The sequence below is a fragment of the Tribolium castaneum genome, chromosome 1, assembly GCF_031307605.1.
Source record: "Tribolium castaneum strain GA2 chromosome 1, icTriCast1.1, whole genome shotgun sequence".
Lineage (NCBI taxonomy): Eukaryota > Metazoa > Arthropoda > Insecta > Coleoptera > Tenebrionidae > Tribolium > Tribolium castaneum.
Genome location: NC_087394.1, coordinates 35,991,424 through 37,111,330, shown reverse-complemented (window position 1 = coordinate 37,111,330; position 1,119,907 = coordinate 35,991,424). Strand labels below are relative to the sequence as shown.

Sequence of the window (1,119,907 nt, the reverse complement as noted above, 5' to 3'; positions counted from 1 at the left end):
AAAAACAAGCCGAAAGTCACCAAATTGAATTCAGAGCGAAAAATGAATGAATTGTGACCACGAAAATTATATTAAAAGTTGTTGAATAAATTGGATACGAGACACAGGAATATTTTTAATTTATTTGCTCTAGTTAGTTAAGAGAATTTCACAAAAGTGTTTTATCCACTTTTCTCATAAAACTCTAAAATAACTAACCCCTTCTTTGTAACTTTTGTCTGAAGTTATCTCTCCCTTATTTCCCGTTGCATTTTACCCCCAGATGCACGTTTTGCATACAAAAGAATATATCTCATAATCAAGCTCCAACTTTACAACCCGAGTACATCAACAAATCGCGACGTTCTAAACCCCAGAATCGTGACTATGTTCACAAACGATTTAAAAATGATGGATACTAATAAACTGCTAAGCAAATAATAGCCATTTTCAAGTAAAATGTCGTACATAGCTTAGTATTAAAATAAAATTTGTTAGACAAAATAATAGAAATGTTAGGTAATTAAATTACGTTTTGATAGGTAAAATAATCTAACTGTTAAATGGTAATGAATTCTTTAATAGGGTTTGCTAAGAAAAAAATAATAATGCGCTAAAAATCAATTGTCAAATTGTTTCTACGTTGGCTTCGTTCCTATGGCAATGTCGCAGGGTTCCAACATAATTTCAAAATTTTTGACATTGACAATTGATTTAAAAAAACAGTGAGGTATAAAATAACCTATAGCATTTAAATTTTTCCAATCAGGCAAATGGTCAGCCCCTGTTCCAACATGCGAGCTCGTAAAATGCGAATCATTAGACACCCCCGGCGGCCTCTACGAGCCCCATTTGCACCTCGAAGAGCACAACAACAGTTACGGAGGCCGTGCTATCTTCAGCTGTGCCTGGGGCTACCGCCTCATGGGGCCCCCAGGCATCGAATGCGAACTGAACGGTAACTGGTCGGGGCCTTTGCCCAAATGCGTCCGTAAGTAACCGCCAAAATTTCGAAAACCAAAATTGATTTATTAAATTTAACCCAGCTATTCAATGCCCGCCCCCGGTGATTCCCGTCAACGGCCACCTCATCCAGTCGGAGGCGGCGGGCATGGACGGGGGCCGCTATGCCGTGGGCAGTTTAGTACAGTTTGCCTGCAGGGGGGCCCACCAGCTGGAGGGCGAAGCCAGCATTATTTGTACCGAGACTGGGTTTTGGTCGCACCCGCCCCCTTTCTGCAAACCGCGGTGCCCCTATTTGGGGGAGCCCGACAATGGGCTGGTGGCCCCCACGAAGTTTGCCTACGAGCCTGGAGATGAGCTCCAGATCACCTGCAGTCCGGGGTTTGAGGCCAGGTTGGAGGCAAGGCCTAAGTGTCTCCCAGATGGGAGGTGGTCGGCCCCCTTACCCAACTGCACCAATTATTCGGAGATTTAATAAGATATTAAGCGTTGAATGTTTGTGATAATGATGATGGGAGAAACATCGTTGATTTTATGACTCGTAATTAAGTATTTTTCGGTTATTTTTTACCAAAAAAGTTGTTACACATGATGATCTCATGCCGAATACAAATTTTTATCAAATTGTAGATATTTCTAGCGATAGTGAATGTATTTACAACGAAATTTATGTACCATGTAATTGATTGGTTTTTTATGTAAATAAATTCAAAAACTGCCTTAAGGTAGTCAATTTATATTCATCTGTAAAAGTTTATGTAATAAATTTATATTGTCAATAAAACGTACAACTGATTGCGAACACTTTTCAATGACGAACGCTTATGGTCAAAAAAAAGTCATCAAGTTGATTTAACTCGAGTCGTAAGAGAAGACCAAACAAAAAATTACAATTTTCCGCTGAAGTAATTTTGTAAATGACTAACTGTTAATAAAGAGGTCGTCAAATGGTGCGTATACACTTTGCCCTCGGTATTTTTTGTTCTCACATGTGGAAAAACTGGGGAAATTAATTAAACCGGACGTTTTCAGTCCGTATTCACTAACACAAAAATAAGTAACCAATTAATTAAGCCAGGATTAATGAACAGTATTTTGTGTTGTTGTTTAAAAGAAGTCTTTATCTTGGTTGATGCACTCAAATAATTAATTCATTCTGTTTCAAACCTTGAGCAAAAACTGCTAATGTCATAATTATTTGTCTCTTTGTATTGGTGGCTTTTCTTTCTTACTTTTGTCAGTGGGATCCACAAAAATAACGGAAAATTCTATTAGATTTTTTTTAAATTTAAAATAAATCGTAGAATTCGCTGAAACAAATTGCTTCGCCCTACGACTTTTAGTTCTAGAGTTATGATTTTTTTTTAGTGAAAAACTAAAAATACCTCTGAAAAAACTTAGTGAGTGAGAAGAAAATAAGCCCAAAAAATCACATTTATGGAATTTTCTGACAAAATTTCTACCATTGTTTTGTTTTTCGTTAGGGACATTTAATAGGTTGGTATCGCGTTGCCCGGCCTACTTTTCCATTTTCGAGTCTTGTTTCATCAAACTCTCGGAGAAAAGCATCGGAACAAGGCAAAAATAAAAGTTCAGACATAATTTGGCCCTTTATCAGCTCTGTTTTCTCGATAAAAATGCAATAATACCAAAAATTGCTAACCTTATAGGTAGCGTCTCCCTCGCTTTTGAACCGGTCCTCCAGCGTTTCTTGGAATTCGTTTCCAGCCGGCAACCGATGATGTCATCTCGTCAGATTTCCAATAGAAAACTTTGATTTCAGTCAATTTGGCACTAATTACGCGAAAAACACTTTTTTAACAACACATAAAAGCAAAAACTTAACGACGCGCTTGTGAAAAAAGTGCGTCCCCACTAGACCACCGCGTGACATCAAGTCAGGACATCTCATTGGTTGGTTCGTCGAGACGTCAAATCGAGAGGCGCGCGATTTCAAATTTGCGTGCTCTCTACATTTGAGGTTCATTTTCGACTTTTTGCTCCAATAACCGAATTTCACAAACGAGCAATTTCGTTTAAATTATTTTTTTTCACCATTCGATAAATAATTTGAAGCACATTCGGATGCCCCTTTTAATTTTTGCCTTATTAGGCTTCAAGATAAAATGTTCGTTAATGGTTTTGGGGAATTGGAAAAAGAAAAAATAATAGTTGTTTCAAAAATTTTATTCAAAATAAACTCTACACTTGAATATTAAAACACGTAGTCCATGCTTTGGCATTCACTTGTTTAAGGATAGCCCTTAGGGACGTGCCTGGGCCACACTCAAACGTCCTTGGGAAATAATCCCCTTGACTCCTCTCATAAACAACATGAAGAAGTTGTTCCCACTTTACAGGTTTAACAATCTGGAGAAAGAAAAACTCAAAACACGAAAAAAAAAACACTTCTAAATTACCTGTTTCGGCAATTGTTTTTTGATCTGCGCTGCGTCTTTGTACTTTTTCCCGTCAACATTTGAATAAACACTAATTACAGGATTGCTCACTTCTGATTTATTTAATGCCTTTCGAAACGGTTCAACCGCTGGTAACATTAAATTGGAATGGAAAGCTCCACTAACCGCAAGTCTTTTAACTTTACGTAAATTTAATTCTTTGGCATTTTTTTCCAAATAATCAAGCGCCTACAATTAACTGCATAACAACTACAAAAATGAAGAAAAAAAATTACAGATTCGCTCCCCGAGATGACTTTACAATGGGGGTACAAATAATTGGCAATTTGACATTCGGGCATTAAGTCGCCTTTATCAGTTGCCCATTCCTTGGCTTTGACTAGTGCCTGGTTTAACTTCGTGTCAGGACCGTACATTACTGTGACCATCCCCCCCTTGTACGCCTCACTAGCCAATTGCATTGCTTCCCCCCGAATTTGCACCAATCGTAACCCTTAAAAAATTCCAAATAAAATTCAATTTTTTGCCAACTGGTTGTAAAATAAACCTCGCTCAAAACCAATCGCCCCCGCAAACACTAACGCTGTAATTTCCCCCAAACTGAACCCTGCTGTCCCCACACAACTCTCAATAGCCCTAGGTCTCTCCTCTTTCAGTCGTTCAATTGCCGCTAAAGAACTGACCATTATTGCCGGTTGACTATATTTTGTTTGGTCCAATTTGTCTTTGGGACCCTCAAGACACAATTTTAACAAATCGTACTTTAAAATATAATTCGCTAACTCAAACAAATCCCTAGCCATGGGGTACTTGAGCAAGTCATTGCACATACCGACAAATTGGCTCCCCTGACCGGGAAATAAAATTATCGAGGACTCGCGTGGATCATATTTAGGTTTTTCGATAAATGAGACACCCTGTTTGCGAATTTTGGTGCCTTGAGGGTATGGCAAAGTAGCCCATTGTTGTTCTTGTGTCTGGGGGTGCAAGTCTTCAAAGGTTGCTGATTCGTCGAGGAGTTTCTTTAGGGGAGATTCTTGCGTTTTTTTCTCATCACAGTTACGATTTGAGGACAGGGAGAAGGGGCGAAGCCCTACCAAAACACGATCGCAGTCTTTCAGAAAATTTCGTGTAATAATTTTAGTAAACATCATGGTATAATTAAACTGTTAATCAAGCAAAACACACAAAACTAATTCAAATAAAAACACATTTTAATGATTCAACTTAACCTCGAATGTCAAGTTGCGACCATATGACCGATTGTTCGCCCAATCTAAACTTTAATCCAAGACGCCAAATTTATCACCACTGATGCAAACTACTCTACTTGAGCTAGCTTTAAGGAAAATTAACGAAAATGAAGATCGGACGGAACCACTTTCGTAAATTTGGTCTTGTTTAAGGTTGTCAAAAGTAAGGTTACAGGTCAGCTGTCAATTTCACGTGTGTAGTGTTTATTTCTTGTATTTTTTTGTAAATTAAGTTATACGAGAGTGAATTGTGTAATATCTAGTCAATTTTTTACAAACAAAATGACAAATACGCAAGAATCGGACATAAATCCTGAAGAAGATTTGTACTATTTCGAAACGGATCACTTGGCTTTGAGAGGAAATAAGGACTATAGTGAGGTTCTTAAAAACTTGCTCATTCTGTGTGCTCAGAGAAAACAAGCAATAAAGGTAAAGTTGTGTGAATTTAGTTACGTTTCGATTAAAAAAGTCTTCAGGACTATAACAAAGCAGTAGAATTGAAGAAAGAAGCACTGGCAGACCCGGCCAAAGTCTTGGAGAAAATTATAAAAGGGGAGTCTTTGGGAATGCCAGATATGCACCGCATGCCTGAAGTAATTACAATTTTTTTGAGATTTTTTTCACCTAATTACATTAGAGAACAAAATATAATTTTTAATAAAGCAAGGAATATTTTGTTCATTTGGTGCATTTTAGTTGCCGGTTATTGACTGGTCAAAGTACGATATTAAAATCCCGGAGGAAAGTTTCAAATTGATTTATTCAGACGGTTCTGAGACTGTTAAGAAAAAACCCGAAACGCCGAAAAAAGAAACGAAAATTTCACATGGGGTAACACATTTTGTAAAATCGGTTCAAATAAAATTGCTTGATTCTATAGAAATGGACAACAGAAGAGCAGAAACGTTTAGAAGAATTGCTCCAAATTTATCCGCCTGAACCGGTTGAAATGAGACGGTTTAAAAAAATCGCTGATGCTTTAGGTAATTAATTAGGCGAAAAATATTAAAACTTGGTTAAATTTTCTTAGGTAATCGAACAATTCAGCAAGTCACGAGCCGAATTCAGAAATATTTTGTGAAATTGTACAAAGCTGGATTGCCAATTCCTGGCCGAATTCCAAAATCTGCCGAAAAACACAAAGTGAATTTACATTATTTTAAGGCACCAAAAAATTATTTTTTTGTAGAGAACGTCATTACATAAGCACCAGCGTCACAATCATTATTTATGGAAACCTACAACTTTTTTCCCCGATTTATGTGTTCCTGTAGTAATGAATGACTTGGATAATGTTCCTGGACCTAGTTCGAAAATTACAGATGAGATACAGCCTTCTACAAGTTCCAATTATCTCATACCTTCGGTTTATCACCAGGAGAGTGAGATTTTGCCCCAAAAAAGTGACAGTGAGTTACAGCTGGAACTTTTAAAACGGATACGAAAAGTTAAAATTAGGGAGAATGAGAGTGGGTCTAATTTCCAACACGTGGGATTTAAAGTAAAAAATAATAATAATTTAGCCAATTTTTTGGTGATTTATTTTCTTATAGTGTGATTATTGCAACGATGAACCAATAATTGGCACCAGATGGCATTGTAACACTTGCAAAAATGACTCAATTGATTTTTGTACAGACTGTGTTTTAACACAAATTTATTCCGATAATAGCCACCCTTTAAACCACAATTTAATCGCATGTGGTGATAGAGAAATTGAAAGTGATTCAGAGTCAAATAGTGGCAGTTTGGATCAAAATAACGAATCAAGTGATGAAGAAATGAGCGATATTTCGGATAATGTCAAGGACCAAGTGATGGCAAACGGAATGGACGAAAGCGAGAAAATTGATAATAAAAATCAAAGTGAAGAAATGCCAAAGTTGGAGTTTGGTAATTATGGTAATGACGAGTTTGTGGACGGACTTGGGTCCGATTTGTTCAGCGAAATTGAAAATCTTTCATACGATTATTTGCACTCGAATTTGTTGCTTGATAAGGATTGAACGTTTTGTTGTTGAAGATTTTATTTATTTATTGCCTTTGTTTGTATGTAAATTTGTGATTGCAATGAAAAGTTTTTTTATATGTTAGCTTTTCGTTTAACCCTTCAGAGCTCTCCTGAAAATCGACGTGATAACGTAACAAAAATCAATGAATAAAACTTTGTTTACAGCTTTGCAAAAATTAGTTACCTTTTTGTTGATCATTTATCTTAATTCTTACATAACTTTTTTAATATTATTCAGTGCGTGTTGTGAATTTTTGCGTGCTTTTAATACGCATTTATTGAAAGTGTTTTTTTTGGTCAAATATTTCGAATTTTCAGAGTTTACTCATAATTTTTTGTAAATAATGCATTCTAGACCTGATTAAGTGATTTCCTCCGTTGTTTTTACAAATTTCCTAAAATTTATTGATTTTTTTAGACTTAATTCTACAATTTTTTACCTATAGTTTAAGCAAAATCTTTCCAGTTTTTTTTTAAATTCCATTGAAAAACAGTTTTAAACAAAATTCTACAAGTTGAATTTAATTTATTCACTGCAACTAATTTATTTAACGTATCACTGACAACTTGACTACACTTATTATTTCATTGAGCGGTCTTTATTCAGTAAAATAAAATATGTATTTAACGTTCTTATCTGTCAAAAGAATAATAAATCATTTATGATGTTTTTATCGTTTCTTATCGTAAAAATACATTTCCGTTTATATTTCATTTTATTACAACTGCAATTATAAATTACATAACATCTCAATAAATAATTTCTTATGTAGCATTTGGATTATCGGGTGGCACAGCCGCGAATAAAATCTGAATAAAACGTGTAAACTTTCCTAAAAATTGCAACAATTAGTAAATTACCCCACAAAAAATTGTAAACCTCATACTCATCAACAATTCCGGTGTTCGCTTCTTGTAAACAAACCAATAATAAACCAAAACCCCCACCAAAATAAACGCCAAAGCGAGCAAATATTTCGGAGTTGGATCCGTAATAATGGGCGTAACACTCAAATAAATAGCTACCAATAAAACGAAAACACAAATCCATGTAGGCACCTGAAAAAAATCATTAAACCAAACCGAAAAAAAGATTTTATATGTACTTTGTAGGGTCGAGGAGCATCTTTCATAGTCCTCCTTAAGACAAGTAACGAGACAAAAGCCAGCCCGTAGAATATCCAAATGAGGAAACTAACAAATTCGATCAGTTCAACAATATCCCCAGCTACGATAAAAAGGAGCGATAAAATCCCCTGAGAAACGACAGCGAATGACGGAGTTAGACGTTCATGATGAACGAAGGAAAGACTTTTGATCATTAGGCCGTCCTGTCCTGCCACATAACACACCCTTAAATTATTTAATTCGTTAAAAGACACACAAAATTAATTTTTTGGTACCTAGTGACCCCAAATTGTATACTTAGGGCACATCCAAACGTAGCTAACGCCACTCCTAGTGGTATCAAAAACGCCAAAGGGCCTAAAACCCTTTCACCGAAAGTTACAGCAACAGCAGGCGAATTTATCATCTCAGGTATCGATAATGCGGTCATGTATGCCATGTTCATAAAGACATACAAACCGGTGACTATGGGAACACTTATCATTATGCTCCTCGGGATGTTTCTGCAATTATTCAGTCACGTTTTTGTTCAGGAATTAAAAATTACTCACACTTCAGGTCGTTTGATCTCTTCAGTGATTACAGTGACCGCAGACCTGTAAAAAATGGTGAGTGTGTGCCATTTCCAGGCCTGGTTTTTACAATTACAATTACCATCCGTCATAAGCCCAAAGTCCGCTATAAAAGGCCAAAGCGATGCTTTTCGGTGTGTACTTTGTGCCTTCGAAGCCCCGGTTTAAATTGTCAGTGTTGCCTTTGATGATTTCGTAAAGGCCGCCAAAAATCACCACCAAACAGGCGAATACTTTAAATCCGCCGAAAATGTTCTGCACTTTGACGTAGAGTTTCACGCTTGAAACGTTGATGTATGTTATTATACCTACAACGAGTACGATTTCAAACTGAATAGCTATTATCTAGCGTAGTTTCTCAAGTAATATTGGCTTGGTTACAGAGTTACTTTTTTACATATTACTTAGAATTTTCTCTTTACGTTTATTTTATTTTTAGTTATTCTGGGTTTATAAGTTTTTTCCTACCTAGGGCGAGTAAGGCCACCGTTTTGACCGCCTTCTTCACCTCTTCAGAGTCGTCCTGTATGCACATCAGATCTAGCAACGGTTGGCACAAATATTCGGAAAAAGTCAGTATAATAACAGCGACTTCTGCCGGTTTGATTATCACAATCATGACCCAGGAGTAGATGAATGAGGGCAAATGGCCCCAGAATTTGTGCAAGGGGCCAAACGAGTCCATATAGTAGGCGTATTCGGCCCCTGAACGTGGGATAACAGTGCCTAGTTCGGCAAAAGCCAGAGCTCCTAAAATGTTTGTTGGAAAAACATTTTTTTACGAAAAAAAAATACCTAGAAGGGAGATTATTCCGCATACTGTCCATACAACTAGACACATTCCAACTGAACCGGAATGTTCGAGTGCTGAAGCTGGAGAGACGAAAATTCCGGATCCTATCATGACGGCAAGAATTAGATTTATGGCGGAAAAAAGGCCCAATTCGCGCTTGAGTTGGACGCCTTGTTTGGCGTCGCCATTTGTGGCCGCTATGGTCCCTAAAAATTTATCATTAGACACTATTTTCTATTGAAATTTCGTAAAACAGGCTCAAACATTTCCTAATTAAATAATGTTCAAAATTATGTTATTTTCTCGCCTATTTTGATCTGAAAACTTACGTATTCGAAATTATTGTCCGTATCTGAGTGACTTAGCTTTTTTTTAAAGGCGAAAAAAATTAATAAAACATTTTTCTTTGGGTATTATTTATTTAGTTCTATTTTATTTTCAAGCTTTGTAAAATTTACAAACTCTTCGTGGATGCGCACGCACAGCCCCAGTTACAAGGTGGTAACAAGGAAGAAGAAAAAGCTCCCCTATAAAGAACGCTGTCTCTTCTCTGCTAACTGTCCTAAGGTTCAGACATGTTATGTGTTATGTTCATAACTATTAACGCCTTATTATTATAACATTATTAAAATCGGATTAAAAAAACTGACCTTTGGACATGCAATTATATTGTTAGGATTCTGCCCTGTTTTTAAGGTATATTAAAAACGTTAAAATTTTGAGGCACGAAGTAGAAACAGCATTTCTATTGACTACTGGGAAAATAAATAACTATAAACTTCACTATAATATAATATTGGTGTTATGGACTAATTTAAAAGTTCTGGTTTAGGATATTACTGTGAAGTTTTTGCTTGGAAGTTCATCAGGAACTCCATTTTCTCAATTGTTACCATTTTTCTTTTCATTAACAAAAACTGGAACTGACAAAGTTTTTGTATTTCTTCAGTTCAAAAAATAAAAGCAGAAAATAATCTAAACTCAAGTTTTTTTATACTGTTTCAGTCAGTTTAATAAATACTCTCTTAAATCAAAATCACTTGCAATCGTGGATTTCTAGATTAAACCACTCTTATGTTTGTTTACCAATTTACACAGGACAGTACACTGACTTCTTGACATTAAATTATTTAATGTCGAGTTTAATGTTATTGTTAAAAATTTTTAAATAAAAATATAATAGTAAATATTTTATTAAGCCGTACAATAATTTTTTGCACTTCTTAATATTAGTTAATTTATTAATCATTTAATAAATTTTAATTCGAAGGAATTGTAGAAAAATTCTGAAAAAATTCACAAACATAGAGAAAAATATAATAGCAAACTCTGAATTATGTGCGTCATTAGTTTTTCATATATATCTACTAAAAATATAATTTTTGTAGATTCACTCCGCATAAAAATTTTAAAAAATTTGTTTTTCTCCGTTATATTAGAGGTTTCCATAATAAACTTTGAAACCATCACCGGCATAGTATGCTTATATCTATTAATCTGTTAGTTATTTATTATCTATTACTCTATCTTTTAAATACGTACCGACTAGTAATTTTTATTGGTCTGTAAAGGCGAAAAATGTCTGTTTTTCTCTGTTAATTTTACATAATAATGTCCATTATTCTTATCTATTAAATATACGGGATGAGTCTACTAAGTACATAATGACGTCATCGACTCTTTTTCGTTTTTTTTTACAGATCCAATAAAATAATACAAAAGGTGATAAAAAAAATCATGTCTGACATTTCTCTAGCGACAAGCTTGAGGCATTAGATCACAGAACAACGTCAAAAATGCCATTATTTTTGCAAGTTCTGAGGATTTAAACAAGTTTTTAGACCAAAAATCAAGTTTTTCTTCCTGTTTTTATTAAACTCGAACAAAAAAATGACTTTATTGTCACTCGTATCGTATTTTTATTTGTTACATTTTGCTCTAAACATTTTGTAAATAAGCAATAATAAGGTATAATCAAATAGGATCATGAGCATATGATTACAACGTAAATTACGGGTAAATGCTGTTTACTCGATTTGGTAATCAACAATTTTAAGAACATTTAAATTGTTTGGCAGCCTAATTGTTAATTTGAGTGCTATGTACAAAATTATGAGTGCATCTCAATACAAAAACCAATTCTCACCGTAAAATTTAAAGAATTTTTGTTTTAGAGGCTGCATTTTTTGCGGAAGGTGTAAATTATGACATAATCATAGCCTATTGTCCTGGAAAATGTAACACCCCCTTGTTTCCACGGCAACCTGACGCATGCGGAAAATGGGGAAAGTCAATTTTCATGCTCATTAAAATACAAGGTGTTCCAAATTAGAATTACGTTCAGGTTTTTTTTTCATTTATAATTATTGTTAATTAAGCCACCCTTTGCCACAAGTGTTATTTTTCGTTACACAATAAGTTTAGATAAATCTTACGTATTACAGTACATAATCAATCATCTAAGAGTGTAATAAACACTTATCGATAAAATGCATGCAATAAAACACTAAACTTTCCACAAAATAACAAAAAATTTCAACTTACCGGTCATTTTTAATGAAATTACACTTGAAAAACGAAAAATTGAAATTACTGCATTGCTTTAATACTGAAGAAGTGTGTGGTGTGCGTTCACCAGATTCGAATAAACTATTGTGAGCACTGACAACCGTTCATTCACATTAATTTTAAATTACAGATATCGAAATCGTATCAGTAATCTCTTGTTTAGTTTAAAGAGGATAAGAGATAGCAACAATTTCAAGTTGAGCGCTACTACACACTACAACGTCTGAACAAATAAGAAAATTGCTTGTACAATAATGCGTGAAAATTATGACCAATACGCGCACAAATTACTCCAAAAATCTCCGATTTGTAATACATATAGTAATAAAAGCGATAATGTTAATTATGTTGTCTGTTCAATATCGTGTGCAATATCGAAATTTAAACAATGTGGTGATTAGTAAACAAATACTGATGACTCCTATAAACATCTGATGTTAAGCAATGGACGAGTTGAAATTTTCCCAAAATATTATGTGTGGTGATTGTGAAGGGTAATTGGCGTAATTATTATATAAAGAGAGTGGTAATTCGAGGCTTCCTTTTGCATTGACTTGCACTCTAGTAACTAATAAATTAAGTAATTATTAAGGTCAAGTGTTGTGTGAGATGAATTGTAATATCGATTTTTTCGCAATGATAAGGAATCATCATTCATCGGCTTATCTGTAACTGGGGTCTTAAAATGTGTAAAAAATAAATCAAGTGGAAGTTTTATCGATAGAGTCGATTTTAAAATAATAATGGGGCAAACAAATTTGTTTCCAACACTGTCACACAAAATATAATAAATAGTGCTTTCGAATTTTTGTCTATTTTTTTTTTAATTTATAATGTTTTTTTCCCGAAAATTATTTCATAACCTGTGAAATGAACGATTTTATGGCTCGTTTTTGAGAAATTCGGTTAATTGGAAAGGTTGTGACTAAGAAACAGTCGAAAATCGACGTCAAATATTGATAAATCCAGAGAACACAAATTTCAAATCGCGCGCCTGTCGGTCATACGTCAACGGCGTCAACCAATGAGACGTCGTGCCATGATGTCACGCATTAGAGTGGTGGGGACGCATTTTCACGTCAGAGCGTCCTCAAGTTTTTTGATTTTGTGGTGTGTACAAAAGTGTTGTGTGTGTGTTTTGTGCCAAAATGACTGAAATCCAAGGTTTTTATTGGAAATCTGACGAGGTGACGTCATCGGTTGCAGTCTGGAACCGAATTCTGAGAAATGCTCGAGAACGCGCCAAAAGCAAGAGGGACGCTACCTCAGGTCAGTGTTTTTCGTCATGTATTTTATCGAAAAACGAAATAATCTTGAAATGTTTTGCTAATACCGAGCACACAAAACACCAAATAGTGTCTAAAGTGTTTTATTTTTGTTTTTCATCGAGGTTTTAAAAAGGGGTAGAAAAGTACAAAGTAGGACCTGGAAACGCGTTATTTTGCTTTGTGTCACTGGAAAACTTTTTAAATCGGATTTTTTTCGTAAAATAAGGCGGAAAATTCCAGGTTGGAGCATTTTTTCGGTTGTTTGAGAAGGTTTTTCACAGAGAAACTCACAAGTTCTCGCTCACACAAAAGTTTGGTGAGGCTACTTTCCTTTGTTTTTATGAATTGAGAATATTTTTTAACAAAAAAACTCACTAAGCTTTGAAATAAAAATACACAAAAACATTACGTTATATATTTATTTATAAAAGCTGCACATTAGTTAACTTAATTGATTTAATAATACACTGTGATGGTGCGTTAATATAATACGATAAATAAATAAAACCCTTCGTCATTTAATGAGTTTGGTAAAATTTTCGCACTCCTTTTGACACTTCTGGCAGTTCATCACCGAATTCCTGCAATAAAAAATTGTGCCAAAAATTCACAAAAAAACTCACTCCTTACTTAATAATTTTTAGTAAATTATCGGCCTCTAACGTCTTTGAATGCAACGAATCTTGCAACGAGTCAATAATTGCGTCTTTTTCCCTCAATTGCACCTTCAAATCATTGATTGTCTCCTCTAGAGCTTCAAACATTGCCTAAAAAAAATTATTACAAGAAGAGACAACACACAAAAAATGACCTACTCTTGACTCCTCATTCGTTTCGGAATAAATCGGCGGTTCATTCAGACAGAAAAAATCCTGTATTTCCTGTGATGTAATAAGTGACGGTTCAGCAAGTATTGCGTTAACCAGAGTTTGCAAACCGCTGACTCTTTCTTCAAGAAATAAGGGATCGAAATTGTTCTTCAACCACCTTTTTCGGGGGAGGAGCTGGACAATGTGGGTGTGGGAATTGCGTATTCTATTGCACAGCCTTACAAAGTCGGTGTAACGCCGGAAAACGTACCAGCAATCGCCACTCACTTTATTTTCAATGCGCAATTTGTAAACCTACATTTTTTTGATAAATTCGTTGTTTTATTCCACGTTAAAACGATAAAATGGTATTTTATTTTATTACCGTAAAACGCGCTCTTTCTTCCATAATCTCATACCCAACTATCGGAATTTGTATATTGTTGAGATTGTCTCCGTTGTATGAGAAAAAATTGGCGTTTTCTTCAGGAATCGAATTTTCTTCAACTAGTGTTGAATTGGAATCATTGGAAGTCGTGGTGGAATATTGGAAGTTGCGATATCTGTCCACTAATTAATTTCCAACTCTTTGAAGTAAAATAACTCACCTTAAAGGTTCTGATAGGTAGTCTTCAGAATCAGTCGTGATAGCCTCCTCAGCGGTCTCACAATCTTCATTATTGTTCCCTTGAAGTGGGTGCCCCATTTCTTGCACTTTAAGTTGGCTTAACTTATCGCTAATCTCTGATTTTTGCTGATCCATTGTTTAAAAATAGTCATAACCTCAAAACTGCCACGATTAATTAACACCAACTAACTGTACAAATCACTCATTGTGAAATAATTCATTTAATTAAGTATTTAGAGCACAAACGTAAATAATGGAGACAACAAACTGAATGACTTAACCTTAAAAAACAGCTGTTTTTTGCGAATCGAGGTTAAGTAAGGGGGGCGGGACTTAAGTCAAGTTATCAAACGGACAATTTATTTAAAAATAATAGAAAAACAGTCGTACAACACGAAAATTTTGTACAATTTGGTGTCCCGTCACTTGGTTTTTTGGTGGTTTTGGAATTGTTCCGTTATGCTCACTTGGAGTGCTTGTAAGGTGTTTGATTTCACGCACTTGCGGATTTTTTCGAAAAATCGCAAATAGTGGTACACATTGTGTCTGGAAAATTATTATTATTATTAATCATAATTATATTTTTTCTTCTAATTAAAATATTCACATCATCACGAGGATTGGCCCCAGGAGCTCATGTACTGATAGCAAGTGGTGTATGTATGCCCTTGAATATTTTGTGCAAGACGTGCAATTGCAACCAGTTAGAATTGGCTGAAAATCGTCCAAATATCTGAAAAAAATTGACACTTTTTGTGAGAAAATACACCAAGCATTCAATTAAATTTCGATAAAGTGGGCTGTGATTTTGGAATTAAGTTGGCAACAATAATGTCAATTCTGGTGATATGCTGCATTTGGTTCATTTTCTTGAACAAAACTTCATAAAAAAGTAATACAAAAAAACCCAAAATGTTGTCAAAAATAACGTTATTTTGCGCGAAAATCACTTAAATTGTAACGAAATTGTTTTTTTCCAGCTGTATATTAGCTGTTTCGACTTAGCACAAGAATTCGTTAAAAATAAAGGGAACCACAAATTTTATCGAAAAAAACTCGTTTTTTCAACCCTTTAACTAAATTTTGAACAAAATTCTCTCTTTTCCTTTGTGAGTTATTGTTACTAAAGCCTGAAAAATCATCATTGCCAACATAATGTTAGAACCAATTTAATCAGAAATTTAACTGAACAAAAAGTACCTACTTTGCGTCTCTTAGATTTATTTCATACGTGTCTGTCTGATCTGTTGGTTCTATCGCAAAAGTCATTGCTGCTGATCTTTCAGTGAGAATATGACAATATGAGGAGTCAAACAAATCAATCCCCATTTCGACCAAATTAATAACATTTACGGGATTCCAACAGCCTTGAATGACCCGTAGTTTATCAGTGGGTAATTTATTCTAAAAAAAAATTACCATAAAATTCGAAATAATGAAGCGGTTGTTAAATACCAAAATATTTTTCACCACGGGCTCAATTTCAGCAAATTCCAAAAACTCGGTCTCGGGACCATTATTATGAAGTCCATCTATTAAAAACCCACCTACATCTTTGACATCTGCTAGAATCGATTTGAGAAACTTTTCCCGAGCTAATTGTTTATAACCCCCCACTACAGGAGCAATCACAAACGAATTGGCTAAAGTTTGCGATTTTCGGTGTCTCTCCAAACACTCCTTGTAGAAACTGACTGTGTTACTGAGTGATTTTGAAATGCGTTTTTCCGAACTGCTGATATTGGTGTCTCCATCAGAGAGCAAGAAATAAATGTCAGGCTTGAAAGACTCCACCACGTCCATGTAGCTTTTAGCGTCGTAATAAACCTTGCCGTTTTTCGTCCAAATGGGCACTTTTAACGTGGAATTGTGCCCCTGTTTTGTGATATTGCAAGGGTCTTGAAGAGTGAGACAAGTCAGACTGTCTTTACTACCAATGAAATTGGAAATGGTCCCTTCGTAATACTGCATCGCCTCTTTAAACGTGTGCATCCCAGCTAAAGGGATTTGCAAGATCTGGGGGTCCCTACTGACCAGTTTAAACACCTCATGTGTAATGTGAGGGATTTGACCGCCCTAAATTAAATTTTAAGGACAGTTAACCAAATAGGGGACTCACCTGTGTGTGGAGCATTACTGCAGGAGTCTTGATCGAGACAGAAGGCTTGGCATCGATCTCTGAAAGAGTCCCCAAACGTTGGGCACACTTTGAGACAGATTCCACGTAAAATTTCATCGTTAATTTACACTAAATGCACTCGGAAAAGTGTGAAAAAGCAGTCTATACAACTAAAATCACTTCCAGAATTAGGTTTTGACAAATAAAGCAAACATGACATTCAAAAATCCGAAAAAAGTGGACACATGCCGGCCTAACCTTACTTTTGCATGCCTCACAAATGGGAAAAAATAGATGACAGGGCGCAAAAACACACTCATTTACGTTTTAAAAACGAACTTCACATGATTTCATTCATTAATATACCAAAACTTTGCCAGTTTTTTCATTATTTAATTGTGGTTGTTTTGTAGTTTTTTTGGCATTTTTTGTGTGGCAACGTGTGACATATCGAAATTTACAGTGGCCCAGTACAGTATTGCGTGAATTAAAAAAATAACTAGCGTATTAAATTTTGGACATTGAGTTAGCTGACTGGAATTGGTTATAAAGTGAATAGTTTATCTAAATTAAACAATTAAAATTAATTGAATTATGAACTAGTACTGTGATTTTCGACCTTTTGCACATTAAACCGCTGTTAGTGTTGATGTTTATTCATCGAACTGTCATTCAGTTTGCAAATTGGACAAGTTTTTTTTTGATTAAACGATGGTTTACATTCATTTTCCGGCAAATTTCACTGAAGAGGAGCTCATGCTCCAAGCCAAATACCAGAAACTTAAGAAAAAGGTAAGTGGAACGGTGTAAACAACCTTTTCTAACTTCCTCTCAGAAAAAGGCTTTGCAAGCCCTGAAAGCCCCCAAACCCGAGCCCGAAAAGCCCATTACGCCTAAACGGCCAGCGGAGGCTCGAGATGCTCGTGAGGTTGCGAAAAAACTTATCAAATCCGGTGCCATTCCGGCCATTTCCAAACAACAAAAACAGCCAGAACAGGGCTTTAAACGGCCTAGAGGCTTGGAAAGAAAACTGATTTCGGATAAAATTGTGAGTGGTTATCAGCCTTTTTCGGCTGTGCAGATGGACGATGGGCCTGATAACCCCGAAAATAAGCCGCCAAGGATTAAGAATTTGTATGATACTTTTGCTAATGCGCGTGATAGGGAAGAGAGGGGTTTGACTGAGAAACAGAGGGAAAAGCCGGATAAACCCAGGCAAGGGAATACGATTTATGTGTCAGGGTATAAGATAACGGAGGAGTTTTTGAAGAAGCATTTTTCAACGATTGGAAATATTGTGAATATTTCAATGGAGATTGAGAAAAAGTATGAGGGGGTACAATTTTTATGTGGGGTTTTACATGTTTGGGTTTTAGTCGCGGGTTTGTCACGTTTGATAAGGTGGAAGCCGCCGAACGGGCCATAGCTGAGGTAGGTTTTTATTTGTGATTTTTTGGTCATTGTTTACAATAGTTTTTTATTGAGTTACAAAAGAGAAAACACGAAAAAATTAAAAAAGAATTTTGTGTTTGTCTCAAAAATGTGCTTAAAGACGTGAAGAAGGTGAAGAACAGTATTTTCGGCTTAATTTGCTTGTTTTTCTTACATTTTGTAAATAATTGTGTTTCTGGATAACAAACGAGCTAGTCTTAGAAAAAAAAGGCAAGAATAATGTAATCATCGCAAAAACTGTAAGATTTTTGCTTTAAAAGTGTCTTTAAATTATTGAAAACGGTAAAAATAACAGCAACTTTGACAAAATTTTGTGTTTTTACTGATTGAATTTTCGGCACAATTTCACAAACTTTCGGGAGGAAAACTGTGATTTTGGTTTAGAAATTGTTACATTTATTAATTGGCGGAAAACTATAAAAGTAACACCATATTCGAACTAAATCGGCGATTTTTTGACGTATTATTTACTCGGTCATTAATTAAGAAATATAAAATTCTGCGTCTTAATTTTCTTGTTTATTTGAAAGCAACAGGTGATTGTGACATTAATATTCAATTTTTTTGGTGTATTATTGGTTATTTTATTTTATTTCTTATTTGCAAATTTATTAACTGAAAAATTAAAAGATGGATGGGAGTATGGTTTCGGGGATTCAGCTCAAAGTCACTCTAGCGAGACGACAGCCCCAAATAGAGCCAATAAATGACGCATCATCGAGCGCAGCGTGGGCCACTCTAGGTAAAAAAAGCAACAAAATAAAAACTATAAACTTGATACAACATTTTTATAGCGTCAAGTCATTCTCAAAAAGGCAATCACAGGGATAAGAGAAATTTAGTGTCGTATGATGATATGTTTGACTAAACTTACGTAAGGTGATTTATTAAGAAAAAACCCGCTTAATTATAATAGTATTAACAATAAAAAATTGAATAATAGTTTGACTAAAAATTTATTTACATAACAAATCCATTGAAAAATCCCTTACATGTCCCTCGGCGGATTAAAGTACTCCCAGTGATGATGATGCACCGTTTTCCCATCACCCGCTAATAAAATCAATCCCGCAATTAAAACCAACAAAATCACCATCATTACATGCAAATCCTGTTGCCCATCCGCATTCCGTATCAAATTATCCCGAATATGCGCAATCAGTCTTTTAATCGTGCAATTAGCTGCCGTTCCGCACGCCCTCACCAATTGCCCCGTCAGCTGGGGAATGGAAGGGGGCTCAGGCGAGCGCACACGTCGTCGTGCCGGGGGCGGCGTCTCCTCCGAACTCGACCTAGAAACGGGGGTTTTACGATGACGCCGCCTTCGATAAGGCGCCATAGGAATGTCCTCATCCACGAATTGTTGCGCTCGCAAAGCGTAGAAACTCGCAGGGGGCTGTGAAGAAGGGGGCATGTAGATGGGGTCAGGGGGACGCGGAGGCGGCGTTTCCTCAATCGAGACGCTTCTCACCGGGGGCTCTGGGGGGCGCTCTGAAACGGTAAGGGGGTGATCAGTCGGGGAATCAACGACTGAAAGGGTAGGGGGGTCGTCTAGAACTAGTGATGATTTGCGAGGGGGTCGCTGGGGGGGAACGTCAGTTACTTGTTCAATCGGAGTTTTTTTTTGCTCGGGTGGTTCACTTGGTGATGCTGATTCTTCATGTGGTGGTGCTGGTGGTTGGAGCTTGTCGAGGAGTTGCTGGATGAGACCTGGAGCAGAGAATGTTACATTACAATTACATGGTTAATTGTAACACTGACCTGGAGGTAGCTCGATTTCGCCCACTTTAAGGGCCCCACTTTTGGAGCTCAGATCATTGGTTTGGATGCTTCCACTGTCGATCTCTGATACTACAATTCTGCTGGCTAATAGTTCGTTCACGTTTAGTCGATCGATATCCAAATCGCTCACTTGTAATTTCTGAGCTTTCAAAACTTCAACTTCGGTGTTTGAATCAGGTTGGACTATAACAGTGCGTTCTGTAACTGTCGGTGGAGGATCCTTCAGTTTGGAAAATTCTTCCGGGATTTCGGAAGTTTCTTCATCTTCTTCCTCAACCGGAATCGTCCGTTCTTTGGGTTTATCAATCCGGGTAAACTCATGGTCTGGTAGGATTTTAGCCCCGTTTAAAGGCTCCACAACCAGACTACCATGAGTGATGGTTTCTTCTTCATATGTGTAGTTTGTTGGAGTTATCAACCGTATCTCAGTAGTTTGAGTCGAAGCTTCCGTTTCCTCTACAACTTCTTTTTGTTCTTCACTTTCCTCAACCGCGATATTTTCCTGACTTGTGATGTCGTGCAAAGGCTTGTTGGTTTTATTCCGAGGGGGCCTTGGAGGTGCTGGCAAAGGCCGGTCTTTCATTTTCTGGATCACAACCCCTGATTGTAAATCCCTGTTTGGTTCCTCATCAATTTCAATATACTGTGTTATATCGATATTTTCCTTCTCCTCATCGGTCATATTCGGTACAGGGTGTTTCCGTCTCGGTGGTCTACTGGGCCCCAAAGTACTATAATTCCTCAAGGGTCGTACTGGTGGTTCCTCCGAGACTGGTCTAGGCACAGTGAAAAATTTCTGTTCGGATTGAATCGAACGTTTCCGACGTGGGGGAGTTTTTGGTGGTGGTAATGGTGGTTCCCTTCTTATGTTCTTATCAACGATTGCGTAACCCATATGGTCTCGGAAATCCTGGACACATGTTTCTTCAACACACGGTTGTTCTTCAGTCAAGGATTCGGCTCGTGATCGGGTTCTGGAGCGAGATCTTGCAGGTCGGGAAGGGGGTTCGTCTTGAATTGACTTGGAGCTGGAACGGGAGAGGGTTCGTGAGGGGCGAATGGGGGGTTCCTCCGGGACTGGGATTATGTACTCGTGTTCGGTTTTGTAAACTTCAGTCTGGAAGAAATTGTTAAAATTTTAATTATTTTAAATGAGACTTACATCCTGGTCCTGGTCCTGGTCAAAATCCCCAAGGATTGATTCGTGTTCCGAGTAATTTAGACTTTTTAAACTGCGGTGTTTTCGTGGCGGAGCCATTGGTTGTTTTTCTTCTTCTTTAAATTCTTCGTCTTCACTTTCATATCCGGTGTAAGGGTCGCTGATTTTGATTTCCGGTTGTTCTTTTCCTTCCATTTGCTCATTCTCGTACATCATGACTCGATTTTCGTCTTCAACAGCTATGGTTTCTTGATACGGTACAATTTCTTCCTTTTTCTTGTTCCTTTTGCTTCTTCGTTTTGGTCTTGAAGGGGGTGCTTCAAGTTCAAGTTCCGAGTCCTGGTCGAAGGATAATTGTTCCTGTGACACGTGAGGTGTTTTCTTCCGTTTAGGTTTCTTCACAACTTTTCGTTTCGTAGTCTCGGGGAGTGAAGTATTCGAAGCGCGAGTTTCATACGAGTAAGGTTCAGTTTGCAAGTCATTTAGAGCATTATTAGGGGATTTGAAAGCTTCCCGGATTTCGGAGCTTAAATACATCCCGACTTCGATATTATCCTGTGAGATTCCCTTCTGTCGGAGGAAAAACTCATCTGAATCAATTTCTTCCAAAACACCTCGTCGATGTATCCCTAGGGAACTTTCCGACGAGTGAATGTCTTTACTCGTGTTGGTGTCAAAACTCTCATGTGGTTGTGGCTTATCAATGGGTGAGTCTAAATCAGTGACTTGTTGGTTGGGTTCGGGATGGAAGCTCCCATGGTCCCATCGGCTGTTGTAATTGTGACTAAAGGGCGAAGCGGAGTGTATTTCCTGGTTTTCCTTCTCGTAGGCATCGTCAATATCGATATCTTGGTCGTATCTGATATGAGACGCCGTGTCTTCCCTTTCTTCTTCCATCGAATCTTCCGAATGGAGAGGAATTCGGATGGAGTCTCTGCCACCCCAACGATCATCACTTTCTTGCTTTCGTTTCGTCCGTGGAACTGTTGCAAATTCACAAACTTCCCGTTCATTTTTCGCAAACGAATCGAAATTATCGTCTTTAGGTTTTTTCTTAAATAGTCTTGGATACGTCCGAAAATCGAAATAATTTGTCTTGGAATCGCCCGCATTTGATTCCGTCGAGTATTGTCGTTGTTTCAGAGACCGTTTTCTGCGTGGCAAACTAAACGAAGGTAGATTGACTTTCGCCGAATCGGGAATTTTCGGTAAATTGAACTTAGGTTTCTCGAATTTGAAATTTGGTTTTTTCAAGTGTGGTTTTGGAGGCAGCTTGATCTCGTGTAGTTTTGTCTTGAATTTATCTGTTTGTGTTTTGAGGGCTTGTTGTAGTTTACTGGGACCTTCAGATTTTGGTTTTTGGGTGACTGTGACTGTGTGTACTGTGGTGGTGGTTTCTTGTTTCGGTGGTGTTTTGGTAAAGTATTTGGTTTCAATTTCGGTTTGGATTTCTTCAACTGTGTAATCGGGTGCTGTTTGCAAGGGTTCGGAACCTAACATTCGGCGGTCTAGTGATGTTGTGCTACTGGCCAGACTTATTGGTTTTGGCTGAAGGTTCTGCTCTGAGTCGATTACGTGAACGGTGGGAGGTGCTGCCGATGGGATGTCGGGGGGTGGATTCACTGGTTCGTACTCGTGATCACTAAAAGTGAAAAAAAATCGTGATAGAAATGCTCTAACTGTCGAGAGTCCTACGCTCAAATAAATTTATTTCTTTCATGGGCGAGTGTTTTAAAATTTTTGGTGACTTGTCTTTCTGAGAGAGAAACCTATTCATTCACGTGGCTTAACAACTTAAAGACAGACATTACCGCACAATAGAATTCGTTCCACTAATGGCCATTGTCGCTCTCAGCCCGCTAAAAATAGCTACATACCCAAATTTCGTGACCATCATATTGCTGACCCGACTGTTGGGCCTCGTGCCCACAGGATTGATCCGATCAGGGAGCAGCGAGTCGCATTGGAAATACTGGCAACCGCACCTCACATCCAGCGACATGACCGACGATCCTGTCGAGGAGTCCCTTGAGACATCTCTCCGTTTTGCCGTTCTGTGGCGGCCTTCGGAGGCCGATCGCAGTTGGCCTTCCTGTAGAGATCTCCTACGACGTCGTTTCTTGCTCCCGACGTAGGTCGGCATCGCCGGTTTGGCCGCTTCCATGCCTCTTTTGTTTCCAGTCTTTTATCACGATATCTATCACATTTTTGGGTGAGAGCGACCCGCTCGGGGATCTGCCGGCCACTGGTTTATTTTTGTGCTAGAGACGACGACGACGACGACAAGCAAGAGGGGCTATTTTTACGCAAGGCTTGAGCGGTTTTTGCGGTCGTGGGGCGAGTGCCAAGTCGAAGACGGCGGTGATTATTTTCGATGCTCAAATTGTGGAACTTTCGAAATTTTTTGATTTTTTAATTGTTTTTTTCATTTTTCTTGCGTAAATACAAGACTTAACAATATAGGTATAAGTGAACATATTATAATTTATTCAAAGTGAAAAATTAAAATCGGAGTATAGATTTCAGAAATTGTTTTCTTTCCTCAATCCAATCACGCACAAGCTTTTGTTATCCACATTTTGATTTCATATTATTTTTGAATAAGTTTTTATGAATTTAGACTTGAAAGAAAGAAAGAGTGTTTATGTAAATTTATGTATCAGAAACTTGATAATTTATTTTTTAACAAATACGTTGAAATCATTGGGAACGGTCACGTCTGTAAAAAGGGCGCTTCAACTTTTGATGTCTTTTTATTGTATTTTTATTTTTAATTTGTTTGTTGGCGTCCCTAGGTTATAGCTTAGTAAGCCTAATAGGTAATCCGGTCCTGGATCTATTACATATAAAACCTAATAAACTTAGAGAACCAAGGATTATTTTCAAAGTGAAAATTAATTTGATTTTTAGTAACAATATTTCGAAATTTTTTGAGATAATATTTGATAAAGAACAAAAGATGAGTATTATCAATTATAGTTTCAAATAGTGGTAATGAGATAAATTAAAAATAGACACATTAATTTATATCATTTATGCTATTTCTGACATCGTTTGTTGAAAAAGGTTTAACTTCAAAAGAATTTGTAAAGTTGCGTTTGATTTTTCCAATTCATTAGAAATATTTTTAGCAATGTTCGAAATACAATTGTGTTTCCCCGACCTAATATTCTCAAAATTACTCTCTTAAATATTTTAATAGCCCATCAAACCCAATATGACTCGCGCGAAAACAAACACATTCCTTACCTTAATTTTGACCATCTGTTGTAATCCTCCTCGAGCGAAGTACTTTTAATAATTTTCTGTTCATCGAGATAACTCTTCTCCTCATCAACCGACATTGACTGACTGTTCCCCAACACATCCAATTTCTTCTTATCATCTTGGTCCTTTTCTTCAGGCGCTTGAACTTCCTCATAATCCGTATCTTTAGAGTCATCTCTTGAGCGTCTCTTAAACGAAACTTTCTTTTTCAAAACTGGAGACTCTGGGGTTTTCAGACTCGATTTCAGTTCGGCAACTTCTTTGGCCTTGATGTTTTGTTCTTGTAATGCCATTGCTGATTCGGTTAGTTTTAAACCGTCCTCTTCATCCACCACCATTTTTTCCTCTTCGAGTGATTTAGCATCGGTTTCTTCCTCAACCGGTTGCAGGATTTTTTTCTGTGATTCGGGTGAAACTTTTTCAACTGCATCTTTGGCGAGTTTTTTCAGTTCGGTGAGTTTTGACTCATCGCTGGTTTCAGACGAGGGTGTTTCAGGGACTTCGGGTTCTTTCAAGACTTCGTCATCTGAAGGTGGTGTCAGGAAAATAAATTGGACACCTTCATTTTTCGGACTTGTTGGACTTATTTCGACTGAACTTTCCTCAACTTTTGAGGGATCCTCCTTTTGAGTTTCTTTCTTTTCTTCATTTTCAAGATAGGAAAATTCGTCGGTTTGTCCTGGGGGTGGTTTTAACGGTATGTGAATGTACTTAGGTTCAGTACCTTTCGGTTCGATTTTTTTCACTTCTGGTTTCGTTTCTTTAACTTCAGGTTTTTTCTCTTGTTCTTTTTTGGAGCCAGACCGTGATAGTGATAATTTTGGAAGTTTGAATTCTTTTAATTTTTGCATGAGACTCAGTTTTGATAAACTGCTACTACTATCAACAGATGGTCGTCTCTTGCGTTCAGGTTCTGCCGACTTGGCTCGAATTTTTCTGCTCCCTTGTCTGGAAGGTGTTTTGAGACTTTTAGTTTCGTCTTCAGTGCCAGGCATTATGATGATCATATTTTCACTCTTGGCATCATCGTCTTGTTGAATAATTAGATAATCGCTTCCTCCTGAAAGTCCATTTTTGCTTGCATGGTCCAAGTCTATAGTTTCAGTTTTCAGGATTTCAAAAGCCACAATATCGTCCGGATCTCCACTAAACCGTCTCTCCTCATTAAAACTAGCCTCGATTTCGATTTTTGGTATTTCTTCTTCTGGTGGTTTCTCCTCGATTTTTGGTTCTGGTTCTGGTTTCTTTTCACCAAATTCCAGGTAGGAGAACTCGTCCGTTTCTCCCTCTGGTGGTTTCAGGGGAATATGGATGTAAACAGGTTTCAGGTTTGGGTCAGGTTTTAACGCCTCTTTAGGTTTAGCTTCAGGCTTATTTGTACTTTTTTCAGGCGGGTGTTTCAGTGATTTTGGCAAATTTAGTTTAGGAACTTTAATTTTGTCTTTGGCTTCTTTAAGCTTTTTCATGATTGCTAGTTTGGATAAACTTTTTCGACTGTAGCTGCTGTCTATTGATAGTTTTCGCTTTCGTTTTGGTTCTTCAGATTTGGCTCTCTCCTGGCGTCCGTTTTCTTCGATTTTGGTTGAAGTTGGCACGGGTTCAACGACTTCTTCCTTATCTAAATACTGACTAATATTATCTGAACTTTCAGCGGATTCTAAATTTGTGGTTTCAGGTTCTCCGACGTCTTCAATGGTGACGGAACCTTCGTTTACGTTTTTGGAATGACTTTCTGAATCACTTGGTACTTCTGTTATGACAATATAACCCGAAGGTTCCGGTATTAAATTATTCGTGTCTTCTGTTATTTCTTTAATGTCTAAAGTTTCAGTCGATTTTGGTAAAGGCGACGAACTTTTACTTTTCGACATTGCTTCCATTGTGAAAATTCTTGGATCGATATTTTCGTTAAAAGGTTCTTTGTATAAATAGGTCCAAGGGTAACCACCTCTCAAGCGCGCTCTTCTGATGTCTTCCCACTTATAAGTCTTGATTGGTACCCGTGGAACTTTCTTCCCTAGGTAAAAAAAATCAAATTTTACAGCCGCTTCTAAATGTGGGCCACCGTATTCTTAAACAGGAAGTGTGAAATGGATCAGTTTTCCGGGCGTTGTTTTTTATTTTTAACCCTTTTATTGTCGGTGTTGCAATCAAACTCGCGATTCTATTTTCGCAAGCTTCGAAGGTCGCGCTTTCTTACATAATTTACCTCGTACAAATACAAATGCGAATTAATTCAATTAAAAGATCGATAAGTGTGTAAAAATAGTAAAGTGGCGGTGGTGCCAAGACGTCGCGCCAAAATAGAAATTCGTTTGTAATCGAACACTTTTCAATTAAATTTTCGACTTACTTTGCCTTTTGTCCTTCTTATGTCGTTCCATCACTCGATGCAACACCGCTTGGACGATTCGAATTTCCCATCATCTTTTGAAATCACCAAGGTGTTTTGATGAAAAAAGCTGCTATTTTTTTCGATAATTTTGTGCACACGCGTGAAACGGTTCTGAAATGTGCTCTTCAGTCTTGGTCTGGCCTGCAACTGAGAGATACGTTCCGACTATTTCTGGAGACGCTATTTTTGAAAAGTGACGTCCTTTTGCAAATCACGCTCGCTGAATTTTCACTCTGATTGTTAGCGACATTCAGAGGCGGCTAACAATTGTAAATAAATAAGACACTGACGTTGGTTTATGCGTCTTTGATTTTTCGATCTGGAGGCGCTAATTTATTTCGAAATGGACGACTTTAAAGGAGGCTAAATAATTGAGTGCGGGTTTAAATACACAAACATGCAAAGTGTTAACAGATACTTTTGCTCAATTATTGATTTTTTTACAAGTGGAACGGCTAAAAGAATCTTGTTGGTGTTTGAACCGTTTCGTTTTCTTTTTCATTTGACACATTTTTCCCATGTTTTGTAAAAATAACTATGATTAAAAGGTCTGTGTTTTATTTACTCACATGAGTGAAAATAGAGTTTATTTGAAAAAGTGCCATGAATCTATGTAGGTCACTCTACCTGGCATGTTTAATTATTTATTAGTCATTCGGTTTAATATCAAGTTTGAAAATAATTTCCAAAACCCGTCATTTCTTCTATTGTGTGAATATTTTTTTCATTGACCAAAATTAAATTTTGGGTCAAACATTCGAAAATATTTGGTTCACGTTTCACGATTTAATTTTTATTATTGGAAAAAATTGCTTTTTTCGAAACTAACAATTTTTTTTTTTGGAATTCAATATTACGAGCTTAGTTCGGAAAGAAATATACGTAGATATAAAATAAAAGACGTTTTGCGGAAATATATAAGCCAAGGACCTCACATCTGAAGCTCATCGATTTTCGTAATTCTGTCACTTCAAACAATTTTTTTTAGAAAATAGTGGAGCTTTTATAATTTAAATTTATTGCTAGCAAATAATAAAAATTTAACTAAATATTTTAAAGACCAATAACTTTTTAAAACGGAAAACTCTACTTTTGAAACGAACAAAGATTTCTTTCTCAGAATTTATAATAAATCTAATTTTGGTAAGACGCAGATTTTAGAAACTTTGGATTTGACTTTCAAATTATGAATTGTTAATAAATTATCTAGAGAAATAATTTTTGTTTAAAGTTATTAAAGTTACATAAAAAACGTTAATTAAAACAGAAAAATAAAGATTTTAAGATTTGTTGCATGATTATCTATTAATAAATAATTTTTTGTGGGGTTTTGTAAAAAAATCGTCAATCAAATCAAAATTTTGAAATTTGAATTTAGTTTTTTTCTTTTCGTTACGTTGGATCTTTCCGACATTTGAATCAGCTGATTGTCATTCTCGCCGCAATGAAATTTCGTGTTTATTATTAGTCACTTAAAAATAGATAAGAAGATCCACACTCTCTTATTTACTTTTTTTAGTAATAAGCAGCATGTCTGAGGTAAAATTGCACTAAATCAACAAAATCATCACACGTAACAATATTTTTATAGTCTAGTAAACGGCAAGTGCCCCCAGCTATGAAAAAACTCCTAAGTCTTGATGCCGAAATAACCAAACGCTTTGTCTTGTGGGCTAATCAATTTTTGCCCTTGAGGTCACTTCGTATCCATTACAAGGCTTTGGAAGTACGTAAAAGTCACTCAAAAAGGTGCTTAAGTATCGTTTAATTCCAGATAACGTGTCATGGAATCCCTTGGTTTGCATTCTGGATTGCATTTACTTGGTTATTTAATAATCCGTCTCTAGTCCAGTTACAAGTCAACATGTTGATGGGTCTTTTAATTGATATAATCCTCATAGCTGTGGCTAAAGCCTATTTCCGGAGACGGCGGCCTATGGCTAATACTGACGACGCCTTGGGTCAGATAGGCCCTGATGTGTTTAGTTTCCCGTCCGGTCATGCGAGTCGTGCCGTTTTTGTTGCCTATTTTTTCATCAATTTGTGGCCTTTGCCCATTTTTTGCATACCACCTTTACTAGCTTGGGTCACAGCTATCTGTCTGAGCAGAATTTTGATGAATCGACACTATATTTTAGATGTCATTGGTGGGATAGTTTTCGGATTGGTTGTCTCATGGACTGTTTGTTTAATCTGGCTTGATAAAGACGCCGCTAGTTATTTAATGTCCTTTTTATCAGACGATAAAATAGACGGGGGTGACTATCATGTGTGATAATAATTAAAAACGAATTTGCTATTTATCATTTTATTAAGACTTTTTTACACGGAATTACATTGTAGAAATAAGGCCCGAATTTCAGGGAATCAAAAAGTTTTCAATAAATATATTTCGGTAAGCGAGGCTGTAAATAAACGATACGAGTTGTAAAATCTTTGGTTGTACATAAAAAACTTAAGTCTAGTGTTTTTGTTTTACTTTTCCTGCACCTTTCTGCTCCAGGTACCACTTAGCTGCCTTTCGAGTGCGTAATTTAGCTACATTTTAAAGCTATTAGCTTGAGACATGTTACCCAACAAGTGCAAAAACTATTCTTTTCTTCATACAAAAAAATGGAATGTGTTGGGGTAACTAACAATCTAAAAATAAATTAAAAACATGCCCATAACAACACCTAATCGTGTGCTACGAATTGAAATAAATAAATAAAATATATACAATAATGTTTTAAGTACAGATTATATAAAAAGCAAGGTACACGACGTTAATTAAAAAAGCAAAATTACCACAATTTATTATGATAAAATTTCAAATCGAAAAATCCCTGCTCCGTTAAATGACTCGGTGTTCTCTTCCCAGGCGTTTTGGCTTCCGGTGTTGCAATTTTTTCGTTTTTCGTATCAACAACATCGGCGCCGTTTTCGATCGTTAAATTTTCGATAATTTCCACTTCTTCAAGTACCTCACTTTCTACATCATTTTCGTTTTGATTATTATCTTCGGTCGGTTCGTCACTTGGCTGTATCGAAAGAGATCGGGGACGTTCTAATTTTGGCGAAGAATTGACTTTTTCGTCCATTACTTGGGTTTCACTGGAATATTGCATACATTTTTCTAGAAACTTATTTTACTGTGAGGCTATTTGTGCCCTGCGGGAGAGAAAGAAAACAAACAAAATCAATAAAAAATTGCAAAAAGAATAAAACACAAACAAACAATAAATTATAAGTAAAAAGCGAAACTATAAAAAATTTAAAATGAGGGAGTGAGTGACAATTAATTTTCTTACCTTTGTCAAACGTGAGACTTTAAATTTTGGCGCTGGGAATTCAAGGACAGGGAATTTGGGATTAATTAACGACCCTTAACACTAATCATCTTCATTGAGGCTTGTCTCATTCTAACAAAAAATTAATAATTTTTTTGGTTTTTCTGTTTTTTCCTTACGGTTCGTTCACTTGTGGTGGATATCCATAGCGTAAACCACTTTCGTCACTAACAGGATTTGCCATATCGCTAACACCAAACATCAGAATAAAAATAACAAATTGTGTCAGTGTTTACCCTTTTCCACCATTAACCATCGCCGATTGATCAGTCGTTTCATTTCCGTTTAAATTATCGACTTGTTGATTTTGTGCTTCATTTTCGATTGGTTTCATTTGTGTTTTACTAACATTTTGTTGTGGTGGTTGTGATGTATCATTATTTTGTTGACCTGTGTATTGCATTTGATATTCTGACGAAGGCAAAGTGTAAATATTCGCTTGTGGTCGAATTTGGTGAACATTTTGTACATTTGGTTGGGTTTGTTCCATATTTTGGTTTTGAGCAAGTTGGCTTTGCGAGTATTGAGGTGGCAACAAAGTAGGTTGTGACATGTGTGGTACAGAGCTAACTTTTGTTGTTTCTTGTGGGACAGATTGAATTACAGGTTGTGATGTGGCCTGGATTATTGGTTGTGATGCTTGATGTAAAACAGGTTGTGACATTGGCTGTTGAATTATTTGTGACATAGGTTGTGGCATAGGCTGCAATAATTGTGGTTGTGTCACATTTTGTTGAGCATGAACAACATATTGGCTGTCTTGTACATTTTGTGATGGAATTTGATAATCTTGTACATTTTGTGATGGCATGTAATAAGTTTGTTGTACACTTTGTGATGTGGCTTGTACAGATTGTGACGGGGCTTGTACATTATATGATGGCATATTATAACTTTGTTGTACATTTTGTGAAGTGGCTTGTACATTTTGTGATGGGATTTGATAATTTTGTGACGGGGCTTGTACATAATGTGATGGCATTTGATAACCTTGTTGTACATTTTGTGATGTTTCTTGTACATTTTGTGATGGAATTTGATAATTTTCTTGTATATTTTGTGGTGGAGTTTGATAGATTTGTTGTACACTTTGTGCTGTGTCTTGTACATTCTGTAACGTCATTTGATAACCTTGTTGTACATTTTGTGATGTCTCTTGTACATTTTGAGGTGGAATTTGATAATTTTGTTGTACATTTTGTGATGGAATTTGTTGGTTTTGTGGTACATTTTGTACACAATTTTGCTGCCAAACATTATTACTTTGTTGCTGCTGCTGGTAGTATTGCATTTGTTCGGCATTTGGAGCCAAGCCGTCATACTTTTGATAATACATATTGGGGGTACTTTGTGATATATTCGGACTGGGGAAGGGGATAATAAGGAAAAAAATTCGTCTTGTCTATTGTTCTACTTACCTGTTTGTTGTTACACTTTGGTAATTAGTTTCGGGAGCTGATCTAACCCTAACATTTTGCATGCAATAGACACAAAAAAAACTCGACTTAAACTTACCCTGTCGGTTCTGGTGTTTTTGCTATGGTTGAAGTCTGGTTGTGTATTATCTAAATTAATAATTAATTAAATGAGTGAGGAAAATTACGGAGTTAATTTTGTTATGTACCTGCCCCATACTGCAGGGTGGCCTAGGGGCCCCATACCGCCCCAAAGGTGATGCATAAGTTGATGTTTGTAAGCCGTTAGCTGATTGTTTTTTCCCAACGGGAGTGTTACTAAAATTGTTAGTTCGTTACAATTTAATTACAAACTAAATGAAAATTCACCTGTGACTACTGTGTGACTCCACGGTACCGTTTTTGTCTTGAGCGCCTGGAAAAAATCCATCAAAAACCACATAATTATTCATCTGTTTGACGGGATTATTCAACGAGTAGTGTTTGTTGAGAAAACCAAGAAATTTTTCACTTGGTCGGTCGATGGCCATTTTCACCGGTTCGATACTTTCCGTCTGTAATAATAAAACACAAATTTCACCTTTGTTGTTATATCTTCTCATATGTTAGTGTGGGAAGAACGTTTGTGGGTCACGAGAGACAAGATATTATGCAGTTTGAATATTCCTGAAATGTGTGCACGCAATCTTCCCTTATCATCACGGTCGAAATTTTACCGAAAACAAAAGTAACCTTGACATGGTGTCTTTTGTAATCATATTTCATGTTCGATGCCCGAAAAAAGCTTGGTAGTGATGTCGATCCGGTTACGGTTGCATGATAGTTGAAGTATTTCCGATTTTGCGGTTCTTTATTAGGTCGTTTGCATGAGATTCGTATCACACTATCGACTTTTAGATATTTGTTATTGATATTAGCAACATTGTCGTTCGTTCTGTTAATTCTATTTAAAGTTAGGATAGATTTTTTTATAGAATCGTGTGTTTCATTATTGATTGCGTAGTGATTATATTTTAAATAAATTATTTTGTTTCTAAACTTAGACAATGATTCTGAATGTCACTGATGTAACATAATAAACATGAAATTAGTGCTAATTAGAAGTAATCTAATTAATAATAAACGTGAGAACGAATACAAATAACTCAATGTAATAACAGAGCGATTTTTATGCACACTCACGTCTCGTTATAACAATAATTCATTTTCGATTTAATTGAATTACAAATTCGCGTTTTGTACTTGTAGTTTCGCCTAAAATTTAATTTCCGGTTCACAAATAAATAGAAAACACGCCACTTTATAAAATTCTCTTTTTCTACTCTAAAAACTTGTAACTGATTTTCACCTTTTAGATCAAATAACATTTGATTCTTTTCTCAAAAAAAATAACGCCATAAAATGGAAACATATTAAATAAAAATGAGTGCTTCAGTGTTCTCATCGATTTTGCATTTCGATCTAAATAATGCACCTATCTGATGAATCATTTTATTTCGAGAAATGTTCACTTAGAGTTAAGGTAAACTACTCGATTTGGAAAAAACCTCAACCCACAATCCATTTTCGCCGCCTTCGCATCTTCGTAGACCAATGTCAATGGAATGATTAGTTCGCTTAGGGTCAATAATACACCGATACAATTATATTTCGCGCCTCGTCCTCTAGATCACTATGTAGTATACCCATTTCCGTTAGATGGTAGCACACACTTCAAAGCAAATAAATTTGCGCGCCCTGTCACCTGATACTCCCTCTCGCGGCGCTTTGTCAGCACCGTATGTCTTCACCAAATTAATGAAACCCCTAGTAGCGTATTTAAGATCTCACAATCTTCTGTCGGTCTTATACCTCGACGATTTCTTGCTAATGGATAACTCATATTTGCAAAGCTTACACAACATATCAATGACCTGCAAAATGTTGGAAGGACTGGGTTTTCTTATTAACTATGAAAAGAGTCAATTGACTCCCAATCAGACAGTTCGTTATCTCGGTTTCATCTACGACAGTTCCAATATGACGGTGAGACTTCCGCTAGACAAACAACAATGTATCACTAAGCTTGCAAAGAAGGTTAAAAGACAGTCGCAATGCTCAGTTAGGGAGTTCGCAAAAATGATTGGTACGTTAGTAGCTGCATGTCCGGCTATTAGCTATGGTCAGTTGTATACAAAGTCATTAGAACGAGCTAAATATTTAGCGTTGAAGAACACTCACGGCAATTACAGTCAAATTATGTTCATTCCGCAATATGTTAGGGAGGATCTTAACTGGTGGGAGGTCCATATTTCTTCCCGCAAGTCTCTTTTGCCCCCAAAATTTGTACTAGAAATTTTTAGTGACGCCTCGCTCTCAGGCTGGGGGATCTTTTGTGGAGGGGAGTCCACACATGGTCATTGGAATGAAAAAGAAAGATCAAAACATATTAATTTTCTGGAGCTGTTGGCAGCAAGCTTTGGTCTCAAATGTTTTGCTAAAAACCTATCGGGGTGTTGCGTTCTTCTGCGGATTGACAATACTACAGCAGTCGCCTATATTAACAGAATGGGGGGTGTTAAACACCCACATCTTCATGCGTTGGCCAAAGAAATTTGGCAGTGGTGTGAAGAACGAAAATTGTGGATATTTGCATCCTATATCAAATCCTCTCATAACACCGAAGCCGATTGGGAGTCTCGGCGGTTATCTCCGGAAACAGAATTTGAATTGGCACCATACGCCTTCAGAAAGATTTGCACATTTTTCCAAATTCCCGAAGTCGATTTATTCGCGTCTCGCAATAATACTAAGTGTAGAAGATTCTTTTCCTGGTTCCGAGACCCAGAGGCAGAAGTAGTGGATGCCTTTACGGTCCCCTGGACAGACTTAAAACTTTATGCTTTTCCCCCCTTCTCCTTGGTAGCTCATTGTCTACAAAAAATTGTTTCTGACCGAGCACGAGGCATTCTAGTGGTGCCATACTGGCCAACACAGCCTTGGTTTCCAATTTTTACATCACTTCTCAGAAAAGAGCCAATTTTCTTTGAACCCGATACTAACTTACTCCTTACTTCACACAGAGTACCTCACCCTCTGCATCAGAAGCTTTCCCTGGTGGCAGGACTCTTGTCGAAAAAGGTTTAAGGAAACAAGGCGTCCCTCGCGAAGCTACGAAGATAACCCTGTCTTCCCTCGCCAAAGGCTCTCTGAAACAATACACCTGCGAGCTAAAGTTATGGTGGGAGTTCTGCCAAAGGAATGGTCACAACTGCTTGGACTTCACGGTTCAAAACATTTTAACGTTCCTATCCTGTCGTTTTCATCAAGGAGCTTCGTACAATACGCTAAACACGTGCCGCTCTGCACTGGCCTTGCTGTTATCACCCGAAGTGGGGAAGGATCATCGTATAAAGCGTTTTCTGAGAGGGGTCTACAGAATAAAACCCTCGAAACCCAAATATGACGTAACGTGGGACCCCGCAGTGGTCTTAGATTATTTCGAACGCTTGGGGGCCAACCAAGAGTTGAGTTTGGAGCTCATAACACGGAAATTGGCTACTCTTATGGCGCTTGTCACTGCCCACCGAGTACAAACATTGGCTGCTATCAGAATTAATAATATCCTTTTCTCTGCGGAGGGAGTAGAAATTAGAATTCCTGATGTCATTAAAACATCTGGTCCCCACAAATTTCAACCACTGCTAAGACTCCCGAAATTTAAGAAAAAACCGCTGCTCTGTGTCGTTAGTACTCTTTCATGTTATCTCGAAAGAACCGAGCTGCTCCGGTCGTCTGGTGAGACTCGACTGTTTTTGACCCACCGGAAGCCATTTCATCCAGCATCAACGCAGTCTCTGAGTCGATGGATTAAAATGGTGCTAGCAGAAAGTGGAGTGGATACCTCAATATACACGGCGCACAGCACCAGACACGCAGCCACTTCAGCTGCTGCGCGAAAAGGGATAAGCCTCGATTTAATTAGGAAAACAGCCGGGTGGTCAGCAACCTCGAGAGTTTTTGCGACATTTTATAATAAGCCTCTCATTCATAAAGAGATTTTCGCCAATGCAGTTCTCACGTGAACCCTATGAATATTCCTTTACATTTTATACTTAAGGATTGTTCTTTTTGTTGTAATGCTACCTTTACCAATCTTGTAATTTCTTGTAACAATATAGAAAATTATTGAGAAAACGAGATGTGCTTGTTGCAACAGCTTTAAACATCTACATAGTGATCTAGAGGACGAGGCGCGAAATATAATTATAAAATTAAACGAACTTACCCAAGTGAAGTTCAATTTTAATTATATGAAGCGCCTCGTCCGAATAGATCACTCCCTCCCGATCTATACAGACCCAATTTTTCCCGTGATCTATTCAGTGTTGCAACATCACCGACAGCTTTGAAATAATGACAAAGCGCCGCGAGAGGGAGTATCAGGTGACAGGGCGCGCAAATTTATTTGCTTTGAAGTGTGTGCTACCATCTAACGGAAATGGGTATACTACATAGTGATCTATTCGGACGAGGCGCTTCATATAATTAAAATTGAACTTCACTTGGGTAAGTTCGTTTAATTTTATAAATTTAAACAGCATATACATACACCTACCATTCGCATACTTATCTTACCTGAAGCATGTGTTCGAATAATCGTTTTCCCAGACCGGTGCGTTGGCGAGATTCGTGGACGTAAAAGTCCAACACGCACGGTGGAGATACTTGATAATGTTGGCCGTTTCTATCAAACACGTAAAGACCTTTCATGCCTGTTTTCAACATGCCGGTTACTGCACCACGGCCACTAGAAAAAATACATTTTTTTTAAATAAAGCAATTTGTAGAAAAATGTGAGTTGATCTGCATTTATGTATGAGTCACGTTTATTATACTGCAAAGTGTAGGGAATTTCAAATGAATAGTCGTTTTCTATTTGAGATTTTGATTAGATTAGACAACATTAGATGAGTAAGACTTAATGGGCTTCTGTTTGAGGTATTAAACAAATTTGGACACACTCACGAAATTCTCGCATAGTTTATTTGCAATTTTATTATTTCGTCGACGACAATGTGTATAGGAGTGGTGCGTACAGAGAGACTGTGGAATGAAAATCAATATTCTGTCTATTTAGTCAGACAAGAATTTTCTTAAGGGCAATAACCCAAATTTAGCCAAACAAGGGGAATAAATATTTTTGTAATAAAACTTTTTGATGTTATATTAAACTATTCCTTAGTGTTTTAGTTAAAAAAATACCCAATTTGTCGACCTTTGTGAAACAAATATTAACGCTTTTATTAATAATGTATCAAGTTCGGCTTCAAACCTGTTGATATTAGAATTGTTTTTCTTATCGATCTCATAAATGCTGCAATCCTAATTATTGTAGGTACTCGTTAATTAAAAAAAATGTGCGTATGAAGTGAGACCTTGAACCAGTTTCGTGATAATGGGTTTTATTGAGAGGACATAATTTATCGATTGACTGACATTCAATTTAAATAATCTTTTCGAAAATATACGGGGTGACACTAAAAACGTAACATAAATAACGTAACTCAGTATATTTTGTGGAATTATGTGTTTTGATGTGATTAGAATGACGAGTGTGAATTGTTTTCTTTCAAAGAAATAAATAATTCAAAAAACCGTTTTTTAATGAAATAAAAACGTGAAAATACGTTACACTTACTCTCATTGCGTGTTGGTCGAGATTTTATTTATTGCAATGAGCTGAAAATTAAACTTTACAAAAGTTGAAATGAAACTAATCTCGAATTCAAACAAAAAGTGAAACAATTTTCTCCCCTGATCGTATCTCGAAAAGTTTTATTTGCTCCAACTTTTTGAATTACCTACTGTACTTCCATTTTGAATAAATCGATGAAGATTAAAAATAGCTTTTGTCATAGGTATATAAACCTATAGCTGCATTGATTGGAAAATAGTGCTTTGAAGTCAAACGAAAAACAATAAATTTTATTACGTTCCACATAACATGCACAGTTATTTTTTTCATTACAGTGATTTCGTACTAGAAAACGTAATGCATTGTTGCATGTTCCGTTCGTTGCTTGCAAGTAACACAAAAAACCCATCGTATAACCATATGGACGGCTTGTTCTTCGAACGCTTAACGGTAACGACTTAGAGACTCTTCAAAAAATACAAATTAGAAACGAAACATTTAATTATACACATGTCAAACAAACACAAACACTCAATTCAGTCGGGGCATTTACTTAAATAGAACCTTTTGATCTTCCACAACACGAAGATCTTCAAACAAAAAATTCTAAATACGCAATAAACGAGAATTTGCATTAATTAAGACCACCAGGGGTGGTTTCGCGTGTTACCAACTTATCAACGTTCATCGACTTCGCAAACGACTTTTTTTCCTATCCTTAATGTGCTTTGTGCACTTGAATATTCAAACCCCCAACTCAGATTTATTCAATGAAATTTGCAGCTTTTTTCAACGTCGCGTCTGGTCAACGATACCAACACGACAAGGTGTGATTTTTTAGTTACGAAATCAACAACTATTTTGATTATAGACATTACGTATTCGAAAGTGTGTTCAAAGTCCACACCGTTGAGAGCCCGAGGCACTTTCAAGAGAATCCTCTAATTTATTTATTTTTTTCCGCGATCAAATTACTCACTTTCCGGCATTCTGATCGATGAGCAGATAGACCGAATGTTCAGAATTTCGCAGTCTTTCAGCTGTCGTTATCGGTTTTGTGAGTCCTTGAGCTGCAGCTGAAGCTTCTCCCATAGCATTCACCACTTCTGAAACTTTCCCAACAACGTCCCTGAAAAATCATCAATTTTCTTTCATTCATTTTAGAGCGATCGATTGCTATTAATAAAGTAAATAAGCAAAAACTGTTTTGGGTCAAACCCTTCAACATTTTTAATCTAATAAATGGGTCAATATATCGAGGTTGTGGGAAGATGAGCTGTTTAACCCAAATTACACTTAATCTAGAACGAACCAACATACAAAAAGACTAGCATATTTCCTTCATACACGTCTGATTAAATTCTAATGTACAATTATGATTTATTATACCAGCAATTAAATATCACTGATTGTGGTTAAGTGAACTTTCTAAATTTATTGTTCCAGTTATTATTGAATTATTTGTTCAAGTCTGACGATTTTAAATTTAAAGTTTCATGATTTTTTTGCATGTTGCCACTGATTAGTCGCAGTAAATGTAATAAAAATTATTCTTTGACCTTCTCATAAAATAATCGCAGCAATCTCAAGCGGAACTTTATTTATTTTTTCCTGAAATCAAACCTACAGTCAGGGGCGGATCAAGTAATCAAGTCTTGGGGGGGGGCTTCCAAAAATTTTTAGAATGGTGAAGTTATTGAATAAAACTTTTACTGTTGGTATTTTAAAAATATTTAAATAAATTTGCACAAAATTTAAGCCCAAAAAAATGTTACAATACTAATTTATATATATTTTTTAAGAAAACACTCTATACATTCTGTGCATTTTTTAGATAAACATAGTTGTTTATCATTTTGTCTTCACTAGTATTTTTGGAATAATTAGTTTTCATTGACAAAAACAACATTTTTTTAATAATTGAAAAAAAAGTACAACATGAAACATACAACAAGCAATATTAATTTACAAACAGTTGTTTAAGTAATAAAAAATTCTGGACGTAAAGAGAACTTCTAAGCAACTTGTTTTACTTTTCAATAATAATCATCTTCCTATAATATTTTACCAACCGATTTTTTAAAACTTTGATCTAGTTATCCATGACAGTTACGCGAGCAGTGAAACGTATTGGGTAAATAACTTCAGCACCACTTTATCTGTCAATATGTCCAAATGTTTGCCGAAGAACATAGAAAATTTACGTTGGAACCTTATTTCCGTGTTAACTAAAGTTACTGTTATGGATAACTAGATGAAAATTTTAGAAAATCGCTCGGTATTAAGTGGTAATACGTAATGTATTTTCAGTATAAGGAAAGGTATTTGATATTTTTTAGACTATCACTCAAAAAATACCATGTTTAGGGGGATCCGTCCTGGTCTACTAGATTTTTTCTTGTCTAAAAGTTGTTTGGTTAGGAACTCCAAACTAAATGATAAAAATAAAATCAGGTATCACCAGGTACAACGTAATATAAATAGTTCATCGACTATACCAGCTTTTGCGTGGATCCACCATTATTAAGACGACATTATTTTAAATTAAAATGCCATTTATTTTAAATTTCAGCAACATTCTTGAAATGTATTAAAAAAACTTTGAAAAGTAGATGATAACATCCCGATGATTCAAAAATTTACAAAACTGGTTTTATTATTTGTTTGCTCAAGGTTGAATAATTTGTAGACAACCGAAAAAAAATGATTTATTCCGTGAAAAAGGTTATCAAAAGATAATGACACCACTTTGGTGTTTTGACACTTTAACAGCAATTTTTAACACACAGTTCGTGACTGAAATTACTAAACCTCAACAAATTTCAGAGGCGATTCTATTAAAATAAAAATGAGCCATGAATAATAAGTAATCTTAAATCAATTAACACTTGTTTAGTGTCATGAATTAAAAAAAAAATAATACAAAAATAATTGTTTAGAACAATTAATAATGCGTCAAAAGGCGAGCGCTGACTCATACGATGATAGTAATATTCCGTGATCCTTAAAATAATAGATTAGGTAAGCTTCAAATAATTCGTACACGGTAATTAATTTCATAACGGTTATCGTCAGTCAGCACACAAGAAAATTGTAACAATATTTCACGTTTATTGCACGTTGAAAGAGCTAATTTGACGGGTTGGTACACTTGGGCGAAATTAAAATTGCAAATATTTGCCGATCACGGAAAACTCTAATCAAATTTTTTGTGTTTAAAACTCGTTTCAAATTATTAACTTGAGTGCCCACATAATTGAAACGATTTTTCTTGGAAAAAATAAATAAGCGAAACAAGGATACAATTTTAACTTCCTAACCGGAATATCATTATTCATGCAGAGTTACGATAAGAGGTGCAATTTGCATTACTGTTGGAATTATCAGATTATTCCTAGATTTATTGTCAGTGCGTTTAGTTAAATTAAATTACAATTTTTTGTGATTTTAAAGCTGAAAAATTTATTCAAATTGAGGCAAAGCAATTAAAATGCAACACGACACTAACCTACCCTACCATACAAACAACGTCTTGTTAACCCTGACACCATACTTGAGAAATTCTCCTCCCATCATACCATGGTATCGATACATTTCCATAATAATTTCAATTAATTAAAAATTGTGATGTCATGCACTTACCAGAAGGCTCTGCGGTCTCCGGTGAATCCCGGAGGCAGTAAATTATTGCCGATTTTGACAATTGGTTGTTTGAAAACGTCGTTTACCGCAAATTTGAATTCCATTTTTTCGTCGTCTTTTCTAATCACTGATCTGTGGTGGCACTTCGCGTGAGAGAACTTTCAAGGTCGTTAGAAGCGCTATTAATTGTTTAAATGTTTAATTGTTTGCACATAACAAAAGGTTGATTTGTTCTCTTTTCGGAGAAAATTTCGGAAAGAAATAATCGCGCACTGTTTGACAGAAAAATGATTTTTTTGACTTGGCCGCCTACGAACTGTATGGTGTGTCGACGACGGAGCGCTTTCTGCTCGCTGATCTGCTCGGCTTGGAAAGGAAGTGAAGTGGGCTGTGAACACATGGGCGGGCTGTGTGGGGACGGAAATGGGGAAATTCCCAAAAACTTGACGATTTTTGAACAATACACCACGTGAAAGTGTAATAAAACACTGATAAGTAGTGGTTTATCTAAAATCAGAAAAATATAGCAAGTAGTTTCGATAGGTGATAAGCAAATTTGTTATTTAATATTACTTTTAACAATTTTTTATTTGTGTATTTTTTAAGTTTTTCCAATTTAAGTTGTTTTTTAAGTGCAAGATATATTATTTTTTCTTTAAAAGAGTCAATATGGTGATACTTTCTGGAAGTAGTTTGAACTTAAAATTGGCTGTAAAGTGGTACTTTTTGGTACACATACGTTAAAATCGTGGCTAAAGTCTACAAAGTGAGCACTGTTTTCATAATTGTAATAAAAGCACCAACTTTATTGTCTTGGCAAATAAGTAACAATATTATTGTAGAAAGGAGGATTCAATAAAAAATAACTTAATTTTTGTCAATTTAAATATTAGATAATGGTTTTTTATTTTTTTATGATTTTTTTGGCTAGAGGTTGCTTGTTACGCCACTGCTTTTAATCATATCGATCGTTGTCATTGGTTGGGTTTGAACGCATGTGCGCAAAAGATTCTAGGCACCTGATGGGCAATCCAATTCCTGGGAAAATAATCACAAATTAAAAGAATTGGAAGTGACTTTGATTAAACAAGAGATGGGTTTTGCTTATCTTGTCACGCCTTTTGGTTTAACTGTACTTATGTTTATACAGTTATGCTTTTTTACAGTGAAGGAGTAAAAGTTGTGGCATTTATACGATTATAATTCATTCTTGGTGTTTTTTTTAGATTTTTTGAATTTAAATTTTATGAATAAACTTGGTGAAACTGATAAGTTATCTGTTATTTATAAATGTTGACGATTGTGCTATTGTGTCATCTTTGAGTGTATTATGTAATACAAAAGTGGGTAAAGGAGAAAGTTAAAATGAGCTAGAGAGTGTCTGCTTCACTTTGCTTGCGCTACTTGGAACTAGATGTCGCGACGGATGTATTTTAAGTAAATGCGTAGAAATACTATAAATCTTCCTTCATCTTGTTATTATATTTTCCGTTTTATAATGTTTACTAGTTTTTTTGCGACTCTTGTTTGTCTTTATTTATTTTTACTGAAGTTGCAAAATATTTGAACCAAAACGTGTATGTTTTTGGACATTGGATTTTAGGGCAGGTTGTCATTCTTTTGGTATTTTAATTTTTGAAGATAACGTAAGATAACATTTTACAAATAATTTTTTTATTTACATTACGCACATTAAAAATACGTAGATTATGTATTACATTACAAAAAATTAATAAAATAATAATTTATGTATACAAAATGTTTTATACAAATAAATGGCAATATAGAAAAAATGCAATGACAATAATATACTTTAAGCTAACAATGAAATATACATTTTATTTAATATTTTAAACTTTGTTTAGCCCGGCGCATTCACCAAAAATGTTATTTCTTCACGGCATAGAATAAATAAAAAAAAATCAAGTGAAACAATAAACTGTTTTGATTAAATTTGGCAGTTTTTTAGTCAGTTAGACTTCTACTACAATGTGTTCAATAAAGTTTATTCATCAAGTCGACTATGGAATTCAAATTCAATGTTCCGCTTCATCCAAATGACTATTGTAGTTTCTGTCAAATCATTGAATTAGCTTTTTACTCATTATTTTGCATCTTTCGGCAAAGTTTTGACTTTATTTTATTTGGTGTTATTTTAAATTTATCGTCGGATCAATGAGCTAATTCGTGGTCTTTCTCATGCCTGGAGTCTGCATCATGTTGTGTATGTAAAGAAATTTTCCGTGTTTATATTTTATCTTGTTTTCTTTCCACCACATGTCCTCATAAATGTTTAATATATCGGCATGAAATTGCACGCGTTCCGGGCAATTTCGGGCCGGACGAAGTGGTCAGTCAGCCAGCCGTTCTCTGCAATATTTCCGGGCCTCGCCATAAACAAGGGAGCCTTTATACCCGCCGTTAATTTAACGATACCACTTCAAATTATTGTTATTATATTTTACGACTCCACTCTACAATATTACATAAATATAGTCGGACACATCCTATGAAATATTTTTGCAAGGACGCACTGGGAGACGATATTAAACGAAGAATTAATCGAAATTCTGTCGAAATATTTAGAGTTGGCTGTTATGGGAAGAGTTCCCTCGTCTATGATCAATATTCCGGAGGCGGCGGAACGGCTTACTCTGGAAAAAGAGTGTACAAAGAGTTTTACATTCTGTACAATTTGCAGCGGAAGCGGAAACGTTGGTAGCTAGAGAAGAATAAGACGATGTCTGTGTAGCAGAGAGCAGAGCAGTTTCCGGAGCAGTTTGTTGTTTATCTCCGGCACGTCCTAGCGAGACATAAAGCCGGTCCGGAATTAAAGAAAGGAATGGCCACACTTGTCCCACGAGTCTATAAACATGGCCACATAAATTTGATGCTCTGTACCGGCCGTCCTCCTGAATATTGATGTTACTAGCGCGCTATATCACTCGACAACCGCTTTCTATACCGGCGAAAAAACCCAAAGAAAACCTTTGTGCTGATAGATTCACACGTAACGACGACCGAACACGATTTATAGACCGAATACTGCAACCACAAGAATTGTTCACACGACATACACTGAATTACTTAGCGCCACAAGTGCAGTTTTCTCAAATAAAATCCACATTTTTTTCTTAAAGCCGCTCTAAATTCTCTGAACTTTGGAATTTATTTTTAATTTTTTGAATGAGCTTTGTATTTGTCTTATTCGAACAGGTATTACTATAAATATTGACCATCAAAAAAACTTGGTAAAGTTATAGCCACAATAAAATTGAATTTGAAATTTATTTATTTAGAATTATAGAAATCCACTGAGAGTCTAAAAACTAACATTTTATCAAAGCAATATAATTCGTAGAAAACAAAAACTATGTTAATGTGAGAAATACATAGTTGTTTTTTTCGTCTTTTTTAAGTTTTCCCTTGTTAAGTTTCTAATTTTTATTTTTATTTTTGTTACTTTTTATTTTTTATTTATTCTATAGCCTAATAAATTTATTCAATGACTGACATAACTTTTTTGCATACCGTAAATACAATGTGTTCAAAAATGGTTGTTCATCAAGTCACATATGAAATTTGAACGTAATGTGCCGCTTAATTTAAATTGTGAATGCTGTCAAAGTAATGGAAAAACGCTTGAAGTCCAAAGACGAAAACATACACAACAAAAATTGCGGAAATATAAAACATAAATGAAGACAAATTTTACACTTGACACAACTTTGCCGAAAGATGCAAAATAATGAGTAAAAAGCTAATTCAAAGATTTGACAGAAATGACAATATTCAGAAACTATAATAGTCATTTAGATGAAGCGGAAGATTGAATTTGATTTCCATAGGCGACTTGATGAACAATCATTTTTGAACACATTGTACTTACTTTCTTAAAGTTATAGTTCCTTAAAGTACATTTTTTCTTCAAGTACTTATAATTTTAAAATTCTTTAATTTATATTAACGAATTAATAATTATTAAAAATTCCTAATAGATTTAAAAAAAAACATAAGGGCCGTTACCGTTAACTTGACGTTTGGCGATATTAGTTTAATTCTGAATTAAATTATAATTTCACTTTTTGTAAACCGACTCTTCGAATTAATTTACTGCGAATTGTACAAGTTGGAATTAAGTTGTTTATTTATTTGGGAAAAATGAAACTGTGTGTTAGAAATACTTAATTTGGGGGATTTTTAAAACAGCTACACTTTGGTGGCAAAATGTGAACCCTAAAATAATAAGAGGGTTCATATTCTGTAAGCAAAGTGGGTCTGTTTAAAAAATCCCCCAAATGAAGTATGTCACTTGTACCATTTCCTCGGTGATGTTCTAAACTAAGTTATTAATATGTCGTCGCTTACCGCACATGGAAATGCGCTCACCCCGTGATGGACAAGCTCATAACCATGACATAGGAGAGTAATTTACAATGGTAATCAGTTGACTGGACGATGATTAAGTGTATGAATACCAGATTTGCTGCGAAATTGCTTATTTGCATTCCGCGTTTTCGCACGATGAGAGGGTTAGTTGATCACCGACATCATTCCCTCACCAATGCATTTCTCTTTACACATATCACAGTTTTAATGCATTCAAACTTTACGTAAAGTAAAAGCACGACGAATTCGACAGCCACTGCATTATGATGGCGCATCCCATTGTCGAAGCAGAGCACAAAGCAAAGCTCACCGAGCTTTCGATGCATTATCCGGATCAGATCATTGTGTTGGCATTAAACACTCATGATGCCGGTTATTGATAAAATGAGGGGCACGGCCCCACACTCCTTAATTATTCACAACCAAATAATTTTTTAAGAAACTATGCAATAATTCGCTTAAAGCATGTGTTTGTTGTTGCTTTTTGCTGGTAGTGTCTGATCCAAGATGTGTTACATCGCCCCTTGTAAGTGCTCCACATCCCTTGAGGTGAGGGTTGCGCCCTCGCGGGGCTCCATTGATGCTCATTTTTGGCAGCTGTAATCGTTTTTGGATCACTGTTATTCCTATTCATAGCCCTGTAGCTTTGCAATATTAGATTACGGTCTTATTCCGTGAGATTGAGCCCAAGTGCTGGTATTATGTGGTGATTTTTTGATTTTTCCTTGTGTGTGCGCTCGCTACATAAAACATAATTAATTTAGACGCTAGTAACTCCCTGCCGGCTCGTTAATTTAGCTAGATATAATTCATGAGTTGCATGTTAATCGTGGGTGAAAATGTACTAGTGTTGCACGAGTCCAGCAGTTTGAGGAATAAGGCGAACCTTAGGGAGAAGGCTGGCTGTCCGTTAGTGGTCGTACAAATCATGCAGGCAGGACCATCTGTACACATCTTACGGGAGTTGCTGACCATACATCTGCATTTCAAATCATACCATTAGGAGAGCTAGCTCCTGCCGGACAACGCCGCCACAAAAATTGATGAGCGCTGCTTTTTCCGCCAACGTGTTATATTTTGATAAATTCACCAAGCCGCAACAAAAATCATACACTTAGTTTTTTAATATTTAAACAGAGAGCTGTTAAAATATGTTTCAATATTTTAAAAGCAGTTTTTACATATTGGAGTGGTAGTGTCCATTTATTCGACAGGTAAACCGAGAAAAGTACAGTCATTAGCAATTTTTTTGGCAAAGCACCGCCACAGACGTAATCGATAAACAGAATTAGGGAAAACAAGAAAAAATCAGAGGAAATTGCAAGTTTCACTTAGGTGTTGACAAAAATCATGGAATTTTCTGTTGGTCTGTACTACAGATACCTAAAACAAAGTATAGGAAATGACGTATAAATAAAAGGTCCCCGTCTTTGATAGTTCCGTTAATGTTAATTTTTCAAACAATGGTTGTATTTATATAACGGTTAACACAAGGCGAATAAAAAAAAACAAGCAGATAGAGGATCAAATTCTCAATAATAGGAAATAAAAATAGTGCAAAAATTTTATCTTAAACTATATTTAAAAAAAATTCAAAGTTTTATCAATTTGCTATATGTAGATATAGATATAGTCTCGCTGACTTTTTTAAAGGAAATTTATTTCTCTACAACTTTCTTCTGAACATTTTTCTTGTATCTTTAACCATATTCGCAGCGTTTTGAAAAATACGGAAAAAAGCGCAAATTTTTAATTATAAATATTTTTTTCTTATGTTTCTTATGAAAATTTCAGTCGCCAGTTTTTTCCAGTTTGTTGAGAATGCAAAGCTCAACATTTCTGCATTTTTTTCCAAGTAATTAGTAAACTGCTTGAATTTCAGTTAATTTAAAACGATTTGACACTGAGACGGTATAACGCTGAAAGCGAGAGTTTTTACACTGCCGTACTATATCTTTGAGTGCGATTTTTTATCTCGTTTCGTCTCCTAAGTTATAGTCTTTCGTAGTCTGTACTTTAGTAGTTTAATTCCTATTAGTTTGTACAAAGGAATATGAACAATTTGATTTCAAGCAACTTTTGTTGATGGTTTTATTTTTGTGTTTGAGGCAAGGGTTTGTGCAGTGGTCTTGGTTTTATTAAATGTTTGGTAGATTGGAGTGGTGGCGTTATCTCCGTTGATTAGGAAAGATTGTTCCCGCGATCGATTTTCGCCAATAAAGAAAGGTAAAAGCGGCGACTTTGGGCGGTGATTCGGCAGTAAGAAGCATCCGGTGGCACACGGAGAGGAGTCCTGTTGATTTCCCAGGAGTTCCAGCCACAATACCGTTCTTCCTCCAGAACTATTTGCAGTTTGGCGGCGAGAATGACGCGCCCCGTCAATTCCAACTTTATCGACGACGTTGTAATATCCACCTCCAAATGAGATTTTTCAATAGCTTCCAATTTACAATTTAAGTGTTACGGCGCTCCCACTTTTTTCTTCATCTACTCGGCTTTCCCTTCCTTTATTTCCCTCAAAATAAAACTCAGGAATTACGAAACGACTTGCCCTTTCATAGTCACTAACACCGACCATTTGCACGCAAATCCTCCAGGAACCGTAAAAGTGCTCGCCGGATAATTTGTAAATTTTTTTCCGAAACGACGTCATAATTTTATTTCGAATAAAACAATTCGTGTTATTTGGTTTTTGTGCCCGTTTATGATGTGCATAGAGTTGTAAAAAATTTGAGACGGGATCTAATAACAATGCTCTTTTTCAAGTTGAGCGCCCGTAATTGCAGGAAAGCTCCACCAAAGTCGTATTTATTGAATATTTCAGCATGCGACTGTAGCCATTGATTAAATCAATAATACTCGTATTTAGGAGAAAAATTAAAATGTTTCATGCTTTTCCATTGCAAAGTACGTGAATTATGAACAAGGGTAGCATGTCACAATGACAGTAAATACACAAATTAACTTCATGTACTTTTCAATTCTTAATAAATCTGAATGTTTTGAAAAGGCAGCTTGGATGGGAAGAAAAGACTTGATACAACCGCACGAATTTACCTTTCCTTTGATATCATGCAAACAATCGGCTGTCCGTACAAAGGCAATTGATTGAAGTCACTTGTCATAAAAATTACCCTCTAGCAGGAAAAACAACACGATTACTTTGACTCACATGTTGGCAAAGTTATGTCAAGCACAAAGCTTTACGCCTAACCAGTGGCGTGCGCTCAAATTTGAAAAAAGCTCATAGAAAAATTAACTCTCAATCGTGCACTACTTTTTACTACAATCTTATGAAGGAAAGGATAAATTAGGATAAAGTGCAACCCTGTAAATTTTTTGAAACAAGGATAATTTAGTTTTATTTGTTGTTATTTTTTAGTTTTGCAGCCATGTCATTTAAACGGACGGGACACTTTGCACAAATTTTTAGATTTTATTTTCGATTTTTACAAACAGTGTCAATAGAAGTAAATTTTTCTTTATAGGAACTTTAATTTACTTTTTATCTACACATGACGGACGGGACATGACTCTGTGTGAGCTTTGCTCAGGGTGGAGTTTTTTCCAATTAGGTTTTTATCAGTGTGGTTTTTTTGTGAGCTTTTTTCTGGTCACCTTCGTTAACCACCGAATTCTTTGTCTGAATCACTCGGTATATTTTTAGTAGAGTCAGATATTTTCGTTGTTGTTCGGTTTATAGCGGTTTTACTGTATTTTTCTCTTGCGTCTGCCTCTGTCTTGTCCAAAACGGATCTGTAATTAGTCGGAGAAAGAACAGAAGGAACAGTAGAAGCGGGCGCTTGCGTAAGGGGGCTGAAGGATCAGCAGCAGCAGAAAGTGGTGAGCAAGGGCTGCCAGCCTGCTGCAAATTCGCGCCAATCTGTGCAGAGAGTGGCGCGATTGTAGTTACGTCATTGTTAGAACCCGCCCCATCTATTATTCATGGCGTTGGGCTAGGGGGAACGGTGGCGGCGGTGGCGGCGGCGGGGGCGGCTCGCTTTTGCTGCCTGCCACCAACACAGCCTAAGGCTGATGGCCGATTTCTACTCTCTACTACGACTCGCAAGCTGATGTGTGTGTGTGTGGACCGATTCGCAAATATCGACCTCTCGACGATATAATTAATACGAACAATCGGGAGAGGAGCAAACAAAGGCACATTTCAACCATAATCTAACGATATTTCGGCAAAATTTCGTTTCATTGGCTTGCTATAGCTGTATCAACAGTGGCAGCGCTAGAGCCACCATGGGGTGGATGCCCTTGCTTAATTTCATAAAAATATAACAATAATTTTTCTTCCTTTGAATTCTTTTATTACGTATTCTTATTTTATCTTCGCACTGTTTAAAGAGGACAGTAGTTTCGGTTGATTATTTAACTATTTTATTCGAGAATTAAGTGGGGATTTTATTGTTTTATTTATTTTTTTTTTATATGATGTATATTTAACATCACATTTGACGCTTTAATCCAAATTCCTACATAATTAAATAGTAGTTATTTATTATACAAGACGATGAAGAGGCTGTTTATCTACTAGTAAAAATGTTATTGGACTTATTTTACGAGTAGATAAACAATCTTTATAGTCGTGTATAATACAAAATTTTTTTCTATAGCAGGACTGTAAATTTAAGAGAAAAATTGCCACAGAAGTGAAATTTTATCTACTTAAAATAATTGATAAAGAAATAGTTAACATTTTCTATAGAAAAAAATATGTGAAAAAACAATTCTTTTGTAAAAATTTAAGTAAACTATCAAGGGAAGACATTTATTTTTAATTTTGTAAGGAAGAGAAAAAGTTTTTCTTCAGACGGCTTTATCAGAAATTATTACTTTCTATCGCCTAATGATTATGCGGAAGCATGTTATTTTCTTCTGAGGGAAGAATGTACTAAATTTTTTTTTGGTATAACTTTGGTGTTAACGTAATTTTGATCAAAAAAATCAAGTGATTGTTTGCAGCAGGTGCATTTTGTGGCTGTTCCACATTTATCAGAATGTTTTGATTGGATAGCAATAGTTGCGTGCTTGTGTCGATAGTTCTTTTTCTAAGAATGAGAACTTTGAGTTCGTAGAAAAGCTATTACAAATATTGATAACACCAAATGTTATGATATTTGGCGTGGGTTTGAGATCAATCAAAGAAAGTAATAAGAACATTGAACGCGCTTTAGTTGTAGCACGCGTATAAAGTCGTTTGATGGAAGAGCATAGAGCACTAATTACAGTATGATTATGATTAGCTTTCGGCCAGCTAAGCCGACCGGCTTATGAGCTTTGCTCTCGAGTGTTTGGATGGGGCTTACACAAAGCTTAAAGCTCGCGTTGATGTATTTACATGCGTGTTGCCACTGCCGTTTCAGACCGACTCGGACGTTCACTCCAATATTGGATAAAGCTGCGGTGAAAACACAACAAACACACGTTCAGTTATAGTTAGTTAGTTCAGTGTGCGCAAATTATGCATGAACGGGCTGTTAGTTTGAATTAAAATGCACACTTGAAATTTTTTCTAGACAAAGTTTTTATCATGTTTTCGATAAGTTTTAATTATGTCCGACGGCCGGGGCGCTATTAGCGCTGATGGCGGTGGAAACTTGGCCACGGTTATGTCATCAGCATTATCTTGCGTTATAAGCCCGAATTAGGGCCTTCAGACCCCCTTCGGTAAAAGCAACGAGCAATTTCCTTCTTAATCGACCGCCTAACGATTCACAAAGAATCGTAAATTTTTACATTACGCGATTTTCAACGGCACACATGTGCGTGCTAAAATTAATACATTTTTAAGCAGCCCAATAAATAACACTTCCAGAAAACTAACGTCAATTTATTCAATAAAACAACGCGGTTCTGACACAATTTATTTGAGAGAAATCAATTGTATCTGACAAATAGAAGACATATTGTTACTATAAACACCTCACAATCAAGAGATGGTAATAGTACATCCGGTGTTCCACAAGGTTCAATTTTGGGACCGCTTCTATTTTTAATATATAGGCTTTTGACGCAAAATGTTTGTCAATTTGTACTTCTACAAAAAACACAAAAATAGACTCGAAAATTAATCTTAAAATCTTGGGATTATAGTGGATTTGGAATTACGATTTAAACAATATGTCAATTTGATTGCTTTAAAAATGATATATTCAAACTACGATATTTTGAATTTAAAACTTCGAAAAGAACTCTGTGAATCATTGGTGCTTTTCAACTTTTACTATGGTTTTATTATTTATTATACAATGTGTTTTTAAATGATTCTCATCTAGTTATTATTTTTTTTCTTGTTTTATTTTATGATTTTTTAAGTAGTTTTTTATTTTTAGTTTTACTACAGTTGAAATAGTTGAAATAGTTGATAGATATGTTTGTGGTCTTAATATTTGTGATGGTAAAATATGTGTAGGTTTATTTAAAGTGTCAGTTTCGGTAACATATTGTAGAGGGTGGTCGTTGTTCGCGTTTAGAGTGTTTATACAAATTGTGATTTTAATTAAGTCGAGCGATTCGTTTGAAGCAATTTCGCGAAAGGATATTAAATGAAATCATTATGTATGAATACAAGTTCGAATGAATGGTTGGTAAAGGGTGTACGAAGTTAACACAGGGCGGGATTTCTCAACGGCATGGCACAGAGCCGGCGCTCATATTTCACAATTATTAGAGGAACTCGAATCATACACATAATAGGTAATTTCTTGCATTAATTACTCGATTAAATATTAACAGTGGCAATCATAACGCAGAGCTGCACAACCCTTCCGACAGGCTCTATAGATTATGCGGAGCTGGTAATAACGGCCCGGGTATTCCCCTAACGCACCGCAGAATGGAACTTGTTACCGAATGTTTCGCTTCAACGACAACCTACACACACTACAACAATTTCCAACATTTATTTCTAAAGCAAAATCTGTCTTGAAACTTTTTTTTAAATAATTATTTCTTCTTCATTATACAGGGTGTCTCACCCTAGACTTTCGGGCCCGATATCTCAGCTACTTGTCAACAGATTTTTATGAAATTTGATATTCAGATATTTTAGAACAACTCAAGTCTTCAAAACGTAATTTTAATTATTTAGGACTTTTATTAAAAAATACATCGTCAATAATAAATGCCGTAAGAAAAACGCATTCCTGAAAGACATTTCTTTTGCATGAAAAAATAAAAAACTGTTAATCGTGGGTACAGAAGCAAAAGCGTAGATTCCTATGAAACAAATGCGCACTACCACTGAATTTTGTTCACCCTTACTTCCACAAACGCAAGTGTCACATAAGCGACATTTGACATTTTTGACTTTAACTCTTTCAAAAAAGACTTAAAAACTGAACAAGAATCGAAAATCTTTTGACATTTGAACGTTCAGGAGATTAGAAATATTTCGTACGCTACTGGTTGGATTCTCTTCGAAAGCTTAAATTACACTTTTAACTATTTCTTCGTTTTTAGTTTACGTACGCTTCTTCCTTTTTCAATAACACAGAAATTTCTTTCACTATTGTTTGTTTTTAAAGTAATTTTACCAAATTAATACAATTTTTCTTTTCTAACAGCCCGCACACTTTTGACAGTTTTTTCAGTGGTGCACAAAATGCTGCTTAGCAATGCTTCAATTGTTTCAAAAGGTGACTGCTCAAATACTTTCAAAATTTGGAAAAAAATCTAATTTTTTTCTTGGATCAGACGAGCGAAATTTTTTTGTTGCTAATTGAAAAAGCACCACTTAAAATAAGTGCATTCTAAATGTTATAACAATTTGTTGACAAGTAACTGAGATATTAGGCTCGGAAGTTTTACGTGAGACACCCTGTGTACATGTCTTTTGATATCACAGTATTGCCAATTTAATTTCAAGTGATCAGAATTAACTGGATGGCCGGTGACAAACATTATAATTGATTTTTTTTCCAAAAATGTTGAAATATTTAATTTAGTACTGTAGTATGTGCTGTGACTGTGCTCTTTCCATCACCATATAATGCAGTTGTTCCTTGGGGAACCCTGGGGATAAAACCAGAGGCTTTGGTCTCAACTCCGGCTATCCGATTAACCGTAAATGGACGTACGATTGTTTAGTGTCATCGCCTTTTTATCAAAGTTTTTGTCTGTAGAAATTGTAGCGTATATTGCGTATGAGTTGCAAACCGGGTTAGTCTTGTGTGATCGTTGCTTAATTATTAAGACCATCGCTTTACATGTGTTTCAGACGCAAACAGAACTTATCCATTAGGAAACTCCTACCCTATTATTAATAATCAGACTTGACATTTCGTTTGATATACACAATAGTTAAGTTATTTATTAAGATAATTGCGTATCTAATCCCGAATTGGATGCGTACACACACACACACACAAACTATCCCATTAGACTAAATAACAATATATAAATTTTTGAATCGCAGTGGAACATTTTCGCGCAGTGTCGACATTTTGAGTCGATACGGAATGAATAATGAAAACACTTTAAATATAATTTCACATTTCTTCAATTCGTTTAAGTGAGCACTCACTTCTCGTTAAAACAATAAGAGAAAGTTGGAAGTTTTATTGGAGAGTAAGGTTGATCGTGACAGTTGGCAGGACATCAGCGCATTCCGTCGGGAATACGCTAAAACATCGGCCGCCAATCACTTCCGTAATTATTTGAAAGTAGTTTAGTTCCGGGAGGAGGCCCAATTTATTTTCCTCGGAACAACGATGCATAATGGAACGGCCGCCCCATAATATTGGGCCCATTAGACACACTTTTCTATTCGCTCTTGCAACTAATTTACACAAAAGTTTAATTTTTTTACTTATCTAGTTTCTAACGGAATCTATTTTCGGAATATTTTTTGTACAATACACGAAATTATCATACCAAGTCAACTTGTATTGCAATTGATGGAGATCTAAATGATTGGTGACAATGTTTTTTACGGATTTTGAGAATTTTTAACAATTTTTTGTAAACAGCATTGTTTAAAACAGGCAGTATTTAGAGGGCGTTTGCTTGCGAAAGTGGGGTTGCAACCCTTTGACGGTATCGCGAATTTTTGTCAAATTGCTGGCACTTGTTCGTATTTGGTGATTAATTTTTAATGGAGTTAGATCAGATGTTATGTTTAAAATTAGTGTAAATCAAAGGGCAGAGAGGCGTCCCGCGGGACAGGTCCGGCCTCGGCGGAGCCCCGGTGCATTATCAAATTACCACCACCCGCCCCTTCGTTTCTGTTAATCTGTTTTCAATGAACCCCGCACTCCATACACATGATACTGTACACACAGAACAGAAGGGGGCTTTGTATCCACTCTTCGATTCCGCGTCACATGTGCCAAGGATTTGCCGGCGCTGTTAATGCGATAGGGTTGGAGAGGAGAAAAAAGGGGCGAAAAATTGAAACGAAACTCAAAAAGAATCGAGCGAAAAAGACGCCAGGACATGACATTTCACGAACCGACGACTGTAATATAGAATGCATGATTCCCGACAGGACTGCGTCTTGAATAAATAAAGCCACAATAAACCATGCAAGTGGGAATACGTTAATTTCTTAATTTACTAGTTAAGTTGTTCGCCTCCATGAATTTTAAATGAGAAAAGAAATATGACTTTATGAATTGTCGGTTGAGCGCGCGCTCAAATTTGATTAAGTTTTTTTAAGAGGATTTTCGTGCAATTTAATTGAAATACGTGGTTATTTTTCGAGAGCTCTTCTACAAGGAAAACAAGACCGATTCTAAGCTGGTTTAGGGAACTACGGTAATGGCCGGTCCATTAGTTTTAAATAAATCAAATAACATACATTCAAAAAGACCAACTACATATGGAATATTCTAATGCGGGGATTTCGTTCGCCAATGACTAGCCAAAGCTTTCTTTACAATGTGTTGCAGAAAGTGCACGGCTGCCTCTACCACAAGCTTCTTATATTAAGTTGAGCAAACTCTCAGATTTTACATTTAACTAGCAAATTCGCAGTTTAAATGTACTAGATAGAGGCGCTTTTTGAAAAATTAACAAAATCTCTCATTTGATTATTATTTAGTTTTTTTTTGTTGGTAACATTTTAAGTCTTTTTTTAGCATCTGAATCCAAGATTATAAACACTATTTTATAACACGCTTTCCATAGCAATGTGTTTTAAATCAAAATGTTCCACCAAAAAAAATTGCAAGTTCTTGGGTATCTAGGTATGCAGCTAGAGCAGCAGCTCTCGAACTTTGAAATTTGAATTTGAAATTTGAAAATGGTTTTGAAAATGTTGAGAATGTTAACTTGTTTTTTGTTTTTTTTTGGAAACTATAAGATCTAGTAAAGCAAAAATAAAAAATCATGAGAACGCGCATTGATTTTTCTATCTTCTTGTGAAAATTCGTAGGTATAATTCCGACAGTTCATTCAGTTTTAACTAAAAAATATAATAATTCAGAAACTAAAAGTTCTAGAGCAAAACGGCAAATTTTACGATTCATTTTTTGTATTATACTAGTTTTTGCGACATTTGTTCTTTCTTAATTTTTTTATGGTTAAGTCTGTAGACTTTAAACCACTCATTCTTAAAAACGAATTATCTTAGGCACCTAGAGCATTTTGAAATATACCATCATGTTCAACAGCATGTGATTTTTTAAAACTTTTTGGGTCTTTAACATAATTCAAGAGCGTTTTTGTGTCTTTATTCAAGAGGTAGATATCTGCCGTTTGGTTCGCTTCGAGGCTGCGTGGGTGTCTCCACGTGTGTCTATCTATCATCACGATGGCCTGTTTTATTAACAAGTCCGTTTGTAATAAATTCTGTTGAAATGTTATATTTTTCTATGGATAATTATAAAGGTCGTCAGTTGGCGTCAGTCAGTCAGTGTCACTGCATTGGTAAAAGGTGGTTGACGTTCGGTGACGGCGGGTATGAAGGTCCCGTCGTCCGTTTGTTCCGGGGGCGGCCTCTGTAAGTGATCGGTCCAGAGGTGAACTCCGGAGTTAACCGGCGCGTTTAGGTGCTCATGCACTATGCAAGCGTCTGTATAATTCAGGTGTTCGACCCCGCGTCAGCACACTTGACTGGCACACAAATCTTCCTTCAAACTGACTCGATCTCTACCGTTCTGATAACAAATACACTACTTGAATTCTGGACACGACGGCTACCGAAGAAGGTTTCACCTCAATTACGCGACCTAGGAGATATTCTATCAACACTTTTCTCATTTTTTTTAATTTTTCTTCTAACTGTATGGTCGCCAAAAATACTTTTTTCTATTTCGAAAATTAAATAATTAAGAAAAATTTTTCATCCAACGAAAAATCATCATAACATTATTATGTAAAATCATTCGAGAATTTAATTGTGAAAAACTTGGAGCATTTTTGAGTTTTTTTTTATTGAATAGCTAAAGATTTTTTTCACTGTCTTTGAACAGTTGCCGAAAAGATTTAGCAATTTTTACTTGTTTCGAGCTTTTTTTACTTTTCTCAATAGAACCTAAAGAAAAGTTCAGAAATCGCAAAATGTCAACACTTTAATAAGAGTGGTTTAATTAACATTTCAAGCTTACTTCGAATATATGTTTCCTAGATTATAAACAAAACACGCTTTTCATATCAACGTGTTTTATATTAAAATATTAAAAAAAATTGAATAACATTTATAGGAAAACGCTTAAAGTTCTCGCAAACGCTCGTGGCATAACGACAAACCTCGAACTTTAAGTTTGTGTTTTTGCACTCGTTTTTGGCATATTTAAGTGTCTTAGTAACTTAGAAAAGTGCATTATTATGAAGGGTGCTTAGACTTAGTTTCGGAATAGACAGAATTTGTCCGAGAACGTGTTTAAAATTTAATGTATCTCGTGTTAATTGCGCCCTTTTCTTACAATAAAAATTTTTATGCACGTCAAAGTTTGAGCATAAAACACTAAAGTAGCGTACTTTTTCTCGAACTGTTGATCTTAAATATAAAGTTAGAACGTGTTAAGAGGGCCGACTTGCTGTATTGCGTCCCCGAGGGCATTTTGTCGCCTCTCCCATACATAATGCACACTCTAACTTGTTAATTATTACGCAGCCAAGCCTTCTGGCACAAAACTAAATCTTAACTAAGAAAAGACGTTTTTATAGACAATTGTCAAATGCACCACCCTTGATTAAAAGAAGAGGCAAAAACTCGCATCCAAATTAAAACGATAAAAACGGCATTTAACGGCACTTGCGATTAAATTCGTCGGAGGGTTGAAACGGCGTAATTATTCCGTTGTGTTCTTTTGATTTGTTTTGGGATAATTGCAGCCGACATGTCGGAAAAGTATTAACTCTGCCGATTATCTAGTAATCTCTGGAGGAAGTGTAGACATGAACGCGGGCGGTTTAAAACACAAGGAAGTAGTTTACGGTTAATCCTAAGTTGTAATCCGTACTAAACTGCCGCTGTGATCTAAGATTAAACAACGCTGATTAATTTCAGCCTTATTTAGGTGCTACGACTTTGTTCGAGTCGGTTTATGCGTTAAATAATTCAACAACAACCCACATTGTTTCGTTTTACGCGCTGTCGCAAATTTTATTTTTTCCTATAAATCATGAATAAATTAAGCTATTTGTCGACACACTGCACCACCAAGATAAAGCGAGTTTTAATTCATTTTCTCGTAGATTGATCGCAAATTAATTAATTAAGGCGCTTTCATTAGCTTCGAGTTTGTAAAGAAGTGAGCTTCTTGGTAATTTGTTGTAAATAGCTTTTTAATTATGTCTTAATGGTTGATGTGGTTTTTTCTACATACATGAGACGTATTGATTGTTTATTAAACGTTTAAACGTTGTTTTAAAATTCAGAGAGTTTGTGCGCTAGCTTTCCGAGCTTGAAAACATCAAGCAAGCGAGAAATAAAAAAGTTGCAGTCCGGTGGAATGACAGCCGAGCTGTCACTGTCATGGCGGCCAAACAAATCACATAGGAGCATCGAAAAACCATTTCAGGTCCGTGTCTACTCATTTAGCCCATCATTCGTCCCTAGCAGCCTGTTAGAATGTGCTTCGCTGATGAAATATTTAACACTTTCGAAATATCTACCTTATCGCAAAACTGTCTTTCGCTAACTTGAAATCATTCAAATTGACTCGAATCAAAATTTTAGTGAGATTATTATTTATTCGGAGACGAAAACAATTGGAAAATCACAAGTGGCATTATTTGATATTTCTCGAACAAGGAGGTGTATTTTACATAAGCGTACAGGGTGTTTCACACAACTTTACGAGGCCTGTGCACGCACTCAAAGTCACAGAATACTAGATACATAGTCAAAGTTACAGAACACTAGATACAATTAAATATTTGATTTTTGGAAACCTATGACATTATTAATCATGAACTGTTATTTTTCCGAGAGTACGATTTTAATTGACTCCAGCTTTTGTTATTTGAGAGAATTTTTTCTTCTATGGTTAAAGTATTGAAGTAATTCAAAAAAAAAATTTTCGTACTCAGTTTTGAACTATTTTTATATTTTGTTTCAGGAATCGCTCTGCCGGAGATTTACGCCGACGATATGCTAAGGTAAGTGGAATCAAATCTTTGAAAATGTATTTATGATTAGTAGTTTCGAAGTTATCTGTTCATATTTCGTCAATTTTTACACTTTTCCGGGTGAAATTTGGATGGTTTTTGTTTTTTTAGAGGTTTTCAGAGCTAAAAGCGCTAGTTTTTAAACACTTAATTAAAATTTGTAAAATTTTTGCACCTTATTTTGAGTGTTTTCGTAAAATTTATTTAATGAAATTCGTAAAATTGTTTCAGAAATTTATTTGCGTAAACTGTTTGCTAAAGTGTTAATTTCCCGACTTATTTTCTCAGATCTTAAGAATTCTGAAGTAAAATTTTCAGGGATTTTCAAATTATTAAGAAATTTTTTAAATATTTAAGAAATCAAATTATTTTTGTTGAGATGCTGTTGATAAATTTAATTTAAAAAAAAATCAAAATAGAAAATTATTGCAGACGATTTATCTATTAAAAAAAATGTTTTTGTTTTGTCTTTTTCTGAAATTTAAACTCAATTATTTTAGAAATAAATTTGATGAACGACAAAATATTGAATTAGATGTCTTAATTGCAATTTTTTTAAACCAGCCTGTAATCTTTTTAGCACTCTTACCACAATAAGGAATTTTCTCTACTTTTAATAAAATATATTTTAAGAAATACAAACGCATTAATAGCATCAACTATTAATTATCTTAGTTACAAAGTTTTCAGATATCGAAAAAACCCATTTATTTTCCGACAATATTTCGAGTTTTCGACACTTTTTTCTCTTCTCGACACTTTTTTCTCTTTTCGAGAAATAAGGTCAGATTTTCCGGAAATTTTCGCTTTAAACAGTCTCGGTCAGAAACTCTACTTTTGTGGGGTGAACGATATTTAGCTCAATTTTTATCTTGGATCAATTTTTCGATTTTTTTAACTTTTGGGAAACTGAATTATTGGCTTCTTTGGAAAACACATGTCGGTGTGACTTTAAAAAGCGATAGAGGTTTCAAGTTTCTCAATATATTTTTTTTACTTTTAAACGGTGATTTCAGCGAAATAATAGATTATTATCAACTTTAGAATGCGGATGAAAGATTCTAAGACAATCTCACAAGTTTTTCGTTTCGTGAGAATTTTGGAAACACGTTAAAGTCGGTTAATATCATGACGTTGATTTTTTTAATGATTTTGTCATTCATAAAGCTTTGTACAAGTGTTCCTTTTGAGCGTAAAATCCGTTCGCGAACAAAGAAGTGGTCGGTCGGTCGTCATTCATAGCCTAGTAGAACCCCAGGAATGTAAAGCAAAGTGCCCCTTTTAAAAGTATTCATGCGTACGATATACATATGGTTGTATAAACATTGTCGGTAGCAATTCGTCCGTCGGCCGCCTCCGAGAAGCATCTATTGTACAAGTCTCTCCGGGCCGTCTGTCACATTGAAAGCGATACATGGGGGATTCCCTTTTATATAGACAAATTATATACAAATATGAACTGCTGATTATCTTTCTAAGGGGTCATAGAATCGGTGATGCTCATGTCTAAAATGAGCGATTTGCATAATGGAGAGAAAATAATATCAAAAGTGATGTGCAAAAAATTGGACGCTTGTTGATAGAACGAACGAACGAACGAGCGGCTCCCGGAGACCACTTGTGACAGCTTGACGGGCAACAGCAGAACGGAGCGGAACATTGCATGGCAGGCCATAGTCGAAGCTGCATTTATTATGCATTTGCGGGTCCGGGACTCAATCACGGTTAAGTCCGTTGACGGATGCCCCCGATAGACTGTGAGCCAGTAGCCGCAAGCCAAAAATAGACGATCACCTTTGTGACACATTTCGACAAACTCCATACAAAAATTAACACTTTGCTCTCGGCGTTCACAAACTGATATTATTTTGAGCTTAAATTTTTTACATTTTTCTAATTTTGTTTTTGTAGTTTTAGGTTTAAAGTTTTTTGGTCATTTTTGAGAGTCAGATAAAATTTGGAAAAATTTTAATTTGACGATCAAACAATTTATATTGTCTCTATTTACAGTAAATTAGATCAATTTGTGGAGGAATGGGTTAAATTTCTTAATTTTTGGAGCATTTGAAAATACGCTAGTATGAATTAAAAGTAGCATTCCAATTTCGTTGTTTACTCATACATTGAGCACAATGTTAGATTCGAACTTTTTTTACGTAAGAAACGGTCATTTTTCGATTATCCGAGTTACTAAAAATGTATTCTATTTGAAGTTTATTTCGTGATCTCCTCAGGTTTATGAAACGGTGTATATCGAGTTCCTTCACGTGCCCGGACTATCAAAAATTATGTTAAGTTTATTCCTGGATTTTGCTCGGAAAAAGTAAAATTTCTTTGTAATTTAAATAAAAAAAGTTTAAGTCAAGTTTGAAAATAGTTTTAAAGTTTGCGTCCAAGTAGTGCTTAGATTAGTATGCTCGTAGTTTATTTTCGTCTCAATTGACGTAAAATATTGATTGAGTAATTAATAAGTAACAAAGTAAAATTTGCTCGAATATAGTGGTGGCGATTGCAAATGACTAGTAAGTAATAGTATCGAGAAAGTTAAATAGGCAGTTGTGTGTATAAAGTAGTTAGTTGGCCATAAAGATATCTATAATAAATTCATAATCATTTGTTTCTCGAAAGCTCGGTGCAGCAGTCGCGTACTAATAATTACATATCATGTTTGTCTTTTCATTAGAATTTATTCGTGCGTTGCGTTATGCAAATGGAGTCGTAATAACACATATTAGGCCACGCTAATTACCTATCGGGATCTTTATAAAAGTTTTTTTCGAAGGAATGAAACCGAATTTTGTAATTATTAACTAACACAGCTGTCAAATGTAGTACAAGTGTTTATTTCACATATTGTAAGCCACTTGACGAAATAATTACTGTGGATTTTCCGCCGGTTTAATGTGGTTAGTTAGCATTTTCGTGCCCAAGTTCTATGCCTGTCATATCGGGGGTTTGATATATGGCATGTTGTTTGCTTAAAGGGGGGGACACCTGCGCTTCCGGACAGGAAGTAGTGCCCGGAAACTCGAGCACTCCAGTTTACCGGAGGAAGCAGCCTAATATCACGAGAGACTTATGGCAAATATATCGATCTGATTCTTTAACATACGGATTAGTGCCGCGATGAATATTTTAATACAAAACTAAACAGACAATCGATCCATGACTGAAAAAATTATTTCTCAGTGAGGGCTCGTTAATTATTCAATGGGACGACTTTTGTAAGAAATGATGAACTTTTCTACAAGGAAAATTAGAGAGATGGAAGGGGAGAGTGGACGCACGCACATGTCAAGTGCATTTCGGCTTTAATTGACTCAAAAATTGTGCTTTTTAGTGAAATCATACAAAATCTTTAATTCAGAATTAAGAAAAATGAAAGTAGTAATCTATTTTATGCATCTAGATATCTAATGTAGATAATCACATTTTGTTCACTAAAACACATATAAAACTGTTGGCAATATTATTGGATTTATTTTAATTTTTTGGGAAAATTGTATAACAGTTGGTTTTCATTTGACAAAAAATTGTATTGTACCTCGCAATATGAAAAAAAAAACGGGATGTGTTTTTTTAATTTAAACATTTTGAGCGGATTTGTGACAACAAATAATATTCTTTTGTAAATTAAATTATAAAGTTAAAAGTGCATTTAGCCCGGCGCATCCACCATTTTTGATTATATTAATTTTTTACTTTTTTCTTTCACTTTTTTTATACCACATGTTTCTCAATATTTTGCCGAAAGTTTAAATAGCAAATTTTATGCACATTTTAAAAAACAGAGATTTTATAAAAGTTTAAACCACTGTTTAATTCCCTTGTGGATGAAATTTGATTTTTTTTTATCGAAACTTCAAACACTAATTTTCATAACATAATTTAAATAATGACTGATATTTAACAAAAAAAGTAATTACAGTTACAAAGTAATCAGATTTCTTTATGATTCAATTACATGGTTTATTGTAATTATTAATAATTATAATTTTGTGATTTTTTTTAAGATTTAAAATTTATAAGCATCTCTACTGATCTTTTATTGTTGATTATAATTTTTTTTTAATTTAGTTTGAGATGTTTCTTCCACTGTGAGCGAATTCAAATTCGATAAAAATGATGTAAATTGTTACGTAGCAATTTGCGTAGTTTACTGGTCACGCCAAAGATTAAAAAAGTATGAACGTTGTGTTATTTATGTGACACGTTTTGCGCTTGATTTTTTAATTAGTGTGGGTTGTGGCGATAAATAATGATTTTGCTCAACCCTTTTCTAAAACTGAATGTCCTGGATTTGTCCGAGATTTATTTATTAAAAAATTGGTTTCTGATGTTCATGCTTTATTAATACCTACCGTTTGGTTCAGTAATAAAATCTCCATAAAGACGTAATAGTATTTTTATTATATATATTTACATGAATAATGAAATAATAAAAGTACCGTCGTTAAAAATGTGTTCTTTGCTCACACAAGTCTTGTGGGAGGAAATGAAAATTATTAAAAATGAAACGAATGTTAGTGTAACACCAAGATTTATTGACTGTACTGTTATTACATGACTCAACTATAGAAAGTTTTTACAATAGGACCAATAAAAAAGTACAACTTTGACCATTTTTCAGACCTATATTTATACAATCGAATAAAATAAATGATATAGGAAGCGGTTATTCACAGTATCATTTAAAAATCGTTCAGTTGTTTCGAAACCTTTGAATTTTATTAGTTAGTTTTACTCTATTATATATATTTAAAAAGTTTCTAACACTCTTTGGAATGGACTATATTTACAAAAATGTCTTTATTTATTTACAAAAATCTAAGCTGCCGTATTAATGTGTATAAACTATTCGTTGTAAATGATAATAATTTCGGTTATTGCTCGTGTGTATCGAAAGCAAGTCTTGATGAATAATTTATACACAAATGCGACTAAAAGTAAATGAGTTTTCATTGATATGTAGGTAATTTGTTGTAAATCGTGATATGTTTTTTACCCTGTAATAAGGATCTGAAGGGTGAGCCGATGTCTATATATTATTGCTTATATTGGAACAAAGTCTCGTAACGTAACAAAAATATTTACAATAATATTGCCTAAAATATATATTGCACTTTCAATAACTACACCAAGTCCGGCTGCCAAAAGCGCAACATTTGCATTTTTGTCTGGATGTTGCGTTCGCAGTTGGCCTTGATGTAATCCGAACAAATAATAAATATCACTCGAGACCAAAATACTGATAAAATTTCATTTTTAATACTGTTTGTGCTATAATGGTCCATTGAACTATACAGCGAGCTGACTAGACTTATTTACAGTTACAGTAAGTCTCTACGACCTAGGGATAGTGACGTGAATTAACTTTGTATAAAAATTGTACTATGAAGTATGTTACAAGGGTGGTAAACCAGCAGCGATTTTCTCCGCCCAAATAGTTAGGTACCAAGTGTCGTCTACTATATACAGTGCTTTGAGCCACTAATTCACCGGAAACCCGAAATTAACATCCGGTCAGTGTTGCGCCGCGAATTTCATCCGTTTCTGCTTCTGCCTCTGATTACAAAACCAAACTCGCACCACATTCTTCTTCAAATCCAACTTTTCGGCAATTGCTGCAATCTTTTCACCTGAAGGTCGCGGTTGCACTGCGAAGTAGGCCTCCAGACTGCGCTTCTCCGGCGCTGCAATTGACGTCCTCTTGCGCTTTTTCTCACCTGCTGGTAGTACACTGGGGGCGTCCGGGTCCCGTCTCTTGTTCTTGGCCTGGGCTTCGGCCTCCTCCAGCCAGGCCTGGAGGATCGGCTTCAGAGCGATCATGTTGTTGTGGGAGAGGGTGAGCGATTCGAACCGGCAGATGGTGGATTGGGAGAGCGCTCCCACACCTGGGAGTTTCAAATTGGCGAGGGCTTTGCCCACGTCTGCCTGGGTGACCCCCAGCTTGATCCGGCGTTGTTTGAAGCGCTCGGCGAAGGCCTCCAGCTCGCGCGGGTCGGTGTCGGCGTCGGGGTGCAGGCCGGCGACGGCGGCGGCAGCGGCGGCGGCGGCCATGGCCGGGTGGTGGGCGCCTGGGTGGCCGCCATGGTGGCCGGGGTGTGGGGCGACGGGGCCGCCGTGGTGGTGGTGGTTCATGACGTGGTTCATGCCGTACGAGTGCATGTGGGAGGAGGTTTCCGACATGGGGGTGAGGGTGGTCATGGAGGAGGTGGAGATGGGGTCGAGCATCTCCAAGCCGTCCATGTGGCCCATCTGTAAGGAAATTTTTTTTATCGAATTTTGTGATTTCGGTAATTGAACGGGGAAATAATGAGAGATGTGTATGCGGTTTGATATGCGTGTGTCCAATAGCAATCAGCACGCACCGGATTAAATATTTAGTGATCGTCATTCGTGATCACTTCCATGATGTGATTGATTATCAGTGGACAGAAGCGCTCTCGACTAATATGTGAGACACCTAAATTAATCGATAATGTGGACGTGTGTTGCAAACTTTGGTACACAAAAAAATTGTAAAATATGTTTTTTTATAGTGCAATACGACTGATTAAAATGATTTACTATGGAGGTATTTTTGAGTTGGTACCTCCAAAAGCCGTAATCGACGGTTGAAAACTGAAAATGTTAACAATTTTGGCTTATTATATAAGATCAATAGCGGAAACTAAAAAAGCATCAGAATGGGCATAAAATTATTTGTCCTTTTTTTAGAAATTAGACAAAATAGTTCCGGTTACAAAGGCATTTTTAGTTTTTCACTAAAAAATTCAAAACTCGAAAACTAAAAGTCGTAGAGCATTGCGGTTTGTTCGATTGAATTCTACGGCTCATTTTACATATTGTATCAATTTTTCACAAGAATTAAAAATTTTAAATTTTTTGCCTAAATTTAGGGTAGCCATTTGTCATAGTGAAAAATTTTATTCATTAAAAAAATTCATAACTCAAAAACTAAAAGTCGTAGAGCAATGCGGTTTGTTCGATTGAATTCTACGGCTCATTTTACATATTATATCAATTTTTCACAAGAATTAAAAATTTTAAATTTTTTGCCTAAATTTAGGGTAGTCATTTGTCATAAGTGAAAAATTTTATTCATTAAAAAAATTTATAACTCGAGAACTAAAAGTCGTAGAGTAGTGCGGTTTGTTCCATTGGATTCAGCAGCTTTTTTTCTCTATTATAGTAATTTTTCACGCAATTTAAAATTTTCAATTTTTTTGCTCAAATTTCCTGAGTACCTTCAAGAGGTGAAAAAAAAATTTTTTTTTTAACTAACTCCAGCAAATTTTTATGGACATCTACATGTCTTAACAACCCACTAAAGTTGTTAAAAGTCCACAAAAAGTCCAAATGTTCGATTTTATGATGTTTGATTTTTTCAATTTTCGTCGCAGTTTTTGTCGATTTTGGGTACCCGGAACATTTGTCGAGCAATAGCTCCGGAACTATTAGAGATAACCCTATGAAGTGTATTATCTTTGGAAAGCTCTTTAAATTATATATTTTTTTCAAAAAAGATTATTGTTCTCCGACTAATAGTTTTCGAGCAAATTGCTGCTAAATGCAAAAATTGGTAAAATTTTAAAAAATTCATAACTAAAAAACTATTGGGAATTTGGCAATTTTCTCGATGCCAGTCGATTCCCCGGATCATTTTGCATAGGCATGGATCAAAACAGTTTCACTTTTTAGAATAGTTTAGTCGTAAATGAGAAAATAAAAAAAATTAAAAAAAAGTTAACACCCTCCCCTACAAAATGGTCAGTTTTAAAAGTGTTTCAGAATCGAATAAAACCGATTTTATCTTATAGATTTTGATGTGCTCTTTCCGATCTAAAAAAGCGTTTTCTACTAGCTCTTTTAGTTTGGCTGTAATCGGCGTTTGAAAATTGAAAAATTTTTTGCGAGATATCGCCTTGAGTTCTATTCCATTTTGTAGAGTTTCTTATTTCGGTTATCTTCCATTTTTCCGTTTTTCGATATCTTTAATAGTTTCGCCGTAATTGGCGATTGAAAATTGAAAAAAAGTGAAAATGGAAACCTTTTTTTGCGTTTTTCTCGGAAACTGTAAGACTTAGAGCAACGAACAAAATACCATCTGATAGCGCTTCATTTTATCTATTTTTCCGACGAAACCCGGAGCCGCTTCGGGCAACGGTTCCGGCTACAGAGGCGATCAAAGTTTTTCACTAAAAAAATACATAAAAAAAAAACTAAAAGTCGTAGAGCATTGCGGTTTGTTCGGTTGAATTCTACGGCTTATTTTACATATTATATCGATTTTTCACAAGAATTAAAAATTTAAAATTTTTTGCCTAAATTTAGGGTAGCCATTTGTTATAGTGAAAAATTTTATTTATTAAAAAAATTCATAACTCTAAAACTAAAAGTCGTAGAGCAATGCGGTTTGTTCCATTGAATTCAGCGGCTTATTTTCTGTATTATACCGACTTTTCACGATATTTAAAATTTTCAATTTTTTTGCTTAAATTTCCTAAGTACACTTCAAAGTGATGAAAAAATTTTTTTTTAAACTCACTTCAGCATATTTTCATGGACTTCTTTATGTCTTAACAACCCACAAAAGTTGTTAAAAGTCCACAAAAAGTCCATATGTTCGAAAACGAAACGAAAAGAAGAAATTGGTTTAGTTTTCAAAGTAGATCATGTTCCGGTGTTGTTTATGTTGTGTATAAACCCCAAACTGCATTCCCGTGTAAAAATCGAGCCATTTATCTTAAAAATATCGTAAAGGTCTGGCATAAAAGTCACTTGATTCCATTTAGTCGAGGCCATAACAATAGATAAGCGCGTTTGGCGACCATCTATCCTCTTCCTTTGCGAATTCCAATGATTCAACGTGTCCCAACAGTGCCATATTTCATCATTAGGCCTCACATTGGTGTAAAGTGGTCATTTGACGTGTAGAACACGGTCGGGGCTTTGCTCTGCTCTGCCCCCATTCGGGGCTCGCCTACACAACACCCCCGGGAAATGTTTTGTGCGGCCTGGGGCTGCACTTGTCCCATGTTTGCCAGTCGTTTGTCAAAATGTTATACACTAGCTAGCGTTTGTTGTTTTTCAAGTATTTGTTTAGCCATTCGCATTGTGTTTCTTTGTTTTGCAGACTTTTAGGGAAGATAATAGCTTTAGATTAGAAAGTTTTGTTTTTTTGTCGAGGGTATGTACACACGACGAATCAATCATTGAAAAAAATCGACCAAGATAGAACAAAAAAATGTAAATTTTCTCTTTGTGGTTGTTGGCAAAATTTTTAAATACACTTATCACGTTTTGGAGCGATTTAACGACGTCCTGAGCCGTTTTACGACTCGCCGAGGGTAAAAATGATCCGTATAATCCACAACTAATGTCTCGTAAATATGGAAACGCCCGCCCCGAATGTTAATACAACTTTTTGCTATAATCCCGAAATTTCATGATCTAATTTAGCACACCTCCGAGAATTGGCCTGATAGAGCCAGCCCCACATATGTCGGTTGATACTTTCGCCCTTTAATGGGTCAGATGCAGTATAAATAAAAAAAATGGATACACAGGAACTTGACGCATAAAAGGGGAATTTAAAAATGTAATCATCATTTTTGGACAAGAGGGGAAAAATTCGCTGTGTTGTTATTATTGTGATGGCAAGCAAATAACACAAAACCGCACATTTCAATCAAACAATGACATTGTTGTAGTATTATTTTTGTAAAAGACAAACACGCCAAATGATAAATATAATACAAAAACTAAAGCAAACAAGATATATAAAATTCTGAACATTGTGTCGTTTTTATTGCATGCACACATGAAATTATGGGCAATCATGACGCAGAGGAATACGACTATAAAATATTGTAGTAAACACGACAATTTCGTTCGGTTTCGAGCTATTTATTCAACTGGGGCACTACACACACGCGGAACGATTTTTTTTTCCAACGCAAAGCTTTTTTATACAATTTTTCAGTGAATTACAACCGAATCGATGCATTGGCAAAGCGTGAAACACCAAATTAAACTCGTTGTTTTAGTGTTAGAATTTTTTGGTGTTTGTTTCTGTCCATATATCTTCGGTTTACAGAAGGCGCGAAATTTAATCCAGAATTTAACTAATTGGACTTTAAGTTGCTATTAAAATGCAGTGACAAATGTCAAGTTAATCTCGATTTAAAATTTAATTGCAATTACAATATTGTGAAACACCAAAGAGATTTTTGTGGATTAGTTTGTTACGTCTATGGTCAGTCTTAAAAAGCAATAATCATTAAGAAAAGAGCGTTTGGTGTTAAATACACTATTTTTTCTCTATTTTTGTAAGTTTTTTCAGAAGTTTTCTACAGTTTCTTACATTTTCGATTAATGAAGGAATTGCTGCAAAAATCTTTTTACTAAAGAAATGTGTTTAATTTTTTATAAAAAATACGTTAGTTTTTTAACTATATCTAAAAAAATGTTGTATAGTTTACATTTAATTGTAATCAAATTGTAATTTGCAATTAATTTGACGTTTGTTACATAAAGAACTAATTTTAATTAACATTTAAATAACAATTAAATAATATGTTTATTATTTTATTTTTTGGGATCTAGTGACAATTTGTGTAAAGTATTTTTTTAGGTTTAATATCATTTAAGAATCGTTTTTACAAACGTATTTAGAAATAATAGAAGATTTTTTTCCAAAATTTTGAAAAAATCACTTATATTGGGTGATTTGAATCTACATTAAAGAAACTTGAGGGAAACTACCAGCATTTATCAAAATTATTTTTTATTTATTACAGTTGTTGTAGTTTAATTAATTTAAATACAATTACTTACAGTCGACTGAAATTATTACATTCTTTCTTAATGTTGGTAAATCTATTATTTATTTACTTTTAAAAATGGTGGATGCGCCGGGACATAAATGATTTTTTTTTTCTTAATCATTTTTTGTTTTACTCTTGTTGTTTTTAAACTGAAGAGCTATAAATTGCGAAAATAATATATAAATAATATAATAATATAATACATATTTTGAGAAATGAAATTGGCAAATTTTTATCATCCTTAACTGAAATAAACGCGGTCAATTCGTATTAATTATTTCCTTTGTAATGCATAAATTGGCTCTTTTTTTAAATTGTGTACACAATTGAGCATCCTAATAATTAGTTCATGCAACAAGTAGTTTGTAATTATTATTTTATATTCGTCGTACAAGCTTCCTGCTCATATTAGAAATTCATTAAGTAGTGAATTTTTATAAAACACAAACCTAACCAACACTTAATTATAGCTATCGTTTGAACGCTTCGACACAAAAAATAATAACTGATTTGAACCCTCCAATCCCGATTTTCTCTTCATTGAATTAATGTATATAATTTAGCCAACCGAAAAGTGGAATAGTTCTCAATCGTGTTAATGAATTTTTAACGCGTTGTGTGTTTTTTCCAAGTACGGGACATTTCGTCATCGCAAGACATTTCAAAGGGGTGTGTTTGTTTCCTACTAAAAGGACAGCATAAATAATTAAGTAAAAGCACGTTCAAAGAAATAATTTAGTGTTGTTGAGTTCCATTTCGTGAAGATGAAACGGACAATTAACGTGAAAAAAAAACAGAAATTTGCGTCACAATCGATCAAAAAATATTTAGTAATTATAAATATAGTTACCTGATGGGGCCTGCTGACGGGCGGCGGCGCCCCCATGCTGTGGTGATACATCATGTCATGTTTGAGCTGGGGAAGTCCCCCAGGTCCCCCCGAGCTCTGATGTTTGATGTCGACGGCGGCGAGCGCTTCGGCTCGACTTATGAGGCCGTCATTCAGTCCGGAAAAGAGATCGCCCTGTGTTAATGAGAAAGTAAACACGAGTTAAAAATCTGCCTGCCTCACGCATAAGACACAACAAGCAATCGTGTTGTAAATATTGAATTAGGCCGGCGCTCAGCTCAACGTAAACCCGACTCAAGCCAGACTACTTGAAAATTTATGCGTCGGAATTATGATAAAATGATATGGTAAATTATTTATGATTTTTTCACTAACTTTTGCACCGGTTGAGGAATTACGCGCGCTTTATAAATAAAGGACTTAAGTGATACGTCTGCTCTTTAACGCATTAAACATTTATGCACAACGTTTTCAAAAGCTATGCTCTATGTTTGATTTATTTAACGTAATTCTCACCTGTTGATGCGACGACACTCTTATTGACTCTTATGAGATTTCACCAAGGCTTTAGCACATTGTTTTGATCACAGTTTTTAGAAAAAAAAATCAAATTCTTTGCTTTGCTTTTCAGGTAAAGATCAATTAACGACAGTTTAATGATTGTTTAAACTACAACTTAAACATTTTCTAGTTTTTATTGACGTCTATGTATATGTTAATATATTAAAAGGAAGAAGAAAATTTGCAAAAGCATTAAAAATAATACCATTTGTGTTTATTGTTTAGAGGTCTATCGCTTTTATTTTCTCCAGTAGAAATTATCATCTTTAGAATCCCTAACTTTTTTCCATCTGTTTATTTATTGAATTTTGACTACTTTTATTTAAAAATGGAATTTCTGTTGCAACTGCACTTTACTGAAAAATTTAAAACAAAAATCTTTACTGTTATATACAAAAAAAAAATAATTTATAAATTTTTTAGTTTTTCGTAGTTTTACTATTTTATCTTATTAATGTTCTTACTTTGCAGTTTCATAATTTTTTAATTATTACTCTGTTAGTCATTTCATCAACAGAATTTTAGTCATACTGTTTTTTTTTAGTTTTTTTATATTTCTATTTTTAAGTGTTTTAGCTTTTCAGTCTTTCATTGTATTGATTTTCTATTCAGAAGATAATGTTTTAATTTATTAGTGTTTCTCTCTTCTAATTGTGGAGTTTTTTTAGTTTTTTAGTTTTTAGACGCTTAGTTCTTCAGAATTTCAGTCACAATATTTTTTAGTTTTTTTGAAGTATTATTTTCTCAGCGTTGAAGTTTTTTTGTCAGTCTCATAGTTTCTTGGTGTTCCAATCACACAGTTTGCAAATTTATTCGCAGTATTTCAGCTTTTTAGTTTCTTTGTTTTTCATATTTCAAATTTATTTCTTAAATTTTTCAGTTTCTTATAATTTTAATTTTTCAATTTCCTAAAGTTTTTATTTTGCTGATCTATACTTTTTCAATTTATCACTCTTTCAGTCATTATTACATCTACATAATTTTAGTCTTACTGTTTTTATTTTTTTTTTTTTGAATGAAAATAACTTATTACTTCAAAGTAGAATTTGGGTGGCTACTGACAAATTTAGGGTTTAGAGTATCAGAAAAAAATAAAGTGAAATAACGGTATAATTTGGTACTTGATTGTGGAAATATTTTGAAAGTGGTGTAATATTTGTCCGTGTAATCAATTAGTGTGCACTTAATAAAGCTTGGCCGGATGTGGCAGTATTGTACCGGAAACGAGAAGTAAAGCTTTTCGAGGGGAAGTCGCGAGCCGTTCTCTAACAAGTGGGGCCGCTTTGAATAATAAATGAGTTGTAAGAACTAACTTACGCAGCCCTCTGCTGTTTTTATACTTCCGCGACTCCCTTCCACCCCAAGCAAGCGAATTTCGAAATTTTAAGCTTTATATTTGACGGTAATGCGAACAGTACAGACAACTTACTTTCCTCTACACACAGGAATCCCTTCTTGGATTATACTTATTGCCTTAATAACCAACCTCGTCTCGGCTTAATGGTTCTTGATGGAACGAACGGGTTCATAATAATAACAATGCCCATAATCAAAATTGGAATTCATTAGATTGATTTAGCGTTTCTTAATACACAACTATAAGAAAATACGTTTAAACTAACAACAACGATTAGCTCGAATTTGAAAAGTTATATATCGGCAAGCAGCGATCGATCGATAATGTTGAGTTGAAATGCGTATTTTTTTGATGGAATGAAATACAAAGTCGTTTCGTATGGATTGACTGAAATAAAAGTCGCTGCTTGATAGTCAGTTTCAGATCCAACGCTTTTATATGGATATTCCGTCAGAAAGCGTGTCACTTTTGCTGGAAATAAAACGTAAAATTTCACTTATGTTGTCAGGTCATAAGTCACATGTTGCCGAACTGTTACTGCACTGTCAAAATATCGGCGAGGTTTGCCAACAAAAAGCCAAACGGAAGTGTACTCGACTAATTAAAATTTTCACAATTAACATTTTTGAAGCTGTTTGTTCTGTCTTACTTTATACAATATGTTCAAAAATGGTTGTTCGTCAAGTCACCTATGACATTTGAACGTATTGTGACACTTAATTTAAATTGTGAATGCCGTCAAAGTGACAGATCTGTCAGAATACTAAACAAAAAACTAAAAAATACACAACAACTTTGCCGGAAAATGCTAAAAAAAATGAGTAAAAAGGTAATTCAAAGATTTGACAGAAGAACGACAATAGTCATTTGGAGGAATTTGAATTCCATAGTAAATTTGATGAACAAGCATTTATGAACACATTGTAGAATAATTTTAATTTCTAAGAAAGTTAAAATAAATTCAATTAAAAAAAATGTGTACATAACAGTTGATGTAAAAAATACTTTTAGGAGACTCCACTCTGCATAATATTTTTATTAAGAGAAAAATCAAAAAATTATTTTTTTAGTGTGCCAAAATAATTCTTCACTTGCTTTCAGTTACTTTCGTTTAATTATTAATTATTAATTTTTAACGCAAAATTATTTAGTAATTTTTTGAGTTGGCCGAGTGAGAGCGAAGGGCTTAACAGGCGGCTATAATTCCGCTCGGTGAGATAAATGGGGTGTGTACACTGCAACCTCTAAATGGGTCTCAACCCATGATAAATCTCCTGCATCAACCCCAGTGAGCAGCAATGGAATTACAATGATTATCGCTTGTCTTTCTTGTTCTAACTCTTCATCTATTTTCAGCTGCGCTCTAATTCGCTCCAAAATTTATTATCTCTAACAAACACAAAAAAACTTACGTTATGTCTTGGCGACCATGAGTTGCACATAATGGAGGCATCTTCCAATATCCGACTCTGAAACACACACATGATATAATGCATGTTTAATCTCTCGTGAATATCGCATGTAAAAGTTTTCACCCGCACCCTAACCCCAACAACGCACCAGAAATTACATGCACGTGTCGAAAACACTCCTTTAATCACTTGATTCGAATTATTGAATTACACGACAAGTGCACTTATATTTATTTGGTATAGATTGCTGGACGAGAAAACAACGTGAGAAACATATTACTGATTCATGTGCTCAATTAAAATCTAAGGGGTTGCGATAAAATGTAACTAGCAAAGGCTACTACCCCACTTAAGAATTCTCTTTAAAGTCGGCTTTAACACAGTGCTAATTGTTATGAAATTGCGAAAATTATGCAGAAAGGCATTGAAAATCTTCACTTAATGCGAATTTTCTTCAAACGGAACGCCGGAATTAATTGCAGACGAGGATAGGTTTTTTTTAACTTACTTCTTGAAGAAAACAAAATAAAGCGCATCTGTTTCACACACTGTCTCATTTTTCTGTTGATTATAAGCATTATTAGCAAATTTGATTACCTTTTCTAAGTGTATATTAAGCAAAAACTTTATTAGTGCGCAAAATTTCTTAAGAAGTAAGCCAATAAATTATAGATATATATCAAAAATGACATTTTTTGTGCAAGTTCTGAGAATTTAAACACGTTTTTAGACAAAAAATCAAGTTTTTTTTTGTTTTTATTAAACTATAACAAAAACAAAAAATTAGGTTGTTTTGTTTTAGTTTGTTTTTACTGCAATTTACGTAATTTTACAAAGAATTTGTAAAATAAGAAAATATTAGCTTGTTCCTCTAGCTATGTGATTCTTCTTTATAATAATTATTAAATTATAGGGAATTGTAGAAAAATTCTTGAATACACCACATGCATAGAGAAAAATACAAAGTATTTAATAGCAAGTACTGAATTCTGTTTAATTATATTAATTAACGTATACAATTATCATATTCTTGTACAGTAATGCTTACAAAAGAATATAAAGATTGCTTTAAATTGTTATAAATCTACTGAAAAATTATAAGAACCTAAAAAGATAACAAATGTGGAAACTATATAAAAGAAAAAAATGGTCTGCTGTTTAAAATTTCAAATTTGGTTAACAAGTATGGAAATTAAAATAAAAGAGAGCAGACTGTTGTTTCTTAAGAATTTTTCGCAAAAAGACGTAAAATTTATAGTTTTTATCTGTTTACATTAACATATTATGGATTTTTTCTGCATTATTTGCTATAAAATGATATAATAATGCTTCAAAGAGAGTATAAACTATAAAAGTGGCTTCAAATTGTTATTGACATTCAAGGTCAAGTCTGTTGAAATTATTGTTTAAAATTTTACAGTTAGCTAACTTGGAAATTAAATAACTATAACCATAACTATGTTTTAACCGCTTTGTCATAACTTTCAGTAAAAAATACTTTTCGCCTTTATACCTGTTTAACGTATAATAATTACAATTATTATCAATCTTTAATCAATTATTTATTTATTTTTATTAATTCTAAAGGAGGGTTAAATTAACCAGAAATAATATAGCTTATGTTTGTATTTTTGACATAGATTAAATTTAATTGTAGATGAGTATACAGTTTGTTTTGAAAATTGTGTGATTAATTAAGTGATTAATAGTTACTATTTTGGCAACTTTTAACCGAATGTAGTAGTAACCAAAAACTGCATCTATCTTTTATAGCTTGAAATCTGTTGATAACACTTATGTTGAAGCCGTTCTTTTATGATCAATCGTCAATCGATGTAATGCAAACATCATCAAATCAGCTCTCTCCACCGATGTAAAATTTTATTCGTTTGACAAAAACAGGCAATATCTAGCAGTCGTAGAGCAGCGTCGATATTCACCTGTTCCCGTAGAGGACAAAAAAGCTTCAATCTGTATAAACATCTACATTGTAGAGCACACGCTGGTGGTGGGGGTTACGAGTAGTAGGGGTAAAATGGCGGCCAGAGTGGGTGAGGAAGTGACGTAGCGATCGATAAAGCTTGCTAGATGATTGGCTTGAGGCACGAAAGGGGCGGGACAAGCTTTTATGGCACAGTTTTACTATCTGTGATTTCAGTTGAATATCTTGATCTAAATTTTTATGAAATACATTTGTTATTGTTGCACGCCTTTTGATGTATGATACCAATTGAGAGACGACGTTTTACTACAAAGACGCGGTGCATCGCTATATCCATGACAAATATTCGGTAATTGCACACTTGGATATGACGAATTTATTATGCAGACAGCGGATACGATTTATTATTATACACACGACATGAAATATTTATGATGTTGGCCTTGACCAAAGCCGGACAGAATTTTAGAACATGCTGTATGTAAAAAAATTTCGAACACTCTGTACACCGGAAAAAATCTGATTTAGAATTAAGGTGGCAACTATTTATTTTATGTTGCCAACTTAATTTCACATTCATAGGTTACTTCGATTAGGGATTAAAAAAATAAAAAAGTTTCACTCACTTTAGAATGGAAGTCTGAAGAAAATACCTTCAGGTCTGGCACAAAGTTGTTTTGCTGTAATGTAAAAGAAAGAAAAATTAAGTTTTTAAATAAAAATTTCAAACATAACGTTAAAGCAACAACAAGTTTGCCCCAAACATTGAATTTATACCAATTTGCAAATTGTGTAAAGTGATTGTTTTTGCAAATAGGTACAAATTGTGTACAAAAAATAGTTTATAAAATTGCATATTGGCTTCAAAAATAATTCATGCAGAAACGACGTTTGCTTAGCCTACTTTTAACAAACAGTTCTCTACGCAATGTCAACAAGTCGATATCTTGCTATTTCAACAAAGCTCGTTTAATGTTATTTTTATTCCAAGTGCTTGAAGAAACAATTTTCAATTTTTCGAACGGATTGAAACATCAGTATTTCCCCTTAATCAATTTTTAATACAAGGGGGAACTACCTGCTCACACTATAACAGTATACAGGTGGCTCTATAAACATATGGGGTGACTATATGGGGATGATATAAATCTGGATAGTGGTGATGCAGCCATATGTCAGGTTATGTTATGCTCGAACGATCTCATTATTCACCCTCTTGTTTTCATTCATTAGCGTTCTTTGTACGCTTTAAACGTATTTCCGGATACACTCATGTAATAAAAGATTCATTAACTCGAGACCACCTGTATATATTTTTCTGCAACTTTCAATTAAATCTAAATATTTTCGTTGTATATAAAAATCTCTGATTAATGAAGAGTCGAATAAAAAGTGTATCATGTCATCAGCGTGGCGGTACAACCACCGGATTATTAACATATGGCCATTATTGTATTAGAGCTAATTACCTGATATTTCATTAGTGTGCGTGTCGCCATCTACGGAACGGTTACATCACGCGAATTATTACGTAACCTTATTTTTATTGAGCGGATACGCGGAGGGTATAAATAGTGGAATTACAGTGATTCCACGTTGACACGACGTTTTGTAAGCGTCCATTATTAATGACAAGTAATGTGAATACAGAGGCGAGTACGAATTTTAAACCATTATCGAAAACTGGGCGTTTAACAATCGACATGCATTATTCAAAAGAAAGCACTGTTTTAACGCAATTATTTTACAAGTCATGCATTTCAAATTTAACACGAATTTATCCATTTTCTTGCTTTGACAATTTGGACAATCAGCAAAAACAGTATTGCTAATAATAATTCTCCCAAAAAAAATATGTTTTTATATTCTTTTATTCATTTCTGACTGGTGTTTTTAGTAGAATATTTTGTACTTTATTTGGTCTTGTTTTTTGAAACACATTCTAACGGTATTTTACCATAATAATACCATAACTTTTTTGATTGCCCGGCGCATCCACCATTTTCTCTATTTTTATTTTTTTTACAATTTTTTTAATTACTTGAGCTGTTGTTGTAAATACGAAGCGAGTCAGAATCGTTTAAGACGACAGTAGGTTGCTCGATATTTAGTTTAATTTACTTGCAAATTGTAGCTTTAGCCAAGAAATGCACAGGTCGGAAACGTCGTGAATCTCAATTCATAGGTGACAGATGGTTTACACTTCCGCTCCATTTAGTTAGCAAATATACCTACATGCATTTTACAATATCACATTTAGCTGTTGCTACTAAACCATCTTTTATGTCATTTAAATTACGCTGTCATTTCTATGCACTCACTAATTTTTTTTGTTAGTTACTAATTTGTATGCATTGAAGTAAAGCTCAGAAATGGGAAAAGTTTAGCATTTACATATTTTTATCATCGTATTAGGTGCAATGTTTGTTTTACTTTTGGTATCAACTGAATCGAATACGTGCTAGAAATTTGGAGTAAAACTAGACAAAAATATTGCATTAAAGTTAAATTACAATTTTGTTTGCGGTTTGCGATTAAAAAAGGCAATCAAAACATGAATACATTTTTACAGTTATGAAAATTTAATTTTGCATTAATCCGATTAGTGTACAGTTTGTAGCAATCATATGAATTTTTAAACCATTGCAAAACTTGTATGTTTAAGTTTAAAACGTCACCTCAACTGTAAAAACACTAGTTTATCGACATATCCAACTTTCGGAAATTTTATTACATGTGTGGCTAAAATAACAACAGGGGAACAAAACTGAAAACTCGAGGGCCGAAGAACTGTTATTAGAGGACTTGTACGGGAGGGTAATAATGTTTGAACGGTTGGTATAATGACACCTCCTCGAACAACTCGTCCTATATCGATTATCAATTACTCATATTTCAGTCGTGGTCTTCACTTTACCCTATCGTTTCTCTCTCTGTTTCACTCGAATTTCCCACGAATTTACTTGATTGATATTTGCGTTATTTGTCATCAGAAAAATACGAGCTGAGAGGTTTGCTTGCACTGCGACGTCATTTATTTTAATTAATCGTACGGACGCACCCACGTGGATGGAACCACAAGGGCAACCAACTGGAACCAATCCGAATAATACAAGTGTAGCAAAATAATTACTTCATATTTTTATTAAATCAAGTCCAACAAAATCAGGCGACAATGCTTTTTGCTTTTATATTTATTTAGGTTTATTAGGAATCGTTACATTATTACAACTTGAAAAATAGATACCCGGCGCATCCACCATTTTTAAATTGCGTTATTTTAATCGTTTTGTGTAATTATTGGACTAATAAAATTTATAAAAATGCTAAATAAAACAATAAGAACTGGGAAAAAAATGTTTCTTAAAAACCACTTTCTAGTGTAAATGTTTTATATTCGGTCTGTGTAAGTCGGTCTTTAAACAAGCGCCATTGTTTTTAGTAATTTCTAGTGAGAAATTTGTTAGAATTGACAGTTTTTACAGAATAAGATTAGAAGCTTGTGCCAAGTATCAAATTATGAAACTGAATTAGTACTGCCAACCGGTACACTAAAAAACTATAGGCCTACCAATCTGATAAATTTATAGCTGGACTTTATAGTAGTTTTTTAATTTTTTTACACAAATACTGACTGTGCCAGAGATAAGAAAATAATAATAATTTTTTTCTTTATTGTAAAGCTATGGTTTTATTCTAGTGCAAAAGTGTCAACAAAACCAAAAAGATTCGTTTAATCGTTTTCAAGTTTTAATTAATAATAAAAGTAAAATTAAGCAATTTAAAAACTCAATTACAGTAGTTGTGAAATAATTAATCTGATAATTTTGGAGTGAGGCTATAATTCACAACGATTAGATATTAGACACGCCACTGAATAATTACAAAAGCTTTTGATTAAGTGAATGTACAGGGTGATCAGCAACGAATGTTTAAGTTGGTAACGGAAACAAGTTTGTAGATTCTGTTGATATTTAAATGTCAAGTCTATTGTACGACATAATTAATCCTGTTTTATATTTTAAACGCACTTAGTCCCAACAACAGTAATTTGTTTTATATGCAATAATATGTTAGAAAAAAAGATGAGCGCCATTGCTTCCACCCATAAAATTGCACACATGTGCATTACCACCCCCGAAAATAATTTTATCGCACATACACTAAAATTAGCCCGCTGAAATAACTACATTGGAGAAAATAATTATCATCCGTTAACAATATATTAATAATAGGTTGGTAATACGGGAGCAGCGTGGGAAAAGCCACAAGTGCTGCCACCTGATTATACGTCACTTAAACCCTCATGGCCTACTGCTATTAGAACTCACGCTACGGTTTTATTTTACTATCGGGCATGAAATGTGGATATTTTGCACAAGCAAGCTTGGAGGAAAAAAATATCTTTGACTTTAAAATAGAATCGATCGCGGCGTCTTAATATTTAATCGCTTTCTTATTGTAAAATAATAACATCGGACGAAAATTATTTCAACTTGCAAGTTGGTTGTGAATAGTTAATGGTAACATTTAGTTAATTATCGTGTACGGCATGCTGTCAGCACGTATGTAACTTGAGTAAAAAGAAATGTAATGAAATGCAAATGACTGGATTCAATTGCAATTTGTAATTATAGCATAGCATTAACCGTTCATTATTCCGTTCGTTGGATGTATCTTTAATTTCATAATTCCAGCTTAAAAAACCGTTTATTAGTAAAGTAGTGCAGTAATTAACAAATCGATGCCGAGTTTCTCCGTTCGTAAAATAGGCGTACGCCCTAAATAATTAATTCAATTACGGACGAAAAAAAATCAACAGTCGTCAAAGACATTTTCAAAGGAACGAACGGTTGAATTAATCTATATAAAAATAAATTTCGGTCTATAAATTCAGTAATGACCACTGTCTGACATCGAGTAGCCATAAATTCATTTAACAACTTTAGTGGCCTCTTGCTAGCCACAATTTATTGATCCTCGGGGATTCTCTCGTGAATTTACTAGTCCTGGTGAATTCCGGCCGAGTAGTTGCTCCAACTATCGCTCCCCGAACATGACCAATAACTATAAGTTGAAATGTTTCGACGGTAATTTTTACGTGTCTTGCTCAACATCCTCGTAAATTTATCTCGTAAGTCGAGAGACGTTTTGTTATTGAAATGTTGAGCTTTTGGCGCGAAAGCTCCACCGGAAGCTCAGCTAACTAGATCTGGTAAGTAATGCATGAGTGTACGATCGCGACGCTCAGATGGGCCATCAATGATGCATCGTCTACCGCGGTTGTTGACAAACATGTCTCACTTGGCATTGTCACAAAACTTCTTATACATAAACGGATTAGATAAAGCGCCGAAATCACCAAAAACTTATGCTCAAAACCACGTAAAGCTTGCTATAAATTGGAACTTCAAATTTTTGTGTTGGCAGTTTAGGTAAAACTGTACCTTAGTTTCGAATATTTTGATAATAATAATAACAGAACATAAATCCAAAAATAACTAAAACTAGAATAAATGCAAAGAGAAAATACGTAACAAAAATAAACATGATTAAATAACAACATGAGACCAAAAGTGTACTGACTTAGAGCAAACTGTGTCTTTAGCACATTTTAGCCGTTTATTTATACGGCCGCACTTTGTAGGTTATGCTGTCTTGTGCTGATTTTACACAGCATAAGTTGTGCTTAAAGTTGCACTCCTTTTTTAAGGTTTGCTCTAATTTAATACATTTTCGATCTCATATTATATTCTTAATAATAGTGAAGAAAAGTAAAAGATAATAATAGTAATAATAATAATACATAATCAAAAACAAAAACAACAAAAGTTTTTTAAATACATAAGTTTGAATAAATATGTTTATAACAATTTAAAACAGAAGTTACAATTTTTTTCATTAAAATCTAGCTTTAAACCTAATTTTATATTTTTGTATGATTATGGCCAATAGCAGATCAGATCAAAATCATTTTTTGTTTTGCAATTAAGTTTTTATTTTGCCACTTTTTTTCTTTGCTTTTTTACCTAATAATTTTTATCTAAATGAAACTGTTTATAGTTTTTTTTCTATGTAGTAGGTATATTGACTGATCGATTGGAAACTCGTTTGTGTTGGTGGTAAGAGCTATGACGAAATCAAATGTCTATTTTTATTACTTTATATTATGTAAAATTGACCATGTTCAAAAATTGAAAATTAAAGGAGAGAGTAATTTGGTATCTAGGTGTTTAGATTACAAGTGTTTCAATTAAAAAATAATTTTGGGCTCCAAAATTTTTTACATCATTAATTAACTAAACCCGACAGTTTAATGTTTGACATAAAGCTTGCAATTATTAGCTATTTTTCTTATGAAACAGTTTTCTTTACAAAATTGATTTTCTTAACATTTTTGCTAATGATGATGGCATAATATCATGCCGAAACGTCTATAAACTAAATAATTCTTTTAGGTAAAAAAACTGGTAACCCGTATTACATTAAATAACAACATACATATCAAAAATTAAGCTTACTTTAAACCAGTATACAAGTTAACTCGTGTAAGATAAAAGAATCACACTGTACATTTTTTCTCTACATTAGTAACAACCATTGACAAAAAATATTAGTTACACCATGACGTAATTAAAATTAGCAAAAATTAAAGTACTTGTACGATATATATTTTTTAATTACAAAGAATTTGACTGAATGTAACATGAGATCAAAAATATACTGAATTAGAGCAAGCTGTGTCTGCGAAACTTTAGCCACATTTTTGCCATTTATTTACAGCTGCACTTTTGAAGTTATGTTGTCTTATGCTGATGTCGCTAAAGTTACTTTCAAGGCTTGCTCTATTTCAGTATATTTTCGATCCTATGTTATAATGCCAACTATTAGGGTGTCGTGTCAGATAATTCACCTTCTCCGAGGAAGACGTTTTTACTTTTTTTTTAACATTAATCGTAGTTTCTATAGCTTTTCTTGGTATTTTAAAAAAAATTTGAGGTTTTAAATAGAAAAAATATCTATTTTAGGAATTTTGACTGTACTTTGAAGATTGTCGTTTCAGAACTGGACAAATTGTTCCATATTTTAATTATAAAAATGGGCGAAAAAGCTGTGAAACCTATGTAGTAATCAAATAATTAAAAATTAACCAACTTGTTCATTTCGGGTTAAACACAGTGTTGTAGCTTTGTGTGCTGGAAATATTCCTAGGTTTCCAACCGTAATATTAGCTGTCGATATGTTTTGCGTGCGTCGTATTGACAATTTATCATTGTTGTTATCTCAAATTATAAGTAACGTAAAAATAAAAGAAACGCTCTGAACGTTCCCTTTGTAATTTGAGGCCAATTTAGCATCGGGCCGATGATGCAAAAACTTGTTAATTTATCGGCGTCTGAAGAACAATAAAATACTCCCAAGCACTTAAAAACTTGAAATTTACAATTTAATTCCATTTGAAATAATGCCCCTCTCGATCCGAGAGCGTGGGGTGAGCACGCACTTAGTGGGGCATAATAAGTTAAAGAAGAAGAGATCGTAAACATGGGGAATTATTCCGATGAGCCTGTTATCTTCACTGTTTATTGGGATTAGGGCGTTAATTTATTACGGGGAATTACCCCGCTGTAAAAAAGCTCCACCTATTAGTGAGCTTTCGAATTGATTATTAAGCTCGAATTTTAACGGTATTGTGTGTCGTTAACGTGTCCTTTTTTGCTCCTCGCACTCGTGCTACGAGCCAATTTTGCTGCACAAGTGGTGAGCTTTCAAACCGCAGATCGACTCAATAAAACTGGGAATCGGGGATTGAACGCACTTCACTTTAGTTTTATTATTGAACTCTACGGCTTCTTGAAAGAACAACTAACGTGCTGCCGCAAAGCTTTAACCTAAAGTTATTCACACAGAAATTATTTGAAAAAGTGTTGCCAAGAAATCACATTCTTTTACTTATCATTTAATTTTGCATAATTCCGTTCCGTTGTTTCTTTGTAAAAGTTGGCTCAAGCATTTTTCACCTTCTGTAAAGTTTTACGTTGTCAAAAAAGGTTTGACTTCATAAGCTATAGAATTTTTTATTAGATAAGATACTCCCGAGCTTTTATATTCACTCACGGACACAATATTGAATATTTATGACAATAACACGTAACATTTTATTTACATCAGTGTTCTTAATTAGTGTCTGAAATGAATTTTTAAATGAAATTATAGATAACTCAACTATTCTCGACAAATGTAAAGTTATTTTACGCTCGTGAATAATTGAAACGAATTGTTTCATGAAAACTAACGTTTGGAAGAAAAAAATGAATTGTGTTACACTGTATTTTGAATAAATTATTTAATGTCAACAACTTAATAGTTAAAAAATGAACGCCCCTATAATTATTTATGGACGATATCTAACCTGAAACATCTGTTTGGTGTACGCGTGGGATGGTCATCCCTTTAATAAAGTTTAGGAGGAATTATTTCCAAGCTAAAATTAAACGGCAAATAAATACTTGGCCACTCAACAAAAAACGAAATTTCTACAATTTAAAATGCAAAATATAACATGAGATCGAAAATATGCTGTTTTAGAGCAGCTATGTCTACTTTAGCCACATTTTAACAATTTTTTATGATGATTTTACACAACAGAAGATGTGGCTAAGGTTACACTTCACTTCCAAGGCTTGCTCTAATGGAGTACATTTTTGATCTTATGTTATAATTATAATAAAGAAAAAAATATATTAAGTTACACAATATTCAGAACCAATAGATTTTAAAAATTTTTGATAATACAAAGTTTGAAAATATTTTTAAGAACTTATTATTTTCTTTTAAGCTCTATTTTTGCGTCACCTTATATTATATGTGATATTTTATGTGGCGAAGCTGAACATTTATTTTTCTGAACGTAGTAAGTCAAATAATTTAGCTGAGCCACACATAAACTGACTTTTACTTCGAATAACATATACTATTTTATCTACAAACGTACTTTTTCAGATAAACTGATAAAAATTGAGAAAGGTTTTTTAAATACTTTTTTTGTTACATTTTTAAGATTATGACCATTATTTTGGCGCTTATGCTATTTCACCAAAAAACCCTCAGTTTTTCAAAATTCTCTCTATTCTCTGTATTTTTTGTTACATGATTTTAATATTTTTTTTATAAATAGTAAACGACTCCTTATTTGTTTTACTATCAGGTAGATTGGTAAAAATGTGTAGTGTATTAGTAAAAATTGAAATGCTTAGGTGCAAAAGTAGAACCATGACGGAAAAATACAACTTTTACCTATAGCATTTAGTTATAGAAGTTGTCATAATTGTGAAATCTACGGATAAATATACATATTTACTTAAAATGACAATTAAACGTTAAAAATATGTTAGAGAAGTTTTATTTTGGTTAATCTAATTCATTTATCTAAGTTTAATTATCTAGGTTAAAATTTAATGAAGGCATATCTAGAAGAATCTATTTGTATGTAGACTTAAAGAATCTTTTAAACTTTAGAAGTGTCAGAATATTAAAAATGTTTCTTATTTTTTATTCTACAAATGTTTTTTCAACAATTATTTAAATGTTTTTTTCAATTTCTTTTTTGGTTGAATTTTTTACCTATTTAATTAGATTCTATTAGAGCTTTTTTCTACAGTGTGTTCAAAAATGCTTGGTCATCAAGTCGACTATGAAATTGAAATTTAATGTGCCGCTTCGTTCAAATGACTATTGTAGTGTCTCTCAAGTATAGGGTTTGTTTTGGTTTGTGTTATATAGTTTTGTCATTTTTGTTATTGCGTATTTTTTGTTTTTGGATTTAAAGCTTTTTGCATCATTTTGGGGAATTTGTTATTTACGATTTAGATTAAGCGGGGACATTACGTTCAAATTTCATAGGTGACTTGATGAACAATCATTTTTAAACGTTTTTAATTTGTACATATTTGGAAAAGTTATATAATGTTAAATATTTTAATGAAGATCTAGCACCAATGAAGGCATATTGGCATATTTACAATTTGAAATAAAAGAATTGAAATTTACCATCAATGAGGGTTCGATTTTTTAATGTTGTAGTGAAGACGTAAAAACTTTTTAAACTTTAGAATTGTGAGAATAATAGAAACGATTTTTTAATTTTTTATTCTAAGAATATTTCTTCAACAATTATTTAAATGTTTTTTTTTATTTAGCTTTTGGTTGAATTTTTTTATTCAGTTGGAGCGCACTTTGTACATCATATTTTCGAATATAATGGTTAATGATATTCTTGGTAATAAAAACTATTAACAAATTGTTCACATTTTTGATTGTTTGATACAAAAAGGGACCAAAATGTTTTAGCTACTTTATTTATTTTTAAGTAGTGATTAGTGAGTTGTTTTCGAGAAATTCTCTAGATCTGTGAGTGATTTCTTGGTGTTTGCACGCTTTCTGTGCTACTTAACACACACTTTGCTTCAATATTCATATAAACAGTCGTGTCAATAGAGTTAATAATAAATGATGTAAACTTACCGACGGATTGGGCATACACCTCCTCGCCATGGGCTCCGGACTCCGGTAGGTTGGCGAGTATCTGCCCGCAAAGCAGGCTCCGGTAGAGGTGATGGGTCCGTGCAGTCCGGTGGGTCCTTTGGACCCCATCATTTTATCAGGCGAATACATCACAGTCAAATCGTAAAAACCGTAAACAATAAACTAGCAGTCCTTGAGCATGCTTTCGCGCCCGGAATCGTCCATCACCCGGATTATCGTTTCGCGGCTCCGGGCGAGTGCGCCATCATTGTGCCAACTTTGCAAATTTTCAAAACACACTCGGAATTTATTCACCCCACATTCAAGGGCTGACTGAAAGCGAACTGCCGTCGTCTGCCATTGGAGTCCTCCGGTGCTTAGGGGCGCCGAAAGTGCGCCGACGCGGCGGCGTCCCGACGCCCGCCCCTACTTCTCGATCTGAGGCCGCATTCGCCTCGAACAAATTAGTGGCATTTTGATGGGATATGGATTTTTCGAATTGTAATCAAAAGGGGTCATAAACGCTTTTTGATGAGGAGGAACACAGGAACGAATTGCTTTGTTTCTCTCGGATTTTTTTTGTGAAAGAGTGAAAAAATACACTTGCGAAATACACATTAATCAAAACAAAAACCAACGAGGGTGACAAGTGGATAAAAAGCCGTAAATATTTAACACGCACATTAATAGGACGGAAGGTCACCCCAATCATCGAACGGGCAGAGGATGAAGGGGCCGTCAGGGATTTGCTGGAGGTGATTTTAACAGGGAAAATGGAAAAGTTGGCTTTTTGGGCTCCAAAGCGGGATTCTGCGGTGGGAAAATCAGCACAAATAACGAAAAACAAAAATATTCATCAACTTTTTATTTAAAAAATGACCAATAACTACATTCAACTTAAAAAATGACATCGAGAAAAATTGAATTAATTAAAACAAATCTTGTCAAAGAAAGCAAGGAAAAATAATAGAATTGTAGATTTAAAGATGTTTGGCATATGTTGGCAGTTTTGAAATCAGCATCCAGCAATCATTTAACTAAAAGTTGAATCTAGATCAAGATCTACTGTGAACTTATGATAATTTATTGCCTAGATTAACACTTTATGTAATAATAATCAATGTTTTGCTCTGACCATCTCTGCTAAATAAAATTAAAATAATGCCCTTTATTTTTAAATGCTAATTTATAAGCCGTTCAAGAGGCACTTTTTAATACGATAGCACAAAAATTGGGTTAATTTGTGAAGAAATTTGTTGAAATAATTGCATTTTTGACTGAAAATTACACCAAAACACTCGAAATTGGCACAGGGATCCAATTTTTCCAATTTTTTTTTGGCACAATTTTGTAAAAACTGGGAATTTAGCTTAAAATCATCGACAGTTAACTTCGGAAACTTTTGAATCCATTTGAAAATTTGGTGAAAAAACACGTGAAATACTCGGAAAAGCAAAGCTTATTGCCTTGAAAAAGTGTTTGAACATTTGAAAAAGACAAAAATAGCACCACTTTTGTTATAATTTAATATGTTTTTACTTTTTTTTGAGTCATTTTGCCTAACAGTTTAGTTTCTGGCTTATCACAAAGTGATATTTATTTGCTAATTATAGGCAACATAATGATTCTAATTTTAAGACAATACGATAATAAAGGACATTTTGTTAGAACTGTCGTTTGTCCATCTTGAGAAAGACATTCCGACTTTTTTTAGATGTTATAAGAACTAATTATACATTGAGTATTTGGTGACAAAACTAGGGTTGAATATTATGAAAATAATTTCTACAATCTTGTCATATTTAATTTAATTAATTTTGTTACAATGTGTGAAGATATTTGAAATAATTAAATATTTTATTCGAGGTTTTAGTGTTTTGTTACTGCTTCCACACAAAATAACTAAAAGAAATGAGCGTATTTACAGAAAAATGAAAAATCAGACTAATGATGGATGGCAGTGAACTTTGCTGGTAATTTTATTCTGAATTAAATACCGTGCGATCAATAAATTGTATTATTAAAATAGTCTGCGGTATCTGCTTGACAGTTGGTAAGACTGGATAAATTTGACATAAATCAGAAACGTCAAATATCAATCTGAAAATAGTTCAATTTTAAACTTTGTTGTAATAAAGATTGAAAAATAGTATTTGGTGGATGCGCCGGGCAAAATTAAAATAACACACATTTTAATAAATTCGCTAAAAATCTTCAAAAGCAAACTCGATGATATGCGGCCACCTCGTTTAAATTGCACAAGGTACACTCTCATTAATGAAATTTTGATTGCGTTTCCGGTTCGAAAATCATCATTGTGTTGTTACAAAATTATGCGTCAATACGAAATCGCTCCAATAATTAGTGCAAAAATTGCCATTGTCGGCTCAGTATTGGAAACTTTATTCAAAAGCTCGTCACAAATATGTTTTAATACCACTTTACACTGTCGTTGTCATAATGGTGGTAGTACTTGTTATCGATGATTGTGATAAGATCGTCGACTTGTTTCGGGATAATTTCTTGCGTCAAAGTCATTCGAAGTGATGGCAAGGCTAGTAAAAGTGCAGTGAGGAGAAACAAGGGCCAAATCCACAAAATGGACCGGAGCAACTACCAAATTAATTTAATATAAATTACGAGAAATTAATCAAAGTACCTGAATCATCCAAGATAGGGCAACCCAAGCTCCTAGAAAACACAGACTTAGGAAAAATATTGCCTGCATCTCGTCTTTTGACTGGATCATGTTCATTAATTCTTCCAAAGCCGCTCCATCGAAATACTGCATGATTGAGGGTTTTTATCACTGACAATTTAGTAGAACGTGCAAATGATTAATGTGTGACGTTTGTGACAAACCACGATTTTTAATAAAAATTTTTTCATAAAAACGCGATTTATAAAATTTAGATAAAAACACAGCCATTAGTCTAATTAATTAATTGGCTATAAAATCATCGCACCGATTATGGGATAACCAAGCTATAAATAAATATTTAAGTCTTTTATAATGCTTAAATGGCATTTGCACACATCACCCGCTTCTGACTAATGAATTTATTCAATTCTTCATCGGCGCTAAATGGTATTTACGAGTCCAGTCTCAGTTTTTGCCTCTGTCCACTTTAATTGTGGCAGGTAACATAACACCACAATATACTGGATGGCACTAACTAGGGCCCGGTAACCAAATTTTTATGAGAAAAAAAGTAGAGTTCTTGCTTTTTTTTTATTCTCATTAAAACTTTTTTAGCAACTTATATTATAAGTTTTTACTTCCCAAAAATTTTTATTTGATTGTTATAGAAAAAAGCAACGTGTGATCAGAAAAAAATGTTGTAGTTGGCAGTGGTGAAGTAGACGTGTTGATAGCGAAGGTTATGTTGGTTTAGCGTCAAATTGTTTCCGGAAGGAAATGTCAATTTGGGCACTGATAACTTGATCGCGCCCTCATTTGGCGCGTGTGTGTACTTTCCGAATCAATTATCCTATACAAATTATGTAACAAAAAGCACAAAAGCCGCAGGCAAGGGGCGCCATCTAGTTGCGTGAGAGGGCGCGTGTCGGCCACGTGCACCCCACATGTGTATCTAATTGCATTGGATCTAATCACGTGATGAAATTACATACTTGAATATCACTTGTGTTTTTTCTCGAATTTTTTTTGTTCTTTTTGAAATTTGCGTATATATTTGTGATGGGTGTAAAAGTGAGGAGGATGATGAGTGTCGAGGTCCCCCGTGGTTTTATAATCAATCCGGCGGCCAGGTGTCAAGTCCTCGTTTACAGAAGCTAAGGTCCTGAATAAAAGAAGAGGCGCTTGCCGTGTTAAAAGCCACGCGGCTCAATTATTAACCTGCTGCTTGACCCGACCTGCAACATCTACTCAAATATTTAATTGTTCCGCCACTCACCAACCTGTGATTTGTTATGTCAAACGGTTATTTACTTTCCAACTAACTTTTATAGAGGATTAACCATTTACTGGCAACCTTTTGATGCCAGACGACCACAGTTCAAAAAACTAACGACTGGCACGAAATTATTTTTTTTTTTTAATAAAATGTGCAAAATACAACAAATTTATAAAAATACAAAGTTATTTTTTCTTGAAAAATATTTTTTCATACAATATATCACGTAATTTTTAAATTAAGTTGGCATCACTGACTAATATAGTGACAGAAGATGTAAAAAAATGTCAAGTTTTCAGCTTCTGATCAAAGTAGGTAAAATTAAAAATGGTGGATGCGCCGGGTTATTTATTTAAACATTTATATCGTAAAAACTAAAAGCAAAACGGTTTTTTTCAGTGATTTTTGCGGCTCATTTTACGTACTAGACCGGTTTTTTGCAAGATGTAAAATTAGGGTAGCTACTTCATAGAGGAATACTTAATTATTATTCAAGAAAACAATTATAACTCAAAAACTAAAGTTTTTATGAAGTTATATGTTAAGCCCTTAATTTTGCTTAAATGTACGTATTTACATTATGTAAAGTTTAGTAAAGATTATTATTATTTGTTATTTCGCCCGGCGCATCCACCATTTTTGTCGCGTTGTAATAAATTTGATATTCAGGAAAAACTCGTGATTGGTTCCGAAATTCGTCGGTTGGAGCCTTTACCTATTTGTAAAACAAACAGCGCAAGCAAACATTACCCTCGGTCTCGTTTCAATATGAAACATCCCTTGCATCAGTCGATTCTCAGATAGCTTTCCTTTCGATTTCGATTCATGAAAGTACCCAGTATGTGATGTTACGTGCGGTAAAAAGTGTTTGAAATAGAGGTCCACATCACATGCTTAAATCAAACACGTATCAGTAAGGTTTAAATCAGCTACATCTGCGATTAGCAAACAGAAACAGCGAGTTAACTGAGCTAATGACAAATAGAGCCTCGGGGGGCGCAGTCTTAATCAGAGCCAATTCTCTCTCGCGTGGCCTCCTCCGGCTACATCGATACACAGGGCCCCTTATTAAAAAAACCATTAAAAAAAGTTTACTATGCCTGTTAATTTTAATTCTGTTTGTTTTCCTGTTTTTTTGCGCGTTTTAAATTTTCCTGAATTTTAAATTCGGTTTGATTAGTTTAATTTGCCGGCCGTATGGTCTACGAGACTCAACTTTAACTAAACTGTAAAATTGACTTTTTTTACTCGGGAAATGTGCTATTAATCATACTAAGTGACCGACATCGTTTATTCATTTAAAACAAATTCATTGTGGCAAATTCATGCTAACCACCTATTCTATTAGTTGGCTAACTAACTGAGTTAAAACCCTAGTTGAAGGTCTATAATAAATCTTCATCGAATTTTGATTAAGTACGTTAGTACGTATTCTGTATTCTAACTGGACAATGCGGTTACGGTATTTACCCATTAATTACCCACGGCCTTATTACCATTTGATGGAACAATCAGACAACCATTTAACGCCAGAAATCAACCAAAAAACTCTATGTCTAAATTTAGATTTAAAATAAATTATGAAAAAAATTGCCATTTATTCAAACGCCGATTTTGACAAGTTGCCAACTATATTATTAACATTTCTAGTCACATTTTTATAAAATATAAACAGTCACATGTTGGAGAACTATACAGGACGATTCTTTTGGGGCTTACGTTAGAAAAAAAACTGTTTAACTCAATTCAAACACGTCAGAAATAACTCACTATTGACTCACATACAGTGAGCAGCAAAATTAACTAGAAATATTTTGTTTTGCTACAACAGGTCAATATTTTTCTGCACTATTTCGAAATAATTTTTTTTACTCACGTATTGGTTTTTGAATACATAAGAGACATTTTTACATATTTTTAATGGAAGCTTTTAATTTTTTTGGGCATTTATACAGGGTGCTCAAAAACTGGCGCACCAACTCAGTGGTACGTTATTGAGAAGCAAGTGCAGATTACGGGAAAAATGTTGAAAAAATTCCTAATGTCATATTTTAAAAAATCTGAAGCTACAAACTTATTGTGTTAACTTTTTTAGTTTTCATTATTTTTTAATGTTTTTATGTTTCGCACTAAGTAATTGTTCCCTAACAAAACGATGAATAATTATTTTTAAATTTACTATCAGATCTTAGCAGTTTTTTTAGTTTAAAAAAAATTAAATTCATCAAAAAATCACAGTTTGTAGATGTGGCAACGCTGGGAACTATTTCCTAGGAAACCGTTTGAAAAATAATTTATTTTTATTGTTGATCAAATTCTATTACGATCACGACTGTTAGGCAACGTTGCCACATATCACTTATTTAAAATTCGTTATTTATCAATAACTTTAATACAAAGAATTTTTTTACTATTTTTACCTTTATGTATAAGCATTTCTCTAACACACTCCGTTGAGTTGGTGCGCCGATTTTTGAGCACCCGGTACATTAAACTGGTTTTGTTTTTTTTTTATTTATATTTCTATATTTCTTCGATTTCATTTGTAGGGAATTATTATCGGGAAAATGGGATTTAAGAATGTAAAATAACTTAATAAATGTGTGATTTTATTTCGTTGCGAATCCAATACTTTCTTACACGTTTTCGGCATTTTCTCCTCCGGCATTTCTCCCGGAAAAAATCCTAATTGAAGATCCTGTTTATTTATTGGCTCGCTGTAGCAACTCGGGGTATGTGTAATCTAATACAGGCGGAATAAATCCACATTTAGGTTGACAGAAGCCGGGCAATCTCGCTCGTAGCGCCATCGCATCGTTCGGGCCAAGACGCCTCCGATTGCCTGCTTCTTGCAACACTCGTAAAATGCGTCCGAACGAACCTACGTTCTACGTTCGGTTTTAATTTCATCGTTTTGGGTATGAATGAACATCATTCCCTTGGTAGGAAGGAGCGCCAGCCACTAAGTTATTATTTTTATAGTGAGTGAGTCGAACTCACTGCGCTCCCCCATATGCCTGTTTTACACGGAAACAGTGTTCGGCAATCTTAACACAAGTGTATGTGTACATGACAATAAAATAAATATACGGGGAACAACTCCCTTTGATCCTGTGGCACTTTGGGGAGTCGCGAGACTTTGCTACAAGCTCCCTGCAGACGTACGATACACATAACGCGACCTAACTGAGACGCGATTCGACGATTTTTACACGGAATATCGAGGGACCCTCACATTCAAATTCACGCACACATCATCATAATCACTGGTAAAACTATAAAAATGCACACAATTATGGTGCTTATTCCCTTGAAGACAGCGGATATTATTTTAAGCAAAAAAATTCCAAACTGAATTTTCTTATAGATTTTTCTGCGTTCTCCATAATTTGACATTTGTTTTAACAAAATAACAGACTTTACTGCGAGAAATTTAACACAAAATCTGAAAGAAACATTAGTAAAAAAATTAATATTTTCTCAAAGATTACACGATGGTCGGATAAATTGGAATACTATTTTTGAGAAATTTTCTCAAACGTGATGCTATTAACATTTTGATTGCGAATTCTTATCTTATCAGAAATTGTGAATACATGTGTTCTGTTCGGTAGTACTTTATTATTTGGCCTTAAGTTCTTAATTTTAAAATAACTTTAATTTTGATAGTGGTTTCTTTAACTTTTTTTTATAAAGAGACATACTGAAGAAAGTGATTGTTATTTAGTCTGATATTGATATATTTGTAGTGTTTCAAAGTGCCGTAGATACGTTGATATTGTTGATGGTAAATCTGTAGTAAGCGTATCCGTAAATATGGCAAATATAAGTTGAAAGAATCGGAAGTAATCCAGAATCGAGTGGAGTTAAATTATTCATCTAGTCGCATCGGTGTGCCATCCCCCCCTCGGGGCGGTATTCTATACATATTGCATGCATCTTTTGACTAGGTATAAACCGCCCCTTGACTCTTAACAACTCTAATCGTCGTCTACTTCTTTCTTTAACTTTGTTTAATTGCATGTCATTGCCGCTTGAATTAAAAATGTCGCTTCGATTGATTAAAGCACCCCTTATGAATTTTACAAGGGGTCGAAGAAGCAAATTAGACGACCATCATTGAAGTCAGGCGATTTTCAACTCCCACAAAACGCCTCTCACTCAAGCAGAAGACTGAAAAAAATCGCGCCTAATACAAGGGAATCCCCTTAGCCATGCGGAGATTCTCACGTCTTTCAATTTATTAAATTTCGTTACTTAAAGCCCAATAAATCGTGTGCCAACATAAGAAAATGAAATTGCTGAAGCAAACAATTACATATCAATTCGGCTCTCTCCTCGGGCCAATAAAAGAATGGAGCGATTCTTCGCCGCAAGGAGCAATAAAAAACCGTGAATATATTTTGTGTAATTGCGCGCCATAAGTCGACTTTATTATTCTTAGTTCGAGAAGTTGGCGCGATGGCGCTGGCGTGTTAGTGCCCCCTTGGGGGCGCCGGCACGTGAGCGAGCACAACTGCATGTTTCATCCCGCTTTTTCGCCCTGGCCCACAATACGAAATGATTTCCTGCAGACGTGGACTCGTCGCCCGTTGTTCTAAAATACATGAACAACTTTAGTTTACTTCAACAACGGCAGACTGGCAACACAGACCTGCTGCTGTGAATCTTTAACTATAAGACAACGGATCGAATGCAAATTTACTCATTTTTTGGGAAAAATAATCGATCCGTGCTAGCGCTTATTAGCCACTAGCCGCATCCGGAACATCTTTTCCTGCGATCATATCATAAAACACCCTTCTTTACGGTCAGTGCTCAAGCCGGCATACAATAGCGTTCGCCTACGCCTATAGCAAGCAAATTGCGAACTTGGATGGATGAGGAGTTTCAATGGCCTTACATAAATCCACACAAATTATCTTATTACTAATTTCGAAATGGAGGCTACACTCATTCTTTCAGCCAACATTTATCTACGATTTTATGTGTTGTTACGTTTATTTTAGCGCTTTTGTAGCATCTTTTCGCTCTTTTCCCTACATTTGTTTCATTATTTCTGGACAGTGTTTAATTGCTCGCTTCTCTGTTTGTCTTTCTTTTTTTATTATGTATTTTCTTTATTCTCAGAAAATGTTGCTTATGGTCTTTCTTACTGCTCTTAATTTTGCTTATGAGTTCAGTAATAAGTTTTTATTTTTCACAATTAGGTCGTACTCAATACATGCTTTTTTCTCTCTAATGTATCGTCTATGTACAGAAAATCTATGTAAGTATTTCTACTTTAAATTACCTTGATTTTTTTTCATGATTGCTGAAATTTTGCTTTTTATTACATTTTCTCTCTATTTTGGACGATATTTTCTTCTTCAATATTTGGATTACACTTTTACATTCTTTTTTTAAGCTTATATGTTTATTTCATATTTTTGATGAATATTTCAAAGGGTTCCTGTTATTCGAAAGAACAGTAATTTTGCATACTTACGTAATCTCCATGACAATGGAATTCTATTTAGTTAAATACTCTCTAAGGGGTTTAAATGGAGTGTCGAAGTTTTATTTTAATCGGTTTTTTCTTAGTTCTCAAATAGTAGGTAAGTTGGTTCTCTCTCTCGTAGGTTTGTGATTTTTTTTTATTTTTTATCTTTCTTTTTTTCGTTGGTAGATTTGGTCTTACTTTTTTCTTCATCAAACTTCATTTTTGTTTTGGTATTTTTTACACTTATTTTTTTATTTTGCCAAACATTGTAGTATTCAAAAATAAACCAAATTGTTCTCTCAGCTTAGTTAGAGTGAATCTTGTCAGTATTCATTTAAAGACGTTTATACTTTTATTCTTTATTGTCTTGGGAATCTTCTTCTTCTTCTTTATATTTTGTTTTTTGCTTGACTTTTTTGTTATTTTTTTACTTTATCTCAAAAACTAGACATAATTAAGACTTGATTTATGTTTAGTCTGTGCTAACTAAAGCCAAATGAGTTTTTGGTTAAAAAAAACCGTAGTAAAACGCTCGAAAAAGGCAAAATAACGTAACTTCAGAATTTCATCAGTAATGTTTTTTTATTTGAGTGTAATTTGTGAAGTAAAGCTTATTCTAAACATCTTAAAAAAACAATAATTTTTATATTTGGAATATTCAAAATAAACAAGTTTTTACTAAAAATGAAGATCTAAGAATGATGAATCTAACAAATGGACAAAAATAATGCCATTTCCATCCCTTATTTTGTGATTCCTTTACCTTTTTCGAGTAAATTTATTTGAAATAATTGACTGAAAAATGAAGTAAGATACTTAATAAAGATAATAGTGATGTTTTCAACTTATCTGGCAAAAGATTTTCGGTATATTTGAGCAAATTTTCACATTTTTTTTACAAAAAACATTATTTTTGACTTTAATAAAACGTTTTTTTTTTCATATTAGGGATAGAAGGAAATTTAACGTAAAATCCTAATATAATTTTCTACGTAATTTAGTGATTTTTTTACTCAAATCAAACTAAAAATAACCATCAGTTTCGATTTAATCTATTTATATTTACAAAGTTTAAGTTCTTTAAGTTATGAAGTTCCTAAAAACAAGATAAATCTCAGGAAAAAGGCAAAAATAATTATTACTTTTTGTTATGCTTTAGGAATTTTATGCAAAATAACTAAATTTTTAGCTAAAACGTTGAAAAAAGACAAAAGTTATGTAAATTTCGACTTTCACACAAAAGTGAGACTTTAGTAAAATTAAAAAATACAAAAATATTTTATACTAATTTTCTTTTCGCCTTGTTTTGAATTTTTGCCAAAAGTTTAAAGTCATAAAACGAGTTAAGTTAATTGATCAAAAAAAATATGGAAATTTCGAAAAGTGAGTAAAGTTTTAGATCAAAATGTGTTAACTTTGAACGTAGTTAGTTGATTTTTTAGTGTGCTTTAACAAAATTTTGTTTTCGGTTTGTGTTTGTGCATAAATGAACAATAAAACTAGTTATGTGAAGAGATAATATTTCACTTAGTTTTGAACTTAGTTTTTTTTAGAAAACTTTGGCTGATTTTTTTCTTACTGTTCATCTCGTTTGTCTGAACAGTAAAATGTTTTTTTCTAGTTCTTCACATTTTCTTTTATTCTTTTATATTTGTTCTTTTTTAGATATCCTTCTAATTTTTTAGACTTTTTTTTTGGTAGGTAAACAGATTTTCGGCCTGTTTGTGGCAAAACTCGCCTGTTTGTTTTTTATCAGTGCTTGATAGATGGTAATTGGCAGCTAATTAAGAGTGGCACAACAAACTCTGGCAAATTAGGGGCAAAATGACCGAAATCAATCTTGTTAATAAGACGTGCTCTTAAAGTAATAAGATCTGGCGTCGGGAAGTGTAAGTAAGCGGTTCGGTACAGTGTTCATAGCGGACAATTTGTTAACTGTCGCCCTTAGTAGAGATAGATTGCTTAGTTAGCTCGTACTACGTCTTAATAGACTTATTTTCAACGTGCAATTTGTACAAACAACAATACTTTTCAACGTGTTATTGTAACGCCAGGAAATAACGATGATGATGGTGATGATGATGTGATTAAGGCGCCCGGATGCGAAACCACAAACTCGAAAGGAAAACCGGATAATTAACAAAACATTTACTCGAGAGCTGTATGTACTGTACACCCTTATGTTGGCGAGAATGCAACAATCAAACTCTCGAGAGAAATCTAATTCGGGACTTTTATGAGCAAACAAAGGGACCTTCTATACAAAGTAGTTGGGGCAGTTTTCTAATTGACTTGATTTCTTATTTCAGTTATTGAGAATTTTTTGTGTTTTGCGTTTGTTGGTCGATTTAATTTAACTAAATAATGAATTTAATTTTGCGTTTGAACGCAATAGCGTGTTGGGGTAATTTATGGTTAATGTTGAATCTGAAAAACAAGCAAATTTAAATACGATACCGTGAAATAAAAGATCGGTAGTGAGTGGTTTGCATGTTCAAGTCTAATCAGACAGATCGATCCTTCGATTGTAATAAGGATGACGTGCTATATTCCGCTTGTTAAACCATTTCTAAAACATGACAACTCTTATAGATTTGTTGGCAAGATTTCGGATTGAAAATAACTCAAAAATTGGATTAAATTTTTCAAGTGCAACCTTTAATGCATTCGCATGTATCAGATCAGACGTCAATTTGTTAATTTTAAATTTGCAGTAATAATTAATGGTTAGCAAAACGATGCTTGGTCTATTTTGTCGATGAGTAATTCATAGGAAAATTATCAACAATTTAACCAATAATACGTCAATTAAATTTAGAGTAACCGGAATAATTAATTGCTTTTAAGCCTCATTCATAGTCATTTTGCTAATACACTCGTCTACTATCTAAAGTTAATCCGGACGAAAATTTCATTAGGTAAAACAACACGAAGGCGCCGCTTTTTTCCCACGTAATGATTGAATCGTGTGAAGAAATTAATTCGCCGATCGATAATAATTTAATGCATCTAATTGTAACTCGAAATTGTTTTGCTGTAACACGATACATTATTAAATGTTTTATTTATTAAAACTGTCACAAATCCATACGGCCATAAAACGAATTAATTCCGCCTTGATTAAATTGATCAAATCGGCGAAAAATCGCTCATTAATTCAACAACAAATTTTCAAGAATAACCCGATTATGATGAGAAGCAAGTACTACTGTGCATAAATTTGTATATAGCGGCGCACTTATAATTATATTATGCGGATATCCTTTTGGGAAATAGAACTAAGTGACAGGATAATGCAGCGTTCGCCGGAGGGCACTGCGAGCCACGTGACAACAAGCCGCCGTCTAATTGCCTAAATCTGTGACGTCACTAATTGTTTCACAATTTCAATTAGTGATAGTTGGATGGAAATTCCAGTGAGACGTCGCTCACGTCTAGTCTTTCTGTTGCTGAATCGATTAACAAACACTAGTTAACAAAGCGAATTGGCGAATAAACGCGCGAACTAAAGCGAACAAAATAGAAAATCCAAGTTAAAATTTTCATTATTGATACAAAAATGAATGGAAGAAACTGTCAAACATGAAAGTACAAAATATTGATAAAACAAGAATTATGGGATAGATAGTACAGTGTGTTAGAATGATTTTCATCTAGTCGTCTGTGAATTTTTCATATAAAATTTAAAATGCCGCTTTATTGAGCTTACGACAGGCATTCAGACATCGAGTATTGTTATTCTTCATTTATTAAGTCTCCTTAAAAATATCTCTCTCGGAAATAAAAGTATCTTCTTGTACAGTGTACCATTTTAGTTATTAAAAGGCAATTTTTAAAAGTAATTAATTGACAATTTGTGAATCATAATTTGAATTAAGCGGCACATTACGTTCAAATTTCATAAGTGACTTGATGAACAACTATTTCTGAATAGTGTGTATAATTATTTTTTGAATAAAGACATTTACAACTTTGTATTTTGTACAAATTTACAATACAAACGAACGAGTTGGCGAATAGACGCGCGAATGAAAGCGAATAAACGAGTGTAGTTTTTTGAATCAGTGCTGGTTGATGTTAGAATAAGGGCGGAAGAAATGTGCAATTTTAATGTTGGTGTCGCATATGTGTGCCCCTGTAGGCCCAGCAGTTATTTAAGGCACGTTTTGACATTCGTGTAGCGATCGTTTCGTTCCACCGCAGTCCTGCGGGGTGGACGGACAGAGCTCCACTCCATACATATACATAGTGGTGCATATTTGATGTCGATCTTTGGCAAGTCGTCGCCGCGGCCGCGAGAGGCCCATAACTCATATCGGAAACTCGTATATCAGCCGTTACTTCGCCCTTACAACATTTATCACCCGTTCAAAGTCGATTTACATAAGAAGCGCGACAACGAAGCTGCAATGAAATTTCCTCTTCCCTTCAAATACTAGAGAGAAAAGAAACCAAATCTTTTATTTAAATAAACGGCCTTTGCTGGTCCAATCATGGAAATTGTGTCACTTCTTCACCGGTCACGAAAAATTCATAATATCGAGGGCCTACGCCGCCGCCGCTGCTTTCTAGTGGAGGTGCTGCAGGGCATAACAACTCGTAAGTGAAATAAAGAAAATAAGGGAATTGCGCAATTTTAAACGCGACTTTGAATTCTTCCCAAGAGAGACATACGGACGCTACCTACCAACAGACGAGAGCATAATTTTTACTTTAATGATTGCTACAATTGCCAACTGCAAGTCGACGAATTAAATATAAATGACACAACGACTTAACTTCAATCATTTCGAATCAGAATATTAAAAAAAACGCAAATAATTTCTCCATTTAGCATTACTTGCTATACAAACTCGATATATTAAAATTAAAATAAATAAAACTTTGATAAAACTGCATTAATAAAATATAAGCAAGAAATTTTGTTCTGATTAAGATAATAACATAATTAATTTTTTATTTTATTTCAGGTGTGACTTCGAGATTCACGCCAAATTAATAAATGGTAAGTGATAGTTTTGTAGTTTTGAGTCAATATTTCGGCAAATTTTATTACACATATTCGAATAAGGATGAAGTGCGCAGAAATTTTGCTAGAAGTTCGAATATTTTTTTTTATTTTTTTTTTTATTAATAAAAGCATTCGTTTGAAATATGCAATTGAGATTTGTAAATTCTTCGCTTTCTAAGGTGATTTATTTATTATTTAATGTGAAATCCCTCAACAATTGCTGTAAAATTACACTAATTTTGAACACATAAACTTTTATAAAACCGTTTTATAAAATTATTAATCGAAAAAGTTTTGATGGTTTTTGAGACTGGATAGGTAATTAAAAGCAGATTCTAACCGGTTTATTATTTTCTTGGTGGCATTTGTAGTTTTACCGAAAAAACAAATTTAAACTTTAAAAAAAGCGCATTTTTCTAGTTTTCAACAATAAACCAAAAGAAATTATCAGCAAACACAATCTTAATCAATTTTTAAAAATTTTGTCTCATATTCAAAGTCATCTGGCACTTGGTAGGGATCTACTGACGGATTTTCTAATTAATTTTGTAACGAATATTGAAAAAAAAATATTTTTTTTGCTAATTTATTTTCGAAAATAAGACGTTACAAGAAATGGTTAAAAACCTTTTGAAAAATTAAATTATTTGATTTTTTGAAATGCATCAATTGTAAACTGCAAAAATTATTAAAATGTGTTTTTTTAATCGTAGAATTAGATGCTGAACCAAACACGACCAGTTAAAATGCTCTACGACGTGTAGTTTTTAAGACATTCACTCATTTTTGACTGTTTTTTCGATTTTTTTTTTTTTAATTAAGTGAAATGTTTCGGAATCGACAATATCTTATGTAAAATCGTTCAGAGAAGTTGCTTTCGGACCAAAACAAACAGTAAAAAGTATAAATATGTTAGGGAAAACAATAAATCTTAAAAAAAAACAATTGGGTTGGTAAAGTGGTCTTAGCGACACCTTTGAAGCAATGTTCAAACTGACTCAAAATGACGATTGGGAACATAGATTGGGATGTTTTCAAAAAAATTATTGTTTAAACACTGTCACCATTAATAATCATTTTGAATGTGTTGTGCAAAATGATAATAAAATCATTATCAATTATAGGATCGCCTTTGTAGATTCCTGTAATTGGTAGTTTCGTCTAGCAACTTGACATAAAGATGTCAGCACTTGTGCCAAAGTTTTGTTGATAGTTTAGATTTCTTTAACAAGAATTATTATCTCATAATAATCGCAAATAATTAAAATATGATGAACACAATCGCTTGATAAAACAAGATAAAACACAAAAAACAACAACCCGTAAGGTAAGTCCTCCATTTGATTAACATCTCATCCATTGTCAAACCTAACCTAAAAAAGAGGGGATGACAGCTCGCTCATTATTTTTTCGTTTGACAGTCGAAATAATCATTTGCTGAAATTTTAAAGTAATGTGTGCGGTATCACGTTTCGTGTCCAAACACCACATAATCAGTGACTAAAAAAAGCCACCGGCGAAAATGTCCTTGACTCAGTGCCTGGAGGACGCAAACAACCAGTCCCTACTATGGAAGCAAATCTTCTCGGCCCTTTTCTACGGCATCGCCTCGTTTATGATCACCGTGGTCAACAAAACCGTCCTCACAACATACCAATTCCCCTCGTTTCAAGTGCTAGGAATTGGGCAAATGATTGCCACGATTTTAGTGCTCCTCATAGCGAAAAAATCCCGAGTTGTGACGTTCCCCAGTTTTGAGTTGAACACGTTCGGGAAGATTTTCCCGCTCCCGTTGATTTACATTGGGAATATGATTTTTGGACTGGGGGGCACCAAGCAGTTGAGTCTCCCGATGTTTACAGCGCTTCGCCGGTTCTCGATTTTATTGACAATGATCCTCGAGTTGTATATTCTGGGGATTAGGCCGAGTTTTAGTGTGCAATTTAGTGTCTACACCATGATTGTGGGGGCTGTGGTGGCGGCGAGTAACGACATTGCGTTCAACCTCCAGGGTTATATTTACGTTCTTTTGAACGATTTTTTCACCGCAACCAATGGGGTCTACATGAAGAAAAAACTCGATTCGAAAGAGTTGGGAAAATATGGACTCATGTTTTATAATTCGCTCTTTATGATAATCCCGGCGGTGTTTTTCGCGTTTTACACCGGCGATTTGGACTCGGCCTACAATTACAAGTATTGGAACGATGCTCTTTTCCTAACTCAGTTTTTTATGTCGTGTATTATGGGGTTTGTGCTTTCGTACAGTGTGGTGTTGTGTACTTATTACAATTCGGCATTGACAACTACGATTATCGGCTGTTTGAAAAACATCTGTGTTACTTATTTAGGAATGGTGATTGGGGGCGATTATATTTTCTCTTGGGTTAATTTCGTCGGAATTAATATCAGTGTTGTGGGAAGTTTGATCTACACTTATGTTACGTTTAAGAGGAAAGACGCCGCACCGACTTATGTGCCACTAGTTAATGAAAAAGCGACGAAACTCGACAATGTTGTATAGTATAAGATTTGTTAGGTTTTATTTTTATTACAGGGTTTAGAATGATAACAACTTGATATCACGCTATGACGATTTATTTTGTAGATTTGTGGTGTAAATTGTCTCTTGCCGAGAGTTGTCAAAATGTAAAGTTAGTGCCACACGTATTCAAGTGATACGTGGTCAATAAATATATTATTATGTCAAAACACGTGGCTCAAAAAGCTTTTAATTGGTTGGTTTTGACATCACTAATTGTCATTTTTGACAATTTTTTCTTTTACTTAGCTTTTTGTAGAAATAACAGTTTGTTATTTCATTTTTATAAAATGTTTCATCGTGCTAACTGATTAATTGTGGTTTCGTTGAAATCGTTAAATGTTCATTTCACTAAAAATATTTTTTTACAATCTATTAAAATGCTCATTTTATACTTTTATAAAGTAGATTTCGTAAGGAAGTGTAAACATTTTAACCATAATCATTTCACATAAAATGAGCTGTATTTTTAATTTTTTGAACGTTTTTTTTTTTGTCATTTCTTAAAATACCGGGTATATAGTTATACCCTGGGAGTATATACCCCCTGTATACTTACTCATTTTTTAGAAAATTTGCCATGCATTTTTTTTAATAATTATTATTTATACAGTAAAAACTATTGTTGTAGTTGTAGAAGTTTGGCCTTCGTATTAGTAGTTTGAAGGCCCTTTCGATTTAGATTTTTTTGGCTTTTGTAAATCTTATATAAAATGTAGCATTTTTGGGTAAAATAATAATATGTGGAAAAAATGTTTTTTGAAAAAAAATCATTAATTAATTTTTTATACTTAATTTATGAATAAAATGTTCGCACTTACTTGCGTGACATCCTGTAGATTAAATTTTATTTTTAGAATAATAGTTTAATCAAAGGAATGAATAAAATTTTATTGCAACATTTTATTCATTTATTCTTTAGATTGAACTATTAATAATAATATTGTTTTAATAACAATATTTTATGTAAAATGAACATTTTCACTATTAGGAATTGGAAAAAAAAGTGTGGTAGACGTGATTAAAAAAATTTTATTTACTCGGCTTCGCCTCGTTCGCCTAAATTATTTTTTGTGGCTAAAGTTTGCCTTTATTTACTTATACCATAAATATTATTGCATTAAAAGATTGGAACTTTGAAGTATTTTTCACGGTTAAAAAACTTTACTTTTGGAGTGTTTTGAATTGTAATAAGGAAAAGATTATTTTATTAAATAATGTTGCAACACTTGGTCACTTTGACATAATACAGTGGTTTTAAATTACGGATATATCCAGGTACAATATAAACAACTATATTATTGTGCATGTGGATAAAGTTACGTCTGACAGAACCATGCCTTCAAAGTATACATATTTCGTGTTTTTGAATTTATGTTAACAATGTTTACAAGAAAATAGAACATGTCAATATAATATAATTCTAATTTTCTAATTTTTTTTCTAAATTCAAGACATTTTTCAAAAACGCAATAGTGTTTATAAACATAGTTTTTAAATTAAATTATACAAAATTAGTGAATTTATTTAAATTCTAGTAATTTAGGTTCGTTGAGTCGGTGTTTTTCTATAGTTAAAGATTAAAATATTTAATAAATCAAAGTTTAGAAAAATTCTAAGAAAAAGTCTCACAATAGTACGAATTATTAAACAAAGTAACAAAAAAATAAACTTAAATTTTGCGTCACATGTGAAATTGAATTCATCGTAGTTTTCGAAATCTGTTGTAATGAGGTTTCACTGCAATAAAAAAATTGCATGTTCAGACTGAAAAAATAGAATAACGAATTTTATTTTCTAAATTCTAACAGATTAGAAATTTAATTGAAGGCATGGTATTTCGTATGGTTATTTTTTTTAAATAAACATTTGGTGATTCTGTTTACATTTACTAGACTGTACAATTTACATTTGCCAGTTGTTTCCATAACTTTTAGTTTTAATTTCAAAATATCACCTTGGATTAGTTAAAGCACATTTTATCTAAAAACTATTTTACGGTCTTGCGTCAGTAATTATTTATTTATTGCGCCTATAAATACCGATAGTGTGTTTAAAAGGACTCAAATTTAAGCTTCCGTTGACTGGAGACCCTATTATTTAGTGCCATCAATCGTGTACTGATTATTTAGTTACGACTAGTTTAAATTTATTATAAAATATTACCAAAGTTTTATCTCATTAATAACACAATGTACCAAATTCCGTTGCAATGTCGATAATCCTGTGATTTTAATGTCGATAATATTATAATAAATAGACACAATTTATTTTAATTGTCTCGTTTCATTGTGGGCCCTTGATCAATTCCAGATGCTCCGATTGCGTAACAATTTGAAATTAAGTCGCCAAATAAGCACGAATTTTGATAAATTCGAAAGCGATTTTCACAAAAATCACATTCCGATCAATGACTTTCAACGGGGACTTCTCGCTATGGGATCGGCTTTGATGTCATTAGTCGATCCATTTCGGCATGACATGATCGCCTGTTTGGGAGAGACTGCAGGTAATTTTAATTACCTCGTATTTAACACACTTAAGTAATTGTTAGGAATGTCCGCCATCACTTACATGAAGCAAAAAATGGAGAGTTCACCAGAAGGCGCCGAAATTCTCAAATCACGTCCGAGGATCAACTCAAAAACTGTCGATTTAAACAAATTAAGGACATTTCCTGAGGGAACCCTCGGTCGTGTTTATGTTAAATGGCTCGATGATAATGTATTAATTATTTTAGGGTGTTTTTATTTTTTCGGTGAGATTTGTTTGTAGAATGTTACGCCCGATTCACGTATGGCTGTTCAATTTGTCGATGACATTGATTGTGCGTACGTTTTGCAACGCTATAGAGAAGCGCATGATTTATTTCATGCCGTTTTGGAAATGCCCACAAATATGTTAGGTGAGAGAAGTGAATTAATGCTTAGGTCATCAAAATTCGATGATTACATCGCAATCAGACACGAAGGTTGTTTATGCGAATAACTGAGATAAATAATAATTACATAGTTGGTTTTGTTGCTTCTGACACGTGTCTTTTTTCCATTAATTTGGCATTTTTCTATTCTCAGTGGTAGAATTAAACTTGCTTAAGATAAGATAAGACAATTATTACAAATGTGAGTCCACAAAAATAATTCTGTTTAAGTAGATTCTGACTAAATTAGTTTTATGCCAGATTCTTAATTAAAAAAAAACTGAAAACTTTAACTAAAACAAATAGAAAATCGTTAAAGTAGATAATGTGTCATCTGCTGCAGAATTGGGAAAGTCAATGAATTATTAACGAATTCCAAAATTAAATTTACTGCTAATTTCGAAAAAAACTGGAAAAACTAAATAGAATGTTGTAAAATTATTAACAGAAATGTATTACTTTCCATGAATTGATGGTTTTAATATTTAACAGAGAATTATAGAAACTTTTTATCAAAAAAAATTTGAGAATTTGTCAAAACATTGTAGAAATACAGGTAAATTAGGTCTGAATTTTTTTATTAATTTAGGAAACTTTTTAGTGACTTACTAAATTAATTAGAAGTATTTTGCCAAAACAGGGCAGAAAATCGAATGCACTATTTTTGTTTATTTAGGAACATTTTTCAGTGAAAGTGACTTTTTCCAAAACAAAAATATTTTTACAAAAAATCATAAAATTAACTATAAAATGTGTTTTTTGAGCTGGTTTTAATTGATTTAGAAAGTTTTTTGACGAGAATTTCCTTTGAATCCGAAAGACTTTGTCGAACAAAAGTAAAAAATTGCAAGATTAACACATTACTCTCTAAAAATTTAAGACAATTTCTGACGCAAAATTTGTAAATAAAATGCGTTGCTTTTTTTGGCGAGAAATTCACTAATTTCTAAAGGTTTTGTTGAAACAATGCAGAAGATATTTGCATAATTATCGCTAAATTAAGTTAATTAAAATTAACGATAAATTTACAAAATCTGAAGGTCTAAAGTGTTGCTCGGAATTTGGGAGCATTTTTGGGTGACTTGACGTTGTGGAATTTTATATATATATTTTTTTGAACTCAGTGCCCCAAAAATAGCAGAAATTAAACTTTCATTATTGTGTAAAGTAGAGTTATTATCTATGGCAGAATTATCCTTTTTCAGATAAGATATTTTAAGATAAAATAAAGAACATTTATTATGAATATGACCATTCAAAAACACTTCTGTTTAAGTAGATTAGAACAGATTAAATTATGAGTTGAATTAACTCTAATCTAGGAATTTTTTAAATTACGAGATTTTTGGCATTTTCCAGCTTTAGATTTTTCAATTTAAATTATTAAAAAAAATACAAAAAAAAATAGTTAGGGTTCAAATAAAATTAATTATAGGTGAAGTAACTGTTAAATGGTACGAAGCGATTCAAACAAGGCTTCCAATGTGCATTGGAGCGGCTATTTTTGGCCCAATTCGACTAAAACCAAAGTGAGTAATTTTTTAAAATAATTTTTGTCAACACATTATTTTAGGCATCGCAACTTGTATAAAAAGTATTATCTTCCATGGGCAATTGAAACAGCAAATAGTAGTAATTTTTTGCTAAATACATTTTTTGAAAAACGGTGGGAACAACCATTGGCTGAATTACACCAAGAATTAAACATCAAACCGTTTATTTTACCACAAACTAGGAGTTAATTATTTATTTGCGTTGAATAATAGTTGTGTAGTTTATTAATAAATGATTATCCTTGCTTATGACGTTATTATATTTACCTCGAATTCTTTGATGCTTAATAATTTACGGAAATCGTGAGTGGGTTTGCGCATGTGCGACTTAAATCATAGCTTAAGCACAAGTTTAATGCACTCTCCCTTCCATTTAATTTTGACAGTTTGCTGTGTTGTCAAATAACCTAAATGTGTCATTTTGAAAAGGAAAAAAGTCATTATTATGTCATTTTCGGGCTTTAGCGAAGATGATATTCGCAAATTAACTAAAGCTCCAGATGTTAATAAGCCACAGAAAGGTATAAACTAATCACAATTACTGTAATTTGGTTAATTAATTTTAATTGAAGGTTCTCACAAAACTGCCTTAAAGAAAGTAACTTTTAAACCAAATAACACAAACACAACTCGAACTAAAACAATCCTCAGTAATATAACCAATAACTTGCCTCAAGAAACCCCCGAAAATGCTAAACTAAGTGTACAAAATAGTGTAGTGCCAGATCCAGAGCCAAAAATTCCAGAAGTGAAAAGTGAGCGAAAATTTAAGGATTTGGACGAATTTGAAGCACGTCAGAAACTCATCGAGGAACAAAACCGCAAACGCAAAGAACTTTTGGCTAAAGCTCTAGCTGATAGGACTCGCCAAACGCAGGAAGAAGCACAAAGATTGAACGAGATTCAGGAGGAGTTTAAAAAATTGGACGATTTGTTATCATGTGACGTGAAAATACTGCGTAAACAGATTGAAGCCGCCAGTGTTGAGTACATGGAGTGCCAGTAGGTCGTTAAAGTGTTTTTTAGGTGATTTGTTATTTTACTTTTCGATAGGAAAAAATATAACAGGATTGAAAAGGAATTCCTGGAGGCTAAGCTTCTCCTTCATCAGAAACAGGAGAAGAAGGAAATGTTGACTGAACATTTGTGCACAATTATCGAGAAAAATGAGGAGAGGAAAGCCGAGAAGTTGAACGAATTGTTGAGTAAATTGGAGTTGAGGGCGACAGAAGGGAGTGTTACGCAAAATGGCAATTGATGTAGGATTAAGTGACTAATATTTATGTAATAAATTACGCCAATTAAATACACGTTAAAACTGTTTTTCACTCCGTGTTTTATTTCCTCAAATGCAATTTATCCCTTTGTTTGCACTGCACTAGAAATATTGTTAATAATTTCATTATACAGGGTGTCTCACCTAAAACTTTGGAGCCCGATATCTCAGATATTTGTTAACGGATTTTTATCAAATTTAAAATGCAGATGTTTTAAGAGGTAATTAAATTAATCGTCAATAAAAATGCTCTAAGAAAAAACACTTATGTGAAAGACGTCTGTTTTGCAAGAAAAATGAAAAACAAACTCTTAAACGCGGATACAGATGGCAGATGTTTCATTTCCTTATCATATTTTTTGAGTGGATAAAATAACACTTTAACCGCAACGGAAGATAAAATGTTTTAAATTTATTTCATTCAATTAAATTTACAAACTCCAAAGAATTTGGAAAATTAGGGTTAACAATAAATTTTTATCTTAAACTTGAAGTACTGCCACAGAAAAAAAAATTCATAATTAAATGAAACTGTATTAAAAATTATGTATTTTTGAGTTTTGTTGTCTAATTTTAAATACGAAAATTTGATTTCAACCCAAGTTAAATTTTAATTTTGAGTACAATATGATCTTAGGATTATTAATTTTTCAGTTGAGTTTTGCATAATCAGTAGATTCTAAATTTAAAAACTACCCAATTTCCATCACAATGGTTTTTATGGAAATGAACCGAATGTAGGAGGCTATTATTATTATTATTATTATAATTTATTAAAAAGTTTCTTTACTTTTGATGTGTCTAACTTTTTTCATTTTTAAAAATTTGTGCAATTTTACGACAGAATAACGATTATAGAAAGAATTGAATTTACTGGGTAACTGCAGATTTATTCTATTCCACAGGGTGATTCAAAAATATCGGACAATTTCTCAGGTGCTGATAAAGAACATCAAACTGAATAAAAAATTCTTATGGTAAAAAACTATTTGAGCCTTTTTTACGAGATATAACTTTTCAAACTTCAATTTTTATGTTAAGTTTTTGGCGTTTCAGATCATATTTTTTTCTTTAGTTGGCGGAAACGACAGTTTTTGCATCATTAAACAAATACCTGTTTAAAAAATAAACAACTAATGTTTTAAAAAGTTGCAAATTTGACATCAGAGGAAACAAAAGAGCAAAAACCAATACCGTTGCTAAGGAAAACAAACGAAAAAATATATCAAAATTAAATTGCTTGAAAAAATCCGACTTCATTTTTGTGCTTAACTGACCGAGAGTTTGTCTGCCACCCTGTATAATGAATTAGTGACTATTAATTACTTAAAACTGTACTGCTTGAACACACTGTATATTTGAAAAGAATGCTATTTATTCAAATTACTTTGTAGATTATTTTACGGTTTTTGTTATTTCCGATATTTATGTATTTTTTTTTCTTAAATTTTGAATGGTAATAAAACGCTTGTAAGTTTTCCTTAATAATTTTATTAAAAAACTAATCATTGGTACAAAGGTATCGACCTAAGTATATTTACATAAACCATCAAAGTGGAAAATTATCCCTATCTTTGTCAAACATTATAAATTACAATAAATACTAGTATATACAATGTTAGAAACCTATATGGCAGTAAAAAAGCATACGAATAAATAATAAAAATATATATACACGACATATTATCTGAAAAAGTGTGCGCTTAACCTAACAATTCGAATGAACTAGTCTTTTCTTTGGTAAATACTGGCAAAAAAACTCGAACAAAAATTTCAGTCTTCCCAATCCACTAAAAATACAATTATAGCATGGCATACACTGGTTAACATTGATAAACATTTGGAAAAAATTCAACAGTTCTCTCTTTGCTTCACCTTCATCTCGCTCTTCGACACCGCTATCCACTCGTTCCTCGAACTATCAAACCAGGTCAGACCCAGGTTGTATCTCCCGTTTAAATTGGCATGCTGGCAGTGGGAGAACCACCAACCCCCCTCATAATTACTCGCACAGTGGGTATTGGAAATATCACGATCGTTATCAATCGTCGAAAATTCCATATGGTTTTGGTAATCAAGTGCATCACTCGCATTCCCACTGTAGCCACCCACCACAAGCTTGAACCCCATGCTGTAGTCCCCCACGTTGAACTCCTCGTACTCGGCTTGCCAGTACTTCCCGTAGATGTCCTTCATGTTGATTTGCAACCTGGTGCAGTTTTTCTGGGTGAGGTAGTGCAAGTTCCTGTTACCCAGCCAGTGCTCGCCTGTGGCAGAGCCGAACCCGTTGGAGTAGTCGTTCCAGTTGCGGTTGAAATCCACCGAACCGTCGTAGCGTTTCTGGATGGTGGTCCAGCCGTTGGTGCAATAAGCCAGGATCGGTTCACCATCTCCTGGTGAAATCAAATAGACTCCACTAGGTCCAGAAACCGCGCCACAATCGTGTGGTAACTTATTGACGATGCTCTTGTACTCGTTTTCGAACGATTTCAGTTCCTGCACCAGGTGGATGGTGGACTTGGTCTGGTTGGTGTCGAGTGTCGACGACTCGGTCTGGAATGAATGTTTAATTAATATTTTTGCGAGAGATAGATAAAGCACAATAACTCGTGTCTCATCATATTCACATGGGAAGTGCAAACGTACACAAAGGAGAGAGTTTAATTGAAAATTTAATGAAATGTCAACTAAAATGCTAGGATAAAGCTTTACGAATCAAATCTTTGGTTGGCAAAGTTGAATACATTGAATAGATGATAGTGTTGTTATTACACGTAAACAGGGAAAATACGCTTTGTTACGTCGGAAGTTGGGAAAGAATTAAAAGTAAAAAATGTTGCGTCAGTGTTGGCTTTTAGTCAAAAATTTTATTCCACTGTGTGTGTGTGCCATCATAATGAAAACAAATTATTTCGGTGTTATTGATTTGAATTTTATTTACACATAAACAAAACAAATTATTCATTTCGTTTTGTGATTTTTACTTGTTTTCGAACCAATTTGGATAATTGATTTAGTGGAGTTTTCCTAAATCTAATTTTATCAAACAGTTAATTTTCATAGAAATCCGCACAGGAATTTAAACTATGATTTTTTTTTAACTTACTTAACATTAATTAGAAAACCAAATTAGAATTGTTACTCAACTCTCTACCTTCAATTTTATGCTTAATGTAAATTAAGAAATTCTTTGTTAAACAGTTTCGTATCTCATCTAAATGTATTCACAGAGCCAAACAAAATTCATTCTTTGGAAAACATTGGATCGAAAGAAAATACTGTTTTATAATTCAATTTAAAATTAATTGTAATTTTTGCTCAATTTTTAATTTAATTCTTGAATTTGTTTACAATTTCTCAATTAATAATGTTCAAGTTTAAACGTTTCGTTACTACAGGGTGAGTCTGTTAAAAGTATGTTTTTACTGTTTATCATCATTTGTCATTTTTTTTCTGTACACGTGAATTTTGTCATGTTTTTTTTGTAGTTTATTTTTTATGTCACTAGCTCTGAAAAATAATTAAGTAAAAATTTAAATAACCGTAGGTAAATTTGGTGCTAGCAACAATTTTATTAACATTTTGACTCTATGTTTAATTTCATTGATGTTTTAATTAATAAGGAGTCCTAGAAAAATTCTAAAAAAATTCACTTGCACAGAGAAAAATATTAAGTATTTAATAGCAAACGCTGAATTTAAAAATTATTCGTTTTTGAAATATCAATAAAAAATACTTTTAGATGACTAACCCTGTAGAACTAAGTAAAACTTATTTTCGGAAGTTATTATTGGATTTACATTAATTTTTAATTTTTCGCTTAGGAGTTGAGCTACATATTTGTTGTTATTTAATTGAAATTAATTGTGGGTTTTACTGTTTTAATTAACATTTAGAAATTAGTTATGTTCCAATTATTGTTAATTATTTTAAGCTGCGTTAATTGGGCTATAATACTGAAATTAATATGTTTTTCTAATTCTGAAATATAAATTCAGTAATTATTACCTAATCATATTTTATGATCTTTGAATTAATTAAATTTCAAGTTTTAATTCAAATTACAAACGGTTTTTTTACTTCATTTCTTTATCTACTTGCTAATAACAATAAAAGTTTTAAAATGAAATTAAAAATAAAATAAATCATAAAATAAATAAATTATAGGCAATTACGCTACCTTTTGTTCTTGCTTTATGTTCTAATAAGGGCAATTTTGTTTTATATTTATATTTTTTATAAATAACTAACACGTAATTAAGCTTTTAGTCAGCAAAAACTCAATCATTGAGCAAAATTTCATAAAAAGTGACTCAAAAATAAATGACATTATTTTTGCAAGTCTTGAGGATTTAGACCAAAAAATCAAGATTTTTTTTCTGTTTTTAGTGAACTATAACGAAAAAGTCACCAAATTTGATCGAAGTTCTGAGAATGAAAACTTGTTTTTAGACCAAAAATCAAGTTTTTTTTAAGAAAAAATCACCCTTTATCCGATAGGCGAGCACAGAAAGATAAAGCCTTTTGTCTAAAATTATCACATTATCAACAAGTTTTTTTTCGACCTTTTTGCTAAAAATCACGTTATTACTCAAAAATGATAAGATCGCTTGTTTGGGAGAATTTATTTGATAGCGGCTCATAATAAAGATATGTATTTTGTGCCGTTCCTGTTGGTTTAGTTATTTCATGGAAATCAGTGGAATTTGGACTAATTAATTATTTTGTCATTGCAGACATTAAATCAATCGCAAATTAAAATTTATTTGCACTTGATTATCCAGTAAACTAGCTCAAAATTAATTTGTTAGTTAAATTTAGAAGCAATAAATGACAATAACCCGAAGAATTATAATCATAAAAAATTGCAAGAAAACTTTGTTTTGCAAATGCCGCTTTAGCCCAGTTCATTCCGACTCGTCTAATGCGATTTGTGTAAAGATAATCTCTCCCAGCTTAATTCATGCTAATTCGTACTATTTAATTAGAACTTTGTCTTTGCTGCAAGTTTAAAACCAATTTAATTGTTATTCAAATTCTCTCGTGTTATTTTTCGCTTACTTTTGCACTATTCATTGATTTGAAAAGCCACGTCATTATTTTTCCCCGCGTAAAAAACCTAATTAAAAATTAAACCCAACCCCGCTATCTAAATAAACCCGCGCTCTCACCTTCAAAATATGATCGTGCAACTTGGCCGTCTGCATGGAAGCCGCTTTGGTCAAACTCTCAAGCTGCTCCTCGACTTTCCGCACTCGTTTTCGCTCCGTGTCGGCTTTATCTTGCAAATTGGACACACTCACCCCGATGGCTTTAACCGACTGTCTCGTATTTGTTTGATCTTCCCTTAACAAAGAAATCTGCGAAACGGCATCGCCGATTTGAATTTCCAATTTCGAGATCTCTTTGCGGAAGTCAGGCAGACCCACATCGACCTTATTCTCGATACTTTCGACGTTTTCCAACAACTCCAACATGGACAAGTGTAATTTATCGAAATTCGACATTTGTTTAGTCAAATTGGCGATGCTTTCGCTGTTTTTCAACAAGCGACGGCCGAACTCATCCCGGCCGACTTCCTGGACGCGCTCCCGGTTGATGTAGTCCTGGATTTCGTTGCCGTTGATCCTTTCGTCCTTATTCTCGACGTATTTCTGCAATAGGTCTAATTCCTCCTCCACTTTCAAGAAGCGCGTTTTCAGACGTTCATTCTCGCGATGGAGGAGTTTTGACGTCTTCTCCAGGTCGAGGACGTGTTTTTTGAGGAGTCTTTGATGGCGTGATGGGTGGGTTTGGTCCGGAGATTCAAAGTCCATTGTTGGTTTTTTCTCGTTCAAAATTTGCCAATTGTGATTCCATTCCAATTGGGCGGCTTTCAACTGCAACAATAGAGACATATTATACGCTGACGCATTCCTGACCTGACATAAGGGCCCAGTTTAGGGCGCTATTGAGTTATCGAGGAATGCGAAACACAAAACGCCTCTTAGGACGATGAATTATTCACCACCGGAAAGTGGAACACAATCGGAGTGGAATTTTTTTCCTAATTATACTTTTTGGCAATAACTTCGATAAAAACCAGTCTTAGTAACATACAGTTGTATTGTTTTAAATATGAATCATAGCTGGCTATGACATTTTCGAAAAGCTTATATTTTTTTACTGAAAACAATATAAATACAGTTTGATATTTTTATATACTTTTGATAAAATATATTTAAAATATTTGAAAGTAGTTGGCCATGGGAAAATTATTTCACAAAAAATGAGTGAATAATCTAGAAATTTTGTGAACGGTTATTAAAATAAAAAATAAGCTATGTTAAAGATATATTTAATTGAACAAATATACGATCGCCGCAGATTTTAATTACATAAAAAAATATGCAAAAAATTGAAAACCATGTGTCACTACGATTTGATGACACTTTTTTATGACAGTGAAATGCAATGCTTACTATAAATGGCTTACTATAAAGAAAAATCGGAATGTTATGTTTTTTTTTAATATTTAAAATGAATGTATTACGCAAATAGACAGAAAAAAATATGCTTTTCAAAAATATCACAGCCGTCTATGATTCCTATTTAAAAAAGTACAACTTTATGTTATTACAGCTAAACGAAAGGTTCAAAAAAATTCTGATAACATTATTAAATTCTCTGTAAAAATTGCTTAAAAATGTCTTTGTTTCAAATATGTATTTTCTATAATAAGGAAGATATGGATTTTTTAAAATTTCGCTAAAATGTCAACTTTTGTTTATAAGTCGAAAACAAATGACGATAGCGGGATGCGGTTTTGACCAAAATTATTTTCTCAAAAAGCGGACCCGAGAATGTATCACACGTTTTTTTCTCTAAACCTCTTATTAGTTTCTTAGTACAATTTTAAAAAATCATCATAAATACTTGATTGTTATGGAAAATTTTCTGTTGAATGTGATAATTTTCTGTAAATTGAAGATTGGAAATTGTGCGATTAGGAGTAAAGGGATACTTTCTGTGTATAAATAATTCAGCTGAGCCACCAGATTTACTTGTGATAATTGAAAAGCGTTATAAATGAATTTGAAATTGACAATGTTTTGATTCTTGGTGTTTTGCGGTGGAAATTGTTTAGAAATTTATACGATCCCAGCGAGTCTCATTTTGAGTTGGACCAATTCTACCGTCCCTTAATTGACATTAATTTAAAATTTATTGTTGCCAACCAAACGTTGAAAAAAGCAATTTGTAGTGTGTTCTTTGGGGCTTACAAAATAAATTAAATTCCGATACCACTTAAATTCTTTCTCCCTCCTTTCCTCATTACAAAGTTAATTTAGCAAAATTATAATCACGTAGTTGCCTTAATGTCCCTCTTCAGAACCGTCTTTAAAACTTAATTCCCTTTAGTACCTTGTTTCCCACACTGTGCTGTGATGTAATCAAAACGGGCAAAGTGTACGAAAAAGCCCTCTAATAAAAGTGTCGCCTTTTATTGGTCCGGTGGTGCTTTTTCCACGTGAAAATGATTAAAGTGGGTCGTTTCTGGATGAAGTGACGATTATGTCTATTGTCGGAGACTGCGGTAACCATCTGGATCGTTATTTCGAAATTCCAACAGGTGCTGCTGGCGGAAAGAAAACGCAATTTCTTGACTAATCTTATTAAAATTTAACGCAGTTAATGAACTTTTGAACCGTTTTTTGCGACGTTAATTATTCACCGATACTTTTAAATTCACGTGTAAGCAAGGAGAAAAAAGTTGGGTGTTTAAATATGCATTGTGGTTGTTTCGTAATAAGAACGACGAATTTACGATTAAAATTTTAACTTGGGGGCTAAAACTTGGATTCTTGTAATTAGACGATACTGTAAAAACGGCTCGTTTTGTTCTATTTTCTCCACCCGTTAATGGTATTTCGAGTAGATAATGCTCTGCTATTTTCATACGAAACGTGCAATCGATATTTGGTGTAAAACACGACAATCACATCGACCCGACAATTCCAAACATGACAAAAATCATGAAAAGCCGCAGCGTTTTAATTTAAATGATCCAACAATGTAAAAGTTGAATTTTGAGCCGAAAGATCGTATCGTCTGACCTCCTTTCATCTAAAACGCTACGAGGGAGTTATTAAAGAGCCACCCCATTCTTTACGATGAATGCGATATCATTTCGTATTAATTCGCAACCACATTCCTGCTTTGAATAGCGAGCGGCTCGTCCAGTGAGGGCAATAGCCCGAAAAAAATCGTGGTCACTTTATTGAATTCGAACGATTTTCCCATGAGTTTGGGACGGGAGAGTGATTGTTCCGGTGAGAAAAAGAAACAAATTACCCCTCAGTCGATGGAATGTGGGGTTATTATCTGGAAAGGTCACAAAGGTCACCACTAAATAAAATTGAATGAATTCGCGGTTGCACGCCAGTAAATATTTTATGGTAATTGCGAACGCTGCGTAAAAAAGACGGTAAAATACAGGCGATGGGCCGTTTTGGCTGTTTATAGCACTTTTGATTGCGGGAATAAACAACGCAGTGATTTAATTTTTATTAAGAGGAGGCAGCTTTTCTACCTGCGGTTTGAATCCAATCAAAGTGGGTCAAGGGTAGATGACATACGTTGTCAAAAGCCGTCATTTTAAAATTTTGGCATTTCAAAAATTTAAACATTAAACGACTCGGCCGCGCCTCGGCTTGCTATACTTATTATTGTTCTTATAATTATTATAAGAAATAATAAATTGTATTAAAGAAAAAGACAAATATCAGAAATATTTCTCGAAATATTAGTTTTAACCGTAAAATTTAACCAATTTTTGCAGAAGCGAAGCTAATTACAAGGGTTTTCAACTGTAAAAAGTTAGTAAACCAGGAATCATTCTTTAAGGCCTTAATGAATTTTTTGTTTTTTTTTAATATTATCACTAAACAAACTTAATTTTTTTATTTTCCTGATTTTTGTAGGAAACAAAAATTGTTATAAAGGCTCTCTTCTGTAAAAAATAGTAAACCAGCAATCACTTTAGGCCCTAATTATTTTTTTTTCAAAATGTCTTGACTGAAAAAACATATTTTTTTAAATTCATCACGTGAATCGTTTTTTTTTTCGGCTGTTAAAAAATAGTGGACCGACAATCACTGATCTTATAAGAGATTTTTTATTCAAAAATAGTTTTCACAATTCTCAGAATTGTGTCGTCTGTCTTCCTTTATTGCATTCCAAATTTGGATGGAAATATTCCGGGAAAAGCCTCAATACCCAATCCGTATCGTCCTCAAACTTCCAACCAAGTAAAATACTCGTGTCAAGGTGATGTATCATTTCCTGCGATTTATTCAAAAGCATGGCATCATTTTTCTTGCCACCTTTGACAGGTACACTATCCACAAAAGTACAATCATTCGTGAAAAAAATTCCGCTTTCGCGTGTACTTAATAATAATTCTCTCGCTGGAAATTAATTAGAAGCCATCTCGTATTCGACCTAAATAAGATATATCCCGGGCTTTAAAGCCAAACTCGGGGCGTTAATTGGTCGATGTTAAGCTAATACTTAGTGGTAGTCTCTTATGAATATTCGATGGAGGAGAGAAAGGCGACGGATTATCCATCCCGTGGCAGGTGTTTTTTGGATGCGCTCCAGCGTGTGGCCGATATTCAACATGCTTCACCTGCCATTTTCGACCAATGAACAGCCGCCAGACGAAAATACCAACCTAACCGGGTCATTTTATTGTTATCAAATGAACGTGAATTCCGACAGACAACGGTTACGCAAGCGCCGAATTTCCGAAATTTTCATTTTTCTAAAACGCATTCTCGGCTGTTCGTTCACCGCACATTTACATAAAGACTAGTTAAAATCGATGTAATAACCATTATACAGGAATTTGACGCCCAAATCGAATTAGAAGCAACTGGTTTTCAGCCAAATCTTGTGCTCTCCATTTAATTTATTTAAATTATTTGACAAAAATCCAGCTTGTTTTTAAAAAGATTGTTCAAATCGAATAAATGTTCTCTTGACTTTTCGTAAAATATCAACAACTGTTGTCGGAAACAAAAGAGGATAGCGGGATGCTGTTTTGATTAAAATTATTTTCTCAAAAAACGGACCCTAGAATTTTTTTTAAACCTCTTAGTTTCGGACATATAAAATGCACCACCCTGTACATACAATAACAGAACTAAGAGCACTTTGTACTCCAAAGTTTGCAACTTTGTTCTTACAAATATTATTCCACCATCATCAATAAAATTCAGTATTACCAACTTGAACAACCATCCGGTAGAAGTCTGCAACAGCCTACTTTTAAATTTTTGAGAAAAATGTAATTTTCTATAAAGTAAAAGTTGGAAGAAGTTTGAGTTAGGTATAAATAATGACTTTCCTGTGAATAATTTTAACGAAATTAAAAGTACAAAAAAGGAACGTGAGATAAATAAAGTGTAATTAGTTGCAAGTTTTGCGAATTTGGATCAGATATAAGTTTGCCGGTTTTCATTTCATCGACTTTCGACATTCCCTAATTGAAGATGAGCGAAATCCGTGCCCTTTTAGTTAATTAAAGCATTGCAAAGGCTCCCAGTAGCGGAATAAATTTTGCACCTTTCGCTCTATATTAACCCGGTCCCGTAATAAATCTTCGTCGTAATCCGAATAAATCTCGATTATGCCAAAAGCTGTAACGTGTTAATATTCGTGTTGATTACAAAGCAATCGTCACATCGCACTCCAATAAATCACACGGTATATTCCCGATCCGTAAATATTTATTTATCTTAATACCGGTCCGTTTGCGAGCGTAATTCTCCAATAACCAACCGTCTCCCGGAGCTTGCTTTCATTACATTCGCTTCGATTTAAATCAAGGTGTTCCACGTACCTTTTGTACCATAAATAATTGCGTAAAGACGACAGATGTTGAGTGTGTTTGCGAGTTTTTAGCCGGACCAACATGCGGGTAATAATTCTCGCAATTTTTAATTAACGACTGCGGGTAGGTGCACCTGCAAAATCGCGCTTTTTTGCGATCTTATCGCACACATTACCATAAAAATTCACACGATTCTAATTGAGTTTTCCGAGAGGAAAACGTCACGTCTCGAGAAATCGCGCCTCGAAATCAAGCGAGCGGATGTGAACATTTCGCAAAAATGTGCGATTCTTTGTGTCTCGTCCGAAATATTTGTGCAAAAAATTAATTGAAAGCAAAGTTTTGCTGTTGAAGCAAAAACAGCCCTCGACTAGTTTTCGGGGTTACAAAGGCTTGGAAAGTTCGCCCAAGAACTAGCACGAATCGAATTGCTCGAAACTTCAAACGAAAGATGGAATTTAGGAACAACTTCCAATTAATATCGACGACCAACTTGGGCTAGACGCTCAGAACGCGACTCAACTTTTATTTTGCAAATGATTTATTATTCTCCAAATATACTTAAATTTTTGCCAATTATACAACTTTTTTCTTTGGGAATTTGCACAAAGGTTTATCGGCATCACAGTTTTCGAAGAAAAGCTGAAATAAAATCATTATTAAAGTGGCAATAACGTTATTAATTCATTGCATGGATTTATTCAACTTTAATGTTAAATATAGCAATTATTCTCATTACTTCTTTTTTTAATAAACATTTTTTTTTCAACCACTGAACAACTGAAAATAAAAATATCAATTGATTAAATCAGATGCCATACAGTGAGTTCATTTCTTAGGTAACTCAGCCTAGAAATGAACTGAAAAAGTTTTACAGAAAAAAAACAAGTTTTTTACAAAACATATTTTGTTTTATTTGCTTAATTAGACAATTTAAGAATTAACTCAAAAATTACTTAAAAGTGGTTACGTGATTTTGCGTGGTATAAGTAGAAATTAAAAATTTAATTGAATTTTTTCCGTGCTGCTTAATTAGGGTAATAACAAGCATCCGCCAATTACCTTTTGACGAAAATTTTGCGGAACAAATAATTTTTTTCTTCCGGTTTGCTCAACCTGCAATTTTCCCAATCAAACTATTCAATTTTCATCATTATCTCGAGTTTTAACGATGCTATTTTCACGGATTATGCCAGAAGTGACCTAATAAGCTGCAAAAGTTTGCAATCGATCAGAAATTCTGAGGGAAAATTAAACGTTTCCAAGTTTTAATCCCCGGACTTGAAATAAACGAAGCAATTTGTTTTTTAATTGTGCTGCCCTGAGAAAAATTAATTGTACTTTTCAATTTGCTAGAAATTCACTTGAAAAATCCTGAAATAGAGAGAAGCGATCAATTATTGTTTTTATTATAAAATGCATCGAGTCTCGTATTTCACTAATCCCATTATAAAATTGTTAGGCGAGTCACGGCACAGTTTCGATTTTTGCAAATGTTGGCGTTTCGACGACGCTTTGAAGTTTTATTTCGAAACGTAAGCAAGATATATTCAAATATGTTTCAACAAAGAAGCTCCACTCTCCATATATGATAATTTTCGACGGTCTATTTGATTTTATTTGCTCTTTTCACGTGGAAAATTAATGTTTGAAATGTACAAAATTTCCCCGGGCGATGCAATGAAATTAGTTAAGTTGATGTAATTTTATCTAGCGGTGTTATTAGAACGGCAATATTTTATTTCGGTTTTTGCAGACAAACACAATTTGCCTTTGTGCGAATTTGCACACAAATAAAATTAATTGCACACACTGCAACATATTTAGCAAAAATTTAATTTCCTCAAATTTCTCTCTAGTTTAAAAAATTACGATTTATTCCCCCTTTGTAGATTTTACAAAAAAACACATTAGGGCCAGCCTATAGACAACTTTGTTAAAATTTAATTCGTTGTTAAAGCCAACAACGCGAATGGACCAATCAAATTGCTTCATTTGGTCAGGTGATCATTAATCGCGCAGTTAATTGGGTATTAACTGATCACATGACCAAATTGGACCAATTTGATTGGTCATTCGCGTTGTTAACTTTTAACAACCAATTAAAATTTAATGAAGCCTTTAGGATACAACAAGTTATTTCTTATGCTACGAGTCTGGATTTATATATAAAAATGATATTGACATGGAAAAGTTATAATAAAAGTAGTAAAAGAAAAAAGATGGCGGTGTCAAAAACTGAATAAAAAATTGTCAAAATGTCAACACAACCCTCTCGTGTAAAAGTGTGGTGCGACGGCTGCTACGACCTGGTGCACTTCGGCCACGCCAATTCGCTGCGCCAGGCCAAACTCCTGGGGGACCACCTCGTGGTAGGCGTCCACAGCGATGCGGACATCACCCGCCACAAGGGTCCCCCAGTTTACACCTTCGACGAGCGTTGTAAACTCATTTCGGCCATTCGTTGGGTGGACCAGGTGGTGGAGGGCTCGCCCTACGTCACCTCTCTGAAGACGCTCGATCAGTACGAGTGTGATTTTTGCTGTCACGGTGACGATATCACGCTCACGGCCGATGGAAGCGACACGTACAAGGAAATTAAATTGGAGGGCCGGTACAGAGAGGTTCAACGCACTCCGGGGATTTCCACCACGGGGCTAGTGGCCCGTATTTTGGGGAAGGCGTCCAGGTCTCCATGGACCGGGTCGAGCTTCCAGCTCAGCACGCGAAAAATCGTGGAATTCTCTGGAGGTGAAGCGAGGAAAGTTGGCGATAAAGTGGTTTATGTGTGCGGTGGGTTTGATTTGTTCCACGTGGGGCATGTGCAGTTTTTGGAGAAGGTGGCCGAGTTGGGGGATTATGTCATCGTGGGGTTGTATTCTGATGAGGTTGTGAGGGGGTACAAGGGGGCGGATTACCCCGTTATGAGGATGCATGAGAGGTTATTGGGCGTATTGGCGTGTAAATACGTCTCGGAAGTGGTGATAGATGCGCCGTTTCACGTTACGGAAGATTTGGTAAATAATTTTCTAATTGATGTGGTGGTGAGTGGAAGTCTCGGCACTGGGGAGGAGGGGGTGGAGGACCCCTTCAAGTACCCCAAGCAAGTCGGTATTTTCCTGCAAGTTAATTCCGAGAGCGATGTCACCACCGAAACTATAATCGAGAGGATCCGAAGAAATAAATTCCAATACGAGGAGCGGAACGAGAGGAAGGAGCAGAAAGAAATCGATTTGATTAACGACAAACACTCGTGAATTTTACATTTTTACGAATTTTATTTATAGCTAACTAGTTTATACATTTTACATTTGTGTTTTAACTCTTCAATATAAATTTTAACGAAGCAAGTTTTTACGGGGAGAAAAGTTCACTCGAGTGGAATATATGAGGGTTGAGGATATGTTAGTAAACTGTTACGATCGGTTAAGATCAAAGAAATGGCGCGGAGGCTTTGATAAAGCTTGTCCACAGTGAATTCACAAACAGGGACAAAAACGAACAAATCTGGGTTAGGTGCTGAGAGTAACAGAAGAATTCTCGGAATATTTTAATAACTTGATGATTCAACGTGGCTGGAATAACTAATTATTGTGTTTAGAAAATGATATTTCCTCCTACACGAATCCGAAATGAAATTAATTAAATAAGTCCCTTTCAGAGGCGCCGAAATAAAAATGTGCAATTCGTAATTAATTTTTTTCCATTAGTGAGTTGATTAAAGAAGGCAAAATTAAAACTTCTCGACAATTGACTCGCGCGCGCTATTCACTAGAGTCGACTTGAATATTTCATTAAATTTAAAAACAATAGTTGCATTTAGAGAAGAATAATTAATTAATTTCTCGTGCCGTAATTGTATTATTAATTTATTGATTGTTAAAGTTGAACGCTGGAGGGCTTTCGCCCCTATTTCGTATCTCGCTAATTATGATAATAATTCATCAGGGATGTAAAGTGTTTTTGCATTAAGGTATAAAGGCAACTCGGCATAAATGAAAATATTTGCAATTTTATGTTGTTTCTCTGTCCTTACATTTCCAATTATTGATTTAGATTTATTTTAAACAAGATATTTATGAAAAATATTCTTAGTTCTGATTACAGAGAAATTTTTTGTTTTCTATTAAAAAACTTAACTCAAATTAAATAACTCATAAGCTAAAAATCGTAGAGCAAAACGGTTTGTTTCAGCGTATTCTACGTTTAATTGGACGTATTATAGGTACAGAGTTTTGCAAAATTAAATTTTTTAAAAATTTTTGTCTAAAATTATACAGCCTGTTAGGTTTAGATGGCCACCCTGTATGGTCTTGGTCATTTCACAAAAACATTTTTTTAACTGACTGTAGCAAAGTTTTATGGCGTTTTCTATGCTTTTAGAACCCTCTAGAATTCTTAAAAAAAGTATGCTACAGGTTCGGATTCTAAAATTTTTCCTTTTTTTAAAAAACATTTTTTTTAATGCAAAGCCGCACAAATGTGGCAGCTCTGGCAATATTTGCGCGTTTGTTGTTTTCCCCGTTTCAAACATGAAATATCACAGTGGTAAACACTTGTCCGCAGAATAAACAGCATCCAATTAGTAATTTTTTTCGCAATTCACTCACCTGATTTTTATTTTTTGCGCACATGACGGCCGTCGCCTTTGCATGTTCTTTGAGCGATGTCAATTCCTCCCTCATTGCCATTAAATCCGCCTCATACTTGGCATTCTTCTTCTTTGCCATCTCGAGTTCCTGGTTGAGATTGGAGACGTCGCTTTTTAATAAACTAAGCTCGGTGTCGACTTGTTCGTGATTTTGGAGGATTACGGTCGAATTGAGAGTGTTTTGAACTTCGGAGAGTTCGGTTTTTAATTCCGCCATCGCATTGGACAACCATTTCACCGTCAAGTGGTCGTTTTTTTCCTGCCGGGAATGAGGAGGCCCTTGAAAGCTTCCAGACTGGATTTGATCCATTTCGCTCCTGGAAACAAACAAAGCGAACATTTTTTCAAAAAGCAATTATCGAGTAGCTTGCGCGATCAATGTCAAATAAATTACGGTTGAGTTCAAAGCGCTTTGCGAAATTATAATTAGTTTCATTTCGGTTAAAATGCTGGTGATTAGGAACGTAAACCAGGCCAAAATCAAACTTTTAGGAATTTTGGGAATTTTTAACGGAATTTATCTCATTTGGAAGCCGTACATCAGCCAGTTGCGAAGACGGAAAACCTAAAAATCCAATAAAGTGATGGTCCAAGTTATCCCGAGTTTTTCTCCTCGTGCATTGCGTAACTATTATAATAAACTCGATCTCAGAAGTGAAATTAAGTTAAATTAAGTGTGTAAAGTTCGGGTGTGTATAAGCGCCAAAGTTTCGCAGGCGACGCTTAATCCCGGTTAAAATCTGGTTAGAATTTACTTAATCTTGACAATAATTGAATGGAACTGAATTTTTGTCAATCTCGACAGTTATTATAAAGCCATTTTCCAGATGAAATACTCCAGCTCTTGTTATGTTTTTCCGAGTTACAGCCTCGCCGGTTTCATAAACTAAATTTATTATAAAGCTCGGAGAGCTTCCCATTGATCTTTCTAGTTCAAGCTTTAATGTACACCACAATAAACTAAAATTTCAAACGCCACACAAAACAAGCTAAGCGCTTCATAGAAAAATTTCCAAAACGACAAGAAAAAATGTTTTAGTTAAAATACTACAGATTATTTGTTCTGATTTTATAAAAACATCTCCAAGCAGCTTTCAATATTTACTCTTCAGTATATCGAAAAACTATGATTTTTATTTGTTTCAAATGCTCATTTCTTTTAGATTAAAGGTAAAGGTTTCTTCAAGAGTTTTCTCTTGAATTTTTGAAGAAAATTTTTAATTCTCCACTGTATTGAAGGATTGAAGCATTCCGATGTCCAAATCGTCATTTCAGTAATAACATTTTTATTATTTTATTATCTTTTAATATAAGAGAAGAAGGTTTTACATCATTTTAAAGAAAATTTATGTTAAAAACTAAAAAAAAAACAGAGAAACCTATTTCTATACAAATAATGAAGAAAATGTTAATTCAGCTACAGAAAATTATTGTCGAAAGCAATAAGTAGGTTCAATACCTTTTTTTATTATCATTCAATATGTCAAAAATGTTTGTAAAGGATTTATACTCTTTGTTTTCTTAAAATTAATTTTTTTGAAGAAACTTTTCAAAAACGGAAAAATAATAAATTGAGACCTTAAAAAAATTAAAAAACTTTTTACTATTTTACTCTTCATTGTATTTAAAAAAACAAAATATTCTAAAATCTGTTGAATAAATTAAAAAATATTGCAGTTATGGTAAAATTGTTATGATCGGTTTATAGAAAGCTCTATTAAAATTTAATACGTTGTTGAAAGTTAACAACGCGAATGGACCAACAAAATTGCTTCAATTTGGTCAGATGATCAGTCCCGCGTTTAATTGGGGACTAACTGATCACGTGACTAAAATGAACCAATTTGATTGGTCCATTCGCGTTGCTGATTTTTAACAACGTATTATATTTGAATGAAGCTTTCTATAAACCGGCCCAAAATGTTTTGATTCAATTTTTGTATTTTATTGATTCTTCTTAACATTTGAAAAAAAATAGGTTCACCTACAGACTTTATCTTGTTTAATTTGTTGAAATGTGAAGATTCTGCTTTACTTTTTTACTTTTAGAGAAAAAAATAAGATTATTATTTTGTTATTTTCTTCTTCAAGATTAAAAAAAATCTTTAAATCAGGGGAATTTCCGAAATTTTTATTTTCCAGTGCCTACTTAAAACGAGCTATTTTGGTTAGTAGCCTGTATAAAAAAATATAATAAAACGAAGCACTTCAACGTCATTTAATGATGAAATGAGACTTATTGATAGTTGCTGGAAAATGGCAAAAACACTAGAAAACAGCAGTGAGACATTTTCTACTTCTAAAATTGTTTTTCTTTTTGAATTGTTACTTTATAATAAATAATACGGAGATAATCTACAATCGCTGTGTTAAAAAAATCGTTTTTTTTTAACACAATTTTACCTTTTGGCAATGCTTTTTTATTAATAAAATCTTTAGACTTGTAGGTACTTTTGATGGATGTTTTGTTGGCAAGCTCTTTCGTTTTTCTTTGAGAGTAAACTTGCAGTTATTATAGTCTTTGGGGAGTGTCCTCTGGCCGCGTTAGCGCGTCTCCAAATCAAAACTTTTCTCAAAATTGTCATCTGGCCTCGCGCCTCCACCAATTTCGCTTGAGGACGAGAGTTGTCGGAATTGAATTTGCCAAAGTTTTTCTACCGTTATGAAGTCGCTCGTACGTGCTTGTGATTTTGGCCTTTTATTACGTTGCGTGTTGCCTACCTATTACTCGCTTTTAATAAAACAAAATTAATCTCGTAATTCGGATCTAAATGACGGCGATTGACGCTATGCGTGTCGAGTATCTTATTTTACCCTAAACACAAATACACTTTTCCATTAAAGAATATTAGGTAGCCGACAGATAACAAAAGCGACTCGAACAAATAAAACTTTCACGAGCTCCAACGAAATTACAATTTTTCTTTGAAATGAAACAGTCAACTGATTGATGATGCCATTCGTTCTCTTTTTGTGTTAACCAACCGAAGCCGCCTTATATTTGAATTTTTGCACACACGATTTATCGCATTTTTAAAGTTTTAAACAAGTTTGGAAAAAATCTCAAGGCTCGCTCTGTGTTTAAATTTTTCCGGACAGATTCCGGAGAGAAACAATTTAACACGAGTTCCTGCTATTTTTCACTGACGAGGGGCGAAAGAAAATTGTGTTTACTTTTCATTAGATGTTTTCGTAAGGATAATAAATAAGTTTGTGTTTAGCAAAAGTACAAAAACAGCCAGAGGCCGTTCGAAAAATTCCCAAGCTCAAAAGCACCGCTCGAAACCCATTTATTTTTCAAGTTTTAAATTTTCATTTAACTTGGAGATTTTAAGCTCCATACTAGGAAAAAAATTGAATTTTCAAATGTCGATACTCAAAAAATTGGAGTTCGATCCCTGACCTGGCCATGTTTTTTTTGTTATTATCTAAAGTATATAAAAATAAGCTGTTGGAAAATGTCATAGCCAACTATAATTCCCATTTAATAAAATACAACTCTGTAAAAATATGTCTTTTTTTAAATTTTGCTAAAATGTGGACATGCGTTTGACGATTTTAACCAAAATTATTTTGTCAAAATAGTAAAATAGTTTTTAAAATAGTATATGTGATGCGACACTCGTCTCTGGCTCGTACCGTGTACCCACCTCAGCCTCCTAAGCTCCTCTCTAACATCCCCAATTTCCGGACTTTGTAGCATCCTCTTCCGCATGTTATCCTCGATGCTTGCTAGATCCTCTCTTCGTCTATCCAGAAGCGTCGTCACTTGTTTGGTGAGCACGCGCATTTGTTCCTCCAGGTCACTAGATCCACCACATGCTGCCGTCGATAGCACTAATAACACCCACAACCGACGCATCTTTGCTTCCTTCAGCTGGACTGAAATGCGAACTGAAGCTCCAAAGGATACCAAAAACGGTTTTATACACGTCTGGGGGCGCAAGCGCTGCGACCGCCAGGTGTTCCACGATTGTTGCTCGTTTTCAGTGTATATGTGCTTCTGATACATGGAATGAGGGCTTTTTTTTCTCTTCTTGGCTCGTTTTACCTACCTGTGGCGTTCGGAGGGTGGCCGCAAGGAGCTCGATATTGAGAGCCACTTTTCACCTGCTTAGCAGATGGTGCATTGCAGGCGACCATTAGAAACCAACGAACAAAAGGGGTTTTGGCGGAAAAAATATTATTGTCTAGAGGGGGCAACGACAGGTTGTTGTGAAAAGAAAAAATCGTAATTTGAACAATTTAAGTCCTTGAGAAAGCTTTTTTTTGTCTCATCTATTATGGTTATAATGACTCGGAAAAGAATTTATTTAAATAATCTAACTTGGAAAAGAAACGAGTTTTTGTCGCACGCGTTCAGGTTTAAGAGGCAAGTGGCCAAACGCGTGTTTTCTGAAAAAAACTCATTTGGTGAATTTATGATGGTAGATACTTGTTAGTTTTTGGGTGACTCTGCTAAAATATCTATCTCAAAAATTAATAATAATTTTTAGCTTAATACATGTGATTTTTTTCAGAATTTTTTTACGGTTTTTAATACAGGTGCTCAAAAACCAACTCAGTGATATGTTGTTGAAAAAAATGTGTAGATTACGGAGAAAATTTTAATAAGCTGGAACTTATTTGTTAACTTCTTCAGTTTTCATTATTTTTTAATTTAATTTTGTAATTGTTTTCTAACACTATGGTGAATAATTATTTTTTAATTTACGATCAGACTGTGGCAGTTTTTTGAATTTTAGAAAAATCACAATTTGTAGTAACAACTACAACAAAAATAAATTTGGCAGTAGTGAATATTTTGTCGCTGCGATTCATTTTAAGGCAAAATATTTTAATTACTGTAACTTTTTTTTCGTTTTCAAAAATATTACTCAAAAATCTGAGGTTCGATTCCCGACCTGGACTACTTTTTTTTCACAAAATTGTAGTAAAATAAAATTAAATAAATTTTTTATGTCGTGTTATTAAGTAGTAAAGTAGATTAAAGAAATATATTTTAGCTGTCAATTTTGGACTTAATAAATGGCAACACTGTCACTTTGATATTGTTTTCTTTTAAATGTATCGATTCTACGACGAGGAATATTTTTCTTAAAAACCAAGCTGAAACAAAACATTTGTAACAAAGAATCTAAAACAATGAGTTTTCCCTGTTGTGAAAAAAGGTCACTTATAAGTCTGCGGGCGCCATGCCATCCCGGATCTTATTCCAAGGTATAAAAATAGGATAATTGCGAGGGAAGGAAAAACAATAAAGGGAGATTATGACTTGATCAAAGAAAAATACCCAACATTTTGCGTATTTGTCTTGCAAACTCGACTTTGGCTCTCGTTACAAGAAGGCAAAACGTCAAACATGATTCCATACTTTCTCTCCAGTGATTAATTTACGAAAATCATGTTTTACCCGTTTGGTCAATGAAACAATTTTCGTATTGTAACAGATGACGTAACAAAACCTCATTCTGGTGATTGAGGCGATTCGTAATTTTTACATAAAAATATTTGCATTTAATTTCTGGTTCGTTCTCGAACTTCCATCGATGATTTATTCGCCAAACTGCGCAAATATTTACATGTAAATGTTATTGCACGGATGCCTTCCGGAAAGAAAAAGTTTCGAACGCTTTATAGACACACAGCTCTTATCTATTCATTAATGATAACGCGAAGTTTAATTTGTAAGCCGCGCTCGCAAATACAAAACTCGAATCAACACTTAATTAAAAGATTTACTACAGGGAACACCACTGGAAAGTCTTTCTCTATGCAAATTTGAATTTTATCGAGAGGGCAATTTTTCAACCTGTCTGATTATGGAGATTGAGGATGTACGGGGTAACGCATAAGAGGGTCTCAAGGTGGCCATTGGACAAATATTTGGACAATTTTTTTTAATTTCACATTGCACTCAATTTTTCTAACACGCTCGAAATAAATTTGTTGTGTTAAAAATGGAATTTATTTTTTCTAAGTACTTAAACTGATCTTACAGTTGTGTTTAACCGTCCTAATTTTAATTTTTGAATTTTTTATATTAGTATTTAATTTAAAATCATTACATAAAATTTTCCAATTTTATCGTTATTTACGTTACATTTAAAGATTTTTTGTTTCTCAGGCTTTCTATATTTTAGTTTTTCACTTTTTTCTTTGTATTTTATTTTATTCATTGATTCAATTTTTCAGTTTTTTGTGGTTTTACAATATTATCTTATTAATTAATACTTTGCGGTTTCATAATTTTTTAATTATCACTCCTTCAGTCACTTAGATTTTCTGAATTTTAATCGTACTGATTTTTAGTTTTTTTTGTATTCCAGTTTTTACATTTTTTAGTTTTTCAGTCTTTACTAGGATTTTTAGTTTTTGTGTAACAAATTAAAAAAAAGTGTGTTTTGTCAACGAAAAACTAATTATTTTAAAAACTAAGCAGAATCGACCATTTTATTTGCATCTAAGGCGAAACACTAGCGTTAAAACCTGTTTATTGGTGTCTCATTTATCCTAGGTATGTGTAATTGGCCAATAAAAATATAAAAATTGCCTCCTACTTGTTTATCTGGTGCGCAAAAAATTGCAAGACGATTGAAGTGTTTGTCATTGGATATTGGGGTGGGAGATTGCACTCCCAACTGTAAAACCGACCAATCATAAGGCGATTAAAACTGAGCAAAAAACTGTTGTTTGATTATTTTGTAAATGTCGGCCAAGCCATCTAAAATGTCGCTGTTTTCTAAGAAAATTTCAAGTTTTTCTATTACACTTGAGTGGATAAATTGTTGATCGATTTTTTTTTATAAATATTAATTCTCGCAATTAGTTTGTGTTTAAACTTACACATTTCGCAAATTTTTCGGCAAAAACTCAATTGTTTTGCTCACACAACTCAAAAATGTACCAAATTAGGTCTAAAATCTTTATATCATTTTAGTTATTAACTTGGACATTTGAAATTTTTGTTATTCAATTTTTAACAAATTTCTGGTTTTTTTATGCTTTCTGGCTTCCAGTCTTTTAATCTCATAGTTTCTTAGTGTTAAGTTTATTCTCAGTATTTCAGCGTTTTAGTTTTCTAATTTTCTATATTTTATATTCATTTCCTAATTTTTTTAGTTTTTCGTTATTTGACTATCTTATAATTTCAGTTTTACTGTTTTATTCTTTAATGTACTTACTTTGCAGTTTAGTGGTTTTTTAATTTATCATTTTTTCAGTCACTGTTTTTTTTTTAATTTGTTTGAATACCAGTTTTTACTATTTTTCTTTAGTTTTTCAGTCTTTCATTGTATTGATTTTTCATTCATAATATTATGATCCAATTTATTACTGTCTCTGAAAAATTACTTTTTTATGAAATGAATTTTTACAGAAAAAGGAACTAATTTTACAACAGCAATGTTTTTGACAAAAGTTGGTTCACGTTGTTTTTGTAATAGATTTTATTGCAATAAAAATTATGTTGTTATTTTTCCTGTAGTAGGAGTTAATAAAAATGTATTCTAAATAACCAAATTTTAATACCTAAAGAAGGTTTTTAACTTCCTAAAAATCCGGTTTCTGCTCTTAACTAAATTAAAAAAAAATAAATATGTAAAATCGAGCTTCGTTTTGCTAAGAACGAAGCTCAAAATTCAATTGAAAATATTGTTTTATTCAAGAGAAATAAATAATCGAGACATTGACTTATTTACTTATTTGTCCGAATTTAAGACATGAGCACTGAAACGTTGGTAATGATTTTTTGATGTCGAGCGTCAGAGCACTTTTTGCCCACTTTTCCCGCTTTAAAAATGACTTTCGAGCACTTGTGGGCATTTAACATAAAAATGTGACCGTTCGATGGATTTTTTTCGGAATAAATGACCTCGCAATTATTTTCCTATCAGAGAGGAAGGGTTGTTGTAAAGTTGCGTGACAGAAATTTTATTGCTTTGTTAAGCACCTCCAGCCGCAAAATAACAATTTTATCAATAAAACACTGTGTCATTTCCGTTTTGTTTAACAATACCAGGCTATTTTTACGAATAATCCACTAGCTGACGAAATGTGATCAAAGTTAATTAACCAAAAGGCAGCGAGTTTTCCACGAAATTCGGTTAAATAATCAATAAACTATGCCTCGCTTTTATTTTTCCAGCGTGTAAAACAACCCCAAATTACAAAAAGTAGAACTTTAGCGCGCGCTGAGAGACCTTATTTGTTGTAATTAAACACTTTGGCGAGATATTTTAATGTGGGTTTGTAAGTTGAAAGAGTCGTTCATTTTCATGTTCTGAAGTACGTTTCAGGCCTGCTGAATACTTGCGAGAACTCTCTAATGAGTTATCTGCAATTATCACGTAGAAGCTGAAAATTAGCAAATTATTAAAAAGTAGACTGTGTTCGTTCGTCGATTTCCCAGTCAAGGTTTTATGCATTTTGCAAACTTTGTGATTTATATAAAACTATGAAAAAGCGTCGTAAAATCTCAAGATATGAAATCTTTTCATAAATTATTAAATTTGATTCTGTGGAAGTGAGTTTTGTAAAATTTATCCGCGTCGCAACACTACTTTTTAGTTCCAAACATAAAATTTCATTTTGTTCGATTTGAGCAGGTGGTTGCATCCCATATCGGAGAAAATGAAGGTTTACGTTATACCCACTACCGGAAATGCGTCCGCCCTAATTCCGGACGTTTGCACGTTTCCGGTGTGTTTCTACTCGTCTATAACTATACATGGCATTGCAATATCTTATTTAAATTTTACACATGTTGGTCGACAATAATTTGCCAACGTTTAGTGTGTTTGAATTATTCAAGATAAAGTGTAAATGTTTAAATGCGCTGACTGAAAATAGGTCGCGAAAGGCGGCAGCTTGAAACATTGTTAATTTTTAATCTTTTGAGGTGGGATTTTTAAAGAGTTATTTGTTGGAGACGTGTAATGAAAAAAGCGTTTTGTTCCTTCTTTTAAAAGAGGCGCTTTTATTCATTGCCTGGCCACAGTGTCACACTTTTACATAATGAGACTGTAATTATTACTTGCATTTTATTTACAGATAATAATTCATTTATTTTGTAAATAATAAATAAACAAATCTTTTATTTATGAAATGAAGTAGGTGCCAAAATTAGTTAAATGCCCGATTAAAATTTACCGTATAACAAATTAATACTGCAAAACATTTTGTTTAATAATTAAATATGTACGTCATCGATTTTTTAAGAATCATGTAATATTTGACTTAATTAGAGGATTTTTTGGATTATTTTTGCGACATTTCTTTTTGATTTTTGACTAAATGTTGTAGTTTTTTGGCTTATTTTGGTTTATTTGGTGTAGTTGAGCTCAAAAATGAGATTAATTGACAAAGACGAATATAAGTTTTTATTAATAACTTTGTGTCTTTCGACAAATTTTTGTAAAATAATTCAGTCACGATCTTAAAAAGATAACATAACACTAATTTTGATCAATTTCTGTGTTTTTTACCCAATTCTAAGTAAATTTTTCGAAAAAAAGTAATTTTTTTTATAATTTTATAACATTTTAGTATAATTTAATAACTTTTTTCTGTCTGTTTTTAGCGACATCTTGCGAAATAATTACGTTTCTGACTGAAAAAAAGCTCAAAAAAGGTCAAATAACATAATTCTGGCTTTAAATTGTCAGTTTTTTTAGCGAAATTTTGAGAAAAAACTGAGATTTTGTCTGTAAATTTTCAAGAAAAGCTGAAATAACGTTACTTTAGACTAAAATTTATTATTGTAAAAAGTGCTTGTACAATGCATTTCTGATTGAAATAATTTAATTTTTACCTTTACTTTACAATTTTTTTAATTCGGATTTTATTAAAAAAAAATATTTAAAAATTGGAAAAACGTGAAATTTACGACATTTTTCGACAAAACCTTATTACTGTTTGCTTAATTTTTGGAGAAATTTCGCTCAAGAACGGGCTAAATAGAAAAAAACGAACATTATAATGTCAAAGTATTTATTTTGTGATTTTTGTGTTTTAACAAATTTTTGTAAAATAAATTTACGATCTAAAAAATAGATGAGAAAATAACAACAAAAGATAACATCAATTACTACCAATTTCTGTGTTTTTTAATCTAAATATAGATAAATTCTTTAAAAAATTTATACATTTTACTTCAACAAATTTCTAAGAAGCCCAAAGGAACATCCACTATACTTTAATTTGGTGACTTTTTCGTCTGTTTGTAAGGACATTTTGCGAAATAATTGCGTTTTTGTGTGAAAGTGCTCAAAAACGGCAAAAATAAGATAAGATTTTGGTGATTTTTCTGTTTCTTTTAGCGAAATCTCGGTTGAAAACTAAGATTTTACCTCCAAAAAGTGTTTAAATGGCCAAGAAAGGCACAAACATCATTACTTTTGACCAAAATTTATTGTTAGAAAAAGTTGTATCTGGTTTTAGCGAACTTTTTCTTAAAAAACTAGATTTTATCTCAAAAACTCGAAAAAATTGTCAAACTTGGTGAAATTTTGGTTTGTTTTTTGTTTCTTAATGGACACCTCCGAATAACGGACACCTCTTCACAACGGACATTTTTGTGGGAATAGAACAAAACCTATATGAAAATTTCTTATTAGTGGACACATCTTCACAACGGACAATTAAAGATTTCCTATCGGTGTCCGTTGTTGAGAGCTTTTACTGTATTAGCGAAATTAATCGAAAAAGTTTTATTTTGACTTTAAAAAAATGTGCTTAAACTTTTGTAAAGCACAAAAATAATACGATTTCTCGCTTTTTTCTCAAATTTTACGGTTAAATTTTGCCAAAAATTCTCGAAATAACTAAGAAAATGTACTAAGACACTCGAATGACAACGAGAATTAAGTGTAAAATTTAAAGTATCACAAAATTTTTTGCAATTGAATTAGGTCTTTGTCGGCTTCTGTTGACAAATAACGATTTCTTTCACGACAGATGTTTCTACCTGACATTGTTCGCTCGCAACCAAACAACATTTTGTTATAGTACATAAGTATTTAAATTCGTTGGTTTTATATCGTCCTTGGCAATGAACAAGTTGTGCATCGCTGCACATGTAGATTTCCATCGCTATATAAATGCTCACTTACGCATTTTCCAACGCATTTTATTTTATCGAAACGTACGATCGTTAAATGTAAATTAGAGCCGATTTTTGTGTAATTGCGTCGTAATTTCGGAAAAATACTCAAGTTTTTGAATTTTATATAATTCAACAGCAATTAATTTGACAGTTGCAAAACGTAACGTGCAGGTGTATGGCAGGTGCGTGCCTTCATTATAAATTATTTTTTGTGGTGGCTATGCGGTCCACGAACTTCCGGAATGTTGCTGCTTATATATATGTTAAATTTGATTCAGCTGCACTTGAAAAAACACCACATCTCGAATATTTTAATTGACTGATTTGCATTTGCTGACACTAAAAAACCTAACAGTAATTTAACGGAAGCTATTATTTTCTAACTTGTTGGCGAAAATTTGAATTGAATTGATAATATTGTGTACCAAGTCTATCATTAGCAAATTGGTGTGAACCGAGATAATCGAATTTTTGGCAGACTTTTCACGGTCTGTTTGAGGGTTTTCTTATTGTTTTCTCAAAATTTTGCCGAAATTAATCACATGCAGTACATGTTCTACTAGTCCCTGCAGTCAAGATAGATCTGTGAAAATATTTACAGTTAGAATTAATTTGAATTGGAAATTATTGCATGTTTGTTTTACTTCAATATTTTAGCGGTTTGGCGGTGGTACACGGATCAATTTAATTTTTGCAAATGAATTGTTTATAAAACGCCAGTATTAAATATGCAAAATTGGACGGATTATTCATAAACGTTTGATTTACTCGTGTTCGGTGTCATGCTAACCATCATAAATAAAACACCATTTAAATGGCCATGATACCGACAAAAAAACACCATTTTGCAACTCATTAGTTTGAGTGTTGAAATGAAACTTTTTGGTAAACTTAAGACACTTTAATTTTAGAGTAATCACTGTTTACTCTAAATTTTTTAACATTTCCAAGCTATTTTATCTTCAAACTTCGTAAAATAAATTTTCTATTTAAAAAACAAAACAGAACTGGAACTTTGACGTACTATAACAATAGTTATGAGTGTAAATACTTAAAATTTTTTGGACTACATTTTTTGTTTTGCCAAAAATATACAAGGTGTATCACAATGATTTTCATCTAGTCGTCTGTGAATTTCTTATGTTATATCAGAAATGCCGCTTTATAGAACTAATGACAGGCATTTAGACATCAAATATTTTCATTCCCCATTTATTAATTCTCCAATTCGATAATAAAAGTGTTTTCTTACACAGTGTAATATTTTACTTACATTTTAACGATTTTTTTTTAATTAATTAACTGACAATATGTGAATTTCACAACTGACAGTTTTGACATTTATTGACGGAAGATTTAATTGAGCAGAGCGGCACAATTTTTTTTACATGGAAACGAATTTCAAAGTTAACTAGATGAGAAACATTTAAAAACACATTGTATAATAATCTGACCTTCTGTATTGTCAAATTATTTGTTTTTTTATTGTTTTATTCGACTTTGACTTGAATTGCTTTACTTTCTTGAAAAATTTGAGTTTATTTTTTACTAAATTTTGCGAAATAAATTCTTTTGTCGCCGTAAAACATACTAAGTGTCTAAAAAAATTCCAAAATGATGTAATTTTTGACTGAATGTGAATCTGAATTTTAGTTTGTGGACTATTGATTTTTTGAAAATTTATGCGAAAATTAGCTAAAGTAAAAAAATGTTCTAATTTGGAAATTTTACAGCCAAAATTTTAACAAAAAAAAACGAAAAAATAACACAATGTTTGGCTTTATTCGGTGAGTTTTAAGATTTTTTTCGAAAAAAGAATTTAAATAACGTAATTTCTTTGTATTGTTTTAGTCAGGTTGAGTAAAATTTCAGAAACAATTGAAGGGAAAACAACTTTTGCCTAACTTGAAAACTTTTCAGTCAGTTTCTGAAAAAGCTCCATTTTAAAGCAAATAATATGATTAATTAAACAATGAAAAAGGGCAAAAATAAAACACTTTTTGGTTTTATTTAGTGATTTTTGGATTATTTTATGTGCAAAATGCTCGAAAAGTGCAAAAAATTACGTCGGTTTGTTAATTTAATCTTCAATTAAATACGTGATTAACTGGTCACGTGATGAAATGAACTAATCTGATTGGTCCATTTGCGTTGATAACTTTTAACAATAAATAGTCTCTGAAAAAGCTTTATTTTAAGCTGAAAAATATGATTAATTAAACACTGGAAAAAGGCGAAAATTAAACAATTTTTGGCTTTATTTGGTGATTTTTAAGATTATTTCACGTGCAAAATGCTTACCTTTTAATAAAAACAATCACCAGATTACTAACAAAATCATAAGAGTTTGATTTATAAAGCTCCAGTGGCGCGTAAATCAATCATTTAAAAATCGTTAATATAAAAAAGTTCGTTATTTCGCGTCCAAAGCGTATTTATTTCCATAAAGAAGTATCAAAGCGTCGCCTGCTAAATTAAAAACTCGAATCAGATAACTCGTAACGTCTTCACGCGATGTAAAATATAAAACTACTCGAGAAATTCCGTGTAAAACTACAATCTTGCCGAATTAATGAGCCACTATTTCACCAGCATTGTGATTTATCTCTGGTTAAAACAGACACCCGTCGCGTGAAAAAATAAAATCCTCCACTCATCAATCATTTCATGTAAAGTTTCCAACTTTGCGATCTTAAAACTTTGCCCTCGAATTGATCAAAATTAACGCAGCTTTAAATTAGCATTTCGGTCAACAGATGCTCGAAAATGATGTTTGTTTGGCGTTTTTCTAATAAAAGAGATCGCCAGCAGGCGGCTGTTTTACCTGGAGAAAAGGTGTTCGACGAGCAGCTGCCGCACGTGTGCGCCATGGTAATGACGGAGGAGAGGAGAGCCCACAGGGATGGTGGTTTAAGCACCGATCAATTAAATGATATTGGGTTTATTAGCCGGGAGATAAGAGAGATGCGGGTCGGAGAAGAGAATCGAAACAAAAACTGCTTCAATCATGTTTACTCAAAGTAATTACGTTTTATGCATTTGTACGATTAAATTTGGACGAGTTTCAGTTCATTTAAGAGCTGCATGTGAGTTGAGTTATTTTTTTCAGTAGCTGAAAATTCGTTTCGTTTCGCTTTATGAAAATTTGAATTTCATTATTACTTTTCTAACGGAACTCGAACAACTGAAGATTGGTATCTGTGAACTGTTTTTAAATAACTTGTAGGCACTGGAAATGTCTAAATTCAAAGCGTCTTGCTTTTACTTTATTTCAATTAGGTGTTGAGATCTTTAGACCGGTTTTGATTTAATTTTTATTTAAATTTGATTAAATGAAAAACCTTTAATATGTTATTTGGACTGCTTTTTGTTAAAGTTATGTTTTTCAAATTACGCTGTTATTTTTCCAAGATTTTAATAAACCGTAAAACCGAACCGAAAAATCACAAATAAATAAATCCATGTTTTTAGAAAATTTTGTGGTAGAAACCAAATCACTAAATAAAACAAATGCTCTTTTATAGCGTTCTAGAGTTCTAGAGATTATTTGGTAAAACTGGCAGAAAATTTTCCAAATTTAGCCGAAATTGTTTTTTTTTGCGAAAATTTTACTAAGCAAAAGTGAAAACAACACAAAAAAATTAGGCTAGAATTTTATAAAAAAAGTTAAAAATTACCTGTTTTGAAATTTCTTACTTAAAGTTATAATTGGTCATGACTAAACATTTTTCATTATTTTCCAACTATTCGGGATTATTCCCTTTGAACTAAATTACGCTGCTATCTGAAAAATGTGCTTAAAAAGATAAACATAAACGCAGGCGCGAAAATTTGAATTTGAACTTAATTCTTTAAATATCTCGGAAACTAAGCGTTGGGCGCAATTTTGTCCTATGAGAGAAAAGATGCATCTTGATGTAATCTAAACGACAGTCTGGCTGAAATTGTAATTTTCAATAGTCATTTTGCTATCTCTTTAAGGAGCCATAAAAGACTTACACATTTTTGTGTTTTTGTAATGTCCAGTTTAGGCGGTGAAGTTTGAGGGGTCACTCGATGGGGTTTGCATTTGTTTGAAAATCTCACCCTTAATTTTTTTTTTACATTTGTAATTATTTTTTTCAGTTTAAGGAACTGTTTGCAGTAGAGAACAAGTTGGTATTAATTAAAAAATTTTTGGTTAAGTAAGAACAGAGATATGAGGTTTATTTATTGAAGGGTTGTTTTTAATGAAAGTGGCTAACTGTGATTTTAATTATCTTATTTTGTTTTATTTTTTCTGTTGTTGCCGTAAATTTACGACCATGTTGAAAGTCGTCAAAAACGTAAAAAAAACGGAATTTCCGCCCCACCAAAAACTAAGGGTAAGTTTATTTTTGTGTTTGTATGATGGCTGTAAGGGTCTTATTGCACAATCGTAAAAAGTGGGACTTAAAAAAAAAAAAAAAAAAAAAAGAGAGAAAGGGGGTGAATTACATACAGTATTTATGGATTTCCTTATGTCTTAACAACCCACAAAAGTTGTTTTTAGTCCACAAAAAGTCCATATGTTCGATTTTTTGATGTTTGATTTTTCAATTTTCGTCGCAGTTTTTGTCAATTTTGCGTACCCGGAACATTTCTCGAGCAATAGCTCCGGAACTATCAGAGATAACCCCATGAAGTGTACTATCGTTGGAAAGCTCTTTAAATTATCTATCTTTTTCAAAAAAAATTATTGTTCTCCGACTAGTAGTTTTCGAGCAAATTGGAGACAAATGCAAAAATTGGTAAAATTTTAAAAAATTCATAACTAAAAAACTATTGGGAATTTGGCAATTTTCTCGATGCCAATCGATTCCCCGGATCATTTTGCATAGGAATGGATCAAAATAGTTCCACTTTTTCGAATAGTTTAGCCAAAAATGAGAAAATAAAAAAAATTAAAAAAAATTTAACACCCCCCCCTTAAAATCGGTCAATTTTTAAAGTGTCTTAAAATCAAATGAAACCGATTCTATCTTATAGATTTTGATGTGCTCTTTCCGATCTAAAAAAGCGTTTTCTCCTAGCTCTTTTAGTTTGGCCGTAATCGGCGTTTGAAAATTGAAAAATTTTTTGCGAGATATCGCCTTGAGTCCTATGCTATTTTGTAGAGTTTTTTATTCCGGTTGTCCTCGATTTTTCCGTTTTTCGATAACTCTAATAGTTTGGCCGTAATTGGCGGTTGAAAATTGAAAAAAAGCGAAAATGGAAACCTTTTTTTGCGTTTTTCTCGGAAACTGTAAGACCTAGAGCAACGAACAAAAAATCATCTGATAGCGCTTAATTTTCTCTATTTTTTCGATTAAACCCGGAGCCGCTCCGGGCAACGGTTCCGGCTACAGAGGCGATCAAAGTTTTTCACTAAAAAAATTCATAAAAAAAAAACTAAAAGTCGTAGAGCACTGCGGTTTGTTCCATTGAATTCAGCGGCTCATTTTACATATTATATCAATTTTTCAAAAGAATAAAAAATTTAAAATTTTTTTTCCTAAATTTTGCATAGCTATTTATGGTGAACAGTTTTATTCAACATAAAAAATTCATAACTCGAAAACTAAAAGTCGTAGGGCAATGCGGTTTGTTCCATTGAATTCAGCGGCTCATTTTCTGTATTATACCAACTTTTTACGAGATTTAAAATTTTCAATTTTTTTTGCTAAAATTTCCTGAGTAATAACACTTACCTTCAAAGAGGTGAAAAAAAATTTTTTTTTTTAAACTCACTCCAGTAAATTTTTATGGACTTCTACATGTCTTAACAACCCACAAAAGTTGTTTTTAGTCCACAAAAAGTCCATATGTTCGATTTTTTGATGTTTGATTTTTCAATTTTCGTCGCAGTTTTTGTCAATTTTGCGTACCCGGAACATTTCTCGAGCAATAGCTCCGGAACTATCAGAGATAACCCCATGAAGTGTACTATCGTTGGAAAGCTCTTTAAATTATCTATCTTTTTCAAAAAAAATTATTGTTCTCCGACTAGTAGTTTTCGAGCAAATTGGAGACAAATGCAAAAATTGGTAAAATTTTAAAAAATTCATAACTAAAAAACTATTGGGAATTTGGCAATTTTCTCGATGCCAATCGATTCCCCGGATCATTTTGCATAGGAATGGATCAAAATAGTTCCACTTTTTCGAATAGTTTAGCCAAAAATGAGAAAATAAAAAAAATTAAAAAAAATTTAACACCCCCCCCTTAAAATCGGTCAATTTTTAAAGTGTCTTAAAATCAAATGAAACCGATTCTATCTTATAGATTTTGATGTGCTCTTTCCGATCTAAAAAAGCGTTTTCTCCTAGCTCTTTTAGTTTGGCCGTAATCGGCGTTTGAAAATTGAAAAATTTTTTGCGAGATATCGCCTTGAGTCCTATGCTATTTTGTAGAGTTTTTTATTCCGGTTGTCCTCGATTTTTCCGTTTTTCGATAACTCTAATAGTTTGGCCGTAATTGGCGGTTGAAAATTGAAAAAAAGCGAAAATGGAAACCTTTTTTTGCGTTTTTCTCGGAAACTGTAAGACCTAGAGCAACGAACAAAAAATCATCTGATAGCGCTTAATTTTCTCTATTTTTTCGATTAAACCCGGAGCCGCTCCGGGCAACGGTTCCGGCTACAGAGGCGATCAAAGTTTTTCACTAAAAAAATTCATAAAAAAAAAACTAAAAGTCGTAGAGCACTGCGGTTTGTTCCATTGAATTCAGCGGCTCATTTTACATATTATATCAATTTTTCAAAAGAATAAAAAATTTAAAATTTTTTTTCCTAAATTTTGCATAGCTATTTATGGTGAACAGTTTTATTCAACATAAAAAATTCATAACTCGAAAACTAAAAGTCGTAGGGCAATGCGGTTTGTTCCATTGAATTCAGCGGCTCATTTTCTGTATTATACCAACTTTTTACGAGATTTAAAATTTTCAATTTTTTTTGCTAAAATTTCCTGAGTAATAACACTTACCTTCAAAGAGGTGAAAAAAAATTTTTTTTTTAAACTCACTCCAGTAAATTTTTATGGACTTCTACATGTCTTAACAACCCACAAAAGTTGTTTTTAGTCCACAAAAAGTCCATATGTTCGATTTTTTGATGTTTGATTTTTCAATTTTCGTCGCAGTTTTTGTCAATTTTGCGTACCCGGAACATTTCTCGAGCAATAGCTCCGGAACTATCAGAGATAACCCCATGAAGTGTACTATCGTTGGCAAGCTCTTTAAATTATCTATCTTTTTCAAAAAAAATTATTGTTCTCCGACTAGTAGTTTTCGAGCAAATTGGAGACAAATGCAAAAATTGGTAAAATTTTAAAAAATTCATAACTAAAAAACTATTGGGAATTTGGCAATTTTCTCGATGCCAATCGATTCCCCGGATCATTTTGCATAGGAATGGATCAAAATAGTTCCACTTTTTCGAATAGTTTAGCCAAAAATGAGAAAATAAAAAAAATTAAAAAAAATTTAACACCCCCCCTTTAAAATCGGTCAATTTTTAAAGTGTCTTAAAATCAAATGAAACCGATTCTATCTTATAGATTTTGATGTGCTCTTTCCGATCTAAAAAAGCGTTTTCTCCTAGCTCTTTTAGTTTGGCCGTAATCGGCGTTTGAAAATTGAAAAATTTTTTGCGAGATATCGCCTTGAGTCCTATGCTATTTTGTAGAGTTTTTTATTCCGGTTGTCCTCGATTTTTCCGTTTTTCGATAACTCTAATAGTTTGGCCGTAATTGGCGGTTGAAAATTGAAAAAAAGCGAAAATGGAAACCTTTTTTTGCGTTTTTCTCGGAAACTGTAAGACCTAGAGCAACGAACAAAAAATCATCTGATAGCGCTTAATTTTCTCTATTTTTTCGATTAAACCCGGAGCCGCTCCGGGCAACGGTTCCGGCTACAGAGGCGATCAAAGTTTTTCACTAAAAAAATTCATAAAAAAAAAACTAAAAGTCGTAGAGCACTGCGGTTTGTTCCATTGAATTCAGCGGCTCATTTTACATATTATATCAATTTTTCAAAAGAATAAAAAATTTAAAATTTTTTTTCCTAAATTTTGCATAGCTATTTATGGTGAACAGTTTTATTCAACATAAAAAATTCATAACTCGAAAACTAAAAGTCGTAGGGCAATGCGGTTTGTTCCATTGAATTCAGCGGCTCATTTTCTGTATTATACCAACTTTTTACGAGATTTAAAATTTTCAATTTTTTTTGCTAAAATTTCCTGAGTAATAACACTTACCTTCAAAGAGGTGAAAAAAAATTTTTTTTTTTAAACTCACTCCAGTAAATTTTTATGGACTTCTACATGTCTTAACAACCCACAAAAGTTGTTTTTAGTCCACAAAAAGTCCATATGTTCGATTTTTTGATGTTTGATTTTTCAATTTTCGTCGCAGTTTTTGTCAATTTTGCGTACCCGGAACATTTCTCGAGCAATAGCTCCGGAACTATCAGAGATAACCCCATGAAGTGTACTATCGTTGGAAAGCTCTTTAAATTATCTATCTTTTTCAAAAAAAATTATTGTTCTCCGACTAGTAGTTTTCGAGCAAATTGGAGACAAATGCAAAAATTGGTAAAATTTTAAAAAATTCATAACTAAAAAACTATTGGGAATTTGGCAATTTTCTCGATGCCAATCGATTCCCCGGATCATTTTGCATAGGAATGGATCAAAATAGTTCCACTTTTTCGAATAGTTTAGCCAAAAATGAGAAAATAAAAAAAATTAAAAAAAATTTAACACCCCCCCCTTAAAATCGGTCAATTTTTAAAGTGTCTTAAAATCAAATGAAACCGATTCTATCTTATAGATTTTGATGTGCTCTTTCCGATCTAAAAAAGCGTTTTCTCCTAGCTCTTTTAGTTTGGCCGTAATCGGCGTTTGAAAATTGAAAAATTTTTTGCGAGATATCGCCTTGAGTCCTATGCTATTTTGTAGAGTTTTTTATTCCGGTTGTCCTCGATTTTTCCGTTTTTCGATAACTCTAATAGTTTGGCCGTAATTGGCGGTTGAAAATTGAAAAAAAGCGAAAATGGAAACCTTTTTTTGCGTTTTTCTCGGAAACTGTAAGACCTAGAGCAACGAACAAAAAATCATCTGATAGCGCTTAATTTTCTCTATTTTTTCGATTAAACCCGGAGCCGCTCCGGGCAACGGTTCCGGCTACAGAGGCGATCAAAGTTTTTCACTAAAAAAATTCATAAAAAAAAAACTAAAAGTCGTAGAGCACTGCGGTTTGTTCCATTGAATTCAGCGGCTCATTTTACATATTATATCAATTTTTCAAAAGAATAAAAAATTTAAAATTTTTTTTCCTAAATTTTGCATAGCTATTTATGGTGAACAGTTTTATTCAACATAAAAAATTCATAACTCGAAAACTAAAAGTCGTAGGGCAATGCGGTTTGTTCCATTGAATTCAGCGGCTCATTTTCTGTATTATACCAACTTTTTACGAGATTTAAAATTTTCAATTTTTTTTGCTAAAATTTCCTGAGTAATAACACTTACCTTCAAAGAGGTGAAAAAAAATTTTTTTTTTTAAACTCACTCCAGTAAATTTTTATGGACTTCTACATGTCTTAACAACCCACAAAAGTTGTTTTTAGTCCACAAAAAGTCCATATGTTCGATTTTTTGATGTTTGATTTTTCAATTTTCGTCGCAGTTTTTGTCAATTTTGCGTACCCGGAACATTTCTCGAGCAATAGCTCCGGAACTATCAGAGATAACCCCATGAAGTGTACTATCGTTGGAAAGCTCTTTAAATTATCTATCTTTTTCAAAAAAAATTATTGTTCTCCGACTAGTAGTTTTCGAGCAAATTGGAGACAAATGCAAAAATTGGTAAAATTTTAAAAAATTCATAACTAAAAAACTATTGGGAATTTGGCAATTTTCTCGATGCCAATCGATTCCCCGGATCATTTTGCATAGGAATGGATCAAAATAGTTCCACTTTTTCGAATAGTTTAGCCAAAAATGAGAAAATAAAAAAAATTAAAAAAAATTTAACACCCCCCCCTTAAAATCGGTCAATTTTTAAAGTGTCTTAAAATCAAATGAAACCGATTCTATCTTATAGATTTTGATGTGCTCTTTCCGATCTAAAAAAGCGTTTTCTCCTAGCTCTTTTAGTTTGGCCGTAATCGGCGTTTGAAAATTGAAAAATTTTTTGCGAGATATCGCCTTGAGTCCTATGCTATTTTGTAGAGTTTTTTATTCCGGTTGTCCTCGATTTTTCCGTTTTTCGATAACTCTAATAGTTTGGCCGTAATTGGCGGTTGAAAATTGAAAAAAAGCGAAAATGGAAACCTTTTTTTGCGTTTTTCTCGGAAACTGTAAGACCTAGAGCAACGAACAAAAAATCATCTGATAGCGCTTAATTTTCTCTATTTTTTCGATTAAACCCGGAGCCGCTCCGGGCAACGGTTCCGGCTACAGAGGCGATCAAAGTTTTTCACTAAAAAAATTCATAAAAAAAAAACTAAAAGTCGTAGAGCACTGCGGTTTGTTCCATTGAATTCAGCGGCTCATTTTACATATTATATCAATTTTTCAAAAGAATAAAAAATTTAAAATTTTTTTTCCTAAATTTTGCATAGCTATTTATGGTGAACAGTTTTATTCAACATAAAAAATTCATAACTCGAAAACTAAAAGTCGTAGGGCAATGCGGTTTGTTCCATTGAATTCAGCGGCTCATTTTCTGTATTATACCAACTTTTTACGAGATTTAAAATTTTCAATTTTTTTTGCTAAAATTTCCTGAGTAATAACACTTACCTTCAAAGAGGTGAAAAAAAATTTTTTTTTTTAAACTCACTCCAGTAAATTTTTATGGACTTCTACATGTCTTAACAACCCACAAAAGTTGTTTTTAGTCCACAAAAAGTCCATATGTTCGATTTTTTGATGTTTGATTTTTCAATTTTCGTCGCAGTTTTTGTCAATTTTGCGTACCCGGAACATTTCTCGAGCAATAGCTCCGGAACTATCAGAGATAACCCCATGAAGTGTACTATCGTTGGAAAGCTCTTTAAATTATCTATCTTTTTCAAAAAAAATTATTGTTCTCCGACTAGTAGTTTTCGAGCAAATTGGAGACAAATGCAAAAATTGGTAAAATTTTAAAAAATTCATAACTAAAAAACTATTGGGAATTTGGCAATTTTCTCGATGCCAATCGATTCCCCGGATCATTTTGCATAGGAATGGATCAAAATAGTTCCACTTTTTCGAATAGTTTAGCCAAAAATGAGAAAATAAAAAAAATTAAAAAAAATTTAACACCCCCCCTTTAAAATCGGTCAATTTTTAAAGTGTCTTAAAATCAAATGAAACCGATTCTATCTTATAGATTTTGATGTGCTCTTTCCGATCTAAAAAAGCGTTTTCTCCTAGCTCTTTTAGTTTGGCCGTAATCGGCGTTTGAAAATTGAAAAATTTTTTGCGAGATATCGCCTTGAGTCCTATGCTATTTTGTAGAGTTTTTTATTCCGGTTGTCCTCGATTTTTCCGTTTTTCGATAACTCTAATAGTTTGGCCGTAATTGGCGGTTGAAAATTGAAAAAAAGCGAAAATGGAAACCTTTTTTTGCGTTTTTCTCGGAAACTGTAAGACCTAGAGCAACGAACAAAAAATCATCTGATAGCGCTTAATTTTCTCTATTTTTTCGATTAAACCCGGAGCCGCTCCGGGCAACGGTTCCGGCTACAGAGGCGATCAAAGTTTTTCACTAAAAAAATTCATAAAAAAAAAACTAAAAGTCGTAGAGCACTGCGGTTTGTTCCATTGAATTCAGCGGCTCATTTTACATATTATATCAATTTTTCAAAAGAATAAAAAATTTAAAATTTTTTTTCCTAAATTTTGCATAGCTATTTATGGTGAACAGTTTTATTCAACATAAAAAATTCATAACTCGAAAACTAAAAGTCGTAGGGCAATGCGGTTTGTTCCATTGAATTCAGCGGCTCATTTTCTGTATTATACCAACTTTTTACGAGATTTAAAATTTTCAATTTTTTTTGCTAAAATTTCCTGAGTAATAACACTTACCTTCAAAGAGGTGAAAAAAAATTTTTTTTTTTAAACTCACTCCAGTAAATTTTTATGGACTTCTACATGTCTTAACAACCCACAAAAGTTGTTTTTAGTCCACAAAAAGTCCATATGTTCGATTTTTTGATGTTTGATTTTTCAATTTTCGTCGCAGTTTTTGTCAATTTTGCGTACCCGGAACATTTCTCGAGCAATAGCTCCGGAACTATCAGAGATAACCCCATGAAGTGTACTATCGTTGGAAAGCTCTTTAAATTATCTATCTTTTTCAAAAAAAATTATTGTTCTCCGACTAGTAGTTTTCGAGCAAATTGGAGACAAATGCAAAAATTGGTAAAATTTTAAAAAATTCATAACTAAAAAACTATTGGGAATTTGGCAATTTTCTCGATGCCAATCGATTCCCCGGATCATTTTGCATAGGAATGGATCAAAATAGTTCCACTTTTTCGAATAGTTTAGCCAAAAATGAGAAAATAAAAAAAATTAAAAAAAATTTAACACCCCCCCCTTAAAATCGGTCAATTTTTAAAGTGTCTTAAAATCAAATGAAACCGATTCTATCTTATAGATTTTGATGTGCTCTTTCCGATCTAAAAAAGCGTTTTCTCCTAGCTCTTTTAGTTTGGCCGTAATCGGCGTTTGAAAATTGAAAAATTTTTTGCGAGATATCGCCTTGAGTCCTATGCTATTTTGTAGAGTTTTTTATTCCGGTTGTCCTCGATTTTTCCGTTTTTCGATAACTCTAATAGTTTGGCCGTAATTGGCGGTTGAAAATTGAAAAAAAGCGAAAATGGAAACCTTTTTTTGCGTTTTTCTCGGAAACTGTAAGACCTAGAGCAACGAACAAAAAATCATCTGATAGCGCTTAATTTTCTCTATTTTTTCGATTAAACCCGGAGCCGCTCCGGGCAACGGTTCCGGCTACAGAGGCGATCAAAGTTTTTCACTAAAAAAATTCATAAAAAAAAAACTAAAAGTCGTAGAGCACTGCGGTTTGTTCCATTGAATTCAGCGGCTCATTTTACATATTATATCAATTTTTCAAAAGAATAAAAAATTTAAAATTTTTTTTCCTAAATTTTGCATAGCTATTTATGGTGAACAGTTTTATTCAACATAAAAAATTCATAACTCGAAAACTAAAAGTCGTAGGGCAATGCGGTTTGTTCCATTGAATTCAGCGGCTCATTTTCTGTATTATACCAACTTTTTACGAGATTTAAAATTTTCAATTTTTTTTGCTAAAATTTCCTGAGTAATAACACTTACCTTCAAAGAGGTGAAAAAAAATTTTTTTTTTTAAACTCACTCCAGTAAATTTTTATGGACTTCTACATGTCTTAACAACCCACAAAAGTTGTTTTTAGTCCACAAAAAGTCCATATGTTCGATTTTTTGATGTTTGATTTTTCAATTTTCGTCGCAGTTTTTGTCAATTTTGCGTACCCGGAACATTTCTCGAGCAATAGCTCCGGAACTATCAGAGATAACCCCATGAAGTGTACTATCGTTGGAAAGCTCTTTAAATTATCTATCTTTTTCAAAAAAAATTATTGTTCTCCGACTAGTAGTTTTCGAGCAAATTGGAGACAAATGCAAAAATTGGTAAAATTTTAAAAAATTCATAACTAAAAAACTATTGGGAATTTGGCAATTTTCTCGATGCCAATCGATTCCCCGGATCATTTTGCATAGGAATGGATCAAAATAGTTCCACTTTTTCGAATAGTTTAGCCAAAAATGAGAAAATAAAAAAAATTAAAAAAAATTTAACACCCCCCCTTTAAAATCGGTCAATTTTTAAAGTGTCTTAAAATCAAATGAAACCGATTCTATCTTATAGATTTTGATGTGCTCTTTCCGATCTAAAAAAGCGTTTTCTCCTAGCTCTTTTAGTTTGGCCGTAATCGGCGTTTGAAAATTGAAAAATTTTTTGCGAGATATCGCCTTGAGTCCTATGCTATTTTGTAGAGTTTTTTATTCCGGTTGTCCTCGATTTTTCCGTTTTTCGATAACTCTAATAGTTTGGCCGTAATTGGCGGTTGAAAATTGAAAAAAAGCGAAAATGGAAACCTTTTTTTGCGTTTTTCTCGGAAACTGTAAGACCTAGAGCAACGAACAAAAAATCATCTGATAGCGCTTAATTTTCTCTATTTTTTCGATTAAACCCGGAGCCGCTCCGGGCAACGGTTCCGGCTACAGAGGCGATCAAAGTTTTTCACTAAAAAAATTCATAAAAAAAAAACTAAAAGTCGTAGAGCACTGCGGTTTGTTCCATTGAATTCAGCGGCTCATTTTACATATTATATCAATTTTTCAAAAGAATAAAAAATTTAAAATTTTTTTTCCTAAATTTTGCATAGCTATTTATGGTGAACAGTTTTATTCAACATAAAAAATTCATAACTCGAAAACTAAAAGTCGTAGGGCAATGCGGTTTGTTCCATTGAATTCAGCGGCTCATTTTCTGTATTATACCAACTTTTTACGAGATTTAAAATTTTCAATTTTTTTTGCTAAAATTTCCTGAGTAATAACACTTACCTTCAAAGAGGTGAAAAAAAATTTTTTTTTTTAAACTCACTCCAGTAAATTTTTATGGACTTCTACATGTCTTAACAACCCACAAAAGTTGTTTTTAGTCCACAAAAAGTCCATATGTTCGATTTTTTGATGTTTGATTTTTCAATTTTCGTCGCAGTTTTTGTCAATTTTGCGTACCCGGAACATTTCTCGAGCAATAGCTCCGGAACTATCAGAGATAACCCCATGAAGTGTACTATCGTTGGAAAGCTCTTTAAATTATCTATCTTTTTCAAAAAAAATTATTGTTCTCCGACTAGTAGTTTTCGAGCAAATTGGAGACAAATGCAAAAATTGGTAAAATTTTAAAAAATTCATAACTAAAAAACTATTGGGAATTTGGCAATTTTCTCGATGCCAATCGATTCCCCGGATCATTTTGCATAGGAATGGATCAAAATAGTTCCACTTTTTCGAATAGTTTAGCCAAAAATGAGAAAATAAAAAAAATTAAAAAAAATTTAACACCCCCCCCTTAAAATCGGTCAATTTTTAAAGTGTCTTAAAATCAAATGAAACCGATTCTATCTTATAGATTTTGATGTGCTCTTTCCGATCTAAAAAAGCGTTTTCTCCTAGCTCTTTTAGTTTGGCCGTAATCGGCGTTTGAAAATTGAAAAATTTTTTGCGAGATATCGCCTTGAGTCCTATGCTATTTTGTAGAGTTTTTTATTCCGGTTGTCCTCGATTTTTCCGTTTTTCGATAACTCTAATAGTTTGGCCGTAATTGGCGGTTGAAAATTGAAAAAAAGCGAAAATGGAAACCTTTTTTTGCGTTTTTCTCGGAAACTGTAAGACCTAGAGCAACGAACAAAAAATCATCTGATAGCGCTTAATTTTCTCTATTTTTTCGATTAAACCCGGAGCCGCTCCGGGCAACGGTTCCGGCTACAGAGGCGATCAAAGTTTTTCACTAAAAAAATTCATAAAAAAAAAACTAAAAGTCGTAGAGCACTGCGGTTTGTTCCATTGAATTCAGCGGCTCATTTTACATATTATATCAATTTTTCAAAAGAATAAAAAATTTAAAATTTTTTTTCCTAAATTTTGCATAGCTATTTATGGTGAACAGTTTTATTCAACATAAAAAATTCATAACTCGAAAACTAAAAGTCGTAGGGCAATGCGGTTTGTTCCATTGAATTCAGCGGCTCATTTTCTGTATTATACCAACTTTTTACGAGATTTAAAATTTTCAATTTTTTTTGCTAAAATTTCCTGAGTAATAACACTTACCTTCAAAGAGGTGAAAAAAAATTTTTTTTTTTAAACTCACTCCAGTAAATTTTTATGGACTTCTACATGTCTTAACAACCCACAAAAGTTGTTTTTAGTCCACAAAAAGTCCATATGTTCGATTTTTTGATGTTTGATTTTTCAATTTTCGTCGCAGTTTTTGTCAATTTTGCGTACCCGGAACATTTCTCGAGCAATAGCTCCGGAACTATCAGAGATAACCCCATGAAGTGTACTATCGTTGGAAAGCTCTTTAAATTATCTATCTTTTTCAAAAAAAATTATTGTTCTCCGACTAGTAGTTTTCGAGCAAATTGGAGACAAATGCAAAAATTGGTAAAATTTTAAAAAATTCATAACTAAAAAACTATTGGGAATTTGGCAATTTTCTCGATGCCAATCGATTCCCCGGATCATTTTGCATAGGAATGGATCAAAATAGTTCCACTTTTTCGAATAGTTTAGCCAAAAATGAGAAAATAAAAAAAATTAAAAAAAATTTAACACCCCCCCCTTAAAATCGGTCAATTTTTAAAGTGTCTTAAAATCAAATGAAACCGATTCTATCTTATAGATTTTGATGTGCTCTTTCCGATCTAAAAAAGCGTTTTCTCCTAGCTCTTTTAGTTTGGCCGTAATCGGCGTTTGAAAATTGAAAAATTTTTTGCGAGATATCGCCTTGAGTCCTATGCTATTTTGTAGAGTTTTTTATTCCGGTTGTCCTCGATTTTTCCGTTTTTCGATAACTCTAATAGTTTGGCCGTAATTGGCGGTTGAAAATTGAAAAAAAGCGAAAATGGAAACCTTTTTTTGCGTTTTTCTCGGAAACTGTAAGACCTAGAGCAACGAACAAAAAATCATCTGATAGCGCTTAATTTTCTCTATTTTTTCGATTAAACCCGGAGCCGCTCCGGGCAACGGTTCCGGCTACAGAGGCGATCAAAGTTTTTCACTAAAAAAATTCATAAAAAAAAAACTAAAAGTCGTAGAGCACTGCGGTTTGTTCCATTGAATTCAGCGGCTCATTTTACATATTATATCAATTTTTCAAAAGAATAAAAAATTTAAAATTTTTTTTCCTAAATTTTGCATAGCTATTTATGGTGAACAGTTTTATTCAACATAAAAAATTCATAACTCGAAAACTAAAAGTCGTAGGGCAATGCGGTTTGTTCCATTGAATTCAGCGGCTCATTTTCTGTATTATACCAACTTTTTACGAGATTTAAAATTTTCAATTTTTTTTGCTAAAATTTCCTGAGTAATAACACTTACCTTCAAAGAGGTGAAAAAAAATTTTTTTTTTAAACTCACTCCAGTAAATTTTTATGGACTTCTACATGTCTTAACAACCCACAAAAGTTGTTTTTAGTCCACAAAAAGTCCATATGTTCGATTTTTTGATGTTTGATTTTTCAATTTTCGTCGCAGTTTTTGTCAATTTTGCGTACCCGGAACATTTCTCGAGCAATAGCTCCGGAACTATCAGAGATAACCCCATGAAGTGTACTATCGTTGGAAAGCTCTTTAAATTATCTATCTTTTTCAAAAAAAATTATTGTTCTCCGACTAGTAGTTTTCGAGCAAATTGGAGACAAATGCAAAAATTGGTAAAATTTTAAAAAATTCATAACTAAAAAACTATTGGGAATTTGGCAATTTTCTCGATGCCAATCGATTCCCCGGATCATTTTGCATAGGAATGGATCAAAATAGTTCCACTTTTTCGAATAGTTTAGCCAAAAATGAGAAAATAAAAAAAATTAAAAAAAATTTAACACCCCCCCCTTAAAATCGGTCAATTTTTAAAGTGTCTTAAAATCAAATGAAACCGATTCTATCTTATAGATTTTGATGTGCTCTTTCCGATCTAAAAAAGCGTTTTCTCCTAGCTCTTTTAGTTTGGCCGTAATCGGCGTTTGAAAATTGAAAAATTTTTTGCGAGATATCGCCTTGAGTCCTATGCTATTTTGTAGAGTTTTTTATTTCGGTTGTCCTCGATTTTTCCGTTTTTCGATAACTCTAATAGTTTGGCCGTAATTGGCGGTTGAAAATTGAAAAAAAGCGAAAATGGAAACTTTTTTTGCGTTTTTCTCGGAAACTGTAAGACCTAGAGCAACGAACAAAAAATCATCTGATAGCGCTTAATTTTCTCTATTTTTTCGATTAAACCCGGAGCCGCTCCGGGCAATGGTTCCGGCTACAGAGGCGATCAAAGTTTTTCACTAAAAAAATTCATAAAAAAAAAACTAAAAGTCGTAGAGCACTGCGGTTTGTTCCATTGAATTCAGCGGCTCATTTTACATATTATATCAATTTTTCAAAAGAATAAAAAATTTAAAATTTTTTTTCCTAAATTTTGCATAGCTATTTATGGTGAACAGTTTTATTCAACATAAAAAATTCATAACTCGAAAACTAAAAGTCGTAGGGCAATGCGGTTTGTTCCATTGAATTCAGCGGCTCATTTTCTGTATTATACCAACTTTTTACGAGATTTAAAATTTTCAATTTTTTTTGCTAAAATTTCCTGAGTAATAACACTTACCTTCAAAGAGGTGAAAAAAAATTTTTTTTTTTAAACTCACTCCAGTAAATTTTTATGGACTTCTACATGTCTTAACAACCCACAAAAGTTGTTTTTAGTCCACAAAAAGTCCATATGTTCGATTTTTTGATGTTTGATTTTTCAATTTTCGTCGCAGTTTTTGTCAATTTTGCGTACCCGGAACATTTCTCGAGCAATAGCTCCGGAACTATCAGAGATAACCCCATGAAGTGTACTATCGTTGGAAAGCTCTTTAAATTATCTATCTTTTTCAAAAAAAATTATTGTTCTCCGACTAGTAGTTTTCGAGCAAATTGGAGACAAATGCAAAAATTGGTAAAATTTTAAAAAATTCATAACTAAAAAACTATTGGGAATTTGGCAATTTTCTCGATGCCAATCGATTCCCCGGATCATTTTGCATAGGAATGGATCAAAATAGTTCCACTTTTTCGAATAGTTTAGCCAAAAATGAGAAAATAAAAAAAATTAAAAAAAATTTAACACCCCCCCCTTAAAATCGGTCAATTTTTAAAGTGTCTTAAAATCAAATGAAACCGATTCTATCTTATAGATTTTGATGTGCTCTTTCCGATCTAAAAAAGCGTTTTCTCCTAGCTCTTTTAGTTTGGCCGTAATCGGCGTTTGAAAATTGAAAAATTTTTTGCGAGATATCGCCTTGAGTCCTATGCTATTTTGTAGAGTTTTTTATTCCGGTTGTCCTCGATTTTTCCGTTTTTCGATAACTCTAATAGTTTGGCCGTAATTGGCGGTTGAAAATTGAAAAAAAGCGAAAATGGAAACCTTTTTTTGCGTTTTTCTCGGAAACTGTAAGACCTAGAGCAACGAACAAAAAATCATCTGATAGCGCTTAATTTTCTCTATTTTTTCGATTAAACCCGGAGCCGCTCCGGGCAACGGTTCCGGCTACAGAGGCGATCAAAGTTTTTCACTAAAAAAATTCATAAAAAAAAAACTAAAAGTCGTAGAGCACTGCGGTTTGTTCCATTGAATTCAGCGGCTCATTTTACATATTATATCAATTTTTCAAAAGAATAAAAAATTTAAAATTTTTTTTCCTAAATTTTGCATAGCTATTTATGGTGAACAGTTTTATTCAACATAAAAAATTCATAACTCGAAAACTAAAAGTCGTAGGGCAATGCGGTTTGTTCCATTGAATTCAGCGGCTCATTTTCTGTATTATACCAACTTTTTACGAGATTTAAAATTTTCAATTTTTTTTGCTAAAATTTCCTGAGTAATAACACTTACCTTCAAAGAGGTGAAAAAAAATTTTTTTTTTTAAACTCACTCCAGTAAATTTTTATGGACTTCTACATGTCTTAACAACCCACAAAAGTTGTTTTTAGTCCACAAAAAGTCCATATGTTCGATTTTTTGATGTTTGATTTTTCAATTTTCGTCGCAGTTTTTGTCAATTTTGCGTACCCGGAACATTTCTCGAGCAATAGCTCCGGAACTATCAGAGATAACCCCATGAAGTGTACTATCGTTGGAAAGCTCTTTAAATTATCTATCTTTTTCAAAAAAAATTATTGTTCTCCGACTAGTAGTTTTCGAGCAAATTGGAGACAAATGCAAAAATTGGTAAAATTTTAAAAAATTCATAACTAAAAAACTATTGGGAATTTGGCAATTTTCTCGATGCCAATCGATTCCCCGGATCATTTTGCATAGGAATGGATCAAAATAGTTCCACTTTTTCGAATAGTTTAGCCAAAAATGAGAAAATAAAAAAAATTAAAAAAAATTTAACACCCCCCCCTTAAAATCGGTCAATTTTTAAAGTGTCTTAAAATCAAATGAAACCGATTCTATCTTATAGATTTTGATGTGCTCTTTCCGATCTAAAAAAGCGTTTTCTCCTAGCTCTTTTAGTTTGGCCGTAATCGGCGTTTGAAAATTGAAAAATTTTTTGCGAGATATCGCCTTGAGTCCTATGCTATTTTGTAGAGTTTTTTATTTCGGTTGTCCTCGATTTTTCCGTTTTTCGATAACTCTAATAGTTTGGCCGTAATTGGCGGTTGAAAATTGAAAAAAAGCGAAAATGGAAACTTTTTTTGCGTTTTTCTCGGAAACTGTAAGACCTAGAGCAACGAACAAAAAATCATCTGATAGCGCTTAATTTTCTCTATTTTTTCGATTAAACCCGGAGCCGCTCCGGGCAATGGTTCCGGCTACAGAGGCGATCAAAGTTTTTCACTAAAAAAATTCATAAAAAAAAAACTAAAAGTCGTAGAGCACTGCGGTTTGTTCCATTGAATTCAGCGGCTCATTTTACATATTATATCAATTTTTCAAAAGAATAAAAAATTTAAAATTTTTTTTCCTAAATTTTGCATAGCTATTTATGGTGAACAGTTTTATTCAACATAAAAAATTCATAACTCGAAAACTAAAAGTCGTAGGGCAATGCGGTTTGTTCCATTGAATTCAGCGGCTCATTTTCTGTATTATACCAACTTTTTACGAGATTTAAAATTTTCAATTTTTTTTGCTAAAATTTCCTGAGTAATAACACTTACCTTCAAAGAGGTGAAAAAAAATTTTTTTTTTTAAACTCACTCCAGTAAATTTTTATGGACTTCTACATGTCTTAACAACCCACAAAAGTTGTTTTTAGTCCACAAAAAGTCCATATGTTCGATTTTTTGATGATTGATTTTTCAATTTTCGTCGCAGTTTTTGTCAATTTTGCGTACCCGGAACATTTCTCGAGCAATAGCTCCGGAACTATCAGAGATAACCCCATGAAGTGTACTATCGTTGGAAAGCTCTTTAAATTATCTATCTTTTTCAAAAAAAATTATTGTTCTCCGACTAGTAGTTTTCGAGCAAATTGGAGACAAATGCAAAAATTGGTAAAATTTTAAAAAATTCATAACTAAAAAACTATTGGGAATTTGGCAATTTTCTCGATGCCAATCGATTCCCCGGATCATTTTGCATAGGAATGGATCAAAATAGTTCCACTTTTTCGAATAGTTTAGCCAAAAATGAGAAAATAAAAAAAATTAAAAAAAATTTAACACCCCCCCCTTAAAATCGGTCAATTTTTAAAGTGTCTTAAAATCAAATGAAACCGATTCTATCTTATAGATTTTGATGTGCTCTTTCCGATCTAAAAAAGCGTTTTCTCCTAGCTCTTTTAGTTTGGCCGTAATCGGCGTTTGAAAATTGAAAAATTTTTTGCGAGATATCGCCTTGAGTCCTATGCTATTTTGTAGAGTTTTTTATTCCGGTTGTCCTCGATTTTTCCGTTTTTCGATAACTCTAATAGTTTGGCCGTAATTGGCGGTTGAAAATTGAAAAAAAGCGAAAATGGAAACCTTTTTTTGCGTTTTTCTCGGAAACTGTAAGACCTAGAGCAACGAACAAAAAATCATCTGATAGCGCTTAATTTTCTCTATTTTTTCGATTAAACCCGGAGCCGCTCCGGGCAACGGTTCCGGCTACAGAGGCGATCAAAGTTTTTCACTAAAAAAATTCATAAAAAAAAAACTAAAAGTCGTAGAGCACTGCGGTTTGTTCCATTGAATTCAGCGGCTCATTTTACATATTATATCAATTTTTCAAAAGAATAAAAAATTTAAAATTTTTTTTCCTAAATTTTGCATAGCTATTTATGGTGAACAGTTTTATTCAACATAAAAAATTCATAACTCGAAAACTAAAAGTCGTAGGGCAATGCGGTTTGTTCCATTGAATTCAGCGGCTCATTTTCTGTATTATACCAACTTTTTACGAGATTTAAAATTTTCAATTTTTTTTGCTAAAATTTCCTGAGTAATAACACTTACCTTCAAAGAGGTGAAAAAAAATTTTTTTTTAAACTCACTCCAGTAAATTTTTATGGACTTCTACATGTCTTAACAACCCACAAAAGTTGTTTTTAGTCCACAAAAAGTCCATATGTTCGATTTTTTGATGTTTGATTTTTCAATTTTCGTCGCAGTTTTTGTCAATTTTGCGTACCCGGAACATTTCTCGAGCAATAGCTCCGGAACTATCAGAGATAACCCCATGAAGTGTACTATCGTTGGCAAGCTCTTTAAATTATCTATCTTTTTCAAAAAAAATTATTGTTCTCCGACTAGTAGTTTTCGAGCAAATTGGAGACAAATGCAAAAATTGGTAAAATTTTAAAAAATTCATAACTAAAAAACTATTGGGAATTTGGCAATTTTCTCGATGCCAATCGATTCCCCGGATCATTTTGCATAGGAATGGATCAAAATAGTTCCACTTTTTCGAATAGTTTAGCCAAAAATGAGAAAATAAAAAAAATTAAAAAAAATTTAACACCCCCCCCTTAAAATCGGTCAATTTTTAAAGTGTCTTAAAATCAAATGAAACCGATTCTATCTTATAGATTTTGATGTGCTCTTTCCGATCTAAAAAAGCGTTTTCTCCTAGCTCTTTTAGTTTGGCCGTAATCGGCGTTTGAAAATTGAAAAATTTTTTGCGAGATATCGCCTTGAGTCCTATGCTATTTTGTAGAGTTTTTTATTCCGGTTGTCCTCGATTTTTCCGTTTTTCGATAACTCTAATAGTTTGGCCGTAATTGGCGGTTGAAAATTGAAAAAAAGCGAAAATGGAAACCTTTTTTTGCGTTTTTCTCGGAAACTGTAAGACCTAGAGCAACGAACAAAAAATCATCTGATAGCGCTTAATTTTCTCTATTTTTTCGATTAAACCCGGAGCCGCTCCGGGCAACGGTTCCGGCTACAGAGGCGATCAAAGTTTTTCACTAAAAAAATTCATAAAAAAAAAACTAAAAGTCGTAGAGCACTGCGGTTTGTTCCATTGAATTCAGCGGCTCATTTTACATATTATATCAATTTTTCAAAAGAATAAAAAATTTAAAATTTTTTTTCCTAAATTTTGCATAGCTATTTATGGTGAACAGTTTTATTCAACATAAAAAATTCATAACTCGAAAACTAAAAGTCGTAGGGCAATGCGGTTTGTTCCATTGAATTCAGCGGCTCATTTTCTGTATTATACCAACTTTTTACGAGATTTAAAATTTTCAATTTTTTTTGCTAAAATTTCCTGAGTAATAACACTTACCTTCAAAGAGGTGAAAAAAAATTTTTTTTTTTAAACTCACTCCAGTAAATTTTTATGGACTTCTACATGTCTTAACAACCCACAAAAGTTGTTTTTAGTCCACAAAAAGTCCATATGTTCGATTTTTTGATGTTTGATTTTTCAATTTTCGTCGCAGTTTTTGTCAATTTTGCGTACCCGGAACATTTCTCGAGCAATAGCTCCGGAACTATCAGAGATAACCCCATGAAGTGTACTATCGTTGGAAAGCTCTTTAAATTATCTATCTTTTTCAAAAAAAATTATTGTTCTCCGACTAGTAGTTTTCGAGCAAATTGGAGACAAATGCAAAAATTGGTAAAATTTTAAAAAATTCATAACTAAAAAACTATTGGGAATTTGGCAATTTTCTCGATGCCAATCGATTCCCCGGATCATTTTGCATAGGAATGGATCAAAATAGTTCCACTTTTTCGAATAGTTTAGCCAAAAATGAGAAAATAAAAAAAATTAAAAAAAATTTAACACCCCCCCCTTAAAATCGGTCAATTTTTAAAGTGTCTTAAAATCAAATGAAACCGATTCTATCTTATAGATTTTGATGTGCTCTTTCCGATCTAAAAAAGCGTTTTCTCCTAGCTCTTTTAGTTTGGCCGTAATCGGCGTTTGAAAATTGAAAAATTTTTTGCGAGATATCGCCTTGAGTCCTATGCTATTTTGTAGAGTTTTTTATTCCGGTTGTCCTCGATTTTTCCGTTTTTCGATAACTCTAATAGTTTGGCCGTAATTGGCGGTTGAAAATTGAAAAAAAGCGAAAATGGAAACCTTTTTTTGCGTTTTTCTCGGAAACTGTAAGACCTAGAGCAACGAACAAAAAATCATCTGATAGCGCTTAATTTTCTCTATTTTTTCGATTAAACCCGGAGCCGCTCCGGGCAACGGTTCCGGCTACAGAGGCGATCAAAGTTTTTCACTAAAAAAATTCATAAAAAAAAAACTAAAAGTCGTAGAGCACTGCGGTTTGTTCCATTGAATTCAGCGGCTCATTTTACATATTATATCAATTTTTCAAAAGAATAAAAAATTTAAAATTTTTTTTCCTAAATTTTGCATAGCTATTTATGGTGAACAGTTTTATTCAACATAAAAAATTCATAACTCGAAAACTAAAAGTCGTAGGGCAATGCGGTTTGTTCCATTGAATTCAGCGGCTCATTTTCTGTATTATACCAACTTTTTACGAGATTTAAAATTTTCAATTTTTTTTGCTAAAATTTCCTGAGTAATAACACTTACCTTCAAAGAGGTGAAAAAAAATTTTTTTTTTAAACTCACTCCAGTAAATTTTTATGGACTTCTACATGTCTTAACAACCCACAAAAGTTGTTTTTAGTCCACAAAAAGTCCATATGTTCGATTTTTTGATGTTTGATTTTTCAATTTTCGTCGCAGTTTTTGTCAATTTTGCGTACCCGGAACATTTCTCGAGCAATAGCTCCGGAACTATCAGAGATAACCCCATGAAGTGTACTATCGTTGGCAAGCTCTTTAAATTATCTATCTTTTTCAAAAAAAATTATTGTTCTCCGACTAGTAGTTTTCGAGCAAATTGGAGACAAATGCAAAAATTGGTAAAATTTTAAAAAATTCATAACTAAAAAACTATTGGGAATTTGGCAATTTTCTCGATGCCAATCGATTCCCCGGATCATTTTGCATAGGAATGGATCAAAATAGTTCCACTTTTTCGAATAGTTTAGCCAAAAATGAGAAAATAAAAAAAATTAAAAAAAATTTAACACCCCCCCCTTAAAATCGGTCAATTTTTAAAGTGTCTTAAAATCAAATGAAACCGATTCTATCTTATAGATTTTGATGTGCTCTTTCCGATCTAAAAAAGCGTTTTCTCCTAGCTCTTTTAGTTTGGCCGTAATCGGCGTTTGAAAATTGAAAAATTTTTTGCGAGATATCGCCTTGAGTCCTATGCTATTTTGTAGAGTTTTTTATTCCGGTTGTCCTCGATTTTTCCGTTTTTCGATAACTCTAATAGTTTGGCCGTAATTGGCGGTTGAAAATTGAAAAAAAGCGAAAATGGAAACCTTTTTTTGCGTTTTTCTCGGAAACTGTAAGACCTAGAGCAACGAACAAAAAATCATCTGATAGCGCTTAATTTTCTCTATTTTTTCGATTAAACCCGGAGCCGCTCCGGGCAACGGTTCCGGCTACAGAGGCGATCAAAGTTTTTCACTAAAAAAATTCATAAAAAAAAAACTAAAAGTCGTAGAGCACTGCGGTTTGTTCCATTGAATTCAGCGGCTCATTTTACATATTATATCAATTTTTCAAAAGAATAAAAAATTTAAAATTTTTTTTCCTAAATTTTGCATAGCTATTTATGGTGAACAGTTTTATTCAACATAAAAAATTCATAACTCGAAAACTAAAAGTCGTAGGGCAATGCGGTTTGTTCCATTGAATTCAGCGGCTCATTTTCTGTATTATACCAACTTTTTACGAGATTTAAAATTTTCAATTTTTTTTGCTAAAATTTCCTGAGTAATAACACTTACCTTCAAAGAGGTGAAAAAAAATTTTTTTTTTAAACTCACTCCAGTAAATTTTTATGGACTTCTACATGTCTTAACAACCCACAAAAGTTGTTTTTAGTCCACAAAAAGTCCATATGTTCGATTTTTTGATGTTTGATTTTTCAATTTTCGTCGCAGTTTTTGTCAATTTTGCGTACCCGGAACATTTCTCGAGCAATAGCTCCGGAACTATCAGAGATAACCCCATGAAGTGTACTATCGTTGGCAAGCTCTTTAAATTATCTATCTTTTTCAAAAAAAATTATTGTTCTCCGACTAGTAGTTTTCGAGCAAATTGGAGACAAATGCAAAAATTGGTAAAATTTTAAAAAATTCATAACTAAAAAACTATTGGGAATTTGGCAATTTTCTCGATGCCAATCGATTCCCCGGATCATTTTGCATAGGAATGGATCAAAATAGTTCCACTTTTTCGAATAGTTTAGCCAAAAATGAGAAAATAAAAAAAATTAAAAAAAATTTAACACCCCCCCCTTAAAATCGGTCAATTTTTAAAGTGTCTTAAAATCAAATGAAACCGATTCTATCTTATAGATTTTGATGTGCTCTTTCCGATCTAAAAAAGCGTTTTCTCCTAGCTCTTTTAGTTTGGCCGTAATCGGCGTTTGAAAATTGAAAAATTTTTTGCGAGATATCGCCTTGAGTCCTATGCTATTTTGTAGAGTTTTTTATTCCGGTTGTCCTCGATTTTTCCGTTTTTCGATAACTCTAATAGTTTGGCCGTAATTGGCGGTTGAAAATTGAAAAAAAGCGAAAATGGAAACCTTTTTTTGCGTTTTTCTCGGAAACTGTAAGACCTAGAGCAACGAACAAAAAATCATCTGATAGCGCTTAATTTTCTCTATTTTTTCGATTAAACCCGGAGCCGCTCCGGGCAACGGTTCCGGCTACAGAGGCGATCAAAGTTTTTCACTAAAAAAATTCATAAAAAAAAAACTAAAAGTCGTAGAGCACTGCGGTTTGTTCCATTGAATTCAGCGGCTCATTTTACATATTATATCAATTTTTCAAAAGAATAAAAAATTTAAAATTTTTTTTCCTAAATTTTGCATAGCTATTTATGGTGAACAGTTTTATTCAACATAAAAAATTCATAACTCGAAAACTAAAAGTCGTAGGGCAATGCGGTTTGTTCCATTGAATTCAGCGGCTCATTTTCTGTATTATACCAACTTTTTACGAGATTTAAAATTTTCAATTTTTTTTGCTAAAATTTCCTGAGTAATAACACTTACCTTCAAAGAGGTGAAAAAAAATTTTTTTTTTTAAACTCACTCCAGTAAATTTTTATGGACTTCTACATGTCTTAACAACCCACAAAAGTTGTTTTTAGTCCACAAAAAGTCCATATGTTCGATTTTTTGATGTTTGATTTTTCAATTTTCGTCGCAGTTTTTGTCAATTTTGCGTACCCGGAACATTTCTCGAGCAATAGCTCCGGAACTATCAGAGATAACCCCATGAAGTGTACTATCGTTGGAAAGCTCTTTAAATTATCTATCTTTTTCAAAAAAAATTATTGTTCTCCGACTAGTAGTTTTCGAGCAAATTGGAGACAAATGCAAAAATTGGTAAAATTTTAAAAAATTCATAACTAAAAAACTATTGGGAATTTGGCAATTTTCTCGATGCCAATCGATTCCCCGGATCATTTTGCATAGGAATGGATCAAAATAGTTCCACTTTTTCGAATAGTTTAGCCAAAAATGAGAAAATAAAAAAAATTAAAAAAAATTTAACACCCCCCCCTTAAAATCGGTCAATTTTTAAAGTGTCTTAAAATCAAATGAAACCGATTCTATCTTATAGATTTTGATGTGCTCTTTCCGATCTAAAAAAGCGTTTTCTCCTAGCTCTTTTAGTTTGGCCGTAATCGGCGTTTGAAAATTGAAAAATTTTTTGCGAGATATCGCCTTGAGTCCTATGCTATTTTGTAGAGTTTTTTATTCCGGTTGTCCTCGATTTTTCCGTTTTTCGATAACTCTAATAGTTTGGCCGTAATTGGCGGTTGAAAATTGAAAAAAAGCGAAAATGGAAACCTTTTTTTGCGTTTTTCTCGGAAACTGTAAGACCTAGAGCAACGAACAAAAAATCATCTGATAGCGCTTAATTTTCTCTATTTTTTCGATTAAACCCGGAGCCGCTCCGGGCAACGGTTCCGGCTACAGAGGCGATCAAAGTTTTTCACTAAAAAAATTCATAAAAAAAAAACTAAAAGTCGTAGAGCACTGCGGTTTGTTCCATTGAATTCAGCGGCTCATTTTACATATTATATCAATTTTTCAAAAGAATAAAAAATTTAAAATTTTTTTTCCTAAATTTTGCATAGCTATTTATGGTGAACAGTTTTATTCAACATAAAAAATTCATAACTCGAAAACTAAAAGTCGTAGGGCAATGCGGTTTGTTCCATTGAATTCAGCGGCTCATTTTCTGTATTATACCAACTTTTTACGAGATTTAAAATTTTCAATTTTTTTTGCTAAAATTTCCTGAGTAATAACACTTACCTTCAAAGAGGTGAAAAAAAATTTTTTTTTTAAACTCACTCCAGTAAATTTTTATGGACTTCTACATGTCTTAACAACCCACAAAAGTTGTTTTTAGTCCACAAAAAGTCCATATGTTCGATTTTTTGATGTTTGATTTTTCAATTTTCGTCGCAGTTTTTGTCAATTTTGCGTACCCGGAACATTTCTCGAGCAATAGCTCCGGAACTATCAGAGATAACCCCATGAAGTGTACTATCGTTGGCAAGCTCTTTAAATTATCTATCTTTTTCAAAAAAAATTATTGTTCTCCGACTAGTAGTTTTCGAGCAAATTGGAGACAAATGCAAAAATTGGTAAAATTTTAAAAAATTCATAACTAAAAAACTATTGGGAATTTGGCAATTTTCTCGATGCCAATCGATTCCCCGGATCATTTTGCATAGGAATGGATCAAAATAGTTCCACTTTTTCGAATAGTTTAGCCAAAAATGAGAAAATAAAAAAAATTAAAAAAAATTTAACACCCCCCCCTTAAAATCGGTCAATTTTTAAAGTGTCTTAAAATCAAATGAAACCGATTCTATCTTATAGATTTTGATGTGCTCTTTCCGATCTAAAAAAGCGTTTTCTCCTAGCTCTTTTAGTTTGGCCGTAATCGGCGTTTGAAAATTGAAAAATTTTTTGCGAGATATCGCCTTGAGTCCTATGCTATTTTGTAGAGTTTTTTATTTCGGTTGTCCTCGATTTTTCCGTTTTTCGATAACTCTAATAGTTTGGCCGTAATTGGCGGTTGAAAATTGAAAAAAAGCGAAAATGGAAACTTTTTTTGCGTTTTTCTCGGAAACTGTAAGACCTAGAGCAACGAACAAAAAATCATCTGATAGCGCTTAATTTTCTCTATTTTTTCGATTAAACCCGGAGCCGCTCCGGGCAATGGTTCCGGCTACAGAGGCGATCAAAGTTTTTCACTAAAAAAATTCATAAAAAAAAAACTAAAAGTCGTAGAGCACTGCGGTTTGTTCCATTGAATTCAGCGGCTCATTTTACATATTATATCAATTTTTCAAAAGAATAAAAAATTTAAAATTTTTTTTCCTAAATTTTGCATAGCTATTTATGGTGAACAGTTTTATTCAACATAAAAAATTCATAACTCGAAAACTAAAAGTCGTAGGGCAATGCGGTTTGTTCCATTGAATTCAGCGGCTCATTTTCTGTATTATACCAACTTTTTACGAGATTTAAAATTTTCAATTTTTTTTGCTAAAATTTCCTGAGTAATAACACTTACCTTCAAAGAGGTGAAAAAAAATTTTTTTTTTTAAACTCACTCCAGTAAATTTTTATGGACTTCTACATGTCTTAACAACCCACAAAAGTTGTTTTTAGTCCACAAAAAGTCCATATGTTCGATTTTTTGATGTTTGATTTTTCAATTTTCGTCGCAGTTTTTGTCAATTTTGCGTACCCGGAACATTTCTCGAGCAATAGCTCCGGAACTATCAGAGATAACCCCATGAAGTGTACTATCGTTGGAAAGCTCTTTAAATTATCTATCTTTTTCAAAAAAAATTATTGTTCTCCGACTAGTAGTTTTCGAGCAAATTGGAGACAAATGCAAAAATTGGTAAAATTTTAAAAAATTCATAACTAAAAAACTATTGGGAATTTGGCAATTTTCTCGATGCCAATCGATTCCCCGGATCATTTTGCATAGGAATGGATCAAAATAGTTCCACTTTTTCGAATAGTTTAGCCAAAAATGAGAAAATAAAAAAAATTAAAAAAAATTTAACACCCCCCCCTTAAAATCGGTCAATTTTTAAAGTGTCTTAAAATCAAATGAAACCGATTCTATCTTATAGATTTTGATGTGCTCTTTCCGATCTAAAAAAGCGTTTTCTCCTAGCTCTTTTAGTTTGGCCGTAATCGGCGTTTGAAAATTGAAAAATTTTTTGCGAGATATCGCCTTGAGTCCTATGCTATTTTGTAGAGTTTTTTATTCCGGTTGTCCTCGATTTTTCCGTTTTTCGATAACTCTAATAGTTTGGCCGTAATTGGCGGTTGAAAATTGAAAAAAAGCGAAAATGGAAACCTTTTTTTGCGTTTTTCTCGGAAACTGTAAGACCTAGAGCAACGAACAAAAAATCATCTGATAGCGCTTAATTTTCTCTATTTTTTCGATTAAACCCGGAGCCGCTCCGGGCAACGGTTCCGGCTACAGAGGCGATCAAAGTTTTTCACTAAAAAAATTCATAAAAAAAAAACTAAAAGTCGTAGAGCACTGCGGTTTGTTCCATTGAATTCAGCGGCTCATTTTACATATTATATCAATTTTTCAAAAGAATAAAAAATTTAAAATTTTTTTTCCTAAATTTTGCATAGCTATTTATGGTGAACAGTTTTATTCAACATTAAAAATTCATAACTCGAAAACTAAAAGTCGTAGGGCAATGCGGTTTGTTCCATTGAATTCAGCGGCTCATTTTCTGTATTATACCAACTTTTTACGAGATTTAAAATTTTCAATTTTTTTTGCTAAAATTTCCTGAGTAATAACACTTACCTTCAAAGAGGTGAAAAAAAATTTTTTTTTTTTAAACTCACTCCAGTAAATTTTTATGGACTTCTACATGTCTTAACAACCCACAAAAGTTGTTTTTAGTCCACAAAAAGTCCATATGTTCGATTTTTTGATGTTTGATTTTTCAATTTTCGTCGCAGTTTTTGTCAATTTTGCGTACCCGGAACATTTCTCGAGCAATAGCTCCGGAACTATCAGAGATAACCCCATGAAGTGTACTATCGTTGGAAAGCTCTTTAAATTATCTATCTTTTTCAAAAAAAATTATTGTTCTCCGACTAGTAGTTTTCGAGCAAATTGGAGACAAATGCAAAAATTGGTAAAATTTTAAAAAATTCATAACTAAAAAACTATTGGGAATTTGGCAATTTTCTCGATGCCAATCGATTCCCCGGATCATTTTGCATAGGAATGGATCAAAATAGTTCCACTTTTTCGAATAGTTTAGCCAAAAATGAGAAAATAAAAAAAATTAAAAAAAATTTAACACCCCCCCCTTAAAATCGGTCAATTTTTAAAGTGTCTTAAAATCAAATGAAACCGATTCTATCTTATAGATTTTGATGTGCTCTTTCCGATCTAAAAAAGCGTTTTCTCCTAGCTCTTTTAGTTTGGCCGTAATCGGCGTTTGAAAATTGAAAAATTTTTTGCGAGATATCGCCTTGAGTCCTATGCTATTTTGTAGAGTTTTTTATTTCGGTTGTCCTCGATTTTTCCGTTTTTCGATAACTCTAATAGTTTGGCCGTAATTGGCGGTTGAAAATTGAAAAAAAGCGAAAATGGAAACTTTTTTTGCGTTTTTCTCGGAAACTGTAAGACCTAGAGCAACGAACAAAAAATCATCTGATAGCGCTTAATTTTCTCTATTTTTTCGATTAAACCCGGAGCCGCTCCGGGCAATGGTTCCGGCTACAGAGGCGATCAAAGTTTTTCACTAAAAAAATTCATAAAAAAAAAACTAAAAGTCGTAGAGCACTGCGGTTTGTTCCATTGAATTCAGCGGCTCATTTTACATATTATATCAATTTTTCAAAAGAATAAAAAATTTAAAATTTTTTTTCCTAAATTTTGCATAGCTATTTATGGTGAACAGTTTTATTCAACATAAAAAATTCATAACTCGAAAACTAAAAGTCGTAGGGCAATGCGGTTTGTTCCATTGAATTCAGCGGCTCATTTTCTGTATTATACCAACTTTTTACGAGATTTAAAATTTTCAATTTTTTTTGCTAAAATTTCCTGAGTAATAACACTTACCTTCAAAGAGGTGAAAAAAAATTTTTTTTTTTAAACTCACTCCAGTAAATTTTTATGGACTTCTACATGTCTTAACAACCCACAAAAGTTGTTTTTAGTCCACAAAAAGTCCATATGTTCGATTTTTTGATGTTTGATTTTTCAATTTTCGTCGCAGTTTTTGTCAATTTTGCGTACCCGGAACATTTCTCGAGCAATAGCTCCGGAACTATCAGAGATAACCCCATGAAGTGTACTATCGTTGGAAAGCTCTTTAAATTATCTATCTTTTTCAAAAAAAATTATTGTTCTCCGACTAGTAGTTTTCGAGCAAATTGGAGACAAATGCAAAAATTGGTAAAATTTTAAAAAATTCATAACTAAAAAACTATTGGGAATTTGGCAATTTTCTCGATGCCAATCGATTCCCCGGATCATTTTGCATAGGAATGGATCAAAATAGTTCCACTTTTTCGAATAGTTTAGCCAAAAATGAGAAAATAAAAAAAATTAAAAAAAATTTAACACCCCCCCCTTAAAATCGGTCAATTTTTAAAGTGTCTTAAAATCAAATGAAACCGATTCTATCTTATAGATTTTGATGTGCTCTTTCCGATCTAAAAAAGCGTTTTCTCCTAGCTCTTTTAGTTTGGCCGTAATCGGCGTTTGAAAATTGAAAAATTTTTTGCGAGATATCGCCTTGAGTCCTATGCTATTTTGTAGAGTTTTTTATTCCGGTTGTCCTCGATTTTTCCGTTTTTCGATAACTCTAATAGTTTGGCCGTAATTGGCGGTTGAAAATTGAAAAAAAGCGAAAATGGAAACCTTTTTTTGCGTTTTTCTCGGAAACTGTAAGACCTAGAGCAACGAACAAAAAATCATCTGATAGCGCTTAATTTTCTCTATTTTTTCGATTAAACCCGGAGCCGCTCCGGGCAACGGTTCCGGCTACAGAGGCGATCAAAGTTTTTCACTAAAAAAATTCATAAAAAAAAAACTAAAAGTCGTAGAGCACTGCGGTTTGTTCCATTGAATTCAGCGGCTCATTTTACATATTATATCAATTTTTCAAAAGAATAAAAAATTTAAAATTTTTTTTCCTAAATTTTGCATAGCTATTTATGGTGAACAGTTTTATTCAACATTAAAAATTCATAACTCGAAAACTAAAAGTCGTAGGGCAATGCGGTTTGTTCCATTGAATTCAGCGGCTCATTTTCTGTATTATACCAACTTTTTACGAGATTTAAAATTTTCAATTTTTTTTGCTAAAATTTCCTGAGTAATAACACTTACCTTCAAAGAGGTGAAAAAAAATTTTTTTTTTTTAAACTCACTCCAGTAAATTTTTATGGACTTCTACATGTCTTAACAACCCACAAAAGTTGTTTTTAGTCCACAAAAAGTCCATATGTTCGATTTTTTGATGTTTGATTTTTCAATTTTCGTCGCAGTTTTTGTCAATTTTGCGTACCCGGAACATTTCTCGAGCAATAGCTCCGGAACTATCAGAGATAACCCCATGAAGTGTACTATCGTTGGAAAGCTCTTTAAATTATCTATCTTTTTCAAAAAAAATTATTGTTCTCCGACTAGTAGTTTTCGAGCAAATTGGAGACAAATGCAAAAATTGGTAAAATTTTAAAAAATTCATAACTAAAAAACTATTGGGAATTTGGCAATTTTCTCGATGCCAATCGATTCCCCGGATCATTTTGCATAGGAATGGATCAAAATAGTTCCACTTTTTCGAATAGTTTAGCCAAAAATGAGAAAATAAAAAAAATTAAAAAAAATTTAACACCCCCCCCTTAAAATCGGTCAATTTTTAAAGTGTCTTAAAATCAAATGAAACCGATTCTATCTTATAGATTTTGATGTGCTCTTTCCGATCTAAAAAAGCGTTTTCTCCTAGCTCTTTTAGTTTGGCCGTAATCGGCGTTTGAAAATTGAAAAATTTTTTGCGAGATATCGCCTTGAGTCCTATGCTATTTTGTAGAGTTTTTTATTTCGGTTGTCCTCGATTTTTCCGTTTTTCGATAACTCTAATAGTTTGGCCGTAATTGGCGGTTGAAAATTGAAAAAAAGCGAAAATGGAAACTTTTTTTGCGTTTTTCTCGGAAACTGTAAGACCTAGAGCAACGAACAAAAAATCATCTGATAGCGCTTAATTTTCTCTATTTTTTCGATTAAACCCGGAGCCGCTCCGGGCAATGGTTCCGGCTACAGAGGCGATCAAAGTTTTTCACTAAAAAAATTCATAAAAAAAAAACTAAAAGTCGTAGAGCACTGCGGTTTGTTCCATTGAATTCAGCGGCTCATTTTACATATTATATCAATTTTTCAAAAGAATAAAAAATTTAAAATTTTTTTTCCTAAATTTTGCATAGCTATTTATGGTGAACAGTTTTATTCAACATAAAAAATTCATAACTCGAAAACTAAAAGTCGTAGGGCAATGCGGTTTGTTCCATTGAATTCAGCGGCTCATTTTCTGTATTATACCAACTTTTTACGAGATTTAAAATTTTCAATTTTTTTTGCTAAAATTTCCTGAGTAATAACACTTACCTTCAAAGAGGTGAAAAAAAATTTTTTTTTTTAAACTCACTCCAGTAAATTTTTATGGACTTCTACATGTCTTAACAACCCACAAAAGTTGTTTTTAGTCCACAAAAAGTCCATATGTTCGATTTTTTGATGTTTGATTTTTCAATTTTCGTCGCAGTTTTTGTCAATTTTGCGTACCCGGAACATTTCTCGAGCAATAGCTCCGGAACTATCAGAGATAACCCCATGAAGTGTACTATCGTTGGAAAGCTCTTTAAATTATCTATCTTTTTCAAAAAAAATTATTGTTCTCCGACTAGTAGTTTTCGAGCAAATTGGAGACAAATGCAAAAATTGGTAAAATTTTAAAAAATTCATAACTAAAAAACTATTGGGAATTTGGCAATTTTCTCGATGCCAATCGATTCCCCGGATCATTTTGCATAGGAATGGATCAAAATAGTTCCACTTTTTCGAATAGTTTAGCCAAAAATGAGAAAATAAAAAAAATTAAAAAAAATTTAACACCCCCCCCTTAAAATCGGTCAATTTTTAAAGTGTCTTAAAATCAAATGAAACCGATTCTATCTTATAGATTTTGATGTGCTCTTTCCGATCTAAAAAAGCGTTTTCTCCTAGCTCTTTTAGTTTGGCCGTAATCGGCGTTTGAAAATTGAAAAATTTTTTGCGAGATATCGCCTTGAGTCCTATGCTATTTTGTAGAGTTTTTTATTCCGGTTGTCCTCGATTTTTCCGTTTTTCGATAACTCTAATAGTTTGGCCGTAATTGGCGGTTGAAAATTGAAAAAAAGCGAAAATGGAAACCTTTTTTTGCGTTTTTCTCGGAAACTGTAAGACCTAGAGCAACGAACAAAAAATCATCTGATAGCGCTTAATTTTCTCTATTTTTTCGATTAAACCCGGAGCCGCTCCGGGCAACGGTTCCGGCTACAGAGGCGATCAAAGTTTTTCACTAAAAAAATTCATAAAAAAAAAACTAAAAGTCGTAGAGCACTGCGGTTTGTTCCATTGAATTCAGCGGCTCATTTTACATATTATATCAATTTTTCAAAAGAATAAAAAATTTAAAATTTTTTTTCCTAAATTTTGCATAGCTATTTATGGTGAACAGTTTTATTCAACATAAAAAATTCATAACTCGAAAACTAAAAGTCGTAGGGCAATGCGGTTTGTTCCATTGAATTCAGCGGCTCATTTTCTGTATTATACCAACTTTTTACGAGATTTAAAATTTTCAATTTTTTTTGCTAAAATTTCCTGAGTAATAACACTTACCTTCAAAGAGGTGAAAAAAAATTTTTTTTTTTAAACTCACTCCAGTAAATTTTTATGGACTTCTACATGTCTTAACAACCCACAAAAGTTGTTTTTAGTCCACAAAAAGTCCATATGTTCGATTTTTTGATGTTTGATTTTTCAATTTTCGTCGCAGTTTTTGTCAATTTTGCGTACCCGGAACATTTCTCGAGCAATAGCTCCGGAACTATCAGAGATAACCCCATGAAGTGTACTATCGTTGGAAAGCTCTTTAAATTATCTATCTTTTTCAAAAAAAATTATTGTTCTCCGACTAGTAGTTTTCGAGCAAATTGGAGACAAATGCAAAAATTGGTAAAATTTTAAAAAATTCATAACTAAAAAACTATTGGGAATTTGGCAATTTTCTCGATGCCAATCGATTCCCCGGATCATTTTGCATAGGAATGGATCAAAATAGTTCCACTTTTTCGAATAGTTTAGCCAAAAATGAGAAAATAAAAAAAATTAAAAAAAATTTAACACCCCCCCTTTAAAATCGGTCAATTTTTAAAGTGTCTTAAAATCAAATGAAACCGATTCTATCTTATAGATTTTGATGTGCTCTTTCCGATCTAAAAAAGCGTTTTCTCCTAGCTCTTTTAGTTTGGCCGTAATCGGCGTTTGAAAATTGAAAAATTTTTTGCGAGATATCGCCTTGAGTCCTATGCTATTTTGTAGAGTTTTTTATTCCGGTTGTCCTCGATTTTTCCGTTTTTCGATAACTCTAATAGTTTGGCCGTAATTGGCGGTTGAAAATTGAAAAAAAGCGAAAATGGAAACCTTTTTTTGCGTTTTTCTCGGAAACTGTAAGACCTAGAGCAACGAACAAAAAATCATCTGATAGCGCTTAATTTTCTCTATTTTTTCGATTAAACCCGGAGCCGCTCCGGGCAACGGTTCCGGCTACAGAGGCGATCAAAGTTTTTCACTAAAAAAATTCATAAAAAAAAAACTAAAAGTCGTAGAGCACTGCGGTTTGTTCCATTGAATTCAGCGGCTCATTTTACATATTATATCAATTTTTCAAAAGAATAAAAAATTTAAAATTTTTTTTCCTAAATTTTGCATAGCTATTTATGGTGAACAGTTTTATTCAACATAAAAAATTCATAACTCGAAAACTAAAAGTCGTAGGGCAATGCGGTTTGTTCCATTGAATTCAGCGGCTCATTTTCTGTATTATACCAACTTTTTACGAGATTTAAAATTTTCAATTTTTTTTGCTAAAATTTCCTGAGTAATAACACTTACCTTCAAAGAGGTGAAAAAAAATTTTTTTTTTTAAACTCACTCCAGTAAATTTTTATGGACTTCTACATGTCTTAACAACCCACAAAAGTTGTTTTTAGTCCACAAAAAGTCCATATGTTCGATTTTTTGATGTTTGATTTTTCAATTTTCGTCGCAGTTTTTGTCAATTTTGCGTACCCGGAACATTTCTCGAGCAATAGCTCCGGAACTATCAGAGATAACCCCATGAAGTGTACTATCGTTGGAAAGCTCTTTAAATTATCTATCTTTTTCAAAAAAAATTATTGTTCTCCGACTAGTAGTTTTCGAGCAAATTGGAGACAAATGCAAAAATTGGTAAAATTTTAAAAAATTCATAACTAAAAAACTATTGGGAATTTGGCAATTTTCTCGATGCCAATCGATTCCCCGGATCATTTTGCATAGGAATGGATCAAAATAGTTCCACTTTTTCGAATAGTTTAGCCAAAAATGAGAAAATAAAAAAAATTAAAAAAAATTTAACACCCCCCCCTTAAAATCGGTCAATTTTTAAAGTGTCTTAAAATCAAATGAAACCGATTCTATCTTATAGATTTTGATGTGCTCTTTCCGATCTAAAAAAGCGTTTTCTCCTAGCTCTTTTAGTTTGGCCGTAATCGGCGTTTGAAAATTGAAAAATTTTTTGCGAGATATCGCCTTGAGTCCTATGCTATTTTGTAGAGTTTTTTATTCCGGTTGTCCTCGATTTTTCCGTTTTTCGATAACTCTAATAGTTTGGCCGTAATTGGCGGTTGAAAATTGAAAAAAAGCGAAAATGGAAACCTTTTTTTGCGTTTTTCTCGGAAACTGTAAGACCTAGAGCAACGAACAAAAAATCATCTGATAGCGCTTAATTTTCTCTATTTTTTCGATTAAACCCGGAGCCGCTCCGGGCAACGGTTCCGGCTACAGAGGCGATCAAAGTTTTTCACTAAAAAAATTCATAAAAAAAAAACTAAAAGTCGTAGAGCACTGCGGTTTGTTCCATTGAATTCAGCGGCTCATTTTACATATTATATCAATTTTTCAAAAGAATAAAAAATTTAAAATTTTTTTTCCTAAATTTTGCATAGCTATTTATGGTGAACAGTTTTATTCAACATAAAAAATTCATAACTCGAAAACTAAAAGTCGTAGGGCAATGCGGTTTGTTCCATTGAATTCAGCGGCTCATTTTCTGTATTATACCAACTTTTTACGAGATTTAAAATTTTCAATTTTTTTTGCTAAAATTTCCTGAGTAATAACACTTACCTTCAAAGAGGTGAAAAAAAATTTTTTTTTTTAAACTCACTCCAGTAAATTTTTATGGACTTCTACATGTCTTAACAACCCACAAAAGTTGTTTTTAGTCCACAAAAAGTCCATATGTTCGATTTTTTGATGTTTGATTTTTCAATTTTCGTCGCAGTTTTTGTCAATTTTGCGTACCCGGAACATTTCTCGAGCAATAGCTCCGGAACTATCAGAGATAACCCCATGAAGTGTACTATCGTTGGAAAGCTCTTTAAATTATCTATCTTTTTCAAAAAAAATTATTGTTCTCCGACTAGTAGTTTTCGAGCAAATTGGAGACAAATGCAAAAATTGGTAAAATTTTAAAAAATTCATAACTAAAAAACTATTGGGAATTTGGCAATTTTCTCGATGCCAATCGATTCCCCGGATCATTTTGCATAGGAATGGATCAAAATAGTTCCACTTTTTCGAATAGTTTAGCCAAAAATGAGAAAATAAAAAAAATTAAAAAAAATTTAACACCCCCCCTTTAAAATCGGTCAATTTTTAAAGTGTCTTAAAATCAAATGAAACCGATTCTATCTTATAGATTTTGATGTGCTCTTTCCGATCTAAAAAAGCGTTTTCTCCTAGCTCTTTTAGTTTGGCCGTAATCGGCGTTTGAAAATTGAAAAATTTTTTGCGAGATATCGCCTTGAGTCCTATGCTATTTTGTAGAGTTTTTTATTCCGGTTGTCCTCGATTTTTCCGTTTTTCGATAACTCTAATAGTTTGGCCGTAATTGGCGGTTGAAAATTGAAAAAAAGCGAAAATGGAAACCTTTTTTTGCGTTTTTCTCGGAAACTGTAAGACCTAGAGCAACGAACAAAAAATCATCTGATAGCGCTTAATTTTCTCTATTTTTTCGATTAAACCCGGAGCCGCTCCGGGCAACGGTTCCGGCTACAGAGGCGATCAAAGTTTTTCACTAAAAAAATTCATAAAAAAAAAACTAAAAGTCGTAGAGCACTGCGGTTTGTTCCATTGAATTCAGCGGCTCATTTTACATATTATATCAATTTTTCAAAAGAATAAAAAATTTAAAATTTTTTTTCCTAAATTTTGCATAGCTATTTATGGTGAACAGTTTTATTCAACATAAAAAATTCATAACTCGAAAACTAAAAGTCGTAGGGCAATGCGGTTTGTTCCATTGAATTCAGCGGCTCATTTTCTGTATTATACCAACTTTTTACGAGATTTAAAATTTTCAATTTTTTTTGCTAAAATTTCCTGAGTAATAACACTTACCTTCAAAGAGGTGAAAAAAAATTTTTTTTTTTAAACTCACTCCAGTAAATTTTTATGGACTTCTACATGTCTTAACAACCCACAAAAGTTGTTTTTAGTCCACAAAAAGTCCATATGTTCGATTTTTTGATGTTTGATTTTTCAATTTTCGTCGCAGTTTTTGTCAATTTTGCGTACCCGGAACATTTCTCGAGCAATAGCTCCGGAACTATCAGAGATAACCCCATGAAGTGTACTATCGTTGGAAAGCTCTTTAAATTATCTATCTTTTTCAAAAAAAATTATTGTTCTCCGACTAGTAGTTTTCGAGCAAATTGGAGACAAATGCAAAAATTGGTAAAATTTTAAAAAATTCATAACTAAAAAACTATTGGGAATTTGGCAATTTTCTCGATGCCAATCGATTCCCCGGATCATTTTGCATAGGAATGGATCAAAATAGTTCCACTTTTTCGAATAGTTTAGCCAAAAATGAGAAAATAAAAAAAATTAAAAAAAATTTAACACCCCCCCCTTAAAATCGGTCAATTTTTAAAGTGTCTTAAAATCAAATGAAACCGATTCTATCTTATAGATTTTGATGTGCTCTTTCCGATCTAAAAAAGCGTTTTCTCCTAGCTCTTTTAGTTTGGCCGTAATCGGCGTTTGAAAATTGAAAAATTTTTTGCGAGATATCGCCTTGAGTCCTATGCTATTTTGTAGAGTTTTTTATTCCGGTTGTCCTCGATTTTTCCGTTTTTTGATAACTCTAATAGTTTGGCCGTAATTGGCGGTTGAAAATTGAAAAAAAGCGAAAATGGAAACCTTTTTTTGCGTTTTTCTCGGAAACTGTAAGACCTAGAGCAACGAACAAAAAATCATCTGATAGCGCTTAATTTTCTCTATTTTTTCGATTAAACCCGGAGCCGCTCCGGGCAACGGTTCCGGCTACAGAGGCGATCAAAGTTTTTCACTAAAAAAATTCATAAAAAAAAAACTAAAAGTCGTAGAGCACTGCGGTTTGTTCCATTGAATTCAGCGGCTCATTTTACATATTATATCAATTTTTCAAAAGAATAAAAAATTTAAAATTTTTTTTCCTAAATTTTGCATAGCTATTTATTGTGAACAGTTTTATTCAACATAAAAAATTCATAACTCGAAAACTAAAAGTCGTAGGGCAATGCGGTTTGTTCCATTGAATTCAGCGGCTCATTTTCTGTATTATACCAACTTTTTACGAGATTTAAAATTTTCAATTTTTTTTGCTAAAATTTCCTGAGTAATAACACTTACCTTCAAAGAGGTGAAAAAAAATTTTTTTTTTTAAACTCACTCCAGTAAATTTTTATGGACTTCTACATGTCTTAACAACCCACAAAAGTTGTTTTTAGTCCACAAAAAGTCCATATGTTCGATTTTTTGATGTTTGATTTTTCAATTTTCGTCGCAGTTTTTGTCAATTTTGCGTACCCGGAACATTTCTCGAGCAATAGCTCCGGAACTATCAGAGATAACCCCATGAAGTGTACTATCGTTGGAAAGCTCTTTAAATTATCTATCTTTTTCAAAAAAAATTATTGTTCTCCGACTAGTAGTTTTCGAGCAAATTGGAGACAAATGCAAAAATTGGTAAAATTTTAAAAAATTCATAACTAAAAAACTATTGGGAATTTGGCAATTTTCTCGATGCCAATCGATTCCCCGGATCATTTTGCATAGGGATGGATCAAAATAGTTCCACTTTTTCGAATAGTTTAGCCAAAAATGAGAAAATAAAAAAAATTAAAAAAAATTTAACACCCCTACCTTAAAATCGGTCAATTTTTAAAGTGTCTTAAAATCAAATGAAACCGATTCTATCTTATAGATTTTGATGTGCTCTTTCCGATCTAAAAAAGCGTTTTCTCCTAGCTCTTTTAGTTTGGCCGTAATCGGCGTTTGAAAATTGAAAAATTTTTTGCGAGATATCGCCTTGAGTCCTATGCTATTTTGTAGAGTTTTTTATTCCGGTTGTCCTCGATTTTTCCGTTTTTCGATAACTCTAATAGTTTGGCCGTAATTGGCGGTTGAAAATTGAAAAAAAGCGAAAATGGAAACCTTTTTTTGCGTTTTTCTCGGAAACTGTAAGACCTAGAGCAACGAACAAAAAATCATCTGATAGCGCTTAATTTTCTCTATTTTTTCGATTAAACCCGGAGCCGCTCCGGGCAACGGTTCCGGCTACAGAGGCGATCAAAGTTTTTCACTAAAAAAATTCATAAAAAAAAAACTAAAAGTCGTAGAGCACTGCGGTTTGTTCCATTGAATTCAGCGGCTCATTTTACATATTATATCAATTTTTCAAAAGAATAAAAAATTTAAAATTTTTTTTCCTAAATTTTGCATAGCTATTTATGGTGAACAGTTTTATTCAACATAAAAAATTCATAACTCGAAAACTAAAAGTCGTAGGGCAATGCGGTTTGTTCCATTGAATTCAGCGGCTCATTTTCTGTATTATACCAACTTTTTACGAGATTTAAAATTTTCAATTTTTTTTGCTAAAATTTCCTGAGTAATAACACTTACCTTCAAAGAGGTGAAAAAAAATTTTTTTTTTAAACTCACTCCAGTAAATTTTTATGGACTTCTACATGTCTTAACAACCCACAAAAGTTGTTTTTAGTCCACAAAAAGTCCATATGTTCGATTTTTTGATGTTTGATTTTTCAATTTTCGTCGCAGTTTTTGTCAATTTTGCGTACCCGGAACATTTCTCGAGCAATAGCTCCGGAACTATCAGAGATAACCCCATGAAGTGTACTATCGTTGGAAAGCTCTTTAAATTATCTATCTTTTTCAAAAAAAAATATTGTTGTCCGACTTATAGTTTTCGAGAAAATGCAAATAAAAGCAAAAATTAGATCATATACGCAAAAATTCATAACTAAAAAACTATTGGGAATTTGGTAATTTTCTCGATGCCAATCGATTCCCCGGATCATTTTGCATAGGTATAGATCAAAATAGTTCCACTTTTTCCTATAGTTTAGTTAAAAAATTCTTAATACTTTTCCCTGTTACTCTGTTTTGCTCTAAGTCTTATGGTTTCGGCGTAATCGTCGTTTAAACATTGCAAAATATGAAAATTGCATTTTTTCTTAAGTTTTTAAGAGTTTTCCTTGGAAACGATAAGAGCTTGAGCAAAACAGTTTATTTCATGGAATTCAGCGGCTCATTCTATGTATTAAACCAACTTTTCACAAAATTTAAAAATTTATAACAAAATTTTTTGCTTAAAATTATAATGGTCAAGACACTTATCTATTTTTAATTACCTAATTAATTATTATTGCACATAAAGAGAAAAATATGTATTTCGTTTCTGAGTTAGAGTTTAATGTAAAAATATACTTTTACCCGACTCTTTGTGCAATTTTATGTTACATATTTTCAATTATTGAAACGGCTTCAGGTGGAAAATCATGTTCGATTTGTGTGTTTTTGTGCAACTGCCGAACATGTCTTTCCTCGTTCACGTCCTTTTGCGCTTGATCTATATTTCATAAAAATCTCACATCTGTCGTTCCGAAAATATAAACCAGAGTTAACATTTTAAAAGCATATAAGAGGCGGTGGCACGCGTCAGTCAGTCCCTTAACTTCCCGTCTTTCTAGTTTATCGTCAGATATTCTGCTCTCCAGCTGTCGTGGTTCCACTCCAACAATGTGGAAACAAAATTAGCAAACCCTCAGGTAAAATTATTCCCCTCTTCCAAATTCACCACACATTCTATTAAATCCTCATCAAGAACCATCCTCGGGGAATTTACACAATTTTTGACCACTTTTATATTATAAATTTATCTTCAAGTTATTGATCGTGCAGAGCGGATTTATGGTGGTGGTTATTACAAAGCCCTAGATATCATGAGGGTTGGAACTAATTATGTCAGGCGTTTTGCGGAAGAATGGACTCCGATGATAATTATTAACTCATCTGTTGCGCTTTTTTCCGTCTCCTTGGGGCGAAATTTTTCGGTTCGGAAACTAAATTTATTATAGGAAAGCCATATCATGCCTGACTTCAGACCCCGCAAGATTCAATTTCGCACAAGTTAGACGGTTATTAAATTTTGAGCCGGAATTAACAGTTGATGGAAAAATTATCCTTCAGAATTAAATAGGCCATCTGTTGTCGGACAAATGGTCTTTTGTGCGCTGACTTGGAAAACGATAATGTCTTGAAATTCGAGCTTTAAAATTCGAAATGTCCAAGGGTTATAAATTCTTGACGACATAATAACACGACAGCCTGTACTGTCTAGTCAATTTATCGATTATTTGAATTTTTAAACACTGCTTGAATTAACAGCTCTTTGAACTAAACTTTCATTAATTCATGCCTAGTTGGAATTTATTCAATTACGCATCAGCTCCTTTGAAAAAATAATGTAAACTGTTTAAACAAAGCTTGTCTTGTAAATTATCTCAAACTGCCATCTAAGACAAAATTTCCGACCATTATACAGGAATGTTTATTTTATTCAAATTGTCGACTAGAGTGCTCCAATTAATTGTTTCTTTCAAAATTCCTCACCGATTCAATTTCAAATAGTCATGAATTCGATTTAAATAAAAGCCATAAATCGTGAGTTCAGTTCGTATTTTTCAAATTACTCGCTTATAATAGAAGTGTAACAAGGTTTATGTGTTGGTTTTCGAGTCGTAAATGCAAATTTTGCGGCTGCTCAACGATGTCAATGCGTCCTTTGAGGAAGGAAAAGCCTTGTTGCGAAACACATTCCGGGCTCTAATTTTCCGGAATACTATTATTATAAGCGAAGTCTTATTACGTTTTTACCCATTTCTCTGATTCAAAAATAACGAAACGAGATTTCAACGCAAACGAGGTGTTTTCACAACGACAAGAACAAGGAAAAACTAATTAACGATTTAATTAATTTACAAAAATTATGATTTTTTAATCATAGCACGGATAAAAAATGATAAAAAATATTATCTGTGCTTTGCTTTTAGTCTCAGCGATACGAACTAGTATTTGGATACTAGTCATAAGTGGTATTAATACACAAAACTCAATTTTAACAATTTTTTTTACACCACTTTCTTTTCCTCAAAATTGCGCCTGGTTGTTAGACTATTGCATAGACATATTGCATTGCTGGTTGCCCGATTTGACGGTTGGCAACAGGTGTTACCACGGTAACCCGGCTTGTTATTGTACACAAACGTCAAATACCAATTTTAATTTTCCAATATTTGCAAAAAAGTCTGAAAAAAAATGCGTTCGGTGCCAAAATGGGCCGACAAAATCCAAGACAACGAAAAAAAGGGCCAGACGTGAGTACGTTCATTTTATCAAACTTTTTGCTTGATAGCCCTTTTAGGATTTACGACTTGTGTTTTAATCCTGATGGGAGTCAGTTGATTGTGGCGACCGGTAATCATGTCCTAGTTTACGATACTAGTGACGGTAGCCTAATTCAGACCCTCAAAGGTCACAAAGATAAGGTTCATGCGGTTTCTTATGCAAAAAACGGGCTTAAATTTGCAAGTGGTAGTGCAGACAAGACTGTGATTATTTGGTCGAGTAAACTTGAAGGGTTACTGAAGTATAGTCACAGTGACTCGGTTCAGTGTATTTTATTTAACCCATTGTCCCACCAATTGGCTTCTTGTGCCCTCACTGACTTTGCGTTCTGGAGCTCGGAACAGAAAGCCGTACAAAAGCACAAAACCAATGTTAAGATAAACGCCTGTTCGTGGACTAACGACGGGCAGTATTTGGCTTTGGGGCTCAATAATGGGGTTATTTCAATCAGGAATAAACTAGGGGAGGAGAAAGGGAGGATTGAGCGGCCTAATAGCCCCGCAATTTGGGCCCTGTCTTGGAGTACGTGTAAGGAGGACCAGACCGATGTTTTGTGTGTGGCTGATTGGAATAAAACTTTGGCTTTTTACACACTTGGTGGGAAATTGGTCGGAAAGGAACGAAATATCGGTTATGAGGCCTTGAGGATTAATTATTTCCCCAAAGGGGAGTACATTTTGATCAGTGGACTTAACAAAGCTTGTGTGATGTACACTAAAGATGGGATAAGACTTGACGTCATTGGGGACCAACAAAACGCATGGGTTTGGTGTTGTGCGGCTCATCCTTCTGGTAATTTCGTTGTGATGGGGTGCCAAGATGGTACAATAGCCTACTATCAATTAATCTTCAACACTGTTCATGGTCTGTACAAGGAACGATACGCATTTCGTGAAAACATGACCGATGTTATTATACAACACTTGATAACCGAGCAAAAAGTTCGCATCAAGTGCCGAGATTTGATTAAGAAAATTGCGATTTATAAACATCGACTTGCTGTAAGTTTAAAAAAAAAACTGCGAACATTTTTCGAATTATTTTTTTAGGTCCAATTGCCCGAAAGAGTTGTAATCTATGAGTTGTATTCGAATGATGCAAATGATATGCATTATCGGGCGAAAGAGAAAATAACACAAAAATTGGACTGTAGTCTTTTGGTTGTGTGTACGGAACATTTGGTTGTTTGTCAGGAGAAGAAATTACAAAGTATGTTTTTTTCGGGACAAAATGAGAAAGAGTGGAATTTTGAGAGTCCAATTAGGTATATTAAAATCATTGGGGGGCCACCGGGCAAGGAGGGAATGATTTTGGGGCTTAAAAATGGACAGGTATGTGTAATAAAAACTGTATCTTTAACATTTTTCTAGTTTGTCTGAGATATTTTTTAAGCATAGGTATGTAAAATGTTCCGGGAAATCGATGGGTTTCAAGAAAACCGCAAAATTTGTGATAGTTTTCAAGTCATTAATAAAAATTAGTTTTATCATTTATTTGATTTGATTTAATTAGTTTTTAACAGTTTTTAGTTCAAAAAACGTGCATAATTGCTCGATAAGGGCACATTTCGTGGATTTATTGGCTTATTCTTGATGAAATTTTACGAAACGATCGTGTTTCGAACTAAAAAATTTACCGAGATGAGCAAAAATACTTTGATCTTGAACTTCTCTCTTTGAATTAATTGTTCAATAAACGAAACATTTTTTTGTACTTGTAAAAAACCAAAATTAAAATCCAAATAATTAAAAATTTGTTTTGGTATGAAAGTGTACCCCAACCAATGGGTTTTTTAGGTTTGGGAGGTACATTTAGACAACATCCACCCCCTACTCAAGGTGACAGTTAACGGTGGTATCCGTTGCCTTGACTTGAGCCAGAAAAAATCCAAATTGGCTGTAGTTGACGAAACGGGGCTTTTGCAAGTTTTTCACTCAAAAACCGGTGAATTATACTACCAAGAACCAGGAACAAACAGTGTGGCTTTCAATAATTTATACGAAGATATGGTCGCATTCAGTGGCAATAATTCACTTGCAATAAAAGTATTGGATTTTCCAGCCCATCGCCAAAAAATGATGGGTTTTGTTGTGGGTTTATCAGGAGCGAAAGTATTTTGTTTGAATGGTGCAGCAATGGTCACACTTGAATTACCATTAAGTGCTCCCATGTATCAATATATTGATAAGAAAATGTTTGATGAAGCTTACAAAGTTGCTTGTTTAGGTGATTGTTTTTTTTGGGCTTGTGATTTTATCAGAGTTAATGATTTTTATTTAGGTGTGACGGATGGTGATTGGGACGAATTGGGTCATTCGGCCTTGGAAGCACTCGAATTTGAAGTTGCAAGACTAGCATTTATTAAATTACAGGATTTTCATTATTTGGAGTTGATTCAAGACTTGCAAGTAATTTTGTGTTTTCTTGTATCGTTAAGTTTTGGTTTAAATTTGTTTCAAGGAGCAACAAAAAAAAGGTGAAACGAATCGTGATGCCATGATTGGTGATATTTATGCACATAGAGGCAGATTAAAAGAGGCAGCAAGGTTGTACCAAAAAGCTGGCCAGGAACATAAAGCTTTAACCATGTATACAGACTTGAGAATGTTTGATTTAGCACAAGTAAGCCGACATTTAAAGTGGTGTATTTATTTTTCCCAAATTTTTGAAGGAATATCTCGGGTCGAGTGACAACACTGATTTGATTCGCCAAAAAGCCGATTGGGCTAAAAACATAAATGAGCACAAAGCAGCCGCTGAAATGTACTTATCAGTCGGTGATACGCAATCTGCGATTGATATTTACGGCGAAAAAGGATGGATCGATCAGTAATTTTTAATTTTTTTCACTTTTCTTTAATAAAAAAAAATCGTAGACTTACCGAATTGGGTCGTCGTCTCGACAAAGCCGAACGTTCGGCTTTATTATCAATTGCCGAACATTTGAAACGTTTAAATCAACCTTCATTCGCGGCTGAAATTTATCGCCGATTGGGCGATTCAGCTTCGGTTTTATCCCTTCATGTCGAGGCAAAAGAATGGTCTCAAGCCTTTTCTTTAGTTCAGACACAGCCTCAATATAAGGCTTTGGTTTACGTACCGTATGCTCACTGGTTGGCCGAAAACGACAAATTTGTACAAGCACAAAAAGGTAAGTGATTATTGTGTGTTTTTTTGTCTTAATTTTCAAATTTTAGCGTTTTATAAGGCCGGAAGGCCGGATGAGGCTTTTAAAGTTTTACAACAATTGGTTGATAATGCAATTAGTGAGTGTAGGTTTCAGGATGCTGGGTATTACTATTGGATTGTTGCGAGACAGTTTCTGGATTTGGCCAAAGATGGGTCTGTTAATATTTTTTTCTGGGTGATAAATAATATTAGGAGGCGAAACGAGATACAAATTTTTTTAAATTACTTCCAATTGCTTTGAAAATATGCAGATTGAAACAATAGAAATTATTTAAAAATTTCCTTTTTAAAAAACACGTTTAGAATTCAAATTTTAGATTTAATAAAAATACACAATTTATAATTGAAATGGTAAATACTAGAATTTTAAAAAACTTAAATAAATCTACAATGCAAGTGTATTGTATTGTATGAAGTTCCTATTGAAAGTTCGTTTTTATTGTCTGTCTAATTAGAATTAGTCTTTATATATGATTTTAATTTATTTGGTGTAGATGAAACATTAAATTTTTCGTATAAGATGACGGTATTTTCTGAATTCCATAAAATTTTTGGCTTTTAATTTTGCAGTTTTTTAGTGTAAATAATACATTTTAATTATTTGTACGTCGTTTCGCATCCTAGTCTCAATGAACTAGTAGAAACTGATTTTTTTTGCATGGAAATCGATAACTTGTTTATTTTTATTTTTTGGGAATTTTTATTGTCGCAATTGCAGCACAAACAATCAGAGCGAAATGTTGGAAAATTACGAAATAAACGATCGCCTCGCTGGCATTTATTACGCTTTTCATGCCGTCCATCGATATTTAGAGGAGCCTTTTACGTCCTACATGCCGGAAGCTTTATTTAATATTTCCCGATTTTTAATGACTGAGACCAATCACAACAACAGACCGAAAGGAATTTCTCTATTGTAAAAAAATTATTTCAGTTTAAATTAATCGAGTTAATTGTGGTGTATTTTTAGTGCAATTTTATACTGTCTCTCGAAACAAGCGCGCAAATTGGGTGCAAATAAACTCGCAAAACAGATTTTAGACCGAATGCAAACTCTTCGAATTCCGCAAAAATTTCAAGAACAAGTCGAAATTGCAACAATTGCGGCCCGAGCACGGCCTTATAGCGATCCCGAAGAATTATTACCGATGTGTTATCGTTGCTCGACTTATAATCCCTTAGCAAGTGCGAGTAATAAATGTGTGAATTGTGGGCAAAAGTTTGTTCACTCGTACGTCAGTTTTGGTAATTCGGGGAATCTTTTAGTTCGTGTTAGAGAAGTTTTACTGTAATTGTAGAAATTTTGCCTTTGGTCGAGTTTGTCCTACAGGACGGAATCAGCGATATCGAAGCGGTTCGTTTAATTGAAACGCCGCCTAATGATCTCGGAAAAGAGGAAAATTGGAAACAGGAAATATCGGAATGTCGGGAAACTCTCCAATTGGATATTGACGAAGAGGATGAAAAAGATCCGTTTACTGCAAGGCTTGAGGTACAATAATTACGAATTGTTCAAGTTTAAGTTGTTTTTTTGTAGAGTGGATCAGGCGATACCAATAATTTCTCGCCGGTTACAGTCAATAAAAAAATTCTTTTAGCAATGGATAGTAGTTCGGTTTTGATTTGTAAATGGGGGCCTCCTTTACGCTACCAATTTTTCAAAAATTTGCTCCCCGAGTTGCAAATCACAATGTGCAATTCGTGTTTTAAGGTTTTTTTTTCGCTTCGTTTGTGGTAAAATACTAAAGTTTTGTTTTAGGCGTTTCATGTTGATGATTTTGAGTTACAATTACTACAAAAGGGTTATTGTCCCTTTTGTCGGGCTCCGCCCGAAAATTCGTTAAATAGTGACTCAGTTGATGATTTATTAGTGTGAGAAAATATAATTGTTGTGGTTTAATTAGTTCTTTCTCACTTGAACCCTTATTAAATTGCGTTTTTTTTTTTCAACATTTGTGTCCGTTGCCAATTCGGTTATTAGCGCCTAATAATTTTCAAATTGTGATTCAGTTGGTGATTTGTTGTGTGAAAAATTGTGAATTGTTACTTTAGATGTGATAAAATGAGTGATTTACTCAGATTTAAATTTAGCGCGTGGTGACGCTAGTGTCGTTTTTTACTAACATCCGCTGTCAAGTCGGCCATTTTTTCCTCTTGTCCAGTTTGTTGTGTTACAGGTAGGTGTTTCAACAATTTTCCATCAAATTTTCACAAAGAAAATGTGGAAATTTATTAGAAAACAATTTTCCAATGTTCAAACTTCATATTGGTCGTTTTATTATTGCGTAAATCGATATTTACACGTAATAATTTAACGTCAAAGTTTGCAAGAACCACGTGGTGGAGTTGAGCCCCAGTTCCAATAAAATTCTATTTATTTCAGGTACACAATGTCTGCCCATTTAGTGTGGAGCATTATCCGCAATAACAACGCTTTTTTGCGTAAAAAGCGCAACATTGGCAAACCTTTCAGTACTGTAAGTACGTACTTAAATTACTAACTTTTTTTTGTAAAATTACTTGATGATTTTTACCACCAAGATCTCCGAAAGTTGTGACGATCACTTAACTTAGTCTGAAGTTATAAAAAAAATACATCAAATTTATAGTTACATGCTCAGATGTTGCACAATTTTTTTTTTTTTTTTTTTTTTAGGAACCCAACAATTTGACAAACTTGAGTTCGTACAGATATAACGGCCTGATCCACAAAAAAACCGTTGGTATTGTGGACGCGCCTGATAAGAAAGGCTTTACTGTCGTGTACAAAAAAGCCAGTAAACAGGTAATTCAAATCCATGATTTTTTGGCCCATGTTTGATTTTTTTAATTTAGAATAAACCAAGGCAATGTATCGTGAAACGCACGATGAAATCGGGCCCCAGACGCTCTTTGGCCAAGCTTGAGAGGCTTTTGAAGGCCAACAAATACCGCACTGACTTGTCCAAGGCGGCCCTTCGCAGAGCCAGTGCCGTCCTCAGGTCACAAAAGCCCCTCCCCGCCAAAAAACCCAAGGCGAAGAAACCAGAATAAGAAATTAATAAAAATTTCGTATTAAAATTTGTTTGATTTTTCGAACATAACCTTACAAAATGGCCACGTCGGAACATTTACAATCAGCGAATTTTGTTAAATCGGTGCACCAAAAATTGCGAAGTGATGCGAAAATCATGGGGGCTGGTAACGCATGGCGTAGGCATTGTGAAAATGGGGAGAATCTTGCGAAATATGCCTCTGCCATGCAAAATTTGGCTACGAATCATTGGGAGAAAACTACAAACTCTAGGGCTGTGTCAAGAGTCGAGTGGGTGCATAGTTTTTGCCTCAAATATTTTCACGAAGAAATATTCAAACAGAGACAACGTGAGGTTGAAATTGCAACGAAACTTAACCTAAAAGTGCCTGATCTTGTGTTAGGTGTTAAAAACCAATACGAGTTATTGGATGTGGGGAGTTGTTTCAACCCCTTTGCGAAATATCAGTGTTTCAGTGTCACCCCCATAGACATAGCCCCTGCCACTAGTGATGTGTTAAAGTGCGATTTTTTAAATGTGGACCTAACTTCAAATCAGTATAACCTTCAAAAAAATTCGTTTGATGTGGTTGTCTTTAGTCTTTTGCTTGAATATTTGCCTTCACCGGATCAGCGACACACTTGTTGCGAAAAAGCCTACAATTTATTAAGACCAGAAGGCATTTTACTTATTATAACCCCCGATTCTAAACATGTGGGAGCCAATGCAAAAATAATGAAATCTTGGCGTTTTATTTTAGCCAAAATGGGTTTTTCACGCATCAAATACGAAAAACTAGCCTATTTGCATTGCATGGCGTTCAGGAAAAGTATCAAGAGTGAAATCGCGCAACGTTGGGCCCTTTTACAAATTGAGAAACCTTTTTACGAGGAAATTGTTATCCCGCAAGATTTTAACAAAATTGAAACACCCACGGGTGTGGTTTGTGACAGTGGTGATAATTGTGAAGTGTCTTTGTTCGAGGAATTGCCCCAAAGTTTTGAATAAATTTTGTTTTTTTCTTTGATGGTGTTTGATTTAATATGCCCGCCTAATCCCAAACACAAATTCCCCCAGATTTGTTGAAAATCGTGACAGTTGCAGGAAGAGGAGTGTTGTGTGTTTTGACAATTGTGCGTTTTTATTGTTGTTTATTTGCGTAACAATGAAAGAATGAGCGGGTGATTCATACCTCAAGTGCTTTTAATTGCTTTAATTAATCGAATTAACGTTAAAAATGTCCCTGAGTGCTAGTGCCGAGAACCTGACTGTGGAAACACAGGTGTGTCCCTTTTCCTTATAAAAGCGCCCCAAATCGGGCAACTGATTACAATAATTTTAAGGACTATGACGGTTCGAGCAATATGTGCTTAGAGTTGGCCTTGGAGGGCGAGCGTCTGTGCAAGGCGGGCGACTGCAGGGCAGGAGTGGCTTTTTTTCAGGCCGCAATCCAGGCCGGAACTGACGACTTGCGGACGCTCAGTGCTATTTACAGTCAGCTCGGAAATGCGTATTTTTATCTAGGAGATTATGGCAAAGCCATGCAATATCACAAACATGATCTCACTTTGGCCAGGTATTGACTAATCAAACGGTTGCAATTATTGATGGTGGCTTGTTTAGGACAATGGGTGATAAACTGGGCGAGGCGAAGTCTTCGGGAAATCTGGGCAATACTCTGAAGGTGATGGGGCGGTTTGATGAAGCTGTGGTGTGTTGTAAACGACATTTGGAGCTTTCGAGAGAATTGGGCGATAGGTTGAGCGAAGGCAGGGCGTTGTATAATTTAGGAAATGTTTTTCATGCCAAGGGGAAACATATCGGGAGGGTGGGGCACAAGGATCCGGGGGATTTTTCAGATGACGTCAAAGGGTGTCTCCAAGAAGCTGTCTCTTATTATGAGTAAGTTGGTTCACTGATAAGAATTTTATCACCGTGATAAGAAGAGGCTGTGCTTCTTTACTTTACTGAGAAGAATTTAAATTTGATCAAAGCTTGTGTTAAAGTAGAAATAAAATATTAATAATTTTTCCAAACTTCAAATGAGTTGTCGTGGACAGTGTGAAAATATAATTTTCTTGTCGGAAATATATTTTGACGTTATCTTTTTAATTTCGTATTTATGAACGCATAAAATCCCGCTATAAGCACACCTCTCGTATCAATAAATAATTCCCAGAAATACGATATTTATCAGTGGTCGCTTATTATTTCAAGGGAAAACTTAACACTGATGCGTGAACTGGGCGATATAGCGGCACAAGGAAGAGCTTGTGGTAATTTGGGCAATACGTTTTATTTATTGGGTGATTTCGCGCAAGCGATACATTACCATGAAGAAAGATTATCAATAGCGAGACAATTTGGTGATAAAGCGGCCGAAAGAAGAGCACATAGTAATCTCGGAAATTCGCATATTTTTATGGGACAGTTTGAAGAAGCCGCCCATCATTACAAGTAAGCCATTAGAGAAAAATAGCTAGAAGTGAAATTGTTTTTTTTTAGACGAACTCTAGCCCTGGCCCAGGAATTAGGCGACCATGCAGTCGAAGCTCAGGCTTGTTATAGTTTAGGCAACACTTATACGCTATTGAGAGATTACGAAACTGCCATTGAATATCATTTGAGACATCTTTTGATAGCGCAAAATTTGGCCGATCGCATTGGGGAAGGTAGGGCGTGTTGGTCATTGGGTAATGCAAACGCATCGTTGGGTAATCACGAAAAGGCGCTACAATTTGCCAAAAAACACCTCGAAATTAGTAAAGAGGTAAAACGATTTGTTATTGTTTTTTTGTGTAAAATAAAGTTGGGTTTAGTTGGGCGATCCAATGGGTGAAGCTACAGCGAAAATGAACATTGCTGACTTACGAAAAATCCTCAATTTGCCTGATAGTCCCGAATCGTGTGACAGTGATTCCCCGAAAGAGAATGACGTCACTCACCAGAGGATACAAAGGGTGAGACGTGAAAGCATGGAACAGCTTAGCCTGATTAAGGTAGTGGTTTATTTTTTTTTATTTTTGCGCTGGTTCTTTTGACGTAAGTAACTTTTTGTTGTGTGGCGTAATGTTTAATCGATTAACGTACGAGCAGTTATTTTTATCCGTTGTTTGGTTTTTGTGTCGCTAATTGCATTATGTTTGCAAAGAAAATTAAACAATAACAACGGAAATTTGCATTAAAATTATTACGTTGCTTATTCTAAACTACAAACGGATTTAAATAAAATATACTGAATTATTTCTTATAACTAAAATTTAAAATTAAAAATATAATTACAAACAAAAAATTAATCGAATTCTTGTTCCAAAACCACTTGAGATCCTACACTAATTTATAAACAGTCCGTATAATAACATTAGTATTTTTACTTTTGTTTTGAGTAAGTTTCGAATATGACTTATTTCAGTATTTAATTAATACTTTTAGAAAAAAACAGCTCAAATAAATCAGTTTGTGATCATAATATTTCAGTTTATTTCCACTCATAGCTTATGCAACAAGTGCTAAACACACGTTTAATTGCATTCTGTGTCACTACGGAAATTTTTGTTTGCTGCATGAAATTTGCTTGCTTCATAATCTCTAAATATTGTCATTGAAAAATCTGGCAATTTTCCAAGCTTCTTTCGTACTAAATAACAGACAAAATAAACAGCGATCTATTGCGCTTCACGATGATGCAAAATAGATCAATTAGTTGTGAACGCGTCGGTGTTTTGCATCGTCCAACAGAAATTTATAAATTAAACAACACTTGACGTCAAAACACCGACTTCCAGTTGACACCCGACGGCAAACAACGTCCCGGCTTCACACTTCCACCAATGAAATCAGCCCCGTCACCAACTAAAAACGAAGATGACGATTCCTTCTTCGATTTGTTATCCCGCTTCCAATCGAAACGTATGGACGACCAACGTTGTTCCCTCACTGTTGACAACAACAAGGAAAACACCAACGTGGTGAATCTGCCTCGAAATGAAGGTCCCGATGATCTGATTGACATGATTGCCGGAATGCAAAGCAAAAGAATGGATGAGCAAAGAGTTGCACTACCACATCTTCCAGGATTGCAATCATCGTCGTTACAAAAGTTGGCCGAATCGAGGAATAATAGTGTTCCCGATGATAATTTCCTGGATCAGTTGGTGCGTTGTCAAGGTTCAAGACTTGAGGATCAGAGATCGCCGCTCCCGATGCCGGCGGTTGATGTGGAGGCCGATCCGCCACCGGCAAGGAAAAGTGGGGCGACTGTGCCAGATGAGGATTTTATCTCGTTGATTATGAGGTTTCAGTCGGGGAGAATGGATGATCAAAGGGCGGCTGTGCCCCGAGTGGAACACAGGCAAGTTGATACTTTTGTGCCTAAATATTTCTACTTTTACCAATTTATTTGACACAAAAATATGAAGAAAATGTAATTAAATACAGACATTTATTTTTAAGACAAACATCGATGTTTTTTTTGAAACATAAACTACTATTTTGCCAACTGTGTAACAAAAAAAATTATGTTGGATTATTTGTTGCAGAATGGCCAATGGTAACGTCCCGCATGCAACAAATGGTATTAGTAATAATTTTAAAAGCAATTCTTCGGGCAAGAAGAAGAAGTAATACGAATAAGTTAGAGTAAGTAAATTTGAAAACCCCATATCTGAATTTTTTATTTCGATTGACTGCCATTGGAGCATGTACGATAAAAAGAGAAAATCTAACGTAAAGTATATGTTATTTTATAATTTTATATATTTTTATATATGTTTAGTAAATAATATTGATGTATCTATTTCTTATTTTAACATATTCGAATTTATTATGTAATGGATTATCGAAATCAATTTTTGGTAAAGTTTATTGCTCTCTGTTTTTTTTTAACTATTTTCTCGTTCACTTAGGACCAAACATGCTCTATTAAAACACACTGTTACGATTACCTGAAATTTGTTGCCACATTGTATTATTGCGCCTAAAGTATTAAATGTGCAAAGTGCCAAATAAACGTTGTGACTGTGGCGACAGATTCTCTGCATGTCCCATCTCGAAATTTCTCTCTGTCCAATTGAATGCTTTACACATTGTTGACTAGACAAATGTTTGCCAAAGATGTTTCAAATATCCACACGTTTAATTAATAGACTGTTGAATTTCTTCCTCTTTTTATGAAAGATTTATATGAGAAAATTCATGTGTTACAAGCTGTTATTTACATGGTACAAAGTAGGAAAATAAATTTTATCAGCGAATTTTTCACATTTATTTAACCCGACTTAAGAATTGTTTGTACCACAGGTAAGACGTCGCTGCGCTTAAACTATACCACGTGAGAATATATGACAAGTGTTCGTTGCGTAAAGTGACCCGAGTTTGCCCCCCAATGGGGCCCTCAGAAGTATCAAAATCAGTAGTGGCTTCCAGAAGCACAGGAAGCGCTCCTGTAACCTTGGCCATTTGATTCAAATCGCGATAAAACCATTGGTTGCTGCCTTCCTGGTTTTTTGGTATGAAAGTGGGGCGATTTTCCTGAAGACGTACTATACCAACAACATCAACAACCCCCTTCACCTGTCCCTTGTCCCTTGTCGCTGGATTTTTGCACTTGGAAGGTACCCAACCCCGATTTATTAAAATCGTTTCATTCCGATCAGCTAATTTAAACGGTGTAATGACTAAAAAACCCTGGTTTTGCTTTGTTGTGGTCGACATGAGTTGACTTTTAGTTGCCGAATCGCCTTTTAAAATTAAAGTTCTGGGGCCTAAATATAACTCTTTGTCGTGGAGAAACTCGCCCCGGACGTGAACCGGCCGATATTCCAACTTTTCCAACTCATTTAAACTACAAGACATTTTGTTATTTGTGTAATTGACTTAGAAATGTACGGACTCGGTTGGTAATTGCACGGGATCAGCCTCAGTCAAGTTATGTAATTTTGCGATTAAATCCTCTTTCCATTTTTTACGTTGCACTTGCCATGTCCCAAGTGCGAAAGTTGAGGCTGGGATGACCTAAAATTGCCTGGTTAAGGTAAAATTGGGTGAAACCCAGTGACCTGACCAGGAGGAACCAACCCAAAGGGCCGATTTGTTTGGCTTGGCTCTTTGGGGTGACAAACTTTGAATGTGCATTAGAATACGAAACTTTGGTGAAATACACGCAACAACGTTTATTAAACGTTGAAAACTGTTTTAAATTTCGGACTAAGAACATTTTTTGTTGGGTTATGTTGACACAGTCAGAGGTGCCAACATCTCACGTCGCAATCATTTATTTCAATTATTGGCCCCAATGAAATACTGTTTTAGTAAAAGGGGCCTCATTGTAATACAATTGTTCGTTATTTTTCTTTGGAATTTATTTTTTTTATTTAAAAAAATTAATTTTTGTCATAAACAGCTTAGCTAACCTTTGACCAAAAGTTCCTAGTGTTTGCAACTGTTGGTGTGTAATGGCGGCGTTTGCTGTTTTTAAAAAAGCAAAAAAGTGAGTTTTTTCCACAATTTGTGCTTAAACCACATTTGGTTGTTTAAATAATCGTTATTTGTTGAATGCGTTGATCAATTTTTGGTAAATTTGTGGAAATTTAATGTTCCAATCTCAAAATGAACGATCGGCGTTTCTTAAGCAAATTGCGTTGCAATTGTTTTATTTCAACGTTTTTGCCCCATTGGTAAATGGGGTCTCACTTTAGCGAAATTGTTTATTTTTATTTGGAATTGAAATGTTTATTTTCATTTGGAATTGCGTTTTTATCTGAAAATTTAATTTTTGCTAAAACAGCTTAGTCAACTTTGATCAAAAGTTTCTAGTGTTTGAAATGAACTGGCGACGTTTACTGCTTGTAAGAAGAAAAAAGTGAGTGTTTTTTTACAATTTTTACTTAAATCACCTTTGGTTGCTTTAATAATTGGTTTTCCAATTATATAGTACTTTCGTTTGGAATTTCTTTTTTATTTGAAAAATCTTTTTTCAAAAACGGTTGTGCCAACGTTTGGCTGAAAGTCCCTAACGTTTGAAATTGTTGATGTGTAATGGCGGTGTTTACTGTTTGTAAAAAATAAAAATGTGAGTGTTTTTTTCTACGATTTGTGCTTGAATAAGTTTTGGTTGCTTTAATAGTTGGTGTTTGTTGAAAACGTTAGTGAATTTTGGGCAAGTTTGTGAAAATTCGGTTTTCCAACCTCAAAATGGAAGACCGGCCTTTATCACCTATTCTAAGCACTCAAATATCACGCAAATGGATTAGAAGCAAGAGATCACAGAAAAAAAGTCGGGTTAATTTGACGAACCGGTTTCTGGACGCGTCTTCCAGCAATGTTTTAACCCCAAGCCAAACCGAAAACTTTTTGGAAAGTATAGAAAAAGACTGGAGTTTGGATAAAAATTCTGATGATGTGTTGAAAAGAGCCGAAATTTTGACTCCTCCCCAAGGTTTTAATTGTAAAAATGAACCCAACAAAGTTGATAATCAAGGTTTCAAAGCGTCTGATGAAGCCTTGAAAAAGGCCAGAACGTTGTTTGACGACATGCTAAATCCTGAAGGTTGTAACAAGGAATTAAGTACTGGTTTTGCAGGTTTTAAAACAGCTTCAGGAAAAAATTCCTTAAGATCCGAAAATGCAGTCAAAGAAGCTAGGAATAGGAACAGTAATGAGGGAACTACCACAAGTTTTGTCGGTTTTAAAACAGCTTCAGGGAAAAGTTCCCTAATGTCTAAGAGTGCAATCAAACAAGCTAGGAATAAATTAAGCGAAGATTTTAATACGAAAATTTCGGAATATAACGCAAGTTTTTCGGGTTTTAAGACAGCTTCAGGGAAATGTACAGTAATGTCCGAAAGAGCAATCAACCAGGCCAGGAATAAATTAAACGAGAATTTTAATTTTGAAGACGTTAAAAATGCGAAAAAATCAGATTTGAGTGACGAGTTCAGAGGTTTTAGTCAAGATATGATTGAGAAAAATCGGAAAAAACTTGACGAATTTCGCTCGATTGTAACACAATTTAACAAAGGTGTAAAAAAAGAAAAAAACTTAGAAACCGTTCGGGAATTTCCTAAAAATAGGGGCTTCCAATCAGTGAATTTATCAAAAGACAGGCTGGAAAAAGCGCGTCAATTGTTCCAAGGTCTGGACGATTCGTTTGGTCGCAAAAGGCGTTTTTTTGAGCAAGAAAAATTTGGTTTCTCTCCTGTTAGAAAAAATCCGAGTGTTTACAACTCAACGCCTTTGAAAAACACCTCTTTTACGTGTCTAGAATCGGACGTAACACCGATCAAAAAAATCAAAAACGAGACAATTATTACACAAAATGATAGATTTGTAATTCAGAGCTGCACTAAAGGAAATCTCGATACGTGGCTTCAAAATTTGCAAAACGAACGAAAAATTCTTGAAGTAAAACTTAAAGTTATCATCGAGAAGGAGAAAGTTTTAAATTTGCAAAAAGAAATTCTGGAAAATAGGGTTCAGAGACAGTCTGGAATTTTATTTACTAGAAAAGAAAATAGCGAACGTGTTTTGTTAAAACATGGCATAAACATCGATTCGTGTCGTGTTTCAAGTGAAATTAATTCGGAAAATTCGCCCAATGTTCATTTGAAGTACGTATGGGTGTGGTAATAATTATTTTTTCTCAGTTATTTTTTTAGGGAAAAACTGCCAATGATTAAAACGTTAGATGGTGCTTGTGTTGTTCCAAATGTCGATAATTTCGTTGGTTTAAGTGAGATTGAAGTAGCGTTTAATACAATACCAGGAGTCGAAACCAAATTAATACCAAATGGTTGGGTGCAAAATCATTTCAGATGGATTGTTTGGAAGTTGGCGTGTTACGAAAATTTTAATTTCGATTGTTTAACAGTCGAAAATATTATGCAACAATTGAAATATCGGTGAGATCATTTGTTTTGTGTGTGTTTGTTTAATTATTTGTATTAGATATGATCGTGAAATTGATCGGGCGCAACGTCCAGCACTTCGAAAAATTTATGAAACGGACGATACGCCCCAAAAACGAATGGTTTTATGTGTGGCTAATATTTTTAACGTATTTTTGAGTAATTTTATTTAAATTTTTTTTAAACCATTAATTTTAGTTGGGTTTAAATAAATTCGAACTGGAATTGACTGACGGTTGGTATAGCATTCGAACGTTAATTGATACACCTTTATGCCAGCAAATTGCTAATGGGAAAATTCAAATTGGTACCAAATTGGTGATTTTTGGTGCGGAATTGTTGAACTGTGATGGATGCCATCCATTAGAGGTAACTTATTTATACGAATAAGAACCTATGATGTGGGCTTAAATATTTTATGACTGATTTAAATTGGAAATAGCCGTCCCGGAGACCTTTACGTTAACAAAAAATAGTTATAAATAAATACAATTTAAAAATTGTGTAAAGTAATCTTTAGTAATAAATACCTACAGAAAGTTTCTGATAGTCAACAAAAGTGCACATGTGTAATATTGGTTGCATACACTTGTAATTTCTTAAGATTTTAGAGCTAAGTTTAAAAGTTATTCTCGATGTTTTTTTAATTGCGAATAGGATTATTTTTTAATATTAGACACTATTTAATTGCTTTACAGGCGCCTGATTCAGTCCGTTTAAAAATCCACTGCAATTCAACGAGAAGAGCCCTCTGGCATGCCAAACTCGGTTATCAAAAGTGTCCAGATCCGTGCTTGCTAAAATTGGCCTCGTTTTATCCAAATGGGGGCCTCATCGGTTGTATCAAAGTGTACATAGCTCGAGTATATCCTCTGAAATATCTCGAAAAACAAAATACACATTCTGGTGCATTTTAATTCGCATTATCGATGTTTGTTTTAATAAAATTTTTAAGTTTGGCGAAATCAAGCAGCTGAAGATTTACGTGTAATAGAATGGGAGAGTCACATTCGAGATAATTTGCAAAAAATGGAAGAAACAATAAGGAAAGATTACGAAATGAACCGAACAAAATCGAAAAAATCAAATGTCAGTGTGAATTATTCCGAAATTAGAAATATCCATTGTCCTGAAACGTTATTCAATATTTGTAGTAATTGTAATGATCCTGAGGGTCTACAGGTTGGTTTAATTGTCTCATTAATTTTTATAATTTGTTTTCTTTAAGGAATTGTTATCAGATTCGCAAAAAAAGTCAATTGTGAGTTACCAGGAGCAAATTTCATTGACCGAACAAGTGGAAATATCCCGTAAAATTGAAGACAGTATAAATAAACATGAAACGACCAAAAGAGACGTAACTGCACTGTTAACACTTTTGGTATTAGATGCTCACGATCCTTCACAAGACAAAAGTTACGTCTTAAAAATTTGGAAACCAACAAGCGCTCATTTACAAATGTTTAAGGAATCAACAACTTGTCACATTTACAACGTTTCGTTGAAGTAATCAGGTTGTAGAAAAAATTTTATGCACCTAATTTGTGTTTATTTTGAAGAAAAATTGGTGTTTTGTCCGCAACGAATTGGACCAAATTCAAACCAACTGATTATTCGGAAGAACATTTTACGAAATACAACCGATTCCTTTCTCCAATCTCTACAATCAAGCCACAATTTAACGAATTTGATACAGTGGGTGTTGTTGTACAAATAACTGTGAATAGTTTTGATCAAAACTTGTGGTTGGCAGATAATTGCACCAATTTGTTGTTTGTTAAAACTTTCAATGGTCCGAAAAGTTGTCTACTTTTTGATAAACTCAAAGTTGGACAAGTTGTTGCAATTACGAATTTAATTTTATTCGATAAGACAACAGATTTTGCACAAGCTGAAGCTAATCATTTGACGGTCGTTTCATCGGCACCCAGACACAAGTATTTGCAAGAGGGGCTTGATTTATTGCGTCAACAATTACCCAAAGTAAGTTAATTGTTGAAATAGCTTTGATTTAAAATAATGTTTTGCAGGAATTGGACACTTTTTTGCAAGAGTGCAACCAGAAAGTGGCTTTTTGTACCGTTAAAAGTGATATAACGAAAAATTACAAAAATTCGTCAAAATCTCTGCTACAGACGTCCGATATTTTTGATGATAATTTGGATAGTTTCTACTCCACGATTGACTTCGATAAATTGAAGTGAAAGTTGTTAACTCGTCTTAGTCCAGTTTGTTCACGTCTTTGTCTACTTGTGTTAAGTTAAGAATAAAGAAATCCTTCGGTTTTTTTTGGGAAGGTTGGTATGGTGTTTCCAGAGTTAATTAGTAAATAATAATTTCAGATATCCGGAAAGCATAAAAAGTTAATAAAATTTAACCAAAGATGTATAATTGGTTGCCTATCTCACCTAGTAACTTTCAACAGCAAATGTTGGCAATTGGTGTGAGTGACAGTTGACAAATTGAAATAAGTGTTAATTTACAAAAATTTTTATTAGTGGGTTTGTAACGTAGAATAAGAGAGAGGTTTGTAACTTACTATTTATGCAGTGTATTGTTGTGTTATGTTCAGTCTTGAAAGCTGCTTTTAGGAAACAGATGCGTCGAAAACAAAAAAAATCAATCTCTAACTTAGTGTATAATTGGTTGCCTACTTGTGGACTTTTAATACTTAACGTTGGCAACTTGTATAAATGACAGTTGACATAATTGCGCAATTAAAATGGTGTTAATTTATTATATGATTGTTTTCAAATGATTTCGGGTCCAAAGTTCGCATTTTCCGCGAGAAACATTCAGTGCGTGCAACGAAATCGTCAAGAATGTCCGAAAGTCCGCGCGTCCTCTCAATCCAAAGTCACGTCGTTTCAGGTTATGTTGGGAACAAAAGTGCAACTTTTCCCCTTCAACTTTTGGGCTTTGAAGTGGATTTTATCAATTCAGTCCAGTTTTGCAACCACACTGGTTACAAAAAGGTAGCCGGTCAAGTCTTGACTGAGAAGGATTTGGACGATTTGGCTTTGGGACTTGAGGCGAACAATTTGGACTTGTACAGCCACCTTTTGACGGGCTATATTGGAGCTGCAAGTTTTCTGACGAGGATATGTGCCTTGGTCAAACACTTGAAGGATGTCAACCCATCCCTGACGTATGTTTGCGACCCTGTGATGGGCGACAATGGGCGGATGTACGTCCCAGCCGACTTGCTCCCAATTTACAAGAGCAGTATTTTACCATTGGCTGACATAATCACACCGAATCAGTACGAAGTGGAGCTGCTCACTGATATGAAGATCAACAATGTGGAAGAGGCTTGGAAGGCTGTGGATTTTTTGCACAGCAAGGGCCCCAAAATCGTCGTTGTCTCGTCCACAGAATTGGGAAATAACGAACACTTATTGGCTTTAGCGAGCAAGAGACAGGGAAATAGTTGTGAAAAGGTTACTATAAGGGTTCCGAAATTATCTGGCTCGTTTACCGGGACTGGGGATTTATTTGCCGCGTTATTTTTAGCCTGGATGCACAAAACTGGAAATAACTTGAAGGAATCGCTGGAGAAGACCGTGTCGACACTTCAGGCCGTTCTGAAACGTACGATTGAGAGTGCAAGGGGCGAAGTCACCCCAAGGGCTAAAGAATTGAAGTTGATTCAAAGTAAGAAAGATATTGAGAATCCGACGATTGTTGCGTCAGCTAGTGTTGTTTGAGTTTGCACCAAAGATTAGTGTGATAACAAAAGTTACCAATTGTCTTCCATACAAAGCGTAAATTACACATAATTTGTTATTGTATACTTTTGTTTGTTGGAGTATTAAATATAAGTACTTAATCCAGCCTTTTTTGTCGTATTTAAGTCTCTCACCTTGATTTTAAATGTTTTGTTATTATTGTGTGACGAGGTGGTGTGGCGTAAATGGATTGGACGGAGGTGTGGCATCAAGGGCCCTGTGGCGCAACGGATAACGCGTCTGACTACGGATCAGAAGATTCCAGGTTCGAATCCTGGCAGGGTCGTGACATTTTTTTTTTTTTCTTATTTTAACCGGTCTGCGGTTGTCCCATGAGTGTCCTGGCTTCTACAAATATTCCTTTTCGAAAACTATTAGAGGCCATGACATTCGCAGGACTGCGCTGCACTGATGAGCCCCAACAAGGGCGAAACCGGTCAAAGAAATTGCAAAAATACGAATCTGTCTTTTTAATGCTGGAATAATAAAAGTGTTAAAATTAAGAATCTTGTTTTATTAACCTTTCCAATTCCCCTAAAATTTTATAAATAACATTAGGATCAGGAGCACAGGAACGCAAAGAGGTCTTGAGAAGTTTTGATCTCTTTACGTTCCTGTGATCCTGATACGAAATCCATTTTTAAAATTTTGCAGAATTTCACATAAATTTTCTCGCACTCACAAAAATTTTTACGAAAATTGAAGAAAATCTGCAGTTCACAAAATGCGAAATATCTCCGTTCCTGTAGGAGATAGAGGGGTGGTTCTGCCCTTTTGAAAACCCTAGGGCCCCGTAGTATTTTTCCTGGGCTATCGAATGGGATAGGTCCCGTTCCCGTATCTCCATCAGGAACCGAGATAGCATTGCACATTTTTAAATCGGGAATCGAAGTACATGACGTAATAGTGCTTCAAAAGTTACGTATGCATTCAAAATTTCAAGTCGCTACGATAACGAGAAGTGCCCCAAATTTGAGTTCAAAAAATTCACACAAGCAACAAGTATTGCCGTTGTCCATCTTTGTTATTACAGATTTCTGTAATTATTTAACAATTTACAGGTTTCTGTAACTTAATGTCTTACAATGTCATGTATAGATGGCGACAATCAAAATTCTTTGTTGTCATTCTAAAATTATAAATATTTTGAACTTAAATTTGGGGCACTTTCCGTTATCGTAGCGACTTGAAATTTTGCATGCATACATAACTTTTGAAGCACTATTACGTCATGTGCTTCGATTCTCGATTTACAAATGTGCAATACTATTTCCTTTCCTAATTGAGATAGGGCAACGGGACCTATCCCATTCGATAGCCCAGGAAAAATACTACGGGGCCCTAGGGTTTTCAAAAGGGCAGAACCACCCTTCTATCTCTTACAGGAACGGAGATATTTCACATTTTCTAGATCACAAATTTTCGTAAATTTTTATAAAAATTCTTAAAACCACCTACATTTTTTCAACTTTTAAAAATTTTTATAAAAATTTACGAAAATCTGTAAATCACAAAATGTAAAATATCTCCGTTCCTGTAAGAGATAGAAGGGTGGTTCTGCCCTTTTGAAAACCCCAGGGCCCCGTAGTATTTTTCCTGGGCTATCGAATGGGATAGGTCCCGTTGCCCTATCTCAATTAGGAAAGGAAATAGTATTGCACATTTTTAAATCAAGAATCGAAGCACACCACGTTATAGTGCTTCAAAAGTTATGTGTGCATGCAAAATTTCATGCCGCTGCGATAACGGGAAGTGCCCCAAATTTAAGTTTAAAATATTTATAATTTCAGAATGATAACAAAGCATTTTGATTGTCGCTATCTATACATGGTATTGTGAGACATTAGGTTACAGAAACCTGTAAATTGTTAAATAATTACAAAAATCTATAAATTTTTAATACTTACAGAAACCTGTAATTTTAAAATAATTACAGGAACCTGTAATTTTTTAATTTATTACAATAACCTATAAATTTAGCAAGGATAGACAACTAGCAATACTTGTTACTTGTTTAAATTTTTTGAACTTAAATTTGGGGCTCTTCCCGTTATCGTAGCAACTTGAAATTTTGCATGCACACGTAACTTTTGAAGCACTATAACGTGATGTGCTTCGATTCTCGATATAAAAATGTGCAGTGCTATCTCGGTTCCTGATGGAGATACGGGTACGGGACCTAGCCTATTCGATAGCCCAGGAAAAATACTACGGGGCGGTAGGGTTTTCAAAAGGGCAGAACCACCCCTCTATCTCCTACAGGAACGGAGATATTTCGCATTTTCTAAATCACAAGTTTTCATCAATTTTTATAAAATATTTTAACGATGACAAATGATTTAAGAAAATTTGTGCTTCACAAAATGCGTATTTTCAAATTTTATAGTCCTGTGTCATTCTAAAGGAAAGAAGGAAAGGAAAGAAACAAAATCTTTCTGCTCGTATTTTGGTAGTGTAAGGTGTAAGATCAGGAAAAGGCGATCAATCAGAAACTAAAGTAAACTTCAATATTTCCAATCAGTCAATATTTTGTGTCAACAATGGTCCCTCATTTGATAATGGCAAGTCCAGCGTGAATTTTCACTTGACTGAAAGCCGGCACGGACTTTGAACATTTTGTGAACATAAAAAATTGTTTAAATAAAGCAATCATAAAACTAATCTAAATAGAAATCACCACAATTAATTTTGTAATCGTTTATTTACACTTTAAAAACTTCCACATCAAGCCACCGTGCCCTCCACCTGTCATTATTGGCTCATCTAAGGTGTCTCGATTGCATTTCCGGCCATTCGTGGCGCATCCACCATTTCGATTGGGTAAGCCTTCGATCGATCGCTCTTCAAGAACCAATGAGGACTGCACTTCAGGTATCCAAGCAACACTCATAATTATAAGTACACTACCTACTGTGATGTGTATGCAATAAAATGTGAAGAAAATCTTGGCGATTGGTTTCGGTCGAAGCGTTTCCAATCCATTTGGCGCCCCTTTGCTGAATATAAAGGTTCAGAAAGTCGTAGTAGCCATGTAGACGTGAAATCGTGCGTGAAACGTATGCCACGCGCCATATAATGACGTAATGATGTAGTGATACATGAACGTCACCCTCACTTAAACTTTTCAAACTTAAATAACTGGCTTTTGAAGGGAACAAATAAGAATAAGAGAGAGAGAAGAGAAAGAAGGGTTTTTTCCACTATATTTTGTATAATAAATACATAACATTTATACACTTTTTTTAAGATTGTGGCAGCCATTTGGTGGTGGCTCCTTAACAAAATGGTTGACATTTAGGTATGACTAGTACATCTATGATATTTCTCGTCCTCTTCTAATGACTAATTTCTTCCTCTATCAAGCCTTAGACAACAGTTACTTATCGACTAGTTGAATATACAGAACTATGTACAGTTATGCGAAATAAAATTGGGCGTGAAAATAACTTAAATGATTAAATGAGAGAGGAACGTAGGAAATTCACCATAAGGCCAAGGCCAAGATGATTTTGGAATGATTTAAAACACGTAAAATCTTATCACAGTCGCCGCGATTGCGGTTTGTGTTTTTTTACACATTTCAAATTTTCTACTTATATACATTTAAAACATTGCACTGGCGTTAACCTAACACTTTTTACCTATACAACACTTAGACAGTGTGTTATTTGTTTGGATGCGACTAGAATCGGACAAAATTGCACCAACAAAAAAAATATTTTTTTGACCAGTCTTCTACATTTTTCTCTATTGGCAATTGCAAATGTGTTTCACTTTCATCGTGTTGTTGTTGTTGTTTTAAAATACTGTTTTGCGCGGCTCATCTCCAGGGACACTTACATGGGTATTTTTCTGGTCCAGTCTGGCCCAGGCGATGAGGTCGTAGCAGGTCATGCGTAATGGGGGTATGAACCCAGAGGAGGTGCCCCCAAATGGGGGCCCGCATGGTGGCTGATTGAGTGCGTACTGGCGGCGATGTTTGAGTAGAGGTTGGCGCTGGGGTTGCTCCAGTACGAGCCAGGTGATGGAAAAATTGAACCTGGAATTGTTTCATTTTTAAGAAGAAATAATTTGAATTAGAATTTTAGGTTTCAGGCAGAAATAGTATTAAATATTGAAAATATAAATAAAAAAAATAAATATAGATGCGTGAGAGATGTTACGAATGATATTTTTGAAAAAGCATGATAAAACAGGTTTACAAAAAATCAAAACTCTTCAATTCAGTCGAAAATTACAAAATCTCACTGCAGATGGCTTTCGTTTTTTTTTTAAATTCGCTGTAGAAAAGTTCTATGGACATTTTTATGCCTTTACAACCCTCTCGAGGTGGTAAAAGTACAAAAAAAGTCAATAGGTTCGATTTTTTGATGTTTGATTTTTCAAATTGTTGCGAGATTTTTGTTGATTTTCGGTACCCGGAACATTTATCGAGCAATAGCTCCGGAACTATTAGAGATAACCCTATGAAGTGTATTATCGTTGGAAAGCCCTTTGAATTATCTATTTTTTTTAAAAAAGATTATTGTTCTACGACTAATAGTTTTCGAGAAAATTGCTGCTAAATGCAAAAATTGGTGAAATTTTAAAAAATTCATAACTAAAAAACTATTCGGAATTTGGAAATTTTCTCGATGCCAACCGATTCCCCGGATCATTTTGCATAGGTGCGGATCAAAACAGTTCCACTTTTTAGAATAGTTTAGCCGTAAATGAGAAAATAAAAAAAATTTTTTAAAAGTTAACACCCCCCCGTTAGAAATCGGTCAATTTTTAAAGTGTCTCAAAATCAAATAAAACCGATTCTATCTTATAGATTTTGATGTGCTCTTTCCGATCTAAAAAAGCGTTTTCTCCTAGCTCTTTTAGTTTGGCCGTAATCAGCGTTTGAAAATTGAATTTTTTTTGCGAGATATCGCCTTGAGTCCTACTATGCTATTTTGTAGAGCTTTTTATTCCGGTTGTCCTCGATTTTTCCGTTTTTCGATAACTCTAATAGTTTGGCCGTAATTGGCGGTTGAAAATTGAAAAAAAGCGAAAATGGAAACCTTTTTTTGCGTTTTTCTCGGAAACTGTAAGACTTAGAGCAACGAACAAAAAACCATCTGATAGCGCTTAATTTTCTCTATTTTTTCGATTAAACCCGGAGCCGCTCCGGGCAACGGTTCCGGCTACAGAGGCGATCAAGGTTTTTCACTAAAAAAATTCATAAAAAAAAAAACTAAAAGTCGTAGAGCACTGCAGTTTGTTCCATTGAATTCAGCGGCTCATTTTACATATTATATCAATTTTTCACAAGAATAAAAAATTTAATTTTTTTTTTCCTAAATTTTGCGTAGCTATTTATGGTGAACAGTTTTATTCAACAAAAAAATTCATAACTCGAAAACTAAAAGTCGTAGAGCAATGCGGTTTGTTCCATTAAATTCAGCGGCTCATTTTCTGTATTATACCAACTTTTTACGAGATTTAAAATTTCCAATTTTTTTGCTAAAATTTCCTTACTTACCTTCAAAGAGGTGAAAAAAATTTTCTTTTTTTAAACTCACTCCAGTAAATTTTTATGGACTTCTACATGTCTTAACAACCCACTAAAGTTGTTAAAAGTTCACAAAAAGTACAAATGTTCCATTTATTGATGTTTGATTTTTTCAATTTTCGTCGCAGATTTTGTCGGTTTTGGGTACCCGGAACATTTCTCGAGCAATAGCTCCGGAACTATTAGAAATAACCCCATGAAGTGTATTATCGTTGGAAAGCTCTTTAAATTATCTATTTTTTTCAAAAAAGATTATTGTTCTCCGACTAATAGTTTTCGAGCAAATTGCAGATAAAAGCAAAAATTGGTAAAATTTTAAAAAATTCATAACTAAAAATATATTGGGAATTTGGTAATTTTCTTGATGCCAATCGATTCCCCGGATCATTTTGCATAGGTATGGATCGAAATAATTTAACTTTTTCAAATAATTTAGCCGGAATTGAGAAAATAAAAAAAATAAAAAATTCAAAATTTTTCGAAACCAAATTTTCTTCATTATTTTCCTTCTATTCAAGCTTATGTCTTTAGAATTGAGTGTTTCTAACGTAGAATGACCGGCGGAATCCATGTTTGCAAGAGTCAAGTCGCTAGGACTAACCGTTCGGGAAATATCAGCAAAAATTTTGCTCTTTAAAAATTTATCGAAAACAAATTTTCTTCATTATTTTCTTTCTATTCGGGCTTATGTCCTTAGAATTGAGTGTTTCTAACGTAGAATCAGTTGACCCAATCATTTGATAATTATTATTCAGTTTTAAAGTAGATAAAACAATTTTTTCAATTTATTGTTGAGTGATTTGAAGTGTTAATCTGATTTTCTTAAAAACTGTGTCATAATTTATTCTAAATACTTATTTAAAAATGAATGCACAAGAAATTCTAGCAATTTGTCGCAGCCTTCGGCGCTCGTTTGAGTTTGTTAACAATATCCTTATTTGGGGAGGGTCGGTTAAATGACGGGTAATGTGCTCTCTTATGGGGGCGAAACAATGCACAATCAAGGCATTACGTCATTAAAAGGGGATGCAAGTGTTATTTCCAGTGGATGAGTGCGCGTTAACCAAAGGATTTCTTCATTGACACATTATACCTACAACTCGCAACGATATTTCCAAATTGAATTGTAATATTATTTGAAAAGTGGCAAAGCAACACGAGTCGATGAGAGTTTGGTAAATACACAAAGTCAGATGCGTTTGTCACTTGCCATCAACAACTTTGCATACGAGGACGATGAGGAGAGCAAATAGAAAGGGAGAAAGCCAAATATTCTAATTTGGGTCTGAATGCGGACAATATTAAGGCAAGAATAAGTTGAGGCGAATTAAATACGACAGACACCCCATAAATTAGGGCAAATTGCCTCGACGCGATGACAACACAAATGAATTGTATTAACGCAATCGTAAATTCATTGGTGCGTGACATGTGGGAGTTGATCATTGCGAACTCTCTATCCATGAATGACCATAAACAAAACTCGGATGCATTAAGGAGAGAGACGAGACGGCTTTATTGCCAATAAGGCATTGTCTGTACTCATCCACACACAAAGTTATACATTCGATGGATTAATAGCAATTTTCGAGACGAAAATCAAATCTTTTCAAACTCCTCGACATTGCAGAAGCTCAAAAAAATTAAATTATTCAAAAAACTCTATGTTTTTCACACTACAGTAAAATCATTTGCTTGATTCTTTAATATTATCTCTCAAACAGCCATTCCATTTGAACGAACGAGAAAAATTTTTAGTTTTTTTTTCAGTTACATATTTGTTTGAAACCTATTTGAACTACGAGCAGGATAAAGAAATAAAAACTGATAACGGACGGGACACAAAGATTTTTATCATTGCAAATACTTTTGTAAAAAATTAATAATTTCCCTACCTGCTGAACTTGGCACAACAGCATGCGGACTCATAAAACTTCCAAGCTTTGCGCTGTGATGATAGGAACTCATGAAAAGCTCGCTTTGGTATTTGTAGCTGCTGGGGTCACTCGTTGCCGGTTGTGTAGCAGCTGCTAATCCTTGAAAATCGAATTTATAGGCATACCTTTTACCGTGCACTTTTGTCATGATGTTTTTATCGTAGTAATATCTATAAAAAAAACAAAAAAAAATTCATTCAATTGATTCATCAAATATCGTAGATATAAGAAGAGAGTGGGCGAAGATGTAATTGCGAAATCAATAAGAACGGCGTCGGCGGAATCCGGAGGATGTGGCAGTCTCCGGTGTTCTCCGGGCCCGGAACTGCCCGGACTACACCGGACACGCTAATATGCTAGCCCGCAAGCTGGACAATTTACACATTAGTCCAGTCAAATAGGCCTTAAATTTTACATAGAAATGTTTATTGACTTTTTTGATTTTATGTATTAAAGGGATGATAACTGATAAGCATGTACAGGGTGCTTACAAAAAATGTGAATCCAAACACCAAAATCAAATCCCATCAGCGGTAAAAAAATACATAACATCAAATCGTAGTGATACATTGTTTTAAATTTTTTACATATTTTTATGTAATTAAAATCTCCGACGATCGTATATTTGTTCAATTGAAAATAACTTTATTATAGCTTATTTTTATAATTTCACATTTTTCACTTTAATAACCGTTCACAAAATGTCACATTATGTTTTATGTAAAATATTTCATCCATAGCCAACTACTTTGAAGTGTTTTAAATATATTTGTATCAAAAGTATATAAAAAAAATATTCATATTGTTTTCAGTTCAGAAAAAAATAAGCTTCGAAAATGTCATAGCCAACTAAGAAATGTATTAACTTTAATTGTTCACAATAACAAAGTTATGGACAAGCATGCCGATTGTAAAAGTCAAAAAATACACTTTATTTTCGTCCTTTCAACTCTTTCTTTGAGATTGAAATAGAAAATTTGTTGATCTCAATTTTTTTCTGGGTGATTTGTCTGAAAGCCAAATCAGTTTTGTTTCACTTTTTCTCCCCGACAAACCATCCCTTACGAGCTAATTATCTCACTTCCGTTCGGTGGTGTGATCAAAAGAAACCCTCTCGTTTTGTGTTTTGTTTTTCCCGTCGCGTTCGCGTTCGCTTCATAATTTTCTATTATGGGAACAATTCCGTGCGAGAAATTGCAAAAAAATTGTTCGATAAATGCATTAGCCAATATCGGTCGCTAATTGCTCCAAATGAACATAGCAATGGGATTAGTGCACAACCCCCGGGTCGAGATTTCTAGCCCGCCAAACTAACGACCTGCTAGCCGACCAATTCGATTCACTATCGCCCTGCTGAAACTTTAAGCGAATTGTACAGTAGGACGATTGTGATATAACAAATGCCATTTGCTACCGAATTGATCTGAAATAGAAGTTTTTATTCGGTCAAATGTCGAAGATTGCGACCGGAGCGCGACCTGGCCTCTATATATTTTTTACTATAGAGGGGTGGTTTTTTATTCGAAAAATAATACGAATACGCACCTTAACGCCCTAGATAATTTATCGTAATTCATGTTAGGTTTTGATTTCCTTTCGCCCCATCTACGTGCCACTTCATCGGGATCGGTTAGTTTGAATTCACCGTTCGTTCCTTCCCATGTTATACAGGCGGCGTTTGAGGAATCGCTTAGTAATTCAAGGAGGAATTGCCACAGTTGGATTTGACCTGAACCTGAAACGAACAAAAATATCAAACATTATAGCTTTTGTGCAGTATGGAATAATGTAGAGAACAGGATAATATTGCCAACTTAGAATTCGTCGCAACGAGAAAACAACAAATTTAAAAAAATAACTTATGTTAATTATTACACTTATGTATTGGTTTATAAGAAAGCTAGTAAAAAATGAGTTTTATTTCTAAATTTTTTTAATTCTCGTTCTTCTGGTAAAAATTAATGGTCTTTCAGGCCGAATTGTCTCGATAGAACAAGAATTTTATTAGTTTGTTTTAACTAAAATATGTAATTTTACCCAAAGTATGAGCAAAAGTATAATAAAAGTAAAATAAAAGTCTTCACATTTTTAACAGTCTTGAAAACTAGGTAAGTTTCTGTAAACTAAATAGTTTTGCCCAAGACCAAAAACCCATAGAACTTATTCTTTTTCAAACAATAAACGTTTTTTGGCTCAACTGTGTGATAAAAAAACTGTCGTTAGATCATTTTCTCTCTAATATACCGAATTCTCATTCTGATTTAAGAAAAAAAAGACAGATTTTCATCAAATACATCTAAACTTACATAATTTTCAATCCATTTCAACAAGTTTTATATATATTTTTTTAAGAAATTTCATAAAATAATAGATTTTCTGCCAAAAAATATGCATGATCGCTCGTAAAAAGCAAAACTAACTACATTTTCGAACAATTTCGGCGAATTTTCGAATTATTTTCATCGAAATTTTGCAAAATAAGTGCTCTCCTGTAATTTATAATTTTATAAACGTCATTTAAAACTGAGTTTTTCGTTTTAGCTCAAGAAAGACAAAAATAATACCATTTTCGACTCAAATCTGCAATTCTTGGAAGGATTTTTGTTAAAATTTTTACTTTAAAATGTGCTTAAAGGCTCAGAAAATTGCGCAAAAATTAGTTAATTTTTTAATTAAAGTTTAAAAATCACTTAGGTTTCTATCCAATTTTTCGGCAGATTTTTAAGAAATTTTGCTAAATAATTGCGCTTCTGAGAAAAAGATAATACACCTGAATAAAGCAAAATTTAATATCATTTTGACTATTATTTGGCTTATTTTGGACGAAATTTCTCAAAATTACCGCATTTCTAGATAAACATTTTTTTTTATTTTTACTCAAATTATTACACTAACAAAATCATAATTAATTACTCCCAAAAAATTTAAAATATATATAATTTGCTGCGTTTTTATTATTAAATTTAGCTAAATAATTGCATTTCTCATTTCTAACAGAACAACATATTAAAACACTTGAAAAAAAAACATATTTTTTTACCAAATCAAGTAACTGTCATAATTTAGTAGCCTTGATGTTTGTAAAAGGCAAAAATTACATTATTTTAGACCTGATTCGACGGTTTTTTTTAGCAATTTTAACACAATAAAGTTCGTGAAATTGCAAAAAACAACCCTAGTTTTTTTCTACATGTACAGACTGTTCACGAAATAATGGAACAATGCAAACTTAGCTAAAGATATAGCAACTCTGGCTCAGAAGATAGTAAAAAAAGCAATTTAAGATAAAAAAATGCAAAAACAACCATAAGAAATGGGGTACATTTAATACAGAAAATAAAAATCAATCACATTATTGGTGCTTTTTTTTTTCGAAAAATTGTACATGAACTCGTATGAAACTGCAATATTTTCGCAACCGCCGAGATTAAAGATAAGACAATTAATCGCAGCCAATCTGAGAAATTTAGCAATTTAAATGCGCATACGTATGTTAATGTTAAGTCGGCATGTGGCTGGATTTCCTTCCAAGTCCAGGTGGCTAAATCACCGATGCCGGCACAACATGCGTTTATTTCCTTCCGCCGTCACCGAATTTACAAGTTAAATTACATTTAAATTGCTAATATGCCACAACCTGACAATGACACGATCGTTAAATTATACAACCGACGGAGACGGAACAAAAAATTTGATTGAATTTGCTTTAATTATTTCAATGTGAGTAGTTTACTAGCGTGCCATTTTTATCAGCCAGTCGTGATCTTTTCGCCTAATCCTCGTATCAGCGAACGGATCTAAATTGTCATTAGTGATTTAAAAAAAATCGTTGTTAGGAAAGTCAAACAGAAATTAAAGCAGCGACACCCCCGGCTCGAAAGTGGGTGTGTTTGCCAGATTTACAGTTGGAAAAAAGTTGGCTAAATGTTGCTTAATGCACGTTTAATGATACCCTTGTCGAGCCATTTACCTTTTGTTTCACATGGGGTGTGCCACCCTTTCTACCACGCGTACCTACACGTGGCCGACTTGGTGTACAGTAATTACCCTCCCGACATTTGTTTGATTTGATTTTGGTGAGACATGCGATTATTACGTGCACTGCTTTTGTTTAAATCGCCCAGAGGTTAATGAGATTTTTGAGGTCGCGACTGGGGTTTTATTAAATTCTTTTCCGTTGAGTGAAATCAAACACAAAATGAGCAACTCGTAAAAACAAGCAACTTTTTAATATCGACTCTAAAATACACTTTCTACAGAATTTTACCATCCCGATAATAAAAAACTATTTCAGTTTAAGTAAAAAATTAAAGAAACTGTTTGAAAAAATTAAGCATTAAAAAAATTGTTTTGGGCTTACCTGAACTCGCTAAACGACTGCTAGTGGGGCCAAACATCTGATACGGATCTGAAAAAAATAATACATGAAATAGACTTTTCGAGCAAAGAGCTCGCTAATTTAAAAAAAAATGTAAAAGTTTCAGTTAGAGAAATATTGCATTGCGTGTGTATAAACGAGAAAATTGCTTTCAGAGAAACCAAATCAAGCGTTTTAAATGAATGCAATATAAGTTTGGTTACGACAGAGAATTCGTGTTCAGGAAGAGGATAATGTTTTTTATTTTTGTTTCATTTATTATATGACATTGTTGGAAAAATTGCCACCATAAATAATTTCACGCAACTTTCGCTTGATGACTTCGAAATTATGATTATCCTTACAATCACTTGAATTTAAGGACACACTTATTGCATGATGTATAAAATTTGCTCACATGACAGGTAAACCTTGCCTTGAACTCGCGATAAATTAAATTTTTATTTGTTGTATTTTTTAAGTTCCACAATTAGCTTTCGCCATCTCATAAACTAATGACTTTTCTCTGGGGAAAATTTAACTTTTCCCGCGATAAAATCGCCGGCGTTAGATTACACACGGAGATATTGTTGATGAAGTGGGAATGATCCGCACGAGTGGTGCGGAGGCGCCACGCCATGACAGCTAGCTATCGAGGGGGCGAAGCTTGATGATGGGGTGCTTGCAGCACAAAAGCCAAGACGTCAAACATATTGCATTACATTGGGAGCAAGAAGCAAGGAGCGTAGCGCATTTTTACACTTTTTTTCGAACGAACGAAAATAACGATTCGTTTGTTCCCGTGATGTTTTATGGTCAGATTTCGGGGGGTTGATAAGGGGTAAGGAGTCGCCTCTGCGTCAGACAGTCCAAGGCATGCACACCACCACTGTGGACATGCAAGATTTGACCTCGATAGACATCACGAGAATTAAATCAATTTCTTGCTTGTTTTAGTGAGGGGGCGGCAGGTGGACGCTTTCAATTAAGGGAGGTCAGGTGAGGAGGGTGAAAGCGATTTATTGGGCTTTATTACACACGCCCTGTGAGAAACAAATCAGTTCAAAAGGGAAGGTGTGAAAACAAAACTATAATAAATTGACAATTTTTTAATCTTAGCAGCAACATTTTTTATATGCAGAGTGTAATTTTGTTAAATCATCGACGAAATTATAATAAAAATTAAACAAAATCTACCAATAACAACAATTAAATTCCAAAAAAATACAGGCTGTTAGGTCTAAACCTAACATTAAGACTTTCTTATTTTAAATGAAAATATATGTTTTTTACTGCGTTTTTGATAACTCGAGTTATTCCAAGAGGATTATGATCAAATTTTTCTATACTTAAATTGAGTCGTTTTCGAAATATTTAGGATTTTTTCTAATTTTCGGATTTGCACCTTTCACTTCCAAAATTGGCAATTCTGTCATTGTTAGAGTTTTAAAAATTATAAATCAAAAAAGAAAGCCAATTTTCTTCTTTCCTACAAAAGTTTTTCCAAAATTGGAAAAAAGTTTACAAACTTCAAACTCCTAATGTTACTTTCGGACAACTTTTACAAGCTATAGTTATATACAAGTTACAGAAAAAAGAAAATAGACTGTGATATTGATAAGATTAAATCTAACAGAAATAAAACCAAATAAAACAAAATGATGAAATTTAAAAAATGTAAAAAAAATATCATAATAGAAAACTTACTTATAGAAAAAAAAATTGGTTATATCTTTAAAAGTAATACAAGGTGAGTCTGCTAAAATTATATTTTACTTTAGCATCACAACACTAACAATAATATTAATTAATTCAGCGTTTGCCATTGGAAACTTTATATATTTTTTTATTTTATATGCATTTTTTTTCAGTCTTTTATACAATTTGTAAATAAATACTCCTATTAATTAATTAAAAATATTAATGCCATGTGATTATTTGAAGTTGTAATTTTAAAAATAGTTTATTGGATATTTTATTAGCTGATTCGGGAAAGAGAAAATAGGCCTTCCCTTTTTAAATACCAATTAAAATAATTAAAATTAGACGAAGCTAAAATATAATTTTTGACCACTCAGCTGAAAATACTAGAGCAGAACTATGAGCATCGTAAATCGATGTCAAAATGCAATAATGGGGCACCTTGATCATCAAATGAAAACTTGATTGCAGCGCTGTGTTCTGCAATAATGCCCCATAACAAACACAAGGGAGCAATGTTTGGGGTAATGTGACAATCATTGAATCAGCAGCACAGCACAGGGACATAATCAGGTAATTATTGAATCTGGCTTTGATCGGCAACTTATTGGACACAAGGGAGCCAAACTCCCCGGATTCTAGCTCGAGGCTGTATAACATTAGTGTCTCGGGGACTGACGACCAGACCGACAATAATTGCTCGCTTTGAAACACCATCACACCACCAAAATAAATGCGAAACGACGGACACGACACAAAAAATCAAATTTAAGGTCAGTCAGTGCTGGAGTAAAAGACGAGGGAGTAGTTTCGCAAATCAATGTTAAATTCTTGATGTTGACACAGCAAAGTCGTGCATTACGACAAGTAGTCCTATACAAACATTGCACGATGTGCGAGCAAATAAAGAACTGAACTGTGTGCTCATATGTGACGATGTCAGTGGGTTTATCACGGCAAACAGGTCGAGCCCTTAAAGTGGGGCACGAACCAACACTAAATTGCCCTTTTTCCTATTTTTGCAACTTAATTAAAGAGAGAGTCCTCACAAGACACTCGACTTCATGTCCTTCTTAATTAAATCTGTAAGCGCTGCAGCATCCAGAAAAGTGATGGTTTTTGCCATTTACAAAAATACGAATTCCCAATTGTTTTTCAAATTATTGCAAAGAGCGCAAAATTTTTTTTATACATAAAGTCTAAATTTGTACTATATTCCACTTCAAAAAAATTGTAAATGTGCTGTTTTTTGGTGTGTCAAAAAATATATTGAGTTTGTGACAACTTGACGCCAAAAAGTCACCAAAAAAAAAAAAGAAAAACAATTGCAATCAGCCTCCTTACCTGGCTGCCTAAGATGTCCATGTGGATCTAGACTCGCCTTTGTCATTCCAGTCAACGTATTCGATCCATAGCCTGAAACAAATCCGTTGATAGTCATCTTTTACATGATGCGTGCTATTCTGAAACACAACACTGAAATCCTCTGATACGCTCGACTAGCTTTTGTTTCCACGGCTCACTTCAACCGTGTTTGGCGGCCATTCGCGTGGAAACCGACAAGAGAATCCTTTCCGCAGGGTGGCAGTCAGCCACTCTCTTCACCCTCGACTTATTCTAACCTACTCCGAATACAAATATTTTGCGCGCAAAATTCACGAAAAAAAAAGAGGCGACAATGATGACATCAAAGCAAAATCAAACACGCTTTGATCCTGGAAAACAATTGGATAAAGTAGTTTTTGCCCAAAAGTTTAATACAAAAGGAAATGCGTCACGTGCTTGCTTGATAAAAAGCAGCAGGGGAGTTAAAATTATCTTAATGTTTTGATTGACATTTTCATTCAAATCGAAGCTTGGATTTAATGGAATTTGGGTGTTATCTCGGCTTTGTTTGTGCGAAATGAAAAAATCAAACAAGAGAGAGGTATATGCAGTTGTTATCAATTATTCTTCTGAAGTCTGATTGGGTTCCCGGAACAGGAAAGAGTCCTTCCTTCCCGGACTCCCGGAGCGAATGTCCTTTTCCGATTCCCTGTCCTATCTTCAGCACGCCTCGATGCATTCGCTTATTTTCCTTTTAAATCTATTGCTATTAGCTTTCATCGAACGCGCCTTCACACTCGCACGAAAATAAAGAGCCAATTTTTACATTTTCATACTGTACGATCAGAGTAGCCATGATTCTGAAATTAAGTTCACAGGCAACTTTGATTCAAAGTACAGTAGTGGAATTTTGCGATTTTCTGTGTGAAATATCTTTCGTTTGGCGTCAAACGCAAACTTTAATCTCCAGACGAGCTATCATATGCAATATGAGAGAGAAATTCGTTCCTCGGGCGTTTAGTTTGCTATCCAAACTTAATAATGGCAGTCAAAGCCCGAATTGCTGCAAGCCACCGCTAGCGTTACGCCCCAGTGCTTGAGATCAGAAGTTTGGTGTGAATTTTGACAACCCGAGGCTAGTGTCACTGACGATTGCCGCCACCTCAAAGTGTATTTGCTTGAAAATAATGTGTTGTGGTGGTGGTGGTGCAGTTGTCGTATTACAAACCGAGTTACTTCCGTTTGAACGCTGAGAAATACCAGGCAAAATTTTCATTTTAGAGTAAATTGGATCAACTGACCCGGCGCATCCACCAAATTTAATTGCTAAGTAAACTGACGAAAAACTTGATTATTTGAGTTGTTGGCAATTTTGAGTCAGTTATGTGGACGAAGTGGACAAAATTTTTAACAAAAATTATAAATTTTGCTCGTAATCCTTACCTTATCCCACCTCAAAACACGTTTCTTCATGGAAAAACTCTGATTCAATTTAAACATGATTCAAAATTTGATAACTTTGACACGTTTCTTTTAATTAATTATGACAGTTAGTGTTGCCAAACCATATCAAAGCCTACTGCTGTATAATTATAGTATAATTATAATACAGTATAATTATAAATTCAAATCGACAAACACTCTGAAACAGATATCCTATTTTTTTTGTTCCAGAAGACAGATTTTTAATTAAGCAAAGCTGGGTTTTAGTTTTTGGATTTTTTTTTAAATAAAACATTTAAATTTCGCTCTGTTCTTGTTCTACGTGATGAAAAAGCTTTTGGTAAGCTGGCCCATTAGCTCAGTTGGTTAGAGCGTCGTGCTAATAACGCGAAGGTCGCGGGTTCGATCCCCTCATGGGCCAAAGTTTTTTTTCATAAAAATGTATTTAAAACATTTATAAAATTTCTAAAAATACACACGAGATAATAAAATTATTCTTGGGTTTTTCATTTGATATAAAATTATTTTTGTGATATAGAATCGCGGGAAATTATCAGTTTTTTATCAAAAGCCTTTGCTGATAGAAGGCCCATTAGCTCAGTTGGTTAGAGCGTCGTGCTAATAACGCGAAGGTCGCGGGTTCGATCCCCCCATGGGCCATAATTTTTTTTCTAATAATATTTCATAAAAATAACAATTTATCAATAATAAGTAGAAACGCGTCATTCCAATTTGTTTAGTAAAAATCGTAGCTGTCGGTTGTTTCCTCTCCGACGGAAGCCACTCGGTGGAGGCTTCTATTAACTGAACGGCAGGAAACCACCCGCGCCTCTCGCTTTCCCGACTCCGGTGGCGAATTTCCTGCCGTGAGTTTCACGCTCTCTCTCAACGAGGAAGAACGAAGGGCTCCATACCACCACCAACGAAATCAACAACGAATTTATGAGATTTTATTTTAGCCGGCGAGGAAATTTCTATTAGCCGATTTGTCGTTTTCGGTTATCTGGTTTATGTCGAGGATTTTCCGTCATTTATTTTTACATTTTTCCGTCGCGGGAATTTTCTATTTCCCGTTCGACGCTTTTCATTATTACCGGTGGATAATGGAATTTCTTTTTGCAACCATTTTTCGATTCAACCCCAAATATAAGCGTAATTCAATGACCAGAATTCGAAACAACATGTGACAAAAATATTAGATAAAATTAATCAAAATAAAAAAATACGTGACCCTCAACAGCTCACAATGAAAAAAACCCAAAATTTTTTTCAAATATTTGCAAAATTTTAGAAAGTGCTCAAAATAGGTTAAATTTTTGTTTTTTTCACTTTGTCCTAATCATTGCCCTTCAAATAATCCATTGCTCTAAACTTAAATATAGTGTCTGTTTGTCCAAAATAACAATTATTGCATCTTCAGATTTTTTTTTAAGTTTTTTTCAAAAACTGGATAAGGTGAATCTTAAAAACTAATAATAATCACACAAAATTCGTTCATAATTCAAAAAGATTTGGACTAGAAAATCTTTTCAAGTAAATAAATCACCTACAGAAAAAAAACTTGTTTCAGGATAAAAATTGTGATAAGAAATTGGGCAGTAATACAGAAAGATAACTTTTCAACATTAAATGTTGTGTACTTAAAGCTAATCAAAAATTAAATTAAATAAAAGTTAAAAAAAAACATGTTGAAGAAGGAAACATACTGCTAGTATTTAATAATAACAAACGCTTTGAGATATAGTAAAAAATTTTTTAACAAACTCATCCTGTATATCACAATATATAAGTCAATCTCTTTAAAAAAAATATAATAACAAAAAACTTTCAATTAACCTTTATTCTGTTTAATTTTTGCAAAAAAAAATTTAAATTAAGAAAGCTAGCAACAGTGAAAAAGGAAAATATTTAAAAATTGAAAATTCTCATAACTTTTGCCTATTCATAACTTATATTGTCACTTAATCAAAGTGACTAAGGTGAAAACTTTTCAATTTGAGAAATTTTATAAAAAATAATAAAAAAAGCGTTAAAGAAATATTCTGAAAAAATTCACATGCATAAAAAAATATGAAGTATTTAACATAATATACGAAATACTTTTGACAGACTCACCCTGTTTCTTAAAAAATCTCGAAAAAAAGTTTAAGAAAATTAATAAATAAAAAATATTTTTGTGTATCGTAATGAATACCCTGTATGTGTGTATATTTTTAGGTTATTATTTAAAAAAATACTGTTTAAAGTCGCAGAACCGAAGTTTAGCCTAATCCAATTTCTACGATTTTTATTTAGGTTTTAGTTAAAATAATCTTGTAAAATTTAAATAAATTGTTTGTTTGGTATTTTGGAGGCAGTTGGCCAAAATTTGTGTACCAAAATTAGGAAAAAATTGTCTCAACTAATCAAAAAACCTACCTTGTGACTGTGAGGTGGCATGTGAGCTCCATGATCCCTTGTATGACGTATCTGCAAAAACAAATTTCTCTAAATTCTCCCTAATTACCAAACACCCCAATTGTTCGCTTTCAAAAATGAAATTACCAGCAAAAAACATGGAGAAGTTACTGAACGTAGAGCTTCTACTCAGGTAATCGGCCGTGGGTTTAATATCCAACATCGCAATAATGATTTTAAAACGAGATCACAAAAATTCAAAAAACCTTAATCATCATCTTTCCTTATTTGCATAATAACGCGATAAATCACCACAAACACCATTTCTTATCACACTGTGCGAGATGATAATATAATTGCACCCCTTTTAAATTTTTTCGTTTATTATTATTATTATACTGCCACCGTATAATTTACACGCGGACGTTTAGAGTAATCTGTCAAGTTGCCCGAATATGAAGCACATTTATGATCGACTGTGAACTTTTTCACTGTATTTTCACGCCGAGCTTTTGAATAGGTGGAGCTAGGGGTTGAATGGCGGCCAATCAGAAGAACCAGATACGAATGGCTTGTTGCGTCATAAATAAATCCCTCCTTCCCTTGTGAACTGATTTAGAGGGGATGAATCTCTTCCTGACAATACGTTTGCTTTTATTGTCTCCAACCTATCTACGAGGCTTTACCTAGATTTCCTTTTTTAGATTACAGCGCTTTCCACATTTATTATTGTGCAAAAATATTGCCAAATTTATTAACGGCGACTGCACAACATTTACTCAAATAAAATCACAAGAATATTTATCTAAATGCTATTATTTTGCTTAAAAAGACTAAAATAATAAGAATTTGAAGTTGAAAAAACATAAAGCTCTTTGTTACTTCTTTGATTAAGCAAAATATTCTAACAATTTGAACCACTATTTCATGTAAAAATTGATAAAAGTGATGAAAGTAGTAAATAATTTTAATATTTTCGGTTTCATTCAAACGTTTTCCAAAAAATAATATAAATTGAAGCAAACGTATAATTAAAATATATATACTTTGATGTAAAAGATAAAGTTCGGTTCGAGTTATAGTTATACAGGGTTATTTATATAAAACTTTCTTGACTCACTGACGACTTGATAAATTTAACTTGTCCTTAGAAAAGAAATATCTAGAAGTAAACTTCGAAAAATTTAATTGACAAATTATTATCAGATTCCAAAGTATTATCCTTAAAGAGCAATTTTTCAATCTAGTTTTTATAGATATTTCATTTTGGGGAGCATGAAAGTTAGTCAGTCTTGTAATTTTTTATGAATCACGTTGCACAGTTAATAAATAATAGATTTTAAAACACATACTTTAAGTTATAAAGTTATAATTTAAAAATAAATCCGAATAAGTGTTTCGTATTCTCATTTCAAAAAATGATTTTATTGTTATTCATTATTTATAATTCCTACATTTTATACTAATTCTGCAAGAATTTTATTTGCTATTAACACTACAAGGATAGTCTGCTAAAAGTATTTTTTACTATATCTCAAAAACTAATACTCGCACAGAAATCATCAGCGTTTGCTATTGAAAACTTTTTTTCAAAATTCCTTATAAAACAAATCTCAAGCATATCTTAAATATTCATATTAATTAATTAATTATTTAATTTTAATACACACTATTCAGAAATGGTTGTTTATCAAGTCATCTATGAAATTTAAACGTCATGTGTTAATTTAAATTGTGGATGGCGTAAAAGTGAGAGATCTGTCAAAATAATGCAAAAAAGTATCGAATCTAAAAACGAAAAAAGACAACAAAAATCGCAAAACTATAAAACCTTAAACTAGAAATAACTACTGAATAATGCAAAAAATTCGTCAGTTCAGAAACTAAAACAGTCAACTACAACGAAGTGGTACGATAAATTTTAAATCCATAGTCGACTTAATGAACAACCATTTTTAAGCACATTGTATAAAAAATTGCAGAAAAATTAACATACTTCGAGAAAAAAAAATAAGTACTTAATAGCAAATGTTAAATTCTGTGTAATCATTAGTTTTGTTATATTAAAAATAGAGGCATTTTTAACAGACTAGCCTTGCAGAGGGTTTTTTTTTTTGGAAATTAAAACTGTAATATCTTCAGAGTCTCACAGAAATAGAAATGAAGATAAAAGACAACCTTATATAAATTAAAATATAACAAACTTCGAACAGAAGAATAGAATAAAAAAAGCGTGAACTAGAATTTAGATATTTTTGAAAGACAGATTCACTATAAAGATAACAAAAAAAATGGATTTAGTTAGTTTAAAATTTGTCTATCAACAGTGGTTGAAAAAAAAATGCATGTAATTAGACCAGGCAAATAATGAAGCATTTAAAATTCGCCTTGTAACCTCGATCGCAATAATCTTATCAAAACAGCGATTCTTTTCCTGAAATTATAGGCGAGAGTGAAAGCTTTGTTTCCATTTATCAAACACAATCCATTATAAAACCAACTGCTTCTCTCCCGTTTGCGAGTGCTTCTGATGGTGAAACAAAGCCGATGAGAGAGAAACTTCAATATAATAATTTCGTGTGATGATGATGACGGAGAGGTGGAGCGGTGTAAAGGTAATTTGGCGAAAGCTTGTCTTGGGCGATAAGTCACGCCGTTAGTACCAAAAGCTTTGCTATGGTGGCGCTACATACCGGAAGTGTAGCCATAGCAACCCGGCAGCCACATCGATTGCCGCCGCCGGCTGCCGTTTCGTGCTAACTGAAATTATGTGTTGAGAATCACTCCAAGGCGATGCTATCAGAAACAGAGGACATGACTCAAAACTTATACATAATATTTTCGGACCATTGTTGACTCGCCAAATTAACACATTACATTTTTTTGCATAATTCTTTTTCGGTGGTGGGCGGAAAAAATTAAGCCGGCTAAATTCATCATAGTTCTGTTTCGTGATTGGTCACAATGATTTATTTCATTTCATGTAACGTTTAACAGTTATTTAATAAACTAATTTGTTAATGATGGCGATTAAGCGATTAATAATTGACACTGTTTAAAGCACGAACAAGAGAAAGCGAGTGAGTGTCTTCAGTAGTAAGATTATCATTCGTCTATCTTTAATTAAACTAGTGTAATATAAATACAAGCATAAAGCTTAGAAAACGAAAAGTCAAATTATTATTTGTATAATGTTCAGTTTAACAATTTTCTACAAAGCAGAGCCAAGTTCCAATAATTCTAATACTGATATAGTAAATACAAATTAATTTAAATAATTCCAAATTAATTTTTGCAATTCGAGTTTAATTCTCGTAATTCCAACTTAATTTTCATAATTCCAAAAAAAATTCCAAAAAAAACGGACAATTTAAGATTTCCCATCAATGTCCGTTGTAGAGAGGTTTTACTTAACACCAAATTAAATCCGATAGTGCTCAGAAATTCAAGTAATCTCAGATATAATGTCCAAAAAGAATTTCGGTAATTCACATTCTAATAGATAATCCTACAAATTCCATCGATAATTTTAATAATTTTAATAAATAATTCTACATCGATTTAGTGACCGTCAAAAAATATGCGAAAACTAACGAATAAAGAAAAAAATTGTTCACCTATGTAATTGAGTTTAAGAAATATTCAGTATTTAGTTAAAACAGTGTTTAAACACTCAAAAAAGACAAATAGAAACAATTTTCGGCTTAACTCAGCAACTTTTTGATAACAACTACTTGAAACAATTAAAATTATGGATCAAAAATGTGCATAAACGCTCGCAAAACGTAGAAATGTCACCAGTTCGGCATTTATTCGAGATAATTGCATTTCCAGGTCAAAATACTTTCAATAATATTCACGAGAGCAAAAAAATAATAATCTTTTAACCCAATTTTTGGCTCAGTTTGACAAGAAATGCGAAAGTGCTATGTTTTTATTATAAGTTTTGGTTAAAAATGTGGCTAATTAATCGCATTTTTGACTAAAAAGGCACTAAGTCACTGAATGTAGTTGTTTTTTGGTCTAGTTTAGGAGAAATCATTTATTTCATTAAAACAACAGTTCTGAGTGATTTTTTTTAGAATAACATTTAGACTTCTTTCCTATTAACTTCCTCTCGGTATCCATCCCTGCATAGATATAATAAAAAATTAAATTCTAATAACAAAAAGTTTTACAAAAAAGCATAGTACCAGTAGACTTAGTATCAAAAAAGTAGTAAAATCATAGTTTATACAAGACTTTGTTAGCTCCCTAATTAAATAAAACTTCTGGGCATATGTTCAGAACTATTTTTTAAAAAAATCTCATCCTCCATAAAATTTTTAAATGTTTTTTTGAAAGCTTACAAAGATTATGTTAAAGGTTCCGGTTCTTAAAGATTACAAATCAACTAGTATTACGATTAGGTTTAGTCTTATCGTTTTGTGCAATATCAAACGTTGGTGCAATTATTAATTTGTTCGTTGGATTAATAAGTTAGTCCCTGCAAAGTTGCGAAGAGAAGCAGCTTCGTCGTCGTCGCAGTTCCACCACCCACACCACCTCCTAAAGCTCATTTCCGGCAGTCGCCGCCTGTGCTATATTAATTTTAAATTAAACCCGGATAACACTCTCTGCGCCCGTCAGCTCCCAACACCGCTCGGATTATCTAATGTACTATCTCTCAAAAACTCTTCGTTATACCGTGGAACTTCACTAGTTCAGGAAATAACTGGGTCCCGAGGTAGATTGCCATTAATATTACCATTACGACGACGTGGGAAATACATTTTTTTTCAAACATTTCGAATTAGTTTAACAGGTTAACTAGTAGTTAGTGCATTATCAATTTATCGCAATATGCTAAAGCCAATTACTAGCGATATCGCATCCCTTATTGTCAGGCGAGAGAGAGCACCCCCTTGTGATATCCACACACGTCGGCCGCCTGTCCGATGTTCACTTCCATTGTGGAAGACAATAGGGTTTGTTTAGAGGATGACGATTGACATACGCTGACAATTTACCAACAATGACAATCGCGAGCGGTGTGAAGTGAACTGGTGAAGTATGCCATTTCGACCACCTTTGTCAAGGCCTGTGGGAACGCTCAGCATGATGCAACTAAACGATTATTTTGATTTTGGAGGTGGTGTAATTGAGCGATGTTCACTCGTTGCCACATAAAGCTTTTTATCGCGACCCTCAACCACTTGTAAACAAACAAAACCTTACACAGACGTTATAGATAAAACACAAAACAATTAACAATTTTTTTACACTTTTATGTAGTTCTTAAATCAGTAAAATTAAATTAAACAATTCGATGATTTTTTTAAATAATTAAGTTTCTGAGTTTCTGGGTTTTGGGCCAATTAGGTAATTTTTAAGCTAAGTTTACTTAAATAAGAGATTCAAAAAAATGTTTAAAAGCTTTTAAAAAGTAAGAACAACTCATTTTTTGTCCACATTTAGTCAGTTTTTAACTTATTCTTGACAAAATTTCGCTCTAAAAGTCAAATTTTCGTGATTTTAAAGCGTGTTTTGACAAGATTTCAAGTTCAAAAGTATCTCAATTTGACTGAAATATGATTACATTAATATGAATTTAGATCGAATTTAGTGATTTTTCAGTAAATCTTGGCGAAATTTTTTGCCAAAAAAAACTTTGTGTCAACCACTCGAAAAAAGCAAAATTTACAATTTCGCCAAAATTTTATTTATTCTTTGGTTTAGTTTGAATGAATTTGTGCGAATAATTCTGTTTCTGGCTGAAAAACGTGCTAAACACTCAAAAATGCAATAATTAGGTATGTAATTCCACGTAATTTGGTAATTTTTCGTCTGTTTTAGTGACATCTTAAAATTTTCGATCAAGAATGTTGTGGTTTTTCGACTTAATTTAAAAAAAAAAAACTAAATCGAAAGAAACTAATATCAATTTCTATTCATGTTGTGATTTTTAGTTGTGCTTTAAAATTTTCAAACAAAATAAATCAGTTTCAATCTAAAACAAAATAAGATAACATTAACTTCAATCTGATTCGGTGGATTTTTATCCAACTTTAAGTGACTTTTTCGGAGAAAAACTAAGTTTTTACTTAAAGACTTAAATAAGGCTAAAACAACACCCAGTTTAGTAGAAATGTGAGGCTTTTCAGTCTGTTTTTATTACAATTTTGTAATTGTCATTCTGGTTGAAAAACAAGCACCAAAAAAGCAAAAGAAAATAATAATTTTGGCATAAACTTGTTAATTATTCGGTTTTTTCTAGCAAAATCTCGAGAAAAAGACTAATATTTTACTTAAAATGCACAAGAAAAGAAGGAACAACTTTACTTTTGAACAAAAATTTAGTGATGTGAAAATTTTGGTATATTATGTAAACTTCCAATTGAAATCTGGTCAAAATAATCAAATTTTCACATACTTTTAGCGAAATTAGCAAAATTTTTCTAAAAAAATATACTTTTATGTGTTTTTTAAGATTATCTCGGATAGAAGTTTGAAAATAAGGAATTGTTTTGGACATTAGTGAGTTTATGTAAGAAATACCAAACAGAACCAAAACTGTGGGTACTTTTTCAAAGAGCGACACCTTGAATAAATCTGAATATTCCTTGCACTTTCTTATTGTGAAAAAAAGTGTGTTTGGAAGACGAATTTCAGATTTTTTGTTATTTCTTTAAATTCAAATTACTGTAAGAAGAAAATAATAATTTGATTTATTTTCAGCTACAGAAAAGTGCAGCGTCAACCAAAACTTGGTAATTTCGCACGGTTAGTTGTAGCCAGCCCCTCTATCTTTAAAAATTTATCATTTTTATCGCTCGTGTAATAATAAAATCTGCCATGTTTATGCATAAATACTATGGCCTTATTCATGGTTGTCGAGGCGAAATAAGCGTGATATATTAATGGATACGGTATATACAGTCGTGCTTCGATTGACTGGCTCTGGTCGCGTGGCCACTTGCACCCTGTTGTGTGTGCATTCACCCTAGTCAAAGTTCACAATTTTTAATCAAAATCGCAATAATCGAAATGTTTGGAAATGCACATCGTGTGCTGCTGAGTTGGGTAATTGTCAGTCGCTTCACACTCCAACCATCACTTAATGCAAGTGACTAATGAATAGACGCTGATTGGAGCTATTTACACCTCACTCCCGCGCTCATTACATTCGAAACGGCTTCTTTTCAGAAACCTTTTAAACGCGACACGAGAGGGATTGCCTGCTTTTTCCCCACACAATTGAGACTATCTCCTCCAGTGGGAAAGAAAAAAAAATTCGTTCAGTTCGAAGATGTATTTTATTTAATTTAGTTGGTGGTGGCGCATTTGGACGCGCGAGCTGTCGACTCCGGAGTGAATCCGGAGTGTGCGGAAAGCGCTCGCTCCGGGTGAAATTGGCCGCCCCGGGGAGGAAGTGTCCCGGAGACAGCGGTATCCGCCGGCAGCCCGCTTCCGACTACACCGGCTCCGACCACTTCACATTGAATTTATTTTATTTGTTACGTATTATCCTGCCATTCTATCAAACGACGCAAACTGGACATCGGCCTTAATTCAACGCAACAAAATATAACAAGTTTTTTTCGACAAATTTAATATGTTTTTAAATTACCACACATTCCTGAAGTTTTGAATTTAAGTTGCCAACACTATCATAATACAGAGAGTTGTAATTAGTTAATTTTCTTTCTTAAGAGATTAAAAGATAGTTTAGAGAACATTTAGTTGTAACGATGTTGTAATTTGACGAATTAATCTATTTTTTTGTAATTTACCTACATTTTGATGATTTTTAAATATATTTATCAAATAATTTACAACTTTTCAGTTTTTTCAAAATAAAAAAATGCTCAAAAATGAACATAAATAACGAAAAAAAATTATACATTAATTAATTAAATGAAATTGAATAACTGAAAAATTAAGTATTTCTTAAGATATTTTAGGACAACCGATGCTTAAAAATTGTGTTGCACAAAAAACGTAAAAAAATTTCACTAGCTGTAAAAATAATTAATCATTTGAAAATTCAAATAAACGTAATGTTGAAGAAATAATCACATTAATTGACATACGTTTTATACATTTTTCGTACTAGAATAACGACTGCTCTACTAGAATTCTTTTGTTTGTAAAAGCTAAAGCTAAAAGTTAGAAAGAGTAAAATAACCCACAATTTGCTCTTTTTCTGATTTTTTTTCAATTTTTCAATAAGAAAATAAAGAATAGAAGTCCGTTTTTTGTGCAATTAAACTAAATTTCCTATTTCCAATTTTTCCGTTTCTTTTCTTTCAAAAAAAAAAAACTTCGAAATTGATAAAAAACGTTAAAAAATTTCATAGCTATTCGTCATAATAAAAATTTTAATTGTTACCTTTACAGTTACCGTTAATTTCGTATTTCTGACTAGTTTTTTCAAATTTGAAAAAAATATCATCGTCGGTCATCGTGATTCATTATTTCCAAGTGAAGTCATAAGCCACTTTGATGGGATATTTAATTAAATACACTGTATGTATATACATAATAACTTGATTCATACAAACTGATAACTGGAGATTTAGTACCGTTACTACAGAGTATAATAATTATTATTATTATCATTATTATTATATTATTTGTTAAGATAAAAAAGACATATTACCTAACTTTGAAAAAAATCGTGATTAAATAAAATGTAATTTTGAATTTAGGTAGTATTTTGTAGAATGTATATTTTAAATTTGTAGTATTGTAAGTAGAATTTAATCGCTTAATCCCCATCCACCACCCTCTACCGGCCCTCCCTCAAACTACCCCACTGCGCTCCGGAGCGCTTCCTCGCGGCGAGCTTTCAAACCATCACACAAAAGCAATTTTCTACCCCACGCTTTACGAAAATGCACCCCGACATCTATGAGCTTTCCCCGTTATCGATTTTCGCGTTTTACGAGTCGTCGAAATATCGCTTATACTACATGCCTTCGTAAAACTTTTTACGAGTGTCTCATCGTTTGCGATCGGGCAGCAACCAAACAAGGAAAGGCATTACCAAGTTGGAAATCCGGCGCTCCGGAAACGGCGGGGACGTGTGCCTCCACCATTCTGTTCCGGAAACGCTGAATATTATTCATAGTTAACCGAATCTATTGCGATGTAAGATTACGACACACCCGTTCTTAATTACGCTCGCTTGAAACAACAAAATAAACTTACCACATTTCGTTCGGAGCGTCTCCGAAATGCTGTTGTAGGTCTTGGGGGAGGAGAGGTGACCATGGGAAGATTTTTCCGAGCGTTCGAGACCTGGAATTAAATGATTTTTCGTTTGGTTTTTTGGAAAATAATAAGTGGTGGAACGGTTAGGGCACAATAAAACATAATTTACATTTTAGCGTATCTGGAATCGCTATCGGGCCGTATTTATGGGAGTTGAAATGTAGATATTCAGTCGGCAACCCTCGCTTCGCTTGATTAATAGACTACAATCCACCCATTTAGTAGTTCGTAAGTTTTGTAGTAGGGTTGAATAATCTGATAACGACTTTATATTACTCTTACTAACGACAATACGAGCCCTTGATGTTTATACAGAGTTGTTACTACACATTCCGACGCATCAATTGTGACATCCTATGCTATAAAAATTATTTTGTTTTCGGAATAATTATAACAATAAATAATAATAAAATTAAAATAGAGACAGAAAATAAATTTATTGAAACATCTCTTTGTCTTCCGTATTGCTAACTTAATTTCATAAAAACATCGCATAGAAATGCACCAAATTTAGGAATGTCTATAATTTTTTCAGTAGACACATTTCAAAATTTTGAAATAAAGTCTAACTCTAATTATTTTGTAATTAAAATTCTCTCAGATTAGATGAGGAAAAGAAACACTTGAGGGCATGTTTTTGTTTTATTTTTCAAAATTAAACATATTAAGTGCTTCAAATGTCAGGATTAAGTTCATACTCAAAATATGGTCCTTCGAGCCGGATGCAATTCGTAATAAAACAGAGCCTTGATTGTAGGTAATCAAATTTCATGCAAATTAATTAAACAGATTGCTTTTCAAATCATGAAAAATTCACCACTTTTCTTTCGCTTTCATGAAAATTGATTAATAATCGATGTATGCAATCAGCGATCGTCACGAAAAGATTATATGATTACGTTCGTAGTACAAATTTATGTTGACAGGCGCCCCCTGAGTCAAAAGCATATGTTTCGAGCCATTTAACGAATTAGGGCATGATCATTATAAAGTATATCCATCTATCTATACATATAAGGGGTGGTCGTCTTTCCCACGGGTGACTTGACTGCGATGCGTGCCAACAACCACTAACCAAACAAACGGCCTCCAACAATACAATTAACGATCATTGTCGAATTAAAATGAACAACGACGCTACGACAGAGGACGGGGGAATCACTTGAAAATGCAATTTTTCCAACAATTTGAAAAAGTCAAGCAAATCAATATAGGTTATGTGATCCATCCCGAACGGGCGTTGTTCAAATTGATAGTGACGTGCTTCCGGAGGCTAATTGACGTGTGCGAAGTGATTGATGTGCCGCTTCCTACCGCCATGTTGAATCGGAGAGCTTAATTGTACTCTACGTTATCGCGGCCAACTCTGATTGTTTTCACATCAACCTCTCGAACAGAGGAACATCGTGATCCATGGCGGCTTTGTACGAATTTTTCAGTTTTGAGCCTCACACTCTATCGCTAGGCAACGACAACTCAACAACAATTTGAAACGAGCTTTACGTATTATACAGGGTGCCCCAGCGATTTAATAAAGTCCATTATTGAACCTTAAATGTGAAAAAATTAATCACTTACCTCCAAAAAAGTGAAAAAAATAAATTCATTTAAAACTCGTTCTAGCATTGTTTTATGAACTTGTCTATGCATTTACATCCCTCTAGAGTCGTTAAAAGTCCAAAAAAAAGTCCATATGTTCAATTTTTCAATGTTTGATTTTTTCAATTTTCGCCGCGATTTTGGTCAATTTTCGTGTACCCGAAACATTAATCGAGCAATAACTCCGAAACTATTAGGCATAACCCTATGAAGCTTATTACCGTTAGAAAGCTCTTTAAATTATCTATTATTTTTTTTAAAGATTATTGTTCTCCGACCAATAGTTTTTGAGAAAATTGCACATAAATGTAAAAATTTCTGAAATTAAAAAAAAATCATATCTACAAAACTATTGGGAATTTGGCAATTTTCTCGATGTCAATCGATTCCCCGGATCATTTTGCATAGGTATGGATCAAAATAGTTCCACTTTTTGGAATAGTTTAGCCGTGAATGAGAAAATAAAAAAAATTAAAAAAAGTAACACCCCACCCCCCTTAAAATCGGTCAATTTTTAAAGTGTCTCAAAATCAAATGAAACCTATTCTATCTTATAGATTTTGAGGTGCTCTTTCCGATCTAAAAAAGCGTTTTCTCCTAGCTCTTTTAGTTTGGCCGTAATCGGCGTTTGAAAATTGAAAATTTTTTCGCGAGATATCGCCTTGAGTCCTATGCCATTTTGTCCTCGATATTTCCGTTTCTCCATAACTCTAATAGTTTCGCCGTAATTGGCGATTGAAAATTGAAAAAAAGTGAAAATGGAAACCTTTTTTTGCGTTTTTCTCGGAAACTGTAAGACCCAGAGCAACAAACAAAAATACATCTGATAGCGCTTAATTTTATATATTTTTTCGTTCAAACCCGGAGCCGCTTCATGCAACGGTTCCGGCTACAGAGATAATTAAAGTGTTACACTAAAAAAATTTATAAAAATTTTTAAATTTTTTGCTTAAAATTGAAGTACCCATTTCATAGTAGAAAATTTTATTCAACAAAACAAAATTTATAATTCAAAAACTAAAAATGATAGAGCAAAATAGTTTGTTCCAGTGAATTCTACGCTTTATATTACGTATTCTACCAACTTTTCAAGGGACTTAAAAACACAGTGTTAAATAAATGCAAAAAATAAGGTGTTTCGTTTAGAAAAACATAAATTTCTATTGTAGGCAATATAGGAAATACCTTGTATACTTGAAAATAATTTTAGGAGAGTTTTTTTAAAAAAAAAGCTTAAGATTAATAGTGGACTTTTCGTGTATTTGCGATTTTTTAAATGTATCTAAGTTTTATCGATTTGTTAAAAATGTTTGATTATGTGACCCAATTTTCTCCCCGTCAACATGATAAATAATATACGATAGGGCACATCACTTAGCCTCCTGGGGGTGTCTTTCGAGTCTTTTATCGCCACCCCGACCGCCGCTTATCACACCACCTACCGTCAAGCGAATGACTCGTCGCTTTTCTCCGTTCCCCTTTTTATTTATTTTTGGTCAAAAGTTAAAACGTTATAATGAGCACACAAACCGTTAAAAATTAACCGTTTGTCACACTGTGACTTATCATTATCGCGGCGCAATTCACCCGGAAACGGAAATATCTGACAAAAATTTTTCTTGAGTCTGAAAATATTTATTTATTTGTTAGTGCATATAGATTTCGCGTCAGAGATAATTGATTTGAAGTTAGAAATGATAGTGCGGATATAAATATCAAGTATCGTTCGGTCTGCAGGGGGTTAGATGATGCTTTGCTTTAGGGGGGTTGCGATATTGTGTTCGCCACGCCCTGGTGGTTAGCGGGTGCTACTAATTGATATATTGGCCTCGCTTACGCGTGCATTATTCAGACGCTATACTGCCCCATGCGTGAGAAATATGCTTCAAAAACGATACAAAACAATGAAATAAATCACGTTTTTCTCTATATTACTAAAACAATGATCCGATTTGCAAATTATTATAGAAAATATGGATAAACGCAGCCAGTTATTGCAGCTTTGGAAAGAATAAATTGGATTGCATGCCGTTAGCGAATTGCCAATATAACGGAATGCGATCGATAAATACCAGACGTTGATATTCGCCAACAAATGCAAAAACAATTACCACAGGTTGCACTCACGGCTTTTTCTTGAGATTTTTTTTACGACCTTTAATTTTCATTTTCCAAGACAGCTAAAACTCGACCACTAAAACTGTTTCTTTATAAGGCGCAACGTCATTAAAAAAATTCATAACTCAAAAAAAAGCTTGTTCCAGTAAATTCGATTTTCAAAAAATCAAAAATTATTTTTAAATAAAACTCGCTTTAGCAAAGTTTTATCCACTTTTTTATTTGTCTAGAATCCTCTACAGCCCTGAACAGTGCAAAAAGTCGACTGATTCGTTTTAAAATGTTTGATTTTTTCTTGTATTTTTATTTTTGTTGTAATTAAAAATATCTAAAATTTTCTAAACATACAAATTGCTCATTTCTAAAATTGTCTTTCCTACTGGACTTAATTATACGAAACTTGAGTAAATGTAATTAGAGCCATTTAATTTATTAACTAAATTTAAAAAATCAGAGGCAAGTTATGTCAGATTTGATGAAATATTTATGTGAGACCGGTCCTGCGATTGTTACATCCTGAAAATCCTGAAACGTAAGATGGTATGAAGCTGCGTATCCATAGCAACCCCTGCTTGAACCGTATTGGACGCGTACGTTCTTCCTTCTTTGCACTTGCCACTAACCATCACTCCAACAATTTCTCTTTTTCCGTACAACACACGAAATATAGTATTAACGATTTGTCACAAAAATCGAGTCAAGTTTTTATTAGAAAAAAAAGGCAATTAATTCACGTGAAATATTGAAGGTTGAATGAATGAGAGAAAAAAAAAACTCGAAAACTTATCTACTTTGAAAACAATAGATGAAAGAAAATAAAGGGACCCTCCGAATTATAAATTCAAAGGAAACAAAAAAAGCACGACGTAAAAGAAGCGGAGACATTGTAAAGTTCTTCGGGAGGAATATAAAAGTGTGCACACTTTTTAAATTAATGATTTATTTGGCCGAAGACCAAGATGGCGGGGAACGGAAACTTGGAAAGATATTTAGGATTTAGCGGAAACGGTGGCTTTCGAAATAATGGAGACGGTGTAAATAAGGCCACATAAATTACGCACAAGTTGACGCGAAAAATAGCAACACGGCATTAATTAAATAATTAAAAACGAATATTTTTTACAAAATATTAAGCGTTTTTTAAATTCTGAAAACATTTTTTTAATAAACTAATTTGTGAATAAAGACGACAGAAAAAGCATCAAGTTTCTTTCGTTCTTAAGCGAAATTTCTTCAAAAACAAGCCAAAAAACTATAAGGTTTAGTCGGAAAATGTGTTATTTTTATATTTTTCAAGCAAGTAAACGCGTGTTTGAAAAGTCAATTGAAACATTAATTTCCTTTTTCCAAATGTTTATTATACTGTTTACAACCAATAAAGAAATTATTTCTAGAAATTTAGTAAAAAACAAACCGAAATTTCACCATGTTATACCGAAAATTTTGGATATTCGACATTTGTTTAATTTTTAAACATGTTTTTGAGAAAAACTAAGAATTGTAAAAAACAATTTCCTTAAAAGTAAGAAAAAATTAAGTTATTTCAACTACGTATTCATTCATAGTACAAAAACCGTTTACAACAGTAAATCTTGGTTAAAAGTAATATTAGTTCTGCCTTTTTGAGCATTTAAGCACTTTTTAGACCAAAAAACCATCAATTCGAAGCCAAAGTTTTCTCATTTTTAGCTTTTTTGAGACTTGTTGAAGAAAAAACTAAGTTTTTTGCGGACATTTTCCTACAATTAACAAAAAAATACCAAATTAGATGAAAATTGAATTCTATGTCTTATTTTTTAGGTCGGGACTGATTTATTTTGCTAGAACTTGTCAAAACACACCCAAAATAAATAAAATTTTATAAAATTTATTTTATGTTATTTTGTTTCGATTTAGCTCATTTTTGGACAAAATTTCGTCAAAATAAGCCAAAAAACCACATTTGGTCGAAGATCATGTTCTGATATTGAATTAAAATTTTAAGTTTAGAAATGTCGCTAAAACAAACCAAAAAAACACCAAGTTAAGTCGAAAATTACATAGTTATTGATAAAACTGCCTGAAAAATCACCAGAAGTCGAAGTTGATATTTATTTTATTTCAGTCAATTACTTAGTTCGATTTTATACCTGGCTCATTTATTTCACAAGATATTGTTAAGACACATTTCAAAATCACGAAAATAAAATAAAACATTTGGCGCAAAATTTCGTCAATTTTTTTTTGAAGTTATTGCTACTTTTTTCGACCTGAAATATAATTTCATTGGTTCAAAACTCAAAAATAATAAGAAGAATAACTTGTATAGTTGTATAGTTTCAAGCTTTATTAGTAATAAACATTTGCTCCAAAAACTAAAATTTTGTGTTGTCTTTTCGTCCCACCGTTCGTTGGTGTGTTTATTGAGGAAGTCATTTTGCCATTATCAAATAAATACTCCGCCGATTACTTTATTACAAAACAGTCTTACCTTGAGTTATCCTCTTGGTGTCGTTATCGCTCCCTTCTCTTATTCTGCCATTATCCTGCAAATTTTCCTGCGATCTTCCCGTTGAGACTCCACTGTACAAATCACTGAAAGCACTCCCCGTCCCTAGAAAGCCACTTCTGTCCTAAAAAAATTACAATCGAATCGCTAAACCACCAAAAACTTTCACACCCATACCTGTAAGGCAGCTTTCGCTTTTTCGACACTTTGCTTAAGCTGTTCAAAAGTGCTCGGATTGCAAAATCTATAAGCCGGCCAATCGGCCGTTCCAAATTCTTCAGTCTTGATTCCCAGCGGGCACGTGCTTCCTGAGCTTCGTTTCAATTCCAAAGCTCCCTGGTACGAGCACGAGCTTTCGTACATTTTGCGTCGAAGGGGGCACTTTTTCCTTCAACAATTAAATTCTTATTAGTCTATTTCGTGACGGACTTTATCATCGCGTAATTACGTTTTACGCTCGTTTTTATCATGCAACGCGAAAATTTCATTTTTCATCAAGCGGGCAGTGTCTTACCTCATTTTTTTTGAGTGTTGGGAAAACAAAACTGGTGGCACACTACGATTTATGTTTAATAATATAGAAATGGTAATCGGTTGGCTTCTTGATCTGTTATCAGAGGTTTTATCAGTAAATTTAAGTCGAGCCACGCGAGTTTGTCGCGGCCAACACGATTGTTCGTTTCCGTTTCAATTAGGCAACAGGAAGAGCTCCCTCATCTCATTATGCAGTGTTTTACAAAATTTATTTTTAGACAACTAAAACATTGTTGCTCGAGTAATGCGGCCTAACATATTTTAATTACGCCAAATTGGCGGGCAAGTTTCCCATTTCTGATGTTTCCAACAAATTAGAAAAAATTGATAAACTTGTTTGGTGTTATTTAAGCAGAAGTAAATCGTTTCAATACTGGTAAAAATAATTTTTGTCACCTTCATCAAAAAAAAAAAATATTGATGCAAATTTTTGAATAATAATATCGGTCTCAAAAGTATAAAACTAACTGCCACTTTTCCCAATTGATTTTCATTTGTGACCTAATTGATCTCAAAAATGTAAAGTAGTTTATCTAATGTTATTTTTTAGATACAGAGTGTCCCAGAAAAACAAGTGTCTAAGCATTTTTACTTATATCATTTTATTAATATTTACCAATCTATAAAACGAATAAAAAGCGCTCGCTTTCTTCTAGAGGAAAAAAACATTAAAACATTTTGTTGAAGTATAAACATCATGTATTAGCTGTTTCAAAACTATAAAAACGCCAACATCGCATTATACCAAATTATTTTCTTAAATAAGATTGATAAAATTGTAAAATAGTTATTAATAATTAGATCTCTCATTGAAACTATAAATTACATTGGATATCATTTCCTTGAAGTGCGTAAATAATTTATTAGAGTTAATTTTGAGAGAAAATGCAACGTTGGCGTTTTTATAGTTTTAAAACAGCTAATACGTGTTTTATACCAGAGAGTTTTAATAATGGACAATTTTTTTCCAAAATAGAAAGTGCGTTAAAAATTTATACTTTTGGAAATTTGGCAATAAAGACAGTAGCAATATGTATGCCAAAAATCTCTTTGATGTTTTAGCAACTTATCTGAGTAATTACATTCACTATGTTCGGTAAAATAATCATTCAGCTTCGGCCCAAAATATCACTTTTAATCCTAATAATATAATCTACTATTAGAAACAATAAAAAATGCAAATAAAGTGCCAAAAGATGTTATAATAAAATAAGAAACAATAGTAAAGAATATTTTTTTCGACATAATATTAAATAATTAATTAATTTTAAATATAAAAAAATATGAAAAAAATACAATGTATTTAACAGCAAATAATGAATTCTGTGCTAATTTTTATTTGACTCACCCTGCAAAATTTTCTAGAAGATTTCTTAGTAAATATGTATACTAAAAATATTTTTTCTTCAAAAGAATAAACAGTTTTTTAATTAAGAACATTATTCAGAACATTACAAGTTCAGAGAAAAATCAGAAAAGGTTATAATCGCTGCATAAAGCGATCAGTATTCTTGATCACACGTGGTGTGTGAATAGACCTTGAACTGCTTAATAAACACTTAATAGTCACAAATATTTTGCTTATATTATCATAAAAAAGCGACTTTTTCCCTGTCATTTTTTTACAAAACACAACAACAAAATTATTATTTATTATTTATTAATTATTTTGCATAAAAGAGTGACACGTTGAAATTACTTAATTTAAAAAAATGTTACCTTATATCTCAAAACTAGTAGAACTTTGTTTAGTTGGTCATGGTACCTATTTTTTTAAATAAAATACAAATAAATAACTCTTACTTTTCTATCTTTTCCGTCGTGTGAATTAATCGCACTCGCACTAATTTTAATTTTTAAAATCATATAGTTTCAAGAAAATCAATTTTAGTTTGGTGTTAGTTGTGGATCAAGTAAAAACACCTTCCAGTTCCCTTTTTTTGATAAAATCGCCCTGAGATTTTTAATACATCCTTGCAAAAATATTTTATGGCTTATAAATATCAGTGTAGTAAGATAGAGATGCGGAGCTTGTGGTTTATCCATAATGTCCGGCCCCATAGACTATATTTCAAGTTTTTATCAGTTCCGGATGGCGACAAAGCCGTTGTCATCATAAAATACCGTCGGCACCTTTACGTACTGCTGGAATATCCTTATCTCAACCTTACAAAATCGACGGGAGCAGTAACTTTAAGCAACCAAAAGAAAAAAAAAAGAGCACAATTTTATCCATTTGTTACAAAGAGTTATCCAGTGCCGTTTTCCAACCCTCAAACTGTTATGACAATTACAAGTCCATTCTTTTGCCTTTGGCCTATCGCCAAAAGATGGCAGGCAGGCAGTACATAAATATGTAAGCAGTAGAACATGTCGACATGCAAAAGGCAGCATTTCCACTTACCTTGTAACCAGAATCGGCTTAACACTAAAGTTAAATAATCAACTATCATGTAACACGCAACTGCCATAAACCGCAAAAAAATCGCCCTCCAAAAACACTAATTAACACATCGTTACAATTGCTACCAGTTGCAATGGCAGCGATCAGTCAATGATAGATCAGGAAGACAGTGTTGACAGGAAGTGTAGTGCAGCTCCTGCGGAACACGAAGCGCCGGCAGGAATGGCAGGAAGCAATATCGCAAGTGGCGGTTCCTCTAAGGGGCGGGGCGGTTCCTACCCCCTCCAAAGGCACCACCTCTACAAGGGATGCTCATCATTTCACCACCATGGACAATTATTCGACAGACGAAAACGCGACAAGTCTTTCGACAGCGAGCTTTCACTCCTCAAAGCTTTTCTACAAATTGTATATTTCGTATAGTTCGCGAATTTCCAACACTAGTTCCGCAAGTTTCTTGTCATGACTTTGAGACAGTTAATTAGTAATTTGATAATGAGCCTTGTCTAACGTGATTGGCTGATACCGCGAGCGCATGCGATAGGCGGAGTTAATGTCATCCTGCTGAAAGCTTCAAGCACTGGATCGGAACTGAAACCACGAGATAGCTTTCCGTAAGCTTCAAATAACGCTAATTAAAGATTTTAGAGGAATTTGAAGACTCAAATTAGAATAAAACAACATTTGTTGCTCCAAGTTTCAGAACATAACAATTCGTCACATTTTTTGTAGTAAATAAATAATGCTTTTAACGAAATTTCATACGCAAATAATTGCGTGATAATAACAGAACAAAATAATTTTTTCTACATTTGTCTACCAAACTAAATTTCAGTGCAGAAAGCACACTTTTTTCGCATTGAGAGATTAAGAGTAAAAGTGATAGTTAATGGGCCGAAGCTGAATGTTTAATAATTCAGTTGAATCACATAAACTCACAATATTTCCGAATACTTGTAAGATACCAGGTGTTTCAGTTTGTTATTTGTCCTCTACTAACTTTTTTTATTAAAACTACAATGTGTTCAAAAATGATTGATCATCAAGTGCCGCTTCGTACAAATGACTATTGTAGTTTCTCTATCAAATCTTTGAATTAGCTTTTACTCACTTTTTTGCATTTTTCGGCAAAATTGTTTTAAATGTGAGGTTTGTCTTAATTTCGTAATTTTTGTTGTGTATTCTTTTGTTTCTAGATTCGAAACTTTTTGTATTATTTTAATAGATCTGTCACTTTGACGGAATTCACAATTTAAGCGGCACATTACGTTCGAATTTCATAGGTGACTTGATGAACAATTATTTTTGAACACATTGTACATAATAAACCATATATACCCGAATGAATTGACAAAATCTATTGGTTAAAATCATTAATTTCAAAAATGAGTTGAATAAATTAAGTGAATTAAAAAAAGTGATTTTTGTGAGTTTGTTTAAAACCATGTAGATCCTCCTCCACCCGTAGCCGTTATCTCGACTTCAGGAAGTCTTTGCTGCTGTGATCCACCATAATGACATCATCAACTTTGATCGAGAAGCGTGCATATCGCTATTCATTCCTTGATAATTACAGCCCCATTCGTTGTGAAATAAGCGTTGAAAATTCGATAGTTAAACGCTCAAATTTTACGGTTTTTTAATCTTTTGTTTAATATCATGTTCAAAGTTCTTATCTTTCTCCATCTCGCCAGATTGCTAAGTATTTTGCTATAGTGTCCGTCCGGTGAAGGGCACAGGGTACGTCACGCTCCGGAAATGACGTAAGAGTCGAGGGCCAGATTCAGGAGCAGTTTTGCACGCGATGCATTAAAATTAAGTGTCTGATGCCACGTTCACTTAACGCTACAAAGATTATTTTGCGCTGGATTATAAATGACTCTGGGATATTTTATCGAAGGGATATAATTAGGGAATTTTGTGTACTGATATTCCTGAGAAATCAGGAAATCGGAACAAAAAGTTTAAAACAAGCACTTACATACATTTTTTTGATACTTTTTGTTTTTTTACTAGTGCTTATTCATAGAACAACATGTACTATAGGGAAGTTAGTTTTTAAGTTTTCCTAAAATATTTTTAATTTTGATGGTACCTTATATGAGGTGATTCTACTACAAAGTGTCCGTTTTCTGAGCTCCACCACGGGGATCTCAGTTATTATAAGAAATAAGTACATACTTCAAACTTCAACAAAAAAAAAATCATAACTCAAAAACTAAAAGTCGTAGAGCAAAACGGTTTGCTCCAGTGAATTCAGCGGCTCATTTTCTGTATTATACCAACATTTAACGAGAGTTAAAATTTTAAAGTTTTTTGCTAAAAATTAAGGTAGGTATTTCCTATAGTGGAAAATTTTATTCAACAAAAAAATTCATAACTCAAAAACTAAAAGTTATAGAGCAATGCGGTTTGTTCCATTGAATTAAGCGGTTCATTTTCTGTATTATACCAACTTTTCACGAGATTTAAAATTTTCAATTTTTTTTGCTCAAATTTCCTGAGTAAAATACACTACTTACCTTCAAAGAGGTGAAAAAAAAATTTTTTTTAACTAACTCTAGGAAATTTTTATGGACTTCTACATGTCTTAACAACCCACAAAAGTTGTTAAAAGTCCACAAAAAGTCCAAATGTTCGATTTTTTGATGTTTTATTTTTTCAATTTTCGTCGCAGTTTTTGTCGATTTTGGGTACCCGGAACATTTCTCGAGCAATAGCTCCGGAACTATTAGAGATAACCCTATAAAGTGTATGATCGTTGGAAAGCTCTTTAAATTATCTATTTTGTTCAAAAAAGATTATTGTTCTCCGACTAATAGTTTTCGAGCAAATTGCTGCTAAATGCAAAAATAGGTACAATTTTAAAAAATTCATAACTAAAAAACTATTGGAAATTTGGCAATTTTCTCAATGCCAATCGATCCCCCGGATCATTTTGCATAGGTATGGATTAAAATAGTTCCACTTTTTTGAATAGTCTATCCGTAATTGAGAAAATAAAAAAATAAAAAAGATTACAGCTTTAACAGCAATTAAAGCTCTTTTAATTATCTATCTTTTTCAAAAAAACTATTGTTTTACGACTAATAGTTTTCGAGAAAATTGCACATTAAAGCAAAATTGGTATCTTGTGTCACGAAAGATCAGTTAAGAGCATAAGGAATCCTAAAGTGGCAGAATCGATATCGGATTTGATTGTTAAAATAATGGCATCATACATCCCTTATTACAGTTTAGTGCTAAATATGTGCATACGTAATGTCCATACATAACGATACCCATAAAGATTTATCGTGTAGATAACGTATGAATTATTAATGATCACATTCGAATATTGCCGTTTTAATTGATCTGATAACACATTAAACCCTTCTTTTCGAAATAGGCTGTACCCAACTTGCATTTCGAAAAATTCGTTGTTTGATCGGTTTGAATATAAAGAAATATAAGAAATACATCAAAGTCATTGCGGAGATAATAGGTCCACATTATGATATATTCAAAAAGTGCGTGCCAGTGTTCAATCAAGCAAATTCACCTCAGTTTATGAATGAATAACGTAACGTGGAGGCGTTCAACAAAGCATGTAAATCGTGTTTTGAAACGGTCTCCGCTTTTAAAACCCCGCCGCCGTGGGTGCGAAAAACATCTGTACGAATGTTTTATGTCCGAATAGTTAACACCTGCGCCACCACCTAATTAGTTACCATTTATCATTTTAATCGAAGTGATTATAAATCTTGGGAATATATATCTCTGGAAATGTATCTAATAACAATAAAATAAAAAAAGTGGTAGCGACCCCGCAGCACACGCGTTTCGATTCGTTTCGAAGCCATCAAAATACAGCATTCCTAATCGTGGCACACCCCTGCCATCAGTATTCATTGTCGAAGAATAAGCACCACCGCACCGATTTAATGGTGCTGACATAGACGTTACATAAAGAGTGTGTTACGCCTTAATTGGATGCGAAGAGATTACCAGTTACATTACTGGAGTGGGATGACTAATCGGATTCTTTGATTCGAGAGTGCAACGAATCACAGATTTGATACGATCGAGAAAAAATGTGGGAAAATTTTGAAAATGCAAAAATAGTGCAACACAAATGTGAAATGTTATACTCTAATATTTCGTGTTTGGTGGATGTCAGTTTTTATCAGAGTACTCATTATTACACCTGTGTCCCATTACAAATTAATTTATTAGCAATTTTACTATTTTTTAACGAAAAGTTTGATGACTTTTCGGTTTAGTTTACGAATGCAAATTGCTGACAAATGAATAAAAATATACTGCAAAAAATGGCAATTTTTATCCCTTTTTGCAATTCTTACATGTTTTGTTTCATAAAATTTGTCCAAATAATTTTCTGTTTTTTGATATATTTCTTAAAAATCAAGCAGAACGGGCGAAATGCAAGCATCAATTTCAATGTTTTATTTTAATTTTTACTAGACCAATTTTGACAAGTCCTGTAAACTAAATAAGACTCTGGTGCAAAAAACCCAATAAATCGAGCAAATCAGACTAAAATATCTTACATTTTAACTTAATTTGGTAATTTTTTAGCAACTTATGCAAAATTTTTCCAAAAATATCTAGTTAATACTTTAAAACCTACCTCAATAGCTCTCGAAATAAACAAGTTTAACACCATTTTTTATCTAACTTAAAGAGCACAGAGGAAAACAGAGAATATTACATATTATTTTACATACACTCTGAGAAATACAAGTATTTATCTTAAGTACAAAAAGAAAACAACAAAACAATAACGTGAAATGTAACAATAATACCTGATTGTCTTTGGTTCATTCTATTTCTCAATTTTTCCGTTCAAATGACGTTATTATTAGTTCAAATTTTTTAAAGAATGAATTAAATTTCTTGTTTTTTTTTTCTGTAGTCTTTATTAAATTAAATTTATTAAATTTTCAGCTCGCGAACTAATTGCGCTTCAAGCTGACAAAAGTGCAAATACACAAGAAAATACTAATAAAACATCATTTCTGCTTTACTTATGAAATTTTTTAGCCCAGTTTACAAAATTTTCGCAAAAAATTAACTAAGGTTTTTTAATTTTTTTATTATTTTCTAATTTTTCGGATTATTTTTTAGGCATTTTTCCGACATTTTTCCAAAATAATAACGTTTTTAACAGAAAAGTGTGCAGTTGATAAAAAAAATGTACAGATAGTGTTACTTTAAAATTTCCTATTTTTAATTTTTCAGTACAGTTACCGGTTAAACAAACTGAATAAAACTGTTTAGACTAAAAGCGCTTCTAAATTTACTATGGAAATCATAATTAATCGAAATGAATTTCTTAACGTTCACAGAATGAAAAAAAGTTAGGTTCTCATTGCACTCGCAAATGTATAGCGCAGTCTTTTTATTGTTAAAAAATTTCTATGTAAGAACTTTATCAATTCACTGATTTATCATAAAAATCATCAAATCTGGTTAAATTTTATTAGAATGTTTAATCAAAAACAACAAAAATTTTAATTGTCTAAGATCAGAATTATGGTCGTTCTGCAAGAATGAGAATTATTTTTTATCTAATATGATATGCAAAGAAATAGATCGCTAGTGGGTTGCCTAAAAAATATATTCAAGACTACAATTACAGAAGACTAAAAAGCGTCGAATTACAGTCATTTTCTTCAGCGTTCGTTGTTGATGGAAAATCAACAAGACAGAATGTACACAAAATTAGCTCTCTGCTACGTCATAAAAAACGTTTCTTGCGTTAATTAATTTTGCCAACCTAGCTTAAACGTTTTTAAAAAAGAAAATAGCATTTATAAAATTATTTCAATTTTGGTGGATGCGCCGGGTCAATAGTTTTATTAATTGAACATGTAATTTTAATTTATAAATAATTAATCTAGGATTCTTAACTCGACGTATGCACATTGTTTGTTTTAATAGAAAATATCTATAATAGTGATAAAAAATAAAAGCAATAAAATTATATTAACCAAAGAGTCAAAACTCCAAAGGTTGCGATTCGTAAAAAATAGCATAGAAATAACATTCATTTTGCAGAAATTAAAAAATGAAGTGAAAAAAATGTTCATTGGTGAAATAATAGGCCCCAACTAATCTCATTATTTGCTTTTTCCATTGCATATCAGTGCAAATTTTCGTAAATTTTCATGATAATTGAAAGGTGGCCCTCTCCCGTCGCCATTTTCCTGCAAACCGTCGTGTCAGGAGCTGCTGTACGCATTCTCCCTATCATAGGTCGCCTCGGAGCTGGTATTTGAATCCTGGCTGCATGGCGCTCGTTTCCGGCAGAGAATGCACAATGCAACTTCCGGCCCGATGACAATTGACTGACGCTCCACGCACTGCTAGCTGGGATACATAAACTGCTCCTGCGACTAGCTTCGGCCCGTATACATCATACTACATGTATACAATCGCAGGAGAGAAGGACTATCAAAACCAACCGCCCCCTACATGATCATTGTGGGGGCTCAACTCTCGCCGCTGCTATACTGATCTGATTTAGATTATATTCGAAGCCGACAATGAGTTTTACTTTCGAATACGTTGCGGCATGTCGCATATCTCTTTGACGTTTCACCAGATAACGTACCACACTCACAACCAGAGATGAATTAATAAAAAACTCGCAACGATTTTTCACAAATTTTCAAACGTTTGAATTTGCAAGTGCGAAAAAATAATTAATCGATGATAAAAAATGTTAATTAGTCGTCGCTCGGTTCTCTTGCATGCCCTCAAACACAGTAAAAATCCAAATCTGTTATCTTCAAACATTAAAAACTCATTTATAGTATAATCCCTCATTCCCAGCTTTCCGGCACGCGTTTCCAGCTCGAATTCTTTAGAAATTCTCATTAGGATGAAGTGTCCGCACCGTTCCAATTGAACCACAATGCAACTATTAAAAACAGGCGAGATTATAAAAAGAACAAAAAGCGTGTCCTAATTAGCCGCGTGGCCGCCGAGAGGGTGTTTTTAATTAAGAGGCACAAAAATATTATTTTCAGATTCTGTTGATTTAAATTTCATACCTCGGTAATACATCACACAGTTTGCTATTTCCATTTTTAGGAGCCGGGAGTATTGGGGGCTTTGGAATAAATTACGTTGGCAGAATGATTTGTGTCCATATCGTAGTCATGTCTTAAGTAAAAGAACATGTTGATACATTGTTTCCCGTACAGGGCGGCTTGTAACTGACCGGACATGTAAAAGCACTGTTTACTGTTGCCCTGTCGCATATATTTGTTATAGGAAATTACTTTAGTAAATATCTAAGGGGTCTTAGCTTTGCACTATAAATATACACAAGGAAAATTATATAGCGAAACTGTCAAACCCTTGTGTCTTTGAATTTCCTCCTCGACAGATATTTCGACTTGAAAGCCAATCAGAAATAAACATTTTGTAAAAAAGTTGTTTCAATTTTTTATATAAAACCACTACTTTAAAAACTAATGCCTTGATGTTAATCCAAACAGCTAAATTTGAAATTTTTCAATTTAAATTTTTCCGTCCAAAGTTATAAATAATTACGCTCATAGTCTAAGCTATTTGGGTTTGGCAAAATTGGAAAAAAATGGAAATTGGAAAAAAAGATGATTTTTTTTAATTCTTGAAGTTAAAGAAGAAGAAAATCTTTGATTATTCATTTTAATCTTTTGGCTAGCTATTAGATAACTATTATTTAATGAAAAAAATAAAAAGCCATTTTTAAACACCAATTGCTTGTTATTAATTGAAATGTTTTAACTCTTACAAAATATGCACAAAAATTATAACCAATTATATCTTCAAAAAAAATATCTTAAAAGCAATAAATTACACAATTTAGACATTCCCACTAATATTTTCAAAAAAATCTTAAGTGAAATATTGTTGCAAACATAAAAAACATTTTTTGCATTTTTTTATTTGAGTCAATCCTTTATTTCCTCATGATTTCTGATGGCTAGAAAAATCGACACAAATAATAATATTCACAAATTCGCAACACAAAAAATCAGATTTTTAACATCATGAAAAAATAAAAATAAAATCAAACACTGACACATACATTTCAACCTCTAAATCATTGCTTATGTAACCAGCAATACAAACTTACCCTCACCTTTGCGTAGAAATAAAAATTGGAAACAAATACATAAAAATTTTAATAACAAAGCTCAAATAAAAATAAAATAAAGGAAAAGCGTTGTTTTTTTATCTGTGTCCCATCTGTAAAAATCATTAATACATCATGTTGCAGTAAATGATGAAGAAAACGATTAACACCTCTTTAATACTTTTTGATTCCTAATTTTTTTTCATTTTTAAGACCAAATTTTGTTGCAAAATTACTCAAAATAGAAATCTGCCCCGTTCTCGTTTTATTACAGTGTTGGTTCATCCACAATCTAACATTTCCTAGAATACAGCCCTTTGAATAAATTGTAGCCAGTTTATTGATTTTCCCTCAAGCTTCTCTCACAACACACAAGCTTCAACAGATGGCTCTCTAGCAAGAATTATTTTGCCAAAATTTTTTGTGTTCCTGAGTTTAAAAAAATTGCAAAAAAATGCAAAACTTTTTGGTTTAGTAGTAATAGAATGGTTGGCTATGTATAAAGGAAGGAAAGAAAAAATGTATCAATTTCGAATTTTTTTAAATAAAACTATGTTATTTCAGATAAGCAGAAATAAAAAAGAGTTGAAATTTAAAAAGTGTAATTTTTCAAAACAAGACACCAAAAAGATATGGGAAATCAAACTGCGAGGTACATTTCAAAAAAATTGTAATTTTGTATTTGAATGAATTTATTTGAGTCATTTAAGTTTCCTTTTGATACAAAACTGTACATGAGAGAAATCTACCCTGTCCTGGTTTCATGACAGGGTTGGTTCAGCCCCAATCTACCATTTCCTAGAATACACCCCCTCGCATAAATTGCGGCGCGTTTATTGATTTTCCATCAAACTTCGCTCACGAAACTAAGGCCTCGCCAGATGGCAGCCCCCCAAACAGCCCCAAAATAATAACGCCAACAATAAACTCCACCAAAATAATTTTTTTCTTAATGCATTTAAAAAAAATAAAAAATGTATCGATGAGTTGTACTTTGACGCGACGGACGTCCGCCGTCCCGGCGCTGGCGTCGTGCATGATGTCTGCTGTTCGATTTTTCGACGACGACCGTCGTTCTTTTCCACCAGTGCGTAATCCGGTCAAAACTAAAAGCATGCCCCTCTGAAACGAAGAAATCATGGTCGGTATGGCAAATATGGACGAGCACGAGCGAAAAGTAGTGATGGAGTTTTGTCATCTATTGGAAAAGTCCAAACAACTGTTCAACGGGTTACGGTGAGTCTAAAGACGTGTTTCCACGTTAAATCACCGGTTTTTCCTTCAGGGATTTGCCACAATACGGCCACAAACAATGGCAAGCTTATTTCGGACGAACTTTCGACATCTACACAAAATTATGGAAATTTCAACAGCAGCACCGTCAAATTTTAGATACAAAGTATGGGCTTAAACGATGGCAAATCGGAGAGATTGCATCTAAAATTGGACAACTTTATTACCACTATTAGTAAGTGTGCGAAAAAAATTGTAGTTTTTTGAGAAAAACACAATTTTTTAGTTTGAGGACCAGCGAGACTAATTATTTGAACGAAGCTTACTCATTCTATGCTGCTATCAGAGGACGTGCTTACTACTCAAGAGCCGCAAAAGAAGACAGGTCCGTATCTAAAAAAAAATAGCCCCAAAACGTGCAATTTTTCCATTGTAGGTCAGAATTAATGGTGAAGAAATTGAGATATTACGCACGTTTTATCGTAGTTTGCCTTTTATTACGTCGAATGAAACTAGTGAGAGAACTTATAGTAGAATTAGATCGACACATTGCAGATTACACGAGTACCTACGAACCTGACGATCAGATTGAATGGAGTTTGGTTTTAGATGAAATAAAAAATTTCATCACCGCTGATTCGATAGTCACTGTCTTGCATGCAGACACAAATCCCATCGTTTTATCCCATCGGTGAGTGCAAAAATTATTACCTTTGAAAACGATTTATTCCACAATTTTCTTGCTCTAGATTAAGCCCTCTGACAACCCCTCCGGTGGAAAAATCCCAATACATGAACCTAACCCTTCAAGAAATCCTCATCGTAGGCAGCGCCTCTGAACAAGTCAAGTTTTCCGAATTAACCATGGACATGTTCCGTATGATTCAAACCCTTGAACGCGAACCTCAGGAAGATTACAATCACATCTACGACGCGTCTCCAGCTCCAGGTCGTGTCCCTTATGGCGTTCCCGGCCAAAAGGGCTACATTGAGAACGGCGAAAGACCTCTACGACGCGAAAATCCACACAAGTACCTTCTGTACAAACCGACACTTAGCCAAGTTCTTGTGTTTTTGGCTAGCGGCTTCAAGGAGTTGCCAGCAAATGGAGCACTGTTGTTGTATTTGTCGTCCGATGGGTGTTTTTCCACCACCAAGCATCCGGAGGATAGTGAGTATTGTATTATAAAGGAGTTGGGGAAGAGTTAAGGGTTGTTTGCAGTGGGTTATGATCTTGGGGGCGTTTTGACGAGCAGTCGGAGAGATGGAGAGCACAAGAAACAGAAGGAAGCTCACTGCCTTTATCCTGGTGATTTGTATCCGTTCACCAGGCGACCGCTGTTTGTTGTCGTTGATTCGGACAATAGTTTTGTTTTTCAACACATTCCGAGGTATTTTGGACAGCCGCTGGTTACGCTAATGTCGCCGCAAGACACACCACCGGCCTTCCAAGGTAAAAAATAAAACAACATCCAATTATTGTAAAAAAAATTGTATAATAATTGTAAAATCTTTCAGATCAACAACACAACGGTTCTTTATTCACTCTGTTCCTGCACTCGCCTCTGACCGCATTCTGTTACTGTTGCAACTTGACAAGCATTCCGATCCACCACTGGGAGCGTTGTCAGAGTTTCGTCGATCGCTTCGTCACCGAAGCCTCCCGCCTTTTCACACGTTCAAGAGTCGGTGAGTATGACGAAGGTATGTTGGTTTTAGCTCGTGTGCTGTGTTCCCTAGCTTAACCTCTCCGAATTAGTGCAATTTTCCAAAAAAATTGTAAAAGAATTCCTTGTAGATTCGTCATATCTTCAATTCTTCGGTGACGATTTCCTGCGCCTCCTCCTCCTCCGTTACGTATTCTGTGACGTGGTGCTGCACCTCCACCGTGCGTTTCGCAGCCGACAGTATCGCCCCCGTTGCCAGCCACCGCTCCCAGAAGCCGAACTCCTAGAGCACCCCTCCCTCCAGCACCTGGTGCTCGATCTGGCTGCACATCTCGAAGTGCGCACCCATTTTATGGACAACCACGAAATCGACTGATCCAGGGCTTCCTCCTCATGGCCGTGCGTGGGGTTTAGTGCCACTTCGAGGAGGCACACCCATGAGGATGGGCCCCGTGGCCCCCTTCTTCTGCTGATCGCCTTCGCAGCCGTGTTTTTGGTCACAAACGCGCACTTCTCCTCGTGGATGATGGAAGCTTTACCATTTTTTTGGACTCTTTTCGAATTCGCGACATGTAATTTTCGGCCAGTTTTGGCGACGGCTCTGTGGCTGAAATTGTCGTATTTTTGGACACCTTCTTCAACGTTCAAGTTTAGTTCATCGGTGATAATATAGCTCAAAGTCGAGCACAGCGTCTTTCAATATATCCGTTCACTAGGCGGGCCCTTCGGTACGAGGCTCGACGGTTGGACCTTCAACTGCGTTTTAACATTGCCACTTTTACCCAACTTATAATATTGTATAAAATTAGTCCTCTATTGAAGCCGTGACCAACAGTGATTAATACGCCTTTCGTGCCGTGTACGATACGCATTACTTATTATAACTAAATTTTAATTACTATTGAATGCATGACTAGATCCTTAGAACAGGTACCGATCATCACATAGTCAATTCTTTCACACACAAAAATTGTACCACCAGTACGGACCTGAACAACTCACTTTTTCTCATCCAAAACAAGACAAAACCACCAATATAAAAAATTTACGTTACAAAATACCAAAATTTCGTTAACACAGTTTAGAGAAATATAAAATTTAGAAAAAAAATCCTAAAGAGACAAAAAGCGACGTCGATAATATAATTTTACTTGAATTAAATCACCAATTTTGACTTTTTGCACATTTATAAGTTAAAAAACCTAATTTTCTTGTATAGTTTTACTCCAACAGACTGAAAAATAACCAGAAAAATACGACATTAAAAATTATATAAGGTGAGTCTAATTGTGGCCCTCCTTCGTCGTACTCCAAAACCATTTGTGCCACAATAGAATGTCTTATAAAACTCGTATAATGGTATACTATTTGCTGTATTTTAAAAACTAATAATTACACAAAAATCGGCGTTTGCTATTTAATGCATCTAATTTCTTTCAGAATTTTTCTACAATTTCTTATGAGTTAATTGTAGGATTTTCTATATTAATTGATTAATAAATTAATTTTAATTATAAGGAATGGTAAAAAAATTCTAAACATATTAGCATTCTAAACGGCATTAGTTTTGCATTTTTTTTTAATTTTTCAGCTCAATTTTTCTTGAGTAAGAATTTTGCTTTTGTATAATATTTCTGGAAAAAGTAGCAAATTAGATCGGAATTAACCCACCTATTTCATTAAATTTAGCCCATTTTTAAGTAAAAAACATATTTTGTGCTAAATTGTTCTAAAATGGTCGTTTATAATAGGTTCAAAATTATAATAAACCACCTTTTTTGACAATATTTTGCCATTTTGTGGGATTTAACTTGTTTTTAAACAAATTTCTAAAATTCAGTCACTTTTGAACGAAAAATTGCATTAAAATAAGCCGCACAACCTATACCTAATTAAAAATCTGATCATTTTGAGCGAAAAATTTACTAATTTATGTAAAAAGACTAAAAAATGTAATGGGGGTAGTTGAAACAAAAAATATTATTTCTGGAAAATTACCAGTGTATTAGAAACTGGTCCAAACATTGTCGTACTGGTGGAACTTGTATTTTTTACTTTAAGGAACCTTAATCTCCCATATGTGATTTTTTCAGTTACTAGTGTCAAAATAAAATTTTAAAATTGTCTAGAGGCTGTCTCAGCAAAGATTTTCTCTGGCCGGAAAAGTATTTGCCGAGACAGCTTGTACGTAAATAGTTCGAATGAATGACTTATATAAAAGATAAAAAAAGTTGTTTTGTTCCCATTTCGGATGGTTCGTACCAACTAAATAATTCTAAATTTCCTTAATTTGATAATTATAAGGCAAAAAGAACGTATTGCCGTCCTAAATACGAATCAAACTATAAACCACACTAATTGGTAGCGCCGGTACAAGCCATTCGTTTTTGTTTCGTGTTTAAATAATTGTAAATAACTTACTGGTTACCTATTATACTAAAAAAATACCTATATCATATTATGCAATTTGCTTGAAATGTAAAAATTTTATTAGAATGGTTAGTAATCCACTTGCATGGTTTTTAGGAACAAAATTCTTCTCAACAACATATTCTAGAAATCATGCAAGTCGTTTGATTTAAAAAGCACAAAACGTGTTGTGCAAACGTTCACAATTCAAAAAAGTGAATTTGTATTTAAAAAACTACTATTAGATAGTTTTGCTAATCCATATCATAATTACTACATTGTTTTATTATAAATATAAATGAGATTTCACACAAATATAGAAGCTGAAAGCTTGACGTAGATAAGACTTCGATTCGATTTTCATTCGATTTTTGTGCCGCCATGGGCACAAGTCTTGGTTAAACCAACGAGCTCACAAAAATTATGTTACTCGAGTAAAGTTTTCTCGATTTTGTTACAGTCGGAACAGGAAAGCTAAAATTTGTGGCCTCGTTGCCCATTTGATGTTTTTGACCTTAATTTAGTCGATTCAACTTGAATAAATGTCTTGTGTTCTATGTTGCATTGTTTTATGTACCAAGTTAACTTGTAATACATTATAAATACACATTATCGATTCAATTACAATATTACAAGTTTCACAAATCCGTGTTTTATTATTCCAATTTGGCGCCCTGCTGTTTACCAGTTTTTTATTTATTATTTTGACCATCCCTCAAACCCGATTCACGCACTTGGAAACAACATCTTGTTGCGAGATGAAACAGACACACCTGTCCTAAATTTCCTCCCTGTGATCTCGGCTTTTCCAATAATGTTGTATATAATATATTATTCGAAATGTACAAAAACGCACAAATAGGAAACCAACAAATGTGATGGATTTTTCGGGAATTTGGAACCAACTTTTAATAAATCCAACCACGGTGTGCGTCCAACCGAATCCATTAATTGAAGGAATTCAAGTAATTACACCCTACGTCACTTCAAGCGACACAAATTCGTCGATTAATTCAGAGAGCAGTGTGCCGATTCAAGAGAACGAAACCGAAAAAAATGAAGAAATTAACAGTCCAGAAGACGAAGAAACTAACGAAAAAAATGACCAAAAGAAAACAATTCAAAGAGTTAGGTTAGTCGAATTTATTAATTTTTCTCGATTTACTTTTACCATTTCTTAAAGATATTCGAAAGAGGAATATCGGTGCATGCAATGCCCTTACACTTGCACCACCGAAAAGGCGTTTTTGCACCACTTGAGATGGTGCGAAGATAAATCCCCTAAAAGACTCCTCTCGTGTCCAGTGTGTGGCAAAGATCGAAAAAGCGAGGAAATCCTTTCGATTCATATGATGAAGCACAGACAGGACAAGTATTTTTGTTGTGATTTTTGTAAATTTAAAACCATTCAATTGAAAAAGGTTCGACTTGTTTGAGCTAAATCCTCAAGTTTACTTAATTCCATTTCTAGCTCATTCAACATCGGAGGATGCATACAGGGGAAAAACCCCATTTGTGTCCCTTTTGCAGTTACCGATCGTCACGCAGAGACAATTTAAGGTCTCATGTGAGAAGAGTCCATAAAAAAGACGATTTGCCGTGTGATACCTTTACGCCAAGAAGTTTTGTTCTGTCTCCCAGGAAAACAGTTAATGAATGTAATTAAATTAAGTGTTGTTGTTTTACGATATGTAAATTTTTATAATAATTTTACTTGTAATGTTACAATTATTCAAGTTTTACGTAACTTTTGATTAAATAAAATAAATGTTTTCGTATTTATTTTTGGTACCATCCCGGCGCATCCACCATTTTTTAGTAAAAAATAAATAGGTAAATAAATAAAACAAAATTTACAAAAGTTGAACTGTACTAAAAATAAAAATAGTAAAACTATTTGAAGTTATGTTTCACCTTTACGTTCATCTCTTTTTCTCTCGAAACAAAAGGTATTTTCCCTTTATTAAGATGTGCTCTTACGTTTACAATTTGGCGCCTTTACGTACTTACTTTACGTATTTCTCTCAGTTTTATGCTCCGCTTTACGTTTATACGTCTATGTGTTCTCTCAATCTCTTATTTTTATTTACGTGTTGTCACTTACCTTTTCTACACTTTTTTTCATAGAAAAATTGTTACCCTGATCCGGGTTCGAACACCCGACTTCCCCCGTCGAAAGTGGCGCTTATACCACTGAGCCACCAGGGCCCCAAGTACTGACCGTCTTTTGCAGATATTTTAATACCAACTTTTTAAATAAATTTTAAATAAAATACTTTCAGTTCAAAACTCGGCGAATTAGCTCAAGAAAACATTTTCTTCCACTTTTTTTCAATTTAATTCTCTCATTTTACACCAGATTGTATAAAAAGATATCGGGCGTATAAGTTGATTTTACAATTTTAAAATTGTTTTTATTTTCTTTTGTGACTTTCAGCACGTTTTTAACCGAAAATAGACATAATTTCTCTAAAAATCACCAAATCTGTGTATTTTCTAGTCAAAAATGATAGACGTGCGCAAATCCTACCGGATTCGAAGTGACCATGATTTTTATTAACAATGTTTTTCGGGACATTACTAAACGAACTCAGTTAATTCAAAATTTTTAAACATAAATTAAATGTTTTCGTTTAACTCTTTTTTAATTTAAGAAGTAAGTCATCTAAAGATTCAACGCTAAAGTTTGAAGTTATGTTTCACCTTTACGTTCATCTCTTTTTCTCTCGAAACAAAAGGTATTTTCCCTTTATTAGGATGTGCTTTTACGTTTACAATTTGGCGCCTTTACGTACTTTTACCTTTTGTCGCATTATTTTCTTATTTCTGTCAGTTTTATGCTCCGCTTTACGTTTATACGTCTATGTGTTCTCTTAATCTCTTATTTTTATTTACGTGTTGTTTCACTTACCTTTTCTACACTTTTTTCATAGAAAAATTGTTATCCTGATCCGGGTTCGAACACCCGACCTCCCCCGTCAAAAGTGGCGCTTATACCACTGAGCCACCAGGGCCCCAAGTACTGACCATCTTTAGCAGATATTTTAACACAAACTTTTTAAATAAATCAACATTACAAACTATATGATTGCAATAATTCGCCTAAAACGCAAATACATTCATTTCAAAAGTCGGCGAATTAGCTCGAGAAAACATTTTCTTACTCTTTTTTCAATTTAATTCTCTAATTATTCACCAGATTTCATCAAAAAATACAGGGTGTATAAGTTGTTTATACAATTTTAAAGCTGTTTTTACGTTTTCAGTGACTGTCAGCACGTTTTTTGATATAATACCTCCAAAAATCACAAAATTTGTATATTTTCTAGTCAAAAATAGTAGAAGCACGGGCGTCAATTTTGAGGCACCCTGTATAAATACCCCTGTAGAAAAGCCTCTCCACTCATTTCAGTACATGTCTTTAAGTCTTTGGTTTACAAATACTTTGGCTAATTTATTCAAATGCATTTTAGTTACATTTGATCTTAGAATAAAGAGGGACCTTTTTTTTTAACCAAAAATTATTTTTTGGTAATCTGTTTGGTGTAATAAAAGATACTAGAAACTGCACGCTGATAAGTAGTACCGCAACAATTTTCAGTCTTAATTTTAAAATATTAATTTTATAGGGTCGGTTTATAAAAGCGTCATTAATTGATCACGTGAGCAAATTGAATCAATTTGATTGGTCTATTCACTTTGTTAACTTTTACCAGAGCAATTAACTTTCTGAGCTTTCTATAACCCGACCCTTAAGATTAATTGTCAGTAATGACCAGGAAACAAGAATGTGCTTACTTACATGGGAATAACTGTGGGAATCCCTCAAAATGGCCATCGTCTTCATGTCTTCCCAAATAACCAAACTCAAGCCTCTTGCTTTAAAATCATGTAACACTAACAGTTAATATGTACAAATTCACAAACTAGGAAGCACTAATAACACTTTGGAAACTTTTAAACACAAAAATATTCCGAGATTTGCAAAATAATTCGAATTTAAGAGAGCAAAAAGTAACATGCGCAAAAGCAGCGTCGGTAGGTTTTGTCAAGTGAGGACGAAATACGACACTGGCGACATAGAAAAATCTCAAAATCCGGACAAAACGAATCTATTTTAATTTAATTTTTATTTATTTGATTTCTAGAAACGCTATTTTAAACTAACAAGACTAAAAAGACGTAATTTTACCCATAAAAAAACTTGTTTTATGAAAGAAGAAACTAGATTTTCGGTCGAAAAAACAGTCGACCGCCCCGCTTGCCCCACCTTTGACATTCATCGTGTGACAGTTGTTCAGACTATCCTAACCAAAAACGTGTTTTATCTCAAACTCCTTTTCCTCTTCGAAAAATCAGTGCAAATCGGCGTGCTTACGTAATCCATGCAGTTAATTAATGGGCTTATCCAAACCCGCCTAATGCAGAAATTCATATCGGTATCGAATCACGCCAGTGCTAATTTTAATATGTTGATGTCAATGATTACACCAACATAAAAACTTGCATAAACATTGAGACACAACTAGCATGTAGTAAACCACCATCAAGTCTTTGTAAATACACTTTCCACCACCGCAACGTAATGGGTGTCTGCTGGTGTAAGCAAAAACACGAAGAACATGACACTTATGTTCCTCAAACCCATAGCAATGCTACAATCCAACCCGTTTCACCAGTAGCCCCCCAGTATTACATTCGAGTCGCCAAAGCCCCGGACCCACAACTCGTCGATAAACTCGTCCTGGAAACGCTGGGCGTTATTGCAACTCTTGTGGACAAGTAAGTGCAATTTTTGATTTTTCTGGTGTTTCCACTTGTTTGAATCAGTGAGCAAGACCCGCCCCCGTCAATGCTCCTCCTACACAACATCGCCGATAACGAGGAAGGCTTCATCCAAGTCGTCAAATCAATGATTAAAGTCGTGCCGTTATCAGACCCTCTAGGCCCGTCAATTATCACACTTTTGCTGGACGATTGTCCCCTGCCTTCGAAAGAATCAGTATTCAAGGTCGTCGATATGTTGAACGTGTCCCGGGAGGCGGCAATAGCCGGGAGACTGAATCCCTCCAAAGAGAGAAACACTTGTGTAGTTCTAGGGTGTATAGCGGAGACGTTAGCCGGTCCAAGGAATTTAAGAATATTAAACGAACACATGTTAGACTATTTATTAACCAATTTGGTAATTTATTCGGTAGTTAAAGTAACGCAAGTCTCAAGAATGCATTTTCAGGAGCCTGAAACTGATCCAAATGTTGTCCTATTTTCCCTAATAGCTTTAGAAAAGTTTGCCCAGTCTAGTCAAAACAAATCAACAATTATGAAGCGGTTGCAAGTCTTGAATCCTTGTCCGATAAATGCGCTAGAAAAGTGGCGGAATGAGAGTCACTACATCAAAAGACAAGTCGGGTTTTGCGCCCAGTGGGTCTTGGACAATTTATGTAAGTACCAAGGTCTTGGGTTTTGTCATAGGGCTTAAATTTATCTTATTCTGAAGGAAAATTGCTTGGGGATTCCGAAAGAGTTCTAATCTTTTATTTACAGCTCATATTTTTAAGATATCGGTCATTACGTTATTTAGTTTGTCATAAATCAAACACTTTTGAAAATATATTTTTGAAAAAAGTTGAGGCGTAAACCGATTCAAATGTTAGTTTTTCTCACGTAAAATTGTTTGAGGATTCTGAAACTGTTTTTATTTTTCACCTACAGTTACTAGTTTTTGAGATATTGGACAAAGTTTGATTCTTCAAGCCAAAGATTACTTGGAATAAAAGATGAGGAAATTATTTTTTTTTTATTAAAGACAGATAGATCAGATACTTAACTTCTGATATCCAAATTTTTCTAAGGATTTTGAATCTGTTTTTAATTTTTGTCTCCCACCGATAGTTCTTACGATATCAGTCAAAATTTCAAGAACTGCTTAAATTTTAGTTTGTCGAAACCTTCTGAACATATAATTTTTTTGGCAAAGAGGAGAATAAAATCAACTCAAATGTAGGTTTTTCTTACGGAAAATTGTCTGAGGATTCCGAAACTGTTTCTATTTTTTCTCTACAGCTAATAATTTTTGAGATACAAGTCAAAATTTGGTTCTTAAAAAATGATTAGTTGTAATAAAGGATGACTGTAGCTATTTTTATTATTTAGTTTTTTTTTTGATTGACACTTTAACTTCTTATGTGCAAAATTATTCAAGAATTCTGAATCTGTTTTAATTTGGAGTAAGAAATGCGTGCTTTTGATTGTTTTTATTGAAGTAATAAATAACACAGGTTAAACAATTGTTAGGTATTTCAGCTTTTTATATGCAAACGTATTCAAGGAATCTCAAGTTATTTTCATTTTTTTACGTTTATGACGAATTCACAATTTTTATAGATTATCTTTTGTCACTATTTATCAATAGTTCCAAAATCTAAGCATCTGATTGGCTCATTTTGGTCATGTGATAAAATTGGGCCAATCGGATGCTCACATTCACAAATTAATCGCGAATTAATTTTTAACAGCAGCGAGTTAAATTATTTTTTGGGCCTTTATCTATGATAGAATCCATTAAAAAAAACACTAAATTTGTACCATCTGTTCCGATTCTAGTCGTGATGAACAATCGTCAATATTCCTACTTAACCGTGAATATGGAGAACATAAACGCCATGTTAAACACCAGCGACGTCAGCGAGTACCTTAAAATCTCACCAGATGGCTTAGAGGCCCGTTGCGACGCCTACTCTTTCGAAAGTGTTCGTTGTACGGCTCAGGCCGATTCAGGAATATGGTACTATGAAGTTTGTATTATAACACCAGGAGTTATGCAAATTGGATGGGCAACAAAAAACAGCAATTTTCTTAACCACGTTAGAATTTTCTCTCTTCACCCAAATATTTAAACTGATTTGAATGTCATTGTAGGAGGGTTATGGCATTGGCGATGACAAGTACTCGCTGGCTTATGACGGTTGTCGCAAATTAATTTGGTACAATGCCAAATCCGAACCCCAAAATTTGCCCGCATGGCAATCTGGCGATATTTTGGGCTGTTTCCTCGACTTGAATACGCCACAAGTCATTTTTTCTATAAACGGTATGAGGTTACCACCATGTACTCATGTGTTCACTATGGCTCAGTAAGTATTCACTTCTTTCAAGCAAGGTGGCTGTGGAATTGACAAACGAAACGGCCACAGCCGCCCCATATCTAGAACCGTTACGATAGTTTTGTCAACGTGCGGTTTGTTTCAGATCGGGTTTTTTTGCCGCTGCTAGTTTTATGTCATTCCAACAATGTCGGTTTAATTTCGGAGCGGAACCGTTTCGTTATCCGCCTTCCGGGGAATTTTCCACTTTCAATGATCAGGGTGTTTTAAAGCCCGAGGATAAAATTGTAATGCCAAGGCATATTTTTTTGGATCAGTTGAGACAACAAAATATTAGAGAGGATAGTTGCACGCTTTGTTACGATAAGAAGGCTTCAGTGCGGCTGATTCCCTGCGAACACTCGTAAGTTCCTCAATTGTTTTTTTATAATTATCGTCAAAAGATGTCTAGTGGTCTATTTTGAAATCGTTCTTTGACAGATGTTGCGTCAAAGAGCGGTTCAGATTCGTCCACTACAAGGTGGATAGTTGTTTTGACTGTAATTTTTAGGGGTTTTTGTCCGTCGTGTGCAAGTCAGTTGGTAGAATGTCCCATGTGTAGAGCACCCTTCGAATTGGTGGTAGAAGAAAATCCCTGACGACTAAACCGCAACTAGGAGACATAATCAATTGTTTTAATAGCGTATTTTTGTACAAATTTGTTGAATTTTTTCATAGACACGGGTTTATTGTTTTAGGTTACACATAGAAGGTTGTATTTATTTAGCTAGGCTTTACTACAGATTTTAGTCCCAGTTGTTGATATTTTTATAAAAAAAAATTCACGAATTTTATTTTAGCAATCAGGGGTAATCGATTTTAATTTGACAATAACGATACATAGTGTCAAATTTAAATGATTTTATTTAAAAAACTATATAACCATGTTATGAATAATTATTTTAAAGTTTAAACATAAAAAATACCACACTCTTAAATAAATCTTTGATCAAAGTGGCCTTCCAATCACAGTCTACTTTGATCGGAAATTTAATTAAAAGCGTGGAAATACATGACTATATTTTAATGTTGAAATAAAAGTATTGCTTCAAGCATAACTCGAGTTTTTTTCCTTCCTGACACAATCATCGCATGAGTCATGATTTTCGTAGGTGATTCCCAGACACATTTGAATCATCGTGATTTTACAACCATTCATCATAAAAATTATTCACCCAAATTATGCTTTTTTTTCTAACCAATTTTTGTGAAATGTTGGGGATGGAATATTTAAAAACGTAATTAGTTCAGTTATGCCACCAGCGTTTCAGGTAAGAAATATTTTAATATAAGAAGTTACAGCTTTTTCCTGATAATTTGTTACGGAATTTTCCACTAAAAAAATTATATATTTTATTGCTACTTGGATAACAAAGAAGTAATAAAAATTTATTTGAAACTGAAAAAAATAGGTATTTGTCTACAAATAATCTAATATACATAATCTAATCATACATAAAAAAAATTAAACTTTTTTCAATTTTTAGTTTTTACGTTATTATTTTGTTTCAACATTTGGTTTAAAGATTAATTTTGGGTCGCTTAATCAGTTGGACGCAAAAACTGGCGCTTGTTTTGATAATACCGCTGATTATTTGCGTTAAAATGCGCGATTTTGAACTTCCCGCGCGACAGCGCCTAACGGGAATTAAATATTTTTACGTTGGTATGAGAATTAAAATAAGTATTTTTCGTACACAGCCACACTCGAGCCATGACGAAGTTTTAGCTTCGAAATAAGAATTAAAAGTGAAAAGCAAGATAAATAATCGTTTTATCAAAGTAAATGAGTCAAGTAGCGTATTTAAATGTGATTAATTGTTGCAAGTGTTGACGTATGTTGTTGTATTAATGAAAATTTTAAATCACGTGCCTTTACATTGCTATGTTTTGATGCTAGTACAAAATGGCGGGTGAGTCAAGTTTTAATGAAAATTATTTCAATTCGTGCTCATTTCGTTGCTTCTTCTCCAGACATTTCCTTAATCCAAGATCACACCATGGATGATTGCGATGAAGGTATGTAGGAATTTTTCATTAATCGGCTTAACCTAAAACGCTAGGCTATGCACCACCTCATAGGTTAAAATGCGTATTTCCCAAGCCGCGGCTGAATTCCGGGCCTTCCCGGCGCTTTTCCCCCATATTTGGGCCGGGACGAGTGTTTTGTTTGAATTTTTTCGCAAAAATAACCCCAGAGACGTATGCCAAAAAAGTGTGCGATTTATGGTCGCAAGACTCGATAAAATGGGCTTGTTTCCACCATTTCTTTCGGTTAATGTGCCGAGCAGATAAACAGGGTGTCGACCGTCATTTCCGGTGATACTCATTGTGCACGTGTTGGGCGAAAAAGTGCGCTTTTCTGCACCGGAAACGCCACAAAACTATTACGTCTCTTGGGCTGGAAACGTCATCACGTTTTCAATTTCACGATCTTTTGTCAGTTTTTTCGTAGGTGAAAGTTTGGAAAAAAATATTTTTGCGTGGGAAAAAACATGCAAAGTGCTGTGAATTAGGCCGACTTCACACATGCACTTCTGCAGGAGACTGATACGTAAGATTCGCTAAAAATTAATTGTCGAATGAATTTTCTGACAGTTTTTGACGTGGTGGTGCTCTGGCCCAGTTTTCACCAATTTTAGTAATTTTTTAATTAAGGAATTATTTGTGTTAACCGTTTCAGTTTCCATATAATTTTTTGTTGTCTCATTTTACTGAAAACTAATGTTTACTATCAATAAAAACTGGAATTTAAAGTGCAGCAATTGACTAACAAATTGCATGGAAAAGGTGCGAATTGGTTTAAAACGCACTGAGTAAATTTTAGTTTTTTCCCACCAAAATGCAAACATTTCCATTTCATTCTTTAACGTAAATTTGCGATAAGCCAAGTTCTCGGATTTCCTATTTTTGCAATACAATTTTGTAATAAATATTCATCAAAGATCATCGAGATAGCATTTCATGCAATCATGTAAACAAGTGTTGATGAGTCTTTACGAGTATCTTGTTAAAAGGCGGCTCAACGCAATGAAAACGTTGGAATTTCAGTGAAATTAAATAATGTGATAGTTACACGATTCATAAAACGGAAAATGTGCGTCTTTCGGTTGTGTAATTGTTCCAAGTTTTTACAAGACGGTTTAATTTGGTTCTATTTTTAACGTTATTGATTGATGAAATTTGAGGAAATACAATGACTCAATAAAATATCTTTATCGCTCAAATAGGTTCAAGTAACTACTGACTAACCACTGATTATATAGAATTTTCGAACAGCAAAGTATTATTTCGAGAATGTTTATTACACAGGTTTTATCTTGAAATTTGCAATTATCAGTTTTTAATTTTAATAAGAAATGTACAAGACGATTCACGACACCGATGACAGTCGGTTGTTGCGATAATTGAAAAAAAATTAAGCACGTGTTGGTTGCTACACTTGCACCTTGTTATTGCGTTTTATTTTTTCCCCGAAAATCAGGGGGAAATATCGAATAATGTGAATATCAGCATAAATAAACAAATTGTATTGTGAATGCTAATATTGATCGATTTCCTGTTGGATCAGTTTTATATTTGTAAATAGGTGATCGAAATCGAATTTTCTATTCCATTCTATCGCATTTGATTTTATCTTTTCAAAAATATTTGTTTAGTGCTTAACTTTCCAGGAAATTGTGTTTCTGTTAATGGGCATTTTATTTACGTTTCGAAATTTGGGTCAAAAAATTCTTTTTCAAGTAAGAAGGAACGACGTTTCGCCAGAAAGTGCAAATATTTTAACCATAGATTAAGAATTAAAAATAAATGATCTTAATTTTTGCTAAAAACGTTCATTAGCTTCCATATTTAGTTCAAAAATTCTTTAAAAAAAGTTACAAAATTTGGCATGCCCTCGCTTTTTTTAATATCTAATCATTTGAACAGTGCAGTGTAATTTAAAAGCCCAGTTGATTTAGAATTTTTTGTCTTGTAAACTGCATTTGTTATGATATAAGCATAGGTCTGAAAATTGAAGATGAAATTGTCAAATTTGTGTCTGTTTAATTTTTTTAATGTTTTCTTTCTTCCGAAATCATTAACAATATTGTTTCACACAGATCGATTAAATTATATTTAAATATTTTATTAGTCGTCTAAAAGAAAACGCTTTCTTTTCAATATTTTGTAGTCAAATTATCAAATTTTTAATTACCTTAGAATATAAAAGAAAAGTTATACATTTTTTTCACTTGTAGTTCAGAATTTCCAAATGTATTTCAGAGAAGATGAATTGTATTTACAAATAACTTTTTCTGAGATACAATTTTTTATCACAAATTATACCAAACGATTTTTAAAAGTTTTGATCTAGTTATCTAAGACAGTTACCTCAGCAGTAAAATGTATTGCGTAAATAACTTCAGCATCGCTTTATTTGTCAATATGTCCAAAATGTTCACCGAAGAACAAAAATTTTATGTTGGAACCTTATTTCCGTAATGGACATCGGGTTAAAGTAACTCTCATGGGTAACTAGATCAAAATTTTATGAAATCACACGGTATAACAGTTGACTAGTGCCTCATTTTTGTGATAGGCATTGACAGAATGTTCAAACTAAGACTTTCACAGTTCGAAATAAGAAAATAAGAACATGTAGGTATTCATAGTCCAGGAGAAAAGTTGTTCATAGTTAACTTTATTTCATTATAAAGTATCAATTAAGCTAAGTACTATTTATTTTTTTCTATTATTAGAATTTCTAATAATTACTAAGCGATTTTTTTCATAAATCTTGTTTTTTCAGCGTGTAGTAAAAAAAATTTCAAAACCTGGAAGGATAATATGAATAACTGTACTCTTTAATGAATATTTTAATGTTAAAATATACTTATTTTTAACAACTTTTTCTGGGTAATACTGAACATGTTTCGTATGTAACCCAAGCTTTATTCTTGATTTTGTAATTTTTTTAGTAGATATTTATTGAAAAATTATTGTGTTTTATTTATTAATATAATTCTAATCTAAACTGAAACTTGTGTAGAGACGTCCATCTCTCAGTGTGATTTTTGGTGAAAAATCTTAATTTTTGCATTTTTCCTGCTTTGGATTTATTTTTTTTACATTTGGTCTTGTTTACCGGCCGCCATTTTCGTTTACGACCCGTTCGTCGAGAATTTCGTTGATACGCTTTATGCAAATCGGTGTAAAGGCAAACACGCAATGAGGCGGGGGCAAAAATGTAAAATCATAGGTGAAAACCGAATGCTCCCCCAACGTACGATCCTCAACTTTTCCCTTATCCTAGTGTGGACTTTTTCCATGTTGGTGGATTTTAAAGTGTTCACCACGCCCGTACGCACGCTCATATTGATCGGATCGCGTTTAGGAAACCGATCGGTGGCGCCCTCACGACGACGTCCGGCGACGCACCGAAATAACGTCTCCACCCGACCGACGATCGTCGTAAGACTCCTTGCTTGGCGGGTGATGTTCGCACGCCCCGAAACCGGTCATTTTAGCAAAAAATCGAGTGCGTTTCAGCGAAAAAATAAGAAATTCGGACGGTTTTTACAAATTCGGTTGTGGTTTCGGTGCTTTTAATTGTCCTGAAGGATTTATAACGTCATGAGGTTCACGTGGAAGAGAACCTGTCAGGTCCGCACCCTCTTTTTTTCTCTCTTAATAATTTGATTTACGTGATGATGATCGATGTGTTCTTTGCAGTAAAATGCTTGTCAGGGTGGATGGATTAGCGTTTGTTTTATACGTTTTTAAATGTTTCGAAAGGGGAGGTTTTTCGGGTTTTTTCTTTTCGGAACGATTTAGATTTTATCGATTTACGAGAAAAGCCATGCTTTTTGAAGCGAATGCATGGGTTCTGTTTTTATTGTTGGTATGTTAATGATGCTTGCTAGAGTTTCGAGGGGCTCGTAATGATGGATCGAGATAAGCTCGAGTTAAATTACTATACGGTTTTTTACTATTTGCAGCGAGGGATTAAATTTAAATTTTCTTGGAAAACTTAATTTAGTAAAATGATGGAAATTTCAAGAGTCACGACGCACAAAAACGTTAAATATTTACCTTGTTTTGACTAAAACTTTAAATGCCGTTTGTTAAGGTTAGTATGTCATTATCGTTCTGGCACATATCTACTGACCTATGCTACTGACAAACACAAAAATGGTTTTACAAAATACCGACTTTCCTAATTCATTAATAAAAATTCTTTTTCTTTTAAGGAAATTAAATGCTGCTGTCAATTTCAGTTGAAAGCATTTTTTAAACGTCCTGCATTAAAAAAATTGCTTTAAAAACTTTACATTTGGAAAAAAACTTTATACCTACCTAAAGGAATATTTTTTGTATTTTAAGTCAAAGCAACTGTTGAGGTTCTGGTGTTAAAATACAGTCAATATTTCTTCATGTGGTTGCAAGGGCGGATATTAAGAGGGTCTCTGCTTTACAATTTAAAATTTTGTTATTAATACGACCGAGAAATTACTAAATTGCGCCGAGATTTGTATTTTTTTTGAATGTTTTTATAGTTTTTTTTTTGTCCAAAAATGAGAATGTTTAGCGAAATTTTGTCAAAAACAAAGTAAAAAATTACAAAATTAAACCAGTTTTTTTATTTTTTGTAAATATAGTTGAAATTTCACTAGATAGGGTTTTACTGATAGATTTTTTCATGCAAAATGGGTCTGAATAGTGTTATTTTTGTGTCTTTTCGAGCGGTTATGTATGTTTTGCATTTAAAAACTTAATCTTTTCGCATAATATTGTTAAAAATTACTATAATTACCAAGTTATTAGTGAAAAGTGAGTAGAATTTCTTTTCTATTTAGAACATCGGATGCTTCTATTAATTTTGTTTGATAAGCACATTCAGATTTCCACTCAAAAACGTAGCTTTGGAAAGTTTATACCATATAATAGTAGATTTTGAAAAAAATACATAATTTATAAAGAAACGTTTTTTTATATTTTATCTAATCTAACCCACTGTTGAGATTCTGAAAAAAGTGTTAGCTGCTGCTCAAAACAGGCACTATTTCTTCATGTGTTCCAGAAACGGATATTACGGGAGTCCCTGTTTAAAATTTAAAACTTGGCTAAACCGCACCGAAAAGTTACAAAATTGTTATGTTTTTGAGATTGAAATTTGTCTTTTTGCAGAATTTTACGAAAGTCAGCCAAAATTTCATAAAAGTGTGTTGGAAATTTGCTTTTTATTAATATATTTTGTATGAAATAGTGCAATTATTAGCCGAAAAATGCAGAATTGGGTCGAATTTTTGCGCATTTTCGTATGTTTTGCACCTAAAAACTTACTTATTCCGCATAAATTCGTTAAAAATTACTCAAAAAAATTGCCGAATTATGTCGAAAATAATGTTACTCGTATTTTTGTCTTGCTTAACAAATTTCTTGTATTATTATTATCATTTCGGTGCATTAGTTTGTGTTGTATTTCTTCGTTTTGGTGACATATTATTTTTTCGCTTAGGTGTATTCGAACAAGGAGATTGTTCAACGGACAGTTCTGGCGATGACGAGCTTTTACCACCGTTATCCCGCGTCCAGAAATACGCTCAAGCTGGGAACATCTACGATCGGTAAGTGTTTAAATTTTTCTTTTTTCGATTTTTTTTTCCTGGCGGGAATATTTGGCACGACGGTCGTTTTAATAAATGTACGGCGGAGTTGGCGTTAGATTAGAATTGCCGGCGCCAGGAATAACCAGGACACGTATATGAATTTAGAACGTGGTGGACATACGACGTATACTCATGCAGACGATGATGACGAAACGTCTGTAGTATTTTATCAGTGTTTTCGCGACAGTCGATTTTTTTTCTTCGTTTTGTTTCTAGTATTTTAATTACTTACTGCACCGTAGATTTGTTAACGTCAAGTCGTTATTAGTGTAACTGTCATTAGTGTGCAATTTTTTTTTTGCTTTATAATTTGATTATTACGAGGCATTAATCGTACCTTGCATTCATGACAGTCTCGTTATTAATTGCTCGGGAAGATAATGAATCTGGTGTCTCGGGTGCCTTATTACTCATACAGGGTGTTCTGTGTGAAATGATCCTTAACGAAACATTTGTAAAAAAAATTGGTATATTCATTTTCATTATTTTGTTGAATTTTTTGTGGTAATGCGTAAAATATCGTATAATAAAACCTGTCGTGTGGTATGTGTGCGTCGTATGGGATTTAGGGGTTGTGATGGCAGCAGGACAACGACCTTTACCCCTTGACCTGAGCGTTGTGCACCCCATCGTCCGACTAGGTCACAACCCCTTCTCCTCGAAAGTGCGATGACCGCGCGTCGACGTCGTCGTCGTCGATTCCTGCTGCTTGTGTCCGAGATTTTCACTCTAAATATACCTTTTGAACATCCTGAAATAGTGCGTTCGTCGTCGCATTTCGCACCATCGTCTAGGTTATTATGCAATCAATGTCTGGATAAAATAATCGAGGACGCGCGTTTTCGGGGTGTAAAATATAGAATAGATACGAGAAACGCGAGCGTTTTCTGCGCAAAATGTTGGCGATTCTTGGGTGGGAGTTACCTGTCCTCGAGCTATGAATCGGACGGCCAATAGTGGATCGGATTGACGATTGGAGTTGGTTAAGGACGACCGGAGGTGCAAGAATTTCTTAATAAGATCATAGTCGGAGAGTGAAGGAGAGAATGGGGGAGCAGCAGCAGCAGCTACTACCGTTGTTGTGTGTTGTGTTGAAGTATATGACACACCCTATATAGGTGAAAATAACGATATATAGAGCGGGGTTTGAATGCACATCAGACGACGACGACGACGACGACGGGACCTTAGGATGTATGTGTGTGTAGACGTGCACATCTGCTACAAGCAGGTGTGGTTGGTGGAACCTCAACCCCGTCCGTACCAACAGCTTGCACGCGATGCAGTTTTACCACAGCAGTTCTTTTTTACCCTTACTATCTATCTTCTTCGGTCTGCACCCTTCCGGTTTTGTTCGATTCGCTTTTAAAGGGTGGTTTTTAGTGTTGACGCTTTTTACTTGCCAAAAAAACTCCAGGTATTTTCGCCTCAAGTATCAAAAAGATGCTGAAATTTTGGAAATTACACCTGGCAGTTGTTTTTAGAATACAATGTGTTTTTAAATGATTGAAATTGGTTTACATATAAAAAAAAGTTGTGCCGCTCTACTCAATTGTCAATTAATTTTTTTTTTAATTTCGTTAAAATGCAACTAATTGTTACACTGTACAATTGTATATGAAAGAATAATGCGTAAAACTGCAAAAGCTCTAACTTATTATTTTGAACTATACAAAATCTTTCGATTTTGCAGGGAGATCTGAACTTTTTGGAACATTTTGTTTGGGCATTCGTCGTTTAAACCACTGCTTTATTTGAATTTTAACTGTTTGAAAGGTTTAAAATCAGTTTGAAAATTATCCGACTGTTATGAATGCATTTTTTTGGTTATTCTCAGATTTTTGCGTATATTTATTTGTAAAGAAAAAGATAAATTAGGTGTTGCAATTTCTCCAAATCTCAAGGAAGGAGCCAACAAGATGTTTTTCTTCCAAAAGATGGTCATTTTCGATGTGGTTTTGGTGGTTTTACTTTTGTTTTGTTCTTGTGAAAGGAAGGTGTTAAGGTGGTCATCATTTCACTGGCACATAACACGGGCAAAAGATTAGATATATGGGAGAGGGTCTCATCGGCAGCTGCTGGCTCGTGCCTTCCATCCAGCAGCTGGCGTGCATCTGGCGCCCCCGCGCGGCCTTCCTGCATTCATCCAAGGTTGATGCATTCTTCTTACTTTTAAATGTTACCACCATTCTGATAGATTGGGCGTTAATTGCCTATTCATTATATTATTCATTGCATAAAATATCTCCTTTATGTGGAATGGTTGAAGATTTTTGTTTCGTTGAGAAAGACAATCATGGACAAAAACAACACATATATTTTGGAAGCACTGCTCCGCCAGGTGGTCCGTGTAATCATGTCTGTGTTTCCGGTCACGTGCCTTGTTCCTTCATTGTTTCCATTATGTCTAAGTTATCGATAATTGCCGTGTGGCACATGTCGGCCTCAATAATAAATCGATATTTTAATTATTATCGGTTTAGTTTTTGCTCTTCGATGAAAATATATTTCCGAAAAGTATGGAAAAAAATTGGACGTTGTCTTGTGGCGGCACGAACGACAGCTGTCTTTGATTTCACGTAGGCAGGTGGTACCTTTTTCTGATGGTTATATACAGTTCTTTTATTTAATTCAAATCATTGCTTAGTTGGGCAGGTGTTGCATAGGTATAAAAGCTTGTCGAAGGAATTTTCTTCTTTCGATCTCTCTTGCTTGGTACGTGCCCCTTTCTTCCTTTGCAGTTTGAATAATGCCCATATCCTTAGCACGCGCAGATGTTGCACATTTTAACACCAAAAATAAACCGAAGCCATCTATCCCTCTATACTATGAGCAATTTATTTCGTCAAGACGTGCAAGCTGCAAAAATGTTAACATTTTGTTTTTGCTACTTTAGATTTGAATAGGGTGAGAAGAAATTTTTTCCGGTGTGATGGGGGGCGTTGCACTTTTGATTACGGCGTCTATTTTTGGTCGGTTGAATTGAAAAATGTATGTTTTACCTCAACTGTTTTTCTAGTCGAGTAGGTAGGTAGAGGTGCCGGTTTATGTGGGGTCAGTGCTTGATGCTTGTAGGTAATTGGTTGTAAACGTGATGGTGCCTTTAAGGCATGTTGAAAAAAATCGTTTTTGACATAAGGGGGAGGGCGGTTTTAATTACGAGCGGTGAAAAACGTAGACAGTAGTTTGGAGAGAAAAAAATGTTGGTTTTGGAGTAGGTGACAGTATTACACGTTTTAAATTTAACTTAAATGTTCGCAGGGGGGCTCAGTCATAACAAAATTATAAATAGAAAGGCGCTCCCTCCTACGCAATGTACGCATCTGTATCTGTCTGCAGACTTCATTGTCGTGAATTTTCTAGTGGGTGTTTTATATTGGGGAATTTTTAAGTTTCGGGTATTTCCAGAATTTTTTTTTACAATCTTTTAAAATAAATCTGAGGAATTCCTTAAAATTGTCATATTTTTTTTTTCGATTTTACTTTTAGGAGATAGATTTTTGATTTGCACTTGTGTGTAAATGGTGTGGTTGTAAAAATTATTGTCTGTTGATTAGATAATTTGCAATTAGCTGATGTTATGATGTGGTAATTAAATTACCTGTCAGAGAGCATCTACTATCGAATTTTAATGAACTCGGAATACATTCAAAAGTTACTGCAATGCAGTATGCATAATATGTACAAGTGTTTACAATAAACGAACATTCAAATTATGAAAATAATTTTTAAAATGTTTTGTTTTTTCAAAGTTTCTTGCAATGAACAATAAGTGAAATAACCGTTTCGAAAGAAAGAAATCGTGACGTCATAACCGCTTCTCATAAAATCTTATCACTGGAATCCTCTAAATTAACAAATACCTGACGGATAATTGGTTTTCAGACATTTTCCACCAAATCAAAAATTAAATACTTACTTTTTTCGACTCCTTTCTGTTGTTTTTGTCTTGAACTCAGTAATTTTTTCAAATTTTGATAAACTCTGCCAGTATCACTTATCAAATGAAAAACTATTTGTTCTTAAACTAGACCAAATATTCGTCAGGCGGTTACGACGTCATAACTACCTTGAGTTATAGTGCAGAAACGGTTTTCACTACTAAGTAGGTACGCGTTTTCAGTACTAGGTATTATTTAAGACAAAGTTGTTTTTTAAGTTGCCAGTGCCTTTAATCTTTGGAATAAATAATAACGCTTTTACTGTCTATCCGAAAAAATATTATACCAATTTTTTGGCTTCTATTTATTGATTATGAATCCAAGGTACTCGTCGATAGTCGGTACCTATCTATTTACAATAAGCGCAATTACATATGCTTATGGTACGGTTTTATTTGAAACACCCACACCCATGTTACCATTATTGCCATAGCATAAGATGCCATTTACAGTCAAAACAAGAATCTTAATCACAAGGGCTTAGATTTAGAACATATGTACTTTTATTATAAAAATGTGTTGGCAAGTCAAAGATTTCAACGACTTTTGTTGACTCAATTAGTTAATGTTGCGAAACGCAGTTTTTTCTGTTGTTTTTTTTTTTTAAGTAAATTCCATCGTATAATTATGATTATTGTTCGAAGAGTGATTTGCATTTTTCATTATATTTTTTTTTCTGATACCGGAAAGTTTTGTTTATGTACTATAGTGTATCAAACGTAGTACGGCAATGTAGTAGTAATTCGCCGTTAAAACTCATGTTGTGATGCATTCGCATCCGGTGACGGTCATTGGCTGGGTGTATTCATCGTTCGTCTACACTCCGAAAGAGAGAGAGAGACTAGTAAAAGCCCTCCGTATCCATTTCATGGCGCCCCATTTTAAACGAGGCGTTTTGAATCGGCTAATTTCCAAGAAATCGCCAAAAAAAAGTTGGCAACAAAAAAGAGCCGCAGACGTGCCCATCGTTAGCATCACCATCGTGGTGTTTTTATTTCCTTCTTGCGATGAAAGAAACAGAGTTAGACTGAAACGAAATGAGGTGATAGATTATTCTCAGTGGGTGCACCAATGTAATCGGCGCCTATGGTAAGAAGAAACGTATAAGGCAAAACACCCAACAATGGCATGGCGGCGGGAAAAGCAAGGCAGCAGCATCGTCGTCGTCGTCGGCGATAGTATTTCGTAGTAACTGCGCAGTAGTCTGTAGATAGATGATGGTGTGTTGCGGGTGTCGTGCGGCGTGGTGCGGGGTTCAAGAATGCGGCCGCTGAGGCCATGCCATGCCATGCTATGCCGATGCCGATACCGCGGCAATGACCAAGGAGTGTCTGTCCGCCGCTGCTGCAGCGGGATATGCATACATGTATGCACCAGTCCGGTCCTTCCAGGAATTCTCTCTCTTCTTATATACCTACCTTTATACTTTTACCTACCTCCTTCGGCAGGCGGCTGAACGCGGCTGTGTTGTTGTGGTTGTGGAACACCACCACCTCGAGGGCTTTCCTCGCCAGAAGGCTGCTTTGGTGATACGTGACGATTGAGACGTACCACCTAGAGGAATTACCACGAAAGCCAAAATATGAAAAAAAAAATATTAGAATTATTAAACTAGCTAAGGTACCAACGTTTGCGGTCTTCTTTGACACATCTGCAACCACTTGAGATGCTTGAGTTTTTCCATCGACACAAGTACTTGTCTACCTAATAAATGAGCACGAAAACAAAAACATACATCGTGTATTGCTACCATTTTAATAACAAATCATTGAAAAACGAGTTGAGGCAAAAAAAAGAACCAATCCGGTCGTGATCTCCCCGACCAAAACAAACCAACGAACCCACCCAGCTCGTAAGCGTTTTCTACGACGTAGTAAGAAGGCGAGTTGGTTGTGTTTTTTTTTTTTACAAGAAGAAGAAGAAGCGCAAGCCATCAGCAAAGAGCTGCAGAGACCATTGTCGATGTTAGCGCCTCCGGTTGTTGTCGTTTTCGCTCAAGAAGTTGGGGATAAACGGGTCGCGGGGTACGACACGGCGTGGGGCGAAGGCGAACACCGTGGGAAAGCATCACACCACACAACCTGATGATTTGTGTGTCGGCCTGCAGCTTACAAATTCCATTTGTTCGACGCACTACTCGGTCGCTATCCTTTTCCATATAGACCATAAGAGGGACGGTTTTTTTTCGTATCCGATCGCCCCCACAACTCTACTATTTACCAAATTTGTTTTGACGGCGGACGTACGATCAAATCATGTGTTACGTGTCGGAAGATGAAGAATTTGCGCTCATAAGGCACGGTAAAAACAACATGAAAAGGAATTGCACTGAATATAATAGCCTTATTATATAAATAATTCATCTTTTGATTCGTAAAAATTTATATTGGGTTTTTTCTTGTGCAAATTGCAGACCACCTACGGTACTAAATTATACGGAAAACCTCTTTTACCACCTACTTTGCCAAATGAAAGCGTTTACTCTACGAAACGTCATAAATTGGGTTAAAAATTCGGAACAATTAGTTGTTCCTTTTTAACTTTTGTAATTCATTTTATTTAAAAAGGATGCGAGTTATGTTTGGAACATATGCAGCGAAATGTTTTTCACAATTACAAATTGAATCGTAAAATCTTAATTTAGTTGCTTAACTTTTACCCCATTTATTATTAATGTGTAATAAATTACGGTTCTAATTAATCGTTGATTAATTTTAATTAAAGAAAAATAACTGTTTTAGAAATTATTATAATTGCCAAGTGCACACATTTATGGACGAGTAACTAATTTGAAATTAATCAAATCACCAACATTATTTTATTTAGGTCATTAACTCCAAACATGTAGAAGAAATTTCGTTATTATTTATTGGCATTTGAATTAGTTTTGTAAAATAAACAAAATATTGAATTTTTTTTATCTTGGATGATAATTTCATATCCGGTCTATGGATGGCGATTTGTTGACATCGGTGAATTAGAGAATGGGTCCATCAGTTCATTAACCACGCACACACTAAGTGTAACATTCCATCGGTGTTGGTATCTCCTTGAACCAGCGTCCTTGTGGTCGGTGCATTCGCGGGGTCGCCGGACATTCCTTCCATTGAGGAATGCCCCTCAGGCTTCTTGATGGACACAAACATTCTGCCCGCACTCCTCACCCTCTTCTCTTGAACTGTTTTCAAGCTTGCGTTCAGCTACTCGTACTCTCTCTCTGAACAGGATTTTGCACACACATGTATTGAATCCAAGAGATTTTTTACATTTTTGACCAAATACCAACGGACGTATTTGAAAAATCCGACAGTTGTTGTTGTTGTTTTAAGTGTCCACGATGACACGTAGATCCGAATAAAACGACAGGATTTATGAATGAACATTGTATTCAAAATGTTATCAAGGTTAAGTGATAGGAAGTTACAAGTAAACGTTAACACTGACGAAACAAGATTGTGTTTTCATAACATTCCTTTTTTATTGGGGGCGTACTATCCTCTGATATTGACTAGTTGTTTACTTAAAAATGCCATCACGAGTTGTTTTTTCAATAATTATTAAAGATGAGGAGAAGAATAATAAGAGTTGCGTTATTTGTTTAATTATGGTGGTAAACTCGTTTCACGTCCAGCATTCTTCGATTCCTAATCGTAGGGCGGTAACCACCATAATGGTGATGTCTTATATACAAGGTGAGGTACTTTTCGTGGTTGTGGTGGGCGCATCAACAATATAATAAATCGGTAAAGTCCGTCATGTCATGAATGAGGTAGTAGAGGAATAGCGCGATTTTTATTGAATGAAAGCGTTGAGCAACAACATCATTTTATCTGACCCAACGCATATGGGTCATTCCACGTCAAAGTGACGCATTACTAATTATCTACGCTAGATTCATTGAACGAAAATTTCGTATAATAAAAAGTTGCGAGTTGATTGAAATGGATCGAACGAACGGCTCGTGTTCGAAACTTATTTGAAAGGATATTCTCAGTATAATATCAATTAGATTAATTAACGGGTCCCCTGTCACCAACACCGACGAATGAACGCCAAGAGCGGTAATGGCGAGTGCATCGCGGTGGCATTGACCCAGGGGCCGCCCAAGTTGAATGCGTTCGAAGTTGTCTGTTATATAACGGGGTTCTTATTGTACACAAGCGACGACGCCGTACGCCAGAAGGCGGCGCTACAGACCTTGAACCCCCTTGACTCCTTATCGATTTTCAAACCTTAAATCTTTATCATGTGAAGGACCCTATAGTGAGTGTTAGTCTCATCATCATCAGCGGGTCTCGCAACAACGAGAGCCATCGACGTGAAGGGATGTGCACTCTTAGAGAGAAGAAAGACATGCGATGATGAAAAGGGAGAAAAATCCAAAGAGCGAGTCGTGAAACTAAATTCCGAACATCCTGTATTAACTCGCCGACTGAAGGAATGTGCCAGCATTTCAACCTGCCGATGAGAGCGGTTCGGTGTTTGGACCTCTTTTCCGAGAATCGGGTCCACGACTTATACAGGGCGAGGCCACCAATTTCAAGAAATTATTGTGGATATTTCACAAAGCAAAAAGATTTCATTGATTTCAAAGTCACTCTGATGTAGACGTGTAAAAAAACGATTTTTTATTTATCTGGTGAAATGTTTTTTTTTGCAAAGCTACAATTTTAACACGAGTTTTTGTTTCTTTTTTAATCTCTTATTCTTTTAGTTTTTTGTTTTCGAGTTGTAATGATCTAAAAACACTTTTTCTCGTACGTTATTTTTGAGAATAAAACACTATCATCTAGTGGTTCTGCCAATTCGCAAATTGTGCACAAATTCATGTGAGTTTTAAAAATATTGTTTGTCTTTATTACACTAAAACGCATAAGAAGTGATCAATTAATATTATAGGAGAAGAATATAAAAAATATGTAACGAAATATAGGTCTTAGACCTGGGAGTTTTGAAGCTTGACGATTTCTTGTGAAATAATAAAACGGAAAATGCGTTAAAACGGTCATGGATATCTAAATATTTTAGGGATTGTGGCAAAAACAGTAGCATTAATGTAATGTTTAAAAAATCTCTTTTTTTCAATTTAAGTATAGGAATAATATTTAAGTTTGTGGAAAAAATAATCTATGTTATTTGAAGTAAAAGTTCGTGGTTCAGCTTCGCAACACTTTTACTCCCAATAATACAGTAAAATCTCTCAATAAGGGACACCTTTAATTGTCCGTTGTGGAGAGGTGTCCACTAATGGGAGGTGGAAATTTTAATATTGGTTTTGTTACATCCCTACAAAAATCTCCGTTGTAAAGAGGTGCCCCTTATTCTTTTCTATTTGGGATTTGCCATCAAGTTTTTCTGACACTCGCTACAGTGTGGCTCCTGTTATAAACTGTTTGTATTACAGTTTGTCGGACTTTTTCTTTCTATTATTTGTCGCCAGTGACCAAATTTAATTACTATTATTATAGAAAAGGAATTTTGTTTCAAACTTTTCAGAAACACTTGATTTAATTGGTAAGAAACGTTCTTCTCAACACACTTTTTCCATTTTTGCAAGATCGTTGGCACATTCTTGTGATTTTGCCGAAAAAATCGTTAACTTCTTCAAACAAGTTTGTTGACTCGCCCTGTATACCTGCCCACACAGACCAATAATTTTCCGAGTATCTCCAGTGACGTAATTTGTGTGTGGCGCCTTTTGACGTCACGTAACAAACGCCGCGCACTCATTGATCGCAACGAAAACGAACGTTGTATTATTTTTAATAATCTAAAAAAAAATTTGGAGCGTCTCTCATTCCGTAATCGATATATTATTCCACCAACAAAACAAAATCCAGACTTTGCGTACGATCATCCGGATTTTTCCGGGATACGCGTAGGTATATTGTTTTAGTAGCATCGCAAGATTTAAAATCGTAGCCGACTAGATTCCTCGTATCTATCCAACTTCCGGAGCGGGCGAGTCCAAAATAAATGCCGGGGTGGCACCGGCCCCTACTCTCTACCACGCCAAAGAAGACGACGAACACAGCAGCGCCATCTGAGCAAGTCCCGCCGTTTCTTTCAGTCGTTTTCGAACGTGTTCGTGTGGGGAACGCGTCCTTTATTTATCGTCGATTAAATTCCGGATTCAAAATCGCGAAAAAAATGTTACTGATCGATTCAGTGTTGGTAAAAAATATGTGCGTGTTGTTGTTGCTTTTGAAACAGGATGTAGTGTCTCGAAACACGTGTATACTACGACAACGACACATGATTCTGACAGGATGCTCTATCACAGGAAACTATTCGTTAGCCTCGTTCGAGGTAAGATATTCTACGTTCTATACGGACGCGTACAGTTGGAATGTGTTATTCCGTTATAAACGGCGGCGCAAAATAAAACCATCAGCTTTCCGTTTTCTTTTTATTATTTCTCTCTTCAGAGAGTTTTAATTGCGCATAACTGAGATGTTTGTAATGTTTTGGTTTCGGACGCACATTGTCATGATGTTGCAATAATTAGGCGGCTATGACGGCGCGCACAACCTACTATGATGACGCACCACACACTCACACCGACTTCTTCATTCATGAAAGTTGCGCCGCCTGAGTCGGTGGACTCCCGCGCAGACTATACACACCACGATGATGCATTTTTATTTACCATTTGGGACATTCACGAAAAAGAAATGAGCTTTTGTTTTGTTTTGGTTGGTCGGCATGGTTCCGAACGGAAACTGTTAATTCACGAGGGCGCAGCACAAGTGAAACTTTATCGTCATGTGTCAGATTTTATGAAGCTACAAAGTATCACTTTATCAAACCCCTCATCTATTGTTTTGTGTAGAACAAAGCGCTCTTTAACATCTGCTATAGAAAAACTATTTTTTTTTTTTGACTCTCTCGGGACAGGAAGGCCGTCCATGTTTGATTTCTGCGTACCGTGACGACCTCGTTTCCGTGGTCGGCCTTGATGGTACCGTACGTCTTCCGTCTTGTTTCTCATTCATAGACAAGTGCGATTATAATTACGTATCGACTGTTGTGGTTTTGTTTGGCGATTTTGTTGTTGGTTCCGTGGAATGAGCGAGAGATTTAGTAACGTGTTGTTCTGGGGTGGTACCGGATGTTGTAATAATCGTGGACTTTTTTTTTTCTTTTTAAATTTCAATATTATGCATAAAAACGAACGTAAAATCAACTAACTAGTTCGCACGACTTGTAAGTAAGTCATGGGTCAACGAACCAAGAAATTCCAAGAATTTCTATGGGATTCTCATGGATTCAATGGCGTGGATGGGTTTTTTAAATTTGAGGATTTTTTTTGCCGGAGCGAGAAAATCGCATTAGATAATTTTAATTTTTTGAGGCTTCTGTAGGTTTTCTTTAAAATTTAATAATTCTTACTTTTTTTCGAACTGTTATTAACAATCACTTGAGTTTCTTACTCATCTAATAATATCACTTCATGACCGTTAATAAGGTTATTATTAATCACCAGATTCATTAATTGTTGTGACAGCAATGAAATTGCAACAGTTATAAAATTTTAGTTTTTTGGTGTAACGAACACATTTCATATAAATCATCTCAAGTCTCTGTGAGTCTTTTTTTTCTGTTCGGAGGACATAAAATTGCTGACAGTAATTCGTTAATTTGTTTTAAATAATTGAAGAGTTTTAAGCAGAGTTAATTTTAAAAAGGTTCTAGTCAACAATTCAATTTATTTGTACATTATTAATACCTTAAAAAAATAAATTTTCTACTGTTAGCCATTTTTTTTTGGAGGCGGCTTCCACAAAAAGTAAGTAAATTTTTACCAATAAACTCTTAAAAATCTGCAAAGTAAATAGACTTATGCCGGAGTAAAAATTGTAATAGTGAGTGTAAAAAATTTGGAGTTGCTTGTTTGAAACTTTTACAAGGGTAAACCGCGACTCCGGCATGTTGTTTGTGTATTACTGAACGAACGAGAGGTTGTTGACTGGTCGTGTTGTGATTCTGTCTGAGGCCTGCATTCTTTCAGCAGGTCATACAATCATGTCTCATACTTTAGTGGTAAACCGTTCGGCGAGGCTTTTACAATGCTTACATTTTTTCTCAAGTGGTAAACTTGTCATCGTGTACTATTATACAATTCTCAACTACTGTATCATGTTATTATGTAAAACTATACACCGCAATGATATGAATATTTTTCATAGACTAAACAATATTGTTTTATCCTTCTTTTCTATTTAAATTATTTAAAAGGGTTGATTTTGGCCGAATTTGGGCGCAGATGGTAAAGAAATTACGCATCATAATGTAGGAATGTTTGTAATGCGTAAGTACAGTTTTGGGTGGGTATTTAATGTTTTCAAGAACAATTCCAGTGTTAATTCTTTGGCCATATTTAAGATAAAACGTTGAATAAATAAATTTCTTCATCGTGTTATGAAAGATATGATTTATTTCTATTTGCAATATTATGTTTCAACACTTTGTTATGGACATTGTTTATGATGTAAAAAAATATGTTAAGTGCATCAGATTTTAGTTACTATTTATTGAACATGACAGTGTGAATAATAAGTAACAACTAAACTTATTATAGTGTAGGAGAGTTACAAGTAGTGTTCTAATCTTTTATTACCGTTATTAAACAAGACACCACTTAGCCTTCCAACAGATACATTGTAGAGTAAATTGCAAATTGGAGTAGGTATTGAATTAAGTTTTAGTGAGTTTTTATATTCGCACAAGTTCATAGTTGTATGATTTTCTAGGCACGGTTCAATTTCGCGCCTAGTGATATCATTCTTGATTCATTTCGCATCGGTATGTAGCATTGTCATACCTTAATAAGTTATTCTATCTAATTTTAAAATTTGCATTCCTAACGTATGTAGGTATCCGATGACGCTTCCAAGACAATGTTTAACTGTTTTTTTCTTGATAGTGTACAGTTAGTTTGCAAATCGTTTCTGCATTGAATCATCATCGTCACCATTTCAAAAGATTTTCCAAAATCAACATATATAGGTACCTACGGTTTGCACCTGGCCACATTTACCGTTTCCTATTGGTCAGAACTCACCTAACAACTCGTCTGATACGTTGACGCAAGCAAATGAAATTCTCTTTTCACCCTCTAGTTTGAGTATTGTAATTGAATGATGACGCGACGACGAATTCACATATCCTACAAGACCTGGGGCAATGTGATAATTGCACTCGAGTTTTCGCCTCTTGGTAGTTTGTAGTGTCTATTAATGGGAATTTTATCGAATTAGCTGCTACAAAAATTGGCAAAAAGTCCAAAGTTTTTTGACAGATTCAGTATTTGAGAAACCATTTGTGAATAGTTATCAAATCGTAATTTTGCAGAAAAAATTATTTTTTACGAGCGCAGACTTTTTCAGGCATTCAATTACAAGGTAATTAAAATGAAGTCTTTTCTGATCATGTGATAGTAAACAGTGTGAAATATTAACTTCACTATGAATCTTTTTGACTCTGTTCTGAAAATGTTACTGAAACTGTTGATTTTGTTTTAAAACTGCACGGTTTTCTTATGATTATGAACAAAACCTATCGACCAATAAGTTGGAAGTCGTCAAAGAATTATACCAGTCTCGAATCTAATTTATTCTCGGGCTTGGTTGAAATCATAACATTTGTTGGTCTGAAAAAATTCAGAGGGCAAAATATGATCATATTTTTGTCTGCCCTTCAAGAAAAATAATACTTTAATTGAAGTCATTGGGAAAGTATCTCTATAGTACAGTAAAAAGTTCAAAATATTGAAAATTTCGATTGCAAAGACCTAAAAACATATATTTCGTTTGTGACTATAAAACTTTGAAACTGATAGCAAAAAATGTGTAAATGCTCGATCTTTCAAAACATCTTAAGAAAAATGGTTTGCTTTTGGTTTAGATTTGTAAAAAAATATGCGATCTATTAATCAGTTTTTGAGCTAAATATGGGTTAAAATTACCGAGTTTTTCCTAAAACAAACTGACACTGCATGGGCAACGTTCTAAAGAGCAACATTAGAATTTTTTTCCTTTTGTACATAAAGCTGAAATATTTAATTTAACATCACAAAATAGCTATATTTTTGCCCAAAAAAGTTTATTTTTAGTAGTTTTTTTTTTTGATAGTGAATGTCAGAATTATTTATTGGCTTCCTTCCCGTTGCCAGTTTTAATTTTGATTGAACAATTAGCCAAGTTTAATCCGTTTGTATTATTTTAATAATAAAAAGAACTAGTTACTATTCAGTTCACTTTTGTGCGACTTTTGAAGACATAACAAACAATTCTAAAAAAAATGTTGCGATTTCAAGGAATTCTCAGAAATTCGATTGAAACGATGTTTTCTTCTGTTTTGTATATTGCACGTGTAAGAGATTCGCTTTTTGTATTTTTTCTAGTCTCTGACAACACAAAGGCGGCTGAATTTCCAAGAATTTAGAACTTCTTGCGAAAATAATGACTTCATTTTAATTGCGAACCTGAGCTTTTTCATTTTATTAATTTTTGGAATAACGAAAAAAATATTTTACAAACATCAGCGAAAGGTAAACTAGTAGTGTCATTTGTGTTTTTTTCTTTTTGTTTTATTTTACATCTTTGTTGGTGAAAAAGATACAGCCAGTTTTACTAATTTTATTTTGTGTCTAAATTTGTTAAAACGTGGTCATGAACGCTACAAACATTTTATTAAAATTATCTTTTGCATAATTACGGCAATAACCGTCAGTTATCTGCCAAATTCACCCATTTTTAAACGTGTCTTGTATTAAATCATTATTAAAAATTATATTATTTTACAAGTTACATTTAAGTTACAAGTCAGCAACTCTCTGGGCAGCAACATTACCCTCTTAAATTATCATTTGATTATTGAACATTACAATTTTGTGTCAAACTTTAGTCAACCTTTTATTAAAATTTATATACCTACATAAATTTCAAATGTCTTTGTAAACAAAAAAGACAATTGACAAAAACAAGTAAAAATTAAAAAGTTTTGTGATTTGTCGCAACAAATGAGCTTGAAAACTAAAAATTAGCATTAAGTTTGTTGCTCAAATGTAAAAACCTGCCTTTTTAACACGTAATAATTTTTGCAAGTTTAAAATGTGATTTTTTTGGAGTGAATAAAGGACATTTTGCTATTTTGTGTATTTTTCAAAAGTTATATACCATACGTTTAAACTGAAAAAGAAAAAAATAACCTCGTCGTTTATTGTATTGTTGGTTAAAGAAAAAGTTTCTTTGAAAAAAGTTGACAATAAAGTATTTTTTCGCGAAATTTCCAAATATAAAATTTGCGACGTAGATTACATTATCCTCAGGTCCACGGTCGGCCATCTTAGGCTTGTTTCCGCGGGGCGGAGACTTCGCGACCAATAGAGACGGACACCGCCAACTCCGCTTTCGCTGATCACCGGTTTGTAGTCGGATATCGCAATTACGTATCAGCATTAAAACGTGTGTATGTGTGAATGACTCGACCTTATTGGATATTTCTCGCATTACATATATTATGTTTTGTTTTATTACAATTGAAAAAATGGATTTTTTGAAATACAATTTTTGAAAAATTATAATTCGCGCTTTGGTAAGCATCCAGTGCGCGCGCATCACCACGCTGACTAGGATGTTTAGTTGTTTGGGATGATTTCCCGCCAATTCTTTGTGATGCGTCTTAGTGTACGCCACGTGGTTGTGGTTTTTTTTCTTAACGAAAATGTGTTTGTTTGCAGTAAAATGGTTGCCCGAATTGTTCAAGATTTGTTTCGTACATCACCTCCGGAAATTTTAGCCGAAGAACTTCCGAGTATTATGACCATCGTTCGATCGCTGGGTGAGAAAGATGGTAAGTTTTGTTACAAGTTTTAATGACGTGTTTGAATGGTAGAGAATGTCGTTCTTCGGTTGTTGCCGGCAGCAGGTAGTCATAATTCCGTATAAAATGCGTCACATTTTTTACTAGCCTTGGAAGTGCCTATAATATGTATAAGAATATAATTTACTTTCGTGTGTGGGGGTTATTATCTGATATCAATGGGTAAATTTTCCATGTGATGGTTTAGTTGGATGAATCATTCGGGCGGCAAAAAATTATTATTAGTGGTTGTTTTGAAATTGAAGTAGAAGAAAACTTGCCTAGATTAAAATTATATCTTGGTATTTCCTGCCGATGCATATCTAATTTTTTTTCGTTTCTGGGAAGTGCTCTCACAGCGATACAGTATTTATGGAGAGTACTTGTATTTTAAATTTTAAAACCACGTGTTTGCGTTATAGTAGTTCAAAAACCTAATTATTAGATACTCTAGAAGCGTGCATATAATTTTGATAATGTTTTTATCTGTAATATGGTTTATTAAGATTTATGGGAACTTGCACTTGAATATTTTATTCGAAATTAAAATTCATTAGGCGTCCTAAGCATTATTGACCATTTGTGTGCTTTTATTTTGTATAAAACGGCATATTTTCATTGTCAATGTCGCAAGGTTTCTTGTGGGCAACAGAGTGTATAATCACTTTTTTCCGAATGTTTCAACAAGAAAAAAGGAATACTCTCAATATTTTGTCTAAAATAAACAATAATTTCACTCGTATGAGACCTAAAATTGTGTAAATTCTACGTTTTTTCAATTTTTGAACACTTTACAATAAATTTTGGTCAAAAGTAATGTTAGCATTTCAGCTTTTTTTGTGCCTTTTTTAAGCGCGTTTGTGAGTTTTAAGTCTAATATTTTCCTAGAAGAAACAGAAAAATTACGAATTTTTATACAAGCTTATTTTACTTTTTGTTTGTAAGCACGGAAATGCAATTATTACTCGAAATTTCGAATTTAAACAGCGAAAAGTCACTCAACTATTCACTAACATGGTTGTTATTTTAGACAATTAAAAAAAATTACGTACCTACAATTACATAAAAACACATCGAATTTGATCGAAATTTTATTTTACTGTTTGATAGCTATAAAGAAAAGTAAAATGTTAACAAACTATTCGCTTTTGTAGAATTTTGTTCTAGTTGCGAAGAAAAAATTAAAAAAAATGGATATAAGTTCAAGGAATTCTTAGAAATTCGGATGAAACGAATTCGTCAGTTTTGAATTACAAAACCATACCACGATTGCACGTGTGAGAGATTTGGTTTTTCATTTATTTTTCTATTTTTTCGGACAACAGAAAGACGGTTGAATTACCTAGAATTTGGAATTTGTAAAGATATAATGAATTTCTTTAATTGAAAAGCTGCCTTTGTTTTAATTATTTTACCAACGTTAAGGAGTTGTTGGTATTGTTGTTTTCTTTTTTTATTCAATTTTATAACATTAATCGGGTTTGGGCGAAATTTCGTCAAAATATGCCGAAAAATCGTAATATTTGCTAATAATGTTCTTTTTAAGTTTAGAGATGTCGCTAAAACTAATTGAAAACTCATTTTTTGGTCGCAAAATTCTATTCATACTAAAACGAGGAATCAACAAAATTAGTCCGAAATTAACTGTTTTTCCAGTGGTTAAAACACTAATTTTCTTGAAAAAAATTGTTAAAACTGAAATTTTATCGAAATTTATATTTATTTTATTTTATTTCAGTTTCAGTTTTCAGACTTGAATACTTGGTTATTTTGTAAACGCGCTTCAAAATCATAAAAACAAAATGAAACTGATGTTATTTTGTTTGTTTCACTAGATTTCGTTGTTTTTTGAGCTAAATTTCGTCAAAAATCAGGTGAAAAGTGACAAGATTTATTCGAAAACGCATTTATGCTTTTTTAAGGTTTTATTAAATGCGTTGTTAAGTTTCTTACGCTAATAAACCGAGTCGAAAAGTCAGATAATTGGTCCAAAACTCAAAAAAATGTAATTTTTTCGTATTTAAGACGCTTTTAATGCAGAAACCTAATTATTTCGCAAAAATTGTCAAGAATAAGCCGAGAAATCGTCGAAGAATTTGCAGATTTTTTTTTATATTCTCTTGACGAAACGGTGACGAATTCCGAAATTGTTTTGTTTGTTTCTTTTTCATCTAAACATTAATCCAACAATTTCCAAAAAAAATTCTCTCAATCAAAACTATGTAGTTTACGACCTCTGATGATTTACGCCAGCGTAATTTTCATTTTGGATGAATGTACATTAGATCCTCTATCTCTCTTAAAGCCTTAACGAATGTAGATTGAATTTTGCGACAAATTACAATGTAATATCTACTATAATGATTAAGCTATATTTTGAAATTTAAATAATAGAGATCGACTAATCAAAGTAAATGTTAGGTAAATTGTTTCAATCAGTTTCTTCAAGATTTGCCCATTTATGCATCTGGACGCCTGGCGTCGCTTTATCCCGTTGTCGTTGTCACCATCTATTTCTGTGACAAAACCGAGCAAACTATTTTTTTTTCTTTTCGGGTGTGTGTGATGTGTGCAGCTTCCGGTGGTGGTAACAGGAAGTGGCGCACGTGGATGACCCCCCGCGATTAGACGACTCTCACATTATTTATACCACGTTGGGTAAAAATAGCACAAACACCCCATCAGAAAGGTATGCGGTCGCGTCTGATACTAATTCGGTTCGACGTCCCGTTTACCCCCAGCGAATACAAAACATCACATAAATGAATAAGATTTTACACTTTCACCACAACAACAAAATTCGTTTGAGTTGGATGTACCTAGTATTTTATTAATGGGGTGGGTGCTAGTGGTAAATTTCAATTGAAATTTAATCTTCAAACCTCTCAATGGCTGGAATTGAGTGAAATTGCAGTCTTTGAGCGGGTGTATTGATTCGTTGAATTATCGTAATTTACACAGGTTGTACATGTTTACAAAAAGTATTGTTTTGTCGATAAAATAATGAGTTCGGTGGTACTTAATATTGCATTCATTGACAAATGGAAGGGACGCGCGTTAATGAATGAATTTCGTGTGCGACTTTACAAAACCTTATCTGATAACGGGTTCGTTTACATGGTCGGTAGTTTTATTTTTTCAACAATATTTAACTATCTCGTTTCGGAATTTTTCGATTAGTTGGTGAAGATTGTTCGTGTTAAATCTTCGGCTCGACCGGAAGCGTGTGAGGCGTAGGTGTGGTATGGTGGAAGGCAGGCAGTAAGAACGGGAGTCGCTTCCCTATTGATCGTCTATTTTGCTCTGCGGGGGTTGTATATCACCCTGAACTTGACACCATATCAGAGCGAATGGCCAAAAGCATCTCTTTTCTCAATCAACGAAATCTTTGATTGGAGTTTTAGTGTCTCGTCGTGATTGTGGCCAAAAAACGGATAAAAATTGTCCCCAAATAGCGATTAAATTTTTAATTGCCATAATTCGCCAAAATGTTACATTAAGTTAATTAGGTTGTACTTTTCTTGTGTTTTTGCAGGGTTTATTTGTGTGTGTGAGTATTGTTTGGCTGGCTAATATGATCTTTGACCTTTTTCCAAAATTGATTTTTTATGTTTTTCCACGAAACGGCGACCTTTCACAATGAAATGATACAAATAATAACGCTTATTATTTATTGTAACATTTCTTGCGAAAACTATTTGCTAGAAATTACACTATTCAGAATTTTTTAGCGATTCTACATGTTTATATTCGTAATAATTTTCAGAGAATTAAATTCTTTTCAGAGAAAAATTAAATAAAATTTCAAACTGACTACCAACATGTTCCATTCTATTTCTCTTGTGAATTCTACACTAATTCTTTAAATTTTAATGATTGATAAACTACTGATTCTAAATTCTGCCATTTTTTTTATTTATTAACTCAATGTCCAATTTGATATTTTTAAAATTTTGTTGCAATGATGAATTAAAAATGTTAGTTTGCAATGGTATGTACATGTGATTTTTTTCAGTCCTTGTAATAAATGTCAAATAATCTCACTATGAATTTAATGTTCTTCGATTCTTAGATGGCGCAAGAAGTAGATACATAACAAAATTGTTGATAGCGTCAAAATTACGTTATTTGAATTTTTAATTTTTATTTAAGCCTTGCTTGTGTTAAAACGAATTTAATATTAATTAATAATTAAGGAATTGTTGAAAAATTGGGGAAAAATGCGGAAGTTTTTGAGGTTACAGTATTTTCTTCATAATCTTCTTAAAAAATTTATTTTTGCATTTAAAATTTTTGGGAAGATGCTAAAAACACATCTACGTAAAAAATACGAATAAAATTTGTGGTTCCATTCTTTGATTATATTTCCATTCCGTTAAAACTAGATTTGAATCTAAGAAATTATAAAACTGTCCAATTATAAGTCGCTATTCACCTTTATAACTTAAAGGTAAAATAGTAAAAAATTTAAAAAACACAGAACACAGAAAGTAAAAAAATCTTTCGCTACATTTCAAATTAACTGGAAAAAATTGACAAACTCAAACTTAAGCTGATACAATAGTAAAATACCTTTCCTGACAGGTGGATGTTTTGAGATCTTTAATTGCCATCTTTTTCTAAGCATTTCGAGCAATCAAAAGATTATTCTTTCTGGAATTTTTTTATAGTTTTCATTTAAACGTTGGCCTTTCTCATTTATTGTTTTCCATTTTCTTTGAAATATTATTGATGTTTTTTCTCTCAACTTGTTGATCTCTTCTAATCCAACGGACATAGTTTTATTTGAAAAAACATAATGAATTTCTTTCTTTTATTGTGCATTTATCATGAGCATTTTGTGATTAATTTATTGGTAATTTTTTTGCGGTTGTGTTTCAATACGGGAAATACTAAAAAAATAAAAGTAAAAAATGCCAAATGCTCTACAATTAATATTTTTGTGATCTGTCACCTTTAATATGTAGAAAGGGTTGCCAACATAAATTATTCAACATTAAAGTTACAATTCAAATAAAAAAGTCTGGATAAAAATTTAAAAAGATGCGTGTGTAAAAGACGCTCATTGTGTTGTTTGTGCATTGTAATAACATTTCATTTTTAAAATAGGAAGCATAGAAACAGCAAAAAGTTTAATGAGATTTTTTTTAAATTGTTAATTTTTATCTATAAGTACCAGCAGTATTTTTGAATGCGATACAAAGGTTGGCTTTGGTTATACAATAAATACCAACGCGTGTAATGGAGAAGCATTCCATTTTTGATTGTAATACTGTTACTTTCTTCGAATATTGGATCAGTTGTATACAAATAGTACAATTTCCAGAGAGACGTTAAGAAGTGACGCTGGGTTATTAGTGGACGACGTCATTAAATAATTATTACATTGATTTTGCAATTTGTAATTAACAAATTCCAAACAAATACAAAATGACAGTTATTTGACAGTTGACATTTTTAATGAATCAAGTTGGCTGTGAATGCCACATTTTTTTGGCATTTTTTTTGAAAAAGTCAAATTTGAACGGCACGCCACTGCGTATAACGCCCCAGACATAGGGCGGTGCTGCGCAAAGTTGAATGAAACATCACGTCGTCGCTCGTACTACGATATAGCGCTCGTTCGTCGTTTGCGTTCAACGATCTCTCCTCTCTCCGCTTGGTGTTCGTAATTCTAACGATCGAAGCGCCATCTCGTCCCACAACCTAACAACAAGGAGGAAAAACGAGTCGGTCGGCATGGCACTGATGCGAACGCTTCGTTTTTATCCTTGTTGTTTTATCGTTGAAAATGTGGAAAAAAGGGCGCGATTTCATCCAAATTGTGTATCGATACATCAATCATCACATCAGGTAAGCAATTAACGTAAATTCCGCCGATAAAACACGTTTTCTGTACGATTTTTCGGTACGCGTTTCCGGTTAACCTGCAAGAAATATTTAGGCGCAAATCAAAATGGTGGTGACCGCGTGCTTGGAACTTTTGCCGCTTTTTTTGCGTCGAACGTCGTCCAGTGATTGTAACGTAAAGGGAAATTCATTATAAATAGGGAAAAATGTGGAAAATCATCCCTTGGAGGGAAAACGAACCAAAAAAAAAAACGTGTAGGAAAATCACGAAAGTGGTGGCTTTATAGTTATTTCAGACTTGAAAACCCCTAAAAAATTAAACCCCCAGTGATTGTTAATCCACCAATTTGTAAAATCTGGTAAATTTGTCGTCGGGGGTTGGCAGTATTAGGGCACTTCCTGTTTGATTGTAAAAGACAATTTTTACTAATGCGTTTCTAACCTCGATTTTTTGTGATTTTGGTGGTGTTTTTTTGCAGAGACGATGGTTAGAGCCGATCTTTTGGATCAGGTACCACACATAGCTTCACAGGCGTTGAAGTATTCAAATCGCGTGGAAGCGTTGAAAAATGTTACCGGGGATTATCTGATACCGTTGGTTGTACGCAATTTAGGAAGTTCAGAAAATGCTGTTGATAAGGCGGCACATACAACACTCATACACCTGCTGGAACAAGGATTAATAACAAAACAACAGGCGGAAATACAAGTTTGTCCTGCGATTTTGGCGTTGTCGCATGAAGAACAAATCGCTGAAATAAACACAGGGGCCATAACAGTAAGTTTTCATATTTATTTATTTTATTTCAATTTTTTTACGTACTATAAGTGAGAACAAGGCCAATACAATAATATTTCAAGACAAATGTTACAGTTTTGGCGGAAAATGTGTTGTTTACAATAAACAATTGACAATCGTTACATTGCTCAAATATAAATTTTGCGTTGTTGTGAATGTCCGAAAATTTGAAACATTTCATCTAAGTTGAAAATTCTAAAAATTACATAGAATTACATCTAGAAATGACACCAAACGAAATTGAAAATTGTAATTTCATCGGGGAAATTTTTTATGTTCCTTTCTTGCATTACTTGTGGCCAAAATAAGGCATAGTTGAGATAAGCAGTTCTTGCGAGCACACTGCAATAACTGGTGTGTGAATTGGCGGGAAATCTGTCGAATGATTTTTCAATTGTTCAAATATTTGTTGAAACATTTCATTCGTCTTTGAAATTGTCTGGCCTTGTGATAATTGTTGATTTTTCTGCAGTAACAGTCTCTTCTTGAAAGACATGGGTAGTGAGATGTTTAATTAATAAATTTTGTCTCACTACCTTGTCTTTCATGTAGCGATTGTCAAAATTCATCATCAATGCCTGGATTGTCTCGAGTCTTGTCTGTCCTTATCAGAGTTGGCGGTTTTAGATTAACTGATTCTATCACAGCCAGCTTTGATGAGCACAGTTGAGATTCATAACATCACACCCTGGAGGAGGAAGAGAAGAAGTTGTGGAGATGCCCAAGTCGTCAATTTGGTTGTGAACTCTTAATTTAAACGATATCACAGCCACTTTGATGAGCTTGGTTGTCTTTAAAGTCATCAGTTCGACGTGGATTTAATTGGTCGGTGCCCTATCAGTCAATTTGGTTGTGAAACCTAGTATTTATTCGGGTATCACAGCCATTTTGACGAGTTTGGTTGACGACCTATTCATCGAAGAATCATCATCGTGTCCTTGAATTTTTGTTCGATTTTTATGTGCTGTGTCGCTCATCAACTGGATGTGAAATGGATTTGTAGCTCATATCACAGCCAGCTTTGATGAGCGCTACAACATCTAATAGACACCATTTTCACATGTTTGTGTGTTTTATGTTTCAGGTGTTGTTTTTGTACGATTTTTCATGGTGTAGGCTTTCGCTCATCATCTGGTTGTGAAATGTGAATTTATATCATATCACAGCCAGCTTTGATGAGCGCAAGAGTGCACTGATGACGTCAGGTACGAAACTTGTAAGTAATTACAGTTTGTTTTAATTGTGACCTCTCGACGTGTTTATAAAATTTAGATTTTTTCTTTTTTTTTGCAGTTGATGTCAAGAATGGCACCACTGCTCGGAAGAGATGTCACAGAGAGGGTGTTTTTGAAGAGGTTTTCGGAAATGTGTGAAAGTAGTATGTTTTACACGAGGAAAATGTGTGCGGCACATATCGGCGATTTTGCTGTTGTTGTGGGAAAACAACCGTTCCACAGAACTTTGGTAAGTGAAAAAAAAAATTATAAAACGTGATCACTTGCACAAGAAAGTAATGATGAGTTTACTTTTCACGATGGTCTTCTGATAAAATTTGAACGATAGCTTACACCATTCTGAAATTTTTTCTATTCAAATTTTTGTCTGTTTTTCGTAATACGTAGGTTGTTAAAGTAGTCGTCGGTTTTTGTTTCTAGTTGCCGTGTTATATAGCATTGTGTGAAGACTCAATATGGGGCGTTCGAAAGTCATGTGCTGAAGTAATAATGTTTATATCAACTGTAAGTGCACCCGAAGTACGTCGAAGGGTACTAGCACCGGTTTTTGCAAGATTATTGCAAGATGATTGTCGTTGGGTCCAAATGTCAGCATTCCAAGCATTGGGGCCTTTTATTATAACTTACGCCAATCCTCCTTTAACCAGCACGGCCTATAATAGTCAAGGCGAATTAATTTTTGTGAATAAAGATGGTCAAGAGTTTTTGTAAGTCGTAGTTAAATTTTCGGAGAAGTGGGTAAAACTGAATCAAAATTTTTTCCTTAGAATGAATGTTGCCAAAGAGACTAACGATGTCCGATTCAAATACTTGCCACGTCAGCCGTCTCCTCTCAGTTCAGATTTAAGCCAATCGTGCAGCGAAGTAGGAATTGGCGATTGGCAAGGTGTTGAAGATGTATTGCAAGAGAAAGACGACGAATGTGCGAGTAGCGAATTGGAAAGCGAGCGATTACCTGAGGAGAATTTCGATTTGGATTCGGGTAGTTTGATAGCGCAAAGCGACGAAGATATAAAAGAGATTGTGGAAACGGTGAAAAATGCTGTACTCAGCTATAGAAACGTGGAACAAGAACACGGTGTGATAGGCGATAACTTAAAAACTAACTTAAGCAATGCAAATGTGATAAGTAATTTAAAAAATGCGAGTTGTGATAAATTAGGTAGCGAATTAGATGCCGAATTTGCAAATTTGAGTCTGAGTATAGACGAACCAAGTACGTCAAAAATGTGTGATGATGTCGCTGATGATGGTGCGGAAACAACCGTCGAACAAAATCAGGTAATTTTGAATAGTGAGAGTGAAAAAGAAGACGATAACTTACACTTGTACAATTCATACAATTATTGGTATATAAGACCTGAAATGCCATTAGATCTCAGTTTAATCGAGGAGATTCAAATCGATCGAGGTAAAGTGGACGATACAACGGTGAGTAATTCATGCTTCTACTAATAACGTCACGAGTGTGTCATCATAAATTGCATGGCTTTTTTAATAATTAAGTGTAATTTTTAACGCTCGTTAATACCTCATTTTCGTGACGTAACTGTAAGTATTTTCTTGGTAATTTATGATGATACATTTTAGATTTTTTTGTGATGAAATTTAACGACGGTCTTCTGAGACGTACGTGAAGTCACCCAAAACGTTATTCTGAAACTATTTCAATGATGAAAAATACGTTGCGTCAGAGTTTTATTTACTGAAACGTTTTGTTTTTTATTGTAGGCAGGAGATACATTTGCTGAGATTAATTTAAATGAAAATTTGGCCGAAAGTAACAAAAATGATGCCCCAACTGATACAGGTAAGGTTTAGTAAATGTTTACTTACTAGTTACTTAGTATAACTAACTGTTAACTGACCAAAAATGATTAGAACATACAAAACGACAACCGTGAAGATAATTTTGTATAAGGCAGACTATGATTTTTTTGTTTTTTCTTAAATGCACTCGCGAAATGAGGGTCAAATATTGCACGATTTTTTTTTTCAGCTTCGGAGTCGAAGGAGGTTGCGAAAACCGAGCCGGTGCAAGACATTGTTCCTCAAGTGTTGATATCTCATTACTTTTTAATGACGGATTCTTCGTTTTCCTCAAATATAGACAACGAGATGTCGTACCATTGCGCCTATTCACTGCCGGCAATCGCACTAACGTTAGAAAATAAAAATTGGCCACTTTTAAAACGTACCATCGAATTATTGGCTAGTGATATGCATTACAAAGTACGAAGAACTGTAGCGAGTAGTTTACACGAATTAGCGTTTATTTTGGGTCAAGACATCGCATCGGAACATTTAACACCAATTTTCGAAGGCTTTATCAAGGATTTGGACGAAGTCCGAATAGGAATTTTGCGAAATTTGGCCTACTTTTTAAAGATTATTAAACCGGCCAAAAGATTGGCGTGCTTGCCTCGGCTACAGGAGTTTTTAAAAACGGAAACTGAATGGAATTGGCGATTCCGTCACGAGTTGGCTAAGCAGCTCCTGTCTATTGTTACACTCTTCAAACCAGTGGATTCGGCCAAACATATTGGGGTTATTGGGGAAGTTTTGCTATTTGATGTTTCCGCCGTGCGCCAAATTGCGATTTCTTTGGTAGTTATTTTTTAGTTTTAATAGTGGCAGTGTTTAATTTTAAATTACAGATCACCGAATTGTTGAGGCACATTTCATCAAAGCCCGATCTCAGCTCACTTTACCTAGTCAGATTAGTGGAGAAATTTGCTCATTCGAAAAAATGGAAGAGGAGACAAACGTTTGCCCTCCTGTGTTACAAACTTTTATCGGCCAAAGCCTTGCCTGCGGAAAAATTTGCAACCGAAATTATGCCTCATTTGTTGGACTTGAGTTGGGATCCAGTGGCTAATGTGAGATTAGTTGTGGCAAAAACAATCGCACAACATGTTATTCCCAACGGTGAGTGCTTCGAGTGTTGCGTTTTTGTGTGATTTATTTTTTTGGTTTCAGAGTATTTTGCGGATCCCAGTAATCAACATTTCGATAGTTTAGGAACTGTAATAAGGAGGCTCCAAGCCGATAAGGATCGTGATGTGCGTCAGTATGCGGAAATCAGTGATAAATTTGAATCGGTCTCACCTACACTTAGTTTGGATTACATTGACTAAATAAATTACAGTAAAGTTGTTTTGTTTTTATTCTTGGGTTTATGAACTTTGTTGTAATTTTAATTAAATCTTGTGAGCTATATACATTGTAATATTTATCTATAAGTTGTAATATAAGTAAAAACAATAAATTTAAACAATTGTCCTACGTAAAGGTTTTTTCCTACTTACACTTTACCTGACGTAGTTATAGATAATGCGCAAGTGCAGAAAGTTTGAGGTTATGTAATTCCTAACAATTTGATTTATTAGTTGATTCGGTTTAAAATGATGAAAGGTTCAATAATTACGTTAATTCTCACCTCCCTTTGTGCCGTAAGTGCCCTCCCAAGTGTTAATCAAGCCCTAAAAATAACTTTCAGACAAAATGCCTTTCCGAATTCACTACAGAAGACTGTTGGGCCCTCGGCTTCAACAAGGCAAATTTGTTGTGTTCGTCATGTGAGCAGCTCTCTAAATTCAATCTGGACGTGATAAAGTACGCATTTCGTCCCAAATTATCGTTTTTTTTTAATTAGTTTCTTAGGGACCATTGCAAGGAGTGTTGCCACCAGGACGAGTCAGCCACCGTGGAAAAGAAATACGCAAAGGCGGTTCTAGAGGTTTGTACTTGCAAATTTGGGGCGTATCCGCAGATTCAGGCGTTTATTAAAAGTTCCCGGCCTTTGCAATTTCCTAACCTACAAATTAAATACGTAAGGGGGCTTGACCCCATCATTAAATTGTACGACAAGGATGGGACGTTGCAAGAGACCGTTGCTATTGAAAAGTGGAACACTGATTCAGTTGAGGAGTTCTTGAAAACTCACTTACAACAAGACGATGATGATTATTTAAGAACAAATATGATTTAGCTATAATAAAAAACGAGTGATTTGGAATTGTTTATTGCTCATTCGTCACCAGTGAGACAACATCGTCATTTATCACAACATTCGGTAATTTCTTCAATTTTTTGTTGTACTTCTTGACTGTCTTTTCGGTGTGTTCGCACCCTGTTTCCTTCACATATGCGTTGAGAACCTTCTTTTGCAACTTCTTACACGAAATACTGCCTTTTACACTCAGAATTCTTAAAATTGTTCCCTTGAAACTAAATACATCATCCTCACTAGTTTTATTATCTTCGACTTCTTCCCCTGTCTTTATCTTCTTGTTAACGGGCGCTTCGCCACAATCGCCGTTCAATTTATGTTTAGTTCCATTCTCTTGTTGGTTATTTTTACTTTGTTCGTTTTTGTGTTTCTCAATCAAGCCCCAGGCAGCTTCAATGTCGTCAAAATTGACTCTACCTCCGGTGGAGCTTTTCAAAAAATTCTGAAACACTTCTTGTAATTTTTTTATACAATTTTGCCCCCAAAAACCCACAATAAACTTGACTTTTTTCCTTGGAACATTCGTGTAGTTTGAAATTGTCTTAAATAAATTTCTCAGAGACGGTTTCATACTAGTTTCCGTGTCCACAATGGACTTGATCATGTCGGTCCACGATTCCTGTTTCACTTCCCCTTTTTTAACAATCCCACCAGGAATTGAGCCCTTAGCTGCGTACCTTTCCTCCTCTGTGATACATTTAGTGTGAACTGCATATTCTTCATTCCTAATAATTTAAACGTAAATTTGATGCTACAAGGGCGCGAATACGTACTTAAAATCCTTAAAACAATCAACACAAGTCAGTGACTTCGGCCTCCGGCACTGAAAACTGTAGTGTTTCTCAACACGTGGTTTTTGGAGACTCTCGCCACAGTGATTGCACGTGAAAACCACCATTATTATCAAATTAAACAACAATTTGCAACAATTTCGTGACTACGACTTCACCCCCAATTGAATAATTAACTCGAAACGAAAAAAAATTCGTTTTGAAAGTGGGGCTGCCTGACACTAGTAACATTTATTTAGGGAGTTCGGTGTGGGCACTGTTGGTTGCATTGCGTTTTGACAAGTCCAAGTGCGTGGATGTATATTTTGCTATGATTAGTTTTAATTTGAATTAAAATGACTTATCTAAAATCTTGGGAAGAATTCGAAAAAGCTGCCGAGAAATTGTACCTTCAGGCACCGTCAAAAGCGCGCTACACGATGAAATACGTGCATTCAAAAAATGTGTTAATTTTAAAAATGACAGATGATGTGGTGGTAAGGCATTAAAAGGCTGTTTGTGGACTGTTCCCAGCGTTTATTTTCAGTGTTTACAATTCAAAACGGAGATTGCCCAAGATGTGCGAAAAATAGACAAATTTATCAACAATTTAATGCGACATATGGCATCAAAAGAACACTAACATAACCTCAAACGTCAATGCAATCGCATTTGTGAGTGGGTCTTATTTGAATAAAAAGCATTCAGTTTGTATAAGTTTCATTTACAGTGTAAGCACGATACATTTAAATAAAAATTTTCCTAAATACACGTCTCAAATTTACAAATCATAATAAATAGTTTTTACATGTAACAGATATAAAACAACGATAAAATATTATGTATCAATAACATATTCACAAGCTAAAATATCGTCCAAGTTGTTTTTTTTATAAACGTTACTAATCTAAAACCGCTAATGTTTAGTATTTCAATTAATGTTAAATATCATTTTGCTTAATTAACTTGTGGACACTTGCCACACAATCAAGTGACTTTTTTCCCCTTTGGATTCGCCCTGAGCTGCTTCAAGATCACCGGTTTCAGTATCAATAACGCTATCCTCCATCTCATCACCTAAAAACCGCAACAACTCAAAAAATCCCCCCCGAAAAAAACAAAAAATAAACAAAACGTACCCCACAGGATTCCCAGGAATATCAGGCAAAACCTGCCAAACGAGCAGATGCGAGTCTCCATCTCTCGGTTCATTTTCGTCCTCTGCAAATGTCTCTCTGTTAGTAACCTCCTCCAACACTTAATATTCCTAGGAATCCGTTTTAGCCCCCTTTTTATACTCACCGACGCGGAAATCGATGTAACCTTCGCCCCCCGACATCACCAGCATTGCCGACGGCTGCTTGGGGGGCAACCCGATCGAAGTCGCAGAAGTCGACAGTGCCTCTGAAGGCGTCGAAGCCGCGCTCATTCCTTTACATTTATTTTAGTTTTTTCAATTTCAATAAAAAAAATTTACCTCCGTTTCCGGGGACGGCGACAAAAAATTTCACGTTATCTCTATGGCCGTGGAAGCTGAGTTGAGCGTGGGCCATGGTACAAAAAGGGATAAAGCTTCCGGGAACGGGAGCAACACGTACTCCCGCTCCGGGAAGACTGGTTGATCCCCGGGGAACTATGCTTCCGGTGTTTGCCCCGTTCTCGCTCAATGGAACGGAAATTATGACACCGTTGCTTGTGCCAATCCAGAGGCGGTTTGACGATATCAAAAGACACGTTATGCGCACGAAGGAAAAGCCCAGCTTTCCAGTACCTAACACGTTATTTGTTTATTTCGAAAAATTTATCAATTTTATTCAGGGTGTCTCAGCTAAGACTTTTAAGCCTGATATCTCATACATTTGTCAACGGATTTTTATGAAATTTAAAATAACAATCCGTTGACAAATAATTGAGATATTAAACTCGAAAGTCTTGTATAAATTGTCTAAATTTTCTCATTTTTTTTCTGAAATATTTAAAAAACTCACCCAACATCTTGCTGACGTACGGCTCAATATCCACATCCTGCAAATGCTGGTAGGTATGAGCATGGTACAGTCTTAAAGTCGAATCTAAACGAATCGAAACCCAAACACCTTCACCCAACCACGCAATTTGTCGCACCTATTGTATAAAAAAATTATCATTTAATTAAATATAAATGTGATTAAAAATTACGGGACTTTCACGTCGAGGATGCGCTTCCAGCGAATGAATTATTCCCAATTCTTGTGGTTCAAGCACGTGAATTTTATTCCTATATCCGCACCAGACTTTATCTCCAACAACAGCCAAACAACGAACGGACTGATGTGGTAAACCCACTTGTACCAAATGGTAACGGGACAAGTCCCATTCTCCATCATCGTTTCGTGCGAAAATTGCCAAAGTACCACAAGCCAAAGCACAAACGACACGGCCATTTATATGTCTGCAAAAAATTGCCATTCTCTTCATTCCGCTCAAACTTTGATAATTATCATTTATCGGAATACAAAGAAAAAAACGGTGTTTTTTGGCCGAGATAAAGAAGGTTAGTTAGTTACGTGATCACTTCAGTCTTTTGTGTGTTTTCGGACGGTAAACGTCGTTTAATTTATCAATAATTTATCGTGGTGCCTCAACAAGACTTCACACAAACGGTAGGAATTTTTGCGTGTTTTAAATAGAGTTAAGTCCGGTTGTAACGAACTAAATGTGACGCAATTTTCCGTTTATAACAAACTTTTCACCGAGTTTTGAGGAATATGTTGGTTGATAATAATGATAAAGCAGCAAGAGAAGTGTTAACTAACCCTTCACTTCAGCGTTTAAAAATTCGTCAAAGATCGCAATATCATTAGGTTTACGTCATTTAAATACTTTTTTTCAAAGTTAACATGATTAATAGAGTGACATTTGAGAAAATACAATTTTAAAATTTTTGTTAGTCCCAAAGTTATTATCACTACCCAAATTAAAAAATTACAATTTATAAAAAAAATTGATTACTAGAAAATTATTAGAAAAAGATTTGTGAGGATCTGTTTAGGTCGATGATTTTCAAAAGAAAAAAATTCCTATTATTTATTTGAATTTTTCAAGTTAAATTACTTACACAATACTTATCACTGCATCTTTAAGTTTGACGGAATGCAGACACTGATTCCAATTGGCCACCGATGAGTGAACATAAACCATTCCATTTTCCGCTCCTAGCCACATTGTTGCCAAAACACTCGACATTATTTCCTGATTGCTCGTTTTATTCTTATCACTTTCACCCACATTTTCATCAGTTTCATCCTCAACAGGTTGTTCCTCAATTTTCTCTTCATCCACCGTTGATTTTGCATTATTATATTTGTCTTTTTTATTAACCACAGAAGTATCGTTTTCAACAAACGTAACTTTCCCAATCTGTAACCAAAAAAACAAATAGAAAAGTTCACACTTTTGCAACACTGTGACTCACCAAAGCCGCCTCTTCCAACTCTTCGTGATTTTTATCATTCGTTTTGTTTGTATTATTTTCCCCTTCGTCTTCTTTATTTTCTACGACGTTATCACTGCTGTCTTTTGCATTCTCACTAACGTTAATTTTGGTATACGTTTTATTATAATCGTTTGGACTAGCACCAGGTACACTAGCAATGCATAAAACATGGTTTGCACAAACCCCAAAACTATTCAAAATCTCCGCTGGATTATTCGCATCGATTACGGTTACTAAACTAGCAGCATGTGTGTATGTACAAATCCACACAAGTGACGATAATTTTGTCTCGAGAAGTGCCCCTTCACGACCTGCATTCAGCTCCTGATCCAGAGTCTCTAGCTCGGTGTGGGGCTGCTCCAGGCGGGGCTCTTCCGAGTAGAAGACACTGCCCCCCACCTTAAAAAACATTATTTAATCATTTAAATTCTTTCGCTGGATTTTAGCTCATATTTTTTTTTTAATTATTTACCATAAGCCCCCCATCTTTGGTGTAACCCCCCATGAGATTAACACCCGCTGCACACCAAATCTTCATCCCGGGCGTAGTTTCAGCCAATGGCCTACAATAAACCGGGACCGGGACCGGAACCCCGGAACTACTTTGTGTTCCTTTCGTTCCCGGACCAACTTTTCCGGGCAAACTCCAACCATACGCTTGCAATCTTCCATCCTCTTTTCGCACATGCGCTCTCACTTGTCGGTACTGTTCTCGTCTCTCAACAGCCCTCCTCAAAGCCAACTTTTCCGAACCTACAATTTTTTTCAAATAATTTTTTTTTCCTCGACCTTGATTGTGAGGTACTTACTATTTGTATCTACTGTCACTTGCACTACAACAGGCTGTATTTACATAAAGAAAAAGAGAGAGAGAGAAAATAAAAATAAAACACGAAAGGAAATTATTAAAATGTATTTGTAACAAACGTAACAATTATTGTGGTAACAAATTGAGTAAGACTAGATTAGTTACCGTAACTTTGGATTAATAAATGGATAAAAAATAATTGAACATTCCGTGTTTCATTACAGTCGGGGGTTAAAAAAAAATCATGCACTCCAACGCACCACCAAAAGCAGACAGGTCTACCAACCCAAATTTCGATTTTTGCTCAGATCTACTCTAGTAGTAACATATCACAGATTGACAGCAGGTACAAATAGTAAGAAAATAATCACACTTCCGTACCCAATTCAGTTTCGACAAAGTCATGACCGGGTCGAGGCAGGGCTCTAACACCTGGCGCTATTTGATTGGTCGCCGTCTGGTAACGTAGATGTGGACCAACCAATGGTCTTTGCGGCCGCTCCGAACCACTAAACAAATTACTAAAGAACCTCCAAATGCTCTGTTTGCTCTTTTTGTCAAAGGCGGTGTCGTTACGGGACGCTCGAATCATCTCCGTCCAACGGACGGCTTCTTGCAACTCCATGAAGCGCTCCTAATTTATTTTTTAGTGAAAAAAATTACCAAAATCAAGACAAGTTTTTATAATCAACTGCCAAGTTATTATCAAGTTGGCATTGCCATAAAGTATTTTTTTCGAATTGAACTTCAATTTAACATTTTGTTAAAATTTTGAAAAAACAGTGAAATTTAAAAGAGAATTTGAAAAATGTAGAATAAGTGCTAAGGAAAGAATTTTGAATATAGTCTACAAAATAATTCTAAAGAACAATTTAGGACGACTCTGAAGACGCAATTATAAAAAATAATATAAAGAATCCAGATTTCAGGTTTAGAAACAGCTTAAGAAAAGGCTCAAAGTAGAACCTTAAGAAAAATCTAAAGAATTCATCAGAAACAATGTTACATGTTAAAATTTTGAAAAAAATTAAACACTTGGTAACAATGAAATGACTGCAATGGTATAAAAAATGTCAAAACCAGACAGTTGATTATAAAAAAAAAAACTAAAACTCACTTTGTATTGGTTGCGCTCCATGAGAACACGTGCCATTTCCACTCTCGTGAAACGCTTCCTTTGAGCCATTGGCACATCAGATTCATCATCGGCACCGTCTTGTTTCGCTTCATTTGCTTCCTTAACTTTTCGCAATTCTTCTTCGAGATCACTGATTCTTTCACGGAGTTTCGTTCGTGAGACATTTAACGAGAGGATTTCTTCGCGAAGCATTTCAATTTCGCCGGTTAATTCGTCAACTTTTACGATAAGGTCGTCTTTTACCACATTAAGGGCGTTTCTAATATGTCACACACATGGCAAGTTTGTTTTTTTTTGGAAAAATTGAAATACTTACTTGGTGGCTAGTAGCTCGTTGTTTTCCATTATCAAATTTTCGACTTCTTTGCCCATTCCTTTCGAGAAAATTTCATTACGTTAATTTACATCAAACAACGTATTTGGGAAATCAATGTAATTAAATGAAATTAGCTTACCGTAAAAATTATCGTTGACTGGCCATAGGAAAGTTAATGAAACAAAAAAGTGTTAGTATATGGTAAAGCAATACAAAAATGATAAAAATCATGCAAATAAGCCGAGTAAAATGAAACTATTAATCAGTGCTGAAAGTGTGATTCAAAAAGTCAACTTTTGGTCCCTAATTATTTTTTCAAAGCATTTCTGAAACTGAAAATTACGAAATTTAGATCAACATTGGTGTAAATCAAGAGGTGAATTCGGAATTTCCAGCAAAAATTAAGAGAAATAGTTAATTTTCGTTACATTTTATGTAGAAATTTCAAAATTTCTGTGGAATTTTTTGACACTTTGACCAGAATAGAGTTTTGAAATTGACGAAAATGTAGATAAGCATTTTCAGAGCTTGATTTATATGCGATATTGAAATGAACCTTGACCGAAACCTCGAAAATTCAAGATAAAAATGAGTCCTGATTATTTGGTGCTTCGATAAAAAAATATGCTTATTACCCGAAATTATTAGACTTGTTTCTATTAATTATACTAGCGTGAAGCTTTCAAATTTTAAATATAAATATTAATTTTTTTGAAAGATTTTCATTGTCCTGAAAAATGTGGAACACAATTTGGGCAAATTTTGTTTTTGTTTTTTGTAAATTTTTTGGTAATACACCGAATTCAGTTTTACAAGAAGTTTTTTTTTATATTATTGCTCTAGAAAAAAACAAAAACTCTAAAAAAGCAAAAAACGTATGTCTCGGTTAACATTACAAAACAATGACAAATGACAGCTGTCAGTGTCAGGCCAAAAATTCACACGTTCAATTGAGCTTGCAGAGAAAATTCTTAAACGCCTACATACAATTATGATGATTTTCAATATGATTTTTATCAAAAACTCCTAAATGCAAAAATAAGACAACATTTAAACAGTTGACAGAAAACCAAATCAACTTATCACGCAACCTACGTTCATGCTAGAAAGAGAAAACCACAGCAAACCACGACCAGAAATATTCGTATCCGAAATTGAATATATTAGTTTATGAATACATTAAAAGATTTTGTTCTACAATCGAGTAAATTGAGGAAACAGACAAAATAAACGTTTCATAATACATCCGCTGATAGTGACTTAACTATTTTTTTCGGTTTTTTACACTTTGTTCAACAGGAAAATTTTACGTAATCGCAAATTGAAAGGCGACAAACTAATTCATAAGAAGACAGACGATTCTCTCCTACAAAATTTAAATAGCTTGAAATTAATCTTTTATCAATAAAGTGTCCGAAAACTGTTAACTCACATTTTGTTTTTACTTTTTAACGTAATAATTGTGTTTCTGTAGCAGTTATTTATTTGGCATAAATTATTATGATTTTCTTGTCAAAAAATGAGGTGCGAGCCAAAAGTAGTGAAAAAATTTCATGCTTTTTCCCAGTCACTCTGTATATGCTTACCTGATGAAGCGTATTCACCTGGATGGACCCAACCTCCGGTTATGTCACCATCATCATCGCCATCCACATCCTATCATAAAATAATAAAAAAAACAGATATTACAACACACAACAAGATAATAATAATAAAAAAACATAGTTAATCTTTTGTTATTTCTTGTAAATATTTGCATAAAAGCTTTGATATTTTACCCAAGGTGAGATAAATCAACAAACATTAAAATCTCTCAAACGCCCGATAATTCACGCTCTTTGACCCCATCATGTGCACTGACCCTTAGCAAAAGACAATCAACCAACCTGAAAACTCAACTCTTGATACAACGTGTTCCCACTCCTTTGTTCCTTCTTCAACCTCCCCGTATTATTGTTAGTTGTCGGTTGACCTGGGGGACTCACCGGCGATGTTATCACACTTTTATTTTCCAAATTGAGCGAATCAGTCTCTTGCCCCCTTTCCACCATCTTCTTGTCCAAATTATCCAACTCGCTGTGCAAACTCGGCGACGAATGCGTACTACTAATCGGCGACGACGGAACACTGTCCACCACCTCGGCATTCTCCAAGGAGGTGAACCCGAAGGAGATGGGCCCCGAACTGCGCCCTATATTAATCCGATTCGAGTTCAAACGGCCGGCTTCGGCCCGCTCATTGGCCAGCTGTTGTCCAGAAAGCAGCAACTTCGTCCGCTCCATGTAGTCCATGTGTGTTTTGAACAACTCGGTGTAGCGTTCGTGCAACTTGGCGTATTCCTTCTTCAACTCCCCTTCACGCTCCTCCAAACGTCCCGCATGCTCCATCGAGTTCTTGTGCTTCAGCTCCAGCATCCTGACGATGCTTTCCAGCGCTTCGAGCCGTGCGGCCAACTCCTTGCGCTCCCCTTCGGCGGCGTCTTCAAACTCTAGGAGTTTCTGCTCGGCGGCTTTGCGCGCCCCCTTCTCGCGCTCGTACTGCGTGACCAACTGCTCGTTGTCTTCGCGGAGCAGCTCCAGCTCCACGTCGTGCTCCTAACCAAACTCTCGGTTTAAATTCACTAAAATTGAGTCAAGTACCTGGTTCTGTTGATACGCCGCGTCCAAACACTCCAGCACGTTCACCAGCAGGGGCATGAGGGTCTTGACGACGTCTTCGTCGTAGCGTGCGATCATTCGTTCGAACTCCTGGTAGATGCTACCAGCCAACGATTGCACCTTCTCCGACATCACCACATGGGAGTCCTCGTGCGTCCCGTAGATGGTCTCGGGTCCAAGACCACCGCCGGAGTCAGCCAAATCCATTATTTAACCAACTATTCAACCTACTTTTGCCCAATCAAGAATAGCACATTGTCACTTGAGGGAACATTGTGTTGTGATGATTTTACAACGTGGGGCACATTCTGGGGGCACTGGTGATGGAAAAGTGTGCGATTTTTTGTTACACCCACTGTTTATGATGACAAAAATCGGGCTGGAGGAACAACTGTCATTTTTGCCACTGCTTTGTTGCCAAATCATATTTTGCGCAGTAACTAGGGTTTGGTGACAAAATGAAAATCCCCACAACAAATTCAATCATATTTATTAAAAATAATTGCACTTATTTACACAAATCACAAATAAAATGCATCAGTTCGCGACGGCTGTGGCTCGCTTCAAGTGTTTCTTCAATCCTTTGCTTCCTTTTTCCGCCTTGGATGAGCAATCTTTATCTCGCTTGAAATGGCCTTTGATTTTTTTCAACAAAGTGGTTTTCTTCTCTTTTTTCTGTTCCGAACACGATTCTAAATTGTCGGCACTTGTACTGGGATTGAGCGGTGGTTCGCTTATAGCCTCTGTGCTTTTCAAATCACCTACACTACTGCTAAATTTTACGCCGTGATTTAACGGTCTGAGACCGATAGGGTCCCTCTGATGTAAAGCGGACCTCAACACTTGACCATTGTCGGATTGGGACCTGCAATTACACTCGCATTGAATTAATTGAACTCTAATCGAAGTGGTCTATGACTGAAATTAAGTTGCCAACACTGAACTTAAGTCGTTTGAGTATTTCCCCGAACATTCTGTTCAATAATTATGTAGTAAATGGTAAATTGAATCCAGAAATCGCCGAAATGATTAGAAAATGGGTTTATTTTTTACTTTTTCGAACATTCAACACAAAAATATGCAAAAAATTGCAGGAAATCAACCCAAAAATCAAATATTTAGTGTGTTAGTGAAAAAACAGCCTTACCTTAAAAACAGACGATAGCAAATGTTACCAACTTAATTTCAGTCAAAGTCTACTTGATCAAAAATTTTATTCAAAGTAACAAAAATCAAGTAGGCAATACCTGTTAACTTTGAATTTTTCCGCACTGACCACTCTGATCGAATCACGTAACTTATCCCACACATTGAAAGCAGCCATTCGTTGAAAATCCAAAGTGAAGAGACACTTCATATGTGGCGGATTCGTTGTTAGATTTTTATAAATGCAAGGAATAATTTTCCTTTGACTTTCTGTGTAAAAACAACAATTAAACATAAAAAATGCATGTTTTTAACTGTTGTTACCAATTCCATAAGCGTGTGCAAAACTTAAATAATACTCATTGGCTGAGCTTTTAAAAAACGAATCTGAAAGAATAACAACCAAACGGTTACACCGATGTGTTATTAATTTAATCATTTTGTCCATTTCTAAGCCACCTCCGACCAAATCGCGGTCTTTAACGCAGAACTTCATTCCATATTCCTTCTCCATTCTGTCCAACAATTCTATGGCAAATTCAATATCATCATGGTCGTACAATAAAAACGCATCGTAAATTTCCAAATCCCGGCCTTCATTAATCCTTATCACGTCATCTGTTGTAATAATGTATTTATCAGCTTCGGAATAGAGAGGCTTGAGTTCATAGCCTTGTGGATTGGCTTTGTACAATTTAATGTCCTCATCTACAAAACAACAAAATTCGCACAAATTAATCGAAATCATAGTGAAATTAATTTACCGATCAAATCCAAGACATCGTCCGCAACATCAAACCGGTCCATCTCTTCTAAAAATAACAACAATTGTTGTACAGTACAACGTTGGGGGTCTTTTTCATACCACAACTGTAACACTTTATCTGTGGGGTTTGAATCGTTGACAAGACTCGCCTCATAATTGGGGCTAATCTGGCACAGGCCAGCCAAACCTCTCCAATACCTAAGCCCCCCAATCAACAAACTGTAACTATACTAAAACTGTACTCACCGGAGCACCCCATTAGGGCCTGGCATGAACATCTGGGGGTTCAACAGGTCGCATAACAGTGCCTTGGTTTTGGGCCTCAAGACTGTTATGGGGACTTCCCGCGATTCGCCCGCAGCCTCCATTCTACACTAACTACTAAAATATCCAATTTTGAGTTTTTGTCAAGGACTTACTAACACTTTTTGCTTACAAAATCATCTTTTAGGGCGATGAAAATAAATGGGCATCTTAATTGATTGACAGTTGACGTAATTGACATAACGAACGTTGCCAATTTTATGACGTGACCTTGGATTGGGGCAAAAATAACTCAATCTTACCGAAATTGATGGTTTTGAGGCTGTTTTCACACCAGCTGGTTTAATTAAAGGGAATACCATTGCTAAGAGTTGAGATTTTGGTGTTTGCACTATTACGTGATAGTGATATGCAGGCAACCAATTATACGTCAATACGAGACAGATTTTTTTTATGATTTTATTTGAACTTTTTTCTATTCAACATGTTTTGTTGAAGCATTCTAGTAATATAATTAAGGGAGAGGTCAATTTCAACCGCACCACCAATCAAATTAGCAACTATCAGAGCAATTAAATTGACTTGGTAACGTTGGGTAGGTAAATGATCAGAAACAGAGGGGAGTGTTACAGGCCCTGTGGCGCAACGGATAACGCGTCTGACTACGGATCAGAAGATTCCAGGTTCGAATCCTGGCAGGGTCGTCACATTTTTTATATTTAAGCGTAAGCTTTAAGTTGTTAGTTTCCTAGAGTTGTGTTAGTTTTTACGGTAGTAGTCATTTAGCCAAATCTTCAAATTTAAATTTTATTAACAAACTCAACAAAAAATATATATTGTTTTGTTCTTTGTAGTGAATCTAGTGAGCCAAGGCCTCAAGTTCGAGAAGAAAAAACTAATATTTATTTTGTTAAAATTTTTAATTTTTGAATACCGAGATGATCAAACACATTTATGTCTACCGATACAATTAATAATTACTATAGCCTCTGAAACCACGACCTCTTGGAAATCCGCCCCTGCCTCTGAAACCCCCTCTTCCCCCAAATCCATGGCCCCCATCAAAACCCCCTCGAAAACCACCCCGATTATCTCCAAAGCCCCCTCGAGACCCCCCTCTGAAAAACTTTGGTGGTGGTCCTTGAAAACCCAAAGAGTGCCCCCTTGGTGGACGCCTCGATTGTTGCATTTGGGGTCTAGCCCTCTCGATTTGGTAACTCCCAGCGTGCAACTTGCACAGCTCTTTAATTGTTGCAACAAACTGCAAAAAGCCAAATATAGCGCTCGAAAAATTTAAGTCTAGATATTTTTATGAATTACTTTGAGATCTCCTGGTGACATTTCGAGTATTTGTTCCGGTTCTTGCGACGCCCGAACAACTAAACTTTCCAGGGCCGGCCTTAGGGCCACAATAAGGGCCGCCACTTCTGGGTCCATATTCAAATTAATCCAATTATCAAGTCGCACAACACCATCAACCTAAACAAAATCAAATCAACTCACACTTGCAATTCAATTGTTTAGTTTGAATTACCCAATCAATTTTTCTCGAACCAAACAATAACAAATGAATCGGCGTCACCATACTCATTTGTTTACACGAAACGGCCCTTGTCCGTATTTTCTCCCCAAAAACAAAAAATGGATACGGGAACGTTTGTTCAAAGTTACTGCAATTGACTGATGTTTTATGTATCAAGGCGGCCTTGCTCTCGGTTGTCAAAACTTTTCGTTTCTCTTTGTGATAACAAACATTTGGATAAAGACCATAACACATTAATGCCATCACAACGTCCAATTTCGGATCAGGGCCAACTGTATCCATAGGAATCGGTGATAAAGTCTCTTCGGGGAAACCCACCGAATTGAGAATTTGTTGCAATTGGTGTTTGGCCTCCCACGTGACACGCATTGTCGGCATACTTATGCCTTTGTATTCGCAGAAACGTTGCTCGGCTTCTTCGCCACCAGCACGTGCTTGATCCCACAACTACAAATAATATTTCATTAAAACATTAAAAAATACTGTATGTACCTCAAAAGCTGTCAACATGGCGACGTGATCAGAGCACCTATCCCCAGCCAGAGCCTTCTGGTGGTGGCTTAAACGTCTCTGGCCCATATCAAGTGTGAAAATTTCGGGAAATGTGGACGAATTAGCAGCCATTGTGGCCAAGGGACCACCACACATAAAAATGCAACCCAGAACCATCATTTTCCCCAATCGTGGTTCAATCGGAAGTTTGGCAATGATGCGACCAAGTGGTGTCAGCTCATCGTTACTGTCCAAACATTTCATCTCACGTAACAAAACCTTAAAAAACAATAATTAAAAAATTAAAACTACAGAAATAATTTACCTCTGCTTCAATGACGGCATCTAGTGGCGGTGGCTCGATCGCCTTGCTCAAAAAATGCCCAATCGAGCCCAACTTTAACAACTTAATACTCAGTGCCAATTCATGCAGCGGTGTTCGGAACATTTCCGGTGTCATATGTTCGTCCAGTTTATCAAAGCGTGCCTTCGAACACAAATGGAAACAAAACCCCGGTCTGACTCTCCCTGCACGTCCTTTCCTCTGCTCGAGATTAGTCCTTGAGGCCCAAACAGTCGCATAACTCGTCATATTATTATGCGAAGTGAACAATTTAATCTTGGCCTTGCAACTATCAATCACAAACACTACATCATTAATTGTGATGGAAGTTTCGGCAATATTTGTTGCCAGAATAACTTTGGTGACATGAGGGGGCACCGGCTCAAAGACACGTCTTTGATCCTCTCGTGGAATCTGCGAATGCAACGGCAGCACCCTATAGGCAGCCCCTCCAAACACTGGATGCTGTTGCAAGTGGCGCATCATTGCAAAAATCAGGTTCCAACCGGGGAGAAAAACTAGAACAGCTCCCGGAATTTCTTGCGATTTGATGTATTTGAGCAAGGCTTCCATCAATTCGAAGCTCACTTCGCGTTCGCTCATTCGAGCCATTGCATTTCTGGTTTGAGTACTGAATTTTGGGTCGATTATTTTGTTCATGTTTTCATCGCCGTCGTCTCCAATGGTTGTTTCGTCATCGTCGCCTCCACCACCACCGCCTCCTCCAGCCTTACGTTTGCGTGTTTCTGTAGGTGGCACAAAACCGGTGAGTTCGACACAGTCCTCCAGGAAGTACTGCTGGACGGGATAAGTTCGGCCGGCGATTTCAACAACTGGACAATTGTTGAAATATTTCGAAAATAAACTCGTGTCAATTGTTGCCGACATTAGAATTACGCGCAAGTCTGGGTAGGTGTGGATCATGTCGCGTAAAACCACCTGAAATTATCCCAATTTTTTCTAAACTCACAAAAAAACATAAATTTTTGTGCAAAGATAGTTTAAATAATAATAATAACAATAACTTATTCCTATCAATTCATACAGATATAGTAATAAAACTGATACCAAAGACGTCAGTATTATACACAGAAATAAAAATAACATAAGAATAATTTAAAGTCCAGTTATAATAATTTTTCGGCTACTTTATTAAAAAATTTTGCGAAATAATTACGTTTCAACCATAACTTAATCTAATTTTCGATTTAATTTTGTAATTTTTCCGCAATTTTAGCTGAAGCTTTCAAAAAACCCCAAGCATTGAGTTTAATTTCCCAGACAGTTGTCACAAAAAAACTCGTGATAACGCATCAAACGAACAAATAATTATCATGGTTATTACCATAATAAAGTCACTATTGACGTCCCTTTCGTGTATTTCGTCGACAATCACATGACTGACGCCTCTGAGCCCATTTTCCAACTTCTTCAAAAGCACGCCAACCGTACAAAACATAATGGAACCATAAGGTCGGGGAAGAACCGATTCAAACCGAACCGAATACCCAACCGATTGTCCCAATGCTTCGCAACGTTCATTGGCCACTCGTTCCGAAACGGAAACAGCCGAAATTCTCCGAGGCTGTGTTATACAAATATTGCACCAGGCACCTTGACCCGACATAATATAATCCTCGAGAATGTACTGACACACTTGTGTAGTCTTACCTACAACACCATATATACAAAGATACAGGGCGTTCCATGTTATTAGTTACATACCGCATCCGGTATTTCCCTTAATTATGATAACGGGATTATCGTTAATTGCGGCCATAATTTGCCCCTTCATTGAATACACTGGCAAACCTTGTCTCTCACTAATGATAGCTTTCAAATCAACGTCATGATTCAATTTTTGTTTGGTTTCTTCGGCCAAATGTTCGCTCAACTCGTCCAAGTTGGCGTTGGCAAGGGGGCCCTCATCAATGTTGCACCCAGTCCAAGGATTCCAATTTTGTTGAGGAGGCGACCATGGGACAACTCCTGCAGCTATCGGTTTGGAGGCTTGAAAGTCGTCCAAAATGTGATTGCTCAAAAGTGAAACCGGTTGGCTTTCGCTTTCCGGTTTAACCTCAACCGGAGTGATATTCAAAGTGTCGAGGCAATCTTTGATTTGTTTTTGTAAATCTGGGGAGATTTTTACATCGAAAGGTTTCATTTCACTGCCGGTTTTCTCTTTTTTAAGTGTTCCGGAAAATGCTTCAATTACACCGAGATGGAACAGTTGGCGAATGATGGAAAGAGCGCAACTTTTACTAGCGGTTTGCTTATTTGAACCGGAATCACGACCGGTTATTGTACGTCCGAGTTGCTTGACGTAGAAGCTCATTTCGGCCACAAAAGTCCTAAGAAATGGGAGCATTACAGTTGAGAAATAGGGGATTAAAAGTATACTTACAAGTGTATAATGCAGAGTTTTTATATTGTACCTTGGAGGAAAAACAGAACCAAGAACAGTAAAATATTTGAGTTGTTCCCACGGTAGCTGCAGTGGAAAATTATTATTTAAGAAACTACTGCAAGAAGTAAAACAGAAGTTTCATAAATAAAAAAATGACCTCAAAGTTACTAATTTTTTAATCAAACCAGTAACTCTATTATCAAAATGCCATTCAATTGGTTAAATAAAACATAAACGCATTCACAACTTCCTTCTTTCCAGAAAGAAAATCGTGAATTTTTTGGTAAATAAACGAAATAAATTATTCTATCCACTGTACTTAGTTCTGCTTTTCCACCTCTACTATTTTTTCTCTGCAGAAAAAAATAAAAAAGATAGAAAAATTTTAATTTCTTCAATCTTTCATTTTTTTCTAAAAATTTTCAAACCATAAATAGTCAAACAATAACAATAATCCTTCTGGCAGAAATGTTGGTTTTTTCAAAGCCAGAAAAAAAAATCGTGAATGGATAAAATAATAATGAAAATAAATTATTCTATCCACTGTTCTTGGCTTTGCTTATCTGTCTTTACTCCTTACATTTTTTTATTATTTCTTCTATTGGTGCCTCATTCTCTATTGCAGATTTAATTAAAAAAAAAAAAAAACAACATTTTTTCCTTCTTTTCGTTTTTTTTTCTATTTTTGGTATTTTTTATTATGTATATTTATTTTATTATTACGGTTCTTTCTTTATTTTTTATTCTCGTTCTCTTATACAAAAAATATTTAAAATAAACAGTGCAGGGGAAATGTTAAATTTCCAAGGCCAGAAGAAAAACGTGAGTAAACAATAAACAAAATAAATTATTCTGTCACTGTTCTTGGTTATGCTCTATTATTTTATTATTTTTCAGTTTTTCTACTGTGCCTATTTTTCTCTCTCTCCTCCCCCCACACAAACTTCCATCTACTCACTCTCTCAATACCAACCTGGAATGGTCTGGCCCCACTTGCGTATACTTATAATCCGCGTGTATTTTATTGCTTTGCATAAACTGATGCAGCTTTGACTTTGCATTCTCCACAGTCCAATTGCCATGAATCTGAGCATTCACATCCAAATCCTCTGCATCCTCCACACTCTTCTGTTCCTGCGCCCTGTTCATGTAATGCCAATCGTCGTGATCGCGCCCCAGAGGCCTGTAGGCCTCCCCAAACGACGAGGGCCCCATTCCCTGTCGAAACACCGAAGGGGCGGGCCCCCGATTCATCGGAACGGTGTTTGGACCTGGAGGCGCATCCTGGAAGTCGGGCACGTCGGCGGGGTTAACAATGCCTTCCCGGACGAGGTAACTGACGAAATCGCGGGCGGCGTTGCTTTGGGCGTCCTTTTTGTTGGTGGAATTGCCAGCCCCCACGTAACTGTAGCCATCGATGCGGACTTCGCAGAGGAATCTCTGGCGGTGTTTGGGGCCTTTGGGGAAATTAGTAAAGGGTGAAAAGGGGCTGCGGCTTACCGGTTGGCCGGACTTCAAACTGGGGCTGCTCTTTCTTGGTCTTCTGGCAGAACTGGTGCAAGAATGATTTTATATCGGACATCCTATTGAAATTTCGTATTTTTTAATCGAAGAAAATGCCGGTAAAAAATACGACCTTGGAAAAGTTTTGACATTTAACCACAGAATAGAGTCCGCGAAATGACAGATCGTCCACGGTGGTAGGAGTGCGCAGAGACGAAAACTCGTCTCGGACGAGTCCAATCTTTAAATTAGGGGTGTTGGCAGAAAACAGTGGCGTGGCGTGTACTTACATGTGTAGGGAATTCGTCTTAAAGTTTAACATTTCAATATTACCAGTTATAGTAAAGATACCAGTAGAAACATTTTTTGCAATAAACGCGTTTTTACTCTTTACTCATTGTGTATTTTTATTTATTCGACCTCTCTGCTTTGTATTTCTAGGAAATCAACGTGTATTAGCATTAGATATGATTTTTACTATTTCATCTTGCAATTATTGAATAGAGGAAATTTTAACTACTACAAATTATGAATCTCAAACCCTTCTTGATCATAGAATAGTTTTTTGCTACGCCACTGCTCAATCTCCTCACTCGATGAAGTACGCATTGGCTCCGCCTATCGTGGTCGTTTACAGAGTTTCCGAGCTCTACCACTAATTTTCGCACTAAAATTTCACATTGCCAGTTTCTGTTTAAATATAAACATGCATTTTTATTTTTCCATTAACTGCATGCGAAACTTTTATAATTTTAGACGTTTATAGACAAATACATTTGTCATAATTAACTTTTCTAGATCAATACTGTTCTATTTTGAATAATTCTGTGTATGAATGTTTCTAAATTTGACGGATTTGGACAGTGAATGTTTCTGGTTATGACTTGTTTTAGACGTGTGATGACGTCACATCCGAGGTTAGGTGTGCGGCGCAGGCGGCGAGGGCGGTTCAGTCGACAGCGAGCAGTGGCACGGGTCAGATCGGGAGCGGAAGCGGGAGGCGAAGCGAGGTGAGTCGGTTTATTTAAATTATTGTGTATTGTGCGGTTTCGTTCAATTTATTCAGTTTGTTACTTGCCGTTGTCGCGAACGGACGTGTGTTCAAGCAAATCTAAATTTTCCGGTTTAAATTTTCAATTCGGTGGCTAGTGATCGCGTTTGAGTGACACATTTTAAATACAGTAAATAAAATTATTATCAAACACTCAAATAATTTATTGCCACGTAATAATTTTGTCTTTAATTTCAATGAATGAAAGTGGCTTGCTCAAAATTTAATGCAAATAAACATTTTTTTGGTTTCATTTTTATTATTATTTTTTTTAATGCTACAAACGGTAGCCAACGAGGAAGCGATATGAAGGTAGGTGTATTTTATTGCTGTGTCGTATTTATTTATTTCACAAACCAATAATTTCATAAAACTTAATTGCAATTAAAATCTTTAAATGCGGTGTTGAAAGTGACATTTTGAGTGACGCATTTTAGATACAGAAACTATAAATAAAATAAAACACTCAAATAATTTATTGCCACGTAATTTTGTCTTTAATTTCAATGAATGAAAGTGGCTGCTCAAAATTTAATGCAAATAAACATTTTTTTGGTTTCATTTTTATTATTATTTTTTTTAATGCTACAAACGGTAGCCAACGAGGAAGCGATATGAAGGTAGGTGTATTTTATTGCTGTGTCGTATTTATTTATTTCACAAACCAATAATTTCATAAAACTTAATTGCAATTAAAATCTTTAAATGCGGTGTTGAAAGTGACATTTTGAGTGACGCATTTTAGATACAGAAACTATAAATAAAATAAAACACTCAAATAATTTATTGCCACGTAATTTTGTCTTTAATTTCAATGAATGAAAGTGGCTGCTCAAAATTTAATGCAAATAAACATTTTTTTGGTTTCATTTTTATTATTATTTTTTTTAATGCTACAAACGGTAGCCAACGAGGAAGCGATATGAAGGTAGGTGTATTTTATTGCTGTGTCGTATTTATTTATTTCACAAACCAATAATTTCATAAAACTTAATTGCAATTAAAATCTTTAAATGCGGTGTTGAAAGTGACATTTTGAGTGACACATTTTAAATACAGTAACTATAAATAAAATAAAACACTCAAATAATTAATTGCCACGTAATAATTTTGTCTTTAATTTCAATGAATGAAAGTGGCTTGCTCAAAATTTAATGCAAATAAACATTTTTTTGGTTTCATTTTTATTATTATTTTTTTTAATGCTACAAACGGTAGCCAACGAGGAAGCGATATGAAGGTAGGTGTATTTTATTGCTGTGTCGTATTTATTTATTTCACAAACCAATAATTTCATAAAACTTAATTGCAATTAAAATCTTTAAATGCGGTGTTGAAAGTGACATTTTGAGTGACGCATTTTAGATACAGAAACTATAAATAAAATAAAACACTCAAATAATTTATTGCCACGTAATTTTGTCTTTAATTTCAATGAATGAAAGTGGCTGCTCAAAATTTAATGCAAATAAACATTTTTTTGGTTTCATTTTTATTATTATTTTTTTTAATGCTACAAACGGTAGCCAACGAGGAAGCGATATGAAGGTAGGTGTATTTTATTGCTGTGTCGTATTTATTTATTTCACAAACCAATAATTTCATAAAACTTAAATGCAATTAAAATCTTTAAATGCGGTGTTGAAAGTGACATTTTGAGTGACGCATTTTAGATACAGAAACTATAAATAAAATAAAACACTCAAATAATTTATTGCCACGTAATTTTGTCTTTAATTTCAATGAATGAAAGTGGCTTGCTCAAAATTTAATGCAAATAAACATTTTTTTGGTTTCATTTTTATTATTATTTTTTTTAATGCTACAAACGGTAGCCAACGAGGAAGCGATATGAAGGTAGGTGTATTTTATTGCTGTGTCGTATTTATTTATTTCACAAACCAATAATTTCATAAAACTTAATTGCAATTAAAATCTTTAAATGCGGTGTTGAAAGTGATATTTTGAGTGACACATTTTAAATACAGTAACTATAAATAAAATAAAACACTCAAATAATTAATTGCCACGTAATAATTTTGTCTTTAATTTCAATGAATGAAAGTGGCTGCTCAAAATTTAATGCAAATAAACATTTTTTTGGTTTCATTTTTATTATTATTTTTTTTAATGCTACAAACGGTAGCCAACGAGGAAGCGATATGAAGGTAGGTGTATTTTATTGCTGTGTCGTATTTATTTATTTCACAAACCAATAATTTCATAAAACTTAAATGCAATTAAAATCTTTAAATGCGGTGTTGAAAGTGACATTTTGAGTGACGCATTTTAGATACAGAAACTATAAATAAAATAAAACACTCAAATAATTTATTGCCACGTAATTTTGTCTTTAATTTCAATGAATGAAAGTGGCTTGCTCAAAATTTAATGCAAATAAACATTTTTTTGGTTTCATTTTTATTATTATTTTTTTTAATGCTACAAACGGTAGCCAACGAGGAAGCGATATGAAGGTAGGTGTATTTTATTGCTGTGTCGTATTTATTTATTTCACAAACCAATAATTTCATAAAACTTAATTGCAATTAAAATCTTTAAATGCGGTGTTGAAAGTGACATTTTGAGTGACACATTTTAAATACAGTAACTATAAATAAAATAAAACACTCAAATAATTTATTGCCACGTAATAATTTTGTCTTTAATTTCAATGAATGAAAGTGGCTGCTCAAAATTTAATGCAAATAAACATTTTTTTGGTTTCATTTTTATTATTATTTTTTTTAATGCTACAAACGGTAGCCAACGTGGAAGCGATATGAAGGTAGGTGTATTTTATTGCTGTGTCGTATTTATTTATTTCACAAACCAATAATTTCAAACGTATTGTGTATTTTTTATTTTGTTTAATATTGACAAACGTTGCTTGTTGTAACTTTCATGCAAATAAAGATTTTTATTGGTGTTGTTTTAATTTTTTAAATGTCTTGCTACAAACAGTAGCCAACGCAGAAGCCATATGAAGGTAGGTGCATTTTTTTGCGTTTTATCTTGTGATGTGTTGATTTAATAGCTTGTGTGCCATATATTATACCGTATTGTGTATCCTTTATTCTGTATAATATTTATTAAAGTCGCTTGTTGTAACTTTCCTACAAATTAATTTTTTTGTTGGTTGTGTTTTTAATTTATTTTTTAGGTTTTGCTACAAATGGTAGCAGATGCAGTACAAAAGGTAAGAGCATTTATTTAACGCCAAGTGAAAAAGCTTTGATTTTTGTGTACTATTTTTTCATTTCACAAACCAATAATTCCTTTATTCCCTTCATTTGAAATAATCATTGTTTACCTCATCCTTATATCCTTTTTTCCTGGCAAGAATGCTCTAAACCTCCACGTGGTTCTTGCTGGACAAATTAGTTATTAGCTAATTTGACCCTTTAGAGCAATCCTTCAATATAATATGTATTCTTGATTGTTTTTTACACCTTTTAAGTTATGTCGCTTTTTGTAATTTTCATGCAAATAAAGATTTTTTAATGGTGTTGTTTTTAATTTCTTTTTATTGTTTTGCTACAAACAGTAGCCAACGTGGAAGCCATAAAGGTAGGTGCATTTTTTCCCTTCAATTTATCTGTGGTATTGAATTTCTTATAGTTTGAGTGCCACATATTATGTTGTATTGTGTGTTTTTTATTTTGTATAATATTGATAACATGTAACTTTTATGCAAATAAAGATTTTTTTAATGGTGTTGTTTTTAATTTCTTTTTATTGTTTTGCTACAAATAGTAGCCAACGCAGAAGCCATAAATGTAGGTGCATTTTATTTTTGTCACGTATTTTTTTTTATTTCCAATAATTACCAATAATTCTTTTATTTCCCTCATTTTCTAATAATCATTGTTTACCTCATCCTTATATCCTTTTTTCCTGGCAAGAATGCTCTAAACCTCCACGTGGTTCTTGCTGGACAAGTTAGTTATTAATTTGACTAATTAGAGCAATCCTTAAATACGAATTTTTTTTATATTCGTTAAGATCCTAAGGGTCGTTTGTCCGAACATGATTTTTGTACAGTCAAAGGCCCTATTAGAGGGCTTGATTTCCTACAAAAATTAAGAAAATTGCAGGATATAAAAGGGATGAAAAGAAAATAAAGTTTTCGAAATAGGGAAATTTTATAGAATCTTTAAAAATTCATTAAGGTTTCAAGAGGTGTTTGTCCGAACATGAATTTTTTACAGTCCAAGTCGCAATCGGAGGGCTTAATCTCTTGCAAAAATTAAGAAAATTGCGGGATATAAAAGGGGTGAAAAAAAATAACGCTTGCAAAATAGGGAAATCTTAAAGAATCTTAAAAAAATCATAAGGTCCCAAAGGGTGTTTGTTCAAACATGATTTTTTCACAGTCGAAGGCTCTATCGAAGGGCTTAATCTCCTGCAAAAATAAAGAAAATTGCAGGATTTAAAGGGTGTGAAAAAAATCGGTTTGCAGTGCTTCAATATAAGAATAAAAAATTCAGAAATTAAATGCAGTCAAGTTTTAATTTTTAATAGAAACACATTACAATGGTCAAAAGATGATTTAGAGTCCGCAAAATGACAAATCGTCCACGGTGGTAGGAGTGCGCAGAGACGAAAACTCGTCACGGACGAGTCCAATCTTTAAATTAGGGGTGTTGGTAGAAAACAGTGGCGTGGCGTGGCGTGGCCCTACATCTGTAGGGAATTCGTCTTAAAGTTTAACATTTCAATATTACCAGTTATAGTAAAGATACCAGTAGAAACATTTTTTGCAATAAACGCGTTTTTACTCTTTACTCATTGTGTATTTTCATTTATTCGACCTCTCTGCTTTGTATTTCTAGGAAATCAACGTGTATTAGCATTAGATATAATATTTACTATTTCATCTTGCTATTATTGAATAGAGGAAATAGTAACTACTACAAATTATAAATCTCAAACCCTTCTTGATCATGGAATAGTTTTTTGCTACGCCACTGCTCAATCTCCCCACTCGATGAAGTACGCATTGGCTCCGCCTATCGTGGTCGTTTACGGAGTTTCCGAGCTCTAACAGGTTTAACAGCGTCTTATACCAACAATGGAAAACAAAATTACCAAAATTATTTAAACAAATTTGAGTATTTGCATCGTTTATCTTTAACTTATTTGCATTAAATCGCATTTTTTTTTTATCTCGGCCAATGTTTGATCCACGATTAGATCACAGAGATATTCCAATATTTTTAAGATGGATATACTTAAGTTTACAGACATGTGGATGTATGGTTGCATAATAGAACACAGACCAAAAATTAAAATCGTTTTAGCACAATCTTATAGACTTTCCTAAGCCTTCTCAGCCTTTACGAGTTGTTAAAAGTGCAAAAACGGCACTAGGTTTGACTTTTTAATGATTGATTTTTTTTCATGATTTTTGTCGGTTTTCGGTACCTGGAACATTTATCATGCAATAACTCCGAAACTTTTAAAGATAACCCTATGAAGTATATTATCGTTGGAAAGCTTTTTCGGTTATCTATTTTTTTCAAAAAAGATTATTGTTTTCCGACTAATAATTTTCGAGCAAATTGCAAATAAAATCAAAAATTGGTATAATTTTAAAAAATTTATAACTAAAAAACTATTGGGAATTTGGCAATTTCCTCGATGCCAATCGATTCCCCGGATCATTTTGCATGGGTATGGATCAAAACAGTTCCATTTTTTAGAATAGTTTAGCCGTAAATGAGAAAAAAAAAATTAAAAAAAGTTAACACCCCCCCCATTAGAAATCGGTCAATTTTTAAAGTGTTTTAAAATCAAATGAAACCGATTCTATCTTATAGATTTTGATGTGCCCTTTTCGATCTAAAAAAGCGTTTTCTTCTAGCTCTTTTAGTTTGGCCGTAATCGGCGTTTGAAAATTGAAAAATTTTTTGCGAGATATCGCCTTGAGTCCTATGCCATTTTGTAGAGTTTTTTATTCCGGTTATCCTCCATTTTTCCGTTTCTCGATATCTCTAATAGTTTCGCCGTAATTGGCGATTGAAAATTGAAAAAAAGTGAAAATGGAAGCCTTTTTTTGCGTTTTTCTCGGAAACTGTAAGACTTAGAGCAACAAACAAAAAACTATCTGATAGCGCTTAATTTTATCTATTTTTTCGACCGAACCCGGAGTCGCTTTGGGCAACGGTTCCGGCTACAGAGGCGATCAAAGTTTTGCACTAAAAAAATTCATAAAAAAAGAACTAAAAGTAGTAGAGAATTGCGGTTTATTCCATTGAACTCTACGGCTCATTTTACATATTATATCAATTTTTCACAAGATTTAAAAATTTTTTAATTTTTTTGACTAATAATTTTTCAACAAAAAAATTCATAACTCAAAAACTAAAAGTCGTAGAGCAATGCGGTTTGTTCCAGTGAATTCAGCGGCTCATTTTCTGTATTATACCAATTTTTCACGAGATTTAAAATTTTGAATTTTTTTGCTAAAACTTCCTGAGTAATAATACACTTACCTTCAAAAAGGTGAAAAAATTAATTTTTTTTAAAACTCGTTCTATCGTAGGTTTTCGGACTTGTATAAGCCCTTACATTCCTCTACAGTTGTTAAAAGTAAAAAAAAAGTCCAAATGTTCGATTTTTTGATGTTTGATTTTTTCAATTTTCGTCGCAGTTTTTGTCGATTTTGGGTACCTGGAACATTTCTCGAGCAATAGCTCCGGAACTATTAGAGATAACCCTATGATGTGTACTATCTTTGGAAAGCTCTTTTAATGATCTATCAGTTGCAAAAAAGATTATTGTTGTCCGACTTATAGTTTTCGAGAAAATGCAAATAAAATCAAAAATTAGATCATATATTCAAAAATTCATAACTAAAAAACTATTGGGAATTTGGCAATTTTCTCGATGCCAATCGATTCCCCGGATCATTTTACATGAGATGGAATCAAAATAGTTCCACTTTTCCAAATAGTTTTGCCATAACTCGGAAAATAAAAAAAAACACAGCTATAAAACATGAGTTTATTGAATAGAAAATATTACATTGGATATAGAAATACTAGTAAATCATCTTATCATTATCAGACTGCGTGTAGAAATAACACCAATAACACCAAACTAAACCAATAAGTACAAGTGAAGCAATTACAATCCTATAATAACCAAATTTAAAATTCCCAAAGGCCCATCTTCACCCTTTACCTCAAATAGCTCTGCGAAGCGCCATAGCAGCCGCACTCGCCCGAAGGCCGCAGAAAAGAATCGCTCCTCCTGGAGCCCCCAGGACTCAAACTCGTGGAACTCATCCCGTAGGAGGTGTTGTAGCAGCTATCCATCAGCGAGCTCGTGGACCGGGACCTCCCGCCTCCGCCACAGCAGCCCCCTCCAGAAGGCACCGACAAAAACGACGAACTCTTCGGCGTGTTATACGGCGTGTTGTACGGAGTCTTCATCGAGACGTTGATCGACGAGTCCCCGATCCTGGTGGAGCTCATCAAGGGCGCGGAGCTCGGCGACTTGAGCGAAATGAGCGAACTCTGGGGCACGTTCTGCAGTGCAAGACTGAGATCGGAGCGCGATTTGCGCACCGGGGGGTAGTCTTCGGGGCTGCTATTGTACGTGACTTTCCTGCGGACGAGGTACTCATCCACCGTCACGGTGGCCCCAGGGGATGGACAACCGCAGCGTCTAAAACCAGAACCGCTAGACATTTTTGCTGGGACTGAGGGAAGAGCAGCGGTTTCGGCGATTAGATAATTTTTTGAGTTGAGTTTTTTTGGGCCTTTGGTGGGTAGGCAACCAGCAATACTAAAGGTATAGTAAAAGAAGTAAATTAAAGAAAAATAAAGCAATAATACACAATTTTTGTACAGGTAACTTGTTGTTAGGCTTATTTTCGTCAAGATTTTTGCGATTTTGGCCGTGAAAATGTTGATAATGATAACGAAACTGAAAAAAGTGAATGTTTCAGAATGGGTATGAAATTAGAAAAAACACAAGAAATTTTATGTAGGTGTTTTATTAGTCTGCGTTGAATTAAAATTAGTTTTATCCTCAGCTAATCAGTTAAAATGCAAATAAGTTAGATTTTTTTAGTCAAGTTTTGCGTGTGTTTTTCAGAATAATCGATATTTCGTAATGTTTCCAGAATAATTAGTTTAGTGTAGACGTAACGCCACTTGAGCGTGATAACACTGATAAGAAATAATGAAAAAAACGAGTATTTATTTCCCAATTTGGATCAGTTTTTAGTGTGAGACACCGCCTTAAGCGCTCCACTGTCAATTACCCCAGTGCTTGCTGTCATTTTTACGTCAAAACTGTCATACTCTAGTGCACAACAAATCCCGCGATTTTTCCCGTTTTCTCAATAATAATGTGACCCAGTGCCATGCCGACAGCCCCCATTCTCCAAAAATGCCCCCCATGCCACCATGTCGCACGCAATCGACAATCCTAACCTCAAAAGAATGTTAGTGCCCCCTTGACCATGATGGAATATGAATACACGTCGTTTCGCAAAGAAATTGACTTTCATAATCGATGTTGTGGCGGAATGCTTTGGTGCATCCGCGATATCTGTGGTATCATTTGTGCAATCTTAACGTGGTTACTTATTTTGTATGCGGAATTTGTCGTCATGTCTGTCATACTCATTCCAAGCCCGTATCCGTTCTACAGTGTTGTCAATGTTGTTATTTTTCAATTTTGCGCCTTTTTGGCGTTTTCATCGCATCTCAAGACCATGTTCACGGACCCGGTGAGTGCCCACTTGATCCAAACACACAAAATTTTAACCATTTCACCAATCAAGGGTGCTGTGCCAAAAGGAAACGCTACGAAGGAAATGATCAAGCAGATGGGGTACAGGGAGGGACAGGTGATATTCAAGTGCCCAAAATGTTGCAGTATTAAGCCAGACAGGGCCCACCATTGCTCAGTCTGTCAACGGTAAAACAACTGAACTTACTTGTTACCATGGCTACGTATGTTAAGTCGTCATGGTAACTGCTAGAATTTTCCTTAAGGCGGTGTGTTTGCTATAATTTACTAAGTATATGATTTCAGTTGTATAAGAAAAATGGACCACCATTGTCCATGGGTCAATAATTGCGTTGGTGAGAACAATCAAAAATATTTTGTATTATTTACTGTAAGTTTAGTACAGTTTTGTTAGATTTTTTCCTATTTTGAATTTTATAGTTTTATATCGCCGTACTTTCGCTACATTCTCTCTTCTTGGCAATCAACCAATTCCTGATGTGCATCCGCCACGAGTGGAAGGAATGTACAACCTATTCGCCTCCTGCGACCGTTGTGTTGTTGCTCTTTTTGATTTTCGAGGCGCTTCTTTTTGCTATTTTTACAGCCGTTATGCTTGGTACGCAAGTCCAAGCAATATGGAACGATGAGACTGGAATTGAACAGTTGAAAAAGGAGCAAGCTAGATGGGTGAAAAAATCACGATGGAAAAGTATCCAAGCTGTTTTTGGCAGGTTTTCCATATTGTGGCTGTCGCCGTTTGCCAAACCTGCACCAAAGTATAAAAACGAGCTCGATCTTTATTCCGTTTAATTATTTATTGACTGGTTTTTATGAAACTTAAGACGGTACTTTAAAGTCACCCGTGATTATTTATATTGATGTTTTCCATGCACGCCCCTATATTTAATAAAAACCTAAACAGAATTGTCTTATTTCACGTCATTTCAAAGTATTAAAATAAAAAGGTGGTGGTGTATGGTTGGTTGCATACCCATTGATAGTTAAATCAAGGTTATTTTGGTAGTTTGACGTGTAATTTTAGGAAATACGAAGACAAATCTTTATTAAACAATCTAACTGTACTTTTAGTGATCAAAACAATGTTCGAGTCGTATTAAAAATTTAATATTATGCAACACACCACTTTGGTGTATTGGTAGTTGCATATCTTTGTAATTTAACAAGTTATTGAAAAACCAAATAAAAACAGAAACCAATCACCACCAAGCTCAATTTGTTCAAAACTAACAAATTTATTGTAAAGTATTGGGTTTACAAATAAAATAATAGCGGTGTTGAATGATTTATTTATGGTAAGACTAACATTCCATTAGGGGCCCCACACGGAATCTGGCGGTAGGTAAGGGAGAAGCCCCGATTGGCCACATCACTTACATCATTCTCGTCCGTTACCACAGTTAAAACAAAGGGCTTAGACGAACCTGAAAAATTATGTTAGGCAACACGTAATACACTACAGTTATTTATTTTATTATTCGTATTTTTTACCAAATAGTTGAACAAGAGACATGTACACGCTTGCTCCAGTTGCATTAGGTATTTTTTAACCAATATCAAACAAAAATTATATTGTTGGTTATGCAACACATTATACACCAAATCACAAAATTGAAATTTACTCACTTATAACGGTGGGTAGTTGGTTCCCGCAAAACCTGTCGGCCCCTACTGTAGTCCCATTGGCATAAATGGGGTTGGGAATGACCACAAAGTCAGTATTACACATGGTGCCAATGACCGGAAACCCGGGTAATCCCACACTGGAGGCGTCCGCGAAAGCGGTGTCATTGCTCACTGTGAAAGAGGTATCACCTGGTCCTTGACTCCATTCAATTGCACAATACCCTGGTTGCATTTGCACACAAACCCCATAATTTTCATTGGCTAATTGTCTGGTTCCAGGTCTGGTCATGTTCATGGGGTTGATAACAAGGCCCCCACTTAACGTGGTACCGTAATTGAAGCTGTTAACGGTGCCTGAGAGGGCAGTGTAGTACATGAGACAGCCAGTGGGGGCTAAAAATTGTGTTGAAACTGTTGGTTTTTAAGTTGAGTTGTTTGTACCAAGACTTGGACAATCGCAAGCCAATTGTGTGATTTTAATGTTCCAGGACCGTGCAAAAGTCAGCGCTCCGGTTGCTATCATTAGAATAATGTCGCTGTCGCCGTTGAAATTAATATAAACGTGTTCGCCACTGTTTTGGCCGCAAATAATGGGCAAATTTGAGGCCCCACCTGAGATGATCAAAGAGTCGGTAATGCAGTTTCCATTACCGTCAGGTTGGGCCAGGTTTAGGTTGAGGAAGTCCAAGCGCACCTAAGCCACGTTACAATCAATCAATTTTTGATGTAAGGGGAATACCAACTTGGCAAATGTCCGAGTTGCATTTTTTGATGGTGAACGTGCACGAGCTGGAGTTTGACACCGTGTTGGGGAATCCCCGGTTTGTGAAATACGTGTTGTTGTAGCTCGAATTGCCGCCGCATGTCCCTTGAACTTTTTTTGAATTAAATTAGTGAATGTTATTGGTTGAAGGGTTACAAATGCAACAGGTGCCGATCCCATTGGCGCAGCTACCGGAGGCTACACCCCCCAAGTTGTGGCATTCCCATTTTGTGTAACACGTGCCAGTGTAGCCCTCCAAGGAGTTACAGACGGTGTTTGGGAATCGTACAACTCCCACAGGCCAAACTGGAATCATACACGTTTAGTTTAATGTTTTCTTTTTGGGTTGTTTCGTACATTTGGAGTGTCTGAAGTTGATGGAGACTGGTTGATCGGTTTTAGATAAAATTGGCTGGAAATAAGTTAGTAAGAGAACGATTAAAACACGCTTCATGACTGCAATCATGTTGCAAATGCTATTTTTTCGTTGTGTTAATAATGGTACCACGTTTACAAGTGTTAATTAGTTTGTAAATAAGTTTTTAGGATGTAATAACTGTGCTGATTAATAAATTGGGCTTTTAAACAGTTATTTTATTTTTAGTTAAGTTCCTATGTGTAATAGTAACCGAACAAGTTTCGCACCACCTTCATAATCACTTTAACTGTTAAATCACCGAATTTTTATTTGTTTATTAATTATTAACGTAAAGTTTTGGACTAGATTTTGCAAAAATGTCTCAGTCAAATACAAGTAACCGCGAAAATGTATATGAATCAATGTTTTGTCAAACTCGTTTTAATTTGTGTCTTCTTAATACTAGAAAATGAATCCAAAAATGCTGGTGCGAGCAACAGAAATGGCAAATGTAAGTTTAATTCAACAATGATTGTTTACTAAGCGACATCAAACCAAATAATTTAAAATCAAAAGGAGTATTAGGAAATTTAGGTGAAATTTTGCAAAATTTTAAAAATGGATTTCGTATCAGGATCACAGGAACGCAAAAGGATAATGAAAAAAGATATATAACTCAAAATCCACGCATGTGTATAATTGGTTGCATACAAACGCGGCTAAAAATTTCGTGACCTCTTTGCGTTCCTATGATCCTGATACGAAATCCATTTTTAAAATTTTGCAGAATTTCACCTAAATTTTCATTCACTTATCAAAATTTTTATAAAAATTTACGAAAATCTGTAAATCACAAAATGCGAAATATCTCCGTTCCTGTAGGAGATAGAGGGGTGGTTCTGCCCTTTTGAAAACCCTAGGGCCCCGTAGTATTTTTCCTGGGCTATCGAATAGGCTAGGTCCCGTTCCCGTATCTCCATCAGGAACCGAGATAGCATTGCACGTTTTTATATCAACAATCGAAGCACATGACGTAATAGTGCTTCAAAAGTTACGTATGCACGCAAAATTTCAAGTCGCTACGACAACAGGAAGTGCCCCAAAATTAACTCGCAAAATATGTTTCCAAATAAATCGCATTAAATAAAGTCTTTTAACAAAAAAGCTGAAGTTTTTTTATTACAGTTTTTATTCAACTTGCTTTGTTTCTTGTCATTCTGAAATTACAAATATTTTGAACCCAAATTTGAGGCACTTCCCGTTATCGTAGCGACTTGAAATTTTGTATGCATACGTAACTTTTGAAGCACTATTACGTCATGTACTTCGATTCCCGATTTAAAAATGTGCAATGCTATTTCCGTTCCTAATTGAGATAGGGCAACGGGACCTATCCCATTCGATAGCCCAGGAAAAATACTACCGGGCAGTAGGGTTTTCAAAAGGGCAGAACCACCCCTCTATCTCCTACAGGAACGGAGATATTTCGCATTTTGTGATTTACAGATTTTCGTAAATTTTTATAAAAATTTTTAAAAGTTGAAAAAAATTTAGGTAGTTTCAAGAATTTATATGAAAATTCAAGAAAATTTGTGATTTAGAAAATGCGAAATATCTCCGTTCCTGTAAGAGATAGAAGGGTGGTTCAGCCCTTTTGAAAACCCCAGGGCCCCGTAGTATTTTTCCTGGGCTATCGAATAGGCTAGGTCCCGTTCCCGTATCTCAATTAGGAAAGGAAATAGTATTGCACATTTTTAAATCAAGAATCGAAGCACACCACGTTATAGTGCTTCAAAAGTTATGTGTGCATGCAAAATTTCATGCCGCTGCGATAACGGGAAGTGCTCCAAATTAACGTTAATAAAATTCAGACAAGCAATAAATATTGCCAGTTGTCCATCCTTGTTAAATTTATAGGTTATTGTAATAATTTAGAAACGTACAGGTTCCTGTAATTATTTTTTTTTTCGAAATTACAGATTTCTGTAATTATTTAAAAATTTACAGGTTTCTGTAACTGAGTGTTTTACAATATCATGTTTAGATGGCGACAATGAAAATTCTTTGTTGTCATTCTGAAATTACAAATATTTTGAACTCAAATTTGAGGCACTTCCCGTTATCGTAGCAACTTGAAATTTTGCATGCACACGTAACTTTTGAAGCACTATAACGTGATGTGCTTCGATTCTCGATTTAAAAATGTGCAATGCTATCTCGGTTCCTGATGGAAATACGGAAAGAGGACCTAGCCTATTCGATAGCCCAGGAAAAATACTACGGGGTGGTAGGGTTTTCAAAAGGGCAGAACCACCCCTCTATCTCCTACAGGAACGGAGATATTTCGCATTTTGTGATTTACAGATTTTCGTAAATTTTTATAAAAATTTTTAAAAGTTGAAAAAACTTTTGGTAGTTTCAAGAATTTTTATGAAAATTTACGAAAATTTGTGATTTAGAAAATGCGAAATATCTCCGTTCCTGTAAGAGATAGAAGGGTGCTTCTGCCCTTTTGAAAACCCTACCGCCCCGTAGTATTTTTCCTGGGCTATTGAATGGAATAGGTTCCGTTGCCGTATCTCCATCAGGAACCGAGATAGCACTGCACATTTTTATATCGAGAATCGAAGCACATCACGTTATAGTGCTTCAAAAGTTACGTGTGCATGCAAAATTTCAAGTTGCTACGATAACGGGAAGAGCCCCAAATTTAAGTTCAAAAAATTTAAACAAGGAACAAGTATTGCCAGTTGTCCATCCTTGTTAAATTTATAGGTTATTGTAATAATTTAAAAAATTTCAGGTTTCTGTAATAATTTTTTTTTCAAAATTACAGGTTTCTGTAACTATTTAAAAATTTACAGGTTTCTGTAACTGAGTGTTTTACAATTTCATGTTTAGATGGCGACAATGAAAATTTATTGTTGTCATCACCATGTATAGATAGTCCTGGTGAACCAACTTCCCTTATTTTCCATTGTCGGGCGCAAACCAAAATGTGGAGCAAGTTGGAGCTTTTATTTTATCTGACAGATGGCACCAGCGTAGACTGGGACTGTCACAATGTTTACAAGAAAAAAGATACACGCATCACGTTGTTAAAAATACGACATTTATGAAGAACAATTAATACCTGAAGGATGCCCGCACCGAATGGTAGTGGAGTTTTTTTTCTGGAAAGCATTTATTCTGACTTCAATGTTTCGATGTCTTTCGCGGCCGAAAATGCATCGAACCGAAGTTTAGAACTATTCAGAAAATATTATTATTTCAGCGCGAAAAAAGCAGAAGTTGTTACAAGATGATTAACTTGGGTGCTGAGATAACATTTTTTAATTTCGCATCATTTTTTTATAAAAAACAAAGAAAATTTGTGAAATTGTGACAGTCCCAGTCTACCGTGCTGCCATCTATCAACTTGCTCCAGCGTTAGAATCAATTATAATAGCGAGTTGGTTTACCTGTCTGTCTCTATATCGTGGTTGTCATTCTGAAATTATAAATATTTTGAACTCAAATTTGAGGCACTTCCCGTTATCGTAGCGACTTGAAATTTTGAATGCATACGTAACTTTTGAAGCACTATAACGTCATGTGCTTCGATTCCCGATTTAAAAATGTGCAGTGCTATCTCGGTTCCTGATGGAGATACGGGAACGGGACCTATTCCATTCGATAGCCCAGGAAAAATACTACGGGGCAGTAGGGTTTTCAAAAGGGCAAAACTACCCCTCTATCTCCTACAGGAACGGAGATATTTCGCATTTTGTGAATTGCAGGTTTTCTTCAATTTTTATAAAAAATTTTCAAAGTTGAAAAAAATTTAGGTTGTTTTAAGAATTTTTATAAAAACTTAAGAAAATTTGTGATTTAGTAAGTGCGAAATATCTCCGTTTCTGTAGGAAATAGAGGGGTGGTTCTGCCCTTTTGAAAACCCTTAATAAGTTGATTATATTCATTGTTTTAAAACAGAGTATTACAGTAATCTGTAAACTTTGTAATTAAAAAAAAACAAGTTACTGTTTAAATAATTTTATTAAAATCGTGTTCCTGTGATTGTTATACACATTTTAGTTTTAAAGTTTTGCAAAACTATTTAATTTAATTATATTATAGATGAAATGAAAGAGATAAAATGTAAAGATTTCCTAAAAAATTACAAATTAAAAGATAGGCAACCGCAACCTACAAAATTCATCCTTGTATAGTTGGTTGCCTACATTTTTTTAAATTGCGAGAATTTACATCGTTAATTAAATAAATTTAAAAATTTCTAAATAAATAAATTATATCATCGTCGTTTGTAGCAAAAAAGCATTAATTTTGTAATTTTTGTCAAGTTTTTCCACTTGGCTGGGGAATTGGCCTGGTCCGATTTGAAAATTCGGTCTGTGGAGGTGCTGACGGTTTTGAAGGCACTTGCTACACCCGAAGACAATGCAACGAAATAGGCGGAGTTGGGGCAGGCCCATGTGCCAAAGGAATCGGCGTTTGCTGCATAAGTATGAGAACTTAATAAAAAAAAAATCGTTTTTATTATTTACTCACAGTTCAAATAACCTGCGGGGGCTCCTCTTCCTACAACAACACCTACTTCACCAGCCCCAACTTCCCTACACCTTATCCTGGGGGCTCCACCTGCACGGTCACCATCCCCAAGTGCAACCCCGACATCTGCCAAATCCGCATCGACTTCCTCGCCTTCTCCTTGGCCCAACCCGACGCCAACGGCACCTGCACCACTGATGCCTTCTACGTCATTGGCGGCGCCTCCAACGTGCCGGTGTTATGCGGCGAGAACAGCGGACAACACATCTACGTCGACTTTAACGGCGACAGCGACATCCAACTCGTGCTCAACACCAACGCCGCCGCCACCGCCGCCTCCAGGGCTTGGAACTTCAAAATCACGCAAATTGGCTGCGACTGCCCCACGAAAGCGCCCACCGGGTGTTTACAGTACTACACTGCCTTAAGTGGCACTGTTAGAAGTTTTAATTATGGTACCACTGGGCCACAGACGGGGACAAGGCAACTGGCGAATGAGAATTATGGGGTTTGTGTGGAAATGCAACCTGGGTATTGCTCCATCACCTGGGGGACCTCTCCGGGGGACATGTATGCGTTTACGGTGACGGGGAATACGAACCAAGCGGTGGGGAATGGTACCATTGGGCCTCCTTCAGCTCTTTCAAATGGGAATTGTACCACAGATTTTGTGGTTATTCCTAACCCGAGTTATGTGAATTCGAGTTTAGTGGGACCTAACACTGACCGGTTTTGCGGGAATGGGTTCAATTCAGTTACAAGTAAGTCACTTAGAAAATAAACAGATTGCACCAGCGCATTTGAATTTTTCGGAGTGAAAAATTAAGTACAAATTTCTGTAAAAGAAAAGAATTCTGTGTTAAACTAAATCCCAGCGACGACACTTTTTGAGCTAAGAAAACCCACCAGAAACCCCCAATTCGTGCTCCATTTTCACTCTAAAAATTCAAGTGCGCTGTTGTAAAATTCTACTATGAACTGACATGAGATATACGAATTTTGGACCGAAAAGGTAACGAATGAATAATAGAGACCTTCTTGCGTTTCTGTGATCCTAATACACATTTAGGCTTTAAATAATTATAAAATTGCTAAAATTTCCAACTAAAGGATAAGCAATCCAGAAAACGCTCTTGTATAATTGGTTGCATATGAAAAACCATACATAATAAATTTAAAAGGATAGGCAAATCCGCAATACACTTGTGTATAGTTGGTTGCATATATAAAAGCTGTCGGAGAGTAACAAGGCTCGCAAAAAACAATAAAAATTTACAAAATTTTGAAATAGAAGACTTAATTTTTCTGTAACAGTGTTTCTATGTAGATTATTTTATAAATTCTTCTCTGAAAGCTTCTTTGCAATTAATATTTAACATTGCCAAAAATTTCTTTGTAAACAGTTTTCTAATCTCCATTTTTCCAAAATTCTTCTATAGATTCGTCTAGAATTGTTCTAGACTATTTTGTAGCACTGTTTCTGTACAAAACTTCTAAAGCGCAGTTGATAATTATCCTAAAAATAGACTTTCTCACTGTGTCTTACAATTTATAAACAAAATGTTTGAGATAATATCCTTTAAAAATTATTTTGTGATCTTAGAATAACCTTGAAGGCCTAAAACTTTTCCAAATACTCACAGAACTCACTAAAATTGCGAAAAAAGCAACACTATTTCTTCCTGTTCGTGTATAAGTAATAAAAAATGCTTACAAGTTAAAGCATTTCATTACTCATACAAAAACTACAAAACGAATTCTCTCATTTTAACTCTTAAAAAAACAGACGCTACGAAATAAAATTGAAAAAGTTCCAATTTTTTGCAATGAATTAACATGAAACAGTTTATTAAAATTTGCTTACAGCTTCATCCAAACCATTTGTCCTGACTGTGGTGACTGACGGCACCGACATCCCGCCCACTGACGAAGCCAACCGTGGATTCTCCCTAATGTACACCCAAAACCAATGCTCAGGCACTGGCAATTTATTCGGCAAATAAACAATTATGTAGTAATAGTGGAACACCTCCTTTGCATAAAATTAAGCGAAAATCCCCGATTCTGTGTATCATTAACTTCATTCCCGTTTGTTACAACCGTTAGAACGAACGGTTTAGAACTCGCTAAAAAATTACAACGTGTAAACGGTCTCCACAATTAACACCCAAACGTACTAACAACTGACGGGAAAGCCGTACCACAGAAGCGATCCGAATTAACTGCCGTTCCGTTAACGTACGACGGGTTCGGAATGACCACAAAGTCGGAATTGCAGTCAGTTCCAGTCAAGCTGACCATTCCTAAAGCCCCCACATCGCCAGACACTACAAAAGAATTACCAGACGCAGCGCTCCATTCGATTGAACAGTAACCGGGAACCATGGCAATACAAACACCGTAATTTTCGTTAACCAATTCCCGGGTGCCGGGAAGTCCAGTCATTGGGTCAATTTCATTGGTCGAAGTGCCGTAGTTGAAGCTATTAACAGTGCCAGACAAGGACGTGTAGTACATGAGACAGCCAATGGGGGCTCGAGTCGGACAATCGCAGGCGATTTGAGTGATTAAAAAATTCCAGTTTCTCCCAATGCTATCACCACTTGATGTCATTACAGTTAATTGGATGGTGTTGTTTCCGTTAAAATCGACGTAAACGTGTTGGCCGGTGTTTTCGCCACAAATTATAGGGACAGGGGCTGCGCCTCCTGTGATTGTGAGGGCGTCAGTGTCGCAAATGCCTTGCGGGTTCGGTTGGGCTAGATTTAAGTTGAGAAAGTCAATTCGTACCTAAAACCGTAATTTTGGTTTTGTTGGCAAAATTTTGGTAGTTTACTTGACAAATATCATCGTTGCATTTTTGGATTGTTAAAGTACAAGTGGTTCCGTCTGTTGAAGGGTTGGGGAATTCGTCGTTGCTGAAGTAGGTGTTGTTGTATCTTGTGGTTTCGCCACATTGGCGAGTTACTGAAAAAATTACCGTTGCGATAAACCAAGTGCCGGTTTTATAATTACACATTTATAAATAATTGGATATTTAATTTAATGGAAACTTTAAAACATTCGTTAACTTACTACATTTCATTTAATTAATGTATTGTAAATGCTTCAAGTGCTTTTATTGCTTGAAGAAGTATTTGTATTTATTGATTTAAGAAATATGGGGACTGAAAGTTGCACTTACTGACGCAGCAGACGCCGATGTTTTGGGCACAAGAGCCAGATCCAACGCCGTCTACGTTTTGGCACTGCCAGCGGGTGTAGCACGTGCCAAGATTGTTGCTAGCTGAGGTGCATACGCTATTTTCGAAACGAACCAAACCGACACCAAAAACTATTGGATTTACTTATTAATTTTTTGAAAAAACTGTGATTGTTGTTTACTTACATTTGGATGTTCGGTTTGGTAGAGCTGGGTAGAATAAAACAATAAAGTTGAAAATGAAGGAAAGTTTAAGCATATTGTTTCAAATGAACCAAGTTGGTTCGAGTTGTAGAGTTTTAAAGGCATTGGGAAAAAAGTTGAAACGGTGGTTCAGACTTCTAATCATTTGGTGTTGACCCAAGGTGCACGGACCGTTTAGTCATTAGAAACTTATTTTTTTCTTCAAAGGTACATAATGTAGAGTACTGTTTGTTCCTGTTCCCTCTGTACCTGAAAGTTTTTCCTGGTTGGTAATTAGCTTACTTAAAATTTGTAATTAGCTTACTTTTTTGGATTTTGCTTTTGGTCGAACATTTTTACCACTTCTCCGTTTGTGAGTTTCTGTTGTTGGAAACTAGCCCCTTATTTCTTGAGCTGAATTTATGTTTATCAACTTCGAATTATCATTAATTTAACTTTGCTTACCAATTTTATTCCTTGTTAAACAGCGGTTACATAACCTCACTTAAAAAAAAAACAGTTTGTGACCTAACTGGGAAACAGGTAGTTGTAGAATTTTGACAAGAATTAAGACTAAAATCTATAACTGTTTTCCGAAACGTAGATGTAGTTTAAAAAATAAGGCAATTTTTAAAATCATAAACTACAAAAATTTAAGTTTGTACCTCCGATAGGCAACCACCAATACATTTGGTCTCTGCCTATAAAGTACATATTAAATATTGTCGAAAAAACGCATGTTTATTTATTAAAAAATAAATACAGTTGAACCAAACAAAAACATTTTTTAAAATAATTTGAGTACGTTAAGTTTAGAGACGTAAAATGGCAAAATAATGTATTGTGTTGCATAACTTCGGGAAAAATAAAAAACAAACCACTTACTAAAACGATGTTTTAAAACCAAAACTACAATACAATTAAACAAACTGTGCCCCCTCGTGGCCATTAACCGCCTCCTTCATCGGATAGTACCATTCGGCAATTTTCGTATGTTTTACAATGTCCTTAAACGCCTGACACCCTTCAATACTGCACAAAACGCCATAAACGGCCAAATCGGCTAAATTCGGTCTTTCCCCGCCCATAAATTTCGTCCCTTTTGCTTTAATCGACTTCATCCAGAAATTGCATTCGTCGTAGAAACTTTCCCGGACGTCCCTCTTCAAACTATATTTTTTCTGCAGTTTTTTTCCAATTAAATACATAGCTGAGGCCCCCACGAAAATGATAAGGTTGCGTTCCCATGATGGAAAATTTTTCTCCCATTCGCCCACCTCTGAAAACCAATTGAAAGCCTCGAAAGCCTCCTCTCGCGTTCTGTAAACGTTGGGGGAGAGGACATGGACGAAGACTTCGTCTACCCACTTGCGCCACTGTCGCTCCTCACTATAAAAAAAATAATTTTGAATCAAATTGGCTGGGTGTTTGAAGTTACTTGATTTCTCTTGAAATTTTGTTTTCTCCTAATACTAGAAAATATTTGTTCATAATTTCGCTTTTCTTCGACCCGTCTTCATCAACGTAGGTGATGTGGGGGTAACACTTGACTGTCTCGCGTAAATCCTTCCTGTCTTTGATGTACGTTGATAAGGCGGAAATAATCATAGAACTATCGTTCAGGGGTTGGTAACCTTGTGGCAAATCGGCCACTAAAATGGGGACTTTCTTATACGGTGACCACTTGATTGATTGGCGCAAAACCGGGTCAACTTCCACCACATCGTACGAAATACCGTAATAATCCAAAAACGCCCGGACTTTGCAACAAAACGGACAAGTTTGGTATTGAAAAAGCGTTAATTTAAGGCCGGACCGGTCTTCAGGAAACCGCACCTGTAACAACGCCCAGTCACACAATTTTAGTACAATTATTTCATAAAAAACCTCGCGACTTGGTGCAATTTTTGGCAACTCCTCCAGGATCGGTATTGCAGTTTCCTCATTAATGATGTGCCCCCGGGGCTGATTCAGCCGATGAATGGAGTACCCCGTCCCCACCAAAGCCCCCACAGTGACACCGGCAAGCCCCAACTTGAACACCCCCTTCAAACTCCTGTGTGTGGTGTAATTACGGAATGACACGCCACCGCCCCACACGCCCACCAAATTAACACCACTCGGACCCAATCTGAGCAAATCGCGGCCGTGTCGTCTCAACCCATGCGAAAATAAAGACATTTTTCCCAAAACTTAGCCTCAAACGTCAAAAAGTATTGTCAAAAAGCGCCCTCTTGCGACGGAGCACGTGTGGCGGTTTTGGGCCCATTTGGGTGCGAATTGAGTGAAAATGGGTGTTAATTTTGTGTGGTTTCGACACAAAAAACGGTTTTTTGCATGTGGGCATTTTTTGCCGTTTCCCGGTCGATTTTACAGCGCATCTAGGAAGGCCGGTATGTTGACTGTTTGTTGCAAATGGTGTTCGTTAGGTGGCGGCGTTTAGGGCGCTAAATTTAAATGGGAATTTTTTACAGACCTGGGGGATGCCTACAAGCCGGGTGTTGTGGAATCTGAAGAGAGGGAATGTTGTGACTACTTCAGGCCTAAGGCTAGGTCAAGTCAGACGTTTAGTATGATTTTGCCTCCGCCAAATATCACCGGGAGTCTTCATTTGGGGCACGCGTTGACTGCGACCGTCCAGGATGTGATAGTGCGCTGGTATCTTGGCTTCCAGTTTTTCTAAAGGGTAGAATAATTGTCTAATAATGTTCAGGAAACGTATGGAGGGTGTGGATTGTGTCTGGGTGCCGGGGATTGACCATGCAGGGATTGCCACCCAAGTGGTGGTAGAGAAGCTCCTCTGGGGCGAAAAGGGCCAAAGTAGGCACGATTTAGGGCGCGAGCGGTTCCAGGCTCGTGTCTGGAACTGGAAGGAGGAGAAAGAAGCCGTGATAGGTTTAAGGATTTTAATTTTTTTAATATTTATTATTATTAATTATAATTATAGAAAGTCAGTTGCGTCGTTTGGGGGCTTGTCTGGACTGGTCTCGCAAAGTCTTCACCATGGACCCAAAGCAGTCGCAAGCCGTTGCACAAGCTTTTATTAAATTGTTCGAGTCTGGGTTAATATACCGGGCGGACCATTTGGTGAATTGGTCATGTAGTCTCCAATCGGCCATCTCCGATATAGAAGTGGACCACTTGGAGGTGATCAAAGCCACCAAGATCGCAGTGCCCAACTGTGACAAAGCTGTCGAGTTTGGAACTTTGACTCGTTTTGCTTATAAAGTTTGCGATTCGGACGAGGACGAAGTTGTGGTGGCTACAACTCGGCCTGAGACTATGTTGGGGGACGTGGCTGTGGCGGTGAATCCCCGAGATGGACGATATAGTCGATTTGTTGGGCGGTTTTTATGGCATCCGTTCCGAAAGGTGAAAATTCCGGTGATTTGTGACGATTTTGTCGATCCGGAGTTCGGAACTGGTAGGTTTTCGAAAATTGGACAGACGGGATATAGCAATTGTAGAGCTTCATAAGCCGGTTCTAATGGTTTTTGTTGACACTAATAGTTTCGCCGTAATCGGCGCTTGAAAAATTAAAAAACAGTACAAATTGCAACCCATTTTTTGCGTTTTTCTCGAAATTTATAAGATTTAAAGCAACAACCAAAAAACAGGCGACGGTTCCCGGTACAGAGCCATTAACGTTTTATCTATGAAAAAACCATCTTTCACGTTATAATTATTATTAAATATTGACTCATTTCCGCTTTTAATCCGCCTAGTTTGAGGCTTGATCCCATTTCGACAATGGTATTGCATTAGGAGACAATGCCCTTGATTATAATTTTATTCGTGTGGTGTGTAGATTTATGTTTCCTGTCTGGGGTAATTACCCGTCAAAAGCTTGTCTACAATCCGATGATTCTATGCATTTCTGTTTAGAATTTCAAATGGCACAGCTTTTATTACAGAAGCTGGAAAATAGCGCATCAGTATTCCATGGAAACAATGAGATAACTTAAGTTGGGGATTTTATTAACTTTGCAAAATGTATGAACTTGATAAACTCCATTTAGAGGCTTGTTTCTTTAATCAATCTTCAAACATGAAACTTGCCGATAACTGGATCAAGATTATTATGTACGTGGTCACACCTCCGATTATCTTAAACACAGACTTCACCCACTGTGTCACACAACAGCTTCAATTACCGAAAACAGCAAAGTGTGATCGATTGGGAAAAACTGAGCGGCGCTGAACTCAATGTCCCCATTAGCAACTTGCAAGGAAAACATCTCGATTTCATCGGTCAAATCACGATCATCCGTCACAATCTTATGAATTAATTCGCCACTTAATTTCGCCTGAAGGATCAACAATTACGTCCCAATTCACCAAAAAACCCACTCACCGTTTCAACAGTCTTGTAACAAACATTACAAACGTAGAAAACATCGATCATTAAGGGCGCTGCTAGGGAAAATGACAAAAGCAAGTATCTCCAATCACCGCCTTGCAGACTCGCAGAAATGTAGAAGAAACAGACCACAACCGTTACAAAACTAACACCAAACATTAGCAACAACACCAAGCCAAAAGCCTCATTAAACTGTTTAATTATCTTGCACAAATGGGCGTGCTGTTCACAAATCCGGCACAGAATTTTAAACTTATTTGCCAAATTCCCGTGAATTAATCTCCCGATTTGTTTGTTCAAAATTTCGAACCGTTGCTTGATGATTGTGGCCAAAGTGATAACAGTGTGGCAAAGTGCCGATTTCAAAACAAGTGTAGTAAAGCGAGTTATTTCGGAAGATAATTCGAAACGTGATGAAGTAAATTAGAAGGGATGTTATAATTGTGTAACGCACTACGAGTTGGATCAAATTGTTGCGTCTTGATTTTGTGTAGTTGAGTGAGTTTTTGTGTAGTTTCTGGTCGAATTCTATCATGTTGGTTAAAAGGTGTGAGAACGGTTCAAAATTGAACACAGCGTTGCACCAAACTGTGATAACGAACGTTGAGTTTGAAAGCAGGAGGATTATTTCGGTGCATTTGTAAATGAGAATGTTGGTTTCGAATATGTAGCTCTTAAACATTAGAACAGCACCAATTAGAAATAGAATTGTGGTTGCGGTAATGATGTAGGTGCTTGTTTTTGATTTTTGGAATTTTTTGTTTGTTCTTTGTAACGTTGTTATGCCTAAAATTTGGTTTTGGAGTAAGATTATTTTAATGGAGTCGATGAAATTGTCGAATGTTTGCATTTTGGACGACTGAAGTATTGTTCTGTATTGATTGTGAGTAGTTAAGGTAATTAATTGAGTTTTTCCGCTTCTAAAAATAGTTGTTTGGGAATAGAAATGTACCTAAAATATTGTTTTTTTTTTGTAAATGATTAACTAATTTGGTAATTAAGTTGGATGTGCATTTGAAAAATTAAAAATTTTGTTAAAAATTAAAAAACAAATTTGTTTGAAAATGGTGTTTTGAAACGATAAATTTTTCAGTTTTTGTGTAAGCTTTTGCTAAAACAAGCTGAAAATAGACTAAATTACAATAATTATATATTTTTCTTGTTTTGACGAGCGTTTTCCAGTAAAAAACGCAGTTATTTTGCCAATAAGGTGAAATAAGTCTAACATAAGCTTTTTTTATTATTTAAGCAATTTTTTTTCGAATAAGTTTTTACGAAAAACCACGAGAATAGATAGAATTAGAATTTATTTTGTTTGTTTATTTCGATTTTATCTGATTTTTGAATGAGGTTTTGTCAAAAAATAAACCAAAAAAAAATCAAAATTTAGTGAAATTTGTCGCAATTTTACTCGATTTCCGGTACCCGGAACATTTATCGAGCAATAACTCTGGAACTATTAGAGATAACCCCATGAAGTGTATTATCGTTGGAAAGCTCTTTTAATTATCTATTTTTTTCAAAAAAGATTATTGTTCTCCGACTAATAGTTTTCGAGCAAATTGCTGCTAAATGCAAAAATTGATAAAATTTTAAAAAATTCATAACTAAAAAACTATTGGGAATTTGGCAATTTTCTTGATGCCAATCGATTCCCCGGATCATTTTGCATAGGTATGGATCAAAACAGTTCCACTTTTTAGAATAATTTAGCCGTAAATGAGAAAATAAAAAAAATTAAAAAAAAGTTAACACCCCCCCCTTAAAATCGGTCAATTTTTAAAGTGTCTCAAAATCAAATGAAACCTATTCTATCTTATAGATTTTGTTGTGCTTTTTACGATGGAACAAACCGTTTTCTTCTAGCTCTTTTAGTTTGGCCGTAATCGGCGTTTGAAAATTGAAATTTTTTTGCGAGATATCGCCTTGAGTCCTATGCCATTTTGTAGAGTTTTTTATTCCGGTTATCCTCCATTTTTCCGTTTCTCGATATCTCTAATAGTTTCGCCGTAATTGGCGATTGAAAATTGAAAAAAAGCGAAAATGGAAACCTTTTTTTGCGTTTTTCTCGGAAACTGTAAGACTTAGAGAAACGAACAAAAAACCATCTGATAGCGCCTAATTTTATCTATTTTTTCGACCAAACCCGGAGCCGGTACGGGCAACGGTTCCGGCTACAGAGGCGATCAAAGTTTTTCACTAAAAAAATTCATTAAAAAAAACCTAAAAGTCGTAGAGCAATGCGGTTTGTTCGATTGAATTCTACGGCTCATTTTACATATTATGTCGATTTTTCACAAAAATTAAAAATTTAAAATTTTTTGCCTAAATTTAGGGTAGCCATTTGTCATAGTGAAAAATTTTATTCATTAAAAAAATTCATAACTCGAAAACTAAAAGTCGTAGAGCAGTGCGGTTTGTTCCATTGGATTCAGCGGCTTTTTTCTCTATTATACTAATTTTTCACGCAACTTAAAATTTTCAATTTTTTTGCTCAAATTTCCTGAGTACCTTCAAGAGGTGAAAAAAAATTTTTTTTTTTAACTAACTCCAGAAAATTTTTATGGAGTTCTACATGTCTTAGCATCCCACAAAAGTTGTTAAAAGTCCACAAAAAGTCCAAATGTTCGATTTTTTGATGTTTGATTTTTCAATTTTCGTCGCAGTTTTTGTCGATTTTGGGTACCCGGAACATTTGTCGAGCAATAGCTCCGGAACTATTAGAGATAACCCCATGAAGTGTATTATCGTTGGAAAGCTCTTTGAATTATCTATTTTTTTCAAAAAAGATTATTTTTCTCCGACTAATAGTTTTCGAGAAAATTGGAAGAAAATGCAAAAGTAAACAAAAAATCATACCAAAAAAAGTATTGGCAATTTAACGATTTTCTGAACTAAACGATAAGACTTAGAGCAAAACGGTTTGTTCCATTGAATTCTACGGCTTATTCTACGTAATATATAAGCATTTCACAGAAAATAAAATTAATTTTTTTTTATGGAGTCAACGAAATTGAAAAAAAAATTATTTTGTTAAAATTTGTTCCAGTAAAGTGCCTTTACAACCCTTTAGATTTTTTCTGTTTGTTGAAATTTTAGCCCAACTTTTGCTATCCATCTCGTTCGGTAGGGGTGTCATTCTTTTTGTGTTATTTTATTAATTTTTTAATTATTAATTAAATTGAAGTAAATATTAATTTTTGCAATTTTTGTGCAAGGTGCCGTGAAGGTGACCCCAGCCCACGACCCCGTGGACTTCGAGGTGGGCAAACGGCACTCGCTGGCCCTCCTTCAAGTGATCGATGAAAAGGGCAATCTCACTCGAATCTGTGGCGAATTCGCCGGAATCGGAAGATTCGCAGCGAGAGAAGTAATATTATCGCGCTTGGAAAAGTTGCAACTGCTGAGAGGCAGAGAGGACCACAAGATGCTTGTTCCAATTTGCAGCCGCTCCAAGGACATTGTCGAGCACCTGGTGAAGCCTCAGTGGTTCATCAAGTGCGCGGAAATGGCTAAAGAGGCCGTCGAGGACGTGGAAAGCGGCCGATTGACGATTGAACCGAAACATTTCGAGAAGGTCTGGTTCGATTGGCTTGGAAATATCAGGTAGTGACAAGGCCCGGGATTTTTCGCAGCAATTACTTCCATTCAGAGGCCAAATAATGGGGAATGGAATAAAACAAGTCGTTACTTGTGTTCATTGTGCTTGCGAATTTATTCGAATGACTATTGTTGGCCTAATAATTGAACTTTAACAATGTCTGCTGACTTATTCCATTTACGAGTTAGATGGTTCCAGGGGATTATTTTAACATTATCGGGACTCCTCTGCTTCCAACTAATTATCGAGGGGCTCGTAAAACGATTACGCCAGACACTTGGGGACACAAAAATTGAATTTTTTGCACGAGGTCATTAGGAGAATAAGTGGCGATTTATGTTTTAAAAGAGGATGTCCCTTTTAAATTTTCTTTATTATTTTGTGCAAAAAATCGTCAAATCGTGTTACATTTTTTCACGGAAATCAAACGATTATTTCGGAGTTTAATTAAAAAACGCCGAATTGTGGTAAAAATTTATTAAAAAATGGAGCAATTTTTGCATTTTCCCAGCGTTTTTAAGCACAATATTGAGATAAACACCCATTTTTTTTGTAAATAGTAAAGCAAAAACATAAACAGAGTTAGGAAATCTGGACAATATTTTGATGTTATATTATCATTATTCGCAAAATTTCGTTAAAAATTATGTGAAAAAATTGCCGAATTTTACCAAAATTGTTACAGTCTAAGAGACATTCAGTTATTTACACAAACAAAAAACACTTTTTTTCTTCAAAACTTTTGGCACTTTGTTCAACCAGAAATCAAAAACGTAATTATTTTGCCAAAATACTTCATAAATCACCGAATTGTGTCGAAGGTAAGTTATTTTGCTTTTTTGAGCGCTTAAGTGAGGCTTTCTTAAAATAAAACAAAAAGTTGCTACCCTATAAGCAAAAATTTTCTATATTTTGTCATTAAATTTTGGACAAATTACCGAAAAAATCACTGAATTTGGTCGAAACTGATGTTATTTTTGCTTTTTCCGAGCACCTGAGCTAAAGTTTAAAATAATGGAAAGTGAGACTATTTCGGCATTATATGTGTTTTTTCGACGAAAAATACATTTATTTTGCAAAATTTTGTTAAAAATGAACTGAAAAACAGCTAAATTGGACCGAAAATGTTGTTACATTAGTTTTTTTCAGTCAGTTACCTAAGTATTTGGGACATTTCCACAACAAACAGTCACATATAAGTTTATTTAAAATTACACCAAAAACAAAAAATTGTATCGAAAAAGCGAAGTTATTTTTGCTTTTTTTGAGCAATTAAACAAGATTTTAATAATAATAACAATATAATAATAATAATAATAATGTTTTTTTTTAATATTATACAGAAAACAACCACTGTTTATATGAGTATAATTATAAATAGAACTTGAAATTGAACAAACAGTCACTAAACTGAGTTAAACTTTTCAATATTTTGTTCTTTTTTTGTTTCGTTCCAAATAAAATGAAAAATTAAAATGATATGTTTAGTTTTTTCTTTTTCAAGCTTTTTACCTCGTTTTTCAGAAATAAAATTATTTCGCATACTAACATTATTTTGACATTTCGGGTGGATAGAGCATTATTTTCACACAGAAATGCAGTTCTTTAGTCAAATTTCTGCGAAAAATATTCGAAAATTACTGAATTGTGTTACAAATGATATTTTTGTCTTTGAAAAATCACAAAACTTCTATTATGTCGGATTTATATTTGGAGGGTTTTTCGTCCAAAAATGCAATTATTTTGCGAAATTTTCATAAACCTGATCCGAAAAATCGCCGATTTGAGTGGAAAATGTACCATATGCAAGAGATATAATTTTTCAGTCAGATAATTATTTTGTGAAATTTCCTAAAGAAATAACAAAACAACCGTTAAATTGGACGGTAAAAGTTGGATTATTTTTGTCTTTTTTCAAACGTTTTTGTATTTAAATCTCAGTTTTTTGCGAGATTTTGTTAAACCATAAAAGAGAAACCAATAAAGAGGTCCAAGATGACATTTTTTGACAGGTAGGTAATTATTTTCTAAATAAATTGTTTTTTCCATTAAATTTTCTTCTTTTTATTAATCATTTTTCCAAGTTTTTTTTATTTTGTGGAACAATTTTGCCTCTCTGTTGTTTTTTTTACCAAGAAATCCGAAAAATGTTTGTCTAAAAAGAGACAACGCCAAAATATTTGGAGAAAACGTGTTAGTGTACCTTTTGTGAATAATCGACAAATTTTTGATAAGCATTGTTTTTTGAAAAAAAAAATAAAAAAACTTTACGGCGTAATTGTTGGTTTACTATTTCTTACAGTTAAAGGCTCTTTTAATAAACTTGTTTTGTTTTCTGAAAACGGATGATTTTTGTAAAAACGAGTCAAAATATTTTGAAAAAAATTGTTAAGGGTCTCAGAAATCGTAGTCAGTTTGTAATTTTTTTTCCTGTAGTAGAAGTCTTATATGCTTTATATTCCGTAAAGATCAAGATTTAAGTATTTAGGAAAATTGCTCACTTTTTCAAGACAATAATATTTTATTCATTATTTTAATTTCTTGCGTTTTTATGTAATTATTTTCGGTTTGGCCAAATTAATGTGTTTAATATTTTACTAAAATTCTTTGGATACTTCTCATATTTTCGAAAAATCTGGTCATGTCAAAAAAATTTCTAGAAAATGGATAACAAACGAGTTTTCTCCTTATTTAACAAACAAATTATTATCAGAAGATGCTATTAATGCCCTTGTATTTTTAAAAGCATATTTTATTAAAAACAGCGGTTGAAGGAGTTTTCCTTTTAGATGTGGCTTTATTTATCTTATCCTGTGTTATGTTAATACATATTATTAAGGCTAATAAGCTAGCCTAAAAGTAAACTAAGAGCATTCATGATTTTTTGTACTTAGTGGAAAAACTTTGATTAAAATATCTTGTTAACTATTTACAAAAAAAATTCTTTAATTGAGAGATTGTGTGTTAATCTCTTTACCTGACTGAGAAAGAAAGCTAATATTAAATTCAGAATAATCAGTTTTCAACAAAAAGGCAAATTGAAACTTTTATCATAAGATACGCAAAGTTTAATTCAGTTAGTTTTGATAGAAAAATGTGTAAGTAATTAATAGCTTTTTAATTTAAACGAGACTGAATAAATTAAACGACGATGTTTACTAACAATTTTACGCTTTTCCCGAAGTTTTAGAAAAAAATTGTTTTTTTTTGATGAATTAGAGACTGGTGTATCTCGCGCCAGCTCTGGTGGGGCCACCGCATCCCTGCCTTCTCCTGCAGACCTCAGGACGGCTCAGCCCCTGCGATATGGGTCCCAGCAATGGACCAAAACTCAGCCCTTCGCAAAGCCTCAGCCCACTTCTCCTGCCCTCAGCTCGAAATCCAGCAGGACGAAGATGTCCTTGACACCTGGTTCTCATCAGCCCTTCTCCCCTTCTCAGTATGGCGCTCGCAACAGGTTCGTTAAAATTCCACTCCTGCAGCTTGCGTTCGTTCACATTCCCGCATTCAGGAGTCCCCGAATTATCCCCTGGATTTGATGGAAACCGGTCACGACATCCTGTTTTTCTGGGTGGCTCGTATGGTCATGTTGGGCAAACAGCTCACGGGGCGGCTGCCCTTTGAGCGGGTGCTCCTGCATGGGATCATCCGGGACGCCCACGGCAGGAAGATGTCGAAGAGTTTGGGGAACGTGATCTTGCCCGAGGAGGTGATTTGCGGGACGACGTCAGAGGTAATTTAGTTTTGGTTTTCATCTCTTGTCGAAAAATTCAATTGCAATCACAGCACGAATGTGTTGTTTTTGTGCCAAAGGCACAACTTTCAAATAACATTCTTTCGACGGGGTTTTTATTCAGAAATTGGAAGAGGGGTCGAGGTTGAGTCATGAGGCTGGGATTTTATCGAAGGAGGAGTTGACTAAAGCGCTCGAAGGTCAGAAGAAGATGTTTCCTTCCGGGATTCCGGAGTGCGGAGCGGATGCGCTTAGATTTACGCTTTGTTCGCACAATATTAAGAGTGAGTATTGAAAAAACGAAAAATTACCCTTATTGTGACACTGGGTGTCTTTTATTAAAAATTTTCAAGGTGTTTTGTTTAATTTCACTTTTGAACGCTTAATATTACTCGTAATAATGATTTTGAACTAGATTTTTATTAGTTTATAAAATATTTTAATTTTTTTTTTATTAATTACACCAAAACTAAGGATACTAGAAACTACGATTTTCACCATTTTAAAATTTAATAAAATTTAAACTTGATTCAATTTGTAACAAGTGAATTAAAACTAATAATTGTAAACAGTTTTTGAAATAGTTATAGCCTGCAAAATAACAAATATTTAATTTTTAAATTATTAACCCGGCGCATCCACCATTTTTGCAATTTTATTTTATTTTTAAAAATATATATTAATTTCACTCTTTTGTAAAATTGAATTATTATGTTACCTTTATGAAGATTTAAACCTGCTAAATCTATATCTGCTTCAGGTTTTTGGTATCAAGTACACAATTTTTTTTTGATTTATTTTAAAATAGAAAACTTTTTATTTGATTATTGCATTTATGCTTCTTTAAGATAAAGATAAAAAGCTGAGAACTTCCAAGAAATCATTCCAGAACTTTTTTTCTTCTTTTAAAGGTCTGAAATGTGCGACATGTCCTGTCAAAAAGTTATTTTTTTAATTTTTACTTAGATTTCTTTACTGAAAGTCTTAGCACAATATTGAAAGTTTTTATCAAGATCTATTACACGTAGATGAGTGACAGTACAATGAAAAATAGTCAGAAGATCGTGAAAAGCAATGATACCTACGACGTTTTTATTTGTTAAAACTTTAAAGAAAAATATGACAAGCAAAAAGCAGTAAAAAATGCTATTAATTAGCTGTTTTTTTTTCGTGTGCTTAGTAGAAATTGACAACATTGTTTAACCCAAAATAATTAAGAAAAGTGGGACTTTTCTTGTTAGCAACACTTTTTTTTAATCATTCCATTCTTTTCATGTCTCCATTTACAAATCTGTTGGTAAATGTTTTCGTATTTTACCTTAGACTTTGATTCCTTTTACATGAAAACTTTTTCGGTCGTGATGTTTTATCACTAAGTAAACAAATGCTTGACACGGATAACATTGCTAATAGGAAGACAGTTTCTATTTTTGAAATCATAATTTTCGTGAAGTGAAGTATACAAAAAAGTAAAAAACTAGAAAGCTATATCTTCTTAACTTGTTAAGCAATCTACTATTAATGAATTTACGTTTTGCCACGAATTATAACATTTTTGTCCTAAATTTTTGTCACAATCATTATATTTACAGTAAAATTATTGATTTGTATAAAAAATCTTTTAGAAAAAGTTTATATCATATAATTTTTCTTATTCTATTTTGATTTAGAAGTTTTAAATTTATAATACTGATGCATAATGATAAGAAGCAGGAAAAAAATTATATTTTATTATCTAATGTAACTATTTTTGTATTCATTTAACTTTTCAGACATTTCTTAATTTTATATTTTGTATATTTATTTCTATTATATAATCCTTAAACCAAATCTCTGTATGGTTTTCGGAAATAAATACAATTATTATTATTATTATTATTATTATTATTATTATTATTATTATTATTATTATTATGTATATTTTATGTATTACCACCTGAGGCAGTATTTTTCCGAGTTCCTTTCTGTTTTATAGATCAGTTTTTTCATCAATAATTAAGGAAACTTTACGAATAATTTGGAGAAAAAATATAATTAAAAAAAAATAGGGCCCCAAGGAGTGATTATCAGTTTACCATTTTTTTTCTCATCGTCTTTTTTATAAGCTTTGTTTTCTGAAAAAACAGGAGAGTTTTACGCATGATACGTTTAAAAACGAACCAGTGCTAGAATGTTTTAAGAAAATAAAAAGTTGTTGCGTTCCTAAGAAGTGTTTTTCGGTTTACTATTTTGTACAGTTGGAGACTTTTATTTTAATCTTTGTTTTCAGTAAAAATCCAACAAATTATTTCAACATATATGCACAATCGCTTATTTAAGTAGAAAATATAAAGTGTTTTATTATTTTAACTCATTTTTGCTACATCGAGTACAGAACTAAAAATAAACTTTTGACCAAAAAGCCAAATTCTGAATTTTATACTAAGCTGCACAAGTTCACACAAATTAAATGTACTTTAACAATAAAAAAATCGTGACATGGACCACTTACCTTGTAAATTATCCTCGTCAAAAGTGTGCTGAGTGATTTCGGTTGCTAATGGCCGTCGACAAGTTTTTGGTCTTTTAATTGATTTGTGGAGCGTTTCGGAGTGATAAGGGTCGAATTTAGCAGTTTGTCTGTAGGCGGTCTCCACAGGCTCGAAATTATTTATCGCCTCGTCTAATTTGGGACGTCGACGCTGATTATGTAGCCCAACTTGCGATATTTTCCTCGAGTTGTTTCGCTCCTCTTTGCCTCCATGCTAAATGTTTTCATTTGGAAATTACGCCCGTTAACGAATTAATCGCCAAAGTTTTATTTTTTTTGATTAACCCACATTTAGGCCATTTCATCGATTTCGACGTGCAAGAGTGTCACACGAACAGATTGTTCTGCAACAAGATCTGGCAAGCGACCAAATTTACCAATAATGCAGTGGAGACGGCGAGGGAATGGCTGGGGCCCATAGACACCCATCAACTGGGGCTAATGGATCGCTGGATTCTGAGCAAATTGAGCGGAATGGTGGATGTGTGCCGGCAAGGGATGCATAATCACGACTTCCATCAAGTCACGGCGGCGATCAAGGAGTTTCTCTACTTCCAGTTTTGCGACGTCTATCTGGTAAAAAATAAAAAAAATATTTAAAAAAATAAAACAACAAAGAAAAATTTACATATATCCGTTCACGATTGTTTTAAATTCTCAGCAGGCGTAGATATATTTTTGTTAGGTTGGCCTCAGGTGCTGTCTTTATGACGTTGTCTTGTCAAAAATTCGTTGTGTTGTCAGTTCTACTGCTTATTAATTTAAAATGTTGAAAATAATTTCTGTTGATAAGAAAGTGTGTATCAAAAGATGCTTTGAAGGATGCAAGAAAGACAGACCCGACTTTTTTACCTAATGATAATGAGTCGAATAACAATAAAAACGTAATTAATAAAAAAAATTCATCCAAAAAAATCACAATGTGTAGATGTGGCAACACTGGGAATTATTTCCTAGGAAACCGTTTCAAAAATAATTTATTTTTATTGTTGATCAAATTCTATTGCGATCATGACTGTTAGACAACGTTGCCACATATCATTTATCTAAAATCCGTTATTTATCAATAACTTTAATACAAAGAATTTTTTTACTATTTTTACCTTTATATGTAACCAGTTCTCTACCACACACCATTGAGTTGGTGCGCCAGTTTTTGAGCACGCTGTATATATATATATATATATATATATATATATATATATATACATATATATGTTGTTTAGCGAAAGGAATAAAAAAATAATTAATTTTTGAATTGGAAAGTCTCATAGAATGCACGTTAAAAACATTAAATACAGAAGTTGGCTTGATTCTGGGTTTTTGTCCAAAATCAACAGTTTACAAAATACAATGTTTATTAATTTATTTATTAACTGATGTAGAAGTTAAGAGCTGATAATTTTTTTTTCCAAAAAATGAGTTAAGGCGTGTCCGCATGCCATCCGTATTTAAGTTAATCCAGGATTAAATTAATCGTGAATTGAAAATTAATTGCAATTAAACCCGATTTTGAGTGTGAGTCATTGCTTTAATGCCAAGCAAATAAAAGAAGATAAGTATAAAATGGAAAGGCTCTTGCGCATTGGGTATTTCGAGTAAAAAACTAGTTGAGAGTTTATTTGATATAAAAGAATCATTTATTACAAAAAAATTGTAATAAGAAATAACAAAATTAATTGTAGAAGTTTACAAAACAATGAAATTATTATTCTTTTCAATATTAACGGTCGGTTTACCGAAAGTGAAATTAAAGTTTAATTCAGAAAAAAACTAATTCCACATTAAGTTACCATTTAAAATGCATGATCAATTTTTTGAAAGAAACTTTTATTTCTGAATGGAAACAAGTGGCCTGGAGACATGGTTGAACCTATCAACGTTTTCTGAGAAAAATGTTACCAAATTCTATTAAATCCTTTATCTAAGGGCTGTTTACTAGTAAATAAAGCTCTGGAATAATAAGTAAATATTATCCGTTAACGATTGTTTTAAATTCTCAGCAGGCGTAGATATATTTTTGTTAGGTTGGCCTCAGGTGCTGTCTTTATGACGTTGTCTTGTCAAAAATTCGTTGTGTTGTCAGTTCTACTGCTTATTAATTTAAAATGTCGAAAATAATTTCTGTTGATAAGAAAGTGTGTATCAAAAGATGCTTTGAAGGATGCAAAAAAGACAGACCCGACTTTTTTACCTAATGATAATGAGTCGAATAACAATAAAAACGTATTCAATTATTTATTTAAAAAACGAAGCAAACTGACAACAGTCCTTGGTTGTCATCAATTATAACCCAAAATAAATTTCTTATGACAACTCACAGTACTGCCAAATAAAATGTCAGATTTTCATAGATAGTCCGAATTTAAACCAATCGTGAACGGTGATATGTGTGTAAATTTGTATTTCGTAAATAATTTTTAAGACGTTTTAACAGTGGAAAAGTTTTTCACTTAATGCGCAAACTGGTCTTAGCCGTCATAATAGTATCGTCCCATTTCCCCGGAAATGAAGCTCGATATTGCATCGAATCTCCCTCAGAGCACGCTATCGCATTTCTCTAATTGAATTGAAAGCTCCTCACTCATTTATGTATATATTCCATTCGGCATTTTAATCCCACGTTTCAATAATTACTTGGAGGAGAAAACACCAAGCGGGAAACTAATCCATTTCACCTTGTGCCACTAAGGACTTAATGGACGTTCCGTGTTCTCGTTGTAATTTTTTTTCCGGCTATTGACCGGTATCTCTTTCGTTTAGGAGACGACCAAGAGGGCTTTCAAACTGTCAGAGAGAGGAAATGCCGCCGGACATTGCTGGACCTTGACGCATTGCCTCGATACGGCCCTAAGGGCCCTTGCACCCTTTATGCCACGACTGGCCCAACATTTGCACCAAAGACTTGAAACCTATCCTGGCACTGAACGCAATTTTTACTACCCTAAAGTAATGTTCCATAAATTCGGTAAAACGAAACGTTTCGAGTTAAATTTGCAGGATTTAAATTTGCGAGACGTGAAGTTAGAAGAGGACGTTTCGAAAGTGATGGAAGTGGTTGTGGGGATCAGACGGTTGAAGAAACTCTTCGGAGTTGCCGCCAAACACAAACCTGAAGGTAGGTCGAGGCTAAAGGCCGGATTAATTTCCACAACAGAAAAAAAATCCATTAAAAATAAAACGTTATAATAATAATAACCTGTCTTTATTTACAACGTTTTGTAAAAAATAATTTCTTGCACAAAAGAAGTTAGTTAATTGTTAAACTTAAATATTGTTCTAAATTTGCTGCTCTAAAGCTATGTACTTTGTTTTTCTGTAAGAATTCATTTCAAACCTAAAAAATGTACTGAAGTTAGGCATTACCAATATTTTTTTATTTTTCAGTATCAGATTTTTTTTATACATTTTGTCTTAGTTTGTCAATAATTAATTTTTCCACAACTTTGGAGGACTTTTTATAAAAAATTACACTTCCTTTATGAGTTTACCGAGTGACAAAAATACTAATTTTAATTTTCTTAAACTATTTATTAAAATTTCAAAGTGAGAAAGTAAGTCATTTAACTAAAATAATGCTCAGCTTTTGCGAGATTTTGTAAATTTTCAGAATTAAAAGAAAGAAAAACTTAAAAAAATAATTTTATATCTACTAGTCGTATTTCCAACTGAAAAATAGAAAAATTAAAAATTCATAAATTGACATTCTAAGAAAGTAACTTACTAAAAAGCTGAATCACCAAAAACCAAAAAAAAAATGTGACACTGAAACGAATAAACAGTAGATCTGACAAAGAGAAACACTAATATATTGAAACTTTAAATAAAAAACCAATACACCAAGAGACTTTTCAGTTTTTAAAAAAACTTAGAAAATAAAAATCTGAAATACAAAAAAACTAAAAGACAGTGAGATTGAAGTTCTGTAGAACTAAGTGACTGAAAGAGTGAGAAATTAAAAAACTATAAACTGCAAAGTAAGAACATTAAAAAATTGAAAAATTGAAATTATAACATAACGAAACTACAAGAATTGAAAAAATTCGAAAATAATTTGAAATATGGGGAAACTAAAAATCTAAAAAGCTGAAATATTGAGAAACGTAAACATTGTGTGATTGAAACGTTAATAAATTTTGAGATTTGCAGACTAGAAGCCTGTGAAAGACAAAAAATTTCTAGTGAAACTGACTTTCCACCATTATATAAAGTATTTACATTAATTCTGCATTTATTTTGTCAGTAAGCATAGCAGTTTTTTTGTAGACCTAAATCTAACAGAACGATGTAAATTTACAGTGACTTGAAATTGCAATAACTTAATGACTGTTACATTCTTGCAGCAAAAACTTACTTGAACAATTAGCTTCATTATTTAGGGCTCATTTTTTAAAATAGAAATAAATCCCATAACTCGAAAATTTTACGACAAGCAAACATGACACGTTACAAGAAAACTACAATTTTCTTAGTTTATTTTTCTTAAGGCTAAAACTTGTATACATTCGTTGGAATCTACATTCATTGAGCAATATTTTGTAAAAAAATGAAGTTTCTAACTTTACCCATACGGAAGATATGAGGATATAAACATAAGATTTTTTTTTAAATTGGTCAAAATTATTAATTTTTCTTAAACACTGCTCGGAGGTTGAAAAATTAATTTCTTAATGTTTATTATAAACTTTTTCTTTAGTTTATTTGTTGGGGGATGGGTCATTTTTCGCCCCCTTCCTCCCCGTGATGGAAGCCCTCTCCATCTGCCCTTTGGTAACGCTTGCACCACCTCCCAAAGACACAGTTTGTGACCGCGTTGGAGACACTCACATTCACCTAGTCGTTCCTCCAGAATTACGCAAAGCTTTCGAATTAGATTTGCCAAAATTAGAGGACAAGAAGACGAAATTAGTCAAGGAATTGGCCAAAATGAACAAAATGCTCTCGGGGGAGAATTACAAGCTTAAAGCAACCCCTGAAGCTCAGAAATCTCATGCTAAGAAGGTGCAAAATGTGTTGTTGTAATAATTTTTTCGCTAATTGTATTTTCTAGATTGCCGTTTTGGAGGAGAAATTGGCTCGGATCAATCACATTCAGAGTCTTTCGAAATCGTAGTAATTTAAGTTAATTTTGTACGAAATAAATTGTTTCCATTTGGGGGTTGTTTTTTTGGGTGTCAGAAGCAACGTTGGGGTGATTTTTTAAAATTATTGTGGTAGGTATTTAGCTATCAATTTGTGAGAGGCAGCTGTCAAGGAAGGTTTCAAACTATTGGAGGGTGTATTACAATCCCCTTAGGTATCGGGTCGTATTCAGAGCAGTTTTCTTATTGGAGAACACTTCTTTGTCGTCTGAGATAAGTTTAATAAGGATTTAAAGTCCTTAAAGAAACTATTTTAAAACTTGTAATATTTAATAAAAAGTCGCTGCTTAAGCCCTTAATCAGATAATCAAAGTCGCGTAAATTGCGTCCTTTGTCGCTTTTTTCGGCGCCCGTAATAAAATTGAAAGCTCCCCTTTCGGATCGATTGGATTGGAGTATGCAGCCTGAAACAATAGTTTATCTCTCGAGTGAAAAATCACATGAGATGGTGAAAAGTGTGCAGCGATGTCTTATTCAAAGCAGATGTTTGTCTTATCGCTCGATAAGCGTATACAATGTGTCAGTTTTCAATGGCAAGCCATCAATCTTGTTTTGCATCAATGCATTTAGATAACACGGGAAAAAGTTAAGCTTGACTGGTTTAAGGGGCTCCAGACGCGTGTGAGATGAATCAATGTTTTGATTAAAAAGAGAAAACGTAAATAAAAATTTAATGTTCAATGGAGTTATCGCATCTTTTATTGCTTTAAAACAAATCAATGGTTTATCTGGCAGCGAGATCTTACTGCCATTATTACAAGTCAAATAGGAGGCACCTACTTTGGGTTTTTTTTTGATCTAATCTAATCGACCTGATTTGAATCTCTGACTAATTATGTAAGAAAACTGTTACTGGGGAAATTATGACTAGAGTTGGACAACAATTCGGTTAATTTTTGCAGAATATAATTTTTAAAATTCGATTTAGTTTGCGAGTAATTTATTTTTGAAATAGCCCACTAGTACGATGTTTGTTTTTCAAAAAAAGACAATAGAAGTCATTTTTCAAGCATAATTTTTAGACACAATAATTCTGCATAACTCTAAAACTAGAAGAAATTTTTAATTTTCAAAAATGATTACATTTTTAACGGACTTGGTAACGTATTTTCAATTATTTGCCCAACTTGAACATTTACATCACTTTAGAAGTTTCTGCAAAAATTAAAAATACAGTAACTTTTTAAAAAGGTTATTGATAAATTAGCAAAGCAAACTTTTTAGTAGTCATGATTTCAAATTAACTATTTACTCCCTGAAGCTTATTCAAAATATGTTCATCGTAAAATTTTGAAAAAAATTGTGGAATATTAAAATGGATGATAACGTGGCTGAAAAGTAAATATTTCACTTTTCACTTGATACTTTTACAGTAAAACCTCTCAACAACGGAGACCGTTCTTTAATTGTCCGTTGTGGAGAGGTGTCCATTAATGAGAGATGGACAATTTTCATATAAAAAATTGTTTTTTTAATGAACAATCGGTGTAAGAAAGTGTTACAAAGTGACCACAGAAGATATACTGTATTTGCTAATCAGTAATTACTCAAAATAACACCACAAATTTTGAAATAAAGCACTATTTATTGTACTAGGAAGGCATCATTCAATAAACTGCCTACAAAAAATATTTAAATTTAAAACATCAGCAAAAATATTTTTTCGAAAAAAAGCTTCAAAATATTCAGACAGCATGAATGAGTTTACTGTAGTGCTAAGGCAAGTTTTCTCTTTATCACTATCTTTTTCATCAATCTTTTCATCTAGTTTTTCAAAAAAAAATTGCAGTTTTTTATCCATTTCTGCATAATCCACCAAATGTTTGTTCTTTGCATCTTTGCTTTTTCAGTCTGTCTGTAGTAAGAGGTAAATTTAAATGATGGTAATTGGGGAATTTTTTGTCCGTTATACGAAGAGTCCGTTGTAGAGAGGTTATTTCACAATGCATTTGTTCCTTTCCTACAAAAATGTCCGCTGTGAGGAGTTGTCCATTAAGGGAGGTTTCACTGTCAGGCAAAGATTTATTTTTCTTTATTTTTCTAGCATTTCTTTTATTGCAAACACTTTCGAAATCCTTCAGCATAAGAAAATTGTTACAAAATTGTTATACAGGCTGTGTCTAAAAAAATGTTACGTTCCTCAAAAACACGAATCACACAGAGTTCAGCGTTTGCTAAAAAATACTTTATTGTTTTCTCTGTGTACGTGATTTATTTAATTCATAACTAAATAACAATTAAAAATTTCGTTATTTTTTCGACGCCAGTCGATTCCCCCGGTCATTTTACATAAGATAGAATCAAGATAGTTCTATTTTCTCGAATAGTTTTGCCGGAATTGAGAAAATAAAAAACTGAAAAATTTGTCTAAAAATTAAAGTTTAATTGTTCATTAATGGAAACAATGATTAAGTGATGTATTGTTGCTAACCCCAAAATTACGGTTAAATAAATTTTTAACTATTTTTTTGGGCTGGCGACATTTTTTTATGTATTTGTTGCACAAAACAAATTTTAAATTTGTTTTAGAATAACATATGAAATAGTATTATTATTGTGCTATAACTTAGTAATAACTAATTAATTAATTGATTGTAAAAAATATGGAAAAAATTACACCCCCAGCAAAAAATATGAAGTATTCGTTTGTTAATTTCGAGGTGCCTTCAGTGATTTTTTGTTTAGCAGAATTACCTTGTACATTAGTATAATTGTATCTCTCCTCATATTATATGTGAGAAGATTTGAAAAAAAATCTACTATAAATAGTAATATAATCAATCAATCATGGAGTCTAAAGTCAAAAATCCTTGAGATAATTTAATAAAAATCGAAAAAAATAAAAAAACGTCTATCAGTAGGTACAAACTATATAAAGCCAAGATTGCAAGTTTCACACAAACTGTGAAAAATGAACGGTGAGTAACTCCTTCCTGTTTCACGTTTAAGACTTCGTTGTAGCTTTCACACTTTTGGTACTTTTTGCCGTTTCGGCATTTGCCGAAAAACTTGAATCTGGTAAGTCCCCACTTTTATGTTTCGCCTTTTCAACCGTGTGATTAGATCCACTTTGTGCCGGTGTTCCCCCTGGCTCAACTTACCTTTTCCCCTATCCTGGAGATTGCACAAAGTTCTACGTTTGCGAAAACGGCACCAAACGAGTTGAAGATTGTCCAAGTGGGTTATGGTTTAATGAGGCATTACAAGCCTGCGATCATCCTGATAATTCCGGATGCCATCGTAAGTCGCCAAAAGAAAACCCCAAGCAAAAAATTAATTTTTTCGTAGCTATCGTGTGCCCTCCTAGCATTGTTGACTTCTACCCTTATCCAGAGGACTGTACCAAGTATATTGAGTGCTACCACGGAAATCCAGAAACACACACTTGTCCAGATAATCTCTGGTTCAACAGTGTGGAAAAACGGTGCACTGACCCTTCCAGCTCGGGCTGTGGGGAGCATTCCTCCTCGGTGGAGCCCACCTGGAGCACACCCAACCCCATTTGTTGGGGGGTACTCCCAGGACAAACAGTTCTAAGACCATATCCAGGGGATTGTAACAAGTTTTACGAATGCTACGGTTCCAGACAAACTGAAATGAACTGTCCGCCTCATCTGTATTTCAATGAAGCGAGACAGATGTGTGATTGGCCGGATGTTTCCGGATGCGATGGTAATTTTTTTATATTTGATATACAGAGTGTTCCAAGTTCCAAGTTTTACGGCCGGAGAAAAATTAATATTTCTAGTCGAAATTTTTTAAGTTACTGGTGTATTTTTCAATTTTTTAGATACCACTGAAACCCCGAATCCCAATCCCACTTCCACCATCACACCCCCAACGACCCCAAGCGGGAACGACGACCCGCGCTGTGCTAATGGTAACAATGACTATTGGCCAGACCCAGATTGTACCAAATTCGTGGAGTGTTACCATGGGCATGGGTACATCATGGATTGCCCATCTGGGCTCTATTTCGATTCAGTTGATAAGAAATGTGAAGATCCAAGTGAAGCTGATTGCGGTCCGTTTGACTATTTTTTTCTTGCAACTGGTGTTTTATCATGGGTTTACAGGTCGTACAACACCAACGCCTGACCCATGGACGACCACGAAATCGTCCGATTGGACCAATGATCCCGATTGTCCATTTCCAAGTGCCGATAGGTACTTGTTCCCATATCCGGGAGATTGTACCAAATTTCTGGAATGTTGGAATGGGGAAAAAGTGGCACAGGAGTGTCCCGCTGGACTTTGGTTTAACCCAAATTTGTTGGTTTGTGATTATCCCTACCATTCTGGGTGCAAATATGGGGAAGAGGAACAAGAAGTTTGAATAAATTGTGAATTTTTTAAGTGAATAAAGTTATAAATTTATTAAGTGTTTTTTTAATTTCCTTACATTATTCCGCGTTTGATAACAAAACGTATACAAGGAGCGGCAAAAACTGAAAAAAATCGCTCAAAAAATTTAATTTTTTTCATTTTTGGTCTTTGAGTAATAACGTCTTAATATCTGAATTTTTTAGACGTTTTGATAAATCCTTTAATTGTAAATAAAATTTTTAAATTGAATTTTTCAAAGATAATGTTAGAAGAAAACAGAGTAAATGACAATACCAAATTATTATTATGTTCATTTTAAAAGAGAATGTCGTAAGTTTTTGTAAAGAATTTATCATTTATTCTTTTGGTTGATTCAAGTCATTTAGATAAACTGAAAGTTCCAAAAAAAATGCTAAAATTAAATTTATTCATTGAAATAAAATTTTAAATTTGCTATTAATTTGAGTTTTACTAACTAATTTTAATTGTAAACACACAATTATTAATCTAATCACTATTACGTTATAATTTTGTTGGGAAAGATCAAAATATGCGCAAATTAGAGCTACAATTACAGACCAAATTTTTTTTGGTGAGGTTTTTTGAAACTAGCGACAATTTTATAAATTGTTCTATGTAATTATTGGTTTTTGACATATTGTAAAAATATATGTATTTTATTATTCACTTGATAAGAAATGAGAAGATCACAGTGAAGCCACTAACTAAATTCCTACCATTTGGGGCTTCATGAGTTTTTAATACTTATTTTTAAGTAAATAAAATTTCAAATCAATTTTAGTGTTTTTTTAATCTCTTTTTAAATCATTATAAATCTCTTAGTTAATAAAGTTTGAAATGAAAATAAATATATAAAAGAAAACAAATTAAATAAAAAAATTAAAAATAAATAACCAAATTTTTTAAATAATTTGTCGTTGTTTCCTAAAGATTACCTCTGATTTTTCCAATTTTTTACACCTTCAAGATTATTTATTTTATATAATTTTGACTTGAAAGCTGCTGACTCTTTGTGTGAGATCTCCAGTTCTATTGTGACGAATGTTTGAAGAGTTACGAAAATAAAGTTAATAATTATTTATGTGTTAACGAAGTCTTTATTATCGTAGTATGATCTACTCTTGTGATTTTGCAAAAAAAATTGGATGTAAAATAGATAATAATCCTCAAAAATTAAAAAAAAGCCAACAGTACTACATACTATTAAAATTTTGGTGCTGTCATGAAACAACTGACTCTTAAGTGTTCCATTCGTATTTTTTTGACGTAGAAAAACAATAGTGTGATAATCCTTATCAGTCAAATTGCGAACAAGAAAATACGAAAAATGTTGAGCTTATCATGAAATAACATTAACCGCAAGCATTGTTTAATCACTGAAAGAAATCGACAAGTGCCGTCATTTTTGTTTTGATTAGATTAAGATTCAAATCTTTTAATCCCAGTTAATCTGCCACTTGAAGCAAAAGTCCAAGAATTTCCCATTAAGTTGATTGAATGATGCAAAGCTTTGCTATAAAAGTAAGGTCCTTAATGTTGTCGCCCAGTCTAGATTAAACCAAAATGAAAGGTGTTGTAGTGTTTACAATTCTTGCTTTGGCGCTTGGTGTTAGGGCTGGAGGTGAAGATACTCCACTTCTGGTGTGAAATATGGTGGAAAATTTTTTTTGTAGACCCACTTTGTTCAGGCCTTCCGTTAGACCAGGAAGTACTTTTCCCCTCACCCATTGATTGTAGTCTGTATTATAAATGCTACCAAGGAATTTTCTCGGAAGAAAAGTGCCCAAAAGGCTTGTATTTCAGCGAATATAATAAAGGGTGTGTGGAGGCACAATACTCGGAATGTATGGGTGGTACTGGAACCCCACCGTCCCCTACAACGTCCACTACCACCACAGAACCACCAACTGAAACTCCAGGTACTAGATAACAATTTTACAAGTTTTTTGCATTTTTGCCGAATTTTAGACCCAGTTGACCCACGATGTATCGACAATGAGACGTCCTATTGGCCTCATGTTTCCGTCTGTCATTTGTATATAGAATGCTATGGTGGAAAGTCATACGAAATGACTTGTCCTCCTGGTACTTATTTCTCAGACCAACACAAGAAATGTGTAGAAGCGAGCCAATCAGAATGTTGTATCAGTGACCCTTCACAGTGCAAATAAATAAAATTTTACTCATACTTCTGCTTTTTTCTTTCAAGTTTTAACTCTAACCAATAGCAAAGGGAAATAATTCCTACATCAAGAAAAATATTGTAATAAATTCCGTTACAAAAATAAATAAAACCAAAAAAGTATAAAGAATCAAATGAAAAAAATTTAAATTTATTTCCAGTTTTGGAAAAATTGCGGGTTAGGGAAGTTTTCATGCTCTGTCAGCTGGTGAAAATATTTGTTAATTTTCGAGTTATTTCTAAATTCCAGTCAGTTTTCCTTTATCGAAATCTTACTATAAATTGTTTCGGGTCGGAGTAATAAATTTATGTTGTTGTGGATTTTGCTGAGGAATTCGCCTCCAATAAGTCTTAATTCCGAGGTAGACTACGCTGGGATCCGTTCCGAGTTGATTACGAACAAATAAGGAAGGATTTAGGAGCGACGCTTGGAATTAGAAGTCGGTGCTTGTTATTTTTCTTGTAGTATTTGATGAATTAAAAAATAAATCCAAATATTAACAAACATTTAATTTTACCACATTTATTAGCCAACTCGAGTCGAGTAATTTTTCCAACACTAATAAAACTTTAATAGTAAAACTAGATATTTGCTCGGTGGTTCGGAAATTTAATTAAGTTTTAGTGGCACAATAGAAACTTGTGTTATGACCGACATAAAATTAAACACATTTCATATTGCCGTTGATTTTATTAAATTCGCTAACATTGAGAGCTGGTTTTACAACATTCGGATTCGTCAGCGGTGACACAAGTCTTAGAACTTGATGAAAAGTAGAGACCTGGGGGGCAAGTCATTTCGTAGGAATTACCATGGAAGCATTCAATGTATTTGGCACAATCTGCAGGATGTGGCCACAGTTCGGTGCTGTCGTCAATGCACCGGGGGTCAGGTTTGGGGTCAGGACTCGCTAAAAAGTTGTTAGGAAAATTTGCCAACAACTGGGGCGTACATACGTGCAGGGGTCGTTGTTGTTGATGGTGTTGTGGTTGTTGTAGGTGTTGTTGTTGTTGTTGTAGGTGTTGTGGTTGTTGTAGGTGTTGTTGTTGTTGATGGTGTTGTTGTTGTTGTAGGTGTTGTTGTTGTTGATGGTGTTGTTGTTGTTGTAGGTGCTGTGGTTGTTGTAGGTGTTGTTGTTGTCGATGGTGTTGTTGTTGTTGTTGTTGTGTTTGGCTGACAGTAACTGCCCGGATAGTCACACTCGTCTATGGCTGGGTGCCACCAAAGTCCGTCCGGGCATTGAAACAGCGTCCCAACTTCATTGTAACACTCTATATATTTGCTACAATCACCCGGTACAGGCACAAATGTGATTTGAGTGGGATCCTGGTCTTTGCACGCTTGAGCTATTTTTATATTTTAGAAAAATTGTTAAATTGTTGTTAAAAAACTTACTTATGTCATCACCAATTGTTGCTCTTGGTGTCACAACTAGAAAAAATTTGTTCCTAAATGTTTGATTCGGTTTAACTTACCGGTGATGTGGAACAAGAGTGCTAAAGTAATAACGGCTTTCATGATGGACAAAATGACAAAGTTTTGATCAATTGTGCTTTATATAGTCTTCTCGAACGTTTGTTTATTTAAAAGGATTAAAGTGATAGCAAAATTAAGTGGGTAATGACGGATAAGGTTTGATGGATGGTTTAGAGCGTTCAAAGGTGGCGTTTTTCCATAAATGTAAATTTCGCATTTTTTCTACATCCGGATACACTCCAGGAGAGTTCCAATCTGAATATCTAATCTTTTCTTTTGATTGATTGATTGACACAACTACAAATTCAATTAACCACACTATTTTTTATTTAGGACGTCTCAAAGTCAAATTCCTTGCATTTATCGAGAAATGTGATTCAGTATGAGCTTAAACATTGTCCTTATTGCGCTTGTTCCATTTTTGAGCGTTGCGATATTGTCTGTTCTGACCCTTCCGACCAAGTCATTAGATACCCTTATTATGGAAATTGTTCTCTCTACTGGGAGTGTTACAAAGGGACGAAATTTCTCGTGACGTGTCCACAGAGGCTTGAATTCGACGCCGGAAATGGCGACCTGCTATTTTTGTAAGAATTTTTTTTCTTTACTTAGACCAGAGCAAGTTTAGCAATTTCTCCCACAAGTACGAAGATAACAACTTTTATTAAAATCACGAATAATTTGCTAGGACAAATAATTGATGCAAAATATTTTTGAACTTTGGTAAATAATCATCAAGCATACTTTTTTTTCATTAACTTGATTAAGAATTAATTGCAAGAAATTGTAAAAAAATCTGAATAAAATTCATAAGCATAGAGAAAGAAATAAAGATCATTTCTGTGTGATTTTTACATTTGTGGATACAGTCTGTAATTTATTATAGTTTTTCATTTTTCCCCTTCATTTCCACACACTATACTAGAAAATTGTATTTTTTTCAGGAGTTGAAAATTATCCTCATGACACAAAAAATTGCATATAAACACCCGAAATAGCTTTAAACCCTTTAATTCAAAAATTAAGTTAATCTAATCTTTCGCAAATTGCTGACGAACGAACAAAATCGCAAATGATTTAAGTGTTATTGTTTCGTAAAAACTGCTTCAAACCTGAGCTCAAACCTTTACTGAAGAAATAAATATTTCAATATTTCTATATTCCCACAACCATTTTCTGCAAAAACGGTTGAAAAATTAAGTTTAATAAATTAATCAGAAAAAGTTTGAAATATTACCAAGTTCTGAAAAAAATTTGAAGAGGCAGAACGTTTATTTTGAAAAGGCTCTCGGAGATGTTTTTAAAGGAATGGATAACAAAAATTTGAATGTGTGATCGACCTTCAAGCTAAATAAATTTATTAAAAAAATACATTTTTTTGACGCAGCAACAAAAATATATTACAAGTGGCTTATCTTATCAATTTCGTATTTTTTAATGTTGTGTTATATCATCCAATCTTTTGTGATTTATTGCAAAAATCTGATATTTTGATAATCCTTGAATAATTGTGTTAAGTGGTTGCACTGCATTTTCCATTAATTTAAATATGACACCATACAAAATAATTACACAAAATTTGCAATTAAAAAAAAACAAACTGTAATGAGATAATTCTAATGACACATTCGTGTTCCTACTTGACTCTTGCGCCGTCTGCTATTCTAATGAGATGGAAAAACCTTGATAAGATCTTATCGTTTCAAAGAATCTAAAAATACAATATTCCAAAGACAAAATTCGTGTCCCAATATCACAAACAAATCATATCTGTATCTACGTATAAAAGTCGGCACTTTTGAAACACCGTCAGTGCATTATGAAGAATCAAATCTGCAGCTTGGTTTTGGTCATTTTCGCCCTGTCTTGTGCCCGTAAGTATTTTAATTTTTTTAATTGACGAATTTTTCTATTTTTTTAAATTAGGGGCACGACAGGTTGCCACCCCCGACCCCGGCCCCACCTGCCCCTACCCCTCCACTGAGATAATTTATTTCCCTTACGAGGGAGACTGTACTAAATATTGGGAGTGTTATTCAGGCCACAGTTATCTCTACACTTGTCCTGCAGGACTTTGGTGGCACCAGGAAATCAGCGAATGTGATTATCCTGGAGATTTCTGCACTGATGGCACTAGTAAGTCACCAAATTGCCAATTTTTCGTCTATTTATATTATTTTCTAGCCCAAACGGATTGGACTGAGACAACCGATTCCACACCAACTATTGGTCCAACCACCACAAATGGTGATCTACCAGATTGTACAGGAACTGGGGATGATCCTGTTTATTATCCGTATCCTGGAGATTGTACAAAGTACTACGAGTGTGCTAATGGCAGGTTGTACACGTACAATTGTCCACCGGATCTGTGGTGGCACCAGGAGATAAGCGAGTGTGATTATCCTGGAGATTTTTGTGTTCCTGATACACGTGGGCGCAATTAAAAAATGTATTGAATGTAACTTGCTAGTAGTGTGAATAAAAAGTTTGTTTATTTGAGTGTTTTTGTTGCAATAACAAGTGCGTACACAGATCGATAAAATGAGATAAGAAATTTTTCGAAGAAAAAAAAAATAAGACAAACAGTACTGTAGTACGTATCTAAAGACGAAATAAATCTTAAATACAACAGCATTTTTTCCAGTTTTGTGGTTTTCTTATTAATTAATAACAACCAATAACTAATTGTGCAAAAAATATTGTGAATGGAATTATCTGTGCATCTTTTCCACATTCAAATAAATATTGAAAAGTTTAAGAATTCCCCGAATTTCACAAAAAGAAATATTCGTATTGTGTATTATTTACATTAAAAGTGACTTTTTGATCTTGTCCCTTCACTCTACATGATAATACGACTTTTAAAAGTGATAAGATTCTAATAAATGAGTCAGTGATAAAAATTTTAAAACAAACCATTTTCTAATGACCTAAATCTTTGAGGCGAAATACTTGTTGACTGATTTTGCTGTGGCAAATGTGAAATTAGAAATAATATTGAAAAATATAAAAACGATATGGTATTTGTACAAACTACAATAAAAAAATTAAAAATAGAGTAAAAAGAAAGAATCATTTCAACAATATGTAAAAGGAACTACTAAAGTTAATTTTCAAAGATACAATACTTCAAGGATTCAAAGACAAGAATGGGACAATGATTATTTAAAAAAAATAGTTATATTACTTCTTACTGAAAGTTCAGCTTAATAATAACCACATTGAATTTTTTTGTATTTGCGTATTTATTGCTGAATTATTTTTTGACATAAAATTTTCAATTTTGAATAACTTTAGCTCTGAATATATTTTATCTCTGTTTAAATTCCTACTTAAATAGGTATTAAGCGATTACAATCACAGTAAAATCCCAAAAACTTGAATCTGTCGACATAATTATTAAACATATGAATGATTGATTTACAAGTATTACAATAATGATACAAAAAATCATATCGATTGCTCAGATTGAGAGATAAGTTAGCCTTATTACAAGTATTTCTAGAACAAATATACAATTATTACTTCTAGAATCACTATTTTAACACATTTAATTTTCTTTTTCTTTCATTTGTATTGAATTTTTTTGGCTAAAATCGTAACAGTTTCGACTACAATAAGTTCTAGAATAAAAGGTTTTTGGATCATTTGCATTAATTGTAACACATTTTTACTTCTTTGCATTTTTTTATTTCTCAATCGTTACAATACTATTTAGAACAATTTTCTTTCAATTTAATTTTGAGCGCAGTAATCTCCAGGATAGTCACACACACTGATTGTTTGATGCCACCAAAGTCCTCCAGGACATTGGAAGAGATAACTGTTGCCCTTGTAACACTCCCAATATCTGGAGCAATCTCCATCAAAAGGAAGGAAAGTTATGACGTCTGATGGATAAGGACATCTTGGAGGTTTTGGGGTATAATGATTTGCTAAAAAATAAAAAAAAATAAAATCTCAGATTGTTGATATTATTAATAAAACCACTTACATGGATGCGAACTAGGCGTGGTCACAGCCTCTAAAAATTAAGAGTTAATAATGATTGTAATTAAATTTAATTAAAATTATCATTACCAGTAAAAGAAAGGGTTATGAGGGCCAAAGCCAAGCTACAAATGATTAGGTTTCTCATCGTGTACTGAAGTTATACTGAATCTACGAGAAAAAGGCTGGCCTATTTTATAGGTGTGAGTCCGGATGTGATTTACTGATTAATTTTCAATCGAATAGTTGTAAAATCACTTTTCCGGCCCTTGAGTTGAACGGAAGATGATAAGTCGGTTACAGTAATTTGGACTACAAGAGCTCATTTTTATCTTTAACAATAAAAGAAATGTTATACATGGCTTCACCAAACGTTAGAATGATACAAAATAATGGAAGACAATTGTTTTCTTTAAAAACTTCTGTGTTGGAGTTGTTTTAGTGTTAGGAAGAAATTTAAAAATTGTCAAATTGTTGGTTCTGTAATTTTCTGTAATTGCAATTTAATCAGAAGAAGTAGTTAGATATCAGTCAGTTGTTAAAACTTTAATTTAACTTTTTCGATAATATGACAATTAATTTGTAACTTCTATTTTACTGATTTTCTTTATTATAATTCTTGTAAATAATAATAGAAGAGTTAACAGTTTTGGAAAAAAACTAAATCAAGCTTCTTCTCATATTAATTTATCAAACAATGACAATTTTTGCTGTGTTAACTGTAACAATTTATTATCAACGCGATAATCTCTAACATAATCGTAATCACGAATGCTCGTTAAGACCGAAAAGAAAAAAAATGTTAAATTTTAAATCTCAAAAAAGGGTTTACCATTGAGTAAAGTAAAAAATATGTTTTAAAATAATTTGTAAAATTTGACAAATGCTTGCTTATCTAATAACGAAATAGTCAGTTCATTTTAATTAAGAAAGAATGTTTAATGTCAATGATAAAATTAAAAAGATTAAATTCTTTTATATAAGATGGTTTTATTTTCTTTTATCGTTTTTTTTTAATTCTTTAAGAGAAATGATGGTTAAAAACCAATTAAAAAAGTAGAAATCATCAACACACACGTATCAAAAATGTGCAAAGAAAAATTCATAGATATTATGTTAGTTAAGGTTTTAAAAATTAACAGCTTGCTGAGTAGCTACTTCTTAAATCTGATTTCAGTTAAAAAATATTCTTATCATTTTATCAAATAATGCTTCTTGCGCAACAGATACTTATTTCTTTAATAAAAAAGGAAACCCTCTTCATGGTTTAAAAAATAAACAGTCTATGTAATTACTAAACCCATAAGACAGATTTCCGAAGAAAGAAAAAAAAATTAAGCGTTTGATTAATTTCTTAAAAATAAATTGGACATTTATTCTGAAGATAACTTTATGTTTTGGTAGTTAAAAAATAGATTTTGCAACGTAACATGATCAATTATTTCCTTCTCTTTATGTGCCACCTCTGGTTAACACTTTTTGAAAGTCTGTAATTCATACTAACCGACGTATCAATTTCATTAGTAATTCAAGGGCCGGAAAAGTGACAATTATATTGGAAACTAATCAGTAAATCGCATCCGGACTCACGCCTATAAAATAAGTGAGACTTTTCTCATGGATTCAGTATAACTTTAGTACACGATGAGAAACCTAATCATTTGTAGCTTGGCTTTAGCCTTTGTCGCCTTTTCTTTAACCGGTAAATATTGTACCACCAATTAAATTACAATAATTTTGTATTTTCATTTTCCAGAGGCTGCGACCACGACCAGTTCGCCTCCACGTAAGTGGTTTTATTAATATCAACAATCTCAGATTCTATTTTTTGAATTTTTTTAGCAACTCACTATACCCCAAAACCTCCAAGGTGTCCTTATCCATCAGACGTCATAACTTTCCTTCCTTTTGATGGAGATTGCACCAAATATTGGGAGTGTTACAAGGGCAACAGTTACCTCTACCAGTGTCCTGGAGGACTTTGGTGGCATCAAACAATCAGCGTGTGTGACCATCCCGGAGATTACTGCGCTCAAAATTAAATTGAAAGAAAAATGTTGTCAGTAGTATTGTCACGATCATGGAATTAGCTTTGTTTTTGAAAAATAAATAAAATATATTTAAAGCAATAATAACGACTTTTAATTAATAATAATGAATATAAAACATTCTTTGCTTTAAATGACCTTCCTGAGGAAGACGCTAAAAGTAGTTATTGTGAAGTTTTCTCAATTGCGTGGAAAATCAGGACTGAGTTTCCCTACACACAAGAAAAAAATCAAGGAAGAAATCGAGGCATCCAATGTTTTGATTTTTCATTGTATTCTGGGAATATAAAGTTGACTCAATGATGGAAGTTAATAAATATAGATTGTCATAAATTTCTTTAGGTTTGTTTTAGAAAATTAGAAAAAAAACAGCGTAAAGTAATAAAAATTACGTTTAATTAAAAATGCCTAATGAATCTCACTGTCCATATTTATCTAATTCTACCTTTAGGAGGAAGAACAGAAAACTTGTTAAATTTTGAAGCCCAAAAAAGACTCACCTATGATGAAGGAAAACACTAAAAAATTGTTTGTTCTTCTCGACAGTTAAATATCGAATGAGAGACACTTTTTACTAGTTGCATTTAATTGCTCCTTTTGTCTAAAAGACAGGAAACATGATAACTTTTGAAGTGTGTGATGAAACGATGAGTCAACATTTACTTATTTACTATTTAAACAAAGAAGCGAATGCAAATAAAAGATTTGTTTAAATTAATGACGAATTATTTCTTCTTGTTAATTAAAATACGAAATTATGTGACAAAATTAGAATTAATAGAATTACATAGGTAGGTATAGTACAGTTAATTCCAGTGATATGAAGTCACTACTTGTGTAATAATTATCTCTACAAGTAATACATCCTGTCACTAGTAACCAATTAAAATTGATAACACCAAATTGCTATATAAATTCGTTCCTAGATTTCAAAAATCATAGTAAAATCCAACATAGACAGAAACATGGCTATTATAATTCGAACAGTTTTGCTATTTGTGGCAATTTGTAAATTTGGTAAAAACATGGTGATTGAAATTAAAAATAATTATTTTAGTGTCTTCTACACTTGGAGCCGGAATTCCACCCAACATAATCGAACAAGAAACATTTGGTCTTAATATTAACGTATTTATATTTAACGAAAATGTTGAAGCAAACTCAGGTAATAATACAACTGTTACAACTCCTTTTAGTAACTTTACAGACAGTGGTAAGTAACTGTAAAAATAAATAACTAGTTTTAATATATTTTTTAAGATAATTCAACAATCTGGCCAACGACAAGCACAGAATCAAACAATGTTACTGTTACAACACCGTTTAGTAACTTTACCGACACTGGTGAGTAACTCAAAAAAGTTTAAACGTTTTTATAAATTTTTATAGATAATACAACAATTTGGCCAACAACAAGCACAGAATCAGATAATGTTACTGTTACAACACCATTTAGTAACTTTACAGACAATGGTAAATACGTAACTGCTAAAATAAAAAAACAGAGTTAATATTTTTTGCAGGTAACACAACAATCTGGCCAACAACAAGCACACAATCAGATAATGTAACTGTTACAACTCCGTTTAGTAACTTTACGGACACTGGTGAGTAACTAAAAAAATATAAAAAAGTTTTACTTATTCTTTACAGACTATACTACATTTTGGTCGACCACAAGTACACAGTCAGACAATGTTACTGTTACAACCCCATTTAGTAACTTTACAGATAGTGGTAGGTAACTACAAAATTAATAAAGTGAGTTGTAATATTTTTTACAGGTAACACAACAATTTGGCCAACAACAAGCACACAATCAGATAATGTAACTGTTACAACTCCGTTTAGTAACTTTACGGACACTGGTGAGTAACTAAAAAAATATAAAAAAGTTTTACTTATGCTTTACAGACTATACTACAATTTGGTCGACCTCAAGTACACAGTCAGACAATATTACTGTTACAACACCATTTAGTAACTTTACGGAGAGTGGTAAGTAACAATAAAAGTTGAAAATAAATTGTAATTTTTTTTTAGATAATACAACAATTTGGCCAACAACAAGCACACAAACCTCTGATAATGTAACTCTTACAACTCCAGTCAGTAACTTTACTGACAAAAAATGAGACAAACAGATATCAAATGAATTAAATGACGACTGTTTATGTACAAAAAATATGCAAATAAAATAAAAATTAATTACAAAAAACAGGATTTCAGTTTCCTTTCTCCTCCAAATCCATTTACCTTGACTGCAAATTTTTTGTAACAAAAAAATATAAGATTCAGAACTTTTTAATTAAAGAATTTTAATACATTTTAATATTTCGTTTCAGTTTCTTTGATATACTTAACGATGCCGTTCTCAGTTTCAAATATTAATAAATGCTGAAGCTAGAGATACACAATAATTGCTCAAAAGAATCATTCAAAAGCACAACCAAAGTTATTTTTCATATCCATATTTTAATGCAGGTTTGCAATCATGACCTAAATCCGCACAGTTTATTTATTTTTCCTGAACCATGTTCTCATGTTAAAACAGTTCACCCAATCAGAATGTTTATGTGGTGACCTAATTTTACCTCAAAAAACTTGTCCAATAACGCAAAGGAATAGCAGGCAAATTCCGTCCCCGTTTTTAAAAGCAAACCGAAGACAAAGTAATAAAAATGAAAGAGTCAAAGTTGAATCAACAGAAGTTGTATAAAAGCGTCTTTTATCTGAGATGAAATCCAGCTTTCGCTCGACTCCTTTACTATAAATACCGAACCTGAATATCAAACATTCTAAATTATTAACGTGAAATAGAGGAATCCTTTTGCAGAAAATCCCAATGCTCGAATCCAGACTCGTGTCAATTAGAGTCGACTGCTCGAAAAATAAAAAAACGCATTTTTATCCCAGGAACGGTATTTGAAAATTAAATTAAATCAAATTAAATTTGAAAATTAAAAATCGTTGTACTTTGGCCATAAATCATTGCTATTTATACCAAGTGACTGGTCCATTTAATGAGATATTAAAAGTTGTCCACCACTCGAATTCGGCGATTAATCACATCTCCCGCTTGCACTTTTCTAATTGGAGTAGATCGAGGTTTTAAACAAACTAAGCTCCCGCTAAGTAGTTTCCAGTTAGTAGTTGTGGCGTTCCCAGAGCGGAAGAATGCACGGGAGAGTGCTTTCGGTTTTGTTTTTAGTTTCCGCTGAAATTGCGGCCTTTCATCAGCCTGAAAACGCCAGGTTTCGTCGAGCTCGAAGGGTCAGACACGAGCAGCGCAATGTCTCCATGGTAAGATGTTAGCCAGCTTAAAAAAATCGGAGATTTTTAGCTATTCTTTAGTCCACAAGTCACTTTTCCTTTTGTTGGTGCGATTGTGAAGGTCGAGGAATCCGATCTAACAATGTGCTATTTTTGGATTGCGCGCTGATGTAAGATATTAGCAAACACATTTTTAAATAACCGGGAGATAAGAGGACCTCCTGACGTGTTCTGGATGATTTATGCGTCTAGTGCTGGAAAAGCCCGCGATAAAGTCGGGAAACCGCAACGATATGTTATTAAACAAAGTCGAGGGATAAAACATAGAAGAAATCCTTTAAAAATCACGAGAAAATTGAGAAAAATCGGAGAAAATCTGACTATTGCAAATACAAAGATGAACAAAATATAAATAAAGATATAAAAAAATGTAATAATAAAAATAAAATAATAATAATAATAATAAATAATAATAATATAATGGAAGTATTCAAATAAAATACAAATAAAAGTAAGTTAACTATCTTGAGACCTTAAACATTCAAAGAAAAGACTAAAGAACATTGCCAACTGTGCTAATTTTTTGGGATCAATTTTACTTCTTCAAAATTCATTTATAGTTTCGTTTAAAATTCCTCCAAATTATTAACTAGCATTTTTTCTTAATGTATTCTCCTCCTCCAGATTATTTCATACATTCCTCTCTAGATATTTCTTTGCAATTATTTTCTAGATCTCGATTATTTTATAAACGTTTTCTTATTTTGTTCTTTATTTTCCAAGTTCTCTTTCAGATTCTGTTCTACGTCTTCCCAAAGTTATAGTTGTTTTTTGAAATTTTTTCAAAGTATTCTTTACCACTGGTTTTTCTTAAGATTATTCTATATAGAATATATATAAAATATATAAAAAAATATAAAAAGATATAAAAAGATATATATAAAAAATATATAGAATAAAAAATATATATAAATATAAAGCTGAAATCTAGACTTATTTTTAGACTATTTTAAACACACTTCTTTCTACTCTTTCCAGATTCTTTTATAAAATCCTCTCTAGGTGCCTTTCCAATTTTTTTCTTACCCAAGATTATTTTCCATCTTCCTCTAATTATTTTCTAAAGCCGTCTGTAGATCTAAAATCTGGACTTTTCTTTGCATTATGTTAAAAACATTTCTACATTCTCCAAATTTAGTTTTGGGTTCCAGTGTCTTTTATTATTTATTCTTCTATAATTTTGTTGTATATTCTTTCAGAATATTTTTTGTATTGTTTCTGTATATTTCTTTATTTTATTTTATATTTTTTTACATGCTACCCTAGTTTATTCTATAAAAATTTGTATATTTTTTCTATGTTCTCTAAATTCTTTTTTAGGTGGTATTTAGGTATCTTCAAAATTGTTCTATAATTTCGTTTAGAATTTTTCCAAATTATTTTTTAAACATTATGTCAGCACAAAAGTTCTAAAATAAAGTTGATAATTCCAAAAATAAACTTTGTACCACTGAATCTTTATAATTTATAAAAAAATATTTGGAATAACTCTCTAAAAATTCTTTGCATGATCTTAGAATTCGCTCTGATTTCAAATAATCTCAAAAAAAGTGTAAAAATATTCTATGAATTCATCAAATTAACAACACTGATTTAGAAACTTGGATAGTCAAAAGTAAATGTTCCAAACTTCGTTTAAAATTTGTAGAATTAAGATTTTTTAAAGAATGAAGTAAGCTACAATTTACTAATTCGGTGTGAGAAAGATTTCCTTACAATTTTTTGATATGTAATCGAGACAGACTTTCTCTGGTTTTCTTACAAAAAAGAAGCTTTTATTGCCGCGTTCCTTTATTTAAAAACTGTTGTTTTAGCATAGTTTTAAAAATCGAATTGTTTAGAATAAGATCTTTTGATACTATTATTTTTCAGTTTGTCCAAGTCGTAGAAGATAATTAGGAATTAAAATTTAATTAAAATTAGGAAAACTTTAACCAAATTTTGTCAAATTACCAAAGAATTAGGCGTTTTGTTATTGAACATCAATTTTTATTTCATTTTTGAAAAACATGTTATCCTAAGTTCTAAAGTAACTTATCCGATCGAAAAGTTATAAAAATTATAATAGATCAAAGATGAGACAAACATTGGGTGTGAACATGTGCACGCATTTTAATCAGCCTTGACTAAATTAAAAAAAAATGTTATTGGATCTTTATTACCCCATGTGTTGATTTAGAAAAACACATTTTTTCTATGTGAAAAATGCTAACAATAAACAGTAATTTTGCAATAAAAAATTAAAAAAATCCGAGGTTTAAACCAAAGAAGAAATAGGTGTATAAAAATACGTAAGTCAGAGAAAAACAGAGAAATCTTAAAAGAAAATGCGCCCATTGGAAGAATGAAAAAAAAAGGGAAACAGTTATTGTGAGCTTAGTAAAAAACACACTTTATCATAGATTTTTACGTTACGACTTGACTAAAATTTTAAAATAAAAAATAAAATAAAATAATTTTGGTTTTGTTCACCCAGTCTTGCATTCCGGAGCAACTCGAATACAGACTCACAAGACTAGAAGTCCAAACAGCGGAACAATCTGAACACATTCGTTCCGAACTGAAAGAAAGCAATCACCGACTGCAAACCCTTGAATGGCAAAGTGATCAAGTCGAAACAGCCCTTGAATCCCTCCAGACTGAATTAGAACACCAACACCAACAAACCAACAATTTACAACTCGATAATTTGGAAAAAGGCCTTCAGGTCGTCGTTGCCGCACTCAGAAACATCAACTCAGGCATTGACAATCTTCGGAAAAACATCAAACACTCTACTTTCACCCCAAACTTTCCGGCAAATTGCAGAGAAGTTGAAAAAATGGGCCACAACGTGTCTGGAGTTTACCGCATCCAACCTGAACTGGCCTCCAGCCCCTTTCTGGTTTTATGCGACTTGGAGTCAAAAGGTGGGGGTTGGACGTACGTCCAAAACCGTTACATAGGCCTCCAAGATTTCTACCAAAACTGGGATAATTACAAAATCGGGTTTGGAAACCTTGGGGGTGAATTTTGGCTAGGTCTTGACCACTTGTACCAACTCACAGGTAAATTCCTAAACTTTTATTGTCACAAAAAATAAAAAAATAGGTTCGGAGGTTAACGAATTGCTCGTCGAGCTTGAAGATTTGGACAAAACCAGGGTTTTTGCCCATTATGCTGCCTTCAGTCTTGGTAGCGAAGCTGAAGGTTACAGTTTGAAGGTCCTGGGAGGTTACAGTGGAGACGCAGGTGATTCACTATCGTACCATGCTGGGAGTAAGTTTAGTACCAAGGATTTGGATCAGGACGAATGGTTGGAAGGGAGTTGTGCACAGGCACATAGTGAGTGATGGGTTGTTTGGTACTGTTAATGGTACCGTTGGTTTTAGGAGGGGCTTGGTGGTACCGCAGTTGCGACAAAAGTAATCTCAATGGGAAGTACTTAAAGGGCGAGGTTCCCGATGGGTTTTTGTACCAAGGGATGTACTGGGAAGGGTTCCATGGAGCGAACTATAGTTTAGGGAAGGCCAGGATGATGGTACGACCACGAGCGAGGAATTGAAAAGTGTGCAAAATACGAAAACTGCCAATAAAGTGTTCGAATTAAATTAAATGCTATTGAATGTTTACAGTTTTTGTGTAACTTGTCCCATGGTGTTTATCACCTTTTTTAGTTTTTGATATATTTATTATTATCTTATTTTTCGTCTTCAAAAGTTCTCAAAAAACTGGTACAACTCAAAAATATAATTTTGTCTGCAATTTTTATTGTATTGTATTGTAGTTTATACACTACACTAGTTTACAACGGTTTTTACCAATAGATAAAATAAAGAATTAAATGAATTAAAAAATTATTAAATCTTATACTGAAGTCAAAAAAATAGGATGTTAAGTTTTTTTTTGTTCCTTATAAAGTATCACTTATAAGGTTGGTTGGGCATAATCAATATTCACTAAGATAATAACTCTTTGCCTTACCTAAAATTATTTTCTAATATGCAGGGTGTTTTAAAATGAGCTAAAATATAAACTTGTTTTTTATATCACACTATATTTTTTGTATTTTTTGATGTAGCTTTTAAAACTAATGATTTTGCTTGGTTGCTTGGTGAAAAATTTGAAATTATGTTGTGGAATGGTTTTCAAGGGCCAAAGTATAGCCTTTAAAAAAGCGAAAATGATGGTGAAACCAAAACATTATACGTAGTAACAAGATTAAACAATAACTAAAGGTAAAAAATATAAAGTGAATATTTTTTTAATTTTTTTCTTCAAAACATTTTATCACTTAGACTTAGAACTACGATGGTATAATATGAAACCAAATTTTAATTTTGTTATCTAATAAACACAAATTGTAATTAATTAATATTTTATTTTCAAATAAAAAAAAATAAAATTCTTTACCAGAATTTTTATATCACCACTCTGCTGTTTTTCCCTCTACTTTTTTCCCCATCACCATTTGATATCAAGTAACAAACGTAAAAGTGGGAAGTTTAAAATGAGAACTTAGTTAAGCAAAATTAAAGATTACAAAATTTGTTGGAAAATATGTTGTTAATATAAATTGTTAGTTATGAGACTTTAATAAACACTTGACTTTTTCTTAAATACACAGTTTACTAAGCTGATTTTGTTTTGTTTGTTTTATTTTATTTATTAAAAAAAAACAATAAACTAAGTATGTATACTCATAATCACATTTAATTTAAAAATCTTTGACCTAGTGAGCAAAATAATTTTCGCAATCGCGTTGTAAGTATAAATAAATAACTTTATCACAACCTTTAGTAAAACATAAGTTGTGGCAGGCATTAGATCTGTTGATTAAATGCTTTTTTGTTGATATCTGATTGCTTAAAACAATGGACCTAAAAGTACAATTTGTTTTAATTTTTCTTTTGGCTCATAAAGTGTCTTTAGAAAAATATGAGGTATCTATGATAAATTTAAAACTTGTTAAAATTATAACTTGTGTATTCCCAGTTTTTAAAATTTTCGGTTCGAAACAACAAAAATCGCATAAATGAATTAGAAGAGCAAGTTCAAGAAATATGGGATTATATAAATAGTACACAGGTTGTGAAAGCGTCCAAAAACAACGTTCCAAAAAGCTGCAAAGAAGTGCTGGATAGTGGTAGAAATATTTCAGGAGTTTATAATATCCAGCCAAAAAATACCTCCCAGTCCTTTATGGTTTTTTGTAATATGGAGCTAAAAGATGGAGGTTGGACGTATTTTCTCAACCGGTTCGATGGATCAGTGGACTTTTATTTAGATTGGGAGGATTATAAAAAAGGATTTGGTAACGTAAATGGAGAATTCTGGTTAGGTTTACAACATTTACATGAGTTAACAAGTGGTAAATCAGTAAAAAAATTGATTAATTTACAAATTGATAACAAATAGATGATGGTAAAAACGAATTGCTTGTCGAATTAGTTGATTGGAACAATACAAAAGCTTATGCCCATTACAGTTCGTTTGCTATTGGAAGTGAAGACGAAGGATTTTCGTTGAAAGTTTTAGAAGGATTCAGTGGTGATGCTGGTGATTCTTTGTCGGTCACCAAAGGTATGAAATTCTCAACAAGAGACAAAGATCAGGATGAAGGTGACGCTAATTGTGCTCAATTGTTTGGTGAGTTTGCAAAAGTAAAAAAGAATGAAATAAATTAAAAGTTTTAACAATTCTAGGAGGTGCATGGTGGCATAAAAATTGTATGGCCGCTCTGCTCACCGGTAAATATATGAGGGAAACAGTAGAATTAGATCAAAAAAATAAAGTAATGTACTGGTATACATTTCGCGGAACACAGTATAGTCTTAAAGAAGCAAGAATGATGGTGAAACCAAAAACTTCAAGTTAAAGTATATAAAGTGAATGATTTTTTATATTTTTTCTTCCAAACATTCGATTACTTAGAAACTAGATTTTGTCATCTAATAAATTCAATTTATTTGTTAAAACTTTATTTGTGTATATAAATTATTAAAACTATTAACCTTTCGCAAAAATAAAATGGCCAGGTTACGCAAAAATATGGGACCAAGCGTTTTGTGCCTAAACTATGTAGTTTTCGAAAAAACCGCTGATTTAAAAACAATATTATTGAATTAAAAATAATTTCTAGAGCCTAGAATCGCTATGGTAGGGTGCCATTAAAAAAAAATTAATAACTCGAAAACTAAAAACAATTTCGAAAAATTTTATTCGCTGTATGATGATGGAGTCAACTAGGAAGAACTATAACTTAGGAGACGAAACAAGATACAAAATCGCAGGATTTTCTGTACCCAAAAAAATAGTACCGCAGAGTAAAATGAGGGCGCTTCGAGCGTTATACCGTCTCGGTGTCTAATCGTTTTAGATTAATTAAAATTCAACCAGTTCACTAATTACTTGGAAAAAAATGCAAAAATGTTGAGCTTTGCATTCTCAACAGAATGAGAAAAACTGAGAACTAAAATTTTCATGCGAAACATGAGAAAAAAGTTATTTATAATTTCAAATTTGCGCTCTTTTCCGTATTTTTCAAAACGCTGCGAATACGGTTAAAGATACAAGAAAACTGTTTGGAAGAAACTTGTAGAGAATTAAATTTCCTTTAAAAAAGTCAGCGAAACCGTATCTTTATCTTCAACGGTTTAGGCTTTGAAGACGTTCAAAGATGCTCAAGCAACGGATTTTCTTCCTTTTGCCGGTGGTTAAGTAAATTTATACCTAAACCGTTAAAGATAGAAATATGGTGTCGCTGACTTTTTTGTAGCAACTTTAATTCTCTACAACGTCGTTCCTTTCACTTTTTTGTATCTTTAACCGTATTCGCAGTGTTTTAATAAATAGACAACAGTGCACAAAAAATCGCTAAGAATTATCAATTTGCGTTCTACCTTATATTTTTGCAAACGCGGCGAATACGGTTAAAGATACAAAAAAGTAAAAGAAACAAGGTTGTAGAGAATTAAATTTTCTATAAAAAAGTCCGCAACACCATATGTCCATCTTCAACTGTTTAGGTATAAAATCATTTTCCAATATTTAGCCACCGGCAAAATGAAGGAAATCCATCGCTTGAGCGTCTTTGAATAAATTTGTGGCCTAAATGGTTGAAAATAGGGATATGGTCTCGCAGTCTTTTTTAAAGGAAATTTAATTCTTTACAACTTTCGTCAAAACATTTTTCTTGTATCTGTGACTGTATTCGCAACGTTTTGAAAAATATGGGGCAAATTCCAAATTGATAAAACATTGAAAATGTTTTAAATATAGTTTAAGATATAATGTTTGCAGTATTTTTACCTCCTTGTATTGAGAATTTGATGCTCTATCTGTGTGTACCTTTTCTATTTGCTTTGTGCTAGCCGTTATTTAGTTACAACAATTTTTATAAATTTATTGCTCTGAAAACTTGACGGTAATGGAGCAACTGCGCCTCTGGCGACATTAACGGAACTATCGAGGACGGGGACGTTTTATTTCTACGTCGTTTCATATCCTAACTTTTAGAAGTCCATAGAGCCAACAAACAAAATGTTTGGAACCACTTATTTGGTCACAGGTCAAGTATAATGTCGCATTACTCGCTTATCATTTGAGGAAGTGTATTAATCTGAGACGCTATGTATTTAAAATTAATCATAATTCTAAATTTCGTTTCATTCCAAAAAGTTGTTACGGAACCATCATGCACCGTAGGGCCAAACCTTAATGTGTAATTTTTTCCCAAATAGATATTTTCAGCCCCAGCTACCAAAACACTGCAAGGATGTGCAAACCAGTGGCAAAACCATTTCAGGCTTCTACCGCATCCAACCCCAACACTCGACTGAAAGTTTTATGGTTTTGTGTGATTTTGAGACACGTGGAGGCGGCTGGACGTACATTCTTAACAGGTTTGACGGTTCCCAGAATTTTTATTTAAACTGGAGCGATTATAAAGCTGGGTTTGGAAACCTAGCTGGGGAGTTTTGGCTCGGTTTGGAGCTTTTATACGCCCTGACAGGTGCGCAATCATTTGTGAGACATAATAAAACGTGCGAATTGAAGGTTACGAAGCTAACGAACTGTTGGTCGAACTTGTGGATTGGGATGATAAAAAAGCTTTCGCTCATTACAACGCCTTCAGTGTTGGCAGCGAGAGGGAAGGATACATTCTTAGGATTCTTGGGGAGTACAGTGGTGATGCTGGCGATGATTTAAGTATCAGTTTGGGGCGTAAATTTAGTACACGAGACAAGGATCAAGACTCGAGTCCTGAAAACTGTGCCGTACTTTATAGTAATTTAATAAAAAAAATTGGGTAAAAATAATTCGGTGTTTATTTAAGGCGGGGCTTGGTGGTACAACAACTGCATGGCCTGTCAGCTGACTGGAAAATATTTGAAAACCAAGGATTCAACCCTTGATGAGTTAGCAGGCCGTGTCATGTACTGGAATTCCTTCCGGGGCGTTTCCTACAGTTTGAAGCAAGCCAGAATGATGGTGCGTCCAAGAAGAGAAAACTTAACACTACCACACCGAAACTAATTTTGTCGAAATAAAGCTAGTTGATTTAAAACAGTCTTTAATTGTGCAAACACCAAATTACGCGCTTTTAATTGTCTCAACGATTGGAACGATGCAGACATCATACAAACAAGATTTAGCTCTAAACCAGTCATGCGGAACAGCAATGGCTTTCGGTTAGATGCTCACAAAACATCCGGTTTTTAATCAGAAAAAAGCCAAATGAAAAATGAAACAATACGTCTGTTGGAGCGTTTGCCAACTTTTTTTAATTAAACCGAACACAATGTAAACATTTTTCTCGTTAGCCAAACATATTTTTTAATGATGGATTAAAATAAATTACAAGAACGACTACATGAAATAAACACCGACTGCTTTACTGTCCCAAGCCCTGAATGCAAAAAATCAAAATCCCTGACCTGTCTTGCAATTGTGCGCTTTATGGTTTTTTAACACCCGTTATAACCGTCGTAATTGCTGTTTCATTTTTCCAAATTTTTTTCACATTTAGCTATTTTTCGTTCAACTTTTGTCCTTGCATCTGATACATTATTATAGATAAAAATGATTTTTTATTTGATCAACCAGTCTTCGCTAAATGTAAGAACATCATTTTTTTAAATAGTTTTCAGTAGAGTAAGATTTTAGACAAACGGCTATTTTATTTCTTACCTAATTAATTAAAAAATTAATTATTTTAGGGAGCCCATTTTTTATTTTTTGCTCAAACAACATTTAAGCATCGTTTTTTTTATAACAAGCAATTAATAATTACTTACCTTAGCAATTAATTTTGATTATTAAACATCGGAAAAAAATCGGAAAAACTTCCTTTTATTTTTGTGTGAGCTAATTTTTGCAAATTTGTTGGGGTTTATTTAAAATAAGACAGCCCTTGGACTCTTTAAAATAAGTGAATAATTCTTTTTGCATTTGATAGCCAAAGGTTTGAAGGTCGTCCCAAATTTTCAAGATTCTCAATTGTCAAATTGCAAAGCTACTATGATTTTTTTAAAATGATAATTAAAAAATGATTATAAAACAGTTTTTTCAATGGCAGTGAAAGGAACATTAATTTTTGTGCAAACTTTTATCCACATATCATCTCGTATCTCTTACAGTTCTTAAAATAATCCCAAAAAACAAAATTTTAACTCATTATTTTCATTTTTAATCAAGTAATCGTCCAAAAAATACGATAAAATTGTGTTAGTAATTAAAAAAAAATTCAATTTTTTCAGCAGTTTCATTCAAAAAGTTCCAAATTCGATGGCTGACTGAGTTACTTTACATAATTCACTAAGATACAGAGTGTTTATAAAAAAGTGTAGGATCTCAGGTGGATCTGGAATTTGAATTTACAGCATTTAATCATTTTATTTCTATAAAATTTCTGAAAAGTATCAATATTTATCTGCCCAGGTAACCAGTAAAACTATTTTTTTTATATACTAATATTGATCGGTTTTTCTTGAAAGAAACGACAAACTTTTAATGCCTACTACGATCTCACATTCATTTATGGACACATTGTATGATAAACTATAATTAAATATTAATGTTTTACTACTTATTCGATAATAAACCAACTAAAAAAATATTAAAGTTTAACAATTGTTGACCATTTTGCAAGGTCTACTTGATTGACTGTGAAAATTACGAAGTAAAATCCGTTTTTTGTGATTTTTTCCAAAAACTGTAAGAGATGGGTATAGGACGTAGTGAAAAAAGTCACCATAAATATCGATTTTCTTTCAATTGCTTTGAAGAAAATAGGAGTTATAGCAGTTTTTTGATAACCATCTTGAAAAAATCATATTAGCCATGAATTTTGACAGTTGACAATTTTGAGAAAACTCTTCAAACCATCGGTTATTGAACACAAAAAAAATATTCACTTATCAAAAAGGATTCAATGGCTGTGATATCTTAGATAAGTGAAAATTTTAACAAAAAAAATTGACACATGTCAAAAACTATGACAGATAGGTAGCAACGATTTGGGTAAATTTTACTCAGCTAAAGAAGGTGAATTCAAATATGTAATAAAAATGTGTGGTTTCTATTTGATATTTAAAACTTGGAGCCAATTTTATTGAACTTCCGAAAATTCAGCCATTTTGAAAATAAGTTAGAATGGTCGACTTGGATCGTATACAAAATTTTAAAGCTCTAGCTATATTATAAGTTAAAAAGTGTCTAATGTAGGTGCTAAAAGAATCACCCTGTATGCATATAGGTCATTTGGGATTAAATCCCTGGCCACCAGTTGCTGCCCACGTGCCAGAACGCCTCATAATCCCTTGGCACGTGTTATGCAGCGCAATGATTTTCAATGATTACGGGATCGATTCGATGCCTGAGTGTCATTAACTCAGAGTTAACAAGCGTTCCGTTATTACCGGAGCGTAATGACAGTTCATAAACCGTGCAAAATATTATTTCCTTTGGAAATTCCAGGTGGGTTGTGTTAAAGCAATCCATCGAGCTCTATTAAGGCGTTAATGGTCCGCTATTGATTGATTGTGCCAAAAGAGGCGGAACATCGAGCGGCCCACAAACTATGATTATTCATGATTTATGTTACGATGATCACGACCGTATGGAAATGCAATTATCCGCCGACAAATTGTCACTTTAGTTTCGATAAATATTTTCGCTCCAGGCATAAAAACTAGGGATCGAAGTTTTCTCGCTCATTCTTCTTCAATAAATATTTAAGAGCTCGAAACTCGATTCATTGAAAGTGGATTAAGCTCGACAGTGGTGATCTAATTCCGGTATTTCCGGTTTTAAAATATCACGATGTGTGAACGGAAGTGTCGTGTTAAAACACCATCCATCTTCCACTTTATACACAGTGAGACAAGCAGTAAGCCCGGACTCCCGGAGTGCTTTATCCGGGCTTCAAGACGGTCCAATAAGCATCGAGGGATCTCGACTTAATATTTCCGTCAAACATAATAAATTAGGTGGCCGCAGCTCCGGAACTGTAACGACAGAAACGTATTGGAATTTCTCACTTTCCGGAGTTTTAATCGTGTTTACAAGCCGGAAGTAAGCCCGGATTAGGCGGTTTCGAGGAGATTGGCAGCCGAATGAACAACCTTGCAGTTTTTAAAAGGCTTCATCATAGTTTAAAAGTGCCAAAAGCTAGAAGAAAAATTAACTTAATCGCGTTTTTGTGTTTTATTTGTTTTTGTAAAAAAATTAATACAATATAAATTATATTTCTAGAAATTACAACAAATTTTTTTAGGTTCTCGCTGAAAAATAAAATTTCAAGTTCTGTTAATTAAATCAAGCTTTTTATTTCAACGCAGAGTTGATCGAGAGCTATCACGGATTAACTTGTTTATAGCCTTCAGGCCCAAGGTTAGAAAAATGCATTCTGAGTGGTAAATAATCCAGCCAAGTGTAAGATATTTATCTTGCCGGTGTAAAGGGAGCGCAAAGACGTGATAATGATGTAATCAAATTGATAGCTGAGCTAACGACGACATTTGAAATATTTTCTAGTTGGTATTCATCTTTAAGCTCGCTAACACCTGAGCTGAAACCATAAAGCTCCTTCACTCGACTTAATAATTAACTTCTAACGTTCCTTGAAACAAATGGCCAACATTTCTCAAGCTTGGTTTACATAATAATGTCTTTCCCAACTAAAAAAATTCAAACACAGATCGATTGAAACTAGCTTCAGGCGCTTTAATTTTCCTCATAATTAAAGCCGCGAGCAATCGTCGAGTGCACTTGACCCAACTACACCTCTCAAATAAACCCTTTGATTAAATTGCTGCAACAATCGCAAGCGCCTTTCAAGTTTCTTTCTGTAACTTGCTACAACTTCATTGTTGTAAATTTTGCAATAATTCCAGGCCTCGGTTCGGTAAATTCGGTCATTTATCACGTCGTGTTAGCAAATGAAATAAAACGCTCCCGTGGGACGAAAATTAACAAATAATTGATAATTTCGTTTGGTTTAGTGGACTTTTTAAAGCATTTGTCACGTTCACAGGCCGTTAAATATTATTTGTAAATTTACAAGCGTTTAATTCGAATTATCGATCTGTAAACAGGATCGGTATTATCCGTGCGGTGTGGATTAGAGATGGGTTTAAAATAAATTGCGAAATTTGATGCGAGATGCGTGTTGAGGGAAATTGGTCGAATCGTGTTGCGGTTGGGCATTTACATGCAACTGTCATGTTGGAATTGCATTATTTCGGGGTAAAATTATCGAGCGGCAAAATCCGAAAAAATCACTTTTCAAACAATCAAAGTTCAAAATTCTAAACTCAAAAAAATTTACTTTGTAAAACCGTTACAAAAAAAATTAATGCAGTCTTCTGTGTCTTGTAAACTGTCCACAAAAATTTTCACTAAAAATAATTTAATAAAGTTAAATAACCTAAATGAAAGTGAAAATATCAAGTAGTTTTAGCGATTTTTCCGGAAACTATAAGATTTATAAGTTTTAAATTAGTTCGTTTATTGTAAAATCCGAAACCGCTCCGGTTAACGGTTTTATTTTATGTCACTAAAAAGTTCAAAATGGTGGATGCGCCAAATTATTAATTTAAAAAATTCATAACACAAAAACTAAAAGTCGTAGAGCAATGCGGTTTGTTCCATTGAATTCAGTGGTTCATTTTCTGTATTATACCAGCTTTTCACGAGATTTAAAATTTTCAATTTTTTTGCTCAAATTTCCTGAGTAATACTTACTTACCTTCAAAGAGGTGAAAAAAATTATTTTTTAAAAGTAACTCCAGCAAATTTTTATGGACTTCTACATGTCTCAACAACCCACTAAAGTTGTTAAAAGTCCACAAAAAGTCCAAATGTTCGATTTTTTTATGTTTGATTTTTTCAATTTTTGTCGAAGTTTTTGTCGATTTTGTGTATCCGGAACATTTGTCGAGCAATACCTCCGGAACTATTAGAGATAACCCCATAAAGTGTATTATCGCTGGAAAGCTCTTTAAATTATCTATTTTTTCCAAAAAAGATTATTGTTCTCCGACTAATAGTTTTCGAGTAAATTGCTGCTAAATGCAAAAATTGGTAAAATTAAAAAAAATTCATAACTAAAAAACTATTGGGAATTTGGCAATTTCCTCGGTGCCAATCGATTCCCCGGATCATTTTGCATAGGTATGGATCAAAATAGTTCCACTTTTTACAATAGTTTAGCCGTAAATAAGAAAATAAGAAAAATTAAAAAAAAGTTAACACCCCCCCCTTACAATCGGTCAATTTTTAAAGTGTCTCAAAATCAAATGAAACCTATTCTATCTTATAGATTTTGATGTGCTCTTTACGATGGAACAAACCGTTTTCTTCTAGCTCTTTTAGTTTGGCCGTAATCGGCGTTTGAAAATTGGAAATTTTTTTGCGAGATATCGCTTTGAGTCCTATGCCATTTTGTAGAGTTTTTTATTCCGGTTATCCTCCATTGTTCCGTTTCTCGATATCTTTAATAGTTTCGCCGTAATTAGCGGTTGAAAATTGAAAAAAAGCGAAAATGGAAACCTTTTTTTGCGTTTTTCTCGGAAACTGTAAGACTTAGAGCAACGAACAAAAAATGATCTGATAGCGCTTAATTTTCTCTATTTTTTCGATTAAACCCGGAGCCACTCCGGGCAACGGTTCCGGCTACAGAGGCGATCAAAGTTTTTTACTAAAAAAATTCATAAAAAAAAAAACTAAAAGTCGTAGAGCATTGCGGTTTGTTCGATTGAATTCTACGGCTCATTTTACATATTATATCGATTTTTCACAAGAATTAAAAATTTAAAATTTTTTGCCTAAATTTAGGGTAGCCATTTGTCATAGTGAAAAATTTTATTCATTAAAAAAATTCATAACTCGAAAACTAAAAGTCGTAGAGCAGTGCGGTTTGTTCCATTAGATTCAGCGGCTTTTTTTCTCTATTATACTAATTTTTTACGCAATTTAAAATTTTCAATTTTTTTGCTCAAATTTCCTGAGTACCTTCAAGAGGTGAAAAAAAAATTTTTTTTAACTAACTCTAGGAAATTTTTATGGACTTCTACATGTCTTAACAACCCACTAAAGTTGTTAAAAGTCCACAAAAAGTCCAAATGTTCGATTTTTTAATGTTTGATTTTTTCAATTTTCGTCTCAGTTTTTGTCGATTTTGGGTACTCGGAACATTTGTCGAGCAATAGCTCCGGAACTATTAGAGATAACCCCATGAAGTTTATTATCGTTGGAAAGCTCTTTAAATTATCTATTTTTTTCAAAAAAGATTATTGTTCTCCGACTAATAGTTTTCGAGTAAATTGCTGCTAAATGCAAAAATTGGTAAAATTTTAAAATATTCATAACTAAAAAAACTATTGGGAATTTGACAATTTTCTCGATGCCAATCAATTCCCCGGATCATTTTGCATAGGTGTGAATCAAAACAGTTTCACTTTTTGGAATAGTTTAGCCGTAAATGAAAAAATAAAAAAATTTAAAAAAAATTAACACCCTCCCCTTAAAATCGGTCAATTTTTAAAGTGTCTCAAAATTAAATGAAACCTATTCTATCTTATAGATTTTGATGTGCTCGATGGAGCAAACCGTTTTCTTCTAGCTCTTTTAGTTTGGCCGTAATCGGCGTTTGAAAATTGAAAAATTTTTTGCGAGATATCGCCTTGAGTCCTATGCCATTTTGTAGAGTTTTTTATTCCGGTTATCCTCCATTTTTCCGTTTCTCGATATCTCTAATAGTTTCGCCGTAATTGGCGATTGAAAATTGAAAAAAAGTGAAAATGAAAACATTTTTTTTGCGTTTTTCTCGGAAACTGTAAGACTTAGAGAAACGAACAAAAAACCATCTGATAGCGCTTAATTTTATCTATTTTTTCGACTAAACCCGGAGCCGCTCCGGGCAACGGTTCCGGCTACAGAGGCGATCAAAGTTTTTTACTAAAAAAATTTATAAAAAAAAAAAACTAAAAGTCGTAGAGCATTGCGGTTTGTTCGATTGAATTCTACGGCTCATTTTACATATTATATCTATTTTTCACAAGAATTAAAAATTTAAAATTTTTTGCCTAAATTTAGGGTAGCCATTTGTCATGGTGAAACAGTTTATTCATTAAAAAAATTCATAACTCGAAAACTAAAAGTCGTAGAGCAGTGCGGTTTGTTCCATTGAATTCAGCGGCTCAATTTCCGTTTGATGCAAAATTTTTCCAACACTAGCTTACTTACGAATATATTTTAAAAATTATTTTATATTAAAAAATGGTGGATGCGCCGTGTTAGTTATTAAAAATTCATAACTCAGAAACTAAATGTTGTAGAACAAAACGGTTTATTCCAGTAAATTCTGTGTATCGTACTTACAGGTGTTTAATGACAATTACATTTCTAAAACTTTTAATTACAATCTCAAAAGCCTTAGATTCTGAACGAATTGAATCGACTTTTTTTAACAACTATTCATCCTAGATCATCATAACGAAATGCAGTGTCGAAGAACGTCAAATAGAGCACGATTTTTGTATGTTTTTTTAAAGAGAATTATTTTTTATTACAAATAAAAGACTTGAGACTAAATACTCGTAGTATGTATTTCGCTAAAGTACAGTTTTGTAAACAAAATTGTAAAATAGGTATTTAAAACTGTATAAAACGTTGCAAAAGCATAACGATAATCCTCTCCATCAATCTACTTTTCCATTTCCTCCCACTTTTGCCAACTGCTAAACCCTGCAATTTATTTGGTGCCTTCCCCGTGTTAAATTCATTCCATTCATGTCTGCCGCTTGTTGGCAACACCTCACCGTATCATAAAACAGCGAAGCCTTTGGCCGATTCATGAGTGAAAGAATGTAAACAGAGAGTTTATAAATTCCTCGCACGGCAACACGCCAGTGGTAGGGTTGCGGCAAAGAGCATGCGTTTGAGAAGAGACGACTTGCTTGACGTCGTCGCTCAGTGCAGTGCACTCGAGTCCGGAAAATAAAGAGCGTCGCGACGCCGCCGAGTTGAAACGTGACGAATGATCCAGACATTACGCATTGCACCACAGGAAATGACCAGTGTCTAACTAAACCAACAACATGGTAAGAAACTTCTTTTTAAACGCTTTGAAAGTGTAATTGTGACCCGGCGCCTCCACCATTTTTACAATTGTAGGTCGAGCGAAATAATCGCTGGTAAACTGGAAATGGGTTCGTCAAGGTTAATGGAATCAATGTTGTTGCATGTTGTACGCTACTAAAATTAATATTCCGCTCGGGTTATTACCCAATTTTTCAATGTGAACAAACACCTGTTGACACAAATGTTATTTAAAAAATTATAAACTTTATCCACTGCTTACAATACTTGTGCACAATATTACAATATATTACTGGAAAATACTTGACAATAATTGTACATCATATCAAAACTTTCGAACAAAGACAAGAATTTAAATAAACCAAAACAAAATAGTCAAAACTCCAACAAAAAACAAAAACCAAAAAGTTGGATAATTCAGCACAAAATGATTAAGATAAAGGTTCAGTAAATTTGGAACAGTAAATTGAAGCCTCGCCAACATGATTATATTTTTGAAATACAACATTTTGACGTCTCAGTGACAGTTATGTCATTTGTTTTTGAGGTGTAACCTCAATTTTCATTTTTTAAATGACAACCGACATTTTTGTTCCTTGTTTTAGATAATTTAAATTTTTCTGGTAATACAAAAATTAAAAAATAAAATTAAAAATTAAAAAAAATATTTAATAAAATAAAAAAATATTGACAACTAAACATAATGGGCTTTATTTTTTTGTTTTTACAATATATTTTATAAGTGGTGATTGTTTATTATATTCTTTTGTATGTACAATTAGCATGAAAATATTTAATATGACACATGAACACAAAAAATAAACAAAAAGCAATTACCTCTTATACAATAAAGCACGAACGAAAAAATTAGGCTCTTTGTGTAATACCATCAATAACTTCCGTAATTTGAATTTTCATTTCTTGTTTTTTAGTTTTTTGCTTTATTTCAGGCATTTTTGTCATTACATTGTCAAAAAAGATAGAAAATTTCACACGTCTATGTCAGTGAGATGTCAAAAGTGCCCGAAATTTTTGCTCGCCACTATACTTACCAGAAAAATGAAAATGTGTACTGTCGAAAACATAAAATATGTCAGTTGTCATTTAAAAAAATTAAAAAATGACGTCATTTCTCTAAAACTAATGACGTCATAGATGTCATTATGGTGTCAAAATGTAGTATTTAAAAAAAATAAAATCGACCTGCTCTAGAATTTTTTTGAAAAATGACTCGTAACAAATATATGAGTTTTGTGCTACTTTTGGTTTACCTGTATATTTAAAAATCTCATCAGTGTTATGAAAAATTTGAGAATTTCACAGAAAAGTCAAAAGAAACATTTAAATAAGAAATTTTTAGAAATATTAAAACAAAGCTAAAAGTACCAAGTAAGAAAAATAATAAATAAACAAAAAATAAAGTAAAAGTAAAAGCAAAGCAGTAACTGAAAGTTTTTCATTTTTTGACAAAAGCAGTGAAAAACAAAAATGTTTCAAAAAAAGTGCTATAGAAATTGTAAATTAAACGTTAATTAGAATTGCTCTCGCGATTGTTTGAAAATATACAGGGTGTGTTTGCTGAAAGTACATTCTTACTGTATCTCAAAAACTAATAAGCATACAATAATTATCACTTGTTATTAAATTTGCTCATGTTTTTTTCTACAATTACATCCGTTGCATCAAAAAATTGTTACTAGTCCTAAAAAAATTATTATTAAAAATTTAGTTTTTTCACAATGTAACACATTTAATTGTAATAAAATTATTTGAAATTGTTATTCACGATTAATTTGAGTGATAACTAAATGGCAAGTAAATTTAACTCAATAATAAGACTTTATTAATTAATTCAAGATACATTATAAAATAAAACAAAAAAGATAAAAAGTTAATAAATTTATAAGTATTATTTAAAACTTCATCTCTTTTATCTTGCTTTATTTTATGCGAAAAAATTGCTTTTCGTTTATTTTTTTGTGGTAAAAATTTAGAAAACAAAGACGTTGTATAAAAAAATAAAAAATAAAAAGTTTTAATATCAAGTTAATTTTCTTGACCACGGAGGAGTAAAGTCGATTGATGTTCTTATAATTTTCTTTCTTATAATCAGTACAATATATTGAACGATTTCACTTTTACGATGTTGTACAATGTATAACTTCTTTGATTTTTTGCGATAAGCAATGTAAAATAATATTGATAATAACAAGTAATATTTAGCAATATAAGGCATTACACCACACAATACTTCTACAAGACCCTTTGCGTTTATCCGTCCATAAAGCTTGGACCCCTTTTAAAAGACAACGCCATTAACCATCTAATTCCGCAAATATTTCCATTTGCCGTAACAACATTTTATGAATCCGCTCAAAACGTGGACAATGTACATGACAGTCCTATTATTTCCGTCCCAATTCGATCACACCTGAATCTGATATTAATTCCATTTCAAGCGTTTTAATTTAGGTCCATGTAAATGAAAGCAAGGCGAATTTTTCATCGGCTAAAGCCGGCTCAAAGAAATGGTAATGCAAAGCACGGATTTAGAAGCTCGTAACTCCGCATTGTCATACAATATTTATACAATACTCGCTTAAAATGGCCTCGTTTCCGGTCCGAAACCACCGCGTCGGATTCCTTGTACCTTTGCCTATTGTATGACGAAATTGCTTCGTATCAACTGTTTGCCGAGACGGTTTTAATATTGATACAACTCTCTCCCTCCATCTGGATTATTACTGCGAACGGAACGGAAAACTATTTCCAGGATTGAGATTAATTTTTTCGTGGTTTATTGTATCTGCAGTACGCAAAAAAGGAGACGGAGGTGCCAAGGCGGTGGTTGGGCACTTGGCCAAATTTATAAATCTTTCAGTTGTGATGAAAGTTTCACCTCAGTGTTGCACTCAATAAGAATTCAATAAATTTCTAATTGCGACTCATTATTTTAGCATCTTTTAATAACTGAGATAACAAAATTTCAAACCAAAATATACAGGATGTCCCAACGATCTTACTAATAGAAATAATAAGTTTTTTTGTTTTCTGAATTAAAGCTGCAGATTTAAAAAGCCTGGGTTATTGCAATTTGCTTCGTCCAAAATTGGTAAAAATTTGTGCACAAGCGTCGCCAGCGTTGCGGTCGTTTAATTAAACCGGTTGTTTATTTAAGCATAATAACATTTGGTTTGACTTGATAAGGGACAAAGGTAACCGCAAGCAGCCCATCGTGGTTGTTGGAAATGACCACTCGGATTCGGTTTGTGTTGGTTTAGGTCATCTCTTGCAAATAAAATTTCCTTGAATTCTCTGAAAATAAAAATTTCCAAGTCAACAAAGCGAATCGAGTGCGCTTATTAAGCTCCTGTCGACAGGACTAGATCCTTGCTAGGACGTTCATTTCACAGCTCATTTGCGCCAAACAGTGTATCATTGTCGTGGCCGTGGTTGGATGTAATACCGGAGGCTTTGTTAGCATGCATGACCGACCGCTTGTGCGGCATTAACCTAATCTTCCTCCAAACCGCTCTCTTTTCGCTACTGCGAGAGGATCGAGGGTTTTTATTAAAATTGCTAAATGAAATATGGGAGAGACGGGGCTGAACTACGAGTTGATATCGGGGCTTTGCCGCCTTAACACAAAGACAGGTTTTTACACAGCTTAAGAAGCTGAGAGAATTGCCGGAGGGATGGCATTGATCACGATGCGCTCCATTGACCACATAATGTGTCTTAAATCTAAGAGAAAGCAAGCTTTGCTGAGATACACCAAAAGCTAAAAGTCAACCCATTTCACAACCCGAACAGAAAAATTTTAAAAATACCGATTTAATTTAATAATGCAATGATTTTTTTTGCTATAAAATTTGTAAGAACGCATCCTTTCATAGGTTGTTTCTTAAGTAATCAGATTAAAAATACACTAAACTACTGAATTAATTTTTTTCTTTTAGAAAAAAAGATTGCAATGTCTGTGCTGATATTGACTGCATTTTTACACATTTTATTGTTTTACTTCAGTAAAAACTTTCAGTGGATTTATAGTAATACTAAAACTAAACTACTTTGTGTTACAAAGTTATGAAACAATTGAGAGGGCCCTTTTAACAATGCTCTGTAACCTTACAATTTGCACTGTTAAATAATTATTTAAAAAATTCATAACTCAAAAACTAAATCTTTTAAGGCAAAACGGTTTGTTTCAGTGAATTCTACGGCTTTTTTTGCGTGTTATACTACTATTATTACAACCCTAGTCTTTTTGAGAAATTATTTTAAAAAATATTTTTAAGTGGGAAAATGGTGGATGCGCCGGGTCATTTATTAAAAAATTCATAATTCAAAAACTAAAAGTCGTACAATAAAACGGTTTGTTTCGTTACATTTTGCGGCTAATTTTACGTATCACAAATAATAAAATTTTGAATTTTTTTCTTAAAATTAAGATAGCCGTCACTATGAAAATTAGTTAACGAAAAAAATTTATAATTCAAAAAATAAAAGTCGTCGAGCAAAATGGCTTGTTGTAATGAATTCTAAAAAACAGCCGAGTTATTTATTAAAGAAACAACTGCATGCCAAATTTTACATAAATTCAATAACTATTTTTAAAGAAAATATGTAGAATACAAACAAATTGGGGTAACTTTTTGAAGCAAATGACAGATTTTTTTTAATAATTACTCTATGTTTTTTTGAACTTTTTCGTGTGATACCTTATATATTTACATCTCAAAATGTGACCCAAACAAAACTTTAAAGAATGAGAAAAAAATTACGTCAGCAAATGAATAAAGCAGTTAAAGCAATAGCAATATTTGCAATTCCAAGTTAAATGAAAATATTTCAGACGGTTTTTTTAGAACAAATCAGTATAGGTTTTTAAAACTTTTTTTAGTAAATTATATTTAATTTTCAACTGAAAAAAAAGATCAACTTTTTGTTCAGAGTGAGGAATCATTTTTTTGCATCAGCTGACTTTGTAAACACTGTTTTCATTTAATTTTAAGTAAACTTTAAACTAAAAACGATTTTAAACGGTTTTGTTTTTAAAATGACGGAATTATTTTTTAATTTTTTGGTTTTGGTTTCACACTGAACAAAATATTTTGAGAGATTCTTGTAGAATAATAAATGAGCATAACTCTTTTTTCTTTAAAATACAACGAAACAGCAAAGCTCCCCGAATTTGTTTAACTTTGTACTGAAAACATTTCAGACCAATATTTGTTTAGAACACGATTAATCACCAAAATTGTTCAGAATTATTTGCCTATTTTTTACGTTTTGTTTTTACTGAAGTTAAATAAACTGAAAAACAACAATGTTTGGCTTCACAAAGTGTGAGCCAAACAAAAGTTTGAGAAAAATCTCAAATAAAAAATTACTATAGCAATTGAGCAAATAATCAACGAGGTCTTTCTTTATTTGTTATAAAATAAATAAGAGTGTATCTTTCCCTGGTTGTTGCCCGGGTTTGCCCAAATATTTGCTCTTGAAGTTTGAGGCAAACAAAAATTATTTATGGATGCCTCTCAACTAAGAAAATTAGATAATATTCCGGTTTGTTTTTCAAGAACCTATGCCTCGAGACATGTTTCAATATTTTCCCGGCAAAAAATTGCCATGTCTGCTGAACGAAATTTATGACAGTGTTTGCCAGTCAGACCTACAGTCAATTAATCTTATCGAAGGATATAACTTTGGAAATATCGAACTGAACTAAACAAATTTTCCTTCCTCTTCACAAAGCCATTAAAAATTAATTTGAATGGTTTCCAGCGACTCGTCTCTTGACCTCTCCTTAAAAATCAATTTACCGAATTTAAAATGCAAATAACTCTGAGCTTTATTGACCGCAAGAACAAGTGCGTCATACAGGTAGTCGAGTCTCGTAATCAGATAGCAATGTCAAAGCTTCATTATTGTTAGTAAAGCTGTCATTTAACACGGGGAACGTCGCAAAACAAACAAGTCTTGTCTATTGTGCAGAAAGGTTAATAAGTGCAGAGCTGCAACTGCTGGATTAGTTTAATTAATGCGGTTGGCACGCCTGCACTTTGCGCCTGACACGACCGGTGATTAACCGATTTTTATCGCAAAAATGTGGCGCAATAAAACAATAAATTTGTGTGAATACATAATTAATTAGCGTTGGAAAAACACGCTCAATTTTATATTAACTGTACAGAATTACCAATTTTGAGCGAGCGGGTCGAGAAATATCCCCTTATGAGAAAAAATAACACTTTTCTACTATATCATATCCCTTCTGACTATATAAAGTGTGTAATGGAGTCGCCGTCGTATTTTGCGAAAAGTGCTTGAGAACTTAATGGAAGACGGCCAAAAGAGTGTTTTATGGACCTGCTTCCGTTTAATAACTCAATAAGCAAATAAAATATTTGATTATTTTAATACACATTTCAGGAGATTTCAGAGCGATTATTTCAGCATTTTTTTATTTTGATTTTTTTCAGATCGACGATACAACATGTCGTTTCCTCTTCGTTCTGGCCATCTTTGCCTTAATCCCTCAAAGCATTTTGGCCGAGCGACATCGCAAGCGAGATTTGCGATCTCGTGGAACAGTTATTTACGCTGAAACGGTGAGTTTAAACCATCTCTCGCATTACCGGTGAAGGAAGTACGCTTTCGATGCTTAGACGAAGCTCACCGGAACATTACCTTCCGACTTCCGCTGGACGTTAAATTCAGGCCGGAAATACAAATCGGAAATATCGATTAAAATAATGTTCGAAAAAGAGCAAAAAAAGTTAATTTCATCTTACTTTTTCAATTAAAACTCGTATAATTGCAAATAATTATTTTGCCCGGCGCATCCACCAAAATTAAAATTAACATCTGATTTGAAATAGTTACTGAAATTATGTTAGTAAAAACAAAAAACATTTAACTTTAATATGCTTGATTACTGTTTTAAACAACGTTCGTAGAATGTGTGTAAACATATTTTTACTAAATCGTTTTTAAACGATATAAAACAAAGCTTAATCGAATTAGTTACAAATGAGAGAGTTAAAAGTATCAAACGTAAAAATATTAAAATATTAAACTTTACAACCGATTATGCTTGCGCTGTTAAATAATTATTTAAAAAATTTATACCTCAAAAACTAAATGTTTTAAGGCAAAATGGTTTGTTTCAGTAAATTCAACGCCTTTTTTTAGTGTTATGCTACTTTTATTACAACCCTAGTCTTTTTGTGAACTTATTTTATTTTAATATTTTTTAAATTAAAAAATGGTGGATGCGCCGGGTCATTTATTAAAAAATTCATAACTCAAAAACTAAATGATTTAAGGCAAAACGGTTTGTTTTAGTAAATTCTACGGCTTTTTTGGGTGTTGTGCTACTTTTATTACAACCCTAGTCTTTTTGAAAACTTATTTAAAAAAAATTTAAATTGAAAAATGGTGGATGCGCCGGGTCATTTATTAAAAAATCCATAACTCAAAAACTAAATGACTTGAGGCAAAACATTTTGTTTCAATAAATTCTACGGCTTTTTTGGGTGTTAAACTACTTTTATTACAACCCTAGTCTTTTTGAGAACTTATTTTTTAAATATTTTTTAATTAAAAAATGGTGGATGCGCCGGGTCATTTATTAAAAAATTCATAACTCAAAAACTAAATGATTTAAGGCAAAACGGTTTGTTTCAGTAAATTCTACGGCTTTTTTGGGTGTTATACTACTTTTATTACAACCCTAGTCTTTTTGAGAACTTATTTTTTAAATATTTTTAAATTAAAAAAATGGTGGATGCGCCGGGTCATTTATTAAAAATTCATAACTCAAAAACTAAATGATTTAAGGCAAAACGGTTTGTTTCAGTAAATTCTACGGCTTTTTTGGGTGTTATACTACTTTTATTACAACCCTAGTCTTTTTGAGAACTTATTTTTTAAATATTTTTAAATTAAAAAAATGGTGGATGCGCCGGGTCATTTATTAAAAATTCATAACTCAAAAACTAAATGATTTAAGGCAAAACGGTTTGTTTCAGTAAATTCTACGGCTTTTTTGGGTGTTATACTACTTTTATTACAGCCCTAGTCTTTTTGAGAACTTATTTTTTAATATTTTTAAATTGAAAAATGATGGATGCGCCGGGTCATTTATTAAAAAATTCATAACTCAAAAACTAAAAGTAGTACAACAAAACGGTTTGTTTCAATAAACTTTAGGGCTAATTTTACGTATCATACAAGCCTTGCACAAAATTTAAAGTTTTGATTTTTTTTAAAAATCAAGATAACCGTTACTACGAAAATTTGTCAATTTATCAAATAAAAATATTAAAATATTAAACTTTACAACCGATTATGCTTTAATACAATCTTTTTTCTTCGTTAATTGTTAATTGTTTATATTTTAACTCGTTAAAAGATAATCAATGTAAAATGTCACAAAATTAGTGAATGTCCTACACAAGTGAGCTTTTTCACCCAAAAACCGAATTTTGGTTAAGAAACGGAACAGCGCTTTACAAGTGACTGAATAAGCATAAATCTGGTGGTACAACATCCCCTGTCACATCGACACCCTCATTAGGATAAACCGGTCTTAAGATAAGCATCCTCCGGAAAATCCGGCCATAAATGAAATAACCTCACACAGTCCGAATCCTCTCATATCATCCAGCTCCAGATTAAGAAAGCGTTCCTTCTTTGTCCCCTCCGCAATTAATTTTCATGTAGCGTTCAAGTCTTCGTCACGTACCCGGAATTATCCCTCTTGCAAGAGGGAAATTCGTGGAAATTATGTCATTCGAGCCAAGATGGATGGCCACAAACGCTTTGCTTTATTAGTTATTGGGTGCCGACACGATATATTCATTATTTGGCGGCTATTAAAATTACAATTGTATTTTACAAATTAGCAATATTTAAATGAAAAATTCAATAATTCAACACGCGGAGACAAATCCATTTGTGCAAATGTATTTTCAAAGCTAAAAATTAAAACCGGTTGTGAAAAATCCCGTCAGCTGAAAGCGGCACTACGTGTCAAAGCACCTTTTTATTTTTTCGATTTAATGATGTCTGCTAAAACGTACGCTCGGCACACTTGTTACACTTCAGACATTTTTTTCCCAAGCCGTGGTTTTTATTAATTATTATTATTTTATTAACTATTTTATTACTTTTTTCAATTTCGTACTTTTTTTAATTTTAATCTAGAAATTTTTTATTGCTCTCAGGCCTCTTGTAGTTTCTTAGTGTTCAAGTCACAAAAATTTTTAAAATAATTTACACGATTGTGACATAAATTCATGTTTCAATATTTTACCCAGCGTAGATCTAACGTTTTTTTAACGTTACAACGGTTGATGTAACGTTATATGTTAAAATTTACAACGTTAAAATTTCATTGTATAATTACGTTTTCTTCTAACGTTTATGTTACGTAGTTTAATAACCATTTTTACCCTTCTTACCAATGTTTAACGTTTAAAGTAAAAAACGTTAAAGAACTTTAACGTTAGTAATAACCGTATTTAGCAACATTTGTTTTAAACGTAAAATAAACGTTTCAACAAAACTAAATTTGATTTTTATAATTAATGTCGTGAAACAATATATAAATAAACGTAACTTATTGTATCAAAAAAGCAGTTAAAAGCAGCGTTTTTAAAACGTTGCTTGTTTACGTTGATTATTGATTTTACGTTTTCTATAATTTTACGTTATATTTAAGTTTGAATAGTTACTTAAAAAAAAGTTAATATTTTATGTTACAAATAACGTTATTTTTATGGATATATTTGAGTTTATTTAACGATAAAAGTAACGTTATTTAAACCTACTTAGTTTCTTTCTTTACGTTATTTTTACGTTAGTGTGCTCACTCTAATGTTAATACCCAGTATTGAGTCACTTAAAATTTATAAACAAAATAATAACAAAATTAAAATAAAAATCATCAGAATTACTTTAACAAAAAGGTTCAACTAAATCACCTAATACTTAAGTACAGAAACATCTTGTAGACCTGAAGATAGCCACAGGAAGTGGTCGAGACATGTAATAAAACTTGAGAGAAAGAACCGATGCATTTGTTTACATAACACCCCAATATTTTATAATAAAAATTATGTTTTTAATTTTCCTGTAGTAGAAGTTAATAAAAAATGTTTCTACAGTTTTAATCAATCGTTTTAAAACCAAAATTTTTTTTCTAGTCTCTGTTAATTAAGATCGGAGGCCGAAATGTGATCCGGCGCCATTTGAGTAAAAGTTTTAATGAATGCGTCGTATTGACGGCTATATCGGAATATTATTAGGGCTGTTTCACAAGTTGGCGCGATCACGGAACCAACTCGATTAAGCTTCAATTAAAAGTTTAGTTTTTCCAAGGAGCCACCCTCTTTTTATTCAATTAAAATTGTAATTAGAAGTGCTGAAAGCAATTCGGAGAAAAGGAAATATAATTGTTTACAACAAAGTTTCGACAGTGTATTATCACGACGACGCCCCGACTAAAACTAATTATGGCTTCGATTTTACTTAATATGTTAATTTATTCGAGATAGAGTTACGAGGTGTTACTTTCGTCTATGAATTATTTATTGTGCTATTTGCATAATGGCGATTCGGAAATCGACGATTCCACACATTTCCACGAAATGTTTTGTCTTTGAGTTATTCATAAGTTTTCACAAAAACTTAAATCTTTGAACTTTCACTTAAAATAACAAATTATTTAAGTTGTGATGACTTTGTCGTTTTCTTGTCCACATTAGAGCCGCTGATCCGATAAGAGAACATGTTGAGCGCATTCCGGGCGATCGATGGAATTCGGTTGACTCTAGTCATTTGTATCTCATTAGAATTCCGTTCAACCCCCTTTTTGTGTCCGGAGTCCGGACTGTCGATATTTCCGGGTTGTAACCGTCTTTCATTTTCGTGCGTGCGCTCGTCAAAGCAATAAAAACCCGGAGCGAGAAGATTTTAATTGAAGTGTTGGTTTTTGATGTATTGGATTATTAAACACCTGACACACCCACATGCTCGTGTAACGTTCCCAATAAATGTAATTTCGCAAAACAGAGTCGAGTCGAGCCGGATTTCCCAATTTATAGATTAAATTTGCGAATTATGTTGATGAGACGCTCCTTGATAAAATTCGTTATTCCCTTGGAAAAATGTCATCGCTGTGATCAAACTTGTTAATTCTAGACGAGGGGCTTTGAAGCTCTCTTCCTCTGAAAGAACTTGATAAACTTTCATGAAATGGAGTCTCCGTTTCGTAAACAAGTCTTTTATTTTTACAAACTCTCGCCGTATATATATATATGTTTTCTACCGGCCAATCCGCATTAATTTATCAACAATGGAAAAGCCGCGTTTATCTGGATTTTATTAACTGTAAAAAGCTCTTTTTAATAAATTATGAAACGCCACAACGCATATAACAAACGGCAACGATAAATTTGCAGAATAAAGCGGGATATTAAAGCCCGGATTAGGACATTGCTGAATTATAAATTTCGACGGCATTCATTACGCTCCTCATTGATTTTGTTATAGAGTGATTACAATTCATCAAAACGGCTGCCAATTATCATCCACACGACAAATTTAATTAAAACCATAATCACATTTTTATACAAACGGTTTTTTAATCGATTTAACAATTGATTTGTAAAATACATCAACTTTTCAGTGAACTAATTAAAATAAAAATTTGGTGATAATCAGTGGCAAGTGATTCAAATGTACTAAAGTGGGCCGCCAGGAGCCACAATATTTTACCTCATCGGAGCGTTTTACGTACAATTGCTGGCTTGTAAAAAATCTATCAAGTATATTAATAAAAACAAGTAAATAAATAAATAAATAAATAATGTAAGCAAGTTATGCATACACTGAGGTGGTAACAAACCTCTGGATTTGTTTTTTGCAAATTAAAATAATATAATTACGCACTAATTCTCAATAAATATCTCGCAAAACTATTCATATTTAATTTATAAAATTATTGACCCGGCGCATCCACCAAAATGTAATTATTTTATTGTGCTAATTTTATAATAAAATATAAATAATTTATTTAAATGCTCCCGTCAAAGTAAATAAAACTTGAATAGAACAAATAATAATACATTTTTAGAGTTATAATTTTTAAACCACAAATACTTGATGCTAAATAATAAACCCGGCGCATCCACCAAAATTAAATTACTAGTTATTTTTATTCAAGTTTTTAGTAATGTTTTTGGGTTTTTTACGTAGAAAAATGAAATAAAAAAATCACATTTAAGTAATTTGCCAACACACACGACAAATAATCTATTTAACAGTTGAGACTAGTAATCCTTCAAGCAGCTTATAAAGATTGTCTTATCTTTTATTTAAGTAAACTATGTGTTATAAAAATGGTAAAAGTTCGGTAATAATCTGTTGTAGTTGGCCGCCAGGAGCCACAAAAATTTTACCTCGCTAAGTAAATCAGTAAAGTTAGTTGGTTAAACTAGTTATTAGTAAATTTTTGTAAATAAAAATTACATAATTACAAATTAATTTTCAAATACATCTCGCAAAATCACTAATATTTGATTTATATTTGTTTAAGTTATTAAAACACACAATTTTTTAACTAAACAAATGCAATAAAAATGATGTAAATGTGGTAATAATCAATTGAAGAAACTTTAAAATGAGACGCCGGGAGCCACAAAAATTTTACCTCAATGGGATTAAGTACAGTTGCTGATTTCTAAGAGATAGATAATGAATAATAATAAATTATAAAAAAATAGATACATACTTTTTAGACAAAAAAACTCACTGATATTAACAAAACGGCAACGAAAAAATGAGTAATGTAATTTATTTAAGCAAATTATATGTACACACTGAGATATTAACAAACCCTAAATAAACCAAATCAAATAAATTTTCAATTAAATTTTGCAAAATCAGTCATTATTTAATTTATAAAATTATATTGGTCCGGCGCATCCACCAAAATGTAACTATTTTATTGTGCTAATTTTATAATAAAATATAAATAGTTTATTTAAATGCTGCCGTCAAAGTGAATAAAACTTCAATAAAACAAATAATAATAAACATTTTTAGAGTTGTAACTTTTAAACCACAAATATTTAATGCTAAATAATTACCCCGGCGCAAGCTTTCAAGTTTTTAGTAATGTTTTTGAGTTTTTTCTTAGAAAAACAAAATAAAAAGTCACATTTCATTAATTTGCTAACCAACACAATTAATAATTTATTTAACAGTTGAGACTAGTAATCCTTCAACCAGGTTATAAAGATTGTCTTATATTTTATTTAAGTAAACTATGTGTTATAAAAATGGTAAAAAATCGGTAATAATCTGTAGTTGGCCGCCAGGAGCCACAAAATTTTTACCTTGCTAAGTAAATTAGTAAAGTTAGTTGGTTAAACTAGTTATTAGTAAATTTTTATAAATAAAAATTACATAATTACAAATTAATTTTCAAATATATCTCGTAAAATCACTAACATTTAATTTAAATTTGTTTAAGTTATTACAACACACAATTTTTTAACTAAACAAATGCCATAAAAATGATAAAAATGCGGTAATATTCAATTGCGGAAACTTTAAAATGGGCCGCCGGAAGCCACAAAAATTTTACCTCAATGGGATTAAGTACAGTTGCTGATTTCTAAGAGATAGGTAAGAATAAACCTTAACAAAATACATACATAATTTTTTAGACAAAAACACTCACTGGTATTAACATAACTGCAACGAAAAAATGAGTAATGTAATTTATTTAAGCAAATTATATGTACACACTGAGGTAATAACAAACCTCAAATAAACCAAATCAAATAAATTTCCAATTAAATTTTGCAAAATCAGTCATTATTTAATTTATAAAATTATATTGATCCGGCGCATCCACCAACATGTATTTACTTTATTGTGTTAATTTTGATACAATATAAATAGTTTATTTAAAGCTCACGTTAAAGTGAATAAAATAAATAAGCATAAACATTTTTCACAACTATAGCTTCCATATCGACAAATATTTAATTATTTATAAAATTATTAACCCGGCGCATCCACCAAAATTGTAATTATAGTTTTAATTTCAGAACACAGAAATTTTCAACAATAAGCCATTTTGATTATTAATTTGAAATGTTATTTCATGTGCAAAATGCAACGAAAACGTATCAAAGTTTCAACTAACAATACACCCAGACTGAACTATGACTAAGTTGAATGGAAATCAATTGTCATATTGCAATAATCGCAGAAATAATTCACTTTGCAACTCTCGAGTGAAACAAAATGTTGTGTTTTGTTTTCATTTTGTCTTTATCAAACAATCGCAACCACGTCCTCTCTGATTAAATAGCTAATTAACGTTAGATGGCGCTCGTCGAAAATCCCTCTACATCGCATAAAATTCGACTCCGGTTAATTAGGAAGCGGGAATGCAATTAGGTTCCGGATTGAGAATAGGGACTCTGTCTTTTCCCCATACATCGCTATCAGTTGATGAAGCATAATTAGGGCAACACAAACAGAAAAAAAGGGCGATAATTGGCATGAAAAAGCTTTATCGATCAACCGTCAAAGGGCCACCTGTGCTCAACCAATCTCGAGCCGAGATTACAAGGCAACAACTTAAATCGAGATTTATACAGACCACCGCCACGACATTCCGTAAACGAGTGAACGATTTATGGCAACTTCTGGACTAGGGAAATCTTGGGGCGCAATTTGCGAAAGTAGTATCGATAAATATTGGCGACGGATCATGCCAGAATTGCAGAAATGGTATCGACAGGTGTGACCTATATGGATATTTGAGGACGGTTGTTGGCCTGCGACAGGCAGGCAACTGTATTTATTTTTCAGAAATAGAGGATACTTTTTTATTTTATGCTTGAAACTGAAATCTGTTTATTGGAAATTTGTTTACGGTGCATTAAAAACGTTTTAAAAGTTTATTTCAGCTTTCTGAACGTCAGGGCGGTTTTAATTTTTAATGCATTTCGCACAAAGAAAAGAATGTGCTGCGAGTAATGTTTATTGATCATAAAATTTAAAAAAAAGTTTTATCTGAGTGAGTAAAAAATTTAAAAAAAATTGTGTAATCTAGACTTGACCTATTTCAAATGTCGTATTTTTAATTGACTTGATTTCACACGTTTACGAACTTCCGCTTGCAATAAAATGATGACTTCACATTTGCTCACTTCCGCCGTCACTCACACAGCGTCCAAATTAGTCAAATTTTCTTTTTGCGCGTCTCTGCCGTCTACAAAATATTGTTTTGCTGATACAAGAATATTTCCATATAATGTCGTGATTCTAGGTTTAGTGCACGCAAATAAAAGTTTTATACTGGGCTAAAAACAGTCTTAGATGATTGATTTATCAATAATTCTCATTTGCAGGACTGCCCTTATCCTTGCACGTGTCCTGTGATGGGCCAGGAAGTGTGTAGGGAGTGTGAGGAGTGCCCAAGACAGCTGGGCGAGCCCTGCAGTGAGGATAGGCCCTGTGATAGGCAACGAGGGCTTGTGTGTCGATACAAACATGGCGATTCTGAAGGTGTCTGCAGAGGTAAGATTTTTTTGATCAAAGTTAATGACAAAAAAATTTAAATTTGAATTTCTTCAAGCAAAATACGCAAACTCTGAGAACATAAAACTTGTTATTTATAAAATAAAACATAATTATAAATAATGTTTTAACCAATTATCGTAAAGCCAATAATTGTTCAAAAAATTGACCCGGCGCATCCACCAAAATTAATATAGTGGTTTTTTTTGTGAATAATTTTAAAATCTAAGTAACATGATTTAATTTGTGATTTGTAAATTAAAATAAATAATTGCAAACAGTTTTTAAAATCTGGTTATTTAAAATTCATTTTTTATTAATTCCCAAATAAAACGAAATAAATTTTATAAAAAAATTCTCTATTGTACAATAAAAGCTACAAGAAGTTTAAAAATATTGATCTAAATTTGTTGTAAAATTAAGCCTCTTTTCTGTAAGAATTTACGTCAACCTAGAAAATAAATTTAATTGCACGGAAATACTCGTACATTGTGCTAAAATTAGGCATCTTTGTTATACCAACAATTTTTTATTCATTAACATTTTTATTTTCGGTAGATTTTTATTTCTAGTTTTTTTTACTGTTTGTCATAGTTTGCCACAACTCCTGGAGTGTTTTTTTATAAAACTTTACACTTCAATCACAGGTTCAATTACCCACGAAAAGACAGGCATCCTTTTTCTAATTTTGTTATGCTTTTTATTAATATTTGAAAGTAAGAAAGTAAGTCAATTTTCTAAGTGGCTTTACTAAAATATTGTTGTGCTTTTGCAAGGATTCGTAAATCTTCTGAATTAAAAAACATTGTTTCATTAAAAAATAATTTAATGTCAACTAGTATTTCCAATCGAAAAGTAAAAAAACTTAAAAGCAGAAATACAAAAAAAAATATTGAGATTGGAATTTTGTAGAATTAGATGACTGAATAAATGAGAATTTAGGAATCTATAGAAACTAACGCAAAATTTTAAAAACTTGAAAAAAAAAAATAAAATTATAAAATAGTAAAACTACGAAAAACTAAAAAAATGAGAAATGAATATAAAACATGTGAAAATTAAAAAAAAACTTAGATACTAAGAAACTTAAGCACTGTGTGACCGAAGCATTAAAAAACTATCAGATCAAAAGATGTCTGTAGGAAACAAAAAATTTTTAAATGTAAAATTTTAAAAACTATTCAGAAATTCAAAAATTTACATTTTTATCAATCAATGAATCAGTTTCAGAATAGCTCTTAAAACTTGCAGATTAGGGAAGTTTTCTACAATCTAGTGTCCAATTTGACGAAAGGGTAAAAAAATGTGGAATAATATAGTATTTAATAATAATAATAATTTAATTTCATCTAAAAACACATAATAGTGTGATAATTTTATTTTGCTGAACATTGGCTTTTTTATAGAATTGTTTGCAATCCTTTAATATAATTTTTTTTTAAATAAACATAGGATTAATAGTTAATGTAATGTTCAGTAAAAACTCATTGTATGTTACATGTATAAGACGAGGTCAAAAATTTAGCCCAATAAAATTAACGTACACAATCACAATTCACAACGAAATAAAATTACAACAGCGAACAAAAAATTCATACACGGGATAAAAACAGTTGTCATGGAGCAAATTTAAAATTACTCTTTTGAACATTTTGCGTTCTCTAATTTGTTTTATATTTCCCGGCAAGTTTTTGTAAATGATTGTACCACCGTACACAAGTCAGTTTTTAAAAATATTTGGCTATTGTTGTGGTCGTGTCCCGAATTGTTTTGTACGCTATTTTCTAACCAATTTTCCTATTAATTAAAAAATGATCGGGGCTTGGATCCGCGTTCGCTCCTCGTTTATATCCCCAACAAATTTAATCGAATCGAAGCGATTAATTATAATGACAGCGAAGACGCTATGAAACGATTCCACTTAAATTTATTGCGATTTTAATTAGAGTGGAGCGTCTCGCGCCTTCATTCCGCACTGTTTCTCCTGTTTGCGTTCTTCCGTAAAAAGGATTCAAACGAGCGAAAAAATAAAGCCGGCGATCGATGATTGCGCCTAAATCCCTTCACCTGATGGTGTTGCCATCAACAAGTAAGCCCTTGACGGATTCGTCCCTTTTCGCGCCATTTGAGTGCGGACGTAACAATTAAGCCACAATCCTTGGAAAAGTTAGCTGACAGGGCGAGTTTATCACCCGGATTTGCATCAACTAAGCCGTCTTGATGGAATTCCAATTTTATTTGTAACGGGAGGTTTTTTTGGTTTTAATTTCATCGAGGAGGAGCTTTGTCTCGTCTGTATTTAATTATGGCTTGTATTCTTTGCGTCCCGGGGCGCAGGCGTGTCTTCGGCACACTTCATTAGACCAGAAACTAGCTGAAGAGCAAAAACGAGAAACGCTCCAGGCTTTCACAGCTACGTCGTTATTTTGTAATACAAACGATGCGACCGGAACACTGAGTGTATTAATAGTTGGACAGAAATTATGATCAAAGCTGTTTTTTTTTGAAATGAGAGCCAAAAACGCAAATCAATAAAGTATGAGAAAAAAACACTGATACGATCAATGAGCCTTTTATTTGACTTGCTGGTGTGAAGCTTATGATAAAAAATATTATCTGTGCAGTTAAAATCATTGAAACATTGAGAATAGAAACAAATAAAAGCCCCACATTTAAAAAAAATTAATAAAATTTAAAAAATATATTGTTAATTTTTGGTGGATGCGCCGGGCTAATAATTTTATATTTTATGAAAATTAAAAAACTTTCACACTTGCACTGTTGTCAACATATTCCAAGGTCACAGGCCTCTAGATAATAATAACAAAATAATATATGTATACATTTTTGGTGGATGCGCCGGAATAATACTTCAAAAATATTTTATAAACTTGAAAAACAGAAATTAAAACAATAATTTAATTAATTTTAAAGGAACAGGCTTGATAATTAATATTGCATGCCGCAAATGTTTTGATAATTGTTTATAATTATTTTTTTCTAATTTTTCTTCTTTTTGAGTTATTTTTAAATGTAAAGTTTAATTTTATACAAGTGTCTCACCTCAGTGTTAGGTATCTTGTCAGAAAACATCATTTATTAAAAAAAACGTTTAAATCCCAGTTATACAGTTATTACAAATTTGATTAAATTTGTTTTGTTAAAACCATAAAAAAATACTCAAAAATTAGAATCAAAAAGCTTTACATGTGTGTCAACATGATTCAAAGTCACAAACCTCTTGATAATTAACATAATACGGTGCGTTCAAAAAGTCTTTAGATCAACTCTTGCTGTGAAATTTAGACTGACAGATTATCTTTTTATTCTGTTGAAGTGTCAAACGCACTACTTGCAATTTTCTTCAACACCAATATTGTCGTATGCACTAATCATAAGAAATCAACATACAAATTTCACAGCAAGAGTTGATCTAAAGGCTTTTTGAACGGACTGTATAAATAATCGTAAATATGGTGAAAGCGCCGAGCTAATAAGAGTATTTGTAGTTTTGCAAGCTGCAAGTGCTTCAATAGCGAATCACAGTTATTTGTTTTAATTCGCAAACAACATCCTGAAACAAGTTATTTAATTTTTTAAAGTTTAAATTATTTAAAAATATGATAATAATTTGGTGGATTACTTTCTTATAATTCTCAGTGATTTTGAAGAGCATAATTATAAAAAATTTAATGTGTTATTTTTATAAAAGACAAGTTTTGCCACCTCAATCAATTATTTACAATTTTTTTAAGGTTATTATGTTTTAAATTAAATTTGTTGAGTAAAAACCTTGAAAAACACTGAAACCATCGACGAGTAACTTGATAACACTTCGACACTCATAAATTAAAAAATTGTAAATTTTTTAAGTTAAAATAAAATAACAATACGTCCACATAAAAGCAAGTAAAATATAATTTTTATTGCAAGTTAGCATGAAGTCTTTGTTAACAAGTTGGAAGCACTGAAAAACCTCACATTTGTGCATGTTTTCAAGTTGCCAACTTAATATTAAACTTTCAAAATTTTTGATTTTAATTATGGTGGATGCGCCAGGATAATAATTTATTAAATAAAATATTTGTTGATTTGCAAACTATAACTGTTTTAAAAACTGCTCAGAATTAGTTGTTTTAATTGGAAAAACACAGATTGCAATTACTTAGATTATGTAACTTTGTCATATTTAAAAAAATAAAATAAAATAAAAATGGTGCATGCGCCGGGCAATTTTTTTTTAAACTTTTATTATTACTAGTGTTATTCTGATAAAAACAGCGATGCTTAAAATGTGTTTTAGACAAATATTTAAAAAAAAAATAATTGCTTATGAACTTTTTCCCCAGCTAGAAAATACTTTTGTTGCAGAATCAACTGGGGTGCCATGTATCGTGCACAACAAGACCTACGAGCACGGTGAGACATTTTCTCTGGACTGTCGCACTCAATGCGCTTGTCAGGTGAGTCCCAGATATAATTATATTTAATATTTAATCGAGCAAAGGGAGCACAACAACGTCAACAAGAAATAAAGTCGCGCCGCCAGTGAAGATATCTCTCAAAATGAATATTTCACCGTCCGGAAAAGCAGCTGAAATGTTGATACACACAAACTCCAATCATCTCCACAATAAAACCAACATAACCAAATGTGACTCGCTTGCATCCGAAATAATGAAATTTGCAAGCAAATCTTTCGATATTGGACAGTGTCGTACTTTTCTTTGATGTTGGCTTACTAAAGGCCGTAAAATAATTACAATTTCCATTCGGTGGCTTTAATAAAAGCTCCTCAAAGAACGCTTTATGAATGTTTCATGTTGCCAGAAATTCCCAAATAATTCCGCAAAATTTTTTATTTATACTCGATAAATACAGCAGACGGCTACTTTACATTTCTCCATTAAAAGCGTATTAGCAGCCAAAAAATATTATTTTTGAGTTTTGACTCAATTAGGTCATTTCTTGCCGAAATTTGGTTGCATATTAACAAAAATTCGGAAATAACCCACTATGGACTAACCCTGTACAACCGATAAATTTAAATTGTGACAGTTTCCAAAGAGCGACCTTATCAAAATCGTGATTTCGTTCAAAACTTGTTAACTTTCATATTTCCGGGATCGCTGGAAAAGACAATAGTTGGTCCAATTACCAATTAAAATAAGACGAAGATTCGTAAAGTTTTTAACTTCCTTTTCGGAGACGACGTCTCAAATATAATGCCCCCTTGTTGGTTGAATGATAAACTTACCTACTTAAAACTTTATTTGGTGTTTCCATAAAGAGCCTATTTAAAACTTTTTCAACTCGGGAGGCTCACAACTTAATGTATGCCACGTCAAGGATTTGAAAATTTACATGACCAACAAATGTTGCTGTAAACACCGAAATATTTCGTGACATGTTAGAGCGCGTCATTTCATCTTTGTATGTTAATTAGCAGAGCTCATTAGGCACATATATGTGTTTCCAATCGCATGGAAATTGAGTTTGGGTATGATGGAGAATGTTTATGTTATTTGTTGTTGGATTTATGAATCGAATGCGATATTTCCACATGCTAATTCATGACGGTAATTGTTTGTTGGGCGAAATTAAACAGCCATCGATAACCACAACATACAGCTTATTACAGTCTTCAGGGCGGAAAAACAACAAAACGCATGAGAGATTTTGAATTGGAATAACATTTTATGCAAATATTACTAAATGATTTCTTTGTTGTTGTAGAATGGGACGTATGGGTGCTCCTCTTTGTGCCCCCAAGAGCACATTTCACCCCGTGGTAACTGCCAGCATCCCCGTTTGGTGGATGTTCCTGAGCAGTGCTGTCGCGAGTGGATGTGCGATAGCCAAACTGGTACGTATAAAGACTTTGGATTTGTTAGTGATTAAAAAAAATTTTTAAAATTATTTTGAATATTTAAATCTACAAAAAAAATTAAAAAGAAACTGAAAAAAGCTGTAAGAAAGTGTAACTGAACATTCCAAGAAAAATTTAGATAAAAATTTAGAAAAGAAAGTGAAGAAGAATCAATAAAAGATGAATGGTTTTAAAAGAACCTAAAGAAAAGTCATCAAAAAACAGTGTAGAAAAAGTTTATAAAAATTGAAAAGACTGTTAAATCGAAGATAGAGAAAAAAATAGAGCTGGACGTAAAAAAGAATCTAAAAAAATCTGGAGTAAAATATAAAAATTATATTTAAAAAAAAGTTAAAATAGAATCAAAAGAATTAAGAAACAGATCTAAAAAAAGTTTACAAAAAATTCAAAAATGAGTTTGAAACACACGTTGTAATAGAACCTTAGAAAAAAATTTACAAAAGAAGTAGAAAAATCATAGAAACAATCTAAGAACAAAATGGAGAATTGAAGATGGGAAAATAGAACATAGAGAAGAAACTACAGCTGAACGTAAAAATAAAATGTAAAGAAACTTTTCAAAAAGGATTTAGGTACAAATTTTAAACAGAAAAGTTTACAGAAAAACTTAAAGATAAAAGTTGGCTAAGAACGGTGTAAAATTATGTAAAAAATATATGTAAAAATCTAAAAATAATTTTACAAAAAACTTAGTAAAGAAACTAATAAATATACAGAAACAAATTGAAAACACTTTATAATAAAATATATAGAATAAATTACACCTAAGCGTAAAGAAAGGATCTAAAGAAAAATCTAGAGACAGATTTAGACAAAAACTAAAGAAAAATTTCCACAAAGATTCAGATAAAAAATTAGATAAGAAGGTAAAGTAGAAGCAATAGAAAAATGTAGAAAAATTAGAAGACGAATTTAAAAATTAGTTTATAAAAATCCAAAGATGAGGTTATAAAAGAACTTATAACATAAATTAAGACTATAAAATAAATTAGAACTGAACATAAAATAGGATTTAAAGAAAAACCAAGAAACTTTGAAAAAAGCCTAAAAAATAAAAAAATTGAGAAGACAGTAAAATAAAAAAATAAAAGAAATTAATTTAAATAAGATATGAATAAAATGTGAAGAAAGATTTAAAAAATTGAAACACAAATTTAATTTAAAAAATTTATAAAAATCCAAAAATAATTAAAAAAAACTAGATAAGAATGTAAAAAGAATTAAAAAATATTTAAGAAAGCTGAAAAAAAATACAGGTGAACTTCAAAAACAATCTAAAAACTGTCTGGGAAAAGTTTTAGCTAAATATTTAGAAAAAACGCTAAAGCAAAATCAAAACAAGATTAAAAAAATAAAAGACAAATTTAAAGAAAATTTTATAAAAATGCAAAAGTGATTTCACAAAGAAAATTAGAAGGAAATCTAAAAAAAATTAAAAAAGATATTGGGACTGTGAATTAGAAAAGAAAGAGAAGAAGAAATTAGAAAGCTAAATGTAAAAAAATTCAAAAAAAAATCTGGGAAAAAGTTTAGCTAAATATTTAGAAAAGAAGATAAAATTTATAAAAATGCATAGATAATAAGTTTACAAAAAAACTAGAAAAGAATTCAATGACATTAAAAAATAAGAATATTGTAAAATAGAAGACAGAGAAGAAATTAGAGCTAAACGTAAAAAAGCAAATCTGAAGTACGGTTAGGATAAAAATTTAGAAAAAAAACTAAAGCAGAATCCAAGGAAGAAGAAAAATTTTAAAATATTAAAATTCAAACTTAAAGAAGAATTTATAAAAAACAAACCCTATTGAAATACATAAAAATAAACTACTAAATAAACTAAAAATAAAAAGAAACTACAAGAAAGACAAATTCATTACAGAAAACTAAAAAAACTTAAGGAGTCTGTAAAATTTAAGATAGAGAAGAAACTAAAGCTGAACGTAAAAAATATAAAAATTTTCAAAAAGAAACTTCAAACAGGCACTGACCTGACTAAATAAATGTCGAAAACAATTTTTTTCTGAAACTTATTAATATTTTTTTGCAGAAATCTATATCCGTAAAGAAATAAATGTTTACAAAATTCAGTTGACTTTCGTGTTAAACATTGTATTTAAATGTAATGGACTTTCGTAATTGATAATATTTATTTGTACCTGATTATATTTGTTGGTATTTGACCGTATTGGCTTGTAATTAAAATAATTCCCAAACCCCGAAATATCGTTTTATGGACCAACCTCCCATCCCATTCGTTCCAAACCGAACGAAATAATCCACACAAATTACAACGTCGGTAATAAAACTAGCACAAAACCATCGTCGGAACTTTGAGCGCGCATTGTAGTGCGCCCTCGTCCTCCTCGTAAACGGGCTTAAATAAAACGCCGAAATTGCTCCTAATTTTCATGAAAATCTCGACAGAAATTCAGGAAATTGCGCTTTAAGCTCGCGACCTTTGTCTCTCACTCCGGCACGTATTCAAATTAAGCGAGACGAAATCTGGGTAATTGTTAAAAAAGAAAACATAATGGAGGTGAATTATTCTTTCAGCAGAGCAACCCCCGGCCTGCCAGCCGGCCTTCTCCAGGTGGTCCAGCTGCAGCAGCGACTGCGGAGCCGGCCTGTCCTCCAGGAGGTCCAACTTGAACGCGCGCTGTCTTCCAGACACGGAAATTAGGATATGCCAGACGAGGCGGTGCCAGGAGGCCGCTCCAACCGTTCATCACAAGAACCAACACCATCTCAGGGTAAAGAAAGCAGGAATATTTTAGCAAAAGTATTCGAGTCAAAGCGAGATTGCTTGCGGTATGCAACTTTTGTAAATATTATTCAGGCACAAAGCTTTGAAAGTTGGAAATGATTCTTCCGGAGACGCGCTAGATGTGATATTAATTCGCCGTCTGAGCTTTCGCATCGATTTCTCCCGATGAATTATTAATACGAAGTGGGACAAGGACACTGCGTTCATTTAAACGCAACAAAAGTCGTTAAGTTTGAATTTTTGTAATTAAGATTTTTCGTGGAAAAGCAATCAGGGCCGAATTATCGTCTTTTTGTGGTCCTTTGCGTACAATTTGTATCTGGAGGCGCCATTAATTACGAAAATTGTGGCACACACTGTACACATTAGTCAACACGGAGGAGTGCCGCGTTTACCTCAAGGGAAAGCCGCTAAAAACTGAGGAAGCTATGAATAATTAAGCGATAAATCATCCAAGAACGCAGTAAAACTCGGTCAGGACCACATGAAGTGCTTATTTAGGACCCTCTGTGTTGTAACTCTAACACGTTCCGCGAAAGCGGAGAAAAAGCTCAAAGCTGAGCTTCAAATCAAACAGTGGAATAAACTCAAACTTGAACTGAATTTTTTAAGAACGACTGCGGTTGAGGTTTTTAATAACCAATATTTGTTAATTGATAACAAAACTAAACGTTTAAGAAAAAATAAAATTTATACAGAAAAGTAAAAAAAACTAGAAAAAACTAGTTTTATTTGCAAAAATACTGTCTATACGAGGTATTTTCTATTCATGTATTTTTTTTAGAATTTATCAATAATACTTTATAATAAATACTATTTATTATGATTAATATTATTTTGCAGAAACTTAATAATATTACACGTTAATAATAAATAACTAATCTTAGTGACAAAGAACTGTAGAAAAATTAAAAAAAAAAAGAATTATTTTCTAAATTTAGAAGTCTTCAAAGAATTTGCTAAATTCCTTATCACTATTCGTTTTCGAAATAAAACAAACTAAAATACAGTACAGTCGAACAAAGTAAAAATGATGCCTCAATAAATAAGTCCCTGCTAATTTCAAAATAATTTTTTTTGAGCCAGTTTACAGAAAGCGATGTTAAAATTTAATTCAGAATTAAATTAATTCGAATTAAATTGTCATTTATTTAAGCATTGACAAACGTCTTTATCCATCAATGTTTAAAAATTATAATTTTCACATAATAGTTTGACAAATCTAACAAAAATTGATTCAAAAAATTTGTTTCGACGTCAAACCTAAAAAAACGTTTGAGTTGTTACAACATAAGCGTAAATAAGTCGGAACTATTTTATAACAATTAGTTTTGTATAATTAAAAAAGTAAGTATAAGTTGTTAATTTTTATAAATCTTTTTTCTCTTTAAATTAAATAAATAATTTTGGTTCGTTTTTAATGACAATTTGAAATTTTAGGGTCGACTTACAGAACGCAACCAAGTTTTAATTCGCTATTAACTTGACGTTTGTCAGTGCAAAATAAATGGCAACTTAACTGAAATTTGTTTAATTCTAAAATAAATTATTACTTCGCTTCCTAATCGGTATTTTAAGAAATGTATTTTGTTGAAACTACGTCAAGTTTGCTTGCGGCATCCACAGCAGAGACTGGTTTATTGAGGGGTCATTTTCACATTGTTTGACTGTACCTCCTCAAAGTTTAATTTAGTTTGTTTTATTAGAAAAATTGTGTAATAATTAACCTTAATAAGCGTGACTTCATTTGGCATTTAGATACATAGTTAACTATTTTATGATATTTTCATAGTTTTAGAGTATTCGTAGTCAAAAATTCAACAACCAAAAAAATCAAACATTTTCGACACAAATTTTTCGGTTCATCTTTATCAAAATTTCGAAAATTAAATGTGTTTTGGAACAGAACACTTTCCAAATATAGATATATAACGCCGAAATACCTAATTTTATTTTTGTTTAAACGTCCAAAAAAGACGAAAATAACACCATTTTCAAACTAAATTAATTCAGTGATTTTTAAAGAAAATTTGCTGAATAATGATAATTGCATGTATGGGTGAAAAACGTGGTAATATAACGCAAAAATAATTAATTTGTTTAATTTTTCACACCGACTTGTAAAATAATAGTTTTTTTAGTTTTTTGAACTAGGTTATTTTTTAATAAAATGTCACTAAACAACTACAAAAAGTGTACTTTCGAATCAATTTAGTTGTTTTTGGATGATTTTTTAGCAATTTTGCGTTTTCTAAAAGAAAGATAAAACGTCTGAATTTTTTTTTGGTTAAACACCGTGCTAGAACGAATGAAAAAGAAAGATATTTTAAAATTTCGACATAGTTTAGTATTTTTTTGTTCTATTAAAAAAATTGCTGGTATGATTTGCGGTACCAGAAGTATTTTTTTATGAGCAGCAAAATATGAAAATATGGAAATACTAGTATTCACACAGTGTGAGTCAGTTAAAAGGTATTTTTGACATTTTTTAGATGTAACCATTCATATAATGATAACACTCATTCCAGCTGTCCAAATCAATAATAATCGTTAAATAATTATGAAATTAATCCACGACTGCATTGTTCCAAATATTGATTAAAAATACATAAAATCTCTCAACAACGGGCACCGATGAGAAATTTTAAATTGTCCGTTGTGAAGAGTGTCCGTTATTCGGAAGTGTCCATTAAGGGATGTTTCACTGTAATATTTTCAATATTTTTTTATCAAGCGCATTATCTTTCGCTCTTTCTATTATGTAAATACAGCATCGGATTGAATTTTTTTCTAGCGGGGCCACGAATGCAAGGCCACCCACCGCCTCAGCAGCGGCGTATTCCTCCGTTTCGGGCCTTGCCGCAGCCGGAAACGCTTCCGGCCGAAATACTGCGGCTTGTGCCCCATCCCTGGGATGCAGTGCGCCCCCTCATTGAGCACCACCGTCAAGGTGGAGTTTGTCTGCGATGGACCACAACCCGACGAAACCACTTCCGATCTCCTGCCTGAGTATCTCGAACCTGGGGAAGATTTCTGGGAGGATGCGAGTCCATGGAAGGGTGATAATAAAATTTCCCGGTTGATAACAGTGTCAGTCCAGTGGGTGTTGAAGTGCCGCTGTGAACCAGAGGACCACGAACCGACCTCGAGTACGGGCGAGGTGATTCTGCACCGAGTCCATCGGACTGCCGCGCCGTGAGCACATATCCAAGTCTTTCAGGAGGACCAATTTTTGTTAGAGTTGTTTGTGTGTTGATTGGTGTGGTAGGCTTGCGGTCTGGACTACTTTTTTGTGATATTTCAATTTTTATTTTGGTGGAGCTTTCGGATAACCGAGGCTCTATTGGATACACGGGCGCCGACTATATAGAAATTTGGTTGCTGCTTTCATTGAAGTCAGAATTTTCCAAGTATATTATTTAAAATAACCTAAATTTACAACGAGTCAACTTTTTTTACAAACCTTTTTTTTTTCTTTTTAAGTCAAAAATATCTTTTCTTCATTTTGGGATGTTTGAAAAATTTTATTGTCTAAATCAGCTTACTGATGTTTTACCTGATTTGACTTGACTTGACTTGACTTGACCTGACTTGATTTTTTCGATACTATATTTTTTGTCATTGTTTCAAATGCTAATTATAATTTTTGGTTAGATTTAAAAAATTCTATCTACAAATAAAATTTTCACAAAACAATATGTCCAATTTTCCAGTTTCTGACATTTAAGAAAATAAAAAAATAACTTCCCTAAAAAATTCAGACTATATAAAAGTTAAAATATTATTGTGTTAAGCAATGTTTCATTTTATCAGCAATCCTCGTTAAAAATCTTTGAAATAGGTTTTTTTTCGATATCTTTTTCTAACTCCAAGTATTTTTTTAATAAAAATAATTCTCTACAGAAAAATAAGTTAAAGATGGAAAAAGAAAAACGTAAAAAGAAATTAAAATTTAATTCAGCATTAAATTAATTCGACATTAAAGGCTGGTTTATAGAAAGCGTTGTTAAAAATTAATTCGTTGTTAAAAGTGGACCAATCAAATTTGTTCAATTTGGTCACGTGATCACGCATTTAATTGCACATTAACTTAATGACGCTTCTATAAACCGACCCTAAATTGTTATTTAAATTGCATTGCCAATCGTCAAGTTAATCTCAAATTAAAATTAAACTGTGTCTAAAACTATCTATAAACCTGCTCTAAATTAATCTAGATAAGCTAAAAAATTAAATTTAAAACATATTATATAATAACTCATTAAATTGCATGAACTACTCGTAAATTTTTTTTCAGTCAAAAGAATTTTAATTCCAATATACTTTTATTCAAATAAAATTATCAATAAGAAAATGCAGATCTTCTTAAATGGAACACGTTTTTATTTTACTTTAATAAATAGACCAATATCTAGAAATAATTCATTAGAGAAAAAAATGCTTCCTGTAATTTTTTGCATAAATTAACGATTTCTTTACAAGAAATTAATTCTTCTTAAACAAAAATGTAAATTTTGAAACCTGATTACACAGGTTAAGAAAAGTTAATCTAAACTACAGTGTGTCCAAAAAGTCATTAGATCAACTCTTGCTGTGGAACTTAGATTGATAGATTTTTATTCTCTTTGATAGACTATCGTTTTATTCTGTTGTGTCAAACGCGCTAGTTATTGCAAGAAATCAACAAACGTTCAAAAATTTCACAGCAAGAGTTGATCTAAACATTTTTTGAACTCACTGTATAACTTATTGTCTGTTTCAATAATATCTATTACAAGTACAGATAAAATGAACCGATAGTGATAGAATAAACGTTTCAAAAACAACAAGAACAAAAATTTGATAAGTGATAAGATAATCCCTTGGTTCCAGCTTCTTTGAAAATGGAAAAAGTCGGCGCCCATGACTGTATAACCAAACTTCCTCCTCGTAGCTATAAATCTAACATTGTGGTGATTTATCGCTACGTAAGGCAAACATTGTGACACGAGCTTGATAGATCTTTAGATATTATTTCGATGAGGCAGAGCGTTCACGAAAAATTGTCGGGTTTCACACATCTAGATAAAGTACTACATTTTAAGAAAAAAAAAAAAAAACACCCCAAGTGCACCTTCAAAGTACGGACTGATGGTTGAAATGTCTCCAAAAATTCAAGTGAACACAATCCGGCTGTGCGGCCGTGATAATAATACAATATCTTTGATGTAGAGTTCCAATAGATTCATGTAGTGTTTATTTTACTAATTACGATTTTTAGATATACGAACAATAATGTACATTTTGAGTATTGTATATAGACCACTTATATGCCAATAAAGGTTATACCAAATTTTACTCAAGCGTATCACTTATAAACAGAGCAACAACTGGAGTCACGTGCCACTTCGTGATTGGTCGTCCGGTGAGGAGTGACCTTGACGTTCAGTGCAGAGGCAGACATCTTGCCTAGTGTTCAGCAAACAGTATACTATGCTGTTATTTCAAATTAATTGAATATCAGCAAAAACCGTATTGTAATTAACACCGGGAAGTAACAGTGTCGTAGTGCTACCAACAGATCAAGTGATTTTAATCATCTGTCTCTTCAATAAGTGACAGATAAGATAATTTTCTTGTATTCCTCAGTAATCTCAGTACATTAGCAGTGTCTGAAATAACAAGTCATGTTTCCGTTCGTTATTTTCACACTTGTGACACTAGCAAGTGCCGATTATTGGTCAGAAAGAGCCAAACTGGTCACTTCCGACTCAAGCCAGGCCATTGGTTCGTCAATAATCCTATCACCCAAAGAACAAGAAGTTAACAAAATTTTAATGAACCACAAACTCAAAGAATACGATGACGGTTTCAAAAACCCACGTACTTTTCTCCCATCCATACATTTCTTCAAGTCAAAGAGTGGAATTGAACAATCACCAGTGTTTGACTTTATACGAAAACTACCAAAAGGGGCATCGCTTCATTCACACGACACTGCCCTAGTCTCGCTTGACTATCTTTACAATCTGACCTATCGTGAGAATTTGTACGGGAGTGTGGTCAAAAACAGACTCCAGTTGCATTTTTTTGACAAACCACCAACAAGTGACTGGGAATTGGTGGCAGACCTACGGTCACGCAACACCTCCTTCGATAAGTTCCTCAAGTCACAATTGTCCATAATTGTGGACGACCCTTCCAGCGAGTATCCTTCGATTAACGATGTTTGGAATAGATTTGCGGAGACGTTTTACACCGTTTTTGGTCTAGTGGCTTATAGACCAGTCTTCCAGGACTACTTCTACCAAACACTTAAAGAACTGTACGAAGACAATGTCATGTACTTGGAGTTTCGTGGACTCCTCCCCCAGGTATACAGACGATAAATATAGATTTTATTTACTATTAACAACCAAAATACTAGAAATTTTTTAGAACTAACAATAAAAAAACAAATAGGCAAAGCGATAATATAAATACACACGTAAAAATGGTCAAAAAAAAATAAGTTTATTACTCACTATCACGCAACATAGTACAGTCACGATCAAAAAGAATGACACTCCTACCAATCGGGCTGTATAGCACAAGTCCGACCAAAATTTGTTAGGTCATAAATTTCCACACACAAGCTGTCCAGCTAGTTTACAAAATATCTAGCTGGTTTATGCGGTTTTAAGGGTGTTATTGTTTTTGATGGTGACTATACATATCTACGGAAAAAGATGCTTCACATCCTTGGGATTGGAACAATTTGTAAATGAAATTTATATAATTGTCTCAATAACATCTTGCATTATTTCCTGGATAAATAATTTCCACTAAAAACCTCCAAACATCAAAAGTATTGGATAACGTTAGGCATAAAGATTTCAGGTCATAACAAAAAAAAACTATCGAAATTATAAATTAGGTTTCCTCTCTAAACAAAGATCTGATGACTATGTAAAAAAAGAAACTTGAATTTCTCACTTTTTCTCGCTCGTTTCCATCGCAACCTATGAGAAAAGGCCTATGGCTAATGAATTTCTCAATCCCAACAAAAAGTTATTATAACTTGAAAACTATTAAACATAAATATGCTAATACAGATCGATGCAGAAAAAAATTCTCTACGATTTAATTAAATAAAATTTGTGGCACTTCATTTGAAAAAAATGAGTTATCGGTCCTTAAGGTTTTGAAAATTAAACTTTAGACATTTGGGGTTAGTTATTCTTTTTAACAAATTTGAAGACACGAAAGAAAAAATCTAAACTTCCTCTCAAATGAGCTAAAAAATTTCTCAAAATTTTGAAAAATGGCAGAGTTATCGATTTTTGAACTGGAAGGTGCAAATTGAGAACAAATTTAAAAACCATAAATATTTCGTAAACGTCTAAATTTAGGTAGTAAGCTTAAAATAACTGTAATAATCCAAAAACGCATTAAAAAATATAGCTTTCCATTTAAAATATTTTCATTGGGCAGGACCTAAGAGATTATGGTTGTATAAAAATTTTCAGATGACCATTATTGTTAGAACTACCAATACTTCTAATGTGGAGTTTAAACGGAACACCCTGTATACGAAATCAGACATAAACATCGATTAAATTCTGAGCAAACTCACTTGACCAAGATCCAGAAAAGCGTCAAAAATATAATATATATAACCATCTACCTCAAGAACTCTGTTTAACGAGAATTTTAAAACAGTAAAGTTGAAATTTAAAAAAATATTTGTGTGAAAAATTGTTATAAAAGTGGTATTTTATTTTCGTAGATAACGTTTTTATTGTGAAAAATTGTTATAAAAGTGCTATTTTATTTTCGTAGATAGCGTTTTTATTCTTTGTCTTTTATTATGTAAATGTTTAAAGTGTGTTTTTAAAATTCAATATTACCATGTTTTAAACTTAATCTTAAGTAAATCTACTTGTAGATGCAATATTCTTTGTACTCTTGTATTTTTTGTGACATGTTCTTAGCCTAATTGTTTTTTTTTGGAAATAATATTATTATTAGGTCTACGAACTCAACGGTACAGTGTACAACCACGTGGGAGTCGTCCAACTGTACTTGGAGACACTCCAACGCTTCAAATGCGATTATCCCGACTTCCACGGTGCGCGATTTATTTTCGCCCCAAGTCGTAACGTGGACAACAAAACCGTCGAAGACTACGTCACAATAACCAAAGAACTGAGACAGTTATTCCCCGATTTCGTGGCCGGTTTCGACCTGGTGGGGCAGGAGGACTTGGGCAAACCCCTCGTTGACTTCATCCCCCAGCTCCTCGAACTCGCCGAAACCGACACGAGATTCTTCTTCCACGCTGGTGAGACCGACTGGGGCGGCACCTCCACCGACTTGAACGTCTTCGATGCCGTTTTGCTCAACACCACCAGGATTGGGCACGGGTTTGCGCTCGTGAAACACCCCAAAATTTTGGAAGAGGTGAAAAAACGCCAAATTGCTATAGAGATCAGTCCGATTTCGAATCAAGTCTTGAAGCTTGTTGATGATTTGAGGAATCATCCAGGGGCGTTTTTGGTCAAGTCTGGGTTTCCGGTTGTGATAACGTGTGATGATCCGACTTTTTGGGGGGCGAAGGCTTTGAGTTATGATTGGTATTTGGCGTTTATGGGGTTTGGGGGAAGGGAGGGGGATTTGAGGTTGTTGAAGCAGTTGGCGTTGAATTCGTTGGAGTTTAGTGCGATGGCGGAGGACGAGAAGTGTGATGCTTTGGCCAAGTGGGAGGAGCAATGGGAGGTGTTTTTGGATGGGGTTGTGGGAGGGGGGAAGTGGGGGTTAAGTGATTGGATTAGTGTAAACAAGGTTTGATTTTGTGTGAATAAAATTATTGATTGAATGCTGGTTTTTTATTGCAACCATTAATTTAAAATAAGAGACCCATGAAAAGTTAAAAAAAATGTGTAGAAGAGTTTGGAAGAGCTAGAAAGGAAAAACCACCAGTTACTTTCTCAAAATACTTGGATCAATTCGAATCGCCATTGATGGAACAAAACAGATTTTAATTTTTTTTTATATTCTCTGTTCTTAATAATTTCCCCTTCTCTCTTCTTTCTTCTTTGTTCAGTCTATTTACTATTCTTTCTCTATTCTTTTTTTTATTTATTATCCCCTTTCCGCTTTCTGCGCTCTCCAATCGCTTTATCAGTATTATATTCCTTTTTCTGATTGTTTCCTATTCAAAGAAAATCAGATAGCATTTCCGGACTAGAAAGCCTATGCAAGTCAAGGAATCACTGCCCGAAATCTTTCAACGTTTTTTCTATATATTCTGAATTGATCATGCTTAAAATTACACTTCTTTGAAAAATGAATTGCTTCTCAGATACTTCATAAAAAAATATTTTTACTTTTTTTTACTAGTCGTTTTTTGGTTATTTTTTATTAGAACAGGATTTACTGTACTGGATAAAACAACTTAAAATCAACCTGAACTTAAATCTCGATTTCTGCTAAAATCGAGGCCAAAATATAAAAACTACTGGAACAGATTAACAAAAATATTTCTTTTATGAAAATAGTATTTGTGAAAAACACAAAAAATTAAATTATGTCTTTTACCAAACTAATACTCTATGTAAAAGATAAAAAACTTGGTTGACGTTTTCTGTCCTTTACAGCTTAAGCATTTGTTTTCAAAGATTTATTGAAAAATAGTTTGTAGTCGACAATCCACTGCCTTTTGCTCGTTTTGTACTAAAATCATCACCTTTTTAAAGAATAATTCACTCATATATGTAATTAATAGCAGAATTTTTACAAAAACTCTTAAAATATTCGAGAATTTACAAAACAATAGGAATTAATTTCTGATGCTATTGCTTATAACGAATAAACAAATTAGGAAGAATTTACAGCTATGGTTGGTTATTAATGAAAAGCTTGTAATATTTAGCGGAAGTACAAATTCTTTTAATCTACAATTTTTTAGTATTCTATGTTACAAAGCCGTAAAACCATGTCGGCTTACAAGAGAAAAATCGAATTCTGTTATAGACAAAAAAGTACGAGCTGGAGTTATTACTTATTAGTTTTATTACAGTTCGAGTAAAATTATATGTGATTATGGCATTTTTTGGACCGAAGAATAAATACAAAGTTGCTAAAATATAATAATTATTGGTGTTTAAAATGTCGCTCTTGTTTCAAAACTTTGGCAATTTCTTCAATTCGGTAACTTTTTTCAAATTAGAAATTAATTAAATTCATACGTAAATGAACGTTCCACCCTTCGATTAATAACAAAATTAATAAAAATCACAAAATCGAAAAAAAATTGGGGGTATAATAATTGAAAATTATTTGTGTAGAATTAGATATAGATTTTTGTTTTCTATCATAAAATTACAATGCGATTAGATAAAATGCTTAACAACAGATAATTTCCAAATAATGACCACCTTTTTTAAAACGTTTTCAAAGTGTTTCCGGGCGATGTTTTTGAAAAAATTATTCGGATCGGAATTATTAAAATCCTACTTGAATTGTGTGAGAAATGCGAGTATGTAAAGACCGATAGTTTTCCCAATTATTAATTTTTTCCGCAAAATAAATAGAAAAATGTTCGTATCAGCAGGCAAAACAATAACTCTTGTCTTCGGGTTTTTGCTGGCTGGTAAATAATTATTAATTAAAAGCGCATCACGTTGTAAACGTAATAGCTTAATTAATTACAAATTTCAAGTGTTGTTGGTTATCAGTTAATCCCAAATATTGTTTGATTTAGATTACAAACCTTTGTAAAAATTGTTTTCTATGCATAACTTTTACGCAGAATGTGATGCAATAAGTAGTTTTCAAGTTAAGCAAGTACTTAAAAAATTGTAAGAACAAGTGAAATTATCTAAGAAACACGTTTTGATCAATTTCAATCTTATTTAAATAGGGAAATTTAGGAATAAAATGTTACAACATATTGTATAAGGTTGCAGTTATGTACTTAAATCGTTAGAATTACAGAGACTCAAGAATCAGAATTAATAACAACACCAGAAATACAATAAACGTTACATAAGTTTATCCTAGTAGTTTTTTTAATTAGTTTTTAAAATCTCGTCTAGAAACTTATCCCACTGTCCCTCCCACACCTCCAAGCTCCTCCTTTTCTCCTCCACCCCCATACTACTATAAACAATGGAATTAATCGCCAACTGTTTCAAAACCTCAAGCCCACTGTCCCTGGGCGTCATTGCCATAAAAACCATAAACCAGTCATAACTCAAACCAGTCGCATCCCAAATTGAAGGATCATCATTCCCTATCACAACCGGGAAACCCAAAGCCATTAAAACAGCAGCTGGATGATTCCTGTGATCCTGATTCAGCATCAGGACTTGATTAGATATTGGGCATATTTCAAGCGCTATGTTCCTGCTTTTGGCCAATTGTAACATCTTTGGGTGTTTGACTAGGGCAAACCCGTGACCAATCCTACAATTGAATCAAATAAAAACTACAAAAAAAAGAAAACAAAAAAACCTGGACGTATTAAGAAGAATGGCATCAAGTAGGTTGAGGTCAGTGTGACCAAACCAGTTGGTCTCACCAGCGTGGAAAAAAAAATTGAGGTGTTTCCCGGCCTCCAAAAGTAGCAAGTGGTAGTCGAATAAGGTGCAACCCTCCTCCTCAAAACCAACAAAATCAAAACCGGCGATTAAATCCGGGTGGTGTTTCCTCAATTCGATTATTTCCTCCAAAGCGGTTTTGAGGACATCGTTTTCAACACCACGATAAATCGAGTGAATGTATTTTGCGCCTGTAAAGGCCGGAAAATCTGATTTAAATCTCTCAACTGTGTTTGCAAAAATTTGGAAAAACTCCTCTTTTGAGTGTGTCGTTCCGTCAAGTTCGTACAAAGGCATGATTGTGCCTTTGAGTTCCGTATAAATGACGTTATCGTCATGTAGTTCCCTCAAAACCTGGTAAAGGTAGTCCTCAAAGACCGGACGATACGCCAACATGTCATAAGTTGTGGTGAAAATTTTCTTAAACTTGTCCCAAACCGTTTCAACGTTGGGATAAGTCTCAGTGAGAGTTAGCAGTGAGCGGAGCCATTGGTCAAAAACCGGCGCTGTTTCCTTGTCTCGTAACTCCTTAACCAGCGTCCAGTTACACCTAGTGTCACTCTCCGGACTTTGCAAAAACTTCAACTTGAACACATTGTTAACAAAACCGCCGTAAAGATTCTCCCGGTAAGTAATGTTCCCGATTAGGTAATCAACCGAAGCTGCGGCAAGTAAATGAGTGTGAAGGGAGGCTCCTTTGGGGAGTTTCCGTATTATGGAGAACACTGGCGATTTGTTGATGCGATTTTTCGATCGAGGAAAATGCAACGCTGGGAGGAAATCACGCGAATTGTTGTACGCCATCGAAAGTTCGGTATTTTTAGCTTCAAGGATGATTTTGTTGACGGTTTTTTCCTTCACTGTTAGTGTGTTGTTACCACCGAGAAAATTAGTCGATTCTTGGGCCAAAATCGCCGCACGTTCTTGCAAATAATCATCGGCTGTTGCCATCACTAAGACTAAGCTCACTGTTACTGGCACTAGCGACTTCATAGCGTTGGGTTCAATAACTGAGCGTCAACAACTTGTACAGAAAAAGGGGAAGTCCCGACAGATGTCCACGTTAAAACAATGAGATTATTTTTATCCGATTAATTTTTTAAATAATTCTCTCCACCATCCGTTTCACAACGTGACTGACGGACTGATTAATCTCTGCTTTTACGCCAACTCTCAGCGACTTGAATAATAGATCTGAGACATTTTGAGGCCACCTCTTGCACTTGAAACAGTCACTGGCGATTTATTATCACGACACGTGGCGTTTCACAGAATTTTAGGATGATTATTGATTCCTATTATCAGTAAAAAAGTGGGCTCAACCGGGATTTGAACCCGGGACCTCTCGCACCCAAAGCGAGAATCATACCCCTAGACCATTGAGCCGTATTGTCATTAACAAAACACCAATTTAGTCAAGGACAAAATTAAAAATTGGACAAAAACGGCACTAAATTAGTGTGTTTGGGCGTTTCAAATTGTTACAATCGCTACGAAAACTAATAATAGTAATAATCAATAATTGCAAATAAAAGCTTAGGCAATTAAAATTGATCGGTTGTACGGTTGGTTGCCTACAACTAGGTGCAAAATACGTTTAACACTTATTTTATTACTATTTGTAAGCGCGATTAATACCAATAACGTCATGAGACAAAAAACTGGTCCATTTTTGCATCAAACTACGTCAAAAAAAAAGGACTTCGAGTGAAAGTTCGACGATTGTATTGGTTTGGCAAATATTAAGGCTCAATGGTCTAGGGGTATGATTCTCGCTTTGGGTGCGAGAGGTCCCGGGTTCAAATCCCGGTTGAGCCCGTCTTTTTATTACGTTTTTCGTGTTTTAATGGCTTAGAAAAATATGTCAAGGAATGCGCATTGACTCCATTCGTTTACATTAGATGCGCAAGCGAGTGTAAACCGCTGATTCGGCGTTTTTGCGAGATAAGTCCCACATTCAAATACGGGCGTGATGTATGAGTGTAATGCTCCGTTATGGGATTATGGCCTTCTTCTACATTCATTGTTTAAGGACGAGCTGTGCATGCAAGAGTTCAGTGGAGACATTCAAGCGAATGCACAATGCACACATCCTGTTTGTAACTAGGGGTAATAATTCAGGAGCGAGGGGATGTTTGTGTTGGCAACAGTGCCGAGTTTCGAATTAATAATAAAACACACTTGGTAAAATTACGGAATATTAATTAAAATTTAATATTGTTGTAAAAGTCACTCGTAGTGCGTACTCATTCTAGTTTTTCCAAAATGTGGGTAGAATAGAAATAGAAGGATTTATATTTTGCTAGATTTTTTTGATAAAATAATAACGTGTATGATCCACCACCTCTTGTTGTTATACATGCAATGATTTTTCAGACTTACTCTCATCTAGGGAGCTCTTGTCGTTCTGGGGACAAAATTTCTTGCAATCTGAAACAAACACATGTCATAATAAGAAAAAAATTATATGGCAAACTTTTGTACAATTTATCAATAAATAATATATTTGTGTAAAAAAAAACAGTAATTTAACTAAATCCATTGAAGAAACAACATATTATGTAAACATGTTCCTTAAAAAAATATAAATGAAGAAGTGAATAAACTATAGAAAAATCAAAGCTAAACTGTTCATATAAGAAGAAGAGAAGAGAAGAGAGAAAAGAAAAGAGAAAAAAGAGAAGAGGGAAGAAAGGAGAGAGAAGAGCGAAGAGAGAAGAAAGAAGAGAGAAGAGAGAAGAAAGAAGAAAGAAGAGAGGAGAGAGAAGAGAGAAGAGAGAAGAGAGAAGAGAGAAGAGAGAAAAAAAAGAGAAGAGAAAAGAGAGAAGAGACGAGAGAAGAGAGAAGTGAGAAGAAAGAGAGAAGAGAGAAAAAAAAAAGAGAAGAGAAAAGAGAGAAGAGACGAGAGAAGAGAGAAGTGAGAAGAAAGAGAGAAGAAAGAAAAAAAAGAGAGGAGAAAAGAGAGCAGAGACGAGAGATGAGAGAAGAAAGAGAGAAGAAAGAGAGAAGAGATAAGAAAGAGAGAAGTGAAAAGAGAGAAGAGACGAGAGAACAGTGAAAAAAGAAGACAGAAAAGAGAAGAGAGAAGAGAGAAGAGAGAAGAGAGAATAAGAAATTTTAGTTTCTTTTTTAGTTTTGGTGTTTTCAGATTTCGCATTTAAAGACGTTACACAAGGCAAAAGAAAAAAAACACAATTTTTTAAAAAAGTTTATTTTTACATTGTTAAATATTTTATAACTAAATCTTGCGTTATTCACTATCGGTTTTGTCTTTAACACCTGATTCATACGCAGTATTATCGGCCTGCACCTCATACAAGAACTTGGCAATATTCGGATCCTTATTAAAAAGATAGGCTTTATTCTGAGCGATTTTATCGCACCCACCATCCCCCACACCCAGAAAAACGCCCTCCATTGCAATATCACACATTAGGGGAATCCCCAGATTGATTTTAGACGCACATGGATTTAACTGTTCTTTCCGATCAGACATGACTTCAATGCAAAATTCATACTCTTCGTCGGCCTTACACTTATCTGAGTTTTTTTGCGGATAGAGAAATACTCGTGATTTGACCCATTTGTCAGTGGTCAAGTACCAAGAAACCAATTCACAATGCAAGTAACGATTCAATACCCGCTTGAAACCGTAAACAACCGGCCAGAAATAATTATGGAAATACATGAAGTATGTAGTTTGCAGCAAGATCAGTTCGAATCCAGGTTTCGGAGGGTCTGGAAATTAATAAATTAATCATAAAATTAAATGAGACGTTGCCTATAATTACCAGTTTGTATGGTGTAATTTTGTACAGTATAATTCATTTGATCATAATTGATGTCGGTAAACACTTGTGATCCTCCAAATATTGCCAAATCTGATGCGTTTTTGTCTTTGAAGGGCTCAGCTACTGAGAGGACCCATTGTGCATTTAATATTGTTCCTGATGCTAGAAATCGTTCAATAGGGTCTTCTGAAGTCACATCAACGATTAGAACAACGTAAGGGTGAATTCCTTTTGCAAGTTTGAAACCCTTACTTGAGGGGTCTGTTGAGGACAGTTGGACACAAGACGATGATAATAACAGGACAAAGTACCACAAGTTCATTTTTACGACAGTGGAAATTGTCAAGTTTTGTTTACAGTTTTGTTGTTATTCAGCGTTGTTGGGACAACCATTGACAATAATAAATAATTTTTGTCAAGACTTGGAATATTATTTTTCTAGTTTCTGATAGTTTAGAAAATGGAAATCAGTAAGTAAATTGACTAGTAATATAACTTTTTCGTCTTCTAACTCTTGCTGTCCCGTCCGTTATCGCAAACATAAAATATTGTTCTCATTTCTTACGTTGTTAAACAAAATCCAGAATTTTCAATTCTCACTGTCTAATTGTTAAAGACTTTTTTAATTAAAGCCTAGTGAATAAATTTTTTAGTTATTTTCAAACACAAGATTTTTTTGTCCCATCCGTCATGTCCATTAGAAAATAACAGAATTTTATAACGATTGCTCAAGAATAAAAATGTGAGCTGTTTTTTATGTCCCGTCCGTCATCAACTTGTATTTTTTTCTCCTCGTGTTTCAAATTTTTCTAATTGTAGGTTCAATCATCAATTTGACTAATAGTAAGTTTCTATACAAAAAAACCAGAAAGTGTCCTGTCCGTTATAATGAAATGGCTGAAGTATAATTAATTAACAAATTAAAATTTTTCTTCTTGCAATTAATTTTATCACCAAAATCGAGATAAGAAAATTAAAATCTGATCCGATTAAATTGGAATGTTTAATTAACACCTTGGCAGTACAAGTGCTGTCAATCAGTTATTAAGTGTTTCCAAAACAGCCAACATGAACCTAAAAATACACTTGACTGTTTATTGTAGTAGCTCAAGCATTAATTTGAGGTAAATAAGTTTCCTGCAATTTTTAATTAGGAGACATGGTCCAAATAATAAACTTTTTCAATGAAACTCTGTGTTAGTCATTACGAGCCCAATAAAATGGCTTAGAAATCGAGATTAGACTGCCATAAATCTGCCAATTTTGAAAAACAACACTCCACACGTTATAAATTCGACTCTACTGTGGATTATTCCACACCAAAATGAGTCCCCGACTGTTCATTTTTTGCCTGTGCCTTTTAGCCCTAACCAGTGCCTTCACTTTGCCCCGAAATGGTTCGTTATTTCACATTTAGCCAACGTTCTGACATTGCAATTTCAGGTGAGTCAGACTTGACTAAATCAGGGTGCCCCAAAATCATCTGCTTTGCAAACGGAAAGTGTCTAGATATGTGTGATCCAGGAGTGTTCCCGTATTTAGCCAAACACATAAATATACCGACAATGTAATTTCGCAAATAAACCCTAAATTTTTAAAACAATTTTTTACTTGACGAGATCACGTATTTTTTCCCTTCACTTTTCCTTTATCACGCCATAAATTGCCAGGATTAGGCGCAAACAAACGTCTTGTTTTGATTCGACTTTTATCATAGTGCCATAAATCGAGCCAAATGAAGAAAAGTGGCTATTTTTCTTTCTCCTTTATTAAATTTTTCAGATTTTCGTGGTTTAGTTATCTTATAATTGCAGTTCCATAGTTTTTTCATTTCTCACTCTTTCAGTCACTTATTTCTATAAACACTATTCTAATTTTCAGTATTTCAGCTTTTCAGTTTCTAATTTTTGAGCTTTTCAGTCTTTCAATAGTTTCAATGTATTGTTTTTTTATTTGAAATGTTTGTGTTTCAGTTTGGTTGGTAAAATTATCACAAAGTTGTACATTTTTATGCTGAACAATTTTCTAGAAAAAAAAATGATGTGTCATTTTTAGTTCTTGAGCTATTGAAAAAAAAAATTGTACTTTTCGTTTTCATTTTTTGAAGCAAAAACAAAAGGGACTAGACGTTTTTAAGTAGGCAGGCGCTTTTTTACAAGGAATCTAAATCAGTCATCATATTTTCCAAGGCGTTCTTGATGTCAGAGTTACAACACTTAACTTTGTTTTTTCTGATCGAAGCCATACTCGCTTTTTGTATTTTTGAAAAATGTTTTTATTCCTGATTACAATGATGTATCACATGACATGATAAAATTTTACATGCTGATCAAAATGGAGAAAAAATCATTTTTGCGAAGAGTGCTTTGGAAAAAACTATTTTTTTTTTATTTAGAATGTTTGTGTTTCAGTTTATTAATGTTATTTTTAGTTTTTGAGTTATTGAAAAAAATTTAAAAAAATTGTACTTTTCGATTTAATTTTTTTAAGCAAACAAAAAGGACTAGACGTTTTTAAGTAGGCCATTCTTCAGGCACTTTTTTACAAGGAATCTAAATCTGTCACAAAATTTTCCAAGGCGTTCTTGATGTCAGAGTTACAACACTTAACTTTGTTTTTTCTGATCGAAGCCATACTCGCTTTTTGTATTTTTGAAAAATGTTTTTATTCCTGATTCCAATGACGTATCACATGACATGATCAAATTTTACATGCTGATCAAAATGGAGAAAAAATCATTTTTGCGAAGAGTGCTTTGGAAAAAACTAATTTTTTTATTTAGAATATTTGTGTTTCAGTTTAATAATGTCATTTTTAGTTTTTGAGTTATTGAAAAAAATTTAAAAAAATTGTACTTTTCGATTTAATTTTTTAAGCAAACAAAAAGGACTAGACGTTTTTAAGTAGGCCATTCATTCTTCAGGCACTTTTTTACAAAGAATCTAAATCAGTCATCATATTTTCCAAGGCGTTCTTGATGTCAGAGTTATAACACTTAACTTTGTTTTTTCTGATCAAAGCCATACTCGCTTTTTGTATTTTTAAAAAATGTTTTTATTCCTGATTACAATGACGTATCACACGACATGATCAAATTTTACATGCTGATCAAAATGAAGAAAAAATCATTTTTGCGAAGAGTGCTTTGGAAAAAACTAATTTTTTTATTTAGAATGTTTGTGTTTCAGTTTATTAATGTCATTTTTAGTTTTTGAGTTATTGAAAAAAAATTAAAAAAATTGTACTTTTCGATTTATTTTTTTTAAGCAAACAAAAAGGACTAGACATTTTTAAGTAGGCCATTCTTCAGGCACATTTTTACAAGGAATCTAAATCCGTCATCAAATTTTCCAAGGAGTTCTTGATGTCAGAGTTACAACACTTAACTTTGTTTTTTCTGATCGAAGCCATACTCGCTTTTTGTATTTTTGAATAGTGTTTTTATTCCTGATTACAGTGATGTATCACACGACATGATCAAATTTTACATGCTGATCAAAATGGAGAAAAAAGCATTTTTGCGAAGAGTGCTTTGGAACAAACTTCAACAATTTTGTTTTTAAACAAACTAGGTTTTCAAGTTATTTACAAATGTATATCGTTTTATTTGTTTTTTTTTTTAATAAATTTATTGCAAAAAATTGTGTTTTTCTTCATTCCATTGTAGGAACTAATAAAAATGTATCCCAAATTGTCCTAGTTTGTGTTTCTTTTTACTTTAACTTCCCAAAAATACTCTCTATCATCAAAATAAAAAACACAAGTTATTTTTATTCCTCTGTTAATTAAACTGTGTCCATAAATAGCTTTCTGCAATAAAAGCACTCGTTTAATTATTATTTGGCTCTGATCCTTAAACACACACCCAAATCCCTTTGATAAGTGTATAAAATCTGACTGCGTTATGGTAAAGCACTAGTAAAAATGAGCAACCTAATAAAAGTATGTATCTTTTTTGCGTCGATTTCCAGCGTGATTTGCGATCAGGACCAGGATTTTTTCGCAAGTTGTGAGTGTTTATTGCTGTGTTAAATTTCGATAAGAATTATCTCTTTTAGTACCTTCGATTGCTTTGAAACGAGAAATGGAATCAAATGATAGAAAGCCAGTCGAAATGATGTTGGTAAGTTGAAAGCAATTAAAATTGGTAATTGACAGATTCGAGTGGTTGGTTCGTTTTGAAATTGCATGATAATATCGCGAGCTGCCAATCATTTTGTTTATGGAAGTTTCAAGCGAACAAAGTGGTAATAAAAGTGCATTGAAGGCAATAGATCATTTTTGACGCTGGATTAGAAGCGATAAGAAAATGATGATTTTTTGCAGAGCCGTTTAAACCACTATGCCATAGAGATGCGCCGTTTCTTGAATCGAATCAAGTCGGAGAGAACTGGGAGAGGCTTCAAATCCGAGTCAAATTTTGCGAACAAAGTGATCTGTTTCCCGCGAGGCTGTATCGACATTTCCGACGTGGGAATTCATCCCTAATTCCCCCAAAAAAATCAATAAAAATCGTTCATTAATAACCCGTCCCATATTTCATTTAAGACGATTCTAGTTAACTTTTTAGCTGGTCTGAGAGAGTTATTACTCCCTTTTTCATGCAAAATATTCCACGGTTGCAGTCTCAAGAGACCACTTGCTCTCGCAGCGATAAAATTTTTACAACACTGCAAATATGAGCAGTTTTTGTGCGTGCAAGTTCAGTTTTCTGGCAATTAAGATTATTTCCCAGCTAATGTGTGTTTAATTGATCCTTTAATGGTCGAGATATCATCGTTTGTGATTAGTGTGACAGGAATTGTAATGCTGATCGATCACCTGTGTCTGGTTTCGGCCTAAATCGAATTAATGGAAAGAAAGCTGCGTGTGATTTCGTTATAAATACGGACGTTTCGCTTTAAACGAATTATTCTGATGAAAAATAGACCCTAGGGGAATCACAACAAATCTACGAAGGGAAAATTGGTTTCGGTCGCTTAACAGGCCAGAGTCTGTCGTTATCCGGAGGTGAGACCTGGAATTGATACAAAACAATTGTATTTCATGTCGTTTCCGAAAAATTACTTGGAGGAAAGATGAGATTCAGATTTATTTGAGCAAGAGGTTGAGGTCGGAACTCGACATCGATCCAAAGGTCGGGTTTCGAATTTTGGGTTAATTGGAGAAGTTTGGATTGATGGGCCAAGTGTGCACAAAACGACAAACAAATTAAAAAAAAAATCTCCGCATTAACTAAGATTTTGTCATTTTTAACAATTTTCATTTTATCGAATAACTTTCAATGAATTTTAATTAATACCAAGTAAAATTAATTGAGCATAAAATTAGTAAAATTATATATATTATATATTATTATTATATTATATTATATATATATAATAATAATTTATAGTTATTATCCGTTCACGATTGTTTTAAATTCTCAGTAGGCGTAGATATATTTTTGTTAGGTTGGCTTCAGGTCCTGTCAGCTACTGTCTTTATGACGTTGTCTTGTCAAAAATTCGCTGTGTTGTCAGTTCTGCTACTTATTAATTTAATATGCCGAAAGTAATTTCTGTTGATAAGAAAGCGTGTATAGAAAGATGCTTTGAAGAATGCAAGAAAGACAGACCGGACTTTTTTAACTAATGATAATGAGTCGAATAACAATAAAAACGTATTCAATTATTTATTTCAAAAACGAAGCAAAATGACAACAGTTCTTGGTTGTCATCAATTATAACCCAAAATAAATTTCTTATGACAACTCACAGTACTGCCAAATAAAATGTCAGATTTTCATAGATAGTCCGAATTTAAAACAATCGTGAACGGTGTATATAATAATCCTAATAAGTCTATTACAAAAGGCAATTAAGCGCAAAAACTTTAACCATAAACTAAGCATTTAAAAATAATCTCTTCCAGTCTTTGATTTTTTTTTCTGTCTGTGCTAATATCGACTGTACATTTTTTAAACAATTTGCAAAATACCAAAAAAATCTACATTGAAAAAGTATTCTAATTCTAGTAATACCACATCTGCAATAATTTGTGCTACAAAGTTAACCAATTTATTTAAATAATATTCTATAACTTTACAAATTGCACTGTTAAATGATTTTTATTTTAAGTTGAAATGATGATGATTTGAATTTTTGTGCTACCTTTCGGAAGCTCATAATTCGACAAAAAACGTTTGTGGAAAAAAATAATCTAATCTTAATCACAACACCATAATATAATTAATTACACAGGATGTCTGGTTAGGAAGCATTAAAAGATTTTCACATCCTGGTGAGACACCCTGTATAATTAATTAATAATTAATAAAAATGTACGTAATATTTTTTGCAACGATTAAAATTAATGAATTGATTAATTAATTTTAATTTTAGGGAATTGTAAAAGAAATTCTGAAAAAATTCACATAGTAACATTATTCAGTATTGTGTGATTATTAGAAAATTTCACTCGTCGTAGAGCATTCTAACCATAGAAAACCAAATTTAGTTTTGCCACAAATTTTTTATCTCTTCAAGGTCACAGTATTTTTCTTCTTTAAATAGTTTGTGATAAAAATCTGAACATTTGATAAATAACTCAAGCAATTGACCTCAAAACCTTGAAAGCTTCCACTGTAAATAAAAAAATTTAGAGGAGCTTTAATATGTCCTTCAATTATCGAAAGTAATTAATCAACAACAAGTGGGGGATAATAAATAAACACTCATTTCATTAAAAATTTATTGCGAAATCACGGCCATTCGTTTTCGTTGCACAAATCGATAGAAAAGTGGTGAAAGTTTAATTTTTGTGGACAGGTGTCCAAGTCAATTAATTTATTTTCTTTGATGTAACGGAGCAGCTCATAATACTTTTCCTTCGTGTAACGAAACTACAAAACTGATTAATATTTTCCCACAAACGAAACGTATTCAGACTTACTGTTGAAATATCCACATTCTTGGAGTTTGTTCCGTGCAAATTATTTGCCAAAACAAATAGAAATAAAGCAACTAGAATTAAACTTTTTCTCATTTTTGCTTCAAGATTTTAGAACACACTGGCAATAAAATTGTCAAAGATACTTTTATATATCATCACGGATAATCCATTTTTGGAATTTTACAAACTTTCTGCCCCAGATTTTAATTGGCAAAATCAGTACCAAATTTTGATCCAGTTCCAGAGATTGCGTTCTATTTTCGTAAGTTATTGACACACATCGAAAAATCTTAATCCCCTAATCAGTTCATAGATAAAACTAATCCCCAAGTATTAAATTCCAGGATTTGGACTCTTTTAAACTTAGGTTTGCGAAAGTTTATTTAATTTTTTTGGTTTAACAATAACATTAAATAGTACAATTAAGGCCATATTCCGCCATCGCACAAGTCCACACACGTGCCATCATTGAAGCATTTACACATTGGACAGTCACGAACTTGCAACAAATTATTTTCCTTGATGTACAACAACAGCTGGTAGTAGACTTCAAGCGAATACCTTATCTGTTAATTAAAAAAATCGTAATTAAGTTGGTAATGAATTGAATTATTTTTTCTTACATCTTCGGTTTTATATGGCTTTATATCCTTTGTAGCTCCTAAAAAACTACAATTAATTCTATTTCTAGAAACTAATTTTGTTCATACCTGTACAATCAGCTGCAATTGTTGCCACTAAAGCGGTCAGAAAAAGCACAAAAACTGTAAACCGAGCCATTATTACTCACTTGAAACTTGTGAATTGAGTAAATCCGTTCCGACCTATTATTTATAGCAAGGCAAAGAACATCAATCAAAAATAATCTCTCCTTTGAGAGATTAACAAACTACTCAGAAGTGCATCACGAAATTATTGAAAATTTTCAAATTCCTGTTACTTTCCATGCATTATTATTATCGAAATCCAAAACAAACGTAAACATGTTTTGTTTCAAGTCTTTTTGGCTCGATAACTACAGGTGTCTCTTTGAGCTGGATTAAATGATAAGCTAAGCTTAGACGCAAAACAAAGTATAAAGGTTCAAAATTGTACGATAAGTCATTTTTTTTCTTTCGTCTGAATCACGGATATCTAAAGGTTACGATACGAAACGGCCAAGTAAAACGTCCAGTTGTCGATAGTTCCGTTAATGACGCCAGAGAGCGCAGTTGTTCCATTACCGTCTAAGTTCTCAGAAAAATGGTTGTATTTTTATAACGGTTAACATACATCAAACAAAAAAATAACAGGCAGGTAGAGCATTAAATTCTCAATAATCGGATGTAAAAATGATGCAAAGATTTTATCGTAAACTGTATTTAAAAATTTTGGAAACTTTTACCAATTTGTACTCTGCCCCATATTTTTCAAAACGCTGCTAATACGGTTACAGATACAAGAAAAATGTTGGGGAAAAAGTTGTAGAGAATTAAATTTGCTACAAAAAAGTCAGTAAGGCCATATTGCTATCTTCAACCATTTAGGCCCTAAAGACGTTCAAAAACGCTCAAGCGACTAATTTGCTTCATTTTGCCGGTTGTCAAGTTAATTTTTACCTAAACCGTTGAAGATAGAAATACGGTGTCGAAAACTTTTTTGTAGAAAATTTAATTCTCTACAATTTTGTTCCTTACACTTTTTTTGTATCTTGAACCGTACTCGCAGTGGTCGCAAAAATCTAAAGTGGAACCCAAATTGATATAATTCTAAGCGCACCGTCGCCTATTTTTCAAAACGCTGGGAATACGGTTAAAGATACAAAAAAAGTGTAAGAAACAAAGTTGTAGAGAATTAAATTTCCTATAAAAAAATTAGCAGCGCCATATTTCTGTCTTCTACAGTTGAGGTATAAATTAACTTACCGTTACTTGACACCTGTAAAATGTCGCTTTAGTGTCTTTAAACATTTTTGGGGCCTAAACGGTTAAAGATAGAAATATGGTCTTGTTAACTTTTTTAAAGACAATTTAATTCTCTACAAATTTCTCCTTAACGTTTTTCTTGTATCTTGAAGCGTGTTCGCAGCATCTTGGAAAATACGTAACCAGGCGCAAATTTTAAGTTTTGAATATTTTTTTGTTTTTTATAAAAACCTGTATTTTTTTGAGCAATTAGTGAATTAGTTGGCCTTAAATGCCGTACTTTTTTTGGGTACAGAAAATCCTGCGCTTTTGCCTCCTAACTTATAGTCCTCCGTAGTCTGAATCAATCATTCACGCTGGTCGTATTTTATTGTGAGACTTATCTAGTCTGACATGTCGAAGATTGGATGATGCCTCGTTTGTGAACGATTTATGGACGTAAAACGACAAAAATGTCGGCCCATGTTGAATATTAAGCGATTAATCAGCCAGTGATTGACACGAGCAATTAAAATTGTTGATAAATCACCGATTTTTGGTCAAGGAAAGACACACAACAATTTGATTGAATGTTTTATTAGGGGTGAACCCCCGGATCAGAGAAATCGATACATTTATTACCCCAGCAAATTATGTTACTGACTTTTTTCACCACCTCTTCGTCGGTCACCAAATTATTTGTAGCAAAGTATTTGTAGAGTAAAATTGAATCGTCCTCATCTAAGTCATAGTCAAACTAAAATAATTATATTTTTAAGAATTTATTTTTTTGGCGAATAACTTACATCAGGGTAGTTGTCTGACAGTTGTGCCAACATTAATTCACGCCCTTTGTTTAGGTGGTACCGCAAAAAATCATTCTTTTCTAAAGGAACAATTAATCAAAAATTACTAAATTTTCGAACCTTACCAGATTCCGGTATGTGGTTTAAAATAGTAGTGATTTTTTTCAAAATTGCTGTTTTGCCTAAATCAGCAGCTTGGATGAAACACAGCACACTGAGTATAACAAAGACAGTTTTTAAGGCCATTGTACAATTTGCGAAATTTTCGACTGAATTTTCTTATAAATAATGGACGAAATAATCCAGCAATAAAAACGACTAGATAATTGTTTTTTAGGTCAGTGTTTGTGATTTATGACGGTTTAGAAAATATGATTTACAACACTGTGAGTAATCATAAGGTTCGGGAAAAAGTCACTTGGGGAAAGAAGAGTTCTTTGAACTGTAAATAATTGGAAAATAACAGTTGTGAGAAAATTAAGTATTTTTAAGTGATGAAAATATCGTCTTGATTATCTATTTCCGGCTGAAAATTAATAATGTATTAGTTTATTTTTCTGAGTTGTATTTAGTGTTATCTAATCTGCTAATACTGTGTGATTGATATTCAGTCCATTGAATAACGTTCTGAATATTGCGTAGATTACTTTATCGAAAAATGGCAACTTGGGGATTAAAATGAGCGTCTGTTACGAATCGTAACTTTGTTAATTTCTGCTTTCAAAAAATTAAAAAAATTATAAAGTAAATTAAAAATCCACAACAAAATCCGACTGAATGCGCCAAATATAAATTTTGTCATGAAACAGAACTCTTTTTTTGGTAATAATTATGGTTATAATTATACTAGTTAAAAAAATATATATATATATGTTGAAAAATGGTGGATGCGCCGGGTTATTTATTAAAAATTCATAACTCAAAAACTAAAATTTGTAGAGAAAAACTGTTTATTCCAATAAATTCTGCAGCTCATTTTACATACTATACGTGCTATTTTTTTTAGTATTACAATTTTTAAACATTTTTATCCAAATTAACGTGGTCAATCTCAAAGCTCTAAATTTTCAACGATTTTTAACGAGTTTTTCACAAAAACTATTTATCTTAGAGCACTTTAACCGACACCATTGTGCTCAGCATGTAATTTTGCGTCTAGAAAACTACTTTTAAAACATTTGGTCAATAATTTGATTTTTCCGATTTACTTGAAACGGTCCGTAATAATTGCCAATAAGTCCGGAATTATTAACCATAACCCTAGTAAATTTAGTATCGTTGGAAAGCTGTTTAAATTGTCTATTTTTGAAAAAAAGAATCACTATCTTGCGACTGACAGTTTACGTAAAATCTTACTCGTAAGAATTACAAATAGCAAACGTCGTATGCAACCAATAATACAGCGTTCAGTGGTATCAGAAACAATTTATAGTACAAAAATGTTTCAAGCTAAAATAAACACAATGTATTCCTGCACCACATTCCGAGCATCTTACTTTTACAACCTTCAAACTTTCCCAAATTCAAATGCTTTATGACGCCATAATCCCCAAGTGCTTACCTGCTTTTACTTCCTTTATTACAGTCATCAACTTTTGATACCCTTTTATCTTATTGAAACGACAAGCTACCCCTTTTTAATAATAAAACACAACAAAAACCTCTCATATTTTTTTATTTCCGACTTTCACTTAATACATTTCTCGAAATTACAATTTTCTGAATTTGTGTCGTTCCTTCGTAAATTTGGAAAATCTTTGCATCTCTCATCAGCTTCTCCACAGGATATTCACTGTTAAAACCTGCACCACCAAACACCTGGACCGCATCAGAGGCATTTTTGTTGGCAACTTCACTGGCGTGTGCTTTGGCAATGGCCGCCGAAAGACTACAACCGATGATTTTATTATTTATCTCGTTGTTTAATAAAATTAAAAACTGTGCATTTATTTGTACCTATTCCTTATCCCTTGATCGGCCTCCCATGCAGCTTTCATCCAAGCCAACCTGGCCGTCTCAACCCCAATGGCCATATCAGCCAACATAAAAGCCACAGCTTGGTGGTAGACAATCGGAACACCGAAAGTTTTACGTTCGAGCGAATATTTCGTAGCTTCGTCAAGACACCTCTGAGCCAAACCAGTAGCCCCACAAGCCACCGAAGGCCTAGTTTTATCAAAAGTACTCATCGCAATCTTAAAACCGGCGCCTTCACCAAGGAGGACATTTTCCTGGGGGATGACAACATCCTCGAAGGTGATCCCGCGCGTGTCGGACGCTCTTTGCCCCATGTTTAGTTCCTTGCGACCTGGAGTGACTCCAGGGAAGTCCCGCTCGACGATAAAACCGGTGAAGGCTTTCCCAGCGGGACATTTAGGGTCAGGGTTAGTGCGAGCAAGGACAAAATACCAGTTGGCAACGCCCCCATTTGTTATCCACATTTTTTGGCCATTGAGGACCCACTCAGAGCCTTTTTTCACGGCTTTGGTTTTAATCCCACTAACGTCAGAACCTGCCCCAGGTTCAGTAACTGCATAAGCCTAAAAAAGCGTTTATTTTTTCTACTTGGATTAAAAGAAAAAAAAGGGTGAAGTTACGGCAACTAAAGGTTCGTCCAAAAAACGGCCCAAATATTTTTTTTGTTGGTCTTTAGTCCCAGCTATTACCACTGGGATTTGCTACAAAGTTAAAGGGATTAAGTGGTAGAGTTAGGGATTTTTAGTTACTCCAAGGTTGGAGGAATCAACTGCAGTGAAAATTCCAGTGCACCCGTAAGCCAATTCCTCACCAGTTAGGCAAATATCGAAAACGCCCTGCTGAAGGCCCCCTTAATAGATAAATCAATGAGTGATTTAATTTTTAGTTGTGATAATGTTATCATTAGATACCCAAATATTCAGGAATGTGGCCGTTCATGAGCCCCAAAGACCAGGCTTTTTTGATAAGTTCTTTCGGATATTCATTATTCCGGTCATGATAAGGTGCAGCCGGAATTATTTCTTCCCTTGTAAATTTTCGAGCAACGGCTTGAAACTCTTTCTGAGTTTCGCTCAGTTCTGCAAGAAATCTAGTTTTCTTGGCGATTTTTAAATGAGAACTTACCAAAATTGTAACCGTTTGAATGTCTCGCTGAACTACTGAATGTTTTTCTACAGGGTTTGCTCACAATAACTCTCGAAATTTTTGGCAAAACTGAAGCCATTTTTATTTTATTAGGCAATGAAAATGTGCAAGAATCAGAGTGGAATGAAATTAAATGACATAATGTTGTTGTGTATAAACAACTTTTTGTACTCCAAGTTTACACTGATAAGATAAGATTCAATTACAATGCTCTTTTTTCGGAATTTGAACTGTGACAGAAATTATACTATGCAAAACTTTGACCTGGAAAACCAAACAATGATGTTAGCATTTATTGTATTATTTGTTACGAGTAAAATAATTTTTGACCACCAAAAAAATTGACGGTTTTTGAGTAAAAAATATAAAGTGACAAATATTTCCGTTCCTTGAATTCTCACAGTTACAGAAAATTAAAATTAATCGATTTAAAAAAATTTTTGACCGATCAAAAACGACATTTAAATCAGTAAAGTGCTTGATTTAGGTTAACATCATTTTTTTATCATTTAATTTTTTATAAAACCAAAAAGTAACAGTTGTGTCAATACGTTTTAAAAAATTTTTGATTTAAAAAAATGTCTTTTCTGGTTTCTGATTAAAAAAATACTTTTATCCATGGTGGTAGACATTGACTTTTAAATTAAGTTGGCAACACCGAATTATTGATGTTAAACTGGCTCAAAAATGAATGAAATTTTTTGTATTTTCCAACTTTTTTATTATAAAGAAAATTTGACTTCGAATGGTGACGTCAGAGTTAATAAAAATGTTGCCAACTTAATTTCGAATTCGTAGGCTACTTTGATCAGAAATTTAATTGAAACATGGTACAAACACAACTAAAGAAAGTGGCACGATTTCTCCCACTTTCCGTTGTATACCCATCAAGGTCACAAATTTTACCGATTCATCATTTTTGTTTACGTTGTAATAATCAAAAGATTACATTGAGAGCTTCTAATTGGTGCAAAAATCTATTTTTATTGACCCATCGTTACAGAACCGTTTAATTGCATTAAGGTAAGTAATAAATTGTTTCCAAGGTTCAAAGTGCAATAATTTTTATCTTATCACCATTTCTGTTGTATTATTTACAATCCACTATAAATAAATTAAAGAGTCGTTCTCGCTTCGCTTGACAAAACACACCCAAAATGGCCTTAACCGTGCAAAAGGTAAAAAACAACAAAAATAATACGAATTTATACACTTTCGCTTTTATAGATTTTCACACCAAGCACGCTCACGCGTGCATTTTCGGTAACAGCCGCCCGAAAATCTGGCTTCAATTTTGGTAATTTTCGCATTTTGAGTGTGCCACACTGTGTCATTTTCCCCGATTTTAGAACTGAATGAAACTCAACGAGAAATGCAAGCCATGGCACGCAAATTCGCTCGGGAGGAGATTGCACCTCAAGCGGCTCATTTCGACAGAACCGGGGAATACCCGATTGAAATTTTGAAAAAAGCATGGGCTGTGGGTTTGATGAATTCGCACATTCCCGAACACTGCGGTGGCTTGAATCAGGGCGTTTTTGATGCCTGTTTGATGGGGGAAGAACTGTCTTGGGGGTGTTCAGGGATTGGGACTGTGATTGGTTCGTCACATCTAGGGGTATTTATGCAATAAAGTGGCGTGGCTTTTGAATAAGTTGGCAACCAATTTCAAATTTTTATTTGTTTATTTGTGACAAATGATGACAAAAACATACGAAAAAAATCAAAAATAATATAATTTCATTTTCCAACCGATTACTTAATCTCTCAGAACAAAACAAATGAAAGCTGTCCTTTTATTTATTCAATTTATTTTTTATCATAATACAATTTAAAAAAAATACAAAAACAGACGAACTATGGCTTCCAAAGACCCGGAAAAATATAAAAAATAAAATACGTATAGCCAGTGTCACCAACTTAATTTCACAAGTCACAGCCTACTAATTGTTGAAAATTTCAGCAAGTCCCTGTGATTCTAAACGGGACAAAAGAACAACAAAAGAAGTATTTGGGGCGGTTGATTGAGGAACCTTTAGTTGCTGTAATTAAACACTTAATTATAAATAATTTTTTTAATTGATTTTTAAGGCTTATGCCGTCACAGAGCCGGGCTGTGGCTCCGACGTGAACGGTGTCAAAACCCGAGCTGAGAAAAAAGGTGATGAGTACGTAATCAACGGCCAAAAAATGTGGATAACAAACGGAGGCGTCGCTAACTGGTACTTTGTCCTTGCTCGGACTAACCCTGACCCCAAAGCCCCCGCTAGTAAAGCCTTCACTGGGTTTATCGTCGATAGAGACACCCCTGGGGTAACCCCCGGCCGTAAAGAAATGAACATGGGGCAACGAGCCTCCGACACCCGCGGAGTAACCTTTGAAGAAGTGCGCGTTCCGAAGGAAAACGTCCTTTTGGGCGAAGGCGCCGGGTTTAAAATCGCCATGGGGGCGTTTGACACCACGCGCCCCCCGGTGGCTTGTGGGGCCACTGGTGTAGCACAGAGGTGTCTTGACGAAGCTACGAAATATTCGCTCGAACGTAAAACGTTCGGTGTTCCCATTGCCTACCACCAAGCTGTGGCTTTTATGTTGGCTGATATGGCCATTGGGGTTGAGACGGCCAGGTTGGCGTGGATGAGGGCCGCCTGGGAGGCTGATCATGGGATTAGGAACAGTTATTCGGCTTCGATTGCGAAGGCTTATGCTGGAGATGTGGCCAATAAGTGTGCTTCAGACGCGGTGCAGATTTTTGGAGGTGCTGGGTTTAATAGTGAGTATCCGGTGGAGAAGCTGATGAGGGATGCGAAGATTTACCAGATTTATGAGGGGACGACGCAGATTCAGAAGTTGGTGATTTCGAGGACTGTGCTCGAGGCGAGCAAAAGAATGGCTTAGGTTTTAGAATGAAAAAATCAAATTTTTATACATATTGTTACAACCTGAGTGTAATAAAGTTTTATTAAAAACTGCGCTGTTTTATTTTAATTGGCACTTGAAACATGAAATGATTAATAAATCGTTGTTTGTTATTTTGGCGAAGGTCACAGTTTTTTTCCTTTAGAAATAGAACAATGGTAAATGTTTCGTTCCAAGGAGGTACGAAATTAACGTCACACTGCCAAAATATTGTAGTTCAACCGGAATAAAAAACTCTACAAAATGGCATAGGACTCAAGGCGATATCTCGCAAAAAAAATTTCAATTTTCAAATGCCGATTACGGTCAAACTAAAAGAGCAAGAAGAAAACGGTTTGTTCCATCGTAAAGAGCACATAAAAATCTATAAGACAGAATAAGTTTCATTTGATTTTGAGACACTTTAAAAATTGACCGATTTTAAGGGGTTAACTTTTTTTATTTTTTTTTAGTTTCTCATTTACGGCTAAATTATTCTAAAAAGTGGAACTGTTTTGGTCCATATCCCTGCAAAATGATCCGGGGAATCGATTGGCATCGAGAAAATTGCCAAATTCCCAATAGTTTTTTAGTTATGAATTTTTTAAAATATTACCAATTTTTGCATTTAGCAGCAATTTGCTCGAAAACTATTAGTCGGAGAACAATAATCTTTTTTGAAAAAAATAGATAATTTAAAGAGCTTTCCAACGATAATACACTTCATGGGGTTATCTCTAATAGTTCCGGAGCTATTGCTCGACAAATGTTCCGGGTACCCAAAATCGACAAAAACTGCGACGAAAATTGAAAAAATCAAACATCAAAAAATCGAACATTTGGACTTTTTGTGGACTTTTAACAACTTTTGTGGGTTGTTAAGACATGTAGGAGTCCATAAAAAGTTCCTAGAGTTAGTTAAAAAAAAATTTTTGTTTCACCTCTTGAAGGTACTCAGGAAATTTGAGCAAAAAAAATTGAAAATTTTAAATTGCGTGAAAAATTAGTATAATAGAGAAAAAAAGCCGCTGAATCCAATGGAACAAACCGCATTGCTCTACGACTTTTAGTTTTTGAGTTATGAATTTCAAAACAACACAGTGATTATTTGCTCGGATTTTTAAAAGAAATAAAAACAAATCAAAATAAATAATTTATTCAAAAATAAAAAACACTACAAAAGGCTAATATCTCCTAAATTGTTTTTTGAACTTTTCGTAGTGATAATCATCGGTGGCCCTCTCATCCTTTTTCTTCGGCTTTTCCGTAGCCTCCTCCACTTTATCATCCAACTTGGCCTTCTTTTTAGCAACCTCTGCGTCTATATTAACTGTAAAAAAAGTAAAAAACTCCAAATATGAGCAGTTCTGCCAACTCACATCGATTGTGCTGCACAAAATTCACCGCCATATTCGTCGGCACAAAAGGCGAAGGCCCGTCCTTCTTATTCTGCTTCTCCCACAGCAGCCTCAACTTCGCCTCTTCCGTAGCTTCAATATTCTTAATCTTGGCCTCAATCCCCAGGTCCACTTCCGGAATCCCATTCAACATCTGATTGGACAACATCTCCTCCGACCTCTTCGTCGACGACTCCCTCAAATGGTCCGGGACTGCCCTCAAAGCCGCCTCCTCGGGGCTGGTGTACGCCGACTTGTTCTCAGCCTCGGCCTGCTCCTGGGGCTCGACCTTGCGCTTCTTCTTCGACAACTCTTCTTCAATAAACTTCATCATTTCCTCGTCTTCGTCACGTTTATTCGTCTCGACCGAAAACTGGGTCCCTATGCCAGTGTCGTACGCATCATCGACTTGCTTGACTTTGCCGCTTTTAAGGGCTTGCATGTTGACCATGCCGCCGGACTTCACCTTGAAAGGGTCCTTTGAAATGCACTCGTCCTCGATGGTGATTTTGGTACCTAGGGCTAGCCCCAAGGCGTTGACTCCATGGGGGCGCTTACGCAAGTTTTGTAACTCCTTCATTTCTTCTAGTTTGGTGCTAAAAGCAACGTTAGGGGAGGCACCACAGTGAAGGGGGTCTTGTTACCTGACCTCCTCCAGGTCCTCCTCTCGGTCACTACCATCCGAGGGGCGCCTTTGGCGCAGCTGTTTACGGTTTTTACGTTTAAAAACGGGTTTCGAGTCATTTGAATCGTTAGATTCGGTTTTAATCCCACTTGTTGACATGACGAATTTGAGGTTATGACGCCCCAATAACTACACCAAAAACGACCAAAACCACCACAAGACACTCGAGACTGGCTCACAAAACACAAAATAATTCATAATTCGTGTGGCACCATTAAATTAAAGCCACAATTGTGTTTTTCGCTTAATCGGGTTAGGGATTTTCGTTTTGTCGTTTAGTGACAAGTAAGCACCCCGTTTAAATTTCAAATGTCAAAAAAAGATTTCAAAAAATTTGTGCCAAAAATGGATTTGGACGACACACCGTAAGTGTTTTAGGCCTAAAATTACCAAAATAACACAAATTAGTCGTAGCGTTGTTGTTACAACATCACGGGTATACTCGGACGTGTTCTCAAACAAGCCCTCTTCCTACTTTGAGTACGACAACTACAACCCCCCGACTGACGATATCAACAATTACAGTTTGATTCGGAAAATCGGTCAAGGGAAGTACAGTCTAGTGTTCGAGGGGGTGCACGATGGTACTAACGATTCGGTCGTGGTCAAGTTGCTAAAACCGATCAAAAAACCGAAAATCAAACGTGAAATTAAAATTTTGGAGCACTTGAGGAACGGCCCCAACATTGTGAGTTTATATGCCGTGGTGTCGGTGCCTTCCACAGCTTTGCACGCCCTGATTTTCGAATCCCCGTCAAATAATGAGGACTTTAAGGAGGTTTATTTGAAATTGAGTGATTCCGATATCCGGTTTTACATTTACGAAATTTTGAAAGCCCTTGATTTCTGTCACAGCAAGGGCATAATGCATCGTGACGTCAAGCCGCACAATATCATAATTGACCGGAAAAATCGCAAAATCCGGTTGATTGATTTCGGTTTGGCTGAGTTTTACCGTCCCGGAGAACGTTACAACGTCCGGGTGGCGTCTCGGCATTACAAAGGCCCGGAATTGTTGGTAGAGTACGGTTATTACGACTATTCCCTCGACTTGTGGTCGCTTGGGTGCGTTTTTGCCGCAATGATCTTCCGTAAAGAACCTTTCTTCCAAGGATTTGATAACCGCAACCAACTGTATTGCATTGTTAAAGTGTTGGGCACGAGCAAGTTTTACTCTTATTTGAATAAATACAACATTGTGCTGGAAGGTAGCATGCAGGAGATGTTGGGGATTCACTCGAAAAAACCCTGGCAGAGATTTGTCAATACGGAGAATGAGCATTTAGTGAATCAGAATGCCTTTGATTTTTTGGAATCGTTGCTTTGTTATGATCACATGGAAAGATGTACGGCTCAGGAGGCCTTGGGGCATAAGTATTTCGGGCCGGTGAGAAGCTCGGGGGCTTTGCCAGGGTTGGATAAGCTCAAGGTTTCAGGGTCGGGGCAAGCGGTTCATTGATTGTAAATGTATAGAATAAAATATTTTTGTGTTTTTGGTTTATTTTTTTCAATAATGTAAGAAAAAAAAGGAGTACCCCTGGTGGGACTCGAACCCACAGTCCCCGGCTTAGGAGGCCGATGCCTTATCCATTAGGCCACAGGGGCTTGGTATAATTTAGTCTGACGCATCGTAGTTACGTTGCGTTGATTTTTTTCCATACATTAATAAAAATTTTGAAAAAATTAATGAATCATTTGTACTAAGTTTTGTTTCTCCTGCTTATTCTTTTATAAATCACAGTAATTCCACTTAAATTTCAAAAAATCAGCAAGTTTTTTGAATACAAAATTATTTTTTCATAAAAAACATTGCATATATTTCGGGATCTATGAAAAAAGGTACATACACAGTATGTAAATACAGTATTTTGAGAATTAAAACGTTTAAAATTGGTTGAAATACCATATAACTATTTATCCGAAAAAATTGCTTAAAATATGCCAGTTTTTGACTCAATATAAAGCCACATCGCAGAGAATAGAAAATAAATCTTTTAAATAAATAAAAGCCAAGAGGTAAACCCCAGAAAATCACAGAAAACCATTTTAAAAAATTATGAGAAATTTTGAAGAAAATCAAGAAAAATCTAAGAAAAGTGAGAAATCATTAATTTAAGAGCATATTCCAACTCTAGAATAAACTTATAAAAACAAAAATTAGAAATTATTAGCAAATTAAATCTGCTGTGCATTTAGAAAGCTTTTTAATGACTTTCTAAAATTAGAAATATTTTGTCAATCTCTTCCAATTTAAAAAAACAAACACCCTATCCGATAATTTATAAATAATTATAAAAATACACATTATATGAATGAAGCATAAAAAGTCCAAAAAAGTTGAGATTAACAAACTGTAGCACGTATTATTGAATCAAAATAAATCAGTAGTGATTTTTTAATTTGCAGAAACTCATTTAGAAAAATTAGGAGAAGACTTGAGACAATCTCCGTAAATTAAAATGAAAAAGGAAATCTGGTGTAATAAATTTAAACTGCGGTTTTATTTCATTATTTTTTCTATGTCTAGTCTACACTTTCGTTTTTTTCTTTAGTTATTATGGCTTATTTCGAACAAATTTCACGAACTAAGTAAACTTTTGGTTGGAAAACAACCAGTATCGCTTGAAATTATGTAAAATACGACTATTTTTATTCAGAATTTTTTCACCTATAAGTGATAATTATTATTAAATAATCAATGAAAGTATTAGGTATTTAAGTCACTCCAAAATACACACGCGTTAAAAAATTAGTTGGAAATTCTAGACTTCGTAAAAGACAAGATTCTGAGGCCTTGAAATTTAAATTTCAACATTGATTGCTTTTATCTGATCCATTGTTAATGTTTCTTAAGAAACGCAATTTAACGAAACCAAGCGCTAAATATTTACGATAATTATTCCCGTCTCCAATTTTCCATCGCGAAGAATTTGAGGAACTCGAATTTATTCCTTCGGCTGAATTCTTGTACGTATTGAATGATAAGAACATCGCGTGACGTCGCCTAAATTGCATTCCTCCAACGCCACCACCATTTTTACAATTCCCTCATCCCTAATCAGTAATCACTTAACGATTAAATTAAATTAAAAACGCCACAAGTTCAAACACAATCTCAAGCGCCCTAAAAAAAATAAAAACGTGATGAGTTTTGAAAATTTCCCAAAAGGCGCTTGCGCGCGCCTCCTCTTAAAAGCGAAAACCCCAAGAATTTCCTCTTAGTGAAAGATGCGCTTTCTTATCGCAATCATAATCCTGACGTGTCTGAAAAGTTCACACTCCGGTGAAATTTTCCACGTCCCGTTGAACGGTGATGGGTCCATTTCCCTCAACTGGGTCCTGGATTATCCCACTCAAACCGTCACTTTCGAGGTCCACCTCCCGGAAAATTTCGGCTGGTTTGCGATTGGTTTTTCCGACCAAGGGGCGCATTTCCCGGCCGATTATTGCATACTATGGAAGACAATCAAACGGAAAATTCAATTTGAGGACACGTGGGCCGACACCACTGGGATTATACGGCTGGACCGCCAACAAGATTGCCAAAATTTCAAAATAAAACGCGCGGGAAATGTAACCAAGTTTACGTTTCGGCGCAAATTCGATACTTGCGACTTTGAGGATTATGTTATCGAAGATGGGACAACACATATCGTGTGGGCACGTGGGGCCCACCCTTTGTATAAAGTGGTGGGGTTGAATATTAGCTCCCCTGAGAAGGAGCAAGGCATGGTGAGGGTGCAATTGTTGAAAAATACCAATGTGAAGGCGATTTTGCCCAATTATGTGCAAACTTTGGATGTTTTTGCCCATGAAGTGAGGGTTCCGGACAAGGAAACGACGTATTGGTGTCACGTCCATAAACTGGGGGAAGAATTTAAGGAGAAACACCATGTTTACAGGGTACAATAATACGGGTTAAAAAACGAAAAAAATAATTAAATTGTAGTACGAGGCCCATATTCCGAGTAGTAGTGAAGGTTTGGTCCATCATATGGAAGTGTTTCATTGTGTGGCACCTCCGAATCAACAAATTCCCCTATATGTTGGCAACTGTTTTGCTAAAGACAGACCCAAAGAGACGCAAGTTTGTAAAAGAGTGCTAGCTGCGTGGGCCATGGGGGCACCACCTTTCACATATCCAGAGGTAAAATTAATAAAAAAATTGGACTTAGTTTTTTTTTGGGCAATTTTTTTGGAGCACGAGAGCAAGGAGTGCTGCAAAAATTGCGTTTCATGCTATTCTACAAAGTTAAAAAATTGATAATTGTTTTTTTTTTGGATTCTGATTATACAGAGTTATAGTCTGCTAAAAGTATTTTTGAAACTTTTCCGAAAAAATATTGAACAAATTTACTAAAGATGACACAAGCTTGAAAATTACTAAAAATTCTGTGTTACCACCACGATGTTGGCAACTAATTGCACGATGACATAATAACCGATAATTATTGGGTTGCTAATTTGATTAGAAAAATTAAATTGAACAGGAGGCCGGGCTTCCCCTCGGCGGTCCCGACTTCAACCCCTACGTCATGCTCGAGGTGCATTACAACAATCCGGAGCATAAAACCGGATTTGTGGATAGTTCCGGAATCCGGTTTCACGTCTCATCAAAATTGAAAAAAATGGACGCTGGAGTTATCGAATTAGGGTTGGAGTATACCGACAAAATGGCGATTCCTCCAGGTCAGGAGGCGTTTCCTTTGACCGGATATTGCGTCAGCGAGTGTACCGCTGTGGTACATACACATATTTTTTATTTTTTTGTCACTTAGTTTTTTTTAGAGTTTGCCACCTGAAGGGATTACAATTTTTGGGTCACAGTTACACACTCACCTCACAGGGGTTAAGGTGTACACTAGGCATATAAGGGATGGGATTGAGTTAAGGGAACTGAATAGGGATGATCATTACAGTACGCATTTTCAGGAAATACGCAGGTTGAAACAACCGGTTAAAGTCTTACCGGTTGGTAGAAAAAATATCGTATGTCAGTCGGGTCGTAACATTTTTTATAGGGCGATGCCTTGGTTACGCGATGTTATTATAACACACAAGAGCGGGAAAATATCACACTTGGAGGGTTTAGTATCACAGATGAGATGTGTGTTAATTATGTTCATTACTTCCCAGCCACTCAATTGGAGGTTTGCAAGAGCGCAATTAGTGACCAGGCTTTAAGTACTTACTTCAACTACATGAAAGAGTAAGTTAAAACTGTAACACTTATATTATCCTTATCTTGTTATGTAACCTGATAAGCGTCAAGGGTTTAAATCAAGTTGGCAACATAACTTTAAAATCCAAGCCACTGTGATCATATATTTAATTAATAAAACATGATATATTTTAGATGGGAGGGCCAAAAAATTTCGCTCCACCACGTAATTTCAGATAATTACAAATCAATCAAATGGAATAAAATGCGCGTCCAATTACTGAGCGATGTGTACCATGAGGCCCCCTTGAGCATGCAGTGCAATATGTCAAGTGGTGACAGATTTCCCGGTTATTGGGAAAACACCCCCATCACCCCCATTTTAACGCCCCTACCCCCACCCCCACGAACATGTTAAAAAAAACAAAAATATAATATAAATAATTTATTAAATAAACTATTACAGAGTTACAGTTTTTTCTTTGCGTTCCCACCTCGTAAAAACACTAACAACGCCTTCGTAATCAGGCTCAAACAAATAAGTCGTACGTTCAACTTCTTTCTCTTCTAAAATCTCCTTTACTTCTTTCTGACTAAGAGCTATCTTAATAGCTTCTTCTTCCCCTAACTGTTCAATATCACACTTGGGTATTTTGACGTTGCAAACTTCAACACCGTTGACTTTACAAACCAAATCAAGACAGTAGCTGTCATCAAGACTCGGCCATTTTTGTTCAAGAACGGTTTTTTCCCAATCAATCTCACCCGAATGGTTTAACCGATTGGGGGCGGAAACAAACCCACTCCATAGTTCCGACGCAAAATGTGGCGCCATTGGTGCTAACAAAATTATTTGAGCGGCCAAAGCCCTCTCGAATTGGAGACTTTTGGCAAAAATTGACGCAGGCACTCTCTACAACCATCCTGTAGAAACAAAAACACTAAACTCGCATTTTAAATACCCGAAGACTGTTTGTGAGACCCTGTTGTTTGGAAATGGCAACACTGTGTTGCTGCGAGCGACAATAGTTGAAAGTCGTTCCTTTGATGTAATAATTGCGAGAATCAAACATGTAATCATCGTGAGCCTTGAATTGATCGTCGGGGATTGAGGGTGGGGGGGTTTTCCGGTGTTTGAGGAAGTCCTGGATGGTCATCCAGAGACGCTTTTGCCAATTGAGTATTCCGGGAAATGCTAGTAGGCGTTGAAAAATACGTTACAGGTTCCTGTATTTCTCTAATCAAGGAATTTGAAATAAGTTGGCAACATTGGCAAATCACCAATAGAAACCTCCTATAAAGGAGGCTGTGTCATTGTTCAGTGTTGCCAACTTAATTTCAAAGACATTGTACTGACTGTTGCTGTTCCAATTCCGGTGGGAAGTTGGCGCCACATCGCCCAAAATCAAAAGTCGGGTGGTATCACTGCCATATTCACAGAACATGTCGCCAGGATCCACTCCATTGTGTTTCGATTTGCTCATTTTTTCCCACCCCATGACCACAGCCTCCCCTGTTGCTTCAATAACAGCTCGATTTTTTTTCTTATCTTCAAGTGAACAAATTTTTCTTCTTGTTTCATTCCATTTTTATCAACTTACCTACCTATCACTTTGACCTGACTTTCGGGAACATATCGGCCCGTCCCTTTGACCCTATAACTGCGCCCCATGACCATACCTTGGACCAATAAACGCTTGAATGGTTCACGTTCGGGGAGTAACCCTTGCGAGTACAAAAAATGACTTATAAACCTCGCGTAATATAAGTGAAGAACTGCATGTTCCTTGCCACCGATATACAAATCGACTGGCATCATTTTTTTAGCCTTATTTTCATCAAACATTTTTTGACAATTTGATGAATCAAGGTACCTGAGATAATACCAGGAACTGTCAACAAACGTGTCCATAGTGTCAGTTTCACGCCTTGCTTTTTGCTGACATTTTGGACAAGTACAATCCACCCAATCGGCGACTTGTTTCAAATAAGCTCCGCCTTTTTGTGACATTGACACTTTGGGTAACTCCACGGGTAGTTGTCTGATTGGTTGAGCGCCACAATTATCACAGTGGGCGACTGGGATTGGCGTTCCCCAAAATCTCTGACGCGAAATCAGCCAATCACGCAGCTTGGCACTTGACCAGTAACCGCCCACACCCAACTCACTCGCTTGGCGGCAAATTTGATTTTGCAAACGCAGTTTTTCGTTTTCGTCCAAGTCCTTGTGTTTTTCATACGTGATGTTAAATTTATCCGCGAATTGAGTCGCTTGAGGGCAAACACCCGGAATTCCCAGAAAAGTATCAGTGAAAGGTAGAAACTCGATTTGATTGGTCACAAAAACCGGAATAAGGTGCCCTGTTAAGGGATGGACTAGTTGTAAATTTAATTTTTTCGTGCCTTCTTGTAACACAAAACCGGGGGTTCCCCCTAAATAATGTTTCGAATCGATCGCTACGAACTTAACCGAAGTGATAGCTTCGGGTTTAGACGTCCACAAAGTGAGAAAATCGTCGCCCCCTTGTACTTTAAAATCAAAATTGACTCCATCACACTCCCCAATCCAATGTTTTTGTAATTTAATTACGTCCCTCCAGTCTTGCAAAAGGGGGTCATCGAGCCCCTCTAGCAAATCTTTAGCGAATCGAGTCGTTCGCACAAACCATTGTCTCAAAAGTTTTTTCTCAACTTTGGCCCCCGAACGCCAGGAGCACCCATTTTCGTCAACTTGTTCATCAGCAAGGACAGTTTGGTCAACGGGGTCCCAGTTTACAAGAGCCTTTTTCTGGTAAACTAGTCCCGAATCGTACAGTTTAAGAAACAAGTCTTGTGTCCATTTGTAGTAAGAGGGGTCGCAAGTTGCCAGCTCGCGCCCCCATTCAAAACTGCACCCCAAACGTTGGAGTTGACTTTTCATATGTGAAATGTTACTCTGTGTCCAGTCTTGGGGTGCAATTTGGCGCTCAATTGCCGCATTTTCGGCAGGAAGTCCAAACGCGTCCCAGCCAATTGGATGAATAACCTTACCCAAAAATAATTAAGTTTTTATTAGTTGAGTATGGTTTATTTTTGGTTACTTTTTTATTAATTTTTAATAATGAAAACCCGTTTTGAGACTTACATTTTTCCCATTCATGCGTTGAAACCGCGCTATTACATCACTAATAGTGTAAACACGGACGTGCCCCATATGAAGCGACCCCGAGGGATAGGGAAACATCGACAGCACGTAATACTTGTCCCTGACTGTCTCATTCTCGTCGAAATCATCAACTTTGAGCTTATCTCGCCAGTAATCCTCAATTTTGTGCTTAATATCGCTGCTGATTTCCTCATGCTGGACCAAACGTAAAAATAACCTCAAAGCGTAAAATCATACTCACCCATAAATTAAGCCCCGAAATGTGGCGGTAACCAAACCCCAGACGTTTCGGGGCTAGTTTTTGCAACGATTTAGTCAAAAAACGCATTTTTTGCGTGGAAAACCTGGCGCAAAAAGTGAGGTTACCTAATACACACAGGCATTGTGACCAACCAAATATAACTCAAGGGGGAAATTTTAAGAAATTGATTCAAAATGGGGCCAATGCCAATTATTGGGATTAGCGTTATTGTTGTTTTAGTCCGCGAGACGTTGTGTTATTATTATTACTTACTTTACAATACATTTAAAAATTGTTTTTTTAATTGAATTTTTTAAAGTTGGTACCGGCACTTATCGCCTTATCAACGGTTGAGTGTGTGGTTTACCGATAAGGGTTTTGTATTTATTTGTGCATAAAACAGTCTAAACGAGTCCGATTAACAAATAATACCCAATCTATTTAATAATAATTAATTTGGCGTGATTGACGTTATGTCAGGTTAGCAGGATTGCCAATCAGATAAGGGGGACCCCCTTTCACGACACCCAATTTAGGTTAATACCACTTAATTCAAACAATCAAACTTCCTGTTTCAATAATAAAAACTAATTGATTGTTAACTGATTAGGGAAATTGGTATTGTCACGTTGGCGACACTTAATGAATTTTTCAAATAAATAACCCGCAAACAATATTGTCTCTATTCGTTTAAATAATGGCAACGAGTTCAAATAGGTACGTTCCGAACCCATTTCCGCCTCTCTCTAATTAATTTGCAGCCAAATGGAGGCCTCCCTCAACTTGTGCACCAACTCCACGGCTCAGGAGCTCCTGAAGTGTTTTTTTTGCGACAAATTCCTCTCAGTACCCCCCATTTACAACCACGAGTTTGAGTCGATTTGTGGACGTTGCAAATTCGTCAACAAATCGGAGGACTCCAAGTGGACGCGCCAAACCCTCTACGAAGACGTCGCCAGGTTTATGATTTTTCCTTGCTCCAATTCCACATACGGCTGTAAAGCCCAGCTGAAATGGGGCGACGTGGAGGAGCACGAAAACACCTGTCTCTACAAGAAGTTGAACTGTCCCTTCGCCTGTAACGACATCTTCCACGTGGAGAAGTGCCGCTGGATGGGCTCCGGCCCCGGTCTGAACGAACACCTGGAGTTCTGCCACGGCGACGTCATTAAAAAACTCCCCGAAATCAATTTCAGCGAAAGCCGCGCCAATGGAATTTTCCTAACTAGGATCCTCAAACAACTAATGATCGTGGTGGTGAAATACGACCCTCCGGACACCTTCTCCTGCATGGTGATGGTCAACGGCACCAGCACCGACTGCGAGGCCTACCGTTACCAACTGGAGCTCTTCGATGAAAACAAACGCAACTCTTTGATTTTGCGCCGAAGTCGCTTGGAAGACGCCGTCGGTTTCGAGGAGAATCTAACCAACCCGGAGAAAATGCTCGTGGTGGAGCTCCAGGTGGTGAAATCCCTCCTGAAGAAGCCGGCAACCATCATGGGCCGGTTCGGTATAATTAAAAAATCGAAACGCGAGCTCAACTTCGGGGACAAGCCCCAGGAGTGCCCCTTCGATGAGAACTTCCTAAGAGAGTTGGAGTGTCCCGTGTGTAAGAACTACATGGTGCCCCCGATCCAGATTTGCAGCACGGGGCATAGTTTCTGCTCCAGGTGTCGCGACCAGATGGAGGAGTGCCCCACGTGTCGGCACCCCTTCCAAGAGGGGCGGAACTACACGTTGGAGAAGCTCACCACGTGTATTAATTATCCTTGTATGTTTCGGGATGCCGGGTGCACGGTTGCGTGTCCTAGTGAAAAGTTGAGGGAGCATGAGTTGGATTGTAGTTTTTCGGGGATTCAGTGCTTCCTGGAGTGCAATACGGGTCCAGTGATGAACTTGTTCAAGCATTTGAATGAGAAACACCGAGATCGGTTGATTGTTGCCGGAGAGGTGCATATTTTGGACCTGGGGGAGGGGGAGGTCATGAAGACGTTTGCCATTTGCTTCGGGAATGATATGTTCCGATTGGCGGTGTTTTACGATGGGGATATTAAATTCTCGTTGCAACAGTTTGGGGTTAAACAAAGTTGTTACACTTATGAGTTGGAGATTATTTGTACGACGGATTGTTCCGAGAAGATTATCTTGACGAAGGAGTGTCCACCCATGAGTACGACCTTCTGGTCCAAGAGCATTACGGTCCCGGATGATTTGATACAAAGGTTCATCTCGGAGGAGGATTTGGTCTTTTTTAAAATCAATTTGAGGAAAATGGTTTAGTTATTCTTCAGTGCCAATTATTTATCTGTGTTACTATTGTATGGAACGGCTCATTTTTGTTTAATAAATTTGTATTCTTTTGCAATTTTTTTATTTTTTTCCTGAATAAATTACTCTCCTTTTAAAAGGTTTGCAAAAACAGAGATACGTATGATGGTACAAGTATAAGGCACACGAGGCGAAGCCGAGTGTTTTAATATTTTTGGGCGTATATTTTTTTCATTCGCAAATTAGTGAAATGAGGTCAGACGAATGACATTATTTTGCGCCGTTTTGGATTGTAGGTACGCAGTTATGTAAAATAAAAATTAGAGATTCAAATGGTCGTCGACCTGTTTTGTTGTGTCGGTGTTTGCAGAATTTATGAATAGTAATTTTTTGCTGCGTGCGCTATTTTTGACATTGAAAAAACTTTTCACGGTTAAGAAAATACGCATTTTGGATTTTATTTTTGCAAAAATGCAAATAATAGTTTTTGTTTTGAACGGATCGATTAAACAATAGTGTGGTCGGTGACCTATTGTTTTGTTATGACTGTGTTATTATGAATTTTAATTGCGATGATGTTTTGGTGTTTTTGTGTTGGAATAATGACCGGTAATAATAATTGCGCACTGTTAATTAAAGTTGTTTTGTCCAACTTTTTTTAATAACTTTAGAGACTCTCTTAAGAACTTCGTTTATGCAAAGATAATTACTTGTTTCGGAGATGTTTCATTACCTAATTCTATTAATTAAAGATGAGTCTGTGGAGAAATGCATTAGAAAATTTTCTTGGTGTATTGTTGGTCACCGATCTCTAGGCGCAAAATTCATTAAATCTTGAATTTTTATTCATAATATTTATCCAAATGCCTTACACTTACGACACAGTTTTGGTGTTAAATAATTATCCTGCGTATCTAATAAGCAATTTTGAATAAAAAGGACAATTTAAACCAAAAACGACGTAATAATTGAATTAATGTATCTTATCCAAAAGTACAGGAAAACAATTTAACGCTGGTCTTGCCTCAAAAAATACAATGTGATCATTAAGAATCCTTCTAAACCTTTTTAATTAATTGACCGATTAAGTAAAATTCACACAAAAATAAATTAAGTAATATTTTTTTCTTTTCTTATAGTCCGGAAATTCTTCAAAATTTAAGGCTTGTTTCCCCGAATTTTTTTGCGAAATAACAAAATTGTATGTTTAAAAAAAATGACGATAGCTTTTATTACTAAAAAATCAAATAAACCATTCCATAATTTTGACATTCACTGTGTGCAAAGGAGATATCAAACACTTTAAAAAAAGTTGATCAGATTATAGTGATTTGGCACATGATTAAAATTACTATTATATTTAAATTCCATTTGCTTTGTAATGATATATATTTAGATGTTTTTAAATTTCTTTTAAACAGCAGAAAGGCAAAATTTAAAATTCTGCCAAAAGCAATAGATGTTTTAATTTGTTTCTAATTCGAAATTTGTCCCGAAGTTTTCACAATTTTATGGTAGACAAAAATAAATAACTAATAAAATAGTCGAAACTCGTCTATTTTAATCAGAAATAAAATTTTGAAAAAAAATGGAAAGTCTCAAATTGATTTTAATCCAGTTTTCCTGAAACTCCATTGAAACACTTTGTACAAAAACCACTTACCTTTATTTTTTGCATTTTTCATTGAAGCCTTGTCTTCCGAAAGTCCCCGTTTTTCTGAATTCTTGTAGTTATTGAAACTTGAGTATAATTTGCTTCCAGTCACATTAATATTCATGGAGGTATCAAGCGACAAAAACACGAAGTTTGTTAATAAATCGCCGTCATATACTCATCACAATCACCTCCGATAATACAGCAATAAACCCATAAATTTTCGTCATTAACTTCCTATATTCCTATTCAAATTACAGCTTTACAAGAACCCAATTAATATAATGAAGTCGTTAAAATCACCTCATCAGCAACAAATTGATCGCCGTTGGCAAAACCAATACTCAGACGCGCCAAATTCCCCTTGAATATAAGACACACAAATTTAAATTTCAATCAAATTTAGATCGGGGAGATAGAGCAAATTTAATAATACACATCAGTTGTTAAATTAATGGGACAGGTGCGAGATTCGTTCCATTTATTGTCGATAAAAATTCTACAAAAATACAAAGATTGTCTCGAGATCACTTCACAAGGCACTCGACTAGATTTGACACTAAAACTCTTTGGCTCATCTTTGGGCGTCCCGTTCGAGGAGCTCCCTCAAGGCAGCGATGTACGTCTGTGCCATCTGCAGAGTCTCAAACTTGCTCAATTTGTGGTCAGCGTCCAAGCTTGGTATAACTTGTCTTAGCCGATCGAAAGCTTCATTCAGGCCGTTCATCCGCCGCCGCTCGCGCGCATTCGCCGCCAGCCGGCGGCGCTTCATCACCGTCGGGGACGGCAGCCGCTCCCGTACGCTCCGCTTCCGTCCCCTGGTGTTTTTCTGCTCCTGATGCTGCTTGAAGTTGTCCTCTGATAACGAGCTGGTTGTCGAGACGAAGCTGTCGAAGGTGTTGATGTCGTACGTCTCCGGCGGGTCGTAACCGCTCTGAGGATGGTGGTACAGGAAGTTGTAGTAGTTGGGATATTGGTGCTCGGAGTTCATCACGTCCATGACGGGCGGAGGCGCCGCTTCTTGCGCATAGTAGGCACCGGAGGAGCACTGAAGGGTTAGAGCGATGACCTATGCGGAAGTCCGGATGAGACTGACCTGCACTAGGTGTACTAGGCGCGTGCTGCCGATACGAAGGGAGATAACAGGGCCGGATTAGGGCGCTGCTGGGGGCGGGACCACGGCGGGTGGGCACGCCAGGGGCGAAGCAAAAACGCTATTTTTGCGTATGTTGGTTAACAACTGTCATTGTTAAAAGTCTTTTCAACACTAAAACCTCTAGTTTTGGGTACAGCTTGTACGAGAAGTAATGTCACAAACTTGAGAGCCGAGCGCTCTCAATAATATAATATAAAATAATATAATATATATACAGGGTGCTCAAAAACTGGCGCACCAACTTAGTGGTACGTTATTGAGAAGCAAGTGCAGAATACGGGAAAAATGTAGAAAAAATTCTAAAGTCATCTTTTCAAAAATCTAGAGCTACAAACTTATTGTGTTAACTTTTTAGTTTTCATTATTTTTTTATGTTTTCATGTTTCGTACCAGGTAATCGTTCCGTAACAAAACGATGAATACTTATTTTTAAATTTACTATCAGATTTTAGCAGTTTTTTAATTTAAAAAAATTAAAATTCTTTACCTTTATATGTAACCATTACTCTACCACACACCATTGAGTTGGTGCGCCAGTTTTTGAGCACGCTGTATATATAATTTTTGCGTATCTTTGTTTTTCCAAACAACTGTCATTGTTAAAATTCTTTTCAACACTAAATGGTACCACCCAAAAACCTCTAGTTTTGTGTACAGCTTGCACGAGAAGTAATGTCACAAACTTATATGTCACAACATATATATGAGATATATAAAATTATAAAATTAATAACTATGTTAGCATAACATTGACAAACACCTGATGAATACGCAAGAGTTTCTCCGTCTTGTACTTTTTTTTCCATTTTACCTACTATTTTTCTCTCATTTGCTTCATATTAAAAACCATCAGATCAAAATGTACAAATGTTTGTTAATTGTTTAAAATATTACAAACTACTGTATGATTTTTTAAATTAAAGTTATCATAAAAATTGAGGTAGTATTGTCGTTACTATACAATTGTTTTAAATTCGGACTATCTATGAAAATCTGACATTTTATTTGACAGGACTGTGAGTTGTCATAAGAAATTTATTTTGGGTTATTCGGAAATAAAATTAACTAGACGCCCTCTGGTGATGACTTTTGAACTATGTCGAAAACAGTAAAGAAATTTTCGTAATTCCACATTTAACTGACATTTAATGAATTGTTCAACAATTTTGCGTGTATAGTGTTAATTACTTACAATAGAAAGAATCACTTTAAAAGTACGTGGTGGTAAATACTAGCGTTGACTTTGGTTTTGTAGTTTTTCGTGGTATAAAGTGTTTATTGTTGGAACTTTAAAGTGGATAAAAAGTGAAAAATATTTAAATTTTGATTACAAAGTGTTATCAAACAGTTGTGTAATTAAAGATTATAAGTAATGGATCACAGCGAACACAAAGTTTGGCTCAAGAAACCAATAAATTAGTGAAGTGTGTGAATTTTAGGTTAGAATTTTCCACTGAAAAAATCATGAAATGCTGCGGTAAATCTACAAAACTACAATAAAGATTAACTGCTGATACATTTAAACGTAAATTATGCCAAAAGGTAGGCTTTTCAATGTCTTTGTAATAATTTTCCAATAAAGAAAGTGAACCAAACAGTCATTCGTTATTCGTGTTTTCCTCGTCATCTCTCATTTATCAACATAAGTTTCTTGCATCAAAGATGCAATAATCATTCCGCATAGGCAATGTAATAATTGTGAAGCCCCAAAATTCGTACAACGCTCAAAATATCCGAACAAACATTTTCCCGCCATTTATGGTTACTGTTTTCGACCTAGCCCAGTGGCGCCCCCAACGGTAATTTTACTTCCGAATAATTGATGACAACCAAGGACTGTTGTCAGTGTGCTTCGTTTTTTAAATAAATAATTGAATACGTTTTTATTGTTATTCTACTCATTATCATTAGGTAAAAAAGTCGGGTTTGTCTTTTTTGCATCCTTCAAAGCATCTTTTGATACACACTTTCTTATCAACAGAAATTATTTTCGACATTTTAAATTAATAAGGAGTAGAACTGACAACACAGCGAATTTTTGACAAGACAACGTCATAAAGACAGTACCTGACAGGACCTGAGGCTAACCTAACAAAAATATATCCACGCCTGCTGAGAATTTAAAACAATTGTGAACGGATAATATTTACTTATTGTTCGAGAGCTTTATTTACTAGTAAACAGCCCTTAGATAAAGGATTTAATAGAATTTGGTAACATTTTTCTCAGAAAACGTTGATAGGTTCAACCATGTCTCCAGGCTACTTGTTTCCATTTAAAAAAAAGTTTTCATTCAATAGTCAGGAGTATGAATTGATCATGCATTTTAAATGGCAACTTAATGTGGAATTAGTTTAATTCTGAATTAAACTTTAATTTCACTTTCGGCAAATCGACCGTTAATGTTGAAAAGAATAGTAATTTCATTGTTTTGTAAACTTCTAGGATTAATTTTTTTATTTATTATTACATTTTTTGTAATAAACGATTCTTTTATATCAAATACACTCTCGACTTGCTAGTTTTTTACTCGAAATACCCAATGCGCAAGAGCCTTTCCATTTTATACTTATCTCCTTTTATTTGCTTGAAATTAAAGCAATGACTCACACTCAAAATCGGGTTTAATTGCAATTAATTTTTAATTCACGAATAATTTAACTGAACTCATTTTTGGAAAAAAAATTTCATCAGCTCTTAACTTCTACATCAATTCATAAATAAATTAATAAACGTTGTATTTATGCCAACTTCTGTTTTTAATGTTTTTAACGTGTATTCTATGATATATATATATATATATATATATATATATATATATATATATTTTAATTTTATTATAATAATATTATAATAATTTATAATTTATTATAAAGTTTATTCTATTGAAAACAATTTGTTAGCTCTCAAGTTTGTGACATTATTTCTCGTGCAAGCTGTACCTGTAGCTTCAAAATCAAGTTTGCGATTTCAGTAATTTTTAGTATCAGAAAAGTGTAGCAGGCGTAAGTAAAATTTATGCAAAAATCAAGAAATAAAAACGATGATAACACGAAAAAATGCATCTAAACACATAAAGTCCATCCGGAATTAAAAATACTTATGCGGACAAATGGAGAAATACTCATTTTTGAGCTCAAAAACGCGCTTAAATTGATGATTTTTTGACGAAGTTTTGGTAAAAATGAGCTAAAATAAAATAATAAAATTTGCTTTTAATCCTCTGGGAACAATAGGATGTCCCCTCTGCCGTTTGAACTTTTCTTTGGGGTTAATTAATCGCGTCGTAAAAGCCAACGGATCAGAGGCCATAAAGCGGATATTAAATGGAATGAGCGTGCAACTGGATGCCGAAATAATTATATGTGTAAATCGGGTGTCAATACAGTTTTTGATTGAGAGTGAGGTCAGCAGCAGCGGCTTTCATCCGTGCACTTCGGAGAAAAGAAGAATCTTCATCAAGTCCTTACGACACGGATTTAAAAAGGATCGTTTTAATAATATTTCTCTCGCATTGTTGAGTCGAGTGTCCACGAGAGGACTTTAACGAGGTAATTGTTGGTAATCTGTCGACTTTAATGAAGTGAAAATAATAAGCGCGAAAGAGGTTGAACGCCGGGTCAAATGTTTGCAGTGTCTTCGATCTTGATCTAATAAGAGATTAAAACATGCGTAAAGTCATTCCGAGACGTTCTTTATGTCAAAATAACGTCCAACACAATGAGCGCACAACAAAGGTTCACTATTTTGATTCAGTTTATTGTATTGGTTTGCTATAATAAATCCACATTCCAGCGATACCTTCGCAAAGACACACGCTTTATCTCGGAGGTATTGAGAAGAAACATTTTTTACCGATTTGTTTATGTAAGAACCAGTACCGTATTAATCTAGATTGCCTAGAAAAGCGCCACCAAATTATTACTTTTCCTGTGTTGTTTGGAAATTGTCCGGACTCCGGTCGCAACCGTCCGTCCCCGGAATAAGTATATTCCGATGCTAGAGATAAGAGCTAATAAGAATTAAACATACATATTCATGGTATCACGCGCCCATCTAATCAGCTGAACATCTCGCCTTAATTACCCCATCTGTCATTGTGTCCGGTGTTGTGGCCCAAAAAGACCTTTATGTCTCTGTTTTTAAGGCCTTGGGGATGATCATGACCCCACCACTTTGGCCACGTGCGCGACATAAGGTGTTTGTGTTAAAGAATGCCGAAGAGATGCCAGATGCCGGCCAGGGCAGGACTTAGGGCACGCAAAAAATTGCTTTGTTTCAAACTTTATAATTCATTCACAAAATTCACAAAAAATACCCGAATTCGAATTTTCCAAAAATGTGATTTTTTTGCTTCATTTTTTCAGTAAAAAGAATAAATGCACATAAAATACATGGCTTTAAATAATACGGAACTGTGATTATTTTTATTGTGCAAAATATTGTCTTATACCCATCACTTCTAGTTTTTTTAATGTCTACAAATTAATTAATGAATTCTGATCAAAATCGAATTGATTTTTAATCGCTTTATTTTGGGCCCTTTTTCAGTATTGGTTTTGCGTCGTTTTTGAATAGTTGAAATTTTACGACTTGGAACTGATTTGCCAATAAAGTTGAGAAAGAGTGTTGATTGCTACTGATTAGCTGTATATTTAGCGATTTTATCTGTTTGCCGTATAATTGAGAGAAAAAATTGTTAGTTGCCTCGAGTACGAGACGATTTTACCAGTTTTTGTGCGTCGTAAAATGGGGATATAAACTCGCGGATATCTGTATATTAGAGTTTAATTCACAATTCAATTAAGCAAAGCTTCGCATATCTGTAACTTCCCTAACGCGCAATTTTTAAGTCTAAGAGCTTTCATTGAAACTGGAAGTAATCAGTTTTATAAAAAATGTAAATATTTGACAAGATTTTTTTTCTTAAATTCCTCAAATGACTTGTATCCTAAATATGTTTTAAACAATTTAAAATAAAATATTTTTTAAATTTTTTTATTAATACATATTTCGTTTAAAAAACAATACAACAGATTTTTCAGTTTAAAAGTTTTTTAAGTTTACATCTGGAGATTTTTTGTTTCCTAAGCTTCCTGCATTTTAATTTATGTTTGATTTCATTTCCAAATTTTTTCATTTTTTTCATAGTTTCATAATTCCATAATTTGTTTTCCAATTTTTTAATGTTCTTACTTTGCAGTTCCCTAGTTTTTTAATTTTTCAGTCGCTTTCTCTATTGTTATTTTTATTAAGAATGTAATGTTTCAATTAATTAGTGTTTCTCCTTTCCAGTTCCATAGAATTTTCAGTCAGTTTTTCAGTCGCTTAGTTTTTCAAAATTTCAGTCTCAATATTTTTTAGTATGTTGTGTGTTTTTAGTTTCTCTGCGTTAAAGTTTCTTTGTCAGTGTTTGAACTTTTAGTTTTTGAAAATATTTATACTTTAATGTTTTGTATTAAATAACTTTTTAATTTTCAACAACTTTTGTACCTTATAATTTTTTTTATTGTAAACATTTGTTTATTTTTTTTCTAAGATTTTCCTAGTTTTTGTGTAATATATTTAAAAAAGTAAGTTGTGGGAAAGACCAGCCCTTAAACCGGTTCACTGGTGTCCCATTGGCCTCAGAAATGAGTTATTTACCAATAAAAATATAAAAATGATAACTTGTTGAAGCGATTAAACTCGTAAATAAATTGTAAATTTTAAAATGTATCACCGTTCACGATTGTTTTAAATTCGGACTATCTATGAAAATCTGACATTTTATTTGGCAGTACTGTGAGTTCTCATAAGAAATTTATTTTGGGTTATAATTGATGACAACCAAGGACTGTTGTCAGTTTACTTCGTTTTTTAAATAAATAATTGAATACGTTTTTATTGTTATTCGACTCATTATCATTAGGTAAAAAAGTCGGGTCTGTCTTTTTTGCATCCTTCAAAGCATCTTTTGATACACACTTTCTTATCAACAGAAATTATTTTCGACATTTTAAATTAATAAGCAGTAGAACTGACAACACAACGAATTTTTGACAAGACGTCATAAAGACAGTACCTGACAGGACCTGAGGCCAACCTAACAAAAATATATCTACGCCTGCTGAGAATTTAAAACAATCGTGAACGAATAATATTACAGGAGTTGTGGAAAAATAAGTTATTGACAAACCATACAAAAAAAAATACTGGAAATAAAAATGTTAAATAAATGAAAAAATATTGATAATGCAGTTAGTTCATTTTCCAAGTTGAGATGAATTGTTAGAAAAAAACACATAGTAATTTTAGCGGAGCAATTTTATAACGATATTCAGGTTCAACGATTAGTTAACTTTTTTACAAAACGTATTTGGTTTTGGTTAAATTATTTATTTACTTTTTTACACCCAATTAATCACTGCCTAATTGCTGTTTTGTCGAATGCAACACATCTCGGACAGTATTAAACCAACACTCATTGTGCTCCTTAAACAAGCACCGAACGGGGGCGCCTTGGGCGCATTCCTCAAAGCCAACACTTAACGAACAAATCGCGCGTTTTCACTGCTTACTGGGAAAAGATTCCTCACAATGACCGCTAAAATCATCATCCAATTATTTTTTTTCTCAAGAACAAACACCGCCACAGCCAGCCAGAATAGGAAGTCTTCAAGTATAAAACTGAAATGTTAATACTGAAAATTACATGCACTATTAAACGTCGACGTGCGTGTAATTCCTTGCATATCACTTGTGGCAGAGAACAGCAAGGAAATTGACTTTACTTAGTGTCCGTCCAAGGATAGAACATCATGTTTTGTACATACTTATACTAACTTATTGCCGATTGCGAGTGCGTATATTTACATTCAGCACAGGCAGATTACTTCAAGAATGCCAAAGTGACTCCGAGAACTCGCCAACGTTATTTGTTTTGCAGATTTAAACGAGTGGAGCGTTCCAAACCCCCGCACTCGTAAAACGCACGTGTGGTCGAATTATTACATTAAACAAACCGAGAAATAAAACCAAAAATTGTAACCGCAAGCCACTTATTACCGACTTTAAATAATTAGGGTATTTGGGGGTATTTATCCAACCAATAGCCGCATAGAAAAGTTTTGTCAATAATTGAAGAAAGATGTTTTCCGAATAATTTTATTTAAGTTGAAATAAATAATAAAAGTCAATCGAAAATAGTGATGGAGAATAAGTGACATCACACTTAAAAAACCTTTTCAAAACCTACTAACTATGAATACAAAAATCCTACCTTATTGTTGTTCCTTCGGATCAAAGAAGCACAGCCGGATCCTGAAAAAAAAAAGAAAATATTATTTAATTTTTTGATTAATTTTTTATAACTATTTGTCAAAAAGGTAGAAGAATAGACTATGAAAAATAGTAAGAAAAAAATTCGTTTAAGCGCCCAAGAAAAGCAAAAATAACAGGATTTTTAATACAGTTTAGCATTATTTTTCGGCGATTTTTGAATAAATTGGGCAAAATAATTACGTGGCTAATTTCCAGTTTAAAAGCTCGAAGAGAAAAGCAAAAATATTATCACCTTCGACCAATTTAGGCGATTTTGTTTGATTTTTTTATCGAAATTTGGCAAAATAATAATAATAATAATAATAATAATAATAACAAAAGCCTCTATTCAATAAAAGAATGTGGGGACGTAAATTCTAGCTAACGCTACTCTACTTAACCTCACATGAAACAAAACAAAAACATAAATTTCACAAAATAAACCAAAAAACTAAAACGAGAAATAAATAATAAATAATATGATATAATATAATATTAATAACAGAAAATAAAACTAACAGTAAAGATTACTTAATGTATAATATAATAATAATAACAATATAATAATAATAATAATAATGTTATTTCAAATATTTTACAGAAAACAAGCACTGTTTATATGAGTATAATTATAACTGCAATTTTGGATAAAAATTAACAGCAAAATGATCTCATTTCCGACAAAATTTTGTGATTTTTCAAACGAAAAAAGTCAATATAATTTAAACCTAATTCATTGAATTTTTGGACAAAAAAAATGCTAACAACGCAAACCTTGCAAAATAATATAATTTTCGATCCAATAATTTATTGATTTTTAGTGTGGTTTAAGAAGTTTGCACAAAAACTACATTTTTATCTCAATAGTGGGTTTAAAAAACAACGAAAAATGCAAAAATTGGCATATTTTTCAAACAATTTTGTGATTTTTAAGACACTTAGTTTGCGAAATAATTGCATTTTTGGTTAAACAACGTGCAAAAATATTGACTTACGTTAATAACAAATTTTTGCTTAAACGTCCAAAAAAATACTATTTTCGTTACAATTCGATAATTTTTTAGTGTATTTTTTATTCGAATTGGCGAAATAAATGCGTTCTTGACAACGTCTTAATACAAGGAGAAATAATATAATTATGTATTATTATGTATTTACGTGTTAAAGCACTTAAAACAGGCAAAAATAATAGTAATAATAAAAATTATTAAACCTAACTTGGTAATTTTTTGGGTAATTTGTGAAAAGTGTTAGTTAAAAGAATGGACAATCAAAAGCAAAAATGACACAGTTTTCAAGCCAATTACAAAATTTTTGGGTTAAAAACCCCAGTACAGTTACTTTAAATTAGTACGTTAGCAGTGCGTGAGTTTTTTTTTGCCCCAATCAATAGGCAATTTATTTCAAATAAAATATCAGTAATTAGGAACCCCGCATATCTTGTAATTTTAATACTTGAATAATTAATTATTTGAATAGAAAATTTGTTCGTCGACAATTACACCGAACTGATGTTTGGTCCCGTTATTAACCAATTAATCACAAGTATTATTTCTTCAAGTCTGCGGCAAATTGCTTCTCTTTTGCCAGGCCAGTAATTATTAAACTTAACATCTCTTTTGGATCCCAAATTTAATTACGGACGGATCTGGTAATTACAAATTTGTCTTTTGTTCATTTTTCATTGTGCTGAGTGAAGCGAAAGGTGGATGGACGCTGCATGACGGAACTATTAAGAAAAAACTGATGGATTGGCGTATTTTGTTACCGTCGATTGAAGACGAAACTGGAACAATATATTACCAAGCAATAGGGAAATAATAATGCGATTTTAATTTTTAATAAGATTAGCGGAACAAGAATAATAAAAATAAATCAATTTTTTTTCGCATTTAATTTATTATTTCAGCGAAATGTTGGGCGATCCTCCCTCACAAATTGAATAAACCTTTCAAGCCCATTACAGCGTGTCCCCCTTGTTCCATAAAAGTCATTATATATCAATTTTCGGATCAAACCTCATCGATACCACACCGATCCTGTAACACATCCGGTTAATTTCTTTTAGCCGCCGAGTCTTTTTACCTTTTTAAGGCATCGAGGGTTGTTATTACAACGTTACTGGTCTGACCATATGCCGTTTTTGTTATCTAACGACCCAGCCACACGCCAACTTGTAGTACCTACATAATTAACCTTCTGAATTACAAATGGGGCGTTTTGGATGAACCGTCTTATTATTTTATTGTAATGAGAGGCACGTTTCACGAATTTTATGCATTGATGGCTTGACAAATGACCCAATGGACGCGTGGGTGCCCCATTACATGGGTGGACCGATATGGTTACGACACCTGTTATGTTATCCGAATTTAGGGAAAACAAAACTGTTTGCAGCTTGGATGGTTTACCATTTTTGGCTCTGGGAACTGATAACCATCTAACGATGGGGAATAAAATATTTATGGGAAAATCGAGGTCAGTTCCTTCAAACCGGAGGTGATAAAAAAGTGAAACTTATGCCAGATTTGCGCATGGTCGAATTATACCGTACAACACCTAAATCATATTTTTTTAAGTGTTTCTTGAGACACTATTGGAATTAAATTTGTAAACGAAATGCAGTGTTAAATGGACTATTTTTTCAGAATTTTTTTGAGGTATTTACTTAGTTTTTTAACAGTTTTTGGTTTAGTTTTATGTACTAGCTTTTACGACATCTCAAAGAATTAAGTTTGGGTAGAACAGCCAAAAAATCCACAAATTAGGTAAAAAATAATGTTTTTTTTCATGAGTTAACGCAATAATGTTGCCAAATATTGTGTTATTTTTCCCTCGTTGAGTGCTTGATGCGAATTTTTTTTAAACTGACTTAAAAAATACAAAAAAAAGTAAAAATTTTAATGTTTTCTTTAGACCGATTTGTTTAATCTGAATTGAATTTTTTTTTTTTTTTTGTAATCAAGTCAGTAAAATTTACAGTAATATTGGTAAAATTGATGTAAAAACTCTTAGACACCAAAGTAGAACTTTTACTCTATTGTTGCTTCCGTAAAATATCTTAAAAATTGGATTGAAAAGTACAGTCATGATGAAAAAGAATGACACCCAGCTAGTTTATAAACTAGCCAAACATACACATAACCGTATCATATCTTAAACATTTGTGGTTACGGTTTGAGGGGTGTCATTCTTTTTTATCGTGACTGTACATTGCATTGGAGATGCAAACTTCGTTTAATAACTAATTTTATTGTTTTTACTTTTTTTTCTACATGCTATGCTCGCAAAGGATATAATAATATTTGTTGTATTCACTAACACAAATTTTTGTAAATACCGCCATCCTCTTGACTTGCTGTCTTTCTAAATGAATACAGAATTGTTTGTCTAACTCAAGTTAGACCCAGCAGTAAAAATCGTGTCAGTTTAATTTTGAAGAAGCAAGCGATAAAATTTGAAAACAACTTTTGTTTGAATGAAGAATTCAGTTTTTGGGACGATATAATAAGAATTTTTCAGTGTGAAAAAATGTAAGCGCATGGCTGTTTAATTCGGAGTTGAAACGTAATCGGTTTACGGTAGTCCTGCCTCTCGATTAAGATCTCTGATGGGAATCAAGTCGTCGCCAAAACGGCTGTAAAGTCCCGATTTACGGCCGTTGTTGGCGTTAATTGTCCGATATTTCGGAACCGGTATGCGCTCCTGATGACGCCTTTTCATCGGCTAATTGGCGCGCGCAAATTCGGCTTAGATCTCGTCCATAATAGAGGCCCGATTTTGCATAATAGCTACCATGAAATGGCCAAAGAGAGCGCCACAATAGCCGCAGATGCTCAAACGGCGCCGGAAAAAAGGGAATGTTAATTGTCGTGCCTTATCGAGAGGGAATTTTCCGAAAAAAAACCCAACGTGAATCAATGTAATTGCCTCTGTAATACGTAATTGTTTACGCGATGGCTGAATACAAATCGCTTGGAATTCCTGAATTCGGACGGACGACGGATGTTTGAGCTGGTAATGGAGTCGACGGCATTTTTCTTCAGGAGGCTGAAACGGCGCTAATTAAGCAAAGAGATTGAAGTGGGTTTGCACGTCATCGTCCACACTTGAAATAATCAATCGGCGGTGAGGAAAAGTGAATAATGGCTTGTCTTATTAGATGAACTGAAACTTGAACGCGCTTTGGTTTAGCCAATTTGCGCCACAATCATCTTTACTCTATACTTAGCTTCCTGCTAGAGGAGTTTCAAGAAATAACAAAAAGCACACGCAATTTTCTACATAAATTATTAATTAAACTGCCCATGAATACGCAATACCCACGCTTTTATTGCCTTATTTACACTCATTTACGTCATTAAAATTTTTCTTTAAAAACATTTTCTTATTTTTTCACTTTTTTCAATCTAGAGGTGTGGTTTTATCTTCGTATTTCAATTAAGAGCCGAGATATTAATGTGTATAAATTATTATTTAAATTAAATATACTTTTTTGGGATTTCCTGTGTTTGCAAAATTACAGCTTGTTCAGATAACAAGAATCCTCTCAAAATTTGACTTGCAAATTAATCGGGAAAAAAGCATAAGTAAGGGACCAAGTTAAAAACTCATTTTTTACGTGTACCTAAAGAGGGGAAAACGCAGCGGAAAATAAAAACGTAGGGACGGTGGAGATTGCACCTGTCGAAAGTGCTCTAAAAACTTTGATATTTCTTTGTGATAAAGGCCGTAAACATAAAATACCCCTTGTTTTTTTATTGTTGGAAGTTTCAAAATTAAATTTAAATTATACTCGTATTTATTGAAACTTTGTCAGTTTTTACCGAAATTCAGGTATCAAGAAATGCGGCCAATTTTAAAACTTTTACTTATTTTTAACTGATTCAAATTCTTATTTGAATTCTTTCTGGTTATTAGTAAAACAGACAATATAAAAACAAAAAAATATTAATAACCATCTACATTTTTTTAAACAATCAAACTTTGAAAAAAATGGTATTTAAGAATTTCAAATTTAAACTTTAGCTTCTGGGCTTGAAAATTTTTAAACACTTAAGATACAAAAGTGTCAACAGTTCTTGTTTGTGAGAACAAGACTTTCAAGATTTCAGGTCACAAAAATTTTGATTTTATTCAGCTTCTTGCAGTCTGAAAATTAAAGGGAGCTGCAAAAAAAAATGCCAATTTTTTTGACGACCCACTTGGTATAATTTGAAAGAGAAGTAGAACTACCTTTATTTTTAAAACCAGGAGTTTTGGTGTGTTTTAAAGGATCTGGAAAATTCCCTTCAGATAAGCAGCAGTTGATGATATCTAGCAATTTGTTCTTAAAATTTTTGGTGATAAAAGCAATTAATCCAAAATGATCCATAGTTTTTTTATTTTTTTGATAAGTGATAGCATATCCTGTTCAGAAACGGGAACTAAAACCATTTCTACTGTTGGTAGAAATGGTTTAAAAATTTTTGTTTAACAAATATCTATACTTAAAATGATATATTTTAAGATAAGTTTTTACTTTTGCTAATGACAATGTTTTGAGCATTGTTTGTTAAGAACGTTATTAATTCGTTAGAATTCAGTTCAAAGTTTCTAGAATCAATTTTTTTCTTATCTAATTCAATGTTTATACAAAGGATCTTTCTAACTTACTGAAGAGAATACCTTTTCGTTTCAAAATGAGAAAATCTCTATACTGTAATAGACAGTACATTTGTGAGTGAAAATAATTATATTTCGAAAAAATCGCAAGGTAAAAGCAAATGAGACACACAACCGCATCAAAATTTACTTTACTATATTTTTTCAAGTGGCACAAAGTTTTTTGTAATTTTTCAGAAAATTTTGTGTCTAACTGAAAAATGTGCTTGATTCGGTCAATTTTTAGGTTTATTTCCAACTATGACACAAAACGCCGAAATAAAAGAACACAGAACGTTTTCCTATCCAACTTCAGCATGATTTTCAAAAAGTGTTTAAACGCCCTAATTCTAATTCGAAAAATAAAAAAACTTTTGCTAATTTTGAGTGGTTTTTCGTTCATATTTAGCCAAATTCCACAAAAAACAAAGGCAAAAATAAGACCATTTTTCAATTGGAATTTCAATTCATATTTCTGCGCTTTGAAAGTTTGTCCATTGCTTAGCGCATTTCTCCGTAGATTTATTGCTTGGATTAATTAAGGTGTTTTCCTGTTTTTTCAATCGCCAATAATTCGCCTAATTACCATCATTACATTGTTGTGATTTTTCCCTCGTTTTTCCTGCACACAAATGGGGCGTAATGCTCCGGTTTCGGCTTGGTTCCGTGGCGCTTTGGAAAGTTTAATACCCATTTGATTAGTCTCGTGAAAGTTGCTTTTTAATCGGAAATAAGGACAACAGCTATGATATAAACCGTAATTAAGTCTAATCTTCACCGATCTGTTGTTATAACAGATCAAGTGTTTGTCTAAGGAAGCGCAATAACAGGAAGGCCATCTGCATTGCGTTGACAATAATAAATAATTCGGTGGTTTCCTCACAAAAATCGCTTTCATGTCGCGCGAAAGCGTTGAACAAACGCTTTTCTTTTGAAGTTGTCGACCGTTTAGACACTAACTGGAACTAATTAATACGTCAAAGAAAAGATAATATCGCGGCGATAATTGTTAAAATCAACGAAACATTACGAGCTGACAATCCTAAATGAAAAATACAAACAATCGATGCCTTGTGAGGGACCGCGCGAACGCAAATAAACCAACGAGAAGAATTCTTCACTGGCAATTTCGCATAGAAAAGGTGGCCCGTTATTGCGCCTAATAGGGCCTTAATGAGTTATGCATCAATGGATACAAATGCTCAATTGCGTCAGCTGACGAGCCTCAAACTGACCCGGACGGGCCACTGCTTCACTTTGAAATTAATTAATTTATTAATCCACCACTGTTTTTTTTAAATGTTTGTTTGCAATCGTTTTTAAAATGAATTTCCATAAATTAGACACGCATAATTTGTTACGTTCAAACTTGCACAAATAACTTACAATTTAGTCTATTTGTTTATCAATGTGACATCATTTTTGCCATTAATTTAAATTGTCTTCTTGAGTGAAGAGCTGCATCTCGTAATTCTGGTCTAAAGATCCTTGTCGATTCTTAATGTTTCCGGTTTTTACAATTATACATGCATTAATCGTTGTTATTGGAGAGCAAGTAACTAGGCATGTGCTCTCTAATTAGATTATACAACCAGATGCTATAAAAACGTCGGCACTACTTGGAAAATTAATTATGAAATTGGACGATTTGTCAGGAAGAGGGACTATTTATTGCAATGAAGCAAACTGTGTAACAACACCAAATTAACATAATGGAATAACAAAGCGAAAACTCGGGAAATGTAACAGGAATTTGCTGCTATTTTTAACCATTAGACAATTTTTATTTTTTATTTGACAAATACGAATAAATAAAGAAATAACGCTTTCACTACTCAAAAGAGAAAAGTTTAGACTTAAAGTTTTACTTGTTAGCACGTTAAAAAGTGAAGAAGTGGTTAAAAGTTAAATAACTTAGAAAAATTAAATGTGACCCACCTAATTTATTGTTTTTGTTTCCCAGAGATTATCTAAAAAGTCACAAAAATCTAAAGTTAATAAATAAAAAGTTATTTGATTTTAATGTTAATTTTAAAATAATTTATTGCAGCAAAAATCCAACAATACTAGAATTTTTTAATGTTTGCAGTTAAATATTTTTGTATTTTTATCTAAGTAAGGGTCGGTATATAGAAAGCTCAATTAAAGTTAACTGCGCTGTTAAAATTTGACAACGCGAATAGACCAATCAGATTGGTTCAGTATGGTCATGTGATCAATTAATCAAGCATTTAATTGTGGATTAAATTAATGACGCTTCTATAAACCGACCCTAAGTATACTTTCTTACTTTAAGCTGACTTAAATTATTTTTTACTATTTTTTTTGCGAACTATTTTTTTATTGTTTGTATATACAGGGTGTTTCATTCACGAGGCCTGCGCCTGTTAAATGCCACCACCAATAAATAAACTGGGATTACAAATTTTGTAAAACTGGATAATCGTCTCTATTTTGTTCACCCCTTCAAAAAAATTACAACATTTTTAGTTAATTAGTAATAAAGACAAATCGATTAAAATCATATTTATGCCGTTTCTTAATAGAACACATGATAATTATAAAATAATTATAATTAGTAAAAAACAGAAATTTATGATTATTGGAAATTAAATATATATCTGAATGTGTGGCTTTTGTATATTTGGGCGCATACCTCGTAAATTAATGTGAAACACCCTGTATTATTCAGAGCAAAAACGATTTTGTGCTTCAGTTGGTGCAAACTTTAGCACATAAAGCCTAACTTTTGCTCCTAATAATATAATTTTTTATATCAGTAAAATCTTAGAAATATCTTGACAATTCTATGTATTGCAGCCCATTCCTGAAACTCTATATATACCAACCTGAAAATAATTTTAGGTGATGCAGAACAATAAATGCAATATATTTTGTACAGATTTCTTTAAATATTTTATTATTATTAAATTTTATGGTCAGTAAAGGATAGTAGTTAATTTTTTTTTGGGTCAGAAAAAAGTATAGTAATGAAGCGGTTGTACTCAAGTTTGGAAGATTAAAATTATCATAAAAAATAAGAAACAGAAAGTTTAATTTTAAAAAGGTGCGATTCCTTGACGAGTGTTTGTTCTTTTTCCTCGTGTTGAAGCCTTGTCGCAGTGACATTATCAGAAATCAGTGCCACTGAAAAAGGAAAAATCAGCTTCTTGAAGCTGTCAAATAGCCAATTAACGTTTGGGAAATGGTTCGCAACAACTGATGTGATGTGAAAAAATCCTTAAAAGGCCATAATGAATTTTTCTTTTTTGACATTGGTGGCAGCAAGCGGAAGCTTGTATTGTCATCACCCTCTTGACAATAGAACAAAGGGTTCTTTGACCCGCTCTCTGCGAAATTCACCATCTTATTAAAGCCTCGTGTGTGTTATTCAAATGATGTCCTTAACCTTGGCTGAACGCAGGCAGCATTATTTTCAGTAATAGCCGTTTATTAATTGCTGCAGTGCTACAAGTCGCACACTATGCGCTTACCTTTTCCTTTTAGTTGGACATAATAGCCATAGCCATCCACCATTAATACTTTATAGCTCATAAATAAGAAAATGGCAGCGTGCATGCACTTTTCGCTATTCTATTATTTCGAGTGTCATTGCGTTTCCGCATTATCTGGACCCATTGACAATGTTGGGAGACGCTTTTATCGAATTTTGCACACAAATCATAATCATCGTTTAATTAAAAGACACCGTATATAAATAACGAGCCATATGACGCGCAACACTAACTGTACAACTATTCACTGCTTGAGTAAATAAACGGCCAACATGGAACTGTTTAAGTGGGATACCGAACTATTTAACGATTAACTCCTCGCATTTACGATTATTTGACGCTGCAATTAGACGAGATCGCTGCTTTTACTTAAATTCATATAAAACAGCAACGAGCGAATTCATTCGAGACATGCATGCTGAGAGCCAGGCTATTTGCCACCGGTGGCTGCGACATGAGAAGCCACTAAAATATTTCTATATCGCTTCATATGCTAACGACACGAAAACAAACCAAAAATAGAAATACTGCAATAAAAAGAATTATCTTTGAGAAAATGCGGAGAAATTAAATTTATATGAAGCTTTAAGTCACCAGGTAGCGGCCAACAATAAAAGAACAAAATCGGGCGATCACCAATCAATTATACAGGGTGTCCATCACTGGCCTTTAAACGTCAGAAAAATTAATCTTTTTTTACGAGAGCCGCACAAACTGACCTGACCTGACCTGACCTGACTCATCTAAAATTATTTCCAAGTATTTCCGAAATTAGTTACAACACAAATTTATTTTTAAGCTACATTGTTATTAGTCGATTTTGCATTATTTGTGAAATAATTTGATTTTTTTTGATGCCATAATCATTCTCTATTACTAAACCACTAAGTTTCTGACAGAAAATGTGCCAAAACACCAGAAAAGTTTACTTTGTTTAGCTGATTTTTGGAAAATTTTGCGTTTCTAAAAAATGAGTAAAAACGCCTGAAAGTGTAATTTTAAATATCATGTTATTTGTGAGAACGTGTAAAAATGCAGAGAAGAGAAAAATTTTAAAATTTTGACTTAATTTAGTAACTTTTCGAACGCTCATTTTTTACTCAGCCATTTTTCTGTGTATATTTTTAAATGTTCTAATAAAACTTCGCCAATAACTTAATTTTGATAAGTTTAAGCGATCGTTAAAAGCTGCCCCAAAATAAAAAAGAGCCGTTAACGGTGTTAATGCGATAAACCAAGTTTGAAATTCGCTTTAGCCAATGATGCGGAACTTTAACGACCAACATTACGATAATTTTTGAATGGTGATAGTAACAATTGTCGATTTTAGAAAATTGCGACTCAGTTTCGACTTGTTTACCAAATAATGTCAATGTTTTACTAATTATCTAATAAATTATTTAATTGATGTATTGTCGAATAGTGTCGCTTATTCAAGGCAAAAGTATACGACGGAATTATCAGCAAATGCAACTTGGCGTCAAAATTTTACACTTACTAGTCTGTTCTAATTTGCGATAGAATATAAAAGTGTGTTAGTTGTTACATTGAAAATGCATTTCTCTTGGTATGACTACATCCTCTTCGGGATGATGCTCACAATAAGTACGCTGGTTGGCGTTTACTTTGGTTTTTTTGGCTCCAAAAAATCAACAGCCAATGAGTACCTCCTGGGTGACAAAACGATGAAACCTTTCATTATCACAATTTCGCTAATCGCCAGGTAATAACTGACTCTTCATTTCTGATTAAAAATAAAATTGTAGTCACATTTCTGGAACTACTCTACTAGGCCTTCCAGCCGATGCGTACCGCTTTGGCGGAACGTTCCTGCTAAGTGGCATTAGCATGATTTTTGTTGTTATAGCAACAATTTACATTTATTTGCCCGTATTTTACAACTTGCACATAACCACGCTTTATGAGTACCTCGAAATGCGGTTTGATAACAGAACGAAAAAGTTGGTTTCGTTCCTTTATATCATGTACTCGTTCCTGATTCTACCTCTAATCATCTATGCAGCATCTCTAGCCGTATCCACTGGTAGGTAATTAATTACTAATTAATCTTATTAATTATTAAAGACCGAATATTTAGAAAACTTTGACTTGGCAAAAAATTGGCAATTTTTTTAATCGTTTATTAATTTTTGCATTAGCAAAAGTAACATCAGTTTTATTTTATTTTTATTTAAATTAAAATCGATTTTGAACGAATTTGGTATTTTTTTAGTTAGTTTTAGAATTTTTTTTTGAAAAAAATACTGTTTAAGCACATTGGTTTAGTTTGAATGAAACTACGAATATTTCCGTTTTTGGCCAAAAAATGTGCAAAATTATGTAATTTTTAATTTACTTTAGTGATTTATTCGAAATTTTAACTCAAAAGTATAATAAATCCTGTGGTTTTTGACTTATTATGCCAAAATTTTGCTCAAAAACAAGCTGAATTCTGAGAAATTCACATCAATTTCCATTTATTCTGTGATTTTTATTTATTTGTGTTTTGACAAGTTCTTGCAAAATAAAAATCTTATACAAGAAATGATTCTCTGATTAAAAAAGCTGGTTGAAGTAACTTAGTAATTTCCACCACCAGTTTTAGCAAAATTAAAAAAGCATCTTTGTTCTATTGTCTCCAAAATAAAAATTTGAAAAATGTAAAATTCAAATAATTTTCAGTATATTGATGAAATTTTGGTATATTTTTAATAAAACTTTGAGAGATAATTCTTTTACTGGCGGCAAGAAAAAAATGTTTTATTCGAAAAAAAAAACAAAAAAACTGAGAATATAACTTAAAAAAGCTGTTTATGTGCTTAAAAATTATAGAAAATAACATAATTTTTGGCCAATTTTCATATTTTCTCGGCTTATTTTCTAAGAAATTTTGCTCCAAAAACAAGCTTAATAATAAGAATAATAATGATTTTTCGGTCTTTTCTACTACCTAAGCAAGAAAACTATATTTAACAATACTTTTGACCAAAATTTCTTTTGAAAAAATTTTTTCACAATAAATTTCTTGTTCAAAAACAAGCTAAATCGAGCAAATAAACAAAATTAAATAAATTTCGACCAAATTCGAAAAACAAAATTTTGTGCTTTTTTATACAGTCAACAAAAAATGTTGTAACCAACTCATTTGTTCACTCGCTATAGCTAGTTTATGCTTTAAACAGGATGGATTAATATTAATGGCGTTCATCAACAAATTAGTTTATTAAATAACTAATCCTATTAATAACCCTTTGCCTAATTATTGTTCCAATATAAGTTATAAAATATTTTTTGATCAGAAACAGTTATCACCTGTTTATTTTTAATAACTTAATTATTTTAATCGGTAATCACTATCTCGCTTAAAACGCTCGCTTAGAACATTATCCAAGTTTTCACTTTCACACCTTGTATTTTAAATTATGTAGATACAGTCACAATCAAAAAGAATGATACCCCCATCAAGCAAGCGAGATAGCAGAAACCAAATTAAAATCTTTAAAATGATAAATTTCAAAATTAGAAATTTACACAACGACCGTATGACATATCGAAAAAAATTGTGGCTGCGGTTTTTTGATCGTGACTGTACAATTTTCCAAGTAATTATACATCATACAGATCTCGAATTTAAGAAAACTTCTTTAAGATCTGCTCTATAGTAATAACTATAACCGACACTTATAAAAATTTCAGCCACCGGTCTTCGAATGACTATAATCGTGCCTCTAGTCTGCGGAACTTGCATTTTTTACACAAGCATTGGCGGTTTTAAAGCTGTGATATGGAGCGACACTTTCCTATGCATAATCACCCAAACCTCTGTCCTTATCGTTTTTATCCTGGGAATTAAATCAGTTGGTGGATTTTCGGAAATTTGGAGACGTGCATTGGACAGTGAACGACTCGACTTATTCAAGTGATTTTTTATCGGTGTATAATAATAATACTATTAAATTATGATTGTTCAAGCTTTGAATTCGATGCCACCAAAAGACACAGCTTCTGGACCATAGTGATTGGAGTTTCGTTCATTTGGTTAAGTAACACTAGTGTTTACCAAACTTGTGCCCAAAAATTTCTTGCTGTTTCAACACTTCGAGGCGCCAAAATGTGAGTACTCACAATTTCCAGGTTTAATTTTGGTAGTACTGTCATATTTTATGGTTTTGGTGTAGTACTAATTAAGGCAATTTGTGTCTCACTTGGACTTGTAATTTACGCCAATTACCATGGTTGTGACCCTTTCACGACCAAAAAAGTGGCAAGTAACGACCAATTAGTACCGTATTTTGTGATGGAAGTTGCCAAAAGTGCCCCAGGTTTAGCTGGAGTTTTCATAGCTGGAATTATGAGCTCTGGGCTAAGGTACTACAACTAGATTGAAAATTATCACAGGAAATAATTAAGTTTTAGTGGCCTTTCGGCCAACTTAAATTGCTTGGCTGGAACCATCTACGTTGATTTTTTGGCACAGTTTTTCCCAAACATTTCGGAAAAAAACAAATGTCGCATCCTGAAAGTGATAGTTGTTGTGGCAGGTCTTGTGTGCCTTGGTATGACTTTTCTGGTCCAGTTTTTGGGCGGAATTGTTCCCCTAACCATCACTTTTCAAGCAATAGCCAATGGGCCAGTCCTTGGTATATTTACCTTGGGACTTTGCGTACCACGAGCTGGTGCCAAAGTATGTTAAACGTTGAGAAGAAAAAAAATAATTTTGTGTTTTAGGCCGCTTTTTATGGTGCTATAATTGGTCTAGTTGCAATTTCAACAATCGTGGTACCAGCAAGGTACTACCAAAGCCAAGGCTTAATTGATGATTTTCCAAAACCAGTCTCCACAAATAGTTGTACTAACTACAACCAAACTTTAGTACTACCATCCGATAATTCAGTACCAAATGAACCTTTTATTCTATTCAGAATCTCCTACTTTTTTTACACCCTTATAGGATCAGTTGTAACACTAGTGGTGGGTTTATTAATTAGTTACACCACTAGTGATGTTGCAACGGTTGATGAGAAATTAATCACACCTTTGGCTCGCTTTCTACTGCCCAAAAATAGGAAAGCCAAGTTGGCAAAGTACCAAAGTGTTGAAGCAGCTTTGAAAAGTTTGAAGAACAATAATTTATGATCAATAAATAATTTTGTCAAATTAAATCTTTTCCCCTGAATCCTTTTACCTACAAACTGCTTTCGGCGCCGCTTGATCGTAAATCACGAACTTTTTCGTGACCATAATTGCGTCTTTTTGCCTACTTCTGGTGATATATTAGCACTTGTTGGTAATTGCCCAATCAGTGGCGGCTCGTGTTTTATTTGCTTGTACATCTTATTTACTTACTTAGGTACGCAAGTATTTGTAAGTAATTGTAATTTAATTTTGTATACTTATTTTTTATTAATAAATTTAATAAAGTCACTTTATCTACTATAAATAAAATTGAAACGGAATTAAAAGGCATAGAATGTTAATTGACAATTTACCTAAAACTACTGATATTGATTGACAGTGGATTCAGTTGAGTAGAAAGTCACACATTATTTGCGTATAAGCTAATTTCACAGTCAACTATCTAGATGAAAATCATTTTAACACACCTTGTATTTTAGGTGCAATGTGTTCAAAAATGATTGTTCATCAAGTCACCTATGAAATTTGAAGGTAATGTGCCGCTTAATTTAAATTGTGAATGCCGTCAAAGTGACACATTCGTTAAAATAATGCAAAAAGGCTTCGAATTTAAAAGTGTACACAACAAACATCACAGAAACATAAAACACACTTGCACAACTTTGCCGAAAAAAGCAAAAAAGTGAGTAAAAACCTAATTCAAAAATTTGACAGCAATGAAAATATGTATACTACAAAAGTCATTTGAACAAAGCGACACATTGAATTTGAATTCCATAGTCGACTTGATGAACAAGCATTTTTGACCACATTGTATATTTCCAATAATTTTTCTTTCGTGTTTTTTCTTAAAATTTTTCATGTTTCATTAGAAGGCACAAATATTATTTTTTATACTACATAGTAAATCTTCAGATATACTGGATAAACAATTGAACCGCTTCTAAAAACAGTAAAAAATTACAGCAGAAATAAGAATTAATATAGTCCGAGTCTAATAACAAGTATCAATATAGTCCGAGAAAAACGGTATTCAGTAAAAATATGATTCTAAAGTCACATTTTTCAACTGGCGTTGGCGTTTTCTATTAATTTTGTCCAGGAATAGGTCGCCAGGAGCCACGTAAATTTTACCTCAGCGGACCGTTTTGGCTACAATTTACTTCATGACTTGAAACAGGTAGGTAATAAATTGTAAAGCATTTTTAGAACTCAAAAGTCCCATAAAGCACAAAAAAATTGCATTATTAAATTCTCTAAACACGTGATTTTTTTGAAATCTTTTCTACAATTCCGTGAAATTAAAATAAATTTTTGAACTATTGAGTCACTGCAACAATATCATTTCTTTCATCATTTCATCATTTACCTAGGAAAAATAATGAATTTTGTTAATTTTTTTTTGCTCAAAGCATCATTGTCGCGACTGGTTTGTGGTGGCAGATGGCGAGACAGTTAGTCAAATTTTTACGATTGCTTTAACCTTAGAAATACATCGATTTGGCGTGCGAACTATGTTGTCCATTCGCGTTTTTGATTTATGATCGTAAAGAAGAATCTAACCAATTCGCTTGGATTTAATTTGCTAAGCTCATGCTCAACAAGCCTCAAATCGCTCGTTAACAGGATTAGATGAATTATTTAAGCGCTGCATTCATCAACAATTCGACAAAAAAAACAACACATGTAACCGGGAGTTGTTACACGTCGATAAATTTCAATAAAATCCAATTGATTGGCTTTATTAAATAAGCCATATTTCACCGAAATGCTTTCATTTCCATAGATTTGAATTTAAAATGGAATTCTTCTACGCAATTCAGGCTAGTTTGCATTTAAATTGGCCGGAGTTAATTAAATTGAGGCAAATTAATACTAAAATTAATTAATCGTTTTATGGGCATTTGTCCCAATCAATTTTCGGCTACTAACCAGTCCGTTAAGTGAGGTGAATTTACGGGTGGGGTTTTTATGTGTCGAATGTTTACTTCGATCAGTACTTGCCCAAATAAATTGCTATATTTCAGAAATGTTAATTTTATGGTTACGGGGAAAATCAACACTTAATTCAGAGAAGTGTGATGGTTTCTTTATAATTTAAACCAGTCCAACATCGCGAAATTTTATTACTAGAAATGTCAATATCATAAATAACTCGGTTTAATGTTACAGAATTTTTAAGTGTCGATATAAATTTTTCCGGGCAGTGGTCATAGCTCACGTAATTTATGCATCAACCGGCTCATTTCAATATTTCGGTTCGTAATTAAGTGATCGTTGACCACAAGTAGTGTGAACGACATTTTTTTCTTTTAATCTTGGCGTGGTCCTGTCATGATTTCGTCAAATGAAGACAAAGCATTAAATTACAGGTTCCGTGTCTGGACGTCACCTTTTAAAACAATATAATAATTTTTTGAGTGTTGGCATGCTTGCTTGGCACATGTCTTCGCTTCAATATTGTTGTTTCCAGTTCGGACAAGGTGTAATTATAAAATTATGAGATCCTGTTATAATGGCACCGCTGGTACGCCATGCGGAACCTTACTCAAATCTCAAACGTTACATTGTAACTTCCTTGACATAGATCCTGCTGGACGTTTTTTCATGAAAGGAAACTCGTTTGCCGACAAAAAATTCACCAAATGGGACGGGTCATAAATCAGGGTTTTGATTGGGTGGACACTACAAGCAGTGGCGGCTCGTGACAATATTACGATTATAAAAGAATTAACAAGAAGTAGGTCTACAGTGATTTCTTGTAAGGAAAGGATATGGAAACAAAATTTGTAGTAAATAAAATCAAAAAAAAATCTACACATCTGACAAAACCAAATCATATTTTTGATTGTTCCATAATGGCAATCTTTTTTATTCAAATTGTGCCATTTTGGAAACGCGTTTATTTGAGTACGAAGTAAAAAAGACAAAAGTGTATGTGTAAAAAATTTGTCCTTAATAAATAATAAAATTAAATCAATTTCGTGAGCGCTTTCGTTTCATAATTTACTACCCAGTATAGAATTTACCATACTAATATTGAAGTTAAAAAAAAACAAAATCTTTAAATAACTTTTCCAGCCAACTACCAAAAAAGTGGTTTTGTCAACGGTTTTCAAATCAAATCATTTTAATCGACTATGGTAAAAATAAAGTAACAATTTTTCTTGATCACTTTTGTAATTTTTGACAAAAATTATTAAGAAAATAATATTATTTTTTACCAAATTAATAGGTAATAGATTACGTTACCTAAGGCTATGGTTTTTTAAAGTGGTTTGTTATTAAATCAAATTAGAAAAAACTTTGTAAATGGTTACATGTAAATGGTAGTTGTACTATGTCTTGAAGCAATATAACGACACAAAACAGTTATGTCCAAAATATGTAAGTATTATACCTTAATTAAATAGTATTTTTTATAATTTTTGGATAAATGGTTCGGAAATGGTTTGGTTGAAAAGTAATGGATTGTGTCGATAGATTCCGTTACTTCTAAATGTATGGTAAACGGTTTTTACATCGTTTAATCAACCATTACAAAAACAAAATATTAATCTTTATATGACAAATCGGACAAATAAATGGTTTCGTAAATGGTTTTTTAATACGCTAGGGGATTATGCAGTGCCTCATCTTTGTGTTTAGCTGCACATAATAAGAAAATGATTTTCTAAATGTTTTCGTTAATTTATTTAATTGCTAAAAAACCTCGTAAATGGTTACAGAATTCGTGTATGTGTTATGGATTCTTAACAATATAAATAATACATATTTAACATTCAATATTTTCATTATTTTTTAAAATAGTAGAATAGAGCATATCTTTGAGTAATTGGTTTAGAAAACGGTTTAAATAAATAACAACGACTTTGTAAATGGTTCTGCGTTAGATGGTTCAATTGTGCCATTTTATAAGTCTTTTTGGTATAGGGTTTTTTTTGGTATATCAAAAGTAAAACTGCTTTTTGCGTTTATAAGTAAAAATCAGAGACATCCTCAAAGTGGTTTTGGAAATGGTTTACATTAGGAAATTTAAAATATCTACATGGTTATTCTTGTTACAGTACAATTGAGGAAAATAACGAATAAAAAATGGTTTTTCAAAATAATTTTTCATTTATTTTTTATTATCCAAGATTGGTTTCGCTGTTTACTAAAAACTCATATTTTTCGATTAGTGTAATAATCAAAACGTTCACCAAATAACCGAAATAATTAGGTTTTGCAAATGGTTTAGATGAAACTAATAAAATATGCGTCGAAAAATTGCGTTGCTTCGATAATTTCAAAAAAATTCTTGTAGCTGACTATTGAGGAAATGGTTTTGTAAACGGTTTTTAGTTTACTTTAAAATTTCACATCGTTTAATCAACCATTACATAAACAAAATAATAATCTTTATATGATCATTGATCACTTTTGTTATTTTAATCAGACAAATGGTTTCGTAAATGGTTTTTCAATAAGTCAGAGAATTATGATTGTTTTACCTACACATAAGAAAAAATATTTTTAATGTTTTTTTTATTTTACTTAATTAGTGAAAAACCTCGTAAATGGTTACAGACTTAGTGTGTTTTACGGATGGTTAACACTAGTAATAAGCCGTCACAAATATCTAACACTCAATTTTTTAATAATTGTTTGAAATCGTAAAAGTGTAAATGGTTTAAAAAAACGGTTTAAATAAAAAAATAAAAAACGGCTTTGTAAGTGGTTTTGCGTTAGATGGTTCAATTGTCCAATTCCATAAGTCTGTGTGGTACAGGGTACTGCATTTGAAAATCGAAAGTAAAACTATTTTCTAATTGCTTCCGCTACATTTATCGTAGAAATGAGAGACATCCGGAAAGAGGTTTCGGAAATGGTTAGCATTCTGGATTATTGGACTATGCAAATAGAAATTCCTCAAAGTGATCTTATTTCCTTGATTCTAATTATTTGGTAAAAAGTTTCGGCAATGGTTCATTGGTGCGTTCTTTAGTGATTGAATATTTCGCGGCTGGTTTGAGTCGATTAAGCAGAAGCGTGAACACATCTCCTGAAAGTTTCGAGGGCACGAGTCGTAGCGCTTGGTTGCTCAAGTGGAGATGGGCTCGTGTCTTCACCAGATGACACCAACCTGTCACGCTCCAATGACCCCTTAATACCCCCTATCGTGGGGTGCTGTCTACCTGCCGCCCAATAAACACAACAAGCAGTAGTGTTGACAGATGGTGCCGTCGCATCCGAATTCCATGACAAATAGCAACACGTCCACTTTTCTAACGGTCATCGTGTGCAAATATTTCGGCTCGTGCTTTCGATGGGTGATTTATGAGGGTGCTGACACGGCAGCAGTTGTCGAAGACTTTTACTCGACTGTAGAAAGCAATCCAACAATGACATCGAAACATAATTTTCGCTCGGGATTGGACGATTATCGATAACGAAGGGAAATAGATCGCAGATAAACAGGAACAATTTCAATTAACGTTGGAAGGAAATTCCAGACGCAGTCTCTTGAATTATATGAAATTGGAATAACTCATAAATAAAGAATTTTTGATAGCTTCCATCACCTGTTAGAATAGACGTGTTCAGGTGCCTTAAATTGTCACAACTATCACTGATAGACATCTTAACACGATTAACTTACATCCGCCGAGCAATTATGGCAAATTCACTGGACAATAATAAAGTAAACAACGCCAAGACAGGTGTTTTCACCAAACTATTTTCGTTCAAGTCGACAATATTTTATTGCTTGCATAAAAATTGTCTCTCGGTTTTATAACGATTTTTGTTTTCTTTGCATACCTTTATCGCTAATTAAGAAAATACTCAAAATACCAGGTGATGGGTTCTGTAAATGGCATCAAGTCGTTTCATTTCCATTTCCTCGACCCCATACTGTCAATTTCTAATACCATTATTATTTTAACACTTTCTTGCTGATTATTAGTAATTTTATTGGACGTCATAAAACCCTCAATGGCTCAAAACCGTTTCAGTTAAGTAGATTTTCGCAGCGAGGATAATTTCTAATTGGTTCACCTGCAGAGGCGATACAAAATGCTCAACTCGTAGCTCTTTGTTTAAATTGAAAAAAGTTAAAAAATAAAAAAAAACGATTGCAGAATTTCGGCATTGTTTAAATGTTGTAAGTACAATGTGTTTTTAAATTATTCTCATCTAGTTAACTTTGAAATTAGTTTAAATTTGTGCCGCTCTCCGCAATTGAATTCAATAAATGTCAAAACTGTCAGTTGTAAAATTCACAAATTGACAATTAATTTCTTTTAAAATGCAACTAATTGTTACACTGTGCAAGAAAACACATTTATTGTCCGAATTGAAGACTTAACACAAAAAATGGTAATTTTCTATAAAGCGGCATTTCTGATTTTACATTTCACAGACGACTAGATGAGAATCGCTTAAAAACACACTGTATAATAATAATAGTTAAGAAATGACTCTAGAAACTGAAAAACTCATTTTGAGTAAAGCTGAGCGCAAGCTAATTGTAGAAATAATTAGCTCCGGTTTGTTCCGTTTAGCCCCGCCCCCACCCCCTCCCCAGCAGTTGATTTTAGTGGAAAGCAATCCCAAGTTGCCGTTACTCTCCAATGTCACGTTTCCGTGTTTCGTTGCGCAAAATCCGGACACGAGCTCCGGTAATTTTAATGATAGATTCGCGTTTCATCGCTCCGGAATTAATGGCTGTTGAGGATAATCGTTCGATCAGCGCCTCAGCCGTCATAATTATCGTCGTATCTCATCTCGCACTACTGTTTGTTATGATGGCAGACAGGTGTAAAATTGATCAGGTGCCGAATGAATGATCCAATTTGGTGATTTCGATGCAACGTCAGAAATTTTTCCCTTCTCAACGAATAAATTATTTCGAATTACGATGCAAATCCGACAAATTGGACGTTGGGAATTTGGGAAAATTGTGTGATAACGAATTAATTGATACGAAATATGCTAATTTTTCGACCAATTTGTCGCCGTTTGTATTTTTATCGAAAGATTGTCAATAAAATAAAATTAAGTGCGTTTTTTTGCCTCCTCTCTGGCGTAATTTAATTGCAACACTTATTTCCAATTTTAATTATTCCGATAAAAACTGTTTATAAATTAGCCACGATTCGAAATAATTAGTAAGCGTGTTTCAGACGACAACTAACGTTGTGGAATATTATAATTAGGATAGAAATTTAATTAGTGCCATGAATTCGATCAAATTACAAATTTATTCAAGTCTGGATGAAATAAATCTACACGCGGCTGCTGTCCTCACCCAGCGTTGGAAGCTCCAACTGAACGCTTGATAGGTTTGCGTAATGCGGTTAGCAATAATTACAGCTACTTAAGCCCTATTTAAATTTTTGCGTAATTTCGCTTTTTCGCCAATTTTCAACGAGATAAAAAGCTGCTCCATTAACTCTTGGCGTTTTTATGTTGTTTTATTGTTATTGTTAAGCGATTCAACAAAAATTAAAACCAAAAGTGAAGGTTAACTTTCTTGATATCGTCGAAGTCATCACCGATGACCGGAAAATCATGAAAGAATGTCCAAGTAAAAGGTTCATTGTATTGTAAACCCACTGTTATCCCACTTGATAAAAATGCAATTGTGATTTTTTCAGGAAATTTTCAGTAAAAATGTTTGCTGAAATCCGTATTTTGTCTTTCAGGAGTGCAGAACTCGTTAAAAATATTTGCATGTAGAGGCCAGCACCCAGCCACCATCACTGTCATTGTTACCTCCTTGATTAAAGCTTTTTGTGCTTGCAGTCACCAACGTTTTTCATTGTTAATTGTGTGATTAGCTTTGGTCTTTTTTCCAAATCCTGTTTTATTAAATTTTCTTTCATCGTGATGTTACGGCGGTTTTGTCCAGCAGCAGCAGCTCGCAGCTAATTTTAACTTGCCTGGAAGTTGCATTTTCCAGCTGTCAACAAAATTTTCAACAATTCGTAAATATGGATGGATGCCGCATTCAAACAGTTAAGAACCCGCATCGCTCCAAATAGAGGCAAAATCCGGTTGATTATTCAGCATTCCGGTGCAAAACAGTTCCGAATTTTTTCACATCTCGTTCCAATTAGCAAAGATTCCAGCGTCATCATGCATTGTTGGCACGTCTATCCGGAATGATGAGTTATTTCATTTGAATCCGCATTAAACGTTTGGTATAAAGGCTCGCTCCCGAGGTGGAAGTCGTGAGAGTTGGTGCTCCGAGAACTTGTAATTAAGATATCAAAAGCGTCGAGAACAGAAGCTCCAAGGTTGCACTCCTCCGCTCGAAATCGGAATTTATAAATCGCTCTCGCAACCATTCCGCTATCGACTACTACATCAGGAGCGAGATGCTGTAAATGTCTTTGACAGCAGCTCTTTACATATTAACTGTTGTAATTGGTTTTTCTCAACTGGTTTTGTCTCGAGTGGAGTTTCTAGGCGTGCGACACCTCCGAATTATATTCTTCCCGCACGAAGAAGATGGATTGTTTCGAGAGATTGGAGCTAATTACAATGCGTCGTTAAATAATAATTGGGAGAAGTGCGGAAAACACTGTTATTTCTAAATTGGATTACGAGGAATCGCGATATTGTTCAGCGACGTAAATATCTTTTTAATTGCTTAAAGCACGATTTCCACATCAAAAGCGCGGCTACCGCACTGTTTTTAGGGCGAAATAACTTAATTATATAGACGTGGCACAAATTCGGGACAATAAATTATTTAACGAAATATTACAGTTAGTGGCAAAAAATTAATAAAATATGGTAATTTTCGTGTTTATGGGGGCCCCTAGAGTGGCTCACAGTTGGTGTGGCAACAAATTTATTATTTCAAATTTAACTGTTGCTACCGCGAGAAAAAATTAGAAGTTAGTACTAATGGATGAATCCTATGTTTTCGATGAAAATTGGTAAAAAATATTAATTTTTGCAAACAATAATGAATTGTAAGAAGACTTTTTGATATTTTTGAAGGCCAATAAATAACACATCTTCAGTATTATTTTTATGTGATCACTTAAATTAAACAAATTAAAGTTTAGATGAAAAATAACTGACTTATACACCGTTCACGATTGTTTTAAATTCGGACTATCTATGAAAATCTGACATTTTATTTGGCAGTACTGTGGGTTGTCATAAGAAATTTATTTTGGGTTATTCGGAAGTAAAATTAACTAGACGCCCTCTGGTGATGAGTTTTGAATTATGTCGAAAACAGTAAAGAAATTTTCGTAATGCCACATTTAACTGACATTTAATGAATTGTTCAACAATTTTGCGTGTATATTGTTAATTACTTACAATAGAAAGAATTACTTTAAAAGTACGTACTAGCGTTGACTTTGGTTCTGTAGTTTTTCGTGGTATAAAATGTTTATTGTTGGAACTTGAAAGTGGATAAAAAGTGAAAAATATTTAAATTTTGATTACAAAGTGTTATCAAACAGTTGTCTAATTAAAGATTATAAGTAATGGATCACAGCGAACACAAAGTTTGGCTCAAGAAACCAATAAATTAGTGAAGTGTTATGAATTTTAGGTTAGATTTTTCCACTGAAAAAATCATGAAATGCTGCGGTAAATTTACAAAACTACAATAAAGATTAACATCTGCTGATACATTTAAACGTAAATTATGCCAAAAGGTAGGCTTTTCAATGTCTTTGTAATAATTTTCCAATAAAGAAAGTGAACCAAATAGGCCTTCGTTATTCGTGTTTTCCTCGTCATCTCTCCTTTGTCAACATAAGTTTCTTGCATCAAAGATCTAATAATCATTCCGCATAGGCAATGTAATAATTGTGAAGCCCCAAAATTCGTACAACGCTCAAAATATCCGAATAAACATTTTCCCGCCATTTATGATTACTGTTTTCAACCTAGCTCAGTGGCGCCCCCAACGGTAATTTTACTTCCGAATAATTGATGACAACCAAGGACTGTTGTCAGTTTGCTTCGTTTTTTAAATAAATAATTGAATACGTTTTTATTGTTATTCTACTCATTATCATTAGTTAAAAAAGTCGGGTCTGTCTTTCTTGCATCCTTCAAAGCATCTTTTGATACACACTTTCTTATCAACAGAAATTATTTTCGACATTTTAAATTAATAAGCAGTAGAACTGACAACACAGCGAATTTTTGACAAGACAATGTCATAAAGACAATACCTGACAGGACCTGAGACCAACCTAACAAAAATATATCTACGCCTGCTGAGAATTTAAAACAATCGTGAACGGATAATACTTGTCAAAACACACCTTTAGCTCGTTTTTGAAAATTGACAAAATTTGGTCGAAAATGTTATTCTTACTACACATTTTTGAGTCACTTACTTAAGTTTTAAATTTCATTATTTGGAGTGAAATAAATTGTGGCTTTTTAAGTCAGTCCTCTGCTAATAAAAATGCAAACAAATTTCTCCTCGCATCGGCATCAAGAGCAGCTCAGTGTTGACACATCCGGGTGCCATTTGTCCGAGTTGAATTCTGTTTGATTAAACGCACTACTTAATTTAGCATTACTTGGACAAATATGTACAAGCTAGGTGGCAGTACAAGAAATCGACATCAATATTCATTCTTTCTAATTTCGCGGACGTGTCTCGCTTACGAACGACTGACCTTCCACCACATGAAACAATTCTCGTCTTCTTGCCGTAGCGGTAAACGTGCAAAAACGAAGAATTTCGCACAAAAATACGCAACAGCAGATGCTTTGTCATCGATACATGAATGACACGTGCAATTTGCACCCCGCCGAATTGAATTTACTCTAACTGTAAAGCTAATTTAATCAAAATAAAGTGAGCTTGCAGCGATTCATCATTAGCTAACTGTACAGAGCTGCATCGGAAATCGCATCACATTTCGTCAAGTACGCGTTAATTACTTGGATCACGTGCCAGGGGATTGTTTCACTTAATTGTGACAATATTTGCTAATCTGTCCAAATACAGGTGGTGGTTGAGATGAATGCTAATGAAATTGTTAAGGACCGCGAAATTGGCATAATCTCTGAAAAATGAAGGGCGCTTGAGGCACAAAGCCAATTATGTGTGTCAACAAAGTAGGCATTAAGATAAATGCCACTGAAAACTGAAAGTTTAATGGCGCGATTAATTCGATTTGAAAGAGGCAGAGCCGGTTTCAGGGAAAAATGCTGCAGTTTCAACGAGGTGGGATTTTATGGAGCTGGAAATTCAGTTTTTCAGACTTTGAATTATTCAGGCTTTATCGCATCCAAGTCTAATTGAAACCTCACTCATTCGAACGTCAAAACAATTTATATTTTATATTACCGGCGAAGATTTTCTTATTTCCTGAAAACAGCGTTGCCAGCTTGGCAAACCCTAATAATTAAAATCAACGCAAATAAAATAATTTTGGTTAATTTTTTGAATTCTTCTTATACTCCCCTTAAGATTTCTCTTTAATTCTGTCATAAAGCCATTTCTAGAGCTGACATTTTTGATCAAATTGTTTTACGAATTTTTCTGCAAATGCTTCGTGACAATTATTATTTTCTAGGCTGTATTAAACATTTGGAATTTCCTTAAATTTTTTTCTGGGTTACTTTAATTAAAAAAAATAAAATTAAAGTAATTTCATAAAACCATCTCTACAGTGTCCTTTATAAATTCTTCAACAAATGCCTTTTTATTATTCTTTTCAAGTTTCGTTAAAAATTTTTTCTGATTATTTTTTAGCATTGATTTTTTAGATTTCTTTTAAGATCTTTTAAATTTGAAACTTCTGATCTATTCTTCTTTTAGATTCTCCAAATTCTTTTTTAAATTCCACTCTACGTCTTTGCAAATTTTTCGATAGTTTTGTTTAGATTATTTTTTTGGCAATTTTTTTCTGTAGATGTTTTTTGACCACTTCTTTGGATAATTTTATAAACTCATCTCTATAAATTCTTTTATAAATTCTTCTAAAGATGCTTCTTTATGATAATTTTTTAACATTGTTTCTTTACTTTTGTTTAGATTTTCCTTAAGATTTTTCTCTGATTTCTCATTGAATTTCTCTGAATTTTTTCACCAATTTTTCTACAATTTCAACAACTGCTTCTTGAAAATAATTGTTTTTTAGGTTTTACTAATTAAATGTTACTCTGTCTTTCCATAATTCTTCGATAGTTTAGAATTTTTTAATTTTTTTTGGCTCTTTTTTTACATTTTCCTCTCACATTCCATAAAATTCTTTTCTGAACTTTTCTTTGAATTATTATTTTATAAAGATTCTTTTATAAATTCTTCTACAGGTGCTTTTTTATAATTCTCTTCAAGCTTCGTTTAGAAATTTTTCTCTTTATTTTTTAGCATTATTTCTGTGGTCTAATTTTTTTCTTGAGATTCTTCTCTGATTTTTTTGTAAAGCCGCTTTATGATGATGTGAAATCTGGATTCTCATTACGTAAATTATTTTATAAATCTTTAGATTCGTTTATAATTTTTTTCAAAAATTTACCGCGTTGGCAACACTGTCAAAATTGTCACAATTGTCAAATTTTGGACAAATTTTAATATTTTTCATCTCTCCGGTTGTTCGAAATTGCAAATTAATATAATGTCTGTGTTTGGTGCGGATTTTGCCCGGAATCGTAAAAAATCGAGAAAATTTCATCAATAAATAATCAAATGCAGTTAATATTTTTTTTCGAATTTTTCAAAGTGAAAATTAAATCCGGATTCGCTGAAAAATCGCGTAAAAATTCCGTGCTTTGGTTAATTTTCGCCAGATCGATTGCTCCAGATTCATTTAAATAGCTGATTAGACCGCTCCAGTTATTGGCGAATAAATCTCTCGTCCCGATTTCACCTCAGATTCCCCTGATGGATTTAAGATTCCTCTCTTGTGTCCTAATTTCGTTTAATTACTTTCCCCCACAATTACCCGTTAAATTAGTGACCTCGACCTTTGCCACTTGCTTGACCGAATCACACTCCTCGTCCATTTATCACGAAACTTTCTCGCAAGAATGCGAATAATAAACCAAGCAACCACGCGCTAAACCGGCACATAATTAAAAACTTGTTTGAGGAGAAGAAACGAAACGAGTGCCAAATGCATAACTAATTAAAACCGTGCGCGAAATCGTGCCACCAAATCTTTTTTGTCAAATCGATCCCAAGATCAATCACCTCTTTGTGATGTGGACGAGTTATTTATTGCCGATGTGTTTTCATTGAATTACCCTTCTTATCTCCACTTTGACGAGTTATAAACGGCAATAATAATAGAAACTTATAAGGAGACGGGCAATAAAATCAATAAGTTAAATAAAACAACAAATGCACTTAACATTTTTATTAAGCGACGCTGCTTTTTATGTGGCGTTTTAGCACGGGAAAGAAAGCTATTAAAATCGACGGGAATTCATTGCGATGACGGGATCGCGACGATTCGATGTGTCAATCAATAAAACAAATAGCAAGAGGTGCTTTTTATACGCTGCTGTCATAAATCAACACAAAAACCAACACCGAGACCGATTTCAACGACAAACAATCATTTTTAAAACCAACTAACTGTTATTATTGCGTACAATTTTTTCCAATTTTCACAAATTCCCAGTACAGAAATTGGAAAAATTGGAAGATATATTCTCAAGAAAAACAACAATAAACTAAAACGAGTAAGACGTCCAAGTCATTCAACGATTTGTAGCTTGTTCTTAGCAATTTTTGCAAAAAACGCAAAAATATATATTTTTTTGGGTTTTGACCCAATTAGGTGATTTTCTATTTAGGTAAGAAGGACAAAAACATGTTTAAAAACTTGAAAAAAGTAGGAATGACTCCTTTTTTGACCAAATTTTATAATTTTCAGCGTATTCTTGACGAAATTTTGCTCGAAAATAAACGAAAAATCTACTGAAATAGGAAAAGTTTTATTTGTGATTTTGAAATTTTTGACCAAATCTTGGCCATATTTCAGGTTCGTAAACAAGCTAAATTTACTGAAATAAGTTAAAATTCCTATCAATTACAACCAAGTTTGGTGATTTTTTTAGCCAGTTAAAAAATTGTTCTGACTTCAAAAAACTCTCAAAAACATAAAAATAATTCAATTTCTGGCTAAAAGATGTGCTAAAACACTTAATAAAACAAGAATGGGCTCGTCCTGCAAATCGTAGATTTTGTTAATTTTATACCTAATGAAACTTCAGAGAAAAAAACACAATTTCTACGAGATGTATGCCCAAAAATGCCTAAATAATTAATTTTAAGTTGTCATAACGTCACCTAATTTTTTATGAATTTTTCAAAAATGCAGTTAAAAAAATTACGAGACAGGCCCATTGCGTAGTGAAAAACTTATCTTATTACTTTTTGCACGTCTGTAAAGACAAAAAAAAATTAACACCACTTTTGACAAAAATTTGGAAGTGAACAAATAAAAATAAAAACTTGACAATTTGGCTGAAGTTAAGTTGGGTTAAAAGATAGGTAAACTTAAAATTTGAGTACAACAAAAAAAAAGGCGAAAAATGTTTTTGGATTTGCGATTTTTGTCAGCCAAACTAAAAACAGCAACTTGTAGCAAACTTTATCTAGTTAACCACTTGACTGGAGACAAGTGAATTAAGATAAAAAAAGTGATTTGTTTTTTTTGCTGGAACAGAAACTCCAACAGCCATAATCTCTTTCAGAATGATCTCTTCTTGTTTACACAAAACCAGTCTCTTGCTCTTCCTTTTTCCAACTATCTAAATCTTTTATGACACATGCCAAGTGAGAGATTCCGGTTTAACGATATAGTTAATATATTACGCACGTAATAATGTTTTGCTTACTACCGTCGTCCAATATTGTCTATACCTCCGCAGAAATCTCGCAATTAATCGTGCTTTTCTCGCGTTCATCAAATCTTATCGTGATGTATAGCGTTATTAGCGCCGTTTTTGTCTCCCTAATGGCACTAATAACCATAATTAATAATTCCCTCGTAGCTCATTAAGCACGTAACGATTAATCAAAACTTTTGCATCGGAAATTGAGATATTTGCTCGTTCGGCCAAACATTAAATCAGACTTAAAGTGTACGTGTGTTGCAAATTCGAGCCATATGCTCGCGTTAATTATTAACAAGAAGAAAATAATTAACGGTGATTGCATGGCAACGTGACCGACCGTTAACGTTATCGCCGCCGAAAAATTTGTTTATGTGTGCTTTTTAGACAATGGCTTTTATTGTTGCGATGCATTAACGAGGACCGATTTTGCGGTCGCATATAGCATATGTTTCAATGTAATAATTGTCGAGATAAATGACATTTCTGCACTTGTAATTTATCATCCGCTTTAGAGGAAATTATTGCAGATTAAAAGTCTCACGTGTGCTCGATGCGAAATCCAAATCGTTTGAATCGCTACACAGTTTTTTGAATTTTTGTACTTCTATTTGGATAACTGAATATTTTGAGTGTGTAAACTCTGCCCGCTTGTATTTAACAATGACAATCTCTAGTAGACGTGTTTGCACACTTTTTCGTCAAATATCAGATGGTTTGACGCCTTCGAAAATTGCAAAAAGCCATTTGGTCAACGAAAAATTTCTTGTCTAAAACCAAAAACTTTTAAATTATATTTAAAAAACATATTAAAACCTTTTTCGATAAATTTTTTTTTTGTGTTTTGCTCACCTAGAAACTAGGACACAAAAATTGGACGAATTTTTTAAAAAAATATTAACAATTCCGGGGCATTCAGAGCAATTTCCGGACAATCAAACAATTAACGTTCAAAATATTTAAAACTACTTGTAGTAGAGCATTTTTTAACAAGTCGTATCTGTTCCAATAAACTTTCCAACTTTTCACATTTCTCTTTACACATTATTATTATTATTATTATTATTATTATTATTATTATTATTATTATTATTATTATTATTATTATTATTATTATTATTATTATTATTATTATTATTATTATTATTATTATTATTATTATTATTATTATTATTATTATTATTATTATTATTATTATTATTATTATTATTATTATTATTATTATTATTATTATATACATTTATTAGCGTTATAAAACAAATAATTTTAGCAAAACTTTGGCTATAATTAGATGACAAAAAAATACGAAATCGGCAAAATAATACAATAACACTTTGATTTTCATTCAATTAATGAGCTTATTTTTATCTACTCTGTCCTTACTTCATTCTGTCTAAAAAAAACTGTGTTCTAACTGTTATTTAGTGAAATATTTTTAACCAAAAAACTTTGCTATTCCAAATTGAAAAGACATTGTAACAAGTGAGACAATTTTTTCCACTATATTATTATGTACACACTGTTCAGAAATTGTTGTTCATTAAATCATCTATGAAAATTGAACGTAATATTCCGTTAAATGTAATTTGTAAAGATCGGCAAAATGACATACATCAAAATAATGCAAAAACACTTCGAATCTAAAAACGAAAAAATACCCAAATAATTCAAAATTTTGACAGAGATGACTCAGAAACTACAATAGTCAATTGGACAAAGTGGCACTTTCAATTTGAATTCCATAGTCAACTTGATGAACAATCATTTTTGCACACATTGTACCTAAAATACAAGGTGTGTTAAAATGATTTTCATCTAGGTAGTTGACTGTGAAATTAGCTTACACGCAAATAATGTGTGACTTTCTACTCAACTGAATCCGCTGTCAATCAATATCAGTAGTTTTAGGTAAATTGTCAATTAATTACATTAAAAGTTTCGTTAAAAAAGCAAATCATTTTAACACACCTAGTATAATAATATCTGAAAAGTGGCAAATGTAAAGTGTGAGTCCCTTGAAGCTTGGAAAATCTTTAAATTTTAGCTTTTTGTTTTGCCTCATTTTGAATTAAACGCACCTCATTAGAAATCAATTAAATTTGCAAAATAAAACTTTTGTCTGGAAAACATAAAATCCCCCGTTATCCATTTTACGACAATTGTCATAACTCCTTTCTTCCTATACAATTCAACGATCGAATCATCATTAAATTAAATTAACTGAAATCGCGCCTGAAATTTATTGACGACCTTTCGAATTACAGTTTCCACCTACGGAATTTCGGCAAAAAGTGGCGATTTATTGTCCGTTCTTTCGAACGCATCGCTTGCACAAGCATTTAACCTTTTCAAACTGAAACTAGATTCGGATGATTAATACCGAATCGAAAAAATATTCCCTCTAGATTACCGGACTCTTCCTTGTAACGGTTGTTGCGAGTTTATTGCAAGGAAGAACACTTATGGAGACTGAAACGATTAAAAGAATCTCAGCTTCATCTTGACCGGAAGATACGTCCATCTGGGACGTGACGGACGCCTTGGACAGGGGCGGACTCGGATAATTTACACGCACGTGAAAAAACTTGGAACAAATTAAGAAAGAACGCTACTAAAATGCCGCCGAAATTTATCGCTGACACATTTTTATTGGGCCATAACTTTGCTAAATGCTGTTTTATTTCCAATGAATTATTTATTAGATTAGATTAAACTGTAGCAGGATCCAGTGGGTGAAAAAAACAAGACGCGTGTGCTAATTAGTCGGGTCAGAAAATATTGTTCGGAAATTTCGATTCGCTCTAACCTAATAAAAAGTCAGTGTGAACATTCACTTCAGCCATCAGTCATCATGTCTGACACTCTTGCCATAAATAATCGACTCTCGGTTAAAAACTAACCAGTTTTGACGTAGGCAATTATGGTGATGTTTACTCGTTTCTTGAAAAAAGTCGGTACGACATTGTGTTTTGTCGACTTGTCGACCAGTTTGTATTAATTAGTCGATGGAAAATTGCTAACGTTTTATTAGAGGAGATGGAGATGCTGCCGCCAATTATCAATTTTCACTTGCGGATAATTGCTCAATTAAAAATTGTGGTTTATCGGACGTGGCGCCAAACGAACCGAAACAAGATCCTTTTTTCCTGCATATTACCAGGACTGGAAGTGGAGAAAGTTGCGATTTTTTACGAGTATATTAAGCTCAAAGCATAATAAATTCGGTGTTTTAACAGGAAAAAACTTATAATTCCTAATTACTTATACTGTTGGCATTTTGTTTAAAAAAATTAAAAAAATAACAACTTAAAATCGAAAAAAAATATCAACAAAACAAAAAATTGAAATAATATATTTCCTTGATAAATTGTTTAATGACAATTTGTGTATTTTTTGTCAGTTGTAAAATCTATTTTGTCAGTCACTAATTTGAGCTTAGAATCTAAGTATTCTAATAAAAAAAACTTAATATTCTCTTTCATTGTTATTACTGTTTTCAAATTCAAATTTCTGGGTCTCTACAAGATCTAGAGCTCATGAAATGGAAAAAATTGGTTCTGTCAATAACATGGAAACTAACAGCCTAATCAAGCTACTATTGTTGGAAAACAAATACAAAACAAAATTTTAAAATTATAAAAATGTTGTTATCTAGCTTGTAAATTATTGAAAATTTGGCATTTCTGCATCATTTTTCATAAGCTTACCTGAAAATATCAGCATTTTTAAAGGTGTCTCAAATTATAATAATGAAGAAAAACATAAGAAATTTAATTTTTTTCACATTCTGAAATTACGGTTAAAACAGAATTGAACAATTAAAGTAAATATTTCTTTTTATAAGTTATAAAATCTATTTTTTACAAAGAAAATCGAATCGAAAAATCTACTGTTTGTTATTATTTTAAGTATGTAAACTAAAATCCGTGCGGTTTCTTAGCGTCCATCACATAGCGTGCTCTTGGCGTTATCATGGTAACAGTTGTCATGGTAACAGGGTTGTTAAGTAAGTGAACCGATTTTACTTAGTTTGCTAATATGTTTGAAATCGTTTAAAATTGATAAATTTGTGTAATGACCTACAACAAGTGAAACAAAAATTTAAATAATTTTGCTTGCCAAGCTGCGAGAAAAATTTAATTTAATTAATTTTGGACTGGGAAAAAGAAAATAAAAAAATTAATAAGTACTTCAAAAACCATTCTTTTCTCCTCATTCTTTTTTGATTATGTTTTTAAAGTCATTAAAAATTTTAAAAAATTGCGATGAATTTAGGCAATGCCTTCACTCTGCAAAAAAATTAACTTTGCAGTTATTGAAGGAAAAAATAATTTCTGATTTATACCTTAACATCTTGCTTGTTCAAGATTTAATCAATTTTAGATTTGCTTCTAGTTAATTAATTTTGCATCTGAGAACGAAAAATTAATTAAAACAAAATCACAAATTATTAAAAAAAAAACATTTTTTTTCTTCAGTAGCTGCGTGAAGAAGTTAAATTTTAGTTAAATCAGCTTTTACCCAAAAAACTCAAAAACCACAATCTGTTGCTTTATTTTGATGATGTCTTTGAAGACTTACTATTAAAAATTTTGAAAAAATTGATAAATTTGAGTAATAACTGGATTATTACTAAAATATTGCCTTCATTTCATTTAAATATAACCTCTCTTCTCAGTTATGAAAGAAAAAAATAATTCCTGATTTTTTGTACCTCAACAGTTCACTTGTTCGCCCATGATTTAATTAATTAAATAATTAATTTTAGTTTTGTTTTTGATTAATTAATTTTGTATTTGTGAAAGAAAAAATTTAAAAATCTCAAATAATTATAATAAAATGTCTTTTTCTTAAATAGCTGCAAGAAAAAATTAAATTTTGGTTAAATCTGCATTTACCCAAAAAAAGCAAAAGTCTCAATCAGTTGCTTTTCATCAATTTTAAAAACATTTATAACTTTGAGTAATAATTAGAAAATTACTACAAAAATTTGAATAATCTTGCCTTCATTCCGCAAAATTTAAATTTACTTTGCAGATATTAAAGAAAAAATTAATTCCTGATTTTCTATATTTCGACAGTTGGTTTGTTATGTTTATAATTACTTGGGTAATTTTGCATCTGGAAGTGAAAAATTAAGAAAAAAATCGGAGATTATTCAAAAAAAAAGTAATATATTGGTTAAATCTGCATTTACCCAAAAACAATCAAAAGACACAATCGCTTATTTAAACAGATTACTTTTCAGCATAAGAACTACTTCTTAGGATTATGTTTTTGAAATCTTTCTAATTAAAAATTTTAAAGAATTGATTAGTTTACGTAATGAAAAACTCAATACAAAAAACGCCCACCTTTAATTTTATTACTGATTCATTAAATTTGGGTCTAGGGAAGGAGAATTTAAACAAAACTTGTAAAACATCAAATTTATTAAAAATATTGCACTTACTGAGATACACATTTGGTAAAAGTATAATACAAAAGGAACATAAAACGCTCATTATAATTTACACTATCGTACATAATTACAAGATAAAATCAAAATAAAAAACAAACACTGAGAGAACAAGAAGGAACAAGTAATAAATAAAACTATGAAAAAAAAACAACAAACCAAAAAATATTGCACTACAAAATCAATCCTCCTTAATACTGTGTGCTTAAATAAAATTAGAGCCATAGTAGTAATTGCACAAATCCCTTCAACCGCCACTTATGCACTTTTCCTAAATGAATTATTTACACGCGTCGTATCACATCCTACAATTAAAAATATCGACATAAAATATTGCACTTGTCTTGATATTCTTAATATCTAATATTGCACGTAGTAGGCAGATCCCGAGCCCGTTTTTTCCGGACAGTCTCGTCCTTCCCTATCTAAATAAATAAATAAATAACAAACCGGTATCACATCAGTCCCTTTGAAGCAGCTCATGCAGGGCGGCAATGTACGTCTGAGCCATCTGAAGTGTCTCAAACTTGGACAGCTTCCGATCGTTCCCAAGGGACGGCACCACGTCCCGGAGCCTGTCGAAGGCGTCATTCAAACTGTTCATCCTCCGCCTCTCCCTGGCATTCGCCGCAAGCCTCCGCTTCTTCATGACTTCCAGCCCCGCCGAAGACGACGTCCCTTTCTTACCCTCCTTCTTGTACTTGCAGTTGTAGGAGGCTTTGTACAAGTCCTGGCTGCCGTAGGGGTTGTGGTCGGGCCTGTAGCCGTCGTAGAGGTTGTTGTTCTCGCCGTAGTGGCTCCAGCTGGAGGAGTAGTTGGGGGTGTAGGGCTGGGAGGACATGCCCGGGTCCGAGGAGATGGACATGGGGCTGGACAGGGTTAGGGTGTAGGTCGGGGAGGGACACCCGTCCGAGGAGGTTTCGTGGCCGTGATGGTGGTAGTAGTCGTTTTGGTGCAGGAACATTGTTGTTCTTCCATCACATGCCACTCACTGTTCCGGTTCTTAAGTGGTTCACTCGCGCGTGCAAGAGATTGAAACACCGGAGGCTGACGACGACTCGCAACCGACTGGAGATGACGAGCGTGAGCGAGGTGTTAAATCAAAGAAGTGGTAGCCTTGCCATTGCCACTGGAGAGGCTGACATTGGATGGGGTTATGCCACCAAAAGGTGGTTACGAACGCAGTTTTTGGCAATTTTTAAACAAGTTATTTAGATCAAATAGTGTTAGATGGCTAAAAAACTTGTTGTCTTGTATATGTAATGCGATATCTAATAGTAGTACCTAGTAATAACAAACACACACACTTAAATACTTAAGTAAATAAGTATTTGAGGACCTACTGTAGTTATTCGACGAAATTTGTACTCAAATGTTCACAGTAAAGCACTAATAATTTTTTTTTCACATCACAAAAATTTTCGAATTGTTTTCAAAAGCCAAGCCAAAAAATGTCAGTAAGAATGTTTCACAATTACAAAACATACAAAGTGAATAACACAAAATAGCAAATAGTATTCTGAAGGTAAAGAGGCCTATTATATAAGTTAAAGCTTTTTTTAAAAAAAGCGCCCCTGTCCAATGTTACTAATAGTTCACGGTGAAATCCTAGATATGAATCCTATTTAATCCTTAATGTCCCAACAAGTTCTACATAAAATAAAAAAATCCCTCTCAACTATTCATAGGATTATTAAAAAGTAAAGTAAAAATTTTTATTTTCTTAAAATCTTTTTAATCGGTGATAATGATAACTGATAAGTATAACGAAGAAAGCGACCCAGTACTTTTATTCTTCCAGATTAAATTTAATTTTTTTAATAATCTTTTGATTTTCTTCTGAAACACTGACTGAATGGTGTTGCGAATGAAATAACGAAATAAATAAAAAAAATCAGATAAAATGAAAAAACTTACTTTTCTATTTTCGAACACACAATGGAAACGAGTTACATTTAGTAAATTTTTTTTCAAAAATACAAAAAAGCGCAAGAATCTAAATGAACCAAAGAATGTAAGCGATGTCAACGAAAAAGTTAGACCTGCTTTCTTCCATAAAAAAATTTGTTTTCCTAAAAATATTTATAAATTCCCAAGCTCTACCTTTATACTTTCTATAGTGAAAAACTGAAATCAACATACGCCTTGTTAAAAAAAGCAGATACGTAATAAAAATTGTACTTTGTTATTTTCATTTACATTGGATTTCTCTATTTATTTAGAGTTCAATGATTTCTTTTTTCTTTTTGGTAAACTATTCTTAACTTTCAATTTCCAATTTTCATTCTAATCAGCGACTTTTGGTAATTTTCTGCCTTTCTAACGTTTCCTAACATTAGATATAGCTACTTTTTGCACTTGCTGTAAAGAATATTGACTCGAAAAAGCTAGGAATATTAAAATACAATTTTTTAGTGGTGCATTTCTAAATGACAAAATAAAAATGTTCATAGAAAAGATTGACAAAATCCAGGCTGCTACAGATTTTCTTTCAAATTTATTAGGTAATATCTCCAACTTTTTTATGTTTCTAACTATTAGCAAAAACTATAAGGTAATTTTTACAGCAATTTTTCTCTTCTAATTGGTACATTTTTTAGTATTATACAGCGTGCTCAAAAACTGGCGCACCAGTTGGCACCAGTGGCGCACACCAGTCAATGGTGTGTGGTAGAGAAGTGGTTACATATAAAGGTAAAAATAGTAAAAAAATTTTTGTATTAAAGTTATTGATAAATAACTAATTTTAGGTAAATGATATGTGGCAACGTTGTCTAACAGTCATGATCGCAATAGAATTTGATCAACAATAAAAATAAATTATTTTTGAAAAAGTTTCCTAGGAAATAATTCTCAGTGTTGACACATCTACACATTGTGATTTTTTGGATGAATTTTAATTTTTTTAAATTAAAAAAACTGCAAAAATCTGATAGTAAATTTTAAAATAATTATTCATCGTTTTGTTACGGAACGATTACCTGGTATGAAACATAAAAACATAAAAAAATAATGAAAACTAAAGAAGTTAACACAATAAGTTTCTAGCTCCAGGTTTTTTAAAATATAACTTTAGGAATTTTTTCAACATTTTTCCCGTAATCTGCACTTGCTTCTCAATAACGTACCACTGAGTTGGTGCGCCAGTTTTTGAGCACCCTGTATATTTATTATCGCTATTCATACATTTTTTGTGTTCTCTATTCCTATTCTATTCTGTTTCTATTCTTTCTTATTGTTTGTTTTTAATTTTTTTCCCATTTTTTTCTCTTAATAATTTGCTTTATTTGTGTCATCAAATCAAAATATTTTGCTAGTTGTCATTCTTTTCCTGCTCCATAATCTTTTAGTTTGTTTGGTTACTGTTTTATTGTTTCTCTGGTTCGTTCTATTAATGTCTCCCTTTCTTACTTACTAGTTATTTCGTGTCTTATTTATAAAAATCTAGCTCAAATGCCGCCACTGAGCTCAACGAGGATAATTTTGTTTAACAAGCATCGGTGGTTCAGTGGTAGAATGCTCGCCTGCCACGCGGGCGGCCCGGGTTCGATTCCCGGCCGATGCAAATCCTTTTTTTTTTTTCATGGAACTTAAGTTTTGCAACATGAAATTATTAAAAATTATTTTTGAAATAATATCTGGTGATTAGGCAAATAAAATAGTAATTTTTGTATTAAGTGCGCGAAATGAGTGTTTTTTTAATGGCGCCTGAGAATGTTATTTTAGTCGAGACCGCCAGGTCGAGACCTAAAAGACATTCGAAGGCGCCATTAAAACATGAATTTCGCCACGAAATACAAACAACGTTTTTTCTACAGCCTCCAGATGAAGAAAAAAGTAACAGAAATTAGTTGGAACAAAATGGTCTGATAAATCGAGTTGCTTGCATGGTTACGATGATAAATAAAAGTGATAGTTGCGAAAAATTTGTCACAATAGGTATTTTTGTTGAAGAAGTGTGATGGATTTTAGCAGCGAAAACGAAATAGATGCAATTGCAAGCGCGGCAGTGTCGAATCTTTTGCCTGCTAAATCAAGACCGCAGTACGAAAAAACGTATCTTCAGTTTCGGCAGTGGTGTTCTATGAAAAAGATTGATCAAGTAACGGAAAATGTTTTGTTGGCGTATTTGGAAGAAAAGTCTACCACCTTAAAGCCACCAACACTCTGGGCCCTTTATGCGATGTTGAAAGCCACCTTAAACGTTAAAGAGAATATCGATACACGTAAGTTTCCGAAGTTAGTGCCCTACCTGAAAAGCAAAAGCGTAGGTTACAGAAGCAAGAAGTCGCAAATTTTAGACAAAGAAGACATTAGCAAGTTTATTAATGAAGCAGATGACAAGATATATTTACTGATGAAGGTAAACTTATCATATTAGTGTAATACAAATCAAAACAACTCGTTTTATTTATAGACTGTGCTAATTTTGGGTATATCGGGAGCCCTTCGACGTGAAGAATTAGTTAAAATGAAGCTAACTGACATAGAAGATAAACAGTCTGTCTTAATTGTGAAGGTGCCTGATACAAAAACCCACTGCGAACGAATATTTACTGTTTCAAATTTAGAAAATATAGAAATTGTCAGAAAATATAGAGCTTTGCGGCCTCCACGGGCGACTAGTGACCGTTTATTTTTAAAGTATACCAACGGAAAATGTGTGAATCAAAATGTTGGAATTAACAAAATCGGAGAGATACCAAGTTTGATTGCAAAGTGGCTTAACAAAGACGAACCTAAAAAATATACTGGTCACTGCTTCAGAAGAAGCTCTGCCACTCTTTTGGCGAATGCTGGAGGTGATCTAATTTCAATTAAACGTCATGGGGGCTGGAGAAGCAGCACAGTGGCAGAAAGTTACATCGAGGACTCTTTGAATAATAAAATTGAAATTGCCAATAAAATTCAACCTTCTTCCTCCACAGAAGAAAACAAAATCACTCAACCTTCTACATCGGCTTCTTTTAATGGCGAAAATAACTTTCATTTACAAGCGTCTTCACTCAGGCCTCTGGGGATAAACGGGGGCACGTTTTCGTCATGCACATTTAATTTTCATATGTCAAAGTAAATATCTATTATTATTGTTTTGTAATATTGTTCTGTATAATTATAAAACCTTTAAAACTACCTCTCATTATCGATCCGTCTCTTCATTTCGGTTGCTGTTGATGTCTTTTCGTGTTACTAAAATTGTAACAGAAATAAGTTGGAACAAAATGATCTGAAAAATCGAGTTGCCTGCACAGTTAAAAAATATTATTTTTTCACTGTGAAACCGTGAAAAAATAATATTTTTTCACAGTGAAAAAACGTCAAACTTCGCGCATAGGTAACCATGCATAAATGTCACGATTTTTTGACGGCTGTAGAAAAAACAATTTTGAACACTGTGGGTCACTTGTAGATGATCAGTTGAGGTGTCGAATGTTGGAGATGTAGCATCGGTGGTTCAGTGGTAGAATGCTCGCCTGCCACGCGGGCGGCCCGGGTTCGATTCCCGGCCGATGCAATTATTTTTTTGTGATTGTATTTATTGAAAAAATTAGAAGATACACCTCTCTTGAAGCATTATTGATTCTGATTGATTACACCGGTCCTTATTTCGGATTACAACCGTTAATTTCACGGTTTAGTGATTTAAACAATTGTACGAATAATCGCGGGTTCATACAAAGCCCTATCTGAATGGACTCATCAGCACTATTTGCTTATTAGGAGCGGTATTGTTCCGATGATATGTTGATACGCTTAATTATTGTACATTCATCGCTAAGTGTTCTCGACGCACAAATCAAATGATCTAATTAAAGCCACTAATCGGCAAAAACAATCGCATTGGATTAACAACGGGTTACTTTTGGTTGGTAATAACACGTTTCAAAGAGTGATTTATTAATGTGAGAATGGCCAGCCCCACATTTATAACCGTTAAAAAATCAGCGAAAATTTTTACGATTCTTTGATCACCCGTCATTTCGCATTCCACTATCATGTTTATCAAATTTGTCACTGGTGATGATTATGAAGAATCAAACATATGGATCGCCAGGTTTTTATAACATCGTAAAATGTTCCTGTTTTTCCGAATTTATTAATCCCTGCAATAAAATCGGACGACATATGTTTTAAAATCAGAGTATGGTTTAATTGTTTTCTGTAGAAAAGTGTACCGTTACGGAGCGGCTACGTAAATGGATCGATTATTTTAATTAACATTGAGGTTAGAACAGATGTTCCTAAGAAATTAATATCAAAGCGCAAAGATGCTCTACAAAAACTTCCACTAAAGGACAACGAAATTCGACGCTCCTCAGGAATTAAGCGCGAGATCATGACGAGCTTTGTAATTAACAACAGTTTCTAGAGCTGTTACTGAAGCCAACAAAACAGATCAAGTGAGGAAAATCTCTAGTCCAGAATTTTTTTTTGCACCAAAAAAGAAAAAATCCTTTCTAAAGTAATTCAAAAGACATTAGCATTATTTTTTAAAGCAAGAAGCAGATAAATTAAGTAGAAGAATACTAAATACAATTCACATTTTGGATTCTTCTTTTAATTAACACTTTATTGAAGTCATTTCAACAATCTTACAAAAATCTCAAGTGTTTTTGCATAGTACGTAATGTGTACCGTTCTAGCATTGACAAACACAACAGAAAAATTGTTTCTTGAACGTCTAGAATTGAAATAACTTTCTTTTCTGCACAAATATTGGTAAAATAACTCAAAATTTAGCAAAATTGCTGGTTTTCTGGTTCAAGGAGGCGCTGTACCATCATCAACAGCATCGGTGGTTCAGTGGTAGAATGCTCGCCTGCCACGCGGGCGGCCCGGGTTCGATTCCCGGCCGATGCATACTTTTTTTTAACCAAAAAAATTGTACTTTTTAACTTTTATTAACCAATAAAAAAATATACCGTTCGTTCAGAAACGTTAAAATGACTAGAAAACCCAAATATATTAAAAAAATAAGAAAACAGAAAAAGACGGATCTATGCAGAAGACGACCAAAACAAAGAATTATTTTAATTTTTAATAATTTTTTTGAGAAACCGCGAATGTTTATAAATTATGTACTGAAAAAACCTGGAAATGTACACACAGAAGATAAAAAATTGAGGTTGAGCGTAATTACTAGGTGTTTATAATTTAATTTGTTGAAGATTGATTAAAATTGCTGAAAAAAAAGTTGATTTCAGCTCTCCTAATTTAAAGATTGCTTGATTAGAGCTTTGTACCGGAATAATAAATCTCGTAGATAAAAAAAAAATGGAACGAAACTTATTCATAAATCCAGTCAAAGTTCTGTGAGCAATAAAGCTCCACTTTTGCAAAACCAACACGTCCATAATACTCCATAAACCCCTCAATAGTGAATATTGAAAAAGCAGCTGGCGTCCATCGGCGAATAAATCACCTTCAACAACAGCTAATTGAATAAAAGTAGTTACAAGCAAGCGGAAGCGACCGACTACACAATATATCTCGTCGAATCAGGTGTATAATGGTGCAAAACACGACTGCAGGATAATGCGATTAAAGAAGCGAAGAAGCGATCTTTTTGTAGTGGCCTTGGCGTTTTTCGAGGCGCCTTTGTTATCTATCGCCAACACGATTGGACTCAAATATCGGGGGCCGCCGATTAATAATAATCAAGCCAGCCATATTTGGACGAAATTTTTGAAAAAAAAAAGTGTCATTATTCCTACCACTAATTATACACAACACAATCCGGCGCTAACGAGCTACGAGTGAAATAAAAACGCCATTATTTGACGAGAAAATTACGCACCTACACTCACTCTAATCGAAAATTGAAGACGGCCAGACTGTGATTTAATTGATTAATGAAAGCGGCAAACAGTTAGTTAGATTCTCCAAATAGAACGCAAGTTTTTGCGCCGCATTGTAACTTAGCTTTCCTCTCTGCGGGAGTCGAGTTTACATAATTACTTTCCCAACACGCAGTTTTAAGGGCTTTTCTTAAAACACAAAATTTTTTTTTGTTAAAATTGGAAATATTTGACAGTTTTGTTTAAGTTTCCTAATTTAAATAAGATATTTTTTTCAATTTTTTATTAGTATTTAGTTTAAAGTCTCTACTCAAATTTTTCGATTTCATAGATATTTTACCTAATAAATATATAAATTTTAGTTAATTGTGCGAAAAGTGGGTTTTCGTCAAAAAAATCAAATTATTTCAAAAACAAAACAGAATCAACCATTTTATTCACATCTAAAGCAAATTCCTGTTCTGTAAAAAAAGACTGCCCTAAAACCGGTTCACTGGTGTCTCATTGGTCCCAGGAATAAATAATTGACCAATAAGAATATAAAAATCACCTCGTACTTGTTTATCTGGTGCACAAAAAATTGCAAGTCGATTGAAGCGCTTGTCATTGGATATGGGAGGGATATTGCACTCCCAACTGTAAAACAGACCAATCATAAGGCGTTCAAAACTGAACAAAAAGTTGTTTGATTATTTTGTAAATGTCGGCTAAGCCATCTAGAATTTCGTTGTTTTCTAAGAAAATTTCAAGTTTTCTGTTACACTTGGGTTCAAAAATCGTGGATAAATTGCGGATCGATTTGTTTTTGATAAAGATTAATTCTCGCAATTATTTCGTGTTCAAACTCAAACATTTCGCAAGTTTTTCAGCAAAAACTCAATTATTTCGCAAGATTCCTCCACAAAACTCAAAAATATACCAAATTTGGTCAAAAATTTTTATTTCTTCTTAGTTATTAACTTGGACATTGGAAATTTATGAGTTATGTTTTTAGTTAGACATTTTAATGATCTTTGAAAAAAAAATTGGGTGTTCCATTTAACTTTTTTAGGTTATTAGACTTTTAAACAAACTTCTTATTTTATTTTTCAATGTCATAGTTTCTTAGTGTTTCATCACACAGTTTTTAAGTTTATTCTCAGTATTTCCGTTTTCTGGTTTATTATTTTCCTATATTTCATATTTATTTCCTAAATTTTTCAATTTTTCGTCGTTTTAATGTCTTATAATTTCAGTTTTCCAATTCCTTAATGTTCTTCCTTTGCAGTTCCATAGTTTTTTAATTTATCACACACTTAAATCTACCGAATTTTAATCTTTATTTTTTAACCAGTTTTTAATTTTTTAGCTTTTCAGTCTCTTAGTGTATTGTTTTTTTATTCAGAAAGTCATGTTTCAATTTATTAGTGTTTCTCTTTTCTGAAAATTTACAAGCTCTTGCAAACTCAAATTATTACGAAAAAAACTTTAAAAAATGACTCACTTTCTTTAAATAAAAATAGCATAACAAAATTAGAAACAGTAGACCTAGAACTTGTGAAGCGATTAAATTCGTAAATAAATTGTAAATTTTTGTAAAATGCACTCCAGAAGTTGTGGAAAAATTAGTTAGTGACAAATTTTACGAAAAATTCTAAAAATAAAAATGTTAATTTATTGAATGAAAAAATATTAATAATGCAAACTATAATATGTATATTTATTATTCTTTCGTAAAAACGAACCAATTTTACAACAGCAAATTTGGAACAACATTAAGTTTCAACAGTTGATTAAATTCTGTCTTTTTGTATAACAGAGAATTTTAACTTTTTGACAAAACGTAGTTCATGTTGTTTGTTAGTTTTTATTTTTACTGTAGTAGGAATTAATAAAAAATGATTTTAATACCAACTTTTTCTCGCTTTCCTCTCTGCGGGAGTCTCGTTTAAATAATTAGTTTATCTTCACCCATCAGCCTGATGTTTATGCAAAGTCACTCCAATCCGCTACAATTTAACACAAACACCGAATGCAATAAACGTTCGTTTACTACATTTTTATGACACTTCCTCAATCGCATTCATTAATAATACACAGTTATGACGATTCTAACAGTGAATAATTCATCTCTTGTCGCATTTTTCGCAATTAAGGCAAGAGCTTTGATGATTTCATCCGCCGATGACAATAATACAGACATCACCACCAGTAAAAAGAAGCACAACCGGAATTGATTCGAAAACATAAAATGCACGAATGGAATGCGATTTGAGAAAATTCCTCGAGGAAACTTTTGATCGCTCAAAGGAAAAAAAAACAGTCTATAAACGTCCAAGCTCAACATGAACGCCGTAAATAAGCAGGAAAATAAAAAGAAAAACTCTTAATAGTCTTAATGCAAACATAGATAGAGTTGCATTGAACTGTTTTCATTTTTTCTCCAAACAATTACGCGATTAAACATACACGAGTGTATAAAGAGTTGCCTGAATGCCGGGCGTTGAGTGTTTTAACTGTCGCTAATAAATAGCTTCCGCATTTTATGGTGTAATAAAATCGCGATTATGTTGCCGAGATGAAGCTTTTATTCGGGCTCGTTTAACTGTTTCCTTGATAAATGGCAACAATTACTTTTAGTAGGTTTTGATCGACACCTACGTGCATTCTTCGGCGGATAATAAGCAGGTGAAAAAATACATCCAGTGAAAAGCTACGTCTTTAAATATATATGAGTTATAATAAGACAGCTCAAGGCGTGTCCCACTGACAAGACCATAACGAGGTCGAAAACCAATTAAATTACCGAGACGTACTACGTATACAAACAAGTGTTCACTAATTTAATGAAAATCAAACTGTTTTTGCCACAACATGAGGTGGAGGCGTTTTATTTACTTGCCCCACATAAAAAGTTCATTAACTCACAAAATTCGCATTAATTGTTGATTTGAAACCAAAACAGAACAAGGAAGACAAGTTGGCTGTTCATGGTTGTAGCCTACTTTTAAAAACCTTGAAGTGGCAACCAGTAATACATTTGAACCAACTGACATTTCTTTTTGGGAAATTAGTATCTAAGTACTTTTAAAGAATTTGAAATAAGAAATTTTACATTTAAAAGTGATTACCAATAGCTTATCCGTTAATTATCTGAACTAATAGAGAATTAGTTATGTCAATGTAGATGTGGAGTTACGAGCCAAGGTTAAGCCTGATCATGATTAATGTAAAAAAGACACTTAATGAAATCACAATGTTTGAGACTTGGCAAACATTAATAAAAAGCCTTGACAAATTAAAAGTTACAAATAAGCAAAATAAATACGAAAAACGTGAACCAAACATTAAATGGAAATAGTATAATCAAATAAAATCAAATCATTTAGCAAACGCATTAAATTTCTTTTTTTGCATAATGATAATTTAATTTTTTATGACTTTCTGCAGTGCTCATTTCCTTCCCATAAAACACCCACAGAAGTTCTGAATATTCACTTTCTAGCACTCTTGAAAGAGAGAAAACAAAATTCTAGCTTCTAAAAATAAAATTCTCTTAAACACTGTCATGTAGCCGATTGTATTAATGGAAATATTATTGGAAAAAAAATTCTTTGGTTTACTGAAGTATGATAAAAATCTAGAAAAATTTATAATTATAACCTACAAAAAATAATAAAGCCCAGTTTGGATAGAATTTGTTGCACCCTGACATTTTTTTTTGTTTTAACACCCTGTATAAAATCAAAGCTGTATGAAAAAATCGGTGTTTGTAATTTCAGCATTTGTGATAACTGATAAATCAAAATTCCGAGCTTTTAATTAAAAAAAAATAAAAAAATTACGCTGACCTGACCTGACCTGACTTGGGAAAATTTACTAATAACTCTCAGAATTGTTGAAAAAAATATTCAAAAATAGATATTACTTAGTGGTTTTACGTTACGTTACGTTCTAGTTCAGTCTTAAGATCAATGAGTATTTTTTTATATTTTCTGAATCGTAATTCGTAACTACAGTAAAATATCTTTCATCCAAATTTTTTATGGCATTTTTTGAGTGTTCTCAGCCAAAAACGCCCAATTTTTGCCTTTTTCAAATGTTATAAGTGCGTTTTAAAGTTAAATATACTTTCTTTCGAAAACTTTTGCACAAACTGACAAAACAATCACTGAATTATATCAAAATTTATGTTATTTCTGCTGGTTTCACTTAATAATATACCTCATTTTAAAAACAGAAATTGAAAAAAATTGACAAAAGTGGTGCGTTTTCAAACAATTTTGTTTATTTTTTAAGATATTGCTAAAATAACCCGAAAATCACCAAACTAAAGTGATATTATAATTGTACAAGGAGATCAAAAATATTATGAATTAGAGCAAGCTGTGCCTACAGAACTTTCGCCACATTCTAACCGTTTATTTAAGACCGCACTTTTGAGATTATGTTGACTTATGCTGATTTTACATTAATTATAATGTGGCTAAATATACACTGCACTTTCAAGGCTTGCTCTAATTCAGAACAATTCCGATCTCATGTTATCTTATTTACTATATCGAGCGCTTCACATTCAGAAACGCAAACGTCTCTTAAAACAAGTCAAAAAATCGTCAAAAATTGTCTTATTTTTGCCTTTCTCGAGTTTTTAAGACAAAAAAAATTGTTATAACTTATCGAATTAGATCAAAACTGTCGTCATTCTAGCTAGTTTTACCGAATTTCGTTTGTTTTGGAAAGCAATGCGTCAAAAAGCCACAAAATTTGAACAAAAATGGCGCGTTTAGTAACATTTTTTTGAATTATTTCTTAAAAACAAACCAAAAAATTCATTAAAAGTTATGTATTATTTGTGCTTTTTCGGACGTCTTACGCAAAAAATCAACAAAAAGTGTAATTTTTACTTTTGTTAGGACACGCTGTATAATGTAAAAATTGTTTCAATAGACTTTTCTTAAAAGTCGGTCTTTAGAGTTTCAAATTAAAATAAAAGACCAGAATTGTTAACCAGAAATTTGGAAAAAATGTTCAATTTTTGGAATTTTTTATTTTTTTCGAATTAATTTCACCTCTGTAACTCTAAATTAACTTTGTAATTAGAAGCTCATGACTGTTATTACTTTTCATTCCCGGTCATTTTAGAAGAAAATCAACAAAATAAATAAATAATAGCACAATAGACCTGAGTGTCCTCACGCAAACCTGGACAAAATAACAGAGCAATTTTGCGACCTTCCTTAAGCTTGCACACTTTTCTGGGAAAATGTGGTAAAACAATATCGATGTAGAAAACTGACACGCAATTAAAAAACTGTCCCTTTCCATTAACAAATCGATAAATGGACAAAAATTAATGTTTATGGTTTAATTTATGAATCGACTCTTTGTCCGAAAACTGGCAACGTGCGAGTAATAACAAATCTGCAAATCCTCAAAATATTAATAGAAGCAGCGAAGCGAACCGTCAAAAATACGGAATAGTATGTAGTTGGGTCAAGGATGGGACTGAAAGTCCCTCATGCAAGACAATAATAATAATCGATAGGTGTCCCTTTGGGTGCGATGGGTTCATTGGAGCGCGGTCAAGTCGATGGTCATCACCACCGACACAACTTGTTCATCGGAGCTTTGCTTGCTGCAGTGGGCGAGTGGGGGGAGTCTGCCTGCCTGCCTCAAACGTAAACTGAGAGCAGCTTATTTGAGATTTATTAGTTTTGTACTGCTTCGATTCAGAGAGAAGTGCACACACCTGTTGTGGATTTTGGTGCTGGATTTTTTTTGTAAAGGTGAGACAACTTGCGGAGGAAATGGGCAATTTAGTGCTTGATTGGGTGAAATTTAATTTAGTGCTCAATTTTTGGATTGGAGGAGGTTTGAGTAAGTTTTGGTGGTCACAAACAATTAACTTAGGTATTGCAATATTTTTACAAATTTATTTTGATCTTTGATTTATGTATAATTTTCCAAAACAAATTTTTCACCTACAATTTTTTTTAATTTTTGAAGACTTTTGATAACTTACTAAACATCCTCTAAAACTTTTTTCAAGATTTAAACTAATTTTTGTTTTCATTTTTGAGTACAGGGTGAGTCTTCAAAACGTTTTTTTTACAATAGATATCTCAAAAACTTATGGTTGCACAGAAATTAGCATTCGTTGGTAAACACTCTATTTTTTCTCTATTCATGTGAATTTTTTCATAATTTTTCTACCTTTTCTAATCATAATACAATGTGTTTTTAAATGATTCTCATCTAGTTAACTTTGGAATTGGTTTACTTGTAAAAAAATTTATGCCGCTCTGCTCAATGGGCAATAAATGTCAAAACTGTCAGTAGTGAAATTTACAAATTGTCAATTAATTGATTTAAAAAAAATTCGTTAAAATGCAAATAAATTGTTACACTGTGCAAAAAATATTTTTATTAACGAAGCTTATTTCTGAATTGGTGACTTAATAAAAGAAAAATGGTAATTTCGGTGTCTAAATGCCTGTCATTAGTACTACAAAGCGGAATATCTGATTTTACATGGTAAATTCAGAGGCGACTAGATGAGAATCATTTAAAAACGCACTGTATTATTAAAATTTAAAAAAATATATTGGTTTTTAGTGTTACACTAAAATAAGGATACTTAAATAATGTTTTGGCATTTTTTTAATAAAATTTTTGCCTTTATTTGAATACTTAGTTTTTATTTAATTATCATCTAAAATGACATTATAAATAATATTTTTTACAGCAACTTAATATTATTAATACAAAATATTAATTAATTTCTTAATTAAAAGCAAACGCTGATTCCTCTACGTCTAGTGGTTTTTGGGACATAGTAAGACTCATCTAGTGTACAATTTTTTTTACCAAATATTTTTCTTTTTAAATTAAAAATTCTAGATCTCAAATATGATTCATTTTTATTAAAAAAAAATCTGAATTTTATCTACAAAATTTATAGAAATAAAGTATGCAAACGAAACGTTAAACATGAAATTCTAGTTTTGTTGGAATTTTGATGTTAAATAATCAAATCTCTCCCATTTTTTTTGATGTTATTTAATCTTACACATTTTTTTAAACACAGCTTCTGTTTACTTTTAAACATTAAATTTGAACTCAAATGTTTGGTTTTCTGAGTAATATTAAAGTAAAATGTATTAGTTACAATATTTTGTGATCAGATCAATCTTGTGATTGTTCATTCTTTGGACATTGACCTCAGAAAACTTAAGAAAAAAATTTGATTTGATAAATATTTTAATAATTCAAATTTATTAAAGCTGGGCGTTCTATTTGTTATTTTTTATTAAAAAGCTTAATTAGGTACTTAATCCAAAAATGTATACTTTTCAAACCTTCTATTTAAACTTGACTCAAAATTTTAAAAACAGTAATATTTTGGACCATTTATTTTTTTAATTTTTCGTTTTTTTTTGTATAAAAACTTCATATACCCACATAAAATTTTGATTTATCTAAATTGATTTTCAAAGCCTGTTTTAAAATTTTAGATCCAACAGCTTTAATAAGATTCACAAAAAAGCATTTAAAAGTAAATTTAAAAATAATAGTTTTTTTAAAGTTAAACACTAAATTCTTTCTTCATGAACCTCTAAATTCTCGAAATTATTAATTGAGATTGATTTCATTAAAAAAAATAGTTAAACCCACAATTCTGGATTCATTGAAATTTCGACTCGCAATGTTTTTAAACCTTTTGACAAATCTCAACAATTTAGTTTCCGAACACAATTTAATGATAACTTTGTCTTGGACTACAAACAGAAAAAACTCAAATATTAAACAGCCAACATTTATTGTGTCTTATTTTTCTTAATCTTTGATTTTTGTGTTTTCTGTAGAATAATTATGATGATTCAGTAGATTTTTTTGGGTTATTTAGCAAAAAATGCATTTTAATAAAGCAACTACAAAAGTATATATTGTCCTTACATACTAATTTTTTTCTTCAACATTGAATTTTGATTTTTTTAAAAATTTGAATAGAAAAATGTAAATAAATCTTTTGTCTTAAATCTGAAATTCTGCATTCGTTGGAATTTTGTTTTCAAACACAAGTTTAATTTTAACTCTGCCTTAAACTTCGAGTCAAAATTTTAAGCTTTTCATTGTTTATGTTAAGAAAAATAATTAAACATATACTAAACTAACTTAAAATAAATGAATTTGTTTAATAAATTTTCACAAAAATCATTTCATGTTTCAATTAAACAGCACATTTCAGAAAAAAAATTGTTTTTTTTTTAGTTTGGGTTTAAGATATTTATGAGTAATTTTAATATGAAAGTAAAATTCTAAAGTAAACTACGTAATTTCTCAAAACCATTTACGTAGAAAGCCATCACAAGGGGATTAAGAAACTGCATCAGAAAGATAAAAAATTAACGTGATTATGGGATAAATATTAAACTTGAATCTTGATAAATGCGTCAACGGTTGGTTTTACGTTAGTTTCCTAATCCCGATCAAAGTTAATGCCCCAGCGATTAATAAATATTACCCATTTCCATAAACACAGTTTTCATGTTAATTAACGAGAAAATTAACCACGATTTTAATTCTAATGGTCACGCGATTTCTTCAAGATTTTACTTTCTTCCAAGATTATCATCCTTGACTCGACCACTTTGCAGATATACGATCTTGGAGGCAAAGTGAAATCAGACCCAAAAAGGTCAAGACCAGAAACAACCAATTAAACCCTTTTCAAATAAACCTAACTATGATAAATCAATTTTTTGCAGCAGGATGTCAATCGATTGGGGTTACTCTCAATACAATGGTAAGTGTTTCCCGTCCCACTTTATCCCAGAATTTTGCGCAACTTTCTAACGCTGTTTTCTCGTCGTAATTCTGTTACGTAAACGTTGTTACGCTCTTACGTACACCAAAACAAAGCAATATTTTAGGCAAATTACCGGCCGGAAAAACACATTAACATGATTGCGGCCCTCGATTCTAGATCAAAAAAACGCTTAGCATATTCATAGAGGAAACGCATTGTTAAAGGGAATCAGCAAACGGAGGCGCAAGATATGGCCAGAGTCAAATTTTTATGGAAATTGCTACAATCAGTTTGTTTTACTCATTTTATTTGGCGCTAATTTACACGCAAATTGAAAGAAATGTGTTAATCTCTGCTGTCTGTTTAGCTTCACAATGAGAATTATGACTTGGCACGTACTCTACCGTGGAAATTAAGCCGTGTTGTTGTTTCGGGTTAATTAAGTGTGACAGATTTGGTTTTTTATCGGCTTTTCGAAACATATGGGAAAATAAATACTGAGGCGAGGAAATATGACAGATTTTAAAATAGATTTCCGCTAGAAAATATTTATTTAAACGTATAAATAGGACAAGCAGTCGCTTGAACGAGCAATTATATATTTTTCATAATTTTTCGTATTAAAAAATAGACTGCACTAGACAGTTTGTTGCACCCAATGGTTTATATTTGAAGTTTTATTGCAGAGATAGTTGAGTTGCGTCCAATTATTTCCACCCACAGTTTTATTTTTTTTTGCATGCTCAATGTGTACAATTATTCTTTGTACACAAGTTATATTTGGTCCAGTATTGAGAGTAAATGTGTTTACACTGATGCCAGATTTAACATGTAAGACGAAAAAATTTTTGCGTTGAAAATAAATAAGACAAGAGGCGGTGCGGAATAATTAACTGCAAATAAATCTTAATAATTAAGGTAGGCTGTACCTAACATTTGGTTTTTGGTTTTTACTATTTTATTAACAAAATTCAAGTATTATTAATAGTACTAGGAAAAAAATAACAGGCCTACCACCACTAAAAGTTTTATTCGAAAATATTACGTAAAACAAAAGATACTTTTCAAATATTTGTTATTTTTTTCAAAAATCGCGTTTTTGACAGTGTTTTGGTTCAAATTTTTTAATAAAATTTTGACGATCTGTAGATAATAAGTAGGTCTAAGTTGGGCCAAAAGGGCACTTTTGCATTTTGTTTAGTGTCTGAATTTGAGATTTTTGAAACTTGGTATTATAAAGAAGTTTTTTTCCTAACCCGACGTTTTTTCAGGATGAGACTTTGGGCAATTAAATACCTTCACAATGACTATTAGTTCGCAAAATTTCGTTAGAAAACATCTATTGGAACTTTGCGAAAAAAATTAAAATTTGGTGTAAATAAGCAAAATTTTAATTTTTCTTCAGCTTCACTTCAAAAATATATCTTCCAAACCCGATTTATTTGAACAATGCAATTTTACACAATTATGGCCCTAGATAATGTGTATTAATTCCCAAAATTTTGTTAAAAAAATTTGGCTACAACATTTTGAAAAAAATTTCGTTTTGGTAAGAAAGCAAAAATCAAATTTTTCATCAACTTAATTTTAAAAATTCATATCTTACGAACCAAATTTTTTTTCGAAATGAGATTTTGAACAATTACGTACTTGGATAACGACTATTAGCTCCCAAAATTTCGTTTAGAAATATCGCTCGAAACTTTGGAGAAAAATTCATGCTTGATGTAAGATAGCCAAAAGCTAATTTTCCATCAACTTCAGTTAAAAAAATTATATCTTCCAAACCCGACTTGTTTCAGCAACGAAATTTTATACCGTTATAGACCGAGATAATGTCTAGTAATTTCCAAAATTTCAATTAAAAACATTGGTTACTACAGGTTTGAAAAAATTTTTGTTTGTGTGATGAATTCTTTAACTACCTATGTGTTTCATTTGATAAAAATTTCCAAAAAATCAAAGTTTCAAAGACATCTAAATATAAAGTAAGACCGAATAGAATTTTTAAATAAGATTCTCAAAAAAAAATTCAACAAAAAAGTTGTAAAAAATTGTGTATTTTGTCATTTTCTATACGTTTATTGAAAAAAAAATCTTAAAATAGGTAAGCATTTAATTTTAAAAATATTTCTGCTTCTTAATTTTGAATTTTTTTACGATTTTGTGATTAATTTATTTTAAATTTAATAGTTAAACAAAAATTCGTGCTTTTAAAGACTTTTTCTTACTTTAAGAAACAAAAAATATTCAGAATAAACGTTTCAAAAATATTTTAAAAAAATCCATTAAAAAGACGATTGATTTGACACATTTTCAAAACTGATTAAATATGATTTCAGAAATATTTTTGCTAGTTGATTTTTAATTTTCTTGTGTACATGAATTATTACTATTATATTGAAATAAATAATTAAAAATAGAAGTAAGACAAAAATTACTTATTGTACTAACAAAGACTCCGTTTTTGTAAAAAAAAAATAGTCGGCTGATAGATCTTTCAAAGTTTGTAGAGTTATTACACGAATACGAGAATCAACAAAAGAAATAGAAAAAATTAGTTTTGACCATTAGTGAAGATAAAATGCTTGTTCAAATATTGGCTCCAATTGTAATAATTTTATCTAAATAAAAATATATCACGTTAGTTTCTAATTTGTATAAAATATTCAAACATGAAATTACGCCGAACTCGTAACCGCTTTGGAAAAATTTGACCTCAAACCTGAACAGTAAAATTATCACACAAGTATTAACAACATTATTTTATTGATTTAATTTTTTCGCATTAATAAACCCATGAACAATATTTCACAACCATCGAGGTTATAGTTTGACAAAAACAGATCACTGGCTATACAAAGACCCACTTTCGCTAATGTTTCGAAACGTGTCTGATCTTTCATTAATTGTTAAAAATCTGGCGTATATCACGCCTCCAATTAGTCTAACAAAGAGAGTCGTTTGTCGCTGGCAGCAAACCGCGACGAAATCGTTTATATGCAGATAATGACATTCAGCGAAGAACGATCATAAATCCACTTACAAACAGTCGTCAACTTGTGCTTGACATGCAAATTATTACGCTTTTCAGGGCCTGAAACGTGGGCCAAATGCTATCCGGAAGCAGCCGGCGATCGACAAAGTCCGGTTGACATTCAACAGGTTTGTATCAAAAGCTTCAACACGAACCGGAAGCTCACCTGGAGGTATGTTCCGGAAAATACAGAAGATGTCACTAATACGGGATATTGCTGGAAGGTGCACGTCAATGGGAAGGGCTCAGGTATTAGGTGTTTCAAATAAATTTTTAATTAAAAAAATATTTTTCCTTTCAAGAATTGTGTGGAGGTCCACTTGAAGGCAAATACATTTTGGAGCAGTTTCATTGTCACTGGGGTGAAACTAATGACCAGGGCTCCGAACACACAGTCAATGGACAAAAATTCGCGGGAGAGGTATATAGAGGGTGTCCCAGTAAGTTGGTACAGTACTTACATTTTTAATTGAAAAATAAAATAAAATCTATTTTTTTTAACTCACTCTAGGAAATTTTTATGGACTTCTATATATCTTAACAACCCACCAAAGTTGTTAAAAATCCACAAAAAGTCCAAATGTTCGATTTTTTGATGTTTGATTTTTTCAATTTTCGTCTCAGTTTCTGTCGATTTTAGGTCCTCGGAACATTTGTCGAGCAATAGCTCCGGAACTATTAGAGATAACCCCATGAAGTTTATTATCGTTGGAAAGCTCTTTAAATTATCTATTTTTTTCAAAAAAGATTATTGTTCTCCGAGTAATAGTTTTCGAGTAAATTGCTGCTAAATGCAAAAATTGGTAAAATTTTAAAAAATTCATAACTAAAAAACTATTGGGAATTTGACAATTTTCTCGATGCCAATCGATTCCCCGGATCATTTTGCATAGGTGTAGATCAAAACAGTTCCACTTTTTAGAATAGTTTAGCCGTAAATGAGAAAATAAAAAAAAGTTAACACCCCCCCCCCTTAAAATCGGTCAATTTTTAAAGTGTCTCAAAATTAAATGAAACCTATTCTATCTTATAGATTTTGATGTGCTCTTTACGATGGAGCAAACCGTTTTCTTCTAGCTCTTTTAGTTTGGCCGTAATCGGCGTTTGAAAATTGAAAATTTTTTTGCGAGATATTGCCTTGAGTCCCATGCCATTTTGTAGAGTTTTTTTATTCCGGTTGACCTCCATTTTTCCGTTTCTCGATATGTCTAATAGTTTCGCCGTAATTGGCGATTGAAAATTGAAAAAAAGTGAAAATGGAAATTTTTTTTGCGTTTTTCTCGGAAACTGTAAGACTTAGAGAAACGAACAAAAAACCATCTGATAGCGCTTAGTTTTATCTATTTTTTCGTCTAAACCCGGAGCCGCTACGGGCAACGGTTCCGGCTACAGAGGCGATCAAAGTTTTTCACTAAAAAAATTCATAAAAAAAAAAACTAAAAGTCGTAGAGCATTGCGGTTTGTTCGATTGAATTCTACGGCTCATTTTACATATTATATCGATTTTTCACAAGAATTAAAAATTTAAAATTTTTTGCCTAAATTTAGGGTGGCCATTTGTCATAGTGAAAAATTTTATTCATTAAAAAAATTCATAACTCGAAAACTAAAAGTCGTAGAGCAGTGCGGTTTGTTCCATTGGATTCGGCGGCTTTTTTTCTCTATTATACTAATTTTTCACGCAATTTAAAATTTTCAATTTTTTTGCTCAAATTTCCTAAGTATCTTCAAGAGGTGAAAAATTTTTTTTTTTTTTAACTAACTCTAGGAAATTTTTATGGACTTCTACATGTCTTAACAACCCACAAAAGTTGTTAAAAGTCCACAAAAAGTCCAAATGTTCGATTTTTTGATGTTTGATTTTTTCAATTTTCGTCGCAGTTTTTGTCGATTTTGGGTACCCGGAACATTTCTCTAGCAATAGCTCCGGAACTATTAGAGATAACCCCATGAAGTGTATTATCGTTAGAAAGCTCTTTAAATTATCTATTTTTTTCAAAAAAGGTTATTGTTCTCCGACTAATAGTTTTCGAGCAAATTGCTGCTAAATGCAAAAATTGGTAATATTTTTAAAAATTCATAACTAAAAAACTATTGGGAATTTGATAATTTTCTCGATGCCAATCGATTCCCCGGATCATTTTGCATCGGTATGGATCAAAATAGTTCCACTTTTTAGAATAGTTTAGTCGTAAATGAGAAAATAAAAAAAATTAAAAAAAAGTTAACACCCCCCCCCTTAAAATCGGTCAATTTTTAAAGTGTCTCAAAATCAAATGAAACCTATTCTATCTTATAGATTTTGATGTGCTCTTTCCTATCTAAAAAAGCGTTTTCTCCTAGCTCTTTTAATTTGGCCGTAATCGGCGTTTGAAAATTGGAAAATTTTTTGCGAGATATCGCCTTGAGTCCTATGCCATTTTGTAGAGTTTTTTATTCCGGTTATTTTCCATTTTTCCGTTTCTCGATATCTCTAATAGTTTCGCCGTAATTGGCGATTGAAAATTGAAAAAAAGTGAAAATGGAAACATTTTTTTGCGTTTTTCTCGGAAACTGTAAGACTTAGAGCAACGAACAAAAAATCATCTGATAGCGCTTAATTTTATCTATTTTTTCGACCAAACCCGGAGCCGCTACGGGCAACGGTTCCGGCTACAGAGGCGATCAAAGTTTTACACTAAAAAAATTCATAACTCAAAAACTATTTGGAATTTTGCGATTTTCTTAACGCCAGGCGATTCCCCGGATCATTTTACATAAGTTGGAATTAAAATAATTCTACTTTTTTGAATAGTTTTGCTGTAACTAAAAAAATAAAAAATCGTAAATTGTACCAACTTGCTGGAACACTGTATAACTTAATTTTAATAAACCAAACCCTAACAACTTTCACCCTTCAGCTCCACCTCGTCCACTGGAACACCACCAAATACCATTCCTTCTGCGAAGCAGCCAAACACCCTGACGGTTTGTGCGTCATCGGCGTTTTTCTTAAGGTAATTCCCCCAAAAAATTTTAAACCCCTGTTACATAAACTGTATGTTCCAGGCCGGCAAACGCCACCCGGAATTGGACAAAATCACCGCACAATTACCTCGGGTGGAATACAAAGGGCAAAGGGCGAAAATAGGAGTGCCTTTAAACCCAGGTTTGTTCATTCCTGAAGAAAGTGGTTATTACACTTATCAAGGGTCGCTCACAACACCCCCGTGCTCAGAATGCGTGATTTGGATCGTTTTCAAAGAACCGATCGAAGTTTCCCATGAACAGGTGTGTTTTCAAAACAAAAAAGAACGAGACCAATTTTTAATGATTTTCTAGTTGATGGCGTTCCGGAATTTGAAATGTTACTGTGAAGAGGAGAAATGTCCCTGTGATGAGTTTCAAGGCTTTGTGAAGAATAATTTCCGACCGACTTTGCCGTTGGGAAAACGAGAGATTAGAGAATGTCGACAATAATGATAACGTTTCAGTATTTTGCGATTAGTTCCTTCCTGTGATTGTAGGCTGGTGTGATATGGGTGCGAGAGCACTGGTGCCTTAAATTGTTATATTTATATGAACTACGAAAGTATTATGTAGGGAAATATTTTTAGACCAGTCGTTGTAAAACACTGTTTAATAAAACGTACCGCAATTTTAATGATTTTTTTCTTGTAAGAAATAAAAATAAATCCTTTCATCTTTAATTTTTGCGCCAACTGGGTTACCAAGGTTCTAGAGCTGCCAACATAATACTAATTGAAAGTTTATTCAAGTTATAGACAAAAAAAACACAAGTGTATTGTTAGTTGCATATCATCAAGTTTGTAACGAAAGTAATGAATAAAAACTGTTCAAATAATACTCATTGAGGCAAACAAAACCAATTTAAACGTACAGGGTATTTCCAAAATTTGCTACAATATAAACTTATGTTTTTATTATATTTTATTGATAATTTAATTTTTTTAACAAAAACACGCATTTTAAAAAAAATATTACATGAAAAGTAAAAATCTCAGAAAAGTAGAACTTTCGCCACTTTAAAGAAAAAAATTCCAACTTAAAGAATTTATTATTTATTTTAGCTTAATGCAGTCAAGAAGATAAAAAATGGAGAAGTTTGTTGCAAGTTGAATAACATCAAAAGTTTAAGTGGAACACCCTATTTTTTATTTTTGCATCTAAAAAACCTTTAAATTGTCTCTCCAAAAATATTAACAGTTAAGTGTAAAATCAAAGTCTTTTCAAAAATTTTTTAAATTTTGCCTACTTTTCACTCTGTTATTCTGCGTCTAAATCCTTGGTTCGAAGAAGGACTTTGTATATTTTTGCGCTGATTCAAGCCAGATGTTTTAAAGTAAGCAGTCTTAGGAAGCACTTGTAATAAATTTAATTAAACAAAATAATCAATAATATAGTACGTTTCCTTGTTTTCCAAATTCTTGTGTTTGTAAATTTGGACTTAGCACAGTTCCAATCGGTCATTACTACCGAAAACAAAATGATTCCTCTTCCTTTTCGTACATCTGGCGTGTTGGAAGACATCCAACTGTGGTTCATTTACGGAAGCTGCCAAACATTTTGAGTTATTCTTAGAGCAAAACAAAAAGAGGCGACTTTTCACATTATTTTATTGTTTACACGAATGGCAAATTTATAACTGGGCGTCCGAACGCGAAATTTAATTAAAATTAGAACAAATAACAAGTTCAGTGAACTTGACATTGCCACAGAAGTAAATAAAGAAAAAAAGTTGAACATAAACATGTCCTGACGAAAAAAAATAACCACGTTAGGCAACATTTTTATACAAAATTAATATTTTTTCTAATTCAATATAAAAAAATCATTATTTTAAGTGAAACCCGCTTCTTGAAAAATTATTTTTAAAGCACTTTGTGTTGTGTTTCTTCCTCAAACTTTTCGCTTTAGATTTAATCATTGTCCTCGAATTCACTCAAACATATTTTAACATATGACGAGGTCTTTCTTATTAATCCTTCATATTTTTTAAGTAGGTAGTTAACATCTTTGTATGCAGCTGAATCCGTGCCAAAGACACTGCCAATGACTTTAATATCTATTTTAATGTAGACTGCATTATCCATGATCAAAAACATTCCTTCAAAAAAAACACAATTTACCAAAATATGACGTCAATCAAAAATTGCAAAACTTGTATTTTTTAGCCACCATTAAAATACCTACTTTTCCTTTGAAAAAAGACCAACAGTTTTTCGCTTTTCAATTGTACAGTGCGTTCTAAAAGTCTTTAGATCAACTCTTGCTGTGAAATTTTGAACGTAGGTATGTTGATTTCTTACGATTAGTACATACGAAGATACTGGCGTTGTAGCTCGTTTGACACTTCAACAGAATAAAACGATAGCCTATCAAAGACAATACAAATCTAGCAATCTAAATTCCACAGCAAGAGTTGATCTAAAGACTTTTTAAACCACCGTATGTATTTAAAAAATTATTTTATCTAAATTTTGTCCTTACAGTCTAGTGACACAACTAAAATCCAACATCAATCAATTTCATTTCAAATAAGGTAATATCTACAGGGTTATTCAATTATCTCCGCGCCTGACCAGGTACAAGGTGAATAAACCTGTATATTTGAAAAACTATTTTTTTATATATCCTATTGTTATTGTTCGGTAAGCTGTTCGATGGATACCACATAATTTTTATTTTAAAATGTAGTTATTTAAAACTTATGTAAAATGGAAAAAATGGCACATGTGTGGAAGACAAGAACAAAAACCCACAAAAAAATTAACAACTTCAGATTCATTCACGATAACTTATTTTTTTCCACTTGATTTCTTAAGCTTTAGCGCATCTTTTGCAATAAAAGCGAACTTGGAGCCGATATTCCAGCGCTTACTACAATTTTCCGAAATTGACAAACTACAAGTTCCAATAACTCAATTTTTTCAAACGCAGCACACTATATTTTAGTACAAGATATGTCATTAACTCATTAATTAATTGATAGATTAATTATTGCAGAAGTTATTTGTTTGGGTAAGTAGTTGAAAACCGATGATAAGATGATGAAAATGTAAATGATTTCACTTTTCCAACAAAAAACAACGCAAAAAAGCAAATTTTCACTTTTAAAAAGGTACTAAAAAATAGAGAAGATTTGATTAAAAAATATCTTTTAAAGAAATAATTAAAAAAAAATCGAAGGAACCCCCGAAAAGACCATTAACCCGTTCTTGATCCCACATCATCCAATCAATTAACACATGTCGTACTTTTCCTTGCGTCCATCTATTTAAGAGAGCCACCCGGAGTCAATTGAGCAGTTGTCCGATGATGCCAATTAACTCAACCAAACTCATGTGATACAAAAATGCAAATCTCGGTGCACAAGAACCGAATCTACCAATACATGGCCGCTCTCACAGGTAAAACCCTTCACACACATCACACTCTCAACCCCCACGTCCTCCAGGTACTTTGGGCATCGTCTCCAGCGAGATGCACTACGGCTGGCCCTCCCCCACACTCCCCATCCTCCTCAACGGCACCGACAAACTCCAAATGGACGAAACGGAAGGCTCCTGGCTCACGATCATGCCTCTGGTGGGCGCCATCCTCGGAGCCATCATCACAGGCCTGGTGATTGACATCCTTGGCCGAAAACGCCTCATTCTCCTGTCTTCAATCCCGTTTTTCATCTCCTGGATTACCATCGGCTTTGCGGAAACGTCGGTTTTGTTACACGTGGCGAGGTTTCTAGCTGGGTTAACCGATGGGTTATCCTTCACAGCGGTGCCCATGTTCCTGGGGGAGATTGCGGAACCCAGCATTCGTGGGCTCTTAAGTTCCATGTGTCCCGTATCCATCGTAATCGGACTCCTTCTAATCAATATTTTAGGGAGTTATCTCACTATTTCCACAACTGCGTTTGTTTCATCAATTATTCCGGTGATTCTTTTGGTTACGTTTGTGTGGATCCCCGAAAGTCCCTACTTTTTGCTAATGCGAGGTCGGTATGACGATGCCAGGTCAAGTCTCCAGAAATTCCGGGGAAGTACCGATGTTGAAACCGAACTAGAACGACTAGCCAAAGCTGTGAAGGAACAAAACGAATCCACCGGAAAATTTGTAGACTTGGTCACTTGTCCCAGTAACCGGAAGGCGGTTTTTATCGCGTTGGGGCTCCGGAGTGTGCAACAATTGACCGGAATCACAGCTGTGACTTTCTACTGCAAGCGAGTGTTTGAGAAAAGTAGCAACTTTATCGCCCCTGAAGTCGCAACTATTATTTATTTCACCGTTCAGTTGGTTTTGTCGGCAATTTCGTGCCTTATGGTGGATATTTCAGGCCGAAGGCCTCTCCTAATTATCTCACTAGCAGGCACAGCAGTGACGCTCCTAATCAACGGTACTTATCTCTACATCAAGAACTGCACTGAAGTCGATACCAAAGACTTTGATTTCGTTCTTTTGGCAACTCTTTTGTGCTTTATTGTAATTTTTAGCTTGGGCTTGCAAACTATTCCGTTACTTATCATGTCGGAGATGTTTCCGACCAATGTTAAGGCTTTCGCCCTGTGCCTGGCTGATGTTTATTTCAGTGTGATTGCAAGTGTGATTTCTAAGTTTTTCCACGGGACGAGTAACGCGTTCGGAATGCATGTGCCGTTTTATACTTTTACGGTTTGTTGTGTCTTTGGGTTGGTTTTTATCGTACTGTGGGTTCCCGAGACTAAAGGGCGAACCCTTGAAGATATCCAGCGGTTTCTCAAGGGGGAGATTAAAATGTAGGCTAAAGTGTGTCAAGTACAAATTGATCGAATAAAATTTTCTACAAGTTGTGTTTTTCATTTATAAATAACCTTGATGGTGGAAATAAATTCAGGAAGATTCAGTCGGTTGAAGGACGTTTATCGAACGAAAAATTACTAATTTTGTGTGATTATACAATTACTAATCATCATTTTAATTAACGGTAATGGGAGTGGTTATTTACTAGAGAAAATTCGGGTAATTCTAAAAATAGGCGAGAGATTTATTTTTGAATTATTTCCGTCAAGCAAGTAACAGGCAGATGTCCAATAATCTTCAACTAAATGTGTCACAATAATCAGTGGACAAAAGCCAGGAATTTCCACTGTGACGGCGCGAATTTAATGACGACATTTCTCGAAATCATAACGGTATAAATAGGTTAATTTTGCATTTGTTTGGAAACACAGACGCTTAGGTTGAACTTTATTGCTTCGTAAAGAAACTGCCAAAGCTATTTTTAGATTTGCATTTATGTACAAAGAAAATTCGACACGTGTCATGGAACTACTTGATCACAATCGAAAAATTGTAAACAGGGTTATTCATTTATTAGGTTTATTAAAAGAAAAATCATGATTGATTTAAACTGCTCAAAACAAACTACTCTGAATGTCTGTTTTTTCTTAAAACTTTTAAAATCACTTTAAAAAATGGTTAATTCAAATTATTTCACTTAGAAGAATATTATTTTTGCGTAATTTTTATAATATGTAGAAGCCAGAAACGTCTTAAAATACTCTTTCAAACACATTTGTTAAAGGTTCTACAATTTCTACGTACGATTTTATTTTTGATCAAGAGCTGACCTGACCTGACCAAGAAAGCGTTTAAATTTTTGACTCTGTACTACCTAATATGAGTAAAAGAAAATGAAAAATAAATCGCTACCTAAGTAAAAAAAAATGATAAAAAAAAATGACAATCATTCAAAAACTTATTAAATGTCTACAAAAATTTTAAGACAGTTCAAACGTCAGTTTTTTTCATGTCTTTAAAATATTCCCAAAAAAAACCGATTGAATCAAAAAGAATTTATTATTTTTATAGTAGAGTTTAGACTCATTTTTCTAGCCCTAAATACGTCATAAAACCATCAGGTCAGGTCAGGTCAGGTCAGGTCAGTATTAAAAAAATGTAAGTATAAATTTTCGAAAATATTAAATAATTATGCTTTTTCCTCCTAATTAAATGACTTTTATGTAATTTGACCTAAAGCGTCAAAATTGTTGACACTCAATAAGTATAAAATAAAATAAAACAACATAAAAAATTCGCTAAGTAAAAGATTGATGAAAACCCACGCCAGATGTCTGTTTCTTTCTTCAAATTAAAAAAAGTACATTTTAAAAAATGCATTTTCATTGACAAGTTTTAATCAAACGATTTATAGCGTGACTAAAAAATTCCTTTTAATGATAATTAAAAAAATAATTAAAATGTTAAAAAAAAGATCGCGAAGTAAACAATGACAAATGTTCGAAAACTTTTGGGTTGTCTAAACACCTGTTTTTTTTTTCAATTTTTTTAAATCACCCCCAAAAAAATACATTGGTTGTTAAAATAATTTTTAAGCTAGTTTAACTTTTAAACTAAGTTTAGAATCATTTTTTAAAAACATCAAATTAAAGAAAATATATTTTCAAATATACATACAGAGTTTTTCACATAACTTTACGTCCCTGACAAACGTTAAATGCAACCCATTATACATTATACATTTATAACTCGATATCCTTAGTTATGTTTAATTAATATGAAATCAGGACACCTCTGACAATTATACTTGACATAAATCCTAACATTCGACAGATAAAATTTTAGGACAATTGGCCAAATCAAAAACGCCAGCGACTGCAATAAATCATGATGATAATAAAATAAGAGTTATGAAAGCTGTGAACAATAAGTATCAGCTGTAGGCGCAAATTTGTAAATTAGCTAATCGTTGGTTAACCGCATTCTAAGATTACCATGTCACATTGGTCATCCAAACGTTACAGTATAAGCTGATTATGAAAGCAAACACTGTTGTTATTTTATGAAAAATAAAAAGAAAAAAAACAAAAACCTGTTTTTTATTAAAGTCTGTCAGGGATATCCAAATCTTAAACAAGTTTACAATTATTACTGTTTTTGAATCAGGTTATAATTGAGTAATGTATTACTGGTTGCATTTAATATTCCTCAGGATCATAAAGCTATACGAATCACCTTATATCCTACCTACTAAATGCTCTTCCGCTACAGTTTTTAATCAAACGGCAGTTTATGATAAATAGATTCAAAAATACGTTAGAAAAAATAATGTAAAAACATTTAAACACTTTTTACAGTATAACTTTGGGTTGTCCAAATGTCTTCTTTTTTCATTCTTATTTTAAATCGGTCATAAGAAAGCGGTTAATTTAAAATGTATTTACATTTCACCTTCAAGTAAGTAGGTATATTTATTTTTATGGTATTTTGTAAGCAGAGTATTTTTTCGCATTTAAAACTATACTTATTTAAGAAGATATTTTCAAGAATTGTAGTCAAACCATCTACATTTTTGACACCAAAAAAGAAAAAAACTTCGTTAAACACACAGCTTCCCAAACATTGGAAAACTTATTAAATTTTCGATTTTATTACGAAATTAAACAATCAATAAATTTCAAAGGTAAACCGACCCAAGGTGAAACCCCGTCTCTCGTTTTTTCAAAATTCGGAAGCGTTGAAAACTTGACACGTTATTTGGGGTCAAAGCCTTTTGTAATAAATTGCCGAAAAAATGATACCAAGGCTGTTCGATCTTCCCCCAAACAATCGTTATTCTTATCTTTGCGATTTTGGCACATTTCCCTACAGTGTGCGCCTCTTAAATTCGATTTCGCATGTTTCGAATCAGCTGTGCTCGTTCGCTCACCAATTACTTCGGGTATTTTCCTGGCACTAGCTATTTAAACCCGCCGGTGTTTCACTCCCATTCATTCGTACAGTAAACCCTCACTCGCGACTATCATGTTGAAAAAAAACTCAAAAGGGACCAAATCTTAACACAATGAAGATTGCCACTAGTTTCAACTCCAAAGTGCCCGAGGGCAAGCCCTTGTGCCAGTATTTGGCCGCCTTCACCGGTGAGTTTTATTTTTGTGTGCAAATGATTGCCACTTTATTTGTTTATTTCAATCAAGAATGATTTTTTCGCCGCGCAAATTTCCTGACTCACCAAAAAACCCTAGCTATTTTAAACTCGACTTGGCTTCCAAATGAATATTTGATTTATGACCAACTCGTGGAGGTAATTTTAACGAGAAATTTTTGCGTTTTTTGATTTATGACTTTGTGGATGCGCCTGGTATAAAAAACGGCGCCAAGACGTCTGCAAACCTGACCTTGAGACTGATAACACACTCATTACTATTAAACGCTTTTGTGTGATTTTTTACGTAATCGACCATCAAGGGGTCATGCTGTGATAATGCTCCCATCATTAATTTAATAGTTCATTACCATAATAACCGATAAAAAATTAATTAAACGCTCGTTTGTGTTTGTTGATTGAAAATGGACCAAAAACAGTAATTTTGTTGAGATATTTGTTCAGGTCGGCGCGCCATTTTAAGTTATCTGTACAATTGGTTGCCTAACCAAAATTTTATTTTTTAATTAAACGTTATCTATTTCAGCCATTACAAAAGACAATTTAAACTTCAACTAACCTTGGCATTGTACACAATTTGTGTTGTAAAAAAGTGCTAACAATGTCAAAAATAATGCGTGTATAACTGGTTGCCTGACATAGTCACTTATTCCAAATAAAAATTTTGCATGGGAAAAAAGTTTAGAGACTTTTGGTTCTGCTATTTATTCCGTTCAGTTCAGTTATTAAATTATTAAATAATTCTTGGGTCTATTACAAAATTTAAATAATTAAACACAAAAAATAGAAATTTAATTAAAAAAAAATTTTATGATAATCAGTACCTGCTCAGAATTAATAGATTAAAAATATTACGGCTACTCACACTACTTACAGTGTTTTTCTCAAAAAATAATAGTAAATAAGTTAATAATAAATCCTGCACATATTTAATAAAAATATTATTAATAAAAATCACGAATAAAGTTATGATAAAAATTTAAAACAGTCAATTTACTTTGACACAAACCAAACTACTTAAATTATTGGGATTTAATTAAATTGAAAAAAATCCTAAGACATGTAAACATTATAATACGAAAAAAGCGATCATAAACCAAAATATTTTTGAAAAATATGTTTAAATTTACATCTTGTTCAGCAACTTTACGGATAATAGGTAATAGTTTCATAATTTTAGAAGGTTTTAGAACAGAAAAAGAACAAAAATTATTATAAGAATAAAATTTAAATATAGGTAGGTGTACATTTAATATAAAAAAGTAATTAAAGAGCAATTTAAAACATTTCCAGCTGGTTAATTGAAAAATAATTTAAGGGACGTTGGCGTTTAGTTTTGAAACAGCTAATAGTTGCATTTTAATAAAAAAATTAAAATCAATTAATTGACAATTTGTGAATTTTTGACAGCTTTGACAATTATTGACAGAAAATTCACAATTTTTTTTACACCAATTTCAAAGTTAACTAGATGAGAATCATTTAAAGACACATTGTATAATAACTTCTTTCTGTTACTAATACCTAGTTGACCCAGCATTTGATTTTTATTTAGTTTCATGGTCATTTTTAAACTTCCAAATTTACAAAGTCCGAATATAAAATATTTTGAACAGTTTTTTTGTCAGTGAAATTTTTCCCAAAAATTCCAAAATTTTCCAAAATTGTAGAAATCACATACTTTATGTTATACTTAATAATGTCTCAATAAATAATTTTTGTATTCGATTATAAATTAATTACCATATTTTTTTTAACATAAAATAATACATAGAACTCTCCGTAAAAGTTGAGGAACTTAAAACAAGTATAAGTATTATTCCAACTATTATATCTTCAACTTTAAATTGTTAATTACTCAGTTTTTCTATTTTAATTCAAGACATTTTTTCATGTAGCTTTGATTTTAATTAATCTTCTATCGTTTATGCAGCTAACTTGTGTTTTTTAACTGAACAAAAATTTTTTTTTGCTTTTGCCATAAAGTCTGGAACACCTGGTACAATAAAATTTATTCTTGTCTACAGGATAAAGCAGCTTCCCAATTTTTTGACTATAATAATAATAATAATAATACATGCCACATCAGAATTGAATTAAATATTATTATATTGTAAATATTCAGTTTATTTTATTAAGAATGAACGGATTATCGTATCGTACATACCAGGAAGTTACTCAACATAAAGAAATAACGAATACTTATTTAGAAAAAAGACAATTCGTTAGAAATGCAATTGTTCTGGTAGTTAAGTTATTCAGATAATCATCCTGGTTTTTAAAACATAAACTATACATTTTTCAAAGAACATTGGAATACGTTTCGTTACTTTCTTAAAAATCAACTCAAATATCCAAAAATTGATCAATTTTCTCAATTTTCCTTGCAGTACGTTCCTAGTTTTATGAGTGTGTTAACAAACAAATGAAAAAAGTAATTATGATTTCAACTTTAAGCGAATACCAAGAGAATTCGACTGCGATCAGATTTTAAGATTTTAATAATTAACAGTGCTCTAAATCATCAAAAGAATAGTTTTACCTATAGTAGGACAAAAAAAATTTCCCCGGAAAACCTATTTTAGAGAACGAAATTCCAATTAAAAAACACGTTCTGTCACCTGGTGCACCCCAGTCAAAATTTTTATCACTTTCCAACCACCCAGAATTTTCTTTAATTTCCCAATCATTTCTTAAACTGTTGCCTCTCCCCACAGGAACCTTGACCATCGTCACCAGCGGCATGCACTACGGCTGGCCCTCCCCCTCGCTCCCAATCCTGGAACGCCTGGAGAACTCCACCTTGACCATGAACCACTCTGAAGGCTCCTGGATGGCCGTCATGCCCCTCCTCGGCGCCCTCATCGGCTCGCTCCTCGCCGCCACCGTCGTCGACATCCTCGGCCGCAAACGCGCCATCCTCCTCACCTGCTTCCCCTTCTTCGCCGCCTGGATAATGATCGCCTTCTCCCAATCCCTCACTGTCTTATACATCGCACGTTTCATCGCCGGCATCGCCGACGGCTGGGCCTTCACTGCCGTCCCCATGTACATCGGCGAGATCGCCGACCCCAAAATCCGCGGCCTACTAGGATCAGGCGTCTCCAGCTCCTGGATCTTCGGAATTCTCCTAATCAACGCAATCGGTTCATACTTGAGCATCACCATAACGGCACTTGTCTCGTCAATTGTGCCAGTGCTGACGCTCTTAACGTTTGTCTGGATGCCGGAAAGTCCGTACTATTTGGTGATGCGGGGCCACAAGGAGGAGGCCAAGTGTAACTTGCAGCGTCTTCGAGGCTTGGAGGACGTGGACAGTGAGTTGACGCGGGTTAGTTTGGCTGTGAAGGCACAAACGCAAAACAGCGGGAAATTCCTCGATTTATTCGTGACGAAAAGTAACAGGAAAGCTGTTTACATTATAATGGCACTACGTGGGGCACAACAACTGAGCGGCACCACGGCCATCACCTTCTACACCCAACTCATCTTCGAAGAAGCTGGAGATGACATTTCCTCCGAACTCGCCACAGTTATCTATTTCTCCGTCCAGTTCCTTCTCACTATTCTGTGTTCAAGTATTGTGGACAAGGCCGGCCGAAGGCCGCTCCTGGTCCTTTCGTTAACCGGCTCGGCTTGTGCCTTGTTCCTCGAAGGCACTTATTTCTTCATTAAAACACAAACTGCCATAGATGTGTCGTCCTTCACCTGTATTCCCGTCATTTCCCTGATCGGGTTTGTGATTTTCTTCAGTTCTGGAATGCAGTCCATCCCGATTTTGATGCTAGGGGAGTTGTTCCCAGCCAATGTCAAAGCGTTCGCCCTGTGTTTGGCCGATATTTATTTTTGTTTGATGGCCACGGTCGTGTCAAAGTTCTTCCAGATAGTGAAAGATTCCTTCGGGATCTATGTCCCGTTTTACGTTTTCACGGGCAGTTGTTTGCTGGGGTTGGTTTTTATCGTGTTGTTTGTGCCGGAGACTAAGGGCAAAAGTCTGGAGGAGATACAGCAATATTTGGGGGGGAAAACGGGGAAGGAGGGCGAGGAGAAAAGCGAAAGTGAAGTCGTGTGATAAGACTGATTGTTGCGTTCGTTATTGTTTTATATTTTGTACTGTGAGCTAGGCTAAGTGATATTTTTTCTATGAAAAAATATTTTATTAAATTAAGTTTGATATAGCGAGTTTGTGTTTGATTTTCCTCGAATCCACACAATCGATGATGGTGCAAGCACGCATTTGTTTTAAGCTGAAGATAAATGACAGTGTGATGTACCCCTTTCACTAAATGCCAAGAGATGGCGCCACGTTTACATATTGTATGTTTCAAGTGTTGTAGAGTTACAAAATGGTTTAAAAACGAATTAGATCCGAATATTAATTTTCAATATTTAAAAAAAAAACAGAAGAAAGAAAAAGCATCCTATTTTTTTTTAATAAAGTCTAGTTGTGCCCGTGGAAGTCTGATCCTTTTAATTTTTTTTAAAATATTAAAATTAATTTTGAAATTAAAAAAAATCTAGTTGTTTTTAAAAGAAGGTTGAAAGAGTTTTTAACTGTGAATTGAGTCTTTGACTCATGAATATTTTCGCTGCAATTTCAGTGACTTGTAAGTTTTTACTAGTTTATTTTACATTTTCATTATTTTGAAATTTACTGATATTGATATCTTTTAATTATTATTTCATTTTAATTATAAGGAAAGATAAAAAATTCTGAAAAAATTGGCATTCATAGAAAAAACAACATAAAGTTTTTATAAGGTAACACAGATTTCTGTGCAAGTATTTGTTTTTAGATATGTAGGTATTGTAAAAAATTCTTTTTACTCACTCTGTATTTATTAAAAAGTAAAAAAAACAAAAAATTATTTATTATTAAAAACGATGTCAAAATTCAAAAATTCCTGTGGTCCGAAATTTTAAAATTTTGTCAAAATGTATAGTTAAAAAAAATAGTAAAGCTATCATGTAATTATTTCACTGCCAAAGTGAGAAGACTCCTAGAAAAAATTTTGGAAATTTTTTGTCTAAAGTCTAGATATATTTAAAAATATCATCAGAAATACACGAATGTTAATATCACGAAAAAAAATAACCGTCACTTACAAAAAAGGGAAAAATACAGAAAGATAAAGGTCTTTGTATGATTATTGATTAGCGATAAATTTCCTATGTTTAATAACTGATTAATTAATTATTCGCTGCAAAAAATTGTTATTTCCAATGCCATTTTAGAACAAATGATACTGTACCTAATGGTTTTTTTTGCAAAAAATTCGAAAAAGTACGACCACTAACACCAAAAGTAATAATAATAAAAAAATAATCTACCTACAATTTTCAAAAAAACCCTGTAATCAGAAATTTTGGATTTTTTACAAAATATAGTTTAAAGCTATCACGTAATTATTTCACCGCTTAAGTACAATGCGTTCAAAAAGTCTTTAGATCAACTCATGCTGTGAAATTTTCAATGTATGTTGATTTTTACGATGACTACATACGACAATACTGGCGTTGGAAAAAATCGCAAGTAGTGCGTTTGACACTTCAACAGAATAAAAGAATAATTTGTTAATCTAAATTCCACAGCAAGAGTTGATCTAAAGACTTTCTGAACGCACCGTAAAAAAATGTATGAAATTTTTGTCTTTCTGACACGATCTTTTATAGTCACCCGGTATTTGTTGTTAAGTAATAGGTACCACATTATTGTTTTTTATTACGTAAAATCTATGATGTTATAACTACTGCCTGTCTGTTCACAACCCAATAATTTCTATGTCAAAAATTGTGATGAACTAATAAGTTATTTTAAAATTAAAAACTAGCAGAAAGTTTCTGTATAATTGGACTAAAAGCTACGTTTGTAAAACCAAAATAAATACATTTTGGCAATGGAAAGTTAAAAGAAAATAAAATAAATCATATTAATAATGAGATTTCGGGACTTTTGCGGCATTCCTACCAACCAAAAATTTTTCGCCGCGCCAAATTTGAATAAAAGATAAGTATAACAGTCAAAGCAACCGTTATACCGCAAACTCGCTCCTGTTAAAAATGAATCTGGTAGTTTTCCACTCGACGTCACATTTCTGGCGGATCCGCAACCATTCGCAATGTGAACAATATCCTTTAAAAATAGAAAGGACGGCCAAGTTCGAAATAACCATTTTTCTGCACCGATTTAGTGCGTGTTGAGTTTTTTTTCAATTGTTAGTGGATGCTGGAGGCCATAAACACCACCACGGCGATGATTTGAGTGAAACTGCACGCAGACGTTGAACGACACTCACTCGAACTGGTTGGAAGTGGTTTCATTTCGAAAATTTTCTTTGTGCTTGCTTTTGCAAAAAACGATCTTAATTTTATTGTTGTGTGGGTAAGTCAATATTTTGTGGTTGGTTGCCGCTGTGTCTGGAATTTATCGATTGATAGTAATATGGGAGATGTCAGGAATTTTAATTCGAGAATTGAAATGTTTATTTTTTATGTGTGACACTCGTAAATTTTAATAATTGATGCTTTCGGCCGCTAGGTCAGGGCCGGGCACGAAAAAAACAAGGAATTAATAAGTTAAATGGTTGTGGGTACAATTAATGATAAGCAAAGTGTGCAAAATCAACATGTTTTTTATCAAAAAATTTAATTACATGTTATTGTTGACCCGTGAGAATGTAAATTTTGGCCCAAGTCCGGGCCTGGAGCGGCACGAGCTGAGCACACTTGATAAACGAATTCGTGCTAATTTCAATATTAACAAAGATTCAAATCCAAGGATTTTCCCACTTCAAGGTAATGATCAAAGAGGAGCAAAATTATCGCCTGAATGAATAATTAATTAAATGAGTCAATTGATAACACACTTGTCTCTCACTCACTTATCACAAATTCCGGATTTTTGACTCAGGAGCTTGGAAAGTTTGCAAATCAAACTATCGCGACCTTGATTAGCGCAGGTTCTCTGAATGGTGCTTTTTTCCAGAGACTCAGTTCCTTCAGAGACTTGAAGACGACAACATGACGTCAGAAACGAAGGGTAGTCCTGTCTTACAATACATTGCTGCCGTCACTGGTAAGTTTGATCGATTTTTTTCGCGTGTCAATTTGTGAAAGTTTAGCTTTCGCGAAAAAATATTCAAAGAGGTCATCGGCGCTTGATGGGGTAATGTTTTGAAAACAAAGGTGTTTTGTTTCCAACGCAACAATTAATTCAAATATGGGTTTTCTGGAAATTTCCATCGTGGTGTGCGGTTACCCAGCTCGTTTTTTGTGACCACGCTGTATAATTGCTTTAGTGCTAATGATCTCTCGTAATAAAGTTTTATCAATTATGCATTCATTGTTTAATTCTGGAGATTAACGCGGTGTAATAAAAAGTGATAGTGCGTTTTTTTCGAATCTTTTGTAATAAATGCTTGGCAAATACTCGTGTGACCTACTTATTTTTGCAAAAAATTGGCAAAGCGAATTTTAAGCAGCTGGGCAGGAGTTTTTGTAATAATCGATTTTTAATTGGTTTCATTAAAAATATTTTGGAAATATTATGATTTTTTTCTTGAAAAAATTATCAAAAGAAATAATTTCCATACAGGGGCTTTAAATGCTCATGTTGTTTGATTTTGTTTACTTTATCGTTTTATTTTTTCCGCTTTATAATACGTAACAAAGCCAATAAATCAAATGAGCAACAACCTTCTAAGAACAAACAATAACAAGAAAACATACCTCATGTCGGTGTTTATTTTGTCAGTTTAATACTTAGATATTGAATATTAAATTATATCCGGAGTGGGATTTTCCATGCATATTTCAGCTTTTTAAAACAGATTGATTGTGGAAATTAATAAATTATTGATAGAGAAAGCCTTTTAATTAAAATACCTACCTTATCTAAACGGAAAAATATTTGCAATTTTTTTCAAAATTTTACCAATTCTTTTCCGAATTGAGGAAGTCAAGTGAAAAAAAAATTAAAACGTAACGTTTTTAATACGTTTTTAGGAAACGAGAAAAATTCAATTCGAATTTTTTTGGAAATTTAAATATACAATCTTTTTACAGCTAGTTCCAAAAAATAATGAATTTAGTAAAAATTAAAAATTCAAACATAAACGTAATTTTTGTGATAACAACAATTTTATTAAGAATTTTAGTTTAAAACATCATTTAAGCTTCATTATTTTAGATAATGATTAATAATTATTTCATATTTTTAATTTTAATTATAAGAAAGGGTAAAAAATTCTGAAAAAATTCACTTACATTGGAAAAAATGTAAGTGTTTAATAACAAATGCTGGCTTCTGTGCAATTAGTCTTTGAAATATAATAAAAAAACGCCTTTAGTAAACTCACCTTGTATGTGGTTGAAGCAGTGATGCCACATGAAGGATTTTTTCCTAGATATAGGAATATTTCCTATAAAAAGGGAAGAGGAATTTTTGGGGAGTTTTTTAATTTTTGATAAAAATACCATATTTAAGGTATACTTCTTTAAATATTGCCATTATTTTATACAAAAGGATTAAACATTTATTTTCATTTTAAAAAGTAAATGCCAATTAGAAAAAAAAATAATCTAGGGAAATTTTAATTTGCAATATGGAGTCAAGTGCTACTTTTTTATCAGAGATCACTGGGTTGAGGTAACATTATGTGCATGATCTAGAGATATTTGTTTAATTCAAAAGTAAAAATATTGTTTTTTTTAACAAAGAAATACGAAATAAAATACTTTCGGTTCACTTTCATAAAAACCATTGTGGTGCAAATGACTAGCCTGTTACCATGACAACACAATGGTTTTTATGAAAGTGAACCTAGTATACGTATTTTTATTTATAACCCAAAACAGTTTTGCCAAAACCATAATGAGTAGCAAGGAAAAAAGTTTTTAAAAAAACACGTTATGTCACGGATTTTTGAGGAGATTTTGCTCACTGTTTTGGACATTGAAGATTTTGTTTTTTGTGGAACTACAATATTTTAATCAATTTTCTACATGAAAAATAGATTGGAACCCTTATTTTTCCTAAAATGGAGCTTCTAACTAGGTTCCTCAAAAGTTCAATTAATAATTTGTTATTCTTTTTTGCTTTAATCTCAATTTTTGCCCGAGAAAGATAAAATTTTTGGGGTTTAAATAATTGTTTGATATTTCCTTTGAATATATTATAGGTATAAAAAACTACCTCAGTTTTTTTGTGTTACTGTATGTTACTGTGTATTTCTGGAGTAAGGAGGGAGAAACAACTTAGGTACAGATTTGACGTAACTCTTTATTACTTTATTACTGAAAATAAGATAAAAATACACCCAAGTGTAAAGTCTATGCATTTGAATAAAAATATCTGATAATGAAGACTTTAACCATTCAAAACCACCTTAAGAAACTAGCCAAAACAAGTTCAAACCCAACGAAAGCATGGCACGACGAAAAGATAACTCGTTTAGTTTTTTATCCAACTTGTTTATGATTACTGATTGATTGTGTAATTGAATACGCCGGTCATCATTCCATTCGTCAACAAAAGAACATCTGGTTGAACCTTCGCTTCTACCTGAACCAGAAACCCCTAAAAACTTAACGACCTGAATCCAATCCTTACAAAATCGAGAAACTCACTTTCGCTTCCTCGCAGGCACTTTGGCCATCGTCACCGACGGCATGATCTACGGCTGGTCGTCCCCCAGCCTCCCCCAGCTCAAAAACAACGAGACTTGCACCTTGTGCATTGACGAAAACCAGGGCTCCAACCTGGCCGTCATGCCCCTGGTGGGGGCGGTCATCGGCTCGCTCACCGCCGCCACCATCGTCGACATCCTGGGCCGCAAACGCACCATCCTTGCCACCGCCGTCCCCTTCTTCCTCTCCTGGATAATGGTGGCTTTCGCCCCCAGCATCGTCCTCCTCTACATCGCGCGTTTAATCGCCGGCATCGCCGACGGCGTCACCTTCACCGTCGTCCCCATGTACATCGGCGAGATCGCCGACCCCCAGGTGCGAGGGATGCTCGGCTCCAGCTGCTCCGTGACCTGGATCGCCGGTTTTCTCATCATAAATGTGATAGGGTCGTACCTTAGTATTAAAACCACGGCACTTGTGTCCTCAATTGTGCCGGCAATCCTATTTATTACATTCTTGTGGATGCCGGAAAGTCCGTACTATTTGTTAATGCGTGGGAGGGCGGACGAGGCCCGGAAATCACTAGAACGCCTCAAAAAACGCGAAAATGTCTCCGGGGATTTGAACCGAATCCGGAACGCAATCCAGGCTGAGGAAAAGTCGCACAATGGGAAATTCGTCGACTTGTTCCGGGTGAAGAGCAACCGGAAGGCCGTTTTCATCATCGGGGGGCTCCGGGGCTTCCAGCAATTGGCGGGGACCACGGCTATTGCCTTCTACACCCATGAGATTTTCCAAACTGCTGGGGACCACATTTCCGCACATTACGCTGTGATGATTTACTACTCCATCCAGTTGCTCCTCACAATGTTCTCCTCGAGTATTGTGGATAAGGCCGGTCGAAGACCACTGTTGATCATCTCAATGGCGGGGTCGGCGTTAGCCCTTTTTGTCGAAGGGACCTATTTTTATCTTTTGAACGAAACGGACATTGATACGAGCTCATTTTCGATCGTGGCCGTTGTGGGGCTTCTAGCTTTTGTGATAATTTTCAGTTTAGGGATGCAGTCAATCCCGATTTGTATGTTAGGGGAGTTGTTTCCCACAAATGTGAAAGCTTTTGCGCTTTGTTTGGCCGATGTTTACTTCAGTGTGATGGCCACAGTGGCCTCCAAGTACTTACAAATAACTAAAGTAGAATACGGACTACATGTCTCGTTTTACGGTTTCGGGATTTGTTCGCTACTTGGACTAGTTTTTATTTATTTCTTTGTGCCTGAAACGAAAGGAAAAACCCTCGAAGACATCCAGAAAAAACTGAGAGGGGAAGTCGAAGTTTGTGATGAACGAGGCGCCGAAGAAGAGAAAGTTAGTCTCAAAGCGTAATTTTATTGAATAAAGTACTTATTTTTTTACAATTTCGAATTTTATTGCATAACCAGATTGACATTATTATTGACACCGTTGACAGTAAATATAACCTTAAAGTTGCAAACACCACACAAAAACAGTCCTAGCGTGATTTAATCAAAAATTAATTAAAAAAGCGTGAATACGATGGAAGCGGACGATGAACCTGCCATGAAAAAGCCCAAGTTCGAGGAGCCCCAAGCCAAATCAAACTCCTCACAACGTAAGTACACATAACCTCGAAAACGCAACTGAAACGTTCAATTTTAGCCGAAATTGAGCCCCCTTCTGACAATTCGGACCGGAAAGGTACAAAAATCAATCGATTAAAGCGCCCTGTTCTATTATTGTCTATTCCAGGTGGGAAGCCCCAAACGCATCGACTGTGCCCCTATTTGGACACAATCAACCGGCAATATCTCGACTTTGATTTCGAAAAATTGTGCTCAGTGTCGTTGACTCGCATCAACGTTTATGCCTGTCTTGTTTGCGGAAAATATTTCCAAGGTAGAGGCACAAACACACATGCTTATACGCATTCGGTGGCCGAAGGCCACCACGTTTTCCTCAACTTGCACACCTTGAAGTTTTACTGCTTGCCCGACAATTATGAAATAATAGGTAATAAATACTCTCAATTGTAGTTTTGAAATTAAGTTGGCAACATTTTTCTTCAAATTTCAACAATTTTACCCAACTCACTTGATTCGAGCTGAAGTTTTACACCGAATTAGATTAAATCGTTTCAATAACGCGAATGTTTGAGAGGGCGCAATGCCAGTAACGCCCCCCTTCAAAAATAAAGTGAAATCTTCGTTTTGTCGCATTTTTCCGATTGGCATTTTATTGAATATCGTTTTGTATGCGTTTTCAACCGAAACTAACTCGAATTAAACCGAGTAATCGTGGAAAAAATACAAAAATGACTAACCTTAGCGTCGTCTAACTGAATTTTTTCAAAACCGGCTTCCAGCTTGCTGCTAACACACTTTGATAGTCTACACACGTCACATTTCCGATAAAAAGTCGATTTGAGTCGTTTTTGCCACTTAACACGCACAAAACACCGGTTTTTCAACACGCAAAAGCAAAAGGACGCGCACTTCGGCAGACAAGCTTCACTCTAACGCTGATGTCACGCCAACGGCACCTCATTGGCTGATTTGAAAATGACACTTGAGCGCGCGTGATTTGAAATTCGCGCGAAGTCTTCAATTGGGAGACTTTTTACAAAGATTAGGATTTATACGTTTTTACAATGTCATAATTCACGAATTTTGTAAAATAAATGCCTGTTTAGCTCAAAAACATGCATAATGGCTTAAAAAAAAAGGAAAAATGAGATAATTTGTGGCCTGATTTGGTAATTTTGCGGCTTGTTTGGCATTTCTGCCTGAAATAACAAGTTGGGATCTTCGGAAAAGACAAACATTATGTAATTATTGAATCCGTTTGGTGGTTTTTCGGTTAATTTTTGTGTTTTTTGTCTATTTTCGATAATCGTGTTGTCAATTTCTGAATTGAAAAAAGCAAATACTAGGAAATGTTCGGGGAAGTATTCGGTTTCAGTAATCAGTGTTGCCACTTAATTTCAAGCTCCAACGATTTTTTTCTAACAAAATTAAATTACTCACAGATTCGTCCCTCGACGACATTAAATACCTGCTCAACCCCACATTTACCGAACAACACATCAGTACATTGGACGTTAGCACAAAAATGTCCCGAGCAATTGATGGCCTACTTTACATGCCAGGAATCGTCGGTTTAAACAACATAAAAGCGAACGATTACTGTAATGTTGTTTTACAAGCCCTTTCACGTGTTGTCCCTTTACGTAATTACTTCCTCCGTGAGGAGAACTACAGCAAGATAAAACGCCCCCCAGGTGACTCCTCTTACCTCCTGGTGCAACGTTACGGTGAACTGATGCGTAAATTATGGAACCCCCGAAATTTCAAAGCCCACGTTTCGCCGCACGAAATGCTCCAAGCTGTGGTTTTGTGGAGCAAAAAGCGCTTCCAAATTACGGCACAAGGCGACCCCATTGATTTCCTTTCGTGGTTTTTGAACGCACTTCATCGGGCACTTAACGGCAATAAAAAGAAAAACAGTTCCATCATTTACCAGTCATTCCTCGGAAACATGAAAATTTACACCAGGAAAATACCACCGACCGAGCTTGACGACAGACAGAAACGCATGCTTTTGTCAACTCCAGAGTACCAGGAGATCATCACCGAGTCACCCTTCTTGTACCTCACCTGCGACTTGCCTCCACCGCCTCTCTTCATCGACGAGTTCCGGGAGAATATCATCCCCCAGGTGAACTTGTACCAGCTCCTCACCAAGTTCAACGGACAGACCGAGAAGGAGTACAAGACTTACAAGGAGAATTTCCTCAAGAAGTTTGAGATTACGCGTTTGCCGCCTTATTTAATCTTGTATATTAAGAGGTTTACGAAGAACACGTTCTACGTGGAGAAGAATCCAACCATTGTGAATTTTCCGGTTAGGAATGTTGATTTTGGCGAGTTTTTGACGCCCGAAGTTAAGGCCAAACATAAACATACGGTCTATGATCTAGTGGCGAATATTGTGCATGATGGAGAGCCGGGGAAAGGCACTTACAGGGTTCATATTTTGCAAAAATCAACGGGCAAGTGGTACGAGATGCAGGACTTGCATGTGACGGATATTTTGCCGCAGATGATTACGCTGACGGAGGCTTATATACAAATTTATGAGCTAAGATTAGAAAAGTAATTTTTTACGAATAAAATTCTATCACCGGAATTTTTGTCTTTTATTTGTCCCTCCCTGATTTTTTTCTGTAATGAAACGTTTAGTCCAGAGAGCGGTTTGTTTTTGGCCTGATTTGGTCAAAAAGCTTTTGAGAAATCAGTCAAATCTTTAGTTCTTGAACATACAGATTAGTTATATTTAAAAGATGAATGCTTTATTATTAATTTTTTGTGAGACATTGTTCAAATAAGTTCGGTAAACTATTCGATTAAAAAAATATTTCGTGAATAAATAAGGAAATGCAATTGGATTTTAAGATCTTTATTTATAATTCTGCCTTGCCAGTTCTGGATTGAACTGATTATTGTACTTTTTGCCCCCAGTTTGAGGCTTCTCTTTTTCTTCCTCCGTCTTTTCCCCGCGTAATTTGGCCAAAAGCCCTTCAGTTCTCTTTCTCTCTTCCCTCTCACGTTTCAACCTTTCCATCCTCAAAAGTTCCAACTTCCGCTTCTTCTCAAAATCGACTCTCTCTTCTTCCGAATCCGACTCACCACTGGAGCGTTTCTTCCGCTTCTTCTTCTTCTTTTTGTGCTTCTTCTTACTTTTTCTACTCTCTTCACTGCTACTCCTTGCCCGTTTTTTCGCCTTTTTCTCAATCGTCTTGAGCGTCAAGGCTACGGCTTTATGCACCGGCTCTTCACTCTTCTTCACACCCACACCAGAATCCCCCAGAAATTTCTTCATCACACTTAAGGGATCTTCCCGAAGTTTACTTTTAAGCCCCACTTCGGTTTTATCATTCCTGAACCTGTCTGGTAGCTCGTCATACCAATTTTTCTTCCCTAAAGCCTCGTTAGTGTCCTGCCCCAGATAAGTCAAGTAACCGATTTGTTTCTCGTACTTTTCTTTCTCTTCCTTTTGTTCCTTTTCGTGTTCTTTGTTCGTAGTTTTAGTGTCAGCAATACCTTCCTCAACCTCTTGGAAAAAATTGACATGACTGGTCTGAGCAGGCGCTTCTTCCTTACTGAGGGGAATAAAATCATTCGTGGGGACACGTTCACGTGCCCTTTGCCTCAATAGTTCAGTTCTGGCCTCGCGTTCGGCCAATTTTGCCCGATCTTTGCGGGCTTTTTCCTCCTCAGCCGCCTTGGCCTCGTCCCTGCGAACCCGGGCGATGTTGTCTTTGGAGCGCACATGCCACCTAAACACAACATTGGACCTGACTGTGCCTAAATCAAACAACCAACCTTTTCTTTGGAAGAATATTCATCCCTTTAACTATTTACAACATTACTGTCATTCAAGTGTCAAACGTCAAGGTGACACTTATCGTCATCCTTTTCCAACTCAGGGAAAATCCTATCTTGTGTTTCTTTCTACCTGTCAATTTTGACAGTCATTTACATTTTTGCACAAACTTAACCAACAATTTCCAAAGTTGCATTTATTCGTTTAATAATGCATTTGCCGTGATGTCGCGCCGGCCTTCGCCCCTCGATACCGAAAAGTGTCGCCAGTGTACAAGTTTCTCGGACTACGCGAAAATCGCACGACGCCAGGCTTATGAAGAAAGTTCCGGAGAAGTGGGGCCCCCTTATTTTGGTAAAACCTGGTTAAAGTCACACGATTTGTAGGTGTCTTCGACCACTGGCTCGGGGACATTCCGGACCGATTGTCCCCTGGATAAGGATGAGTTGGGACGTAGTTCGTGGGGGCTCCTTCACACTATTGCAGCGAAATACCCCGAAAACCCCACCAGGACCGAACAGAAAGACATGACTAGTTTTTTTACGTTATTTTCCAAGTTTTATCCCTGTGATTTTTGTGCCGAAGATTTGCGCAAAGAGTAATTACAGTGTTTAATTATTAAATTTTAAATGATTTCTTCCAGGCTGAAGGCAGATCCACCTCAAATCGCCTCTCAGGAAGACCTAAGTCAGTGGCTTTGTAGATTGCATAATAGAGTTAACAATAAGTTAGGTAAACCTGAATTTGATTGTTCCAAAGTTAACGAGAGATGGAGGGACGGGTGGGCCGACGGCTCTTGTGATTGACCAAAGTGTTTGCTTGTAGTTAATAAATTAGGTAATTAAAAAAGTGTTTCATTTTTCAAAGTGACCCCACGTATGCGCATGCGCATACAAAAACACCTAACCTTAAAGTGTTGCCCAGTTTTCAAATTTCACGGTTTTTCTAACTTTTTGGGCTAAAAAAACGATACACACGGTAAATTTATTACCTCCATTCCTTTTTCTATCAAATTTCGTATTGAAAATTGTGAAAAAAAAACAAATTGTGGCAAAGTGAGGTTATGTCACTCGTGACATTTCACAAAAAATTGCATTTTTTTCGAAAATAAACCACTTTCCTGTCAATATCACTCGGCACAATTGAATAACACATTACAAGGGTTTGTTTTTGGTTAAATTATTAGGTGCATAAGCTCCATTTTAAAATTTGAGGTTAGAATTTTTTTTCAGATTAAAAAATGGTTAAATAATCAATTGCCACACTTTTGGGGGTAATGGACGCGGAGGATGAGTCTACGGCATATTTGAAATTGTTTAATGAGGGCCCCCATAATTATCTCCTGCACAGTAGCGAGGACGGTCTCAATGATGCCTTCCCAGTGGAGCCAATTTTCACCGAGATTGCCTCAGACTGGTCGTCTGAGGGTTTTCCAATTTTGCTCAGTGGCCCCCTTACAGCTGATGGTACATTTGGTGGCTTCGCCCCCCACAAATTAACACTGTCTTTCAGAGAACAACGATAGCGAATCCAACGTACAGTTACTAGCCGAAGACAATGAAAGTAGCAGTCAAAATGAAGACAGTACTTTTTACGATAAAAATCGGTTAGTTCTTTCAAATTATGTTGAGGAGAATGAGGTGGAAAAGACTGTAACACATGTGATAAATGGGGACGCCTACTCAATAACTTACACTCAAGACAGTCAAGAGGAAGTGGCCGAAAGCGAGGAAAATGTTGAAGTGATTCAATTATTAAACATTGACGGGACTGTAACCACCATTAATAAAAATCTGTTCAATGTTGTGGACAAGGAGAAGAGTTTTGAAAATTTTTACACACAAGTCCAGGCCAATAAATGCAAATTGTGCTCGTTTTTGTGTGAAAGTGTTGAGGATATCACTGCTCATATTAATTTGAAACATGGGAAAGAGGTGCAAGTGCCACAAACAAATGGGGTTTTGCCCCCCAATGGCACTAAAATGACCTCGATTCTAAACGTAAATAAGGACAGGAAGAAGTACACTCTGTATATTTGCAGCGATTGTGGCAGTGGCTACTCTAATAAAGAAGACCTGAAGCAACATATGATCACTGTGAGTTTTTCTGATTATTTATTTACTTTATTAATTCGTGTTGCCAATTCAAGTTTTGTAAAAATTACCGTTGAATAATAAAAAAAATATTTGGGTTGGCAACTCGATTTTGGATTTTTTAAACTAATCTCGAGAATAATTTATTTATTAGCAACACAAAATGGTCCAAGCCACAAGCGCTGCCCCCACAAGCCCCGATAAAGTCCCCCCTGATAAACCGGACGTGGAAATCCCCGAAAAACGCTCATCTCGGGCCATTTCCGCCAGTCTTTTAAAAAAACAAAAATCCCTGCGTAAAATCAAATGCTCGATAAAGGGGTGTCCCCTTCGTTTCGACAAGGAGGAGTCCCGTAAACGTCACGAAGACTGTCATGTCGATCAACACAAAAAACAATTTATGTGCCCCGTTTGCAAAAGCAAATTTTCAATTTGGCGCATTTGTAGCACGCACATGTGGAAGTGCCATTCGATTGATTTGGGGCTCTTGACGTGTCCAATGTGCAACGAATTCAAATCATACAGTTCTGGTAATTTTTACGTGTTTTTTTTGAAGTGATTTTTTTACAGTTTTGTAGTCAGAGTTATGAATCACATGGCCATACATAACGAGGAAAAACCGTTTGTTTGTACATCGTGTGGCAAGGCTTTCAAACAGTTGAATCAGTTGCGAAATCACGAAATAATTCATAAAGCACCAGACGAAGTTCCTGATTCGTTCACGACAAAACAGTGCGAATTTTGCGACCGATTTTTCGCAAATTCGAAATGTTTGAAAAAACATATTAAATTCGTTCATGACAAGTTTAAACCGTTCATTTGTAATATTTGTGGCCATCAGACCGCACGTAAGGAAATGTTGCAGCTGCACCATCGTCAACATACAGGGGATAAACCGTTCCATTGCTCCTATTGTGAGTATAAAACCGGCGATCGCAACTGTTTACGGAAACACACGATGCGACACTTCGGGGTAAGTACAATAAAATTTAAAACAAAATAAATAAAGGCCAAATAAACTTGTGTTTATTTAAACATTTAAAATTAATACAAGTACCTAATAATTTTAATAAAATTTTAAATTCAATTTATTTACAATTTTTGCCCGGTTTTTGCGGCGCATTTTTAAACAGTGTTTGTTTCGCGGCGCATTTTTAAACAGTGTTTGTTTCAGGCGGCGAAATACTCGTGCCCATATTGCGACTACCAGTCGATTCAAACGTCAGCTTACAAAATCCATTTGGCCAATAAACACCCAGGAAAAGAGGGGACTTACGCGTGTACTTTATGCAAGTACACAACAATTAACTGCAGTTCATACTTGGCACACGTCAAGTGCCACGAATTGGAAAAAAAGAAGAAGCAAAAAGTTGAAAAACGCCCGGTTGAAGACAACGAGTCGAAATCGAGCGACGAAACGCAGAATTTCCTCAATACGGAACACTCGGAGGAGGCTGTGGACACTGGGGGAATCACAATACCGGCCACCTTCGATTTGCAACTAAACGATCAAAATAGTCTGATTTAACTTTATTAATTGTAATTTTTATAAAAAATCATTAAGGCAATAAATTAATTGATTTAATTACTGATGATTGGTTTGGGTCGTGTTTTGAATATGATTTTCCGGGTGATTATTGTCTTGACCATATATTCAGTTCCTTGGTCTCCTGTTTGTTTCTCTAAGAGAGCGAATGGTTTTTCCATTTTCATTTCTTTGCCGAACATGAGGTGGTGTCCGATTATTAGTACAGGAGTCCCCGATTTCGTAAAATGCAAATCGCCGATGAATTTTCCTTCAAAACCGGTGTCACTGTGGGATTTTAGGTCGCCTTGGAGCTCCAGAATAGCCAAATCGGACGATAAGTGGTCCCCTGGACTGAAAGAGGGAATTTTTAAATTTTGATGATTTCATCATTACCAACCGTAACCAACAACTAGTTTGAAACGAACAATTAATCAAAAATAAATTATTTTAAATGAAGCAACGAGTAAAGTTGGTTTGTGACGATTAATTGAGCATCTTTTCGTAATTTTATCGCGTGTGCATTTGGTACCAACGTCTAGTTACCAAAATCACCAATCGGGAAAACTGCCGAAAGTAATGTAAAATAATTATTAATTAACGTTCAGTTGTGAATTACAAAATAATAAATCAATTTATATCATTCAGTGACTTTAAATCGTTAGTTAATTAATTAATTTTTTGCATATCTTCACCTCATCGTGGTGCGCTGTGCTCTACCGCAATGTCAATTGTTTGTGGCGTCTGTTGTGGTCGGTTTTTTTATTGTCGTGTTTTTGTGCTAAAAATTTAATAATTTTGGTGATTAATTAAGTAAAATGTGTTGCGTGAACAATTTTTTACTAAATTATCGTTGTGTGTGCTTTGGATGACGGTTATTTCGCAAGTGGTCGGATGCAGAGGTTGGTAAAATTTGCAAAATTATTTCGTACTTTATGCGGTTTTTAGCAACTTTGGTTAAAACAGTACAGTTGTTCTTAATAAATAGGCCAGTTTTGGGTCAATAAACCGTTTATTGCATCTTTTTAAAGTTAAAAATTCGATAGTGACGCTTAGAGAGGACGCTATCCTACGTCACAGCCGTCTTAATTTGGCGGATTTTTATACAGTTTGTGTTTCGAGAATTCGTGACGTCACAACCGCGTTGGATCACGGAATCCTATGATCACTGAACCCTCTCAATATTCAAAAAGTCGACAGATATTTGAATTTTTTCATACATTTTTCACAAAATCAAAAATTAACTACTTTCCAGACATTTTCTATAAAATAAAAAACTATTTGGTCTTAAAACTGGATCGAATGCCCGAGAAGCGGTTATGACGTCATAAATAATTACGACTTTAAATTATATAGACTTTTTCTCGTAAAGCATTTATTCCATTGCATTTAAACATTTTTTCTATCTGAAGTCGCTCTAACATTTTTACGTTTTATGTGTTTTTTGTTACAGATTCGTCGAAGGCCACACACAGATGGTGAGTCTGATTAATTTTTTCCCCTATTTTTGCTTTGAATATTCGGTTTTAACTGCGACTATAGACAACTTCGCTATAATCACTATCAATAAAACGAATATAAATATTTGTACGCACGACTGGTTAATAATTTGATCATGATATTTGCACTATTTGAACTACTATAACGATAGCCAATATTCCCTCTAGTAAACCAATAAGATATAGTATAGTACACCTTCAGATTTTTTTGAAAAATAACAAGGAAAATCATGTGTTATTTATCAATTGTTCCATCGCTACAATAGAACTTGCATCGTAATCGTGGATAAAAGATAGTATACAACTCGCTATAATATTAGAACGAAGAAAGCACTAGAAATGAGACAACGAACCAGAACTGAAAAACTTTATTAATATCTGAATTTCTTAAACAATGGATGTTTATGCTGATTCGCCGCATTCTTCTTATACTCGTAATAAACGGCATCATCAGCTCCTGACATGGACCCCATTTGTCCCGTCCTGCGATTCCCTGAGCCCCCAGCTCCTCTACCACCTTCACCTGGAACTTTCTCATCCTCACAGTCGATATCACTCGCAGCCAAAACTTGCTGCAACAACTGTCCCTGCTCTTCCCTCGTTTTGTACATCAAATCAGGCTCTTCATCCATGCCTGCCAACTTGGTAATAACCTTGTAACTGTAACCTTGATTGACCAAAAACCTCTGTCGCTTCCTAGAGTAATTCATTTCCATTGTATCTTGTGATACGAGAGTGTAAAAGAAGGCGTTATATTCCTCAGCGATTGCACCTTTTTTCGCCCTTAAAATCCTCCCTAAACGTTGGGCTTCTTGCCTCCTAGACCCTCCATGTGACGAAATTTGAATCAAAACGTTGGCTTCGGGTAAATCAAAGGACGTATCAGCCACCTTACTCACAAAAATCGTGTTAACTTTCGGATTAAATTTGAAGTTTTGCAAAATTTGAATCCTTTCACCTTGAGAGGTGGGCCCATAAATATACGGTTTATTCATCTTGATGGCGTAGTGTTTCAAAGCGAAAACATTATCTGAAAAAACTATAGTTTTGTCACCTCTTCTTTCGTGATAACGTATCAAGTATTGCGTAGCTCGGAATTTATTCGGATTCATGACGTATAACAAAAGTCTCTTGCTTGTTTTACAACCGAGATACTCTCTATAAAATTCGGGTGTCATCGGGCACCAAACTTCAGCACACTGAACCCTTGCTATAAACCCTCTTTTTTGTAACTCCAACCAGTTGGCTTCGTACAATTTTGGACCAATCAAAAAATTCAAATCGGCAATTTTATCATCCTCTCGCAGTAAAGTCGCCGTCAAACCTAGCTTACAATGCGACTGAACGATAGTTAAAACCCGTCGAAACATTTTGGCAGGAATGGTATGAACTTCATCAAGTACCATAATCCCCCATTCCTGCTCCTGTAACCATTTCATGGTCTGTTCAGCCTCCCATGACCTTCGCTGCGTGTGCGTTATCATGGAATAGGTTGTTACGAGAATGGAACACCCCATTGGTTTATCCTTAGCTTCGGAAGTAAACCGACAAATCATACTATCATCAGCTGTTGACCACATTTTAAATTGTTGTTTCCATTGTTCGACGGAAACACCGGAATTACATAAAACCAGCGCTCGTTTGCGTACCGTACAACATGCCGTTACGCCCACCAGGGATTTACCGGCACCGCAAGGTAACACGATAACACCCGACCGTGCCCGTCCGTTACCGAACATTTTTCGGAGGCTTTTTTCCTGATAGGGGCGAAGTACAGCCGCTGGGCGCAAATCAACGTTAATGTCAGGGTTAATTGTATCGTTTCGGAAATCGTATTCAGCCAATAAAGGGTATTCGAGTTCAATGCAACGTTTTTGTATTGTTTCGATTTTTTCCTGATTGACTTCGAATGAGACAGTTTGAAGAGTTGCTTCTTCTTCATCTTCTTCGTTGTCGATTTTGTCGTAGAAATTTGTAATGTCGTCAGGGACTGCGCTCGAATCGGGTTGGTCACCGGGGGTTGGTTTGGCACCAAAGCTCGGAATGTTTTTCTTTTCTTGCACCTGGGTTGGGGAAAAGTAAGTTAGGGGGATTTGGACATTTTTGGAAATGCTTTTTTATTTTCCTACGATTATTGCCCGTTTACCTGCGTTATAAACTCGTCCCCTTCCTCGTTGCGCCTCAAACGACATTCTTGAATCACCGGGTCTTTCAATAGTTTTTGGAGAATCTCCGGATGGGGGCTCTCCACGAAATATTTATTGTGCTTCAAAACTAGCTTGACTTTCCCATACGATAGCGTACACAGTTTAATGAATTCGACAATACCGTCCGGAATACTCGTTTTACTCAACCGGTTTAAATACTCGATTATGTCGTTAGTCTGCAGCCCCACACTCACGGCGGCATATAACGAATAAGCCGTTAGTTTATACTCGTGAATGTGCTCCGGACGGCAAACGGGCTCCGAAATCGCAATTAGAAAATCATGAGCGTGTTTATAAACCGGTGAAAACGACTCGAGAAAAATATGACCATTGGGGGCGACCCATAACGGTCGTGACGTGTTATCAGGTTTTAGAATCATCTGAGAACGGTAGTCTTTGGCTCCGAATTCGTCCTCTTGGACGCTTTGGTCGTTTTTCTCAGCGTCACGGGCCGCAGCACCCGGAACAGCAGCCCCTTCAGATTCATTGACATCGTCTTCTTCGTACGTCCATTCTTCTTCCTCCTTTTTGCGTTTTTTTGATTTTCCTTCAGCTTTGCTACTGTAGCGTTTAGGTGGACCCATTTTCACAGTTTGATTTGCGTTTTTTCCGATTGTTTTTCACATTTAAAGTGTTGCACAAGTTTACACTTTCATAGGTTAGTGACGTTTGTCAAAAAACACCAACACCAACCTGGCGCCAACAAAAAATTGATTGGACACCAAATGCCAAAACGGGTTAAAATTGCGAAAATTGATACAAAAACTAAACATGCGGGACTATACTTACACTTTTATAACAATAGACATTTTTTATTTGGGTCACAATAACAAAAAAATTGTAAAAACTTCGCGCATAAAAGTGAGGGCGGCACCACCAACCGGTCGTAACCGAAGTTACTAGAATAATAAACAACACGTGAAAGTGAAGTTTGAGGTTATGTTTTTCATTTGTGAGTGTTTTATTTATTGAAAATGAGTAAACCGAGGAACCCGAAGATACACAATGTTAGGTTTTACAAACCTAAACCGAATGCAGTTTACTGTATGGCTCTCCAACCCCAGGGCAATAAGTTAGCTGTGTCAAGGTGCCCTACCACATTTTAATTTGTCCGGTTTTTCGCATTTATTTAACTATTTTAGGGCTGACGCAAGTGTCGAAATATGGAACTTGACTCACTGTGCCTTTATCGAACGTACAATTGCTTCCTCGACTGAGAATTTCAGTATTGAAGGTCTCGCATGGTGCGATGATCGCTTATTTAGTGTGGGGCTTCATGGGCTTTTAATTGAGTACGATTTAATGAAATTGGATCTGAAAAGTCGGTCTGTGGTCACCGGCGAGGCAGCGTTTTGTCTGGATGTTAATAAAGAAAAAACTCAAATTGCAATTGGGACTGAACAAGGCTATTTGAACATTTTTCAAATTACCGAGGATGAGGTCCTGTTTGAAAAGTTTTTAGATAAGCAGGAAGGGCGCATTTTATGTCTAAAGTTTGATAATTCAGGCGAATTTATCGTTTCTGGAAGTATGGATGCGATCCGAATTTGGAGCGTCAAAACCAGTAAGTATTTTTTTTACTTACTGAATATTAAGACTAAAGAGATGACAGAGTTAAACTAAGACTATTTTTTGTTTTTATCGGTATTTGTAATCATATTTTAAATAAAAAATAGAATTGTCTTTTTTTGAATTTTTGCCAAAGGAATATTTTTTTTATTATTATTTATCATTTTTATTAAAATCTTTATTTGTTAAAGTTCGTAATTCGCATTACCTTGTTTTTCTTAATTTAATTTAATTTACTATTTTATTTTTGTTTTTCTACTCAGTTGGCGCAAATTTAAAGATTGTATGATTGAAGCATTTTTTCGTTTAAAGAGATAAGAAAAAAATAGAGGAACACAAAAACACAAATGTATTAATAATTTTAGATCAAGCGTTGCATAAAATGATCCCTGGTCGTGCTGAACACAACAAACCAACAATAGTGTGGTGTCTTGCCATCACACAAGACTTTACAGTAATCAGTGGCGATTCCCGGGGCATTCTCACCGTCTGGGATGGCAAAGTGGGCGCTCAACTTGAATCGTACCAATCACATCGTGCAGATATTCTTTCACTTTGCCTGTCAGAGGACGAAAACTCACTTTATTGCGCTGGTATAGACCCAAATGTGGTCAATTATGTGCGAATTGAAGTCAAAGACGGAGCTCATAAATGGGTGCGTAGCATCCAAAGAAAAATTCACGACCACGATGTGCGCGCTCTTGTTCTCAATGGCAATAAATTGTACTCGAGCGGAGTCGATGGCTACTTGACTTGTAGTTATCATCCGCCGAAAACTCTCCTTAAGTATCCACCAATTTTGCAAAACCCTTGTGTGACTATTTGTGCAAAAGGGCGATACGTGATGTTACGTTACCCCAAATTAATCGAAATTTGGAGTCTTGGAGAGATTGGGAGCGATCGTGATAAACACACGGGACTCTACAATGTGGAGAAAGCTCCTCGGAAATTGGTGGCGTTGCAAAAAGTTGTCACTGACGATGAGGGAGTTGAAAAACACGAAGGGATTATTTGTAGTACGATTTCGGACGATGGTACTTTAATTTTGTACAGTACAAGACTAGGAGTTAGGTTACTTAAGTTAGATTGTGGGGAAAGTACCCCAAAATTGGTGCCGATTGAGACAGACGGGTTAGGGGTGTCTCCATGCGTTAGTGCAAAATTTACGAAAAATAATCGCTTGATTTTGGCGCCAAATTCGGGGGGTTTACAGGTTGTTGCAATAAGTAGTTGCAACGCCGTCTTGATGCAAAATATCAATACAGAAACAGGTAGGTGTTGTTATATTTGGGGTTACAATCAAGTAATATTTTTGTCTTAGAAATTGAGGATATGATTGTGTTATTGGCGGTCTCTGACTCTGCCCAGTTTTTGGTAGGTGGTGATGTTAGAGGTAATATTGCTGTGTGGACTTTAAAAAATGACCAATATGTTTTTCACTGTAAATTACCCAAATATAAATTAAGTCCCACTGCGATAGCCATTCAACCGAATTCAGCGAATCTAGTAGTTGCGTTTAATAATAATAACGTGAGTTGTTTTTAAATAGGGTGAGGGATGTAAAAATTTATTATTTTTTTTTAGATTATTGAATATGATATGAATAGGAGAGAATTAACGAAATTTTCCAGATCTTTGGCGAAAAATCTTCCGAAACAATTGACGTCTAGAGTTTCCCCAATTCGCAATATTACTTTTGATTCTAGGGTAAAAGATGTTATTATTTTACATGATGATGATAGCGTTTTGGTCGTCGACAAAGAAAAGGTGAGCAAAAAATTCAAATTCAAATTTTCGCAATTTTAAATTATTCATAATGTCTAATGTGGTACTACTTTTCTAGATTTATATGTTATAGTTATTTTGAAATTGTCTTTAAAAAAATCACAAAACAGTCCGTTTCTCAATGTGTTAACTTACTTTGCCATGGGAAAAAAATTAAAATTTACGTATCTTATCGCATCTGCTTCTGTTAGAACAGAGTTACTAATTGAAGAATAAAAAAATAAAAAATTAGCACAAACTGCCATTAATTTAGTTAAAAAGATTACGAATTTAGTGTAATTTTCTGACAAAAAAGTATTGCATACCGGATTCTTGAGATTCATTTCAAGTTAGAGGCACATTTAAAATTAAAGTTTTTTTTTGTAAATTGCGTCCGTTTACGACAGCTGGTAGTGACAAACTGAATAAATTAATAGCACAACAATAAATTGTATAATCAGGTGTTATTTTTTTAAAGAACAGACTTGGGGCCAAATGAATAAATCTGTAAATTTGGCGTAGTTGTAAAGTTGTGTTGTCAGATAGCCGTCTAGTTCAGCTGCGCTCATTTGAGAATAGACCGACCGAACGTTCTGACGTAATTTCATGATGGCGACGAGTTGCAAAAGTTTCGAAAGGAATCGACGTGCAATTGGAACGTCATATCTCGCTCCAGATTCGAGCGAATTCGATATGACACTCCAATTTTTCGAGACGATGATTGTCAGTTGCATTTTCCGGAGTAAACACACATCAAGTCTCGGGGATGCAGCAGCAAGCTTACCAACCCCCAAATATATGCATATCGTGCGGCCGTTTCAATTACCGGCAAAGACGGCACAAGGGAACACTCCTCCAGTAACCAATTACGTTCCAAGTGTCCACTCGAGAATTGATTGCTTCCGATCGAGCAAATAAAGCCGCGTTCTCATACAATAATCGCGTCTGAAAGCGTGACTTATTAATGACGGGGTGCGCGATGACAACGTTCGTTACGATCCCTCGTCGATGATAAAACGGAAATATTCATCAACGTGTCATCGACGCGAGCTGAAATTTCCATTTTGTCGCCAATCATCGGGAATTGGATGACGGCCAACGGCACAACTACCCCTTCTTTATACGCCACGGTCTAGACGGACACGAGGAGATGGCGGACTGATAAAGGACCATAAGCGGAATTAAATCCACTAAAAAACCACTTGTTGAATGGATTGCATTAAAAATGACTAAGCAGGGGAAGGCGGGGTCCGATAGACGGAGTTTTGCCCTTTTCAAACGAAAGACAGAAAAATGTTTCTATGTCGTATTTTACCGAATTTTGGACATTTGTGTAAGTTAAGTTTGAAAAAAATCGCATTCAGTTCGGAGATATTTGATTTTTTGAGCGTATAACAAACCTCCCTTGAAATGTACTTTTTCCTCCCTCCCCTCAACGAGGCCATTACATCGTGCACCATTTGTTATTACCACCCTGCACCGTCCACACAAAAGCAATTAATAACGTGTGCTGTCGTCCCGACGCACCTATCCAGAAGAGTCATCACACACGTCGTATATGTGGCCCCCTTCCGCCCGACAAAACATCGCATCCTTGTAATGCAATTTGCGATAGCATCGCTTCGGCGATTTATCACTGTCGAGTCGCTCTATTCAAGAGACGCTGCAAGAGTTGCCATTCAACGAAGCCCCGGCAAAACAGTGATTAATTAACATGCATTTCGTCCAGGGCTGACTTATCGAGGTGTTCAGGTGGCACAAGGGACGCACTTTCCTCTATTGATGGACTCGCATTCATCACAGAGGTTGAACGTGACACGAATGATAACAACGGTCAACCGACGATTTTGAATAGGCAAACTGTTGATTTTTTTTCACCTCCGAAAAGAGAAAAATGGTTGTGACACCTGAACGTGGATCGAGTCGAACGATGTCAAAAACGACCAACACGAAACGATTCAGACAATTCCATTGATGTCGACACGTAATTTGATGTACCGTTTCGAGGAATCGGCGAGAACGTGCAAACTGGATTAAATGGAGAACTACAAGATTTACGTGAATTAATGATGGCCTTTCAAGTTCATTATTGTTTCAATGCGAAGAGGGTTCTCCATGCTCAACAGTTCGATACTGTATTGAGACCCGAAATTATTTCAACTCGATACAGACTAGTTACGAAAATTTGACACGGAACCAATTCTTTATGCCTCTGAACAAAATAGGGCAAATCTAATTTGTTAATGAAGGTGATTAATAATCAATATAGTTTGAAACACTGACGAGCGATAACGAATTGTCAAGTCGATTTTTTTTGGATTTCTTTTTGAAAAATACTGTTTTGATGTTATTTTACTTATTTATTCTTGTCACTACCGAATGTGAAATAATTAAGGAAGTAGAGCTTGGTCAAAATAATGATAATCAATTAGTAAAATAAATAGATACAAAAAAATGTAGTCTACCACTCGTGGTACTGGTGGTATCCTTTAGCTGTGTGCACTTCTTAAAAATCCGTTATGAAATTGTGTGCAATTTGCTTGCAAATTTATGAGGTTTTGAATTGGTCTGAGCCGCTTTATAGGCGTGCAATTTAGCCTTTCCGATGCTAGATAAGCCTTGGTGTTTGGCGGCGGCATTTTTGCGTCTCTGTTCATTTATTTATGATTTTTTGTGTCCGAGTCAATATTGGTAAATCTGTCCGTTTTAAAAGTGTAGTTTATCAATTTTTTTTCTGCCCCCAGCGTTCGTGTATTTTTCTGCGCGTCGCGTCTGCTAAAAAGCCAGACAAATAACAGACGTAAATATAATCTAAATTGCAAACAGACGAAAAGAATTCGCTAAAGTGCACTTAGTCAAAGTCATCATCCTGAAATAGTGACAGAGAAATATGCATCATGCAAATGTGCAATTTCCATTCGAGCCACTGCGGGATTACCTCCGATTCAAATTCATAATTCCGCAGGGCTCAGGTATCAATCAAAATGATTGAGCTCGTTACGTCTAGCCCGAACAATAACGCAAAAATAAAAACGACGAGTGCATTATATCTCTCGACAAGTTTTCGCGCTACTTTTCTCGCTCCATGATGCAATATAATGGGGTGCAGGTGGCGGAGACTGCGCCCTCTCTTTTCTCTTGGCCAGGTTACACAACCGATTTTTTACACGAATAATTTGCAGCCAACGAAGATGGATGATCATATTCAACAACGTACCTAGTCATAAATTATTCGGTTAAAAAGCCGCCAGAATATCAAACGACACACAATGATCGTTTGTCTACTCGACTCTCTTCGCACAAAAGGGACAAAAAATACACGACGAGTGTCGCAACGAATGATTTAGATTCTTAAAACTAAATGAGCAAAGTTTGCCGATTTGCTGAATCACTCCCACACACAGGCTCTTCTCTTAGAACGAGACATAATTCAAAATATCAAAGTTGGTTTAAAATTTTTCCACTACTTTTTTGATTTCTATTTTCTTTCAGTAACGTACCAATAATAAAATATTATTATTGGTAAAATATTTTTTTAGATTATTTTATTAATTTTTCTCCAAATTCTTCTTTAGAATTATTTTGTAACCTGAATGAAAGTTTTTTTATAAACACTTTTACATTTTCTAAGATTTCTTATGTGGATTCTATCATGCATTTCTGTTTAAAATTCTTCTATAGTTGTGTTTAGAATTTTTCTATATTATTCTTTAGCAGTGTCTTCCTTTACTTTTCTCTAGATTTTTTTTATATATACGTTTTGTGTATTATCTAAGAATTCTTTTTTGGATTTCACTCTGTGTCTGTTAAAATTTTTTCTATATTTGTGTTTAGAATTTTTCTACATTATTTTTTACTAATGTTTCTATAAGCTCCTCTAAACTTTTCTAAAGACGGCTATAAGTCTAAAATGTTTACTTCTTTTTAGATTATTTTTTAATTTCTTCTCTGGATTCTTCTTTAGAGTTTTTTTGTAGACTGTATTCAGTTTTTTTATTTATTATTTTTGTTTATTTAAAAATTCTTTGTCTACATTTTCTAAGAATTTTTTATTGGATTTTACTGAGTTTTTTTAAATTGTTCTGTCATTGTGCTTATATAGAATGTTTCTACATTATTTTTTAGTAATATTTCTGCACTCTTCTCTAGTTTTTTGTAAAAATTCTTATTTGATTCTTTTTCTTTAGATTACTTTATAAATCCATTTTTAGATTTGTTTATTTTTTATTCTTTCTTTGACTGTATTCAAAATCTTTTTATAAACACTTCTTCATTTTCCATTTTTTTAGAGTTTGCTTTGTACTGAAGTATAGTTTGAGAAAACTGGAGAAAAACAAGAAAAAATTTTCTCGACAACATTTTCTAACAACTAAAAATAGACTCACGTTTTCTGTAATAATTAGACGTAATAATTGGGTGAGATTTTTGTTTTGCCCACCAATAATAATGAGGCAGGCGTTTCAGGAAGGAATATACGGTGTAATGCTTTTATCCCAATCCGCTTTAAGACTATTTGTCTTATAAGCGTATAATGACGGTCGTGATCAATCATGGTATTATCGGCTTTTGTGCTCCGTGTTTGTACAATTTAACCAAAATCTTTGGCTTATTCCAGCTGTTGCATTTTTTCAGACTACAACCAATAGGGAATCCAAGGTGCGAAAAATCGACGGCGAAAGCAAAGAACAGTTTGCAGTTCGTTGTATAAAAAAATTCAAAGTAAGGAAATTTAATAATTTTGCATTTGCTCCTCGTGCAGCATTAGTCCTGCTAAGCTATCCTGGAAATAAATGTCCCGTAACTCCTTTGTTAAGCCCGCTTTTATAAACATCTTTAACCTTTGCAGCACCTGGTGCACCTGAGCTGGATTTCCGATGATGAAATGGTGGCAGTGGAGGTCAATCCTTTGAGTCTCATCGAGCAACTGCCCCCATGTCTGGTGCAAAATACTTTTGGCCGAAAATAAATGTTTTAATAAATAACGTGTGTTTTTTATCCCTCCATAAATAATAATAATTTTCTGGACGGAAACTAAGCGTCAAAATCTCTGATGCAAATTTCGAATTGTTCGTTTTGTCTCGGCGTCGAAACTTTGTCGCTTTTAGAAAAGTTAATGTTACTGGGAGAAAATCAGATTTGAAGCTCCAACACAACATTAAAACTTCAAATAAATAACAGCGAGACGAAGAGGAGAAAAAAACGACTAGAAGCGAAACGTAAAACATCTCTCGTAGTTCAGAAGTAAATCTCGGCGCGTTGGCTATCCCCAGGCAAGAAATCTACTTCCAAGTGCAAAAGTTAAGAGACTATACAAATTTGTTGAAATAAATAATCTCCCCGGGATAAAACAAGAATGGAAACGTTGTAACTTCAATCCGAACTTGGGTTATCGGACGTTCGAGAGGATAATTGCGGACAAAGTTTCAAACATAGTTGCGGAAAAATCGAGAGGCGGAAGAATAATTATAATAATTAGAAAAGTTTGCGATTCATAAATCGCGTTTTATTGGGCTGTAAAGTGAAAATAATCACAGTTTGGGAGCATTGCGAGCTGTTAACGTCACCGTAAATTCTTCAGTGAAGAAGAGTCCGTTCGTTATCTGTGACGCCTCTGATAAAAGTAATTAAACTTTCGGACATTTATGACACGTGATACCCTCGATCAAACTAACGAGATAGAATTTGATCAGAAAAGTATTCATTACTGCACTATAAAGTTTCGCGAGCGCCGCCAAAACATAAATTAATTTGGTCGTGTGAAGGAAAAACTTTATTTCGTGTTTAGACGGTCATAAAATTAAATTAAATTGTCACGCCAGTCTCAAACTGTCACTTAGGATAGGTTCATTCATGACCGACGATGAGAAAGCGTACGAGACGTATATTATTTGAAAGGAGTTGCAAAAAACTTGGAAATTTCATTTGGAGCCGTCGAGTTTACTTCAAATAAAATTTTTTACGCTTGTTACAATTTATAAAATTATCGTCTCGTTTCATGTAAATGTTTTTTGCCAGAGAGAGGGCAAAAACTTGCCGCATGAAACAATTGTGGTGATATATTTTTAAACCGTCTCGATTCGTGCTCATTTTAATACCAGTTCCATTCTGTACACTCAAATGGATTGCAATTTTACATGCTTTTTTTATTACACAATGAAAATAAATCACTTTTTTTCGCGGCTTTTTTTCTGTATTATACCAATTTTTCACGAAATTTAAAATTTTCAATTTTTTTGCTCAAATTTCCTGAGTAACACACTTACTTACCTTCAGAGGTGAAAAAAAATTTTTTTTAAACTAACTCCAGCATATTTTTATGGACTTCGACATGTCTTAACAACCCACAAAAATTGTTAAAAGTCCACAAAAAGTCCAAATGTTCGATTTTTTGATGTTTGATTTTTTTGCGTTTTTCTCGGAAACTGTAAGACTTAGAGAAACGAACAAAAAACCATCTGATAGCGCTTAATTTTATCTATTTTTTCGACCAAACCCGGAGCCGCTCCGGGCAACGGTTCCGGCTACAGAGGCGATCAAAGTTTTTCACTAAAAAAATTCATAAAAAAAAAACTAAAAGTCGTAGAGCATTGCGGTTTGTTCGATTGAATTCTACGGCTCATTTTACATATTATATCGATTTTTCACAAGAATTAAAAATTTAAAATTTTTTGCCTAAATTTAGGGTAGCCATTTGTCATAGTGAAAAATTTTATTCATTAAAAAAATTCATAACTCGAAAACTAAAAGTCGTAGAGCAGTGCGGTTTGTTCCATTGGATTCAGCGGCTTTCTTTCTCTATTATACTAATTTTTCACGCAATTTAAAATTTTCAATTTTTTTGCTCAAATTTCCTGAGTACCTTCAAGAGGTGAAAAAAAAATTTTTTTTTAACTAACTCTAGGAAATTTTTATGGACTCCTACATGTCTTAACAACCCACAAAAGTTGTTAAAAGTCCACAAAAAGTCCAAATGTTCGATTTTTTGATGTTTGATTTTTTCAATTTTCGTCGCAGTTTTTGTCGATTTTGGGTACCCGGAACATTTGTCGAGCAATAGCTCCGGAACTATTAGAGATAACCCTATGAAGTGTATTATCGTTGGAAAGCTCTTTAAATTATCTATTTTTTTCAAAAAAGATTATTGTTCTTCGACTAATAATTTTCGAGCAAATTGCTGCTAAATGCAAAAATTGGTAATATTTTAAAAAATTTATAACTAAAAAACTATTGGGAATTTGACAATTTTCTCGATGCCAATCGATTCCCCGGATCATTTTGCATAGGTATGGATCAAAACAGTTCCACTTTTTAGAATATTTTAGCCGTAAATGAGAAAATAAAAAAATTAAAAAAAAAGTTAACACCCCCCCTTTAAAATCGGTCAATTTTTAAAGTGTCTCAAAATCAAATGAAACCTATTCTATCTTATAGATTTTGATGTGCTCTTTCCTATCTAAAAAAGCGTTTTCTCCTAGCTCTTTTAGTTTGGCCGTAATCGGCGTTTGAAAATTGGAATTTTTTTTGCGAGATATCGCCTTGAGTCCTATGCCATTTTGTAGAGTTTTTTATTCCGGTTATCCTCCATTTTTCCGTTTCTCGATATCTCTAATAGTTTCGCCGTAATTGGCGATTGAAAATTGAAAAAAAGTGAAAATGAAAACCTTTTTTTGCGTTTTTCTCGGAAACTGTAAGACTTAGAGAAACGAACAAAAAACCATCTGATAGCGCTTAATTTTATCTATTTTTTCGACCAAACCCGGAGCCGCTCCGGGCAACGGTTCTGGCTACAGAGGCGATCAAAGTTTTTCACTAAAAAAATTCATAAAAAAAAAACTAAAAGTCGTAGAGCATTGCGGTTTGTTCGATTGAATTCTACGGCTCATTTTACATATTATATCGATTTTTCACAAGAATTAAAAATTTAAAATTTTTTGCCTAAATTTAGGGTAGCCATTTGTCATAGTGAAAAATTTTATTCATTAAAAAAATTCATAACTCGAAAACTAAAAGTCGTAGAGCAGTGCGGTTTGTTCCATTGGATTCAGCGGCTTTTTTTCTCTATTATACTAATTTTTCACGCAATTTAAAATTTTCAATTTTTTTGCTCAAATTTCCTGAGTACCTTCAAGAGGTGAAAAAAAATATTTTTTTTTAACTAACTCTAGGAAATTTTTATGGACTCCTACATGTCTTAACAACCCACAAAAGTTGTTAAAAGTCCACAAAAAGTCCAAATGTTCGATTTTTTGATGTTTGATTTTTTCAATTTTCGTCGCAGTTTTTGTCGATTTTGGGTACCCGGAACATTTGTCGAGCAATAGCTCCGGAACTATTAGAGATAACCCTTTGAAGTGTATTATCGTTGGAAAGCTCTTTAAATTATCTATTTTTTTCAAAAAAGATTATTGTTCTCCGACTAATAGTTTTCGAGCAAATTGCTGCTAAATGCAAAAATTGGTAATATTTTAAAAAATTCATAACTAAAAAACTATTGGGAATTTGACAATTTTCTCGATACCAATCGATTCCCCGGATCATTTTGCATAGGTATGGATCAAAACAGTTCCACTTTTTAGAATATTTTAGCCGTAAATGAGAAAATAAAAAAATTTAAAAAAAAGTTAACACCCCCCCCTTAAAATCGGTCAATTTTTAAAGTGTCTCAAAATCAAATGAAACCTATTCTATCTTATAGATTTTGATGTGCTCTTTCCTATCTAAAAAAGCGTTTTCTCCTAGCTCTTTTAGTTTGGCCGTAATCGGCGTTTGAAAATTGGAAAATTTTTTGCGAGATATCGCCTTGAGTCCTATGCCATTTTGTAGAGTTTTTTATTCCGGTTATCCTCCATTTTTCCGTTTCTCGATATCTCTAATAGTTTCGCCGTAATTGGCGATTGAAAATTGAAAAAAAGTGAAAATGAAAACCTTTTTTTGCGTTTTTCTCGGAAACTGTAAGACTTAGAGAAACGAACAAAAAACCATCTGATAGCGCTTAATTTTATCTATTTTTTCGACCAAACCCGGAGCCGCTCCGGGCAACGGTTCCGTCTACAGAGGCGATCAAAGTTTTTCACTAAAAAAATTCATAAAAAAAAAACTAAAAGTCGTAGAGCATTGCGGTTTGTTCGATTGAATTCTACGGCTCATTTTACATATTATATCGATTTTTCACAAGAATTAAAAATTTAAAATTTTTTGCCTAAATTTAGGGTAGCCATTTGTCATAGTGAAAAATTTTATTCATTAAAAAAATTCATAACTCGAAAACTAAAAGTCGTAGAGCAGTGCGGTTTGTTCTATTGGATTCAGCGGCTTTTTTTCTCTATTATACTAATTTTTCACGCAATTTAAAATTTTCAATTTTTTTGCTCAAATTTCCTGAGTACCTTCAAGAGGTGAAAAAAAAAATTTTTTTTTAACTAACTCTAGGAAATTTTTATGGACTCCTACATGTCTTAACAACCCACAAAAGTTGTTAAAAGTCCACAAAAAGTCCAAATGTTCGATTTTTTGATGTTTGATTTTTTCAATTTTCGTCGCAGTTTTTGTCGATTTTGGGTACCCGGAACATTTGTCGAGCAATAGCTCCGGAACTATTAGAGATAACTCTATGAAGTGTATTATCGTTGGAAAGCTCTTTAAATTATCTATTTTTTTCAAAAAAGATTATTGTTCTCCGACTAATATTTTTCGAGCAAATTGCTGCTAAATGCAAAAATTGGTAATATTTTAAAAAATTCATAACTAAAAAACTATTGGGAATTTGACAATTTTCTCGATGCCAATCGATTCCCCGGATCATTTTGCATAGGCATGGATCAAAACAGTTTCACTTTTTAGAATATTTTAGCCGTAAATGAGAAAATAAAAAAATTTAAAAAAAAGTTAACACCCCCCCCCTTAAAATCGGTCAATTTTTAAAGTGTCTCAAAATCAAATGAAACCTATTCTATCTTATAGATTTTGATGTGCTCTTTCCTATCTAAAAAAGCGTTTTCTCCTAGCTCTTTTAGTTTGGCCGTAATCGGCGTTTGAAAATTGGAAAATTTTTTGCGAGATATCGCCTTGAGTCCTATGCCATTTTGTAGAGTTTTTTATTCCGGTTATCCTCCATTTTTCCGTTTCTCGATATCTCTAATAGTTTCGCCGTAATTGGCGATTGAAAATTGAAAAAAAGTGAAAATGAAAACCTTTTTTTGCGTTTTTCTCGGAAACTGTAAGACTTAGAGAAACGAACAAAAAACCATCTGATAGCGCTTAATTTTATCTATTTTTTCGACCAAACCCGGAGCCGCTCCGGGCAACGGTTCCGGCTACAGAGGCGATCAAAGTTTTTCACTAAAAAAATTCATAAAAAAAAACTAAAAGTCGTAGAGCATTGCGGTTTGTTCGATTGAATTCTACGGCTCATTTTACATATTATATCGATTTTTCACAAGAATTAAAAATTTAAAATTTTTTGCCTAAATTTAGGGTAGCCATTTGTCATAGTGAAAAATTTTATTCATTAAAAAAATTCATAACTCGAAAACTAAAAGTCGTAGAGCAGTGCGGTTTGTTCCATTAGATTCAGCGGCTTTTTTTCTCTATTATACTAATTTTTCACGCAATTTAAAATTTTCAATTTTTTTGCTCAAATTTCCTGAGTACCTTCAAGAGGTGAAAAAAAATTTTTTTTTTTAACTAACTCTAGGAAATTTTTATGGACTCCTACATGTCTTAACAACCCACAAAAGTTGTTAAAAGTCCACAAAAAGTCCAAATGTTCGATTTTTTGATGTTTGATTTTTTCAATTTTCGTCGCAGTTTTTGTCGATTTTGGGTACCCGGAACATTTGTCGAGCAATAGCTCCGGAACTATTAGAGATAACCCTATGAAGTGTATTATCGTTGGAAAGCTCTTTAAATTATCTATTTTTTTCAAAAAAGATTATTGTTCTCCGACTAATAGTTTTCGAGCAAATTGCTGCTAAATGCAAAAATTGGTAATATTTTAAAAAATTCATAACTAAAAAACTATTGGGAATTTGACAATTTTCTCGATACCAATCGATTCCCCGGATCATTTTGCATAGGTATGGATCAAAACAGTTCCACTTTTTAGAATATTTTAGCCGTAAATGAGAAAATAAAAAAATTTAAAAAAAAGTTAACACCCCCCCCTTAAAATCGGTCAATTTTTAAAGTGTCTCAAAATCAAATGAAACCTATTCTATCTTATAGATTTTGATGTGCTCTTTCCTATCTAAAAAAGCGTTTTCTCCTAGCTCTTTTAGTTTGGCTGTAATCGGCGTTTGAAAATTGGAAAATTTTTTGCGAGATATCGCCTTGAGTCCTATGCCATTTTGTAGAGTTTTTTATTCCGGTTATCCTCCATTTTTCCGTTTCCCGATATCTCTAATAGTTTCGCCGTAATTGGCGATTGAAAATTGAAAAAAAGTGAAAATGAAAACTTTTTTTGCGTTTTTCTCGGAAACTGTAAGACTTAGAGAAACGAACAAAAAACCATCTGATAGCGCTTAATTTTATCTATTTTTTCGACCAAACCCGGAGCCGCTCTGGGCAACGGTTCCGGCTACAGAGGCGATCAAAGTTTTTCACTAAAAAAATTCATAAAAAAAAAACTAAAAGTCGTAGAGCATTGCGGTTTGTTCGATTGAATTCTACGGCTCATTTTACATATTATATCGATTTTTCACAAGAATTAAAAATTTAAAATTTTTTGCCTAAATTTAGGGTAGCCATTTGTCATAGTGAAAAATTTTATTCATTAAAAAAATTCATAACTCGAAAACTAAAAGTCGTAGAGCAGTGCGGTTTGTTCCATTGGATTCAGCGGCTTTTTTTCTCTATTATACTAATTTTTCACGCAATTTAAAATTTTCAATTTTTTTGCTCAAATTTCCTGAGTACCTTCAAGAGGTGAAAAAAAATTTTTTTTTTTAACTAACTCTAGGAAATTTTTATGGACTCCTACATGTCTTAACAACCCACAAAAGTTGTTAAAAGTCCACAAAAAGTCCAAATGTTCGATTTTTTGATGTTTGATTTTTTCAATTTTCGTCGCAGTTTTTGTCGATTTTGGGTACCCGGAACATTTGTCGAGCAATAGCTCCGGAACTATTAGAGATAACCCTATGAAGTGTATTATCGTTGGAAAGCTCTTTAAATTATCTATTTTTTTCAAAAAAGATTATTGTTCTCCGACTAATAGTTTTCGAGCAAATTGCTGCTAAATGCAAAAATTGGTAATATTTTAAAAAATTCATAACTAAAAAACTATTGGGAATTTGACAATTTTCTCGATACCAATCGATTCCCCGGATCATTTTGCATAGGTATGGATCAAAACAGTTCCACTTTTTAGAATATTTTAGCCGTAAATGAGAAAATAAAAAAATTTAAAAAAAAGTTAACACCCCCCCCTTAAAATCGGTCAATTTTTAAAGTGTCTCAAAATCAAATGAAACCTATTCTATCTTATAGATTTTGATGTGCTCTTTCCTATCTAAAAAAGCGTTTTCTCCTAGCTCTTTTAGTTTGGCCGTAATCGGCGTTTGAAAATTGGAAAATTTTTTGCGAGATATCGCCTTGAGTCCTATGCCATTTTGTAGAGTTTTTTATTCCGGTTATCCTCCATTTTTCCGTTTCTCGATATCTCTAATAGTTTCGCCGTAATTGGCGATTGAAAATTGAAAAAAAGTGAAAATGAAAACCTTTTTTTGCGTTTTTCTCGGAAACTGTAAGACTTAGAGAAACGAACAAAAAACCATCTGATAGCGCTTAATTTTATCTATTTTTTCGACCAAACCCGGAGCCGCTCCGGGCAACGGTTCCGGCTACAGAGGCGATCAAAGTTTTTCACTAAAAAAATTCATAAAAAAAAAACTAAAAGTCGTAGAGCATTGCGGTTTGTTCGATTGAATTCTACGGCTCATTTTACATATTATATCGATTTTTCACAAGAATTAAAAATTTAAAATTTTTTGCCTAAATTTAGGGTAGCCATTTGTCATAGTGAAAAATTTTATTCATTAAAAAAATTCATAACTCGAAAACTAAAAGTCGTAGAGCAGTGCGGTTTGTTCTATTGGATTCAGCGGCTTTTTTTCTCTATTATACTAATTTTTCACGCAATTTAAAATTTTCAATTTTTTTGCTCAAATTTCCTGAGTACCTTCAAGAGGTGAAAAAAAAAATTTTTTTTTAACTAACTCTAGGAAATTTTTATGGACTCCTACATGTCTTAACAACCCACAAAAGTTGTTAAAAGTCCACAAAAAGTCCAAATGTTCGATTTTTTGATGTTTGATTTTTTCAATTTTCGTCGCAGTTTTTGTCGATTTTGGGTACCCGGAACATTTGTCGAGCAATAGCTCCGGAACTATTAGAGATAACTCTATGAAGTGTATTATCGTTGGAAAGCTCTTTAAATTATCTATTTTTTTCAAAAAAGATTATTGTTCTCCGACTAATATTTTTCGAGCAAATTGCTGCTAAATGCAAAAATTGGTAATATTTTAAAAAATTCATAACTAAAAAACTATTGGGAATTTGACAATTTTCTCGATGCCAATCGATTCCCCGGATCATTTTGCATAGGCATGGATCAAAACAGTTCCACTTTTTAGAATATTTTAGCCGTAAATGAGAAAATAAAAAAATTTAAAAAAAAGTTAACACCCCCCCCTTAAAATCGGTCAATTTTTAAAGTGTCTCAAAATCAAATGAAACCTATTCTATCTTATAGATTTTGATGTGCTCTTTCCTATCTAAAAAAGCGTTTTCTCCTAGCTCTTTTAGTTTGGCCGTAATCGGCGTTTGAAAATTGGAAAATTTTTTGCGAGATATCGCCTTGAGTCCTATGCCATTTTGTAGAGTTTTTTATTCCGGTTATCCTCCATTTTTCCGTTTCTCGATATCTCTAATAGTTTCGCCGTAATTGGCGATTGAAAATTGAAAAAAAGTGAAAATGAAAACCTTTTTTTGCGTTTTTCTCGGAAACTGTAAGACTTAGAGAAACGAACAAAAAACCATCTGATAGCGCTTAATTTTATCTATTTTTTCGACCAAACCCGGAGCCGCTCCGGGCAACGGTTCCGGCTACAGAGGCGATCAAAGTTTTTCACTAAAAAAATTCATAAAAAAAAAACTAAAAGTCGTAGAGCATTGCGGTTTGTTCGATTGAATTCTACGGCTCATTTTACATATTATATCGATTTTTCACAAGAATTAAAAATTTAAAATTTTTTGCCTAAATTTAGGGTAGCCATTTGTCATAGTGAAAAATTTTATTCATTAAAAAAATTCATAACTCGAAAACTAAAAGTCGTAGAGCAGTGCGGTTTGTTCCATTGGATTCAGCGGCTTTTTTTCTCTATTATACTAATTTTTCACGCAATTTAAAATTTTCAATTTTTTTGCTCAAATTTCCTGAGTACCTTCAAGAGGTGAAAAAAAATTTTTTTTTTTAACTAACTCTAGGAAATTTTTATGGACTCCTACATGTCTTAACAACCCACAAAAGTTGTTAAAAGTCCACAAAAAGTCCAAATGTTCGATTTTTTGATGTTTGATTTTTTCAATTTTCGTCGCAGTTTTTGTCGATTTTGGGTACCCGGAACATTTGTCGAGCAATAGCTCCGGAACTATTAGAGATAACCCTATGAAGTGTATTATCGTTGGAAAGCTCTTTAAATTATCTATTTTTTTCAAAAAAGATTATTGTTCTCCGACTAATAGTTTTCGAGCAAATTGCTGCTAAATGCAAAAATTGGTAATATTTTAAAAAATTCATAACTAAAAAACTATTGGGAATTTGACAATTTTCTCGATACCAATCGATTCCCCGGATCATTTTGCATAGGTATGGATCAAAACAGTTCCACTTTTTAGAATATTTTAGCCGTAAATGAGAAAATAAAAAAATTTAAAAAAAAGTTAACACCCCCCCCTTAAAATCGGTCAATTTTTAAAGTGTCTCAAAATCAAATGAAACCTATTCTATCTTATAGATTTTGATGTGCTCTTTCCTATCTAAAAAAGCGTTTTCTCCTAGCTCTTTTAGTTTGGCCGTAATCGGCGTTTGAAAATTGGAAAATTTTTTGCGAGATATCGCCTTGAGTCCTATGCCATTTTGTAGAGTTTTTTATTCCGGTTATCCTCCATTTTTCCGTTTCTCGATATCTCTAATAGTTTCGCCGTAATTGGCGATTGAAAATTGAAAAAAAGTGAAAATGAAAACCTTTTTTTGCGTTTTTCTCGGAAACTGTAAGACTTAGAGAAACGAACAAAAAACCATCTGATAGCGCTTAATTTTATCTATTTTTTCGACCAAACCCGGAGCCGCTCCGGGCAACGGTTCCGGCTACAGAGGCGATCAAAGTTTTTCACTAAAAAAATTCATAAAAAAAAACTAAAAGTCGTAGAGCATTACGGTTTGTTCGATTGAATTCTACGGCTCATTTTACATATTATATCGATTTTTCACAAGAATTAAAAATTTAAAATTTTTTGCCTAAATTTAGGGTAGCCATTTGTCATAGTGAAAAATTTTATTCATTAAAAAAATTCATAACTCGAAAACTAAAAGTCGTAGAGCAGTGCGGTTTGTTCTATTGGATTCAGCGGCTTTTTTTCTCTATTATACTAATTTTTCACGCAATTTAAAATTTTCAATTTTTTTGCTCAAATTTCCTGAGTACCTTCAAGAGGTGAAAAAAAAAATTTTTTTTTAACTTACTCTAGGAAATTTTTATGGACTCCTACATGTCTTAACAACCCACAAAAGTTGTTAAAAGTCCACAAAAAGTCCAAATGTTCGATTTTTTGATGTTTGATTTTTTCAATTTTCGTCGCAGTTTTTGTCGATTTTGGGTACCCGGAACATTTGTCGAGCAATAGCTCCGGAACTATTAGAGATAACTCTATGAAGTGTATTATCGTTGGAAAGCTCTTTAAATTATCTATTTTTTTCAAAAAAGATTATTGTTCTCCGACTAATATTTTTCGAGCAAATTGCTGCTAAATGCAAAAATTGGTAATATTTTAAAAAATTCATAACTAAAAAACTATTGGGAATTTGACAATTTTCTCGATGCCAATCGATTCCCCGGATCATTTTGCATAGGCATGGATCAAAACAGTTCCACTTTTTAGAATATTTTAGCCGTAAATGAGAAAATAAAAAAATTTAAAAAAAAGTTAACACCCCCCCCTTAAAATCGGTCAATTTTTAAAGTGTCTCAAAATCAAATGAAACCTATTCTATCTTATAGATTTTGATGTGCTCTTTCCTATCTAAAAAAGCGTTTTCTCCTAGCTCTTTTAGTTTGGCCGTAATCGGCGTTTGAAAATTGGAAAATTTTTTGCGAGATATCGCCTTGAGTCCTATGCCATTTTGTAGAGTTTTTTATTCCGGTTATCCTCCATTTTTCCGTTTCTCGATATCTCTAATAGTTTCGCCGTAATTGGCGATTGAAAATTGAAAAAAAGTGAAAATGAAAACCTTTTTTTGCGTTTTTCTCGGAAACTGTAAGACTTAGAGAAACGAACAAAAAACCATCTGATAGCGCTTAATTTTATCTATTTTTTCGACCAAACCCGGAGCCGCTCCGGGCAACGGTTCCGGCTACAGAGGCGATCAAAGTTTTTCACTAAAAAAATTCATAAAAAAAAAACTAAAAGTCGTAGAGCATTGCGGTTTGTTCGATTGAATTCTACGGCTCATTTTACATATTATATCGATTTTTCACAAGAATTAAAAATTTAAAATTTTTTGCCTAAATTTAGGGTAGCCATTTGTCATAGTGAAAAATTTTATTCATTAAAAAAATTCATAACTCGAAAACTAAAAGTCGTAGAGCAGTGCGGTTTGTTCCATTGGATTCAGCGGCTTTTTTTCTCTATTATACTAATTTTTCACGCAATTTAAAATTTTCAATTTTTTTGCTCAAATTTCCTGAGTACCTTCAAGAGGTGAAAAAAAAAATTTTTTTTTAACTAACTCTAGGAAATTTTTATGGACTCCTACATGTCTTAACAACCCACAAAAGTTGTTAAAAGTCCACAAAAAGTCCAAATGTTCGATTTTTTGATGTTTGATTTTTTCAATTTTCGTCGCAGTTTTTGTCGATTTTGGGTACCCGGAACATTTGTCGAGCAATAGCTCCGGAACTATTAGAGATAACCCTATGAAGTGTATTATCGTTGGAAAGCTCTTTAAATTATCTATTTTTTTCAAAAAAGATTATTGTTCTCCGACTAATATTTTTCGAGCAAATTGCTGCTAAATGCAAAAATTGGTAATATTTTAAAAAATTCATAACTAAAAAACTATTGGGAATTTGACAATTTTCTCGATGCCAATCGATTCCCCGGATCATTTTGCATAGGCATGGATCAAAACAGTTCCACTTTTTAGAATATTTTAGCCGTAAATGAGAAAATAAAAAAATTTAAAAAAAAGTTAACACCCCCCCCCCCTTAAAATCGGTCAATTTTTAAAGTGTCTCAAAATCAAATGAAACCTATTCTATCTTATAGATTTTGATGTGCTCTTTCCTATCTAAAAAAGCGTTTTCTCCTAGCTCTTTTAGTTTGGCCGTAATCGGCGTTTGAAAATTGGAAAATTTTTTGCGAGATATCGCCTTGAGTCCTATGCCATTTTGTAGAGTTTTTTATTCCGGTTATCCTCCATTTTTCCGTTTCTCGATATCTCTAATAGTTTCGCCGTAATTGGCGATTGAAAATTGAAAAAAAGTGAAAATGAAAACCTTTTTTTGCGTTTTTCTCGGAAACTGTAAGACTTAGAGAAACGAACAAAAAACCATCTGATAGCGCTTAATTTTATCTATTTTTTCGACCAAACCCGGAGCCGCTCCGGGCAACGGTTCCGGCTACAGAGGCGATCAAAGTTTTTCACTAAAAAAATTCATAAAAAAAAACTAAAAGTCGTAGAGCATTGCGGTTTGTTCGATTGAATTCTACGGCTCATTTTACATATTATATCGATTTTTCACAAGAATTAAAAATTTAAAATTTTTTGCCTAAATTTAGGGTAGCCATTTGTCATAGTGAAAAATTTTATTCATTAAAAAAATTCATAACTCGAAAACTAAAAGTCGTAGAGCAGTGCGGTTTGTTCTATTGGATTCAGCGGCTTTTTTTCTCTATTATACTAATTTTTCACGCAATTTAAAATTTTCAATTTTTTTGCTCAAATTTCCTGAGTACCTTCAAGAGGTGAAAAAAAAATTTTTTTTTAACTAACTCTAGGAAATTTTTATGGACTCCTACATGTCTTAACAACCCACAAAAGTTGTTAAAAGTCCACAAAAAGTCCAAATGTTCGATTTTTTGATGTTTGATTTTTTCAATTTTCGTCGCAGTTTTTGTCGATTTTGGGTACCCGGAACATTTGTCGAGCAATAGCTCCGGAACTATTAGAGATAACCCTATGAAGTGTATTATCGTTGGAAAGCTCTTTAAATTATCTATTTTTTTCAAAAAAGATTATTGTTCTTCGACTAATAAATGCAAAAATTGGTAATATTTTAAAAAATTTATAACTAAAAAACTATTGGGAATTTGACAATTTTCTCGATGCCAATCGATTCCCCGGATCATTTTGCATAGGTATGGATCAAAACAGTTCCACTTTTTAGAATATTTTAGCCGTAAATGAGAAAATAAAAAAATTAAAAAAAAAGTTAACACCCCCCCTTTAAAATCGGTCAATTTTTAAAGTGTCTCAAAATCAAATGAAACCTATTCTATCTTATAGATTTTGATGTGCTCTTTCCTATCTAAAAAAGCGTTTTCTCCTAGCTCTTTTAGTTTGGCCGTAATCGGCGTTTGAAAATTGGAAAATTTTTTGCGAGATATCGCCTTGAGTCCTATGCCATTTTGTAGAGTTTTTTATTCCGGTTATCCTCCATTTTTCCGTTTCTCGATATCTCTAATAGTTTCGCCGTAATTGGCGATTGAAAATTGAAAAAAAGTGAAAATGAAAACTTTTTTTGCGTTTTTCTCGGAAACTGTAAAACTTAGAGAAACGAACAAAAAACCATCTGATAGCGCTTAATTTTATCTATTTTTTCGACCAAACCCGGAGCCGCTCCGGGCAACGGTTCCGGCTACAGAGGCGATCAAAGTTTTTCACTAAAAAAATTCATAAAAAAAAACTAAAAGTCGTAGAGCATTGCGGTTTGTTCGATTGAATTCTACGGCTCATTTTACATATTATATCGATTTTTCACAAGAATTAAAAATTTAAAATTTTTTGCCTAAATTTAGGGTAGCCATTTGTCATAGTGAAAAATTTTATTCATTAAAAAAATTCATAACTCGAAAACTAAAAGTCGTAGAGCAGTGCGGTTTGTTCCATTGGATTCAGCGGCTTTTTTTCTCTATTATACTAATTTCTCACGCAATTTAAAATTTTCAATTTTTTTGCTCAAATTTCCTGAGTACCTTCAAGAGGTGAAAAAAAAATTTTTTTTTTAACTAACTCTAGGAAATTTTTATGGACTCCTACATGTCTTAACAACCCACAAAAGTTGTTAAAAGTCCACAAAAAGTCCAAATGTTCGATTTTTTGATGTTTGATTTTTTCAATTTTCGTCGCAGTTTTTGTCGATTTTGGGTACCCGGAACATTTGTCGAGCAATAGCTCCGGAACTGTTAGAGATAACCCCATGAAGTGTATTATCGTTGGAAAGCTCTTTAAATTATCTATTTTTTTTCAAAAAAGATTATTGTTCTCCGACTAATAGTTTTCGAGCAAATTGCTGCTAAATGCAAAAATTGGTAATATTTTAAAAAATTCATAACTAAAAAACTATTGGGAATTTGACAATTTTCTCGATGCCAATCGATTCCCCGGATCATTTTGCATAGGCATGGATCAAAACAGTTCCACTTTTTAGAATATTTTAGCCGTAAATGAGAAAATAAAAAAATTTAAAAAAAAGTTAACACCCCCCCCCCCTTAAAATCGGTCAATTTTTAAAGTGTCTCAAAATCAAATGAAACCTATTCTATCTTATAGATTTTGATGTGCTCTTTCCTATCTAAAAAAGCGTTTTCTCCTAGCTCTTTTAGTTTGGCCGTAATCGGCGTTTGAAAATTGGAAAATTTTTTGCGAGATATCGCCTTGAGTCCTATGCCATTTTGTAGAGTTTTTTATTCCGGTTATCCTCCATTTTTCCGTTTCTCGATATCTCTAATAGTTTCGCCGTAATTGGCGATTGAAAATTGAAAAAAAGTGAAAATGAAAACCTTTTTTTGCGTTTTTCTCGGAAACTGTAAGACTTAGAGAAACGAACAAAAAACCATCTGATAGCGCTTAATTTTATCTATTTTTTCGACCAAACCCGGAGCCGCTCCGGGCAACGGTTCCGGCTACAGAGGCGATCAAAGTTTTTCACTAAAAAAATTCATAAAAAAAAACTAAAAGTCGTAGAGCATTGCGGTTTGTTCGATTGAATTCTACGGCTCATTTTACATATTATATCGATTTTTCACAAGAATTAAAAATTTAAAATTTTTTGCCTAAATTTAGGGTAGCCATTTGTCATAGTGAAAAATTTTATTCATTAAAAAAATTCATAACTCGAAAACTAAAAGTCGTAGAGCAGTGCGGTTTGTTCTATTGGATTCAGCGGCTTTTTTTCTCTATTATACTAATTTTTCACGCAATTTAAAATTTTCAATTTTTTTGCTCAAATTTCCTGAGTACCTTCAAGAGGTGAAAAAAAAATTTTTTTTTAACTAACTCTAGGAAATTTTTATGGACTCCTACATGTCTTAACAACCCACAAAAGTTGTTAAAAGTCCACAAAAAGTCCAAATGTTCGATTTTTTGATGTTTGATTTTTTCAATTTTCGTCGCAGTTTTTGTCGATTTTGGGTACCCGGAACATTTGTCGAGCAATAGCTCCGGAACTATTAGAGATAACCCTATGAAGTGTATTATCGTTGGAAAGCTCTTTAAATTATCTATTTTTTTCAAAAAAGATTATTGTTCTTCGACTAATAAATGCAAAAATTGGTAATATTTTAAAAAATTTATAACTAAAAAACTATTGGGAATTTGACAATTTTCTCGATGCCAATCGATTCCCCGGATCATTTTGCATAGGTATGGATCAAAACAGTTCCACTTTTTAGAATATTTTAGCCGTAAATGAGAAAATAAAAAAATTAAAAAAAAAGTTAACACCCCCCCTTTAAAATCGGTCAATTTTTAAAGTGTCTCAAAATCAAATGAAACCTATTCTATCTTATAGATTTTGATGTGCTCTTTCCTATCTAAAAAAGCGTTTTCTCCTAGCTCTTTTAGTTTGGCCGTAATCGGCGTTTGAAAATTGGAAAATTTTTTGCGAGATATCGCCTTGAGTCCTATGCCATTTTGTAGAGTTTTTTATTCCGGTTATCCTCCATTTTTCCGTTTCTCGATATCTCTAATAGTTTCGCCGTAATTGGCGATTGAAAATTGAAAAAAAGTGAAAATGAAAACTTTTTTTGCGTTTTTCTCGGAAACTGTAAGACTTAGAGAAACGAACAAAAAACCATCTGATAGCGCTTAATTTTATCTATTTTTTCGACCAAACCCGGAGCCGCTCCGGGCAACGGTTCCGGCTACAGAGGCGATCAAAGTTTTTCACTAAAAAAATTCATAAAAAAAAACTAAAAGTCGTAGAGCATTGCGGTTTGTTCGATTGAATTCTACGGCTCATTTTACATATTATATCGATTTTTCACAAGAATTAAAAATTTAAAATTTTTTGCCTAAATTTAGGGTAGCCATTTGTCATAGTGAAAAATTTTATTCATTAAAAAAATTCATAACTCGAAAACTAAAAGTCGTAGAGCAGTGCGGTTTGTTCCATTGGATTCAGCGGCTTTTTTTCTCTATTATACTAATTTCTCACGCAATTTAAAATTTTCAATTTTTTTGCTCAAATTTCCTGAGTACCTTCAAGAGGTGAAAAAAAAATTTTTTTTTTAACTAACTCTAGGAAATTTTTATGGACTCCTACATGTCTTAACAACCCACAAAAGTTGTTAAAAGTCCACAAAAAGTCCAAATGTTCGATTTTTTGATGTTTGATTTTTTCAATTTTCGTCGCAGTTTTTGTCGATTTTGGGTACCCGGAACATTTGTCGAGCAATAGCTCCGGAACTGTTAGAGATAACCCCATGAAGTGTATTATCGTTGGAAAGCTCTTTAAATTATCTATTTTTTTTCAAAAAAGATTATTGTTCTCCGACTAATAGTTTTCGAGCAAATTGCTGCTAAATGCAAAAATTGGTAATATTTTAAAAAATTCATAACTAAAAAACTATTGGGAATTTGACAATTTTCTCGATGCCAATCGATTCCCCGGATCATTTTGCATAGGTATGGATCAAAACAGTTCCACTTTTTAGAATATTTTAGCCGTAAATGAGAAAATAAAAAAATTAAAAAAAAAGTTAACACCCCCCCCTTAAAATCGGTCAATTTTTAAAGTGTCTCAAAATCAAATGAAACCTATTCTATCTTATAGATTTTGATGTGCTCTTTCCTATCTAAAAAAGCGTTTTCTCCTAGCTCTTTTAGTTTGGCCGTAATCGGCGTTTGAAAATTGGAAAATTTTTTGCGAGATATCGCCTTGAGTCCTATGCCATTTTGTAGAGTTTTTTATTCCGGTTATCCTCCATTTTTCCGTTTCTCGATATCTCTAATAGTTTCGCCGTAATTGGCGATTGAAAATTGAAAAAAAGTGAAAATGAAAACTTTTTTTTGCGTTTTTCTCGGAAACTGTAAGACTTAGAGAAACGAACAAAAAACCATCTGATAGCGCTTAATTTTATCTATTTTTTCGACCAAACCCGGAGCCGCTCCGGGCAACGGTTCCGGCTACAGAGGCGATCAAAGTTTTTCACTAAAAAAATTCATAAAAAAAAAACTAAAAGTCGTAGAGCATTGCGGTTTGTTCGATTGAATTCTACGGCTCATTTTACATATTATATCGATTTTTCACAAGAATTAAAAATTTAAAATTTTTTGCCTAAATTTAGGGTAGCCATTTGTCATAGTGAAAAATTTTATTCATTAAAAAAATTCATAACTCGAAAACTAAAAGTCGTAGAGCAGTGCGGTTTGTTCCATTGGATTCAGCGGCTTTTTTTCTCTATTATACTAATTTTTCACGCAATTTAAAATTTTCAATTTTTTTGCTCAAATTTCCTGAGTACCTTCAAGAGGTGAAAAAAAAATTTTTTTTTTAACTAACTCTAGGAAATTTTTATGGACTCCTACATGTCTTAACAACCCACAAAAGTTGTTAAAAGTCCACAAAAAGTCCAAATGTTCGATTTTTTGATGTTTGATTTTTTCAATTTTCGTCGCAGTTTTTGTCGATTTTGGGTACCCGGAACATTTGTCGAGCAATAGCTCCGGAACTATTAGAGATAACCCTATGAAGTGTATTATCGTTGGAAAGCTCTTTAAATTATCTATTTTTTTCAAAAAAGATTATTGTTCTCCGACTAATAGTTTTCGAGCAAATTGCTGCTAAATGCAAAAATTGGTAATATTTTAAAAAATTCATAACTAAAAAACTATTGGAAATTTGACAATTTTCTCGATGCCAATCGATTCCCCGGATCATTTTGCATAGGCATGGATCATAACAGTTCCACTTTTTAGAATATTTTAGCCGTAAATGAGAAAATAAAAAAATTTAAAAAAAAGTTAACACCCCCCCCTTAAAATCGGTCAATTTTTAAAGTGTCTCAAAATCAAATGAAACCTATTCTGTCTTATAGATTTTGATGTGCTCTTTCCTATCTAAAAAAGCGTTTTCTCCTAGCTCTTTTAGTTTGGCCGTAATCGGCGTTTGAAAATTGGAAAATTTTTTGCGAGATATCGCCTTGAGTCCTATGCCATTTTGTAGAGTTTTTTATTCCGGTTATCCTCCATTTTTCTGTTTCTCGATATCTCTAATAGTTTCGCCGTAATTGGCGATTGAAAATTGAAAAAAAGTGAAAATGAAAACTTTTTTTTGCGTTTTTCTCGGAAACTGTAAGACTTAGAGAAACGAACAAAAAACCATCTGATAGCGCTTAATTTTATCTATTTTTTCGACCAAACCCGGAGCCGCTCCGGGCAACGGTTCCGGCTACAGAGGCGATCAAAGTTTTTCACTAAAAAAATTCATAAAAAAAAAACTAAAAGTCGTAGAGCATTGCGGTTTGTTCGATTGAATTCTACGGCTCATTTTACATATTATATCGATTTTTCACAAGAATTAAAAATTTAAAATTTTTTGCCTAAATTTAGGGTAGCCATTTGTCATAGTGAAAAATTTTATTCATTAAAAAAATTCATAACTCGAAAACTAAAAGTCGTAGAGCAGTGCGGTTTGTTCCATTGGATTCAGCGGCTTTTTTTTTCTATTATACTAATTTTTCACGCAATTTAAAATTTTCAATTTTTTTGCTCAAATTTCCTGAGTACCTTCAAGAGGTGAAAAAAAAATTTTTTTTTTAACTAACTCTAGGAAATTTTTATGGACTCCTACATGTCTTAACAACCCACAAAAGTTGTTAAAAGTCCACAAAAAGTCCAAATGTTCGATTTTTTGATGTTTGATTTTTTCAATTTTCGTCGCAGTTTTTGTCGATTTTGGGTACCCGGAACATTTGTCGAGCAATAGCTCCGGAACTATTAGAGATAACCCTATGAAGTGTATTATCGTTGGAAAGCTCTTTAAATTATCTATTTTTTTCAAAAAAGATTATTGTTCTCCGACTAATAGTTTTCGAGCAAATTGCTGCTAAATGCAAAAATTGGTAATATTTTAAAAAATTCATAACTAAAAAACTATTGGGAATTTGACAATTTTCTCGATGCCAATCGATTCCCCGGATCATTTTGCATAGGCATGGATCAAAACAGTTCCACTTTTTAGAATATTTTAGCCGTAAATGAGAAAATAAAAAAATTAAAAAAAAAGTTAACACCCCCCCCTTAAAATCGGTCAATTTTTAAAGTGTCTCAAAATCAAATGAAACCTATTCTATCTTATAGATTTTGATGTGCTCTTTCCTATCTAAAAAAGCGTTTTCTCCTAGCTCTTTTAGTTTGGCCGTAATCGGCGTTTGAAAATTGGAAATTTTTTTGCGAGATATCGCCTTGAGTCCTATGCCATTTTGTAGAGTTTTTTATTCCGGTTATCCTCCATTTTTCTGTTTCTCGATATCTCTAATAGTTTCGCCGTAATTGGCGATTGAAAATTGAAAAAAAGTGAAAATGAAAACTTTTTTTTGCGTTTTTCTCGGAAACTGTAAGACTTAGAGAAACGAACAAAAAACCATCTGATAGCGCTTAATTTTATCTATTTTTTCGACCAAACCCGGAGCCGCTCCGGGCAACGGTTCCGGCTACAGAGGCGATCAAAGTTTTTCACTAAAAAAATTCATAAAAAAAAAACTAAAAGTCGTAGAGCATTGCGGTTTGTTCGATTGAATTCTACGGCTCATTTTACATATTATATCGATTTTTCACAAGAATTAAAAATTTAAAATTTTTTGCCTAAATTTAGGGTAGCCATTTGTCATAGTGAAAAATTTTATTCATTAAAAAAATTCATAACTCGAAAACTAAAAGTCGTAGAGCAGTGCGGTTTGTTCCATTGGATTCAGCGGCTTTTTTTTTCTATTATACTAATTTTTCACGCAATTTAAAATTTTCAATTTTTTTGCTCAAATTTCCTGAGTACCTTCAAGAGGTGAAAAAAAAATTTTTTTTTTAACTAACTCTAGGAAATTTTTATGGACTCCTACATGTCTTAACAACCCACAAAAGTTGTTAAAAGTCCACAAAAAGTCCAAATGTTCGATTTTTTGATGTTTGATTTTTTCAATTTTCGTCGCAGTTTTTGTCGATTTTGGGTACCCGGAACATTTGTCGAGCAATAGCTCCGGAACTATTAGAGATAACCCTATGAAGTGTATTATCGTTGGAAAGCTCTTTAAATTATCTATTTTTTTCAAAAAAGATTATTGTTCTCCGACTAATAGTTTTCGAGCAAATTGCTGCTAAATGCAAAAATTGGTAATATTTTAAAAAATTCATAACTAAAAAACTATTGGGAATTTGACAATTTTCTCGATGCCAATCGATTCCCCGGATCATTTTGCATAGGCATGGATCAAAACAGTTCCACTTTTTAGAATATTTTAGCCGTAAATGAGAAAATAAAAAAATTAAAAAAAAAGTTAACACCCCCCCCTTAAAATCGGTCAATTTTTAAAGTGTCTCAAAATCAAATGAAACCTATTCTATCTTATAGATTTTGATGTGCTCTTTCCTATCTAAAAAAGCGTTTTCTCCTAGCTCTTTTAGTTTGGCCGTAATCGGCGTTTGAAAATTGGAAATTTTTTTTGCGAGATATCGCCTTGAGTCCTATGCCATTTTGTAGAGTTTTTTATTCCGGTTATCCTCCATTTTTCCGTTTCTCGATATCTCTAATAGTTTCGCCGTAATTGGCGATTGAAAATTGAAAAAAAGTGAAAATGAAAACCTTTTTTTGCGTTTTTCTCGGAAACTGTAAGACTTAGAGAAACGAACAAAAAACCATCTGATAGCGCTTAATTTTATCTATTTTTTCGACCAAACCCGGAGCCGCTCCGGGCAACGGTTCCGGCTACAGAGGCGATCAAAGTTTTTCACTAAAAAAATTCATAAAAAAAAAACTAAAAGTCGTAGAGCATTGCGGTTTGTTCGATTGAATTCTACGGCTCATTTTACATATTATATCGATTTTTCACAAGAATTAAAAATTTAAAATTTTTTGCCTAAATTTAGGGTAGCCATTTGTCATAGTGAAAAATTTTATTCATTAAAAAAATTCATAACTCGAAAACTAAAAGTCGTAGAGCAGTGCGGTTTGTTCCATTGGATTCAGCGGCTTTTTTTCTCTATTATACTAATTTTTCACGCAATTTAAAATTTTCAATTTTTTTGCTCAAATTTCCTGAGTACCTTCAAGAGGTGAAAAAAAAATTTTTTTTTTTAACTAACTCTAGGAAATTTTTATGGACTCCTACATGTCTTAACAACCCACAAAAGTTGTTAAAAGTCCACAAAAAGTCCAAATGTTCGATTTTTTGATGTTTGATTTTTTCAATTTTCGTCGCAGTTTTTGTCGATTTTGGGTACCCGGAACATTTGTCGAGCAATAGCTCCGGAACTATTAGAGATAACCCCATGAAGTGTATTATCGTTGGAAAGCTCTTTAAATTATCTATTTTTTTCAAAAAAGATTATTGTTCTCCGACTAATAGTTTTCGAGCAAATTGCTGCTAAATGCAAAAATTGGTAATATTTTAAAAAATTCATAACTAAAAAACTATTGGGAATTTGACAATTTTCTCGATACCAATCGATTCCCCGGATCATTTTGCATAGGTATGGATCAAAACACTTCCACTTTTTAGAATATTTTAGCCGTAAATGAGAAAATAAAAAAAATTTAAAAAAAGTTAACACCCCCCCCTTAAAATCGGTCAATTTTTAAAGTGTCTCAAAATCAAATGAAACCTATTCTATCTTATAGATTTTGATGTGCTCTTTCCTATCTAAAAAAGCGTTTTCTCCTAGCTCTTTTAGTTTGGCCGTAATCGGCGTTTGAAAATTGGAAATTTTTTTGCGAGATATCGCCTTGAGTACTATGCCATTTTGTAGAGTTTTTTATTCCGGTTATTCTCCATTTTTCCGTTTCTCGATATCTCTAATAGTTTCGCCGTAATTGGCGATTGAAAATTGAAAAAAAGTGAAAATGAAAACTTTTTTTACGTTTTTCTCGGAAACTGTAAGACTGAGAGCAACGAACAAAAAACCATCTGATAGCGCTTAATTTTATCTATTTTTTCGACCAAATCCGGAGCCGCTCCGGGCAACGGTTCCGGCTACAGAGGCGATCAAAGTTTTTCACTAAAAAGATTCATAAAAAAAACCTAAAAGTCGTAGAGCAATGCGGTTTGTTTATTTGAATTCTGCGGCTCATTTTACAAATTATATCAATTTTTCACAAGAATAAAAAATTTAAAATTTTTTGCTTAAAATTAGCATAGGCATTTTCAATTTTTTGCTTAGAACTTTAATAGTCAATGCTTATACCTTCAAAAAAATGAAAAAAAAAAATTTAAGCTCACTTGAGCAATGTTTTATGGACTTTTGTATGCCTTTATATTCTTCTGGAGTTGATAAAAGACCAAAAAAGTCCATATGTTCGATTTTTCGATGTTTGATTTTTTCAATATTGTCGCGATTTTGGTCGATTCCGGGTACTTGGAACATTTATCGAGAAATAACTCCAGAACTATTAGATATAACCCTATGAGGTTTATTATCGTTGAAAAGTTTTTTTGATTATCTATCTTTTTTAAAAAAGATATTGTTCTTCTACTAATAGTTTTACAGAATATTGCAATTTTCTGTGGTTGTTTTGCGTTTTGGTGTAATTAAATTTACAGGAAGTTGTGCAGAGCCGTCAGTGTCGGCATTAGCCCCTTGAATGCACAATAAAGTGCAGCAAAAAGTATAAATCCTCGTGATCCGTCAAAGACAGCGTAAATCCCCGGAGACAATTCCGGCGGTGCCTGCTGTCCCAAAATCCTCCGGAATTCCGGCTAGAGAGCATTGTTACTCATGCACATAAATTGTTACAAATAAATAGCAAAGAGGTGCAAGTTTCTTGCAAGGATCAGACATAAAACATACATCAGAATACATTATGCAAATGGGGGAGTGCGCGTCGAGGCAGCCGTACCTCTCGCACGCTTATTTTTAAACAAAACTTGCATAATTTACGACCGAATTTAGATTACACGTGAAATATGAATAAACGCGCTTTATTCCGTCCGGAAATCATAATTTAAAAATGATATCTGTCCCGCGTATTTCACCCGAATATTGTTCTTATATCTTGGGAAAGTTGGGCTTATCGTTGATTTAGTGCGGCGAACAGCGAAAAAGCCCGCTTCCAGGTGGAATGAACGAACGTCTCGCTAATTAACTGGCGAAAGCTCGCAAACATCAGCTGTTCGCTCTCACATCGCTGGCTAACAACTAGACTTAAGGGATTGTCTGTCGGGGTCGGGCACTGTCTAATTCCAAACACTGTCTAGTCCTGATTTAAGCCGTTTCTTCAACCGGAACGTTCAGGAGATGGATCAAACAAGCCGGTTACTTGTCTCAGACCGTTACTTGGGCTTTGCAGATAACCACCGATACGTGCTTGCACCCGGAACCGATCGACCGGAACGCTACACGAGAACACACAGTGGGATTTTCTTTGTTTCTAGACATTTTCCATTTTGGACATTGGAAAAATTCTCTCGAAGAATACCAACAAAAATTTGCAAAAAAACGTACATTTTCTATGCAATAGCATCTTTCATTCTTGTTAAAAATAGCCTTAAATCGCTTTCAATACGAGCTTTTCAGAAGATTTAAAAATTTTACATTTTTTGCTTAAAATTTTAGTCAGTCACTTCTCAAAAATCAAAATTGGCGAAGAAATTTAACAAATATTTATTCATGTACTAGAAAGAGAAAATGTTGTATTATACACGAAAAGGAAAGTTGGCATTATATCTGCTTGTGATTCCTTCCTGAAACTTGTGTTCCACACACGTTTCAGAAATACATTATCACTCACAGATAATGAACAACTTTTCTTTACTTGTATAATAAACTACAATTTTTTTAAACGCGTTCTAGCAAAGTTTTATGGACTTTTTTAGGGTCAATTGCTTCGATTTTTTATGTTTGATATTCTTTTGATCAATTTTCAATCTTAAAGTATTCTATTAAAACAGTAATCTGAGAGATTTTGATTATTCGTATGGAATAAGCAAGAACATTGTTGACACCTAAAAGAGAAACTTAATTACTTGAATGTTTTATGAAAAAACTTGAGAATAGCAACATTATTGTCCACGTTTTTAAATATTCAATTTTGTGGCAATAGCACTAAAAATGTAATGGTGCATAACCCATTTAAAATCGAACCACTATTAGTCAAGATAATTTTTGAAATCAGCGTATACTCGATAAATGGGTAGTAAAAACACAAGTTTATTACAAAGTCATTTATATACATTGGTATAGAAGTTAAATCTCTAGAATTCACGTTATTCTTTTGCTAGTTTTGCATTTTTAAAACAATGATCTTGAATGTATCGTTGTTTTTGATTTTTCTTCTAGCTCAAAACGTGTCTTTGGAGGTATACTTTAATGAGATATTTTTTTAATACTAGTTGTGAGTGTTTAGACTAGAACTACGAGCGAAAAACCACTCTCTAATCCAGCTTCTAAAAACGCGTCAATACGAATACCACCAATAACCGGAAAATTGCCTCAGAGGACTCCCAGAAACTGTCTAGATGTGAAAAAAAGTGGTCAAAGCGCTTCTGGAATCTTCAAACTTAAGCCAAGAGAAGATGCCGAGAGTTTTTTAGCTTTCTGTGATATGGAGACTAAAGGTGGAGGTTGGACGTATTTTTTAAACAGACAAGATGGGTCTCAGAATTTTAATCTAGAATGGGAAGACTATAAGTGGGGGTTTGGTAATTTAAACGGAGAATTTTGGATGGGTTTACAACATTTGTATGAGTTAACAGGTACAGTGCCTAAAAAACTGAACTTGATTTTAAATGAAGGATTTAGGAGAAGGTGGATACGAGTTACTGGTGGAATTAGAAGATTGGGCAAAGGTAAAAGTTTATGCCCGTTATGGCTTGTTTGCTCTAGGCAGTGAAAACGAAGGATATTCATTGAAAGTTTTGGGGAGATATAGTGGTGATGCTGGTGATTCTCTTTCTTTCAGTGCTGGATCTAAATTCTCAACTAAAGACAATGATCAGGATTATGCGTCACTACATTGTGCTGAAGTGTACAGTAGGTTTTCTAAAAAACAATAAAAATGAAAAGGATTAGAAGTTTGAATAATTTTAGAAGGTGCATGGTGGTATAAAGACTGTATGCGCGCCCAGCTAACCGGCCAATATAAGAAGGAAACAGTTGGGCCGAATGAAGAATATTTAATAATGTTCTGGCAAAGTTTTCGTGGCTCACGGTATAGCCTTAAAAAAGTCAAAATGATGGTGAGACCATTTGAGAAGAAATTAAACTAAAAGTAATAAAGAAACTTATTTGTTAATTTATTTCTTGCCGTCTTTATTATTTGTTAATCATTACAACTCTAAAGAAGCTACGATTAAAAAAATCAAACATTTCCCCTTACCAATAAATTTGACCTAACTTGGATATAAAAAGTAGCTCACTTTAAACCAATTACCCGGTATGTGGCTTTAACTATCCCCACAAAAAATTAAGTAGAAATTAAAAATTTATAATTACATATAACATAAAATTGTAAAAAAAATCTGTTTTTTTTGAGCTATGGTAAAAAATAGTTCTATTTTGTGTATGTTTCAGTAGACAAATTTCTGAATGATTTTCCCTAAAGTAGTGCTCGTTCGAAGCGAGTGGCTCAAATGGTTTAAAATTGCATCGTATAAATCACGTAATTTTTTCTTTGAAATTTCCTTGTGGTGGCGCATTGAAAGTCCGCTGTATAAAAGTTTCAATTCTCAATCCTTTGAAAATAAATCAGTTAAATCTCTCGTCGCAGCTGTTCATCCTTTTGCGCGTCCGTAGTCGATAAATCGAATCCATAATCGTCTCGACAGTCCACATAAAACCGGTACAATGTATGTAATATTTGTAGGAGAAGAGTAAAAATTTATGCATATGCTCGCTTTATTATTTCATAAACTTTCGTCCATAAAACTGTTTTGGCCATCGGCTCATGAAGAAGTAAACAGCACACAACATGACGACACCTTTCCTCATCTAAACAACCGCTCATAACATTGTCCAACAATCTCAAATGAGCTTTTTTTACGGCGTCATAATCTGCGATCCCGACTAGATTCCATTAGAAAGTGACACGTTTTAGAGACATTGTCGGCGGTTATGAGCACCGATTACTTTTTATTTATACGTTCACCGGAAAATAGATTTCCACCTGGGGCAGGCGCATTTAAGCGACAAAAAATACCAAATGGACTCGGAATAAATTCACGATCCAAGTTCCGAGCTGGTTTTGTTGCTTCGGTGATCTTAAAACTGGAAGATATCGGATTAGAGAGATATTGGAAAGACCAGAAGCTGTAAAAACTCTTCATTCCTCGGAGAAATACTGTTGATTTTAACACAATAGTAGTGATTGGATTCCCAACTTAAAAATAAAAGCACGGAGACGGCTCCCGACCAGTTCTCATAATAATTCTACAGAGAACACACAAGCCAATATATCGAAAGCGCTTTCTTGTTTCTAATTCTGAATGGCCAGATATTTTTTTAACACACCGCTTGGAAAAAATGTTGGCGTTTCACCTGTTGCCTCGTCCCAAGATCATCAGTTATGTTATTATTAAATACCAGATGTACCCGAAAGAATGCAAGCATTCCGGTTTTTTTTTGCACCATCTCGTTGAGCATTTTTCCAATTTGATGAAAATGCCACAGCCGTTTGAAAAATGCGCGTTGTGTTGAAACACTCTTGATTACCTTTCGACGTCGGATTTTTGAGCTTGCTGCTGAAACTCAGTCGAGTGCTTATCTGTACTCGAGCCGCTTCATATAATGGCTGCAATCCCTCATCATTACCATGTAGTAGCTGATAATAAGGGATAACGTCGGGATTATCGGGAATTTAACGAGACTCGACACGTTAATTTGATATTCCAAGCACTAATTAAGTTTTCCCTGAAAAATTCGGCTCAAAGCGAATAATTTCCAATGTCCACGTTTTCAAGTTGCTTCAAGCTCAACAACGTATTTGAATTTCAATCACATATGATTTCTCACGAGTAATGTTGGAATATCTTGACAGTAGTTGACACTCGAGACGGAGACTTGCTTTATTTGCTCGACACCACACAATAAAGTGGTTTTCCTAGTTAGGACACCGAATACATCTATTTCAGACGCCCACGTGACAGACCTCATTAAAGGGGTGGAATATTCATTTTTGGGCACAGTCGGTAGGACTTGTGTTAGATAGAATTATTGTTGAACTCGATTCGCTTAAAAATGTTTCATTCATGATGCGGCCGGATTTGGGTCGATGCCAGACGGCTCGACGGCCTAACTTTTATTACATTCGTCGAGAGCCTATTAAATATACTAAAATAATAAAAGCCCCACAATTATCCGTCTGGTTTGTCTAGAAGAGTTAACACTATTTTTACATCTATCTGAGTTAAACGATAATTACAACAAAATTAACATTATATTATACTTCGCAAAAGTTCTTATTGGTACAAAAAATAAAATAAAAATTTACACAAATTATTCACATCATGACATACTTTTTCGATGTTTGACACCAAAATATAAATACAGGCTGGACCAATTCACCTTCCACCTTCTGTAGCTCAGTTATTAGTAAAGTTGGACTTTTGGTATTTTGTAGACGTTATTTATACCCTAGGATGTGTTTCAGGAGAATATATGACGTCAGCATAATAATTTAAAAAAATAAAGTGCGACGACGGCGTTTTTATAGTTTTGAAACAGCTAATAGGTGCTATGAAATCAATAATTTTCTTGGCTAAATGTAGCCATAAGTTTTATTGCCTACATGTCTGTAAAATGTAGAAAATAGCGTGCACATGCTTCTTTTTTCTTTGTGTTCTAATAATTGCAAACATCTTTAAAAATTTAAGAAATAAGCCGTGGCATCTGATACGTTCAAAAACGTGGTTAAAAAATTTTACATTTTGAAGCACCTGTAGTCAGTGTAATAGTCAGTGTAAAATATGTTCATACACTATAGCCATTAACTATACGATTATGACGTCAAAGTTAAATAATTTAAATAAAACATGTCGAATCAACTTTAAGAAGAAAATAAAAGCTGGACAAACGTAGATAATTAAAAAGACTAAAAATAAATAAAATGTTAATTTTCAATTTTTTTCTAAACTTTATTATTTCTGTTCAATCACCTATTACTTTTACCCACATTTTAGCTTCGTAATAAATTTGTATTTGTATTACCCATTTATACTGTGATTTTAAAATTATCTTGAACAATGGCTACAGATTTTTAATGAGTTGTACACTATAAAGTGTTTTTATTTTTTATTGCCTACACCACTAAAATCTTAATCAAAATGTTTCTCAACCTAACAATCAAACACTAACAGAATTTTGCATTTCAAAAAACGTATTAAACATCAACAAAAAAAAACAAAAAGATAAAAATAAAAATCACTAAATATGTAGGTATTTGGAAATTGGAAATTGATGTTTGTTTCTCTTGATTTATCTCGTTCTTGAGTGAAATTTTCCTGAAAAGCGCAAAAGTGTAAGTTTTTCTTACAGAACACTGTCTGAGGATTTCGAAAATGTCGTTTTTTTGATCTCCAGCTTACATTTTTTAAGATATCAGTTTGGTTTTTCGAGATATACCTGTCCTAGGTGGAGTAAGAGATCAGTACGTTTAATTTTTTTTACTGAAGTTAGACAGTTCAGACAATTGACACAAAAAACCGTTTGGTCAAAAATCATGTTTTGTTTTGAGTTAAAATTTTTAAGTTTAAATTATTGGCTAAAAGTTCCATCTTCTTGCCGATTTTTACCACGTTTTAAAGCGCATGTGGCGTCTATCGACCAAACAATTCAAATTACGCCAATGGCGATGAGCCAACCTGGTGTTCAAAAAGACTCATTTCTCGATTTAGTGAAACGTAACGAGGTCTTGTAAGTGTCCATTTCTTCGCATCGTTCGGTTGAAATTCTCATTTTCAGAAAATCCCTCGTAACACTTGAGGAAAAAGCTCGTCGCGACTGGCACCACAAGTGGGGTTTTCTGCTGGACTTCGACAAGGTAATCCCTTGTTTTTCCCTTCGTTTCTTGCTTACAGTGTCGTTTAGTTCGTGTTAGAGGAAGCTTTCAAGCATGGCATTTCTGAGGAAGAATACCGTCGATGGACCGTACGACGTAAAAACAAAACCAGAGCTTTGGATTACATCTGGGATCTGAAACCGTCCGCTAATGTCCCTAAAACGTCGTCTGGTAGGTGATAAATCCCCAGTTCAGGCACTCGCTTATAATAACATTAAAACAGCAAATTAAGCGCAAAAAGTAAAATGTAAATAGAAAGCAACGTCTGGGCGAGGATTTATCGGTGGCTCGTGTCGGGTTCTGAGCGATTTATGATTTCATAGAGGTCGGCTCTGAAACACTCCACCTTGACAAAGACTGTATTCGTTTCAGTTTTGCGCAATTCCCCAAACGCCCCCATTTCCGTTTCTTTCACCGCTTGCACAACAATCACGTCTGGCTCTCTTCTCTCCCGAAAACAAGACCAAAAGCGACTCTCTCTCTGATGCTTTTACATTTTTCACCGTCAGTTTCCCATTTAAATACCCGGCGATACGCGATTTCGCATTGTTGCACGGAAATTTAGTTAAGTACAAGTCATCAGCGATGCCGTTGCGAGAGCACGTTATGCACTTAAAATCGGAACTGACGACAGATACGACATGTAAAATTAATTTCCGAGAGTTGCACTATTGTACGGCGTTATTTTGCGGTAATATACACTTTTTTGACGCTTTGACGCGAATTAATGGCCAAAATAAGAAGAAAACGCCACCACAAGTTGTTTATAACGGATAATGGAATTTTTTTCTTTTGTAAAATTTTCTCTTGAGATCGAATTTAAAGTTCTTTTGTTGATTTAAAATTGTCTTTATTAGGGAAAAGACGCTTTTGTGCAAAATTTTGAAAAAATTAAATTTTGCAAATCTTTCATTTACATCCTCTTACTTTTGTTCTGGATAAAGCTGGAAACAACCACTTTTTTTTCGTAAAAAAATCCTCATTTTTTATTAGAAGCTTGATTTTGATAAAATAAGAAACTGATGAGAAAAGTTTTCTACATAAACTAGAATAAATAAAAGTTATAGCAATTTAAAATTTAAATTAAAAATTGTTTAATGTCATGTATTTAGCTGCGATTATATGATTATCAAAAGAATAAAATTCATACTTATCATTTTTTAATTGACTGATTTTGTCGATGTTTAAGTTATTTGAACTAACTGCTATTTATTTTAAATATGTGTGAGCTTATAGGTATTAATAATGTTGTTGCTTATTCCATAGATACCAGTAGAGGTAGTATACCTTTATTCTACAAGTGGTTACTTATGGTACATTATTTGATTTAGTCATTTTTTATTTTATTGGTGATTTTATTCTAGCGGTTACTTTGTATTCGGTTTAGTGTTTTTTTTTTAGGAATTTTTAATTTGTTGGAACTGGAACATGTTATCAAGAAAACTGTCTATTGATCTAGGAAGTATTCGATTTTTTTTGAAAATCCGATTTTGAATCTTCGATTTGTGACTATATTTTTTAGCTCACTGGTTATTTCTGAGTAATTTTAGGTATGGTGGGGTGGCGTAGCGCCCTCGAACACCGTCTGGAACGTACAGGCCCTCTTTACATCAGCCCTGTGAGCACCTTACCGCCCAAGGAGCGCAATTCTTGTATTATGTTGGGTTAGATAAATAAAGAATAATTGCAGTAATTGTGTATTCTTTGTGAAGCGTCCGCTTTTCGTAAGTGCAGGTCGTTAAAGCGATGATTTACACGTCATTTTGGCGTCCAGTAACCGGAAAGTGAGTTCGCGCTTCCAAATTAAAGCTAATCAGCAGAAGTTAAGGTCGAGAATGGTCTGACTTGAGTGCATTGTTGCACAAGACGGGGGAAATAAAATGAACGATAAAGTTTGCGAGGAATTAACTCTCGTAGTAACTTGGTGTTCAAAGAAGGGGGCTAGGCCGGTTCTGGAGGTATTGACATTTTGAATGAGATTTATGGCTGGTGAAATAAAGCAATTCCGGCGATTCTCAAGTGTTCCAACGGCACACACGCGTATGAATTTCAACTAAACTCCAAGGATTTACCGCATCAAGTTTTCTATTTATGAATTTCGCGATTTATTTCGGTCGTCGTATCGATCCGTTTATTTTTTGTGACAAACGCTTGGGGAAACAACAACGGTTTAATATATCAATTTTGGAAATTTCCGGCTTCTGCAGGAGACTACTGTTGCAATTTATGCCCGTCTAATGCATGTTTACTAGCAGCATATTGGCCGGGCTCCGTCTAGCCTCGGCGTGACGACATGTGCCCGTGTATATTTTTCATTTTCCAATATGAAACTTTTCAAAATATTATTTAATGTTTGTTCCGTCTGCATCTGTTGCTAGGAATTCCTAGTATGTGTGTGTGGGTGGGTGCATTGGTTTTATTGTTTCACAGACTAACTTATTGAAAATTTTATTGAAGCCGACAGCCGATCTCTACCTTTTCCACAGGTAGAGCTACAGTCAAACCGCTTTATGTTGGCACCACTAGCAAATAATAATAGTTATTTATTATCAAGACGACAAGAAGATTGTTGATCTACGAGTGAAAAGTGACGAAATCACGAGTAGATAGACAATCTGTATCGTCGTGTATATACAGAAATTATTTAAGTTTAAGAGAAAAAGTTATTGTTAACGCTTCAAATTGATCTAGAAATAGAAAAAATACTTTAAAGTTTTTTATCGAACAAGAAAAGCTCAGGTCGGGCTCACATTTCCTGGTGCATTTCTCGTAGTTCATTAATCAGAGTCGTTTCTAGCCGTCGTCTCGTTTCCAAAATGGCTGCTGGGATCAGTGGCAATGCAACACTGTCTTGTCCGGCAGTAACAAATGGCCTCATTACACCGAGCGACCAGCAGCAGGTACAGCTGTGTGAGGAGGTCATCCAGCTCCTCGTTTATCTATTGTTGGGCATCCGGCACGTCCCGGTCCCAACTTATTGCACCGATTGCGCTGCCAACTAATGCCGTTTAAATGTTGCTCTTATTGTTGAACGTTTGAATTTAATGCCCTTTATTATGCCGGCAACTGCTCAGACGGACCAAATGTCCATTACGAGCTGCGCCGACGTGCTGGATTTACAAGTGCTCTCTCGGACGGATTTGCATCCTGTCGAGATGAATTATTGATAAACAATGGTCGGATTTTAGGTCGCAAAAACCAACATCGGAGAATCAATTATGCACGCAATTGAAACAAATTATAGGCAATAAAATAAATATACATGCGCAAAATGGTGGATGCGCCGGGTTATTTTTTCTATGCTCTGGCGCTCTCATAAAACCCCACTTTTTGGTTTAAGGAGCCATTAATTTTTCAAACAGCTCGAGTAACGTCTACTCGGCCCATATTTTATTCGTCGAGGAATTCCATTATTTGAAATTAAGTGCGTCTGTAAAAACCAGCCTTGACTTGACCTTTCTACCTACTTTGTTTTTTATAGATGGATCTTCTTGTGAAAATTGTTTTTTTTTTTCTATTTTTAAAATAAAAATCTTCACTTTGTCTTTTACTTTAACTCGAAATACATTATTAAATTTCGTTTAGTAGTTAGGTCTCTTGTTTTTTTGACTTGATTCGTTGCAATTTTGCTCACAATTTTTCCCATGCCCCCGCTTTAATTTTGTGCGGTAATGGTTGTGACAGAATCTTAGCGCTGACAAGCGGTAATGACCGTTCTGTGCCATTTCATTCCACTTAACAAGCTTTAAATTGGCATATTAAACATTCTCGGGATGTGCAAATATGGAAATGGAAGTTGGTAAATCTGCATGAAATTCTAGCTCTAATATTGTCGAGGTAATTTCATGCAGAATTACAAATAGCGCGCGCGTTGAAAAAATTGCGTTAAAGGCCACCAAGTTTGGTGTTCATCATATTGCAAAAAGTTTTGTAGCGGTTTTCTTGTCGGAAAAGCTTTGTGTATCGCGCAATGAATCGGATGCATCGCTGTGTCCAAGCACAAAGCTGTACGCGCTCGCATCCTTCAAGAATTTAATTACGTCCGTGATTCGACTCGGTGTAAAAATAAAAGTGCAAATTTCAGACGGATAAGCATGTTGCGTTTGTGAAAAAAGCGATGCAAAAAGTTGGAATCGGTTTGAGCGGCTGGCCGTCCGGCGATCGAAAAAATCGAGTGCAATGTTTGCGAGTGCTTTGATTCGCCCGCAAAAAGAGTTAATTCCTGTGTGTACGACTTGGATGATTAGATTATTGGAAAGCGGCGGACTAATAGAAAATGCACACTTGGGAGTGCTATCGATCACGACGAACACGTCCCCGGGGGCGGCGAGGACGCGGCTGCCGTTACACTTTGTTCTTCCGGACGAAGGCGGCGGAAAATATACAAATTGGGTTTTTAATGGCGAAAAATCGCGCCGAAATTTCAGTCTTATTTACGTCGAAATCCAATACCACATTCAAAATTGTATTGACATTAAAAAACAGCAGAATGAAGTATACGGGGAGTCTCACCTAACAGTTATATGACATTTCAAATACAGATGTTTTAGAAGGTAAAGATTAAAATCCAATTAATGCAACATCTCTACTCTTAAAAACGTAATATGTTAAATCCGTTCATTGACAAAAAATTATGGTGGAGGCGCCGGGAAAATCACCAAATTTTTTTATCCAATTTACTTTCCAAATTGTGACATCTATTTAAGTTGACGTTTCATATATGTTTGTAAGAAAAATGTAGATTTTACAGGACTTTTGAAGGCCCTACGTAAATGTAATTATTTTTATAAAAAAAACTCGTTGCCCATCGAAAACACATTTCTAATTCAATTAAATGGCAAAAAAATGATCAATACGTATGAAACAACAAAGAATTTTTTTCAAACACTGTAATAAATTTTTAACAAAGCCTCTGTTTTGCGTCATTCTAATTAAAAGCGAAATGTGAACGGTCGTATCTAAAAACAAAAAGTTGAATACATCTAGACAAAATTCTTTTCATATTTAATGCAAAGGTTACCTGGGTTGCGTTTAGAGAAAACAGACGTACGGATTTGTTTTTGGCTTTATTTCAACGTTCTTAATACATAAAAGTAGTGTCTTTAATGTAATAAATAAGTAGTCATTTCTGTGGCAAAATTAAATGATACTTTAGTTAACCTACTGTTAAAAAATGCTTATAACAATTTTAATAACAAATGTAGGGGTTACTAATTAACTAATTTAGTAGAAATAATTACTGTTTAAAGTACAAACAAGCGAAAGCGAGTGGATTGTCTTTAATAGTTGAAATTATTAATCGCTTACAACATTTTTTCGTCCACCGCAAAGTCAAAGTCAAAGTAATACTAAATCAAAACCAATCTTTGAATTCAATTTTAACTTTGACATTACATTTTTAACATTTCTAGTACAATAGTGAACAAGGAGTTAAGTTAGTGCATTTTATTAGGTTTTTAAATAATTCTATGTGCTTGTGTCTTAACTTTCTAGTTTTTTTGCTAGTCGATGCTTCGAAGATTACTCATAAGGGAAATCAACGAGTATACTGCTTTTGCAATCTAAAAGAATGATTACTTAATTATTATAATTTTTTTTAATATTACAAACCGAAACACCAAGTTTATAGTTAACCGATACATTTTGAGAAAACTTGACTCCTTTCTGTTCTTGGGTGTTTATTAAAAAAATCAGGTATAGCTTCCTGTTGGGAATATTCCAGTGATACCACTCGACCATTTTTAAATTTGCTTCAAGTTGCGAAATCTTGAAAATTTTACTGTAAATATATTCAAAGATAAGAAATTTGCTGCTTACTGCATTTTCAAGCGACTGTCCTATAAATATTATGTGAATGAAAATAGCTCCAGTTGGGAGAACCATAGTGATTATCCGGTAGTACCAAATTTTGAAAGACATATGAAACTAACCACAGCTGTGTTTAAAAAATAAAAATTTTTAACTTACTGAAAAAAGAAACATTAAAACGCTAGCCCCTAATAGAATCCCAACTATCGAAAATACCAGGACAGTGGCTGACATTTTACGATTGCTTTCTTTCATTCTTCTATTTTTGTTATGAAATTCTTTCATTAAATAAAGTTCTAATTAAGCTCACATACTTACTTGAGAAAAGAAGAATGGCGTTGAATGCAAAATATGAGTCTTTTTTCAATTGTTTCTTGATATTTAACATTTTCAACATCAAGATCTGTATTGATATTTTTTACATAAACTACAAATAGTAATATTTGATAATAGACTGTGGTAATAATGTAAATTGCCGTATATAAAGGGATTCCTAAAGTAAACGGTACCGTTAAAAATGTAAATCTATAGATCGAAGAAAATAAGTTTTTCCAATCTGGAACATATTCCTCAAATAAGGCCAAGGGATAGAGTACGTCGTTATCATCATCCAGTGGAATAATATGAAATATTGCACTAATTACACCCACTACAATATAACTCACGAAAAATATATTTGTGTACATTGCATGTTTTTTAATTCTTTTTTCACTCTCAAGCCCAGCACTGTCTATTAGCCAAAAAGTAGTATCTTTTACATAAATAGCTGTTTCCATTCCAAATGAAATAAATGCAATAGCGACCAAAATCTGAATTAAATGATACTTTACGTTACAATCTATTTGTAAAAATATACTTACGACAAAAGTTCTAATAAATGCAGGTGCGTATTTAATGAAATAGGGTCCGTCGAATCGCTCCAGAAAACGAAATCCTTGGACCAAAGTCAAAATAGCTATAAAAATTGCGAGCAACAACAGCAAAATTTTGACTATTTTGTATTGGAAACAGTCAATACAAACTTTGCGCATAACCCACAAAATGTCGTTTCCGTTCACATCTTGATCTATTTTTTCTTCGTAAACGATCATGACTGTGGTGTTTAAATGAACAGTCTTTTAGAAATGTGGCTGTTTTATAGTTAAGTCAAGGTCTTGGATCTCGGATCATTATAATAATGACGTTTTCAATTTTTATTAATGTAAGATAGTTGAAGGAGCATCTCTAAGAAAATGTTATAATAAAATTTGCATAAAATATTTTGTAGTGTCAATTATTGAAATATTTGTCTAAACAGTGCCTTAAATAATAAACCATTTGCTGAATCAGTTGATGTCTTGCAAATTTCTTAAAACAGAAATGAGTGAATACACCGTTTTTATAATCTGAAAAAAAACATATTACTTGGGTCCGCAATTAAAAAGTAGTTTACCGAAAGACCGAGTTCATAGTTAATAGAAACATTTTGAGAGAACTGTGTTTTATAAGGTTTCTGTGTGTTTTGCAAAAAGATAAGATATAGTTTCCTGTTGTGACAATTCCAGTGGTACCAATCTAACACTTTCAAATTTTCGCATACTTGTGTAGCCTCAAACATGTTGTGTAGGTTTGACTTAGTTAAGGAAAGGAATTTACTTACTGCTTCTTCAATTAATTGTCCAGCGTATATTACATGAGCGAAAATACATCCAGCTGTGAGGATTAAAGTAACAATTCGAGGATATCTATTTTCGAAAGTTCCTTGAAACTTTATAAAACATTAATGGAAACACTAAAATTTTACTTACTGAAAAAAGGAACGTTAAAACACTACCCCCTAATAAAACACTGATCAAAGCAAAAATAGCAATGAATTTGGACATTTTACGATTCACTTCTCTCATTTGTCTAATTTTTCAAAATATTATTAACTGGAAACAAGCATCAAACACTTACGTGTAAAAATAAGAATGTCGTTTAATACAAAATACAAGTCTGTCTCTGGTTACTTGTTGATATTCGGCACTTTCTATATTGTTTGATGAAGTGGTGTCAAAGCCTGTGTTAATATTTTTGAGAAAATCCAGGTATAGCAAGATTTGATAATACGATTTAATTAAATGATACGTGGTAATGTATATAGGAATGGGTAAAGTGAACGGAACCGCCAAAAAATTTAGTCTGTACATCCATGAGAAGAAATTTTTCCAGTTTGGAACAAACTCTTCAAACAGAATTAAAGGAAAAAACAACTCATTATCGTCATCCAGTGGCATTATGTGAAATAGTGCACTAATTACACCCATTATAACAGTACCAAGAAAAAAAATGTTTGTATACATGGCATGTTTTTTAATTTTGCGTTCCGTTTCTACTCTTGCACTGTTTATTGTCCAGAAAGTTATTCTCTTAATAAGTGCAGCCAATCGAATTGAAAACGAAATATATTGCATTGCGACCACCATCTGAATAAAGCAAAGTTTTACTATATTTCTAAATGTTTCTACTTACGAGAAAAGTTGCAATATATGCAGGGGCATATTTAACAAAATAGCGTCCTTCGAATCGTTCTAAGAAAAGAAAAGTTTGGATCACTGTCAAAATAGTAATACCAATCGACAGCAATGTTAGTAAAATTTTGACCACTTTGTAGTGGAAATAATCTATTGAAATTTTGCGCATAATCCACAAAACATCGTCTTTGTATATGTCATGGTCTATGTTTTCTTCAAAAGAGATCATAACTACGGTTGAGGATGGAATGAAGTGAACAATTTATCAGAAATGAAGCCTATAAAGGAGTTTAATGCAGGGGTATTAAGTCGTGGTCTGCATTAAAAACCACATTCTAATAATGAGGTTTTAAATTTTTATTAAATATGTGAGGTTTCAAACAATGTGCTCATTACAGAACATTTCTAAGAAGAGTTTATAGTAGTATATTAGTAGTATATTATAATATAAGTGATAGAAATGCATCATTATATGCGAGTGCAAATTTGACCCACGAGTGCGCTTGCACTTCTCACGAGCTTTATAGTGGCATTTCGATCACGGGTGATATACGGCATTTTATCTTATCTTATACCATTGTATTAGCCAACGTCGCATATTACCGAATTATTTTTTTAAACAATAAAAATTGTAAAAAAATTGCTTTTGTAAGATAAAAGTTTTAATAAGCACAAAAAAGTGCTGTTTTTTGTGGTGTATTGTTTTGAATTAACATTTTTTTCAAGTGAGTGGTTATGATTTTAGAGTTGTTTCATGACGGAAATCATCGAATACATAGCTTTGGCCATCTGAAATAATTTTTTTTCGACAATATTTTTTTACATCAAATCTGGACTTACCGTAACTCCTAATTCGTAATTAAGCGAAACATTTTCAGTGATTTTAATTTTGTAAATCTGTCGTGTGTTTAGCAAAAGTATGATGAATAATTTTTTATTTTGCTCATTCCAAGAAACCCAGTTAGTATTCCTCAAAACTTCAAAAATTTCCGAACTCTAAAGTTTAAAAATAGAATTTTTTAAAATAAAGTTTTACATATTTTTACAGTATTTTCAATTAGTTGGCCTGGGAGTATGGAGAGAAAGAATGTGATACTTGCTGCGATAATTATTGTAATAATTCGTGGATACCTTCCTTCATAAGTTCCTTGAAACTATTTTTTATGAATAGTTTGTCTTAGGGCCGGTTTATAGAAAACTTTATTAAAATTTAATTCGTTGTGAAAAGTTACCAACGCTAATGGACCAATCACATTTGTTCAATTTGGTCACGTGATCAGTTAATCAGTTAATTGCAAATTAAATTAATGACGTTTCTATAAACCGATTCTTAATTACTTAGTTTGATTTCGTTGAAGAAGGACAAGGGAAATCAAACCATTAATTTCGTCGCGACGTTTCGATACCTTTATTGTATCTTCATCAGGCGAAGAACGTTGCCACGAAATTAGTGGTTTTATTGCCCTTGTCCTATATACCATCTTCGACGAAATTAAACCAATGTATTTTCAAGGACAAATAATACAAAATGGAAAATTTCATAATTAATTGCTTACTTACCGAAAAATGAAAAATTATTATGCTTATACAAAAAATTGTTCCACATAGTGTGAGTACAAAAACAAACTTTTTTAAATCTTCTAGTACTGGCCTTGATTTTCTGAAACGGCTAAATCAAGTTATAATTTTAACAAATAAAAAATCACTTGCGAGAATAGATGGATGTGTCGTTTGATACAAAAGTGCAACCTTTCTTTAATTTGTGCTTGATATTTTTTATCACTAATATTTTCATTGTCTGGATTAATGTTTTCCAAAAAATGCAACAATAAACAAAATTGGAACCGCATGTGAGCGCAAAGGTAGACAACAGTATAAGCAGGAGCCACCATTATAATTGGCATTGGTAAAAAACTGGCTCTATATATCCCAGAAAACCAATCTTTCCATTCTGGCGTGTATGTTTCGAAAATTGCCAAAGGATAGAAAAGTTCTTCGTCATCTTGCAACGGAATTGCGTGAAATATTCCAGAGATTATTGCCACAATCGTGTTAAAAAACACTACACAGTTAATATAGAAAATTTCCTTTCTGATTTTGCGTTCAATTTTAGGAGTGGCGCTGTTTATTTCCCAAAAACTAAACTTGACCCAAGCTGTTTTTATAAGTTTTGAAATTGGCAAAACCGAAAGTGACGAAACCAAAATCTGCAAAAGTTGTCCTATTCAATAATTAACTGTAATTATGTAATTCAAATTACTTACAAATAATGAACCGGTATAAACTGCTGAATACATAATAAAATAATAACCATTGAATTTTTTTAAAAACAGGAATGTTTGAATTATGGTCAGTAATATTATACTGACTGAAGTTATTATTAGAAACATTTTAGTTATTTTTAACTGGAACAAGTCAAAAGTGAGCTTTCGTATAAGCCACAAAATATCGTTTTTCTGTAGGTTTGGTTGCATTCTGATTCAAGCACTATTAAAAAAGTAACATTATTTCGAGAGCTTTTATTACGTGTCATTAGAAGAAGTGCTAAAAAATTAATGTTAATATGGCTAGAGAGAGAGAGACAGAATTATTATTAATTTATTTGAAACCTTGTATTAACTACAATTACACGATATGAAGGCGATTCACATTTCTTTTTCTTTATTTTTTATTATTTGTTTCATATGTTTTCAAAAAAAAGCGTAAAGAGTAAATTAGGTTAGTACTTTTCAAAAAGTGTCAGTGTAATTTAGGCGTTGAAAAAAAGATAATTTGAATTAAAGAACTTTGATTACAAATCAATATCAAAGGTGCTTAAAAGTGTGAATTTATTTCTCATCAACTGTAACAATTTAATTTTTTTTATGATGTATTAATTAATATTACAATAACTTTGTTGCAATATCCCAAAAAAATTGCATTAGACGTTTTTGGAGTAGTCAACATTTCGTAATTTGCTCATAACTGAAATCATGGAATAAATGGCTTTCGCGATCTAAAACAAAATAATATAATTTAGCCAAGTAAAAAAAAGGAAAATTACTGAAAGACCGAGTTGATAACTGATGGAAACATTTTGCGAAAACTTTATTTTAAAAATTTTTTGGGTATTTTGTAAAAATACAAGGTACAGTTTTCTATTTTCAACATTCCAGTAATACCAATCCACCATTACTAAGGTTTTATACACTTGTAAACACTTAAACAAAATATTGTAATTCATTAAATCAAAAGAAATTACTTACTGCATCTTCGATCAGTTGACCCACATAGAAAACATGAATAGAAATAGTTGCGATGGTGAAAACTAAAGTTGTTATACGAATGTATCTGTTTTCGAAAGTTCCTTGAAACTTGTGAGAAATTAATTTCGAATGATTCTTTTAAATTAACTTACTGAGAATAGAAATGCCAAAACGCTGACTCCTATTATGATTCCCATTATTGAGAAAGTAGCAATTGTGACATACATTTTTTTAATGAGTTCATTCATAGCTCTTAAAAGCATTAGTAAAAAAAATAGTTAAGTATTTTAATAAATACTTACTTGCAAAAGTATGAATGTCGCTTAATGCAAAATACGAGTCGTTTTTTAATAAAATTTTGATACTTTTGATTATAAATCAATAAACAATTTGAAGTGGTGTCGAAACCTGAATTTAGATTTTCCAAAAATGGCATAAACAATAAAATTTGAAAGTAAGATTTCGTGATGATATAAATAGCAACATGAAGCGGTATCGGCATTGAAAATGGAACAATTAAAAAACTGAGTCTGTACATCCACGAAAAAACATTTTTCCATTGTGGCACTAACTCTTGAAACATAGCCAAAGGATAAAACAACTCGTCATCGTCTTCCAATGGCAGTGCATGAAATATTCCACTCACTAAACCAACCACAGTACAACTAATCATGCAAATATTGGTCCACATTGCATGTTTTTTAATTCTTCTTTCGATTTCAGGACCACAACAGTCTATTTTCCAAAATGTTACATTTTTAGCAGAATTAGCTAACTCTAGAGAGAGTGGAATGTGTTCCACAGACAGGAAAATCTTAAAATTACGAATCAGTCTATATATTTAAATGTTTTATAAAACTTACGAAGAAGCTTCCAGCATAAATTGGGGCATATTTTATAAAATAACGTCCATTGAATCGATACAAAAACAGACAAGTTTGAATTACTGTTAAAATTGCAATACCGACTGATAACACACGTAGAAGAATTTTGACGATTTTGGTGTTGTAATAGTCGAAATAGAGTTTACGCGAAAGCCACAAAACATCATTTTTGAAAATGTTTTCGTCTGGTTTTTCTTCATAATTGAACATTGCTTTGGTGTTTTTAACAACTCTTAAGAATTCCTACTAAGCACTTAAAATGTAATGATATTTTTGTACAACACAATTATTCATTTATAAACGATTGCTGCGATTAATAAATATTACAACAGTGGCTTTGGTAATTTGTTTTAATTACATAAATGACTTTTGATTACTTTGATAGAAACGGTGAAGGAATACGGACGAGTTTTTTTCTATACTTATAACTGTTTTATAGTTTTGAGAAAAATAAGTGTATTATATTTTATTAAGGGTGCTCAAAATATTGCCAGAACTATAATGTCTTAATTATGTTTAATTGGCGTTACAATTTCATGTATTATGATACAATATTGTTTGGTGTTTTGCTAGTTTTTGTAGTAGTCAACATTTCGAAGATTGCTCATGACTGAAATCATCGAATAAATGGTTTTCAGGATCTGAAACTAAAACGTATTAATTTAATCTTTTACAAAAGAATCTATTACCGAAACACCCAGTTGATAACTGATGGATATATTTTGCGAAAATTTTATTTTGAAAATTATTTGCGCATTTTGTAAAAATACAAGGTACAGTTTTCTATTTTCAATATTCCAGTAATACCAATCCACCATTACTAAGGTTTGGTATACTCGAAAACACTTAAACAAATTATTGTGTCACATATGTTAAAAAAAAACTTACTGCATCTTCGATCAGTTGACCAATGTACAAAACATGAATGGAAATAGTTGCGATTGTAAAAACTAAAGTTGTTATGCGAATGTATCTGTTTTCAAAAGTTCCTTGAAACTTGGGGGAAGTCAATTTCGAATGATTTTTTAAATTAACTTACTGAGAACAGAAACGCAAAAACGCTGACTCCTATTACGATTATCATTACAGAGAAAGTGGCAATTGTGACGTACATTCTGTGATTGAGTGAATTCATCTCTCTTAACAATGGTTTTGTTAAAAAAATTATTAAGTATTCGGGTAAATACTTACCTGGAAAAGTATGAATGTCGCTTAATACAAAACACGAGTCGTTGTTTAATAGTATTTTGATAATTGTGATCATGTATCAGTAAATGGTTGGAAGTTGTGTCAAAACCAGTATTTAGATTTTCCAAAAACGGTAGATACAGTAAAACTTGAAAATAAGATTTTGTGATAACATAAATTGCAATGTATACAGGTATAGGCATTGAAAATGGAACAGTTAAAAAACTGAGTCTGTACATCCATGACCACAAATTTTTCCATTGTGGCACAAACTCTTCAAACATAGCCAAAGGATAAAACAACTCGTCATCATCTTCCAATGGAATAATATGAAATATGGCACTAACTAACCCAACTATCGTACAACTGACCAAACAAACATTGGTGCACATTGCATGCTTTTGAATTTTTTTTGCGATATCAGGTCCACCACTGTCTATTTCCCAGAAAGTTATACTTTGAAAATATCTGGTTATAGTCAGCGATAATGGAATGTATTCAACAGACACACAAATCTTAAAATTACAAATTAATATTTAATGTTTTAATCTTAAATACTTACGAAAAAGCTCCCAGCATATAGTGGTGCATATTTAATAAAGTAGCGACCATCAAAACGGTACAAAAATAGACAAGTTTGAAGTATTGTCAAAATTGCAACACCGATCGATAACACACGAAGAAGAATTTTGACGATTTTGTTGTTGTAATAGTCGAAGCAGAGTTTACGCGAAAGCCACAAAACGTCGTTTTTGAATATGTTTTCATCTGGTTTTTCTTCAAAATTTAACATTGCTGTCATTGAGACTAAAAGTACGATATTAAAATTCTATATTTTTTCTGGATAAATGGAAATGTCTGGATAGAATCAGTTGATACTGAACGAAATAAGTTTAGTAAATGCGGATTTTTAAAAGATTTGATTTCGACATGTCTGTTTGACGTAGAATGGGTCTTTGCGCATTAACAGGTCTAATAAAATAATAAAACTATCATTTCAAGAAGCTTTATTCCGAACCATTGTTACAAGAGGTGCTTAAAATGTGTATTTGTTTCTCATTATGTGTAAAAGTTTAATGTGAAGTAGATTATTACTAATTTATTTTATTGTTATTACGATGTCTTAATTAATATAACTTGCACTGAATTAGTGTTTAACTAGATTTTTGAGTAGTCAACATTGCGAAGTTTGCTCATGACTGAAATCATCGAATAAATAGCTTTCGCCATCTAAAACAGAACTGAAATTATTTAGTCAAGTACACAAGACTGAAAATTACCGAAAAACCGAGTCTATAATTGATTGAGACGTCTTGAGTAAATTTTATTGAGAAAATTATTTGGGCATTTTGCAAACATACAAGATAAAGTTTTCTGTTTTCAAGATTCCAGCTGTTCCAGTCTACCGTTTTCAGAGTTGTATAGACCTGAAAAGCCTTACAACATACTTTTAAAACACAGGAAAAAGCAAAATTTCTTACTGCATCTTCAATCAATTGACCAGCGTATAAAATGTGAGTGGACACAGTTACTATCGTAAAAACTAGAGTAGTTACACGAATGTATCTGTTTTCGAAATTTCCTTGAAACTTGAGAGAATTTAATTTAATTTTTTTTGCTTGTGACTTACCGAGAAAAGAAAAGCAATAACACTGATACTTAATATGACTCCCATTATAGAGAAGGTGGCAATCGTGACGTAGGTTTTTTTAATAAGTTCATTCATAGCTCTTAACAAATTACATTGATAATAGCTGAGAAATCGTATAGATAATACTTGCCTGGAGAAATAGGCATGTCGTTTAATGCAAAACACGAGTCTTTTTTTAATAGTGTTTTGATATTTGTTATTATAAATTAGCAAATGATTTAAAGTGGTGTCAAAACCTGTATTTAGATTTTCCAAAAAGTGTCCAAACAGCAAAATTTGGAAATAAGACTTTGTAGTAACATAAATCGCAATGTATACAGGTATTGGCATAGAAAATGGAACAGTTAAAAAACTTAGTCTGTACATCCATGACAACAAATTTTTCCATTGTGGCACAAACTCTTCAAACATAGCCAAGGGATAAAACAACTCTTCATCGTCTTCCAATGGCATTGCATGAAATATTCCACTCACTAAACCAACTACAGTACAACTAATCAAACAAATATTGGTCCACATTGCATGTTTTTTTATTTTTCGTTCGATTTCTGGACCACAACTGTCTATTCTCCAAAGTGTTATAGTTTTAAAAGAATTAATTAACATCAAAGAGAGTGGAATGTGTTTAACAGAGAGGAAAATCTTGAAATTACATATCATTCAGTGACGTGATATTTCAACACTTACTAGGAAGCTTCCAGCGTAAACTGGTGCATATTTAATAATATAGCGACCATCAAATCGTTGTAAAAACAGTAAAGTTTGAAGTAATGTCAAAATTGCAACTCTGATTGATAACACAAAAAGGATAATTTTGACGATCTTGGTGTTGTAGTAGTCGTAGCAGAGTTTACGCGAAAGCCACAAAACGTCGTTTTTGAATATGTTTTCATCTAGTTTTTCTTCAAAATTCAACATAATTGCGGTAGTTTGATATGAGAATATTCTATTTAAAAAGTATTTTTTAATCTTCAGTGCGTCTTCTAGTGATTGTTGTATATTAAAATCCTATTGATATTTATTGAAATATCTAAGTCTAATAAATAATATTGGATAAAATTTAGACTACACTAACATGGGTAACACACAAAGATTTTGCTTCGACATGTCTATGGCAAAATGGGCCTGCGCATTCATCGGACTGATAATTGATAAAATAATAATACTATCGTTTCAAAAAATCTTTATTACGAATCATTGTCACAAGAGGTGCTTAAAATGTGTATTTGTTTCTCATTAAGTGTAAAAATTTAATGTTAATATTATGGCAAGTGGATTATTACTAATTCATCTTGTTATTACGATGTTTGAATTAATACAACGACTTTAACTACATTACTAAGAGAAATTTAAACTTCTTCGCTAAATTTTTGAGTAGTCAACATTGCGAAGTTTGCTCATGACTGAAATCATCGAATAAATAGCTTTCGCCATCTAAAAAAGAACTGAAATCATTTAGTCAAGTACACAACAGTGAAAATCACCGAAAAACCCAGTCTATAATTGATAGAGACGTCTTGAGTAAATTTTATTGAGAAAATTATTTGGGCATTTTGCAAATATATGAGATACAATTTTCTGTTTTCAAGATTCCAGTTGTTCCAGTCTACCGTTTTCAAAGTTGTATAGACCTGAAAAGCCTTACAGCATACTTTTAAAACACATAGGAAAAAGCAAAATTACTTACTGCATCTTCAATCAATTGACCAACGTATAAAATATGAGTGGACACAGTTACCATCGTAAAAACCAGAGTAGTTATACGAATGTATCTGTTTTCGAAATTCCCTTGAAACTTGAGACGAATTAATTTAAATTTTTTTGCTTATGTCTTACCGAGAAAAGAAAAGCAATAACACTGACACTTAATATGACTCCCATTATAGAGAAGGTGGCAATAGTGACGTACATTTTCTTGATGTGTACATTCATAGCTCTAATAAATTGTACTCATAAGTAGATAGCTAGGAGTTGTGTGTTAATACTTGCCTGGAGAAGTAGGCATGTCTTTTAATACAAAACACTAGTCTTTTTTTAACAGTATTTTGATACCTGTTATTATAAATTAGCAAATGATTTGAAGTGGTGTCAAAACCTGTATTAAGATTTTCTAAACATGATAAAAACAGTAAAATTTGAAAATAAGATTTTGTGATAACGTAAATCGCAATGTACACAGGTATCGGCATTGAAAAGGGAACAATTAAAAAACTACTTCTATATATCCATGACAACAAATTTTTCCATTGTGGCATAAACTCTTCAAACATAGCCAAAGGATAAAACAACTCGTCATCGTCTTCCAATGGCATTGCATGAAATATAGCACTCACTAAACCAACTACAGTACAACTAATCAAACAAATATTGGTCCACATTGCATGTTTTTTAATTTTTTGTTCAATTTCTGGACCACAACTGTCTATTCTCCAAAATGTTATAGTTTTAAACGAATTAATTAACATCAAAGCGAATGGAATGTGCTCAACAGAGAGAAAAATCTTGAAATTACAAATCATTTAGTGACGTAGTATTTCAACACTTACTAGGAAGCTTCCAGCGTAAACTGGTGCATATTTAATAAAATAGCGACCATCAAATCGTTGTAAAAACAGAAAAGTTTGAATTATTGTCAAAATTGCAACACCGATTGATAACACAAAAAGAATAATTTTGACGAGTTTTGTGTTGTAATAGTCGAGGCAAAGTTTACGCGAAAGCCACAAAACGTCGTTTTTGAATAAGTTTTCATCAAGTTTTACTTCAAAACTGAACATTGCTTTAGCCCCAAAACACAATTCAAAAATGACTATTTTTGTACAATACGGATATCCTTAATAAAAGATTATTGTAATTAATTAATTTTACAACAGTGAGTTTGGCTATTTGTTTTGATGAATTTTTCATAAATGTGACATTGAGAATAATAAAAATCTCTTTGTGTCTTGAAATCAAAAGATTTTTTATACCCCGACATTATTATTATTATTGATAGCAACAGTTGACGTGAAAACCTTGAAACAATTACAAGAAATTAAAGTTACAATTTAAAGTAATTGTGGAACAAAATTAACGACTAATTCTTTGAATAGTCAATATTCTTAAGCTGGCTCATTACAGAAACCATTGAACAAATAGTTTTCGCCATCTGAAATTATGTATGATTGAAAATTTGTATCAAGCTGAATCAATAAATACCGAAATGCCCAATTCATAATTAACCGATGCATTTTCAGAAATTGGAACTTTAAAATGTTCTTCATTGTTGTGCAAAAATATGAGGTACACTTGTCTGTTTTGCAAATTCCAACTACTCCAATTCAAGCTTTTTAAATTTTCAAAAATTTTTTCCGTCTGTAAATAAATCAGTGTCAAAATCGGCAAATTGCACTTATGTTACTCACTTCTTCTTCAATTCTATTCCCCATAATTATAACATGAATAAAAGTATTTCCGGCTGTTAGTACCAAAGTAATGATACGAAAGTATCTGTTTTCGAAAGTTCCTTGAAACTTGGGGAAATTTTTTTGGGATTATTTCATCGATTTGTTAATTACCGAAAATAGGAAAACTATAACCGCGATTAGCAGAAGTATAGTCAGTATAGCAACGAAGAATGAAAGATGTTTAACTTTGCCAGTAACGTAATGTGCTACCCTAAGTAATAATTATTTTACGTTTAAATAATTGGTGACTCACTTACTTGTAGAGATGGGTTTGTCGCTTGATGCAAAATTTGAGTCTCTTATTGATTTCGTTTTGGTATTTTTGATCGTCCATTAGTTCAATTGTCTGCTCATTATCGTTTAAAGGAAAATTGATATTTTTTAGTAAATGGTTGAACAAAGAAATCTGAAATCGAAAATTACTTAAGGTGTATATTCCAACATAGCTGGAATTAAGCATAACGACTGGAACAACAAGAAAACTTAATCTGTAACCCCATTCCAACCAATTCTTCCATTTAGGAGCAAATTCTTCAAAAATTGCCAACGGATAAAACAACTCTTTATCGTCATCCAGTGGAATCATATGAGCCACTCCACTAATTAAAGACACAACCATATTTACAACAAAAAACGTGTTTATGTAAATCGCTTCTCTTTGAATTTGTTTTTCAATCTGAGCACCGGCGCTTTCAATCGGCCAGTATTCTAAATTATTTAAAGCTTCAGTTGAAAATTTCGTCAAGAAGGGCGCAGCAATGATCGAAAATAAAATCTGAAAATGATTGTAATTTTTTATTCTGAGTTGAGTCAACTTACAAATAACGATGCGGTATAAACAGATGCATATTTGATCAAATAGAGCCCGTCAAATTTTTGCAAAAAGAGATAAGTTTGAATCAAAGTCAGTGCAATTATACTGACTGCAATAATGTTCAAAATAAATCTCATCGGTTTATATTGAACTATTTCCAGGCTCATTATTCTCCCCAACCACAAAACATCGCTTTCCCGGACGTTGGTCAGATGTTTTTCTTCAAAAGAAATCATGAGTTTATTATTCAAAAGTGGACGTGCAAATAAGTGTTTTTAAGACTAGACCGAAGGGTGGGGCTAATGAATTGTTTAATGATGGCATAATGTAAATATTTTGATGATCAGCGTTCTTAATGCTCTATTGGATTGAAATGAATTTCTACCGTAATTTTTGTTCTAAATCGTTTTTATTAATGTTTCGTTATTATTACAATTGTGTTGTTAAATTATTTTGTTGAGGCACAACTACGTGCAATCACACAAAATAATTAAAACATTACGTTTTACATATTATCCACAACCTAATTTAACTTTAAATTAAACAAATGATTTTTATTTTGTACATTTTTTAAATCTGGTCGTCACCAAAAAAATGTCGTATTCCACTCATTTGTTAATACATGATCAATAGTCTCAACTATTGAAAACACTCACTCGCTATCGCTTGTTCGTGCTTTAAACAGTATTGATTTTTTACCGCATTAAAAATTAGGTTTATTAAAGAACTTCAAAATAATTTAACACTACGCTAGTTTCTGAAAATTATTTATTTACTAATTCTGGTCACTGGCCTACATATTTTTAATTGTATGACTCTTCTAAATTCTTGAAGGAACTCAGCACTGAAATCATAGAATAAACGGCTTTCCCAATCTAACAAAATGTTTTAATAAAAGTAATAATTCTCGTTCTAAATCTTTTCTCACCGAAATACCCAGTTGGTAATTAACTGCGACTTCGTCCAAAAATTTAATCTGAAGTTCTTGTTGAGCGTTGTGCATGAAAATAAGTAAGATTTTTCGGTTTTCTTGATTCCAAGAGTGCCAGTCCATAAAATGCAAAATTTCGTAAAGTCTGGTCGCCTAAAATCAAGTTTTGAAGTAAAGTCAGTTTTAGCAAAAATTTGGTTACAATATTTTCCACTAATTGTCCAGCGATGATAACATGAGTGAAGGTGAGTCCTGTAGATATGACTAAAGTAACTAAACGTGGGTATCTTTTCTCAAATGAACCTTCAAACTTTAAGACAATTAATTGAATTAACTTTTCTCTACTTACTGAAAAGAGAAAAAATATGATGCTGACTCCTAGTATTACTCCAGCAGCAGACATTATCAAAATGAACAACTGACCATTTTTCATAACTTGACCTCCAGCTCTGTTAAACTAAAAGAGTCAACCAAAAAAATAAGAGGACAGTTACGTACGAAAGAAATTCATTGTGGCGTTTGATGCAAGTTTTAAGTCGTTCTTTGATTTCTTTTTGATACGTAGAATTTTCAATTAAATCATTTGCTTCCGAAATGTCGTAACCCTCACTTATATTTTCCAAAATATCCATGAACAAAAACATTTGGAAACGTAATCTACTAGTAAAATAAATGATCATCAATGAAGGCGCTGTCATTACAACCGGAACTATTAAAAAACTGGATCGGTAAAGCCACCCCAGTACGTTGGTCCAGTCTGGAAAAAACTCTTGGAAAATGGGCAACGGATAAAAAATCTCATAGTCTTCATCAAGCGGAATGGCGTGAAAAATTCCGCTTAAATATGCCACAAACGCGTCAACCACCATAAAAGTGTTAATATAAAGTGCCTCCCATTTTATCCAATTTCGGATTTCTGGTTTAGAATCAGCGTAATCCCAAAACTCAAACTCCTCAACAGTTGATAATATCACATGTGATATGTGCTCAATACAGAAAATTGATGCCAAAATCTATAAAAAATAAAACCAAAAGTGCGAGTTTTTTACTTACGAAAAGAGATCCCGCATAAACCGGAAGATATTTCATGAAATAAGCGCTATCGAAACGTTTCAAATAGAGAAACGTTTGAATACATGTCAGGATTATTATCGATAAAGAGAGGATTTTTAAAATGATTTTTATTGCTTTATACTGGAATATGTGTAAGCAGATTTTGGCCGAAAGCCACAAATTGTCAGGGGACACCTTTTGCACACTCATTACTTCAAGTCGAGATTAAGTGAGTTAGTGGGCTTCGGTTAATGATAGAGGGAAGTTTTTTAATATTTAATGGTGATTCTTTGATGTCTGTTTTTTTGGAATAAATGGATACTACTACTTCTGTGAATTTATAAATTAAGAAATACAAATAGTTTTTTTGGATTTTATGATCTGTTTCACTCGCACTAGCTAAATAATTTTTTTGGTCAATATTTACTATTCTTTTTGACTAACGGTTATTGGTAAATGCTATTCGGTTCCTTATTAATAATTTGATAATTTGATCTTGAAAGCCTACTTTTTTAAATCAAAGATCTTTCGAATAAAATTTAAAAAGTATTTTCAAAAATTGACGCAAAAAAACAAAATTATTTGGGTTTCAGTCCATAATTATAAATCTACAAAATTAAAAATAGATACAAGTGATTTGTTACTTACGAAAAGATTTCCAGCGTATCTTAGCAAATATTGGATCAAATAACTGCTATTGAATCGATTGAGAAAAAGAATTGTTTGAATCGTTGTCAGAATGATTAACATGAGGAGAATTATTTTCGAAATTATGTTTTATGCTCTTTTGGCAAAAAAATGCAAATTGATTTTGACTAAAATCCATAAATAGTCGCGAGTCATGGCTAAATAGAAAACGAAAGAAAAGCTTTATTAGATTTTAATGATCTTAATTAGAGTTATGATAATGATGTTTATTGATGAGCAAAATAAATGGGGAAGACTTTACTAAACTTTATTTAACCATTCACAACGAAAACTATTAACAAACTATAAACTGCTAATATTTTTTATGAAAAGATTTCCGGCATAAGTTGGGTGATACTATTACATTTTTTCTTTTGAGTAATCGATACTTTTTATTTGATTTAAGACTGAGAGCATTGAAGCAACAGTTTTCAAAATCTACAAACAGTTAATTTATTTAAGTATAAATTTCAGTGTACTTACAGACACTCCCAATTCGTAGTTTAGGGCAATATTTTCAGAAAACTGTATCTTGAAATGATTTTGTGTATTTTCTAAAAACACTAGGTAGGTTTTTTGATTTGAAAGATTCCAACGGTTCCAGTCGACTGTTTTTAATATTTGAAAAAACTCAAAGGTCTTAAATTTAAATTAAAAAAACGTATGTATTTTTTTTAATCTACTTACAACGTTTTCAGACATTTGTCCTACGACAATAACATGAGAAAAAGTGAGGATATATTCAATTGTAAAAGCTGTTACACGTACGTATTGACTCTTGAAAGAACCTTGAAACTATACAAGTGGCATTAATGGAATAATATATCTCAAAATGTTTACAGAGAATAGAAAAATTAAAATGCTTATTAGCATCAGTCCTCCAGTCACAGCAAAGACAATAATTAAGTTGTATAAATCGATGCGGCACTGGTTAAGACTCCTATCAATGAAGAACCAATTTAATGACCAAAATAATTCTCAGACATACGTAATTATATGATTGTGGCGTTTAATACAAAACTTTAGTCTTTTCCTGATTTCTTTCTGGAACCTTGCATTACCGATACTTTGAGTCATGTGTCCAGAGTTCACATTTTTTAAATAATGTAGTAACAACAGCATCTGGAACCGTGCGTGATGGACTACATAAATAACAACAAAGCACGGTGTTGTTAAAATCACAGCTAGAGGGAAAAGGCTAAATCTGTACGGCCACATTAAAACACTTTTCCATTCTGGAACAAATCGGTCCATGAGTGCTATCGAAAAAATAAAATCGGTATCATCTTCAGTCGGAATGGAAAAAAGAAGTGAGCAAAATACTCCAAGAACCACAGTAACACCTGTGTAAATATTGATAATAAATGCTGTTGTTTTGATTTCATTTTTGATTTTTTCTGAAGCTGAGTCAACTCGCCACTTTTTTATCCCTGCAATGAATTTCACTTTCATGGTTTTTACCATTATTGGGACGGCATAGAAACAGGCTAAAACCTGGGCCAAATTAATTGAACAGAAACACTATTCAAAAATTACAAAAAATGATCCACTGTAGCCTGCGACGTATTTCAATAAATAAGAAGCTTCGAATTTTTGCAAGAATAGGACGGCTTGAACTGACATTAAGAATATACAGTTGATAAATAACAGACGCAACAGGATTTTTGCTATTTTTGTTGTGTAGATGTCAATGTAAACTTTTCGCAGAAACCACAATTCGTCTTTTTGGTTTGAGTCTAAAAGTAGTTTTTCGTTGAACGAAATCATGATTACTGACGATAACTGCGTAGGCGAAATTGAACTAATTTACCATAAACTTGGCCTAGTTTGGAAATAACTGTTTTTATGAGTAATGCGTTGAGTTGTTGAAAAAATTGGAAAATTGATACTAACAAATGCTTAATTATTTACTGGTAGTTTGGCTGATATGCCATTTCCAATCAACGAAATAAAAATTAAAATCTTTAGAAAAGTTATAATAATCTTTTTTTTTGATTTTGTTATTTTACGAAATTTGGTTAAAAAATAAACGAAATCGAATGAAACAGACAAAGTAACATGTGTTTTATTTTATTTTTGTGTTCTTACAAAATAAGTGAGTTTCAGATGAATTCGATCAATTTTTTTAACTATTTCTATTTTAACACTAAACAATTTTAATTGCTTTTTGAGTAATCGATATTTTTCAATTGATGCAGGACCGATATCATTGAAGCCACAGATTTTAGCATCTACAAAACGTAAATTAATTGTAAGTAACACCAACAATGTACTTACAGCAACTCCTAACTCATAGTTTAGGGAAATATTTTCAGAAAACTGTACTTTGACATGGTTTTTTGTGTTTTGCATAAATATAAGATATGTTTTCTGATTTGCAAGATTCCAGCAAGTCCAATCAATTGTCTTTAAAATTTCGAAAACTTCGGACGTCTTTGATTCAAAATTAACTAACTAACTAACCACAATAATTGATACTTACAACATTCTCAATCCATTGTCCGACTGCAATTACATGAAGAAACGTAAGCATACATGCAAGAGTAAAAACTGCAACACGGATATTCTGACTTTCGAACGAACCTTGAAACTAAATAAGACAGTTTTAGAAATGTGGAGTTTTTTCGGTAGGTGCTTACGGAGAAGACAAAAATTAAAACACTTATAAGAACTAGGACTCCAGTTACTGCAAAAATAACAATAAAATCATATAGTTCTTTACGATTGTTGTTGATAATCCTGATGTGGAAGAATAGTTACTTGTGAATATTAAATAGTAATTATACATACGAGGTAATATGAACGTGGCGTTTGATACAAAATTGTAACCTTTTCTTGATTACGTTCTGGTACTTTTTGTCGTTAATTGTTCGTTGAGTGTAGCCACTGTTCAAATTATTCAAATAATGTAGAAACATTAACACCTGGAACCGTATATTGTGTATTACATAAACAACAATAAAGAAGGGGCCTGTCAGTATAACAATAAAACAAAAAACGGCAAGTCTGTAGCACCACAATAAGAAGTTCTTCCATTCTGGGATAAACTCTTCCATGAGCGCTATCGGAAAGATAAAATCTGTATCATCATCAGTAGGAATAGCAAAAACTGTAGCACACATTACTCCAACAGCTAAACTAACAACTGTGTAAAAATTGACAAAAAATGCCGTTTTCTTGATTTGGTTTTTGATTTCGTCTGAAGCTGAGTCGATTGGCCACAATTGGAATTGTTGAATAAATTTCAGTTTTATAGTTTTTGCTACGAGTGGGAGAGCATATAGACATGCTAAAACCTGAGCCAAATTAATCTATCAAAAGGAAAATACAAAAGTTACAAAAAATGCTGCACTGTAGCTTGAAACGTATTTCAGTAGATAAGTGGTTTCAAATTTTTCCAAGAAAAGAACGGCTTGCACTAACATTAAAAATATGCCGTTGATCAACAATAGACTTAGCAGGATTTTTGATATTTTACTTGTGAAGATATCGATGTAAATTTTGCGCAGAAACCACAATTTATCTTCTTGGTCTAAGTTTAACGCGGCTTTTTTATGGAACGATATCATGATTACTGATAGGACATTTATTTTTTCCTAGTCGAATTAACTGAATTGCGATCGATTTGGCCCAATTAAGAAATAACAGTTTTTACACGGAATTGTTGGGCAAAATGGGAAAATGAAGAAAAATGGTGAATTTTTTAATTTTCTATTGGTAATAATAATAAGCAATCCAATTAATTAAAGGGGTAAGAAAATATGACAAAATTTGATGTTTGTCAAGTTGTTGAAAAATTAGGAAAGTAAATCCTGAGAGAGCACGATTAAGCTTGGATAGGTAATCAATTAATCAATATAAACTATATTTTTAGTTACAGAAAAAGTACGTATACACAAAGCGTAATTATTAGTTATTTAAATAACATATAATTTTGATTTGTTTCGAAATATAGAACAATAACAAACGGACGATAAGCTTCCTCTATTTATAATAATAGTTATATCTCGTTGTGTAGTTAAAGATAATGAATTAATTCAAAACAATAAAAACTCCGACGTCGCATTTTCTCAAAAAATTTGGTGTTATAAATTATTCACTTCATTTATTTATGTTTCTCTTTTTTTACTGTTATTAGTTTTTCAAAGAGTTATTTTTTCTATGATTTTTCTGTAGTTAATTTATTGATTTATTGTGCATTTCTTCTTTAAATATTCATAATCATTTGCTGTGTTAAATACCACCACCTGGTCTTTACCCATAGGGATAATTATGACTAATTATTGCATTGATCTTTGATACATTTGGTTTGAGCTACATTTAACAACAAATGTAATAAACTGGACCAAACCAAAGGTTGCTATTTGGATAACATGCCCTACTTTTTTCAATAATTTTTATACAAATTATTACGTGTTGTGCGAAATATACAAAAAAGTGAAGACGAAAGAAAAATGAAAACTTTTTTATTCAACATTATTTTTTGCAACTTTAAAATTAATTTAAAGTGGCCATGATTTTTATTAACAATGTTTTTCGGGACTTTACTAAACAAACTCAGTTAACTAAAAATGTTTAGAGATAAATTAAATATTCTCGTTTGATTTTTTTTATAATTTAAGAAGTAAGTTATCTAAGGATTCAACGCTAAAGTTTGAAGTTATGTTTCATTTTTACGTTCATCTCTTTTTTTCTCAAAACAAAAGGCATATTCCCTTTATTAGGATGTGCTCTTACGTTTACAATTTGGTGCCTTTACATACATTTACCTTTTGCCGCATATTTTCTTATTTCTTTCAGTTTTATGCTCCGCTTTACGTTTATACGTCTATGTGTTCTCTTAATCTCTTATTTTGTTCTCGTGTTGTTTCACTTACCTTTTATAAACTTTTTTTCATAGAAAAATTGTCACCCTGATCCGGGTTCGAACACCCGACCTCCCCCGTCGTAAGTGGCGCTTATACCACTGAGCCACCAGGGCCCCAAGTACTGACCGTCTTTTGTAGATATTTTAACACAAACTTTTTAAATACATCAACATTACAAACTACATAATTGCAATAATTCACGTAAAACGCAAATACATTCAGTTCAAAAGTCATAATTTATGACATAATTTAAAAAAAAAATAAAATTTAAAATTAAAATTTTACCGTAGAAATTTTAGGCAATCAAAGCAACTGTAAATACAAAATATACTATTATTGGTATATTTTGCATTTATGTTTTCTTCTTTAAATATTTAGATTCATTTCCGGCATAATTACCACCACCTGGTTTTTACCCATTGGAGCAACTACAGTGTCCAATTATTTCAATGATCTTTGACTTAATTTAATAAACAAGTATTTACCTGCGTTTTGGAACATTTGTAATTCAGTTTTGTTGTGGCAATGTTAAAATTCGAACCAAAACCTACAACTAAAGGTTTCTGAGTGCATTGCCTAACTTGTTTCTAGAAATTATTATATTCTAGACGAATTATTATGGGTTGTGCGAACGATATACGTCGACTTGTTCCGCAACAAATTAATACAATTTGCATTAAAAATGTTATTTTATGGTTCCATAATAATGGCAATTTATCAAGGTGTTTTGTTTCTGTACGAATTTGAAATACACTATTTTGTGAAATATAGTTCAATGTATTGCTTCACATGTTTCGTAAGGTTGATGGAAACACATTTGTTAATTGTTGATTTTAGATACTTTTAGCCGCGTATTCTGTTCCCATCATAGCAGAGGTTGCCACTACTGCTTTTACAACTATAAAATGTTGGAAAATTGATAGTGGGGGTGCTTTAGTCGAAAACAAAATAAAACAAGAGGCACATTTTACTAATATAATAACAGCGATCAACTGTATTTTTGGTTTGATGGTCCTCGTTTTATTTATTGTGCCATTCGAAGACGACAATGATTTTTACTTCTTGTTTATAGCTTTTGAGAAATATTTCCCACAGTGGCAACAATTACTTAAATGGGGGTTCAAGGCGTTTTTTCCGTGTATTACGATACTGTTACAGGCGCCTTTCTACATTGTTATTTACGCTTGCCTTCGAATCAAATTTGAATTATACATGTGGATGGAATTTCTCAAAAATCTGAATATAGTGTACGAAAAATCTGATATATGTGAGCTGGTACACGACAGTGAATATCAAACTGAAATTTCTAAACGACTCAGATTTTGTATCGAACGCCAGGAACATATTTACAGGTCTTTGCTTCTGTTTTATTTTTTTTTCATTTATCTTTGATTCTAGCTATGGAAAAAAATATGTCCAACAACTTGATATCTATATCTTTGCATACGCAATACTTGGTTCTCTTGGAGGCATCAGTATTATATTTGTCTGCATTTCGGTAAATTATCACAGGAGAAATTTTCTGATTTTTTTGTAAACAGTTTGAAGGGAATTTTTTCCAGGGCACTTATTTACGTCTAAGTGCCTTAACTTTTGTGACTTTAACCACTTTCATGCATGTAATTTGGGCCGGTCAAAGTGTTGAAACTACGGTGTGTTTAATTATTATTTATTTTAGATGCTAAAATATTGTAAAATTTAAGAGTTCTGATAGTTATGATATACTAAAGCAATGCGATTGGTTTCTCTGGAATTTGAAAAATAGAAAAACTTATTTGATGTGTCTCAATTACACACAACGACCTCTGAAAGCACAATTTACTCAAAATGTATCAATAAATTACGTTTTGGGGTTTTCTGTAAAGAGGCCTAAATAATAATTAATTTACGAACTTATTTGGTTTTTCAGGTGGTAAGAACTGTTTATTCTACACTGACTGCTCTTAATTCACTCAGAAAAGCTTCAAAGTAATGCAAAATACCCGATTTACATACGATACAATAATTATAATAATTAGTTTCATAAATTTGTAAACAATAAATGAAATTTTTTTGTTTCTTCTTTTACGTTTTTTACCCTTTACCAACTACTTTTTATGATAACAAATTAAGAAAAGTTAATTTACTGATTGTCTTTGCACTTTTCGTTTAAATATTCAAACTAATAGTTTTAATTACCACCACCTGGTTTTTATCCGTAGGAGTAATTATTTTAATGATCTTTGATTCATTTGGTTTTAACCACTTTTATTAGTACAATGCTTACATTTGAAACACAACCCACAACCAAAGGTTGGTTAAATGTTGTACACATTAATATTTTTAGACGATTTGTTATGGGTTGTGAGAAAATTATATGTGGAGCTGTTCCAACACGTATTATTGTCTTAAGAATAATATTACTTGAAAGCATAGCGGCAGTAATTTAATAGAAGTTTTCTTTTTGCAACAATTTGAAATACATTATTTTGTCAAATTTAGTTCGATGTATTGTTTTGCAACTTTGGTAAGTTTGGTAGATACAAACTTGGCTACTTGTTTTTAGATTATTTTAGCCTCGTATTCTGTGCCCACCATAGCTAAATGTGCAGCTAATGCTTTCAAAACTATAGAATGTTGGGAAATTGATATTTGTGCGCAAGTTTGTTGAGTTTTGTAGAATAACTTTAAGTTTTCAAGCTTTAATCGTTTCCGTACGCAATGACCTTCTCTTTCTTTGTCAAGTCAGTTGTTTACCTAAAAAATTACATCTCTTGTAAAGTTGTCTCTGTGCTTTTCTCCACCAAGCTTGCCACGCTCAATGATTTTAATTTTCCTAAATGCGAAACTTAACTAAGCGCAGCGTTAAACTGCGCCGCCCTACCAACGACACGTTTAATTATTCAAATTGTAGTTCGGAAGTCGAGAAATTCTGTGTACGTCGTCGTCTGATGAATTTATCGCCAGACAACGTTGTCTTTAAACAAGATTGCATCATCACACAATGTCGTGATTTGCGGCAAGGCATAACTTTAAATAGTGCTAAAGGCAAGAGAGCGGTTAGCATTCGAACATTGTCACGTCGGACATTTCTTTCACAAAACTAGAATTAAATTATTAGGTATTCACGAGAATGTAAATGATGTAAGTGCATTGGCTGGCGCACTCGTGACGCTTTCTTTGCAATGTTGTTTACAGAAACAAGATTTTAACAGACTGGAAGTTTATTTAAAATTTTATGCGTCCTGACCCGGCGCCTCCACCATTTTTACAATTAATATATTCACGTATTTTTGCTTCAATTTAGTTTGATTTTTTGGTTTTCTTGAAGCGAATGTAACTGTAATGAGACATGCAAGTCTTCGTCGTCGTCTGTGTCGGTGGCATAAAATGCAAATCCGCGTTTTTCTTATCCTTTTTATTGTTGTCTGATGAACCCGTTAATGTTTGGAAAAAGCGTCTTTCATTAAAAAGAAATTGAATTCATAATAAGTAGTAAAAGCGCAATAAAATCCGTCTCACGCTAGGTAAAACATTTGCACAAGTCTAGACAGCGTAGTACATTCAAAGATAAGGATAACGCAGCCACTTAATCTCGCAAAGTTTATTAACTTTCCGATTGCATCGCGAAAATAAATTTCCATAGGGCAAAATCGCAACAAGAAATAGCGACTCAATATTGCTTTTAATCAAGTGAAGTTTTTAGTTCGCACGAGTCGATGTGCTTGTCAAGTCTTAATAAAAATACCACTCCAACAAAAACAAAGAGCAATTCCTTAATGGAAAAACTATGGCGGGTATTGAAGCGTAATTGATTTTATTTCGGAGCTTTTTTCTTTTTTTTTTTCTGCGTTCGAGCGGGCGAAAGGGATTATTGGATTCAAATAAATGAGGACAGTTTTTTAAACGAAAATAATACACAACTCAAAGGAAAACTTTCTTAATTAAAAACACGTCGGCGGTTTTATTGCGGTTTCAAGCTCTTAAAGAAAAATCGAGACTTTCTTTTGCTTATTATTGCTCGTTATGAAATTATTATCGCAGACGGGAAAGCGCTCACACTTTTTCAGACGTTATGAAATTTCCAATTTTACCACCACCAAAAAACTCAAACATCCAATTAAGGCCATGTTCGCTTCAACTTTGACCTATTTATAAATGACGGAAACAGAAGCGTAAATCTCATATCCTCGTTTCTTAAATCAATTCTCCGATACGCCAAAAAATAAAACCAATTTCGAATACGTAACGAATATAATTTTTTAAACGTGGGATATGATTAGAGTCTGTCTTCCTTATCTCGCGATTAAATCCTTCCTGGATTAATAACGGAAATTACGTTCCAGAGGAAGACCGGAAGACCGAGGTGTGACAGCGGCTTAACTCATACAGAGCGCTTCAATCACTAGATGAATTAAGGCGCAAAAACTGGCAAAAACTCTCAAATTGAATTTGGAAGCAGAGCGTGCCAGCCGTCAATTGAAGCAAAAGTTTTAAAGTCCGCATAATCTGCACAAAACACACTTGTAAACAAAACAAGTCACGCCAGAGCGTGCACAATATGAATATGTAATTGGAAACTAAAATTTAATTTACAATGCCCTAATAGGATTAAATTTAGATTAAAATCGCAACTTGAGCGAAGAGTTTTTATTCGGCCTTTTCTTACACTGAGAGACTGTGACGAGGAGCTTTCAAGCTTGGTAAAGCTAAAGCACGTTCTTGCCGTTAAATAAACTCTCACGAATTGAAAAATTTGCATTCCCATTAGGTGGGATAAGGTGACGCTTCGAAAGTTATTATTTTTGTTATAAATCAAAAGACCGAAAATAATTGGGCTCATCTAATGAAACTGTCTCATATTAAAAATAAGTTACTTATTGGACCTTTGTATTTGTTAAAATGATAATAATACTTTTGGCTATTCAGTTCTTCTATTAGACAACAAATTTTATAATAAAAAACATAGGACGTTTCGCCATAAACATCTCATCTCTAAATTAGCTCTCATTAGCTCTAAATTACAACACAAACGAACACCTTTAATTAATAATTATAATATTAATTTTACAACTGAAATATAATTAATTAGTTAATACATTTGTAAAGAATTTTTTGTCAAAACTTGCGGTTTAATAAAGATACGAACGACACTCCGACCTGAAAAAATATTTACCCTGAAAATAATTGTTCAGACCTTCATTATTTCTTTGTGCCCAAGTAGGGTGTTTTTGCCTGTTTGTAAATGAATTATTTCCGACGTTTTTTCCGACAAAAAGCACACAATTTATATAAATGAGGCAAAACAATGTACCGTTAAAATCACAAAATTGAAAAAAGTTGCTCTGACCCGGCGCCTCCACCATTTTTAAATGTAACAAAAACTACAATAATTGTTTTGTCTGGTGGCATTATTTTTAAAATAAACATTTCGTGACTTTTAGTTTTAAAAAATGCATTTCTGAGACAAGAACTTGGAGATCGTAAACCGAGAGGCGGTAAACAGCCGCCTCCGCACGAAACGTTTAATCGAAATGTGGCGGAGGTCAAGGTCAGTCTGGCCGTCTAGTCGCGTGACCTAAACTTTCCAACAGGTTTCGAAGAGGCGTCGAGACGCCTTTACATAACAGGAAGGCGTCTAGCTTTGGCTTGAGACATTAAAAATTTATAAAATAAAATGGCTTTGGATACAAAGCCTTGTTACAACAAGGGGAGGAAAAGTGGGTTGTATCGAAGCAAGCCTAATTTTTTATTCAAGTTGATGGAATTTTTGAATAACTTTACCAAAAACAAGTATTACTTATACTAGGTGTTTGAGTAAGAATTTTAAGTTAAAGTTGTGCTTAAATATATGGTCCTCCGAGCCGGATTAGCACAACTAATAATAAAGTAATATTTTAGCTGTTATTTTTTGTTATCAACATAAAGAAATAAATTAACTAATTGATATTAAATGTTAAATCATCGATTTTCTCTTACATAATTAAAGTTTTAATATTTTACTCTTATTAGCATTAAAATTTTTCATTATAAAGAATTGTAGATAAATTCTGAAAAAATTACATAAATAAAGAAATTTATAAAATATTTAATACGAAATGTAATGTCTGTGTGTTATACAGGGTATTGAGGGTATTTTGCAAGGAAGTGCAAATATTTTAATTATAATATTTACACTTACTTGCGAAAAAGCCCTGTAAATTAGTTTCTGAGTTATAAGAAATAATAATTTTTGCAGACAAACCTTGTATGTAAAATGATTTGAATTTTTTATGTATTTGAAATAAAATAGAAAATCGAACAAAAGTGCCAAATTTTGACAAAAATTTGTATTTAATTAAAAAAAACAACTATTTGTTGGAGCGTTAGTTGAAATAATAAATAATAATTTAAATAATGTTAAATAATAATAAATAATGTTTTGGAAATTAATCTCTTAATTAATTTTGTGAGCACAAAAGCTTAAAAAAAACATGTTCTAGTTCCGATTGCGTCATTTTATTATACATTTAAGAACGTTGACATTTAAAAATGCTCCTCTCCTACTCAAGATTGCACTCCGAATGATTAATTATTCTTTGTGAACTCAGACGTTGTAAAAAATGTGAAACGCTACGTATGCACTCCTCGTCGTCGCCTTATCTCTTAATTTCTTTCCAAACAAAGAAAATCCAGCTTGCTTGTTGCGCAAACAGAATTACCTTTATAAAATAAATTAAATGAGTCGCATCTTATTCGCAGATCTGGAGGACTTAATTTAATTATTTTTGGATTATTTTTTTCCTTGAGCTTCTTGTACAAGTGTATATGTGTATAGAATCTGATAACATTCATTTCGCACAACAGGCATTTATCACACGCCATAAAAATGAAAATTAATAACAACAGCTCGACACAGTGTCCCGTGGGAGTAAGAGACAACGGCGGCATTTAATTTTCGGCCGATTCGGTTTTATTGCCCAATGTCAAGCTATGAAAAAGCAACGAGTGGTTCCATTGTATGTTTGTGAATATACGGCGAAGATAAAACCGATAGGGAAGATTTACAGGTTGTGAGGGGGGTAACAAGATTTGGAGATCGTGCCACTGACCGCCGACCAGATAATATTCAACATTGGTGTTATTTTTATAGAAGATAAATTACGCCTTACGTACGGGATAAGAAAGTGTCGGATAAAAATGGCCCACTCGGACACAACCGAATTTACACGTGGGCGAACCCACGCTACGACCAAATAAAAACCAAAGCTGCACGAAGCAAAAGCTCGTTCACACTTGGAAACCTGAACGATTTTAATGTGGGACGTTTTTTCCGACCTCTATTAATTTCGTCGTAATTTTTTTATAGAAATTTTTCGGAAACTATAAGACTAAGAGTAAAACGTATAGAAAAAATTTAAATTCGCCATTTTGCGTGAAAAATTTCATCAGGTGATTTGTTTAGACACTCGCTGTTCCATAATTCCTCCCCATTATCTCTTCGCGCTTTCGCCATCTCGACCCTAAACACGTAATAACCTCCACCCAGACGTAACTATAAAATAAAACGTCACGTCTGCAGATAAATCCATAAAAGCAGCACCGCTGTCTGAAGACCTCCGAATAGACTGTTATCACGATTCGAAAATCGATGTTGACCCCTAAAATTCCATCAGGACCGTGTTATCGCATCGGACGTCGAGACGCTTGTTTACATACCTCTCCACAGGAGAGAGCTCAAACGTGTCCGAGGAATAGCCAAAATAACACGACTTGTTACACAAGCTGTGGAAGTTTAATCCGAAACAGAGACGCCAGAATTGCAAACTTAACTTACAAAGGGTTATTTATGTGTCCGAGGCGATTTTCGACGTTTTATGAGACGAGGATTTAATCATAATTGGGATCGTCTCGCAGCTGGGAAAATTTTACGGCTGGGTTTTTATTGCCGGGATGATTTTATAGGTAGCCGGTTTTTAATTTTGGACAGGCACCGATTCCAATCGAAAAATTGTTCTCGGAAAGTTGTAAAAAATATAGAGCTATAATTTTTGCCCTAACTACGCTTGTAACAAAAAAAATCTGGTTTTTTATGTTTAAAACGACCATATTTGAAACATTTTTGCGATCTTTTTACCTTCGAAAACTCAAGAATTTTTTTCTTTTATTTCAAACTTATTCTAATACTGTTCTATGCACGTTTCTAGAAATTTCTTGAAAGTAAATGCCAATTGGTTCGATTTTTTAAAATTTTCCGATTTTGACCGATTACGGAGGCGTTTTTAGTTTTTTGCTAAAAAATGTATAACTCGAAAACTTAAAGGTTTAGAACAGAACAGTGTCTTCCTGCCAATTCTACGGTTAATTTTATTGAGTATAATACTAGTTTTTGACAACATTTGATTTTTTTCAAGTGATAGTTTAGTCAATAAATTAGAAAAACAATTAGTTATTTTAAAACTCGTTATGTTCTTTTCGATGTCTCTGGAGATCAAAAAAGTGCAAGAAAACTTCAACTGGTCGACTTTTCCTATTTTGGCCGATTACAGAGGTGTTTGATTTTTTGCTATATTTTTAGAATCCGAGGTGAACGCGATTTTCGAATTAGCTTATTTTTCTCATTTGCTGTTTAAAGCGTGCGAATAAAAAGTTAACGACAGCACGGCATTGTGATGTAAAGTCTGGTTTTGAATAGAGGCGTCCTCTGGGGAGATGTGCAGTGCTGTAGCGTCCTTATAAGTCGTTTTTTTCGTGTATCCGGGCGTCCAGAAGCCAAATTACAAGCGTCGGTGTCCCTGAGGCTATCCGTCTGCTATTCCTTTGAATCGCTAGATCCGTCCCTGGGTATTGAATATAGAGAGATTTCCAAATTGGCCAGACGCGAAGGAAAGAACCGGAATATTATTGGTAGACTCAATGTTGACCATTTTATATTATTTGCTTTCCCCATTTCGAGACTGCATTACAGATACCTCGGATTCAAATTGAATTCGCGATTCCAATTCGGTTTGTTGCTTACACAAGACATGGAGCTTTCGCATGCCGGCGCTATCTCTTAAGTTTTAATACTTCCAGACGCAATTTTAATGCCGGAATTTTATTAAAGAAACGAAAATGTCGAGAGATGGAAATTTACCAAGTTGGAATTAGTTTTTTTCACGTTTAAAGCTAAGTTAATTAAGTCGTGTTTACGCAAAAACACTTGATACAAACTGCCTCTCCGGGAAAATTAATTACAATGTTAGCCGTTACGTTTTATTCACGGACATTTATTAAACGATTCTTTGTTGCACGAGTGAATGCTTGATAAGGTGAAGCGGCCACGGACTGCTTTGTCGGCCATTAGGCGCGAAAGCGGATGCATTACATAGTCCAGGAAGCTCCGCTAAATCTTCTCAAGCTCACTCAGAAAAATTACAATGGAATTGAAACACTCCTTCCGAGAGTGCCTCCAAATCACACGCCAGAAGAAAACTTTTTTCAAAGTAATTTTATGCCAAAACGATCACTCTTAAATCTTATTGAACAAAGAGACGAAAAATATAGACTGTTCCGTCTAAACCACATATTCCATTTGAAAAAACATAACTTTAATGTTAGAAATATGCAGCACAAACGCAGCTATAGTTTAAAAATAAGAAAAAATCAATATCTCTAATAATAAACAAGTTATGGAGCTTTTTCGGATCGTGGGATAGCCTATATACTATAAATTTTCAGATGACTATCATTATTACAACTTCTAATACTCCTAATGTGGCATTTAGACGGAGCAACGTTTTCTTTGTACACCATAAAGTTTTACAACAGATAATTGTGTTTAAAATAATCAACCCTCACAAATGAGATGTTTTAACAATGGTGACCCGAAAATATTTACGATACCGATCGGTTGGTTTGAAAGACTACAGTCTGTCTGTCTGAGCAATTAACTTAAAAAAGGTCCTTGCGGTCCTTGTTTAGGGTAATAATAATAATCTAATGGTTTACAAAGGAAACGTTGCTACAATCAATTGCGCAACTTTGGGTTTCTTTTTTTTTCAATAAATGTAAACGATTACCTTTAACTCCTTGTTCATAAAAATCGTAGGTAATGCGAATTTTTGTTGGCAGGACAGCAGCTTTGGCGTCGTTCATCTTCGGCAAGGACTGAGTAACACCCAGGGGTCGAAAGGCGGGGATAATTCATGTGGTAAGCGTCACTTTAGTAATTCTCTTTGTTATTACTTGCAATGCTTGCAACTAGTTAAGATTAACGTCAACGCAAACTGCTATTGCAGATTTATGCCTATTATAATTTGTATCTTGCGAATGAGAAATCCGAGATTTGCGACTCGTGTAATGGCTAACAGGTTTGGAGTGCCCTTCGGTCACCGTCGGAATGCGCCTTTTTAAAAACTACAGCGTGTATCAAAAACCTTCAATCGGTTTAGGATTTTTCGACAAATTGGCTCCGTGTCGAGATCGGTTCGGCTCTATTAAGATCCGATCAAAATTCATGAGAGCGGCGCGTTTTGTCGGTTGGCTAGACGGTGTCAAGTGCATTTTAATGTTCCGAGTATGATGCATCAAAAAGTCCCGCTATATCCAGAGATTTTCGAATGGGAAATCTCTTGAAAAAAAAAATCATTAATTTTAATGCGTATTGTCTGGAGTGGCTTGTCATAAATCAGTGCGTCGTAAAATCCGTCTGGACAGCTTTTTCGGAGACGACATGTACATACGCACTACCGAGGATTGACAAAATGGATTCAGAAGCGGATTTGAGGCGAAGAGATGAGAAGCGTCAACACTGACGACGGCGGCGTCCTCGAGACGCTCAAGTTGTTTGCATGCAGTGTCAGCACACAAAAAACACCAAGTGCAAGATGCACTCGGATGCGGATTTTAGAACGGGCGAAGAGATTTCAGATAATGAAGGTTTCAATGCTGAGATGGAATTTTTCAAAGTGGGACAAAGTATTCATTAAAAATGAAGAAAAAATGCCAAAAAACTGTAGTATTATGTGAAATTACAGTGGAGTCCGGTTATAACGAACTTTTCACCAAATTTTGGGGAATATATTGGGGTTGATAATGACAGAGCAGCAAGAGAAGTGTTAACTGATGAACAAATTATTGAATTACTATAACTACAAACATTTTCTATGATGAGAGACGGTTGTGACGTTGCGATTTTTCTCTTTCAAAGCGATTATCTCGCTTACTTTTCATCGTAGGAAATTTTTAAAAAAACCTACTGGTATAAACCCAACGATATTTTCAATTTCCGTTGAAATATAAAACAGTTAAATATGTTGCCAATGCTTTTAAATTTTCCCTTTTCCCCACTAATCAATGGGGTAATCACTTGAGGCAATATTTTTCCTATTTTATTCGGATCAATTTCATATTTTAGCAGCTTTATCTATTCCGCTTAAGAGACAAACATCACGTTTTGTGTGCACTGAAAAATGTTTTTGCAATTGTGCGCGGGTCTTGGTGGGTCCATAAATAATCGTTAAAATCGATTTTGCGGTTGCCGAAGGCTTTCCAGTGCCCCATATCGGTGTGTGTTGTCGTAAAGCGTTCGGTTTATTTCCTGGCAGTATCGCACCCTTGCCAAAACGGGCAGTTGGGCGCCCCTGTGGGCCGACAAATCGCAGATAAACACCCACCGTTTGCATTTTTGCCGCCGAATTAAATACTTTATTCTCATTATTATTATCGTTACGGTTATTGGCTGCAGTGGTCGTCAAATTGTGTTGGTGTCTCCTGTTTTCGAAAAATTGCAGGGAGGTCCCTGATGATGGATGATCCATCATTGCGGTGTTTGGAATTGTCCTTGGGATTGATGAATGATAGGCGAGCAGTCGTTTAACCGGTTAATGTTTTGTTTAATTAGATCGGATGCGCGATCAGGACCCTACTCATTATTCATCGGATCACGCAGGACCGACTTCGGTATTAATCAAGGGAATACGCTGCGCGGGAGTAATTCTATTAGGAATAACAAGCATATCAACGCGCCGACATCAAGATGACTTTATATTATCATTATCCCGTGTCAATGTCACCGAGATATTGTGACAAAAAGGACGAGACGGAGCGGACCGGCTTCATTAGCTAATATTAGCTTACTTTGTTATAGAGTTGACGGGGAGATTTTTTTTACTCGTTTTAGAGAGATGTTACGTCCAATTACCACCGAGCAAGAGGGGACGCGCGCAACACCCGTCACAAACTTAATTTTGATTCAAATTAGCCTTCTAGCAAAGTTAATACAACAACTATTGCGATAGTAATTTAATTTCGACGGTTTTTTAAAACGGCACCAAGAGTTTCATTACATTTTTTACAAGAAAAATCACAATTTCACAGTTTTAACGAGACGACAAACTCCATTTCGCGACAATGTAATCTTGCATAATTTGTATTGAAATTTGGAATTTACAAATATTTTCTACATTAGTTATCTAATACGAACTTACGAATAGTATTGTATTAAAATCAAGAGAACTAACAAGAAAAATTAAATTAAATAATACCGGTAGTTCATTATTAAGTTTCGATACGCATAGAACAATAGTATATCGTTTTTGAAGAGTTTAATCATGAGATTAAACAAGATTTTTTTTAATCCGGCTCGAAGGACCATATGTTTGAGTAGTGGACTAAACCCCGAGTTCTTACTCAAAGAGTATCCGGCTCGAAGGACTATATAATTGAGTAAGAACTCAGGGTATTTCCACTTTCCACAAATTACTAATTTTAACTAAATCAGCTACAAGACTTGTCCCACTTTTTTTGTCCACAACTGTATGGTCCTTCGAGCCGGATTTATAGAAAAACTCCTTTTTAAACAAAGTCTAGATAGAAATAGAGACGGATATTTTTATTAAAGAAAGTTTACCTTTTTTTATTTGTGCAACTGTTCCAGTCATTATTATAGTGTTTTTGTCTTTTATTTTTTCCGAACAATGGTGCTTGATTGGCCAGTGGACAAATGTAGCCTGTGGTCCCTTGTGACAATTTAATTAATGATATTGGCCAAAGTAAGTGACTGTTAAAATATGGCGATGGTATTGTAGTGCCTTCTGCGAAGAATTTATTTATCAGCGATGATTCAGCTGAAATTGAAGAGTGTCGTGTGTTGTAAGTGCAGTCGTTGTCTGCGGAGCACCACCATAAACATCCGTCCCATAAAATTAAGTGGGGTATTTTATATGTATCAAGGTGTGCATTTCGGACACGAGATCTAAATTTAAAGAGTAATTCGCGTTGATATTGTCCGGCCTTTGGCCAATTACCATCGAGCCGTCCCGACAAAACTTCTTCGTTATCGGTATTTATGTCGTCTTTATTTCGTTAAAACCTGAAACTGCACGAGGAAACGTAACGTCCCAGTCAGATATTGCGACATATTTCGTTGTTAGTCGTACACTAGTGGTCGCACAGAGTGAGAATTCGTATTTGTCCCGGAATTCTTATTGCCGAATGCACTTAGCGGAAAGCCGTTATTTTTTCTCGCCGAAAATATATCTCTACCAAAACGAACGAAAAAATTCATACGACCTGAACCACCCCATTACTTTCAAAAGGGATCCAATGCATTTATGCCAACTTGTTGCATTTCTTATGTCGGTGCTGTAGCGACACGACCAATCCAGGACCGGATTCCTGCCAAGCAGGATTTCGCAAAATCGATATGCACACCTACCATGACCCCAGAATAATTACACTTTTTCCCTCTAATGCATGGGCAGCCATGACTTTATTTCTTTCATTTTTTTAAACCAAAACATTATGTAAAATCAAACAGTCTTTATTGACCAAAATAATTTAATATTTTAGGAGTGTGTAACTACATATTAATTTTGTGTTTTTTGCTAAATGTTGGATAAAGCGAAATCTCTGGGCAAAGTTGAGTGCGGGCCGTAAAACGCGAGTACATGAACGAGTTAGCTTCCCATTATATAAAGTAAACGACGTTATCCCTCAAGTACACACACAGCGTCTGAAATTCATCCTTGCCATGAATTAATTTGAAGTTATGAAGTCGTGAGGAAGATTGTAATTTTAAAGTTTCCCGGCCGTATTTTCCCACGTGCAACTTTTATATAACCTTTTATACAAAGTAATTGAAGTAGTCAAACAGCGCGTCGATGTTTCTTTCCTCCATGCCAAAGCCTCAGCTTTAATAACATTTTTGCCGATTTGTTAAATTTCCGTGACAGCCAATAAGGTGCGCTGAGCTGTTCACTTTAGTTAAAAAACAAACCTGTCTGTCGCGACGACACTCACAATCAATTTAAAAGATGGTGCATCAAATTTACATACATATGAACATATCCCGAAGCGATGCATAAAATATACGAGAGCACGAAACGGCCCGGAACAGACACACTGCATTACCTCAATTGAGTTCGGGGGATGAACTGCACTTTTTACGATGCGCTTTTTTACATACTCTGTCTTCGCACCTAAATCGACTGACATCAGTGCGACAAACCCTTTGATAAAAGTGCTCGCGATTTACAAAGACGATTTTATTTTCACTACGACGAAAGAAGCGAATTTTACGACACTGCTGCTTCCTCAAAAGGCACAATAACTTTCGCCATCGACTGAGACACGATTTGACTCACTCGAGCCAGAAATGAGAAGGCAAATTTTGATCAAAACGACCGAAATCCAACACGACTTGGGTTTTTATCTGAGACTTTTGCTTTTTCAATAATAACAAGGTTATTGTTAAAGTTATACTACTACAAATAATAGTAATAATAAAAAATTAGAGACCCCTAATTTTCGTAGCCATCTTTCAAATTTTTTTTTCTTGTCATTTTAACTTCTATGTCTTTCAGTCTTTTAATATTTGTCTTTTAATTTTTCCACATTCCTTATATTCCCCCAGTATCCTATTGCAATCTGTTTTTTTAGTCAGTTTTTTTTAAACATTATTCTTTTGGTTGTTTTTATCTTTAGATATTTTATATGTCGCTTTCGATAACAAGTTGTATATTTTTATTCTTCCTATTTCATACAGTATTTTTTCGCAATCTTCTCATTTTCACATCAGAACCTTGTAATTTACTTCTCATTTGTTGTGTTCTATATTTCTATATATCTCAATATTCCTTCTATCCATTCTACTCATGTACCTACATTATCTAGGATATTTTCCTCTTTCTTCTATCCAGCTTGATGTTTTTAGATTTTAACGTTTGTTGGTACTCTGAGTAATAAAAGCGGGTATAACTGCGATATTTGCGGCAATATTTGTGCTTCCCCTGTAATGAATCTTCACGAACGGTATAGCAGGATATGTGCGATTTAAAGTTTAGCTTTCCCAACCCATTCCGTAGCAAACGAGGGCCTTTTTGTTATTTTGAGTTATGATTATTGCTACCTTCCAGACATAAGTAAAGTTTAAATTTGAGACTTATGGCCGTCAGAAGTTTACTCCAGCTTACAAACACGTCGTCTATGTGATCAATGCTGCAGCTTGATTTATGGTTCAGGAAATAATTTTTGGGACAAACTGTATGCAACGTAATTGGTTTTTTTCGGTGTTGGGGATTCGGTTTGAAAATAGTTAAAATCGTGAATTCTCTTGGTGCCAATCAATCAACTTCCCATTAAGCCTTGTGATGGATTTTTAATTGATCGGCGACCGAATCTGTCCGCTAGAAGCACCGCAAGTTTCCATCTGAATTGTAAAATAGTGTCGGTGGTATATAACTCACTCCGACTAGGAAAACCATCGACTCGGAATATCCAATACGAGCGGCTGCATTATTTTCCCAATAGTTTATTTTTATCAACCCTTTAGATGGGATTCGAGTAATGAAATTCGAACCGCAACGTCCATTTATCAAGCGGAAACGTTCGTCAACGTCGCCACCCAAAGTAATTGGAAAAAACCGTTCGATTTTTAACATTAAAATATGAATCGGAGACAAGTCAAAATAAGCAAGCAGTTCGTTGTTGGACTTATTTCCGGCACCGTCTGTGTGAATCGGAAACGGAAATAAAGCAGACCGATGCGCAGACCGCACTCTCTTCCGCTCGCTGGATCAGATCGATCAATCATTTTTTATCTGACCGGTGTACAATAGGGCCGTTATAATGCAACAATAAGCGTTCTCACCCCGTTATTGTTGTTTCTATTTGTTAAATAAGCGGCGAAAATAATTAATTTGTGGCATGAATAGAAGGGAAAAAATGTGAAACAATGCGGATTGTTGTTTGTTTGGCGGTGGCGGCGGGCGACGAGTGGGTGGGTGGTGTGTGTCTTACAGGGGGCGGCATGTGTCACTGATGCTAATGATGTCGCCGGGATTTGCATTCGAGACGAAGGGAATTCGGAAAAATGCGACACACCTGTCGACGGGTAATTGGACAGGAGACGTATAGGGAATGCACCGGGAGGAAAAGTGTCGGTGGAGCGTGAAAAAGTCGCTTTCTAATATGCAGGAACTAAAGAAACTAATTCCGAAAGAGCAGTTGACTTATTTTGACAGTTAACTTTAAAAAAAAAAATAAGTTTCGTTAGAAGATTGTATTCTCGTGAAAATTTTTGCTTAAACATCACGTGCAAAAAATGTACTACAATAATACAACCACAATCAAAAAGAATAATTGAAATATTGGATTTCTAGTCATCAAATTGTTATTTCATTTTTTTTTAAAAAGATCAGAACTCAAATTGTTAATCTGCTACGTTTTAACTCAAGTTAAAATTATATTGTCTGAATCTAAAATGTCACAAGTTTGTTGGCATCGACGTTCGTCATATCTCGCTTCAGTATCAGTAATCCTGTTGCAACTAATACCTTCCATTCGAGCGAATCCCAGTCAATCAATTTTTGGAAAATCCTTAAATCCCAGCCGGCGTTCCCTCGGGAGTGATAAATAGCCTAGCATTTGTAACCGCATCGTTTGTTAGTCGGCATAGAGATTCCATTCATTGTCGAACCGATGCAGACGGGAAACTGGTCTCGTACAGAGAGAAGGAGCTCGGAAAATATCAGCCGAGGTGCAATTTCTGGTCCAGACACTCGCATAAATCAGTCTGCACTCTGGAAATCCTCCTCCACTTGCACCTGTAACGATTTATTCGCCCGGAATTCAGGTGGACTCCGAGTAACACTCAAATCCGAGCGTGGCCAATAGTTTTTGGTTAATAAAAAAACGTACGCAATACATGAGTATAAGAAAACATTTTTTAGTTTGTTAAATTGGCTTTGAATTTGTTTGATTCGAACAGAACTATTTTTTTTAACTTTTAAAACCGAGCTTGCTTTGTTGCCTGTCTGTCTGTTTCATATTTTCCGAGATAAATTTGAAAGGGTTCCTGTAATTCGAATGAACTTTAATTTTACCTACATACGTAATTTCCGTGATAATGCAATTCCATTGAGTTAATTACCCCGTAAGAAGGTTAAATAATATTTATATATTATTATTTTAGTTTGTGTTTTACAATTAGCTATTTCAATATGTTTTTTTTATTTTGTAAATTCTATATTCTGTTAAATTTGCTTTGAATTTGTCTGATTCGAAATTTATCCTCTCATCATGAGTTTTTTCGAATTTTATAAACTTGCTGATACTTAAAAACCAACATTCATTCAAATGTAAAATTTAAATATTTATTTTTATATTTTCTTTGTTTCATAGTTAGTCTGATATGAAACAATCAGTCAGTGGCCTCACTCTGCGTTCACTGCCACGACATTGTTTAGTTCATGGATGAATGTCAGGAAATGTCTGCTTCTGCTGCTTATGATTATTGACTCTGGTTTTTGCGAGGGGAGATTTCTGCAAGAGGTGGCGACGAACTTAAGTCGCGACTTGTGATAGCATTTAAGATATTACGAAGAGAATGGGGCGAAATGAATTGGATTTCGCCGAGGGCTTAACCCGAGAAACAATTCTCTTTTGAATCACCCAACTTAAAGTTAAAAACAGTGCATTTTATGCATTTTAAGCAGTGCTGAATAGTTGACAAGGAAAACCAATGATTTATAGGATTTATAGTTTAGAGCACGAACGAATAATAGCGAGTGAGTGTCTCTAATAGTTGAAATTAATACCAAATCAAACTTAATTTCATCTTCTGCTTTAATTTCAATCAAATGCATGAAAAATAGTAGAAATTCGGTAATAGTCAGCTATAAAAAAATTAGATTTCTGAACATTCTGCCGACAAATATGCTCTCGAAGTGTCAGACGAACGTGTCATTCGTCTCGAGGGGCGCCCTCTCGCGTTCCAAAACCAATTAATTGAAGTGTAATTTGGCAAAGTCACGTGCATTGTTTGCAGACGCGTTCCGTTCCAGACTGTCCATTGTTTGTAAAGTTCGACAAATAAAATGCATACAGAGAGCATCGCTTCAATCTACAATCTCAAATATTACACAAAGTTAGTGCCGTCTGTGCAATTTGGTGAAGCTTCAAAGCTTTGTTTATCAAAGCTTTTCTTCATTGTTTTTCGCCACGCCTTCCGAAATATTTCATCAAACCGTGCTTAATGAAAACCGCTTCGATTTCCCATCACTTTTACGCAAATTTTTATTTTTTCCGACTAGCTTTAGAGCTTTTCACTGTTCTAGAGTACAAGTTTCGTCAATAAGTTTGGTGGCTTTTTGTGGCAAGCGTATCGAATTGCCTTGCCACCTGTTATACAGTATCGCCTTACTTCTTTTAATGATTTCCGGGGGGTATAAATTTGCCCGGAAAAATCGTCCACCGTTTGATTAAAACCCGAAGCACGGAGCGAGCGCCTGTTTTCATTTATTGCACCTCCACTCCGGGATAATTAAATGTCCAGTCAGAGGCGGCTAAACTCGCGCCCATTCTTCTTTATCGACACACATGACACTGTCCCGAAGGACGACACTCTGGAGGATTTATAGACATGGAGAGAAAAACTCAGACGTAATCCCAAAATTTTGCAACGCATTATCTCACAGACTGGAACAATGGCACGCAGAGAGGGAGCTTCAACTCAAGCTGTGATACAAGTTTGTTCATTTTCTAACCAGCTTGTGTCCTTTGCCTCTAATCACAAAATCGATACAGTAATCTGGAGAGATGCGGAAATGTTACTTAGCGGACCCGGAGCGGGAGGCAGGCGTGAAAAGTTAGACGCGGATAAACGACCATTATTTCAATAGACGCATTTGGGCAAGAGCTAAATATCTCACCAAAAAAAATATTTTTTGTAATGTGTCTCTAAGTCTTAATAAGAGTCCTTTCAAAAGCACGCCCATTATCTTAAAAGTAAAAAATGGAGCATTTGGAACTCCGTTAGTTGCAGTAAAAAAATCTGCAACGATTTCCTTCTTTTTGATTAAATACACCAAATTTACCTCGCTTTATGAGTGAAAGATTATTATTTTTAAAACTAAACGAAATTAGTTTAAACCCTTTTTAAATGTTTTTAAAATCCCACGAAACGAAAAATTTACGGCAGAGTTATTACAATAGAGTTGACAAATTTGAAAATACCTACATTAGATTTTTAATTTAACAACCTAAATAAGTTTTTACTTCCCAGAAATTGATGAGGGCTTAAGCCGGCTCCAGCCAGTTTTAATAAAACTGAAATTCGGCTTAGTTTTGTATTTATTTTGCAAACAGTTTAAACAAAGATGTAGACATAATCTGGGGAGTTGTCCGTCCGAATCATGAATAAATTTGCTTTAGTAAATCCGTCGAAGCTTGAGTGCAGTTTTTCCCATTTCGTTGTTGTAAACACACAGTAAAATCACCCCGTCCGCGTGCGCTGTTGGTTGCCAGCACTTCGGGCGCTACTTCTTCATCATTTAGTTGCAAACAAATCGCGTCTACAAGAAGTAAAAAAACCGTCTGCGCAATCTGCAAGTGAAATATCCGGCCCATGAAGCCGCCAAGCGACAATTTGTAACTCGATCGAACAATGTCTTGCCGCACAAAGGCCCTATTAGTCCATTATTATCATCGCGTTTATACGTTTAATTAATCGCGCGCACTTTGGATGATTCCAGACGATTTGAATACGAAATTGTACAACTTTTAATTATTGCTCGTCGTCGGGAGAGGAATTTCAATTGCGGCGAAAAATTCCAAGACGTCGATAACAACGCCAATTGAACTTCCACAAACTCGTGCAACTTTTATAACGAGAGCCTTTGTTAACTAAAACACGGGGGGAGAGACTTAAATATATTACAATTAGGGGAGATTTAGGGGCGGCTTCATTAAGAGTAATGGACTTGGCACAGATTCGGCCAGACAGACACCTAGACAAGATTGAAAAAAAAATTCAATTGCCATCAGAGGGATAATTTTTAATTGCAATGGAAAGCGTTTTGTTTGTTTTACGTGATGAATGATCAACGAAATTATAAATGTATTTTTTAATTAAAAACTTAGGTAATTAAACTGCATTTCCATCCGAAATCAATTAGTTGATTAAACTGAATACCAACTTATAATTGATCTGCAATGAGCCCACACTGTAGTAAATTTGGGGAATTATAGACAAAGCTTCCATAATTTACTAGCTGCTGGTTCGATAATATTTGGTCTTCACGGTAATCACTTTTATGAGGGCGAGGAATCGTTCAGTTATTTACACGCAAAATCAATTTCAACAAAAACAATGGAATTCATTAATAGCCATTTACATAATTAGTCATCAACTAATCAACAGTTCAAATTACAATTTCCACGTTTTTATTAATATCGAGCGAGAAATATTGAAAACATTGTCTACGTAGAACTGTTTATAACATTATAACACTTAAATTTTTGAAATCTTTTGGGGAAAACTATTATGGTTATAATTATCTACTTGCTATCAAAAAAAAATCTTTTTTCTATTAAGTTTGCTTTTGCAAAGTTTTATCACTTTTGTGTCTTTAGAACCCTCTAAAGTTCTTAAAAGTACAAGAAAACGTCAATAAGTATTCATTTTTTACGAATTATACTGGTTTAAAAAAATATTGAAAAATGGTGGATGCGCCGAATTATTTATTAAAAAATTCATAACTCAAAAACTAAGAGTCATAAAGCAAAACGGTTTATTCCAGTGAGTTTTGCGGCTCATTTTACGTATTATATCATCTTTTTCACAACACTGACTTACTTGAGAACTTATTTAATTTAAATAATATAATAAATTAAAAAATGGTGGATGCGCCGAGTTTAATTAACGATTAAGTTTCTAATATTTAAAGGTTAATAATGGACTTTTTCACATCGCTAGGACAGCCTGTTCGAGTATGTGTGAATAACTCTGTATATCAGTCAGATTTTTAAGTAATTTTAACTTTTAACATAGACAATTCAATTAGATTGTATCCTAAAATTTCTAGGATATTTCGGTTTTTTATTCTCTTTGCCAACCACGTCGCGCCATCTTCCTCCGCCGCCTCCAAGTCGCCGCTCCCTTCCAACACGACCTGTAAAACCCAAGTTGTCCAGCCACCAATTTGCCATATCCTTCTGCACATCCAACAATGCGTCGTCAACGTAGCAGATATCTAGTGAATTTGGCCGTCGTCGCCAAAGGCGGACAGTGAGCTGTGGCTTCGATCCGGCGTCACGATGAGCGGGTGGGGCGGTATGACGTAGCGTCTAGACACCACGTTCTCCCTCCACTCCTACCTGCAGCCTGCCTCCAAACCGCCCCACGTTGATGACGTGCGCCGGCCATACTGCCTACGATTTGTCGCCGGCGCTGCGTTGCCACACTCACGCTTTCTCCACCATATTAATGATAAAAATCATCCCATTTTTATAGTCTAGTCCAGACATAGATCTTTTTGGATTCGTCATCAACTCATTAAAAACTATTATAAGTAATAACTGTGAATAATCGGTATTTTTGTTGCCATTTTTGACTACAAAAGCGTATTTTCACCTCAGTCCATTTATCTCAATCTCTTTGCAACATTAACGGCCAAAAAACCGTTTTGCTTTTGCAAAATCAACATTTATAACGTCCGAGTAAACCCTCGTTGATAGTTTTATGTGGATGCGTCCTCATACCATCAGATACCTCTCGACGACCAACGAGATTGCTAATTTACAGCTGGTCCGCACCGATGACATTTTCCAACATTTTAATGTTTCAAAGATTATTCCTCTCTGATCGTAAAACACTCGTGACCATCGTCATCACCACCTGATCCCGAAACTCGGCCATCCGTCGCAACAATAGGCCCATAACGCTAATATATGACTTTATCACCGAGTGAATGCATTGTTGTGTTTCCGGATGTCGCGATTTATGTCGATGGAGTGCTTAGTGGGAGCAGTTGACCCGGTGAAACCTCAGTCCGGACCGTAAAAAGTAAATAAGCCACAAGAAGATGTGACAGCACCAGAATAAATAATTAACAGGAGGAATCTAAACATTAACAGAAGAATACGAGTTCTTTTTTGTCAAAGAAACATGCTCTAAAAAGTAACCATTTTGTTAAAATCTCAAGAAACTAAGCTCTACACTACTCTCTTCTTCTCTAAAGCAAACTTAAGATTTTTTTACGAGTTGTACTATCAATCCTTAATTTTATCTATTTTTATTTTATCAGTTATCTTTTAGTTCGTCTAACACAATACGTTAGAAGAATCATTTTCTAAACTTTCATAATTTGTTAAAAAGCCTCTTTCTCTGTGGAAGAATGTAAATATTAACAGAAGAAAAGAAAGGTACTCATATTGTCTTCTAAAAAATCTTGAACATTATCAAAAATAAAAGTAGCGAAGTAGCCGTTTTATAAAAAATTTAAAAAATTAAGCTCCAAACTACTTTATTTTCTCTAGCAAAAAGTAAACGTAAAATGTGCTTATCTATCTTTAAAAGTATCGGTTTTAATAACGTAGATTCTTTAAAAACAAATAGAAAATTGTTACTTCTAACAAATGTCAAATTGTCTTCAAGAAATTTCTTAATCCCCTCAAAAAATCAAAAGAAATTGAACAAAATGTTCATAATTTCACGAAGTTGAAATTCTAATTTTTAACATAAGGTCGCTGAGTTTCCTTATTCGCTTTTTCTAAGAATTCTCTCTTATATTTTTTTGCAGTAGAAAAATTTAGTCATTAGAAGTACTAGGAAATAACAAAAAAATTTACACAAGTTTTCAGAAAAATATGAAGCTTAATTGACTCAAATTATGGAGAATAGTTAAAAATTTACATATTTGAACAAGATTAGTAAAAAGATACGTCTGAATTCCTGCAATTAAATTGAAAAGATTGCAGAATGATTGAAGAACTGTGTTAGATGCGCAATTAATATTCTCATCTTCTGACTCTTCTATTACCAACTGATGTTTAGAATCAGGTGGTTTTCCGTAAAAAATCATCTTGCAAATAGATTTGTTGGCGATTTCTAATCAAGGCTGTTGCAGTCTCGCCATTGTGCAATAACGAGTGTGATGAGACTAACGAAGGAAGCAATTTTAATGAACATTTGATAAAGCTGTCGGTGCAGCTTCCTTTGTGGCATTGTGCGCATAAAAGCCTCTAAGAAAAGATAAGTCTGGCGATATCGCGAGTCTAGCCATAACTGTGTTAGTAACGTAAAAAAGCCTCCGCCTTGTGTTCTTTTTGGTGTAATAAATGCTCTCGGCACTGGTCTAGTAAGTTGAAATTGTGGTGTTTCGGCCTCCCATCCCCAATGGTAATGACCATCGTGACAGGTGCAGCAGCAGCGGCGTTCATCTGCATGCCCGTCTGGCCCTCGAAGGCGACAAAGACGGCCGAGGCATCGACTGACTCCCCCAGCTCGTTATGTTATTACACCGGCTGGAAAAAAGTCAAATAAAATGCAACGTGTTACCAGCATATGTAATTGCGTTTCGCTGTGCACCACTGCAGTCTAGACGGGCTGGAGATTAATGCCGACCAAGAAGAAATTCGGCCGTTCGAAGGCTCAGACGGCTTAATGAATTAATTAGGGCCGGGCCAATATTTGATAAAGTGGCGGCTTGTTTACGGGCAAAGGTGAGCCAGCCAGCACGTGTGTAAACAGGCGCATGGCGTAACCGTCTAGACGCTGTGACGCTCCATTGTCTACTTTTAGAGAGACGGCGAAAAAATATCCTACCTGCGCCACGGACGAAAAAAATATTGCAAAAGGGGAAGGAAGGAAGGAAAAAATCATCATCCAGACGGACGACGCCGCAGGAAAACTCCTACTTCAAATATTATCTTTCGATAAAGGATCCATTTACGGCAAAAGTGGAACGAAAATAAGTTCGCGCCTCGATATTGTAATTTTGCTCCCTGCCGAAGAACAAATTAAGCAAAAAAATTAGCTTAGACTGAAAACACTTTCCATCACAACTGCAGTCTCAAGGGCTCTAACAAAATACATACAGTCTGTCCCAGCGAGTTGTTTTTAAATTTGTTTCACAAATGAACCGCAATAGAAATTTTTTTTAAGGAACTCTCTACATTTTATAACATTTTTGGATGTTATTAAATCGAGCGAAATCACTTGGAAATCCTGTAATCACTTAATTTTGGCTCAACTGAGTTGATTTCGAACGATTTCTCGATTAAAAACGAATCTAACTAGCTTGAAAACACGCCTTATCTTCTGGATTTTTTTTGTCATTTTTGAGTATTGGAAGTCACTAAACTACCCAACAGCAAGTTTTTTCGATACGTTTGTCAGTCTTGAGTAAATTTGAAAGTTGTAGTGCGAATTATCGTTGGAAAGCACTCTTAATTATCTGTCTTTTGATTCACCCTGTAGATTACCAATAAAAAAAATCATAACTTAAAAACTATTGAGAATTTAGGAGATTTACTCGTAGCAAAATTGTGTTTTTCTGGCCAAATCAAGTCGGGTTTTGCTCTTTAATAAAAGTTTCCCCTTTCGTTTAGCTTTATTTTGAATCAGTCCACGTGTATTTTGGCTGTCTGCTGGCTTTCAGACAATTACACCTCTCGTTTATTATCCCGATCCAAAGTTGTGTTTGGTAAATTAAAAGCAAACTCCGTTGTAAATAATTCCCTTGTTTCCATTTAGGGACAAAACTATTCGTGAAGCAGCTCTTGGAGTGCTCTTTATCTAAATTTCTTTAGCCTGACTCCTCCATTATGCTCCTTATGCATCCTCTCTCGAGCCAAACCGCAAGTTGGTGTTTTTTCGCCGTTGTAAATGTGCGAAGCCTGTTCGATGACGACGAGTTAATTAATAATTTCATTGTGAAGGTTGCTGCTGCCATGCAGAAAACTCCAAGAAACCTTACAGGCATTAAACGCCGCAGACAAAATAAAATCACTTTCCATTATACAAAGCAATAATGGCTGTATTACGTGCCGGTCAATCAAAGATTAATAAAAAATGCGAAATTACACCGGCTATTGTAATTGTCTGTCGAACATGAAAGCCAATTGAGATGGAACTTTAATGGAAAGTGCTCCATTACGTTTTATGCCCGATTCCTTTTTTGTCCTCGAGGGAGGGAGAGCACTCATAAAGCCATTTTTATGCTTGTGGTTGTTGTAAAACCGAAAAATGTTTCAACACTCTCGGAGGCTTGGAGTCGTTTTCTATGCAGAGGCCGTCTTCAGTGCGTGCTCCTCCACAAGTGGTGGTGAAGGCGGCACAACATCACCACAGACAGCGACCAGACGTCTCTTCAAGTCAATGACCGTTTGCAGTACAGCGACACCGATGATGTCCGCGCAACCACCGGTTAATCTCCTGGATTGACAAAGCATCAAAGGCAGGTTACTTCTTCATATACGCTTGTTTAACAGCCGACAGAGACGCATCTTATTACGGAAAAGAGGGATGGATGGATGGAAATTGGACGAACGGCCGCCGCTTCACAAGGACGAGACTGGAATTGAATAAAGGACAAAAGTGGATTTTGCTATATTAGCATAGTCGGTTTTAATTTAAAGACGGGGGGAATCGGAGATGCTACAAGAGTAAAGAGTGTTAGCTTAATCGGGCTGGATTCTTCCAAGGACTAGGAGAGATCAAGGCGAAATGGAGATTTCCACAAACTTTTCCAAGCTGGAGCTATTTTATTATCCACGGCAAATATTTAACCAAACGATTTCAAATGATTAGGATGTTAGAATCTCTAAAAACATTATAATTACAAGACATGTCTTCTGCTTTTTTAATTTTTGACTTTTTGAAAGAGCGTATTATGAATCTTTTGATCTACAAAAAGGATGTCTTCTCTTAAATATTGTGTTTGAGGGGATCTTTTCGTACAAAGCCATTCATAGAGATCGAGAATTTTTAAGGTTTTTGATGGATAAAATTAAGATAGTCATTTCATAGCGGAATAAAAGTATTTATTTATTAATTATTTTATTAAACATAAAGGTGGCGGTGTTTCATAACCAAATTAGAACGTCAGAGTGGGATTGGATTTTTTGTGGTTGCAAAGCAGGAAGAGACAAAGCGTCGATTCCTTGCAAGCTGGTTCGTTACCGCGTCTGCTAATGCAAAAGAGTGGCTTTGATTCAATTAGGGTTTTTCCGGTCGTAGTTAAATCGCCCAAGTTCGTCGAGTTAAAAAGCTAATTGAAGTTGACCCCGATGTCTCGCCACAATCCGGAATTGAACCAACCGATCGGGATTTAAATAGAAAAGCCGCAATTCTTATTTCAAGCGTCATACAAGAATTATAAACCGGTAAAAGCTTGTGCGCGGAGCCGCTGAAAACGCAATAATACTTGTTTCTTCTCACTTTAACTTTCAAGGGAAATTACACTTCATGCATTATTAGTGGAGCGTTATGGCCTCCGTGTCTCGTTCGGAAATGATAAAGGTTTTATTCCGATCGAATTTTCACTTCAAACTAATATCTAGTTGGAAAAATCGCTTGTCCGAGTTAAATATTCCAGCACTCGAAAAAGAAAACACAAACGCCAGGGAATTACAATGCAAAAGCCTTTTGGTCGAGTCGAGGAGAGAGGGCTTTTGTTGGTTTTTTAGCGACTCAAAACCGCACGGCATGTTTTGCTTCGAATGTGCTTTGTGCGGATTACCTTCGACGGCCTTCAGTCTGCGGTGTGTGGCTTTCCTCCACTGAGCTGAGGAGATACCCAAGCGACAGCACATAATCGAACTCTTATTACACAACTGCAACTTTTCATTTTGCCACACCAACGGCCAGACGGAGAAAAACACAAATCTATTCCCATCACAACACAATCCAACTGATTCTCTCTTATATTTTTCGGTCAATGAAAGGTTCAAATTTCGTCCTGAGAGACCAAAAAGGACTTGAGCAATTGCTTCAGGTCCTCCAACCAAAAAAATCTTTATTTCCACGTAAAGATTATACAAATATTTATTCATTTAAGATTTCCAGTTCTATAATTTTTTCAGTTTCTGTTTTTGAGTCGCTTTGTTTGAGAATTTCGATCTCAATAATTTTTAGTTTTTTGTGCTTATAGTTTCTCAGCGTTCCTCTGTGAGTATTTGAACTTTATTTGAAGCTTTGTCGATGTTAAATATCTAGACAAAATATTAAATAAAATAGAAATATTTGCGTTAAGTCTAAAGAAGAGTTATTATTAGAAGTTAGAAGAAAACCAAAAGTTTGAAATATTTCTGTTTTAAGTCAAGATGTTCTAATTCACAATTCAAAAGAGAAAACTGGTAGTTCAATGTAAAGACGAAAGAATAATATTACAGTGTGATTATTTTTAGAGCTCCAACATTCAGAAAAATTACTTTTAGACAAAAGCAGTAATCTTGGTATTTGTTGAAAGTCTTCTTCATGCTCGTGTTTTGAAGTGGTTTAAGAAAAAATGTTAACCGATAAAATAATTTATTTTTGAGCTAATGTCCAGACCGAATGGTCATGTTCTCAAACCGCCGTGCGGTCTGTCGCTCGTGACTGGCAGCAATTAGTTAGGTTAACGTTAATAGAAACAAAGCCATTTAACCTGATGCTTGCAATTACGGCGCCATTATTTATTACCCATGCAATAATGCATAGATATAGTATATGAATTTTGTTCCCATGCAAAAGCGGTCGGTATTTCCGCTCGATTTCCATTGAGTCGAGAAAATTCGCGTTGAATTGCCTGCATGCCATTTCTCTAATTTCGGATAATGTTGCAATTGCATCGAAACATTTTTCCATCAGACGGGTTTTTGTAACCGCCCCCGGGGAGTCCGCACTTTTGCATCACCTGCTCCCGTATGTTGCTGTTGTTGTTGTACAGCTGGAAGGTGCGTCATTAAAAACCGATATTTTGCCGAAAAGACAGGGACGGGCTCAGGGGGCGGACGTCTTAACAACTTTTCCCATTATAAATGAATTTCAAGGCAAAAAACACCAAACGAACTTACACCCGGTCGTCGGTCGGTTCAAACTGCTGTAATTATCGGACGGATCGGAAGCGCGCAATTATTTCCGTAGGCAAATGCAAGCCACAAACGCATTTCATTTTCCTAACAAGAAAATTATACTACTAAATTACTTCGGGAACCAAATACGTCCAAATCTAAGACTCTTTTTTTGTTGGTTGGTTGATAATTAGTTATTAGTTTTATAAAGTGGAATTTCTGATTTTACATGAGAAATTCTGAGGCGACTAGATGAAAATCATTATAACACACCTTGTATCATTTGGGTTTACATATAACAAAAGTTAAAGACGAGAAATTTTATGTTTATCAAGAAAATGCAAATGATTTTTAATAAATTACTGAAGAACTTTGAGAAGGAGTGTAAGAACATTCAAATCACCATATACAGACTGTCTTAAAATTGGCGAATTCCGAGTATAGAACGTTGTAGAGAATCACTTCACTAGTCCAAATATTAAAAAAAAAATCACATAAAGATTTTGGTTGATAAATTTGTGTTTTTTAGTTTACAACAGAAAAAGCCGTTAGCACGTGTCTGTTTGTGCAAATAGTGCGGCAATAAATAAAATCTTAATCTCGCTTTGGTTGCGAAACCCTTCGATTCTTGCAAAATCACGCACATTTCCCCATTCCTTCGCGCAACGACGTGATTTATTTCCTCCGGTTTGAGTAATTTATATCCGAAACAGTTTCATTGTTCTCGCGCAACCGCCATTGATATATATTACCTGATAAAGCTTCCCCGGATAAGTTTTCACTTTTCCTCGTGGAGAAAAATGCGACTGTGGTGCGTTTTCCCCGCTTCTCTCTCTCTCCCTATAAATCCGACTCGAAATAATATTTCAGTGGTGTAGTATTTAACTATAATAGATGCAGCGAGTTAGTGTTTTAACTACGAGATAAGTTTTGATCGATGATCGCTCCATTACGTTCCATATTTTTTCGTTAGGGAGATTAATTCGGCCATTAAGCCGTTGAAATATCGCGTTTTGTCTCGGAGTTCTCACAATGCTCATTATCGCACAATAGATTCGGCTCTAGGGCTGTGGGAACTGGACTATTTGATGGTCTAGGAGGGTTGAAACACTTGGACAAGGGAAGAGTGACCCTTGTGGGGTGGGCTGGCGATTTTTTTCCAAAGACAAAGACTCTATTCACCGTTAAAGGGAGCAGAATGCAAGATTACAACTGTCTTTACGTAATAACCGGATAAGTAGCTCCATAATCAATAAATTTGTGTATGAATCGGTTAACTGTTCCATCACGGAAGAGCTTTACGACCTATCACAATTTAAATCGAGCGTTTTGATTGGTCGATAAGACACTCGCAACACTTTATGACTTGGACGTTAAAAATTGAAAGAAGTTAATTCAATCGGTTAGGGTTTAAACGCCCACATAAATTATTTATTAACCAGACTGTTAGATAATCGTGTTAATTAACCCAAGTTTTTCCTACATTATTTAGACAGTGCAGACTTTTTAATAATAAATGTTGCGTTTTCTCTATTAGATCCTCTATGGCACAAACTAAATATTTTATGAGGAAACATCCAGCACATGGTCAGACGTGATCTAATATTATTATTATATAACCGCTCCAGCTATTTCAACATCCGACGAATACTTTAAAATTTATTCAATGTTTTGTCTGCATATACTCGCCCACTTAATTAATTTAGTATTATCCAAGACATGTCTTGTAATTTTCTCCTCGCTTTTCTTGATTCAAACAAGTGTGAAAAATCGTGACGACTGCTTTATAAACCCTTAACCATTTCACAAAAGAGCAAAATCAGCAGAAGCCGCGACGAATAAATTAACCGTCGCATCTGAAATCTGAATTGCATGACTGGAGTTATGCCGGCTCGTCAGCCGATGGATTATTTATTTAACTTTTTAATAAATATGCAAAGATTTGAAGCAATGAATTACAATTACCTGGGATAGGGAAGCTAAAATAACTCTAGAAACTGAAAGAAAAAAAGAAAAAAATTGTGATTGGGCACAGCCCTTGCGACCTACATGAGGGCTAAATCAGGTCCATTGTTAGTGAAACTCAAACGGAGCGCCAGTTATTTAATTAAGCCGAATGAAAAAGACACGATTTAATTACGAGCGAGCTTCAAAAGGTCGTTCTTAGTTGAATTATGCCGTAGTTCCATCATAATATAGATGTAAATTATCGTTCGAAAAATTTATTCAGTTAACAAATCGAGCAAAAGGGAACAATAGCGAGACGCTCAACTTGCCTCGTTAATTATTGTAATTACTTAAAACGAGTTAACTTATATTTACTAGGTTTGTTTCAATCTGTTAACGAAGTGCATCTCGCTGCATTAAGTTGTTGTACTTTGATAAAGTTAATCCCGACTTCCTAATTATAATCCGAGTGCTAAAATCTAACCTTAATGCATTAAACGTCTTGCTTCACTCGTTAAGTAATAGCAAAGTTCATACAATCGATACGAGGGTTGTATGCGGATTAACCGTCCTCTGCTAACAATAGACCAACTCTCACTTTATGCAAAAATAGCACCCAGACCAAAATCTAGACGCAATTTGAGTGTTTTTGCGTAAAAGCTCGACAAAAAATCACTTTCATACTAACGAACACTTATTTTACAAGACATCGTACTAATGGAAATCTCTTTGACGCCTCTTCTCTTTTCAAAAAAAAAAACACCTTAAATTAATTCATGAAAATATACAGACTGATCGATTTGTTATTTTTAAACGATAATTTTCAATTTTTTTGCCAGTGAAAGAAATTTCCGGTGGCTTTCAGGAGTTACGACGCTGCAAAGCCATCATGCGACTGATTTTATTTAAATATAACCGTAAATCCAGTAATGGCATGATAAAATAATGGCAATAAACCAACAATAACTATAAAAGTATCCTGTAATGGCCATTTAACCCTAATTTAGATGCGTCAGTTTAAATTACGCCATTAAACACTTATACAGCTACTCGGTAAACAAGCTTGCAGTAAACCTTATGTATGTATATGTTATTATTTATTTATTTAAGTGTATGCGTTTTCTTCCTGATGGCTGTTGGTTGGTCAGACTGGAAGCAATTTCGACGCAATTTAAAAGTAATTTCGTAAAAATAGAGCAATGGTTTTATTGATTGCTTTAGACGATCGGGGAACTGCAAGCGGCGTCTGGAGACTAGGGAAAATCTTTCGCGCGGAAGGACATCAATCAAAAAGATCGCCGACTTACATGACTTTCAGGTTTCAGCGCCGGTTAGCGACTGTAATTAATTTTCAGCGTGTTCAAAGGATACGCCTTTCAAAATCAACGGACAGTTTTGTACAACACTATCTAAGGATTTTACAGATTGATACACACCAAAGACAGACAGTCAAAAATTAAGAGACGCTCATTAGCTTTTAGAATCTAAAAGTCCTTTAGTCCTTTAGGATTCGCCCGATGCACAAAAAGTAACAGCGAAATTCAGGGCCGGACTGCATTTTTTTGCCTTAGAATCTTGAAAATAGTTGATTATGTTTCTGACTCTCTTATAAAACGTCTTAAAATTTAAGGATTTTTTAAAGGTTTGATTCTAATAATTGTTTTTTACATTTATCTTTTTCATTTTCTGTTAATTCTTCTCTATTAAAACTACTTTCGGCAGTTTTAAGCGACTTCAAATTGATCAAAGTTTACATAAACTTCTTCGAGAATTTTTCATCGATTTCTTTTATATCAATGTTTAACCAAAAGGTTTTTTTTTTAAATAAATAATAAGAATAAATTTTTAAAAATGTTCTGGACTTGATTAATTGTTCTAAATGTTATTTTCTTCATTTTTCTATTTTCTTTCTTACTTACCTAAGAAAGTTAAAAAAAGCTTCGGATTTGAACATTTAATTAATGTTTTTCTTATAGAATGCTTTTAAAAATTTTAAACTTTGGATCCTCTTCTAATCCACTTTAATTATTAATTGACTTTATCATTCAATCTGTATAGTACTTTATTTTGAGATTTTTAGAAAAATTTTGAATTAGAACGTAAAGTCATTGGGACTGGTTCTCGCATACGATAGCTTTTACATTTCAAATAATTTATGTTTTTGGTTCTCCTTTTTCCTGATTTTTGGTTTATTTTGTCGATTTTTGATTACTTTAGCTAAAATTTGTTGAAAATATTGTAGTTTGAATGTTTTTTTTTCAATCTAGATTTGATGAGTAACAGCTATCCTCTTCAGAATATGGTATGAAATTTTCAAAAAGCTTTGGTTTTTTGGACGTAAAAACATTGATTTTCTTGATTTTTTGTGGATTTTGAAGCAACTTTCGGTGTCCAGTTGTTGTCCACGCCGCCGCCCCCATGCCCCCAACAAGTCAATAGCCGGCGCCCAGCATCGCCTAATTAAAAGTTTGTCGCCGCCGCCGCTTTGTTTGCAGTCTGGCGACTTTTTCGCTCCGAATCGGATGATTTAAACCTCGTCCGAGTCCATAAATCGATCGGACAGAAAGGGCAAATCAGCGGCGTGTCTAGTAACTGCTGCAGGCAACCACTGACCTAACCTAACCTCTACCAACCTATCCTAGGCCGGAAGGGAAAAAAATTCCAGCTCTCTCTCTTTAATCGAATTTGATTCTGGCGAAGTGGTGAAGTCAAGGCGAAGCGAAGGAAACCTCGCGATAATTAGCACCAGACGACAATTTACTTCCAATCAATCTTGTACGGCTGCAGCGAAAGGGTGGATGGAATATTTATGATGATTGCCCAATTAGGAGTTCTCAAGGAGGTCTTTTCCTATGATTTGCCAATAAAGTGGGGCTTTTAATGTCACCTGATGATTATTAATTAATTATATATTCTATAATCCTTTTGAAATCCTTTTGCGAATTTTTAATAATTTTGTTTCGTAAATAACAAAACTGGGCACCTGTCATTACCGCAAAAAGTTTTTGCTAACAAAGCTAGCGGAATGTATTTATTTGTTGCTTATGCAACCATGAATATATCTCTCAAACGCAGTGTTAGATCGCGATGGCCGGCCGACTTGTCTCACTTCCTGCTTGTTGTTGAATTTTGAATTTCGAACAAACCGCCATCGGCCATTTTAATATCGTCCCCAGCCGCCTGTTATTGCATCGGCTATGGTCCGCAACCTGCAATATATACCTTGGTAATGTAACCCGAACGTTCTGTCCCAGATCTCGTCTGGCTGTTCCAGACATAAAACGATGAAACAAACTCACTTGAGTTGGTCGTCTTTTTTCATTTTATTGCAGCAAGCATGACTCTCCAACATGATACCATCGAGGTTTTTTTCCATCTCTTTCGTCTCGATTGATTCCTTACGGACGTAGCGCGCGCGAAATTAAAAAATAAAAACGGACGATGGTAAAAGTGGCTTGGAAATTATCTGAACTAGACTTTGAGACAATAAAACCTTATGTTTCCTCTTCTTCAAAGTCACCCCTAGGTCGGCTGTAGCAGCCGGACGGCCTCCAATGCGAAACAAGTCGGGTAATAAGCGACCTGATGGGGGATAAGAAAAAATCGACCGAAATAATTAGCGGCCATGGGCACAGTAACTTCTAGCGCTTGCAAATTGCACTTCTTTTGCCAAATATAACTTGCAGTTTTGACGAAATAAAAGCCAGGTAATCGGGTTTTTGTTTGACGGCGAAAAGGATCAAAGACTTTATTCAGGAAACCAAAACTGATGAATGTGCACTTTTATTTGCCTCTGTACTACTGCATGGAGCTAATGATATTTAAGGCTTCAACTGCACACAAAGATACAAAATCAAAAGTTCGATCTGACAAAAAAATTTACTTTTAACAAAACATTTTATTATTGGTAGGTACTTCATGTTTATGGTAGCAAGTAAAATAAAAAAAAACAAAACAACATGTTTGTTTTTTAATAATTAACATGAAAACACTTGATAAATGATAATAAACACAAAATGAAGCCCTTTATGTAAAATATTATCATAAACCGAGTCACAAATTTTTTTATTTTTTTTATTTTATTCGTCTTTTTTTTACTTTAACTCCTTGATATAATTATGTAAAAGGGTTACAAAGCTAGATTGGAAAATTTCCATGTTAATGTTATTAATAAAATAAACGTGTTTGAAATTTAGTCGAAATTCTACGGCACGCCACTGCGATAACATTGTGGATTTAAACACTTAGGTGAGTCTCGACAAAAAAATCTTTGCAAAAAAGACGATTTGTCATTGAAATATCTACCCTTTTTTATCGCCGCTTGCTAATAGCTAGATAACGTCAGTGTGTCGGAGTGTCTTTGCGGGGTTGTGTGTGAACTTGGTACCGTGTTTTGTGTCGTAAAAATAGTCCAATTTTTTAAATGCTGTTAACACCGCCAAGCTCGGCTCTCGTAAAATCATAAATTCAACGATATTTTAATCGGTATTTCCTAAAATCGCGGACGTTTCCATCTGCTGTTTTACGTTATCTTTGGCCCTCAAATGCAAGAGAAGACGACAAGAAAGAACTGCATGGGCGTTATTACCGCAAGATTTATTCTGACGTGTAACTTAATGTGCTCAAATCCCGAATTTCCCGAATTGCGCAATAGTCAGGACACCGTTTTTTTATAAGGTACGTCAGGAGTTACTCTAATCTCAAGTTTTTTTCATTTCAATGTCGTTGATTTTAGAATAAATTATGAATTAATAATTCTTTACACTAATTAATTAACTGAAAAGATTTGTAGAAAGAAATGACAACACTGAAAAAATGAGATAGGTACTTACCTTTGATGAATTTTTGGTACCTATTTGAGTTTTTGATTTTATATAAGTGATCATTTGTATTAAAAGAATTCTGCAAAATGGTGCAGATTTTCAGTAAAATTGATAAACTACCGTAAATATACAGGGATATTCACATTTAAGCGTCACTAAAGGTTCAATAGGCATAAACCTGTGTATAGTGAATGTACAGAAGTAATTTTTTCAATTAAAATTATGAATTTTATTTAGTTAATTTGGGACATAACTAGTATTTTAATTAAAATATCATTTGCAATACTATAGTAATTATTTTTTGGCATAGACGTGCGGAGAAGAAGTGACGAGTTAATTACCATTTGCTATTGTTAAAAACTTGCCACACCCATTTATTTGTCCATTAAATAATCAATTAGCGTAATCTTGTTGTATTGTAATGTGCGCGCATTGTCCGCCAAATTCCCATCAATGTTAATCCATGCGAGCGTCTATGGTCGATATATCGAACGTCATAATCATGGGCCGTCCCATGGCCTTGTCACGTGCAGACGGACATTCCATCCTTCTCACCTCTAGACGGGCCGTCTGGTACAACATACCACCGACTTATTTTTAAATTCTGAAAGTCCTTTACGGGTCAACCGGATTATGTAATCCAGTTGCCTAACCGCAAACCCCAATTATTATCAATCCGCATGGGCGTGTGTGATGGAAACCAGACACTGTCCAGACCATCGAAAAAACACCCAGCTAAATATAGGCGAGTTTTTCTCGCGCTGATCGATCAACGACAACGATATTAATAGAGACATAAATTAGAATAGGTTTTTGGGGAAAAGGAGGCGACGGAACGAACGAACGAACGCTTCCTTAATTCGATTGTGATTGCAAGATTAGAATTTTTTTCCTGCTTCATGGTTCAACTTTATAAATTTCTTCCGGCTTTTGTTTTTTGCACTTAATCAGAAGCACGATCTTAGAGGATTTTTCCATTTGAAAGGAGCGGAATTAACCTTCTGTGTATATTGTTGTCTGGTGAGAGGTGTCAACAAGGTGCCGTCATCAAAACAATTGGTTTGATTTGATTTCGTTGACAAATAAATACAAAAAGTCAACACAAATATTAATCATGGAAGCTATGAGGTACAAGAGAATTGAAAAGAGAATGTTCCCTTCTTCGAAAATCAATGAGGAAGAGAACTTTCTCCTTTCAAATAAAAAACACTACACTAAATTTTTTTGGCAATGGACAACAATATTCTAGGTTTTTTGACTTTTATTTGCTTGAAGCTTCTTCTCAAGTTCTTTCTCACAACTGCAACGCTGATTTAGAATTGATTTAAATTTTTTGAATTATTTTTACGAGCGTTTAGCACAGTTTCCAAAAGAAAATAAATTGATTTAGTGCTTTTCTGGCCTGATTTAGAGTAGAAAAAGTTCACCGAAAATTTATTTTTAAGACCAAAAAACTTACTTTAGCACTCAGGAAAAAAATTTTTGAAAAAAAAATAAGTACTACTCAGGTAAAAAATGTCAGAAAAAGTAGACGAAATTCGTGTCATTTGGACTACAATATTTGAAAACCCAAAATGTCTCGTACTTATTTTTTCTGACCCAAGTTTTAAAGTGTTATTTTTTTATAATTTTTCTGAGTTTTAAAACCAATTTCCAAAATTGGCTTTAAAACGAATGAAGCGTCAACGGCCGCGTTCACACGACTTTAATAACGCCCCTGTAATTGAAAACAGTAAAAAGCGTCTAAACACATATAGTTTACACCAGAAATTATGCATCTGTGTAATGAATAGAGGCTTGCAAGTGAATTTAGAGCGCTTTTTCGCGCAACAAACTGTCGGTTTTGTAATTAATTTATATAGCGGTTTCACTCACTCCCAGCTCCGTATACATATACAGCGTGAATCATAAAACAATAGTTTAGTATGCAACCAACAATACGTCCCAATTAGAGGCGAGTGAAAGTTTGGCGACGACAGCTTTGGTTCACCTTTTGCGTCTCTGGTCGTATTAGAAATCTCCGAGCACGCTAACGATTGCACTAAACTTTTATGGGGTCTAGTCTCGGCCATCGTTGGCAGGCGGCGGCAACGCGGAGAAAGTCATCGTCTCGCGCTATCTGATACAAGATAAATGTTATTTCAGTTTTTATCCGAGAGATCATTTACTTTACGTGCATACAGCATCGGGCGCGTCTAGGCGGCTTTTTCTACACATTCCGGGCTCTTTTGATCTGGATTATAATTGCACGATTGCCGGCGTCTGCGGAGCGAATTTCGTCTGCGATATGGATGTCCATGTCCACATTTGCAACAGTGTCATTGAATGAGCTAAGACGACTATTAGACACGGATTTTCTATTAGGCGACACAGTGGGAATCTACCGGATTTTTTACGGGGCAAAGATCTACCGAAACGACGGTTTTTAGAGCAAAGCTTGCCAAACTGCATTTCTAAAGACCTGGGTCAAAGTCCCTATTATAATATTAATTTACGTTGCGAAATTGGAAAAACAAAAATACAAAATCAGCAGGTTTCAAGCCCGGACGTTATGGTGGAACATCGAAAAAGTTGATGAACTCCTATGGTATTGTCTCGACTTGAAACTTGTTAATTATAAATAGCACGAAATATTATTTAAATTCAAATTTTGTGGATGATTTCTCAAAAACTGAAAAAAAAATCGAGAGAAAAAACCACTTAAAAAATCAAAAACTACATTTTTTTTGGATTAATTTTGTTGATTTCGCGGTTTGGTTTGAATAAGATTTTACAAATACATCGATTTTGGGAATTTTTCGATTTATTTTGGCAACATTTCTAAACTTAGAATTTTTGGTGAAAAGCAGAACTCGATTTTCGACCAAAAGTTGACTCTGAAAGACGACCAACAAAATTGTGCTAAATAAAAATTGTGGTAAAAATTTTGCTCAATAATGGGTTAAATCGAGAGAAACGTTAATTTTGTGATTTTTAGGTGGATTTTGACAAATTCTTGCAAAATAAATCAGTTTCAACGTAAAAAAGATAAGATAATATCAATTTAAAGCTAATTGGGTGATTTTTCATCCAGTTTTCGGTAAATTTTTACCTAAACTATACTCCTATTTTAGTATAATTGGGTAAATTTTTGGTCTATTTTTGACGAAATTTTTCGAAATAATTGCATTTTCAGTTGAAAAACATTCTCGAGGAAAAACTGAGTTTTTGGCAAAACTTTATTATGCAATCCATTTTTTACAGGACAGTACACCCACCTTAAAAAGATTTATTGATAGTTGAACGTTTCGCAGTTACGTTGAATTATTTAGAATTATCGGAATTAATCTGGAATTATATAAAAATAGTCTGAAAAACAATGAATTTTTTAATAATCATTGGAATTAACAAGATTTTTTTTGGAAATGGAATACATACATATACAAATACATATCACAAATTTTGTTCGAAATAATCTAAAGCTTGTATTTCGAATTTAAAATTCGCTTTCGATCTCGAGCTATTAATAGATTTGAGATTGAAAACAAGCGCGTTTTTTCCAATTTTATAAATTCCCTGTTGGGCACGTTTTTTTATTTGTATTTAAATGGCTATAAAGCTGTTGTTTACGTTCATTTTTCTTAAATTTTGGATGTAAATCTCTCGGAAACAAATTATGCAAAAATATACGCTAACATAAAATGGAATACATAATTACCAAAAGATTAACCATTAGTTTCAAATTTGACTTGCTTTCTTTTGCTACCTACATTGTTTTTGTCCATGTTTCTAGTAAAATGTAAAAATGAATTAAACATATTTCATCTTATTATTATTTTTTACTCCTCATTATGAAGCTGCGGATATGGTCCTCGTTATTCATTATTTAGGACAGTTTTGGTAAAGAAATAGGTGTTCCAGTTACATTTTTTGCATTCTTGTACCTAGTTTCCATCAAAATTATTACGTTTCAGTAACTTTTTTCTTTAATTATTGTTGTTTTCGGTGATATTTCTTTTATAATACCGGAAGCACTTTTGCAATGTTTTTCTCTTCAAGATTTGCAAGATTTGATAAATTATTGTTGCATGTTTCACCTACACCTTGTTGTATCCGAAGACATTTCCGTCGTTTGTACACTTTATTAATAAGGACATGGTAATTAGGCCAGGAAACATTTCTTTAACTGCAATTAATTATTTTGATGCATATCTATGTTTTATACAGGATGTTATTGATATACTGCTATTGCAAATAAACAACAATTGTCTACATGAGTGAATATGATGCTTGCATGAAAATAATTAAGTTTCATTAATCACTGCGTATACTGTGCTTTGGAAAAAACAGTAAAGAAATTAATGAATTGTTGAACATAAATATTGCTCTAAATTTTCAGTTGAAAAATTAGTTCGTTATTCTGTAACAATTAATCCCAATCTAGAAAATAAACTGACTGTATTACCAATAGTTTTTAATTCAATTAACATTTTTATTTTCAGTAGATTTTTTATATCCACAATTTCATAAAAATTAAAAATTTTTTTTTGTTAAATTCACTCTTGCAAGGTTTAACGAATTTTCATATGCCTTTACAACCCTCTGGAGTTGTTAAAAGACCAAAAAAGTCCATATGTTCGATCTTTTGATGTTTGATTTTTTCAATTTTTGTCGCAGTTTTTGTCGATTTTGGGTACCCGGAACATTTGTCGAGCAATAGCTCCGGAACTATTAGAGATAACCCCATAAAGTGTATTATCGTTGGAAAGCTCTTTGAATTATCTATTTTTTTCAAAAAAGATTATTGTTCTCCGACTAATAGTTTTCGAGCAAATTGCAGATAAAAGCAGAAATTGGTAAAATTTTAAAAAAATTCATAACTAAAAAACTATTGGGAATTTGGCAATTTTCTCGATACCAATCGATTCCCCGGATCATTTTGCATAGGTATGGATCAAAATAGTTCCACTTTTTGGAATAGTTTAGCCGTGAATGAGAAAATAAAAAAATTAAAAAAAAAGTTAACACCGGTCAATTTTTAAAGTGTCTAAAACTCAAATAAAACCGATCTTTTAGATTTCGATGTGCTCTTAATGATGAAAAAAAGCTTTTTCTCCTAGCTCATTTAGTTTGGCCATAATCGGCGTTTGAAAATTGATTTTTTTTAAGAGATATTGCCTTGAAACCTATGCCGTCTGATAGCGCTTGAAATTATCTATTTTATATTTTTTAACAGCCCAGTCAGTTAAAAAACTGGCGTTCCTTGTCCCCATCACATTGATACCATCTGGAAATCTCATTGAAACCACTTTGTGATTTATTTAAACCAAGCCAACGTAACAAAATGTTGCGATAAGCAAATGGAATGATGCACGTCACCAAATGTGCAATTGAAATTCTCGACGATCGCCTAATAACGTCGTTAAAGATTGCATAAAAAGTGCATTTTTTATCTCGTGTCGCGTCATTGCAACGAACGTCACCTCCGTCCTTGCCCCCAAGTTTCGCCGCCCCCGACTGTTGCCGGAACTGTCTCAGGGGCCCAATCTCTATATTTAAATGTTTTCCATTGTGCGATATAGTAAATAATGGGGATATTGCATAACCGGCGGTTGCCCATCCTGGCCGCCGACCACTATCGAACATTTACGAACCTGCTCGGGTCGAGCGAGCGGCGCTCGAGGAGGTTCAGTAAGTGACGACACTCCGGTGCTTCAGCAGGACGCGAGCGACGCGAGTCCAACTGTTATCAAAGGTGCGAGTGCCGGCCCTGTGCGAGAACGCCGCCCCCAGCGGGCCCATGGTGCAGTGTCGTCGCGAGTGCCACCGCTAAGTATGCATAACCGCCCCCGGAGGCGGTGCAATTGCCTACACGACGGTCGCTGATTTTTTCTTGTTCTTGTGGCGGAGAAAATTTGAGGGAATGAGGATTGAAATTGCGAAAAACGCACGACCTTGACCCGGAATTGAAAAATTTGTTACTAAGAGCATTGGAAATTTTAGATTTTGGCGCAACACTGGCGTGTTATTAAACGCCGGATTTAATTTTAAAATTGGAAAAATTGCAAAAGATCTAGAATGATTATTTTTATGCCGAATGGTCAGGTTGGTAAACTATTATCATTAAGGGTGTTTTTCCTTGGGGTAAGTTTAAATGTGAGGAGCGAGAACTATTTTGCCGTTTTATACGTTTATGTTAAAAATTGCGTGTTCATTTTTCACTCAAAAAAACAATCACGGAATTATTAGAGATAAGATAGAACAAAAACAATAACAAAAAAAGTGTGATTCCAGATGGAGAATTGTTAGCGTTTGCTGAAAGGTTATTCAAACGTGTATGATTAAAAAAATCGATGCGATCGTAACCGTGTTTTTTTTTTTGTTAATTTTCTGTCCTTTAAGTTGTTGTAGCACCAAAACACTTTTGGTAGTACTCGAACCTACTAAGCATAAAAAACTGCAGATAATTTTCAAGGCAAATTCGAGAAACATTATTCGGTTTAAAATTTGCTAATAGATGATAATCTCTGATTTTTCCTTTCTGTCTGTATCAATTGTGGGAGACTTGTTTCATGTCTGAAAAATTGAAAAAAAATTAATAAAAGGTTTCTCGAAGAATTATGATGAAAATAGTGTTTTTAAAAAAAATCAAACACAAGTTTATTAAAGGAACACAAAAAATATTCAGCATTTGCTGAATCTCAAATGTTCAAAAATTCAGTTACAAAATTTTTATCGAGTTTTTTTTTCCTAGCTGACAAAAACTATTGATAATGATAATAATGTTCTAACTACTAAGCATGAAAAATTGCAGATCATTTTCAATTCAAGAATGATAGAAGAAACATCATTATATTTTGTTAAATGGATGAGAAATTTAAAAATGAAAAAAGGAGTGTGTGATTTTGTTTTTTTTACGTACTATATCAAAGTTTTTGGAAAATATGATTATTTTTCGTATGGAAGTTTGAATAAAAATGAATCAAACGATTTCTTGAAGAATCATTGTGAAAATTTGCGAATTACATATTCGAAAAAACCTCGAAAAACAATGTATTTATTTTCAGACGATTGGAGTAAGGAATTTTTAGAGACAACCAAGTAAAAACAATAAAAAGAGATATCTTAGGATTTTTTAGCATCTGCTGAATCTCGAATTTACAAAAATATTCAAAAGTGCATGAAAATTAGTCCTGTCTAAAGTGAAGTACATAATTTGCACCCATTTTTTTTCCAGTATCTTTTCTTAAAAAAAAAATCTTCCCACTAAACATACTAATGCATAAAGTTTCAAGGAACCAAAAAATAAGTTGAAATTGCTAAATGGTTCACTTTTTTTTAATTAAAATTTAAAAATCTACCATTATACATTTTAAAAAATACCTCCAAAAATACTTAATATTGTTTTAAAAAAATATATTTTATTTTGATAATAAAAAAGTACGTTTAACAATATTGAAAAAAAATATTTAAGTTAGGGACATTCAAGAAAATGTAGCATAAATTTTAATACATATAATTTTCCAGGAAAAAAATCATTAACCTTTAATAGGTATATGGATAATCCAAAAAAAACAAACTAAAATTGAAAAATCTACTGCTACATACACACATTTTGAAAAAAATGTTAATATTGTTTTAAAAAATTGCATATTTTTGTTATCAAAGGTATGTCTAATAATTAAAAAGAATCAAAAGTGTAACAAAATTTTTCAAAAATCCATGGTCTGTTTGTCTGTGCAAAGGTAAATGGTTAACAATTTGATTTTCCAAAAATATAATTAATTTTTGTTTTATTGAAAAAAAAAATTAAAAATAAAATTTTGTACTCAGTTTAGATGTGATTAACTCTTGCTTCAATAATTTCATTCACTGATATAGGAAGAGAAAATTTGTTATTCAAAATTTTTGTCCCAGAAGTAAGGTTTTCATTTTATATAGTTTTTATCAAAGTGAGAAATTGATTTTTATTGATGTATTTGCAAAATTATGAAAAAAAAAACTGAAAAAAGTCAACCCTTGAAGGAATGTTTCCTACAGTATGTACTGAATAAATTTCCACATTTGGAAACAAAAAAAATTGCTGAGTGTCAAATCTGACCAATACGGCGGATGTGGCATTGGTTCGAAACTAATTTTTGCTATCGAAATTTGTAAAGTCTTTTTTTGGTCTTATGTAGGTGTTTTTTCTCAATTTCCTCATTTAACCTGTCAAATGTCAACTAAATCATAATTTTCCAGTTATCATTTTTCCTGATTCTAAGTAGTAACATTGTAGATTTTTAACTAATATTAGCAAAATACTGCCTAAAGTATGTAGTCAGTTCAGTTTGTCGTTATTCAGTATTTTAGACACAATTAACATTTCAGAAAATTAACTTTTTTTAAAGAGAATAATTATGATACATACATTCATTGTCTGTCTTCCCAATTCCCAGACTCAGTCGAGTGTTGGTGATAAATGGTGATCGTTTTTGTGAAAATAAATATATCAGTGAGATGTCACCGTCTCAGTTTTCGTTTGAGCCATTTGGCCCCATCAACGGAGTCCCAGTATTCAAATATACAGTTACTTTATTTCTGTTAGGTATCCAATTCATGTTATGTAAGAAAAATGGGAAGTAGGTCAGCTTATAAATAAAACAATATGCAAAAAATTATGATTCAAAAATAAAAGAGTGTGTATTTCACAAGTGCGAAAATTCTCCTTCTCCAGTTCACCTAATCCTTTGTTCTTTCTCTTCGAAATCTCGCCTCCAAAATGTGCTTCAACTCCTGCGGGAATTTTCGTAACGCAACTGGTTATGGTCGCCACCATCGCAATCGATGGTCGTTCCGCGATTATGATTGAAAAAAAGCGAATGCCAGGCAACGTGGTTTCATAAATATTTTATCCTACATTCTAAAAGTGAGGGATTCAGTAGCCAGTATTAGAATGTAGTACGTTGGCTCCCGAGTTGTTTCTCTGTAGCAGACGTACGAATCAGATATTTTTAACTCGAGAACTATTTGCTTGTTTGCTGCCAAAATGTTTGAACTATGGCAAATAGTTCAGGTTCGTTTACTACAAAAATCAGTCGCGCCCCTTCGAGCCCTCCCAATTACATCGTGCAATAATTGATGTTACATAAAACTGCAAAAAAATTCAATCGGATCGCGCGTCTAGACGCCTGCCTGTGTCTAGTCGAGACGATTAAAGTTGGGCCAACGATCAATGAAGTCTAACGACGTTGTCTGATCAAGAATCGATGATGGTTGGCCCCGACTCACGTCTGCACTTGACGGTTTATTATTCTATCGACTGTTTAGTCTGCAGTCTAGTATTTTTGAAATTTGCAATTTCTAAAAATACCAACTCGAGGCGAATCTGACGCGATACAGTTAACAACGATCGCTGATGGAGAAAACAAGGCACTAGATACACAAACTGTGGTAAACACCGATTTATGAATGGTTTTTACGCTACAAGGCGATTTTTTCAAAAAATAAAATACTCAACCATTCAGTACGTATTAAGGAAAAAGGGAACTTTTATCTGTTATTTGAAGTTCAAAAACGTCACAAATTTTTGAATTTTGTTTTTTTGAGGAAAACATTCTATAAAAATTGAGGCTAACGTATTGGCTTTATGTTTTTTCGAGTTACTTTTTTTTGCAAGAATGATTTTTTTGATTTTTCAGTCAAAATCATCTACTGTTTTAATAATAGAATAGTATAGTATTCATAAACACCCTCATTGTGATACGAGTATTTTGAGACACGAGCAACGTAGTGACGAGTGCTACAATGCACGAAGTTAGGGTCGCTAAAATGTATGGATACAGGTAAATATTTTCAGAACGGTTTAACAGAAAACTTTGAAATTTGGGAAACAGTTAAAAGTGTGTAAGTTCTATCTCATCTGGGGGTTTTTTCAAATTTCTATTATAATTTATTTTGAAAATACAAGGCTAACTCGATTTTTTTAATGGCACGAAGTTATGTTAAATGACGGAAGAAATTGTTTTTTGTTGTTTAGGGCCGGGAGTAAATTAAATTTTATATTTTTAGCTATATATTTTTATGGTAAATAATTTATATTGACAGCAGCTTATTTTGACAGTTTAAAAAAATATTGCGCCAATGATTATTATTTTTTACCTCGAAACTCGCTGAATTATGAACAAGTTACATTATTTTTGACACTTTTAGGCGAATTACCTCGTTTCTAAATGACGAGCTTATTTATTTTGTGAGATTTTTTCTAAACTCTATCAATAAATATGGTTATTTCAACCAAATCTGGTGATTTATCTGTTTTTTTTAATCAGAAACTCACTTATTTCAAGTGATTTTGTCGGACCAATCAGAAACAGGCAGTACAGAGAAACAAACGGAGAAAAGGCAATATGAAAATTAAATAAATAATTAAGTCAAAAAAAGGAGTAAAAATAATCGTCGAATTTTTCAGTACAGTCATTTAAGACATAGAAGTTTTTTAAGTTGTCAGCGTTAGTAAAACGAAACAATAGAACAGATGAAAACACAAGAAGCAAGGAAGATTTTTCACAATATACGCACATACGATTTTCTCAATATTTCTACTAATTGCAGTGAAAAATTATAATTTTCCGTTCGTTGTTAAATGATAATTGATAAACGTTAATGAACACCTTTTTTCAGAGCAACAAAATCTGAATAGTTACGATAGTTGACCTTTATACCTCGCTCCTGCTCTATTTTTAGTCTAATTTAAAAAAATGACATGACAATTTTTTTTAATATTGCAATTGTAAATAGGCCAGCAAAACACCGGAAACAACCCAACTGTTCGTGACGTTCGCAATTCCAAAAAACTAATCACAATTCTCGCTCCACCAAAGTTTTAAAAATTCTTTAGTGCCCATAAAAAATTATTGTTACGACCGTCCTGTAGACTATACGCCAGGAACATATCCTGACTATCTGTCGTTATTCCCTGTCTTTTTTTTTTGTTTAAATACCTACATTTTGGTTTCTTGGACTCTTGAAGTAGGTAATGTAATGAAATGTTTTTGGCAAAAGTGGTTTTCAATGGCCGCCCCCTTCCATCTATTTGAAAACTCTAGCGCTGTTGTCAAGCTTCTTCCGTTTGGCAAATGGTTGTGTAAATTGGAGTTTGTTGTTGTGTGATGACGATTGTAGGTTCTCGTCGTCGGCAAGATTAATAAAAGCCGTTTTTCGCGACAACGTGTAAGAATAATTGAATATTACAATGTTGCGGCGGTGACGTTGGCGGGGGGCGTGCAGAGACCACAGTCTGCTGCTTCTGTTCTAAATGCGGGGCTGGCCGGCCGCCAGCTGCCCGCGTGGCGCGTGTGTTAATACACTGAGAGTCCACCAAACCTATTGTACAAGGCGGTATTGACAAATAACACCGTCCAACAACACCACAGGGGTGCACTTTATACCCGAAAACTGCTTTATTGGAGGGATTTTGAGAAGATCGCACTTAAGGTTAAAGGGGAACACGTTTTAGTGTGTTTCTAAGCCGTGAGATGGCGCTGAATCTATTTTTCTATTATCTATTTCCTTTTTTTGGAAACGAGTCCATAGTGTCCAAAATCACACTTTTAAAGTATGCATTTTTCTCAAAATTCCTCCAATAAAAATGTTGAAATTCGTGTGGACTATGAGAGGTGTCTTTGCAGGATGGTGTCCGAGTAAGAAGCGGAGTCGAGCGAGAGTTTGAACTGCCCCCAAGATGGTGTTGGGCAGCACCTTGGTGCGATGCAATGTCCATCCTTGTCGCGTTTGTAAGTCCTCCTCGCCGTGGGATCCCACTCTTGCGCCCTCCATCCGCTAAGCTGGGCCCTAGGGGCCGTTTGCAGTTAGTGTGTGTAAGCGCCTCCTTGGAGTTGACATTCGAGTGCTCTCTGGTGGTCGCCGTCATCGCAGTGAGAGCCCTTTATGCCGGGACGTTGGCCCCGCTTTGGACCACGGCCCCGAGTCTGCCCCAGCGCCCCCTGGCCGCCCTCTGCCTCCTTGCCACTTTAACGATAGCGGCAAGGTGCTATGCGTCCTCGAACGCTACGCATCCTTTAGTCCAATTCAGTCCGACGCCCTCTTCTTCCCTTAGTCCAATTGATAATTCCAATGCCCGACCGCATTCTTCCACTTTAGTATTAAGTAGGTTATTGAGTCCTCCTCGACCTGTACAAAGTGATACTAGCGTAATTGTAATAAATTCTAAAAAGTTGTTGCATAATCAAAATTCTAACGAGACGAAGACCACGAGGCGCAAAAAACCGATTAGCGCTAGGACTAAGCGCGAACTCTACGCTTCAAAGTACTACAACAGGATTTTTGAACAGACCAAGAGGACCAGCGCGGAAAAAAGCAACGAGGAGAAAAGAGCGAATGTGCTGGTGACCAGTGAGACTGACAATAGTGTGAGTGATAGTGATAGAGTGAACTATACGACTGTCAACACTGCGCCAGAAAACGAACATCAGAACGATAGCAGCTTCTTAGACCAGGAGGACGCACCAGCCGCACACTCTGAAGGCACGGAACGGCCCATGCCTCCGGTGCATGACCACGGCAACGCTTCATGTAAGTCCACTTTTTTTACTCTATCGCCAAAAAACGCTAAACTTGAAAGTTGCTACATTTGCGCATTTTACTACTCGTTTTGTCTGTCAAAAAGAATAGTACTAGCTGTATATTGTGTAAGCTACCTGGTCAGTTTGTAAACTTTTATTGAAATTTATGACCTAAAACATTTTAGTCGGACTTTTGCTTTCCAGCCCGGTTGGTAGGGGTGTCATTCTTTTTTTGGGGTTCTTCGTACGGGCTTGTGTCTTTTACTTCGCAATATTTTGTGCATGTCATTTCGATATTTTGTATTACTTGTAAGCTGGAGTCACCTCGTTTCTTACTTTTTATTGAAACAGAATTTTAACGAAACTTTTTAAATTACTTTTCCACCAACTCTCTACCTTTATGCACATACGCTACTCCTGTGAAATTTGCGTAAGTCAGTTATGCGCAAAATTTTGAAAGCTCAACGTTATTGTGGAATCTAACGTTCTCAAGCACCTTAAATGAGGGCTTAGTTTTTCAGATATCAATTTAATATAGTGAAGGGTATTGTTTTGGATGCTTCCAAAATACAGAAACTATGTTTTTCCACCTGAAACCACAGGCTTAAGTATCATACTGAGGTGTTCCACTGCTATTACGGATAACTAGAGCAGAAATTAAAAAAAAACACATGGTATAAAGTATAAAAATGTAAATTTTCTGTTAGTTGCGTTGATTTTTGACCAAACAAGTGAACAAAAATAATGAATTTTGAGTATCTTGAGATTGACTTTGTCTTGGAAATGGAAGAAGGGTCAGTTTTGCGCTGGTTGTATTAGAAGGGTCAGCCCTGTGTTGATTTTGCGCTGGTTGTTTGTCGTGCGTCGTCGATTTGGCGTCGCAGCGGCAGGCATCTATTTGGGGAAGTGACGCACGCCACTGTTCGCTCCGCTTAGTCTGGCCGTCCTGCCCGACCCAGTCACCGTCATTGCCTATGCACTCGCTCATTATACCATTTGGCATGATTACTGCATTACTAATAACGCCCGAAATAGCCAACATCTTCCCAAGCCAGCCCACGTCCCACCACCACCACCACCATAATCGACTACCTGAAGCCGATCCTCCACATCATAAACCACCAAGATGCATGTAATTTAGTATTGTTGCGGCGAGACAAAGATACGATCTCAATTTGCGGCAGATGCTATCTGGACCCTCCGACTTAAATCGTCCAATTCCAGAACGAACGACCTCTGGGATGGGTTCGCGACGTCCATTACTGAGAATTTATGCATCCACCAGCAAGTGCATTTCGTCCGGACGGACGTGCATTTTTACAAAAACAAATTGCCCACAGATTGGGATCGGCGGTGACACACGGACGGGAAAGGTCAAGGGTGTGTGTGGTGGTGGCGATGCGACCAAGAGATGTGAAAAAAGATTACAACGAGTTGAGCTGCTGGGACGAGATACACTCCCGGTTTAATAACGTTTTCAAACTATTAATAGCATGGGATTCCATTAGAACTAGGTCGCCTCTCTGACATGACTCGCCTAATCAAAAATCCTACAGTTTTTAAACACCACTCCACGATTTCATTCATTCGAGACCAAAAGGCCACCAAGTGCTGGCTCCGAAATTTTTTCAACAACGATACATCTGGTGTCAACAGATAAAAAGCGTCCTAATTTTTGTCCAAGACAAAAAAGGACACTCTTGACTAATTGCCGAGTTGCGTTTCTCCTCTTTTTTTCATGTTTATTGTAACGATTGGTCTGTTCGAAATGCGTAAAGCAGATGTCAGAATGTTTGACGGTTCGGGATAAGTTGTTTATAGAACAGTCACTTCTTGGGGCTCAAAGGAACGCCGACGGAGATCTCTATTTTGGCGATATCTTAGAACCAAAGGATACAAACATTAACTTGTCTTCCACCGAAAATCTATTGTTCTTTATTATAAGCTAAACGTTTTTCCTATTTTGGTGGAGTGTGTGAAGAAGGGATTCGTTTCTCGATCCTTTATCTGAAGCTACAACTTTGGCCTTTTTCCTGGTTTCGTGTCTTGCAACGGATTCTCATGATCACTTCACTTTCACTCGCATATCTCGGAGTGAGTGCGGGGGTGCAGCGAGGCGATGTGGAGGTCGTCGACCGATATCTCTTCCACAATGCTTTACTATAAACGTCGTAAGGAGAGTATCGGTTTGCTTCTCGATGTCGTGTCGTGACGTCAATTCGCGACTTCCCCAGCTCGCGTTTTTTCTTGCGAGGGGCGGCAGGAGACGAACGTGACGCAATAAAGGGCCGACGGCGGCGGCGGCAGCGGCGGCGGGCGACGGTTTCCTAGGCAACTGGCATGGTGCACGCACGTAGCAACAGTGCGTGCACGGATCCGTCGTTTCAAGGTTCCAGCTAAAACGAGGAAATCGCGCCTATTCGCCTATTATTATTATTACGGCGATGACGAGTTGCGAAGGCCGCCGGGAGACAGACAACTGGAAATCCAGACATTACGTTTGAATAAATAATAAAATAAGCGAATGTTGGGGGTAATTCAGATTCCATCCTCTTGGAAGTTTTTAGAGCAACTAAGAGAAGTTGTTGCATTTAGCAAATTGGAGTGCAGTTGCGAAACGTGCAACCACTTTACATGCGCATTAATTTTCGTCTAACAAAATGGTAACGAATTCAAACAAACATCCGTTAAAATAAATACGCAGTGTTTGTATTTTATCACTTGCCACAAAGGCGCCGAATTTATCGCTTTCCCCTAAACAAGGCTTCAGAACAGCGCTTTTCAAGTTAAATAAAATATAATTTTCACAGAGTTTTTGACAGAATACGACTTCGGTCTTCTATTTTATTTCACTGGATTTTTTTTTCATTAGTTGGACGATCGTTTTGTTAATCTGAATTTTTGCTTTCCATATTTTTACCAAGTTTTGCCCAAAAATATTCTTCTGGTACTTCTTCTCTTGCATAAATAAATGTTTTTGATTATTTTTTATCTTATCCATTCTTCTGACATTCTTTATGATCATAACTGTACCTAATGGTAAGAAATCAAATTGGACCTTTCTCTCAAAAGTTTATTAGAATTCTACATTTTCCGGCTAAATTAATACTTGACCAGCTTCAGTCTTAAGTTATAGAAGCAAGTTATTGGGAATTAGCAGCCCTCTGGACGAAAAAATAGAGATATCAAAGAAAGGAAAATTTCGTCTCGTGGTGTTAAAATTTTCGTGTATAAGGTGGAGGCGTTTGATTGCAACGTGTCTCATCATCAGCGTCGGAGGCGTCGGCGGCGTCGCGTGACTGCGGAAAACGTGACCCACATCGAAACCTCGCCGCCTAATAAATCGATTAAAAGCCGCGTGAAGCGATGATGATGGATTTCAAAAAGGAACAAAGAATTTTTCCCGATGCTTCCCTTCATGCGGAAACGTGTGTGGTGGCAATTATAATGCGCCCACACACACACGAACGAAATCGCAGCGGTTTAATAATGACGAACGCCACTTGGAAATTGTTAATTGCCACGTTTACACGAAAATAATGCGAGGGAACGCGCGCGTGTGGTCGCCCGTAAAAACGACTTAACACCGACTGCTAGTTTGATATGAAGAACATAGCAGCGAAAAAATTTGGCTTGCTCTCAGGGTCAAGCAATCAACTGATCGGCGGGCTATTTATACTTATAGTCGGAAAAGTGATTTTTCCCTCGGCTAGCGTTTGATTGAGTTCATGTCCGTTTCTCGGAGTTGGAGAAATCAGGATCACGTCTTTCGAGGTGGTGGCGCGTCGTCTTCTGGCGGCTCAACCTCTTGAATGCATTATCGTCCCTGGCCATCCGCTTCTGTACATATGAAACGAGATGCGCTCCACGACTCGTAGAATCTTAACAAGCCGACATGAAACGCACCGCCTTTCTATCATGCATCCGATAATCCACTGCGTAACATTTCACCTCCGACTAATCATCACTTGATCTTTTCTGACAACCGAAAAAATCAAGAACGCGTCTCCTGAAAGAACATGAGACGAGGGAACAGCTGAACATTTCTAAACCAACCGCAAAAAGTCTAAAACCAGTTTGTCATTTATTAAAATTTATTTTCAAAATCCAATATAAATAATTTATACAAAATTGCTGAATTGGTATTATTTATAACATTTTGAATTGGTGCAGTCGGTAGGATTCGCAAATATTTTAACACATTTTTTTTTGTTTTTTGTAACGAAGTGAAGGAAAACAATGTCTTTGGAGAAGGTTTTTTAATTTGTTTAGTTGTGAAAATTTTGAACCGTTCGCCGGTCTAGCGTTGGCAAAGGGTGAATGTGGGGTTGAAGTTCATGCGGCAGCGAATACTCATTACAAGCACACGAGCAATCAGAGCCGATATCGCACCCAGACAATACAGTGCTGAAACTCGGGAGTTAATTATTGCACAGCTTTAATAATGGTAGTGTTCATTGTTAGTTTTCGAGCCAATCTAACTACAAATACTCAAAGCAAATTAGTAATTTCGCGTTGTATATACATTAGTGTCTTTCTCAATTACCCTTTGAATGGTTCCGTCTCGTGTAAGATTAATTTTTTCCCTCCTGCTACTGCCACACCACACAGTAATATTTATGTAACACATTCCTTTGAAGGAACCAGTCCTTTAGAAACCGTCAATACCCATCAATTGAACAAAAAGCACACCGGTGATATCATCGTCTCGGAATAAATCAGTGTTCTCGTTGTGTAATGAGCTTTTTGTACGCACTTCTATTCATGTGACGCGAATGACCTTACTTACGCTCCCCTTTCGCAACGTTGCTATGGGGGCTGTTTTCTTCCGAGGGTCCTCACCCGTGACCTACTTTTCCTCTCATTAATGTGCTCCTTGTGCTTCCCCCTGATCGATGAAACAAAGCACATCAGCCAGGTGCGAAATTTTACAAGAAAAAAAAATGTGGAAAATCGGCCGATTGAAAGTGTGGTGAGGCCGTTCCGAGAGAGCAATTAAATGGGTAAGGCTGCACATTGAGCGACCTTTCCAATGCAGCAGCAGCACCTACTTTCCATCTTGCAAAACTCACATCTCGGATTGGATTGTGGTCGGCAAGGACTTCCGAGGTCGAATTGGAAAGAGAGGCGTGGAAGTGGAATGAATACATTGAAGAGGTTTTTGGCCGCTTGACTTTGGAAAATATAAGGGAATGTGTGTTGGATTTTTCTATGGCCTACTAAAACGCAACGACGCACAATTGCAACACTAGAAAGGTGTTGACAACATGAAATGTCAGCAAGAAAATGCAATAACAAATGTGTGCTGCTATTAATAAAAAAATAGGTCTAGCCAGCTCAAGTCCAAAAATGGGAAAAAAAACAAAATTATACAAATTTCATAAAAATTTATTCGCATGCGCAGACTACTTTGACCCAGGACCAACAGTTTTCGAGTTAGGATTTTTTTACAAAAAATCTCTCTTAACGGACACCTCTTATAAGCGGACATTTTTGTTAGCCCCGTTTTGAGCTAAATCGATACTTGAGGTCATTTTTTGTTCCTGATTTAAAGACAACCTTCCTAAATATCATAACAATCCGTTGACAAATAATTGAAATATTAAGCCCGAAAGTCTTAGGTGAGACACGCTGTATAGGTTAAGGTATAACATATATATTAGCAAACTTCGGACATAACCAACAGATTTTGATGCATTTTCGGAGTTCGTTATAACCGGCCTCCACTGTAATTCCCATTCTGGCGAATTTTTTTTTAATGAAAATTCAGAGAGTTGGGGCGCGTGCCAAATTTTTTAATGCGTTTCCATAAATCTGCGCGTTCAAGTGCAAATGCCTTATTTAAGGCGGTATTTGGGTCGCTGGTGATTTAAGAGGGCGCCGAATAATGTACAGGGTGTGGAAGAAGTAGTTTGAGGCATTTGCGGAATTCGGCGAGGTTTCGTTCTAAAAATAGCACGTCCATGCCGAAATTAACTCTCCAGTCAATAATATTTTCCTCGCGGGATCAATCTCGTTATCTGTTCTTCGGTTCGAGTCTTAAATCCGCTCGAAAATAAACAATAATATTATTGTGAAGAGTGACGCACTCGATGCGATATCAGCGCGCCTGGCGGTTACTGGACGGAACTTAATGAGGTTATTCACTGCTTAGTACGACGGACGGGACAATGATCCTTGTTTCTTGTTTGTGTGTGTATGTGTGTGTGCATGAAATTTTCTTTCGATGATGAAAAGATGAAAATCGGGGCGCGAAAAGTCGCACACTCTATTCCTTCTAATTAAGGATGTGCTCCAGTTAAATTGCAATCGTGCACAATGGACTCAAATTGCAACCGTAATAAGCTGCATTGGTTCATATAAAACGACCGAGGATCGTTTATGATCGTCGTCGTCGTCGTCACGGACCAGACGGCGACTTAATACAATTACCAGTTGCACTTCATCTAATTGTCTGTGACCTTTGACCCAAGTGTTTGCTATAATTAACCGACAGAAATGCGCAATTTCACACCACTGATCATGCAGGTTTAATATGCAACAAGGGCCGACACTTTAACTCGACACAAACGCTCAAGTTTTCATCAAATCCTCAGCTCTAGCATTATTCAGTCCCACAATCTAAAGTATCATTTTATTATCGGAATAACTGAGGTTTATAGCCTGACTAGATCGAGTAGGTGCAGGATGTGAACAGGACATCACGTGATCAATGCAGTTAAGCACTGTCATGGCGAGGCGAGTATTCGCTCGCTCGTTTGAATTCGCAAAGTTGAAATTAAACTAATTTAAACAATGTCAATTGGAGATCCAATTACAGAGGCATTATAAGTTTTTCACTAAAATAATGTCCTTCTAAAAAAAATTATCTTTCTTATAATTTTTAATTTTTCTCTAAGCTAGCGCCATTTTTTTAAAGTATTTTTTGCACCAAACAACCTTTGAGCATTGTTTTATATTTCATATTATATATTGTTTCACTTTCTGTGAAAAGTTCGTTATAACCGGGCTCCACTGTATTCCTGCTGTGGTGGAAACAGCGCAGCAGGAATAATGCAAGAGACGCCGTCTCACTTTCGCTATCGACTGGCAGCTGGAGAGGTCGCCGACCACGCAGGGTCGAAATCCTCCATCCTCCGCTCTCTGAACGCTTCGCTTCTTCTTGCCTTGGCAAGTTCACGAGTTCGATAGAAAGGCCGGCCGGCCGGTGGTGTATTGATTCCGACGCCTTTTCGGCCGTGTCCTCACTTTCGCCCTAAGGTTAAGTAACGGGGCCCGGAATTTGAGACGCCAGGCATTGGCGGGTAATTTCCGGACACCTGTGCGGAATGGAAACGTCGATCGAATCATCCATCATCCAGGGGATAGAAGAAATTGAGTTTTGCGCTGTGGTGGAGGGCGAGGGACAAATAATGGACTGGGGAGAAAGTTGGGGATTGTGCGAACAAATTATTGTAAAAATTCGTCTGAGAAAATAATCTCGATTACGTATTCCATCGTAGCATCAGATAAAAAAAAATTTCGGCGTAATGAACATGACAACTTGTTGCAATAATATATACAGTGTGTCTCCTCTATGACTTTCGAGTTTAATATATACATGTTTTTTAAAGATGAGTTTTTTCTCACAGCATTTTTTATTGTCGATAATTTTTTTAATATAAGTCTTACATGATTTTAAAAAAAGCATATAAAAGTTATTGTTTTGTTTCTATGTTGAAACACTGAAGTGCCAAAGTTGGTCCCGTTTTAAAATTTTGGCTTTACTCATTAAAAAAAAACAAAAAAAAAAATAAAACTAGCTGCACCAACGTTTTATGGGCTTTTCTATATCTTTAGAAGCCGCTAGAGACCTTAAAAGTATAAAAAAGTCAATAAGTTCTGTTTTTTAATGTTTGATTTTTCCAATTTTGTAAATTTTTTGTCGATTTTCGGTACTTAGAGCTTTTATCGAGCAATAATTCCGAAACTATTAGAGATAACCCTATAAAGTTTATTATCGTTGGAAAGCGCTTTTAATTATCTATCTTCTCCAAAAAAGATCATTGTTCTCCGGTTAATAGTCTTATGAGAAAATTTCAAATAAAAGGAAAACTTGGTAAAATAAAAAACTTCGTAACTAAAAAACTTTTAGTAATTTGGCGAATTTTCCAATACCACTCGATTTTCCGGAACATTCTACATAGGTTTGGACCAAAATAGTTCCAATAGTTTTGCCGTAACTTGAGAAAATAAAAAAATCGTTGGAATGCTCTTTTAATTATCTATCAACATCCAAAACGATCAATAGTTTTCGAGAAGCTTGCAAACAAATGCAACATTGACCTTTGCGTCTAGAAGACTACATTTAAAAAACGTTTTTAAGTGAATACTTAAAAAACTTGGTTCGTTCGTTCGCTCGCTCGTCGTTCATCTTGACTTTTTACACGAATATAATTTTTTGTCTTGTGAATTCGCACAAGAAACTTGCCACGCACATGTTTGCCAATCGCGTAATAAACAAGCAACTCTTTGTGGATTCCACTCGGACTTTGGGATGATTGACACCTCTGACAGCTTCCTGGTGATATTTTATCGCCGAAATGCGTCGATTGCTATTCATCGTTGTTGCATCGTCGCCGTGTCCTGCTGTTGTCGCATGCAAAATCGCCGTGCGATTTTGGGCGTGTGGAGGGCACTAAATGGTCATCCAGTTTGTTAAACAAAAGCGTCACCGGCAATAAATCATTCATGACAGCCACTCCATTACGTATTGCTTGCTGAAATACGTCGAGGAATTCGTGATGCGCCTTCGCGGAAATTTGTCGCCGGTTCGGCGATTTATCGCGCCTTGCGAGATTTATCGCTAGACTTGATCGCTAATTGTGAACTAATACCGATTCATGTGGAAGGAAGGTGCAGTCGCATGATTTACTCTCACTCACATATGCACTTGTTCTATCTATACACACTCACGAGACACATGTGCGAAATATGCCACGATCAAGAAGTTTTAATTAGAAAAAACGCGCGGCAAGGTCTTTGGAACTCGATATAATTCCAGGGATTAGGGCTGAGGGCTGTAAATCAGGTTGAGTTAATTAGGGTAAAGGCGAGATTATGTAATTTATTACCGTAACGGCTAGACTAATAAAATTATCAAAAGAGTACTAAAAATATTTAATTTGATAGGACGTGACAGCTGCATGTAATAAAAATATGAGTGAGGTGGGTAATATCGAGGGAAAAATGGAAAGATTCTCATAAAAAACCCCAGACAAGAGGCTGTTATGATATTTTCGATTTGTTGCGTTCACAGTCGGTATAATAAGAATCGTAAAAAGCAGTTTAGATTTTCGGTTTTTATTATCAGTTCTTTTTTCTTGATTTATTGTTATAGCCATGTGTCAAAAAATGCTGGATTTAAATTAATAATTTATCTGTTTCACTGCGGAACTGAAAATTTCAAATTTGGTTCAGTTTTAAAATTTCACTCATCAAGATCCGAAATTATTATTAGTTTTGTAGCAAACACTATTTTGAAGGCATTATCAAGGAAGAAAAAAGAAAAAGTTGTTCTGTGATAGCCAAAAAAACTCAATAATAAATAAAAATGGGCTTCAGCTGTCGACAAATTAATAAACAAAGTTTCTCGGTAGTTTCCTTAGATTTGTAGAAGTTTAATTTAAAAACTTAGTTTTTTTGTATATTTTTTTATTTGAAATTGAAGTTAAAAATTGTTTTTGGACAATTAATAATTAATAATTTCAAGTATTAAAGGCACTCAGTCGCTTTCGCTCGTTCGTTTCGTTTCGTTTTCTCACATTTTCTTGGCATTTCAAGGAAACAGCCTTCAATCTCATCAAGATATTTGATCCGCTGTCACTGACACGAACCTCCTCCCAAAATTCGTCTTTTATCGAAAAATCGCCCCTCTCTTGCATTAACTCAATCAACTTTTTTGTGTCCCTTCCTATCGAAAAAAGAGGGTCAATATTGACTAAAACTCGTCGCACCTACACCATCATCGCGATTTATAGCACCATCAGTTGCAGCAAAATAAATCCGAATCTTGTCAGCCTCATTTACATAAAAATCCCATTTGAAATTAGTTTTGTTCCATTTTAATTATGTATTCATACGGCTTGGACGCGGACAGAATGTCGATTCGGGCGATCTTATGCCACGTTCGCCCAAATAAAATATATCTTTTTCGCGCTGAATCATCCACCAACACTGCATAAATTAGACTTTGAGGGTCCAACCTATAGACCAATTATGGCCATGTACGCGCATTCCCTGAGAAAATGCCACACAGTTTCGCGTTTTTTTCGTCCCCTTCCTCACTTATCCCTCTTCCTTGTCTTCTTTGTTCGGGTTTTATGTCTATTGCGTCTGAATTTTTTTCAGGCAATTATTTTTGAATCAATTAGCTTTGAAAAATTTACAATCCCGAAATGTAATCCGCTTTATTACAAGCCACCGTAAGGAAATGAGATTACCTCACAACAGTTCCGAGGTTCATAATTAAATTTCGTCAAACATTTAGTCCGGGTTCCGTTTTCAATGATTTTGTCAATTAGGTTAGAGGGGTTATTAATGGCCGCTCGAGGGGGGATTGTAGTTGCTGATGGCCGGGCGAGGGGAGGTTGTTTCTAAGGTTGCTTAGATCGTGTTGCTTGGCGTGGATTGGTGCATCTGGAGAGGTGAACAGTCTCGTGTATAAAACGTAAAGAATATCGCGCGCAGAAGAGACGTCCTTGTGAGCAGCAATCGTGCGTTCGTGTCGCGAATTATCCAACGATTTGTTTGGGCAAATCGAGTGGTTTGCCTTGGTGAACCTGTTCGTCGTCGTCTACACGTGGCCTCGTCATGCGGCAATCATCGACTTACGTCCTCCAAGACGTTAGAAACTGCATTAGATCCTTAATATGTAAATCGATCCATAAAACCGCGGATCTCGAACGGGTCCCTCGTTTTATGGCCTCGTTACATTAAGCGATTATTTGTAAATAATGGCTAATTAAATTTAATACCGGCCATCGAACGCCACTGCACAGATGGCGCCGTAAATTACGCAATCGAACATTTTTTACTAAGCGCCAGTGGCGGCCCAAATATTTTAAACATACAGGGTGATGCCTTTTTTTTTGTCCACATTTAAAACTTTAAACTTCCAGTGTAGATATGGTGTAAAACGTACCCAATTTTTGTTGGTAATTATCTGTTAGTTGTAGTTTTTGACTTGTTTGTTTTTTAAGTATTTTTTCAAGTTTTTGACCTAAGAAAATTTTCTCTGGAGCAACTTTTTACTTCCTCAAGATTTTCGCAAATTTTTAGTATAGGTATTTTTTAGGAAGCAATTTTGTGGGTTCGTGTGACGAGCTGCCACTGCGCGCGTCCATATTTTACCGGTCATAGCTTGAATTCGCCATAAAACACTGTGTCAGGTATCGGCGCCGATGCTAATAATTCGCAATTATTACAAAGTGAAAGGTTAACGGACCTTTAAAACTAGATTCGCCGAAGAGAAACAGGTAACACAGTGAAGTAACCTTGCCTCTTGCATAATCTCGTTCCGGGGTATTTTTTGAATTTTTTTTGCATGCCCACACGGCCCGTTCTGCTATTTACATAATTTAAAACACAATTCGAGGACGGACTCGATTTATGGGTTGCTGCTGGTAAGTGACCCCTTCGACAGGAGAACGGACGCCTCTGCAGCATACCTATACCTCCAAAAGGCTTGATTGGACAATAAAAATAATCGATTCGTTTCCGGCCGTCTGACCGAAAATTACGCACCTTGAATTTGCGATTTCGTGGGTCAGCAGAGGCCAACCAACAAAATTATTACCAACAATTTCAAACAGATCAGTTATTTGTCAATGAAATTTAAAATGCACATATTTTAGGAGGTGGTTTTTCAATTAGGAAGAAATAAATAAGTTAAAAAATCTAATTTTAACATTAAGCCAAATTGCCATTGAATCAATAAAACCCAAAAATTAACCAAATCGCCAGGCTGATCCAAGGAAAAAAACTATCTTTTGTTGTTATATGGCATTTTGTGCACCCCTGCCAAAAGTGTGTGAGACACCCTGTATTGTGGGTGCTGTCGCAAGGTCGTCTCCAAATTCGTCGTTATTACGGTCATGCGATGATTATGCATGCAGATATTTTTATTAAGTCTAGACAGGAGGCAGACGAGTTTGTGTGTTAGACTCATAAAACTTTATCATTGTGTTTGGTTCTGTTGCTAGGTGCGATAAACAGGGCGGTCTAATTTATCACAAGACCCATTCAAAAAAGACGTTACTGTTGCTCGTAAAAGAAAAATCGTGTCTAATCTCATAAAGTCGCTTTTACAGCTCTCTGAAATCCTGAACCAATTAAATTTGTATGTCACCGGTCGGTGTCCGAAATGAAATGTGCGACTTTTGGGTGAAATTATTTTCATGTATATAGAGAGAGAGTATAATAAAGTCGGTGATGCGTATCTTTTTACCCGACTGCGTTTAACGACACGTCCGAAGATAAAACATCGGGAGGAAAAAAAGGACGATAACGGCTCCCGAAGGCCGAATTCTCTGACACGAAGGAAAAATTACCGAGCCAAAATTCGGTGAATTGGAAAAGAAAATTTGAATCCTGAAATAAAGTCGGCGAAAGTAATTTTTCATTTACTACTTGTATTTTGAGTTGCAAAGACTTGGAAATGACAAAATAGAGTAAAAACTAGTTGGTTTTTGCAACTAAATGCCATTTGGTATAATTTCTTACACAAAAAAATATTTTGTAACCGGTCGTATTATATAAATCGCCGCTAGAATATTATATTTCCAAGCGGTAATCAATGGAAAAGATCTGAGATGAAACTTGAGATTTATTAAAGTTGGGTCAAATTAATTAACTTTTAATTAACAATAAAATGACGAACGCGGAAACAAGGTTGCAATTTGAATTTATATTTTTTTTTGTAGGTAACGAGTTGTTGATGGGAATAATAATTTATTTTTGACAAGTTCAAAAAAAATCTCTATTTCTTTTTCAGGCAACGAGGAAAATTTCTTTTTTTTGTATATTTATTTTTCTTCTATTTTTCCGTTTAATGAAAAAAGTCAATAAAATTAAACTTTCTTCACTATTTATTAACTAAATCTTACCAAATATTGTATTTCCTACTGACTGCACCAATTACGTAAGTTTATAAAAAAACAAGTTGTATTTAAAATATATCCAAATACCTTGGAACTAGTTGTCTCATATGTAAGAGTGAAGCTTATTTTCGCAATATTGAATAAGAATCTAGAATGAGATATTTCCGCTAGTTATAGCAGTTATTACGGTTGACAAACCTGGTGAGCTATCAGAGCAGAATGAAATCCCTCTAGACAGGACTTTTCTTTAATCGTAACAAGCAAGTGCATGTGCAGGTATTCTCCCGTCCGTAATTGCCGTAACTCAATATAAAAATCCTCATTGAAAAAGTTACAGTGCGATTTCAACTTATAATTAAAAGCGTCGATACGATTTTTCGATAATCCCTCTCAGACTCTGCTTACGAATGTAAATCTCAACTTTAGATAAAAAGAAAACAATGACATATCTCAAGCATACTCGTCGAAGAAGAAAAATTCGCGGACACCCCAAAAAGTGAATATTTCCAAGCGCTTTTTATATTAAACTTGAGCTGTCTCGCGCTTTCATAAAAGCTCACGACTTGATACCCTCTGTTTACGGCTTCTTCCCCGGAATGAAAATAAATATGACAGCCTTGACTGTGTTTATTCCACGTGCTTTATACGTTTTTTCTTGTTTCAGGTAAGTTGCGATCCGAGAGGTGATTTCTATGCGTTCACGGTAGGTGATTGACTTTTTCCGGGCTACAGTATTGTTATTTTTGATAACAAAACACGAGAAAAAAACACATTTTAAGTTAATAATACTGGAGCTCGACTACGGGAAATTAGTAAATTGGGTTTGTTGTTCGCAAGGAGTAGCTAAATTTAAGAAATAATAAAATATCGACCAGTCTGGAAATTGAAGAACTACGTGTATTTACTACTCTCTTTCAGAGTCTAGTTTGATTTGCTCTAAATGTAATTTTTTGCAAACAAAACAATAATCGTTCTGTTTAATTTAATTTTTGAGTGAGTTGGAAGAGGCTTTTTGAGAATTTATTTACGCTTCTTGAAGAGCTAAGTGAGCCTGAAATTACGCATTCTTACGTAACGTCCAAGGTTTCCACATCCGTTATTAATTTGTTTCGTACAAATACGAAATTTTTTATTTGCTGGGTTTTAAATTAAATTTTTTTCGTGGATTTTTCTTTAATTGGGAAAATTAAATTTTTTTAGCAGTTTTCCGGTTTGTTTTCTAACAAAATTTGAAATTTTCAAGAGTTAGGTAACTATCTATGCAACACACTATTATGAATTGGTCTGTTATCGCCTTTCTTTATTTATCCAATGCAGCTTGCTTTTATCTGTCTTTATTTTTTTAACACTCATGGCTTGTTACCTACAAATTATTTTCTCTTCTGCTTATATGAATATTTCATTTTTTTTTAAATCGCAATACTTTAACCGTACTTCTTAAAGATTTGAAGATTTCGGATGTGGTTTTTTGCTTTGAAACAAAATATATAAGACAATAATTATTTTTCTGGAGCTTTGGCGTCGTTTTTTCTAGTACTGGTGAGATGGGAGCCGTTTCAATTTAGAAGTTAAATATCGTCTAGCTCTTGAGACGGCCCCGAGCATCAACCTCTTGTAGGCACTCGAATCCGTCAAAGCGTCAGAAAAATCCGACCTATCAACAACGGTACATAATTGAGTTTGAAAGAAAAACACGCCAAAGTCTCCCGAAATATAATAACTTGCCCAAAGTTCATCTCCAATATCTCAAATGTGATGATAAAGTCGTGCAGATGTGAGTTTGTGAATCTCCTTCATAAAGAACTAACTAATGCATCAGTATTAGGTCATCGCTCGGGCACACACTAAATATAAATCCATCCGTCCAAGGTAGACTTAAGTGCAACGATCAATAATACCATCGACCAGCAGATCCTTGAGACATTATTACCTCTAATAAAACGGAGCCATTACCACATCACAGACAATCTAACACTCGCCTAGGAATAAACAAACTTCTTGTTACGTAATCGCTTTGTCTCCATGCAAATTTTTTACGCCATATGTGCATTTATGACCGATGCAAACTTCCGGGTCCAAGGTTACCGACACGAAACGGGCCCGGAAATGATGGATGGCGACTCCGGACTGCACGTGGACAAGGGCCAGGCCCGGACTCCACGTCCTTTTCACTTACAACTATTGTGTTTCTAAGCCGTTTTGTCATATAATTAAATTTGCGTAACACTTATTTGTAAAAAAAAATTAGAAATGAAAAATATTTTGAAAAGCCAACGTAGGACGTCGAATCTCTATATCTCCGTTGATCATAAATGTATTTTTGTTTTCAAAATTTCATAACGGAAAAGTTATCTAAACGCGAATTTTGTAAAATCTTTTGTCCTGCCTCAATGAACTTATAGTTGGGCAGTGAGGAAGAGACAATTCCTTCGATAAAGATTTTAAACTTGGTTAAATCATAGTCAAATATTGAAATACGCCAAACCGGGAAATAAATTGGTAACCAAAATATTTTTGGTTCAACCATCAACTGAAATACCGGGCGAAGTTTATTTTGCTCTCTTTTTTTCTTACCCCGTAGTTGATTAAGCACTTGATTAATAATAAATAATTTTTTCAGTTTCTTGGTCACATTCCCCTTCACGTTTTTTTTTTTAAATATTATAAATATTTCTTTAAAATACTTATTTATTTAAAATAAATTTAAAATATAACAAAAATATCATTTTTTTTTCAACAAAGTGGGACGTCGGCGCTAATTGTTATTAATTAAACGACTCAATTTCGTTTTTCGATTTCAAATTACATTACAAATATCGCTAAAAATTATACATTGATTTGTCGCACACTTGGTTTAACTCTGTCGTTCCCTTTAGCCTTAGCTAAGATATTTCAAATCTAAACTATGAAGTGGTAACTGCAGTTTGTTAAAATTTTGGGTGTTTTGGGCCAGTGCGGGCCTGTGCGGTGCAAAATCCTTCCATGCGACGTTTATTGACCTAATCAGCATCGCCGAAATTATTCAAATCGGTTGCGGATTCAGGGCCATGCGAATAATGCATTTTTTTGGCGATTTATTTGGTTACTAACCCCTTGCTGTAGCAAAAACCGTGGCATAATTTTTTAAATGTGTCAAGGTAAAAAATCCAGCAGGAATAATGTAAGGCGTTGAGTTCGTTGACCGCGTTTTCCCGAAGCAGCAGCAGCAGCAGCAGCAGCTCTTCGTCGTCGTCGTTGTGCAGGTGGCGTGCGTTGAAGTCTTTGCATTTTGACAAGGTTCTTTATTTGACAGAGTTGTCTTAACGAGATGTTAACGTATGCTTATGTCACAAGGGAATGTAAAAAGTAAATAAATCATCGCGAATCTCGCACATTTTTTATGGGAAGGACTGACTGCCTGCCTGCACCCAACTTTAGTATTTTACCGGCGACAAACTCGCAACTGGAATGGATTAAAAAGTTCAAGGCTGGACGCTCGAAATATTTGACAATTGGCGCCGAAAATATACCCACACGAGGACGGGCGAGCGACGAGCGCGTATTCACACTTGTACTTTTCACTAGTTTTTGCCACACAAGTGCCTCGGAATTACGATCGACTTTATTAACGATTCCCTCACTCAGTGGACAAAAAAAATTATAAAAGACAGTGTTATAGTTTATAAAAAAATAATGAAAACTTCAAATAAATCGTCATCGTCTTGAAATGGAACAAATAGTTTTTGTATCTTGTGGCAACATGAGAATTATTACAGACTAGAAATCCTTGGGCGATTCTGTGTCTACGTATGTGAGAGAAAGAAATAACTATTATCCAATAATTTAGTGTAAAACAATACAATTCAGCTCTACAATAAACAGTTCTTAAGAAACCTTTCTTACTAACTGATTGAATTAATTAGCTTGTCAAAAAATGAAATGATTTGACGACGAAATTAAAAAAATTGCAGATAATTTCAAGTAAATGGGAGGTTACTCACTTTATAAATACGTCTAGGAGAATAAAGTGCTTGCACATCCGGAATCCTTGAATATTTTAATTTCTTACTTTGTTTGAAAATGTATCTTCAAGTCTTTAAGAAGGTAAATAAAATTTTTGATTTCCACAAGCTTTACTTTCTAAAAAAAAAGAGAAAAAAATCGTGATGGTAAAAGTACTTAAAAATAAAATAAATTATTGGTAAAAATAGATGTTCAAAGAGTCCTTGAATATTTTATAAATTCTTACTTCATTTATCAGTTTTAAAAGAAATAATCTGTTTTACGAATTTTTCGAGAAAATTGGTGTATAAAATTGGATAAGTCGTAGGAAATTGTGAGGAAATCATGAAGAAATCGCAAAAAATCTGGTGTATAAATTTTAGGGTGCGGTCAAATCTCGAATTTTTTTTTTAATTTGGGAGCAATCTTTACAATTACTTAATCACCCTCTGTTAATTTGAAAAGTCAAGAGAAAATTTTTATTTAAAATTTCATCTCTTGCAACATTTTTTCTAGCTGAATAATTTTTAACACTTAATTTTCGGTGGTTGAAACAAAATTTTTTTGACCAAACGTGGCTTTTCCACAACATTTTGATGTAAAGGCTTATTTAACTAAAATAGTGAATCACTTCTGCACGTGTCGTTGAAATTCCATTTTGGAAAAATTCGCCGAAACGTGATCGTTTTGGGTGCAGGTCGAAGCTCTCGCTACAAAAAATCAAGGATAGCAAACAAAGCAAAACAATCTAAAATTCCGGGCGAAACGTTGACTTCCCGTTGAATAAATTAACATTCATAAGGATGCATAAAATCGAAGACTGGCCCATAAATCACTGTTAGAAACGAGGCCAGAATTATTGGGATGGTCGCTTGCTGCCTGCCTCCCGGCGCCTCCACCAAATTTCCAGGAGGGTAATAAGCGAAAGGTGATTACGATTAAAAATGCGCTCGGATCGATCAACATTAAAATGCTACGAGGGCCGATTGATTGTTAATTATTCAAGTGGCGGATTGTGGCAAGATACAGTGTGTATTTTTGGATCGGAAAATGGAGCAGTGGTTAGTCATGGGGTTTAGTCATAATGCTTGGCCGAGGACAAAAAGACGCAAAATTAGACTGCGACAACCTAAGCGATGAAATTTTTTAAAATTATTGTCGGACATGAGACTGTCATGAGTTTCCAAAAACTAAATAATTAAACGTGAATTTTTTGTATCTAGTGTTTTGTGATTTTTGTATGTTTGGGTGCATACGACAGGCGTAAAGTTGTATGAAACACCCTGTATATGTTGTTTTTTTGGTCAGAAACGAGGGATTCGTTGCGTTACACTCACGCCTAATTCAATAATCTGGAAACGCTCAAATGTGAAATGTGGCATTATAGTTTCACAAGAGCGGCGGCGGCGGCGGCGCGCCTCCGGCCTAAAAACTGTTTGTCTTATGAATACATTACGCAGCCGGAATACGAAATCATCTCCTGGATGATACACACACACACACGTACATACAGATTGGGAGAAAAACGAGACGAAGTTTAGTTTAGTTTAGTCGCGTCGGCTGGGTTTATGGAGGTTCTTGCCTGGGGACGGATATGAAGTATGAAAATATGGGGAGCACAGGCAGGTCGTGGCGAAAAGTACAAAGTTATGGACTTGGGGAGGAGGGTTTAGGAAATTTAGCGGCGAAATATTGCCAAAGTTTTTATTGCGTGCTGGATAGTGGGTTTATAGACGGACATGGGGGGTTTACTCAATGAAAGGAAAACACTCGGTGGTGCATTATGAATGAGTTTTGTTGGTTGTTGTGTTTACAATTAACTGGTCTCTTACTACTTTTAAAATATTGTTGTAAGCTTATCTTTATCATTATTATGTGTATAGTTTGTGAAGCTAATAAACATCGGAGTTATCTTTCGAAAGCTATCACCTAAAGAGGAGTATCAAGTGGGGAAAAAGCCGGGGTAAAAATTTTAATTTGACAAAATGTCTAACGTAATATTTCGTTATTATTATTATTTATTGATCATCATTAATTGTTCCATTGAATTATACGGCTCATTTTACATATTATATCAATTTTTCACAAGAATTGAAAATTTAAAATTTTTTGCCTAAATTTAGGGTAGCCATTTGTCATAGTGAGAAATTTTATTCATTAAAAAATTCATAACTCGAAAACTAAAAGCCGTAGAGCAGTGCGGTTTGTTCCATTGGATTCAGCGCCTTTTTTTCTCTGTTATGCTAATTTTTTACGCAATTTAAAATTTTCAATTTTTTTGCTCAAATTTCCTTTAAGAGGTGAAAAAAATTTTTTTTTTTTTAACTAACTCTAGAAAATTTTTATGGACTTCTACATGTCTTAACAACCCACAAAAGTTGTTAAAAGTCCACAAAAAGTCCAAATGTTCGATTTTTTGATGTTTGATTTTTTCAATTTTCGTCGCAGTTTTTGTCGGTTTTGGGTACCCGGAACATTTCTCGAGCAATAGCTCCGGAACTATTAGAGATAACCCCATGAAGTATATTATCGTTGGAAAGCTCTTTAAATTATCTATTTTTTTTAAAAAAAGATTATTGTTCTCCGACTAATAGTTTTCGAGCAAATTGCTGCTAAATGCAAAAATTGGTAAAATTTTAAAAAATTCGTAACTAAAAAACTATTGGGAATTTGGCAATTTTCTCGATGCCAATCGATTCCCCGGGTCATTTTGTATAGGTGTGGATCAAACCAGTTCCACTTTTTAGAATAGTTTAGCCATAAATGAGAAAAAAAAAAAAAATTAAAAAAAAGTTAACACCCCCCCTTAAAATCGGTCAATTTTTAAAGTGTCTCAAAATCAAATGAAACCTATTCTATCTTATAGATTTTGATGTGCTCTTTACGATAGAAAAAACCGTTTTCTCCTAGATCTTTTAGTTTGGCTGTAATCGGCGTTTGAAAATTAAAAATTTTTTTGCGAGATTTGAGTCCTATGCTATTTTGTAGAGCTTCTTATTCCGGTTGTCCTCGATTTTTCCGTTTCTCGATAACTCTAATAGTTTCGCCGTAATTGGCGGTTGAAAACTGAAAAAAAGTGTAAATGGAATACCCCTTTTTTGCGTTTTTTTCGAAAACTGTAAGACTTAGAGCAACAAACAAAAAATCGTCTGATAGCGAGTATTTTTTTTAATACTCACTCTAGGAAAGTTTTATGGACTTTTCTATGCTTTTCCAACCCTCTCGAGTTGTCAAAAGTACAAAAAAGTCAATAAGTTTGATTTTTGATGTATGTTTTTTCCATTTTTTGCAAATTTTTTTTTGATTTTTGGTACCCAAACATTTAACGAGCAATAACTCCAGAACTTTTGGAGATAACTCTATGAAGTTTTTTATCGTTGGAAAACTCTGTTAATTATCTATCTTCTTCAAAAAAGATCATTGCAAATAAAGGCAAATAAAAATTAATTTTCAAAATTTATTTTTTTTAATGATTGAGCGTATTTAGACTCAATCAAGTGCAATCTTTTTGCACAATACCTTGGACGAGGAAAATATTTTGGTTTGCATTGGTGGTGATAAATCCGTATCTGAACGCAAATAAGTGCTATCTGTTCTCGGACTGTGTGATTCCATTTTAAAGTGCAATAATTTTTTCACTTACTTTCGATCGTCACACATTATTACTTTATTATTTTATTTGTGTATATTTCTACGCCTTAACAAATATCGATGAGACTTTAGACTCTGCATTCCAAATATTTCAATGACTCGACCTCATTCGGAGGCGGTCCGATAAATCACACAATATTATAAAATTAATTAAAGCAATGACGAATTTGGGAAAACTACCCTGACTTTGGTACTGAATTGATTCGTAGCGTAAACAGCGATAAGGAGCAGTGTTTTATCGCCGTGTTTATTGTTTATGTTTCGCCAATTTGCATTTTGAGTAAATATGTTGTAGAATTTTGACCTCGGAATGCGGCCGAATGACTTTTTTTCGATGTTGTTTACGTTCGATTCGCTGAGATTCGGGTTCAAAACGGTCGGTCGCGTGGTATTTGCACTTGTGATAACGTTTTTTTGGCGATAAGAGAGACAAATGCGCCCTTTAATTCTTTCAAATTTCTAACAAAATAATTAAAAAACAATAGTGGAACCCCCTCGAAGGGGCCTAGAGCCAGCCCCCCTGCGATCCTCTTGTTTACAAGCTATGTTTTGACTCGCATCCACATTAATTACGGAAATAACCGAAGGTCTCTCGGACGCAGTGATAAGAGTGATATCAGTAGCGCAAGTGAGGAAGCATTATTCAGTTTACTTCAACGGCAATCTGTGACGGTCGCTTTTTCTAGACGGTCGATGAAAAAGCGTCGCGACGCGAGTTACGTGCCACATGTAGGGATTTCAAGTGGATTAAATCAAGTCGACCTGCTGGATTGGTACGTTAAAAAGTGTCCACAAATTTTTTTTCTTACGTAAAGAACTCACTTTTATCGTGGTTTTGTAAAGGGTTGAGTGTTTATCGAAATTAATTCTTCAAAAACTCAAGGAATATACAAACTGTTTCCTCTAAATTAGTAGTATTTATTTGAAAGTTCGTTCTATATGGTCTATCACTTTAAATAGGAAGCAATTTTTTTACTTATTTGATTCACGGCTCATCGTCTGTTGTTAGTTTAATTTGAATATGATTTCATTAATTAATGGGACAGGTGCACGTATAGTTTCCTAATTATTTATTGCCCTGATGAAGTCTCAATAAAGGTGGCAAAACGTTGGTAGTAATAAATTAAAAAAAAAACAAAAACTGCACCTTGTCCCCCAATAATTAAGTAAATACTCAAAGTTTTCACTTAGTTTACTAACTAACTGAAAATGTCTAAAAAAAACAAAAAAAAACACAATTTTTGACAAATTCGGCGATTTTTCGCCGTACTTTTTAATAATAATTTGGCGAAATATTTATGATTTATAAATTATAAATTATTTTTTTTGTGTGATAACTTCTTTTCCAATTTTGAACACATTAAAGGAAAGGTTTAAGCATCATCTGTAAAATGTCTTAAAAACGATTGCAAAATTTTGAGGAATGGCATAGTTATTGATTTTAGAGGATTCATAAATCTTTAAAAAAATCCAAATATTACAAAATCTTTAAAAGTTGGATGTAGGAGAACGGAACACCTGTATTTTTCAAACTTGGGCAAAACGTTAGCTAGAATGTGATTTTGCGCCGAATATTTGTCCAAGTTAATGAATTAACCTGAGGATGGTCATAATCCAAACATCCAATTTGTGTATCAGTCTAATATTCAGTTGGGTCTTTCAGCCACCACCACCTTTGTCGCCTCGTTCACGCCGAAACAAATTTCAATTGAACGCTTTTAACGCAATTATCTGGGAAATTCGCCGATTTGCCAGTTGAGTGGTTCACAAAACGTGGTGTAAAAAATCCCCAATTATTGTTTATGCAAATAAATAGTGGAGCATCCGGCTCGTCGTTCCGACCGATTTCTGTGATGATTATTTGTTAGCGCAACCGTTGTATTTACATAATTTATGAACGGCCATAAAAGTAAATGCAGCGTGTATAATAACAGATCTTCACGTATAAAACTGTCAATTTAAATTATTTATTGATAGACGAGGGAAAAAAATCAAAAGTGTTGGACACTAGTGCTTATCTTTCGTTTCATTAACCCATCGATTATTTGTCGTAAACAGATGCACCACTGTGGTGTTCTTGATGGTGTTGGACTCTCGTATACGATATCTTATCATGACGATTGTGTTTGGTTTACAGAACGTCTAGACTCTTGATTCCGGGAAATGCCCATCTTTGTTTCATTGCATTGTGTTTGCTTTTGATATTGTTTCAATTAGTCGACGGAAGCTGCCAACAAGCTTTTTTATATGCATTCGGAATTTGTTTCCTTTGAGGTTTTACAGCGATAAGCACGGCCACTGGGAGGAATTACCGCTTTCTTGGACTCACAACAAAGGAAAATGCACTAAATCATAATTTTTTAATCGATTCTTATATAAAATCAATTTTATTGGCGATTTCTGGCTGCTTAAAACGTTTTGAGTCGTCAAAAAGTGGATTTGTTAGTTTGTTTGCGCATTTAATTCACTAGATTTGAATTCACAATTATAACGAAATTGAATTGGTGGTATTTTACACGCCTTAGTTCATTTTTGTGCGAAATAATATCAAAAATAAACAAAAAAAAAGAAAAAAAAACACAAAAGTTTTGCTATTGTTACAAATAGCTTGTAATAAAATTTAACGACGATAAGAGCAACTTCCTTAAAAGGTTTTAATTAAAATGACAAGTTGCAACGTTTCGTTTATATAATAAACAACATCAGGCTAAAAAAAAAATATTTAGCTCGTTTTTGAACAAGAAATTCGTTTTTAAAAAAAATGTGGTCAACAGAGTTTCATTACTAAAACCGAAAAAGCACAAAGTTAATTAGGTATTGCACAAAATTTCGTTAAGAATTTTCGTAAAATTGACCGATAATGGTATTACTTAATAAACTGGCTGCAAAGTCGCGAAATTTGATCAGCATTGATGTATTTTTTTTTCATTCGAGTTTGTTCGTTTTAAAGCGGAAAAACTAAAAGTTTTGTCGAAAAGTGTGCCAGGATCAGAAGCCTATTTTTTACTTTTCAGTGGTTTTAAAAAAACTTTTTTTTATATTTGTTATTCGTGTCGAAAATCGGAATAAATCTTCCGCCTTGTTGGCTGTCTGGTGCTAATCTCGCCTCGTCTGAGTGAAAAATCGTCGCACCCTTTAGAAAATGTGAAAGAAAAGCAGCATATCCCCCATGACATAATCCCACCACCTGCACAATGTAGATTGTTGCGAGGAGTAATCTTAGTGATGCGTGCTTTGGATTTGTCTGTTTAATATCCAGACTGTGTAATCCACGGACGAAATTAGCCTGTTTACCGCTGTCATGCACACATTCTTATGTGAACACCACCCGTTCGTCTTGTTAAGACGAGACTCCTCTGAAAAATGCTCCCGTCTGTCACGGCCCAGCTATATATAATTTTTTTCGTGTCGAAGACGCCGTTTTGTTGTAATAAATCTAATCCAGCGCTCGTTAACGTACCCGAAATAATTACACCCTTTTTAATTATGATTCATTTGGGCAAAAATGAATGGGTGCCCTCCCACACCCATCATCCAGACGCTATTAGACATAACATAAACATTGTTGGGTGGGAGCAATGTTTACCCGAAAGTTTCCATGTTTTGATTCAGTTTCTGAGCGGGAATTTTTAGATTCCCGTCGTCGTCTGTAGGGATGTTCCCGCTTTTGATCAATAACTACGCAGGATTGCGTGCGCTTGCTTCTATTCTCCCCCAATTCGGTCCATTCATAAAAACCGCCGCCATCGGAACAAGTTCGCCGTTGCCACGGAAGAGGGGAACGAAAAGGGAGAGTTTGGCGAAAGTGATATTTCGAAGCAAAAATGGAACGCCGGAAAACGGGCTTGCTTTTCTTACGGGATCAATCGATACAACTGTATCACTCTCGCCGAGAGGAGATTTTACATTCGAACGGGCTTAAATATTTACTAGCCCTCGCGGAACGCTGATTCTTTTCATTGGGGACTTAAACCCTTATTTATTCAGGAACGACTCAATAATAGCCCAAACTAATTTGCGAGCAAATTATTGTATTTAGTTAAAATTCTCATTATTATTTTTGAAAGAAACTGTTATTTACTGCTCATTTATTGTTTTTACTTTGCATTTATCATTTTTACTGAACAAAAATAATTGACGTTTAAATAAAAAAAAGGATTAAACTCGTAACAATTCAGATTTTTCTCCCAGTTCTAAAATTAATCTTTTTTGGTTGAAAAAACGTGAAATTTGTGATGTGTTATGGGCAAAATGGTGCGAAATGTTTGGGTTGCGTCACCCAGCCGCGTAAAGAATCTGTCGTAAATTAAGGCAAAGAAGGTCTGAAATAATCGAGCGAGACTAGACAATGGCCCATTACCATACGCATATTGCATCTTGCTGGGTTCCGGATTGCATTCCGTCGCGGTGTCGCTCGTACGTCATCATGTCGTTACTGACACGCTCAGGAATTCTTACTTAATCCGATTGTTTGTGGGGAATGTCGCGCCACGAAAGAGTTATTGGGACTTTAGTTTAAGGCTAGGAGAAATCGAACTTGGCTGCGCTCACTCGTTTTGGCAAACATTATCCTCGTTAAACAAAATCGGTCTTTTCATAACTGGTAGTGTTGTGTTCAAGTCGTCCAAAAAATAAATGCCCGCACATGATACTTGTTACTTTCGACAATTCGTTGTTTTTAAACATTTTATTTTACATTGTATTCCCTGATAGTATATTTTAATCGTGTTTATGTAAACCTTTCGTATTTGTTGATTTTGCTTTCAACTAATCTATTTTTCTTTGTTTCAGGTAAGTGTTCACAAGGCCACCACCGTGATCCAAATCCGGCATCTTTCCCCGAACTCTGTCTAGGTTTGCCTTAGTCACGTGTAATGAATAACATTTTTGCGGTTTGGCCGCACTAGACGTTTTTCCGCGAAAACTCAATCCTAAAATATCACAATCGGTAAAAGAGCGCGCGCCGCACAGTCTACCATACAATTTTCCTCAATCGGAAAAAATTTGATTCGCAAGAGGAAAGTTTGCGGAAAACATTCAACATAGAATTTTATGTACCTAACAGAATACAAGTAGTTTCAAGAAAAAAAAACTGAATTGTTTTTGATTTTTTGCGGATAATGGCCACTTGTTATTGCCAAATTGTCTCTGCCAACCGGCTCTGGCCCGAAGGTGGACACGCGTTATTTATGGACGCTTCCCAGAACAGGACCGGGGCAAGGGCAAATGGGCCCCAACGATGATCAGTTTTTAGTTAAATATATTATTTTAAAAAGGCTGTTTTGAACTACGTTTTTCTGATTTTTAATTTTTTATCAGTTTACCAAATTCAGTTTTTTTGAAACGTTAATTATACGTTTAGAACAAACGTAACGAATACTATTATTAACAACGTTAAAGTTCTTTTGCGTTTTTACGAAAATACAACTTTAAGTTTAGATGTTCTTTAGATGTTTATAATTGGTTAAAAAAAAAGAAAAAAAAAAGAAAATGTAATTATATAAACAAATAACAACGTTGTTATTATTTTTTTTTTTAAGAAATGTCATGGACCTAAATACACCACTGATTATTGTTTATTATTTTTGGTGCGTTTTTTATATTTGGTTGGGGTCCGCCCTTTGCCCTTTGAGCTTGTAGCGCTTAAAAATCCTCAGGCGGTAGTAAACTGGTCATAAAACTATTTTAGCATTTGTCGAGTGTTAGAACCGGGGCTTTAGTTTCGATTTTTCCGCATAGACTCATAAAAATGTTTAATTTAAAAGCGCTAAAGTGTGTCTTACACGTGTTTCACACCGTTAATTGTAACACACCGCCGAAAAGCTATCATTCACCTGCGTCATATTCGAAAGCACGCACCCAAAAAAAATATCTCATCGAGGAATCCGTTTTAAATATAGCCGCGTTCTATTTCGGTGCACTTTCAGCTATTTATAATTAGCACTTAATCAACGCCAAGTTTTCCGAATCGTCAGTCTGTTGTTATTATTTGGGTATTTGTTGCATCGATCGTGTCGTCTCGCGATTCGGATTTGTTTTAGGGGCGGGGGCGGCACGTGCCAATCAATTAACAATCGTACGGTCACGTGTGAAAGCAGACGGCGCTCGCAGCGTCATCTGTCGACGGCCTCCGTCGAAATATCGACCCGCCGTCTAGACGGTACATTATAAATAGGAAGTTGTTTAGCCCGCGATATGTATTTTATGGTTATTGACTAATCATAATGCTGCAGGGGTTATTAAGGCTGCTGTACGAGTGTGTTGTGTCTACAGTGACGACGACAAGGACGGATTCGGTCAAATGCCGTTACGGAAAAACAATTATTCAACTAATCGGTTTTTGTTGGAAGAATTGTTGCATGTCGTTCGTTTACAGGAAGTTTTCGTGAATTTTAGGGGCGGGGCCGTCAGGAAGGAAGCACTTTGTGATGTGTGATCGTATGATAAACATTGCAGGTGTTTACTTTTAACCGCGATTGTCGCGAGGCAAAACGCGAAACCGACTTTACTTACACCTCAATGTGTGCACTTTATTTTATCTCAAGTGGACGCCTTTGTCTATTTTTTTTTAATTACATCAACTACTAGACGGAAAATTTTCGATTTTCTCAGGATTTTCGTCATTTTAACATTTTAATTTGTTTAGATTTTGGCCGATTACGGAGGCATTTTTATCTATTCACTTATAAAATTCACAACTTGAAAACTAAAAGTCCTAGAGCAAAAGGGTTTGTTTCACCAAAATCTACAATTCATCTCACGTATTATACCATTCTTGTTGTTGGCAATATTTACGTTTCCAAATTTTTTGCCCATAATTATAGTGGTCATAGCAAAAAATCAAAAAAATCAATTTTTTTGAAAACTCGCTCTAGCAAAGTTTTATTCCCTTTTCTATGTCTTTTGAACCACCTACACCCTTTAAAAGTGCAATAAAAGACAATTGGTCCGATTTTAAGCTGTTTGACTTTTCCGATTTTTGCGAGATTTTTGCCGATTTCCGGTATCCGGAACAATTATCGAGCAATAACTCCGGAACTATTCGAGATAATCCTATAAAGTTTACTATCGTAGGAAAGCTCTTTTAATTATCTATCTTTTTCAGAAAAGATTATTGTTCTCCGACTAATGGTTTTCCAAAAAATTGCAAATAAAAGCAAAAATAGGTACAATTTTAAAAAATTCATAACTAAAAAACTATTGGGAATTTGGCAATTTCCTCGATGCCAATCGATTCCCCGGATCATTTTGCATGGGGTTGGATCAAAATCGTTCCACTTTTTTGAATAGTTTAACCGTAATTGAGAAAATAAAAAAAAAATTTAAAAAGTTAACATCCCCCCTCTTAAAAATGGCCAGTTTTAAAAGTGCCTGAAAATCAAATAAAACTGATATTATCTTAAGATTTTGATGTGCTCTTTACGATGGAAAGCGTTTTCTCCTAGCTCTTTTAATTTGGCCGTAATCGGCGTTTGAAAATTAAAAAAAAAGTGAAAATGGCAACCTTTTTTTTGCGTTTTTCTCGGAAACTATAAGACTTAGAACAACAAACAAAATGTTCCATTGAAATCTACGGCTCATTTTACATACTATATCATTTTTTCACAAGAATTAAAAATTAATTTTTTTTTCAAAGTGGAAAATTTTATTTAACAAAAAAATTCATAACTCAAAAACTAAAAGTCGTAGAGCAAAGCGGCTTGTTCCAATGAATTCAGCGGCTCATTTTCTGTATTACACCAACTTTTCACGAGATTTACAATTTTCAATTTTTTTGCTTAGAATTTTAGTAGTCAAGGCAAATACCTCCAAAAAAATGGAAAAAAGAATTTTACGAAGATTTTTTATTTCCCTGTTTCAAATCCTTCGTATTCCCACATTAAACCCGTAATCTCAAACCTTGAAATTTTCCCCAGAGGCTAGCACATAAGCATTATCAAAAAAAATTGAAACCCCAGGAGAAATTTAAGTCGCGTGTCATTTATTGCCAGCACCCGTCCATAGTCCAAATACGGCATAAACTGAGTTTATTGTCGCAAGTTGAACAACCTTGCAGAAAATGTATGTCACCATCGTGGTAGTCGTCGTCGTTGTCTGAAATCGCTCTACAAAAACATTATTGCAAAATGAAAATATGCAAATGTCGCTTTGTTGCGAAACAACCACCGGCACTTAAGGTTGGATGTTTGCGATGTTTTGGTTCGATGCGTTACCGCTAGGGGGCGCACTCGCGCTCCGAATTAACATTATTCAGATCAACAAACACACGAGGAGGGATGCAGTCGAGCCAAATCGATATGTCTGGCCACTAGAACTGCCTCGGCCAGACAGTGTGACCTAGAGCAAGCTACCTTTATGACACACTTTTCTCTATCACATGTATGGAGAGGCGACTGTATTGTTTTAATCGGGGAATAGAAACGTCTAGACGGGAGATTATTACTTGGGAAAGGCGCTGCTGCTTGCTATATTGCACATTTTCATTGCTTGATTAGAATAGAAATTGGTTTTTTAACGATTTTAGCTTGATTTATTCGTTGAAAGGTTTCAACACTTGGGGGCGTTCAAGACAGCTCATTTCTTCTTAATTTATCTTAAAATGTGATTCGACCTAATTCCTGATTATTAATGGCCTGTGACGAATTAATTACAAGGTTTTTCCTAATTTTTTGCTAATTTTGCTAATTACTACCAATTATAATAGTGGCACAGCAAACATAACATGGAACATTAAGTTCCAAATTTTTGATAAAAATCGACTTAAAATTTAAAATTATTTATGAGGCAACAAGGATTTTTTTATTGTGCTGTTTGAAAAATAAATTCATTATTTCCAAAATTTTGATTTTAAAAATTTTCGAAATTCTGTGTTAAATCCTAAAGTAGTAAAGTTTAAAGTTATTAATGAGGCATTGTTTTTTTTTTTAAATAGTTTTATTTTTCTAATGAACAAATGAAAAAAAAAGAAAATTGTCAGTGATATCTGATATGTGTCCTTTAGGGCAAGGACCTTTTTTTTAATCATTGTCGACATTGTTGGAAAAATGTTCTCCTTCGTTTAGAGAAAGGTAATAGCTAAAGTGTGGTTCACGGAATTTTTTTTATATGCAAGTATTTGAAGAAATGACAGGTGTTTGAAAAAGAATGTTTTTTTTAATTTTAGGCCTTAAAACTTTGCTTTTTTCGTTGCAGTATACTTTAATTTAATTTTAATTGAACTCATGGCCAAAGGGCTGAGTGAATCACCTTGAAAAATACCTCTTTTGAAGTGTTCTTTTAGAGTTAAATTTAAGGTTGTTTTGCTAAAGTTCTCAATATCAGTTAAAATCTTTTTTTTTTGAGCGAAATCATTTTCTTTGGAAAGGCCATTATTTGATATCTCCTCCTTATTTAAATTAGGATTTTTTCATTTATTTCGTTTAAATTGCAGAGACAACTTTTCTGTATTACTTTGCCAAATACAGGAGTTTATTATTGAAATTTTTTACAAATTTGGAAAAGTGGGTCAAAGTCCGCTTTTGCGCCCCTTATCAGTGCGATAAGCGACCGCATTTCCTGGCTGTTGCATTTCTGAAAACCTGCGCGTGAATTCGTGGAAATTCCGCGTTTTCTCGATCGCGATAAGTCTTATCTCGTTTCGTTTCTAAAAATATAAATGTAACGTTGTTGTGCTCCCTCCCCCACAATGATGCGTCGGGACGTCCGTGTAGGTTTAAAGTTGTCGATCAAACGAGATGAAAATGTATGTGACACCTCAGACATGTTTACTTAAGCTAAGTATTTCTCAAGGTGTTGAAAAGTCAACACGCTGTAAAAAGTCGCTATTTATAATTCGGTATAACGCGTCAGAAAAGTAGTGTACAAAGAGGGCCCAAATCTCATGCAGCACACGAAATGTTGTCGAGAAACGGCCGATATTTGCATATAACAGCAACTTGTCCGGTCCAGACAAAATAAAATTTCGGTTTTATTTCATTGCTGGGTCGTACCTACCGACATCACACCGGTTCAATGTCAGACGAGTACTCGCACAGAATTGGTAAACACACAAGACCCGACTGCGAATTTTGGGGGCAAATATGTCTCAGACGACGATTTTTTGCACTGGCCGCCTTTTTTAATTAACACTTTATCAAATAATGCAGCCACATTGTGCACATGCTTGCACTTGCAATTAGCGACTGGAGTGGAGATTTTCGGACGAAATTTTTACCTGTCCAAGACACTAGACGCGAATTTATGAGCTTAATAAAACCAACTTTGATGGCCAAAAACGAACAAAAATTACACACTGTGTAAACAAATTCAACAACTCTTGGGACAAACAAATATTTGCGAAAACAGATCGGACGATTTGGTGGTGGTGTTTGACGAATGCGATTTGCGTGTAAAAAATCGTTTGCCATAATAAGATAAAATTCAGTTCGCTTCACTTCAATCATACTCGAATTAAGAACAGTTGTTTAAAAAGTTTCGAAATATTTATTTTATTTACAAATAGAATTCAAACTTTAAATAGAGACGCTTTCATAAAACGACCAACAAGTCTTGTTACTTTAAATTATTAAAACGGAAATCAATAAATAAATACCTGCTTGTGAAAAGAAAACAAGGTTGATTTTGAATCATTTATCTTTGAATTTTAAAAACTATTCTATTCGCTCCAAGTTTCAACTAATTCTTACGCAAAAGAACTTTCGTTTTTCTATTTAAAAAAAATATCGCCAAAAACGAGCTTGATCTGAATATTTGTCTAATTAAGCCCCGGAGTTTTTAAGAAGAACGAGAAATAACAAAAAAGAAAATACCAAAAACAGACGTACGTCAAAAGAACAAAAAAATGAGAAACAAAGAAAAAGGAAAGAAAAAGTCACGGAAATATAAGTAAAAGGGATAAAGAAATAAAATAACAAGTAATTTAGATTCGTATAAATTTATTGGTATGAATATAATTCGTAATTAAATTGCAAGCTCATTCCACATAATAATTCTTCAACACCACAAATTGTGCAAAATTTCCGTTTTTTTTTTTTCTGAAAACTGCCATACATTGTTAATATTTTTTTACGAAAAAAATATATATGACAACTCATTACAATGAAGATCTCTTGGACAAAAAGTGCCTTGAAAATGGTTTAGATTTTGCTAAAAAAATTGAAAAATATTGAAAAAATTCCTCATCTTTGCAACGATTAAAAAATTTAAAAATTATCCATAATTGCAAAAAAATATATTCAAGGGAATCAATTTAAGGTGGTGTGAGTATAATGTAAATTTGTTACTTAATTACATTTATTGTATTTTTATGGAAAAAAATTAATGTAAAAACTATAAAATAACAAATAACTTTCATGTTGGAAATATCGCTATCGCCTCATTTTGGAGTTATAGTCCCAAACCGTCGAGTTAATTTGGCAATGTAGAATATTCGGCCGTTTTTGCCCGCCTACAAATAACCAATAATCCTCGGAAATAGCGTCGTGTAATTAAATCGGAAATTGTTTTCACACTCGTCTCCCTAAGAGCCTTAATTAAATTAGGGGCTGCAGGTGCGATCCGTCCCACCCCTTCCGGAAGCATTTCGGCGCTTGAATGAGCGCAGGTGTTACCCCCCAAAGAAATATAATTACAACAACAACAAAAAATTGTAAATAAGCGGCAACAAGTGGTCGATCGCCGAAAATGCAGCTACATTTTATGTTGTGTTGCAGTGAGCGATTGGGGCATCTTGGTGCTGGTGTTGTCCGCAATTGTGCTGACGGTGGCGCTGGGGCTCATCACGTGCGTGCTGAGCCATTATCGCCCAGTTACTGCTGGCGAGGGGGCTGCAGACGGGGGCACGGCGGCCCATCCGCACGACGCCGCGCGAACACCGACCACCGCACCCGTAAGTACTCTGTACCCCCACGACTCAAACGGACAACGCACCACAAATTTCGATTTTCAACGACATAAACGGCCGAAAAAACTCAGTACAGTCACGATCAAAAAGAATGCCACCCTGATCTTAGTCGAACTTTTTAGTGGGGGGGGTGTCATTCTTTTTTATCGTGACTGTACATTAATAATGACAAGTGTCAAAGTTAAAAGAGTTGGTTTTCGGTGTCGCTTGTTCGTGCTTTAAAGAGTATATCTGAGAAAAGTGAATAAAAGTAGTAGTTCCGGGTCGCTGAACGCCAGCAACGTATTATAACCTCTCGGATGATGATTTAGTGTTGTCGTTATCGGTTGCGTGTCTGCATTTAATCCCCGCGTGTGCACATAGACGACGGTAATTAGTATCCTATCGAATGGAAAGCGGTTTCGACGTTACGATTGATTGCACGACGCCAGTAATTGCTAATTAGGGCGACATGTGTGCTACAACGGGGGATAAAATTATTGATCGTTTGCGAGATGAATTCGTCTGATTTATTATAGCGCGAAGACGGAAACTTTACAGCTTTTTAGTAGAGTTTGAAGGCGGTGTAAGGATTAAATGGCCAAAAACGGACTTGGCCTACTGAACACTGAGACAAATTTTATGCAATTTAGTGATTTTTCTTCCTGATGTACTTTACAAAATTTCGCGAAAAAAATTGAGTTGTCTCAAATGTGTCTATATAAGTAAAAAACTACATCATTTTTAATACAGTTCGCCGATTTTCTGTTACTCTTGGAGGAAATGTTGTAAAATACTAATCGATTATGATAAGGATAAAGGATAAAAATTAAGGATAAAGGATCAAGGATAAAGGATCAAGGATAAAGGATCAAGGATCAAGGATCAAGGATCAAGGATCAAGGATAAAGGATAAAGGATCAAGGATAAAGGATAAAGGATCAAGGATAAAGGATCAAGGGTAAAGGATCAAGGACAGAGGATAAAAGATAAAAGATCAAAGATCAAGGATAAAAGATAAAGAATAAAGGGAAAAGGAAAAGGAAAAAGATAAAGGATAAAATACACGAGGATCTAAAATAATGTCTTTTCGACCGAAATTAGTTATTTTTGAAAAAAATTGCGTTTCTGGAAAACCAGGTAGAAAAGCAGAAAAGGTCAAAAATAAATGTCGTTTGATTCGTTTGACATAATAATTGTGTTTCTGTTTATAAAACGTGCTAAAAAATGGTCGAAGAAGAGAAATTTTGACTTGGTAAAGTGCTCAAAAAAGCAAAAATAACCCCATTTTCGATACAATTTGGCGATTTCTCGGCGTACTTTTATTAAATTTGGCGAAATAATTGTTGCTGACTAAATGACTTAATTTAGTGATTTAGTGATTTAGTGATTTCTCGTCCTCTTCTAACCAAATTTTGCAAAAATTAAATTTTGACATGTATAAGGCGAACAGTCATAAAGGAGTAAAATTGGGTTTTTAGTTTGTACTTGTGAAACTGTAGTAGTTTTATGTTTTATATTAGAGTCGGTTTAATTAAAGCGGGGTGCTTTCCGTGTGGCCAGAGCTTTGGCCGATTTCCAAAAAGACCTCGCGATAAATAATCTCTAGATTGCGATACCTCGACGCACACGTCCATGCCAAAGCTCGTGGTATGCACAAAACGTTGTGGGAAACCGAAAGTTTGTGACCAAATTAAATGCATGAATCATGTTGATAAATTATTCACGACAGTGTACAGCGTTCGCACCTTTACTTTGCCCCTGAAGAATTCCACTTGTTAACCGAAACGAACGAACGCATAATTAATGCCAAAAACGCATTGTGATGTTTGTTTTCGGTTCGTGTGTTGTTGACTCAATCCCATTACGACTGACAGCATGTCAAACTAAATTAAAACCGAACCACCCGAGGGTGACTGGATATAGATTAGAGACTTTCCACCGTTTTTATCAATACTAGAGGGATTACGACACGTAATTATTGGAACCACTATACAGGCTGTCCCATTAATGGCCTATAAATCTTTTTCTACGAACCCCCTGACTCACCCAAAATTATTTTCAAGTAGCTACACCCTATATATTTTTTCTTATTTTTGGAAGTTGCTTTTTACACTGTTTAATTTTTTTCTCAAAACACGCTTTTTTCAAAAAAATATTATTATATAGTGGCGGTCAGCTCGATTTGCGTGTGCGTCATCAATTTCATTTTTTCATTACCAACACAAAGCTATAAAAAATTATCAAAAACAATGCAAATTTAGACAGCTAAGGGCTATCTAAGGGTGGTATCCTTGAACATTAATTTACATGTGCACTTCGATAACACCGTCAAGTGTCACGAATTTGTCAACCTGACATTGACAGTAAATTATAGACGTCGTCGCATGGTTGTCGAAAGTGTTATCGGTGTTAATCGCAAGTATTTTCCGTTCGTTTATTGTGTTTTGTGATTTGCGTTTCGTTATGTTTTTGATTCTGCGTTTATTAGTTCTTGTTTTATGAATCTGTATTTTTTGTAACAACTCATAATTTAAACACTTCGTAACCTCAAAAAGTATTTGATAGTTTGTCACCGCTATGCCCCTGCTATGTAAACTTAGTGACAGAAATGTCAGATGACGCACACGCAAACGGAGCTGAGCGCTACCATATAAAAACTAAAAATGTTCAAAAAATAGCACATTCACCACTTTGAAGTCCAAATTGGTAGAAGTTTGAAATTTTTTAAAAATAGTTTACGATATAACTTTAATGCTTTATCTAATTATTTTTTTTTGTTCGCTGTGTGTTAACCGTTTTAAAAATTCAGCCATTTTTTTTAAATTCATTACTCTGAACACAGACAGAAGTGGAACAACTGAGCTCTCTGGCGATATTTACGGAACTATCAAAGTCGGGAACGTTTTATTTATACGTCATTTCATTGCCTAACCTTTAGATATCCGTAGTTTGAACTTGGTGCAAGTCCTATTTGTTTACGGCTTTTGTAAGAAAATATTAATTTTCAGTTATTATTATAACTTGCTATTTGTTATATGATAAAAAAGCGATGGGATGATGGCCTTCCCCCCACTGTGTATGATGTGTTGCCTATAAATTTTCAATTTGGGGCACTTAGGCCGGCTCGTTCTAGTCGCTGGTTTATCTCAAGACCACTTTATCAGTGTTACGTTCAATTAGGGAGCCTCTTTCGGCTCATTAGTCCTCTTTCACGCCACCGCCTCCACAAAGTCCATCGTTTTCTGAAGTAGGTGTGCGTGTGTTGAAATTTTCATAACGGTCTTTATGTGGTCGGTACTGCTTCGCCAAACACGCTTCGCTTTTCCAGACAGACAGACACTCTCAATTTGTCAAAGCTTTGAATTTCTAAATTGGATTCAGCAAAAAGCCGACTTTTATATATTATAGCCATGCGCGCACCCGCCACCCCTTTTTATTTTTTCCGTTTCCGCGTGCATTTTCCCACCCGAACATCCGTTCGTTCGTTCTGAACCCGACAGCCAACCAACCCTTTCGAGTGCGTGCGGAAACCCCTTTGTCTGGGCGCTCGAGGCCACGGGGCCACGTCCCGTCTGTCGGGGGTGTCTGATGTCGGCGTCTGTCGTAACGACGCGCCACCCTCTCGCTCCCACACGAACTAAACGCAATTTCAGACACCAACCCGGCAGACGAACGGAAAAAACTAGAGAAAGCGCTTGTGGATTGACAACGATTTGGTGGTTTCAAAGACGAAAAAATCGGGATACGGGTAATTAATAGGGTGTCTGACGGATTTGAAAGGGAAAATTCCGAACAATCTCTAGGTTTTTTTGACTTCCTTTCTTTTCCCTTCTTGATATAGCGAACTTTTCAGTTATTGCAAAAATGCGTTGAAAATTCGAAAATTTTCTAGTTGGTCTTATACATTTTTCACGGATCCTTAGTCTGTATAATTATTCTTTTACTCTCACGGCCCCTTGTTGACTTCTCTTCTCTACCATCTCTTTCTGATCATAATTGTTATAACAGAAAAAGTCTGGCGGACTTAGAGGAAAAAGCCCAGGCAATCAAGACCAAAAGAGCTTTAGTAAAAAATTTAATTATTTTTAGAATCGACAAAGTTCAGTTTTAAATGAAAAATAAATCAGAAACTCAGAAGAACTGTAAAATTTATGAAGATAGTGCCTTGTTTTTTGTCTTTATAAGTTGCAATTACTGCAAAAATGCATTTAAAAGTTTGAAAATTTCGACAAAGACTGAAGTATTTAATGAATGGGTGTACAAATTTTTCAAGGAACAATGAAAATAGATCTTGTCTTTTCTACGCCTTCTACTCTTCTACACTTTATTTTTAAATTGTCATGGTATACCTACGGAGACGAAGCTTTTTCAAAAAAAAAAAATACACAAAAACTAAAAATCCCAGAAATGTGGGACTTTACCACTTTCTAAGTTCTTAAAAAAATCACATACACGGAGGAAAAGAGAACGTATTTCGTAGCCAACGCTGATCTCTATGGGATTATTAGTTTTTGAGATATAAATTTTTTAGTAGACTCAGTTATGTTAAACATGAATCAAAATTCCAATTAATTCCAAAAAAAAACAGTCACAAAATGTGACTTTTTGACTAAAGTAAATTGTATTTTATTATAAATCAAGGTTTTAAGAAAACTTACACTATTTCGAAATCGGTTTAAAGACGGGAAAAATACAAGTAGTACCTTTACTTACAATTATTTTTGACTTTTGTTATCATTTTAATTTTGATTATCTTATCAATTTCGTCTATTTATTGTTCTTTGCCATACTTACAGTTTTACAAAACATTACATATTTCCCAATATCGAAAAAATTTAATTATGATGTCACAGTTGAACATTGTTTATTTTACGGAGAATCACCAGCAAAATTAAAATGTTATAGAGGGTGATTCGAGGTCTTTGTCAAACTTTTCGAACATACAATCGATACATGGAATGTTGGAAAAAAAACTTTGAAAAGCAGTTAAAAATCGGTTTGTTGAGAGTAATTCGCGTGTAGCGCGTAATTAGCCAACTCTCGATGATATCACCGTAGTCATAGTCTGCGACCTTGTCGCGGTTTGGAATTACGTGCACGTAATCCCATCGCGTTGCATTCGCCCACGCTAATTGCGTATGACATAATAGCATCGGTCCCCTATCAGCGCTTTGCGGCAGCAGTGACTTTCACTCTTTCGGCGTCGCGACGCCCTGCCATAAATTCGGAGGAATAATGCAGACGCAGTCAAGGTGACTTTGGGACGGACGCACACGCACCACCCGTCTCTGTTGCTAAATCGATGGGACACATCCTCTGACCCAGTCTGGGGCACAGAGAGGAGACGATCGATTCCATTCTAGCCTAGACAAGGAGCGATTTCCGCAATTGGACCCCACGCAGATCCATTGTAATCAGCATCAGCAATTTATTAAAAAAGAGGATCGGGTTTGTGAGAGCTAGGTGTCGCGTTGAAGAAGACGCCGATTCAATAACTACGTCAAGGCCGGATGCCGAGACCTGGGGATTCGTGGAAGTTGCGATCGAAGAAGAGGTCAAGGGATGGAAGCTACGGACGGGAATGGAGAGGGCTTTCCGGGAAGGGGAGAGGAATTATCCCGATTATTCGGGGGGGAATTTATACGTCCAGGAAAAAGACTGATTCCGAGAAGGGAAAGTTCACACAAAAGGATGATTATCCTTATTATTATCATCAATCAAGAACTTTTTTTTTTCGTTCTATTTATTAAAATCTCCAGATCTTTTCATTTTCTAACTCTTAAAAGCATTGTTACAAAGTATTTTTCTACGAGACTTGCTATTCTGTCTACAGTCGGCAAAAGTGCTGAAATCAATCAACAGTGGAAAAATAAAAAGTCAATTTAATAATTTAGATATCGCAAATTTTGACAAAAACCTGGAATTACCCTAGATCTAGAAATCGGTATTATCATCGTGATTTGTAAAATTTTTGATAACCAACACTTATCTTACCACTGTTTTAACACTCATTTGTTTCTAAAGCACTAGTAACCAGATTTAGTAATCTTTCGTTCAGAATTTTATTAAAGTTATATTCACTTTTGTAAAAAGAAAGTGACAGAATATGCGAAATAGCGAAATCGTTGTTAAGATAATATAAATTAAAATGATAACATAAGCCAGAAATATATCATATAAATCATTTTTGAAATGTGAATTTTAATGAAAAATGATTATATACAATAATACATATTTAAAAAAATATATATTACACCAATCGTTTTCTTACGAAATGATTATGGTAATCTTTTTTAGGGCCTACATTAGAAACATTTTTTGTATGAAATCCCTAAAAGAAATGTATGTCCTAAAAAAATCATGCTGTACATAGGAATAAAATTTAATTGATATAACTTGGACCACCCTGCAGAATTAAGTGTTAATCACTTATCGATTTTGTGAATATTACGCTATAAATAAAAATATTTGCTCTTCGTCAACTTTGGACCTCGCGTCATACCAGATTATTTCAGGTTTTATCAATCAATGAGTTTTAAAAAATAGATTCTTTTTCTTTTTATAGCCGCGATATGTACTCGAAATAACTGATAAAAATTGACAGTTCAAAAGTATGTGTTAGTAATTTTTTTTTTCGAATTGTGTAAAGTCGTTAAATCGATTTTGAATCGAGCGCAGTACAAGGTCTCGGCCCAATATCTATAAATTTTTTATCAGTCGAATTCACCCCAATTTTATCCGACTGAACTAGAAAAAACATCAAAGGCAATTTAGAAAATTTCCATCGGCAAGACTGAAATGATTGTTCGGGGGGAAAACACATCAACTGTCACGTCAGTCCAAAGGTTTGCCAACCGCAAATTAAAAACGTCACGTGATTGCAATGACGTGTGCGTTACAATTTCTTTTTCATTATTGTTTGTATTCAAGCCTTGAACATTGCATTCGCCAATTAATATGTTTTGCGCGCATTTCACTGATAAGGAATCGAAGGCGGTCTAATAATGCAACGGGTTGGTGGTACACCTGCATAGCCACAAATAAATATATGATTCATTAAAAAGAAAACAAGTCCCGACAACAATAACCAGACTTGTTTACTTAATTTAACTGGAATTAAACAAAAATCCTGCCGGTAATTAAACTTGTACTTAAATAAGATTAATTAAGTTGAAAACTTGGCGATTTTCGAAAACTTGGAAACTTTCGGTTGGCAGCGCTGCCACCGCCATCTGTGCGAGTATTAATGAACGCCGTTGATTAATCACAGGGCTACCAACCGCTTTGATTTTTCTAACTAGGTGTTAATGAGGGTTTAAGTGTTTGAAAATCGTGTTATTTGAATTGCTAAAGGTGGCTTCCACTCGTCCTTGTTTCAATTATTCATCGGACGGTTTGTAGGTCACCTACGCGAGCTGCGAAAAAAATGAATGAATAGAGGAAAGAAACGGCTTTGCAATGATTCAGTCGCAGAGACGGGATTTGCCGAAGGTTTTGCACTGAAAAGTGCTCCAGACTGAATAATGAAGGCAATGAGAAGATGGGTTTCGCAAACGGATTTGTTTTGTATGCGAAAGGCCGTAAAAGGGAAATGTTTAAGCACAAAGGAGATATAAAAAATAACGACTAACAAGACAACAAACAAGAGTTTTTCTCTGTTTTCTGGTTCTTTTCTTACAAATTATCATATTTTAAACTTAATGATCGACAAGAATATTAAGGTGACAACGAAAAATAAAATAATTAATTGATTACAGACTACGGAGGACTATGAGCTAGGAAACGAAACGAGATACAAAATCCCCCCCCCCAAAAATAGTTCTAAATTAATTTAAATCCCACCAATTCTTTAACTACTTAGAAAAAATGGCTTTGCACTCTTAACACACTGAGATAAAAAAATATTTTAAAAATTTGCGCTCAGTTCCGTATTTTTGAAAAATTTAACTGCGCTCTCTGGCGACATTAACGGAACTATCGAGGACGTAAACGTTTAGATATCCGTAGTTAAGAGTTTAAAAAAAAAAGTTTAATTGTGTTAATGTTTTTTGATGTTTGGTGTCAGTTGGCTGGAAACAAACCGATTTGTAAATGTTAAAGTTCTAATGCAAGAATGTCTGCATTAAAATATGTCAAGGTAAGTAAATGTGTACATCGGTATAGAAACGACAAAACATAGACAATGACGTACGCCCGCCATGAATTTGAATAAAAGAAAAAAGTTGTTTGAAAAAAGCTCTTAGCTAGGCATACGAGGTCGTTTTTGCTTTCCCAAATGGCACATAATTCGCGTGTCGCCTTTCAATATTCCCTCGTCTGCAGAAAAAATCAAATAAATCACACGCGAATCGCTCGTCTTCCTTTATTTTTTTTTTCGTGGTAGAGAAGGAACGAACGTGATGATGATCATTGAGTCTCCAGGAAAATTGCAAAACATCGTCCACGGAATAATCATACCTCGCAGCAATGATCCATTGATAACCTTAAATCGGCCAGCTGCCATATTATAAATTTGTCCGCGTCTATAAATAGAAAACGCTGTTAATTAGAAGCATTAGATAAAAATAATGAGTCGGCGGAATCGATGACGAATCAGATTTGGGAAAGCAAACACGGCATGAGCCATTATTTCAATGGACGTCTAGACTCGTAGACAAGGTTGTGTAATAATTTTACGACATTTCGGTGCACATTAGCAGCTGTTTGCTCGCCTTGTGCTTACACACGTTACGGTAATTTGGCGAATTTCAACAATTACACCACAAAAATTGACAAAGTCCGCACAAAGTTCAAAGATTATCTCCCCTTGTTTGATGTTCCGGTAAAAAACGATATTTTTCTCTCGCCACGATTAAATTCCTGCTACTATTATTTATAATGATTGATAAAATTAATTATGTGGCCACCACCACTATTGATGGTGGCTTTGACGACTTATCATTGTCCTCGTTTTCCGTCTAGACAATACAACACGCACACAAAGCGAAAAATAAAATGTTTTTTCATTTAAATTATTTTCTGCAACGCTGCGCTGTGCCGAATTTTGCAATCTGTTTATCTAACACAACGGATTTTATCGGAGTGAAAGTGCTACTTATAAATAGCAACAGTCGGACGACCTCTTTGTCTTGAAAAATTACGGCAAACCAGTAGATTAAAACGGGGCTTGTTTTTATCAAGGTGTAATCAGATAGCGAAATTATTTTTGATGGAAAGTTTGATACGTAATCGCCGTTCTCCAAAACTGGGATTCTTCCTTCTGATAAAGCATTATCCACGTAATAATCGCCAAAAAATTCGAGGAATTGCCAACTGGAAAAAGCAATTTTCTTTCGAATACTACAAACTACAAGTTACTTCTTTTCATTTTTCTACAATTTTGTTTTTTTATTCTCACTTTTTTGCACTTCGCTAAGAAAAAACGGTCAAAAGTTGGTGTAGGATTTAATTTTGAGGCTGATTTTTAGTTGAAAAATATGCCAAAAACTGAGCAACATTTCAAAAAATTGTATTATCTGTTGGGTTATACAAATAAATGCATTGTGAATGTGGGAATTTGTTTTCCACATAAATTAGGTTACCTATACATAATACAGGGTGACCCATGGGTGCCGTACATGCTCCATATCACTTTTTTTCTATGCAGGCTAACAATTTGATTTTTTTTGAACGGTAGGTTTTACAATAAGGCACATTATAAAAATATTTTAATTTCTATACAGTGTTCGGAAATGATTTACCCAACTAAGTCCTGTTTTTTTAAATGAAAACTCCAAATTTTTGTTGCATTTTTGAAATCGTTTCACATGGTTTTATCAACTAACCTGTCATAGTTTTTGACTTATGTCAATTTATGTGTGAAGATAATGTTGTGCAAAGACCCATAAAAAAATTTATAACTTCGGAACCATTTGAGATAACTTAACCCATTTTTTTACAGTTAATTCCTTAAGCTTTAGCGCACCTTTTGCAATGAAAGCGAACTCGGAGCCCTTATTTTATCGCCTACTATGATTTTCTGAAATGAATAGCATTTTTTATGAGCTTTTTGTCGATATAAAATTTGTCGGGTCTAATTTAATTTAAAAAATCCAATATTAAAAAACAAAAAATAATTAGTGTATTTTGCAAATAATTTCAGTAACCCAACCTAATAAAAGAAAAAGTATTCGGTATTTTTGTCAAGAGTTCAGTAAACCGTTTCATCTGAAGCTACATTTTTTCGCATTTGCAACGCTTTTCCCTTTTGTAGACTTTTTACCGCATCAATTTTTCTAACCCACTTCCAATTTTTTACCTTCCATTATCCAATTTCCTCCTAAAAAAAAACTCCATTCCACCCCTGCTTTTGACAAATGTAGGTCGCCACCCCCTGCCCACTCTGCAAAAACATCAGCAACACTCAGACCGGAAAATCTATCCTTCAAATCGAAATTTCTCTCCTAATTTTTTCGTCCTTCCTTTAATTCTTTTTCTCAACAAATAATGTAATAGTCACTTGCCATATTCTCCTACACTCTTTAAATGTTTTAAATTATACAAGGTGTATTAAAATGTGCGTGTAACAAAAATGTTAAATGTAATTAACAGGGAGGCACCAGTGTCAAAGTTGACTAGATGAAAATCATTTTAGCACACCTTGTATAATTGCATTATAATAGATCTAGTTATTTTTTTCAGTCCAACTCAAAAACAGTAAAGGTCAAACTTCTACGGTATTTTCCTCGTAATTTGTAACGTCAATTATGTCAGAGTTTGTTTTTCTAAATTATAAATTTGTTTCTTATTTATTTTCGTTATGTAAAAATGGCAAATGCGCGTGACTTGGGCCGGGTTAATTTTTGCGTCTGGTTGATTAGAAAGCGTTATCTTTCTGTTTACTAACAAAGTCTGAGAATCAGGTTGTCGAGATCACCTGACCTCCCCGCCTGTGGCTAAATGGCCATAAGCGAAAGTCTCCCCTTATGCGGCCATGTTTGTATTATTAGCACGGCCGCCTCGATAATCCCTTTCGCATCTGTCGGCTTTTTCTTTCACTGCGATAAGGTGACACAATGCATCGAAGTGGGCCATATGGGATGTCGGCGGCGTGCTGCACCATTCAGGGCCGCCTTATCACAGACGGCTGTGACGTCCGCCGAAGGTGGGGGGAGCGCGCCACGATAGTCAACTGTCTAGACATTCGCCGCGGCACACTTGATCGCAGTTACGACCGAACGTTCGTCGATGACGGTCCTGTTCGAAAAAAACAACGGCGCGAAGTTTCAATCTTCGTTCGCTGATAGTTTCATCAAGCGGGCTGTGCGGAAGTGTCTCACTGTCATGCGACAAAAACTGACAATTAACAGAAAGGTATTTGTTGTTTTTTTTTATTGGTTTGTTTCTGGTGTAGTGCTTGCGCTTATAATTTGTGTTTTTTTACGGTGTAATCATTGCGCGTCTAGACATAATAAAAACGTGGATGCCAAGACGGCCAGAAATAGATTGATTCGTACGTAAATCGACCCCTTTTCAGGCCCACCCGCGCCACCACTGCCCCAATTAATTTCACGGGGTCCCCAAGGTCGGGAATTCGATGCTTCATTAAAATATGCGCCCTCGGAAAAAATTTACCGTTACGGTCCGTTTTGTTGTGTTGTTGTTTTCCGGTTTCCGGCAGACGCAGTGGCGCCGCCAAAATCCACGTTTCCTTGGGGCTTTATTATCGGACACGCGTTCCCAATTAATTATCTTATCGAATGTTTTGTCTGTCTGACAATTTTATTAATTCGAAAAGCATGAATTTTAAGATTTCAATCACAAGCCAATTCCCTGAAATGCGATAAATACGCCAAATAAACTGATAAGCTACGAATCATCGTCTGGTTTCCTTTATTAACAGACAAAGTTATAAGCAATTAATACAATTAATTTCTAATCAAGTGGCCTGTGATTTTGAAGATGGGTTGGTAACACTGAATAAATGTGACATTCTTAGTCATAATTTTACGTCAAAATTTTTCGGAATAGTTGCTTTTTTAGTCGGAAATTTCGAAATTTTTAACCTCATTGAAAAATATCTATTTGAAAATCATAGAAAATGATGTTTATGGCCAAAATTTTGGAATTTTCAATCTTATTTAAGAAAAATACCCATTTTTAAATTCATGGGAATTGATGCTTTTGGTTGAAATTTCGGAATTTTCTAACCATATTTTGAAAAAAACACCTATTTCCAAATTTTAAAAAAATGATACTTCTAGGTCGAAATTTTGAAATTTTTAACCATATTTTGAGAAAAAATTTTATGTTCACAATTTCTCGAAATAGCAAGTTTTCGGTGAAAAACACAGATTTAAGGAAAGCACCTAAAATTTTAAGTATCATTAAACGCCTGTTTTTTAAGCTCCTCGATAATTCCATTTTTTTTTAATATGTGGAAATTTTCTACTTAGTTTTTCGATCAACCCGTAAAGTAAACAAGAAAAAAACAACACATTTTTAAGCTTTATTTTGGCAAAATATTCCAAACCTTATGTTACTCAGTAAAAATTCATAAAAATACTTCTTATTTTAGACGGAATTTTGCATTTATTTGTCACAAAAAAATTTCTGAATTTCATTGCAATTTTATGTGTCCCTTTGGCACAATGTCTAGAATTTAACGAAAATTACTCAAATTTGACTGATGAATTTCGTCCGAACTTTTCAGATTCATAGATAATATTGCATTTTAGATGAAATTTAGAAATTTTTAAACTTTATTTTAACAAAAATATTCGAATTCTCCCGTAATTTTTTCGGAAAAACACATCTAAATTTGCAATTTTTGTGTGTTTACACCTAATAACGCAGATATTAACTAAAAAATCGGCGAATTGGGTAGAAAATAGTGCTAAATTTTGCTTTCGAGCACCCATCTCAAATTTTTTTCTATAATTTTTCCAAACAATACTGACATCATTTTAGCTACGAAGAAATACAATTTAAATTAAGTCTACAGAAATTTTTCAAAATTTGCTAAAAAAATAAATTCAAGAATGCCAACTAAATTTCAAAGTCCCAGTAATTTACAATGTAAAGTTCGTCTCGTGTAATAATGATCCGAAGACGTTTCAGGAATTTTCGGTTGTTTGTTGTTGTAAGATACGAGGGTTGTATTGTATTTATATTGACTGGTGGAGATGTTTAGTCTGATTGCTTCGAGAGAAGCGCTAATCAAGGCAGCAGAGGTGGTTCCGCCGGAAATTGCCTTCTTAAAAGGAAGAAACGTCAAGTGAAAATGTGCAACGAGACTAATTACACGACTTTCGGACGTTGCAAAGAGTTGTGTTGTCGGCGGAAAGGAAAACTTTTAAATTGATTTCGAAACTTTCGAAAACGCCAAAAAACTCTCTTTGGACGCAATACTGTGTTAATTAATATTGTTTTGTCGTTCAGTCTGATGGCCACAACAAATAAATTATCAGTTTTAATTTCTTGGTGTGATAAGACGCGAAATAAATCACACAGTTAACGAAGGAACGTTTTTTTTTTCTAACACATAAATTACAGCTCATTGATAATAAATTCGCACAATAAGTACGTGCAGTTGCAAATTTTTATCAAACTCTTAATTAAATTCGAATTGTTGTCAAGTTTGATAATTCCCCAAAACACCCGAGCAAAGGTTACCCGATTACAGCTCGTGAAGGTTACATTGTCTATTTTTCACGTCTAACATGAAAAAGAAACTTTATCTGCGCCGCCCAACCAGACTTACAAAACTTTGTAACCTCGACGAAAACACGAAAAAATTTGACAGTTGGCTGATTCCGGGTCACGTATGCGAATCATTTTGAAAAGCGGATGACTCACAATATCAACAGTTTGGGTAAACAGCCAAGATAAGACAATTAAACACAGACAGACTTGAATAGAATCTCTCTAATCGGGGGATTTTTCTGGTTTTGTTTTGATTGAAAAAAGTGGGCCCTTGTCTGGCTGACTGGCTGCACCCCGAGGGGGTCACATTGAGCCGGCCGAGGTGGGGGCCCAGACGGCCTTGGCTCTGTCTGGCTGCAGTCTGGCGCAGCAGTCGCCCCCTGCCTGGAGCAGGTGCATGCATGCATGCGTCTGCTGCAACCTCCCCACTGCAATTAAGGCCGGGGTGGTGAGGCCGCGTTTTTGACGCTCAATTGTCACCTTGTGATTCACGACTGAGGCATTTCCACTCGTCTAGACGACGACGTTTATTACATTCGAACTGATAATCATTTTACAACAAACTGGTGGAAAGCCCGAGCCTCCAGAGAAAGCGCACCGAAAATGGAGCGATTTTTTACTATATTTACACTTGCGCGGTTATGCAAATTCACCCAAGCGTTTAACTTTTTTTTATTTAAATAATAAGGCGAATGCAATTTATCTCTTGCGAGTTTTAATTAGGTATTTATCATAGAATTGTTACCTTGAGTCTGTAAAATTGAAAGTCATTTATTTGTACAAGCTGGAAAATTTTTATTTCTGGATTTGAGGGTCAAGATGTGTATTGTTGGTTGCCGACAAAACTCAAAAATAAACCGTTAGAATTTTAAAAATTTCACAGAATTACTCAAAATATTTTCATCGTGTAGTTTTTATTTCATTACGTAAACCAATGATTGCGTCCACATTACAGTGGAACTCGGTTATAACGAACACCCAAAAGACTTTGAGTTCTTTGGTTATAACCGATTGGCGTAATTTTAAAGTTAAATGGGTTCTAATGTTTGAAATAAATATAGGAAATAAAGGAATAATCGATTTTATTAAGAAAAATAACTACAACTACAGTAAAATCTCTCTTAACGGACACGTTATATAAGCGGACACCTCTGACAAACGGACATTTTTGTTAGCCCCGTTTTAAGCTAACGTATTTGAAATGGTATTAAATGAAATTTTAGGCGGACTCTAATAATTCAGAGCAATGAAAACAAAATCTCTCCTTTAAGCGGACAAATTGACAGTGAAAATTTTCAAGTTTTAACATCCGGCCACTTTTTTTTTAATTGTGCGTGGTGGTAGGCACTGATAATCTAGTAAAAAAAACAACTTAATATGAACGCCTCGGCCCAAAAAATTCTCGAAATTTCTCGTCTCGTCGTTCGCCCCACGTGTCCTCCCGGGGAATCCGCGTTTATTGTCGTCTTGGCGTACGTGCGTTTCAGCCCCACGTCAGTCCGTTGGCAATTCGTCTGGTGGCAGCCTAACGACCCCATTAATATTGAAGAAGTCAGTCGCTCTTAAGGCAGGTGCCCATCCATCATAAGGGTCCGATAAGCGGTGGTGTTTGTGCAGGTGGTTGGGAGAGAGGAGAGAAAGCCGGCAGGTGTGCGGTCGTCGACCTCAAGAAGCCTCCTCCAAGTGTGGGTGCACACACACAAACCCTCCGTTATATGTCACGACGGCAATTAGCAATTACGACGACTTCGCTCCTCCATTCCACAATGCTATCCTTAATTAGGAGCTTCGCATTGTGCGGTATTTCACCGGTAATTGCCAAAGCGCCCTCTAGTGAGAAAAAATCGAGTGCAGTGTTTCAAACTTCAAAAAAAAATCGTTTACAACAACACCCACGCCATATTACGACAATAAATCATAGCCAAAAGTTGGCACCAGTGGGATTAATAAGAAAAACGTCACTAACACGTTGCTGTTCTATTTGTGGAAAGGTCACACGCGGAAAAAGGCGGCTCTGTTGTTCAATTGACATCTGTCAATCTACAATTTTTTATTGAACTGAAACGAATTATGTGCTAATTTTATTCATAACTTTCCGTTCAAGGCAGTCTGCACGTCTAACAATCAAATTTCAAATTAAAAATTGCTTTCATAATTGATTATTGTCGCTCATTCAGTTGAAATAATCATGAGTGTATGCACCCGCACATACACCAACGTGTAGATAAAGTTGCCTACGTCAGCAGCGCTTCTCCAATCTCATTTCAAAGGCGTCTGATCTGATTCAAAATTTCACCCTAAATTAAGCCACAATTTACTACTCCATTCGGGAGTTCGGACTTGATTGAGGTTCGGTTTTATTGTTGTGAAAGTGCTTTAATCCACGATTTGAAATAATTGGAATTTAAATGAGGGTTATGAGTCGGCTAATTGGGTGTCGTCGTCGTCTGCGTTCGCACACAAAAAATTAATCATTGCGTGATTGTTGCCTCAAATTGGAGTAATTTTTGTTGTGTTGTATTCTCGTGTCCATTTTTATGATTTACGAAGTCGTTATAATGGGCAAGGCTAGGAATGTTGTCATTGTTTATCGGCACGTGGGTCGTTGTTAGATAACAATCGTCGATCTTAAACGGTAACCTTCATACCGCTGCACCCACTCGCCTGCCTGCCCGTGTCTTTGCTTGTGACTCGGTTTAAATGCACAATTTTGTTGCTTATTGCCACTGGCTTTGGCGCGATTAACGGACCGAAACGCGTAATGTACACACAGACGGAGTTGTGCGTTTTTTGTGGAAATGCCACCACTGACAATGCAAACAAAGAAGACGGATATGGAGATTATTTCGAGGGGCTGACTCACGACCACCGACCGAAAATAACCAACTTGGCGAATTAATTCAACAAAAATCGACAATTTTTGACGCACTTTTTTGAAAAGTTACGATAATTTGTCTAATGTCATGTGGAAGTTAATTTGTAATAAACAAAAAATATACAAACTTTCTTTCCTTAAACAATGCAGTACTTTTGAAACCATTAAACTACAAAATTATAACTCTTTAACAACTATTTTAAAACACGTTTCTGATAGCAACGTGTTTTAAATTAAAAATGTTCCAAAAAAAAAATTGAATAACCCTCATACGAAAACGCATATTTTAACAAATTGTGATGGCATGTGTTGTTGCAGATGCTGTCGGTTGTGAGCGCCGGCGCCGCGGCGGGGGTGGGCGGCATGGACCGTCTGCGAGGCGGAAGAGCGGCCCGAGAGTTGGCGGCGACACGCGACCGCCAAGTGCGACTGCACGCAGTTCACACCGACATTGCCATCAACCTGCCGCCCAACATAGCCATGCCAGACGGCGAGGAGCAGCACCCTTTCACCTCCTCCAGACTGCACATCCGGGACCCGGAGCAGGTGCGCCGCCCCCAAACCACCCCAGCCCCCTTTAAACCCGCTTTTTTCACAGGAGTCCGAAATCCACCAGAAATGCATCCGACCGCCGCCTAACCGCACCGTGCTCGAGTCGGAGTCGCCGCCCCCGTACCGCTCGAGCTCGGCGGGCCTGTTGGGTTCGTCGTCGTCGTCGTCGTCGAGCGGCGGCGGCGGCGAGTGGTCGGGCGGGGGCGGCGCGCCTCTGGTCGTGCGCTGCCACTCGATGTCCTCGTCGTCGAGCTCCACCGCCACCACCAAACGGCCAGAAGCTGGAAGCAGCGGACAAAAGACTGATTTTTTACATAGAACTGTTAAAATTTTCACCGGGGGCAAGAAGGGGGCGGGCGCGACGCCGACGCCGCCCCCCGTGCACACGACCCTGCCGGTGGTGATCGTGCCGACGCGCCCCCGACGGACCTCCACCGACCACCAGCAGCAGCAGCAGCAGCAGCAGCAGGGCCCCAGGCCCAAGCCCAGTGTCTGACCACACGTTACGGCCCCTAGGTGACTTTTTCAATTTCTAGTTTAAAGAAGAAGCGAAACGAACGACCGATCCGGACTCAAGCCACTCATTCAACGAACGGACGTTTGCTGCTTGCGCTTACAAGACGAGTGATACAGACGCTTTTAAATGTGGTTCTTCACATACATGAGTGTTTACCGAACTCTCTCTCTCTCTGATGATCATGTTGGAATATCGGCCAAGTATTTGTTATATGTACCGTGTACATCCAAATGATAATTACTCAGAATTATGGATAACTGTAGGTTAGGACACAAAACGACTCAACAGTTCTTCTCAGTAGTTAATAGTCAATGCGACCAGTTTTCAGAACAACGAATTTAATTCTCAATTGACAAAAAAAAAAAACAAAGTTGTAGAGAATTAAATTTGCTACAGACATCGTATTTTCATCTTTAACGGTTTAGGTATAAATTAATTTTCAATACTTGACCAGCGGTAAAATGAAACGAAACCGTCGCTTGAGCGTCTAAAGAAAATTTAATTCTCTACAACTTTCTCCCAACACTTTTCTTGTATCTTTACTGGTTTTCGTTTTGAAAAATAAGGGTCAAAGTGCAAATTTTAAATGTACAGGCTGTCCCATGGTAAAATTCATTATTCACTTGTAAATGTTAAAAAATTAATGATTTTTTTTATAGATTGCAGTACTTATCCCTGCCTCACCTAAAATTATCTTCAAATATACAGGTGTTTCGAAAATGTTTCGGATTGGTTGATTTTGCTTGTTACTAAAATATATATTTTTTTTTAACAAAAACAAGCTCAAAAACTAAGATTCCCAGAAAAGAATGTTCAAACTTGAGTCATAACACTTACCAATTTGTTGGGACTTCCTGTATAATTTTTTCTCACGTTTCTCGTAAAAATGTTACCTTTGATTATTTGAATTTCCACGAGTCACTTTGGGTGCGCTTTTGTGTCCTAACTTATAGTCGTCCATAGCAGAATCAATCAAAAGAATATTTGGCGGCGCATGCGCAGCGCATAGATATTTCAACAACGCACGACTTGACACTAGAACATTGTTCTGTTTTTAAATATTGTTTATTGAATCGATTGGGATATTGAAGTGCAAGAAGAAGAAGAAGAAACATGCTAAAAGTGTTCATCTTATAGTCAGTCAGTCAGTCAGTCAGCCGTCGTCAAAATAGCTCCAACTGAAATATAATCATCACACATCACATTCCGAAGCCGGACCTGCACTCGCCAGCTGATCTCAGACACTGTTGAGGGGCTTCCAAAGCCCCGCAGGTCCGGGCTCGGACTCTATAGCAACAAAATGTTAAATTATATAATTATTATATTACAAACAAATATTGTATATGGTAGACAACACCGTGTAATATAGTGGAAACATAAGCATATGTGATGATAGGGTGCTTGGGAACGCATATGTGCATATAACTTTGCCGAAACTTATTTATTTTAATTGCAATCTTTTCAGGTGCAATCAATCAATCTCATTAGTATTTTATTCGCGCGCGCTCTGTACATATTTATTATTGTGCCTCGCTTTCACGATTATTTCATTCCATCTCTAATTAGGAAAATTCCGACCGCTTTGTATAGCCTCCTCAATGCACCAAAACCAATCAATCTACTTATATTTATTTTATCGTCGTTCCACGAGGAAAGTTTGTTGCATGTATGATGCCCAAGTTATTAAAAAGTCTTCATAACAACAAGAAAATGTGATTATAATTAAATTTTATTATTAAAAAGTGAATAATAACAAATTGAAACTGTTTTTGTATTAGTGAATTATTAAAAAAGAAGTCGACTTTCAAGTGTATACTTATCTGTTTATTTTTCTGTTCTCTTTCTCTTCTAAGAAGATTTTTTGTTTAGAGGGACAATTGTGTAATGTGATTAAGTAAACATGATTCATGAAATAATAAATCACTTTCATTAAACTCGTTTTATTTCTCCACCTTGTCTCGTAAAATGAAATTAAAATTTTAAAATTTGCAAAAATGGCGAAAAAAATTTTAGGGGGGAGCAAAAAATGGCGCAAAAAATTTTAGGAGGCAAATATTAAGAAATTTATTTTAAATTTAAAAATTTTCTGTAACAAAATTTTTAAGGGAGCAAAAAGTTGCACAAAAAATTTTCGGGGGAGCAAAAAATGGCACAAAAAATTTTTGGAGGCAAATATTAAGAAATTTATTTTAAATTTAAAAATTTTCTGTAACAAAATTTTTAAGGGAGCAAAAAGTTGCACAAAAAATTTTCGGGGGAGCAAAAAATGGCACAAAAAATTTTCGGGGGAGCAAAAAAATGGCGCAAAAAATTTTTATGGGCCCAAAAAATAGCACAAAAAACAGTTGGAACAAATTTATTAAAAATTTTAAAATTTTCAGTTACAAAAAATGGCACAAAAAATTTTTGGGTGAGCAAAAAATGGTGCAAAAAATTATTATGGGAGCAAAAAATGGCACAAAAAATTTTTAAGGGAGCAAAAAATGGCACAAAAAATAGTTGGAGGCAAATATTAAGAAATTTATTTCAAATTTTAAAATTTTCAGTTGAAAAAATGGCACAAAAAATAATTTGGGGAGCAAAAAAATGGTTGGGAAAGCAAACATTGAACAAATTTACAATCAATTTTATTTTAAAATTTACAGTTACAAAAAATTACACAAAAAGTATTTGTGGGAGCAAAAAGTTGCACAAAAAATAGTTGGGGGAGCAAAAAATGTCGCAAAAAATAGTCGTAAGAACAAGAAAATGGTAAAATAGTTTTCGGTATGAAAAAATATCAGTGAAACCTGGAACTTGTATTGTTGGCTGCATAACAAACTAGCTCTGTAAATATTAATTTAATTTTAAACGTTATGCAATTTTATATACACTCATGTCTGGAGCGTGTTGCCTATTTCACTTTGGGTCGGTTTCGCCAAACTCAGTAGAATAAATCCTCAGAAACAATTGTTATAATCAGTGTAACGATTGTTTTTAACTGTTTATTAAATTTAAGCAACATTGGTGAAACCGACTCTCAAAGTTGATTTCAGATTGGGCGATAAATTGTTGGAATTGTCCACAATCAAGTCAAAATTTCGTAAAAACCAGTTTGAAACATTTATAAATAAGTTAATGAAGGCGTTTCGCAGCGCCAACATTTAATTGCACTGGCCGTTGGCCATTGGAATAAATTTTACCCCCATCTGTCACACCTGTCCCATTAAATCGTTCCCTTCTGATCCATAAAAGCCAGTGTTAACGGACTTACGATAATCGTTCGATCCCAATATTAAAGATGTTTGATAAATTCGAGCGCTTATTTTAGCCGAGTTGAAAATAGCTACAGTTGAAAATTTCGGGAAATCGGCCGTTTAGTGCCGAGCTATTTGCACGCGTGCCAAAATCGATAGCAATTCGATGAAGATTTTTACTCAATGAGAAGAAAAACCTCCTCTCTTTCTGACAAAATGGCGAGATGCGGACAAAGTCCAACTGATTAATAAACATTCGCAACAAACAAGTAAACACAATTTCCACGACGCACGATTTTCCGACCGAAAAATCACAGAATTATGGAGAAAATTATGAAAAGTTGCTAAACTTCTATATGTTACACAAGGTTTTTAATTTAAAAATGCAATTACTTTGCAAAATTTCGTCAGTTGAATTGAAAACTGTGCTATTATTTTTATAAAACCCAGTTTGAAAAACCATAAAACTGGCTCAAAAAATACGTACTGGGAATTTTTTTTCAATTATGCAAAATTTCAATAAAAATGTACCGAAAAGTCGCTGAATTGGGTCGAAAATGTGACTAGTTTTACGTTAAACACCGATAATGCAAAAGTTTCAACCAGATAAGGGACTGGTTTGCAAAATTTTATCAAAAAAATCTCGTTGAAATTAAATGTAAATGCCTAAACTGTTTTTTGAAAGATTTTTTAACCAGAAAAAAAAATCAGTTCCTACATTAGCTCAAAAAAATTTGTCATCAGCTCTTAGACACATTGTCGAGTCAAAAATAAATAATCAACTTTGAGTTTGATTATATGCTTGTACGACTTAAAATTTTGTTAAAATTTTGTCATTTTTAACGAAAACACAGAATGAGTCAATAATAGGTTATTTTTCTTGGCAGTTTTGCTAAAATTTTATTATAGATTATTATTAGTTAAAAGATAAAAAACCAGTGTTGAGTCAAATTAAACTAAACATCTAAGTGGTAAGTGAAATTAGTATTTTTGGTTGCATCTTAGGACATGTCAGAAGTAACCAACTATTGACTCACCCTGTATTAATTTTCCAAAACACCTTCTGATGTGAATAAAAAAAATTTGACTTTAAGCGAATTTTCTTCAATTTGTTATTTGATTTTTCAAATTTCAAAGCACACTTTTATCAATAAAAAACGCACACACAATTATTTTTCCTTAAGTCTACATTGTAAACATTTTTAATTATTCAACTTTACAAATTTTTGAAGTTTTGAAGCCGCTGAACCTTCACGTTTCGCCTCCAAATAATTCCGAACCTTTAAAAATAAACACGGATCGATTCACTCGTTTTTTTTTCTGATTGAATAGTTTACATGCAAAGCCGATCAAAACTGAAACTTGGCACGTGTTTGAAACCGACAAAATAGACGAGGATTAATCGGTTCCAACTGTGCGATAGGAACGCAATTAATGGAGACCTGGATTTTCGTGTTTGAATTGAAAAAAAAAATAAAATAAAATACTTGTTGCTATTATTCCGTTCGGTAATAAATTTATTAAAGTGTTGCCAATCGACGAGTATCAGTCCATATGTTTAGTTTTTTCTAATTTTAGCCGAGGAAATTAATACGTTGAGGCCCTCTCTCAAATATTCTAGAGGATTTTTTGAAATAATTAGCCCAGACACAAGATTAAGTTTTTCACGTCTCAACTGTCACCACATGTAACATGAAATGTACCCCTCATTAATCACCCAAACAGCCCCCGATTTGCCCCCGGTTTTTTTTTGGTGGCTATTTTTGTCGAAATTGTGCGTCAAGCAGTTAAATATAAAACGGAACTTTTATAATTAGCTGCGGTTTTTATTTATATGTTTTGTTGGAATAATTGCGAGCGTGATGTATGTGATTGAAGAGCCTTGGCTACAACCTTGGTTCAATGCCGCACTGCATCTGATGGAAAAAATCCCAATTTTCCGGATTTTTTTTTTCACATTAAAATTACTTTTTTATTTTGAAAAATCAAAAAACCAACTTGAATATTTATTTGTGGTTCGCCAACGTATTAGAAAGCTGCATTTTGGCTTTTGGTTGAAAATAATTGCGAAAAGGAAAAAATATTCAAATTTTTAACTACATTTAGTCACTTTTCGCTCCCTTTTAACAAATGCGTAAGAAAGCGAAAACGTAACTTTTTTTTCATTCATGTCTGTTTATAAAGTATATGACACTTGAACAAAAAACGCAAATTTTTCCAACCTTCCCTTGTTAAGAATTTTTTTAAAAAGAAAGAACGTGTGAAAATGACGAAAGCTTTATTGCACATCCGAAGATATTATTAAATGAAAAAAATGCTACATTTTTTAACGAACGTAGAAAAAATGTTGTATGCAACTCGTGAGTAAAATACCTTTGTTTTACTCATAAGAATTGCAATTGTTCCTACACCTTTAAAAAAATTACTTTACTCACTCATTGCATAAATTCGATCCAATTTGGTAGTTTTTGACCGAAAAAGGTAGTGAAACTACAAAAAAAGTAAAAAGCTGTACAATGGTGAACTTAATTTAATAGATTTTGTGAGAAAATGCTTGACAATTCCCAAAACTTTTATAAATTTTAGAATTATAGCATGTAAGCAAAAATATCCTCCTCCTTAGGGGGTAACTAACTACATAGGATTGCATTGTCATGCAGATTACGTAAGTATGCAAAATTTCAATTCATTCTGACAACGAAATATGAAACTACAAATTTATCCTTATTTATGTGTTTTTTAATTTAATCGATTTTCTTTATTTGTTCATTTTATAATTAAAAACAACAATATTCTTTATTTCGATTTTTTCGAGTTATACAGGGTGATTCTTTTAAGACCTACTTTAGAAACTTTTTAACTTCTAATATAGCTAGAAAGCTTTAAAATTTTGTATATGCTCCAAATCGACCATTTTCAAAATGGCTTAGTTTCCGGAACTAAAAAAAAATTGGCGCCAAGTTTGAAATTTTAAATAGTAACCACACATTTCTATTGCATATTTGAATTCACCTTCTCAAGCTGAGTAAAATTTATTCAAGTTGTTGGTACTTATCTGTCATAGTATTTGATATATGTCAATTTTTTTGTTAAAATTTGTATTTGTAAGAGTTAATCTAAGATATCACAGCCCTTGAACCCTTTGCGATAACTGAATAATTTTTTTGCATTCGATAAACGAAGGTTTGAAAAGTTTTCTAGAAGTTTCAAAATTGTCAACTGTCAAAATTCATGGCTAGTATGATTTTTTCAAAATGGTTTTCAAAAAATTGCTATAACTCAGTTTTTTCAAATAGAACGGATATAGCTAATTATTATAGTGTATAGAAATTTGTTTCAATCAACATAAAAAAAAATCCACGGCTCGATAAAATCGTGGTGTGCGATTTTTTCCTGCAACGAATGCTCGCTTGGCCGTCATCTGCCATCATCAAAAATAGAAATTACTTTATAAAAATGCAAATAAACTTTGCCCCGCCCTCGCCCATCCTCCAGCTCGCAGGAAAAAGGAGCCATTTCCTTGGCACCGTACACATCTTGCTTTGATCTCTCGTCCTCAGTAAAATCCTGCAGCTCGTCGTGCCATCAGCAGGAATAAAATAACGCATGCGTCCGTTTTTCATCTAAAGTTCCGTCTTTTGAGCGATGTTCGCACTCCCACACACACTCGACGTTGCATTTTGATATTCACACCGAACCGGAACACTTCCAGCAGGAGTTTTTTATTATTTTTTTTTTGTGTGACATAAGTGTTCAGTGCGCGGTCTGTGATTTTGTCGGTGAGTATTAGCAAAGAATTGTTTGTAATTATTATGTCGTTACGCGATGGACAAAGTTGCGAAAACTGCGCAAAACAAATATTTCATTTCATACATACAACATCATCTATTGTGTGAATAGTTAGTTTTCACGTAATCATGAATTGCAAAAAAGGCAATTTTCACTGAGATTTAATCGTTTCAGGGACGCGGTATTTATCGAAATTCGGAGAAAATTTCATGTTATCGCATTTATTTATTTTATTGTGCAATGTTTTACCGGAAAAAATCAAATTTGAATGAGGAAAATACTAGTTGATTAATTGTTTAAATATTTTTTCTTGCATAGTTCTATTGACAAAGTGATAACGAGCTCAAGACAATTCACAATTAAACGCAGTTTTCGCCGAAAATTAATTTAAAACTGGAAAATCTTCTCATTTTTATTTTGCATTGGACAGAACTTACCAACTGTGACAAAACCAGCAAAAACCTTTCATTAAAAATACATTACGGTTTGCGGTTGACGTTTTAATTTTATACAGGGTTAGTCTGTTAAAGGTTTTTTTTACTATAAATATCCCAAAAACTAATAGTTGCATAGAAATTATTTATTTATCCTGCAGTTTACTGTAAAAATTTTTATTGGAAAATATCAAACTTAAATAAGGAAAAAATAAGATGATTAATTGTTTTTATATTTTTTTGCATATTCTATTGACAAAATGATCATTTTGATAAAACAACAGATAATCTTTCAAGTAATAAAAGTAGAAAATTATGTGTATTATCATTTTGTTAAAAATGAATCAAAAAACTATAAAATGTGATTGAAAAACATCTTATTTTTAACTTTTTCAAACATCTGATTACGTTTTTGAAATAAATTATCAATTTTTTTTGAGACTTTGTTAAAACTGGCCAAAAAATCCCTAAATTATGTTAAAAAAAGATATTATTTTACCATTTTCGAGCGTTTAAACATGTGTTTTTTTTTCTATAAACGCAAATATTTTGCATAATTTTTTTAAATAAACCAAGATTAACAAAATGGCGTTATTTCTGTTTTCCAACTAAGTTTTTTCCGAAAATTAGCTAAAAAGTTACCAAATTGCATCGAAAAATTGATGTTTTTTTTATCTTATTTCGCTCGAGTTTGCCCAAAAATCTTATAAAAATAAAAAATAAATGGCTTTCAATGAAATTTAATAAGCTTTTAGGCTCATTTTCACGAATTCAAGACAATTCCCTGGATTTTACTTGTGAATAATTAATTAAATACAAAAATAGCAAAAGTCAAACGTTAGAAAAGCAAAATAAGTACGTACGTGGCTTTCTGTAGAATATAGAAAACTGCGAAGAATAAATATCTTCTCATTTTTATTTTTAGTTCAAGAGAAATTATCAATTATTGTGAAAAAACTTTAATTTTATACAGGGTTAGTCTGGTGAAAGTATTTTTACATAACCTCAAAACTAATAATAGTCGAAGAGAAGTCAACTTTTGTTATTAAATACTTTACTTTTTCTCCAGTTATGTGATTTTTTAGATTTTTTTCTACTCTTTTTTATGATTGAAATTAATTAATTAAATGAAATTAAAAATACGAAAACTTTAATTAACCGAAATATTATAATTTATAGTTTCATACTAAAACAACGTTTTTGAGCAAAAATATTGATGAAAAGTTTTACTAGCATCAAACTTACGCTTATAATTTTTACTTAATTAAGTATTTTGAGTGGCTATAGTGACATTTGTAAACGAATTTTTATCACAAAACAATATTTAAGCATCGCCAGTTTTCAGATGTCACCAGAAATAACAACTTTTTGCAGTTACTTAACAATAGTAATCAATTAGGTAACTTCATTAATTTTAATTATAAAGAATTTAGAAAAATTCTGAAAAAATTCATACGTATTGTGAAAAATACAGAGTATTTAATAGCAAACGGCGAATTGTGTGTGATTATTAGTTTTTGAGATATAGTAAAAATATACTTTTAGTAGACTCACCCTGTATAACTATTACTTACACAAAAATCAGATTTTGCTGTTAGATATTGTATTGTTTTCTCTATGCATGCGATTTTTTTCAAAAGTTTTCTATAATTCCGTGAAATTATAATTAATTAATTAAGAATATTAATCAAGAAAATAATAATCAATAAAATTTAATTGATTATTTTTCTAAGACAAGAAATAACAATTTTTGCAACGGCTTTTGATTAAATTTAATTGTAAAAAATTGTAGAAAAATTCCAAAAAATCATACTACAAGGAAAAATATAAAACAAACGCTGTAAAGTAAAAATATACATTTAAAGGGTCACACACCCTGTAGTTGTTTAACTGTTTTTTCTGGATTCGTGCACAAATTAGAAAAAAAATAATTGGAAACGTAAAATTTCTTGGAAAAACTGACTCAATCGTTATTATTTTTGGGTAGAAAAAAATGTAAATTTAAAAATTGCAAACCGGGACGTGGGCAGCTTCCAACAAATCCATTGTTTACCCAGACTTTGTCATTCAGCATGATAATTTGGCATTGGAATTTAATAAAAAAAAACGCATTAATAAGCTGTATAAGATGATCACTTTCTGTAATTTTAACATCTTAGCTAATAAAATGACTTCATCGTGCGTAAAAAATTAATAGGTCAGGCAAATCAATAGCTCGATTAAATCTACCTATAACACACACATTGTGTGACGAGGTCGGTCGCCCATCAGCCAGCAAGCCGCATAATCCATCAAAAATAAACGGAATTGTTTTCCAAGTCGCTCTCTCGAACAGAGCTCTTCATTCAACACCGTTGAAACTTCCGGACGAAAATAAAATTCCGCCACTTTTTATTATTATATTTGGCCAAGGCTTCGCTAATTAGGAAAGTTTCGTTTTCGCACGTTTTACGCGTAAATTGGCCGTTTTTTCGAACGTGATTCGATAGCAGTAGTGTGTCACACACCACATCAGCTTATCAAAGTATTTATTTTTGCATGTGAGTGAAACAATGGTGCGAATGTTTGTGACGTGATTGTTATGTAAGCGATGCTTGCAATGGAATAAATTGGGTTCAGGTGCTAATAGGAAAGGTGATGGCGCCGCCGTTTCATTCAAAACAATGCATGGAAAACGACATTTTCTATTCAAAAAAGGAAGTTGAGGACAAGGAACCGTGCAATGAATTTTCCACCACTGTCTTTTGTCTCTACGTTATTCACTGTGCCAACTTAATTTCAAAGTAACAACAAAAATTGCCCAAATTTTAATGCATCCGAAAAACTTTTTGGATTTTTTTTATGTTGTAAACTAACTAATTTTTTTCTTTTTGAAAATCCCCACTTGCTTTAGCATTTAGAGCAGAAATAAAATCACACTGGATCTAATTTACCTAATTTTCGGTTAATTTTTGGCGAAATTTTGTGCTTTTAACGAAAAATTGTGCTATTTTTCGTTACAAAAAACCGAGCACATTATAACTTTGCGGCTTATTTTTAACAAAATTTTGCGAAATAATCGTTTTTCACAAAAAAAAGCTGGAATGAGCAAAAATAATGTCATTTTTGACCTAATTTACTCTAGCTTTGAGCCTATTTTTCAACCCATTTGGGATTTTTCAATTTTTCTAACTCAAATAAAACAGGCTTAAGCGTTTGAAAAAGGCATGAATAAAATCATTTTCGATCTAATCTCGGCTAATTTTTGACGACATTTTATTGGATTTTTAGCGAAAAATTATGGATCAAATGCTCGAATTAATTTTGTCAATTTTTTCCTTATTTTTTTATTGCATTTATAACTGATAATGTACTAAAAAGAACAATTTTTCGACTAATTTTTACCTCGATAAAGGTAAAAATTGTGTGATCTTTCGACCCAACTTATAATTTTTGGATCTGTTTTAGCAAGATTTCATAAGTAAAAAAATAGAAGTGATTTGAAGAAGGGAAAAGTAAAACCATCCTAATTTAGTTTTACAAATTTATTATGTTTTTAACAAAAAACTATGCTATTTTAGCTTAAAAAAACTGACATATCGAAAAAGTCACGCTAAATTTGAACTAATTTCGTTAGTTTTCGATTAATTTTTGATGACATTTTACGAAATAATTGACAAAAATAACGTTTTCTTTTACCAGATTTGGTGATATTTTCTAGCGTATTTGGTGAATTGGTAATTTGTACTGAAAAATATTTAAAAAGCTTCACTTGATAGAAGTAAAAATTGTGTATTAATTTAATTTTTTCAAACAAATTTAAGATTTTTTGAAAAAAAATTGTAAAAAACTAAGGTTTTAGTTCAAAAACTTGCCCCAGCGTTTGAAAAAGGCAAAAAAACACGTTCTAATGAATATTTACTTAGTTTTCAGCTAATATTTGGGGATATTTTACAAATGTGTGTTTTTAACAAAAAAAACTCACTATTTTTGTGCGTTTGTGATTTACTTTTGATATGATTTTACAAAATAGTCGTTTTTCTAACTAAAAATGTACCAAAAGTTGCTAAAACAATAACATTTTTGACTTACTTTTTTAATTTTCTAGCTTGGTTGGTGAAAAGTTCGAAAACTTTCGATAAAGATAAAAATTGTAAGGTTTTTTTTTTTTAAGAAAAACTGAGTTTTTAGCTCAAATTTAACACTTTATAGCGTTTGAAAAAGCGAAAATTAAAACCATCTTTGACTTCATTTAGTTAGTTTTCGGTGAATTTTTGATGAAATTTAACAAACTTATTGTGTGTTTAGAGAAAAATTATGATATTTTTAGCCAGAAACTATTTCGACTTACGAAATAATCGTATTTCCAACTAAAAAAGGGTGGTTTCTCAACATAATTTAGTAACTTTTCGGTTTTTCTGAAAAATATCGGCCAAAAACCAGACAAACTTCACAAAAACTTGCTTTGGTAATTGTTTGTTTTTCTTTTTGTTTATTGTGAAAAAATAATGACAACAGCATAATGCCAAAACCTCAAATAAAAGAGTTAAATATGATTTTTATCGTCAAGTTGGCAACAAAATTTACATGTTAAGTGCCCTTACACAACTACAGTTTTTCGATTACAGATCAAAGTGACTTGTGACTTTGAAATTAAGTTGGCAACGTTGAATTAGAAAAACTTCATAATTTTAAAGACATTATTACTGATTTTATTCGTAATAATTTTTTTTCCACAAAAAAAAAACGAAGTTATGAGGATATGCATGATTTTTTCATTTAAAACTAAGAAAACAACTAAAAAAAATTAACAATTCTGAACATACACCATCAAATTGTGCACTTTTTTCCTAGCCTACTGCGCCCAACGTGTATTTATAAATTTACGAAGTAATCGAGTTGGTCGTAAATTAGACGTAATGACGCGTTACAGAAAGGCGTCACCTGAATAAATCAACCAAATCGGCAATAATAGTCCAATTACCTTAGCAAAACCTCCCAAACGACTCAATCCGGCGAAATTTTCAAAAACTGTGCTATTTATTTTAAACCCACACTAGCAAAACATAATTATTCGATGTCGTCTGAATGAAACGATTATATCAGGTGGTGTGGCTCCAAAATGCAACTTTGTGTATAAATATTTCACGTCTCTAATAAAACAGTAAACTTTAATACTCCACTATGAAAATTTTCATGTATCTATTGCGTGCCAAATGGAATAGAAATTTTTGTCAAAATTGTAATAATTTTTTTTTGGATGGCATCCAAACACTTCTCCCTCTCATGAAGACCCTCCATAGAATTTTTGGCCATCACATTCATCACTTTGAAAATTTACAGTATTCAGTTTTGGACGCTTGCCATGATTTTATGCGCTAGTTAAATTATAAATATGCAGTGTTAAACAGAAGTGTTATTAATTTTCATGCAATTCCGGGTTTTCCACTTAGGTCAAACCATGATAACGAAAAATGTTGTAACGATTCGTGAGAAATTGAAAAAACAACGGTGATTCATTGGCCAATAAAAACAGAAATTAATGACCAAAACTACCAACAACAAAAACACCAAACTTTATTTTTTTATTATGTATCAAAATGTTTCAAAACAGCGAAAACTGTAATCAAAGATGACTTGATTTTTGCGATTTTTGAATGTCAAAAACAAACCAATCAAATTTCTGACGCAAAAAGTAAGACAAACAAAAAGTACGACAAAAATTAAATTTAAAAAAATAAGGTCAAGAAGCTCTTTCCTGAAGTTTAATAAAAAGCTAAAACATGAATATGAACTGTCCAAAAATAGTTATTATACAAGACGATAAAGAGATTGTTTGAACAAGACACAATCTTTATCGTCGTGTATAAGACAACTTTTTTTAGTTTAAAAGAAAAAAGTTATTGAATTCTACAAATAAATGTGTTGGAATTTGTAAATTTAATTGAATAAAAAAGAGTTGAGAAGTAGTTAATCTGCTACAGAAAAAAGACTTTTCTTTTCCTTTTTCCCAGTTAATAATAGAACATTTCTACTTAGCTATTGAAAAAAAATTCATCAAATATTTTCGTCTGATAGTTAAAGCAATGAAAATCCCGATCACCGACCATAAACCGCTTTCCCAACAACTTTCCCATACATTATTAACACCGCCGCCCTAACCCCTAGTTCGATTGAAAAAATCGGGTCAATTTCATGTAATAATGAAACCAAGTAAAGCACTCTACTCCTCCTGTGTCTAAAGCGCGTTAGTGCCACCATGGGGCCTAAAAGCTCTCTCTAAGCCATTACATTACCCACCGAAGGACACATGGGAAAGGAAAGAAAAAACGAAGATTACGCAACAATAGAGGAGCACTTTTAATTATCATCGCCACACTTGTGAACGTGTCTTTTTCCGCTTTGCTGCCGCTGTTCTGTCGTCGCCAGCAGAGAGGATGAGGCTAGTGCACGAGTTGACCTCACAGCGAAGCCCGGCCTTAAGTGCGCCATATGTTTCCATTCCGGTTAAATTTAGACAAGACTGTTTGATTTCCTTTCAGCACAGGTTTACACAAAACTTATAAAATATTACATCGGCATGCCCAATTTAATTCGATTCGACCATCTTATTTATCACTTTTAAAGTGGGCTTTGTTCTACAGGGTGCCGCATTTTCGATGTCCCAGTAGGACATCTCCAAAACTAAGAGGTTTAGAGAAAAACGAGTGACACATTCTCAAATCCGTTTTTTGAGAAGATAATTTTGGTCAAAACCGCATCCCACTATCGTCTTTTGTTTTCGACTTATAAAAGATTCACATTTAAAACAAAGTCATTATACAGGCACTATAACATAAAGTTGTATTTAATTTAATTTAATTAAATTTGTCTGTATTAAAAAAATCGCTGATAACATTATTAAATTCTCTGTAAAAAATGCCTGGGGTTAAAGTGGGCTTTGTTCTATAATCAAAACTATACAAGGTGAGTCTGTGATTTTTACTATTTCCTAAAATCTAAAAAAAGGTAAAATGAATTAGGTGGTTACCATGCCAATTATCCAAATTTCCGGAAGTTCAACCATTTTGAAAATAATGTGGTTCATCTCAAAATGGCCGATTTTGGTTGTATACAACATTTCCGAGCTCTAGTTACATTACAATTTAAGAATATTCTAATGTAGATCATAAAAGAATCAGTCTTTACAGCTGGGGTTAAAGTGGTCTTTGTTCTACTCAGAATTATACAGAGTGATCTTCAATTTATACTATCTCTCAAAAACTAACAATCGCGTAGAATGCAGTGTTTTTTATTATAATATTAAATTAAATATTGTTTTGTGATAAACATGTCGCTAATTTTACATAGAGAAAAAAATAAGTTATAGACTTTTTCTTATAAATTCGTTACGATTCAAATTTTGCGGCATGTGATTGCGCTCACCGTTTCTTCAAGCTGAATAAACAGTTTTTCATCGGCACGTAATTAATAAGTTTGTTTTGGAGGTTTTTGACGAAACGTGAGGATCATTAATTCTCACAATCTGAAGTTTCTAATTTCAAGTCGAACGGAGAAAAACTATACTCTTGTCGAGGGAAATTTTTTCGACGGATGGATGCGACAACAAACCTCTCCGATTACTGAAATATTATTGGCGGATCGATGGTAAAAGTGGGAATAAATGGTTTTAAATTTAACGATCTGGTGTACTTTCCAAAATTATTTCCCAGATATAAAGCAAAAAAACGTGTTTAAAAATTTGTTGGGGAATTTTTGTCAAAATTTTGCTGCTGAGTTGCGATTTTGAATGCAATGTAATGCTAATGTAACGCAAAAATAGTAAAATCATTTCATTTTCGATAAAGCATTTTTCAATAAAACATAGAAAAAATTAAGCTTCTCGTTACGTTTTGGACATCCTTGAAAAAAACGTCATGCTTAAATAAACTAGTCGGATTAACAAGTTGGCTTGTCGTTTTATACGAATCAGCCTGTAGTACACCACCGTTAACCGTTTTAGAATTCTTTATGTCATTGTCGAATTAAAAAAAAGTTGTTGTATAAAGCAATTTCAGATGCATTTAGTATTTGTGGAGGAAAACCCACAACACACATCTTGTTACCTTGAATATGCAGGTAAAATGAACCGGATTTGGCATAGTTACCATTACTACCATATCATCTACTCCACGTTATGGTTAAATTACCTAATTACAATTGTAATCAAGTCACATAAACGATATTATATTCTGACACAAAAAAAAGAGTACGCAACAGTTAAACTCTTGGTACATGAAGAACGAATCAATTATATCGTAGATACTCATCACGCTTTATTAGAAAAGTAAATAAAAGACAATTTGATTATTATTGAAGTAGGTCAACGACAAAGTAAGTAAAGTAAACAGCCTTGAAAAATATTAATAAAATGTCAAATAAAAATGCGTTCTGTAACTTCAATAGTTGCGTGTCGATTGAATGAAACAATTACTGTTATTACATTTAATGCAAGGTATTTAGGGTTTTTGGCTCTTTTAATAGAATTGCTAGTGATGGAACTGCAAGCTGTCTAGATTAAAAAAAAAAACAACAAAAATCAATAGTCAAGGTTTAGTATTCTTATTCAACACTGTGACACTATTTTATTATGTGGTTTTTACGGCATTTATGGTAATGTTTGTGCATACACAGTACACACACACAGTTATCGATTTTTGAAATATCTTGCAAAATTCTGAGAAAAAATATTTACATTGAGAAATGGCCGCATACAAACTTTTAGATGTGGGACATGGAGGAAGAAACTTGTGGAGAGATTTCAAAAAAATCACTGCAATGTCGCTTATGAATATTTTTATTATCATGTATTTCTTTACACGTATTAATAGCATTTTTTATAAGCTTTTATTTTTTTTTTACTTTTATTTATTTTCATAAGTAAAATTCATTTACGTATCGAGTAATAATTAAATTAGATTACAACTTGACTTATCTGATTCTAGGCTAACAAATTTTCTTGTAATTTTATTTTTGAACTTCAAAAAATATTCAAAATTAAAACTCATTAAAAAATGAGTTATACGACTTTTTGCGTTTTGGCATGACCTATATATCATCTGCGTGCTTTAACTGAAAGTCTAAATCTAAAACTACAAAGTATAACCGATTACACACCCCTGGGACACCTTGTATATTTCATGAATTTTATGCCGTCAAATTATTTTGTTCTTTAGTTTTAAACAAAAGGTAGTTTTAAGTAATGGTACGTAATAGCGTTAATTGTTAGTATTAACGGTTAGTATTTTTAATGAATTTTACGATTTTACACATGCCCCCAAAATTAAAATATGTTGACTACACCACTGGTTTGAAAAGGGTGCTCCTTCCACAAGTTTCTCCCTCCACGATGTATTTTTTTTTCAATTGTTTATTAATTTACCTAGTTTTGAAACCGAAAATAGACAAAAAATTTTCCCAACTATTCGAAAGTTTTAACTTTGTTAGTTAAATTTGTTGTCCCCAACCAACGTATGGAGGAAGTTGTGAGCTATAAAAACTCCCAATAAATCTCGTGAAAATTGCCCCCGTCTATAAGTGTTCTTCTAAATATATATTATTTCAAAGTTTCGTTTTCAATTTTAGCCGCTTGTTTATTCAGCTAACTAGTGAAAGATATAATTTAATAAAAATGTGAAACGATGACAGTATTTTTTTAGATTTTGAACCAAATAACCGCACATTCCTTGAATACATAATCCTTGTCGTTGATTGATCCGCACTGTCAACCACAAGTCATAAAGCGAGAAATATTGGCCACACAAATTTTAATTAGAAAAAAAAATCGGGTTTCCCTCAACGCGCTATCTTCAGTCCAATATTATAAACAAATTAATTTTTTTGTTTTATAAAAGAATTCGTCACGAAGGCACGTTTCGTGCAAAAACTGTTTTCTCCAAAGGCACGTACTAACTCGTAAAAATAGAGCGCGAAATGGCGTCCAAGATGGCGCCGCGATAAATCAGCAAAAGGTCGAATAATCCGTCTAATTATTCAGAGGTGTGTTTGCCACGTTGTCGCGGATTTACGAATTAATTCGCATCAAGTTATATTTAGTTGACACCCATTTGTAACAATAATTCATGTTTTTATGGGTTTGCGTAATTCATAGTCGCAGGGTTATAAATAGAGCGTAGGTGGCGAGGATGTGTACCAATGGTCGCGAATGACCCATTTATTTGCACCCAACCAACACTCCCATGGCGGGATGGATGTACCAAAGGTGTGCAAAGGAAGTCGTATTTCCTTCAACAATGCTTTTGCCCAAATTTGTACAATCACTCATTCTGTCGCAGGAAAAACCGGATTAGACGAGCGGAACTTTCAGCATTTTTTCAAAACACTACTAATTGTTTTATTTGTTCACTGTATTTGGCAAATCAATAGAAAATGATTATATTTCATTTATTCACATGCACATGACGCATTTTTTGTATTACACAATAAATAAAGATAAGAGAAAAGGCAGCGCCCACAAGAATAACTAAAACCAGGGAAAAAAATCTCAAATTTTTTTTCCACACTTATGAAGAATACACAGGATGATTCTTTTAGGGCCTACATTACAAACTTTTTTAAGCTTACAAATTTTGTATACGATCCAAATCGACCATTCTGTGTTCAACTAAATCATTTTCAAAAAACAAAAATTGACGCCAACTTTGAAATTTATCGCATTCTTGAATTCGCTTTTTGGAACTGAGTAAAATGTACCCTCATTGTTAGTAGGTACTATCTGTCATAGTTTTTGAAGTATGTAAATTTTTTTGTTAAAATTTTCATTTGCAGAGGTTTTTTTAAAATATCACAGCCCATGAACTTTTTACAATAAGTGAATAATTCTTTATGCATTTGATAAGCAAAGGCTTGAAGGGTTTTCTAAAACCTTGACGATTGTCATCTGTTACATTACAAGGTTGCTATGATATTTTGAAAAAGTTTGACAATAATTGTTGACCATTTTGCAAGATCGACTTGATTAACTATAAAAACTACAAAGTAAAATCCGTTTTTTGTGATTTTTTCAAAAACTGTAGTAAACAAGTATAAGACGTGTTGACAAAAACCACCGTAAATATTATGCCGTTAAGAAAATAGGGTCGATCCATTTGGAAAAACTGAGTTATAGCCGACTTTTGACAACCATTTTAATTGTTGAAATTGTCCGTTTCTATGACAACGAAAACAGTTCAGCACTTGTTGAGCTCTGTTACCCGTTAAAATTAACACACGTATTTCTGATACACCCTGTGTTGTTTGGCTTATACAATAAATAACTATTATCAGACTCACCTTCTATGTACAGACTTTATGACCAGTCGATAGGGAACATGAATTTCCACGATCGAGCTTGTGACGTAACTTCAAGTGACAAAAAATTCAGGGGCTATTTCTTGAAAAAGACAATTTTCTAAGTACTTAAACCACCTATAAGCTAAAATAAAAGAGATTATTATTGAAACAAACACCAACCGTTCAACTTTACAAAATGTTCTTGGCGGTGTTAAGCGGAGGTGTTCAAATGCTTGGAAAACGTTCGTGGTCACTTTCAACACTTGCCTTAACCATTTTTCATTTCACTAAACCGATTTTATTAGCATTTACACATGGGTTTGATTAATTTGATCACTAATTAATTGTAACGACATTTGCAATTAATCATGAAAAAGGTTATGTGACCAACATTACACGAATCCAAGGCACACTACAACGTCATTCCTTGTTATTTGATAAGCAAATGTTAAAGTATGCAATACATTACACACGAATTTCAAAACAAACGTATTATTTTCCTTGATGTAACATAAAATTGAGAAAAATTATTCGCTTGTGCAAAAACCAAAGATGTTTGTTGTTACAGGAGAAGCAGAGTTGTTGTGATCAATGATTACTAATTACAAATAATAATTACATTACATAATGTTGTTTGTAATAGAATCCATAAATCTAGCGATAAAAAACTGGTTTCCGTTTTCACTTTTATTTGCGGCTGTGATTTATGTAGCGCACGTGTATTGTTGGCTGTCTAATGTTTAGGCTAATCGCCAAATTTCGCCGATAACGTAATAAATACACAATTATTGTCATTGCAGTGAGTTACATAATTGAAGCAATAAATAACAGTTTTCGAAAAATTATGAATTATAAAACGCGTTATCAATTTTCCAGAACCCTGTAATTCCTACTTTACCGACGCGATAAGCGCGTTTCGCTGCAACTCCGTGTTATTGCGTCGCGTCGCTGCGATCGAATCGCCAAAATCGTGCATTTATCAGTGTGGAAGCCATTTTTTGTGTCGTCTAAATTGGGCTAAAGCGAGCACAAACCAGGTATAATATCGTAGGAAATAGTTAGTTGTAAGTTGGTTAGGTCTTTGGGCAATCCCTTGCCCCTTTTGCACTGGAGTCGTTGCCTGTTATTTACGCAGTGCCTCTATCGAGGCAACGTCAGTTGTCCATGATTACCTAACACTTAATCGTGGGAAATGGTCCCGGAACTGCCAGTTTTGACGCCTGAATGTCCATCTCGGCTGCATTTACTATACCTGCAAGTTCTCTTGTAGATGAATCCTGGGTCTGGGTCGGCGGGCGCCTGGTGCAATCCCCCGCCTCCGGGCACCGACGAGGACCTGTCCAATAGCTCGCTCAAAGAGAGCCCCACGCGGGCCATAGACCGCATCGACCCGTTCCTAAAGAGCGCCGAGTACATAAAATACGAGCGGCGGCGGCGGTCCCGCTCCCGCTCGCGGCACCGCCGCCACCGCTCGCGCTCGCGCTCACGCACCCGCCACAAGCACCGCCGCCGCTCTCGCAGCCGCTCGCGTCGCCGCCACAAGCGCCGCTCAAGGTCGCGACGCCGCTCCCGCAGGCGGCGCACGCCCACACCCCCCAAACTGCAGCCCCCCGAGCCGCAGGCGGAGCCCGAGGACGATGACCAAGACGACGACGACGAGGAGGAGGAGGAGCCCTCCAATGAGAACATGTTCAAGAATGATGGGACCTTCATGGAGATGTTTAAGCGGATGCAAGAGGAGCAGAAGAAGCAGCAGGAGGCGGCGGCGGCCGAGCCCAAGGCCCCCATGCCCATGTTTGGCAAAAGGCGCGGGGGCAAAGTCCTCAAAACGGGAATGGTGCAGAAAACCAAAACTATGACTCAGGAAGAGAGCGACGCGCAAGACGCGTGGACGTTGTACATGAAGGAGGTTAAGCGATACAAAGAGGCGTGTTGTGATGATGATTCCAAGACGAGGCTGCTCGTTAAATAGACTGTTTTATCCTAGTTTTAAGTCATATAAGCTTAAGGTGTTTTTTGTACAAATCATGGACGCTATCCAACGCTTAGGTAACTAATCGCGTCACCATTGATTGTTTGACATTTACTCGAAAATCAAAATTAATTAGTCACAATTCGACAAGTCCTTTCTCTTGTTTTGCAGACACCATGCCGGAGGTTCTCAAATTTGAAGATTTGAAAACAGCCCCCTTTGACCCCCGTTTTCCCAATACCAACCAAACTCGCTACTGCTACCAAAGCTATTTGGATTATCACCGATGCCAGAAACTGAGAGGAAAGGATTACAAACCATGCGACTACTTCAAGAAGGTTTTCCATTCAATGTGCCCCAATGCCTGGATTGAGAAATGGGATGATCAAAGGGAAAATGGCACATTCCCTGGCAATATCTAAACATTTCTTGTCAGTAGATATAATGTAGTTTACATTCTTTTATTATTCAGTGTTAAACTGTGTAAATAATTTACGTTAAATAAATAATGTCCTAAAATAACTCGCTTGATTTTCGCGCTATTTTCTTTTCAGATCTTCTAACTCTGGGGAACAAGTTTTCCCTTTTCAGACCTCTCATAATTTTCTTTTCTGACATTCTCTTTTCAAAGTCTCCTTCTTTAGAGCATTCTCTTCCTAAACTCTTTTCTCTTTTTAGAACCTTCATTTCTCAGACTCTTTTCTCACACCCTTTTTCATTTTTCTCAAGACATCTTTTATCTTCCGAGATCCTTATCTGCTTGCTCTTGTTTTCAGTTCCTCTTCTGAAGGAAGAGTTTTCTTTTCTGTTATATCTCTCTTTCAGAGTCTTCTCTTCTCAATTGTTTTTCTTATTCTCACAACCTTTTCATTTCGACTCTTCTTTAGTATCCTTATTTTCCCTTCTCAGACAATCCAGTTAAAGGTGTAAATAAAATATAAGGAACAATAAGTTCTCCTTTTTCGTAGTCTGTGCTGGAGCGTTTTTTTGTTTTTGAAACTCCCGCTCTTTTGTTTTGTGTTAGTTACATTCCTTTTTCGGGTTACACGCTTGTCACTTGACGTAGAGTCGGCCCTAACCTCACATTTGGCCATTTTTTGCAAAATTTGAACCATGGCAGATGAGGAAACCGTGAACGGCAGTAGCGAAGAACTGCCCGAAAAGTCGCAAAAGAAAACCGCAAAGTACGACAGTGGGGCCGCTGACCTCGAGAAAGTCACCGACTATGCCGAAGAAAAGGAAATTTCGACACAGAACGTAGCTGGTGCCATTTCAGCAATCGGCGATCGCCGTAACAAAGAAGCCCTCGAGAAACAAGCCCGTGAAAAAGAATTGCTCAAAGTATCAGTCAAGAAAGAAGACGTCGATCTCATCGTTCGCGAAATGGAAATTTCAAGGACGCAAGCCGAACGAACCCTTCGAGAATACCACGGGAACGTTGTCAATGCACTTGTAGCTCTAACCAACTAATTTATTACGATTTTGTATTTAAATAAATTCTACAAATATTCGCGATCCATTGGTGTCTTTTTAGCGCGTTTATCACGCGCACGAGGGAACCAACGATGTTTCGTCGTGTGCGTGATGTTCATCAGCTCTTGCCGGGCTTGTTCAGGTGTTTTTTTATTAAACACTTCCTTGAGTTGGGGCGTAAGCTGCGTTTTAAGAACGGAAGTGTCTTCGACTTGTTTTTCAGGCAAAGGTTGGGTACATTCGTACGGAAAGTCCTGTTTTGGGTGCCACGCCACGTACGTGCTTTCGTCGTCAGTTAAGACGATCTTATGGTCCGGGAATTTGGCCGAAAAGAGCCTTTTAGTGACCGTGCTGATAAGTCTACTGTGACATAACCTCAAACTCATTTCTACAAAAATTCCCAAAGTTACGAGAACACGAAACCGTTCTAGATAACTCACTGAATGCAGTAGTAGTGTATTTGTTGTTAATACGTACAATTACATTGACTAAATTACTTTTTTGGGCTTTAAATATTCAAGTGTTTGTAAAACCCAAATTACGAATATAACTCTTGTGGCTCATTGGGCGTATGATCGAAAACATAGATTATACATATTTATAGTGTTGCGTTGTTTTTTATTTCACAAACCAATAATTCCTTTATTTCCTTCATCTTTCAATAATCATTGTTTACCTCATCCTTACTTCCTTTTTTCCTGGCGGAAATGGTGCTAGCTCCATGCGCGCAGCAATTGTCTGGTCGACTGTAATATTCATGGTGCCAGCACCATTTTTGGTATTTGGCGTTTGATATTAATCACCACATAAAGTCTAAAAAATGAGGTTATAATAATATAAAATTGATTAATTCCAATTAACTGATTTGTTTAAACTGATTTACGTGCTCGTTACCAACGTAAAAAAACCTCTATAATGTAAATATGGGAAAATAGACTACGTTCCAAATAAAATTGTAAATAAACATAAGTGAGGTTATGTAACTTCGAATAATGTGCCGGAATTTGCAATGTTTTTAATAAAGATGAACCGACTGACGAACATTTTACGCAACAGTGGATACAACATACTCCGGGGGCGATTTCACACAACCCCCCGACTGTCTCAAAACTCAAACGAAGCCCAGAAGAAACGCATCCGATCAACCTTATACTATGTAACCGCAGCTGGTGTCGTAACAGCAGGCCTAAGCTACGCAGCTGTGCCCCTTTATCGGCTATTTTGTCAAGCTTATAGTTATGGGGGCACAACCCAAGCAGGTCACGACGCCAATAAAGTTGAGACAATGCCATCGATAAAACACCGCTTGTTAAAAATCAAATTTAATGCCGACACTGCCGCCAGCATGCGATGGAATTTCCATCCGCAACAAACGGAAATTACGGTACATCCAGGCGAGACAGCTCTTGCCTTTTACACCGCCAAAAATCCAACCGATAAACCTGTGATTGGAATTAGTACTTATAATGTAGTGCCCTTTGAAGCGGGACAGTATTTTAATAAAATTCAGTGTTTTTGTTTCGAAGAGCAGCAGTTGAACCCCCATGAAGAGGTGGATAAATCATAAACATTCATTTATCTCTAAAATTCTTTTTTGTAGGTTGACATGCCTGTATTTTTTTACATTGACCCTGAATTTGTGGACGATCCTCTGATGGAATTTATTGATGAAATAACTCTGTCGTACACATTTTTCGAGGCAAAGGAAGGACTACAACTACCTGTACCATCATTTGTTAAATAATTTTAAGTTTTAAGTTTAAATAAAAATTTGTTAGTGCACGATTTATTTTTGGACTGAATGTGTTAGTATTTGATGGTGGCAGTGATAGGGAATGACCTTCTCATCCCCATGCATTTTTCTCGATCAATAAACAACGAATTGACTTTATTGTGCAAATCTGACTCGAGATTTGATCGAGTTTTGAGCAGTTGTTGATGCTGAGCTTCCGCTTCTTGGAGCTTTCTGTGGAGATATTCAATGCTGTCTTGAATATCAACCACTTCTCGCACAAGTCTGAAATTATTATCAAGACATTACTTTCAGGAACTTGGTTTTTGGCGCCGTTTAAAAAAGGCCGAACTCAAGACACAACTAAGAAAAAAAATCGTTCTGCTGCATTCTACTAGGACTTGGCGTGTGAAAAGTGCAAGTCTCATACTTTTTCACAAAAATCAAAAAACAAGGGTGCGAATACTAAAGTGAATGGAGAATTTTTGCCTACCTGTCTTGGGCCGTATCTCTGCACAACTCGACGTTTTTCCGATGAGTTCTCGCTTCAAGTCTTGTGTGTGCCACTTTCATTGGATTGCTCTTATCCATAATTGCCTTCTTGATCAATTCGATATTTTTCTCAACATCGAAAATTTCCTGTTGGATTTTATGCAAATGCATTTGGAGTTTACTTTTGGCTTCTAATGTTTCTGCTGCCCGTCTTGCTAACGCATTATTCGTATTACTCCAAGCATCCCAAATTTGAGTAGCAACTGTGTTTATTAAATTTTCAATATCGGAACGTAACTGAGCCGATTTGCCTCTTTCTGATTGTGATCTTTGAACGATTCGGTTGCTGTTTTCGGCCCACGTTTGAACCGTTGAAACCCTAATAAATTTAGACACCAAATAAAAATTAAAAAAAAATGTTGGAAATAAATTACGTAGGGTCGTATTTTTCTATCCCTCCGTAGTAGTTGATTCCTTTGGAGAAATTATTGAGTTGGTGGCACATGTTGTCAATTCCAAGAGCCCCTTCTTTGCTCCGAACGTCAGTTTCGAGTTCGTGCTGAGCCGCTCTGTTATTTCTGAGCTGGTCCTTGATGCGTTCGTAGAGACATTTGAGTTGTTCCTGAGAGTTTCGATAAATTTCGATTTCTTTTAGAAGGGAGTGTTCGGCATTATCGTGGACTAGATCAATTCCCTGGCGGTTTTCTCTTTGGTAGAGGCACTCCTGAGCGATATGGAGGGGCCCCTCAATGTCCGAAATAGCCTTCTCTAAAGACCTGCAAGTAACAATTGTGACCAATAATTATGCAGCAATGAAAAGTAACTACGACGGACAATACATTTTGACCAAATTTTCAAAACGCCGCGTTCCGGCTACAGAAAACAATTTATAACTCGAAAGTTAAAAGTTATAGAGCAAAACGGTTTATTCCGGTGAATTCTGTGGCTCATTTCACGTGTTATAACAGCTTTCAAACAACACTAGCTTACTCGAGAACATAATTAAAAAATTATTCCATCTTGAAAAATGGTGGATGCGCCGGGTAATTTATTAAAAATTCATAAATCAAAAACTACACGTCGCAGAACAAAACGGTTTATTCTAGTGAATTCCGCGGCTCATTCTCTGTGCTATACCAGCTTTTCATGAGATTTAAAAGTTTGAATTTTTTTGCTTAGGTATGGTCACCGTAAAACTGAAAACAAATTTTTTTTAGACTCACTCTAGCAAAGTTTTATGAACTTTTATATGTCTTTACAACCCTCTAGAGTTATTAAAAGTCTAAAAAAGTCTCTATGTTCGATTTATTGATGTTTGATTTTTTTCAATTTTCGTCGCGATTTTGGTCAAATCCGGATACCCGGATCATTTATCGAGCAATAACTCCGGAACTATTAGAGATAACCCTACAAAGTTTAATATCGTTGGAAAGGTCATTTAATTATCTATCTTTTTCAAAAAAAATCATTGTTCTCCGACTAATAGTTTTCGAGAAAATTGCAAATAAAAGCAAAAATAGGTAAAATTTAAAAAAATTCATAACTAATAAACTATTGGGAATTTAGCAATTTTCTCGATGCCAATCGATTCCCCAGATCATTTTACATAGATTAGCATCAAAATAGCCCCACTTTTTCGAATAGTTTTGTCATAATTAAAAAAATTCAAGAAACGTTCACTTACCTGCGAGCTTCTTGCAGCAAATCACTCTCAGTCAAAAGTCTCTCGAGCTCAGTGCGGGCCTCATTCCGCCAAAACGTCAAATCGGTGATTCTTTCACCAAGTCTTCGGCCCACCTCGCGCTGACCTTGCGCCGTTTTTTCATCAGTTTCTCTGGGAAAAAAACCAAGTAGTACTAGCAATATTTTTAAAATTTTTGTAGTACCTCATGACCCGAATAAATTCGCCCCTGAGCCGCTCCGAATAATTCCGATTCGTATCCGACTCGCCATAATTCCGCAAATTATTATGCGTCCACTCAATGGGCGTATATCTCGTATAAAGGGCAGCCCTAGCTGCATGGGCCGGATTTCGCTCAAAACCGGTCACCAAATTCGGAAATTTCAACGGCTCGGTGGCCATCCCATGCGGAGTATAACAGGGATCGATGAGCGCATTTGTGACCGGTTGACTCGGCCTATGACCAAAATTATGCACATTTTTCTTAAATTAAAATAAGAGGGCTCACAATGGGGTCACTTCCACGTTTTCGTAACCCAGCGTGGGCCTCCAAGGGTGGGGCCTTGGAGTTTGGTAGTACTGACCAATGCGGACCGGCACTGGCGGCCCCCCGACCTGCTCCATGCAAGGATCGGCCCCCACGGTACTCCATGGTTGAAGTTGCTAGAAAAACGCATCAACGTTGTAATTTCGTAAATTAATCGCTTACTGAATATAACACTGTCTCGTTTTTTACCGCCATTCACCCAACTACTCACTAAACATCTAAAAAAGCGAAATAATTTTGACTTTTGGTTCCGTCAACAAAAACATTTGAACCGATTTGGGGTTTTTTACCGTAGTTGGTACACCGACCAGTCAATAAAAACGAAACGTCAAGCACTTAACCTCACAATTTGTGATAACAATTCGTCGTTTTCGTACGTTTTGACGATAATACGATGGCAACAAGTGTTGAAAAAGCCGGAAGTGTGCCCGAACGTGAGTTTCGTGCTTTGTTTACGTGCTGACAATTAATAATAATTTTTTGTGGGGTTATTTTTATTAGATTGTCCAGGGACTGAGAGCGCCAACGCTGGCAAAGCCTCAGCTTGTGCGGGGTGCCCCAACCAGCAGATTTGCGCGTCGGGGCCCAAGGGCCCCGACCCGGGCATTCAGCTGGTAAAGGAGAGACTCGAACAAGTTAGGAACAAAATTCTGATTTTGTCTGGGAAAGGGGGCGTGGGGAAAAGCACCGTAACGGCGTTACTTGGCCGAAGTTTGGCTGCGGCCGATAAGGAGCGCAATGTAAGTGTGTGTGATTGTTACTCAAAGTGCAATTTTTTATTTTTGACTCACTCGGTTGTAACGACTTCGACGTGTTTCGGGGTATCCGAAAATCATTTTTTGTGTGTCAATTGGTAGAACAGACTAGTGTACTATCTTTGGTACAGGGCAAAGTTGAATGGCTTGTGCCAGGCACGGCCTGGCACTGCGCCCTATTTTGCTCAGACGGGGTTAGATTGAACTGACTAGAATGCATTTTGCATTTAGTTTAATTGAAAAAATTGTGTTTTTAAAAGGGCCTTGAGACGATGTTTTCGGGAATTTATTATTGTTTACGTAAATAAATCAATTCTTTGTTTGTCATGATGATTACGCGACCGCATTATCAAATAAAAATTCTAAAAATATCTTTTTGTATGCAAAGATCCATTGTGTAAATATTATTTTTTTCGCACTTTGTCCTGTTTACAGGATTCCCTCATTCGATATCAGCGACTTTTGACCAACCTTGTGACTGACTATAAAATAAGGAATTGTTATTCAAAATCACACACTCAATTTTCTGGTTAATAAAAAGTTAATAATTTTTTTATGGCTCTCATATTTAAATTTTTTTGGCATAAATGATAATCTAAATTATATGTGTTAGTACCACTTTATGTATAAAAAAATAGACGATTTTCTGTTGAACGCTGTTGAATTTGTCAAGCTCTGTTTGTGTGTAAAACTGCATTTAAAGATTAGAAGAAAAAAAAACGTGGAAGCAATTTTTTCAAAGTGAAAGAACTTTTATTGCTTGAAGAAATATCTTATTGAACGTAAAATGATTGATACAATTAATAATAATCATTACAATTAACTAATCTGTAAGACAGGTATTTACATTTTTCAAAATGAGAAAGTAAGCAAAAAACACTGGCTTCATTTATCAAAAAAAAAAAAAAAAAAAAAAAATGCCACAGAAATTTGGAGCAGATTAAAAGCAAATTCGACAATTTACTACATTAATAGACGAAACTTAATTTAAAGGAGCATTAATTTTTAAATGTCCCATTAAAGTAATTAAATACATTAAATTGTAATAAATAAGGAATAAATAAAAAAATAAATAAATCAGAAATATTAGAACTCGTTTTATACAAAACTATTCAAATTATGAAATATTTTCACCAGTTAAGTTAAATTATTTAAATAAAAATTACGACTTTTTCTTCAATTTTTCCAAATTCCATAAGAATAAATTAATAAATCCAACAAAAATCAGAGAGGAGTTGTTACAATATTTTCGTTTAAATTTACTTTAATTTAATTTTCTAATTTCAAGTAGTCTTGATGTTATCTAATTAATTATTTATTATTTCAACACATATTTAAACACTTTTAAGATTAAAGTTAAAGTCGACATTTAATTTAAATAAGGAAAATCCAGTAAAAGTTTTCAGACACCAATTTTTTTTATAAAACCATCATAAATTTTCGAACGATAGTTTTCCCGTTTTATGAAAAAGTATTACAACATAAAATATTTTGATCTGTTTAAACAAATCGACAAAAAAAAATAGAGAGGAATTGTTTATATTTATTAATTATTGCAAGCCATCTAGATCTCACCTAAGAATTAAATATTTAGTTCAACACATTTTTAAAGATTTTTAAAATTTTCGCATTTATACAGAGTGATTCGAAAATGACGGCCAAACTCTCATATCATGATAAAAGACGTTTAACACAAAAATGCTTTTTTATATATATTTTTATTTGTTTTCCTTAGCAATGCTATCGACTGTTGCTCTTTTGTTTCGTCGGATTATTGTCGAATTTAAAAGTTTTTTAAATTATTTTGTGCTTCGTTAAGACATTAATTGCTGTTTTTTTCAAGAGGTATTTGTTTCATTTACAAGAGCTGTCGTTTTCCCTGACAAAGGTCTGAAGAATAAAAAAAATAACTTTGAAGAGCTATATCTCGTGAAAAAAGGCTCAAACAATTTTTCGTCATAGGAATTTTTAATTCAATTTGACGTTCTTTATCAGCAGCCGATAGGTTGTACGGCTGAACATCTATTTACATCTTCCACAAATAATTAATACAAAAAAAAACAAATTGACAAAGTTCGAAAAATCAAATCGCAAAGTAATTTTAAAGTGAGAATTAAAATTAAATAACACTTACAACTCATATCTGACGGGCTATTGGGACTTGGAGGATTTTTGGGTAGTCTGTACAGCTTCATCAGAGATTTGACTTGGAAGTCTTCCTCAGCGGGTTGAAGGAGTGTCTTATACGATTTTTATCCACCCGGTGCTCATGCAGGTGTCTAAATAATTAAATTAAATGATAGGATAAAACAAGAAAATAAAAAAATAGGTATGATATTATTGTTTTTTTTTTAATAATTTTTCTTAGGTGGCTGTTTTGGACATCGACATTTGCGGCCCCTCGCAGCCCCGTGTTTTGGGGGCCCTTAACGAGCAAGTGCACCAATCGGGCTCCGGTTGGTCGCCAGTGGTACGCTCCTTGTGCCCCCTTGAATCACTCAATTGACTCAATTTTTCAGTACGTGGATGATAATTTATCAGTGATGTCAATCGGCTTTTTATTATCGTCCCCTGACGATGCTGTTATCTGGCGAGGCCCCAAAAAAAACGGCATGATCCGTCAATTCCTCAGTGAGGTTGATTGGGGCACCCTTGATTACCTGCTCATGGATACGCCTCCTGGCACATCCGATGAGCATCTTTCAGCATCGACTTATCTGTCTCAAGCGGGGCTCACAGGGGCTGTGATTGTGACAACGCCACAAGAAGTCGCATTATTGGATGTGCGCAAAGAAATTGATTTTTGTCGAAAAGTCAATATTAGGATTTTGGGCGTTGTGGAGAATATGTCGATTTTTGTGTGTCCGTGTTGTAAGAGATTGTCGGAGATTTTTCCAGCGGCTACAGGAGGGGCGAAGAAAATGTGCGAAGATTTGAAAGTGCCGTTTTTGGGGAGTTTGCCCCTGGACCCCACGATTGCGAGGTATTGTGACGAAGGGAGGGATTTTGTCGGGGATTTACCGAATTCGCCAGCGGTGGACGCGTTGAATGGCATTGTTACAAGTAAGGATTTTTTTAATACATTGCGATTCTCACCATTATTGAAGAAATACAGGATTTTAGTCTTTTGCAAATAGAAAACAGAAATTTCAAAAAACACCTAACGCGGCCATTTTCTTGTTAACTGTCATTTAATATAAAGTGCTACCAACATAAAACGCAACATTAAAAAAATGTGTTGAAAAAAGCGCTCACTCATAAAAAAACATAATACAGAGTGATCTAGAAAGACTGGTAACAAGTTTGTTTGTAATTTGGAACACTGTACCCGGATACGGTTTTTTTTGACAAATTTTTACACATAATTTTACGCCTCTAAGATGCAACCAGTAATACACACAGCGTGACCCTGGGGTGCATAATCGATCCATAATTTTTTTTATATTGGAGATATTGCCATGTCGTTTTCATTAATCATTACCCGATAAATACACTTAAAGTCCACAAATTAAAAATATTTTCATTGTACACAAGGTGGTGAACCAAAGTTATATGTTTTTTAAATGAAACACCCTATATATTTTTGCATAATTAGATTTTACCAAAAAAATAATGTAACTTTATATAAACTATTATAGGTCTATCTCTTTTTGTTTCGGAACTATTCAACTCTTTTTTATAAAAGAGACTAATTTTTGAAAAATTACTTAAATTATTGTTGCAGGGCTTGTGGAAATGTGTGACTCGAAGGAGGAGTGAAAAACTGTCCAGTAAAGCTTTAGGTGTAAGCAAAAGTCTATTGTATGTTTTAAGGATGTAATAAAGTTTATTTTTTACAATTGGAATTTTATTTTCTCATAAAAAATGGAAATGCCTAGACAACCATCTAAAAAATATCCCGAAAATCTCAAAAAGACTTTTTAAGTGGTGATTAATTTCTCTTTAAGCACAAAAACCAGTGAGATTACCTGAGAAAAGAGTGGACCGTAAATATGTAATTTTAAAACACCTTCCTTTTATTTAAAATTAAGTCAAATTACCATTAGATCATTAAATTAGATTTTGTTGTAAAAAACCTGATCCAAATTTTGAAAGTATTTGAGCAGTCACCTTTGGAAATAATTGATCAAGCATTGCTAAGCAGCATTTTGTGCACCACTGAAAAAACTGTCAAAATTGTGCGCGTTTTTCAAGCTTTTTGTCCTTTTTTAAAAAAATTAAAGCATCCAGTACCAAAAGTAAGTCAAAAATGTTGTTTTTTAACTTTGTAGGGGTGAGAGATAAATGTGAAATGTTACTTGAGTAACACATTTATGAGAGTAGGGGTGACCAAAATTCAGTGGTACAGTCCGGGACATTTCTATTTGGACATAAAAAATTTGAATTTTTTGACATTTATACGTATATTCAGCGTCTATGTGAACAAAAAATGTTCTCTCTCTCATTCTATGGTCCTTGAGCTTTAATAAAAGGGACATTTTTTAAATTGGTAGCATTAGAAAATGACAGTAAACAGCTGACTGATGTAAACAATAACACAATAACAAAGGAAATGTTATAATTTTAATCTATATAACCAGTGGCTGCTTTAAAAGTGTGTACTAACGGGATAATAAAATATTTACGCAAGTATTTTTGAAGGTAGAAACATTACTTGTCATATAACAATTATAGATTATATGATAAGACGGGAATGGCACAACACAGAATTGCAGTCAGTGATTGTGCTGGAGAAAGCTGCTGTGACGTACTGACAGTACTGACTATCGCTGGTTGTACGATTTGTGATATATTTTGTGTGAAAAACTGGAAAACAAAGTGCATAACTGCATAACCTCACTTATCGCAGTTTTGCACATTTTGATGATGGGAATTGCGGTTCAAGTAATTATGAGTTATAGATGGAGCTCACTGTTTACTTCAAAGTAAGTTCACGACATTTATTAATTAATTATTAAAAAAATCACAGATAGTGTTTATAATTTGCAGCTGAAGCCTTTTGGGTCCACTTTTTTCGTTGTTATTTCCTGGTAGCGACTCTTGTTTCAAGCAGAATGGGTGTAAAGTTAAAAATAATCCCATAAAATTGTTAATATAACTCCGTTGCACTGGCATGGGGTATTTGAAAACTTACGTTTAACAAATACGTCACAAAGTCTCAGCCATCGTCGAAAAACATAATAAGGGCTTTATAACAAGAAGCGCTTTCTGATTTTACTGTGGACGTGTGGAAGAATAGTGTGAAATATTGCGAAAAACCAACTTTTACTCTTGTTTACATTTTTGTACGTCTCTATCTGAGAGTAGTCGTCTTGTATAAAAAATATAGCCTACTAATAAAGGAAATTAAAGTGTTTTTATTTCTGGGTTACCTCCAATTCCACTTTGCCCTTGCCTGATAATCAAGACACTGATAATGAAATTGGTGTAAGTGCATCGAATACAAACGTGTTGAATAGATGAATAAAAGAGAGACAACTGCTTTTTTCAAAAAGGCCATTTCAAATTTATTCAAAAAGCACACCCCCATTAAAAAGGGTCCATTCACGACGAAGTTTGGCTTCCTGCATGACATAGGTTTCGGGCACCAATCTCACTGTAAATGGTCTAAATTGGTCTTGCATCTCTAAGACATGGACTCACTGAGAGCGACTTCTGCAGTAGGCTTGAGACCTGCCTGCCTGTCTCGCAACAATCTCTGCATTATGATTCCAAATCATTTTATAAAATGCTGTCAATTACAAGCCATGATATGAGGCATGAGGCCGTCTCAGTGTATGTCTTGTGGTGTACATTGAAACTGTTTCTTAAAGAACCCATTCACAATGAGATCTGCTTCGCTACATGCGGCGCGACAGGACTCAAAGACTAATCCCAAAAGACACAAAAAAACTGACACAGTTTCATCATTTTAAGCCATTGACAGCGTTTTCGAATGTTGGTGCAAAGACTTGTCGCGAGGCAGGTTTCAGCCTTCCGCCAACGTCAGTCTCAGTGAAACCCTCTCAAAGTGATCTCAGCGAAAACCATTCACAATGAGATTGGTCTATGAGGCCTATGTCGTGCCGCATGCAGCGAGATATGTTTCATTGTTAATGAAAATAGGGCCTTTTTTGTTGTTTAAAGTCGTTTTTTAAAACTTTTGTGGCAAATTTTACTGATGTGTCAGAGAGGGGGCATGCAATTGGAACATGACGATGACTACCCTAAAAGTCACTTCGAGGCTTTTATGGCCTTTTTAATGCAAATTTCAACTTTAAACCTGACAGTCATACCAAGGTCAAACATAACCCCAACAGTACTCCAGCAACGGTACTTCAAAGCATTTGAAAGTTTCTCCATTTGTTTTTAAGTGTTCTAGTTGGTACATTTTGCTGTACTTTACTACAATAAAGAAATATTTAAATTTTTATTATTGTTTACATTTGTCATCTGTCAAACACATCAAACAACCAAGTTCCCTAAATTTGAGCTCTTATCTAGTTTTTGTGCTCTATATAGTCTCGCGTCAAGGTATGCGGTATGACGTATCTCATATAGAAATGTCCCGGACTATAGTAACAGTTTTTTTTCATGTAAAATAAACGTTTTTCAAAGATGAGTTTTTTCTTACAGCATTTATTGACAATGAGTTTTTTTTATGTAAGTTTAAAAGGAATGTAAAAATTAAGTTTTTAAGACTTGAGTTGTTGCATTGCTTCAATTTAATCTTTATTTTTTTAAATAACTACATTTTAAATTTCATAAAAATCCGTTGACAAATATCTGAGATATCAGGCTCGAAAGTCCTAGGTGAGACCCCCCAGTATATCTCTAAAATTAACTAAAAGTAACAGTGAATAAGTGCTGCCAACCGACGCAATAAAAACCCTAGGCATGGCTAGCATATTCAAATGAAAATAGTATTTTAGAATAGAAAAAATACATGTTAAGATTACTTACCTGTGATCTAGGTCTAAAGGCACATGCAACGGCACAACAACTTCGGGTTATTGTTCTTGATATCTTCCATACATTTTACTTGGGTTTGTAAATACGGTGATGGGCCGAAAATAGAAAATGTTTAGGGAATTACTCAGAAAACCAACACTTTGATTTAAAACGCGTGGAAAAACGTCTTTTTGATTCATTACTGCAGTTTTCGCTCACAATTCAACACTTGAACCGTCTGTCAAAATTGTACAGTACCGCCAACATGGCCAAAGACATGGCGCCCAATTCAAATATTAGCAAGTATGAATAATAAAACAAGCTTTTCAGCTGAACGTTTGTTTAGAATTTTATTAAAATCCTATTAGTTATTGAAAAAGGTCTTACATAAGAAATAGGCACAAATAATTTACAGACATTACACAACACTTCCCTAAAATTAATTATCACAATGTACAAATCAAAGCGTCGCCTTTTGACCAATCTTAAAATCGCAAACGAGCGAAAAATGATCCGAAGGATACGAAAACGAGGGAACCCTATCCTCTCCAATTTCCTCCCCGGTGGGCAACTCCAGCACAGCTTCAACCTCTAAACAGCCCTTCTTGTAAAAAATATAGTCTATGGTGTGGCAGACTTCGCCCTCGTCCCTTATCTTCCACGTGGTGTAAGGGGGTTCTCGCGCCGCTGAATTCGCGCTCGAACTATCACAGTCAGCGTAAGCACTACCAAGATTTAGATATTCGTCCGATAAGATGGTACTGTAGATGGGCTCAATAGGTTCTGCATTAAAATCGCCGCAGATGACAACAGGTCGGGGGCCGCAATGTTGCGACACAAACTGGAGCAAATCCTTGCCTTGTTCGTTGCGCAAAGTGGACAGGAAGGCGCCTTGGCGGGCCTTCAAGTGCGTGGTGGTCACACAGACCTCCTGGCCGGTCTCTTTGATGCGCAGGTTCGCCAAAAGGGCCACCTAATTAGACATGATTTTTTAATACACCGGCACAAATTATTTTATTTAAATATCAATATTTTAAAACAGGACCGTGTAAAAAATAACTTTTTATTATTTTTAAGTACAGTGAAACCTCCCTTAATAGACAGCTCCGAAAAACGGACACCTCTTCACAACGGACATGTTTGTAGGAACGTAACAAATCGTATATTAAAATTTCTTACCTCCCATTAGTGGACACCTCTCAACAGCGGACAATTAAAAATTACTGTAACTCACTGCTACTATTTTTTTATGGCACTTATAATTTTTTAAAATGTTTTTTGAAAAAATTTGAAAATCCTTGTCTAGTATTAATAAGTAATTAATAACAACTAATTTTGAAAAAAATGCGACGTCGGCGTTTTTATAGTTTTGAAACAGTTAATAACTCCAAAAAATGTCTTTGTGTTTTTGCCTTATAGGTGATTTATTTTTTAAATTTTGAAAATGAATTTCTTTTAAACTTTTCTTTGCCAAATAATTCGTCATTTAAAAAATACTAGTATTTTAAAATAGGGATATAGACTTGTAAAATATAGGTAAATCTGTGCCCTTAATATTATCTGTTAAAAATTATACAAGAAAAATAAGTAAAAGATATGGACAAGATTTTAAAAAAAATTAGCACTAAAAACTTTATTTGTTACACTTGTTCGGTCTATATTAGAGTATGGGCGCAAACTAGAAGAATCTACTTTTCAATTTGTTCTACGTTTAATTTTTTCAATAATTTTCGTTTACTAAAGTTTTGTGTTCCTTATTATTCTGTAAAGTCAACTTCCTTAAGTTCGCCCTTTAATATTGTTCTTTATATATGTAATTGTTATTGTAATACTAAATATTTTTTTACAAATTAATTGCTCTTGTGTTTTGATTAAACATTTTGTAAAAAATATACTATTGTTAAGTCTTCTTGTAAAGGTTTATTAGTTTATTACCGTAAATAAAGGTTTATTATTATTATTATTATTATTATTATTATTATTATTATTATTATTATTATTATTATTATTATTATTATTATTATTATTATTATTTTATTATTATTATTATTATTATTATTATTATTATTATTAATTACCTGTATGTGTTTTTAATCTTACGAGTACTTGTCCTGTCCTTTTTTTTGTGCTTCCTTTTTATGAAACAAAATTCTAAAAAACACAAGTCTAAAAATATTAGACTCTAATTTATAATGAAACTGGCCCCTGGTTTTAAAATAACTCATATCGCTGTCCGTTGAATAGAGACTTTTTGCTTAATTCGTACGCCCTGTCCGTTCAAAAGAGAGTCCGTTGAATAGAGGTTATTATGGGACACAGACGACACCAAGCAAAAATGCCCGTTCAGGAGTTTTTTTTTTGGAAAATAATTTTGCGTGCTTTACTTATTTAATTTTTTTACTGTGCAAAAATTACTTAAATTCTGATCAACGTTTTGTTACTCACTTGATTGCTTTGTACTCTCCAGATTTCCAAAATACGGGATTCAATGTTAATTACATCGAATTTGTTGGTTCGATAAAAAATTGCACACCCATCGGGACCATTATTACCACTGATGTAAACACAAGGTGAGTCCGGTTTTGGGTAAAATACCCCCGTGTAACCTTGAGTGCCGAGGATGTACTTCAGAAAATTGAAATGATCCACTTCCTGTGCAAAATAATACAAGTAAATAACATTTTTGTAAATAACGTTCTGTCTGAAATATTTAGAAAGAAAAAGTTCTTTCCTTCCTTGGTACACAAACAGCTTTGAAGAAAACGCATTTTTAATGACTGGTCGGGTCGTAGAAAAAATTGTGTCATTAAATGGCAACTGACCTGTAGACAAATAATATCGGGACAATACTCGACAATTTCCTCAATAATCCGGAATTTCCGCGAGTTCCATTCTAACGCTTCGTCTGGACATTTCACGAAATGGTCGTTCATTTGTCCCAGCGCTATAAACAGTAAAAAATAACAAAACTAAACGGAAAAGTGGTAAATTCGGTCATACCTTGTGAGAGTATATTCCACTGAAAAACTCTTAACGAGTAAGGACTAGAAACGTAATCACTACAACCTGTAACAACATTTAGCTCTAAAAGGTCTAAACTTTAGCAATCAAACCTTTGGTAACGGCGTTCAACTTCCGGCACTTGAAACCATAAGTATCGTCGTTGGTTTGTCCCGCTTTCTTGAAGGCCCTCTTCACCATGGGCTGGACTTGGGGCTGGGTCTGGCAATACTGGAGCAGTTCAAACCGGCCAAAGTTGATCGGTATTTGAATATCGTTGTCTTGGTTATCGTCATTTTGGATTTTCGGCGCTGAGCTGAAGCTGCCCATCCTAATAATTGATTGAAAAATAAAATGATGCAAAAACCAAACTTGTGATCGATTATCAGTTATCCGGTTGCGACGACTTACCGTTGCAAAATAACTTTCTGTAATCGAACATTTTTTAAGATCTTTTCCTCACCGATGTCAAATTCTAGCATTTTGAAGCCAACTGGCACGTTAGCCCTACGACGCTCTTTTATATTCGTTGATTTATTGTGAGATTCTGCATATGAAAAGATATGGTAATACTGCTTCAACTTTTGTTCGACGATTTGCTATTTTACAACGAGTCAAAGGTCTCAACTAATACGGATTATCGATACATCTTATCTTGTTGTTTGCAATTACTTCAATGTCATTAAACTAAAAATGTAGGTGACGACAAACATTCAAACGAAAGGACCGAACTATGCAAATCATCTTATTTGAATATTTAAATGCGCGCTGCAAACATCCACGCGACATCTATTGCCAACGTGCACAACTACGCAATTCGTTAGGAAGTTTTCTGGAATCGCGACACGACTGACAGTTTTTTTAGGTTACGTTTCTAATTTATTTTTAATTAAATAATCACTAATTCTAATAAATATAATAAAGCAAAAGCTGTAGTTTTTTTTGGCACTTCGAAACTAGAACTTCCAACTCAAATAACTAAAAATAAATGTGTTCAATTAAATGTTATAGGACTTACGTTTGAGACGTTTGGAGACAATACAAGTTCACAATTGGATTATTTGAAAAGTGCGGCAGCGCCGAACTCATTTTTATTCAAATTAACTCCAAGCGAACAAACTTAAAGCACTGTGCTAATTTTAGCGTTTTCATTGATATAACAATGTCGCTTATAGATCAATAAAATTGCAAATTTATTTCTACAACTCTGTCAGCACCCAATAACTTGTTTGAACATTTCACTAGTTTACTTTTCATTGGCCTGACCTGACCTGACCGCAGCAAAACTGCCGTACTTTCGAATAAATTTTTTGAATAAATAAGCGCATGACTGTGCAGAATTGCGTCTCCTTGAGCAGCCAGCACTCACAAAATTCGTTATAGGTTCACAAAACTCTAGTTAAGGTCAAGTTAAAGGTTGGCTTAAATTATGCTTCCTCTTACCTTGGTAAGGCCAGCATACGAGCAAATCTTCTTATCGGTGAGAAAAATTGACCCCCTCTAACAGCCATTCCGTTCACTTTGTTTCAAACACTAATTACTATAAATTACAAGGAAAAGAATGTCTACTGTAAACTTGCACAAGATTCCACTTAAATGGCATCACTTTACTTGGAAGATTTTGCATTAAAAAATTGAGCGTGTCCTGAGGAGGAAAAAACAGTTAGGAGCGTATGATATTTCAGTCACAACTAATGATTGAAAACCAAAAATTCAACAATATGAGATAAGTTGACACTGGAACGTTCTGGTTAAAATTGATTCATTGGTTCGAACTGGATTCAGGAGGATATAAATACTGAAAAAATATTTTGCGCTTCCACCTCGCTTTTGCTTGTTTATCGAAATTGATTATCCTCTGAATTAAAATATTATCAGCAAGTTTGCTTGACAAAAAATACGTTATCCTATCACACACAAGTTGTCTAGACTCTAGACTTGATTGTTGTATAACACATTATCATATTTACATAATCTTCACTAAATCCTCGTATGACATAAACAGGAGTGACTTACCTAATTAATTCATTGCGTTTCATATTGAAAATAAGTTTTATTTTGGCAGTTTTTTATTTGTCTGTTGAACAATGGGAACATATTGGGATTCGACAGATGTTTCGCCCACAACTGCCTGATTTTCAAATGAACCGCACGTAAAAGCTGATTTAATGTAGACGTTTGTTTATGGCTTCAAGGAAAATGTTTATATGAAACGAGAGACGAGAATTTGCAAACAATACAGACAATTTCTGGCTGATTACAGCGAGATTATGAGACCTTGTATTTTCATCTGATTGATTGAGTTCCCAAACTTTTTGTTACTTATCTAGTTAATCAGTGACTAAATTTATAGCGGTTACAAACTCGTTTTTTAATAAGTATTTTACTACCTGTTTATTCTTTTGCAAAAGTATGGTATTGATAGTAGTAAAAGTATCATTTCGTGACAATTGTAAAATATTGCAAGGTCGTATTTGGTTTAAATTTGTGGAAAAGTAAACCTCTAATTAAATTGCATTTTTGAAATAACTTATCAAAGGAACCACTTGACGTAATAAAATAGGTGCTTTGAATTTTTTTTAATTTTGAAAGGAGAACCATTAAATAAATTATAATTGCGTCTTTTCATCTAATATTTAAACATGATAATCATTTATTGGGTTTTTCTAAACCACTAAAAATCTTTCTTTGAAGTTACAGAAAACCCATTTTTTTTAGTTAACACTAAAACTTTTATTAAATTGTGATAACTATTATGTCAGTTAAAAAGATCATGTTAATCCTTCACTACAAGTAGTTAATACGTTTCCTTAAAAATTAAATGGTTGTGTGTTCCGAAGAGAAAAAAAAATTAATAAATAAATTTGCAATTTTTACTGAGTGACAGTTCACTTGAATTTTCTCAGATTAAAGAAATCTTTCACATAAGAACAAAAATTAGCATTTATATCTTGGATGCATAATAAAATGGAATGCAGCAAAGTTACATTTCCTCCCATTGTATTTTCTACGATCTAAGGCATTATTTATAATGCCAAAAAGTTGGCAAAGAACTCATAAATCAGTTCTAGATTAAAAATTACTAATTTTTCCTTTTTATTTAATAATGATATTATTTTCCATTTTTAATTAAAAAAAAAACACAATTTTACAAAATTTACAACTTGAAACGTTTCGGCATAAAGTGCCATCATCAGCTACAAAGTTTCACAAAGGTCTTCATTGTTAGTCATTTATCAAAAAAATAAAAAATCCTGGAACCGGTCAATTTTTTTTTTTTGCTGCATTTTAACATCATAGTGACATTTATGACGCTATTTGTTTTTGGATTCTGACGTCATTCCTAACTTTTTTAATGGACTAATATTTTTTGTTTTAAATAGTACACATCTTCCTGTCTGGTAAAAAGAATAAAAAATGAAATTGAATATTAAAAAAAATAAATTCAATAAAATAGGAAAATATAGACATTCAAACATAATGGGCTATATACAGAGTGATTCAAAAATATCGGACAATCTCTCTGTTAAAAAAAATCAACAATTAATGTCTTAGTATGATGTACAAAACAATTAAAAAATATGCAATTTTGGAAAAAAATTAATTCGACATCATAGAAAACAAAAGAGCAAAAAGTGTTACCGTTGCAAAGGAAAACAAATTAAAAAATATATAAAAATTAAGTTGCTTGAAAAAAAATCTGACTTTATTTTTATGTTTAAGTGAAAATCTTTTATCACCAAACGAGAGTTTTTCCAACATTTTTGAACCACCCTGTATTTTTGAGGAGAAAATAAACAAAAAAAATACTTTCTTTGGGATTTTTTTGGTTTATTTTTTTATACCGTGTGGAGATAAAAATGATTCTATCTATTAGTCATAGAATTTTGTGCGTCACTTTTAGCTCAGTCTCTGTATCGAAGATAGCATGCGTAGGAAAAGATTTAACTAATTGTTTCCTTTACCTTTCTTCCTCTTTTTACCGGTTTATTGTTTATTTGTCAGATTTCACACAGAGAATTATACCTTAATTAATTGAGTATTTGCATCTGATAACCACTTATAAGTGCTATTTTAGTTATACAGTGTTATTCTTTCATGCACAGTCTTATTGGCTTATCTATGTTTTTATCAATCAAGTGTCAATCGTCAGTTTTTGAAAAAAAAAATAGATATTTCCAATAAAAGACCTCTTTTTATTACGTCCATATAAATCTATTAATAAAGTTACTGAAATAAATAAGTTAAATAATGTAAAAAATTTTAGAAGTTACAAAGTGCTCTTATCACAGAATTTTCCTTATGGAAGTAATGGCAACGTGATTTATACGTGATATTGATAAGCATTTAATTATTTCTCGCATTTTTCTCAAACGTATGACCCAGAATGTGTCGGAAAAGACACGAGGTAATGTTTCGGCATTGCAGGAAGTCGTCATAAAATTGTGCTTAATTACCAATCAAAAATTTCCTAGTTGAGATAATTTTTTGCCCGATACCGCCGACTTAATTAAATTTATCTCGCGTCGCAAAATGCGTTTTAATCAACGCGAGGGCATTACCCTGGCGCTCTTCCAGCTCCGATTTAGGTCAGATTTTTTACAATACCTGACGAGATATTGCAGGAACTGCTTCGGCGGAATGAAAGTCCCCGAGTCCTCGTCCAAATGACCGAACTTGAGTTCTAAACTCCTTGCCATTAAACGTTTCTTGACTGCTGGAGATGTCATCAGGCTAATTTTGGATAGAGTCTCTGCAAGTGCCAGAGACTCCCGGATGTTGATGGTACCGTCTTGCGATTGCCATATCTCACTCATTTTTTTACGTGTTCGTAAAAAGCGGGTTCATCTACCTTTACACTACTGCATCTGACACGGCAACGATAATTCGACTAAGTGGAATTAAGAGTAAGAAGTTTTTAAATGCCGGTTGGATAGAGGTGGTAGCCAACGAACGAACACCCTCGACCTTAGCGCAGGTGAGCAGAGACGTGTTTACATTACTAATAAGAAGTAAGTCGGATATAGATTTAATGACGCGGAAACACACTCGCTGGCCTTTATCTCCTCGGTCTATTATTGAAGGTACAGAGTTACATTTTATTTCTGCTCATTTTAAACTGAGTCTAAACTAAGTTATGTACTTCAATAAAAATCATGTAAATAAAATTTACAAATTATTTACAGTTGCTGGTTAGACAATTTTTAACAAGGATTTGACAATATCACTTGCTTTATTATCACAGAAAAATCAACAAAAAAATTCAAAACACTCAATTTTCTTTGCTTTTGTATTTGACAATTATTTTTGACAATATTATTCGCACTTTTGTTAAATTTGTTAAAAAAATGTTATAACATCATGTCACAGGACTCTCAAGAGGGAGATACAGAATTTTTCTAGATTTTTAAATTATTTTTTTGAGGTTGTTTTCAAAGCACATTTTTTACAAAGTCGTTTGGACATACAAGCGATCATTAAATAAATTCGAAAAAAAATTAAGAAAGCGCAAAAATGTAAAAGAAAAAGACTCTAGTTTCCATTGGTACTTAAACCAAAAAATTGTGTGTATACAATTGTTGTGTTTCAGTTTGGAATTAACACCCCTGTATTTTTTTATTTTTGCAAGTAATACACGGTGTATTAAAATAATTTTCATCTAGTGGCATAACAATTTTTCTTTTAAAATCAGAAATGCCACTTTACAGAACTACTGATAGGCATTCAGACATCGAATTAAGTCTCCAATTCGGAAATAGGCTTCGATAATAAAGGTATTTTCTTGCACAGTGTAACATTTTAGTTGCGTTTTAACGAAAGTAATAACAAACAATATGCAAATTTTACAACTGACAGTTTAGTATTTATTGACAGCGGACTCATGTCATTTTTACTGTAAATCAATTTCAAAGGTAATTAAATGAGAATCATTTTAACACACTTTGTACAAACCATACAATGTGTTTTTAAATGATTTTCATCTATTTAACTTGGTTTATATGTAAAAAAAAATGTGTGCCGCTCTGCTCAATTGAATCCTCTGTTAATAAATGTCAAATATGTCAGTTGAAAAATTCAATTGATCGTTAAAATGCAACTAAACTGTTACACCGTACAAGAAAACACTTTTATTATCAAAGCTTGTTATTTAAATAAATGACAGTGGTAATATTTAATGTCTAAATACCTAGCGACATTTTCTGATTTTATATCAAAAATTCACAGACGACTAGATGAGAATCATTGTACATTTTTGAAAGAAATGACAAAATCTATAGAATTATTAATTTACCTTTATGACATTTGACAAAACGGTGAATGTCTCAACTCCTTTTTTTTAATGGCATACCCTGTATAATTTTTTGCATCATTTGATAGATAATTTAATATTCTAATTTTAAATATGTCACAATGTGATAAAATAATAGTAAATAATTGGAAGGAATTTAAAAAAATAAATTATTTTAGATAAAAAAGAGCTATGATAACAAGAAAAACAATGATTATAAACTTTTATTTACTAATTTAAGCAAAAATACCTACTTTTTTGGCACTTCCCGTAGATTAAAATAATGTCTAACTTTTCTTGATTCAATTAACTGGCCATTTTTTTAACCAAATTTCAACTAACTGATAAGCTGCGATATTTTTATTTTCATAGGTAACTAAGTTTTTCTTGAAATTAACTATTTAGATCACACAATTTTTAATGTTTGGGGTGTGATACATATTTGGAATTTGAAGTGCAAAAAAATATACAGGGTGCCATTTGAGAAAAAAAAGGTGACAGTCACAATTTTGACAAATGTCATCGTCAAGGTAAGTTGATAATTTCATCTAATAGATTTCGTCAATTCATTTAAGAATTGATATGGTTTATGTTGTTTTTTTTTCTATAAAAAAGTTAGAAGTGTGCAAATACCAAATTGAGACACCCGGTATACTAGGTTGGAATTTTTTTTACGAATAAATAATGGAAGTAGAAGTTTTTTCAAGCCGCTAAAACATTCTCTTTGTGTTTAAAGTGTAATAAACTTAATAAACAACATAATTTTTATCCAAGAATTCGTTTCCTTATTTTCCATGTCAGAAAAATATGTAAAATACTGAGTAAAATAGTACTACTGTATGAGTACGTACAAGAACTAGTTTCACAAGGCTGACTTTATAACATATTTATAAATTTAAAAGAACATTGAAATATAAAATTAAACTGTATTTTTTGTGCCTTTTTACCTTTTTAAATGACAATAACCGTACGAATACATTCTCACTTAAGAGAACTGTATGATTTGGCAGTTAACAAAGCACTGCGTCAAGAGATGTAAATTTTAGTTTAAATTTGTTTAATTTTAATCCAAATTTATAGTGTTAACAAACTGCAAACAAGAGGAATTAGAAAAACTAATGACGCTGTAACACCTAAACAATAAGTGGTTTAAACGCTTTGTTATACAAAGAATCTACATAAAAAATGAGATTAATTGTTTCAGAATTTCTTTACTACTTTGTCTGAATTCAGTCTAGTCTTTTTTATTCAAATAAAATGTACGAACATAGTAAGACTAAAATAATCTTCGAGTTTTGTTTCTTTGAACTTTGAACACTTCTGCAGAAATATTGCCAATTTTCGCTTGGAATAAACAAAATGTCAACTTTGTTGACACGACCGCCTGAATTCTTATCCTGTACCATTTTCTCTTAATCAAAAGTCTCAAAGTTCTTGTTTTCATGTGGGGTCAACATTGTTTACATTGCAAACAAACGAAATATCGAATTAGGCCAACTTTTGTGGCATTATAATATAAATCAAGTTGGAAACAAACGAATTACCATAAGTTAAGGTCATTGGAGGATTTAGTTTTTTTCTAGTTTTGACGCACATTTCCAATTCAAACAAAAATGAATCACCAGTGACTGTGCGTAAATCAGGATCAGGATGGCCAATTTATCGCTCTAAAATAATACAAGGTGGAATCGATGACTTAACACGAATTAACAATCATTAGTTGTAATAAAAATCCGATTATAGAGTTATGTATACGTACCAGCATGTCAAGTAAGGCCGGATGGAAACCTTGCACGAATTTAGAGCATTCAGAGCCGCATTTGGTAAAACTCGAAGGATACACACTACACGAATTTTCTGTTCGATGGTCTAACGGAAACTAGTACGAACTAAAAATCGTTATCTACGATATGAAGTCACTTGCCAACGACCGGTCAATGTGCAGTTGTACTCTAGTACTTTTTTTTCGGTGTCAATCCGTGTGATATGAGATGTTGACAATTGGTGGAGTAAAACAGACACGAGATGGGCTCTAGTTGGTGGCATGATAACCTTTTTGAATATTTTTCAACATTATAAATAAAACAGGACGCCTGCCAAGATTATAGAAGGTTACTATAAGGAGAAACTGCCGAAAAAATTATCACCAAATACTTCAAATTTAATCGATTAGAGTTCAAACGGTTGTGATAACGTGCCCCAGACAGACGGAATTTAATTCAATCTAAAAATACACTGGCTAGGACTTGACATTTTTTTGCCATAAACGGATTAAATTATCCCGCTAAAAATGTATCACTGAATGCCATCCACGGGCGAAATTGATGTCATAAAAGTGAAAGCTTATTGCAAATTTATGACTAATGCTATGGACGACATGCAACCGAAATGAGGAAGTGAATTTTTATCAAATTCAGTGAAAATTCCATCAGTAATCAACTCAACTAAGACAGGTGTTCATGAAATTTTCATAGCACCCTTGACCACGTTTTCGGACAAAGTTATCCGGAAGTTCTATTTGAACCAGTAATTATTATTATTACCATCGTAAATTGGTAGTCACTTTTCTGATTATAATTTATAATTAAGAAGTCACAAGGCCCTTGTGGGTTCCCAATTAAAATGAGAAAAAAATTGTAAATTTTGAAAAGTTTGATTTTGTACACCCTGAACTAACTCAAATCAATCAAACTTGATTAATATGTCTTTTAGATCGTGTTTAATACGTACCTAGTAATAATATTATCAAAGGAATACTGTTTGGGCTTTTTATTAATTTTTAAAACTAATAAAATTCAATATCAATTTTTTCTTTTTATTTTTTTTAAGTAATCCCTGAACCAATTTGAAATTTTTTAAGCATATGTAAGTAACTAAAAGAGCATCCGAATGGGCATAAAAAATAATAGCACGCCATTAAAAAAATATGTAATTGTGACGTCACGCTTTTTTGGGACACTCTGTATAATCAAAAATATTTTAATAAAAGGCGCCCTAGAGGGCGCATAATGTCTACAGAATATAAAAAATTCAATTTTGGTAATAAATAATGAGAAGAGGAGTGAAGGACCCTGTATACAGGGTGGGTCTACTAAAAGTGTATTTTACTGTATCTCAAAAACTAATAACCGCACCGGCTTCAGCCTTTGCCATTAAATACTTTTGTACTTTCCCTATGTTTGTGCATTTTACAGATTTTTTCTACAATTATAAATAAAATCAATTAATTAATGAAATAAATAATTACTATGAAGTAGCTGCAAAAAATTGTTATCTTATGCTTAAATGTTGTAAATAATTTCGGTGGCCCCAAAAAATATTGAATTAAGTAAAGTTTAAAAATTCATTCAAAATAATTTTGGTGCTAGCGAAATTTTTTTGAGAATTTTTGGACAAAAACAATAAAAATTCGATTAATTGATATTTATTACTATTCTTTTTGAGAATTAGTAAAAATACTTTTAGTAGTAAAAAGTTCATTGCTTTTTGACAAAAATGTCGATCGTTAAATCTTGGAGATAAATTTATTTAATAGAGTTGTTTACCAATTAGGAAGCGAGTCGAAAATGTGAATAAACAATCAAATGTCAACAAAGACCCCAAACTATTGGACGTGTTATACACCAATCAATCGCACACCGAATCGAAGGTCAAGAAACGAAAACATCTTTGAACTTGTGATCGAAAAAAAGAGTCAACAAGGAAATTAAACAAAACTGTTACGTCAATGTGATAAGTCTCTGCTGGTGGAAGGTTAAATGAAAGAACGGTTTTCTTTAGAAAATTTTTATTATATATATTATTATAATCTGAGCATTATTGACAACTAATTTGATTAAATAACTTTAATCGCAAAACAAGGCTGCAAGTTAATAAAATTACGGCAGGAAGACAATACGTTGAAAATCACGTCACAATAGAAGTAAAAAGTCCGTAATAAATAATAGGGGATTAACAATACAATACTAATATGCACAAATATTAATAAACCATAATATACACAATAAAATTTATTTAATTAAACAGAACCGAATTCGGGTCTTCATTATCCATCTGTTTTATATGCCTTAGGACGTCCTTCTTCGTGATAACTCCTAGTAATCTTCTGCAAAACCACACAAACCAACAATCCGCACTGCTACCAACCTCACAACAACCTTACCCGTTATGTGTGACTAGTGTTTGCCTCAACCCCAATTTCCTAAACATATCTACAACAGTTTCCATTGGAGTTTGATCAGTTATGGTGATTGGTGCCATATCTAGGATCTTTTTAAGCTTCAAAGGTGGTGGTCCTAAAGTCTGTGGGGGATTCCCACTAGTGAAGAGCACTATTGACTGGCCGCAAATTCCGTCAGCCATTCGTTTCGCATTGGCTAGACAATGCAAACATTAAATATCACCAACTATTCAAGTGGTGATTAGACAGGCTTACCAATCGCCAAATTCAAATCCCTTCGAAGGACAAAACCCACTAAATATTGAGATTCTCGAGATACCACAACAGGATATCCGTTATGTTCTGTCTCTTTCAACAGAGCTTCGATGTCGTCCACTGTCATCGAATCCTGCGTGATGACGCTCAACGTTTCGTTGCGTCTAATATTAAGAAAAAATCATAAAACCGCCCCAAAATTTGATACACCAAAGAAAATTTTTAACAATTGTTTTTGCTTCCCGGAAATTATTTTGCAGACCAGAGCCAGATCGAGGATGAGAGGAAGGAATAACAATTAAGGAAAAGGAAGACAAAAAAAAAAATAAAACCAACTTGAATAACAAATAACATGAAGTTAAATGAAAAAGAAATTGCATATATGGATAATGACAACCAATTCGTCCCGAAACATTTTCAGACCAGTTTGGAAAATATTTGATGAAATTTCACGAAATATTTGAATATCTGCCTGAAAAATCACTATGCCTTAAAATTTTGTAAACAAATTCGGTGACTCTTCACTCTTCAGCTTATTTTTGAATAAATTCTTCAACTTAATTCTTTTCTTATAAAAGCACTTAAACACTTAAAACACTTGAAAACTGGGACAATATTGTCGTTGATCACTTAATTTAAGCGCCAAAAAAGCAAAAATAAAATCATTTTATACATAATTGGTCGAAATTTTACTAAATAATTCAAAAAACGCAATAAAAGGTAAACTAATACCATTTTCGAACCGATATTTTTGGCTTATTTTTGACCGAATTTTTCAAAATTTCTGTTTCGGGCTGAGCAACAAAAAGGCCCAAAGAAAAGAAAAATAATTAATTTTAAGTTAATTTAGTAGTTTTCTGTTCCGTTTTACCAAAATCACTCGAAAAACACTGAGGTTTTTTAGCGTAAAAATCTATTCAAAAGCTAAATAAAGCAAAACCTACGTCATTCGCCAAAAAATCGGTAATTTTGGACGAGATTTTACAAATAATTGACTGCTTGATTGGAAAACAACATCATTTTACGTAAAGTTGGCAATTTTTTGCCGAAATTTTACTAAATAATTTAAAAAACGCAATAAAAGGTAAACTAATACCATTTTCGAATCGAAAACGGCTTATTTTTGAGCGAATTTTTCAAAATTCCTGTTTCTGTTTGAACAATAAAAAGGCCCAAAGCAGAGAAAAATAATGTAATTTTTTACTTAATTCTGTTCCGTATTAATAAAATCTCTTGAAAAACACTGAGTTTTCTTACCGCAAAAATCTATTCAAGGGCTCAAAAAAAACACCCAAAATAGAAAAAAATATAATTTGGGCAGTTTTCACAATTTTTTTCAAATCAATTACGTTCATCGATAAATAAGTGTTAAAAGGCTCAAAAAAAGTTAAAAAAAATACGTATTTTCAAACCGATTTGTGCCTTTTCGGCTTATTTTTGGCAAAAGCCCTCAAAAAATTGTTAACTTTCTGTACGTAACTTTTGACCTAATTAATTAATTTCTTTTCTGAGCTCAAAAATGTGTCTAAGCATTCGAAAAAAGTATAATAATAAATTAAAATAGCTGCATTTAGAACTTAAAAACATGATAATAAATCGAAAAGTGTAGTTTCGACTCAATTTAGGAAAATCTCTAAATGCGTTTTTAGTATGCATTAAGTGCTTAAACAAAAATTTATATAAAAATCCAATTCCATCAACTTATTGCCTCATTTTCATCCCTTTTTTTTAAATATTTCGACATTCAAATAAGGTTAATTCTTCAATTAACTTGCTAGAAAAAAAGTTACTGCACTTGGTAAAAAATTGTTGATTTTAGCATTTCAACAGCGTGTTTTGTTTTTGTTAAGCAAAGAATCGTCCAAAATCAACTGATTTCAACATAAAAAACACAGATTTTATTAATTTTTAGGGCCAAAATAAGGCGATTTCATATTTTCTACAACGAGATTTGCCTTATTTCTTTGGGAAAAAAAAATCGTTCAAAATCAACTTATTTCAACAGAATTTTTCCAATAATCTAAAGCGAGTTGAGGTATTTGGTAGCGAGTTTTGTCATTTTTAAGCAAGTAAATGTCCAAAATCAAGTGTTTATCTCAAGTGGTACTTAAATAGTCGCTTTTGAGACCTGGAAATCGTTTTTGGTCGAATTTTTTGCCGACCAGTTTTTAAATTATGATTTAATTATTTCAGGAAAAATCCGGCTCTGATATTATTAAAAAAATAATTTTGAGACACGACCGAATGTAGCGAGTACATCAAACTTTACTTACTTCGGTTGCATAACATCCGCCGCCAGCGACGTGTGTTGAAACTCATCTTTCGAGTCCAAAAACGGGTACCCATTCAGGGCAATATGCGCATCGTAAATACCTTGCCTACCCAAGGCATCACCCACCCATTTACTGGCCATAGCGGCTGCCATTAAGGGCACAATATATCGCACACCTCCTGTCAGCTCAAACATGATCACCACCAGCGAAACGGTCATTCTGGTGACACCTCCCAACACTGCAGCCGCTCCTACCATTGCATATAGACCTGGTGTAATGCAATCATCGCCCGTTGAACATTCCCCACTGAATAGCCAATTTTTGGGGTAGTTGTAGGCGAGTTGTTCCATTCCAATGCCCACTATTCGGCCCACGATCGCTCCCAAACAAAGACTCGGGATGAATAAACCGCAGGGGACTTTCATGCCGAAGGTGAAGATCGTCATGATTAGTTTGAGGATTAGGGCGAGGATTAGGAGCCAGATGGCTTTGTAGACGCCAGGGCCGGCTGCCGCGATTTCGATGGCTGAGTTGACATCGGTGAAGTTGCGATTGTAATCGCTGAAAAGATTTTTGATAAAAAAAAAAATCCAATTTTTTTCACACTTACCAGAGATTATCCGAGTTGGAGATGCCGCACTGGCTGAACAGAAGATAAATCAATTGGCTCGTGTTCATGCGAGTGTAGGGGTTGGGGTAGGCGATGATGGCCGTCATTACGGTCACGACTAGCACCTCAGTCACAGGATATTGACCGAGTTTGGAGTACTTCCGGTACCGGCACCAGTACAAGTTGGCCTTGATGAATATCGTTGCGATGATACCCTTGATCACAAATCACGATAAATAAAAATAAAACACGATCTGGGATCACTTACTCCGATAATTCCCAAGCCGATGAAAGGAATCAATTCGAAAAATATCCATGGTTTGTTGTATTCAACGTAGAACAGTACCGAATGTTCGTTTCCAAAAGGATTGATCGACCTTAAGATAAAGGCGGCGATTAGGGCGCAGAAGAACGATCTCCAAAGTGTTTTCAGCGGGAAATAATAGCTGACCTTAACAGAAAAAATAAGTATTAAGGTGTGTCGTTGAATATTGTTATGCAAGAGGTCAATGCTGATTTAATTCTTGGCCGGAAGTTTGTCAAATCAAAGTCACAAATAATTGATGTATTGAAGAGAAAACAGCCAAACACCGAATATGACAGAAAAGGAAACACTTAACACAATAATTACGTCCAACAAAAGAAAATCAGGGACGAAAGTGCTTTGTGAGCCTGTCAATTATTTAGAATATCGAAAGAGAATGAAAATAAGAGACTGAAAAAAATTTGGCTCTTTTAACGCGTGTTTAGTCAATTATTTATGAAGAAAAAAATTTCAACTTTAAATAAGCAACAATACCAGACTGTTAACGAATCAAAATCAAGGATCTATTAATAATTACAATAGTAACTGACTTTCTGCAATTATGTTATCAGTAAGTTTTTTAGTTGGGGTGTGTTACAACTTATTTGAGCTATTAACTTAATTTTATCACGATTATGTGAGGTCTATCTTTAAAATAAAAAAAGATTAGATGTTACAAGAAAACTGCAATTTTCTCTGTTTTCTTTTATTAAAACTCTTGCTTGTGTCCATTCGTTAGAATCGAAATTCAATGAGAAATTTTTTGCAAAAACAATTAAGTTTCTAGCTTTATCCAGAAGGAAGAAATGAGTAAATGTTATTCACCTCTTCAAGACTAAAGAGGACTCCTCCAATGGGCGCTCCGAAAGCCACCGAAACTCCTGCAGCTGCCGAAGCCGACAAAATCTCCCTTTTCTTTGCTTCATTCCTCCCGTACTTGGGAAAGAGATATGATAAAATATTACCTACAATTTTTTTAATGCTATACTTTTCTCAATACCACGAAAACAAAAACACGTTTTGTTACATGTCCGTGTATTGATCACACAAATCGAACGTTTTATTATTAAAATTTTATTTACCTATGGCGCAGGCTATATGAACCATTGGTCCTTCTTTCCCGAGACTCAAACCGGCCGAAACCGATAAAATCAAGCCCACACATTTGATGACTAAAGTCCATTTGCCCAAATAACCCCGTATTATAAAACCGCTCAGTATGGTCTTGATCTAAAACAATTTTACTGATAATAATAATAATAAAAAAATAATAATTTTAAACGCACCTCTGGTATACCAGACCCGCAAGCATATGGTGCAAACATTCTCACTAAAGAGGCCGATAATGCGGCAAAAAGTAACGCCAAAACTATGTAAAAGAGATAGGAAATGATGTAAGCACCGGCTCCATCTCTTGACTGGCCCAGGACTTCAGGCCACGTCAGCCACTACAAGGATTCGTTGGTTTAAACTTTGATTAGAGATCAGGAGACGAAACGAGATACAAAATCGTGCAAAAAATAGTCCGGCCAATTAATTAAAGTTCAACCAATTCACTAATTATTCGGAAAAAATACACAAAAGTTAAGCTTTGCATTTGTCAACTAAAATTTTCAATTTTTGCCTTTTTTTTAAGTTTTTCAACCAAATGCAAAAATGTTTCGCAAAATTCTATAAAGATCAAACAGGAGAATAAAAAAAGCTAGGTTGAAATAAATTGTAATTTTTGTTTTACTTTTCGAGTGGTAAATACAATGTTTTATCTCTCAAACATTGTTGAAGAAAAAACTATGTTTTTTACATAAAACTGAAGAAAAATCATAGAATTAAATCAAAATTTATGTGAACTTTTTTAGCTCTTGACTAGTTTATTATGCAAGAACTTGTCAAAACTCACTTAAAGAATCATAAAATAAATTAAAAAGTAAGTTCAGCGATAAAACAAATCAAAAAATCACCAAATCATGTCAAAATTTTTTAGTTATTTAGCACAATTTTTATTTAGAAACAAAAATATTTCGAAAATATTTATTCAAACCAAAAGCAAGAATTATTGTTTTTTTTTCTCGAATAATTTCGCTAAAAGTGGATAAAAAATCACGAAATTTAATCACAATTATCTTATTTCACTCAAAATAGTTTGATTTTTAACCCAAAACTCTTTTATTTGGTCAAAAAAATAAAAAAAAGATGTTAGTTTACCAACTTAAGTCACCCAATTTCGTTCATTTTTGAGCAAAATTTCGTCAAAAATAAACTGGAAAAAGACAATATTTGGTCGAAAAAAAATTATTCCTTTACTTTATCCAAGCTTTTCTGAGTTTCATACCCTAATAACCTGAGCTAAACAGTTTTCAATTTTTTATTTTTCAATTTCATTTCGTTCATTTCTTCATTTATCAATTTATTTTTCTGTTTATTATTCGAATAAATACATTCTTTGAAATCGTTGCTCCTTGTATGTCGTTTCGTATCATAACCCACAATAATTTGTAAACGTTGGCAAACCTGTGAGCAATTCCCCGAATCAAAACTCGTCTCATTCGACGACCAACAACACTGCTCTCTGTTCAACCAAAACGCTTGAGGACAAATACCAAATTTAAGATCTGTCATCCAACTAGCTCCAATATCAATCCCTCCAGCCACCATACCAGTACAGAGACCTACTAAAAGGACACACAGCCAGCCTGACCAGGCGTCATGTGCCCCCTCAATTAGGTTCCAAATAGAGTCTTGTTTTTTCTTGACGAGATGTCGATGTCGCATGCGATCTCTGGCGATATCCCTTTGCCAATCGATCGTGTGGAAATCGTCATATTGGCCAATGCCCGGAATATCGACCGTTTCTATAAAAAAAAAACACTAAAAAAAATCATTATTTTGTTACAAAACGTACCTCCTTGCATTCCACCGAACGAGACCGAATCTGGAATTCGATTAGGTTATGTAAATCAATTAATAAATTATAATAACAAACAAATAACTGTTTGTTTGATCGAAGAGAGCATTAGTAATGTAGCCGATGACTCAAATCATAAATTCGTATTGTGTGGTATTTCATTAAAAGTGTTAAATTTTTCGACATTATGGTCGAATAACGTCGCTTGAATTAATCTACAGTGTGACCTTGTACGAAATCAATTATCTTACATGAATAAAAGATTGAAATATTTTATAACTAATGGGGCGAAAATCTCCCAAATGTACTTACTGACTAGCTTTTAATAAAATTTATGAAACGTCAAGTTAGGATAGCTACTAATAAAAATCTTGAAGAAGCATTTTAATTAAAATATTCATATTTATTGCTTTTTTATCGCAACCTTAATAGATTATGTACAATAATCAAGTGTCATTTATTTATGTAAAGTCCAGGCTGGTTAATTCAATTTTAAATATAAAAAACTACGTGTATGTGGTACCAAATTATCACTGATACATGAAGGAAAACAAAATATAATAAAAAAGTAATGTTGTTCGTCACTCCGTGTGATAATAACAACAAACAGCATTTTCAAATTTATTAAGAAGTAGTTATACTGTTTAAATTCTTATTATAAATTACAAATAAACAGGTTTCGTCAATTACAAAGCTTACGGTCACAATATTTTTATCTCCTATTTCAAGTTTGCAGAAAACTATTCTTCATCCTTAAAAATAGATTCTAGACAACTTATAATAAGATTTGTTCTTAAAAAACCCATAGGCTTTAATAAACCTCGAGATTATACATAATTTATAAATAATTATTTTAAAACAACTTTAATTTCATGTTATCATTAAAAAATACAAAATCTTTTCTTTTGTTTCTTAAGCCATTTCAACGTCTCCGATAGACAGACAGACCGTTTATAAATACAAATAACTTTCAAAAATAAAAAATAAATTATTAAAATTTTTTAACAATCTTCTTTATTGTTATTTTTATGAATCTATCTTAAGGAATTAATGTGAAATTTTTTTCCTCCTTTTTATTATTATTATGCATGATTATTATAAATTTAATGCTTGTGAATCTAATAACAAAAATTATGTATCACATAAACTTTTTTTGTAATAGATTCTTATACAAAATCGTTAATTTAGTTAAAACTAATTCGTTCCAACCAAAAATCGTTAAAAAATGTAACTAGGAGTTGCATATTTAGTATTTTTCTTTATAGTTTTTTTATTTTCATATTTTCCATAAAAGTCTTAACAAAAAAAAAGTACCCATCATTGCTTCTGATGATCTTTATATAAGTTATGTATAATATTTCATCGACACTACGCTAAAATTTTCGGTAAAGAAATTCAAGTGAGAGTAAAAAAAATATAAAACCTTTATAAGAAGGAAATACTCAAATAATTTCCTAGTAGTTCTCAGCAGTTTTATCTTCCCATCAACTGATGTACGTGCAGACACGATGTAAATTTTCGTAAATGCAATAAAAAAAACACAAAACGATAATTTTGAGAAATTCAAAAAATCTATCTAAAAGACTGAAAACAGAAATTTTCATATTCTACTAGGTAATTTTATTTAAAGAAAGATTTCATTGCAGACCAGTGTTATGTAGATTATGAAATAAACGTTATTTTTATACATTATATATACATAGTTTAAATATATATTTAAACAAATTAAAAATTTGTGTGGCGTTTGTTTCGTGTTAGAGATACAAAACAAAAAAACATCACTTTCAATCAACATTTGTTGCAAAATCAACGCTTCAATACTGTTCTGAAGGTATTTCAAGTGGCATACGTTGGTATGTAATATTTACTTACAGCCTACGAACTGTAAGTAAAATATTATTCCAGGGTAACCATGGAAACTTGCACCTAACTAAAAAGTGACGCTTAAAAAGATGACTTACAGAACAGGTATTGCTGGTCAAACAAATTAAAGACATGCAACGATAAAAATTGCAACACACACAAAAAAAAATTAATTTTTTTGGCAAAACATTGAGAATTACCTGACCTGACCTGACGCCAAAAAAAAAAAAAAACAGCATACTCTCGTACACGATGCATTAGCTATTTGTAATAAAAAGCTTCAAATGTATTATGTTTGAATGTAAAGTATTCTTGATGGAAACTCTAATTAATGAAAACAATTAATTAATATAAACACAGTAAACAAACTTTAGAGAAAAAACCCAATACATAAACAGCCTCCTAATTATAATTATTTGCAATGAAATTAGTGAATAGTGGAAACCGCCCCCAAACCAGGTTGTTTACTCCCATATACTCACAATGTGATGTGCCATCCTCATCCTCCCCCAACCTCGTCGTCCTCTCGCCGCCGCCTCCAGAAGTCGTAATGTCGATCATATCGTCACCATGTGCTGGTGCATCGAAATTATCCGACGATCGTGCGAAAGCAGCTCTGTTCGTATTGTACTACATCGAAAAGAGAATTTATTAAAGCACACCACAACATGACAATTACGCCGATGATTTTCTAACAGCCAGCATGCGCGGCCTACAGATCGATATGTTATCAGGTCATTCTGCATTACGGTTCATGAATGGACGCGTCCAGCTTTTACCACACACTCCTCTATCAAGGGGCTTTACTACCAAGGACGAGTTTGACAATTTTGCACTGACCTTGTACTTGAACATTCCAATGCGAATGATGGAAAAATTACAACACCGAAAAGACGAATAACTTATTAAACTCTGACATGTGCTTATCAAGGATGCACTATCAATGTTGGAATTTGATATGTGGCAGTGTATTGGTCCTATTTTTATTTTTATGTTACTTGAAAGTGGTTAGTGGTTTAGTTTATTTCAAGGCTGGTAATGCAATTTGCGAACTTGATTAAAAGTGATATCGATTATGCTCTCACTGTCAAGTTTAATTAGATAGTGACCTGATTCTATCATTTTCTGGTGAATTTTTTCAGAATTAATTAACATTACCTATAATACCTATTACGTATAAGTCGCTGCAACTTTTTTTTTTAAAGAATGGCATACCAAAAAATGTACAGTCACCCAAAATGAAAATGACGCGACCATAAAATAAGTCAAAACACACAAAAATAAAATGAAACTGGCGTTACTTTGCGTGTTTCACTTGATTTCATTCGTTTTTGAGCGAAATTTCGACAAAAACAGACAAAAAAAAATGATAAAATTGGGTCGAAAAATGAATTATTCTTACTTTTTTAATGCTTTTAAAGACGTTTTTGAATTGAAAAAACACAAAAACTAAAATCAAGAGATCATTTTTTTTATTTTTCTGATGTTTTTTTATACTGAAATGCATTGACCAAAAATTTCAAGCGTATGTATTGGTCGATCATAGCAAGCTGATCCTAAGATGATTTCGAGGACTAGACTATTAATACTTCATGCAATAAATTTCATTCGTTTTTTGTCTTAATTGAAGAAACGAGTGATTTGTTTTTTTTTTTGATAAACACGCATTAGAAAATCAGTGAAAAATTCGACAAATAGGTCGAAAAGAAAGGTTTTTCAACACGTTTTGGAGTTTTTTACCTAAATAAATCATTTCCAAAAAAAAAATCCCCAATCATTTCAAAGAATAGTAAAAAAATTTCGAACTTCTCCCGAAACTAGGTATCGCGTTATGGACGCGTCATTTTCATTTTAGATGACTGTAGCTGATTTATAAAAATAATTAATGAATTATTATGTTTTGAATTAATTAACGTTTATTATAAAAAATTCTGGAAAACTTAAAAAAAATAAGGATTTAATACAAACGCTGATTTCAGTGTGTTAATTAGTTTTTGAGATGCAATAAAAATTCTTTTAAGATAAACAGACGTGGATAAAAAATTACCTTAATAAATTGCCATATTGTCTAAAACAATTTCTTTTAAAAAATTAAAATATTATTCAACCAACACTTGGTGAACTATTTTGGTCACATTAGAGACAATTTTTTTCCATTTTTTACAACTTTTCAGATGATTTCAAAAATGGTTACTTATTTTGAGTACCAATGCACTAAAGCAGGATATCTAATGCAAAAATTACTGATAATTTGTTCAGTAAAAACCACCAGAAATGATCTCATAATAAAAATGTACTATTGTAGTTTTGGTGAACGATTTTCGATTCAAAATAATATAAAATACCAACGATTTCAGAAAAAAAATATGTTCTTAAATAATATACAAATGCGTTCACTACACGGTCAGTTTTTTCACAGTTTTGCAAACAATATTTAAAACACTGACACGTAATTCCCTTTAATATTTAGAAACAACTGATATAGCAGTTTTCATTTAAATAAAGTGTAATTAAATAATGATAATTTGCTAATAAAGATATACTTAATAATGGAGGTCAATCAGAAGTCAATTTCAATTAAAATAACCACTGGTGTTGAATATTGGCCATATTTATATTCATATAAAATATATTTGGAATTTATTTTTGTCCGAATTTAAAGTATTTAAAGATAATTATGAATACGATTAATAAAATAACATAATTATGCTATAAAAATAATAACAGATAATAAATAAAACTAAAGTTTCATTTATTAAAAAAAAAATCAAGTAGGTATACTGTATTTTGGGATACAGGGTGAGTCTGTTAAAGGTATCTTTTTCAAAAACTAATAAAAATCTCAATTAATTACGTTTATTTGAATGTTATTTATACTTACTTAACAATTTTTTAGTGCTAACAACATTTAGTTTACAGACAAAATCATCAACATATGATACAAGAAATTAAAAATATTTGCAGCTATTTTCTGTTCAATTTCATGAAAACCATTGTGGTGTAAATAGCCTACTTTTGGCATTAACTTATATGAGTTGTCATGGCAATATCAATGATATTTATTAAAATGAACCTAAAGTACTTAATTAATTTAATCATAAAAAATCGTAAAAAAATCACAGTTATAGAGAAAAACGCAAGTATTTAAAAGCTGAAAAACGCTAAATTCAGTGCGACTTTTAGTTTTAGAGATATACATTTCGTTCACTTTCATAAAAACTATTGTGGTGGAAATTGGGTACTCTTGGCTTTTATATGAGTTGTCATGGTAATGGGTTAATCAATTCCACCACAATGGTTTTTATGAAAGTGAACCGAAAGTAGTACTATACTTTTAATAGACTCACCCTGTATATGTTAATTATGCATTAACACGCAGTAACACTGCAGAATAATAATAATTTGTGACTAATAACATAACCTAAGTACCTAAGTTAATGAAACGCAATTTTTCTAGAACAATTGCAATATTTCCGCAGTTTTTTACGTATAATTCGTTAGTCAAAACAGTGTTATCAGCAGCAAGCCCTCGCTTATCCTTGTATAAAAAATAATTACCTTCTTATCAACTGACTGATAGCTTGGTGAGTTCTGTGGAACTGCCGTACCGGCCCTTTTCAATGGATATTTTTCCATCATTCATTTGTACACCTAAAAATGGTACTGACAATCACAATTTTTGCAAAAGAACTGTAACGATTCTTTCACTATTTACAGTTCAACGATCTTGACTTGCTTCCAAGTGAAAGTTCCTCGTGATACGCACGTAACACCAAAACAGTAAACTCACCATTGTGTAGATTTTTATCCCTTATCAGTACTTTAATCGTTTCATTTAATTTAGATAAAACACACTGTAAATTATGGTATTTTTTTTACAAGACGTCACATCGGATTAATCACACCTGTCATTTTTTGCGGTAATGGCGGCAGTGACAATAAGGCGGGAAATTCAAATTTAAAATTTATTTTTCGCTTTTACACAAAATTCACAAAGGAAAACGACAAAACTGACGTGGTAGCCACACAACAGTATCAAAAATAGACTTTTCAAATGGGAGAACGTTATATTAACACTTGTGATTGCGTCCTCATGGTCGGGTGGAATAATTAGGTTTTGGTCAGCTTTTTTCGATAAACCCACTTCCTGGTCCAGTAAAACACACCGATGGACTTCGTCCATGTAAGGCGAGTTTTTCTGGAAATAATTGACCGTGTACCCCGTTGCCAGTGGTTCTTTAACAATGTGGTAACCGTAAAGTTTCGCCAAGATAACAGCACGGCTAAAAACCTCAACAAACGAAACTTTCCCAGCGTCTTTACCTTTCCTAATTTCGTACATTTTTCGTGTACTCACGAAAACTAACTGTGTGTGAAGACCGTAACTTTCAACTTTTAGGAGATAATTTTTGTAATAATCGGCACAAAAAATTCTCAATCCTGTTTGTCTCAAATCGTCCAAAGTGTTAATTTCATCGAAGTATTTCGGTTTAGTGAACGATGAAGTAAATGAGCATTGAAAGCACGCACTCACAATAATAGAACCCAACATCCAAACCGTTAAAATGAATTTAACTGGCGTTTCTTTTCGCCCAAAACTTGTCGTTCCTCCACTTCCTATGAAACACTTCCAGGCTTCAAACAGCCAGTAAATGAACGAATTTTGTCGCTTCTTTACCACAAATTGTGCCTGTTTTAAGACACAACTGATCAAAAAAAGAAACACTAAAACACTCAACCATATTTTGTAGTCAAAAATCAAAAATAAATAACTCTCTTGTGGTATTTGCCCAGCTTTGGGCACCAAAACCACCAAATTTTCCAATTTCCTTGGATAGGAAAAATCGATTTGTGAGAACGTATCGAATTTGTACAACGGAATGAAACTAAAATCAACAATTCCGTTCAAAACGTTGTCATAAAGCCCGTTAAAATGTTCCTCTTGCGCCGATTCAACAATTTGCAAAGTTGCATTCATCATAAATGTGATGGCTTCAAGGAGCTCGTAGTCAGGACCGTACCACTGCCCTTTGGAATTTTTCGTGTTTCTTGGCGTGTCTTTAAACATTCCGATCTTTAGGACGTGTCCGTTGATGTCAAGCAATTTGTTGGGGAAAAAATCCCGGGAATTTGTTAAGTTGACGATTTTTTCCTGTGCGAAACCGTTGTAGGACAGGACGTTTATTTGGGTGTTGACGAAGACCAGAACGAAGTTTAGGATTTTTCGGGACCATATTATTTCCAAACTTTCCTCAATCACACTAAAATTGTTGACTGTTCCAGCGATAATGAAAAATATCCTGGATTTAGGTGACCACAAGTTGCAAGTCTCCATCTGGTCTAGGGTTAGCACCAGATCGTTAATTTGCAAAAAAATGAAGATTTTTGGCGAAACTTGGCGATTCTTTGTTGTGTTTTCCGTACAGTTAGTAGTGATAATGTATTCAAATTGGTTTGTGTTCAAGAAACTGTTTACAAGATCGTTGATAACAACGGTGTGAGTTGTGATAATTATTGTAATGTCTACATCCAAGTCTTCAGTTTTTGAATATTCGGTAAAAAAATGTTCAATTTCGGATTCCAGCAAGGTTTTTTTGGATAGTGCGTCTATTTTATTTTGCTTGGACGTAACTAAATCTAATTTGTTTAGTAGTAATACTGATATCAACATTAACATTGTCTCAGCTATTTTATACCAAATGCTCACAAATTACATCAGCGGTTTAAATGGATTATTTTTGTTCGTTAAACGGAGTCATTATGTGTTACACGGTTTTATCTACTTTTTAAGGGGAAAGGCAGAAGATCCATTAGTGCGACCTTTCATCGACAATAAAATAGAGTGATGTAACTAAACACCTTGTTTAGTCAAAAGTCATAGAAACTCAATTATTTCGCCAATTATTGGCAAAAATGGTGTAATTTTTAATTTTTTGGGCGCTTGAACGCGATTTTCTTAAAATGGAACGAAAAGTTGTTATTATTAACTATAATGAGTATTCAAAAACTGAAGATTTAATTAACAATATAAATTAATCACAACTTACACGTTGGTATCACTATTTTTAGTAAAAAAAATGGTTTGGTGGTTTGAGCACTTTATTTAGTCAGAAACGCAATTATTCTGCGTTTTATCTTGTTTTTCAAAAATGCAAAATGATTTCAAAAATCAGTTATTTTCCTTTTCTATTGTTTTAGTGAACTTTTGCCAAACATTAACCGACAAAGACCGAAAAATAAACTTGAATTGGTTCAAAATTGAAGCAATTTTTGCATTTTGTGAGCATTAATTTAAGCACATTATTGCAGAAATTTTGCAAAACCGAGCTGAAAATATTGAAATATTGGTTGCTTCAAAAATTTTTTCAGGCTCATTATTACTCGTGGACCACCTGCATAGTTTGTAATGTTGATTTATTTAAAAAGTTTGTGTTAAAATATCTGCTAAAGCCGGTCAGTACTTGGGGCCCTGGTGGCTCAGTGGTATAAGCGCCACTTACGACGGGGGAGGTCGGGGTTCGAACCCGGATCAGGGTAACAATTTTTCTATGAAAAAAAGTTTAAAAAAGGTAAGTGAAACAACACGTAAACAAAAATAAGAGATTGAGAGAACACATAGACGTATAAACGTAAGCGGAGCATAAAACTGACAGAAATAAGAAAATAATGCGGCAAAAGATAAAAGTACGTAAAGGCGCCAAAGTGTAAACGTAAGAGCACATCCTAATAAAGGGAAAATACCTTTTTTTTGAGAGAAAAGGAGATGAACGTAAAAGTGAAACATAACTTTAAACTTTAGCGTTGAATCCTTAGATGACTTACTTCTTAAATTATAAAAAAAATTAAATGAAAATATTTAATTTATCTCTAAAAATTTTTAGTTAACTGAGTTTGTTTAGTAAAGTCCCGAAAAACATTGTTAATAAAAATCCAGTAGGATTTGCGCACGTCCACTATTTTTGACTAGAAAATACACAGATTTGGTGATTTTTGGAGAAATTATGTCCATTTTCGGTTAAAAACGTGCTGAAAGTCACAAAAAAGGTAAAAACAATTTTAAAATTGTAGAATCAACTTATACGCCCGCTATCTTTTGATGGAATTTGATGAAAAATTAGAGAATTAAATTGAAAAAAGTGGAAGAAAATGTTTTCTAGAGCTAATTCGCCGACTTTTGAACTGAATGTATTTGCGTTTTAGGTGAATTATTGCAATTATACGGGTTAGTCAATGAAATGTAATGTTGGTTGCTTAAAAAAATTTTTCAGGCTCATTATTACTCGTGGATCATTCTGTATAAATTTAGCCGATTTACGGAACATTTCAATGGCCAAATAAATAACAATGTAATTCTGAATAATTTCATTTTCTGTAAACCGACCCGTATCCTTTTAAAAATTTAAAATCCGCATTTTTTTAGTGCTTGATCAGAAATTACTCCAAATTTGCGCTTCCCGTACTTATTTTAAAAACTTGCTTGCATGCCTCACTTACTTCAAAAGCGGTCATGAAGCGATTGCTGAAAGAGATATTTCCGCAAATTTCCTGAATTTTGCTTACTTTACTCGGATTAAAGCTTTTCAAAGCCAAAAGTTTGTCGGTTGTGGTCATTTGGAGGCCCTTGACTGTGTTTATGCCAATGTTTCGCATTTCTTCGATATCTGGAAGAGGGACGCCGTGTTCGGTCAGCATGTAAATATCCTGAAAGAAAGGTTCGCTTTCGATGTCCAATTCCTCCGTTTCAACAGATTCAGAAGGACTAGCTTCTTTTTCTTCAATTTCTTTTATAGCTGTGTCCATGTTGATCCAAAGAAAGGATAAATAAATTAGAATTTTACAATCGAATACAAACAACGCGTCCAAACTGTGCTCTCAAATGTCAAAAATATTGGGTTACCAACAAAAAAAAAACAATGATGACAAAAAAACTAAATTAGGAGAGACCTTCAATGTTCACCGAAGAACATGTTGGAATCCTATTTCTCATCCTTATTTCCTTTTTTCCAGGCAAAAATGTTATAAACCTCCACGTATATAGTCCTTGCTGGACAAATTAGAACAATCCTTAAATACACGAGTAATAATCAGCCTGAAAAATTTTTTGAAGCAACCAACATTACATTTCATAGATAACGTGGATAGTAAAATAGATACTTGGTTTATTTGTGTATTTTCTAGTCAAAAATAGTGGAATACCGGATTTTTTTTTAAATTTTTTTATTAACAATGTTTTTCGGGACTTTCCTAAACAAACTCAGTTAACTAAAAATTTTTAGACATAACTTAAATATCATCGTTTAAGAAAAAAGTTATCTAAGGATTCAACGCTAAAGTTTGAAGTTATGTTTCACCCTTACCTTCATCTCTTTTTCTCTCAAAACAAAAAGTATGTTTACAATTTAGCGCCTTTACGTACTTTTACCTTTTTCCGCATTATTTTCTTATTTCTGTCAGTTTTATGCTCCGCTTTACTGTTATACATCTATGTGTTCTCTTAATCTCTCATTTTTGTTTACGTGTTGTTTCACATACCTTTTCCACACTTTTTTTCATAGAAAAATTGTCACCCTGATGAAAATTAATTGATAACGTCTGGAAAAATTTCAAAGTTTACGAGTAATTTAGAAAAAAGGGCAATTTTAAATAGATAAAAAAAGTACACCATGCATCAAAATTATATATTTTTCATCAACATAAGCAGCAAAGAAAAAATTACCGGAATAAACAACGGAAAAAACTAAAACTCATCTGACATACCATAACTAGACCTAGAATGAAATACTAGTAAATACCTAAGGAATTAATGTCATAGCATCAAAGTTGTGGTTATTCTGTAAGTAACTGATTGACACTTGTCCATTCTCATCCATGTTTATCCCCATTAGAACAAAACGTGTTATGGTATTCCTGATAACATCTTTATCTTCAAGTACTTTTAAGTAATTCCTGTCCCTCATGTCAAGCATTGCTTTTTTGCTGCTCTCCTTATACTTCGTTTCGATAAGCATTAAAAAACTATCTTTAATAATGACAACATCGATTCTTCTGCTATGTTTTACCCCATTTTCTGTAAAATTAAAATTGAGTTCAGCACTGTCTTTAAATTTCAAAGTACTGATCAGAATTTTTATTGTACAACGGATGTTTTCTTCGTTCTTTTTAATCCATTTTGCTGCATAGTTTTGTAAAACATCTTCAAGACTCGTATGAAATATTTTAAAGTCATCATAATCACAATCCCTCTCAGATATTTTCAGAAAGAATTCTCTGCAGTCCTCTGTAGGAATACTATTCCTATTAAATACTTTAATGTTAGAGTCTGTTATCTTTTCCTCGATTTTCTCTTTAATCTGTTCGTTGGGTATTACGAGCAGCCCAGACTTGTTAGCTACAAATGACAAATAGCCTTGCTCAACAAGAAATGAGAAAAAAAGGTCATAACGTGGAAATTCGACGTTCTGAGGGTCAACATTTCCAATTATCTCTACCAACTGCAGGATATCCTCTAAAACCAAGGTTTTAGATTTTTTAATCTCTATAGGTTTATACAACAGTAGTTCTGTTTGAATTATTTTCATAATTGTAGGGAATCTTAAAGCTTTTTCGAGACCTACAATATATCCGGTGTCTTGCCAATCATATATAAAATGTTCCTCTTGAGTTCTGCTAGCATGTTCTAGCACAGACCAGATGTTGTATATCTTTACTCCACAAACTGTAGAATAACCGTTGAATTTTTTTTCTGCTTCAGCAATTCGCTGATCATCAAATTGATATGTCTTCCTTAACAAATTCCGAATTTCCATAACTGTCAAGCCATAGTAAGGAACAAAAGAGTGATTTTCCAGAAATCTGAATGGCTTTATGTTTGAACCAGAAAGACCCATTCCGGAAATATGGGAAATTCCGGTGATAAATGCATATTCTATATGTTGCTCAATCTCATTTTTCACAGCAGCTTGGATTATACCTAAATAAAACTGTATGATCTTCGCTAATTCATCTTTTGCCTTTATAAACAATATTGCTTGCATGATAACCGAATCGTACTCGTCGATAAGTAGTACTACTTTTTTGTTAAAGCTCTCAAAGACATAATAGACTAAAGTTTGCAAACCGTCAGATATCAACCTTCTATCCATTGCTTTCCTTTCATCCCAGTCGGCGGGGTTCAACCATTTGGCATATATATTTTTGTCCGATTGACTTAATGCTTTTTCCGATATTAAATATTTATGTTTCTTGAAGGCTTTACTTAAAATCCCACAACAGAATGCAACTCCATCAGAAAAACTTGCGATTGGCATGTCACATTTGAATGAAATGTGTAATGTAGGATATTTTCCAAAATGTTTGTTCATCAAATCTGGATTCTTAGTTATTTCCAACTGAAGCTCTTCAAACAGCTTGTAATTAGCTGTCTCCTTTACCTTTATTTGGAATTCATCTTCTGATAGCATCTTATATTCTTCTGGTGGTACTTGCAACTCAAAACAAGTCTTAAGCATCAAGAGATTTATAGTCTTTCCGAAACGGCGTGGAGCTGTCAGCAGCACTCGGCTACGACCGCATTTAAGGAAAACTTCTAACAGAGTGGTTTTATCGATGTAATACGAATCATCCCTCGTCCCCAGAAGACTAATAAAGTCCGATGTGCCGAGCATCTTATCTGGTTTTCCAGACGGTGGCTATTTTGTGAAATAACAAATAGAATATGGTTTATAGGGGCATAATTTCACTTACGTTGCTACCGGCAGATACATTGAGAAAATCTTCATCATCAGAATTTGGTTGTTGTGGATCCATAGACTCTGCGCAAGTAAAATAAATTAATAAAATAATTTAAAGTAAAATGATGATTTTCTGTACTGTTTATGATTATTGTTGTAAACGATAAAAAGCTTTTGAAATTGTTTCAGAATAGCTATTATGAGATGTTGTATATTCTAATACTTAAGATATTAGTTAGTTAAAATAAACAATTATCTTAATAATGCGTAAACTAAAACATCAATATAAATCGCAGTAATAATTTTACATTTTAATTTTGATGAAACAAAACTGAATTGTCACTGGTGAGATGACGTTTAAATTGTTAGGTTAACTGTCACTTCAAAATGAAAAATCATCAACATTGCTTAAGAATTGTATAAAAATAATCACTTGTTCAAAATGTCGTGTAGCACCGTTTCAGTCTTGGCCCCAAACGGCCGTCGACAGACCGTCAAATGTACCGCAAACACGACCATAATGCAGGTACAAAAAACATTAAAACTAACCCCAAAAAAAACACCTACTTTTCAGATTATTGAAGAAGTTTGTCGCAAACAGGGTTTCAAGCCGGAGGATTACGATATTAAGCACCACAACAAAGTGCTTGACACAACTATTTCGTTCCGTTTTTCTGGTTTGCCAAATAACGCTCAGTTAGAATTAGCAACAGCAACCAAAGCACGCACGGACTCGGAAGTAATTCTAGGGCTATGAATGTAAAGCGACGTTATTGGTCGATTAAAAATAAAGCTTTCAGCCACCGCAAGGGAGCGCATCGGTAGAAATAAATAGGCAGCACAAATTGCACTGTTGTGTTACTGTGTTACCTAAACATGCTTTGGCTGTGGGCTCTGGTGTCAAAGTCTGTAATACCGACAGCACAAATGTCAAACAAAACTATCAAATCAGGGTGGTGAAACCTAAATGCACCAAGCCAAGTATAGGCGCCAAATTCAAAATCGACTGTAGTTCGGCTTGCTATCGCAGATGTCGCACACACGTATAGTCAATTTTAGCGAAGCTACCTATAATATCGGCAGAAATTAACAGTGGACCTGTGACAGTTGCCATTGTGTAAATCGCCATTTTGTGCTTGGTTTGTTTGGTGTTCGCCCTCGGCTTTGTTTTATGTGAAATTAGTACTGTTTTGTGGTTTTTTTCGTGTGTGTGCTTTTTTGAACTTTTTTATTGTGGGAATATAAATAATTTGATGGATCAATCATTAGTTTATAGTTATCGTATCGTGTATATTGACTAGTGATAATAAATTTTTATTACAAGTTTATTGTCTTTATTTATTCTCATATTTTATTTTTCGTATTCTTTGTAAATATTCAGCAACAATAGTTGTCTAACATCAGAAAGTGTTATTAGCAACTATTGTTGTGAATATTTACAAACAATACGAAAAATGCAATCAAACTTTAAAAGAAAAGTAACTACGGGCAATTCAAATCGCCCGCCGATAACGCTTAGTACGCGCTGGCAACAATAGATGTGCTAGTGACACTTTCGCTCTATCCGGACAAGGACAGATGCGTTTCTGTAAAACCTGTTATTCTGTGTATCAAATGGTCGAACGCCATTTTTAACGGTTTTGTATGTGGTTTTTTTTACCTTGTTATTCAACAAAATGCATACAGCAGTGCATTTACTTTGGTTTTAGTTTTTACAACTAATAAAGTACTCTTTGAATTCGTGAGAGGTAAACCAATAGAAGTAAATTAACGTATAACAAAACTTGACTCTAGAAAATTGAACGTGGGCATGGGACTATAACACTGTTGTTTGTTCGGTACAAGGGTGTACCAACAATAAAAGGCCCATATTTGGTTTCCCACATCCCATCAGTAGATACAGGCCGTCAAGAACCCTGGATAATGTAGTTTGGATTGCCAGTTGGCTATCCAAGGTGCCGGAGGACAACAGCAGCAATTTGTTGCAAAATGAGTGATTAATTTTGCTAAGAGAACTGGATTTTCAACCTTTTGCTCAACGTGTGGACAGATTCAACATTTGAAAAATAAATGTTCCACCAGATGCAACGACACAAGTAATCACTTATAATTTAGCGAGTAACAGTAGTATTGAGACCTTAGAGCCAATTTTTTGAGTATTTTTGAAAGAAATTCACGAAATTGCGTTTCTGAATGACCTAAAAAACACTTTAAAACAATCGAAACTGATAGAATTACTTCATTATTGAAGTAATTTGGTGCATTTCTTATGGAATTTGGCAAAACAGTTGAAAGGTTGAAAAAGGCACCATCCTGACATCATAACTTAATTTTCGACTCAATTTTGTTTTCCTTAAGGCCTTAAAACTAATATTCTTTGCTCGTGTTTTATTTAAAACTTTGTAATTGCAGCAAATTTTCTCGGAAAATAATAGGAGAATTTAAGTAGATAATTTTTTTTCTATTTTTCAGATCGTATTTCTTAACCGTACAACAGTAAGCCTCAGTCAGTTATAACAACAAAACAATCCTCCAATAAGTCGAGGCTTTCACGTCGGTGTTTCAATTAAACTAAACAGCGTCGAATGACCGAAGACCGCTTTGCAAGAGCTAAAACCGGCAAGTTGCCATCAGATGTGAAAAATAATAACCTGTGTGTAAATTTGCATTACAGAACAATAATTTTAAGATGAATGTACCTATGTCAAATAAAAACTGTTATTAATAAATTTTTACAATATTACAATTTTTTATTATGAAACATTTTTTGTACTCTTTGCACATATTTGCAATGACAGTTTTTAGTAATTTGTTACTAAAAACTGTTGTTGCAAATATTTGCAAAGATTACGAAAAATTATAATATCAAGCGTTCATTTAAAAAAAAACTCTAGAGTGCTTTGAAATTAAAAAACAATTGTTTTGTATGTCTGTGATTAATTCGTGCACTTACTTGTCAAATTGAAAGATGTCATAACCTTACTTTTTGACAATTAAAAAATAACACATTTTCGTAAAAATATTTATTTATTAACTATAGAAACTGTTGGAAATGTGTTCCTTGTTGCTCAACACACATAACACAACGCCTTCGAACACTGTTTAACACATTACTCAGTTCAAGTGGATTTTCGTTAATTTCATCAATTTTCTGTTGAATGCGTCGTCTTAATTCATCAATAGTTGGAATTGGTGTAACAAAAATTGAATTTTTAATGCGTGGCCAAAGATAAAAGTCGTAAGGCGTTAAATCACATGATCTTGGGGGATAATCATTTGTTGTATTCCTGCTAATTATTCTGTCATCAAAAAACGTTCTCAGAAAGTCTGAAGTTTCTGCTGTGCAATGCGTTGTTGCACCATCTTGTTGAAACAAACCTTCTCGTAATTTTTCATCGTGAAGTTCTTCGATAAAAGGCGTAAGAATTTCTTCGCGATAACGTACTGCAGTTAATGTTCCTGAAAACTACATCAAACTGTAGTTTTAGCCCTAACATTACGAAAAAACACTCAAGCTTGAAAGAAAATTGGACCGACAATTCTTCTTTTGCTGATAGCCGCCCAAACACCTATTTTTCTGGATAAAGAGGTTCTTCCACAGCTTCATGAAAATGTTCTGTTGTACGCGAGGTGGACGCAGTTCCACGAGACAAGCTCACATTTCAGTGAAGAGGGTTTTTAAATTCTTCTTAGACGATAACCTCAGGAAAAGCTTCTCGAAATTCCTCCAGGCACGGTTGAATTGAATATTTCCAAACACCGTTCACTTTCTCTCCATTTCGGAAATAACTTTCCAACAAAAAGGCTTTTTGTTCACTGGTATACACCATGATTACAAATCAAGAAAACACGAAATTTAGTATTGAAAAATACTGTTTTTTTTATTCGGTATATTCGGTTTATGTTCGGAAAACAGAAACAACAACCACAGAAAATCACACAAAAACCAAGCTCGTTTTGGTGGAAACTGGCGAGAACGAAAAAATGTCAGGTTCTGGTTTAATAGGCAACCAACAATACAATGCCAAATTTGTACCATGGGCACTAGCTAAGAAATACGTAAAAAATTCAACGCATGCTGCGAGTTTTTTTTTTAATGAACGCCTGATATTTTATGACTAAGTAAAGGCTGGAGTCATTTAAATTTACCGCCATTACGCTCGCGACCACCTACTGATGGCGCTGCAGACTCTCAAGCGCCACCAACAAGGAAGGAGTCAATTCTATCTATCTCTTATTTTATGATCAGTCAGTGATCGAGTCCTGCGATTAGTTTTTGACATGTGTTGTCCTAACCTTTAAAAAACTTGAAAAAATAATGGACATTCAAGTGAATTTTAGGGCAGGGGGCTCCTTTGTTGAGCTCCCCCCCAAGTTTTCGTCCGATTCTGGGTAAATTCTCATTCATTTTGTCACACTTTTACCACAAAATTCCATTTTATTAGGAATATTTACGTAGCATGGAAAAATGAAATTTTGGGCTACAGTTCAAAAACGGGGGCCCAATTTGTCCAATTTAAGGGAATCAAAGACCGAATTGTCGGTTTTGGAGTCCACTATCTCGACTCATACGAATGTGTAACCGCATGTTCATCATCAGGCGAAGTCATTACTTGGAAAGTTGTAACTTATTTCAAATTACTCAACAAGGTTTGTTTCTAATTTCAGTTGCCAAATTCTCGAATTTTTTTTTTGTAGAAATTGGGAAAAAAAAACGTGGTCACGTTTCACATCGTGCCATCTGAGACAAACGAACTCAAGGCACTCATTTCGCATAAAGAGAAAAATATTTTTTCGTTTAGTGTTTTCGATTTAATGACGGACACAAATACGTCCTGTGGTTTAACTCTCGGCCCACATTTGTACCATGTTGACGTCGCTACCGAATATTTTGCTGTGGTGCAAAAAAGTTCGCTAAATGTTGTTCCGTTTAAAGACGCGTTAAAAACGTACACTTTTTGTATGGAGAAGCCCAGACAATTCACTTGTGTAGCCTGTCATCCACTAAACGAAGTGATTTTAACTGGTGATAACACTGGGCGTGTTTTAATGTGGCAGAAATTTTTGACCACAAAACCAACAAAAGCTGTTTTTCATTGGCACACACTTCCAGTTAAGTGTATTGGATTTTCGGCCACTGGAACGTGCTTTTACAGTGGCGGAGATGAGTCTGTTTTGGTCAAATGGCAACTTGATAATCACTTTGAGAAAAAATTCCTGCCCAGATTACCGTCAACTATCGCACAAATTTCTGTCTCACCTAATAATATTTTTGTTGCCATTTCTACGGACGATAATGCTGTTAGAATTGTCGATTCTCGTTTGGATAATGTTAGTTTGATTCAACATTTAGTTATTGGGGATAGTCTAGAGAGCGGGATTGTGGTGGATTCGAAAAGTAGGGCTCTGGTAATGAATGGAAATGTTGGACATATTCAGTTTTATTCACCGTGTGATAACAGTCTCTTATATAACGTAAGTTTTTAATTTAATTATTTTTACTTTGTTTAATGATTTATGATCACAATTAGGTGGATGTTGTGGGGCAAAATAAAATAAGTAATGAGAGAAGTTGTAACATTGAGAATACAAAAGTGTCGAAAATTGCCATAAGTAAAAACAGTTCATGGATGGCAACTATTGAAAACCGAAAAGATCCAGAATATTCGTCCGAACTGAGACTAAAATTTTGGAACTTTGATCCAAATATTCAAAAGTAAGTATCACCACAGAGGACTAAAATGTTAGGAGGTGACAAATTTTCAATTTTATTACTTTTATACAAAATTAACTGCTTTCTAAAAATTTTACTTAAAAGTTAAAAAAATATTGATTTGGAGGATTACAAAAAGAACTTTCTAATTTTTATTTTCGTTACATTTTTTTATTCAACAGTGGCCCTTATTTTGAAAAAAAAGTGGTTTAATTTCTGCAAAATATGTTCATTTGAAGTGAGTTATTTTCGCTTTTTCTTATAGCCTTTATTTAGAAAAAAGTGGTTTAATTTATCCAGAATATGCTTTATTTTGGCTTGTTTGAACAAGTATCAGAAGTCACAAGATTTTCTAAATTGCAATAAAGTTCTTATTCCAACTTTCCAAGTTGTTTTATTAGTTGATTAGTTTAGAAGTATTTTCCATTTTTTAAAATTTCTTAGTCAATCAATTTTTTCTCGCGATAACTTCTCAAAAAGAAAAAATTAAATTTATGATTGAACTTTTTTGGGCTTGTTTTGTTCAATCTGGCTTTCTTAGTTTGGTTTTGAATGATTTTGAATCTCCTTCCACGTCCTATTTTTAGTCCTTGTATTTTAAATAATTAAAAATTTTCAGTTATAAATTAAACACTTGTGTCGAAGACCCTCACTTGAACCACGTCAATGCTGTCAGTTTCCAACCCACTGATAACATGGACGAACTCAAACTTGTGACCGTAGGTGGTGATAAAAAATTCAAAGTTTGGTATTTGTCAGAAACTGAAACTGTAAATAGTAAGTGTAATTTTTTTCCCAAACCAAAAAACTGATTTCTGTTTTCTTATTTAGGTAAAAGTCAAATTTGGCGCTGCCTTTGTGTTGGTTTTTACCACGATCTTGATTGCAAAAGTCTCTCATTTTCAATTGATGGATCCTTACTTGCAGTCAGTTTTAATAATATTGTAACAACTTGGCAGCCGGACTCTTGCAATTTAAAATGTGCTCTAGTCCACTCTGGGCATAAAGAAGAAATCAATCAGATTGAATTTGGAAATAGCAATCAGTGTCATTTGATTGTAGCTGCCAGTAATGGAAGATTAAGCGTTTGGAATTTGCTGACATTGACTATGATCTGGACTGTACCTGTGCACGTGTCTGTTTTAACTGCAGACACAGTCACCACAAATATGGCCGTCATTACAAAAGATAACAGAAGTAATTATTATTTTTTCCAAAATAATGCGGTGTAGAATTTTTTTATGGCCCGATTTCAAAAATTGAAAAATAAGGTAATTCTACGAAAAGCATATTTTTACTATAAAGGTGATTCAAAAATGTCAAACCAACTCTCTTATGGCGAAGAGACAATCAGTAAACCCTAGAAATACAGTCAGATTTTTTCCAAGCAACTTGATTTTTAATTTAATTTGTTTTCCTTAGCAACCGTCTGTCAACTTCTGTCATGGGTTTCCAAAAATTATACAATTAAATGTGTATTTTTGGCGCATGAAACAGCCTGTATAGTAAAAAGATATAGTTTTAACAGACTTAACCTGTACTTGTAATATATCTGTTAAGTAATTAAATCATTTTACGTCAATATTTTTTGGCACCAGGCAACTAGATTTAATTAACTTTTATTAATGTTTTTTCCATTTCAATTTTTTTTTAAACAATTTTTAGTAAAAGTAGAGTAAAATAATTAATATCTTACAAATTATGAAAATAATATAACGTTGAATATAGCCCAAAATATACTGACATTTAGAAAAATTTAATCAAGTTTTTATTTTTTGAAGTCTGGGCTTAAATAAAAATTCTACAGCGTCTGCCGTTTTAAAAAATCACCCTGTATAATATCATCTAATTGCTTCTAGTTTATGTTTTTACACCAATCTCACCAGAACCAGTATTTTCAAGTGACAAACTCCTAAAAACCTATAGTCGCATTAGTGCTGCTGTGTTTGTACCAAGCAAATACAGTAACGATGTAAAATTAAGGTGGTATCAGAGGTCACCAATATTTTTCATTGATTCAAAAAGGGTAACTAATTGTTGTTAAATGTTCAAATAATTATTGAATTAATTTTCAGCAATTACATTGTCTTGGTGGTGAAATAGAAAATGCCGAAACACCGACAGTTGACGAAATCAGCAATTCCTTGTTCAGTATGACCATTCCACAGTCAAAAGTCGATAAAAATCGGTCAAAAGAACCGATCAAACACTTGTACCAGAAAGACCCGGGGCAAAAAAATTTGAAAAAGGTTCGATTGTCACTTTGCCGTGCTTTAATTAGTTGATGTTTGCTTTTTCCAGTATTTGGAGTCACCTATACAGACCATGATTCCAATAAGAATAATGTGTGGCTCATTGTTGCGCTCCATGATCGTCCAGAAGCAATAGTTGGCGTGGGCGTGTATTACTGGTTGCCTGCATGAAATTTGATTTGAAGAATTCGTTGGGAAAATATCTTTAGCCTTCCTTATCTTTGTTATTTTTCGATACTGAATCGTAACACACATTTCGCAAATAAATTTTATCTTACGTAAGGTTCTTTTTCTGACCCATTTATCCTAAAAGTTGGCTGCACGTTGCCGTGTCGAAAAAAATCGTCATTTTGACAAGTGAAGCGTCAAATTTGGAAAATTTCTTCAAAGTGTTTGTGTGATAATAGTTGTGATAAAAACGGTTTTGAAATAATACTGAAGGGCGTCCACGTAATACTAGTGCGTTCCGCTCGTTAGCGATGTGCGCCTGCACTAGATCTAGTGCTTTAAGGGGGGGGTTATTTTCGAAGCACGTGCTAAACAAAATGTTCCTGTCGTTGTAAAATATCGTATCGTTGGACATTTTTTAAATTAGAAACGCGTCTATTCCTCGCTAATTGAAACAATAACGACTGTGTGATAAACATTCAACGTGGGTACAAAATGGCTCTTGGTGCAGCAGTGAACAATTCGGAACCAAAGACCAACAATAACCTCGACGGCGACAAAGTCGGCAAAACCACGCCAGGGGATGCGAAAATTGCAGGTCAGTGTTGGCTTTTTGGAAAAAAAAAACGGGGAGCGCTTTGGACGCCGGTCGTTATTACGACACGGTTACGTAATCACAGTTGGCGCAAAATGGGGTTTTGGGGGGGCCTGGGGGGCTGTGGGGCGTCACGGGGGTCGGGTCCTGTTAGGAAATCAGTCGGGTGATAATTTTTACCATTTGGAATGGATATTTATTGATGAACTTGGACCTTGGCTCGGCTATAAGCCGGTCTGCTATTTGCAAGAAGTGGTACATTGGCAGCGTGAACTTCTTATCATTTCGGCCTTTTTTCACTTATTGTGCATTGTCATCCTTGTTTGAACACCGAAAATGTCGGGCATTTTAGCGCCGGATGTTTGCCAGGGGACGTTCAACTTTATTCTCATCTAATTATACGAATTTTTTCCATTAATTTTCTCATTCACTCACATGGTCGTTGCCTAATCTAACCGGCACTTTCCCCGTTATCACTGAACTGTAATAATTGTCATTCAGTAAAACAAGTTAAAAAACTGCTTAACAAATTATCGGTTTATTCATTCTTTTTTCATTGATGTTATGAGAACAAACGTTATCAGCTTTTACACATTACGAGGTTTCAATGCCGAAATATAGTAGTTTTTTTGTTGTAAAAACTTTTGTTCAAGTTTGCCATACTGCTGACGGGGTTTTAAAATTCAAAACATTTTCTTATGAGATGTAAATTTAATGTAAATACCTTTTCATACGTACATATTTTTCTAAACTTGAAAACAATCTCTTAAAATCTTATTTTTTACTAGACCAAAATAACTCGTGGCTCGTGGCGTAAAAGTACTACATTTAAATTTAAAAATTTGTTTGTCTCGGTAACAAAATTCATGTTTTATTATGCATCAGTGACTGCTTCTTAAAAGTTGATCCATGTGACATTTTCTGAAGCTTGAGTTATCTATATAAGAATTTTGTAAACAAGCTAAAGAATGTAATATCGTGGAAAAGCAACGACTTTGATATGGAATTGTATTATTTACGTTTTTTGTATGAAGTTTGAGTTAACGATAAATCTATTACAATAAGGATTTGATAAATGGCTTTTTGTATTATTATTATTATTAATATTATACATCAACTAAGGGAGAAATGAGGCTTTCCTCCAGTGTTAAACACATGATTTTTTCGACGGTTTCATCATAAAATACCTATCATTTTCTACCTTCCTTTTACAAGAGGATGTTGATGTCTAGTTAAAAAAAATCGTTATTACCTCACTGACCAGTTTTTATCTCGCTTTAAATATTTATAACCAAATTTTAGCTTAGGGTCGGTCATTAAGTTAATCTGCAATTAAATGCGTGATTAATTGATCACGTGACCAAAGTGAACCAATTTGATTGGTCCATTCGCGTCCATTTAACAACGAATTAAATTTTAACAAAGCTTTTTATAAACCGGCCTTTAATGATTTTAGTGTTTTTATGGAAATGTTTTTTTTCAAATGGCTTGAAAAAAATTACGTACCATTGTAATAAAAAAAATAATAATTGAGTTTTTTCATTTTATTTTTAAATGACGCGGATTTTTTTTCAAATTTCTATACAGAGTTGGGCAAAAGTAGGGGACCAGGCATTTTGTGCCTAAATTATCTACCTTACGAAAAAAACTAATTAGTACATGTGATCATTTTTCAAAAACAAATATTTTCGAGGTAATAAAAAAAAATATTGGCACCTTTCTACGTCGATTTTTTTTTGGTAAAACATTATGCTTTAAAAACGTATTTTTAATACATAATTTATTTAAAAAAACACTGCTTCAAAAGCAATATTATTGCCAAAAAAATTGTCGTATTAGGATGTCTTAAAAAAATTAATAACACGAAAATTAACAGGAATTAAAAAATTCTTTAAATTTACTTTTTTAAAGTATTTGATGTACTAATTAATTTTTTGCAAGATATTAGTTGTTTCAAAACTATAAAAACGCCAAAGTCGCATTTTATCAAAATACTTTTTTAAAGAAATTGTAAAATAGTTATTAATGATTAGATTTCTCTTTGGTACAAACTATATTAGCTGTTATTTTTTTGAAGTGTATAAATAATTATAACAGCTAATTTTGCGAGAAACTGCGACGTTGGCGTTTCTATAGTTTTGAAACAGCTTATACATATAGTCGATTTTTTTTATAATCAACCGTCTAAGAGCCGTCAGGTTGGCATTATCATAAATAGGTTTTTTTTTTAATTAAGGTTGGTGTAATTTTTTACCTGGAAAATTCATTTCAAAATTTTTCAATTTTCAAAAATGTCAAATCTGTTGTTCCAAATGTCAAATACAGAATACAGCCAGTTTCAAAAGTGGTTGGACATGAACTTTTAGGGTGATACAGTCTGGTCTTTATCAGAATTTTGACACTGACAGTTGATTATTTAAAAAAATGAACTATAGTTTAACCATACTTTTGCCTAACCCTGTATATTGTTACTCAGAAAATTACGATAATTGTTTCATGCAATTTTAACTTATTTTTTTAATTTTTTTCCCCGTTTAGACTCGATTACCAATATTTAATTAAAAAACAGGGACAACAAAAAACGTGCATTTTTTTATTTTTAATCGACAGCATCTTCAGTTAAGGGAGGGTTAAATTTAAACCTCAGATTAAACGTGGAAACATGAGCAGTCAGATAATAAGTGAATATTTTGATGAAATTGAAATGCAAAAAGTAGTAGGTATTTAAAAATTAACTGTTTTTTTATTTCTACAGCCACATAGCCAATAAAATGGAGAAAACCTATTGTTACTTAATTGTGGAAAATTATATGGTTATACAGGAAGCTATTTACCTAAATTATCATTGAACACAAAAATGGAATAATGGTTATTCTTACGATTAATAAATATAAATGATTTGGCGGATAAGAATTATGGGTATGTTATAGCAACATACAGGTTGTATAAAAAGTATGAAACATTTAAACTGAATTCAACTCGTAGTTTTTTAATGGTTCTAGTTTTTTCTTAAATGAAATAGTTGTGGCAAAAACGTTCTATTCGACTAGAAAGTTCACCGTTTAATCGAATTAAAACATTTAAAAATTAGTTAATTATTTCTTTATTCTAAAAACCCAAGTAATTTAGTTATGGCATTGAAAATCTCTTACGTGAACTATTAACCGAATAACAGAGCTTTAAAATTGTTTTATTGAAATTTAAACAATGCAATTAAACCGCATCCATTTTTGGTTTTTAACGCTACTTTTTTCAAGGTGAAACTTACCGAATCTAATACCGTAATAATTGCAGTATTACCAATGGTTGCTCAATTATCACGATTAGTGTTAATATGAAAAAGAAATATTTGATTTCTTGTTACAATTTTATCTCTCTTGCAGTCGTAAATGGAGAATTACCACTACAAAACGGCCACGTGGACGTCAGTCCAGGTAAAAAATACGTGTGTTGATTCACAACAATTTCAAAGTTTGAAATTTTAGAAAAACAAACCAAAGACGCCGAAGAATCGGAGAAAAAAGACGAAGAAAATAAAAACAAAGACGAAGTCGTCTTCATCCAAGATGTAGGTTTTTCAATCAAAATCCTAAGTCCCGGAGCTGAACCCTTCGACATCCAAGTCTCCAGTATGGAGCTCGTCCAAGAAATCCACCAGTTGTTGATGGACCGTGAAGACACGTGTCACCGAACGTGTTTCTCGCTCCAATTGGACGGCAATACGCTTGATAATTTCGCCGAATTGAAAAACATCGAAGGCTTGAAAGAGGGTTCAGTTATCAAAGTCGTGGAAGAACCTTACACCATGCGTGAAGCAAGAATTCACGTGAGACATGTGAGAGATTTACTCAAATCTCTCGATCCGGCCGATGCCTACAATGGGATTGAGTGCAATTCTTTGAGTTTCCTTAATACGGTCACTCAGGGCGATATTTTGGAGAAGAAAAAAATGCGTCCCGAAAGTGTTGACTGTACTCCTCCTGATTTTATAATGCCGGATAGTAAAGACCGACCGTTGACGGCCCTTCAGCCACAATTGAAAGACCAAAAAGTGGCGCAGTGTGTTAAAGTTTTGACCACTTCGGCTTGGAATCCACCACCGGGGTATAGGAAGATCCACGGTGATCTGATGTATCTTTATGTTGTCACTTTGGAGGATAAACACTACTACATATCGGCCTGTTCACGTGGTTTTTATATTAATCAGTAATTTATTAGATTGTTGTTTTTGACTTGATTTTAAAAGTGGAATTTTGTAGATCTACAGCTGAAGAATTTAACCCTAAACCGGCAACTCCTAGTCATTTGTGCCATTCTTTAATTGAGCTTCTTAACCAAATTTCGCCACAATTCAAACGTAATTTTGCTCTACTCCAGAAGAAGAGGAGTCAAAGACACCCGTTTGAACGTGTGGCAACTCCCTATCAACTTTATAGTTGGACTGCACCCATGATGGAGCATACCATAGATGCCATAAGAGCTGAAGACAGTAAGGCCCCCTATATTTAAAAATTCAAGTTGCTTTAAAGTGGCTTTAAGTCCTTTTGCATGTTTTATACGTCATTCAAATAATTTGATCAACAAATTTAAAAAGAAAACCCAAAAAAATAATAATATTTCCCAGTCCGAAAAGGTACTTATCTAATAAAACTGATTGTTTTTGTAACAAATAAATGTGTGATTTTAACAGCAAAAATTTTGCAAACAAATTAAAAACAACCTTAAAACTGAAGCTTGAATACAGTTGGTGAGAGGAAAAAAAAGCCTATTAGACGAATTTTTCTTTTAAAGCGAACAAATATCTAATTGTTTTGTCACAAAAAACACAAACAAAAAAGTTTTTGTTTGAAACCTATTGTACTTCCATGATTTTTTGGAAAATTCTTACGTGAAATTTAATATTTTGTCATTGTCATTTCTACAGTTAAAAGGTCTATCGAAATGATTATACCATAATTTTGTCGCTCATTGTACAGGGTGAGTCAATGGTGGGTTATTTCAGAATTTGTATAAATATGCAACCATTAATACTGATTCCAGCTGACCATATGGGTAATTGTTAAAAAAAAAATTTAATCCACGATTACATTGTTCTGAGTAGTGTCAAGTTTGTCTTGACAGTTTTACTAAAATTTCATTATGGATTATTATTATTTAAAAGGTTAAAAACCTTTTAAAAATCAAAGTGTCCAGGTGGTAAATGCAATTAGTATTTTTGGTTGCAGTCAGAAGTAACCGATTATTGACTCACCTTGTATAATTTACAACATGTTTCAAATATTTCTCAGGAAGAACTTATTATTCAAAATACTGATACACCTTCAAAATTTTATTTAGACTAGAGTGCATAATATGCAGTGCTAATTTTGGATTAGAGTTAGTGCAGAAAGTGCAAATAAAAACATAAATGATTAAAATTCTTCAAATTGGAGTGAATACTTGGAAGAAATTTCGACAGATACAAACCGAAGAGTTTATAATTTTAATGATTTATAATTTTCATCGTGTTTTAGTGATTTCAAAAAATCAAAAATAACAGTTTTTGTCCTTCATACATAAATTCTCAGTTTGTTCGAGCTAAATTTTACATTAAAAATGTGTTCAGATTATAAAAAATAATAAATTCTAAACCAATTACGTGATTATTCGACATTTTCATGCAATTTAGTAAAAAAAGATTTCTCATTTAACAAAGCTAGAAAAAAATCATTAAACAGACCACATCAATTTAGGTGTAATTTTGATAAATAATTAAGTAATTTTCCCATTCAAAAGCAAGAAAAATCTACGAGAAATATCGTACTAATGTCAATCTAAACAGATTTTTAAACGTTTTTTTTTGCAAAATTAGGCAAAAAAGTGTTACAATGCTCGAAAAAAATAAAAATAATGTAATGTTCTAACTAATAATAATGTTATATTAATTTATACTAGTTGTTATAGTTTATAAAATTCAGAAAGATTTGTAAGTTTACGCTTTAGAGCCGACTGTAGAAATTATCTCAAGGCTTTAACATTCTTACGCTTTCTAGTTTATAATTATCTTTGAATGTGTTAAACACTCTTCCAAGCACAGCAATGAGTATTTTCTTCTGTGTTATGATCATAATTATTGTACAAGAGGAAATTATATTTTTCCAAACCTAAGGCTAACAAAAGACCGACACTATTTAATTTCCTAAACTTTTCATTGGAATGATTTTTGTGTATATAATGCGTATTTAAATCTAAATTAAATTCGTGACTTGTGTAAAATAATGCACAAAATTCATAACTCTGTTATTAGTCAGTTTTCAAAAAAAATCCTTGAACAGGTCGATTAAATTTTTTGAATGCTACATTTTATTTTTCTGGTTATTAAAAAAAAATAAAAAAATAAATAAAAAATAAAAAAAAGAAAATAAAACAAATAATTCATAAAAGTTATTGAAAGTATTAAACAAAGAGCTTTATCTTTTCATCTTTTTGTTTTTGTTTTTTTTGTGTATTTAGGTCTCAATTAAGTGTTTTTAATTAATTATGAAAAATAAATTATAAAAAACAATTGCCGCGTATAAAATAAGTCAAGAACAGAAAGATAAAGCCCAATATGTTTCATTGGCAATATTTTTTTCGTTTTATTAAATTTATTTTCTTACCAGGAGGATAAAGATGTGTACGTTTAAACGTAAACAAAAAACTCAAAAACGAATGACATAAAAATGTAGCATTTAAAAAAATTTAATCGACCTATTAGAAGATTTTTTTTAAACTGACAAATAACAAATTTATGAATTTTGAGCGTTACTTTTGATTCAGTCTAAATATTTTACATATTCCAGGCTTTAAAAAAGTCACTTTATCAAGTCAGTTGGCTAAAAAAAAATCCTTTTGTAGCTTTTTCCTCAAAACTGGGCTACGAGGAGCACATCCCCGGCCAAACTCGCGACTGGAACGAAGAACTTCAAACCACAAGAGAACTCCCGCGTAAAACCCTCCCTGAACGTTTGTTACGCGAACGTGCAATTTTTAAAGTACATAGCGATTTTGTTGCGGCAGCAACACGTGGTGCAATGGCCGTTATTGACGGTAACGTAATGGCAATAAATCCAGGCGAAGAAGCCAAAATGCAAATGTTCATTTGGAACAACATCTTTTTCTCGCTTGGTTTTGACGTTCGAGATCATTACAAAGAGTTGGGCGGCGATGCTGCAGCGTTTGTTGCACCTGTAATTTATTTTTAATTAATTGATTTGTTTTTTATTGGTGTTTTTTTCAGCGAAACGATTTACAAGGCGTTCGTGTTTACAGTGCTGTTGATTTACCAGGGCTGTATACTTTGGGTACTGTTGTTATTGATTATAGGGGGTATAGAGTTACAGCACAGTCGATTATTCCGGGGATTCTTGAACGTGAACAGGAACAAAGTGTTGTTTATGGGTCGATTGATTTCGGGAAAACTGTGCTAAGTCACCCCAAGTATCTAGATTTGTTGAATAAAGCAGGCCAACAATTGAAAATCTTACCTCATCATGTACTTAACGATAAGGATGAACCAGTTGAACTGTGCTCAAGTGTTGAATGTAAAGGGATTATAGGTAACGACGGACGGCACTATATTTTGGATTTGTTACGTACTTTCCCACCTGATGTTAATTTCTTGCAACGTAATAATCACAAAACTTGGTTTTGGACGTTTTTTTTTAATTTGTTTTTCCAACAGTTGAAGACGAAGAATTGAGCAAAGAGGTGAAACTGTTGGGTTTTCCAATTAAACACAAACACAAATTGTGTTGTTTGCGCCAAGAATTGATCGATAGTTTTGTCGATTCGCGTTACATGATGTTCATCAAGTATGCCGCATATCATTTGCAACAGTTGAATATACGTAAAAACGATGCTAAAATCAATAACAATCAAGCGATTGAAGACAATAAGACTGAAAACGAGGAAAACAAAAAGAGTGAAAATGATGACGGCAAGAAGGAACAAATTGAAGATGAAGAAGCAAAGAAGATTGTCGAGAGTATAACTGATGGAACCAACAAAATCGAACGTATGTGTGTCTTATTTACACTTAGTTATTGTCTCAATTTGAATTGTAGTGGAAGAGAGTACCAAAAACATTGTTAAGACTGCAGCTGTGGCTGTTGGCTCCCTCAAAGACACGGAATTTGATATTCGTTTCAATCCAGATGTTTACTCACCGGGTATCAAACATTGTGATAATCTAGACCCGACCATTTCGAAGCAAAGACAGTTGGTTAAAGACGCTGCTGAATTTTTGCCCACCGTGCAAATTCCCACTTTTGTAAATCATCTCCTCATTTGAATGAAAAAATACGCAACAATTTTTTTTAGATTCGCGATTGTTTAGATCATTCTTCGGCCCCAATGGACGGTTTTACTTTATCCGAGGCGATGCATAATCGCGGAATTAACATTAGATATCTCGGTAAAGTCACAAATTTGTTAGCAAAAGTAAAACAGTTGGAATATTTGCATAGCATTGCTGTTGCGGAATTGCTGCTAAGGGCCGCCAAACATATCTTTACCGTTTATTTGCAGGTTTGTATTTAGCCAAAAAAAATTTGGTTTCGCATTAATGTAGTTTGATTTATTAGGGGTCTGAAATGATGAATTTGGCTGTTGCGATTGCTCACTTCCTCAACTGTTTCCTATATTCTGGCCAAGTTCCCAATCCATTGCAAGGAGTTGATGAGGTAATGTAGGATTATTTTTGTCAACTTTTTCATGGTCGTTTGACGTGGTACAAATTATGCAACTGTTCACGTAATTGCCAATAAAAATTCCAAAACGGAAACGGTGATAATTAAAGTGTCACGAGTCTATTAATACTTTGGTGATTTTTATTTCAAGTGTTGAACATAATTTTAAACATATGGTTCAGACGTTTTAGACAGATTATAGTCCAGTCAAATAAGCCTCTAAGTCAAAATAATTTTTGAAACATTACTCGAATTTTTTAAATAAATTATATTGAATTAAGGAAATTGGTTTTTCAATTCCCGAGAAAGGGGTTAAAAAATAAAGTGTTTTTTCAATATAATTGGAAAAATAGTTGTAAATAAAAATTGTACAGCATAAAATTTTACGTAAATGTTTTTTTTTATGTTAAAAATTATCAGTTAATGTGTTTAGAGATAAAGGATGATGTGTACCACTTAAAAAAAAAATAATAAAACGGGATAAAAATATGTCTTTACATCTTCATAGGTCTTCAATACTTTTCCAAGAATTTTTTCTTATGGGCTCTAATCATAATTATTCTACGAAATAAATCATATTTCTCTAAACAATGTAAGGCTAACAAAAGCCCGACATTGAACCAACTATTATGCGATTAAATTTTATAATGTCCTTATAAACCTAAAAAAAAATATGTCCTATTTAATTTACAAGACTTTTTATTCGATTGAAGAATATCTTCAGAATGATTTTAGTAGTATTTCATTTATGTAGAACTTATCTTATCTAAACCTAAGTTAATTTTGTGACGTGTGTAAGATACTCTGTTAGTACCATGTGATCATTTTAATTTATAATTAGAATAGGCTTTTATCTGTTTTTTTAATTTGGATGAAAATGCCCATTGTAATAACTAATGAAGCTGAAGTGGTAAATAATTGTTTTGAACGGTAATATTCAATTAGAATACATTTTTTTCCTCAGTTTATCAATCACCAAAAAAAAAAAACCGCCTACTCTAATTATAAACTCAAATGATCGCCTGGTATGACCTGACTTGACCTGACCTGAATAGTCTATTCTATTCTGTTCTATCTTCCTTCTGGATAAACCCAAAAACTTCATTTCTTTTGCAAATGAATGTACAGTTACCCAAAATGAAAATGTCGCGTCTATAACGCGTAACCTAGTTTTGAAAAAAGTTCGACATTTCGTTAATCATCCTTTAAAATGATTAAAGATTTTTTTGTTTTCGGTTTAATAAAAACGTTAAATAAATATATTTTTTTAATTTCTTTGCAAATTTTATTAAGTAATAATAATATCTATTTTTATTAGGGAAAAAATAATGTGAGGAGGCGCAGCCTAGAATTTCATTCTGTTTAAGATTCCATTTGGAATTAATGAACAAAATTGAGGATTAATTAATTTCTTCTACGATCGTTTGCCTTATTGGCAATCTTTAGATTTTGCATAAAAAATCAACAAGACCTGTTTTGTGAAAACTCCATCAACTTATTTTGTGGGTTTTAGACGTTTTTTGATCAAATTTTGTAAATAAATAAGTACCTGATTCAAAAATGCACGGTAGGCGTGTTTTTATAGGCGCATCATTTTCATTTTGTCCGACTGTACTTAGACTACATAGTAGTCAAGAAAAATTGCAGTTTTCTTGTAAGGTGTAGTGAAATTTTCAATATGCGAGAACTTTTTTATTTTAAGAGATATACTTTTACATAATACAGTTGAAATAAAGCTAATAGTAGAAATAAGTTTTTTTTAAGAATTATTATTAACACTAAGTTATTGTAATTTAAAGTTATTCTAAATATACGCAAGAGTAGTGGGAAAATGCAGCATAATTGAGTCAAAGTGAGAACATAAATTGTAAAACAAACTGTGGACGATAAACAAAGCTATAAATTTACAAAAAAAAAACACTAAATTTACTGAAAAAATAGGAAAAATAGATGCATAATCTAAAGTTTTGCAGAATGGTGGAAAATCAGTTCCACTAATATAATTACTATTTATTAAATCGGTGGTTTTGATGTGTTTAGAGTCCAGTATTGTTTAATTTTTTGTCTTCATAAATAATTGGCTATCTACCAAAGTATAAATATTTTTCAATTCTAGACAAAAAATTACCTTGTAGCTCCTATTATCAAGTCAGTAAATACAAAACTACGAAATATTTTTTTCGATATTGTGCGTTAAACCGAAAATAACTCGCTTCTAATCGAATCTAACCCCCAATTACAGAGCAAAAACAACAGGAAGCGCAACAAACGTCGAGGTAAATTGAATCCGTTGGCTTGTAACGACAATAACGAATGGGCGAATCTCACCCCAAAATCGCTTTGGTCGCAATTAAAACAAGAATTGAAATCTTATTTCGATTATGATTTGTCTACCAACGATATTGATGCAACCACCGAAACATTCTGTTTACAAAAAATCTCATTATTGCGAGGTTTTTGTCTAAAGACCGGAATCCAGATTTTATTGAGGGATTATAATTTCGATTCAAAGAATAAACTTATTTTCTACGAAGAAGATATTCTGAATATTTTCCCAATCGTCAAACACATTAATCCGAGAGCAACTGATGCTTATAATTTCTATACAACGGGACAGAATAAGATACAACAAGGGTATCTTAAAGATGGGTACGAGTTAATTAGTGAAGCCTTGAATTTGTTGAATAATGTGTATGGGGTGATGCATCCGGAAATTGCACAATGTTTGAGAATGATTGCTCGACTTAATTATATCATGGGAGAGCACACTGAAGCTATGGCCTATCAGCAGAAGGCTGTTTTGATGTCGGAAAGGGTCAACGGAATCGACCATCCCTACACAATTACCGAATATGTAAGTCAGCGTGTTTGTGAATAATACAGGGTGATTCTTGTATGGCCTACATTAGAGCTAGAGCTTTAAAATTTTGTATACGATCCAAATCGACCATTCTGCGTTCAACTAAATTATTTTCAAAATGGCATATTTTATTGCATATTTGAATTCATTTTCTCAAGCTGAGTAAAATGTACTCAAGTTGTTGGTACTTATCTGTCATAGTTTTTGACATATGTCATTTTTTTTGTTAAAATTTTCATTTGCAAGGGTTTATCTAATATATCACAGCCCTTGAACTTTTTGCGATAAATGAATATTTTTTTTTGCGTTCGATAACCAAAGGTTTGAAGAGTTTTCTAGAATTTTCGAAATTGTCTTCTGTCAAAATCCATGGCTAGTATGATTTTTTTCAAAATGGTTTTCAAAAAACTGCTATAACTCAGTTTTTTCAAATGGAACGAGCCTATTTTCTTTACGGCAATCAAAAGAATATCGATATTATGGTGACTTTTATCAATACGTTGTATACCTATCTCTTACAGTTTTTGAAAAAAATCACAAAAAACGGATTTTACTTCGTAATTTTTATAGTTAATCAAGTAGACCTTGCAAAATGGTCAACAATTGTCAAACTTTAATATTTTATTTAGTTTTTAGCTTGTCTGTTATCGAATAAGCAATAAAGTAATAATATTTAATTATAGTTTATGATAACTTAGTGAATTATGTAAAGTAACTCAGTCAGTGTGCCATGGAATTTTGAATTTCTTGAATGAAAATGGTGAACAAATGGGACATTTCTTTTAATTAATAGCACAATTTTATCGTATTTTTCAAAAGTTTACTTGATTAAAAATAAAAAAAATTAGCCAAAATTCTGTTTTTTGCGATTATTTCAAAAACTGTAAGACATAGATATACAAGATGTTAATAAAAGTCTGCATAACAATTGATGTTCTTTTGATTGCCATTGAAAAAACAGGGTAATTCCATTAAAAAAAACAGATTTATAATCATTTTTTAATCATTATTTTCAAAAAATCATAGTAGCTTTGCAATTTGACAGTTGACAAAAACTTGAGAAGACCCTTTAAACCTTTGGCTATCAAATGCAAAAAGAATTATTCACTTATTGTAAAGAGTTCACGAGCTGTTATTATTTAAATGAACCCCTGCAAATAAAAATTTGTATAAAAAAATCACATACGTCAAAAACTATGACAGATAAGTACTAACAACTAGGGTATAGTTTCAAGAGGCGAATTCAAAAATTAATAAAAATAGATGGTTACTATTTAAAATTTCAAAATTGGCACCAATTGCTCGTAGTTCCGGAAGTTCAGCCATTTTGAAAATAATTAAGTTGAACTCAGAATGGTCGATTTAGATCGTATACGAAATCTTAAGGCTCTAACTATATTATAAGTTAAAAAGTTTTTAATGTAGGCCCTAACAGAATCACCGTGTAGAGGTTCGACTGTAACAAGTACACTGTGTTCAAAAATGATTGTTCATCAAGTCGACTATGGAAATCAAATTTAATGTTCCGTTTCATCCAAATGACTTGTGGTTTCTGAGTACTGTCATTTCTGTCAAATTTTTGAATTAGCTTTTTACTCATTATTTTAAAGTTGTGTCAAGTGTAGAATTTGTTTTAATTTGTGTTTTATATTTCCGTAATTTTTGTTTTTGGATTCACAATTTAAATTAAGCGGCACATTACGTTCAAATTTTATAGGTGACTTGATGCACAACCATTTTCGAACACATTGTATTATTTTATTTGTAGGCACATCTCGCCTTATATTGCTTCGCTAATAGTCAAGTTAGTACCGCCCTGAAATTGTTATACAGGGCGAGATATCTTGCCGTACTCGTGTGCGGTGAGAATCATCCAGAAGTTGCCTTGCTTGATGTAAGTAAAGTTCGTTACAAACAAAAAATCCATTTTTAAAAAATTTGTAATTCTAGAGCAATATCAGTTTAATTCTTCACGCCGTTGGCGAATACGAACTTTCTTTGCGTTTCTTAGAAAAGGCCTTAGCTTTAAATATCAAATATTACGGGGCCAAATCTCTTAAAGTCGCCGTCACTTATCATCTAGTGGCGAGGACCCAAAGTTGCATGGGTAACTTCCGGTGTGCGTTAACCAATGAAAAGGAAGCTTACGCCATCTATAAACAACAGCTCGGGGAAAATCACGAAAAGACCAAAGAATCGTCAGAGTGTCTCAAACACCTGACACAGCAAGCCGTTGTGTTGCAGAAAAAAATGAACGAGATCTATACGGGGAAAAATGGAGCTTCACTGCCACCTATACAAATCCAGCCGCCTTCCATGAGTTCGGTCTTGGACATGTTGAATGTCATTAATGGGATTTTGTTCGTTCAGATAAGGTGAGTGAGTGAGTTTGTGTTTTGTTTGTTTTGAGAAAAGTGTTGTAGTCAAGAGGATATCGAGAATTTTAAAGCCGAAATCGAGAAAAGACAACTGAACGAAGAGAATAATGAAGCGGATGAGGAAGAGAAAGCAAAACCAGAAGCTTTGGAAAATTAGTAGGATTTTTAGATGTATTGAAAAGGATAGTCGTCTCGTTAGTTAATTTCGTAGTGGTTCTTGTGCGTGCATTTTCCAACGAGTCTGTAAGTAACATGCATTTTTATCGCTCAATGTAATACTAGTCAAAAGTAAGAAACTGCCTTCCATTGTAATAAAATGTTGTTGACGATTTTAAGTGATCTAGTGTTGTGGATTTCTTTCCCGAGTACTGCTATTGTTGTTGTTGTTGTAAGTTAAATATGAAATATGCTGTTGTTTTGTGATACGCATTAATTAATCGTAGAAAGTTGTGATTAAATAGCCAAGGATGGTATAAATTTGCATGTTGCCTGGACAAGGGAAATTATTTTTTATTGTATTTTACTTTGAGTGCGCCAACTTTAGTAAGGTGCAGTTTTCTATGATAGAACAGATTTTTTTGTAATCTAAATTTTGTTAAAATAAATCCAGTTGATTACATTCAAGTAGTTATTCATTTCGCTCCCAACCTTTTGAATTGACTCCTGTAAATTATCAGACTAAAGTTAAGGTAAGTTAAGAAAAAAACTCAAACTCATTCTAGAGAAGTTTTATTGACTTTTTTACAACCCTCTGGAGTTGTTAAAAGTCCACAAAAAGTCCAAATGTTCGATTTTTTGATGTTTGATTTTTTCAATTTTCGTCGCAGTTTTTGTCGATTTTGGGTACCCGGAACATTTCTCGAGCAATAGCTCCGGAACTATTAGAGATAACCCTATGAAGTGTTTTATCGTTGGAAAGCTCTTTATATTATTTATTTTTTTCAAAAAAGATTATTGTTCTCCGACTAATAGTTTTCGAGCAAATTGCTGCTAAATGCAAAAATTGGTAAAATTTTAAAAAATTCATAACTAAAAAACTATTGGGAATTTGGAAATTTTCTTGATGCCAATCGATTCCCTGGATCATTTTGCATAGGTATGGACCAAAACAGTTCCACTTTTTAGAATAGTTTAGCCGTAATTGAGAAAATAAAAAAAATTAAAAAAAAGTTAACACCCCCCCTTTAAAATCGGTCAATTGTTAAAGTGTCTCAAAATCAAATGAAACCTATTCTATCTTATAGATTTTGATGTGCTCTTTACGATGGAACAAACCGTTTTCTTCTAGCTCTTTTAGTTTGGCCGTAATCGGCGTTTGAAAATTGAAAAAAAAGTGAAAATGGAAACTTTTTTTGCGTTTTTCTCGGAAACTGTACGACTTAGAGCAACGAACAAAAAACCATCTGATAGCGCTTAATTTTATCTATTTTTTCGACCAAACTCGGGGCCGCTCCGGGCAACGGTTCCGGCTACAGAGGCGATCAAAGTTTTTCACCAAAAAAATTCATAAAAATAAACTAAAAGTCGTAGAGCATTGCGGTTTGTTCGATTGAATTCTATGGCTCATTTTACATATTATATCAATTTTTCACAAGAATTAAAAATTTAAAATTTTTTGCCTAAATTTAGGGTCGTCATTTGTCATAGTGGAAAATTTTATTCATTAAAAAAATTTATAATTCAAAAACTAAAAGTCGTAGCTTTCTGTTACTTGACTTTAACCGTATTTGCAGTGTTTTGAAAAATATGTGACGAAGCGCAAATTTAAAAATAAATATTTTTTTCTTAAAGTTTTTTTTTCAGTTTTTCTCAGTCTATTAAGAAAGCAAAGCTCAGTCGAAAGTAATTACTTAATCACTTTATTATTCATTATCCACCAATTACAAAACCTATTTATTATCACGCGTATCCATTCCAAAAAAATTACAAACCCCAATACTACTGAACCCCAACTTTTCAAACATACTGATGGAATTTTTATTCTCCAAGAGAATGGTCCCCAGGGGCCAATGCCCCTCCTCTGCTATCTCCTTCGATAAGGCTTTAGTGACCAAACTGGCATAACCTTTCCTTTTGTGTGCTTCTTCGGTCTGAAGCATAGCCAAATGGCCCCAAGCATGCTTCAAAACCCACGCTACCATCTCATTCGTTGACTTTAAAAACAGCCCATATCCTCCATTCGCTTCAATAAAATTTGATAAATATTGATCGGAGCCTAGAAATCTGTGGGGCCATATGGTGTCCACTTGTTGCCCAGCTGATGGTTCCAGTTTCTTTAAATAGACATCAGAAGGGCACCTAAAATTTCAATTCCGAATTTTTATTAATTTCAATGAATTTCATCGTCATACTCTATTGTAAATTTCTTTGCTTGTTCCGGTGAAGTGCAGTAAAAGTAACAGGGAATATTCACAAATTTAATTTTTTTTTCCTGTAAATATTTCAGTATGACATGAGCGTGTCGTTCATGGACGCCGTAGAAAATGGTTCTGATGTTGTTGTAGTTCAGGAGACTAGTTTCGGTAAGTCCTTGGTAAAGATTAGTGCACTGGTCGTCTAAAGTGAACACTGTTATGTCCTGATTTACGTTCTGTTTTTTTTAAATTTATAACAATTATTATTTATTCAAAACATGTTCTAGCTCCTTACCACTAGAATTAGTCTAGCAATGATGGTACCATCCGTTTTCCATGAATTATTCGGTGAAAAAATCTTCAAAGCGTTGCGGTATTTCCCCGATTTTTTCCATTTCATTGCCATGTGAATGAAACTCACCATGTAGGGAGCCCATGGTGCTTTTTCTTCGTACAAATTTGCAAGTTGGGGCAGTTGGTCGTCAGGAATTTCGCTCAGAATGTCTTCGTGTTCAAAAGTCATTGTCAATAACACCTGAGTACTGTTATTTCTCTATCTGTGTTACTGAGTACACTTATCTGAGACGTTTTTTTTATCGGACAAGTGTTACGTTGATAATTTGATTAAACAAGCGGTCAAGTGTAATTTATCGCTTGGGTGAATTGTCATCTTTTGAAGTGAGTGGAACACCACGTGGATTATTATTACATAATCAGAGTAGAGTTTCTTTGAGAAACTGAAGCTATTATTATTTATTAATATTATCATTTATGACGCTGTCTCTAATTATCTTTTACTTTATATTTAGTTAGATTAAATAGTGTTTAATACAAAAATATCCGATATTAAAATAATACTTTAATTTTTATAAATTTATCCGGGATGCAACCAGTTATACACCCCCGTATAAGACCTGGCCAATTATGGTCAAAAAAATTCATAATTCAGAAACAAAAACTCGTAAAGCAAAACAGTTTGTTCTAGTGAATTCAGCGGCCCATTTTCTGTGTTATATAAGCTTTACACGTAATTTAAAATTTAAACATTTTTTTGCTTAGAATTTTAAGGCAAATACCTTCAAAAAAAATTTAAAAAAAATTTTTTAAACTCACTCCAGCAAATTTTTATGGACTTTACATTCATTTTACATATTATATCGATTTTTTACAAGAATTAAAAATTTAAAATTTTTTGCCTAAATTTAGGGTAGCCATTTGTCATAGTGAAAAATTTTATTCATTAAAAAAATTCATAACTCGAAAACTAAAAGTCGTAGAGCAGTGCGGTTTGTTCCATTGGATTCGGCGGCTTTTTTTCTCTATTATACTAATTTTTCACGCAATTTAAAATTTTCAATTTTTTTGCTCAAACTTCCTGAGTACCTTCAAGAGGTGAAAAAAATATTTTTTTTTTAACTAACTCCAGCAAATTTTTATGGACTTCTACATGTCTTAACAACCCACAAAAGTTGTTAAAAGTCCACAAAAAGTCCAAATGTTCGATTTTTTGATGTTTGATTTTTTCAATTTTCGTCGCAGTTTTTGTCGATTTTGGGTACCCGGAACATTTAGCGAGCAATAGCTCCGGAACTATTAGAGATAACCCCGTGAAGTGTATTATCGTTGGAAAGCTCTTTAAATTATCTATTTTTTTCAAAAAAGATTATTGTTCTCCGACTAATAGTTTTCGAGCAAATTGCTGCTAAATGCAAAAATTGGTAAAATTTTAAAAAATTCATAACTAAAAAACTATTGGGAATTTGGCAATTTTCTTGATGCCAATCGATTCCCCGGATCATTTTGCATGGGTATGGATCAAAACAGTTCCACTTTTTACAATAGTTTAGCCGTAAATGAGAAAATAAAAAAAATTTAAAAAAAGTTAACACCCCCCCCTTAAAATCGGTCAATTTTTAAAGTGTCTCAAAATCAAATGAAACCTATTCTATCTTATAGATTTTGATGTGCTCTTTACGATGGAACAAACCATTTTCTCCTAGCTCTTTTAGTTTGGCCGCAATCGGCGTTTGAAAATTGAAAAATTTTTTGCGAGATATCGCCTTGAGTCCTATGCCATTTTGTAGAGTTTTTTATTCCGGTTATCCTCCATTTTTCCGTTTCTCGATATCTTTAATAGTTTCGCCGTAATTGGCGATTGAAAATTGAAAAAAAGTGAAAATGGAAACCTTTTTTTGCGTTTTTCTCGGAAACTGTAAGACTTAGAGCAACGAACAAAAAACCATCTGATAGCGCTTAATTTTATCTATTTTTTCGACCAAACCCGGAGCCGCTCCGGGCAACGGTTCCGGCTACAAAGGCGATCAAAGTTTTTCACTAAAAAAATTCATAAAAAAAAAACTAAAAGTCGTAGAGCATTGCGGTTTGTTCGATTGAATTCTACGGCTCATTTTACATATTATATCGATTTTTTACAAGAATTAAAAATTTAAAATTTTTTGCCTAAATTTAGGGTAGCCATTTGTCATAGTGAAAAATTTTATTCATTACAAAAATTCATAACTCGAAAACTAAAAGTCGTAGAGCAGTGCGGTTTGTTCCATTGGATTCAGCGGCTTTTTATCTCTATTATACTAATTTTTCACGCAATTTAAAATTTTCAATTTTTTTGCTCAAATTTCCTGAGTACCTTCAAGAGGTGAAAAAAAAAATTTTTTTTTAACTAACTTTAGGAAATTTTTATGGACTCCTACATGTCTTAACAACCCACAAAAGTTGTTAAAAGTCTACAAAAAGTCCAAATGTTCGATTTTTTGATGTTTGATTTTTTCAATTTTCGTCGCAGTTTTTGTCGATTTTGGGTACCCGGAACATTTCTCGAGCAATAGCTCCGGAACTATTAGAGATAACCCTATGAAGTGTATTATCGTTGGAAAGCTCTTTAAATTATCTATTTTTTTCAAAAAAGATTATTGTTCTCCGACTAATAGTTTTCGAGCAAATTGCTGCTAAATGCAAAAATTGGTAAAATTTTAAAAAATTCATAACTAAAAAACTATTGGGAATTTGGCAATTTTCTTGATGCCAATCGATTCCCCGGATCATTTTGCATAGGTATGGATCAAAACAGTTCCACTTTTTACAATAGTTTAGCCGTAAATGAGAAAATAAAAAAAATTTAAAAAAAGTTAACACCCCCCCCTTAAAATCGGTCAATTTTTAAAGTGTCTCAAAATCAAATGAAACCTATTCTATCTTATAGATTTTGATGTGCTCTTTACGATGGAACAAACCGTTTTCTCCTAGCTCTTTTAGTTTGGCCGTAATCGGCGTTTGAAAATTGAAAAATTTTTTGCGAGATATCGCCTTGAGTCCTATGCCATTTTGTAGAGTTTTTTATTCCGGTTATCCTCCATTTTTCCGTTTCTCGATATCTTTAATAGTTTCGCCGTAATTGGCGATTGAAAATTGAAAAAAAGTGAAAATGGAAACCTTTTTTTGCGTTTTTCTCGGAAACTGTAAGACTTAGAGCAACGAACAAAAAACCATCTGATAGCGCTTAATTTTATCTATTTTTTCGACCAAACCCGGAGCCGCTCCGGGCAACGGTTCCGGCTACAAAGGCGATCAAAGTTTTTCACTAAAAAAATTCATAAAAAAAAAACTAAAAGTCGTAGAGCATTGCGGTTTGTTCGATTGAATTCTACGGCTCATTTTACATATTATATCGATTTTTTACAAGAATTAAAAATTTAAAATTTTTTGCCTAAATTTAGGGTAGCCATTTGTCATAGTGAAAAATTTTATTCATTACAAAAATTCATAACTCGAAAACTAAAAGTCGTAGAGCAGTGCGGTTTGTTCCATTGGATTCAGCGGCTTTTTATCTCTATTATACTAATTTTTCACGCAATTTAAAATTTTCAATTTTTTTGCTCAAATTTCCTGAGTACCTTCAAGAGGTGAAAAAAAAAATTTTTTTTTAACTAACTCTAGGAAATTTTTATGGACTCCTACATGTCTTAACAACCCACAAAAGTTGTTAAAAGTCTACAAAAAGTCCAAATGTTCGATTTTTTGATGTTTGATTTTTTCAATTTTCGTCGCAGTTTTTGTCGATTTTGGGTACCCGGAACATTTCTCGAGCAATAGCTCCGGAACTATTAGAGATAACCCTATGAAGTGTATTATCGTTGGAAAGCTCTTTAAATTATCTATTTTTTTCAAAAAAGATTATTGTTCTCCGACTAATAGTTTTCGAGCAAATTGCTGCTAAATGCAAAAATTGGTAAAATTTTAAAAAATTCATAACTAAAAAACTATTGGGAATTTGGCAATTTTCTTGATGCCAATCGATTCCCCGGATCATTTTGCATAGGTATGGATCAAAACAGTTCCACTTTTTACAATAGTTTAGCCGTAAATGAGAAAATAAAAAAAATTTAAAAAAAGTTAACACCCCCCCCTTAAAATCGGTCAATTTTTAAAGTGTCTCAAAATCAAATGAAACCTATTCTATCTTATAGATTTTGATCTGCTCTTTACGATGGAACAAACCGTTTTCTTCTAGCTCTTTTAGTTTGGCCGTAATCGGCGTTTGAAAATTGAAAAATTTTTTGCGAGATATCGCCTTGAGTCCTATGCCATTTTGTAGAGTTTTTTATTCCGGTTATCCTCCATTTTTCCGTTTCTCGATATCTTTAATAGTTTCGCCGTAATTGGCGATTGAAAATTGAAAAAAAGTGAAAATGGAAACCTTTTTTTGCGTTTTTCTCGGAAACTGTAAGACTTAGAGCAACGAACAAAAAACCATCTGATAGCGCTTAATTTTATCTATTTTTTCGACCAAACCCGGAGCCGCTCCGGGCAACGGTTCCGGCTACAGAGGCGATCAAAGTTTTTCACTAAAAAAATTCATAAAAAAAAAACTAAAAGTCGTAGAGCATTGCGGTTTGTTCGATTGAATTCTACGGCTCATTTTACATATTATATCGATTTTTTACAAGAATTAAAAATTTAAAATTTTTTGCCTAAATTTAGGGTAGCCATTTGTCATAGTGAAAAATTTTATTCATTAAAAAAATTCATAACTCGAAAACTAAAAGTCGTAGAGCAGTGCGGTTTGTTCCATTGGATTCAGCGGCTTTTTTTCTCTATTATACTAATTTTTCACGCAATTTAAAATTTTCAATTTTTTTGCTCAAATTTCCTGAGTACCTTCAAGAGGTGAAAAAAAAATTTTTTTTTTTAACTAACTCTAGGAAATTTTTATGGACTCCTACATGTCTTAACAACCCACAAAAGTTGTTAAAAGTCTACAAAAAGTCCAAATGTTCGATTTTTTGATGTTTGATTTTTTCAATTTTCGTCGCAGTTTTTGTCGATTTTGGGTACCCGGAACATTTCTCGAGCAATAGCTCCGGAACTATTAGAGATAACCCTATGAAGTGTATTATCGTTGGAAAGCTCTTTAAATTATCTATTTTTTTCAAAAAAGATTATTGTTCTCCGACTAATAGTTTTCGAGCAAATTGCTGCTAAATGCAAAAATTGGTAAAATTTTAAAAAATTCATAACTAAAAAACTATTGGGAATTTGGCAATTTTCTTGATGCCAATCGATTCCCCGGATCATTTTGCATAGGTATGGATCAAAACAGTTCCACTTTTTACAATAGTTTAGCCGTAAATGAGAAAATAAAAAAAATTTAAAAAAAGTTAACACCCCCCCCTTAAAATCGGTCAATTTTTAAAGTGTCTCAAAATCAAATGAAACCTATTCTATCTTATAGATTTTGATCTGCTCTTTACGATGGAACAAACCGTTTTCTTCTAACTCTTTTAGTTTGGCCGTAATCGGCGTTTGAAAATTGAAAAATTTTTTGCGAGATATCGCCTTGAGTCCTATGCCATTTTGTAGAGTTTTTTATTCCGGTTATCCTCCATTTTTCCGTTTCTCGATATCTTTAATAGTTTCGCCGTAATTGGCGATTGAAAATTGAAAAAAAGTGAAAATGGAAACCTTTTTTTGCGTTTTTCTCGGAAACTGTAAGACTTAGAGCAACGAACAAAAAACCATCTGATAGCGCTTAATTTTATCTATTTTTTCGACCAAACCCGGAGCCGCTCCGGGCAACGGTTCCGGCTACAGAGGCGATCAAAGTTTTTCACTAAAAAAATTCATAAAAAAAAAACTAAAAGTCGTAGAGCATTGCGGTTTGTTCGATTGAATTCTACGGCTCATTTTACATATTATATCGATTTTTTACAAGAATTAAAAATTTAAAATTTTTTGCCTAAATTTAGGGTAGCCATTTGTCATAGTGAAAAATTTTATTCATTAAAAAAATTCATAACTCGAAAACTAAAAGTCGTAGAGCAGTGCGGTTTGTTCCATTGGATTCAGCGGCTTTTTTTCTCTATTATACTAATTTTTCACGCAATTTAAAATTTTCAATTTTTTTGCTCAAATTTCCTGAGTACCTTCAAGAGGTGAAAAAAAAATTTTTTTTTTTAACTAACTCTAGGAAATTTTTATGGACTCCTACATGTCTTAACAACCCACAAAAGTTGTTAAAAGTCTACAAAAAGTCCAAATGTTCGATTTTTTGATGTTTGATTTTTTCAATTTTCGTCGCAGTTTTTGTCGATTTTGGGTACCCGGAACATTTCTCGAGCAATAGCTCCGGAACTATTAGAGATAACCCTATGAAGTGTATTATCGTTGGAAAGCTCTTTAAATTATCTATTTTTTTCAAAAAAGATTATTGTTCTCCGACTAATAGTTTTCGAGCAAATTGCTGCTAAATGCAAAAATTGGTAAAATTTTAAAAAATTCATAACTAAAAAACTATTGGGAATTTGGCAATTTTCTTGATGCCAATCGATTCCCCGGATCATTTTGCATAGGTATGGATCAAAACAGTTCCACTTTTTACAATAGTTTAGCCGTAAATGAGAAAATAAAAAAAATTTAAAAAAAGTTAACACCCCCCCCCTTAAAATCGGTCAATTTTTAAAGTGTCTCAAAATCAAATGAAACCTATTCTATCTTATAGATTTTGATCTGCTCTTTACGATGGAACAAACCGTTTTCTCCTAGCTCTTTTAGTTTGGCCGTAATCGGCGTTTGAAAATTGAAAAATTTTTTGCGAGATATCGCCTTGAGTCCTATGCCATTTTGTAGAGTTTTTTATTCCGGTTATCCTCCATTTTTCCGTTTCTCGATATCTTTAATAGTTTCGCCGTAATTGGCGATTGAAAATTGAAAAAAAGTGAAAATGGAAACCTTTTTTTGCGTTTTTCTCGGAAACTGTAAGACTTAGAGCAACGAACAAAAAACCATCTGATAGCGCTTAATTTTATCTATTTTTTCGACCAAACCCGGAGCCGCTCCGGGCAACGGTTCCGGCTACAGAGGCGATCAAAGTTTTTCACTAAAAAAATTCATAAAAAAAAAACTAAAAGTCGTAGAGCATTGCGGTTTGTTCGATTGAATTCTACGGCTCATTTTACATATTATATCGATTTTTTACAAGAATTAAAAATTTAAAATTTTTTGCCTAAATTTAGGGTAGCCATTTGTCATAGTGAAAAATTTTATTCATTACAAAAATTCATAACTCGAAAACTAAAAGTCGTAGAGCAGTGCGGTTTGTTCCATTGGATTCAGCGGCTTTTTTTCTCTATTATACTAATTTTTCACGCAATTTAAAATTTTCAATTTTTTTGCTCAAATTTCCTGAGTACTTTCAAGAGGTGAAAAAAAAATTTTTTTTTTTAACTAACTCTAGGAAATTTTTATGGACTCCTACATGTCTTAACAACCCACAAAAGTTGTTAAAAGTCTACAAAAAGTCCAAATGTTCGATTTTTTGATGTTTGATTTTTTCAATTTTCGTCGCAGTTTTTGTCGATTTTGGGTACCCGGAACATTTCTCGAGCAATAGCTCCGGAACTATTAGAGATAACCCTATGAAGTGTATTATCGTTGGAAAGCTCTTTAAATTATCTATTTTTTTCAAAAAAGATTATTGTTCTCCGACTAATAGTTTTCGAGCAAATTGCTGCTAAATGCAAAAATTGGTAAAATTTTAAAAAATTCATAACTAAAAAACTATTGGGAATTTGGCAATTTTCTTGATGCCAATCGATTCCCCGGATCATTTTGCATGGGTATGGATCAAAACAGTTCCACTTTTTACAATAGTTTAGCCGTAAATGAGAAAATAAAAAAAATTAAAAAAAAGTTAACACCCCCCCCTTAAAATCGGTCAATTTTTAAAGTGTCTCAAAATCAAATGAAACCTATTCTATCTTATAGATTTTGATCTGCTCTTTACGATGGAACAAACCGTTTTCTTCTAGCTCTTTTAGTTTGGCCGTAATCGGCGTTTGAAAATTGAAAAATTTTTTGCGAGATATCGCCTTGAGTCCTATGCCATTTTGTAGAGTTTTTTATTCCGGTTATCCTCCATTTTTCCGTTTCTCGATATCTTTAATAGTTTCGCCGTAATTGGCGATTGAAAATTGAAAAAAAGTGAAAATGGAAACCTTTTTTTGCGTTTTTCTCGGAAACTGTAAGACTTAGAGCAACGAACAAAAAACCATCTGATAGCGCTTAATTTTATCTATTTTTTCGACCAAACCCGGAGCCGCTCCGGGCAACGGTTCCGGCTACAGAGGCGATCAAAGTTTTTCACTAAAAAAATTCATAAAAAAAAAACTAAAAGTCGTAGAGCATTGCGGTTTGTTCGATTGAATTCTACGGCTCATTTTACATATTATATCGATTTTTTACAAGAATTAAAAATTTAAAATTTTTTGCCTAAATTTAGGGTAGCCATTTGTCATAGTGAAAAATTTTATTCATTACAAAAATTCATAACTCGAAAACTAAAAGTCGTAGAGCAGTGCGGTTTGTTCCATTGGATTCAGCGGCTTTTTTTCTCTATTATACTAATTTTTCACGCAATTTAAAATTTTCAATTTTTTTGCTCAAATTTCCTGAGTACCTTCAAGAGGTGAAAAAAAAAATTTTTTTTTAACTAACTCTAGGAAATTTTTATGGACTCCTACATGTCTTAACAACCCACAAAAGTTGTTAAAAGTCTACAAAAAGTCCAAATGTTCGATTTTTTGATGTTTGATTTTTTCAATTTTCGTCGCAGTTTTTGTCGATTTTGGGTACCCGGAACATTTCTCGAGCAATAGCTCCGGAACTATTAGAGATAACCCTATGAAGTGTATTATCGTTGGAAAGCTCTTTAAATTATCTATTTTTTTCAAAAAAGATTATTGTTCTCCGACTAATAGTTTTCGAGCAAATTGCTGCTAAATGCAAAAATTGGTAAAATTTTAAAAAATTCATAACTAAAAAACTATTGGGAATTTGGCAATTTTCTTGATGCCAATCGATTCCCCGGATCATTTTGCATAGGTATGGATCAAAACAGTTCCACTTTTTACAATAGTTTAGCCGTAAATGAGAAAATAAAAAAAATTTAAAAAAAGTTAACACCCCCCCCTTAAAATCGGTCAATTTTTAAAGTGTCTCAAAATCAAATGAAACCTATTCTATCTTATAGATTTTGATCTGCTCTTTACGATGGAACAAACCGTTTTCTTCTAGCTCTTTTAGTTTGGCCGTAATCGGCGTTTGAAAATTGAAAAATTTTTTGCGAGATATCGCCTTGAGTCCTATGCCATTTTGTAGAGTTTTTTATTCCGGTTATCCTCCATTTTTCCGTTTCTCGATATCTTTAATAGTTTCGCCGTAATTGGCGATTGAAAATTGAAAAAAAGTGAAAATGGAAACCTTTTTTTGCGTTTTTCTCGGAAACTGTAAGACTTAGAGCAACGAACAAAAAACCATCTGATAGCGCTTAATTTTATCTATTTTTTCGACCAAACCCGGAGCCGCTCCGGGCAACGGTTCCGGCTACAGAGGCGATCAAAGTTTTTCACTAAAAAAATTCATAAAAAAAAAACTAAAAGTCGTAGAGCATTGCGGTTTGTTCGATTGAATTCTACGGCTCATTTTACATATTATATCGATTTTTTACAAGAATTAAAAATTTAAAATTTTTTGCCTAAATTTAGGGTAGCCATTTGTCATAGTGAAAAATTTTATTCATTACAAAAATTCATAACTCGAAAACTAAAAGTCGTAGAGCAGTGCGGTTTGTTCCATTGGATTCAGCGGCTTTTTTTCTCTATTATACTAATTTTTCACGCAATTTAAAATTTTCAATTTTTTTGCTCAAATTTCCTGAGTACTTTCAAGAGGTGAAAAAAAAATTTTTTTTTTTTAACTAACTCTAGGAAATTTTTATGGACTCCTACATGTCTTAACAACCCACAAAAGTTGTTAAAAGTCTACAAAAAGTCCAAATGTTCGATTTTTTGATGTTTGATTTTTTCAATTTTCGTCGCAGTTTTTGTCGATTTTGGGTACCCGGAACATTTCTCGAGCAATAGCTCCGGAACTATTAGAGATAACCCTATGAAGTGTATTATCGTTGGAAAGCTCTTTAAATTATCTATTTTTTTCAAAAAAGATTATTGTTCTCCGACTAATAGTTTTCGAGCAAATTGCTGCTAAATGCAAAAATTGGTAAAATTTTAAAAAATTCATAACTAAAAAACTATTGGGAATTTGGCAATTTTCTTGATGCCAATCGATTCCCCGGATCATTTTGCATAGGTATGGATCAAAACAGTTCCACTTTTTACAATAGTTTAGCCGTAAATGAGAAAATAAAAAAAATTAAAAAAAAGTTAACACCCCCCCCTTAAAATCGGTCAATTTTTAAAGTGTCTCAAAATCAAATGAAACCTATTCTATCTTATAGATTTTGATCTGCTCTTTACGATGGAACAAACCGTTTTCTTCTAGCTCTTTTAGTTTGGCCGTAATCGGCGTTTGAAAATTGAAAAATTTTTTGCGAGATATCGCCTTGAGTCCTATGCCATTTTGTAGAGTTTTTTATTCCGGTTATCCTCCATTTTTCCGTTTCTCGATATCTTTAATAGTTTCGCCGTAATTGGCGATTGAAAATTGAAAAAAAGTGAAAATGGAAACCTTTTTTTGCGTTTTTCTCGGAAACTGTAAGACTTAGAGCAACGAACAAAAAACCATCTGATAGCGCTTAATTTTATCTATTTTTTCGACCAAACCGGGAGCCGCTCCGGGCAACGGTTCCGGCTACAGAGGCGATCAAAGTTTTTCACTAAAAAAATTCATAAAAAAAAAACTAAAAGTCGTAGAGCATTGCGGTTTGTTCGATTGAATTCTACGGCTCATTTTACATATTATATCGATTTTTTACAAGAATTAAAAATTTAAAATTTTTTGCCTAAATTTAGGGTAGCCATTTGTCATAGTGAAAAATTTTATTCATTAAAAAAATTCATAACTCGAAAACTAAAAGTCGTAGAGCAGTGCGGTTTGTTCCATTGGATTCAGCGGCTTTTTTTCTCTATTATACTAATTTTTCACGCAATTTAAAATTTTCAATTTTTTTGCTCAAATTTCCTGAGTACCTTCAAGAGGTGAAAAAAAAATTTTTTTTTTTAACTAACTCTAGGAAATTTTTATGGACTCCTACATGTCTTAACAACCCACAAAAGTTGTTAAAAGTCTACAAAAAGTCCAAATGTTCGATTTTTTGATGTTTGATTTTTTCAATTTTCGTCGCAGTTTTTGTCGATTTTGGGTACCCGGAACATTTCTCGAGCAATAGCTCCGGAACTATTAGAGATAACCCTATGAAGTGTATTATCGTTGGAAAGCTCTTTAAATTATCTATTTTTTTCAAAAAAGATTATTGTTCTCCGACTAATAGTTTTCGAGCAAATTGCTGCTAAATGCAAAAATTGGTAAAATTTTAAAAAATTCATAACTAAAAAACTATTGGGAATTTGGCAATTTTCTTGATGCCAATCGATTCCCCGGATCATTTTGCATAGGTATGGATCAAAACAGTTCCACTTTTTACAATAGTTTAGCCGTAAATGAGAAAATAAAAAAAATTAAAAAAAAGTTAACACCCCCCCCTTAAAATCGGTCAATTTTTAAAGTGTCTCAAAATCAAATGAAACCTATTCTATCTTATAGATTTTGATCTGCTCTTTACGATGGAACAAACCGTTTTCTTCTAGCTCTTTTAGTTTGGCCGTAATCGGCGTTTGAAAATTGAAAAATTTTTTGCGAGATATCGCCTTGAGTCCTATGCCATTTTGTAGAGTTTTTTATTCCGGTTATCCTCCATTTTTCCGTTTCTCGATATCTTTAATAGTTTCGCCGTAATTGGCGATTGAAAATTGAAAAAAAGTGAAAATGGAAACCTTTTTTTGCGTTTTTCTCGGAAACTGTAAGACTTAGAGCAACGAACAAAAAACCATCTGATAGCGCTTAATTTTATCTATTTTTTCGACCAAACCCGGAGCCGCTCCGGGCAACGGTTCCGGCTACAGAGGCGATCAAAGTTTTTCACTAAAAAAATTCATAAAAAAAAAACTAAAAGTCGTAGAGCATTGCGGTTTGTTCGATTGAATTCTACGGCTCATTTTACATATTATATCGATTTTTTACAAGAATTAAAAATTTAAAATTTTTTGCCTAAATTTAGGGTAGCCATTTGTCATAGTGAAAAATTTTATTCATTACAAAAATTCATAACTCGAAAACTAAAAGTCGTAGAGCAGTGCGGTTTGTTCCATTGGATTCAGCGGCTTTTTTTCTCTATTATACTAATTTTTCACGCAATTTAAAATTTTCAATTTTTTTGCTCAAATTTCCTGAGTACTTTCAAGAGGTGAAAAAAAAATTTTTTTTTTTTAACTAACTCTAGGAAATTTTTATGGACTCCTACATGTCTTAACAACCCACAAAAGTTGTTAAAAGTCTACAAAAAGTCCAAATGTTCGATTTTTTGATGTTTGATTTTTTCAATTTTCGTCGCAGTTTTTGTCGATTTTGGGTACCCGGAACATTTCTCGAGCAATAGCTCCGGAACTATTAGAGATAACCCTATGAAGTGTATTATCGTTGGAAAGCTCTTTAAATTATCTATTTTTTTCAAAAAAGATTATTGTTCTCCGACTAATAGTTTTCGAGCAAATTGCTGCTAAATGCAAAAATTGGTAAAATTTTAAAAAATTCATAACTAAAAAACTATTGGGAATTTGGCAATTTTCTTGATGCCAATCGATTCCCCGGATCATTTTGCATAGGTATGGATCAAAACAGTTCCACTTTTTACAATAGTTTAGCCGTAAATGAGAAAATAAAAAAAATTAAAAAAAAGTTAACACCCCCCCCTTAAAATCGGTCAATTTTTAAAGTGTCTCAAAATCAAATGAAACCTATTCTATCTTATAGATTTTGATCTGCTCTTTACGATGGAACAAACCGTTTTCTTCTAGCTCTTTTAGTTTGGCCGTAATCGGCGTTTGAAAATTGAAAAATTTTTTGCGAGATATCGCCTTGAGTCCTATGCCATTTTGTAGAGTTTTTTATTCCGGTTATCCTCCATTTTTCCGTTTCTCGGTATCTTTAATAGTTTCGCCGTAATTGGCGATTGAAAATTGAAAAAAAGTGAAAATGGAAACCTTTTTTTGCGTTTTTCTCGGAAACTGTAAGACTTAGAGCAACGAACAAAAAACCATCTGATAGCGCTTAATTTTATCTATTTTTTCGACCAAACCCGGAGCCGCTCCGGGCAACGGTTCCGGCTACAGAGGCGATCAAAGTTTTTCACTAAAAAAATTCATAAAAAAAAAACTAAAAGTCGTAGAGCATTGCGGTTTGTTCGATTGAATTCTACGGCTCATTTTACATATTATATCGATTTTTTACAAGAATTAAAAATTTAAAATTTTTTGCCTAAATTTAGGGTAGCCATTTGTCATAGTGAAAAATTTTATTCATTACAAAAATTCATAACTCGAAAACTAAAAGTCGTAGAGCAGTGCGGTTTGTTCCATTGGATTCAGCGGCTTTTTTTCTCTATTATACTAATTTTTCACGCAATTTAAAATTTTCAATTTTTTTGCTCAAATTTCCTGAGTACTTTCAAGAGGTGAAAAAAAAATTTTTTTTTTTAACTAACTCTAGGAAATTTTTATGGACTCCTACATGTCTTAACAACCCACAAAAGTTGTTAAAAGTCTACAAAAAGTCCAAATGTTCGATTTTTTGATGTTTGATTTTTTCAATTTTCGTCGCAGTTTTTGTCGATTTTGGGTACCCGGAACATTTCTCGAGCAATAGCTCCGGAACTATTAGAGATAACCCTATGAAGTGTATTATCGTTGGAAAGCTCTTTAAATTATCTATTTTTTTCAAAAAAGATTATTGTTCTCCGACTAATAGTTTTCGAGCAAATTGCTGCTAAATGCAAAAATTGGTAAAATTTTAAAAAATTCATAACTAAAAAACTATTGGGAATTTGGCAATTTTCTTGATGCCAATCGATTCCCCGGATCATTTTGCATAGGTATGGATCAAAACAGTTCCACTTTTTACAATAGTTTAGCCGTAAATGAGAAAATAAAAAAAATTAAAAAAAAGTTAACACCCCCCCCTTAAAATCGGTCAATTTTTAAAGTGTCTCAAAATCAAATGAAACCTATTCTATCTTATAGATTTTGATCTGCTCTTTACGATGGAACAAACCGTTTTCTTCTAGCTCTTTTAGTTTGGCCGTAATCGGCGTTTGAAAATTGAAAAATTTTTTGCGAGATATCGCCTTGAGTCCTATGCCATTTTGTAGAGTTTTTTATTCCGGTTATCCTCCATTTTTCCGTTTCTCGATATCTTTAATAGTTTCGCCGTAATTGGCGATTGAAAATTGAAAAAAAGTGAAAATGGAAACCTTTTTTTGCGTTTTTCTCGGAAACTGTAAGACTTAGAGCAACGAACAAAAAACCATCTGATAGCGCTTAATTTTATCTATTTTTTCGACCAAACCCGGAGCCGCTCCGGGCAACGGTTCCGGCTACAGAGGCGATCAAAGTTTTTCACTAAAAAAATTCATAAAAAAAAAACTAAAAGTCGTAGAGCATTGCGGTTTGTTCGATTGAATTCTACGGCTCATTTTACATATTATATCGATTTTTTACAAGAATTAAAAATTTAAAATTTTTTGCCTAAATTTAGGGTAGCCATTTGTCATAGTGAAAAATTTTATTCATTACAAAAATTCATAACTCGAAAACTAAAAGTCGTAGAGCAGTGCGGTTTGTTCCATTGGATTCAGCGGCTTTTTTTCTCTATTATACTAATTTTTCACGCAATTTAAAATTTTCAATTTTTTTGCTCAAATTTCCTGAGTACCTTCAAGAGGTGAAAAAAAAATTTTTTTTTAACTAACTCTAGGAAATTTTTATGGACTCCTACATGTCTTAACAACCCACAAAAGTTGTTAAAAGTCTACAAAAAGTCCAAATGTTCGATTTTTTGATGTTTGATTTTTTCAATTTTCGTCGCAGTTTTTGTCGATTTTGGGTACCCGGAACATTTCTCGAGCAATAGCTCCGAAACTATTAGAGATAACCCTATGAAGTGTATTATCGTTGGAAAGCTCTTTAAATTATCTATTTTTTTCAAAAAAGATTATTGTTCTCCGACTAATAGTTTTCGAGCAAATTGCTGCTAAATGCAAAAATTGGTAAAATTTTAAAAAATTCATAACTAAAAAACTATTGGGAATTTGGCAATTTTCTTGATGCCAATCGATTCCCCGGATCATTTTGCATAGGTATGGATCAAAACAGTTCCACTTTTTACAATAGTTTAGCCGTAAATGAGAAAATAAAAAAAATTTAAAAAAAGTTAACACCCCCCCCTTAAAATCGGTCAATTTTTAAAGTGTCTCAAAATCAAATGAAACCTATTCTATCTTATAGATTTTGATCTGCTCTTTACGATGGAACAAACCGTTTTCTTCTAGCTCTTTTAGTTTGGCCGTAATCGGCGTTTGAAAATTGAAAAATTTTTTGCGAGATATCGCCTTGAGTCCTATGCCATTTTGTAGAGTTTTTTATTCCGGTTATCCTCCATTTTTCCGTTTCTCGATATCTTTAATAGTTTCGCCGTAATTGGCGATTGAAAATTGAAAAAAAGTGAAAATGGAAACCTTTTTTTGCGTTTTTCTCGGAAACTGTAAGACTTAGAGCAACGAACAAAAAACCATCTGATAGCGCTTAATTTTATCTATTTTTTCGACCAAACCCGGAGCCGCTCCGGGCAACGGTTCCGGCTACAGAGGCGATCAAAGTTTTTCACTAAAAAAATTCATAAAAAAAAAACTAAAAGTCGTAGAGCATTGCGGTTTGTTCGATTGAATTCTACGGCTCATTTTACATATTATATCGATTTTTTACAAGAATTAAAAATTTAAAATTTTTTGCCTAAATTTAGGGTAGCCATTTGTCATAGTGAAAAATTTTATTCATTAAAAAAATTCATAACTCGAAAACTAAAAGTCGTAGAGCAGTGCGGTTTGTTCCATTGGATTCAGCGGCTTTTTTTCTCTATTATACTAATTTTTCACGCAATTTAAAATTTTCATTTTTTTTGCTCAAACTTCCTGAGTACCTTCAAGAGGTGAAAAAAATATTTTTTTTTAAGTAACTCCAGCAAATTTTTATGGACTTCTACATGTCTTAACAACCCACAAAAGTTGTTAAAAGTCCACAAAAAGTCCAAATGTTCGATTTTTTGATGTTTGATTTTTTCAATTTTCGTCGCAGTTTTTGTCGATTTTGGGTACCCGGAACATTTAGCGAGCAATAGCTCCGGAACTATTAGAGATAACCCCATGAAGTGTATTATCGTTGAAAAGCTCTTTAAATTATCTATTTTTTTCAAAAAAGATTATTGTTCTCCGACTAATAGTTTTCGAGCAAATTGCTGCTAAATGCAAAAATTGGTAAAATTTTAAAAAATTCATAACTAAAAAACTATTGGGAATTTGGCAATTTTCTTGATGCCAATCGATTCCCCGGATCATTTTGCATAGGTATGGATCAAAACAGTTCCACTTTTTACAATAGTTTAGCCGTAAATGAGAAAATAAAAAAAATTAAAAAAAAGTTAACACCCCCCCCTTAAAATCGGTCAATTTTTAAAGTGTCTCAAAATCAAATGAAACCTATTCTATCTTATAGGTTTTGATGTGCTCTTTACGATGGAACAAACCGTTTTCTCCTAGCTCTTTTAGTTTGGCCGTAATCGGCGTTTGAAAATTGAAAAATTTTTTGCGAGATATCGCCTTGAGTCCTATGCCATTTTGTAGAGTTTTTTATTCCGGTTATCCTCCATTTTTCCGTTTCTCGATATCTTTAATAGTTTCGCCGTAATTGGCGATTGAAAATTGAAAAAAAGTGAAAATGGAAACCTTTTTTTGCGTTTTTCTCGGAAACTGTAAGACTTAGAGCAACGAACAAAAAACCATCTGATAGCGCTTAATTTTATCTATTTTTTCGACCAAACCCGGAGCCGCTCCGGGCAACGGTTCCGGCTACAGAGGCGATCAAAGTTTTTCACTAAAAAAATTCATAAAAAAAAACTAAAAGTCGTAGAGCATTGCGGTTTGTTCGATTGAATTCTACGGCTCATTTTACATATTATATCGATTTTTTACAAGAATTAAAAATTTAAAATTTTTTGCCTAAATTTAGGGTAGCCATGTGTCATGGTGAAAAATTTTATTCATTAAAAAAATTCATAACTCGAAAACTAAAAGTCGTAGAGCAATGCGGTTGGTTCCATTGGATTCAGCGGTTCATCTTCTGTATTATACCAACTTTTCACGAGATTTAAAATTTTGAATTTTTTTGCTCAAATGTTAATGGTCGTCAAAATTTTTTGCTCACTAAACTTAACGGGTGATTTAAAATTCAAAACACGACATTATTTATTTCATTTTAAATACATTTCAGCATTGATTTGTTCATATTTTATATTCTTCGCCTTAACATTCTTCTTGATCCTGAAATAAACTGTTACCTTCCCCTCTCCATTCATGAAACTCTTAATCTGATCGAACGTCATAACGACACACCTTCCGGCTTCGTAAATTTTATTCGCGTCTAAAGCATCCGTGTAACACAATTCGGTTACCGCAAATTTCCGTACTTCATTACTGCTCACAACCAGCTCGTAACAGTAAGTTAGTGCTTCTTTCTGCGGCCCTACGTATTGACACAACCAATACGCCGCCTTCTCCTCACTCAAAAGTCGGTGTTTGAACCAGAAAAGCTGCTTTCGCTTTCGAATCAATTGCAAATCGTACGAGTCCTGGTCCAGGATCAGCGACATTTCTATAACGTTTTGGTCCTGAGAATTAAGTGAAAAGAATTGTCGGTTTATTCCTGGCATACTTTCATGTAGGTTCTTTCCCGGTGCTCCTTCTTGAAGTGGTTCATGATGTCCTCGTGATAGCCTTTCCAGTTACAGGACCATCCCGCAAATATTTTCCCCTCGCATTTGTACCAACGAAAGTGGCATTCCAGCTCATGCCTTTTGAGCTCATCTTCAGGGAAGCGTTCCTTGCAACCGCGGTATTTGTATTTACAGTTGTTAAAAGGGACGTCAAAGCTACCAAAAGACCGTAATATCTTTCTCCTTGCCTTTGGCTCAGTTTTGACGAAATGATTCTTGCTTTGTAAACGTAATGAACGCCTTATCTGGAAAAAGCACGAGAATAAATATTGAAGTTGCTTGTTTTAATAAGGCGTAAAGCTGGGTAATAATTTGCTAAATTAGAAGGGTTGCCTTTATTGCTGCTCTGGGACTTTGCGGAGATCGGTCCAGCTATTGACGCCTTCTTTCATTTACTTCAAGGATTCAAAAAATACTGTTACTTCTTTTGTGATGGAATTTAGTTGATTTGAGAAAAAAAACAGTCTTTAGAAATTACTAAAAGTATATTTTTACTACACATCTCAAAAACTAATAAACGCACAATTATACAGTGAAAATTTCAGAAACAGATCGCTTTTTGTTTTTTCTTGCCCATCATTTGGTGGATATAGTTTTGTTCATCTGTTGTCAAAACTGCACAGCCACCTCCAATTTTTTTTCAAATGTTACGGTATGTCAATTGTCACCTCATGCAAGGAATACAACGCACTCTTTGTTTTCGCAATATTTTCAAAGCCTACCCAATAAAAAAATTAAAACCAGTTTTTATAAGTCAAAATTAGGTAAATCTCACTAGAAATGTTGCAAAATGTTAGGAATTTATGCTACTATCGTTATGTTATTTCCAGGAGAGGAACGGTGTCCGTTTTGAACAATTGTATTAAATAATGTTCAACTTATAACATTGGTTTTTATTTTTTTGTCACGTAGGCTTTGAAAAAATTCAAAAAACAAATAGTGCGTTGTATTGCTTGCGAAAAGGGCTTTCATACGAGGGGTCACTTGACATAACATGACATTTGAAAAAAAGGTTAGAGGTGGCTGTGCATTTCTGACAACAGATAAACAAAAACCATGTGCACCAAATAGTAGGCAAGGAAAACCTGTTTCGTTATAAATTTTATTCCAGTTAAAAATGCCAAGCTGTATACTTTACATTTTTCCCTATATTTATGTTTTTTTTTTAATTTTTTCTACAACTCCTTGTAATAATTAAAATTATCTAATTAATGAAAATTGTTGTTTCTTGTGTTAACTGAGAACAAGCGATGGTTAGTGTCGCTAGTCCCAAGAATAATTAATTGAGTAAAAATTAAAAATTCCATAAACGTAATTTGGTGCTTGCAATTTTTTTTTAGAAAGGATTGAAAAAAATACTGTTATTTCTTTTGTGATGAAGTTGAGTAAATTTAAGAAAAATCAAAAATTCGTAATTTTATCATACAAAAAAGATCACATCACTTTCTACAGGGTTAGCCTACTAAAAGTATATTTTTACTACACATCTCAAAAACTAATAAACGTACAATTATACAGTGTAAAAATTTCATAAATAAGTCGCTTTTTGTTTTTTCTTGCCCATCATTTGGTGGATATAGTTTTTGTTTTTTTTTCTATCACGTAGGCTTTGAAAAAAATTAAAAAACAAAGACTGCCTTGTATTGCTTACGAAAAGGGCTTACATATAAGGTGTTACTTGACATACCATTACATTTGAAAAAAAGAAGTTAGAGGTGGCTGTGCATTTCCGACAGCAGATAAACAAAAACCATATGCACCAAATAGTAGGCAAGGAAAAACAAAAATTGACCTGTTTCGGGAATTTTCACTAAAATCGCCTTAATCACAGTTATGGATTTTATTCCAGTTAAAAATTCCACGTTGTATACATTTTTTTCTATGTTTGTGATTTTTTTTTTCTACAATACCTTGTAAAATTGTTGTTTCGTGTGTTATTTGAGAACAAGCGATGTTTAAGAGTCGCTAGTCCCAAAAAATAATTATTTAAATAAAAATTAAAAATTCCATAAACGTAATTTGGTGCTTGCAATTTTTTTTGTAAAGGATTGAAAAAAACACTGTTATTTCTTTTGTCATGAAGTTAAGTGAATTTAAGAAAAAATCAAAAATTCGTAATTTTATCATGCAATTACGTCAGTGTTTAAAAAAACAGTGTTTAGAGATCACATCACTTTATACAGGGTTAGTCTACTAAAAGTATATTTTTACTAATAATCGCACAATTACATACTTTACGTTATTCTCGATGCCTGTGATTTTTTAAATTAACAAATAAAATAATTTAATTAGTGAATTAACAAATTACTATTATTAATTAAGTGAAAATTCAAATGTCATAATTTGGTGCTAACATAAATTTTTGCTCAAAAATCATCGTTATTGTAAAATTATTTCGATTATTATCTTCATATTTTTAATTTCATTAAAATTAATAAATTAAAAAAAAAATACATATACAGAGAAAAACCTTACGTATTTAATAGCAAACGCTGAATTTAGCTGCTTTAAACCACGAACTCTGATCTTTAACCCTTTTTGTAACTTGATATAAAATTACGATGATGTAAAAATTTTCAAACCCTTGTTAAACGCGATGCTTAATAAAATTTTAACACCCGTTTAATTTTATGTGTTCACATTTTGCGAATATTTGACACAATTGGATAAATCATTGTGGAAGTAATAATAGTTGTTCGATCTTATTCAGATTAAAGTGACAAACTTTACCATGTTGTAGGAGTGAATAATAACTCAAGTTTATCTATTTACATAAGTGATTTGAAACAATAGTTCAAGAGAACTCTCAGGATTAATATTACGTAGGTCAAACAGCACCTTATCCCTGTTAAGATCTTCGGAGTAAATATCTCAACAATTAAACGGTTGTTTTAGTGTGTCTATACTTTTATTTTGATCACTGAATTATTTATCACTTAAATAATGGAACTTTTGTCTCATTAATTAAAATTTTCGTGTTTTTCTTTATTTAAAAGACTGTTTGAAATAATATCGTAAAATTCATTTTGATGACAAATTATTTCAAACTAAAAAAAAGTTTCAGGACCGGTTTACAAAAAGCGAATTCATATTTGTTTCAGAATTATTATTAATTATTAGGTATATTAAAAATTTAACAATTATTTTGCAAATTCACAAACCGCACTAAAAATTAGATTAGCAATGGCTTATTGGCACAAAATTAAATTTATAATAAATTATTTGCCCACAAAATATAAATGTAAATTAAAACATAATTGCATTGATAATTTATTTGTTATCGAAAAACATATTTTCTGTGTTAATTAATGTTTCACATAAATAGATTTTTCACTCCAACCAGTTTATTGTTTTCCAATCCTCTTTCCTTATTAATAATTAATAAATTTATTGTCAGAGCCAAGTTATAACTTAGAGGAAAGCACCTTGAAACATGCAAGCTTTGTTCCATCACAAGCGGTAAATAATTTGCAAAAAAAACTAGAATTACGTTTAAAATTGCCATTAGATAATTATTCTCCCGTTCATTTTAACAAGAAAGGAGAATTCGACAAGAAATGTGATTTGGTCGTTTGAAAATGTTTCACAAAGAGTTAAATATTAGAAATTAAGGTGATGGTAGATTTGTTCTCTTGTAAAGCACGATAATTGCGTAACTTATTGTTCCAAACTTACTTGAACGCGCTTCAATACGGAGCAGATTTTTTAAACTTGGAGAGCAAGTTTGAAATGCTAAAATTTATCCAAGAGTTTGAAACATGTTTTTTCGACAAAATGAACGAAATTATTTCATCAATAGTTGATTTTTAAATAACAACAACATAAACAATTAATTCCCTCGTTTAATTTCCGAAATCAGTAAAGCGATCTATTCATAAAAATAAATAACTTTCAGTCATCGGTATTTAGCAATGTTATAACAGGAAAATTTAATTAAAAATGAATAGAAAAAATTAAATACCTACCTCTGACATTTCAGTTTCAGAAGACTGGACCACAACACTTACACTTGTAATCTGGAGTAATTTTGAAATTCATTACACGGGAGTTAAATGAGGCGCGATCGGTTTATTTCATGCCAAATTTACATAAAATAAGAAGTGAAACAACATGGGATTATTTTGTAGGCGTTTAATTGTTATAATAAGTGTCGATAAATAACCCATTCACCGATTAAGACGTCAATAATTTTGCAAATATCAACCAGTAATTAATAGGGAAGTTAAAAACTTTGTTTAGAAAAGTTTAAAAAATGTTTATCCTACTACAGGAAAAATATAAAAATATTTGGAAAACACTAATAAATTGAAACATGAAATTCTGAAAAAAAAACTACATTAAGAAAAGCAAAAAAATAAAAACTGATATATAAAAAAATAAAAAAACAGTAAGATTATAATTCTGTAGATCTAATAGTGACTGGAAGATAAGTGATAAATTAAAAAAATTGGAAAAGTGAAATTATAAGACATTAAAAAATTTAAGAAATGAATATAATATATGGGAAATTAGGAAACTAAAAAGCTGAAATATTAAGAATAAACTTAAAAACTATGAGATTAAAAGACATGATAGAAATAAAAAGTTTGCTAAAAGTTGAGTAACTTGAAAAAGTTAAAAGGAACACCCAATTTTTTGTTTTTGCTCTTCTAAGATCATTAAAATGTTTGAATAAAAACCCAATTCATTAAATTCAAATGCCCAAGTTCATAACTAAAAAGAAATAAAGATTTTTGACCAAATTTGATACATTTTTGAGGTGATTTTTATAATTTTATTGGTCATTTACTCATTCCTGGGACACCAATAAGCCGGTTTCAGGACCGGTCTTTGTCACAGAACGAGATTTCATCATAGATGCGAATAAAATGGTCGATTCTGCTTGGTTTTTGAAATAATTTGATTTTTTTTGACGAAAACACTTTTTTAATCTATTTCACAAAAAAGACTGAATTCTGAAAAATTAAGAGACTGAAAAACTGAAAAAACTATAGAACTGGAAAAGAGAAATACTTATAAATTAAAACATTACATTCTGAATAAAAAAACAATTCATTAAGAGACGGAAAAGTCAAAAAACTTGAATGCAAAAAACTAAGTAAAATTAAAATTCTGTAGATCTAATTGACTGAAAGAGTGATAATTAAAAAACTATGAAACTGCACAGTAAAAACGTTAACAAAATATGATAGTAAAAACAACGTGAAACTGAAAAATTGAGGAAATCAATAAAATGAAATAAAACCATGGAAAAATTAATAAACTAAAAAAATGAAATACTGGAAGCCTAAAAACAAAGAATCCAAAAATATAAAATAAAATAACTATCTTATTTAAAAAATTAGGAGAGTTAAACACAACTGTAGGATGTTTAAAACTTAATTTGGATACAAGTCAGTTTAGGAATTTAGAAAAAATAAAAAGTGTGTCAAATATTTCCATTTTTAACACAACAAAATTATTTTGAGTTTTAAGAAAAGCCCTAAAAATTAGGAAAGTTTCGTAATTTTTAATGTGAATTTGTCATGACCAGACGAGTTAAAAACCCTTATATCATTTTTCCAAAAAGTGCGTATTTTCTTCAGAAATTTTTATTAACCCACCTATTGAGAGCCACTGTGTGACTTATGGTAGTTTATTAGCAGTTAATTTTTTCATTAAACAAGAAGGAGATGGTGGCGCATGGACGTTTTAGGAATTTTTCAAAATTGTGGCTAAGATGTTCCTTTGTGTGGGAGGTTCGAATCCCGGTCCTGCCAAACACAGTTTTTGTTTTTTTTTTCGTAAAATTTTATAACAAAACACAAATTGAATAGAAGAATAACGTAATGGACCAATAAGTTAATTTACCTCTGCTGCTGTGTCAATAATATTAACATTAACGCAAATTTTTATAATTCTATTTCAGCGGTTCCCAAATTTTTTTGGGAAAACTATGCAACTAAATAAAAATGGTGTCATTTATTAGCAATTTAAACAAATCAGATTTACTTCTAGTGTGAAAAAACCTGGTTAGGGTATTTCCCCAAGACGCAGTAGTAATTAGGCCCAGCTTTGCGTTGGTATTTTTTCACTATTGGAATCCACCCATATTATGCAAAGTTATTTGGCCCAAAGCCCTTTTAAATTGAAAAAGAATACTCGAGTCAAGTTTTCGCACAGCAATATGAATGCAAATGATAGAAATAAGCCGTGCACCAATCCAAATCAAAAGTTTACAAACAAGTACAATTTTTGCCTCATCAAAAAATGCCAAGCGAAAATGTTCCCATCGAATATCACTTAGATAATCCCTCGAGATGAACACCGTTTTGGCATTTTCTTCTATTCGGGCAATTTATTGAGGATTTGGCTCGCAATGCACGCGGATAAAATTGTTTTCAGCGATCAAATTATGGAATTATTTCTCGGCAAAGAGGCGGATGCTCGTCACGCGCCTCAAATGCAATGAGGCAATAATTTAATTAGCGCTTTAAAGGGGCGGTTTTCGTTTTTCGCGCGATAGACTTGAATTAATTTGAGGATTTCCGGTAAACACCATCCAATTAATCAATCGCTCGCTCGCTGGCTGGCGCGAAAGTGTTTGCGGAAAAAATCTTGTTGACGATTGCGAAGTTTATGACCAAGGGCAACTTACTCGGCTGCACTTATTTTTATTAGCCGGGTTAAGTGAGGAGGAATTATTTCAGCGTGTTCTTGTGTAGGTTGTTATAGTCACTCCTTCTGATTACTCCCCCTGAAAAAGGGGCGCATGACCAGCGCGCCTGAAAAGCCGTGCGAAAAGTTTTCATGCGGCACAACAGTTGCAAATCTGGCTAGCTAAAAAGAGGTAAGTTCGATGTGGCTCTCCTCTGTACACACCACAACACTCTGAAGATTTTTTCCAACGAAAACACAAACTAGAAACACAATACTTTCGTTCAATTTCCACAAAAAATACTTTTCGGTTTAAAATCCCTGGCTGATTGAAATGTTTCACGTTATTGCGATGTTTGCCCGACTATTAATAAATAGCGGAAGCGCTCCTGCTTTGACTTCAAAGTTTCAAATTTAGTAAAAAAATGATATTATTTTTCCTTTGGCTCGGAAACGAAATAAGACTTGATTTGAGTAAAGCAATATATTACAAACCGTTCGGATATTAAATCTCCGAAAAAATAAAAGCAAACACTTATCGGAGCTTTCCAACTTAGCTCAACTATCAATCCCCTTTGGCCTCGTTGCACAAAATTTACATATCAGTACGAAAGTTCTTACATCATTCAAGCCACATACTCTATTTATCTTTCAAGCAATTGATGGAAATGTTTACCACGTTTCTTTTATTTGACTCAAGTAATTATTATTCTATTGATTGTGAAGTCTGTTTGCCTCCAACTATTAATAGTTGGAGTTTAATAACAGAGCAGGAAAAACACAAGCGTTAACGCTTGAATGGGATATTTAAACTCAAAATAATAATTATTAAAGTTATTAACAACCCACGCTTCAGTAAGGCAAAATCAATTGGAGTAATTGTTTGGATGAATAAAAACGAAGGAAACGGTGGGTGCATTGGTATTTGTTATATCTTTCGATCAAGTGCAGTCTCTTATTCTGTGGAGGGTGAGTTTTATACGTAATAAAGAAACATAAACATATTTATGTGGGCAAATATCAAGGGATTGTAAACACAAGTGGTGGAAATTTGAATGAGCAGTATGGTGAATAACCTGCTTCAGGCGATTTTTTTATTTGCTGAAGCAGCAGTAAGTAGATTCTATTCGGATTTTTTAACAGGGGGGTGACCGAATACTTTGTCCATCAAAATTAAAAAATAATAAAAAGGTAAGCTTTGGGCATCAAAAAAAAATCTTAAGGCTAGAATTGGGCAAAATAATAAAGTTTGTTAAACTTTTTATCTTTCTTATCATTTTTAAAAATTATAAACGTTAATTAAAATTTTTGTCTTCTGTTTTTATAGTAGGTACACACTTGCATCTTTTTGGTAGAAAATAATAAAAAATAATTATTTATTAATCATTATACAAGACGGTAACATTTAAGGATTTTTAAAATAATGGTGAATTTTATCGATAAAATTTACTCCATCCTCCATTATTTCGATTGAATTACCGAAAAACAGAACAAAACTGAACAGAAACAGAAAAACAACAATGGTTTCGATAGTTTTTGTTTTAATTTCTGAAATAATTACCATGAAAGCACTTAAGTTGTAATTTTTGAGAACTTTTTGGAAAATGGAAATAGATTATAGATCTGTTTTATTAACCATATAAAAATAAAATTTTAATTTTGCCTAAATCGACTTGGATCCTGATTTCTTTTAAATATCCTAAAGTTGTGCTTAAACTTATTAATTTAAAATAGAATATTTTTTCAATCTTCTTATTAGTATTTAGTTTAAGAAAACAAGCATTCAATCTTTTAATCACCCGATTTTTATGTTCCTTAATATTTCAGCATTTTAGTTTCTTAGTTTCCTCATATTTAATTAGTTTTTCAAGGTTTTATTACCGTTTTAGGTTCCAATTTTGTTAATGTTCTTAGTTTGTAGTTCAGTAATTTTTTTTATTTCTCACTTTTTCAGTCAACTACAGAATTTCAATCTCACAATGTTTTAGTTTTTTTTGTATTTCAGTTTTTCCGCTTCAAAGTTTTTTAGCTGTTCAGTCTCTTGGTGTGTTGGTTTTTTATTTAAAATATAGATGTTTTAATTTATTAGAATTTCCATTTTCCAATTGTATATTTTTTTCAGTTTCTTACTTTTTCAGTCACTATTAATTTTTTTGTGCTTCAGCTTCTTATTTTCTTAGCGCTAATAAAGTTTCTTGCGTAAAACTAGATTTACAAACCTTTGCAAAATCTACGGAGGACTATAACTTAGGAGGCGAAATGAGATAAAAAATCGAGACACAAAGAAATAGTACGGCGGTGTAAAAATGAGGGCACTTCGAGCGTTATACCGTCTCGGTGTCTAATCGTTTTAAATTAATTTAAATCCAACCAATTCACCAATAACTTGGAAAAAAATGCAGAAATATTGAGCTTTGCACTCTTAACAGACTGAGAAAAATTGATGACTAAAATTTTCATGAGAAACATGAAAAAAAAATTATTGAAAATTTAAAATTTGCGCATCGCCCCATATTTTTCAAGACGCTGCGAATACGGTTAAAGATACAAGAAAATTGTTGGGAAGAAATTTGTAGAGAATTAAATTTTCTTTAAAAAAGTCCGCGAGACCATGTCTCGATGATCAACGGTTTAGCCCCTAAAGACATTCAAAGATGCTGAAGCGAAAGATTTGTTTCATTTTACCGGTGCTCAAGTATCAGAACGTTAATTTTTACCTAAACTGTAGAAGATAGAAATTTCGTGTCGCGGACTTTTTTATAGGAAATTGAATTCTCTACAACCTTGTTCCCTACACTTTTTTTGTATCTTCAACCGTATTCCCAGCGTTTTGATAAATATGCGACGATGCGTAAAAAATTATCGCTTAGAATCATCAATTTGCGTTCCATCTTTTATTTTTGCGAACGCTGCGAATATGGTTCAAGATACAAAAAAAATGTAAAGAATAAAGTTGTAGAGAATTAAATTTTCTACAAAAAAGTCCGCGACACCATATTCTTCAACGGTTTAGGTATAAATCAACTTTACAATACCTGACCACCAGCAAAATGAAGCAAATCCGTCGCTTGAGCGTCTTTGAATGACTTTGGGGCCTAAATGGTTGGAGATAGAAACATGGTCCCGGTGACTTTTTTGTAGGAAATTTAATTCTCTACAACTTTCTTCCTTACGTTTTTCTTGTATCTGTAACCATATTCGCAGCGTTTTCAAAATAATGGGGTAGAGTGCAAATTGGTTAAAGTTTCAAAAATTTTTAAATACAGTTTACGATAAAATTTGAACATTATGTTTACGTCTTACTATTGGGAATTTAATGCTATATTTGTCTGTATTTTTTTGTTTGCTCTGTGTTAACCCTTATACAGATACAAGCATTTTTCTGAAAACTTAGACGGTAATGGAACAACTGCGCTCTCTGGCGGCACTAACGGAACTATCGATAACTGGAACGTTTCATTTGGTCGTTTTATATCCTAACCTTTAGGATAATTACAGAATTTTTCAGAAAAAAATGACTTATTTGCTCCCGTAGGAATTAAAAAAATTAACACCTAAAACTAATAACTGTTTCAAAAAAAAATTATAGCCGAAATAGCAGATTTTCTATTCTTTATCTGGGGTTTTGAGCAGTTGGAAAGGAGGAAAGAGGTGAAAATGTATCGTCCAGTGAGCTCGAGTGGACACCAGGTCTTAGTTCCAATCCCTGATCCAAATAATGTAAACATTCGAGTTTAATTTCTGCCGCGACTTCCCACTCGCTACTCAAATACAAAGTCGCTTTGTTGCGTGTGTTGGATCTTAGACTGGGAGGATTAAACTTCATCAAACGGCCGATTGTGTCACTGGCCGAAGTTTGCCTCCAAACAAAACTTTTGCAATTTTATTCGACTCGTTCTGTATTTGTGGCAATTGGACGCATTTGCGGCCACCGTAATACGGCAATTACGCACGTGGATGCGAATGTAAATCGCTTTGAAATGGAAAAATTCGGCGCATGGCTTCTAATGAATTTAAATCAGCATTAATTGCGACTATTATTACCGGAAAATCGACGCCGAGAAATTATGTGCCTTTAAATCTAACTGAATCCGAGTTTTAGACATGCACAACTTTTTTCGTCCAGCTAACACAATGTTTAAGCGATAAAGCTGCGAGTCTATTCAAATAAATGTGTGCCAACTGTTTGAATGGAGTTGAAGCTTAATTTATTCGCAACATTATTATCAACAATCTTTTTTACATAATCACCTAATGGACAAGCTGTGTATTTATTAATTTAATGTGTTTTCAACTTTGCTACATGCGTAGGTATTGCTCAACAACTTTTAACATAATAACAATTTGTTCTCAAGAGATCTGAGCTATCCAACAAAACAAGCTTTTGACGAAACTATGGTACATAAAAAGTTTAAATTGCTCACAATAGAAAGAATGTGTTGCAATTATAAGAAAACTACGCCAAAGTTTTTATTAACTCAGATTAGTGCAAACAAAATTTAAAATTGTTATACAGGATTATTCTTTTATAGGGCCTACATTAGAAATTATTTAACTTCTAATACGGCTACAGCTTTAAAATTTTGTACACGATCTAAATCGGCCATTTTGAGTTCAATTAAATTATTTTCAAAATGGCTACAAAAAATTGGCGCCAAGTTTGAAATTTTAAATAGTAACCACACATTTTTATTGCATATTTGAATTGACCTTCTCAAGCTGAGTAAAATTTACTCTAGTTGTTGGTACTTATCTGTCATAGTTTTTGACATATGTCAATTTTTTTGTAAAAATTTTCATTTGCAAGGATTTATCTAAGATATCACAGCCCTTGAAACCTTTGCGATAAGTGAATAATTTTCTTGCATTCAATAACCGAAGGTTTGAAAAGTTTTCTAGAATTGTCAAAATTGTCAACTGTCAAAATTCATGGCTAGTATGATTTTTTTCAAAATGGTTTTCAAAAAACTGCTATAACTCAGTTTTTTCAAATGGAACGACCCTATTTTCTTATCGGCAATCGAAATAATATCGATATTTATGGTGACTTTTATCAATACGTCCTACACCTATCTCTTACAGTTTTTGAAAAAAATCACAAAAAACGGATTTTATTTCAGAATTTTCATAGTTAATCAAGTAGACCTTGTAAAATCGTCAACAATTGTCAAACTTCAATATTTTATTTAGTTTTTAGCTTGTTTATTATCGAATAAGGAATAAAACAATAATATTTAATTATAGTTTATTATAACTTAGTGAATTATGTAAAGTAACTCAGTCAGTGTGCCATGGAATTTTGAATTTCTTCAATGAAAATGGTGATCAAATAGCACATTTCTTTTAATTAATAGCACAATTTTATGGTATTTTTCAAAAGTTTACGTGATTAAAAATGAAAAAAATAAGCCAAAATTCTGTTTTTTGCGATTATTTCAAAAACTGTAAGAGATAGATATAGAAGATGTTAATAAAAGTCTGCATAAAAATTTGTGTTCTTTTGATTGCCATTGAAAAAACAGGGTCATTTCATTTGAAAAAAACAGTTTTATAATCATTTTTTAATCATCATTTTCAAAAAATCATAGTAACCTTGCAATTTGACAGTTGACAATCTTGAGACTTGAGAAGACCCTCTAAACCTTTGGCTATCAAATGCAAAAAGAATTATTCACTTATTGTAAAGGGTTCAGGAGCTGCAATATTCTAAATGAACCTCTGCAAATGAAAAATTGTATAAAAAAATTGACATACGTCAAAAACTATGACAGATAAGTACTAACAACTAGGATACATTTTACTCATTTTCAAGAGGTAAATTTAAAAATGCAATAAAGATAGAGGTGGTTACTACTTAAAATTTCAAAATTAGCGCCAATTGCTCGTAGTTCTGGAAATTCAGCCATTTTGAAAACAATTTAGTTGAGCTCAAAATGGTCGATTTGGATTGTATACAAAATATTAAAGCTCAAGCTATATTAGAAGTTAAAAAATTTCTAATGTGAGGTGAAAAGGTGAAAAGAATCACCCTGTATAAATCTAATGTGCACCTTAAATCATTTGTATTTGAATTTTAATTACGGAGTTTAATATAATTAAATTATTATCGATTTGTTTTGTATGTTCTTTAATAGCTTTACGTCTTACATTCGTAATGAACTCAAAATTTAATTAAAGAAAAAAACAGTTATGTGAAGCTAATATTTATATCACACTGGAATTGGTTTTTACTGTGGAGTACTGGTAGTACAATTAAAATAATAATAACAAAAATTTGAAAATCTAAAAAAATATAGTGATTAACAAAAAATAAGACAAACACAAATAAAATGTGGTCAATTTAATTTTAATCTGGATGGTAGAGTGCGAATGGAAACCTTCCAATAAAAGATCGCCTTTTTGTAAAAATGTGGATTTCGACGTTGGACAGTGTTTTTGAGTGCAAGGCAATTGCTTGTGACTAAAGACAATTATTGTCCGTTTTCTTGCTAATGGAGCTCAGAGTCGGGATCTGTTCGCTTTCAGCACCTTAATACGATAACGATAATGCGAAACAAGATGGATGTGTCAAAGAGGAATTTGTGTAACGTGCAAGATGACAAATCCCTAAGGATTTTTTTAAGAAACTCGACTCGAGGGAAGTTGAAAAAATGTACAAAAAATTTGCATACCTATCTGAGTTTCATTTTAAATGTCAAGTGGGGCACATTTCCATTAAGATTAGAAACTCAAATCTATTCCACAAGAGAAAACTAGTCGGCCTTTGAAGCATTTGTTCAGTTTAGTGCATGTTTTCAAATCCTAAAATAACTTTGGTTTTATTACATTGTAAATAGTTACAGCGGAAATTACTCCAGCTAGAGTCAATTTTTTCTGCCAGCTTTTGCATCAATTTTATCGGAAATGCTTCACTACTAGAAATGAGTGATTTTTAGGTTTAACTTTAATCAAACAAAAAATAATAATTTATTCTGTAATAATAATAAATAAAATTTGATAAAACAGCTGGTCGTATTTGCAAAAATACCAAATAATCTTTTACATGCCTTTAATTAAGGGCAGGAAAGCAAGCCAATCAAATCCAATAATAAACAAATAACAATAACAAAATGTGTTTTTTTCGAAGCAGTGTTTATAGGCGAATCAGTTCCCTTTGATGCGGTGTTTGTTAAAATGGAATTACAAAGCGGTTTCCTGAATTAGTAATTGTTGTGTGTTTAAAAAAGGTCACCCACCAACGTAAAAAACTTCTATATTTAGAACTTTGAGCACACCAAAAGTGCTTATTGAAATTTCCCATTTGTGAACGGAAATAAAGACGTTCTTGGAGAGAAAATTATTTGGCTTGAACTCCATGTTAATAAAACTAGATTAAATATTCAAGGCTTGGCAGATAATTAAGCTGATTTTAATAAGCGTGCATGAAAACAGTATGTTGAAAGTTGGTCACATTTCGGTTAAACAGAAATATTTGCTCTACACTGTTAATTAATTAAGCGATTCTATAACCATTGGCTATTTTTATTGAGCTAAATGCGTGATAAACGAACTGACTACTGCTAATATTTGCAGATCAAATTATGTTGTATCGTGTTTTTGCATACTGAATGTAGGTTTAAATATTTTAAGCGACACAGTCTGTCAGTCACACATCAAGAAGCTTAAAAAACACAAAACTGAAGTGGAATTTTACATTCCAATTAAAATTCGCTAATGAACAACAATACGACTCCAATTGTTTTTTTCGTGGCCGAAAAAAAGAAAAATGGAAGTTACTTCATTACCTCTCATAATTTCCGTTCGGGCACCGGTTTACTGAAATTATACAGGGTGTCTCACCTAAAACTTTCAAGCCTGATATTTCAGATATTTGTCAATGGATTTTTGTAAAATTTAGAACGCAAATATTTTAGAAGGTAGGGATTACAATCCAATTAATGCAACAACTCAAGTCTTAAAATCGTAATTTTTACATGCCTTATTAAAGAGTTTAATCATTTAAGACTTATATAAAAAATTTATCGTCAATAAAAATACTGTAAGAAAAAACTCATCCTTGAAAAACGTTTGTTTTGCATGAAAAAAAATCTAAAAACGTAAAAAACGTAGATCTGAATGAACTACCACTTAATTTTGGTCACCCCTATTCGCACAAATGTAATATTTTTGACTTAGTTGTTGTACTGAATGCTTTAATTCTTTCAAAAAGGACTAAAAGACTGAACAACACAGAAATTTCTGCTACTGTTTTTGTTTTTAAATTTCTCAAAATCAATATAATTTTACACTTTTGACAGTTTTTTCAGTGGTGCTCAAAATGCTGCTAAGCAATGCTTGATCAATTGTTTCAGTAGGAGACTGCTCAAATCAAGTTTTTAACAACAGAATCGAATTTTTACCTTAGATTTGGTTAATTTTTTGTGAAATTTAAATAAAAGAAACGTGTTTTAAAACTACATTTTTTAACTTGAGGTCATTTGAAAAACCATCTCTTAAAATTTCATATCAATTCGTTGACAAATAACTGATATATCAAGCTCGGAAGTTTTAGGTGAGACACACTGTATGAAATTTTTTTAAATTTTATTTCAGGAATTTTTTTTCTTTCAAAATTTAATGGATTATGTTTGAATAAACTAAAGGTAAAAATTATTGAATAGACATTTAGCTGATTTATTTCAATTACGACCACTGCAATAAAAGTTTCATTGGCATCTGCATCAAATGAAATGCGGTAACTTTTTTATTCTCTTCCTCAAAACAGATAATTAATATCTGTACAGCTGGTACTGTATTATTTGTGGCAAACAGTAGATTCAAAGGGAATTTACTAAACTAATTGTAGAGCTTACACAGTCCAAAGATTAGTAACGTGAATAGGATAAACCAGTTAGAACACAATAGAAAGTTCTGACCTCACGAGTAATAATTTGTTATGAAAGCAATATTTTTTTCTGATAGAAAAAATTGATTTCTTTTATCTTCCGTTCCTAAAATGTTTCGTTTGATTAAACAATATATTTGGGATGAATGTCAAACAGAATTTTGTGGGCCTAGGTGTACAATTTTAATTATCAAGATAAATAGAAAAACTGGAAAAGCTTAGTCAATATTCAATTAAATGTATTTTTCGTTTGTCTGTTTTTCCCGTAAATGAAATATGAGGCAGCTGAATAAATAAATGAGATCGGATAAAAATGAGCATGATACACGTGTCTAGTATTTTTTAGTTTAATAAAGTAAACAGAGATATTCATCATAAAGTTTGTTTGCATCCAACATTTGCTCGTAAGAAATTGCAAGATATGAGCGTTTTGTTTTGGTGGATGCGCCGGGAAAATTCACACCAACAATTTTGATCAAGTGACATGTCTAATTTGGTCGCAGACATTATTTGTTGCAATAAAGGTTGCATTCCGTTCTAATAATAACATTTCGTTCGCCTCCACTTTATTTAAATGAAACGGACGACTCTCCCTTTTAATCAACTGTTATCAAAAAAATCAGGACTAGTTAATTATTTAGCGTGATGTAATTGAATTTTTTCAGTATGGCGTTCCATCATGCTGCTCTATTCTTCACGTTGATGTTTCTTTGGTTGTTGTTGGCGAATGCGCAAGGCCGTCGGGACGCAAAATATCCGCAAGTCAGGACTCCGCAACAAAGATTAACTAGAGGCATCGAAGCTCTAAAATACCACAACATGGACTTAGGCACAGCTCGAGGTTACGGGAAAAGGGCCGTCGACATGCATAACGTCAACAAGTAAGTCGATAAAATCGCGTTAAACAACCGACTGAGCGACGATTTTGCAATGCAATAAGCTCGTTACGATCATTGGATTTTAGTGATTTTGAAAGACTTTATCGGGCGTTATGAGATTTTCCAAAAATGGGAATGAAAATTCTAACGGGATTTGAGCTCACTAAAGGGGCTGTCATTAATGTAAAGTTCAAAATTTTTAACTAGAACATTCTCGATAATAAATCACATTTGGTGGATGCGCCGGGTTCAAGAGTTTTGTTTTGCTCGCAATATTTAAAAATACACAACATTACTTTACATTATTAGAAAATACTTGAAAATAAATATCAACCAAATCAAAACTTTTAGATAGAGCCAAAAATAATGTTAGCAAAATAATAGGATGAATTTAAAACGTAAAAATAGCTTTAAAATAGTCAGAATTTCAATGAATAATTCAGCAGAAGATGGTTTAGATAAAAATTCAATCATCAAAAATACATTTAAAATGTCGGAGTGTAAGCAGCTGAAGACAGAGGTAGATCTAGAGTTTTTAGGAAAAATTGACGTTTTGAATTTGAAAGATGACACTCCACAAGAAGGTGACATTCTTCCTTTAAATATGGATTTTTTTAAAAACATTAGATCAAAGCTAGAATTTTTAAGAAATACAAATTATTACTTAAAGATAAGTAAAAGTTGGAGATAATTAAGAAACAACAGAAGATGAAGTGAAAGTGAAAACAAAACTTTTTTTCATTTAGCTTTTCGTTTTTGATGACGAACACGAATGCAGTGAGAAACAAAAATAGTTTAACCGACTTGCTTTTGTTTGAAAATATACAGAGTGAGTCCCCTAAAAGTATGTCAAAAAATAATAATTATATAATAATACGTTATGTAACAAGTGATCAATAATTGTTCTGGTCGTGGTTTGCTGTGGTTTTCTCTCAACTGCTGTTTACTGTCAACTGCTCAAATGTTGTCTTATTTTGGCATTTAGGAGTTTTTGATAAGAATCGAATTGAAAATTATGATAATTGTATGCAGACGTTCAAAAATTTACTCTGCAAGCTCAGTTGAACGTGTGAATTTTGGGCCTGACAGTGACAGCTGTCAACTGTCATTGCTTTCTAAAGTTAACCGAGACATACGTTTTTTGTGACAATTGCCACACATAGGCGATCTGACCAGAACAATTATTGAATACTTTTTATTTTTATTATATTACAACAATATTATACTACAATAAATAAATTTCTTATTAAATTACTTTGTTTTCATCTACGTATATGTGAATTTTTTCAATTTTTTTCAGCAATTAATAAAAAATATTAAGGGCCGGTTTACAGAAGGCGTAAACTGAGGCTAAATCTATTAGTTGTTATTAAAATTTGTTATTTAAATGTTAAATATACACATACAGGATGATAAGAAATAGACGCACAAACTTAATTAGATATAAAAATAGTAAAAAATTATGTATAATAGTTATTGATAAATAACTTTTTAATAAAAAATTTGTTCAAGAATAAAATTATTATTTTTCCTATAAAATCATACCCAGTGTTGGCACATCTACAAATGTAAATTTTTTGATAAATTTTAAATTAAAAAATAAAGAAAATTGAACAAGTTAACAGAAGAAGTTTGTAGCTCCAGATTTGTTAAAATATGACGAGGAAATTCAGAAAGGTTTTTCCCGTAATCTACATTTGCTTCTCAACGTACAACTGACGCGTTGATGCGCTAATTTGTAAACACTCTGTATGTTGTTTTGTGCAAAAATAAATTTAAAAAAATTGTCGATAGTCCCAAAAAAATTGAAAAAAATTAAGTTTTTTTACAATGTAGCTCACATTTAATCGTAATTTTAATATTTTAAATTATTGGCAAATAATTTGAGGTTTGCAAAGTAAATGGCAACTAAACTTAATTGAATCAATAATAATAATATTATTAATACTAATAAAGGACATTCTTTGAATAAAATTAGACAATAATGAATAGATGAAAAATTAATAGAAAATATAAAATAATGACTAATAAAAATAAAATTGTAAACAGTATAGAAATTACTTTTAAGAACTAGAAACTAGAAGAAAACTAAAAATAAATATCAAAAAAGGAAAACCATAGCCAGCCACTTAAAAAAAATTAGAGAAATAAGAATTAACTAAAACGAAAATTTAAAAAAAATAAAATGAACAGAAATGTCATTGGAAATATAAAAAGAAAATATATTTTTTCAGTGATTCAATATTAATTAATCAGTTTTGATTGTGTAAAAAAAATTGTGGAAATAAAAAAAAATCAGTTGTTCGTTTCTGAAAGAGTAACGTTTAGCAGACTCTACTTTTAAAAATATTAATTAAAAATAAATTGTAAAAAAAAGGTAACTGAAAACCCCTCGGTTTTTGGAGCGCATATAAAAATTAATTAGTGGAGGAATCTTACCGGAAATTTTCAGATAAAAGTCTTTCAAAAAAGAATTCATTTTTCATCAAGCAATAGAAAAACCCAAAGTTTTAATTTAACGTGAGAGATAATTGAACGTTTACTCTTTACCGTCAATAAAATTCTTGTAAACAGCAATTTTTAAAATTAAAAAATTTCAATTTTTTGTTATTGCACACACTTGAAAATTGGTAATTGAGTTATTAGTGTATCTATGTTGGTTTAATGTATTTACCTGCAAAAACAAAATTATAGATCAATTTTAACAGTGGAATCCCACCGAATAATTGTCAGGAACAGCGTCAATTTATGGCAAAAATCTCAAATTGCCGATTATTTATAGTGATTGTATTTTTCTGATGCAGCTTTCTGCTCGAATGGATTGCATTGGAAACCAGGATGAGGAACTTGGGGATACCCCGAAATCTCCTGAGAGATCAAGAAACTATACCCGAATGACTCTATTTATAAAATCGTTAAATTATTGTGATTATTATTTAAATGCTGTACCCTGTTTGTAAATTTCGTTTCCCACTGTAACATAATTTAATATTAGGCAAATAAAATTACTATCGATCAGCCTTCTCATTTAATTTTATTTCTCTCTGTTTTTAACGGTGATGCGAGCGGTGATGGAGCTCTTGCTCATTTTTTTCAAGTCAAGTTTGACCGCCTCCTTTTGTTCGAATAAAGCGCAATTTTAATATCGTCCGAGATTAGGCCTTTTGAACTACTAATTAAAATCGCACGGGAGTCTGCTGTTGTGTTGCTGTTTGCAGGTAAGTGAGCTGGCTGGATGCAGCTTTTTTGTCGTTTGAAAATTGGCGTCAAAACTACCTCATAATTTTTATAAGAGATGAGATATTAAAAACTGAAATTAAATTTTGTCAAACACCTGTTGTTTGATTGGACTGCACAGGACAACTCTAATTTTTAAAAGCGAAATCGTAATATACAGGGTGTCCCAACGATCCGAAAAAGCACCATATAACAGTCATTATGTTTAATGTAATAAATCAAGTAATTTACTATCCACGTTATCTATGAAATGTAATGTAGGTTGTTTCAAAAAATTTTTCGGGCTCATTATTATTTGTGGACCAGCCTGTATAGTTTGTAATGTTGATTTATTTAAAAAGTTTGTGTTAAAATATCTGCAAAAGCCGGTCAGTACTTGGGGCCCTGGTGGCTCAGTGGTATAAGCGCCACTTACGACGGGGGAGGTCGGGTGTTCGAACCCGGATCAGGTGTAAAAATTTTTCTATGAAAAAAAGTGTAGAAAAGGTAAGTGAAACAATACGTAAGCAAAAATAAGAGAATGAGAAACACATAGACGTATAAACGTAAAGCGGAGCATAAAACTGACAGAAGTAAGAAAATAATGCGGTAAAAGATAAAAGTACGTAAAAGAGCCAAATTGTAAACGTAAGAGCACATCCTAATAAAGGGAATATACCTTTTGTTTTGAGAGAAAAGGAGATGAACGTAAAGGTGAAACATAACTTCAAACTTTAGCGTTGAATCCTAAGATGACATACTTCTTAAATTATAAAAAAAAATAAACGAAAATATTTAATTTATCTTTAAAAATTTTTAGTTAACTGAGTTTGTTTAGTACAGTCCCGAAAAACATTGTTAACAAAAATCATGGCCACTGCGAATCCAGTAGGATTTGCGCACGTCCACTATTTTTGACTAGAAAATACACAAGTTTAGTAATTTTTGGAAAAATTATGTTCAGTTTCGGTCAAAAACGTGCTGAAAGTCACAAAAAAGGTAAAAACAATTTTAAAATTGTAGAATCAACTTATACGCCCGGTATCTTTTGATGGAATCTGGTGAAAAATTAGAAACTAAAATTGAAAAAAAGTGGAAGAAAATGCTTTCTCGAGCTAATTCGCCGACTTTTGAACTGAATGTATTTGCGTTTTAGGTGAATTATTGCAATTATATTGTTTGTAAGATTGATTTATTTAAAAAGTTTCTGTTAAAATATCTGCAAAAGACGGTCAGTACTTGGGGCCCTGGTGGCTCAGTGGTATATAAGCGCCACTTACGACGGGGGAGGTCGGGTGTTCGAACCCGGATCACGGCAACAATTTTTCTATGAAAAAAAGTGTAGAAAAGGTAAGTGAACAACACGTAAGCAAAAATAAAAGACTGAGAAAACATATAGACGTATAAACGTAAAACGGAGCATAAAACTAACAGAAATAAGAAAATAAAGCGGCAAAAGTTAAAAGTACGTAAAGGCGCCAAATTGTAAACGTAAGAGCACATCCTAATAAAGGGAAAATACCTTTTGTTTTGAGAGATGAACGTAAAAGTAAAACATAACTTCAAACTTTAGCATTGAATCCTTAGATAACTTTTTTCTTAAATTATAGAAAAAATTAAACAAAAATATTTAATTTATGTTTAATTTATAAAAATCATGGCCACTGCGAATACAGTAGGCTTTGCGCACGTCCACTATTTTTGACTAGAAAATACACAATTTTGTTGATTTTTGGAAAAATTAGTCAATTTTTGGTCAAAAACGTGCTAAAAGTCACAAAAAAGGTAAAAACAATTTTAAAATTGTAGAATCAACTTATATGCCCGGTAACTTCTGATAAAATCTGGTGAAAAATTAGAGAATTAAATTGAAAAAAGTGGAAAAAAAGATTTCTCGAGCTAAATTGCCGACTTTTGAACTGAAAGTATTTGCGTTTTAGGTGAATTATACAGAGTGGTCCACGAATAATAATGCGCCTGAAAATTTTTTGAAGCAACTAACATTACATTTCATACATTACGTGAATAGTAGAATATTTGGTTTCAATTAATTAAACATAATTGTTTCAATAAAAAAAAAACATAAGTTTTTGGGGTATATAATTTTAGAAGCATCCTGTATACCAACCTGAAAATAATTTTAGGTGAGTCAGAGAGTTAGTATGTACGGTTTTCGTAAAAAAATTATAATTTTCTAATATTTAAAACTCAATAATGGACTTTATCACGTCGTTGGGACACCCTGTATGTAAAATAATATATCAACTTTATTTTAAGACTAAAAATCAAATTGTCCTAAACAGTACACAGAAAATCGCTAATTAAATATTTTGTATTATTTGTTGAGTTGGGTGACTGAACTTTACTCAATGACATGAAAACAATAAAAATACACCGTTGACTTAGTAAATCGATATTAAAATTCATTTCAGTAAAATGTTTACTTGTGAACATAAATAAATACCTATCTTTGCACAATCAATATCTGATATGCTTCTTACCTTAGCAGGATGATAAGAAGACAAACAAAACAAACAAAAAACCACTCTGTTCTAGTTTAGTTTCGAGTGAAAATAGTGTAGTGAGTGTTTGGAGCAGTATTTCTTGCTTAGCATCTCCATAGCAGAGAGGAGCTCTTATCAAAGTTTGATGGTTCGCAAGTCGTTATCAAAGAGCCAGAATCAGATCTCAAGCAGATTAATTAACACAGACTTGATGATATTTACGACTAGCGTTGCAAACTTGAAGCACTATAAATAAATCTCTCTTCTTTCAAGCCCAAGTTGTTTGATTTCGCCCACAATTAAAACTTTCGTGTGTCAATGTTGCAAATTTTTAACAAAGGGTTAATGGTTACAAGAACGTCCAACTTTTTCGATAACTAGTTTTGTTTACAGCAGCTGCAAACTTGCTACAAGATAAATAAAAAACAAATTTAGATGCGAATCAAACGTTTAATTGCGTCGAGTTATAAAACTTTACGAGCTGGTTTAAGTTTCGCAAATCGAGTTTAATTAATTTAACCATGTGTGGATTACATTGCACGCAGAAATAATTAGACGTACTTAAGTAATTTGCTGTCTTAATTCCGTCTAATGGGGCGCGAGCAGTTCCAGACAAATTCAATTTCAAGTAAACACTTTGCCGATTTTTCTGGACAAGTTTGCTGATGAAAGGGAAGAGTCAAAGGGTGGGCTCTAATTAATACAATTTACATATTGATCGGGATTTCAATTATTGTCAGCATGTTCTCTGGTGAGCCAACTCACCCTTTGATAATTAATATTACCACCTTTTAATCACTGACTTGACTGACTTTATTTTTTTTTGCCACCAAGTTGATTAATGCCTTTTTCAAGATAAGAGATAATTAATTTTGCAATGTGTTACAATTCTTTGTCCATCGTAACAAAACAAAATAAATTATAAGGCACTTTTTTCACATTGCAACTCTACAATAGAGTAAGCCAAACGCATAATACGCTGCCATTGTGTTTGAAACTGGCCGCTAAATTAATAAACCACTGGATAAATGCTTGTAAAGAGAAATGGATGGAATAATTTCCTGATGTTGATTAGCACAACTAGCCTCAGACAAGAGCTGGATGATGGAGTAAATTGTTTAATAAATCTAACACAATTAAGGAAGCCTTCGAATTTAATTACTTGTAATTTTTGTACGGTAATGAGAGCAAACACGTGTGAAACTTTACCGTTGCGATAAATTTGAGAGTAACGTCTCGTTATTAATTTATTTAATGATTTTGTTCAATCCAAAGTTGATTGCAAAACATAATTTTGTATAAAATAGAGTGCTTCAGGTAGCGGAACAATTATTTATAACGAATTCCACGAAGTTAAACGCCCGAGGAGTTTTATTCTCGAGGTTTTACATAAACACGTTGACATTTTAATTTGTAAAATTAAATTGTAGCATACGTGTTGTTTCCTTCATTTTTAAGTAACTCTACGCAAACATGAATATTCAAAAACTCTACAGGGTGACTCTTTTAGGGCCGACATTAGAAACATTTAGCGTCGGTTCATAGAAAGCTTTATTAAATTTCTATTCGTTGCTAAAATCAATCAAATTGGTTCAATTTGGTCACGTGATCAAGCATTTAATGGCGGATTAAATTAATGACGCTTCCATAAATCGGTCCATAGTGTAGTTAGAGCTTTAAAATTTTGTATACGATCCAAATCGACCATTCTGAGTTTAAATTAATTTTCTTCAAAATGGCTGAGCTTCCAGAAGTACGAGAAATTGGCGCCAACTTTTATTTTGTTTTCAATATTTTTTTTAATAAAAGTTTAATTATTTTTATCTTTATAAAGCAATTCTGGCTGCGCCAGTTTTTGAACACCCGGTATACTTTTAGCTGACTTACCTTGTATTGCCCTGGTCTCCGAGCTGCAAAAAAGCAAACACACAGTTATAGTTTGTTGATAAAAATTGCATGGTTTTTATATTTTATAAATACTTCAATTTCTGTAATTTTTTATTGTTTTCGGCAACATTTTTGCTAAAAGTTACATAAACGTTTTAATGAAAAAAAATGTTTTATCTGAATATAATTTATTGTTCTATAGATACATCTACAGGCTGTTTCCTACAAGGGAATGCGCCTGACTGTATTTAAAATGCAACCCAAACCACAACTGTCTAGGGTAACGTGATATTTTACATATGGTATCATTTTTTAAATAAACTGAGTGTCGATAACTTGATAATTATTGATAAATTTTCAACACAAAATAAACTATAGAAAAAAATTCCAAGATATCGTCAGTATTTTCGGATTATTCGTTTTTAAGGGTGATTTTTTTAATGGAATATACAACGCTAGCCATAAAATAAATTTTTTTCGCCCAGTTTATTTTGCACAAAAATTTATTGTCACGTAACATTAGTTGTATTTATTCATTACTCCTTATCGTGAAACGTAAAACACGCTGTACAGCAAGTCCATAAATTATTTATTTGTTTTTGTTCACGTTTCCTAATAAAAAATTAACGTAAATACGCAAAAAATGTTATGATTAAATAATCAGATTGTAAAGTTTTCATTTACAAATTAGAACATTTGATATTATGTATTATATATTCCATGTATTATTTATTAATAACGATTTTTTTGGCAGTATTCCCTCCATAAAAATACAAATAAAAATAAATTGTAATAAGTTGATTATCTTCAACAAAAGGCATTCCTGATAGGGAGATAGAAATCAAAATTGAACAGCGCCACATATAGCTATCGGCTGTGCTATCGCTATCGGTAGGTAATCAATTTTTCTAATGCGAGGTGCAGTAAATTAAATTCCGTTTTTTTATAAAATGACTGCGCGGCAAAATGCATTGTATGAGCGATATTATTGCTAATTTAATTAACGTATTTATTTATTACTCATCATTATACATCATAACATTATATTTAATAATTTGAATTTAAAATACACAACTTTTGACTTGCTACAATCAAATTCCGCGCCAAGTTTGGGATCGCGTCCTGTGATTAGAACCATGTGTCAATCTGACGTTTGACGTTTCAACTTTCAGCGGTTGTTTTTCACCCAAAATCGAAATTTTTTAAAGTAAAACGTAAGACAAGGGTCCCACAATCATTCCCAATGAGCCAAGACAAAGTGTCTCTATTACGCGACCCAACTGCCGGTGTTTCCACATCATCAGACAGCAGAAACTACGACTCTGTGGTAAGTTGTAACAGTTCAATTATCCAAAAAACGGTAATCTTTCCCCAGGACCCTCCACCCCACACCGAAAACCGTGCCCAAATCAGCTTTGTCCCTCGCCGACTCCCCCAATATGTGGCCGCCTTGACAGGTGAACCCCCCAGATTTATTAAACCGTATTGACTATAATTTTGCAGCAACTTTATCGGCCCTCGCTGCTGGTGCCGTCCTGGGCTGGACTTCCCCCATTTTAAGCGACCTCCAGCACGGTAAATTCCACAATATTTCAGTCACTAGCGACCAAATGGGCTGGATTGGCTCGTTCGTCACTCTAGGTGGCATGACAATGTGCATTCCTACTGGTTTTTTGTGCGACTTGCTAGGCCGTAAAAAAACACTTCTTCTCCTTATTGCACCGTTCGCCGTTGGTTGGTCGCTCATTATTTTCGCCAAATCGATAATAATGCTGTATTTGGGGCGCCTGATCACCGGGATGGCCGCTGGGGCGTCGTGCGTGGCAGCCCCCTTGTACACGAGCGAAATCGCGCAGAAGGAAATCCGCGGCACGCTTGGCAGCTACTTCCAGTTGATGGTAACTGTCGGTATTTTCCTAGCCTATTTGTCCGGGAAATACCTCACTTCAATGCCCTATACGATTTTTTGTGCTTGTCTCCCGGTTGTTTTCGTCGTTTTGTTTGCATTTCAACCGGAAACTCCGGCGTTTTGTTTACGTAGGGGGCGCTATGACGACGCTCTGAAGGCGTTGGTTAAGTTAAGGGGGCCCTGTGAGGGCAACGAGTCCGAATTGGCCGAAATTGAAGGCTCGTTGAAGGAAAGTCTCGAAAGTTCGGTTTCTTTTTCGCAAACGTTTCGCAAAAAAGCCAACGTTAAAGCGCTCGTGATTGCGTTTGCGTTGATGTTTTTCCAACAGTTTAGTGGCATTAATGCTGTTATTTTGTACACGAGTGATATTTTTGCATCAGCTGGTTCAAATCTTGATGCTAATACTGCGGCGATTATCGTGGGGGCCTTTCAGGTTGTTGCTACGTTCGTTTCGTCTTTGGTGATTGATAAATTGGGGCGGAAAATTCTCCTATTTACCTCGGCCGTGGTTATGGCACTTTCAAGTCTCGTCTTGGCGATTTATTTCACTTTGAAATGTCGAACGTCCATTGATGGTGATATTTTGCACGAGCTTGGTTTCATTCCGATCGTGTCGCTGTGTCTTTTTGTGGTGGTTTTCTCCATAGGTTTAGGTCCCATTCCTTGGATGATTTCTTCGGAGATTTTTACACCAGAAATTAAAAGTATAGCCAGTTCAAGTGCTGGTACTTTCAATTGGTTTTTAGCATTTCTAGTGACTAAGTTTTATCTTCAAGTAAATGAACGTGTAGGTCAGGACTCGACTTTTTATGCATTTGCTGTTTTGTCTCTTTTGGGTGGGGCGTTTGTTTATTTTGTGATACCTGAGACTAAAGGAAAAACTGTCGAACAAGTCCAGGCAGAACTTGAACGTTGAATTATTGTTATTACACAATGAATGTTTAAATACTCAATGTTATGATTGTCTCAAATATCTAAATGGTGCTAGTTATAATTTCATTAATGACACTGTTCAGCAAATTGGGACGAAATTATGTTTCTTTAATGAAGAAATTTTGAGAAAATCGCTGGTTTTTGGCGTTTTGTTGGCACTTTCCTGCTTAGGAAAACTGAAAAAATATTTTTTAATAAATGAAAAATTACTTTTTTAACTCTTAAACTTATGACATTGATGTAAATGAAAACAAATATAAAAAATAAGACATTTCGGCTGCCCCAAGCTAAGGCACAGTATCTGCTTTTTACTTAATTTTTCACTGGACCCAAAAATAACTTTTAAAAATACTACTCACCACTACTACTTAAATATTAAATGCTATTAAAAAGTAAATACAATTTCAAGTAGTTTTCAGTACAAAAGCAATTAGTTAATAATAAGATAACGAATATTAACATTTACGAACAAATTTATGCAATAACCCGAGACAGAAATTTGGCCAACTTAAAGTTCGACTAAAAGTAATATATTATCTGATAATGAAATTATAAAATATAGATTTTTACACCTATGTGAGTTATTTTTACTTGGAGTACAATTGACTGTCTCTATGGTAGGTATTTTGTAGATACTTTTTGGGGAAAGGAATATTCTATTGGAGTAACTGTTTATGGGGAAAAAATATATTAATTTAAATAAAAATAGCTAATGAATATTTAATTGAATCTAAGCGGAAAAATAAAACAAAATATGTAAAAAATATGTTGGATACTGTGTTTTTCCTTAGGACAGCCAAGTTAATTTGTAAAATTCAATTAAAAATTCTCTAAATCTCTCTAAAGTCTGGGTGGAAATGTACAACTTTCACTTTCAAACTTTCAGTAATTTTATTTCCTAATGCAGTTAGGGGAAGTTACACGTTTACACACTTTATATATATTTTTTTATTTATATATTTTTTTCATCATTTCTGCAAAAACTAGTGTTTTAAACGTGATATTTTTCTGATAAAATATATCCCTATTTTTTTTAACAAAATTCTTCAAATTCTTTTACGAGTATAGTGTACCAGTTAGAAAATTTTTCAAAATTTCAATTGGTTTTAGTCAGAATATAATATAATAATATTATAAGTCAGACTTCACATTTCTGATTTTTTTAGATTTAATTTAAACATACTTGGCTTTAAAAATGGCAATTATGTTTCAACTGTTTATTGTTAAAAGTTCTTTGTAACTTTATCATGTGATCCTTTGAATTTATAATTAGAGGAGGCGGTTTTTTCCTTTGAGATTGAAAAGTGAATGAAAAAAATTAAATCTCATACGAAAAATTTGACCAGTGAATTGTATCCCAGAGTAAAAATAAAAATTGTTGTGTTTAACTGTTCTTTTTTTTATAATAGAACAGGTTTAAGACGTAGTGGCCATTTTTAAAATTAAAAAAAAAACTTGAAAATGGTCGAAAGTATCATATAAATAGCACAAAAAATTTGCAAGTAAGCATATTTTTTTACCAATAATTAAATGTTAAGCCATGATCTTTATTTTTATTTTCTATGATTTTATGTTCTTATTTAAAATTATTTTGTTCGTGTTAACTTTTGTACTATTTACTACATGTAATTATGAGGTTATTTTTGTCTTTTGGATATAAATAAACATACAATTTTTACCATTAATTACTTTAACAGGAAGCAAAGAAAAGCGATTTTCTGAAAATCGTTTCAAGTTACAACCAGTTTATAGAACCATCATTAATTTAATTCACGATTAACTGATCACATGACCAAATTGAGCAAATGTGATTGGTCCAATCGCGTTAATTTTTAACAACGATTTAAATTTTAAGTGTTGGACAGTGTTATTAGTGCTGAAACGAACAGTTACTTATTTAAATAAATATTTTCGTGTAATGGAGGCTGATAATATTAAATGAATAAGCCAGGGTAATTAATTACTTATTGATACAGCATTTATATGCAACACTAAAAAGCACGTTGCGATTGTTCCTTTCTATATTTTTTGAATGAAGAAACTGTGACGTCAGTTGATAGTATTAATTAGTTTACTTATTGACCAACATTGTCGCAGCCGATTAGCTTGAATCGGAAACAAGATTCTTTGGGGATTTAGGTTTGCAGTGAAACTCAGATTATACATAAATAAATTTTATTGAGACAGAGATACATTTAAAGCTTATCTCGAACATATTTTGATCTAGTCAGTATATTTATATAAATGTTTCTGTACAAAACGTATATTCTATTCTATATACAATAAAATATTTACAAAACTGTATTTTTTCTATTCTTAGACGGCATTCGAACCTCGTCTTGATCCCTCAGTGGCTAAACTACCACGTGACAAACTCGAATAAGACTTTTGTAGTTTAGTACAAGTGCAACAGCATAGATCTTTCATAAGCCCACCCAAACTATCATTGGACGCGGTTCTAAAAATCCCACTCGATACATCCTCAAAGTTGGTATCGCCGATGAAAATTTGTAAATCACTCTTGGGGAATCCCTCAATGTAGTAGATCTTGATCGTATCGTAGGCGTCCATGATGACGGAAATAAACAAACTTAGAATAATGTAAATGTACAAGCTTATAAACGAGTATAGATAGATCTTGCTGAACCACCACAGCATGGTCGATTTGCTCGACATTATGGAGAAAGTGGCGAACATATCGTCGCCGTTAATCAGAGAGAAAAGGCACTCTGACGTCGTGGACAACGACCTGAACTTCAAATGGTACGGACCGAGGATCAGCCACCCTGAGAAGGTAAAACCCGCGTAAATAAGTAACGCACAAAGGAGGAATCTGGCGACTTGAGGCGCCGCCTTCTCCAAAGTCAGAATCACAACATTGTACGTTTTAAAGAACGTCAAGTAGCGCAAAACCCCAAACCAGACCAGCATGTTCCCAAGCCCCAGGAACAAGCTACAGACGTTCCACTGATCGCTGGTAAAGTCCTTACGTTCGATCTGTTCCTTGATCGACGACCCGATGATTATGAGGATGTCGTTGATTATTATCATCACATACCACAGATTCAAAAACTTGTTCCTATCCTCTTTGCTAAGAGGGCGTCCGAACTGATTGATAAAAAACGAATTGGTCATTTTCTTCAACTTTTGGGCCCTGAGAAGGGCCCTTGTGCACAAAACAAACGACAAAATACAAATGGTGATAACCAAATAGTTCAAAAGACTTTGCAAAAGCGAGTCAATTTCGTCATCAGTGACGTACTCAACGTCACCCTTGCACATGAGACGGACCGGCTGTGCGTCCAACCACAGCAACATCTGACCATCGTGGTCCTCATTATCGAAGTTAATGTTAATATCAAAGCGGTAGCAATTCGGTGGCGAGATCCGACCGGCTGTTTTAAAATTAACAGTTTTAACCGAGAACTTCAGCACGGCTTTGACCAAAGCCGAGAAGTTTATGTTCAAGTTATCTAGGTATTGTTTAGAGTCGAGGAGATGGTCCTGCCTGTGCGTTATATTAAGACAGGTGTCTACGATTTCGGCGTCAAAAACATACGATTCGTTGAACCCAAAAATAATGCCTTTCTTGTACTGTGACAGGCACAGTTCCATATCAGTCATAGTATTGTCCTCATTGGCGTAAGAGTACGAACCAACAGCTTGGCTCAAATTGGCATAGCCTGAATAAGCGTAGTCAATAGTGGCGTAAAAATCGTCCGCTTTGTAGATGGCCAAAGGTCCCGTGGCAGGTGGATAGGCGCTCACTTCACGTGTGGCATCCCAGCCGCGTAGAAACAAGTGCGAGAATGAAATCCGATTGTCCCACGTGTAATTAACGTGGTTGTAGCGATTGTAGGCGAAGAGACACAGCTGCATTGTCACGAGGATTATCTTGATTAGCTGCACTGTGAATTTGTAAGGGAAGCGTTTCTTGGCTTGCCATTTCTCGATGGGGTTCATGAAGAAGAACTGGAGCTTGCGACGCATTTTTTCCTCGGTTAGGAGCGACTTGGAGCTGTGACAGGAGGGCTGGTGGGTGAGACAACACCGTTCGTCGTCAGTGCCACAGGTTGTGACGCTTTCTGGGGAATTGCCTTGCATTGGCTCCATTTCCACGGCACTCAACAGGACATTCACTTTTAACTTGGTGATGGGGCCAAACCACAAACACTGACAAAGGAAAATAACCTAATTGTTGACACTGACATCTGACGTTTCGCAACTAGGGAGTTTCGTTTTTTCCTAGTTTTTTTCTATAAAAATTACGGGAAAATACACAAAAACGCAGACTAGTTGGACTTACGGGACAGTTTAATTTATTCAGCCTGACTGGAGATTATTTTGTATATTTTAGATAATAGAATCGCTGTCACATGACTGGTGTTTTTTTTGTACAGTGGCGTAGATAGAGTTGTCAGATTTTAAATATTCAAATGTATGAGCTTCTAAGAGCTGCTGCTAAAAATGTATAATATTTTCACATGGATAACAACCAGCTGTATTGTTGTTAGGAAACTCAGGACAATTTACAAAAGAAAGAAGTTTTTGATTTTTTGGAAGATGTGTGAAAAATATCTCAAGTCTTTGCCGATTGGAGGGTACAGTGATAAGAGGATCATGTGATAAGAGGCGTTTGTGGCGTCACGACTTTCTTCTTTCGAAGCGATTTTTCTTACGTTTTTAAGGCTCAAAATGTTTAAGCCCCTGTTAAATAAACTAAGACTATTTGGATTTACCTGACGAGAATTGTAAAATTCCTTAAAATGTTCATGTTGATGTCTTCAAACGAAAACCAAATCCACTAACACCAACAACTAATTACCAAAACAGGGATTAGAAACGATTATTAGCACTTTAAAAACGCCGGTAAACAACAATAATCCCAAAAATTCATCAACACAACGCGTTTTGAATACGTTTTTGGAGAACAAAACATGGCGTACTAACGCGGGATTTCTACCAACTGCTGCCAACCTACCAGAGCAGTACGCACTAGACTAGTGATTTTAATATGTTCTGGATTTTAAAAAAAGCTTAATTTTGTGTTGGAAATACCATTAACGATGTTTTAATAGTTGTTCAAACAAAAAATTGTTAAAATTATTAACCAAAAAACGAGCCGCTCATGTTTTTTTTTTTGAGACGTCACGTCAAATGTCACTGACGTCACAAACCTAACCCTCTGTTATGTTATTTAGTGTAAAACCTTAAGATAATTTTGTTTTTGTTATGTGAAAATGCCAAATAATATCGAAATCAATCAGCTTTTTTGTTTCAAAAGGTAATCCCCCTGGGTTAGGTTGTGGTAGCGTTGCAATAAATTCGTTTCAGGTTTCCCGAAAATGAGTTGAAGATTTTGTGTCTAGTGCTTTACTTACCTGTTGGAATAGTCCTGTTTATTTTACGGACAATCTTAGCTTTGAGTGTCGTTTTGATCGGATGTAGTTTATCAGACACTCGGATTATCCATAAACTTGTGAATAAAATTGCATGTTTAACGTTAGGTATAACAGTCACGGTAGAAAATCCCGACAAAAAAGAAAATGTAGAAGTGTATATTAGCAATAACTTATCGATTTTTGACCATTTGGCTGTCCATACGGCTACAGGATCGGTCTCAGTAAGTTTTATAAGGGCCCCAAAATTTTTTTCACGAAAACTTGCAGCCCGGCGCTCAAATGCACCCAGCCCTGGCTAGAGGCTTAGGAGTTCACTATTTCGGTACTCAAACGAATTTAGAAAGTTTTAAGAAAAACGTAGCCGACTTTTTATCCGAGCAACAAATCCCAGTACATTTCACACCGGAAGAAAAAATCACAAATGGCAAAGCACTCCTAAAATTTAAAAGCTACCCATTCTCCCTGACAAATAAAGTGCAACCTGTTTGTATCAGCATTGAACGCCCGTTTCTGGACCTGTCTGTTACAACTCTACGCTCATCTTATTGGACTGACGTTTTATTTTACATGTTTTCGCCTCTTACTAACTATAAATTGAAATTTTTGCCTCCTCTTGAGAAAAAGTCAGTGGCGGAGGCTGAATTTTCCGAAATCGTACGCCAGAATATCGCGTCGGCCCTTAAGGTGATTTATTATAGCGTCAAGTTTTAATGTTGAAGCTGAGAGCTTTAATAAAATGTTTAGGTGGAAACCCCCGAATTGACAGCTGCCGATCTCTTAGAGTGGGAAAAACGCCAACTTGTTGAACAACAGAGAGCGCCACCTGTGCCTAGGCCAAGCGTTGATAGTGAAGTCAGGAGAATGGCGACACAAGTTAAAGATGTGCTACCACATGTGCCATTAAACGCAATTTACAAGGACTTGAGTAAGTTTCAAGTTAATCTAAATTCAACCAGTTACTTGCAAAAAAGGCTGAAATATTGAGCTTTAATAGGCCGAGAAAAAATGATCCAATATTTACGAGAAACGTGACCAAAAAAGAGTTTAAATTTTTTTAAAACACTACAAATACAAGAAAAATTTTGGGAAAAAATTACTAAAGTTACTATTATAAAGCTACTATAAAGAGCTATTATCTGCCTGAATTTTTGGGTGGCATTAACGTCGTTTCGTGTGGTAACTGGGGTAATTATTGTTGCAGACAAAACACGAAATGTAGACACAACTATAACGAATATCCTCGAAGGCCGAGTTCACTTTGTGCCAGAACAAATTAGTTCTACCTCCAACAATCCACAACCTTCCACATCTGTAGCATCTGGTACGAAAGCATCGCCTTCGACTTCAACTACAAGTGATAGGGATTTGTTCAATACAGCTGCTTCGTCTTTTGCCCGATCTGCCCACGAGAGAAACAAGTCATTTCAGGAGAGAAAAGAACAACTTATTGCCAATGCAAGGAGGCGATATATTGAAAAACACGACTTAAAGATACCGTTTTAGGATGTTTGTTTGTTTTTGATAAGTTTTTTTTTTTTTAGTTAAGTTGTGGAGTTTGAGGCACATTTTCAGAATTTTGGTTTAAGTTTAAGTTTGGCGATTCTTTGCGGTTTTTACTACTTAAACTGTAAATATTGTTATTTATTTTTGGTTGCAATACAATAAACATTTCATTACACGCCATCATGTGTTTTTAATTTAACTGATTCTTCCCTATTACTAACTTATCAATAAATAAATAAATAAATAAATAAAATCTCAGTTGAAGAGTAAATTTCAATAAGCAATAAACTATTTTTTGAAGGAATTTTGCTAGAGTTTTACATAAAATAAAAATGGTGGAGGCGCTGGGATAACAAGTGTTTTATTTATTCATATTTGTTTTTTACTTTGCTGGACGTTTTTAAATAAAGACAGTGGTATTATTTTTTAGTTGAAATATGAAATTGTGTTCAAAATGCTGGAGGCGCCAATTTTCGTTCTTAAAAATCCGTAATAAATATAACTCATGAAAATTATTCTATCGGCAGATTTTTATAACTTTATCAATTAATTATTATGCATCAGTTTTTTCAAACAAAACCTTAATCATCATTTGTCAAAAAAATCCTGGGGACGTATGATACATTTTTTATTTTTGATTTTGCTGAACAATGTGCTATAACTTTGCATTAAAGTTAGGATAATGCTAACGTAATATTATAAAACACTATACTACTCCATTTCTTGTCAATAAACAAGAAAAAAAGTGCTTAACAAAAATAATCGTTTTTGAATACAAGCGCGGGAATACTACCAACCTAACACTAGGCACTAAACACTCTGCTAAGCCATATATCTTAGTTTAAATGTTTCCACGGTATTTAAAAATGCTCATTTTATTGCTGGAAATGCTACAAGCTACTGAACAAGCTCTAGACTCGATACAAAGGTGTAAAACGACATTTCAATCAACCCTTTACTGATTAGGAAGGGTTAAAAGTCCCTAAAAAACCTTTTTGAAAGAATTACCAAGAGTGCCTTGACTTTGCACCATTTTGCACGCTAATTTTGACAGTTGTCTTAGATGTTGTTATTTCCGAAATTTAAACGAAATCAGTGATTAATCGTGTGTTGTGTGCTTTAAAAGTGCATTGGGACAATTTTTTTGTGAGATATTTGTGAATTTGAATGTGCGGGCGCGCGCCATGAACTGCCCCTTGATTGTGTTTATGGAGAGAATTCCCGGGGAAATACCAGTTCAAAAGACAGTTTTCCACAGTTTTCGACTTGGGGAAGGTAAGTGGTACACAACTGCGGCCCAAAACCGAATCGAACGTTTAATTTATTTGTCCGGGATTGTGACGTCATCGTGACGTCATTGTCGTTTAAAATACAATTTTTTCAAACTTTCTGACTGTGAAGGATGGGGTAGTGAATTGTAAAGTGTTGTTTGAGACTTAAGAGCCCCTAAAGTAGAAATTTGCCGATAAAATTTCGAAACTAGTGTTAGTTGTCAAATCTGACAGCTACGAAAAATCTCTCCATAAAATTGCACCAAAGCTACAATTCTTGAAACTCCTAAAAATTTTGGATGCAACTATTCTACGATAATTTAATTACGTACCATATTTTGATTATTTTTTATGCTTTCGGACTTTACTTATTGATTGGATCTAAAAGAGCACAGTAAGGTCTAGCACGTTTGAAAATCTAGAAAATATTTTTTTTAATTTTGATTATGAGTTAGTTTAACTTACGTTTGCAAATGAGATTGTTTTGAAATAAAGAGCACTCATTAGAAACACTTGAACGCGTTTTTGGAATGATATCTTAAAGTGTAATGAAGATTTTCGTTCTTTAAGGCTAAATTTAGCCCATACGTTTTCATTCCTCTGTTAAAAATGGAATTAAAAAATATGTGATGTTAAATTGTTCAAATACGCACTTGTATTTCCCACTCTAACCAGCAAAAAAAATTAGAGTGAAAAGCCTTTACCTGAAAATAGTTTAGTATTTAAATCAGTAACAAGTGATTGTTATGAACAAACTTACAATAGTTAGACGAAATGATGTAATTTGATAATGAAATAAGATAATCCAAACAAACATCTCGTTGGACTTGCCAGTAAACCTAGAAAAAATCAGTTAATTTTATGACAGCGTTAATTTTAATTTTTACTTCAGAATAAGTAAATGATGTTCAATACATTGTTCAAACGTGTCCAAAATATAAGTGTAGTGAGCTACTTCTAAGGGTTCATAATCGTGCCAATCGTGCAATCTTTTTTTGTCTTTTGAACCCTCAAGAAGTGGAGAAATCGTCCAAAATATGGACATTAGCACGAAAATCATGTAAACTAGATTCCAGAAGTTTGAAATTGGTTGACTGTTGTCAAGATCACTGTCGAATCGTTTTAACATTGTCAAGTGCTTCACCACACAGAAAACTTTTATGTAGTGTAGTATTTCTGCTAACAGAATGTAAACGTTTCCTGTTAGAGATGTTAAGTCGTTGCGAAACATTAGAAAAACAACACTTATTACAGCCCTTGCTGTGTAAAAGTTCATGTTGTAAGATTTTTTTCACAAAAATGCGATGCTTGATTTATCTGAAGTGAACTAGTTTGAATGACTTGGTGGTAGGTAACTAACAGCAAAATTTTGGAGTAAAATTTTTCTAAATGAATATTTTATTTTATCCAAACCCTTCAATTATGTATTTTTCAGAAAGGAAATAATTCTCGAGTTTCATGTTCATCTTGAACCTACAATTAGAGTATTGGACCTACTTATTATTCTTTCTTTTTTGAATTATTTATTTTTTGGAAGTAAAACACGGGTACAAATTAGTGATGGGTAATTATTATGCGGAAAAATATCAAGTGCTTTAATGTTTATTGCCTTATGATTCTTGAGAAAGTGAGTACAGAAAAAATGTGGTTTTCGATATAAGTGAACAAATGCATTATTACATTCCAGGTCGTTCCAAAACTTTAACTATTGACTTGATTTAAAAGGGCAAAGTAAGACCATGCACTTTTAAGAATCTGAAAACATGTAAAGAAGTGAACACACTGTATATTAACATACTTTTACGAATGAGTCCGTTGTTAAGTCAAACACATTGAAAGCGGACATTTTTACAGATTTTTGGGACCTAGTTATGAGAAATAGTAAACTTTTTTGCTTGTTTGGACTAAATTCGGTCCAGTCACTTCCAAAGGCTGCGTAAGGAATGTTACTGCTCTGTGGAAACGAAATTAAACTTAAATTATAGAATATTTATTGTATACTTTGACTTGGACTTCGTTGCCAAACCAACAGTACATAAATATTTGCACAACTTCTGCCGTTACGTACGCCATAAAATTATAAAATTCAGTTGTGAAAGGCTTTACTACCGTCAACTGAAACAAAGTCATTCCAGTAATAGCAGCACTTGAAGTAAATTGGAAAAATATAATCCAGGAAAAAAACTCATTTGACGTGTTTGCGAACCTTCAACGGATTAATATTTTTACCATCACAGTGAAATCTGTTTACTTACATCAAAATAAGTAAATGGTGTTTAATACATTTGGCTAATTTTGTATCAACATTTTTTGTGTCACTTTTGATATTTTTCAAATTATCACACAAAATATCAAACTGACATTGAATATAAGTGTTCAAAGCTGTAATAAATGTGTCGATGTTTAAATGGGAGTAACAAATATAAATGTAACTCGCGACTTGATGTAGGTATGTGAGTTCGTAATTTGGCGATATTTTAGTATCGTAAGGGTACCAAGCTAATAAAGGCAATCTTTTTTCTTCTTCTGAACTATCAAGAATTGGGAAAATTGCCCAAAATAAAACAGTGAATGAACAAGTGATCACAAACGCCAAAAAAATGAGCTTCCAGAAGTTTAAAAGTGGTTGAATGATTACAATCTGATTGGCTTTAGGCTGGAACAGCTTATGATCGAGAGTTTTCATCAATAGTTTCAGTGCTGGCATATTTTTGACCAAAAAACACAGTTTTATGAAATATAAAATTTCGGTTAAGAGGACGTAAATGTTTGCTGTTAAGCTAGTTAAGTCGTCAAGGGTGAAGAAAATGTTGATAACTTGAAAAACGATGGTGCTTATGACAAGGATAATAATGTAGAGTATAGTTTTAAGTGTGTAAAAATTTAATTTGTAATATTCTTCACCCTCTGGCCAGATTCCTAAATAGTGTAAAAATGCGATGTTTGGCCGGATTGTTGCTTTCCAGTCAAATTTTTGCAGCTTGTTCATCTGAAACGAACGGTTTTAATAATCTGAAACCTTTAGATTAAAAAGAAATAGCGTTTTTTTTAATATTATGAAAGGAAGAACTATTATGAAATTTTTGGAATTTAATGATCTATAATTAAAAGAATTTCAAAACTTTTATTGGTGTTTTTTGTTTTTTTGTTTTTGTTTTACAGAACATTTAAACATAAATAACATAAATAAGAGTTAACTGAAATGTTTTTGAACTATTCGTCTGAACTGCACTTCAATGTTTAAATATAAAGTGTTTTATTTTATTTTTATATTTTTATTTTTGTATTTATAGTTCAGTAGGTAATTGGGAAAAAGTCAATTAGCATCATCAGTAATCAGGGAAGAAACGTTGTGCATTAATTAATTTAACTTTCAACAAACACCAACGTTTGAAATACACTTTCATAAAAAAAATTATAACAGTAACGGAAAATTAGGTATTACCTTTAAAATGGCAAGCTACAGTGGATCACTAATTATTACGACACGTATAATTAAATGCAACTTTCTTACAAACTTTGTAACTTTTGGTGGTGTGTTTCTTTTTTACAAATACGTATGCATTTGCGAAATGTTGCAATCAAATTGAGTTTGTATTTACGTACAGCAACAGAAATTATTTCTAGTTTCGCGTGCAAACACTTGTAAATCTTAATAATTAAAAGTTTAATTACAGGTTGAAGATGGGCGTAGGTATAAATGTCTCGCAACGTTTGTGAAATTATAAATGCAATGAATCGAAGTTTTTTTATTAATTCACATTTGACCCATTGTTTGATGCACGTGATAAATAGAGAACTTATAACTTTTGCATAATATATTTCGAGTGAAGTGTCTTTATTTTCTAGACTTTTTTTACGTTCCACATTTAGTGACTTGTCTCTTTATTCTAAATAAATCCTATTGATTCAAAATTACTTTAAAATAACAATAACACATAAGACTCTTAAACAATACGTATATGTGAATCAACAAAAGTTTTAAACAATATACCTAGAGTTTTGCATTTCGGTGGTTACTTAAATTATTTTGAGAATATCCAAGTAGTGAAAGGATTATGTGTTGCAATTTCTGGCCAGTGTTAAATTTTTTGTTGCAAGAATCATTTTCTGGAACTCATTCGATGCAGAAGAGTAAAATATGACCAAGATGTTCGAATAATCTGGAAACACAAATAGTGCCAACTTTTATGACTGAATGTCAAAGTTAAAAGTTTGAATTTTCAGCCATAAAGTCTACATAAAGTATCACTTTTACTCCTAATAACATAATCTACTATTCTAAAGCCTTACCTTCATAAATGTTTCAACAGTCAAGTAAAATAAATTTAATGCAGAAATTTGTAGTGGCTTTTGACACCGTATCATAAAGATTATCATATTCTTCTTGCTTTCCTTGGATGCTTCCAGCCAATTGGATTCAAAAGCAGCATAAGGAATATTTTTACTCTAAAATACGTAAATTGTGTTTTTTTTCAATTATTTCATTTGTTGTTTGTTACTTTTTCTTCTATTTCGTTCCCAAACCAACAGTACATGAAAATTTCCACTACAATAGCCAATTCGAACGATATAAGTGAAAAATATTCGCTGGTAAAGGGTGTAACCTAGTTATTTTCTCTTATGGGCTTAAATTTGAAATACAAAAAATCTTGATAAACTCACCACCGTCATTTGAAAAAGTGTGATGCCTATCGAAGTTGCACTTATAAAAAATTGAAAGAACGCAATCCAATTAAAAAATTCGTTTGAATTATTGGCAAATCTACAATTATTGTTTCAAAATAAAAAATTGGAACATATCATACCTTAAAATAGTTTTGTGGTGGTGAATACAATTCAACAACTCATTATTAAAGTTAGGCCCAGTGAGGTGTCTTAAATTATCGCACAAAAGATCAATTTGGGCACCGATATACATACTCAAAGCTGCAATTAAAGTGTCCACTCCAACGGTTGAAATGGCAACGAAAATTATTCCAACAACTTGGTGAACGTATGCAATTTCATAAAATGGTGACACTGTAGTATCGAACGGAAACCAGGCAATGAACGGAAGTCGATGATCCTTGATCGAATTATCAAAAATGGGGAAAGTGGCCCAAAAGAAAAGAGCCCCACTACTCATAACCCAATACAGATTGTACATTTGTTTCCAAAACTTTAAATTGGGTTCGATCAGTTTGATTTGTCTCTCGTTTTTTGGCTGAAATAGTGGTTTGTTGAGAGTGATCATGAGCTGTTTTAATTTTGGCATGTTTTTTATAAGGTAATACGATTTTAAAATTCCCAGTAATTCAGACAAGTTTAGAAATATTACAGCAGTCACAGCTTTAAGGTCATTAAGAATGAAGTAAATGCTGACGGCTTGAAAAAAGTTGTGGCAGAAAATTATGCAAGTGAATGAAATTGCTGTCCATAGGCCGTAAAGGTTGAATTTAAAAGAGTCGTCGCCTTTGGGCCAAAAGCCAACTGCTTGAAGGGTTATAATGTTTATTTTGATCGTTTTTTTCCAGTCGAAGCTGCGCATTTTTGCTAAAAAATTGTTACAATTTAATGTTGAAATAAATCTCTCACGAAAGGAGAGATTGAACATTTTTATTTCTATACACCTGTTTAGATTTCATCGAATAACTTCCGTTTTCAACAAAGTGACATAGCTTTTATAAGAAAATTGTTTGTTTTGGTTTAGTTTTATTTTAAATAATATAGAAGCATAATTAATACTTTTCGATAAAAAGCAATTATTCTCTTACGTTTTATTAAGACCTTGACTTGCAATAATTATTATGAATTATATAAAATAATTGGTTTAAAACGACAGTATATACATTGTAGTATCTAGTAATAAAGAATTTATGAAACTCTTCCTTGAAATAATTTAATGTTAGACACAAATTTAAGTTTACTTAATTACACATTTGGTGGATGCGCCGGGATAGGAGACAAGTAAAAATTGTTTTATCTTAGGCACATACAATTAATTTTTAATTTAATTAATTTTATTAACTAAATAGTGAAAATCTTCCTACTGCTCAATTTGCGAATCTTTTTTTTTCAGAAATTTTTGGTTACTTTTTGCTCTTAGTCTTCGCATTAACAGTTTTGCCAACTTAGTTTAGAATTGTAGGATATTTGAATTAGAAGTCTAATGGAACCCGCAGTTCATAAATAATGTAAAATAATCCATTACAATTTATTTTGTCGTGCTACAATTTAAAAGTTTTCGCCTTTTAACAGAATTAAAATTTTCATTTAATTAATTTTTTTCGGGGATACTCAGGAATTTACACACAAAAAATTCAACTTTTTTTGAAAATACTTTTTTGCTGTGTTATTATTTATATATTCAGAATGAAAAAACAATATTATTTTATTAATTTTTTTGTTAGATGATATATTGGGAAAACTTATTATAAAAAACTAGTTACGCGGATGTTTCGAGGACATTTATTTCCACTTTTTCATAGTATTCAACAATACTGTAGATTAATCATTGGTTAGACATTTTGAGATAAATATACCCTGAGAGGAAGCAACATTAAAATTGTATTGTGTAATTATTTTCTTTATTTTTCGAAACATGTACATAGATTATTATTATTATTTTTGGAGAACACCAAAAAATTAAAATTATCTAGTATTAATGCATTTCTATAATAGTGCAGGCAGTGCCCTTATTAAATCTACAAACTGTGCAATATACAACTTTTTTTCTAGGCATGTGAATTTTTTGAGAATAATTTTTTTACACCTCTTTATAATAAATGTTACTGAATTAAAAATATTAATATTAATAAAATAATTTTTTATGGTTTTTGGTCTTTTTTTAAAAAAAATATGATAAAATCAAACTTTATAACAAATGAATTTTTTAAAAGAGTGCAGGTATGGTGCAGTTTTAGTATTTAATTAGAGTTTGCCTGATTTAAAAGAGTGAAATACGACCAAGAAGTTTTCAGAATCTAAAACATAGAAGAAGTAAATGTTTGATATTTACTTTTCGTGATTATTACCGCTTTAAAAGTATCCAATGAGAGGTAAAACAAATTGAGGGCCGACATTTTGAGCGGTCTCTGAGCTCTTATTGTAAAAATAATAAGATTTTTTTGCACTTCAATGGGAACACCAATCCATTCCGATTCAAAAGGAGCATAAGGTATAGCATTGCTCTAATAATACAAATTGTATATTTTGTAAAAATAAAAAAAACGTTACCTTAATCTCGACTTCGTTACCAAACCAACAATAGATGAACATTTCTGTAATAATGGAACTTCCGTAACAAATAAACGAGTAGAACTGGCTGCTGAAGGGGGCGACCTTTTCACAATAAAATTGCAGTTTTTGTGAAATAATGCTTTAGATACTTACTATAGTCAACAAAAACATTGTAAAACCAACAGATACGGCACTGGTGAAAAATTGCAAAAGCACAATTAAGTTGAAAAAAACATTGGATTGCACTGCAAATCTACAACAAGTGTAAAAAAAATCATTGTACTTTAAATTACCTCAAAATTTCTCTATGGTGTTCGATACATTTGACTAGATTTTTTCCAATTTCTTTGCTATTTTGGCCAATGTTTCGTAAATTATCGCACAAAAGGTCGCATTGTGCCCCAACAAACATATTCAAAGCTGCTATCAACATATCAATGTTCAAACTGGCGGAAACAAGGTACCAAATTGAAACGACTTGATGGATGTATGTAAGTTCATAAAACGGCGATTTGGTACTGTCATAGGGATACCATGCCAGGAATGGCAAGCGATGGTCTTTGGTCCATTTGTCCAAAATGGGATAACTGGACCAAAAAAACGTGGTACAGTAACACAACACTCTAAATATCAGATAAAATCGTTGCCAGAATTTAATACTCGGTTCAACTAAAAGTATCTGTTTGTTGTTTTTGGGCTGGAAAATGTCCTTGTTGATGCTGATGAACAGTTCCTTGAGCATTTGCATGTTTTGGAGGAGGTAGTAAGTTTTCGCAACGGTACCCAGGCAGGATAACGTTACGAAAATCGAAGATGTGAAAGCTTCCAAATCGTCAACGATGAAATAAATGTTGAATATTTGCACAAAACTGTGGGCGCAAAGTAGACCAATGACTCCAAAAACGGCGTAAAGTGTGTAAAAATTTAGTTTGTATGTTTCGTCTCCTTTAGGCCAGAGGCCCAAAATTTTTAGAGTGGTGATGTTTGTCTCAACTGCTGCTTTCCAGCTAAAGTTGGACATTTTCCTGAAATATTTTTAACGACTGACACGAAACAACGAATTGAAATGACGTTTTCTTAAGACATGTTCAAGTTTTATAGAAAGGCGTTGTCTTAAAAATGTTAAAAATCGGTTTTACAAGGCGTTCGTTATTTTATACTTTATTTATGACCCCACCTTATTATTAAATTTTGTTTTGGACGTGAGAAACGTGCCATAAGGCAAATATTACACAATCTTGGAAAATGTTTTTCCAGTAACCCGTTAATTAAAATTTTATTAATTAAACGAACCCGGTTATTATTACGAGATGGTAAAATAGCCATAGATTATTAATAACTGCTGCTCCTATTAGATTGCAAGTTTTTCTTACGTGGTCCTATTACATTTAGTGTCTTGAAGGTTACAGAATTTGAGAGATTTAACGTTATATATGTAAGAAAGATGAGATTTTTGTTGTATAGTGCAGCCGATACGAACTAAATGAACTAAAAAATCTTTTTGGTAAGTCAAAGTTGGTTAATAGGGTGATGACTTTTTGTTTTAATTTTATTTAGGCACAATAACCAATAACCAAAATTTTTGATGATGTGTGTTAATTTAGTTTTTCGTTAATTTCGTTTGTCGATTTTCGTTTAAATTTACAAATAAGAACATTTAAACAAGCTTTTCAAAAGTAATATATCCAATTTTTACATTTGGTCTCCAAATAATAAAGATTTTGCACTTGTTTTATTCTGGGCTTTTAAATTAAGTATTTTATATTTTGTAAATGGATTTTTTGTGAAGGATTTATTTCTTTGAAAATCTCTATAATATTTGCTATAAATTAGAGTTGCTTATTTTTACCAGCTACTTCTGAAATTTTGACTTTGGACCTTTGAAGTGAGCTATTATTATATCTCGTGAATAAAAGTTCTTATAATTTTTTGTTAGTGGAACAATCAACTCTGTTTCATGTTTTTTAACATTACCACTACCGAAAATGTTGAATGTCCCTGTATAATGAACTACGAGTTTACTCCGTTTGAGATTAATTATAATTGTCTCCATATAACTATTCAACCCAATTATCTGACAGTATGTATTTGAAATTCAACTTTTAACACAAGTATTTTTGCATTAAAAGTCTTACTTTTAATTTGTCATAACTTTTCTAAAATTTGATTTACATTTTTTATGAAACAAATTTTGAGTCAGAATTCAAAAATCGATCTACACAAGTATAAGGTGTTCAAAGGAACATTTTTCTACATACAGTGCGTTTTTATGTACATTTTGTCTTCTGTACTCATTGAGAATTTGTAAATTATTTAAGTTTTCCGATGATGTTTCAAAGATTATTTGAGGAAAAGATTATTAATCAGTCTTGCCATTTTACACTGATCTAGGTAATTTGAAATTTTAGTTAGTTCTGGTTACGTGTTTGTATTTGAACTGCTTATCTACTACAAGGATTTTTACTTTATGACGAGTGCCAGTCACATTATCTTTTGTAATAAAATAATTTACAAAAATATATACATTTTGTATGGACTTAGAACATCTCATTTTGGGATGTTTTGGGAGGTTTTCTGGAGCAATTTTTTATTTTTTGACTTTTTGATTGATTGTGAGTAGGAATGGGATTCTATCTATTATATTAATTTTTTCCACTTTATTTATAGTAATGTAATAAAAAAGAAAACAAATTGTAATGCACATTGTGTAGAACTTTTTATTTATATACCTATTTTAAACACATCATATAATTATAATTGAAAGTGAAAACAGAAAACAGAGTGTAAAGAAAAAAGTATAAATACTTTTTTATTACCAGTGGTTGTGCACACATTTAAATTAATCTATTTTTTAAACGGAAATGCCAGTCTTAATATTGCTAACACTTGCAAATCTATACCTGTACTTTTAATAAAATTTCTTGTGAAAATTAATTTAATAATTTAATAGTACCTTCTGAATATAAACTGGAAGTTGACCTGGTAATTCCGTTTAAGGAACTATATACTTTAGTAATTTTGGTAGTTGAATTAACATTTTAAGAGTGAACTTGGTTTAGCACCGTAAAATAGGACCAGGACGTACGTAAAACCTGTAATAAAAAAATATAGAAAGTTAGAAGTTACAATTCAAAATATTTACCGTTTTAAAGGTATCCAAAGACAAGTAAAACAAATTGAGTGCTGATACTTGCATGGGTCTTTGTGTACGTATTGTAAAGATTATTAGACTTTTTTGTACTCCTAAGGGAGTACCAACCCAATTACACTCAAAGGCTGCATATGGAATTTTACTACTCTGAAAAATTTTAAAAATCAAATCAAACAGTTTTTAAATGGAATATTTTTGTCATTCTTCCAGGATTCGACAAAATGTTACCTTAATTTCGATTTCGTTTCCGAACCAACAGTAAATGAACATTTCCGTTGTTATCGCACTTCCATAGCAAATAAACGAATAAAACTGACCACTGAACGGCGCAACCTGTAGAATTATTAAAATATTTTATTTCTTTTATTTAAAAACTTACGAGAGTTAACTCAAACATTGTGAATCCGACTGATACGGCGCTACTGAAAAATTGAAGCAACACAATCCAGTTGAAAAAAATATTCAATTTTGACACAAAACTGCAAATAACTTTTTTTTAATTTTTCTTTTTTCTAAGTATAGGTACCTCAAAATAGCTTTGTGATGCTGTATACACTTGATTAAATCTGGATTCAGTTCGTTAATATCACTTTTACCCAAATTTCTCAAATTATCGCATAATATATCACACTGTGCCCCCACAAACATATTTAAGGCACCAATCAGCATATCGATATTAAAACTTATAATGACAATGTACCAAATCGCCACAGCTTGATAAAAGTAAGTGATTTCATATAATGGTGAGACCGAACTGTCGAAAGGGTACCATGCCAAAAAGGGCAGCTTATGCTGTTTAATCCTTTTGTCCAAAATAGGATAAGCACACCAAAAAAAACATGTATTGTAGCACAAAATCCTAAATACCAAATAAAACCGCTTCCAGAATAAAATACTCGGTTGTATTAAAAGTTGTTGTTCTTTGTTCTTTGGTTGGAAAATTTCCTTATTAATGTTGATGAACAATACTTTAAGAAGCTTCATGTTTTTCAACAAGTAGTAAGTTTTGAAAACGCAAGCGACGCACGAAAAAGTCACAAAAATTGACGAAGTGAAAGCTTCCAAATCGTCGAGGATGAAATAAACGTTAAATGTTTGGGTTCCAGTGTGGACACATAAAAAGCCCAAAACACAAAAGCCTGCGTAAATACCGTATAAATTAAATTTGTAGGCTTCGTCACCGGGGGGCCATAACCCACAAACTTTTAAGAAGTTTATGTTTTGGCTGAGTGTCGCTTCCCAGCTAAAGTCTTCCATTTTTCTGAAATTTTGGATTAGGAAATGTGATTGAAATAAAAAAATTAGTTTTTACCTAAAAAAAAAACGGAAATAACAAAGTTTTCGAAGTGCTTGGCTTTTATAAATTGCCACAACCAATCACAGACTAGTATTAAATCTCCGCCTACTAGTTTACAGAAAGTTCAATTATTTAAAACACATTGAATTATTTATAGTGTTGAAGATATTAAATTTTAAAATTTGACCAAGTGCTTCTTGAGGGACATTTCTATACTGACTTGAAAATTTGGAAAAACGTGTTGTTGTTTTGTCACTCGTTCATTAAAATATTTTTTATTTATGATTCAACCCCCATATTAAAATTGTCTTTCAGTGTGAGAATATTACCATAAGGAAAATCTTGTCTTTTCTTAAAAAACCCTTTAATTATAACATTTCCAAATTACACGAAACCTCTTATTATTTGATGCTGAAGTGGGCATAGATTATTAATAACCAAAAATTGGATATTTAACTGTCATAATTATACGTACCAATAAAAAATTTACAACTTCATGTCATTAAAACGCAAGTTTCAAGTACGTGGTCTTGTTGTAGGAAAATTCAAGAAGAGAAATTAACAGAGACTGTAGGTGTTAACATATTGTATGTCCAATCATAAGCTACCTATGCACTTCTGCGCCGGTTGAAAGTATACAAAATTAATTAGATTTAATTACATATGTGGTCGCTTTCCAGCGGAATTGTCAATAAATACAAGTAACAGGTAAGATTTTTTATAGAGTATGAAATTACAAAATACATAAACAATTAATTAGAAATGGGTGGCCCACTTTTTTGTACTTTTCGAAAGATGATAATTACATTGACATGATCTTGCAGCTACAAGAATTTAAAATTTTAGTAACGTACATACAGTTTTTTTGCAATAACTATAATTATACCAACTTGTGTATTATTTAGGTAAGTAGCCTAATTATTTTAATTATTATTCAAAGTCGAGCGATTGTCTGCTGGTATGTAATATAATCTTTAGTCGCATGTCTACATCTGAAAGTGTTGTTCTGCGGTTTAGTCACGATTTTTGAAAATTTTTTGAAAAAAACACAGACGTTTAAATTATTAAAAAGTATAAAATTCGTCAGACTGTCTTAACTCATAGAAAAAACAACAAAACAAACATGTGATTGGACAATATTCAAAACCTTAACAAATATAAAATAAATAATGTAAACAGGTATACAGTTCTCAATTTTAAGTATTAATTTTTCAGGAAACGAGAAAAACTTCTCATCTTTTGTGATTGACTTAACATTATAATCTAGAGATTGTTTTTTTAGCAATTTGTTTATTTATAACATAATGAATGTACAGATTTTTAAAACAACTTCACCAAAAGTATAAAGAAAAATCTCACTTTGCAAATTTATTTTTTTACTATTTTGTTTTAATTATTCTTCGGCTCAAGCCGAACCTGTATTTCAGTTTACATTTTCTTGTGTAATATTAAAGAACTATGTATCATCACGCGAAAATAATTACTACTTTTCGATTATTGTACTGTACGTGTTTTCTCAATATAGTAGTTTTCTGTTGATTGGTTCAAATACATCGTTAATATTTAAAATTGTAATTGCAAACCGTTTTACCGAGTTACATCCTCCTTTCAATAAGACGTCAATAAATTCAATTTACTGCAAGAAATAGGGTTTTCATCTCATGGACAATTTTCACAATTATTAACTATTATTTAATACAAAATGCACGATTTTAAGTTATTATCTAATTAAATCGCAACTTTGGGGTAAATCAGTTTTGTTAATTAAAAAATATTAAAATAATTATCAACAGTTTAGTCTATGACGAAACGGAAATCGATTTCCATTATAAAATATTTTCTTAGAAACAAATTTTTGTAAACGATAAACACAAAGGAAATTAAAGTAATTTTGTAAGTTTTTAGTTTTACTTTACAAAAACCAAGCTGAGTTTAGTAATAACTTTAATAATAACATTATCAATAACATTTGATCTAATAGAACAAAAGTGGCAAAATAGGCAAAAGAACAGCGTCAATAATTAAACTGAAATAATTAATTGAAAATAATTGCACATTTCTAGTATAAAATAGCTTCACTGCAATAAGAAAGGTTAATTTCGCACATAAATAAAGATATTGAACGGTAGAAATTGTTATTCTTTCAAAGATAGACATTTTTTCTTTTTACCTTTATGATCATAAGAACTCAATTCTCTAATAATTTTGGTGGATTAAGGATTTCAGGGTTTCTTTGGGATATTTGAAGAATATTTTTTTATTTCAAAATCGCAACCTACTACTACGATTTCCAATTCAATTCAAGTCTTTTTAAACTAACGTTTTTTAAATATATTATTACAAAGATTTTCCGAAATTGACCGAACAGGTCGTCTTTTTAAAAAATGTTGAATGATTTGGAAAATCAGATTATAGCGTTAATTGCTATTTTTGAAGTTAGAAATAAGTATATGTTAGCCTCGATGCTGAACTTTTTTTTACTCGACAATTTTGAGAAAAACAAGCAAAAAAATTTTGAGACAATTTTTAGAAGAACGTTAGTTACTTTAAAACCAACAAAATTATTAAAATCTGATGAATTATTCAAAATACCTGGACAATACTGTGTTAGAAGAACTTACTACCTGTTTATTTCTTTTCTGTGTCCTTGACAATTTTTGTTTATTTTGTTGATTTCTGTGACCTTTAAAAATCATAATAATCTAGCACTTAACAAACTTTTTAAGTTTTGGTCGAAATCTCGAAGAACAGTTAAGATAAATTATATTACATATTCGAAATTTTTGGTTATTTGTGCGTCAGAAAGATTTATTCTTTGTTTAATTTATTGATTTTAAACTACATCTTAAGCTAGAATAACTAGATAATAATTGAGAACACACTAAACTAAGTGGGAAAACGTGAAAAAAATTTATTACAGAAAAGCATTTTTGACCCAAAATTGTGAAGAAATTTGTGAAAAGTTTTTTCACTTCTGCCTCTAAAAGATTTTATTTGCTAAAAATTGTACAAAAAATAAAAACATGAAACAATACTTGACTACAACACAGAACAGTATTTCTATTTTACACCTCAATTTATTGAGCATACAAAAATAATTATTGACTAGGCTTAAGGTAATTAAAATTAAACGTTAAAACCAAAAGTGAATAATTGCCAACAAATTATTAGCTTTTCTGTTGAGACTACTTTGTAAAACATATTTCTACTTTTAATTAATAAAATGCTTAAAAACACAGGTGGTTTTATCTAATTATCTACTTTTCAAATAAAAGCTAGTGTGATTTTTTTACGTTACTTGGTTCAACAAAGCAAAATAGGACCAACTGGTTCTTAGAATCTAAAACAGATTTTCACAGTGTTGTGTAATAAGAGAATGTCCTTTACCCTCATAAATGTGTCTAATGAGAGTGAAAATAAATTAAACGCTGATACTTTTATCGGTTCCCGAGTTTTCATTAAAAGAAACACTAGATCTTTTTTTGTCTTTAGTGGAAAATCAGTCCAACCTGACTCAAAAATTGCTTGAGGAATTTTATTGCTCTGAAAAAAACACCAAAGTGTGAATTTATTTTTAAGCAGACTTACTTTAGTTTGCACTTCGTTTCCGAACCAACAGTACATAAATATCTGCGAGATAATTGAATTTGCATAAAAGAGGAATGAATAAAACTCGCTTGAAAGAGGCACAACCTGGAATAAAATCCCAGTAATCAAATAATCTATTATTGTAAACTTACAATAGTCAGTTGAAACATTGTTATACCAATAGAAACGGCACTCACGAAAAACTGGAGAAGGATAATCCATCTGTAAAACTTGTTGGCGTATTGGACAAAACTTGAAAAAAAAATTACAAACACGACAATAATTAAATAATAAAATTACTTCAAAATTTCTTGGTGGTGTTTTATGCACGTTATTAGGTCGCGTTCTATCGAACAACCAGCTTTTAAATTTCGCAAATTGTTGCATAAAATATCAATTTGGTTCCCAATGTAGACATTTAAAGCCGCAATTAAGGTGTCAATGTTGATAATAAGAGCGCTCATGTAACAACAACTGCAGAATTGGAATCCGTACACAATTTCATAATACGGTGATACTTTGGTGTCAACAATGTACCATCCAAGAAATGGTAATCTCTTCTCCTTTTTATCCACAATTGGGAAAAGGATCCAAAACAGCGTCGCTCCCCCAACCAGCGAGTGAAACAAATTGTAGAGTAACTTCCAAAATTTTAGACTTGGTTGGATTAATTTTATTTGTTCGTGGCTCCGGGGTTGAAAAAGTTTGTTATTGTTTAAGGACTGCATGAGATGTTTGAGCATTTTCATGTTTTTCACAACGAAATAGGTTTTGATAACTGCTAAAATTTCGGTTAGAAGGACGTAAGCAGTTCCAGTGAGTGCTTTCACATCGTCCAGAATGAATATGATGTTGATTCCTTGGAAAAATGTGGACGCCACTAGTAGAGTTGATAACCAAACTGACGCATGTAAAGCGTAAAAATCAAATTTGTAATCTTCGCTATCTGGCCATAAACCGACGATTTTCAAAATTAAAATGTTCGTTTTTATGGCTTGCATCCAATCATATTTCTCCATTTTATTACGAAAATGTAATTTCGAAAGGACTCGTCCTTTTATTTATACTGACTTACAATAGTTTTTTTAGTAACCAATCAAATTTTTGTGTTGACTTCGGCGCTTTGTTATTTGGTTCAAGGTCTGGTTAACTCAACGTGGATTAAAGTTCTTTTTTTGGCAATGGCACCAAATAAAATAACTTGAAGCATTACTCTTTTGTCTCACTAATTATGATTTTATTAATTTAAAAGACCTACTTATTCTTAGCGTCTTTTTTTAAATTTTAACCACCATTACCTACTAACCCTTTTAAAAATAAAACATTTATTACGTATTTTTGTTTTAACCCCTTAATTTCAATATTTATTAATTGGACCAAAACCGCTTATTATATTTTTTCTTTTAATAATACTGAACAATTTTCATGAGCTGTAAACATAGATTATTAATAGGTGGAAAAGCGTCGAAAGTGTAATTATCTTAAATAAAATTTCTTGATCACACCCCTTTAGCATCTTGTCCAAGGCGATGCGGGTTAAGTGTTTCTTTTTATTGTATCAAGGGCTTAAACCAAGTTTGTAAGCAAATTTTGACTATATTTATAGTTGCTAAAAAAAACTCATTACTGGAAACAAGACAATAATTAAAAAGTAATACCTGGTAAGTGTAAACAATATTGTTTTCTTTGATACTTATAAATCATTGGGGTTGTTCAAGACTATTAGTATTACTCAAAATTACTTTTTTAAATTAATTTTGTAAAAATAAAAAACTAAATTTGTTTTTATCTAAACAGATTTTTTATAGAAATATTTGTGTTGCCAAATATCAAGTTTTCGTATTTTTATATACTTTTCACTGTTGCCAACTTAATTTCCAATTCTCAGGCCTTCTTAATCAATTGAGCACATAATATACCATGTATCTGTGTTAAAAAAAAACAATTAAATCCATAAGTAAATATGAAGTGTACGTCAATATGTTTTTATATGTTTTAATATGTGCTTATGACAAGTTTTATGAAAACAATTTTTATAAAAAAATCACTTACGGAGTTAAATTCGGACTTTTTTATTTAAGATTTTTAGTTTTATTATTATTATTTATTATTAGTATAATTGTAGAAAAAATTATGTTTAATATTCGTGTGGCTGTTTTTCTGTTATATGTTACTTGAATTATATGTTATATTATCAAACGTATAAGTGAGGCTTTTGTGCATTTAAAGCTTGGGAAAGAAAATTCGGATATAGAAAACAACATAATTAAATCATTCAGAAAAATATTACTGTTCGTGTTATTCGTCCGTCACTCCAAAGTCACTTTTATGTTGTTTGCAGAAATATGTTTATACAATGTGTTCAAAAATGCTTGATTATCATGTCGACTATGGAACTCAAATTCAATGTGCCGCTTTGTTACTTGCCGCTTGTTTACTCATTTTTTGCATTTTTCTGCAAAGTTGTTTCAAGTGTAAAGTTTGTCTTGATTTGTGTTTGATATTTCCGTGATTATTGTTGTTGTTTACTCTTTCGTTTTTAGATTTGAAGCCTTTTTGCATTATTTTGACCAATCTCTTATTTTGACAGCATTTATAAATTAAATTAAATGGCACATTACGTTCAAATTTTATGGGTGACTTGATGGACAACCATTTTTGAACACATTGTACTTGTTATCATATTTAAAAAAATATCGGAAATCAAGTTTTTATTTGTACTTATATTATACGAGTTTAATTCAAATATTAGGTAGAAATATAATAAAAAAATACTGATTATAAATGCTACAAGTGACTAGCTGTTCTGGTAACACTGATAAGTATGTAACTATATCAACAAATGAAAAAGATAATTTAATTTAACCAAAAATGAAACACATCGGATATATTTTATTTTAACATTGAATAAAACTGAAGAATAATATTTAACAGCCAAAATATTTTGTTTCTCAACTTTTATTGTCCTCAGGAAAATGCATTTGCAAACACGTCATCAGTTCCCACTTTCATAAATAATTAAATGTGCTGAATTAATTACACTTGCTGCAGAAATAGATGTATCGATATTTATTGGTTTTGTAATATTCAATAAAAAATTAACATAATTTTGCCACGAACTAAAACTCACAGGAAATTGGTTAGGAATAAATAAAATACAGAACAGTTGCTTGAATCAAAATATTTATTAAAATCGGTGTTTTACATTTATGAGTTTCTGTTACTAATTTGGTGCAGTAGAGCAAAATAAGACCAGGAAGTTTTAAGAATCTGAAAATAGTAATTAAAGCCTAAAATAACAGATTAGCTACTTACCCGCATAAATGAATCCAAATTCAGATAAAATAAATTTAGAGCAGACAATTTAACAGGTTTTTGCGTCCGCATTACGAAAAAAATCAGTTCTTTTTTTACTTCTTCTGAAAATTCGATCCAATCGGACTCAAATGTGGCGTAGAAAATTTTGCTACTCTGTAGTTTCAAGCATTAGCGTAATTAAAATTTGAATAGGAAATTTACCTTAACTTCTACCTCATTTCCGTACCAACAGTACATAAAAATTTGTCCTATTATTGCACTAATGTAAGTAAAAAGTGAATAAAATTCGTTTGAGAAAGGCCGTACCTAAAACAATTTTAGAAATTTGGTCTGAAAAAAATGGAATTCTTCTACTTACCACAGTTAATTGAAACATTGTTATACCAATTGAAATTGTGCTCACAAAAAATTGCATAAACAGTATCCAGTTTAAATAATTGTTGCATTTTTTGGCAAAACTACAAAAAAAATATTGGGTTAACATTACTTCTAGTTTTAAGTAATTACTCTAGGATATGTTTATGGTGTTTGAGACAGTAGCGAAAATTTCGTCCAGCATCAATTGTCCCATTTTTGGTCAGTCTGTGAAGGTTTCTTAAATTATCGCATAAAATATCAAACTGATTTCCATTATAAACGTTCAAAGCTCCAGCAAGTGCGTCAACACTGACATGAATACTCGACATATAATTAACACTGATGGTTTGGTACACATAAGTAATTTCATAGTAAGGCGATTTTTGGGCATCATACGGATACCAAGCCAGAAACGGAAACCGTTTTTCCTTTCCTGCGTTGTCCACAAGTGGATAAATCGCCCAAAACAAATTCGAGCACATGACAGAAACCCACAAAAAGCGAATTAGCATTTGCCAGAACTTCATGTCGGCTTGAATTTCATTAATTTGTGTCGAATTTCTCGGTTGAAACATTTCAGTCTCCAACATCTTCAACAACTGTTTCAACACGGTCATGTTCTTGACGAGATAGTAGACTTTAAAAACCAACAAAATCTCGATCAGAAGAATGTAAATGGTGCCCGTCACAGCACTTAAATTGTTGCGGATGAAGTAGACATTAACAGCTTGAAAAAAAATGTGGCCCAGGAGGAAAAGTGTCAAAACTGTTGAAGCGTAAATTGTGTAAACTCCCGGTTTGTAACTTTCTTCCCCAGAAGGCCACAAACCGACACATCTCAGCACTACAATGTTCATTTTGATCATGGATCTCCAATCAAACTTTTGCATTTTTTTTAAAATTCGACTTTTCGGTTTGAAAGCGCGCCCACGAATGGAAGAACAATGAAAATTTTTAGTTACTTATTGCACCTATATTTTTTTAATTGAGTTACACCCTAATCGTGGGCAACAAATGTTTCATTTTAACCCCTTAATTAAGTGAAACAATTAATTTCAAAACCTCTTATTAAATTTTTCTTCGAATATTCAAGCATTATTCTAGCTATAATCGAATGAAAAGACACATTAGATTATTAATAAAGGGAAGACTTGAAGGGTAATTATCTAAAATATTTGGAAATTACATCTGCTCTATATTTCATTAAATTTGTGGGTCGTGTTATTATTTTCACGCATTTCACATAAACACTGGGTGAGTGCTAAAAGTATTTTTCACTATATCTCTAAAACTTAAAGTCGCACCCGTGACTTAATTAAATTAAATACGTGATGTTTTTTTATTAAGCATGTGTTTTTTTCCGAATTTTCGTAGTCTGGTTTATAATTAAAATTAATTAATTTATAACTCGAAAACTAAAAGTCGTAGAGCAATGCGGTTTATTCCATTGAATTCAGCGGTTCATTTTCTGTATTATACCAACTTTTCACGAGATTTAAAATTTTCAATTTTTTTGCTCAAATTTCCTGAGTTACACTTACTTACCTTCAAAGAGGTAAAAAAAAAATTTTTTTAAACTAACTCCAGCAAATTTTTATGGACTTCTACATGTCTTAACAACCCACTAAAGTTGTTAAAAGTCCACAAAAAGTCCAAATGTTCGATTTTTTGATGTTTGATTTTTTTAATTTTCGTCGCAGTTTTTGTCGATTTTGGGTACTCGGAACATTTGTCGAGCAATACCTCCGGAACTATTAGAGATATATTGTCGTTGGAAAGCTCTTTAAATTATCTATTTTTTCCAAAAAAGATTATTGTTCTCCGACTATTAGTTTTCGAGCAAATTGCTGCTAAATGCAAAAATTGGTACAATTTAAAAAAATTCATAACTAAAAAACTATTGGGAATTTGGCAATTTTTTCGATGCCAATCGATTCCCCGGATCATTTTGCATGGGTGTGGATCAAAACAGTTCTACTTTTTAGAATAGTTTAGCCGTAAATGAGAAAATAAAAAAAAATAAAAAAAAGTTAACACCCCCCCTAAAATCGGTCAATTTTTAAAGTGTCTCAAAATTTTTTTTGCGAGATATCGCCTTGAGTCCTATGCCATTTTGTAGAATTTTTTATTCCGGTTATCCTCCATTTTTCCGTTTCTCGATATTTTTAATAGTTTCGCCGTAATTGGCGATTGAAAATGAAAAAAAAGTGAAAATGGAAACCTTTTTTTGCGTTTTTCTCGGAAACTGTAAGACTTAGAGCAACGAACAAAAAACTATCTGATAGCGTTTAATTTTATCTATTTTTTCGACCAAACCCGGAGCCGCTTCGGGCAACGGTTCCGGCTACAGAGGCGATCAAAGTTTTTCACTAAAAAAAATCATTAAAAAAAAACTAAAAGTCGTAGAGCATTGCGGTTTGTTCGATTGAATTCTACGGCTCATTTTACATATGATATCAATTTTTCACAAGGATTAAAAATTTAAAATTTTTTGCCTAAATTTAGGGTAGCCATTTGTCATAGTGAAAAATTTTATTCATTAAAAAAATTCATAACTCGAAAACTAAAAGTCGTAGAGCAGTGCGGTTTGTTCCATTGATTTCAGCAGCTCATTTTCTATATTATACGAACTTTTTATGAGATTTAAAAATTTGAGTTTTTTTGCTAAAATTTCCTGAGTAATAACAATTACATTACCTTCAAGAAAGTGAAAAAAAATTTTTTTTAAACTAACTCCAGCAAATTTTTATGGACTTCTACATGTCTTAACAACCCACTAAAGTTGTTAAAAGTCCACAAAAAGTCCAAATGTTCGATTTTTTGATGTTTGATTTTTTCAATTTTCGTCGCAGTTTTTGTCGATTTTGGGTAACCGGAACATTTAGCGAGCAATAGCTCCGGAACTATTAGAGATAACCCCATGAAGTGTATTATCGTTGGAAAGCTCTTTCAATTATCTATTTTTTTCAAAAAAGATTATTGTTCTCCGACTAATAGTTTTCGAGCAAATTGCTGCTAAATGCAAAAATTGGTAAAATTAAAAAAATTTATAACTAAAAAACTATTGGGAATTTGGCAATTTTCTCGATGCCAATCGATTCCCCGGATCATTTTGCAGGGGTAGGGATTAAAATAGTTCCACTTTTTCTTCGAGCAATAACTCCAAAATTAATAAAACTTTAGGCATTAGAATAAACTTGCCAATTTTTTCTCAATATTTATTTTAAAGTTTATGATGTGACTATGTTATTGTTACATTGTAGGTTGTTTTTATCGGGTATTTACTTGATGAAGAAGGGCAAAGTAAGACCATGAAGTTTTCAAAATCTAAAATAACAAGTTACAACTTATAATCACTATAAACCAAACTTACCTTCATGAAAGTTTGTAGTGAGAGGTAAAACAAGTTAAATGCTGAAAGTTTCACTGGTTTTTGAAGCCTTATTGTGAAAAATATTAAATCCTTTTTAACTTTTTGGGAGAAGTCGATCCATTCACATTCAAATAAAGCATAGGAAACTTTACTGCTCTAATGAATAGTATTGATTATACAATAAAAAAGTGGCTTATGACGTATGTGATTTCACCTTAAATTTTACTTCGTTTCCGAACCAAGTGTACATAAAAACTTGCATCGTGATGGCAATTCCGTATGTCAAAAATGCATAGAATTCTGTCGAAAAAGAAACCACCTACAATACGACTCGAAAATTTGAATCAATTTTCAACTCACCAAAGTTAACTGAAACATTGTCATTCCGATAGCTACCCCACTTATGAAAAATTGCAAAAACAAAATCCAGTTCAAATAGTTATTACACTTATCTGCAAAACTAAAAAAATCACATTAGTAATAAAATTTCTACAGTTATTAAGGTAATAGTACCTCAAAATGTGTTTGTGGTGCCTAACACAATAGGTCAAATTCTGCCTAACATCTACAACACCGTTCTTTTTAAGTTTATGCAAGTTTCTTAAATTGTCTTCCAAAATATCAAACTGGCTACCATTGAACACGTTTAAAGCCGCAGCTAAAGCATCAACATTCACGTGTATAATTGTGATAAAGCTAACACTGATTATCTGATGTGCGTATGTGATTTCATAAAACGGTGTAATTCTAGTATTGTAAGGGTACCAAGCAATAAAAGGCAAACGTCGATCAGTTTCGTCAAAAAGTGGATACATGGCCCAGAACATATTAACACCAAAACAACTATACGTGAACGATTTGTAAATCAACTTCCAGGCCCATATATTCGACTCGATTTCAAGTATTTGAGCTGAGTTTTTCGGTTGAAACATTTCAGTGTCCAAAATGTGCAAAAGTTGTTTCAAAATTGTCATATTTGTGATCAAATAATACACTTTGGAGAGTAGGAGCATTTCCACTAACAGCACGTAAATTGTCCCAGTAACTGCAGCTAAGTTTGTTCGGATGAAGTAAATGTTGATGGTTTGAAAGAAAATGTGGGTTAAGACGAATGTTAGCAATAAAAATGATGCGTAAAGCATGTAAAAATCCACTTTGTATCCTTCTTCACCTTTTGGCCATAACCCGATTAATCGGAGCATAAAGAGATTGCTTTTGATGGTGGACTTCCAGTCGTAATAGTCCATCTTCACTAAAAAAATTATAGTAAAAAATTATGAGTTTAGTCAGTGTGACGTTATTTACGACTGAAGTTTCAAATTTAAAATATCTAGATGTAGAGTTTCAACCCCTTTTATATTTCTAATAATGAGCTTCAAAGTGCTTATTAGCTTATTTTTTTTAACTTTTATTTTAACCCTACAATTTCTAGTATTATCGGTGAGCCAGAACAGCTTATTACGTTTTCTAAATATTTATTTAATATTTACACTGGTGTTTTAGCTATGCGGATAATTGTAATGACGGAAGGACATAGAATTATTAATAAAGTCAGAAGGGTAATTATCTTAAATGAAAAATGTAACTCTTTTTTATTTTTGTTTACTTTTTTCGTAATTATAAACACAAACATCGCTGTTTAGTATTAGACAAAATAAAAGGTATGTCAGATATTACAACAAATTGTGCTCTTTCGTAGTCGAATTATCGACTAAGTTATAGAATATATGCTTGGAAGCAGAATTTTTAATTGACTTGTTTTAGGATTATTGTCAACACTTTTCCAGTTCAGAATGTATCAGGTTATTTTCAGAGTGTATCAAATGTAGTCCAGAACAGTAAAATGTATTTCAGAAACAGAAAAAATTTTTTTGATAATTTTTGAAATAACGAACCTATTTCTTTTATTTGCACTATATACAGAGTGAGTTTAAAGTAACGCTTGACGCCATGACTGATCCAGTCAGGTCAAATTCGATCTTAAATAAAATGGTAAGTTACCTTCTTGCATTTTTTTTTTTGAAAAATAAACGAGTTACGAATTTCATGCGTTACTTGAAATTCACTCTGTATATCGTGTAAGTATATTATTACTTTTTTTATTGATTGTAGTAAAGACACCTATTTGTGAAATTATTTTTTAACTAGAGACAACAATTATCAATTCAATTTAAAACTCTAAAATCCAGACGACTACATTATTTCGTGCTTTAGCTAGTAATTATTTTTGCATCAATCTTGAACGCCAGTAAATAATAAAGTCAAGTGTTAATTGGCAATAGGTTTCTGTGTTATAATCGAGAAAAAATTGATTAAAACATACTAAATAATAAACTTAAATTCTAATTTTTTACAAGGTGCTGATACAGTAAAGATTTTTTTATTTTGCTGTTATGTGAAATCCTCACTGTATGTTTTTTAATTAATAATCGTTATAATCGATCAACTTTCTCTACTACATTTTTGCACAATCGTTAACAAATGTGCTAATGCTTTAGACGCAGAAGTAGAAAAACCCTTCTGACTGGCTACTGAAAGTGTAAAAAGCTTGGACATGAGCTTTGAGCTTTAAGTTGCTCTACAGTTTTGTGTGCAAAATGCTCTTGAAGTGGTCTTCGGTTATTGAATTTAATCTTTTTCTTCTAAAATGGATAGGACTGTGGCCTGGAGAGGACTATCAATTAAATATGTATTCTTTCTACGGCTTTTCTGTTATTATATTGATACTTTGTGGCCACACCTTATCTACAGGCTTGACTTTAATTTTGGACTCAGGCGACATTGACACTTTTACAGAAACAATGTTTATACTAAATATTGAATTTATGACAGCGTGGAAAGCGTTAAATTTTGCATTAAATCGAAAAAAGTTCATGCAGTTACTTGATGCAATTGATAAGACAACGTTTCAACCCAGAAACGGCAAACAAGTAACTTTGGTTTTACGAAATATTGATGGATGGAAAGTAATGTTCAAGATGTTTGGAATATCTCTTGGATTGTCTTTCATTTTTACGGGTTTATTACCGATTTTTAGTAAAACTTACAAAGACCGGAAATTACCAATGGAAGCCTGGTATCCTTTTGATTCAACAAAGAGTCCATTTTACCAATTATGCTACGTGTATCAAATGGCAGCTGTTGCAGTTGCAGTTATGGTTATTCTTAATGTGGATACGCTAGTTGCTGCCATGAATATTTGCATTGGGCTCCAGTGTGATTTGTTGTGTGATAACTTGAGAAACCTTCACACTAACACTTCGAAAAGTATGAATCAAAAATTAATCGAGTGTATTAAACATCATCAAAACATTATTAGGTAAGACCTAATTAATACTTTAGTCACTTTATTGTTTTCCCAGTTTTGCTGAAAAATTTAGACAAGCTTTTAACTGGTCAATATTTTTGCAATTCTTCGTAAGTACAACTTCTCTAGGAATTGTCATGTTTAAAATAACTAGGGTAAGCCAACGAAACCATTAAATCACGTTTCAGCACCAAATTTCAGTTTTCACTTTATGTTTCTGAATATTATCGCTTCATATCGTACGCTTGTAGTGTTTTAGTGCAAGTTTTCATCTATTGTTGGTTTGGAAACGAAGTTATAGTTAAGGTACTTGCCATTTTTTTTGTTCCTTATTGCTAGTGATTTGTTTTAGAGTAGTAAAATTCCGTACGCTTTATTTGAATCTGACTGGACTCAAGATTCATTGGAGATGAAAAAGAATATGATTGTGTTTATTTTACGAACACAAAAAACATTAAAAATCACCGTTTGTCACGTGTTTGATCTTTCATTACCAACATTCTTAACTGTAAAATTATAATATAAAAAATAACCACTTATTAAACCATTAATTTGTAGATTTTGAAAACTGGATGGTCCTACTTTGCTTTTATGAACCGGGTCACGTCACCGCATTAGAAAAATAAAAAAATAATAATGCTTATCTAAAATTATTCTAAAATGTTATAACAATTTTTTTTCTTATTTAAAGGACGTCCAAGAAGGGTTAATATTGATGATTTTGAGGTCAAACATTAAAAAGTCTTTAAATAGCAAACATAAAAAATGTATTTTCTGTTTCAAATGTTCAAATTAATAAACATTTCAACTGCAACTATTAAAAAAAGATGAAAACCTAAAGTTGTTTTCTTATTCTTTCAAGCTGAACCAATTATTTTTAGAACAAGAGTGTATTTTTGCCAAAGAAATTAAATTATATTTCAATTAAGAAATGTTTGTTTATTAAATGCCACATTCAAACAAATTGCAAGAAATACAGGCTGATCGTTTTTCGAGCTCAGTTATATTATAAGAGATATGAGGTCAGTTTTAAATTAGGGCAATTTTATGCTGAACAATCATCTGAAACAAAAATTTGATTTATCATTTTTAAGTTTTGAATTATTGGAAAAAAAACGTAAATTTGTAAATTTCGTTTTTATTTGTTCCTCAATTTTATTGATTTCAATAGAAACGGTAATTTAGGGCACACGTGTAATAGGGACACGTGTTACAATTATCATTTCAATTTTTAATTGTAAAATCGAGACTAGCACTTTCTTGCAGTTTTAATTACCTCAAGCTTAGCCAGTAATTATTTTTGCGCCAACCTTGAGTCCCAGATTAATAATTAAGTCAAGAGTAAATTAACAATAGGCTTCTGTGTTGTGATCGTGCAAAAATTGATTTAATTATGTACATTTTTCCTCTAAATTTTTTCAAAAGCTGCATTATTAAATTAATAAATAAGAAAACTGTTTAATGTCCCTAATTTTTTGCAAAAAATATGCAAAATTCTTTGACGCAGAAGTGAGAGAACCTTTCTGATTGGCTCCTGACAGCTATAAAAAGCTCCAACCTGAGCTTCAAAACAAATTAGAGTTCACAATGCTCGTGAAGTGGTCTTCGGTAATCAAAATCAATATTTTTCTCCTAAAATGGGTGGGATTATGGCCAGGAGAGAAGTATCAATTAAATGTGTATTCTTTCTATGCCTTCACTGTTATCATATTGATACTTTGTGGTCAAACATTATCTACAGGCTTGACTTTAATTTTGGGCTCAGGCGATGTTGACACTTTTACAGAAACATTATTTGTGGTAAATATTGAATTTATGACAGCGTGGAAAGCGTTAAATTTTGCATTAAATCGAAAAAAGTTTATCCAGTTACTTAATGCAATTGATAAGCCAATGTTTCAACCCCGAAACGATAAACAAGTAACTTTGGTTTTGCGTAATATTGATGGATGGAGAGTGATGTTTAAGATGTTTGCAATATCTCTTGCACTGTCTCTGATTTTTACCGGTTTATTACCGATTTTTACCAAAACGTACAAACAGCGAAAATTTCCATACGAAGCTTGGTATCCTTTTGATTCATCGAAATTTCCTATTTACCAATTATGCTACATGTACCAAATGGCATCTGCTTCAACTTTAGTTGTGGTTATTCTTAATGTGGATACGCTAGTTGCTGCCATGAATATTTGTATTGGGCTCCAGTGTGATTTGTTGTGTGATAACTTGAGAAACCTTCACTTTGATACATCAAAAAGCATGAATCAAAAATTAATCGAGTGTATTAAACATCATAAAAGTATTATAAGGTATTAGTATTAGTATTATAATATTAATACTAATACTAATACGTTATTATTAATACTAATAAAATTTTTTGTTGACTAATACGTTGCTCCATTTATTGTGTTTCAAGTTTTGCTGAAAAATTTAGACAAGCCTTTAACTGGTCAATATTTTTACAATTTTTCATAAGTTCGACTTCTCTAGCAATTGTGATGTTTAAGATAAGTAGGGTAAGCCAACGAAACTATTAAATCACGTTTTAGCACCAAATTTCAGACCACAAATTATGGTTCTGAATATTATCGCTTCATATCGTTCGCTTGTAGTGTTCTAGTGCAAGTTTTCATCTATTGCTGGTTTGGAAACGAAGTGATAGTTAAGGTACTTGTCATTTTCGTATATTTTTTTCTTCCTACAATTTTCTTTTAGAGTGAAAAAATTCCATACGCTCTATTTGAATGTGATTGGACTCCAGAACCATTGGAGGTGAAAAGGAGCATGATTATCTTTATTATAAGAACACAAAGAATATTAAAAATCACCGTTTCTTACATGTTTGATCTCTCACTACCAACGTTCTTAAGTGTAAAATTCTATAAAAATGTAACCAGTTGTAAGAAGTTATTATTTTTAGATTTTGAAAACTGGATGGTCCTACTTTGCTTTTATGAACCAGGTCACCGAAGTCAACACATCAAAGTAAAAAAAAAGAAAATTCATAGTTAATATCTCTTTCAAAACTATAAAAACAACTGTCACCTTACACGGTTGGTTTTCTTGACATTAAAGTCACTGGATTGAGTTTTAATTAGTGACCTATTATCTTAAAAAATGTAAGAGCGCTATTTTTCTATGGTTTTGAAGTTATAAAAATGTGTTTTTAGACACTTTCGCTCTAAGAATGCCCACAATAATTATTATCCAGTTAGTAGTTTAAAGTGTATGTGTAAATCATCTAGTTAAATAAACCATAATATATTTCTTTTGATTTTTCCAATTTTTGTGAGATTTTTGTCGATTTTCGGTACCCAGAACATTTATCGAGCTATAACTTGGGAACTATTAGAGATAATCCTATGAAATTTATTGTCGTGGGAAGGCTTTTGATTATCAATTTTTTTTAAAAAGATCATTGTTCTCCAATTAATATTTTTCGAGAAATTTGCAAATAAAAAGAAAATTTTTGAAATAAAAAAACTATTGGAAATTTGGCAATTTTTTCGGTGCCAATCGATTCTTTGGATCATTTTACTTTATATTTTAGGTATCAAAATGTAAAAAGTAATTTGGAATTTTTTACAATGACCACATACCTCTTCAACTTTAATAAAGCAAATTAGTTTTTTTAACAAGTTTATTTAACGGTTGGGAGTAGGTAAATGTAAATTATATAATCTGTTTTACCAAGACCTTGTAAATCTTTTTACACTTTTATAAGTTCATATTTTCCAGAAAGACTCATTTATGATTTTTTTCATTAAACAGGGCAGTGCGACAAAATATTTTTGTCATAAGTATTTTTCGTAAGTGATTTTGATTTTATTTTTTTAACACATTTTTAATCCACAACAGATAAGGAACAAATAAACCCAACTATTCGTGAAATAATATATATTTGCTAAATTTTTGTGCAGTATTTACATAACTCTCAAATAACCTTAATCTTCGTCATCTTTTAATTTATTTTTCTTTCTCTGATGAGCAATGTTTATTTCCTAGAACTAACTTGGTGCAGAAGAGCAAAGTAAGACCACGAAGTTTTAATAATCTACGAAAAACACCTTGTATAATTCTTTCTCACAATTCTATATAATTACCATCATGAAAGTGTCCAGTGTAAGATAAAACAAATTCAAAGCTGATAATTTAACTGGCTTCTGGGCCCTCATTATGAAGAAAATCAAATTTTTCTTAACTTCCGGCGAAAAATCCACCCAATTACACTCAAAAGCGGCGTATGGAATTTTATTGCTCTGAATTTGAAAACGTAATTGTAGCAAAGATTATTAAATCAATTCAGTACATACTTTTATTTCTACTTCATTTCCGAACCAACAGTACATGTAAATTTGCAATATTATTGCCATCCCATAAGTCAGAAGCGAGTAAAATTCGGTCGAAAATGGGATGACTAAAGTTAGCTGAAACATGGTGATTCCAATCGAGACTGCGAAAATAAAAAACTGGACCAGCAAAATCCAATTTAGAAAATTATTACAACGTTCTGCAAATCTAAAACAATTCGAGTCACACGTAATTATTACATGAATTAATCATTAATTCATTACTTTAGAATTTCTTTGTGATGCTTGATACATTCGATTAAATTCTCCTTAACAGGTCCATTGTGAAGGTTTTTTAAATTATCGCAAAGTATTTCAAACTGGCTTCCGTTAAAAATATTTAAGGCAGCCACCAAAACGTCAACATTTACGTGAACTGTTGTGATAAAACTAACGCTCACGATCTGATAAACGTAGGTGATTTCATAAAGTGGTGTTATGGTCGTATTGTAAGGATACCAAGCCAGGAAGGGAAGTCGTTTCCCGCCTTCAGATTTATCCAAAAGTGGATAAATGGCCCAAAAGGCATTTGTACCAAAACAAGTGTAAAGAAACGACTTGTAAATTGTTTTCCAGACATGAATTGTCTCGTCAATTGCCACAATTTGTTTCTTATTCTTCGGTTGAAACATTTCTGTATCCAAAATTTCCAACAGTTGTTTAAACATTGCCATGTTTTTGACCAAATGGTAAACTTTAAACACCACAAGTGATTCAACAAGAAGCACATAAATGGTCCCAGTCACTGCTTCGAGATTCGTTCGAATGAAATAAATATTTGCGGCTTGGAAAAATAAATGGCCTAAAAGAAACGTACCCATCATGAAAATCAAGTGAAAAATGTAAAATCCGTGATAGGTGTTTTTGGGCCACAAGCCCAGGAAACGCAACACCAAAATGTTGATTTTTATGTGCGAACGCCAGTCGTATTTGTCCATTTGTTATCAGTTAATTTGGTCAAGGTAACTGAACATGAGTTGATAATTCTTATTTTCCTTAACCCCTTTCGTGATATTTTTTATTAATTAGGCCCAACCTACTTAGTTTTCATGTTAACCCTTCAATTATAAGAATTAGTTTGGTCGTAACCACTTATTATGTTTTTTCTCACAACCTTCATCTGTGGTGGGCATTTACCAGAGACATGGATTATTCATAAGGGTAATTATCGAAAATAAAATAATTGTGGAAGCAATGAAACAACACTTAACACTTGACAATTTATTAATACGTTCACCTGTAACAAATCAAATACTGCACATAATGTGGACCCATCACTTAAAAATAAATAATAGCAAGATGTCCATTTAAAAATAGTCCATTCACTTAGCAATACAAACTTCCTCCTTCGTTTTCTATCAGTTGTGCTCGAACAAAACTGGCGATTTTATCAGTCAGGGCCAGTTTAGCGATGTCTTTTTCAAAGTCTTCCAGTTTGCCAACTCCAACCAGATAACCGTTGAGACGTGCAGCTACATGTGAAGTTTGAAGGAGTTCAGGGGTTAAGCCCAGCTCTTCACACAGCCAGGCGTGTTCTTGCAAGCGATATTTCTGGTGATAACTAAGGAAAAAATTAGGGATTTTTTTTTGGGTGGGTGTTTGACTCACTTTTCAGCGGGATAAAACGCCCCAGCTGGTCTAATCTCAGTAGTTAGTTTAGTGTTGTGCTTGTGGGCTTCTTTCTTCAGGGAGATTTCGGCAATGCGTTTCTGGTCGTCATCGTGGTACAAAATCAACGACATGTACTAAATTAATGAGAATAAGAATTATTCCAATAAAATTCCAATAGTCATTTTTTATCACAATGCATTTAAAAAATCTGTGGTGAATATTAATGTCGGGGGAAATAATTTTGAAAAATTAGGGGAAATGAAAATCTGGAGTACAAAATTTGGTTAACTTACTTGTCTTTTGATGACGTTGGTTAGGCCATATTCGTGATTGCTCCAAAACAGCTTCAAGAGATCTTCATAACTAACAACTTTGGGGTCGTAGTCAATTTCAATGACTTCCGTGTGGTCGCCACTGATCGAAGAAAATTGTTTTTTTTTTTTTTGAAATGTTGAAAATACAACTTACATTTTTCTGTACTGGGGGTCCAAGGTGGTGCCGCCCGAGTAACCGACCCGTGTGCGTAAAACGCCAGGTTGGGCCCCAAAAAGGGCATCACAGGCCCAGAAACAGCCCATTCCGAAGGTGGCTTTCTTGAAAGGGGTTGTGATTTCGTGCAGGAGACTTGGCATGTTGCTGTGAAATGCACTCGGTTTGATTTAGTGATCTTTTTCTAAGTGTACGAGTATTTATACGTTATTAGAATTTGTAGGTCGGGTCAATACTATAAAAAGTGATTATCTTGCATTTGGTGATAATTTCTTGATTATTGGTACCATTCATAAATTGGCTGATGTAACATTTGTTACGAATTTCCTGTAGCGGGAGGTCTTTCACCATTGTCGAGTGCTTTTCGAGGAAGATAAGTCGCTAACCGTCAACAATGACTCTAATGAGATAATTGTGTTGATTGTGTCTGCCGACATGATGTTCTAAAGACTTTGATTGACACGTGGTGGAGTAGCAATAACGAGGTAAAATGAACGAAAATTAGGGCTTTTTTTTCTTTTAGCACCCAAATATTAAAATTGTTTTAGGTGTCGCTTATAAATTGGCTGTTAAATTAGTTTTAGTTTTCACCAAGGTTTTCACGCTCATTTTTTTCTATAATATTTAATGATATATTGAGATAACCAGTTTAATATCATTTTTGCACAGTCATTACGAATAACATTTTTATTAGAGGCTAATAAATTTTTAAACGGTACTTTAAATTTTGTCGAGTCATAAATCTGTGCCAAATATTTTTAACATGAGGATTTTTTGATACCTTAAATTAAAATTAAGAAATGATTTTGTATTCCTTTGGCAAAAATTAACATTCCTTCAAGTCTCTGTGTTTGCAGTAAACCAGCGGAATCCTTTGCCTTTTCATTTTTTAATTTTTCTTTAATTTAAAACCAAGTTCGTTAAAGATTCTTTTTTTCACCTCAGTTTCCCAATTTTATGCCTTACTTCAGATAAAATTACCCTCTCTTACTTTTAATGAACTAAAGAATCAACTGAGTGATTTAATTTTTTTTCAGCTGACTTTGAATATTTATTATAATAAAAAAAGAACTCAAAAAAAATTATTTATTTAACAACCCATGTTTTTGACTGTTAGTGCCTTTTCATTTTTTCCTTAAACTTAACTTAAATAAAAAGCTTAAACCAAAAAATAAACACAAAAGAATTGAAAAAGAGCTCAAGACGTTACTATAGACATTGACATGCTGTTAAAAATATCTGCATGTTTCAAGATTTTTTTTAATTTTTTTTTGTGGATTTGAGTTTGTTTTTTTGAGTAATTTGAATAATTTTCGTTTGTTGTTCACAATTATAACGAATTTTTTGCTTTTACTTTGCCTCTTAATGATTTGCAATAAATTCGTAATAGATAACTGATAAAGACTAGTCTAATATCTACAATTTTGAGTCAGCTCAGAAATGTATAAACTTGACCACCAGTTATCAGAAAAGAAGCAACAATTTTCCGCATATCTCAAACCACGTGTCTTGTTACGAATTATTTATCGTTTGATTTGAACTTTGTCCGTCTAATAAAACTTTAATTAAATTTAAGCACATTCTAATAATTTTTTATCAGACTTAATTAATTGAATTGGGACCGGATTGTTATTAAATATCATAGGCCACCGAATTGTATTTTTACAATTTCCGCTTTTGTATGAAAATTATTGACCTTAGCTTTACCTACTCGAGCGCATCCACTTATCAGTAGAGAAGTCAACAATCTTAAAATATTCTAACCCAAGCCGAGATTTCGATAAGTTATCATTCAGTCTAACTGAATCAAGCCAAGTCAAAAAAATTAATTAAAATAAGTAAGTCAAGTATATGAAACAAGGTTGTTAAAATTGAACCCAAACAATTACTTTCTAATCATCTTTTTAACTTCGGACAAAAGGATGATGAAATCGTCAATCGGGCCGAATCACTTTGCAAAAAAAAACGCCCAAGACCGGTCTCCAAGATTTCACTTTTGGAGACCTTTTAAATGTGGGATAAGTTGAGAGAAAAATTGATCAAAAATTGGCTCACTTAGGTCCTAGATTTGTCAGCCTTGGCCGCAATTCACTAAAACGATAAATTTACACATGTGTGTGCATGCATTGTTTAAAGTATCACGTTGGAGATTCTTTTTACAGCGGCCATAATTACTGAAAAAGAAGAATGTCTGATGCCCAAGGCATCAAGTAACTGTTCCTCATCCATCACTCAACAACTGAACCACTTTTTTATTTTTAACTTTTTCAATTGGGGCGTAAAATTTTTGAAAAGAAGCCAAAACGTAATAGGTTTTGGGAAAACGCGCCAAAAAGTTACACTTGACCCAAAAATCGCGTAAATCACCACAGAAGGTAAATGTTTGCCAGTGTCGTCAGTTTATAATATTTATTAGAAGGTTAATGTACTTTATTTAGTCACGATTTTTTTAAAATTTAATGCAACAATAGAATAAAATGGGACTTACCTGTTGTTAAGATTGCTTCTTGTAGACCTGTACAACCAGCTCGAGCGACAGCACTAGTGAAAATGTGGAGTCAGTTTGAGATTCTCTCCGGCCGGTTGATGGTTTTATTATAACAATCGAACAGAATCCACGTGATCATGCAAATTTTACCGACTCGGATTATATCATTGTAAAAATAAATGTAGGGAGATTTTCGTCATAAAATAATTTATTCGTATTGAGGAGATTTAAAATGTAAAAATACCACAAAATAGTCTATTGTGTTACGTGGAAATATTTGGTCTAGACTGAGCAAAAACATTCATTTTCATAAAGTTGGGAATAAGCTTTTCTGCTTTTTATGGTGGAAATTAACTATGCATTGACGATTCTAATACAATTATTATAAAAATTATCTCACTGAGTACACAATGGCAAAACAATTAAGTCCTTTATTATTTAATTTTGTGTATGTTTAGAAAGTACAAACAGGCAATACAAACACGTGGATCATTTTTTATAGTTATTGTGCCAAAACATTCGTCAAAAAACTCTAAAAATACCAATAAATTTTGAGACTCTCCTTTCCTAATTACAGACATTTTGTTAATTTATCTCGGACTGCAGTTGCAAAATAAAAATTAACAACAAAAAATTGTTGACCGTCTGATTACTAATAATCACTATAAGTCGAAATTTATTGGAGATGATGCAAGTTTTTATTTTGATTTTTGTTTTGTGTTGTGCAAAAGTCAGGTAAGGCGAGACTTAATAAATAACCATCAAAAAAATTCTAAATAAATCAAAAGGTCAAAGATTAGTGCTGAATTAATCTCCAATTAACGAAGATATCATAGGAAGTTAACATAAGATTAGAAATGTAATAAAGCTTCTATTTATAGAATTAGGAGAACAAAATAAAAAATGTATGAGGTAAAAATCGGTTTTCCGAGATTCATAAATTCTAGTAAGGTAATAATAAATAACATGAGTGCCAAGGATGAGTTATAGAGTAAATAGCTAATGCAATAAGGATGTAACACCATAAGCGATATAACACAGTAGCCTCATGCACGCAATATGTACTCGTATTAATATTTCAATTGTGATGTCTAGGAGAGTGATTAATGAATGTGAATTAGAGCCACATGCACGATGTGACTTTAATCAGTGGTTAATTTTTGAGGCGGCCAAAGAACTGTGAATAAATTGGTGGAAATTGTTTTAAAAATTTACGCCAGTGGCTAGCCGTCATAAAAATGACCAGACAGGGAACGACTGTTTACGAAATTTATCGCAGCAGAAAATCAAAATATGTATTCACAGTTGTCATATTATTTAATTAGGATTTTTACGAAACGGGTCAGGTTGTATCCCACTTGCGAAAGATTTTTTTTGGTTATCCTTAATAAATAAAAATATAATAAAATCAATATTGCGTTATTGTTATTATTTTCAATGGAAAAAATCATAAATATTATGACTGCTTTAATATTTGTAATAATAAACTGATAGGCAATTAACAAAATGCAAACAATCCACTGTGAATTTACCTACCTTCAAAAAAATCAAAAAAAAAAAATTTCAAAAAACTCGTCGCTCTGGCAAAGTTTTTTTGTCTTTATGTAATTTTTCCCTTAAAAGTACATCTACATCGCTTTTTTGTGATTTTATTATTTTTTGGCCGATTTTCCGAATTGCCAAAATAAAAAATTGTAATTTGGCGCCCCCTTCTGTTAGATTAAAAAGCCGCGACGAATCAAGAAGGCTATGAAAAACGAGTGTTATGTCCGTCAGATGTCGCTAGGATCAGGGATGCAAATAAAGTAGGAATCAAGTCGGCACAACAAAATAAAATTTATTCTAGGAAAAATTTTGATACAAAATTCATTATAACGTTTGTAATTTGTATAATGTAACAACTAGTAGTTTTAAATAAAAATTAATTTATACACTAATCTACGAATAAATAACAAATAAAAAGTTATGTACACCAGTTTCGGCTATGCAGTTGAAGTACTCATCATATTTACATACATAATTATTGCTATAAATTAAATTAAACAAAAAAACAATATCATGATTTAGCGTGTGTTATTTTATTTTAAACGAAATTAAGGCCTCGTTTAAAAACTGAAATTTGTGAACTTGGTAAAATAGGCACTTGACAGTACAACAAACGAGTCTTTTGTTGAATACAAAAAGGAAGTACAAATAGAATAAGAACCGTCTTAAAAAATATTAAGTAGTAGTAATAACGTCTCTAAAATACGAACACCAATCACATTAAATTAAGTACATGCTTTCGCTTAGGCAAAACGACTCTTATCACAAGTTTGGAATGTAAACTTTAAAAAATACTGTCAGTACTTTACTACTGGACAACACAGCACCTCTTGGACTTGGCATAGCCAACGTTTTCCTCGGCAGTCTCTCCAGTGAATCGGACGATATCTGCAGTGACAGGACTGGGACTAGTCTCATCTGTGATGCTTCCCATTGGCGATGTAATGCTGTTAACATCTGAAGAATTGTTCCGAATTTGCATCCGCTGTTTCTTCAAGTCGGCCAAAGTGCCGTTACCGTTAATAGTGACCACCACGTGAACAGTCACTTTTCCGTTGACGTCAGTCGTATAGGAATTTTCTTTAGTGTCCATCACATGATTTTCCAGCATTGAATCGTTGTCTTTTCCTTCGGGAGCTTTCCGGTTTTCGATTATTTGCAAAGCTGTCGAGTCCTCTTTCACCGGCTCAGGGTTGTTGTTTGTACTGTACGGGGGCGACTTGTTATTGTTGACAGGGGGCTGGATAGGGGGGCTGGGCTCCGAGGTGTCCAAACCCTTTTAAAAAACAATCAAACTTGATTTGGAGGCCAATTAACGGAATTTAAAATTAAGTTTGGATTGTGATCTATAGCGCCAGCTTTTAACATTAAAGCTCGAAGCTTTTAAAAAAAAACTGACACACTATATATTTTTTGATGTAGACTTCAATAACTATGTTTTAGGAGTAAAACTTGTTGCTTCAACATACTTTACGTTTGAGGATTTTGGACGTTTTTTTGACAAAATTTTGCAAAATATTTGTGTTTCAGGTTGAAAAAGTGCTGAAAGGCTTTGAGAAAAATTGTCTTTTTTGAGCCAGTTTGTGTTTTTTTATTTTGAATTTGGCGATTTTGAGTTTCTGACTGAAAACATGGTCAAAAACTTTGATAGTTCAAAGTAATGCAATAGTGTGCTAAATTTAGTAGTTTTTGTGAAAAAAACCTTGAAAAACGAGACGAATTTAACAATACTTTGGATATTTTTTATTATTTGCAACTAAAAATACACCAAATGTGGTGATTTTTTTAAATGAAATTCCGTAAAAATTACGGGTTTTTTAGTCAAAGTCGTACTGAAAATTATAAAAACTGAAGATTATGAAAAAATATTTCATTATTCTTAGATTTAGGCACCAGCAGAGTAAAAAATGTGAAACTAAAAATACTATCTTGTGGGAAATGTTATCAGCTTTAATTAATAATGATTTTGATCGGTTTGCCGGCATGCACTTACTTTATACGACAAACACACGATCGTATTTTTCTTTTTCTTCATTCTCCCAAGTGCACGTTTTACCACGGAACAGACTCACAAACTGCGTAAAGTAAACAGAATTTTTCGTAGAATTATACAACTTGAATTTCACTCGAGGAATTTATTAAATTCATAGCGCACACGAGGCAAGACTCCGAACATTTCTATTGCTGTTTCTTCTATAACTTTCGTGTTATTCCATATGTTCAGTGATAGGAAATAATGAAATTCCGCGCTTGATTTCTATAAATGAAAAATGATTTTGTTTCACGATAACATCACGATGATATAAATTAAGAAGACTTGATGGATTCGGTGAAATCGTTTGAACGATTACTTGATTTCGTTATGCGCGCATTTGTTGTTTTTAATATAAAAAGTAAAAGTCGCTTGACATAAGAAATTACATGTATTTATGTTATGATTAACATTAGTTACACGCTGTTGGGATTGCATTTGGCAATGGCGATTGCATTAATTGCAGTGTGCATTCAAAATAAATAAAGAGTTCATGAATATGTGATTTACGCTAAATACCGACAAAATTTAAAATTGTAATAAATTGCTTAATTAAGTTTGTAAAAACACCGCGGGCAATTAGTAAATAAAAAATTATATTCATCAAAAAAACATGTAATAATTATTATGGATATTTTTTAATTAACAAAAGCATCATTTGTGATAAAATAAATCAGGCCAGTTGACCGGCCAAAGCAAATATTGTATTTTGCAAACAAAGATTTATTATCGTTGGGATATTTATCATTCTCTGCTACATGTCTGATGTAATATAGCGAAAAGTCACACTAGGGTACGGCGGCTTGTCAACAAATGATGATGAGTATATTTTTATAAAGAAGGATGATGTAGCTCACGTTAGGCTAATTCTTCCAGAAGAAAACAAAATTATCCTCGAACCTTTTAATCACTTAACTCAAAAAAGACCGTTAACTGACCGCCCACGTGCTATCGGAAAAACTTGCCCTCTTTTAGACGCTGATTGGTGATTACTTTGCTCGCTGATTGAATTATGTCTTACAAAAGTCAGCACAGACGCAATTTGTGTTAATTGGACTTTTGGTAAACTTCATTGTATTTATTTTCCCGAATCGAATCTTAGTAAACTTCATTTAATAAAATATTTGCGCTGGTGAGTTTTAAGGCCAAAGTTCATGTTGGGTTATACAATCGATTACATGCAAATAACTCAGTTATGAACGTCTGAAATTTTCATGCAATCTGATTGCAGAAGAAAGTACATTGAGTGAAATGATTTTTACACAACTGAAAAGTTAATTATGTATAATGTGTTGCCTGAATTAACGAAGACAATTTCAAGTTATAACAACATAAACAAGCGAAATCGAATTTCTACGAGTTCAGTGATGTAAATTTATATCAAACTGGCACACAAGCGTCAAATCCGCTTTAAGTTTAATGTTGGTCGCACACTCAGAATACTGAACTAAAAGGGACAGTAAAACATATTAAACTCAAATTAAACTAGACAGAATGCGGAAAGTCAAGAGAAACGCAAAAAGTCTAAATTTAAAGTTAAAGGTAAAGTTTTATACTGAGAGCTAAAAGAGAGTTAAAATATTTTTTAATTGCAATATTTTATTATATCCAGTGTCATCCGAAAACAAACGATGTTTGTTTTGTACAAGAACACGTAAAAAAATGACACTAGCCTCACAATTATTGTTTGCTTAAGTTTTGAATATTTATTTAATTCTTCATTTTTACAATTTTTTTAAGTATTTTTTGCACAAATTAACACATAAGAAATAATACAATGTGTTCAAAAATGGTTGTTCATCAAATCAATGTGTAACTTGATGAACAATCATTTTTGAACAGTGTGTATATTTTTTGCAATTACAAAATTAATCCATTAATTAATTTAAGGAATCGTAGAGAAATTCTGGAAAAAATGAAATCATCTAAATAGAAAAATTTTGTCCAAATAAATTCATTCGCATTTTTTGACTTTTTGACTTTATAAAAAATTAATTAACAAAAAAACAGTGACACTGATTTTGGCCTTGGCTTCAAAAAAATCTTACATTGTAGGCATTTGTCACCTTTATTACTAAATAAATAATTAAAAGTACAGACACATCTTTTATTTTTTCTGTCAAAGGCACTCAAACATAAAATAACAAACAGTTTTCATAATTCTTTAGTCAAGTACCTTCGAGTAATTATATTAATTATTGTGAATTTTATTTGGCAAATCGAATTACGTAGATGTAGGTAATTGTAATTATAATTAACCAAAAAAACATATCACAATGAATATTTTAAAATGTTAGATTTGTATAAAACAAATAGGCTTAAACTTTCCATTTAGAAAAAAATAAAAAATAAAAAAAATTGCGATACGATTTTATTACGAATTTTACACTGAAATCTCTCAAAATCTACACTTGTAATTTTAGGTCCAATATTATAAGACCTGGGCCATAAAAACCGTCCCGAGTTTATTGAATCGAAACTGTTTTCCCAGACAAACAAAAGATCGTGTTTCCTTCGCTTTCAAAGTTCGGGAGTTCGTGTAAACGTAAATTAATAAAATTTTCATCGGTTCATTCAGCGATAGCTCGGCGTATATTTTAAAATACGATGTTCGTCCGGACTTGGCCGCCGGCAAAGCAAGCGAGAAAGGGTAGTGTTTACTCAAACGACTATCACTGAGTGACTGAGTGATTGCAAGTTCAAAATTGTCTCACCTTATTTTCGGCCTGCAGCCTAAGCCTGGCCTCCTCCACAGCATCCCTCCGTGCCGTAAGTCCTTTATCTCTCAGTGAAGTCCTCCGAACGGACTGCGTTCGTGTATTGCTCTGCGATCGCCTGACTTTCCTCTTGGCTTCCGCTTGTCTCTTAATCTCCTGTTCAGTCCTTAACTCCAATATACGTTCCTTAATTTCGGGATCCTCGCAAATGTCTGAAAGAGATGTGGATTAGTTTAAACCGTCCTATTCAGACTGACTTGAGTGTCCTCTCACCCGCCGGAGTCTCGTCGTGTTTGTTTTTGGCGTTGAGATCGGCTCCGGCTTGTGCTAACATTTCCAAAACTTCAACCTATAAAAGAATGAGTGAAAAGGCTTTTTGGGGGAATGGGGATGTTTATTACGTGGCCCCAACAAGCAGCAGCGTGTGACGGCTGCCAATCGTCCTTGTCCCGAACATCTGTCCGAACATTGTGGTCTAATAAAAATTCAACGACGGTTAAATAGCCATTTGCGGCGGCGATGTGGAGCTGCAATTAAACGGAAAAACGTTAACAAGGTTAAAACGGGTTCGAGGAAAGATTTTTTTCAAAATAAGAACATCACATCATAAAGTGTTTTATAATAGATTTTTTGTTATGCTCTTATTTTTTTTAATGTAGTTCGTCCACCAATTTCAAAAACTTATTAAAAGTGAGAGAGTTTTTCTTTTGAGTATAAAATATAAATACAGTAACACATAGTAAATAATATTTTTTTTAAGTAATAAAAGTAAATTTTGAATTGGGTACTAGGCCTTTGAAAAAACTGTAATGCTAACTTAGGTGATTAAATTTTCCGTAAAAAAGCAGCAAGACATTGCGACAAAACGCCCCATTTCGGTGAAATGTGCTTGCCTTAATTGAAAATTAATTAACTTACCGGTGTGGCCCCTTGCGAGTCGTACGCTTCCAGATCTCCCCCACTGGAAGCAATTTTCCTGCAATCGGCCAACATTTGTTTTTCGGTGGCTGCTCTCGTGTCGTCTATCAACTGTTGAGTGACTCCCCGTTTGGCCATTTCTCCCTCGATATAATCTAAAGCTGCTTCGTCTTCGCAAATATCATAGGGCATATTTCCGTCGGCGTTGACGGCGAGCAAATTTGCGCCTCGAGATATGAGAATTCTGCAATGTGGATGGAATGTAGTGACGATAATTAATTTTCGAAAGGATTTTTTTTACCTGACTAATTTTAAATGACCGCACGTCGCGGCGGCATGTAACGGCGTCCATTTTTCGCTGTCTTCGGCGTTTACGTTGGCGTTGTATTCCAGAAGGAGAAGGAGCATGGCTTCGTTGTTGTCAATGCAGCATTGGTGCAAAGCTGTCAAGCCGTCTTCGTTGCACGAATCTGGGCTCACACCCTTCATGAGGAGTCGTCTGACTAAAAAAAATATCATTTCTGTTAAAGTTTCATCACAAAACTTTGGCTTTTGTTCAAATTTAACAGGAACTGTAACAATTTCAAGAGATTTCAAGATCGTAATATTTTAGTGGTGATTAGAAAATAAAGTCCAATTAAAATCATTTGTTAGAAAATGACGTTGTAATAGCTGCCAATTTTATGGCAATCCAATTTTCTACTACAATATAAATTTGAAAAATAATCCGAGTTTTTTTGTGAGCTTTCGGCACTCGGCTGGCGCCTCGTGCGTCAAGATTCTCACTCGCACGATATCACTCACTTTCCACACTCGCTATGTAATATACAATTATATTGATACTTCTACATCTAATTTTTCCTTGCGTTTTCCCTTTAATAATGTTTATTTTTAATTCGTGAAATGTTTATAGATTTTTTTTATAAATTGCTCCTGTTTCGTTTAAACGTACCGTATCGTTAACTTTTTGACCGAAAATTCCTATTCTTATTAAATTATTTTCTTGGCTTTGAATGTTCTTTAAAGTAAGTAAAATTTCTGGCAAAAAAATCATATCTTTTGGAGAAAATTTATGGAAATAATCCCTTTTTAATTGTTTCTAGCATATCTTTTTTAATAATAGTCACTACGCTATGACGCTTAAAACATTTTTTTTAATGGGACACCTTTTTTAAAAGAAAATTTCGCATGTACTAGAGTATCTACAAATTCTGACAATTAATTCTCAATTTATCGACACCGAGATTACGCTCAGAGAATTATCCCAACTAATATTTTGCGAAAAATTGCTTTCGTTTTTCCTGGGTTTAGGCACGTTCCGAATTCCATTTTCAGGATAAATAAAATCAGATTAAATTTACATTTTTATCGCCATAGAAACAAACCATCTAAAACTCCCAATTACCTTCCCGAGCTTTTAATCCTGAAAACTGAAACTTTTCGCACTTGTGTATAGTTTTATTAAATATACAGATATTATATGGCAACGACAAAGTATTATTTAACATGTTTTTTTAGAAAATCTGTCTGAAAGTACTTAGGTACTTATTTTTTTCAGGAAATAATACTGAAAAACAGTTTTTAGATTTCACTTTCAGTATTCAGTTTGAAATGTAGGGCAATTAAATTAGGGTGTTTGATACGTAGAAAGGGTGCGACTATAATGTTAATGAATTAGAAAATATCATGTAATTATTGATGTTATCACGTAACCATTGTTAAATTTTTACAAACCCCGTGAAATGACCAGTCATTGTTCGTCCCAATTGTGACTAAAACTTTCTTTACTTTACTTGGAAACTGTTTGGCATAAAATCAATTAAATCCTTGTGCAGAGAATGACAAAACTTTTTCTTCGAAATTTCAGGTCGACAACATAATACACGCTAGTGTTTGTAAAACCCAACTAATAAATAATTCAAAACTAAATTAATTTTCCTAGATACACCTTGTAGTACTTTTCGTTTAGTGAGATTTGTTTGCAGATTAAACTTTCAGTTTAAGTAAATAATGTATGAGATTAAAACTTCAATTTTCATTGTCAGCTGAGCTCAGCAGTTTAAAATTTTATCCTCTTGAAATTGGTTGAATCGAATTAAACTTGCAGAAATACTTCAATATATCCACGAGATGATTAATTAAAATTAAAAATAAGCATTTCCCTGATGTTGAAAAAATTAATATCTCGGAAATTGTAACGAAAGGAGCGTCATTTGAAATCCCTGCTGAATACCTCTTTAAAGTTTGCAGTACGGTAATGGGCTATTCGCAAATTTCACTTTCAATATCGTCAGAAGCTTAAAATTTTATGAAGGCAATTGGAACAAATTCCCTCGTTGAAGTTCGACCGATATTTGTAAATGCTCCCATATTTTTATAATTCAACTACATTTCATAGAAGAATTAACTTCAAAGCGATCCCATTATATTGTTAATAATTCTACTAAACTATTTTCAACAACTTTGTTAATTAATGTTGTGTTAGTTGATATTGATATTTGAAACTTGCAGAAATGAATCACTTGAACTGGAAAGATAATATTTCATTATTGGCTAGTGTTTTAATATAATTTGATGGAATAAATCGATAAAGGTGTTCCATTCGTTCTATTTTAGCTTCGCCATCCTGATTTAATCTGATCAAGATATTTTTAAGAACAAGCGAAATCGTAAGATGTTTTTTATTCATAAGTATTTTGTGTACATTTAATTAACAAATAATAAAAAAGCCATAAAATCTGTTTACACATTCAGTGATGATTCCATTACTTAATTAAAAAATCGGGAGGCTAATGAATTAAATTCCGAATGATTTTACTCTATTTGCAGTACAAGTTCCCAAGTTAATTGTTAATTTTCTCAAGGACCAGATGAAAGCTATTGTTTGGTATGGACTATAGCAAGGATAATTAGCAGAATAGTTAGTCGATCCCAGATATTCCAACTTTGCTAATTTTAGACACAGTTTGATAAATTAATCTTTCAATTTTCAAAATAAATCGCCACATGTTATCACATCCTTAATCATGAACGCTTTATTTTGGTTTTCTTGTTTTATTTATCTTGAAACATTACAAATTCCCACAGAACCGAACTTGAACCGTGTCGACCTTTCTTATTCAGTCAATGGCAATCTTTTTGTAAAGATTTTTCAAATATGTGAAATTCCGGCGAGGAACAAAAACACGTAATGTTGGTTTTAATCAATTAAGCGGCATTTAATGTACAACATTCCAATCAGTACACTTTGATTTTTCAGTGTTGCGGTCACATGACCCAGTTAACGAACGTTCCTGCAACGTTGCGCCTGTTACGAGGGTGTTACAATCGAAAAACAATAAAAACACAAAATAATAACGCGCTGTATTGTCTCCCAGACCATTATTTTTGATGAGAACGCGACACATTCCAAGAAAAAATTGTACTCGGAATTTCCGACAATCCTCCAAAAACTAACACGTCAACGATTCGGTTAATCAAATGAACTAAGTTAATTAAAATGCCGTGAACAAGCATCTCGCCATTGTTTCGATCACGTCTCTTGTTTCAGTTAATTCAATTTTGTGCTTCATTAAATCTTCACGTTATTTTTTGAACGCGCGCTTAACGAGATGCGAACGAAGACAGTGCTTTACCTGTTGAACAAATTTGTTTTAGGGAGTTTATACATGAATATGGATGAATCCACAAGCTGGGTTTAACTTTTCATCGATGTTGTAAAATGACGTCAAGCACAAATATTTATTAAGCCCATACCAGACCTCTCTGTATAAACAATTAGCTGGTTTTTCGAGACGGCATGCCGATTCGATAAAAATAAAACGTAAAGTGTAGGCGTAATTAATTTTTTATTTTCTCCGATCCGGAAAAAAAACGTTTACTCGCCTCAAACAAGAGTTGGTAAACAGAGGGCAAGAGGAAAGCAAACAAGGCAGTCATCGATCAGTGCGGATGGATATAAATATAATTGTATCATTCCAGCTCGAAGACTCCAAAATACAAACAGAAAATTGAAAAAAATTAATAACCAGAAACCGTAATCGCGGTCTGGAATCCTGTTGAATGCTTTTAAAACTTTCAAAGTCTCGTTAGCATATTCCAGGGTGTGAAAATAAAATTAGATAAAATTTGTAGCGTCATTAGCGGCGGCTGGAAAATTGTCAAGAACAAAGTGTTTCACTGAGAAAGCACACTGAAAACTGGAATTTCAGCAACGTTTATCTCATGCAAATGAGCGAGATCAAATCAAATCTTAACGACCTTCGATTTCTCCTTGGCTGATACCATATCATCTCTTCATATGGATTATTGTAGCCAACTGTCACATTGAATTAAGCAAATCGCTCGTTTAAAAGCACAAAAATTAAAAAAAAAATTCGTAACCATAACTCAAAATTTTCAAATGAAATCAAAAGCCAGTTCGTTATAGGAACTTTTTGTTGGCATTGAAAAATTCATTAGCTAACGCTTTTTTCGCATAAGTTGTCATGAAAATGTGAGTACAATGGCTAATCCAAAAATTTTCAAAAAATCATAAATATTTCGAAAACGACTAAAGCTGATGAAAATCCCCTTCGAGAAATCCAAAAACGCAGTAAAAAACATATCTTCCTATTTAAATAAGAAAGTTGATAGCGACTTCCAGAATAAGCCTGTATAAGTAATTTTGATAAGAATTACACGTAACTGTATAAAATTATCTAATCAAAGCAGCCAGTCGGGTTTTGAAAGTAAACCTGCTTTGATTTTATAACAGCTTAATTTACCCGCCAAAAGAATTAGTTCAAGTGTAATTGGGTGTAATAATTTAACGACTTAAGTCGGTGGTAGGTGGATAATTTTATTCCGATTGGAAAGTGTTTTCTCTTCCTAAATCTGGACAAAGAAAGCTGCCTCAAGTTCATTACCAACTTTTATCAAAGTAAAATTTTTCGCAAATTAGAGCCAAGCCGAGAATCCTTATTTTAAATTTAAATTCCTGTAAAAACATGAACTCTAAGCCGACAATGCAAATACTTGCAAATCTGAAATTGTTTTTCTTGGTTATTCTTTCTCATTATCATCGACATAATAAACCCTGTAATTTCAGGAATTCTTCGTGTTGGAAGTAGGTGGTGAATATTTTCTCTTAATTAATAGTAATCAGCATTCAAACATCAAATTAATTTTAATTACAGGTAATCGATTAAAAGCAGGGCCTTATCTCAGTTTAATTAAACACTTTTTAAAATTTATTATTACCTTCATCGATGTCATTCCTCGCTGCCGCTTCCAGAAGCACAACACTGTCGTTAAAAAAAATACTCCTTTTGTTCGATTTCTGTTGTTTGGGCGTCTTCCTGTTGAACTCTTTCTCCTTTTGCAGCCATAGCTTGAGTTGTTGGTTTCTTCTTTTGCGTGCTAAGATTAGTCGTTCTTGTGTGGGCATCTGCTCAATGTGGGGCATTTCCTGGATAAGTTCGGAATGCTCCATTTTGGTGATAGTTTTTTTAAAAGGTCGGGAAATCACATCAAACCCTGCAAGTGAAAATTATTTTACTAAGGGACGTTCACTGCCGCTTTCACATACTGTCCGGAACGGAATAAACGCAAAACTCGAGACATGGGCTAAAGCAAGAGAGCCAATTAAAAAGCGGCCAAATACGCAACGACTATACGTTTTCATTAATTATGAAGAACAATACGGGTGTCAAATAAAAATATTGGCCGGGCCGGGATTTTAATTTCAATGTGTGGCCAAGTAATGTAAAGGGGTTCATGTTTCGTGCCAAAGTTGGGGCAAAGCATTAACTTATCCATTTGGTTTACAAAGTTCACAGACCTAATTCTCGACCTGCCACAGTAAATTGGCGTGCGATTTAGATCTTTCGCCGCCTTCACTTTGCAGTATTTTGCGCGAACTGCGGTTTTCTCAGAAACAGACAATAATACCATAATGAAATTTCGGAAATTTTTCAAAAAAGGAGGATTATTTCGTTGAAAAATATAAACTTAACATTCACTGAAACAGAACTTGAACCAGATTGAGAGAGAAAAGTTGGTCCTACAAAAAGTGGATCGGAAGAACTCGATTCATAAAATAAAATCAACATTTTCTGGAACAATGTTTCTAAAAAATTGACTTGGAAATAATTACGTGCGATTAAGGCTTTGGAATAAGTTTTTTTAAACCTGGGCTTTCAGTGCAGGGTTAAAAAATCCAGGTTACCTAACCGCGGTTAACTCAACCAAAATTTTAATCTTGAGTATATTCAAGTGCTGGTAATAGTTTGGTACAATTTTCTGGCGACATCGAACGCACTAGGATTTTAAATGGGTTTTAATTGTTAGATGTTTTTCTAACAAATTTCTCATGCTTCATATAAAATAACCACAAATACATAATAAATATAATTCCACGAAAAAATGGTATCAGGGAAAAAAGGAACGAAATATGTAGGCAGTTAAACACTCTGTATGAGGTAAAAAAAGAAAGCTTGGTCACCCCTTACAGTTTTTTGGTTATCTTGACCATCAAATTAGCGCCGGTTAAAGCACTGAAATAAAATAGTAACAATATTTTTTTTGGCTTTGAATCAAAGTACCTATTTTTCTCTATTAAAGAAAAACGCTGACATGTTTCACGTCTTATAAATATTGCAAACTTGAATTCATAAGCAGAGTCATTTCATCAAAAATTTAATCGAAAGAATGGTCCTATAAATGAATTCATGATTAATTAATGGCCTTCTGTGACAGCACAAGATAATTTGTTTTGGCAAAAGCCGCTTTTGTCGTAATTTTGTTGCCAGTAGCACAGCTTAAATATTTACACCCCATTTACGCCCCTCGTTAATTGAAAATAAGAAAATAAAACTTCCTTTGTAAAACAAACAATTGTTACATACAACAATTACAAGTCACTTCCGGTTATCTTGTCGAGATAAAACAACATGTTGTAGACCATTCAATATTGCGGTTAGCAACTTTTTCCAGTTACATAAACCCACGTGTCAAAACTCCGTAGACATTTCAATTTTAGATATGATATGAAAAATGGAGGCAAACTAAAACTCACAATGATTTATAATATTTTAGCTTATTTGACGTCACCACCATCACTAGGAAAAAATACTCCACCAATAACTTAATCAATTCGCCGACAAAATGATTTGTTAATGAAAATATTTTATCTGTGTTGTCACGAATTATTATTATCGTTTTCAAAGTATGCCACTAAGTATTAACGGTATTATCAGTCGTCTGATAATTGAATTATCCTTGTTAACACTTTGGCGGTTGCGAAACAATTCCACGATTATTAAAAATATTGTCATTTTTATGTCAGCCATGCATGTTCAATAACATTTCTTCCGGATGACCTTAAACCCGTATAATTAACTCAGAGAGCGAACAATTTCACAAAACTGGAAACTGCGCTAAAAATGAATAAATAAATAGCGAGAGTCGGTGTTCAAACGGGGAATTTGATTAAAAAATTACAAAGGATAGAACACTCCTTTGGGCGTCTTTGAGCAGCGATATGAATTTTGGATGACACAATGAGCTTTAAGTGACGAGACGAGGATTTTCAGTCCTTTCACGAAACCATTCCTTGCTCCCGCATGTGATCATCCTTATCAATTTTTTAACCTTTTCTTTGTTTGCTTCTTCCGGTATTAGAAATAAAATCGACCGAATTTCCAGGATTTACAGTTCTTCCGAAACCGCTCTATCTGTTCCAATATCGTTTACGTTGATAAATTGCTGCGGTTTTTACTGGAGATTATCTATTTCAGAGATTTTTATCGCAATGACAAATGGGGTGCACAAATTAAACGCAAATTTCGCCAAAAAGTTTATAACATTTTCTCAAAACTGACCAACTAAGACACTGAAACACTTAACTTAAAAACAAAGAGCTAAAATATTGAGAAAATAAAAGTCTGAATTAGCGGATTGCTAAAAATCTGTGAGACTGGAACTCTGAAAAACTTAACTATCAAAAAGAAACGAGTAAAAACTATAAAAGTTAAAAATAAATAAAATAAAAAACTGTCTGACAAAATTTTAAACTAAAAAGCTGAAATGGTGACAAAATAAAATCGGAGACAGTGAAACACTGAAAAACTAAATGACTGAAAACGTGTTTAAAAAACTACGAGAATACAGCATTGTGCGAAGTTAATAAATGAATGAAAAACAGATAGAAACAAAAACTATAGAACTGAAAACTGGCGAATTTTGAGTTAATTACAATTAATTATCTTAGATATCTATCGATTTGCTGAATATTTTTAAGCACCTGTAAGTCATAGTTTCGCATAGTTTTTAGCCAAATGCTAATATAAGGTCGTCACCTTGACAGTTGAGAAGAGTAGTTCTGTAACTGTTGCGTATTAATTTCTCTATAAATCCGTGAAATTTCCGTTACCAGAAACATTCTCGCTTTGCCACAATTTTTCATTGTCTCTATTTCCAAGCATCAAAATGGAATTTTTTGATTTGTAGATAGGTATGGAATTTATTAAACTTATTATTAGCGACCATCGAAATGGATCTAATAATAGATTAGAAAGTAGTGTATAATATAATTCAAAAAAACGCACGACAATGTTTAGATCACCTTGAAACAAACAAATCAGTTGCACTTATTTGCATTCGACATATTATTTTGTAACAGTGGAAAAGTGAGAGGTGTCGGATCCGGGAAGAATCACTTTTTTCATCGGATTTATTTGGTATTAGCGAACGGAGATCTATTTGTTACATACTGAGATAAAAGTTTGCCATTCTTTACTGTTATTAATCCGATCACAAGCGGTGTTCTGTGAACTAGTATATCCAGATAAAGCTACAAATTACATCGGAATTATCTTATTGTTGACACTATGACACATCATTTAAATACGAAATTCAATCAACCGGAATGATATTTCATAAATCAATTTCTGTGTCCTAAACAAATATTTTCCAATAAAGAAAACTGAAAGCGAAATTCCCAACTCGTCTCGTTTGAGAAATGACCGAAATATAGTTTTTAACGTCGTAAATAACAGCAGCGTCTGAATTTTTTTCTAGTACTCGTACCAAAGTAATTTCCGCTGGGAAAATCTTTTTTACTGGAATAAAAACGTCATGTAAAAATGCCACAATGTTAATGACACTATATTCAAAATTAAAATTCATCAAGTTGAATGCCCTCTGACATTTAAACAATGTTTTACTTAAGATACCGCAGATAAATAACAATAGTGGTATACCAGAAAAATCAAATGAGAGTGTAGGAAAGGAGAAAGTGACATTTTATTAAACAATATAAAAATACAATGAATAATGTAACATGTAAATCACACAACCAAATAAAAAAATCGTTTAGAACCAAAATATGCACTGTGCCAATAAGCGAATAAATGTTGATTAATTTTATTACAACTATTTTTAGTAACACGACTCGGGAGGGGTAATACATCACTGGAGATTACATAAATTCCATTTTTAGCAAAGTGACACTATTGCAAATCCAACTTTCTACTTCAGCTTTGTGAAAATTTTTAATCTAAATGTTACAGGTTAATTACACGCTGCATTTACGATCGATGGTGATATATTGCAGTTAACGGTGGTTTAACGTAATTTGCTCTATCTAGAATTGGACAAAGTGTCACAACGGGATTAACTGGAAAATTACTTAAACACCCATAATTTCTTATTGCCCTAACTGTCTTAATTGTTACCACTCTCACACAGTGCACTTATTTCTAAAAATAATATTAATTGTCGCTGTTATACAAACCAATTCCGTGTTTACATAAAATCTAAACACAATGAAAGTGTTATTAGCGCAATCAATAAGGAACTTAATGTCTAGTAAGGTGTCAAGGATGCTCTTTACAATATATCCTTAAGGCTTGAAGTTGATGTCACTGACACAGACAGTCAATGCCATGTATTTGGTTTTCTTGTGGCAAGTTGCTAACCACGAGAGAAATCAAGCTCTTTATCAAATGCATTTCATTTTTACTTTTTATACGCGAAATGATTTCAGCTCAAGATTAAATCCATCATTCAAAGTGCATTGACAGCTATCACAGTCTTTTCTTTGTAATTTTTCAAACGAGAGCCGCTTTGCGCATTTAGGTCGGCAATTAAAACGCAACAATAAAAATGATGTAAAAATCAAATTGCTACATGGATGTAAGCAACGTTAACAGCCACTGATCTTTTGATTTGCAATTTACGACAGAAAAACCAGTATTCCTAGTTAAATTTTATCAAAATAAGTCAATGATTACGGAGCAATAACAGCTGGGAAACTTTTGATAAGAAAATTTCAATACAATCTTAATTGCTGTTTTAATCAAGGTCTGATTTAATTGTTACAAAGGCAGGGTGAGTCAATTTCCTGATTCGTAATTATCTGCTAAAATTTTATTAGGAACTATTATTATTATTAAAAAGCGATTTTGATTCAATTAGTTACGTAAAAATCGAGCCGATTAAAAAAATACAAAGTGTGTCTACTAAGTCATTTTTACTGTATTTCAAAAACTACACACTTTTCTTAAAAACTTTTCTATAACTTCTTATAATAAATTTTTATTAATTAAAAATTTGCATTACAATAATAAATGATCGAAATTTTATGATTTCTGGTGCTTCTGATGTTTATAAGTGTGACTAAAAATTGCGATACTGAAACATTGAGAAACAAAAAAATTAATACTATAAAACTGTGAAACAGAAATTTTGAGACTAGAATACCTGAAAAATAGAGAGAAACTAAAAACTATGTACAATTAAATTATGAATAAAAAAATGAGTACAAAAACAGCTGAGAAACTTAAAAACTAACACCTAAACTATTGAGCTAAATACTGAATTTTTCCAAAATTCCTTATAATAAATATTTATTAATTAAAACATGTATTAAAATATTACATGATCGAATTTTTTTATAATTTCTGGTGCTTCTGATGTTTAATTATCTTTGCCTAAATTTCTAGTTTTTATTTAATTAATTATTTTTGGAGGTTAGCGCCATTTTTTACGTATTTTTTTTATAATAGTTAAGCATCGACATGAGAAATAATGTTTTGTGTAGCGACTTAATACTAATTAATATAAAAAATATACAGAAAGTAAAAGAGATTTAGATTTTTAAAAAGATCGATCCACACTTAACTTAGGTACTTAAGATATTATTAAAAGACATCCACTGAAGTAGCAAACATTCGCAATATCAAAAAGATAAAGAATTTTATCATGGAAATTTTGCCGAAAATTATCTACTGCATATATTGTAAAAACTGAGCATTATTTTTGTATAACCACATTTTACAAATATGTAATAATCGTTTTTAACTTTTTAATAAATGTTAGTATAATTTATTTCTGACTAATTAATCATTGGAAAGACTAGGACTTGCTTCGTCCCTCCAGTGACTACAAAACAATAACAATTTCTAAGATCAGAATGAATGAATCAAGAAGGTAGATGTCAAACTGGTATCGTGACGTCACGAGCAATTATTTTGCCGCTAACTGTACCGAACATCCGATTACAACAGTCCATAAATTACAAACAATTACAGGAACGATTAAAATGACAATAAAAAAATTAAAAAAAAATTGTATGTTACCAACAACTTTTTGGGAAGTTTTGGTGCCAGAATAATTTTTTTTACTGTACAACTCATAAAAAAATTCCTGTGGAAAAAAATACAAATAATTATTATCTCTGATCATGAATTGTAATCTTTGATACACTTGATAACTCGTCGAACGTGAGCAAACACAATAGCAAAAAGTTTGGAAAAGTTGATAAATCTCATAGTAAACAGCGTAAAGTCCGCACTGAAAGGCATTCAACCCTCACATGTATCGAAAAACAACCGGAAATGAGCACCGGAACGCTAAACAAAAATTTCAAAAAACTTTTCTCACCTTTCTAAACAGGTTAGCCGCATTTTTAAGTCCTACACATCGCAGTCGTCACTGAAAGTCCACATGTAATTTGAACGCACAGTTTTATCGACAATAATTCGCACATTTTTTTCGAATTTTCCACATTTTATCACAAAAACATCGCAGATGTGTACACCACAGTGCGTTGGAAGGAACGGTTTTCGGATAAGCTCCACTGCATTTTACGAGTTTACGTTCTTTCACCAACTACCTGCGCGAATCTACCGCGTCGATCAAGTCGCGCGCACCACGGGAGAGGAAGTGAGACCGTAAGGACTTCCGCTAGCTAGCAAAATATATCATTTTCTTAGAAACAACTCCCATTTCTAAAAATCACACTTCCGGTTTTTTTTGGCGAAAAAAATTGTAGTTGTGATGAAGACAATGGTTTTTGCAGTTTATTTTATAATTTACATAATTTTATACAGCCCGTTTCGTTTAAACCCCCACATAAGAAGTATTGAAAGTTATAATAAAAAAATTTATTTGAAAGTTGGTACTCAGCCGTAATCTGTTAAGTTCTGCGCAATAAAAATATTTTCAAGATGGCTAGCAACTTTTTTATTTTGAATAGAAAGCTATGTTTTTCAAAAGGAGTTTTATCAGCTTTTCCTATACCTAAGTTCAACGATTTTGGAAATAGTATTTAAGATTTTTTGAAAATTTTTGAATTTGCAACTGACTAAAACATAAACTATTAAACATAAGTATAGGGAATGCTAGTAAAGATCAATGGAGAATTAGGTTCTTTACGATTTAATGAAATAAAACTAGTGGCATTTCATTTGAAAAAATTAACTTATGGGTGCTTAAAGTTCTGGAAACTTAATTTTAAACATTTAGGGCTTGTTATTATTTCTTAGAAATATGAAATCACCAAAGGAAAGATCTAGGGTTCTTCTTTCAATTGAGCTAAAAAATATTTTCAATTTTTTTTTAAATGGCAGAGTTATCGATTTCTCCCTGTATTTGGCTTAGAGGATTAAAAACTGGCAGTTTTTTTATTTAGGAGTAAAAAGTAATGTAAAAATACGTAATAAAATACAGAATTTTTTTTGTTACATCAGAATATTTCACGCTTGAGCCCAGTATGGTATTTAACTATTTACCCAACTCTGTTGCCCACGACTTTATCAGCATGGTCAGGCTTTGAGTTTGTAAATGTCAAATCGCTACGACAATCAGTCAACTGTCAGATTCTGTGAAAAACTTTAATTTGATAAGAAATAGGTAAACGATTTAATGTGATAAAGGTAGAGTTGTCCCTTTTTTTCGAAATTCTCCATTTATTATTTAAATAGTTTTACTTAACGTTATGGCGATGCAATAATCCCTTGGTTGGAAGCTAAGTTCTTTTATAAAATGTGTAGTTTTGTCTTACATTTGGTGATTTGGTTAATGTAGTGAAATTGTACAAAACATGAGCGGAAAATTAAACTTTGCCATTTTGGCTGGTTTTTGTGCGTCTGCAGCCAGTTTATTTGGAAAGTTGTCGGGGTTGCCTACATTCGAGGTAAATGAACAAAAAGTGGTAAAAGTAAATTGAATTTTGCTTGAAGGGTTTTTTCATCGTAAGAATTATATTTTTTGCATTGATGATAATATGTAATGCGGGGGTGTGGACGCTTTTTGTTAAAGCGCTCCAAAATGTTGAATCATCTCTCACCGCAACTGTAATTAGCGCAGCTTCCAATTATTGTTTATCAGTAAGTTTGAACATATTTTTTTTTCAAAAACTGTCTTTTTGTTTATAGGCATTGACGGGTTTTTTCATTTTTGGGGAAGTTACCACGTTATTATGGTGGTCAGGGATGTTTTTGATCATTTGTGGACTGTTATTAATACTGAGGGATCAACCATCAGATGAACATATTTTGAAAAAATCGAATTAGTTTTTATTTATTTTTTAATATGTACAGTTTAAACAATAAATTATTAATAAATTAGTTCAGAAGTTTTCACATAATAATCAATACCTGTCTAGCTAATATTATGAATAAGCTACACCCCAACCATTATCCAACTTCAAATCCTGTTGAGACTAGAATCGAAATTCAATTTGCAAAGTTTGATACAAAACTATTGGTTAGCTTAGGCTCTTACGCAACTTCAGTAAAACATTGGTAGGAAAGTTTACCTACATTTAAAAAAGTTGTTTTTGACGTAATCTGACCTTTTTCTCCACACTTTTTTGATTTATATAATTCAAACAAACATGCGACCATTGAACAAATACACAAACTCAAATAAGGAGTGTTACTAATGATTCGTTCTCAATACTAATAATTTGTACATACAGGGCTAGTTTGCTAAAAGTATATCTTTACTGTGTCTTACAAACTATTAAAGATCGTTTGCCAATAAATACTTTTTATTTTTCTCTCTGCATGTGAATTTTTCCAGAATTTTTCTATGTTCCCTTATAACTAATATTAAATTTTTTTATAGAAATTAAAACATAGCTGAATTTAAACAACGGTGAGCACTAGACAATCAAAAAATGTGGTCACTTAGTAGAAACTTATTAAATAACGACTGTATTAACGAAATTAAGTTTTTACCACTCTGCACCTCTCCATATTTTTCAAAACTCTGAGAATATGGTTGAAGAAACAAAAAAATGTAGGAAGGAACAAAGTTGTAAAAAATTGAATTTTTTTAAAAAACGGCACTGAAAATTTAGTTACAAAGTTTCATTTTCTACATTTTTTTAAAACATATTTCCAGCGTTTTGCAAAATATGTGGAGTAGCGCGCTAATTAAAAAAATGAGATGACGGTGTTTTTCCGTTTATTCAGAATTTGATGTTCAACGTCAATTCTTTCTTTTTTCCCAGACGATTAGTCAACTAATTTACTCGTAATTTGTAAACAACAATTACTGTTCTTATTTTTACTCCACCAGACGATTTTTTTATTCCTCGTAGTTTGTTGTTTTTTTTTTTTTTTTTGGCAAAGTCACTCAAGATTATTTATTTACTATTTACAAAATGTACCAAAGTTACTGCTGTAAAGGTCGATAATAGATGTAAATACGCCATCTACGATCATTTGAGCATCACTTTGATTCAGGGGCAATTCTTTATCCACTACTATTCCAATCTGAAGTCTGTTCTCATATGTTAACACTGAAATTCCCACCCCTACAAAAAATCTTGTGTTTGAAAAAGACTTGAAAGCATTAAAACCTGTAGATCCCCGGTTAGGAATCCAATAAATGACGTCACGGATCGTATCTCCATCCAAGCAACTTATCTTGTTAAATCCTGGCAAAATACTTATAACGGCTGTACTATGACCCGAATAAAAAATTCGTTTCAATGCAAGTTCCGGTAGTACAAAGGCCACAATATTAAGAAGCCAGTGATAGACCTAAAATATTATTTCTTCTATTTATACAGATTTAAATCCCGTCATACGAAAATATCAGGCGAATTTTTCAAAATCCGTGTGTACTTCCTCACTTCTTCTAAAACATTGTCCGTAAGGACAGGCAAAGTTAGTTCACCAACTGAATATCTGTTCGTCAAATTAAAAATGTTTCCATTTGATCGAGCCTTCAGTAGCACTGGAATTACGCAAGTTATGTGCTTTGGAACCATTTGACTTTTCTGTAAACTAGAAATGAGAATAAAGAAATTAAAACAGTGCAATACTTTTGAGTAAAAATCGTTTAAACTTTTCGAGATTGCACACAAGACCACATCCGAAAATCGTGTTTCTGGCAGTTGGTTTTTCATCAATTTTACAAGAGGTACCAAGTGCGGTTTTTCCTCAACAGCCCAGGCTATGATTTTTTCCCCACAAAGATTATTCCGATGTAAAAAATTGGCATCTGGTGGTCTTGAAAATTTCTCAACTGCGACCTGTGCAGGTCCATACAAAGCGTACTTAAGTAAGGTAAACCAACTGGTCGTAGTGCCTGATTTTTCCCATTGCGTTCTGTGTGTCTCTGGTTGTATTTTTTCGTCCGAAAACTGGTGGATTAAAAGATCGAGTAAAGCAAATCCATCACCTAAACCATGGTGACACCGAAACACGAAAATATATTGTTTCTTGTTTGTTTCAAGCCATTGTGCCCGTTTATCAAACACTAAAACCTCCCAAAGTCCTGTGTCGTGTTTGGGCATTTCTTTAGAAAGACACTCTTGAACAAATTTTTCCAAGTACGACTGGTCAAAAGTTGTGGTGGTGTTAATTACTTTAAAAGCATTCTCCAGGGAGTATTGGTTTTTTATTAGGAAACAATAGCCACCAAATTTTTCACGTGTTGATGTTAGTCTTGACTCTTTTTTTAACAACCTTTCGTCAATTCGTATTCGGAGAGTTTCGATAAACTGGTTTGAGTCTTTCGTTGATTCTACAATAATTACCGAAGTAATTATACTTTTGGAAACATCCTCAAATGCCCAGAACGCGTCTTTTCCACCAAGCAGGCCACCAAACCGACGACCGTATTTGATTTTTAACACTAAAGTGATGACTTGTCGGTAACACCACAAAATTACAAGTATTGGAGTGAAAACTATTAGTAAAACTATCATAAGAATGAATAAAAAAAAAGCACGTGTTACAGATTTCAAAACCATTTTTAGGAGTAAATTCACTGAATGTTTATATGATTCAAGTTACAATAACACCCACACTGTTTTATTTGTTTTTAGTTAAAGTAAGGACGGTATTTTTTGCGTGTCTGTGGAAAGGCAAGATTAAAAATAATGGACAACACTTGTAGCGTAATTAAGTTTCGTTATCTGACTGTTTTGCTACAATTATTTGAGGTGGGGATTTGCCTGCTTACGCAAAAATTACATTTTTTCGAGATTTTTTAAATCTCTGGAATGTAGCTAATTTAATTTGGAATTATCCATTATAGATTTTTTCCTAATACACAGTGGTATTGACCGCTTAATTAGCTATGGCATGAAGAAATTTATACGGCTTTACTTTACATTCTTTGTGTGAAGTTTCAAAAAAACAACACAAAACGTTTGGTTTGTTTGTGTTTTTTCAGATTTATTAGTACAGATTTTCATTTAATTATAGTTTTTTTTTCTCTGCTTGTTTTGCAAAATATGAATGGCTTCTTCAATGACCCTTCAAAAACTATTTATTTTTGCATTATTAATTTTACCGTGAAAAAATAATTGCACTTTGTACTGTGCGTTCAAAAAGTCTTTAGATCAACTCTTGCTGTGAAATTTTGAACGTATGTTGATTTCTTTCGATTATTACATACGAAAATTCTGGAGTTGGAGAAAATCGCAAGTCACTTTAACAGAACAAAACGCTAATCTATCAAAGACAATAAAAATCTAGCAATCTAAATTCCACAGCAAGAGTTGATCTAAAAACTTTTTGAACGCACCGTATAAACAGATTTAGGCCTATTTTTCTCCGTTTATGAGTTGATCAACTTTTCGATATAAAATGACATCTGGAAAATCAAAATCACTGTGAAGTTTTATTAATTACACGGAAATGTGTAAAAAAAAACTTAAGTGTTAATCGATTCGGAATTAAATTCTCTACCACTTAGTGAATATAAAAAGGCAGAGTTACCGATTTTTGAATTAATGAAAGGTGTATATGCAAAATATTTCAAACAGCTTTAAATATTTTGGAAATGGTTAAATCTAGGTAAAAATAACTTGGGGTAAAGTAATTTTTGGACATGTTCAAGCAAAAATGATTTTATTTGAAAAAAAGAATGTGTTATGAGTGTTTGAATCTTATAATTTATGGTCTACTAACTTTTTTTTAAACTTCGAAAACATTCAAGGAAAGATCTAGGCTTTCTCTGCCAAATGTCCAAAAAATAATTTCAAAATTTAAAATAATGGCAGAGTTACCGATTTTTGAATTAATGAAAGGTGTATATGCAAAAAATTTAAACAGCCCTAAATATTTTGGAACCGGTTAAATTTAAGCAAAAATAAATCGGGTAAAGTAATTTTTAGACGTGTCCAAGCAAAAATGATTTTATTTGAAAAAAAAAATGAGTTAACAGTGTAATTTATAGTTTACTAACTTTTTTAAAATTTCGAAAACATCTAAAGAAAGATTTAAGCTTTTTCTGTCAAATATACAAAAAACAATTTCAAAATTTAAAAAAAAATTGAGTTATCGATTTTTGAATTATAATGAAAGGTGTAAATGCAAAAAAATACTCTAACAGTCAAATTTAGGTAAAAAAAAATTCGAGTAAAGTAATTTTTAGACATGTCGAAGCACAAATTAATTATAGCTTAAATATTGTATTTTTATAGGTTCTAGAATGGAAGAAAACACGAATATTTATTGTTATTTATATTTCGTTAAAATCTAAACGTCCCTCCTATTGTATACGCTTTTTTTCCACCCGGACCTTCACGCACTTCAGCATGGGCATCAAAATTGTCACTGTTATGTTTCAAGCCGTAGTCTTTACTCAAAAGTCTTCCATTTGAGTCTCTTCGTTCATTAAAATACCATCCATCAGTAGGTGTTGCTCGTTTGAATCGACTGGGCAGTAAAAATTTATGAGTTAAATCCACATGATGTCTCGATAACACATTTGCCACTGATAACACTAGCACTAGTAGAAAGACACAAGAAACCATTCTTATCAGTTTTAATTGTTAATATCGCTATCAATAATTTAAACTTGAATGAATTTACAGTAGCGTTGTTTTCGTATTATATAGGCAATCAATACGCTGGGGGAATTACTTTTTTGTTGGGAATACTTAAGTACAAAACCCAGACACGAGTAAGATAAAATTTATTATGTATTCAAAATATTACATGTAGTACACAAATAAACACATCAACTGTACCAATACGAGATTAAAATGGAACATCAATAAATTCGGTTCAGTTAATATATAATTTCTAGTCAATAAAACATCATACTTTCTGGGAGACTACTTGATATGTACGGTTGAAAATATCACATTGGAGGTATAATTATTTAAAGTTATAGCTAAATAGTGCCATCAAGAACATCCATAGCTACAATAAATAGGAATTATTGTCCTCTTCTGTCACTGATTTAAGAACAGCCAAAGCTCAAATTTTAACAAGTTCGTAAGCTTCGTCAAAATGTAAGACTTGACTTTATTATAATTTACAAAATCTAGTATTCTTGTCGCTTAATCCAGCACAAAATGTTGACCCATGCAAATGAGCAAGTCCCAACATAAACGACCCTAAACGAAGGGGGGATTAACAAGAAATTTACAGTTTGGGCTGGAAGCCAAAACATACAACTAGACTTGAATGTGGGGATTATTTTCTGTTTACATTCTTCAAAAATATCCTTCTTCTTCTCCATAATGCTCATGGCTGTGAAACTTGGGATTATTTTACGTTACAGCAAAATGTGAGCACTCACCAACATAAAAAATTACCAAAATCTGCGGGGTCATTAAGAATTGGTCCAGTAGCAGTTTTTGTGCTACAATTTTGTACGAGGTTCCGATAAATTTCTTGTCTAACCATCTGTACCTACAAACGTGTTACTTTAACAATGTAGAAATTGAGTCTCGGAAAAGTATATTAATTTTGGTTTGTGACCTACCAGTACTGGTATACTGGAGCAATAACAGTCACACCGAGAATTCCAAAACATGTGAGCATTTGGCGGTCATAGATGATCGGTTCTTTATTCTGAAATTTGAGCAAAATCAGAAACCAAAATTAATATAAGGAAACCAAAACCCAAAAAAATAAATACCAAATGGTCAAAAATGGTCCCTGTATTCCGGTTCCGTAAACTGCATATCGAGCAATTGCAGGCGTGTCGTAAGACGTGGGCGTTTTAGTCTAACAATTAACTCAAATTAAAAAATTAAAGAGTATGAGAAAACTTACTCCAAACATAAATAATAAACGAACGTCTTTTAAATGGGCGATCAGTGTCGCTTTAATAATTCACAACTCACCAGAACTTTTCTCGAGATGGTTTGTTGGGAAAATTCGGCTCCCACGTAAAGTGTTCCATAAACCAGAGAATTGGAAGCGATCGGGTATTTGGTAAATGCATATTTAATGAATTTTAAAATACTTGACATGCTGAAACAATTTACTGTTAGAGCCATATTTTAGTAGAAAAAATCGCATACTAGAATTCAATTAATTAGAGTTCACCAACACAATGGTCTTTTTTGAAGCGTTTCATTTTTTTAGTGCCAAACTACTAGCTAACTGATTTGATAAAATGATTGGGTGGCATTTGGGCAAAAATTTCGCAACAGATGCGTTCTTGCGCAAGAACGCTCTTATTGATTGTAAGTCGCTCTGTTTCAAATATCACAGGACGCGGATTCTAATTAGAAATTGTTCGAATGTTGTGGAAAAATTCATAATTCAGTTGGAAACAATAATTACAAGTTATTTATTACAAACAGGAATTTTCCGACGTTTTTATTTGTTTAATATAATTTATGTCACACTTTTAAGGTCTTGTGTATGACAATAAAGGGCTTTTATTTACCTGGAACAACACAGTAACTTAATAACAACGCTTGTAATTCTTCACAGCTACTACACACCACAGCAGATAGGTTTTGTTTAATGAATTCAATTGGCGCTAGTTAAATAAATTACTGTAAATAAAATATGTAACCTTCTACGAGTGTATTATGAGTATTAACTAGCTTATCTTAGGCAATTTTTGAGCTACTTTCTTAGGACGACACGTGATACCTTTCAATTCACTTTTGTAGACATTAAACAATGCACAGGTACGCTTAAGTATCATGTATGCAACATATGGTTACATAAACTTGATCTATGTGTTTTATTGTTTTCTATGAGTTATACGTTAATAATAGTTTTGAAAATAAATGAATAGTAAAGTTCGGCAAATACCTAATCTGTTTGTTTTACGAACAAAGTAATTAGTACGTTATCAAGGCTGTTAAAAATGTGATTGTTTTTTAATTTTTAAGTTTTGCCAAATATCAAGACGATTCGTGATAGATAAATTGTTACAGTTGCGTTCCGAGCTCATCTCAAAGATTCTCCGAACTCATTTACTCAAAAATTAAAACGAATTTCAAAAAATTTGAGACAAAAGTTAGTCTGAGAGGTTTTTACTTTTTTTGTAAAATCCGCAAGTTATTAAACTAATTTTTTAAATCAGTTTGTCAGAAAAACTTTGAATGCTGATCAGACGCTCGTTCGAGTGACTTGAGTTCAAAAAAAAAATAATTTTCTGTTGTTAGGACAGCAAAGCAAAGAAGTTTCTCCACGACCTAAGAATTTACTTTATGATTTTTTTTTTATAAAAAAAAAGAATAATTTTTTGTTAACTAAATTACATGATAAAAATGTGGAAAAACGCCTCGGAAGACTTGTTTCCGGAACGAAACAAATATTTTATAAACTGTGTTTTTAAATATCGTGGTTTTACTTATATGGGAAGCTAAGTACAGTCACCCAAAATGAAAATGATGCGTCTATAAACAACCACCTACCGTGCATTTTTGAATAAGATACTCATTTATTTTACAATATTTGATAAAAAAAAACGTCTAAATCCATAAATCTTTTGACAAAACAACGTCTCAAAATTACAAAATTACAAAATTTTCCAAGCTTTTTGGAATGTATTACCTAAATAAACCGAGCTGAAAATGAAACAAAATTTTTTTTTTATTTTTCTGATTATTTCGTAAAAATTATCAAGAATAAGATAAATATCATAAAATACTTTAATTAATGTTCAAATTTGTTCATTATACAGCAAATTTAATTTCACATTGAAATTTATATTTTGCATCAACCGTGTAAACTATAGATTGCTCCCTCACATTTTGTCTCTAATAAAAGCTTTTATTACTATAATTATTATTATTATTATTATTATTATTATTATTATTATTTATTAATAATTTATTATTTATTTATTAATTAATTAAATTTTCCAAAAAATGAAACCCTCAATTATTTCAAATGATGATAAACGAAATGTCGAATTTCTTAAAACTTGGGCGTTATAGACACGTCATTTTCATTTTGGGTGACTGTACTTATCAATAGCAACTCGTACAGGATGTATAATTTTTCATTTTGCTTCTGCAACTAATTAAGTCGCATGGGGAACACGTTTATTGCATATTTTTAATAAATTAGCATGTTTATATAGCAGTGGGAGTTAGATTTCTTAATAAAACGTTGTGCATGACTAGGTAATATGGTAATGGTCTTTTGTATTCATAATTGCTGGAACAATGTAAGAATTTTTGTTTTGTATTTTTTATAATAAAAAAACAGTTTTTTATATTTCCCGCCTCAGCTGTCAACAAAAACATAACCACAAAAAATATTGTAATATAACCTCCAAATAACTTGTTGCGGCATGTTTTTGTAAAAAAACATTTGAAATAATTAAACAATGTTTACGACTAAAGCTTTTATTAAAAAGAACAAAGTTGGGAATTATCTGAAGGTTAGTATGTGACAATAAACATGGGGGTCCATCTTTTCTAATATTGTAGCACGTTCGAGAACATTATATTCGTGATGACATTTCTTGTGGTCTTCAAGAGTGTGAAACTTGTTTGCCAGTGGAGTCATTCCTGTCCCCAGACCACGAAAACAAATGTTCTTTATTTACTTCTAATCATTATCTAATACTAGACACAAATGTTGTTCTTGATCAGGTATTTTCCGAGTTTATTTTTTATAAAACTAGCATTTAAATTACAAATTTAGATGGATATTTTGGAAGAGTCCGTCATTGGTAATGTGATAATCCTCCACACAGTTTTAAACGAGGTGAAGCACCGAAGTCTACCAATTTACAAACGCTTGTGTGCTGTAATTGAAAATCCGAGTCGTCATTTTTACGTTTTTATAAACGACCACCATCAGTAAAAACATTTTTTCATTATATTGATACAAACCTAAAACATTGCTTCCAGAGGCACTTATTTGCAACAAAACGAAGGTGAATTAATTAATGATTACAATGACAGGTGTATTAGAGCTGCGTGTTCCTGGTACATAAACCATGCCCCTAAACAAAAATTCGTTTTCCTCACTGACGACTCAGCTAATCGGATTAAAGCCCAAAAAGAGGATATACCTTCTTACACCGTCTCGGAATATGTGCAAAATCTCAACACTTCGGGTCTTACCGATAAATTATCGAGGAAAGATTTTCACGGAAATGATTTTACGAAAGACGTTTTTCCCAACCATTTGAGTAATGTTGAGCTTTTGACTGGCATAAGAGAGGGAAAGCTGCTCCAGGGGACTTTCCGAGCCTCTCGAGATAATTTCTTGGAAGGTTTTGTCAATGTGGATTCGTACGAAGAGCCGGTAAGGCAATTTTATAAATACATTATTTTTAATATTGAAACTCGAAGCGAAGCTATTTGTTTTTATTTTCTGTAGGTGATAGTTCAGGGTCGGGCTGGCCTTAACCGCTCAGTGGATGGTGACACTGTAGCTGTTGAGCTTTTGAAAGAGGAGGAATGGGTGTGTCCGAGTGAAATAATCCTAGAGGATGAAGGGGTTGGTGATGAGAGTGTTGACGATGTTGTGACAAAAGAAAACGAGTTACAAAAAGCGACAAAGAAGAAAAGTGGAGCTAAACCTACAGGACGTGTTGTTGGAATTATTCGTAGAAAGTGGAGACAATATTGTGGCATTTTACAAGGGGGCATTGATGGTGTTTATCAGATGTTTGTTCCAGCTGATAAAAGTATACCCAAAATTAAAATAGAAACGAGACAAGCGGAGTTTCTAAGGACTCAGAAATTGATCGTTACGATTGATTCCTGGCCCAAACATTCACGCTATCCTCATGTAAGTGTTATAAGTAAATAAATAATTATTTACTCAAAAAAAATTACCACTAAAGGTAAGCTGAAAATACAATAAATCAAAGACAAACAATGATTATAAAGAAACACTAACAAATAAAATAAAAAAACAACAGTTTACAACTTAGTCTAAGAAAAAATTGGAAGCATGTTAAGAAAGCGTCAATAATAATGTCGTAATAAAATTTATTTATTTTAGAGGTAATTTCCATTCTACTATAATAAGAGTCAACATTTAGAACACTAATATTAAAAGACATTAAAAACTGACTGATTCAGAAATGTTTTTATGGCAAACTATGCAAAAACAGCTGTGATTAGTAAGAAATTTTCTACAATGTCAAAAAAAGTAACATAACTTGAAAATTATCACAGATAGCTATAGGAAATGCTAATACAAATCGATGTAGAAAAAAATTCTCTTCCATTTAATAAAATAAAAATTGGGACATCCCATTTGAAAAAATTAAGTTATGGGCACTTGAAGTTGTTCAAACTTTAAAATTTTTGGGTTTAATAACGTCTTTTCCAATTTTGAATACACTGCAGAACAGATAGAGGCTTTCTCTTTTAATCCTCCAAATATGATTTTGAAATCTCCAAAGCTAAGAGAGTTACCGATTTTTTAAGTGACAGATGCAAATCCAAAAATTTTCAAAAAATCTTAAATATCCTGAAAATGGTTCAACTTAGGTATAGGGAAAGTTGATAAAAATAGCCTTAAAATAATTCCACTAATCCATTTAAAATAAGGAAGTTGCATAAAAAAAAATTACTCAGGAAAAAATTTCTTTTTGCATTAATTTTTTGTAATTTTTTAAATAGGGTCATTTTGTGCGAGCTTTGGGCAACATTGGGGACCAAACCACCGAAAACGAGGTCATTTTGCTGGAACATGACGTCCCTCACAGCCAATTCTCTGAGGAAGTTCTCAATTGTTTGCCCAAAATGCCTTGGATCATAACCGATGATGTAATGTTTATTTTCCTCCCTGATTGTTATTCATTGCGCTTTTAATAGGACGTCAAAAAACGAGTCGATCTCAGACACCTTGACATTTGCTCAGTGGATCCCCCAGGTTGTACCGACATTGACGACGCCCTTCATTGTCGTCCACTAGCTGACGGCAAACTTGAAGTTGGTGTTCATATTGCCGATGTTTCGCATTTTATAAGACCTGGAACGCCTCTAGATCGCGAAGCTGCTTCTAGAGCCACCACAGTGTATTTGGTTAATAATCGAATAGATATGGTGCCAGCATTGCTCAGTTCAAATCTTTGTTCGTTACGAGGAGGAGAGGAAAGATTCGCGTTTTCTTGCATTTGGGAAATGGACCAAAATGCCAATATTTTAAGTACGCGATTTCATAAAAGTATAATTAAGTCGAGGAAAGCAATGACTTATGAAGAGGCGCAACTGATTATTGACGACAAGACCAAGCAGGACGCTCTGGCCGAGGCCTTGAGGAGCTTGAACAAGTTGGCCAAAATTATGAAGCAGCGCAGACTGGTTAATGGGTAGGCACTTTTATTTACAAATATATTTTTTACAATAAAATACACAATACAACAAAATTTGTCAAAATCAAACAAACAAACAAAAATCAATTTTTTTAACGTTACTTTGTTTCTTTATTAGAGCTTTAGTTCTTGCATCGCCTGAGGTAAAAATCCAGATGGACTCCGAGACGATGGAACCCTTGGACGTGGAAGTGAAAAAACTGTTTGAAACAAATTCCATGATTGAGGAATTTATGCTGCAAGCAAATATAAGTGTCGCTGAAAAAATCCTTGAGGAGTTTCCCGATTGTGCGATGTTACGTCGTCATCCCGTCCCTCCAGCTACTAATTTCGATCCCCTGGTTAAAGCAGGCCGTCACCTTGTACGTACTACTTAACGTCACCCCAAAATTTAATTTCGCTTTTCAAGGGCTTTGAAATTAGAGTGGATTCAGGCAAAAACTTGGCAAAATCACTCGATGAAGCAGTAAACACAAAAAATCCCTATTTGAACACAATGTTCCGAATTTTAGCCACACGTTGTATGCTACAAGCTGTTTACTTTGTCAGTGGGACGTACCAAAAGGAGGAGTACTTCCATTATGGTCTAGCTGTGCCTTTGTACACACATTTCACGTCACCAATTCGTAGATACGCCGATATCATAGTCCACAGGCTACTTGCAGTTATCTGTGGTGCCGACTCCACTTATCCGGACCTTTTGGATAAGAATAAAACGACCGAGTTGTGCCAAAATTTGAACTACAGGAACCGAATGGCTCAATATGCTGGAAGAGCCTCAATTGCGTTCAACACACATGTGAGGATTTTTCACTTGATTTAATAATTTCTTGGTAGTTGTTTTTCAAAGGGAAACTACAAGATGAGGAAGGTTACGTGTTGTATGTCCGTAAAAACGCCCTGCAAGTTCTTATACCACGATATGGCCTGGAATGTACCCTATTTGTGGCCAAAAAAGGCGAAACGTCCAATATTTTTGAATACAATGAAGAGGTAAAGTCAAGCGGACCGCGGACTAAACGAAATCATGACCACTTGATTTTAGGACCAGACACAAAAAGCCGGAAGTGTGGTTATTCACGCTTTTGACCCCGTTGTAGTCCGACTATCGCTTGATTCTAATAACATTCAACACGAAAAATTTGTTTTACAACTCGTTAAACCTTACGTTGAGGGTTTCAGTGTTGCGCCACTGGAAAGTAACGATGAAAATATGAAGCGCAAGCAACCGGAACCAGAGACAGGTAAAAAGAAAGGGCGTAAAAGACACAAATGATTATTTTAAAAAACGGTTTTTATTAAAATAAATGTTTGACGACTTGTTTGTCGAAACCACAAGAGTATAAAGTTTCCTTATGCCAAGCTAATCCTCGCACGATTCCGCAGTGTTTATCGTTACAGTAAGCACTGTTTAAGATTTCGTCCTCACATTTAAATACTAGAACTTTGTTATTGTCGCCACACACTGCCAGTTTATTGTAATCATCAAAAGCCAGTCTGTAGATGTAGCAGTTGCAACTAGCAACTGAAATAAAGTCTTTCGGTTCGCGTTTATCCAGAAGGTAAATGTCGCCGCCTTCTGTGCCCACAACAACGTAATTCGTGTTGTGTTGGTTGCATGCAACGCTGGTTAGAGAGCAAAACTCGTTGTTGTACAAAACTGAAAAATAAATATTTTTCGATAAAAATTTAGCTCAAAAACATCAGTATTAAAAGCTACATCCATTACAAAAAAAAACAATTTCCTATTGTAGCTAACTTTGGACACTTGTATACTTGAAAATAATGTTTACATCTTCACTTTGCTCCCGTGAAATATACATGATTTTTTCGCCTCACTGGACGAAAAAATAATTACCTGAGGCAGGGCACGGATTACGGTCGTCCCAAATACAGCACTTCCGGTCCATTGAAGCTGTGACAAAGACGTTTGGTTCCGACTTAAGTGTATCAACATAGTTTACAAGTTCCGTGTGATAATCGCTGGAAATAAAACTTAGATAAGGGAAAATTGTTGATAAAACTTACGGAAAGTGATTTAGTGGTTTACGGATAGTGCTATTAATGTCCCAAATGGTCACCGCTTTATTCGAGCAGGTGAGTATCCGTGTGCTGTTCTTCCAAACTGCGATTTTCGGAATGCGATCTATTTCCCTATAATAACCTGCCGATTGTATGGTTTGGTTTTCACGTGATATTGTGAGAATATTTAAAAGACCCGTATCTTCAGCTAACGCAAACTATTTTCATATTATTTGTTGTGTGTACACATTTAGCTGAAACTTACAGTACTGTCGTTTAAAAATTTCCCGTCTGAAACCGTGGACCCAATCAAGCTTCTGTTGTGTTTCAGAAGCAACAAATTCTCCTCATTTGAGAAAAATAGCAAAGTGCCTTCCCAAAGAGTCCCGTTTAAGTTCGAACACCCCAGAACTGACTCGTCTAAAAGACAATTAATCGCCAAAATTGAAAAAAACCCACCTTACCTTTTTCATTAAATTCTAGGAAAAGTAAGTGTTTGTAAACGACCGGTGTTGTCGAAAGTTCGACTTTCCGTTGCAGCGATTTATTCGGTGGATAAACCACCGTATTTAATTCGTTTTCAATCATTTTAACACAAATTCAAAAAAGAGTTCGAGGTTAAGTTTTGGTGCAAAAAAGCCACTAAAATCACATGTGCGCCGTTAAATTCCCCCAGCTTGTCACCTTGCTACTCCTGTAACTAAAGTCACGAAATCGTAGCGTAAATTCTCGAAATACAATGCAATGGTGTTGGGGAAAAACACAAAACGGATTTTCCTGCAATTGGTGAGTGTTTTCCAAAAGTTTGGGGTCCTGGATGTTTTTTTGGGCGAATGGTTTGTGGAGTCAGGGTGTTTGTGAAACGGGGCGGCGCCTTAGCCACGCGATTTTGCTGATATTTCTTATTCTTCATTTACACAAGTTCGTCCAGATATTTGTAATGGTGCCAATAAATCCTAGTATTTTGAGAATGGCCGTCAGTGTAGTTTTTTGAAAAGGTATTTTACCCAGCGAGATGCACAAGAAAACTCGCTTTAGTGTCTCGGAGTGATAGGAAGTAGCAAACAGTGGTCCTTGATGCATAGTTTTTGGAAGCATTTCGTTAATTTTCCTTCTTCTCTTGCAATTATCTGGTAGTTAGAGTAGTTTCGTTTCATGCCTTCGAATAATGATAGAAAATTACATCAGTAGGTATGTCAGATGCAATTATTCTAACCATTTTTCCCCCATTGCACTCATCTTGTAATTAAGTAGGATAACGTGTTTCACTCGCGGAGATAATTTTATCGCAAAACTTTACTTAAGACGTTTTTTGTTTTTTCTAGACTGTAGATAATGGCAGAATCATGTCCTTCAGGCAGAAGTAATTTCAACCCCTTATCTAGTATTAATCGAGATTCAGAACTTCCAAAACAAGACTGCACCAGCCCTAGCCCTACTGAAACCGTTTGTCTAGAGTCGTTGTGTACCACTGATAATGCACCAGGTACATCCCAGAATCACTTAGCTCCATTGAGTGAAAAACTAGATGAGATATTTAGAATTAGTCAATCGGGCGAGGAGACTGAAAAAACTAGCTTTCTCAATAAGCTAGGTCTGGAAGAATGTGATGAAGAAGACAGTTTTGAGAAGGAAGAAAACTGGGAGGATTGTACTGAAGGAGACCTCTCTGAAGAAAATCAAGAGCTAGAAGAGGTAACTCCATACAGTGTGTTAACTTTTTACTAAATTATTTTTACAGGACGAAGATAGCAGTGAAGTTTTTTCAGGTTCACCTCCAGGTCCTCATCAAACAACACCAAGGAGTTCGTACGCGAAGAGAAGTGGGTCGTACGCCACTGACAGATACTGGGTAAGCAGAAATTATGTTTGTTGTTTCAAGCGAATGTGCAATAATATTATTTTAAAAATAAACCCATTGACTGTTTCCATCACTGGATAATGCATTTTCTGCAAATGGTTAGCACAAGGCAAACAAAAAATTACAGGCAGAGATAATTTATATTAATTTTGCTTTTTTCTTATTCACTGATAACTAAAATATATGTCACATTTGTCTAACACGTGTAGTTTTCTTAATATATTCACTAAAAGTTTTAAAAATTTGTTTCTGGTGGCATTCATTGTTTCTGTGATCAACTATTGTTAAACCTTGTAATTATTTTAAAATATCTTCAAGTGAATGTAGATTAAGTCCAAACAACTTTTGTTTTGTTTGTGGTAAAATTGTCTATAAAATCTGGGAGACTTAAACGATCAAATGGTAAATATTTTCATCAAATCTTATGAAGAGAGTTATTAAGGTTTTTGGGATAAAAATATGTTATTCGTTTTCTACTAGTCCACATTGAGATAAACACCCTGATAGTACAAGAGAAGAAGCAATCTGTAACATTTTAGATGTTGCGAAAATTGTCAAATACTGATACTTTATAATGAGTATTTAAACTTAATTTGTTTTCGACTTCAGCATCAGATTTAGTGGTAATTATTCTACTGACATTGGTAAAAATCGTGGTAAACTAGTGTAATTATCTGCAATTTTTTGTAAACAAATCAGTGACACATTTTATTACGCCACTGCTCAGGTGGTACTTAATCTTTGCAATACCTGTTGTATTAAATAATTTCTCAATACTAGTTTTTGTTTAATTTTTTTTAACAAAATGTGACTAATAATAAATAATATTACTCTCATAAGTAAAGTTGTGACCATTTTTGGTTGTTGTTTTGACAATTTAAAAAGAAAATAATTAAAAAATACGAGTTGGTCTTGACTATTTGGTCGAAAATGTAATTTAAAGGAATTTGGTTTTAATGAACGCTTACCTTATCTATGTATAATACGAGTTTAAAAACAATCGTCACAGTTTTAATTATGTATTTAATCTTTATATAACTTTTAGATAAAATAACAAAACGAATAATTAAGGGGCATTGGGGAAAAATCGATAAGTAATACGCGAATAAGTCACGTTTACGTAGTAGTGCATTAAAGTTATTGCTCGTTTTTTAAACATTCCCATGGTCAATGAAGGTCTTTAACCTGTTTGGGACTTTGCTGTTTTTAACTATTTAGTTTACTTGTTGTTTTTGTATTGGTAAACACGAGTTGGGCGATAACGTAAATTAAAGATAGACATAAAAGGTAATAATTTTGATCCTTTTTGAAATTATCGTTGTATAATACAAACTAACAATTTTCATAGTTATTTATTATGCCTGTAGATTTTTTTTTAAATTGTTGAAAAAATGTTTGTTACCTTTGACAACCTCTAATTCTGTGTTTAGTAAACAATGTTACTCAAATATCTATGATAATAAAGCAATTTCCACATAATCACATGCATTAGAATACAGTGTAGTAATAATTAACTGCATGTCATAAAAAACTTATCAGGTTAATTTTGCTTTTTAACGCTAGTTTTTCCGGTTTAAGATGTTACATTATTTTCACCTTAATGGTGTTTATGTATTAATCGCAAATGTAAAGAGCTTAACAAAAATAAAACAGTCGTACTTCTTTTTTTTTAATGATGAAACTTGTAAGTGTTGAGTCGATAACATAATACGTTGATCGACATATGATTTTAGCCTAATCTTCTCTCTGATATTTTTTGAAACGAATATTTTGTGCTGTTTTGTTAGCAGTTGTAATGTGTTTTGTTCGGTTTTTTTAGAGAAAACGGAAGTTGGACGTGCAGAATGGGTTTCCGTGCAAGAAGTTGCTACCAGAAAAGAAATCTGACGTTACTTCGATGTCATCTGAGCCCTCTGCTCGTGCGCCGACGGCGCCCGAAACCAACGGTGAGAAAATACAAGCGATAATTAACTTTTTTCGACTTCGAAATGAAATATCTCCAAACTTAATACAAATTTTTCCATTTTTTTAAATGAAAACTAAATACTATGTTATTGAAAATTTTACATTTTAAAATATTTATTGCTTTATATTACCAAAGACAAATTATTTAGACTGTTTTGAAAAGAAACTTTTCAACTTCTAATATAGTTAGAGCCTTAAGGTTTTGTATACAATCTAAATCGATCATTCTGAGTTCAACTAAATTATTTTCAAAATGGTTGAGCTTTCGGAACTAGAAAAAATTGGCGTCAACTTTAAAATTTTAAATAGTAACCACCTATTTTTCTTGTATTTTTGGATTCGCTTCTTGAAACTGAGTAAAATATACCTTAGTTGTTAGTACTTATCTGTCATAGTTATATGTCAATTTTTTACACAAATTTATATTTGCAGGGGTTAATTTAAAATATTTAAATTTAAAATATTATAGCTCTGGAAACCTTTAAAATAAGTATATAATTCTTTTTGCATTTGATAGCCAAAGGTTTAGAGGGTCTTCTCAAGTTTTTAGGATTGTCAACTGTCAAATTGCAAGGCTACTATGATTTTTTGAAAATGATGATTAAAAAATGATTATAAAACTGTTTTTTTAAATGGAATGACCCTGTTTTTTCAATGGCAATCAAAAGAACACAAATTTTTATGCAGTCTTTTATTAAAATCTTTTATATCTATCTGTTACATTTTTTGAAATAATCGCAAAAAACAAAATTTTGGATCATTTTTTTCATTTTTAATCAAGTAAATTTTTGAAAAATACCATATAATTGTGTTATTAATTAAAATAAATGTGCTGTTTGTTCACCATTTTCATGCAAGAAGTTTAAAATTTGATGGCAGACTGACTGAGTTACTTTACATAATTCACTAAGTTATAATAAACTATAATTAAATATTATTTTTTTACTGCTTATTAAATAATAAAGAAGCTAAAAACTAAATAAAATATTGAAGTTTGACAATTGTTGACCATTTTACAAGGTCTATTTGATTAACTATGAAAATTACGAAGTAAAATCTGTTTTTTTTGTGATTTTTTTTTCAAAAACTGTAAGAGAGAGGTATAGGACGTATTGATAAAAGTCACTATAAATATCGATATTCTTTCGATTGCCGTTTAGAAATAGGGTTGTTCCATTTGAAAAAAAACTGACTTATAGCAAAAATCATACTAGCCATGAATTTTAACAATTGATAATTTTAAAAATTCTAGAAAACTTTTCAAACCTTCGGCTATCGAATGCAAAAAAATTATTCACTTATCGCAAAGGGTTCAAGGGCCGTGATATCTTAGATCAACTCTTGCAAATGAAAATTTTAACAAAAAAAATTGACATATGTCAAAAACTATAACAGATAAGTACTAACAACTATGGTACATTTTACTCAGTTTCAAGAGACGAATTTAAAAATGCAATAAAAATTAGTGGTTATTATTTAAAATTTCAAACTTGGTGCCAATTTTTTGTAGTTCTGGAAGCCCAGCCATTTTGAAAATAATTTAGTTGAACTCAGAATGGTCGATTTGGATCGTATACAAAATTTTAAAGCTCTAGCTGTATTAGAAGTTAAAAAGTTTCTAATGTAGGCCCTAAAAGAATCACCTTATTTACTGTTAGTTTTTTTGTTCCGTGCAGGTGCCACCCCTAGCGACAAAAAATCTCGTCTCGTAATCCCGACCAAAGACAATCCGCCACCGGAAATGTCCGATTGGCTGACCCAATTCCAAAAATGGTCAAACGCGGAACGAATTCTCGCAATCAGCGAACTAATCGCCCGCTGCGAACCAACTCAAGTCCGTCATATGATGCAAGTGATTGAACCACAATTCCAACGAGATTTCATCTCATTATTACCACGCGAGTTGGCTTTGAACGTTTTATCATTTCTCGAACCGAAAGACCTTTTACGTGCAGCACAAACTTGTCGCAGTTGGCGTTTCCTGGCTGAAGATAATCTACTGTGGAAGGAAAAGTGTCGGCAAGCAGGCATTGATGAAATACCTAAACGGAGGTGCTCACCTAGGTCTCCTGGAACGCAAATGTCGCCATGGAAAGCTGCCTACATGAGACAACATGCCATTGAAATGAACTGGAGGAGCAAACCGATCAGGCCGCCTAAGATGCTAAAAGGACACGATGATCATGTGATCACGTGCTTGCAGTTCTGTGGGAATCGCATTGTGAGCGGATCGGATGATAATACGCTCAAAGTTTGGTCAGCGATCACAGGAAAGGTAAAAAAAAAATATTTTTTTTTGTGAGAAATTTTGTTATTCAGCACTCGCATCCATTAGTTATTTTAATTGATGTTTTAGAATTATTTTTTTAAGTAAATTATATTAAAAATAACTTGTTGAGATCGATGCAGAAAAAAATTATTAACACTTTTTTCATTAACTAAACCGTATTTGCATCTTCTTAAGTGGCAAATTTTGTACGAGTGTTGTTGTAGTGTTTGCGCACTTTGGTGGGGCACACTGGAGGCGTTTGGTCGTCTCAGATGTCCGGTGCGACAATAATCAGTGGCAGTACTGATAGAACACTGAAGGTGTGGGACGCCGAAACGGGCGATTGTATTCATACGCTCAACGGACACACTTCAACTGTACGGTGTATGCATTTACACGGAAACAAGTAAGAGAATAGTATTTTTTTAAAATTGTTTTTAATTTGTGTCGTTGTTTAAGGGTTGTGAGTGGTTCTCGTGATGCAACTTTAAGGGTGTGGGATATTAAAACTGGGGCATGTCTTCATGTTCTTGTGGGACATTTAGCCGCTGTACGATGTGTTCAATATGATGGCCGATTGGTGGTTTCTGGAGCTTATGATTATATGGTTAAAGTTTGGAATCCAGAACGAGAGGAGTGTTTGCACACGTTACAAGGTCATACAAATCGTGTCTATTCATTACAGGTGCGTTAATAACTTGGTAACTTTTAGTTTAGTGAAATTACAAAAAAAAATATAAACTTACACTAGCAAAGTTTTGTGGACTTTTATATTTCTTAACAACCCATTCGAGTTGTTTAAAGTTGAAAAAAAGTTAATTGGTTCGATTTTTAATTTTAATTTTTAATTTTTTTAATTTTTGTCGTGATTTTGGTCGATTTCGGGTACCTGGAACATTTATCGAGCAATAGCTCCGGAACTATTAGAGAGAACCTTTAATTAGCTCTTTAAATTATCTATCTTTTTTAGAAAAGAACATTGTCCTCCGGCTAATAGTTTTCGAGAAAATTGCAAATAAATGCAAAAATTGGTAAAATTTTAAAAAATTCATAACTAAAAAACTATTGGGAATTTGGCAATTTTCTCGATGCCAATCGATTCCCCGGATCATTTCGCATAGGTATGGATCAAAACAGTTCCACTTTTTAGAATAGTTTAGCCGTAAATGAGAAAATAAAAAAAACATTTTGTTAACACAAAAAAACATTTTAATCAAATGAAACCTATTCTATCTTATAGATTTTGATGTGCTCTTTACGATGGAACAAACCGTTTTCTTCTGGCTCTTTTAGTTTGGCCGTAATCGGCGATTGAAAATTGAAAAATTGAGATATCGCCTTGAGTCCCATGACATTTTTATTCCGGTTATCCTCCATTTTTTCGTTTCTCGATATCTTTAATAGTTTCGCCGTAATTGGCGATTGAAAATTGAAAAAAAGTGAAAATGGAAACCTTTTTTTGCGTTTTTCTCGGAAACTGTAAGACTTAGAGCAACGAACAAAAAACCATCTGATAGCGCTTAATTTTATCTATTTTTTCGACCAAACCCGGAGCCGCTCCGGGCAACGGTTCTGGCTACAGAGGCGATCAAAGTTTTTCACTAAAAAATTCATTAAAAAAAAACTAAAAGTCGTAGAGCATTGCGGTTTGTTCGATTGAATTCTACGGCTCATTTTACATATTATATCGATTTTTTACAAGAATTAAAAATTTAAAACTTTTTGCCTAAATTTAGGGTAGCCATTTGTCATAATGAAAAATTTTATTTATTAAGAAAATTCATAACTCGAAAACTAAAAGTCGTAGAGCAGTGCGGTTTATTCCATTGGATTCAGCGGCTTTTTTTCTCTATTATACTAATTTTTCACGCAATTTAAAATTTTCAATTTTTTTGCTCAAATTTCCTGAGTACCTCAAGAGGTGAAAAAAATATTTTTTTTTAACTAACTCCAGCAAATTTTTATGGACTTCTACATGTCTTAACAACCCACAAAAGTTGTTAAAAGTCCACAAAAAGTCCAAATGTTCGATTTTTTGATGTTTGATTTTTTCAATTTTCGTCGCAATTTTTGTTGATTTTGGGTACCCGGAACATTTGTCGAGCAATAGCTCCGGAACTATTAGAGATAACCCCATGAAGTGTATTATCGTTGGAAAGCTCTTTAAATTATCTATTTTTTTCAAAAAAGATTATTGTTCTCCGACTAATAGTTTTCGAGCAAATTGCTGCTAAATGCAAAATTTGGTAAAATTTTAAAAAATTCATAACTAAAAAACTGTTGGGAATTTGGCAATTTTCTTGATGCCAATCGATTCCCCGGATCATTTTGCATAGGTATGGATCAAAACAGTTTCACTTTTTAGAATATTTTAGCCGTAAATGAGAAAATAAAAAAAAATAAAAAAAAGTTAACACCCCCCCCCTTAAAACCGGTCAATTTTTAAAGTGTCTCAAAATTAAATGAAACCTATTCTATCTTATAGATTTTGATGTGCTCTTTTCGATCTAAAAAAGCGTTTTCTCCTAGCTCTTTTAGTTTGGCCGTAATCGGCGTTTGAAAATTGAAAATTTTTTTGCGAGATATCGCCTTGAGTCTTATGCCATTTTGTAGAGTTTTTTATTCCGGTTGTCCTCGATTTTTCCGTTTTTCGATAACTCTAATAGTTTCGCCGTAATTGGCGGTTAAAAATTGAAAAAAAGTGAAAATGGAAACCTTTTTTTGCGTTTTTCTCGGAAACTGTAAAACTTAGAGCAACGAACAAAAAACCATCTGATAGCGCTTAATTTTATCTATTTTTTCGACCAAACCCCGAGCCGGTACGGGCAACGGTTCCGGCTACAGAGGCGATCAAAGTTTTTCACTAAAAAAATTCATAAAAAAAAAACTAAAAGTCGTAGAGCATTGCGGTTTGTTCGATTGAATTCTACGGCTCATTTTACATATTATATCGATTTTTCACAAGAATTAAAAATTTAAAATTTTTTGCCTAAATTTAGGGTAGCCATTTGTCATTGTGAAAAATTTTATTCATTAAAAAAATTCATAACTCAAAATCAAAAAGTCGTAGAGCAATGCGGTTTGTTCCATTGAATTCAGCGGCTCATTTTCTGTATTATACCAACTTTTCACGAGATTTAAAATTTTCAATTTTTTTGCTCAATTTCCTGAGTAAAATACACTTACCTTCAAAGAGGTGAAAAAAAATTTTTTTTTAAACTAACTCCAGCAAATTCTTATGGACTTCTACATGTCTTAACAACCCACTAAAGTTGTTAAAAGTCCAAATATTCGATTTTTTATGTTTGATTTTTTCAATTTTCGTCGCAATTTTTGTCAATTTTCGGTACCCGGAACATTTATTTATTTATTTATAGATAACCTTATGAAGTTTATTATCGTTGGAAAACTCTGTTAATTATCTATCTTTTAAAAAAAAGGACATTGCTCTCCGACTAATAGTTTTCGTAAAAATTGCAAACAGAAACAAAAAAAATCGTTTTCAAAATTTATTTTTTTTACAAATGATTAATGAGTGTATTTAAACTTAATCAAGTGTTGAGAAGAAAGTATTTTGTTTTAGATTGTGGTGATAAATCTGTATCCGAAAATTTAAAAAAATTAAAAAACATCAACCGTACTTATAATGTAAATAACTATTAAAATTACAACAACATTGTATGTAATATTATTGTAGATTTTTGTTTACGGGTCCAATGATTACGTAGTAAAAGGTTTGAGGTTTATGTCGAGTTCCATATTAAGATATGTTGAACTCCAGAATCAGATGATGACAGTTTTGAATGAGGGCCATAATGAAACATTTCATTCATTATAATTAGTTGTTTTACTTTAATTTAATTGTTTTTTGTTAATTTTCTAGTTTGATGGCGTTCATGTGGTCAGCGGTTCTTTGGATACGAGCATTCGAGTGTGGGAAGTTGAGACGGGAGCTTGCAAACATACGCTTATGGGTCACCAGTCCCTAACATCCGGTATGGAATTACGAAATAATATTTTAGTGTCCGGAAATGCCGATTCCACCGTTAAAGTTTGGGACATAGTGACCGGTCAGTGCCTACAAACCCTTTCAGGTAAGATTCTTGCACCTCTTTTGTAACATCACTGTTACAAAATACTCTTAATTATCATTAAAATAAGCAAATGCAGTTATAGTGTAGTGTAATTATATTCCTATGTTTATTATTAAAAAAAAAAAAAAAAAAACTCGCAGCATGCCCTGATACTTGTAGAACAATTTTTATCATTGTATTGTTGGTTGTCTACTAAACCATTTTATTATATTTTATTAAGCTGTTCTTTTAATTTCATTTTATACTGTTGTGTTAAAATATGTAATTAAATAGCAGTGAATTAAGCAAATTGAGTAATAAACAAATGTAGATTTGATGTTACTTTCCATTTTCCAGGACCATACAAACATCAGTCAGCCGTAACTTGCCTCCAATTCAACAATCGTTTTGTGATAACTTCCTCGGATGATGGAACTGTAAAATTATGGGACGTTCGCACCGGCGAGTTCATCAGAAACCTGGTGGCTTTGGACAGTGGTGGCTCAGGAGGCGTTGTGTGGCGGATTCGCGCCAACGACACGAAACTAGTGTGCGCGGTTGGAAGTCGTAACGGCACAGAAGAAACAAAACTACTAGTGTTGGACTTTGATGTCGATTCTAACTCCAGTACCATCATTTCTAGGTAATTACAGACTGCAAAAAATTGTATGAGTGCGCGTGTTTGTAGACCTACGACTTTTAAAAAGCATACTACTGATGTTGCTATCAAATTTCATGTCTTTGACAAACCCAATAATTTCAACTACTAAACGTTTTCAGAAACACTTAATGGTGTAATTCTGTGATATTACGTTTAATTTAGGCGACATCAACAGTATGCGAATTTTAACGACTTGTTATTTCAGCTGAGGAGTTTTTTTCAAAAATCTGGTGCTGTTGAGTCCGGAAGTTTCTTTTGTGTTGTGTCCAAAGTACAAATACTGTTTTAGGATGATGAGTTTGCAATATTTCCACACTCGTTGTTTGTTTAATTGTAAAATTCCTAAATTTACATGACATGATTTGCACCAGAGAGACTGATTGTAAGTTTTAAGTTAATGGCATTTTAAGTAAAATTACCACATTAGTTTGTTTACAACGAGTAATAGGCCAAGTGATTGGTAATTGTATCACGTGGTTTATTACGAAAGGAGATTGTTTTTTTAGTGAGAGACGATGTGGTTCATGCTCAAGATTCTTGTCATAGCTCAACATAATTGTATATAGTCGAACATAATCCGTTTCATCATACATCACTAGTTTAATTAGTATTTTTCTCAATTAATTTACTCAAGTTAAGTATTTTTAATTAGCTCTTGTCAAAATGTCTAATAGTTTAGTCGGCAATCGAAATTTTAACAATTTTAGGAATCCATGTTTTATATACGAAAATAGTATCAAATAAGAAGAGACGCTTAGATTCTTTTAAGTCGGATTTTTTCGTTTCGTTCAGACTTTTCAAATTTCCTCGTTTTTGGTTGGTGAATTTTAATGTAATCATTTCAAAGTCTGGTGTTGTTAATGTTATAATTTCTTATCTGTATTTGTTGTATTTATTTTATAAAACAATTACTCTTATCTTACGGACTTTTATTTCACCTGACCTTCTAATCCTCAAGAATTAAAAAAAATTGGTAGTTTAAGTTCAAGTTCAATTTTATAAAAATATTGCAAAATTTTAAAAATGCATTTCGTATCAGGATCACAGGAACGCAATGAAAATTCTCAAGAATTTTGCAAAATATTTTCCTTTTTTTTTCATTTCTAAAATTTTTCATAAAAATTTACGAAAATCTGCAATTCACAAAATGCGAAATATCTCCGTTCCTGTAGGAGATAGAGGGGTGGTTCTGCCCTTTTGAAAACCCTACCGCCCCGTAGTATTTTTCCCGGGCTATCGAATGGGATAGGTCCCGTTCCCGTATCTCCATCAGGAACCGAGATAGCACTGCACATTTTTATATCGAGAATCGAAGCACATGACGTAATAGTGCTTCAAAAGTTACGTATGCACACAAAATTTCAAGTCGCTACGATAACGGGAAGTGCCTCAAATTTGAGTTCAAAATATTTATAATTTCAGAATGACAACAAAGAATTTTAATTGTCGCCATCTAAGCATGATATTGTAAAACATTAAATTACAGAAACCTGTAAATTTTTAAATAATTATAGAAACCTGTAAATTTTTAAATAATTACAGGAGCCTGTATTTTTTCAATTTATTACTATAACCTATAAATTTAACAAGGATGGACAACTGACTTTTTTAAATTTTTTGAACCTAAATTTGGGGCACTTTCCGTTATCGTAGCGACTTGAAACTTTGCATGCACACGTAACTTTTGAAGCACTATAACGTCATGTGCTTCGATTCTCGATTTAAAAATGTGCAGTGCTATCTCGGTTCCTGATGGAGATACGGGAACGGGACCTAGCCTATTCGATAGCCCAGGAAAAATACTACGGGGCGGTAGGGTTTTCAAAAGGGCAGAACAACCCCTCTATCTCCTACAGGAACGGAGATATTTCGGGTTTTGTGATTTACAGATTTTCGTAAATTTTTATAAAAATTTTCACAAATTGAAAAAAAAAAGTAAAATATTTTGCGAAATTTTGAAAATGGATTTCGTATCAAGATCACAGGAACGCAAAGAGGTCAAAACTTCTCAAAACCTCTTTGCGTTCCTGTGATCCTAATATGAAATCCATTTTAAATATCAATTTTTGTCCTAAATCTTAAATATTTTTGTTCCAAAAATTTAAAATAATTGTTGCAGCACCATCTTGTGTACTATTGGTACAGTAAGCTGTAATTTTTTAATAATTGCTAAGACTCAAGATCGCGCAAAATCTGTGGGGGGAAAAAAAACAATATTGTTATTGTGTAATATTTTTATTCAAACAAATTTTCTTTTTGTACAAATCGTCAAATCGATGTTATATTAAATTACAATTTTAAATTAAACAAATAAATAGAAAAAAAAATCGTGCAGGGAAATTGGGATCGGAATGTGGCAAATTCTAGACTATTCCGTAGACACAGATAGCCCTCTGATTTGAGCTCTATTATGTTATAAACGATATAATTAGCAATTCCATATGAAAAGTGGGGCACAGGTTCAGCTTCGAGCTTTTCTAACCTCAACATTTTTTGCAATAGTTTTCCTCAAAAGTTGTAGGGTATGTTCTTAGGGCTTTATTTATCATACTTATAGGCTAAAAACAATGAAAAATAACACAATTTTGCGCTATTATCAATAATTACAAATTCACAATTCGCTCGAATTGGATTTGCTGCCAAGTCTCATTTGTTCGAATTGGAATTTAGGTGGCCGTGGTCTACGTTATCAAGCTTTCGCAGTTAATGGAAACTTGAAAAGTATGTTTTTTATTTAAACAAACAAGATTAAAATGTAGCGATCTTTATTGCCACGAATTGTATTTGTTTTAGCTCCGAAAAATTCGAAAAATCCGAAAAATTTTGATTGTCAAAACTTTATGTACTTTTCTGCTATTTTATCGGTTCAAGACTTCAGTGCTAATACTAGAAATGTAGAAGCAAACATTTCCTAGACTTGATAAGCTCCCCAAAATAGTACACAAAGTTTTATTGAAAGCTCGAAACGTAAAAACATAAATTAAACAATACTTATGGATATTTCGTTAAATCAACTGTTAGAACCTGACTGACTAAACATTCAGCCGGCTGAGGACAAATCCCAATCAAAGAATCAGCATGCGAATAAAATTCCTCCTTCAACGAAATAACTATAGTCTGCAAAGACTCAGTCTTGCCCCTTATATACTTGGCCACTTTTCCTATATTGGTATTATCCAAGGCAGCATCGACCTCATCAAGCACAAAAAACGGTGCCGGTTGATAACTATGTATCGCAAAAAGCAACGCCAAAGCTGCCACTGTTTTCTCACCACCTGACAGGTTCGACATTGGCTGAAACCTCTTCCCTGGAGCCACACAATTGTAATTAATCCCATCCAAATAGGGCTCTTCTGGGTTTTCAGCGCCCAGAAACGCCTGAGCTGACTGATTCTGTGCCAAAGCTTTGTAAATGTTATCGATTTCGTTCGACACGTGATCAAAACACCGCGTGAAACGTTCATACCGTTGCTGTTTCATTTTCTCAAACGCTGCTTTCGCTTTCTTATTCTGCTTACGCAAGTTCTCAAACTCCTCGTTCGTCGATTGGAGTTTCCCTTGCGCGAGCTCGAGCTTCTGAATCGCTCGCATGTTAGGCGCTTGAATTTTGGTCAAAGTGTCTTGGAGACTCTTAATCGAGCTGAGGAGTTTATCTGCCATTTTCTTAATCTCGTCTTTTTCCTCCAGGTCTTTGAGACTGTCTGACAACATGTTGTAGTCGATTTTAATCCTCGCTTCTTTCTCGTATTGTTGAACTGTGCTACTTGTGTCCCCTGACGAGCTTTGGGACGGGTCTGAGGCCACTATATCTTCCATGTTGCCCACAATCATAGGAATAGCCACATCGTCCATTTTGCACTGCATTAAAATTGCGTGGCGTTCGCTTTTTTTGCCTTCGATTTTTGTTTCGAGAGAGACTACGGACTTCTGGGCGGCTTGCACGTCTTTCGCAATGCTTCCCACTTCTCTGCGTGCTTTTCCCAGCTCTTCTTCCATACCATCGACTTCCTGCTTCTTGTGGAGTCGCTGTGCTTTCAACTGCTCGACTTGTTGCAAGTCTTTGTCGATTTCTTCGCGTTGCTTCTGCTCCTGTTTCTTGCACGTTTCCAAACGTTCTTCCTCGTCGTTTACGGTGCGCTCCCAACGGCTTACATTATCTGAAATGTTTACCATTATTTACATTTACAAATAATAATTATAAACCAGTTTCAATTATTTTATGACTAACTTAATTCTTCAGAAGTACAATATTTTTTCAAACAACCAAAATGGTTTTCCGAACGGTCGTTTCATTGAAAGAGCTTTTTTCCAAGCGATTGACAATAATTATAAAAAAAAATTAATTCTAATTGTTAAAATTTATTTTTGTTAGGATTATAACTGTAATTATGTTTTACGTTATTATATTTTTATGTTATGTATTTAAATTTTATTCTTCATTTAAAATTCATGTCAACTTTAACTCAAAACTCTATTTCATAAATATTTAAAAATTAATTCCCCTTTAAGTTTAAAGCCACAATTTTCGCCCATTAACATATTTAATTTTCCACTTAAATTATATAACAAATAAAAAGCAGCAGTACTTCGTCTGAGACTGAAGATGATATAATTTGAGAAAAAATTACTTCCAAATTTACGACTTTTTTCAAAGATTGTAAATAATACAATGGTTCGAAGGTGTTAATGAAAAGGCTGATTTAGAGAACGAAGATTTTTTTTTTAATAATAGATTCAAATTACAGAGCATTTTGCTGGGTTTAAAATAATTAATTACTAATATTCTTTTACATTTGTTCCCAATTCTAAAGTATAATTTTGTGTTCGGAATATCCCGTATTTTTTCTGTAAGATGGCACTGTTTCAAAGTATTTTTTAGCCCTTTCCAAGTTTTTTACGTGTAAACATAACTATAAAAACACAAAAGTATTTTAAATAATTATAAACCAGTTTCAATTATTTTATGACTGACCCAATTCTTTAGAAGTACAATATTTTTTCAAACAACCAAAATAGTTTCCTGAACGGTCGTTTCATTGAAAGAGCTTTTTTCCAAGTGATTGACAATAATTATAAAAAATTTATTAATGCTAACTGTTTAAATTTATTTTAGTTAGGATTATAACTGTAATTATGTTTTACGTTATTAAATTTTTGACCATATGTAGTTTTTATCATGAATAAAGTGAAATTTTATTCTACTTATTTATTTAAATTTAATTCTTCATTTAAAATCCATGTCGAATTTAACTCAAAACTCTGTTTCATAAATATTTAAAACCTAATTCCCCTTCAAGTTTAAAGCCACAATTTTCGCCCATTTAATTTATTTAATTCCCTACATAAATTATGTAACAAATAAAAAGCAGCAGTACGTCGTCTGAGACTGAAGATGATACAATTTGAGAAAAAATTACTTCAAAATTTACGACTTTTTTGAAAGATTGTAAACAATACAATGATTAGAAGGTTAAATTAATGAAGAGGCTGATTTAGGAAAAAGATTTTTTTTTAATAAAACGCAAATACTATGTTAGAAAGTTTCAAATTACAGAGCATTTTGCTGGGCTTAAAATAATTAATTACTAATATTCTTTTACATTTGTTCCCAATTCTAAAGTATAATTTTTTGTGTTCGCAATATCCCGTATTTTTTTCTATAAGATGGCACTGTTTCAAAGTATTTTTTTAGCCCTTTCCAAGTTTTTTATTGTATTTTTTAATTTTTAAAACAGCTTCAACTCCAGAAACCAAATACTATTACTATTAACGTCTGCAGTGATTTTTCTGCTTTTCTTTTTCAAATTGTCGAATTAGGCTTTAATCTGCTGTGGAATGAATTTCTTAAATTAATTTATATTCAATTTTCCCTAATTGATAAAATATTTCTTCAAGCAATGAAAGCACTTTTTCTTCGACAGAAAACTGACAAATTCCTAACAGTTTTTTTATATAATTTATGTAATTAAAATAAACGTCCACTTTGAACGAATTCACCCAAACTTACTCTGCGTGTCCCGACTGCGTTCAAATTCGAGATTGGACGAAATCCGATTGATTTGCTTCTGGAATTCCAATCTCTTCTGCTTCCTTTCTTCTTGCGCTCGCAATTCGCGATCTTCATACTGTCTAATGTTACGAATACCAATTTCTTGGCAGAATTTCGAGAAAACAACATCTTCAACACTGTTCATTTGCAATTTAATTTCTTCGATTTGGTGTTCACGTGTTTGCATCGTTTTTTCAATTTCTTCAATCTTGGGCTATGAAACAACAAATTAATCATCGAACACAATTTGCTAAAACATACCCCATATTTTTCCATTTCGTCTGATAGCTTGGCCAGCTCGGCATCAACAGCGTTGATTTGTTTCATCTAAAATAAATATTACAGAATACTGTTTTATTAATTAACTTGTGATAGTCCTTACAGTGCTCTCCATGTCAGTTTTGGCATATCTGAGCCTAGTTTCCAGGCCCCGAATTTGCGAATCGACAGTGTTCAGTTCAGATTCTTTCCTCGACTTCTTCATTGCGTCACGTAATTCTTCGGTAAGTTTCTCCTTCTGGGCCTTTAACTGTGAAATGTGTTTCTCGTCCCAACGTTTCGCTTTTCGCGCCAAATCCAAGCTACCACCGGAAATAATGCCAGATTTTTGGTAGTAAGTACCATCAAGAGCCACAGCCTAGATTTCAAGTGTCGATCAACACATTATTGTTTAAAATTTTGATCAAACTCACATCGTAACGTCCACCTAACTCGTACGCCACTTTCATGGCGTCTTCAGGCGTTTCACAAACCAAAGCATTATTAGTTGCAAAAAGCACAGCATGGGCCACAGCTTGAGGCTCAAACTGGAGAACATCATACAAGAGTTTGACACCTTTCGGTTCTGTTATATTCCTCAAGCGTTCCTTGACAGGTTTCGTCTGCAAATAGTCAAGTGGGAGGAACGTTTCAGGGTCCAACATTTGCTCCTTGAGGTATTTGATGCATTGCCTGGCCGTGTGTTCGCTATCAACGACGATAGCTTCCATAAATTTACCCAAAACTTTCGTAATGGCAACGTTGTATCTCTTATGGATGGGTTGGCACATGTTGATCATGCGATCATACTGTAAAAAGAAAAAACTAAATCATAAATTTTTTAACAAGTGTTAGCAAGACATACAACTCCAGGATAGTTGCTTTTGAAGCGCTCAACAATCTCCTGTTTTTTCTTCCGTCTTGCATCTTCATGTTTGTCGGTTCTTGCATCTCCCAGTTGTTCTAACACATCGTCCAGTTGTTTCTGGATTTCATGGACGCGGTCTTTGGATGACCCAACGTCTGATTGTAGGTCAGAACGCAGTTGTTTCTGGTCTTGTAAAGCCTGTTCACTCAACCTTTAAACCACAAAAAAATACAAATTGAAACACGTAAGAAATAATAATTTTTTTGCATAGACTTAATCAACTCATGAATTAATTTTAATGAATCGTATACAGGTTGCTCAAAACTTCTTCAGTTTTCATTATTTTTATGTTTCGCACTAAGTAATAGTTTCCAAACAAAACGATGATTAAATTAAACGATTGTTTTAAATTCGGACTATCTATGAAAATCTGACATTTTATTTGGCAATACTGTGAGTTGTCATAAGAAATTTATTTTGGGTTATAATTGATGACAACCAAGGACTGTTGTCAGTTTGCTTCGTTTTTTTAAAAAATAATTGAATACGTTTTTATTGTTATTCTACTCCTTATCATTAGATAAAAAAGTCGGGTTTGTCTTTTTTGCATCCTTCAAAGCATCTTTTGATACACACTTTCTTATCAACAGATATTATTTTCGACATTTTAAATTAATAAGCAGTAGAACTGACAACACAGCGAATTTTTGACAAGACAACGTCATAAAGACAGTACCTGACAGGACCTGAGGCCAACCTAACAAAAATATATCTACGCCTGCTGAGAATTTAAAACAATCGTGAACGGATAATAGTTATTTTTTAATTTCCTATCAGACTTTGTCAGTTTTTTGAATTAAAGAAATGACATTCATAAAAAAAAACACAATTTGTAGATGTGTCAACACTGGAAATTATTTCCTAGGAAACCGTTTAAAATTATTTTTTTTATTGTTGACTGGTAGACAACGTTGCCACAAATCATTTATTTAAAATTCGTTATTAATCAATAATTTTAATACAAAGAATTTTTTTACTATGTTTACCTTTATATGCAAGCAATTATAATAATTCATACGAATTTTTTAAGCTTTTTAAGCTTTACTGAACTTTTAAGTTGACAGTTTTGACTCAACCTGTATAGAAAATACAAAAAAAAAAAAAATAAAGAAAAAATTAACTACCGAATATGCTCGGCCAGCTTTTCAATTCTTTTCTCCATTTCCTCCTTCTCGTGACACTTCTGCCGATGTTTATTTTCGGCATCAGTGCGCATTCTTGAAACATTGTCAAGTCTGTCCTGATCCGACTTCTGTTCCCTGTTGACAGAATCCAACTCCTGCATGTACCTGGCTGACCTCTTGGCTGCCTCTTCTTTCAGCCGATGATATTCTCTAACCTACACAGCGAAGTCCTAAACCAATCACCATTTCCGTAATTTCTCACCTGTTCGTCTTCAAGGTGCACATCTCTGCCTTGACTTTGCGACTCTCCGGCAATTTGACTCTCATATTCGTCTTTCGTCTTTTCAACTTCGGCCAATTCGTCTTCCAGTTTTTTAATATCGTTCATATGCGCTTCGTGGGCTTTTCTCGCCTGTTCTAATGTTTTTATCGCTCCGTCTAATTTTTTCTGCATGTGGGAGACACGTTCTTTAGCTTTGATGAACTGCGGCCGTTTTTTGGAAATCTCAACTTCCTGTGAAATAAATTAGGAAGGTGCAAGTAATAAATTATTCAAACTTACAACTTCGCGAATATCTTGCTCGATTTTTGCCAACTCGCGGTTAAATTTGCCTTGTTCTTTCTTTTTTTCTTTTAAAACCTCTTCGGCTTTTTCTTTCTTTTTTTCGATCTTTTCCACCTCGCGTTGTTTGTGTTTTAAATCGTTTTCCAGGTTTTTCATCTCGCGCTCGTTGTGGTATAAGCGGAAAAGTTGGTGCTCCACCAGTTTGTCATTCTGTGGTTGCAATAATTAAAAAAATAAAAAAAAAATAGTAAAACATACCAAATCATCTTTAAGTCGTGAATATTTATCAGCTTCTTCTTTCTCAAGTCTCGCTTCTTTACGTTCAGCATTTATGCCTTTCTTTTTCTGATAAGCAAAGTTGATTTCTTCTTGTGCCTTTTGCATTTGCTGTTTAAGGCGATCATATTCTTCTTTTAAAGCACCGGAACTAAATTTGGTTGGAATTAGCAACACAAAAAATTAATGCAAAATGATAAATACCCGCTAATTTCCTCAAAAAGTGCGGTCATTTCTTTGGGATTCTTCATTGCAACAGATTCTACCGCACCTTGGAAGACCAGAAAATTCTTCCCTTTTACATTGATGCGTAATTTTTCCAGTTCAGTTAAATATTCATTGTTTGAAACGACCTAAGTAAGAAAATCATTTTGGGATTATATAGTTTTGGTAAAAAAAAGGTTTCCCATTACGTAAAGTAGCAAAAAAGCAAGGCATAATTTTCAGTTTTCAAAATTTTATTACGTTTTTACTCTAAAATTATAATAGTAGTACAAGAAATATTTAGTTTACGAGTAGTCTTTTGACCATTCACATGTTGGAAATCGTTCAGTTTTTTATTAAAAAATCTCACATATTATTAGAAGAAAAAACTTATTAACTTAATAAAACATAATTTTATTTTAAAAAGATATAGTATCTGGAGTTTCTTCAATTTTTCAAAGAATGAGGTAAGTAACTTTTTTTACTACCTACGTTATACCATACTATTTTTATTTAAGAATAAAATTGAAGTTACACTGAACATTATGTAATTTTGGCCTTGGATTAAAACTATGTTTTTTCGATAAAAAATCATTTAACTGGTTCAAAAATTGTGAAAATTTCGAACGTTTTAGGTCAAAATCCATTACAAAATTAGAGCAATTTTTCCAGGTTTTTGGGCGTTTTTAAGCACGTTTAGGACATGGAATTAAGTTTTTCTGAAATCACAGTAAAAAATCACAAAATTTCATCCAGGAATGCAATTATTTTACAAAAGTTTTGTCACAAATAAACCAAAAATTTACCGAATTAGTGTGATAATACTGATAATGGAGCAGTAATTACAAAACCAAAGTGAAAAATCAATAAATTAAATCGAGAACTACAATATTTTATCGTTTTTGCGTTTTATCAACAAGTTCTTCATGTAGAAAGGCAATTATTTTGCAAAATTTAATCAAAAATGTGCCGAAAATTCGCTAAACTCGTTATTTTTACCGTTTAAGAACGTTTTTTTAGTCAGATACTTAATAATTTCGTAAAATTTAGACAAAAATTATCGACTTGGGTCGAAAATTGTGCTCAACACGTTAAAAATTATTTCCGAAATAGAGCAATTTTTGCGAAACTGGAGTAGAAAATCACTATAATTGGTCGCAAATTGCATTATTTTCGCGATTTTGTGTTTTATCAAATGTTTTTCATTTAGAAACGCAATTATTTTGAGAAATCTAGTAAAAAATGAGCCGAAAAATAACCAGAACTGGGTTGAAAATGATATATTTTTGCCGTTGATAAATGTTTTCAATCTATTGATGACTTAAATCTGAAACAATCGTATAATTGTTCAAATGAAAATAGCTTTAACATAACTTATATTTTTATAATTTCACATTTTTCACAAAACTTTTATATGAAATAATGTTATCAAATTTTCGAAATATTTTTTTTATAAAAGTATATAAAAATATCAAACTGTATTTACATTTTTTAGATCAGAAAACAATTGGCTTTACGAAACTGTGATAGCCAACTACACATAATTCCTAAAAAGCGTTGATAACATTAAATTCTCTGTAAAAAAGTGCCTGTACATAAATTAGACAAATGGCAAATCAAATTGTTTGGTGAATAAAATGTAATAAACTGCTGTAATGTATCTACAGACGAGTAGCATCAAAATATCTAGTAGAACAATAATCTCTGTGCTTGCCTAAGCAGTATTACAAAAACTCACGTAATACTGATCTGTGAAGCACTTGTCTCCAACTAGATGAAGATACTTACAGTTCCATTGATTCTGTATTCAGATGAAGAACCTTGAACCGAACGCTGGAAACAAATTTCTTTGCCACTTTCTTCATCAAGAACAAAAACAGCAGCAACTGAAGCACTGAAAAAGACAGTTACAGTGTCCCAAAACAAGTGAAAGCGGCAATACCTTCTGGATATTGGTTTGCTAATCGCAGCCCCATGGATAAGATCACTCAATCTCTTAACACGCAAACTTTGCGTCTTTTCGCCCATAACGAAGCTAATTGCGTCCATAAAATTGGATTTACCTTCAAATTTACACAACTTGGAGGATATTTGTATGGAAAATGTAACGGTGTTTTACCTGAGCCATTGGGGCCGATTACGGCATTGAAAGGCTTCAAGGGCCCAATTATTCGGTGCCCTTTGTACGACTTGAAGTTCTCCACTTCGATGTGTTTCAATCTCGGAGGCATTTTGTGGGTTTTTACAGATTTTGCATTATTTTTTAAACAGAAACACCGCACAACCACAAACAACAAGTATGGCGGCTGCGGCTAGCGTCACCGCCAACTTGTGGCAAGTTAACACACTAAAATCCCCAGATGAGGTGAGGACAAAAATCAAAAAATACACAAGTTGGGCAGAAAAACAACCATTTTTGAGATAAATATACGAAGAAACTTTAATTTATTAAAAAGCAACGTTGTTGTTGCCTTCCTTCAAGCCTTTTACACTAGTTGCAACAGTTACAACTATGGAACACCAACTTGACAAAAAAAAATTTGATAAAATAAATTTCTGGTAGTGTAGAGGGAAAATTTAATAATAAATCAGTAAATTACAAAATACAAAATTAAACTGCATTAGGATGATGATTTATTCGGTGTATCTTGCAACAAGAGACACTGCTTTTGGATTTTCCTAGAGATACTTCTGGATCTTCTACCACTTGATGGCATTTTGTCGTCTCTGTCCACTTGTGGGGTACACAAAACAGCACATTCATTCCGCATACTGGTGTACAAATCAAGCGCTCTTCTTGTAGGACTGTTGCATTCAATGTTCTTTGATAGATTTTTGTTCAGGGTTGATTTACGCAAATCCACACTTTTCGTAACTGCAGGTGAAACAACAAACTTTTTAACTGATGGTTTCGCTGCTATTCGATCCGATCTTCTGACGTTATTTTCCTTATCTTCGTCAAGCAGGCCACGGACCAGTTCCCTTATTTGATTTCTTCTAACTTGACGTTTCTGCACATACTGCTGGAACTCCTCATCATCTTCATTCAGTAAAGCGTTTATTTTATCAACTATTGAGCTGGTTTTTTGCACTGAATTTGTTATCTTTGTACTTTCTAGTAAGGCACACACTGAAGCCATGGGTGATGCAACACGATTGTTGTTTTTAGGGGGCTTTTTGGCCGAAGCACATGCTTGTTCTAACAGTAAAAACTCCCTGTCTTCGGAATTTGCAGACCCGTCACTGATGGGTGACAGAAGGTTTGATAAGGTTTGTAAAGGCGTTGCAGGTCGTGCTTTGGTGGCAGATAAATAACTTTCATCGGCATTAATTAAAACTGAATCATCACTAGTCGCATTTTGTACACTGACCTGAAAAAAACATTACTAGCATGTGTTGTAAAATAGTAAAATTAAAAAGGTTTCATAAGACCAGTTTCAAAGCCTCATGAAACGAGTTTTTATAATTTGCCCTTTTGGTCGTTAATATTGTACCTTTGGCGCACGTTGCACCGTTTTTTTCTTAGTAATAAGGGACTGACGACTGTTATAAGAACCCTTCTTTTGTGGTTTTTCGTTGGGTGCTTTAAACAGTTGCTTGCAGACGGGTCTTTCCACTTTACGTTTTTTCGGAGATTTCTCAAAATCAGCGGCACAAAATGGCATTCGCTCAATTGGTATAAATTTCCTCTTCACCGTGCTTCTTTTTTCGGGGCTCTTTCTTGTTAACGAACTTGGAGCGTTCGATATTTGAGGTAATTGTAAGGGTAATGTGACAATTTTCCCGTTTTCATCTTTTGCTACAATTTACCAAGTATTTAAACGATACTAGCGAGTCTCATGAGCTTACCGAAACCATCGCAAATTTTTGTTAGCCGGTGATCCATTTTTAAAATTTTTAAACGCACGAAATAACGGTCACTTTTCCGCTGTCAACCATAGAATAACAGAACCACCAACCCAACAAACCCATTTATTTTTATATAAATTTATTGCCCAAGTGCACATGTTAGTTAACAATTAGTTAACGGTACAAATATACTAACCATAAACCAATATTTCCCAATAGATAATAATTTAGTAAACTAATCGTGTCATTAGTTAAGCAATAAATTTAATTTCTAGTGTCAAAACCAAAGTTTCTAAGACTGACATTTTAAAAATTAACCTCAAAGTGACACTCGTGTTTTCTTCTTGTAAAAGCCAAAAGAAATAATTTTTTCCGCACTGCCAGTGTTTTTTAGGAAATGGCAAAGAGCATTCGAAGCAAATGGAGGCGAAAGTGCCGTGCGATCAAGCGGGAACGTTATGGCAAAAAAGAACTGGAGCGTTTGAAAAAAACTTTGGGGATCAACGACAGTCAGTCTGATAACAAGGATGTAAATATGACAGAAATTTCGGACGTAGTGAACGTCGTCGAACCCAAATCTGTTAAAAAAAGTGCGGAAAATGAGGAACAAATGGAGACCGACTCAAAAAAGCGTGTCTTTAATCCTAGGACTTTGAGGGATCAACATGGCGCATACCCCGTATGGCTGCACCCGAGGAAAACTGCCAGGAGTAAATCCAAGAAGGGGAAGAGAGGGAAGAAGGGCAAACATTGATTGTTTCAAATGTTACAGTTTATTATTAAAAATAAAAATGCTTTTTTGAGTCTTTATTTGTGTTTTTACATATAAATATAAGTTCAAATTTTTACACTGACGACGACATACATTTACACCCTGGGGGATGTTCTTGTGGTTTTTCACAATCACAGCTTGCTTCGTCGGCTGGAGAAGGGGGTTTGGTGTTACTATGAATTGTGTTTTCTACAAGATCGATGCAACTTTTTGGTGGCGTTTTATCTTGATTACAGCTTTCCTAAAATTAATTTTTGCTGTTGCACATCAGGGGAATTTAAGAAAAATTTATCGTGTACCAATCGCCGCAACTTGCACGCTATACTACCAATATCACTAGACATCCTATCAATGTTTCCATAAATACTTTTAAGATCCTGCTTCGTAACTTCGTTTTTGCTCTTTTCTTTCACCATCTGAAATCGGCATCAAGTTAATTACTTTTCATTTCGGCCTAATTTGATACCTTTTCGAGCATCTGCAGCCGTTTATCCATCTTATCCAATTTTTGCTGTGTATCCAAATCTTTGGCCTCGAGCGCTGTGTCGTCGTCGTCTGAAACGAGACGTACAGTTAAACTCGTGGATTCGCATTTCCATATCATGAAATATGTAAATACTCACTCTCTTTACGACAAGTCTGACCGTCTCTTTGCAATACGAACGACTCTTTGCATTCGCAGCGGTAGCTCCCAGGTGTGTTGTAACATATTTGGTCGCAGGGCTTCTGCTTGCACTCATCCACGTCTTTGTCGCAGAGTTTACCACTGAAGCCTGGTGGACAAATGCACACGGACTTGGTCTTGCAAGTGCCGCCGTTCTTGCACGGCAGACTGCAGTCCGCTAAGACAAACAGGGGTTTTTAAAGACAATTTCGCTTACAAGTAGTACAAGTATCAACTAGAGAAAGTAAACGATTTTGGGCAATTTTCGGTACCTGTAGCATTTATCGGACAAATAACTCCAGAAATATTATTAGACGTATTAAAATTTTAAAATTACCTTCAAAAAAATAGCAAGGTTTTATAAACTTTTATAAGCATTTACAACCCTCTGGAGTTGTTAAAAGACCAGAAAAAGTCCATATGTTCGATTTTTCGATGTTTGATGTTTTAATAGACATTTTCTATAGTGGAAAATTTTATTCAACAAAAAAATTCATAACTCAAAAACTAAAAGTCGTAGAGCAATGCGGTTTGTTTCATTGAATTCTACGGCTCATTTTCTGTATTATACCAGCTTTTCACGAGGTTTAAAATTTTCAATTTTTTTGCTAAAATTTCCTGAGTAATACACTTACTTTTTTTTTTTAAACTCACTCCAGTAAATTTTTATGGACTTCTACATGTCTTAACAACCCACTAAAGTTGTTAAAAGTCCACAAAAAGTCCAAATGTTCGATTTTTTGATGTTTGATTTTTTCAATTTTCGTCGCAGTTTTTGTCGGTTTTGGGTATCCGGAACATTTCTCGAGCAATAGCTCCGGAACTATTAGAGCTAACCCCATGAAGTGTATTATCGTTGGAAAGCTCTTTCCATTATCTATTTTTTTCAAAAAAGATTATTGTTCTCCGGCTAATAGTTTTCGAGCAAATTGCAGATAAAAACAAAAATTGGTAAAATTTTAAAAAATTCATAACTAAAAAACTATTGGGAATTTGGCAATTTTCTTGATGCCAATCGATTCCCCGGATCATTTTGCATAGGTGTGGATCAAAACAGTTCCACTTTTTAGAATAGTTTAGCCGTAAATGAGAAAATAAAAAAAATTAAAAAAAAGTTAACACCCCCCCCCCCTTAAAATCGGTCAATTTTTAAAGTGTCTCAAAATCAAATGAAACCTATTCTATCTTATAGATTTTGATGTGCTCTTTCCGATCTAAAAAAGCGTTTTCTCCTAACTCTCTTAGTTTGGCCGTAATCGGCGTTTGAAAATTGAAAAATTTTTTGCAAGATATCGCTTTGAGTTCTATGCCATTTTGTAGAGTTTTTAATTCCGGTTATCCTCCATTTTTCCGTTTTTCGATAACTCTAATAGTTTCGCCGTAATTGGCGGTTGAAAATTGAAAAAAAGTGAAAATGAAAACCTTTTTTTACGTTTTTCTCAGAAACTGTAAGACTTAGAGCAACGAACAAAAAACCATCTGATAGCGCTTAATTTTATCTATTTTTTCGACTAAACTCGGAGCCGCTCCGGGCAACGGTTCCGGCTACAGAGGCGATCAAAGTTTTTCACTAAAAAAATTCATAAAAAAAAACTAAAAGCCGTAGAGCATTGCGGTTTGTTCGATTGAATTCTACGGCTCATTTTACATATTATATCAATTTTTCACAAGAATAAAAAAATTAAAATTTTTTGCCTAAATTTATGTATGGTGAACAGTTTTGTTCAACAAAAAAAATCATAACTCGATTTCATAACGAGATTTAAAATTTTCAATTTTTTTGCTAAAATTTCCTGAGTAATAAACACGTACCATCAAAGAGGTGAAAAAAAAAATTTTTAAACTAACTAACACCAGCAAATTTTTATGGACTTCTACATGTCTTAACAACCCACTAAAGTTGTTAAAAGTCCGCAAAATGTCCAAATGTTTGATTTTTTCAATTTTCGTCGCAAATTTTGTTGATTTTGGGTACCCGGAACATTTCTCGAGCAATAACTCCGGAACTATTAGAGATCACCCCATGAAGTGTATTATCGTTGGAAAGCTCTTTAAATTATCTATATTTTTCAAAAAAGATCATTGTTCTCCGACTAATAGTTTTCGAGAAAATTGTAAATAAATACAAAAATTGGTAAAATTTTAAAAAATTCATAGCTAAAAAACTATTGGGAATTTGTCAATTTTCTCAATGCCAATCGATTCCCCGGATAATTTTGCATATGTAAGGATTTTCGTTTTTTGTAATTTCTTACTAAAACGTCTTTTTAACCCAACATTTATTCAACAACATTTATTAGTAGTGCTTGCACTTACTTTGAATCTGTGCATTTTCACATTGAATTCCGGTAAATCCCGGAGGACAAACACAACCCGGAGGCCGACAGGTTCCCCCATTTAGACACACAGGACACACGGCTGAAATAGAGCACAAAATTATGTAGTTAAAGTTAAAAAGTCTTACGTCTGTCGTCGTCTTGCAACCCATTATGTTTGGAAGGACAAGGACAAGTGCACTGGGATTGTGGACAGGGGATGCACACGTGAGCAGGACACAAATTAGAACAAAACCAATGGTGGGGACAATAGGACGGGCCCAAAGTTTGACAAAGACAGACAGTTTGACCATTGGGACAACTCCCATCTAAACAAATCGATCAGCTTCTTCCATCTAAAAATTGCTGTTGTTTGTGTACGTACCGGGGCTGTACACAGTGGTTTTAGTTTCACAATACGTGCCGTCGTATCCCGGGGGACACATGCACACGTTGGGTCTTACACACTTGCCTCCGTTGGTGCAGGGCTGCGAGCACACAGCTGCAATAAAATAAAATAAACACAAAAGCCATACAGCGATACAATTTTACACTTTATTTAAGCGAATTTCGAATAAACATGTATGAGAGATAAGAAGAATGCAAAACTAATGGTTGAAGCTTCATTAGTGCAGAGCTCAAGTCCAGATCCATATATAGACGGGTGAAAAAGAATCCCTCTTGTAGGTACAACTGGACATGTTGCAGAACTTCCGTAATAGGATATAAAAGTGGCTTGAGAAAAAGGCCTGTCGCTGATGCGTTGTAATTGTGTTTCAAGCCGACAAGCAGGACGATGTAATGATAATATTGTACTGAGAAGTTGTTATGGATTTTGTTGGCACAGCATCAGCTTATGAGCAACGGCGGTTTTTATATTAGAACGTTGCGGACTTCATCTTTGTGTTTATGTTTTATAAAATCAATAACGTTCCGCATCTCGTGTCGGCGAAAATTTATATTTCAGCGCTGCTACGAAATTTTGAATTATTTGTGGCGAATGAGGAGAAATTAATACAAATACAAAATTACAAAAATACAAATACAAAGTTCTTGTCTCCTTATAAAATAGAAAAACAACAATTTACATAAGTAGATATTGTCATTTACATCTTCACGTTATGTCACTCTGCGTAAAACAACTTTTTCTAAAGTTTATTCACAAGCAGATTATTCTGAAAATACGTGTGGGTATATTAGCACAACAAACTGCTCAAACGTCTTAGTATAATTATTTTTGGACTTTAGTATTATTAGGTAATGGTTTTAACTTTAATTAAAATTAACTCGACTTATACAGGGTGCCTCAGCTAAGACTTTCGAGCCTGATATTTGTCAACGGATTTTTATGAAATTTAAAATAAAGATTAAAATCCAATTAATGCAACAACTCAAGTCTTAAAATCGTAATTTTTACATGCCTTTCTAAAATGTTAAGCCTTTTAAGACTTATATTAAAAAAATTATCATCATTGAAAAATGCTGTCAGAAAAATCTCGTTCGTGGAAGACGTCTGTTTCGCGAAAAAAATGAGAAACAAACTGTTAAACGTGGGTACAGATGCAAAAGCGTAGATCTCTATGAGACAAATGAGCACTACCATTGAATTTTGGTCACCCCTACTCGCACAAACTGTCACGCAAGGGACATTTCACAATTATCTCTCACCTATACAAAGTTAAAAAACAATATTTTTGACTTACTTTTGGTAGTGGATTCTTTAATTCTTTAAAAAAGGACTAAAAGACTGAACAAAAACTGAAAAAATCTAGACACTTGAACATTCAGGACTTTGGAAATGTTTCGTACACTGCTAATTAGATTCTCTTCAAAAGCTTGAGTTACAGTCCAAACTATTGCTTCGTTTCCAGTGACGTGTTTTGTCCTCAAGTACGCCTCCTATGTCTTCAAATTATTGACGATTCTTTGAACTTTAAATTTCATAAATCACATTTCACAAAAAGTCCAACACTTTCCATAGGCGAAAATTGATTTCTTTTTCAACAACACAGAAATTTCACTGTTGTTAGTTCTTAAAGTAATTTTACCAAATTAAAACAATTTTACTTTTCTGACAGCGCACACACTTTTGACAGTTTTTTCAGTGGTACACAAAATGCCGCATAGAATTGCTTCATCAGTTGTTTCAAAGGGTGACTATCAAAATTTGGATTAAGTTTTTAACAATAAAATTTAATTTTTTTCTTGGATCAGCCGAGCGATTTGGTTATTTTTTGTGTAGTCATTTATTTTTCGGGGTTTAATGATCCATCGGTAATTGGGCTTAACTTTAAATAAAAGAAATGTGTTTTAAAATTTCATTTTTTAACTTGAAGTCATTGAAAGACCACCTCCTAAAATATGTGCATTCTAAATTTCATAACAATCCGTTGACAAATAACTGAGATATTAAGCTCGAAAGTCTTAGCTGAGACACCCTGTATAAACTATACGCTTTTGTGTGAATTTTACTATAATTTTGTCCCCGAAATAGAGTCAGTCATCTTTTTCGTTGGTAAACCCGGCCTAAGTTTATTGGCAATTAGCTACTTTAAGTCTTGCAAAACTCTAAAAATACTCATTTATTGCAACCACGCACACTTAAGCTTTATAGACCCTGGTCTATTTCATTTACCGTCAAATAACAAAGGCCTGGACAAAGCTGCAAGTATCATCAACCTCGCTGACTGTAATTTATGCATCCCTCTTTGATAAAAACTTAACCCTCAGGTAATCCGAGCTAAAGTTCCAATTTAAAATTCAACACCTCCTCGTAAGACTTTGTCTTTTTCTGCATTTAAGCCTCAGGATAAGTCGTCCACGTCTGCATACAGCGTGATTTATAATAAACACGGTTGATGTGACTGTAATATATACGATAAACCCGAGATTTACATCGGAATAATCTTTATGGACGTGTTAATGTTGAGTTTTGACAAGGTGTAATTTAGTGTCGTATAAACAATTTCGAAACTTGTTATTATTATAATGCTCAAACACGGCGGGTTTTCCTCTAATTATTTTATAGATTAGCAATGATACAATATTGCTCAAGTTAATTAAACCGCTGAATCGAGATTAAACAAATTCGACACGATTTTTGGAGCATCCCCGCACGTGCAGAAACGTAATTTTGTAGCTGTCCATTAAACGTGTGGCGGATTATTGATTGTCGAAATAAAATTTTCGTGAAAAGAGGGCAACGAGGTTTTAATTTGCCGTAAATTATGGGTGATTTTAACGCCTCAATTAACGCAGTTTTAATTTCTGAGTGCGAGCGCTGTTTATTTTTTTATCGACAACCCTTTATCAAAAAAGGGGAAACAATGACACCGTGTTGAATTTGAACAGATTTTTCCATTTTTTATTTCCACTAATCATGTTTTTTTCAATCAATTTTTGATCAATAACTGAAGAAAATTAGTTGTATGGTAGCGCTCAGCTCCATTTGCGTGTGCGTCATCTGACATTTCTGTCACTACGTTTACATAGCAGGGGCATAGCGGTGACAAACTATCAAATATTTTTTGAGGTTACGAAGTGTTTAAATTATGAGTTGTTACAAAAAATACAGATTCACAAAACAAGAACTAATAAACGCGGAATCAAAAACCTAACGAAACGCAAATCACAAAACACAATAAACGAACAGAAAATACTTGCGATTAACACCGATAACACTTTCGACAACCATGCGACGACGTCTATAATTTACTGTCAATGTCAGTTTGACAAATTCGTGACACTTGACGGTGTTGTCGAAGTGCACATGTAAACTAATCTTCAAGGATACCACCCTTAGATAGCCCTTAGCTGTTTAAATTTGCATTGTTTTTGATAATTTTTTATAGCTTTGTGTTGGTAATGAAAAAATGAAATTGATGACGCACACGCAAATCGAGCTGACCGCCACTATATCATTATTAGCACTCGGTACATTGATTAATTTTTAATTTACATTACAAACTTTACAAAACATTACAAAATAATTTAGTTTTAGTATAGACCTAGTAAAGTTAATGTAGGGCCTAAAAAAATCACCCTGCATAAATTTTTTTTTGAGGAGGGGTTAGGACTTTTTCTTTTTTTTTCTGTTATTATTTAGTATTATCCCTCCAGGTTTTTTATTATTTTCTTCTCAAGCACCTCCAAGTGTTGGCTGATAGCCGGCGGTCCGAAAAAAAAATCCCATTCGTCTTTAATTTTTTTTAAACGCTCGTCGCAACCGATCGATAAATTTAAAGCGAATCTTTCGTCCTTGCGAAGGAAATTGTCCGTGACATCGAGCACTTACGTTTATTACAGCCGTGACTCTTGTAATTGACCTGTGTCCATCCTGGGCAGCAGGTGTAGTCCACTAGAGTGTGGTTGGCGTCTGTGACAACTTCCCTATGGTATTTTTCATACACTAACCTGAAAAACGACAAGCACAGTTTGGATTGCCGTCTTGAATTATTATTTGTTATTCTATCTAAAGTAGTGTTTGAAAAATCCTACCTAACACCTTCACACCATTGGGTGCCACAGCGTACCATGTATTTCTTGTAGGTGGGTTTGGCAAAGACGCGTTTTGTTCGAATGGGGTAACTGACGTTTCTTTGATTTGCGCAAACATGTCTCCTGCAAATAAGGAAAGATGTGTTAAGTGTCGGATGAAATACACCACATGATCAAAGTCTACAGCTCAACTTGTAACGTGATATTTTTTGTGATATTTACGTTTCATTTTTAAAATAATTATAGATTTAAAGTTTAAAATTCGACTGTAGTATCTACAAAGTTTTACAATAAAAAATATCTAATACCAAGTTATATTTTATTCATTCCATCAATCAAATAAAACAATTTTCAAACTCGTTTAAAGACACTTTGGGAAAAAATAATTTTATTGGTTTGTTGGCAAATTTAAATTATTATTCGGTTGTGCAACGTAAGTCGACGTACAATAAATAAAACACGAGTTCTTATTTCATTTTGTTTAGCATACTATTTGGAATTTATGAAAGACGAGAATTAGTAAAATTCTTTGATGAGTTTTTGGCTTATTTTTGACAATTTTTGGAAAATAATTACGTTTCTCTATTAAAAACCTACCTCCTAAAATGCAAACTTGAAAAATTTTTTTGCTCGGTTTATTTAGGTAATGAACTTAATAAAAATGTTAAAAAACTTATTTTTTTTTCGACTAAATTTGGTCGTTTTTCAACTGATTTTCGACGAAAACGAAAACAAATGAAATGAGTTTCAGGTGCCAAAGCGAACTAAATTGTCTGCAATTAGATTTCCAGCTTGTTTTAGCAAAATTTTTCGAGAGAAAATTACAATTTTTGTTGATTTTTCGGTTCAGTTTCGGGCTAAAAAAGAGTTAAGCATTCAAAAAACGCAAATATTATGTAATTTTCGAGTTAATTTGGCGATTTTTTGGTTAGTTTAGCGACTATTTTAAAATAAAATTTTAATTTGTTAATTCAACCAAATATTATGGTTTTTCGGCTTATTTTGACAAAATTTCTTTCAAAAATAACGAGCTAAATTGATAGAAACTAACATTAATTTTCATTTAATTTGTGACTTTTACATGTGTTTGACAGCTTTTTGCTAAATAATTCTCAACATAAAAAAAAACAAAGTGACATTAGTTTTCATCAAAGTTTTGATTTTTTGAAAAAAACTTAGGACAGGTTTATAGAAAGCTCTGTTAAAATTTAATTCGTTGTTAAAAGTTAACAACGCGAATGGACTAATGAAATTGCTTCAATTTGGTCATGTGATCAGTTAATTACGCATTTAATTGCGAATTAAACTAATGACGCTTCTGTAAACTGGTCCTTAGTTTTTACTTCAACAAGACCCAAAGAAGGCTAAATAATACCCATTTTATTAGAATTGTTCTGTTTTTACTAAAATTTTACGAAAAATTGCAATTCTGGCTGAAAAATGTGGTCAAAAAATGACAAAATAACATACCTCTAGACTTAAATTGGTGATATTTGGTTCCTTCTCTACAAATTTAGGAATAAAAATTAAAATGTTAGCTTTAAAGCTCATGAATTTCTTGTTGACACTGGTTAAAATAATAATTATTACAAAAAATTTTGTAAATAGCTTAGTTAATATTTCAAAAATGTGTTTCAAAAACCCAAAAACTGAGAATTCAATGATTTTTTCATTAAACTAAGTGCGGGTTTTTTTTATAAAGAAAATTTACATTCGTCAATAAGAAAATAAATACAATGTTAATCATTTCTAAAATAATTAAAATATTCTTCAAAACTAAAAAAAGCATTGATCATTAATAAGTTTTTAACATATTTTTTGAAAGATTTTTGTTGTAACGATTTAATGTCTTTAGGCAAAATTTTGAGAGATATATCCTTTACTGTTTGTACATAAATTGTTTCAAAACTTTTTTCGATGAAATTGTTTAGTTTTTCGGTTTATTTTTGAAGAAAAAACACTGGAAAAAACATTTTCGGTTATGTTTGCCTGTGATTTTATATTGAAAAACAACGGTGTCAATGTCAAACGTTTTTTAATTATTAAAAAATACCAAATGACTTAACTGATAAAAAATATACGAATGAAAACACAAAGAAATAATTTTCATTATTATTATTAAGCAAAAAAGCTACGATGACGTTGCCTTTGATTGTGCATTGAATGCAGGAAACAAAACGATGAATCGTTGAAGAATAAGCGTCTAATTAAATTAATGAAGACATCTCGGATGGAATACGATGACAGGCGACTTTACATATAATGCACAACTTCATTCTTCTGACATTTCGAGTTAATTGCAACACAAACCCGAGTTTATTTATGAAACGGGAGTACAAATTGTTGTCTATTTTTAACTTTGAGAATGTAGTCCGTGACCGGTGAATCACTTCAACTAAATGACAAGAAACACTAATTAATGAGCCGCTACCTGCTTATCAAAATAAACGTAAATATTGGAATAATAAATGGGAGCTAATCTTCAATAAGCGCGTGTGGATAATAATAATAATTAAATCGGCCAGTTGATAAAGTCATTTTGGTAACGAGCTTTTGTTCGCGAACAATGTGTGTGGGAACCCCCCGTAATTTAAAGAGTATCACGAACCGAAGACTCATCCAGTTCGCCTGACAGGTGTACAGGTGGTCCAACCCACGTGTTTACAAAAAAATACAGCTCCCGAGTTGCGCTTAATTAATCGGAATTACTGTCAAACGCTTATATTGTCTCATAAACGTCAATTGGGTGAATAAAGAAAGGAGAAAGAACGTCCGAATTCCTTTGTTAAAATATTCAGCCTCTGGGGAAGACGGTTTCGTTCCAGGTAATAATTTAGGTGAGACGTCTTGGAAATTTAAACTCAAGTGCCATATCATCCATCATTTGAATATGATAATGAGTTGGTTCTTTGCTTTGGCTAACCTGTTTGCTGGCCCGAAGATTGGCACAGATAAGGCAAGACGTGCAATTAAAATGAAGGGTTCGTCTACGAAAAAAATAGACTATTGTTTTTAACAGACAATTTCGTCAATTCGCTAAATTGGCCCATTATAAGGTGTTGAACCCCACAGAGACAATTACGCAAAAAGAAGGATTTTAATAGGATAATGTCTCAATGAGAAAGATTTTGACCATGTAGCCTTCCAGACACATCAGTCCTTATCGGAGATAAAACCCGTCAGCTATCCCATTTTGTGTTTAAAAAATGTGCTTGTAATTGAGTCTCAATAAAAATTTACATACCTGGACATAATAATTTAGACGAGGGACCAAAACAAGAGAGTTAACTGGAAATTTACGGTTGAATTTTGAATCAATTTATGCGGCACCTGACGACATAATTAAGCTAATTGTGGAAAATGGACCGATGGACATGACTGTCAAGTCATGACAGTTTGTGCAAAAACTGACCACTTAGTGTCAAATTAAGTCCCCTGTGAATATCCCGTTTTGTCCTCTTTACTTTGTAATTGTAACTAAACTAATGTAATCTGATTACTTTGTACTCAATTATATTGTAATTACTGTTTTGTTAAATATGAATATCTATAATTTTTAAAGTTATACTACCATGAAAATTGTTATTCGGGTTCAAAATAAAAATTCGTCATATTTAAAGTTATACAGGGTGCTCAAAAACTGGCGCACCAACTCAGTGGTTGTACGTTATTGAGAAGCAAGTGCAGATTACGGGAAAAATGTTGAAAAAATTCCTAAAGTAATATTTTAAAAAATCTGGAGCTACAAACTTATTGTGTTAACTTCTTTAGTTTTCATTATTTTTTTATGTTTTTATGTTTCATACCAGGTAATCGTTCCGTAACAAAACGATGAATAATTAGCAGTTTTTTTAATTTAAAAAAATTAAAATTCATCCAAAAAATCACAATCTGTAGATGTGCCAACACTGGGAATTATTTCCTAGGAAACCGTTTCAAAAATAATTTATTTCTATTCGGAAATAAAATTAACTAGACGCCCTCTGGTGATGACTTTTGAACTATGTCGAAAACAGTAAAGAAATTTTCGTAATGCCACATTTAACTGACATTTAATGAATTGTTCAACAATTTTGCGTGTATAGTGTTAATTACTTACAATAGAAAGAATTACTTTAAAAGTACGTACTAGCGTTGACTTTGGTTCTGTAGTTTTTCGTGGTATAAAGTGTTTATTGTTGGAACTTGAAAGTGGATAAAAAGTGAAAAATATTTAAATTTTGATTACAAAGTGTTATCAAACAGTTGTCTAATTAAAGATTATAAGTAATGGATCACAGCGAACACAAAGTTTGGCTCAAGAAACCAATAAATTAGTGAAGTGTTATGAATTTTAGGTTAGAATTTTCCACTGAAAAAATCATGAAATGCTGCGGTAAATCTACAAAACTACAATAAAGATTAACAACTGCTGATACATTTAAACGTAAATTATGCCAAAAGGTAGGTTTTTCAATGTCTTTGTAATAATTTTCCAATAAAGAAAGTGAACCAAACAGTCATTCGTTATTCGTATTTTCCTCGTCATCTCTCATTTGTCAACATAAGTTTCTTGCATCAAAGATACAATAATCATTCCGCATAGGCAATGTAATAATTGTGAAGCCCCAAAATTTGTACAACGCTCAAAATAAACATTTTCCCGCCATTTATGGTTACTGTTTTCGACCTAGCTCAGTGGCGCCCCCAACGGTAATTTTACTTCCGAATTGTTGCTTAAATTCTATTGCGATCATGACTGTTAGACAACGTTGCCACATATCATTTACCTAAAATTAGTTATTTATCAATAACTTTAATACAAAGAATTTTTTACTATTTTTACCTTTACATGTAACCAGTTCTCTACCACACACCATTGAGTTGGTGCGCCAGTTTTTGAGCACGCTGTATCTATGATTTCAGGATTTCGGTAAAAAATGAATAAGGAACACACGTTTCATGTTTTCTATAAATTCCACCAGTCATTAAATTATTGATTTTTGGAAGATTTTTAGAAGTTCAACCTCCAAGAGGGCTAATAAACACTTAACCCGCTTGGAGGTGTAATTTACAGTTACCCCATGTAACTCCCTATCCTTAGGAAATGATTTTCCAAAATAATCGATTACTTTTCAAGTTTTCAATTTAATTATGTAACACATTAATAATAAGAATTCAGTTTAATAATTCAAACAATTCGTATTTGTCTTATTTATTGTTAATTGAACCAAAATAAACACGTTCTGTTGACCCACAAATAAAATTAAAGTAGAATATTTCCACAAAAAGTTGAAACGAAATTGTTTTCACTTAAAAATTTTGAAAAATTAACATAAATACCGGCGACATTTACAAGCAAACTAAATTACGTAGATAGACAATGATAAATCGCTGTGACGCCGGCCTAAAATATTTCACGAATCAGATGAAAGAAAGTTTGTATATTTTTTCGTGCTCAGTGTCGTTTCAATAAATTGCATCTTTCGTGTATAATAGTGATGTGAATCGATTTTCTCCTCAAAGGTTATTGGATTCTAAACTGAATTTCACCACCAATAAATTAATCAATTCCAAGGAACCTTGTTGGACCTTTTGCACATTTTTAATATGCAAGACCGATTAAAACGTCTCATAAAAATCGTTTTATGACTGTGAGACATTTTTACAACTGAAATTTATCACAAGCAAATTCGAAGGGGTCCAGTGAACATGTACAGCTGTCTAAAGCGACCTGTTGAATTATTGCAGAATAATTAAAACGGTAACATTAAATAAATTATTTTGAGGCCAGTTTAATTGAGTCAATTTTTCACTTTAATCTTTTGCCAGACTCACTTGTAGAAATTGGTTAATTTCAACTAGATCCTTGACAGCTACTATTTATACTCTTGTGATCTTGACACTGGTTATCGAACCTTGGCACCCACATTACACAGTTTGCCAATTGTAAACACAACTGGAACATTGCTCAGATTCAACCACCTTGCCTAAGCAAAGCAGTTTTCTCACAGACTAATGTGCTAACTTGTTGTTTCATTAGCAGTCGGACGCTCCGACAATGGTCAAAGCTGCAGCAATCACTCATGTGTCTTTGACTGTGCTTTTACTGATAATGTGTAGGCACGCGCTTTAGATTCGATAATGTGCACTTAACGGTGCGAAATACCTCATAAATGTCTCCATAACTCCCAAGTTAGACGTTACGAACATATGGCGGCCTAAGAAATTACACAGACTTGAAATTTTGCCACAATTTACTGTTGCAAATGACAGGCACTGGAACAACACCGTGTGTTTGCTTTTAATTATCGACTAGGAACGAATAGTTTTGCCGTTTTTCCCTAAGCGGATTTCTTTACGAGAGAAAAAAGCCCGGTGAAAGCTCAGCGGATTTGTTTGAACACCTTGCGGTGGTAATAAATAAAGATATACAGAAATCGAACGGCTCAGCGACCACTAGTGTGCAAACAACAGCGAAAATGCCATAAAATTCGAGATGTGATTTATTTTCGTATCAAAATGGCCCAGTAAGCTGCAAAGAGCTTTCAGCACTTTCTTTAAGTTGGGCTCCGCAATGAAATACACTTTCCTCCTTGCAGCAAATTGATTTAATGCCGTAATTCAACTTAACAAGAAGTTATGAAAAGTTGTGTTTCTTATTTTATTAACTGCAAACTTTAATTCATATCTTTTAAGACCATTGAAGCTCTACCTCCTGTATTTCTTAATCATTGTTTCTAGAACCTGCAATGTTTGTTAAATGTGTGCTTTTGATTTTTATCAATTATTTCGTTGTGAACAGAACAATTTCGATCTCATCGTTCAATTGTTTTTTTTTTCACTTTGATAAAAACCATGTGGTGCAAATTAGAGTTCCTTTATTGGGAGAGTTAGGACACTGAACGTCAAACCGAGCCAATTTTGTATTATGTGGATAAAGTATATATTTCTATCCTTTTTTATTAAAATTTTTGTTAGTAACTTATGTCAGAGGTTTTATGTCGAAAATAATTTCAAGATTATAATTTTTGTCAAATGCATAAAATGACATAATTTTACGTCAAATTTAACCAGGGACGTAGAAAACGTAGAAATTTTGGGATTGCTATTTAAAAAAAGAAAATAATTGAATACCTACCAATATTAATGTTCACATTTCTGAAATTTTTCGATATTTATTTTAATATTAAATACATAACTTAAAACATACTTCAATGCTAAAACTGTTTTTCTTTCAGTCACAATTTTTAGTTAAACATCTCGTTCCAAAAATTGGTCATCAAGAACCCTTCATATTCCCTGTTGTTTTTTTAAATTCTCTAAAAAATGATATTAAAGGTGTTCGTATAAAAAACGTAACAAAATCGTGAATTCCCAATAACTTTATAATTTGAAACAGAATCTAAAGTTCGCGTAGATGCTAAAGGCGACCAAGCAGTGACATTTTCAACTTTCCTAAAAATTAGAACCAATTTTGGGTTCAAGTATCTACGTATTTTATAAATGCATAGACAAATTCCCAAAATCTCATAGATTTTGTACATAATATTATTTAGACAATCCACTTTTTCAAATGCTTGTTAATAATAAACGTAAAACTTTGCAGGAAAGGTTCAATTTCTCTCTCTTTCATCGATGATTACCATTTCTTAAAGTTAAGGAAAAAATGTTTGTGATGAAGAGTTTAGACGTAAAATTCTTGTACTTACAAAGAAATCTCTTTTAAAATTTGGAGTTCATATAAAAAAAAACAGTGAATTGACGACGACTGCCAGTCTAAACCATTTCTAAACTCAGTTAGTCGACGAAAAATGAAAACATTTTTTGACAAATTTTATTTGAGTTTTCGCCAAATTTCAAGTGTAACACCACTGATTTATATCCCAATTTGTTTTTTTACACATTCCAACTGACGTAAATAAAACAAAATTTCGAGAATTGACATTCAGTGTTCCAACTCTCCCAATATAGGAACTCTAGTGCAAATGACTAACCTGTTACCATGACAACACATATAAAAGTTAATGCCAAGTGTGTGCTGTTTGCACCACAATGGTTTTTATCAAAGTGAACCGAATATATGTATTTTTCGAATACTATTTATTAAATCTGTTTCCATTTTTCAGTTATTTTTCTAAAATTGATGGATGTCTCCATTTTTCCGCATTTGCGAGCCGAGTCCTTGACATTGTTTACGCGTATTGTCACTCAAATAAAAATCGTAAATTGTTAATCGAGTTGTTGAACTCTTTATTGTCAATTTAATTGTTTACGTGTGGCAAAAAATCATAAACAATGATTGCTAATATCGGATAAGAAGTGCAGTTCAAAAGGTGACAAAACGATTTATGTGCTGAGAAAATGCGGAACGTTTCCTACTGTCACAAACATGACTCGTCACAAACTATCCATCATTTTAATTTATTGGTAATTATACGAGAAGAATTTATCGTTCGCTTCCTTGCAATAATTTTCACCGAAAAAAACACCAGTCAGGGAGTGTTATTCCCGAAAGTTTCCCGTTTTAGAAATGATTTTATCTGAAAATAAGGTGCGGTGTTGCGGAATTTAAAAAACGGACATAAGGCCGCTGTTTCTTGACATTTATTTATGTATCAGAGATGTAACGTCGAGATTTGTCCAAACCCACGCTTTGGGATTTTTCGCGTTTTAATACGGGATTTAATTAAATTTTAAAATAGAATGTTCTGGGTAATTTCGCAGTCGTTTGGAATTTTAATGGAAATATCAAGCTGAAAGGGTAGAATGTCTATAAATTCGATATCGGTGGCTGTAAATTATTCAGGGCGAACGTAGCAACGATTATAACAGTCGTAATTTAGCGTTTGCACAATTGAGCACAGGGACGGACTTGATAAAACGTATAAAACCTAGCCGGAATTTTATTAGCTGTAATATGCATGTCGCCCGGATTTTCCTCAAAAGATGGGAGAAACATTTTATTTTCTTTAATACATATGTGCAGCATAATTTTTCATATGTTCCTTTTTTACTACCTTAGTGTATTGAATAAACACTGTCAGGTCAAAAATTTGGTAAAAAATTGCCTTATAGGTAAATAATAAAAAAATGCAAAATAAACAAATAATATAGAGTATTATTTTCCATTTTTTTTATTAAAGTGTTATGGCAGTTCTATGCATTAATTACACCTATTGCCAACTTGATTTTTGTTTCGTGTTCCGCGAGAAAGTGATTTATTATTCGCTTGCACCATTCATTCTTTTATGCATGTCTTTAGTAGTTACATAAGTATTTCCCGGTTATCTTTAAATCTCATTAGCTTCCTTAAAGAATTTTAGACGCTTTTAAGAAAATGCCAAGATAATGCAAAACTCACACTCATCTTAAAGTAATCTTAAACTCCTTCCTGTTTGGTTGGCTTTTTCGGAAGTGCATTTAGCATCTCACGTAATTACTGTGCATAATCCTCAAGAAGTTAGTGCCGCGATAATTCCTGGTTACACCTCCTTTGAACTGACAAGTGCAGCAGAATTTACAATTTAAATCCTCCTACCATAAATTTCAATCAACAAAGCAACTGTCAGATAAGTTTGCTTTAACGCTTATTATTAAATTTCAGCGTTTTCAGCCATATGTACGGAAAAATTAGTTATTCCGAATATTTGGCAATTGGCCAAAGGTTTGTTGATTCGATCGTTATTGCGAGACATGTCGTCTAGCAGTAACTACGTGACCACAAGTCGCGTTATTCTTGTCCTTGTGCGTACGAAAATAAATCGCATTCCTGCGTAATGTTGCGGTGGTCAGGAGAAAAATTTTAATGGATGGAGAGAATTGAGAATTTCCAAGCAGGCCGAGAGGTCGTTGCAAACAATGGAATGCAAGCAAGCAAAACTAAATTGGTGAAAAATTGTTTGCTTAATATTTGCAACGACTTCCTGTGTCTGAAATGTTTCCTCCTGGGGACTTGAAGTTGCCGAAAACTTGACATTTGCGACTTTTATTTGCGGTTCATCGCAAACAACTGCTTCAGCTCTCAGCGCATTTTCTTTTATTCTGTGTCACAGTTTCACACAGCTGAGAAATCAAAAATAACACAAGAATTTTATTTCAAATATGAGCACTAACTTCGAAATGTTACCTTTCTTGATATATTTTTTTTATTTATTTTATTGAGTATCTAATTAGTAATTACAAAGATGTAACAGAGCAAAGATATAACAAGGACGCAAAAATATCATTTCAGATTTTAGACACTGATATTATTTTAAATTTTTAAAAATTGTCAACATCTGTTGAGTCGCCTAATGGTAGGCTTTAAAACAACCAGAATTTTTCAATTCGAAAGTGTTTTTTCCAGTGCTTTGATTTAAAATGAATATGGAAGAACATGGTGCTCCAAAAAACAATAGAAACCAGTGGAGACAATAGTTAATAAAAAAATTGAAAAAATCAATTAGTGGACTAAACATTCTGCTAATGATAAATAGTTGCTTTTAATTACTTAAATAGAAAAGATCTCGTATGAAAATTTGCAAATGAGAATTATGATAAAAAGTAAAAGTTAACAACGCTAATGAACCAACCAAATGCTTCAATTTGGTCATGTGATCAGTTAATCACGCATTTAATTGCGAATTAAATTAATGACGCGTCTATAAACCGGTCCTAAGTAGTTATTATTTAATTTGCCAGTAAATAAAAAAATAGTATCTATTAATAGATAACTTTAATATTTAAGATATACAGGGTGAGTCAATAGTGGATTATTTCTAACATGTCCTAAGATGCAACCAAAAATACTAATTACACTTCGTCCAATTTTTAAAAACATTAATTGAATCAACATAATGTTTTATCTTTCAAATAATAACAGTCTATAATAAAATTTTAGCAAAACAGTCAAGACCAACCCAGAACAATGTAGTCGTGAATTAATTTTGAAATTTTTTAACGACCACCTAACTAGTCAGCTGGTATTAGTGGTTGCATATTCAAAAAAGTTCAGAAATAATCCACTACTACTGACTAACCCTGTATAGATTTTATGAAGTTCCGACACCTTGATGTGGCATTATAAATAGTATTTGTAAATAGAAAAAACCTCGGAATGTCGAAATAAACTAAAAAACAATTAAAACTATCAATAGTAATATTAAGTAGTTAATATTTAATTTGTCAGTAAATCAAAGGAAGTTCCTACTAATAGAGAACTTTAATACTTCAGATAAAGATTTACTGGGGTTCCAAAACATTGAAGTGGTTTTAAAAATAGTGCCTCTTTCGCTTCAATAAAAAAAAGTAGCAAAAATACCAACTGGATACCAGTTAATAAACAAAATTGAAGAAAATCAAATATTTAGATGAGGTGTTAACTCTGAGGTGTTTTAGGTACAGCAGTGAGCCGAAACTTTGACAATTCTAAGATAATGAGCGTTTAAGTACGGGATAATTTCCCTCTTGTGGCATTAACAATAAAGATATCTCCTTTACGGTGTTGAATAAATTCTAGGCACTTTCCTGGAGATAGGTGCAAGAACCAAGTCAAGCGTATACGTGCACTATCTCCTACATGTTTCACGAGATATTATTATGGGCAATGTGGAACAAATAGCAGGCAATATTGCACCTTAGATGCAGTTATATTTCATGAGAAGTGAGATCTCGTAGATAACTAAGAGCTGAATCAAATATTCAATGTGATTATTAGACAAATTTGCTTGGGCACTCCGCCGGATTCAATATATTTTAAGTGCTGAAAATCCGGTCTGCAAGAACAAAAATATTTTACTGCCTTTTACACGAGTTAAATTAAAGCGATCGCGCCATTTAACATAATCAACTGGACCGATATTCTGAACGGGTGAAGGCCGCAAAAACGGTGGTCAAAACAAAACATGCTAAGATTGGTTGTAAGTGTAGCGACACGCATTTTTGCGTCTAGAGGAGTTAATGCGAATCAGCCAAACCATAAAACGCTCGATTCAAATTAATTAAAGTGTAGTTAAACGATAATTGAAGGTAATATAAGGAGGCATTTAAACCATAAAGATAAAATCGGCCAATAAAATCGGGTCTGGACGAGAGTGCGATCAAATAATCATCGACATATTAAAAATTCACTAGGCGGAAATCCGATTCAAGCAAATGTTTTGAGAGAATTTTTTCAATTACTAAAAAATAAACGCTTCTGTATTCTAAAAATAGAAGGAACAAACGGTTTTAAAACATCCTGTTTCTTCAAATACAAGTTTTCTTAGGGCCGTTACGAACACAAACTGCAAATATCGGCGTGTTTGTTTTAAATATTAAGAGTGAATAATAAACAGTGCCACTGAAATAACCCGAAAGTGCACAGACACGAGTTCAATGAAAATGTAGTCGTCATTTTAAAAATTCACAAGTTCATCAAAACCTCACAAAAATCATGTTTTCATGAAGCGAAAGTGCAACAAAAATTCAAAATGTTCTTTCTTTAATGAAAACTGTTTATGCTTCCGATACGATTGACTTTTTAAAAACTAGAACACTGAATAATTCTAACACAATTCGACTTTGTTTGGCGCCTTATGAACCGATTTATGCAAAATATTTGCGTTTAAAGCTAATTCAAGTAATTTATAGATTGTAATGTTGATTTGATTTAAAAAATATTTTTAGGAAACGCAAGCGTAAGGACGTTTAAATACAAAAATTTAAGAAAATAAGAAAGAGGTAAAGCACTTAAATATAAAGCCGATAAACTGTAGACGTAACCACAACTTAATAGACCGTTTAATCAACTTGAAAATATGTAAAAAAGACCGAAAACACTAAAGAATGTAAACGTAAGAGTGTAACACAACCTTTTTTCTTCAATTAAAAAAATATTTAAAGCCAAAGACGTGACTATTTCACTTCGAACTAGAACTGAAGAGAGAAAACTTTTATTTTTTAGAGAGTAGCAATACAAAATATTAGCAAATTTCTATTTTTTTTACAATGTTTTAGACCATGTTTTAGAATTTTCAAAAAAAAAATTGGCCACTGAATATCACGTCTTTGCATGGTTAAATCAATCGAAAATTTGTTGCTTCAGGACTGTAAAGCTTACTTCAAGTTTGAGATTTTTTGACAAAATTTAGGGAAATTAATGGGTTTCTAGCTTAAAAATGAACAACGATTTGCTAAATTTTGGACAAAAAGTGCCCAAACGCTTTGAAAAAAACAAAAAAAATTCAACCCAATTTGGTATTTTTTGATTTTGAATTCGCAGTGAATTTCTGACCGAAAAATACAGTGAAACTTTGAAAAAGTTAAAAAATAGTACAATGATAAACTTTTAGCAGTTTTTTTTTTCAAAAATATTTTAAAAACAGCGCAAAAACAGTAGTTTGGATACGTTGTTTATTATTTTAGACCAAAAATACACAAATTTGGTAGTTTTTTAGGAGATTGATAATAAAATTTGGCATACATTTCGAATTTTTGAGTCAAAAACATGCTAAAAATGATAAAAACGGTAATACAGTGTAATTTTAATATTAAGGTTTTTAGACATAATTTTTTCAGAATTTCTCCAATTAAGAGAATTTCGAACTGAAAAACCAGCTTAGACGCTTGGGAAATTTCAGGATATTGTCCCCTTTACCTTAATTTTGTGTCTTTTGATAAAATTTGGTGAAAAATTAGAGAATCAGATTGAAAAAAGTACGAAAACGCTTGAAGAATTTGCTGTGTTTCGACTTAATTCGTGCAAATATTTGCGTTCTAGGCTAATGGTTTGCAACGTTGATTAAAATATGTGCAAATTTAGGAAAAAAGGCCACAAAATTTGTGAAAAGATAAAAATCAGAAAGCGATGAACATCATTTTCCCGCAAATTCAATAATATTTCCATCGAGTTCGAGTCAAATCGTGCGTAGCATTTTTTTCGTTTGGCAAAAATTGATTAATCGCATGTCAAACATCGCAGCATAAACTAACTCAATTTTGTTTTGATTTATTATATGCAACAGACTGATGCGCCAATCATTATGATTAATTTCCATTGCTACATTTTTTTGCCTTCCCAAACAAATAACTTAGCATCTTCATCCGCCATCTGATCCCAACAACAAGTAGTTAACAAAAAAAAAAAACAACTTTTAGTGTTGTAACTTTGGTATTGTAATGAAGTTGGTCGATTACGTACGAAGACGTCATAAAAATGTACAGGTGTCGTTGTTCATCTGCCATTTTTCCAAATAAGCGCTAACGAAATGTGGCCATGGTGCTCGTAACCGGATTTTATGATTGGAATAAAAGCTTCTTAAGCTTGATGAAACTGGTCTTAAATGCAAGCGATAAAAAAATTATAGTGGCTGTAAAATAGACAGAGAAGGAAGGGGAGATGAGCAAGATGTAGTAGCGGAAAAATAAACAACAGTCTGTTTATGGACATATTGAATAATGCAATTATGCGCGATTGTCGTGCAAGGGACGCCGTGTAAAAGTGACAGTGATTGCTTACATCGTGCGCTTGGGTGCTGCTTAACCCACAGGCACGCCACTGGAAAAGAATTCGAATATAAATATCAAATTGTTTTATTCTCAGTATTCACATTCTCCCTTATCTTAAAAAGCTGCTAGTACAGTGTTAAGGGTAGATAAGGAAAGTCAACATACCGGAGCATAAAAAACCTACTGTATTATCTTGGGAATTAAATTTATACATTTCTCTCATATTAGCAGCATTTGCATACTCGTTAATTTTTTATGCTTTTAAAGTTCCAACTTCAACACGCTGTTCTGGCCACCAAAAAAATTAAGTCAAAGACCTGGGACAACTATTTCACTGCTTATTAAAAAAAATATACCTACAGGGGATTCCAAGTTTAGTGGTATAAATTTATTATATAAGAAAGTGTTTTATATAAATGTGGTATAAATTCTACTATTTAAAAATTTAAATTCGTGGTAAAGCATAATAACTAGCTATCAATTATTTATTAATCGTTCTCATTGACACACTTATGTTAAAGACAGAGTTTTCGACTTAAAATGAATCGAAATTTGACATTCACCGACTTCAGAGGCATTTTTAGTTTTTCAATAAAAAATCTTAACTCAAAAAATAAAAGTCCCAGAGAAAAACGCTTTGTTTCAGTGAGTTCTATGCCCCATTTTAATATAGTACCAGCTTTTTACGAAATTTAAAATAATAATTTTTTTGCTTAGAATTTTGCTGGAACTTACTTTCACAAAAATAAAAAAAAAATTTTTAAACTAACTCTAGTAAATTTTTATGGACTTTTCTATGCCTTTATAACCCTTTCGGGTTGTTAAAAGTCAATAGGTTTAATTTTTGAATGTTTGATTTTTCCAATTTTTGCGAAATTTTTGTCGATTTTCATTACCCGGAACATTTATCGAGCAATAACTCTGGAACTATTAGAGATAACCCTATAAAGTTTATTATCGTTAGAAAGCTCTTTTAATTATATATCTTTTAAAGGAAAGACTATTGTCCTCCGACTAATAGTTTTCGAGAAAATTGCAGATAAATGCAAAAATAGGTAACACTTTAAAAAATTCATAACTAAGAAACTATTTGGAATTTGACAATTTTCTCGACGCCAGTCGTTTCCCCAGAACATTTTACATAAGCCAGAATTAAAATAGTTCTACTTTTTTGAATAGTTTTGCCGTACTTAAAAAATAAAAAAAAATTGAAAAATTTCCAAAATTACAGAAAACAAAGCTTACCAAAAAAACCTTCGATTGTAAAAACAAAATAGATAATTGACCATCACTTACTAGGACTTTAATGAGTTTTTTAGTTTTCTCAAAACTCATTAATCAAAATCGAACTTAAGAAATAGTTAGACGACTAGAAGAATGTAAATATTTTGACAATGTTTACTGTTGGAGTAAAAGTTTTATAGTTCTGGATTAAGTGTTACCAACTGTGTCTATAAAATAAACCAGAAAAATTGTAATTATCCCGATTCCTAGACACACATTCAGAAGTTTTAGTTAATTTAAAAATATTGTTTCCACTTAATGAATAATTCGGAGCGAAACCACAGTGAGTGCGACTGTGATTAATGCAAATTAAATGGGACCCACCACGAGCAAACATTTACTTCCAATCAATATTTAAAGTTAAACAAATTTACAAAAATAATAAACAAAATTTGGATTTTTTCATCTGATAATAAATCGCGTTGCAAAAGTTATTAAAGTTATCTCCAGATCTCAGCCCTTTCGCTCACTAATCTCCCTATAATTGCAGCCAACACAAACAACACCAATTAACAATATATCATTGCTGCCACCTGATATTTATTATTCCCGATGTGCGGGTGTATGCCATTACTTATCCCAGTGAAAAACTCCATAAAGAACGGCATACACGTCAAAGTCATATACATATAAAGCCGGATAAAAATGCGTTTTGTTATTGCAGAAAACTAGCATTCACGTGGGAAGTGAGGCTGGTAATATAAATGCGGTTGGCAGGCAGGCAGCTAAGGCAAAAGTTGATTTTGTAAGAGGAGCGAATGAGAATTTCGTGGGAAAACTCGTTAGCATCTTGGGATAACAGATGTAAAATGCAAATAAAAGCTCCTTCGACGAGGTGAAAGTGTCGCAACGTTGATTGCTCTAATTGGTGGAAGGAACAAGGGAATGCCGCTGCAGGCGAGGCAAGGAATGTGCTGAATTCTTGCCAACAGAGACTTATTTATGGCGGGGTTTTTCGTTTTGGGGTGTTGCTCTCGATTCACATTTTCTGGTTAAAGACCCAAGTGCTATTATTATTAAAAAACTAACGGAAATCGATTAACTAATATTCAAATTAATTCAAAATGCAAAAAATTGAAATATTTGAAAAAGGTTCTAAATAAAAAAGCCTATATTGAGATATATTGAGACTACAAACAAAAACGTAATTAACAAATATAATAATTTAATAAACATATCTAATATAAAAACTTTGACACACCTGAATGGTGGAAGGAAGACTGAAAGCTGAAGATTGAGTGGTCAAATATTAAAATAAAGAGAGGTTTTATCAAAACCTAACAAGAATACATAAGAAATAGTATAAATAAATAATTTAAAAATACATTAAAATAACAATATAGTCATTAAACAGTATAACAAATTAAAATGTCAAAAACAACACTAAATTAATAAAATAATAAAAAAATGTTAGAATATGAAAAAATAAAATAGAAATAAAATAATTAAATGCGGCAAATTCAAATTCCAGAACTACCTGAGATCATACACTCTTTTATAAACAGTCTGTAAATAAAATAATTGATTAGCGATGACGATTGCTATTTTTTTATTATATCTTTTTATCTGTTAGTTATTTTATTTCTATGTCGGTTTGGATGTTAACATTGTTAAAACATTTGATATATAAATTTTCTTAAATTAACTTTTTAATTTCATTAAATTTAAGTCTTTAGATCAACTCTTGCTGTGGAATTTAGATTGCTGGATTTTTTTTGTTTTATTCCCTTGAACTTGCGATTTTCTCCAACTCCAGGATTTTCGTATGTAGTAATCGTAAGAAATCAACATACGTTTAAAATTTCACAAGAGTTGATGTAAAAACTTTTTGAACGCACTGTACAATCAATTTTGTATTTAACATTAGACATTAATTTTTTTTTTCATTATTGTCTTAAACCTTGCAAAATTACAAATCATATATAGTATTAATAGTTTTCCATCAAGCTAGCGTAATGTTTAAGTTTTCAGTTAACGATTCATTTTTAGATTTAAGATTGGCGTCAAAGAGAAAAGTGATTATTTTTATTTATATTATTATTAATTAGATGTTTATTTCTTTTCTTATTTTTATTAATATTATTTTTTTAAATTACGTGGTTTATTAAGTGAACAGGGTAGCAATTATTTAACAGCATTTCTCTATATTCACTTAAGTTTTTGACTTTGAAATCAGGATGAGATTTACAATTTTTTTTATAAAAGAAATTTTTTGATAATGTGGATGATATGATAAGACAAGATTTAAATATTTATTAGAAGCTATTTCTTCTTTGTAAAAAACAAAATGTATACAATTATTATTAAAAATTAAAGTGGTGTTAAGAAAATTAATACGATTGTTATTAGAAACTTCAACCGTAAATTTAAGTCTAAGATGAAAATTATTAAATAAATCTAAAATATGAGTTATGTATTGGTAAAATTGCAATACAATCACCAACATATCTGTAATAAATCGGTATATTGAAAGAAATATTGTTAAAACAGTATTTCCTAATTCAAATAACACTATGACAACCAAAAATGTTTATTAATTTATTATATTTTGTTAGTTACGTTATTGTTTGTAGACACAATATATCTCAATATAGACTCTTTTTGATTGAGAACCTATTTCATATAACAATATTGAGACTAAAAAATTAGCAAGTTCTTGCAAAAATTTTAAATCAATTTAAAAACAAGAGCAAAACTAAGCAGAATTAAATTTAAAAAAAAATAAAAAAATTGGGTGCTGCACTCACCCCGGATGGTGCTTGCTGTAGGGGTTGTATCGTATCCCTGTTTTTTCGTCGACCACCGTCACATCATTGATGTTTCTTTGATGGTGAGGTCGAGGGGTCGTTGCGACCGGATGATAGAGTGGAGGGTGAGTTGAGTAAGGGTAGAAATGTCGTGCCTCACTCGCGATAATCAAGACAGAAGACACCAGCAGTATAAGACACAACTGCATTGTGCGTACTGCTTTAGGGTCTCAACACGTGAGTTCTTTCGCCGGTACCACCGATCACGTGATAAAACTGCATCGGTGCATTACGATGAATGGAGATGCAGTGCTGATGCTGGAGGCAGCTAAAGAGTTGTGGAGGGAGGAAAGAGCACACGGCGGAAGGGTGGGATAGAAAAGATATTTTTACTAATTTATTCGACTTTCTTGCACCTCAGGAGTAAAAAAACCTAACACGTCCGTCAAATTGAAAAAATGTATAAATTTACAATTAATCCCCTTTAAAGTACACTCCAACAATTTAAAAATGTGCTCCTAATCTAACTTTAATTCAGCTTCAACAGTTTCTTTAAGTGTATTGAGATCTCAAGTGGTTCAGGAATTTGAATTTGCCACATTTAATTATTTTATTTCTATGAAGTTTCTGAAAAGTATTAATTTTTATCTACTCACACAACCAACAAAACTATATTTTTCATATACGTTCATATGTGTTCAAAAAGTCTTGAGATCAACTGTTGCTGTGGAATTTAGATTGCTACATTTTTATTGTCTTTGATAAATTATCGTTTTATTCTGTTGAAGTGTCAAACGTGGTCTTTGCGATTTTCTTCAACGCCAGTATTCTCGCATGTAGTAATCGTAAGAAATCAACATACGTTCAAAATTTCACAGCAAGAGTTGATCTAAAGACTTTTTGAACGCACTGTACTAACATTGTTCGTTTTTTTTTCTGGAAAGAAGCGGCCAACTTTTAATACCTACTACGATCGTACATTCATTTATAGACAGATTGTATTATTCACTAGTGAATAAAAAAAATTGATAAGTTGATGACAGAATGTAAAAGTTTCAAAGACAAATAAATGAATTATTACCACATTTTTTCAAAGAAAAAAATTCTAATTTTTGGGAAAGCTTTAGTGCATTTGTATGATTTCTCCAGTACAATTTACAGTGCAAAGTATTTTATATAAGGCAATTACAGTCTGTTTCCAGTGCCTGGAGCTCGTTTGGATTGAGCCCACACACAGTGTCAGGCTCTAATTGATGAATTCGAATTTTTCCCTGAAGACACTCTTAACGAGATATTGAAATATCGCAGTCGATCTAACGAGGCCGAAAATAGATAGCTTTCTGGTCCATCGACGGACTTGTGGGACTAATGTCGTGTGACAAGGCGAGAAATTGAGTTGCTGAAACTATTGGAAGGCCTTGTTATTGCCAAAAAACACAATTTAACAAATTCATGTTAAAAATGAAGTAGGACAAAGTTTTATTTACGACTCGAGGGAACAAAGCGAAATTTATTGCAGTTTATGGAAATATTACAAAGTTGTGGGATTACTTTAATGCAGTAAAATGCAGAGATTAGGTGTACGAGTTGCAAACTTGTATTAATAAAAGCCGAGTTAAATTGTTTCCTTATTCCGAGATAAGTTCAAATTTGAACTCTCATTAAGCACGAGAAATATGACCATTTTTTACGTGAAACAGATGTGGCTAATTTGGCCTGTCACTGTATTTCGAGGAAAGTCTTTGACCTGTGTGACATTTATGCGAAAAAAAAAGTGTAAAAGTACGAAGGCAAAGATTTCGTAGAAATTGTAAATTGGATGCAAACAGGACTGTGTTTTAAGATCGTAGCTAATTAATTCAGAATGCAGACGTCCCTTGCCAGAACGTGACCGAAAAGTAAGGGTTTTATTTGGAAAGAGACGAAGGAAGAAGTAACAAAGGATTCTTTCTTGAAGCTTTTCCCAAAACCTCAAGCCAAAATTAGCAGTAAATGCGCGTGCAACGAGGCGATAAAATTAAAAAACATAAATTATACTGAATGGTTGCGAAAAAAAAATTAATTATTTGTCACTCCCATATCCAATGACAAACGCTAATATAGAATTAAAGTATGCATATTTTCAAAAATTGACAAAAAAACTACCTCTGATGCGAAACTACAGGGTGAGTCGATGCGGGTTACTTCTGAATTTATACAAAAAATATGCAACCAATAATACCGATTCCAGCTGACCATATCGGTAATTGATATTAAATTTAATCCAAGATTACATTGTTCTGGGTCAAGTTTGTCTTTGCTATAATTTCATTATGCATTATTATCATTTAAAAGATAAAAAACCAGTGTTCATTTAATTATGTTTTTAAAAATTGAACAAAGTTCCAAGTGGTAAGTGCAATTAGTATTTTTGGTTGCATCCTAGGACATGTCAGAAGTTGACTCACCCTGTATAAGAACAAAAAACTAAAAAATATTGAGACTGGAATCCAAAAGAACAAAGGGACTCAAAAACAGAGAAACTGAAAAAATTAGAGAACTTGAAATGAAAAAAAGTAATAAATTGAAACATTAGATTCTGAATGAAAAATCAATACACTAAGAGACTGAACAAATATTTAGAAGTCAAATTTTCCTTTTCATTCCTTTAGTTGCAACCTTGCCGTGAGTGAATTTGCTCAAAATTACTATATTTAAAAAGCCACTTGGAGCGGTGGCTAATAGTCCCTGGCAAATTAAAGCCGTTGTATCCAGCATTCTAATTTCTTGTTTACTACCTCATCCATTAGTCTGCAGTTCGCTTCTTCACCTCTTTTTATTGCCTTGCGCATCCTATCATTAAAATCAAGGCCGATAATTACCACGATACTATCAAAAATGGGTCACTCAAAGTGGTAATGCTAGCCAATTACAGTCCACTGAAACCGTTATTTCTGAAAGTCGTTACCGTAATGGCTTAAAAGACATTTTGGTGCTTGATCCAAAAAGGATGAAGCTTCGCTCATGCATGTGCTTTTAATTAAACGCTTGCCTGACCCAATTATGGTGCGGTCACATCGATGTGTTATCCTGGAAGCGATCCCGACATTTACATCATTCAATTATTGCAGATCCATGTAATGGAGTGATTCACACCGAATCGGTGCGGTTACGCTCTTAATTGCTGCGGTTGTTCCAGTGACTCAGTTTTAGGATTAATTGGAGTTTTGTTTGCAGAAAGTGGAAGCTCAGGGTGAGCCAATGGCCGATAAGGGTTTGTGAGTCGGCTGACAACAGATAAGATACCAAAGCCAATCTTGTACTGATGCAGACTTTTCTTGTTTATTTCAACAAATAAGGGAAAAGTTTCCTCATCCGATTTCTCAATTTACAAATTGGTGAATCAGTTCCTGACAAAGTTATGGACAAACTTTTACCAATAATCTGGGAATAAATTATCAATTTATCTTGTCAAAGCTGCGCTTAATCTACTTATCATTTCTGAAAGTCAAATGAAACAAAACTCGTTTATATTACTTAACTCCGGTGAAAATACGATTCGGGGTTTTATCGCCCTTTACGGTAACTAAATTATGAGGAGATGGACCAAAATGGATATACGTAATAAAGGATTACTCCGTTTTACTGTGTTATGCAGTCGTAAAAGTGAGAACCTTGAATTTACAAACACATAGTGAATATTGACTAGAATTATAAATCCACAACAATCCCCAAGAAAATGATCATTCTTCAGAAAGGTTATTGCACTATTTTTAACAAAAAATAATAATAATAAATTGCCAGAAAAATATACTTTTAAATGACACGCAATATTTTCTTCAAAATAATAAATATTGTTGCTCAGGTCATCAGAAATTTACGATCTTTTTTCATGCAAATTGAACGTAAACTTTTTTTTAGAAAAATTTATTAATCGAGTTTTTAACCTATTTAAAGTAGGTTACAAATATTTAAAACGTGATACAAACAACAAAGTCATAAGAGTCACTATTTTTTTCCAAAATTTTGACCTAGATTTTTGGGATAAAACATTTATTTGAAATAAAATCTTGGTAGATTTATTCTCATTCTTGAATCGACAAATTTAAAAAAATTTCTTTAACACAATTTGTTCATTTTTCTGTGTACATTATGAAAAACTTTTGGCCATTGCAAACTTTTGTAAAGACCATTTGTCCAAGTATTGTAGACAATTCTAGTGTTAAATGTCACGTACTGTAGGTACAAGAAAAAATATCCGGTTCCAACGCCTCCTGCGCTGTGATACAAACAATTTTCCTTGATGGTAATGTTATGGCATGTTATGTAAGACATTTCTCGGGAAGGATCCTAATTAGAGAAAATCCCATTCCAACTACTGAACCAACTCCCAGCAGCTTCCATTCCCATAATCCGGCAAACTAAACGAAAATTCTGCAGTTTGTCCAACCGGATGGCATTCCTGCACCGTCCTTTATCGCAATATTTCCTTTTTCAATTACCAATCCGAATGCAGTCTCGCTTATCCAATCCTGGACGTGATTCGCAATATTGTCAGCTGGATAACTAGGAAATTGGTGCCGTGCCTGTCGGATAATAGCGTCACAACACCGTAATTAATGGCTAGTACAGTGGAACATGTCGCACGTACAGTCATTTATCTTTGCCCATCTGGTACACGAGCCACTCTTGGATAATAACTTTAACTCTTTTAACAAGGGGTGACTGCCAATCAAAAGTGGTTTTGGTTTTGAAACTGGCTTTTTTATCGAACGAAAAGTTTTAGCAATAAAAACAGCAATCACATAACTTGCGGAAAACAAAACTAAATTTATTAGGGCCCGAGTGGTAGTATTTTATTAGGGTATTGTTGAATAAAGTTGGCAGAGGAGTTGTAAACTTAGAAAACGGCTTAATTTGGAACTGGACCAAAATCATTCGGGTTTTCTTCTTTATTTATTATTCCAGAATTATAAAAAGTTACTAAACTGTGCACACCTGTATTTACCATCCGCCTACACAACTCAACTTTTCATCTTTCCAACGTAAAAAAAACACGTCAGACGATGCATTGGAAACAGAGCAATTTTTTCCCACCCACTCTTCAAGCCCTGAAGATGGTAACAAATTGCGCGGCATAATTCCGAACGTTTGGAGTGATTTTTTTATTTCTTCTGCTTCTTGTAAACTGTCAATTTCAAGAGACGTGCGAACGACTGACCGCCTTAGCAAACTTTTACAAAATGAGTTAATTAATAGAACACAAAATAAAGCTCCAAGCAACGAAAAGCTCAACCGGGACCGAAGTAGGACTTGAAATTGGGACTCAACAACCTTGGCCTATTTTCACAGCGACAGAGCACCAGGTGGCGCTTGCACCTCTATTGATCCGGCGCTCCGGAGCTGCTCCAGACCGTAATTCCTTGCGTATTTTCATTCATGGGATAAGTTGGGATAAGGCTAGCTATTAGCTAGAGCAACCAAACCGAAAAAACAAGGAAAAGTTTGCGACAAGAATCGGCAAATAACCACGTTCTCTTGAAGGATTGAGAATTCTAGCAATGATCACTCATTTTGGTGGACAAAAGTTAATCTCACATTTGTCTTTCACTGAATACTAGTTGGAAAGTCCAAGGACAATTAATAAGACTCGTAGTAAAAAATAGTTTTTGATTTGTTGTTGAAGTTATGATTGTACAAGTTTCCGCATTTTAGGGATTTTTCAAGAAATTTCAACAATTCAATGGTTTGGACACCACAGTTGTTTATGTTTTTAGGTGTTTTTGCTCTTACTTATTGCTAATACACATAAAAAACACTATTTGATTCAGCTGATTAAAAATTGTACTAGGCACACAGTTTTATTACTTTCTTAAAATTTTTAGATCTATGGTTAATTTTACAAAAATTAAAATAAATTCTTAAACGCCAATTTACGAAAAGAAAGCACCGTATTAAAAAAACTAATTTTTTTTAAACCCCGTAGTAATATCACGCTACTTTTCGCTACTGTAATATTTTTTCTATTGAAGTCATTTTCTGTCATTGACAGTCTTTAACAATATTTTTGAAAATATTGTCAATAATCAATCAATCAATAATAATAATAATAATAATAATAATAATAATAATAATAATAATAATAATAATAATAATAATAATAATAATAATAATAATAATAATAAATAATAATAATAATAAGAAGAAGAAGAAAAAAAAGAATAAACAATAAAAAATTAACATATAAAGCATCTAAAGGTTGAACTGAAAACCTATGAAGAGATTGTTTAAGAGAGCGTGTAAACACAAAATATAAAATTAAACTAAAAGAGAAGTAATAAATAAAATGAATTTTTTACAACTGGATGTTGTTTGTAAATTGAATAATTACCTGCTACCACGTTATCTAAAGAAATATTCTCTTTTTTCAAATTTTATACAAAATCTAAAAATTTTAGAATGAACGATTTTTACTACTTAAAAAAGTACATACTTGGAGTTATACAGGGTCACTAAAAATCTAAATATTTTTAGAATGGTTTAACAAACAAAGCACCTTCAAATTTGGGAAAGTGTTTAAATTCTATCATCTGAGACCTTTCTCAATTTTCTACCATTATTTATTTTGAAAATACAAGGCTAATTGTTTTTTTTTAATGACAAGAAGAGTAAAATTTAATAATGTTTAATTTTTTTTCTAAATTTAGTGATGTAACATAATGCATTTATGTATTTTTATTAAATGGAAAATAAAAATTCAAAAATTTTATTCTAGATTTCTGGAAAAGTTAAACTAAGTTAGCTTTGGTAATACACTTATTATCGATCTGTCACTTGTATATTAGCCAAAAATTTAACTTGTGTGCAATAGTTGGTTTAAGAATGCTACATTCAAGTGAAACTGAACAGATAGAAACTTTAATATTTTTAATAATTTTAATAAATATTATTAACTTTTATTATTTTTTTGGACAAAGTTCAAGCGGCAAAGACCTAACAATTTTACATTTTTCAAAATAGTTCGATGATTTTTTATAAAGTTTTGAACAAAATAAGATGTGCATCTGTTACACCATAGAACTAAAAAAAATACTCTTCCTAAAAATATTGCCATTAAAAAAATCAAGTTAGGCTTGTATCCTCAGAACAAATGGAGACACAAATGTGATAAACATCTGAAGCGATAAGTATACCAAATTTCAATAAGTTTTGATAAGTAGTTTTTGTAATATTTAACTGTATCCATACTTTTCAGCGGCCCTGTATGTGTTGGTCCAACGTACTCACACTGTTAAAAGAATGAAGAAGAAGAAAACCAAAAATTACGTGAAATACGTAATTTTTTCTATTAACCTGTTTTTCGAAAGTACAAAAGCGTTCAATTTAAACTATTTAAAAAAATCCTTGTCTAAAATTTATAATAAATTTTCCCATCTCGATGTATGTGTTTCAAGTTTTAGGGTAATAGGTGAAAATACTTGATTTGGAAAAATTTTCCTCGGTATAAAAACACTCGAAAATGTTAAGTTTAGTTTTTTTATACTTTTTTATTTGTACAATAAACTTTGTTAACAATACATTTACATTTATTATTTTTGTATAAAACACTCGTACAGTGGTGGCTTTTATCATAAAATCTCACAGTAAACCTAGAATTTATGTACACAAACGTTACTCTTTCAAATAATCGTTATCTCTAGACTCCAGATCGGAAGAAATCAATTGGACTTCGGACGTAGTCCGCTTAACCGACATAGACCTCATTTCTTGGTAAGTACGAAGTTGTAGATAATAAAGAACACAAACTAAGACGAGCGTGATTCCAATCAGTACAAAAATCCAGGCATTTGCACTGCTTCCGCCCATCTCAGCCCTAATCAAACTGTCTTTGTGGAAAGTGTGTTTGTTCTTTGGTAGCGCGTCCGTTTGCACACACTTGACGGCATTCGCCTCATTTCTGTACAAAATAAACTTGAAATTATCCTCGGCAAAGTAGTCCTCCATTTCTTTCTCCAGCCCGCAGGGCAATAAGTTATCTTCCAGATTCAAATAGGAGATTTTTGGGAGTCTAGATATCAGCCGGACGTAATCAACGTTTGATATATTGTTGAAGGAGAAGTCCAGCGTGTCCAGACTGTCCAGTGAGAACACTCCGGTGATCTCAATATCCTCGATAACGTTGTGCGAGAAATTCAATACTCTTAGCTGGGGCAGGCCCGAGTAAAGCCCCGTCTGGAATATAGATAACCTGTTGTTGGAGAAGTTCAAGTATTGGAGATTGTGCAAACTTTGCAGCGTCTTCTGGGGCACTTCCGCGACGGCGTTGTTGCCCAGATCTAGGATTTCCAAAGCGTGCAGTCCTTTGAAAGACCCAGCCCTTACGCCACTAATGGCATTAAACGATAAATCCAAACGTCTTAATCGACTCATCGAGTAGAATTCTGACGCCGGAATTGTCGTTATGTGATTAAACTTGAACCGAATCTCCAACAGCGACGTCAAATTATCAAACTCTTTCCCCGTCAGCACGGAAATTTTATTATAGCTCAGATCCAACAGCCGCAGACTCGTCAAATTATTGAACACCCCGTTGATATCACCGATGGCATTGTAGCTCAGATCCAGCTCCTGCAAGTGCACCAAGCCGTTGAAAGCCGACGTGGCGATGCTTTTAATCTCGTTGTGTCGCAAATTCAGCTCCTCCAAGTTGATCAGTTCGAGGAAACCGTCATCGGATAAAATACTGATTGAGTTATTTTCCAAGTCAACGTAGGTGATTTTCTTGACTCCGGTGAACGTTCCGGGATAGATGGACTTAATAGCGTTGTTGGCGAGGATCAAACGTTGGAGGAAAATCAAACCAACGAAGGCTTTCTGGCGGACGGTCTCGATGAGGCTGTTGGTTAGGTCGAGGTTTTTGATTTGGTTGCCGGAAATATCGAAACTTCCGGTTTCGAGAGTGTGGAGAGAGCAGTTTACACAGCGGAGGGTTTCGTCCAGGTGGTCGAATCGGTAAGGGGTGTTCTTGAAGTAGCTGGAGGTGGCGTTTACGCAGGTGGCGGTTAAAGAGCCTCGCTCACCGTAGGAGCATTTCATTAGGTCAAAGTTGCTCATTCGAAGGTATACACAAAGGGTGTGGGGAAGGGCCAACACCAGCAGGAGGGCCAGAGAAGGAAACTGAAAAAGTTCTATTATCATCTATTCAAGAAAACCCTAATCAGTTGTAAAAAGACTGAGGGCCTTTTCATTTGCGTTGACTCGTCATTGCTGTTACTTAATCAAAGGGAATACAAGACCACGTGGAAAAATATAGGCAGATGGGAGTATAAATCGCTTTAAATACTTTTCAGCATTTTGATCAAAATGTAGCAATTAAAGAAAAAAAATCGGCCTACTCGAGGATTTTTTGAAAAAATTACTAAAACAAAAGTATAAATTTTATGCGTTACTTCTGGTACAGTCATCTGTATATTTTATCTACATCCTGTAATTGATTAAGTACATCTAAGAAGAAGTAAGTTTTTTAATAAGTAAGTACTATGCAATATTTTTTCAATTTAAGAAAAATATTTTTTCGTATGTACCACATTGTTCAATTAAACATCCCAAAAAAAGTGTTAGCAACATTTTTCTTCACGATTTTAGTTACAAACAAGTATTCATTATTATTATTATTATTTTTATTTGTTATTATTATTATTATTAAATTTTATACAAAGCGTAATTCATCATGCAAGCTTGTCAGGTAGAAATATCAATAATTTCATTAATAAACAATCTAAAAGCCACAATATTAAAGATTTTTTCGTCAAAAAGAATGAGTTAAATATTAATAGGTACTGAAAATTAATAAACTTAATTAATTACCTTTTCAAAAAAGTAAAAAAGCAAGACGTTTTCATCGTTCGTAAATTTTCTCATACTTTTTCCTTAATTTCAAAATTTACGAAAAATAGTATATTCCACACGTTAAGAAAAGTGATTTTTCCATGTTGTGTAAAATTTACAATCGTTTTTCTTAACTTAATAACCTAGAACAATATACTATTTTTAGAAGATTTGTTTCAAGTGAGAATAATATTATTGGCATTTTTCTCAATTGTGTTCAAAAACAAAAACACACATATATAAACCTAACTGAGTACAGTTTGGTAATAGCTTGTTTTATGTATTGATTAAATGAGTGGAAATTTTATTTTAATTCTTTATTTCAAAAATTAAACCTACTTTTTAAATATTATATGCAGATAAATCAGATTATAATGTATAATTTTCACTTTGAGTAAGTTTTACATTTAATTACATTTTATATATTTTTTCAAAAAGTTTTTTTTTTATTTTAATAATCAAAACCTTTCTTATTTCGATGTACAGTTATGAAAATTCTGTTAAAATTAAATTTTGGATTTGTACATAATAATAAAGGAAGTTAATCTTTCAGTTATCAGTGATTTGTTTATTCATTTAATGTGAGTTTTCTCAGTAATCTTTAGCTCACCACTTATTACGAAATTTTACAATTTTTATTTATAATGCGCGCGTAATCTCTGGTAAAGTAAATTAATTTTTGGGAAGTATCCCAGGAATATTTTAATTTTATTTGAACTTGATAACATGATATGTGCGTTCATATTTACTATGTTAAATAAACTCACGAAAACCGGGTCAATAATCTTTGATAAGCCTGTGGTAGATGCTGCAGTTGTAATTTAATTTAATAAAAATAAAGATGAGTGTTTATGCGAATTTTATGTCGTTTAATTAGGATCAATAAATTATGCTTAATCCTCTATTACCTTGTTGCTTAATTTTTTTTTTATTTATTTATTTATTTATTTACCAAGACCTTACTTTAGCTGGAACTCAGTGCTCTTGTAATTTTATTTTAGTACTAAAATTTTCATGAATGGAACAATAAAAAATTAATTAAGAATGTTATGTTTAAGCATCAAATAACAAGTTTAGTAATAATTCTGCACATAGTTAGTATTATAAAACAATAGGTAATAAAAATTTGTTGCTCTTTTAATGTTGACCAAAAGTTTGTATTTATTTGAGTCCAATTATTTAACAGGCCAAGAAGTATTGTGGAAATCTAGTAACGTATGTGTTAAAAAGTTAATACCCTGTAAAACTCAGAAAATGTAAGTGTTTTTTAATGCTAAATTTTAATTTTCTTTAAAAAACTGTGATAAAACAATAATTCTGGACCCTAAGGCAAAATTTTTACAATTTTTATCAACATCTAAGTCATTTTGTTTAAAGAAATTTCTTTACAGAAGTGTAAAAATTTGGGTCATTTTTTTTTCCTATGCATTTTTCGGCACCTTTATTTATTAATTTTTAATTTTAAATTTCAAGAAACGTATTTGTATCTTGTTATTGTCCAATTTTCTCATTATTTACGTAATCTATATAATTTTCAAAAAATAATGCAAAATGTTTAAATCACATTCCCGTGATCAAAGATTAAGAAAAAGCAATGACCATAAAATGATTTTTTTTGTAAAACTGTAATTCATCATCACCTTTGACTCTTTTATCTTGGGTTCACATTGTTTACCAAAGAATATTCTCCGTTTCATTTAATAAAATAAGTTTTGAAGCGTGTATTTTGAATAAGAAAATTTAGCCAAAAATAACTTACCTTGAAACTGTTCATTTTAGCCAGCACCGACTGTGTCAAAAGTTGCACAAAACCACTAATGACACTGGGAACGTGTAATCAGACAATTCAGCAGGAAGAAAGAGTGATAACAGGCTAATAGAATCTGTGTATCATTTCCGAACGATCCTCTAAACGAGAATGGACTCATTTGTTGCGTGTTTTGTTAAGAACATCCATCGTTTGCATTAATGCTCCGTATTTATAATAAACAAATGTTATCTCGATAAACTCTTGGAAATTTCTATTTGAGTAATTGATATGGGAATTGTTTTGTTGGGCATACGAAGACGACAGAATATTTCCCCTTAAACTCACTTTTAATTCCATCAAATGAGAGTAAAGGACGCAGGTAAAGAAAATTTATTCCTTGCACACCTGAGAAAATTCGAAAAGCTATGCCAAATTGGTTTTCCAATATCTGGCAAGTTTAGTGAAATAAGGAAAACGTTCCAATATTTTACCAAACCCGGAAAAGCGCATTTAAATTCTTATCCCCAAGTTGATAATATTAACGCTATCATAATTCAGTGACCAGAGAAATGACATATTATTAAAAAACTACGATAATGTCCACATTTGGTAACATTGGTGACCTGCGATAAATGGACACAGTTGAGTCACAAAGAAATGACAAAGATGTTGGCAAATATTTGTCAGAAAAATTCCTGAAAATGCACGAAATATTTCATTTGTTGGCTGCTCGATGGCTTAAAAAATTTCGTGCGGTCGCCTCGCAATTACTGATATTCTTTTGAATGGCAGTGAAGTGCGAGTCATTAACGATTTGAAACTCATTCATCCTCGCTGTCTTTTATGGTTCATGTTTTTAACGAGTTCGCTTTTAAATTCAAATTCTGCACAATGCTGGACGTAAAAGAACTGGTATTTCCAGGTCTGATGGCAGTCAGTAATTTATCAATCACGTCATTTAATACGAAAATGTGGTAATTATTGCCATAATTAATAATAAAGTATACCAAGAAAATTATTATCGTTTGAATGGTATTTTACAAATTGCAGAGTAAAAATTGTTAATTATTTAGAGAAATAATCCGAATTTAAAACCCGTTTGATTCTAGCAGTCTTACTTTTACGTATAATAATGTTTTGAAGCATCATTTTACAAAAAAATATTTGGTTGTAGCAAAAATAACTCAAAAATAACGTATCTAAATCAGAGTACAAATCTACTGAGTGTCTACTAATAATCGCACAGAGCTCATTTCACACAGGTTTTCTGTAAAATCCTCTGTATTTCTCTGTAAAATCAATTAGTTTTTATTAAATAGCTGCAAAAAATTGTTATTTCTTGTGAAAACTAGCGATGCTTGTAAATGTCGTTTTTTGAAAAAAGTCCAATAAAAATGTCGCTAGCTCACAAAAAAAATAATTAAGTAAAAATTAAAAAACAAATAAACGTAATGTTGGAACAAGCAAAATTTTTATAAAAATTTTTTGCTCGAAAACATCATTGATCGTTTTAGAATAACACTAGAAAGCGTAAAATTTCGGTTGATTATTTTTTTCAAATTTTTAATTTAATTGACATGTACTCTAAGGGCCGGTTTACAGAACATTTCAATTGCAATCAAATTTTAATTCGTAATTAGCTTAACATTGGTCAATGCTTTTTAAATGGCAACTTTAGTTTAGTTTAGTTTTGGTTTAGTTTAATTCTGGATTAATTTTAACTCTGCTTTCTCAAATTTCTTAAAACCGAGCCTTATTGGAGTCGTTTAACAGAACAATTTAATTGCAATCAAATTTTAATTCGAGATTAACTGGACATTTGTCAATGCATTTTCAATGGTAACTTAATTCAAATCAGTGAAGGAATTAGTTTACTTAATTTTGAATTAAATCCTAAATTCTGTAAAACGGCCCTTAAATAATTAATTTTTTATAATAAAAAATATAAAAATTCTGAAAACAAATCACATACTTTTACGTGTATAGAAAACTACAATTTAGCAAAAATACTCGTAAATACTTCTACTAATTCTCAAAAACTAATAATCGCCCGCACAGAGTTCAGCGTTTGCTAAAAAATCCTTTGTACTTTTTTCTATGCATATAAATTTTTTCAAAATTTTTCCAGAGTTTCTTATAATTAAAATGAATTAATTTCTATGAAGTTGCTGCAAAAAATTATTTATTTCTTGAGTTATCTTTATCTGAAAACAAGATGTCTAAAAGTTGTTTAAAATGATAAAAATCCGTAAAAGATGTTACTAGTTCACAACAATTACTAAAGTAGAAATTAAAAAAAAACAAATAAATGTAACTTCAATGCAAGCAAAACTTTTATAATTTTTTTTATTAAAAAACATCATTTACCGTTGATTTAGAACATTAGAAAGCGTACAATTTCGATGAATAATTACTTTTAAATTTTTAATTCGTATTAAATATTTTTAGTTATAAAAAAGGCTAAAAAATTTTTGAAAAAATTTATATAGTATAAGAGAAACATTAGGTATATAATAGCAAACGGCGAATTCGGTGCGACTATTAGTTTTTGGAATATAAAAAGAAAGGTACTTTTAGCAGACATACCCTGTATGTACCGTCCGATGTACTGTAGTGGCATGTTTTAAGAGAAGCAATTTGAGAAAAAATAATAAGAAAGCTGTAGTTTATATGAAAATAAATGATAAAAACATTTAAATTAACTTTAAAACTCACTCGTTTAATTGGCTGCCTACGTCTATTACAATTCATTGATTAAAACAAAATTGAATGCAAATTCCAGCCATTAAAGTAAATTTTTTGTTTTTGGTTACTTCTTGTACAAAGCTTGACCAATTAATTTTTGGAATTACATGATTTGAAAAAATGTCATTTGTCTTTGTCACATAATTATTAGTCATGGGCTGCATTTGGTGAAAATAAAATATTTATTTTTTAACATAAGATAGAACAATAAGTAAAAATAATAAAACGATCCGATAGGAAACACATCCACATTCGAAGAATAGAGATTTTATCAACTGTTCAAGTGGTGTTTTACCAATAATGTTTGCAAAATTTCTCAAAATCGCTCTATTCATAAATTTGGTGCTATGTAAACCACCCAAAAGACTTTCTGACACAATTCCTGCAACTTGTCACGTGAGTTGAAACATGTAACATGTCAGCGATTTTTACGTCAATAATTTTGCAAGGCTTGTCATCCCATAGCTCCAGAGAAAATAAACATTCATTTGGTACCACATTCACATGATGATGTAGGGTGGGTTAAAACAACAGAACAATACTATTATGGCTGTAAGTAACCATCCCTTAAAATAACCAAGTATTAGTGTTTTTTGTGGTAGCCAAAAAAAAAGTCCAGTTTGCTGGAGTCCAATACATTATTAGTTCAACAATAGAAGCCCTAAAACGCAACCCTAAGCGCCGTTTTATTCAAGTCGAGTCAGTTTTTTTTTCGAAATGGTGGCAAAACCAGGACGAAACTCTCAGACAAGAAGTGATCGAAATGGTCAAGAGAGGCCAACTGGAAATCGTCAACGGTGCCTGGACCATGAACGACGAAGCTGATACGAATTATCAGTCGATCATCGACCAGTTCACTTGGGGTTTTAGGTTTCTGGATGATAATTTGGGTAAATGTGCCAGACCTAAAGTGGGCTGGCAGATCGATTCGTTTGGACATAGCAGAGAACATGCCTCGATTTTGACCCAAATGGGCTTCCAAGGCTTGGTCATTGGTCGACTGGACCACAGGGATAAAGAGAAAAGGCAGCAGGAGAAGAATTTGGACTTTGTGTGGCAAGCTAGCGCCAATTTGAACAATTCGGCGATTTTCACAACAATGTTTCCCGAATTTTACGTCAGTATTGAATGCTTTTGCTTTGATATACTCTGTGATGACGAAATGATTAACGACGATGTGAAAAGTCCCGAATTTAATTTGAACGAAAAAGTAAACGAGCGTTTAGTGTAACTTATTAATGCCCAGTTGCCTTTAAGGTCTATATGTTTTCGCAAGCAATGGATCAGTTTAAGGAATACTACAAGACCAATAATATTCTATTACCGATGGGTGGCGATTTTACGTACCAAGCAGCCGAGATCAATTTTTCCAATATCGATAAACTCATCAAGTATTCAACTCATTTCATAACAAATTGATAAAAAATTACGATTTTGTAGAGGGTTTCAGGGACATAAGAAATATAACGTTTTCTACTCAACTCCTTCGTGTTACATTGCAGCTGTTAATGAAGAAGTTAACAGAAAAGGGATTAAACTGCGAACGAAAACTGACGATTTTTTTCCATATTCTTTGACAAGAGACGCTTTCTGGACTGGATATTACACATCAAGACCCACTTTAAAACGATTTGAAAGGGTCGGAAATAACATTCTTCAAGCAGTCAAGCAATTAACCACGTTCTCCCGAATCAAAGGAAAGGATAAGTCATATTTTATTGATAATCTACGTGGTGCTATGGGCATTATGCAACATCATGATGCTATAACTGGTACTGAGAGAGAGGCAGTTGCTAAAGATTACGTCAAAATGCTCAATAAAGCAATAAGAGAGGCGGAAACACCCATTGGAATGATCATTGGGTTTGTTATTGGAAGAGGCCGGGTTTTTAGGAAGCTAAAAACTTTATTTAGGTGCCAAAAAAATCTGGTAATTTTGGATAAATTTTCTATTAACTGCTACTACAAGAAAAATGAAAACATAATTTTTTACTTAAATATTGTTCCAAATTGGCTGTTGTAAAATTAGTTAAAATTTGTTAAATTAGAGTAATGTTATTTTCAGAATTTTTTGTATAGTTTGTCTGTCACTAACTACTTTTTTCAGGTTTGTAAATCTTCAGAAGAAGTTAACACTAAATTGACGTTTTGAATAAAAAAGCAAAAAAAAACAGTAAAACATTAAAATTCTGTAAATCTAAGTGACTGAAAGAGTGATAAATTAAAAACCTATAGAACTGAAAAGTAAGAATATTAAGAAATTAGAAAACTGAAATTATAAGACAGTGGAACAACGAAAAACTGAAAAATTTAGGAAACGAATATGAAGTATGCCAAATTTAGTAACAAAAAAGCTATAATGCAAAGAATAAACTTCAAAAAAAAAACTCTGAGATTGAAAAACTGGACTGAGAACATCAAAAATTAAGAAGTTAAAAATTGAATAACTTGAAAAAGTTAAACAGAGCAACCAATTTTTTGTTTTTGCTTCTCAAAGATTAGTAAATTGTCTAAATAAAAACACTACTTTCACTAAATTTCAAATGCCCAAGTTTATAACGAGATGTTTTTTATATTTTTATTGGTCAATTATTCTTCCCTGTAATAAATGAGACACCAGTAAACCGGTTTAAGGACCGATTTTTCGTCTTAGGTGTGAATAAAATAGCCGATTCTGCTTAGTTTTTGAAATAATTTAATTTTTTTGACAAAAACAAACTTTTTTTCAAAAACTAAAAATCCTAAAAAAGATGGAAATTCACAAGTAATTAAAAATCTACCTGTCGGTTCGGTAAAATTAATAATTACAATTATAATAATTAAAATAAATATATTCTTAAATTCAAAATTAACAACTGGCGAAAACTGCAATTTTGTCATTTTATTAAAATATCAGAAAAAAAACTTCAGTAAATTATTTTTTTATTCCAAAATCAGGGATGATACAAAAATTGTTTAAAATTAAACAATAATTTAATACAGAATTAGAGTATGCATATTAAATGCATAAATGAATGAGGAAATAAGGAAATGCAAAAATTAAAAGTTCAAACACTGACAAAGAAACTTTAACGCTAAAAAACTTAAAAAATTCTAAATTATGAAGAGCAAAGAGGGTAACTTAGAAACTGAAAAAACTATAGAACTGGAAAAGAAAATAAATTAAAACATTAGATTCTGAATAAAAAAACATTACAATAAGAGACTCAAAAAGTAAAAAACTTAAAAACTAGAATAGAAAAAAAAAACAAAAAAACAAATTCTGTAGATCTAAGGTGACTAAAAGAGTGATAATTGGTAATTAAAAAATTGCAACGTAAGAATATTAATTAGATAAGACGGTAAAACCACGAAAAATTGAAAAAAATTGACGAAATGAATAAAATGAAGAAATTCTATGGGGAAATTAAGAAACTAAAAAGCGGTAATACTGGAAGTCAGAAAAACAAAAAATCGTTAAAAGTAAAATAACTATGAAATTGAAAAATTTGATGGAAAGGTTTTAAACTAAATACTAATAAAGACATTGAAAAAAAAATTAGGAAGAATAAAGAAACTGTAGGACATTAAAATCATTTAGAATACCACAGTTCAGATTAGGAAAAATAAAAAAGGTGTCAAATATATTCATTTTTAACAAAACAAATTTACTCCAGATTTCGAGAAAAGCCCTTAAAAGTTTCCAAAAACCCGGTCCCTAGTTATTCGAACGTTTAAAAAAACGAAACGTTTTAGTGATCTTTTAAAGAAAAATTTACATGAGGTTGATTTACATTTAACGACTTGTTTGTTGGCCAATGTTAGTATCTGTGAGACTACCAAAAAGGCCAAGTTTGTGGTGACTGTCTACAACCCTTTGTCACGTTCTGTAAATCACTATGTTCGACTACCCGTTGAAGGTACAAGTTATAAAATTACGGGACCTGACGGTGAAGAAGAATACGACATTTTTGAAAGCATCTCTTCTTTTGACTACATCACCGAAGAAACGAAACCAAGCGCCAGAGAACTAGTTTTCGCAGCCAGAAACATACCACCACTCGGCCTAAAATTGTATTATGTTGAACTAGTGGAAGGTTTTGATCATTTACGCCCTTTCGAGCACGTCACAGATGAATATTACGGATCTGAGGTAATTCACTGAATGATTTAAGCGTTTGAAACAATTTGTTACTAGTGTGATGGTTTTACAATTGATAACGCTTCCGGAATGCTATCTTCTATAACAATAAGAGAACTAACATTGAACATTACTCAAGAATTTTTTTATTATTCCGGTTATAGTAAATTCCGCCCTTCTGGTGCGTACGTTTTCCGGCCACAAGACCCGCTACCAAAACAATTCAAATCACGAAAAGTCACAGTTAAAGCCGCCAAAGGTAAACTTGCGGATGAAGTTTTACAAATTTACAATTCAGAAGTGAGTCAAATAATTCGCGTTTACAAAAACGGCGAAGGTTACGTTGAATTTGACTGGTTGGTGGGAAATTTACAAACGTAAGTCTTGGACTCCCAAATTGTTAAAAAAAATTAATTTACGAGCTTAGACATGGATTAGGGAAAGAAGTGATCACGCGTTTTGAGGTGCCAGGTTTGAAGAACAAAGGAGTTTTTTTCACTGATTCAAACGGAAGGGAACAAATCAAACGAGAGTTGAATAAAAGAAGTGATTATGAGTACGATCCAAGGAATGAACCGGTGTCTAGTAATTACTACCCAGTCACGTCAAAAATCGTGATTAAAGACGTGGAGAATGATTTGGAAGTTGCGGTTTTGAACGATAGAGCCCAAGGTGGTACGAGTTTAAAAGACGGAGTTATTGAATTGATGGTGCATAGAAAACTTGTCCGGGATGATGGGTATGGTGTTGAAGAAGTGCTAAGGGAGAGGGAGTACCATCGTGGGTTGTATGCAAGAGGGCAACACTACTTGGTTTTTGGTTTTGTTGGCAATGATGTTAAAACAGGTACAATTATTTTAACAATTTTGAATATTGTAAGTGCAAATTTTTAGAAAAATCCATATCTGCGTATGAACGCGACTTAGCAAATCAGAAATTGTTGGCACCTTGGATCCTAGTTGCTGATGCTACGAAAGAAAAAATAAATTCGTTGGAAAAAACACGAAAATTGATTAATTTTCAGGTACGGCTAGTTTGTGACCGAATTTGTATAATTATTGGGTTTCAGTTTAACGGTCTTACAAAGTCACTTCCGGAAAATGTTAAGATTTTGACTTTGGAGCCTTGGCGGGACAATACTTACATTTTACGGTTGGAACACACTTTGGAAGAAGATGAAGATTGGGTTTTGTCGCAAAAAGTTATCGTTGATTTAGAAGTACGTACGTAAAAGTTTAATTTTTTCTGTTATATTTATTTCAGAACCTTTTCTCGACTTTTTCAATTTGTGAAATTGGCGAGACAACGTTGGGAGCGAATCAGTGGTTAGGTGACTATGCAGAAGAAGAGAAATTGATATGGAATGACAAATTACCGACCCCTTGGACAAAATTGAACCCGAATGATCCTCTCAAAATCGAATTAAATCCAATGCAAATAAGAACGTTTTTAATAAAAGTTGACACAAAATAATATTTTTTCGTGTAATAAATTTATTATTCAAGATATTTTGTTTTTATTTTATTCCATTTTACATCGTAAAATAAAAACGTTCAAATGAAGTGAGTAAATATGGAACACCTATTATACGAGAGCCATGCTTTTGTTGCTGCATTTCCTGTTTTAAAGAGACTATTGTATTCTATTGATCATTCAAGGTTTGATGAATAATGTTCAAATTAAGCACTGAAGAAGAAACTAAACCCGCTTAAACCGTGTTATTTTTTCCATTTTTATTAGCACAGAAATATTTTCACGAAAACTTTTTCGGATCACAAAAAATGTCAGTGTTATTTTACAACTAGATGTTTAGCAAAATTCAAAAGCTACAAATCCATAACTTTTTAGATGGAAAATACGTAAATCTGCATTACATCTGCTAATTATTTGTTCACACTTTTGCCTGATAAAAAATTTCAATAAAATTCTGGAAGAATAAATAAATAAATAAATAAATAAATAATGGTAACGTTACAAAATAGAATATTATATATTGTTATAATTTTGCCAAAATGAGAAAATATTATGTATTATATGGAATATAATGATCCAAAAATGCGTCTGATATGTTTTTTGCTCATCAAACTCGTTTTGTGCTAGTAGAAATAACGTTTCAGTGGTATCAGAAAAATTAAAAATTTTAGAAATAGTTGGAACAGAAAGAAAACTCTAATAAGCGGACTCAAAGTTTAAAGAGCCTACTTAAAAAATGAAAGATCCCCAAGAAGAAGAAGATGGCGTTACAACTAGAACAAAAAACGAGAAACAGAGTTTCTTGAAAAAATAAGACAAGCAAAAGAAGGGAAGCGAATACAAGAAGAAAAAGATAATGCAGTTTTTCGATTTTTAACGTAAATTATAATAAACTAGTTAAAATTAAAGAATCGGTGATTTTTTAGGAAAATATTGCAAAATAAGATCAAAATTATTTAAGGAAAAAATAAAAATTGAAGTTTCGGTGACTTTTTTCTAAATAATATTGAAAATTGACATTAATTCATTATTCAAATAGAAATAGTCAATATTGATTCTTCAGAGATTTTCTCAAAGCAGCATTCAGATTAGATTTAAAATCATTCAAAAAAATTAAAATCGATGTTCTAGGCAACCTTTTCAGAACAATATATTAAGCTAAAATTAAATAGTTTAATAAGATAGTCAGAATTAATGTTTCAAGAAAATAATACAGTAAAATAATCAAAATAGTTGTGTAACAATTTTTCAGAACAACTTTTTAAACTGCGTTAAAAATAATTAAAAAAATTAAAATTAATGTTACAGGTGATACTTTCAGATCCATAATGAAACCAAAATTAAAATTATAACATAAAAGTGTCAAAATTAAAGAATCAATGATTTTTCACGAAAATATTGGAAAGTAAGATTAAAATTATTTAAAGATAGCTACTAGAGTAAGAATTAAAGCTACAAAAAGAAGAATTGGTTAAACTTAACCAAAAAGAGTTACGAAAAACTTCATTCAACTTTCAAGATCGCTTAGGCCATTGAGTTAAATACAAAATTAAGCAAAAAAAGTATTTTTGCCTTTTCCTTTAGCTGATTTTACTATTTTTAGGACATTTAATCACTATAATCTAATCAATAGATTGACAATACCTGTTATGTTATTTTTTACAGATAAATACATTATATTGTTTAGTTTATATCAGCCTTTTAAATTATACTAACTACATTATACCTACTATACATACTATTTTTATTTTTTAAATTAAGAACAGTCAATTTCCTCCCTAGGCAAGAAAATAACGTATTTTCATGAATTATTAGGAAAGTGGAAAACGATGGTTACTAATGAAGCTATCGAATAACACTGGAGGAAAGCCTCTTCTCTCTCTTAAGTGATTAATTCTTCCCTCCCTTGGATACAGACGGATTCCAAATTTATTTTTTCAGCTTATTTTGTTTATTTAGTTATTGAACAAGCTTTTACTTGACTTGAATTTGTTTTTAATTATGCCTGTAATTGCACATTCCAAAAGCAAAAAATACGAAATTACGTACTGTTTTTGAAAAATTTTTACACGAAAAAATCAACACACAGTTTGAGTTACACAAATTATAGCATCAAACGTTGGACGAAAACAGTATAAAAACCAAATTTCATCATAATTTAGGCTAAATTTAGATAATTAAAAAAATTGCTGAATTTTAGCAACGCGACAAGATGGAAAATATTTAATTTTTATTGATAACTTCAAAGCCGATAACTACTATTTCCTTATGCAATCCAGTTATCTGTGAACTATGATGCTAAACATAAACTTTATTCTCCGCTTAAAATTTATCAATTATCCATGACATATATTCGAAATTAATCTAATGAACAATTTGCCTTCTTCTCTTTGTTCCCCTTCCCAGCCAACTCGGACCCATTGCTGGTCAGTGATTTACAAATCCGGTAAAAGAAGCACCGATAGCATCTAAATTTTAAGTGGCTTTTAGTTAATTTCCATAACAACAATCTTGCCAACATATAAAGCAAAGCAAACATGTAGACTAAATCAGTTCGAACGATGGATCACCGTACACTAATTATACTCCTCTCCTTAAACCTCTTAACTGCTTCCGTTCCTGTGAAGCGAGGAGCCAAAGCCACTTGTAACGTAAGTCTTGAACGTTGTACAAAGACCAGCGTTGATATTTGATTGCAGTCTTGCCATGCCACCGAAGATGGAAAAATAAACATCCACTTGGTGCCGCATTCGCACGACGATGTCGGCTGGCTTAAGACGGTAGACCAATACTATTACGGATCTGGAGGTATTGTAATGCAATTTCGGGCGCAAATAATTGTTTAATTGGTAGTTGCCAACACGCAGCAAGACGCAGGTGTGCAGTATATAATCGCCTCGGCTGTTGAAGCTCTGAAAAGCCATCCGGAGCGAAGGTAACCGGAAAAAATTGTTTCCTAATTTCAAATTCCTCTGAAGGTTTATTCAAGTCGAGACGGCTTTCTTCTGGAAATGGTGGCAAAACCAAAACGATCGAGTCAAGCAGGACGTGGTTGATTTGGTTAATAATGGCCAATTGGAGATTATTAATGGGGCTTGGTCCATGAACGATGAGGCGGCGTCTCATTATCACTCAACCATAGATCAGTACACTTGGGGCTTCCGGTAAATTAGCATAATTTAACTTTGTTTATTTGTGTGTCTCAAGGATTCTGAATGAGACTCTAGGTGAATGTGCAAGGCCGAAATTCGGCTGGCAAATTGATCCGTTTGGACACAGCAGGGAACAAGCCTCGATTCTTGCCCAGCTTGGCTTTCAAGGTCTGGTTGTTGGACGAATTGATTACAGAGATAAGGAAAAGAGGAGAGAGAATGGCAATTTGGATTTACTTTGGCACGCAAGTGCCAATTTAGGTAAAGATGGTTTGGGGGCAAATTGCCTTCCATAAAAAATGAAACAAATTAAAAATCATGACTAAATTGTTTAATGAAATTTATGGTTCGCAATTTTTTTGGTAAACTAAGCAGCTCAAAATTTACTCCGGGCAACAGCTTTTCAAGAGATATTTTTGCTTAAAATTTTAATGGTCAATAAACATGAAAAAAAAAACTCACTCGAGTAAAGTTTTATGGACTTTTATATGCCTTTACTACCCTCTGGAGTTGTTAAAATACCAAGAAAAGTCCATACGATCGATTTTTCGATGTTTGACTTTTTCAATTTTTGTCGCGATTTTGGTATACTTCGGGTACCCGGAACATTTATCGAGAAATAACTCCGGAACTATTAGAGATAACCCTATGAAGTGTATTATCGTTGGAAAGCTCTTTAAATTATCTATTTTTTTCAAAAAAGATTATTGTTCTCCGACTAATAGTTTTCGAGCAAATTGCTGCTAAATGCAAAAATTGGTAAAATTTTAAAAAATTCATAACTAAAAAACTATTGGAAATTTGGCAATTTTCTTGATGCCAATCGATTCCCCGGATCATTTTGCATAGGTATGGATCAAAACAGTTCCACTTTTTAGAATAGTTTAGCCGTAATTGAGAAAATAAAAAAAATTAAAAAAAAGTTAACACCCCCCCCTTAAAATCGGTCAATTTTTAAAGTGTCTCAAAATCAAATGAAACCTATTCTATCTTATAGTTTTTGATGTGCTCTTTACGATGGAACAAACCGTTTTCTTCTAGCTCTTTTAGTTTGGCCGTAATCGGCGATTGAAAATTGAAAAATTTTTTGCGAGATATCGCCTTGAGTCCTATGCCATTTTGTAGAGTTTTTTATTCCGGTTATCTTCCATTTTTCCGTTTCTTGATATGTTTAATAGTTTCACCGTAATTGGCGATTGAAAATTGAAAAAAAGTGAAAATGGAAACTTTTTTTGCGTTTTTCTCGGAAACTGTAAGACTTAGAGAAACGAACAAAAAACCATCTGATAGCGCTTAATTTTATCTATTTTTTCGACCAAACCCGGAGCCGCTCCGGGCAACGGTTCCGGCTACAGAGGCGATCAAAGTTTTGCACTAAAAAAATTCATAAAAAAAAAACTAAAAGTCGTAGAGCACTGCGGTTTGTTCGATTGAATTCTACGGCTCATTTTACATATTATATCAATTTTTCACAAGAATTAAAAATTTAAAATTTTTTGCCTAAATTTAGGGTAGCCATTTGTCATAGTGAAAAATTTTATTCATTAAAAAAATTCATAACTCAAAAACTAAAAGTCGTAGAGCAATGCGGTTTGTTCCATTGGATTCAGCGGCTTGTTTTCTCTATTATACTTATTTTTCACGCAATTTAAAATTTTCATTTTTTTTGCCCAAATTTCCTGAGAATACACACAGTACCTTCAAAGAGGTGAAAAAAAATTTTTTTTTAAACTAACTCCAGCAAATTTTTATGGACTTCCGCATGTCTTAACAACCCACTAAAGTTGTTAAAAGTCCACAAAAAGTCCAAATGTTCGATTTTTTGATGTTTGATTTTTTTAATTTTCGTCGCAGTTTTTGTCGATTTTGGGTACCCGGAACATTTCTCTAGCAATAGCTCCGGAACTATTAGAGATAACCCCATGAAGTGTATTATCGTTAGAAAGCTCTTTAAATTATCTATTTTTTTCAAAAAAGATTATTGTTCTCCGACTAATAGTTTTCGAGCAAATTGCTGCTAAATGCAAAAATTGGTAAAATTTTAAAAAATTCATAACTAAAAAACTATTGGGAATTTGGCAATTTTCTTGATGCCAATCGATTCCCCGGATCATTTTGCATAGGTATGGATCAAAACAGTTCCACTTTTTAGAATAGTTTAGCCGTAATTGAGAAAATAAAAAAAATTAAAAAAAAGTTAACACCCCCCCCTTAAAATCGGTCAATTTTTAAAGTGTGTCAAAATCAAATGACACCTATTCTATCTTATAGATTTTGATGTGCTCTTTACGATGGAACAAACCGTTTTCTTCTAGCTCTTTTAGTTTGGCCGTAATCGGCGATTGAAAATTGAAATTTTTTTTGTGAGATATCGCCTTGAGTCCTATGCCATTTTGTAGAGTTTTTTATTCCGGTTGTCCTCGATTTTTCCGTTTCTCGATAACTCTAATAGTTTCGCCGTAATTGGCGGTTGAAAATTGAAAAAAAGTGAAAATGGAAACTTTTTTTGCGTTTTTCTCTGAAACTGTAAGACTTAGAGCAACAAACAAAAAACCATCTGATAGCGCTTAATTTTATCTATTTTTTCGACCAAACCCGGAGCCGCTCCGGGCAACGGTTCCGGCTACAGTGGCGATCAAAGTTTTGCACTAAAAAAAAACTAAAAGTCGTAGAGCACTGCGGTTTATTCGATTGAATTCTACGACTAATTTTACATGTTATATCAATTTTTCACAAGAATTAAAAATTAAAAAAAAGATCATTGTTCTTCGACTAATAGTTTTTGAAAAAATGCTGATTTTAAGTGTTACAGAAAATTCGGAAATATTTACAACAATGTTCCCTGACCTCTACGTCTCCGAATCCGGCTTTTGCTTCGACATAATTTGCTCCGACCGTAGCATAATCGACGACGAAGAAAGTCCCGAATACAACTTGAAAGAAAAAGTTGAACAGTTTGCCCAAAAAATGGACACTTATGTAAACTACTACTCAACATCAAACCTCCTCATTCCGATGGGTGGAGATTTCCACTATCAAGCAGCAGAAATTAACTTTTCAAACTTAGATAAGCTTATCAAGTAATCATCAATCTATCAAACAAAGTGGGTCCTTGACTGTACACAAAACGATTTTTAGAGGATTCAAAAACCACAAAAAATACAACGTTTTCTATTCAACTCCGTCGTGTTACATCGAAGCCGTTAACAAAGAACTCATCAAAAATTCCAAAGAACTGATTGAAAAAACAGATGATTTTTTTCCATACGCTTCTGATAATCATTCGTTCTGGACTGGGTATTTCACCTCAAGACCCACATCCAAAAGATACGAACGGCAAGCAAACAACGTGCTACAAAGTGCCAAACAACTTGCTGCCTTTTCAAAAGTCAATGGACAAAATTTTGACCAACATCTGGTCGCTTTAAGGGCAGCTGTTGGAGTGATGCAACACCATGATGCTATTACAGGAACTGAAAAACAAGCAGTGGCTAATGACTACGCCCGAATTTTGACCAAAGCCTTGCGAGAGCTGGAAGCCCCAGTTGGTATTATTATTGGGTGAGTATAAAAATCATCAAAGAAATATCAATCGAATTGAAACATTTAGGAACCTATTACAGAAAAACTCCCCAGTTAGTTTAAACCTGACGACTTGTCTTTTGGCCAACGTGAGCATTTGTCAAGAGTCACAACAAGACAAGTTTTTGGTAGTGGTCCAAAATCCTTTGTCTCGAATTGTAACTCATTACGTACGACTTCCTGTTGATGGTAAAAGTTACAAAATAATAGGTCCAGAAGGTGAAGAAACGTATGATATTTTTGATACAATCCACAGTTTTGATTACGTGGAAGAAGACACAAAACCAAGCTCAAACGAATTGGTTTTTGCGGCCAAAAACTTACCTCCCCTTGGTCTTAAACTCTATTACGTCCAAAAACTTAACACTACTACAACTAGTTACAAACCTTTCAAAGAAGTTAAGTCAGATGATGCGTACTTTGGAACTGAGGTTAATTTTTACCTAATCAAGCAAAACCCTAGCAAAGTCACTCGTTTTAGACTAATGGTTTCACCATTGACACTGAAACCGGCAAACTTGTGTCAATAACAATCAGAGGCAATAACTTGGAGTTGACACAAAATTTTTTCTACTATACTGGTTTCAAGGGCAGCAATGGAGGTAGTGAAAATCGGGCCTCTGGGGCCTATATTTTTAGACCAACTCAGACCGAAGCCCTACCTTTCACCACACAACCAATCACTTTTAAAAGTGCCAGAGGAAGTCTGGTTGACCAAGTTATCCAAATCTATAATTACGAATTGACTCAAATTATCCGAGTGTATAAAGGGGCAGAAGATGCTTATGTTGAATTCGATTGGCTTGTGGGACACCTCCAAAAGTTAGTTCGATTTTTTTTGGCTGATTTAACTCAAAATTCATTCCAGTGTTGAGCAAAAAGGCAAAGAAGTGATTACACGATTCACAGTTGATAATTTCACCAACTCTGGTGTTTTCTATACCGATTCCAATGGACGTGAGCAAATCAAACGAGAATTGAACACGCGGAACGATTACGAGTACGATTTTATGGAAGAACCAGTAGCTAGTAACTATTATCCTGTAACGTCCAAAATCGTCATCAAAGATGAAAACAGGAGTTTGGAAGTTGCGGTTTTAAACGACCGTGCTCAAGGTGGTTCCAGTCTGAGCGACGGAAGTATCGAATTGATGGTTCATCGGAGTTGTTCACGTGATGATTCTTTCGGAGTTGAAGAAGTTTTAAATGAGAGACAATACGGACTTGGGATTTACGTGCGAGGTCAACATTTTCTCACTTTTGGGACGACAGAATTTGATGTTGAAAATGGTAACCAAAGTTAGGAATGTTTGTTTTTGTGTGACACTGATTTAGGTACTTCAACACCGGCTTTTGAACGTGATTTGGCACAAAAAAAATTACTAGCGCCTTGGATACTAGTGGCTGATGCTAGTGATGAAAAACTTGATACGTTGGAAAAAGTACAAAATTTGTTGCACTTCCAGGTTGGATAATTAATGTGAAAATACGAATTCTATTACAGTTTATATTAGTTTGAGGGTCTTACAAGACAGTTGCCTAATAATGTGCACATTTTGACTTTTGAGCCTTGGAGAGACGACACTTACATATTACGCTTGGAACACTTTTTAGAAAAGGACGAAGATGCGAAATTATCGCAAGCTGTTACTATTGATTTGGAGGTAAATTAGTTAAATTATCTAACGGATAATTGAACGTAATTTTAAGGGACTCTTTGCCAGTTTCAATATCAGTGACATCGTTGAAACAACTCTGGGTGCTAATCAATTGTTGGATGACTACAATAATGAAGAAAAACTAATTTGGAATGGCATTGTTCGCACGCCTTTAGCTAAATTGGATCCGGATAATCTCTTACAAATTGAATTGGGTCCGATGCAAATTAGAACTTTTATTGTGAAAGTTGCAAAAAAATAACCAATTTTATTGTATTTGAAAGTTTTCGAATAAATGCATTGTTTTTCCTAAACTGTGCTTCTCTGTAATCTAAAGGAAATATTTTACATCACCGCCACAAACAGTGAGTGATTCAGAACCGACTTGCCATTTATCACAGGATATGATTTGAAAAATAGTTGCGACTTTAAAAATAATCTACACCTAACTGACTCTATACAAGAGAACGTATTCTATGAAACGGAAGTAGATAAGATTACCTCTTAACAATTTAACGAATTTCCACTCTAAAAATAAAAAAATCAGCGGTGACTTAAAAAAGCTATAAGATAGAAAAATACTAAAATATGTAGACATACAAATTACTGTGTAGTTCGTATAATTAATTTTGATATTTTTTTTTGGTACATTCAGAATATCCCAGTAATTATCAAAAAGCCTAAGTATGTTTCTCTATGGTATTTATTCATATTATTTTTTTTTGCATGATAGTGTCCAGTGAGCCCACTAAAATTCCATAGATTTACAACATACAAAGTGAGTCAATGATGGTGTACCTACTTTCGAAATTTTTGTAGATATTTTTGATTGCATCTAAAGTACACCATAATAGATTCACCTTGTAAACAGACGAAATAGAGGTAAAGACAATACACAGCTACTTATTTCTGAAAATGACAATTTAAATATCAAACTTCTGTGTAATATTGAACAAAAGTTAAGTGTCGTGCAACAATGTCCACTTCACTTTATAGTAAATAATTTTGTTAAGGAAAACTACTATAAAATAATATTTTATTTGTAATGTTTTTAAAATCATTTTATTATTTTTTTATTCAATTATTTTATTGTATAAAGTTCGAATATAATATTTATACGATTGAAGAATTTCATTAGCAATTTTCTTCATAATGTTTTAATTTTTACTAAATTTCAAATTTTGCCCGTTACAGTACCTGGAAAATTTTTAATTCTTTGTCAAGTGAACGTTTTGAAAAAAGCCTCCGCAAGGTAAAAAGTGAAGAATGTATGAAATTTATTTTTTCTTGTCATTAACCAATTACATTTGTTCATATTATATATCCAAAAGGGATTTTAATTTCATGATAAAAATAACAAACACTTGATTTTATCTTATCAGATTATGCATCTGAAATTGTTGATCATCACTTGATCAGTTTTTGTATAAATGTGATAAAAAATTTGCTGAGTTTACGTGGTGCTTTGTTAACGAACAAATACCGAATTATGTTAGCAATATTTTTTTTAGTGTTAAATTTATATTTCGTGGTTTCTGGTCCTGTCCTAGAAACGGACAGCACATGCACATCGGTACACATCATAACAAATTTTGATTGACAATGACTGACAAATGGTATCTTTATTGTAGCCTTGCAAAGCCATCGATAACGAAAAAATAAATGTCCATCTTGTGCCACACTCTCATGATGATGTCGGTTGGCTAAAAACGTACGAGGAATATTATCAGGGAACTGGACGTAAGCAATCTCACTTTAGTCAAGTTTCCAATGTATAACTTACACCCATTATTATAAGAATTTAACAGTTACGAAAATGCCGGAGTGCAGTATATCCTTGACTCAACCATTGAGGCGTTAGATCTCAACTCTGAACGAAGGTAGTAACATGACAAATTTTTCTATTCCCTAATTTCCAAAAAAATAGATTTATCCAAGTCGAAACTGCATTCTTCTGGAGATGGTGGAACGACCAAACCAACCAAACCCGAAACAAAGTCAGAAAGTTAGTCAACAATGGACAATTAGAAATGATCAATGGAGCTTGGTCCATGAACGACGAAGCAGCAGCTCATTACCAATCAATTATCGATCAGTTCACTTGGGGTTTCAGGATTTTAGACGATACTGTTGGCGAATGCGGGAAACCTAAAATTGGGTGGCAAATTGACCCTTTTGGTCACAGCCGTGAACATGCTTCAATAATGAAACAGTTGGGTTTTGAAGGGTTGGTCATTGGGCGTCTAGATTACAGAGATAAAGGCAAGAGAATCGCTGAAAAGAATTTAGATTTTATGTGGAACACTAACGATAATTTCGACGATGCCAAACTATTTACTACAATGTTTCCCGATTTCTACGTGAGCGAAAGTGGGTTCTGTTTTGATGTCACGTGCTACAGAGGAACTAACATTACTGATGATAACATTGACGAAAAGGTGGGTGATAATTAGAGACCGGATTATTATGTAATTGGCACTAACTAATTTTTTCACAACTCAAGAAGTGTATTTTACAAAAATTTACACTTTTACAAGTGACAAGTCTACTGTTTCTAATTTTGTTATGCTATTTACTACGATTTCAAAGTGCGTCATTTTTCCAGGTGGCTTTACTAATATAATGCTTTGCATTTGCAAAAACTTGTGATTCTTCAGAAAAAGAAAAGCACTAATAAATTGAAACATGACATTCTGAATAAAAAAAACAATACACTAAGAGACTGAAAATCTAAAAAAATAAAACTAATATACAAATAAAAATTAAAAAACAGTAAGATTAAAGTTCTGTAGATCTAATGACCAATGACAAACGCTTCAATCATTAGTTAAACAAGTAGGAGGTGATTTTCATATTTTTATTGGTCAATTACTCATTCCTGGAACAAATGAGACACCAGTGAACAGGTTTTAGGACAAGTCTTTCTCACAAAACGAAATTTCGCCTTAGATGCGTATAAAATAATCAATTCGTTTTAGTTTTTTTTTAATTTTGAAGAAAACACACCTTTTGTTAAATTTAATACACAAAAACTAAGAATTCTAGAAAAGTATTACAATAATTAAAATAAAAAATTAACAATTGACAAATACTTCTACGTAAATTATTTTCTTTATTTAAAAATTAAGACTGACACAAAAATCTTATAAAATACAAAAATCGTTTAAAATTAAAAAATAAACGAAAAGTATTCATATTTTCAAAAATTAAAATTTCAATCACTGACTAAGAAAGCTTAACGCTCAGAAACTAAAAACCCAAAAAAACTAAAAAGTATTGAGTCTAAACTTCTAGAAAACTAAACGACTGAAAATCTGAAAAACTAATAAAACCATAGAAATAGAAAAAAAAAACATTAATAAATTGAAATATTAAATTCTGAATAAAAAAAACAATACACAAGAGCTTATAAAGCTAAAAAACTTGAAAACTGAAATACAAAAAAAAAACTAAAAAACAGTAAGATAAAAATTCTGTAGATCCAAGTGACTGAAAGAGAAACTAAAAAGTTGTAGATGTGAAATAAAATAACCAATAAAATTAAAAATTTTGATGTAATGATTTTAAACAAAGTACTAATAAAAGATTGAAAAAAAATATCTTGTTTAAATTTGGAAAGCTAAACACAACTGTAGGATGTTTAAAAGTCATTTTAATTTAGAAATCTGGTAAAAATTAAAAAAAAACTATTTTTAACACAATAAATTTATTTCGAGTTATAGGAAAATCCAGTCTCTAGTAATAATACAATGTGTTTTTAAATTCCCATCTTGTAGGTCAAAGAATTTGCCGAGAGAATGGATACGTATAAAGAATACTACCAAACTAAAAATATTCTGTTACCCATGGGTGGGGACTTTACGTTTCAAAAAGCTGAAATTAATTTTGCAAACATAGATAAACTGATCGAGTGAGTAACAATGTTCAGTCAATTAATTTCTACAAAACATTTCAGAGGTTTCAAAAATCATGAAAAATACAACGTTTTGTACTCCACACCTTCTTGCTACATCCAAGCTGTTAAAGCCGAAGTTGACAAGAATAAAATAACACTGAAGGAAAAATCCGACGATTTCTTCCCCTACGCCTCCGATTCCCACTCCTTCTGGACGGGTTACTTTACCTCACGTCCAGCTTCAAAAAGATTCGAACGCATTGGTAACAACTTACTTCAAAGCGCCAAACAACTTACAACTTTTTCGCGAATTAATGGCAATGACGATGATAAAAACATCCTTAAACTGAGAATGGCAATGGGTGTCATGCAACATCATGATGCCATCACAGGCACTGAAAAACAAGCAGTTACCGATGACTACAGCCTTCAGCTAGATGGGGCGATCAAAGAAGCGCAAAAACCTCTCAGTAATATAATTCGTGATCTTTTAAAAAAGAAAGAGGACGTCAGTGTTGACCTGAAACTGACGACTTGTCTCTTGTCAAATATTAGTATTTGCGACACCACACAGAACAAGGATCGGTTTTTGGTCGCTGTCCAAAATCCACTTGCCAAAACTGTATCCCATTACGTACGGCTTCCAGTTAATGGAGACAATTACAAAATCACAGGACCAGACGATGAGGAGATTAAATACGATTTGTTGGACACTATGTACGATTTTAGTTTGATCAATGGTGGCGATCATGCCACAAAAGAGTTGGTTTTCCAAGCTGTTGATTTGCCACCATTGGGTGTAAAACTGTTCTATGTTGAAAAAATTGATGGGACTTCGAAGTCGTACCACAAATTTGAAGAAATCACAACTGATCGCTCATTTGGGGACAAGGTCCACCACTTTATCATTAAAATACAACAAAAAACAATGACGTGAATTGTAGAGCAATGGTTTTACAGTCGATGACAAAGGAAAATTAACTACGATTACAATTAATGGGCAAGTGTTGGACATAGCCCAGGACTTTTACTTTTATCATGGTTCTGCTGGTTCTTCTGCTAGCGCCTCCACTAGGGCATCCGGTGCATACATTTTTCGACCAGACGGTGATGCTGTCCAAGTAACACCAAAGTTAAAAGTACAAGAGTTTGCCAAAGGTGGACTTGTTGACGAGGTTCGACAAGTGTACAACGATGAAATCACCCAAATTATAAGAGTGTATAAAGGAAAAGACGACAGTTATATCGAATTTGATTGGCTGGTGGGAAACCTTCAACGGTGAGTCAATTTGTTTGTTTGCTTTAGCTAACGTTTCCATCACAGCGATGACAAGGGAAAAGAAGTGATCACAAAATTTACAAGTACTGTAAAAAACAACGGCATTTTTTATACCGATGCCAACGGGCGACAACAAATCCAAAGACAAAGGAACAAGAGAAGCGATTACGATTATGACCCCAGTGAAGAACCAGTTTCTAGCAACTATTACCCCATCACTTCTAAAATTGTGATCAAGGACGAGACACAAAAATTGCAAGTTGCTGTTTTGAATGATCGTGCCCAAGGTGGTGGTAGTCTGGAAGATGGGGAAATTGAACTGATGGTGCACCGAAGAGACAGAAGTGACGATGGATTTGGTGTTAACGAAGTACTGGATGAGGTACAGTTCGGGAAAGGACTCTACGTTCGTGGACAACATTACCTAACACTGGGAAAAACTGATGGTAAATAATTAATTATTGGAAGCCAATTGTGAAAAAACTATTTTAGGTTCAGGAGCTGTTTTCGAACGAGATTTGGCGCACAAGAAACTACTCTCACCTCTTATTTTAGTGGGAGATGCGACCACTGATGAACTAGCACTTGACAAATTGAAGGAACAATTCAATTTTAAAGTAAGTGTGCTTAAGTTATTTTAATAGTTTTGTGTAAATTTATTTCAGTTTGAAGGACTGAAAACATCGCTTCCTGGTAATGTCCAACTGTTGACTTTGGAGCCGTGGAAAAACAGTTACATCATGCGATTGGAACACATTTTTGAAAAAAACGAGGACACTGAAATGTCCAAAGAGGTCACAGTTGATCTTAATGTGAGCAAAAAAAATTACAAAACCATTTTTTAAGTAACTTGTTTTAGGATCTTTTCACACTGTTTAAAATTACGGAGCTTACACCAGTAACTTTAGGCGCTAATAAAAAAATTGAAACCAAAAGTAATTTTATAACACGTCTCACAAGAGCTTTGAGACTTAGCGACAATGCTGATCTTAAAATGACTCTGAAGCCAATGGAAATTAAAACTTTTATTTTCACGACTGATAAGAACAATGACGGGGGTGAAGATAACGGAATTATTGATGGTAAAGATGATAACAATAATAGTCAAGCTTTGAGGGCCACCTCAGTGTTGGTTATCTTAATGTCGGCTCTTTATATGCTTTTGTAAATAAGCTTAATCCTGTAACTTTAGAATGATTGTAATAAATGCACTATGTACTTGGCAATGTGTTTACTGATTTGTCACCCTTCCAAAAACCAAAAACTTCAAAAAACAACGTCTCAGAGATCACGCATCAACAGGTTTTCCATAATTCCCAATTTTCTGACATCATAAATTAAATAAGATCTTTCCGAAATTATGAATTATTTAAACGTCTTCCAACCTTCCCAATTCCCACCGATCGAACCGTAAGAAAGCACAAAGCAATTCGTGAACAAAAGCGGCATTTACGCAAATGGCATAAAATAAGTTCCTAGATAGATCCATAAATTGTTAATTTCCTCGCATTTCCCTCCACACAAATTTATTTATAACTCCCTTTCGACTACACTACAATATTTCACCGGGCCGACAAAAGTTGGCAAACTTGAAGCAAACGAATTTCCGTGATTGTTTTGCTTCAAAAGTAGAGCACCTGCGGTTTTAGCTCCTTCAAACGTCTGAATTATGAATCAATATTTTCTACGGCCTGATAATGCGATCGACTCGCTCTTTTTCCAGTAATTTAAGTCTAATCGAGAGTTGGAAACTTGACTAACAAAGCAGAAAAATTAATGTGAATTTTAGACGAGCCTTGAAGTTTTTTAAACTTCCAGTAAATCTTGATAGACGTTAAGTGGATAAAAATTTACATTTTCCATCAGTTAAAAGTGATATCAATCTCGATACTGATTGTGTTACTAGGGAGACAGCGGTAAATATTTGACAACGGGTCAAAAACAAACACTTGTAAACAGATACAAGTTTATTTATTTACTTGTTGAAATATCTGAATTGATGCTTCACAGTATTATCGAATAAAATTCGATTTCGTGTTCCTAGGGAAGTACACAATTTAATTCAACACAAAAATATTTAATCACAATTGAGACTTTGGAATTTTGGATATCGCAAAATTTAGAGCCGTTATCACCACTTGAAACAACCTATTTTAAATCCCTCCATAGATTTGGGTTCAAACATGTTTAAACATTTCCTAGTGTTGGTTGTTCTTTTCGTGGGAGGATTTTCCTCCCCTATAAAGCGTGAGGAAGCTCCCCCATGCCAGGTAATAATAGCTCAAGACATTACCACTAAAAAAATTTGCAAAATTTAGCTATGTCACGAAACAGATCCGAATAAAATCAACGTACACTTAATCCCACATTCACATGATGATGTCGGTTGGAAAAAAACAGTCGATCAATATTTTTACGGAAGTAATAAGTTCATACTTTTCAGTAATAAGAATAACAATTAATTTAAAGGCCGCTCCGACATTCACAAAGCTGGGGTCCGCTATATTATTTCCTCGACAGTGGAAGCACTTAAAAATGATCCAGCTAGGAGGTGGGTTTTGTAAATTTAGAACTTGTTTATTTTTGATTCAGATTTGTTCAAGTCGAGACGGCATTTTTCTGGAAGTGGTGGCAACAACAGTCTGATATTATCAAGCAGGATTTTATTGATTTGGTTAATAATGGGCAAATTGAGATTATTAATGCTGCTTGGTCAATGAATGATGAAGCGGCAACAAATTATCAATCAACAATCGATCAATTCACTTATGGTCTAAGGTACAGTCACAATCAAAAAGAATGACACCACTGTCAATCGGGCCCGATAGCAACTGAAATCATAAATTTCAACAAAATTTCAACCCTTCAGCTAGTTTATAAACAAGCAAAACGTACCAATTTACAATTCTAGGAGTGTCATTCTTTTTTATCGTGACTGTACTTTCATTTATGCCTCGTTATGCCAACTTTTAGAACAATTAACGACACAGTTGGCAAATGTGGAACGCCTAGAATCGGTTGGCAAATTGACCCTTTTGGCCACAGTCGAGAGCAAGCTTCTATATTTTCCCAGTTGGGCTTTGACGGTGTGTTTTTTGCCCGCATTGACTACAACGATCGCAACAAAAGAAAAGCAGACAAAAATCTCGAAGTCGTTTGGCAATCAAGTGCAAATTTGGCCAACAGTAACATTTTCACGAGCATTTTTGTCGATCATTATCACGCCCCTTCTGGTTATTGTTTCGATATTGAATGTGGCGATGAAGTTTTGAATGATGATGTCAAAAGTCCTGACTATAACATCCCTAAAAAAATTGACGATTTCCAAAAGAAAATGGAATCAACAGCACAGTACTACCAGACCAACCATCTTCTTGTTACCATGGGGGGAGACTTCCAATATCAATCGGCCGAGAAAAACTTTATCAATATGGACAAACTTATTGCGTATGTGTGGCCAAAGTTGAAAATATTAATTGATTTCCGGTTTCTAGAGCTTTCAAAAATAACGATAAAGTTAATCTATTGTATTCCACACCTTCGTGTTACATTAAAGCAGTTAATGACGAAGCTACTGCTAAGAATTTAGAGTTTACACTTAAAACAGATGATTTTTTCCCGTACGGTTCTGACTCTCACACCTACTGGACTGGATATTTCACCTCACGTCCAAACTCTAAACGACTTGAAAGAGTGGCCAACAATGTTCTACAAGTCAGTATAACAACAACGCCACTTTTTTAGTAAAATTGCTATAATTATCAGGCCAGTAAACAACTGACCGCCTTTTCGAAAGTAAATGGAAACGACTACGAACAAGACTTAACTGTTCTTAAGCAAGCACTTGGCATTATTCAACATCATGATGCCATTACAGGCACTGCGAAAGAAGCTGTTGCTAATGATTACGTCAGACTGTTGGCTAAAGGTATCCAAAATGCCGAATCTTCATTGGGAGTTATTATAACGTAAGCTGCAAGACTACACTACACTTTTACATTTCGTGTTTTAGAAATTTGCTAAAAAAAGAACCTTCCACTGACATCAACCTAAATCTAGAACATTGCATATTAAGCAATGTTAGTATTTGTGAGGTGACCAAATCTGATCGTTTTGTAGTAACTGTTTACAATCCCCTTGAACGTCCACTAACACATTACGTACGTTTACCGGTACCAGATGGTAGTTTCAAAATAACTGGGCCTGATGGTAATTATTTCAAATTTGTTTCGTTCATCTGACTTAAGTTTGTAACAGGTGAAGTTGCTACCGAACTGCTTGACAGTATTTCGAGCTTCAGTTACATAGACAAGAACACAGGAGTGCCAAGCCCTAAAGAACTAGTTTTCCCAGCTAGTGATGTTCCAGGTCTTGGCGTAAAATTATATTATGTTGAAAAAACAGCTTCAAAGTCGCGTCTAATGAAACAAAAACCTCAAGTTAAATTCGGCACTGATGTGAGTTGTCAGACGAAAAACAAACCAAAAATTATTGTAAAATTTCAGACGACCGGATTTGAAATTGATGAAAAAACTGGACTTTTGAAAACGGTTACCATGAATGGACTAACTTTAGAAATAACTCAACAATTCTTCTACTACAAAGGTTTTAATGGTGACAACAAAGGCGATGAAAACCGAGCTTCTGGAGCTTACATTTTTCGCCCCAAAGAAAATGAAGCTACAGTTGTTAGTGATTCTGTTACTGTTACTTCAATTAGTGGCTCTTTGGTTGATGAAGTGCGTCAACAAGTCAATGATTGGGTTACGCAAATTATCAGGGTTTATAAAGGAGCAAATAATAATTATATTGAATTTGACTGGCTTATTGGCCCAATTGAAGTGTAAGAGCACTACAATGATTATTATTAATTTTTTATGATTATTTGCAGAGATAAGGACAACGGAATTGGACGCGAAATCATAAGCAGATTCACCATTAAAAATTTTGATAATAGTGAAACATTTTTCACCGACTCAAATGGGCGCGAATTGATTAAACGACAATTAAACAAACGTAGCGATTACGAATATGATCCAACCCTTGAACCTGTTTCTAGTAACTACTACCCTGTAACCTCCAAAATTGTAATTCGAGACGAGGCAAAAAAATTAGAGGTTGCAGTTCTGAACGATAGGGCACAAGGTGGTTCAAGTCTAAAAAATGGAACTATCGAATTAATGGTAAATATTATTACAAAAAAAGTCCAGGTTTAGTAAAAGTGCGATCAGCTCCACAGACGATTGTTAAAAGATGACGCTAAAGGAGTTGAGGAGCCGCTTGATGATGAAGAGTTTGGGCAAGGGGTTGTTGCACGAGGTCAACTTTATTTAATAATAGGTTCGACTGATTCAAATGTGGAAAATAAGTCGACAGTAGCGCAAGAACGCGAACTGGCATTGAAAAAATTATTGAGTCCTTTGGTGTTAGTTGGTGATGCCACATCGGACGATTTATCGCTAGATAAAGTGCAAGGTGTTTTAAATTTCATTGTAAGATTTAAATTATTGTTTAGTTAATTTACGAAACTTGAATAGTTCGAAGGATTGAAAAAAACACTCCCAGAGAACGTCCACATTTTAACACTTGAGCCTTGGAAAGACAACAGTTTTGTTTTAAGATTGGAACATATTTTGGAAAATAATGAAGATGTGAATTTGTCACAAAGCGTCACCGTAAATTTAGAGGTAAATAAATTTTAATTAGTATTGTAATTTATCTCAAATTTTTCAGAACTTGTTTGCCACCTTTAATCTTACCGAAATTAAAGAAACAACGTTAGGTGCTAACGAATGGATGGAAGACTTTGAAGCAAGAGAAAAATACGTCTGGAAAACTAAAAGTAAAAAGGCAGACGTAATGACAAAAAATAGTTACGTTCCACTAAAGTCTGGAGAATTTGAAATTACACTAAATCCGATGCAGATTCGTACCTTCATCATTAAAGCTTCCAAAACTATATAACTTGTATGAGTATTTCCCAAAATAAAGTTTTATAAAATACGTTTTTTTTTATTTTTTCTTTTTTTTTTAAATGACAAATGAAACCAAACTTTTATGCAAACAACGTATTCCCATGAAAAAAACCTGTTACCGAATATTTGTAAAAAAAGGTGCTCGTAAACACTAGAACTTGCGACAAAAAATAATTTTTTTTCAGGTAGTTTCAGTTGTAATATTTTTTTTGTTGGCAACATTTTCAACCTTATTTTTAAAATATCTGAATCCTAGATTATAAATACTATTTTAAAACATGTTTCCGATAGCAACGTGTTATAAATTAAAATGTTCCAACAAAAAAAATTCGAACTTTAAGCTTGTGTTTTCGCACTCGTATTATTAATAACTATAAAATATTTGCAAGATTTCTTGATCACTTGGTGTTGGTCAGGTCAGGTCAGGTAGAAACTTGTAGAAATATTTTCTAAAATAAAGATTTATATAAAAGTTTTGTCATTTTTCTTCTTTTTCTTTAAATGTTAAATAAAACCAAACTTTACCCTCGTAAAAATTTACTTATTGTATTATTTATGTCAACCTGTACCCATTGCAAAAAAAAACTGTTCCAAGTTACTTTTAAAAAAGTGATTTTTGGTTAACCTACCACTAAAATATTCATAAGCAAAATACGAAAAAAAGTAGTTTCAGTTGTAATAAAAACTGAAAATATTTGAAAATTTTCTTGGTCACTTGTGGTTGTTTAAAAATGACTAGAGAATTACAATTTTTTTTCAAGAAAATAAAAACAACACACGTTGTTTATATACAATTGTTTATAACTAATTTCTAAAATCACAGATTTGCCTATGGTAAAAATAGACATGTTGCTAGTTCAATTCACAATAGGTTTTCAACTTTATCACAATAATTTATCTTGAACACTTGAAACAGTTATATTTAAAAGCATCATCAACAATATGAATTTTCTAGTTGCCGTTGTGTTTCAATGAAATAAAAAATGCCGAGATATTTACTGGTGTTGGTGGTGCTTTTCATTGAGGTGTATTCATCGCCAATCAAACACAAAGCGGTGTCAAGCTGCCAAGTAAGTGAATTCAATTCACTGTTCCATCACTCACATTAATAAAATAAAAAATAAATTCGGTGCACGTCTGCATTCTACTATTAGCTATAAACTTCCAACAATTCATTTCAGGCCTGCCATGGCGTAGATCCCAACAAAATTAATGTTCATCTCATCCCTCATTCACACGATGACGTCGGATGGTTGAAAACTGTTGATCAATACTACTACGGAAGTATGTCTTCGATGGGATATTGTCAACTTGTGAAAATCAATTCGTCATGTTTTTAGGTCACAGCGAGATACAAAAGGCCGGAGTACAATACATTATTTCATCAACTGTTGAAGCACTCAAAGCGGATCCGGATAGGAGGTAACTGTCGTCAAGGTTGCGTTAATTTGATTACAATCGAACACTTATCATTGATACAACTAATAACAAACAAATCAGATTTGTTCAGGTGGAAACAGCGTTTTTCTGGAAGTGGTGGCAACACCAGCCCGATACCATCAGACAAGATTTCATTGATTTGGTCAACAGTGGACAAATTGAAATTATCAATGCGGCCTGGTCTATGAATGATGAAGCGGCTGTTAATTATCACTCGACGATTGATCAGTTCACCTATGGTCTTAAGTTCACACCAATCATTTTTTTATTTCCTTTTTTGTAAACGGAAAGTTTTTAGAATAATTAATGACACTATTGGAAAATGTGGAATCCCGAGAATCGGCTGGCAAATTGATCCGTTCGGTCATAGTCGGGAACAAGCCTCAATTTTTGCACAGTTGGGCTATGATGGTGTTTTCTTTGCCAGAATTGATTACACTGATCGGGATCAAAGAATTGCCGACAAAAATATGGAAGTTATTTGGAGAGGCAGTGCCAACTCTGAGAATATCAATATTTTTACTAACGTTTTTCCCGAATTTTATTATCCTCCCGCTGGTTATTGCTTCGATATTGAGTGTGGAGATGAGGTTATTAATGACGATACTAAAAGTCCTGACTATAATGTTCCACAACGTGTTGAAGAATTCCAAAAGAAAGTCGAGTCATTGGCTGCATTCTACCAAACTAGCAATCTTCTGATCCCCATGGGAGGAGACTTCCAGTATCAGTCAGCAGAGAAGAACTTTATCAACATGGATAAACTTATAGCGTACGGTCATTTTCAAATTTAGGCGAAAAAGGGTGTACTTTATGCAAAATGTCTCGTCTAAACCCCACATTCTATTTAAAATATTTAAGGATTTTTCAAAATTTTTGAAATTGTAACTTCAAAAATTAGCAACTCTGCCATTTTTTAAGATTTTGAAAGCGTATTTGAGCAATTCCTTAGTTTATCAAGAGTGAAAAAAACCTAATAAACTTTAACTTACAGTTAGCTTCAAGAGAAGTTCAAGTTCATAACTCATTTTTTCCAAATAGAATGCCCCAATTTTCTGTTAATTAATGAATAAATTCATTTAATTCAGGTTTGGAAAACTGATCACTCCAATTTTTTTTTCGTTTCCATTCAAAAAAAACAATAGATAAAAAATTTCATATTGTTACTAAAAAAATGTCTTAAAAATTTAAAATTTTCTTGAATTTAAGTTAAGTAAGAAAAGCAGATTTAAGGGAGAGTTAAAATATAGCAACACAATTCAGACAAACACTTTACAAAACAGATAAAATTATAGGAAAAACTAAATAAAAATTAGAGCATTGGAAAACAACAAAAAAAGCCCTAAGATTTTGCTTTAAAATGCCTACACACAATTTCAAAAATTTAAACAATGGCAGAATTACCGAATTTTGAAGTTAAAGATGCAAATCCAAAAAATTACAAAAAAACTCTAGTTTTTTCGGAAACGGCTAAATTTAGTTGTAGGGAAAGTCTATAAAGGTTCCCTCTAAATAACTCGAATAATCCGAAAACGCCAGAAAAAACATAGCTTTTCATTTAAAATAAGAAAGTTTTTCTTGGAAATAATTTTATTGTGTAGGACCTAATAGATTTATTCAAAATTTCAGATAATACCGTAATACCACGTACTATTTTTCAATAAGAACAAATAGCAGTTAAAGTTCTGAAAGTCGCCCAAAAAAGACTAATTTGAGGGCACATTTTAGAAAAAATTACCTATACATACATAATTCATCGATTCCTTATTATGTAATTTTTTGGCATTTTTTTAGTACGGGTTTACAAAGATCCCTTCAGTAAAATTAATTAAATGAATTTCGTCTTCAGCTTCTCAAAAAACACAAACTACACCCTTTTATGCCTAAAGAAGAGAAATTTTGTTAGACGTGAACATGATTTTTAAATTTTAGTGGTTTTAAGGGCAATGACAAAATTAACATAATTTACTCAACCCCGTCTTGCTACATTAAAGCAGTGAATGATGAGGCCACTAGCAAAAATATCAAATTCACTTTAAAAACTGACGATTTCTTCCCATACGGCTCTGCTTCACACTGTTACTGGACTGGATACTTTACTTCACGTCCCAATGCCAAACGATTTGAAAGAACAGCCAACAACATTTTACAAGTCTGTTAAAAAACATTATAACTTTTCTTTGACCGTAATTCTTAGGCTGGGAAACAATTGGCATCTTTCTCAAAAGTCAAAGGAACTGATTACGACGACGATTTAACACTTTTGAAGCAAGCTGTTGGTATTTTGCAACACCATGACGCCATCACTGGCACCGCCAAAGAAGCAGTGGCTAATGACTATGCCAGACTTTTGAACAAAGGTATTAAGAAAGCTGAACCCTCATTGAACGTTATAGTCACGTAGGTAAAAGAATTGTCCAAACCTTCTTCTAACAAAAACTATTTCAGAAACCTTCTCAAAAAAGATGCGTCTTCTGATATCAATCTCAACTTGGAGACTTGCTTGTTGTCAAATGTTAGTATTTGTGAGATTACCAAATCTGAGCGATTTATTGTATCAATTTACAACCCTCTTGAACGCCCTGTTACACATTACGTACGTGTGCCTGTACCAGATGGTACTTACAAAATCACAGGACCTGATGGTAATTAACTAAACCACTTTTGAATTATTTTGACTGATTTGATCAATAGGTGAAGTAACTGTTGATATCGTTGACAGTATATCCAGTTTTGAATACATTGATACAAATTTCGGAACTCCAAGTCCCAAAGAACTGGTCTTTGCCGCTAATGATGTTCCCGGTTTTGGGATCAGACTGTATTATGTTGAAAAAACTTCTGCAAAATCGCGTCCAGTGAAACAATCACCCAAAGTTAAATTCGGCACTGATGTAAATATTCCTGCATCAACAAAGTGCAAATGATCGAGTTTAAAATTTTAGACAACTGGGTTTGAAATTGATGAAAAAACCGGTCTTTTGAAATCTGTTACCATGAACGGACAAACTGTGGAAATCACTCAACAATTCTTATATTATAACGGTTTTAATGGAGACAATAATGGCGATGATAAACAAGCGTCTGGAGCTTACATTTTCCGACCCAAGGAAAATGAAGCTACAGTTGTTAGTGATTCAGTGACTGTTACTTCAACGACTGGAACTCTGGTCGATGAAGTCCGTCAACAAGTGAACGACTGGATTACCCAAATTATCAGGGTTTATAAAGGAGAAAACGACAATTACATCGAGTTTGATTGGCTCATTGGTCAGATAGAAGTGTAAGGCAACCGTCTTCAAAAAACTAGTCCTAGTGTTAATTATTTGTAAACAGGGACAACGACAATGGGATTGGGCGCGAAATTGTCAGCCGATTTACAGTCAAAGACTTCGACAATGGTGAATCCTTCTTTACCGACTCCAACGGCCGTGAATTAATCAAAAGACAACTCAACAAACGATATGATTACGAATATGACTCGACCCTTGAACCAATTGCCAGTAACTACTACCCTGTGACTTCAAAAATTGTAATTCGGGACGAAACCAAAAAATTGCAAGTTGCAGTTTTGAACGATCGAGCTCAAGGAGGTGCAAGTTTGCAAAACGGAGCGCTTGAACTTATGGTAAATTTTAATAATTTCTACCACTTTTAAACGTGAAATTAGCTTCACAGACGACTTTTGGCCGATGATAACAAAGGTGTAGGCGAACCACTTGATGATGAAGAATTTGGGCAAGGTGTAGTTGCACGTGGACAGCTTTACTTGGTTGTTGGTTCAACTGATAGTAATGTGAGTGGAGGGAAATCAACAGCAGCGCAAGAACGAGAATTGGCTTTGAAGAAATTGTTGAATCCGCTTGTACTTGTTGGTGATGCTTCTTCCGATGCTTTGTCGTTAGATAAAGTTCAAAGTGCTCTCAACTTTAATGTAAGTTATTTGAATTCATTGTGTTAATTTTTTTGTAAAATTTTTAATTATTTCAGTTTGAAGGTTTGAAAACCACTCTTCCAGACAATGTTCATATTTTGACTCTTGAGCCGTGGAAAGATGATAGTTATATTTTAAGGCTGGAACATATTCTGGAGAATAATGAAGACGCAACATTGTCAACTACAGCAACCGTGAATTTGGAAGGTCTATTTACACTTTTTGAAATAACCGAAATTAGGGAAACTACACTTGGTGCTAATCAATGGTATGATGAATATGCAGCTGAAGATAAGTACATCTGGGCGCTTAAGGATGGCAGTTCTGTGTCTAATAAAGAAGCTCCAGTTACAGTAACTGCAGATTTGCAAATTACCTTAGATCCTATGCAAATTCGTACCTTCATAATTAAGGTTAAATAATAAACGATTGTTTAGAGATAAGAAAATAAAGCTTTTGAAAAATATTTGTGTATTTTATTAGAAAAAGATACTACGAAAAAATTGACCAACAGTTTGTAACTTTAGTAGCAACAGAAACAAAAGTTCCAAGATTTCAAGACCGTACAATTACTCGCATGATTCTAAAAACCGCAAAGTTAAAAAAGCAAACAAGAAATATAAAAAAATTCCCGACAACTTCAAAGTTGTTAAAATACGTTAAAACGCAAATAGAACAACCAACAAAGAAATCACAAAGAAAAGTACTACCAGAAATATAAAAGAAAATTTTTGAAAATGACAAAACTGATCGATTAAAATTTGATTAAATAAATATGAATTGTAAAAACTTCAACTTCTTCATTCCTTTATGTTTTTAAAATTGTAATGCGCTTAACTAGTACAGCTTAAAGTTCAAACTTTTCTCTTTAAAGTGGTAAAAACCTTATTTGTTGTGTAATTTACAATTTAAAAATTATGTTTTGTCAATAACGTTAAATTATTTCGAAAACTGAACCAATTCGACTAAAGTCTAGTTTAAAATCGTCTAAAAACACAGGAGAATAAAGTTGTTTCATTTAAAAAACATAACTATATTTTCTTTAACTCATATCTGGCACATCCTGTATATTTAAAATCATTTCAGGTAAAGCAGAGAGTTAATATCTACACAAATATCTATTACTTTTGTGTAGATTTTTTTAATATTGTAACACTTAAACTCGCTAAAACACCCTGCATTTATAATAAATTACTTGACTCACTTTTTAATCCAAGTTCATCGACACAAATTTGGTGGATGCGCCGGAAAAAAATTTAATAGAAATTTAAAATAAGCAATAAACAAAAGCGATAAAAATGAAAATATAATAAATAATTCTAGTCAAATCAATAGATATCTTAGGTATTTTAATAAGTCCATAAACTTATTAAGTAAAAATAAGCATAAAACTAAAGAAAATATCTATTCAGCTTGCAGTAAAACTTTTTTTGCAAATTAAAGGCGGACAGACTGTTCCTTGAAAAAAACCCTGCTAATAAACCAAATACCGGAGAAGGAACAATTACAAAACCATCCATACTTTCATAATAAAAGTAGGTATGATATTGCGTTCTATTCTGTCCAATGTTGTGAAAACCTGGAAATTATTAGCTTGTCCAATCTTTCATTAAAACATAATTGCGCTTTTCCTGGTGTTAAAGCAACCGTTTTGAGTAATCTCATGTCGGCGATTCTGCCTTTATGGCGCATTATCGTTGAAAAATCCCTCCTGGTATCAAGGGCGTCCCGACGCCATCGCTCATCCATCGCTAGTGCTTTTTCAGTCGTCCCGGAGCCGCGTTTATGAGCATCTCTATGCTGAAAAGGCACTCATTGATTCTGAAACGGTGCTAACTCCAATATTTCAGAGTCCGGGCCTCGCTCCGGTGTTGGGCATTGTCTCCGGTCCCTTTCCGGGAGGGTGACGGTGACGTTTCAGCCGTCGGTGACGTAACGCGATGGTAAAACCGACGCCTGCGTCGACTATTCACGGCCGACTCGATCGACTCGACGCTCAGCTAAGCCTGGAACATCAGTTCTCGGTCAGATCGCAAAGTGTGAGCTTTTCGGTCAATGCTGTCATGTTCTGTGGCGGCACTCAACTTCCGGATTATTGCGCGGTTTCAATGCTCATCTTGCGCTTCTAGGTGTGTATTTTAAGCGGAAAAACGGTCAGGTTTAGGTTGCTTCAAGGAAGGGAAAGTTTAGCGCGGATTATGAGATGTGCGATGTTTTCAGGAGCTGTGATGCTTGACGGTTCCACATTGCTGTTCTTCAATGACTGAAGACGACTTTAAGGTATTTATCACATTGCAAATTATTCCAAAAAAACATTCCATCAATTACCACTTTTACATAAAAGTGGCAATTACGACCTATGATCAAAAAAAACCTTGTGGATTCATCACTAAAAGGCATAATTTAGAAGCAGTTTCAACTTTTGTTAATAAATTTGTTGACTAAAAAAATAATAAAGTAAACTGAACTGTACCACTGAAAAGTCGTTACAGAAAGTTCCTATTAATAATTTAGTTTGTCACTCGCTTATACGTCTTGGAAACTTTTTTCATTGTCTTGTGTTGTTCTGCAGGCGTTTTATCCTACTCCAAACTTTTTTACAATTTACTTGAAAATATAGCACCTCAGTAAATTCCAAATTAACATTCCAACAAAACGAACAATGCTGGATTATTTTTAATATTTCAGCAAATACATATTTCATGCTTTAAATATGTCTTCCGTTTATGTCAAAGCCTATTTCACAAAGCCACACATTTCACTTTGTTCTCGGTATTCAAAATTTGTTTTAAAAAAGTAATTTTGTGTTAAAAGAGAAAGAAATTTTTAATTTTTGTACATTCGTTAAACGTTGGGCAAAATATTCGTATTAAGTATACACAAAATAAACGTATACAGAGTGCTCACGATTGTAAATTTGCAACAATACACATAAGACAATCAAAATAAAAATAAAATAAAAAACAATGTAACTGAGTTGTAAAGAAAAATTCCAAACAAACAAGTCTATAAACTTGATAAAAAAATTCCAGGAAACAGAAGCCAAACTTGTTCAAAACAATTTCGCTAGAAATGATTATATAAAATAACTTTAATTCATCAATTTTAAAATTTACCAAAAATACGAATTTTAGAAGACTGTACCACTAAATAATATATAATAATAATAATTGCAAATCATTGTTAGATTTGTTATGTTATGATATGATTGCTGTAAGTGGTTTAATTTTATAGGAACTGTTGAATTAGTGACAATTGATATTTTCTTAAGTATGCAAATTTGGTGGATGCGCCGGGAAAACAAATACAAATTTAAAATAAACTTTAAACCAAAGCGATAAAAACGAAGATAAAACAAATAATAAATTTAATGTTTATTTTATTTTATTTCTTCTGTGTGAATAATCCCTATATTCATTTCAAAGCACACAGAATTTGCATAAAAAATCATAAATAAATATTTATTCTCAAATCATGTAAACTTAAAGTAGAAATCAGTCGACAGACTATTACTAAAAAGTAAAGATCTATTTAAATATGTTCACAGTTTAACAGAAAACTTTGAAATTTGGGAAACAGTTAAAGCTTTTTCAAATTTATATTTTCCTTGTCTCTTTCCTCTAGAAGGTGTTTTATGCAATCTTGATAATCTCTAATTAAATTGTACCAGTTTATAAAGGTGTTAACAAAATCTTGATTAGATAATGTGTTTCGAGCTTTAAATCACTGTTTATTTGCTGTTTTTTTTTTCATTCCTTGTAGGAGGGTCTACATAATAAATACACTTTAAAAGTAACGAATATTTGTCAAGAAAAACCAAATGAGTGTAGCAAATTACTAACAAAAAAAATATCCACAATACGAGTTAATTACCTTTTAATATAATTATTCTTCCTAATCAAAAAATAATCTCTCGCCACATGAAACTAACCGCACTGGCAATAACTATACAACGTGTTTACGAAAGTTTCACAAAAAAGCACGTATTTGCAAGTTATATTCTTAAAGTAAGCAATTCTCTACCCTGACACCTTCTTACGTAGAGTCTTTTGTACCAAGCATCTGAAAAACTTGACTAAATTATGGAGAAACTTTCCAGACACTAGCTTTAGTGTCTCCTATAACAGATATCTCCTGATGCAAGGACAAATTTTTAATTTCGTCAAATATGAGTTTGCAATGTCTCAAAGTAATCTCAAGCCCGAACTTTGTTCAGTTCGCAACATTCAATTTCTGCTCCTGTCAGTATTTCATAAGTTCAGGACATACCTGCAGGATTAGAGATAATATCATAAATCAGATTTTTATGTTAAAATAAAATCCGCTAAATCCGATGTTGGATTTTTCAATTTCGCTTCGAAATGTTTCGGTGGAATTACGAAAATTGACCCAAACAAAATAAAATTCGCGTTTTAATAAAGATAAAAGAAGACGTTTTGAAAGGAAATATTTGTGTATAAATAGCAGGTGTTGTTTACTTAAAGAGCCGCTTTACTCCGTCTGTAATATTCAAAGAATCTCATGTTGTATTCGCAAGGAAACGTCTTTGAACGCTTTCGCAAACTTTCCGATTGTTCTAGCTCTTTACTACAGAACTCTGGCAAATTAAATTATTCGCTCACAACTAACACAAAAATTTAACAAGCAAAAGAGAATTTTTTTAGTTTTAATTTTTGTTTGAACACGTATTTAGTTACACGCATTAGTTTACAAATTAGTTTGCAAATTTGGCTTCGGTTCTATCTCGTCTCAAGTAATGGGTTATCGGTGGCCTTAGAACACTAGCTATCATTTGTATCCAAAATCCGTCTAAAACCAGCTTCAGCTGCGCAAAGACAGTCATTTTTTCCAGATAATGACTCCATTATTCATCCTGTGCCAAATTAATGAAACTTTATGATCCCCATCTTGACTCCATTCTCAGACAAATTAAACAGACCAAACCACCCTCCAGCCAGGCTTTGCTCTCAGAAAGACCAAGTCAAACATCGATAAATTCAAATTACTCTCGAACTTTGCAAATTTTTGCCAACCCCCGGCAGTGAAATTTATGTTTGGTCAAAAAAGACTCGACAACCATCACTTCAATTACAATCCAAAATCGGGTCAAAAAGTCTATTATTAACGGCATGTCAGAAGCCAAAGTTTGAACTAATCATACGGTGGATTTGCTTCGGCCGAAGACGTGCCAAATCCTATGCAGATCATGTAGTGACCCACTTTCGACTTAAGAAAGTTAATCCTGACAGCTTTGTCGTGCTGATTCCCCCAAAATTGAGGATTAACTCAACCCCAATTACTTGAGGGTGCCTTCGAATGCAGCCAGTGATTTATTTACTGGTACAATGAGCTCTGCGTGGGGTGAATATGCAGGTGACGTTTGACCTTTCACCAGTGGATTTACTTTCACAAAGACGCTGCGCTACTAACTCCCGGGTGATCCTGAGAAGGTCTAACGGTTTCATTTCATTATGGTGATAATAATCCAAGTATACCCCGACTATTTGTTGCAAAGTTTGCCATTATACCGCCGGGAGACTTTTTGTTGATGGATCTTTTAAGGATATTAAAAGACGCTTTGTTTGAGGTTCTGAAATAATATTTTTGTTACAAGAGCGTTCCTTGCTTGTAATTACCGAGTTTCATTTAACGTCGGGTTTCTGACTCAATACTACAGCAGGAGTAGATCGTTTGATTATACAATGTGTTTTTAAATGACTCTCATCTAGTCGTCTGTGAATTTCTCATGTAAAATCAGAAAATTCCGCTCTATAGAACTAATGATAGGCACATTACCATTCTCCATTTATTAAGTCCCGAATTCAGAAATAAGCTTCGATTTTCTTGCACAGTGTAACAATTTAGTTACATTTTAACAAAAATTTTTAAGAAATTAATTGAATATCACAACTGGCAGATTTGACATTTACTGACAGAGGATTCATTTGAGTAGGGCGGCACAAATTTTTTACATGTTCAATTTCAAAGTTAGCTAGATGACAATCATTTAAAAACACATTGGATCTTGCACTGTTTTAAATAATTAGTCGCCAAATTGTTACTTTATTGTTTAGCTTATTAAATTACAATTTTTTTATTTTAATCAATTTATTCGGCTAGTGATAAAAAACTAGCAAATAAGTTAATGACAAAAATGTCAAACAAACAAAAAACATAAGTTTTTGGCCCTTTAGATCATTTTTCCTAGAATCTAATTAGAGGGAATATAAACATAATAAATTCATCAATTTTAAAATTGATCAAAAATAAGAATTTTAGAAGACTGTACAACTAAATAATATATAATAATAATTGCAAATCATTGTTAAACGTGTTATGTTATGATGTGATTGTTGTAAGTGGTTCAATTTTATAGGAACTGTTGAATTAGTGACAATTATGAGATTTCCTTATGTGTGCAAATTTGGTGGATGCGCCGGGAAAACAAATATAAATTTAAATTAAACTTTAAACCAAAGCGATAAAATCAAAAGTTTTTGACCCTTAAAATCATTTTTTCTTGAATCTAATTAGAGGGAATAAAAACATACTGTCTGCCTATATTATGTCTCAAGATAGCACAACATTATTCAACATCTACAAAAACTACTGCAGATGACCTATTAAATTTTTACAGTAAATATAGAAACTTTGTATTATAAATGCTTTTAAAAAATTTTTAAAATTTTAATAATAATAATAATTTATTTCGTCCCAAAAATACAATTAAATTGTATAAGAATTGTATTGAATTTTCATATAAACTCTGTGTAAGTTGTTCATGGCAGTATAATAATAGCTCATATAATTATGTGGACAATTACTGCAACAAAATATGTTTAGATCACATCAAAATTTGACACTTTAATAAAAAATGATATAAGATCATAGTTAAAGACAAAATAATAAAAAAATCTGTACAACACAATCATAAATCTCTCAGTCATTTTGATAACATATCGTGTATACTGAAATAGTATAAAGTTGTCAATATGTTACGAAAGTATAAAACCAATAAGCTGAATTTTTGTTGTTTAAACTTTTTTTATATTCTGCGTAAAAGCAAGTAACTGGTTGTTTATTACAGTTATTAACAGAATTTTTTGCAGAAATTAAACTTTTTTGTTCCGTCATTATTATAAATAGAAAAAAGATCATCAATAGCTTGTTGATGCAACAGATACTAAAACGTAAAACAATCAACACAGTACAGTTGCTTCAAAACTTCATTCTCATTTGCCAATACCTGTACATGATTTGGGGATGAAGCCAACCTTCCAGGCAATTTGCCGGCAATCCCCTGGCACTTGATTCTTTCCGAAATGTTCCCTTTTATATCAGCCATGCAGCTAAATTTTTTTACAGCATGAAATAAAAATGTTCCCCACATGGTTTTACCTTTATCCCCAACAATATGTTACGTAAACGATTTCCAATATTTTGTGCGTCTTATTCCGCTTCTGATGCCTAAGATATCCATGAACTTGAACATCCAAAACCAATTTTGCTAACAGCTGATCGATTCCAAAGTCCCGTGAGACACTAAACTTATTGACACAATTCGGCCAAAAAAAGTGTGTGTAAAATATTGGATAGAAATGTTTTTGGTGATAATTAGCTGTTATCTTTGCGAACTAATTTCGTGTGCAATTGACACGAGTGTGCTCAAGAGAGCCGCAACTTCGGTTTCCACTTGAATTAGTATCATCAATTAAGTTGCGTCTCGGTTTCATGTGTGAGAGGATAGAATTGCTACTCAATGAACTATCCAAATTCGAGATGTGTATGGTAAATAGCAGCGCTCTATACTGGGCTTATAATTGGGCTATCGATTTCGTTTTACCGCACCGAACTGATGGAACTTGGATTTCGGGAGGTGTAAGAGGATTACACTTGTGCACCAATTCATAAAAATAAACTGCTTCACAAATGTTCATTCCTTGTCAATAACTTAAACAAATCCTGAAAGTTTGATGTCTCTATTCTAGTCCCGAGATTGTGGAAATGACACCGAATGATCAATCTCCAACTTTTGAAACTTTCGCCCAAGTACACGTTTCCACAAGTGTCGCCTACTGACACTAATTCCAGATAAAAATTGATCAGACCGTCGATATTTTCGTTCAAGGGTGAATTGGTAAAAAAGTCTTGTTATAAATGGAACATACGGTTGCGTGTTGTGTGCAAGTCCAAATCTTTCAAACTCCAATCAAATTTTATTGTCTTATCTATTTTTGTGTACTTTTTTTTCAAGAAACAGTCGCAATTATGTGTTTAAATTGCTCCGGAAAATCCGATAACGCCCTTAATCCTGATGTAATCGGTCACACGCTACCACCATCCCCAAAAGCACGCAAGGTTAACTGAAATAGGCAAATGTAACTGGCGAAACTTTAATGCAAAACCACGAAAATGCATCCTTTGTTTCAAAGCAAGACACGTGCGTGAAATATTTCATTAGGTGGTTTGAAGCGAAGCTGAAACGGCGTTTTTTATCGCTCGAAAAATTCAAAGCTCGTAATAAATTGACGGACGTCCCTTTTATTAAAGTCCCCATGTGTTGCCACTTACGGCCTGAATAGCCCCGGGATATTGGAGAGGATGGCTAATCTCCAACAATCCGGAAATTTGACGGTCAGCCGGAAGAGGTGTGGAACAGTTCAAGTTCACTTTTTAGTAGACATTTAAAAAAATAACCAGGAAACGAAATTTCGGAAGTGAGGCGTCAGCTTGGCCCCTCTTTAACTTGATCTATTACCAGCGCTTAGAATTTAGATAGCCGGCAACACCTAACGCAGTTGATTAGCCAAATACCCAACCAGGATTTAATTAGGAAAGCTTGTTAATCACAAAGGGTGGTCTGGTGTTATTAAGGCCAGTAACATGCGTCACCGTTTACTGCTCCATTCCGTTGAAATATTTAGGCGACACATAACTGACACAGCTCAGCATTACCGCCATTACATAAGCGCCCCCAAGGGAAATCTAACATGTTCACTGTTCAAAAATTAATGCATGTGTAAACTGGCACCGATAAAATGTACCCTTTGACACCTCCAAAAATGAAAGAACAAGGGGACAGATTACACCTGAAAGCAATGATAATTCCAGGAGGGAACTTTTGACCTTCCGCTTTAAGCGAGCCGGAATGGGTCGTAAGGGAAAAGCGTAAATGGGCCGCTTCTAGAGCTTTTGCTTGAAATCGTTATTTACACTAAAGGGCATTCCGCGAAGGAAATATCACTTATCATTAACCCCTTTCAGGAAAAAAGGGATCATGCTGTGTTTGTCGACGGGGAGGCGCGTTTTTGATAGAGTGGGCGAATTTATTAGGGATGTGGGACGGATAATAAATTCGCAGGCAGAGGACACTGTTTAAACGTTTGAACTAAACGTATTTTTCAAAAATTCCCAGCTCTCAGAATTTTTTTTTCTACACAATTAAATTTATAAAACACAGAACGTTCTTAGCAAGTGCAAAAAATTACATAAATGCATTCAAAAAAATATTACTTTTCCAAAAAAAGTAATTCTTGCAAAAACTGACATTCAGTGATTTGGTGCTGAGAAAAAATCTTGAAAAAATTTCTAATGCCAATTTTTAAAAAAAGTACAAACTTGAACAATTTTGTTAATTTTTTCAGATCACATAATTTTTCAACGTTTTGTCTCTATTTTTTTGCTAATGTTGACTAACTGATTTGAAAACTATCAACGGATTTTTTTCTATCACATCTAGTTTTTGAGATATACGTGGTATCTTATATTAGTATTTATTTAGAAAAAATACACAGCATTTAATAAGCTGTAGGTATTTTTTTTGCATATTTTTGCAGTCTTAGGTATTGTCAGAAGATTTGCTATCGAAATTAAGAAATCAAGTTGTTTTTGTACGAAAGTATGTCGAAACACTGCTTTTAAATATATTTTTTTTACAATTAACAATACTTACTATTTTTGTGTTTATAGTGAGCATAACATTGAGTAGGTGCTTAAAAATCTTTCAATAGTGAAATATTTATTCTATAAAATATTTTTTATAAACAGAAACCATTCATTTTCAACTTAGTACTGCAACATACGAATGTTTACAGTAGTTTGGTCTTTGAAAAGCACATAAAAATTGCTACCAGGTTTTCTTAGATAACTACTTAAAAAAATAACTACAACACTCAGCGTAAAACTGTCCAAAACCAACATTTTCTCGTTGATGTGCTCGTCTTTAATTAATTTGCAAAAATAAGTAGTTCTCAAAAAATTGGTCTAATATTTGGTAAACAGAAAAACGTAATCTTAACAAAATAAAACATGCGTATTAAAAAATTCAAATAAAAAATTCAAAAAAAAACAACCTTTAGAAAAATTTCTTAGAGAATGAGCTTTTTTAAAAATTACCGCTTTCAAAATTTAGTTGAAAAGAAATGCCATCAGTAGTTTTTGGTTGAAAATTGTTGTCGATTTTGAGATATGAACACATGTTTTTTTGATCATTTTGACAGTTTCCAGGACCCGCCTTAAGCATTTTCTGTTTTACAATAGGACACCAGAATAACAAAATTTCTATTAATAAACATTTCAATATTTTTGTATACTTTTTTTTTATTAAAGATGAGATACAGCGAAAAATACAGACAAGAAGCAACAAAATCAAAAGTTTTTCCTTGAACATTTGCTAGTTTTGTATTTTCTATAGTTTTCCCAAGTGCTTTTAGCATAAGTTTAGTTGTTGACACCGATTTTAAAGTTTTTAGAAATATTTTTACATTTTTAACAATTGCTAACAACTAGATGATTTTTTTTAATTTGTGGTCGCTCACATGTATAACGTGTTGAGTGACTAGAAGTATGTAAATAGTTTCTACTCATAATAATTTTTGAGTTTTATGTTTTTATGTTTTATTGAGTCGAATTCGGTCTTATAAATATGTAAATACGCAGCAGGGTATCAAAAAAGAAATGCACTTGACAACACACAAGAGATTGTGATGTTAGAAGATGACAAATGCAAACAAACCAATCCACAAAACTGAGATTTCCTCGAAATAACTTCCTGTTCGAGAAGGTCAATTTCATTGGAATGTGCAGTGCTCTAGTCATTATTTTCTCCCAGATATCCAGTTCTCGGAGCTTTTATCTATTATTGGATTCACATTAAGCTCAAAGTATGAAAGTCGGTACTATTCTTATTACCTACTTGCTTGCTCTAAATGACTGATATTAAATTAAAGTTGTAGGAGTTAATAGAATTAAAAATTCCAGGCATCAACACAATGACTGGCGCAGTGAGACTCTATTATTTCTTATTTCCATTGTTTTCAGTTTAATGCATTTGTAATTTCCAACTATTGAAAATGAATAAACCACCTTAAGCGATAGTGGGACAGCCGTCCCTGATCTAAATATAAATTGAATTTGAATGCAGCCCTCACCAGCGTTCGCTTCTTAAACGCGCCAAGTTATTTGCATTTAATTTAGATTTCGGATGATTGGATCATCATTTTTACACTCTGGCAGTGTTGCTTTGAAGTTAATCACAGCCCGGGCAGCTTTGTTTTACGGTTAATTTAGTTTGGAAATGCGGGTCTGCAATTACCGCTTTCTTCGGTAAATAACTCCAGACCGTCATACGAAGCCAAAGCATTCAACAATGCGAAACGTTTTTCCGGAGCAAACAACGCATATCCAAATCATTTTTCATCACACCGAACGTTATTGATGGAGCTTTGGGGAGTTTGAGATCGCTTTTGTAGTTGTCGTCCCCTGAATGGGAGAGGAGTTAGTTCACAATTGAAATTAGAGGAGGATTGGGGTGGTTTCATCAAAGACGGGAACTTTATGGCGGCTTCCTTTAAAATCGTGCCGGGAGAAAGAAGATTTCTTAGCGCTCAAAAGAAAGTTTCCGCTAATTAAATGTTTTTCGTGGTCATCTGTAATCAGAGGCAGGCTTCAACTTGTTTCCACTCATTTTGTTCATTTTTGCAAAGTTTCTTAACTAACGATTTTATCACAGGAAAATACATTGAAAGCCTGATCAAGCTTTCAATTAGTGGCTCAAACAAACATCAGACTGTTGCGTGCTTGCGACAAAATGGGCTTTATCAGATGCGGCGAAATAATGACTAAAAGTCCATAGAATAGCAATTAATTTCAGTATTTCTAGTTTTTAGCTCGTTTAAAAAATGTATTTTATTCACGGTAAAGTACGGGTAATTTTTTCGAAATTTTTTAATTTAAGTAATTTAAGTACATTCAAATTGTATTAAGTATATTCAAAATAATTAAATACAGAGTTGGGCAAAAGAATGGAACCAAGCGTTTTGTGCCTTATAAAAAAATCAAGTATTTTAAAAATGTGATTTTTCAAGAATAACATTTTCCGAAATTCCTTTTAATTTTCGAGTTATTAATTTTTTTTCAAACGACATCCTATTACGGCGATTTTTTGGGCAAAGATTATGCTTTAAAAATTACTTCAAATTTAATAATTTTGTTTTTGAACTAATGTTTTTTTTAAACAAACTTTTTACGACGATTTTTCGAATTTGGCCGAAGTGGTTGTATTTATTTTATTCCAATAATGTGATTCGCTAAATTTTTGTGAAATAAAAACATTTATGGAAATAACCACTTTGGCCAAGGTGGAAAAATTTATTTTATTTATTTCAAGAAAACCATTGATTCAGAAACGAAATTGTTGACTTAGAAGTCATATTTAAAACATCATCTTTTACCAAAAAAATTGTCGTTCGGTGTCACTAAAAAAAATTAATAACTCGTACTAAAAATAAATTCGAAAAAATTATTCTTGATTATGTATCAGTTTAGAAAAAAGTGATTAACCTTAGATAACTTCTTGCCTAGAAACCAGAAAATGGCTTACTCTGGCCGGAAATCAATTTACAGACAATCCTTGGCTTAGAAACGAGAAAACACTCATAGAACACACAAAAAAGCTTTATTCTAGCTCAGAAAAACGATTTAAGCTCTGCTTTAGAAGGAATTAATTCATTTTAAGCAAAGTTCTGCTTATTAACAAAACAATTTTTTGAGAAATGCGTAAAAACTATTAACATTATCTGAAATGTGTTTTAATTAGTAAAGAGAAACTTGTGCAATGCTGCAAATAGTTTCTAATGGCTAGAAGTTAGATTTTTTAAACATTTGTAAACATTCCTGAGAATCTTATGCAGATGATAATGAGCCCTTATCTGTTGAAAACGCCATCCCCCAAAAAATTATATTGAAAACAAAACTCATTTTGATTGATTGAACATTAGTTTATTTAATTCCAATAAATTATTAATTAATTTAGTTTAATATGTTTTTAATACAACTTTTATCTGACTCCACATTGTTAATGACTTCTTCTTAAGGTCACTTAATTTATTCACCGAAGGTCTTTTTCATTATTTATAATTTACAAGCTTTTTAGTAAAGATCACGATAATTTAATACTTTTAAAATAGATACGTCCTAATAGTTATCTCTCTGAGACAATCTTAGTATCAAAAGTGCATAAAAAATACTGTGGGCACATTTTTAATGTCATTTAAATTTTTTGTTGAATTATTGTGTGTTGAGTTATTTTCAAAAGCATTGCAATAAATTTTAGTAGGTATAACATTTTTGTTAAAATAGCTAGCTAGTTGAGAGCTCAAAAATGTATAATTTTCGGAGCTTTATTGACACAGTCCATTGAGTGTTCGTTAAAAAATGGATTCAATGAAAATAATGCGTTTCTAATAAAAGTTATTGACCTGTCTTATACACTACATCATAATTAGAGTAGTCGCATGGAATCTGTTTGTTGTTTTTTGTATGTTTGCTCTAAAATAGCTGTGTAAATTACATAATGGCGTGTTCATGATATTAATGCGGTTAGGTCAGGGTGTAAAGTTGGATATGTTCTGTTTTTGTTTCAGCATGTAATAAACGATTGTGTTGGACGAAGATGAAATAGATGTATTTCGAGTTAGTCACTCCTATGAACATTTATAATTACTTTGTAACAAGAAACGGCTTTGAGATTTATGAATGTGTCGCTTCTGATTCTATTATGATCTTCTTGTGACCCTAGCTAAATTATTTACCTTGTTTCTCTTGTCAGAAAATTTATCAAGTCACTGTATCAACATTTTCGACTTCTGTACTCGTTATTATAAAAGCAAAACGCCTCTGTTATTAAACTTTTTTGCAAACTTTGTAAACATATCACGTCTTATCAGTTAACGCCACACGGCTGCTGCGGTCGTTTTAAAAGAAGCCAACGAACACAAAAAACACAGTTTAAGCTTGACTTGACAAAATCGTTGACGGCATGGAAATTTAACAGGGGAAAAAAGACTGGTAGTTAAGCTCTACTACTTAACCGAATTTGTCAGGATCGATACGTCCCTGCTGGGTTTCAAGAGATTGACCATACAGATATAATGCGAGGAAAAAAGGGATCAAGAAGCGATGCGGCGAGAAAATGACAAAGGGAACTTATCAGGGATCAATTTATAAGTCCATCGGTGACAAGCTGAGACTGAGCTCACACTGTCACCACCTTATAGCACTTTTTCTCAGTTTATTGTAGTGGGAACCAAAACATGTTGCGCGTGAATATTTTAAGGAATAATAATCAATCGATCGATCGCGAGAGCCACATTGCGATATTCCATTATTCATGGGATTAACCAAGAAAGCCTTGTAACGATTTTTAAGTAAACTTCTCTATCTTGCGGTTGCCTCCCAAACAATTACCTCTCAACATGTCGACCACGTTTCCGCATAGAATTAGATACAGTGAAGTTGAACCGCAAAACTTTACAAAAGACCTCCAGCCATTTGATTTCACAGCTCTAGGACCGCCGAGTAAATTGCCCTTAATGTCACAGCCCTTCCTTTAAGGGCGCGACAGCCGGAATCATGCTATGAACAAAGGACCGGGGTGTGAAAATTCTGATGCGCATTGTTCCAAATTTTACATTACAATCGACTAATAAAATCTCTAAGCTGAAATGCATTTGTTGTTACTAAACTAAAGCTCTGTTGTTCCCGCTTATTTTATCAGTGGAAATGCATTTTCGCTGGAAACAGCAGTTCGATGCTGGCTGTTCCAGGTCATTAATTATCTCGTTGAACCGAGTTTCCAGGTATTTACTAATGAAGAAGGCCCGAAAAGCTATTACAAACTTTTGCGGTTTTGCTGAATCAAAAATTGCCAAATTCCTGTTGAATGAAATTAATAAATTCATTCCGAAAAGTACATTAAGTCTTGTGGCTTTTACTTAGTACTTTCTTCTTTGTAGTTTCTCCTGTGACTGCACTTTTGAGTTGGCTTTGGTTATAAAAGCCAAGTTTGCTGTTCGGTTATTAATCACCAGTCATTATAAAATTTATGAAAAGTAATAATTATGTTTCATGTCTTGCTCTTTGTTCTACAATCGGAATTAAATTATCTGACTTTATTTGCATTATGTATTTTCTATAATGGAAACTATATTTGGACTTGCATTCCGAGTAAATATCACGCGAATGGTTTTTTTTGTATCATACAGGGTGTAATAACAAAAAGATGAGGGCAAAAAGAAATCAGAAATTCTCTAAGTTGTTGTTGTTTTTAAATAACTATAATAATACGGTGCGTTCAAAAAGTCTTTACATCAACTCTTGCTGTGGAATTTACATTGACAGATTTGTTTGACGGTTGAAGTGTCAAACGCACTACTTGCAATTTTCTCCAACGCCAGTATTTTCGAATGTAATAATCGTAAGAAATCAACATACGTACAAAATTTCAAAGCAAGAGTTGATCTAAAAACTTTTTGAATGCACTGTAGATTATTGTACAAGTTTTATAAGTAGTTCTATTGTGACACGAATTGTTTTAGAGCACGACGAAAGAGTGCTGCAATAGAATGAGTGCCCGATTAAGTCTTGTAGAACAAGTGTAATATACTATATTTTCTACTTTCTATTTTGCACAAAAGTTCTCTTTCTCGGTGAAACCAAAGTGTAAAAAATTATTTGTTTGCCAAATTTTTCACTAGGTTTTTGTCATTTTGTAAACCTGGTTAAAGAAATTTAAAGCCACTAATGAGCCACCCTGAACGAATATACAGAAACAAGCGAACTTCCTTTGAAATTATTCGACTAAGGGTTTTGAAAGCCCTGAATGTTGTTTGATGTTCAAATGAATATAAAAAGACAGCGAAAAATCACAGCATCCCTAATTTATGGTCACTCTCGTCGATCAAAGCCGATTTTTAATTGCTTTAAAATCGCTGTGCTGCATAGGTGTGTCTTTTTAATTAACGCAAAGTTAAATTGAAATTAAATTCTCTTATCACCAAAAATCGATTTGCTGTTAATCTCAAGTACTAGGAAAAAAATCAACTGTTGAATTTGCTAGCGTGTTGTGGTTGATGATCGTTTGTAATGACTGAGCTTCATTTAAAAAGCTTACATGGCAGGAAATTAAATTTTCCACAAGTAAATTGCAGGGAAATGTGCGACTTTGTGTAATAACAAATAGTAGTGGTTTTGTGAAATGATTTTCAAAGCAAATTTCCGGTGCTGAGTGACATTAACGAAATATTTCAATTTTAATGAAACAATAAATACGGTTCAAGCTATAGATTAGAGTTTGGCGAAGCTGTAGCATACGCTATTAAAAATGGAAACCATTAAAGAGCTTTATAAATACTCGTTGTAAGCTCGTCGTAAATTATCTACAAACTTAGCGTTTGTTCCTTCTGTAATCATCAACAATTTATGCAAACTTGCACGAATTTATATTTAAATCAACCAGACCAGCCAGAACGTTAATAAGTGCTTCAGTTAACGACAAAACTAAGAGCACAAACGACCGTCTAAATTACATACACGTCTCACTTTACAACAGAATGGTATCATTTTTACGGCACAAAACAAACCTTTATTACGCTCCTTCAAATGCACAATGCTTATTTAGTGCAGACAAGATGAAATTTTCTCCATAAATACATCCTTCTCGCGAACTTTGCTAATTACATATCTAGAACAAACACACCAGACTTATTATTCGCGTTTTTGCGATATTATTATGCAAATCTGCTTCCGCTCGAAAAACTTTCGTAAATTATGAAAGCAGGGTAGAATACCAAATCAGAATTAAAACTCTCAATCTTTAATCACTTCGTCACCTCATTTTTTTAATTAGGCACTAAAATTGGCGACGGTTTAGTCAATAATGCAAATTTAACAAAGGTTTAGTGAAACTTTAAATTAAAGCTTCAGGCGTATATCGAAAAACTGCACGGTTTAAAGAACATAATAAAAATGAAACAGTGGCGCTATTTATTAAATTTATTAGGGTCGTGGATAACAGATATTAATTTTTTGTTCGGGAGGGGCAGTTGTGTCGTAGCAAAGTTAAGGGTGGTTTAAAAAACGTCTATATAGCAGTCGAATGGCTAATAAATGGTTCCTGTCAAAACTCTCGCTTTTAGTGCAAAAAGTTCGGGTAAATGAGCCTTTGTCCTATCCTGAAGGCAAAGTTTTAGCAAAAATTGGACTGTAAAAAAATCTAATTATAAATTGTTATTCAATTGTTATTAATGATAACAAAGAACTAAAACTGTACCTGAGAGCAAACAAAATCTAAAGTGTTCAATGTTCAAGACTAATAAAATACAAATTCGTCTCATTTAGAAACCAATGTCACAATTTATCTAACATTTATGAGCGGTTATTTTGTTTGGAATTTTGAATATAGCAGGTTAACAAAAAAACATTTGATTTTATTAAATTTATAATTACTAAAGATTTAATACATTAACGCTCTAAACAACTAAAGTGAAACATTAACAACTACACATCGATAAACATTCGTTGATTTTCCCGGCGCATCCACCAAAATAACTTTGTACTTATCAGGTGATATAATTGCCTGTGGATGAAATATGATAAGCGTTATGGCCAGTAAATGAAATTACATGTTCTGATATTAAATTTACAGGCAGTAATTTTAATATAAAATTGTATAACTTTTTTATTTGGCTGGAAATGAGAGAATAATGAACCAAGAAATGAAATATACATAACACGAGTCTACAGATTGAAACAGATTACAGTTTTTACTACATTTTTGTCATAAAGTTGTAACGTAGAGAAATGCTTGATTTCGATAAGCGCAACAAATTGTTTTAATTCCAAATGTGTTTGTAATTTTTTCTAAAGATTGTGTCAAGTGACGGTAAAAAATTGCACAAGCTTAGCCTAAACGAGAATTTACCAGTGCCCTAACACCGGTTGTAAACCTTTCAACAACACCCTCGCAGTCCTTAATTCATTACCTTTGCTTAAACCCCTTAAAACAAACCGAAAGAAACTAATAGTATCGATCGTCTCTTGGTAAAAAAATTCCTATAAACCCAAAACCACGTTGTTTCAATATTGATAGACACCACTTTGTCATCGGGGTTTAAATGTGACACTTTATATCGACAGTGGTGAAACCTGCTGCAGTAATCCATTCCATGCAAGTGTGTCGTATATCAAACCTGTCATTCGGTTTAGCGATTCTTAATTTAGTTACGTTTGAGGACACAAAACATTTCTTTTAATTAATTTGTTTGTGGAGCAATTTCTGTTAAAAAAATAACTACGTAAGATTGCATATTTGTCTAGGCTTGGTCGAGGTTTTGCTTGTGCGTGACTTTTAACCTCATCGAAATATTTTCTCATCGATTTTTATGATTTATTTACGCCGAGAGAAGTTGAAGGAGGTTTCCGGCAATCGGCAAGTCTGGCAGCTTGTTTATTTGTTGAAAGAACAAATCTCAGATAAAATAAAGGTAGCACGATTTGTCAGTGTGTTATACCGCACTTTGGAATATCAAAGCAAAAATATAACTATTTTAGTGAAACTTTAAAATATCCCTTTTCGGTCGACTTCCAAACCCTGTTTACTCAAACTAGTAAACCGTTTTTTTTTTTTTTTTTTAGAGAAACAAGTAAATGGTAAACTTTCTGATTGAATGATTTCATTAAAATTTTGCACAAAAAAGTCATTTCCTTTGTTCTGGCCCCGCCGGTACCGATACCCACAAAGATTAAGTTTTCATGTTAAATTAACCAGAAAATCCACATTTCCCCGCAACAAATGTTTGATTTCAACTTTAAAACCGGCAAAGTTCGCCTGTTCGTGCCAGTTTATGATGTTAACAGGTCACGATCATGCACACACACCCAAGAGAATCAAAGGCCTTGCAAGCGATAGCATAAATTTTTAAGCATAATTAAAAAATCCATCCAAGAAAAAAAAACGAAACGTGAAAGCTTTTTGGTTTCAGAACGTCCATGCGACCGCGCTGTGAGCAGGCCAGGTGATCCTTAACGAGATGGCGTATAGGTGGCGCCACCTGCATCCGGGTCCGCTTCTCCTCCGGCATCGCTAGCGGCCCGGAGCCGGAATGTTCCGCACCAGGGACAGCACCTCGGCTATGATCATCTTCAGCGACTCCAACGATGACATGGGAATCGTGTTCACGCTGGAGGGTCTCACCCAAGCGGGCATCATCTTCATCATGGCCATTGCCATCATCGTCACCAACATACTCATCATCGCAACCTTCCTCAATTTCAGAGGTGAGTTTGCGAGAAACGACACTTTTGACGAAATGAGCGCTTGGAAAAAGTTAAGAGGCCGACGGGAAGAGAGACATGTTTTATTTATAAAAGCATTTTTGATGGGAAAATTTTTAGTTAACTGAATTTGTTTAGTAAAGTCCCGAAAAACATTGTTAATGTAGGCTAAAGTAGGCTTTGCGCACGTCCACTATTTTTGACTAGAAAATACACAAATTTGGTGATTTTTGGAGAAATTATGTCTATTTTCGGTCAAAAACGTGCTAAAAGTCGCAAAAAAGGTAAAAATAATTTTAAAACTGTAGAATCAGCTTATACGCCCGCTATCTTTTGATGAAATCTGGTGAAAAATTAGAGAATTAAATTGAAAAAAGTGGAAAAAAATGTTTTCTCGAGCTAATTCGCCGACTTTTGAATTGAATGTATTTGCGTTTTAGATGAATTATTTCAATTATATAGTTTGTAATGTTGATGTATTTAAAAAGTTTGTGTTAAAATATCTGCAAAAGCCGGTCAGTACTTGGGGCTCTGGTGGCCCAGTGGTATAAGCGCCACTTACGACGGGGGAGGTCGGGTGTTCGCACCCGGATCACGGCAACAATTTTTCTATGAAAAAAAGTGTAGAAAAGGTAAGTGAAAAACACGTAAGCAAAAATAAGACATGAGAGAACACATAGACGTATAAACGTAAAGCGGAGCATAAAACTGACAAAAATAAGAAAATAATGCGGCAAAAGGTAAAAGTACGTAAGGCGCAAATTGTAAACGTAAGAGCACATCCTAATAAAGGTAGAAAATAATTTTTGTTAGAATCTGGTGAAAAATTAATTTTTGCACAGAAATCAGCGTTTGCTGTGAAATACTCAATTTCTTTCACAAGTGCAAATTTTTTCAGAATTTTTCTACAATTCCCACTTATAAGATAATAAAAAAAAATAATTAAAAAAATTTCTAGAGTTTTCTTAAAACAACAATTATCAATTAGAATTTTAATACATCATCTGTGTTTGATTTTAAGGATTGTTTATTTGCGAATGCACTAATTACAATTACCATAATAATTATAATCGGACTCACGAGTTAAATTTAACTTACAACTTCCTTAAAACAAGGAACCCTAAAATCGTTCCTCTTCTTGTTTACGACTTATCATTCGATATAAAAAATTATGGCCACTTTTGTAACTCAAACATCAACCGTCAATATAAAATCCCTTTTTATTTATTTATACCTTCTGGTAAAAATACATCGGATCCAAGAAAATTGGAGGGTTTTTAGTGCTGCACCATCACGAGGCTCGTGCATGGAGATATTCACCTCATTAAAAATTTAAACACTCATACCGTCGTTCGTAGAGATGTAAATAATTTCCGTTGTAAAGAACCCTTCTAATAAAGGTAGGGCGTAAAAATTAAGCCGAAGCTTCAAGGCCCTAAATAAACACACTCTTACTAATTGCAGCTTAGTTTATTTACGACATTTGGAGCTTCTGAAAAAATTTTGCCTGTGTAGGTAGAGTCAGCAGAAATTGAACTTTAGCAAAATAGGATGTTAAATATGTAGGGGGTGATTTATGACGCATATAACGCGAACATGACACAACAATATGTTTGCATTAGGCGCTAAAATACAACTACAAGTGTTATGCATCTTATAAGCAATAGAATTTTGTTTGCGACATTTTTTCAACATGTTGGCACCATAACTATGAAGTAATTAAACAACAAGTAGGTAGAAAAAAGTTAAGAACGTGTCGATATTCAAATTCTTAACTTAATTTAAAGTTTGCCCTAAAAATTTACCAGAAAATCGCTAATTTAACATTTAAATTCCGAAAAATAGTTTTCCTTTCCATTGATTTTTTTACCTCGGTCCACACAAAATGCGAACAAATATTTGATTATTTTAACACAATTTTCCACGTTTTGCAAACTTAACACCGTGTATTTTCAGAAATCTTAATTTCTGGCCTCTTGGGCTTCCTCAAAAAGTTTAAGTATTTTTCTTTAACAGACGTAGTGCCAACAGTAAATACAAATAACGCAAGAATTTCTCTGAGTATTCACCCAATTTTCGTGCACAAATTTTCTGCTTTGGAAAGGCTCAGAGTTGCCGTTAAAGAAAGGGCTTTTTTTTGAATACACGTTTCTTTTCGCTAGAAACAGTACCTAAACAATAGAGATTAAAGAATGTTCTGTTCTGTTTTTCTATTATTAAATAGTTGCTTTCTTCAGAAGTAAAATCCGAAGAAGGGGCTGTAAGGCATTTTCCTTCCTAAGTTACCATCCTCTGTATGAACCGCCGAGTAAATCTCAGAGGAAATCGGTGTAAAGACATCATTTTAAAAATTGGTGCTGTACAAAACTTGTGGTGCGGTTACCCCTCAGTACGAACTTAGACTTGTAGACAACACAGGGTTAAGTGAAAATTCCTACCTTTCCTTCCAGCGGAGGAAGTTCTCGTCGGTGAATCCCCACTTTTACACAAAACTAAAAACGAAAACGCACTTTCCCGAGAAAATATGTAAAAATTAAATTTTCACGAAGGAAAAACTAAACTTTTTCACAAGGCGTCTTTTACCCACTTCAAGGGCCGATGGGTTTAATGGGCGCCCTCTTCCGCAAATAAAATTACTAATTATACAGGAATCTGTAACCAAATCGAACCGCTAATTTTAAAAAACCAAAAAATAAAATATATATCTTCGGTTCACTTTCATAAAAACCGTTGTGATGCAAAAACTAACCTGTTACCATGACAATGATGACCATGATAGCGTAAAAAAATCTCAATTTTTTGAAATTTTTCTCGAAAATACAACGGAAAATTACAAAAAAATTTTTACTCCGAATTGAAGATGATATTTTTATTCATAATGATCTACACCATAAATAACAACTGCAAATTTTAACCTACATTCAAAGAGTGAAGTTCAAACCAGTGTATCTTTGTGGGGAAGCTCCGAATCTTTGTTTTTTTTTCGTATTTGGACTACTGACGTGATTCTCTTCAATGCTCTGAACTCGGAATTCGCTGATTTTGAGACACCCTGTATTTAATTATGCCAAGTTTAATGTACAAGCAATTTTCAAAATGTTTTGTTGTTTTTCTATGGTTGAATAGATAAACAAAGGTTTAGGAAGATTCATTTTTAATTTTTTGTCGATGTCTAAAAAGAGACTTCTCTTGTGTAAGAACTACTGAGAATAACTAAACTCGTAGACAGTGATATATGAGTGATAAACAATTTACTTCACTTCAATAAACTTTCCACTAAACAATTTGATGGATATTGTATATAATTTTGAAAGGATATACTTATTGGGCAAATAAAACTCAAAACAATAGTAAATATCAAATTTATTTGAAATAAAGATCTCACAAAAGTAAAGCTTACTGCTTATAAGTAAAACGTCTACAATTTTTTTCAATACTTATTTCTTTTAAATAATACATATTATCATAATGAAATTGTGAAAGTGTGAAGAAAAATCTGCGGCGAACAGATAACACGTATTTAATTTACGAGAAATAATTTTGAAAAATTGGGGAAAAATCAGGGGAAATCTTGAGGAAAACAAGGGAAATCAAAAATTTTCGGTAAAAAAACTAGTCTTAATGTGAGAATTTGTCTTCTGCAGGTCCATCGGAGGTGATCAACTGCTACTTGCTGTCTCTGGCCGTAGCCGACCTGCTGTGCGGCCTGCTGGTGGTGCCCCTGTCCGTGTACCCGGCCGTGGTGCGCGAGTGGGTCTACGGGGACATCGTGTGCCGGCTGGTGGGCTACCTGGAGGTGACCCTGTGGGCGGTGACAGTGTACACGTTCATGTGGATAAGCGTGGACCGCTACTTGGCCGTCCGCAAGCCCCTCCGCTACGAGACCCTCCAGACCAAGACGCGGTGCCAGTGCTGGATGGCCTTCACCTGGATCTCGGCGGCGATGCTGTGCTGCCCCCCTCTGCTGGGCTTCAACCAGCCCGTGTTCGACAAGGACGCCTACATCTGCATGCTGGATTGGGGCAGCATGGCGGCCTACTCGGTCACGCTGTCCATCCTGGTGCTGGGCCCCAGCCTCATCACCATTGTCTACACCTACACCTACATCTTCAACATGCTGCGGAAGCTGCGCAGCGGCTACGCCTTCCACGACAAGGAGTACGCCACAGCACTGTCGGAGAACCTCTCCAACCCCAGCCATCTGATGTCGTTCTCGCTGGTGGTGGCGTTCTGGGTGTCCTGGACGCCCTACATCGGGGTCAAGCTGTACGAGTACTTCACCGGTGTTAAGTTACAAGTGCAATTTTTACATTTCGGGATCGTCTGGTTGGGCTTCTTGAACTCGTTCTGGAAGTCGATGATTCTGATCACGATGAGTCCGCAGTTCAGGCTGGCGCTGAGGATCTTCTGCATGACGATCTGCTGCAGGTACAAGGGCCGAATGCAGGCCGAGCTGATAGGGATGGAAGCAGATGACTGACTACTCTTTCCCGCCACCGGATGTTTTCCGGGTTTCCCCATCACAGGACTCGCAATGCGAGACTATGAGTACTTGCTGGATAAAATCAGGCGGTACTGCTGGCACTACTCCAGACGCAATCAATTTTACAACCAGTGACTCGGGACTTGATCGATGTGGCTGTAGATACTTTGTACAGATTTCAAGTGTTTTGTATTTTAACATTAACAGTCAATTAATATTACTTGTAGGTTTTAATCTCCGAGATTAAGGAGCTCCAGGAGGTAGACAAGTTTTTTCGCACTTATTTGCCCACTCTGGAAACGTGCATAGAATTATTTGCTTAGTTGGATTCGGGAAATATTAATGCTTTATTCACAAAGTTCAAACTTTTGTGGAAACTGCGTTAGACCATCATATCAAGTCTGTAAGTGGACTATTAACTTTGTGATTAAACAGTCTTTAAATTGTCTTTTTCAATTACTCCAAATCTCTACAAATACACCAACAGTTTACATAAAAAACGGAAATAAAAATTTTTACAGTGTAGATAATATTCCACGTCTTGGCCACTGAAAAAGTCGCATACCAAAGTAATGAAAAAATCTAAAAACAAGACAAAGATGCTTTTTTAACAAAAACACATCAAAAAATAAATAAATAAAATAAAAAAGGCAAAAAATATCTTGATAATAATACATAAAAGGCTTCACCTTTCCATTTTTGCCTTATTTGATAGAAGATAATAGTTTTTTGCTTATTTTGAAAAATCACAGTAACTATAATATGAATTTAGTGTTACTTTAAACTCACTCTGTATGTCCAAAAATGCAGAAATATAGGGTGTTTTATTTAAAAAATATATACATTTGTTTTGTAACATTTTTTGAATCAAAAATTTTTGTACAAATTTATTTAATATAATATATATATATTATATATAATTATATATATTATATATATAATATAATATAATAGAATATTAGAAAATAGAAAATATACACAACAAACATCCTAAAACAAAATAATAAACTAATTAGTTAGGCAGAGAATTGACTTACGAAAATAATGTAAATTGAAGATTTAAGAAAGTAACTTTCTCCTTTCAAGTTATGATGGCTTTAAGACTTTTTCTTGCAGACAATGGTTTCTGTATACTTACCTTATTTCCTGAAGAATTATTGCTTATTAACTTTCTCATTCATCTGCCAAGGTAAAAACTATTATATAAAAAAATTCTGAAAATCAAAGAAACAATTCTTTATTTTTGCAGATTTCGAGGCACATTTGCATTTCAAATGTAATTTCAAATTCAAAAGATTCATAATTGGAAAAACAAGTTAAATTTTTTTGCCAGAATTTATCGATCACCAACTACCAAAACAATTCCATCCATGATTGCTGAGTCTGGGCCGAAAAAACCGCTACCTGCTGGGCAAAATGCAGCTTATTTGGGAAGCTCATAACGATTTTACAACCCCCGTGTATTGGCTGCTTATGTGTAATCAAAAATGAGGCTTAACACCAACTTTTAACGACCGTTGTTCAAACTTTATCGAGATGCAGACCCAAACAATGTTGGAGGACGATAGTTATAATCAGGGTAACCAGCTGCAATTGAAGCATTTTTAGGCCTGCATCTGCTTGATCCGCAAACACAATCAAACTTTTTCATTACTAGAAGTGCAACGAAGCAAAACCCAAAATTATACACCGATTATTAAATTGGACGTGATGATTTTAATGTAGTTGTTAAGGATGAGCTTAAAATTGAGCAATCAAAACGTATTGCTAGATCACACATAATAAGTTGCCTTGGATTTTGTACTGATCATCCCTTTGAAAGATTTACGTCGACACTGTGTTAGGTCTAATGTTTCTCAGGCTAAATAGACTTCATGTTTTTAGAGCACAGTTTCTAATATTACCGAACATGTTGAGATATTTATTATGTACAATTGTTAGAATGTTAGACTTCTCTTTAGACATATGAACATTCTAATCAATGTAACATTTATTGGACAAAATAGAATAGGTTGTGTACTTTAATATTAGTTTTAAAGCCGAATCTCTTTCTCAGACGCTTTGGGTAGATTGGACGATTCCATTAATTATTATACCAACATTTTTTGCTGTATCTCTAATCAGAGCATTATTTCCAAGCAATTTTAACCGTACCGTAGATTTTGCTCAAGTACATAATAATATCCGACACACAACTGTTGCATTAGGCATTAGGCGAAGCGTAAAAACAATCAACTAGTGTGTCCTTTTAAAACTTACTATCAAACAAGTGATAGTGTCACTGTACAACACTGAGAGTTACGTTGTGTTTTTACGTGTCTAGCCGGTTTCTGTTCAGCACAACGCACAGGCACGCAGATGGGACTCTCTTTAGGCGACCACTGAATTCTCCCAATCTTTTAGGCAGAATCCAAATTTGAAACCGTTTTTTCACCAAAATTCTAGTAAAAATTGGTTAAAGATTGTTATTCCATTCTTCCAAGCCATTTACTTCTTACTCTATGTCAGGAACAACCATTTTTAAGTACCATGGTATATACAGTTCTGTTTTATCTAGGCTTCACCATAGAGATAATATTGAGAGAGCAGTTTCCCTTTTGTGCAAGTTCTTTCTGCGTGTCTTAAGATCGGAGGGTGTTAAAAGCGGGAATGTTCTAGTGTACGAAATCATCTTTGCAATTTCTGTGCGTGGCTTTTGTCTAATTTCGATGTCTACGAAATCTCATCATTCTGCGAATGCTTATCAACGTTTAGGTTAGTGTTGTTATAGCCGTGCATTGCATTATTCTATTATTAGTGATGTATCCAGTCGGGTAATACCTGCTGAATCCATGGTGCAGGCGGCGCATGTTTCCATATGGCCTACTCATCAAGTTGGCGCGCACTTGCCGAAGCAAGTCGCTTGCTTTTGTACAGAGCTACTACATCTTGTCGGTAATCAGTAACCATGTGTTATTATGATATATACGATTTGTTGTTAATTTTTAATTCGATTAGCTGTTGTCCAGACAAATATCGAGACATCAATAAACGTTGTTTATATATTCTGTATATAGCTACTAAAGGAACGGAGACGATCTATCAAATCTCGCTCACGTTCCCTTGTGGTGGACATCATAACGTTGAAAGCACAAGAAGGTGCCACCACATTGAAATTATTTGCGAGATGCGATGTCATATATCACAGTCCAGTCAAGTGAACTAATCGCTGCGCTCACTCGATTTGGCAAACATTATGCTCGTTAAACAACTGATTCGGATGTCGCTTGCCTGGACTGTAAAATGTAAAAAAGTGCACATAAGGTTTGTGCTTTATTTTATGCAGTATGCAGTATTAACTAGTCCTTTTTGTCCATCACTTTCAGTGTTATCGAGATCACTCTATTGGGCTTTTAAGCCCAATAAAAGTGGACTGTTGCAACCTTCGTTCACATTCCAGAGGGAGGCATTCGTACGAGAAGACTGACGTAGCAATTAATTGTTTTAATTTGAACAGTCCTGCATAAAATAAAGCTGTTTTCTAACAATGAATATGGCCAATTATATACTTTTAGAATAATTCTTTTCACAATATAAGTGTGCTTTATAATAAAAACTAATTATTAGTAGTTACGTGATGGTTATCTAGTAGTTAACTAAGAAAAGAAATTACGATATGTTACAGAAGGAGTGAGTTTTTAAGTATAAATAAAAAATGTAAAATATTTGTTACGCTCACAACAGTCTAATTTTGTACGTAGTCCGCTAGTTTTATACCATAGTTTTGTAATGTAAATGTAAGTATTGACTTATTAAAAGGTGTTCACATGTTGTGTAATAGCTTAAATTTAAATATTTTAAAATAAAATTGTTTTGAAAGTTAAGGGTTTATTTATTCAACATCAGGCTTTGCAGCTCACTTATAGCCAACAGGACCATCTTGATGTTCACCTTCACATGCACTGCCAAGCTTCTGTAATGGTCAATGTCCTTCTTCAAACTCCTCATTCTGATGTTGGAATACTTGTCAGCTTCATCACAGTCCATCTCCAACAAACAACCGAGCCCGATATTTACAAAAGTCCGTTCATAATCGGAAACTTCACCACTTACGTGAACACCACAACCCAAACCTACCCGGACGACCATGTCACGGTCTTTCTCCTTGAATTCGTTTATTGTTTTTGTCACCTGCTGCACTTCCTCCCATTCTTTGTATTTTTTCACTTTATCCTTGAGGATGTTTTGCACGTCGGCCAAGTCCCTCTTCAAAGTATCTTCAAGAAAAGTCTCGTAATCCTTTATTTTTTTGCTTACTTCCGTGGGGCTCATCATCTTGCATGCATGGCTTTGACAGGAGAGTTTGGGGTTATGTAAGTACAAATCGCTAGTTGTACACGCTTTTGGGCTGTTTTTTGCACACAATCGCCAGCTCCTAAAATACGTTATCTTACATTTACTTTAAAAAAACCCAATTTATTTATACTACCGTTTCTCTTCTACTAACCTCAAACCGCTCAAACCACCTGTCAAATTCAAATGTCATTAAAAAAATCAGTTTAAAAAAAAACAGCTAAAATAGATAAATTTTAATTGTAAATTTAAACTGGAATCGTTGTTCTTAAGCCTATATTAATTGCCACGTTTCGTTTTTGGAGAAAATATGCAACACACACATATACAGTGTGAACCATGGCAATTACAGCCGACCAAACAATTATAAAATATGGATAAGCTGTCGCGCTCAATTTCAAAACCCATTTCTAGAACTAGATCTAGATCTCCATTTTAATCTAGGCAATCTTTTAAAAAAAATTAAAACTCAACTACTTTTATTTTTGCATTTTTTAAAGCACGTTTCTATGGGGAGCGTGTTTTAAAATAGAGAAAACACGTTGCTTTCGGAAACGTATTTTAAAAAGAAGGCTTAAAATGTTACCAACAAAAAAGTTAATAATTAATTTATGCATTCAATCATGCAAGTTTTGTGATATGAATTTGTTTTTATTAAATAATTATTAGAGGCATTTATAGCTACTTTCTAATTAGTTACAAAAAAGCTTTTTATCTAATTATTTTTATTTATTTTATGAATTATGAGTAAGATTCCTATTAGAAATAAACAGTTGTAAAAAATTGTAAAAAGCTGATTAAAAAATATTGGATATTAAAATAAGAAGTAATTGCAAAATATGGAGATTGATAAATTGTTGTTATTTATTTAAATAATCTTTCCTTAAGGGGCAATAACATGTCGCACAGCATGTACAAAAAAATTATTGTAGTGTGAACGTGACCAATGTCTTTTACTCTACTGTCCACAGTCCGCATTGCGATAGTTTAGTAGTGATTGATTTGATTACAAATTTTATTTATAACATGATGCATTTTTTTGTAACACGTGTTTTGCATCTTTTGCGTACGTAACTTTATAAAAATAAATTTTGTGTCTTATCTCTTGTAGTGGTATGCACCTAAATAAAAAACCAATTATCATATCCCCGCCTAGTAACAAGAGTTTACAACCAAATACGGAAGTCCATTGTGCGACAACGACCCGATTTGCTGATTAATTTGCAATTATCTGAAATAAAGTTTATGCGATAATTAGATAAATCACTCTGTAAATATTTATCTGAGTTCCCCTTCCAGTCGTTCGAAATTTGCGTTACTTATGCAAATATGTTTAAAAATACAAGACATTATTCCGCCAAGCACAAGCAAACCAAAAAACTGCTCGGTTAAGTAAAAATTTTCCAAAATCGCGTTATTATGGAAAACGCTCGGTATGTGTAATGCGCAGAGTGCGATCACCTTCCCATTGACGTGACGTATGACGTTCGAGAAGATTTCACAACATTGTTGTGATGTCTGGTGGTGCTTCATGATGTGATGTTCTGTTGTAGATTACCTAAGGTAAGTGCCTTCCACTCCCTGCGCCCCACAGCCCCCAGTGCGCCCCCGAGCTTCCCACCTTCGAAGCTGCCACATTGGCACCGAAGGTGTCATCACCTGATTTTGACAAGTGATGATGTGAGCACAAAGTGATCGCCTTTCCAGAATGCCAATTCAGGCTCCACAGTGGACGGAGTTCCTGTCTTGTCCAGTATGTTGCAATGCCTTTGACGTCGCCCTCCGGAGCCCCATCAGCCTGGGCTGCGGGCACACCGTGTGCAAGGCCTGCCTGTCCAACCTCCACCGCAAGCAATGCCCCTTCGACCAGACCACCATCAGCATAGACATCGAGAGTCTGCCCGTCAACACGGCGCTGCTCCAGCTGGTGGGGCCCGTCATCAAGAAGGACGATGACGCCGTCGACCACAAGGTCGTCTCCAGAGACAACCTGGCCTTCTACCAGGACTCGCGGAAGTGCGTCGAGGAGCTGGCCATGTACTTGAAGCCACATCCCAATGGGAACGTCTGCGGCAGCGGAAGCATTCTCTCCAGGCCCATGCAGAGGAAGCTAGTCACTTTGATCAACTGCCAGCTGGTGGAAGACGAGGGCCGGACGAGGGCCATGAGGGCCGCCAGGTCACTGGGAGAGCGCACTGTCACTGAGCTTATTTTACAACACCAGAACCCCCAGCAGCTCTCTGCCAATTTGTGGGCCGCTGTGCGGGCCAGAGGTTGCCAGTTTTTGGGGCCAGGTAGGGGCGCTAATGATTATTGGGAAGTTTGACTTTGAAACGACTTTTACATAATTATTTTCAACGGAAAGTCGGGTTATAATAAAGGGTTTGAGATGAAGTTTGCGATAAAGTCGAGTAAACAATGGAGAGAGAAAAACTAATTTAATGCAATACATAAGCTATTATTTTAAGAGTGAAAAAATTATCGTAAATGACCCCAACTTATCAACTTTTATCGCCATTTCTGGCATTAAATTTCATGACAGTTCAATTTCTGTGAAGATTTATGAATTATTTAGGATTGAAGTGACTCATCGTTTTTTTCTGTCAAAATGAAATAATTACGATTTACAAAAAATTAATAGTAATAGTAAAATTGTCGCTACTATAAACTAAAATTATCTCCCATTTAATGTGATGCAAGCGTAATTAAATTACACAAAATTTGTTATAAAAAATGGATAAATCAGACTTAAGACACTCCCACCGTTGTGTTACAAAATATATTAGCTGTTTCAAAACTATAAAAGCGCCAGTGTTGCGTTTTCTCTCAGAATTAACTGTTTATATATCAATCTTATTTAAAAAAATAATTCGATAGTTTTGAAACAGGTTATACAGTATTATATTTTAAATAATTCACCACCAAAAATTATTCTATGCAGGCTTGTTTTTTTTTTCTTTCTGATCAATGTCTTTTAAAACGTCTGGTATTTTCTCGTAATTTTTAACAATTGATGTTTTAATTTTTTTTACTAAATAACTTGGGTATTATTTTTTATGTTTAATATTTTATTTTGTATTTATATTGGAATTTTCTTTGTAAGTGTTTTTGACCTACGAGTTATTTAAAATTTAATCTTTACTTGCATTGTAAAAGGTTAAAATTAAGCATTGAATGTAAATGATAAATGTGACCCACTTCTAATTTGACAATTATTTGACAATTTGTTAATTTTATACAGGGTAAGTCAGTAGTGGGATATTTTTTTAAATGCAACTAAATTAGAAAAATCTAACAACATTGTAAACAAAAGAGCAGCAATTAAGACGACTGTTAAAGAAAAAAAAAGAAAAAATTTTATGCTTAACTGAACGTCCTTTTTCACCTTTCTTGCGTTAACAATTAATAAAAACCAATTTTTTCTTGAACAACTAAAACTTTTTTTAGGAGCATTTACTTCTTAAATAATTTGTCATTTAACTAAACATATCAGTTGAATAAAGACATGCTTTCATGTAATTTTCACGATACTTTTTATTTACACTATGCTTTTAAATTAACTCACAATATGTTTCAGAACGAAAAAATCATTAAATTTGTTCGAAAATAACCAAAAATTTACTTTTTCTAAGCATTTATTGCGCAAAATTTTTTAAAATATTGACAATATTTTTGCAAATTCTAAGGACTTTTTATTAAACTAGAAGAAAAAATAACTAAATTTGGTCGAAAATAATCGTTAAAAGAATTGTGTTTTCATTTAGTGATTTTCTTGCAGCCATGCAGGAAGAGGTGTTAAAACTAGTCCTTCTGGCTTTGGAAGACGGCTCAGCTTTATCCCGCAAAGTGTTGGTCATGTTTGTGGTGCAGCGTTTGGAGCCCCATTTTCCTCAAGCCTCTAAGACCAGTATAGGCCACGTGGTCCAGCTTTTATACAGGGCGTCTTGTTTCAAAGTACGTCCTATCAAGATTATTTTGTGTGTGTGTTTAACTTTTTAATTTAAGGTTTCGAAGCGTGAAGGAGACTCGTCTTTGATGCAACTAAAGGAGGAATTTCGCACTTATGAAGCTCTTCGTCGCGAACACGATGCTCAAATTGTTCAAATTGCAACTGAAGCCGGTTTGCGAATCGCTCCAGATCAATGGTCGGCTCTTTTGTATGGCGATACGGCTCATAAATCTCACATGCAGAGCATCATCGACAAGTTGCAAACTCCTCAATCTTTCGCTCAATCGGTACAGGAATTAGTTATTGCGTTACAAAGGACGGGGGATCCCGGGAAGTTGTCAGTTTTGAGAACTCCTCTGGAATTATTGGCGGCGATTGATCCTAGTCCAGGTGAGGCTATTTATTTTTACGTGTTAATGGAAGATTCCGCATGTTGTTGACTGGTGTCGGTGATTTTCCGCGATTTCTCAATGTAAAATGTTTGTGGAACATGCGATTTATTTGTTATTGATTTGATGGGATCTTGAATATTTTTCCAAGAATAATAATCGATTATTGTGCTAGGAGAAAGTTTGATTGGGTGATAATTTTCGTTGATTAGGTGAATTACAATAAGTTAAATACGTTTTTTCCTGCGTTTTCTTATCGTGACACGATTTATTTTTAGAGATATCAATAAAAATAATTACAAAGTCCATATGTTTTGAAAGAATAAAAAACTTGAATTTGTAGGCATTTCATTTTTATTTATAATATTCTTGTGATAAATTTAGTTTATGTGTTCAGTGTCAGTATTTATTTTCTTTGCAGGGTGTAACCTATTTTAATTCACAATATAAATAATGTTTATTATTACGGCATGGTTTTATTTATTTGTTAAGTTTTACAAACTTGTAAAATTGCATGTCGCAGTTCCAGTTTTTTTCCTTAAATTTGTTGCAAACAAAGAAACCTGTTACCACGTGGAAAATTTCGTTGTATTAACAATGGTGTTTTTTTCATTCTTTCTTCCTTGATATTCATTGAGATAAGATAAATTTGACAATGTTTGTTTTACATGCACTGCAGTTTATTTAATTGGCTTACAATGAATAATTTTGTTTTTGCAATAAACTTTGATAAATTTTGCGAATTCCATCATTTCCTAACAATAAACCACATTTTACTCGATACTTAATGGCATGACTAGCACTTTATGCAAATTAAACCAAGCCTACAAAACGCTTAAAATCTTAAAAAGTGTTTTTTTAATTGTAAGTTTTGTTTATTTTATAGAATCATCAACTCCATCATGGAAAGAATGTAGTGAAGCCCTCGAGGCCGTTCGCCTAGTCGTAGCAGGCCTAGTAGAATTTATTCATCAACATGGTAGTCGAAAATTACAAGATACAGCACATCCACAACATGCCAAATATAAAATCAGCATGTGCCGTGATTTAACATTGCGGGGAAATTGTCCTCGAGGTACCAATTGCACGTTTGCACATTCCAATGAAGAGTTGGAGAAGTGAGTTTATTTTTTTCTAGTTTTTTCCTGCAAGCGGTAACTGTGCGGCCAATTAATTTTTTGAATATTTCCAAAATGCTGGAAATTAAAATGCATGAATGCTCTCACTTGAAAATTTTAATCAGGCACTTTGGGTTATTTCCAAATATAAAATCAACATTTATATTTCTTTTTTCAGATTGTTTTTATTATTTTTAATAATAAATATTAATTTTTATCATTTCGTGAAAAGGTTTTCTTATATCTTTAAACTGCGATTTAATTCGTTGTTTTTTTTGGAGAATTATTCAGTCATTAGTCATTAGCCTTCTTGGAGCAATTTTAATATCATAGGTTATTATTAATAATTCAAATTTAATTAAAAGTTGAAAATACTCTTGAATTAAACAACATTTGTCAATTTTTACTTGACTTTTTACCATTACTCAATAATTCTTACTTTTTTGTAAAATATCCAATCTCCATAAGCTAGACTTCAACACCTCATTTATTGGCAACAAATAGAAAAAAAATCTACTGTCGGTACCATTTATAGCAAGACATTAAAAATAAATTAACAACAAACTCAGTACAAAATGTTAATAATACTACATAACCAATATCTCATTGGAGGCGAAAAAAATAAATAGATTAATAAATAGATAAAAAAAAATAAGCACTAACCAACCAATTTGGAACTTTTTGACCGCAAAATTTTGATTGTATTTGTTACTTTTTTGAAACTTACTTCTTGAGCAAATAATTACATACAAAACATTTAGTGACATCTTTAAAAATTCGTAACTTTGTTACAATTACAACAAAGCCACTTTTTTAAGGATAATTTAATAATATTTGTTTCTATTTTTTAAGTATAATAATCATAATAAGAAGACAAAATTGTGGAAATATTACAGCTACCAAGTTGTTTTAAACATTTTAGTGTGTTTTGATTTTTGATTAACAATGTTCTAGAATATTTGATAACTGATTTGAACTGAAGAAGCAAACCTACAGGGTGTCTTAAGTATATAGAGTGTTTCACACAACGAATTCCGTGCCTAATGTACGCACCCAAATATACAAAAATCACAAAACACTAGATACAAAAATTCACGTTTATCTAACTCAATCGCTAACTAATTAAAATTGTTGCAATTTTTTGAAGGGGTGAACAATCTAGAGAAGACTATACAGTTTTTCAAAATTTGTAATCGTATTGTAAAATTACGTGAAGCACCCTGTATTAGTCCGTTTAAAAATAAATATGTTTAGTAATCTAAAAAAATGGAGAGATTGCCACAGAGACTCACCTTGTACACATACGATAAAACAATGTATTTATTTAATAATATTTTTATTGAACCATAAATATTGAAATCGTTACGACATTTCAAACAACGGAGTAATATAATGATAATTATAATTTATTCAATAATACATTTCGTTACGCCACTGGTTTGCATCCCCTCTCACATTTGAGCGCTATTAGGCTCCGCCCAGCTGTGTCCTTATAGTTTTTACTAAGCTCTATCACAATATGTGATAATAAGAACACCTACAACTCAAGTAGTATAACATTCATAATGATAAACCTTAATTGATTTATTAAAAAATTATACTAAACTATTAAATCACATTTATATATTTTTTTAAAACTAGTTCAAGAGGAATCTAAAGATTTTACCAACATTTGTACACAAGAAGAAAAAGTAGTAAAGTAGTGAGAGTAATAAGAAAGTTTTACTGAAGCATTTTTTCATCTAAATCACTTTGTACTTGATATAAATTAAGTACATTTAAAACTTATTACATTTTTTTCGAATTCACTTGTTATGATTGCACAGTTTGTTTTAGTTTGTTTATTTTATTTAAACATGTTTTTCTGTGCAGATATCGGGCGAAAAACCGCAAGACTATAATCCGCAACAAGGAACATCGAATCGACAGCCAATCACCGACCGAGAAAATCTACCCCCAAACCGAAGACTACTATTCGATGCCGAACACAGCGACCGTTAGCCCTGTGCCCATCCCAACCGTCGTCCAAATCCAACGGATGGGTTATGACGTTCCCTTCAACCACAACCTGCCTCCCTACGCCCCACAACCCATCTACGCCCAAACACCTCCATATCCACACGACGTCTACCAAACTGCCCCACCAAACCTAGTTCTAGCCAACAACGACCAATTCTACCCACCACAGACTGATTTCACAAACATTGGCCATCAGAGCAACTCGATGGTGGAGAAAAAATGGGATAATGTGATACCGAAAAACCAGAATGTGCTTCAACACCACACGAAAAGATCGTCAACGAAGAGTTTAGCTGAATTGCATCAACGGAAACAGGAGGTTTTGTCGCAACTGGAGAAAGTTGTAGGAAAGACGGCGGCAACGGCGATTTCACATAATGCGACGAGTCTTGCCAGGCAAGAGTCGCACCATGATCTGGATAGTCCAACATCACCGTATTCGTTCTGGTCAGGGCATGTCAATAGTGGGCCTACTTTTGTGCGGTCGGATTCTATTCTGGCCGCTGATGATGACTATGTGCCGTATGATTCGCCGGCGATTAGTAAGTACGGGCCCATCTCGAGGATGCATAAGGATAATGGACAGGTTTCAACGTTCAGGGATGGGAATATGTCATCGTCTTTAGTAAGTCGTAAGACTGTGTACATACATTATTTTATAATCAGTGTGAGGAAATTTTATGGGGTGGCCATGAGGCCACAACCGAACAGTTGACTCGTCGTAGCGCTCTCGCGATGTTCATATTTATCCATGAAATGGTCCGTTACAGCGCGTGCATTGGCGTAGTTTACTTGGGGTTTATACAATTAATGTTAGCGGTCGCTTACAAAAATCTAATTAAAATATAAATATTATTGTTTTATTATAATTACGGAGTACCCAAGAAAAATTGTGGCAATAAAATAGTCGCTAATTTATTAAGACTGCGGTATATTTGTTGAGATTATTTTCTGAACCAATTTTAAAATAGTCGCTAATATCAGCTTCTGATTGGCTAGTTCAAACCCTAACAAGGCACCTAATTTGACATAATCGTTAAAAAATAACTTCATCATTTCCTTAATCTTACATGGACACCAATGAAGATGTTTAATACAGGGGAGCGTAAGTCACTACAACATTTTGAGAATGTTGCGTTTTAATTGAGTGGAAATTAAAATTAAAAATTAATAAAAATATTTTAATCATTTTCTCTGAGAAATTCGCTTGAATAACTGTAATTCTTTCTAAATTCTCGAAAACTGATTCCGTTTTGCGGTTAAAATATCTTTGAATTTCGAAAAAGATCTTTCTACATCACAGCTGGTTACAGGAGTAAATAAAAAGTTTGGTGCTAATGCAAAATATGTCGAAGGTGGTACATTATTCGCTATTTGTTTTAAATCTAGAAAATCGGGATTTCTAGTAACTGCGTCAATTTTTGCATTAAATTTATCTTGTAATGACCATTCTACAGATTTTAACTCTATCAAAGTAGACTCAAATTTCTCAACTGTAATGGATAATTTTAAATTTTACGTTTCTAGAAATTTGATCGTAGTTGGAATATTTGAAAAATTGTTTTCAATAAAATTAAGTTGAGAAACTAAATTTGTGGTTAAAACTAAAGTTTTACATTGTTTAATGCTTTGTGCATCGTCGTTTAAAGCAATAAACAAATAATTTTAATTGATTAAAATATTTAGAAATTTGCTTCTAACCAAGTACCCCAGCGTGTAACTACAATTGTTGATTCGTCAGAAACGTTACGATTTGTATATTTTTTTAAAAAGGTCTTTAAAGAAGGATTATTTAGTTATCTACAAAATGTGCTCGAGGTGAAATCGCAGCGTATTTCCCTTTGAAACGTGGTGTGGTTGAAAACACTTCAAGGACTAAAAATGGTAAATAATTAAAAAAATATTAATGTCACACTAAAGAATACTTTGAAATGAACTTCAATTTCGTAATTTAGTTCTACTGGGTTACTTTTATGCTTTTTAAATAAGTACATGAGATAAGAATGTTCTTTTGACTTTTTAGATATTATTAAAATTAACAGAGAGTTAGGGCGGTTAAAAGTAAAGGTATAATATTAATAGATAAGTGACATTAATTATTTTTTAATTATTTACGAATTACGACTTTTAGCTCTCAAAATGTTATCAAAGGCGATGAACACGCTTCAGAGGGAAATACGATTCGGTTTCACCTCAAGTGCATTTTGCAGTAAGTTTAAATTGCAATAATTTGGTGAGTCTTACAGATAACGAAATGATTCTTGCACCAAAAATTTATTTCAAGTATTAGCTTTATTTCGTCTCGATTATGTGGGAGTCTATCTTTTAAATTAAAAAACTTTCTAGCATCTCGAAAATTTCACTACACTATTATGCAACGTTACAAGAAAATATAATTTTTTTGGTTTCCCTTTATCAAAACTGAACCTTGTTAAACTACGTATAAATCTGCATTTATTGAAAATTTGTTTGCAAAAAAAACGGAGTTTCTAGCTTTATTCAGAAGGAAGATATGAGTATCTAAACGCAAAATGTGTCCAATTTTAGGTGTTTGCAAATTTTTAGCTAAAACGTCTTTTCAGCCCCTTCGCGAGGGTTGAAACAAAAAATTCTTTGTCTAAACATTTTTTAATACTCTTTCCTAACTTATATCAACAATGCAAGCTGTTCCACAACATGTCGATTTAAAGGTTTATCTGACTGCAAGCGCGCGCCCATGCACTAACCTTCGCCCATAAGATTTCCTCATACTGTTTATAAGTGAAATTAGAGGCAAGTGGTTCTTGCACCATTTTTTTTTTAATTTTACTTTAATTACCCAGTTATACAGGCTCTTGATCATTTATGAAGATTAGTACAAAAAATGCTCTATGTATTTTTACTGCTACAGCGAACAAACCGATTTTTTACAATGGAGCCGAAAAAAATATTTCAATAAAGTTCTTCTATGTATGGAAGAAAAACTGGCTCTGACAAAATATACGAAATGAGTTTAAAGCCATTGTCTAGGCTTTCTAATGTTTGCAAATAAACAGAATAAACAAATAAACTTTCAAATCCTTAAAAAATAATAAAATTGATTAATTTTTGGTGTCATTATTTGTTGTTCAGTATTTGCTAAGAACTTGTGTCATTTATTCAACCTTCTCTACATTGAAGCTAAAAAAATTCTACTTTATTTAAATAATTATTTTCCACATTGACAGATTTTTTGTATATTTTTTTTATTTGCTTATGCTTTTCATTTTTAAGATTTATGATTTTTAAGAAAAATAATAAACAAAATCGTTTTTTTTAACTGTATGCTGTCCTAGGTCAAATCCTTACCTCACAGACCAGATTTATATCGTTTTAAAAATTTGCAACCGAGTTTTAACGACTTAAACAGATAATTTTTGGGAAAATCCTAACGCTCAAATAGTACAAAAAAATATAGTATCATAAGTAAGTCATATTGTCCTAAAAAAATGTATCAAAAAATTGTATACCATTTTTTTATAAAAATATAAATTACCAAAAAAAATTTTCCATTTTTCTTCAAATTCATATTTTATATTGTTGCTAAGGCCATCAGAAAGTTACAGTATTTTTTTGTGCGAGTTGAACGTATTTTTTTATCGAAAAATAATTAATCGAGTTCTTAAGCTATCCAGACTCGGTTACAAATATTTAAAATGAGGTACAAACTGACATATGAGGTGTGATTAATATTTTATTTATTATTTTTATTAAAAATTTTGCCTGCAAAAAAAAATAAAATAAATTGTCTAGTCAATCAAAATCCTTAAATAATTTTAATAAAGTTGTAATTAATAGGATATTTTACTAAACAAATAAAAAATATTTAACCAAACACTTCACGAATGGTTACCTATTTATTGTCCTGAAGAAGTCTAAAAAAGGTGGCGAAACGTAAGCAATAAATCATCTACCAAAAAATAAACTTGTTTGCATTCCTGGAAATTCAGTTAATCACAACTTAATCATATTGAAAACAGATGTTGAACAGAGAATTTAAAAAAGTAATGTTTAATTATCGGGAAAATTATTATATAATTCGATAATTATTACTTATTAGAGGATAAAATATTCTTTACACTGTCAGGGATCAGAATTTTTAGTATTGTCAGGTGCACATTTTTTGAGGCTAATCTCTTGATGGATTTTGATCTAAATATATTTGGTAAAAAAATGACAATGATGTACAGAAAATGTTGAAGATCCATGTAAAGCTGGACTTTGAAAAAATTATGAAAGCTTACTAAAACGGAAAAATATTTTTTAAAGAAACTTCTGTCTCAAATTATTTTGAAGCCCTGGAAGGCACATAAGCGTTATTAAATTAATAATGAACGCTCTACAATAGATAAAGTTTGGCATTTTTTTCAATTTTTTGTACTACACCAACGGAAATAAAAGTCAGTTCACTTTAGTAAAATTAGGAAAAATTTTGATAAAATCGTGGGAAATCCTTAGAAAATCATAGGGATTTTTTTTTGAGGAAATCAGAGGAAAATCTTATGAAGAGATTGAAAACTTAAGGAAATCAAAGAAAATATTGGGGAAATCTCTGGAAATTAATTTATTTTCAATAATAATGGGAAACCTTGAAAAAATCAAACGAAATTTTGGAACAAAATTTGGAGTACGTTTTACATTTTCTTTATGAGCAGTGGTTTTAGTAGTGTTTTTTCAACGTTATTGAGCTTAATATTAAAAAAAGTTAGTAGTTGAAAAAGAGAGTGTTTGTAAAAATAAATTTTTGTTTTAGTTACGCCGCCCTCTTGCATCTGCTAGTCCAGTGACCTCATTATACTATAATAATAATCCACCGCCATTCCATCAAGGTCCAATTCCAGCTGGTGCTATTGTTGGACATCCTGGAGGTGGCATAGGTGACTATTTCAATGTTTAAATTAATGGGGATAAAAAAGTTCATCGCTTATTTATAGGATCTCCTCAATTGATTTATCATCCAAGAGTTCAAGACCCATCCAAGGAACTTTTGGCCGAATCGCAACGAGTAAAGTTGCAATTGTGCAATTTAGAAAAACAATTAAACGACCTAAAGTTGGCTACACAGGGTGTAACAACTTTAAGCGAACGCGATAGACTGACACAGGAACTGCAATTAATTGAACAAGGGATTCAAGAGAAGCAGAAAGAGGCCTGTTTGGTAAGCTTTATCATTTTTTTTCAAAACATTTGAACGCACTGGACACACATTTTTATTCAAACTTACCACTTTCTTCCTAAAATTTTTCTTTTATCTTTAACGGTTTCTCATGTTCCTCGTGAAGCTTTCAGTCGTCAATTTATGCCAAGATCAACATTTCTGTATTGTTTTTTCCAAGTTATTAGTGAATTGTTTGAATTTGAATTAATTTAAAGTTTAAGTATTCAAAGAATTGGGAGAAATAAAAAATGGAAAAGATAGAAAGGTGTTTGTTGCAGAATAAAATCGTCCATTCCTTAAACCAAGCGATGAGCAACTACAACAACGCCAACGTGACCAATTTGGAGAATTCCGAAGAGGCGATGTATGAAGCAGATATTGCCAACGACATGCGCCAGTTAGAGATCCGACTGCAGGAAGAGATCGAGGAGCAAGAGAAGATATGGAGCAGTGAAGAGGACTCCAACCAGTAAATTTAAACCCAATGGGTTCAGTTCTTCTTTTATTTCATGACATGTTTTCGTGTGGGCATGCAAGTCTGATACTATTTTGAATCATAATGGGAATACGGTTGTTGCATTTTTTCCTTTATTTGATAAGACGTATGATTCAAAATATTGCGATATATTCAGACTGTTTTATTCACATTAAATACAATAGGTGCATTTCGCGTGTTTACTGAATTTGATGAGTAGTTGTTCCAGTTTTATTGGAAAGAAACGCGGCGGCGGTGGCGGCGTCTTTTATCACTCGCTCCAGAGAACGATTAGCTGAAATGTTATCTATCTTTAATCATACTGTGTGTGATCGGTATATCAATGTTATGAGTTGATATATTTTAATTTAGTGTGCATTTGTTTGAAAATGCAACTGACTATGAAGTTATTATGCTTAAATTTAATTATATAGTCTAATTTATTAAGCTTTATAGAGAAATCAAATGTGTGTTACTGTGTTACAAAGAAATTACCATCACTGATGTTTGCGAGACATTTTCAACTAAGCATTTATATTTAATATCTTTGTAATATAGGTAATCCAACATACATGTATAATGTAATTTGATGTATGCATTCAGTGATTATTTAGAGCTGTCATTTTTTATTGTAGTAACGATTCTTTGTTATATATTTTTCCTACAAAAGTATTTATGACTATGAAAATTTACGCGCGCTTTATTCTGTTTTACATTTTTCCTATTATTATATTTATACAATTGTGTCATATCGTGTGTTTGCAATTTATACAAATTGTGTTTTTCGTTTGACTTTTACTTAATGGTACCACATTTAAAATGTATTATCGTTTTGTTAGTAACTGAGGAAATACTTTTTTTAAATGCCAAAGTATGTTTTTCCAAGTCGTAATGTTCTGGATGGCTCTTGTTGTAATTGTTTGCCACTTTTCTATCATGCCATAAATAAATAACTGCTTTGACAGCTCTGCCTTACCAATTTATTGTAATAAGATTTAAAATTCTTTGCTAAAGCAAGTCTGCAATATTAGTCTAGGCTGTGTAACGTAATTGTTTACTCTTTTCGTGGTTGTACCTAAAGTTGTTTATGTTTGCCCTATAGTCAAGTTTTATTTATTGAGTCATCTGGCATTCATTTTATTATTAGGTCATGTTGCACATGTGATTAATATTTAACTATTTATACTGATTACATTAATCACGTATGTATATTTGGGTGGAAGTATATAAATTATACCAATATTTAAATAAATTATTATTACCCATCGTCGGTCCGTCTTTTAATTACCGTCCTATTATTGTTAGCAGCAAGTTAAAAAAAGTTGGGCTAAAAAATTTATTAATCCAACTACAAGAAAAATAAAAACATTCCATTACAAAACCAAACAACACGAACTACGTTAAGCTATAAAGAAGTTAATTAACTGTTGAACCTAAATATTATTCTAAATTTGCTGTTGTAATATTAGTTCGTTTTTTTTGAAAGAATTAATCAATATTTTTTTCTTCACTAAGAAGTTTGAGAACTTAAAAAAGGAAGTTTGTTAAAAGTTGTATAACTTGGAAAACTTAAATACAACACCCATTTTTTTGTTTAAATTGTCTAAATACAAACATAATTCATAAATTTCAAATGCCCAAGTCCATAACTAAAAAGATTTTTGAGCTAATTTATTGGTACAGTTAATGTTCGCAGTAAAAAGTTTAAGAAGTTGTAATTTTTGTAAATCACTTGATTAGACATAGTATTATGTATTAATTGTGTTTGGCAAAGCTATCAACAGATAAAAGTACTTGGAAAATAATGTGCTAATAATAAAATAAGTAATAATGACTTTATCTAGCGATAAATTGAGTTTTTACACCTAACAAATAATAAGTTGTAAAAAGGGCGCTTTTCTTAATTCGTATTATTCATATTTTTTAAAATATTGGTTATTGTAAATATTAAAAAAAATCAAAATTGAATTTTGCAAAAGCAGTTTCCTGTACGAAGCCCCGTTTATTTAACCCAGGTGTCAGCACATATCCTTGTCAAAAATCTCAAACAGCTGTCAAATGCCGTTTTCGCGAAGTCGCATTGCGGCATTGCATTAGTTGCTTTTCCACCAAAAATCGTCATAAATTAGCTCTTGGTGTTGCATCGGGAGTGGTTTTGATGTGAAAATGCCGAATAAACTGTCGCAGTACGAAGACATTCCCTTTTCTCATCGTCCTCCACACTACCTGCATGAGCTACCAATCGAAGATGAGGAACGTCTCGGGAAACTCTTCAAGCAACTGGACAAAGACGGAAACGGCAAGATTGACATCCACGACTTGAGCGAAGCTCTCAAAGAACACGGTGTCCACCATCACTACGCTGAGGTATGTTTGCGAACTGAAGCTCTAAGTGGCTCTAATTGGTTTAGTGCACAAGATTTTAAAGCTCATTATGGCCCGAAACGTGCTGAATCACGTGCGGTTTTCATGCCCCAGGTCCGGGCCGCCGCCTGGGTGTGACCCCAATCCAGAGAGACTAAATTACAACTGCTTAATCCACACTGGTTCAAGCCGGTCATTTGCGAGAATTAATTCATCAACTTCCTGTTCAGTTTTTGCAAATTTCGTCATAGATCGATTCTGCCCTAGACCCTGTGGAAACCCGAGATGAGCTTACGTCATTATTATTTCAGAGTACATTCCACTCGCTTGCTCAGGTTATTCAAGCCCATAATCTCTCAAATGTTCGGCTCAAGGTCTTGTCGAGTGTGAAAATCGATGTTTCATTCATGAAAAATGCGTCACTTGTGTCAAACTGACTGAGTTTGATTTGTTCTTACTTTGTTCCTTACACTTTTTTTGTATCTTGAACCGTATTCCCAGCGTTTTGATAAATATGCGACGGTGCGCAAAGAATTATCACAATTTTGCGAACGCTGTGAATACGGTTGAAGATAGAAAAAAAGTGTGAGGAACAAAGTTGTAGAGAATTAAATTCTCTACAAAAAAGTCCGCGACAACATATTTCGATCTCCAACGGTTTAGGTATAAATTAACTTCCAATACTTGACCATCGGCAAAATGAAGCAAATCCGTCGCTTGGGAGATTTTGAATTACTTTGGGGCCTAAACGGTTGAAGATAGAAACATAGTTACGCTGACTTTTTTGTAGGAAATTCAATTCTCTACAATTTTCTTCCTTACGTTTTTGTTGCATCTGTGACCGTATTAGCAGCGTTTTGAAAAATATGGGACAGAGTGCAAATTGGTAAAAGTTTGAAATTTTTTTAAATATACTTTACGATAAAATTTTTGCATTATGTTTATGTCCTACTATTGAGAATTTAATGCTCTACCTGCCTGTATTTTTTTCTTTGCTCTGTTATACTGTTATACAAATACTACCATTTCTCTGAAAACTTAGACGATAATGGAACAACTGCGCTCTCTGGCGACATTACCGGAACGTTTTATTTGTACGTAGTTTCATATCCTAACCTTTAGATATCCGTAGTGAAAACCTGGCGCTATTTTCAGTTGCTAACAAACAACTTTTCATAATTCGTGTGATTTTGCACCGAAAAAACCCCTTATTTTTCTGTGATATCATCAACAAATAATGATTTCATTTATTTACGAATTTGAGCTCTTGGGTTATCGATTATTGCTGGGGATCGAGAATTGCACAAATGTTTAGTGGTCAAGGTTGTTTATGAAATTCGGGTTTGCCTCTTTGTTGCGAAGTGGGCAAACCTCAAGATTAGGATTCATTACTAATTTGTTTTCTTATTTACTTATTTTTATTGTTTCTTTACACGTGTTGTAAATTTATTATGTGATTTACGATAGTTAAAATTAACGTTTTAAACAATTTATGAAATAGAAATGACATTATCGATTATTTATCATTTGCGTATTTGGGTCGCAGATATTTTATCTACATCCTGACATCCTCCAATTATTGTTTGATTAGATGGGGTTTCTAAATTTTTGATAACAAGCACTCAGAGTTTTTATATTAAAAAAATATATCTAGATTTGTACACAGTTTGACAGTATGAATAAAAAGAGTGTGGTGGTCTTTTTGTGAGACTTTAACTTGTTTAAATGTTCTAACAAATCACACTTTACATAGAATTCTAGCTATTTATTATCATATCTTTTAAGAAATATCGTCATAATTAGCGACTTCCCAATGCTACCTAAACAAACGAAACAGCTGACGATAGTTTTTAAGTTTCATACAAGAAAAAATTGTTATTTTTAGCCACATTTTAATTTAATTTTTATGGAAACTTTTGTCTAATCTTAATTTTTTGTACAAGTTCATGAACTACATATTATTACTATTTTTAAAATATCTAATGAGATCAGTCACCAGGATGCTGCAAATAATTGCGTCTTTCACTCATGTGAAAATTTTTTTCCTTTCACTTTTCTTTTGTACGAAAGTAAGAGTATTATTCAAAATTTAGTTTACTTAATGGGGCCACTGCACCTGGACAAGTGACTGGATTGGAATGTAATGAAATAGGTGCTTTAATTATGTTAATTAACTTATCTAGCTTAAAAAACTACCAAGAATTTGTGGCAAAAGTACTTTTCTAACAACTATTTTTATTTGTCCCTGACTTGTGATCATCAAAGATTTTTAAATCTTATTGTTATTTAATTAATGTTTGAAGGCAATATTTTGCACACGTGAATTGTTTTTTCATTCTCTGTATTAAATGCCTGAATAATTTTGGCTGTTGTTCAACTATGTAAAATGACGACATTTTCCCTGAATCTATTTTTGGTAAAACACCAAAAATTGTTTGCCTTTATTGTGAATATAAAGCTTCTAAATTTGGGGTCACACGTCAGTAGCTATTGTGGTGTAACTAATGCATTGATGAATTGATAACCGTGAAAAAATGTTTAACAAAACAATCAGATATTTATGTGTTATTTATCAGAGATAATTTCGGGAATTCGAATTTTTTTTGCAGAAATTTTTCCAAAATTCTCGATCGAAAAGTGGAGACTTGTCGCTGGCCGACTTCATCTACTACGTTCGAGAACATGAGAAAAATCTCCGACTCCACTTTTCCCACATTGATAGGAACAAAGATGGTAAGTTTCACTCACGTTTGCATAATAACTGAAGTTAAAAGCAACCTTATTTACAATTCAAACAACTTTTCAATATTCAACGTCTCGCCAATTTCACCGGTAATATCTAGTTTTGAATTTTTTCGCCGGCCTTGATTCTCATCGACCTTATTTTTAAACGGTTTATTGCGAATTTATTTAAAGCACGTGGTTTAGGCACGGGCTCAACGACAGCCAACTGTTTGGCTTCTGCTTATATTAGATCGGATTCACACCAAAAGGAAAAATCAACAAACGGTAGGCTTAGTTTGCGAGTCAATGACTGGAAGTAATGTTTATTTTTTTCGTCGTAAAATGATAACACAAAGGCAATAGCATTGACCCTAAAAGATACAGAACGATCGCTTTTTATCGAATTGCAGGTAGGATTGATCTGGACGAGCTCATCAAAGCGTTCAGCGATCTGGGGATTCCCCTGGACACCATGGAAGCGAAGAAACTCTTACAGAGGTACCTAACAGTTTGTACGACACGCTTATCGATCAAATAAAATGACAACGTCGTATGCTTATGTAATTTTTGTCTTTTCAAAGGATGGATCAGGATGGCAGTCTCAATATTAGCTATGATGAGTGGAGGGACTTTCTCCTCCTCGCCCCCAACAGCCAAGATATTCACCAGCTGATCAGCTATTGGAGACATTCAACGGTAAGTCTCTATTACAGGTGACCTTAACATATTTAATTACGTAATTGTATCAAGTTATGCAATAATGGTTGGTTCGTGGTCTTTGCCAATTTCTGGATTAATACAAATTTCACTGAATTGGTGAACATTTTCAAATCTATGCATTTATGGACAAAGGTCAATACGATTTCATATTTATATTTTACGTAGTTGGCAAGTCGGCAAAAACGCTTCCTTTATGAATCTCATTTAAAAAATTTAAACAGCTGACTGTCCGACACTATATTTATTTATAAAATATTTTATAAATGCTGTATTCAGGTCAGGTGTTGACTTCCTGATTTGTTTCACGGACGGCGATTTTTAATAGTGATTTGAAAAACGTTATTAATTAATTAGTCACTGATGGAACAATTGAGAGAAATCTCTTTACTGCAGCCAATTAAGTCAAGGCAATTCATAACAGATTCCATTATTGTCTTGATATTTTATTGACTACGAGGTGTAAAAAATTATAACTCACACCTATCCTGAGATTGTTTTATTTGTTCCCTGGATTCGAGAGGAAAGTTCAAGACAGATAAGGTCATATGAGAGTTCGCCAGGAATTTTTAATGATGAAATGTCAAGAAACTCACTCGGAACTCCAGATTAGTGTGTCAGACGACGATAACCCAAGTGATAGTTCTGGTAAAAAATTGGAATAACAACATTTGCATCCACTGTCCGTTTTAACTCACACAGGGACTTCCCTCATTTAATATTTTCTGCAGCATATATTAAGAAGTGATCAAAAATTCTTATCAGACATCTTGTAAACGTACGCCCACTTTCGTGATAAAATATTTATGAATCAATTGTTTTATTTAACTTGCTTTGTTGTCTGTCTGTCTGTTTCATATTTTCCGAGCTGAATTTGAAAGGGTTTTTGTTGTCCGAATGAACTGAAATTTTGCATACTTACGTAATCTGCATGACAAATGTTAACGGTTATTTTCTAAACAAGTTTGCATAAGACACCAACATAAGTAAAGACTAAAAAGTACAAAATAAAAAAAATAAAGGTTTTTTAAAAAATTTTCTATTCGTTCTCAAAGTACTAAATATTTTATTTTTTTTACTTGTACTTATGTCTGTTATTTTGCGCAAAGTAGTGAATCATATCGGTATAATGAGTAACAAATGGCTCCTAATCATTGTAAAATCTTTCCTGAATTTGTAATTATTTATTAAGAAGTAAATTCTGTTCGGTAATCAAAATATTGACAAAATTAAGTGCTTGTAAATTGCGTTTTAATCGCACGCTTAACTAGTCTTTAACCCCCGATTATCATTAAGTTGATAAACAGTGGCCAATTCCAAGGGTTTTGAGAGCTTCAGACCAGATCATCTGGTTTTAGCTAGATCCTAACTGTTGTTATAATAAATTGCAAATTTCGGGAAAATGCTAAATATTTTGGTACGAGATTGAATGATGAGTGTGTTTTAGGATTCTAAACATTTCTCAAATTGTGTTCAGTTCCTGATATTATTATTTTAAGACACGAGTAAATTTCCACAAGGCAGTAGGTGGTAGAAACTGGCAAGCTTTTCGCACTTAATAATGATACAAGATCTAAGCAAAATGTATTATAAATGGGGTCGCTAATCAGTAACCTCAATTTAATTCAAAAATTATATTTATATGTTTCAGGGATACTGCAAAAAAATCTAATATAGTATCTCAACTGATCAAAATCAAAACAAAGCTATTCGTATTATTTACTGGTTAAATATTTTTTTAGTTTATTGGTGCCTTTAAACCATTAACGTACCAAATTGTAAATATTTTTAATTGGTGTTTTGAACAGCATTGTAATCCTCTGGCCACAAATAGGAAACAGGTTGAAAATTAAAAATAACCATTACTGTTATCAGGAATTATTTTCGGTTAGTCGTTTAATTAATATTGCTACGACGGTTTAGGTTGTAATTAGAGTAAAAATATCAACATTTTTTATTTTTGGCACATGTTAGTTTGATCATCAAACATGATAACAAGTGTTATGAAATATTAATAAAACTTATAACTATTTACGTGGTGCTAATAAAATTGCTTATTACTTTGTGCAGCGTCGGTACCATCCATAACCCTTGCCATTTTAATTAGATACTTTATTTCTGAAAAAAATCAATTGAATGTGTGTGCTTATTTAATTGGCAAATATTGAATTTATTTATTAATAACACACATCGATTTCTTTCTTTTTTATACCGTTTGTGACGTTTTATCCCAACCAAATGAGAAAAAAGTCTGTTAACTCATTATGCTTTTAGCTTGCGAGTGCATAATTGCGACCTTGTCTGGTGTGATTATTGCCAAGTGCTGTGTGCCAGTTTCAAGGTCTAGATTTATACAAAATTGATACCTTATCACTCAAAAGACGGTTAATAAATTAGTATCACGACAGTGTGCCATGAATACGAATAATAGTTTTTTGAACTAGGAGGTGTTGTCGTGACGTAGCGTTTAATCAGCTGATTAAAAATTTTATGGATAGGTCAACAACTACTCTATGCGTTTATTAGAGCAATAAAATTCGCGACCGGGGATTTTTCCATTGCATTGTTTTTGAACGAGTTGATTGAATGATATTTCAATTAGGTGGGTTATGGAAAAAACTTGTCGCTTAATTAATACTTTTTCTGTGACATTATCCACCCCCACGTGTTAATAATACGTATCGATTGACTCCTACGTGGCGGTAAACATGAACTTGTGAACTTGCAAGTGTCGTATTAAATCTGCCAAATTGACAAAGTGGTTTGTTGATGGTGTGACGAATGAGCCATCAGACGAGCCCCCAAATCATGTTGTCAAAATCAATCGACTGTTTCCTTTAGTACTTCACCGACGGTGCGCGTGTTAGACTTTTTTTTCTAATTTTCATTAAATTATTTACTCGAATTTTCTGTAAAAATGTTCGATAAGAAATGCGTCAGTTGAAGTAAGTAAGTAAATAAATAAAAGTGATGTTATCACAATTTTCGCGTGCGCTAGTATGTGGACTGTGTTCCTTATTAATCAATAATTTTGACCAAAATTTGATCAACACTATCACAACCGGTGCCAATGTTTGTATACAGACTTGCGATTCAACTTTTATTGTTTATGTTTTACTAGAGGTAAAGTGAGATAATTCTAATGCCAAATCAATAAATACTAGACTTTCAACCTTGCCATCGCATGGCAGAACACCAAAAACATAAAACAATGACAATGTGTTTGTTACTTCCTCGTGAATGTAGAAAATAGTCAAGTTATGTAATTCATGAAAAATCAAAGTTTTGCTTTGTTTTTATTTAATTATAAATCATTAAACAACGCATTGTGTAATAAATAATACTATAATAATATGAATTAATTAAGTGCAAGAAAAATCGAACTTTAAATGCAAATTAATTTTTTCACTTTAAACTTGTTACTGACTACATAATATTGATAATACAGTAAAACCTATCTTCATGGACACCTCTTCACAACGGCCATTTTTGGAGGAACGTAACAAAAGCATGAGAAAACCTCTCTACAACGGACCTTCTATATAGCGGACACGGTCATAATCATATAAATTTACCTCCTATAATGAACACACCTATGCACAAAACGAACATTTGTTTCAAGGGCCTTGTAGAAATGGATGAAAAATTCTATACCTTAACTCCAGAATTAAATATCGATAAGTGTGTGAATTTTTTTTAGAAAAACGTGATAAAAAGATTGATGAAGACTTAGTCTTAGAGTCACAATAAACTCATGCTGTCTGAATATTTTGAACCTTTTAAAAAATAGCTGAAATTATGTGTTATGTAAAAAAATATTATAAAAAAAACGGTTCCTAAAAAAACAAACAAAAATTGAAGAATTGAAGTAAAAAATTGTTCATTTTTGAATGATTTTAATTTTATTTTGAAAAGATTTTTAGTTATAATGTGTCTAGTAAGAATATAAACTTTAACATCGTCAAAAAATTCAAAGAATTAAATACTCCTAAAGCTATACAAAACATTATTTAGTAACATACGTAATTTTGATTACGAGTATAACACTTTTTTGTAAAATATATTTTTGTTACTGTTTTAAATTTGGTTTGGTGGGCAGTTTATGAAAAGATGCTTAAAATGATTTATTTAAAATTGCCCACCTCTCATTAGTGGACACTTCTCCACAGCGGACAATTAAAGTGTCCGTTGTTGAGAGGTTTTACTGTACATGTATTACCCTAAGTATTTTAAGTCTCTTACCTCATAGTAACTGTAATTGCAGTCATACAGATATAATAAAGTGATTTTGTAAAAAAAAGACTGCAAAAATAGTGAATATAAAATAAAATGGAGTAACAAGGAAAAAATTATAAATTTTTTCTTCCTGGTTGTGCTATTTATTTGATGAATTAAAGACTTTCTTCTTGTTTCAGTGTTCCGAATATATTTTTTCTATCTAGTAATTACTAGCGACAACTATAAACATGTTTTTAACAGAAGGAAAAATCTGCTTGTTGGACAAAAAAATTGTCCCCTTTCAGAGCCAAACATAATTTTCTGTTGTGGCTTTCGAACAAACATAATTATATGCTTACCAGTTTTTGTTATGATTAAAAATAATAACTAAATTGTTTCACTTTCTTACTCCTATTACATTAACCTCTTTTCCTAGTCTAAAAATCTCTTATTCCAAAATAATTCTAAGTATAGTAATTCAGTCGATTTGCCTAAATTATTCACTAGACATTGATTATTTCCAGTTCTAGATTATTCTTTCGTCCAAAATTACAATAGATTGTCCGTTTGCTAAATTCAAACGATAACCATTTCATCACATAATGCGATAACTTTAAATATCTTGTGTATTGTTACCGTATTTCATTATCATCAAAATAGTGACTATTTTTATTCCGACCGCTTAGCAACAAATCCGCTCAGACATACGGTAACAGGGTAATCCCGCCCGGAAGCTCTTCACATTTAGAGATAAAAGACCATCTGCCATAAAATGCCAAACAATAGAGAAATTTGTTTTCACACGAATAATACCGTGAGTCTGAAAAAAACGTGGTCAAGAGTGCGCTGCAATCATGAAATGACTTACTACAGAAGTTAACGAATGAATATTTAAAGTCAGATAGGCTTAATGTTAATAAAAATTGGTCCATTTTTATTTAGAAACTAGATGTTTGATTTTATCATAATATTCAAATTCTTTACCCTCTGGTGGATGACTCGACATTAGGATAAACCCTTCCCTGGAAGGTTTGTTGTGGCCACTACCTGCGCAAATCCAAAATTACTTGGCATTTGCCGCCGTTCTAAAGGTTGTGCTTTATCAGTGCGAAAAATTGTGTGTCGATCTCTGGCCACTTGATTGGCTGATGTAGTAGAAAATTGCAGTTTTCGGCATCTTTGTTACCGAAACAATGAAATTGATAATAGAAACAATGTATCAAAGTGCATTTTTGTCCCAGACCCTGATCTCGGAGCACACCTCGTGTATTTCCCCCACTTGTTCCTAATCCGGCATATCTATGAAAGCACTGAGTTGGCTAATTCAGTGATAGTCTGGCAGTTGTCTGAGGTGGTTTACGACACTAGTGACGCACAGCGGTCAGCTGTAAAGCATGTGCTAAATAAACCAAAGTGACTGTGTTGTTACCTCAAGTGTTTAATTTATTTAGTAATTGTTGAAAAAAATTGTGATAGAAAAATGTACGAACAGGAGTTAGCGCCGGCGTCCATACCGGACGTCCTGGAGGACTGCATTTATTTATTTAGGGAATTGATCAAGGTAGGTTTACTAAACCGTGCGTTCTAGAATCATTATTTTTGTAAAATTATGGGAAACACAGTAATATGATGAATCAGCACTGGTCGGGGAAGTACTCATGGCCCAAGCCATAAAACGCGTCTCAGGGTCTGACATTTGCAAAAAAGTTTCGAAATTTTTACAAGGTTTAGATTATTCGCGAATGGAATGTGAAAGTATGAATTGGTCTAGCTTTCAATTTTTGGCGAACGATAAGAGCGGCGGAAATTGGGGGTTTTATCGCACTAGAGATAAGCCAACATTGCAAACTTTGCATAATTTGGACCGTTAGTAACAGTCCTCCTGGCCAAATTACTGACCCAAGTTATTCACATTTTACCTTTGTTGGAGGTTTAAATTACTCATGGTCATTTGTGACGTTGCCTCGCTTAAGTCGCCTCTGCGCGGAAGCAATTACATCACATTTCGTATGAATTGTGACGTCAGCTGATATAAGTCTGGAGGTTTTAAGTTGTTCTAGAGCCAACTCGTGGCTTTCAGGATTATCAGGACCTGTATGATAACAATTATTTGGCTTTTTTGGCGCTTTTCTATTGATTTTACACACTTTTTTTATCAAATTGAAAGAAAAAAAGGGGAACTGTTAACTGGTCCATGGAATCGCAACAATGATTGGCATTTTTTAAATATGTTACGGTACTTGGATCAGTAACGAACGTAATGCAAACCTTGAGGTATTTTTACCGCCCAGGTCCACTGCATCTACAGTGAGAGGAAAAAAAAATTGTCAAGCAAGCGTTGGAATGACAATGATAATTCAGAAATATATAGTTTATAGCTTGCTTAGATCATTAATTTTTATAGTGTTTTTTTATAGTTGACATGCAATTGCGAACTTCCTTTTGACAATTTAAAATTGAGAAAACGTGGTATTTAGGGTGACGATTTAAATACAATAAAGTTGATCGTTGAACCGTCTAGATTGTCAGACTTTTGATATAGCGGTGATGCAATTTATGGGAATTGTTGCTTTAATTGATAAGTGCGAGTTTAATAATCAGAGCGGACAAAGTCTGGTTTGTGTCCAGAAACCCAGAGTTTTGTAGGTTCTAACTTTCAAAAAAATGTAAAAAATGAGGTCACAAGCACCATAATCGATCAAATTAAATATTTGCGTACGTGTAAGGCAATTTGTTTGCTTTTCGCACAAGCCTGTCCGCCCGCATAAGAGGGTTCTAATTACTTCGTTAAAGCGTTAAAGTGTTTTCTCGCAAATGTAATAAAATGATTGGTAATTGTGTACTTGTATTCGTTTCAATTGTTAATCGTTAAAATTATTATTATTTAAACAATACAGGCTGTCCCAGCGATTTCAAAAAGTCCATTATTGACCTGTAAATATTAATTCATCTTTTTTTTACAACTCTGACATCAAGATCGCCTTGGAAAAGGCGATAACAGATTTAGATTTTTTGTGAAAAAATGTCCTACTTATAAACGTCTAGTTCTTTTGGTTTTCGCTTCAAAAAATAAAAAAATAATAAAACGAAAATTACAATTTTTTTATTTTTCTCAATAATGTAAAAACTACACATGAACTATCAAATTTTCTTTTATAATAATTTAACAGATTCCAATGGTGGAGTTCGAAAAACGGACACCCTGTATTTTTTTTATATTTTTTCATTTTTTCTTATACATTTTTATTTCAATCAAAAAGAAAAATGAAGAAGTTTGTTGCAAACTGAATAACTTATAACTTTTAAATGGAACACTTTATCTTTTATTTTCCCATCTAAAAGAAAAAAATGTTTCTCTAAATTAAGTGTCTTTTTTAGTGATTTAGTGATTTTTAATCAAAAGATAATTTACTTTGAACATTAAAAAAATATTAACTATTGTTACATTAGTTTAAAAGTGAAATGTTCAGGTAATAATAACTTTAATGTTATCCACAGGCCATTATTCGTCATTTTATTATAGTGAAATATAAATAAAATATTAATATTTATGGCGAATCTTTAAATCTTCGAATAAACTGTAAAAAATTGGTGGTAGTTCCTATGATTATGAATTATGATACGGTTTATTATGCTAACAACATTGTTCATAAAAAAGTCAAATATCTTCGAAACTTTATGTTTTTAGAAAGACATTTTAATAATCTTTGAGAAGCAAAAACAAAAAATAGGCTGTTCGATTTAACTTTTTCAAGTTAAGTTTGAACTTTGCCTTTTAAAGTGGTAAAAACCAAGCAGAGTCGACCAATACTGCATTAAAAGCTACATCCAAAAATGCAATACATTATTTTTGTTTTGTAGTTCATTTCTGAAACACTCAATTCTCAATTATTTAAGTCAAATCGTTGGAACACTCTGTATACCCCGGTAATGACTGTGATAAAAAAAACAGGGCCAAGGATTTTAATACAAAAACTAATAATTGTCGACATTTTTGTCACCGTCAAAAGTCACTTGTCACACCTGACGTGCCAAAAAAAATTCGGTTGATCGCTATTTGTACCAATGGATTTGAAAATGTTTACGTTTTTTGGCCCCAGCAGCGGGCACTGCAACGTACAAATAATGCGAAATTCACCGTATACATGGTACTTATTGTGGTCTTTCCAGTACCTGGACATCGGGGAGGATATGAACGTCCCTGATGATTTCACACAGAGTGAAATGCAGACAGGGATGTGGTGGAGGCATTTAGCTGCGGGAGGAATCGCCGGAGCGGTTTCCAGGACTTGTACCGCCCCCTTGGACAGGCTCAAGGTGTTCCTTCAGGTAGGAGACCCCGCCCCCTAGTTTTTAATTTAGTTACTGAAGTTGTTATTTTTGGTCCAGGTCCAACCGACGAAGCAGCGAATCGGCGACTGTTTCAATTACATGCTGAAAGAGGGTGGTGTCACAGGTCTATGGCGGGGCAACGGCATCAACGTGGTGAAAATCGCCCCCGAGTCGGCGATCAAATTTGCAGCCTACGAACAGATCAAACGACTGATCAAAGGCGATTCCAAGACAGGACTCAGCATTTACGAGCGGTTTTGTGCGGGGGCTTTAGCTGGGGGTATTAGTCAGACGGCGATTTATCCGCTGGAGGTTATGAAGACGAGGTTGGCGTTGCGTAAAACGGGACAGTATAAGAGTATCATGGATGCTGCTTTTAAAATCTATCATCTGGAAGGCATCGGTAGTTTTTATAGAGGTTACATTCCGAATATTCTTGGTATTATACCGTATGCCGGTATCGATTTGGCTGTGTACGAAACGTTGAAAAAGAAGTACTTGAAGACTCATTCCAATTTGGAACAGCCGAGCTTTTGGATGTTGCTGGCCTGTGGCAGCGTCTCGAGTACTTTAGGGCAAATGTGTTCTTACCCCTTGGCGCTGGTGCGGACGAGGTTGCAAGCACAAGGTAATTTTTTTTTAATTTATCCATTATATGCAATAATCACTGAAAAAATAATTAACTGATTAATAATAATGCGAAGGCGAACTTACATAAACTCACTCAGTCTTCTGTGCTAAAAATTATGTAAATTGTCATTTATTATTCGTGATTACTTTATGACAAATCGTTTTTCTGAAGGTGTTTACAAGAATTTAGATACTTGTTACCCTTTGTTTTGACCTAAAATACCTAAATTGAATGTTATGTACTTACGTCTTAAATTAATGAAACCTCCTATTAGCGGACACTTTCTACAACGGACAGTTAAAGTTTCCCCATCGCTGTCTGTTGAGGGGTTTTACTGGACTAATCCTTGATTGATTGTTTGTCACTTCTCTTGATTCTGATTTGTTGTTTTTGTTGCAGTGGCGCATCCGTCGATGGACCCCTCTGCCATCACAATGACTGGGGTGTTCAAAACGATATTAGAGAAGGAAGGTGTGTTGGGTTTGTACCGCGGCATAACTCCGAACTTTATCAAAGTAATGCCGGCAGTAAGCATAAGTTACGTCGTTTACGAGTACTCGAGTCGCTTACTCGGAGTAAATATGACGTGATGTAGGAGCATTTTAGGAACAAATTATTTATTATTAATTATAAAATTCCCTCTCATTTTGTCCGGGACACGGGCAAACGATATTTCTGGCAACTTTGATTGCTTGGTCTATTTATTTGTACAGATTATTACTGTAAGAATACTTGAATAGGCTTTAACAAACTAAACTTGTTGAATGTCGATTGTTAATAATTTACGAAATCTTTTTTCAATCTCTTGACGCTCATGTGGCTTCTTTGACACATTTATGTAAGTTTTAAAGTCTAAACGTTTCTCGATGTTGTTGATTCTACCAAAGAAGGCATGTTCTGTTACTAAATGACAATTTTAATATTGATACTGTGTATTTTCCATGATTGAGATTACTTTAGGAAGAGGACGATTGTGATGTACTTAATATTTTAATAAACTGGTATTTATTATACCTCTGTATTGTATTTATATAAAAATAAAATTATAAAAATCGTGCGTTGGTTTCATTTCAAATACTTCCCAGCCTCTTCGTCCATAATCCAGACAAGGGTTCCGCCATTTGGTTTAACTCTAGTAGCTGGTAAGTCTTCACCGTCCACAAGAATGCGCTACAACCACTAATGATAATAACAAAATAAAAAAAATAGTTAAGAAACCTTGACCATGTCCGCTTTTTCTTTGCCACAAAGTGCGAAAACGCAATAGAGGGCGTTGTTAATCACCGGAAACGTAAGGGTAACTCTACTTGGGGGTGGTTTGGGGGAATCTGTAATAGCCGCCACCCATTTGCTCCTCTCTTCCAGTAACTTATGCCCAGGGAAGAGGGAACAAGTGTGACCATCTGGTCCCATCCCCAGTAGCAACATATCAAACTTCGGGATAGCATCTTGAGGGAATTGCTGCGCCACCTTGCGGACGTAATCCTCAGCAGCCTCCTGGGCTAGAGAACTCTACTGTTATGGTGTTGTCAGCAACAGGTGGTTGAGGATTACCTGAAACTCCCTGTTTGATTGTAACAAATTGGTTTTCCTTGAGATTAAGCGCAGAAATCAGCTGTTTGTACTGTCCGTAAGTGGAGTCGGGGCTGTCTTCAGGGACGACTCTTTCGTCACAGAAGAAAATCCGCCATTTGCCGAAATCCGTCTGGATTTTCGGGAGGCCTTCCTTCAGGAAGGCGACCAATGAGCCACCTGGAAGTAATCCAGTTGTGTCTAAATCGATTTGCTGTTACACTTACCTGAAACTCCGATATTGAAAACACTGTGTTTTTGGATGCGGTCATTGGAGACTTGTTCGATTAAGCTTGCTAATGTTGTTACAACTTGGTCGCGGTTTTTCACAATATTTACCGACTTATCTAGCGTCGGGACGCTCATGATTCAGCGTAGATGCGTTTGTACAAGCGCTGGAAACAAACAAGGATGTTGCAAAGTCACGCTGACATTGGAGTAAGAGTGAGAGGGAACGAGAGGTTCGGTTTGATTACGGTGGAGTTCCCCGGCTATGAAATTATTTTTTGTAGCAAATTTTCATGATACAAGATACAAGGGGGGTGTTGACTGGGGTACGGATGAAAGTCTGGGACTGATGGAGCAGGAAATTGAATCATTTCTTGTGTTTTTGAAGGCAAATTTGAACCAACCAAAAATAATAATCATGTTTTTGTAATTATTATCTGCGCTAGTTAAAACATCTGCTCATTAACATTAATTCTTTCACAAAATGTTATAATGGTGTATTATGAATTTATGTAACATAATTAAAATTGTTTACTGTGAGCTATATCCGGCAAATAAATCGCATTTGGTTATTGCACTAGTTCCACCTGTTTTGATTTTATGTTGCCCTTATCGTTATCAGTATGTAACATAAACATAACAGTTCTCTGATAAAATTTGTTCCAATTTCTTTTAATTGTACATGGGAAAAAATTCTGTTTCTCTCGAATGAAGCACAAAAAACTTTGCATCTATTATTGGTTTTCATAAGAAAATGGTTGACATGACACGTGATTCCACTCACTACCAATCCACACATCTTATTTTTTGTGGAAAAGGGAAGGGTCTGTCTGTAGTTTTTTGTACTGTGCTTATCGTATTAAAGGATGGAGCGAAATTGGGTAAAGAAGCTAAAAGGGAAAGATAAATTGTAGGTGTAGTCTAAAAACTACTACAAGGACGCACAACAAATGCTTCAAAGATTGTAATAAAAAATAAGTGTGTTTTTTGTAATTTCTGAGCAGGTATTATATGGTGATAGTGTGTACACTCCTTAAAATGTGAACTGATCTTAAAGCAAAATCTCCTTCCATTATTCTTCATAAAGTTGTAATAAAACCCTTCGTGCAAGCGCCCCAAGATTTCGAAATTTTATTACGAGTATAAATTGAAAATGTAGCCTAGTTAGTTAACCCCAACCAGCGTTCGTTAGCGAATGAAAACTTCTAACACCTTTAACTACTTTGTCTGACACAATTTTTCCGCAAATAATTATCAAGCAGAACCGGCGCATCCACCATTTATTACATTTTCTTTGTAAAAATTATATTTGGATAAAATCATTAAAGAAGCTTTAGGAACACTTTGTGCGATTCAAAATTCAAACTAAAGCAAATTAAATAATACTTTAATTTCAGTTAATTAATATTTTTGAAGAAAAAAATTAACACAAAAACCCTGACGAAATACCCGCTTCATTTTATGTATGTCGATGAATAAAGCCTAATCTAACATTGTTTAAATGCATGAACAATTTATTACTGCTAATTTTGAGAGCAAATGCATTTTTATAGTTTTGAAACAGCTAATACAACACTTTTGGCCTTTTCTCACTCAAGTAAAATCGTCAATAGGTCTTTCTTTGTCACTCTTACCCTTTGGTTTTGGAGGGGGGGGGGTAAGATGAAGAGAATTTTTCTTCAAAGAAAACAACGACAAGCTATTCCTCGATATAAAGATGTGGAACGACATTCAAATCAACCCTTTACTGATTCGGAAGAGCTATTTTGCTGAAAAAGATCGATAAATACCTGAAATCACACTTGTGAAAAAAATTACCAAGAGTGCCTTGACTCTGGACGCTACTTTGACAGTTGTCACCGCGAGATCTCGATTGTCACAGACGCTGTTCTTATCTTACAGAAAATCAAACAAAACCAGTGAAAAGTCGTGCTGAGTGGTTCAAAAGTGCAAAATGGTCACCTGTTTTGTGAAATATTTGTGAGTTTGAAAAGCCGGGCGCGCGCGGACTATAACTTAGCGCGCACAGACTGTGAATTGGCGCGAACAACGACCTACCCCTGGACTGTGTTTATGGAGAATACTCGGGGAAATACCGGCTCAAGAGACTGTTTTACACACATTTTTCGATTTCAGAAAGGTAAGTGCTACACCTTTGCGCCCCAAAACACATTCGAACGTTAATTTTCTTTGCACCGGATTATGGCGTGGTGTGACGTCAGCGTCTGTGACGTCAGCATGTGTGACGTCATTGTCAGTTAGGCTCCTATTTAAAAAACAAAGTTTTACCTATTTTCTGACTTGGAAGGGTGAGGTGGTGAATCGTAAAGTGTTATTTCAGACTTAATAGCCCTATAAAGTAGAGTTTGGTGAAAAAAATCTCGAAATTTTATGTTAATTGTCAAATTTGACGTTTCACGAAAAAGCCACAAAATCAGTGTTAATGCGCTCTAGCTGATTCAAAAAAACCAAACGAACATTTATACTAACTCTGTGTAAAGGGGGTGAGTGTTTTTTTCAAATTTTAAGTGCCCCAAAAATCGGAGAGAGACAGCGCCTTTACAGGGTGACCCAACTCAATAATAATATTTTTTTATAGCATGTTATAATTTTTTTGTGTTCATTAGGATGTTCTTCTAGGTTCTTACATGTCCCTAAAGTTTATGTTAAATCGGTTTAGGGATTATTTACCGATTGAGTTTTAAAAATTAATAAAAAATAGAAACGGTGATTTTTTATTTTTATTTTTATTAGTCCGTACGTCTTGAACAAGGACTAACAGACTTATTAATTAAGTCTGATTAACATGAATTACTACAGGCTGTTTACAATTTGTTTTCATTTATTTAAACTTTATAAGAAACTGTAAACTCATCGCTCAATTGTTTTAGTTTAATCTATTGTTGAGCTGTAACATATCATTTTCTGTGATGATAACGCAAATTATTAGAACTTCCTCGTTTTCTGTGTCAAAAAACTAAAATGTGACATGAAAGATTTCGCTACAAAATTTGCTAGGTGGACTTAAATTATCGTGTAATGCGCTTAGCTTGCGCTTCCCTGCTCTAAAACAAAAATTTCAACCACGTATGTGAAATTAAATTTAAATTAAAAAATACCACCTCTCACATTTAAATTTTGATAAAACTAGCATCATAGTAATGTGGTTGCATTTCCACATTCCCGTTCGTTGTATACTTGTCGTGTCAACTTCCTCCAGGACATGTAAGGACGAACCACTTATCTCCAGCCCTTCAAACTTTTCCGGCCGATCTTGTTCCACATCTCTGCATGATTCGCGCTTTTCACTTCCTCAACTTTAATTAGTTCCACGATGATGATACTCGTCGTTTTGCTGTCGTTTAATTTTCGTGTCATGTTTGTATGGAATCGACAAGTTTTATTTAAGTATGATCGCGAACAGGAAACAACATTGTGGCGCAACATCACCGGAATTTAAATCATCTCTCTGCACGTTTGCGTCGTCGTTTTCTTCGAGCTTTTTCCGTCGAGCGCCACCAAAGCGTTAAATACGTCAAAAATCCGAGATGATTTACACACAAAGTTGGTTGTGTGTGTACACAATTGGTGTAACTTTTTAAACTAGGCGTTCGTCGGCATGAATATTCATTTGGAAGTTTGGTGTGTTATTTTGACTGGACGCAGAGTCGAGCTTTAGGCCACAATAAATTTTTACGAGACGAGGCGGATTAATTAAGTGATCGAACTATACCACCTCTAAATCAGTCAAAATGGACAACTATTGCCCAAAAGGGACAGGCATGTGTCTGGATTAATCTGAACGCCGGGGTCGAAGGAGTTAATTATTTATCGGCTTTTTTCAAGAGGAATTACAACTGACTGGCCTTTGATTCGGGCCAGATTTGTCTTGCTTTCATGCACCTATTTATTCATGTCTTTGGAGTTAGAGACACTAAAATCACAAATACATATTTAATAGATTTAATTTATTTATTTAAACGGATGGTAACTTAAAAAGCAACTTTGTGAAGAAAGGCGGGTATGACGTCACTGCGATTATCTCCTTTAGCGTATTATTATCGCAGGAAATTTTAAACAGAATCTATCGGCATATTTTCAATTTCCGGCGAAACGTAAAATAAGTTACTGTATCTCAAAAAACTAATAAAATCTAGCTACAAAAAATATTAAATCTCTTCTAAACAAATTCTTACCTTTATAAGTTTGTCACACATAAAGTTATATATTTAACAGAATTATTGAGGACGGGACTTAAGATATTCTTTATTTAAACTCAGTAATTTTTTTAGTGTAGAAGGTAAAAAACTGCAGACATTTGTGTTTTTTTTTTGAAAAATTTATTGATTTTTAATAATGCTTATTTACAAACTAAAATTAATCGCAAAATACAAAGAAAGAAACACTCCACCAAAAATGAGAAATTTTTGAACCAACAAGTCGGAACTTCCATCCAGGACACATTTTGGTTGATTTCTGGCGTTGTACCCAAAAATGTCGGGTTCACTATCATTGTCTTGTGGTTTTGGTTGAAGTATTACCGGTTCGTTAGACCCAGTCTTGTGTAGATTCCATCCAAGTTCTAGGTCCGTGTAACTATATTGAGTACCAATCGCACTTCTCAAAAAATCCTGTGCAATCTTATGTTGGGGAAACACTTCATGGTAACTGTTAATGATGGCAATTCCTAAGCCAGGTAAAGAACCCGCTTCCCGTTTGTCAATAGGTATGTCACAGGAGTCAAGTGTTGAAATTCCAATAAACATTCCACTGATTTCAAAGTCGATTATAATGGGGGCACCTTCAGTGATAGTATTGGAGGCACAGGGATAATGTCTTCCGAAAGAACCAGTCGGTTTTTTCAAACAGTACAAGGCAGTACCATCGTTATCATGCACATGGGCACATGGATGGTCTTCCACTTTCCAGTCCCTTGTCACTTCGAATTCGTATTGGTACTTGACCGCTAGTTGGGTACTTTGCTGGTAGGACCAGTAGGCAATCAAAATTGAATTAGCATGTTGGGTGGGATAAGCCTTTTTATTATTTGAATATTTGACATGCCAGGCAATTTGTGCTTGCATGGATTGTGCATGAGTATTTTTATCTGTGACCATCTTTACCAAACACAAATTGTACGGACTGTAAGGATCGGAAGTTGCAGTAAAAGCTGAAAGAGATTTTTCTACAAATGTGTTAGAAATTTTCGTTCTCACATTCATGAAAGGTGAATTTCTCGATATCTATATATCGAATTGATTGGTCTAAATCCACTGAGTTCATGTGATAGCCACCAATTACCCATTCTGAGCTCTTTAAGTCAGGAACAGTGATAAAGTATCTGGCAACAGTGAGGACATAATGTGGGTGAATAATTGTTCCACAGACAGGATAATATGTTTTAAAGTTTTCTTCAGTTATGGAAGCGTTTTCTGCGACGCTTTTGTGCTGGAAAAACACCAAGTATGGATGAATACCGTCAGCGAGTCGTTTTGGCTGACTTAAAACAGTAACACACCAGAAAGAAACAAGTATTACTGTTTTAATTGACATTTTGCAAAATGCAACAAAGTTGTTACTGGTTGTTACGGTGTTTTCGTGCTACTTGATTTTATTGGATTATCTCAACCATTTTCTAATTTCCTGTTTTCTTCATTTAATCAAATCCTGAAAATCTCAAATTTTGTTCAATACGTATTTTTATCCGAAAAGCAGGTTATTAAATAGCTGTCTCGATTGTACGTGAATAAATAAAGACCAACTGAAACGTGCTCTGAATATTGTGTTGTTTATATTAAGAAAATCCACACTGCTGTGTATTTAATTTACTTGTGGTGACCACTAGACTAATTTACGTTTTATTAAAAAAACTAAGGGCAAAGAATTTTCAACAGATTTTTTAATGAACTTGGCAACAGCTGCATGAACTTTTCACCCAGTTTTAACGAAAACTTTTTTATTAATTCAATTTTAATAATTTGGAATTGATTTATTGGTCAAGATGTAAATTACTTCTGATTTTAATTTTTCGTCAATTAAGTAGAGGTGCTACTTTCTTATCAAATTAGAGTTGATTTCTTGTCTGCGCTTACAATTTTCGTAAAGGATTCAGTGTTGTGCATTTAACAAACAAATTCGCAATTTTCCAATTTATTTAGCAAAGTTTCTCATTATTCTGGAGCACTTGCTAAGCTCTTCAGAAGCTTTTCAACATTCCGAACTGAATTGTTTGAGCATTCATCACAATAATACTTTCATCAGATTTCAGTTAAATAGATCGTAATCAGCAAATTTTATTTTTACGTAGTCTCGCCACTGAAAATATCGATTCTTCTCTCTGGAATGTAAAATTCGTGTTGAGAAATATCTGGATGTCTGAAAAGGAAGAGGGCAAGTTTTTTACACCCTCTCTCGACTTGGCACTGGGCCACATCCAGGTATGTTTCCAAATAAATCAACAAAATACTTCAGCAGTGTGGTATTGATTCACGCTGTGGGTGTTCATAGTTGGGCATTGTCGTGTTTTTTTATCCCAAGCCAAAAACAGACTACAAGTGCCCGGCGTTTTAATTATTTTTATAATGCGATTTCCTAAGAGGAGGGAAGATGGAAGTTGATTTAAATTGGTATTTGGATTGTGTTTGCAGATTAGTGGACTAAACAGTTTTGAAGGGAAACTTTTGTTGATTGTAAATAAATATTCACGGATATGCTTTATAGTTTTATACAAAATCAGCGCTTACGAGTACGAGAACAACTTTTTTAATCAAAATAAGAATATTTTACAGTTTGGAATCGCACTTATAATAACATTAATTTGAATCAGCATAACGAAAGTTGTAAAGATATACAACATAAACCCAATTCACTGACTTGTGCAGAAAGACTAAATTTATATGTATCATAAAATGAAGAACCGTAAAAACATCAGCTGAACCAGAAATTGATACAACAATAAGGAACAACCTTTTTGTCGCCCTTTTCTCGGGTCATTCGCTTTCTTTGAAAACACCGCCAAAAACATCGCCTAATCAGTCCGTCCCATCTGCGGAACACATTCAATAATCGTGGAAAAGCCGTCCAAAGCGTCCAGCGTCCGGCATCTATCTAATTAAATTGCATGTGGCAAGCGCCTCCGCCGCCACGTTTCCAAGCAACTAAAGGTGGCGCAAGTCATGTGGAGGCCTTCGAACGCGTGGTCCGCCACTTTGCATCCGGCCGCGTCGCGACGTCCAAGACCGACACCTCGTCCACGTAAAGTTTAAAAAGTGAGTGGTGTACGGCGGCCGCCAAGGCCGCTCACCAACAACCTGGAGGACCACTCCTCCGAAGAAGACGGGAGTATGGCACTCTTGGGACGAGACAAGGAAATGGATAAAGTTGCTCCTCAGCCTCTACCACCGAGATACAGACTGAGGGATCTTATCATGGGGGATTACGCCTTTAACGACGATGGCGAAAGGTGAGGACGGCATTTTTTTTATTGGAGATCAAACAGCGGTAGTCAGAACGTGCGCTCTCTTTGATTAAAAACATTGCTCCACAACAATGCAACTTGTTGTCTGATTATAAAGTTTACGATCGGGATCGCTCCCTTCATAAACCTGTCCAATGTTCAGATTTAATTCTGTGCTGACATGTTTATTGTTTGTTGTGACAATTCTTTGCCAGCGAACTAACGGTCTAAAGTAAGGATAAAACTTTGCCAATTAAACATTATTGGTAAAAAATTTAAAACTTAAAACATCATCGGATTGGTGAAAGCTTCCAGAAAGCTTCATAATCCACAAGAGACAAACACTGTTGGTGTTTGTTTACAAAGTAGCAATACTAGCAATCATATTATTTTCAAATAGAAAAATGAGGAATAATTTTTATTATACACACACTATTTGTTTTGTGTAGTTTGTTGTAGGTGTATGTGTACTCAACCTTCTTAAGTACACATTGTTATTGTCTCTAAATAAAGCTCAACGATACGTTGAATATTTTACTTGTTTATTATTTATTTGCACAAGGGTTTTTTATACTATTTTTTATTATTACCATTATTTTAATTTTACGAGTTTGTAAATTAAGTTTACTTTATTAAACTGCATTATTCGTATGGTTTTTAATATTGGGACAGCCTGTTTATACAACAGAAACGCAGTTATAATCTAGAAAAAGAAAAAGTTAATGTCTCTAATAATAAACAAGTTATGGAGCTTTTTCGGCTCATTGGGACAGCCTGTGCACTTCAAAATTTTTTGCTCCAATTTTCAATTAACAGAAACAGTTTTGGTTTTCTCAAGATTTGCATTTAATTTAGCAACGCCTCCAAGTGGTTTAGTGTTTTGAAAGGCGCATTTATCGTTACATCCTTTAGGAAAACAACAACATAAGCATGGATACATGCGAGTAGGTTTTAAGTAAATATACGAGATTATTTTCAAACAAAGCAAAATGCAATGGGACGCTAAACGTGTCTGTGTCTAGGAAATTACAATTGGCTATTCAGAATTTACTCGTATTTAAACTTTACGTTATTCGAGACATAATATCTTTTATCGCGGAATAAAAGCAAATATCATAAAAAATATGAGAATGGTTGCTTTTCCTTTCAGGTCGCACACAATAATGAAAAATTCATTTCTTGCTTTCAACATAAACTACACTTTCCAACAACAGTTGCAATTTTGCCTCGTCTGAGGTAACAATAATTACTAAACGTGTAATCGCAAATGTGCGCCTAAACTGTTCGCTAATTGCGTTCAAAGCTTCAATTAAGAAAACGAAAATCTTCTCAAGTTGCTCGCACATCATCGAATGAAACTCTAATAATCACCACGTTTATTGAAAAGGTAATGAGTAGTTGTCCTTGTTGTGTGTACTTTGGGGGATTAATAAATGATGCCACAACCGTAAACAGTGAAATCAATCGAGGCTGACGCCTGTATGCAACTTATTTGCATTCTACTCCGGGCGAGTGAAATGAGCTTTTGCAGACGTTATCTGTGCGATTTTGGCTTGAGGTCGGCTTAAAGCTTTCGGAGTGTGCTTTCAGAGGTCATAAACGTTCAACAAGGGTTTAGTAATTTACACTAGACAACACTTGTGGATTATTGTTTAAAACAATAACGATCGAATGTCTGGCATTCTTGCAACAGTATTTTATTCCGAAAATAGAAAATAATTGTCTTGTGAAATATTAAACACAGCGTAGGCCCATTGCCGGACCTACCTTTCAGTATTTAGGTCAGAATGTTTTATATCGACACAATTTACTTAATTAATGCTCTGAAATAATTTCGCTGATAACTTCCTAATTAATATCGATTATGGCGGTGAGTGTAATAATCTGTTAGATTTGCGAAAAGTTTCCTCATAAATGCCAGTTGGTAACCGGATATAAAGCTTATGAATCATAAATTATAATTTTGGAGCAAGTCCCTTCATTGTACCGTTTATAATGAGCACTCGAATAATGATAAGGTGCCTTATAAACAAAGCCCGAGTTAAAATGATTACCTCCAATTTGCCTCCTGAGAGTTTTCAATTCTGAAAAATGTATAAAGGGGCTTGAGCCTACCGTACTTTTATACCAACCACAACACCTTGCAAAATTAATGAATTGCTTTTTAATTGATGCTACGGAAACACCCTTTATCACAAATATTTTCCAACTTAAACAAGAAATTATCACGCCTCGAAAATTATTTAATTAAAATGAATCGGGAGCACAACAAAGATCTCGGGCTAATTTATTTAGGTAATGGAATGACGTTGACGCACCAATCATTTGGGATAAATTAGGTACACAGTTTCGATCCATCCTTCAGATTTTTTAAGCAAACAAATCATATTTTCTGGTTTCAAGACCACTTTTTCAGCAAGTGCTGTTGAAGCAAATTTTCTACGTATTGTGGCAGTAATGACCCCTTAATTAATACGATTTCAGGCTGACCCACTTACTTTGCCACGTGGTGGTTAATTGTAATTTCAGGTTACAGACCATTTCAGTTTTAGCGTGATTTGTAGCTTCATTTACGCCACACTATATTAGAAAAAACGCAAAATTATGAATTTCTTAATCGTAGTTTGTGGGGAGTAGAGTATAGAATGTTACTTCTGGGCCAGAACATTTGGCGTCTTAAAAAACAAGTCACAACCTTACAAATTTAGCTGTTTGTCCAAAAGCAAACAACCGAATAGGGCCTAAAACCTCTCAAAAATCATTAATTTTTATCCACCCCAAAAGTTCCCAAATATGTGTAGGCCACTAAAAGTTGGGCACACGAAAAACAGGGTAGAATCCTACAAATTTACTGTTTTCCCAAAAGTAACCATCCGAAAATGATGTAAAAAACTTATAAAATGCCTTGATTTGACCAAGCTCAGATAGTAAAGAGTTAGACAGATAATTACAAGGTTTTGAGTTCGATTCCTATCGCCGCTTTTTTTTATTGAGAATGCAGTTGTTCTTAAATCTGAACTGGTGAGATCTCGAGTGGCCATAGAGATTGAGGACCCACGAAGATTGACGAGCAACTGAGTGCTGCCAAATATTCTCAAAATATTTCTCGGTTTTGGGACTCTTCCATCTATTCATGACTTACAGTAATATCGAACAACAATGACCTGTCTGTCCTGTTGATTCGCCAAAGGCTCATGAGTCGAAGACGAATTCAGGATTGATGGTCGTGCCGATGATTCTCCTCGATAGACACATACCTATAAACGGTATAAGCTGTCGTGAAAGAGGAGATGCTGTAAGAATAGATCGGATTGTAGTCGGAATGAAAACGGGGAATGTTTTGCACTTATTTTTATTAATTCTGTAAATATTCTGAATCCAAGAATTATCATGAAGGCATAGTCGAATATTGGGGTGTTGAATTTGATAATTAAGACACAAACCGAACATGTTTACGATAACATTAAAGTTTTAATAGCGATCTCTAAATGAAAATCCATAATGGAGTGTTCAGATATTTATGTGCGTATAATAGTTGAATACAGTTGGGGTATGCAAAATTTATTTGGTAATCATTTTTAACACCTTTGCCATGCGCCAATTGGCTTGGTCCAGAAATGAAAAGCTATATTTTTGGGGTATCTAAAAACTAGGGAATTTATAAAGGTTTTTCCTGGTTTTTAAAGTAATTTTACTTGGAGTGTCGAGGATTTTAAGTCGCTTTAAGTTGTATTTCATTGATTTTTTCTATGCGCCAATAGGCTTGGTCCAGAAATGAAAAGCTGTTTTGAGGTGTGTGAAATCTAGACATTTTGACAATGGTTTTGAGGTAATTTTACTTGATTTTTGCATGCGCCAATTGGCTTGGTCCAGAAATGAAAAGCTATTTTTGGAGTGTCTAAAATCAAGGCATTTTATAAGTTTTTTACATCTTTTTCGGATGGTTACTTTTGGGAAAACAGTAAATTTGTAGGATTCTACTCTGTTTTTCGTGTGCCCAATTTTTGGTGGCCTACATATATTTGGGAACTTTTGGAGTGGATAAAAATTAATGATTTTTGAGAGGTTTTAAGCCCTATTCGGTTGTTTGCTTTTGGACAAACAGCTAAATTTGTAAGGTTCTGACTTGTTTTTTAAGACGCCAAATGTTCTGGCCCAGAAGTAACATTCTATACTCTACTGTGGGGGATTTCCGTCGTTATTAATTTATTATTTCGCCTGAAAATGTAAATTATGCCGACGTTTTTAAATCGGTTAAAACTCATATTACCACCTACTGGTAACTTTAGTGTTATTGTTAAACTGGTTATGTTATAATAACAATTTCTGGAACCGCTCTTTTGCATTTATGAACGGATCAACTTACTCCATTTCCCCAACCATCTAGATAACTATTTTTCCAATCGGGTATAAAAATGCAACCTCGGGGAAAATGTATTAATCATTTAAATGCTTATTTTTTACAATAGTTTAACTATTTCTGTGACTGACGAAAAAACGTGAAAGTTAAATCCAAGAAGTTTCAGTCATCTTTTACAACTTTAATAAGCTTAAGCTTCCCTACATTTATCCAATTCTCACGAGAAAATTAAAATATTATCAGCTTCCTTTGTTGGTTTTGGCAATGAAACAGCAGTACGAGAAAAGTTTTGGCTGCGATAAAAACCCAACTTAATTTGCATAAATATCTGGTTGCCTCTAACATCAAATCCAATAAGTGGCTCAACGAACGAAAATGGATAAAAATTGAGATGCGGTGTATGAGAGTAAGTTTACGATCGATAATGAAATTTTGACTACTTCCAAGTTACTCTCACTCATTTAACTAAAGGGTCAAAGTCCTAGTGACAGTTGTGCGTCAGCAAGGGCTGGCTAGAGTTAGGTCAGTTGAAATAATAAATTTCAGTTTACTAAAAATAACGCTCTAAATTGGCTCATATACTGTCCATCAAGCTTCCATTACACCGATGAAAACATTGAGTTTTTTATTTTTAGAATAACGTAGCGAGTTTTTATTATTAACTTGAAAAAATGCCTAATTTCAGGCTAAAATAGACTGATGTATTTACGTTATATTTTCTGGGCCATTATCACAATTACACGTGTCTGGCCATTTGTCCAAACTGCGTCAATATATCGTTCACTTAATCGACAATAATGAAGATATCGGCGGAACGTGATTTTATTATTTTGTGATGTTGTAGTACGAGTTCCTTTTAGATCCCCGTAAATTAGTTTTCGTCCAGAAGGACAAGTGTTTGCGGAATGGATCGATGAAACAAACAGCTGAGTCTCACCGCACATATCATTTAAAATTCGTGATAAAATATGCCACGGTTATAATAACGTTACATCAATTCGAAGGAGGAATCGAGTGTTTGCACAGGATAGTTGTGCCAGCGATTAGTGCAAAAATTGGAGTATATGTCTTTGGGGAAGTGCTTTAACAGCAGTTTTAAATCTTCTCGCGTTAGCGGGAGATTTATTTTGGAAAGAGATGCAGTTTTATTATTGGTTTTAGTGGATGCAATATGTGCAACTAATTGTGTATTTTTTAAAGCAATAATTTCTTTGCAGACTTAGAAAAAAAGTAGATAAGAGGTGAAAAAATAGAAAACACGAAAAGTTTGTCTATTTCTGTGAATACAAACTATTCACACTTGTTATTGAAAAGTAAAAATGTGTCTAGTGCTATTTATAAAAAAATGTGTTAAGGTAATAATAAAATGGTAACACATTAACCCGGCGCATCCACCATTTTTGGTGCTGTACATAAAGTTCTATTTCTTTCGTTCCAACATTTCATGCATTTTGTACATCAATCTTACACTTAGTTACTTGTCAAAGGAATACTCTTTCTTTAAGAGCCTGATTTATATTTTGCTCTAAGTATTTTGTACAGATACGTAAAATGGGCTTCAAAGAAAGTTTTGACACTTTTATTCGTGAATTATAAATTAAATAGATCGGTTTTAATTTCAAACACGTTACACTTAATTTCATTTCAATTAACTTAATTTCATGCACTTAGTGAAATATTAAATTATGGATTACGTCATGATTTACGAGGATCAATATTTGAGCATACTGTCAGAAACATGTTGCGTTGTTTTTATCAATAGATAATTTAATGTATGGGGCGTTTGACATTTAAAATATAAATTGTTAAAAATTTTAACTCGCTGTATTTAATTTTTTGATAACCTCCTATATGCTAACACTAACTAAATCAGTGCGTAATTAAATCAATTAAGACTGTGGTTGTTCCTATTAATTGTTACAATGGAGTTCATTGTAAACACGAATTGAAACATTACGTGCTTTTAACGAGTCAAGTTTACACGGAACACGGTTGAAAATTCTGTGATATTTTTTTATAATTCATGTAATTTAATTACAACTAAATGTGTTTGATAAAATCTTGTTCAAGGTAGTGTTAACATGCTATTTAAGAAAAAATAAATAAATTTGCGAGTCTCGCAATCGTTTTCAATCGTAGATTAAAACTAAAGTTGTTTGTAACCCAAAAATAAAAGTCTTACATAAATAAATCTTATAAAAATACAAAATGTTTATTTCTAAGCTAGAAAGAAAATTTAAGCTACAGAAAAACTACTGTTATAACAGATCCAATCTTTTTGCGACAAGTAGACATCAAAAATAACACCAACAATTTATTATTTCTTGGAAACTTTACAAATAGAACGCGAATTTGGCCATGTTTTACTTTATAACAATAGAAAGAAACTCTACTTTACCGGTTGTTTACAAACCCAACTGATATTTCCTTTAGTTAGTTTGTGCTAAATTAATAAATAATTTTTATCCCGGCGCATCCACCATTTTTACCCCAACATTTTATTTTTAGTTTTCGGAAATAATTGATAACGGCAATTCCTCTAATAATAGAATATGACTTTTATCAGTTGATTCATTTACCACATTTGCGTTTGTTGCCATTTTGTGAACGGAATAACTAATACAGAATTAATTTATTGACAAATTGTACAGTAGGATCAGGTGCGAGCAACACATGTCTAGTTAGCTTCCACCCACGCAAATCGTACCACAAAATGAACAGTTTAAAAATGTATTACCACCATTTGCAATTAAATGACACTAATAAATATCAATTATTTAATGTACAAAAACAAAAAATTGTCAGTTGATTTGTAGCGCATTATTCAGTGAAAAATATGAATATTATTGTATGGAGACGTGATTTGCCTAAGGAATGTTGTAATTTACGCAACAAAGAATGTTTACTTTGACTCTTGAATAGAATTTGAACTTGTTGAGAAAATATGAAAAGACTTGTCTCTTATTTGAACAGTTCTTTCAAGTGGATGTCATAAGAGAATGATTACGAGGAAAAAAATGATTAATTAATTTCATCAACAAATTTAGTAGGCATTTGTTTTTGAAGAGGGTCATGACGGAATTGTTTTTAATTTTTTAGCTTAAATGTGTTTTCAACTTCACACGTAATAGCAATAAAGTATGAGATTGTAAATATACGATAATTTATTTAGCTATAAAAATTTGCCGTTTTTTTTTTCATAAATCAATAGTTTATGCGCCTCAAGTACTTTGTGGTCTAATAGTAACACTTTAGTAGATTTTTTTCTCATATGTAGATGTAGCAAACTGTACATGAGGGAATGTGAATTATATCTTCCCACAACTACAAATCTTCAAAGTAGAGAACTTTAAGCAAACTTCCCTAACAATTACGGAGCTCGGAGATTATGTTAATTGATTATCCGGAACGCGTCCAGCCATTACAGGTACTGATATAATCGCAAATTCGCGCAATTTGGAAGAAAATTAGCACAATTCAAGAAGCATCGTTAAACAGTCATAATGACCTAAAAAATGGAATTATATCTCAGATTCTTATAAACTGTAGATAAAACATTTTTGGTAACGATACAATGAGTTTCCAAGTCTCGTACTTTCGACCAGACCCTTCCAGAAAATTATTAACAGCATCTTTAATTCTTGATGAAAGTGAGTCACGTGTTTAGGTGAACCGAATCGATAAAATGTCAATTCGAAACCGTTTTTAGCGTAAAGTTGCGATTTTCGTGTTTCCATATCTTGAATTCTTCGCATATGAAATGATTTTTTAAATGAAAACCACCGCAAGAATGGAAATATTACGTTTCGCATTATTTCGAGATTTATGAAATTCCATTCGCTTCAGTCGAGAATGATATCGATGAAGTACTCACGACCCCGACCTCTAAACGTGATAATGTTAAGTGCAGATGCTCGCTTTCTGGAAGGAAGTTGGCAGATGTTATCTAACACTCGATGTGATTTGTGCTGTGATTAGTATTGTCGTTTAACCCGAATTTATTGCTTTATAAATTGTGTAATGTCCCAATTTTTCAAGCCCAGAGACACGTATTACGTTCACATTTTTGTGTAAACAAAACAAATCATCATTTTTAAAAGAATTACTCTGGAATAAAAATAGTTCACTTGACTTGATAATATTTTACTTGAAACTTCCATCAGACATGTATGACGGGAACAGAGCTAATTTATATTTCATGCTCCTGGTTGTACCGTCTCGCTTCCAATCAAATACAAACCGAATTATCTGAACGCTTTATCAATAATCACTTTGTTTAAATGCTTGCAGAATCCCAAGACGGGATAAACTTTTTTTAATCGATCATTTGCGCTTACTTTCTCCATTTCTCAATTCGGTGTTTGAATGAAAATAAATTGTGTACACGTTTTGTGGATGAAAAATCGTTTAGCAACACGCGACTGTCGGAAAAGTTTGGTATTGTTTAAATCTAGTTGTGTGTAGAGAAAGCCACTCCGGATGAAATAAACGAATTAAGCGTAAGCGGAAAACGCTCTTTTAAAGGAGATGCACCACCGTATTGATGTTTAACTATGAACTGAACAAAATCATCCAACAAATGGAATTTCAGTTTGTCAATTTAGAAAAACTGTTTTTGAGAGAAAATATCAACATCGCAGGGTCGCAAACATGTTCATTCATACATCAAATACTTTCCACTGCGTGTGAAGCGAGAGGAAAAAAATGAACAGTGGGACTTTTTTATCTTTGTAAAGCTTTCTTTCGTAAATAATCCTCGAGATTGACATTCTGTCAGGTGTCGGATGCTAATCTGAATATCACCTGAGGACTAGTGAAATCACCCATATCACCAGAACGTCAAGGAAAAAATACGAGCCGCTTAATTTCCACAACGTCAGCTTATCGTCATTACTTACTAGCAGAAATGGATATAATCCGAAATTTCGTACAAAAAACCTAACCCAGAGTGTGTGCTTAGTGTCGGTAGCTGGAGGCGGATGTAGGTCAGTGAACACTAAAGATGCCTATACAAATCGATGGTGTTCTATTATTCGCTGGCATCGGTGTGACAAGCAGAACTCTATTAAATGCATTTGAATGATCCTGAGAGCAGGATATTCAAGACTTGGCGAAAATGTTGCCATTGACAATTTATTTTCAAAACACGTTGGGAAATAATTTGTGGAAAAGTGTGCAGGAAAATTACGATTGAGTGAACGCGTGGGAACATTCATGAGATAGCGGCAATCGGAGAGTTTCCTTCACATCTTATAAATACTGGAAGACAATCTCTTATCAGCCTTCAGGGGAAGCAAAATGTTTAATCAGTTCAGCAGCGTTTCTATTTAGCGGCATTGAAAAATTCGTACTAGTTTTTATCTCAGTCAACTTTATAAAATCACTGTCAGAAAACAGCGAAATGAATTACTAACCCCCTGAATTACCTAAAATTATTTTCAAGTATACAAAGTATTTCCGAAACGAGCTACAATACAAACTTATGTTTTTTTTGCTACGAAAACACACTTTTAGAAAAAATAATTAGATAAAAACTAAAAATCTTTGAAAGTAAAACTTTCACTATTTTAAAGAAGAAAGTTCAAACGTTTAGCTTACTGGAATCAAGAAGATAGAAAAATGAAGTTTTAAATGGAACACTCATTTTTTTATTTTTGCGCCTAAGACTTTTAATTATCTCTCTAAAAACATTAACAATTAAGTGTCTCTTATTGAGTACTCAAAAGATATTTAACTTTAAACATTAAAATTTTTTAACTATTGTTTCAGAAGTCGAAAAATGAAATTTTCAGATAATAACTTTAATGTTATCCTTATTCCAAATTATTCTTACAATTCTTATTACATTGAAATAACCAGAATTTCAATATTTTTACCGATTTTTTAAATCTATGAACTCCAACAAATGGTTTATGGTTACCAGAAAAAACTCTAGAAAAAAAAAAGAAAAAGTTAATATCTCTAATAATAAACAAGTTATGAAGCTTTTTCAGATTGTAGGGACTGCCTGTACAATTATACAAAGTATATTTTATTTTTTTCCTATGCCTCTGAATGTTTTCAGAGTTTTAATACAATTCCTTATAATTAAATTGAAATAATTAATACTAAGTCGGTGAAAAAAAAATTGTAGTAACTAAAACTTCTTCACCTCAGTCACTCAAATTGAATTTTCCTTCACACACAGAATACGATGAAAAGTTTCCCTCGTTTCGAAATCACGTATTAGGTTGTACGTTTTGCTAAATGATTATAAATCTCTCTTATACACAAGAATATTCCCTAATACGTGTTTCAGCCAGATTTTTGAGATAAATGATGAGCCATACGAAATTTCGATGATTTATTGCGAAGACCCTCTGGTGAAGAAAACAACCCAACTCAATCCCCAACGTTTAATTTTTTTCCTATTTTTCTCAAGTATTGACAAACTTGTTATCTCCGTAATAAGCGGATTGAACAAGAAAACTATAGGGTTCTTGTACTGAAAAAGAAACAAACACGAGGGTTCACTGACCAGTCCACAAGTAAAACGTAAAACTTAATTACAAACTTATAATAATCATGTAACGTAATTTAAGTGCCCCTAGTTTATGTCTCCTAAACTCCGAATCTTGCTGAAGAACAATAAACGTGAATTATTGAAAATCCCGCTGAGGTATTTAATAAAACAATCGAGAGCATTCAGCTGTGTCCGATAGCTAATATTCTCACGAAAGTAACATAGTGTATGAAAGCGCTTTCAAATACGGCTAGATTGTGCCAAAGATAGGAAATTCTATCGATCTCTTCCACCAGTTTGAGCATACTTTTATGATGATTTTTTCCCTTGACAATGAACCCACACAAGTCACGACAAAAGGCTACTTCAAAACTTGCGGATATTCAACATAAAAAGCGTCCGTGCGACACTGTTTGTTATCCATATAATGGGTCACAGATATCGATAGTGAATTTATTTGGCTGTCTGATGGTTCAATTGAGCAAAATACCGGTGCGAATGAGCGTGAGCATGTGGATCGATGAAAAATTCGAACGCTTCATAATGAAATAATTAGTTTCTGGTATATATTTTTTCCGTTCAAATTATTTTTGAGCTAAAGTTTAACACCAACATTATGGCATAGTAAAAATGCACAAACCATATGTGCATTTGGAATCATTTGTAAGGGTTTATCTAGCGTTAGTGTACCGCAGAGAACAATAAATTGTAACGGAAAACCAAATGCAATTGCGCTAACGATTCTGATATTATTCCTACAAGTTTTACTCTTAGACTAAATCATTTTCCCATGTAGACGGAGTCTCGGTGGAGATTTTAATCATTCAAAGCTTTTTTGTACTCACACAAAGCTTTATTAATTACTCCAAAGCAAAAGAAATTTATAGATATTGTCATTAAGCAAATGACATTAAAACCGTATTGGTAGAACAAAGAAACCAGACGAGTATTAAATCTCAACCAGTAATTTAAAGACTATTAGAGTAATAGAGGGATTGATTGATTTTCACCACATTAAATTTATTTTTTATTATTTCAAACACATTTTTTTAATAATAAAACATAGAAGAACGTGATATAGTGGTAACGTGGTGGTAAATTGTTATTATATCGGGTTGACCTCTTTACCTAGAGTGGCCACAGATGATAATAAAAAGATGTGTTAAGTTTTCCCGCCTATAAACTTTAGCTATTACGAGGTCACAACTTTTTATGTTGACCACTAACAAGATAAAAGTTTGTTTTTCTGTGTTCAGTTTGAACAAATCTGGAAACTTATTTGCTTGGTAAATAATTACAACTTACGGTATAATTATCACTACTATTACTATTTCTGGTCACATCTAAGATCCAAGATTGTGTCCCTTGTAATTAATTCCGCCCATTTCTACCGAAGAACTTTACCTTTGCCTAATTTATCGTGGTTTGTGCCCGGTTACTAGAACTCGGAATAGATAAGGTTCCGGTGATAAATAATCAGTGATGGACTTCATTCAGATTCCGGTAATTTGAGTAGAAATGTCGCATTAATTGCAAAACCTATTCTTTGAATAGTGACTTGAATTTATTGTCTGAACACGTTATACTTTTGGGGTATAGACTTAATGATTTTTTTATATTGGGAACGCATCACATGCCTCTAGAGACTTTTATCCCAAGGGAAACCTTATCCTACCCATTGGGCAAGCCTGCTCGTAAAACTGCTTGCGGTTTACTGTAGGTATGGATTTTTTAATTTTTGATACGACTTTGTACACCAGTGAATTTATTATTTATAGTATAATTAATTATTGTTTGTACGCCATATTTAGGTTGACAGCTCTTTGCTGCATTTTAATAATTTTCGTTTGGAGAACCAATAATCAAATAGAAATTATGCATAATGGCTTTGCATTATAAATGTCATACGAAATAAATCTACAATGCAACGTTTTTTCCAATGAATAAACGCAAATCTGTAAATACTTGCTTTCATTTTTAATAATGCTATTCTATTTTGCCTAATAAATACCTCGATAAATTCCATCAAATAAACGACCTAAACTGGAATTTGCTTTTAACAGATTTATTTCACGAGCAAAGTATTTTAGCAAAAGAACAACCGACCCATGATACTACCGATTTATTTTATGTAACAGACACATTCAGAAATAATTCTTAACAAAAACGTAAAAGCGCCAATGAACTAATGGTAGAGATAAAAATAGATGTTTGTTGACTAGGGTATGCAGTCTTGAAGCAAGCAATTTTAATCTTTGAACAAAGTTCATCTTATTATTTGGTAAACTTTACTATAGTCGTTATTAAAGAAATACTTCTTGAATAAGTTCCTTAAATGAAACGAATTTTTCTTTGAACAAAGCAGAATTAAACGAAACTAATCAAAGAAGCAAATCTAGATTTTGCTTGTTCAAGAATCTCCTAAAAAATTGATTTTTATTTTCATCAATAAATAATCCAAAAATTAGTTTCGGAAACAAAGCAATCTTTTTAAAAATGACACCATAACTAAATTAAATTCACTTTTATATGTTGGTTTCAACTTTACCTCCGATCTTATTATTTAAATTTTACCAAGTAATTTGTTATTTAAATAGTACACAGCATTAATCTCATGTTTAAAAATACCTTTGTTTGGGGTTGTTTAACTTGCTAATACGTGCTAAAGAAAGTTTTGAATGCTGTAAGGGTGCTGATAATCCGATATTATCTTCAACATGCGATACACGTTGAATTAATTAATACACATTTTTTGTGGATTATAGTTTGGATTTGGGGCAAAACAATTAGCATATTACCGTTTTTAAAACACTGAAAACGAAGAAATAATCAAAATTTTTCATCTTTCAAAGTGTGACCTACACCAACTTTTAAGAAAAATGTAGTTGTGACTCATTCACATAAAATTTTCAGGATAAAAAATAACACCTTCCAACCGTGCGTAGCGTTCGTTTAGAATTCCAAAGACGATTTATTTATTTCCGTAGCTGCCGGTCTAAAAATAGTAACCAACATTTAAATTAAGAAAACTCATGAATATCACGCAAGCAAGATACACCTCTAGATAAGCATGCACTCAAGCAACTAGTTGTTTATTCATCTTTTGTATATGATTATAGGGAAAACCACTAACGCAATATCATAAACCAATAAATTCTTTATTCCTTTCTTACATTTATACAACTAGAACACAACAAGTTTTGCCATCAGTGCACCCTTTACGCCCTAGACTTAGATTTTTGGGGCAACGATCGGAACAACCGTGGTGGAGTTGGTGGCAGTTCACATCTTGCTCTGGAACTAAAAAAAACTATAAGTAAAAAGTTCAAACAGGGGTGAAAATTACAGTTTGGGCAGCAAACTGCACCGTCCTTTTTCTGGCCAGCACAGAGGCCTTTTTGGTCGTCACTTACTGAATGTGGACATTCAGATTGCAGGACACAATATCCCCCCACTTTGGCGCACGCCTCTTCTCTGTAAAAATTTGATTCTGCAAACAGAAAAGTTCAAAGAGATTTTTTTAATTACGATGCTTATTAATCTTGTTTCGTTGAAAATAATTGAACTTACCTATCGCCAGAGCGCTGGCAATAATGACACAGAAAGCAAACACAACACGCACCATTCTGTAGTTTTCCTTTGACGAACTACACCAACAGAAGTGGTTTCTTTGAGGATTTATAGGAATTTCAAGTCTGTAGGATTCCCACTTTTTGTTTATGAAATTCTTATCTTCAATACCGCGATAATTTTTCGCCGCTACTGACATTTGTGTCAGAAGGAGAGAAAGTTGTTGATACAATATTTCTGTCACACTTGGTCTATTTGCATATCCTCTTGATAATGTTGTGCAACTCGAAGAGGTAAATATGCATAAAAATCCACGCTGCTATTATTATTAATTATCCAAGGCGTTATCGGACGTCGTAACTTTTTATTTCGAAATGATTTTTATAATAGCCGCTGATAAGTTGCTTTGCTTTATATTTACATACTGAGGCGCGATAATACATTCGGATTGCCAGTCAAACGTACGAGACGATAATCGCTCGTTATTTTCAATTTTTAAATGCAATCAAGGAAACGAATAAGAAATGGGGTCAGCCGGCTCGAATCGTTCAAAATTTAAAGTTATCGATGCAAAGATGGACGAGTAGCTTTCAAATAACGGAAATTTTTATTAACTTTGGCATTTGAGAAAATATGTGTGCTACAAATAGACTAGTTACTTATTTCTTCAGAAAATGTACGACTTGTAAAGTTGTAATGTTATTTTTTCTAAAATAAATCATAAAAAAATGAAAAAGCAATGATTTGAGATTTTGCAGTACCTATCTAGGGTTTTATTTATTTTATTTTTCGGTGTATCCATCTTGTTGCATATCTCGTTAAACTATCCAGAAAACATGGAAATAAGATTAAATTGTTAAGCAGGAACAAGCCAGAGGAAATTAAACGTATTTTCTCTATGTATACGCACGCTTTGAAACACGTTGTATAAATAAGGATAATAGTTATTAGTCGCTTAGTTTCATCCAATTTCCAAGTTGATTTCACGCCTCAGGGGCCAAATATACGTACACTGAATTTAATAAAAAATAGGTAATATTTTTTTAAACTTATCGCCTTTCATTTTTCGAGAAAGTTTAAAGTTGAAGAAATTGAAATAGTTATAAAGTCAAATTACGTATTCCACCCCCGCAAATGATTCATCTTTGAATGAATTTATCTCCTCGCTCTAGCGTTAACACTAAAGTATGGAATTAAATTTTTTGTAGCAAATAAATTTGAATCCTTGAATGTGTGCGTGGATGTGTATGTGCTTCAATTTAAATTTACGTTGGACTTTTTAACAGGCTACTCCTGGAATTAGTTATGCAAGTTATACATCATTCCGTCCTCTATCTAATTAATAAAACTCGAAGTTTGTTTAACTTTAACAGAGTTTAACTCCGCTGGATTATAAATAAGGCAGTGAAACAATAAATAAAAGGATATAACGTGATGTTTCCTGAAACACCCAGATATTGATCCCGAGTTAGCCTAAATCTGTGTGATCCTGTGGACACCTTTGTCTTTATCAAACAATCCCCTCCGACCTTTGTTACTCCTTCTAAAGCCTGGCATTTCACAACGTTGAAAAATAATGAGTCAACCACTTGGCAATGTTTTTATAAAAAGCAAATCCTCTTAAAATCGTCGTGCCCGTCAAATATGTGGAGCATCGCAGAGAACAGGCAAAATTACTGCGTTCTAGATAAAATAATAACAAAATCTCAGCTGTTGCGAATCTTTTTATTGACTGCCGAAAGCTGTTGCCACGACAATTCTGCCTCCAACTTTTTAAATATTCCCAGAGATTTCATCATGTTTTTCTACCACAAAAGTGGTTCCGAGCAAGAATTTCCATTTTATAAAGCCAGGCATTAAAATCAGTTGATAAATTAATAAAACGCTTTTGCCATTTGTGAACAAAACTCATACATTCCAAATGAATAAACAAAAAGGGTGCAACCACTGCGTTTTGGGACATATTACGCTCGAATAATCGACGCTTGCCCTCATCCCCAGTGGTTGCGGGTAATTTTCCGGCCGAAATTTTGGGTGAAAATTCGCTGTTAACGAAGTTTCCACCATTATTAATTTTTAAAACGATAAAAACGGCAAAGCTTTGAGGCCACAACCGTAAAAATGAATTACTCAACAGTGAGTGTAACAATTCTTGATGACTTTCCGCAGTCATAAATCCAATTAAAAACAAATTACCTAATAAATCATAAAAGTAACACTGAAGAAATGTCACTACGAACAAAGAATTAAAACATAAATATTCAACTGCGCCACTTGTAATAATTAATTGATGTATCTGCTAATGTGCTTTGCGTGACACTTGAGCTTTATAATATAAATGTAGGCACTTTTTGTTGAAGAAAAATAATGCGATTAATTTGATGCATTTTGTGAAAGCTACAAAGTGTGGGGTTTTATTCATTACAGCAAGGTGATGGCACTTTGGCTGCGTCTTTTATTCATTAAGTGATAAATTGATGGGGAGCTCACGGTGGAATCAAGATTGAAGGGCGATTTTTCTGTTGCTATAAACAAGCGCTCTAGAATAAAATGAGTAAATTTTGGTTGTCCTTAATTAAAGACCAAAAGCATTTTCGCGTTCTTGAAACTTTAAATTAAACCACAATGTTTGTAGTTTATACACAGACATGAAGGCTTAAATTGCATTAATTGGTGTTTTCAAGTCTTTAAAATAAGTGGTAATCTGTAAGCTGGTGCGGGGAAAGTGAATAAAGACAATAAAGAAAAACTTAAAAAAGGCGTTTTTAATTACCAATTAGACAGATGGGGAGACTGATTTAAAACGAATCTTCCAGCTCTAGAAGTACAAGATCAAATATTTAAATTTATTCGACGAGTGAGTTCTTTACCTTCTTTTATTTTCTTCCAACGCAATTAATCTAGTTTAGAACAAGATATAATTCATAAGAAAATGCAATATTTAAGCACATAATCCATAAAATAGGCAAGAGAATGTCGCGAACACTGTTGGAATTAGTTTTAATCGAGGTTTTAATGATTTTCTCATGTTTTGTTAATAATTTAAATTTAAATGATCCCTTTTCTCCCATCACTTATATTATAATTCAGAGCCTTTCAATGTGCAGAGAAACAAACAAAAATTACTAGTTTCTTATAAACTTCACCATTTATAGTACAATGTTTATTAAACAGGAGTGGTGCTTTTATGAAACAAATGTTTGTAAAACACTTTAAATCACACATTTAACACAATATCCTTTCAAACTGTTTTCTTGAATTTTAAACGTATATGTGTTTATGCATTATTCAAAGCATTGAAAAACAAAAAGCAACGAGATGTGGAAGCAAACACAAGCGTTGTCATATTGTCGCAGTCTGCACTAACCAATTCATGAAAATAAAAAACCCTATTGCTATCCTTGGATAAAATTGTTCTTTTCGATCGAAAAGTAAATTTTTGTATTGGAAAAACTTCCACGGTTAAATCACGCATCAGTTAATTGAACGCAGGAACATTTTACCGAATATCCTGACCTGACGCCCCATAACTTGTTTATTATTAGAGATATTGCCTTTTTCTTTTTTCTAGATTATACACTAAAGATTATAGCTTACATGAAGTTATATTTTTTCAAATGGAAACCCTTAAAATTTGCATTATTGGACAAAGGTTTTAATACCAAAATAACGTGATGGCAGATATCGGTATCAATTTTATGAATTTATTTATAAATAGAAATAGATTTGTGCATTTTCACCAAAAACAGAAACTGAAACGATTTATTGAAAGAACACAAAAATTATCCTACAGTGAACATTAGTAAAAATATCGAAACAAAATGAAAAATAGCTACTTTTCCTCCTTCCTGGACAAGCTCACCGATCGGCGCCTCTTCATCTCCTGCTTCCTAACCTTGGACTCCTTCTTCCTCTGCGCTAGCAACTTATGGAAAGCCTGCAGTTGCATCTTCTTCTTCAAACTCCTCTGCTTCTTCAGCGCCAATCTCCTCCTCTGCCTTTGCAAACTCGTTGGTGTGACCAACCTCTGGATCTTCGGCGCCTTGAACCTCTGTCGCTTCCCTTCCTTCTCCGGAAGCGGTCGCTTCACCACGTACTGCCTCACATCGTCCTCCTTGCTCAAATTAAACAACTTACGGATATTCGAAGCCCTCTTCGGCCCCAACCTCCGCAACACCGTCACGTCGGTCAGCCCCGGGATATCGCGATCGCCTTTACGCACCACCACCAAAGACAAAACGCTCAAATTGGCATCCACGATGCATCCTCTCACCTAGTGATCGTTTCAAATTTGGAACATTTTTTCGAATTATTTTTCTCACCGATTTCCTGCGGCGTTGGCCGTCGCGCCGGGGGCGGTAGCAGGAGCCTCCTGAGAGCAGGAGACGGACGCGAGTGGAGGTGAGGACGCCCTGTTTCATGGGAAAGCCTTGTTTGTCGTTGCCTCCGGATATCCGCAAGATGTAGCCCTTCCATTGCTCGCCTAAAGGACTAGCGTCGATTTCCTGACCCATGCGTTTCTCGTAAAAGATGCGGAGTTTTGGCTCGTCGCAGATTTCGACGAGTTTCTGGCACCCAGTGGCGGGGAACGAAATGTTGAGTTTCATTGTTGGTTGGTGTTTAGCGAAAATGTGGCAGGAATAACACTAGAAACTTTAACTAGTTGATTTAACGGTTGCTATGGCTTTGTTTGACTTAAGCCAATGCGATTTAACATCATAAATGGGATGCGACCTCTGGTGATCACTTATGGTTAAAAATATCGTTAAATTTCTTTATTTTACTGTATTCAGCTCGATTTCTGTTGTCTCTATGAACTGCAAATAGCCCTTATAAGCTAAAGAAATCGATACTCTTGTTGAAATAATGAATTTAATTTCTAAATTGGATATGTTTGTTTAAATTGTCCGCGCAATTGGTTGGACTTTTGTGCTCTCTGTTGTCAAAACTTCTAATCTCTGGTGACAATTAACGATTGGCGGTAAATTAAAAACTGATTTATTTATTGTAGTTGGTTTTAGAAAATAAATAGAAACTAAATTTATTTTCGTCACGTGGTTATTATCTGACGTGTTATTCCAATTAATTCAATGACGCTGTTGTAAATCTATCCTTAAACTCGTAAGTATATCAAGTTTTCTGATAACTTTATCTGTTTTATTTGTCTTCAGTTGAAATTTCATTAAACATTTAGGATCTTTCTATGTCTTCTTTTCTTGACAACCCTCTCGAGTTGGTAAAAGCAAAATAAAAGTCAATAGCTTCGATTTTTGAATGTTTGATTTTTCCAATTTTTGTAAAATTTTTGTTGATTTTCAGTACCGGGAAGATTCATCGAGCAATAACTCTGGAACTTTTAGAGATAACCCTATGAAGTTTGTTATTGTTGGAAAGCTCTTTTCATTATCTATTTTTTTCAAAAAAGATCATTGTTTTCCGGTTAATAGTAGTTTACGTGAAAATTGCAAATAAAAAGAAAATTAAGTGAAATTTTAAAAAATTCATAACTAAAAAACTATCGGGAATTTATGAATTTTCTCGATGCCAAGCGATTCCCCGGATCATTTTACATAGTTTTGGACCTAAACAGTTTCTCATCTTCGAATAATTTTGCTAAAAATTGAAAAAATAAAAAAATTGAAAAATGTGTCCGAAAAATCTAAAATTTTGAAAAAAAAATTTCTAAAACCCGTCATCTTATTTGATAGATTTTGATCTGCTTATAGTTTCGTCGTAATCGCGACATAAAACTGCAAAAAGTGAAAATTTTAACACTTTTTTGACTGTTTTTTTTTTTGGAAATTATGTGACTAATATAAAAACCGTTTATTTTATTGAATTTTACAGCTCATTCTACGTATTATACAATTTTTCATGAGATTTATAGTTTTGAAATTTTTTTTCTAAATTTTTCGCTCGCACTTACTTTCATAAAAATGGTAAAAAAATTAAACTTATTTTAGCTCTTTTAATTGTCTATCTCTCTCAGTAAAACAGATCATTGTTCTCCGGCTAATAGTACTTTCCGAAAAAAATTGCATAGTGTACCTGAGACCTGTACCAATTTTCAGCTCTATGCGATTTTTTTGTAAAATGAAATGTCTATGTTAACCGGACTATTTTTTTACGTTTCCGCTTCATACTTTTTTTTATGTTGTTTTAATAAGAAAAATTGAGACAATTGAGAAAATTGTCAATAATTTTTATTGGAAATGTGTGTTACGTCACTCTTATTGACTGATAAAAGCGCTTAATAAAATTATAATTGCTGCCAACGGTTTTAGTCATCGACGTTTTAATGCAATTATTTACCACAATTTGGCAATATGTTACGATTTTATTTTCCACCAACTGCTCCACTGCCGTAAATGTGCGTTTTCTAGTTTTCCCAACAGCTAACTAAATTCGAATATAAAACGTTTTAAACCTTTTTATTGTATCATTGTTCAGTATAATGCTTTTACGTACATATCGCGTGGGGTGTCGTTACGGTTTCCAACACGTTGGAAATCCTAGATGTGGGTCGATCTACCCGACAATATAATTTATTAATCAAAAATCGGCGCATAGAAGAATCGACCGATACCTCTCTCGGGCAGGTTTATTTATATTAATAAGTTGAATGTACCTCATGAAAGTGGGTCGAAGGCTGTTTGAACTGACCTACCGCAACCATATGATTAGCAAATGACGATTGATTGTTAAAAATAAAATATAGATGTCACCTTTCTTAAAATAACTCTACCCACTTATTACTTAATAAGTATCTATCGACGTCATTGTTTTGTTACTGATTCACTTGAGCTGTGTGGATGTTGAAGAGTTAAATATTGAAAACATAAAGTACAAGACGCACGAATTACGTGGGCTTTAGTTATAACTTAAATCTAAACTAACCGACTATGGTTAATTTAAGTCGGCAGTGTTTACTATCGAAAGATTAATGATCGAAATAAATTTTTACTGCAAAATTATATATAGCATGTGTAATAAAAAACGACGCTTTTGGAAGACAAAGATGAAGCCAAATCAAACTGTTAATTTTTAACATAAACACGGGTTAATTTAACTAAATGATATACTGCTGTTTACTTTTAACTTTACTGCTTGGTGTTTATTTTGATTTGGGGATGAAACTGCATAACCACGTAATTAATAATTTATAATATTAATTTACGTGTCAATTGTTCTCTACAAGTAACAATACTCGTATTTACAATACGCTTAAAACAAAAAGTTTAATTTTGAACTTGGGGAACACGTCGATATTTCTCTTATCGATTGGTTGTGCCATGTAAACGTAGTGAGTTTCTACTGTGCTACTGACAGCTAGGTGGCGCTAAAACTTACAACAAAAACAAAATATTATTTTGTGAGGAAAGCAGACGATAGGTGGCACGAATAAGTTTTTCTTGAGATTAAATTCGTTTTTAAATAATGTGGCGCCATTATGCTTTCATATAATTTTTTTATTAGTATTCACTTCATGTTTTTCACCTGAAAATCGGAAGATAGACCTTTGTGGAATAATAATGAAAGCAATTTTCGATTCTTATTAGTTTTGTCTTCTAGTGTGAAAGGGTTAGTTGAAGTGGTCTTTACGTAAAAGCTAGGGATTGTCGGGTCGTCGTTAATTAACCAACGGCTTGAATAACATTCCAGTTTGGGCTAAACTTACAAGTTGTATTTGGTGGCAAAATGTTTATAAAAGGAGAGCTGTTTACATTTTAATGTAATTATAAGAAAAGAAGAGGACGCGGAGAAACTGCTGTAAAAATGATATTCATAAAGTAGATTGCAATATTATGTAAATGGGCTTTTATAAATATGCAGAGTTACTTACTTTCATGCGTATATGGAAGAATGAAAGTAAAATTTTATTATATTTTTTGCTAGTAAAAAAAGGCAGAGACTCAAAGCACAAACGACAGGATGTTGCCAAACTCTACTGTACAAAATGGTGAAACTGAAAGGTTTACAAAAAACGACACACATTTTTGAGCTCGTATTTTTGAGAAAATAATTATAACATATACATAAAAGCAAAAATTTCTTGACTTAATTTGCCAGTAATTAAGTGCGCTGGTGGTCAACACTAATATTTGCTTATCATTAATTTGTTATCAATGGAAATGAGGATTAATAATTGAGGTCACGGATGTGGAATAATACTTTCAACAGGGGGCGTAGCTCAGATGGTAGAGCGCTCGCTTAGCATGCGAGAGGTACCGGGATCGATACCCGGCGCCTCCAACTTTTTTTTACATTTGGTTTTAACTTAAAAAATATAAAATAAGAAATAATTGGACTTTTTCATGAGAAAAACTAATTAAACTTTTTTGCAATTTGTGCAACTCGTCGTGTGTGAGTAATCTGTATGGTAATTGTGAGCCAGACAGTTGGAGAATTTTTTTATTTTATAACACAATGTTGGGGATCAACTTTGTATCTATTTAAAAATCATGGAAAATTCACATAAACGAGACATAAATTATTTTTGAGAAATCGACCTGTCGACAGAAAAACATCTTTACCTGATATCCTGAATTATCGCAGTCTGCAAAGGCATTCAGAAATAATATATTTATTTTTTGATACTTGGTGTTTGATATTTGGTCACAAAAATGCTGCTTTATTTCGAAACTTTTTCTCAGATCGCAGATCTGTTTATTTACTGCTACTTTCCAGCATCTCTCAGAAATATTCTACATTTCGTTTTTCGAGCCATTTGAGACTCTGCAGTGTCTGCACCTAATCGAACTCACCCAATAAATGTTTATTCGAGAACCGAAGCTTTGTAAAGCGAAACACAATCAGAGCTTTGAGCTTTTTCTCATCTTTATCTTAGTCGTTGTCATAAACACAAACTTGAAGCATCATCCGGTTTAGTTTTTAGCATTATTAGGAAAATTGAGAAAAAAATTCGTTTCGGATCAGCTTTAACAACCGCACATAAATCGGAATTTTCGCTTTGGCCTTAAACAATACACCTTGTTCCTGTGATATATTCTTGCTTAATCTAGAACATGTAGGTTACACTATACGTTTCCCCGAAACGACATTATCAGATTTACGACGGTTTACAAACAGTTCTGTGTACTTGTATTACCCGGAGGATCGAAGTATATTTGTACAGGGGGTGAAAAAACTCAAAAGCGAGTGAATATTTATTTGATCGCTGAAAATGTGCTGAACGCAAATAAAACGTTAAAATCTTAGAAATTCGGCAAATTTCTACTAATTACTTTCTTATATTCACTAAAAATTACGTCAGTATTCTGCATAATTCCTATCATTAATCCAGTCTGCTGAAACTAAACGTTTCAGGAAATGGAGCAGGATCGTTGCTGCAATTTCAGCTGGAACACTTGAACACATCAAAATCATTGATTAACGTCGTTATTTAATCAATTTGTTATGCCATTCAAATTTAATGATAATTTCTTTGCACGTGTTAGCTCAACGAGCAACAACTACTAGTTATTATCCCCAACTCTCAATCTTTTATAGCCGCCCGAAAATACAATTAAATCGAATTTCCGCATCCTTTAATTAACGTAATTAGCAAAGAAACTGGGTTAAAACTTGGGAAATTGTTTATTTTCATTCTTAATTTACAAACTTAGTTCAGCTCCTTTCTTCGATAATCTACCTGTTGCGCTCCATCTTCTCGTAACATGTAAGTGCACAGGTATTGGTCACGGATTTCACCTAATACATTACTTAGGTGAAACTTCACGCCCAGATTTATCTCCGTCTTTGATGGTTTCATCTCGGCACCTGACGGAAATTTGTATAAAGTTGCGTTTTGATTAAAACTGCAAGTTGTAAGCATCCGGAGTTTAAATAGTTTTCAAAGAAGCATGTTATATGAAAGACATTTCCGGGGAAGCTTATTACTTCTTATAATGAACCTTCCAGAAGTTGGGATTTAACGGAAGTTTGTAAAATATCGCGAGCTAATTTTGCACTTGTGGCAGGAAAAGTTTGATATTGAATTATTATTGAGACGATTAATTTCGGTTTGCTTTTCTGTTGTTGTGTGTACTTTGTCTGATGGAATTTCAACAAAAAATATTTACTTCAAATATTTTGAGAGAAAAGGGCGACACAAAACAAATATTTAAAAATTCTCATTGATGTAGAAGGTCAAGATTTTTTTTTATTCAAGATTAATTTAAAAGTTATTTTCAAGGTTTCCATTCTATCAAGGAAACTTGTAATAATTGATAAAGTGCAAACTACATATTTGACCACAGGTGTAATCCGGCTGTATAATTAAATTTCTATTTGCTTACACAAGTTCAACAGTGTTCTGAACAATACGCTTTTGTGATTTGCTGCTCATTTAATTCTAGATTGTAGTTTCAAGGCTTGGTTTTTAGATTACTTGCCGCTTTCAAGTGGAACAATGTAACTTTAGAAATGTGCTTTCGCATTTTCGTTTTTTTATTCCAATACTTGGAAATACCTATAACAATCAGAGAGTAAAAAGCACTTATCGTTTAAATTCTATTTTCTAAGACAAAAGTTTTAAAATCTCTCTGTTTCATGTTTTATTTCAACATTGATACAAATGCTTGAAAAATCGACAAATGGGTGTAGTATTGAATGTTGTAGTTGTCTCGTCTTTGCAAGACTTCCAAATATCGATGATATATTGCTCCTTTAATATTCTCTCTCAGCTCATCCATCATCAAACGAGTTTTAGAAAAAATTTAACATCACACGCACTTTCAGGAAAAGCTGCTGAGTAATGTAAACTGTTTTTACCTTTTTTCTGTCGTGTGATCAAGAAGTTGCAAGAACTGCATATATTGTTATATTTAATGAAATGACAAAGGTGAAATTACGAATTAGTTTTAAACCATATTTAACTCAACAAATTACTTCAACATACTTTATAAGGTTAATAAAAAAAGTTAAATAGGTTTTTTATCATTAATTCAGTCAGAAGTCAGAATGCTCTCTTATGTCTTTGTTGAAAATATAATGTTAATGATGTTTTTTTTAAGAAGGGACGAATATTGACAATAATGAATTAGATTTTTTAAACTTATATCTTGAAGATTCTTATGAAAAATTTTCGGGTAAACTTGAGATATTCACACTGTTTCAGTTTTTAATAAATGCTTCTTCAAAGACCACCACGAAATGTAAATATAAATCATTGTTAAGTTGATAAGAAGCTAATTTTTAACAAAATATGTTTCTTCTACATGAACACAGCAGGAAAATTAGACGTTGTACCTACATAATGTACCGGATTTTCATTTTCCGCTAGAATGAAAGTGGTATGAGTTGCTAGATGAAAGTTCTAGCGGCATATTCGGTTAGCTAAATTGGCGCATGTGAATATGTTCTTTAATTAAAATAAATAAAATAAAAATAACTTCCGTATCCTTCCTTGTTGATGTGATATTAAAACACTTATTTTTTTGAAGATGGTATTTTAGGATAATTTGTCGCGACGTTTCTATTTTTTTGGTAACATCTTCAGACAAAGAATTTTATTTGTTATGCACAGTTAGGTAATTTATTCTTTTTTTTTTCTGAAAAACGTTAATACATAACATATCTAACAAAAGCAATAACAAACAAAAGTATCTTAATTACAGAAGTATCTTAATTGAATCACAATGTTGATGAGAAAGTGGAATGTTTTAAATTAAAAGAAAATAAAGGGAAATGTTTACGTTATTTTAGTCGAGAGGTCGTATTTACTCTGTAATAATTAAATAAAATAAAAGGTTAAAAACGTCTTGAAAAAATGCAAACGAAACTTACAAGCTTTCGTTTTTTTTTCCAATAACTCAAAAACTGAAAATGATAGATCAAATTTTCTTTTAGATAATTGTTTAGCATTAAAATGTGCAACTTTGCCCTAATTTATTGTATCTCTTGTAATAAAATTGAGATTCCAGTGGTGAAGCTCGAACATAGACATCCTGTATTACTCCTATCATTATATTACATCTGTGTGTAATAATAAAATAAAAAGTGGAACTTAAAAAAATTAACCACGACTAAACAAAACCTGCAACGTGTGTTGATTTACTTTGAATATTTTAAATCATATTACTCATTTCAAAGATTAGTTTTAAGCGATAAAGGGAAGTTTGTCCGTAATAGGTATTTATCCACTTAGCAGTAAAAAGTTAATATGTAGCTAAATATGTTCTAAAGTCAACATATAAAACTTTAACCAACCTAGCTGCGCTATGAAAATATATGCACCAGTAAAGTTAATTCTATTCCTCCATAAATCCCACACGTTTAATAAAACAATTTAGTGTCGAATTTGTATCCATTTTGTCATATTCCCCCACACAAAGCTTCTTTTTACGGCGTCACATCAAAGCTCAGGACCAAAAAGCCCCAACTATGAAAAGCGCCTAACTCCGACCAACTTTGGAATTCGCCATGAAATTAGTTCCTCTAGATTATCTTCAATCTCAGTGAACAATCCATCTTAGTCACAGCTCCAGCTATTAATTCCTTTTGTTTATTGCATCAACTATCGGCCTTTGAAGTGTCCTCTTTGGAAAAGAGCGTCTTCTTTGGCAGTCAGCTGTTGTGGGGGGAGGCCGCTCCGCATCGTGTTACGAGCAGAGCCGCAGTTGCTACCCCGATCGATTTGAGGGAACGGTAGCTACCCCTTGGCGCATTCTGGCAGTCCCCGTGAAGCATCCTCTGCTTGGTCAACATCACGGTGTGCTCTAACCTCTTCCTACCGTATCATCCATCGGGCTCGAACCGATTCGACCCAAGAGATTAGTGACAGTTTCTCTAACTTGTTGTGTTTCTATCAAGTGCAGTGGTAATTGCAAAAAAAAAATTGGTGACAGGTAAAATTGCGGGTTTTTGATTTTGAAACCTCCAATTTGGGATAATGAAAAAACGAGCGGTTTTGCTGCAATTGCAGATGATTTAGGCTGGAAATTGATTTGGCCCATTCCGGAATCGCCCGGACACTAAAATAGATCAGTGGCATGTCACAGGAAAATTTTACTGTTGCAGGAATTTTGAAATGAGCGAGTTTATCGATTCCATTGTTACGCGCTCTTGATGCCCACGAAAACAAATCTAATTTAGTAATCTATTAGAAGTTTGACGCCAAATATTATTAATGAGATTTTGATAGCACCTGTCACCAGATTCAATTTTTAGTCCTGGATTGGAGCTTTGTTAATGTTAAGGGAGTCATTACTGACAGGAAGGACTTAATATTAAAGGGCTTTCAATAAATTATCTTTAGAGAAATAAGTTTAGTTGACACGTGGTGCAAAATTGGAACTGGTGGGAGGATGAAAATTTGTTGTCGTGGAACATTAACGGAAAAATAAGCTTCGATCCTGTTTTCCAGTGAATGAGATAACAAGCGCAATGTCTTGTCTTTAAATTGGATTGTCTAAATTTATTTTGTAGAATTGTAACGTAATAATTCTGCTTCAAATAAGTGAGTAAATAGATGTATTTAACTGAAATGCAATTAGAGAGAGATATAGAGTATCTTATTTGACGGTAATGAATATAATTTAACAGAAATAAAAAAAAACAATAATTAAAAACAAATTACAATTACAAACTATAAAGAAAAAAGGTGTAGGGAATGATAGTTACTTTAGAAAAGTCAGAGACACCATGTTTTTGTTTGCAGTATTTTAAGTTTAAATTGCTTCTCAAAATGCAATCCTCGTTTTTGTCACTTTTGATTTAAGTTCTAAACTATCAACTTCGGCCAAAATCGAGCATTTAAAATAAATAATAATAATAATAATAATAATAAACTGCAAAAAAAATTGTACCTATTTTTTTTGTTATTTTTTTTGTTTTTATTTCTGGTTACTGCGATGTATCACATGATATGATAGAATCTTACACGCTGATCAAAATGGGGAAAAAAGCATTTTTGCTAGGAGTGCTTTGGAAAAAACGCCAACTAGATTTTGAAGGTTTAATAGGATTTAGATCTGGAAGATTCACTTTTCCGCCAAACTTTCTTCTTTAAAAACTAAATAACATGATACTCTAGAAGTGTATTCTTCGCAAAATAAAACAAGCCAAAGTTATAAAAATTCTGCTCGCATATTTAATTGAACTGTCAAAATCTAGTGTGTTAAACAAAATTTTAGTTTTTTTTTTTCAAAGCACGCTTTTAAAAACGCTTTTTTCTAAATTTTAATCAGCATGTAAGCACGCATCTTTGTAATCAGGAAAAAATTAAAACGAAAATTACAAATTTTGGATTTTTCTCAATTATTCAAAAACTAAAAATGATACATCAAATCTCATAATAATTGGTGGAGCTCGAAAAACGGACTTCCTGTATGTATAGCGTATAATGATGACCAAATGATTGCACAAGGATAAAAAATAAGATTTTTAGGGCTTTTAAGTTGGTAAATTCTACAGTTACAATAAATAAATCCTAAAGGTTTTAAACGAATTATTAACAATATTTTTAATATGATTCACAAACAAGAGTTTGCAATCGAAGGTAGTTATTCCTAAATCTTTAAACGTATCTGTTCTTTGTACAGTGTGTCTATTATTATTATAGTAAGGTATACATAATTGTAATAATCTTAATATGGAGCGATCCGGAAATTAGTAATTTATTTTTTTTTTTGCAAAATTTTGCTTCCTCAGAAAACGGTGTTAAATAAAATCTAGTCTGGTTTATCAATTAACTAAACTTCTGGAGCATACAATGAGGTTACTGGTCGTGAGACATTCCATTAAAACTTTTCCCTCTGTGTTCCACTTAACAATGAACTAAAATAAAAGCAGGCAAAGATAGGGCAGTCATAACGTCATAACTTATTCATAATTCAAATAGAATTGTGAAAAAGGCAAGACTTTTAGGTTCGTTGGTTTGCTTTCTTTGCATCGTTTTCGTAAGGGGAGAATGTGATGAAATAAGAAAACTTGGTGTTATCAATAATGGAAAACTTTTAAAATTTTTCTCGCTCATCACATTTGAATTGAGAGTATCGCATTGCTTTGCTAAATGGAATTCCGTGTACAGTTTTTTTTATACAAAACCAAACACCGGATTGTGTGGTGCAAACTTCCAGCCCCTAGAAGGGAGTAAATCACAATTTGCTGTCTTAATTTAGTAAACATTTTAATATCCGTCATGTTCTACATTATGTAAGCGCGAGTTTCGCCATTATTTCAAATTAGTAGTTACGGGTTATTGCACGCTGCTAATCAGTTTTGAGATTTTCCTCGCAAAGACCTTAATCGGATTAAAAATAAAAATTGCAGGACGGACGTTGCGTGAATCGTGGCAGTTTTCCTACATGTGACCTAAATTCGAGGCAAATCTAGAAAAGTCTCGGAATTTTCATGAATTAATTAACGGCATCAACACGCCTGTTCGGTGCTAACTTTGCCTAAATCATATTAATTAAGCGACTTGACAACTAATTTAATGGCTGGGTAATTAATCGTTTAGGTTCGACTAAGGGACGATTTGGCTCAGAATTGCGCCTTTAATGGAAAAATAATTCATTTTTTGAAGGTGGTCTTAATAACTACAAGGACTTGTTAAGTGTAATCTCCCCTATAAATTTTAACCAGATGATGGACTTTCCTAATGTGGGTCGTGATCACGTTTCTGTGATAATTAAAGCGTTAATTTGTATTCGTGGTAAATCAACAGTATTATGCGAAATTTGATTTGTAGCCGTGCTTATTCCCAAAAAGGGGTGCTTGAGCAAGACCTCCATAATTTAGGATAGTTAAGAAAATAGTTATATTTTTTGTAAAGTTGTACTTTTCATTTAAGCAAAATTAAAGTTACTAACAAAGCAATTTATTTAAGAAATGTTGATTAAAAAAGTTTATTTGAGGAATTTGCTCAATTTTTGTTTAATCAACATTAAAATATTCCACAAACCACACACGTTTTTTTCCTTATTATTCTTTCATTTCCTTGTTTTATGCGCATTTTTAGTATTTCCTACAGACATCACTAACGTCAGTCATAGCAGGAAACCGTGTTAATTTGCAGTAATTTAATGTTGATTTTTTCTGCTAACAGTTAAATGTGTAATAACAGGTTACACAACAAAGCCATTAATATTTATGCAGTCCCAGATTGAATTATGCAGCTTCGCATAATTTTGTAATTTAGCTGTCCGCATCTTTCCCCTAGAGCTTTCCTTTCTACGCCAAATTTTACAATTTTGTCTGTTTTATTTCCTCTCTGCGTACAAATAAGGAATAAACTGCGGCCAATTTCTCATACCGAGCACTCGTAATTTTTTTGGGCTTAGGATGTCATCAATTTATTTATTATTTATTTATTTATTTATTTATTATTATTTTTTATCTACTATTTGTAAGAATTTTATTTAAATAATAACTGTAATAAATCAAATGCTAAATAAGAGTAGCTTTATTTTTAAAGGTTCCGAAGTTTTATGCGATATGTGCAACAATTAAAACAAACAATTTAAATGAAATGAACAGTCTTTCGTTTGAATAAAA

The 1,119,907-nt window shown here is 33.6% G+C and overlaps 127 protein-coding genes, 7 long non-coding RNA genes and 27 other non-coding genes across 254 annotated transcripts in view; 95 read left to right on the top strand and 66 right to left on the bottom strand.

Moving 5' to 3' along the window:
* hig (hikaru genki) overlaps positions 1-1,738 on the top strand; it is a 26,565-nt gene extending 24,827 nt beyond the window's left edge. Inside the window, exons 8-9 of the mRNA XM_008192309.3 lie at positions 749-970; positions 1,026-1,738. Of these exons, the coding sequence (XP_008190531.1) occupies positions 749-970; positions 1,026-1,417 (614 nt within the window). The 3' untranslated portion in view covers positions 1,418-1,738. The remainder of the gene's footprint in view (positions 1-748; positions 971-1,025) is intronic.
* Positions 1,739-3,113: 1,375 nt separating this feature from the next.
* On the bottom strand, positions 3,114-4,646 carry beg (bad egg). The gene is made up of 4 exons (XM_966580.4): positions 3,910-4,646; positions 3,638-3,855; positions 3,363-3,590; positions 3,114-3,312 (listed from the first exon to the last, which is right to left on the bottom strand). Exons 1-4 carry the CDS (start codon positions 4,514-4,516, stop codon positions 3,145-3,147), a joined length of 1,221 nt encoding a protein of 406 aa, XP_971673.1. The 5' UTR covers positions 4,517-4,646; the 3' UTR covers positions 3,114-3,144.
* Positions 4,647-4,712: 66 nt separating this feature from the next.
* On the top strand, positions 4,713-6,702 carry Atac1 (Ada2a-containing complex component 1). The gene is made up of 7 exons (XM_008192317.3): positions 4,713-5,047; positions 5,095-5,211; positions 5,315-5,449; positions 5,499-5,601; positions 5,649-5,761; positions 5,808-6,119; positions 6,172-6,702. The coding sequence occupies exons 1-7, from the start codon at positions 4,898-4,900 to the stop codon at positions 6,622-6,624; spliced, it is 1,383 nt and encodes a 460-aa protein (XP_008190539.1). The 5' UTR covers positions 4,713-4,897; the 3' UTR covers positions 6,625-6,702.
* A 586-nt stretch (positions 6,703-7,288) lies between these two features.
* On the bottom strand, positions 7,289-11,881 carry LOC660467 (b(0,+)-type amino acid transporter 1). 2 transcript variants are annotated; one of them, XM_008192318.3, is made up of 9 exons: positions 11,667-11,881; positions 9,125-9,328; positions 8,798-9,079; positions 8,412-8,637; positions 8,309-8,353; positions 8,033-8,260; positions 7,736-7,982; positions 7,517-7,688; positions 7,289-7,462 (listed from the first exon to the last, which is right to left on the bottom strand). In XM_008192318.3, the coding sequence occupies exons 1-9, from the start codon at positions 11,671-11,673 to the stop codon at positions 7,395-7,397; spliced, it is 1,479 nt and encodes a 492-aa protein (XP_008190540.1). In that variant the 5' UTR covers positions 11,674-11,881; the 3' UTR covers positions 7,289-7,394. The 2 variants fall into 2 exon arrangements, with proteins under 2 accessions (XP_008190540.1, XP_064214105.1); XM_064358035.1 differs by lacking the exon at positions 11,667-11,881 and adding an exon at positions 9,452-9,557.
* Positions 11,882-12,291: 410 nt separating this feature from the next.
* LOC107397453 (uncharacterized) lies at positions 12,292-100,527 on the top strand. Of its 2 annotated transcripts, none has more exons than XR_010334935.1 (3): positions 12,292-12,959; positions 58,542-58,581; positions 100,438-100,527. It is a non-coding gene; the product is annotated as an uncharacterized LOC107397453 (long non-coding RNA). The 2 variants fall into 2 exon arrangements; XR_010334937.1 differs by lacking the exon at positions 12,292-12,959 and adding an exon at positions 55,881-55,975.
* Snx16 (Sorting nexin 16) lies at positions 13,360-14,676 on the bottom strand. Its single transcript, XM_966752.5, has 5 exons — positions 14,376-14,676; positions 14,153-14,330; positions 13,774-14,082; positions 13,589-13,725; positions 13,360-13,539 (listed from the first exon to the last, which is right to left on the bottom strand). The coding sequence occupies exons 1-5, from the start codon at positions 14,528-14,530 to the stop codon at positions 13,473-13,475; spliced, it is 846 nt and encodes a 281-aa protein (XP_971845.3). The 5' UTR covers positions 14,531-14,676; the 3' UTR covers positions 13,360-13,472.
* Positions 14,739-16,957, bottom strand: LOC660588 (uncharacterized protein). The gene is made up of 5 exons (XM_966806.5): positions 16,515-16,957; positions 15,851-16,471; positions 15,600-15,799; positions 15,003-15,128; positions 14,739-14,941 (listed from the first exon to the last, which is right to left on the bottom strand). Exons 1-5 carry the CDS (start codon positions 16,629-16,631, stop codon positions 14,818-14,820), a joined length of 1,188 nt encoding a protein of 395 aa, XP_971899.1. The 5' UTR covers positions 16,632-16,957; the 3' UTR covers positions 14,739-14,817.
* On the top strand, positions 17,146-18,908 carry Nelf-E (Negative elongation factor E). Its single transcript, XM_966860.5, has 5 exons — positions 17,146-17,306; positions 17,350-17,840; positions 17,891-17,945; positions 18,597-18,708; positions 18,761-18,908. Exons 1-5 carry the CDS (start codon positions 17,226-17,228, stop codon positions 18,832-18,834), a joined length of 813 nt encoding a protein of 270 aa, XP_971953.1. The 5' UTR covers positions 17,146-17,225; the 3' UTR covers positions 18,835-18,908.
* Positions 18,832-26,737, bottom strand: LOC660703 (uncharacterized protein). 2 transcript variants are annotated; one of them, XM_008192326.3, is made up of 6 exons: positions 26,528-26,737; positions 24,157-26,191; positions 20,911-22,549; positions 19,728-20,865; positions 19,570-19,676; positions 19,293-19,457 (listed from the first exon to the last, which is right to left on the bottom strand). In XM_008192326.3, exons 1-6 carry the CDS (start codon positions 26,556-26,558, stop codon positions 19,434-19,436), a joined length of 4,974 nt encoding a protein of 1,657 aa, XP_008190548.1. In that variant the 5' UTR covers positions 26,559-26,737; the 3' UTR covers positions 19,293-19,433. The 2 variants fall into 2 exon arrangements, with proteins under 2 accessions (XP_008190547.1, XP_008190548.1); XM_008192325.3 differs by having other exon boundaries at positions 18,832-19,676.
* On the top strand, positions 27,958-29,034 carry LOC660814 (uncharacterized protein). Its single transcript, XM_967017.4, has 3 exons — positions 27,958-28,108; positions 28,161-28,295; positions 28,344-29,034. The coding sequence occupies exons 1-3, from the start codon at positions 28,100-28,102 to the stop codon at positions 28,842-28,844; spliced, it is 645 nt and encodes a 214-aa protein (XP_972110.1). The 5' UTR covers positions 27,958-28,099; the 3' UTR covers positions 28,845-29,034.
* Positions 28,862-41,013, bottom strand: Atat (alpha-tubulin acetylase). 6 transcript variants are annotated; one of them, XM_008192323.3, is made up of 11 exons: positions 40,633-41,010; positions 37,970-38,119; positions 35,931-36,102; positions 31,683-31,867; positions 31,523-31,631; positions 31,414-31,463; positions 31,317-31,364; positions 30,135-31,262; positions 30,018-30,086; positions 29,860-29,970; positions 29,521-29,719 (listed from the first exon to the last, which is right to left on the bottom strand). In XM_008192323.3, the coding sequence occupies exons 1-10, from the start codon at positions 40,734-40,736 to the stop codon at positions 29,925-29,927; spliced, it is 2,061 nt and encodes a 686-aa protein (XP_008190545.1). In that variant the 5' UTR covers positions 40,737-41,010; the 3' UTR covers positions 29,521-29,719; positions 29,860-29,924. The 6 variants fall into 6 exon arrangements, with proteins under 6 accessions (XP_015832981.1, XP_008190545.1, XP_064214093.1 ...); XM_064358023.1 differs by having other exon boundaries at positions 40,499-40,637; XM_015977492.2 differs by having other exon boundaries at positions 29,542-29,662.
* On the bottom strand, positions 62,980-86,433 carry acj6 (abnormal chemosensory jump 6). 2 transcript variants are annotated; one of them, XM_015977499.2, is made up of 5 exons: positions 86,069-86,433; positions 76,171-76,224; positions 73,603-73,659; positions 70,273-70,446; positions 62,980-64,848 (listed from the first exon to the last, which is right to left on the bottom strand). In XM_015977499.2, exons 1-5 carry the CDS (start codon positions 86,216-86,218, stop codon positions 64,114-64,116), a joined length of 1,170 nt encoding a protein of 389 aa, XP_015832985.1. In that variant the 5' UTR covers positions 86,219-86,433; the 3' UTR covers positions 62,980-64,113. The 2 variants fall into 2 exon arrangements, with proteins under 2 accessions (XP_015832985.1, XP_008190544.1); XM_008192322.3 differs by lacking the exon at positions 76,171-76,224.
* Positions 88,448-89,119, bottom strand: LOC103312216 (hypothetical protein). Its single transcript, XR_010334388.1, has 3 exons — positions 89,105-89,119; positions 88,728-89,053; positions 88,448-88,681 (listed from the first exon to the last, which is right to left on the bottom strand). It is a non-coding gene; the product is annotated as a hypothetical protein (transcript).
* A 1,105-nt stretch (positions 100,528-101,632) lies between the features above and the next one.
* On the top strand, positions 101,633-107,738 carry LOC661199 (ubiquinone biosynthesis protein COQ4 homolog, mitochondrial). The gene is made up of 7 exons (XM_015977503.2): positions 101,633-101,805; positions 101,900-102,317; positions 105,378-105,529; positions 105,575-105,744; positions 105,796-105,925; positions 107,376-107,469; positions 107,514-107,738. The coding sequence occupies exons 2-7, from the start codon at positions 102,001-102,003 to the stop codon at positions 107,680-107,682; spliced, it is 1,032 nt and encodes a 343-aa protein (XP_015832989.1). The 5' UTR covers positions 101,633-101,805; positions 101,900-102,000; the 3' UTR covers positions 107,683-107,738.
* Positions 107,739-107,853: 115 nt separating this feature from the next.
* Positions 107,854-108,821, top strand: Gorab (Golgin, RAB6 interacting). The gene is made up of 3 exons (XM_967425.5): positions 107,854-108,014; positions 108,066-108,495; positions 108,547-108,821. The coding sequence occupies exons 1-3, from the start codon at positions 107,939-107,941 to the stop codon at positions 108,749-108,751; spliced, it is 711 nt and encodes a 236-aa protein (XP_972518.2). The 5' UTR covers positions 107,854-107,938; the 3' UTR covers positions 108,752-108,821.
* Positions 108,822-110,244: 1,423 nt separating this feature from the next.
* sca (scabrous) lies at positions 110,245-128,203 on the bottom strand. Its single transcript, XM_967478.4, has 4 exons — positions 127,947-128,203; positions 124,256-124,613; positions 113,941-114,648; positions 110,245-111,322 (listed from the first exon to the last, which is right to left on the bottom strand). Exons 1-4 carry the CDS (start codon positions 128,156-128,158, stop codon positions 110,621-110,623), a joined length of 1,980 nt encoding a protein of 659 aa, XP_972571.4. The 5' UTR covers positions 128,159-128,203; the 3' UTR covers positions 110,245-110,620.
* Positions 121,858-122,991, top strand: LOC661364 (ethanolamine-phosphate cytidylyltransferase). The gene has a single exon (XM_967525.4). It carries the CDS (start codon positions 121,904-121,906, stop codon positions 122,900-122,902), a length of 999 nt encoding a protein of 332 aa, XP_972618.1. The 5' UTR covers positions 121,858-121,903; the 3' UTR covers positions 122,903-122,991.
* Positions 128,204-180,688: 52,485 nt separating the features above from the next.
* On the top strand, positions 180,689-185,967 carry Oseg1 (Outer segment 1). Its single transcript, XM_967611.4, has 14 exons — positions 180,689-180,847; positions 180,895-181,879; positions 181,928-182,209; positions 182,675-183,104; positions 183,159-183,286; positions 183,339-183,500; positions 183,550-183,707; positions 183,755-184,029; positions 184,076-184,220; positions 184,786-184,983; positions 185,038-185,312; positions 185,366-185,559; positions 185,605-185,778; positions 185,827-185,967. Exons 1-14 carry the CDS (start codon positions 180,789-180,791, stop codon positions 185,941-185,943), a joined length of 3,582 nt encoding a protein of 1,193 aa, XP_972704.1. The 5' UTR covers positions 180,689-180,788; the 3' UTR covers positions 185,944-185,967.
* A 146-nt stretch (positions 185,968-186,113) lies between these two features.
* On the top strand, positions 186,114-187,127 carry RpL28 (Ribosomal protein L28). Its single transcript, XM_008192329.3, has 4 exons — positions 186,114-186,244; positions 186,451-186,544; positions 186,724-186,852; positions 186,903-187,127. The coding sequence occupies exons 2-4, from the start codon at positions 186,458-186,460 to the stop codon at positions 187,098-187,100; spliced, it is 414 nt and encodes a 137-aa protein (XP_008190551.1). The 5' UTR covers positions 186,114-186,244; positions 186,451-186,457; the 3' UTR covers positions 187,101-187,127.
* A 32-nt stretch (positions 187,128-187,159) lies between these two features.
* Positions 187,160-188,106, top strand: Samtor (S-adenosylmethionine sensor upstream of TORC1). Its single transcript, XM_967689.4, has one exon. The coding sequence runs from the start codon at positions 187,160-187,162 to the stop codon at positions 188,087-188,089; it is 930 nt and encodes a 309-aa protein (XP_972782.1). The 3' UTR covers positions 188,090-188,106.
* Positions 188,107-188,177: 71 nt separating this feature from the next.
* Positions 188,178-192,333, top strand: pins (partner of inscuteable). 2 transcript variants are annotated; one of them, XM_015977496.2, is made up of 8 exons: positions 188,178-188,363; positions 188,425-188,657; positions 188,705-188,983; positions 189,299-189,538; positions 189,587-189,851; positions 189,901-190,041; positions 190,867-191,432; positions 191,620-192,333. In XM_015977496.2, the coding sequence occupies exons 1-8, from the start codon at positions 188,319-188,321 to the stop codon at positions 191,702-191,704; spliced, it is 1,854 nt and encodes a 617-aa protein (XP_015832982.1). In that variant the 5' UTR covers positions 188,178-188,318; the 3' UTR covers positions 191,705-192,333. The 2 variants fall into 2 exon arrangements, with proteins under 2 accessions (XP_015832982.1, XP_972826.1); XM_967733.4 differs by having other exon boundaries at positions 189,901-190,080.
* Positions 192,331-193,352, bottom strand: Surf1 (Surfeit 1). Its single transcript, XM_967775.4, has 3 exons — positions 193,143-193,352; positions 192,972-193,093; positions 192,331-192,923 (listed from the first exon to the last, which is right to left on the bottom strand). Exons 1-3 carry the CDS (start codon positions 193,293-193,295, stop codon positions 192,344-192,346), a joined length of 855 nt encoding a protein of 284 aa, XP_972868.1. The 5' UTR covers positions 193,296-193,352; the 3' UTR covers positions 192,331-192,343.
* A 597-nt stretch (positions 193,353-193,949) lies between these two features.
* Positions 193,950-198,280, top strand: LOC103312217 (breast cancer type 2 susceptibility protein homolog). 2 transcript variants are annotated; one of them, XM_008192331.3, is made up of 10 exons: positions 193,950-194,150; positions 194,205-195,687; positions 195,736-195,978; positions 196,025-196,133; positions 196,183-196,353; positions 196,683-196,890; positions 196,940-197,166; positions 197,213-197,490; positions 197,544-197,967; positions 198,015-198,280. In XM_008192331.3, the coding sequence occupies exons 2-10, from the start codon at positions 194,273-194,275 to the stop codon at positions 198,186-198,188; spliced, it is 3,249 nt and encodes a 1,082-aa protein (XP_008190553.1). In that variant the 5' UTR covers positions 193,950-194,150; positions 194,205-194,272; the 3' UTR covers positions 198,189-198,280. The 2 variants fall into 2 exon arrangements, with proteins under 2 accessions (XP_008190553.1, XP_008190552.1); XM_008192330.3 differs by having other exon boundaries at positions 193,950-195,687.
* Positions 198,281-198,666: 386 nt separating this feature from the next.
* Positions 198,667-199,818, top strand: Pdxk (Pyridoxal kinase). The gene has a single exon (XM_967860.4). The coding sequence runs from the start codon at positions 198,807-198,809 to the stop codon at positions 199,689-199,691; it is 885 nt and encodes a 294-aa protein (XP_972953.1). The 5' UTR covers positions 198,667-198,806; the 3' UTR covers positions 199,692-199,818.
* Positions 199,819-199,925: 107 nt separating this feature from the next.
* Positions 199,926-199,998, top strand: TRNAR-ACG (transfer RNA arginine (anticodon ACG)). Its single transcript has one exon. It is a non-coding gene; the product is annotated as a tRNA-Arg (tRNA).
* A 2,899-nt stretch (positions 199,999-202,897) lies between these two features.
* On the bottom strand, positions 202,898-254,259 carry Ets65A (Ets at 65A). Of its 8 annotated transcripts, none has more exons than XM_064355862.1 (10): positions 254,053-254,259; positions 234,050-234,260; positions 233,855-233,996; positions 227,605-227,694; positions 218,434-218,484; positions 214,591-214,662; positions 211,549-211,596; positions 208,734-208,923; positions 207,147-207,358; positions 202,898-203,751 (listed from the first exon to the last, which is right to left on the bottom strand). In XM_064355862.1, coding segments are annotated over exons 1-10 (1,167 nt in total). In that variant the 5' UTR covers positions 254,055-254,259; the 3' UTR covers positions 202,898-203,602. The 8 variants fall into 8 exon arrangements, with proteins under 8 accessions (XP_064211932.1, XP_008190555.1, XP_015833023.1 ...); XM_008192333.3 differs by lacking the exon at positions 254,053-254,259 and adding an exon at positions 236,811-237,148; XM_015977537.2 differs by lacking the exon at positions 254,053-254,259 and adding an exon at positions 234,387-234,546.
* On the top strand, positions 216,363-216,436 carry TRNAI-AAU (transfer RNA isoleucine (anticodon AAU)). The gene has a single exon. It is a non-coding gene; the product is annotated as a tRNA-Ile (tRNA).
* TRNAI-AAU (transfer RNA isoleucine (anticodon AAU)) lies at positions 216,602-216,675 on the top strand. The gene has a single exon. It is a non-coding gene; the product is annotated as a tRNA-Ile (tRNA).
* Positions 245,940-250,895, top strand: LOC661833 (uncharacterized protein). 3 transcript variants are annotated; one of them, XM_015977542.2, is made up of 8 exons: positions 245,940-246,177; positions 246,227-246,409; positions 246,461-246,559; positions 246,611-246,865; positions 246,924-247,345; positions 247,397-247,627; positions 247,693-247,863; positions 247,973-250,895. In XM_015977542.2, exons 1-8 carry the CDS (start codon positions 246,080-246,082, stop codon positions 248,215-248,217), a joined length of 1,704 nt encoding a protein of 567 aa, XP_015833028.1. In that variant the 5' UTR covers positions 245,940-246,079; the 3' UTR covers positions 248,218-250,895. The 3 variants fall into 3 exon arrangements, with proteins under 3 accessions (XP_015833028.1, XP_008190556.1, XP_015833027.1); XM_008192334.3 differs by having other exon boundaries at positions 247,693-247,878; XM_015977541.2 differs by having other exon boundaries at positions 247,693-247,878; positions 247,961-250,895.
* A 255-nt stretch (positions 254,260-254,514) lies between the features above and the next one.
* On the top strand, positions 254,515-258,450 carry LOC660693 (RING finger and SPRY domain-containing protein 1). Its single transcript, XM_970776.4, has 7 exons — positions 254,515-255,032; positions 255,081-255,432; positions 255,484-255,691; positions 256,854-257,113; positions 257,169-257,383; positions 257,499-257,756; positions 257,904-258,450. The coding sequence occupies exons 1-7, from the start codon at positions 254,836-254,838 to the stop codon at positions 257,989-257,991; spliced, it is 1,578 nt and encodes a 525-aa protein (XP_975869.2). The 5' UTR covers positions 254,515-254,835; the 3' UTR covers positions 257,992-258,450.
* Mir11641 (microRNA mir-11641) lies at positions 258,331-258,388 on the top strand. The gene has a single exon (NR_161893.1). It is a non-coding gene; the product is annotated as a microRNA mir-11641 (primary transcript).
* A 617-nt stretch (positions 258,451-259,067) lies between the features above and the next one.
* Positions 259,068-292,186, top strand: LOC662075 (serine/threonine-protein phosphatase 4 regulatory subunit 1). 6 transcript variants are annotated; one of them, XM_064359181.1, is made up of 12 exons: positions 259,068-259,305; positions 259,367-259,411; positions 264,894-265,002; positions 280,729-280,841; positions 287,180-287,478; positions 288,793-288,963; positions 289,155-289,441; positions 289,502-290,015; positions 290,466-290,544; positions 290,734-291,341; positions 291,392-291,662; positions 291,714-292,186. In XM_064359181.1, exons 1-12 carry the CDS (start codon positions 259,299-259,301, stop codon positions 291,869-291,871), a joined length of 2,661 nt encoding a protein of 886 aa, XP_064215251.1. In that variant the 5' UTR covers positions 259,068-259,298; the 3' UTR covers positions 291,872-292,186. The 6 variants fall into 6 exon arrangements, with proteins under 6 accessions (XP_064215251.1, XP_008190557.1, XP_015832998.1 ...); XM_008192335.3 differs by having other exon boundaries at positions 289,502-290,165; XM_015977512.2 differs by lacking the exons at positions 259,068-259,305; positions 259,367-259,411 and adding an exon at positions 259,907-259,946 and having other exon boundaries at positions 289,502-290,165.
* Mir3842 (microRNA mir-3842) lies at positions 286,548-286,643 on the top strand. The gene has a single exon (NR_038671.1). It is a non-coding gene; the product is annotated as a microRNA mir-3842 (primary transcript).
* On the top strand, positions 287,977-288,055 carry Mir71 (microRNA mir-71). Its single transcript, NR_036287.1, has one exon. It is a non-coding gene; the product is annotated as a microRNA mir-71 (primary transcript).
* Positions 288,091-288,173, top strand: Mir2-3 (microRNA mir-2-3). Its single transcript, NR_036273.1, has one exon. It is a non-coding gene; the product is annotated as a microRNA mir-2-3 (primary transcript).
* On the top strand, positions 288,214-288,293 carry Mir13a (microRNA mir-13a). The gene has a single exon (NR_036281.1). It is a non-coding gene; the product is annotated as a microRNA mir-13a (primary transcript).
* On the top strand, positions 288,330-288,403 carry Mir13b (microRNA mir-13b). The gene has a single exon (NR_036282.1). It is a non-coding gene; the product is annotated as a microRNA mir-13b (primary transcript).
* On the top strand, positions 288,456-288,543 carry Mir2-1 (microRNA mir-2-1). Its single transcript, NR_036274.1, has one exon. It is a non-coding gene; the product is annotated as a microRNA mir-2-1 (primary transcript).
* Positions 288,609-288,693, top strand: Mir2-2 (microRNA mir-2-2). Its single transcript, NR_036275.1, has one exon. It is a non-coding gene; the product is annotated as a microRNA mir-2-2 (primary transcript).
* LOC662110 (uncharacterized protein) lies at positions 292,048-292,752 on the top strand. The gene is made up of 3 exons (XM_968228.4): positions 292,048-292,186; positions 292,234-292,349; positions 292,398-292,752. The coding sequence occupies exons 1-3, from the start codon at positions 292,139-292,141 to the stop codon at positions 292,723-292,725; spliced, it is 492 nt and encodes a 163-aa protein (XP_973321.1). The 5' UTR covers positions 292,048-292,138; the 3' UTR covers positions 292,726-292,752.
* Positions 292,743-293,653, bottom strand: LOC662145 (uncharacterized protein). Its single transcript, XM_968262.4, has 3 exons — positions 293,520-293,653; positions 293,240-293,471; positions 292,743-293,188 (listed from the first exon to the last, which is right to left on the bottom strand). Exons 1-3 carry the CDS (start codon positions 293,642-293,644, stop codon positions 292,757-292,759), a joined length of 789 nt encoding a protein of 262 aa, XP_973355.1. The 5' UTR covers positions 293,645-293,653; the 3' UTR covers positions 292,743-292,756.
* A 219-nt stretch (positions 293,654-293,872) lies between these two features.
* Srp9 (Signal recognition particle 9) lies at positions 293,873-294,287 on the top strand. The gene is made up of 2 exons (XM_008192337.3): positions 293,873-294,013; positions 294,064-294,287. The coding sequence occupies exons 1-2, from the start codon at positions 293,873-293,875 to the stop codon at positions 294,157-294,159; spliced, it is 237 nt and encodes a 78-aa protein (XP_008190559.1). The 3' UTR covers positions 294,160-294,287.
* On the bottom strand, positions 294,220-302,315 carry syd (sunday driver). 3 transcript variants are annotated; one of them, XM_008192340.3, is made up of 16 exons: positions 301,893-302,315; positions 301,140-301,847; positions 300,840-300,909; positions 299,393-299,410; positions 299,254-299,311; positions 298,917-299,196; positions 298,181-298,433; positions 297,464-297,744; positions 296,971-297,390; positions 296,614-296,915; positions 295,695-295,947; positions 295,505-295,640; positions 294,994-295,287; positions 294,819-294,947; positions 294,656-294,737; positions 294,220-294,593 (listed from the first exon to the last, which is right to left on the bottom strand). In XM_008192340.3, exons 1-16 carry the CDS (start codon positions 302,115-302,117, stop codon positions 294,590-294,592), a joined length of 3,513 nt encoding a protein of 1,170 aa, XP_008190562.1. In that variant the 5' UTR covers positions 302,118-302,315; the 3' UTR covers positions 294,220-294,589. The 3 variants fall into 3 exon arrangements, with proteins under 3 accessions (XP_008190562.1, XP_008190560.1, XP_008190561.1); XM_008192338.3 differs by lacking the exon at positions 294,656-294,737 and having other exon boundaries at positions 301,893-302,314; XM_008192339.3 differs by lacking the exons at positions 294,656-294,737; positions 299,393-299,410 and having other exon boundaries at positions 301,893-302,314.
* Positions 302,316-302,383: 68 nt separating this feature from the next.
* Myd88 lies at positions 302,384-304,456 on the bottom strand. Of its 5 annotated transcripts, none has more exons than XM_064359188.1 (7): positions 304,259-304,456; positions 304,069-304,203; positions 303,922-304,020; positions 303,821-303,868; positions 303,381-303,764; positions 303,158-303,326; positions 302,384-302,775 (listed from the first exon to the last, which is right to left on the bottom strand). In XM_064359188.1, the coding sequence occupies exons 2-7, from the start codon at positions 304,079-304,081 to the stop codon at positions 302,448-302,450; spliced, it is 1,041 nt and encodes a 346-aa protein (XP_064215258.1). In that variant the 5' UTR covers positions 304,082-304,203; positions 304,259-304,456; the 3' UTR covers positions 302,384-302,447. The 5 variants fall into 5 exon arrangements, with proteins under 5 accessions (XP_064215258.1, XP_064215259.1, XP_008190565.1 ...); XM_064359189.1 differs by having other exon boundaries at positions 303,821-303,865; XM_008192343.3 differs by having other exon boundaries at positions 304,069-304,200.
* Positions 304,457-304,717: 261 nt separating this feature from the next.
* TRNAR-ACG (transfer RNA arginine (anticodon ACG)) lies at positions 304,718-304,790 on the top strand. The gene has a single exon. It is a non-coding gene; the product is annotated as a tRNA-Arg (tRNA).
* Positions 304,791-304,879: 89 nt separating this feature from the next.
* mle (maleless) lies at positions 304,880-311,050 on the bottom strand. 2 transcript variants are annotated; one of them, XM_015977510.2, is made up of 10 exons: positions 310,508-311,050; positions 310,372-310,454; positions 309,845-310,328; positions 308,190-308,815; positions 307,810-308,135; positions 306,447-307,403; positions 306,122-306,400; positions 305,621-306,076; positions 305,407-305,565; positions 304,880-305,347 (listed from the first exon to the last, which is right to left on the bottom strand). In XM_015977510.2, exons 2-10 carry the CDS (start codon positions 310,451-310,453, stop codon positions 305,057-305,059), a joined length of 3,660 nt encoding a protein of 1,219 aa, XP_015832996.1. In that variant the 5' UTR covers position 310,454; positions 310,508-311,050; the 3' UTR covers positions 304,880-305,056. The 2 variants fall into 2 exon arrangements, with proteins under 2 accessions (XP_015832996.1, XP_008190568.1); XM_008192346.3 differs by lacking the exons at positions 309,845-310,328; positions 310,372-310,454; positions 310,508-311,050 and adding an exon at positions 308,869-308,955.
* An 8,559-nt stretch (positions 311,051-319,609) lies between these two features.
* LOC662327 (uncharacterized protein) lies at positions 319,610-321,100 on the top strand. Its single transcript, XM_968429.4, has 4 exons — positions 319,610-320,171; positions 320,226-320,362; positions 320,480-320,564; positions 320,615-321,100. Exons 1-4 carry the CDS (start codon positions 319,902-319,904, stop codon positions 320,984-320,986), a joined length of 864 nt encoding a protein of 287 aa, XP_973522.1. The 5' UTR covers positions 319,610-319,901; the 3' UTR covers positions 320,987-321,100.
* A 367-nt stretch (positions 321,101-321,467) lies between these two features.
* Positions 321,468-323,196, bottom strand: LOC662365 (uncharacterized). The gene is made up of 6 exons (XM_064359745.1): positions 322,941-323,196; positions 322,740-322,889; positions 322,564-322,694; positions 322,262-322,514; positions 321,821-322,213; positions 321,468-321,618 (listed from the first exon to the last, which is right to left on the bottom strand). The coding sequence occupies exons 1-6, from the start codon at positions 323,047-323,049 to the stop codon at positions 321,485-321,487; spliced, it is 1,170 nt and encodes a 389-aa protein (XP_064215815.1). The 5' UTR covers positions 323,050-323,196; the 3' UTR covers positions 321,468-321,484.
* A 102-nt stretch (positions 323,197-323,298) lies between these two features.
* On the top strand, positions 323,299-329,615 carry LOC662398 (uncharacterized). Of its 2 annotated transcripts, none has more exons than XM_064359746.1 (4): positions 323,299-323,452; positions 327,282-327,443; positions 327,492-328,250; positions 329,356-329,615. In XM_064359746.1, exons 1-4 carry the CDS (start codon positions 323,350-323,352, stop codon positions 329,490-329,492), a joined length of 1,161 nt encoding a protein of 386 aa, XP_064215816.1. In that variant the 5' UTR covers positions 323,299-323,349; the 3' UTR covers positions 329,493-329,615. The 2 variants fall into 2 exon arrangements, with proteins under 2 accessions (XP_064215816.1, XP_064215817.1); XM_064359747.1 differs by lacking the exon at positions 323,299-323,452 and adding an exon at positions 325,866-326,643.
* Positions 326,958-331,568, bottom strand: LOC662434 (uncharacterized). Of its 4 annotated transcripts, XR_010336286.1 has the most exons (9): positions 331,340-331,567; positions 331,200-331,288; positions 330,878-331,144; positions 330,674-330,823; positions 330,326-330,456; positions 329,667-330,279; positions 329,354-329,615; positions 327,490-328,325; positions 326,958-327,435 (listed from the first exon to the last, which is right to left on the bottom strand). XR_010336286.1 is itself a non-coding variant. In XM_008192348.3 (7 exons), the coding sequence occupies exons 3-7, from the start codon at positions 330,948-330,950 to the stop codon at positions 329,592-329,594; spliced, it is 987 nt and encodes a 328-aa protein (XP_008190570.1). In that variant the 5' UTR covers positions 330,951-331,144; positions 331,200-331,288; positions 331,340-331,568; the 3' UTR covers positions 328,486-329,591. The 4 variants fall into 4 exon arrangements, 2 of the variants coding, with proteins under 2 accessions (XP_008190570.1, XP_973621.2); XR_010336284.1 differs by lacking the exons at positions 326,958-327,435; positions 327,490-328,325 and adding an exon at positions 328,486-329,005; XM_008192348.3 differs by lacking the exons at positions 326,958-327,435; positions 327,490-328,325 and having other exon boundaries at positions 328,486-329,615; positions 329,671-330,279; positions 331,340-331,568.
* Positions 331,569-331,752: 184 nt separating this feature from the next.
* Su(P) (Suppressor of ref(2)P sterility) lies at positions 331,753-333,055 on the bottom strand. The gene is made up of 3 exons (XM_968559.4): positions 332,762-333,055; positions 332,313-332,710; positions 331,753-332,263 (listed from the first exon to the last, which is right to left on the bottom strand). Exons 1-3 carry the CDS (start codon positions 333,053-333,055, stop codon positions 331,795-331,797), a joined length of 1,161 nt encoding a protein of 386 aa, XP_973652.1. The 3' UTR covers positions 331,753-331,794.
* Positions 333,056-333,125: 70 nt separating this feature from the next.
* On the top strand, positions 333,126-350,253 carry LOC103312221 (valine--tRNA ligase). The gene is made up of 13 exons (XM_008192349.3): positions 333,126-333,267; positions 333,349-333,532; positions 333,588-333,769; positions 333,822-334,298; positions 338,453-338,840; positions 342,055-342,292; positions 342,347-342,568; positions 342,693-342,852; positions 345,394-345,674; positions 347,862-348,047; positions 348,099-348,216; positions 349,795-350,099; positions 350,149-350,253. Exons 1-13 carry the CDS (start codon positions 333,165-333,167, stop codon positions 350,209-350,211), a joined length of 2,907 nt encoding a protein of 968 aa, XP_008190571.1. The 5' UTR covers positions 333,126-333,164; the 3' UTR covers positions 350,212-350,253.
* On the bottom strand, positions 334,294-336,099 carry LOC135267900 (gustatory receptor for bitter taste 66a-like). The gene is made up of 3 exons (XM_064359748.1): positions 335,229-336,099; positions 335,029-335,181; positions 334,294-334,981 (listed from the first exon to the last, which is right to left on the bottom strand). The coding sequence occupies exons 1-3, from the start codon at positions 335,391-335,393 to the stop codon at positions 334,910-334,912; spliced, it is 390 nt and encodes a 129-aa protein (XP_064215818.1). The 5' UTR covers positions 335,394-336,099; the 3' UTR covers positions 334,294-334,909.
* A 2,947-nt stretch (positions 350,254-353,200) lies between the features above and the next one.
* Positions 353,201-354,575, top strand: LOC662504 (peritrophic matrix protein 5-A; the record flags this gene model as incomplete). Its single annotated transcript, NM_001293615.1, is given in 5 exon segments — positions 353,201-353,257; positions 353,303-353,479; positions 353,528-353,911; positions 354,030-354,263; positions 354,316-354,575. Coding segments are annotated over 5 exon segments (1,112 nt in total), but the record flags the coding sequence as incomplete, so codon positions are not given.
* A 1,574-nt stretch (positions 354,576-356,149) lies between these two features.
* On the top strand, positions 356,150-356,757 carry Pmp2-a (peritrophic matrix protein 2-A). Its single transcript, NM_001168458.1, has 3 exons — positions 356,150-356,207; positions 356,260-356,505; positions 356,555-356,757. The coding sequence occupies exons 1-3, from the start codon at positions 356,150-356,152 to the stop codon at positions 356,755-356,757; spliced, it is 507 nt and encodes a 168-aa protein (NP_001161930.1).
* A 682-nt stretch (positions 356,758-357,439) lies between these two features.
* Pmp1-a (peritrophic matrix protein 1-A) lies at positions 357,440-358,372 on the bottom strand. 2 transcript variants are annotated; one of them, XM_008192267.3, is made up of 4 exons: positions 358,245-358,372; positions 358,165-358,200; positions 357,726-358,115; positions 357,440-357,679 (listed from the first exon to the last, which is right to left on the bottom strand). In XM_008192267.3, the coding sequence occupies exons 1-4, from the start codon at positions 358,285-358,287 to the stop codon at positions 357,471-357,473; spliced, it is 678 nt and encodes a 225-aa protein (XP_008190489.1). In that variant the 5' UTR covers positions 358,288-358,372; the 3' UTR covers positions 357,440-357,470. The 2 variants fall into 2 exon arrangements, with proteins under 2 accessions (XP_008190489.1, NP_001161928.1); NM_001168456.1 differs by having other exon boundaries at positions 357,471-357,675; positions 357,726-357,942; positions 358,245-358,287.
* A 1,673-nt stretch (positions 358,373-360,045) lies between these two features.
* Pmp2-b (peritrophic matrix protein 2-B) lies at positions 360,046-360,723 on the top strand. Its single transcript, NM_001168448.1, has 3 exons — positions 360,046-360,119; positions 360,172-360,381; positions 360,430-360,723. Exons 1-3 carry the CDS (start codon positions 360,065-360,067, stop codon positions 360,690-360,692), a joined length of 528 nt encoding a protein of 175 aa, NP_001161920.1. The 5' UTR covers positions 360,046-360,064; the 3' UTR covers positions 360,693-360,723.
* Positions 360,724-363,444: 2,721 nt separating this feature from the next.
* Positions 363,445-364,373, top strand: LOC103312222 (uncharacterized). The gene is made up of 3 exons (XR_010336288.1): positions 363,445-363,940; positions 363,995-364,024; positions 364,081-364,373. It is a non-coding gene; the product is annotated as an uncharacterized LOC103312222 (transcript).
* A 796-nt stretch (positions 364,374-365,169) lies between these two features.
* Positions 365,170-366,506, top strand: LOC103312223 (uncharacterized). Its single transcript, XM_008192352.3, has 9 exons — positions 365,170-365,294; positions 365,344-365,499; positions 365,547-365,630; positions 365,676-365,759; positions 365,810-365,893; positions 365,940-366,023; positions 366,071-366,154; positions 366,201-366,284; positions 366,330-366,506. The coding sequence occupies exons 1-9, from the start codon at positions 365,252-365,254 to the stop codon at positions 366,419-366,421; spliced, it is 795 nt and encodes a 264-aa protein (XP_008190574.1). The 5' UTR covers positions 365,170-365,251; the 3' UTR covers positions 366,422-366,506.
* An 881-nt stretch (positions 366,507-367,387) lies between these two features.
* On the top strand, positions 367,388-371,364 carry LOC662666 (techylectin-5B-like). The gene is made up of 4 exons (XM_008192354.3): positions 367,388-367,589; positions 370,096-370,666; positions 370,710-370,943; positions 370,991-371,364. The coding sequence occupies exons 1-4, from the start codon at positions 367,464-367,466 to the stop codon at positions 371,161-371,163; spliced, it is 1,104 nt and encodes a 367-aa protein (XP_008190576.1). The 5' UTR covers positions 367,388-367,463; the 3' UTR covers positions 371,164-371,364.
* A 1,020-nt stretch (positions 371,365-372,384) lies between these two features.
* On the top strand, positions 372,385-376,167 carry LOC103312224 (uncharacterized). Its single transcript, XM_015977549.2, has 8 exons — positions 372,385-372,541; positions 372,594-372,969; positions 373,017-373,247; positions 373,304-373,471; positions 373,741-373,757; positions 375,306-375,612; positions 375,657-375,887; positions 375,937-376,167. Exons 1-8 carry the CDS (start codon positions 372,473-372,475, stop codon positions 376,134-376,136), a joined length of 1,599 nt encoding a protein of 532 aa, XP_015833035.2. The 5' UTR covers positions 372,385-372,472; the 3' UTR covers positions 376,137-376,167.
* Positions 376,168-384,047: 7,880 nt separating this feature from the next.
* Positions 384,048-413,806, top strand: Ccn. Of its 2 annotated transcripts, none has more exons than XM_015977552.2 (7): positions 384,048-384,205; positions 390,689-390,817; positions 399,647-399,815; positions 404,187-404,278; positions 405,552-405,681; positions 408,262-408,455; positions 411,264-413,806. In XM_015977552.2, exons 1-7 carry the CDS (start codon positions 384,203-384,205, stop codon positions 411,666-411,668), a joined length of 1,122 nt encoding a protein of 373 aa, XP_015833038.1. In that variant the 5' UTR covers positions 384,048-384,202; the 3' UTR covers positions 411,669-413,806. The 2 variants fall into 2 exon arrangements, with proteins under 2 accessions (XP_015833038.1, XP_015833037.1); XM_015977551.2 differs by having other exon boundaries at positions 408,259-408,455.
* A 117-nt stretch (positions 413,807-413,923) lies between these two features.
* Positions 413,924-417,305, top strand: LOC662761 (adenosine deaminase 2). Its single transcript, XM_968839.4, has 2 exons — positions 413,924-414,822; positions 416,459-417,305. Exons 1-2 carry the CDS (start codon positions 414,136-414,138, stop codon positions 417,275-417,277), a joined length of 1,506 nt encoding a protein of 501 aa, XP_973932.1. The 5' UTR covers positions 413,924-414,135; the 3' UTR covers positions 417,278-417,305.
* A 2,074-nt stretch (positions 417,306-419,379) lies between these two features.
* Positions 419,380-421,313, bottom strand: LOC103312225 (adenosine deaminase 2-A). The gene is made up of 2 exons (XM_008192357.3): positions 419,945-421,313; positions 419,380-419,896 (listed from the first exon to the last, which is right to left on the bottom strand). Exons 1-2 carry the CDS (start codon positions 421,021-421,023, stop codon positions 419,500-419,502), a joined length of 1,476 nt encoding a protein of 491 aa, XP_008190579.1. The 5' UTR covers positions 421,024-421,313; the 3' UTR covers positions 419,380-419,499.
* A 31-nt stretch (positions 421,314-421,344) lies between these two features.
* On the bottom strand, positions 421,345-421,416 carry TRNAP-UGG (transfer RNA proline (anticodon UGG)). Its single transcript has one exon. It is a non-coding gene; the product is annotated as a tRNA-Pro (tRNA).
* A 360-nt stretch (positions 421,417-421,776) lies between these two features.
* On the top strand, positions 421,777-421,848 carry TRNAP-UGG (transfer RNA proline (anticodon UGG)). Its single transcript has one exon. It is a non-coding gene; the product is annotated as a tRNA-Pro (tRNA).
* Positions 421,849-422,106: 258 nt separating this feature from the next.
* Positions 422,107-539,832, bottom strand: LOC663089 (cousin of atonal). Of its 3 annotated transcripts, none has more exons than XR_010335250.1 (3): positions 539,589-539,832; positions 462,433-462,473; positions 422,107-422,460 (listed from the first exon to the last, which is right to left on the bottom strand). XR_010335250.1 is itself a non-coding variant. In XM_064358537.1 (3 exons), the coding sequence occupies exons 1-3, from the start codon at positions 471,693-471,695 to the stop codon at positions 454,590-454,592; spliced, it is 621 nt and encodes a 206-aa protein (XP_064214607.1). In that variant the 5' UTR covers positions 471,696-471,944; the 3' UTR covers positions 454,483-454,589. The 3 variants fall into 3 exon arrangements, 1 of the variants encoding a protein (XP_064214607.1); XR_010335251.1 differs by lacking the exon at positions 539,589-539,832 and adding an exon at positions 471,611-471,947; XM_064358537.1 differs by lacking the exons at positions 422,107-422,460; positions 539,589-539,832 and adding exons at positions 454,483-455,084; positions 471,611-471,944.
* Positions 423,236-424,243, bottom strand: LOC662790 (hypothetical protein). Its single transcript, XM_008192406.3, has 2 exons — positions 423,822-424,243; positions 423,236-423,768 (listed from the first exon to the last, which is right to left on the bottom strand). Exons 1-2 carry the CDS (start codon positions 424,141-424,143, stop codon positions 423,281-423,283), a joined length of 810 nt encoding a protein of 269 aa, XP_008190628.1. The 5' UTR covers positions 424,144-424,243; the 3' UTR covers positions 423,236-423,280.
* On the top strand, positions 424,277-425,424 carry LOC135267085 (uncharacterized). 4 transcript variants are annotated; one of them, XR_010335353.1, is made up of 3 exons: positions 424,277-424,291; positions 424,976-425,218; positions 425,265-425,424. It is a non-coding gene; the product is annotated as an uncharacterized LOC135267085 (long non-coding RNA). The 4 variants fall into 4 exon arrangements; XR_010335352.1 differs by lacking the exon at positions 424,277-424,291 and adding an exon at positions 424,828-424,945 and having other exon boundaries at positions 425,023-425,218; XR_010335354.1 differs by lacking the exon at positions 424,277-424,291 and adding an exon at positions 424,906-424,920.
* On the top strand, positions 427,674-428,347 carry LOC103312228 (uncharacterized). The gene is made up of 3 exons (XR_010333648.1): positions 427,674-427,830; positions 427,880-427,944; positions 428,148-428,347. It is a non-coding gene; the product is annotated as an uncharacterized LOC103312228 (transcript).
* LOC662840 (uncharacterized) lies at positions 430,540-431,622 on the bottom strand. The gene is made up of 4 exons (XR_010333547.1): positions 431,465-431,622; positions 431,378-431,415; positions 430,755-431,320; positions 430,540-430,704 (listed from the first exon to the last, which is right to left on the bottom strand). It is a non-coding gene; the product is annotated as an uncharacterized LOC662840 (transcript).
* On the bottom strand, positions 433,219-433,728 carry LOC103312227 (hypothetical protein). Its single transcript, XM_008192363.3, has 3 exons — positions 433,569-433,728; positions 433,444-433,523; positions 433,219-433,394 (listed from the first exon to the last, which is right to left on the bottom strand). The coding sequence occupies exons 1-3, from the start codon at positions 433,687-433,689 to the stop codon at positions 433,236-433,238; spliced, it is 360 nt and encodes a 119-aa protein (XP_008190585.1). The 5' UTR covers positions 433,690-433,728; the 3' UTR covers positions 433,219-433,235.
* Positions 435,102-436,819, bottom strand: LOC662897 (medium-chain specific acyl-CoA dehydrogenase, mitochondrial). The gene is made up of 6 exons (XM_968971.4): positions 436,546-436,819; positions 436,332-436,499; positions 436,170-436,270; positions 436,041-436,121; positions 435,400-435,983; positions 435,102-435,331 (listed from the first exon to the last, which is right to left on the bottom strand). The coding sequence occupies exons 1-6, from the start codon at positions 436,643-436,645 to the stop codon at positions 435,118-435,120; spliced, it is 1,248 nt and encodes a 415-aa protein (XP_974064.1). The 5' UTR covers positions 436,646-436,819; the 3' UTR covers positions 435,102-435,117.
* On the top strand, positions 437,431-439,532 carry LOC662930 (medium-chain specific acyl-CoA dehydrogenase, mitochondrial). 2 transcript variants are annotated; one of them, XM_968999.5, is made up of 6 exons: positions 437,431-437,589; positions 437,688-437,744; positions 437,794-437,863; positions 437,916-438,184; positions 438,530-438,610; positions 438,658-439,532. In XM_968999.5, the coding sequence occupies exons 2-6, from the start codon at positions 437,724-437,726 to the stop codon at positions 439,459-439,461; spliced, it is 1,245 nt and encodes a 414-aa protein (XP_974092.1). In that variant the 5' UTR covers positions 437,431-437,589; positions 437,688-437,723; the 3' UTR covers positions 439,462-439,532. The 2 variants fall into 2 exon arrangements, with proteins under 2 accessions (XP_974092.1, XP_015832971.1); XM_015977485.2 differs by lacking the exon at positions 437,431-437,589 and having other exon boundaries at positions 437,596-437,744.
* On the bottom strand, positions 440,602-441,642 carry LOC662955 (uncharacterized protein). Its single transcript, XM_969023.4, has 3 exons — positions 441,503-441,642; positions 440,841-441,454; positions 440,602-440,791 (listed from the first exon to the last, which is right to left on the bottom strand). Exons 1-3 carry the CDS (start codon positions 441,640-441,642, stop codon positions 440,646-440,648), a joined length of 900 nt encoding a protein of 299 aa, XP_974116.1. The 3' UTR covers positions 440,602-440,645.
* Positions 441,796-443,035, top strand: LOC662984 (casein kinase II subunit alpha). Its single transcript, XM_969051.4, has 2 exons — positions 441,796-441,908; positions 441,952-443,035. Exons 1-2 carry the CDS (start codon positions 441,853-441,855, stop codon positions 443,000-443,002), a joined length of 1,107 nt encoding a protein of 368 aa, XP_974144.2. The 5' UTR covers positions 441,796-441,852; the 3' UTR covers positions 443,003-443,035.
* TRNAR-CCU (transfer RNA arginine (anticodon CCU)) lies at positions 443,076-443,148 on the bottom strand. The gene has a single exon. It is a non-coding gene; the product is annotated as a tRNA-Arg (tRNA).
* On the top strand, positions 444,755-447,175 carry Tbh (Tyramine beta hydroxylase). The gene is made up of 6 exons (XM_969076.5): positions 444,755-445,446; positions 445,493-445,690; positions 446,034-446,285; positions 446,332-446,514; positions 446,565-446,752; positions 446,900-447,175. The coding sequence occupies exons 1-6, from the start codon at positions 444,772-444,774 to the stop codon at positions 447,120-447,122; spliced, it is 1,719 nt and encodes a 572-aa protein (XP_974169.1). The 5' UTR covers positions 444,755-444,771; the 3' UTR covers positions 447,123-447,175.
* LeuRS-m (Leucyl-tRNA synthetase, mitochondrial) lies at positions 447,137-450,354 on the bottom strand. Its single transcript, XM_969098.4, has 6 exons — positions 450,091-450,354; positions 449,829-450,044; positions 448,310-449,729; positions 448,062-448,253; positions 447,667-447,899; positions 447,137-447,617 (listed from the first exon to the last, which is right to left on the bottom strand). The coding sequence occupies exons 1-6, from the start codon at positions 450,175-450,177 to the stop codon at positions 447,165-447,167; spliced, it is 2,601 nt and encodes an 866-aa protein (XP_974191.1). The 5' UTR covers positions 450,178-450,354; the 3' UTR covers positions 447,137-447,164.
* On the top strand, positions 450,451-452,458 carry LOC663065 (hypothetical protein). 3 transcript variants are annotated; one of them, XM_008192360.3, is made up of 3 exons: positions 450,455-450,626; positions 450,701-450,807; positions 450,852-452,458. In XM_008192360.3, the coding sequence occupies exons 2-3, from the start codon at positions 450,788-450,790 to the stop codon at positions 452,371-452,373; spliced, it is 1,542 nt and encodes a 513-aa protein (XP_008190582.1). In that variant the 5' UTR covers positions 450,455-450,626; positions 450,701-450,787; the 3' UTR covers positions 452,374-452,458. The 3 variants fall into 3 exon arrangements, with proteins under 3 accessions (XP_008190583.1, XP_008190582.1, XP_974219.1); XM_008192361.3 differs by lacking the exon at positions 450,701-450,807 and having other exon boundaries at positions 450,451-450,626; XM_969126.4 differs by lacking the exon at positions 450,455-450,626 and having other exon boundaries at positions 450,642-450,807.
* On the top strand, positions 472,988-477,004 carry LOC663116 (sodium-coupled monocarboxylate transporter 2). Its single transcript, XM_969177.5, has 7 exons — positions 472,988-473,354; positions 473,398-473,675; positions 475,328-475,550; positions 475,604-475,744; positions 475,781-475,999; positions 476,048-476,315; positions 476,360-477,004. The coding sequence occupies exons 1-7, from the start codon at positions 473,185-473,187 to the stop codon at positions 476,765-476,767; spliced, it is 1,707 nt and encodes a 568-aa protein (XP_974270.2). The 5' UTR covers positions 472,988-473,184; the 3' UTR covers positions 476,768-477,004.
* Positions 497,008-498,197, bottom strand: amos (absent MD neurons and olfactory sensilla). The gene is made up of 2 exons (XM_969204.4): positions 497,502-498,197; positions 497,008-497,356 (listed from the first exon to the last, which is right to left on the bottom strand). Exon 1 carries the CDS (start codon positions 498,013-498,015, stop codon positions 497,512-497,514), a length of 504 nt encoding a protein of 167 aa, XP_974297.1. The 5' UTR covers positions 498,016-498,197; the 3' UTR covers positions 497,008-497,356; positions 497,502-497,511.
* TRNAG-GCC (transfer RNA glycine (anticodon GCC)) lies at positions 500,546-500,616 on the top strand. The gene has a single exon. It is a non-coding gene; the product is annotated as a tRNA-Gly (tRNA).
* On the top strand, positions 500,709-502,184 carry LOC107397752 (uncharacterized). 3 transcript variants are annotated; one of them, XR_010335557.1, is made up of 3 exons: positions 500,709-501,277; positions 501,330-501,414; positions 501,469-502,184. XR_010335557.1 is itself a non-coding variant. In XM_015979054.2 (3 exons), exons 1-3 carry the CDS (start codon positions 501,013-501,015, stop codon positions 502,123-502,125), a joined length of 1,014 nt encoding a protein of 337 aa, XP_015834540.1. In that variant the 5' UTR covers positions 500,709-501,012; the 3' UTR covers positions 502,126-502,184. The 3 variants fall into 3 exon arrangements, 2 of the variants coding, with proteins under 2 accessions (XP_015834540.1, XP_015834539.1); XM_015979054.2 differs by having other exon boundaries at positions 501,323-501,414; XM_015979053.2 differs by having other exon boundaries at positions 500,709-501,414.
* Positions 502,496-502,566, top strand: TRNAG-GCC (transfer RNA glycine (anticodon GCC)). Its single transcript has one exon. It is a non-coding gene; the product is annotated as a tRNA-Gly (tRNA).
* On the top strand, positions 503,842-503,912 carry TRNAG-GCC (transfer RNA glycine (anticodon GCC)). Its single transcript has one exon. It is a non-coding gene; the product is annotated as a tRNA-Gly (tRNA).
* CAH1 (Carbonic anhydrase 1) lies at positions 510,445-520,321 on the top strand. 2 transcript variants are annotated; one of them, XM_969229.5, is made up of 7 exons: positions 510,445-510,618; positions 513,604-513,638; positions 516,736-516,927; positions 516,981-517,099; positions 519,579-519,674; positions 519,727-519,948; positions 520,000-520,321. In XM_969229.5, the coding sequence occupies exons 2-7, from the start codon at positions 513,605-513,607 to the stop codon at positions 520,135-520,137; spliced, it is 801 nt and encodes a 266-aa protein (XP_974322.1). In that variant the 5' UTR covers positions 510,445-510,618; position 513,604; the 3' UTR covers positions 520,138-520,321. The 2 variants fall into 2 exon arrangements, with proteins under 2 accessions (XP_974322.1, XP_008190586.1); XM_008192364.3 differs by having other exon boundaries at positions 510,446-510,618; positions 513,601-513,638.
* LOC663195 (facilitated trehalose transporter Tret1) lies at positions 522,947-524,500 on the top strand. Its single transcript, XM_969253.4, has 2 exons — positions 522,947-523,088; positions 523,136-524,500. Exons 1-2 carry the CDS (start codon positions 523,034-523,036, stop codon positions 524,452-524,454), a joined length of 1,374 nt encoding a protein of 457 aa, XP_974346.1. The 5' UTR covers positions 522,947-523,033; the 3' UTR covers positions 524,455-524,500.
* LOC663222 (facilitated trehalose transporter Tret1) lies at positions 527,387-531,802 on the top strand. Its single transcript, XM_969279.5, has 2 exons — positions 527,387-527,594; positions 530,338-531,802. The coding sequence occupies exons 1-2, from the start codon at positions 527,519-527,521 to the stop codon at positions 531,690-531,692; spliced, it is 1,431 nt and encodes a 476-aa protein (XP_974372.1). The 5' UTR covers positions 527,387-527,518; the 3' UTR covers positions 531,693-531,802.
* LOC663245 (facilitated trehalose transporter Tret1) lies at positions 533,717-538,665 on the top strand. Its single transcript, XM_969301.5, has 3 exons — positions 533,717-534,002; positions 534,606-534,695; positions 537,264-538,665. Exons 2-3 carry the CDS (start codon positions 534,641-534,643, stop codon positions 538,631-538,633), a joined length of 1,425 nt encoding a protein of 474 aa, XP_974394.1. The 5' UTR covers positions 533,717-534,002; positions 534,606-534,640; the 3' UTR covers positions 538,634-538,665.
* On the top strand, positions 538,661-541,453 carry Usp39 (Ubiquitin specific protease 39). The gene is made up of 4 exons (XM_969320.5): positions 538,661-538,880; positions 538,928-538,966; positions 539,018-539,278; positions 540,294-541,453. The coding sequence occupies exons 1-4, from the start codon at positions 538,805-538,807 to the stop codon at positions 541,421-541,423; spliced, it is 1,506 nt and encodes a 501-aa protein (XP_974413.2). The 5' UTR covers positions 538,661-538,804; the 3' UTR covers positions 541,424-541,453.
* Positions 541,454-541,707: 254 nt separating this feature from the next.
* On the bottom strand, positions 541,708-542,777 carry LOC663284 (uncharacterized protein). The gene is made up of 2 exons (XM_969340.4): positions 542,650-542,777; positions 541,708-542,603 (listed from the first exon to the last, which is right to left on the bottom strand). Exons 1-2 carry the CDS (start codon positions 542,670-542,672, stop codon positions 541,724-541,726), a joined length of 903 nt encoding a protein of 300 aa, XP_974433.1. The 5' UTR covers positions 542,673-542,777; the 3' UTR covers positions 541,708-541,723.
* A 75-nt stretch (positions 542,778-542,852) lies between these two features.
* On the top strand, positions 542,853-543,501 carry Alr (Augmenter of liver regeneration). The gene is made up of 3 exons (XM_969360.4): positions 542,853-542,985; positions 543,037-543,248; positions 543,294-543,501. The coding sequence occupies exons 1-3, from the start codon at positions 542,875-542,877 to the stop codon at positions 543,454-543,456; spliced, it is 486 nt and encodes a 161-aa protein (XP_974453.1). The 5' UTR covers positions 542,853-542,874; the 3' UTR covers positions 543,457-543,501.
* A 16-nt stretch (positions 543,502-543,517) lies between these two features.
* On the top strand, positions 543,518-546,328 carry LOC100141754 (oocyte zinc finger protein XlCOF6). 3 transcript variants are annotated; one of them, XM_008192370.3, is made up of 6 exons: positions 543,518-543,628; positions 543,883-544,116; positions 544,163-544,746; positions 544,898-545,273; positions 545,322-545,716; positions 545,918-546,328. In XM_008192370.3, exons 2-6 carry the CDS (start codon positions 543,927-543,929, stop codon positions 546,269-546,271), a joined length of 1,899 nt encoding a protein of 632 aa, XP_008190592.1. In that variant the 5' UTR covers positions 543,518-543,628; positions 543,883-543,926; the 3' UTR covers positions 546,272-546,328. The 3 variants fall into 3 exon arrangements, with proteins under 3 accessions (XP_008190592.1, XP_001814285.1, XP_008190593.1); XM_001814233.4 differs by lacking the exon at positions 543,518-543,628 and adding an exon at positions 543,637-543,812; XM_008192371.3 differs by lacking the exon at positions 543,518-543,628 and adding an exon at positions 543,637-543,836.
* Positions 546,259-550,883, bottom strand: LOC663346 (uncharacterized protein). Its single transcript, XM_008192369.3, has 2 exons — positions 550,764-550,883; positions 546,259-546,622 (listed from the first exon to the last, which is right to left on the bottom strand). The coding sequence occupies exons 1-2, from the start codon at positions 550,781-550,783 to the stop codon at positions 546,325-546,327; spliced, it is 318 nt and encodes a 105-aa protein (XP_008190591.1). The 5' UTR covers positions 550,784-550,883; the 3' UTR covers positions 546,259-546,324.
* Positions 546,992-715,156, top strand: LOC100141615 (protein TMEPAI). Of its 5 annotated transcripts, none has more exons than XM_064358494.1 (6): positions 546,992-547,170; positions 547,722-547,746; positions 625,430-625,503; positions 695,423-695,598; positions 712,472-712,699; positions 712,752-715,156. In XM_064358494.1, exons 1-6 carry the CDS (start codon positions 547,137-547,139, stop codon positions 713,199-713,201), a joined length of 987 nt encoding a protein of 328 aa, XP_064214564.1. In that variant the 5' UTR covers positions 546,992-547,136; the 3' UTR covers positions 713,202-715,156. The 5 variants fall into 5 exon arrangements, with proteins under 5 accessions (XP_064214564.1, XP_064214569.1, XP_015832960.1 ...); XM_064358499.1 differs by having other exon boundaries at positions 547,001-547,170; positions 625,425-625,503; XM_015977474.2 differs by lacking the exons at positions 546,992-547,170; positions 547,722-547,746 and adding an exon at positions 662,047-662,950 and having other exon boundaries at positions 625,457-625,503.
* hay (haywire) lies at positions 548,121-550,651 on the bottom strand. Its single transcript, XM_969413.4, has 2 exons — positions 549,914-550,651; positions 548,121-549,830 (listed from the first exon to the last, which is right to left on the bottom strand). The coding sequence occupies exons 1-2, from the start codon at positions 550,556-550,558 to the stop codon at positions 548,139-548,141; spliced, it is 2,337 nt and encodes a 778-aa protein (XP_974506.1). The 5' UTR covers positions 550,559-550,651; the 3' UTR covers positions 548,121-548,138.
* On the top strand, positions 550,925-558,289 carry l(3)72Dn (lethal (3) 72Dn). 2 transcript variants are annotated; one of them, XM_969429.3, is made up of 7 exons: positions 550,925-551,061; positions 551,117-551,538; positions 551,909-552,814; positions 552,865-553,073; positions 553,128-553,310; positions 557,940-558,026; positions 558,154-558,289. In XM_969429.3, the coding sequence occupies exons 1-7, from the start codon at positions 550,949-550,951 to the stop codon at positions 558,271-558,273; spliced, it is 2,040 nt and encodes a 679-aa protein (XP_974522.1). In that variant the 5' UTR covers positions 550,925-550,948; the 3' UTR covers positions 558,274-558,289. The 2 variants fall into 2 exon arrangements, with proteins under 2 accessions (XP_974522.1, XP_015832958.1); XM_015977472.2 differs by lacking the exons at positions 557,940-558,026; positions 558,154-558,289 and adding an exon at positions 556,490-556,543.
* Positions 583,457-584,531, top strand: LOC103312230 (fibrinogen C domain-containing protein 1). The gene is made up of 4 exons (XM_008192368.3): positions 583,457-583,592; positions 583,640-583,988; positions 584,035-584,265; positions 584,323-584,531. Exons 1-4 carry the CDS (start codon positions 583,533-583,535, stop codon positions 584,499-584,501), a joined length of 819 nt encoding a protein of 272 aa, XP_008190590.1. The 5' UTR covers positions 583,457-583,532; the 3' UTR covers positions 584,502-584,531.
* LOC107397447 (ciliary microtubule inner protein 1) lies at positions 587,898-589,979 on the top strand. The gene is made up of 4 exons (XM_015977486.2): positions 587,898-588,141; positions 588,190-588,268; positions 588,316-588,457; positions 589,837-589,979. The coding sequence occupies exons 1-4, from the start codon at positions 587,948-587,950 to the stop codon at positions 589,953-589,955; spliced, it is 534 nt and encodes a 177-aa protein (XP_015832972.1). The 5' UTR covers positions 587,898-587,947; the 3' UTR covers positions 589,956-589,979.
* LOC107397448 (uncharacterized) lies at positions 604,729-605,691 on the bottom strand. The gene is made up of 5 exons (XR_010334456.1): positions 605,544-605,691; positions 605,391-605,490; positions 605,242-605,349; positions 605,039-605,194; positions 604,729-604,988 (listed from the first exon to the last, which is right to left on the bottom strand). It is a non-coding gene; the product is annotated as an uncharacterized LOC107397448 (transcript).
* Positions 608,577-611,087, bottom strand: LOC103312244 (uncharacterized). The gene is made up of 5 exons (XR_010334750.1): positions 609,244-611,087; positions 609,095-609,194; positions 608,948-609,055; positions 608,743-608,898; positions 608,577-608,689 (listed from the first exon to the last, which is right to left on the bottom strand). It is a non-coding gene; the product is annotated as an uncharacterized LOC103312244 (transcript).
* On the top strand, positions 638,646-640,191 carry LOC135266416 (uncharacterized). Its single transcript, XR_010334473.1, has 3 exons — positions 638,646-638,932; positions 638,993-639,296; positions 639,376-640,191. It is a non-coding gene; the product is annotated as an uncharacterized LOC135266416 (long non-coding RNA).
* LOC135265245 (uncharacterized) lies at positions 710,344-732,744 on the bottom strand. Of its 2 annotated transcripts, none has more exons than XR_010335259.1 (3): positions 732,185-732,744; positions 731,992-732,133; positions 710,344-718,948 (listed from the first exon to the last, which is right to left on the bottom strand). It is a non-coding gene; the product is annotated as an uncharacterized LOC135265245 (long non-coding RNA). The 2 variants fall into 2 exon arrangements; XR_001574527.2 differs by having other exon boundaries at positions 710,344-711,108; positions 732,185-732,739.
* Mir316 (microRNA mir-316) lies at positions 727,033-727,121 on the top strand. Its single transcript, NR_038665.1, has one exon. It is a non-coding gene; the product is annotated as a microRNA mir-316 (primary transcript).
* A 127-nt stretch (positions 732,745-732,871) lies between the features above and the next one.
* On the top strand, positions 732,872-734,485 carry LOC663465 (cytochrome c oxidase subunit 6B2). The gene is made up of 2 exons (XM_969527.4): positions 732,872-733,028; positions 734,135-734,485. Exon 2 carries the CDS (start codon positions 734,140-734,142, stop codon positions 734,383-734,385), a length of 246 nt encoding a protein of 81 aa, XP_974620.1. The 5' UTR covers positions 732,872-733,028; positions 734,135-734,139; the 3' UTR covers positions 734,386-734,485.
* Positions 733,262-733,963, top strand: LOC135265232 (uncharacterized protein). The gene has a single exon (XM_064359831.1). The coding sequence runs from the start codon at positions 733,262-733,264 to the stop codon at positions 733,961-733,963; it is 702 nt and encodes a 233-aa protein (XP_064215901.1).
* A 591-nt stretch (positions 734,486-735,076) lies between the features above and the next one.
* On the top strand, positions 735,077-735,478 carry LOC663505 (uncharacterized protein). Its single transcript, XM_969545.4, has one exon. It carries the CDS (start codon positions 735,077-735,079, stop codon positions 735,431-735,433), a length of 357 nt encoding a protein of 118 aa, XP_974638.1. The 3' UTR covers positions 735,434-735,478.
* mRpL42 (mitochondrial ribosomal protein L42) lies at positions 735,414-736,033 on the bottom strand. The gene is made up of 2 exons (XM_969564.4): positions 735,877-736,033; positions 735,414-735,824 (listed from the first exon to the last, which is right to left on the bottom strand). The coding sequence occupies exon 2, from the start codon at positions 735,820-735,822 to the stop codon at positions 735,463-735,465; it is 360 nt and encodes a 119-aa protein (XP_974657.1). The 5' UTR covers positions 735,823-735,824; positions 735,877-736,033; the 3' UTR covers positions 735,414-735,462.
* A 182-nt stretch (positions 736,034-736,215) lies between these two features.
* LOC663542 (cytochrome c oxidase assembly protein COX11, mitochondrial) lies at positions 736,216-737,193 on the top strand. The gene is made up of 2 exons (XM_969581.4): positions 736,216-736,988; positions 737,037-737,193. The coding sequence occupies exons 1-2, from the start codon at positions 736,446-736,448 to the stop codon at positions 737,178-737,180; spliced, it is 687 nt and encodes a 228-aa protein (XP_974674.2). The 5' UTR covers positions 736,216-736,445; the 3' UTR covers positions 737,181-737,193.
* A 7-nt stretch (positions 737,194-737,200) lies between these two features.
* LOC663560 (tektin-3) lies at positions 737,201-743,845 on the bottom strand. 2 transcript variants are annotated; one of them, XM_015977476.2, is made up of 8 exons: positions 743,740-743,845; positions 742,778-742,922; positions 739,850-740,004; positions 739,547-739,798; positions 739,345-739,494; positions 738,095-738,436; positions 737,662-738,039; positions 737,201-737,453 (listed from the first exon to the last, which is right to left on the bottom strand). In XM_015977476.2, the coding sequence occupies exons 3-8, from the start codon at positions 739,963-739,965 to the stop codon at positions 737,243-737,245; spliced, it is 1,449 nt and encodes a 482-aa protein (XP_015832962.1). In that variant the 5' UTR covers positions 739,966-740,004; positions 742,778-742,922; positions 743,740-743,845; the 3' UTR covers positions 737,201-737,242. The 2 variants fall into 2 exon arrangements, with proteins under 2 accessions (XP_015832962.1, XP_974692.1); XM_969599.5 differs by lacking the exons at positions 742,778-742,922; positions 743,740-743,845 and adding an exon at positions 740,051-740,190.
* On the top strand, positions 740,164-744,482 carry Nubp1 (NUBP iron-sulfur cluster assembly factor 1). The gene is made up of 5 exons (XM_969617.4): positions 740,164-740,322; positions 740,390-740,628; positions 743,012-743,113; positions 743,163-743,706; positions 744,368-744,482. The coding sequence occupies exons 1-5, from the start codon at positions 740,283-740,285 to the stop codon at positions 744,400-744,402; spliced, it is 960 nt and encodes a 319-aa protein (XP_974710.1). The 5' UTR covers positions 740,164-740,282; the 3' UTR covers positions 744,403-744,482.
* Positions 744,483-747,896: 3,414 nt separating this feature from the next.
* cu (curled) lies at positions 747,897-758,934 on the bottom strand. Of its 9 annotated transcripts, none has more exons than XM_969636.5 (7): positions 758,622-758,932; positions 752,017-752,218; positions 750,687-750,904; positions 750,574-750,639; positions 750,396-750,517; positions 750,019-750,225; positions 747,897-748,546 (listed from the first exon to the last, which is right to left on the bottom strand). In XM_969636.5, the coding sequence occupies exons 2-7, from the start codon at positions 752,082-752,084 to the stop codon at positions 748,034-748,036; spliced, it is 1,194 nt and encodes a 397-aa protein (XP_974729.2). In that variant the 5' UTR covers positions 752,085-752,218; positions 758,622-758,932; the 3' UTR covers positions 747,897-748,033. The 9 variants fall into 9 exon arrangements, with proteins under 9 accessions (XP_974729.2, XP_064214596.1, XP_008190602.1 ...); XM_064358526.1 differs by lacking the exon at positions 758,622-758,932 and adding an exon at positions 757,810-757,828; XM_008192380.3 differs by lacking the exon at positions 758,622-758,932 and adding an exon at positions 752,590-752,815.
* Positions 758,935-760,632: 1,698 nt separating this feature from the next.
* ClC-c (Chloride channel-c) lies at positions 760,633-773,172 on the bottom strand. Its single transcript, XM_008192382.3, has 14 exons — positions 773,040-773,172; positions 772,808-772,900; positions 769,732-769,879; positions 767,384-767,413; positions 766,993-767,333; positions 765,771-765,932; positions 765,567-765,714; positions 765,310-765,449; positions 764,449-764,631; positions 764,181-764,395; positions 763,571-764,131; positions 761,298-761,461; positions 761,025-761,238; positions 760,633-760,967 (listed from the first exon to the last, which is right to left on the bottom strand). Exons 2-14 carry the CDS (start codon positions 772,886-772,888, stop codon positions 760,877-760,879), a joined length of 2,478 nt encoding a protein of 825 aa, XP_008190604.1. The 5' UTR covers positions 772,889-772,900; positions 773,040-773,172; the 3' UTR covers positions 760,633-760,876.
* LOC103312232 (uncharacterized) lies at positions 773,036-777,505 on the bottom strand. Of its 2 annotated transcripts, none has more exons than XM_064358489.1 (2): positions 776,810-777,432; positions 773,036-773,447 (listed from the first exon to the last, which is right to left on the bottom strand). In XM_064358489.1, exons 1-2 carry the CDS (start codon positions 777,047-777,049, stop codon positions 773,208-773,210), a joined length of 480 nt encoding a protein of 159 aa, XP_064214559.1. In that variant the 5' UTR covers positions 777,050-777,432; the 3' UTR covers positions 773,036-773,207. The 2 variants fall into 2 exon arrangements, with proteins under 2 accessions (XP_064214559.1, XP_008190606.2); XM_008192384.3 differs by having other exon boundaries at positions 773,207-773,447; positions 773,573-777,505.
* Positions 777,506-777,913: 408 nt separating this feature from the next.
* On the bottom strand, positions 777,914-855,129 carry LOC103312234 (hypothetical protein). 2 transcript variants are annotated; one of them, XM_064358478.1, is made up of 4 exons: positions 855,002-855,129; positions 847,421-847,443; positions 779,993-780,060; positions 777,914-779,937 (listed from the first exon to the last, which is right to left on the bottom strand). In XM_064358478.1, the coding sequence occupies exons 1-4, from the start codon at positions 855,034-855,036 to the stop codon at positions 778,042-778,044; spliced, it is 2,022 nt and encodes a 673-aa protein (XP_064214548.1). In that variant the 5' UTR covers positions 855,037-855,129; the 3' UTR covers positions 777,914-778,041. The 2 variants fall into 2 exon arrangements, with proteins under 2 accessions (XP_064214548.1, XP_064214550.1); XM_064358480.1 differs by lacking the exons at positions 847,421-847,443; positions 855,002-855,129 and adding an exon at positions 780,288-780,396.
* On the top strand, positions 780,366-782,727 carry LOC103312235 (uncharacterized). The gene is made up of 4 exons (XR_010335258.1): positions 780,366-780,505; positions 780,554-781,727; positions 781,774-782,075; positions 782,452-782,727. It is a non-coding gene; the product is annotated as an uncharacterized LOC103312235 (long non-coding RNA).
* Positions 784,216-788,226, top strand: l(2)05287 (lethal (2) 05287). The gene is made up of 9 exons (XM_008192390.3): positions 784,216-784,371; positions 784,425-784,629; positions 784,678-785,454; positions 785,511-785,695; positions 786,312-786,469; positions 786,524-786,889; positions 787,552-787,718; positions 787,768-787,941; positions 787,994-788,226. The coding sequence occupies exons 1-9, from the start codon at positions 784,298-784,300 to the stop codon at positions 788,078-788,080; spliced, it is 2,193 nt and encodes a 730-aa protein (XP_008190612.1). The 5' UTR covers positions 784,216-784,297; the 3' UTR covers positions 788,081-788,226.
* On the top strand, positions 788,262-803,272 carry clu (clueless). The gene is made up of 14 exons (XM_008192389.3): positions 788,262-788,710; positions 792,091-792,141; positions 792,193-792,913; positions 792,967-793,196; positions 795,584-795,915; positions 795,966-796,353; positions 796,410-796,742; positions 796,792-796,997; positions 797,048-797,254; positions 797,311-797,409; positions 799,658-800,269; positions 802,044-802,169; positions 802,226-802,650; positions 802,699-803,272. Exons 1-14 carry the CDS (start codon positions 788,608-788,610, stop codon positions 802,808-802,810), a joined length of 3,945 nt encoding a protein of 1,314 aa, XP_008190611.1. The 5' UTR covers positions 788,262-788,607; the 3' UTR covers positions 802,811-803,272.
* LOC663674 (uncharacterized) lies at positions 804,497-805,530 on the bottom strand. 2 transcript variants are annotated; one of them, XM_969710.4, is made up of 3 exons: positions 805,303-805,530; positions 805,005-805,243; positions 804,497-804,951 (listed from the first exon to the last, which is right to left on the bottom strand). In XM_969710.4, exons 1-3 carry the CDS (start codon positions 805,528-805,530, stop codon positions 804,543-804,545), a joined length of 876 nt encoding a protein of 291 aa, XP_974803.1. In that variant the 3' UTR covers positions 804,497-804,542. The 2 variants fall into 2 exon arrangements, with proteins under 2 accessions (XP_974803.1, XP_008190613.1); XM_008192391.3 differs by having other exon boundaries at positions 805,306-805,530.
* On the top strand, positions 805,558-843,209 carry LOC100216358 (allatotropin I preprohormone). Of its 3 annotated transcripts, none has more exons than XM_064358479.1 (3): positions 805,558-805,685; positions 839,601-839,816; positions 842,618-842,831. In XM_064358479.1, the coding sequence occupies exons 2-3, from the start codon at positions 839,602-839,604 to the stop codon at positions 842,709-842,711; spliced, it is 309 nt and encodes a 102-aa protein (XP_064214549.1). In that variant the 5' UTR covers positions 805,558-805,685; position 839,601; the 3' UTR covers positions 842,712-842,831. The 3 variants fall into 3 exon arrangements, with proteins under 3 accessions (XP_064214549.1, XP_008197030.1, NP_001137204.1); XM_008198808.3 differs by lacking the exon at positions 805,558-805,685 and adding an exon at positions 830,103-830,244; NM_001143732.1 differs by lacking the exon at positions 805,558-805,685 and having other exon boundaries at positions 839,435-839,813; positions 842,618-843,209.
* Positions 822,864-827,792, bottom strand: LOC107398470 (E3 ubiquitin-protein ligase siah-1). Its single transcript, XM_015982627.2, has 3 exons — positions 827,381-827,792; positions 823,355-823,660; positions 822,864-823,310 (listed from the first exon to the last, which is right to left on the bottom strand). The coding sequence occupies exons 1-3, from the start codon at positions 827,387-827,389 to the stop codon at positions 822,894-822,896; spliced, it is 732 nt and encodes a 243-aa protein (XP_015838113.1). The 5' UTR covers positions 827,390-827,792; the 3' UTR covers positions 822,864-822,893.
* On the top strand, positions 848,553-852,566 carry LOC655007 (facilitated trehalose transporter Tret1). Its single transcript, XM_008198932.3, has 3 exons — positions 848,553-848,747; positions 848,796-848,877; positions 848,924-852,566. The coding sequence occupies exons 1-3, from the start codon at positions 848,664-848,666 to the stop codon at positions 850,243-850,245; spliced, it is 1,488 nt and encodes a 495-aa protein (XP_008197154.2). The 5' UTR covers positions 848,553-848,663; the 3' UTR covers positions 850,246-852,566.
* LOC655074 (transient receptor potential mucolipin) lies at positions 852,421-854,715 on the bottom strand. The gene is made up of 2 exons (XM_961567.4): positions 854,569-854,715; positions 852,421-854,518 (listed from the first exon to the last, which is right to left on the bottom strand). Exon 2 carries the CDS (start codon positions 854,373-854,375, stop codon positions 852,579-852,581), a length of 1,797 nt encoding a protein of 598 aa, XP_966660.1. The 5' UTR covers positions 854,376-854,518; positions 854,569-854,715; the 3' UTR covers positions 852,421-852,578.
* A 261-nt stretch (positions 855,130-855,390) lies between the features above and the next one.
* On the top strand, positions 855,391-857,347 carry LOC655146 (lipid droplet-regulating VLDL assembly factor AUP1). Its single transcript, XM_008198814.3, has 5 exons — positions 855,391-855,546; positions 855,597-855,885; positions 855,932-856,348; positions 856,409-856,589; positions 856,866-857,347. The coding sequence occupies exons 1-5, from the start codon at positions 855,503-855,505 to the stop codon at positions 857,165-857,167; spliced, it is 1,233 nt and encodes a 410-aa protein (XP_008197036.1). The 5' UTR covers positions 855,391-855,502; the 3' UTR covers positions 857,168-857,347.
* A 130-nt stretch (positions 857,348-857,477) lies between these two features.
* Positions 857,478-864,090, bottom strand: LOC103314063 (odorant receptor 4). Of its 6 annotated transcripts, XM_015982618.2 has the most exons (12): positions 864,051-864,090; positions 863,247-863,973; positions 863,104-863,203; positions 862,941-863,045; positions 862,732-862,887; positions 862,433-862,601; positions 859,326-859,617; positions 859,199-859,277; positions 859,092-859,142; positions 858,904-859,038; positions 858,771-858,856; positions 857,480-858,724 (listed from the first exon to the last, which is right to left on the bottom strand). In XM_015982618.2, exons 2-6 carry the CDS (start codon positions 863,966-863,968, stop codon positions 862,542-862,544), a joined length of 1,143 nt encoding a protein of 380 aa, XP_015838104.2. In that variant the 5' UTR covers positions 863,969-863,973; positions 864,051-864,090; the 3' UTR covers positions 857,480-858,724; positions 858,771-858,856; positions 858,904-859,038; positions 859,092-859,142; positions 859,199-859,277; positions 859,326-859,617; positions 862,433-862,541. The 6 variants fall into 6 exon arrangements, with proteins under 6 accessions (XP_064215777.1, XP_015838104.2, XP_015838100.1 ...); XM_064359707.1 differs by lacking the exon at positions 864,051-864,090 and having other exon boundaries at positions 857,478-858,724; positions 863,247-864,019; XM_015982617.2 differs by lacking the exons at positions 857,480-858,724; positions 858,771-858,856; positions 858,904-859,038; ... (2 more) ...; positions 859,326-859,617; positions 864,051-864,090 and adding an exon at positions 861,337-861,427 and having other exon boundaries at positions 863,247-864,019.
* A 1,256-nt stretch (positions 864,091-865,346) lies between these two features.
* On the bottom strand, positions 865,347-866,697 carry LOC107398459 (odorant receptor 4-like). Its single transcript, XM_015982565.2, has 5 exons — positions 865,953-866,697; positions 865,813-865,912; positions 865,657-865,761; positions 865,455-865,610; positions 865,347-865,403 (listed from the first exon to the last, which is right to left on the bottom strand). Exons 1-5 carry the CDS (start codon positions 866,678-866,680, stop codon positions 865,347-865,349), a joined length of 1,146 nt encoding a protein of 381 aa, XP_015838051.2. The 5' UTR covers positions 866,681-866,697.
* A 1,653-nt stretch (positions 866,698-868,350) lies between these two features.
* LOC107398460 (odorant receptor Or1) lies at positions 868,351-870,661 on the bottom strand. Its single transcript, XM_064359708.1, has 7 exons — positions 870,583-870,661; positions 870,123-870,518; positions 869,337-870,071; positions 869,190-869,289; positions 869,039-869,143; positions 868,802-868,957; positions 868,351-868,751 (listed from the first exon to the last, which is right to left on the bottom strand). The coding sequence occupies exons 3-7, from the start codon at positions 870,065-870,067 to the stop codon at positions 868,698-868,700; spliced, it is 1,146 nt and encodes a 381-aa protein (XP_064215778.1). The 5' UTR covers positions 870,068-870,071; positions 870,123-870,518; positions 870,583-870,661; the 3' UTR covers positions 868,351-868,697.
* A 2,779-nt stretch (positions 870,662-873,440) lies between these two features.
* On the bottom strand, positions 873,441-874,714 carry LOC135267917 (odorant receptor Or1-like). Its single transcript, XM_064359830.1, has 3 exons — positions 873,996-874,714; positions 873,848-873,947; positions 873,441-873,800 (listed from the first exon to the last, which is right to left on the bottom strand). Exons 1-3 carry the CDS (start codon positions 874,712-874,714, stop codon positions 873,441-873,443), a joined length of 1,179 nt encoding a protein of 392 aa, XP_064215900.1.
* Positions 874,715-876,902: 2,188 nt separating this feature from the next.
* On the bottom strand, positions 876,903-878,288 carry LOC103314065 (odorant receptor Or1-like). Its single transcript, XM_008198935.3, has 3 exons — positions 877,521-878,288; positions 877,011-877,179; positions 876,903-876,965 (listed from the first exon to the last, which is right to left on the bottom strand). Exons 1-3 carry the CDS (start codon positions 878,258-878,260, stop codon positions 876,903-876,905), a joined length of 972 nt encoding a protein of 323 aa, XP_008197157.3. The 5' UTR covers positions 878,261-878,288.
* Positions 878,289-880,610: 2,322 nt separating this feature from the next.
* On the bottom strand, positions 880,611-882,050 carry LOC103314066 (odorant receptor Or1). The gene is made up of 5 exons (XM_015982612.2): positions 881,257-882,050; positions 881,104-881,203; positions 880,958-881,062; positions 880,744-880,899; positions 880,611-880,697 (listed from the first exon to the last, which is right to left on the bottom strand). The coding sequence occupies exons 1-5, from the start codon at positions 881,988-881,990 to the stop codon at positions 880,641-880,643; spliced, it is 1,152 nt and encodes a 383-aa protein (XP_015838098.1). The 5' UTR covers positions 881,991-882,050; the 3' UTR covers positions 880,611-880,640.
* Positions 882,051-883,207: 1,157 nt separating this feature from the next.
* On the top strand, positions 883,208-884,943 carry LOC103314067 (odorant receptor 46a-like). Its single transcript, XM_064359710.1, is given in 5 exon segments — positions 883,208-884,062; positions 884,106-884,213; positions 884,215-884,356; positions 884,403-884,558; positions 884,609-884,943. Coding segments are annotated over 5 exon segments (984 nt in total). The 5' UTR covers positions 883,208-883,544; the 3' UTR covers positions 884,669-884,943.
* Positions 884,944-885,566: 623 nt separating this feature from the next.
* On the top strand, positions 885,567-887,310 carry LOC107398468 (odorant receptor 46a). The gene is made up of 5 exons (XM_015982611.2): positions 885,567-886,359; positions 886,467-886,566; positions 886,613-886,717; positions 886,766-886,921; positions 886,971-887,310. Exons 1-5 carry the CDS (start codon positions 885,638-885,640, stop codon positions 887,037-887,039), a joined length of 1,152 nt encoding a protein of 383 aa, XP_015838097.1. The 5' UTR covers positions 885,567-885,637; the 3' UTR covers positions 887,040-887,310.
* Positions 887,311-887,941: 631 nt separating this feature from the next.
* On the bottom strand, positions 887,942-889,492 carry LOC103314068 (odorant receptor Or1). The gene is made up of 4 exons (XM_015982625.2): positions 888,625-889,492; positions 888,364-888,568; positions 888,154-888,309; positions 887,942-888,104 (listed from the first exon to the last, which is right to left on the bottom strand). The coding sequence occupies exons 1-4, from the start codon at positions 889,335-889,337 to the stop codon at positions 888,045-888,047; spliced, it is 1,134 nt and encodes a 377-aa protein (XP_015838111.1). The 5' UTR covers positions 889,338-889,492; the 3' UTR covers positions 887,942-888,044.
* Positions 889,493-889,605: 113 nt separating this feature from the next.
* MsrA (Methionine sulfoxide reductase A) lies at positions 889,606-893,146 on the bottom strand. The gene is made up of 5 exons (XM_962179.5): positions 892,988-893,146; positions 890,479-890,646; positions 890,304-890,424; positions 890,008-890,144; positions 889,606-889,960 (listed from the first exon to the last, which is right to left on the bottom strand). Exons 2-5 carry the CDS (start codon positions 890,640-890,642, stop codon positions 889,726-889,728), a joined length of 657 nt encoding a protein of 218 aa, XP_967272.1. The 5' UTR covers positions 890,643-890,646; positions 892,988-893,146; the 3' UTR covers positions 889,606-889,725.
* A 1,658-nt stretch (positions 893,147-894,804) lies between these two features.
* MYPT-75D (Myosin phosphatase targeting subunit 75D) lies at positions 894,805-912,353 on the bottom strand. 2 transcript variants are annotated; one of them, XM_962260.4, is made up of 8 exons: positions 912,125-912,353; positions 905,441-905,716; positions 900,501-900,702; positions 900,200-900,443; positions 899,683-899,808; positions 899,555-899,630; positions 899,279-899,493; positions 894,805-895,808 (listed from the first exon to the last, which is right to left on the bottom strand). In XM_962260.4, the coding sequence occupies exons 2-8, from the start codon at positions 905,670-905,672 to the stop codon at positions 895,341-895,343; spliced, it is 1,563 nt and encodes a 520-aa protein (XP_967353.1). In that variant the 5' UTR covers positions 905,673-905,716; positions 912,125-912,353; the 3' UTR covers positions 894,805-895,340. The 2 variants fall into 2 exon arrangements, with proteins under 2 accessions (XP_967353.1, XP_015838089.1); XM_015982603.2 differs by lacking the exon at positions 912,125-912,353 and adding an exon at positions 907,257-907,358.
* A 789-nt stretch (positions 912,354-913,142) lies between these two features.
* On the top strand, positions 913,143-914,091 carry LOC103314044 (uncharacterized). Its single transcript, XR_010336277.1, has 2 exons — positions 913,143-913,398; positions 913,900-914,091. It is a non-coding gene; the product is annotated as an uncharacterized LOC103314044 (transcript).
* LOC107398466 (uncharacterized) lies at positions 914,065-916,910 on the bottom strand. 2 transcript variants are annotated; one of them, XM_015982605.2, is made up of 4 exons: positions 915,801-916,907; positions 915,564-915,755; positions 915,333-915,516; positions 914,065-915,287 (listed from the first exon to the last, which is right to left on the bottom strand). In XM_015982605.2, exons 1-4 carry the CDS (start codon positions 916,731-916,733, stop codon positions 915,124-915,126), a joined length of 1,473 nt encoding a protein of 490 aa, XP_015838091.1. In that variant the 5' UTR covers positions 916,734-916,907; the 3' UTR covers positions 914,065-915,123. The 2 variants fall into 2 exon arrangements, with proteins under 2 accessions (XP_015838091.1, XP_015838090.1); XM_015982604.2 differs by having other exon boundaries at positions 914,065-915,516; positions 915,801-916,910.
* A 1,980-nt stretch (positions 916,911-918,890) lies between these two features.
* Positions 918,891-920,834, bottom strand: LOC103314043 (mpv17-like protein). 4 transcript variants are annotated; one of them, XM_008198819.3, is made up of 6 exons: positions 920,621-920,832; positions 920,070-920,199; positions 919,862-919,950; positions 919,520-919,632; positions 919,393-919,470; positions 918,891-919,334 (listed from the first exon to the last, which is right to left on the bottom strand). In XM_008198819.3, exons 2-6 carry the CDS (start codon positions 920,196-920,198, stop codon positions 919,246-919,248), a joined length of 498 nt encoding a protein of 165 aa, XP_008197041.1. In that variant the 5' UTR covers position 920,199; positions 920,621-920,832; the 3' UTR covers positions 918,891-919,245. The 4 variants fall into 4 exon arrangements, with proteins under 4 accessions (XP_008197041.1, XP_008197040.1, XP_008197038.1 ...); XM_008198818.3 differs by lacking the exon at positions 919,862-919,950 and adding an exon at positions 919,706-919,794 and having other exon boundaries at positions 918,891-919,470; positions 920,621-920,834; XM_008198816.3 differs by having other exon boundaries at positions 918,891-919,470; positions 920,621-920,827.
* Positions 920,835-922,047: 1,213 nt separating this feature from the next.
* On the top strand, positions 922,048-926,820 carry Dis3. 2 transcript variants are annotated; one of them, XM_008198815.3, is made up of 12 exons: positions 922,048-922,363; positions 922,405-922,579; positions 922,629-922,793; positions 922,846-923,003; positions 923,055-923,454; positions 923,530-923,943; positions 924,786-924,932; positions 924,981-925,477; positions 925,599-925,842; positions 925,890-926,279; positions 926,318-926,473; positions 926,526-926,820. In XM_008198815.3, exons 2-12 carry the CDS (start codon positions 922,526-922,528, stop codon positions 926,754-926,756), a joined length of 2,856 nt encoding a protein of 951 aa, XP_008197037.1. In that variant the 5' UTR covers positions 922,048-922,363; positions 922,405-922,525; the 3' UTR covers positions 926,757-926,820. The 2 variants fall into 2 exon arrangements, with proteins under 2 accessions (XP_008197037.1, XP_064215776.1); XM_064359706.1 differs by having other exon boundaries at positions 922,048-922,579.
* Positions 926,757-928,102, bottom strand: LOC655874 (uncharacterized). The gene is made up of 5 exons (XM_971046.4): positions 927,967-928,102; positions 927,768-927,922; positions 927,509-927,720; positions 927,339-927,463; positions 926,757-927,140 (listed from the first exon to the last, which is right to left on the bottom strand). Exons 1-5 carry the CDS (start codon positions 928,088-928,090, stop codon positions 926,779-926,781), a joined length of 978 nt encoding a protein of 325 aa, XP_976139.1. The 5' UTR covers positions 928,091-928,102; the 3' UTR covers positions 926,757-926,778.
* Positions 928,103-928,432: 330 nt separating this feature from the next.
* On the top strand, positions 928,433-939,247 carry ago (archipelago). Its single transcript, NM_001170809.1, has 10 exons — positions 928,433-928,693; positions 928,828-929,197; positions 929,244-929,354; positions 931,183-931,309; positions 933,005-933,603; positions 933,822-934,003; positions 934,057-934,282; positions 937,481-937,691; positions 938,028-938,313; positions 938,537-939,247. Exons 2-10 carry the CDS (start codon positions 928,838-928,840, stop codon positions 938,538-938,540), a joined length of 2,106 nt encoding a protein of 701 aa, NP_001164280.1. The 5' UTR covers positions 928,433-928,693; positions 928,828-928,837; the 3' UTR covers positions 938,541-939,247.
* LOC135267896 (uncharacterized) lies at positions 936,640-937,480 on the top strand. Its single transcript, XR_010336278.1, has 2 exons — positions 936,640-937,245; positions 937,295-937,480. It is a non-coding gene; the product is annotated as an uncharacterized LOC135267896 (long non-coding RNA).
* A 2,019-nt stretch (positions 939,248-941,266) lies between the features above and the next one.
* Positions 941,267-950,080, bottom strand: SMC1 (Structural maintenance of chromosomes 1). The gene is made up of 14 exons (XM_962586.5): positions 949,855-950,080; positions 949,678-949,798; positions 949,524-949,629; positions 947,736-947,884; positions 947,514-947,682; positions 947,253-947,465; positions 946,953-947,204; positions 946,691-946,905; positions 945,504-945,717; positions 945,073-945,447; positions 944,763-945,017; positions 944,642-944,707; positions 944,339-944,594; positions 941,267-942,488 (listed from the first exon to the last, which is right to left on the bottom strand). The coding sequence occupies exons 1-14, from the start codon at positions 949,964-949,966 to the stop codon at positions 941,323-941,325; spliced, it is 3,669 nt and encodes a 1,222-aa protein (XP_967679.1). The 5' UTR covers positions 949,967-950,080; the 3' UTR covers positions 941,267-941,322.
* A 218-nt stretch (positions 950,081-950,298) lies between these two features.
* On the bottom strand, positions 950,299-951,749 carry LOC103314045 (hypothetical protein). Its single transcript, XM_008198824.3, has 3 exons — positions 951,585-951,749; positions 951,230-951,534; positions 950,299-951,106 (listed from the first exon to the last, which is right to left on the bottom strand). Exons 1-3 carry the CDS (start codon positions 951,619-951,621, stop codon positions 950,357-950,359), a joined length of 1,092 nt encoding a protein of 363 aa, XP_008197046.1. The 5' UTR covers positions 951,622-951,749; the 3' UTR covers positions 950,299-950,356.
* A 36-nt stretch (positions 951,750-951,785) lies between these two features.
* LOC656204 (uncharacterized protein) lies at positions 951,786-952,394 on the top strand. Its single transcript, XM_962747.4, has 2 exons — positions 951,786-951,930; positions 951,979-952,394. Exon 2 carries the CDS (start codon positions 951,982-951,984, stop codon positions 952,336-952,338), a length of 357 nt encoding a protein of 118 aa, XP_967840.1. The 5' UTR covers positions 951,786-951,930; positions 951,979-951,981; the 3' UTR covers positions 952,339-952,394.
* On the bottom strand, positions 952,377-978,619 carry slow (slowdown). 6 transcript variants are annotated; one of them, XM_064357710.1, is made up of 11 exons: positions 963,077-963,244; positions 962,756-962,819; positions 959,833-959,955; positions 959,630-959,748; positions 955,721-955,837; positions 955,485-955,664; positions 955,337-955,438; positions 952,980-953,198; positions 952,823-952,911; positions 952,656-952,772; positions 952,377-952,597 (listed from the first exon to the last, which is right to left on the bottom strand). In XM_064357710.1, exons 3-11 carry the CDS (start codon positions 959,868-959,870, stop codon positions 952,430-952,432), a joined length of 1,149 nt encoding a protein of 382 aa, XP_064213780.1. In that variant the 5' UTR covers positions 959,871-959,955; positions 962,756-962,819; positions 963,077-963,244; the 3' UTR covers positions 952,377-952,429. The 6 variants fall into 6 exon arrangements, with proteins under 6 accessions (XP_064213780.1, XP_008197051.1, XP_015838094.1 ...); XM_008198829.3 differs by lacking the exons at positions 962,756-962,819; positions 963,077-963,244 and adding an exon at positions 978,312-978,618; XM_015982608.2 differs by lacking the exon at positions 962,756-962,819.
* A 7,193-nt stretch (positions 978,620-985,812) lies between these two features.
* LOC656369 (insulin-like growth factor-binding protein complex acid labile subunit) lies at positions 985,813-990,117 on the bottom strand. The gene is made up of 2 exons (XM_962907.5): positions 989,938-990,117; positions 985,813-987,467 (listed from the first exon to the last, which is right to left on the bottom strand). The coding sequence occupies exons 1-2, from the start codon at positions 989,950-989,952 to the stop codon at positions 985,962-985,964; spliced, it is 1,521 nt and encodes a 506-aa protein (XP_968000.1). The 5' UTR covers positions 989,953-990,117; the 3' UTR covers positions 985,813-985,961.
* Positions 990,118-990,185: 68 nt separating this feature from the next.
* LOC656452 (lysosomal alpha-mannosidase) lies at positions 990,186-998,301 on the top strand. Its single transcript, XM_015982601.2, has 12 exons — positions 990,186-990,307; positions 992,911-993,069; positions 993,123-993,225; positions 993,276-993,883; positions 993,931-994,064; positions 994,114-994,536; positions 996,409-996,805; positions 996,851-997,170; positions 997,221-997,639; positions 997,687-997,817; positions 997,863-998,012; positions 998,057-998,301. The coding sequence occupies exons 2-12, from the start codon at positions 992,974-992,976 to the stop codon at positions 998,264-998,266; spliced, it is 2,991 nt and encodes a 996-aa protein (XP_015838087.1). The 5' UTR covers positions 990,186-990,307; positions 992,911-992,973; the 3' UTR covers positions 998,267-998,301.
* A 2,263-nt stretch (positions 998,302-1,000,564) lies between these two features.
* LOC656534 (lysosomal alpha-mannosidase) lies at positions 1,000,565-1,006,972 on the top strand. 2 transcript variants are annotated; one of them, XM_008198828.3, is made up of 14 exons: positions 1,000,565-1,000,692; positions 1,000,757-1,000,917; positions 1,000,966-1,001,074; positions 1,001,120-1,001,201; positions 1,001,245-1,001,430; positions 1,001,474-1,001,679; positions 1,004,231-1,004,498; positions 1,004,557-1,004,979; positions 1,005,029-1,005,431; positions 1,005,482-1,005,822; positions 1,005,869-1,006,290; positions 1,006,336-1,006,466; positions 1,006,515-1,006,664; positions 1,006,711-1,006,972. In XM_008198828.3, the coding sequence occupies exons 2-14, from the start codon at positions 1,000,828-1,000,830 to the stop codon at positions 1,006,918-1,006,920; spliced, it is 3,021 nt and encodes a 1,006-aa protein (XP_008197050.1). In that variant the 5' UTR covers positions 1,000,565-1,000,692; positions 1,000,757-1,000,827; the 3' UTR covers positions 1,006,921-1,006,972. The 2 variants fall into 2 exon arrangements, with proteins under 2 accessions (XP_008197050.1, XP_008197049.1); XM_008198827.3 differs by having other exon boundaries at positions 1,000,576-1,000,917.
* A 1,101-nt stretch (positions 1,006,973-1,008,073) lies between these two features.
* LOC103314069 (lysosomal alpha-mannosidase) lies at positions 1,008,074-1,013,058 on the top strand. The gene is made up of 11 exons (XM_015982600.2): positions 1,008,074-1,008,231; positions 1,008,290-1,008,398; positions 1,008,457-1,008,538; positions 1,008,586-1,009,096; positions 1,010,435-1,010,568; positions 1,010,614-1,011,445; positions 1,011,498-1,011,832; positions 1,011,878-1,012,278; positions 1,012,325-1,012,449; positions 1,012,498-1,012,644; positions 1,012,692-1,013,058. Exons 1-11 carry the CDS (start codon positions 1,008,148-1,008,150, stop codon positions 1,012,998-1,013,000), a joined length of 3,069 nt encoding a protein of 1,022 aa, XP_015838086.1. The 5' UTR covers positions 1,008,074-1,008,147; the 3' UTR covers positions 1,013,001-1,013,058.
* Positions 1,013,059-1,013,977: 919 nt separating this feature from the next.
* Positions 1,013,978-1,017,835, top strand: LOC656617 (lysosomal alpha-mannosidase). The gene is made up of 14 exons (XM_008198826.3): positions 1,013,978-1,014,102; positions 1,014,151-1,014,253; positions 1,014,302-1,014,383; positions 1,014,425-1,014,610; positions 1,014,806-1,015,279; positions 1,015,327-1,015,546; positions 1,015,598-1,015,800; positions 1,015,845-1,016,041; positions 1,016,090-1,016,289; positions 1,016,338-1,016,675; positions 1,016,724-1,017,015; positions 1,017,064-1,017,324; positions 1,017,370-1,017,519; positions 1,017,566-1,017,835. The coding sequence occupies exons 1-14, from the start codon at positions 1,014,016-1,014,018 to the stop codon at positions 1,017,794-1,017,796; spliced, it is 3,024 nt and encodes a 1,007-aa protein (XP_008197048.1). The 5' UTR covers positions 1,013,978-1,014,015; the 3' UTR covers positions 1,017,797-1,017,835.
* Positions 1,017,836-1,018,766: 931 nt separating this feature from the next.
* LOC656698 (lysosomal alpha-mannosidase-like) lies at positions 1,018,767-1,023,647 on the top strand. The gene is made up of 13 exons (NM_001160255.1): positions 1,018,767-1,018,877; positions 1,018,989-1,019,091; positions 1,019,148-1,019,229; positions 1,019,308-1,019,493; positions 1,019,546-1,020,019; positions 1,021,180-1,021,399; positions 1,021,445-1,021,647; positions 1,021,696-1,021,892; positions 1,021,942-1,022,141; positions 1,022,193-1,022,530; positions 1,022,584-1,022,875; positions 1,022,918-1,023,181; positions 1,023,238-1,023,647. Exons 1-13 carry the CDS (start codon positions 1,018,791-1,018,793, stop codon positions 1,023,601-1,023,603), a joined length of 3,012 nt encoding a protein of 1,003 aa, NP_001153727.1. The 5' UTR covers positions 1,018,767-1,018,790; the 3' UTR covers positions 1,023,604-1,023,647.
* Positions 1,023,648-1,025,170: 1,523 nt separating this feature from the next.
* On the top strand, positions 1,025,171-1,051,138 carry DopEcR (Dopamine/Ecdysteroid receptor). 2 transcript variants are annotated; one of them, XM_963287.4, is made up of 4 exons: positions 1,025,171-1,025,310; positions 1,025,402-1,025,461; positions 1,042,501-1,042,795; positions 1,046,437-1,051,138. In XM_963287.4, the coding sequence occupies exons 3-4, from the start codon at positions 1,042,621-1,042,623 to the stop codon at positions 1,047,270-1,047,272; spliced, it is 1,011 nt and encodes a 336-aa protein (XP_968380.1). In that variant the 5' UTR covers positions 1,025,171-1,025,310; positions 1,025,402-1,025,461; positions 1,042,501-1,042,620; the 3' UTR covers positions 1,047,273-1,051,138. The 2 variants fall into 2 exon arrangements, with proteins under 2 accessions (XP_968380.1, NP_001280528.1); NM_001293599.1 differs by lacking the exons at positions 1,025,171-1,025,310; positions 1,025,402-1,025,461 and having other exon boundaries at positions 1,042,621-1,042,795; positions 1,046,437-1,047,272.
* On the bottom strand, positions 1,051,123-1,053,184 carry LOC656870 (protein UXT). 4 transcript variants are annotated; one of them, XM_064357722.1, is made up of 3 exons: positions 1,053,069-1,053,184; positions 1,051,744-1,051,780; positions 1,051,123-1,051,703 (listed from the first exon to the last, which is right to left on the bottom strand). In XM_064357722.1, the coding sequence occupies exons 1-3, from the start codon at positions 1,053,074-1,053,076 to the stop codon at positions 1,051,143-1,051,145; spliced, it is 606 nt and encodes a 201-aa protein (XP_064213792.1). In that variant the 5' UTR covers positions 1,053,077-1,053,184; the 3' UTR covers positions 1,051,123-1,051,142. The 4 variants fall into 4 exon arrangements, with proteins under 4 accessions (XP_064213792.1, XP_008197056.1, XP_015838116.1 ...); XM_008198834.3 differs by lacking the exon at positions 1,053,069-1,053,184 and having other exon boundaries at positions 1,051,123-1,051,689; positions 1,051,741-1,051,959; XM_015982630.2 differs by lacking the exon at positions 1,053,069-1,053,184 and having other exon boundaries at positions 1,051,123-1,051,689; positions 1,051,744-1,051,959.
* roq (roquin) lies at positions 1,053,030-1,066,003 on the top strand. Its single transcript, XM_963453.5, has 9 exons — positions 1,053,030-1,053,170; positions 1,053,315-1,053,901; positions 1,055,386-1,055,561; positions 1,055,613-1,055,946; positions 1,056,832-1,057,063; positions 1,058,936-1,059,707; positions 1,063,854-1,063,977; positions 1,064,035-1,064,258; positions 1,064,537-1,066,003. The coding sequence occupies exons 2-9, from the start codon at positions 1,053,316-1,053,318 to the stop codon at positions 1,064,729-1,064,731; spliced, it is 2,643 nt and encodes an 880-aa protein (XP_968546.2). The 5' UTR covers positions 1,053,030-1,053,170; position 1,053,315; the 3' UTR covers positions 1,064,732-1,066,003.
* A 761-nt stretch (positions 1,066,004-1,066,764) lies between these two features.
* On the top strand, positions 1,066,765-1,080,774 carry SCaMC (Short Calcium-binding Mitochondrial Carrier). Of its 2 annotated transcripts, XM_001811005.4 has the most exons (7): positions 1,066,765-1,067,100; positions 1,069,707-1,069,830; positions 1,070,232-1,070,319; positions 1,070,403-1,070,517; positions 1,078,927-1,079,085; positions 1,079,146-1,079,716; positions 1,080,119-1,080,774. In XM_001811005.4, the coding sequence occupies exons 1-7, from the start codon at positions 1,066,900-1,066,902 to the stop codon at positions 1,080,307-1,080,309; spliced, it is 1,449 nt and encodes a 482-aa protein (XP_001811057.1). In that variant the 5' UTR covers positions 1,066,765-1,066,899; the 3' UTR covers positions 1,080,310-1,080,774. The 2 variants fall into 2 exon arrangements, with proteins under 2 accessions (XP_001811057.1, XP_015838092.1); XM_015982606.2 differs by lacking the exons at positions 1,066,765-1,067,100; positions 1,069,707-1,069,830; positions 1,070,232-1,070,319; positions 1,070,403-1,070,517 and adding an exon at positions 1,076,061-1,076,317.
* Positions 1,066,798-1,068,139, bottom strand: LOC135266650 (uncharacterized). Its single transcript, XR_010334759.1, has 2 exons — positions 1,067,414-1,068,139; positions 1,066,798-1,067,367 (listed from the first exon to the last, which is right to left on the bottom strand). It is a non-coding gene; the product is annotated as an uncharacterized LOC135266650 (long non-coding RNA).
* Positions 1,080,706-1,081,749, bottom strand: Pgls (6-phosphogluconolactonase). Its single transcript, XM_963677.4, has 4 exons — positions 1,081,519-1,081,749; positions 1,081,274-1,081,471; positions 1,080,938-1,081,221; positions 1,080,706-1,080,889 (listed from the first exon to the last, which is right to left on the bottom strand). The coding sequence occupies exons 1-4, from the start codon at positions 1,081,655-1,081,657 to the stop codon at positions 1,080,785-1,080,787; spliced, it is 726 nt and encodes a 241-aa protein (XP_968770.1). The 5' UTR covers positions 1,081,658-1,081,749; the 3' UTR covers positions 1,080,706-1,080,784.
* A 21,227-nt stretch (positions 1,081,750-1,102,976) lies between these two features.
* LOC100142559 (small ribosomal subunit protein eS6) lies at positions 1,102,977-1,108,135 on the bottom strand. Its single transcript, XM_001815057.4, has 4 exons — positions 1,107,730-1,108,135; positions 1,103,408-1,107,680; positions 1,103,184-1,103,327; positions 1,102,977-1,103,137 (listed from the first exon to the last, which is right to left on the bottom strand). The coding sequence occupies exons 1-2, from the start codon at positions 1,108,012-1,108,014 to the stop codon at positions 1,107,240-1,107,242; spliced, it is 726 nt and encodes a 241-aa protein (XP_001815109.4). The 5' UTR covers positions 1,108,015-1,108,135; the 3' UTR covers positions 1,102,977-1,103,137; positions 1,103,184-1,103,327; positions 1,103,408-1,107,239.
* A 3,452-nt stretch (positions 1,108,136-1,111,587) lies between these two features.
* TRNAA-AGC (transfer RNA alanine (anticodon AGC)) lies at positions 1,111,588-1,111,660 on the top strand. Its single transcript has one exon. It is a non-coding gene; the product is annotated as a tRNA-Ala (tRNA).
* The last annotated feature ends 8,247 nt before the right edge of the window (positions 1,111,661-1,119,907 follow it).

What these genes read in the sequence shown, in the direction of transcription:
- beg (XM_966580.4), bottom strand. Translation starts at nt 4,516, where the DNA reads ATGATGTTTACTAAAATTATTACACGAAATTTTCTGAAAGACTGCGAT. An exon ending in TCATCTCGGGGAGCGAATCT is followed by an intron (nt 3,591 to 3,637) that starts GTAATTTTTTTT and finishes AGTTAATTGTAG; the next exon opens with GCGCTTGATTATTTGGAAAA. An exon ending in AAAAACAATTGCCGAAACAG is followed by an intron (nt 3,313 to 3,362) that starts GTAATTTAGAAG and finishes TTCTTTCTCCAG; the next exon opens with ATTGTTAAACCTGTAAAGTG.
- Atac1 (XM_008192317.3), top strand. Translation starts at nt 4,898, where the DNA reads ATGACAAATACGCAAGAATCGGACATAAATCCTGAAGAAGATTTGTAC. An exon ending in AAACGAAAATTTCACATGGG is followed by an intron (nt 5,450 to 5,498) that starts GTAACACATTTT and finishes TTGATTCTATAG; the next exon opens with AAATGGACAACAGAAGAGCA. An exon ending in AATCTGCCGAAAAACACAAA is followed by an intron (nt 5,762 to 5,807) that starts GTGAATTTACAT and finishes ATTTTTTTGTAG; the next exon opens with AGAACGTCATTACATAAGCA.
- LOC660467 (XM_008192318.3), bottom strand. An exon ending in GAGATCAAACGACCTGAAGT is followed by an intron (nt 8,261 to 8,308) that starts GTGAGTAATTTT and finishes GAATAATTGCAG; the next exon opens with AAACATCCCGAGGAGCATAA. An exon ending in AACACCGGAATTGTTGATGA is followed by an intron (nt 7,463 to 7,516) that starts GTATGAGGTTTA and finishes TGCAATTTTTAG; the next exon opens with GAAAGTTTACACGTTTTATT.
- Snx16 (XM_966752.5), bottom strand. Translation starts at nt 14,530, where the DNA reads ATGGATCAGCAAAAATCAGAGATTAGCGATAAGTTAAGCCAACTTAAA. An exon ending in TACCTATCAGAACCTTTAAG is followed by an intron (nt 14,331 to 14,375) that starts GTGAGTTATTTT and finishes ATTAGTGGACAG; the next exon opens with ATATCGCAACTTCCAATATT. An exon ending in AAGAAAGAGCGCGTTTTACG is followed by an intron (nt 14,083 to 14,152) that starts GTAATAAAATAA and finishes AAAAAAATGTAG; the next exon opens with GTTTACAAATTGCGCATTGA.
- LOC660588 (XM_966806.5), bottom strand. Translation starts at nt 16,631, where the DNA reads ATGAAATTTTACGTGGAATCTGTCTCAAAGTGTGCCCAACGTTTGGGG. An exon ending in CAGTAATGCTCCACACACAG is followed by an intron (nt 16,472 to 16,514) that starts GTGAGTCCCCTA and finishes AATTTAATTTAG; the next exon opens with GGCGGTCAAATCCCTCACAT. An exon ending in GGGCCAATCCTCGTGATGAT is followed by an intron (nt 14,942 to 15,002) that starts GTGAATATTTTA and finishes ATAATTTTCCAG; the next exon opens with ACACAATGTGTACCACTATT.
- Nelf-E (XM_966860.5), top strand. Translation starts at nt 17,226, where the DNA reads ATGGTTTACATTCATTTTCCGGCAAATTTCACTGAAGAGGAGCTCATG. An exon ending in CCGAACGGGCCATAGCTGAG is followed by an intron (nt 17,946 to 18,596) that starts GTAGGTTTTTAT and finishes AAAAATTAAAAG; the next exon opens with ATGGATGGGAGTATGGTTTC. An exon ending in CGCAGCGTGGGCCACTCTAG is followed by an intron (nt 18,709 to 18,760) that starts GTAAAAAAAGCA and finishes ACATTTTTATAG; the next exon opens with CGTCAAGTCATTCTCAAAAA.
- LOC660703 (XM_008192325.3), bottom strand. Translation starts at nt 26,558, where the DNA reads ATGGAACGACATAAGAAGGACAAAAGGCAAA. An exon ending in TAAGAAGGACAAAAGGCAAA is followed by an intron (nt 26,192 to 26,527) that starts GTAAGTCGAAAA and finishes TTTTTTACCTAG; the next exon opens with GGAAGAAAGTTCCACGGGTA. An exon ending in ACCAGGACCAGGACCAGGAT is followed by an intron (nt 20,866 to 20,910) that starts GTAAGTCTCATT and finishes AATTTCTTCCAG; the next exon opens with ACTGAAGTTTACAAAACCGA.
- LOC660814 (XM_967017.4), top strand. An exon ending in TCCATTACAAGGCTTTGGAA is followed by an intron (nt 28,296 to 28,343) that starts GTACGTAAAAGT and finishes GTTTAATTCCAG; the next exon opens with ATAACGTGTCATGGAATCCC.
- Atat (XM_008192323.3), bottom strand. Translation starts at nt 40,736, where the DNA reads ATGGAATTCAAATTTGCGGTAAACGACGTTTTCAAACAACCAATTGTC. An exon ending in AAAACACCAGAACCGACAGG is followed by an intron (nt 31,365 to 31,413) that starts GTAAGTTTAAGT and finishes GCAAAATGTTAG; the next exon opens with GGTTAGATCAGCTCCCGAAA. An exon ending in ATGGTTAATGGTGGAAAAGG is followed by an intron (nt 30,087 to 30,134) that starts GTAAACACTGAC and finishes GTTTGGTGTTAG; the next exon opens with CGATATGGCAAATCCTGTTA.
- acj6 (XM_015977499.2), bottom strand. Translation starts at nt 86,218, where the DNA reads ATGTATTCGCCTGATAAAATGATGGGGTCCAAAGGACCCACCGGACTG. An exon ending in CTTCAGACTTCCATTCTAAA is followed by an intron (nt 73,660 to 76,170) that starts GTGAGTGAAACT and finishes TGTGTGTTTCAG; the next exon opens with AGTCGGATATTGGAAGATGC. An exon ending in CCGTCAGCAGGCCCCATCAG is followed by an intron (nt 64,849 to 70,272) that starts GTAACTATATTT and finishes ATTTCCTTACAG; the next exon opens with ATGGGCCACATGGACGGCTT.
- LOC661199 (XM_015977503.2), top strand. Translation starts at nt 102,001, where the DNA reads ATGTCCTTGACTCAGTGCCTGGAGGACGCAAACAACCAGTCCCTACTA. An exon ending in GGACTGGGGGGCACCAAGCA is followed by an intron (nt 102,318 to 105,377) that starts GTTGAGTCTCCC and finishes TCGCCAAATAAG; the next exon opens with CACGAATTTTGATAAATTCG. An exon ending in CTGTTTGGGAGAGACTGCAG is followed by an intron (nt 105,530 to 105,574) that starts GTAATTTTAATT and finishes AGTAATTGTTAG; the next exon opens with GAATGTCCGCCATCACTTAC.
- Gorab (XM_967425.5), top strand. Translation starts at nt 107,939, where the DNA reads ATGTCATTTTCGGGCTTTAGCGAAGATGATATTCGCAAATTAACTAAA. An exon ending in TGTTAATAAGCCACAGAAAG is followed by an intron (nt 108,015 to 108,065) that starts GTATAAACTAAT and finishes TTTTAATTGAAG; the next exon opens with GTTCTCACAAAACTGCCTTA. An exon ending in GTTGAGTACATGGAGTGCCA is followed by an intron (nt 108,496 to 108,546) that starts GTAGGTCGTTAA and finishes ACTTTTCGATAG; the next exon opens with GAAAAAATATAACAGGATTG.
- LOC661364 (XM_967525.4), top strand. Translation starts at nt 121,904, where the DNA reads ATGTCAACACAACCCTCTCGTGTAAAAGTGTGGTGCGACGGCTGCTAC.
- sca (XM_967478.4), bottom strand. Translation starts at nt 128,158, where the DNA reads ATGCGTCGGTTGTGGGTGTTATTAGTGCTATCGACGGCAGCATGTGGT. An exon ending in GCGCAAAAAATAAAAATCAG is followed by an intron (nt 114,649 to 124,255) that starts GTGAGTGAATTG and finishes CTATTGTTGCAG; the next exon opens with TTGAAAGCCGCCCAATTGGA. An exon ending in TGCACGATCATATTTTGAAG is followed by an intron (nt 111,323 to 113,940) that starts GTGAGAGCGCGG and finishes CATTCATTCCAG; the next exon opens with ACCGAGTCGTCGACACTCGA.
- Oseg1 (XM_967611.4), top strand. Translation starts at nt 180,789, where the DNA reads ATGCGTTCGGTGCCAAAATGGGCCGACAAAATCCAAGACAACGAAAAA. An exon ending in CGTTTACTGCAAGGCTTGAG is followed by an intron (nt 185,560 to 185,604) that starts GTACAATAATTA and finishes GTTTTTTTGTAG; the next exon opens with AGTGGATCAGGCGATACCAA. An exon ending in TGTGCAATTCGTGTTTTAAG is followed by an intron (nt 185,779 to 185,826) that starts GTTTTTTTTTCG and finishes GTTTTGTTTTAG; the next exon opens with GCGTTTCATGTTGATGATTT.
- RpL28 (XM_008192329.3), top strand. Translation starts at nt 186,458, where the DNA reads ATGTCTGCCCATTTAGTGTGGAGCATTATCCGCAATAACAACGCTTTT. An exon ending in TTGGCAAACCTTTCAGTACT is followed by an intron (nt 186,545 to 186,723) that starts GTAAGTACGTAC and finishes TTTTTTTTTTAG; the next exon opens with GAACCCAACAATTTGACAAA. An exon ending in ACAAAAAAGCCAGTAAACAG is followed by an intron (nt 186,853 to 186,902) that starts GTAATTCAAATC and finishes TTTTTAATTTAG; the next exon opens with AATAAACCAAGGCAATGTAT.
- Samtor (XM_967689.4), top strand. Translation starts at nt 187,160, where the DNA reads ATGGCCACGTCGGAACATTTACAATCAGCGAATTTTGTTAAATCGGTG.
- pins (XM_967733.4), top strand. Translation starts at nt 188,319, where the DNA reads ATGTCCCTGAGTGCTAGTGCCGAGAACCTGACTGTGGAAACACAG. An exon ending in ACCTGACTGTGGAAACACAG is followed by an intron (nt 188,364 to 188,424) that starts GTGTGTCCCTTT and finishes AATAATTTTAAG; the next exon opens with GACTATGACGGTTCGAGCAA. An exon ending in GAAGCCGCCCATCATTACAA is followed by an intron (nt 189,539 to 189,586) that starts GTAAGCCATTAG and finishes GTTTTTTTTTAG; the next exon opens with ACGAACTCTAGCCCTGGCCC.
- Surf1 (XM_967775.4), bottom strand. Translation starts at nt 193,295, where the DNA reads ATGTTCTTAGTCCGAAATTTAAAACAGTTTTCAACGTTTAATAAACGT. An exon ending in CTTTGGGTTGGTTCCTCCTG is followed by an intron (nt 193,094 to 193,142) that starts GTCAGGTCACTG and finishes AGGCAATTTTAG; the next exon opens with GTCATCCCAGCCTCAACTTT. An exon ending in CCCGTGCAATTACCAACCGA is followed by an intron (nt 192,924 to 192,971) that starts GTCCGTACATTT and finishes AATGTCTTGTAG; the next exon opens with TTTAAATGAGTTGGAAAAGT.
- LOC103312217 (XM_008192331.3), top strand. Translation starts at nt 194,273, where the DNA reads ATGGAAGACCGGCCTTTATCACCTATTCTAAGCACTCAAATATCACGC. An exon ending in TCGCCCAATGTTCATTTGAA is followed by an intron (nt 195,688 to 195,735) that starts GTACGTATGGGT and finishes TTATTTTTTTAG; the next exon opens with GGAAAAACTGCCAATGATTA. An exon ending in GTGTGGCTAATATTTTTAAC is followed by an intron (nt 196,134 to 196,182) that starts GTATTTTTGAGT and finishes CATTAATTTTAG; the next exon opens with TTGGGTTTAAATAAATTCGA.
- Pdxk (XM_967860.4), top strand. Translation starts at nt 198,807, where the DNA reads ATGTCCGAAAGTCCGCGCGTCCTCTCAATCCAAAGTCACGTCGTTTCA.
- Ets65A (XM_015977537.2), bottom strand. An exon ending in TGCCACCTCACAGTCACAAG is followed by an intron (nt 214,663 to 218,433) that starts GTAGGTTTTTTG and finishes GATTTGTTTCAG; the next exon opens with GCTATGGATCGAATACGTTG. An exon ending in CAGTCGTTTAGCGAGTTCAG is followed by an intron (nt 208,924 to 211,548) that starts GTAAGCCCAAAA and finishes TGTTCGTTTCAG; the next exon opens with GTTCAGGTCAAATCCAACTG.
- LOC661833 (XM_015977541.2), top strand. Translation starts at nt 246,080, where the DNA reads ATGGTCGGTATGGCAAATATGGACGAGCACGAGCGAAAAGTAGTGATG. An exon ending in CCCATCGTTTTATCCCATCG is followed by an intron (nt 246,866 to 246,923) that starts GTGAGTGCAAAA and finishes TTCTTGCTCTAG; the next exon opens with ATTAAGCCCTCTGACAACCC. An exon ending in CACCAAGCATCCGGAGGATA is followed by an intron (nt 247,346 to 247,396) that starts GTGAGTATTGTA and finishes GGTTGTTTGCAG; the next exon opens with TGGGTTATGATCTTGGGGGC.
- LOC660693 (XM_970776.4), top strand. Translation starts at nt 254,836, where the DNA reads ATGGGTGTCTGCTGGTGTAAGCAAAAACACGAAGAACATGACACTTAT. An exon ending in ATTGCAACTCTTGTGGACAA is followed by an intron (nt 255,033 to 255,080) that starts GTAAGTGCAATT and finishes TGTTTGAATCAG; the next exon opens with TGAGCAAGACCCGCCCCCGT. An exon ending in ACTATTTATTAACCAATTTG is followed by an intron (nt 255,433 to 255,483) that starts GTAATTTATTCG and finishes ATGCATTTTCAG; the next exon opens with GAGCCTGAAACTGATCCAAA.
- LOC662075 (XM_008192335.3), top strand. An exon ending in AAAGATGGTCAAGAGTTTTT is followed by an intron (nt 289,442 to 289,501) that starts GTAAGTCGTAGT and finishes TTTTTTCCTTAG; the next exon opens with AATGAATGTTGCCAAAGAGA. An exon ending in TGATGCCCCAACTGATACAG is followed by an intron (nt 290,545 to 290,733) that starts GTAAGGTTTAGT and finishes TTTTTTTTTCAG; the next exon opens with CTTCGGAGTCGAAGGAGGTT.
- LOC662110 (XM_968228.4), top strand. Translation starts at nt 292,139, where the DNA reads ATGATGAAAGGTTCAATAATTACGTTAATTCTCACCTCCCTTTGTGCC. An exon ending in TTCTCACCTCCCTTTGTGCC is followed by an intron (nt 292,187 to 292,233) that starts GTAAGTGCCCTC and finishes AATAACTTTCAG; the next exon opens with ACAAAATGCCTTTCCGAATT. An exon ending in TTCAATCTGGACGTGATAAA is followed by an intron (nt 292,350 to 292,397) that starts GTACGCATTTCG and finishes TTAGTTTCTTAG; the next exon opens with GGACCATTGCAAGGAGTGTT.
- LOC662145 (XM_968262.4), bottom strand. Translation starts at nt 293,644, where the DNA reads ATGGTGGTTTTCACGTGCAATCACTGTGGCGAGAGTCTCCAAAAACCA. An exon ending in GATTGTTTTAAGGATTTTAA is followed by an intron (nt 293,472 to 293,519) that starts GTACGTATTCGC and finishes TTAAATTATTAG; the next exon opens with GAATGAAGAATATGCAGTTC. An exon ending in GGAAAAAAGTCAAGTTTATT is followed by an intron (nt 293,189 to 293,239) that starts GTGGGTTTTTGG and finishes GAAGTGTTTCAG; the next exon opens with AATTTTTTGAAAAGCTCCAC.
- Srp9 (XM_008192337.3), top strand. Translation starts at nt 293,873, where the DNA reads ATGACTTATCTAAAATCTTGGGAAGAATTCGAAAAAGCTGCCGAGAAA. An exon ending in AAATGACAGATGATGTGGTG is followed by an intron (nt 294,014 to 294,063) that starts GTAAGGCATTAA and finishes GTTTATTTTCAG; the next exon opens with TGTTTACAATTCAAAACGGA.
- syd (XM_008192338.3), bottom strand. Translation starts at nt 302,117, where the DNA reads ATGGATTTGGCTGACTCCGGCGGTGGTCTTGGACCCGAGACCATCTAC. An exon ending in CTTTGTCGAAACTGAATTGG is followed by an intron (nt 297,745 to 298,180) that starts GTACGGAAGTGT and finishes AAAAAATTGTAG; the next exon opens with GTTCGGAAAAGTTGGCTTTG. An exon ending in GATGCAGTGATAAGTATTGT is followed by an intron (nt 295,948 to 296,613) that starts GTAAGTAATTTA and finishes AATTTTTTGCAG; the next exon opens with ACATATAAATGGCCGTGTCG.
- Myd88 (XM_008192341.3), bottom strand. Translation starts at nt 304,190, where the DNA reads ATGGAGGCTGCGGGCGAATCGCGGGAAGTCCCCATAACAGTCTTGAGG. An exon ending in GGCCCTAATGGGGTGCTCCG is followed by an intron (nt 304,021 to 304,068) that starts GTGAGTACAGTT and finishes TGGGGGGCTTAG; the next exon opens with GTATTGGAGAGGTTTGGCTG. An exon ending in TGCACACGCTTATGGAATTG is followed by an intron (nt 303,327 to 303,380) that starts GTAACAACAGTT and finishes GTTTTTACACAG; the next exon opens with AAAGTCAAAGGAAAATTATT.
- mle (XM_015977510.2), bottom strand. Translation starts at nt 310,453, where the DNA reads ATGTCCGATATAAAATCATTCTTGCACCAGTTCTGCCAGAAGACCAAG. An exon ending in TCAATAGTGACTTTATTATG is followed by an intron (nt 307,404 to 307,809) that starts GTAATAACCATG and finishes GGATAATTTCAG; the next exon opens with GTGGTTTTACGCGACATGAT. An exon ending in CCATGTTGACAGCTTTTGAG is followed by an intron (nt 306,077 to 306,121) that starts GTACATACAGTA and finishes TATTATTTGTAG; the next exon opens with TTGTGGGATCAAGCACGTGC.
- LOC662327 (XM_968429.4), top strand. Translation starts at nt 319,902, where the DNA reads ATGATGGAATATGAATACACGTCGTTTCGCAAAGAAATTGACTTTCAT. An exon ending in CATTGCTCAGTCTGTCAACG is followed by an intron (nt 320,363 to 320,479) that starts GTAAAACAACTG and finishes ATATGATTTCAG; the next exon opens with TTGTATAAGAAAAATGGACC. An exon ending in AATATTTTGTATTATTTACT is followed by an intron (nt 320,565 to 320,614) that starts GTAAGTTTAGTA and finishes TGAATTTTATAG; the next exon opens with TTTTATATCGCCGTACTTTC.
- LOC662365 (XM_064359745.1), bottom strand. Translation starts at nt 323,049, where the DNA reads ATGATTGCAGTCATGAAGCGTGTTTTAATCGTTCTCTTACTAACTTAT. An exon ending in CAACTTCAGACACTCCAAAT is followed by an intron (nt 322,890 to 322,940) that starts GTACGAAACAAC and finishes GTATGATTCCAG; the next exon opens with TTTGGCCTGTGGGAGTTGTA. An exon ending in GCAACTCGGACATTTGCCAA is followed by an intron (nt 322,515 to 322,563) that starts GTTGGTATTCCC and finishes AACGTGGCTTAG; the next exon opens with GTGCGCTTGGACTTCCTCAA.
- LOC662398 (XM_064359746.1), top strand. Translation starts at nt 323,350, where the DNA reads ATGTATATGAATCAATGTTTTGTCAAACTCGTTTTAATTTGTGTCTTC. An exon ending in GAGCAACAGAAATGGCAAAT is followed by an intron (nt 323,453 to 327,281) that starts GTAAGTTTAATT and finishes ATTTTTGTCAAG; the next exon opens with TTTTTCCACTTGGCTGGGGA. An exon ending in TGGGTTCAATTCAGTTACAA is followed by an intron (nt 328,251 to 329,355) that starts GTAAGTCACTTA and finishes ATTTGCTTACAG; the next exon opens with CTTCATCCAAACCATTTGTC.
- LOC662434 (XM_968528.5), bottom strand. Translation starts at nt 330,950, where the DNA reads ATGCTTAAACTTTCCTTCATTTTCAACTTTATTGTTTTATTCTACCCA. An exon ending in CATCGGCGTCTGCTGCGTCA is followed by an intron (nt 330,457 to 330,673) that starts GTAAGTGCAACT and finishes TAATTTTTTCAG; the next exon opens with TAACTCGCCAATGTGGCGAA. An exon ending in GGCTTTCCCGTCAGTTGTTA is followed by an intron (nt 329,616 to 329,666) that starts GTACGTTTGGGT and finishes GTAATTTTTTAG; the next exon opens with CGAGTTCTAAACCGTTCGTT.
- LOC103312221 (XM_008192349.3), top strand. Translation starts at nt 333,165, where the DNA reads ATGGGTGTTAATTTTGTGTGGTTTCGACACAAAAAACGGTTTTTTGCA. An exon ending in CGATCCGGAGTTCGGAACTG is followed by an intron (nt 334,299 to 338,452) that starts GTAGGTTTTCGA and finishes TTTTTGTGCAAG; the next exon opens with GTGCCGTGAAGGTGACCCCA. An exon ending in AGAAATCTCATGCTAAGAAG is followed by an intron (nt 350,100 to 350,148) that starts GTGCAAAATGTG and finishes TGTATTTTCTAG; the next exon opens with ATTGCCGTTTTGGAGGAGAA.
- LOC135267900 (XM_064359748.1), bottom strand. Translation starts at nt 335,393, where the DNA reads ATGTTTGGTGTTAGTTTTGTAACGGTTGTGGTCTGTTTCTTCTACATT. An exon ending in GTTACAAGACTGTTGAAACG is followed by an intron (nt 335,182 to 335,228) that starts GTGAGTGGGTTT and finishes TTGATCCTTCAG; the next exon opens with GCGAAATTAAGTGGCGAATT. An exon ending in ATCACACTTTGCTGTTTTCG is followed by an intron (nt 334,982 to 335,028) that starts GTAATTGAAGCT and finishes TCTGTGTTTAAG; the next exon opens with ATAATCGGAGGTGTGACCAC.
- Pmp2-a (NM_001168458.1), top strand. Translation starts at nt 356,150, where the DNA reads ATGAAAGGTGTTGTAGTGTTTACAATTCTTGCTTTGGCGCTTGGTGTT. An exon ending in GCTTGGTGTTAGGGCTGGAG is followed by an intron (nt 356,208 to 356,259) that starts GTGAAGATACTC and finishes TTTTTTTTGTAG; the next exon opens with ACCCACTTTGTTCAGGCCTT. An exon ending in ACCACCAACTGAAACTCCAG is followed by an intron (nt 356,506 to 356,554) that starts GTACTAGATAAC and finishes GCCGAATTTTAG; the next exon opens with ACCCAGTTGACCCACGATGT.
- Pmp1-a (XM_008192267.3), bottom strand. Translation starts at nt 358,287, where the DNA reads ATGAAAGCCGTTATTACTTTAGCACTCTTGTTCCACATCACCG. An exon ending in ACTCTTGTTCCACATCACCG is followed by an intron (nt 358,201 to 358,244) that starts GTAAGTTAAACC and finishes AATTTTTTCTAG; the next exon opens with TTGTGACACCAAGAGCAACA. An exon ending in AACAATTGGTGATGACATAA is followed by an intron (nt 358,116 to 358,164) that starts GTAAGTTTTTTA and finishes ATATAAAAATAG; the next exon opens with CTCAAGCGTGCAAAGACCAG.
- Pmp2-b (NM_001168448.1), top strand. Translation starts at nt 360,065, where the DNA reads ATGAAGAATCAAATCTGCAGCTTGGTTTTGGTCATTTTCGCCCTGTCT. An exon ending in TTTCGCCCTGTCTTGTGCCC is followed by an intron (nt 360,120 to 360,171) that starts GTAAGTATTTTA and finishes TTTTTAAATTAG; the next exon opens with GGGCACGACAGGTTGCCACC. An exon ending in TTTCTGCACTGATGGCACTA is followed by an intron (nt 360,382 to 360,429) that starts GTAAGTCACCAA and finishes ATTATTTTCTAG; the next exon opens with CCCAAACGGATTGGACTGAG.
- LOC103312223 (XM_008192352.3), top strand. Translation starts at nt 365,252, where the DNA reads ATGGCTATTATAATTCGAACAGTTTTGCTATTTGTGGCAATTT. An exon ending in TTTGCTATTTGTGGCAATTT is followed by an intron (nt 365,295 to 365,343) that starts GTAAATTTGGTA and finishes TAATTATTTTAG; the next exon opens with TGTCTTCTACACTTGGAGCC. An exon ending in TAGTAACTTTACAGATAGTG is followed by an intron (nt 366,024 to 366,070) that starts GTAGGTAACTAC and finishes TATTTTTTACAG; the next exon opens with GTAACACAACAATTTGGCCA.
- LOC662666 (XM_008192354.3), top strand. Translation starts at nt 367,464, where the DNA reads ATGCACGGGAGAGTGCTTTCGGTTTTGTTTTTAGTTTCCGCTGAAATT. An exon ending in AGCAGCGCAATGTCTCCATG is followed by an intron (nt 367,590 to 370,095) that starts GTAAGATGTTAG and finishes TTGTTCACCCAG; the next exon opens with TCTTGCATTCCGGAGCAACT. An exon ending in GAGTTGTGCACAGGCACATA is followed by an intron (nt 370,944 to 370,990) that starts GTGAGTGATGGG and finishes CGTTGGTTTTAG; the next exon opens with GAGGGGCTTGGTGGTACCGC.
- LOC103312224 (XM_015977549.2), top strand. Translation starts at nt 372,473, where the DNA reads ATGGACCTAAAAGTACAATTTGTTTTAATTTTTCTTTTGGCTCATAAA. An exon ending in TAATTGTGCTCAATTGTTTG is followed by an intron (nt 373,248 to 373,303) that starts GTGAGTTTGCAA and finishes TAACAATTCTAG; the next exon opens with GAGGTGCATGGTGGCATAAA. An exon ending in AAACTGTGCCGTACTTTATA is followed by an intron (nt 375,888 to 375,936) that starts GTAATTTAATAA and finishes TGTTTATTTAAG; the next exon opens with GCGGGGCTTGGTGGTACAAC.
- Ccn (XM_015977551.2), top strand. An exon ending in GATGTGCGATAGCCAAACTG is followed by an intron (nt 405,682 to 408,258) that starts GTACGTATAAAG and finishes TTATTCTTTCAG; the next exon opens with CAGAGCAACCCCCGGCCTGC. An exon ending in AGAACCAACACCATCTCAGG is followed by an intron (nt 408,456 to 411,263) that starts GTAAAGAAAGCA and finishes ATTTTTTTCTAG; the next exon opens with CGGGGCCACGAATGCAAGGC.
- LOC662761 (XM_968839.4), top strand. Translation starts at nt 414,136, where the DNA reads ATGTTTCCGTTCGTTATTTTCACACTTGTGACACTAGCAAGTGCCGAT. An exon ending in TTCGTGGACTCCTCCCCCAG is followed by an intron (nt 414,823 to 416,458) that starts GTATACAGACGA and finishes TATTATTATTAG; the next exon opens with GTCTACGAACTCAACGGTAC.
- LOC103312225 (XM_008192357.3), bottom strand. Translation starts at nt 421,023, where the DNA reads ATGAAGTCGCTAGTGCCAGTAACAGTGAGCTTAGTCTTAGTGATGGCA. An exon ending in ATTCTTCTTAATACGTCCAG is followed by an intron (nt 419,897 to 419,944) that starts GTTTTTTTGTTT and finishes ATTCAATTGTAG; the next exon opens with GATTGGTCACGGGTTTGCCC.
- LOC662790 (XM_008192406.3), bottom strand. Translation starts at nt 424,143, where the DNA reads ATGAACTTGTGGTACTTTGTCCTGTTATTATCATCGTCTTGTGTCCAA. An exon ending in AAATTACACCATACAAACTG is followed by an intron (nt 423,769 to 423,821) that starts GTAATTATAGGC and finishes ATTAATTTCCAG; the next exon opens with ACCCTCCGAAACCTGGATTC.
- LOC103312227 (XM_008192363.3), bottom strand. Translation starts at nt 433,689, where the DNA reads ATGGCCTTAAAAACTGTCTTTGTTATACTCAGTGTGCTGTGTTTCATC. An exon ending in AAACCACATACCGGAATCTG is followed by an intron (nt 433,524 to 433,568) that starts GTAAGGTTCGAA and finishes TTGTTCCTTTAG; the next exon opens with AAAAGAATGATTTTTTGCGG. An exon ending in TGTCAGACAACTACCCTGAT is followed by an intron (nt 433,395 to 433,443) that starts GTAAGTTATTCG and finishes TAATTATTTTAG; the next exon opens with TTTGACTATGACTTAGATGA.
- LOC662897 (XM_968971.4), bottom strand. Translation starts at nt 436,645, where the DNA reads ATGGCTTCAGTTTTGCCAAAAATTTCGAGAGTTATTGTGAGCAAACCC. An exon ending in TTCAAACGGTTACAATTTTG is followed by an intron (nt 436,500 to 436,545) that starts GTAAGTTCTCAT and finishes GATTTCTTGCAG; the next exon opens with AACTGAGCGAAACTCAGAAA. An exon ending in GATCAAGGGATAAGGAATAG is followed by an intron (nt 435,332 to 435,399) that starts GTACAAATAAAT and finishes CATCGGTTGTAG; the next exon opens with TCTTTCGGCGGCCATTGCCA.
- LOC662930 (XM_968999.5), top strand. Translation starts at nt 437,724, where the DNA reads ATGGCCTTAACCGTGCAAAAG. An exon ending in TGGCCTTAACCGTGCAAAAG is followed by an intron (nt 437,745 to 437,793) that starts GTAAAAAACAAC and finishes TCGCTTTTATAG; the next exon opens with ATTTTCACACCAAGCACGCT. An exon ending in TTGAGGAACCTTTAGTTGCT is followed by an intron (nt 438,611 to 438,657) that starts GTAATTAAACAC and finishes TTGATTTTTAAG; the next exon opens with GCTTATGCCGTCACAGAGCC.
- LOC662955 (XM_969023.4), bottom strand. Translation starts at nt 441,642, where the DNA reads ATGTCAACAAGTGGGATTAAAACCGAATCTAACGATTCAAATGACTCG. An exon ending in GAGGACCTGGAGGAGGTCAG is followed by an intron (nt 441,455 to 441,502) that starts GTAACAAGACCC and finishes CGTTGCTTTTAG; the next exon opens with CACCAAACTAGAAGAAATGA. An exon ending in TTTTGTGCAGCACAATCGAT is followed by an intron (nt 440,792 to 440,840) that starts GTGAGTTGGCAG and finishes CTTTTTTTACAG; the next exon opens with TTAATATAGACGCAGAGGTT.
- LOC662984 (XM_969051.4), top strand. Translation starts at nt 441,853, where the DNA reads ATGTCAAAAAAAGATTTCAAAAAATTTGTGCCAAAAATGGATTTGGAC. An exon ending in ATGGATTTGGACGACACACC is followed by an intron (nt 441,909 to 441,951) that starts GTAAGTGTTTTA and finishes AACACAAATTAG; the next exon opens with TCGTAGCGTTGTTGTTACAA.
- Tbh (XM_969076.5), top strand. Translation starts at nt 444,772, where the DNA reads ATGCGCTTTCTTATCGCAATCATAATCCTGACGTGTCTGAAAAGTTCA. An exon ending in AACCGGTTAAAGTCTTACCG is followed by an intron (nt 446,515 to 446,564) that starts GTTGGTAGAAAA and finishes CATTTTTTATAG; the next exon opens with GGCGATGCCTTGGTTACGCG. An exon ending in TACTTCAACTACATGAAAGA is followed by an intron (nt 446,753 to 446,899) that starts GTAAGTTAAAAC and finishes GATATATTTTAG; the next exon opens with ATGGGAGGGCCAAAAAATTT.
- LeuRS-m (XM_969098.4), bottom strand. Translation starts at nt 450,177, where the DNA reads ATGCGTTTTTTGACTAAATCGTTGCAAAAACTAGCCCCGAAACGTCTG. An exon ending in AACGCATGAATGGGAAAAAT is followed by an intron (nt 449,730 to 449,828) that starts GTAAGTCTCAAA and finishes TTTTTGGGTAAG; the next exon opens with GTTATTCATCCAATTGGCTG. An exon ending in AAGTCAGGTCAAAGTGATAG is followed by an intron (nt 448,254 to 448,309) that starts GTAGGTAAGTTG and finishes GTTCACTTGAAG; the next exon opens with ATAAGAAAAAAAATCGAGCT.
- LOC663065 (XM_008192360.3), top strand. Translation starts at nt 450,788, where the DNA reads ATGGCAACGAGTTCAAATAG. An exon ending in ATGGCAACGAGTTCAAATAG is followed by an intron (nt 450,808 to 450,851) that starts GTACGTTCCGAA and finishes ATTAATTTGCAG; the next exon opens with CCAAATGGAGGCCTCCCTCA.
- LOC663089 (XM_064358537.1), bottom strand. Translation starts at nt 471,695, where the DNA reads ATGCACGCTGCCATTTTCTTATTTATGAGCTATAAAGTATTAATGGTG. An exon ending in TGTCCAACTAAAAGGAAAAG is followed by an intron (nt 462,474 to 471,610) that starts GTAAGCGCATAG and finishes TTTTTTTTTCAG; the next exon opens with GATCCGGCTGTGCTTCTTTG. An exon ending in TCCGAAGGAACAACAATAAG is followed by an intron (nt 455,085 to 462,432) that starts GTAGGATTTTTG and finishes ACTTCCGCATAG; the next exon opens with GTCATCGCTCTAACCCTTCA.
- LOC663116 (XM_969177.5), top strand. Translation starts at nt 473,185, where the DNA reads ATGCATTTCTCTTGGTATGACTACATCCTCTTCGGGATGATGCTCACA. An exon ending in ACACTTCGAGGCGCCAAAAT is followed by an intron (nt 475,745 to 475,780) that starts GTGAGTACTCAC and finishes TAATTTTGGTAG; the next exon opens with TACTGTCATATTTTATGGTT. An exon ending in ATTATGAGCTCTGGGCTAAG is followed by an intron (nt 476,000 to 476,047) that starts GTACTACAACTA and finishes ATTAAGTTTTAG; the next exon opens with TGGCCTTTCGGCCAACTTAA.
- amos (XM_969204.4), bottom strand. Translation starts at nt 498,015, where the DNA reads ATGTTCCTGCACCAAAACGACTACTACCACCATCACGGCCACGAAACC.
- LOC107397752 (XM_015979053.2), top strand. Translation starts at nt 501,013, where the DNA reads ATGGATTTTAGCAGCGAAAACGAAATAGATGCAATTGCAAGCGCGGCA. An exon ending in AGATATATTTACTGATGAAG is followed by an intron (nt 501,415 to 501,468) that starts GTAAACTTATCA and finishes TTTTATTTATAG; the next exon opens with ACTGTGCTAATTTTGGGTAT.
- CAH1 (XM_969229.5), top strand. Translation starts at nt 513,605, where the DNA reads ATGTCAATCGATTGGGGTTACTCTCAATACAATG. An exon ending in CGTCAATGGGAAGGGCTCAG is followed by an intron (nt 516,928 to 516,980) that starts GTATTAGGTGTT and finishes TTTCCTTTCAAG; the next exon opens with AATTGTGTGGAGGTCCACTT. An exon ending in GACAAAAATTCGCGGGAGAG is followed by an intron (nt 517,100 to 519,578) that starts GTATATAGAGGG and finishes TTCACCCTTCAG; the next exon opens with CTCCACCTCGTCCACTGGAA.
- LOC663195 (XM_969253.4), top strand. Translation starts at nt 523,034, where the DNA reads ATGCAAATCTCGGTGCACAAGAACCGAATCTACCAATACATGGCCGCT. An exon ending in ATACATGGCCGCTCTCACAG is followed by an intron (nt 523,089 to 523,135) that starts GTAAAACCCTTC and finishes CACGTCCTCCAG; the next exon opens with GTACTTTGGGCATCGTCTCC.
- LOC663222 (XM_969279.5), top strand. Translation starts at nt 527,519, where the DNA reads ATGAAGATTGCCACTAGTTTCAACTCCAAAGTGCCCGAGGGCAAGCCC. An exon ending in GTATTTGGCCGCCTTCACCG is followed by an intron (nt 527,595 to 530,337) that starts GTGAGTTTTATT and finishes CTCTCCCCACAG; the next exon opens with GAACCTTGACCATCGTCACC.
- LOC663245 (XM_969301.5), top strand. Translation starts at nt 534,641, where the DNA reads ATGACGTCAGAAACGAAGGGTAGTCCTGTCTTACAATACATTGCTGCC. An exon ending in ATACATTGCTGCCGTCACTG is followed by an intron (nt 534,696 to 537,263) that starts GTAAGTTTGATC and finishes GCTTCCTCGCAG; the next exon opens with GCACTTTGGCCATCGTCACC.
- Usp39 (XM_969320.5), top strand. Translation starts at nt 538,805, where the DNA reads ATGGAAGCGGACGATGAACCTGCCATGAAAAAGCCCAAGTTCGAGGAG. An exon ending in TGACAATTCGGACCGGAAAG is followed by an intron (nt 538,967 to 539,017) that starts GTACAAAAATCA and finishes TGTCTATTCCAG; the next exon opens with GTGGGAAGCCCCAAACGCAT. An exon ending in CGACAATTATGAAATAATAG is followed by an intron (nt 539,279 to 540,293) that starts GTAATAAATACT and finishes AATTACTCACAG; the next exon opens with ATTCGTCCCTCGACGACATT.
- LOC663284 (XM_969340.4), bottom strand. Translation starts at nt 542,672, where the DNA reads ATGAATATTCTTCCAAAGAAAAG. An exon ending in AATATTCTTCCAAAGAAAAG is followed by an intron (nt 542,604 to 542,649) that starts GTTGGTTGTTTG and finishes TGTTGTGTTTAG; the next exon opens with GTGGCATGTGCGCTCCAAAG.
- Alr (XM_969360.4), top strand. Translation starts at nt 542,875, where the DNA reads ATGTCGCGCCGGCCTTCGCCCCTCGATACCGAAAAGTGTCGCCAGTGT. An exon ending in ATGAAGAAAGTTCCGGAGAA is followed by an intron (nt 542,986 to 543,036) that starts GTGGGGCCCCCT and finishes CACGATTTGTAG; the next exon opens with GTGTCTTCGACCACTGGCTC. An exon ending in GCCGAAGATTTGCGCAAAGA is followed by an intron (nt 543,249 to 543,293) that starts GTAATTACAGTG and finishes GATTTCTTCCAG; the next exon opens with GCTGAAGGCAGATCCACCTC.
- LOC100141754 (XM_008192370.3), top strand. Translation starts at nt 543,927, where the DNA reads ATGGACGCGGAGGATGAGTCTACGGCATATTTGAAATTGTTTAATGAG. An exon ending in ATTCAAATCATACAGTTCTG is followed by an intron (nt 545,274 to 545,321) that starts GTAATTTTTACG and finishes ACAGTTTTGTAG; the next exon opens with TCAGAGTTATGAATCACATG. An exon ending in ACACGATGCGACACTTCGGG is followed by an intron (nt 545,717 to 545,917) that starts GTAAGTACAATA and finishes TGTTTGTTTCAG; the next exon opens with GCGGCGAAATACTCGTGCCC.
- hay (XM_969413.4), bottom strand. Translation starts at nt 550,558, where the DNA reads ATGGGTCCACCTAAACGCTACAGTAGCAAAGCTGAAGGAAAATCAAAA. An exon ending in GGGACGAGTTTATAACGCAG is followed by an intron (nt 549,831 to 549,913) that starts GTAAACGGGCAA and finishes TCCCCAACCCAG; the next exon opens with GTGCAAGAAAAGAAAAACAT.
- LOC663346 (XM_008192369.3), bottom strand. Translation starts at nt 550,783, where the DNA reads ATGTCTATTGTTATAAAAGT. An exon ending in ATGTCTATTGTTATAAAAGT is followed by an intron (nt 546,623 to 550,763) that starts GTAAGTATAGTC and finishes TCCCTCTTTCAG; the next exon opens with TCCAGGGGACCACTTATCGT.
- LOC103312230 (XM_008192368.3), top strand. Translation starts at nt 583,533, where the DNA reads ATGATCTTGAATGTATCGTTGTTTTTGATTTTTCTTCTAGCTCAAAAC. An exon ending in ACATTTGTATGAGTTAACAG is followed by an intron (nt 583,989 to 584,034) that starts GTACAGTGCCTA and finishes TGAAGGATTTAG; the next exon opens with GAGAAGGTGGATACGAGTTA. An exon ending in ACATTGTGCTGAAGTGTACA is followed by an intron (nt 584,266 to 584,322) that starts GTAGGTTTTCTA and finishes GAATAATTTTAG; the next exon opens with AAGGTGCATGGTGGTATAAA.
- LOC107397447 (XM_015977486.2), top strand. Translation starts at nt 587,948, where the DNA reads ATGTTTTGTTTTGAGTTAAAATTTTTAAGTTTAAATTATTGGCTAAAA. An exon ending in GTGAAACGTAACGAGGTCTT is followed by an intron (nt 588,142 to 588,189) that starts GTAAGTGTCCAT and finishes TCTCATTTTCAG; the next exon opens with AAAATCCCTCGTAACACTTG. An exon ending in TGTCCCTAAAACGTCGTCTG is followed by an intron (nt 588,458 to 589,836) that starts GTAGGTGATAAA and finishes GAGTAATTTTAG; the next exon opens with GTATGGTGGGGTGGCGTAGC.
- LOC100141615 (XM_015977474.2), top strand. Translation starts at nt 662,131, where the DNA reads ATGTCCATCCTTGTCGCGTTTGTAAGTCCTCCTCGCCGTGGGATCCCA. An exon ending in GAACACCGACCACCGCACCC is followed by an intron (nt 695,599 to 712,471) that starts GTAAGTACTCTG and finishes GTGTTGTTGCAG; the next exon opens with ATGCTGTCGGTTGTGAGCGC. An exon ending in ACATCCGGGACCCGGAGCAG is followed by an intron (nt 712,700 to 712,751) that starts GTGCGCCGCCCC and finishes CTTTTTTCACAG; the next exon opens with GAGTCCGAAATCCACCAGAA.
- LOC135265232 (XM_064359831.1), top strand. Translation starts at nt 733,262, where the DNA reads ATGAATCCTGGGTCTGGGTCGGCGGGCGCCTGGTGCAATCCCCCGCCT.
- LOC663465 (XM_969527.4), top strand. Translation starts at nt 734,140, where the DNA reads ATGCCGGAGGTTCTCAAATTTGAAGATTTGAAAACAGCCCCCTTTGAC.
- LOC663505 (XM_969545.4), top strand. Translation starts at nt 735,077, where the DNA reads ATGGCAGATGAGGAAACCGTGAACGGCAGTAGCGAAGAACTGCCCGAA.
- mRpL42 (XM_969564.4), bottom strand. Translation starts at nt 735,822, where the DNA reads ATGAGTTTGAGGTTATGTCACAGTAGACTTATCAGCACGGTCACTAAA.
- LOC663542 (XM_969581.4), top strand. Translation starts at nt 736,446, where the DNA reads ATGTTTTTAATAAAGATGAACCGACTGACGAACATTTTACGCAACAGT. An exon ending in AGTTGAACCCCCATGAAGAG is followed by an intron (nt 736,989 to 737,036) that starts GTGGATAAATCA and finishes TCTTTTTTGTAG; the next exon opens with GTTGACATGCCTGTATTTTT.
- LOC663560 (XM_969599.5), bottom strand. Translation starts at nt 740,083, where the DNA reads ATGGCGGTAAAAAACGAGACAGTGTTATATTCA. An exon ending in TTGCTGCAAGAAGCTCGCAG is followed by an intron (nt 738,437 to 739,344) that starts GTAAGTGAACGT and finishes TGTTACTTGCAG; the next exon opens with GTCTTTAGAGAAGGCTATTT. An exon ending in AGAGATACGGCCCAAGACAG is followed by an intron (nt 737,454 to 737,661) that starts GTAGGCAAAAAT and finishes TAATAATTTCAG; the next exon opens with ACTTGTGCGAGAAGTGGTTG.
- Nubp1 (XM_969617.4), top strand. Translation starts at nt 740,283, where the DNA reads ATGGCAACAAGTGTTGAAAAAGCCGGAAGTGTGCCCGAAC. An exon ending in GCTCCGGTTGGTCGCCAGTG is followed by an intron (nt 743,114 to 743,162) that starts GTACGCTCCTTG and finishes TCAATTTTTCAG; the next exon opens with TACGTGGATGATAATTTATC. An exon ending in GTTGAATGGCATTGTTACAA is followed by an intron (nt 743,707 to 744,367) that starts GTAAGGATTTTT and finishes TTATTGTTGCAG; the next exon opens with GGCTTGTGGAAATGTGTGAC.
- cu (XM_008192377.3), bottom strand. Translation starts at nt 755,390, where the DNA reads ATGAGTGAGATATGGCAATCGCAAGACGGTACCATCAACATCCGGGAG. An exon ending in TTCCTGCAATATCTCGTCAG is followed by an intron (nt 750,905 to 755,181) that starts GTATTGTAAAAA and finishes ATCAATTATTAG; the next exon opens with GATGGGCAGCTTCAGCTCAG. An exon ending in GTGGAATATACTCTCACAAG is followed by an intron (nt 750,518 to 750,573) that starts GTATGACCGAAT and finishes TACTGTTTATAG; the next exon opens with CGCTGGGACAAATGAACGAC.
- ClC-c (XM_008192382.3), bottom strand. Translation starts at nt 772,888, where the DNA reads ATGATGGAAAAATATCCATTGAAAAGGGCCGGTACGGCAGTTCCACAG. An exon ending in ATTCGGGGAATTGCTCACAG is followed by an intron (nt 765,933 to 766,992) that starts GTTTGCCAACGT and finishes GAATCCTTGTAG; the next exon opens with TGGCTGACGTGGCCTGAAGT. An exon ending in GCGGATGTTATGCAACCGAA is followed by an intron (nt 761,462 to 763,570) that starts GTAAGTAAAGTT and finishes TCTTAATATTAG; the next exon opens with ACGCAACGAAACGTTGAGCG.
- LOC103312232 (XM_008192384.3), bottom strand. Translation starts at nt 774,926, where the DNA reads ATGTTAATGTTGATATCAGTATTACTACTAAACAAATTAGATTTAGTT. An exon ending in AATGTACGAAATTAGGAAAG is followed by an intron (nt 773,448 to 773,572) that starts GTAAAGACGCTG and finishes AATTATTTCCAG; the next exon opens with AAAAACTCGCCTTACATGGA.
- clu (XM_008192389.3), top strand. Translation starts at nt 788,608, where the DNA reads ATGGCTCTTGGTGCAGCAGTGAACAATTCGGAACCAAAGACCAACAAT. An exon ending in CCACGTGGACGTCAGTCCAG is followed by an intron (nt 792,142 to 792,192) that starts GTAAAAAATACG and finishes TTGAAATTTTAG; the next exon opens with AAAAACAAACCAAAGACGCC. An exon ending in CTGCAGCGTTTGTTGCACCT is followed by an intron (nt 795,916 to 795,965) that starts GTAATTTATTTT and finishes TGTTTTTTTCAG; the next exon opens with CGAAACGATTTACAAGGCGT.
- LOC663674 (XM_969710.4), bottom strand. Translation starts at nt 805,530, where the DNA reads ATGACTTTTGAACACGAAGACATTCTGAGCGAAATTCCTGACGACCAA. An exon ending in TTGCTAGACTAATTCTAGTG is followed by an intron (nt 805,244 to 805,302) that starts GTAAGGAGCTAG and finishes TAAAAAAAACAG; the next exon opens with AACGTAAATCAGGACATAAC. An exon ending in GCAAAGAAATTTACAATAGA is followed by an intron (nt 804,952 to 805,004) that starts GTATGACGATGA and finishes TTGAAATTTTAG; the next exon opens with GTGCCCTTCTGATGTCTATT.
- LOC107398470 (XM_015982627.2), bottom strand. An exon ending in GGGAAAGAACCTACATGAAA is followed by an intron (nt 823,311 to 823,354) that starts GTATGCCAGGAA and finishes CTTAATTCTCAG; the next exon opens with GACCAAAACGTTATAGAAAT.
- LOC100216358 (XM_064358479.1), top strand. Translation starts at nt 839,602, where the DNA reads ATGGCGTTCCATCATGCTGCTCTATTCTTCACGTTGATGTTTCTTTGG. An exon ending in GACATGCATAACGTCAACAA is followed by an intron (nt 839,817 to 842,617) that starts GTAAGTCGATAA and finishes TTTCTGATGCAG; the next exon opens with CTTTCTGCTCGAATGGATTG.
- LOC655007 (XM_008198932.3), top strand. Translation starts at nt 848,664, where the DNA reads ATGAGCCAAGACAAAGTGTCTCTATTACGCGACCCAACTGCCGGTGTT. An exon ending in GCAGAAACTACGACTCTGTG is followed by an intron (nt 848,748 to 848,795) that starts GTAAGTTGTAAC and finishes ATCTTTCCCCAG; the next exon opens with GACCCTCCACCCCACACCGA. An exon ending in ATATGTGGCCGCCTTGACAG is followed by an intron (nt 848,878 to 848,923) that starts GTGAACCCCCCA and finishes ATAATTTTGCAG; the next exon opens with CAACTTTATCGGCCCTCGCT.
- LOC655074 (XM_961567.4), bottom strand. Translation starts at nt 854,375, where the DNA reads ATGGAGCCAATGCAAGGCAATTCCCCAGAAAGCGTCACAACCTGTGGC.
- LOC103312234 (XM_064358478.1), bottom strand. Translation starts at nt 855,036, where the DNA reads ATGAACATTTTAAGGAATTTTACAATTCTCGTCAG. An exon ending in AATTTTACAATTCTCGTCAG is followed by an intron (nt 847,444 to 855,001) that starts GTAAATCCAAAT and finishes GCTTTTTTGCAG; the next exon opens with CTCGGAGACCAGGGCAATAC. An exon ending in GGAGACCAGGGCAATACAAG is followed by an intron (nt 780,061 to 847,420) that starts GTAAGTCAGCTA and finishes TTACTTGCGCAG; the next exon opens with AGTCTATGGATCCACAACAA.
- LOC655146 (XM_008198814.3), top strand. Translation starts at nt 855,503, where the DNA reads ATGCCAAATAATATCGAAATCAATCAGCTTTTTTGTTTCAAAAG. An exon ending in ATATCGCGTCGGCCCTTAAG is followed by an intron (nt 856,349 to 856,408) that starts GTGATTTATTAT and finishes TAAAATGTTTAG; the next exon opens with GTGGAAACCCCCGAATTGAC. An exon ending in CGCAATTTACAAGGACTTGA is followed by an intron (nt 856,590 to 856,865) that starts GTAAGTTTCAAG and finishes TTATTGTTGCAG; the next exon opens with ACAAAACACGAAATGTAGAC.
- LOC103314063 (XM_015982614.2), bottom strand. Translation starts at nt 861,427, where the DNA reads ATGAACAAGCTGCAAAAATTTGACTGGAAAGCAACAATCCGGCCAAAC. An exon ending in GCAACGAAGTCCAAGTCAAA is followed by an intron (nt 860,393 to 860,439) that starts GTATACAATAAA and finishes TCGTTTCCACAG; the next exon opens with AGCAGTAACATTCCTTACGC. An exon ending in CAACGGACTCATTCGTAAAA is followed by an intron (nt 860,194 to 860,236) that starts GTATGTTAATAT and finishes ACATGTTTTCAG; the next exon opens with ATTCTTAAAAGTGCATGGTC.
- LOC107398459 (XM_015982565.2), bottom strand. Translation starts at nt 866,680, where the DNA reads ATGTCCAACTTTAGCTGGAAAGCAGCAGTTGAGACAAACATCACCACT. An exon ending in CACCATAGAGAAATTTTGAG is followed by an intron (nt 865,913 to 865,952) that starts GTAATTTAAAGT and finishes CACTTGTTGTAG; the next exon opens with ATTTGCAGTGCAATCCAATG. An exon ending in CATTGGATACTTTTAAAGCG is followed by an intron (nt 865,404 to 865,454) that starts GTAATAATCACG and finishes TCTATGTTTTAG; the next exon opens with ATTCTGAAAACTTCTTGGTC.
- LOC107398460 (XM_064359708.1), bottom strand. Translation starts at nt 870,067, where the DNA reads ATGGAAGACTTTAGCTGGGAAGCGACACTCAGCCAAAACATAAACTTC. An exon ending in CAATGTTTGAGTTAACTCTC is followed by an intron (nt 869,144 to 869,189) that starts GTAAGTTTTTAA and finishes ATAATTCTACAG; the next exon opens with GTTGCGCCGTTCAGTGGTCA. An exon ending in GAAACGAAATCGAAATTAAG is followed by an intron (nt 868,958 to 869,038) that starts GTAACATTTTGT and finishes AAAATTTTTCAG; the next exon opens with AGTAGTAAAATTCCATATGC.
- LOC135267917 (XM_064359830.1), bottom strand. Translation starts at nt 874,714, where the DNA reads ATGGAGAAATATGATTGGATGCAAGCCATAAAAACGAACATTTTAATT. An exon ending in CACCACCAAGAAATTTTGAA is followed by an intron (nt 873,948 to 873,995) that starts GTAATTTTATTA and finishes TTTTTTTTCAAG; the next exon opens with TTTTGTCCAATACGCCAACA. An exon ending in CAATGTTTCAACTGACTATT is followed by an intron (nt 873,801 to 873,847) that starts GTAAGTTTACAA and finishes ATTTTATTCCAG; the next exon opens with GTTGTGCCTCTTTCAAGCGA.
- LOC103314065 (XM_008198935.3), bottom strand. Translation starts at nt 878,260, where the DNA reads ATGCAAAAGTTTGATTGGAGATCCATGATCAAAATGAACATTGTAGTG. An exon ending in CACCATAAACATATCCTAGA is followed by an intron (nt 877,180 to 877,520) that starts GTAATTACTTAA and finishes ATTACGCTAATG; the next exon opens with CTTGAAACTACAGAGTAGCA. An exon ending in ATTTGGATTCATTTATGCGG is followed by an intron (nt 876,966 to 877,010) that starts GTAAGTAGCTAA and finishes TACTATTTTCAG; the next exon opens with ATTCTTAAAACTTCCTGGTC.
- LOC103314066 (XM_015982612.2), bottom strand. Translation starts at nt 881,990, where the DNA reads ATGGACTATTACGACTGGAAGTCCACCATCAAAAGCAATCTCTTTATG. An exon ending in CAATGTTTCAGTTAACTTTG is followed by an intron (nt 881,063 to 881,103) that starts GTGAGTTGAAAA and finishes GTCGTATTGTAG; the next exon opens with GTGGTTTCTTTTTCGACAGA. An exon ending in GAAACGAAGTAAAATTTAAG is followed by an intron (nt 880,900 to 880,957) that starts GTGAAATCACAT and finishes ACTATTCATTAG; the next exon opens with AGCAGTAAAGTTTCCTATGC.
- LOC107398468 (XM_015982611.2), top strand. Translation starts at nt 885,638, where the DNA reads ATGCTCGTGAAGTGGTCTTCGGTAATCAAAATCAATATTTTTCTCCTA. An exon ending in TGATGTTTAAGATAAGTAGG is followed by an intron (nt 886,567 to 886,612) that starts GTAAGCCAACGA and finishes ACCAAATTTCAG; the next exon opens with ACCACAAATTATGGTTCTGA. An exon ending in GAAACGAAGTGATAGTTAAG is followed by an intron (nt 886,718 to 886,765) that starts GTACTTGTCATT and finishes ATTTTCTTTTAG; the next exon opens with AGTGAAAAAATTCCATACGC.
- LOC103314068 (XM_015982625.2), bottom strand. Translation starts at nt 889,337, where the DNA reads ATGGACAAATACGACTGGCGTTCGCACATAAAAATCAACATTTTGGTG. An exon ending in CATCACAAAGAAATTCTAAA is followed by an intron (nt 888,569 to 888,624) that starts GTAATGAATTAA and finishes GAATTGTTTTAG; the next exon opens with ATTTGCAGAACGTTGTAATA. An exon ending in GAAATGAAGTAGAAATAAAA is followed by an intron (nt 888,310 to 888,363) that starts GTATGTACTGAA and finishes TTTCAAATTCAG; the next exon opens with AGCAATAAAATTCCATACGC.
- MsrA (XM_962179.5), bottom strand. Translation starts at nt 890,642, where the DNA reads ATGCCAAGTCTCCTGCACGAAATCACAACCCCTTTCAAGAAAGCCACC. An exon ending in GACCCCCAGTACAGAAAAAT is followed by an intron (nt 890,425 to 890,478) that starts GTAAGTTGTATT and finishes TTCTTCGATCAG; the next exon opens with TGGCGACCACACGGAAGTCA. An exon ending in CCAACGTCATCAAAAGACAA is followed by an intron (nt 890,145 to 890,303) that starts GTAAGTTAACCA and finishes TCATTAATTTAG; the next exon opens with TACATGTCGTTGATTTTGTA.
- MYPT-75D (XM_962260.4), bottom strand. Translation starts at nt 905,672, where the DNA reads ATGGAGCATTCCGAACTTATCCAGGAAATGCCCCACATTGAGCAGATG. An exon ending in GAGGAATGACATCGATGAAG is followed by an intron (nt 900,703 to 905,440) that starts GTAATAATAAAT and finishes TATTTTTTTTAG; the next exon opens with TCAGACGACTCCTCATGAAG. An exon ending in ACACGACGAGACTCCGGCGG is followed by an intron (nt 899,494 to 899,554) that starts GTGAGAGGACAC and finishes CATCTCTTTCAG; the next exon opens with ACATTTGCGAGGATCCCGAA.
- LOC107398466 (XM_015982604.2), bottom strand. Translation starts at nt 916,733, where the DNA reads ATGGTTTTGAAATCTGTAACACGTGCTTTTTTTTTATTCATTCTTATG. An exon ending in TAAACGATTTTTACTCAAAA is followed by an intron (nt 915,756 to 915,800) that starts GTATTGCACTGT and finishes TCTAGTTTACAG; the next exon opens with AAAAGTCAAATGGTTCCAAA. An exon ending in AAAATTCGCCTGATATTTTC is followed by an intron (nt 915,517 to 915,563) that starts GTATGACGGGAT and finishes ATAATATTTTAG; the next exon opens with GTCTATCACTGGCTTCTTAA.
- LOC103314043 (XM_008198818.3), bottom strand. Translation starts at nt 920,198, where the DNA reads ATGTCAAGTATTTTAAAATTCATTAAATATGCATTTACCAAATACCCG. An exon ending in CCATCTCGAGAAAAGTTCTG is followed by an intron (nt 919,795 to 920,069) that starts GTGAGTTGTGAA and finishes CTCAAATTTCAG; the next exon opens with AATAAAGAACCGATCATCTA. An exon ending in TTTGGTAATTTTTTATGTTG is followed by an intron (nt 919,471 to 919,519) that starts GTGAGTGCTCAC and finishes CAAGTTTCACAG; the next exon opens with CCATGAGCATTATGGAGAAG.
- Dis3 (XM_008198815.3), top strand. Translation starts at nt 922,526, where the DNA reads ATGTTTACGACTAAAGCTTTTATTAAAAAGAACAAAGTTGGGAATTAT. An exon ending in AAGTTGGGAATTATCTGAAG is followed by an intron (nt 922,580 to 922,628) that starts GTTAGTATGTGA and finishes CTAATATTGTAG; the next exon opens with CACGTTCGAGAACATTATAT. An exon ending in TTTATAAACGACCACCATCA is followed by an intron (nt 923,004 to 923,054) that starts GTAAAAACATTT and finishes CATTGCTTCCAG; the next exon opens with AGGCACTTATTTGCAACAAA.
- LOC655874 (XM_971046.4), bottom strand. Translation starts at nt 928,090, where the DNA reads ATGATTGAAAACGAATTAAATACGGTGGTTTATCCACCGAATAAATCG. An exon ending in AATTTTTAAACGACAGTACT is followed by an intron (nt 927,721 to 927,767) that starts GTAAGTTTCAGC and finishes ATATGAAAATAG; the next exon opens with TTTGCGTTAGCTGAAGATAC. An exon ending in AAACCACTAAATCACTTTCC is followed by an intron (nt 927,464 to 927,508) that starts GTAAGTTTTATC and finishes TTTTATTTCCAG; the next exon opens with CGATTATCACACGGAACTTG.
- ago (NM_001170809.1), top strand. Translation starts at nt 928,838, where the DNA reads ATGGCAGAATCATGTCCTTCAGGCAGAAGTAATTTCAACCCCTTATCT. An exon ending in GACGGCGCCCGAAACCAACG is followed by an intron (nt 931,310 to 933,004) that starts GTGAGAAAATAC and finishes TGTTCCGTGCAG; the next exon opens with GTGCCACCCCTAGCGACAAA. An exon ending in GGTCAGCGATCACAGGAAAG is followed by an intron (nt 933,604 to 933,821) that starts GTAAAAAAAAAA and finishes GTGTTGTTGTAG; the next exon opens with TGTTTGCGCACTTTGGTGGG.
- SMC1 (XM_962586.5), bottom strand. Translation starts at nt 949,966, where the DNA reads ATGCCTCCGAGATTGAAACACATCGAAGTGGAGAACTTCAAGTCGTAC. An exon ending in AGCAAACCAATATCCAGAAG is followed by an intron (nt 949,630 to 949,677) that starts GTATTGCCGCTT and finishes TGTCTTTTTCAG; the next exon opens with TGCTTCAGTTGCTGCTGTTT. An exon ending in AGCAAGATATTCGCGAAGTT is followed by an intron (nt 947,205 to 947,252) that starts GTAAGTTTGAAT and finishes TTTATTTCACAG; the next exon opens with GAAGTTGAGATTTCCAAAAA.
- LOC103314045 (XM_008198824.3), bottom strand. Translation starts at nt 951,621, where the DNA reads ATGGATCACCGGCTAACAAAAATTTGCGATGGTTTCG. An exon ending in AAAAATTTGCGATGGTTTCG is followed by an intron (nt 951,535 to 951,584) that starts GTAAGCTCATGA and finishes GGTAAATTGTAG; the next exon opens with CAAAAGATGAAAACGGGAAA. An exon ending in CGGTGCAACGTGCGCCAAAG is followed by an intron (nt 951,107 to 951,229) that starts GTACAATATTAA and finishes TGTTTTTTTCAG; the next exon opens with GTCAGTGTACAAAATGCGAC.
- LOC656204 (XM_962747.4), top strand. Translation starts at nt 951,982, where the DNA reads ATGGCAAAGAGCATTCGAAGCAAATGGAGGCGAAAGTGCCGTGCGATC.
- slow (XM_008198829.3), bottom strand. Translation starts at nt 978,520, where the DNA reads ATGCAGTTGTGTCTTATACTGCTGGTGTCTTCTGTCTTGATTATCGCG. An exon ending in GTTGCAAGACGACGACAGAC is followed by an intron (nt 955,439 to 955,484) that starts GTAAGACTTTTT and finishes GCTCTATTTCAG; the next exon opens with CCGTGTGTCCTGTGTGTCTA. An exon ending in TCAGACTTGTCGTAAAGAGA is followed by an intron (nt 952,912 to 952,979) that starts GTGAGTATTTAC and finishes GTCTCGTTTCAG; the next exon opens with ACGACGACGACACAGCGCTC.
- LOC656452 (XM_015982601.2), top strand. Translation starts at nt 992,974, where the DNA reads ATGTTTGCAAAATTTCTCAAAATCGCTCTATTCATAAATTTGGTGCTA. An exon ending in CAATTCCTGCAACTTGTCAC is followed by an intron (nt 993,070 to 993,122) that starts GTGAGTTGAAAC and finishes TAATTTTGCAAG; the next exon opens with GCTTGTCATCCCATAGCTCC. An exon ending in GAAAATTGATTAATTTTCAG is followed by an intron (nt 997,818 to 997,862) that starts GTACGGCTAGTT and finishes ATTGGGTTTCAG; the next exon opens with TTTAACGGTCTTACAAAGTC.
- LOC656534 (XM_008198828.3), top strand. Translation starts at nt 1,000,828, where the DNA reads ATGGATCACCGTACACTAATTATACTCCTCTCCTTAAACCTCTTAACT. An exon ending in ATGCGTACTTTGGAACTGAG is followed by an intron (nt 1,005,432 to 1,005,481) that starts GTTAATTTTTAC and finishes CACTCGTTTTAG; the next exon opens with ACTAATGGTTTCACCATTGA. An exon ending in AAAATTTGTTGCACTTCCAG is followed by an intron (nt 1,006,467 to 1,006,514) that starts GTTGGATAATTA and finishes AGTTTATATTAG; the next exon opens with TTTGAGGGTCTTACAAGACA.
- LOC103314069 (XM_015982600.2), top strand. Translation starts at nt 1,008,148, where the DNA reads ATGTTAGCAATATTTTTTTTAGTGTTAAATTTATATTTCGTGGTTTCT. An exon ending in CGGACAGCACATGCACATCG is followed by an intron (nt 1,008,232 to 1,008,289) that starts GTACACATCATA and finishes TCTTTATTGTAG; the next exon opens with CCTTGCAAAGCCATCGATAA. An exon ending in CTGGTGGGAAACCTTCAACG is followed by an intron (nt 1,011,833 to 1,011,877) that starts GTGAGTCAATTT and finishes TTTCCATCACAG; the next exon opens with CGATGACAAGGGAAAAGAAG.
- LOC656617 (XM_008198826.3), top strand. Translation starts at nt 1,014,016, where the DNA reads ATGTTTAAACATTTCCTAGTGTTGGTTGTTCTTTTCGTGGGAGGATTT. An exon ending in TGGCCAACAATGTTCTACAA is followed by an intron (nt 1,015,547 to 1,015,597) that starts GTCAGTATAACA and finishes TATAATTATCAG; the next exon opens with GCCAGTAAACAACTGACCGC. An exon ending in CTTATTGGCCCAATTGAAGT is followed by an intron (nt 1,016,676 to 1,016,723) that starts GTAAGAGCACTA and finishes GATTATTTGCAG; the next exon opens with AGATAAGGACAACGGAATTG.
- LOC656698 (NM_001160255.1), top strand. Translation starts at nt 1,018,791, where the DNA reads ATGCCGAGATATTTACTGGTGTTGGTGGTGCTTTTCATTGAGGTGTAT. An exon ending in TCATTGAACGTTATAGTCAC is followed by an intron (nt 1,021,648 to 1,021,695) that starts GTAGGTAAAAGA and finishes AAACTATTTCAG; the next exon opens with AAACCTTCTCAAAAAAGATG. An exon ending in AAAGTGCTCTCAACTTTAAT is followed by an intron (nt 1,023,182 to 1,023,237) that starts GTAAGTTATTTG and finishes TAATTATTTCAG; the next exon opens with TTTGAAGGTTTGAAAACCAC.
- DopEcR (XM_963287.4), top strand. Translation starts at nt 1,042,621, where the DNA reads ATGTTCCGCACCAGGGACAGCACCTCGGCTATGATCATCTTCAGCGAC. An exon ending in AACCTTCCTCAATTTCAGAG is followed by an intron (nt 1,042,796 to 1,046,436) that starts GTGAGTTTGCGA and finishes TGTCTTCTGCAG; the next exon opens with GTCCATCGGAGGTGATCAAC.
- LOC656870 (XM_064357722.1), bottom strand. An exon ending in AGGTTAGTAGAAGAGAAACG is followed by an intron (nt 1,051,704 to 1,051,743) that starts GTAGTATAAATA and finishes AGTAAATGTAAG; the next exon opens with ATAACGTATTTTAGGAGCTG.
- roq (XM_963453.5), top strand. Translation starts at nt 1,053,316, where the DNA reads ATGCCAATTCAGGCTCCACAGTGGACGGAGTTCCTGTCTTGTCCAGTA. An exon ending in ACAGGGCGTCTTGTTTCAAA is followed by an intron (nt 1,055,562 to 1,055,612) that starts GTACGTCCTATC and finishes TTTTAATTTAAG; the next exon opens with GTTTCGAAGCGTGAAGGAGA. An exon ending in GGAATATGTCATCGTCTTTA is followed by an intron (nt 1,059,708 to 1,063,853) that starts GTAAGTCGTAAG and finishes TTTTTGTTTTAG; the next exon opens with TTACGCCGCCCTCTTGCATC.
- SCaMC (XM_001811005.4), top strand. Translation starts at nt 1,066,900, where the DNA reads ATGCCGAATAAACTGTCGCAGTACGAAGACATTCCCTTTTCTCATCGT. An exon ending in TCCACCATCACTACGCTGAG is followed by an intron (nt 1,067,101 to 1,069,706) that starts GTATGTTTGCGA and finishes TTTTTTTTGCAG; the next exon opens with AAATTTTTCCAAAATTCTCG. An exon ending in CATTGATAGGAACAAAGATG is followed by an intron (nt 1,069,831 to 1,070,231) that starts GTAAGTTTCACT and finishes ATCGAATTGCAG; the next exon opens with GTAGGATTGATCTGGACGAG.
- Pgls (XM_963677.4), bottom strand. Translation starts at nt 1,081,657, where the DNA reads ATGAGCGTCCCGACGCTAGATAAGTCGGTAAATATTGTGAAAAACCGC. An exon ending in TTTCAATATCGGAGTTTCAG is followed by an intron (nt 1,081,472 to 1,081,518) that starts GTAAGTGTAACA and finishes GATTACTTCCAG; the next exon opens with GTGGCTCATTGGTCGCCTTC. An exon ending in AAAAAGCGGACATGGTCAAG is followed by an intron (nt 1,080,890 to 1,080,937) that starts GTTTCTTAACTA and finishes TAGTGGTTGTAG; the next exon opens with CGCATTCTTGTGGACGGTGA.
- LOC100142559 (XM_001815057.4), bottom strand. Translation starts at nt 1,108,014, where the DNA reads ATGAAACTCAACATTTCGTTCCCCGCCACTGGGTGCCAGAAACTCGTC. An exon ending in GCCAACGCCGCAGGAAATCG is followed by an intron (nt 1,107,681 to 1,107,729) that starts GTGAGAAAAATA and finishes AACGATCACTAG; the next exon opens with GTGAGAGGATGCATCGTGGA.